The sequence below is a fragment of the Perognathus longimembris genome, chromosome 12, assembly GCF_023159225.1.
Source record: "Perognathus longimembris pacificus isolate PPM17 chromosome 12, ASM2315922v1, whole genome shotgun sequence".
NCBI lineage: Eukaryota > Metazoa > Chordata > Mammalia > Rodentia > Heteromyidae > Perognathus > Perognathus longimembris.
This window is the reverse complement of record NC_063172.1, coordinates 52,156,110-53,309,542: the sequence shown is the minus strand read 5'-3', so window position 1 is coordinate 53,309,542 and position 1,153,433 is coordinate 52,156,110. Positions and strand designations below refer to the sequence as shown.

The 1,153,433-nt window shown below is 36.8% G+C and overlaps 5 protein-coding genes, 3 long non-coding RNA genes, 1 other non-coding gene and 5 pseudogenes across 9 annotated transcripts; 7 read left to right on the top strand and 7 right to left on the bottom strand.

Moving 5' to 3' along the window:
• Window positions 1-53,094: 53,094 nt before the first annotated feature.
• Window positions 53,095-57,205, top strand: LOC125360629 (proline-rich nuclear receptor coactivator 2-like). The gene is given in 2 exon segments (XM_048358665.1): window positions 53,095-53,149; window positions 56,799-57,205. Coding segments are annotated over 2 exon segments (462 nt in total).
• A 48,428-nt stretch (window positions 57,206-105,633) lies between these two features.
• On the bottom strand, window positions 105,634-105,718 carry LOC125361115 (annotated as a pseudogene).
• A 40,541-nt stretch (window positions 105,719-146,259) lies between these two features.
• Window positions 146,260-158,316, bottom strand: LOC125360705. Its single transcript, XR_007212794.1, has 3 exons — window positions 158,076-158,316; window positions 155,219-155,221; window positions 146,260-146,271 (listed from the first exon to the last, which is right to left on the bottom strand). It is a non-coding gene; the product is annotated as an uncharacterized LOC125360705 (long non-coding RNA).
• A 162-nt stretch (window positions 158,317-158,478) lies between these two features.
• LOC125360704 lies at window positions 158,479-159,346 on the top strand (annotated as a pseudogene).
• A 36,979-nt stretch (window positions 159,347-196,325) lies between these two features.
• LOC125360628 lies at window positions 196,326-196,785 on the top strand (annotated as a pseudogene).
• A 22,847-nt stretch (window positions 196,786-219,632) lies between these two features.
• Window positions 219,633-229,471, bottom strand: LOC125360887. The gene is made up of 3 exons (XR_007212824.1): window positions 229,461-229,471; window positions 223,602-223,604; window positions 219,633-219,769 (listed from the first exon to the last, which is right to left on the bottom strand). It is a non-coding gene; the product is annotated as an uncharacterized LOC125360887 (long non-coding RNA).
• Window positions 229,472-235,816: 6,345 nt separating this feature from the next.
• Sntg1 (syntrophin gamma 1) lies at window positions 235,817-975,533 on the bottom strand. Its single transcript, XM_048358693.1, has 18 exons — window positions 974,830-975,533; window positions 766,563-766,638; window positions 558,442-558,495; window positions 510,147-510,203; window positions 498,378-498,435; window positions 497,587-497,630; window positions 497,456-497,497; window positions 469,550-469,652; window positions 460,016-460,098; window positions 452,084-452,214; window positions 437,837-437,966; window positions 419,886-419,924; window positions 333,363-333,479; window positions 325,431-325,502; window positions 299,393-299,545; window positions 296,528-296,620; window positions 257,988-258,098; window positions 235,817-235,979 (listed from the first exon to the last, which is right to left on the bottom strand). Exons 3-18 carry the CDS (start codon window positions 558,466-558,468, stop codon window positions 235,821-235,823), a joined length of 1,419 nt encoding a protein of 472 aa, XP_048214650.1. The 5' UTR covers window positions 558,469-558,495; window positions 766,563-766,638; window positions 974,830-975,533; the 3' UTR covers window positions 235,817-235,820.
• On the bottom strand, window positions 508,545-509,301 carry LOC125360663 (annotated as a pseudogene).
• On the top strand, window positions 663,497-668,190 carry LOC125360627 (40S ribosomal protein S17-like). The gene is made up of 2 exons (XM_048358664.1): window positions 663,497-663,933; window positions 668,137-668,190. The coding sequence occupies exons 1-2, from the start codon at window positions 663,520-663,522 to the stop codon at window positions 668,188-668,190; spliced, it is 468 nt and encodes a 155-aa protein (XP_048214621.1). The 5' UTR covers window positions 663,497-663,519.
• Window positions 847,909-851,103, top strand: LOC125360626 (annotated as a pseudogene).
• LOC125361106 lies at window positions 962,140-962,246 on the bottom strand. Its single transcript, XR_007212892.1, has one exon. It is a non-coding gene; the product is annotated as a U6 spliceosomal RNA (small nuclear RNA).
• Window positions 975,534-1,036,661: 61,128 nt separating the features above from the next.
• Window positions 1,036,662-1,037,006, top strand: LOC125360625 (glycine cleavage system H protein, mitochondrial-like). The gene has a single exon (XM_048358663.1). The coding sequence runs from the start codon at window positions 1,036,662-1,036,664 to the stop codon at window positions 1,037,004-1,037,006; it is 345 nt and encodes a 114-aa protein (XP_048214620.1).
• An 80,504-nt stretch (window positions 1,037,007-1,117,510) lies between these two features.
• LOC125360794 lies at window positions 1,117,511-1,140,232 on the top strand. Its single transcript, XR_007212810.1, has 3 exons — window positions 1,117,511-1,117,520; window positions 1,120,642-1,120,646; window positions 1,139,963-1,140,232. It is a non-coding gene; the product is annotated as an uncharacterized LOC125360794 (long non-coding RNA).
• A 2,862-nt stretch (window positions 1,140,233-1,143,094) lies between these two features.
• Window positions 1,143,095-1,152,080, bottom strand: LOC125360841 (programmed cell death protein 2). Its single transcript, XM_048358982.1, has 6 exons — window positions 1,151,654-1,152,080; window positions 1,150,977-1,151,219; window positions 1,149,823-1,149,960; window positions 1,145,721-1,145,824; window positions 1,144,318-1,144,431; window positions 1,143,095-1,144,153 (listed from the first exon to the last, which is right to left on the bottom strand). Exons 1-6 carry the CDS (start codon window positions 1,151,958-1,151,960, stop codon window positions 1,143,995-1,143,997), a joined length of 1,065 nt encoding a protein of 354 aa, XP_048214939.1. The 5' UTR covers window positions 1,151,961-1,152,080; the 3' UTR covers window positions 1,143,095-1,143,994.
• Window positions 1,152,081-1,153,433: the final 1,353 nt, after the last annotated feature.

Sequence of the window (1,153,433 nt, the reverse complement as noted above, 5' to 3'; positions counted from 1 at the left end):
AAATTGGGAAAATGGAGATTTGAGGCAAATCCTGGGCAGAAATGTCCTCAAGACTCCATGTCAACAAAAAATAACAGGATGTAGTGGTGTGTATCTACCATCCCAGCTATAACAGGAAGCCTAACATAGGCAGATCACAGTCCAGGGATGCTCCCAGACAGGAAACAAGACTACCTAAAAAAAAAAAAATACTACTAGAAAAATATTCCAATCCTAGAGAATAAAATACTGTGTGCACATATCTTTTCAGAATTTTTTATAGATGTCCTGTATTTCTTCATTTCTTCTTTTGTAATTTGATCTGGATTATATACTTAAATGAAAACATAAGACAATTTAGAGAGTAAAGCTATAAATTTATGTTTATGATGAGGATTTTAAAATACATTTTTGCATTGCCCAAAAGGTGAGTTTTTCTGCCTTTTAGATTGTGTAGAAAGTAAAATAAAGAAAATAATATAAAGTTTGAATTTCAGTATTTTTAAATTAAAGTACTAGTAAATAGAATGTAGTCAGGCTTATTCAGCCACAACTTGCATACCTCAACAATGTTTAGTTACAACAAAACACATATGGTTCATAGAACCTAAATCTGACTAACTGGCAATTATGGGAAGAGATTTCCAGCACTTTTAGGAGTCACTCAGATTTAGGAAAAATATCTGGCACCACACCTCATATCTCCTACTCCATTAATGTTCTGACCACAGAGAACCCTCTATTTCTTTGAGCTAGACCTTAGGTTTATTTCCAATAAAGAAAGCCCAAGGAGTTTTTCAAATACCAGACATATGTAGTAGGGACTCTGGAAGCTAGAAAATCAAATGATTAGCTGATTTCTTCTAGAGTATCTCTAAGGATGATAATTAAGTCATCTATTGATTTCTTTTTTTTTTTTTTGGCCAGTCCTGGGCCTTGGACTCAGGGCCTGAACACTGTCCCTGGCTTTCTTTTTACTCAAGGCTAGCACTCTGCCACTTGAGCCACAGCGCCACTTCTGGTCGTTTTCTGTATATGTGGTGCTGGGGAATCGAACCCAGGGCCTCATGTATACGAGGCAAGCTCTCTTGCCACTAGGCCATATCCCCAGCCCCTATTGATTTCTGATATTCAAAACTACGGCACTGTTTGGACAATGGCGGCCTCTCCTGTTTGATACTTCTGATCTCCAGGACAAAGGACACAACTTTTTTTCCCATATTGGTATGGACAAAGGATAATTTGAGATTTAGAATCACATACCATATACACTCTGCCTGAGACTCCAAGATTTTCTCTAGGAATAAACTCTCGATTTCTGACCATGACAAAATTTGGGGCAGGATGAAGTATCTTCTCATAACCCTTTCAGTTCTGTGTGTATATTTTATTTGTATTTACTTTCTTGCCTTAGACTAGGACTTGAGCATAGTATCTGATACTTTTGCTCACTGATGGCACTCTATCAGTTGAGCAATGTCTCCAACCCCAATGTATATATTTTAAGCATACATGTACCAAGTTCATACAATTGTAAGAAAATCATTTTATTACCTATATTATTTCCAAATATCTCTCAATTCATAAAAGCTTTCCTGCCCTCTAATAAGTTTTGTGGAATTTTTTCCTTTATCAGAAATACTTTGTATCAGAGCTGAGAGGTTCTTGAATACTTTAAAAGGAAGTAAACAATTAATTTTACATAGAAATTTATTTAATATGCTAGTTTCAGGTATCCCACAATCCTTAAATTTCCTTTAAAACAAAGCACATTAACTCCTTTAAATATATATAATTTGACAAAAATAACACTAAAAGGCTAAAACATGTTTTGTTATGAGGAAGTCATAGGGAGGTCAAGGGGTCAGTACAAATGGAGAGGGAAAGGTGAGTGAATACAATTGTTATATTGAATGTACACATGGAACTAGGAATGTAAAATGGAACTAGGTAACTTGAGCAGATGTGTGGGATTGGAAGAGATGGGTAAGAATGATGAAAGGGGTGACATTGATTAAGATTCATTGTATTCACAAACTGATGGTAAATTGAAACACCTTTATTAGCTACTTAAAAATAATAATTTAAGGCATTGGTGGCTCATACCTGTTATCTTAGCTACTCAGGAGGCTGATACTTGAAGATTCTGGTTCAAATCCAACTTGGACATGAAAGTCGGTGAGATTCTTTTGTCCAATAAAGTGCCAATAAAGCTGGAAGTACAGTTGTGGATCAAGTGATAAAGTGCTAGCCTTGAACACAAAAGCTCCAGGATAGCATCTGGGCCCGTGATCAAGCCCGAGGAGAAGAAAAAAAACAAAAGTTTAATTTAGGATTATATAAAATGGAATAAAGAGAAACCATGGAAGGAAAACACAGGTCACAGCTGGCTGATTGGCAGGAAATACTGATGTGACAACTCATTAGAAATGTTTTAGACAATATATACACATGCAGGACAGAGGAATTCTCTGGGAGAAGGATGCAGGGGCAATGAGAAAAAGAGAATATAATTGGTGAACAGGTTGAGAAAGGAAGCTATGTTCATTAGCAAGATTAGTCGAAGTTATTAGCATTTCCCATGCCTCAGGTCCTCAGCTCCTCCCGTTAGCCCCCAGATCCACCCATACCTAATGGGCCACTCCTACTCACTATTAAGACCTACCTACTCCCCCTTTAGCCCCAGAGAAACTGCCACCTGGATAAGGTACAGATGCCATGTTGCTCCCTCTCCCATGGGAGATATGGCCCCACTAATAAACATCCTTATGAGCCTTCTTCTCCTGTCCATGACTATCTCCATATGGTCCGCTGGGATGGCTGAGAAATATCCTTTCATTGGTGCCAAACCCAGGATAGGTTCCCCAGTGGATTTTCCCCCCATTTCAGGGGGGGTCCAAGCTGCCCCAGGGACCTATTCTGCTGTCCTGTGCCCACCCAGAGGACCACCAAGATAACTTTCTCTTGACCAAGTGCTCTACTTCATCCACCACCACAACAATGGATTTGAACCTCCAACCAGGGTGAGTGACCATTAGCCAGGGGCTAGGATCTGATTTTCCATAAGGCCACTGGGCCAAGGGAGCCTGGCTGCCGCACTGATGGAAATCTGGATGCCAATTTCCAAGCCCCACTCCCAGGGACCATAAGTCACCGAGCTAGGTCAAGGGAATCAGCAGTTGTGGTAAGGACTCCAATTAGCTGTTTATTCCCTCACAATTGACTCCACCTGAATAGAGCCCCACTTGGACGCTCCTCTGGTCACTCATCAAGGGCGGGGGACAGTCCAAAATGCTCCAGGAAACCTGCTCAGGTTTGAGCCCAATCTTAAGTCTCATGCAATCAAATTTGCCCCCAAATTTGGAATTCCATGTGGCCCTTTCTTGGGACCACCTGATATTTTACAGGACTTACATAACTTCTATCTGCACTTGGGCAGATGGAATTCTCTCTCTCTTTTCCTTTCTGCCTCTCTCTAAACTCTGCCTGCCTGCCTGCCTGCCTGTGATATAGAATGGGTTGGTACCAAGTTCCAAAGGGACCAATGTTTGTTTACCATCTGCTTTGAAAGACACAAAGGAAGGCTAATGATATTTATTAAGCCTAGAGATTCTGTTAAATTCTGCTTCTTGTTGGCTAAATCCTAAGTCTTCTCTAGCATTGACCAAGTGGATGACAATAGAATTGGTTTTAACAAGCGCCATCTTGTTTCCATCGAGGTTCCAAAAATTCTTGGAGGTGGAGTTCCCCACCCCCCCACCCCCCACCCCCCAGTTAATGGGCATGCTGAATTCCTGGAGGCAGGGATGGGATGTGGAAACTCAAGTTCCCTGTAACCCTGCCCCCCTCCCCCATGCTCAACTCTGTAACTGCGCCTTGCAATTCAAATATTCAAAGGTGAAGAAGCCATCTTGCTGTGGCCCTGTTAAGGCTCTGACCAGCTTTGCCACCATTACATGTGTCTGTGTTCTGTTCTTGTCCTGTCTCCCACCTCCTGGACCTTCTCTGGTCATAGCATCCCACTTCAGGTCCCCATTGGAGCTCATCTGGTTTCTCAAAATGTGGCTTCTTCTTTTCCTCGCCATATAATCTGTGAAAAATTTTCTTTGCTGGAAAAGTTTATTTTGCTAACTGACCACATGGTTCTAAAAATAGGCAAAATAATGTCATTTGCCACTGGGATTCCAGAAAACGTACATGGCTGATTAAAACAAATGAATCTAAGTGCACCCCAAAGCTTGTGCACAAGTGTCTTGTTTTACACAAGTGTGTGTAAAATATGTAAAAACTGGCATCATGGTTTCAAAATTACTTGCTTTTGGCTACTATTTTAATTTTAAATCTCGTGTTGCACTGTTCCTTGCAGCCTGTGGGTGGAGTCAATCCGGGAGGCAATCCTGACTCCAATCACCTGACTCCAAGCCAAAAGGAAAAAAACAAGTTTTTAAACCCAATGGATCATGTTTGGGTGCAAGCAAATGTGTCTAAGAAAAACTCCAAAAGGTTCAAATATGCAGCACGTGGCATAAGTGCATTGATGTAAAACCAGTGTGTTATTTTTTATGTCCATCTATGCTAAAAGTCAAGTGTACATCTGATCCTGACAATTCTTTGGTATAGACTAAGATTTTGCTTCTCCCTTTTCTTTCCTGTGCTCTCATAAACTCATTAAGATCAAGGGACCAGAGTCATTTTGGAATGAGTGTGCAAATGTGGCTGATGACTTTGATTTTCCTGACCCAGGATTGATATTTTGCTTTATAGGATGCAGTTAGTAGAGAGTCCAGATGCAGGTCGACATGTGTGATAGCTGTGTGGACTGTGGCGGTCTGTTGCTAAGCTGCCTCCACAGTCTGTTCCCAAACTGCCTGGTTTCATACTAGTGATTCTTCATTCTGTCTCTCTTGCATGGAAGACTGCACAGGGAACAAATGAAGTGCATTATGCACCCTCAGCATGGGTTTCTCCCCATGCCTATCCAGCCTAGCCATATCTAGGTATCACTAGTGGTGTTCCTGTGAAGATTTTGACAGGCCTAGAGCAGTCCTGACCAAGCTCGGCCTGCCTCAAGTTGCTCAGTTCTGAAAGACTCAGGACTATGTATACTTCCAAGATTAGAGTTGGGTTTATAGCACGCCTGTCATGACAGAATTGCAGTGGAGACATCAAGTGTGAAGTAAGTTAAGACACATGTCTGTGACTCTTATTCCAAGGTTAAAAGCATCAGAGTTGTGTTTGGTGGCCACAGGTTTGTATTGGGGCAGCATTGGTGCCTTCTCAGAAACTGTCATGGCTGCTGCAGAAAGCAGACTTGGTTGTTGGCCTTGGGTCTGTGTGGATTTTGTGACTGGGAAAAGGTTTGAACATGAGGATCAACTGTGCCTGCAAGAGATGGTTATAGGCCCAAGACTTCTAAAATCTTTTTTAAAGTTGTCACTCTGCTTAAACCAGTAGGGCACCAGCCTGCGAAAGCCAGAGTACTCAGAGTAATCAACCAGGGAATACTGGGAGATTTCAAATGTCTTTACCCAGTCTGTGTAGAAATTAACAGGCAACCCAGAAGGAGGTGTGACAATCCACCTAAGGGACTCTGAGAGATGCTACAACAGCCTCACCCAGATCTAACCCATATCTCCTGCCTGCCTCTATCACACATGACTAATTAAGCCTGCTGATTCAGGATGGAAGACACAAGTGACTGGATCCACTGAAGCTGAGACTTTTACATTGTCCTGACAGGTTGCCATCTTATTATTCATTTGTGTTCTCTTCCACCTGCCAGTAATGTTAACTGATATGATTTGGTTTTTATGCTATTTTGCAGTTAGATGCATTTTGGTAAATAGCAAAAAGGTGCCAAGTTTGGATTCTTGGCAAAATGTTAGTGGTTAAATAGCCCAAGGAGCTCTAAAGAGCTAATCAGTTGTTGTTTGATGACTCTTATCACATCTACTGAGTTTTGATATTGCAGAACTCTGGCAAGCATTTGTTGGTCAATTCTCAGCAAGTTACAGGTAAGCTCTACTCCTATTGTTCTCCTGTTGCTTTAATTGGAATTAAAAAGGGCTTTTATGGATAAGATTCCTTTGATTTCAGTTCAAAGCCAGCGCAGGCAGAAAAAAAATCCCTGTAAAACTCCATCTCCCAGCTGATCAGCAAAGAGCCAGACTGGAAGCTTGGCTCAAGAGACTCATATTATAATAACCAGCCAAATGCTGGAAGCGGCATTGTGGCTCAAGTGGTAGAGCACTAGGCTCAATCAGAAGTGCTCAGGGACAGTGCCCAAGCCTTGAGTTCAAACTGCATGAATGCCAGCTGGGACAAGCTATCCAAGCAATGAGCACCTACACCGTCAGGATGAGGTCAATCCTGACAACGAGCAACCATGGAGAGGAGTAAGAGTAGATGAAGTTTCATCTTAAATGGAGTCAATTTAAATTTTCCCTTTCAAAATTAATCAGAGCCAAGAGATCAAGAGGACTACTTGCTTGCCCACCTAAGGTCCATATTTGTCCATTTCCATCTGGACAGGAACTTGCATCCTTGCCTTTGTTGTTTGCTATTTGTATATATGATAGCCTCTGAATGGTTACTCCCAACCAATCCACAAATCAGTTGCTTCCCCACACACAAAAATACCCCTAATCACTCCCTTCCTGCCCCCAGTCCAGTTATTTCTCCTGCCTTCTAATGGGCCATAATTGGGTTTATGTCCCAAATGGAACTTTTCTGGTTTGTGGCCAGGGTGTGTTCTCCCATGTCATTCATGTTAACTGGTCCTGTAAACTTGTCAGACATTTGTCTGACATTTTCAAAAGTCTGTTTTAACAGGATAACATCCCTCACCCAGGATGCCACCTGTGAACTTGCGGTTCATGGCCATCCTGTTACTACAGGCAACTGGAGGCTTCGCTTACACTGCTCTATCCAGTGTGGATCTGGATCCTGAAGACCCCGGTCCCAATGAATCGTTGATGTGCTTGAGCTGCAGTAGGTAGCCAGAGGAGACCATGACAGCTATTGGCTCTGATAACCATTCTCATGGAAATTATGAGGATCTTTACCAACCAAACTGTCAAGCAAATACTTCTTTGATGGTACCCGGCCAAACGATGAATCAGGGACCCCTGACTACTTCGCCCCTTTACATCAGGAAGTAGCTCCAGACAACAACCTCTGCCCATACTCCCAGCCTAGTATCCCTCCCTAGTTATTAATAAACAACAAATGGAGGAATGTTAGCATTTCTCTTGCCTCAGGTCTTCAGCTCTTCCCATTAGCCTCCAGATCCACCCATACCTAATGGGCTACTCCTACTCACTATTAAGACCTACCTACTTCCCCTTTAGCCCCAGAGAAGCTGCCACTTGGATAAGGTACAGACTCCATGTTGGTCCCTCTCCCGTGAGTGATATGGCCCCACTAATAAACACCCTTATGAGCTTTCTTCTCCTGTCCATGACTATCTCCTCATGGCCCCTGGGATGGCGGGCACATATCCTTTCAAAAGTAACTTTGAAGATTCAGTTTATAATTCATACATAAAATGATGAGAATTGAGAATACTAAATTTATCAAATTCTATATTTAAGGACTCATTTTATTCTTGAGTGGATTCAAATTTTAAGCTCTACTAGTCATTCAATACCCATCAATCTTACACCACCAGAGTACAATTGTAATTGTAGTAAGGCAGTCAGATCTGGCCAGTGCCATCATTAACTGTGGAGGGACTTTAGGTTGCATCCAGCTCAGATTAGAGCAGAAGTTGACTCCATTTTCACTAGGATCTCCCCCACCCTGTCCAGGGAAGCTCCCCTTTATTTTGATAAGTTATGTAAATTGACCACCTGAGGCCTGGGAGCTTCAAGGGAACATGTGCCCTCCCATGGGTAGGCGTATCCACGTGATGTCAAATCTATGTGCCAATTCTAACTAGAATGATAGGTTGGTCCGAACATATACTAGGAGACAGACTGTAACCCTATTGACCACAAGCGTGTGGCCTAGCATGCTCTGTAATTACATGCTGTATCCTCATTGGCCACCAGCGTGACAAGTTTGACTGTGATGTTTGCCTTAAAACCAGGCTGGAAGGCCATATGGGCCAGCAACCGAGTCTGGGCTGGACACGTGCAGGCGGTTCCGGCCCCCAAGTCTGGGCCACGACCCTGCATATGTGGTCAGCAGTTTCAGCTCCTGAGTCTGGGCTGCGACCAAGGCCGGTCGGTTCACTTTTTGTTCACGTTTTACTTCCCCAACAAATCCATCTTTTTATCATCTTGTAGCTGGAGACTGTGTGGTAGATCCTTGGGGGAACCAGGAATCCCCTCCCTTGGTGGGGAATCCCATTTCATTATAGTGAATCCCACTTTACTTCAGTAATTAAATAAGTTGGGCTTATTGGTAATTGCAGAAATGGGAAAATTAGAGGAAAACCAGAACTGGTTTGAGATTTGTAATTTCCATTCTATTTTATTGTTAAAGGAAAATTGCCACAAATGTAGTTTTACAGAGATTATTTGGATTTATTTGTGATCCTAGAATCAAACAGCAATCTGATGCAAAAGCAGTTGACAATGTCCCCTTCTCCCACCCCAACACCACATAGAAAGAGGAAATGAGAATGGCCAAGAGAAACAGGAGGAAGTACTCTACATCATTGGCCATAAAAGAAATGCAAATCTAAACAACATTGAGATTCTACCTCACCCTGGTAAGAATGTCCATTATCTAGAAAACTAACAATAACAAATGCTGGAGGGAATGTGGCCAAAAGGGAACCCTACAACACCGTTGGTGGGAATGTAAACTTGTTCAACCACTCTGGAAAGCCATATGGAGATTCCTCAGAAGGCTAAACATAGAGCTCCCCTATGACCCAGCAGCCCTACTTTTGGGCATCTACCCAAAAGATTACAAGCAAGACCACACTAAAGCCACCAGCACAACTGGGTTCATCGCAGAACAATTTGTCATAGCTAAAATACAGAACCAACCCAGATGCCCCTCAGTAGACTAGGGGATCAGGAAACTGTGGTATATACACACAATGGAATTCTATGCCTCTATCAGAAAGAATGACACTGCCCCATTTGTAAGGAAAAGGTAGGACTTGGAAAAAATTATCCTAAGTTAAGTGAGCCAGACCCAAGGAAACATGGACTCTGTGGTTTCCCTCATAGAGAATAATTAGTACATGTTTAGGCTAGTCATAGCAGACGATCACAATAGCCCAATAGCTAATGCCTTATGAACATATAAGATGATGCTAAGTGAAATGAACTCCACATTATGGAAACAAGTGTTATATCATTGTTGTAATTATTTTCTACATTCCATGTGAAACTGTACCTTTTTTTCTCTCATATTCCCTTCCTATGGTTTTACCACTGCTATCACTTTATCTCATCTTGGTACCCTGGATACTGTATATATGTGTATTACAACTAGAGAAAGGAAAGGGAATACCAAAATCGAGAGACAAAGGATAAAAGGACAAACTATTCCAAAAGCAGTACTTACAAAACCATTTCGTGTAAATCAACTGTACAACTCATGGGGTGGGAGACAGGGTACAGAGGAGCGGGGAGAGGGGGAAATGAGGGAGGTGGTAACAAGTTGAACAAAAAATGTACTCACAGGTCTCAGAATATGGCCTAGTGGCAAGAGTGCTTGCCTCATATACATGAAGCTTTGGGTTCAATTCCCCAGCACCACATATATAGAAAATGGCCAGAAGTGGTGCTGTGGCTCAAGCAGCAGAGTGCTAGCTTTGAGCAAAGAGAAGCCAGGGACAATGCTCAGGCCCTAAGTCCAAGGCCTAGGACTGGCAAAAAAAAAAAAAAAAATGTACTCACTGCCTTACATATGAAACTGTAACCCCTCTGTATTTCACTTTGACAATAATACACATACATACACAAAATAAATGAGTGACCTAGGGAAAAGAGAAATCATGCGGGGTGGGGGGGGGATAGCCCAAATGATTACATCATATGTCAGTCATATTTGATTTGTAATTGGCTTATAACTTAGGTCTTCATTGCAAAAGTAAGTTGCAATCTGTCTATTACAGTTTACCATGTATGGAGAAACTTTTACACAAAACATAAAATATGTATGCAGAAGTGGTAAGGCCAAATTTTATATAATTGATGCTATGTAAACTGAAATTGTTTGCATTGCCAACTTCTTTAGTGTGTGCTATCAACTTTAGGCTATATAATACATGTAAAATATGAATCAAGTAGGTTAGATCCCCAGTTTCCAACCTTTAAAATTTATAACACACAGCCCGTTTTAGAAAAAAGAAAAGAGAATATTAGAAAAGAGCACTGGAAAAGAAAGCATTTGCTGTGCTATGTATTGCAAAACACTCATTTGCATGAAATTCTAAAAATACATCTGAAGTTACATGATAATTATACATGTAATATATATGCTCTACTTGTTGATGTTTTAACATATTTCCCCAAATGCTCTTTTCTTTTCATGGGTATAAGATAGATTGTTAATAAATTTACCTTTTGTTGTTTTGTCAAAAATATATATCTTGAGATTGGTAACTTTAGTTAAGGTTTAGATATGGTTAGAGTATATCAGAAAAATATTATGCAATAAAAACAAACTTGGTAGGTATTTCTCTTCCTATCAGTTGGGCAGATATTTATTAGCCATTTTGCAAGAATTCCCCATCCACCCCATTGCAATGATTTGCTAAGAAACAGTACAGTCTTATGACTATGGTTTAGGAAATGAAGCCAAATCATAAGAGAAGAGGCATGTGGGTAAATCAAAAGAAAGCCAGGTGCATACTCCCCAAAGGCTCTTCCAGGGAGTCTTTCAAGATGGGCTTAGATTCCTCCAGTATGGGTTGCAGTCACATGTATGAAATATTTGTTACCTTGGAAGCTTATTAAGTAATCAGTGTTGATGGTTTTTGTTGGGGTTTTTAGTCCCCCCCCCCCACGCACTCCCTGACCCGTGGGAGAGACGGGGAAGGCATGCCCCGACCAGATGAGCCAAAAAAGGAAAGGGTTGACAGACTGCCCGCACCCAGCCCTCCCTCACCGGAGGACAATCAGACGGCCTGGGAGTCAAGTCAGCGCAAGATCTCATTTATTGGGGAAGTACATGCCACTAATATAAGGCACAGGAGCCAATCAGGTCTAAGATTGGCAGGAAGGGGAGGCATGAGCTGTCCATCAAGGGTGGAAGAGCCGGGGCGTCACAGCCCACAGAACCGCCTCCGGGCTACAACCAAAGACACTTGTAGCAGCTGCGCATTGTTGTTAGGCACTGCCATATTAGCCACAAGTGGCCCCAAGACTAAGAAACCAGGTGGGGCCAGCTAGTTGACTTCCAGGTGTGCCCCACAGTTTTTAGTGGGGAGGTTGGTCTCATTGGTATCCTTTGCTTAACACCAAATTTAAGACTCCCAGGAGGAAAATAGGGACCTGGCAGTGAACCATTACTGTTTGGCCTGTGAATGGAATTACCAGAGCCCTGGAGAGGTCTACACTTTCACAATCCAAGAACAGATATCTCAAGGAGGACTTTTTCAGCATAATGGTTATACCTGTCCTGTTAACTCTTTCCTGTCAAACATGTACTAATATTACAGAAGGTAGAAACATTTGTAAGGAAACAATCAATATTTCTATGGGTGTTGGGATAATAGATACTGAAGTTTTATTTTAAAGTTAAAAAATAATAAAGTTCCTTTATTATTCAGTGTACAAGCTGACACTGGCACCTTCAAAATTTGTGTGTGTGTGTGTGTGTGTGTGTGTGTGTGTGTGTGTGTGTGATTACTGGTTCTTGAGCTCAAGATCTCATGGTCTTGCTTCACTTTTAACACTCAAGGAGGATGCTCTACCATGTAAGTCAAACCTCTACTTCCATCTTTTTGCTAGTTAATTGGAGATAAGAGTTACTTGGATTTCTTTATTTTTATTTTTATTTTTCTTATTTATTATCAAAGTGATGTACAGAGAGGTTACAGTTTCATACGTTAGACGTTGGATACATTTCTTGTACTGTTTGTTACCTCCTCCCTCATTCCCCCTTCCCCCTCCCCCTTTTCCTCTCCCCCTATGAGGTGTTCAGTTTGTTTACACCAAACGCTTTTGCAAGTATGGATTTCTTTACCAGGGCTGGCCTCCAATCTTTATCCTTAGACCTCAGCCTCCTGAGTAGCTAGCATTACAGTCATGAGCTTTGATTCTCTTCTATGGTCATGTACCATTTTTCACATGTGTTGGCTAAAAGAAATGAAGACCAGAGGAATCCTGCAAAAAGTGAAGACACTGGAGGTGAATGGGTCTCTATATCTATGTTACTGTTTGTGCATATTTACATTTGCTCATCCTGAGGCTTGAACTCAGGGGCTGGGCTCTGTCTCTGAATCTCTCTGTGCTCAAGGCTAGCATTCTACTGCTTGAGTAATAGCACCATTTCTGGGTGGTTTTTTGTTGTTGTTGTTGTTTTTGAGTAGTTTACTGAAGATAAGAGTTTCACAGACTTTCCTGCCCTGGATGGCTTTGAATCATGATACTCATATCTCAGTCTCCTGAGTAGGTAGGAGTGAACCACCAGATCATAGCTATGCATATTTTTTATTCCACATATTTGTATGTTATGTAAAGTCATTAAATGAAAACTTCATCCAGTATACATTTGAGTATAAAAGCATATTTTTAATAAATGAATAAAATATATATAAAGAATTAGCTAAGAATTGAAACCGATTCAATGTAAGAGTTTGTGGTGTGATTATGTCATGGGGAAGATGCTTCTGATGCTATAACCTTATCTGACAAGCTAAGGGCAAGAAAAAATAAAATTCTTAGAACAGTCTAACATATTGTTATTCTCAATATAGTGTTGAATTAGCTATGCCAGGAGTTATTCTTTACTGGTGGTTTGGAGGGAAACACACGGAGAAGATATCTAAAATTACTTCCTGCAGAGTTGTGCAATCAGGAAACTTGACAGTTGAGGAATGTCCATTACAGGCAGTAGGTTTGGTTCAAATACTTCCCCTGTGTGGAGAAACCAGTCAGGTCATATATTTTCTATATGCCAGTTATTACTGTTTTCATTTGCCCAGAAACAGAGTATTATTTTTCTCATGAATGATTCTAAGACCTTCACATCACTCTTTGGTTAAAAAAGTCAATGAATATTCCCCTAAAGCAAAGTAAAACTTAAAGAGAACCTGGCACTATTGCCTGTGACTGCATTATGACTCTGGTTTTAGGCACATCCTCCATTTTTACGCTGTCGAACAAATTAATTAAACTTATAGACTGATCTGGTTTGTTAGTCTGAATGTACTCTAGTCTGGGTACTAGAAACACTGAAAAGGGTCTGGTCCTTGTCTAACAGTGGATGTTAGTGGGCACATCCTTAGACAATTATAATAGTGGATAACCAAGTCTATTGTAAAATTAAGTAGTGGGGCCTATAAATTTTTGGTATTACATTTCATTATTTGAAACTTTTAAACCGCTGAAAATATTAAATAATGTTTGGGTATTTTAAAAATCCTTCTTATTTAAACAATAAATGTTAGGAGAATTTTCTCAAATCTTAGCCCCGATATTCTGTGAGAAAATGTGCAAAACAGTAATAGGTTTCAAATTAAGGACAAGCCAAATGGTAAAATTACTCTGACCTCAGAACGCCAGAGGGGCAAGCAAGAAGATTTTAACTCTGAGACCAACCTAACCTACATATTGAGGCTTGGTCTTGCCCCTTCCCCCTAATAAAGTGTCTTCAGGGCCTGGGAATATAGCTCTGTGGTAAAGTACAGGAAAGGAATGCTTGAGATTATGGGTTCAATCCCAAGCATCTTGGAAGTAAAAATAAAAATGAGTTTTAAAAATTTAAATTACTCCAAAGACTTCCTTGCCTGGATTTTAGAGTAACCTGGACTCATTTGAATCTTATTTCTCCCTTTACTATCAGAAAAAAATAATGATGTTTTCAGGAATTAGAAAAATCATTTTATATAGATCACTTTTTTCCTATAGATTTTTTTTCTTGTTTATGTGTTAGCTTTCTGTTGCTGTAACAACAGGTCCGAAAAAAAACAATTTCAAAGGAAGAAATATTTACTGGGGGGAGAGAGAGATTGAGAGATTGAGAGATTGAGAGAGAGAGAGAGATAGATAGAGAGAGAGAGAGAGAGAGAGAGAGAGAGAGAGAGGTTTGAAGATGCCAGAGTGCCATACCTCTTTAAGGACAAGCCCACAATGACAATTGCCTTTTTGCTTCCACTAACTCCAATCTTCCAATATCCTCTATCAACAGTACCATCACCTGGGGACAAGCGTTCAATACCTCAGTCCTTGTGTATGTGGCCAGGGGAGGAGTCAGTCCACACACTAACTTTAAGTTTAACCAACTTGTTTCATTTCATATTCTTTATATGTTAGTGAATTTGTTTCCACTCATGTTAGATACGCTTTAGTAACAACATTCTCACCTTTGAATCCTACCTTGGCCAGATTTATCACTAGCCTTATAAAAGCAAGAACATTGGATGTAAACACCATTTGAGTAACAATAACTGAAACCATGATACAGAGCTGGTTTCCAATTATAGAAACCTGGGACAACATGAGTGCAGAAGCAAGCTTAGAAAAGGATTGGGATGAATGCTGTCCGTGACCCAAATTATTCCTGCTTTAAAAATACAACAGTGAAGTCAGGTTCTTGTGGCTGCTGCCTCTACTCGTAGATATTCAGGAGGCTGACATCTAGAAGACCACTGTTTAATGCCAATGCCAGCATGGGCAGAGAAATACTCAAGATTTTATCTGTAAAATAAATAGCAAAAGCAGGGTGGGAGGCATGGTTCAAGTGGTAAAGTACATGCCAGACAATCACATTTCCCTGAGTTCTAACTACAATAACCCAGCAAAAGAAGAGAGAGGAAAAAAGAGAAAGAGAGTGAGCAGGAGATAGATTTTGCAGAGATAATTGCAGTCTGGGTAGTATAGATTCTATTACTTAAGTTCCTCGATTCTTAATTTAAAAAGTCAAAAGTCTCATTCAGTCTTCAAAGAAACTACTCATTTAGTGATATCAGCAAGAGAGTAGATATGAAGTTATACACAATGATCCATTTAATTTTTATGTAGTAATAAATATAATATGTTTATATTTATATAGATAAGTTATGCTGAATTATTTACAATAACATCAAAATATTTAGGAATTAACCTAATATACAAAAATCTCATATGATGAAAACCACACAATGATGAAGAAACATTAACAGATATTCCATATTCATGAACTGTATTTTTTTTTTTCTGTTTGTGAGGGAGGAGAGGGATGAGGATTGAATTCAGGGATTCACATTTTCTTGCTCATTTCTGTCTCTCTACCAGTTGAGCCAGGTTTCCACTTCTGGCTTGTTGCTAGTTAATTGAAAGTAAGTGTCTCCACGATTTGTCTGCCCAGGCTGGCTTCAAATCTCCATACTCAGACCTCAGCCTCCTGACGTGCTAGGCTTATAGAAGTGATCTACCAATGCCTGAAGAATTCTTTTTAGATGCCAGTCTTCCCATAGTTGATCTAATTTCAACATATTCCAATTAAACTTCCATTTTTTTCTGTGTCTTCAGTTGGATCATCTTTTGGGATTTTATCTCTTTATTGAAATCTTTTTTTTCAAATCTCACATTGACTTTTTTTTTTGGTGGCAATTGTGGGCTTGCATTTGTGGTCTGGGTGCTGCCTCCTCAAGGTTAGTACTCTACTGTTTTGAGCCACAGTAGCACTTCAAGTTTTCATGTGGTTAATTGGAGATGAGTCTCTTGGACTTTCCTGCCCAGAACATTCCTGGCTTTGAACCATGATCCACAGATCTGAGCCTCCTGAGTACTTAGATTACAGGAGTGAGCCACCAGAACCCAAGCTGACTTCCTTATTTTATTACTATATCTTTGCTTTCTTGGATCTCTTTTAACTTGCAGCTGCTTTTTCATTGGATTCATTTGCATTCTTTTGGAATTCACTCCGTTTTTATTAATTTTCTCCATGAATTCTTCCATTACTCTTTGATTATCCTCATCACATTCACAAAATTTCTTATAGATTTTCTCTATATTTTCATTGACTATTTTTATCAGCAAATCTTTGAGCCTAGTGTGTGTAATCTCTTCTATTTCCTGTAATTCTGTTCATATCTTTTATGGTTGTTGTTTTCTGAGGGTTGTCGTTCCCTGGTGTTTTGTATTTCTGTTATGGAGATCATTTTGGTGTTGACTTTCAGTTGCTTATTGGTCTATTCTCTGTGTTCACTGTTGACTAGGTAGCTGGTGGTTGGAAAAAGATGTTCCTCTACTGGTTTATATCTGTCTGCTCTAGGACCTAATCCTGATCTTGATAGATTGAAATCTTACATACAGTAGGATACCATTGTTCACTTTATCCATGGCTCCAATGTTGCTCTATGTTCATAGGGTTGGAGTTCCTATGGTAATGTTACCTTAGCGCTTTAGGGTAGGAGGGATGAGACAAGAGGTGTGGTATAAGGTAGGTACTGAGATGTGAAGTGGACTATACTAAGTATTGTTATGTAGCTCATTTGTGATGTGGAGTGGTGATATGAAGGCTTAGTTATAAATAACAAATATTAAATTTCTAAGGGAGAAGTGAGGAGGAAAGACTTCACCAGAAAAATCAATGGGGAGAAAAAGAAACAAACTAATAAGAGAAGAAAGAAGGGAAAAGGAAAATAAATCAGAGAGAAAAATAAAGCAATCAACTCCAACAAATAAGTAATTGAAATGAGTCTTAACCTTTATACATGAAAGTTTAAACTCACACTTTTAGACACTTGTACATTCTCTGAAGAGTGGAAAAAAGCCCCTGATGCAGTCGGTGTAATACCCAGTGGGGCGAGAAGTCCTGCCAGAAGTCCTGCCCTGTGCCTGTGGTCAGCACCACATGGACAGACAGAGGGGGTGTGGCATTAGGCTATGGGAGCATCAAGAGTGTGGGAGGAGCAGCCTAGGAAGCCCTGCCCTACGCTGGCTTCACTGCCTGGTGGCACTTCTAAGCGTGCAGGCAGCTAGAGAAGGGCGGGGCATCAGAGGGCGGGGTGTATATATATATATATGCTGCCTGTTTGAAGGTTGGGGAGAGAAGAGGTGAGGGTGTGTGAGGTTCATGCCGGAGGAGTAGAGCCAAGTAGAGCTGAGCTGAGCTGACCTGAGAGAAGCCGGAAGCCTGAGGCCTGTGGAGGAGCCTGAAGGAACTGTGGGGAAGTCTGAAGCCCCTGAAGTCTGAAAAGGCCTGAGGCCAGAGGAGAGGCCTGCAGGAAGGAGGAATAGAAAAAAAGATCACTTCTCTGGAGGTTTGGAGGTTGAGGCTGTTGGAGATTAAGGAGTGGAGGTTTGGAAGTCAGGGCTGTTCTGAGTTCTGAATAGTTAGCCCAGGACAAGGTAGTCACAGACCAGTATTTGGAGGTGGAGAGCTGTTCTAGCTCTGAATTTTAGGTTGCAAATAGAGATCCTTTATAATTACCTCCCCACCCCTCCCAACTTTAGTTGTGCCTCCATGGATTTTTCTCGCTCTCAGGTTTTAATAGTCACTATTCTGTCTTTGTAGAGATTTTGAGCCTCTCCCTGACAATGTTTTCTCTGAACATGATAGGCAGTTCCATTCTGAGTGTCATGTTCAGTGATTGGCATGAGTGGGCTGCATATCCTCTGCTTTGGATATTGGCAGTGTCCCACAGCACTTCTTCCTACTTGGGTGGGGTTCATGGGTGAGTTAATCATCCAACAGCTGAAGCAAGGTCCCACATTGCTTGTATTTGCATGAGTAGGGCCCCTTTGGGGGCCATTCTCTCACCTGCTAGATCAGGCTGTGAGTAGATTTCTGGTCTGGGAACAAGGGTCTGCCAGCCCTAATCCCCCTGCTTGCATGGGGCTCAGGTTGATCTCTCCATGGTAGATGGTTGTGCAGCCTCCTTCCTGACTTCCTCTTGTGTAGAAGCTTTGCTTTTATTTATTTATTTATTTTGATGTAGAGACCCCCCCCCCCCCCCCCCCCGCCGCATCCAGTATGAAGGTTCTTTCTTATTTCTTCTGTGGAACCCTCAGAGAATACACCACTTTTTAGCATCTTTTGCTAGCCTCCCCGCCTTCAGATCAGGATTTCTGTTTTGTTTTCCTCCACTCCTGTGCTGGGTACATGAGTCTCAGGACCAAAGGAAAAAGAAGAAAGAAAAATCACAAGACCCAAGTCTGCAGCAATGGCTCAATGTGTTCTGTCAAAACACATACTTGTGCCAACCCATACCAAGCCACAGATACTCAATATAAATGAGTTTTTGTTTTTTTGCCAGTCCTGGGCCTTAGAGTCAAGGCCTGAACATTGTCCCTGGCTTCTTTTTGCTCAAGGCTAGCACTCTGCCACTTGAGCCACAGCACCACTTCTGGCCGTTTTTCTATATATGTAGGTTCTGGGAATCGAACCCAGGGCTTCATGAATACAAGGCAAGCACTTTTGCCACTAGGCCATAGTCACAGAATCCATAAATGAGATTTTTATTTGCTCTTCCTCCTCCTTGAGAAGCTTAAGATTTGATAATTGTTGATTGCCATTTAACTCTACCTACTTATAATTTACCTCGTGTCCTCTCTTGAGCTGTAATTCACTGGTAATTCCTTGTGTCTGATTGGCGAGAGGAATCTCTGGCTTTTCCTTGTCACTATTCCACCAATGCAGAATCTGTCTCTCATGCAAATCTTTTGTCTCCATGAAATGAAATCTACTCTCATCAATCACATTAAAGACCTCCTGCAACCTTTGTTGGTCAAAATGAGGATGTTTCTTGGTGGTCGTTTGCAATTGTTCCTCTGTTCAACATCGTAGTAATTATTACCAGAACAGCCTTGAGCATATCATCCCATTAAAAAACACCTGGCTACATATTAATCACCTTTACACCCAAACAGCTGTTTCCATTTTTCAATAAAGATGACAAGATTTTCCATCTGAAGCAAATATTTCAACAAATAATGGGAAAAATGGAAGCCTACATGCAAACTAGCATATCACATATCACACTACACACAAAAATATGTGAAATTCATTACTGACTTACAGATATAAATTAAAACTCTAAAACATTTAGGAGAAAACATGAGAGAAATTTTTGGTGAGAAAAAGGTTTCTTACATGAAAAAAAAATTTTTACAGAAGAAAATGAAAGGATAAATTAGATTTTCTTAAAATGAAACACATACAATCAGATGATACTGCTGAAAAAGTATGGTCTCATTTAGCTATACATTTTGATTTCTTTTTTGTAATTTTATAGAGGGTATAGTACTTACTTAGATCTTCCCTTTTGGTTAAACATGGCTAATAAACTTTGATGTCCAGATATTAATAAGAAAGAGTAATAAGGAGGTGAATGTTTGCATGTTTGAAAATATCACAATAAAATCCTTTGGAAAAATAAATAAAATGATCATTTTATTTTACTAATAAGTTAATAAAAAACAGAGAAAAATTTTAGGTTGTATATAGTTTGTGGTCTAAGAACCTTTGCTACCCCTTTCATTATAACACGCAAAAATGTGTCATTAGCCTGGGTAAAGAAATGATTCCCAGCAAATCTTTATTTATTGAAACAGGTGACTGTTGAGGTTTGATCAGGAACAACAGTTATCTAATCCCTATTTTTGTACAGTACTATCCAGGCGAGATATAATATGGGCTATAAACATGAGCTGTTTCATGTTATTTCATTTGATTTAATTTCACTTTATTTTACTGTATTGTAGTGCCAGTACTGGGACTTGAACTTAGGGACTCATCTGCCCTGAATAACTTCATACCAAGATCCTCACATCTTAACTTTCTGAGTAGCTAGCATTACATGCATGCACCACGAGTGCTTGGCCTTTATATTTAATTTGAAATCTCCTACTTAGTATTGAAAAAAGTAATGTTATTAAGTTTAGAATATTTTATCTGACCCTATTATATAATTTTTTTATTTTACATGTAATGAGAACAAAGTTTTATTAAAGATGACTTATATTCTTGGTTCAATGCTACAGTTTCAAATTCCATTGTTTATCTTGCATAACAGCACATCAGTTAGACAAGCCACAATTCAAATGCTCAGGAGCCAGAGAAGCTAATAGCTGTGGTATTGAGCAACATAGTTCCAGCCTCTTAACCTTTATACTACTTCAAATGACCTTGAAGTTCTAAATAAACAAAAGAAGGTTCATGTTCTGCTCAGGATTTACTTTCTTGAGGTAATCTCATTGCAGCAAAACTATGTTTTTAAAACTGGTAGATCTTCATATTTAGCTAGTTCATTGTGTCAACATTCTATATCCAATGAGAATCTTCATGTTGATTGTTTCTGTCATTGGGTATATGACAATATGATATCTTAGAAAAGTACACAGAAGACTGTCGGACCCAACTGATAATGAGACAATGATAGAGTGATGTTTCTAGATATGTTAATGAGATGATACATTAGGTACAGCATACACATAAACACACACACTCACATACATACATATAGTGATTTATATGTTGGAGAAGCAGTGCAGAAAAACTGATGCTGTTTTTTTCTTTGCTTGGATACAGCTTTTATACTGATGAGTATTCTTTTTTTTTTTGTTTTTATTCTTATTGTATAAGTAATGTACAGAGGGGTTACAGTTACATATGTAAGGCTGTGCATACATTTCTTATGGAACAGTGTCACCTCTTCCTCATTTTCTCTCAATTTTTCCCTGCCAACCTGCCCCCCCACCAAGTTGTACAGTTCATTTCCAACATAGTGTCTACTGAGTATCACTGTTGAATTAGTTCACCCTTTGTCCCACCATTTCTTTGCTTTCCCTTCCCTTCCCCAAATCAGATAAATTTACATAAAAGACAAAAGGTACAGAAATCAAATACAGCAACAAAAGAGGGGCAGAAAAAAGAATCACAAAAAGTAAAATAAAAAACCTCTCTTTTCCACTTTTTGGAGTTCATTTCAATAAGCATCATTTTATATGATCATACACACATAACTATTGAGCTTTTGTGATCCTCTCCTAAGAATTTTCTCCTTTGGTCTCACTGTAGGAATTTTGAGAGTCCTATTTAATTTATCATGTCCAAGTGTAATTTTTTTGTCTTTTACTATCTGTGTTTATTTCTAATTATGATTTGTGACTGCGGCAAGTTGGAACATTTCAATCTCAGATTTATAAGGGTATGAGACATAACTAGCCTTTATATTAAAAGGTCCATAGCCAATATATATGGGATAGAGAAAACTGAAGGTAAATTAAATTATATTGAGGGACACTGAATTGGGGAAAAAATTACATTCTTTTCCCTAAAGATGGAAGTAAAGAAAATTAGCTCTAACTCCTATGGAAGCAATTTAGCCTTGTGTTACAAAGAATTTTTTTTTTTTTCAGGATAAGAGTTGCAAAAGGAAGTGTTGCCATAGGAGTCTTTGGCATTCCATTTTCTCAGATATGTGTGTTCTTGAGGAATGGGTAAACAGAAAATAATTTGAGAGAATTACAGGGAGGTAATTTTTTCCTAAAGTGTAGGGAATAATAGGGAAAGTCTTGTGGTTCTTTCATTCCCTTAATTTTCTGCTAAAATATGTGAGACAGAGATTCAAGTGAAAGGAATAGGAGATGAACTAGAAGGAAAGGAGCCTATGTCACCACATGAGGCTTGTTCCTTGGTTGAGAGGAGTCATAAGGCAGTTTCCATGCTCGACATGTGATATATCATACAGCTGGGCAAAGTGGAGCTGGTAGCTCATACCTGTAATCCTAGCTACTTAGGAAGCTGAGATCTGAGGATTGTGTTTCAAAGTCAGCCTGGTCAGGAAACTCTGTGAGATTCTTATCTCCAATTACCAGCCCAAATCTAGAAGTAGATTCCTAGCTTAAGCAGTAGAGTAGGAGACTGAACATGCTAAGGAATAATGCCCAGACCCTGAGGTCAATCTTCAGAGTCTTCATAGCACAAAATTATATGTATATATGTATGTATGTATATACATATATACATATATGTATATTTATATATAGAAAGAGAGAGACAGACAGACAGAGAGAGACTAAGACAGAAGCAGAGAGAGAGATGCAAGGCAAAATTCAGAATTCTAGATGAAAATATGAACATATTTCTTTATCATCTCTTACAGTACTCTTACCTGTTGGAAAATAAGAAAAAATCCACGTGTACATTATTATCAAAAGAAAATTCTGCCTAGAGTTTTCTAATGATCACCACTTTCTCCTAATTTACTCACAACTAGTTTTATCATAATAATTATATTGAAAAAGCATAGGTTACTTTAAACCCTCACGAGAGCTGTATTTTTAACCTATGCATCAGTTTCAAACTTTTGTTCAAAAATTTAATGAGCATAACATAAAAAGACTTAAAGTTAAATTAAAGACTTAAGTCTTTAACTATCCTTCACAAGACTTTTCCATTGTTTTTCAGTAAATAACATCAAGATTTGTTTTCTCTTTCTGTCATAGAGTATCTGAAAAGCAATAATTTATAAAGAAAAGAGTTTTTTTCTCTTAGTTCTGGATGCCCTACAGCCTGGTGCCAGCATGTTCAGGCTTCTGGTGGGGTCTTCAAGCTGTCTTATATGTGGTAGAACAATAGAATTACAATATATCATGCAAAGACAGAGGAAGAGACTAAAGTGCTGTACCCTTCATAACAACCTGCTCTCTAGATAACCTATCTGGTCTTCTATGAATGGGAACTTATTACTGAGTGGAAGTTAAATGATTTCTATAGATTTGTTATAAAAGCACCTCTGTATGATCTCACCTACCACACTAAAAACTGTTCACTAGAAAAAGCTATACTTCCCATGACTTCTAGAATTTTGTACTCCTTCATCTTCTAGTAGGTTTTACTTTTCCTCTCCCAAAGGGGAAAAAAAAATTTCCTATCTTTCCTGTTTGTCAATATATAGATACCTTGTGCATGTTAGTAATTATGTATATATTTAACTATTCCTAGCAAGAGGGAAATAAAATGACACAGTCATTCTAATTAGTAACTTTCAATATGCAGAACAAAGATATAATAAAGTATCTTCATATCACCAACAAATATTAGTAAATTATTTTCTCCAGTCAGAATCTCTGACTCCAGAAATACATTGTTTATAAAGTCTATGCTTCAATTTACTCTTCATTTTCTTTATATGCTTCATTTCTTTCTCCAATGCAACTTCTCCTACAAAGTTGTTGAATATTATGAAGACTTGCCTTTGGTTCTGCAAGTATCTGAGGCCCTCCTTGCCCTGGAGGCTGCAGGTTGAAGAACATTCAACCTGCATGCTCTCTACCCAGGAACAAGCACACTTCTCTTTTCTTTGCTCTTATTTCCTGATTTGTACAAGAGAAGAAATATCTTTTGTTGGGATAGGACCACAACAAATCTACTCCTATTCATATTTAATCTTAAATGAAGCCTTTTGGGGTCTTAGCACAAAGCATTAAAGTATTCTAGATTAGATTAGTCACTTAGCAAGCCCTCAGGTTTTTTTTGTCCCTGGGTCCTTAAGCTTTAACCATAGTAAAACCTTGTGTAAGGGGCCTCAGGAAAAAAATGAATGAGTTTCAGTCTCTTCTGACATGTGATCTTTATAATTTGTACTCTAGCAACTCAAGCCCTTCTCTGCCTCTCTTATCTCTCATGTAACATTGAGTTGTTTGTAGTTCACTTAAACATCTGTCACCAGAAAGGAAATAGTCTGCAATTTTGTCTCACCTGAAAGTTGCCTTACGTATTGTTATGAGTAAGTCATTGTAAAATGTGTGGTGTGAACAAAAAAGTGAAAATTCTATAATAAAGGTGGGCATAGAGATGATCTCTTTGATGAATGCAACAGAGAAAGTGGCCACAATTTCCTCATTCCATGGCATGCCTTTGTGTCTACTCTTCCTAAGAAATGTCTTTTCTCTTAGCTCTGTGACAGCATGAGATAAAATTGTTCAGACAATCTTACAGTAAGTTTGCACCCAATCATATTTGGTTCAGTGGTGTCTTGGAAGTGGTGCTGTGGCTCAAAAAGGTAGAGTGTTAGCCTTGAGTAAAAAAGGTCAAAGCCCTAAACTCAAGCCCCTGGACCACTACCAACAACAACAACAACAACAAATCAAAGGTTTGTGTCTGGAAGATACAACTATTGCTCTCACTTCATTATGCCACCTCATGCATAATCCAAAGTAGTAATATGCAATGACTTAGACATAACAAACATTAGTTGTTTCACCCTGAATGCTTTTCATTGGCATAACATAATTTTCACAGTTTCAAAGCTTCACATTTGCCAGACCTAAGTGATGGGGATTTAGTCTGTGGACTTTATATGATCCTCAAAATCATTTGACCTACCTCAGAAGTCAAAGGAAGGCCCAGGAGGCTAGGCAATGTGTGGCATAGTCAGGGCCATTACAGGCAGCCCATGAGATGGCAATGCATGGATGCATAAGAGTTAAATCAAAGATTCACTGGCATTCTAGGATGCTGAGGTGACAGGTATAAGGGATGCTTGCTAAGGGAAACTTCAGGAAATAGGGTAAAAGGAACTAAAACAAGACAGGCATCATGTGGGACACATAGAAAGAACTGCTCAACCATCCAGGAGCTCAAAACAGGCCACCATGTGCCCCAAATGCTGGTGATGGGTCTTCAATGTTTGTCCTGTTGGGCTGCAGTCTTGTTTGGGCCTAGCTTTGCTTTCTATGATCCAATCACTTTCATTCTCTCTTCTGGGATGGAAATGTTTACCGTTATATTGTATGTTGGAAGTATATAAAGTAAAAAAAAAGATGCTAATAAGCTGCCTACCAGTGACTCATACCTGAAATCCCAGGTATTCAGGAGTCTGAGATCTCAGGATCTCAGTTAAAAAGCAAGACAGGTCAGGAAAGTCTTCAAGACTCTTATCATCAACAAAACCCCGAAATCCAGAAGTGGAGGTGTGGCTCAAGTTGTACAGCACCAGCATTGAGCAAAAGAGGTAAGAGGCAATGCCCAGGTCATAAATTCAAGGCTCAGTACCTGTAAGTGAACATGGGCTATTAGTTAAAAACATGCATTCAGCCTCAGAGGTGATTTTGAACTTGGATTCCTGAAACATGTTGAAACCGTTAAATCTTTGGGGATTCATGGAAATGGGCAGAATGCATGTTGCATTAGAAGATAGACCTGAGCCCTATTGGAGCTAGGATTGGAATGTTATCAAGTAAATCAATTTACTCGTAGTATGAAAATTTCTTATATGCAGTTGTATTCAATTTTCTGGTATTTTCTTGAGATTTATTACACCTACATTCATACAGGGCATTAGTCTTTAGTTCCCTGTGTTGTGATGGTTTTGTCTGGCTTTAATGTGAGAAAACTCCTGGCCTCATAATATGACTTACTTGTGTTCTTTTTGTATTCCCATTTTGTATGTGTTTGAGAAGGATTGTTTTTAATTCTACTTGGATGTTTGATATAATTCAATTGTAAAAGCTTCTGCTCTTGAGATTTTCTTTGATGGCAAACTTTTGATTACCAATTCAATCTCTTTACTTCCTGGGGACCTGTTATGATTTTTCTTTCTTTATCCACCAATTTCGGTGATTGCTACATTTCTAGATATTTGCTCACTTCATCTGACGTACCTAATTTTATTGACATACAATTGTTTACACCATCTTCTATGTTCAGTTATAGTGGATCAGTTTTTCTCATTTCATTTGAATTCTCTTTTTCTTCTCATCAGTTACAGATAAAAGTTGGCCACTTTTGTTAATATTGCAAAAGTTAACTTAAAAATTAGTTTTATTTGAAAATGCTAAAAAATGAAGAGTTAAAGTTAACGTAAGGCAAAGAATAAAAAACCTGACTTTGGATTTCATTTTTTTTTTCATTTGAACTTACTATACTTTATCTAAACACGGGTCTACTATTTACTTCTTTTCCAATCTTATTTTTAAATTTTTTTTATTTTAATTTTTATTTTATGTTATTTTTTATTAATTAAATTTTGTTGATAAGGTGTTGTGCAAAAGGGGTACAGTTACATAATAGGGCAATGAGTACATTTCTTGTGATATCTTACACCTTTGTTTTTCTTTCCCTTCCCTAGATCAGGTAAGCATATTTATAATACCCAGTGTACCAAAATCATATACAGTAGCCACGTGGCATACACCAAAGGAAATTCACCTAGAACTTTTTGTCGTCAGCGATAGAGTTTGCTTATTCTTGTCTTATATGATCATATATACATAGCTATTAAGCTATTGTGATCCACTGAGAGGTCTATTTTAGACCTTTTTATGATTAGAAATTGTTTGGTTTTAGATACATAATGTAAGGTCGCTGACCCAAACCTGTGGAAATACCATTTGACAAGAAGTTTTTGTTTCGCACACTTGGTCTCTACTGTCCCCCCCACCCCAACAGTCATGTATCAAGGAGACCATGCCCCTTTGTTTTCTGTGTTCTAGGCTTCTCTCGCTCAACATTATTTGTTCAAGTTCTGACCATTTCCCTACGAATATCAATATTTTATCATTTCTAATTGTTATCTAGTATTCCATTATATATAAGTAGCACATTTTTGGGATCCATTCATCTGTAGAGGGTCACCTGTGTTGTTTCTATATTTTGGCTATTGTGAAATGTGCAGCGATAAACATGGATATGCAGATGTCTTTTTGATATCCTGAAACCTGTTGTTCAGGATAGATGCCTAGTAGTGGTATGGCTGGGTCATAGGGTATGTCTATGCTGAGCTTTTTGAGGAACCTCCATACTGTTCTCCAAAGTGGTTGTACTAATGTGCACTCCCACCAACAGTGGAGAAGGGTTCATCTTTCCCCGCACCCCCTCCAGCATTTGTTGTTGCCTGAGTTCAGAGTATAGGCCATTCTAACTGGAGTGAGGTGGTATCTCAGGGTTGTTTTGATTTTCATTTCCTTTACTGCCAGGGATGTTGAACATTTCCTCATATGTTTCTCTGCCATTTTTATCTCTTCTCCTTTGAAGTCTCTCTTTAGCTCCTTTGCCCATTTAAAAAATGGTTTACTGGGTTTGGAGGGGGGGTTAGTTTTTTACTTCTCTGTAGATGACGGATATTAGGCCTTTGTCTGTTGCTGTGCTGGTAAAGATCCTTTCCCATATGGTTGGCTGTCCTTCTATTTTGGTGGCTATGTCTTTAGCTATGCAGAAACTTTTTATTTTGTAGTAGTCCCATTTTTTGAGTCTCTCCCCTATCTTTTGTGCCCCTGGGACTATATTTAGGAAGTTCCTTCCTGTGCCTATAAGTTCTAGCGTCTTTCCTTCTCTGTCCTTCAGTAGTTTCAAGGATTCAGGTCTGATGTTGAGGTCCTTGATTCATTTTGAGTTGATCTTGGTGCATGGTAACAGGGTAGGGTCTACTTTGAGTTTTATACATATGGCTGCCCAGTTTTCTCAGCACCAGTAGTTGAAGAAGCTATGTTTTTTCCATTGTATGTCTTTTGCTCCTTTGTCGAATATCAGGTGACTGTAAGAATATGTCTTTATTTCTGGGTCTTCTATTCTATTCCATTGGTCTTCAGGTCTGCTTTTATACCAATACCAGGCTGTTTTTGTTATGATGTCTCTATAATAGAGCTTGAAATCTGGTATTGTGATACCTCCTGCACTGCTTTTTTTGCCTAGAATTGCTTTGGCTATAATAGGTCTGCTGTTCCATATGAATTTATGGGTTGCTTTCTTTATTTCAGTGAAGAATGTAGCTGGGACCTTGATGGAGATTGCATTGAATTTGTATGACATTTTGGGCAATATGGCCATTTTCACTATATTGATTCTGCCTACCCATGAGCATGGGAGGTCTTTCCATCTCTTGTGTCCTCTATGATTTCCCTTTTTATATTTTTATCGTTCTCATTAGATAGGTCATTCATGTCTTTAGGTAGGTCAATCCCTAGGTAATTTATTCTTTTTTTAGCTATTGTAAATGGTATTATTTTCATAATTTCTTTTTCTGCTTGTACATTGCTGGTGTACAGAAAAGCTGCTGACTTTCATGGGTTTATTTTGTATTCTGCTACTTTGCCAAAATGGTTTATTAGGTCTAGAAGTCTGGGGACTGATTTTTTGGGGTCCTTCAGATATAAGATCATGTCATCTGCGAATAAGGATAGTTTGATTTCTTCTTTTCCAATGTGGATCCTTTTGATGCCCTCCTCTTGCCTTATTGCTATGGCTAGGGATTCCAGAACTATGTTGAAAAGAAGTGGGGAGAGTGGGCATCCTTTTCTTGTTCCTGAGTTTAGGGAAACGGTTTTAGTTTCTCCCCATTTAATAAGATATTAGCAGTTGGTCTGTTGTATATGGATTTTATTGTTTTAAAGAATGTTCCCTCTATTCCTGTTCTCTCCAGGGATTTTAACATGTATGGGTGTTGTATTTTGTCAAAGGCATTTTGGGGTTTGGCTGAGATGATTATGTGGTTCTTGGTCTTAGCTCTGTTGATGTGGTGAATTACATTGATTGATATACGGATGTTGAACCATCCTTGTATCTGGGGGATGAAGCCTACTTGATCATGATGTATAATTTTCTTGATGCTGTTAGCTAATATTTTGTTAAGGAGCTTTGCATCTATGTTCATTAGTGATATTGGTCTGTAATTCTCTTTTTTGGTTGGGTCTTTTCCTGGTTTGGGGATAAGTATAATATTAGCTTCATAGAATGAGTTTGGGTTTTCTCCCTCTGTTTCTAATTCGTGGAAGAGTTTGAGGAGTATTGGTATTAGCTCCTCACTAAATATTTTATAGAATTCATTGGTGAATCCATCCGGGCCTGGGCTTTCTTGTTTCTTCAGACGTTTTAGCTGCATCATGAGGTTATTCACCTGTTCTGCTTCCATTCTTTTTTTTTTTTTTTTTTTTTTTTTTTTTGGCCAGTCCTAGGCCGTGAACTCAGGGCCTGAGCACTGTCCCTGGCTTCTTTTTGCTCAAGGCTAGCACTCTGCCACTTGAGCCACAGCGCCACTTCTGGCCATTTTCTGTATATGTGGTGCTGGGGAATCGAACCCAGGGCCTCATGTATATGAGGCAGGCACTCTTGCCACTAGGCCATATCCCCAGCCCCTGCTTCCATTCTTTTAATGTGTGCACTAAGGGCATTGATCTTGCCCCTCAGCATTACCTTAGCTGTATCCTATAGGTTTCTTTGTGATGTATTTTCATTGTCGTTTTGGCTTATGAATTCGTTAATTTCATCCTTAATTTGGTCTGTGACCTAAGTGTTAGATAACAGTGAGGGGTTTAGCCTACAAATATTTGTGTAGCCTCTGTGGTATCCTTTGTTATTGAGGGTTACCTTGATTCCACTGTGATCAGATAAAATACATGGGATAACATCAATACTCTTGTATTTGCTGAGGTTCTTTGTGTGGACTATGACATGATCTATTTTGGAGCATGTTCCATGGGCTGCTGAGAAGAATGTGTATTGGGTCTCTGTAGGGTGAAAAACTCTGTACAGATCTGTCAGATCCATGTGGGATATTGTGTTACTTAGGTCTTCGGCTCCCTTGCTAATCCTGTGTGTTGGATTTGTCTCTTGGAGAGAGTGGAGTATTAAAGTCTCCCACTATGATGGTATTTGGGTCTATCTTGTTCTGTAGTTCTGAAAGAATTTGTTTGACATATTTTGGGCCTCTTTTGTTTGGTGAGTATAAATTTATCACCGTGATATCTTGATTCTGGATTTTTCCTTGTACTAAAATGTAGTGCCCTTCTTTATCTTTTTGAGCTGATTTTAATGAGAAATCTAGCTTGTCTGAAATCAGGATGGCTACCCCTGCCATTTTTGTAGGTGTGTTTGCTTGGAAGGTCATGCTCCATCCTTTCATTGGGAGCCTGTTTTTGAGCCCTTGCTGTAAGATTGGTCTCTTGAAGACAACAGATAGCAATTTTTTGTTTATAGATCCACTCTGTCAGTCTGCTCCTCTTTATTGGAGAATTTATACCATTTATGTTCAAGAGATCATGGATAAGTATGGTTTTTTTTCCCTTCCATTTTCCTGTTAGGCTGGCTGTGTTTCCTCTCCCTTCTTTCATGTCTTTATTGAGATGCTCTTCTTGTTGGGCTCTGGCTGTTGTAGTTACTTTCTGTTTCTGTTTGGGGATCCTGTACGTTTTCTGGTGGGTGGGGTTCCCTTCTCAGAATTCGCTCTAAGGCTGTTTCTTTTATTTCCATAATCTTTTAGTTCCTCTTTGCTATGGAAAGTTCTGGTTTTCCCCTTGAAGGTAAATTCTAATTTTGCTGGATATCTAATTCTGGGTTGGCAGTTGTTGGCCTGGATGACTTGGATTGTGTTCTTCCAGGCTCTTCGTATGTTGTAAGTTTGTGTGGAGAGTTCTGTCGTGATTCTGTTATTTTTTCCATTGTAATATAGTTCTTTCTTTATTTGTTTTTGCTGCATTCAAAATTTGCTCCTTATTCTTGAGATCTGAAGCCTTGACAATTATGTGTCTAGGGGAGGATTTTCTATGGTCTGGTCTGCCAGGTGACATATATGCTTCTGTTATTTAGGTGAGGTTATCCCTTGTGAGATTGGCGAAGTTCTCTGTAATAATTCTATTGAATATGTGTTCTATACCTCTGCTCTGGTACTCCTCTCCTTCATCTATTCTGATTATACGCAGATTATATCTCTTCTCCCAGTCCACTATCTCCTGGATTAGTTTGCCCTAGAGTTTGACAGTTTCTTGGAGTGCAGTAATCTTCTGGTCCTGATCAGTTGAATCGTCATCCAAAAGAGAGACTCGAGATTCAAGATGATCAATTCTTTGTGACTTGGCTTCGAGTGTAGTTTGCATCGAGGTGAGTGAGCTGTTTATGGTTGCCAGATCAGCTCTCATTATGGTAATTTCTTCTTTTATTGAGTTGTGTTTTGAATCTATTTTTTCATGCATTTTGTTTCTCAGGATGTTAAGATCTTCTTTAGAGGAGTAGTAGACTATATCTATTTTTGCTTCCATTTCTTTCTTGAATTCCTGAAGGTCCTTCAAGACTTCAATTCTAAACTCCTGGAATTGTTTTCTGAATTCGTTCCTGAGGCTTTTGATCATTTCTGCTATCTTAGCCTTAATTGTTTTTTTATTCTCCATCTCCTCCTCGGTCGTACTACTTTTTGGAGTTGTGAGTCGGCTTGACCTTTCACAAAATTTGTAATATTTCTTTGTGATTTATGCTTCTGGAGTTTTTGCACTCAGGGGCCTGTAGGTGGCAGCCTTGGCTTGGCTTTGTGCTGGTTCCCACTGGTCCGTCAGCAGGGACTTGTTTGTATCCTGGTTCTGGGTTTGAGTTTGGCTGTTGAACCTTACTGCCCTATTGGTGTGCATGACAGTCTCGGTTGTTGCTGAATCGATTACCTTCACTGCAGTTAGGGGTGGGTAGGTTTTGTAGCTTTCTCTGAGGGACCATGCTCTGCTGCTGTGTTGTGCTGACCCTTGTGGGCCCCTGTTGGGGATTCAGGGTTGCCAATTCAGCATGGCATGGATACTTTTCTTTGATTCTTTCCCCGTTAGTTACTTTGAGTCAAGAGAGCTAACCTCTCAGATTGAATATTGCTGCTGAGGGGCGGCTTGCCCACCTGTGCAGAGTGTTCCTGTCAGAGCAGGTGTTGCTGTTGAGAGATGGTCCACCCACCTGTGCAGAGTGTGCCTATCAGAGTGGGCATTGCCACTCGTTGGCCCCGCCCACCTGTGCAGTGTGAGCCTATCAGAGTAGGCAATGCTGATGAGGGGCAGCTTGCCCTCTTGTGCACTCCTGCAGTGGGGGGGGGGGTGAGGGGGTTGTGCGCGAGACCCTCCTGCTGGAGGGCAGCATGCTGACCTATGCTGGCCTTCTGGGGGGGCGCGTGCATGTGTGCTCCTGTGCTTCATTTGGGGGCACGCTGCCCCAGATTGTTGGAGGGTGATTTTGTCCTCTTGCAAATCTACTGTGGGGGTGGTATGCATGGTCCTCTGCAAGTTCAAGTGTCTGGGCATGGATTGATGCCCACAGACTCTCTGTGCCTCCGCTGTGAGGGGGGCGTGTGTTTGGGCCCAGGTAACCCTGGTGGGCTGGTATTACACACCAACAAGCCTGTGACTGTTGCTCAAAAAGTCCATGCACACCAGGGTGCCTCAGGTGGCATTCAAATGCCTAGCAGTCCCTGGGTCTCTGCTGGGGGGGGGGGGGGGCTGGTGCGGACAGATTCCAACTCCCCAGCTGGGGCTTTGGGGGAAGCTGGCCTAAGGTGTCTCACGGCCACTTTGTTGGGTGCTTCTCCGCCTTTGCTAGCTCCTGTGTCCTCCCAGGAGCTGTAGGGTCCTAGAGCCACCAGATATGGGGCTCTTTTGTTCCCTCGGGGTAGGAAGGGGGAGGCAGGGAGCGCTAGCTTTTTGTCCCCTTGTGATGAGCTCTACATCAGGTTTTGGGTCTCTGCCAGAATTGATCTCCCATTTAGGGGGTGCAATGGGGAACTTACTGATCCTGGGTTGTGCATGTGTCCCATGCTGCTGTGGGCTTTTCCGGGCTGTGGTGGTGGCAGTCCCAGCTTTCCCCATCCAAGGTGCCCGGTTCCCCTGCTGTTGTTGTCTGGTTCCAAGCCATCAGTCCCGCGCCGCTGTCTGTCTCAGTCGGGTCTGAGCGCAGTCTGGGGCCTGTGGAGCTCCTGCTGTTTGGTCTCTGCACTTGTGGAGGGACTTTTTGGCTGTTGCTTCTCTGGTTGCTGACAGCCTGCAATCCCGTTTACTGGTGCCGGAGCCACTTTCCTAGCCTGGCCTTGTTTGGGACAGGGTAAGGAGGGTACCAGGGAGGGTACCAGGGAGGGAGAGTTTCTGGCTCCGTGCAGGTTGTAGGCTTTTCTTTTTTTGTTCTTTTTCATTTCCTGTGTTTCTATGTTTGTTTTGGTTGTTGGGTTTGCTGCTCTCTTGTTGGGGCATTGGTGTTGGAGTTCCCAGCTCACTATTCGGTTGGAGTGAGTTGGGGTGCCTCCCTATTGTGATGGCACCATCTTCTCTCTCCCTTTTCCATCTTCTTGAAGTTTATGGTTACTACTGATTAGAAATCTTTCTTCTCTTTACTATATGAGTTTCCTTATCAGCACTGTTTTCGCTGAGCTTTGAGCTTTACAATGGTGTATTTTTTAGAATTTGTTTTTAACTAAATCGCCTCTAGCTCTTGGATGAATTTGTTTCTTCAAAGGATTTACTGTTTAATTTCTTCATACTTGTGGGTCTTTCTTTCTTTTGGCTCTAGATTTCTCACTTTATTATATTTCGGTAAATATAGATACTTTATAAGTTTTACATAGTCTTTATAAACACTGATATTCTGCTGTGAATGGTCTACAGCTGTCTGTTAGACCTACTTGACTTAGGACATTTTTCTCACTCTACTTTTTTATTAATTATATATCTAATTGGCTTAACTACTAATAAATTTCCAGTGTTCCTATGTAATAATCCATTTCTCTTCAAATCTTAGCATTTTTAGTGTGTTTTCGATACACATACATATTCTTAATAAAGTATTCATTTGTCAATTTGTAATCTTCTTTGTGTGTTTAGGTGGGGAGAACAGTACTAGTCTTTGAACTCATGACTTTATTCTACCTATGCCCAGATTCTACTGTTTGAGCCATTCCGCCAGTCCTTTTTGCTTTTGTTTCCTTTTTCAGATAGGTTTCTTACTCTTTGTCCAGAGCTTGTCTCAATCCTCCTACCTTTGTCTCCTACATAGCTTGAAATACCTTACTGTACAGCCAACCTTGTCTTGTTTGCACCTTGGATAGCCTCAAACCCCTAGTCCCCTATTTCTATTTTCCACATAGATAGTATTAGAGGCATGCATAATCATGCCCAACCCTTTTCATTGTATTTCATTTCTGGTTATTATTAGGCTTATGGAAACTTTAAGATGTGGGCATGGTGGAAGCAAAATAGTCACAGGGGAGGAGGTATCATTGAGGAAGTCATTTGGGGGGCAGGCTCTGAATCCTTTCTTCTCTTTTTGCTTTCTGAGCACCATGTAGTGAGCAGCTCTGATAATAGAAAGTCCTTCCTGCAATGATGTTCTGCCTCATTCCAGACCAAAACAACAGATCCATGACATTATGAATCAGTGCTTCTGAACTATGAAAGAAAATACATATTTCTTACTTACACATTTATTTTCCCTGGTTTATTGTCATGGAAATGGGAAGCTGATTAACACAGTTAGTAATGTCATTCCTGCTCACTTTACATTATTAATTGCATAAAATACAGTTTCTTATTCTTTCACTTCCAACTTTTGTGTGTCTTTTCATCTAAAATGAATATATTATAAACAGCATATTTTTGGAATTTTCTTTTAACTTTTATTGCCAGTCTATGTTTTTTAATTGAGAGGTTAACATACATGTAAAGGTAAGTGCTGGTTAGGAGTGATAAATTATTTATGTAGAAAACCAGCATTACTCACAAGTGAGTTCCATTATTTTGTGCTATGCTTCCTTGATATCTTTAACCTTTTTTTCACTTTCTCTGTGTTGCCTCCTTTGACGTTTAGTATTTTTTCCCACAATACCATTTGGTTCTCTTTTTATCTTTCTTCTGTACATTTGTAAGTTATATTTTTCATGGTTAACTTTGGGATAACAAATGACAATGTTGGTTTATAAAAATTGTAGTTTCAGTTAATCCAAATCAGTTTCAATGCAAAAATTCTGTTTCTTCAAGTTTAATCCCTCACGAAGCACATCCTTGTACAGTGTATCATCTTTAACATGGAACTACAATTGTTACAGTATGCACTTTCAGGTCATGCAGGAAGAGGATTTATGGACCCAAACTTCACCAATACTAGTGTTAATATTTTCCCATGCAGTTACCATCAACAGAGTTCTATACTTTTTGTTTGTCTCCTGTTACTATCTACTGTCATTTTTTTCCATTAGATTATCTCTTGCAGAAATTCTAAGAGAAAACTCAGCTTATTGTACAGAAATCCTATTGTCTCCATTGTTTCTGAGTGGTTGTTTAAGAGCTATGATACTCTCAGCAGACTGTTTATATTCAGCATTCTAATCTCACTGGTTTTGGCTTCCTGGGTTTCTGATAAAAAGTCAGTCTCAGTACTGCACTTAGAGTGTACATACTTCCTCTTTGAAGAACCTTTCTTTGTCATTAGGTTTTGGTAGTTTTACAATAATATGTCTTCTTCCTAGATTAGGAAATATGAATCCTTACTTGTTCAATAAGCCTTTTGCTTCATTATCTTTCCCATCTTATTCTGAGACCGCCACTATGTACATATTGGAATACTCAACAATGACCTACAGGTTCTCATAGAAACTTTTTCGTGTTTTTCTTTCTTTTTGTTTTCAATTTTGCTCTGTGAACTGGATAGCTTCAATCATTTTATCAAGTTCAGGCAACCTTTCTTCTTAAAACTAATATTAGACACTTGTAAAATTTTTATTAAAATTTATTGTACCGGTTAAATTCCAGAATTTATATTATTTTTTAAAAGTCTATTTTTATTAATATTTATGATTTGCTAAGATAGAATCTTCTTTTCTTTGATATTTTGCTATATTTTATTATAGTTTTGAGTATATATAAAGTAGTACGGGTCTTTATCTCATTTGTCTATATTTTTTGCTTCATCAAAGACAATTTAATAAGTTAATTCTTTCCTTTACTCAAAAAGGCTACATTCTTGTTATGTCTTCACATGTCTTATATTTTGTTAAAGAATAGACATTGTCAGTGTTATAAAATGCTAAACATAGAAATCTAAAACAAAGGTAAGAAAAAGGAAAGAACAGGAAATTTAAAAAGAAAAGAGAAAAAGAAAAAGAGAAGCTGAGTTTACCAATAATTTTAGCCAGCTTATTTAGATCACTACTTTATTCTACATTTCCTACTTTCTCTAAAGTTCTCATGAAGGTAAAAGTATAGAGCCTACTCAGTTCTTTTCTGAGCATGGTATTTTCTTGATACGTATATAATTTTCGAAATATTCCTTTTCATGCTTTTATTCTCCCAAGATAACTATCCTTCTAGTTTCTCATAAAGGGTAATTCGTTTGTTTATGTTTTACTGAAAATATAATATTTTACCCCAGGAAGTTGTTGTATTTTCTTTTCTATGCTTTTGTATCCAATAATGCCATTCTCTTAAATACTCCCATATCCTGAAAGAGTTTAAAATAAGCCAATGTAAGTATTTGCATGAATAAATCCTGGAACCCTCAGACAGGTTAAAAAAAAAAAAACAGATATGCATTTCCTGGAAAATAAACACCACTCTGTTTCATAGTCAGGTACTCACACTGAGATTAAGGACCACTACATTCAAAACCGTTTCCCAGCCAAGGAAGAAAAATAATACCAAGTGAAAGTGTCAGAAAAGCTTATTATCATGTTCAAGTTAATTTTTCTTGATTATGAATTCTTACTTTTTTAAACCTTTGACATTTCCTCAAATTCAGTATATTCAGAACAATTTTGCTGAATTTCTTCATTTCTTTTTCTAGTGTTTTTCAAGGACAACCTTTGAATTTCTCTCCTCTGCCATTATCAATGAAATGACTTTCCCTGCCTAGTTCCTTACATAATTATAAACCTTAGATAGACAGATAGATAGACAGACATAGATATAGATAAAAACAAAACAAAACAAACTATGGGTTTTAGGCTGAGAATATAACTTTTAACATTTTGCATGTAATGAAAACGCATGAATTTCTACTTAATTTTTCATTACTATTTGCCATTATGTTCTATAAAATGTTTTTGTGTATGTTGATTAACATACATATTAATAATATAGATATAATACCTATAATACATACATATATATCTATAATATCTATATACTATATATGCATATGTTTGTATATATTAGGGAAAGGTAGCAGTTAGCTATGAGTGATGAGAAATGCAAAGAATATCTAAAATGAAGATTTAAACAAAGAATTTTTGAGAAAAAGTGCTGTAATTAAGTTGTCCAACTTATAGGTAACCTATGTACTGGGCCACTAATTTCATCAAATGTTACAAGATGGTTTATTCATTTTGACTGCTTCATCCATATGAGGATTAATGATAGGTATTATTCCAGCCTAAGGTTTTTCAACAAGTAATTGTTAAACAAAAGATAACTGACTTTTCTAGTCAACAAACCTAGGATTAACTAGAAGTGTGTGTGTGTGTGTGTGTGTGTGTGTGTGTGTGTGTGTGTAAATACTTTTCAGTAAAAACTAAAAACTAGGACAATGACTGTCACCCAGGACTGGTCCTAAAGAGGGCCTTAATTCTCCTGAGCTATTCTCTCCTATATTTTTCAGCCATCTTGGAATCCAGAAAAGAACAGATAACCTGCCAGGTATTAATGACTTATTCTAACAAGGCCTTGACTTAACAGTATCAAGACAATGACTATCAGACTACCTAACTGTCCTGCTGAAATTTCTGGTGTCTTGGGGCTGCTTAATCTATTCATAACTTCTCATAAACTTCCAGTTTAATCAAAGGCCAAAATATGTACCCCTAAAGACAAGAGAAGATGGCTGGGAGTAATCTGAAGTGCTGTATTTCCACTGCATGTTTATACTAAACAGTCTTGTTTTCTGCCATATTTCTTTTCTAATAAACATCTTGCTTGAATCAGATTGAGGTTCATTACTGTGCTACATTTCTGGTAACATTAGGCATTTCTTGATAATGAACACATTTTTATTGCTGAATCAATCCCACCTGATGATGATACATTATTATTTCCATGTACACTTTGATTCTGTTTGTTCCACTTTATTTTAGACCTGTCTGTTGATATTGGAAGTGAGTTTGGTCTAGAATACTTCATTTTATGGTATCTTTATGAAGTATAGTGATAAGTTGTTCTCTGTATCTTAGAAGTTGATTGTGTTCCTTTTGTTTCGGAGCTCTAAAATCATTCAATAGCCCTGAATTTATGTGACATGTGCTATTCTTTGTAAACACTTAAAGTTAATACTATAGGAGTAATCAAGTTAGTTTGAGCAATTAAAAATATTTGTTTTTTGAGATTTAATTATTTTTAGGCTATTGAAATAAAATGAGGCAGACTAACACAAAAATGCTCTTCAATATCTTACCATTGCAGAATAATTAATCTAGCTACTAAAGTAAAATTTAAAACCATTTCTAAACTGGATCTGAGCCCAACACCTGAAAAGTAATGTTAGAATGATTTTTAATACTGTTTGTGTCTATACCTATTTTGATTGTAGTCTACAATGCTAGGTGACCTTTTCTAAACAAAAAGTTAGATAATGTAGATTAACACCCACCCCAATCCTCCCAGCCCATGAATTCATTAGGTACATAATCTAATCATTTGAATAAGAATTCCCTTCTATTTAAAATGTGTGAAAAAAATGTTAATCTCCTGTTTATCTTCAATAAAGCTGTTAATTAAGTCCTTCACACCTCTTCTCTGCTTTTATCTAAACCTGCTAGGATAGACATCCTGAAGCAGTCTGCCAGCAAACAAGCAAATGTTTGGAAAATATATTGTGTATGCATCTCAAAATTGGGGAGACCGCTGGCTGAAAATATGAATTTTGAAATTAAGAAGTCTTATACTAACTAATGAATTGCTAATAATATTCAAATCATTGGAAATTATTTCTGAATTATTTATAAAATGACAGTCAAAACAATTTGAAGAAAAAAATGGGTTCGAGATATTTGAATATATATATATATATATATATATATATATATATATATATATATATATATATATATTCAACAATAGGAAGTTTTAAACCACTTGAGCCACACAAGGAAGGAGACATACTCTGTGACCCAATGGAGTTGGGTATGCTCCCTAGGTGACCATCCCTGCAAAGTGATCTCAAATGACAGGGAAGGTTTTCAGAGAAAAAAACAGTTTTAATTTATCTTTCTCTAGCTGGGTGCCAGTGGCTCATGCTTGTCATCCTACCTGCTTAGAGGCTGAGATCTGAGGATTGCAGTTCAAAGCTAGCCCAACCAGGAAAGTCCTTGAAACTCTTAGCTCTAATTAACCACCAGAAAACCAGATGTGGCACTGTGGCTCAAGTGGTAGATAACCTTGAGCTGAAGAGCTCAGAGACAGCACCAAGTCCCAGAGTTCAAGTCTCAAAAACAACAACAAAAAAATTCCCCCACATTGTAAGAGATTGAGACAATGCACCACTCTAAATTATGTGTAGATAGGTAAATGCTGAGACATAAAAGTTTGTTAGGATGCAGAAGTAACAGGAAGTGAAAACTGATGGGGACACTATAGAGGTCATTTTGGAAAACAGTTTCACTATGAACATGAAGTAGTACGTCAGTGAGAACTACAGGCACTCAAGGTCTTAGGATGCATGCTTTCCTGGCCTTTCTGTACAGGAACTCAACCAAGTTCATTCTGTGTGAAAGTCCTCCTGGGAAAGCAACTAGTGAAAATATTAAGGGTTGTTGGGTTTTTTTTTTTGTTTTTTTGTTTTTGTTTTTTTTTCCATAACAGAGGGCTACACTCTAGAGGAAAATAGGCAGAATCCAAATGCTAAGATTTTACCTTTGGTTGAAGAAAGGAAGGCCCTACACTGATGCCCTTTCCAGCCTCATTTTATCATTGTGGATGAGAGGAGACCAATATCGCAGGAATTCATAATTCTGAGAAATATCCTGGGCAGACCGTAGGAAGAGACTAAGTGAATATGAACAAGCTGTTTTATTGGGAAACACTGAGGAGGGCCTCAACACAAGGCCAAACTAAACACTGAGATTCAGTTACACTGCTATAGGGAGCCTCTTTCTTGAGACGGGATAAATAGAGCAAAGTGACAGAGACATTATCTACTATTCAAAGCACTAAAGTGGGTTTAGGAGATTGGATACAACCAGGAATGAAGGCTGAAAAAAGTTACTATAAAAGTTATGGATTAAATCACCTGTATTTCACTTGTATTATTTCTATCACCTACCTTTTTTCTTAGATGTCACGTGAAACAGCCTTCCCAAGGAGAGTAATTAGGTCCTGGGGCAAAAAGTGTAGGTTTTCTTTTTGTTGTTGTTCATTTTTTTGTTGTTGTCTTGGTTTTATGCATTTTATTACGTGTTCTAAAAATAATGCCTGAAAACTGACCATAAAGAACAGATTCATCTCACAAGACCCTTTGTCTGCCAACTTGAGTAATATTATCCAGACAGATAATTGGAAAGTTGCTAGATAACCTTACATCCAGGTGAGTGGTTCTGAACCGATAACCTCCAGCTCAGTTACTAAATATGGATACCCTGTAATGATGACCATATGGGCAGTCCTATGCCCCACCATTTGGAAATTTGTCAGAAGGTGCTATCAGCTTGTTCCCCTTTCTCCTTTCTCCCTACTTTGTCTTCCCAGACTAAATAAAACTTCTCTGCCTGATATCAGTATGGCTTTTTATAGATTACTTCAAAATTCCTTTGATTGTTAGTCCAAGTTCCTGCGCATCTCAATAAGCATGGAAAGTCATGGAAATCTCTTTTCCAAATGTCTTTCTGGTGACATAGTCACAACATAAATGGCTTCTACAGACAGGCTTTATGAAGAGCAGTACAGGATTATGTTCAGGGTACTTTTGACAAGCCCAGAGGCACATATCCACATATTTGCTGAAATGTCCATCACTCTGAATGTTTCTGTAAGGGTGAAGACATAATTTACATTGATTGTGCTACTGGGGATTGAACCCAGTACCTCCTACATGTGAGGCAGGTGTTCACACATGTGAGGCAGCCAATAAGAGAATGGTGGCCTATGCAGCTGATAAACCAAAACCTCTCTGAAAATCAAATTGAGGGCAAAGGGCTACAAAATATTGAGAAAATAAAGACAACAAAAAAGAAAATGAGGAAGAAAGAATCGATCCTTGGCATCAAATCTCTCCTCTCTCTGTCCTTGCAAATCTATTGGACCTGGAGATATGGAAAAGTGGATTCTTCTCAGAAATTCAGTGTGAGGAGTAAAGATTGTCTGTGTGCAGAAGATAGAAGCTGATAGAAAAATGATATGCCTATCCTTAATTCGTAATGTTTTCTTCATCCATTTTCTCAGCTGTGACACTATGGTGATCCATTCAGGCAGAGACAGAGATTTTATCTCTCCATTGCTTTCCCAAAACTTTTTGGTAAATTTGTTTTTCTACATATTACCTTATTTTCTCAAAGTAAACAAATGAGCTGCCACATAATCAGGTTTTCTCATGTAGGACTCTAGTACATTGTTAGATGTTTTTCTCTGGAGAAGCCATTCATATGGAATAGAATTTCTGGCAGAAAAAAAATGCAAAAATAAGGACATCAGATAAACATCAATGCTTAGTTATTTTCTATGACACTGAAAACCTGCATCATCTGGATCAGGTACTTTGTCTCCATGGGTGGAGGTATCATTGCCTGATTGCCTTGCCAAGCTCTTTTAATGTTCTTTTTTTTTGCCAGTCCTGGAGCTTGGACTCAGTGCCTGAGCACTGTCCCTGGCTTCTTTTTGCTCAAGGCTAGCACTCTGCCACTTGAGCCACAGCACCACTTCTGGCTGCTTTCTGTATATGTGGTGCTGGGGAATTGAACCCAGGGCCTCATGTATATGAGGCAAGCACTCTTGCCACTAGGCCATATCCCCAGCCCTCTTTTAATGTTCTCATCTGTACCTAAACTAAACAGTAAACACAGCCCAATCTGAACTAAAGAAATATAAATGGACAGTGATGGAGAGCACTTTTTCATATGTCTCTTGGCCGTTCTCATTTCCTCATCAGAGAAGTCTCTTTTTAAGTCTTTAGCCCACTTTTTGAGGGCACTGCTGGTTCTTTGAGGTTTTGTTTTAAAAGAATTTAAATTTTTTAGTTCTGCATATATTTTAGATATGAGGCCTTTGTCCATTCTATGGCTGGTAAAGATCTTTTCCCAACCTGTGGGCTTTCTGTTTATCTTGCAAGCTATGTCATTTGCCCTGCAGAAGCTCTGCAGTTTGATGCAGACCCATTTGTCCAACCTTTCTTTGATTTGTTGCAATTCTGGGCTTTATTAAGGAAGTTTCATCCTGTGCCAAGGAGCCCAAGTGTTTCTCCTACTCCTTCTTATATTGTTTACTTGGTATCTGTTTTTATTTCAAAGTCTTTGATCCATTTGGAATTGATTTTGGTGCAGGGTGATATATAAGCATCTAGTTTTAGTTTGTTGCTGGTGTTGAACCAGTTTTGTCAGCACCATTTGTTCAAGAGGCTATCATTCTTCCATCCTATTTTTTTTAGCTCCTTTATCAAAGATTAAGTAGGCATAGTGCTGTGGGTTCATTTCTGGGTCTTCAGTTCTGTTCCATTGGTCTTCAGGCCTGGCCATAAAAGAAATGCAAATCAAAACAACATTGAGATTCCACCTCACCCCAGTAAAAATGTCCATTATCAAGAAAACTAACAATTACAAATGTTGGAGGGGATGTGGCCAAAAGGGAACTCTACTTCATTGTTGGTGGGAATCTGGTTCAGCCACTCTGGAAAGTGGTATGGAGATTCCTCTGACGGCTAACCATAGAGCTACCCTATGACTCAGCAGCCCCATTTTTGGGTATCTACTCAAAAGACTACAAACAAGAACACACTAAAGCCAGCAGCACAACAATGTTCATCACAGCCCAATTTGTCATAGCTAAAATATGGAACCAACCCAGATGTCCCTCAGTAGACGAATGGATCAGGAAAATGTGGTAAATATACACAATGGAATTTTATGCCTCTATCAGAAAGAATTATGCTGCCTCATTCATAAGGAAATGGAAGAACTTTGAAAAAATTATAGTAAGTGAAGTGAGCCAGACCCAAAGTATCATGGACTCTACGGTTTCCCTCATAGGAAATAATTAGCACAGGTTCAGGCTAGTCACAGCAGAGGATCACAAGAGCCCAATATCTGTGCCCTTATGAACACATAAGATGATCCTGAGTGAAATGAACTACATGTTATGGAAATGAGTGTTATATCACTGTTGTAATTACTTTCAATATACCATGTGAAACCATAGCTTTTTTTGTTGTTGTTGATGATCCACTTGTATCCCTTTCCTGTGGTTGTTCCCGCAGTATCACTGTATCTCATCTGAGTACCCTGGATACTGTATATGCTGGTGTTAGAACTAGGGAAGGGATAGGGAATATCAAAATTGGGAGACAAAGGATAAAAAGGCAAATTACTCCAAAGGCAATACTTGCAAAACCATTTGGTGTAAGCCAATGGAACAACTAATGGGAGGAGAGAGAAAGGGGGAGGGGGAGGGGGAAATGAGGGAGGAGGTAACAAATAGTACAAGAAATGACCCTTGGCCTAATGTAGGAAACTGTAACCCCTCTGCACATCACTTTTACAATAAATAGTAATTATTACTAAAAATAATATAAATGAAGATACTAAATTCTGCTTAGTTCAAGTCCTACCATATGATGCCTTTTCTACTTATAAGAAAAATTCTAAGGAAACTTGTCTTTTTGTGCTAAGTAATTTATAAAACTATTGAACTTCATTTCTCATAGTTGTAGATGCTAATGTCCAAGATCAAAGACTTACAAGGTATTCTTTCTGGTGGGAGAGTGTATCTTCTCTGCTTTAAGAATGGTGCCTTGCTGTGGGAGAGCTCAGTTGTCTCTCAAGCCTCTTTTAAAAAAAGATGATGTTTTCACAAAGGCTCTTTCCCAAGTACCCTATTTCTGAAGATTAAATTTCAATATGAACTTGGTATGAGCCATACACTGAAATGTAGCAATATCCAAAAGCCAATTCATGACTCAAACTAAGGATAAAATAGTTGCTAGAACTAGACTCTGCTATGTTTCTGATGCTTCAATTGCTAGGAAGGAAATAGAAAGAACTATCATAAACATGTTAAAAGATCAGATGGAAAAGAAAATAACAAATATGGTGGTAGTTGTAGGTTCTGTTTTAGAATTCTGCATTTATTTGTTTGCTGTAATTATATGAGTACTTTCCAGATCTCTGACAAAGTGGTATTTATATTTTTACTTATTTTGTTTGAAGTGTTAAAGAATTGGCCTCAGAGCTTTGTACATAATAATCAGGAGCTCCACCGTGGAGTAGCATCTCCATCTGACATGCTATGGGAGAAATGAGAGCCTTCTCTACTATTTTCTAGTGCATGATTATCCCTCCATGTCACTTAACAGACAAAGTGGGTTATATGTGCCAGTACATGTCTATAGCCCTAAATGACAGGAGGCGAAGGTAAGGGGCCTTGTGGTTCAATGCAAGACCAAAGGGGGAAAATTATCAATACCTCTTCTAAACAAATAAGGTAGCTAGGGGCCAGTGGCTCACTCATGCAATCTTAGCTACTCACAAGGTTAAGATCTGAGAATCACAGTTTGAAGCTAGCCCAGAGAGCAAAGCCCGTGAGACTGTTATCTTCGACTATCTATAATGAAAGCTAGAAGTAGAACTGTGGCTCAAGTGGTACAGTGCTAGCCTTGAGCAATGAAGCTTGTAGGTAGTACTCAATCCCTGAGTTCAAGCTCTAGAAATGGCACACATGCATGTGAACACACACACACACACACACACACACACACACACACACTAGAATGGTAATAATATCTGAAATTTCTGCTACATGAGAGATTAAGGTACTTGGAAGGTCATGACACAAGTCTGGTGCCAGGCAAAAGCAAGATCATTTCTGAAGCACAACTCAATGGGAAAGGGCTGGAAGTATGGCTCAAGTAATAGAACACTTGTCTGGCAAGCACTGACTTTGAACTCTAGTAGCACTCAAAATGAAAACAAAGTTATAAAATTTTTAAAATTTTTAAATTTATATTTTATCGTAAAGGCATGTACAGGGGGTTGAATTACATAAGTAAGGTAACAAGTGCATTTCTTTTTCTGCCCTTCCTCCCACCCCTCCCCAAGCCAGCCTAACTGACCTCTTCCACAAGCTAGAATCTTTTCTGTCAAAGTGAATTATTGACATAAGCACCACCATTTTAAAGGTACCTGCTGTCATGTAAAAGGCTATTTTGGTTAAGGCAAATCCTGCTTTAAGAATTGTTTTTCTAGGGTGTGGAGGTGTAGCTCAAATGACAGAGCTCCAGCTGAGCAAGAATTGTTTTTGTTTTTGACAATTCAGGAATATGTCTTGGTTTTGTTTGATTGCTCAGATAAACATAAACCCTTTCAAACTAGCCAATCATGCAAGAATGTGAATCTAAATTCTGACCAATCAGAACAAAGGACAAGGTTAAAATTTAGATGGAATTTCCTATCACCCAAGAGGAGTCCTGGGATCCTTTCCTTAAGAATAGATGCATCCCACTGCCCCTCTTGAGTAGCCTCCAGGCCAAGCTAAACTTGAACCCTTGCTACTTACTGACAGTGGATGTGAAATTGAAGGTTAATAAGCAGTACAGGAAACAGGCCCAAGAAAGAAGCTCAATTACTCTGTGACCTTGAGCTTGGGCCAAGGCAGGAAACTTGATGCCATAAGTACTGTCTTGGTTATTGGGTATTCCGCTAAGTTAAATTTCTGTTTAAGTTGTGACAGGTGTCTCCTAGACACAAAGGGCATGAAGTCTGAGTCCTGTCTCTGTGTCATTCTGCTACTAGGGAAGAAAAAACGTTAGAGACAAGGGAAATACACTCAGGTTGTATAAGAAAACTGCACTAGGGAGGGGGTGAGTAAAAATGGGGGGGGGGGCACAAGAAAACTCCAATGAGGTGTTAAGTGCACCAGAAAACTTATTCACAGAGAGAGGACTGCTGAAAGGGGGAATCAAAATTCTGATTCTAGGGAAACCAAGAAAAGCAGAGCAAAGGAGACATCTTTAGATATGCCCCTGGTAGTCCATGGAGAAGAATGGTGAGGAAAATGTCTGAGAGCTAAATTAATATGGCCAATTTCCATTTTTGAGCTATTTTTGTACCCAAAACTTAATGTACATACATGTGACTGTGTAAATGGTCTATTCTCTTTCTTTCTTTCTTTTTGTATATGTATGTGCCACCTGGGTTTGAACTCAGAGCCTGGGCACTGACCTGAGCTTTTATGCTCAAGGTAGCACTCTACCACTTGAGCCACAGCTCCAGTTCCAGCTTTTGCGTGTGTTTGGTTACTTGGACATAAAAGTCTGGCTTGAAACAGTGATCTGAGCAGTTCTTCAGAGTAGGCCTTCTGAGTAGTTAGATTTATAGGTGTGAGCTACAGCCTGTGGTTGGTATAATATTACTTTATATGTTTTTTATTAATTTAAAAAAGATAATTAGGGCTAGGAATGTGGCTTGGCGGTAGAGTGCTTGCCTAGTATGCATGAAGCCCTGGGTTCGATTCCTCAGCACCACAGAAACAGAAAAAGCTGGAAGTGGCCCTGTGGCTCAAGAGGTAGAGTGCTAGCTTTGAGCAAAGAGAAGCCAGGGACAGTGCTTAGGCCCCGCATCCAAGCCACTTCCAGCTTTTTCTGTTCATGTGGTGCTGAGGAATCAAACTTAGGGCTTCATGCATTCTAGGCAAGCACTCTAACACTAAGCCACATTCCCAGCCCTGTTTTTCTAAAAATTAAACCTTTATGTTTATTCATGAGTGAATAGACATTTCTTTTCCTTCCTTCTTCCTTTCTTCCTTTCTTTCTTCCTTCCTTTCTTTGTTTTTTCTCTCTCTTTCTTATTTGTAACACCAATTGAATATCTTGTGATTTATTCAGTTCTTCACATAATGATAAGCCAAACAAAAAATACATTAACTGCTTAATACCACAATATTTACTGTTACTCTTCATGTAAGTGTAATTGGTATTTTATTGGAATTTCTCTGTTGTCCTGCCACAGGTTGATTGTATAGGCAGTAATCCCCAGACTGCCTGCTTTTGTACTAACTTTTATCACTAGTGACTCACATAGAAAATACTGACAAGAGAGTCATTTCTGGTCTGAGATCAACAAATAATAATGACATAGACTGAGTGGTATCTGTAGTCACTATCTTCCTGTGACCTTTTCCCTTGCCATGGGACCATAGACATTCTGTTTTTCATCCCTCTTCTTTCCTAAATGTAAAGTAAAATATACTGCCTCAGAGGAGGAGTAATTAGTGCCTGCCTTCTTTCTTTCTTTCTTTCTTTCTTTCTTTCTTTCTTTCTTTCTTTCTTTCTTTCTTTTTTTTTGTATATTTGTGACTGGAATAAAACTTTAGAAAGTATCACAAAAGTCAGAAAATGCATCCATGTCACAGGACTCTTTGATTGCAAGGCCATGCTAAATCGTAGTGTCCATGCCTGAGTATGACTCAGTTGCTAGATAACTGTACCTCCAGAAGACTAGTTCTGAAATGGAAACTTCCAGCCCAGGAAGGAGATATAAATACACCTGGGATAAATACTGTTCTTTGAGCCTTAGCTCCCATTTTCTGACAGCTTGATAGAAGGTTCTGTCATCTGTTCTACTTTCTTTCCTTTTCTCTTTGTCTTTCTAAAGTAAATAAATCTTTACAATCAACACCTGCATGTCTACATTGTGGTTATTTCAAAATTAATTTTGTTTGTCCAAGACCTCTGGTCACTATGGGCTTGGAAAATTGAAAAAGATTTTGCATCGTGCATACAGTAAGTCACTGTGAATATCCTGTGGCAGGCCTCCACAGAGGCAGGGAATGTTTCTGGCTTTGGATAGAGATGCATTACAATACTTAGAAGTGTTTTATAGGTCCTAAGTGATTCAGAACAGATATTCAATAATCTGCTATTGAATAAATTCATAAATATATAATCGTTTCCTCTGCTGTCAGAGGATTGTAAGGAATCCGTGACCCTTACTTGGTTCTGAAAGAAAGAACTGAGAAATTTTGTCAAATCTAGGTTTCATAGGATTTTGGAGCCTGAAGCCAGTGTGTCTGCATTTCTATCAACCTCTTAGGAATTCACTTTAAAGTAGACTTAGGTTTGTAGTGCCACTGGGTACCTGGAAGAAACGAGTGCTATTTCCCCCCCAAGAATAGACTCCACTGCAGGACAAGAATTTCAAACAATACACAGAATATAAGTAAAAATAAACAAAACTGAGCAGGGCACTGGTGGCTCATACCTGTAATCCTAGCTACTCAGGAGGCAAGAGCTAAGGATTTCTGTTCAAAGGCAAGTCCTTAGATTCTTATCTACAATTAACTACAAAACCAGAAGTGGTGCTGTGGCTCAAATTGGTAGAGCAATAGTCTTAGGCAATAAAGCTCAGGGACAGTGCCCAGGCTTTGAATTCAAGCAACATGACCAATAATAATAATAATAATAATAATAATAATAATAATTCTTCAAATCAATAAATTAAGGTACATGGAATTCTGTGGTGACAAGGTACTTCAGAATAGCTATTGGAAAACTTTTGAATAATGAAACATTCAAACAAATACATATAACAAAGAGTAAAAGAGACTGAGAGTGGGAAGGAGATGAGAGGAAAGGGAGAGAGAAATAGAGAGAGAATGAATGTGTATTTAAAAGTCTAGAAAAATTTCCTAAATAAGCAGAAATAAAAAATATTAGTAATCATTATGAATGTAGGGTATAGTTCGTGTGTATGTACTTGCCAGTCCTGGGGCTTGAGCTCAGGGTCTGAGCAATGTTTCTGAGCTTTTTCACTCCAGGCAGTCTACGACTTAAGCCACAGTTCAACTTGTGGATTTTTGATGGTTAGCTGGAAAGTCTAGCAGTGTTTCCTGATCCACCTGGCTTCAAACCTTGATCCTCAGATCTTAGCCTTCTGTATAGGATTATAGGTGTGAGCCCTTGACACCCTGCTGTAATAATTGGTTTTCAAAATAGAGTCTATTTACAAGGCATAAGAATATAAAAGTATTTTGAAAAACAGACTAAAAATAGATTACATCAATATGGTAACTAAATAAGCTTGTTTAGCTCTACCTTAATTTAATTAATAAAACATTAAAAGAAACTAAAGATAATGGTGGTCAATACAAAATTACTGAAGAACAATTAGGATACAATGATAAGTAACTTTCATCTAACACATACTATTGTCTCAAAATATATCTTAACATCATAAAAAAGGATATTGAACAAGTTGGATAAGAAATGTAGTTGCCCTACATATGAAACTGTAGCTCCTCTGTACTTCACTTTTACAATAAAGAAGAAGAAGAAGAAAGGATATTGAAAAAATAATAGATGATGTATCACATTTCCCATGTATTGGTGATACATCACCAATAAAATTGTATGACATTAGGGAAAATTTAAAAATTGTGGAAAAAAAAACTTGTGAGCAGTACAAATATTGATTACCAGAATAAAGAATAATTCAGTGTTTTACATGCACATTAAACTATTGTGAATTTGTTCAAGAAAAATGAAAATCGATAGCTGAGGACCTATAGTGGTTTTATTTGTAGCAGTCAGAATCACAAAGCAACTCAAATGTGCTTCACCAGGTGAGTGATTAAATAAATTACATCAGTATCATGGGATATGTGAAGCAATAAAAATGACCAGTTACTGATGCATGCAACAACCTGCATAAATCTCAAGGAGATACAGGAAGGGAAAGAGCCAGTCTCAAACACTTATATAAGATATGATTGGTGTGGGGTAAGTCAGGGGAGAGGGATACAGTGGCTCTCTCAGTGGGAAGCAGAAGCAATCTATGTTAGAGCTGCTTGGTGTTTGCTATAGTGAGGACCACATAAATACACAGAATAAAATATTCTACACTAAAACACAGATGATAAAACTAAAAGTACAAGCAAACTAAAGCCTGTGGATTGCCTTTGTGTTAAGTTCCTAACTCGTAGTGTTGTGCCATTAGTTGCACAAGATGCTACTGAAGAGTCAGACTTTGAAGTCAGGCCCCACTTTACCACACGAACCCCACTTTACCACGTGAACCTGAGATAAGCAGGCCCTGTGAGCAAACTCAGGACAAGCTTATTAGGGCCCAGCCAGTCAAGAACTCTAACCACTGGGAATGCTTACTTAACTCTAACTGCCCCCAGAGTGCCTTGAGCCCTGAGCCAATCAGATTTGTACCTGTGTCCTAATCTTGCTTGCTTGAACACCTGATGGCTGTAACTTTGTTTTTTGCCTTTATAAGACATGTGCAATCGCAGCTCAGGGCTTCCTCCTAACCTCCGCTCTGTCGGTGGGTAGGACATGGCCCGAGTTGCAGCTTGCTTAAATAAAGCCTTGCCTTGCTTTTGCATTTCAGAACATCTGAGTCTCGGTGGCCTTCTTGGAGGTCGTTTCGCTACTTGGCACAACATTTGGGGTTTCGTCTGGGATAGCCCCAGAGATCCCCGAGACCCCAGACTCTGAAGGTAAGAAAACAGCCTCATTTGTCTTGTAATGTGTCTGTTTGTCTGTTTTGCTTTTGCTTATTTCTTGAAGGGGTTGTCAAAACAGATGCACTTACTCAGCAATCCTGGGGAGACAAGGGGATGCCCCAGACTCCCCACCTTTGAAGGGGGACCTCTGGAGCCCCACTTTCAACTTGAGCTCACTCTTTCTGCACCCTTGCAGGAGGTTGGGTGGGCCAACTTGGGAGATCTCCAGTTTTTCTTGTTCTTGTTCTTGCCTATGTGTTTTTCCTTTTGTATTAATTGTTTTGGTTTCTTTTTTTTTTGTAGCTTTTTGGACTAAACATCTGATCAGAGCTATGGGTAACATTCTATCTTGGGGATGTCCATCTAGCCCCCTAGATTTGACTCTAGATCATTGGAGGGAGATCAAGGAGATAACTCAGAACTGAGGTGTGGCCCTTAAGGAGGAAAAATGGATCACCCTGTGTAAGTCAGAATGGCCCATCCTTGAGAGAGCTAATTGGCCACCTGAGGGGAGCTTTGACATAATTAAGATCAGTACTTTACAAAGCCTAATCGAAGCCCCTCGTTCAGGCTATATAGACCAGATTCCTTATATAGACACCTGGAGAGAACTAGTTGACAGGGACTTCCCACTCCAGCTTGGGTTCAGCCTTTCTTACCGACTCCCTCCTCCACTCCTTCCCCTACCCCAATATTTACTCAAAAGACACAGGATGACAAGAGAGAAACTAAGAGGGGAGAGAAGAAATTATATCCACCTGTCCTCCAGGGAGGAAGCATGGAGGAGGAAATGCTTCCCCCTCCATACTCCCCACCCCAGTTAACTCTCCAAGAGGAAGACTCTGAGGAAGATGTTTCATCTGGGGCCTCCATCCCGGCAGACCCCACTCAATCAACTCATCAGCGTCAAAGAATTACATCTCTTCATAATTCTGTTGCCCTTCCCTTACGCCCTATAAGTCCTGTGGATGCAGATGGTGGACAACAATTCCAATACTGGCCATTTGCTACTAGTGATCTTTACAATTGGCGTGCCCAAAATGCCCCTTTTTCTGAGAAACCTCGGGACTTAATTCGCTTGTTTGAAACTATACTTTTCACTCACCAGCCCACTTGTGATGATTGTAGCCAGCTTTTACAGGTCCTTTTCACCACTGAGGAGAGAGGTCGTATCCAAGAAGCTGCCTAGAGACTTATCCCCGGCCCCAACGGAATGCCCATCATGAATGCTGCCTTGATTGACACCTATTTTCCTGAGACCCGACCAGCATGGGACTACAATATGGCTGAATGTAGGGAGCGACTCCTTGTCTATCACCAGGCTCTGCTGGCAGGTCTCAGAAAATTGTTAGATTTAGGAGTTCTGAAGCCCATCCAGTCAGCCTGGAATACTCCACTGTTGCTTGTAAAAAAGCCTAATTCTAATGATTACAGACCAGTGCAAGACTTGAGAGAAGTTAACAAGAGAGTAATGGACATTCATCCAACAGTCCCAAACCCATATACCCTGCTGAGCTCCCTGTCACCGAGCTATTTGTGGTATACTGTGTTGGATCTAAAGGATGCTTTCTTTAGCCTGCCCTTAGCCCCACAGAGCCAAAGATACTTTGCATTTACTTGGCATAATCCTGAAATTGGGATCAGCGGTCAATTGACCTGGAAAAGGCTGCCTCAAGGAGTCAAGAATTTGCCTACCATCTTTGATGAGGCGTTACATGAAGTCCTGAGTGAGTATCGCTCCCAAAATACTGGAATAAGTCTATTGCAATATGTAGTTGATTTGTTAATAGCCACTCCAGACAAAAATAGCTGTCTAAAGGGAACAGCTAGGCTCTGAATTTGGGCTATAGGGCCTCCAATGAAAAGGCACAAATTTGTAAACCTGAAGTCACCTATATGGGCTTCATATTAAAAGAGGGCAAGCGTTGGCTGTCAGATGCACGAAAAGAGACTGTGCTGAAAATCCCTGTGCCTAAGTCAGCCAGACAAGTCAGAGAGTTCCTGGGAACAGCGGGCTTTTGCCGGCTGTGGATACCTGGGTTCGCTGAGATGGCCAAGCCTCTATATGACGCTACCAAAAACCTCCCAGAATTTCATTGGACTAAGCAGATGCAAAAAGCCTTTGAGGCAATCAAGAAAAGCCTTCTAGAAGCCCCAGCCTTAAGCCTACCTGACATGAATAAACCATTCACATTGTTCGTGGCTGAAAAGAAAGGAATAGCAAAAGGGGTGCTCACCCAGCCAATTGGGCCCTGGAGACGGCCGGTTGCCTACTTGTCAAAGAAATTGGATCGTGTCGCCGCCGCTGGGTGGCCTCCATGCTTAAGAATAATAGCTGCAGTTGCCCTCTTGGTAAAAGATGCAGATAAGTTGACTCTGGGACAGAACCTGACTGTGGCCACTCCACACGCTCTAGAGGGGGTGCTAAAACAACCGCCCGACCAATGGATGAGCAATGCCCACATGGTCCATTACCAAACCTTGTTACTTAACCCGGCACGTATCAGCTTCTGTGTACCTACAGCATTAAACCCAACAACTCTGCTGCCGGATCTGGATCTGGAAGCGCCCCTGCATGATTGTGAGTAGATCCTGGCCCAAACACATAGCCTCCGGCCAGACTTGCTGGATTTACCGCTATCACATGCCGAGCACACCTGGTTCACTGATAGCAGCAGCTTCATTTGGGATGGAAAAAGGTATGTGGGTGCCACGGTTAATTACTATGGACACTGAGATAGTATGGGCAGAGGCACTCCCTCAGGGAACTTCTGCACAAAGAGCAGAACTAGTGGCACTAACAAAAGCCTTACAGATGGGAAAAGGAAAGAGACTAAATATCTATACGGACAGCCGGTATGCTTTTGCCACCGTACATGTCCATGGAGCCATCTACCAAGAAAGGGGGCTACTGACAGCCGAAGGAAAGGCCATTAGAAACAGGCAGGAGATTTTAAGCCTCATCAGGGCCCTATGGGAACCAGCAAAGATTGCCATTATGCATGGTCATCAAAAGGGAGTTGATTCGGTGACTAGAGTGAATAATCTGGCCAACCAGGCAGCCTAGGAAGCAGCCCTCCAGCACAGAGCAGAAGTATTGACTCTAGTAGACCCAGAGCCACGAGCTTTGCCTCCTGTACCCCAGTATTCCCAAGAAGACTTGGCGTGGATAAAGAAAATTCCCATGGCCCACAAAACCCCAGACAGAGAAGGAAACAATGACTGGTGGAAAACTGGTGAAGGGAAAGTTATCTTGCCACAAGGGCTGGGTAAGGGGATCCTTAAAAGAATCCACCGAGCTTCTCACATGGGAACCCGAAGAATGCAGGACTTGCTCTGATACTCCAAAGTGAAAATTAGACAAGGAAATCAACTTGTTGAAGATAGTGCTAAAAATTGCAAGGCCTGTCAGCTTACCAATGCCCCCAATCAACAAAGCATGACTAAAGGAGCTCGCCTCCGTGGGGATAGGCCAGGCGTGTATTGGGAAGTAGGTTTCACAGAAAGTAAACCTGGAAAATTTGGATACAAATATTTGCTAGTTTTTGTAGACACCTTTTCAGGATGGGTGGAAGCCTATCCAACAAAGCATGAGACTGCGAATATAGTGGCTAAGAAGGTTCTGGAAGAAATCCTACCCAGGTATGGCTTCCCATCTACCATTGGGTCAGTCAACTGACCAGCTTTCATTTCAAAAGTAAGTCAGGGAATAGCCACTGCACTGGGGATGGATTGGAAATTGCATTGTGCTTATAGAACCCAGAGTTCAGGACAGGTAGAGAGAATGAATCGGACTCTAAAAGAGACCTTAACTAAATTGTCCTTAGAGACTGGTGCAGACTGGGTGTCACTCCTTCCTTTTGCTCTTCTTAGAGTAAGAAATTCTCCCTATCAGCTTGGCTCTACTCCTTTTGAAATAATGTACGGGTACCCCCCGCCCATTATCCCTAGCCTTCAGACTGAATTGCTTGCTGATTTGGATGATACTGAATTTTTGTGTAAACTTGATTATTTGCAGCTCATGCACAAGAAAATGTGGCCCCAACTTACGGCATTATATGGTTCTGCTTCTGTCCTTATCCCCCATTTATTCAGACTAGGGGACTGGGTGTTAGTCCGGAGGCATAACCCCAAATCCTTAGAACCACGGTGGAAGGGACCATACGTGGTGCTACTGACTACTCCCATCGCCCTCAATGTAGATGGCATTGCCACTTGGGTCCATTGCTCCCATGCCAGGCCAGCTGACCCTTTTGCCCTGGATGGTGGATAGGAGGTCTCCAAGCACCCGACTCAGCCGCTTCGCCTTCGCCTCAAGAAAAGAAAGACTGAATATTGTTATAATTTTATTTTGCCTTCTTTCCTTGCTACCCAGGCTAATGTTGATGTTATTTTGGCAGCTCACTCCAAAGGGAGGTGACCCCCTTATTTTAGGTAGTTTTGGGCTTGCTCAGGAATACGGGCATAGCCACCCGACATTTAGAGCACAGCTGAGAAGTTTATGTATTATTTTGTTGCTGACATTTGGATACTAAACACTATACAGTTAATGGTAAGTCTGCATAGCTGAAAGTTAATTTCCAATTTGAAGTAATCCTGCAGTCCCTTGGTAAAGTAAGGTTATAGGTTCCTGGATAGGTAAGGTCAATGTCCCTCAGTCAGCCTGAAGAAGCTACAGAAGATGGATGATCTTCACCCATCAGCCCCCCTTTAAAACCAAGGGACCAGAGTTGTTTTTTTGGTTATTACTTTGGGCCCTATTGGCCCATGACTTATCTCTACATCATCCCCTAGACATGCAAGCCATTGAAATGGACAGAATGGAGCCATGATTGGCTCCCAATGTACCAAAGAGAAAAGGAGGAAATGAAGAGCCAGACTTTGAAGTCAGGCCCCACTTTACCACATGAACCCCACTTTACCACGTGAACCTGAGATAAGCAGGCCCTGTGAGCAAACTCAGGACAAGCTTATTAGGGCCCAGCCAGTCGAGAACTCTAACCACTGGGAATGCTTAACTCTAACTGCCCCCAGAGTGCCTTGAGCCCTGAGCCAATCAGATTTGTACCTGTGTCCTAATCTTGCTTGCTTGAACACCTGAGGGCTGTAACTTTGTTTTTTGCCTTTATAAGACATGTGCAATCGCAGCTCAGGGCTTTCTCCTAACCTCCGCTGTGTCAGTGGGTAGGACGTGGCCCAAGTTGCAGCTTGCTTAATTAAAGCCTTGCCTTTCTTTTGCATTTCGGAACATCTGAGTCTCAGTGGCCTTCTTGGTGGTCGTTTCACGACTTGGCACAACACTACCATTTGTGAAATTTGAGAAAAAGTATATGAAACTTGTCTATTGTTTCTAATTACACTATGCAAAACTATAATAAGGTCAATATTTTAAAAATAACACAAATGAAGTAGAAAGTTGGGTATGAAGTTGGGATAGATGGAGAGAATATTACAAGGGGTGGCACGGATCAAGATGTACTGTACTTATAATTATGAGCTCCACTGTTAAAATGGAACACCTTTGCAGAACTATTTAAAGATAACAAAATCACGTTAGTAAAAAAAATACAATAAAATATAACCATTCAAAGCTAGCATGTATGCATGATCTTCTTTTCTGTTTTACTTTTCCTGGGGCTTGAACTCAGGGTCTGGGCTCTCTGTGCTCAAGATTAATGCTCTGCCACTTGAGCCACAGCACCATTCCCCACTTTTTCTGTTTATGTGGTACGGAGGAATCAAGCCCAGGGCTTCACACATGCTAGGCAATCAGTCTACCACTAAGCTACATTCCTAGTCCTCATAATCTTCCCTGACTTTGAGTGACCATTTGAAACATCCAAGCATATTAATTATTAAGATTATAATTTCTGTGAAAGACATTCAGAAATTATTACTGAAGCCATAACTCTATACTTATCTTTTCTGCCACTCTACTTTTCAGTATGATTCAGGCCCCTAATTCAGTTAGCTCAAAGTAGGAGGTATAAAACGTAGGTAAGATTTTATAGGTGCAGGCCGGAGGGAACGGGGCAGAGCTGCAGGCAGTCCTCAGCTAGCTTGTTGGTGCTCCTGGCCGCTCCATCGGTTCCTTGTCTCTCCAGGACAGGGGAGGTTGGGGGGGGGGGGTGGGCTCGACATTGGAAGGCAGCCACTGAGACTTCCTCTCGAGCTTGTGAGCTGAGGAGACTCAGATGCTGGCCTCAGCTCTTAGGCTGAACTTTGGCAGTCTGGCCCATGAAAACTTCTGTTTTGAGACAAAGGAAAGGATCTGGGAGAAAAGAACACCTATTATTGTGGGCGTGGCTCCAAAGAAGAGTACAGGCGGAAAACCAGCAATCTGAAAAGCCAACTGCAAGGTGACACAAGCTGAAGATGGAGAAAGGTTTAACATTCTAGACCCTCAATCTCTAAATGTTAGTAAGAACCAACCACAGCTTAGTAGACAGAAGACTTTTCATTCAAAAAAAGAAAGAGGACATGGTTATAACTCACCAGCAGCTGCGTGGTAAGCTATGTAAAATGGGAGGAAGACCCAAAACTTCCCAAATAAGCCAAATTGGAACGCCTCAAGTCCTAGTGTGCTTTTTAAGTCTCAAGCTAATCAAAACTATGCAGGAGCCAAATTCAGTGAGCCACCATCTCCAAGTGTTCTCGCCAAACCACCCAGCCACTGGGTTTCTGTGTCATTGAAACCTTCAGATAGGGAAACAGTGACCTTTCAACTGAAAACCTTACTTGAAGTACAGGTATAAGATTAGGTACTAATGTTTAAGTTTAGCCACAGTTACAAATACTGCTTGACCGCTCTCAAATTTCATTAGAGAATGAATCTATTTGTGTAAAACTGCCAATAATGTAAAAATACAGACTATGTCATGTTTTTAGTGCTGTTCACTGTGTAATAGTGCCAATGCAACTTCAAATAACTAAGTGATTGTATTTAAGAGTGTTCTTAAATGAGTAACTTTTCAAATGAGACCATTGAAGGTTAGATTTGGGAGGAATGTTAAAGGAATTAATCTTTTCTGTTGTCTCCGAGCAATTTGAGGTTGAAAAGATTGAAAACGAGGCTGACATTTGAAAGTTTAATGTTCTAGGAAAACCTAAACCAGTAACATGTGAATAGCTTAATGCACTGCCAGAAGAAAATGTGAATTGTTTTTAATAGTAGCAGCATTTTACTGAATTGTACAGTAACAAATGTGTAACTGGTGCTTGGGGCTTGTTAGAATGAGGCACACTAGGCCCCAGTGGTCTGATTTCTTAAATGTAGTAAATAGCTATCTGCCAATAGATGCACCAAAACTTTTCACAGAAATAATATTAATGATCACTCAGTAGTTTTTAAATTATTGTTGTTGCCAGTCCTGGGGATTGAACTCAGGGCCTGGGTGCTGTCCCTGAGCTCTTTTGCTCAAGTCTAGTACTCTACCACTGGAGCCACAGCTCCACTTCTGGCTTTTTTGGTGGTTGGAGATAATCACAGATTTTATTGCCAGGGATGGCTTTGAACTGAGATTGTAAAATCCTTAGCCTACTGGGTAGCTAGGATTACAGGTGTGAGCCACTGGCTCCTAGACACTTAGTAGTTTGAGGAACATTTTTGTATTATAGAACTGTACAAGCTATTCTGAAAGTCATCTGGCCTCACATATCCCCCGGCAAAGCTGGCCTAAAAGGAGTTGTATGTGAAAGTTTTAAGTACTGAGGGAAGAAAGAGCCATGTAATTACATGTAATAAGCCTGTAGTATATGTAAAGTTTTCTTGGCTTTTATCCTACAAAATACTATTTTTAGTATGAATTTACAGACTGTAAGATCATGGACTGTTTTTTTATGCTATGGCCTAATTTTAAAGGTCCCTGCAGTTTTAGCTTGCCCTTGTGCTAAAGTGCCAGTATATTCAAAATTGATTTGGGTGTATGCTATATTTCAAAGTAAATTCTACTGTAATACATTCTGTATTATAGCTGAAGTTAAGCTGCTAAACACTTCCTATTTTTGAGAGATATAAGATGCAATAGTACAGTATCCTCCCACCCCACGTTTAAACCCCAAAATTCATTTTGGCTTTCACCAATTCTTTTTTTTCCTCCCATTTATAATGAAACACTTTAATTCAGATTTCCACCCAGTTTACAATTAGTTGTAGAGAGAATATTACTCCAAGCTACTTAAGGTTTAAAATGTTTGTATCATCTTCATACCAGAAACTATGGAAATAGTAAAATCAAATGTTGATTTTAAGCCTTAATGCTATAAGTGGGTCATTCTCTGCAGGACTATATCTACATGAGCTGACCACTGTATTTAATATCTGCTCGCTGCTGTGTAAGGTACTAGATAAAGAAGTTGTCCATAAGGATCTTGCTAATTGTGGTTTGCACTCTGAGACTCTGAAACAACTTAGTCAAATACCACTACTGGGGAAATCGTTTTTACAAAATATGGAAATAAGTGACTACAATTATAAATGGAGATCCTGAACACTAAAGTAAGCCTAAAAGGAATCTTTAAGATAAAACCTCCTAGCAAGGAAATTCAAAATTCTTTTAAACCTTTGACTTTTTAAGTTCATTTCAGATGTTAAAGAAATACTTAAAAATACTGAAATATTTATATACATTAATTTATTACAAGGACTGAGCATTAAGGCTTTCACCAATTCTTATACCTGGTTACAGTGTTTGGTGCTAGTAATTTCAGATTTTTTTTTCATCAGGACTAAGTCTAGCAAGGAGGTGGGAGTAAGAGGCTATTTATGCAAAAGATGAAATTCCTTGCACAATCACAATGACGTGTTTTTGCCAATCTTAGGAGTAAATGTAAATGCTACAGTTAGCCCTAAGCAAGTCAGAAAAATGTGGACAATTTACAAGTTAATGTCCTGTTTCTAACTTGATACCATAATTTTTTTGTGTATGTGCTAGTCTTGGGGCTTGAACTCAAGGTCCGGGTGCTGTCCCTGAGCTTCTTTTTCTTAAGTCTGGCACTCTACCACTTGAGCCACAATTCTATTTCTGGCTTTTTTTTTATGCTTAGAGATGAGAATGTCACAGACTTTCTTGCCTAGGCTGGCTTTGAACCAGATCTTAGCCTTCCAAGTAGTTAGGATAACAGGTACGAACCACCAGTGCCTGGATAATTTAATACTTTGATGAAGTAAAACAGCTAAATTATGTATGTCTCCAATAAGTAAGCCAAATACTGAATACCCTAAAGGAACAAACTTATATAGTACTTAATGTACATGATCTGAATTCAAAATATGAAATTAAATTTTTTACCCTTCAAAAAAATAAAATAAAACTTAGGTAAGTGAAAAATAAGACGAACCAATACAAGTAAAATATAATTTTAGGGCAAAGAACAGGTAATAAATATTCATAAATCAAGAATGCTGCAAATATAGCTGAGTTTTTAAATTGTAGTAATTCCATATTGTTTCTTTAAATAAGATAATCTAATAATGGTTAGAATGTAAGAAGCTTCTGACAGCTATTGTGAGAATCTAAGAATAAATCTGGAAAATACTGTCTCAAAAATTTGTTATGTGAGTAAAACTTGATTTGAATGATTTTTGTCACTGCAAAAATGTGGAGCAAGCCTTGCATCATTAAGAGCCAATTAGCTGGCCCCACCTGTTTTCCCAGCCCTGGGGCCACGTGGCTACATGGAACTGGAAAGGCAGTTCTAGCTGGCCCTGCCTCCCATCCTTGGGACCACGTGTAGCCAAGATGGTGCCTGTTAGTGAACCCAGAGGTGGTCCTGTTGGCTGTGACATAGAATTAGGCCGCCTCTTAGGATTGGTCCCTCGGCCATCCACCCTTGATGGACAGCTCAAGCCTCCCCTCAGTCCCTAGCTAGGTGTGCACACACCCCTCCCCCTCCTGCCATTTTAAGGCTGAAGCTCCTCCCAAATAAAGCGAGACCATGTGTGACACTCTCCCAGGCTGTCTGATTGTCCTCTGGTGAAATGGGGGCTGGGTGCGGGCGGTCCATCGTCTCTTCACCTTTTCTTGGCACGCCTCAGTCGGGGTGCGCTTCCTCGCCTCTCCTGCTGGCCAGGAGAGCACTGGGGGTGAAGGACCCCGACAGCTGGTGCCCAACATGGGGCATGAGGAAGTGTGGGTTTAGAAACTACTGGCAAGCCAAGTCAAGCGAGTTCCAAGAGGTAACGGTATCCCTGGAAAGGATGGAGCAATATCAAAGTCAGCATGGTGATCCGGCACTTTGGGTGCTGAGCTTCACGCAAATCATAGGACTAAACATCTCAGACTCCCAGGCCAAAAGGATCCAGGAGGCCTTGATGCGCCACTCCTTGGCTGGCAGAGGCTAATCTCTTTAACTGAGCTACATGGGAACGTGTAGAGCAGGAAGTGGAAAGGAGGGAAGTCGACTTGGGAGAGGAGCTCCCTCTCGTAATCTTCCCAATCCTCTGGGCTCTTAAGGCCTGCTTTTCCCCAGAACCCCTAAGGAGGAGCATCTGGGCCCAGGAAGGATCTGCAGGGGAACATCTTGGATGGAAGGGAAACAGCCCTCCCGCTGCCCAGGAGGAGAGGGACTCAATGCCTCACTCTGATGAGCCCATAGACAAGTTTTGGCCTGATCCCCCAGATCCCAGGCCAAGCCCCTCGGCCCCGGGATGTGCGGCGGACGAGCAAGGTGGGGGTGGGGGCGGCCTCCTCCACCTCGTCACCCCTCCTCCACCAGAGGCTTCCCACCATCTTTCGTGGACCCGGGAGTGGATCGCCCTGAGGACAGTAAAGGCCTTTTTAAGACACTCACTTCTCCCACTCCAGAGGTGGCCTTAAAGAGCCTGGGAAGCATTTGCTGAGAAATCTCTTGGATGTAGGGGAGACAGCCCCCTGCCTGCCCAGGAGGAGAAGGGCTTATTTGCTTAACATCTGCTTTGAAAGAGACAAAGAAAGGTTTCCTGTTCTTTCGTTGATGTTTGCTAAGTTTGGAGATTCGGTTAAATTCTGATTGTTGTTGGCTAAATCGTAAGCTTTCTGTGGACAGTAGAATGTTTTTTAGTAAGCGCCTCCTACCCACACCCCAGGTAATCGGTGTGCTAAATTCCTGGAGGCTGGGCAGGAATGTGGAGACTCCAGCTCCCAAAAACCCTGCCCCCCCACCCTAAAGTCTGCAACTGTGGCCTTACAATTGTGTCTGTGATATGTTCATGTCTTGTAATCTGTGAAAATTTTTGTTTCCTAGGAAAAGTTTTTGTTTCCTAACTGACCACATGGTTCTAAAATATGGGCAAAACAATATCATTTTGCCACTGGAATTCCAGGAAACTTAAATGGCCAATTCAAAACCAAAAAAAGGGGGGGTTCTAAGCACGCCCCAAAGCTTGTTCACAACTGTCTGTATGTCCATCTGTCTGTGTGTCTGTTGGAAAACATGTAAAAACTAGCATTATAGTTTAAAAATTACTTGCCTTTATAACTACTATTTTAACTTACTTTAAGTCTTAATTGATCTTTACAGCCTGTGGGTGGGGTCACAGTAAATAGCCTAGAGGCAATCCTGACTCTTATCACCAGACTCCAAGCCAAAAATAAAAAGAGATTTTACTTCTCCATTTTTCTCTCCTGTACTCTCATAAACTCTATAGGATTAAGGAACCAGAGTCATTTTGGAATGTGGCCACTAACCTCGATTTTCCTGACCCAGGATTAATATTTTGCTCTATAGGATCCAGGTTGACATGTGTGTTAGCTGCATGGACTGTGGTGTTCTGTGGCTACAGGAAGCTGCCTCCACAGTCTGCTCCCAAACTAATATCTTTAACCAGTCTATATAGAAATTTGCAGGCAACCCAGCAGGAGGTGCCCAAACCATCTCTTCTGCCTGCCTCCATCACACATGACTAATAAGGCCTGCTGATTCGGGATGGAAGAAGCTGAACATTGTCCTGACCCTTTGACCTCTTGATTGTTATTCATTTGTGCTCTCTAACACCTGCCATTAAGGTTAAATAATATAATATGATTTGATTTGATGGCACCTATACTTTGGTGGAGTACAAAAACTGTTAGGTGAGATTAACTGGTTAAGGCCTCTGCTTTACTTGCCTATGGAAGATCTGCTTCTGCTTTTTGATTCTTTAAAGGATAAAGCCCCACTGATGTTATTACAATAACTCCATCACATCAAGTAATATTTCAAAAAATTCAGGCGGTCTTAAATATGGCAGAATTGGCTCATTATAGGCCCTAATTCCCCCTTTGTCTCTGGATCCTTCCCAGCTCAGAGCTTTCCTCAGCCGCCATGACTCAGGCGGGAAAGCCTCTCCAATGGGTGTAGGCATCAGTAGGAGTGGCTCCCAGGGTTTATTCCCAGCTAGACTAGCTAGCTGACCTGGTAATTAAGGGCAGGGATACTTCCCTGAGACATTATGGGCGGGATCCTGATGTGCTAGTTATTCCCTACCGGCTGTCAGATTTTGAGTGGGTTAAAAGAAACCATAACCAGGTGTCTAGTGCCTTAAAGAATTTCATGGGAAAGTTGGACTGCCATTATGGCACTTCAAAATGGGTAACCTCATTTTTGAGGTTACAGTGGACTCCCCCCATACTTTTTGTTGGGGTTCAGCTTTGGCCTGAGGGGGAAGGGCAGAGGAGAGCACTCCTGAGACGCCACCCTTCCCCCAGCCCTGGGGAAATGCAGAAGCAGGCCACAATTCTCTTGGTCCAGAACCAGAAGAACTGGCTTTGCGACCAGCCCCCCAACTTTCTCACCAGCCCATGTGCTCCCCATTCTCGTGGGCTTTTGCCCCTGGGTGGTGCTATCCAAGTGACGTTAGCTCATGAGGGGGTCCTATGACAAGCTCGCCAGCCTATCGCCAGCTCTTTGGTCGATCACCCCTTTTCTCGTCACCCCCTGCTATATCAACTGCTAGCCACTCCCTTATTAAATCAGATTTGCTCTTGAAGCATGTCCGAGATCCGCGTACACCTGGCTTTCTTCAAGGGTAAGGAGGGAGGTAAAGTGATCTCGTACAGCCGCATGCACCTGAGGTCTTTCCTGAGCCCCCCACTCCACTCTGGCCTTACCTGCGGGTTGGGTGACCAGGGGAGAGGGTGAGAAAGGGAGCGATTAGAGTAGAGTAGAGCCTGACCCTCCATGCCAGGGGAGGCGACCCGAGCCTGGCATTTTTGGTGGCCCAACATGGGGCACAAAACCCCCTCAAGGAAGTCCGTGGCTCCCGTTAGACCCTCAGGGAAATTGACGCGTGGTCCTCCCATCAGGGTCATCAAAGAGGATGGGATAGATTCAAACTAGGCAAAGTAATTCGCCCCTTAAAATCCTGAGGTTCACCCTCCAAAACGCGGGGATGAGTATTTCGGAACCCTGTGCTATAAGAATTTGGGAGGAGTTGCCCCACAGGGTCTCGTGGTTCGCTGAGTCCAACCCACTCTCGTGGGAAACTTGGGACCGGCTAGAGCGGGAGCTAGAGGAGACGGAATGGTGAGAACTCCCACTCGTGGCCCTGCAAGCTATTAAGACCCTTAAGGCTTGCTTCTCCTCGGACCCAGGGGAGAGTCCCTGGACTCAGGAGAGGGCAGCCAGAGGGAATTTTGGTCCGGAGCGGGCCCGACGCCCCACTCCGAGAGGCCCAGGGACGAGCGCGAGCTTGATCCCCGGGACCCCAATCAAGACGATGTTTTAGAGAGGTGCGCAATGCTGCCAGCTCACTACCCCTCCCCCACTGGAGGCCAGGCTAGGCTCCATACATATGCAGATTCCTGGAGCCCCGCGGTGCTTCGCCACTGAGCGCAAATGGCCCTGCTGGTTTTAAAGTCGGAGCCCTTACTACTTCGTGAGAGTTGCAGGAAACTAAAGATTTCCGTGAGTTCAGGAGGGTGGTCCGTGAGAGAGGCGGGCCGAACACACCCTAGGCAAAGCATCTGCTTTACGGCCTGACTTACCGATTCTTCACTGACCAAGATAGTACCATATTAAAGAAGGAACTAGTGCCTCCATGGTGGGACTTAATCCCCTGCCCCCAGATCTCGGGGGTGGGAGGCACAGCTAAGAGTGAGACAAGCAGGGACTGGCTCCCCTGGGATGACATGAATGGTGGCAAGGGAATAGTACATCCCTTAATAATAACAAAATCTCCAGATAACCTGTTGGGATGAGATATCTTGGGAAAGATTAAGGCCGCAGTCATCACAGGCCAGGACCTGTCAGGTGACCCTAGTGGCTGCTAAAGAGCACCTCCCTCTGATGCCTCGGGGCAGGAGACTCCTAATTCTTCTACAGGGCCTCACCCCCAATCCTAAGGGCCACTGTTCCTACTGTCCCTGCCATTCGATGGCACCCGAGTGTCCCAATTTGGGTGGAACAGTGGCCTATTCCCTCAAACAAATTAGAAAAGTTAAAGGAAATAGTATCAGAACAACTGTCCCTCGGGCATATTAGAACTTCGCTGAGCCCTTGGAACAGCCCTGTATTTGTTGTACAAAAGGCCTCAGGTAAATGGAGGATGGTACAGGACCTAAGAAAGATTAATGAGCGGATAATCCCCGCTGGCACTCCTTTACGGGGGCTGCCATGGATCCCCTCTATTCCTTGGGATCTTAATTTCATTACAATTGACATCAAGCACTGTTTCTTTTCCATTCCCCTTGACCCCCAGGATTGTGAGAAGTTTGCTTTCTCTGTGCCCTCGGTTAACTACCAGGGGCCAGACCAGAGGTATGAGTGGGTAGTCTTACCTCAGGGCATGGTTAATAGTCCTTCCTTCTGCCAAAATTATGTGTCACAAGTTCTTCAACCTCTTCAGAACCAGTCAGATATTATTTTATATGTTTATATGAATGACATTATTATTGGAGCATCAGATATCCATATACTGGACTTTGCCTATAGCAAGGTGCAAACACTCCTACAAAGAGGAGGACTGCATATAGCCAGTGACAAGGTTCAGAAAGTATACCCCTTTAAGATCTTGGGCGCAGAATTTAAATTAGACTCTGTGTGCCCCCTTAAGCCCCAGTTATCCTTCCAGTCATTTTATCCTTTGGTGGAAATGCAGAGATTGTTAGGTGAGATTAACTGGTTAAGACCCTGGCTTCACTTGCCTACAGAGGAGCTGCTTCTGCTCCATGACTCCTTGAAGGGCAAAGCGCCCACTGATGTTATTACAATAACTCCATCACTCCAAACAGCCTTCCAGAAAATCCAAATGGCCCTAAATATGGCACAGCTGGCACACTATAAGCCTGAGTGCCCACTTTGCCTTTGGATCCTCCCTGGGTCTGAGCTTTCCTCAGCCACTGTTACCCAGTCAGACGAGCCTCTCCAATGGGTGCATGCCTCAGTGGGGGGAGCTCCCAGTGTTTATTCCCAGCTAGACCAGCTTGCTGACTTGGTAATTAAGGGCAGGGATACTTCCCTGAGACATTATGGGAGCGATCCCAATGTGCTAACCATTCCCTACTGGTTGTCAGATTTTGAATGGGTCAGAAGAAATAATGCACATGTGTCCAGTGCCCTGGAGGGCTTTATGGGAAAGGTAGATTGCCACTATGGCACCTCGAGGTGGGTGACCTCATTTTCCAGGCTACAATGGACACTTCCTGTACTTTTCTCTACCAGGCCTCTTGTCAAGGCTGCCAATGTGTTTACAGATGGGGGAAGAGAGGGGGCTGCCATAGTGGTACACTCCGCCTCGCCCCCTGCCAGTGAGAAAGAAAACACCCATTACTTTGAAGCAGTCACTGGATCAGCACAGTTTAAGGAATTGTACGCAGTCGCCCTGGCACTGACCCATGTCAAACAGCCAATGAACTTGCTTTCTGATAGTCTGTATGTGGTTAATTTGCTACCCAACCTGGTATTCTCATACATTAAATTAGATGAAAACCCAATCACCCCTCTGATAATCCCAGTCACGTCTCTGTTAAAAGAGCGGGGTGAGCCTATATTTTTACAGCACCTTCATGGACACCAAGGATTGCATGGGGACCTGGCAAAAGGTAATCGTATGGCTGACCAGCTGGCCACTAATGGGACCATTATAGCTCTGGCCATTGTACAACCTCAAAACCTTCAAATGGCCCAAGGACTCCATGAGCGTACACACCTAAATTGGAAAGGGTTACATCAGAGATTTCCTTCAATTCCTATAAAAGACTTAGAAAAGATTATAAGGACTTGCAAATCATGTATGCCCTTCCTGCAAGTCCCTCCCCTGCAATCTCCTGGGGTTAACTCCAGAGGCCTAAAGCCCAATGTTATCTGGCAGACTGATGTAACCCACTACGCTCCTTTTGGAAGGCTAAAATATATATATATATATTTATGTCTATTGACACATATTCTGGTGCCTGCCGAGCCTCTCTGCATGCGGGGGAAAGAGCACGGCATGCTGAAAGCCACTTCTTACAATGATTTGCTATCCTAGGGCTTCCTTTACAGGTAAAGACAAATAATGGACTTTGCTTCACCAGTAAGCCTTTACAGCCCTTTTTCCAAATGTGGAATATTAAACATACCACTGGAATACCATACAACCCAAAGGGTCAGGCCATAATTGAGAGGCATAATAAGACCCTAAAGCATCAATTATTAAAACAAAAAGGGGGGGAAGCCCCCATGACCAGCTGAGGACAGTGATGTTTACATTGAATATTTTAAATTTCTCTAAGGACCAACCTCTGTCGGCTTTCCAGAGACACTGGTCAAGCCAAACACCCTACTTAAAGGTGGAAGTCCGTTGGAAGGACCCCCTCACAGTGGCATGGCGAGGCCCAGACCCACATATCAGTGCAGGAATGGGCTTCACATGCGTTTTCCCAACTAGGGAACCGAATCCAATCTGGATACCAGCTAGAGACTTAAAATATTGTTCACCAGAATGACCACCCAAGGGCATTTGCCCTTGAGGTATGTCTCTCCTTGTTTCCTCTCAGGAAAACAAAGACCGTGGTGGATTTTTCTATGGAGAAACGGGAAAGCCTTCCTGTACTGGCGATGGACCCAGTGTCGGCCCTGTTTCTTCCCTGGACCTTGCCTGGTGCCCTTTGGAGTAATGTTTGCTGTGGCAGTGTGGCCCACAGCCTTGCACAAGAACCAAATGGAAATTTTGCACACTGTTGTTCCTCCCTTCTCTCCCCCCTTTGCTGCTTATCTTAGGGGCCCCCATTGGAGGGAAATAGGAGCTAAAGGATTTGGACACCTTAATGTTTTATGATTAATGTTTACAATAAGCAAGGGATTGGCACCTTGCTGCAATGTTTACTATAAAGTGTTTACTCACCTCAATTGTTAAGTTACCAGCACCCTGGTTGCCAAATTACCAGGGCCTGAACCTACCTCTACCTCACCATCGAGGAAAGGGAGAGCCATCTGCACTACCTTGAGTGACACCAGAATGGACCAGGATTCCTCTATTTCCTATGGACTAAGCCAGATAAGAGACCCTCCATTGCTTTGTGCCTGTGTTGTAATTGCTCATGTGTTACAGTTGCTCATGTTTGCATTTGCCTTGTATTACGATTGCTTACGCTCATGTCTGCCTTATGCCATCTTGGGGCTACCCCTACATTTTGCCATCCTGGGGCTACCCCTATAGGTAAACAGACAATGGGCCTTGCTTTATAAGCAAACCATTGCAAAGATTTTTTTCAAATGTGGAATATTTTTTTTTTGGCCAGTCCTGGGCCTTAGACTCAGGGCCTGAGCACTGTCCCTGGCTTCTTCCCGCTCAAGGCTAGCACTCTGCCACTTGAGCCACAACGCCGCTTCTGGCCGTTTTCTGTATATGTGGTGCTGGGGAATCGAACCTAGGGCCTCGTGTATCCGAGGCAGGCACTCTTGCCACTAGGCTATATCCCCAGCCCTAAAATGTGGAATATTAAGCACACCACTGGAATACCATACAATCCAAGGGGTCAAGCCTTAATCGAGAGGCATAACAAGACCCTAAAGGACCAATTAATAAAAAACAAAAGGGGGAGGGAGCCCCCATGACCAGTTAAGGACAGCCATGCTTATACTAAATATTTTAAATTTCTCCAAAGACCAACCTTTGACTGCTTTTCAGAGGCATTGGTCAGATCAGACACCTTATTTAAAGGTGGAAGTCCGATGGAAGGACCCCCTTACTGGATCATGGCGAGGTCCTGACCCACTTATTAGTGTGGGAAGGGGCTTCAGATTTGTTTTCCTGATCAGGGTACCAAGCCCAATTTGGGTACCTGCTAGAGACCTAAAATACTGTTCACCAAAATAACTACCCAAGAGCACTTTCTCTTGAGTTATGCTTCCTTATTCTCTCTAGGAATAAAAAAGACTGTGGTGGATTTCTTTCTGCTCCTCCCTGGACTGAGCTAAATGGGTGGCTCCCTCACCTTCTCCCCATTGTGGGAGAGAACCCCCCCTAAATCCTGTGTTTACATTCGCCTTGTGTTTACATTTGCCTTGTGTTTACATTTGCCTCTGTGTTTACACTTGACCCTTGCAAGGGTAAATAGGCTTCCCCTATTTCTTAAGCAATGAGACAGAGCTGTCCAGTTAATGGTGGTCTGGCAGCATGATGCTGCTTTTAGCCAATTGGGAACCCTATGAGGTTTGTGATGGCCCCCTATGAGAATGTGCAGCCTACCGTGGTGTACAGGCGTGAGGCAAAAATAACAGGGCCGCCTCTTGAGTGGCAATTACTCTCCCCCTCACCCCGCCCGAGTTCTTCCACTGGGCTGGCAAGCCCTGCAGGTAGATTTGCCTGAAGAGCTAGAGTGGTAGCCAATGACAGGTAAGATCTCCAGAGGGGGGGCGACCTAAGACAGGCACACTCTCAAGTAGGGTGACCTCCTGCTAATTAAAAACAAAAGGGGGAGATGTGGGACACACCTTGCATCATTAAGAGGCAATTAGCTGGCCCCGCCTGTTTTTCCAGCTCTGGGGCCTCATGGCTATTATTTGGAACTGGAAAGGCGGTTCTAGCTGGCCCTGCCTCCCAGCCTTGGGACCACGTGTAGCCAAGATGGCGTCTGGTGGTGTGTTGGGGATTCATCTTGGCCTTAAGCGGGGGAAGGGCGAGGGGAGCGCTCCTGAGACACCGCCCTTCCCCCAGCCCTGGGGCAGTGTGGAAGTGAGCCACAACTATCTCCTTCTGGGTCTGGAACCAGAAGGGGTAGCTTTGAGACCATCCCCCACCTTGCGCCAGCGAGCACACAGTGCGGTACTATGGGAAGTGACGTTAGCGCATGAGGGAGGTCCTTGGGAGCTGCTCTTGGACGGACAAGCTCACCAGCCTATCGCAGCTCATGCTCAATCCTCGTCATCACTACTATATTACTTTGAGCCCCTCCTGAATAAACCGGATTGCTCTCCGAAGAGTCTCCGAGATCCATCTGTGCCTGGCTTCCTTGGTGGGTAAGGAGGGAGGAAAAGGGGATCTCGTTCAGCCACATGCACCTTAGACTAGCCCGTGTCCCTCACTCCACCTTGGCCACCTGCTGGTCAGGTGCCCAGGGGAGAGGGTGGAAAGGGGAGCACTGATAAGGGAGTAAGCTTAGCATCCCCGCACCAGGGGAGGTAAATCTAGCCCGGCAGTGGTGAACCCAGAGGCGGTCCTGTGGGCTGTGACATAGAATTAGGCTGCCTCTTAGGATTGGTCCTTCAACCATCCACCCTTGATGGACAGCTCAGGCTTCCCCTCAGTCCCTAGCTTGGTGTGCGCACACCCCTCCCCCTCCTGCCATTTTAAGGCCAAAGCTCCTCCCAAATAAAGTGAGACTGTGCGTGACATTCTCCCCACTCTCCTGGGCTGTCTGATTGTCCTCTGGCAAAAGGGGGCTGGGTGCAGGCGGTCCGTCGACACTTCACCTTTTCTTGTCCCGCCTTGGTCGGGGCAGGCTTCCCCGCCTCTCCCGCTGGTCAGGAGAGTGCTGGGGGCGAAGGACCCCGACACAAAAACATTCTGTTAATTGTGGCTTTAGATATTGCCATATAGTAATGATAGAACTATTTTCCTCCACTATATTTTATCTGTTTCTAATTTGAAACATTATTCCAGAATGTCTTTCATATCTTTCTTATCCATATGGGAGCAGTAAACTTAAAGAAACATTAATTACATTATTTTCTGTGGCTACTAACATTTCCTTTTACATCTAATAACAAAGTATACAGTGACTTGAACTTTGAAACACTATTACATTGAAGATGTATCATTCCATTATTTAAAGAAATCCTGGCTGAGATCACCTTGTCTACCCTCTATCTCCCTACTCCTTTATACCTTTTTTTTTTTTTTTTTTTTTTTTGGCAGGCGGTTTGTGCTGGTACTGAGGATTGAATTCAGGGCCTCACAGTCTCTTTTGGCTTTTCCACTCAAGACTAGTGTTCTACCACTTCAGCACTTGAGCTATAACTCCACTTATGATATTTTTGCTGGTTAGTTGGAGATAAGACTATCTCAAGTTTGTCTTCCCAAGCTGACTTCCAAACATGATCTCAGCCTCCTGGAAGTTAGCTATCACTCTACCTTTTCAAAAATACCTTCAAAAGTAACTTTAAATTATATTCCTTCCTATTTACATCTTTTCTTCTCTCCTGTTCAGTCTATATTATGGGCTGAATTATTTTTCATTAAAAATTCACTTGCTTCTTAATACACCCGTATTTGGAGACAAGTGTTTTTCCATATTAAAGTTAAAGTTTGAGTATGGACTCTAAGATGACCTCTAATCTAATATTATCACTGTATTGATACAATGAGGACACAAATAGGATACAATTGGGACATAAATATCCATAGAGGAAAGAAGCCACAAATACCCATAGTGGAAAGGGGACAAAAAACACAGGGAGAAGGTAGCCATTTTCAAGTCAAGAATAAAGGTGTTAGGAGAAACAGTTGAAGACACCTTGAATGGCCTTTGGCCTCCAGAACTGCAGGACATGAAATAGATCTATTGTATAAGTCACCCAGTCTGCTCTAGCTGATCACAGCAGCAACCGGGAAATAATATTATGCAATCAGGGGTGGAAAGAAAAAGGAGATGAATCAGAGAAATTATAGACTGTCCTAAAGTTACACTCAACTTTACCTGAGTGTAGGTCATAGTCCACAACTATGATCATGTTGAGTGAAGTATTCCTAAGGACATTAGCACCTGAAAGTGTGAGCCAATGGAGTTAATGCAGCAAGTCAGGGTTTTACAGCTAAAACCTAGGTCTGTAATTGGAGCAACGATACTTAATAAAGCAAACAAAATGTTTCTGTTGAATGGTGTGGAAAAGAAAGTGGTAGTCTTCACTGTAGTGAAGGCTTCAAAGCCTAGTTTCCAGCTTTTCTTCTGACATGTTGGACTTCAGATCCCAGATTTCTGTTTTTCCTAAATCGTTTTAGATTTAATATCCTTATTGTAAAGGTGGGTCTATGGCTCAAATGATGGGGTATTAGCCTTGAGAAAAAAGTTCAAAGACAATGCCCTCTGCCCCCATGACCAGGAAGCGTCTGTACACATGTGTGCATGCACGCACATACACACACGAGTTTATAAAACTAGAGGAGTTATTTATTTATTTATTTATTTATTACTGGTCCTGTGGCTTGAGCTTAGGGCCTGGGAACTATATCTGAAATTCTGTTCAAGTCTGGTACTCTACCAAGTGTACCACAGCACTATTTCTAACCTTTTCTTTTTTTTTCTCTTTTTCAAATTGTTATTATCAAACTTATGTACAGAGAGGTCACAGTTTCATACGTTAGGCATTGGATACATTTCTTGTCCTGTTTGTTACCTTGTGCCTCATACCCCCCTCTTTCCTCCCCCTTTCCCTCCCCCCCAGAGGTGTTCAGTTCACTTACACCAAACAGTTTTGCAAGTATTGCTTTTGTAGTTGTTTGTCTTTTTTTTTTTACCCTGTGTCTGTCAAATTTGGTATTCCCTTTCAATTTCCTACTTCCAATACCAGTATACACGGTTTCCAATATGCTCAGATAAGATTACAGAGATAGTGTAGGTACAACCACAGGAAGGTGATACAAGAACATCATCAATAATAGAAGCTACAGATACACATAGGATGTTGAAAGTAGTTATCACTGTGATATAACAATTGTTTCCATAACATGGAGTTCATTTCACTTAGCATCATCTTATGTGTTCATAAGGGTATAGCTATTGGGCCTTGTGATGCTCTGCTATGACTTGACTAAACCTGTACTAATTAATCCCAATAAGGGAAACCATAGAGTCCATGTTTCTTTGGGTCTGGCTCACTTCACTTAGCATAATTTTTTCCAAGTCCTTCCATTTCCTTACAAATGGGACAATGTCATTCTTTCTGATAAGGCATAAAATTCCATTGTGTATATGTACCACATTTTCCTGATCCATTCGTCTACTGAGGGGCATCTGGGTTGGTTCCAGATTCTCGCTATGACAAATTGTGCTGCGATGAACATTGTTGTGCTGGTGGCATTACTGTGATTTTGTTTGTGGGCTTTTGGATAGATACCCAAAAGTGGGGCTGCTGGGTCATAGGGGAGTTCTATATTTAGCCTTCTGAGGAATCTCCATACTGCTTGCCAGAGTGGCTGAACCAGTTTACATTCCCACCAACAATGAAGTAGGGTTCCCTTTTGGCCACATCCCCTCCAACAATTGTTATTGTTAGTTTTCTTGATATATGACATTCTTACTGGGGTGAGATGGAATCTCAATGTTGTTTTGATTTGCATTTCTTTTATGGCCAGTGATGTAGAGCACTTTTTCATATGTCTCTTGGCCATTCTCATTTCCTCATCAGAGAAGTCTCTTTGTAAGTCTTTAGCCCTCTTGATGAGGGGGCTGTTGGTTCTTTGCAGTTTTGGATTTGTATTGATTTTTTATCTTTCTCCATAGAATCTAAGGAATCTACAGCTCCTGAGATTCGATCCTCTGCTTCAGTTAGTCGAGACTGTAGGCTAGCTACTTGATTTCGAATAGCTTTTCCTGCTGACTGATCTTTCTTGTTTATTTCCATGTCATTTCTTAGGTCTTGTATGGACTTCTTTACTTCATTAACTTCATTACTTTGGTTTTGATTGTTGTCTCTCAAATCTTTAAGCTGGGTAGCTATCTTTTCATTTGACTCTTGAAGTTCATTTATTTTTCTATTTGTGGATGAAATTCTTCATTAATTTTTGCTTTGCCTCTTCATGCTCTAGAATAATTGACTGAAGAGATTCAAACTTTTCATTTATCATGTTTATCAGTAGACTTTGTAGAGCATTTTGGGGGTTCTCTTCTATGTCTTTGATTGACTGCTTTGCTTCCTGCTTGTTTTGAGTGGGGGATAAGACTTCATTGTTTGCCATCTTTCTTGTGTTCCTTCTGCCCATTTGAATTGGGAATGCCAGTCTACCAGCACCTGTGAGCACCATTTAAGACCCAAAGCAGCCCTTACCAAGCACTATTGTGTAAATCTACAAGTTCACAATTATTTACAGATACCTTGTATACCTATCTATAAAATTAGATTTGTTGTTCCTAAAGAATACAATTTCAATATAACAACCGATCCTGGGACCTGTATTCAGTAGTTACTTATTTACTGTTACAACCCTATGAGAAATTCTTGTTTTTATATTAAGTTCTTTTAGGACTGGCTTTCTCTATGAACCCCTTTGATTCACTCACATTAAGCTGGGATACCCACTATTCAATAACCAGGAGTCAATGGAACCTGGAGGTCCAGGCAGTAAGTCAGGAGGGTAAGTTGGAGGTAGTAAAGAGAATAGAGTAAAATGTATTGGGGTGGTAGTGGTGATTTTGGTTTAGGTTCAGTGACGTGGAAATGTGGAGAAGAGTAGAATCAGTAGAAAGAACAAGGTTAAAATGACAGACAATGGAGAGTTAGCAGATAAGAGTGGAGGTGTTATTCATAGGAAAGTAATTTTTAAAGAAAGAAAACGCAAAGAGAGAAATAAAGTAAAAATACTGGAAGACAGATGCACAAAACAGAGAAAAATTATTTAAAAAAGAAAAAAAATGAAAAGGGAAAAAAAACCAGAAAAGGAACAACCCAAACAAAAAAACAAACAAAAATACTTGATAAAACAAACCGGTAAAAATGGAAAACAAACAAACACCCAAAAATCTAATGACGTTTCAGAAGTGAAAAAATTAAAAAAATTTTTTTTTTAAAAAAAAAGTTTAAAGAATGTTTCAAAAGAAAAAAAAATGGAGTCCTTCTTGTTTGGGTATTCTTTCCCCAGTCTCTGGTTTCCTTGCAATGGTCTGCAGTCTATTTTCCTGATTGGCTGTTTTGACTTGATTTCAGTTTGCAAGGGGTGGGTCTGTTCTGACCCTTCTCCCCTGTTGGTGCAATCCTGGGTCTCTGTGGTTCGCACAACTTGCAGGTAGGCCTTGGGCATCCTCTGTAGATGGGGACGTGAGCAGTATTGGGAACTGTGGCTCCTCTGTCTGCTGTGGGGCCGCTGCCTTTGATGCTTGCCTTTGAATAGGCTGTGGAGTCAGCAGGGCGGGGCGCCTCTGGCCTGTTTTACTTGGCTGAGAGTTGCTTGCCTGGGGGAGGCAGCCTTCTTGGCAGAGGTGTCTATGGAATGCAGCTTCGTTTCGGGCTGGGAATTGGGACCATTTAGCTGTCCCAGGAACTGTTTGTTCCCCCGTCTGTTGTTTCTGTGCCGCCAGTAGCTGCTCGCAGCTTTCGCTTTAAATTTAGAAATTCCAGTGGGCAGGGCGGGGTACCTCTGGCTAAGCCAAGGCCCAGGACTTGCCTCCCACCTGGGCAGGGGGCGTTCTCCTGGGCAGAGCTGGCTCTCACTGTTTGGTCCCTCTTGCCCTTTTCAAAGATGGCTACTTTGACCTCGCTTTCCCCAGGCCCGCTTTAGTTCCAATCTGGTCTGACCTTATGCCAGTGGCAAAGATGGCGCTTTGCTCTGGCTGTGGGGGAAGGGCTGCCTTCCAGAAGCTGCTCTGTGGGCGCGAGTGAGAATATCTTTCGTGGGGTACTCACGCTTTCTCTGCGATTTCATGTCGTCTGTGCTCAGCCGCCATCTGGGGTATTTCTCGCTGGTCTCCACTGTGTGCTTTAGCTGCGTGGAGTGTGGGTTGCTGTGCCCGGCGCTGTGCTGGTGCCGGCACTGGCGTGGCAGCGGGACACTGCCCAAAGATCAAATCTGTGTTTTCAGACGAGCAAAGTCGATTTTTTCTTCCTGGCCAGAATCCCTGTACTGTTAGAACTTACTCTGCCTGTCTTTCTAGGAGTAAACGTTTCTATGGGGTGAGAAAACTGCGATGTCGGAGGGAGCTCAGCTAGGGCTCTGCTGCTCCTCCGCCGTCTTCCCGGAAGTCCCCATTTCTAACCTTTTCTTAGTAGTTTATTGGAGATGAGAGTCTCACAGACTTTCCTGCCTTGTCTCATTTTGAACCTTCATATTCAGATCTCAGCCTCCTGAGTAGCCAGGATTACAGGTGTTAGCCACCAGTGCCCCACTAACTAGAGGATATAAAGTGCTGACTTGCATATAGTTCACACTCAGGCAATATTGGTTATTATTTTTCATAACTCACTCCATACTACTCCCTAAACTTCTAAATATTTTCCCTTACTACTATAGTCTATGTATTTTAGGCAAAATATCCAGAGAAATTTAAGATTTCCACTGCTCTATTTTAAAACATTTTTCTGTCACTTACGAAATTATGCATTTCCTTTCTTCCTTTTTCCTCCTTCTCCTCCTTTTCTTCCTCCACCTCCTCCTCCTCCTTCTGCTTTTTTCTTCTTCTTGAAGTCTCATGATATTATTTGGCTTCATTTTGCTCAAGGCTGGTGCTCTACCACTTGGGCAACACCTCCATTTTTGGCTGTTTTTTTCTTATTAATTGGAATTATCAAGTAACACTTTCCAGTCCGGGATGCCTTTGGACTGCAATCCTCATAACTCCACCTCCTGAGTTGCTAGAATTACAGGAATAAGCCATCAGTGCTTGGATATTTTTTCCTTATTATATTACTATGCTAATGTAAAGAATAGTTATTAGGTAAAGGAGCATGTCTTCAACAGCCAATCATCATTTATAAAACTTTTGGATTATTCTTGGAAAGCTGTGTGAAGATTTCCAGAATTTAATCATCAAAGAACAGAAAAACAACGTTAATCAAAGTCAATATTATTTTGATCATGTTTTTATTATCTTTGAGTAGCTGTACAAAGGAGTTCCCATGTAACAAAGCAATTTATGAATACAATGTGTCTTGATCAATGTCACTCCTTTCATCATTCCTCCCTATCCTTCTTAGCCCAAGCCCTCTTCTCAGTTTTCTTTTCTTTTTTTTTTTTTTTTTTTTTTGGCCAGTCCTGGGCCTTGGACTCAGGGCCTGAGCACTGTCCCTGGCTTCTTCCCGCTCAAGGCCATCACTCTGCCACCTGAGCCACAGCGCGCCTTCTGGCCATTTTCCATATATGTGGTGCTGGGGAATCAAACCGAGAGCTTCATGTGTAGGAGGCAAGCACTCTTGCCACTAGGCCATATTCCCAGCCTCAGTTTTCTTACTTTCATAGGATATACATTGAATTTTGTGACTATATTCTTTCCTTTCTTCCTTTGATCTCATTGCCAACCTTTCAAGTACTCATTTCCTAGTATTTATTTTGGACCTTGAGTTAATCTTTATAAGGAATTACAGTGTTTAAGTTCTTCCCCAAATACAATTTTTTTTGGCCAGTCTTGGGGCTTGAACTCAGAGCCTGAGCACTGTCCCTGGCTTCTTTTTGCTCAAGGTGAGCACTCTATTTTGATGTGTTTACTTGTACACTAACAAATTAGTTCTGGTTTCCACAAATGAGAGAAAGCATGTGTCCTGTATCTGTATGGGTCTGATTTACTTTACTTAGCAGAATTTCCAAAATAGATCAAAAGCAAAGCAGCTTCAATGGAAGATTCCAGTAAGCTTCCCCAACAGGTGCTCACATCCTGAGTACTTATGTACTGCCTTTGCCTGGAGTGAGGAAGAAACTTTAGGCTTTATTACTTAGTTAGTGTGTATGTGTATGGGGGGCATTTTACAGTCTTACTATGTCCATGCTGGCTTCAAACTTGCACTTCTCCTGCCTCTGCCTTCCAAGTGCTAGGATTATAAGCATAACTAAATTTGAACAAACCAACTAGAGCAAAATGATGAGCTATCTCTTTCAAGATTATTTTTGCCAATAGATATGTGGTCAGTATAGCTCGCCTCATTTTTGCTCTCATGCCTGTTCTTTTTGGTGGTCACAACTTGCATGTTGTGATCTGGGCTTCAAATGTAAATCAAAGATAATAAATCCAAGAATTGAGGGAGGCCTCTGGTTCACTGGCTGTGGAGAAACATCTTGAGTTGTCACATGAATAGGTTTGGCAAATGGGCATCACATGAAGAGATAGGCCTTTCTTGTTGTGAAACAGTGTGAAGTGCCATCTTCTGAAGGGTCTTTTGCACAAGTACTGGAGTATATGCATTGAGTTGTTTCTCTGATGTTTCCTCTGGTGTGGATGTTCTGAAGAGGAATATTTCTGCAAGCTAGGTTAATCTAAAAAGCCTATTCATACATGTCTATTTTAATTCTTGTCACCAATTTTATAATTTTTCCTTTCCTAATATTTGGTCCACTCATGAGCCATTATTCAAAACTCAATATACACCAGGAAGGGGCTCATGCCTGTAATCCTAGCTACTCAGGCGGCTGAGATTTGAGGGTCACAATTCAAAGCCAACCAAGTCAAAAAAGTACTTGAGACTCTTATCTACAGCACACTACTCAAAAAAAAAAAAAAAAAAAGAAGAAAGAAAGAAAGAAAATAGCTGGAAATGAAACTGTTGCTCAAGTGGTAGAGCACTGCCCCTGAGCAAAAGAAGCTCAGAGATATCACTCAGGTCTGAGTTCAAGCCCCAGAACTTCACACACACATAGAAAAATTGACATGCATCTAAACCCAGAGTCAGTTCTTCTTCACAATAAGGGAAGACAAACACTGCTCACTGATGTGATTTCCTTTCCTTATACATTCCTTAAGTATATCTTGGAGCCTCCATTGAGTAGGAAAAGAATTTAGTGTGTGTTCTCATGTGTAGTCAGAGCCAGTACAAAATGTGATTTCAAAACTCTCTAGTCCTTGAAGTTTCCTCCTGTGTCAACTAAAACCGCCCTGTTCAAGGAGGTAGGTGAAGAGTTAGAAAGAGCTGTATACGGAATTTCTTATAAATTGAAGACTGTTTGTTCATTGTAGATTCACTCAGGACCAGGCTTATATTCTAGACATGAAGAGAGAGACAAGTAGTGTTCAGTTACTAAAAACAGATTTTCATGAGGGAACTGCTAAATAGAGAATAACTGTAGCTTTCCACTAAAGGGAAAGGCAAAGTGCAGCAATTTAGCAGTCAGGTCCTCTGGGACATAAATGTCTGACTTTATCATTCAGTGTATCCTAACCTGTCAACCAATACATCCCATTGAACTGACCTAGCAGGAAGCCATAAATGTCACACAGGCAGCCTCTTAAGGAACAGAACAAAAACAGCAAATGGTAAAAATGGATTTGAAAGAACAAGTGGAAAAAGTACACAGGGGGCTTAGCATGTATAGTACTTTACACATTTATTTCTAAACTCTTTCTTTGTTCCTAAATTCTATATGTGCTTCTATGAATCAGCATGTAGATGATTTTTGTTTTGTTTTTTGCCAGTCCTGGGGTGTGGACTCAGGGACTGAGCACTGTCCCAGGCTTCTTCTTTGCTCAAGGCTAACACTCAACTGCGTGAGCCACAGCTCCACTTCCGGCTTTTTCTATATATGTGGTGCTAAGGAATCGAACCCAGGACTTCATGTATAGGGGGCGAGCACTTTTACCACTAGGCCAATTCCCAGCCCTAGATGATTTTTTATATTGTGTTGATTAGTTTGGTTTTAATCTAATTCTTTCACCTTTGACGTGTAAAATTACACTTAATATATTTTCATCAACACAGATGGCTGATTATGTCGGCTTGGCTTATATTCGTTTGTTTGTTTGTTTTTTTGGCCAGCCCTGGGCGTTGGACTCAGGGCCTGAGCACTGTCCCTGGCTTCCTTTTGCTCAAGGCTAGCACTCTGCCACTTGAGCCACAGCGCAACTTCTGGCCCTTTTCTGTATATGTGGTGCTGGGGAATCGAACCCAGGGCCTCATGTATACGAGGCAAGCTCTCTTGCCACTAGGCCATATCCCCAGCCCCTATATTTGAATTCTGCAGAAAACTCCCTGTAGACTCTTCATCAGTGGGGAATGGTTATGGGAATATCAATAACAGACATTCCTGCTATAACTTCTTGAGTGAGTCATGGAGGAAGGATCTTTCAGTCCCCCACTCACTCCTGATCTATTGATGAGTCATAAATGGAGATCTCATAGTTGCTCATTTGCTCTGATCTATTCATATTTAAAGAAAAGATCTCTGGAGCTCTAGTTCCATACAAGTAGAGCTGCATCCTTCTTTATAATATTCACATTTATCAAACATTTTCTCACATTTCATTCAGCATGAGAGTTACAAAAAAAAGAATTTCTGGAAGTATGCATTTCATGTTGTACATTTCTCCTGAGCAAATAGTAGTAAAAAAAAAATTGTGTGTGTGTGTGTGTGTGTGTGTGTGTGTGTGTGTGTATTTGATGCCAGTCATAGAGCTTGAACTCAGCACCTAGGCACTGACTGAGCATATTTGCTCAAGATTAGTCTGTACCACTTAAGGCACAGTTGCACTTCCACCTATTTTGTAAAGTAATTGGAGATAAGAGTTTCAGGGACTTTGCTGCCTAGTCTGGTTTCAAACTACAGTCCTCAGATCCTCAGCCTCCTAACCAGCTAGGATTACAGGTGTGAGCCATCATGTTTTGCCACGAATATATGAATATACATAATATATTCATATAAATTAATACATAATATATTCATATATAAATCTCATCATGAATTTTATCATGATAGATATAAAAGCTTTATTTTTTATTAGAGACACATAAGTATCATCAACTATTCCTAAAGGCTGTGTGTGTGTGTGTGTGTGTGTGTGTGTGTGTGTGTGTGTATGCACAGTTAAGAATATTGGGAAAACATACAGAAGCATCTACTAGGTATTATACTTAGAGATTTTCCTTGTCTTTCATGCTTCTATATAGCACACTGCTCTTTTGTTGTATTTTTCCTTCTTTTCTGACTTTGACTAGTTTGCTCTGTCTTCTTTCTTCCGTACATATGGAAGATCAGTGTTTGCTTTTTGTATTCTGAAAAACACCAATATGTCTAATGTGTACCTATTAGAAAAGTCTCAATCTCACCAATATCCCTATCCTTAAGAATAATAATATCTTTAAGAATTTTTATTCCGGTAACTAAAACCTGAAGCACATTTAATAAAATCTGGTTTCTATCGAGATTTCTTACCATATTCTCCCAGCAAGGGGTAGTGGCCTTTGTGACTTTCCAGGTAAGATAGGACCAAACAGAGTTGTCCAAAGTGTAGGCAGGGAAATGATCCGGGGCAAGAGAATGGTTCTGCTGATGCTCAAGAGGAAAGGGCACGGGCACTTGTTTTCCTAGCAGAATGTCTCACTTTGTGAGTAAAGAGAAGAGACTGGCAATTGTTTCAGCAGAAGTCAGCAAGCAGCAATGGTGAAGACCCAATATTTCATAAATAGGTTCCTTATACCAGTTCTTTTTCCTGGGTAACATGCAGCTGCTTACAGAATACAAACAACATAGGAAATTTTCCAGAAGAATTTTAAAGAGAACATTGTAATATACTGTAGCTTTTAATATTGCCCTGAGAATTCTGCTGTTTTTAAAGTAATCTAGCTTTTCTTTCCCTAGATGCTCTTAACATTCTGTGTGTACTTGGTATTTGAATGTGAGTTGAAAGCACTGTGTCAATGAAGTAATTAACTTTTATTTGCCTGACTCAGAATAAAAGCTACTCATGTCTTTCCTTGCCATTGCCTTGGTTTTGTTATTTTAAAAAATCAAGTAAGATTCTACTCTACTTTTTATCCACAATTTTCAAAACTTTACAATTTTGGCAGTCAGATTTCTGTTACTATAAGAAATACCTGAAATAAGCCAACTGAAAAATGAGAAAAGATTTAAATCAGTGTTATGGTGGTTTCCGTTCTTGGCTGATTGGCCCTTGTTACTTTTTGGCCTGAGGTGAGGCAACATATTGTTACAGCAACACATGGCAGATAAATCTCATCCACACTCTGGCTGGAGGTGAGAAAGGGAATTAACAGGAGTCCATATCTACTTCTAGGGCACACTTAGACCTACGGCCTTACACTGGGTCTCACTTATTAAGGGTTCTACCACTTACCTAATCCATCATGATGAAAGGCAAGCCCTGAAACATCAGCCTTTGGGAGAGGAGAGAATCAAACCATGACAAGCATTCTCTGCTGAATTATGGGCTATTTCCCCAACAGTTTTTAAATGTACTTAAGTTGTTTTAGAAAACTGTAGTCACATTACTATTACGTTTTTGTTATAGAGTTTATAACTTTCATTTCTAATTCATCTTTTCAAGAACTTTTGTACAACTAAAGATAAGTTTTTTATAAAACTATCACTTTCTTTCTTTTCACATCATCTGGAGACCAAACAATAGAAGATTATGATATTATTCATTCAAAGTATTTTTTAACCCAAGAAGAAATTTCTATTAAATATTTTAATTAAATTTATATAATACCACATTACATAAATGTGTATAATAATAACTTTATATATAATATAGTGAATTGCATATTTGTATAAAACACACTATCTTGTAAATTAATATTTACTACCTTAAAATTATGTAAATTATTCCCAGGAGTCAAAAGAAGTTACAAAATCTAAAAATTAAAATCTCAAGTCTAAATTGTGGAACAATCTCAGATCAAAGATGAAAGAGCAAGCTAGAAGTCTAAGAAATTCAGGGAAACTCTGTTGCCATTCTGACTGAACCCCTGGTAGAGAACAGATCTTAACATTTCTTGCACTTCCAAACCAGGGGTTATCATGATAGTTATAAAAATGATTTATTAAAGATATATAAGTGTCATAAACTGTTACTAAAAGTAAAAAGAAAAACATTGTTACATATTGTGATAAAGTTAGAAACACAAAAGTCTATTCACTATTTCCCTGGTTTTCAGTTTCTGTGTAGTCATGATGAGTGATATCCTCCAAATGGAAGTAACTACTTACCAGCTGTTCTATATTGGTGTGCAATGTATCTGTTTGGTAAATACTACTATCAAATCCTACAGCTCTCTAACAGGTTTCAGCTTGTTACTGGTGATTCGTTTCCCAAAAAACAGCACCCCTACACTTTTGGAAACTTTTGATGTTCATAATTATCTTGAAGAAATAGCCATCTTGTTTGCCATCTCATTGCACAGATCTTTTCTAAGCATCATTTAGAATGATCCATTCAGTGATTTCCAAAATTAATTTCCTTTCAATAATCTTTGTTTTCACACTTGCTTTCATCATATTTCAGTTTCAAATAGTATCAAATTTTGGCACCTGGATCTAATGGACGGTAAAAACAAAAACACAGATTTAGACTTGGTTTTTAAACAAAATGGAATTTGGAAGAATTTTTATTATAAAATGCTTCATAAAGAAGTTCTTCCTGATGAATGATTACACTGATAATAATTACATTGCTATTTTTTTCCTTAACTGTACATTTTCTTCTTAGAAATTCTTGAGCTGAAAGAAATTTACTAGGGTGCTGCCTCTGACATTGTTCACTTCATCTTTATGCTTACATTCATGGTCGCCATTATGGTCTCAACTGCTGCCATTTATTGCTATTATGTTCTGCTTTTTCTAATAATTGTGATACATCCTCATCTGCCAATATTTTTTCTTGATTTTCATTACTGGAAGAGAGTGGGAAGCTCATTTTCAATTGTGTTCAATAAAATTGAAGAGCAATTTTATAGTTTCTCAAATCTCCTTAGAATCATTTTTTAAATACAGAATTTTGTGAAATGTAATAAAAACTGAATGAAATCATGAGTTTATTACATTTGTACATAGGGTTCTTTCTAAGGTCAATGGTAGTCAAATGTTTTTGTAAATGAGCAGATAGCAAACAGTTCAACATTATGAACAATACAGTCTCCACCTATTGCATGTACTGTGAAAGCAGTTACAGACAGTAAGTAATGAATGCATTTAAATGGAACCCCACAAATCTTTTCCAGGCATAGTGGCCCAAGCCTGTACTCAGCTATGTGGGAAAAATAAGGAGAATCATAATTCAAAATAACCCAGAGAAAAACATGAAACTCTACCTGAACACTAAAGTGAAGGGGCTGGATTTTGGTTGTAGTGTAGTTGAATGACTTCTTAGTAAGTAAAGGCTCTGATTTTAAACCCCAGTATCAGCACAAACAAAACAAGCAAACAAACAAAGGAGACAAGTTGCTTTTGGTATTCAGCCATAGTTTATCAATTTCTACTTAACAGATAAATTGTCAATTTTTTATATCATGTAGTTTTCCTAGCGGGGAATAATTTACATGCAATAATGAGCACTTGACCTAATTAGAAAGCTAAATGGCAAATGTAGCAAAATAGACAGTAGGATATTAAAAAAATTAACCTAAGATCCCATGATATATGTGAGATTTATGAAAGACTAATTGGAGACTAGAATGTATTCTAGTATATTTAAAATCAGTAAATTTTATTTGATTTTTGAATTATCTTCATGATCATAAAATCATAAAATATCAAATCCTAAAAATACTTTAACATTCCTTAACTAAAATTGTGGCTGGTCAAAGTTATGCTGTCCTGAGGATATCTGTATACAGAATAGAAGGGAAAGTTCAGTTGTTGCTACAATGATCCTTTCCATTATTTTCATCTTTCTATTGTTTCCAAAAGTTGATACTCTATGTCTCTATAAGAATCAAAAGGATTCATTGTTGGTGAGAACCAAAGGAGGGCTGTGACCCAGTCCCTGAGCTCTGCAGTGGTGGTCAGTTGAGGAAAACATACCCATTCATAAATTAATACATATTATAAGATGAATCAGTGAATCTTGGACCATCAGTTTAGAAAGGCTGAACACATTTGTCCAACTGTGGTACTATCTCTATTTTCTATAGGAAAGAATCTAAATTCTCTCTGGAAGAAAGCCTACTTAAGTCCTCAGGATATGTGCTAATTATGCTTGAAAAAAATATGAGCAGGAGCAAAGATGAAGCCCATGAAAGAAGAAGCCAGAATGTACTGGAGCTGGCAGAAACAAATGCACATGCATACATGTGTAGGTTGTATCCATAACACCTGTTAATATAAACTAAGGCAGGCCTGGAGATGCTTCTGTACTTACATACTCAGCTGTATTAACTTAGTGTTTGAACTCACAAAAGCCTAACAGTTGTCACTTGCAATTGATACTAATCCCTCAGCATCACAGGGTATTATGAGCTTCTATCATTCCAGAGAATAGACTCAAGTACATCATAGTGCCAACCTGAAATGATAAACCCATCTCTCCCAATCCGTCCATACATGCTCTCTGACTGCATTACAGACTGCACTACATCATCTCCTATTTTTTAAGGGTTGCCCAACTCTTGATCACTCTCTGCTCAATTGAACTGCTAAATTTTATTTGTTTAGGTTTTTCCTTTTAGCACACTAAAAGAACTTTAGATCCTTACATACTTGATGTCATACTTACCAGGAAAGATACACTCATCATAAGCCATGAAAAATCACAATAGCCTTCAAATATACATCATTTAAATGACAAGAAGACTTGAAAATGACATGTCTTTATATATTTCTATATGTGTCTATCTTTCTTGTTGATCTTGTCTGTCTTCTCTATCTTTTATTTACTATATTTTCTTGCCTGTCTTGATTTGTTTATCTTCTGTCTTATCTATTATCTATTTATATTCATGAATAATCTGCTGATTAATCAATCACTTTATTTCTATCATCCACTTTGTATATATTTCGGACTTTTATCCCAATTGCAAAACTTCATTGCTATTTCTTTTGAAATTTTTCATCTGTTGGGGAGATCCAATTTTTTTTCACACAGCACCATGCTCTTGTAGAAAGTTATCACCTCCCTCTTGATCTTCTGCAGTATCTTCCTAACACACCTCCCCTAAGTTGACTCTTACTCACTATTCCTCTCATTTTATCTAGAATGCTTTTAAATCTTTGTTGTTGTTGTTCTAAATTTGCATGCGATCATTAGACTCACCATCTTCTCACCCTCTTTCTTCACCATCCTCTTAAAATATTGAACAATAAGCTGAGGATAAAATACAAGCAGTGGAAGGTGTTCCACAAGGCTTACCTACCACCCTGCTCCTTTCTTTGTCATCATTTGTCCATTCCTTCTTGTTCTCACCACTACTTCTAATTGTTAATTTATCTCTGCCTCTGCCTTTTTCTTAGTTACCCTGATACTCCTATATGAAAGCATATCATCATAGAACAACCCTTGAATCATCCTGGCTGGGGTTAACTATCACAAAGTGTACATGCTACAAATGTAATAGTACATACTGTACATTTTGTACATATCTCTAAAGCACCATTCATAGCACAAGGTAGGCAAGACAAAATGCTACATATTTTAAATGAGTTTGTATTTCTAATTTCTAGTGCTTTTAAGGGTGCTGACTGTACTTCAACCCAACTCTTTTTATTGATATCTGTCTTCTACCACTATTATTTAGGAGATAAGTTTTCTTGTCAAGAAAATACACGTCATATTTTAAGTAATAAAAGTATATTTACCAAAGGAAATAATTGAATAATTAGTGCTTATGTATGTAGAACATAATTTGCCTAAGAGAGAATGCTACTCTAGTCACTGTCATGTGAGTATTTAATTTGTTAAATGAAGAGAATCAGCAAGGCTTGCATGGACATAAAAGTAAACAAAATGGAACAGAAGGAATAGGCTCCAATCTCATTAATTTTTATTATGTATAACACAAGGAGCACCACTTGTCACTGAGAATTAAACAAGTATTAAATAAACTGATATTTAGACAGCTTATTTGCATTTGAAAAATGAGAGCCTCTAATTCCCATATCTCAATTTTTTTTAAAGGTGACTTTGACTGTTTCCATCTGCCCATCTAGGTTGTCCCTCAGGTCCCAGGTCTTAGGATTCATAACTGTACTGCATTTAGTTTTAGTTCACATAAACTTGATCTACCTTCTTTTTCTGTCTTTAGAGCTTAATTTTTAGCACCGCCGCCCCACATCTTCCATCTTTTCTTCACCTCATTCAATGTTTTTAGATTGTTCTAAATATATAGCCTATTTTCTCTGTAAATATTTTATTTTATCTATATTTCTTTACAAATGATAAGTTACATAAGAGGACTGGGACCTATTTCTCCACCAAATTATCTAGTATGTATTAGAGCTAGGCAAATAGTAAAATCTTAATATATCATGTATGCTACAAATGACTTAAGTACATAGAGGTGCTCCACATTTTTATAGCTATAAAATATGAAGATAAATATAAATGGTGGTATGTGTATACTCACATACAATTAAAATGGTAACAACAATACTCCTTAAACAATAATGTAAAATAATGAAACAATGCAATAGTACATTAGTACAAAAATTATTGTGCAGGGGGCTGGTGGCTCCTTCTTGTAATCCTAGCTACTCAGGAGGAGGAGATTTAAAGACTGGGGTAGGAAGCCAGCCTGAAAAATACTTGAGACTCTTATTCTCAATTAAGCACAAACTTGAAGTGAAGCTGTTGCTCAACTGACAGAGAGCTAGCTTTGAGCAAAAAAGGTCAGTAACAGCGCCCACATCTTGAGTTCAAGCACCAAGATCAACATTAGAAAACAAATGTCAAACAGATGAAAAATAACCCTTGTTAATTTAATCAAAATATCCTTCAAAATGCAAACATATTGCTTTTTTCTTTCAAAAGCAAACAGACTGTTTTCCCTGTATGTGTTTTCTCATTTTCAAGACTTCCCTGTGTGATAGCATGCCATTGTGAAAGGATTACGAAGCTGATAGATGATATGCAAGTTTTATTATTACATACAAATACATTTAGATCCAGGTATATGTAAACATGTGTGGATCCTGGTACAAACATATACATGGAATTAGAAGATATGAGTCTTTGGTATAACCAGTACATTCTCAGACCTCCAGGTAACATAACAGACTAAAGACATATATACAACTTCTCTTTTCCATCCAAATATTAACAATTATGTATGAGTATATCATGCATGTATTTTGAAATTAATCCATAATAATTATAGTAATGGGAAAAAGGAAAGTATTACTAATTAAATTATTTACTGAAAATATGTAAGGTCAGAAATCTCATCCATCAATCCTATCAAGGAGAAAATTCTTACAGAGTTGTAGACAGTTCCAGAATGGGGCACAAGAACTGACACCTCAGCACAAATGGGAGAGCGCAAGCTTACTTGAAAGACCTGTGCAGGTTGGGAGTCATTAACTGGGAAAATTTGTTTCTGACTACATTCCTTTCCTCTTCTGTACAAGGCTGCACAAGAGAGCCAGTGATTATCAATGTATTTAGAAACCTGAATCATGCATTCAGAGAATCCTCGATGGTTTGTAAGCACCTGAAGGAGAAATGAGCCCTCACACCTAGAAGAAATCAGCCTGTGTTCTCCTGAACTTTCAGGACTTCTCAAACATCACACCCACAGATAAAGAAACCAGAAATTTTAAAATAGGAGAATTATTGCAAAGTAACAATTGCTGGGTATTAGCAAAAACACCAAAAAATAATAGCAAACTACTTACCCACTTACAGAAATGAAGAAAAAGTACAAAATACAATTTATTAAATATAAATATTTGAGATTATTCAAGTTTCCTACCATGATGCAGGAAAGGGCCATAATGTAAAGTGGAGGAAATTTTCTAAGGTGAGAAAAGGCAGCTGAGGTTCTCATAGAGCCAAGGCAGCACTAGTTTACTGAACATACAAGAAAAGGAAGAGGCACAGTGAGAACCCTAGAAATCTGTTGAATTCAGCTTCAACATCCAGCAAAGTGCTGACCAACACATGTACATGAGGAAATTTCAGATGTTATAGACAGAGAAAGTGCTCAGGTTATTCCACCTTTCTATAGCTGATAAAAATGTGTGGTCTGGTATGTTGCAACAGTCTGATTACAGATCTACTAGGAACCAAAAACAAAGCAGTAAAATGTACAAGACAAAGGGATCTTTGAATGATTGTGCTCACTATCCTCTACCATACTCTCCTGCACTTCATTCCTCACCCCTCCATCCTCTGAGGGAAAGGGAGATGTAAAGGATTTGGGGGAAGCATATGAGACTTCAGTGGAGTTCTAAAGAAAAACTGGCCACTTTGTCATATATTCTCAGACCTTTCACAAAGACATTCATATTATTCCTCCTGTAAGAGGCAAGGCTTTTACCTCCACATAACATTAGATTTCACAACATGGATTCTGGGTCCTTGATTCTCAGGAACTACTTTGGTGTTGGAAGTATCTCAGGATATTAGGGTGTCACACAGGAATAGGACAACACTTGAAAGGAACTCCTTAAGGCAGTTTACTTCTGCAGAACAAAAGGCATGCTTCTAACAAGAAGAAAGGTAGAAGAGCACGCTTGTAGGGGAGTCTAGCCAGGTTTCATACCTCATATATCACTGCACTTTGTTTTTATTGGTCAGAATTTAGCTTCACAATCTTTTGCAACTGGCGAATTTGAAAGGGGTTAATTGTTTATCTGAGCAATAAGTCCAAACAGGGCCAAACTGTCAGAAAAACAATTCTTCCTCCCTTGGAACTCTACCACTTTGAGCCATGCTTCTAACCTCTAGGAACACAATTTTTAGAACAGGTCGTGGCTTAACTAAAATGGCTACTTGTAAGACGGCAGCTGACCTAAGAATGGTAATACTCATGTCAAGAAATCCCTTTGACAAAAGAAATTCTAATTCTTGTAATTCTCCTCTCTTTCATTTTACATTCATTTCTTCAAATCTAGTTATCATTGACTTTTCAGTTCAGCAGTATCCAATAGGAGGATATTTTTGGATAAGAGAAAGGTGTTTGGTGAGGGTGCTTTCAACTCATGTCAAATTGTGAATAAGCTCTCTTTGCCAGGACAATGTGCTTCAGCTCTTCTAACGTCTTCTGATCAGCTGATCTAATGAAGATTAAAAAATGAAACATTTGCTCATGATCAAATCAAGCGTTTTCTCATCTTTTTTTCTACAGCATATAAAAAGAAGTTTGGTTTTGTTTAGTTTTATTTTAGAGCATGCTATGCATAGTGTTACTAGCTTATCACAAATTATAAAGTCGTATCATATGTAATAGTTCTGACAGCTTAAAACTGAGAATTTCATGTTATCTACAATTTTTCTTAGTATTGGGCTGGATAGAAACACTGGCATGTTGGTACAGAAATTCTATTGCTAAGGTTCATATAGATTTGGAGATGAATTTATATATTTCAAAGGAATTTCAGTATAATAGTTTTTCTGACTACTTAACTTCAAATATTTATCACATCTATGTTTTTTCTTCTATAAATCCACGTGTGTGTGTGTGTGAGAGAGAGAGAGACAGAGACAGAGACAGAGACAGAGATGAAGCTTAATCTCAGGGCCTTAGACAAAAGATAAAAGGTGACCAACCCAACAGTGATATTCACAAAACAAGAGGTAGGAAATTAGGTGTAAAACTGAGGAGGTATAGGGGAAGGGATTGGGGGAGAGGGAAGGAAGGTGGGAGACAAATGAGGGAGGGGATAACAAGTTTGACAAGAAATGTACTCACTACCTTATATATGTGACTGTAACCCCTCTGCACATTACCTTGGCAACAAAATTAGATTTTTTTTTAAAAAAAGAAAGAAATAGAGAGCAGGCCCAGATGGCTCACACCTACAGTCCTAGTTAATCAGGAGGCTGAGATCTGAGAGGGTTGCGGTTCAAAGCCAGCCCAGGCAGAAAAGTCTGTGAAATTCTTATCTCCAATTTACCTCCAGAAAACCAGAAGTGGTGCTGTGGCTCAAGTGGTAGAGTGCTAGCCTTGAGCTGAAGAGCTCAGGGACAGTGCTGAGTCAGAGTTTAAGTCCCATGACCAACAAAAAGAAGAGAGAATTGTTTTTTGTTTTTTGTTTTTTTTTGCTGGTCATGGGGGTTGAACTCAGTGCCTGAGTACTGCACTGTCTTCTTTTTGCACAATGCTAGCAGTCTACCACTTGAGCCACAGAGCCATTTCTGGCTTTTTCTGTTGATGTGGTGCTAAGGAGTTGAATCCAGGACTTCATGTATATGAGGCAAACACTCTAAAACTAGGCCATATTCCCAGCCCCAAGAGAGAGCGAGATTTTTGCTCACATAAATTTAGCTTACTTTTTAATAGGGTTATGTGAATTATATTCTTGCTTTTTCACTATGCCTTCTTTAGTGGGATCTGAACAAAAATTAAGACATTGCAATGTTCATGTATATGAATCACATGATTAATAAATAGAGCAGGTTAAAGTATGTTCATTTCATAGAGTTGTTCCTGAGGAGTCTTTGGAATATCATATGATAAGTGAATTGATATGTATTTAATAAGTTTTTACTAGACCTAAGTTTCCAGTCTTTAAGGAATCTTTAACATTTTTATAAATACTTGCTGTATAAGGATATGTGTTTTCTCTCATATGTAGATATTAGGGTCTAAATAATAAACATATATGAAAATACATGTAAGTTCATATGCATTTATACATAAACATATGATTTCAAGTATGGTATTCACAGAGAAGGTTGTAGTAATAAAGCCCTTGCAGATTTCTATCTGGTAGTATATAAAATAAATACTATGAAGCTTAAATATGTTTTGTCCAAAGAGAAAGAGATCAAAGGGAGGGGGAACAGATGGAAGGAGAGAGGAAGTGTGGGTGAATACAATCATAATATTCCAGTGCTTTCCCATTATCTTGAATGTACAGCATTCCCCACAACGACTTATGTGTTGGGACTATTCATTCACTAGATAAAGAGTTCATAGATTTATCTTTCTTCCACTTTATGGCAATTTCTTCTCCACTGTCATGGAGAACATTGTAGTAAAGACTGAAAGGCTGTCACTAGGGAAGTAGTACCTATGATTCACATAGATGCATTAACTAAGTCACATGTCATCCAGAGCTGGGGCGAATGATCATGGATTCAGGAACTGGGTGGCAAGCAGACTGATGGAGATTACTCTGTTCCTGGGGTTCCAGAAATGAATATACAGGACATAGAAAGTTACTTTTAGGAATTCAAAGGAATTCTTCATTTATTTCAAAGCTATCTTGATCTAAAGAAATTTTGGAGTTGGGCACTGTGATCTGAGGTTTGCTGTTCAAAACCAGCCCTGGCAGAAAAATCCATGAGTTTTTTTTTTTATCTCCTATTAACCACTTAAAAACTGAAAGTGGTAGAGTGCTAGCCTTGAGCAAAAAGAGCACAGGAACAGTGCCCAGGCCCTGTGTTCAAGATCCACAATGAATAAAATAAAAAATTTCAATTGCTTATGACAGCAAGAATGTGCAAGGAATTAAAAATAGTTAATGTCGTCAAGGAAAAATGAATGTCATGATTTCATCAGTATGTTTCATCAATAGTGTTTTATGAATGCAGCCAAGTTGAGTATGTTTTTAGGTTTAGAGAAGGTGAACTCATCCTAGAAATTATTTTCTATAATTAGAAAAAAACCCACATTGTCATTGACTAAAGATATATGGGCTGAATCTTCCATACTAGTTCTGATAAGGAGAAAAAAATTGCAGAAACTATGAGATGATATGCGACATACATTGCAAGCAATATTGACTGTGCTAGTTTTGAAGGTATCACAAGGCAGTAGGAGCTGGTGGAAATATAAAAATCAAGTTTTTGATGCATTTGACTCCTTATTTCTCTTATTTCTTCATTTGTTGCTGTGTATTTTTTGTCACTTGTCTGGCTTTATGTCAGTTTCGCTTGTTCTGCTGAATAGTAATGGTATTACTTCTTGTATTCTGTTCATATTTCATATATTAGGAAGTAAAGTATATTGCAAAAAGGCTTGAACCCATCTAACCCACATTCATACTGTAGTAGTTTACAGATGTTTGGAGTGGTAGTTGAACATCTAGGTACTTGTTTACATAGATTTGATCATGAATTCCAGTTTCACACATACTATCTAAGTGGCTTACCATCCTACTTATCTCTGTCTGTAATTACCACATAAAACCAATGGCTTAACACAAGCTTCATCTTATTAGGATTTTGTAGGTGAGGGATTTAGGCAGATCTCATGTGTTGACATGAGTCATTAGATGTGGTCATCTATTGGTAGGACAGCATTCATCTGGTGATTTAGCTTTGTGTTGGTCCTCTATATTGTTATTTTCTTGACTCCATTCCAGGTGCTTCAGAGGTTTCCTGAAAGATGCCTTCTTCCTCCAAATGTCCTCTCAGTTTTCAGTACTCCAGCCTGAGATTGCATGAAGCACCCTTCACCGCTGCCAAAACAAGTATCCAAACCAGACTATCAACCAAGGTATAATTATTCTCTTTCCTTCTTTTCTTTCTTTCTTTCTTTCTTTCTTTCTTTCTTTCTTTCTTTCTTTCTTTCTTTCTTTCTTTCTTTCTTTCTTTCTCTCTCTCTCTCACTTTCTCTCTGTCTTTCTTTCCTTCTTTTTCTTTCTTTCTTTCTTTCTTTCTTTCTTTCTTTCTTTCTTTCTTTCTTTCTTTCTTTCTTTCTTTCTTTCTTTTTTTCTCTCTTTCCTTAATTCTTTCTCTTTCCTTCTTTCTCTTTTTTCTCTCTCTCTTTCTTTCTGAACTTTCTCTCTCTCTCTCTCTTTCTTCCTTTTGTTCAATTTGTCAGTTGTGGGGATTGAACTCTGGGCTGTCCCTGACCTCTTCACCTCAAGACTAGTCTCTACCACTTGAGCCGCAGCTCCACTTCTGGTTTTCTGGTGGTAAATTGGAGATAAGAGTCTCACAGTCTTTCCTGCCCAGGGTGGCTCAGCCTCCTGAATATCTGGGATTACAACCCACCAGTGAGTGCTTGGTGACACTTCTTATCGCACCAACAAGGTAGGGGACAAATGGATGATAGAAACTTGACAAAGAAATACTGACTGCTTTCACTGTAAAATGGGGTTGACCATTTTCTAGTGTTGATAGGCAAATGAAAGGAGATGTATTGTGTAAGTCATAAAGCCCATCAGTTAGTCATTGGGAGAAATTAACTCACTTTTGTTATTTTATGCTTACAGTGATTACTGCTTTTGTGGTATTACAATGTGAAGTCAGGGTTTTGTGCTTTACAGATATGTTTCTAACAATCCCTCCTTCACATTTCAGTTCTTGTTTATATATAGCCTCCAGCTATTGCACAGAGCGGGCCTTGGCCTATATATCCTACATATGTAGACCTCTTCCCAATGTTTTCTGTGTCACTGGGATTGCAACTTGTGTTTTGATTTTTAATTGATTTCAAAAATGTGAAATTTTGTTTGTTAGATCTGAGCTAATCTTACAACATGATCCTCTCAACCTCTGATTCCTGTACCTAAGATTATAGGTGTCAACCACTATGTTTAGCTCACATTTTAACATTATAGTGAAAGAATAACACAACTAAAAATTCCATTTCCATAAAATGAACCTGGAGGATTTACAAAATTCTGAGAAACAATTCATGGAAAATGTAAATCAAAACCAAAAACACGATTACTGCTGTGGTAGAATAGGAGGAATGTGGGGGGTGGGGAGTGGGAGAGAAGAGAAGACCACAAGGGACAGACAAGGACTATAGAAGACAGACAACTTAGTAAAGGGAGAATTCTAAACAGACTGAAGATGTAGAAATTACAGGTGTGATGAATCACAGGAATAAAAAAATAGGTAAGAGAAATATGCAAAACTCTGTGCTTGGGATACTCAAGTTATTTTGTACCAAATTCAGATGACAACTACCTACTGAGATAGTGTATGCATAAAAAGTAATCAGAAACTCATTTGAAAACAAGGGACATTTCTTAAATAAATGGGAAAGTTTTGAGGAAATAGACAAACCAGGGAAAGTTCATATGAAAGCCTTCATTCGGTTGTAGCAGCCACTTCACTCATTTGCTCTTAGCTGTTCCTATTGTTTTCTCTTGCCCACACACAGAAAATCCATAAGTCATCTTCTGCAGAAGTGGAAAAACCAAAGATATCTAAGGAGCTACAGAAATTTGATAACCTGAGAAGGAACAATACAGCTAAAAATGTAAAGAGGGGGAAAAAGTTGGAATCCTTACTAGGTAATTTTTGACATATTATATTAAAAATCTAATCATGTTTGTTTGCAAAGGAATTAATTATAAATTAACATAGATCCTCTTGAAAATAAAAGGTAAATGCACTAAATATTTTTAAATATAGAGAACATTGTGCAACTTTACTAAGGAGGCAGTTATAACAAAAGCTTTTTCTTTATTAATTTAACTTAATTATATAGACATGGGAATTCCATTGTTAATTTTCACAAGTGTTCATAATATATTACAGTGAAATTCATCCATATCACTCTCCTTTACTTTCTCCCCCTTCCTAAAATTATGTCAACAAGTTGATTGTTCTATTTTCATTTATTATCTATTTTGACTTTATTTATCCTCCATTATTTCTGTTAACAAAACTGCCCAGCTAGTATCACCCCAATCACAATGCTTATTTCTCTTTCCCTTCCCCATTCCCCTAGAAAATTGAATTAAAAAAAAAACAGAACAGGAAAATTTAAACTTGTTTTAGATAAAACATACAAAACATAGTTGCAAAAGAAGTCCTATTAGTAATTAATAACTTTGTGAAAAGAGAATACTGAGTAGAAAGAACTATCTAATCTACCCTGTTAAAATGGGAATTGAGGTTTAACTGAGCCATGAGAAGTTAGCTAATGAAAAAAAAAAAAAAAACTTGAGGGGGAAAGGAGATTTATCCAAAGAAATGAGTAGACAATTAAAAATAGGAGTGGGCATGTCTGATTGGCAATGGTTGTTCAAAATTGCTTCAAATTGTAACCTGAAACAAAATCTAGTTCAAATTAAATATCAACAATTCATCTCAGCCACACCAGTGATCAAGAGCAAGCCATTGATGCCAAACTGAAGAGACAAAAGAGTGGAAACAGAATTCCAATTTACTGGAGCTGAAATCTTTAAGATAGGCAGGGCTAGAGCAGGAAAACCTAATTATAATGGAGGAACTGCTATAACCTAAGCTTGGGCACATCTGCCAGTGAGAAACTCTCTGTCATGGTGATAAGTAGGGTGGGGTGAGCAGTTCTGAAGAACCATACTTTGGTGAGTTTTAACTTGATGAACTCCAAGTTCTTACTATGATAGCTTCCCATGCCTTGTGCAGGGGCCGGGGGGGAGTGGAAAGAATCATGTTTTCATAAATCCTTAATTTCTATCATTAGAAACATCTGGAAGCTGCAGTCCTCTCAGCCTTCCACAAATATAAAACAACAAAATTCAGCTTCATGGAAACCATCAATTAAGGAGGCAAGAGCCCCAGAAAGACATTTGAAGGTCAAGTCTAAATCACAGGCTCTGTTTTCTACCCTTAAACTGTAACCCGAGTTGTTTTTTTTAAATTTTTAGAGGAAAGGTCTATATAACTTTTACTAAAAAAAAAAAATCTATGAGAAGAGATTTTAATAAAGGGGAACACTATAAAAACACTTGAGGCTAAATGGTATTTCAGAGTAATATCTGTTTATTTGTCCCGGTGGATTACATAAGTTCTTTCAAATATTATAGTGTAGGATTAGATATAGATGGTGGCATCAGTTGCCACGCCATTCAAAGTAAATCAACAAATTTCTTAGATTTTTAAAAATTAATAAATGGTTTTCAATTACTGAGATTTGTGAGTATCCAGACATTCCATATTCAACTTGTTTTAAGTCTGGCCTGTATACCCAGCTAAATCAATGTTTGTTTTATTTTACCAATAAATATGAGGAAACCTTTCAGGAACACTCTCTCTCCTCTCTCTCTCTCTCTCTCTCTCTCTCTCTCTCTCTCTCTCTCTCTCTCTCTCTCTCTCTCTCTCTGTCTCTCTCTCTGTCTGTCTGTCTGTCTGTCTCTCTCTGTCTCTCATTTGTGTTTTTTCTTCTAATTCCCCACTATGGCTTGTTTGTTTTCTGAGACAGTCATGCTGCATACTCCAGTCTTACTTCCAATTCACAGTTTTCCTGCCTCATCCTCCCAAGTGCTAGGATTATAGTTATACACAGCATACCCAATTTCAAAATTCTTTTCAAATAATATAAAACATGGGAAATTAATAGTAATATCAGTCTTCCTTTAGACCCTCCAATTTGTACTTCTATGTAGAGGAGTTCTCTGTTATACTACTTGAAAAGATACAACATTTATCAATTTCTGAATTGCTTGGTAGCTCCCATATTTTCTCATTATCTTTGACATCACAAAGTATGCATAAGCACTTGTAGTATACTTACTCAAGATACATTTTGTTATTGAATCAAGAATCTGCCCCAAGGGGGAATTCAAGGATTTTTTTTATAATTTTTAGTGGACTAAGAAAAAAACAACACACTAATGATGTCTTTTTTTTCTTCTTGTCTCCCCAAACAATGCCAGCAGTATCATTTCCCATAATATTTCTTGCTCTCAAACAAGACTACCAGTGAAAACAATTCATAATAAGTTGGATCTAGCTGACAGGAAAATAAAAGATATGTGAAATTTATGTTAAAAATTTTATATTTTGTCTTGTAGAATTTTTTACTAGACTGTGCTGTGGAAATTAATAACGCATATATCTGGGTAAGTCTAAAGTATTTCCACAGAAGTTTAGCTAAGAGGGAAGATCTACCCTGAATTTGGGTGGCACTGTTACATAGGCAGGAGCATGTAATCCTAAATCTTCAGGTTGTTGTTCTTTCCCGATTACATTACATACACACTTGTCTTTCTGGCTGTCTAGAAGTTTGGTTGAACACAACCATTGCTCTCTTTTTTTCTTCTTTTTTTTTCCTTTAGTGTCAAAGTGAAGTACAGAGAGGTTAAAGTTTCATATGTAAGAGAGTACATTTTTTTTTTTTTTGCCAGTTCTGGGCCTTGGACTCAGGGCCTGAGCACTGTCCCTGGCTTCTTTTTGCCCAAGGAAAACTTGAACCACAGTGCCACTTCTGACCTTTTCTATATATATGGTGCTGAGGAATCGAACCCAGGGCTCATGTATACGAGGCGAGCACTTTACCACTAGGCCATATCCCCAGTCCCCAAGAGAGTACATTTCTTATCCAACTTGTTACCTCCTCTCTCATTTTTCCTCCTTCTTCCCCTTCCCCATTCCCCCCTACCCCTGTCCATGAATTGTATCATTAGTTTACACCATATAGTTTTGTAAGTAGTGCTGTTGCATTTCTTTGTCTTTTTATACTTTGTCTCCCAATTTTGGTATTCCCTTTCCCTTCACTAGTTCCAATACACGTATATACAATATCCATGTTACTAAAATCTGTGACAGTGATATTAGGGGTAAAACCACAGGAAGGGAAATATAAGAAAAAAAAAAAAGGCACGGTTTCACATCCAAAAGGAAACCCTACTCCATTGTTGGTGGGAGTATAAACTTGTTCAACCAATCTGGAAAGTGGTATGGAGGTTCCTCAGAAGGCTGAAGAAGCTCCTCTAAGACCCAGAATCCCCACTTTTGTGTATCTACCCAAAAGATTACAAGGAAGACCACACTAAAGCCACCAGCACAACTATGTTCATCACAGCACAATTTTTCATTGCTAAAATATGGAACCAACCCAGATGTGCCTCAGTAGATGAGTGGATCAAGAAAATATGGTACTTAAACTCAATGAAATTCTGTGTCTCTATCAGAAAGAATGACATTGTCCCATTCATAAGGAAATGGAAGGACTTGAGGAAAAAAATTATACTAAGTGAAGTGAGCCAGACCCAAAGAAGCATGGACTCTATGGTTTCCCTCACAGGGAATAAGTAGTACATGTCTAGGATAGTCTTAGCAGAAGATCACAATAGCTCCATAGCTATGCCTGTATGAGCACATAAGATGATGCTAAGGGAAATAAACTCCAAATATGAAAACAAGTGGTATATCACTGTTGTAGTTATTTTCAACAGCCATTGCTTTCAACATGTATTGTAGTATCTCATGTTATATTTAATACAAAATGATTCATTCTAAATTAATTTACAGAAAGATTTAAGCTGTTAAATGAAATATGTTTGTTTCCATGTGGATATCCCAGTATTGCAAAGGAATTCTTTTTCTACTTAGTCTCCATTACTCCTTTGCTTCTTATCGGTTGATTTCATTTTGTAGATCTGTCAATCTATACTATTCCATTGATCTACTTATTACTTCACTATGAGTGTGCTCTTTTTATTACAGATGCTTTATTGTAAGCCTAAAAGATAGCCAGTATCAGTTATTTGACTTTAAAGGAAGAAGTAGTAAAAGGGAAGTTTGTTTTTTAATTAAATACTAGAATTTGTTTCTTGAGATATGCTTTCTGGGTCTTTGAATCATACTGCCTTGAATCTGTCAACAAATTTAGAAAAACTTGACATTGTGTGTTTGTTTTCTGGTCTATCTGTATGAAATAGTTGACCATTTGCTTTGACCTTTACTTCTATGTTTTGATTCATGAATTTTTCTAGTAGTTTCCCCCTACTCCCAATTTCATTCCTTTCTGATCAAACATATTCCCTATGTTGTTCTTCTGCTTAGTTTTATTTTGATTTGCTCTTTGTTCCTAATTTTGAAGTTTAGATGATTGCCTTTATGTTTTTATGTATTTCTAATGTGAATTTAACAAAATATTTTGCCAGTCCTGGGTCTTAAACTCAGGGCCTGAGCACTGTCCCTAGCTTCTTTTTGCTCAAAGCTAGCATTCTGCCACTTGAGCCACAGCACTACTTCTGGCTTTATCTATATATGTGACACTGAGGAATCGAACCCAGGGCTTCATGTATACAAGGCAAGCACTCTACAACTAGGCCATATTCCCAGTCCAAAAGTGAATTTTATAATTTTCAATGCTTTACAACATTTTGTGTTGATTCAAAACTCTGTCTCTCCCTACTCCCTCTCACCTTGCCTGTCTCCTTTCCTCCCATCTTTATTCCTACTCTCTTCTCCAGCTTTTCTGATTATTGTTTTTGCAAGACTTTAAAAAATATTATTAGCAAGTAATCAGAAAAATGAGATTTCAGTTCAACATGTCAATTTATGACTTGCTATGACATTTATACATATTGATCAGTGTCATCACTTTCATCATTTTCCCTTCACTATCTGTTTGAAACACAAGTGGGCAGGTTTTAATATCTTGTGCAGTTCTTCAGCTTTGTCCCGGAGCTTTCTTGCTCCAAGCTTGTTCGCTACCATTTGATCCACAGTTAAACTTCCAGCTTTTTGGCTGGTTAACTGAACTGTTTGCCTGGCCTGGCTTCAAACTCATCCTCTGATCTCAACCTCCTGAGTAACTAGGATACCCAAGGCTAGCAAGAAGATTTTGGTTGTTTGTTTATTCATTTTCCTAGGCATTCTTTGTGATTCTGGATCTCTGGTTTTATGTCTCACTAATTTTATAAATGTCTCAGTTTTCATTATCTAAAATATATCATCTGTCATTTTCTTTTGTTTCCTCTGTCATTTCCATTATGCATAAGCCACACATTCATGAAGTGCTCCATAGTTCTGAATATACTTCTGGATTCTTTGAATTCATTTTCCTTTGTATTTCAGTCTTGAGAATTCCTATAAATGTTCTCTCCATGTTATCAACCATTTCTATTATAGAGCTTTTCAAAGGAGTACTTAGTTTAGATTTTATTTTTATCTGATATTTGAAGTTACTAGAATTAGTCTGTGCCCACCTACCTCCAGATACCTACCTTTAATGTTTTGTACAGTAGTTTCAACTGCATCAGTCTCAGAATCTCAATTTCTCTGCCATCTACAATTAGGCTCTAATCCTTCAACCAACATTTTTGTATATTCTTTGTAATTTGTATGTATGTGTGTTCTGAGAAGTAAAGGCATTGAGATATGAAGTTGTTTAAGGAAATGGAGAAACCTCCCATGTCCTGGATTTGGGAGGATTAACATAATGAAAATGGCAATACTGCCAAAGGTTATCTACAAATTCAATGCAGTACCTATCAATATCCCAACAAAATTTTTAATGAAACAGAGGAAGTAATGCAAAATTTATATAGATAACAAAAACAATCCTTAGCAGGAAGAACAGTGCTAGAAGAATATCAATACCAAATTTAAAACTCTATTACAAAGCTATAGCAATAAAAAATAGCATGGTACTAGCACAATAATTGACTTTATGATCAATGGAATAGAATACAAGACCCAGAAATGAATCCTTGAGCTGCAGAGCTTAGGGACAGTACCCAGGCTCAGAGTTCAAGCCCTATTACTGACACAAAAAAAAGTAGGGTGGAAGAAAGGAGCCTCTTCAAAAATGGTGCTGGCAAAATTGGTTAAACATCTTAAAAAAAAAAAAAAAGAAACTAAAGTTGGATGCTTATATATCACTCTGCACCAGAATCAATTCCAAATGGATCAAAGACCATGAGGTTAAAGCAGATACCCTGAAAACATGACAGGAAAGAATAAGAGAAACACTAGGGCTCCTTGGCACAAGTGAAAACTTCCTTGATAAAGACCCACAAACACAGAAAAATAAAGATAGATTGAACAAATGGGATTTCATGAAGCTGCAGAGGTTCTGCATGGCAGAGGACATAGCTAGCAAGATAAATAGATAAAATAGATAAATAGATAAAATAGATAAATAGATAAAATAGATAAATAAAAAAATAGATAAATAAATAAAATAGATAATAAAAAGATTGGGAGAATATCTTCACTAGCAATACAACAAACAAGGACTCTAAATTATACTTAGAACTCATACCCAGAGTATTGTATATATGTTTATCTGAATTAGGGAAGGGAAGAGGAACATCAGAATGGTGAGATGATGGACAAAGTGTGAACCAATGCAACAGCGATACTCACAAGACAGTATGTTGGAAATTAACTGTACAAATTGTGAGGGGGGTTGGCAGGAAGGGAAAGTGGGAGAAAAATGAGGGGTAATAAGTTTGACAAGAAATGTACTCACTGCATTACATATGTAACTGTAACCTCTTGACAATAAAATTAAATATTTAGAAAAGGAATTTTTTAGTATGAGATTTTTAAAGTTGTGCTTAAAATTGTTTATAGCTATAAGTCACAGAGGCTAAAATTTCTTTTTAATAATTCTGCTGGTGTCTTTCCCATTGCCTTTATATCTCTTATTGAATAATACCCACAATTTCCCATACTTCCAGTTGTAATTCTGTGCCACTATACTGGACCTTTATTGGTTGGGTGTTTATTTATGGTTGGGAAGTCGTTCATATGCCTATGTGTAGGTAGCCATCTGTTAGTGCACCTGGGCAATTTTCTCAGGTGCTCTTTTGGTTGCAAAGGAATATGAGATGGGATTAAAATTGGGTGTTTTCCTTCTCCCAGTTGGAAGGCTGGAATGGGGTAGAGTTGAGTATTCCCCTTCTCCAGAACAATGAGTCCCAGGCACAAGAACTTCCTTTATGGAAGAGCCTTGTTGGCAAAAATCAAATGTGTTGGTCTCGTTTTTAAATGCATAAACTCACCTCTTCCTGCCATGAGCTGACATTCCACTAAGCTTTGCTGTGACAAACTGGTAGGGCCCATTACGGGGAAATTTCTCTATTAAGCTTAGCCACAGGATCAAGCTTCTGCTTGATTATCCTAGACATGAACTAATTATTCTCTATGAGGGAAATCATAGAGTCCATGTTTCTTTGGGTGTGGCTCACTTCACTGAGTATTTTTCTAAGTACTTTCATTTCCTTACTAATGGGGCAGTGTCATTGATAGAGCCATAGGATTCCATTCTGTATATGTATCACCTTTTTTTGATCCACTCATCTATTGAGGGACATCAGGGTTGGTCCCATATTTTAGAAATGACAAATAGTGCTTCGATAAGCATGGTTGTGGTAGTGGCTTTAGTGTGGTCTTGCTTGTAAACTTTGGGGTAGATCCTTAAAAGTGGGGCTGCTGGGTCATAGGGGAGCTCTATGTTTAACGTTCTGAGGAACCTCCATACTGCTTTCCAGAGTGGTTGAACAAGTTTACATTACCACCAACAATCCCACCAACATCCCCTCCAGCGTTTGTTATTATTAGTTTTCCTGATAATGGACATTCTTACTGGGATGAGGTGGAATCTCAGTGTTGTCTTTATTTGCATTTTTTTTTAATGGCCAGTGATGTAGAGCGTTTGTTCATGTGTCTCTTGGTCATTCTCATTTCCTCTTCAGAGAAGTCTCTTTTTAGGTCTTTAACCCACTTGTTGAGGGGGCTGTTGGTTCTTTGAGGATTTGTTTTGGAGGAATTTAATTTTTTGAGTTCTACCTATATTTTAGATATGAGGCCTTTGTCTATTGTATAGCTAGTAAAGATCTCCCAATCTGTGGGCTTTGTATTTATCTTGCAAACTATGTACTTTGCCATGCAGAACCTCTGAAGCTTCATGCAGTCTCATTTGTCCAACTTTTTTTTTTTTTTTGATTTGTTGCATTTCTGGGCTTTTATTAAAAGTCTTGACCTATGCCAAGGAACCCAAGTGTTTCTCCTATGCCTTCTTGGAGTGTTTTTAGAATATTTGATTTTACTTTGCGGTCTTTGATTGATTTGGAATTGAATTTTGGTGCAGGGTGATATATAAGGATCTAGTTTTAGTTTGTTACAGGTGTTGAATCAGTTTTGCCAGTACCATTTGTTAAACAGGCTGTGTTTATTCCATCCTATTTTTTAGCTCCTTTATCAAAGATTAAGTAGCCATTGTTTTTTATCTTAAATGGGTGCTAGATTTTATCAAATGCTTTTTCTGCATGTAAATAAATGACCATGTGATTCTTGACCTTGCTCCTGTTGATGTGGTGGATTGTATTAACTGACTTGTGTCTATTGAACCAGGTTTGCATCCCTGGAAGGAATCCAGTTTGATCACAATGTATGATTTATTTTTATTTTTTATTTTATTTATTTATTTTTTTTGGCCCGTCCTGGGGCTTGGACTCAAGGCCTGAGCACTGTCCCTGGCTTCTTCTTGCTCAAGGCTAGCACTCTGCCACTTGAGCCACAGCGCCGCTTCTGGCCGTTTTCTGTATATGTGGTTCTGGGGAATCGAATCTAGGGCCTCATGTATCCGAGGCAGGCACTCTTGCCACTAGGTTATATCCCCAGCCCCCCCAGCCCTATTTTTAATGACTTGTTGAAGTTGATTAGTCAGAATTTTGTTGAGAAACTTTGTATTGATGTTCATCAGGGAAATGGGTCTATAGTTCTCTTTCTTTTTTGAGTCTCTGTCTGGTTTTGTGATAAGGGTTTTACTGGTATCATAGAATGTGTTTGGTAGCAAACTTTCACTTTCAATGCCATTGAAGATTTTGAGAAATATTGGTGTGGGTTCTGTTTTGCAGGCCTTCTACAATTCCACTGAGTCCATCTTGAACAGGGCTTTCCTTGGATAGGAGATCTCTTATTGTAGTTTCTATTTCATTTCTGGATATGGGTCTGTTTCATAGGTTTAAATCTTCATGGTTAAGTTTGGGCATATCAGTTTTTGCTAGGAATTCATCCATTTCTTCCAGATTCTCAAACTTATGAGCATATAGGTGTGCAAAATATTCCCTTATTATATTCTGAATCTCGGTTGTTTCTGTGGTGATGTTTCCAGTTTTAGCTCTGATTTTGTTCATTTGTCTTCATTTTATTGGGGGTCAGATGTGCTAAGGGTCTACCAATTTTGTTAATTTTTCCAAATAACCAACTGTTTTGTTGATTCTTGCCATGACATTATGACATTTTGACATTTTAAATGTGATTAAATTTTAATTATTTGCTTCTGTCTATTGACTTGGGTTTGGCTTGTTGTTCTCTTTCAGGAAGCCTAAGGTGTTTCCTTAAGTTGTTTAATTGATATTTCTCCAGTTTCTTGTTGTAGGAACTCAGAGCTATAAATTTTCTTCTGAATATTGCCTTTGCTGTGTTCCAAAGGCACTGTTGCTGTTGTGTGCTTGTCTTGGTTTAATGCCATAAACATTTTAATTTCTGTTCTGATTTCTTTGATGACTCAATGGTTGTTCAGCAATGTGTTGTTCAGTCTCCATGAGTGGTAGGATTTTCTGTGGTGACTTTTTGAGTTGAGCTGTAATTTTATTCCATTTTAGTCTGAGAGAATGTAGGGAATGATTTCAATATTTCTGAATTTGTACAGATTTGCTTTGTGCCACAAAATGTGATGTATTTTGGAGGATGTTCCATGTGCTGCCGAGAAGAATGTATATCCTGGTATTGCTGGATGGAATATTCTGTATGTCGGTTAAGTCTACTTGGTCTATTCAGTTGTTTAGTTCTGAGGTTTCTTTGCTCAGTTTTTGGTGTGTTAGTCTGTTCAGATGTGACAGTGGTGTGATAAAGTCTCCAACAATCAGTGTGTTTGGATCTATGAGTGTTTTTAGAGTCAGTAGTATTTGTTCAATGAAGTTGGGTGCTCCTGTATTTGGTGTATAGATATTTAGGATGGTTATATCCTCCTCTAGGAGAAATCCGTTTATTAGTATGTAGTAACCTTCTTTGTCTCTTCTTACTCCTTTTAATTTGAAGTCAATTTTATCTGATACTAGGATTGCAATTCTGGCCTGCTTATGGGGACTGTTTGCTTGATCAATTTTATTCCACCCTTTCACTTTTTAATATGTATTCTTTTACTGGTTAGATGTATCTCTTGGAGGCAGCAGAAACATGGATTTTTATTTTTGACCCAACTTGTGAGTCAATGTCATTTGATTGGATATTTAAGTCCATTAATATTGAGAATTAGGATTGAGAGATGATTGTTCTTTTCATTATGCCTGTCTTTTTAAGTGCTGTGTCTTACCAATTCTTGCTCTAATAACCTGGTTTTCTAGCGAGGGTTCATTTCTCTGTCTAACAATATGGAACACTTCATGAATTTGCATGTCATCCTTCTCTGTATCATTTCAATTTTAGTATATGTGCTGCTGAAGCAAGCACATGTTTGTTCCATAGTTATCACACATATCGTTCACTTCCTGTTTTTAATCTGCCTCCCCTTCTTTAAGCCCATGAGAATCACTAATCATGTCTTGTCACTATAATTTAGTCTGTCATTACTTAATTTTCAAGTTAATTGTGAATGGAATTATACAGTGTATTATTTTTCTTTTGATTATGTTTGCCTATATATGTTTGCCTATATATAATGATTTAGGGATTCACCCAATCTATGGTTATTATCTTAGTTTATTTCATTTTCCTTCTGAGTAGGTATGAATTTATTATATTTTTGTTTATGCATAAACCTTTTAATGTATATTTCAGATGTTTTTAGTTTTGGCTATTATGAAAATAGCAGAAATGAAATTTATGTGCAGTTTTTATACAAACAAATAATAATTTAATATTTTTTCCAAGCTAAATGACATGACATCTTGATGTGTTTGAGTGTAGGTGTGTAGTGTAGATTTTTCTTTATTGTGTACTATATGTGCTTTTCAAGAAAATTTTGGATTTGACAATTAGCCATATTTATTTCTCTTTACCTTTTCTTAAAGCTTGATAACTTTAATCTGAAGTTATCTTTGACTCTGTGTGTGTGTGTGTTTGTGTATGTGTGTGTGTGTGTGTGTGTGTGTGTGTGTGTGTGTGTACCTTGGTGCTTTAACTGAGTGCCTGGGCACTCTTTCTGAACATTTTTGCTCCAGGTTAGCATTCTATCACTTGAGCTTCTGGCTTTTTGGTGGTTAATTGGAGTTGTTTCATCGACTTTCCTTCCTTGGCAGGCTTTGCACCATGATCCTCAGATGTCAGTCTCCTGAAGAATGACACCAGTGTTCAGTTATACTAGCTTTTTAAAGTTAGTGTTTATCCATGATGACATCTTTCTATAAAAAAAATCTGGTTGGTCTAATTAAATTTGCTGAATACAAATTTAATTTTCCTTTATGAAGAGCTATCAGAGTGAACTTACGACCATTCATTCTGAATGCTCTATTTTGTACCACTGAAATGGTCATATGCAAAATTGTTTCGATAGCTACCACATTATAGTGAAATTAAGTCATATGTATACTCCAAAAGACTCATGTTCTCTCCAAATACTTTTAAATTTCTACATGTTATGTAGTTACCTTCCCCCCTTCCGCCCCCCTCCCCCACACACACTGTTTTTTACTTAGTTTCCACAAAATTGCTTTGGTCATTTTTATTGGAATTACACAGATCAGTTAGGGCTTTACATATTGAAAATAGTGAATTTCCAATCTATGAATATGCTGTGCTTCTCTATTTACATAGGTATTTAAAATACCTTTCAGTAATTCACAGTAGTAAACTGGGTGTCATTACTTCTCTGTAATCCTAAGTACTTGGAAGAGTAGGATCTGAAGGTACAACATTTGATGCTAGCCTAGGCAGAAGTTTGCAGGATGCCTTCTCAACCAATAGAAAGTTAGACATACTGAAGCAGGCTGTGATTCCAGCCACACCAGAGCCTAACCCAGTGGATTACATTTCATACTGGCTTGGTACTTAAGTGAGACCCTGTTTGAAAAATAACAAAAGCAAAAAAGAGCTGGAGATTTGGCTCAATATTAGAGCATGTGCCAGCAATCAGATTACCACAATAGGAGAGAGGGGTGCTCTGTAGTTTTTAGGTAACTTCTTAGCACTTAATTCATTAAGTTTTCAGGATTCCATTATAAGAGTTATATTCTAAATTTCAGTTGTCAATTTTTGTTGCTGGTAATATAGTTGATTTCTAGAGAGCAACCATATTTATTTGACTTTTCTAACTCCTTTGTTAAAGAAGAATTTTGGAAGATTTCCATTGTGTCCATTAGATAGATAATAATATTTGCAAATAAAGATGCCATAGCTTTTTTTCTTCTGATCTGTATAACCTATGTATCCTTTACTGTTGCATTACGGTGGCTGCTTATTCCAGAAAGAGTGAAATTGAGTTATGAATGATAGTGTTCCTTGTCTCATTCTCATCTGAAGGGGGATATTTGCTATTCTAATGGGAAGTCTTAGGATTACTTAGATTTATAACATTTTCATTTCTTTTTAGTTTGTTGAGGAGTTTTAACCATGAATAGTTGTTAAAGTTTTGATAAATGGTTTCTATGCATGTATTGGTATGTTTACTCATTTTTGTCCTATTACATTATATATCATACAATCATAAGTTAGGTGCCATGATACATTTCTATAATCTCAATACTCAGGATTCAGTAAAATCCTGAATGTTAGATGAGACTAGGTTTTATGGTGAAACAAGCATTGTCATTGATGTAACTATATATTGATAATTTTAATGGATTCCTGGCCAAATTCTCATTCTTGTGTATTAATGAAAATGCTCTTTCATAGTCATTGACACAAACACTTAAATCAATGATTTTTGGATCTTCTTTTATAAGTGATTAATTGAAATTTTCCTGTGGACATGGTATCATTATTCTGTTACACCAATTTGAACAATTGTCACTTTCATTTCCAGTAAGCTGAAAATATTTTCAGATTTTTACTTAAGATTTCTTTTTAAATAATTTTATTTCAACATTATTTTGTCTGTGGTAGCTTACATTAGTTATAGAGATTTGGTACATATATTGCAATATATTTTTCTCTGTATACAATATATTTTAATTACATACAATATGTTCCAATAAATCTCTTACCAAATCACTTACCAAAATAATTTCAACAGGCTTCCTTTTTAATTTTCATACTTACAGTGTATTTCAACTGAATTCATCATTATTCAAAGTGTATTTCAAAATTCTTCACCCTCTATTATTCTTTCATTTCTTTCTCCTTTTTGAGATTTCTTTTGTGATCATGCATTAAAACATATTGTTAAAATGTCCAATTTTGCTAGTTTTCCAGATACTTTTTAGTTAATACTTTCCTAATTGATTTAATGTCTTACTGGAACATACCCAGTATAGTTTTAACTTATTATATTGTGCAACTTTAAATTTTCAGTGTGTGGTTTATCTGCAACAAGTGCAGAAAAACGAGACATTGCTGCTTTGTGGAGTGTCTATAAAAATTAGGGAAAGCCACAATGGCTACATCTATATGTGTAAGATTTCTCTGTGCTCTTGTTCTATACAATAGTGAAAGGGATAGTAAATTCTCCAACTATAATTTAGAATGCTTCTGATTAGTAATTAATTTATATTTATTTTTGCTTCATGTATTTTTTTTAATTTGGAAGTAAAAATACTTAATTTTTAAATGGATTTTCAATTATAGCTTTTTCAGATGTGTTTTTCAACCCTGTGGTTACTTTTAAGACTTTACTCAGTACAGTCATTTTGAGCAGTGTAAAGATGACATTCTTTCCATGGTTTTATTTAATTTGTTTTGATCCTAGTTTGCTGATAATCTATGGAAGTCTATAATTTTTATGGGTTTGATGTACTCTCAGCTATTTTGAGCAATTATTAGTGATATTTCCCCATCTGAACTCTGATGAGTCCTGAAAAGCCACATGAACGCAGAGCAGCAGGGAGGCTCTTTCCATTGTTTTTTTTTTCTTTCCATGAGTATTTTTCAGTGTGATTCAGGTCTTGACCACAGTAGTAAAAATAAAGCATATCATAAATCTAGTATCTATAATATTCACCTCAATTATATCTAACAGTGTATATAATAATATTATGAAGAATTTCATTCAATCCATTTTAAATTTTGTTTAAAAATTTAAAAAATTCCTAACAAATATAACTAGTGATAAACTACATAAGAGTCAACAAAAGTCTAAACTCTATGAAGTTGTTAAAATAATCATTAATCAGTATAAAAGCAATAAAAACATCATGATAATATGACTACACAGGCAATTCGTTCAAACAAGGTAAATTAGGAAGGAAATGATACAATTGAAAAATTTAGGTAATGGACAAAGATGATTCTGCTTATTTTATTTTATTGTACTTGGTTATATTATTCATTATTTTTGCAAGTCCTAAGGTAGAACATGACTACTGTCCCTAAGCTTTTGAGTCACACCTCCCCTTTCAGCTTTTTGGTGGTTGGAGAAAAGAGTCTCACATACTTTCCTGCTCTTGCTGGCTTTGAACCACAGTTCCCAGATCTAAGCCTCCTGAACAGCTACGATGACAGGCATGAGCCATTTAGTGCCCATATATGTGGTGCTGGGGAATTGAACCCAGGGCTTCATGTGTACAAGGCAAGCACTCTTGCCACTAGGCCATATCCCCAGCCCCCAACTAATAATTTTTAAGTGAATAGTCTATTCTCGCTATTAAAAATTGATGTGGATATTAAAATAAAAGAAGTTATAGTTTTCATGTGTCAAGGAGATACATATAAAACCTGAAACATTGTGAGAAAAATTCACATAATGAATAAATATGACATCTATAACTATCTATACCTATATCTCAATCTATCATTCATTTATCACTTTTATATAATATATCAAAATAATGTAGTGCTATTTCTATAATATTTATTTAGTTCCCCAAATCACGGTATCTTTCCAATGAATGTAGGCTGATATTTGGTATAATTAGAATTGTGCATATTAAATATAAGTATTCATTTTATCAGACATCTATGTAAATAGTAAATATCATAGCTGTAAGTAAAACCTTCTAAAATTTCTTTCTATTACAAACATAACAGGGGCTGGGAATATGGCCTAGTGGCAAGAGTGCTTGCCTCACATACATGAAGCCCTGGGTTCAATTCCCCAGCACCACATTTATAGAAAACGGCCAGAAGTGGCGCTGTGGCTCAAGTGGCAGAGTGCTAGCCTTGAGCAAAAGGAAGCCAGGGACAGTGCTCAGGCCCTGAGTCCAAGCTCCAGGACTGGCAAAAAAAAAAAAAAAAAAAAAGTACATAAACAGTCAAACTCTTTTATTTCTGTTTCACACTGGAGATTAGCCATTATTATAGGAGAGGAAAAAAATACGTGTTGTAATCATTTAAAAGTATGTGGTTTTTTAAGGTAACACAATTGTGTATGTGAAAGAAACAAGATAAATCTTTAAAATTAATTGTACTAGCTAGGTTATCAGATACAAAACTGATACAAAGAAATTATAAGTATTTTATCACATTTTTAAATATTACAATTCTGAATGGTATAAAAAGACTATTTATCTTTTCTGCAGCCCCAAGTTAAGCAAAAACTCCATTAGAAATAATTTCTAATCCTACCATTAGAACCTAAAATATGAATGACACTGAATATGTATGTGCATGCAATGAATGATTGAATCACTCAGGCTTCCAAAACTGGTAGCCCAAAGAGGAGTGGTTCTATAGTTTCTTTTCCTATCGTGTGTTCTCCTTTTATCAATGGCAGATAACTTATCAGATAGACTGCAAGATTACTCAATGGAAGGTTTGTAGTAGAGTCCTGGATTTTGAGAAAATTATTAGAGATGATTTCAAAGGTTCTTTCATCTTTTTCTGCTCTCTTTTCTAGTAGCAGTTCTAACTAAAATTTACACTTCCATATACTCTGTGGAATATTATACTTAATGTTGGTAAGCCAAACATTAATAAGCTACATTCGTCATCTATGGCAAAATCTTATTTTAAACTTTATAAAATTCTGTGAGATCAAACTTTCAAAGGTTTATATTTTGAATTCAATTGTAGTAATTTTCTTTGTCTTTATTCTAACAACCTGTGAAGAGCCCTTTCTTTTAGTTTATCCTTACAACTAGATATCATTATTTCTGTTTCTCAAAAGAACTTCCAACCAGTTAACAAATGGGAACATCGGCAACTCATTTGTATCCTAAGTACTTAAAGTGTACAGAACACATAATAAACTCAGTATCTTTTAAATATCATCAAAATATTGTCACCCAATGATAATAATGAATTAAAAAGAACATGAAAATTAATATCTTTAACAACAGATTAAATATCAACAATAATGCAACCAAGTTTAATTGTAATTGCTAGTTCTGTCTTTGCTACCAGAACAGATATGCTAAGAACTATCTGACGTATTAAAAAGCAATGGAGCTGCAGAATATTCTGTGATTCCTATCAGTAGGCAGAACTCACATAGTCCTTTTATCTCAGCAGCTGGCAGATTTCACTAGGGTTGTAGTCCTGTAGCAGGAAACACCTACTTATTGTTACAGCTCAAGGCAGATAATGTCTGCTTGTTTTGCAGTTCCACTGAGTTCAAAGAATGATGTCCAGGGCAATGGAGGATGAGAGTAAAGAATTTTATTTTAAAGGGAAATATCTAGCTCAAAGGAAAAGTGGCTGCTGCCACCACTGCCATCTCTCTTCTTCTTCAGCTGGCTATTTCTGTGTCTCTGTCTGTCTCCACAGCACTTCTCTAAATCTAGGGTTTCTTGTATCCTGGGCTGTTCTCTGACTGCTTGCCCCTGTCCTAATTAGGTGCTTTAAGAGATACACTTTATGGGCCAGGTCCTACAATATTCTGATTGGGTTGCTAATTCCTCAACAGGTTCTGTATGCAAACCCTTGCCCCAGGGTCACAGGAAGTTTACTGAAACTAGATGCCCCAGGGAGGTGTAGAGTCAAAATTTTACAAAAAAAATCTCATTTACATCTGATTTCCCCTGCTAGTCCAAGATGCTGTTTCAAAGACTGGATCCTAGCACTTGGGAGGCTGAGGAAGGAAGATCGCAAATATGATACAAGCTCAAGCTTAGTCTGAGCACCTACATCCACTGACATGAAATACTGCACTAAAGGCGGGATGCACTTAGAAAACTGTGGTGGCACACTGTCTGAAGTTTTGGAAATTTAAAAATTGAACATCTATCAAAAGCCTGAAGTGCAGATTAAAACAATGCTAAATCTGTATTTTCTTTTATTTTAAAATAAATTTTAATTACATATATACTTGAACTACTTACTGAATTCAATTATAGGTACATAACTCACTTTTACTCTATTACATGTGTATCTATTATTTTTCATATTTCTTTTTAGGGGTCCTAGAGGCCAGTATGATCTACAGTTAACAGCATTGCTGTCTTTCACCCTTAAAGGCCTGCACTGTGATTTAAGTCAAAGCCTATAAACGGCTCAAGACAGTATTCCTCATTATGAGCAGGTACTTCAGATATTAGGGTGCAAAGTAACAGGAAAGAGCAGAGGCTTTCTCCTTTGGATGGTGGCACAGCAATGAGGCACCTGCCTTTGCAATAAATGGATTAGAATACCATTTCCAAAAGAAGTCTGTTAGTCCTCAACACAAGAGGCACAACAAAATTATACCTTTTCCTTATTATTTTTCTTTTGGTTTGCTAACTCCGTTTTTGGCACAGTTTAACTAAAAAATCAGTGCTATGTTTTTGGGTGACTCCTATATTCAATGAAGGCATGTAAAAGTGGGGATCTCAAAGACAGATTTGCAATTTAACATTTAGAACATCAGGTCAATGAGAGGAATGACATACCTAACAGCTAAGTGCTGAAGAGTCTATCAGTTGAGACATCTTTGTTATCTTCTTTCCTATGTGTAAACAGAAAAGTGATTGAGGAAGAGCTAAAGGGAGGATTTGATGATAAAAATCTTATCTGAGATTTTGAAAAGGCATTCAAGTATGAAAAGTCAGCTACTGCTGGGAGAATCCCGATTGGTGGATTAGTTCTCCCTTGAATCTAGGGATAGGTGCATAATCTGGAAAGTCAGAGGAGCCTTGAGCTGAGAATTCTGGGGCTCTACTTTGAGGCACTGACTATTTGTTGTAGAGGAAATTTTTGGTATGGTTTCTTAAAATAGAGTTCAAGGACAGCCTTTCACCGGTGTTAACTTCACAGCACCCAGTCTCTAGTTTCTAGATCCAAAAAGGACTAGCAGCCACCACAGCTGGGAGTCACTAAAGGAAATACAGAGTAGATGATGAGTTACAGTCATGCAGTGATGGGTAATGTCAGAATTTATGGGCAGGATGCATTTTTATTATTGCATGCATCAAAGATCATCTAATAATAATTTTAGAAAGGATTTGCTTATGATTTTGAGCAGGAGTATATAGGATTGCTATGAAAATCAAATCAGTGTATTTACTGCTGTCAATTTTTGTTTTAAAATCACAGTATGTACATATTTAAAAACAAAACGGTATAACTTGAAAGTATGGGTGAATTTGAGAGAGATGAAGGTAGAGGATCAAAGAAGTGATACTTCATTGCTCTCAATAATTATCATGATAACTTTGAACCACTTTGTGCAACAACATACAATAATAAAAAATAAATACAATGAAATAAAACAGAAAGAAGTTAAATGCCACTTGTCCATTCAACTTCCTTCAAAGTTGGTAGGTAGTGGGGACCACAGTTATATCCTGTCTGAAGCACCTCATTTACCCTCCAAGGTTTGCCCAGGAATTCCCAAAAAGGAAATACAATTTCTAAGTATCTTTTAACTTCAGACATAATATTAAACTTCTTGTTTGAGATAGCTCGTATCTAGAGCATGTAAAAATGTCTTTCTTAATATGATGCCATGGGAGACATTAAACTTTTAAGAATTAAGAAAAAGTTGGTGCTCTTGAGCTGAACATTTTAAACTGCTCTCGTAGGCTAAGTGAGAATTAGTGTTTCTAAATATAGTGATAACATTCAAGGAGAATATAATAAATGTGTGCAGTTGATATTAATCTAACAAGTGTCCATTTGCATTTACTTTATCAATGTTTATCCTGTTGTTGATTTTATTACATTTTTACAATTTGTATGTTGTTTTCATAATTGTTTTAATCATGAATATTCTCTGGAAGGAATAAATATTTCACTAAATATAAATTCCATCATAAAATAACTTAATTAGGTTGAGAGATTAAAATGAAAATTCTCTCTTAATGCTAGAACAACATAACAACAATAATAATAGCATACTAATATATTACAATAGTATCTATATTAAATAAATGTAAAATATTTCTGTTCGAACAATTATACTTATTTTTTTCTTTAATTTTTTTGTGTGCAACTCTTAGGGTTGGAGTTCAGAGCCTCACACTCTTCTTGTCTGGCTATCTATCTCTTGAGCCACATCTTTGGTTTCTGGCTTTTTGCTGGTTAATTGGCAATAAGAGTCTCTTTGATTTGTCTACCCAGGCTGGCTTTGAACAATGATTTTTCAGATCTCTGCAGCCTCTGTAATTAGATGGAAGCTATTTGTAAAAGGATTTACATAAAAGAATAATATGCACACACATGTATAAATAGATAAATAGATATAGATAGATAAAAGTATTTGTATATACAGATAAATACATAATATATAAGTAAATAAATAGGGCTTGGAATGTGGCTTTGCAATAGAGTGTTTGCCTAGCATGCATGGAGACCTGGGTTCAATTCCTCAGCACCAGACACACAGAACAAACCAGAAGTAGAGTTGTTGCTCAAGTGGTAGAGTGCTAGCCTTGAGCAAAAGGAAGCCAGGTACAGTGCTCAGTCCCTGAGTGCAAGCCCCAGGTTTTGACAAAATAAAACAAAACAAAGATAAATAAATATAAATATTTAATTATATGATATGTAGATATAAATACATATATACAATATGTAGAGAAAATATGCATATACATATCTATATGTCTATATAGATCTATCTATAGATATATAGATACAGAAATAGATCTATGTAAAGATCTATATAAATATATATCTATAGGTACTTCTAGATATCTATGTATAGATAGATATCTATGTCTGTAACATGTATCTCTCAGTATAGAGATATTTTTAATTTTTAACTTATTTTTTGGGAGGGCTGCTGGTCCTGGGGCTTGAACTCAGAATCTGAGCACTCTCCCTGAGCTCTTTAGCTCAAGGCTAGTACTCTGCCAGTTAAGCCACAGTTCCATTTCTGGCTTTTTGGAATTAATTGGAGATGAGAGCCTCATACACTTTCCTAACACAGCTGGCTTTGATCTGTGATCCTCAGAATTCTGCCTCCTGAGTAGCTAAGATTATAGGTGTTAGCCATTGGTGCCCAGCAGAAAATAATATTTTTGCTCTACTCTCTCAGGGCTAGGAAAAGTTGTAGTTTTACTTTGTGTTTATGTTTATGATTTATCTGCAGTTCAAGTTCAAAACTACTTAAGGAAGTTGTGCAGTTTAGGTTTAGGTTCTAATTTTTTGTCTATGGATAATCAGTTATTGACTTAAAAGGGCATCCCTCACTGACTGAATTGCTTTTACATCTTTGTTAAAGGTCAGAGTATTGAGCTATTTCCACATGCAATTGATCTTACCTGTTAATTGTTCTGTATTGTGTTGATATTATACCTGCATGTAAATCAAAATTAAATAGATATTTTACAGTGTATTTTCTTTGGAGACGAATTTAAAATTTTTCCAGTTAGTTTACTGTTCCATCTAAATTTTAAGAGAATATTTTTTCAATCTCATCAGATGGTCACATTATCAATTTTATTTTCTATTTTAAAAGGGTTACATTTAATTTTTATATATTCCCTTCTATGTTGGAAACTTATTAACTTAATTCCAATAAAGATTTCTTTTGTTATTTTTCTTCAGACTGTTCTTAATAGACATTAGTATCTGATAGGAATAAAAAAGTTAATCATTGCTTTCTGTATCTTATGCCTTTTGTTATGTTTTTAGTCTAAAAAATATTGACTAAAATGTTAAGATATCATTACTTCCTTTTTTGTAGATTGGATGAAAAAATTTGATAGAACTGTATTTACAAAGTTCATTTTTCTTTTTCTTTTTTTTTTTTTTTTGGCCAGTCCTGGGACTTGGACTCAGGGCCTGAGCACTGTCCCTGGCTTCTTTTTGCTCAAGGCTAGCACTCTTCCACTTGAGTCACAGTGCCACTTCTGGCCATTTTCTGTATATGTGGTGCTGGGGAATCATATACATGAGGCAAGCACTCTTGCCACTAGGCCATATCCCCAGCCCCCAAAGTTCATTTTTAAAAGCAATTTTAATCCAAAAGAATTATTTTCCTTTTATATGTCATTCTGAGATATTTTTAAATCAGTTTTCTGCTTGTGTGAAGATGATCATACAATTTTTTCTTTATTCTCTTTGCGTGATAAGTAAAAATCTCTTTTAGATTTTAGATGTTTGATATTGATCTATTAGTGTGCGTTTTTTCTATATTTCAGTATCTGGGCTATGATCAAAAGAACTCATTTCTATACTTTTGTAATTTAAAGACAAGTGAAAGAAATAAAGCATACTGTTAAGTCATTAGACACTTGACCTCAAAGACTCTTTTTGCTCAAGGCAGAATGTTTGGATTTACTTCTTCATGAACTAATTTGTGATCTATCTGGCTTAAGTTCTATTGTAGGAATTAGGAAGTTTGCTGAAGTGCTCCAATTCCGTTCAACATTCTTAGATGCCACGTACCACAAAACCATATTTAATCATTTGACTCTTAATCTTCAAATAAGTAATTGCTCTGCAATAAGTTTAAATCACTCTGACCATAGTTACCTTTGTTTGAGACAAGATAATAAGGTAAATGATTGTTACATATTTAATTTTTGAGTGATTGAGTTGACAGTAATTGAAGTGTATGACTGGATTGAAATTCAGTCTGTTTCGATGTTTTTTGTTTGTTTTGTTTTTCTTGGGTGCTGGTCCTGGGCCTTGAACTCAAGGCCTAGGCCCTGTCCTGAACTTTTTCACTCAAGGCTAGTGCTCTACCACTGGAGCCATAGAACTACTTGTGGGTTTTTTAGGAGTAATTGGAGGTAATAGTCACAGGGAGTTTCCTTTCTAGGCTTTCTTCCAACCAAGTTCCTCAGACCTCAGCCTGCTGGACAGCTAGGATTGTAGGCGTCACAAGCATGAGTCATCAGTAAGTACCCTTTTCTCTGAACACATGTGATGCTCTATTCCATTGCTAGAATACAATAGATATCAGTCTCTTTATTGTTCCTTGATAGAAAAAAATTAAAATTCAGTTTTGTCTGCAGCAGTACACAAATAGCACTTTCTCAAATCAGTGTGATGCCTTCCATATAACAGCAGACATTTTTAATTTGGCCTGCAGAGTGATTAACATAATTCTGCTCCTAGAAGAGAAGGAAGTTGAGAGCTTATTCGTAAATAACTTTTCCAAAAACTAAATTAGTTTTAGTGTTTTCATAAAATTCAAAAGCATTCATGTTTAATATTTTCAGCAAGAGAAAAAATAGATAAATCGAGCATATTTATATGTTGGTTCAAATGTGTACTTCCTGAATATGTTTAATAATTTAGTATATTACCTAATTAAAATTACATCTTTCTGCTATGTAAATTTCTTTCCTTAATTTCATATTCACATTCACTTATTCCTACACTTTGATATAAATCTGCATAAAGTTAATACACCAGCTTTTCATATATGCAAGTAAGTAAGTAATTATCATCCATAAAGATTTATTTTTCTAGGATTTTTCATTAGGATATTTATTAAAGAGAAATATTTCCTTTGAATATAAAATTGGGTATGATCTCTTAAATTTTCATATCCTCCTAGAAAACAAATCATGATTTCAAAAAAATCTGTATAAATAATTTTAATGCTGTTAATATATCAGATCCTATAGATTTTCTTCTCTTTTTTTTTTTTTTTTTCCTGTAGCAGTCCTGAGGCTTGAAGTCAGAGCCAGGTATTTTTGCTGAGCTTTTGCACTCAAAGCTAGCACTCTACCACTTGAACTACAGCTCCACTTTCAACTTTTTTTGTCTAATTGGGAATTAAGTCTCATGGACTTTTCTGTCCAGGCTGACTCTTAACTGTGATCCTCAGATCTCAGCCTCTGGAGTAGCTAGGATTAAAGGTGTGAGCCACCAACACCAGTCCTTCTGCAGAAATTTTATGTCTTAATTTTATGACTTAATTTCAGTAGCAGATGTGTTATTGTTTTTCATTCTACATTATTCTTTAATAAAATACTATTAAATAAAGCATCTTATTTTATTGTTGTATATGGATATGTTTGTATGCTCTCTTATTTTTAAGATCATAGGCAGAATTCTTAGCACAAAACAAATGTGCAATCAAGATATATTGAACAAATGTTAAATTTGGAAGATAGAGTACAAAAACTCTTTAGCATTAGACTTTTTTTTTTGGGGGGGGGGGGCCAGTCCTGGGCCTTGAACTCAGGGCCTGAGCACTGTCCCTGGCTTCTTTGTGCTCAAGGCTAGCACTTTACCACTTGAGCCACAGTGCCACTTCTGGCCATTTTCTATATATGTGGTGCTGGGGAATTGAACCCAGGGCTTCATGTATACGAGGCAAGCACTCTTGCCACTAGGCCATATTCCCAGCTACAAAAACTCTTATACCTACCAATTTGTTAACAGTAGCAATTCACAGATCTCAGCTTCCTGAGTAGCTAGGATTATAGTTGTGGAAGCACTGGTGCCCGGTTTTCTCACTTACTGTACACATTTGGCTATGGATCTATCCTGGGATTTGCCTTGGGAACACTTACTTGTGAGATAGTGATATTTGTTAATGCTTTAAAGCAAGTGCTTATCTTTATCATTTTTTCCAGGTAAATTCAGTCCATAAATCAGTTGCTCTAAAGGTTATGACAGTGCCTATCAGTTTCTCTCACTGTGAAATAATAAAATGTGTTTTAAAAGCTACTTAGCAAACACTGTATATATGAATCTCCTAAATTAACCCCTACATTAAACAATAGACACAAGATGTAGGCCTTCACAGATGTCTGAGTGATGGATATATACAATGACAATAATAATGACCTAATAATAAGACATTACCACCTCAATGTTTATATGCATATAAATAACATGTACTATATATGATAACACAACCCATAGTGATGAGAAAACAAAGTCATTTTTCTGCATCCGTCCTAGTGTCCTTTGTGTGTCAGACAATTTGTGAAGATGATGTTGTCATGGAACTACTTATTCCTACCAGGTTAAGACTGATTGTGGTACAAATATCTGAAGCAAATTTCTAGAGATCAAGTTAAACCTGTTTCTGAGGTAGATGGAAATGAGGAACATAGAACTCCTTTTGTGCCATTGTAATGTGAGATGCCCAATCTTGGCAGTCCTCTAACTTTCTTCCCAGAGGGTCTAAACTGAGCCCATTAGATGGGACTTTTTAAATGAAAAAGTGGTCAAACACGCTGACTTTACTTCTGTCACCAAACAATTAGCTGTTACAGAAGCTGCAGAAACAGGGCACATGGTCCTGAATAATTGCTACTACTGTCCTACCTGTTAACTAATTGTAAAATATGAAATTTGAAAAAAGTATTTAGCAATTATTTCAGAAGTTAAATTTATAGAAAAGATAATTGTACTTTTAAATGTAGAAAATCTTATCTGTATGCAGATGTTCTCATTTGTATTTATGAACACAGAAATGATATCCATACATTTAAAACTTGCAACCGTACCTTGGCTATTTTTGAGAGATGGTTTATTGCATGTTGTGAATCAGAGTGAAATCTGTATTCCCAATGAACATGATAAATTTTAATATTGTTTTCAGTAATTTCTATCTCTGCACATAATAGAATTATACTGAAAGCCTTCACAGAATTTTTAAGTAAGCAGGGTCTATATCCATATCATATAATTTGAGATTTTTCCACATAACTTAATGTGGGTAAAGCTTCTAGTTCCAGAGTCTATAAAGGGCAATCACAATCACACTCTTAATTCCATTTTTTTTTCCCGTCCTGGGGTTTGAACTCAGGGCTTAGGCATTGTCTTTGAGATCTTTATGCTAAAGGCTAGGACTCTATCACTTGAGTCACAGTGCCATTTTTGGCTTTTTCTGTGTATGTGGTACCAAGGAATCGAACCCACCTTCCTGATATTCACTTTGTTAAACTGTTATTCAGAGGAGTTATATCATTGGAATCCTTACCTGTATTACATATTTCAGTCAATTTGTTTATTTCTGCATGTTACCATATATATATATACAAGTATATATATATATATATCTTTTCAGGTGTGTTTGTATTGTAGATCTAACTTCTACATAAGAGAAAACACTCACACCATTTGTTTCTCTGAGTCTGACTTACTTAACATAGTTTTTTCCATGTCTATCCATTTCCCTGAAAATAACATATTTTTCTAAGAGATGAGTAAAATTTCATTGTGTGTGTGTGTGTGTGTGTGTGTTACATTATCTTGAACCATTCATCCATTGAAGTGCATCTGGGCTGTTTCTGTAAATTGGCTATGATGAATTGTGGAGCAAAGAACATAAATGTGCAGTTATCTTTATTGTGTCTTGACTTTTAATAGGGAACCATAATACAATTCAACCCATGGAAACCATATCCAGGATTGACTCTCCTAATTATTTTAATTGAAAATTGTGAGTAACATCTTTCTTATTTTACTGTCTTCTACATTTCCAAATTGAATAAGAAAATTTGTATTGCATATTGTATGTGAGAATGTTAGTGGAACCCATGGCACATTCAGGTCTAGAATTTCCATAATTATGTTAATTCTCCCTGCCAATAGAAATAGGTACAATAATATGTTACATGAATATACTTTTACTAAAGTGATGTTGAAATTCTATAGTGCTTTCCAGTCTTTAAAATGTTGATGTGCTTACAAACTTTTCCAAGATATCACATCATTATATATACCTTAATATAAATAATTCTTTATCATTTTTCTAGAAATAGCTAGGCCTAAATTACATGTAAACTCCTTCTAATAAAGCTAATCTTGAAAAATGAGGAAGTGAGGTGATGATTTCTGTTACATTATAAATTTATATTTAAAGCATAATATTTAAACAAGAGGAAACTTTTCTTTAAAGAATCTGGATTTTTTTTTCTTGGAATAGCTGTGTTTTGTCTGTGGAAAAGTAATATGAAATCACTTTTCTGCTTCTTCCTTTATGCACCTTTCTAATCATCATGAGAATGTCATCTGATATTGAATATCACCTACTCTCTTGTACATTGCTTTGTGTTGATGCCACAATAAAAATTTGGCAATATCTGCAGTAAAAAGTAAACATATTACTTCCTCAAAAAGCTAACTTCCTCCCAAAAGGAAAGTGCTGCAACTATTTTTTTTTTTCAGTACCATGCTTGTTCCTTTTCCAACAAGGCTACAGATAAGATCTCAAGTACACAGGAAACCAACACTGAACTAACAAATTATATTAAAATAAATTTTTTGTGCAACAAAAGAATTTGAATAATGGGAAAAATATTAGACTGAAAGAAATATGTGCTGCTTTTTCAGATGGCTGAATATGAGGCTACTTTCTACTCCAGATTTATCCACTTTCTTATCCTTGCTAATGGTTGGTTTTGTGGTTGGTTTTGTGGCATTTGTTCCTTCAAGTATCCAAATGTCCATCCAATCAACACTTTCACATTATTCAAGTCCATTTTAGTATTTCTAGCTTACAACAGAAAAATTCTGTACAAGTTGTCTGATAGCTGTACATGTTTTGTCTCTTCTTAGGTTCCATTTTGTTTTAATTTCATGGAACTGTGGGACTCATATTGGAATATGAATTATCTGGTTCCTTTGTAATCATTTGAACTTTGTTTAAAATATCTCAATATTCTCCCAAGTTAACCTTCTCCAGTTTACCTAACAGATAAGACTGACATTTCAAAACAAAGGCCAATAATATTATTTCCTTATTTTAAAGTTCCAAAGCCTACCCAATCATCTATTACATATACAGTATTTTATTCCTTATACAATACAGTGAGCTATATGTTTTAGTGACAAACTTGTATATATTAGCTGTCATATATAGTAAATTTCTGAAAACATGAGTAGAGGATAATCCAGAAATATCTAGATATGCCTTTTCTCATATTTTCCCCACCTACACTATGCATTCTTCTCCATTTTTGACACACATGCATCCAGGTAATAACCCTGCTTTCTAATATGCAACCTTAATATTTTAATTGCTGTATAATTTTACTGACTTCAGATCAGCTTTGTTACTCTTGCAGGTATATATTTTGTCTTAGTAATTAATATACACTTTTATTAAAATAAAGTTTTAAAAGAGATTGTCCTATTCTGTGATGACCCCTCAGTAAACTGTTTTAGTTTGAATGGAAACTTGAATTATTCATATTTTCCAGTAGTGTGTCAGATAGTTTATGTTAAGCTATAAGAAATAGGAACTCAAATAGTATCATTACCATGGTTTCTTTCTTACTCTAAATATTTGAGTCAGAGATGACAAGTCTGAGATTCACACATGGATCTGGATATATGAAGAGAAATACTCTCTCAGTCTCTCTCTCTCTCTCTCTCTCTCTCTTACACACACATACACATGCAAACAAACACACAAACACAAAATATAAAATAATTTTAATGCTCAGCTTTCTGTACTGTGTCTAACTACTTAAAATAATCAACTTATATGAGGCAAATATTTATTTGGTTTGTAATTTCACTCTTTGTGGTCTAATGTTGGTTGTCTTCATTTACTTTGGCCCTTTGGAGAACCATACATTATGGTGAGAAGTGGATAGGTGAACAATATTGAATGTCTATAATCTCTGAGAAGCAAAGAGAGAGTATGGAGCTCAGGAAGACCCAAGTGTAACTGCAAGTGCAATTCTATGAAACTCTCTTCCTTGTTACTAGTCTCCAAACTCCAAAATGTTCCAAAACTTCTCCAAAGCTTCATTACCTGTGGGCCATATCTTTAACCTCTGATCCTTTGTGTGTAAAGTTCATATATTTCCTATCTATAAACTTCCAGCATGGCCCACTTGTAGCAACAATCCTGATAAAATGATGTTGAAGTAATCTATCTGATACCCTGAAATAACCTCAATAACTGTTATTAATATCCAAATCTTAACAGCTCTTGGATGTCATATTAAAATCCAAACCCTAAGAGTCTTTTATGGTAGGCTTATAGCAGAAAAATTTCATTACTAGTGCTAGCATATCCACCCTCCTTTTGGTTTGACAGCCTCCATCGTAGGTCCTCTACAGGCCAGGCCCAGCCATAATTCCCCAGTCCCACCTAAACTGCCTGTGTCTCTAGGCCCCAGCTGTGTCAGCAAAAGGCTGCTGCTGCAATCATTATGTCTTGTGCTAGCCACATGTTATCTCTAGCATCCATCAGTAGGACATCCTGCCCTGGCTAAGTGTGAGCTACAGGACATCCTTTCCTGTCTACGTGCTATCACTGCTACGTGCAGCAGTGTCCAGCTGCAGCCACAGAGTACTTTCCGCCTCCATGCAAATACTTGTCTTTAGCCTTCCTGTCATGCCTTCAACTTCCCTGGCAATATAAAAACATTTTCCCAGCACAAGGATAGACTGCTAATCCCTATCCGATGGGAGCCAGCCTGTCAGCCCCTTCTGACAATAAGCTCCTTTCGTTGTAGATGACTACATGACTGTAGTCTTCATGACTTTCTGGACTGGTACTTTCAACTAGCAGATCTAGAAGGTTGAAGATAGGTGACATGACTATTAATTTTAATTGCGTAAAGAATGGAATGGTGATTGTTTTAAGCCTGAGTCACTAAAACAACTGCAAACACACAGAGTACCTAGAGACTCACACACATGGTAGATTTAGGAAAGTGGCCAACTCTACTTGAAACAGTGGGCCCATTGGAGGAAATACCAACTTCTATAATGGAAAATGTACAGTGACAGCACTTCACATTGTACCAGTCACAGACGGTTCTCCTCTGCCTGACTGCAGTGCATGACTGTGGGCTATGATTCTTTTCTTCTAGGGAAAATGCTTGATTGTGACTGAAGGAGTCTTCAGTGCTTCTCTCCAGCTTTCTTCATTTATTCTTTCCATAAACTTCCCATGAGGCTTCACTCACAGCGACGATTCTGTAACAAATAGATTTCAAAGTGACCTCACTGAAGCCCCAAAACAGCCTAACAAGCTGCCTAATTTTAGACTCCTAAGTATAAATGAAAAATAAAGGTCCGTGTAAGTCAGTGTGGTGGACTTGTAGTAGAATGAAGCCAAAAGATAACTAAATGAAATGGTGGAAAAGCAACAATTTTCACTCCAGTAAACACAGAAAAAGGTGCAAAATCTGGAGAATAAATAGGTTAATTGCCTCTGCCTTTATCAAGCTACAAGACACTCAGATGAGAAATTCATTGAAGTTTAACTTTATTGTGCATGAAGTGGATAGTATAGAAAGTACAAAGAGTAGGATGTCTAAAATTCTCCTTTGCTTGAAAATTCTAGTCATTTTTATTTTCAAAATCTCTCATAAATTAAGGTTTTTAAAGCAACTTTAAACATCTTTGAAAAAAATATTTGTGCCTTGACAATTGAGCAATATGATCTGCTCTGTTACAGTGGGGGCACAGATGGTCTAGTGATTCATCTAGTAAATTAAAAACAAAGTTATGGAGTTTGGGGGAGTGAATACTCTTTCATATACCTTGTGGTTGCTTTGAGAACCTTCTTTATTTTCTAAAGTGTTTGGAAAAAGATCTTTTCTTCTCCCGTCTTTAAATGGTTTTTTTTTTTTTTTTTTTTTGCCAGTCCTGGGGGTTGGACTCAGGGCCTGTGCACTGTCCCTGGTTTCATTTTGCTCAAGGCTAGCACTCTACCACTTGAGCCACAGTGCTCACTTCTGGCTTTTTCTGTGTATGTGGTGCTGAGGAATCGAACCCAGGGCCTCATGCATGGTAGGCAAGAACTCTACCACTAAGCCACATTCCCAGTCCTTTAATGTGTTTTTCTCTGCATTTCAAAATATCTTCATTTTACTCATTTCAGAGAATAGCTCTCAAAGTACATCCCCAAAATCCCTCAGAGGGGTTTTAAATTAAAAAAAAAAATGTTTTGATGATAATAATAGAATGGGACTTTCTTGTTCAATGGTGCTAATACATGTACTAATGATGCACAAAAAGTGACAGCTGAATCTACTTCTTCCTTGGCAGGGACAAAGGCATAGACTCTGGATAATAGTAGCAACCCATGGACTCTTAAAACCAGCTGTTTGAATATATCCTAGGTGAGTCAGAAACAATAATTGATTCTAACAAATTTTAACACTTTCATTCACATTTTACTGATACTAGGTTTGAATTCAGGGTCTTGTGATTGCTCAGCTTTGCTTGCTCTGCTGGCATTCTACAACTTGAGGTACATCTTCAGTCTGGCTATTTTGCTGGTTATTTTTGTAGATGAATTCTAGGTGGTTTTTCTAAAAGGATTATCATTAAACTTTATTTCTCTGAATATACACCTTCTTGAGTGGCTAGGTTTATAAACATGAGCCACTGGTGATTGGCTACATGCACATGATTTTTATGTTACAGACATGATGTGAGAAGTGTACACAACATGTGTGCTACAACCTCAGCTTCACGGGTGTTTGTTGAGAAGAAAAGCAGACCAGGAATCTATGTGGTTTTTTATTTTTTATTTATTTATTTATTTATTTATTTATTTATTTATTTATTTATTTATTCAAATTTTTATTATCAAACTGATGTACAGAGAGGTTACAGTTTCATACATTAGGCATTGGATACATTTCTTGTACTGTTTGTTACCTTGTCCCTCATGCCTCCCTCCCTCCCCCCCTTTCCCTCCCCCCCCCCCCCGAGGTGTTCAGTTCACTTACACCAAACAGTTTTGCAAGTATTGCTTTTGTAGTTATTTCTCTTTTTTTTTTACCGTGTGTCTCTCAAATTTGGTATTCCCTTTGAATTTCCTACTTCCAATACCAGTAAACACGGTTTCCAATATACTCAGATCTAAGATTACAGAGGTAGTGTAGGTACAACCACAGGAAGGTGATACAAGAACATCCTCAATAATAGAAACTACACATACACATAGGACGTTGAAAGTAGTTACAACTGTGATATAACAATTGTTTCCATAACATGGAGTTCATTTCACTTAGCATCATCTTATGTGTTCATAAGGGTATAGCTATTGGGCCTTGTGATGCTCTGCTATGGCTTGCCTAAACCTGTACTAATTATTCCCAATAAGGGAGGCCATAGAGTCCATGTTTCTTTGGGTCTGGCTCACTTCACTTAGTATAACTTTTTCCAAGTCCTTCCATTTCCTTACAAATGGAACAATGTCATTCTTTCTGATAGAGGCATGGATTAAAGACCTTGAAATCAAAACAGGCACCCTGAAAACACTAAAGGAAGGAGTAGGAGAAACACTTGGGCTCCTTGGCACAGGACAGAACTTCCTTAACAAAGACCCTGAAAGGCTACAAATCAAAGAAAGGTTGGACAAATGGGACTGCATCAAACTGCAGAGCTTCTGCACGGCAAAGGACATAGCTCTCAAGATAAACAGAAAGCCCACAGACTGGGAGAAGATCTTTACCGGACATTCAACAGACAAAGGCCTCATCTCTAAAATATATGCAGAACTAAAAAAAGTACCTTCTTCCAAAACAAAACCGCAAAGAACCAATAGCCCCCTCATCAAGTGGGCTAAAGACCTACAAAGAAACTTCTCTGATGAGGAAATGAGAATGGCCAGGAGACATATGAAAAAATGCTCTACATCACTAGCCATAAAGGAAATGCAAATCAAAACAACATTGAGGTTCCATCTCACCCCAGCAAGAATGTTATATATCAAGAAAACTAATAATAACAATTGTTGGAGGGCATGTGGCCAAAAGGGAACCCTACTTCATTGTTGGTGGGAATGTAAACTGGTTCAGCCACTCTGGCAAGCAGTATGGCGATTCCTCAGAAGGCTCAATATAGAACTCCCCTATGACCCAGCAGCCCCACTTTTGGGTATCTATCCAAAAGCCCACAAACAAAATCACAGTAATGCCACCAGCACAACAATGTTCATCGCAGCACAATTTGTCATAGCGAGAATCTGGAACCAACCCAGATGCCCCTCCATAGACGAATAGATCAGGAAATTGTGGTACATATACACAATGGAATTTTATGCCTCTATGTGGTTTTTTAAACACAAGATTATATCATTTGCAAAGAGGGAGTCTTTCACTTCTTCTTTTCCTATTTGGATCCCCTCTATGACTATCATTGCCTTATTGCTCTAACTAGGAATTCTAATTCTATATTGAAAACAGGCAGGTGTTTGTTTTATTGTTTTTGTTTTTGTTTTTGTTTTTGCTAGTCCTGGGGCTTGAACTCACGGCCTGAGCACTGTCTCTGGCTTCTTTTTGCTCAAGGTTAGCACTCTACTGCTTGAGCCACAGCACCACTTCTGGCCTTTTCTATATATGTGGTGCTGAGGAATCAAACCCAAGGCTTCATGTATATAAGGCAAGCATTTTACTACTAGGACATATTCCCAGCTCCCAAATAAGAATTTTTTTATTGTACTATTTGAAGTTATTTCATTTTCCCCCTGTAGTTTACTCCCTGTTGTCACTGTTTTTGATTTCTGTATCCTTTGTCTTGTATATAAGTATATCTGATTTGAGGAAGGGAACGGGAATCACAGAAATGGTGGGGTAAAAAAGGCAAACCAATGGCAACAGTGATACTCACTAGACACTATGTTGGAAATAAACTTTAAAACTTGGGGGAAGAGAGTGCAGTTGGGGGGAAAGGAAAGCAGGAGAAAACAAGGGAGAGGTAACATTGTTTGAAAAGAAAAGTACTCATTATCTTATGTAACTGTAACTCATCTGTACATCAAGTTTACAATAAAATCACACACACACACACACACACACACACACACACACACACAGTACATGACTATAATTATAATCCAGAAACTGTCTGTGAAGACAAGGGGGAACAAGAAAGAGATTTATGGGGGGAAATGATGAAATACATTTTGTCTGTGTATGAATATGGCACAGGGCAACCACTCTTAGCTGTAAGATTGTATTATCATGCTTTTGCTTGCTTAAAATATAAGTCCAAAGTCCAAAGTGTATACATGTTTATGAGAATTTTACTGCATTTTCTCTAGCAAAATCAAATATTGTTACACCACTTAATGACTTTTACCTGCAATAAACCTGTTAAAGTTTTTGATATCCATGTCTCTAAACTCTTAATACAGTTTTAAGATAAGAAGGGTTGGGAGAGATGAAGGAGAATGATGGAAAGGTGACATTGGTCGAGATGCATTGTATTCATAAATGATTTGTTGATTTGAAGCCTCTTTATATAACTACTTAAGGATGATTTTAAAAATTAAAAATAAAGTCTTGAAAATGAATGATAGTACACCAGGCTAAATAAAACTGGATGGCAGGAAGCCTGCTCTATGTAGCTCAAGGTTCACTGCCCTATATTCTCTTGTCATTTCCAATTGTAACTCTCATTCTAATATAGTTTTATTGGCTGCTCTGTTCCACCTTTCAAATAGAATTTGAAAACTGATTTCAAACAGAAGAATGTAAGTGATTTATGAATTAGGGAAATGGGAAAAGAGTATATGACTTTTGTAAAACTCAAGAAGATAATATAGTTAGGACTACTTCACAGAGCCTAAGAAAAATGGAATGTTGCCCTATTTAACTACTGCTAAGGATAAAGGGTTAGTTAGAGAGCCAGATCTTGACAGTTCTCCTATCCTCCTATAATGGGACAGAAGAACAAATATGCTTATTTATAGAATCAGGGACATTCAATTTTTTAAGCATATGGAGGTTTGAATTAATCTCTAAATCCTGGGTGAAAAGATAAGTGCAACAGAATGCATAGCCACTTCCATCATATATACAATTAAAACAGGCATTGAGTCAGCTATCTAAATAAATAACAATCACAAAACAAGCATCTGAGGACCGCTGCTCTCAGGAGATACAGAAGGACTCACCTGTTCAATTCTGGTCAGACCTTTACCTGATGTGACTCTACAGATGACCACTCCAGGGAACAAGCTTATATATACTCTGGAAGTAGCTGTCTGCACAATCTAGGACTCCTGCTTTTATATTGATGTATGACATATGCCTTGAATGTTTAGTTAAATAAAATGTGGCTGTCTTCTAAGCAAGAGATGGGTTTGTACCATGATACTAGGCGTGGAAAAATTGAGGAGTAGACTTAGAAAGACTCATTCTGCAGGATGGAAAAAGTAATTTTAGTTTCTATAAATGTATTCATGAACAATAAAAAGACAATCAAGAATTTATTCTAAAATTGACATGTTGGATTGAAACCCATTTGAATTACTTAATGATATTAAAAATAAAATGAAATAGAGAAGTTAATTTTTTTTCTCAGTGTGTTTTGTCACTGAATGGCGAGGGACGTTGCATAACAAAAAATTCTGTATGTGTGTGCATGTGTGTGTGGGGGGGTTAAACATTTAAACTATGTATGTGTTTGAGAAATAACCCATTATGCACAAGGTAATGAAATCATTTGAACAAGATCCTACCTTGCAATTGGAATTTCAGTTTTAAAGTGAAAAGACTTCTGACTTTGAACTAATTGGATATGATAAATGCTATAGTTTTCCCTAGTGCTTTACTATACTATCTCATTGTGCTGGTGCACCCAGTCAAAACAAAACATTCAAGGACATCAATGAGGACATTATTACAACCAAGAAGGAATATGTTGCTTCACACATGGCACCCAATATGTTTGAGATGAGAAGGAGCTTCATACATGTATCTGTCAAGTTTGAGAAAGACAGCTAAAGTGATCAAGAAAAATGAAGTGATTTTATGAGGTAAGGTCAAAAGACAGAAAATTCAGTGAAGGCTGAGATTTTGTTGTCAGTCATAAGATGACTAATGTCAGAAAAGAGATGAACTCATTTTCTAAAAGGTTCCAACAGTCTTAAATAGTCAAATTTTAAAAACTAAAATAGTGGTCAATGAAACCAATGGGGATAGTATATTGCCTTGGGAATAGACTGATGGGACCATTAACCAAAGCCAACCTCAAAATGATATGGACAGAATCAACCTTGTCATCTTTAAACTCTAGTGGCAAAAATAAATTAAGAACTAAAAGATGCAACTTGAGACATTAGTTCTCTATTCTCTCTCTCTCTCTCTCTCTCTCTCTCTCTCTCTCTTTCTCTCTGTGTGTGTTTGTGTGTGTGTGTGTGTGTGTGTGTGTGTGCTGGTCCAAGAGTTTGAACTCAAGACCTGTGTACTATCCCTGAGCTTTTTGCTCAGGGTTACTACTCTACCATTTGTGCCACAAGTCTACTTCTGAATTATATAGGTTAATTGGAGATAGGAATCTTTTGGATTTGTTTCCCTGGGCTGGCTTTGAACTACAACCCTCAGATTTCAGCCATGTGTGTGTCTAGGATTACAGGCATGAGCCACTGAAGCTCAACTTGAAAGTCTTTATACTTAAACTAGGGACCCATCAGAGACTATAATGTGTACAGAATATGCAGAATACCTGCCCTTTCACCCTCTGCCATCTGAGTTCTCAAAAGTGAATGTTTGGGCCTCACTTTATACACTACCATGTCTGCTACTCAGGATAATTAAGTAATGACAGGTTTAAAAAAAACTGATATAATGGGTTTTGATGTTAACAGAGCCAATCTACAATCTAGGCACTCAAATTATGAGAAAAAATATTAACAAAGAATGGAAAATTTAAATGATCTGGTCACACTCAAGCCAGGATTTCACTCTTTTAAAATCAGCTTTCCATGTGTATGCAAGTGCGTGGTGTGTGTGTGGGGGGGGGGGGGGCGGTGTATGTGTGCACGTGCATGCATGCATACCCATTCACCATTTTTGAGGCTTGAACTCAGAACCTTCTTCTCTCACTTGGCTTACTCACTCAAGGCTGGTGCTTTGCCACTTAAGCCACATATCCAGTTCTTGATTTTTGCTGGTTAATTAGAGATGATATCCTCACAGACTTGCAAAGACAATGCCTTCAAATCATGATCCTGAGTTGTCTGCATCCTGAATAGCTATACAAGCATGAACCACCAGCACTGGGTTAACATTATCCTTGATAAGAGAAATGCAACAATTAATAAAGTTATACTACATAATAAAGAGTTATTAAAGTATGGAATAATGTCACAACTTTCCTATAGTTTGGGGGGTATTTTCTACAAAAGAAGGATATGAACAGTTACCTGAAATTTTAGGAAATTCATCTCTTTCCTCAAGCTACATGTGCAGGATACCAGATTTGGTTCAAATACCTCACCGAAAACTACATAGCACGAGTTTGGTACAGATTCCAATGTGCTATACATATGGACTCCAATATATTAGAAATTTATATTTGTATCCTATAGTATACTGTAGATGCAGTAAAGTTCTTATCTTTATTACCATATTATAAAGATATATTAACATTCTTAACTTGGCTTTCTAAAGCAGCACAATCTAATTAGGTAGAAGTTTGAGGTCAGCAATATGCCACTGGAAAACTATTACTGAGTGAATAATGTATATACAGCACAAAAGAGGATGAAGAATCATTCTGCTTAGATGTTAAGCTTGTAAATAGAGTAAAAATGAGTTTAAAGCAAAAAGAATCACCTTGTCCCTTTTGTGTGTCTATTGTCATTTTTCATCATCATGAATGTCAATTTACTGAGCATCTGACATTCAAAATTCAAACATGAGTATTCTTTGAGTCATCATCTTTCAGATTTAATTATCAGCTTTTCTCTCACACTCATTACCATATAAAATCTAGAGTGAATAGCATATATATCAGGAATGAATAATAATGTTAAAAGCAGTGAAATATAATTAGCAAATTATATTTGATTTTTTGGAGTCAGGGTTAGTAATTAGTTTAAAGTCAGATTATTTGCTCTAAGTTCTTAAGTGATCAGGATTATGTATATGCCTGAAAAATTCACACAAGCCTATTAAATGTTATACTACTCAACTCTCAAATCCAAATTCTAAAAATTTAAATTAATACATTTATGTTAGGATATTTTAATCTCTCTCAGACAGACTAAATACTTAACCATTTCAATATAGTTCAGAAGTGTTACGTTCAAAGTCTTTACTGAAATGCAAGTCAATCCTCTTAGTTTGAGCTTCTAAAATATATAAAATCAGTTACATATGCCAACACATAATGACAAAGAAGCATTCCCACTCCAAAATACAGAAATGGAGATATAGAAAGAAGGAATAAAATACAGCAAGGACAAAACCCATAAGGTAATCATTAAATCACATAGCTCCCTGTGTGGCATCAGAGGCACCTGCTGGTCTGATCTAGGCTCTTATAGGCTAGTTCTCTGCCCATGGCCTTGTTAATATTTGCAGCTCAATAGCATATCATGGGCTGGTTCTGTTCATTTACAAGTTTTCTCAGCAGTTGGATTGAGGTCTCCATTTGTATTTATGCTTTACTTCCACAGCTTCATGGATTTCCATGTAGGGGACTGCCTTCAGGGACACTGCCACTATTACCCCAATTGGTTGACCTCCCAGACTTTCCTTTTAAATCTAAATGGAAGTGCCCATGGCCCTGTTATCATTGCATTCTTTTTTTTTCTATTTATTGTCAAAGTGATGTACAGAGAGGTTACAGATTCAAATGTTAGGCCTTGAGTACATTTCTTATACTGTTTGTTACCTCCTCCTTAATTCCCCCCTCCCCCTCCTCCTTTCCCTCTCTCTCCATGAGTTGTTCAGTTGGTTTACACCAAATAGTTTTTCAAGTATTGCTTTTGGAATCATTTGTCTTTTTATCCTTTGTCTCTTGATTTTGATATTCCCTTTCACTTCCCTAGTTCTAATACCAGTATATACAGTTTCCAATGTACTCAGATAAGATATAGTGATAGTGTGGGTACAAACACAGGAAGGGGATACAAGAGTATCATCAACAAATGGAAGCTACGGTTTCACATGGGATGTTGAAAGTAATTACAACAGTGATATAACAGTCGTTTCAATAACATGGAGTTCATTTCACTTAGCATCATCTTATGCATTCATAAGGGCATAGCTATTAGGCTCTTGTGATCTTTTGCTGTGACTAGCCTAAACCTGTGCTAATTATTCCCTATGGGGGAAACCATTGAGTCCATGTTTTTTGGGTCTGGATCACTTCACTTAGTATAATTTTTTCCAAGTCCTTCCATTTCCTTACGAATGGAGCAATGTCATTCTTTCTGATAGAGGCATAAAATTCCATTGTGTATATGTACCACGTTTTCCTGACCCATTCATTTACTGAGGAGCATCTGGGTTGGTTCCATATTTTAGCTATGACAAATTGGGCTGTGATGAACATTGTTATGCTGGTGGCTTTAGTGTGTTCTTTTTTGTAATCTTTTGGGTAGATGCCCAAATGTGGGGCTTCTGGGTCATAAGGGATCTCTAAAACCCAGAAATGCTAACAAATCAAAGAAAGGATGGACAAATGTGACTGCATTAAACTGCAGATCTTCTGCAGGGCAAAGGACATAGCTCGCAAGATAAACAGCCCACAGATTGGGAAAAGATCTTTACCGGCCATACAATGGACAAAGGCCTCATATCTAAAATATATGCAGAACTAAAAAAATTAAATTCCTCCAAAACAAAACCACCAAGAACCAACAGCCCCCTCAACAAGTGGGCTAAAGACTCAAAAAGAGACTTCTCTGATGAGGAAATGAGAATGGCCAAGATGCATATGAAAAAGTGCTCTACATCACTGGCTATAAAAGAAATGCAAATCAAAACAACATTGAGATTCCATCTCCCCCCAGTAAGAATGTCCTTTATCAAGAAAACTAACAATATTATATGTTGGAGGGCATGTGGCCAAAAGGGAACCCTACTTCATTGTTGGTGGGAATGTAAACTGGTTCAGCCACTCTGGAAAATGGTATGGAGATTCCTCAGAAGGCATTGTTGCATTCTGTCTTCCTGAAACACCATTGTAACAAGAATAATGCCAAGGTCTACTGTCATCTCAAGCAGTAACTGGGTTCCCTTGGATCATGGCTGCAGTGACTTCTACATAACTAGATAAGTTGAGTGTGTTGAAGTGAATGTTGGGTAAACAACTTCTTTTGTTGTTCTTAATGAGTATAAGAGTTGTCGAAAGGAGACTTTAACATGGTTCTAACATAAGATAATTTATTAGGAGAATCAAACTGCCACCCTGCACCACGTGTAGGGATGTGGAAATGACCTCAGCTCCAGGGGTCGTTTTGCTGACTCACAGCCAGGTAATTGATAGGTGATTCCTGGTTTTGGGTAAGTGATTTCTGGTAAGGCTTCTTGCTGTCCTTCATGAAAGGGAGGGACTGTTCTTACTGGCAAACCTAACAGGGAGGAACATGCCCAAGTGGTACTATTGTTTAAAGGAAAAGTTAGTTGTTGTTGTTGTTGTTTTTGGTCAGTTGTGGGGCTTGAACTCAGGCCCTGGGCACTGTCCCTGAGATCTTTTTGTTCCAGGCTAACACTCTACCACATTGAGCCACTGTGCCACTTACAGTTTCCTGGTGGTTGAATGGTGCTAAGAGTCTCGTGGACTTTCCTACCTGGGCTGGCTTCCAACCACTATCTTCAGATCTTAGCCTCCTGAGTGTTAAACAGGAATTCAGTTGTGAATTACAGAGAATCAACATTTTGAGAGGTTGATTGGGAATCTTTATTAGAAAGTTGGTGACTATGAGCAGATACATGTCCCGCCAAAACTTGCAGCCTTGAATGCATTTAATACTTTTAGGAAAATGAGCCATGAGGGTAGTAAAGAAAACAATCTCAACAAACCAGTTCAACTCTCAAGGAAAGCTGAAGATGAACACCATGGTGAGTTGAAGAAGTCAGGAAACAAAAGGCATGGCTCCTAATAGTGGCAGAGGTGGAGGGGCCTAAATAGGGTCTTGGTAAGGGGGCAGAGTCACAGAGAACTCGAGAGTTCAAAGAGTCTTGTGAGTTCATATTACAGGTCTGGCAGGTCCAGTAACCTATTGTCCAAGTATTGCTCTGCCTCTAGGAATTCAGGTCTGTCAATCACCTGGGGGTGGGGGGTGGGGTTTCACCTCTATGAGTTTTGGGGAAAGTTCCTATTTTCCACAAAGATGCCATGATGATGCCAGTTAGACCCACTATCTATATTCCATGAGGAGCTAAGAATAGAGGCAAAAGCCACCAGCACCTGCCTTTGGAAAGTCTTTTAAGTGAGTTTTTTCCTTTAAAAACATTTTTTGTTGTAAAAGTGATATACATAGGGGTTGCAGTTACATAAGTCAGGCAGCGAATACATTTCTTTTTGAAAACTGTTATCCCCTCCTTCATTTTCTTCTCTTTTTCTCCTCTACCTCTTCTCCCTCAAGTTGCAAAGTTCATTTCCAACATAATGCCTAGTGAGTATCACTAAAAAATTGGTTTACCCTTTGTCCCACAATTCCTGTGCTTCTCCTTCTCCTCCCCCAATCAGATAAACTTATATACAAGACAGAGGGTACAGAAATTTAAAAAAAGAACAGTTACAAAAGAGAATAAACCAAAGGAAATATCCACAAACAATACAATAAAAAAATCTCTTGATTACATTTCTTGGAGTTCATTTTGATAAGCATCATTTTATATGGTCATATGCAAATAGTTACTGAGCCACAACTTGCAATCCTCTCTTAAGAATATTCTCCTTTGTTCTTACTGCATAAATGTTTAGAATGCTATTTAATTATAGCTAGCAAGATAAAGAGAAAGCCCACATAATGGGAGATTTTTACGAGCAATTCATCAGACAAGGGCTTCATATCTAAAATATACTTAGAGCACAAAACATTACACCCCCAAAAACAAATCCTCAAAGAAACAACAACCAAATTAATAAGTGGGCTAAAGACTTAAAAGGAGACTTTTCTGAGTAAGAATGGCCAATAAGGGGCTGGGGATATGGCCTAGTAGCAAGAGTACTTGCCTCGTATACATGAGGCCCTGGGTTCGATTCCCCAGCACCACATATACAGAAAATGGCCAGAAGTGGCGCTGTGGCTCAAGTGGCAGAGTGCTAGCCTTGAGCAAGAAGAAGCCAGGGACAGTGCTCAGGCCCTGAGTCCAAGGCCCAGGACTGGCAAAAAAAAAAAAAAAAAAAAAGAATGGCCAATAAACACATTAGTTTATTCTTAACTATGGAGCAGAAAAGGGAGGGGTCTTGCTGATTGCTGAGATAGCCTCAAGACATTTTTCCCATTATCCCCCAGAGAAATACTTGCCTATTTATGAGACTAATCTCATGAAATCAAGTGCTCTTTAACCTCAACTTTACATGTAATTATTTACTGTCTTTTTAAATTTCCATGGTAAGCTTTTATTTATTTATTTTATTTTGGATGGTCCTAGGGCTCTGCCTGGACACTCTCCCTGAGCCTATCACTGTACTACCTGAGCCACCTCACTACTTCCAACTTTACAGTGATCAATTGGAGATAAGAGGCATCAAACCACAATCCTCAGATCTCAGCCTCCTGAGTAGCTAGGATTGCAGGCATGAGCCACCAGTGCCTGGCTATGGTCAGCATTTTAAATCCCAATTCTTACTATAAACCTGGCTAAAAGCAGATAGTTGTAACTGGGTTGCTGGGTTGCCTTGAAATCTCTTTCAGAAAATTATTCTGTCATTTTAAATCTCAGCCTCCCACAAAGTCTCAGGTCATAGATAGAATGTGCAGTATCCCTGGGTGTCAATGGTTCACATCTGTAATCCTAGCCACATAGAAGGCTGAGATGTGAGGACTATGGTTGAAAGCCATGCTGGGCAGGAAAGTCTGTAAGATTCTGTAATTTCCAATTAGCCAGCAAAAATCTAGAAGAAAAAAATGTGGTTCAAGTAGTAGAGTATCAGCCTTAAGCAAAAAAGCTAAGGGAATGTGCCCAGACTCAGAGCCCCCTATTCCCTGCCCTCCCAACCCTCCAAAGCCAAGAATGTGCTATGTAATATTAATGGCTCTAGTCCAGTCTCTGATAGATTCCTTGTTTGCACCAGAAACCTTGTGAATATAGTGTTTCCTGTTCATTTCCTTTCAGAAGCTTGGCTTTTTAGCACCTACTAGAATCACATTTTAAGCTCTGCTGACATCATTGTAAGATTTCGGTAGCATACATCTCCAAACTTTTGCATATTCCCCCACAAATCAGTTCCAAATGCTGAACAATATTATTATGTAAAAGTCACAGCAATGCCTCCTTTTCTCTGATGTTTTATGTTAGTTGCTTTATCATAGTTCATTCAGAACTTTTTAAATGAGGAAAGATTTATTTTAGCTCACTGCTTCTGAGGATTGTGTACATGGCTGCTTGGCCCCATGCACCTGGCGGAGCATTAGGGCAGGAAGAGAAGATGACAATAGGATCTTCACCTCTTGACAGACAGAAAGCAAAATGTGAGAAAGAACCAAGAACATCTAGAACCTTCAAAGACATACTTCCTGGGACCTACTTCTGCCAGCTAGGTCCCTAAATGTATTTTTTTGTATGAAATTAACTTCACCCCAAATCAGTCCAAAGTTTCCTTCTTTCACTTTCTAAAATTTCACAGTGCAACAATCCTAATCCAGAAAACATGAATTTTGCTGCACTAAAAGTCTTTCTTTTAGGAAATATTTGTTTTCAGTTTTTTTGTTTTGTTTTGTTTTTTGTTTATTTTGCCAGTCTGGGCCTTGAACTTGGGGCCTGAGCACTATCCTTGGGTTTTTCTGCTCAAGGCTAGCACTCTACCACTTGAGCCACAGCACCACTTCTGGCTTTTTCTATATATGTGGTACTGAGGAATTGAACCCAGGGCTTCATGTATGCGAGGCAAGTACTCTACCGCTAAGCCACACTACCAGCCCTATTTTCTGGTTTAAATTCTTCCCGTGTGTGCATCCTTTTCACCCCCTGGCTGATCACAATATCCTTCCTAGAAATACCATAGGAATAAACACTAGAAGAAATCATGGAAGACCAACTGCCTAATTAGGAGTATAGGAGCTTGAACTAAATACCCAGAGCTAGCTAATGAATTGTAGGTGATAACTTACTGCTTAGGTTTAGAAACTGAAATATACGAATTTGGAACTCAAAGTCTGTTTTAAATTCTCTGGTGCTCCACTCTAGTTTATGAATCTACCTATTGATAATAGTTATTGTCTGAGAGCTTCAGATGGACTTGGTTTAATCAACATCCAATAAATTACTAAAGAAGCACTGAGTGTTTCTTCATGTGGCTGAATGCCATGGAATGGATATATTTCCTTTTGCTAAAATGGTTCTTATACATATCTTCACTAGAACTGTAGGTTTCCTTTTACTTGTTTCTTTTAAGTTATAAAATTCTTTGAAAAATACTTTGTTTTGAATTTGGAATTCATAATTAAACAAAAATCTTCTTTGAACTTTCTATCACAGGATTTTCCTATACTCTAGAATCCCCACTTTTAAATCAACTTTGGTTTCACACTCACAACAAACAGATAATTTACAAGTGTCTGAGTCAAAATAAAACTAGATAAGAAAGTCTAAGACATGAGATAGAAAGGATATGAATAAAATAAGATGGAAATGATCTCCCAGGGAGATCCTCTCCTGAGACATGGGAAGATAGAAGAGATTACAATAAATCCAATATTGAGAACACAGTATTTTATATTGAGTATACCTTAATTACAGAGCTTTATGCCTTCTATTAGCTTTGTATACATTTATACACACATTTAGCACGGAACCACAGCGATTTAAAAGTAATGAAATAAACAATTCTTGTGTTTCAACAGACTTGATTGTCTTAGATAAAGGGCAATATTCTTTGCTTCTCATTTCCTATTAATAATAGCAATTTCCTGTTATTTTTACCTCCTGACTCATAAACACAAAAAAAAAAATTAGTTTTAGTTGGATTAATGCCAACTATTGCCCTTCTTCAGAAATCAGAAGGTCAAATTCTTTTTTTTTCTTTTTTGTAGGAAACAAAAAAAATGAATCCTTTACATATAAATTTTTAGTTTGTTTGTAATCTTCTTTCTTTTTCTTACTTTCCTTTCTTTCCTTTTGGTATCTGTCCTGGGAATTGAACTCAGGGCCTGGGAGCTATCCTGGGGCTCTTTTGTTGAAGGCTAGTGTTCTACCACATAAGCCCACATAAGCCACAGCTTCACTTCTGGTCTTTTTTTTTTTTTTTTTTTTTGATAGTTAATTGGAGATAAGAGTCTCACAGACATTCTCTCCCCAGCTGACCACTGGCTCCTGGCTGTAATCTTAATCTTGGAGGTAGATGAAGGAATTTCAAAAGGCAATGGTTGCGAAATCATGAAGGTTAATAATGAAAGTGAAAACAGACTGAAACAAAGTATTTATTCATGGACAGACCCAGCTAAAATAAAAATACTTAGATTTTCTAGGTAATTACAGATTTCCCAAAGGCACTCATTCATCCTTCAAGTCTCACTTTACTGTGCCTAAGGAGAGAGAAGGGAAAGCTGTACATACAATAATCTTTATAGTGATATCCAGAATCAGTACCATTCAGATAAGCCAGTGTGAGCTATTTCCCCCCAAGTGATCAGATACTGCCTCTCATTTTCCAACCTATGAGTTAAATGATCTGAGAAAATGTAAACATTTAGGGAATTTTAACAGCCTCTGAAGCCTTATAATCAAGGCCTAATTTTGCAACAGTTGGGAGACAGGCCCCACTGTACTGAGCCTGAGGTTATAACTATTTCAGTAAAAGGGATATTGACTGGATCTCTGGGATTTGTTGAGAAGAACAAAGCAGTAGCAAAGCAGATTTAGGATGAAAAATTAGTCCCAGACTTCCTTATGATCTAAAGAAGTACAAATCCTTGACTGTCATCCTGAGATAATTTTATATCAGTGGAATTTTATATGTGTGTAATTTCTTGTTTTTGAAATTTTATATAAAAACACAGAAAATGATGGAAAACAAAAAGTAAAAAATCTCGTTGTTTCATGTATAAGCTGAAAACTAAAAGCTTCTACAACCCTTGAGCCTCCTTTTCCATCTCCCTGGTATTATCTTTAATAGTTTGTTCCTTATGAACAACACAAAAGAAAATTAGGAAACAATTCAATGCATAGTAATACCAGAAGGATAAAATTCTTATGAGTGGCTGAGGATGGGGTGAGGGAAGACAGACAGGGGAGAGAGATAATAAAATACTTAGAAATAAAATTAATCAAAACCATGTAAGAGGGCTGGGGATATAGCCTAGTGGCAAGAGTGCCTGCCTCGGATACACGAGGCCCTAGGTTCGATTCCCCAGCACCACATATACAGAAAACGGCCAGAAGTGGCGCTGTGGCTCAAGTGGCAAAGTGCTAGCCTTGAGCGGGAAGAAGCCAGGGACAGTGCTCAGGCCCTGAGTCCAAGGCCCAGGACTGGCCAAAAAAAAAAAAAAAAAAAAAAAAAACCATGTAAGAATTGCACATGGAAAAGTACAGGCACTCCTGGAAGGAATTAATAAAAAGCTAAACAACTAGACAGATGTCTTGTGGATTGGATTGGAAGATTTCACATTGTTTAGATGGAAAATTTTCCTGAAGCCATTACAAAATTAATTTAGTCTTTATCAAAAGCAGAGATGCAGATCAATACAATAGAAAGTGCAGAAATAAGCCTATGTATCCAATGACAGGGAGCTAAGACAAGAGGAAAATACAATCTTATCAATAAATGGCACTGGAACAAATGAACAGTTACAACCAGAGTTGGTAGACTCAGGCACACACTCTAGGAATTCTACATGTCAAGGTGAGCCCTTGTCCCCCGTACATTAAATACAGAGACAGGAAAGAGCAGAGAAAGGAGTTATATTACAGGGCACAAGAAGATAGCACATGTCAGTCCATCTGCAATTTTCTTTAGGGTATCAACATGAGCTAGATCTTAAATAGGGAGTAGAAATCAGCAGAGAGATATGCATAATTACTAATAGGTCCTGATCAAAGTATAACATGGTTAATCATTATGTCAGTCCTTGCTTGAGGGAGAGGCTCCAGAAAAGTTATCACGGCCATCATTGCCTAGTGGATTGTCTGCTGGAGGAAGCCCATAAAGATCTTGCTGCTCAAAGATCAGTCTTGTCCTTCCTGGATTCCAAGGTGATTGCCAAGTGACTTTAAAGAGAATGTCTTAGAGCACAGAGAAGCACAAAAATGGAAACTAAGATACCACACCTTTCCCTTGCTTTTAACAAACCTATATTCCCAGCAACAGCAGATTTTAAACATCTCCTGCATGGTCATGTGTGAAAGAAGTCAATTGAGTGCTCACTTCACATATGGAAAAAGTAACACAAAATAAAGCAAAGATATAAACACAGAAAGGAAAAATTTTAAATTCTCAGAAGAAACTACATTTAAAGGCTTTAGAAATTGGGTTTGATAATGATTTTTGATGTATTACCAAGCACAGAAAATAATAGAAAAATAAATAAACTAGACACATTCTACAAAAATTAAAAACTAATATATGTATGTCATATAGGAGACTGTCAAGAGAGTGAAAGCAAGATGAACAGAATAGAAGTAATCATTACAAATGTTGTATCTACTAATGGCCACATTCTAAACTTAAAGATCAGTATATATTATATGCTGTGTTTAAAAAATATATTTATTTTCTTTAAGTCACTGTACAAATGATTTACCTTACAACAGAGCAGTTTATAAGTACAGTGCCTCTTGAACAATGTCTCTCTGTTTAACATTCTCACCCACCCCTCCCACCCCACCTCTTCTCTCACTTTTCTTAATTTTTAGGTTACATATTAAATTATATTCCCATTTAACAAAGAAATTTATGTATACAATGCATCTTGGTCTATGTCATCCCTTTAGCAACTTCACATTCTTTTGACCCTCCCCTTACATAAAATGAAAAGATAGGTGAAAGAATTTATAAGAAATTTCTCAAAATAGATGTTACTATGCACTTAAATGATGAAAGTGTGTTAGGGAAATGCAAATGAAAATAGCAGTGAAATTAATACTATGTAACACTGCTGGGTTGGCTGTATTTATCTATTGGTTAAGTTTTGAGGCTGTGCAAGACTTAAAACTGTCACACTCTGCCAGATATGTTATTACAACCACTGTGGAAGTAACAATTTAGATGTTCCTAAATAAGTTAAAGAATTGATTTTATATTTGTATTATATGTATTATATATACATATATATTTATATATACATGCATATGTATACATACATAAATATACATATTTATATCACCCAGCAAGTTTACAGGTAGTTGTATGCTATAGAAAACCCAAAAGAAAGCTTCAGCAAACACCATAGGCATTTTATTCATAATAGCTACAGGTTAAAGAGCATAACTGTCTTTCTGTCATTTATCCATTTACTGACAAATGAAAAAAATTATAATATATTAATACAATGAAATACTATTCAGCCTTCACAATATCCTGGTTTAGATGCATATTACCATATGGATAAAGCATAAAATTATTATACAAATGTAACAATCATATAATTGGGGCAGATACAAAAGCCACCTACTTTGTAATTTTTTATATAAAATACTTCAAATAAGCAAATATATAAAGGAAGATTAGTAGTTTCTGGGGTTATGAGAGAGAAGGAAGAATGACTGCTTCATGGGGATGGCTTTCTTTCTGGGTGATGAAAGTATTTGGAACAAAGATAATGGTGAATATCATTTAACCTTGCAAATTAAATAAATGCCACTGGATTGTACAATGTAAAAATGGACATAATTTTAAATTTTATATGTTCATCTTACTAAGTAAAAAAATCATTAAAATATTTTATTTGATTATTTTAAAGTGTTTTATACTTGGTGCTATTTTTTTTTTTTAATTGTGGGGTTTGAACTGAGGGCCTGGGCATTGTCCCTGAGCCTTTGTGCTCAAGGCTTGCACTCTACCACTTGAGCTACAGAGCCACTTCTGGTTTTTGAGTGGTTAATTGGAGATAAGAGTCTCACTGGGACTTTTCTGCCCTGCTGGCTTTGAACCATGACCATCAGACCACAGCCTCCTGAATAGCTAGGATTACAGATGTGAGCCACCGGTACCCAGCTATACCCAATTCTTGTGGTACAGATTTTCCACTCAAATTGTTTCCTGCTAATCAAATTTACATTTCTTTTAAGAAATGCATACAGTTGAATTTTCTTAATCACTGATAGGATTAAGCATCTTTTCTTGGTTTATTGTACATATGTTTATGTATTTATTTATCTATTTATTTATTTCCATCTTTGTGTGTGTGCCAGCATGGGGGCTTGAACACAGAACTTGGATGCTGTTCCCTATCTTTTTTTTGTTCAAGGCTAGCACTCTATCATTCATGTCACAGATATACTTCCAACTTTTTTGATTAAGTGAATATAAAATACTCATGGACTTACTGTCTTGGCTAGATTCAAAACTTTGTCCTCAGATCTCATCTCCTGAGTAGCTAGAATTACAAATATGAACATAGCTGCATTTTTTTAAAATCAGCACTCTACTAAACAAAAGATGTTTTTTCCATGTGTATGTTACCTTGTAGAATTGCGGGTGATGGTCTATTGTGCCCTTGTAGGACACATGCCAAGACTGATGTGATGTGATGGAAATGAATCAGATGGACACTTTGTATCCATGTGTCCAACAGAATAACTTGGGAATTTTTATGCAATGTGTTTGTCCAAATGCGGAGGAGCTCACTTGAGCTGTGCATAAATCAGTCCAAGGAATGTCGGTCCCTTTGCTTAGAACATGCTTCCATCACCTTGACCACAGAGGAAAGTGAATGTTGGGAAAAGCATATCACAAAGCCATGTAAGATGCAAAACTTTGCGAAATAGTCTCTCTCCATTGTGAGAAATGCTAGAAAATTCTGTGTCTAGATATCACAATTTTGATGGTAGCAACATGGTTATTAACAGTCTGTTTTTGCATACAAGTAAAACTAAGTTCTTTTTTTATCATATGCCACTTGAATAATTTTTACTTTTCTCTCATCTCTAGTTAAATTATATTTATAGTTACTCTCACGTTACAAGTGTTTACAGCTATTAGAAGCCATATTTATTTCAACTTTCCCTTCTATTAACATTGTTTTCTAGAGATAAGCACTCATGTTCCAATATCATAGAAAAAGCATTTTGTGTCCTTTTCTAATAATCGTATTGCTTTGACAAGGCTACTCTAGTCCATGCGTATCATTTATTATCACAGAAATGAAGCAAGATCTTGGCTATAAAACATAGGATCATTTAGAAGCCAACATACAGATGCTCTTCTTCTAGCCTGGGGTGTACTTAAGAGGAGGAACTTCTGAAGGGCATTGCTCACTCATATTGGACTCTTGAGAGAGCTGTACATTAAATAAACCCAATTGTTCCCCTGTGCAAGTGCTTGAGGCCTGTCTGAGAGAAAGCAAGCTATCAGGTAGCTGCCAGCTCATCAGGATTCCAAGTCTGAGAAGCAGCTCTGTCTCTTCATCTGGAGTCATCACGCCCCTGTGTATGAGCTGAGGACAGAGCTGATGGCAATGACATTCATGGCCTGTAATGGGCAAACAGCTGCTACTGAGTAATTAAAGGTAAGTTGGTCTCCACATTCTCTCTGCCATTTTGATAGCTCAATCATGATTCTATATTAGGATATGGAATGTGCTTCAGTATTCCCTTGGATAAGGCAGGGTGCATGGATTTTATACAGAAGCCACTGGAACTGGCTACATTTGAGTGTAGTTGATCACGTCCAGCAATCCTTTCTCATATACCCATCATAACTTTTAGAACTATACAGGCTTTGCTTAAGAGTCAAGGCAGAGTCAAGTAATATTTAGAAAGCAATTATAAATATCTATATAATCTTTGGACTACAATTTGTAAGTGGATAAAATTTTGTTCTAAATATACAGAGAAGCCTGTTTAGTGAGATTTTTGAAATTTAAATTTCAGAAGGAAAACCAAAACTTAAGAGAAAAGTATATTTAGAAGGATACGTATTTATTTTCCATATTCATTTTTAAAGTCCATTCATGTTTTTTCTATAATTCAATAAGTGCAAACTTTGCAAAGATGGCCAAACTTAAAGTATGGAAAATTTGTAACTCTTAAAATAAAACATCTCCTATATATGTAACATATTTTCTTGATCTACTCGTCTCCAGAGGGGCATTTGGCTTGGTCCCATATTTTAGCAATGATAAATTGTGCTATGATAAACATAGTTGTGCTGTTGGCTTTAGTGTGGTCTTGCTTGTAATCTTTTGGATAGATGCCCAAAAGTGGGGCTGCTGGGTCGTAGGGGAGCTCTAGGTTTAGCCTTCTGAGGAAGCTCCACACTGCTTTCCAGAATTCTATGCCTCTATCAGAAGAATGATACTACCCCATTCGTAAGAAAATGGAAGGACTATGAATAAAATCATACTAAGTGAAGTGAGCCAGACCCAAAGAAACTTGAACTCTATGGTTTCCCTTATAGGGAATAATTAGTACATCACTAGTAGAGTCAGGGAAAAGATCACAATAGCTCAATAGCCATACCAGTGTGAACACATAAGATAATGCTAAGCGAAATGAACTCCAAGTTATGGAAATAAGTGTTATATCATTGTTGTAGTTATTTTCAACATGCCATGTGAAACCATACCCTTTTTCTGTATTTCTTTCCTGTGGCTTTACCTCTGATATCACTGTAACTGATCTTAGTATCCTGGATACTGTACATACGTGTATTGGAACTAGGGAAGAGAACGGAAATACCAAAATTGAGAGACAAAGGATAAAAAGACAAACCATTGTAACATCAATACTTACAAAACCAATTGGTTTAAACCAACTGTACAACTCATGGCGGGGGATGGGGGAGGGGGGAGATGGGAAAATGAGGGAATGAGGTAACAAGTTGGATAAGAAACGTACTTGCCTTACATATGAAATTGTAACCCCGCTGTACTTCACTTTGACAATAAAAGAAGAAGAAAGTAATACATAAAAAATAAAACATCTTAAAATTCATCAAGTTTCTGATGTCTACTATATGTCATAAAATGACTTTTACCAGACAATTTTATGGAAGAAATAATTTAATAAATTGGTATGTGGTGATATAGGTTCAATAAATGTTTGCTGAATTCAAGTTAAACAGTTAACTGGCATGAGTATTTACTTTTTGAAATTAAAGTCCTCACTTTGGAGTCAGTATATGCCCTGAGTTCAACAAAGATTTAAGGCTTGAACAATGCAAACAGATAAAGGCATCCCTCTGTCATTTCATTCAATTTACTAATGCTTTTATTTGCATATCACTTGTCATGTTTCTTGGATGATTAAAGTCAGAGGAGAAAATAGTTCAATAATAATTGGGGTGTTTCATAAATATGAAGATGTTTAGAGTCATGGATAGACAGTGAAGAGTCCACTTAGCTCATTCTGTGTCATGTAAATATAGTTTCAATTGCTGACAGGAGACAATTTATGATGTAGTTTTTCTCCATAGCATAAATTAAAGATGACAGTACATCCCATAAAGAAGATTAAGAAAAGCAAGGCAAATCTCACAGTTTCCTTACAGAATCTTGGGTTGTCTAATTTTTATCACAGAGAGAAGAAACTAATAAAATTATATTCTAGTCGCCAGGGAGCCTATTAGGGAGACTGAATAAATGAGAAGTACTGATAAGATTTGAGTGGAAGCTGTAATGGAAAACAGAAGTTATGCTATATAGGCATAATGATATGAGAGTCCAGGGTGTTGTGAACGGCATTTTCCATCATGTAACTTAATGAGTAAAACATCCTTCCATGTAACCTGTTAGGTTTTTTTTTTTTTTTTTTTTGCCAGTCCTGGGCCTTGAACTCAGGGCCGGAGTAATGTCCCTGGCTTCTTTTTTGCTCAAGGCTAGCACTCTGCCACTTGAGCCACAGTGCCACTTCTGGCCATTTTCTATATATATGGTGCTGAGGAATCGAACCCAGGGCTTCATGTATATGAGGCAAGCACTCTTGCCAATAGGCTATATCCCCAGCCTTCTTTGTTACCTGAGTAATAGATTAACTCAGAGTTCAACTCACAAGGTAAATTTGAAGTACATTAACAAACAGAAACAGTGAGTTAAATAATTGCAATTTCTATAAAAATATGTCTGTGCTTGTGATCATTTAAAATAGAATATTTTTTGAACTGCAGTTTGCACTAAATACGTTTTTCTGTACTTCTTTGAATATTAACCAAATCAAATTCTTGGTCACATACTTCATAGCTCTTGTGCTTTAAATAACAACTTGTTACCTCAAGTTCTTATTGTATCTATGTGTATCTATATTTATCATATCTATTAAACTAGATATATAAGATTAAATAGTTGTATACCAAAGTAAACACACATATATAGGCATACACATATTATATACTCAACATTATGTAATATATTACAACAAAATATGTCCAATATATTTAATATGTGTATAAAATAGGTGATATATATGTGTATATATGTATATATATATACACATATATAATATTGTATAAAAATGCAAGCCCAGGGCCTGGGAGTGTGGCTTAGTGGTAGAGTTCTTGCCTCGCATGCATGAAGCCCTGGGTTTAATTCCTCAGTATCACATACGCAGAAAAAGACAGAAGTAGCGCTGTTGTTCAAGAGGTAGAGTACTAGCCTTGAGCAAAAGATACTCAGGCAGACTGCCCAGGCCAAGAGTTCAAGCCCCAGCCTGCCAAGGGGGAAGAAAAAAAGCCCATTTGACATTCTGCAATATATTTTCCAATAGGGGCTGATAACAATCACATTAGCATTTATAGAGAAAGAATTCTAGTAACATGACTGAAACATCTCAGATCATACTTTGCTGACGAGATGGCTGAAGGTCTAAAGAAACTATAGATTTGATAAATCACATGGTTGGCCCTTGAAAACATATTTATTGTATGTTTATATGTTTGTCTATTTTTTCTCTTTAAAATTATTTTATTTAAAAATTATTAAGGTGATACGCAGTTGGGGTTACAGTTTCATAAGTCAGGTAATGAGTACATTTCTTTTTGGACAATGTCACCCCTTTCCTCATTTGACTCCTAGTTTTTCCCTCCCATGCCTCCCCACAAGTTGTAACATTAATTTTCCTCATAGAGTCCAGTGGGTATTGCTGTATTTATTCAACCTTTGTCCCTGCTGAGAATTGCTTATGGTCCTAGGAATTTAACCTTTAAATAAATTGATGCAAGCTCTTTGAATAGTCAGGATATATGTTTATTTTTGTTTGTTTTAGGAACTGCCAAATTATCTTCCAAAGTAACTGTAGCATTTATAGTCTCAGAACTTCTTGTTTTTTCGTATCCTGGCCATCACTTGTTAGTGTGTTAAGTTTCAGATATTCTAATCACGTACACTGACATTCTTTTGTGATATTAACTTGCAATTCTCCAGTGATCTTCGTTGTAGAGAATATTTGTATGTACTTATTTGTTATTAGCCCTTACCTTCTCTTTTTGGCAGCACTAAAGACTTGGCCTCCAGTTCTCTTACTTTCTAGGTAATTGATCTACCAACTGACTCACATCTCCATCCATTTTTTGCTTTAGTTACATTTCAAATAGAAATTTGAACATTTTGTCTACTTCCAGTATAAAACCACCAGCTTCCTGCCTTTGTCTCTAAAGTAACCACTAAGCCTCGTTTATTCTATGAGATAGAGTCTTGCTAATACTTTCTTTTTCTCCTTTCCTTCCCTTTCCTTTCTTTCTTTCCCTTTCTTTTCTTTCTTTCTTTCTTTCTTTCTTTCTTTCTTTCTTTCTTTCTTTCTTTCTTTCTTTCTTTTCTTTCTTTCTTTCTTCTTTCTTTCTTTCTTTCTTTCTTTTGTTCATTTGTTTGTTCATTCATTCTCTCTTTCTTTCTTTTCTTCCTTTGTTTCTTTTCTTTTCCTTTTTGTTTAGACTAGCCTTAAACCATCCCACATATCTCAACTTCCTAAGTAGCTAGAATTACAGATCTAAACCACATACCTGGCCTTATTTGTCATGTTTATATTGTCTTTGGTAAAATGTTTGTCCATATATTTTCCCATTTTGCTTTACCTTTTGGTTTTTACATTTTTGTGCTCTAAGAATTCTTTAAAATATATTTTGGGTTCCACTGATTGATCAGATATACTTTTGCAAATTATTTTCCTCTTAAATGTTATACTAATTATAGTTTTTCTGAAACTGATATTTCATTTTTTGAATGAAGTCCAACATAATCAATTTTTCTTTCATGGATCATATTTCCATTATTGTATCTAAAAGATGTTGTTAGAGCTAGGTCATTTAGATTTTCTTTTATTGTCTTTAAGGATTTCTATAATTTGTGTTTCATATATCTATGAACCTTTGTGGGTTAGTTTATATGGGAGAATATGGTCTATGTCTAGTTTTCCTTTGAGCTATGAATATCCAATTATATAGAGTTGTCTTACTATGAATTGGCCATTGGCTATTGGCAATATTCTTTTTCTTGTCTTCTTCATTGTTATATGTGCTCTTTTGGACAATGTCTTTTTGAACAATGTGCTCTTTCTATGTGCTCTTTTGGTTGTCATTATTGTAATAGTAACTCAGCAGAATTTGAGGTAGTTTCTAGGTATCCCTTACTAGCATCCAATATTATGTGTGTAGTTTCAGATACTATTACTTTTTTAAAAAGAGTAATTCAATCATTTCAAGATGGCATTAGAGGCTAAGATTGTGGCTCAAGTGGTAGAATGCCTGTCTAGCAATCAAGAAGCCCAGAGTTCAAACTCTACCACTGTCATAAAAGATTATTATGGTATTTATTCCTCTCCTGCCCATATTGAAGCCCTAGTTTTCTGTTCTCTATTTAAAATTTTCTATTTCTAGAATGTTATGTAGATGGCATACAGTATGTGATTTTGAGGTTGGATGTTTAAATTAAGCACAATAATTTTGAAATGTGTTCAAATTGTTATCACAGTGGAATAGAAAGTACCATCAAATGGTTAATCTGAAGGTTATGCCAGCTATTCACTGAAACTCAGGGGGATGACAGTGTGGTTTAAGATGTTGAGTAATAGGAATGACTCAGCTTTGGACTGGTGTCATTGTTCTGAGAGTAAGTGGAGGTGCTCACTAACTGAGGAAGGCAGAAAAAATCACTAAAGACATAAGATTGTGCCCACCATCTAAGGGGAAGCAGCTTCTAGCAAGTCATCCCAAGGATCTCAGCAAAGAAAGACTCAAAGCTCCTGCCTGAGGCTGAGCAGAGTGGGTCAGCAGGTGGAGCTCTGTGGGGTGCCTAGCAAGCAACCTGAACAGAGCCCAGAGTGCTGATGTAGTGCCCTGGCTAGCAAGCAAGCTGAACAGAGCACAGAGTGTGGATGCAGGGAAGACTCCAGAACCTACAACTGTTTTGTCCCAAGCAGCTGCCCAGGAGGCATCATTCACTGACGCATGAATAGAGTTCGGGATTTCCTAGGATAACAAGATTTATATTCACAGCAGAGTGAATGTCTGGGATGTCTAAGAAGCTGATATTTCTGAAGCTCCAGACTTCAAAAGGAAATTTCAGCCTGATCACCCACTCACTGGCTGCTCTACCACAGGCAAACTATTCTAGAGAATCAGTCTTCACATTTGTAAAACATGGGCATCATCTCATTAGCCTGTGTCACCTAGGGTTTTATGAAAGGGCTCCTCTACATATGTTAGCTTTTATATTTACAGAATAATATTAACATTGAACACTTGTTATAAGGTCATTCACATATCATTTAGACATTTAATAAGACAGACTCTTAATAAGAAAATCTCAAAAACATAGAAGGGAAGTTTCAAAGAGCAGAATTGGCTGTGAAATGAGATAACTTTGTGTCTATGAAGTAGGGCATAAGGTTAGCACATGGGTTAGGAGAACAGGTAAAATCATATTTGGCACATACAAAGACAGGCTGCAAATCCTTCCTGCACAGTTATTATATGCCTTTTTTATTCTTAGGCATATTCTTTTTTGTGGGGTATGATTTTTTTGATAGTCCTGGGCCTTAAACTCAGGGCCTGGCGGGTCTGCCTGTCCCTCCTTCTGCTCCAGGCCAGTGCTCTACCACTTGAGCCACAGGGCCACTTCTGGTACTACTTTTGAATAGTTTATTAGAGATAAATGTCTCATGGACTTTCCTCTCCAGGATGACTTCAAACTGTGATCCTCAGATCTCAGCCTCCACAGTAGCTAGGATTATAGGCATGAGTTTGAGTTTTAACTGCTGAGTAAACCAGTTCAATTGCTTTCTTGGGGCAATATGTGCCTGGATTTTACACAGAAAAAAAAAATCGTCTGAGGTATGAAATAAATAAATAGTATTTGATATCATTTTAGTTCCTTATTAAAGGATTTGAGGAGTGCAGAATTTGGATATTGAGATGCTGCTTTCAAGATCTGATTTCTCTTTCACTTATTTATTTAATCTAGAAAAATCAGTCCTCACAGCAAATCCATAATGCATGAGACTCAATTGTAGTTACTTCTTAAAGACAGGTCTTCGGGGTATTGCTTTTCAAGTTGCTATGATGAGTGGAGAAAAGTCATTTCTCAGTTCTCTAATGATTAGAATACATTCCTTGGTGTAACTCTAGGGGACTTTTATGCAACCACAGATAGAATTAATATGATCAGCGAAGTCAAGCAACACATAGGCATTATATAATTTATTTTATTTGTAAAACAAACATTTTAAAAAGGGAAAACGTTTTGCACATAAGAAAGGAGGGACTTCTTTTTGCCTTTTAACATAGATGCTTATCTCATGAGAGAGTGCAGGTAATCATTAATGTACCTGTTAAAAGAGCTATTGACCTTGTGATATTAAATACGTTTGGACTCCTTGGGAGTGTTCTGATACAAAGAAGACAAACACATTAAACAAATCTTTTCAAGTAGAGATGCTCCTTGAATTAGAATGAGCTGATGTCTTATAAATCCTTCATAAATAAAAACAAGTTAAAAATATACCTACTGTTCCTGATCTAATGAGTACCATGTGTCCTATAGCAAGGCTTTGTGCTGCATGTGGTGTTCTTGCTTCCTAATCCTGTAGCCTGTGGAGTTTCATATTTCTGTTGCTACTCAGCCTCCCGAGAGAGGATGAGACCATCTCCCAAAAAACCTATGAAAGGACAAACTTCAAAACTAGAAGTATGGCATTTACTGAATGTGTATGCCTTTTGACCCATTGTAAATTTAAAAAATCATTCATCAAACTAACGTAAGTTTGGGGGCTGGAAATATGGCCTAGTGGTAAAGTGCTTGCCTCGTATACATGAAGCCCTGAGTTTGATTCCTCAGCACCACATATATAGAAAAAGGTGAAAGTGGCACTATGGCTCAAGTGGGAGAGTGCTAGCCTTGAGCAAGAAGCAGCCAGAGACAGTGGTCAGGCCCTGAGTTCATGCCCCAAGACTGCCCCTGCCCTCAAAAAAGGCAAACTAACATAAGTTTGAGGTATTTATGTATTGGCTCATCAGATTGTTCTTTTACTTGTGTGACTTACTGAAGTGACATTAGTTGAAATATTATTACACCAACATAAATTTATTTTGAATATCACATTTGAAAATAGAAATCAATATCCATGAGAATGCTTAACAGTTTTAGGGTCAGATACCATTATAGATAAATGTAGGCAAAAATAATGTAAAATTTTGCTGCCTGAATGTTTTACTGGTGGCTTATCACACAGACATCAAGGAACCAACAAAGAAACATAAACTCTGCAAATTACTGTGGAACATATTTGGAAAACACTATCATGCTTCTAATATAATTTGCTACTTTTTTCCTATAATGTATAGTATTATTTTTCCAGACCTGGAGCTTCAACTCAGGGCTTGAGCACTGTTCCTGGCTTCTTTTTGTTCAAAGGTAACACTCTACCACTTAAGCCACAGTGCCACTGCTGGCCTTTTCTGTTTATGTGGTGCTAAGGAATCAAGCCCAGGGCTTCATGCATGCTAGACAAGCACTCTACTACTAAGCCACATTTCCAGCCCCTATTTTATCCTTATTTCGATCTGCTTGTTTTGATCTGTTTGTTTTATACCTATTAAGCAGTAAATCAGAAGATGGGGTACAATGAAACAGGAGAGAAAGCAGAAAAGGGTTTTATCCATTACGGTTTCAGCAAAGTACTCAAGATAAATGAGTCACTTGAGATCTTAACATATGAAGCACTGGATGATCTAAGTACCTAAGTACTGTAGCCTTTGCATTTTCCTTATGAAAACTTACATACTCAGAAAAATTCTAATCATTCCAAGATAACATTTGATAACTTTGATAATAAAATCAGCATTGGTATTACAAATCAGGAGAGTTAGCAGTCACCATATAATAGGAGCTTTGTTTACTTATGTCAGAGGGAGTTAAAACAATTAATAGTATTAAGCCATAAAAAAAAAATCCCTGTCATTTGCATTAAAACTAATGGAACTGGAGAGTATTATGTTAACTGAAAAAAAAAAAAAAGGATTGAACACAGAAAGATAGGAATTTGCTCTTTCCTCCATGTGTCAACCTGAGTATAGAGCAGCACATGGTAGAGGTCTCTGGGTGTGTGTTGGGGGGTGGGGTGAAATGAGAGTGGAAAAGGGGGGGTGGAATTAGTTCACTGCATGATGTATGCATATGTAGAAACATCACACTAAATCTCATTGCTATGTGTAATTAATAAATGTTAGTCCAAATCTTGTAAAAATTACAAACTACAAACTCATTTTTCTGGTGGAACTAGAATCACAACTTTGAGAGAGTGGAGTAACCTCCTGAGCATGAGAGGTTTCTTCCTAGTATCAAAAGATAACCCATGATCTGGAAGAGGTGAGACAAAACCCAGCTACAGGCACCAGTATCTAAAAGCTTGCAAGGTGCAGAGCAGAGGAAAGAAAAATCCAGACTAGCCTGAGAACTCAGGTCCTTCAGATAAGATGGAAAAACTAAGATGCAACTTCAGCTCCAGGGAGAAAGCAAGCCTGTGCTACTGAACTAAGACTCGCAGACAGCACTCTCTCACCAGTACCAACCCCCTAAAACCCACATACAGGGAGGAAATCATTACACCTTTAAACTTGAATTCTGAGAGCAGATTCTGACTCATCTGGAAGTAACACCCCGCCCCCTAGCCCTGCAACCTGCTGAAACACTGAGCGCATACATGCTCATCACTGATGGATAAATGGACAGCATGCCAAGCAAAGGACTTGTGAGGAAAAATCCCTAAGATACAAAGGGAAAATAAATGAGAAAAGTAAATTTTGCAAAAGATTTCTTACAGTACATAAAAATAAATTTGAAATGGCATCTGCTTTATATTCTCAACATATCTGAGAATAAAGATCTCAAGCAGTAAAATGGAAAGCAATGAGTCCAACAATTTGTATTATCTTCCTTCTTAGGTGGAATTAGCCTTGCGTTCTCACTCATTTACTGAAAATAACAAATAGTATGGTGGTCACTAGAGTGAGGGAAATGTGGGTGGTATGATCAACAAGGGACACTAAAAGCAGGAAGTGAGGGAGGAGGAATTGTGTATGGCCCTTCCTTCACCTGGTAGAGTAATTGTACACTAATACAATCTATGATGTTTCAAAATGATTGGAAGGGGAAAAAATGCCAACTTACAGGAATGATTGATTCCAGGGAGATGGGAGACTCGTTGCCTGGATTAGATGGCTGCACATGGTACACATGCATTTAATTACTGTAATGAACCCCACAATAATGGACAGGTATTATGTTTAGATAAAAACAAAAAATAAATTTGTTAAAAGAGTGATGACACAAAATGATTTGAGTTGGTGATAAAATTTACTCCAAGCTGTATATTGAAAATTGACACTGAAGATTATTTTGACAATGTAAGGGGGGAAAGTAGCCTCTCTGGCATACAAAGAAAACACACACAAGAGATGGATGATTCTAACTGAGAAAGCGAGGAGATAATTGTTTCCTTATAGATAGAGAATGGGGGAAAAAGTAGCATTTGTAGACTTCTTAGCAGAAAGTTTTACCCAATGAAGAAAAGTCCCATACTCAGTATTCCTGTAATTCATTCACTCATGCAAGAATGCAAGGCAGTTTTAACTCTAGGGATAAAAACAAACTGACTGCTCTCAGCTTGTGGCCTTTCATTCACCCAGCCTAGAAAGACACATTAGCAAGTGTGAAGGATCAGAGCATGTATCCCATGGGGGACCAAGGGTCCATAGAGAAACACTGCACTCAAAGAGAGAGAGAGAGAGAGAGAGAGAGAGAGAGACAGAGACAGAGACAGAGACAGAGACAGAGACAGAGAGACAGAGACAGAGATAGAGACACAGAAAGAGACAGAGACAAAGAAACAGGAGAAAATGACACAATAAGATAAATGTCTCCAAATAAAAAAAATAAAGACAAAGGACAAAAGGCAAAGCAATGGGACAGAGATACTTACAAGATAGTATGTTGTAAACTAACTGTACAGCTTGGGATGGAGAAAGTGAGGAGGATGGAAGGTGGGAGAAAAATGAGGGAGGAGGTAACAGTTTTGACAAGAAATGAACTCACTACCTTAAATATGTAACTATAACCCCTCTCTATACATCTCCTTAACAATAAAACAAATTTTAAAAGGCCACAGATAAACCATGCAAATTAGTTATAAAGTACATATCTAATGAGAAGAAAGTAGATCTAATAATCTTTTATGGAAGATAAACCTCAGAAATCCAGATGGTTTATTAAATTAACATGTAAGTATGCACCCAAAAAATCAAAAAGTCCTGGCATTACATATACATTTCTTAACTGAAGATTCAGCAGAGTTTTGGATATTGCAACTAAAACTATTTCTCATTATAATTCAATAGAACAATTTGATTAAATCAACAGACTCTTAAGAGCAAAAATTGACTGTGTTCTAGTTGCTATATTAGGAAGAATGTATTATTTGATATCCGGTATTAATCCCTTTCATGAGGCCACTCACAGTTATATGAGAAAATGGTGGGATCCTCTCATTGGCATACTATGCTCTGAGTCTTTGACCCATTAGCAACCCTACTGTCTCCTTAAATGAACTAGGTGCTCAGAGATGATATGTGCATTTACACAAAGCACATTACCTAATTTTTTCATCATAGTTCCCTTCTCACAGAAGGAGGATGAATTATCCAAGAAGTGACCAACTTGTGCTAGCAATCATGTTTCTTTAAACCTCACTCCGAAGATTATTCTCAATAACATAAATATTGAAATGACAAAACAGTTAAAAATCATCTTAGAGTTAAGAGGAAAGTCTTTTTTGTAAATATATTTGGTAGAGATATTTGAGCAGAATAGAGAACACATTTAAAATATTTAATAACAAATCCAATTCAAATTGAAAATATAGAGTAATGGATATATATAGGCTAGTAAATAAAACATTCTTAAAAGTAAAAGAAAATTATTGACTAAGAGGTTACTTAAATGGAATGTTTTGCTATATTCTTTGTTTTAGATTGATGAAATTCATAGAGGCAAAGCTGATTGCCAGTAGCTCACACTTCTAATAACTGATACCTAGAAAGCTGAGATCTGAGAACAGGGATGACTTTGAACCACACTCCACAGATCTCAGCCTTATGAGTAGCTAAGATTACAAGTAGAGCTACCAGAGCATGGGAATATTTATGCCTTCATAACCCTTTCTTGATACATTTAAAAATCATTACAATTTATTTGATTTTTATTGACCCTATATAAATATAAATGAAAAACTTTAATCATTCCTAGAAATTTTGTGTTTTTTTAAAGTATTATGGACATTACAAGAGTTGTGGCCATTGGCTGGGAATAAGGCCTAGTGGCAAGAGCGCTTGCCTCCTATACATGAAGCCCTGAGTTCGATTCCCCAGCACCACATATATAGAAAATGGCCAGAAGTGGCGCTGTGGCTCAAGATGCAGAGTGCTAGTCTTGAGCAAAAAGAAGCCAGGGACAGTGCTCAGGCCCTGAGTCCAAGCCCCAGGACAGGAAAAAAAAAAAAAAAAAAAAAGCGTTGTGGCCAAGTGATTTCATGGATGAATACTACAAACTTCAAATCCAGCAATGTCAGCTGGTGTGGAGCGAGGGCCGCAGTGGCCAGGGCTGGGAAAGGGTAGGAGTCCGCGCATGAGCTGGACACGAGGATCTGCAGGAAGGTGGGTGGGCTTATTCACCGCTCACACGGCGGAAGGCCACCCACACCTGAGAAGACGGGTCTGGCCAGCGCCCCTCTCTTCTGATCGGGCCGAAAGTCCTGCCGGGGTCACCTGGTTCGCTGCAGAGCAGCGTTCTTGGCCCCAGTGGTGCTCTTCTCAGCCGTGCCCGTGTCGACCTAGCACTAGTCTAATTCCCCTGCCGCCTCAGGTTCCCTAGACGTCCCTCCGCAAGTAGGTCTTGCGTCTAATCTCTGCATGGCATTGTAACAGTTTTCGCTGCCTTGCCTCATTTTTCCGATGCTGGGATTCGAATCCCAGGCTTTCCACTTCCTAAGCAAGCGTTCTACCACTAGCCATTGTTGACCTGATTCCCCGGTTTTGCCCATTTCTTTGGAATTATCTATAGAATAGAAAGCATGCTCATACTGAATAAGACAGGTGGGCGTTTTCCCCAAACCATCAAAAAGGAAAGTTTTTGGACTTTTAAGAACTTTTAATTTTCATCCCGGACCACAACTTCTCATAAACTGGTATTGGGAATTGAAACAAGCTGTGATGATACAGCAGCTGCTGTGGTGGATGAAAGTGGAAATGTCTTAGGAAAAACAATACATTCCCAAACTGAAGTTCATTTAAAGTGAGATTATTCCTCCAGGAGCTCAACAGCTGACATGCTTGACAAGGTAGCAAGGAGACTTTCTTTAATCAAACATCCAGAATGTTCCATTATGAGTGGTGGGAAGGCTATATAATATTTGGCTAAACAAGGAAATAGATTTCATTTTGATATCAGTCCGCCTATGCAATGTGCTAAAAACTGTGATTTTGTTTTTTTTTTTTGGCCAGTCCTGGGCCTTGGACTCAGGGCCTGAGCACTGTCCCTGGCTTTCTTTTTGCTCAAGGCTAGCAATCTGCCACTTGAGCCACAGTGCCCCTTCTGGCCGTTTTCTGTATATGTGGTGCTGGGGAATCGAACCTAGGGCTTCATGTATGGGAGGCAAGCTCTCTTGCCACTAGGCCATATCCCCAGCCCCAAAACTGTGATTTTTCTTTCTCTGGGCTTCAACATGTTATTGATATAATAATAATGTAAAAGGAAAAAGAAGAAGGTATTGAGAAGGGACAGATCCTGTCTTCAGCTGCAGACATTGCTGCTGCAGTCCAGCACACAACAGCATGCCATGTTGCAAAAAGAACACACCTGCTATTCTCTTTTGCAAGCAGAGAGGCTTGTTACCTCAAAGTAATGCAGTAGTAGTTGTATCTGGAGGTGTTGCAAGTAACTTGTATATTCGAAGAGCCCTGGAAATCGTAGCAAACGCAACACAATGTACTTTGTTGTGTCCTCCTCCCAAACTGTGCACTGATAATGGCATTATGATCACATGGAATGGCATTGAAAGATTACTTGCTGGCTTGGGCATTTTACATGACACAGATGGCATCCCTTATGAGCCAAAATGTCTTTTTGGAATAGATATATCAAAAGAAGTTGAAGAAGCTGCCATAAAAGTACCATAATTAAAAATGAAGATTTGATTTTTACTTTCTGAAAATTTTCTACAGGATCTGTGCTGTACTGTTTTGCATAATGGAACTCACTGAATTTAGACTGTTGGAAGACAAGTTGCAGTGGGTAAATTTCACCCCATGTGTGGATGAAGAGCAAACATGCCCAGTACACTAGGAAGAAGAAGCCATGTTTCCAATGCTAGCCCATCATGCCATGGAGAAGATGGAGGAGTTCATGGGTAAGATTTGGGGAAGATAAGGAAGGACATCCCATAATATTTTCCACATACACAAAAAACTAACACCATCATGACGCATAAAACTCGGTTTTGTGCTCTTTATTTCTTCAGGAATCTTCACTGTGCTTAAACCAAGTATGCATTTCATGGCCCTTCTCCAGAAGTGGTTTGCGGAATGGTTTTGGAGAGTCCATGCTTAAACTTATTCTTTGACATCATCTAATTCTTAAAGAATGTCTCGTAGACTTTTTCCAAAATGGACTCTTCAGTAATTGCCCTTCTGATTATGGGGAGCTTTGTTTCTGGATCTATTATTCCTTCTATTGCTCCTCACAGGTTTGGCTCATCTACCTCATCTTCTCCCTCTTCATCTGTGTTCTAGACATTTTGCCACCATTGTGACACAATAGGCCTGTTTGGTCATGCCTACTAAGCTCAAGTATTTGAGTGGTAGTGTGCCCATCCTATGACGGATGGACACCCCACCAGTGAGGGCCACCCCAGTGGGCCAGTTGAGCTGGTTCTTGCTCATAGCTGTAATGCACATGACCGTAGCTGGCCCTGGAACTCCTTGAATTCCTGAGTGCTTTCCCAGATAATTTGAATTTGGTTCCTGTCTCATTTGATGTTCTTTGTCCTGGTGATAACTATTTTTTTCTACTATTAAGGGTGTCCAACCTTCAGGGATTCTGTTATGGTCTCAGATGTGGCTATACAGATGGCTCCCTTCTCGGGCCTTCTCTTGTCCTTTTAAAAAAAAAAACAAAACTGCTGAAGTGTGAGGAAGAGTCTGAGTTTCTTGTCTCTAGAAGAAATCTCTTAGGGAATTCAGTACCAATAAAGCTTCAGCTCACTGTCATTCTCACTGGCAGTACACTTTCCATTTTGATTGTCCTAGTGACAGTGGGAGAGCCATTCTTCTCAGTGTTTACTTCCTTCCCAAGGGATCTTCTGGTACCTCACAGAGACAGGACCTTGAAACTCACGGAGACAGGACCTTGAAGCTTATGTTGAGATTTTACTCCTCCAATCAATTTGAGGGGGAAAAAAATATGAACTGGAACTCTAGAAATTGAGAGATTTTTCAGAGAAACTAGTCCTCCCTGAGCCTTATCCTTACTTTGTTACCTGATTCATAATAGGCCATCCTTTGTGTGTATGTATAGTATAAAATAGTCCCTTTTATGCCTACTTTGTATATGTTTTTACACAGCAGAAAGAATTAAACCCACCAACTTTAATATCCTGACTAATCATCGCTTCAGATAACTTGAGCTTTTTTTCCTTGTTAGAGGAATATAAAATTAAAATGGAGAACAGTTGATTGTTAATATTAAGCTTGGAAATGAACCTGCTGTGTACCTAGAAACAAAGACTGTTGATAATAAAAGGAGAGTAGATAGTTGGCATTAGAAAATTACTACATAAGTATATACATACATATATGCATATATGCATAAATGAGAATAAACCTTAGTAATGGACATTTAAAGTGAAGTTTATCCTTTTGTACACAGCAGATTCAATCATACCAATACCCATCCATGGTTGATCTTCCTTAAACTTTAATAAAAAGTTTAGCAATAATTTCCTTACTGCAATTCCACACGAAGACACAATACCTTAATGAAGGAAGTCCCACAATTTCTTGCATTTGAAATTCCTTTAAAAATGCTGGGTTAATCTTCTCATCTCTGCTGATATTATTTGTTAGACGAAGGAAATGATTGGGTTTATTCCTACATTCATTTAACAGGATAAGGAAGGCATTTGCTTTGTAAGTTAAGTAGTCAAATGCACAGGAACAAGCTGCACAAACCTAAATAAATGAGAAACAGTTCTTAATAGGCTTTCTTAAATTATCTAACTCTAGGCTTTAACTGGCTACTTCATACGAGTCTCTGTAGATACATATAGCAGATATATATACAAACAAGTGGCAAATCTACAGCATTTTTAGAGAGGACTGTCAACTGCCACTGATTTCTAGTAGTTTCCACAATCCTTGTGTGTGTGCACATATGAGAGACAGACTTGCAATCTCCCTGCCTCCACACCCTAAACGCTGGTATTTCAGGTCTGAACTACAATGCTTAGTACTTGATTGCAGTCTTGGCTGCACATTACTTGGAAAGCACTGAGAATTAATATGGCTAGAAGCTCCCTTATTTACTCTAGGGCATAGCCTGGACTTAAGATTTTCTCAAAGTTGCTCAGGTAATTGTCATAGGAAAACAGGAAAGAAACAGTAGATCAAAAAGTAGGTTAACAATAGCTATAATACCAAGTACTGTTTTCCACTGATAAAGAATCACAATGATTAGGCTACAGAATTCTAGAAAAAGTAGCTTTCTTTCTATACATGTAATACACATTGCTTGTGACTCTACAGAAATTAGGTTGATAACATGGTTAAGATATACTCTAGGAAGCTGATAATTAGAAGATTAAATTTTTCATAAAATGAGCTCAGCCTTTTGTTGTTGTTTATTTGATATAGAATCTCGCCAAATTGCCCACCCTGCTGTTATGCTGTCAATTCTTCTACTTTAAATCCTAGAGTAACTGGAATTATACATTGCCATTATACCCACCTAAATAACCAGTTTTTATAAAATATTGTATTTCATACTTCAATTACAAATTTCTGTATCATCAATGTATGTATTTGAATACTGACTTAAATTGTGTGTTAAGAAGACTGTTAATTCATAGTTTTTGGTATTTTTAGTTCTCTGACTGATTTGGACAAATAGTTCTTTTAAAATCTTTAAGTGTAGTTGTTTTGTACTGCTTTTATAATTCAAATCCAAGTTAAGTCTCAGAGTTAAGGCATGTATGTACTTTTTGTGGGAATTAGAATTGTGGATAGCATATATAACGAATTAATACTAGAAACTTTATCTAAAATAAATTTTAAAATTTGTCTAATTTTAAGTTACTGTCACAATCTGTGTTATACAATAATCAATTGAAAGAGAAATTCTTCTATACTACCAACAGTAAATAATGAATTTTATTAGTTTTGTGTCTACTTCTTCTCTTCCTGAGTATAAGTGGTAGAAGAGCCATTCTACTGTTCTCATTGAGGTAAATGCTTCTGAAATACCAGCTCTAGCATGAGCCAGGCTGGCTATTAAGTTACCTATAAATTAAAAACCAAGAAAAAGTGCTCATATCATTCAAATAAGAAACTGATACTCTGTGTTTTTGTTCATTTGTATGTAGCATTAAAAAATTGTCTGTGTTATAAGACCTCTCTGTTAAATGAAAACACAGCGAGAAAGAGAATGTATAGGTAAATGTAGAGTGAACATTCCCTAAAACGATGGTTTCCATTACATATAGTAAAGGTTAAGCAAGTTTATGTGACACTTATGCATTAAAAATGGAGCTATTAAAGGTTTTACAAGGGATCTGTAGAATTTACTTGCACACTGTTAAATCTCATTAGTTGTGATAATTATGTTTTATAAAGTCATTGCAAACACTGAATTAGTGGGTACTGAACAATAATAGTTTAGAGGGAAATAGAGAGTTCAGGTCCTCTTGACTTCTCATCATTACAAACATTCTTCTATACTGATGAACACATACTACACACCCTGCTTTATGATTTCAACTGCTTATTTAGTAGGGAGTGTATTGTCTTATTAACATAGAACTCATAGCCAATAATATTATTTTTTTAATAGGCTTATCACACTTTCTTGAATTTCAGCTTTATACTCAAGGAACATCTCAGAAACCAAATCCACAGCCAGGTGCTAATGGCTTGCACTGTAATCTTAGCTACTCAGGAAGCTAAGATCTGGAGATTGTGGTTTGAAGCTCCACAGACTACAAAGTAAGGTGGAACTCTTATCTCCAATTAACCACAGAAAGCTAAAAATGGAGCTGTGACTCAAGTGGTAGAGTGCTAGCCTTCAGCAATAAAGTTCAGGGAAAATGCCCAGGCTTTAGGTTTAAGCTCCAGAAACGGCACCACGAAAGAGAAAAAAAGCAAATCCTCAACATAAAGCACAACCATAACTGAAGTGTGACACTGAGTATAAACAAAACAAAATACAATCACTTCATTTACCAGCTTGGTTTTGGCTCACAGCTGGCACTCTACAAGTTGAACCATACCTCCATTTCTGGCTTTTTGCTGGATAATTAGAGATACGGATCTTGCTGTTTTGTGCTTGAGCTGGCTTTGAACCAAGATTCTAAGATCTTAGCCCCCTTAAGTAGCTAAGAGTATGGATATGAGACACCAGAGCCCTTTTTATTTGAAATAATTGCAGCTATAAGTGATAGAGGAATTTGAAGCAAGGTACTCTGGTTCTATCCTTTTTGTTCATTATTTTGTTGCCTAAGATATTGGCCACAAAAATGCTTGTATCAATTAAAATGATAAATTAAAATTAATTAGAAATCTGAATAAAATGAAAACTACAAGTGATACCAAATACTGTGAAGTCTCTGAGATTCCCTTCTGACATTAGTGTTGGCAGAAGACATGAGCCACCCAGTTGAGTGCTGGGAATCATTAGTGATAGCAATGCCAATTGCCAGAGCATTGGTATTCTCCTGCTAGTTCCTTTACCCTCAATTTTCGTAATGCCATTATGAAAAGTGTGAGTTGACAAACATGTTGCATTACAATAAAAAATTAGAACAAAAAAAAGAAATAGAGCTTTTCAGTGAACCTACTTTCCAGGAAGAGATTATGATTGTTATCTTGAGTAGTAAATTCCAAGCCTTGAGCTAAATGGGAGGCAACACCTCTATTTCCAATGTCTTTAGCAAGCATGAACTATATGCTATGGAGAGAAATATTAGCGCTGCTACACAGAGAAGCCACAGCAAATGCAACATGCTTTCTGCATGCTATCTTCTCAATGTTTAGTTTGCTGAAGTTCATCTGTTAAAATTGTAGCCTTGAAAATAATAAAATGAGGAGGAATGGTTTGGGAAGTGATGAGGTGATAAGAACAGAGTCATCCTTAGAGGAATTACTGCTATTAAAAGAGGCTTGAGAAGACACTCTTGTGTATTCTACCATGGGAGAACACAGCTAGAAGGTATAAGGTCTACCCGGTAGGGAGGGTGGGGCAGAGCTCCATGCAGATGTCCCCTCCTTTCATTCTCCACCAAGTAGCTGCATTACTTAGGTTACTGGCACACATGGAGGCAACCACCTCCCCTCACCTGGCCATACCTTCCTGCCACAGCCCTAAGGCATGGCCTAGAAGTGGCTCAGCCCTTCTCTGGCCATGTGTGATCTCGGCCATAGCCCAGCAGTTCGGGAATAAACTGTTCTCTCCTCACTGAATACCATCTTGTGTTCTCCTTATTGGTGGCTTAATTAACCTAACATAAATAGTGCCATGAACTTGGGAGGGTTTTTTTTTTTTAAGAGTTGTTGTGATAATTATAAGAATCAATATGTAAATGATAACAATCCCTATTACATGGTCAGCACTATGTAGCTTTACTTATTATTATTTTTTATTAATTAAATTAATAAAGGGGTTTTGAGATAGGAATAGAAGAATTTCTGACCAACCCTTTTTCTAAAAACCAAACTGCTGTGAGATGCTATGCAAGACTTTTCATCAATACCATTGCTGGCTTCCACATCCATGTCAACACCACTTCTATGCTCTGGTCAGTGAAACTAGTCTACAGGTTCTCTGTTGGTCTCTCTTTCCAGATATAGCACCACACCAGAGAACTTCTAAAGCTCAGGGCCCAGTCACCTCTGAAGTCGAGGATGCTTAACTATAAAGGCTTGTCTTTTTCTCTCCTAAGGGTCACTGGGGGAAGTTGGGACACTGCTTCTGTCTGGTAAGCTCTCATTCACTCACCAGACTGACTCCCTCCTGCACTTTTAATGGGGTTCTGTGAGTCATGCCCAAGCTGGGATACTCAGATGTAATGCCACTTGCAATTGCAATAAGGCCTGGTCAAAATATTTTCAGAGATACAGTTTTTGCCACTGCAATGATAAATGGTCAGAAGTCATTTGCATTAAGGGTCTTTTTGCTCTCTCTTTTGATTGCAGTTCAAAGCCAAGCCCAGGAAAAAAAAAAATCCCTCTAAAACTCCATCTCCCAGCTAACCAGAAAAGGACAAGGCTGGCAGTATGGCTCAAGGGACTCCTTTGTCTAATTAATCAACTGAACGCTGGAAGTAGCACTGTGGCTCAAAGTGGTAGAGCGCAAGGCTCAAGCAGAAGTGCTCAGACATTGGGGATAGAAATATGGTCTAGTGATAGAGTGCTTGCATAATGTGCATGAAGCCCTGGGTTCAGTTCCTTAGTACCACATACACAGAAAAAGCCAGAAATGGCACTGTGGCTCAAGTGGTAGAGCGTTAATCTTTGAATAAAAAGAAGCCAGGGACAGTTATCAGAACTTGGGTTCAAGCCCCAAGACTGGCAAAAAAAGAAGTGCTCAGGGAAGTGCCTAGGTCTTGAGTTCAACCCCCCATGAATGCCAACTGGCATGAACCATCCAAGCAATGAGCACCTTGACTCCAGGAACTCAGTGAGTTTGGGGTACTAGGAACCATGGACGGAAGTAGAAGGAGAATGATGTCACATCCTAAATTGAGTCACTTTACACTCACCCTTTCAGTATTAGTCAGAGCTGGGAAATGAAAAGATACAGTAACATTGAGTTTCAACATGATGGAGGAGCAGCATCAGGGCACTACCTGAGCTCTCTCCAAGAATCCAGTTTTAGTGGATGAAAGACCCACAGCTAGACTGTCACACCAAGTGAATCATAATAGTACAGATATTTTGGTCAGAGAGGGAATATTAGGCAGCCAGCTTGAGAAGACAGATTTGAGTGCTGATGGTTATGGCAGCAGCTGGCATCCCACTACTACATTGGCAGACAAACCCAGGTTAAGAGCCTCGGAGATAGAGTGTGTAGCTCTCCACTCACCTCCAGCACACATCAGTGACTAGGAGTGGAAACCTTCAGCTTGCTGCCCACAGACAGACACAGACGGAGGATGGTCCTCAAAACCAGAGAAAGCATGAGTACCCAACAAAAGACATTCTTATTTGAGCTCACAGAACACCATTTTGAAGGTAGCCCTTCCCCTACCACTAGAGAAAATGCCATCTTTGACTCTGGTGCAGACCTAGCCAGAGAAGATATTGGTCCAGATATTGGTCCAGGGAATAGCGAGGACCTCAGGGCCGCCTTTCAAAAAGGCAAAGTAATCTGAGCAGTGAAAGTCAGTTCCAACAGGGAAAGGTCTCCCCAGCCAAGTGGGAAGAATTTCCCCCTAGGTGTGAAGGCTTTCAGACTCAGGTAAACACAGCCTGAGGTGGACCCACCCTTCTGTAGACCTACAGCTTAGCCTGCTGCAACTGTACATTACTTTGACAATAAATAAATTTTAAAAAAGAATTATGGTACTAAATAGCATAATAATCAGTAGCATATTTTTCTATGTAGTTTCCCAGAAGGAATCTTACTTCATCAATATTTTGTAATGGAGCAAAATACTGAGCATTTGGGGTGTAGTCACTATCTAGATGATATCAGCTTTCTGAAAATTCCAAGTTTATTTGTGAAATTAGTGTTGTAATGTGCCATGGACATGAAAATGTTAATGTATTTGTAAATATCCCTTAGTGACATGGGAAACCAACTTACTCATATGACTTTAGCATTATCAGTATATTTATATTGGGGCAGGAAGGGGAATAAAACATATAGTTATTTCTCAGATTCAAAAAAAAATGGTTGGCCCTGAAAAGCAGAGAGAAGCTCCAGGCAGGAGCCAAAGAGTGCTGCAGCAACCAGAACTCTCAAAAAGCCACTGATCCCAGGCAGACCCCAGCAGTGACTCCAAGCTCCAGAAATCACCCAACTCCTTTCTGTGAGACACACAAAGCAGACAGCTTTAGGAATAAACTAACTTGAGAGGAGGGTCACAGAGACAATATGGCAGATCACTTTCTGCAACTCAAACAAACTGACTTAAGAAACCAACTAAGCTACAGGAAAATTGATAATCGCAAGGAAGTCAGAGGCTCCACTGAAAGACTGGACAGTGGGCACCGGGGAGATACAAGAGCACCCAAATAATGAAAATTTCCTTTCACTAATTATAACTTTGTAAATTGTTTCTAATTTTTACCATACATATACATATATATAGTTTCCCATACCCACCCCTTTTTTCTTCTTTTATTTTCTTTTCTCTTTTTAAATTTTTAAAATATTTTAAAATTTTAAATATTTCCTCAAATTCCTCTTTTTCTACTTCATCCTTATATACATAACCAATAGTGTCTATTAGGCCTGAGGATTAATGGAATAGAACTGAAAACTCAGAAATGAGCCCCCAGACCTATGACTATTAATATTTGATAAAGGAGCTAAAAAAATAAGATGAAAGAAAAACAGCCTTCTCAACAAATGGTGTTGGCAAAAGTGGTTAAACACCTGAAACAAACTAAAGCTACATCCTTATATATCACTCTGCACCAGAATCAATTTGAAATGGATCAAAGACCTTGAAGTAAAAGCAGATACCATGAAAGCATTACAGGAAGGAATGGGAGAAAACACAGGGCTCCTTGGTGCAGGTTGAAACTCTCGTAAGAAAGACTCAGAAACAAAACAAATCAAAGAAAGGTTGGACAAATGGGTTACATGAAACTTCAGAGCTTCCTCATGGCAAAGGACATAGCTTGCAATATAAATAGAAAGCTCTTAGATTGGGAGAAGGCCTCACTGGCCATACAACAGACAAGGACCTCATATCTTAATATTCTTAGAGCTCAAAAAATTGAATCCCCTTAAGCAAATCATGAAAGAAACAACTGTCCCCTTAATAAATAGGCTAAAGATTTAAAGAGAGACTTCTCTGAAGAGGAAAAGAGAATGGCCGAGAGGCAATTGAAGAGGAGCTCAGTATCCCTGGCCATAAAAGAAATGCAAATCAAAACAATATTGAGATTTCACCTCACCCCTGTAAAAATGTCCATTATCAAGAAAATTAATGACAGGGGCTGGGGATATAGCCTAGCGGCAAGAGTGCCAGCCTCGGATACACGAGGCCCTAGGTTCGATTCCCCAGCACCACATATACAGAAAACGGCCAGAAGCGGCGCTGTGGCTCAAGTGGCAGAGTGCTAGCCTTGAGCGGGAAGAAGCCAGGGACAGTGCTCAGGCCCTGAGTCCAAGCCCCAGGACTGGCAAAAACAAAAAAACAAAAAAACAAAAAAAAAGAAAATTAATGACAGCAGATGCTGGCAGGGATGTGGCCAAAAGGGCATCCTACAACACTGATGGTGAGAGTGTAAACTTGTTCAATCACTCTGGAAAATCGTGTAGAGGTTCCTCAAAAGGCTAGACATAGAGCTCCCAATGACCCAGCAACCTCACTTTTGGGTTGTTTACTCACAAGCAAGCCCAAACTAAAGCCATGAGCACAACTATGTTTATCGCAGCACAATTTACCATCCCTAAATTATGGAACCAGTTCAAATGTCCCTCAGTAGGTAGATGAATAGATCAAGAAAATGTGGTATATATACACTATCTATCTATCTATCTATCTATCTATCTATCATTTATCTATCATCTATCTCTATCTGCCTGTCTCTGTATACAAAATTTTGAAGGTTACTTACAAATAACTGATGATAAATTTACATTCATGTCACCAATATCCATTATGCTTGTCACATTCAATGAATAATATGTAAATATTAGCACTTAGCACATTTTCACACACACAAATTATAACTGTTTACACAATACACTATAAATTCATTGGCAAATAGTATGTGAGAAATAGTTAGCAAACTTCTGTAGAAATAAAATTTTGAAAGGATAATCCCCTTTTTCTCACAGTTGCTAGAGTTGGGATTTCAACAAAAGGTTCCTCTGAGCACCTTTGCGTCAGCTGTCCTCATGGGGTCGCCATTAAGGGCTTACCTTGAAACAGTGAGGGACTGGAGTAGCTTGTGGGACACAGATTTACCCCGTCTTTTATGCAATCTTAGGGGTCTCTGTAAATTTTTGTGATGTACTTCAGTTTCTTAGCAGAATGATAGTTTTGTAATAGCTAGACTGTTTTCATGGTGGCTGAACGGTCCAAATTTAAGTTATTGCATCATTAGTTATTATGTAATCATTGGTAATAAAAATGACCCGGCCCCAGAAATTGAATACTGATATGAATAAATATGGTACTGATGAAAACTTGAAATTAAGTTTATGAATACATATCTTATTATTTTTTGAATTAAGCATTTTTATTCCTCCTAAAGTGTAATTGCTTTATCAAATTTTATAAGAAAACTTCATCTTTTTTTATCTTCAAGTATTTATGCAGAGTGGTTTTGATTCAACATGTGACTTTCTAAGTGCAATTCATATTGTCAGTGTCATTCCTTTCATCATTCTTCCCCATCTCTCCCAACCCCACCCATCTTCTCAGTTTACTTGACACCATTTTCACTTATACACCTCTCTCCATTCAGCTACCTCCCTCGTCTTGACTTCAGCTCATCCCACCCCAACCCAGCACACAGTCCAGCTTCCTGGTGTTTATTTTGTTAAACTATAAGTTAGTTATTCAGAGTAGTTACACCACTGGAATTCTCCTCTGTATGTACCATAATTTAGTTCACATGCTTGTGTATGTACATGCGCAAATGATCCTGAACCTATGCCTTTGCTATTTAATTAGGGACTGAACATAATTGAATTAAAAGGGTACTCTGGCATTGTGCTTTATTTCAATAGTTAAAGCAGCAGGGGTTTCTTAAAGAAACAATATGTATAATTTTATGGGCATACAATGTCTTTCATAGACTTGCTTTCTTTAAAAATCTATTTTATGATGGTACAAATTTACCAAAACCTCAGCAGAATCCCCTATTAACTGAAACAAATGAGAAGACAGAATTCAACATAGAAAATCAGTATTTCCTCACATACCAATAAATGCATAAGAAGTGAAAGTATCATGTACTTTAAAAATGAAATATTTGTATGTAAGCTAGCAGAAAAATACTAGACTAGATGCTAATAACTTTAAAATGCTAAGAAAATTGAAATAGATCTAAATAGGTCATGGTCACAGATTTAGTATAGGAAAGACTTCAATTATCCTTAAATTTATTCCCCTCAAATTTAATTCAATTGCTGCCAAAGTCAATGAGTTTTTAAAGATATAGACATAATTATGAAATATCATGCAATTATCAAAAGACTAAAGATAACTACATTAACTCTTAAAAAGGCAGAAACTGACATGGCAGAAACCATTCCACTCAGTCCCAGTAACATTTATTCATATATTCATTGGAAGAACTTAGACTTTTTCTTTACTGAAAACATATTGCTTCAACTTCTAAAAGTAGCACCAGTGAATGTAGAATATTACAAAGTAGGACTGTGTTGTTCTTAACTACACAGCTAACAAAAGTGTACCTCTCAATCATGCTTCCATGTTGGGAATGTTCAATCACATCTAGGGATGAAGGTAAGCAAATTACAATACCTTATTCTTTTTGTGGTATTAGAAATCAATCCTACTATTTTGAGTAGCATGCTAGGCAAAAGCCCTACCTCTAAACTGTTTCCCCAGGCCTACATGGTATGACATATATAACTTAAGGTACCAATACTGTTTTTGAATTATATAAGTTAGTAAATGGTTTTGGCTATGTGTGTCTGCCTGTACCAGGGCTTGAACTCAGAGTCTCAAGCTTTCACTTTACTTTTCAGCATTTTGTTCATGTCTGACTACTCATCATTTGAATCATGCTACTAGTCTGGCATTTTTATGGTTAAATGGAGTCTTGAACTATTCTACTGAGGTTGTCATTGAATTGCAATCCTTAGATCTCAGGCTCTTGAGTAACCATGATTTCAGGCTTGAGCCACAGACACCCTAGCTACTAGTAACTAGGTTCTGTTGTAGATAATTTTGCATACTCTGGATGTCAAAGTTCAGTCTATAAATAATAGAATATGGAGGAAAAAATAAAAGTGTTTATCTGCAGTCATTATCTTCTTCCAGTAGTCATGTTAGAAACAGTTGCATTCTCTGTGACTATGACTAAATGTCATTATTTTAAATTACATGTTTACAACTAACAATACAATTGTACTGGAAAAGTAATTTCACACTAGGTTATGTAGGGGGCTATTTTCTCTCCTCACTAGATTTTCTGCATTTGTCACATGATTCTCTACTCATTATATCTAGTACCAAAGGATACTGCAATATAGCTTGGTCAGTCAACCATCTTCATAACCTAATTTGTTGACAAACTCTGGATTTTCTGGAAGGGTTTCATTAATATAGTTATTATTTCTTTATAACAGAAATTATCATTCCTTGGGTGTTTTCACACTTCCCAAAATCAAGAAACTCATCTTGTGTTGTTTAATTTTGTCTTATCTTCAGTCAGCCAAGTCAATAACATCTCCAAAGCTTCCTGTGTGGCTGTTCCCATTACTTCAAAAACTTTTACTGCAGTGATCATTCATGCTTCTCTATGAGTTTATGTGGTGGGAGCATACAGGCATTCTCACCTCTGGCAGGGCCATGTACACTGGCATACCATAAACTTAATATTTAGGTGTTATAATCAAGAATGTGATTTTGTCATCATGGTAGACACATGGATGAATGGGGCAAATAACTAGGAAGTAGCTCCATATTTGATTGCTAACTGATTTTTTGCAAAGCTGTAGTTGTGGAGCCTTTTAAATGAATGATAACATAAAAACTGGATATTTGCAATACACATATTTATATATTTTCCTATAAATCTATACACATATGTACATATATGTTACCTGTGATATACAAATTCTTTACATGCTGGAAATAGCTCATATATGTAATGTTTATACAGTTCCACCAAATATTTTGCATGTATATATATTGCCTATGTACACAAACATACACATACACATCACAATAAAACCTATGTCATGCATTATGCTTGATAAAATTAACTGAAAATAATGGCTGATAAGAGATCTGGAGAACTTCAAAGTTTGTAAGATTTTCCCAAGAATGTGACACCAAAGACGTAATCTAAAATGAGGGAGGAGTTAACAAGTTGGATAAGAAATGTACTCACTGTCTTACTTATGAAACTGTAACACCTCAGTACTTCACTTTCACAATTTAAAAAGAAAGCTGTAATCTATATAACCTCAAGAAAAAATTGACAAATTAGAGGTCATAAAAATTAAAAAGGTTGCCCTGCTATTTGACTTATACATATTTTTACCTGTCATATTGTATGTCTGAGTTACTTCAGGAGACACTATATATCTACTCACTGAATTTTTTTTGAATCTTTTATTTTATTTTTTGTTCATTTTATTTTATTATTTTTTTTCTATTTATTGTCAAAGTGATGTACAGAGAGGTTACAGTTTCTTATGTTAGGCCTTGGGTACATTTCTTGTACTGTTTTTTACCTCCTCCCTCATTCCCCTCTTCCCCCTCCCCCTTGCCTTCTCCCCCCAAGAGTTGTTCAGTTCGTTTACACCAAACGGTTTTTGCAAGTGCTGCTTCTGTAGTTGTTTGTCTTTTTATCCTTTGTCTCTCGATTTTGATAGTCCCTTTTACTTCCCTAGTTCTAATACCAGTATATAGTTTTCAATGTACTCAGATAAGATACAGTGATAGTTCGGGTACAAGCACAGGAAGGGGATACAAAAGGATCATCAACAATAGAAGCTACCGTTTCACATGGCATGTTGAAAGTAATTACAACAGTAAAATAACTGTCGTTTCCATAACATGCAGTTCATTTCACTTAGCATCATCTTATGCATTCATAAGGGCATACTATTAGGCTCTTGTGCCCCTCAGTAGACGAATGGATCAGGAAAATGTGGTACATATACCCAATGGAATTTTATGCCTCAATCAGAAAGAATGACATTGCCCCATTAGTAAGGAAATGGAAGAACTTGGAAAAATTTACTCATTGAATCTTATATCCAAAGTGCATCATCTTTAGGACTACTGACCTTTAAGAGACAATTAGACAAGCCAAGTGTGGTGGCTTAAGTCTGTATCACTAGCTAATATGGCAGAAGAGATAAGAGGATGTTGGGGATTCATCTTGGCCTTAAGTGGGGAAGGGCAATGAGAGCGCTCCCGAGATGCCACCCTTCCCCCAGCCCTGGGGTAGTGTGGAAGTGAGCCACACCTATCTCCTTCTGGGTCTGGAACCAGAAGGGATAGCTTTGATACCATCCCCCACCTTCCGCCAGCGAGCACATGTGCCCCTTTTTCATGGGCTTTTCCCAGAGGGCGGTACTATGGGAAGTGACGTTAGCCCATGAGGGAGGTCCTTGGGAGCTGCTCTTGGATGGACAAGCTCGCCAGCTTATCGCCAGCTAATGCTCAATCCTTGTCATCACTACTATATTACTGTGAGCTGCTCCTGAGTAAACTGGATTGCTCTCCGAAAGGGTCTCTGAGATCCGTGTGTGCCTGGCTTCCTTGGTGGGTAAGGAGGGAAGAAAAGGGGATCTCGTTCGGCCATGTGCACTTTAGGCTTGCCCATGTCCCTTCACTCCACCTTGGCTGCCTGCTGGTTAGGCACCTGGAGGAGAGGGTGAAAAGGGGAGCACTGATAAGGGAGTAAGCTTAGCATCCCCGCACCAGGGGAGGTAAATCTAGCCCGGCACGAGGATACTGGTTCAAGACCAGCCTGGGGGAAAATATTAGCTAGACACCACCTCAACCAATGGGAGTAACACCATTGATAAATAAATTAAAATATGCAACTATGTTAAACTAAAGTATAAAGAAGAAAAACCTAGGCTTCTGGAAGAGAATTAGCAGCTAGAGTTCATGAAAGAGGAGTCACCCAAAGAGATCAAATTAAAGGAAGGAGAAATAAGAGTAATGAGCTATAAATATGCAAAAGATAATAATCATTCTAAAAAAATAATATTGTAAAGTTGAAGATTGAAAGTATGGTCATAATATGAAATCAACAAATAATATAAAGTGTCTTAAAAACAAATTAACAGGAAAAACACATTTATTGCTTTTCTTTTCAAAAGAAAGATATTCCTTCTTATTCTTAAGATAACAAAACAACTATATATGAATTTCATCTCAAACTTCATATAGTAAAATCTCTATTCAAATCTAAGAGTGATAATAGCTATGTGCATATGATGATACAAAATAATATTCAATGGAATGAAATCCATGAAAAAGAAACAGCCATTTTGGTTGCAATTGTTGCTATTTTTGTTTTCTTTTCCTTTTGTCTTGTTCATTTGTTTGTATTTGAGAGGGTAAAGTAGGGCACAGAAAAGGTGGAACAAGGTAAACAAATACAATAGTGGTATGCAGTAGACACTATGTGGAAAAGGAACTGTAAATCTTATGGGTGGGGTCAAGAGGGAAAATCCAGGAGAGAACGACTGAAGAGGAGACATGGTTTAGAAAGAGTTGTACTCATTACTTGTCATCTGATTCATGTAACTGTAAGCTCTCTGTATGTAAACTTCCAAATAACAATAAAAAAAGCCTAAAAGGGAGAAGCTAATGTTATTATGAAATCATGAAATTGAAATGAAAGAAACAAATCTTTTCTCTCTTTCTCAGTGATGCTTTCTCTTCTAATACTCTGTTCCACACGTGCCATCTTTTTTTCTCTTTGTTTTCCTTAGGATAAAACAATTGTTGAAGAATATATGTTCTTCCAAAATGCACAAGAACACTTAGTAAAAATAAACTTCTTTAGATGCTAAGAAAGTTAATCATCTTGAATAATGGCCCAAATAGGTTCATCAATAAAATAGGTTCATCAATAAAAATATGTGAAGATAATGTTATGAATTTGTCTTATATACAGTATCACTGTAAACATTGTTTAGTAATGGCATCTATAAAAAACAGCAGACTACTTGGTGTTTACATGTGGAAAATAGGCTGAAAAGTACAAGATTAGAGCGCTCGATTCCAGAGAATTAGACCTATTTGATCTGTTAAGGACTTTGCAGATAGAGTCCATCCTCAGAGATTCCTCCTATTAATCTTGCCAGAACTAACTGAGTTAGCCCTTTCACAATGATGATTTGTAAAATACAACCTATGGTGCTGACAAAACATTGCCTCTAAAATTTAAAGGAAAATATAAGTGATGAGAGATTCACAGGTGATATAAAATTACAAAATAGTGATCAGAATTGAGACACCAAGGAGCTTATAACATGAAAGAGCAGAGATCACTAATATCTCAGATCTGTCTTATGCTACATGTGAACAGGAAGAAAAAATTAAGGGCAATAGAAGTGCAAATTGAAAAGGGGCAAGGGAATTACACTGAAGTAAAACAGTCACATACCACTGAGATTAATTAATATCAATCCAAAATAACTTGTTCAAAAGGACTAATATAATCCCCTGAAAGCCACTAAAGTTACAGAAATAAGTTTAAAAAAAGAGAAATTAAAACAAGCATTAAAACTAATGCACTTTTATAAAATATGAATTTTGAATCATATAGATTGGAAGAACAAATTAGTAATGGAAGGTAACTTGGAATATTCATCATTATTTCAAAAATAACAGAAAATTTATAATAAAATGAGCCAGAAAATACTCACAAAGTAAATTGTGGTATTACTGAAAGTAAATCAGAGAACATATGAGATACAAAGTAATTAGATTTTAGAAGAAATCCATACTTTTCTATATCCATGAAAACAATAGCTCATTATATTAGTAACTTGATTTTCTAACCAAATAAATTTCAATTTAAAACAAAACAAAACACAGAGAAGAAGGAAGGAATGAAGGAAACAGGAAACAAATGACAGCAACCCAAATCATATCTCTATAATAAGCAGAAATAATAAATATGACTAGACATAAATGAAACTGATATTAGAAAGTAATATAGAAAGTCTTTAAAGCTAAAGGCTTTTATTTTTGAAAAACAAATACAAAATTATATAAGAAAAACACTTGGGAGGCATAGTTCAATAGCATAACATCAGTTTATTCACTAGCATTTACAAATAAATAGACCCATTTACATCCAATCTAACTACATCTAAACAAGTACAAAGATTTGATTCCATTAATAATCCAGATAAAGATGTTATAACAAGAGAAAACAATTGAATTTTACTAAAAGACAAAAAACATATATCTCATGAGCAAGTATATTATGATAATATGTGAGAGTATTATTATACTTCCAGCTGGAAGACTGGATTAATATGAGAAAATGAATTAATTTAATATAATACATCAGTAAAATAAAAAAAAATTCACAATAACCTAAATAGTTGCAGAAAAAAATTCATGACAGAATAAGAACTTCCTTTTGAAAGGAAAATATTTAGCAGGACACCAGTAGCTAATCCTTGTAATATTTGAATCTCAGGAGGCAGAGATCTAAGGATCATAATTTTAAGCTAGCACAGGTTGAAAATTCCCCTTGAGATTCTTACCTCCAATTAACCACTAGAAAACTGGTTGTGAGAGACTTCTGGGAAGACAGTGGAGGAGCTGCACAGCACTAGCTGAGCTCCCTCCTACATCGCAGTTTTCTTACCCCATAGAAACTTTTACTCCTAGAAAGACAGCCAGAGTAAGTTCTAACGGTACAGGGACTCTGACCAGGAAGGAAAAATCGACTTTGCTCATCTGAAAACACAGATTTGAGCTCTGGGCGGTGACCCGCCGCCACGCCAGTGCCAGCCCCGGCAAAGCACCTGGCACAGCAACCCACACTCTGCGCCACTAAAGCACACAGCGTAGACCAGGGAGAAATACTCCAGACGGCGGCTGAACACGGACGACCTGAAATCACAGAGAAAGCGTGAGTACCCCACGAAAGATATTCTCACTCGTGCCCACAGAGAAGCTTCTGAAAGGCAGCCCTCCCCCACTGCCAGAGCAAAGCGCCATCTTTGCCACTGGCATAGGGTCAGACCAGATTGGAACTAAATCGGGCCTGGGGAAAGCAAAGGCAAAGTAGCCATCTTTGAAAAGGGCAAGAGGGACCGACCAGTGAGAGCCAGCTCCGCCCAGGAGAACGCCCCCTGCCCAGGTGGGAGGCATGTCCAGGGCCACGGCTTAGCCAGAGGTGCCCCGCCCTGCCCACTGGAATTTCTAAATTTAAAGCGAAAGCGGCGAGCAGCTCCCAGTGGCACGGAAACACCAGAAAGAGGAACAAACAGTTCCTGAGACAGTTAAATGGTCCCGTCACAGAGGAAGCCCAATTCCCAGCCCGAAACGGAGCTGCATTCCATAGCCACCTCCGCCAAGGAGGCCGCCCCTCCCAAGAGGGAGGAGCCTCCCCCATGCAAGCAACTATCAGCCAGGTAAAACGGGCCAGTGGCGCCCTGCCCTGCTGAGTCCACAGCCTATTCAAAGCCAGGCGTTAAAGGCAGTGGCCCGGCAGCAGACAGAGGAACCACAGTTCCTGAGACTGTTCAAGTCCCCATCTACAGAGGACGCCCAAGGCATATCTGAAAGCTGTGCAAACCACAGAGACCCAGGATTGCACCAACAGGGGGAAGGGTCAGAACAGAACCACCCCATGCAAACTGAAATAAAGTCAAAACCAGCCAATCAGGAAAGTAGACTGCAGACCATAGCAAGGAAACCAGAGACTGGGGAAAGACCTCCCAAACAAGGAGGACTCCATTTTTTTTTCTTCTTTTCAAACATTTTTTAAACTTAAAAAAAAAAAAAAATTTTTTTTCACTTCTGAAACATCGTCGGTTTTTTTATTGTTTTGTTTTGTTTTCCATTTTTACCTGTTTGTTTTCTCAAGATTTTTTTTTTTCTGTTTGTTTGGGCAGTTCCTTTTCTGTTTTTTTATTTTTTTATTTTTATGTTTTTTATTTTTCAAATAATTTTTCTCTGTTTTGTGCATCTGTCCTCCAGAATTTTTAATTTACTTCTCTCTTTGCATTCTCTTTCTTTAAAAATTACTTTCCTACGAATAACACCTCCACTCTTTTCTGCTAACTCTCCATTGTCTATAATTTTACCCTTGTTCTTTTTTTTTTAATTTTTTTTATTATTAATTAAGGAAAAAAAAATTTTTTACAAGGTGTTGTGCACCGAGGGTACAGTTACATAGTAGGGCAGTGTGTACATTTCTTGTGATATCTTACAACCTGTTTTTCCATCCCTTGTCTAGGTCAGGTAGACCCAAATGCAATTTACAATGTATTAAGCACATATACAGTGTTCACAGACTTGGTCTCTACTGTCTCTCCATCTCCCTTTGTTAACAGTCATATATCAGGGAGATCATGCCCCTTTGTTTTCTGTGTTCTAGGCTTGTCTCGCTCAACATTATTTGTTCGAGTTCTGACCATTTCCCTGCGAATAACAATATTTCACCATTCCTAATCGCTATGTAGTATTCCATTGTGTATAAGTACCATATTTTTTGGATCCATTCATCTGTGGAAGGGCATCTGGGTTGTTTCCAAATTTTGGCTATTGTGAATTGTGCTGCAATAAACATGGAAGTACAAATGTCCTTTTGATATCTTGTTACCCTTGTTCTATTTACTGATTCTACTCTTCTCCACATTTCCATGTCACTGAAACTAAACCAAAATCACCCCCCCCCATGCATTTTACTCTATTCTCTTTACTACCTCCAACTTACCCTCCTGACTAACTGCCTGGACCTCCGGTTTCCATTGACTCCTGGTTATTGGATAGAGTGTATCCCTGCTTAATCCGAGTCAATCAAAGAGGTTCATAGAGAAAGCCAGTCCTAAAAGAACTTAATATAAAAACAAGAATTGCTTATAGGGTTGTAACAGTTAATAAGTAATTACTGAATACAGGGCCGAGGATTGGTTGTTATATTGAAATTGTACTCTTTAGGAACACCAAAACTAATTTTATTGACAGGTATACAGGGTATCTGTATATAATTGTGAACTTGTAAGATTTACACAACAGTGCTGGGTAAGGGCTGCTTTGGGTCTTAAATGGTGATCACAGGTGCTGGTAGACTGGCATTCCCAATCCAAATGGGCAGAAGGAACACAAGAAAGATGGCAAACAATGAAGACTTATCCCCCACTCAAAACAAGCAGGAAGCAGAGCAGTCAATCAAAGACATAGAAGAGAACCCCCAAAATGCTCTAAAAAGTCTACTGATAAACATGATAAATGAAAAGTTTGAATCTCTTCAGTCAATTATGTTAGAGCGTGAGGAGGCAAAGCAAAAATTAATGGAGAATTTCATGGCATCCACAAATAGAAAGATAAATGAACTTCAAGAGTCAAATGAAAAGATAGCTACCCAGCTTAAAGATTTGAGAGACAACACTCAAAACCAAATTAATGAAGTTAATGAAGTAAAGAAGTCCATACAAGACCTAAGAAATGACATGGAAATCATCAGGAAAGACCACTCAGAAGGAAAAGAGATTCAAAATCAAGTAGCTAGCCTACAGTCCCGAGTAACTGAAGCAGAGGATCGAATTTTAGGAGCTGAAGATTCCTTAGATTCTATGGAGAAAGATAAAAAATCAATACAAATCCAGTTCAATCAACAAAACAGATCGCTACAGGAGATTCAAGACACGATCAGGAAGCCCAATTTTCGGATAATAGGTATTGAGGAAAACTTGGAGAAAGAGGCTAATGGGATAGGCAACCTATTTAACAAAATATTAGCTAAGAACTTCCCAAATATCCAGAAGGTAAGGCCTATACAGATACAAGACGCATTTAGAAGCCCAAACCAACCAGACCAGAATAGGACATCCCACTGACACACTGTGATCAAAACAGGATCAGTAGAATACAAGGAAAGAATCCTGAAAGCTGTTAGGGAGAAGAAAACAATCACATATAAAGGAAAATCAATCAGAATTACCCCAGACTTCTCAGCAGAGACCATGAAAGCAAGGAGAGCCTTGAATGAAGTATACCAAACACTAAATAAAAATAACTACCAACCAAGAATTCTGTCCCCAGCCAAACTCTCATTCATAGCCGAAGGTCAAATAAAACTCTTCCATGGTGAGGAAAAACTGAAACAATATATCTCCACCAAACCAGCTTTACAGAAAATTTTCAAAGATGTACTACACAGGGAAAATATTCAAGATCCCAATACAGACAGAGAAATGAACCCTAAATAGTAAACATCAGATCAAGAAAAGGGAAGACACAGCCTTAAACATGATAGTGATAATTAAAGGAACAAACGATCGTCTCCCAATCCTAACTCTCAACATTAATGGACTTAATTCTCCAATCAAACGACATAGGCTCATAAGTTGGATAAAAAATCAAGATCCATCTTTCTGCTGCCTCCAAGAGACACATCTATCCAGCAAAAGTAAACATCTTCTAAAAGTGAAAGGCTGGAATCAAATCTATCAAGCAACTGGCCTCCATAAGCAGGCTGGAGTTGCAATCCTAGTATCAGATAAAATTGACTTCAAATTAAAAAAGGTAAGAAGAGACAAAGAAGGTTACTACATACTGGTAAAGGGATCTCTCCTACAGGAAGATATAACCATTCTAAATATCTACACACCAAATGCAGGAGCACCCAACTTCATCAAAGAAACACTACTGACTCAAAACACTCATAGATCCAAACACATTGATAGTTGGGGACTTTAACACTCCACTATCACCTCTGGACAGATCAACACGCCAAAAACTGAACAAAGAAACCACAGAACTAAATAATTGCATAGACCAACTAGACTTATCCGACATCTACATAATATTCCACCCAGCAAGTACAGATTACACATTCTTCTCCGCAGCTCATGGAACATTCTCCAAAAAAGATCCCATCTTAGGGCACAAAGAAAATCTGAACAAATTCAGAAGTATCAAAACCCTTCCCTGCATTCTCTCAGACCACAATGGAATAAAATTAGAGCTCAACTCAAAGTGCCACCACAGAAAATCCTACAATTCATGGAGACTAAACAACACACTGCTGAACCATCAGTGGGTCACTGCAGAAATTAAAATGGAAATTGAAATGTTTATGGACTTCAACCAAGTTGAGGACACAAAGTACCAGCTCCTTTGGGACACAGCAAAGGCACTACTCAGAGGAAAATTTATATCTCTGAGTACATACATCAACAAACTGGAGAAACAGCAACTCAGTAATTTAAGGAAGCACCTTAATTTCCTTGACAGAGAACAACAAGCCAAACCCCAAGTAAATAGACGGAAGCAAATAATTAAAATCAAATCAGAATTCAATCAATTAGAGACAAAAAAAAACATCGAAGGAATCAACAAAACAAAGAGTTGGTTCTTTGAAAAAATCAACAAGATAGACAGACCCCTGGCAAACCTGACCAAGAAACGAAGGCAGCAGACTCAGATAAACAAGATAAGAGGTTAAACAGGTAACATCACCACAGAAATAACCGAAATTCAGAAAATAATAAGGGACTATTTTGCAAACCTTTATGCCAACAAATTCGAGAACTTGGAAGAAATGGATGATTTCATAGAAAAAATTCATATCCCCAAACTCACCCAGGAAGATTTAAACCTTCTAAACAGACCCATATCCAGTATTGAAATAGAAACGGCAATAAATGATCTCACATTCAAGAAAACCCCAGGTCCAGATGGCTTCACTGCAAAATTCTACAAGGCCTTCAAGACAGAACTCACTCCAATATTTCTCAAAATCTTCAGAGAAATTGAAAGAGAACGTTCACTACCAGACTCATTCTATGAAGCCAGTATAACCCTCATCCCAAAACCAGGCAGAAACTCATCACGGAAAGAGGACTACAGACCGATTTCCCTGATGAACATAGACACAAAAATTCTTAACAAAATTCTGGCCAATCAACTTCATCATGGTATCAAAAAAATCATACACCACGATCAAACTGTATTCATTGCAGGGATGCAAAGTTGGTTTAATATACGCAAGTCAATTAATGTAATCCACCACATCAACAGGAGCAAGTTAAAGAACCACATGGTTTTATCTCTGGATGCGGAAAAAGCATTCGATAAAATCCAGCACCTATTTATGCTAAAAGCCCTGGAAAAACTGGGATTCCAGGGAACATTCCTGAAAATAATCAAAGCAGTTTATGACAAACCAACAGCAAGCATAACTCTAAATGGTGAAAAACTAAAGCCATTCCCTTTAAAATCAGGAACAAGGCAGGGATGTCCACTCTCTCCCCTGCTCCTCAACATAGTACTAGAATTCCTAGCCAGAGCAATTAGGCAAGAAGAAAATATAAAGGGGATCCAAATAGGAAAAGATGAAGTTAAACTTTCTCTCTTCGCAGATGACATGATCCTATACCTAAAGAATGCCATAGACTCTACCCCCAAGCTACTAGAGCTGATCCAAAACTTTGGCAAAGTTGCAGGATATAAAATAAACCTTCAAAAATCAACGGCCTTTCTCTATGCTAACGACCCGAACACGGTGGCTGAAATCAGGAAAGCAACTCCTTGTGCAATAGCCCCCCAAAACATAAAATACCTAGGAATAACCTTAACCAAAGAAGTGAAAGACCTCTTTGATGAGAACTTTAAAAGCTTGAAAAACGAAATTAAGTCAGAACTAAGGAAATGGAAAAACCTCCCATGTTCCTGGATTGGGAGGATTAATATAATCAAAATGGCAATATTGCCAAAGGCTGTCTACAAATTCAATGCAATACCCATTAATATCCCAACACCATTTTTGAATGAAATAGAGGAAGCAATCCAGAAATTCATATGGAACAATAAAAGACCTAGAATAGCAAAAAGAATCCTAAGCAGAAAGAACAGTGCTGGAGGAATTACAATACCCAACTTCAAGCTGTATTATAAAGCTATAGTAAGAAAATCAGCTTGGTATTGGCACCGGAACAGGCCTGAAGACCAATGGAACAGAAGTGAAGACCCAGAAATGAACCCACAGAACTACGCCTACTTAATCTTTGATAAAGGAGCTAAAACAATAGTATGGAAGAAAGATAGCCTCTTTAACAAATGGTGCTGGAAAAACTGGCTCAACACATGCAACAAACTAAAACTAGATGCTTACATATCACCCAGCACCAAAATCAATTCCAAATGGATTAAAGACCTCGAAATCAAAACAGACACCCTGAAAACCCTAAAGGAAGGAGTAGGAGAAACACTTGGGCTCCTTGGCACAGAACGGAACTTCCTTAACAAAGACCCAGAAAGGCTACAAATCAAAGAAAGGTTGGACAAATGGGACTGCACCAAACTGCAGAGCTTCTGCATGGCAAAAGACATAGCTTGCAAGATAAACAGAAAGCCCACAGACTGGGAGAAGATCTTTACCGGCCATTCAACGGACAAAGGCCTCATATCTAAAATATATGCAGAACTAAAAAAATTATCCTCTTCCAAAACAAAACCGCAAAGAACCAATATCCCCCTCATCAAGTGGGCTAAAGACTTACAAAGAAACTTCTCTGATGAGGAAATGAGAATGGCCAGGAGACATATGAAAAAATGCTCTACATTAATGGCCATAAAAGAAATGCAAATCAAAACAACATTGAGATTCCATCTCACCCCAGTAAGAATGTCCCATATCAAGAAAACTAACAATAACAATTGTTGGAGGGGATGTGGCCAAAAGGGAACCCTACTTCATTGTTGGTGGGAATGTAAATTGGTTCAGCCACTCTGGCAAGCAGTATGGGATTCCTCAGAAGGCTAAATATAGAACTCCCCTATGACCCAGCAGCCCCACTTTTGGGTATCTATCCAAAAGACCACAAACAAAATCACAATAATGCCACCAGCACAACAATGTTCATCACCGCACAATTTGTCATAGCGAGAATCTGGAACTAACCCAGATGCCCCTCAGTAGACGAATGGATCAGCAAAATGTGGTACATATACACAATGGAATTTTATGCCTCTTTCAGAAAGAATGACAATGTCCCATTTGTAAGGAAATGGAAGGACTTCGAAAAAATTATACTAAGTGAAGTAAGCCAGACACAAACAAACATGGACTCTATGGTCTCCCTTATTTGGAATAATTAGTACAGGTTTAGGCAAGTTATAGCAGAGCATCACAAGGCCCAATAGCTATACCCTTAAGAACACCTAAGATGATGCTAAGTGAAATCAACTCCACGTTATGGAGAGAATTTTTATGTCACAGTTGTAACTACTTTCAACGCCCCATGTGTATCTGTAGCTTCTATTATTGATGGTGTTCTTGTATCACCTTCCTGTGGTTGTACCTACACTATCTCTGTAATCTTATCTGAGTATATTGGCAACCATGTATACTGGTTTTTGAACTAGGAAATTGAAAGGGAATACCAAAATTGAGAGACCAGGTTAAAAAAAGACAAACAACTACAAAGGCAATACTTGCAAAACTGTTTGTTGTAAGTGAACTGAACACCTCAGGGGGGGAAAGGGCAAGGGGGAGGTGGGAGGTTGGTATGAGGGACAAGGTAACAAACAGTACAAGAAATGTATCCATTGCCTAACGTATGAGTAACCTCTCTGTACATCAGTTTGGTAATAAAAATTTGAAAACAATTTGTCATAGCGAGAAGCTGGAACCAACCCAGATGCCCCTCCATAGATGAATGGATCAGGAAAATGTGGTACATTTACACAATGGAATTTTATGCCTCTATCAGAAAGAATGACATTGTTCCATTTGTAAGGAAATGGAAGGACTTGGAAAAAGTTACAGTAAGTGAAGTGAGCCAGACCCAAAGAAACATGGACTCTATGGCCTCCCTTATTGGGAATAATTAGTACAGGTTTAGGCAACCCATAGCAGAGCATCACAAGGCCCAATAGCTATACCCTTAGGAACACATAAGATGATGCTAAGTAAATGAACTCCACGTTATGGAAAAAAGTGATATATCACAGTTGTAACTACTTTCAACGTCCTATGTGTATGTGTAGTTTCTATTATTGATGATGTTCTTGTATCACCTTCCTATGGTTGTACCTACACTATCTCTGTAATCTTATCTGAGTATATTGGAAACTGTGTTTACTGGTATTGGAAGTAGGAAATTCAAAGGGAATACCAAATTTGAGAGACACAGGGTAAAAAAAGAGAAATAACTACAAAAGCAATACTTGCAAAACTGTTTGGTGTAAGTGAACTGAACACCTGGGGGGGGGAGGGAAAGGGGGGGAGGGGGGGGCATGAGGGACAAGGCAACAAACAGTACAAGAAATGTATCCAATGCCCAACGTATGATACTGTAACCTCTCTGTACATCAGTTTGATAATAAAAATTTGAGGGAAAAAAAATTTGAAAACAAACAAAAAAAAAGAAAACTGGTTGTGATTCAAAGTGGTAGAGTGCTAGCCTTAAGCACAAATAGCTCGACAGCAACCAGACGCTGAGTTTAAGACCATGCCCTATAAAAAATAAGATAAAAGGAAAAAAACTTGATAAGTTAGGAGTAGAGAGCCTTTTAGACTCAATAAAGACATCAAAAAATATAAAATCATGTTTGAGGCTAAAAGATTTCATTGCTTTTAGGTTTAGGAACATGGTAGGGATGTGTTCACTTTCTCCTCTTTTTCAACATTTTAATAAGGTGTCAGAGAGGCAAAGAACAAAAAGAAGTTTCTACGTTTGAAAGAAAAAGGAAAGCTATCTTACTTCAAAAATATCTACCTAGGGCTGAGAGTAGCCTACTGAGTAGAATACTTATTTCGCATACATGAAGCCCTGAGTTCAATTCCTCAGCACCACATAAGCAGAAACAGCCAAAAGTGGTGTTGTGGCTCAAGTGGCAGAGTGTTAGCCTTGTGCAAAAGGAAACCAGGAACAGACATCAGACCCTGAGTCCAAGCCCCAGGACTCTCAAAAAATAAATCTACATAAAATTTTAAATTAATAAACAAGTTAAAAATTGTAGGATACAACACTAATATTAAATAAATATTAAGAATATTTAATAAACAACTGATATTACATCATTATATTTTATTAAATAATTGTGTTTTATATACTATCAAGCAAAACTTTAGAACTAAAAGAAAGAAAGCAATTTGATTTTCAATACAATGTAAAATGGTTACTGATGTGGGTAAGTAGTGAGCAATGTATTTTAGTCAACTCTGTCCCTGTGTAAACCCCATAAAGTATATATAGACAAACATAGTGCTTGGCAGTATTTGACTGAAGCCCATTTTTTTCCCCCAGTCTAATGTTCTATGATTTGAGCTTATCTACAGCCTCACTTTTTGCTGGTTATTTTGCAGATGGAACCTAGCAAACTTTTTTGTTTGTTTGTTTGTTGGCTGGGATGGACTGACTTGAACTGTGGTCCTCTGGATTTTAGTATCTTCAGTAGCTGTGAATGAACTACTCAAGGCTCATTGACCTAGATAACATCAAGAGACCTGGTACAAAGAAATGTAAGGTAACTCTGGCATCACTTCATACACTGCTAGAGTAAATGTTTCTTTATACCAACAATAAGAAGTTTAACATAGTAAATACATAAACAACTAGCTTTGCTAAGCCATTTGTTATCATTACTAAATGGTCTATATTGTACAATGCAGAATATGTGACTACTGCAGGTTTGTTAACATGAGCATCATTACAAATACTTGAGAAATGTGTTGAACAGCTTTCACATCACTACACAGCAGGAAATTTTCACACTATTATCATTTTGGGGGGCCAACTCAGTTTCTATATGCTATCTTGGTTGAAATGTCACTGTAAAGCCTAATAGTGCACAATAGTATGGCAAAATACTAGGGAATCAATTCAACAAAAGAACTGCAGTATTACATATAGAAAGCCACAAAACATTGCAAAAAATTAAATATAACCAAAATACACGGGAGAAAAACCCATTATCCAAGCTAGTGCTTGGATATTTTGATAGTAGTGTTTAAATTCCAATAGTTCCTCCTCTATCTATAGACATAGTGCCATAAACATATATTAGTCAGCGTATCTCTGCTGATAACTGAGTCTTAAATTCATCTTATAGGCAAAGGAACAACAACAAACATTTTCTTGAAAAATAAAATAAATCTGAAAAACTCAGCTTTGAAATGAAACTTCCTGTACATAAAAAATTCCAGACAGTGTGGTCTTAGCATGAGGCCTGATGTGTAGGTCAACAGAGAAACATCAAGAGTCCAGAAATGTACCTTCACATCGCAGAATGTTGACTTTGAGTAGCAAGCCAAAAAGATTCAACGGGAAAGAATAGTTTCGAGATACAGTCCAAGGACAAAGGAATATCCATATGTAAAATACAAAATAAGGAACCTCAACTCTTTGCACATGCAAAGCTATTTCTAAATGTATAAGTAAGATAAAATAAAAGCCTCAGAAGAAAACATAGGAATGTACTTTTATTATCTTTGACTTGGAAATTATTTTGTAGGTACAAATTGTGCTGATCATTTTCTGGAAAGACATAATTCTAGAATGCCAACTCCCAAATGCCCAAATCTCAAAAGCCCCAACTCGCTAGTTTGAAAGTCAACCACCTAAAACCCCCAAATAAACACTCTCAAAATATCAAAATCTCAATTGTTGAATGCCCAAGAGCTGAAATCTCAATGCCTGCAACTGCTATGAGGGAGTGGGGGAGGAAGGCTGTTTAGATGGGTGGAAGGCTGAATTCTGGGGAAGCATTTGGATGAGAAGTTGGCTGGATATATACTGAAAACAATCAAAGACATCTTACAATAGAGATGTGTGTGTGTGTGCATGTGCATGTGTTCATGGGGGTACTATTCACAATAACGCCTAGGTGCCTCAATAGAAATCACTAAACAAAATATGGTAGACATACATACATGCGCACACACACACACACACACACACACATATATACATTACACATATGTATATATACATGTACATACACATTTATCATCTATCTATATCTATCTATCTTTATTTTTTAGTTTTTGAATGAATCTAGTTTGAATTAGAGATCATTGTGAGGAATGAAATTATCCACCTGAAGAAAGACAAAATAATGGTGTCTCTCATTATTGAATTAGAGACAAACAAACAAATCAACATGGCTGGGCAATGGTAGTTCGCACTTGTAATCCTAGCTTCTCAGGAGACTGAGATCTGAGGATCAAAGTTCAAAGCCATCATGGAGAGAAAAGCTTATGTGAGTGTTATCTTCAATTAACTATCAAAAGTCAGAAGAGCTGTGACTCAAGTGGTACAGTGATAGCTTTAAGAATTCTATCTTTCCATTAGAAAGAATGACATCGCCCCATTCATAAGGAAATGGAGAGCTTGGGGAAAAATATCATATTCAATGAAATGAGTCAGAAACAAAGAAACATAGGCTCCATGCTTTCCCTCATTGATAATAATTAGTATATGTCTAGTATTGTCCTAGCAGAGGATCACAGTAGCTCAATAGCTGTACATATGATCATATAAGATATGATCATGAGTTTTCTCATTGCGGTTGTCATTTTTAATGTATTATGTGAAATTATTTCTTTTTCCTTTCATTTTTCTTTCCTGTAGTTTATCTCTTATTGTCACTGTATTTGATTTTGGTATCCTGGATAGTGTATATATGTTTATCCAAATTAGGGAAGGGAAGGGGAACATCAGAATGGTGAGACAAATGATAAATGGTGAACCAATGTAGCAGTGATACTCACAAGACAACATGTTGGAAACTATCTGTACAACTTGTCAGGGGGGAGGGGGCGATGACATTGTGGGGGAGAGAAAGTGGGAAAAAATGAGGAAGGAGGTAAGAAATCTGACAAAAAATGTAATCAATACCTTACACATGTAACTGTAACCCCTCTATACATCACTGTGACAATAATATTAAATTTTTACAAAAGAGCCTCTGAGTCAGGGACTGAGTCCCTGAGTTCAAGCCCAGGACACACACACGCACACACACACCATACACACACACACACACACACACACACACACAGCCTCCCAGACACATACAAAAATATAAAAAACAAACATGCACAAAAAACCCCAAATGTGCAAGTAGGTAAAGGCCTCTTTCAGAAGGGAAAAGAAGGAAAAAAGGGAAATGTGTGGGTAAGAGGAAGTTAACACAATCAGATCATCTTAAATATGTGTGTGAAGATGTCATGATGAAGCCCAATATCTAATACTATTTATATACAGTAACAAAAATTGCAAGAAAAATAAGATTGCCTTTTCTTCAATGAACTTTCCATGAAGTAAAACTACATTTGCCCAAAGAAGTCAGAAAAGTTTCTGATTGGTCAGAAAACAGCTACCTACATAGGTAATATGAAGACTTGCACAACTGACTTGCTTTTTGATCATTCAACCTTTTTCTGCCAAACCTGTGGTTTCCATATAAAGGGACACAAAATACATTCTCTATTCCCCAAATAAGAAAGAGGTACAGCTCACAGGTTGGAAAAAATGTTTAGGGAATTTCTCACATTGATGTACAATCCATCATAAAAGAATTTCAAAATGATTATGGTTACACAGAAAATGAATGTGAAAATACTCTTCAAGGAGAGCCATGCTCTAAAAAGAAGTAAGTGGAGGGGAAAACTACTATTTGTAACACATTAGAGCTTTAAAGCAGTCATGAGAAGCCCGGTCCTGCAACCTGCTCTTGCAATGAGTGGCCTCTATGCTGTCTCTGTAATGTGATGCTTTATGCATCAACTTTTCTTATAGCTCTTCAGATTTTTTCTTCTTTCAGGCTCACCACACTCTTTTAAACATCAGCATTGTTTTTTCTTACAACTTGCCGTGTTATATATTTTAACTTTATTTTGTCCAAATTATTATATATTGTGTAGACCCTTTTAGTTCACTTTATACCCTTTTTGCAAAATTGACTTTCTTGAAGCATTCACTTCACATGGAAGCATTGTGTGTGTATGAAAAATAGAGAAACCTCCTCAGTAAGTAAAGAGATATTCTTTTTGTGCAGGTCACTTATGGAAGGTGAAAGTTCTCAAAAGCTGATTTGCTTGAAGTGATTGTATGTGCTGTGGTAAGCCATGTGTTTTACCAATGATCTTGTCACTATGTAGGTTGTATATTTAAAAGATGTCAGTTATAATCCAGGTGTACAAATTCCCAGTCAAACTGAGATGTAAGTGTACGTGTATTTTGTGTCTTTACGTGTGTGTAGTAGTAGTAGTATGAACTGAGAGCCTAGGTAATGTCCTTTAGCTTTTTCACTGAAAAATGGTGCTCTATCACTTAAACCACATCTCCACTATTGGATTTTTGGGGTTTAATTGGAAGTAAGAGTCTTTCTTGCCTTTCCTGGCTTCTATCCATAAGCTTCAGATCATAGGCTCTGGAACTGCTAGTGAGCTACCAGAATCAGGCTCAGTTATGAATTTTTGTTTTTTCTTCTCATTTTGCCAGCCTTACATCTTTAATTCAGGGCTTGAGCACTTACCCTGAGCTTTTTTTTTTCCCCTCAAGGTTAGAGCTCTACCACTTAAGCCACACCACCACAGCTCCACTTCTGGCTTACTGTAATTAATTGGAGGTGTGAATCTTGTGGAATTTTTCCTGATCAAAATAACTTTGGCTGGGCTGGGGATATGGCCTAGTGGCAAGAGTGCCTGCCTCATATACATGAGGCCCTGGGTTCGATTCCCCAGCACCACATATACAGAAAATGGCCAGAAGTGGCGCTCTGGCTCAAGAGGCAGAGTGCTAGCCTTGAGCAAAAAGAAGCCAGGGACAGTGCTCAGGCCCTGAGTCCAAGCCCCAGGACTGGCCCCCCCCCCCCAAAAAAAAAATAACTTTGGACCTACATACTCAGATAGGAGCTTACAGGCATAATCCTAGATTACTCTCAGCTCCATGGTTTTGAAAGAGAATTAAGTGCAAATTCCCCAAATCATCTTTTGAAATTTTTTTATTGTCAAGGTGATGTACAGAGGGGTTATAGTTATATATGTAACATAGTGAGTACATTTCTTATCAAATTTTTTACTTCCTCCCTCATTTTTCTCTCAACTTCTCTCCTCCCTGATACCCCCCTACCCCCGCCCTCGAGTTGTATAGTTGGTTTACTACATATTGTCTTTTAAGTATTGCTGTTGCACTGGTTATGGAAATAACTGTTTATCATTGTTGTTATTTCTTATGCACTATATGGAAGTTATTTCTTTTTTTCTTTTGTCTATCTTCTCTATGCTTTAGCCCCTGTTGACACTGTATTTGATTTTGGTACCCTGGGTATTGTGTATATGTTTGTCTGAACCGGGAAAGGGAGAGGGAACATCAAAATGGTGAGACAAAGGGCAAAAGGTGAACCAATGCAACAAAATCATCTTTTATATGAAACAAAGCAATTAATTTCTTTCAGCCTGTGCTGACTTTAAAACTTGATCCTCAAATTGTAGCCTCCTGAATACCTAGGATTACAGATATGAGCTACCTCTTTTCTTATGAATATAATTTTCCTGCTTCTCTTCTACACGTGCATACCATGTTAGTATACCTGAGTGTTTATGCTTGTAAAACTATGAATGTTTTATTGTTTCTTTTATTCTACAGTAATTTGTAAGCTTCTTTCATGTTTTTATGTTTCTCAAATGATTCACCACTTAAAATGTAAAGAAATGACTTTTAGATTATATTATTATTTTTTGTCAGAACCATATTTTCAGGAATTTTAGACATTACAGATTTTGAAGGTTCAGGATTTCAGCATTCAGGATTACTGCATTAGGAATTTAGGGTTATACCCAAATCTAACATAGTATCACAGAGGACCAAAGATATCTAATGGATATCCCAAAACACTAATAACATCCAGTGTGGGCAAATGTGTATACAAGCTACAGTCCTCCTATATTGCTGTTGAGGAATATACAATATATGAAGCACTGTAGAAAATGATCAAGCAGTTACTCAGAAATTTAAACTTAGAGTTTCTCTGTAACTCCATTCCTGGGTTTTAACATAAAAAAATAAACTGGAGGCCTACATACACACAAACATTTGTATATAAATATTCATAGTAGCATTATTGCCCACAGCCAAAAAGTAGAACTAACTTGAATATTATCAGGTAATGAATAGGTAAGGAAAACGTTTTCATGTAACTATAAATTGTTTGACAACAGGAAAGATTAACCTATTGTCACAGGCCTCAATGATAAATGTTACTCTAATTGGAAGTCACAAACCATAGTGCTTATATCCTATATCATGCCATTTATTTAAAATATCTACTATAATCAAATCTTGAAACAGAATATAAATTGGTGGTTTTCGCAGACTGAAGAGATATCTAAATTAAGATGGACTGGTAATGAATCTGTGGCTTTTTTCTGTGATTCTTATTATTTTGGAAGTGATTGGTTTGAATCCAAGGCATGAGCCCTACCACTTGAACCACAAAAGCCTTAACTGTGTGAGCGCTATATAGTTCTGTGAATAAACTATAACACCATAAAACTTATTTTATAGTATTTAGTTAGGCCTTGTTCAGTCAGTTTTAATAATAGACTTCAATGATGTTGGAAAGCACTTTTAAAAGTATGTGAACTGAAGATACAAGTTGTATAACTAGTGTAAACTTAAACAATTCTCAAAACATATTCTTTGAACAGCAATGTGTTTTTTTTCCTGCTATGAGAGTCTGAATGCCAACAATTATTTACACATTAGCCAGTTAAAGAGTTAGAACTGGAATATGTAATAAGCAGAGATGATGAAAAATTCATGACAATTCTGTGTTCTTTTTATGGCAAAATAAAAGTAAATAACACAACTGAGTAAAGCTGCTAAGTTTATTGCAAAGTTCATAAAACTTGTTCAGTACATATTTGCTCATTTGGGTGTTGTCTGTTAGACTCAGTCACTTTCAGGCCCAAAACAAATGGATGCCTGGCTTTGAAATCTGGGGAAACAGACATAGTAATTTCTAAATTTGATTTATGTTTGGGACTAAATATAAAATTTTCAAGACTTAAATCCAAACCTTTTCCAGGTCATCAGAATTATCAGTGATAATGTCAAATAAGACTTTTATTTTTATTTATTTATTTATTATATTTATTTTTGTCAAAGTGATGTTCAGAGGGGTTAGTTTCATATGTAAGGCAATGCATACATTTCTTATCCAACTTGTTACCTCCTCCCTCGTTTTTCCCTCTTGTCTTCCGGCCTCCTCTGTTCCCTCCCCCCATGAATTGTAAGTTGGTTTACAGCATATAGTTTTATAAGTATTGCTGTTGCATTGGTTTGTCTTTCATCCATTGTCTCTCCATTTTGATATTCCCCTCCCCTTCCCTAGTTCTAATACACATATATACAATATCCAGGGTACCCAAGTCAGTCACAGTGATATCAGAGGTAAAACCATGGGGAAGAAAGACAAAAGAAAAAGGCATAATTTCACATGGTATGTTGAATGATAACCCACTTGTTTCTATAACTTGGAGTTCATTTTGCTTTGCATCATCTTGTGTGTTCATATGTATGTAGTTATTGAGCTATTAAGACTTTTTAAAAAAATTTAAGGGTTCAAAAGAATTGCTGAGATATTTTCCTATTGTTTATTTATTTACGTGCCGGTATCAGAGTTTGGACAATTCAGAATTTCAATCCCTTACTAAGCTTTCTTGATTATGAGTGTTTTCCCTGAGCAACACTTCCATCTTTGCTTTTGCTTATCGTCATCATCATCATCATCATCATTTTGTAGATGGAATATCCTAAATTTCTCTGCTCTGTCTCGTTTAAATTAAATTTATTCAGGTATCAGTAGATTATAGTCCTGAGTCACTGATTTAGTGTTTTACTTTTAAAATATAAATTTTAACAACACAGTCTATTTATATTCAAACTTAAGTCATATCTGCATCTTATTTTATATTTATTTTTTTAGTGACTGTTCATTGAACAAGTCTAAACAAAACAAAGCAGTGAAAGAACAGAGCTTCATACACATAATCTTGTATAGTAGTGAAGTATGTAACTGAGATGAGGAAATGATCCCTAAGGTCAAGGGAACATGTTTAAGTGTGGAGGCTGCTGGCCAGGTGTCCATACACAGACAAATTGTCTCATCATCCTGCTTTCCACCACAAAATTACTCCTGATTTCTTAAAAATAAGACAAAATAAATAACATTTTAGAGAGAAATGTTTAGTATTGTCTTTATATCACTGCTGTAAATAGAATTTTTTAATTCCCTAAAAGCATAAAGCATAAACTTGGTAAAAATTTACTACATAAAAGGCAAAACAATTTTTCACTGAAAAAAAACATAAAAATAGAGTGAGGCATAAGCTTCAGGCTGCAAGAGTGCCTCCCTGGCATGGCCAAGCAGGAATGAGAAGCAGAAAGCACTCTGGTGGAAATGAAGACAATGCCACAGAACATCTCACAGAGAAGATGTTTTCTTGCAGAGAAGGCACAAAAGCTTTTTGTTTGCTCTTTCTTCTGGTTGTAGAGCTTGAATTCTGGGACTGAGAGCTGTCGCTGAGCTCCCTTGCTCACTCTATCTCTTGAGCCACAGTGCCACTTCAGACTTTTTCTGTGATTATTTGGAGATAAAGTCTCATGGACTTTCCTGCCCAGGCTGGCATCCAACCATGATCCTCAAATCTCAGGCTCTGCACATGCCTGAGCCACCAGCACCCAGCAAAAAAGCTATTTTTAGGAAGCAGAAAATTCAACAGCCAACCATATTTAAACAAATGAAATTATGGATAATTCAATTTAAACCAAATGATTCACAACCACCAAGCAATGGTTCAAATGAGTTAAAGCATGCAGTCTTACAAGTTCAAGTATATTAGGCTAATGATTAATTTAAGTATATGCATATGTGTATATATTTAACTTCCCTTCCACTATGCTGCGATTTGAACTTAGAACATTGTTCTTGTTAAGTAAACACACTACCATTTGAGCCATTCCCACAGGCCATTTTTACTTCATTCATTATACATTTCATTATAAATTTTACTCACTGATTTCTTGTTTGGATTAATAATTTAGGCTTAGATTTATAGCTATTAGATACCAATCATCTATATGAACATTAAAGTTTACTCAGAGATTCTCCTTGGGAAGCTTGTGTTGGACCTCTTCATTCTCTACTGAAAGACAGATCAAGACCAAAACTTTGGTAGCTATGAATTTTTTCCCATTACAAAAACAGTCATTATTATTCCTAACTTGAATGAATGTTTTTGTACTCTGCCCTATTCAACAATGTACTAGATCTGCCCTCTAGTTACTTGGGCAAAAGAAATTGCTATGTCACTGCCACTTCTGAGTTACAAAAAGTGTTGTTCTCCTAGGTGATTGAGGGTGAAGAAGACAACAGCATGACCACAGGATGAAAGCTCTCTGAAGAACAGTCTTTCACTGTACTCTCTCTACTGAGAAATCCCTTCCAAGTGAACCCATCTCTGCATTTCATTTCATAAGACATGTTGCTAGAACTATTTTGTTTGCTTATTCAACAGTGTCTTTTCCAAGAGAAAGAGAATGGAGTAGATTTTGTCTCTTTGGATTTCTGAAAATATTAGAGCATTTTCTGAGTAGTTAAAAATAATCTTGAGGGGGGATAGCTGGCTACTAGGTTCTCGTAAGATTTGCCTCAACAGCAAGCACCTGTGTCTGGTTGAGCTGGTGTGAGACAAAGATACAGTACTTCTCCAGCCACCTGGATAATCAAGAGTTTTGGCTGGAACCTTTGAGCACACACCGTCATAGTGAGGAGCCAGGAGAAAAGCACCGAATATGGCGCTGAAACGGATTAATAAGGAATTTAGTGATTTGGCCCATGACCCTCCAGCACAATGTTCTCCAGGTCCAGTTGGGGATGACATGTTTCACTTGCAAGCCACAATTAAGGGACCTAATGACAGCCCATATCAAGGTGGTGTATTCTTTTTGACAATTCATTTACCTACATACTAGCCCTTCAAACCACCTAAGGTTGCATTTGCAACAAGAAGTTATCTCCAAATATTAACAGTAATGGCAGTACTTGTTTTTATATTCTAAGGTCACAGTGGTCTCCTGCTTTAACTATTTCTAAAGTTAATTAATTTGTTCACTGCTATGTGATCCAAACCCAGATGACCCCCTAGTGGCAGAGATTGCACGGATCTATAAAACAGACAGAGATAAGTACAACAGAATATCTCGGGAATGGACTCAGAATATCCCATGTGATGCTACCTTAAACTCAGAATAACATGCATTATAGCTGTAATAAACTTTTTTGATTTCTTATCTGGCTGCTCACCTATCAGACCTCATCTTTTTTTTTTTTAATTTTATTTTTTGTTTACCTCCCTCCATTCATTCACATGCTCATCTGAGAAGACTTAAGTTCTTCCAGCTTTGGACAATAACTGCTTTTAGAAACTGTAAAGTAGTTACAAGAGAACAGTTGCTCAAGATTCAGAAAATTTTAAAAATGGATCATGTGTATTATGTGGCCAACTCATAAGTTGGTTATGAGACTAAACCATTTCTCACTGCTCTAACATGCTGAATAAACCATCTGAGGGGGAGGGAGGTGGATGCTTGGTTGTCACATAAAAGGAAACAACATCCTATCAGCATCCATTCTTGGTTAAGCCTTCCACTGTTAGAGATCTGAGGTTACATGATATACTTTATGCTCGTAACTGATGTGGCTGGAGAATTGGTATTGAATTTACAGCATCAGAAAAAAACAGAAAATGTGATGTGTTTTCTGCATGACAATTAAGGAATGACCTGTTCTTGTTCTACAGAGAATGAAAATTGGAAGTCAAACACCCTTTGTATTCTAAAATAGGGTCTCAAACATTTTGTAATTTTCATTTAAATTGTTAGGAGGCTTGGAACTATTAGTTAATCTATCTTTCAATACACTGTTTAATATAGCACTGAATAAATGATGCAAGTTGTTCATGGATGAGTGATCAACTAATAAGCTAATACCTCTGCTAGTAATTGGTGTATTTCTTCAATAAAGTTGTATAAACCAATGAAAAGCATAATCTTGAGGCCATTGTCAACCACTAATGAAAGTCTGTTAGAAACGTAAAAGTTCAAACCTGAGTCCATGGAAAGGGAACCTGAAAGTCTGCGCCTCTCTACACTCTCAAATCCAAGAGAGACCATCTTGCTTTAATTTTCAACAATGTAATAATTGCTCTTGTGCATAATTTCAAGTAAATAATAAACTAGCAGAAAAATAAATAAAACTAAGAAATTCAGTCTTTTTTTAAGTTTTAAACAGTTTTACAAATTCAAGACTCAACTTATGAGAACCACACATTTTCTTTTTTTTTCAAATTTTTATTATCAAACTGATGTACAGAGAGGTTAGTTTCATACGTTAGGCATTGGATACATTTCTTGTACTGTTTGTTATTTGTCCCTCATACCCCCCTCCCTCCTCCCCTTTTCCCTTCCCCCCCCACACCCAGGTGTTCGGTTCACTTACACCAAACAGTTTTGCAAGTATTGCTTTTGTAGTTGTTTGTCATTTTTTACCCTGTGTCTCTCAAATTTGGTATTCCCTTTCAATTTCCTGTATACACGGTTTCCAATCTACTCAGATGAGATTACAGAGATAGTGCAGGTACAACCACAGGTAGGGGATATAAGAACATCAATAATAGAAGCTACAGATACACATGGGACATTGAAAGTAGTTACAACTGTGATATAACAATTGTTTCCCTAACATGGAGTTCATTTCACTTAGCATGAGCTTATGTGTTCCTAAGGGTATAGCTATTGGGCCTTGTGATGCTCTGCTATGACTTGCCTAAACCTGGTCTTTTGGATAGATACCCAAAAGTGGGGCTGCTGGGTCATAGGGGAGTTCTATATTTAGCCTTCTGAGGAATCTCCATACTGCTTGCCAGAGTGGCTGAACCAGTTTACATTCCCACCAACAATGAAGTAGGGTTGCTTTTTGGCCATATCCCCTCCAACAATTGTTATTGTTAGTTTTCTTGATATATGACATTCTTACTGGGGTGAGATGGAATCTCAATGTTGTTTTTATTTGCATTTCTTTTATGACCAGTGATATAGAGCATTTTTTCATATGTCTCTTGGCCATTCTCATTTCCTCATCAGAGAAGTTTCTTTGTAAGTCTTTAGCCCACTTGATGAGGGGGATATTGGTCCTTTGCGGTTTTGTTTTGGAAGAAGGTAATTTTTTTAGTTCTGCATATATTTTAGATATGAGGCTTTTGTCTGTTCAATGTCCGGTAAAGATCTTCTCCCAGTCTGTGGGCTTTCTGTTTATCTTGCAAGCTATGTCCTTTGCCGTGCAGAAGCTCTGCAGTTTGATGCAGTCCCATTTGTCCAACCTTTCTTTGATTTGTAGCCTTTCTGAGTCTTTGTTAAGGAAGTTCCGTCCTGCACCAAGGAGCCCAAGTGTTTCTCCTACTCCATCCTTCAGTGTTTTCAGGGTGCCTGTTTTGATTTCAAGGTCTTTAATCCATTTGGAATTGATTTTGGTGCTGGGTGATATATAAGGATCTAGTTTTAGTTTGTTGCATGTGTTGAGCCAGTTTTGCCAGCACCACTTGTTAAAGAGGCTATCTTTCTTCCATACTATTGTTTTAGCTCCTTTATCAAAGATTAAGTAGGCATAGTTCTGTGGGTTCATTTCTGGGTCTTCAATTCTGTTCCATTGGTCTTCAGGCCTGTTCAGGTGCCAATACCAAACTGTTTTTATTACTATAGCTTCATAATACAGCTTGAAGTTGGGTATTGTAATTCCTCCAGCATGGTTCTTTCTGCTTAGGATTGTTTTTGCTATTCTAGGTCTTTTATTGTTCCATATGAATTTCTGGATTGCTTCCTCTATTTCATTCAAAAATGGTGTTGGGATATTAATGGGTATTGCATTGAATTTGTAGATAGCCTTTGGCAATATTGCCATTTTGATTATATTAATCCTCCCAATCCAGGAGCATGGGAGGTTTTTCCATTTCCTTAGTTCTGACTTGATTTCATTTTTCAAGCTTTTGAAGTTCTCATGCAAGAGGTCTTTCACTTCTTTGGTTAAGGTTATTCCTAGGTATTTTATGTTTTGGGGGGCTATTGCACAAGGAGTTGCTTTCCTGATTTCAGCCTCGGTCTTCTGGTTGTTAGCATAGAGAAAGGAAAGGCCGTTGATTTTTGAAGGTTTATTTTATATCCTGCAACTTTGCCAAAGTTTTGGATCAGCTCTAGTAGCTTGGGGGTAGAGTCTATGGCATTCTTTAGGTATAGGATCATGTCATCTGCGAAGAGAGAAAGTTGAACTTCATCTTTTCCTATTTGGATCCCCTTTATATTTTCTTCTTGCCTAATTGCTCTGGCTAGGAATTCTAGTACTATGTTGAGGAGCAGGGGAGAGAGTGGACATCCCTGCCTTGTTCCAGATTTTAAAGGGAATGGCTTTAGTTTTTCACCATTTAGAGTTATACTTGCTGTTGGTTTGTCATAAACTGCCTTGATTATATTCAGGAATGTTCCCTGGAATCCCAGTTTTTCCAGGGCTTTTAGCATAATTGGGTGCTGGATTTTATAGAATGCTTTTTCCGCATCCAGAGATAAAACCATGTGGTTCTTTACCTTGCTCCTGTTGATGTTGTGGATTACATTAATTGACTTGCGTATATTAAACCAACTTTGCATCCCTGGGATGAATCCAGTTTGATTGTGGTGTATGATTTTTTTGATGACCTGTTGATGTCGATTGGCCAGAATTTTGTTTAGAATTTTTGCGTCTATGTTCATCAGGGAAATTGGTCTGTAGTCCTCTTTCCATGATGAGTTTCTGCCTGGTTTTGGGATGAGGGTTATACTGGCTTCATAGAATGAGTCTGGTAGTTAACGTTCTCTTTCAATTTCATTGAAGAGTTTGAGAAATATTGGTGTGAGTTCTGTTTTGAAGGCCTTGTATAATTCTGCAGTGAATTCGTCTGGACTTGGGCTTTTCTTGGATGGGAGATCATTTATTGCAGTTTCTATTTCAATACTGGATATGGGTCTGTTTAGGAGGTTTAAATCTTCATGGTTGAGTTTGGGGATATCAATTTTTTCTAGGAAATAATCCATTTCTTCCAAGTTCTTGAATTTGTTGGCATAAAGTTTTGCAAAATAGTCTCTTATTATTTTCTGAATTTCGGTTATTTCTGTGGTGATGTTACCTGTTTTATCTCTTATCTTATTTATTTGAGTGTGCTGCCTTCATTTTTTGGTCAGGTTTGCCAGGGATCTGTCTATCTTGTTGATTTAGAACCACACATTTTCATCAGTGTTACCACTTCTACCAGATAGATAAGCTTTTTAATATGTGTGTTAAACGTCATATATATGTACATATATTAAATGTATCGTAATCATATAAGGTAATGGGATTTATTATATATTTATACATGCCTAGAATGTATTTTGACATATTTAAACCCTGTATCCCTCTTTGTTTATATTTGCTCCCTATTTTACTTTCATGTCTTTCCCCCCACACATACACACATTCCACACATGAAAGAAAACATGCAACACTTGTCTTTGTGAGTCTGTCTTAATTTGTGCAATTTGATAATCTCCAGTTTCTTTCATTTTCCTGAATAATAATATCTACATAATTACATCCTACTGTATAGCTGAATTATACTATATTGTATAAATGTACCAGACTTATTTATTCATTCTTCTGTCCATGAGCATCTAAACTGATCTCACCAGCTGACTATTATGAACAGAGCTGAGAGGAGCCCAGGTATGCAGGTTTCTTTATTGTATGTGAATCCTTCATCTGATTCCTTTGGACACATTGAGTATAAGTGTCATAACTGGAACATGTGGAAGTTGTACTTTTGTCCTCAAGGAGTCTCCAGACTGATTTCCATGGTGGCTACATGAATTTTGATACTCAGTGCCTCTCTCAGGTTGGGTTTGACTGCTCTAAAGAAGATTCTTAGTGCCACAGCAGTTTGTAAAAAGGACTGAAACTTTGCATTAGATGATGTACCTAGGAATCAAAACAGAATTGACCAGAACAAGTAAATAACTTGAGTTCTAGTTGTTGAGGTCTTAATAGTTTTGAATACTAGAAAAATGGACGAAATTATTTACAAAGCTATCCACATGTCCATAAACATGAGATAAATCTAAATTATGGAACTAAACCTAAAGAAGCCAAGGTTACACATATACAAAATGATTCACACTCATAGAAATTAAGTGGTAGTTCTCGAAACAGTTTGCTAAATTGTTCTACAGTAATTTTTGGAAATCTAAAACGTTTCTAATATTTTAAGAAAGAGCTTAAAATATTAATGTCTAGAAAATTTGGGATGTGCACTTAATTAGCCTTTACAATGAACTGTGAATTAAAAAGAAACAATGGCTAGAATCCACACAGGCAGGCTGCAGATATCACACAAGAATGACTTTTCTGGCCATTTCCTATGAGACTCTGAATCCTTATTCTTACAAACAGAACAAGATATACATCATCAGAATAATACTATCCATGTGAAGTGAATAATTGAAAAGATAGCGCAAACTTGTTGGTAGGGTGGACTTTTAAGATGTTCCACATTTTGTAAAGGTTTTAAGATTGGCAAATCATTCTGGTGATATGAAACATTTGGTACAAATTTCTGTCAATTACTTTAAGTTTTCTTTCTATCCATAGTTGATGAATTTGAGTGCCTGAGTGTGAAATCTAATTTAAATACTTTGTTCAATCAAAGCAACCTCAAAAGATGTTCACACTTGCTTGAGGTACTACTGTCTCATTAGATTTTTGTTTTCCTTGATAAGATTTGATTAATTGCCTACAACAGCCATTTATCAAGTTTGACATGCTACTTAAGTGTTGCTAAGAATTCTTTCCCGGTAGTTTTTGAAAGGCTATCTCCCAGCCATCCCAAGTGGACCATGCAGAGATAGTCACAGACAGCAGAAGGTTCATAGGAAGTTTATTAGTGGGGCCATACCTCCTACAGGAGAGGGAGCAACATGGCATCTGTACCTTATCCAGGTGGCAGCTTCTCTGGGGCTAAAGGGGAAGTAGGTAGGTCTTAATGATGAATTGGCGTGGCCCATCATAGTTCTAGGGCAGGGAGTTTAGGTGTGTGTGGATCTGAGGGTTAATGGGAGGAGCTGATGGTCTAAGGCAGGGGAAATGCTAACATTCCCCCATTTGTTGTTTACTAATAACTGGGGAGGTGTACAGGCCAAGAGTATGGGAGGAGGTTGTTTCTTCTGGAGCAACTTCCTGCTGTAACGGGGCAAAGTAGTCATGGCTCCCTGATTCATCGTTTGGCCGGGTACCATCCAAGAAGTATTTGCTTGACAGTTTGGTTAGTAAAGGTCCTCATTATTTCCATGAGAATAGTTATCAGAGCCAATGGGTATCATGGTCTCTTCTGGCTACCTCCTGCAGCTTGTGCACATCAAGAAGATACTGGGGCTAGGGTCTTCAGGATCCAGATCTGCGCTGGGCAGAACAGTATAAGTGAAGCCTCCAGTTGCCAGTAGTAACAGGATGGTCTTGAATCACAAGTTCCCCGGTGCTGTCCTGAGTAACGGATGTTATCCTGTTAAAAGAGACTTTTGAAAAGGTCAGGCAAAAGGATGACAAGTTTACAGGACCAGTTAATGTGAATGACATGGGAGAACACACCATGGCCACAAGCCAGAAAAGTTCCATTTGGGGGCATAAACCCAATTATGGCCCATTACAAGGAAGGAGGAATAACTGCACTGGGGGCAGGAAGGGAGTGATTATGGGTATTTTTGTGGGGGGGAGGCAACTGATTTGTGGACTGGTTGTGAGTAACCAGTCAGAGGCTAATATATGTACAAATAGCAAGTAACAAAGGCAAGAATGCAAGTTCCTGTCCAGACGGAAAGTGGACAGGTATGGACATTATTCCTCTTGATCCTGTCCAGTTGGAACATGGACAGGTATGGACATTAGGTGGGCAAGCAACTATTCCTCTTGATCTCCCAGCTCTGATTAATTTTGAAAGGGCAAGTTTCCACAAAATCCCTTTTTATTTCCAATTAAAACAACACGAGAATAACAGGAGTATACATTACCTGTAACTTGTTGAGAATTGACCAACAAATACTTGCCAGAGTTCTACAATGACAAAACTCAGTAGATATGATAGGAATCTTCAAATGACAACTGATTAGCAGTTTAGAGTTCTTTGTGCTGTTTTCTGTGTTCTGAATTAATTCTCGGAAAACTTTTGAACTCAAACAACATTTTCTTAATTCAAGAATTATAAGCACTAGCATTGTACCCAAATCCAAATTTGGCACCTTTTTTGCTATTTACCAAAATGTATCTAACTGCAAAATAGCATCTTTGCAAATATACCCCTTGTTGTCTAACTTAACATTACGGTAGGTGGAAGAGAAAACAAATGAATAATAATCAAGAGTGCAAAGGGTCAGGACAATGTAAAAGTCTCAGCTTCAGTGGATCCAAAGTGGCTTGTGTCTTCCATCCCGAATCAGCAGGCTTAGTTAGTCATGTGTGATAGAGGCAGGCAGGAGAGATATGTTGGATCTGGGGAAGGTTGTAGTAGCATATCCCAGAGTCCCTTGGATGGATTGCTACACTTCCTGCTCTGTTGCCTAAAAATTTCTACATAGACTGATTAAAGACATTTGTAATCTCCCAGTATTCCCTGGTTGTTTACTCTGACTACTCTGGGTTTTGCAGGTTGGTGTCCTACTGGTTTAAGCAGGGTGACAACTTAAAAAAAAATATTTTAGAAGGCTTGAGTCTGTAACCATTTCTTGCAAGTACAGTCTAAAATTCACAGTTGGTCCTCATGTTCAAACCTTTTCCCAGTCACAAAATCCACACAGACCAAAGCCCAACTAAGTCTGCTCTCTGCAGCAGCCATGACCGTTTCTGAGACATGGAGTGAGAAGACACCAACGCTACACCAGTGCAAACCTGTGATGCTTTTAACCTTGGAGTAAGAATCACAGACATGTGTCTTAACTTATTGCACACTTGAAGTCTCGGCTGTAATTCTGTCATGACAGGTCTGTTTAAACCCAACTCTAATCTTAGAAGTATACACAGTACTGAGTCTTTCAGAACTGAGCTACTTGAGGCAGGCAGAGCCTGGGCAGGAGTGCACTAAGCTTGTCAAAATATTCACAGGAACACCACCAGTGATTCCTAGATATGCCTAGGCTGGATAGGAATGGGGAGACACCCATGCTGAGGAGGGTGTGAAGTATACTTCATTTGTTCCCTGAGCAGTCTCTCATGAAAGAGAGACTGAACACGGAATCAATAGTAGTGAAACCAGACAGTTTGCGAACAGACTGTGGAGGCGGCTTCCTGTAGACACACACAGCCACAGTCCACACAGCTAGCACACATGTTGAACTGCATCATGATTCTCTACTAACTGCATCCTATAAAGCAAAATATCGATCCTGGGTCAGGAAAATCAAGGTCAGCACCCACCTTTGCACACTCATTCCAAAATGACTCTGGTCCATTGATCTTAAAGAGTTTATGAGAGCACAGGAAAGAAAAGGGAGAAGCAAAATCTTAGTCTATACCAAAGAATTGTCAGGATCAGATATATACTTTACTTTTAGCATAGATGGACATAAAAAATAACACACTGGTTTTACATCAATGCACTTATGCCACGTGCTGCATATTTGAACCTTTTGGAGTTTTTCTTAGACACATTTGCTTGCACCCAAACATGATCCTTTGGGTTTAAAAACTTTTTTTTTCCTTTTGGCTTGGAGTCAGGTGATTGGAGTCAGGATTGCCTCCAGGCTGTTGACTGTGACTCCACCCACAGGCTGCAAGGAACACTGCAACACAAGACTTAAAATTAAAATAGTAGTCAAAAGCAAGTAATTTTGAAACCATGATGCCAGTTTTTACATATTTTATACACAGACAGACACTTGTGCACAAGCTTTGGGGTGTGCTTAGATTTATTTTTTTAAATCAGCCATGTATTTTTTTTAGAATTCCGGTGTCAAAATGACATTATTTTGCCCATATTTAGAACCATATGGTCAATTAGAAAGCAAAAACAACATTTCCAGCGAACAAAAGTTGTCACAGATTATATGGCAAGGAAACAGAGAAGCCACATTTTGAGAAACTAGTTCAGCCCCAATGGGGAGCTGAAGTGGGATGCTATGAACAGAGAAGGTCCAAGAGACGAGAAACAGGACACAAACAGAACACATACACGTGGCATGGTATAATGGTGGCAGAGCTGGTCAGAGCCTTAGCAGGGTCACACCAAGATACCTTCACCTTTGAATATTTGAATTGCAAGGTACAGTTACAGAGTTCAGGGTGGGGGGCAGGGTTACCTGGAGCTTGAGTCTTTACATCCCACCTTGCCTCTAGGAATTCGGCATGCCCATTACCTGGGGGGTGGGGGAACTCCACCTCCAAGAGTTTTTGGAACCTTCATGGAACCAAGACGGCGCTTATTAAAATCAATTCTATTGTCCACACGTGGTCAATGCTAGAGAAAACTTAGCATTTAGCCAACAACAAGCAGAACTTAACAGAATCTCTAAGCTTAACAAACATCATTAACAAGAACAGAAAACCTTCTTTTGTGTCTTTCAAAGCAGATGTTAAGCAAACATTGGTCCCTTTGGAACTTGGTACCAACCCATCCTATATCACAGGCAGGCAGGCAGAGTTTAGAGAGAGTCAGAAAGGGAAAGAGAGAGAGAATTCCATCTGCCCAAGTGCTGATAGAAGTTATGTAAGTCCTGTAAAATATCAGGTGGTCCCATGAAGGGGCCACATGGAGTTCCAAATTTGGGGGCAAATTTGAATGCACAAGGCTTAAGATTGGGCTCAAACTTGAGCAGCTTTCCTGGAGCATTTTGGACAGTCCCCCACTCTTGATGAGTGACCAGAGGAGCTGAACTAGAGCTACCCACCAGCATCCCAGTGGAGCTCTGTTCTGTGAGGGAATAAACAGTTAATTGGAGTCCTCACCACAATTGCTGATTCCCTTGACCTATCCCGGTGGCTTATGGTCCCTGGGAGTAGGGCTTGGAAATTGGTGTTCAGACTTCAGTCAGTGTGGTGGCCTGGCAGCCTTGGCCCAGTGGCCTTATGGAAAATCAGATCCGAGCCCCCAGCTAATGGTCACTCACCCTGGTTGGAGGTTTAAATCTGTTGTCCTGGTGGTGGATGGAAGTAGAATGCTTGGTCAGGAGAAAGTTACCTAGGTGGTCCTCTGGGTAGGCTTAGGATAACAGAATAGGTCCCAGGGGCAGCTCGGACTGCCCAGAAATGCGAGAACAAATCCACCAGGGAACCTATCCCACGTTTGGCACCAATGAAAGGATATGTCCCAACCATCTCGGGGCCATATCTCCCATGGGAGAGGGAGCAACATGGCATCTGTATCTTATCCAGGAGGCAGCTTCTCAGGGGCTAAAAGGGAAGTAGGTAGGTCTTAATGATGAATAGGCGTGGCCCATTATAGTTCTAGGGCAGGGAGTTTAGGTGTGTGTGGATCTGGGGGCTAATGGGAGGAGCTGAGGACCTAAGGAGGTAGAAATGCTAACAGTTTTAAGTTAAGAATTGAATTGCACTGTGCAATGTTTTAATAGCATATCTAGCCTTAAGGAAATTAAGGAATTATGTCTCACACTTTCTAAATTTTTTTTTTTTGGTGTTTGTACTAGAGCTTATACTCAACACCTGTCCCCTGTCTTTCAGTACTTTCCACTCAAATCTTCTACCCTCCCAAATGAGCCACACCTCACTTCTGACTTTTTACGGGTTTGTTGGAGATACAAGTTTTATGTACCTTCTGCCTGGGTTGTCTTCAAACTGTGATTCTTAGATACCAGTCTGCTGGATAGTTAAGATTACAGGTGTGTGCCACTATTACCTTGCCACTTTCTACATTTTTGATAACACAAATGAGATGCAAGTAAAGACCTCATCCAATTTAAAGTTGAACTAGATGAAGTGTGAGAACAAACATTTGGAAAGAGTTATGTCTCACAAAGTGAAATAAAGCCCCACATCATTATCTCAATATTTTATTCTCAATATATAGTTGTCCTATAGTATTTACTAATTTGCTTTGCTGTTCTTATGGAGAGAATACACAAATAAAAGGAAAAACAATGCTAAGATTCCAGCAGCTCATGATTTCTTTTCAGGTAGCTGTTAATGATCAATTAAATCTCCACTTTGCAAGTTCCTGAGAGCTGTTACATAAGTCATTATGGAAATAGAGAATCAAGGCACATAATGGAGCTTTTGACAGGTGTTGAAAGGGAGACTCAACTTTTTTAATTGATCAATTCTCAGGGTTAAGGACTGAAAAAGTGAGAGAGGTTGGTGAGAGGGCATTTCTGGTAAGGAGACCAACACAAAGGTGAAGGTTGAGTGTGAAACAGGATGTGATGCATCTAAGTCATCACCCACAATTTAATGTGACTCAAATATGAATGGGGAAGGAAATGTGGTACTATTAGCAATTGCATACAATTTTCATATAATTTTCTCTCAATCATGGTAAGAGATTGAAATGTCCAATAAACACAGAAGGAAATTTCTGAAATTCTTCAAATTAGAGATGAAAAAATCAAATATTTACTTCTAAAATAGTTCTAGAAATATGGAATAGTAGGTTTTTGGACAGGGTAGAATTTTTATCAATGAGCTCAGGAAGGAACTAATGGAATACCCTGAGAGAGTTTAACATTCCTGATCAAATCCTTGACATTACAATGGACTCCTTAATTCTCTTTATGTTTTAGAATTTACTGAAAAGAAGTTGAATGATGCAAACCACCTTGGCGCATATATTCCTAACAAACTACTATCTGTCTGATTGTGAGCATGACAATTTTGTAATGAAGGCAAGTATGTACTTTGGGGATATGGAAGTGTGGCTCAAGTGGTAGAGCCACAGCCTTGACTAGAAGAGAGAAAGAGAGAAGCAAGAGTGCCAAGCTCTGGTTACAAGCCCCAGTGCTAGGACACACACAAAATAGTTGAAGAATAGAATTATGTACTTTGGAATAGTGTTTGGTTCTTTTGCAATGAACCATGTGCCCAACAGTGTTTAGTTACATCAAAAACAGGGCAAGCCGGGCACGTAGCTCATGCTTATAACCCTAGCTACTCAGGAGGCTGAGAACTGAGGATGGAGGTTTAAAGCCAGGCTGGGCAGGAAAGTCTGTGAGACTCTAATCTCCAATTAACGACTAGAAAACCAGAAGTGGCAGTGTGGCTCAAGTGGAAGGGTGCTAGCCTTGAGCTGAAGAGCTCACAGACAGTGCATAGGCCCAGACTTCAAGCCTCATGACCAATATAATAATAATAATAATAACAGTAATAATACAGACACAGCATTTATCAGACCCCAATATCATTCATGACAAAAAGCCTCCATAAGTTAATATTTGCCTTGAACAGATTTAAGTATTTGGTAATGTTCACTAATAAAATCAAAGGCATGATACTCCTGGGATTGTACTTGTTAAGTTTGATTTTAAGAAACATTTACTGAATCACATTTACAGCATTCTCAATTCCCCTGCCTTTTCTGACAACCTTCTCACTCATTTCTCTAGGATATGCTGTAATCGTGCCCCCAAAGTTGTTAATCTTGATTTTTCAGTTAGATAAGTTAAAAATAAGTGGCTCATACTTACAATACTAGCTACTCCAGAGGCTGAGATCTGAGGATTATGATTCAAACATCAAATTCTTAGCTCCAATTAGCCAGCAAAATGCCAGAAGCAGATTGGTGGCTTAAATGATGGGGAATTAGCCATGAGCAAAAAAGCTAAAAGACAGAACACAGGCCCTGAGTTCAATCCCCCATGCCAGCACCAAACACACCCACAAAGCATGATTTTCATTCTCATGAATGTGTAGAGTATGAATTGCTCTGGAGGGAAAGCCATTGTCTTTTTCTTCAATTAGGTGTGTGCAGATAAACAAAAGGCTTTAATTTCATCCCATCTCCTTACCAGGATTTTTAAAGGAACAAGGGCCATACACCATTATTTAGTGTGAAGTAATTAAGGAGAACTCTATCTATGAGCACTAATCACATTACATGTCCTGCTGTCAACATGTGTGAAATATATTGTTTCCAAACATCTTAGCAGGAAAGATAATTTTATTGTCACATATCCATTTGTTACATAGATGTCTTAAGCTTGAAAATAGGATCCATTCTTGCTCCCAAATGTGTCACTGAAGAAAATAAAATCACATATTAATATCCATATCTGTTCCAGTATAATATGTACTGCAGAGCTGTGTCACCTTGATGCCTTTGCCACCTATTTATAAAAGGAGTACCAAAGTTATATACTAATTTGCATAGACATTATATAAAAAATAATTGCATAACAGTCCTATTTCTACCAGATAACAAGCATTTGTATTAAAAATAAAAATAGGTAGTATGAATTATGATCAACATTTGAAATATACCATTGCGTAGCAATTAAGTTCATCACCAACATTGTTTCATGAACGAGAAGTCACAAAAGCAGTAGAAAATGAAATAAAAATTAATAATTTCTCTTTATCCCATATTCAAGTGCTTACTACAGGTACTGCTACCTAGAGACACCATAATGAGTAGGCTGAGATTAATCTGTTACTATTAAATTAATTGATTAGTTCAAGTAAATGTTAAGTACATGAGTAATATAGTTGAAACGAACTAAATATCCCTTGAATAGACACAATCTGCTTTGTAATTGAAAGTCAGGATCCACAGGTTCTCAGCCATACACCTGGAGTTGTCAAGCAGAACGTCAGCAGTACGGAGCACTCAGGTTAGATCATCACTCACAAAGATCTTAGGAATGACCCAGGCGTTTCAGGGGCCTCACTAAGATAGCAGCCTTGGGATTCAGTTAAGCATGGAAGACTATTTTGTTACGTATAGACGTCATATAAGGGTCACCCATGGGGTCATCTTCTCAGTAGCACTGAGAACACTTTTTTGTGGGGCTTGCTGGACATAGCAAATAAAAATAGTAAGGTCAAAAAAAAAAAAAAAAGAAGAAGTAGAATGCTAGCCTTGAACAAGAAGAAGCTACAGACAGTGCCCAGGCCCTGAGTCCAAGCCCCAGAACTGGCAATAATTATAATAATAATAATTAATAATAATAATAATAAATTAATAAATAAATAATAAATTAAAAAAATAGTAAGGTCATTGTTGAAAGGCATTGGCAACTTAAATGTTTTATGTGTTTGTTTTTGCCCAAGTTGTGGAAATGCTTTAATCTACAAGAATTTCTAACTCTGTCAACTACTACTTAATGATTCTTTTACTTTCGTTCTAGGCCTCTGCATTAAAGCTGATATATTACTAAATGTGGTTTAGGAAAATAGGCTATGTACCCAATAGAACATACACTTTTGTTTGATGAGGGGAGGAAGTTATTTTAGGAATAGTGCATGCAGTATTAGAGATCAGAAAGTCCCTATTCTGCCAAGCCGGAAAGCCAGAAAAGAGCCATGATTTCAGCATAAGTGGTATTGATCAAGATTCATATACTACCTTCTTCCTTTCTACAACTATTTAAAGACAAAAATAAAATTTAAAAACACATGAAAACATATTTACACAATCTCTTTTTTTAGTACTCAAAACTCTTTATTTTATTTTATTTAGTTTTTATTATAAAACTGATGTACAGAGAGGTTACAGTTTCATACATTAGGCATTGGATACATTTCTTGTACTGTTTGTTACCTTGTCCCTCATACCCCCCTCCCCCTCCCCCTTTCCCCCTCTGCGGTGTTCAGTTCACTTACACCAAACAGTTTTGCAAGTATTGCTTTTGTTGTTGTTTCTCTTATTTTACCCTTTGTCTCTCAATTTTGGTATTCCCTTTGAATTTCCTAATTCTAATACCAGTACACACTGTTTCCCATACACTCAGATAAGATTACAGAGATAGTGTAGATACAATCACAAGAGGGTGATACACGAATATCATCAATAGTAGAAACTACAGATAAACATGGGATGTTGAAAGTAGTTACAACTGTGATATAACAATCATTTCCATAAAATGGAGTTCATTTCATTTAGCATCATCTTATGTGATCATAAAGGTATAGCTATTGGGCTCTTGTGATCCTCTGCTGTGACTTGCCTAAACCTGTGCTAATTATTCCCAATAAGGGAGACCATAGAGTCCATGTTTCTTTGGGTCTGGCTCACTTCACTTAGTATAATTTTTTCCAAGTCCTTCCATTTCCTTACAAATGGGGCAATGTCATTCTTTCTGATAGAGGCATAAAATTCCATTGTGTATATGTACCACATTTTCCTGATCTATTCGTCTACGGAGGGGCATCTGGGTTGGTTCCAGATTCTCACTATGACAAATTGCGCTGCAATGAACATTGTTGTGCTGGTGGCTTTACTGTGATTTTGTTTGTGTTTTTTTGGATAAATACCCAAAAGTGGGGTTGCTGGGTCATAAGGGAGTTCTACATTTAGCCTTCTGAGGATTCTCCATACTGCTTGCCAGAGTGGCTGAACCAGTTTACATTCCCACCAACAATGAAGTAGGATTCCCTTTTGGCCACATCCCCTCCAACAACTGTTATTGTTAGTTTTCTTGATATATGACATTCTTACTGGGGTGAGATGGAATCTCAATGTTGTTTTGATTTGCATTTCCTTTATGGCCAGTGATGTAGAGCACTTTTTCATATGTCTCTTGGCCATTCTCATTTCCTCATCAGAGAAGTCTCTTTGTAGGTCTTTAGCCCACTTGATGAGTGGGCTATTAGTTCTTTGCAGTTTTGTTTTGGAGGAAGGTAATTTTTTTAGTTCTGCATATATTTTAGATATGAGGCCTTTGTCCGTTGAATGGCCGGTAAAGATCTTCTCCCAGTCTGTGGGCTTTCTGTTTATCTTGCAAGCTATGTCCTTTTCCGTGCAGAAGCTCTGCAGTTTGATGCAGTCCCATTTGTCCAACCTTTCTTTGATTTGTAGCCTTTCTGGGTCATTGTTCAGGAAGTTCCGTCCTGTGCCAAGGAGCCCAAGTGTTTCTCCTACTTCTTCCTTTAGTGTTTTCAGGGTTACACAATCTCTTATAAACTGAAATTTCACAATAAACTGAAAGTAAAGAGCGAAAAGAACAACAAATCTCTCTATTAGAATTCACTCTTCCCTTGGAGGGTGGGAAAGTGCCAGTCTTTTATATTTTTAAGGCCTTCAACTGATTTGGCTGAGACTAGCCCACAGTGTAGAAGAAACATTGCAATACACATGGTCCATTCATTGAAACGTCATCCAAGACTTCATCCTTGAGATTTACCAAATAATCCGTAGCCCACTGTGCACTGCAGGCCACCCATGTTGATCTATCAAATTAGCCAAGTAAAATAAATGCCATTCATTGCCACCATAGGTTTTGTTTATTACATGAGTTATGTATTATATAATTTTGTTTTATATCTATGTGTGTGTATGTGAGTGTGTATATTAGTCTTGTTGCTTGAACTCAGCATCCAGTGTGCTCCCTAAGCTTTTTGCTCATGGATAGTGCTCCATAACTCGAGCTACATCCTCAGTTCTGGCTTGTGGAAGATTGGTTGGATACGAATCTCACAGAGTTTCCTGCCTGGGCTGTCTTTGAACTCAAATCCTCAGATCTCAGACTCTTGAGTAGCTAGGATTACAAGCACAAGCCATTTGTACTTAGCTTCATGTTTATTTTTAAGTGTTAATTAATTGACTAAAAGAATTGACTACAGAAATTATGTAAAGATTAATTTTCTCCAATCTGAGAAATATATTATTTTTGCATTGATGGACAGGCAAGGAAAAATGGATTTTTTGTTGAAACATGTTATTTGAACATAAATATTTTATACACAATTTTTCATTTGTTTCTACTTTTTAAGTGTGATTATATTCTTTAAGCTGTGTGACAAAAGACTTATGCAAAGTAGTGTTTTAGTTTGTTCTTTGAGGAAAAAAAACAAGATAGATCATAAATGCATTGTTTAAAATTTCCAATTCTATTCCTGATAAAAATCCTTATACATATTGAACATAACTGTTATGGGAATATTCTATGTATTCATTAAATATAGTTATATTATTTTGGTGGTGCATATAAATATTTTAATTAATTAAAACATAACCATGAGTTAATAACTATATCTATACAGTCATTTTTTGTGCAACAGCTACTTATAATACATTATGATCGAAATACAGCACCCTTTCAAATAGGATTCAGGAAACCAGAAAAAAGATGTCAGTGATGCCAGCCAGTGAGGATGGTAGGCAAAGAGCTACTTTACTGTAATCTTAATGTTGCCTTAGCTATTTTATGATTCATGATTTTGTGGTATATGTTTTCTATTTTTAATTTAAAGTATAGTCCTTTATTTTAATGCTAGTAGTGGAAATTGAACTTAGTACCTCATGTTTTCACTTGAAGTTTTGCTGGCACTCTACCACTTGAACCTCCAATTCAGGCTTTTCTGGCTGATTAATTGGAGATAAGAGTATTTCATATTTGTCTTCTGGAGCTGGCTTTAAGGCTCTATCCTTTCTCAGACCTCAGCTTCCTGACTAGCTAGGATTAAAGGCATGAGACGCTGGCATCTGGCTAACAGTCCAGTTCAAATATAATTTGTTGATAAAAGAAGGTACTTTCATAATTAATATACATAGACAAACTAAACTATTGGTTTGCCAGATTGTTAGAATTATCAAAAGTACCACAGGCTTGATAGTTGCAAAACAGAAAGTTATTTTCTCAAATTTCAGGAGAGTAGCTGGCCAGAATGAGGATATTATTAGCAGGATTGATTTTCCCTGAAATCTCTCAGCTAATATTGTACTATATGTAATACATAATTTAATGAACATAACATTGCCATATGATTTTTATTGCTTCACATTTTATTATGCAACTTCCAACACATGCTGAGTTTTATTATTGTTATTGTTGCTGTTACAGCACAAAATTATGTAGTAGAAGGAACCATAAATACATCAGAAACTGATGACTAGGTCCTGAATAGATTTTATTGTTTTTCAAAAATGATATCTGTGGACACTTGTCTTTGTATTACGTGAGCATTCAAGCACGTTGTTTTCAGAAGCCTTTTCACAAGTAGTTGGGTATTTGTTTGGGGACTGATGACCAGTATGCTGACTCTAGGTCCCAGCATGCAGGAGTTGTTAATTACCAACTTCAATGCAGAAAGGGCATGCCACTCATCTTCCTCCTGTACTTCCTAAGATGTTTACTTTCCTGACTTAAAGATGCAATTTTTCCATTTGGGGGTGGGGGTGGGGGACAGAGATCTTGTTTAGATCTTAGACACATTCTTTTTTTCTTTTTTTTTGACACATTCTTATTCAATCAAGAAATAATTTGTGTCAATTACCATAATTACACTAAATCTTTTATAATAGGTGAATTCATGTTCTTTTCTTTTTTTAACATTTTGGATTTATCTTTGGGCCAAGAGCAGAAAAGGAGCTGATATTAAATGGGTAGCTTGTATCACACAGTGTGAATTAAATTACTTAATCACAAAATAACACTGTGAAGGAGACATTGTTCTTGAAACAAAAGCAATGAGGTCAAGGTTTGGAGAAATGTGATAAACAAATTCAGAATTTTGATCTATAGAATTCGCAGCTGTCAGACTGTCAGTAATTTTGTTTTTTCTTATCTTGTTTGGTTTGTTTATTTATTTATTTATTTATTTATTTATTTATTTATTTATTGTGCTGGTTCCGGGGCTTGAATTGTTTTGCTCAAAGCTAGTACTCTACCAATTGAGCCACAGCTCCACCTCTAGATTTTTTGATGATTAATTGGAGATATGAGACTCACAGACCTACCTGGCTGTCATGACCCTTGATGTTTAAATCTTAGTCTTACCCTTCATTGACATAAATTTAGGGACTGGATAATCTCATATGAAGACTAACAACTCAAGATCTTTTCATGAGGAGGTCTCTGGGCATGGCTCAAATGCTAAAGTCTCAAATTAGCAAGTGAAAGGCCTTGAGACTAATCTGTACTGCAAAAGAATTAAAAAAATCTTTGTAGGAAGTATGTTTATTCCTTCTTTGGAACCACTATATTTTCTCACAAACACTCAGAACTTGGCCACTTTAGTTACTATTATTTCCCTAATTGATCATCTTTCCCACACATCATTTGCTGTGCAGGAAAAGGCTTTGTAGATTTTGTGCAGTTTAGTGTGCTCATCTCTGAGCATTGAGCTTGGAAGAGAGCAGAAGTTTAAGCAAGTGCAGTTTTAACAGAAGTAGTAATGAAATTTGTCCTCTGTTCAGTAGTAAGGAAGGCAGTACTATGCTATGTTAGTGATTATGCTGACATAATTGTCTCAGTTTCCAAAACACTTCTCAGTGAAGTTTGTATATTTGTGGAGCTATTAATTATATAAAGCATTAGCCAATGAGATAAGAAAAAAGGCTGATACTTCTCTTTATATTGTACTTATTTTTGAAAGTCTGATATTGTTCATCTCTCATTATGATTTTTGTATAAATATATTCTAGTAACTAAGTTATCCATTTAGCCTGAGTTCAAAGAATCCAGAAATAATATCAAAGTTAAGGCTTTGTAAATTTAGCACTGCTAAACACATAAATGCAGAGATGAGCATGGGATTCTCTGAGCATTTGGCAAAATGCATTCTGAAAGGTGAATATAATCAGAATGACAGACAGAGGGGAAGAAACCTTCCCACCCATCCAGTAAGCAGTTTCATAACAATATTCAGGATACCAGAAATTGCCCTAACTCCTCTTTTCTCAAGTTAGTGATTTTATCCAGTAAGTAAGATAAATGAAAGAAAAGAATCAGAAGCGAGTCACCCTGGACATGCGAGGCTGACATTTCTAATAGACTCTGAAAGTTCAGTAATGAGATTCTCAGATTTGATTTGCAACTGTTTCCACAAAATGGTTAGTGGAACAAAATCATTTTATTCCTGAATATGATTTTGTTGGTCTCTCTCTTTCATGGTCTCTTCTGCCAGTGTCATTCCACCTGATCTAGTCTTAACTGGCACTGGGATTCCCCTAAACAGGAACAAATAGGGTATTCTAAAAGTCTATTGCATTCTAATAACTTACCATAAATTTTCCCATAGAAAGTGTTGCAAATAACCAACTATTCTGTTTTTTTTGTTTGTTTGTTTTTTTTTGTTTGTTTGTTTGTTTTTTTTTTTAAAAAAAACAATGTATGAAGCCAGGCACCAATGAGTGAAACCATAGAGTTTATGTTTCTCTGGGTCTGGTTCACTTCACTTAGTATGATTTTTTTTTTCCAATTCCTTCCATTTCCTCACAAATGGGGCTAGGACAGTCCTATCAGAGGAGCACAATAGCTCAATAGCAATGTATATCTGATCATGTAAAATAATCTGAAGTGAAATGAACTATATGATTTGGAAATAAGTGGTTTATGTTTGATGTTGTTATTTCCAATGTACTATGAAATTATGCCTTTTTATCTTTCTTCCCCATGCTTTTACCCCTGTTGTCACTGTAACTGACTTTGGTTCACTGGGTATTGCATGTCCATTTATCGGAACTAGGGAAGGGGAACACCAAAATGGAGAGGCGAAGGGTAAAAGGTGAACCAATGCAACTGCAATACTTACAAGACAATATGTTTTAAACCAAGTGTATATCTCAGGGGAGGGTTGGGGAGGGAGCTGAGGGGGAGGAATAGAAGAGAAACAAAGAAGGAGGAGAACTATTTGATAAGAAATGTATTCACTGCCTTATATACATAACTATAACCCCTCTGTACATTACTCTGACAATAAAAAAATGCAAAAAATAAAAATAAATAAAGCCAGGCATCAATGGCTCACATCTATACTAATCCTAGCTGCTCAGGAGACTGAGATCTGAGGATTGTGGTCTGAAGCCAGCCAGGGCAGAAAGTTTATGAGACTATCTCAAATAAACTACCAAAAGGCTAGAACTAGAACTGTAGCTCAGAATAGCTTTGAGGAAAAAAAAACTCATGAACAGTGCCCAGGCCCTGAGTTCAAGCCACTGGACTAGAACAAATAAACAAAAAAGAACAAAGAATAATTTATAGACCATAGGAGAGACTACTAAGGAAACTGAGATCTGAGGATCCCAGTTCAGATCCAGCCCAAACAAACAAATCTTGTGTTCAAGCCTATGTACTGGTATAATAAATAAATAAACAAATAAGCCTTACACAGTTACAATTTACAGAGCATGCAATCAATTATTTTAAAGGGATCCATTTGATGGTCATTCTCATCATTCCTAAGTAAAGTCCACTATCTACAGGCATGTTTTACACATGTTCATTTCTACCTTTTTTGCCCCAGTTCCTAAACCATGTGTATGTTCTCTTTCTTAGGATTTATCTTATAAATAAAATGTATGTGGCCTTCGTAGCTTCTGTCACTTAGAACAGTTTGTAGAGATCAATCATGTGATAGTGTGCATAATTTTTTTAATTGTTTCAAGTATGAATTATATATACATATATGTCAACTAAAATTTTTCCTGTGTAACTCGTTAGGTAGTTTCTTTTTATAAATTTAAATTTTATTGTAAAAGTGATGTTCAGAGGAGGAACAGTTACACAAGTCAGGTAATGAGTACATTTTGTTTTGAACAGTGTTATTTTCTCCCTCTTTTTCTCACACTTTTCCCCTCCCTCCTAAGTTGTAAAGTTCATTTGCAACATCATGTCTAATGAGTATCATTTTTGAATTGGTTCACACTTTGTCCTACCATTTCTCTGATCCCTTGCCCTTGCCCAAATCACACAAAGTTCTATACAAGACTGAGGATACAGAAATCAAAGAGTGACATTGTGGGATAAACCAAAGGAAGAAAAAAAGAAAGAAAAAAGAAATATATCACCCTGCTTCAGAATAAATTCCAAATGAATCAAAGACCTCAATGTAAGGCAAAATACCCTGAAAATATTACAGGAAGGGAGAGAGTAAACACTAGGGCTCCTTGACATAAGTAAAAACTTCCTAAGTAAAAACCCAGAAACAGAAGTCAAAGAATGCCTAAGTAAATAGGATTGTATCAAACTGAAGAGTTTCTGCATGGCAAAGGACATAGCTATCATGATAAATAGAAAGCCCACACAATGGGACAAGATCTTTACTGGCTATGCATCAAACAAGGGCTTAATTTCTAAAATATACCTAAAGCTCAAAAAAATTATACCTCCCCCACAAAAAAATCTTAAAGAAACAGCAACCCCAAATACATTTTTGTAGTACACAAAAGGTAGGCAGTCTTGCTGGTGTGAGTTCCCAGTTCTGGTGGACAAGCTCTAGTGTAAAGGAGAAGGAAAGCCATAAAGAACACAATCCATGACTGCCTTGAGAATGCCTCTAGAAAGACCCTTTCAAAACATATAGGATCACTGTTGCTAAAATAGGCTAAATTGTGTCCCATCTATGTTATCAAATTTCTTCTTTTTTAAGCTCCAATCAGCTAAGAGAAATAGAGGAAAAAAGGTACATAAATGAGTAAAGTATAAACTATTGGTTAATAATAAGCTTGCACTCTAAATGGAGGCACAGAGTAGCTAGAAAGGTGAGTGAAGGTTTCGATTTATTTTCTATTTATAATTGGACACTGAAACATGTGTGAATGACTGGGATTTTGGCTTCTTGCTTTCCTTATCCTGAGTTGGACTTTTCTTCCTATATTTCTTGTTTTTATTGATATTCTGAGTTCATTGGATTGTTCCTTGTATACACACCAGGAATTTATGTTAATACCAGTGAGGAATAGGGCCATCACTTCAGTGGCAGACACTCTGCTATTGTGCCAGTACTCAGGGCCTTGCATTGCTGCTCAACGTTTTTGCTCACAGCAGGCTCTCTACCTTGAAGATAGGACAGTAGAAATTAAGAAATCTAATCAAAAGAAAGGAAATAGGCAGGGCACTGGCTACTCAAGAAATTGAGATCTGGAGGTTAAAGTTCAAAGTCAGCCCAGGAAGAAAAGTCAAGAATCTATCTCCAAATAACCAGAAAAATAGCAAGGCTGGAGACATGTCTCAATTGTTACAATGCTAGGTGTGAGCAAGTATGAGGACTTGAGTAAAAACCTCAGTATTGAAAGGGGGGACACAACAATAGACTGCCAAGAGTAAGAATTATAGAGCTTCCAGTATGGCATTTTTATTGTAGAAAATGTAAGAGGGCAGATACAGAAGGCAGAGTTAAGAAAGTAGGCTGGGGTATAACTCTGTGGTATTTACCTACCATATGTGAGAGATGTTTGTATTACAAATGCAAATGTATTTGGGGTGGGTGAATGTATTCAAGAGAGAGCTCAATGCCTGGCACAGACTGGGTCAGTGGTCTACCAAGCTATCCCCTCTGCCACGATCTTTTTCTTAAATGGAAATAAGTACCTCACACTGAAACATATCTTTCCTGCTCCATACTTCTCCATACCTCTCCATACTTCTCCATATTCATTTTCCAATATCTGGGGAAACTTTTTGAGTTGTATGACTTTTATGTCAATTCTCTTTCTCTTCCCAATGTAAGAACTGGTGTTTCCCCATCTACAAATCAAGGAAGCAACAAACCTTCAGAAAACTGACAAATGCTTAATTGACAAGTGGTCCTTAGTGTGTACAAGAACTGAAGGAATAATATCTAACTCATGTGTGCAAACTCTGAGGCTGTTTCAGTTTGCTTTTGATTGAACTCAGATGTTCAGGAGACATGGGTCAGAGGTGGTTAGAAAAAAATTGTAGGGACAGTGAAAGTGGGCAATTCTTGCTGTCTCTTGAAGAAAAAATAATCAAGAAGACTTTTTTTGTATAAACATTTTTATTTATGTATTTATTAATTGAACACAAATTTTTTGACAAGGTGTTGTGCAAAAAGGGTACAGTTACATAGTAGGGCAGTGTGTACATTTCTTGTGTTATCTTACACCCTGTTTTTCTATCTCTTCTATAGGTCAGGTAGACATATATACAATATACAATGTATCAAGAACATATACAGTAGCCACGTGGCCACGCCCAAGAAAGTTCGCCTAGGGCTTTAAATGTAATGTCGATATTAGACCATATGTCGACAGTACTCTTATATGAACCTAGCTTTTGAGCTATTGTATTCCCCTGAGAGGTCAATTTTTGACCTTTATATGTTGAGTAATTGTTTGGTTTTAGTTACATACTGTTGGGTCGCTGCCCCAATCCTGTGGGGAATACTATTTGACAAGCAGTTTTTGGTTTCACAGACTTGGTCTCTACTGTCTCTCCATCTCCCTTTGTTAACAGTCATATATCAGGGAGATCATGCCCCTTTGTTTTCTGTGTTCTAGGCTTGTCACACTCAACATTATTTGTTCGAGTACTGACCATTTCCCTGCAAATAACAATATTTCACCATTCCTAGTCGCTATGTAGTATTCCATTGTGTATAAGCACCATATTTATTGGATCCATTCATCTGTGGAGGGGCATCTGGGTTGTTTCCATATTTTGGCTATTGTGAATTGTGCCACGATAAACATGGAAGTACAAATGTCTTTTTGATATCTTGGGGTTTACTGTTTAGGATAGATGCCTAGGAGTGGTATGGCTGGGTCATAGGTTAGGTCTATATTGAGCTTTTTGAGAAACCTCCATACTGTTCTCCAAAGTGGTTGTACTAATTTGCACTCCCACCAACAATGGAGAAGGGTTCCTCTTTCCCCGCACCCCCTCCAGCATTTGTTGTTGCCTGAGTTCAGAGTATAGGCCATTCTAATGGGTGAGGTGGTATCTCAGGGTTGGTTTGATTTGCATTTCTTTTACTACCAGGGATGTTGAGCATTTCCTCATGTGTTTCTTTGCCATTTTTATATCTTCTCTTGTGAAGTCTTTCTTTAGCTCCTTTGCCCAGTTCCTAATAGGTTTATTGGGCTTGGAGGGGCTTAGTTTTTTGAGTTCTCTGTAGATGACAGATATCAGGCCTTTGTCTGTTGCTGTGCTGGTAAATATCCTTTCCCATATCGTTGGCTGTCTTTCTATTTGGGTGGCTATGTCCTTAGCTGTGCAGAAACATTTTAATTTGTAGTAGTCCCATTTGTCGAGTCTTTCCCCTATTTGTTGTGCCCCTGGGACTATATTCAGGAAGTTCCTTCCTGTGCCTATAAGTTCTAGCATCTTTCCTACTCTGTTCTTCAGTAGTTTCAAGGATTCAGGTCTGATATTGAGGTCCTTGATCCATTGTGAGTTGATCTTGGTGCATGGTGATAGGCTTGGGTCTACTTTGAGTTTTCTGCAAATGGCTGCCCAGTTCTCCCAGCACCAGTAGTTGAAGAGGCTATGTTTATTCCATTGTATGTCTTTAGCTCCTTTGTCGAATATCAGTTGGCTGTAAGAGTGCGGTTTTATTTCTGGGTCTTCAATTCTAATCCATTGGTCTTCCGATCTGTTTTTATACCAATACCATGCTGTTTTTGTTATGATGGCCTTGTAGTAGAGCTTGAAGTCTGGTATTGTGATACCTCCTGCAATTCTATTTTTGCCTAGATTTGCTTTGGCTATTCTAGGTTTTTTGCTGTTCCATATGAATTTATGGATTGGTTTCTCTATTTCAGTGAAGAATGTGGCTGGGATTTTGATAGGTATTGCATTGAATTTGTATAACAATTTGGGCAATAAGGCCATTTTCACTATATTGATTCTGCCTACCCATGAGCATGGGAGGTCTTTCCATTTCCTTGTGTCTTCTTTGATTTCCCTTATTAGATTTTTATAGTTTCATTAAATAGGTCCATCATGTCCTTGGTTAAGTTGATCCCTAGGTACTTTATTCTTTTTTTGGCTACTTTAAATGGACAATTCCATAATTTCCTTTTCTGTTTGGATATTGCTGATGTACAGAAAAGCTGCTGACTTTTGTGGATTGATTTTGTATCCTGCAACTGTGCCAAATTGGTTTATTAGGTGTAGGAGTTTGGGTACTGAGTTTTTTGGGTCCTTCAGATATAAGATCATGTCGTCTGTGAATAGGGATAACTTGGTTTCTTCTTTGCCGATGTGGATCCCTTTGATGTCCTCCTCTTGCCTTATTGCTATGGCTAGGAATTCCAGCACTATGTTGAAAAGAAGTGGGGAGAGTGGGCATCCTTGTCTTGTTCCTGAGTTTAGGGGGAATGATTTAAGTTTCTCTCCATTTAATATGATATTAGCAGTTGGTCTGTTGTATATGACTTTTATTGTTTTGAGGAATGTTCCATCTATTCCTGTTCTCTCCAAAGCTTTTTAATAGGTATGGATGTTGTATTTTGTCAAAGGCTTTTTGGGTATCGACTGAGATAACAATGTAATTCTTAATTTTGGTTCTGTTTTTGTGGTGAATTATGTTGATTGATTTACGGATGTTGAACCATCCTTGTGACTGTGGGATGAAGCCTACTTGGTCATGATGTATGATTTTCTTGATCAGTTTCTGGATCCTGTTAATTAATATTTTATTGAGGAGCTTTGTGTCTGTGTTCATTAGTGATATTGGTCTGTAGTTCTCTTTTTTTGTTGGGTCTTTGCCTGGTTTGGGAATGAGTATGATATTAGCTTCGTAGAATGAGTTTGGGATTTCTCCCTCTGTTTCTATTTCAAGGAAGAGTTTGAGGAGTATTGGCCTGGGCTTTTCTTTGTTGGGAGGTTCTTGATTACCTCCTGTATCTCACTGTAAGTTTTTGGTTTATTTAGTTTATTTATTTCTTCTTGGTTCAGTTTGAGCAGTTTGTACTTCTCTAAGAATTGATCCATTTCTGTAAAATTATTGTTTTTTGCTGAGTAGAGGTTTTGGAAATAGCTCCTTATGATTGTTTGAATATCGTGTGTACTTGTTGTAATTTTTCCGGTGGAGTCCTTGATTTTATATATATGAGTCTCTTCTCTTCTTTTTTTGTAAGTCTTGTGAGGGTTCTGTCAATTTTGTTTATTTTCTCAAAGAACCAGCTTTTAGTCTTATTTATTTGTTGAATGGTCTTTCTATTTTCAATCAGATTTATCTCTTCCTTAATCTTTGTGATCTCTCCCCTCCTAGTCGTTTTAGATTCTGTCATTTCTTGTTTCTCCAGTTGTTTTAGTTTCATCGTGAGGTTATTCACCTACTCTGCTTCCATTCTTTTAATGTGAGTGCTGAGGGCAATGATCTTACCCCTCAGTACTGCCTTAGCTGTGTCCCATAGGTTTCTTTGTGATGTGTTTTCATTGTCATTGTGGTTTATGGATTCGTTGATTTCATCTTTAATTTGGTCTGTGGCCCAAGTGTTGGATAGCAGCATGGGGTTTAGCCTCCAAGAGTGTGTATAGCCTCTGTGGTATCCTTTGTTGTTGAGGGTTACCTTTAATCCACTGTGATCAGATATAATACATGGAATGACGTCAATACTTTTGTATTTGCTGAGGTTCTTTGTGTGGGCTATGACATGGTCTATTTTGGAATATGATCCATGGGCTGCTGAAAAGAAGGTGTATTGGGTCTCTGTAGGGTGGAAGATTCTATATAGGTCTGTCAGATCTATTTGGGATATGGTGTTACTTAGGGCCTCAGCTCCCTTGCTAATCCTCTGGGTGTTGGATCTGTCTCTTGGAGAGAGTGGGGTTTTGAGGTCACCCAACATGATTGTGTTTGTGTCTATCTTGTTCTGTAATTCTATGAGAATTTTTTTGACATATGTAGGGCCTCTTTTGTTCAGTGAGTATGCATTTATCACCGTGATGTCTTGATTCTGGATTTTTCCTTGTATTAATATGTAGTGTCCTTCTTTGTCTTTTTGCATTGATTTTAATGAAAAGTCCAGCTTGTCTGAGATCAGGATGGCTACACCTGCCATTTTGGTAGGTGCATTTGCTTGGTAAATCTTGCTCCATCCTTTCATTCGGAGCCTGTTTTTGTCTCTTGTTCTAAGGTGGGTCTCTTGTAGGCAGCAGATGTCAACTTTTTGTTTGCGGATCCATCCTGCCAGTCTACTCCTCTTTATTGGAGAGTTTAAACCATTTATATTTAAAGAGATCAAGGATAAGGGTGTTTTTTCTCCTTCCATTTTCTTGTTGAGCTGTTTTTTCCTCTTTTTTTTCCTTGTCTTTAGTGAGCTGTTCTTTCTGTTGGACTTTGGCTATTGTAGTTTGTTTCTGATTCTGTCTGTGTGTCTTGTACGATCTCTGTTGGGTGGGGCTCCCCTCTTAGAATTCGCTGTAGGGCTGGTTTTTTATTCACATACTCCTTTAGCTCCTCTTTGGTGTGGAAAGATCTGGTTTTCCCTTCTAATGTGAACTCCAGTTTCGCTGGATATTTGATCCGAGGTTGCATATTGTTAGCCTTAAGTACTTGGATGGTGTTCTTCCACTCACTTCATGCTTGGTAAGTTTGTGTGGATAAGTCAGCTGTTATTCGAATCCTCTTCCCATTGTAGAAAATTTCTCTTTGCTTTGGCTGAATTCAGAATTTGCTCTTTAATCTTGAGGTCTGAAGTCTTGAATATTATGTTCCTTGGGGTGGCTTTTCTGGGGTCTGGCCTGCCAGGTGTCCTATAGGCTTCGATTACGTGGATGGAGTCCCCTGTGAGATTGGGGAAGTTTTCTGCAATAACTTTATTGAACATGTTTAAGCCCTCTGCTCTGGTATTCGGCTCCTTCTTCTATTCCAATTATGCGCAGATTATATCTCTTGTCTTTGTCCATTAGTTCCTGGATTAGTCTGCCCTGAAGCTTCACTGTTTCTTGTAGTGTGGTCATTTTCTGGTTGTTGTCGGCTGCTTCATCATCCAGGCGAGAGATTCTGGATTCCATGTGGTCCACTCTTCGTGTTATGGTTTCAATTGCGGAGTTTATGGATGTCAGAGAGCTATTTATGGTTGTCAGATCAGCTCTGATTGTGGAAATTTCTTCCTTTAAAGAGTTGTATTTTAAATCTATCTTTTCATGCATTTCAATTCTCAGGATGTTAAGATTTTCTTTAAAGGAGGCTTGCATTGTATCCATTTTTGCTTCCATTTCTTTCCTGGCTTCCTGGGTGTCCTTCAAGATTTCCGCTCTAAACTCCTGGAATTGTTTTCTGACTTCATTTCTGACACTTTCCATCATTCCTGTTAACATGGCCTCATTTGCTTTTTTATTCTCCATCTCCTCTTCAGTCGTGCTGCTTTTTGGAGCTGGCGAGTTGGCGTGCTCTTTGATGAACTGTGTTATATTTCTTTGTGATTTGTGCTTCTGGAGATCTGTGGATGACTTCTCAGGTTTGGTTTATAGCTCTGCCCTCCCTCCTGTGTAGGCGCATCTACCAGAGCAGGTGCTGCCGCTGTGGCCCCGCCCACCTGTGTGGGGTACGCCTACCAGAGCGGGCGCTGTCGCCGGGGGGCCTGCCCACCTGTGCGCTGTGCGCCCGCTACAACAGGCGCTGGCGCTGTGGCCCCGTCCACTTTAGCGGGGTACACCTCCCAGAGCGAGCCCCGTTTTGTTGGGTTGTGTTTGCGCCCTCCCACGAGTCTGTTGGGGGGGGGTGGTATGTGTGGGGCCCAGTGAGATTGACTGTCCGGGCATGAGTTAGCACCCTCAGACCTCGCCTCCACTGCGAGGGGAGGGAACATGATCAGGCCCAGGTGTCCCTGCTGTGCTGGTATTGCCCACCAGCGCCTGTGATTTTAGTTGCAAGAGTCTGCGAGGTCCAGGCACCTCGGGTGGGGCTTGCACTGCCAGCGGTCCCCTGGCCCCTGTTGGGAAGCGGGCAGGGCCGATTCAGCCAGATCTGGATCCTGTGTGTCCTTGGGGCTGCTCTTCCCTTCCCTTGCTAAACTGACTTCCCAGTGCCTGATGGGAGCTTCCCACCTGATTTGGGGGTTCTTTGTTCCCTCGTGGTGAGGAGGGGGAGGGAGGGAGATCTAGCTTCTTTGTAGGGCTTGGGTCTCTGATAGCTGGTCTCCCGTTGGGTGAGGGGATAACGGGGGACTCACTGATCCTGGATTGTGTGTGTGTCCTGCTTAGCCGCTGGTCCTTCAGGGGGTGGCTAAGTGTCGTGGTGTTGTCCTTGGTTCCCTCCTTCTGCCACGCTGGGTTCCCCAGCTGCCTTCCGTCCGAACCCGGTGAGGACCCGAACTTCTTGTCACTGCCGTCGTATGTCTTGGTCCGCACTCATTCTAGTGACCGTGGGGTCTCCCGCTGTCTGAATTCTGTGCTCCTGTCAGCCTGTCTGCCGATTGCTGGGTCCCATTTCCCAGCCTGGCCCTGTTTGGGCCAGGGTCGGCTGGTGGGGGGAGGGTGCCCCAGAGATTCTCCGGCTCCGTGTAGGTTTTTGGCTCTTCTTTTTTACTCCTTTGTGTTTTCCTGCATATCTCCACTGCTTCTGGCTGCTGGTTTTGCTGGGTTCTTGATGGGGTGTTGGGTGTTGGAGTTCCCAGCTCGCTATTCAGTTGGTGCGAGTCGGGGTGCCTCCCTACTGTGTCGGAACCATCTTTCTCTCTCTAAGAAGACTTTTTGAGGAGATATATTCACAATAAAATGGGCAGAGTACCCATATTGAATAAAAATATCTAAAGCAGATAATATGCCATGACCAAATGTATAACCTAGCAATGCAATGGTGTATTAACATATAAAAGTATTCTTTACTGAAAATCATATCAACCGTTTAGTGATGAAGGAAAGCCTAGCTAACATTCAAGATCTATTCATTATAAAGATTTTCCACAACCCAGGAATGCCTAAGAACTTGCTTAACTAGATTAAGGGTATTGAATAAAACATAACAGTTGGTGCAATACTTGGAAGATGATTAAATTGGAGCAAGGCTATTCACCCATATAAAAAATGTGTGTGTGTGTGTGTGTGTGTGTGTGTGTGTGTGTGTGTGTGTTTGTGTGTATTCTGTTTCCTGGGCTTGAACTCAGGGCCTGGGCTCTGTCCCTTGAGGCACAGAACTATTTCAGCTCTTTTCTGATTCTTACTGGAGATAAGAGTCTCTTGGACTTTCCTGCCTAAACTCGCTTCGAACCGGGATTCCCAGATCTCAACCTCTTGAGTAGCTACGATTACAGGCATGCGCCACCAGTGCACCACATCAAAATTCTTTAGTATTAAAACTGGGGTTTATAACTGTTTCCACTGGACTAAAATTTGTGATCATTCTCCCTCCACCTTTTGAACACTGGAATTATAGGTGCACAACACTGCACACTGGTTCTAAACTTACATTTTTTTTAATGAAAGCACCAAAACTTTGTCAACTGAAATGTAAAAATTACTATTTAAATGTATTGGAAGCATCATATCTACAGAACCTATTAATGTTTGTGTGATGAAAATTCAAAACTGAAATAAAAGAAGATCTAGATAAATGGAGGAGGGATATGCTATGTTCATGATTTGAAATTTTCAATAATATTAAGGTATCAGTTTCTTCCATACAGATCTGTGTATCAAGATGGTTAACATCGGGCTGGGGATATAGCCTAGTGGCAAGAGTGCCTGCCTCGGATACACGAGGCCCTAGGTTCGATTCCCCAGCACCACATATACAGAAAACGGCCAGAAGCGGCGCTGTGGCTCAAGTGGCAGAGTGCTAGCCTTGAGCAGGAAGAAGCCAGGGACAGTGCTCAGGCCCGGAGTCCAAGCCTGGCCAAAAAAAAAAAATTAAAAAAAAAAAAAAAAACATGGTTAACATCAAAGTGATAATATCAGTATCATCAATATCAGAAGTCTTTGTTAATTGTGACCAGTAGATTCATTGAAATTAAGAGAAATTGGAATTTATAACAATTTTGAGGAATAAAGTCACATAGAAAGAACTAATTTTAGTAGCATAAATTATTATTTAAGAAATAGTATTTGAGAAAATTGGACAGATGGAAAAAATTATAGTTGAGAAATAAATACATCTAATTCATTAAATTTTGACCAAAATACAAAGGCAGGTAAAAATTAGTCTAAAATAGTTGACACAACTGTTTCTAAAGTTACAACCTAAAATTATAAAGGTTGCAGAAATAAACATAGGGTTAAATCTTTGTGGCTACTGATTAGTATTTCTAAGGAAGAGGTTTTGTTTTATTGAAAAAAGATGTAAGTTTAAGAGGAATTCAAGAGAATTTTACCAAGTTATGAACATTTGTTCTCAAAAAGTAATTGCAAGCTGGATGCTAGTACCACATGCCTGGAAACCTAGCTAATCAGGAAGCTGAGATCTGAGGGTGACCGTTCAAGCCACCCTGGGCAGGAAAATCCATGAAACTCTGATCTCCAATTATCCACAAAAAAACACCAGAAATGGAGGTGTGGCTCAAGCGGTAGATTGCTAGCCTTGAGAAGAAAGCTCATAGATGGTGCCCAGGTCTTGAGTTCATGTCTCAGCATCAGCACACACACTCCCCAGTTGTGAGGGGAGAAATAGTTGTGGCAGAAAATGTTTGGCAGAGGTGTTTGCATATCTCATGAAGGACTTATATCCAGTTTATGAAAGTTTTCAACAATAAGAAAACAATGTGATTCAATAGAAGTGACTTAATAGTCAATGATATTGAAATATTTAACCTGGAAAAATCATTGTATGTCAAAGTACCATAGGAAAAGATTCTCAGTGTTACTGGTCATTAGGATAACAATTCTCCATACCTTCTTCACAGACAGCTGTAGGCACTGTGCGAGAGTACTATGGCACAATCCTTTGGCAGACTGTGTAGTGGGTTCTCTAAAGTTTGACATGCTCTTGCCATGGGATGAAGTTCTATTCCATAGAATTTACTAACGCCTAATGAAAGAGTCTGTATGCAAAAAGAGTCTTATGCAAATGGTTATGTGGGCTGTGTAGTTATCTTAAACTGGAAACAAGCCAAGTACACCTCCACTGGGGAATAGACAGAGTACATCATAATGTGATCTTACCCAGTATGGAAGAGAGCAAGCAGTGGATATGAAAACAACTTGGAAGACCTCAAAGGCATTCTGCTCTGCAAGAAGCATGGTCATAAAATAGCACAGTGCACATTCAAAAGCTGAGATGGGAACAGATCAGCAGTAGGTAGGCTATGGAAGTGGGGAGGACATCTACAAAGTGATATCAGAAACTTTCATTTTATTTTTGTGCCTGTCCAAGGGCTTGAACCTGTGGCCTGGGCACTGTCCCTGAAATATTTTTGCTCAAGGTTAGTCTTCTACCATTTGAGCCATGGCTTCATTTCTGGTTCATTTTTTTTTCTTTTTTGGTTGTTTTTTTTTGTCAATTAGAGATAAATGTTTCACAAAACTTCCTGCCAAGGCTGAATTGGAACCTGATCCTATGATTACAGCCACCTGAATAGCTAGGAAAATAGGCTTGAGCCACTGGTGCCTGGTATGGATTACTTTTTGATGAAACTAAATTGTTCAAAATTTTAACCTTGAATATGGTGATACATAATTATATACACTTGTGAGATCTAATAGAGCTGTCTTCTAAACTAGATGATTTTTAATATCAAACTTAAAAAAATTATATATGAAATTAATGACAGATATATAGATAGATTCTTGAGAACATAAACCATGACTCTTTTAGTGTATGGACATAATACTACAATTTGCTAATATGTATTTATCTGTCAAATTCTGTACAAACTCTTTTACTCAGTTTAAATAGCCATTTTTGTTTTCATATTACTTTTAGTTATTTATTTTACATTGTATTTTATTTTATATTTTTGCTGTACTATGGATGAAAGCCAAGGCCTATGTTTGTTAGACAAGTAAAATCCTGCTGAGCTGTACCCCAGTATGAGTATTTATTTATTTTTGCCAGTCCTGGGGCTTGGGGTCAGGGCCTGAGCACTCTCCCTGGCTTTTTGGTTTGCTCAAAGCACTCTGCCACTTCAGCCACAGTGCCACTTCCAGCCATTTTCTATGTATGTGGTGCTGAGTAATCAAACCTAGGGCTTCATGTATACGAGGCACGCACTCTTGCCACCAGCCATGTTTCCAGCCCTAAGTATTTTTAAAATACTAATATATTATACTAATATGTTTCTTTGTTGATGTGTACAAAGATATACATACAATATAATTCATCAAAAATAAGTTGTGTTTATTTTAGTTGTGGTAAGATGTAATATAGTACCACTTTATTTTCCATTGTATTGGTTTTTATATCCTGGCACCATTTGTAGGGCTTCAACTTTGGGCCATAGTTGGCATTTTTAGTCACAGTTGGAGCCTTCCGGCATGCCTTCCATTCCATGTTTTTCTGCTTAACTGGAAGCAAGACCTCACTTACTTGTCTGTCCTAGTTGACTTCAAACCAGATTTGTCAGTAGTTAGAATTACAGACTTGAGCTACCAGAACCTGACTTCTTCCCAGGCTTTTGAAGCCAGTCATCTCTGAGAGGTATGCACTGAGTTTTCAGTAGTGGTTTTTTGGGGCCTTCCTGGTTCTGTCCCTGAGCCTCTTTGTGCTCAAGGCCAGTGGTCTACCACTTGAACCACAGCACCACTTTTGGCATTTTCTAAGTACTTTATTGGAGATAAGAGTCTCACAGACTTTCCTGCCCATGCTGGTTTCAAACCCAGATCCTCAATGATCAGCCTCCAGAGTAGCTATGATTATTACAGATATGAGCCACCAGAGCCCAGTTTGGAACTTATTTTATTTTTGTTCTGTCAAAACAAAACGTGAAAGCAAAGGCAAGAGAAGGTAATAAATATCATCATAGAGTAATAAGGATAATACAGTATCAGAATTTTTTCTAAAATTATTTTTATGACCACAAAAATCCCTTCACCCCTGTCCATGACTCTGCAATCACCTGGGACATGTAATCCTATGGGACCCACCATGATGAAATGCCCTTCAGTCGCTGACAAGGTGACTCTCAACCCTTGTTTCTCAATATAGATTCACTTTCTAATGGACCTTATAAAGCTATCAGACTTATGTTTTCAGAAGTTGTAACTCAGCCTGGCACTGGTGGCTCATTTCTGTAATCTTAGCTATTCAGGAGGTTTAGAATGGAGGATCCCGGTTCGAAGCCAGCTGGAATAGGAAACTCTATGAGGCTCTTATCTCCGATTAAAACTACTCAAAAACTCTGAAAGCCATACTGTTTCTCAGAGTGGTAGTGTGCTCACTCTGTAAAAGATACTCTGGGACAGTGCCCAGGCCAGTTATAACTCTGGTTCTTTAAGCCATTTGGCAAGTAGCATCTTTCCTCTGTCTTTGGGGCCTTTCACAGGACAGAAATCAAATTCTCAAGAAGACTGATGTTGCCAACCGTTTATATTTCCTGGTAAACAGTTTAGATCTTCCCTTCATAGAGATAACTGTACCATATTTTACAAAATATATGCAGCTTGCAAGTCAAAGCTGCAGAAATGAACAAAAATCCAACAACACCAAAACACAGATGTAGTAAAAAAAATTGTTTTTATTTTCCAGTATGTTCATTAAAAAAGATACAATTTAATTAGTAGTACATTAATGAACTGAAAGAACCAAATGACTAGTTTTTGTCAAGGATGTTAATTTACAGTTTACAAACACCCACTAAAACAATTTAAAATGAAATAAATATATTTACATTTCATATTTCTGATATTTCCATTGTATTTTATTATGTATAAAATATAGAACATTTATAATATTTTATTTTTCTTCAAAACTAAATTAAAATGTGCAAAGAAGTGGTAATTTTTTACGTTTAGATAATAAGAATAAATCATGAATAACAATTTTAGAAGTAAAGATAAAGTGATTTCTGAAGGAAAATGAATGCAGCAGTAATAGTAGCAAAAGGTTTGTTATTATTATTAATGTTGTAACACCTACCTACACTTACCTTAAAAAGTTAAGCAAAAAATTGACCTTGGACTTTTAAAGCTTTTCCACACCACTGACTTCAAGCAGTAATTTGAAATTACTAAATCAAACTTCTTTTAAATCGGAACACTCAGTGTAGAAAAAGTTTATGAACAAGCTTTTTCATTGGGAATGAGGGAAATATTCATCCATAAACCAATGCACACAAAGGAGGCCCGATTTCTCTGCTCACTAATGTGGATAGGCATTGTTTTCAAATAATTGCTCTTTTTCTTGCAGAATGACAGTTTTATGAGTGAAGCTTTAAAATAATAAGTTGGCTCATTTCTGAAATATCAGTAAGAAATGGTTAGCTAATTCTTCTTCTTTAAAAATAAGATTAGATGGCAAGTACTAGGGGAATGGATTACATTTATATAGTCTCTTAAAGTATTTTTGAAATAAATACTTTTGGCATTATAACAAATAAAAAAATGCCCCCACTTTAATGTACTTCAGCTGAAATGATTTGTTATTCTTTATTCAGCAAAACACATTTTTGTTATTTTGCAGTGTTCAAATAATCCTGAACTCTCTTTTCTGAGTGAACTACTTATGTCTCTTTAAGCTTGCATTGTGTACACTGTAATGAATCATTTCATGATTACACACACAGGCACACATTCACACACTTATATACATACACACATATGTATGCCAAGGCACTGGAGGAGTTAACCTACAATTTAACATTCTGTTATTGAACTATACTCAATACACGAGGAGAATTTTATGAAAAATAATTTTATATTTGACCTAAATTGCATGAGAAACAGAAATCTATGGGTATTTTTGTTCATTTCTAAACTTTCTTACTGAAGTACTCTAAGTCATAATGAATGACAATGGCTCATCATCACACTGTAAAGAATATATCTACTTGTAATTGTTAGACTTATGAAAATCCGAAGTGTATTTTCCTAACTGGTTGCTATGCTAGTAATCATCTTAAATGCCAATTGAGGCTTGGCATTTTTTTCCAATCAATAGTATCAAAAATAACAATAAGGATATTATCATAGGTTTTAATTCAAGTAACAATTTGCAATGTAATTTAAAGTATATTAACTTCATGTGTATGAAACATATTCTTTCAATATAATTTAAGATCATTTATCATATTTATATATACACATATTGATATATGTGTCTGTGTGCATTTGGGGCAAAAAGTCATATATTCATATATATACCATTGTACAGTTTTTCTGTTGTTATATACTTAAGCACAGGCTAGATTTTCATATAATGACAAAAATATTGACTTGATTAAATGTTTGTTGTTGTTTAAAATAAAATTTTATAAAATTTGACATTAAATATAAAGATTGAATGATATATAACAGTTAGAAAATTTTTATTTTTATTTGTTGTTTTGCTTTTTGACAGCAGCAGAGAAATCATTGAACCTGAGTTCTCTTCTTCATGCCCAGGCCATGCTGAGATTTCACTTTTTTAACTAGAAGAGGTCCATACCACTTGCAAGGGTTCAAAATCCTCAAATTTTGCTGTAAGTGTTGTGTTTGGTTAGTGCACTGAATGGTAATAGCAATTTGCTATCTTAATTCTGATTATGTATACAATATTATGATAAAATACAACATATTTAACAATGTTTAACAACCGACTTGCCCAGTTGCTTTTCATAACACATCTGAGTTCCAAATTAACACTTTCTCAAGTCTAATTATGAATACATTTTTTAATTTAATGTATTTTAATAATCTGATGTACTAATAATTATTTCTAATACATATAAAAAGTTAGATATTGAGGTCTTATACTATAGTGAACCTGTGTCCATACAAATAAATAATTTTAGGAAATGGAGCTGTGGCTCAAGTGGTAAAGTGCTAGCCTTGAGCACACAGAAGCTCAGGGACAGTGCCTCTGCCCTGAGTTCAATCCCCACAACCAACCAAAAACAACAACAACAACAAAAAAACCAAATAAATAATTTTATTTCTTTTTGGTGTCTTAAGTGAATGACACTTAGCTAATTTGTCTAGAATACATATTGTGATAGATTCAGTTAGAAAGAGGTAAGTTGTAAGGAGTGTGTATTTTTTATTTTTGTGTGACTTCTTAATAAAAAGCTGGTTGTTTAAAAGTAGACATCAATAAATCCCTAATGAATGACTTGGAAAATTTCCACATAGTAAAACCAGTTACTGTGTCATGGGTGCTTATCTCCAAGACTTTCCAACTTCTAGCTCGTCCTAATATTTTTTAAAGTAAAATACCCATAGAGTTTGGCATTTCTTAATATTTCTTAATGATATGCTATGGTACATATTTTTAACTTGGATTTTTCATACCTCGCCATGAGGAATCATAAAATAAGATATATTTTGTTCATAATCTCTCATATAGAATTGTAACCTTTTACATAATCCCTTGATAAAAATATTACTCAAATGAAAATAACATAATAGTTCTGAGAATGCATTGAAGTTTAAGGTTAAAAATACTTATACCCTACTTGTTATTTTCTCTACACAAAGGTCTTAGGGCCATTGAGAATTTTTGAAATTAATTCAATAATAAATTTCACTAAGTAAATATAAATTTATTTAACATAAGAGGTAGAAGAGGATACTCATACATATTTTCGTCATTCATGATTAAATTAATACATTTTGGGAAATATTTTGGAATATTAACACTGGCAGCTAATAAAACATCTGAATCTCAGCAATGCCAGGGAGAAATGGTTCATTTTGTGTTTTATGAATCATACTCAGGGTACTCGTTGCATTATTCTTAAATGGTATTGAGAATCAGATAAACTGGCAACTGAGTGCAAAATTATGACATGAGGATACAAAGAAAAACTTACATCAGCAAATTAAATGCTTCCTTCTTTGATGAGATTTTTTTTAATATGTGTTTTTTTTGCATGCTCTTGTCATTTTTTTAAACCTCTTTACACTCATAATACAATGGTAGGGCATTAGTTCACGATCTGGCCCAATATGTATTGGTCATACAAAATAATTTAAAATACAGAAATAACCATTTAGTTGGTATTTTATTTATAGGTAGCTTACAATTTTTATATTATTTACATACTCGTTATACCACATATTCTTTTGTCTCCAATTTGGCAAAAGCAGTGAACTTATAGAAATCAACCAAATAAATGAGAACTGTCTGTTTTGTTCCTTTTGGATTATTTACAGATGTCTCCCAGAATAGAAACATGTTAGAGATGCCTCATGACCTCTTTTTCTGCTGAAATTTTATTCTGACTCCACGTTGACTTGATGACATCACTTTTTCTCCAGGGTGCAAATTGATTAATGCATTTGTTTGTATATCTAGTCACGTTAAGTGTCAAGGTGGACATCAATATATCAAGTCATATACTTTGCTTTGCTTGTAGTAGCAGAGCTGGTAGCAGCAGAAGCAGTAGCCTGGTTGCCTAAAAATAGAGGGTCCAAACAAGCTACTTTGGCAGCAAAGAATGAATGAATGCAGTGAAGAACAGCAAAAAGATTCGAAAATTCCAATTCCTGAAAGGAAAAGAGAAATAGGTCAGGTAGCACAAAAATAGATGTTTTTGGAAAACTACTCTAGTAAATAATATTTTAAGTGCTGTAAACTTATCAAAATATAATACATGAAAAGTAGTTTCTAGTGTAGACTTTCTTTTCTGGTCATAATATACATTATAGATTTGCATCTGCATAGAGATAAAAGGTTAGATATTCTTATCATCTATGTAACTCATTTCAGGATTAGTAATACTGAACAAAGTTGAATTTTACTGTTGATGCAGTCCAGAAAATTTTGAGAGTACTTTAAGGAATAATTGTATGTTTTTATGCACACGTTAAATAATAGCATTAATTTAAAATAACTAAAAATGTATTTACCCTTTTCCAGAATGAATAACTATCATTTAAATGGCATTTGAACTTATAAAGCAAGAAGTAAGAATGTTCGTGCTGCTATGAGTCAAAACACACAAGTAATTCTTTCATTAACTATAATTGTGTCAGTTAATGATGAAATTAATTGTTAGTAGTAGTTAATACGGTAAAGAAAATAAAAATCAGCTAGGGATTGCTAATCTGTTTTGCAGTTTTATAAATAGGTTTCCCAGTTAGATCAGCTCAGATGTTTAAGAAAATTTGTTGACTGCCCATTATTGGTAGTGACAAAATGATTTATATTGTAAGAAAAACAGAAAATATTTTTTCAGCTTACAAATGCGATTAGAGTAGCTGGAAAACTGTAAGGTGATGTTTACAATAGATTTTTAAGAGTTAATGGCATTATTATTTTTATGTAAGAACAACAGTAGTCTTATAAACATGTTTTTATGCAATGATGATTAAAAGAAAATGAATACATTTGTATGCTAACAAAGTTAATACGCAGAACTTGTCCAACTTTGGGTAACAAATAGGTAATAAATTATTGAAATTACAGATCAACTTGTTGCAACTTTATTACATATTTGCAATATAGGATGCAGAATTACAGTTAAATTGCATACTAATCACCGTGTTCATAATTCATACTCTTTGCAGTGGAAGATAATACAAATCATTTAATCAATTAGGACTCATTAAAATATTGATATGTATCATAGTACCATTTAAACAAAATAAATCACTATAAGGGTATTTTTTGATTGAGATATGGGGTACACTAGAGAGTAAACATATTCATAGGCATGAGCCACAGAGAAGGAGTTCTGATATCTCATGGTTAGAATCTTCTGTATTTTTCAGTCAGTTTGCAGTGGCAAATAGTGCCTTATTCCAGAAAATAAAAGAAAAACATTCATTTTAAAATTGTCATTCCTAAAATCTGTAATTCATTACCATCAGTACTGATATTTAAATCCAGTTTTGCATACTTGCAAGAATAGTGCTCTACCACTTAAGCCACATCTCCTGCCCTTTTGGCCCTGGTTATTTTTGAGGTAGGCTATTACTTTGTTCCAGTACTGGCCTGGGCCATGATCTTCCTATTTATGCTTTCTACCATAGTTGGAATGACAAGAATTTACCAGTTTACCAAGTATCACCATTGATTTTGTCCAGCTATTGGTTAAAAGTATTTTGTATAACCTGGCCTTGAGTTAGAATCTTCTCTGTCTCTACCTATTGTATGACAGAGATTACAGGCCTGAGCTATTGTCACACTGAAGTGTTATTAATGAATGATGAGTTGCTTACAAATTAAAGGTTTCATCTTGCCTAAACTCACCCTGAAATTACTGTATTGCTCCTTATGCAGCCAGTTTAATTGTCTTAGTTGTCTACTACACAGAATAATTTCTGTGTAAAACAATTTTTAACAAGGTCACCTGATTTGAAATTCAAGATTTTCTGTGCATTATTGAAAATAAAACAATAATGAAAATATTGAATTCATTCTTGTGAGAAAAATATTGTTAAATGTTATAATTGGTCAAAATAATCTAACAAGAATTTTCTTCTAAGAATGTATCTGATGTATTTTTAAATTTATCATTATATTTTGATTACAGAAATCCTCAAATATCTCAAAATGCATGCATTTTTAGAAAGAATAATATGTCCAGTTTTTCCTACCCATCTTGTTAATTATCTGTCAATAATTTTATGGAAATTGGGACTTTAACACCTTTACATCTTTATTTGGAAGAGGAAGGTGGGTAGGTAGCAATGCCATTTAATTAGAAAGGACAGCAGGAGACAGAGGTGAATTTAATTTTGGCCTTTAATTCCAATGTTAGCCCATCTACAGTGTCTTGTCTTAAGACAGAATTTTAAGTAGAATCCTGTCTCTAAACACCATTCACTGTACTAACAGTCAGAATAATATTAAAATGAATCAATCGTTGCCAATATTGATAAGATCATTAGTTTAGCATTATCTGGTAAATATTAAATAGGACCGATAAAATGGTTCAGAAGCATTTCTTAGCATGTGTAATAAAAATGTAGAAAATCTGAGCAATGACAATGAAACCTTAGAAAACAAAAAGAAGACATAAAAGAGAAGAAAGTGGAAGTTTTAGAATTTAGAGACATAATAAGTAAAATGGAAAATGGCCTGGGATCAATAAGATGAAGCAAGGATCATAAGAGAAAAATCAGTGGACCAGATAAAAGAACATGAAAATAAACACATGGCATGAAGTATTTAAAAAAAAATGAAAAGAGAAATTACCATCCAAAAGCTGTGAGATCACAAGAATTATACAAAATTTATGTCATCAGAGTTCAAGAAGAGAAAATTATTCAAAAACTGCTGTGACTAGCCTATACCTGTGCTAATTATTCCCTATGAGGGAGACCATAGAGTCCATGTTTCTTTGGGTCTGGCTCACTTCACTTAGTATAATTTTTTCCAAGTCCTTCCATTTCCTCATGAATGAGGCAATGTCATTCTTTCTGATAGAGGCATAAAATTCCATTGTGTATATGTGCCACATTTTCCTGATCCATTCGTCTACTGAGGGGCATCTGGGTTGCTTCCATATTCTAGCTATGACAAATTGTGCTGTGATGAACATTGTTGTGCTGGTGGCTTTAGTGTGTTCTTGTTTGTGGTCTTTTGGGTAGATGCCGATAGGTGGGGCTGCTGGGTCATAGGGGAGCTCTATGTTTAGTCTTCTGAGGAATCTCCATGCCGCTTGACAGAGTGGCTGAATCAGTTTACATTCCCACCAACAATGAAGTTGGGTTCCCTTTTAGCCACATGCCCTCCAACATTTGTTATTGTTAGTTTTATTGATAAAGGACATTCTTACTGGGGTGAGATGGAATCTCAATGTTGTTTTGATTTGAATTTATTTTATGGCCAATGATGTAGAGCATTTTTCATGTCTCTTGGCCATTCTCATTTCCTCATCAGAGAAGTCTCTTTTTAAGTCTTTAGCTCACTTGTTGAGAGGGCTATTGGTTCTTTGCGGTTTTGTTTTGGAGGAATTTAATATTTTTAGTTCTGCATATATTTTAGATATGAGGCCTTTGTCCATTGTATGGACGGTAAAGATCTTTTCCCAATCTGTGGGCTGTTTATTTTGCAAGCAATGTCCTTTGCCCGTAGAAGCTCTGCAGTTTGATGCAGTCCCATTTGTCCATCTTTTCTTTGATTTGTTAGCATTTCTGGGTCTTTGTTAAGGAAGTTCCGTCCTGTGCCAAGGAACCCAAGTGTTTCTCCTACTCATTCATTTAGTGTTTTCAGGGTATCTGTTTTAATTTCAAGGTCTTTGATCCATTTGGAATTGATTTTGGTGCAACATGATATATAAGGATCTAATTTTAGTTTGTTGAAGGTGTTGAACCAGTTTTGCCAGCACCACTTGTTAAAGAGGCTATCATTGCACAGGTTTAGGCTAGTCACAGCAGAGGATCACAAGAGACTAATAGCTTTGCCCCTATGAATGCATAAGATAATGCTAAGCGAAATGAACTCCATGTTATGGAAATGACTATTATATCACTGTTGTAATTACTTTCAACATGCCATGTGAAACCATAGCTTCTATTGTTTATGATCCTCTTGTATCCCCTTCCTGTGGTTATGCACAATCACTGTATCTTATCTGAGTACATTGGAAACTGTATATACTGGTATTAGAAGTAGGAAAGTGAAAGGGAATACCAAAATCAAGAGGCACAGGATAATAAGACAAACAACTACAAAAGCAATACTTGCAAAACTGTTTGGTGTAAACCAACTGAACAACTCATGGGGCGAGAGGGAAAGGGGGAGGGGGTGGGGGAGTGAGGGAGGAGGTAACAAACAGTACAAGAAATGTATCCAATGCCTAACATATGAAACTTTAACCTCTCTGTACATCACTTTGACAATAAATAAGAAAAAAAAGAAAATTATTGAAAAACTGAAAATACCAAAAGATACTATAACAGAAAAATTGAGAAAATTGGTAAAGGTGGAACTTTTGAGTAAAACATAGCAGATTCAAACTTCTCAAAACCAAAGACAGAAAGAAGTATTGACAGCAGCAAGAGAGAAAGAAAACCTTACTTATCCTTACTTATAGAATACAATTCAAAGACAGAACCTTCTCACAAGAAATCATAAAGAATGAAGCAAGTGACTTAAGAATTTCTGACTGCTAAAAGAGAACTGTCAATACTGAATCCTATATACAGCAAAATATTGCCTCAGTTAACAAAAGGAATTTAAGACCATCTCTAATATAAGAAGTCCTAACCTGAAAGAATGATTCAAAAAAATAACTGAAAAATGGAGCTAGTTTCACATATCTCACACTTGTAATCCTCGCTACTCAGTATGCTTGAGAATTTGGGGTAGAAGCCAGCCTGGGAAGTAAAGTTGGTGAGACTCTATTTCCATTTAATTAGCAAAAATGTTGGAAGTAGAAATGTGGAGCAGTGTGTAGAGCTCTAGCTTTGATTTAAAAAGCAGAGAAACCGCTCCATTTGAAGTAACCTCAAAAAAGTAAAATATCTGGAAATAATCCCAACAAAGTAAGAAAAAAAAAGGCCTTAATGGTGAAAACTATTAAAATTTGAAGAAAGAAATCAATAATTACATCATGAACTAGAAAGAACTCCCGTATTAGTGGATAAGTAGAATTAACATTGTGAAAATGGGCATACTGCCAAAAATGATCCACAGATTTAACATGCTCCTAATCAAAATTCCAATGACAGTCTTACTGAAACAGAGAAAATAATCCAAAAATCCATATGGAACAACAAAAATCGCCAATAGGCAAAGCAATTCTGTGCCCAAAAAAAGCAATACTGGTGGTATCACAATCCCATACCTGAAATTACTACAGAGCTATAACAAAAACAGCTTAGTATTAACACAAAAACAGACACAAAAACCAAAAAACAGAAAAGAAAATCTAGAAATATAACCATATATTTAGAGTTATCTTATATTTAATAGGGGACCCAAAGCTACATCATGGAAAAAACATAACTTCTTCAATAACTGGTGTTGGAAAACTGGGTATCCATATTAAGGAAACTAAAATTGGATCCCTATTAATCAGCATACACTATTATCAACTCAAAGTGCATTGAATAGCTCAACATCAGGCCTGAAACTTAAAATTACTGCAAGAAGGAATAAGAAAAACAGTAGAACTTACAGGCATAGGCAGAAACTTTTTGGAAAAACTTCCCAGAGGCACAGAAGATAGGAGAGAGACATGACAAATGGGATTACTTCAAAATAAATTTTTGAATGGGGCACTGGTGGCTCACATCTGTAATCTTCACTACTCAGAAAGCTGAGATCTAAGGATCACAGTTTGAAGCCAGCCAGTCAGGAAAGTCATTGATATTCTTATTTCCAATTAACCAACAGAAAACCAAATGTGGAGCTGTGGCTTAAAGTGTTAGAGCATTATCCTGAGTGTAAAAGCTCAAAGATAGTGTTCAGTCCCTGAGTTCAAGCCTCATACCAAGAACAACAAAAAGGTTTTACATAGCAAATGACAGTTACTAATCCAAATGTCACTGTATCATTCCAAACAAATCTCCAAAAAGAAGACCACATATCAATATGTGAAACACATTTTATGACTACATACCTCCTAATAAAGGGCATCATTAGTCTATGCATCTATAGGCAGCAAAGTTTTGAAGAGAGTCCAAGAAGCACAGTAGATAGGAGAGAGACTTGAACATATAGGACTACATCAAAATAAAAGTTTCTGCACAGCAAAAGACATAGTTATTAAACTATAAAGACAGACAACAGACTGTAAGAAGGTGGTTAGCAGTAATACATCTGACAAAGGTCTAATATCCAAAATACACAGGAAGATCAAGAAATTAACTCCTCCCACAGCTAATAAATTAATCACTAAATGAGAATAAGAAGTAAGGGGAGACTTCTCAGAAGAAGAGGTAAGAATCGCACAGAAACATATGAGGAAATCCTCAATATTACTGGCTACAAAGGTAAGTCAAACCAAGACAACTCAGATTCCATTACAACTGTAGATAAATTGGCCTATGACATGAATTCAAAACACAAATGTTGGCAAGGATGTGGGGGAAAAGAAAGCCTATTGGACTGTTGATGAGAATGTAAACAAACAAAACCACTCTGGACAGCAATCTGGAGATTGCTAAAAAACTAAATATACACCTTCTCTATGACCCAACATCTGCCCAGAACATCACAAGCCAGGATACTATAAAGACATTTGCACATGGGCTGGGAATATGGCGTAGTGGCAAGAGTGCTTTCCTTGTATACATGAAGGCCTGGGTTCAAATCCTCAGCATCATCTATATAGAAAAGGCCAGAAGTGGTACTGTGGCTCAAGTGGCAGAGTACCTAGCCTTGAGCAGAAAGAAGCCAGGGCCCTGAGTCCAAACTCCAGGACTGGCAAAAACAAAAACAAAAACAAAACAAAACAAAACAATATATATATATATATACATATATATATAAATAAATAAATAAAAAATATAAATAAAAAAGAAAAAAAAGAAAGAAAGAAAAAATAAATGCACTTTCATGTTCATTGCTGTACTATTCACAATAGCCAAGTTATGGTAGCATCTTAGTTGCCCTGTAGTTGATGAATTGATTTAAAAAATGTGGTACTTCTACAAAATAGAAGTTTACACAGCCATTAGAAAAAATAATATTACACCATTTTCAGGGTAATGGATGGACCTAGAACAATTGATGTTTAGTGATGTAAGCCACTAGACACTATTTTGAAAATGAACTATCCATCTTGGGGGCAGGGATAGGAGTGAAAACCTGGGAGAGAGAGAAGGAAAGGGTGACATTATCCAAAAAGAACTGTACTCATTACCTGACTTATAAAACCTTAAGCCCTCTGTACATCACTTTTATGACAACAACAACAACAAATAGCTCAGGGACAGTGCTAAAGCCCTAAGTTCAAGCCCCAGGATGGGCACAAAAGAGAGAGAGAGAGAAAGACAGAAAAAAGAATAATGAAAAGAACTTTGGAACATTAGGGGAAAAAGTCATGTGGGGGATAGAAAGATAAGCATAAGTATCCTTTTGTTTGAGTTTCTAAATCATATTTTGGTACTGAAAAAAAGTTATATTGTCTAGTGTAGATTTCAATGTATGTAGAGAAAATACTTTAAAATATTCTCCATAAGATAATATGAAATGTTACATATAACATTCAGTAAATATATTGATAAACATGTATTTAGAAATTCATAAATGTTATATTCATATTTAAAATATACTGTATATTACATATTTTATAAAATGTAAAATAAAATTGACAAAGGGACTTGAAATAAATTTTCTTATCTAAAATTGATCTTTTATGTCATTGTTGCCACTAGAATATAACAATATACAATTTGTGTTTGTCTATCCATATATATACATATATATTTACACATTTAACTACATATGTGTCTCTTTTACAGACGTAAAGTTCCTAATGAAATCACTGAAATTTAGGAGAGAGTTTGTTTTCTGCTACATTTTGCATATGCAAGGTCCTCCTAACTCAGCCTCTTGATTGCGATGGTTACAAATATGTGCAATCACTCTGGCCTAAAAACTTAAACAAATGTTCAGGAAATTCACTATATATAATATATGAATATAAAGGAAAAGAAAAAATAGAAAAATAGAGTTGAGTACATAAGTCTTAATATATTTGTGATCACATTAAAATCAAATGGTTTACATCCCATAATTAATTTTAAAATATGGCTTACATGTGTATTATCTATAAGCAAGCTCAAATGTAGTTATGCTACTCTCCTAAAAGCAATAATTATACAACATATAAATCATTTTCATGAAGGAAATGAGTGACTCCCTTAGATCAACTAGACTTTGGAGCAAAGAAACTTAGACACCAAGAGAGAAGTTATGGAATAGTAAGTTTAATTTCCCCTCAGTTTTCTTAGGTAGAAAACTAGCAAGAATATACATAATAATACCATGATCCACTAAGATCTAGTTGAATTTAAAGGGCTTTGATGAACAAAATCAGATTACATGCTATTTGCAAGTTTCTATGGGAAATATGTCACAAAAGACAATTTTCTTTGGCATAAAACAACTCAGTAAATGGAAAATAAATAACATCATTAGGAGTGTGATCTTGGCCATAATGAAAATTTTAAGAGAAAACATCTTGTAATACTTAGAAATGAAACATCATAATTGGAATAAATTGTTTTCAAAATTAATCATTTCAAAAGCCCAAGAGAACTGAAATGAAAAAAAAAGTAAAACTGCCAAAATACAAGTGTTCTGTGAGCTAGTAATTTCATTGTCAATATACTTTATTAAATGATTTAGTTTTAGTTGTTGAACTCCATAATAGAGGTTTCTTTGTCATAGTTCCATAGACATACACAACAGATTTGATCAAATTATTCTCCTCTATTATACTATTAGCCTCCTGTCTCTTTTTCTTCCCTTTCTTTCAAACAGAATTTAGTGTTTCATTGTGTTATACTTGTACACACACAAAGGCACATGCACACATATATTTACACATATGTGCTGGTGTGGGTGTCATATACTTTCATTGTACTCACTCAGTAACTTCTCTTTACATACTTGTACATATACACTGGCACATGCACGTGCACATTTACACATATGTGCCGGTGTGGGTTTCATATACTTTCATCATGTTCACTCAGTACCTTCTCTTTACACTTTTCCCTTCCATAGATTACCCCATCAGACAGTTCTCCTTTTATGCCCATGTCCCATTATTACTATTATTATGGCTGTCATTATTATTTCATGTCTAGATTATACATGTGAATGAATGAATGTGATATTTGCCTTTTTGAGCTTAGCTTATCTTGTTCAAGGTGATATTCATCCTTTCTATCCATTTTCTGCAAACATCATTCAACATTATTTAACTGAATTATGCTCATTAATCAGGTGTAGGACACCTAGGCTGATTCGATAGATTAGGCTTTATGAGTAGTACTGAAATAAACATGGATGTGTGGATGTTCCCACACATTTGTATATAGATTGTATGTAGATTCACACTCTTTTGGATTTCTAGTTTCTAGGGTGTTTTTTTTTAAGTTCTTTGAGAAATGTCTATACTGACTTCCGAAGTTGCTGAATTTATTTTAGTGAATAGCATTATATAAGTGTCCTTTTTTCCCTAATGTTATTAGTTGTGGGGCTTGAACTCAGGGCCTGGGTGCTGTTCCTGAGCAATCTGGCTCAAGTCTCTACCACAGGTTCATTTCTGAGTGATGCTTTTGCTCCATATCTTCGCTAGAATGTGTTATTTGTTTTCTTGATGATTGCCATTCTAACTGGGGTGAGATAGAGTATCAATGCTTTTTGATCTGCATTTCCTTTAGGATTAGGAACATTGAACATTTTTCAATGTATTTATTAACTACTTCCATTTCTTCTTTTGAGAACTATCTGCCCAACTCACTTGGCCACTTTTAACCTGATTATTCTTCTGATGTCTACTTTTTTGCTTTCTTCGTATTCATTCTGGCTCTTAATCTATTGAAGAGCTGGTGAAGGTGTTTTTGTGGCTTATCTCCTAATTTCAGCAATGATTTCCTTTGTTGCACAGAAGCTGTTTCAGTTTTTTTTTTTTTTGCAGTCTCATTTGTCAATTTATTTCTTATTTTCTGAGCCACTTAAAAATCTTTCAGAAAAGTTATTTATCTCTGTATTTCAAGTATTGTCCCAGAGATTTTACTGGAGTCGTCTCAAAGTTTCAGTTCACAGAGTAAAATAGTTTACCCATTCTGAATTGATTTTTGCCTAGGCTAAAAAATTAAGGTCTAATTTTGGTCTTCTCTATGGAGCTATCCAGTGTTCAAGGCTTGTAAAAGGCTTGCCTTTCTCCATTCTTGAAGAGGTTGTTCTTGACTCTTTTGTCAAAACTCAGATAGTTGTACTTCTCTATATTTATTTCTAGAATGTTTACCCTATTCTTTTGGTTTATGAAACTGTTTTTATGATAGGATCACGCTAATTTTTTAGCCATGGCTTGAATGTTGGAATTATAACGTCAGTCACCATTGCTCTTTTTGCTCAAGATTACTATTGTTATTTGATTGTTTTAGAGTTTCCATATAAGCTTTCTTTTTTTTTTTTAAGTCCATCATAAGGTTTGAACTCTGGGCACTGTCCCTGAGCTCTTTTGCTTAAGTCTAGTGCTTTACCACTTTGACCCACAGCTCTATTGCTACTTTTGACTGCTTACCTAGAGATAAGTCTCATGAGGACTTTTCTGCCTGGGGTTGCTTTGAACTGTAATCCTCAGATCTCAGCCTCCTGAATAGCTATGATTATAGACATGAGCCACTTGTACCCAGATATTTTTCTATATAAAGTTTATAATTGCCTTTTCTATTTCTGTGAAGAATGACAGGGATTTTGGTGGAAATTTAATTGAATTTGTAGACCAATTTTTGTACTATGGTTATTTTCACAAAAATATCTCTGAAGATCCATGTATGTGGGAGGTCTTTGAATTTTCTAGTGTCTTCAATATTATTTTCCAGTGGTTGCTATTTTTTTTGTAAGGTCTTTCACCTCCTTAGTTAAGTATATCTTTTACGATGACATTTTTAGTATAGTATGAATGGGGTGGACTTTTGTTTGTTTGTTTTATTTCCCTCTTGGCCTGTTCATTACTGGCTTATAAAAAGACTCTGTACTACAGTAGTTTCTAAATCTAATGATTTAATGAGAAAAGGTAAGGTTCATAGGATCTTACTGTGTTAGTTCCTAACAAATGCCTACAAATCAACATAATTATCTAGAGTCAGGAAGTCTGGCTTATTCTTAAAATTTTAATTCCTTGGGACATAGAGATAGAAGGATACAAGTTCAAGACCAATTCAGACAAAAAGTAGCAAGTCCTTATCTCAAAGAACAAGATGGTTATGGTGATACATGCCTGTAATCCTAAAGTATAAGAAACTATTGCAGGAGTTTAGTCTTAGGATGATCATGAAAAAGCAAAGGTGCATATCTAAAAATGAATGAAAACAAACAAAATTATCTGGAAGTATGAAGCTTAATGTAAAACTAAGTATTCTTCTTGGTTATATCATATAATTTTTTTATTTAACTTTTAGGGTTTGATTTGCTCATCTCTGCTTTCCAATTTGAAAATTAAAAATTTACTTTTAATGTAAATCTAAAAAAGGAAAACATGCCAATATTTGCACTCTTTACTTTCTCTCCATATATATGTCTATATGTCATATGTAGATATATGGATATATAGACATATATATATGTATATAGTTTGTTGTTTTGTTTTCAGGCAAGGTCACAATACATAGCTTAGTTTGACTTTAAATTGCCTATGCTAGCTCCCCAAGTGCTGGTTCAGGAATTCATACTACCATGATGCAATTTCATGTGTATCTTTAATTTCTCTATTACCATTTTCAATTTTGTGTGTATATATTTTAGGTGTATATATAGTTTCTACTTGTATATTTAGTTTTTGCTAGTCCTGAGTTTGAACCCAGGGCCTGGGCACTGTCCCTGAAGTTTTTGCTCAAGCTATCACTTGAGCCTCAGTTCCACTTTCAGCTTTTTGGTGGTAAATTAGAAATAAGACTTTTATGGGCTTTCCTAACCAGGCCAGCTTCAAATAAAAATCCCTCACATTTATCCTCCTGAGTAGCAAAGATTTCAAAGCATGTACCACCAGCTGCTATCTTGAGGTATTTGGATCTTTAGTTCTCTTAACTAGATTATTGTATTTCTGTACATATTATTAAAATAGTAAAACAATCAGACCAACAATTACATTTCTATAATATTCATGCATTTTCCTGTATTCTTCCATACTGCTCTCACTCTGTGTGATATTACTGTCATTTAAATTATATCTTCTTATTTCACTAACCTAATGGAAGTTTTTTTTTTTTTTTTTGGCCAGTCCTGGGGCTTGGACTCAGAGCCTGAGCACTGTCCCTGGCCTCCTTCTGCTCAAGGCTAGCACTCTGCCACTTGAGCCACAGCGCCACTTCTGGCCATTTTCTGTATATGTGGTGCTTGGGAATCAAACCCAGGGCCTCATGTATATGAGGCAGGCACTCTTGCCACTAGGCCACATCCCCAGCCCACTAATGGAAGTTTTACAATCACTATTTCGTGCATTTGCCCTTTCAATTAATTAGGAAAATAAAATACAAGTATAATACATTTGTTTTATCATATATATTTATTTAGGTATCTTTAACAGTGTTCTTAAAACAATGTATGGGTTGACCACTTACTATCTTTTCATTTTATTCTGATAGACTCTTTCTTGTAGTTTATTCATAACAGTTCTCTACTTGTTTTTCTAATGAAATAATGGTTTAATTTCTCACTAGTTTTTGTCAGTTTGTCTTTTTTGCCAATCTTGGGCCTTGAACTCAGGGCCCAGGCACTAATCCTATGCTTTGTTTTTTCAAAGTTAGTGCTCTTCCACTTAAGCCATGACTTTTGGGTGGTTAGTTTGATATAAACATCTTGAGGACTTCGTTGTTAGGGCTGGATTTGAACTGGGATCCTCATATCTCGGCCTTTTGACAGGCTAGGTTTACAGATGTGAGCCAGAGGTACCCAACTCTCACTAGTTTTTAGAAGAATCTAAGTTGGGCGAGGGTAGCCTACATCTTTCATCTTAGTTATTCAGGAAGTTTAAAATTGCAATATTGATGTTGAAAGCCAGCCCAGCAAAAAAGTCCACCAGTCATCAAAACAACTCAGCAAAAAGCAGGGCCAGAGACCTGCCTTAAGTTATAGAGCACCAATTATAAATAAGCTTCACAAGATCAAGTCTCTGAGTTCAAGCCATGGTACCAGCATGCTGTGGTCCCTAATAAAACAAGGATTTTTGTTGGACTGGAATTGTCTCAGCATGGAATTCTGCCTTCTGCTTCCATGTTGCATTTGGAAGGTAACTAACAGTTTTTCCTCAGATAATAGTCCCTTCCAAGTATTGTCTTTCTTGTGAATTCCTGAAGCAATTCTGTAAGGTCTCTTTTCTTTCAAGATAACCATATCCGTTCTCCATAGCTTTGCTTACTGTTTACCTGAACATTTGAAAATTAATTTTCTAAATAACACTCCGTTGAATGTTCTCTAAGTCTCATATAATTTGTGGTGCTCCTTCAGATCTGGAAATTTAAAACAAGTGTGTAGAAGTCTCTTATTACTTATTTCACAGTCTCATATGAGCCAGATTGTATGTTTAGGGCAGCTTTCCTGATCTTGTACCTATCTTGTGTGTCTGTCTATCCTCAGACCTCAGGAATCTATGGAAGTTTCCCCAAGTTGCTGAGGAAATCTCACTCCTCAGAACACTGAGGGTTCCCCTGCTCCAAGCTTATTATTTGCCATAGCTAGCATTGTCACCTCAGGTAGCTATGGTTTTAAATGACTACTGATAGCTGCTTTCAGCAGATACCTGGAATTATATATTTTCCCACAGAGCAAAGCCTGAGTCAGGTCAAATGATGGCTAGTTGTGCAGACAGACTTTACCAGGAAGCTTTCAGATAGGATATGTGACTAGTATCCGGCTTGGGGATAAACTTTCTGAGGAGCTCCAAACCTACCTTGCTTTCCACAGTGGGCTCTGGGAGATGGATTTCAGAGCAACCATGTGTACTGCTAAATGTGTTTCGAAGGCATCAGTGAAACACTACAGAGAGGAAGGGAGCTAAAATAAGTTAAAATGTTTATCTGCTTTTAATAAATGTGTTCGACTTATTTAAAATACTTAATTTCTAGAGTTCTGGAAAAAATATGGATAATGAATTTTCTCATTGCTTTTCATAAAGAATTAAAATTTCAGAAGTCCTCAAAGTGCCAGTCTAGAAACACAACATACATTATTTCTTATTAAAAGCTTTAAATTACAGGTTTTGCAAAATGTATGAATGTGTAAATGGTGTTTCTTGACAAAAGGGACCAGATTAAACAGAGTCATGAAAGCAGTCCTCTCAATACATGCCTATTGTAGAAGAATTTAATATATTTATTTTAACAGAAAATATCAGTTTAAGTTGTATAATTTTCTATGAAAAAGAATATTCTAGAATCTTGTTATCTATGAGTAGATAAAAATTACTTATCAGTAACTCTCAGAATCTAGAACCTTCCAGTTTCAAAGCTCTTCTAAGACTGAGATGCTTCCCTGTTCTGATGTTGCCTTTCTATATGCATATCCCTAGCCCGAATACACTTGATAGTTTATTTCTAAAAAAAAGTTTTGATATATGTATATGTGTTTACATAGTTGCAATATATGAAGGGGTTACAATTTTATAAGTCAAGTAATGAATACATTTCTTTTTGGACAATGTCTCCCCTTTCCCCCGCTCTCTCCTCAGCTAAATTTTAAATGAAATTTTATGTAGAAGAAGCTGATATGTGAGTCTCGCCTCCCCTCACATATCCCCACACATGTTGTTTTGAGTTTTTTAAATTTTTGGTCTTAATTTTTTATTGTCTTCTTCAGTTTATGTTACACATCATGAAGCACCACCTGACCCTGATTCGTGTACTCATATTTAAGTAGGTGACTGTTCTTATTTCTGTCCTCTGTAGTTGGAACCACTGGGTTTTGGATAGTTTGTGGTAAGATTAAGCACTTCTCTAAGGTTTAGAAAGCCTTTTGTCCCAACAAGAGACAGAGATTGTACACAGCAGGACAAACAGGGAGCCAATCCTTCATTTATGATGCAGAGAGACTCTGGATCCCAAATACCTGCCTGGTTTGTGAATATTAAGCTACCTCATTTTGAGGCCTCCAGGGCCAAAGGAGGTTTCATGTATATTCTTATCAGTCTCTTTCAAGATACAAATGTGAACACTTTATGAATTATTTAGTGAGGGTTTTCAACATACATTTATTAAGCATCCATTGTGTTCAGTATTCATTTCTGTGGCCCAGTCAGAGAACATTTATTTTCTAGATAAGCTCTTTAAGGTAAGTACTTTTATCCACAATATATAATGAGAAAAATTGAGATTTATAGAGATGAGCTAAAAGTGACATTTTGGTAAGTCTATTTTCAATTTCTGATTGAGTCTTACTAATGTTTAATGTACTTGACAAAACTACACAAGCAGCACAGAGTCCCAAAGATAGTAGCTGTGGACTGGTAGAAATTTGCAAGAAAGCTCACAAAGCCAAATTTATTTTTTTAAGTGTGACTTCATTATTCTAATAAATAGAAATTTACTTTTTTTCTCTTTCAGGGCTTATTCCATTCTGCCTTCCAGATATTAAATATAATAAATTGGGATGAATATACTTTATATACTAGCAGAGAAAATTCCTATGGGGGAATTGTAAATTCAATTTTAAAAAATTTCTCTAGTCTTTTAGAATATAGCCTGTTTTGACATAGAGATCCCCTATGTCCCAGCAGCCCCACTTTTGGACATCTACCCAAAAGATTACAAGCAAGATCCCACCAAAGCCACCAGCACAACCATGTTCACCACAGCACAATTCATCATCACTAAAATATGGAACCAACCCAGATACCCTTCAGCGGATGAGTGGATCAAGAAAATGTGGTACATATACACAATGGAATTCTGTGCCTCTATCAGAAAGAATGACATTGCCCCATTCATAAGGAAATGGAAGGACCTGAAATAAAGTCATACTAAGTGAAGTGAGCCAGACCCAAAGAAACATAAAATATTTGGTTTTCCTCACTGGGAATAATTAGTACAAGGCTAGGATTATCCTAGCAGAAGAGCACAATATCTCAATAACTGTGTACATATGAACAAATAAGATGATGGTAAGTGAAATGAACTCCAAGTTATGGAAACAAGTAGTCTAACACTCTTCTTATTTTCAACATATCATGAGAAATTATACCCTTTTACTTTGTCTTTCTTTCCCATGGTTTAACCCCTGATGTCACTGTAACTGATTTTGGTACCATACATATTGTATACACGCATATTGGAACTAGGGAAGGGAAAGAGAATATCAAAATCAAGAGACACAGTATAAAAAGACAAACCAATGCAACAGCAATACTTACAAAACTATATGAAATAAACCAACTGCACAACTCAAGGGAAGGAGGGAAACGAGGAGGGGGGAAGGTGGGAGAAAATGAGGGAGGAGGTAACAAGTTTGATAAGAAATGTACTCACTGCCCTATGTAGGAAACTGTAACCCCTCTGTACATCACTCTTACAATAAAGAAATGAAAAAAAAAAGTAGAATACAGCCTGTTTTGAAATCAGACAATTTCTGGCCATGTTAATAAAAATATTAGGTATGGAAAGATGTATATATGTTTAGATAAATATGTACTATTGGAACTAGCAAAGAAAAATTATGCTTGCTGAAAATTTTAATTTAAATCACTGTAAAAAATACTGGCAATACTAGATATATTTTCTGTATGTTAACAGCATAAATAATCATCATATACTTGGAGTGCTACCTCAGATCCTGATGGCAAGCAATTGATCTTTGTATAGGTTGTTAAACAAACAAGCAATCCTATAAAATCACCCCTGGCTTTTATTGGGAACCATTCCTCTGTTCTACCAGGAAAGTTACAAGAAGTTCAATGAGGCTTTGGAAAACAGATGGGAAATGTTTTAAGCTTCTATGTAATGAAGTCAGAATTTGAGTTCCTACTTTCAGGGAAACTATGTATATAACCTGTTTCTGTGGTATAACTCTAGTTTCATAGGGCTCAAAACAATAGCAAACATCAAAATAGCGTTTTTTTTTAATTCTATGTAATTCTACATAACTTTTTAATATACTTCCGAGATTTTCTTACAATCAAGGATTTAAACTCTTCTAAATACGTAATGCAAGCATTTACAGCAATACAAGTAATTATGTACATCAAAGAAACCATAGTTTTTTTTACATATACTGTGATTATAAAATATTTGCCTTTGAGTACCTGTCTGTCTTTCTACCATCAATCTATTATACATATATATGTATGTATGTATGTATGTATATATATATATATATAAACCTCTTACCTACCAACTTACTTGTTCTTTGATGAAAGATCTATCCTTTTTATTCTATAATATAAGAACTGAAATAGCTTATTCAGAAGAAAAGAAAATTATTCTGTATGCCAAATTTAATTACATTTTTAGATCTATATTTCACATTATCTTACACTTTTGCTTTAACTTTGATGAGAAAAATATTTCTCTTAGGTGCATATGACCATTTAAAATAAAGCTTATCAAAATGAACTCTAAGAAATGGAAACATGAAGTGTCAATAATGTACTGTTTAGAGTTATATTTTGGAGTTCTTTTCTCTTTTCTTTTCCCTTTGCATTATGCCCTTTGTCACTTCTCTTGATTTCTGTGTCCTTTTTCTTGTATATAAGCTTTTCTGATTTTGGGTAGGGGAATCACAGAAACAGCAGGACAAAGGGTGAACCAATGCAACAGTGATGCTCACTAGACATTATGTTGGAGGGGAGGGGTTTAGGGTAGAAAGCAGGAGAAAATGAGGGAGGGAGTAACACTGTTCAAAAAGAAATGTACTTATTACCTTACTTATATAACACTATCTTCTCTGTACATCACCTTTACAATAAGAAAAACAAGTAAAAATAATTTACAAATTAAGAAAGTATTTCTTCACTTATTAGTAATTTACTTCCAAAGGATTTTAATTTATTATAAACAATCATGATTTCAAAATACAACATGCTTTTATTGTGTCAATGTTCTTCTGTTGAAATCTAATTTTCACTGTAATAATGGAAATCTGAAGGACAGACTTAAGAAGTGATGAGATCATTAGGTTGTTGATCAACAATGAGATCAGCTTGATATCTGAGATGGCTTTGTTCTTAAAGCCAGCCCCCCACCCACCCAAAATGTTCTCTCTGTCTCTGTCTGTCTCTCTATCTTTCCCTTACCCAACTCTCTCCACTTTCTTGGCCTTCTATCTCCTGTGTGGTCTCATGACCATCCATAATATGATGCTGTTAAAAAAAATAAATAAAATAAAACCTGTCACCTGATGTGCATATGCCATGTTCTTGGGGCTTCCTAGCCTCCAGAACTGTGAGGAAATAAGTGTTTGCTTGCTGCAAATTGTCCCATCTCTGGCATAGGAACAAAAACAGCTAATAAGATATCTGTCACCACAGGAGACAGATGAAAAACAAAATCAAGGATCTTCCACTGCCAATTTAAAAACATTTACTGTAATTGTTAAATGTCTGTGGTCTCACAACTGGAATGGGTACACATGAAGATAAAGTGGTAAATATTATTTCTACTCAAAAATATTTTATTTCCAAAAATTTAATAATCTTCCAATCCTTTAAAGCAATTTATATTTCAACAACTGGGTCTTAATTATACAAATATTTCATTTATCTGGGTGAAAGCTCCACACATAAACAGCAATTGGTACTTAAACTGCAGCTGCATTAAATTTCTAGTTTTTAAAAATTATTATTTCTAAGCCAATAGTAAGCAGTGGCAAATAATTAGTATTATAAACTACTTAATAAAAACCCAAGTGTGGTGGGCTCAAACTAATTCTAGCACTTAGGTGCTTCAGTTATAAGAGTTCTAGGTCTTGAGATATAGGTAAGCCTGGGCTACAAAGCAAGACTGTCTCAAAAAACTAAAAATCAAGACAAAACTCTAACTGGACAAAAGAATATAATTCACAATATGCTAGTAAACAAGATATAATAATTTCACCAAAGGCAATCACCACTAGATAACAGGTACACAAAAGTCTTCACTAAGAATTCGGCTTCAGACGAAACCATACCCAATATTGGCAGAATGGTGGAGAAACTGGATCTCTTGTGCACTGCTATGGGGTGGAGGAAGAGAATGACACAAACTATCACAGTGACTTTGTAATATCTGCAATATGATCTGACTTTTTCAATAGAACTAAAAACAATAACAACAAAAAATCCCACACCCATCAATTTGTGCTCTGGGCAATTGTCTGATCTGAGACACATAAAATTTTGCATTCACTTAAGAGCCTCCACACTATTGTTCCTCTCTCACTTCTCAGATTGTAGGCTACGTATTCACAAATTATAGTGATAAAGTTTTTTTTTAATGTTTGAAGTTTTCTAATTTCAATTCTGATATAATCTCTATACTTCCAACAGAGGTTATAATCATACAAGGATGGACTGACAATGATGAAACTGAAAATTCTGACTGTCCTGCCTCTTGTTAAATAGTCTCATGCTTCTCTGGTACTTTCCCACTTGAACAACATCTCCAGTTTAGCTTTTTCCTCATGATTTCGGAGATGAAGTCTTGCAGATTATTCTTCTTGTACTGTCTTTAAACTATTATCATATCATTTAAAAATATTATCATATCATACCAACATCTTGAGTAGCTAGGATTATAAATATGAGTCACTGGTGCCCAGTCAGCATCTACTGAGTCTGCTCCTTCTGTTTCTCCAGTTACTCTGTTTCTAAACTTATACCTGAAGTTAAATAATGCTTAAGATGTTAGAATAATGAAACAAATAATATTTATTTGTTGACAGTATTTGAAAAATAACTAAAAAGATAAGTATTATCAGTTGTATAACGCCTACGTAAGACTAGATTAAGTTAAATTCTAAATACTGCAGTTAGTACTTGTTGGATTAGATTAATAGTTTTCTTTGTGTGCTCATTAAAAGGCACTATATAGGCAACACTGTAGTGGTTCATGCCTTTAAAGCTACCCAGGAGGTTGAGATCTGTGGGATCACAGTTCAAAGCCAGATTGAACAGAATAGTGCAAACAGCTGGTCTGGAGGCTCAGTTCAAATGGTAGAGTATCAGCTGTGATAAAGAAATCCCAGAGAGAGACATAAAATTCAATCCTTAGTCCTGGGTTTGGGGAGTGTTAGGAAGGTAGCAACTAAAAATCAATACTTGTAGCAACAGGTGGTGACAGAGCTATCTCATTTACAGAAGAAAATAAAACTGTTGCTATGAAAATGAATTCACCAGGAGTAGCATGTATCTTGTACATTGAGAAATGGAAGTCAATTTGAAGAGCAGTGTAAGTGACTGGCACAAAATGAAGAGTCCACACTTGGCTGTGAGTAAAGGAACAAAGGAGGAAGAGCAGGAGGCAGAGAGAAGACAGCTGTTGGTAATGAGAAATTGAAAACGAAAAACCAGTTAAATAAAGGAGAGGCAAAGTCACTAAGATATTTTTTAATGTGTAAATACATGCAACCATGATCATGGCAAAACCAAGGTTTTAAAGAAACAGGGAAGAAAAGAGGTACTGTAAGGGAACTATGTCCACAATCCCTGTTTAAACAACCTGCACAGAATGTAGATGGTGGAAAGACAAGTCCAAAGACAGAGAAAATGCAATGGATATCCTAGAAGGATGCAGACAAAACAATGAAGAAGGAAAGTTAAGGGGAAAATATTAACAGATACATTAGAGACAAGCAGTCACCATGTTAAAAAAAAGAAGGGCAGGATCATAATACAGTACAGGATTACAAAAGACTATCTAGAATATCATACCTGGCCAAGCCTTGGATGACTCTTAATGCCAGGTAAGACATTTTAAAAACATGGAATTGAATGGGCAAAAGAGAATAGCAGTTTTTGAACTCAGGGCCTCATGCTTCCTAGGGCAAGCAATCTGCCACTTGAGCCACACCCTCAGGTCTTTTTCAGATAGGGTCTTTTTGCCCTGGTTTGGCTTGGTCCCCCAACCCCCTAATTCTGCACTTGCAAACTTGGCTTGTTTTCTAAGATAGGTTCTTTCTAAACTTTTGACTTGGCTATCCTCTAACTCTCACAACAGCCAGGATTATAGACTTGAAACATTGTATTGAGCTTCCTGCTGATATTTATTATTCGTTCTTTCTCTCCACATTGGGACATTTTATGATTTAGCCATACCATTATTACTATACATTTTAATGAATAAAGGGAATAATTTATATTTTAAACATTAACAAATATGTACATAGAGAACGATATACTCAGAAAACACAAGTAGTCTCTCTGATAAGTTAAAGACAGCATAGTTACTGTATTCCAGTATACTGCAAAATCATATAAGGTAAGGTAAAAATAATTCACTTATTTTCAATTTTTACAATATACCATTACACAATATGAAATAATATGATTATCAAAAAAGATTTAAAATAATTTGAATTTGTACCCATATTAAAAAAGGAATAATAAAATAAGGTCAGTTTTTAAAATATTTTAAGTTATTGTTTGGAATGCAAATTTAAGAGCCCAAATGATCCATTTATTTTTCAAGATGTTATTTTAGTGTGGTACACATTTAGTTCATAAGGAATTAAACTAAGAAATGCAATTAGTTGTTTGTAGTTCATATTAACTCATGCCTTTCAGTAAAAACTCATCATTACGGTTGTAAAGTGAATTTACTGTGGTGGTCCCCAGGATATGTCAAGTAAATGGAGAATGTGAATGCACTTTTTGGGTTCCCAAATTTTCTTCCTCTGCTTTTTAATGGTAGCAATGTAATTAGAGGTAAGTTAGATGATGGATTTCTTGTGTTTACCTTAGCTTCAATTTGTTTAGTATCTGGATTTTGAAACAAAAATTTGATTTTGCTCTTGCCATCATCCGAAGAGCCTTTAAGCTGAGAAAATTTAAACCTCCAAAGTACAGCCTAAAAGGAAAAACAGAAACATATGCAAGTTAATTTAATTAATATCGACATTCAATCCAAGAAATAGTTTTCTTTGAAATGATTGGGCTATATTCCAATATTAAAGGACAAATTAAAGTATAGTGACTACTAGCTATAACTTAATATTCAACATACTATTAAATTTCCAAAAATAACTTAATTACCTATGATAAATACATATGTGCATATAAAAATCACATGAATATATATGTATATATGTGCAAATGTAAGACAGTTGAATGTGTGTAAATATTTATCAATAAATAGCTTTCAGTATGATTATGGAATCATAGTACTTTTTCTTAAATCAATAAAAGTGAAGTGATTTGCGCTGAAAATTTTGGAGCTTTCATTTAAAGCTCAAACTACTGATCTGTTGCTTTCTCCAGACAATACATTAGCTGGAATAAACACTAGTGTAAGAGTGTCTTTGGAGCTTTCATGAGTTTGAGCCAGAATTGAGCATTCTACTAGCCTTCTACATAAAGTGTATATTACAAGTCTCATGAGGAAGAGCCTTTCCCTGAAATACAGTATTTTAAAAATACAAGTATCTGTAGTTAAAAGAAATATAAATCTATTCTCATTCTAACTTACAAAATGGAGGTAAAAAAGATCAACTTGGCAATCGGTGATAATTATAAATTATGATTCCTTAAGCCTTGTATTTCATATCGCTCCATGCCTGAGGGGTATGTGTGTGTGTGTGTGTGTGTGTGTGTGTGTGTGTGTGTGTGTGTGTGATATCAAACACTACCAATTAACTACCAAGAAGCCAGAAGTGGTGGTACTATGGCTTAAATGGTAGAGCTCAGAGATAGCACCCAGGCCTTGAGTTCAAGATCCAGAACTCTCTCATACAGTGTAATGGTTTTGTTTTCAATCATTATAGCATTCATTCAGTTGGGTCATTTGAACATTATGTAAATAAAGGCAATCAACAAAGTATGCCTTATGATGAATAACTTTTTATAGATAACATAGGTGGATTTGTTTAGGGCAGCCCTATCTAAGTCAATGGCTCTGATACATTTGTGTAAAGGCAGTCTATATGATACCTTGACTGTGACTTCTATCATAGAGGATGAGATTCAGTTATATAGAACATATTCTATAATACGGAATATTAAGTTTTTCTAAGAATGAAAGTGTATAATCATATATGCACATGTGAAGATATTCATGTTGCCTTCTAAGAGTAAATTGTACAAAAATCAATTTAAATGTATCAATGATTCTTCAAAATTACATTTCTTTAAGCCTTAACTTTTCTCAACATATTCTTCAAAATAAAATCAATCCTGAGAAAAATGCATGATTCCCCCATTTTATCTTATCCTGTAAGTACAGAAAGACAGTTAATAAACTTTATAAAGGATTTTTTAAGGGAAAATGAAAATGCATAAGTAGACCTTTAACTGAAACCAAACACCTCACAGCAAATATTCCTCAAGATTCCCTTAAGATACTGTTTAGTTCAGCTATTCTGGGTTGATAAGTAGTAGACATTACTAATGGCCTTTGTCTTGGTATTGTTATATCACCAGTAGATATGTCAGTAAGTATTACCTCCAGCCCATCTCCCTATACTCCAGGCTGGCCCTCTTTACAAATACTCTCACAATTCCCTCAGCCCTGCTACTTCCAATAATGAAATTAACTCTTGAAGGTATATAACCTACCAAACTACAGCAGACTTAAGGTGAGAGCATGACCCAGACCATGTTGTCAAACTGTAGCCATGTCAGAATCACCTGTAAAAACCTAGTAAAATACAAGTAGCTGGGCCAAATACAATTTCTTTAATTCATTTACTTATTTTTGTATGTCTTTTTTAAAGTATTGATTTATATTTTTTGTCGGCACTAGTGTTTAAAATTGGGCCTCACCATCATTCAGTTTTTGTGCTCATGGTTAGTTCTCTGCCACCTGAGCCATCCCTCCAAGCTCTACTTTTGGCTAGTTATTTTAGGGAGAGTCTAGCAGACTTTCCTGTCACACTGACCTTGAGATATCAATCATCTGAGTAGCTATGATGACAGGCATGAACCATTAGTATCTGTACTAGAGTTTGTGGAGGCCTGAAAACCTGCCTTCCTTATAAACTACCAGTCTGCCAAATCCATCAGAACACAGTCCATGCCTATAAGCCAATCTTTAAAAAAAAAAAATTAAGTCACACACACACACACACACACACACACACACACACACACACACACTCATTGGCAGGTTTTGAAATTGAACTTCAAAATACCCTGAAATACACAAAGTGAAATCAGGTGTTTAGGCATGCTCAAGGAAGAGTGCAACAAAAAAGGTCTGTGGTCAGAAAAAAAATCTTTCCAGTAGCACCTTACTTAAGAAAGATTCCCCACAGTATTAGTGCACTGTAATGGTGCTAGTTAAAAGTTTTCTGCTATCTTGTTTAAAGAATTTTTTTTACAGTTCATTCCTTTTCATAAAATTTTACTACAAAGGTGATGTACAGAGGGGATAGAGCTACATAAGTAAGGTAATGAGTACCTTTCTTTTTTAATAGTTTTAACCCCTCCTTCATTTTCTCCTGCTTTTCCTCTGACTCCCTCTCTCTCTCCCCACCCAAGTTGTAAAGTTAATTTGCAACACAGTGACTAGTAAGTATCACTGTTGCATTATATCACCTTTTGTCCAACCATTTCTGTGACTCCCTTTCCTTTTCCCCAAACAGATAAATTTATACACAAGACAATGGGTACAGAAATCCAAAGCAAAGACAACATGGAATAAGCAAAGGAGAAAAAGAAAGAAAGAAAGAAAATGCAAACAGTACACTAAAAAAAATACCCTCTTGTTTTCATTTCTTGGGGTTCATTTCCATAAGCAATATTCACATAGCTATTGAGCTATTGTGATCCTATGCTAAGACTATACTAGACATATTCTAGTTATTACAAATGAGGGAGACAATGCAACCTATTTGGGGGGTGGGAGGTCTGTTTCACTTCACTTAACCATTTTTTTCCCAAGGCTTTTCATTTCCTTAAGAATGGGGCAATATTATTCTTTTTGATGGAACCATAAAATTCCATTGTGTATGTGTTCCACATTTTCTTGATCCATTCATCTACTGAGGGGAGACCACTACAAGGAAATCAAAAACTCCATCAAGAGACTGAATAGTGGATATGGGAGAGACACAAGATCCCCGAACAAAGTGGAGAATTTATTGTTAATTTTTAAAAAATTTCTTCTTGTTTTTTTTTTCTTCTCTTCATTGCTATTCTATCTGTGGTACTTCTTTCCTACTTCATTTTCTTCAGTCCACTGATTCCTAATTGTTTGAGAGTTAGACTGCATTTGTTTCCATTTATTTATTTATTTTTAAAAAGTGTATTTAATTTTTAATATGTTTAGTTGATAAGCATAACCCCAACAATCAAATCAAACTTAGTTAGATATTAATACTTAGTACTATGACATTGGTCATGATAATAATCGTTTGACTGCAATGGGAAAAGTTCTGAGTCTTTTGCTGTGCAATGCAACATACGTCATTATTAAGGAATGCTATTCCCATATCCCTAATTTCCATATTCCATGTGTTCTTAAATCATTTCTTTTTTTTCAAATTTTTATTATCAAACTGATGTACAGAGAGGTTACAGTTTCATACATTAGGCATTGGATACATTACTTGTACTGTTTGTTACCTCATCCCTCATACCCCCCTCCTCCCACCCCCTTTCCCTTTTCCCCCCATGAGGTGTTCCATTCACTTAGACCAAACAGTTTGGCAAGTATTGCTTTTGTAGTTGTTTTTCTTTTTTTACCCTGAGTCTCTCAATTTTGGTTTTCCCTTTCAATTTCCTAGTGAAGCCACCAGCACAACAATGTTCATCACAGCACAATTTGTCATAGCTAGAATCTGGAACCAACCCAGATGCCCCTCAGTAGACGAATGGATCAGGAAAATGTGGTACATATACACAATGGAATTTTATGCCTCTATCAGAAAGAATGACATTGCCCCATTTGTAAGGAAATGGAAGGACTTGGAAAAAATTATACTAAGTGAAGTGAGCCAGACACAAAGAAACATGGACTCTATGGTCTCCCTTATTGGGAGTAATTAGTACAGGTTTAGGCAAGTTACAGCAGAGGATCACAAAAGCCCATAAGCTATACCCTTATGAATGCATAAGATGATGCTAAGTGAAATGAACTACATGTTATGGAAACGATTGTTATATTACAGTTGTAATTACCTTCAACATACCATGTGTATCTGTAGCATCTATTATAGATGATGTTCTTGTATCACCTTCCTGTGGTTGTACCTACACTATCTCTCTAACATTATCTGAGTATATTGGAAACCATGTATTTGTTTCCATTTAGGCTGTGTCTAAGTGGCTCATCCTGTTATCCTATCAGTTCAGATATTTTATTGCTCACAACAGATTTCTTCACTGGATACAGCTATATATAATATCTATTCCTGAACCACAATACCCCTCCCCAAACAAAGAAAAGGAGAGGTAGTTAGGGGAATACCTATCTGATTTTGAAACTTCAAACGCTGTGCAATTATGGGGCTCTGGGTTGGTTTTTGTTTTAAAATTTTGTTTATTCTTGATCTTCTAGGCTGGCAATAAAAGTGTGAGATTTTTCACAATCTGAGCAGTTCACCATAGTCCCCAGTCAGCCCCGAGGTGAGCAAAGATACTCTATGTTGGTAGATGTACTAAAATTATTTTGGACTTAAGACTTTTCAGTTAAAAGAGTGTTTATCAGGTGTAATCTTAAACCAAGCAATGGAGCATCTGTACCATCTACAGTGTGATAAAATACTTCCCTAAAGTTGGAGCTTCAAGAATATCTGAGGCTCTGTTAGCAACAAGGAGGAATTCCAATAGTGAGGCTTATTGCTTGCTACATGAAAACTCTTTCCATAGGCATATACTGTCTGACTATAATGCATCTTCTGGTATAGCAATATCAGGTTGAGATAGCATGTAGTCTATGTAAGAGTAAGAACACAAACTAAAATTAAACAAAGTAAATACAAACAAATTGAATATGCTTTTCCTGACTGAGGCTCTATCACTTGAGCCATGCCTCAAATCCATAAATTGAAAGTATAAAAGAAAACTTAACAAAAACGTGAAAACAAAAGTGCACTCTTTTTTGCTCTTATTGTTTGAATTAGGTGAGATAAAATTCAACTAAAAAGTTTGAAGAGCACAGAAATTCATATTTGTTAGATTTATAGAAAAGTGAAAGAACTGCACACTAGATTTGTTCTCAAGTTACCATGGCCCAGTGTCAATGTAAGTGAACCATCACTGATAATCATTAGCTAGACCTGTCATTAATTCAGCTGTCCTCGGTTTTAATCTAATATCTTTTGATATTATAAAATCACTTTCCATTTACTAAACAGGCATTCAGTTCCTTGTCAGACTGTCCTGACAATTTTCACAAATATGTTCAGGTAATGTAGCAGAATTGTTCCTATTCAAATTTAATCAATGTTTTTTTCTTCTCTTTTTTTTTTTTCATGACTGCTTGAGCTAAAGATTTAGTTGAAACTAAATAGGGAACCACAAATTTTGTAAATCTCATTTAAGACATGTTGCATAGGGTGTGGTGTTTGTTAAACCTGGTTAGGTAATCTTAACACAATTTGAAATTTATGTCATTTAGCCATAAGGCCATGTGAATAAAAACATATTAAATAGTAAGCGTAATATATCATATGTCAGATAATACATTAATATATTAATTTAATAATATTAAGTTAATTTATTAATATATTTAATATATTAAATTAATATAATACATCAATATATTAGTTTAATTTGATTAATTAATATTAATATTAGTTTAATATATTGATGTATATTACTTTAATATTTTAAATTAATAATATATTAATGTATTATATGACATGATATATTACACATAATACACTAATATTCAAGCTTGGCTATTGTAAATATTGCTATAATAAATATGGCTGCATATGGGGCCATTTTTGTATTCTGAGTTATATTGCTTTGCATAGATGCCCAAGTGGCAACTCTGGATTGTAGGGTAATTCTATTTTTAGATATTTTTACCAGTCCCTGGCTAGAACTCAGGGCCTGGGTGCTATCTTTAAGCCTCTTTGTACTTAAGGCTAGTGTTCTACCACTAAGTTGCAGCCCCACTTCCAACTTTTTCTGTGTCATTTATTGGAGATAAGGATCTCACAGATTTTGCTGGCCATGCTAGCTTTGAACCACGTTCCTTAGAACTCAGCACCCTGAGTAGCTAGGATTACATGTGTGAGCCACTGCCACCTGGCCTATTTTTAGTTTTATGAGGAAACTTCACAGTGGTTGGACTAACATGTTCTCCTAGAATCCTTGCCCATATTTTGGTTGTTTGTATTGTCAATGGTGGCTATTCTGAAAGAAATGACAAGAAATCTCAATGCAATTTTGATTTGCATTTCCTTTATGACTAGATATATTCAACATTTCTTCATGAACTTAATGGCCTCTTCTTCTAGAATTGTCTGTTCAGTTGTTTATTTCTCCACTTATTAATTGGTGTATTGCTTATTTGAGTGTTTCTTTTCAACTCACTATATGTTTATTAATTCTTGTCACATATGCTGCTGGCAATGATTTTCTGTCACTGGGTAGGCTGTCTCTTAATGCTAATGACTATTCCTTTTGATGAGGAGAAGCTTTTTCATTTAATGCAATCCCCATTTGTCTATCTTTACTAATAATTCCTGTGTCATTGGAGACTATTGAGGAAGTTACCGCTTCTTATGTCATAGTATTCCATTGTTTAACTATTTTCTTCTTCCATGTCTTTCCTTAAGATCTTTGATCCATTATGAGCTGATATAAGTACAGAGTGAGAAACAGGGACCCAGTTTCCATCTTGTTCTTGGAGAAGTGCAGGTTTCCTAGCATCCTTTGTTGAAGTGATTATCTTTTCTCCAAGAAATATTTTCATTTTCTTCATCAACTATTAAGTGGGTGTAGCTGCATGGATTTATCCTTGGGTCTTCTATTCTGTTTCATTCATCTTTCTGCTGTGTTTATATGAGTATCATGCTATTTCTGCTACTATGGCTCTGCAATATAGTCTGAAGTCTAGATGCCACTATCATTATTGTTTTTTGTTTTTTTTTTTTTTTTGGCCAGTCCTGGGGCTTGGACTCAGGGCCTGAGCACTGTCCCTGGCTTCTTCCTGCTCAAGGCTAGCACTCTGCCACTTGAGCCACAGCGCCGCTTCTGGCCGTTTTCTGTATATGTGGTGCTGGGGAATCGAACCTAGGGCCTCGTGTATCCGAGGCAGGCACTCTTGCCACTAGGATATATCCCCAGCCCCTCATTATTGTTTTTGATGTTTGTTCTATCACAATATTCTTTGGCCCTTTGTGGCCTTTTCTGTTTCCAAATGAATTTTAGGATTGATTTTTCGACATCTGTTAAGAATATATCTTTGATAGAGCTTGCATTGAATTCTTTATCTGTGACAAATGATAACCTTGATCAGGATTGACTACTTAATTACTTTTAGTAGCATAGCTACTTTTATAATATTAATTATGCCAATCTGCAGCAATAAGAGTTCTGTCCATTTTCTAGTGTCTTCAGTTTCCTTACTTAATATTTTATAGCTTTACTGTAGATATCTTTCACCCTTCTGGTTAAAGTTATTCACCTCTAGATCTAATAACATTCCATACTGACACTATTATGAAATATCAACATACAAACACCAGTTGTTGTTTTTTGTTTTTGCTTTTTTGTATATGAACACTGAATAATCTGAGTGAGAAATATGTAGAACAAATCTATTTGAAATCACTCTCAGTAAATAACACTCTTTCAGAAAAGTTTTAGGTTCATGGCAAGCTGATGTAAAAAGCTACAAAGATTTTTCTTATATGTCCTACTCCTACACTTGCATAGCCCTTTCCTTTATCAGCATTCCCTCTCTAGAATGGTGAACTTAATTAGAGTTGATAAACCTACATTGACATATCTCTATAATCTAAAGTGTATAGTTACATTGGAATTCAGTCTTCCTGCCATACATACTATGCATTTGGAGCAATTTATAATAATAATATTTACCTACTCTTGTAGCACCATGCAGATTTGATTCACTGAATGTCCTCTGTACTACACTGATTAATTCCTCTTTCTTCCACTGTTTCTTCTTTTGCCTTTCCCAGGATCTTTTGAACTTTGAATCAGTATATTCCTTTCTAATCAGTATCTGTTACTCAGCAGTATGAACCTAAGTTTGTTTTGCATCATTTTAGGTCAACATAGTTGGGTTTTTTTTGTTGTTGTTTTTTTTTTTAGTAGTGATTATGTTCTATTTTCTGAATATGCCTCAGCGTTTCCATTCATTTGCCTACTCAAAGAGATCTTTGTTGCTTCTAAGCTTTAGAAATTGCATATTGTTGCAAACTGTCCCTAGCCAGGAACAAGGCCAGGAGCAAAGCAATGATGGAGATCACACCGCGGAATTGGTTTAGGGTTATCAGGGGACCTGCTGCCTCACTCCAGCAACAGATCCAGAGGTTCCCATGAACAGGGCTTTTACTCATTATCAAAGAGGAGAGTGCCTGAAGAAAACAAGGTAGCCATCTGTAAGAGATAAGGGCACTTCAGTGGGAGGAACAATCCTAGTATTAGTGACTTCCTGAAAATAGGATGTGAAAATGAGCAGTAATCAGCCAATTTGAATAGGCCACTTTCAAGCTCCAAGGTCCAGTGAAGACCAGGATTATCATGAGGGTGGAAACAGTGGCCACTGTAATGCTAAGCACAATAGGTCTTGTCAAGATCGCCGTCAGCATTGCGAGGGACAGAGAATGGTGTTCCAAATCTCTAAGGCCGACCTTATGGCTATGCAGTTACAGGTTCCCACAATATATAAAACTGCTCTTAAAATCCATAGGCATGTTTCTATGACAACAGATATTCAAGGCTCCAGTGTTACTCATATGAGTATGAGATTCTACTGGAGTCTTGAAGTTCATTCCCTTAGGTACAAAGTTACTGCAGTTGAAATTTATATAAGCATTGCACAGTATTTAGGTATCTTACATTTTGATATCTATTAATAATGAAATATTTGACATTTTCTTTTGTTTTTTATTTATCACACAGCTAATTGTTAGAAATGAAATTTCAGAATCAATTTATATTAAAATTTTAAGACAAACATATTTTAATTTGAAAATTTTAAATTTCACACTGTTTCTAGCAATATTATGCATATATTAATTTCAAAATAACCTTATTACCCATACGCTTATTATATGATGCAACCATTATACTCCTTGGTATCTTTACAAAGATGCTGAATAAAGATGATTTTTGGAGTAGTTTTATGCAAAATTTCTAAGCCTGGAAGAAACTAAGATCTCTTTCAGTACACAAACTAAAGGCTAATATAGGAAGCTGGGGACTGTTGAATGTAGAACAGGAACCTTTGGCTGCAAGTAGGATCTCAAAAGATGACTAAAATAATGAATGCATATAATAATTGGCATGATTCCTCTGTATAGAGGAATGCCAAGATGTAGGAAAAGGTAGAACAGTCAGTCAAAGCAAATAGTAAATATTAACCCTCAAAAGGAATTAACTAAGGCCTATTTAGAGTAACCTGAACCAAAATGGTTATCAATAAAAGTGATAAAATTTTTTAAGTGATACAAGACAATATGTTGGAAATTTATCTGTACAATGGACATGGGGGGCTGGGGAGAAGGAAAGGTGGGAGAAAAATGAGGGAGGAGGTAACAAGTTTGACAGGAAATGTACTCACCACCTTACATATGTAACTGTAACCCCTTTGTACATCATCTTGACAATAAAATTAAATTCAAAAAATAATTATTTACTCCCCTATGACCCAGCAGCCCCACTTTTGTGTATCTATCCAAAAGACCACAAACAAAATCACAGTAATGCCACCAGCACTACAATGTTCATCGCAGCACAATTTGTCATAGCGAGAATCTGGAACCAACCCAGATGCCCCTCCATAGATGAATGGATCAGAAAAATGTGGTACATATACACAATGGAATTTTATGCCTCTTTCAGAAAGAATGACATTGTCCCATTTGTAAGGTAATGGAAGGACTTGGAAAAAGTTATACTAAGTGAAGTGAGCCAGACCCAAAGAAACATGGACTCTATGGTCTCCCTTATTGGGAATAATTAGTACAGGTTTAGGCAAGTCATAGCAGAGCATCACAAGGCCTAATAGCTATACCTTATGAACACATAAGATGATGCTAAGTGAAATGAACTCCATTTTATGGACACAATTGTTATATCACAGTTGTAACTACTTTCAACGTCCCTTGTGTATATGCAGCTTCTATTATTGATGATGTTCTTGTATCACCTTCCTGTGGTTGTACATACACTATCTCTGTAATCTTATCTGAGTAGATTGGAAACCGTGTATACTGGTATTGGATGCAGGAAATTGAAAGGGAATACCAAATTTGAGAGACACAGGGTTAAAAAAAAAAAGACAAACAACTACAAAAGCAATACTTGCAAAACTGTTTGGTGTAAGTGAACTGAACACCTCCGGGGGGGGGGGGGGGGAAGGGAAAGGGGGAGGAGGGAGGGGGGTATGAGGGACAAGGTAACAAACAGTACAAGAAATGTATCCAATGCCTAACATATGAAACTGTAACCTCTCTGTACATCAGTTTGATAATAAAAATTTGAAAAAAAAGAAAAAAAATAAAGCCATACTTATAACCAGAAAAAAATAAAAATAATTCTTTGATAACCTCTTTAATATTTTTATGGTACTGAGGATTAAACACAGGGTTTTCTGCTTGCCATGCAGGCTCTCTACCACTTGAGTCATGCCCATAGTCCCTATTTGCAATGCTTATATTTTAGGATAGGGTATCACTTTATGCCTAGAATGCAACCATTCTACTTGTGCTTTCCACAGCACTCAGGTATTGTGCTTTACTTGTTCCTGCGTTTTCAAGCACTTGCCACTGCTTTCTGCTATTGAGATGGAATCCTAAAAACTTTTTTTTGCTCAGATTGGCCTCAAACTGTAACCTTCTAATTTCTGCCTCCCAAGTGTCTAGGATCATAGTCTTGAGCCATAGCATCTGGATATAACTGTTTCTTATGCCAACATTTTATTCTTAACATGACAAAAATCAAACATTTGACAAAAGAATATGCATGATGAAAAGATAAGTAGATACCACTGTTTTATATAACATGAACTTGGTAGTATTCTAGGTGGATCCAATAATTGATTCCTGATAGCTGCCTGTGAAGTGGGCACAGTGCAGATAATGTTGAGCAAACACTACAATGAGCCTGGAGGGAGGGACTATTTGTGGTTACTAAATAGATTTTAATGCAGTTAGAAAAAAAGAGCAAGCAATTTAAAAGATGGATACAGATATACCTTACCTAAAACTATTTCCATTAAAATAGAAAAGAAACTACCATGCAGTTACTAATGGCACTATAAAAAATAAATATCAATTATCTAGCTATAGACATTCTTTAATGTTCTAAAACATCATGTTGAATATGGTAAACACAATTTTACCTGTTAATTTAAAATAACCCAAAGCTGTTGAAATCACATCAGTAATCTCTCCACAAAATGCATGTCAAACATTATTGGAAAAGTGAGTTTGTATAATGCCATGCTGAAACTCAGAAAAACATGTAAATTTATTTTGACTGTTCTGTACTAGCAGAGTTTATGTATACTAATGTTTATGTATACTGGGATTGTGAAGTAGCCTCTATAGAATAAAACTGGGAAGATTATGGAGATTATGCCAGTGGGTCAAGCCGGTAACCCTAGTTACATAAGAGGCTGAGACATGGAAGATCTCAGGTCAGAGCAAGTGTGGGTATGAAAATCCATGAACTCTATCTCTATTCAACTGGTAAAAAGCAGGTCAGGAGGCATGTCTCAAGTGGTAGAACACCAAGCATGCTGACTAAGCATAATTGCATGATCCTACAATTCAAACCTGATTTTGATTATCTATAATCTATCTATCTACCTATCTTTTCATCAGACATAGTATGTCTATCATACATCTCTCAATTACCTTCCTTTTCATTCACCTATTTTTGTGCCCTCCACCTTTCATAGATGACCCTAAATTCTATGAACAGAAGTTTAAGTTGATTTTCCCAAATTGTAATTCATGCTTTCCAAGAAACATAATATATTTTTGAGTAGTGTATTGAAATGAAAATAAATGTTGATTTTAGTGCCATTAGTCCTGAAGTGTAATCCAAATTTTACCTCCTACTTAAGAGCCACGTGACATAGGGCAAGATTGTTAATTAACTGAAACTTGAGTATATCCTATTGTAAAGTAGCAGTAATAATACTCCACTTTTCTATTTTAAAGGTTACTGTGAAAAGGGATGAGATTAAAAATGCTCATGAAATTAGTTTGTAAATTGCAAAGATTTTTCTCTCTACTAACTCAGACTAATTTAGTTGAATTTTTCCAGGAGAACAATGAGCAGATAGTAATTTTTAGTGTGAGATTATGCCAGGATCAAGTTGTGTAACACTGATAATTCTGGGGACAAAGGAACAAAGCTGGGAAATTTCAGAAGGTAAATATGACCTCATAAGATCATGATGAATTTTCCCATATTTCTCTAGGACAAGAAAAGCTTCACATTTGCTTGTAAATTGGAATATTTATTTCAGCTCATATGTAAGTGACTAAACTCACAAATTACCCTAACTGATGTGTACAATGATTTTTCCATATTATTAATGCATTTTTGAGTTCCTAATTCTCAGCTACATTATGTCTGTAAAACACATTCTTCTCACCTGCCTTTCTTCTTTCCCCTTCTTTTGTCTTTTCTTTTTATTTAATAAATAAGCATTTTGGTATTTAATATTTCTTATGTCACAGTAAAGAGGGGTTATGGGGAAATACTGTGGGAATATAGGTAACAGATAGTGATTTGATTGTGAGTGCTAATCCTTTTTAAGCAATATGCATATAGCAAGCCTAATACCTCATGCCTGTAATCCTTGCTATTCAGGAGGCTAATATTTGAAAGACAATTGAGGTCAACCTAGAAAAATCATCATGACAACTCCATCATCAACCAATAAAACCTAAGTGTTTTGATATGTGTTTTCATCACAGATTTGTGGAAAGCACAAACAGGTGAATTTTCTTATGACTGGTCCAGGTCTGCCAGTACATAAACTGGGACCTCATTAAAAAAAAAAAATAAGTAAGGGAAAAATGCTGAAGATAAGTGCAAGGCCATGAGTTCAAATTACATGGGGGTGGGATGGGGTGGGGAGGAAGAGCTAGAGAGACAGAGATAGACACAAACAGAGCAAGAAAAAAATTTTTTCATTCTTTAGTACATTAAAAAAATCCTGTTTGCTTTTATAAAGTTTTAAGCAAAGAGTAATTTTAGTATAACCAGACAAATAAAGGAGAAATGAAAAGAAGAGATATACACTTCCTGTTCCTCATGCAGGATATGAGAATAAAAGACTCAAAAACCTTTGAAATAGCAAGATTATTTTTGTGCTTCTAATGTTCAACAAAGCCCTTTTCAGTGTGTAATGCAGCTTCCTTCACAGACTATGCTTGACTGAGAAAATCTGTTTTTTCCTCATGCTTCCAAAGTTTCACTGTAAACTATTCAAAACATCTACATAAAGGGAAGGATGTTACACCTTCCAAAGTATAGGTGAACCATTTTCTGCATTGCATTTTTCCCTTCCAGTATCCTATGATACCTGACTGGTAAACTTTTCTTTATGGCTCCCATTTAAAAAAACAACAACAACCACAAAACTTGAGCACTTATTAGTACCACAGACTGTACCCTGAACACAGGGTGCTTCCCCAGGTAGCTGGTTCCAGGCTGTTGCTCTTGGAGATTCCTATCTGTGGCTCATACAGTGTACACCTTAGTCACAGGAAACAGTCTTAGAATGCTTAAATCGTGGATGATATTGCATATGAAACCCAGCCATTCTGTGCTGTTCCTGTTTACTGCTGAGGCTAACTTACTGTGTGCCACCTCATATCCTTGGATGTCATCAGCTTTAAAACATATCACCAGGGCATCAGCTTATCCCCCTTCTTTAGCCTGTCTTTCTCCATACAAGTGCATCTCCTATTGTAACAGAGAAGTAAACATGGCCTCTTGGCACATGCTGTTTACTATTTAGCTAAAATTACAAAGTTTACTACTGGTAGAGTAGAAAATTCTTTAACCATACTAATTACAATCTTTCAGATCCCTGGCATTGGAGGCATCTGTTCTTTAAAAAAAAATATATGCCAAATGGTGCGGGATTTATAGTGAGCCCTTAAAGGAGAGTCATGACATAATCCACCCTTACCACCACCCCCCCCACCACCCCCGGGCCTGGTTCTGGAGCTAAGCAATGCCATTCACAGCCAATCTTACACCAGGTCACAGACATCCACTGGAATGATGATGGGCCCTTATAGAGATGGAAGTTTGCATGTGACTGCAGTTTCACTTCACAGTTGGACTTGGCCTGCCCCAAGAAGTCTGGTTTTTGTTGTTGTTATTTGTGCTGGTTATTTGTGCTTGATTTCAGGGCATAGCTTTTGTGCTCAGGCTAGCACTCTACTACTTGAGTCATAGCTCCACTTCCCATTTTTTGGTGGGTAATTGGAAACAAGAGTCTCATGGACTTTTTTGCCTGAGCTGGCTTTAAACTGTGATCCTCAGGTCTCAGCCTACAGAGTAACTAGAATTACAAGCGCAAACCACCAGTTCAAGGTGGCCCCAGTATGACTACATTCCAGGATGTAGTCATACATGACCAGACTGAAGGCATAACCAAGCTACTCAAACTGGCAGGCAAACAGCCCCATCTCATCACCAATACCACTGTGTAACCTCACAGATCTGCCACATGGGAAAAAGCCATTTAGGGTTTTTTCCTAAAATAGAACAAAAAGGAATAGGGCTTGTTTGTAGATGGGCAGACTTAGCATGGTGTTGCAAGCTAAATACTGAGTGAAGCTGTATAAAAATCACTGTATTAGATGGTGATCCTAATAGACATCAGGGAAGAGAAAATTATCCTCACTTTCTAGGTATGATTAATGCATCTAGTTATCTATTTTGTGTAAAAATAAATGACATTCGAGAAGAATGAAAATGGACTCATAAACAGAAGTGAAAGACTTGAACTGTTAGGGAACTGAAAAGGAGCAATACCAGAAAATAAGGATGATGAACTTCGAGGAAAGGACAAGGAACAAGACCATTTATATTTTAGTAGTTATTTAGCAATGTACTGTGTATTTAGCACAAAGATGAGCCCAACCACATGACAATAGGACAGATTTTGCCATAGTCAAAGGAAATAATCAGCATCAACTGTGGGAGTTCACGATGGGCCCAATAGTCTCTGAACAAACAAATTGGCCATTTGTTTATGGACTGATGTCCTCTATAGACTTGTTCACCCTGGAGAGGTTTCAGTTGATTTAGAGAGGAATAGACACATTATAGAGATATATTTGTGTTTTCTGCTATGAGACTTCAATAATTTAGTACTCACAAAAATCCTCATAATTCAGAAAATATCCATGGAATCACTCAACAACAAAGAAAGTTCCAGAGAGGGAATATTTCCATACTTGTGCTCCTAATCTTAAATCAGCCAAAACGTTGGTTCAAGAAGGAATAGCTCACTGGCCTCTTATATTATAGCTAGTGTGTCACCTCATTGTACTGTAAGAAAAAACCACCATTTCCAAGATTTGCCATATACCTTACATTTCTGACCAGGGTAAAGTTCTGTGCCATTAGTGGGTAGAAAACTTTATCAGATAAGGAAGAGATGGATTTAGAATTAGTCACAGCCACTATCACTACCAGTTACACATGTAAGGGTAAGATATCCTGTACCTTTCACCCAGAACTATGTGGAATATCTGTATGTTTTCTGGCCATTCTAGGTCCTTTGTTCCAAAAATTTTTGACAGGCAAGGAATTAGTCATCATCTATAAAGGGCAACGGACCTCACCAAGAAGAAGAGACAGTGTATAACTTTTATCTGATTTTTAGTAATTCTACTAAATGTCCCTATATGTGGTTACTGCCAGATTGAATGGTAAAAGGAAAAATAGGCATCATGAGTAAAAAGGTTCCACTTTGGGGATGGAGTCAGGTTAGCTCAGTTTGCAAGGTGTTCTGATCCTTGGAGGTCAGAGCATCATAGTGAGGCAGATCTATAATGGTGAGCAGAGAAGAGATGACACTGTCTGTTACTGCCTTCTATCCATCACAGCAGGAGAACTGATTATTATTCCACAAAGCCTTCTCTAGTTTCCTACTACACAAGACCAGTCCAAATCCTGATGTCCCTTTAAGTGTGAAACAATGGGATTGAATGAGGCTGGAGTAGGTTGGAGTGGAAACTTCAGTTCTCCAGCTTTTGTTCCCTAGTTGAAAGAAGTATCATTTGCTAATGGTTTACGCCAAGAACACTTTTTATAAGTACCGTGCGCTAACCAATTGCGCCACCGGAGCTCCCCAAGAACACTTCTTAAGGAAATTTAATGTAATACAGGCTGAATGTTCTATAGTATTTTTAATAGATATATTGGATTTTCATCTCTCTCTTGAGGCACTTTTTCAATTAATCTTAAATATTTTCTGTATTTTTTTCCTCCATCTTCTCAGCATTCACTGTGGAAATGGCAGCCAAGTTGTTGCCTCAAATTGTATCTATTCTAATTTCCAAAGATCTAGTGAATCTCCTAGCCATTATTATTATCATAAATAACCAATATAGGTAAGACTCAAATTTCCTTTTGGTTATTCCAAGTAATGTGAAATTAAATTTCTTCTCCTCTAGTTTATATATCCATAAAGAGATATATCCTATAGCTATATTTCTATATATCTAGATCTATCTAAATACCTATCTAGATAAGTATATGATCTCTATTTGGATAAAATAGATAGATATAGATAGATATAGATATAGACAGATAGAAAGATCTGGAAATATAGAGATATATAATATTTCTCTATATATAATATATAATAATATAAAAATATAAATTTCTAGATAACGATTTATCTCGATAGATCTATCTAGATAGATATATTTATCTAGATATAGATATAGATAGATATCTATATCTCTGTATAGATCAATATCTATATTATAGATAGATCTAGATATCTATATAACTATATATACTATATATAGAAATATATCTCCATATATTATGTAGTAATGAAATGTGAATATGTGCAACTGTTGCATATATGGAGAGTTAAGAGAATTCATAAAAGTTTATTGTTTTTATTTTAATACTTTTTGTGCTGTCACACGTCTGGAACTCAGGGCCTTATTGTTGTACATTGGCTTTTTTTTTTTCAAGGCTTGTACTCTGTCACTTGAACCTTACCTTCATTTCTGGCTTTTGGGTGACTAATTTGAAATAAAGATCTCATGAACTTCCCTGCTAGAGTTGCCGTGGAATCTTGATCCTCAGATCTCAGCCTCCTTAACATGTAGGATTTCAAGCATAAACTTGTTGGGGATTAAATCTCCTACTGCTCCAAAGGAAGTCAAGCTAATTATTATCAAATTTAATTATCTTTAAGCAGTTGTACAGAGGGGTTTCAATTCAACATAAATTTGTTTATTTTAACAATGAAAAATTATATTGATTTAAGTTTATTATTTGAGTAGTTAGATGAAATGGTAGATAACCTGTTATATCAAAATAAGTTTGAATATATATTTATATGACTGAAAACCACAGGAAAGAGCCACATAAGAAATTATAACACTTTGAATATATTAGCTCTAAGTTATTGAAAATTGGCAAAGAGGAAGTAAGTTATGCAAACCTACATAGTGATTTTTACTGACCAAATTAGTTTCATAGTTACAGTATCCATAGTAAAATGAAATTGTTAGTCATTTACCTACATGTTACTGTGTGTGAGAGACACGTTTTTGAAGAAATGTATGAAAATATATTGAAATGCAAAAAATACCAATTATGTGTGGTTTGTAATTTAAGATCACTGTGTGTGTGGGGGGGAGGGTGTAATGTGTAGTGTTTGCTGGTCCTGGGCACTCTCTCTGAGCCTTTATATTCAAGGCTAGCACTCTACCACTTGAAATGTAGCTCCACTTCTGGCTTTTAGGGGATTAATTCAGATTATGATTTTATAACTTTCCTGCCCTGTTTTGTAGAGGTATGGCACTCAGATCTAAGCCTCTTGAGTAGCTAGAATTATATGTTGAGCCACTGGTGCCTAGCTAGTGATCACTCTTCTTAATCAGGTTAGCAATCCTCACATAGTGTGATTACAAAGAATGTTCAACCAGCACATGCATTAAGTTGTGCTATTGTCAAGTAGAATATTTCAAGTCAAGACAAGAGGCACATAATAGGTGCTCATGGTTTATTCTTGTCATTGAAACATTTAGTGAGCAAACATAAGCATCAATCATAAGTAATCTAAAAATATTTCACTTTGTGCTTGTGAAATACTCTCAGTCTACTTTTCCCTTTCAATGGAGAATTATATTTGTTATTTATAAGAAAGAAGATGACATCCTTCTAGACCTTTACAAATATTAGCTCTGATTTTTTGCAAGAGGCCTGTAGTAAAATTATTGATATAATTAAGTAAAAATAATATACACATATCTTACAACTAATAAGTAGGAATAAACACAAATCTGTCCTTCCCATAGCTCAAATATCTTTTTTCAAATACTTTCCATAGTTCAAATATCTTTTATCCAACCTGACTCTTCATTATTCAGTAATTATTTCCCTAACCAAACATCAGAGAGCCATTTATTGAGCATGACTATAAAAGAACATTTTATTGCAAATGCTATGAGTTCTTTCTTAAACTACAGCACATAATCAGAATCCCATTTAAACCCAGACACTAAGCCTGGGAGGGCAATTTACTAAGTCACTCAAACACAGGTTGTCCTGAATCATCACTTTTTCATAATAATACTGATGCAATTTTAAGCTTTTTTTGCTCCTCAACTTAAAAAAAAATAAAACCCTCCCTATAAACTAATCATTTGAATAAAATCTGCTGCTAGAATTAACTCAGTGCTTTCTAAATTCTACTGGTTTTGAGTTCTACAATCAGAAGGATAAAAGCCTGCCGAACTTAATTTAAAAGACAGATTTGCAAAGCTGGCCACTACAAGTGGCAGAGATATAGATGCAATGATCACTGAAACATATTTGTTTCAAATGTTCCATACAACATCAAGGATTCTTCAGTAGCAGATGATTGAGCAATATAGTCCACTAATTAATTTCTCAACGAATTAAGTGATGTTATCTTAGGGCTCATGTTTGCTACCTAGGCACTTTACCACTCGAGCCATGATTCTAGTCCTTTGTGATTTTGTTATTTTTTCATACAAGATCCATATTTTCTTTCCTAGCACTAACCTCAAGCCATGCTCCTCCTACGTTAGGCCTCCAGCCTAGATGGGTGACAGATATGGCCAGCACATGGATTTATTGATTGAAAAGAGATATTATATAGGCTTATATCAAACCACCATATTCCTGTCTACTTCACATGCAGCTGGAATTATAGAGTGAGCCAACTTTCCTTGTTTCCATGAGTTTCAAATTAAAAGGTCAGTAATATTTCACAAAGATCTGTTTCCATCTTGCAACACTGTGAATCTTCAACAAGAAGCATAAGCACATCTTAACTTCCTTTTTGCCCTTTATAAATTTAATCTGTTTAAATACTAAGCTTTTTAAGAAAATCAGTTTCTGTTTGTTAGTGTGTGTGTGTTTGTGTGTGTGTGTGTGCATGTGTCTGCATGTGTATGTATGTTAGAGCTACAGAGTCACATTTGGTAGAAAACAGACTAGATGATCTTTTTTTAGAAAATCCACAGTTCTGTATTTATTATTACATCTCTCATTTTGTCTCCAATCATGTGATTTTTTTTTTCTAATCATGGTGCTTGAACTCAGGGCCTGGGCACTGACCCAGAGCCTCTTTGTGCTCAAGGCTAGCACTCTACAACATGAGCCATAGCACCACTTCTGGTTTTCTGGTAGTTAGTTGGAGATAAGGATCTCACGGACTTTTATGCCTCAGATTTTAGCCTCCTAAATAGCTAGGATTACAGGTTTGAGCCACCAGAACCCAGCTTCTTGTGAAACTTTTAAGCAAAACAAAATTAAGTACAGCAGCCCTTTGTATTCATGGATTCTACATCTGCAGATTTGACCAAATAAAAATAGAATCTATTTTTAAAACTTTGACATTTCTCCCTGTCATTTTTCCTCAGAAAATAAAGTATAAGGACTTACATTGCATTTGCACTATATGATTTGCACTCTATCAATTATTACAAGCAAACTAGAGATAACTTACAGTGCACTAAATGATATGGAAAACACATGTAGATAGTATAACAGTTTCTTTAAGGGACTGGAGCATCTGCATATTTGGGTGTCAATGGGGAGGCCAACTCTCACAGATATCAAGGGATACTTTAGGTTGTCAAATCTACTTAATTTTCACCAAACTAGAGCTTTAACACTTCATTATCTCAATGCACAAATTCATATGTGCACACACCCACACCTATACCCCCACAGTGTGTGTGTGTGTATATATGTGATATATACATAATTGTGATGTATATATGTATATATATATATATATATATGTCACAATTTGTATGAATGTGAGTAGCAATAATGGAATAAGACGGAAACAACAAAAAATAACAAAATTTGATGAAAGCTTAATCCCTCCTTTGCTCATATCCTTAGGTGATATTATAGTCATTCTCATATTCATTTCTTACTAGTTTAATTCTACATGCCTAAACATCAATTCTGGATAAAGAGATTAGTGTTAATATCCCTGTCAGGCTCCACTGCAGTCTCTTGTTTTATGCAGAGTTATGTTTCTCACTCTTGGCCCTCAAACACAAGTCTGCTAAATCAGATTATTTAAAGAAGTGCTTCTGAAAGAAGGTTCCAGGATGAACATTACATAGAACTCTGGTAAACTGTAGCAAGAAATACTGATTAATTTACAGTTTGAATTTTTAAAAATTACCTTCAATATGAAATAATTGAAAGTAGGTAACAAAAGAAACAAAGTTTAATTCTAATTTGAGAAGTTTAACCAATCCAATTTTATATAGTATATATAAAATCAAATAAAAACCAGAAGAGCAAGGGAGTGAGCAAGAGAGCGAGAGAGAGAGAAAGAAAGAGAGAGAGAGCACATAAGGTCTTATGCTTACAAGAGAAACAGCACCTTGGAACTCTTTAAAATACCCAGCCCATAACAAAGACTCTTGGAAATGGAAAAGTATAAATATAACCGCTATTAACTTTCTTTCAAATTTTACCCTCGAAATACTCTAAAACTCAATGTTGACTTAAAGAGTCAAAAAGATTATGTAGATTAAGATATTCATGAATTATACATGCTATTGGTTAACAATGAACTTAATTCTGAAATGCAATTATTTAAAAGCTAGATTATGTCTTCTAATTTTAAAAAGACAAGCCAGAAGATGCAAAGGAAGATTTCTAGTTGATATTATGTTGTTTCTTATTGCATAGAACACATGTTCCTAAAATTAAGGTCAACATACATTGGCACAGGTTTTACAAACTTCAAAAGATAATAATTATAATTTACCTTCAACAAAAATTAGTGACTTACATACAATAAAAACATGAAATTATTATATTAACTTTTAATATGATAGATTAAATGCATAAAAACTTGACTTTTTACGTTCTATTTTTTGTCTTTATATGTCAGAGATGATCGTGATTAAAAAAAAACATTTTTACATGTACTGACTCTTAGATTTCCTCTAACAAGAAGCTATTTTAAGTATTCTAAACCATAAACACTCAGTTTCAACTATTAAAGCATAAAAGGGAAAACCCAATCAGAATACAATAATTTCGATTAGTAAATGACCCTAGGGAGTTTATTCCCTCAGCCTTATTGTAACTATTAGAATTTAGGAATTACTTTTGACACAAATGAAAAAAAGGCATTCCTTTCATCATTTTAAAGCAAAATACTATTGTTTAATTATATTTAAAATCATCAAGAAACACAAATGTTCATTTCTTCAAATTCGTCCTTACCCATCAATGCAATCTATACCTCAGCTGGAGTGACTGACCTTCCATAGTGTAAATTCAATATAATCAAGAACACACTGGATCTATGTCCTGTGTATCAGTTCTTTGTGAAGTTCCATCCTTGTTTGAGCCTTCCCTTTCACTTATCTGGAGTGTCTTATAGTTGTGTCGATAAACGGAGACTACTTTTCACCCTGATATTCCTGTGACTTTTTCCTTTATGCACAGTTTCTCAGGATCTCAGACAGGATAATGTGTACTGGAAGAGACATCCTGATGATATATAATCTGTGCTTCATCTGGCTCACTGAGCCTACTCACACATCCATGAATTTTCTGCTCTCAAGAACTGCTGCTGGTCATTTCTTTTCTGTCGCAAACTCTCCGGGGTAATTTGCTATTCTTAAAATCAACCTAAAACCCTCACTGTGATTTCTATCAAAATCTGGGTCATAGTTACCCACAGATATGATCTCTCATATCATATGCCCTCAAATTCTGTCATTTTTTTCTTATCCAGAAATGTTTGTCTCTATAATTTCACCTCTTGCTGTCTAAACCTAAAGGCAACTTCTGTGAAACTTTCCTTCAACCTGGAAGCCTAACATCTAAAAAATGAGTGCAGAGCTTCCGGGAAGACAGCAGAGGAGCAGCAGAGCCCTAACTGAGCTCCCTCTGACATCGCAGTTTTCACACCCCATAGAAACTTTTACTCCTAGAAAGACAGCCAGAGTAAGTTCTAACAGTACAGGGATTCTGGTCAGGAAGAAAAAATAGACTTTGCTCATCTGAAAACACAGATTTGAGCTCTGGGCGGCATCCTGCCACCGCACAAGTGCCAGCGCCCACACAGCGCCCAGCACAGTGACCCGCACTCCGCACGGCTAAAGCACACAGCATAGACCAGGGAGAAATACTCCAGACGGCAGCTGAGCACAGACGACCTGAAATCGCAGAGAAAGCGTGAGTACCCCACGAAAGATATTCTCACTCGCGCCCACAGAGGAGCTTCTGGAAGGTAGCCCTTCCCCCAATGCCAGAGCAAAGCGCCATCTTTGCCACTGGCATAGGGTCAGACCAGATTGGAACTAAAGCGGGGCTGGGGAAAGTGAGGACAAAGGATCCATCTTTGAAAAGGGTAAGAGGGCCCAACCAGTGAGAGCCAGCTCCGCCAAGGAGAACGCCCCCTGCCCAGGCGGGAGGCACATCCTGGGCCACAGCTTAGCCAGAGGTGCCCTGCACTGCCCGCCGGTATTTCTAAATTTAAAGCGAAAGTGGCGAGCAGCTACCAGCAGCACGGAAACACCTGACGGGGGAACAAACAGTTCCTGAGACAGTTAAATGGTCCCGTCACAGAGGAAGCCCAATTCCCAGCCTGAAACAGAGCTGCATTCCATAGCCACCTCTGCCAAAGAGGTGGCCCCGGCCAGGAAGGAGGAACCTCCCCAAGGCAAGCAACTCTCAGCTGGGTAAACCAGGCCAGAGGTGCCCTGCCCTGCTGAGTCCACAGCCTATGCAAAGCCACGCGTTAAAGGCCAAGGTCCCACAGCAGACAGAGGAGCCACGGTTCCCGAGACTGCTCATGTCGCCATCTCCAGAGAAGGCCCAAGGCCTACCCGCAAGCTGTGCGAACCACAGAGACCCAGGTCTGCACCAACAGGGGAGAAGGGTCAGAACAGATCCACCCCCTGCAAACTGAAAGCATGTCAAACCAGCCAATCAGGAAAATAGACTGCAGACCATCTCAAGGAAACCAGAGACTGGGGAAAGACCACCCAAACAAGGAGCACTCCATTTTTTTTTCTTTTCAAACATTTTTTAAACTTTAAAAAAAATTTTTTTTTTAATTTTTTCACTTCTGAAACGTCATTGTTTTGTTTGTTTTTTTTCTTTCCATTTTTACCTGTTTGTTTTATCAAGTCTTTTTTTGTTTGATTGTTTTGGTTGTTTGTTTTTCTGGATTTTTTCCTTTTTTTTTTTCTTTTTCAAATAATTTTTCTCGGTTTTGTGTATCTGTCTTCCAGTATTTTTACTTTATTTACCTCTTTGTGTTCTCTTTCTTTAAAAATTACTTTTCTATGAATAACACCTCCACTCTTTTCTGCTAACTCTCCATTGTTTTTCATTTTAACCTTGTTCTTTCTACTGATTCTACTCTGCTCCACATTTCCATGTCACTGAAACTAAACCAAAAAATCACCCCACCCCAATACATTTTACTCTATTCTCTTTGCTACCTCTAAATTTTCCTCCTGACTTACTGCCAAGACCTACAGGTTCCATTGACTCCTGGTTATTGGATAGAGGGTATCCCTGCTTAATCCGAGTGAATCAAAGGGGTTCATAGAGAAAGCCAGTCCTAAAAGAACTTAATATAAGAACAAGAATTGCTCATAGGGTTGTAACAGTAAATAAGTAACTACTGAATACAGGGCCCAGGATCGGTTATTATATTGAAATTGTATTCTTTAGGAAAACCAAATCTAATTTTATAGACAGGTATACAAGGTATCTGGATATAATTGTGAACTTATAAGATTTACACAACAGTGCTTGGTAAGGGCTGCTTTGGGTCTTAAACGGTGCTCACAGGTGCTTGTACATGGGCATTCCCAATCCAAATGGACAGAAGAAACACAAGAAAGATGGCAAACAATGGAGTCTTTTCTCCCACTCAAAACAAGCAGGAAGCAGAGCAGTCAATCAAAGACATAGAAGAGAACCCTCAAAATGCTCTACAAAGTCTACTGATAAACATGTCAAATGAAAAGTTTGAATCAATACAGCAATCTTTCTATAAAGTAATAGATTAATTCATGGCCTCAACAAATAGAAAGATAAATGAAATTCAAGATTCAAATGAAAAGATAGCTACCCAGCACTGAAAACCAAATTAATGCAGTAAAGAAGTCCATGCAAGACCTAAGAGATGACATGGAAATCATCAGGAAAGACCAGTCAGAAGGAAAAGAGATTCAAAATCAAGTAGCTACCCTACAGTCCTGACTAACTGAAGCAGAGGATCGAATATCAGGAGCTGAAGACTCCCTAGACCCTATGGAGAAAGATAAAAAACAATACAAATCCAGTCCAATCAACAAAACAGATCACTACAGGAGATGCAAGACACGATCAGGAAGCGCAATTTAAGGATAATAGATATTGAGGAAAACTTGGAGAAATAAGTTAATGGGATAGGCAAACTATTTAACAGAACATAAGCTGAGAAATTCCCAAATATCCAGAAGGATAGGCCTATACAGATACAAGAAGCATTTAGAACCCCAAACCAACCAGACCAGAATAGAAGATCCCACTTACACATTGTGATCAAAACAAGATCAGTAGAGTACAAGAAAAGAATCCTTAAAGCTACTAGGGAGAAGAAAAGAATCACGTATAAAGGAAAAGCAATCAGAATTACCCCAGACTTCTCAGCAGAGACCATGAAAGCAAGGAGAGCCTGGAATGAGGTATACCAAACACTATATAAAAGTAACTACAAACCAAGAATACTGTACCCAGCCAAACTCCTATTCATAGCCGAAGGTCAAATAAAAGTCTTCCACAGTAAGGAAAAACTGAATCAATAAATCTCCATCAAACCAGCTTTACAGAAAATCCTCAAAGATGTACTATACAGGAAAAATAATCGATCCCAATACAGACAGAGAAATGAACCCTAAGTAGTAAACATCAGATCAAGAAATGGGAAGACACAGCTTTTAACAAGATAGTGATAATGAAAGAACAAACGATAATCTCCCAATCCTAACTCTCAACATTAATGGACTTAATTCTCCAATCAAACAACATAGGCTAATAAGTTGGATCAAAAATCAAGATCCATCTTTCTGCTGTCTTCAAGGGACACATCTATCCAGCAAAAGTAAACATCTTCTAAAAGTGAAAGGCTGGAATCAAATCTATCAAGCAAATGGCCCCCATAAGCAGGCTGGAGTTGCAATCCTAGTATCAGACAAAATTGACTTCAAATTAAAAAAGGTAAGAAGAGACAAAGAAGGTTACTACATACTAGGAAAGGGATCTCTCCTACAGGAAGATATAACCATCCTAAATATCTACACCCCAAATGCAGGAGCACCCAACTTCATCAAACAAACACTACTGACTCTAAAAACACTCATAGACCCAAACACATTGATAGTTGGGGACTTTAACACTCCACTATCACCTCTGGACAGATCAACACGCCAAAAACTGAACAAAGAAACCACAGAACTAATTAATTGCATAGACCAACTAGACTTAACCAACATCTACAGAATATTCCACCCAGCAAGGACAGAATACACATTCTTCTCTGCAGCACATGGAACATTCTCCAAAGTAGATCACATCTTAGGACACAAAGAAAATCTGTACAAATTCAGAAGTATCAAAACCATTCCCTGCATTCTCTAAGACCACAATGGAATAAAATTAGAGCTCAACTCAAACAGTCACCACAGAAAATCCTACAATTCATGGAGACTAAACAACACACTGCTGAATCATCAGTGGGTCATTGAAGAAATTAAAACGGAAATTCAAATGTTTATGGAATTCAACCAAGATGAGGACACAAAGTACCAGCTCCTTTTGGAAACAGCAAAGGCAGTACTCAGAGGAAAATTTATATCTCTGAGTACATACACCAACAAACTGGAGAAACAGCAACTCATAATTTAAGGAAGCACCTTACTTTCCTTGAAAGAGAACAACAAGCCAAACCCCAAGTCAATAGACAGAAGCTAATAATTAAAATCAAATCAGAATTAAATCAATTAGAGATGAAAAAAACCATCGAAAGAATCAACAAAACAAAGAGTTGGTTCTTTGAAAAAATCAACAACACAGACAGACCCCTGGCAAACCTGACCGAAAAACGAAGGCAGCACACTCAAATAAACAAGATAAGAGATGAAACAGGCAACCTCACCCCAGAAATAATCGAAATTCAGAAAACAATAAGGGACTATTTTGCAAATCTTTATGCCAACAAATTCGAGAACTTGGAAGAAATGGATGATTTCCTAGAAAAATTTCCTATCACCAAACTCAACCATGAAGATTTAAACCTTCTAAACAGACCCATATACAGTACTGAAATAGAAACAGCAATAAATGATCTCCCATCCAAGAAAAACCCAGTTCCAGACAGATTCACTGCAGAATTCTACAAGGCCTTCAAAACAGAACTCACACCAATATTTCTCAAACTCTTCAATGAAATTGAAAGAGAACGTTCATTACCAGACTCATTCTATGAAGCCAGTATAACCCTCATCCCAAAAGTAGGCAGGGACTCATCACAGAAAGAGGACTATAGACCGATTTCCCTGATGAACATAGACGCAAAAATTCTCAACAAAATTCTGGCCAATCCAAATCAAAGCAGAGCATCACAAAGCCCAATAGCTATACCCTTATGAACACATAAGATGAGGCTAATTGAAATGAACTCCATGTTATGGAGACAATTGTTATATCACAGTTGTAACTACTTTCAACGTGTATATGTAGCTTCTATTATTGATAATATTCTTGTATCACCTTCCTGTGGTTGTACCTACACTATCTCTGTAATCTTATCTGAGTATATTGGAAATCGTGTATACTGGTATTGGAAGTAGGAAATTGAAAGGGAATACCAAATTTGACAGACACAGGGTAAAAAAAGACAAATAACTACAAAAGCAATACTTGCAAAACTGGTGTAAGTGAACTGAACACCTCGGGGTGGGGGGGGTGAAGGGAAAGGGGGAGGAGGCAGGGGTGTATGAGGGACAAGGTAACAAACAGTACAAGAAATGTATCCAATGCCTAACGTATGAAACTGTAACCTCTCTGTACATCAGTTTGATAATAAAAATTTGAAAAAAGACAAAAAAAAAATCTGTCCAATCGACTACAACAGGTCATCAAAAAAAAAAAAAAATCATACACCACGATCAAACTGGATTCATGCCAGGGATGCAAAGTTGGGTTAATATACGCAAGTCAATTAATGTAATCCACCACATCAACCGGAGCAAGGTAAAGAACCACATGGTTTTATCTCTGGATGCGGAAAAAGCGTTCGATAAAATCCAGCACCCATTTATGCTAAAAGCCCTGGAAAAACTGGGATTCCAGGGAACATTCCTGAATATAATGAAGGCAGTTTATGACAAACCAACAGCAAGTATAACTCTAAATGGTGAAAAAGTAAAGCCATTCCCTTTAAAATCTGGAACAAGGCAGGGATGTCCACTCTCTCCCCTGCTCTTCAACATAGTACTAGAATTCCTAGCCAGAGCAATTAGGCAAGAAGAAAATATAAAGGGGATCCAAATAGGAAAAGATGAAGTTAAACTTTCTCTCTTGGCAGATGACATGATCTGATACCTAAAGAATCCCATAGACTCTACCCCCAAGCTACTAGAACTGATCCAAAACTTTGGCAAAGTTGCAGGATATAAAATAAACCCTCAAAAATCAACGGCCTTTCTCTTTGCTAACAACCTGAAGACCGAGGCTGAAATCAGGAAAGCAACTCCTTTTGCTATAGTCCCTGAAAACATAAAATACCTAGGAATAACCTTAACCAAAGAAGTGAAAGACCTCTTGGATGAGAACTTTAAAAGCTTGAAAAACGAAATTAAGTCAGAACTAAGGAAATGGAAATACCTCCCATGCTCCTGGATTGGGAGGATTAATATAATCAAAATGGCAATATTGCCAAAGGCTGTCTACAAATTCAATGCAATACCCATTAATATCCCAACACCATTTTTGAATGAAGTAGAGGAAGCAACAAGCAACAATGTTCATCACAGCGCAATTTGTCATAGCTAGAATCTGGAACCAACCCAGATGCCCCTCAGTAGACGAATGGATCAGGAAAATGTGGTACATATACACAATGGAATTTTATGCCTCTATCAGAAAGAAGGACATTGCCGCATTTGTAAGGAAATGGAAGGACTTGGAAAAAATTATACTAAGGGAAGTGAGCCAGACCCAAAGAAACATGGACTCTATGGTCCCCCTCATAGGGAATAATTAGCACAGGTTTAGGCAAGTCACAGCAGAGGATCACAAGAGCCCAATAGCTCTACCCTTATGATCACATAAGATGATGCTACGTGAAATGAACTCATGTTATGGAAACAATTCTTATATCACAGTTGTAACTACTTTCAACGTCCCATGCGTATCTGTAGCTTCTACTATTGATGATGTTCTTGTATCACCTTCCTGTGGTTGTATCTACACTATCTCTGTAATCTTGTCTGAGTATATTGGAAACTGTCTATACTGATATTAGAACTAGGAAATTGTAAGGGAATACCAAATTCGAGAGACACAGGGTAAAAAAAGAGAAACAACTAAAAAAGCAATACTTTCAAAACCCTTTGGTGTAAGTGAACGGAACCCCTCATGGGGGGAAAGGGAAAGGGGGAAGAGAGAGGGGGGAATGAGGGATGAGGTAACAAACAGTACAAGAGGTGTATCCAATGCCTAATGTATGAAACTGTAACCTCTCTGTACATCAGTTTGATAATAAAAATTTGAAAAAAAAATAAATAATAAATGAGTGCAAATAAGTTTGCAAGAATGTAATGGAAACAGGTGTTTATTTTTACCTACGTCGACTCCAAAAATATATTTTGGTCCAGTTTTTGTGAAAATATTTTATCCATTACTGAAAAGGCAATGGTTTATTGAGAGTGGTTATAACCAATACCTACGTGAGCTAAAAGTTATTTTTGTATGTGCAAAGAAATCACTCAGTAACTCTGAAAGAAACAGAAAAGTAGAAAGCAAACCTCTCTATATGTTGTTAGTCTAAATTGAAGCAGAGATATAGCTGAACTGTGTAGACTCAATCAACCATGCATTTTTGGATTGTTTCCACTATGTCATTATAGAATGTTCTTGGGATATTATTGCGTATTGCATTGAATTTGTAGATAGCCTTTGGCAGTGTTGCCATTTTCATGATATTAATCCTCCCAATCCAGGAACATGGGAGGTTTTTCCACTTCCTTCGTTTTGCTTTAATATCCTTTTTCAGGTTTTTAAAGTTTTCTTCATAGAGTTCTTTTATCTCTTTGGCTAAGGTTTTTCCTATGTATTTTTGGGGGGCTATTGCAAACACAGTTGCTTTCCTGATTTCAACCTCATTCTTCACTTAGTTGGCCTACCGAAAGCCATTGATTTTTGAGGATTAATTTTATATCCTGCTACTTTTCCAAAGTTTTGGATCATCTCAAGTAACTTGGGAATATTTGGTATATTTTTTTTTAATTTTTTTATACGAGGCCCTTGTCTTTTTATAGCTAGTAAAGATCTTTTATTCTGTGGGCTTTCTTTTTATCTTGCTATATATCCTTCTCCAGGCACAAACTCTTCACCTTAATGTAGTCCAATTTATTCATATTTTCTTCTATTTGTTGCACTTCTGCTCCTAGAGTTTCCCCTATCCTGTCCTGTAATATTGTCAGGGTCTCTAGTCTTACATTGAGGTATTTGATATATTTGGAATTAATTCTGATGAAGCGTTATATATAATGATATAACTGTGGTTTTCTGCATGTGTATTGCCAGTTCTGACAACACCATTTGGTGAAGAGGCTATCTTTCTTCCCTTCTGTGTTTTTGGCTCCCTTATTAAAGATTAGGTGGCTATAGCTCTGTGGATTCATTTATGGGTCTTTGATTATATTCCATTCTATTCCTCAGGCCTGTTTTTGTGCCATTACCAAGTTGCTTTTATTAATATGGCTTTGTAATAGAGTTTGGAGTTTGGTATTGGTAGTACTCTCCACTATTTTTCCTGCTAAAATTGCTTTTGCTTTTTGGGATCTTCTCTTATTTCATAAGAAGTTTTGGATTACTTCTTCTATGGTATTGAACAATGTTGTTGGGATTTTGATGAGCATGACATTGAGATTCTGTTAGTATTTCCCTAGCCTCAGGTCCTCAGCTCCTCCCACTAGCCCCCAGATCCACCCATACTTAATGAGCCACTCCTACTCACTACCTAACTACTTCCCCTTTGCCCTCAGAGAGAGAAGCTGCCACCTGGATAAGATGCAGAGGCCATGTAGCTCCCTCTCCCATGGGAACTATAGCCCCACTAATAAACTTACTTATGAACCTTCTTCTCCTGCCTGTAATTATCTCCACATGGTTCTCTGGGATGGTCGATAACTATGCTTTCATTGGTGCCAAAACTCGGGATAGGCTCCCTGGTGGATTTGCTCCCTCATTTCTGGGGGATCCAAGCTGTCTCCGGGACCTATTCAGCTGTCCTAAGCCCACCCAGATGACCACCGAGGTAACTTCTCCTGACTGAGTGCTCTACTTCCCCACGACAATCTACAAATTTGCCCTCACACCCAGGGTAAGTGATGATCTAAATGAGGGCTCGGATCTGATTTTCTGATTTATCATAGGGCCACAGGGCCGTGGCTTCTGGGCTACACCAAAAATCTTGGCACCAAGTTCCAAGCCACACTCAATGACCATACATAGGGCCACAGGCCCTATGTGGCCGCGGCCACAGGGCCACACTCCGTGCTCGGTCTGAGACACAGTGATTGGGGTGACGATTCCATCGCTGATTGTCTCTCACATTTCAGCTGACCAGAGTAATACTGAGGATGCTTGGTATTAACTCCTCAGCTCCACTAATCACTTACCATGGAAAGGGCACAATCATCCACCACAACAGATTTGAAACTCCAACCAGGGTGAGTGACCATTAGCCGGGAGCTTGGATTTTCTCTAGTTCAGCTCCGCTGGTCACTCATCAAGTGGGGAGCAGTCTAAAGATGCTCAACTTTGAGCCCAATTTTACAATTTTGGAATATTTTACAGGACTCACATAACTTCTATGAGCGCTCGGGCAGATGGAGTTTTCTCTCTCTCTCTCTCTCTCTCTCTCTCTCTCTCTGTCTTTTTGCTTCTCTCTATGCCTGCCTGCCTGTGATGGGCTGGTATTAGCTTCCAAAGGTACTAATATTTGTTTAACATCTATTGATGTTTTTTAAGCTTGGAAATTCGGTTAAGTTCTGCTGCTTGTTGGCTAAATCCTGTTTTCTTTAGCATTGACCACGTGGTGGACAATAAAATTGGTTTTAGCAAGCACCATCTTGGTTCCATCAAGGTTCCAATAACTCTTGGAGGTGGAGCCCACCCATCCCCCAGGTAATGGGCATGCCAAATTCCTCAAATTCCTCCAGGCATGGCAGGGATGTGGAGACTCATGCTCCCTGTAACCCTGCCCCCTACCCTGAACTCTGTAACTGTGCCTTGCAATTCAAATGCTGGAAGGTGAATGTGTCTTGCTGTGAGCCGGCTAAGGGTCTGACCAGCTCTGCCGCCATTATGCCATGCCACATGTCTGTGTTGTGTCCTGTCTCCCATCTCCTGGGCCATCTCTGGTCTTAGCATCCCACTTCAGCTCCCCAGCTAAACTGGTTTCTCAAAAAGTGGCTTCTTCATTTCCTCGCCAGATAATCTATGAAAATTTTTGTTTCCTAGGAAAAGGTTTTTGTTTTCTAACTGACCACGTGGTTCTAAAATATGGGCAAAATAATATAATTTTGCCACTGGAATTCCAGAAAACTTACATGGCAAATTTAAAAAAAAAATTTTAAGCGCTCCCCAAAGCTTGTGCACAACTGTCTGTATGTCTGTTTGTCTGTCTGTTGGTAAAACATGTAAAGACTGGTATCATGGTTTCAAAATTACTTGCTTTTGACTACTATTTTCACTTACTTAAGTCTTTGCAGCCTGTGGGTGGAGTCACAGTGAACAGCCTAGAGGCAATCCTGACTCATCACCAGACTCCAAGAAAAAAACTCGGGTTCTAAACCCAAACTGATCATGTTTGGGTGCAAACAAATGTGTCTAAAAAAATACTCCAAAAGGTTCTAATATGCTGCATGTGGTATAAGTACAGTGATGTAAAACCAGTGTGTTATGTCCATCTATGCTGAGTCAAGTGTGCATCTGATCCTGACAATTATTTGGTATAGACTAAGATTTTGCTCTTCCATTTTTCTCTCCTGTGCTCTCATAAACTCTTTAAGATCAAGGGACCAGAGTCATTCTGTGGCCGCTAACCTCAATTTTCCTGACCCAGGATTAATATTTTGCTTTATAGGATGCAGGTTGACAAGTGTGCTAGCTGCGTGGACTGTGGCAGTCCGTAGTTACAGGAAGCTGCCTCCACAGTTTGTTCCTAAACTGCCTAGTTTCACTACTAGTGATTCCTTATTCTCTCTTTCTTGCAGGAAAAACTCCTCAGGGAATCTAGGAGTCCTGTGAAGGTTTTGACAGGCCCAGATTTCTCCTGCCCTGGCTCTGTGCCCCCCACCCCCAGATTAGAGTTGGGCTTATAGCAGGCCTATGATGACAGAGTTGCAACCAAGACTTACTCCAAGGTTAAAAACATCAGAGTTGTGTTTGGTGGCCACAGGGTTGCATTGTGATAACATTGGTGTCTTCCCCCTCCATGTCTCAGAAACTGTTGTGGCTGCTGCAGAGAACAGACTTGGTTGGCCTTTGGTCCATGTGGATTTTGTGACTAGGAAGATGGTTAAAGGCCCAAGCCTTCTACAATCTTTTAAAGTTGTCACCCTGCTTAAACCAGTAGGGTACCAGCCTACAAAAGCCATAGTACTCAGAGTAAGCAACCAGGAAATATTGGGGGATTTTAAATGTCTTTAACCAGTCTGTGTAGAATTTTGCAGTCAACTCAGCAGGAGGTGTGACAATATATCCAGAGGATTCTGAGAGATGCCACTGCAGCCTTGCCTAGATCAAACCCATCTCTCCTGCCTGCCTCCATCACAGATGACTAATGAAGCCTGATGATCCAGGATGGAAGACACAGCCACTTCTGAAGCTGATACTTTTACATTGTCTTAACCCTTTGCCTTCTTGATTATTAACTCATTTGTGCTCTCTTCCACCTGCTAGTAAGGTTAAATGATGATTTGATTTGATGGCACATGGATTTCATTCAGTCTGCTGTTCTCTAAGTGTTATAGCAGAACTATGGTCAATTCTCAAAAAGTTACAGGTAAGCTCTATTCCTATTGTTCTCCTTGTTGCTTTAATTGGAAATAAAAAGGGCTTTTATGGCTAAAACTCCTCGGGTTGCAGTTTGAAGCCAGCCCGGGCAGAAGAAGAAAAAAAAAAAAAAAAAAAAAAAAAAAAAATATATATATATATATATATATATATATATATATATATATATATATATCCCTCTAAAACTCCATCTCCCAACTAACCAGCAAAGAGCCAGACTGGAAGCTTGGCTCAAGAGAACCAGCCAAATGCTGAAAGCGAAACCGTGGCTCAAGTGGTAGAGCACTAGCCTCGAGCAGAAGTGCTCAGGGACAGTGCCCAGGCCTTGAGTTCAAACCCCATGAATGCCAACTGGGACAAGCTATCCAAGCAATGAGCACCTAGACCTTCAGGATGAGGTCAATCCGGACAATGAGACACCATGGAGAGGAGTAAGAAGAGATGAAGTCTCATCTTAAATGGAGTCAATTTAAACTTGCCCTTCCAAAATTAATTAGAGCTGGGAGATCAAGAGGAATAGTTGTTTACTCACCTAATGTCCATACCTGTCCATTTTCCATCTGGACAGAAACTTGCATTCTTGCCTTTGTTACTTGCCATTTATATATATATATATATATGGCCTCTGACTGGTTACTCCCAACCAGTCTACTATCCCTAAACACTTCCTTCCTGCCCCCAGTCCAGTTATTCCTCCTTCCTAGTAATGGGCCACCATTGGGTTTATGTTCCAAATGGAACTTTTCTGGCTTGTGTCCAGGGTGTGTTCTCCCTCCCATGTCGTTCATATTAACTGGTCCTGTGAACTTGTCAGCCTTTTGTCTGACCTTTTTTTTTTTTTTTTTTTTTCAGTCCTGGGCCTTGGACTCAGGGCCTGAGCACTGTCCCTGGCTTCTTTTTGCTCAAGGCTAGCACTCTGCCACTTGAGCCACAGCGTCACTTCTGGCCATTTGCTGTATATGTGGTGCTGGGGAATCAAACTGAGGGCTTTATGTATATGAGGCAAGCGCTCTTGCCAGTAGGCCATATCCCCAGCCCTTGTCTGACCTTTTTAAAAGTCTCTTTTAACAGGATCCTCACCCTGGATGCCACCTGGGAACGTGCAGTTCAAGGCCATCCTCTTACTACACTTCTCTGCCCAGCACAGATCTGGACCCTGAAGACCCCAGCCCCAGTGATCCTTGATGTGCTCAAGATGCAGGAGGTAGCCAGAGGAGACCATGACACCCATTGGCCCTGATAACCATTCTCATGGAAATGATGAGGACTTTTACCAACCAAACTGGACGGTACCAGGCCAAATGATGAATCAGGAACCCCTGACTACTTTGCCCCTTTTCAGCAGGAAGTAGCTCCAGAGGAAACAACCTCCACCCATACTCCCGGCCTGGTACCCCTCCTCTGTTATTAATAAACAACAAATGGGGGAATGTTAGCATTTCCCTAGCCTTAGGTCCTCAGCTCCTCCCACTAGCCCCCAGATCCACCCATACCTAATGAGCCACTCCTACTCACTACCTAACTACTTCCCCTTTACCCCCAGAGAGAGAAGCTGCCACCTGGACAAGGTGCAGAGGCCATGTAGCTCCCTCTCCCATGGGAACTATGGCCCCACTGATAAACTTCCTTATGAACCTTCTTCTCCTGCCTGTGATTATCTCCACATGGTCCTCTGGGATGGCTGATACCTGTGCTTCCAGATTCCACCTCATCCCAGTTAGAATGTCCAATATCAAGAAAAGTAATCACTACAGATGCTAGCAGGGATGTTATCAAAAGGTAACACTGCTACCATGAAAACTTGTTCAACCACTCTGGAAAACAGTATAGAAGTCACCAAAAACCTGAACATAGAGTTTCCCTACGAACCAAATGGTATTTATGAACATCACCACAAACTCATTCACACTAAGCCACATGTAATTATTTGCCTTTTACTATCCATTGGATTAACTTGTAGATTTATAGATGCATTCTAATTATTAAAAATGATGGAAACCATGCTGCCTATTTTTCATTGTGTCTGGCTTACTTAGCTTACTATTATTTTTTCCAAATCTTTCCATTTCTTTATGAATGGGGCAATGTCATTCTTTTTGATGGGAAGTAGTCTCCTGAGTAGCTAGTATTACAAGTTTGAAACAATGACACCTAGATTGGAGATTTTTGTTGCCTTGATTTTGATGCTACCAACGATGGAAGAGTAGGGAGGACTTGAGATTTCTCAATGCTAGGCTTCTATTGAAGATATTTTCATTGTTTTACCTAGAGGAATGGTAAAACTCGGCTTTGATTCTCCATTGTAATCATTTATTCCCAGCATACTCAGGACACAAATAGACATCTATGTCAGAGAGGGTGTGAGGACTGAGGTTTTCTTCATTACACTAAGAGCAAACCAGATAGTAAAGCGGGATAGATGAGCCTTATAATAAACTCGAAGAGACTTAGAGACTTGCAATTGTGTTCAGATGACTGATTTCTACCCCATTTACTAATGTATGATATTTTTCACACTGATGGGAAAGAGTTTGATGACAATTTTAGGGACAATGTTCCCTTTTTAAATTAGACTTTACTATCTTTCTAATCCATTTAGCTTATTTCTAAAGCTAGTAAATTGATTTAATACTCAAAGTGATTAATCACTAAATTAATTCATGAAACTAATTTAATACCCATGGGCTTATCCTGATTTGATAGAGGTCTCATTATGAATCATAAAAATAGCCACTGGTGTCTAAAATCCTAGTGTATAATATTTGAGTATTCTGCAAAGGCCACAGACTGGATGGTTAACCTGACCTTCATCATTGTGTCACTTAACTCTCCCGATGTTAATCAAAAGAAAAGAGTGGCCATCCTTAGATAACATAAAAACTTGGACATGACAATCTCAATTGCTGACAAGGAAAGAATAGATGATTATAGCACACCATGGGGTGTCCTTTCTACCTAAGAAGAGCTGGATCCAAAGATCAGAGCACCCCCACTATCTCCTACACTCCCTGGCCCTCAGCCATTCCTGTCACTGTATTGTTTTATTGACACTTGGTTTTGAAAAGTTCTCCACCCACCTTAATTTCAAAATTGAATATGTGTTTCCTAGCCAAAGATTATCTAACAGATACTCTCTAATCTTAATAAGAAGGACCATTTTCATTCATAGCAGACTTTGATAAAGGGGAAAGAGAATGAAGCAGAGGAGGAGGAGGAGGATATCTTTTCCTGCAGCCCAGAGGCTGAGTTACACATTGCAGGGTGGAGATTAGCACTGAGGATGGGGGATAGATGTGAGGAGGACACAGTTGAAGACCATCACATACTGAAGGGAGAAGACTAGCATTGGAGGTTTGGGACCACGCACCTTGAGAGATCCGCTTCCAGTTGAATTTAGCTTTGTTCTTTGTCAGTCCATTGTAACCAAATCTTATTTTTTTTAATAAAAATAAAAGAAATGACAAGCTGAAGACATGCCCTTTATCATTCATTGTACATACATTTCAGAGATGCATACTTTGTGGAATGGAACATTTATAAAACTGACAAAAGCCTATTTAGTCACATGTTCATAATAAACAAACTTCCTGGTAAAAAAATCTCCTAATCTCAGAATGCTACCATTCTTTCTATCACTTCTCAATAATGAAATATGAAAGAGTAAAGACAAGATTTCCTTAGTTTTTCTTGTAGATTGTGATACAGAAAACTCATAAATGGAACCTCTATGAAATTTTAAAGGGGAGAAAAATGTCCTCTCTAGTGCAAATCCATGTCTTTCAGAGAAGAGATATAAAAGAAAATGTATCTATTGTCTATACCTCTGTCAGCCTATCTCTATATTTGTACTTATAAGTGGAAATTGACATATAGTTTAGCATGTTTGCTTTTTACCACATGTTAAAGCATCAAATAATTTTCTATAAAACATTAAAATACAGTTTATCTTCTATGGACAAAAATGACAAATAAAACTTGACACATGATGACCCATTAAAATGTTAGCAGGAGTTAGAAGGCCGTTACTGGTTCATGAGTGCGCAGGTTAGAGACATATTTCTCCATGCTGACTGGAACCATTACCTTTGTTGCTGCATCAAAGCATATAAATCCTGTGCTGAAGTCAATGGTGAGGCCCATGAGGTGACTCTCCAGCACGCATGCATATGTCTTGCACTAGACAGAAGAGAGAACACTGTTAGTTTCTAAATTGTTGGCACAATATCAGTATCTGGGCCTAGGGGACATCTCCTATTTTCATATACAATACTTAATATCAACAATATTTACACAAGCATATGCAACTATTTTATTAACATCTGCACTTGACAAATTCGAAGCTTAGAATATTCCTTTGATTTCCCCAGAGGGCATGCAGGGGGAGATTTCTAATCATGCTTTGCACTTTGCTATGTGTTTATGTTGTGCAAAACCTGTCCCTCTTTGACATACATAAAACACATTTGGAGACATGCTTTGGTGGCTCATGCCTGTAATCCTAGCTACTTGGTGAGATCAGAGGATCACAGATAGAAGCCAGCCCAGACAGGGAGACCCTTATCTCCAATTAACCACCAAATGAAGAAGTGGTGCTATGGCTCAAAGTGTTAGCCTTGAGCAAAAACTTCAGGTACAAGTCCTAGTCCAGGACTTCAAGCCTCATGACTGACAAAAATAAAAAGAAACAAAACAAAACAAAAACAAAACAAGAAATGTTTGGAATTTTCTGTCATTTGATGTGTTTATTTCAGTGATACTGGGGATTCAATTTTGAGCCTTGAGTTAGTGAGAAAAACTGTCTACCGCTGTGTTACGCTTTAGTCCTTTTACTTTGGTTGCTGTTTTCTCCCACATAGAGTTTTGTGCTTTTTCCGAGGCTAGCCATCAACTATTCCTCCTATCTTTACTTCCTGAGTAGGTAGGATTACAGACATGTGCCACTGTGGTTGGACTGAAAAGATAAAATCTTCCTCATATTTTTGCCAGAGTTGACTTCAAACTGCATTGCTTGTATCTTTGTCTCCAGAGTGGCTAAAATTTTATAGGTATGTGTGTGTGTGTGTGTGTGTGTGTGTGTGTGTGTGTGTGTGTGTGTGTGTGTGTGTGCGTGCTGCATTTGGGGTATAATTTTATTTGCTTAAAACATAGGCATCTCCCATACTCAAATCTACTCATTAGTACTTTATTAAAGCTGCTATCAACATTAAGAAATGTTCAAGGCTATACAATTTACTCTTAATTAGGCTTAATTGTTTGCTACTTTCAAGAACTGTCATTTAAAAAAGAATATTTCAGATAAAAACTATTTGCTGTAGTGAATTCAATTTTTCTCATTAAGTTTAACATTATGCTAGGGGAAAGGTATCTATATAAATTGCTACTTTCTTTCAATGTTCATTATGTTTTTCAGATTTTAAAGTGTTTATTTAAATGGCAATATGAAATGTTTCAGAAATATATTTCCTCTGGATCATCCATTTAAATAAATCTGTGTATATTTATATCAATATGAAATGAATTAGAGACTCAAAGCAATATGAAAATTTATAAAGGAACTGGCTAGAAGCTGTCTATCCTCTTTAAAGTCTTATTAATGAAATCCAATTCTAGCCTTATTAATTAAAGCCAATTTCAAAGTAATAAGTAAATTTATTTATGAATTCATCAATAATGAATCAATTCATTACTCCTCTTCCTGCTTATTTAAAAAAGAACAGATTTTTTTTCTTTATTTTCCTGTTTTGAAAATTTTATTTTAGGGGCTGGGAATATGGCCTAGTGGCAAAAGTGCTTGCCTCGTATACATGAAGCTCTGGGTTCGATTCGCCATCACCACATATACAGAAAATGGCCAGAAGTGGCGCTGTGGCTCAAGTGGCAGAGTGCTAGCCTTGAGCAAAAAGAAGCCAGGGACAGTGCTCAGGCCCTGAGTCCAAGCCCCAGGACTGGAAAAAAAAATATATTTTAAATTAGCAAACATTAATAATGCATGAGAGTTTCATTATGGAATTCCACTGATGTGCTCAATGTACTTTGAGCAAGCTCACCTCATCTGACATGTTTCCATGCTCCCCCTTTCCTTGCTTTTCAGTGTTTGGTAGGTTCATTATGCTGTCTTCATACACATGTATAATTGCATCTAATCTCCTATATTGCCCACCTTACTTTTGTTTGAACTTCAGTGACAGAATTATTGAAAAAATAAAGGATAATTATGATTTTTCACATAAATATACTCATACATTGGAATGTTGACAGCAACATTACCAAAACATTAAGCAAATGAGTGCAAATTTCTGTTATAGCAATAAAGAAGCTTAAAAGAATATACAAAAATTAAAAGCTAAAAGGAAACAGTAAATCAAATATTTGCTTTTCACTTCTGATAGTGCAAAGAATGTAAGTGTGTCATTGCAGCACAAGACAGAGTGGAGGCTTTACAAAATATTTGTTGAGGTGGAAAGAGGGAATGGTGAGTATGGATGGTTGAGGAGATCAGGGGGCAGATATAAAGGTTTATTTAACCTTTGGAGCAAGTTTCAACCTCCATGTAATGTTGATGAAGGGCATAGATGAATGAAGGACTTTCTAAAAGTAAGATCAATGCAACTAAAGAAAGAGTATATAAAGGTGGAAAATAAACAATCATGTTTGGAGAACAGGACACACCTTGTAAACAACAAAAATTGGAGCATTTCTATATAATGTTCATATTAGAGCAGCATGTGACCAAATACTATCTTGTAGGAAATACTTTAAAAGGATGAAATGATAGAAAATTTAAAATGTTTTTCAGAGATACGTTGTTATTCACTTAACAATAATGAATTACTGCACATACTTGAGACAGAGGCCAAGCCTCTCAGAACTCTGTTGAGTTTCTGTTAGAACTCTAGAGGAAGAGTCACACAACTCTGAGCCTCACAAGTCTGCGTTTCACACCCTCACCTGTATCCGCTCCACTTCTAGAAAGGTGGCTGTTTGGAAGGCTCGTTCCCACTGGGCAAGGTCACACTCTAACTCCACAGAGAAGTAGAGGTCCTCTCCAGACTCAGATTGCACAGTGAAGCAGTGTTTCCTCCGGTCCAGCAGGTCACTGTCCTGATGAAAACCTGGAGTTACACATACTGCACACATCAACTAGTGCTGACAGGGCCAGACCTTACATCAGTGGTGACTAATGTGAGATGCAGAGTCTACAGTCACAAGCCTGGTCTGTAACACAGAGAAAAGGCCTCTGCCATCAATTCTTAAAAGCAATGTAACTTCTAAAGGACCATACACAAAACCCAGTTTAGGATTCTCAAGAGATGACACGCAATCTCCTCTTTTCCTTACAGAGCTGTCAGGCTGTGGAAACTAAAGAGTGCTTATGATCCATAGTTTCATTTCATGAAATTATCATGAAATGCATCTAATTTGTCTCCAGCAGTTATATGGCATTTTCCTTTAAAGAGCACAATTCCCTTGCTTATGCAATTGCATTTCTTTTTTTCTTTTCTTTTCTTTTTTCTTTTCTTTTTTTACCAGTCCTGGGGCTTGACTCAAGGCCTGAGCATTGTCGTTGGCTTCTTTTTCCTCAAGGCTAGCACTCTACCACTTGAGCCACAGCACCACCTCCAGCTTTTTCTATATATGTGGTGCTGAGTAATCGAACCCAGGGCTTCCCAGCCCGCAATTGCATTTCTTTAAGTCAAAAAGACTTTGACACCGTCAATTTCCAAGTAATCCATCAAGTTTTCCATTTCAATTTATCTGCCCATTCCAATATATTTTACTTCCAACATGTTTCATAATTTCAGAAATGTTAAAATATTGACAACATTCAAGCGAAGAATTAAGTAAGGTAAGTTAATGTCATCTATTACTTTTCGAATATATAGATATAGATATGGATATAGATATAATAGAGTGAGGGAGAGAGTGCTAAAATTGTCATGAGGTTAGTCATTAGTGTTTTTAATTATTTTCTTAGATGTTAGTATGCATGCATGCATATATATGATCATTAAACACTGGAAATGTTAAAGCAAAATCTGCTTTGATACTGATTTAAAACAATTGTTTTCTTTGCCTCCCACTCCCTGGGCTCTTATAAGTTCTTGAAGGAAGCTAAAAAAAAGTCACTTGCTTTTAGAGAATTTGCTCATGTACTTGCTGTCAGAAGATGTTTAGAAAGTACATTTTTACTACAACTTTTCTACTTTTATAAAAGGAGAAAAAATGCAGATGTCATATCTTGTGAATATAGTCCAAATTAAGTAGATCATAAAATTCCGTATCAGTAATTTGGAGTTTTTACTTTCTAGGGACAATGTCAGTGACAGAGGATATGAATATCCACACCAATAAAAATGCAAGTACACACTATTATATATACCATTATAAATATAACCATGTGGTTATTAGATTAGAAAATGCACTTGAGGAAGTAAGAGTTAATCAGTGGCTGAAAATGAGATCGTGGTAAAAAATGGGAAAGCAAGAATGAATTCTTCAGTAAAAATGATATAGACAAGACACACTGAAGCAAGTGTGAAGGAGTAGAACATTACAGAAACTCACAGGAGGGGTGATATTAAGAATCAATACTAGGGTGGGGATCAGGTCTCTGACCATTTGACCAGGCAATGATCAGTTACCAGGGTATGATTTTTTTTCTTTTTTTCTTTCAATATTCTCTATGCATTGCAGAAATTTTAAGATCTGAATTAACTTGTATATTTTAGTATATTGTCCAGGTGTCCGTGACTTCATGACTGTAACTCTTGCTACTCAAGAGGTCTGAGGTCAGAGGATAGCAGTTCAAAGCCAGCCCTGGCAGGCCAACCCATGAGACTCATCCCCAATTAACAATCCAAAAAGCCAGAAGTGGAACTGTGACTCAAGTGGTATTCCACCAAGTTTTCCACTGTGATATTGGATGGCCTGGTGCCAAAAAGGTCAGGAACAGTGCTGAGTCCTAGAGTTCAAGCCCCAGGACTGTTATATACATACACAAAACACTAATAATATTAGTATAAATCTATAAACATAAACATTTATTGCAGCATTTTCAGAAACTGTCAATTTTATGGTATATTACAGAGTTTTTCATTTTTTTTTTCATTTTGTGTTGGTATTTAGACTTACTAGGGCCTGATGTTCTCCTTGATCTTTTTTTTTTTTTTTTTTTTTTTTTCTCAAGGCTAGATCTTGGTCCCTTGTGCTACACCTCTACTTCCAGCCTTTGACTTCTTAATTGGAAATTAGAGTCTCACATAATTTCCTGCCTGGGCTAGCTTCAAATCAGGATCTTCAGATTGCAGCCTCCTGAATAGCTAGGATTGCAGCTGCCACCAGCTCCCTGCTACATAGACTTTAAAGTCCCTTGAAATATAAAAAAAAGTCAATCTGTGTCATTACTAGCCAGACAATTTTGGTATCTTTTTTTCTCATGAATCACATCTTCCAATAGAATCTTAAAATTACTTTCATATATGATATTTATATTCTCACAACAGAATTTGACTTCATTATTCTTTTCAAATTCCATATAGTATCTTCTGTTATATTATCCAAGGTGGTTGAAGCTCTCAGACAAAGCATTATATGATTAACTCTACAAATGTAATTTCAACATCTCTGAATATTGTTGTCATTTGCAGCTAGCATTAAAAGGCATTTCTCATGCATTCTCAACATGAACATGCTTTGTGCATCTGAATGGGCTTTTGGTACCATCTCCATTTATTGGGAAGACAGGAAAAACAATAGCAGGCAATTACAAGAGGGTTACAGAAGTACAGTGCTAAGGAAACAGAAGAAGGAACAATAAATCAGTTGTAGGGAAGAAGACAGGGAAAGTTTTAGCTAAAGAAGAGGCAGTAGTATAATAAAAGACTTCAAGACAAATACAAGAACAATCAGTCACAAGCATGAAGCAGCTTCTGTTCCCACAAAAACTCAGGTGAAGGAATTTCTGGAAAAACTACAGTGCTCTTCACATAGGACCAGGCAGAATTGGCCATCTGAGAGAGGAGCAGGTAGATGAGAAAATAGAAACACTGCAGAAGAGGCATTAAGTTTGGGACCCTTTTTCAGTGAAAGTTGATTGCTGGAATGGGAAGGAAAACCTGGGAGACAGCAAAAGAAGAGGTGACATTAACCAAAAAGAAATGTACTCATTTCCTGACTTATGTAACTGGAACACCCCTGTATATCACCTTTATAATAACAATGAAAGTTAACAATAAAAAGAAAATTTGATAACAAGTTGATAGTTCAAATATCACATCAATGGAAAAATTACTGAGCACCATTTACAACATTCAGTACTGTTATTCAGTTCTCTGAGATTAAACAGCCTATGATAATCAGAAGTAAAGAAAGTCCTTGAGTCGATAAAACTGGGATTTGAGGCTTTAAAAGGTTTAGCAAATTGTCCTAGATCTGTCACACATCTCTAAGTAGCAGACCAGCCTTTCCAGTACTGAAGTTCAGTCTTTATCCATGATGTTATAAAGCTTGCATTCTGCACTCTAAGTCTAGGCAATACTAAATGAGTGGTCAAGAAGTGTAAAAATAATTTATGTCAATTAAGGGATTTTTAACAAAAAGTAACTGCAACCCACATTCCACAAAAAATTACCTATATAGAATAGAAAAGTTTGCTTCAATCTATCTCCAAATTAACCAGCAAAAGCCTGGGTTCTAGGCCTGGCTCAAGTGGTAGAGCACTAGCTGAGAAAGCAAGTAGAGTAAGTGAAATACCTCTGGCACTGCCTAATTAAACAAACAATGAAAAAAAACAAAATACTTGTCTCCTAAAAGTTGGGAGTCGGAGCCAGGGACTGGTGGCTAAAGCCAGTAATTAGATACTCACAGCTAAAATCTGAGGAGCACAGTTCAAAGTTTAGGAGAAAGTCTATGAGACTTTCTACAAATAACCACCAGAAAGTCAGACGTGGAGCTGTGGCTCAAGTGATAGAGTGCCAGTGTTGATTGAAATGCTAAGGGACAGCACCCATGTCCTGAGTTCAACCCAGTACTAACACACACACACACACACACACACACACACACACACACACACACTCACGAGCTAGGGGAAAAAGAAGGGAGGATAGGCAGAGACAAATGAGTGTGTGTTAAGTTACAGCCTCACAGGATCAAGTTCAGGTGTGTTGTTCACAGTGTGGTGACTACAAATGATGATTATGCATTACATACTTCAAATAACAGAAGACAGAAATTTGAATGTGTTCATCACAAATAAATCAGTTAAAGAAATTAATTCAATCATGAGACCAATAACAGTGGTTTTACTAAAAGGTTAACTAAATTGACATAGTTAACATTTATGGATTTTTTTTTTTTTTTTTTTTTTGGCCAGTCCTGGGCCTTGGACTCAGGGCCTGAGCACTGTCCCTGGCTTCTTCCCGCTCAAGGCTAGCACTCTGCCACCTGAGCCACAGCGCCCCTTCTGGTCATTTTCCATATATGTGGTGCTGGGGAATTGAACCGAGAGTTTCATGTGTAGGAGGCAAGTGCTCTTGCCACTAGGCCATATTCCCAGCCCTACATTTATGGATTTTTAAAGTTTAGAGGTAAATATATTTGTGAAAACTATATTAACCACAGCAGAGCTTTTCAAATTGTTAGGAATCAAATTCATGTTATAAAATTAGAATGAATTCCCCTGAATTGGCTGTGATTGCCTAGGACAGGAAATTTAAAAAGCCAAATTTTTCCTAACAGCATCTCTTAACACTGAATTCTATGAGATTCTGGAGCAACTGATATATTGAAGCAAACACATACAGGATTATTTTCCATGATTCACATGAGCAGGGAATATGGGCCTTTAAGACACTTCTGGTCTTTCTAACATGTCCCGTATTTTACGAGACACTTAACTATTTTGTTTGTAAATGTATTTATACCTTGTATCTTATGTCCCTTCACTGCTTTACTATATCTTAGATTTACTACCCTGTAGAATGTAGAAGAATGAGATGCTACTTAAAAACAAACAAACAAAAAAACTCTGTGATATAGATAACTCATCCACATGGGAAAATGCTATTTATCTTCAAATAGAAAATATTCTTTTTATGACATCTTAAATTTTTAGAAAATAATGGCACGATAAATAGAAAGTAGCTACCAAAATGAATCTTTTATCATCATTATATTTTATTTGCATTCTTAATTTCTTATTTAATATACCTGAGTTGTTTTCATTACTGTTCTGATTGATATCTAAAGAATGTCCACCATAAATTAGCATTACTGAAACTAGAAAAGCTAACACACAAAACAATAATATTTATCTTTCTAGAATATTTTTAATGGAATAACTTTCAAAATTTCCTGATGAGATTAATGGTTTTAATTAATGGCTGAAAGATTCATCTTTTAGATTTTAATTATAATATTCCACCTTTGGGAGTAAGTGCCTCATACTAACATGTCCTCCTAGTCTGGCTTTAGGAACTCCCAAATGAAGAGAACTTATGGTTTGCTCAATAAATGGCTTTAGGAAATGGTAGTTGTTGCTCTGAATATGGGCAAAGACAGTCAAATATGTGGCTACTTATCATATCCTGCCTTGAAAAAACAATTAAATCATTTAAATATCTTCAAATAATTAAGCTCCCCATCTACACAAAAGCTGGGAACGCTGGTACATGTTTGTCACCCAGGTACATGGAAAGCAAAAGATGCAGATTTGTGTACTAGTCTGGCCTGGGCAAAAAACAAAACAAAAACAAACAAACAAACAAAAACCATGAGACCTTATATAAAAAAATAAGGAGTACTCAGAGCATGAAGGATCATGTGGTTGAGTTCACATCCAGGATTCTTGGACACCAGTGGCTCACACCTATAATCCTAGTTACTCAGGAGGCTGAAATCTGAGGATTTCTGTTCAAGGCCAGCCTGGTCAGTAAAGTCCATGAGACTGTTATCTCCAAGTAACCACCAAGAGAACTCCAGAAGTGAAGCTGTGGCTCAAGTGGCAGAATGGAAAACATTAGCTAAGGGAGACAAAATTTAGGGTGACCAAAGAAAAAGAAGTTTGCAAAAAATGAAATTCTAATGATTAGTCTTTAACACTTGGTAGGTGGAGTTTATGCTTCAATGGTGCTCTGTCAATCACACAGCAATTTGTGCTAGTTTTTCTCTTTCTGCTTATGTAAATAAACATATCTGGCCATAAATATGTTAAAACGTCACTTTATATCTGAGGACAAGGACCAAGTCCCCACTTGAGCTTCTTGGTACAAAACCAAATAAAGCAAATAACTGCACTTTCCTCTTAGGTGCCATGTTTTCCCTACTTAAGTGTAATAATCTCACCATTACCACCTAGTCAAAGCCGTAAATAACAGGAGAGGCTTCTGAGGCAAGTACAACGGGATCAAGTGTCGTCTAAAATCATATGACCCTTTAAAAGTCCTACTGCTGTGGTATTTCTGCTTAGCCTAGGGAGGTATAAGAAGTGTTAATCATTGTGGAAAACAGTATCTGGCTGCAAAAGCCCTCATAAAGTGGATTCAGTTAAAGCTACACATCTTGTCACATGAAGAGGAAGTTTGGGAGCCAAAACGTTCAATTAGCACTCATTAATATAGGTGATGTCATCTTTGGCCCTGCTTCAGGATCTCTTCTAAAGAATTGCTCAGAAATGAAGAGTGTAATATTCATCCCAGATGTAGGCACGATAGTTTCATCCCTATTGTTATTGTTTTTCACAAGTATGAATAACTGGAAATACTTTCAAGTGAGTCCCTAAAGGACTCACTGTCCCTAATCCTCTGGCTGCATTTTACACAGATCTGCTCTGTGGCCAGATCTGTGTTGGAAATGAAACTAAAGCTGTTGGGGGGTTGAGGGTGGAGGTGGGAGAAAAATGAGGGAGGGGGTAATAAATTTGTCAAGAAATGTACTCACTACCTTACATATGTACATCACCTTGACAATATAACTACATTTGAAAAAGAAAGTTCTATGTTCTGGAAGAAGTGAAATGAAAGGTATTTTGCACATCTGTGTACATCTATGTGGGGAGGGACAACAGCGCAAAGCAAATGACATTTCTGCTTCATTGAGCTTTGATTTGGTTGGGACAAGGACAAATCATCAGATCAGCAAGAAAATGCTTAATACATGATAAATCCAGTTAGAAGTTTTAGGGAGTGTTACTAAGGGGCAGTTTTATTTATCTAGAATGATAATAGGTGGCTTTTGAGAGAAACACATGAAAAGAATAAATGCCAAGGTACTGGGGAAGAAGGCCACAGGTTCCAAAAATGGAGGTTGGCATGAGGCAGAATTTAACAGCAGAATACTCCAGATCAGGGCAGAGGGTAGAGCAGAGGTGAGAGAACTGAGCAGAACTGGGGTGAATACTTCACAGGAGTATGGATTGTCAGAGCAGAGGGGAGAGCTGAGGAACCAGTGAGATGAACAGCTGTACAACATCTACACAACTTTCACTATGATTCTACTGGGATGCCAGCAGGAGAAAAGAGTTGAAATTGGGAATTCATTGGGAACCGATGGGATTAATACAGAGGGAGTATGTGGGTATTACTGCAACGATGGGAATGTGTTTTCTGAGGACTCAGAATGGGCCATGTTAAAGAGAAGTTTCAGGCCAGGAGCTAGTGACTCACGCCCATAATTCTAGCTACTCAGGAAGCTAAGATCTCACAGTTCCAAGCCACATTGGCGAGAAAGTCCACAAGACTCACATCCAATTAAGCACCAACCCCCTTACCCACAGAAGCATAAGTGTGGCTCAAGTAGTAGAGCATTAGTCTTGAGCAAGCTCAGGGACAGTGCCCAGACTCTGGGTTCAAGACCCAGGACTAATGCTAAAATAAACAAATAAATAAAAATAGGTTCCAGAGGTGACTCCAATGGCATTGACATGAATAATTAGTAAGTTGTATTTCTATTAAGGTAGTTATATGGGGTGTATGGTTATTACACATTTACCTGGAAGCATCCAGAGTCAATACATTTATTTGTTTGGAATGCAAGGGGAGATCCATAAACTGAGAATCATTGACAAATAAATAGTATTTAGTTCAATGAAATTAGAACTTGGATAGGAATATCTACCTAAAATATAGCAAGTGAGCACAAAGGATGATAGTGCTCAATTTTAGTATGTTTTATTCTTCCACTTTTATTTTCCTGTAAAATACTGTAGCCAATAAAAAGTATTGCAAAAAATAATTTGCCATTCACAGTCCCCAAATAGCATTATCATATGTTCCAATTATTTCTTTTAAATAACAAGTTGCACTGTATGTATATTAAACAATGTATAATTTAGAATTATACCATAAATATACACATAGGGTGATTAAATTCATTTTAACTTATGAAATATGGCTAAGAAAATGAGATTATGAGAAAAATTGAGCAGATTATAACTCATAAAGAATAGATTCTTCTTCTTTGCTATTTTTAGCTACTTTCCATTTCTGTCATTTTAGAACTAATGTGATCTGGGTAGCAGTGGCTCACAATTACAATCTTACTCAAGAGATCTGAGGATTGTGGTTTCAAGCCAGACTAGGGAGAAAAGCCTATAAGACTCCTATCTCCAATTAACCACCAAGCTGGAGGTAGAACTATGTATCAAGTGGTAGAGCACTAGGCTTTAATGCAAAATCTCAGGAACAGAGTTCAGGAAAAGTTCAAGACCCTGTATGTGCACCCTAAAAGCAAGAAGAAAGAAAATAAAGGAAGGAAGAAAAGGAGGAAGGAAGGAAGGAAGGAAGGAAGGAAGGAAGGAAGGAAGGAACAACAGAAAGGAAAAAAAATAACCAAACAATTATATGCACTATAGTGAGCTATATATTATTTTATGTTTCAAGATAAACAAAATACAAGTGTGTGTATGTGTGTACACTTATTAAAATTAATAGCATTTTCTGTCCAAATAAACATTTATTTATGCACTCCAAGTTGAAAAACTCTTAAAATTTCTAAGCACTTTATTATATAGCATTTATTACAATAGCTTCCAAATGATCAGTTTAATTAAAAACATATTTCCTATGCCAATTTATGATTCTGTTGAAATGATTATGGCTTTCACTTATTTGAAAACATGTCTCCAGAAGCAGAAGTCTTGAACAGAAGACAAATCAAACTAAATGAAGTTCTATTATGCCTAGTTTCTTAAGATGTGTTTGCATGTTAGTGTTCTCGAGTACTTAAAAAATTATTGTAAAAGTAATGTAGAGAGGGGTTGCAGTTACATAAGTAAGGTAATGAGTACATTTCATTTTCAACAAGGTTAACTCCTTCCTCATTTTCCCCCATCCTCCTGCAACTCCTCCCCCCAAGTTGTAAAGTTCATTTCCAACACTTCTACCATTTCCAGCATTTCTAGTGAGTATTACTGTTGCATTGGTTCACCTTCTGTTGCACTGTTTTTGTGATTCCCCTTCCTTTCCTCAAGTCAGACAAAGATTCAGAAATCAAAATCCCTCATTTGTAATAACTAGAATATGTGTAGGATATTCTTAGTAGAGAATTACAAAAGCTCAGTAGCGATGTAGATATGACTATATGAAATAATGCTTATGGGAATGAACTCCAAGAAATGAAAGCTAGAGTTCTTTTGTTCTTCTTGTTTTTTTTTTTTTTTTGTGCTGTTTATATTCATTTCTTTTTTCCCCCTTTGGTTTATTCCCTATTTGCTAGTTCTGAGAGATGTTCTGGTGGTGTCAATGTGGATAAAACATCTGTCAACTGACAGACAGACTTCTGCTGTCAGTGGTCTGTGAGCAGTGCCAGAGCTAAGATCTCACACGTAGCTGGGGCACTGACGTTGTTCTTGCTTTCACACAACATCTCAGTCCTTCCATATTACCTGAGCCGAGTGATACTGCAGTTGGACTGTGGGTCAAACTAAGACTGATAAATAAAGGAATGCAAAAGGGAGAGAAGGTGGTGGCTTAGCAGGAGACTGGTAGAAGTTGTGAATACAGCAACCTGGTCCTTTATTTTTTATGTCTTAATTTGTAGTGCCTGGAACTACATTCCATGCATTCTATTGTGTGAAAGGTTAGCACCTATGGAAGCAACAGAACTAATCCTACATTCTTGAAGACACTCAAAGGCTCAGTAACTATAAAGAATCTGATTTATATTGCTGAACTTATACAATAAAATAAAATTCACTGACAAGTTGGTAGCTTTCCAAAGAAAAACAATAGCAAAAGTTATTAAAAATATTAATAAAGCAATATGAAAAAGCAAATAAATTGTGAATTTTTAATAACAAAAGAATGCATTGAAAATGACAGTGCTGTGTCATTGTAATGACATGGCAAAATATCCCACTGTGTCATTTTATAAAACATGTTGTAAATAAGTTCTAAGGATTTTCTAGTGGCTTAATACATACATTTTAATTATTTTAATGAAATCTGTCTCAGAGGAGGAAGGTGCTTAGACTCCTTGGATATTAAGTTCTATTTTTATTTTAAAAACCACAATACAATGTTTTGGTTAGTCAAATTGTTTTATGGTCTTATATAGTGAATTTGTAAGTCACAACATTTCTTTAAACAGAAGTTCAAAAACGATGAAGTCCAGAAAGATCAAAGGAAAATCTGAAAGAAAGAATTTAATTTGAATAGAGGATATAAATAGTTCTCTCCCGAAGGAATAATCCTAAACCTTGGCTTTCCCTTTGCTTTAAGGACATTTTCTCTCTAAATGTTGAGATAAGGGACTGGGAATATGGCTAGTGGCAAAAGTGCTTGCCTCATATACTTGAAGCCCTGGGTTCGATTCCACAGCACCACATATATAGAAAATGGCTAGAAGTGGCGCTGTGGCTCAAGTGGCAGAGTGCTAGCCTTGAGAAAAAATAAGCCAGGGACAGTGCTCAGGCCCTAAGTCCAAACCCCAGCACTGGCAAAAAAACAAAACAAAACAAAACAATTAAATGTTCAGATAAAATTTATTAATGAGAATATCATTATGAAATATAAATCATTATTTATTTTACACGATTTTGTTTTATAGATATTTAATTGGAAATTTTAGGGTGATCTTAATATAGCTATCCCCTCACAATTTTAATTAAAATTATTGGAGTGAATTAAAATGTTAGGCTTTAAAAGTAAAGTTTTCCTCTAGGCTTGATATGTGAATGATATTTGGGTGGAGCTTTAGATTGGGTGGAGTTTAGATACATGCAACATGGATGTTTCTAATCATCATGAACATATTGCCCATTGAGAAACTTAGAAGAGGAAAGAAGCTCAATACTCTTTTCAATTTTGGAAAAGCAGAGGACTTGGGTACATTTTGTTATCTGTAATTTTCACCAATACAACAGACCTGAACATCTTCTGCATATTTATTTCTTAACAAATTTAGTGGTCACACCTTCTTATACACTTCTACTTAGATAGCTTAGTTGCTGCTTCTTCTTCTTCTTCTTCTTCTTCTTCTTCTTCTTCTTCTTCTTCTTCTTCTTCTTCTTCTTCTTCTTCTTCTTTTCCTTCCTCTTCTTCCGCTTCTTCTTCTTCTTCTTTTTTTTTTTTTTTTGGCAGTCCTGGGGCTTGAACTCAGGGCCTGAGCACTGTCCTTGGCTTCTTTTTGCTCAAGGCTACCACCCTGCCACTTGAGCCACAGTGCCACTTCTGGCCGTTTTCTATATATGTGGTGCTGAGGAATCAGACCTGGGGCTTCATGTATACGAGGCAAGCACTCTTGCCTAGGCCATATTCCCAGCCCTAGATAGTTTAGTTTTAATAAATAATTCCATGAGAACATGGAAAAGACACTTAACTGAAAACACCAAGACAAACCACCTTATAGTAAACATCAGTTGTAGCAACCACATTCCATGAAAAACTCATGCTTTGATCATACCTGTCATAAGATCAATGAGAATGAAATTCAGGAACATAAACAAGATAGTGAAATGTGTGCCACTAGATAAGGCTCTAGAAGAATCATCAGCCTGGAAGAGAGTAAAGCTGAGAAAGAAAATGCATCTCTGAGCCATGTTGGCTTCCAAGAGCACATATTGGCTGATGAAGAAAATTGTTAAGAATGAGATTTAATTAATTAATACTCAAAGACTTGAGGATACCTTGAAAAATAGTATTCCTTATATCTCCAGTGAATATTTGAAATGCACTGACATAAGGGGTACCTACTAAAATGTTACTATATTCAAGGAAATAGTTTTTAAAAATTAACAAAATTTAAAGGATCATATTTTTATCAATAACAATTATTCTGTGTTATTAGGAAAAGAAGCTAGATTTTAAGTTGCTGGGTAGAAACTGCCTCTATCATGTGCTTTTTCCATGCTCAGATTGGCTCAGCTTCTGAGTGATGGGATTATAAATATGTGTTACCATGCTACTGTTCAGTTTGATATGTTCATTATGGTTTTAAGCGGTCAGAATTCAGATGAAGTGAATCTTGTGCCCACCCAGAACAGTAACACTGCAACTTCATGTAACAACTTGGAAAACCTTTTATGAATCACCAGGAAAATATTTCGCTTAGAGAGAAAGACATTTTAAGATGTTTTCTTCAAACTATTTATAACAATTTAGTTACCAAATGATACATTAAGAAACCAAAGCCATCATCATTTAAATTATTTAGTAAAATTTAACATAATGAACACACTCATAACAAAGTACTGGTACATTTAAAATGGAATGTGGCATAAGTATACTACGAAAATGAAGATGTGAGTCTAGTTTTACTAAAGATAGTCTTCATAGAAACCAACCACTTCTGAAAGTACTAACTTCAGAATCAAGATGTAATCTTTCATATAAATGGTTGTCACTGCCAGGTGCTGGTGGCTCGCACCTCTCATTCTAACTGTTCCGAGGTCCAGATGATTGCACTTCAAAGGCAGCACAGTCAGAAAACTTCTTATGACTCTATTCCCAAAATAGCCACTTAGGGACTTCTGTGTTGAGCATTGTTGTTGTTATTGTTGTTGTTGTTGTTATTTAATGAGCTTTACTTCCTTTCTTTTTCTTTTTCGTGGGGTAGGAACTCAGGGCCTGAGCCTCATCCCTGAATTTTTCTTTTTAAATTTTATTGTCAAGAAGATGTACAGAGGGGTTACAGTTATATATTTATGGTTCTGAGTATATTTTCTGTCAAACTTGTTACCTCTCCCCTCATTTTTCTCCCACTTTCCCTCCTCCCCAATTCCCTCCCATTGTAAAGGTAATTTCCAACATATTGTCTTTTAAGTATCTCTGTTGCATTGGTGCCCTTTATCCTTTATCTAGCCATTTTTGCTCAGTGCTAGCATTTCTTTGGACCACAGCTTTTGTTGCTTCTAGTTTTCTGGTGGTTAATTGGAGATAAGAGCATAGAAATGTTGGGACAAAGGGTGTACAAATGTAGCAGTGATACTCACTAGAGACTATGCTGTAAGGGATCGGGGGAAACACTGGCAGAAAAGAAGAGAAGGAGTGACATTGTTCAAAAAGAAATGTACTCATTACCTAACTGTAACTGTAACCCCTCTGTGCATCACTTTTACAATACATTTTACATAAAAAAATATAAAAAAAGAGTCTCACAGAATCAGATCTCAGCTGCTGAGTAGTTAAGATTACAGACATAAGCCACCAGCACCTGATTGCTTCAATTCCTTTCTACTACTCATTTTTAGTAGTATTTCTTCTCAGATATTGTTAATTTGGGCACAATTTTAATCAGCACTGTCTAGGAAAGTTTATTACTAGAATGGTCACCTTTATGAATTTCTATTGCTATTTATTATATAGACTACCTGAGACAGATTAATTTCTCTCATCTATTTTACAGTTCTCGTCACTTAGCAACTTCTGAATTATCCCTTGAATGATTTCATAATTGCTTGTGAACAACTCATTTCCATCCAAACTCCACAGCCCAGTGTGTATTTTCGGTGTATGGGATGAATTAGGGCATTCGCCTATAACTACATACAATATAACCACACAAAGGGTTGGATATTTCCTATTTCCATCTCATGTTTGAACAGCATTGACAGCTCACAACTTGAGAGTTATCTCCTGGATAAGGCTATCCTGTTTCTTTGGCTGAATTTAGAGGAACCGTGTTTTGGTCTTTTTGCCTCCCATTACTTTAGCAATATTGAGAGCAACAGGACAGTTATTTTATATAATATGCCTCAACTGGCTTTGCGAGGCATTTCCTCAAGATTAGGGCACATTAGATTCAATGGCATTAAACTTGGTTAGACTACATTGGGCTATCCCTGTATTATATTACACTACACGTTTCCTCCTAGCTATGCTTGCTTTACACAGCTTTTGCAGGAAGTTTATGACCTTATTCTTCTAATTGCAATATCCTCCTGTCACTCTATCAATGACTAATAAACATGAATATAAGGTTCTGGTCTCTTCACTCGCTTAGGTGGTGCTGCCAGTCCTATCTTTGCAAACTTACCTGCTTCTTTTTTTTTAAAAAAAAATTATAGCCAAGGTGTTGTACAGAGGGGATACAGTTACATACATAAGGTAAGGTAGTGAGTACATTTGTCAAACTTGTTACCTTCTCCTTTTATATTAAGTACTTTGTGGGCAGTAATTTGATCCAGTGCCTATCCTTGGTCAGATTCTCCCTGATTTATTCTTAGATGATCAATTCATGGTTCCTACCTATCCATGGAGTATAATCCATTAATTTAATATTTGTTTTGTCCCATATTTGTTGAAATTGTGCTCTATTTATATCACATTTGCCTGTTTGGCCTAATTTCCATATCATTAATATGGCTCTACAATGACTTTAGTATGTCTTTATAATTTTTTTGGTTGTTTATTTTTTTAACTGTATTTTTTTGTCTTTTCTTTTTTGGTACTGGGGATTGAGCCCAGGACATTGCACTTGCTAGGCAAGCACTTTGCCACTGAGCCCAATTTGCCACATCCCAATTTGTATGTCTTTATTTTATAACACAATAAAATGACATAGTCTCATCTCTGACTTTCTATCACTCACCCCATCCATCAAAAGTTCTGTACAGGTTATAGATTTTAGAAATAACTGAGTGCTGAATATGTATCTAGCTTCAGAGGACTTTAATACTTCCTGCTCTCTGATGATAAATAAGGTATGAGGTGCACATAAGCATATAGACACATTTTCATGCATACATATGACTTTAGCTATCCACATGTCTGGTAGATGTGTGTACAAAGGCCCTACATTGAATTAATGAATTTCCCATAACTCACCTCTGTGGATAGACAAAAACAGACTCTGATGCTGATGTATGCCAATGTGGTTCTCTAGTACCACACAGCTAACCATTCTGATGGTGTCTATTAAATCTTCTGAGCTCTATCTCCTTCTTATACCAAACCCTATAAACACTGAGAGAACTGATTTTTAAAATTGTCATTGTCATGTGTTTCTGGCTTCTCTACAACTGTGCAATCCCATGTTTGAGCCCTGTAGCACTTTTATTACTCACATCAATTGGTTGTTTAGAGATCTGGTCAGCATGTGTATGTTAGGAGTAAAAGACAGCATTGCTGATGTCTGTGTGTATGAGCAAATGAGCCACAGCCTTTAAGTATAGTAGCAAATGAGTTTGGGTTGTTTAAACCACACCATTCTCTTTGTATTACACCTAAAAAACTTTGTATCCTACTATTTCCAGGATATTCTTTCCTCTCCCTTCACCAAATCTCAAACCCATCCAGACATAGACTCAACTGCTCAACCTTTAAGCACTCTTTTAGATTTCAATTTAGTTAAGATTTTCTCCAAAATATCTATGCTGAGCTCCTTGATTAGATATTTTTTAGCTTGCTCTCCCTGTGTTGATTCCTAAGGCATAAATGTAGTGCCTGGTAACTCAATTGTACTCAACACATACCTATAATGTGAATTAGCAAATAAAATACTCTCACAAATCAATTAATGAATGGCTGACATCACAATAGCCTTCACATTTAATAAATGAAGAAAGTTTCAAATTTCAAGTTTCAGTGCCCACTACTTTGCAAAGACAATGTATTTAATCACACATTTGGGGTTTGCTGCCAAGGCTTCCCATTTCTGAAACATTTGTTCTATCTTCAGTCAGGCAGCCTCTCTGCTTCTCATTTCCTTCCAACTTACAAGTGAATGAGGAACAAAGCAGGGAACTATACTCTAATAAAGCACACTCTTTTTAAAAAAATATTTTTTGGGTGAGACTGAGGCTTAATCTCAGGTCCTGGGCATTTTCCCTAAACTCTGATGTGTGTGGGAGCACTGTGACTTAATGTATGACGTTTGCAGATGGCTTTGAATATATTAAAATATTTTCCACCTAAGATACACCAAGCTCAGGAATTAGATATAAGTGGATGACAGAATTTGCATAGTAACTTGTGAACTAAAACTGGTGTTTAGTATTTTTCTCATCTATTTAGCATATGTGATCCAAACACAATATGAACTTTCTAAGCTCAAGTCAGCCCTGCTTCCATTGCTTATGCTACTATGGTTCATACCATCCTGGCCTCCAATCTACGGCCCCAATCCCCTACCTGGGGATGAGCACCAGAAACATATAACCCCTGAGGTCCAATCTCTGCATCACACCCCCCTGGCAGTTTTGTCCAGTCCTGTCCTCTAGGATCTTCTGCAGAGCAGATTCAGGGTCGGCCCTGCTTTCCTTAGGGCTGAGGTTAGTGATCCATCACTCTGGGGACATGATCTTTGATCTATTTGTACAGTATAGCCTCTAGCATCACAATTGGGGTAGCACCACACTGTTGGTCTTCTCTGGCTCCCAGCACTGAGAAGCAGTTGTGGCTCCAGTCCTAGGACATAGACATAGAATCATGTTACAGTGACCTCAGGCTTCTGCGGCCCCCTCTGCCAATGCTGCTGCCAGAATGGGGATAGGCAGAGAACGGACAACTCATCTCCCTGCAGATCAAACCTCTGACATGCCAGAGCACCTCCAACTCTAGCACCAGTAAGGCTCTAGAACATTCAATGATCCCCACAACCCCAGTTTCTGGGACTGAGAGGATGTAGTGCCTGTGTCTCAATGAAGCAGAGCCTTGGTTGAGTGGACTGGGCCACCTGCTCTCCTGACTACATTGATACCCACGTACATGAAGCTGGATGAACACCAACACTCAAAGGTGCTGAGACCCATTCCTCAATTCTAGAAAAGGAAGTCATGGCTACCTCAGCCAAAGTAAGGTACTTTCATTCTGAGGATGACATCCTGGATATTGTTAGCATCCTGGATGATGTTGTTTCCGGCCTCATAAACCCTGGGCTTCTGCCTTGATCCACCATCTGGGTCCAGAGTTCCACCACCTTGGATCTTGGACCCTATCATCTCTGGGGCCTAAATTACAGCTTTGGAACTCAGCTGGATGCTGAGAATTCCTGCTCATGCTTGTTCCAGAGTTATGAACTAAGCCCTGGAGTCTGAGGAGCAATTTCATCTAGGCCCATTGTTCCTGAGAGGCTGGGATATCACAGAGTCCCAGTGTCAGAAATGGTTTTCTACTGGAACCATGGAGAAGGTTGCAATTTTCAGACCTGCCTGGGATTCTCAGGACTGGGAGACTGGGAAGATGATTCCATAGCCTTTTCATACACTTGATTCCCGAATGGAGGAAATATGCCATATTCCATACCAAGAAACATCCCCTCAGCTGCTACCAATCCAACCATGAGGAATCTAAACACAGAAAAGTTCCTAAAGCCCTTGTCTGAATGCTTCACACAGCCTTCATCAGTGTCAGTAGCTCCTCAGCCTACTTTACGGATCAACCTTCAGTTCTCACCAGCAGTGATTAACTGGATAAGATGCATGGCGATCACCTCACTATGCTCAGCTGTACACAAAAGCACTGCACCCGAGCACTAGCGCCCTGAGCCCAGGAGCAGAGCAAATTATTCTTCTACAAACAAGTAGATATAGACATGAACTCCAAGACAGAAAAAATGCACAACAAAGTAATGAAATAAAACCTAGTCATTGACTCTAAAGAGAGGAAATTTAGGAAATGGCCTAAAAAGGAGTGTAAAATGATGCCTTAAGGATGCTCATTGAGAGAGAAAACCAATTAATAATTGAATGAAATCAAGAATCAATTTGTCATATGAATGAGAAACTCAAATAGAACGAACTAAGAAGTTATCTTGCACTTGAAGAACTAAGTTAATGAAATTAAAAACAATTAAAAATGCAACTATAAGCTTCAATGAAAAATAGAAGAATCTGTAAACTTGATAAGAAGACCCTTAAAATTCAGAGAGAAAAAAGAAAATAAAATACGATTCAGAAGACTTACCAGACATCTTTAAGTGAACACATGTCTGCATTGTGCTACTTATGAAGGGGACAGAGCCAAAATAAGAAAGCTTATATAATCAGATGATTTATAAACTATACTAAAAATAATTGCTAAAAAGTACTTCTGTATTAGGAAAGAAACAGACATTAAAATCCATGAAATGGAAATATTCCCAAGTAGATTCAATCAAAAAAGGTTATGATGAAAATAGTCAAAATTCAAGCTTGAATTTTAAAGGCAGGAAATGAAGTATCAAAACAAGGTGCATATAACATCGTAGAAACTTTGCAGGCCAAGAGAGATGAGTATGGATTGGAAATGTTAAATGGAAACAACAATAACAACAAAGAAAAACAACCTTAGTTGTCATAGAAAAGCAGTCCTTTGAAAATTAAGGGTTAGTAAAGTCTTCACAGTCCAGATGCTGAGGCGATTCCTATTGCTACAAGTGCCTGACAAGAATCACTTACAGAAATTCTTTGGGAAGAAATGAAAGAACAAATATATATGAAGGCAAAACTCTTATTGATAAAAATTTATTTGCATATATAACATCCACAAACTGTATTAGTGAAATACAAAGTACATATTATATGTAATATAAAGGCTAAAACTCAAAGCAATCAAAAATAACTGAAGCTACAATAAAAGTCATAAATTATAACATTGCAAACAAAATTTGTTTATGACTTACAAAATTTCAGGGTTTTTGTATGCAGCAATATTTAGTTATTATCACCTTAAAAGATTACATTTTTAACCAAGAATTTTTCATCAGCCTCATGACTTCAAAATAATCTACAGCCATAATAAAACTACACATACCAAGAGAAGGATAAATGGCTGGGTAGTGATATAGAAACTTAAAATTTGCCATTGTATACATGAAAAAAAGGAAGGGGATACAAAACAACCAGAAAGCAAATGACATGGGAATAGTAAATTCATAAAGCAATGATAATCTTATATGTAAGTAGGTTAAATTATTCAATCAAACATCATAGAGCAGAAGGTGAATACAAATTATAAGATCCAAAAAGAGATGCACTTAACATTTAGCACCTACATAAACTAAAAATGTTTGACTTAAGAAAGGTATCCCCAGCGAATGAGACCCAGAAAGGACAGAATCCTGCGCTGTAGCACGTGACTGAAATCCCAGTAGGGATCTTCAGTACCACATTTCAATAATAGCTAGACCAACTGGACAGAAAGTAAATAAGGAAACCCTAGACTTAATTGTCCTTTTTAACAAATAGACTTAACAGGTAGAATAAGAACAGTGTGTCCAATAGCAATACACTATGCATTTTTCTCTAGCACACATGGAGTGCTTCACTGGATAAACCAAATTAAAATTTCGAAAAATAAAGTCTTAGTAAATCAAAGATCAGTATCATATCTAATATATTTAACATACAGGGGAATTTTATTTATGTACCTGGAAAATATGTTACATAACATAAGTTAGGCTCAGAAAGACAAAGGGCATATTTTTTCCCTCATATAAGAAAGTTAGATCTAAATCAGATCTAAATCTAAACTTTAAATATATGTAAACATATACAGAGTCATATACATCTACCAAAGATACTAAATAAAGTATGATATACTCAGGGGAGATTCCAACAGGGTAATTCCTCTGGATAACTTACAGTTTATCAAAATTAATATCTGGAAGCTGAAACATGAGTCGTGAAAGGGTAGGTCATTGAGAAGGGAAAATAGAGAGAGAAAGGATGAGTGATATGGTGAGACATATGTTCAATGTACATATTTGAAAAATAACCAGGTATCTTGAGGTAGGTGGAGTTGGGAGAAATGAAGGAGAAGTATGGACGAAGTGAAATTAATCAAGATGTGCTATACACACAACTGACATGATGAACTAAAACTCCTTTGTACAACTACTTAAAGATAGTAGAAAATAATGTAATGACATATAACTGGATAGCAATGACAGAAGAAAACCTGAAGAGCTCACCAATAATTTTATTAGAAATAAAAGCCCTGTAAAATATCTGGAGAACTTGAGACTAGTGACAATGGAAGCCCAATCCTTAAAATCCTGAGGGATGTAGCACAAGCAATTAGGAAGGGAAAGTTTTAGGAGTAAACAATAAGAAAGAAGGAAGATCTCAAACAAATAGTCCAATATAATACCCCAGCATTATAAAAGTAAGAACAAAATCTAAAATTAGCAGAAAGAAGCCAAGAATATAAATTTAGATATAAATTAGTCAAATTGATTACTGAAAAAAACATAGAAAATAATAAATAAAACTAAAGCTTGCTGAATGAAAATCAGAAGAGTAAAATTGGTAATCTCATAGAAAATTATTAATAATAAGGTCTTCAAAACAACAGACTAGAGGACCAGCCTCACCATATGGCTAAAGCAAAGCCATCATAAGGAAATAAAAGTACAGTGCAATTTACCTTATGAGTAGTAACACAAACATTCCAAGAAAATTTAGACATGTATATGCATATTGTAATTCAAGGTAATTGAAAGAGAGATCAGAAAGATCCGATCGAATTTCAGCCCAGGAAAATATTTAGAGACTTATTTAACAAACAGACGTGGCATGGTGGTTCACACCTATAACCCCCCTATAACCCTAGCTCTGGTAGGAGATTGGGTTTCAAGACCAGGCTCATGTAAAGAAAATATGAGGTCTAAACTGAAAAATAACTAAAACAGAAAAAGACTGAGGGCATGATTCAAGCAGTAGAGGGCTTGTCTAGTAAGAATGAAATCCTGGGTTCAAATCCCAGTATAACAATAACAACAACAACAACAACAACAAAATTCTCAAGAAATTATTTTATAAACAAAATTGAATAGCACATTGGAAAAAAATTACACACAATGATACTATGGGATTTGTTCCTTGGCAGGCAAGTTTGCTTTCATACCAAAACACTGTGGTGTCATTTTAACAGAATGAAAGAGTTAAAATGTGTTCAAATAAATATCTCTAGAAATGAGGGAACACCTGCAGCCTATGCTTCTTTGGCTATGGCTTGCTTTGCTCAATATAACTTTTTCCAAGTCCTTACATTTCCTTACAAATGGTGCAATATATATATATGTATATATGTAAGTGTGTGTGTGTGTGTGTGTGTGTGTGTGTAATATTTCTTGATGCATTTGTCCACTGAGGGACAATGTCTAGATTGATTCTATATCTTGGCTATAGTAGACAATGCTGTGATAAACCTGATTGAGCTTGTGGTTTAAGTGTGGTCTAGTTTGTGGTCCATTGAATGAATGCCCAGGAGTGAAATTGTTGGGTCACAGGGACGCTCTATGTTTAGTCTTTTGAGGAATCTCCATACTGCTTTCCAGAGTGCATGAACAAGTTTAAATTCCCACCAACAGTGTAATTGGATTCTATTTTGGCCACATCCCGGCCAGCATTTGTTATTGTTAGTATTCCCGATAATAGCTATTCTAAATAGAGTGAGGTGATATCTCAATGTTGATTTCATTTGTATTTATTTTATGGACAGAGATTTGAACACTTCTTCACGTGTCTATTGACTAGTCTTTTTCTTAATCTGAGAAGTCTCTCTTTAAGTTTGTAGCCCATTTGTTGAGTGAGTTGTTGTGTTTTTGTTTGTATTTGAGAAAGTAAGGGAGGGCACATAAAAGAGGACCAAGGATGAACAAATATAAGAATAATACTCACTAGACACTGCATGAAAAATGAACTGGATATATTATGAGTGGGGACAGAAGGTAAAGACTGGGAGAGATTACAGAAGAGGAGACATGGTTCAAAAAGAATTGTATTGATTGATACTTAACTCATGTAGCTGTAACCCCTCTGTATATCAACTATACAAAATAATTAACAATTAAAATAATAATTCTATAAAAATCATTTGCCACATGACTATTAATTCTAAGGAAAACATTTACTTGATAAAATCACTTACCATAATGCTATTTAAATATTACTGGTTGTTACCTCCTCCAGTACAAGAAATGTACCCAAAGCCTAACATATCAAACTGTAACCTCTCTGTATATCACTTTGACAATAAGTAAGAAAAAAAATGAAAAAAAATATTACTGGTACTATTATCGTCAAGGAGGAAAAAAAAAAAAACTTTTCCAACAAGATCTGATATAAAGAAAAGAGCCAACACCTGCTACTTGAATTCATCTTGATACTGTAAGCACTATCATTTTTAATCACACAAGATAAAAGGGAGAGGCACAAACCAGAAAGGATTTATAAACAACAGAATTCTGTATAGATATGTATGTATGTTTATGCACAAATCATTCTGAAGATTTGATTAACTATTCAAATTAATTAATAAAATTAAAAGAAACACACAGACAAAACAGAAAATCAGTTATTTTTTATAGACAAGTAATTAATGGCCTACCTAGTAATTCAAGAAAATAATTCAAGTTCTGACAGTATCAAAAATATGAAATACTTATGCATTAATTTATCCATGTGGGTGAAAGATTTTTTACACAGAAATCCTAAAACTTTAATGAAAGAAGTTGAAGAAGCAAGTGGAAAGATATCCTACAGCTATGGCCCCAAAATAAAAATTTAAAACGTCATACTACCCAAGGCATTATACAGATTCAATAAATCCTTAATCTTCAAAGAAATAAACTTAATCTTAAAATGAATATGGAAGCAAAGTGACCCACAAAGAGCCAAACTAATTCTAAAAAAAAGAAAACAAAGTTATATTACTCACATTCCCTGATTTAAAATTAAGTAACAAAACCCCTAGAAATCAAAGCAATATAGCATTGTCATAAAAACAGAAACATAGACTAGTAGAACAGAACAGAGAAAACATAAAATATAAAAGTCAAATAACTCCCGACAAGGGCACCATTAAGAGACACTGGGAAACGGTGCCTTCTTCAACTAACGGTGCTAAGGTCATTGAATTTCCAAATGCAAATGAATGTTATTGGAAGCTTACTTATATCCCATAGAAAAATCAACGCAAAATTAATAAGGACCTAATCTTAGACCAGAAACTTTAAATGTCCTATAAAACAATCTCAAGGAAAACTTAAAATCATTTTTCTTGATGATACTTTGAATACCACAGTAAAATCCCAGACCACAAAAGTAACAAAAAAATAGGTCTACCAAAAAACAAAAGAAATAATTCATTAAATAGATTCCTATTCGCTGGTAATAAATACTTACATAGCCTATTATCTTTAAAGGGATCATTATAAACAATTCTCAAAAATATTCAATAGTAGAAATAACACAATAAAATGGGAAAGGACCATGGTAGAAGCTAGTGGTCATTGCATGTGGTGAAATAAGCAGAAAGAAAAGCATCACCCATGCTTTCACTCATTTGTGGAAACTGAATAAATCTCCTAAAAAATGCAAAGAGTAGGGTCACAGACTAGAAAATGGTGGCAGACATAACAAGGCACACTCAGACCTCAGGAATTAGTTCTGAGTTTTCTATTACTTGTAGAGTGACTGTGGTTTAAAGCCATTTAATAGATTTCAGGATGACAAAAGGAAATGCAGAATTCTCAGCTCATCAAATTATTTCATTGTTGAAAAGATAGAAATGCTTATTACTTTGTGTACATATACATTGTGTATATATATTGAATTACAAAAATGCAAATTCCTAAAGATGAGTATTTTTTTTTATCTCAGTAACAAGTAGCAAAAGACTTCATTCTCTTAAGAAGACATATAAATGGCTGACACAAATATGTACAAATGAATTTCAGCACCACATCTGGGAAATTTGGCCAAAACTATTATAGATGAAGATTTCTAAAGAAGTTCAAAAATAGATCCACTCTGTGACCCAGTACCTCATCTGGGGACAGATAGCAGATGGTAAAGGAAACCCAGTCACTGCCTGGTAGAGGCATCTGTGCTCCCTGCTTCCTTCAGCATTATTGACAGAAACCCAGATGTGGAAGTGACCCAAGTATCTGCTGATAGACAGTGGATAAAGAAACTATAGCTCATATACCTAGTGTTCCTAAAAGGAATGAAATCCTGCCATTTGGCATACCATGGATAAGTCTGGGAAACATTATGCTAAGGGAAATAAGCCAGACACAAACGTTAAAATATTACACGTCCTTACTGTTATATCTAAAACAAAACCCACAATTTAAACAGACAGAACTCCAAATGGTGACAAGGAAGGATACGGGTGAGTGGAAGCATAGGACATGTAAAATGATGTGGACAAATATATATTCTATCTATGCTGAATGTGAAGATTTGACCTGAGCTTGCTACCAAATCAAAAATAATTTGGTGATTTTATGAAATGGTTTTGGGTGAATTTACTTCATTGTAGTACTTTGTCCTATTTTTCATGTATCAGACAGCATCATGATACATAACTTAAACATACACCAAAACAGTTCTTTTAAAAACCAACTGGATAAATGATTTGTAAAACTATTCCTACTGTAACTCTTCAGAAGGATATTAAACCATTTGGAAAATTTCAGAATTTTTAACGACTTGCAGTAGCAATAATTTTGTGTGGTATCACACAAAATATCTACAATATTTTATATATACATATTCTTTTACATGTGCATAGAGATGAGCCAGACTCTATGAAAAAACAAATTAATAATTTCCTATTTTTGTCTACTTTTTTAAAATGTCAAGCCTCACCCAAATGTTTTCCAAATTTCAGTTAGGAAACAAAGCAAAAAAAAATAGAGGTTAATTTGTGTGGTTCAAGTGATAGAGCTCTAGCCTGACAAATATAAGACCTTGAATTAAAATCCTACTATTCCCCCCACCAAAAAAAAACCTGTTAAACAATTGAAGATTTATAGTTGGACTGGATGTAATTTTCTACATTTTCCTGATGTTATTTTTTTTTTAATTTTATTGTCAAAGTGTGATACAGAAGGGTTACAAATTCATATGAAAGGCCGTGAGTACATTTCTTGTTCTACTTGTTACCTCCTCACTCTTTTCCCCCTTTCCCCTCTTCCCAAGAGTTGTGCAGTTGGTTTACACCAAGTACACTAAGTGTTGCTTTTTGAATGGTCTGTCTTTTTGTTCTTTGTCTCTCAATTTTGATATTCCCTCTTCCTTCCCCAGTTCTATTACCCACACAGACAATATCCAGGGTACTCGGATGTAATCGCGTGGTAGGGAGGGTACAGCCACAGGAAGGGGCTACAAGAGAAACAAAACTAGACAAACAACTCAGTCAAACAAACAGACAAGGACAAAGAGAAAAGAGTAGTACAAGTTGACATGGCATGTTGAGAATAATTATAATTCTTGTTTCCATAACGTGGAGTTCATTTCACTTGGCATCTCCTTATGTGGTCATATTGGTATAGATATTGGGGTATTTTTGTCTTCTACCATGATTAGCCTATTCCTGTAAGAGCTATTCCCTATGAGGGACACCATCTGAAAGCTCTCCTTGGCTGAGGAATGGCAGTCCAGGCTGGTGAGTTATACAAGGTTCAATGCATTTGTCTGTACCTTGAATTTTCTCTTAATTTATATTCCCCCTTTTGTTTTCCATATTCTTTCCTTTTATGTCCATGAGGTCATTAGAGTTCAAAAACCACTATTTGCTGAGGAAACACCATTAATATATCTGCTACTTATTGACCATACCTTGAGGATTTTGCACATAATCTCATAAACTGAGAATGTTTTCTCTGCTCGAGTCCAATCCCAGGTGGTCACCTTTAAGAGATGAAAAAATAATGTCATTTGTTTTAGAAAAATAGATCTTACTCTCCTCTTTATTTCATTCCTATAATAGAGTGATGCTTTAATACACTATGACAGTGATGCTTTCACAGATGCATCTAAGTCTCTCAATTCAAGTCATTCTCATGTTGCCAATATTTTAAAAAAAATATTGTCAAGGTGATATACAGAGGGGTTACAGTTACATAATAAGGCAGTGAGTACATTTCTTGTCATATTTGTTATACCCTCTCTCATTTTTTCTTTCCCTTCCCTAGCTCAGATAAACATATATACAATATCAAGTATACCAAAATCATATACACTTACCACAGGGGGTACGCCAAAGGAAATTCACCTAATACATTAAACATAACGACAACAATAAAATCCCATAGTTTAGGTTCCACTGTTCTCCAATTTATTTCTGTGGGGAAGCATTTCATTCTTTAATATATTTTTTCTAATTTTTGTAGTTTAATTGTACAATATTAGAGGGGTGACATTTCCATACATGCACAATGTATTTTAATCATATTCAGTCTTTCTATTTCTCTTTCTTACTCTTCCCTACTTTCCTCCTCTTAATAAATGCTTTTATTTTTGTCTTTTGTCTTCTAGTATTGAAGACTAAGCCCAGCACTGCACTTGGCAGCTCAGCACTTTGCCACTGAGGTACATTACACCTCTAAAATGCCCTTTTTAAAGTAGGGTTCATTATCACACATTTATAGATACATGCGATGTATTTGCATCATATTGATCCTCCCATCTCTCTCTCCACCTGCCAACCTCCTGCTTTTCCCTCTCCAAATAGCCTCTATTTTACATTCATGTTTTTGTTTATTTTTTACATCTGAATGTGCTTATGCAGATTTGTTTTTCTGAGTCTGGCTTATTTCATTTAGCAATATCTCCAGTTCCACCCACTTTCTTGGTGTTATGTAATATGGATGAATAATACTGTATTGTGTATATATATGCTACTTTTATCTATTATTTTTTGATGAACCACTCAAGCTGATTCTTAAAGTTAGCTATTATGTTCAGCACAAACATGATTGTGCAAGTTTCCCTATTGTAGGCTTATAAATATTTCTTTGGGTACATAGCTAGGACTTGTATAAGACAATTTTATGATAGGTTTCTATTTTTATTTTAAAGGAACATGCCTACTGATTTACACAGTGCTTGACCTAACTTACACTCCTCTTAACTGTGTATGAGCATTCCTCTTTCCCAGGGTGCTAGCTAATATTGCTTGTCACTTCTTTCTCCATGGAAGCCATTTTGCTGAGTGTAAGATGAAAATTTTAAAGTCTGATTTCTTTATGAATCTTTTGGTCAATAACATTTTTGCTTTTGGGGATTATCTGTTCAGTGTATTTCCCCATCTATTAATTGGAAATATTTTGTATTTAATTTTTTCAGCTCCTTACGCATTCTGGTTATTCCCATGAGTGATGCAAACTGGGGAAGATTTTCTTCCATTCTGAAGGCTGCATCTGGAATTCAGTAACTGTTTTCTTTGTTACACAGAAGCTTTCAAATTTGATACAATCCCTTTGTCAGTTCTTGCTCTTATTTTCCCTAGCAACTAGAGTCCTTTTCTGATCACCGTTGCCTATTACATTGTCTATAAACGTTCTCCATGCTGTCATAGAAGTTTTAGAGTTTTACAATTACAATTATGTCTCCAATACATTTGAACTGAGTTTTGTACAGAGTGAGAGATAAAGACTTAGCCATTTTGTTTTCCCAGCACTAGTGTGGAAGTCCATCTTTTCTCCAGTGTATGCTTTCATCATCTTTGTCAAGAATCATGTAACAGTGTCAGCTTAACCTTATTTCTTGATGTTGATGTTCTGTTTTGTTTTGTGCTGATACTGTTTTTGTTACTATGCCTCTGCAATATAATTGAAGTCTGTTATAATATTTCCAACATTATTGTTTTTGCACTGGACTTTTTTGCAACTTGAGAAGTTTTATTTGTCCACATAAAGTTTAGTATTTTGTTTCTGTATCTATGAGGAATGCCATTGGATTTTGGGCATGATGGTGTGGAGTCTGTAGCCACTCTGGGAAATAAAAGCATATCTTCAATACTAATTCTGCTCATCTATGAAACACATGAGATTCCTCTATCTTCTTCAAATTTTCTGTTTTATAGTTTTCACTGGACAGCTAGTTTACTACCATAAGTTTTTATTCCTACGAATTTTACTTTTTGAGGCTAGTGAAAATGAATTTGTTTTCCTGTTTTTTCAGGATATTTATGCTTTATATATAGAAAAGCTACTGATTCTGTATGTTATAACAATTCTGCTAAATTATTGTGTTTATTAGATATGAGAATTTTCTGATGGAACACTTAGCCTTTTAACTATTTGACCATACCAGCTGCAAAGAGTCATACTTTGATTCTTTTCTTTTCCCATGTCTATACCCTTCATTTCTTAATTTTAGTGCTCTAGCTAGGAATTCAAGAGCTATATTGATTAAGAAAAAAGAGAGCAGAAAGCCCTATCTTTCTTTCCATGAATATGTTTACCCGTTTTCCCCATTTAGTACAAGGTTGTCTGTAGGCTTGTCCCATGTAACCATTTTAATGTTGAGGTATGACCCTTATATTTCTAGTTCCTTTTGAACTTTTGTTCTGAAAGGAAACTGAATTTTAGTATTACATTTTTCTGCATCTGTTAAAATAATCATGTATTTTTCTCCTTCCTTCTGCTACTGTATGATATATAGGTATGATATATAGTAATTGATCCTATATTGCATTCCTGGAATGAACTCCAGTTGATCATGGGGTATAATCATTCTAATATGCTATTGAATTGGACGTAAACATTTTATTTAGAACTGTATGTCTATGATCATCAATTAAATTGATTTGTATTTTTGTGAGTTCTTATCTCATTTTGCTATCAGCAATAGTGACCTCACAGAATGAATTTGACAATTTTCTGTCCCTTTCTATTTCATGGAATAATTTGAGGAACATTAGTGTTAATTCTTCATTAAATATCTGATTTTATTCAGCTGTGAATACATCAAGTAAATCCTAGGGTTTTACTTACTGTGGGATGCTATTAGTGCTTCAACGTCATTACTTATTATAAATATTTTAACTTGTTTATATTCCCTAGGCCCAATTTTGGTAGATCATATATGTCTAGATATTTATGTATTTCTTCTAGATTTTTGCCTCTTATTTTTATTGTGAATTAAAATATACTCTATTCTCTAAATTTTGTTGGTATCTGTTATAATAGCAAAGTTTGTTTCTAATTGTATAAACGTGGATCTTCGCTCTCCTTTTAGTTTTTTATCTAAGGCTTGATTTGTCTTATGTGTCTATCATTTCAAGAGCCAGTTCCTTGTTTTATTAATTATTATTCTTTTAATGTTCATTTTGTTAATTAACACTCTCAATTCTATTAGACTTTTCTATCTGCTAAGTAACACTCTCAATTCTATTAGACTTTTCTATCTGCTAAGTTTGTAGTTAAATTGATCTTAGTTTTCTAAGATCTGAAAGTCTATTACTAGGTTATTTATTTGAGATCCTTGTGATTTTTTGTTTGTTTGTTTGTTTGCCAGTCCTGGTGGTTGGACTTAGGGCCTGAGCACTGTCCTGGCTTCTTTTTGCTCAAGGCTAGCACTCTGCAACTTGAACCACAGCGTCTCTTCTGGCCTTTTCTATATATGTGGTGCTGAGGAATTGAACCCAGGGCTTCATGTATACAAGGCAAGCATTCTGGCCACTAGGCCGTATTCCCAGCCCCCCTTGTGAAATTTTTAATACATGCATTCATAGCTTTTTTTGGGACTCCCTTTACTGTGTTCTACAAATAGAAATTTCTTGTGTTTTTACTTTCATTTGACTCTAGAAAGTTTTAAGTTTCTTTCTTCATTTTTTCAAAGAACTACTGAAAATTCAAAATTTTAGTGTTCAATGTCTATGCTGTTTGTATTGATCCTGTATGCAATATTGATATATAATTGATTAATCTTTTTTTATCTGATGAATTAAAACATTATTTTAATTTTCTTGAATTTATTAAGATTTGCTTTATTGCCTAAAATGTGATAAATTTTGGAGAATGCATGATCACTTGCTAGGAAGAATTTATGGTGTTGGAAGGAATATGTTTTAGATATTTGGTTAGTGGTGTAGTTTAATTCTAATGCTTTTTTTTTTTTTTTTTGTCAGTCATAGGGCTTGAACTCTTGGCCTGGATGCAGTCCCTGAGCTCTTCAGCTTTTCAGCCCAAGGCTACCACTCTACCACTTTGAGCCACAGTGCTGCCACTGTGGCTCCTGTTTTCTTGTTGTTAATTGGAGATAAGAGTCTGATAGACTTCCTGCAGGGGATGGCTTTGAACCGCAATCCTCAGATCTGAGCCTCCTGAGTAGCTAGGATTACAGGCATTAGCCGTGGAAGTCTGGCTCTAATGTTTCTGTGTTACTTTTTTTTCTAGAAAATTCATTTGTTGATAGGAATTGGGCATTGAAGTCATTCATAATTATTGTCTTTGAAGGCTACTGTGTCTTTACATACAATATGTTTGTTTCAGAAAGTTAGATCTACCATAGTTAGCTGTATATGAACTTATCACTATTATATCTTTTTGATGCTTTGTTCCTTTATTGTTATATGTCACAGTCTTTACATCTTCTGACTGACTTTTTTTCTTGAGATTCAATTTGTTAGAGTTAGGAGCATTCTTAATTGCTTTGTTCCCATTTGGTTAGTACATTACTATCAATCCTTTCACTTTCCACTTTTCACTCGTTGCTAATGAAGACCAGACTTTGTTTTTATCCAATCAGCTAGACCACATCTTTTAGCTGAACAGTTACAATGATTTTAATTTTAATTTGAAAAGCCTTTTCCAGTTTTAATTATTTCATTGTGTTTTCTCCCTGATTGATTTGAGTGTTGTTCTTTTATTTCACTATATTTATGTTAGGCATTTGCTAGTTTATAAGTTGAACATGTTTTATTCATTTATTTTTATTCACTTTTTTATTCCTCATGAAAAATTTTCTTCCACTAGCTCTCATGTTGGTGACTTTCTTTTTCATCTATGTGTAGAATCCCTTTAAGTGTCCTTAATGATCATGAATTCCCTTACTCTATAGATATGTTGGAAAGTCTTTATTTTTTCCATCAATTTAAGATATAACTTTCCTGGATACAGAAGAATTGAGTGTCAGATATCAAGTACTTTCTGAGCTTGAAATATTTTACTATAAACCCTTCTGGCTTTTTGTGACTCTGATTAGAGGCTGATATAAATATCATGGTATTTACCATCCTAAGTAAGATGATAATTTATTTTTCTTGCAGGCGTTAATATTTCTTCCTGTTCTATTGTTCACTGACTGCAATGTGACGCAGTGAAATACTTTCTAGTCATTTCAATTTGGGTTCTACATGCGTTCTGTACTTGGAGGGCCATAATATTCCTCAGATTTGGAGAATTTTCTGCTACAATGTCATTGAATATGTTTTCTTTGTTCTTCATTTTTACTTCAGTTTCTTTTTCTACCAGATACACTGTTAAATCTAATTCCTTGGCCATATCACTGTGTTTTTGACAGTTGTGGTTCACTTACTTTGTTCCTGTTATTAGAATATATCCAGTTTTCAAGTGTCTCTTTACTCATTCATATTCTTTCATCTGTTTGATCTAGTCTGTTGATGAGATGTTCTACTGTGTATTTTTAGTTGATTTACTGAATATTTCATTCTCATAGAAGAAAAAGGGTCCGACATTGACCATCCAGAAGTTTAGCCAAGAAGATTGATTCCCTCATCTATCAGAGTAGGAATTCATTATTGCCAAAACTTCTGAATGGTCAATGTCTGACCTTCTTTCTTCTATGATTATTTCCTATCTAAACACTATAGGTGAACACCCTCAGATTCCTTGGCATGCTGTTTTCCCTTTTTTTTTTCCTAGAGTAACTGAATCCCAAATAGATCCTCTCTTATGATGGTACCCAGGTAGGTATCTCTGAGATATGGAGAGCAGCAAAATGAATTTCTTGTCCAATGCTGGCCAGTCTCATAGGAGGAGTCACTGCCACATGAGATCTCCACAGTGGGTTCAATGTGCATAAGAAATTCAAGCTCGTCCTGGGGATAGCACTGTCAGTTGTTGTGCTGCCTGGCGTTCTTGTGGTTCTCTTTTCAGATTCCCTTCATTATTAGAGAGCTGTCATTAGAGATTTTACTTACTTCTGATTAGCTTTCCTGTTTCTTTGTGCTTCTCAGGTTTCCTGTCATTTGTGTCATTTCAAATGCCTTTTTCTATTTCTCTCTTCAGAAAAGAGCCTGTCCTTTGATGACTCTACTGTAATGGGCAGAATCACATGGGAGAAGCTTCTTTCTGTGCTATGTCTTGATCCAGAAATCTATGCTAGTCTTTATTACCATTTATCTCCCTATTTTATTAAACACTTTCATTTTACATGAAACATTTTTATCTGCTAAAACTATTTTATTGTATATGATCTGAATAATGTGTGTTATCGCTATAATTACTGAGAAATTGTTTCACAAATGCTTGGTAATTGAGCCTAATTAAACATAGAGAAGGATGTGAAATATCAACACTGGCTTTGATTTAAAAAAAAACTGTGATTTCTTTTAAGAAAACAGGAAAAGACACTTTATGACATTATGCAGACATCGATATTGAAAATAAGTTGATGCTCTTCAACTATAAGAGAAGATTAAGTCAGGCTTGAAAACTCCTAGGCTCTGTGTATTATCAGATTTGTCAGTGCATGCTCTACGTATTAGTATTTATATATAATAAATATTTATTGAGTCTTTATTGTTCAGTATGGTGCATATTTCTGAAAGTATGGCTTTTGATGTAATGCATTCACATATTTTGTAGAAATTCCAGTGGCTAGAATTTAGAATATAATGCATTAACAAAATGACTGGTTTGGCTTAAAGACACTGGGGCAACATCGATGAACATATTCTGATAGTTGCAAAGAATAGTTCACAGCTATATTTTGGATCTTGACAAACCCCACCTTCATATACTGATGACTATGTCCTATGTCTATGGTACTATTGAGAAGTGGTGAGACCTTTTGGAAGCGAAGCCAGGTGGAAGAAATGCGGATTATGAGGGAATCCTTGAAAGGGATATTGAGACTCTTTCTTTCCTTCTTTCTTTCTACTTTCTGGCTGCCATGGAGTAGAAAATCCTTCTGCTTTACATGTTCCAATCAGGCCAAAACAACAGGGCCAAGGAACCAAGGACTAAAACCTTTAAATTAAACTGCTAGCCAAAATGAAATTTATTTTGAGATTTATTTATTGAAAATGATTCAAGTCTAAATAGAAAACTTACTGCTAACTAAAAGTTTCAAATACTCAAACGATTCTTTAAATTTTCTTTGAGAAACAGTGATAACATTCATGTTAAATAATATATAATTAACCTTTAAAATTTCTCACTCCATGTACATTCAAATGTTAACACAATAATTTCTTTAATTTTTGTTGTTAACTATATATCCTGACATAAGCTTGTAAATATTTTTAAAGTCCTTTCCTATGTCAGTGTCAATGTATTGGGATTTTGTTCATTATTTTCTAGGCTCAAAACCAAAACTTCCTTCTAAAATTTTCAAGGGTCATAAAAGATTAAACCTTGTTATGCAGGGTTATTTTCTAGTGTGAAATATCAGAAAAATGTGAACTCTTCTACATTTTTTCATATTATATTGATTATATGCTATTTAACAAATGTCAATTGATTTACATTGGTTATGATAACATTTCAAAGCCCTGTACATTTGGATACAAACACTTACTGGAGGTGCTGGGAACTTGTAAAGACAGGAGCCCCGGAGGGCGAGGAACGTTGGAGAGTACACTCTGTCTTGCAGGGGATCATGTTCCCGTACTTCACACCAACCCATGTAGACTATCTGCAAGAAAAGTTCACATCATTGTCAAAACTCTTATTAGAAAAACTCTAATTGTCAAAACACAGAATTATTTTCAAATTTTTAATATCTTTTTATATTGAGTTCTCTGATAAAATTATCAGGTTAACTTATGACAAAATTATACTGAAACAGATTTACTTTAGTAAATGAACATGAACCTCTCATAAGTCTTTGTGTTTTACTCAGCATTTATCAGATGTTCATTTATGCAACCCCAATAGAATGGTTTATGTTCCCAGTTTTTACTATAAAATATTTACTTATAAAAGAATCGAATTACTCCCCTCATTAGTTTCCAATTAGGGTCATTTTATTATGAAGAAATGTAATACTGATAGAAGATAGCTAAGATAGCAAAGGAGAGATAAGTGAAAGAGACACATCTGGCAGGCCCAAACACCATAATGTCAAAACACATCATCCTTGGCCTTGATAGAGATGGACTAATCCTTCATCTCATATGGATATACAATATTCTATTATGTTTTGTATATCAAGAGTCAATGTTAGCTACTCTTTGTTCCTGGCTCTTAGAGATACTTGATCCATTTTCAAAAGAAAGCCACAAGATAACAGCCCTTTCTCTTTTTTCCATTATTTAATTATTGTGAAACTCAAACATATAAATAAATATTAGCTACATGACTATGACAGTCTGCATAACTTATTTAAATTGCATTTTTCTCTTAACAAAATCCCATGTGAGATGATATACTTCCACTCTCTTATAATTTGGTTTTATTTTGTGACTGACAGAGTTTTACCTTTCATTTTTTGCTGTGTTATCTGTATGGCCAGTGGAACATTAATACATATGATATGTGTGTCGTTGGGCTAGTAAACTGTGCTACTCCCATTTCTTTAAGAAAAGACATACCTGAGGTATAAGATGTGCATTAACATTGCACAAGTGACAGTCTGTACCCAAACTCAGCCAACTCCTGCTTAGTGGCCAATGCCAGACATTAACTCACTTGAAGATAGAAGTGTTTTCCCAGCAAACCACCTAATTTAAGGTTTTAATGCTATGATGACAATGAAATAATTTGCAACAAGTTATCTGTTTATCCACAGATTCCATCTTATTTCCAGTATATTATACTTATTTCTACTCTATTAATAATTTGCTCATCATCTTAATATGTCAGAATGTATTACAACATCAAAGTCTTATTTTAACAAAGTAACACATTGTGATTTAATCAAATTAGCTTAATGAGTGAATGAAAGTTAGTATAAGTTAAAACAAGAATTTGAACCAAAGATTTTTGCTTTTTAAATTATGTGTTCTTTAATCTCTTAAATTTCTGGTGCGTGTTTTACATTTTATATCATAATGAAACTAGTCAAAAAACTCAGCTGTAATACTTATTTTATATTACTTATATTGTTATATACATAAAAATAAAATAATCTCATAATTTCAAAGGCAAATCTGACTAGCTAACAATTTCACAAAGGAAATAACATTATAAGGGCATGTATACACACATGTGCATATGTATATACATATATATATTTATATATAATGGCATATAAGAGGAATTTATTAGATTTTGCCTTGGAAGTTGTATTTCATTAACAACGTCATATAACAACTAAAGTTTCCTTGTAAAGCTAGAAAGATAACAATATTTTAAAAATACTATATATTTACAAAATATGAAAAATTAACCAGGAAAATCCATAGTTATGTAGAAGTTGGAACAGTTTTTTATGAATGTAAGCATAGACAAATATTGATATTAAGGTATGTTCTATGTTGAAAAGTCATATGAGAGACCAAGTTGTCTTTCAGCCTCTCCAGTTGAGAGTACATAAAATGTTAATGTCCAGGATTTTCAAAATGTGGATCCTTTGCCCACCAAAAACATTAGCTTTAATCTAAAGCCATAAATACCAGTGGTTAATAACAGTTTTGAGAAAGAGGCCATGAAACACTTTTAGGACTAGGGCTCTGGCATGTCATTAAAATAATCCTGAAATTGACAGTTTTGCAATTTTTCTTTATCTTATTATTATTTTCAACTATAGTTTCTTAGCATTTAAGTAATAGAAACCTTGGGGTGATGACCATATTCTATTTTCAGTACATCATCGTAATAAGTTTCCTGAAGCATAACAAAAATAAGCAAGAATGTAAAAATTAAAATTTGTGTGTTTCTCCTGAAAAATATGAGAAGACTAACACACAGAACAGAAACAAGAGAAAAATGAAGTGAAAAGTTCCAGATGTTGAAATATTTGGATATCTAAACTATGCTTGCCATAAGCAAGGAGATAAGATGAGAGCTTGAAACATGCAACAGGAAAAATAAATAAATATATTAGATAAATATATATTTGAAATTTATACTTGGTGTTCACAACATTTAAAAACATTGAAGAAATTGTGAAACATTCTTTAAAATTTTCTAGAAAAATATTCTATGCAGACTAAAGCTGAAGAAAAACAAAGAATAAAAGAAAAAAAGTTACAAGAGAGTATAAAATGCTTTTGAGTTCCAATAGATAGAAAAAGATGACAGAAAACACAGATAAAGAGATGATAGGTGAAAAGTTTCTCAAATTCATAAAAGGTTATCATTACACTGTGGTACTTTATCATGAGTATTCAGAAAACCAGTATAAACCATGCACATTAAAGTGGCCAAAGTTCAGGAAAAACTATTACCTTTAAAAATTTGTATGTGGTTCAACAAGAAATGCACTCATTAGCTGACACACGTAAAACTAACCCCTCTGTATATCACCTCTACAATAACAATAAAATACATTTTTTTTTTTTTTGGCCAGTCCTGGGGCTTGGACTCAGGACCTGAGCACTGTCCCTGGCTTCTTTTTGCTCAAGGCTAGCACTCTGCCACTTGAGCCACAGCGCCCCTTCTGGCCATTTTCTGTATATGTGGTGCTGGGGAATTGAACCCAGGCCCTCATGTGTACAAGGCAAGCACTCTTGCCACTAGGCCATATCCCCAGCCCAATAAAATACATTTTTTAAAAAAGAATCCAATGTATATCCTGCAAAATGAAGTAAGAGTGAGGGGAAAGGAGGGAGGGGTGAAAATGTTGAAAGGGATGACATCAATCAAGATATACTATATTCATAAACTGCTTTTCTAAATGGCAGCTGTTTTGTACAACTACTTAAAGTTATGTTAAAATAAAAGAAATGTACTTATGCAACTGTATCCCTCTGCACATCACATTTAAAACAATAATAATTTTTAAAAATATGGCATGTGTGAATGTTTGTGTATGTGTGTATGCGGTGCATGTGAACACAGGGCTTTGTGAAAGCTACACAACCACTCTACCACTGAGCCACATCCCAAGGCCAAAATATTACATTTCTGTGAAATATGACATTTCTACAATTAGAATAACTGATTTTTCAAAAGAAACAAGGTAAGGAAGCATATTATTCAAGTTAACTTCAATCAATAGAATGAAAATGAGAGCCAGACTACATTTTCTATACAAAAGAAATTGAAGATGAGATTCAGATTTAATAACTGGTAGACTTGAAGGGATAAAGTCAACCTTGAAGAACCCAACATAATAGATGATGCAGAGACACAGATGCTAGAAATGTGAAAGAGAAAGAAGATGAAAAATGTTCATAGATTTGTTATTAATTACAACATGATAGAAACATTCAAATTCAGTAGGAGGCAGTTTTGGACCAAGAATCTCAGTTTTCTGCACCATTTGAAGATGATATAAGCTACAGTTAACACTGTACTTTAGTTGTCACGAATACATTTTGAAAGTAACCACTTCTTTAAAAGTGATAATTTCAAAAATAATCTCTGTGAAAAGCTCTAAGGGAATACATTTAAATAACATAGATTTTCTGAATATGTTCCCTTTAATATGTTTCTCTGTTTCTAGTGCCAATAATGGGGCTTAAACCCAAGATCTTACACTCTTGCCAGGCTTTCTTGCTTACGCCTAGGGTTCCACCGGTTGAGCCATGCTTCTAAGCCTGTATTTTGCTGGTTAATTGGAGAAGGGATCTTTCAGACTTTTTTGACTCAAACTGATGTCAGTCTTGATTCTTAGGTCTCAACCTCCGCTAAAGTATCTAGCAGTATAGGCTTCAGTCACAGTTGCCCAGTTTCAGGTTTGCTTAACATTTTAAATTTGAAAAGACCTCAAAGATTTTTAATGGATTGATGTTTCTAATGTTTCCTATAGAAGAAAATAAAACTATCTATTTAAAATATATTAATTTGTTTAAAACAAACTAATATGATCGATAAAGCCTATTAAAAACAACACATGAGAACATTTATCTTGATATCAGTCATCATTTGGTTTCTACAACATACCTGCTCTACATTTATGATAGAAATAATGAGGAAAAATTAAATATCATGTATATTTCATAAAAATAACTTTGACTATGTAAGACCTCTAAAAATACAAAAGAATCACCAGGGGCCTCAAAACAAACTCTAAAAGCCATTGAAAAAAATAAAAACTACATTGAATATCGTAATCACTAAGGTGATCACTTATTAAAATTAGGTAGAGAAAAGTACTTTAGACAAAAATTATAAAACCTGAAAATAAACAGAAGGAAATATGTGAGACAATACTAGTCAGTCCAGAGGAAGTCAGGTAGCCAACAGGGAACAGAATAATGGAAAGATTGAGAAGATATACTGAGGGGATGGAAGGTAACCAGCAGAAGGAATTAATTGTGCTATACAGATAATTAAAATAACTTTGGTCCTGTGTTAGATTTCATACTGCTGATAACACGTAAGCCAGTGCAAAAAATAAAGCAGAATCAAAATGTCAGATTTTTATTTTGTCTCAAAAGTCATATTAAAAGCATCAGAGTGCAAAAGCTAGAAATAAGAGGCACTGGAAAACATACTGAACAAGTACAAGGCAAAAAATAAACTGTGCCGCAACACTAACATTAGAATGCAGACATAAGGCAAGAGTCATTTCTAGAAATGAAGAGGAGCACTTCATGATGTAGAAATATCATATCTATAGAAAAGACAGCAATGTGTCTGACGATATTCTCTCAAAGCATAAATGAAAAATCAGCAGAATAACTACAGAGTAGACAGACAGCCATATGAGGCTTTAGCATAATTTACTGAATAAAGAGCCAAATTCCCTTGAGGAATCAAAACTTTTAACAATCGATCTGCTTACTTTCTCTAACACCAAAATACAAACAGTGTAACAAAAATCATGTACATGCACACCGAAAATTACCAGAAATAGTTACAATTATATAATCATTATGTTACTATATTTGTGTTAAAGTTTCAAATACTTTTGTCCTTCAAATGGTATGCTCAAATTTTAAATTGAATTAGAGAGGATTGGTCACAGATAGCTGGGGTCTCCATTCCCAAAATGTTTTACAATTAAGCAGAATACTTTTATTGAAGCTCGAAAAGGAAATAAATTAGGGAGATAGATTAAGAAACTTAAATAGCTTAGAAATGGACCAAAATAAACTGAATGAAAAGATGCTAGTAGATGCAGGCAGTAGAAAAAAATAGGAAAAAAATATTCAGCAAGAAGAATAAAAATTGTACAAAGAGGGGAAAAATACAAATATTCAAAACTTGCAAAAATGAACCCCCAAGAAAATGTGAGGACTTCATTAATACCTTTTTTTAATTTAAGCTAATTGTTTTTAAAATTGACGAAAATGGTTATAAAGTATTCCAGAGAATAGAACAAAAGAATGTTCAGTTACCAGCTCAATATGAGGTCACCCTAACCTTAGCAGCGGAGCTGAGAAGGGTGTGCATTGTGAGGAGGAAATTTGCATTTTAATCACTCTTTAAATAGCAAGTGTTCTAAATTTATTAGTTAAATAAGCACAGCCATAGAATGATATTGAAAAGCACAGGCACACTTCAAAGTTTATCAAGACTGAACGAAGTATTGATGTATACTAAATCCTCAAAACACATAGAAAATGTTTCATAAAATTCAAAATGAATTTATGAGAAAAAGAAAATTTTGGAATAGAAGTTTTTGTACTCTACATGAGGATATTGGTAATTCTTAAAACAATGAGCATAATGAAGAGCTCTTGAAAGCTTTTCTTTAAAGTCATTAAAAATACATTTTTACCAATGATCAATAATTAGAAATTGCAGATTTTACACAACGTTGTGTGAAAAACAAAAACAACTGGAATGTTAGGTTTAGAAGAAAAATAGTCACCATTTTTGTTTTTAGTAGTAATTCAAATGTATAAAATATTCTCAAATTTTGATACCTGAAATATACACTTAGCAATGTTGTACCACAAAAATTGTTATTCAAAATAAATTGTATTATTAAGAACCCTTGCAAATAATAGAAAAAATTTAAATTTAAAAGTTGAAAGCAACATTATGAACAAGAAATGGTAGAAAATAAAAGTCATTTGATAATTGGCATTGTAAGCAATAGTATTAATGTGGCTTGCAGTAAAAGTGATTTCTACCACTGCTAGAAAATATTGAACCCAAGTGCTCATAGAGAAAAATACTAATAAATACCAAGCAAATCCTGTGGATAACTGCCAATGTATTTATAACTAAAATGGTAAGAAGTGTTGGGTTTCAGTGAGCTATGGTATTGCAAAAGTTCTTAAATAACATGAGTGTTGAAGAACTCACCTGTAACCTCTACTGCACACTACTAGGGATAAAAGTGCATGCGGATACATGTATGGTACTCATCACAGCTTTACTTGGAATTGTTACATCTGCACACCAGCATTTGAAAATATATATAAAATAAACTACATATTTTCCATTGTGTTGGGTGGGTGGATACAATAATAAACTGTAGTTTCAGGGCACATGGCAAGTAAAATTATTATAAGAGAGTTCCATAAAACAACAAGAATGCTTCTCATAGACTATACTATTAACTAAAGGAAGTGTGTCTACATGCACACATTCATATACATATATATAATGCCATAAAATATACATATACCCGTGTATATGTGTCACTTCCAATGAACTCTAGTAATTTTAACTACTTTTTATTTATGTCTATCATAATTTTTATTTTCTTTAAATAATTGTACAAAGGGTTTACCATTCAATATGTCAATTTATTAGTAAAATGCATTTTGATCAGTATCAACTATTTCATCGTTCTTCCCCATTCTCCCAAACCAATCCCTCCATTCAATTTTCCTAATTTCAAAGAATACACATTAAATATTATTAATATTATTTTCTCTCCTATTCTCTCAATTCATCTATCCCTTTCCCCTTGACATTCTCCTCACATCCCAGGTACCAGCTTCCTGGTATTCATTTTTATGGACTGTGAGTCAATTCTAAGTTACAACATTTTAATTTCCTTGCATATACCATACTTTGGTTATTATGTATGTATGCTATGTATACATTAACATTTATTTGTTTATTTTAAATTTATTCTTTTTTTATATTTAAGTAGTTGTACAAAGGATTCAACTCAATAAGTAAAATGTACCTTGACATTCTTAATCATGTCATTCCTTCTATCATTATTAAACAAAGTATAGTGATTATTAAATTATTGACACAGGAAGCTGATTTGTAATAATTACTCTGTGTACTTACATTTTAAAAAGTTTCTGTACTTGTGTATGGATATGATTTCCCAAAATTTCATGGGCTTGAAGCTTGGTCCCTATGGCAATGCATAGAAAGGTTCTAGGCCCTTGGAGAAATTGCCAGAGCTTGAGAGAGCCCGATCACGGGGGGGGGGGGGGGGGTCTAACTTTCAGCAGAAATTAATGTGTGGGTTGTCAGAGTGTGTTACATTTCTTGGGATTGGATAGGTCATTATAAATCAAGTTTGGCTTTCCCTGCTTGTCCTCATGCTTGCTCCCATGATGAGATTCCAGTTGCTATGCTAAGACATGTCACATGGCTAAAATGTGGTCCCCTGGTCCTCTGCTACGACACAACACATAGCTCAGTTGTGACTCCCTGGTCCCCTGCTAAAACACAGCACATGGCTAAGAGGCGCCCCCTGGTCCTCTCCATTTTCAGCTTCCCTCCTGCTAGAACTATAAGCTCAATAAACTTCTTTTCTTTGTACCTCATCAAACCTGAATATATTTTATAGAAAGAAAAAGGATCTAAGAAAATACATGTTATATTTAATGAACTTTTATTTAAAATAGCATATGATGGGCTAGTAACAACCATTTTATACCAATATATCCTTAAAATAACTTATAAAGTTCTGTGAGTTTTTCAAAAAGAGAACATTGTGATAAATATGGCTTGTCACCAATACTATGCCATTTTAAGATTAAATATCAGTTATTATTCATTCATCATTTGTCAACTAGATCAGAGTTAGTAATTTAAATCAATTATGGAATCCACAGAATTTCTGCATTCTTCTGTATTTGGAGAAAAATAAAAATGATGTTTGGTATACAGAAGCATAAGCAGGTAGGATTCATGATAAGGCTAGAATCTGAATTTATTGCCACTTTCAACCTCAGTAATTAGCTGCAAACTAAAATACAAAATTGAGAAGTATCAGCATGAAATATAAGTTTGTTATTTTGAGCCAATTGTCAATGTAGGGAATTAAAGATAGAAGTAACAAAAATGGGATCATCATCTGAATAAGGGCAGTTTCATCACTCTCACATGTGGGCCAAAAGCTCACCTTTTCATTTGCCATTTTTGTTCATTTCCATGCTAAGAAAGAGGCCTTTGAAAAGATCCACAGGTGCCAAAGCCACTTTTTATTTTTCATGATCGCCAAACTCATGTGAAAGAATTGCATGAAAAGATACAAGTATTTTTTATGAAGAATTCCTATATGTGACAACAAATAGTGATTCTAAACAAAAATTCTCTTATTTGATTTTTAAGATGTGCAAAGGGGGAAGTAGACATAATAAAAATGAAATTCTAAAAATAAGTAGAATTTAAAGGAAACTTCTTCCTGTGGAATATCAAGGGGATGTTTAAGCATATATCATTTTCACAAAAATTTTGGAAACTTAAACATTTTAATATGTAACTATCAAAGCATGTTATAATTTATTTTTTAGTCTTTTTTATTGTACATCTTTTCCTTCCTTTTTCCTTCTTTCATTCCTTTCATCCCTTCTTCCTACCTTCCCCTTCCTCCCTTTCTTCTTCCATCCCTTCTTGTCTTTTTTTTTTTTAGTTCAACTACCCCATTTTTATTAGTTTTATTCTGGTGACATTATTTTTTAGCAATGGCACACAGCCTTCTACAATGCCTTAAAACATCTCTCGATTGCTTAACTTGGTTCCATTTTTACTACATTTAATATGACATTGTGAAAACGATATTTTCCCCCCACTAGAGAGGAGGGGAGATGGCAATATTATCACCTAAATTATTTTCTGCTCTTCGAGACTTTTTTGTTTTGTTTTGACTTCTTTTTTTAAATTTTAATATTTTTTTATTATCAAACTCAATTACAGAGAGGTTGCAGTTTCATACATTTAGTCTCTATCTTTGTCTCTGTCCCTGTCTTTCCCTCTCCCTGCTATATTCCCTCTTTCTCTCCCTTTCCTCTTTATCTCTCCCTTTATCTTTGTTTTTCTTAATACTAGGGAGCCAATGGGCTGGGAATATGGCCTAGTGGCAAGAGTGCTACACATGAAGCTCTAGGTTCCATTCCTCAGCACCACATATATGGAAAACGGCCAGAGGGGTGCTGTGGCTCAGGTGGCAGAGTGCTAGCCTTGAGCGGGAAGAAGCCAGGGATAGTGCTCAGGCCCTGAGTCCAAGGCCCAGGACTGGCCCAAAAAAAAAAAAAATCCTAGGGACCCAAACCAGGACCTCTGCTACAGAGCTATAGTTATATTTGTCATGTTTATCAGTTTTAAATAGACAATAATTTTAGAGCAAATTTAGGATTGTAGCAAAACTGAGTAGAAAGAATAGATTTTCCATACCTTTTCACCACTCATATTTGTGACTCACCTCATTATCATCCTCCCTTCAAGGAAAGACACATTTGTGACATGTATTTTATATTTAATTTTGTTGTCAAGGTGATGTACAGAGGGATTACAGTTACATATGTAAGGTAATGAGTACACTACTTGTCAAACTTCTTATCCCTCCCTCATTTTTCTCCCACTTTCTCTCCCCCTGCCCCCAAATTGTACAGATCATTTCCAACATATTATCTTATGCGTATCACTGTTGCATTTGTTGTCCCTTTGACCTCTGTCTCACTGCTTTGCTGTTGTCCTTCCCTAATTCAAATAAATGTATGTACAGTACTCAGGGTACCAAAATCAAATACAGTTACAACAGGGGATAAACCACAGGGGGAAAATGAAAGAAAAAATAAATAGCTTCACATAATGCATTAAAAACAACAATAACAACAAAAAACCTCTTGTGTTTTTATGGTAAGACATCTCACAAGGTAGTTTGCCTGTTTTTATCCAGGATGTTTCTTTCATTATTTATTATTATTGAGTTTTTAAGTTCTTCATATTTTTAGATAATAGTATTTTATCATATCCTTTACAATTTTCTTTTCTCTCCAGCTTTCTCTCATCTTCCTGACAATGACTTTCACATAGTGCACGTCTCTTGTCTCCAACTAACCACCAGAAAACAGGAAGTGGCACTGTGGCTCAAAGTGGTAGAGTGCTAGCCTTGAGCTGAAGAGCTTAGAACAACCAACAACAACAACAAAAAGTTTGTGGTATATGTACACAATGAAATTCTATGCTTCCATCAGAAAAAAAATGGCATCTCCCCATTCATAAGGAAATGTAAAGACTTGAAAAAAATCATATTAAGTGAAATAAGCCTGACCCAAGTCTATGGTTTCCCTCATTTGTAATAATTAGTATTTGTCTAGGATAGTCCTAGCAGGGGGTCACAATAGCTCAATGACTATGTACATATGATCATATAAGATGATGCTAGGTGAAATGAACTCCATGATATGGAAACAAGAGGTTTTTCTTTGTTGTTGGTTTTGATGTACTATATGAAGTCATTTATTTTCGTTCATTTTTTTGTTCTATGGTTTATGTCCTGTTGTCACTGTGTTAGATTTTGGTACCCTGGGTATTGTACATATGTTAATCTGAATTAGGGATGGGAAGAGGAACAAAATGTTGAGACAAAGGACAAAGGACAAACCAATGCAACAATGATACTCACAAGACAATATGTTGGAAATGAATTCTACAATTGGTGAGTGATTAGGGGAGATAGGAAAGTGGGAGAAAAATGAGAAAGAGGGCAGCAAGTTTGACATGAAATTTTCTTACTGCCTTACCTATGGAACTGTAACCCCTCTGTATATCATCTTGACAATAAAATTAAATTTTAAAAATAGAGCATATAACAAAATATTAAGAATAATGATCAGAATTGAAATAAATACAAGTAAAGCAAATGTGAATTTTATTAATAAAATTGTTATTATTCACATTATTGTTCAAACTATTGCATTCTTTTTAATGAATTTGTAATTTCTTCTCAGTTAAAGTGAAGTGAGAAAGCATGCTTATGTATTCTTTCTTTGATAGTGTTGCCTCCTGTCATCTGGGAAATTTAAAACTCAAATTCTTATACCCTATTCGATCCTGAGCATGTGAGAAATATCCTTCAGGGATCCAGCTGTTAAAATTTTAACAAATTCTCCAGATAATTTTTGATGCTGCCTATAGCTTGGACTGATACCCATTCTTAAATCATAGCAAAGATCACTTAATTATGTTATAATCCCAACAGCTGGTCAGCTTGCTCCTTCAGACAGAGTCATAATGTAAGTGCCCTGGGCCTTGAAAAAATAAAGGTAATGATGTTCTGTTTGTTTTGTTTTTTGTTTGTTTGTTTGTTTGTTTGTTTTAAACTAGGACATTTCCAGAGGGAAAGTGGAAGAGTGTCTCTTAGTAGAACAAATTCTTAACCTAAGGATAAAGAATAAAAGAAGTCAACATCTTTAACAGAAAAGGAAACATTTAGAAGAATGTTACAAGATTATCAAGCAACAGAGACTAAGCTCCCAGTGCAAAGGAAGTTCAGGGGTGACGTCCCTGCACTAATATGTCCCTCAGCCTTTCTCCATGGTATCACACTTGCTAGGAGGCTACAAGGGTTTCAAGAAGCTAAGTGACACATGTGAGATTTCAGAAGCTACCCAGAAAAAGAACATATCAAGACACAGAGCACAAGGAAGAAATGAATGAAGCTAGGTCTCATTCAACAGCTGTTGATCATGATTAGGATAAAACCACTACTGTACTAACTTTTTATTTTGCCACAATTCACAGTAAATTCCTTGAAGGAAGTTAACACCATTTGGAGTTTCAGAAGGTATCTATGTATTTATAAACTCTTTAATCAAAATTTGTGAACTATACAAAGAGACAAAACTACAATTCAAGACATAAGGATAAGAGCAAGAATAATATATGCACACCAGATTTGACTCGGAAATCTGACTCGTACTTAACATGGACTCTATGGTCCCCCTTATTGGGAATAATTAGTACAGGTTTAGGCAAGTCATAGCAGAGCATCACAAGGCCCAATAGCTATACCCTTATGAACACATAAGATGATGCTAAGTGAAATGAACTCCATGTTATGGAGACAATTGTTATATCACAGTTGTAACTACTTTCAATGTCCCAAGTGTATCTGTAGCTTCTATTATTGATGATGTTCTTGTATCACCTTCCTGTGGTTGTACCTACACTATCTCTGTAATCTTATCTGAGTATATTGGAAACCGAGTATACTGGTATTGGAAGTAAGAAATTGAAAGGGAATACCAAATTTGAGAGACACAGGGTAAAAAAAGACAAACAACTACAAAAGCAATACTTGCAAAACTGTTTGGTGTAAGTGAACTGAACACCTCCGGGGGAGGGGGGGGAGGGAAAGGGGGAGGAGGGAGGGAGGTTATGAGGGACAAGGTAACAAACTTTACAAGAAATGTATCCAATGCCTAACGTATGAAACTGTAACCTCTCTGTACATCAATTTGATAATAAAAATTTGAAAAAAAAACTGCTGTTTGCAAAATGTATTTAATTGATAACAATACCGTATTTTGACATATATATATACGAAGTTTGCTCAATATGTTCAATTATTATATGGTTATTACAATATTATGGTTTTAAACAAAAATTTAAAAGTAATAAAACAAATATGTAAAAAAAGAGGATAGAATCCTAGAAACTCAATGTACAGATTTTTCTCAAAGCTTATGTGGTACATTAGTGAATAACATAGATTTATGTCACTCATACAGTCACTATATTCACAATTTGTAGAAAAAAGCAGCAGCATTTCTTTAAAATACCAATTTTCTACCCTTTATGTTTAAATATATAGCCTTTTATCGGAAATTTAAACCTGGTAACTAAATTCCCCTCTGAGTCACATATGCTGCTCTGGGCTACAGCTATCTGAAATGTCTAGAGAAGGCAAAAATTATGATTGTGTTAAAATCACCTGCTGAGAAAGCCTGGTTTGGGGGACACCTCATCCAGAACTTCCTCCTTTTGTGTCATCAGGCCCTAATACAGAGGGAAACACCAAGAGCACAAATCCAGATATCTGCCTTTAACATTGTTCACAGATATCTGATAAAACAGAGTGCACTGTTGCCAGTGTTGCCATTACAACCACTCTTTGTTTCACTGGGGGCTTCCAAGGGCAACCATTGCAACTTTCTCTCTTCTGGGAATCATCTGGGGTTCCCAGGAGTTGATCTACCTGCTTTCTAATGTGGAAGCATCTCTACTCTCCTTCCATTGTTCTCCTGATCCAGGAAGTACCAGTCACTCCTGAAATCCACTCAGTTCAACTAATAGAGACAATGTATAATTGTAGCCTTTCCTACCGGGTATTTGGGATCTACAGTCAACCTCATTTTGGGTAAGTGGTTGGGCTACTGTCTCTTTTCTCCAGCATGAAAATAAAAAAAAAATTTAAAAATCCTATCGTCAGTCAACCATTATCTAATCGATGTGAATATTATCTTTTGAGGGACCCTCACAAGAATTTTGCTGTGTTAATATTTCTCTAAATGGAGTCTTAAGATAGTGAATTTGAACGATAGCCTTCAATAGGAAAAGAGTTACAAAATGAGCTAAATACATCCCAAGTGCTCTGGTAAACTAGAAAGAGGTCATCTTCACTTGTGGTGGAAGGCACATGGCTGATTGTGAGTTTGTAAATGAAGCTATTGCCATTTTTATATCAGCAATAGAAAACAAGCTCCTTTCCTCCTGCCAGATGCTTCCGAAATCTACTGTGGAACCAGCATTGCTACAGCAGCACAAAGGCCCTCAAATGGGGACCACAGCAACTTCACAGGCTCAGCACACAAAGAGTTATACAGGCTTTCATCAAGACATTGCAAGTAAGCAGTCTGGGATGGTGCCAGAGCACTTGGAGATTAGCATCCAGAAAGAAGAAAAGGTCACCAAAGAAAGTAGATAGATTTGACAGCAGGGTCCAGTGTGCTAATAGAAAAGAAAATGTATGTTCTCTGGCAATATGTGTCAATGCTATCAAGAATAACTTATTTGTCTTATGGTGACTTTCTGTGCTCCATTAAAATATTCCCAGCCACTTTGATGAATGATTAAGGAGTAAAACTCAAGGTTATTTGTTTGGTTTCCTGCCAAGAGAATTATCGGGTGACATCCATGAATTGTGCATATGAGAGTACCATTTCCTGATGACTAGAACCTGGTAAGAAAAATAAAGTGATCCAATGAAGTCCCTGTCATAAACACTAAAATATATAGAAGTGAACTAAATATATAGACAATGGAGCTTACATTCTATTTTGGATGACATATAATCAAAACAAAACATCTATTGTGTGATTTTAAATAGGAAGCAGTGCAAAAGAGAAATAGAAGTATATAACCCAGGGAAGGAAAGATAGAGAACCAAGGGCTAGGGCTGAAGCTTCAGCTAAGATTGCTATAAGGTGTCATCACAGCGCACTTAAATACAAATTTTTGACAACCCAGAGAAATGTCCATAGGGTTAAGGGAAAGAATGTCAAGATGTAAGGAGGGAGCAGCAAAGACGAGGGCCCGAATTCAAGAGAAGCTGAGGAGTGGTGAGACCATTCAATGAGTAAGAATAGGAAAATCCTGCATGAGGTAAAATGGACTGTGACTTCATATTTGCACAACCTTGTAGGACACTGAGAACTTGGATATTTTTTTCCTCTGAGTCAGATGGAAGCCAGGTGATGGGTTGTAAAAATGAGAATTTTATTTTTATTTTACAGAACATCTCTACTGAAAAAGGAAACAGGAAAAGCAAGAGTCTTACTAAGAACGATGGGCCTGGATGCCAGTGGCTCAGACCTGTAATCGTAGCTACTCAAGAGGTTGAGATCTCAGGATCTTAGTTCAAAGCCAGTGCAGGCAGAAGTTTGTGAGACTTATACCCCCAATAAACGACTCAAAAAAGCCAGAAATGGAGCTGTGGCTAAAGTGATAGAGCACAAGCCTTGAACAAAAGCATCTCAGGGACAGTGCCCAGGCCCTGAGTTCAAAACCCAAGACTGGCACAGAGACACAAAAATGAATGTTTCGATGGCTCATACCTGTAATCTAGCTACTCATTAAGCTAGGATCTGGGATCCTGGTTTGAAGCAAGCCTGGGCAGGAAAGCCTATGAGACTTACATACAATTCACTAGCAAAAAGCTGGAAATTGAGATGTAGCTGAAGTAATCTTGAGCAAAAATATCAGGGATAGCATCCAGTCCCTGAAGTTTCAGTTACTGGCACACACACACACACACAATTGAAAAGAATGATCAGAAATAAAGAAATGGGAAGGGTAATAATTTTGAAATACATTTTGAAAAAGAATGAATATGATCAAAATTGATTATTTCTAACTATAAAAACACAATAAAATTTTTAAATTATTTTTCGACAGAGAAGGCAGATTGAAGATATGCGATTGATTGGAATATATGGCAAACATGTGGAAATATAATTATAAAGTATCCCTCTATACAATTAATGTACAGTAATAAAATATGCTTTAACGCAGAATGTTTTTAAAGGCTTGGGGAAAACTGACAGCAGGTACAATTGTTAAGTAGTAGGATTGTGTATGTGTTTTGAAAGTCTAATTTCAAGATTTAATGTGGAAAAAAAAACCCATGAAGTTAATGATAGTGTGAAACACACTTCACTTAGTATGATTTTTTCAAGTCCTTTCATTTCTTTACAAATGGGGCAATGTCATTCTTTCTGATAGAGACATAGGATTCCATTGTGTATATGTACCACATTTTCTTGATCCACTCATCTACTGAGGGGCATTTGAGTTGGTTCCATATTTTAGCGATGGCAAAATGTGCTGTGATGAACATAGTTGTGCTGGTGGCCTTAATGTAGCCTTGCTTATAAACTTTTGGGTAGATGCCCTAAAGTGGGGCTACTGGGTCATAGGGGAGCTCTATGTTTAGCCTTTTGAGAAACCTTCACACTGCTTTCCAGAGCGGTTGAACCAGTTTACACTTCCACCAACAGTATAGTAGGGTTCCTTTTGGCTACATTCTCCCCAGCATCTGTTATTAGTTTTCTTGATAATGAATAATATTCTTACTGGGATGAGGTGGAATGTCAGTGTTGTTTTGATTTACTTTTCTTTTATGGCCAGTGATGTGATGTTGAGCATTTCTTCATGTGTCTCCTGGCAATTCTCATTTTCTCTTCTGAGAAGTCTCTTTTTAGGTCTTTAGGCCATTTGTTGAGGGGGCAGTTAGTTCTTTGAGGATTTGTTTTGGAGGAATTTAATTTTTTGAGTTTTAGGTATATTTTAGATATGAGGCCTTTTTCTGTTATATGGACAACAAAGATCTTCTCCCAATGTGCGGGCTTTCTATTTATCTTGCAAGTTATGTCCTTTGCCATGCAAAAGGGTTGCAGTTTAATGTAATCCCATTTGTCCAACCTTTCTTGGATTTGTTGTGTTTCTGGGCCTTTAGTGAGCTGGACCCAAAGAAACACAGACTCTATGGTTTCCTCTTTGGAAATAATCAGTACACATCGAGGATAGTCCTAGTAGAAGATTACAATAGCTCAATAGCTATGTCCATATGAACACATAAGCTGATGCTAAGCAAAGTGAATTCCAAGTTATAGAAACAAGCAATTTATCTTTGTTATTTTGAACATACTATGTGAAATTATGCCCTTTTCTTTGTCTTTCTTTCTTTCTCTGATATCATTGTCACTGATTTTAGTACCCTGGATATTGTATATACGTTTATTGGAACTAGGGAAGGTAAAGGGAATACCAAAATTGAGAGACAAAAGATAAAAAGACAAACCAATGAAACAGCAATATTTACAAAACTATATGGTGTAAACCAACTGTGGTGTAAAACAACTCATGGAGGCAATGAGGAGGAGGATCTTGGGGGGAAAATGAGGAAGGAGGTAAATAATAAATAAATAATAAAGTTGGATAAATAATTTACTCACTGCTTTACGTACAAAACTGTAATTTCTCTGTATATCACTTTATCAATAAAGAAATGAAAAAAATAGTGTGAAACTTCTGACTTTTGCAACAGAAGAATGGAAGATATAATTAGTAGATTGGGAACCCATGTGTGGATAAAAATTGAGCAATGTTTTAGACATTTTTAGACTATAACATATCTAGGACAATGTGAAAATATAAAGAGATCTTATCAAATATTTTGTCAGTCAAGGGAGTACTCAAAGTTTGTCATGTATAATCTTGATCCATGAGTTTAAGGCCTTGCAATGAATGTGTACCAAAAGGAAAGAACTGATGTATAGGTACTATAGTAACCCATGTTTCAGGACAGTGGAGTAGAGAAGAAAACAATAAATACTGAGGAACAAACTAACACAATTCAGTGTCAAGAAAAATAAGTAAAATAATGGTAATCAATTACATCAATTGCCATGGAAGACTCAACATCAAGGAGAACTGAGAAACTAATCACTAGATTGAAGAAAAAAAGGTTTGAAGAAACTAGATCACTAGACTGAAGAAACAAGGTTTGTATCCAGAATACAGGATTAAACCACAGTTGGATTTGATGCAAAAGATAAAAAAAACAACTAATGTTAATCACAGTTTCTCTTAGTTATCTTTCCTGTGAGAGAAAGGGAAGAGGAGTAGCCCAACAAGGTCCTGCAGAGAAAGCATGCTGTTGATGCAAGCACACATAAGGGAGAGGTGGAGAACTCTATGCTGGGGTGAGCAACAGCAATGGTTCGGAGCCTGCACAACCCTCCTGCACCACACTGAAGTGGGCCAAGGAGCATTTATTTCTATCTTATGGTTTCTCTTTTCTCTGTGAAGCAGGGGCTCACTTTGTCCTTTGAGACTGATGATGAAGTTGGTCTTTGGAACTTTAAGAAGACATCATGAGTTAATTGAAGACAGTGAAAGAATGGACTGGGAGAAGATGGGTGAACGAACTATTAGCTGCTTTAGTTGCCCATTTGAAGTCCGTGATTTTGAATTAAAAGTGAGCTAAATTACCATGTCTGTTTTGCTTCAGCCATACACAGATAACTGGAAAAAGCATAACAAAGAAAAGCTGAATTTAGTCTGAATTATTTAAAATCAAAGAAGAACAAGAAGTAAATGAGAAAAGAATACCTGCTAGGGAGTAGCAATAAATCATAGAATTTATTCTGGGTAAGTACTGTAAAATGAATGAGGTATAATGAAAGAGATGGATTCAAAAAGTTGAAGACTGCATTAGAGTTGGAGTACTTTAATATACTTACAGGATGAAAGATTTATTCTGGCTCATGGTTTTATAGATTTTATTCCATAGTCCTCTGGCTTCATTTTCTTTTGGGCTGGTGGTAAGACAAAATATCGTGGACAAAACCATGGTAGAGATAAGCTATGCACCTAATATCAACTAGGAACTAGATGGTGAAAGAAGAGATGAGGTATTCAGTGTCAACTTTCAGGACACATCCCCAAAGGCCAAAGTTTCTCCTGCTAGGTCCCATGTCCTAAAGGTTCCAGTTAAACTTTTCATACATAGGCTTTGAGTGGGGCACTCCTCACCCTAACAATAGTAAAGGGCTTGGAGGTGTCATTCTAGTGCAAAGGTTTCAAGTTAAGAACATGGTTAAATTATACTTATCTATCACTAATATACAAAATGTAAGTGTCTATGAGGCTAGCGGAGGATGCATGAAAATTAAGGTGTCTATAAGAACAGGTCAAGACACTTAAAGGCCAGGAAACTTATATTTTCTCATTTCTTAAAAAATAATTTTATCGGGGCTGGGGATATAGCCTAGTGGCAAGAGTGCCTGCCTCGGATACACGAGGCCCTAGGTTCGATTCCCCAGCACCACATATACAGAAAACGGCCAGAAGCGGCGCTGTGGCTCAAGTGTCAGAGTGCTAGCCTTGAGCGGGAAGAAGCCAGGGACAGTGCTCAGGCCCTGAGTCCAAGGCCCAGGACTGGCCAAAAATAAAAAAATAAAAAATAATAATAATAATTTTATCATCAAGGTGTCGCATAAAGGGCTTACCATTTCATAAGCCAAGTAATGAGTACATTTCTTTTTGATTGGTCTCTTATATAAAATATGTCAGTAGGGGTCTGGGAATATGGCCTAGTGGCAAGAGAGCTTGCCTTATATACTTGAAGCCCTGGGTTCGATTCCCCAGCACCACATATGTAGAAAATGGCCAGAAGTGGCACTGTGGCTCAAGTGGCAGAGTGCTAGCCTTCAGCAAAAGGAAGGCAGGGACAGTGCTCAGGCCCTGAGTTCATGGCCCAGGACTGGCCAAAAAATAAAAATAAAAAAATATGTCAGTAATAGTTTTGTTGAAGTAAAGATATAGCAGTAAATAGTATAGTAAGCTTCAGTGTGTGTGTGTGTGTGTGTGTGTGTGTGTGTGTGTGTGTGTGTGTGTGTGTCTTGTAATAGAAGTATGGAGAAAGAAACAAGTAGGTAATATGGATATATATCCATTTCTAAGTTTAATAAGAAAGATTTAGGAAATAAAATTATATACCATTTGAGGACTCTGCTATGTTGAACAATTCTCCACAGGAGAGTGAGGTTTCATTTACTGCAGGAAGGAAAATGGTAGCTTGAAAAAATATAGTAAAGAAGATTTGAAGCTAACTGACCTTGTCTGTACATGTGTATCTACCTCTATGTTGAGAATAAGAGAGTGGCAAAAGAGAAAAACATGTAAAAAAAATGAACAAACACAAATCAAGGGCACTCACCTGGATTCATGATCAAAGAGCTTCCTACTTCTGCATTTAACCACAGTTCTTACACAATAAAAGTTTTCACTAAACAATCTAATTGGTTGCTATTATCTAATTTAATTTTCCTTTGAGTTCTGAAATTGACTTATTTAGCAATTTGTGAAGTTCAGTTTTTGGTGTTAATATTATAATGAGTTTAAATCCACAACGATGTAACCAAAAAGTTTCATGACCAAATTTGAACTTGGTTTGACCAAAGGAATGGGATATTTTTTTAAAAAAAGAGAGAAAAGAAAAGAAACTTTTATAACATGTCACTTAGTAAGTAGATTTTATGGATGGGAAAAAATTTATTGAAAAACAGCCATAGGGGGAAAAAAATCTTATTATAACGAATTGTTGAAATCAAGTCTTATTCTTACAAGCTCATAATACACTAAAAGATAAGATTTAGTTATGGTAAAATAACTCATTTTATAAGAATTCACAGCAGGCATTTATTTGATTTGTTATCTTAATACAAGTATGTCTTAAAATATGTGTTACTGTAGTAGAGATATAATTGATATTATTTCCATCAATAATCTGTATCAATTTTCCATTATGACTTTATAAGCATGATTGTAGAGAATTATGTTGCAGAATATAATGCATGTTTTAGCACCTAAAGAAATATATATTTGAAATTAGTATAGAAGCAATAAAGTCACATTGTTTTTCTTAATATTCATTTTCATACAGGAATGCAATAATATCACTGCATTTTTTCTCATAATATCAGAGAACAAACACGTGTATAAAGCTTTTAAAATGGTATTAACAAATAAAACACAAGAGGGCAAGAAACTATTACAAGCTTGGCTTGGTAGAGGTTAACAACTAATGAACCATAAAGAAAACAAACAAGGTATTAAATAGATATGTGGATTTTTTTATTTTCTGAAAAGCATTTGCTCACTCATGAACTACTTTATAAAAAAAATAACCAGCTCTTGCTTCTAAAAGACTTGCCTTTCCATATAGTATTTATTTAGGATCTATACTATTTAGTGTTTATGCTTTACCAGGATCTTGCTATGTTATCTGAGGCTGGGATTATTAGGTTCTTTTTTTCCCAAATTTTTATTATCAAAGTGATGTACAGAGAGGTTACAGTTTCATACGTTAGGCATTGGATACATTACTTGTACTGTTTGTTACCTAGTCCCTCATACCCCCCTTCCCTCCTCCCCCTTTCCCTATCTGTACATAAATAATACATTGTGTTTAATATGAAGTTGTAATTTTGAATAAGTAAGATAGACATAGACATTTTTACAAACATATGATATTCTTATTGGTGTAGAAAAAGCTGTCATGATTTATACCTACCATGTTGTAAACCCCAATATTAATTTTCAGAAAAATCCTCAATGAAGTAAATTAGCATTTAAAGTGGAAAACTTGAGGATTTTTCTTTGTAGGGAAGAATATCTCTGAGATTCAGGATGCTTACCTCTTCTTGGGTAGAAGTTTGTATTCTTAGAATATTCAGAAGATTCTCAAAGAAATTCAAGACTCCGAAAGTAGAAACATTTTCCCCCTCTATTCAGATGATATTCATACAAGTACTTTGAGAAGCATGCTCTAGTAAAACATCAAGAAGCATTTTTTTTTAATTCACCCTTTCTCATTTCCCTGGTATTCTGGTATTAGATCTCTATTCCTTGATTTTTCACTCAAAACATGTGGCAGAAAGCAAATGAAGAAAAGTATGCATATGTATATATGTATACTTACGTACATATACTTATATACATGCATAAACATTATCTATACATATAGGCTTTGAATCAAAATTGTAAACAGGTGCAAATTTCAATACTTCATAGTGGAACTTCACTTACAGATATTAAAATCTGTATTAGTTTTCTCTTTTGAATATGAAAACAACACTTCAGCCCTAAGTAGCCTAAAACAGCACAAATTGATTATATTTTAGTTTTACTCATCATAGCTGTCCTTGGTCACACCAGATATACTGTGTTTTTTAATCTCTCTCTTGGTTGCTTGCTCACTCCCCCCATCCCTTCTCTCTCTCCCTGCTATTCCCCTTAGTTTGAAAATAACTCCCAACTTTGTTTTATTTTTATTTTTGTTTTTGGCCAGTCCTGGGGCTTGGACTCAGGGCCTGAGCACTGTCCCTGGCTTCTTTTTGCTCAAGGTTAGCACTCTGCCACTTGAGCCACAGCGCCACTTCTGGCCATTTTCTGTATATGTGGTGCTGGGGAATCGAACCCAGGGCCTCATGTATATGAGGCAGGCACTCTTGCCACTAGGCCATATTCCCCAGTCCTTTATTTTTTTTAAATATTATCTCTAAATAGTTGTACAAAAGTGTTTCAGTTCATATCAATTTAAAATGCATGTTGATCATTGTCACCTTTATGAACGCATGTGATCACTCTGGATACATCTGGACAAACCAAAAAAAATATCCTTGTCTCAACACACAATATTCTTAACTTACTATGGAATATTCTGCTTTTCCTATGTATAGTATCATATTCTTGGGTACCAAGGATTAAGATCTTTACACCTCTTCAGGGATTTCTAATCTTCTCCTCACATTATTTGCAATTCATTCATTGAAAGCAAGTTCACAGGAATAAATGTTAAGAAATGTGCTTAAGACATTAAAGTTTAATGTATTTCTGTGGTTTAAGAGAATTATGTTATATATAACTATGCAATTTCATTGTAAATAAATTCTGATATTTTAATTACTTCAATCTTAAAAAGTACTATATATAATAAAATCTTGAAAAGGGAAAATCCAATATTAGTAATTTTATAGTATAAAATGTGGAGGCAATATAAGCTGTAGGACTTTTTAATTACTTATCTTCCTGGCTTCAATAAGATATATCATCTAATTCTATACCCTAATTGGATTAGAGAAAAATACAATCCAGTAATTTCTTAAAGACTGCACTAAAATATTTAATGAAATAACATTTTGGCATCTGGATCTTGAGTCTATAATTTGTCTACTTTATGAGAGTGAGTAAGCCATTTAATCAAGAGTATATTTTAAAGTTCTAAAAAGTAAGGACTATTTGTTTAATATTGGTATTAATAGAATCTTATAAAGTTGTCACATACAGTAAACAAAAAAGATTAAAAATTAAATTAACCTTCTAGATCATTCTCTCTGCAAAGTAGAAGAATAAATTCACAAATTCTGAAGTCTAACTGAACTCAGATGTCATAGTAGTAATAAATATGATCATGTCTGGAAACTTCAATTGTAAAACAAAAACAAAAACCCATCTGGGCCCCAAGAAAGCAGGAGAGAAAATACAAAGATTTAAACACAATTTTGGTAAATGAAAATGATGAATACTAACTTTCCAAAGGATTGTTTGTCTAAGGTTTCTTTGGAAAGCATGATCATGTGACTAGAACTTACCAATGGAATGTTAACAGAGAAGGTTTGTGTATGTCCATTCTAAGTTCCTCTATCTTATTCTTCTACTTGGATTCACTTTTATACCAATTCTATGTCAGATGACAGAGCTGTAAGACACATTTGTAATGTACTGTGTGGAAGGAACTTGTCTCTCAATTGAGAACACCTATCTTAGACTGTTGGATAGAAAAAAATACTGTAACTTATAAAATGCTTGAGGCTTTCTACACTTGGGAAATTGAAATTTCTTCTACCCTAATTAATGAAATGATTAGAGAAATTGGTATTGCCTTAATTTATTAATCATTTTCTCTGATGTTGGAAGTGTTACTACAGTTTTTTAAAAGCACTTCTATTATGTAATTATGTACGAATATATTTCAGGAACCAAGATGTAACATCCCTTTAGTATTTTATCTATTTCAGTAAATGATAGGTGTGCATTAATTTCCTCTTTCTTTACTATATTAATTCCCATTGATTCTGTAAATTAATATATATTCAGATACTTACTATATATTATGAGAGTCATTTTCCTCCCTCAATCAATGTTAAGTGATATTACATAATATGAGAGCATTTCTGAGTAAGGGCCATTGGATGACGATACTCTCATGAAGATGGAGCTGTCATAAGAAGAATCAGAGCCCATCTGAAAAGTGGCTGCAGGGAGGTCTTTCCTACTTCCACCATTAAAACAATATTTTGGCCATTTATGCCTAAAAAAGCAGGTCTTCAATTGACAGAAAATCTACTGGTGCTTTAATCTTAACAATTATTTCAGTTTGCAGAATGCAAGAATTAAATGTCTGTTGCTTATAGTATATGTTATGTGTGGAAGTTAGATACAGCAGCCTAAATGGACTAAAGTTATTATCATGAAATGCAATAATATTTAGCACTATTTAGAAAATTTGAAGGAATATATCTTATAGAGAAAATGCAAAATTGAAAGTCAAATTCAAAATCAGCATGATGTTTAATGGCTCATACTCTTGCATAATTCATTGATCCTAACTGAGCCTAGTAAGAATGAAGGAATATGTAAACATAGTTCCCAAATGGTTTACTTTAATACAATTGAATGAAAAGGAGCTTAATCAGGTTAGCCATTTACAAAACTTGGAAACATTTGACATACATATGTCTGTACATACATACACACATATACACAAACACGTTCATATGGGCCATGAAGTAGTGAACTGCCACTTTTTGGAGAAGGAATAATTATTGATTGCAGCCTTGTGAGACACAGAGCTGAGTCCCCAGCTGCGCCAAACTTAAACTCTTGACTTACGTAATTAGGATATAATAAAGTGTGTTAAGAAAAGTCACTACAAATGTAATAACTAGATATGTTACGATTTGTATTAGCACACTAACACAGATCTTGGTACTGGAAGCCCAGTGTCATTTTCACAGGTACATAAAATATGAGAGAGCAGTTTGGAATTGATGAGGAGGCTGGAAAGGATCATGATGCACATACTGAAAATGAATGTCCCATGCTCCCCAGAGAAATCTTAATCAATTTGCACTACTAGTAGAAATCTGAACTTCAAAGATATTAACATGAAATAGAACTGAATGATTTTTTAAAATATTCTTACCTTCCTCATAGTATAATATACCCAAAGCTAGATGCTTTCTGAATTTTGGCTTAGAGAAAGGTCTGCATGTGACTACACAATCTCTTGCTGAAAGTCTCAGAAAAAAATTTTAAGAGTTCACATATTGGATCCTTTAAAAAGATTAGAATAACCATCATACAGTTTAACAAAATGAATACCAGGAAGATGAAACATAACTTTTCAGGGAAAATTAAACTAAAGAGAAAGGGTGCAGGTAAATGTAGAAATGAATCACGAACAAATATAATCATAGGAATCAATGTACCTAGGAAAAAATGAAACTTGGTCACTTGAGAGGATAGGTGGGGTTGAGATGGATGGATCATAGGCAGAGAATGATGGAAAGGGTGGTATTGAACACAGTGTCTTGTACTCCTAAATGGACATGTTGACTCAGAAATAAGAAAATATGACTCAGAAATCACAACAAAACCAGAGTATCAGGAATTATAAAGGAATGATCTGTCAACCATCTCATCAGATGCCATGATAGAGGATTAGTTCAATAATATTCATGCAATGGCTTCAGCTAATGAAATAAGTACTTTGAAAAGTGCAAGAACTTTATAACGAATTAAGAAAGTTATTTCAGCAGAATTACTGTCAACTTGGACTACAAGAGAGACACAGTGGATGGAAATTGAAAGGAGGCTAATTCTAAGTTGTATTCATAGAAAGCAGATAAATAAAACTACTTAGCTATAAATACTTGCCACAGTATGAAAAGAGGAAGAGTAACAAAGAAAGTAATACCAAGAACACAGGCAAACAAGTCCAGTTTACACTAGCTCTGTAGCCATGATTGAGCTTATGAGCTTATACTTGCCACTGTTTTGAACCAGAACAACTTCAGCTGTAGGCACCAGGGACACTTCTACTGCTGTGTTCAAAGGGTGAATGTATTTACATATAGAAGCAATGTTAGGCATTAGATTCCAGAACAGAATGTAGTAGACTGATACCAAAGATTGTATAATGTATCATTGTATTGACATAACATTTGTGTGTGTGGGGGGGGGTGTGGGTGTGTGTGTGGTGTGAGTGAGTGAGACAATTCTGGAGCTTGAACTCAAGGCCTGGGTGCTGTCCCTGAGCTCTACCACTTGAGCCTCAGTATCACTATTTCTGGCTTCTTGGTAGTTAATTGGAGATAAGAGTGTCACAGATTCTTCTGCCTGGACTGCTTCAAACCATGATCCTCAGATTTCAGCATCTTGAGTAGTCAGGATTACAAATGTGAGCCACCAATACTTGGCTTCATAAAAATTTCATCTTATCATTCATCATATCATATTGTTATACCATTATATCATTCATTATATGTCATCGTATATATTTATATTTTAGATGATAAGACTATATAAATAGAAAATACTATTTTCAAAGGTCAATGTAGAGTGTGTGGAAGGTTATGAAAGAACAAGGGAGTATCATGATGGATATTCTATCCTTATGTAAAGATGTCTATATTCTAAAACTGTATGAAACTAATTATACACAAGAAAGGAAAAAGATAAAATCCAAAACAGTCTATACAATATGAAAGGATTTTGTCTAGGTCAATACCCTTGTTATGTTATCATACAAGGTCTTTAAAATTATTTTATGGTGTAAAACTCATATATGCTACACAAGTCTGTTATTATTTCTGAGAGCTTTGTATTCATCTATAATTGAGTCATAAAAAAATTCCAAGATATGGAAACAAGTGCTTTATAATTGTTGTTGTTCTTTTTGACACAATATGTGAAATTATTTCTTTTTCCTTTTGTTTATCTTCCCTATGGTTTACCCCCTATTGTCACTATATATGACTTTGGTACCCTGGGTATTGTATATATGTTTGTCGGAATCAGGGAAAACAAGAGGAACATCAAAATGTTAGCAGAGACCCAATGCAACAACAATACTTATAAGACAATATGTAGTAAACTAAATGTACAATTATTGGGGGATGGGGAAGGAAGGTGGGAGAAAAATGAGGGAGGAAGTAACAAGTGACAAGAAATGTACTCACTACTTTATTATATAACTGCAACTCCTCTGTACATCACTTTTTTAATGAATTTTTTATAATTTATTTATTAATTAAACAATTTTTTGACAAGGTGTTGTGCAAAAGGGGTACAGTTATATAATAGGGAGTGTATACATTTCTTGTGATATCTTACACCCTGTTTTTCTTTCCCTTCCCTAGATCAGGTAGGCATGTATACAATACACAGTGTACCAAAAACATACAGTAGCCATGTGGCCAAGCCCAAGAAAATTCACCTAGGACTTTAAATGTAATGTCAACAATAGAGTTTGCTTATCCTTGTCTTATATGATCATACATACATAGCTTTTGAGCTATTGTGATCCACTGAAAAGTCTATTTTTTACCTTTATATATTGAGTAGTTGTTTGGTTTTAGTTACATAATGTAAGGTCACTCACCCAAACCGGTGGGAAATACCATTTGACAAGAAGTTTTCGATTTCGCAGACCTGGTCTCTACTGTCTCTCTCTCCCCCCACCTTAACAGTCATATATCAAGGAGATCATGCCTCTTTGTTTTCTGTATTCTAGGCTTGTCTCCCTCAACATTATTTAAGTTCTGACCATTTCCCTGCGAATACCAATATTTCACCACTTCTAATCGCTATGTAGTATTCCATTGTGTATAGGTACCCTATTTTTTGTATCCATTCATCTGTGGAGGGGCATCTGGGTTCTTTCCACATTTTGGCTACTGTGAATTGTGCAGATATAAACATGGAAGTGCAGATGTCTTTTTGATATCTTGGGACCTGTTGTTCAGGATAGATGCTTAGGAGTGGTATGGCTGGGTCATAGGGTAGGTCTATGTTGAGCTTTTTGAGGAACCTCCATACTGTTCTCCAAAGTAGTTGTACTAATTTTCACTCCCACCAACAATGGAGAAGGGTTCCTCTTTCCCCACAACCCCTCCAGCATTTGTTGTTGCCTGAATTCAGAGTATAGGCCATTCTAACTGGAGTGAGGTGGTGTATCAGGGTTGTTTTTATTTGCATTTCCTTTACTGCCAGTGATGTTGAACATCTCTTCATATGTTTCTTTGCATTTTTATCTCTTCTCTTGTGAAGTCTCTCCTTAGCTCCTTTGCCCATTTCCTAATTGGTTTACTGGGCTTGGAGGGGCTTAGTTTTCTCAGTTTTCGGTAGATGACAGATATTAGGCCTTTGTCTGTTGCTGTTCTGGAGAAGATCCTTTCCCATATGGTTGGCTGTCTTTCTAGTTTGGTGGCTATGTCCTTAGCTGTGCAGAAACTTTTTATTTTGTAATAGTCCCATTTGTGGAGTCTCTCCCCTATCTGTTGTGCCTCTGGGACTCTATTCAGAAAGTTCCTTCCTGTACCTATAAGTTCTAGCATCTTTCCTACTCTGTCCTTCAGTAGTTTCAAGGATTCAGGTCTGATGTTGAGGTCCTTGATCCATTTTGAGTTGATCTTGATGCATGGAGCTAGACTAGGGTCTACTTTGAGTTTTCTGCAAATGGCTGCCCAGTTTTCCAACGACCAGTAGTTAAAGAGGCTCTGCTTTTCCATTGTATGTCTTTAGCTCCTTTGTCGAATATCAGGTGAGTGTAAGAATGTGGCTTTATTTCTGGGTCTTCTATTCTATTCCATTGGTCTTCAGGTCTGTTTTTATACTAACACCAGGCTGTTTTTGTTATGATGTCTCTATAATAGTGCTTGAAATCTGGTACTGTGATACCTCCTTCACTGCTTTTTTTGCCTAGAATTGCTTGGCTATTCTAGGTCTTTTTCTGTTCCATATGAACTTATGGGTTGCTTTCTCTATTTCAGTGAAGAATGTAGCTGGGATTTTGATGGGGATTGCACTGAATTTGTATAACAATTTGGGCAATATGGCCATTTTCACTATATTGATTCTGCCTACCCATGAGCATGGGAGGTCTTTCCAACTCCTTGTGTCTTCTTTGATTTCCCTTATTAGATTTTTATAGTTCTCATTAAAGATGTCCTTCACGTCTTTGGTTAGGTTGATCCCTAGGTTCTTTATTCTTTTTTTTGGCTACTGTAAATGGAATTATTTCCATAATTTCCTTTTCTGCTTGTACATTGCTGGTGTACAGAAAAGCTGCTCACTTTTGTGGATTGATTTTATATCCTGATACTTTGCCAAAATGGTTTATTAGGTGTAGGAGTTAGGGGACTGAGTTTTTTTGGGTACTTCAGATATAAGATCATGTCATCTGCGAATAGGGATAGCTTGATTTCTTCCTTGCCGATGTGGATCCCTTTGATGTCCTCCTCTTGCCTTATTGCTATGGCTAGGGATTCCAGCACTATGTTGAAAAGAAATGGGGAGAGTGGGCATCCTTGTCTTGTTCCTGAGTTTAGGAGGAATGATTTTAGTTTCTCCCCATTTAATACGATATTAGCAGTTGGTCTGTTGTATATGGCTTTTATTGTTTTGAGGAATGTTCCATCTATTCCTGTTCTCTCCAGAGCTTTTAATAAGTATGGATGTTGTATTTTGTCAAATGCTTTTTGGGCATTGACTAAGATAACAATGTGATTCTTGATTTTAGTTCTGTTGATGTGGTGAATTACATTGATTGATTTACGGATGTTGAACCATCCTTGTGACTGTGGGATGAAGCCTACTCGGTCATGATGTGTAATTTTCTTGATCAGTTTCTGGATCCTGTTAGCTAATATTTTATTGAGAAGCTTTGCATCTGTGTGTTGGGATCCATCTTTCCCCTTGATGGAAGGGGCTTGATGCACCTCCCCTAGCCCTGGGGAATGCGGCCCTTCTACCCCCTCTGGATTGGAATCCAGAGAAACCGGTTGGGCAAACAGCCCCCAGCCTTCTAGCCAGCCTGGCGCCTACCAACCCGCCTACCAACCCGCCCTGGTTCGGCGCGCTCGAGTGACATTAGCCCTTGGGGGTCAGGTGATACCTTTCAGCCTATCGACATCCTGGCCAAACCCATCCCTCGGAATCATCTCCCCTTGTCCTTCTCTTAATAAAGTCAGTTCGCTCTAAGAAGCTGACCCTGTTGCATGTGTACGTTGGAGGCGGGCACACATCTGCGGCTGATCCCGTGAGCGTCAGGTCGGAGCTGACCCCCGTTCCACTCTAACTTACCTGCAGGTCAGGTGATTAGGGGAGAGGGCGAGAAAGGAGGGTGGAAAGAAAGAAGAAAGAGTCCGAGCCGGGAGGGTCAAAAAACCCCAACATCTGTGTTCATTAGTGATATTGGTCTGTAGTTCTCTTTTTTGGTTGGGTCTTTGCCTGGTTTGGGAATGAGTATGATATTAGCTTCATAGAATGAGTTTGGGATTTCTTCCTCTGTTTCTATTTCGCGTCAGAGTTTGAGGAGTATTGGTATTAGCTCCTCACTAGATGTTTTATAGAATTCATTGGTGAATCCATCTGGGCCTGGGCTTTTCTTTGTTGGGAGGTTCTTGATTACCCCCTGTATCTTGCTGTAAGTTATTGGTATATTTAGTTGATTTATTTCTTCTTGATTCAGTTTGGGCAGTTTATATTCTCTAAGAATTGATCCATTTCTGTATAATTATTGTTTTTTAGTGAGTACAGGTTCTGGAAATACTTCCTTATGATTGTTTGAATATCGTGTGTATTTGTTGTATTTTTTCCGGTTGAGTCCCTGATTTTACGGATATGAATCGCTTCTCTCCTTTTTTTTTGTAAGTCTTGCGAGGGGTCTGTCAATTTTATTTATTTTTTCAAAGAACCAGCTTTTAGTCTTATTTATTTGTTGAATGGTCTTTCTATTTTCAATCAGATTTATCTCTTCTTTAATCTTTGTGATCTCTCCTAGTCATTGTAGATTCTATCATTTCTTATTTCTCCATTTTTTTTTAGCTTCATCGTGAGGTTAATCACCTGCTCTGCTTTCATTCTTTTAATGTGATTGCTTAGGGCAATGATCTTGCCCCTCAGTACTGCCTTAGCTGTATCCCACAGGTTTCTTTGTGATGTATTTTCATTGTCCTTGTTGCTTATGAATTCGTTAATTTCATCCTTCATTTGGTCTGTGGACCAAGTGTTAGATAACAGTGAGGGGTTTAGCCTCCAAGTATATCTATATCCTCTGTGGTATCCTTTGTTATTGAGGGTTACCTTTATTCCACTGTGGTCAGACATAACACATGGGATTCTGTCATTACTCTTGTATTTGCTGAGGTTCTTTGTGTGGGCTATGACATGGTCTATTTTGGAGTATGATCCATGGGCTTCTGAGAAGATGGTGTATTGGGTTTCTGTAGGGAGAAAGACTTTGTACAGATCTGTCAGATCCATTTGGGATATGATTTTACATAGGTACTCAGCTCCCTTGCGAATCCTCTGGGTGTTGGATCTGTCTCTTGGAGAGAGTGGGGTATTAAAGTCCCCATTATGATTGTGTTTGGGTCTATCTTATTCTGTAGTTCTGTGAGAATTTTTTTGACATACGTAGGGCCTCTTTTGTTCAGTGAGTATAAATTTATCACCGTGATGTCTTGATTTTGGATTTTTCCTTGTATTAAAATGTAGTGTCCTTCTTTGTCTTTTGAGTTAATTTTAATGAGAAGTTCAGCTTGTCTGAGATCAGGATGGCTACTCCTGCCATTCTGGTGGGTGCGTTTTCTTGGAAAATCTTGCTCCATCCTTTCATTCAGAGCCTGTATTTGTCCCTTGCTGTAAGATGGGTCTCTTGAAGACAACAAAGGGCAACTTTTTGTTTATGGATCCACTCTGTCACTCTGTTCCTCTTTATCGGAGAGTTTATACCGTTTATATTCAAAGAGATCAAGTATAAGAGTGTTTTTTCCACTTTCATTTTCCTGTTAGGCATTTTCTCCCTCCTTTTTTTTCCCTTGTCTTTAGCTGCTCTTTATGTTGGGCTCTGGCTATTGTAGTTTCTTTCTGTTTCTGCCTGTGTGTCCTGTACAATTTCTTTTGTGTGGGGTTCCCCTCTTAGAATTTGCTGAATGGCTGTTTTTTTATTCACATATTACTTTAGATCCTCTTGGCTATGGAAAGATCTCATTTTTCCCTTGAATGTGAATTCTAGTTTTGCTGGATATCTAATTCTGGGTTGTCAATTATCGGCTTGTAGGACTTGGATTCTGTTCTTCCATGTTCTTTGTGTATGGTAGGTTTGTGTGGAGAGGTCTGCTGTGATTCAGATCCTTTTCCCATTGTAGTATAGATCTTTCTTCTCTTTGGCTGCATTCAAAATTTGCTCTTTATTCTTGAGATCTGAAGTCTTGGTTATTATGTGCCTGGGTGACGATTTTCTAGGGTATGGTCTGACAGGTGTCCTATAGGCTTTGGTTACTTGGGTGAGGTCCCTTGTGAGATTGGAGAAGTTTTCTGCAATAAGTCTATTGAAAATATGTTGTAGCCCTCTGCTCTGGTATTCGGCTCCTTCTTCTATTCCAATTATGCGCAGATTATATCTCTTGTCCTTGTCCACTAGTTCCTGGATTAGTCTGCCCTGGAGTTTAACCATTTCTTGGAGTGTGGTTATTTTCTGGTTCTTATCGGCTGTATCGTCATCCAAAAGAGAGATTCGGGATTCGATATGATCAATTTTTTGTGCTGTGGCTTCTAGAGTGGAGTTTATGGATGTCAGCGAGCTATTTATGGTTGCCAGATCAGCTTTCATCATGGAAATTTCTTCCTTTAAAGAGTTGTGTTTTAAATCTATTTTTTCATGCATTTTGCCTCTCAGGATGTTAAGGTCTTCTTTAACGGAGGATTGCACTGTATCCATTTTTGCTTCCATTTCTTTCTTGACTTCCTGAAGGTCCTTTGAGACTTGCATTCTAAACTCCTGGAATTGTTTTCTGAATTCCTTCCTGAGGCTTTCCATCATTTCTGCTCTTATAGCCTCAGTTGTTTTTTTTTATTCTCTATCTCCTCTTCAGGTGTACTACTTTTTGGAGCAGGCGAGTTGGCTTCACCTTTCATGGAGTTTGTAATAGTTCTTTGTAATTTGGGCATCTGGAGATCTGTACGTGGTGCCCTTGGCTTGGCTTTGTGCTGTTTCCCGCTGGTCTGTCAGTGGAGAGTTGTTTGTGTCCTGGCCCTGGGTTTGAGTTTGGCTGTTGAAACTTACTGCCCAATGGGTGAGCATGACCATCTCGGTTGTTGCCGAGGCGGTCACCCTCACTGCACTTGGGGGTGGGTAGGTTCTGTGTCTTTCTCTGCAGGACTGTGTTCTGCTGCTGTGTTGTGCTGACCCTAGCGTGCCCCTGATGGGGGTTTGCAGGTCGCTGATTCAGGGTGGCATGGAGACTTTTCTCTTCTTTGATTCTTTTCCCACTCGGTACAGTGGTCAGAGCAGCTCACATCTCAGATTGAGATTTGCTGCTGAGAGGCGGCTCACCCACCTGTGTGGATTGCTCTTGTTTGAGCAGGTGTTGCTGTTGAGGGGTGGCCCACCCACCTGGGCAGAGAGCATCTATCAGAGCAGGCGCTGATGCTGGGGGCCCTACCCACCTGTGCGAAGTACGTGTATCAGAGCAGGTGTTGCAGCTTGCCCGCTTGTGCACTCCCACGGGGGTTTGGGCAGGAGATCCTCCTGCTGGAGGGCTAGCACGCTGGCCCACGCCAGCCCTCCGCAGGGCTCGTGCGTGTGCACTCCAGTGCTTCCTTTGGAGACATGCTGCCCCAAGTTGTTGGAGGGTGCTTGTGCCCTCTAAAGAGTCTGCTGACGGGGCAATATGTGTGGATCCCAGCAGGTTCAAGTGTTCGGGTGCGGGTTGGTGCCCACAGACTGTGCCTCAGCTGTGAGGGGGTCATGTGTTTGGGCCCAGGTGTCCCTGCTGGGCTGGTATTGCACACCAGCAACCCTTGACTGTTGTTCAAAAAGTCCGCATGAACCAGGTGCCTCAGGTGGGGCTTCCAATGCCTACCAGTCCCCGGGCCCCTGCTGGGGAGGGGACAGAGCTGGTGCGGCCAGGTTCAGGCTCCTTAGCTGGGGCTTTGGGGGGTGCCTGTCTAAGGTGTTTCCTGGTCACTTTGTTGGGTGTTGCTCCACCTCTGCTAGCTCCCGTGTCCTCCCAGAGGCTGTAGGGTCCTAGAGCCGCAAGATATGGGGCCCCTTTGTTCCCTCGGGGTAGGGAGGGGGAGGGATGGAGATCTAGCTTCTTTGTAGGGTTTGGGTCTCTGCTAGAGCTGGTCTCCCATTGGGGGGGGGCAATGGGGACTTACTGGTCCTGCATTGTGTGTGTGTCCCGCGCTGCTGTGGGCTTCTCAGGGCTGGGGTGCTGGGGTGTGGCGATGGGTCATTTGGTAGTGGCAGTCCTGGCTCTCTCTGTCCTGCTCTCCCTGTCTGCGCTGCCTGGTTCCCCTGCTGTTTATATCTGTTCCCGTCTGTAAGGTCCCGCACCTTCAGTCCCTTGCCGCCATCTGTCTTGGTCAGTCTGCGCTCCATCTGGGGTCCATCTGAGCTCCTGCTGTCTGGACTCTTGGCGTGACTTTTTGGCTGTTGCTTCTCTGGTCGCTGAAGGTCTGCAGTCCCGTTTGCCAGTGCTGGGTCCCCTTTCCCAGCCTGGCCCTGTTCGGACAGGGGTCGACCTGGGGGGAGGGTACCCCAGAGATTTTCCAGTGCCGTGCAGGTTATAGGTTCTTCTTTTCTTGTTATTTTTTGTTTCTTGTGTTTCTCTGTTGCTTCTGGTTTTTTGGTTTGCTGGATTCTTGATGGGGTGTTGGGTGCTGGAGTTCCCAGCTCACTATTCGGTTGGAGTGGGTTGGGGTGCCTCCCTATTGTGACGGTGCCATCTTCCTCCCTCCCTTTACAACAATAATTTTTTTAATGCTAACAACTTCTAACCAGGTGCTGGTGGCTCACGCCTGTAATTCTAGGTACTTAGGAGGCTGAGATCTGAGGATCATGCTTCAAAGCCAACCCAGGCAAGAAAGAGTCTGTGAGACACTTATCTTCAATTAACCACCAGAAAACCAGAAATGGTAGAGCAATAGCCTTGAGCTGAAGTACTCAGGGACAGCGCTCAGGCCCAGAGTTCAAGCTTCATGACCAACAAAGCAAAGCAAAACAAACAAAAAACCCAAAATAACAGAAAAGCAAACTTTTATAAATATTATTATTTGAAAGAGTGTGCTATCAAAGAGCTGGTGGCTGTGTTGGACACACAAGGAGTCTAAAAGCAAGATACTTTCCCTGGCCAGATATTCCAGTTACAAAGATGATCTGTAAATTAGATGCTCAATAGGGTCATGCAGTTTGTGAAGTTACCAGGATATGAACTCTTTTCTACATGTGTTATTCTCAATGGAGAATATTCTCTCCGAGTCTTATGAGACAGACACGTAAGGCATATAAATAATCAATTCTCCCTACATGTATAGAAGTATAAGTAACAGCAATAGTGCACGCATTGAATTGGTCCAAACAGCCAATATGCTATTATAAATGATTCCTAAGTGTTATTTGTTGAATGCAACCTCCCCTCTCCCCATATAAACAGGAAGAAAGAATACAAATTTCACTGAAATGAAGCAACAGAATTGTCAGTATCTTCCTGCCTTAAATTTCCCCAACACATATGTATTGTTAAGTATTTACTCTGTGTAGAATAGAGAGAGTTACCTCCCCTCGAGAGGTGAGAATGATTAGAGCAGATACAGAATAAGTTGATACTTTTGGCTGGTGTACTATGAGCCAGGTGCATTTCCTTTCCTTTAGAGCAAAATTCTTGTAACAGATCCTTTAGGGACATTATGTACCCTACTGTCTCCTCTCTCATGTGAGCTACATAAAATTCTTACTACTCCCATGGTTTCCACTCCTAGTGACTGTGAATTACCTCCCTAAATATTGAGTGCAGAAGTATATGGAAACCATTGTTTGAAAGAGAACTTTCTGCCACTTCAGTAAACACACACACACACACACACACACACACACACACACACACACCACCCATCTAGCCATTTTGGGGTAATACCTTGATAGATTGGTTGGAAACCAGTCTGAAGAACAATGAGAAACATTCAATGTACCAGCTAATTATCTGTCATTAAACTTAATTTTCAGTTTTCTACCTAGAACCTAAAATTATTCCTCTCAAGTAGACAATAACAAACAGTACAAGAAATGTATCAAATGCCTGACAGATGAAACTGTAACCTCTCTGTACAACACCTTAACAATAAACAAGAAAAAAATCATCAGCAAGAAAAAAAAAGTAGACACTAAAGGATAACTTCAGGGCTGGGAATATGGCCTAGTGGCAAGAGTGTTTGTCTCATATACATGAAGCCCTGGGTTCAATTCCCCAGCACCACATATACAGAAAATGGGCAGAAGTGATGCTGTGGCCCAAGTGGCAGAGTGCTAACTGTGAGCAAAAAGAAGCCAGTACAGTGCTCAGGACCTGAGTCCAAGCCCTAGGACTTAAAAAAAAAAAAAAAAAAAAAGAAAAGAAAAGGATAACTTTATGTCCTGCTAGTTCAAACAATTGAGTAAGTATATTTACTACTGGTATCATTGTAATCATTCTCTGAGAATTTAATCCTTTGTGTACTCAAAAGCCATGTCTCTGTCATCATCTCAGCTTCCCAGCCCACTGGCTGGTCCCTGATGGCTCAGATTTTACAAGAAATAATACAATAAAGCATCACTTTTTTGATATTAATAGGAGACACAACATCATTGAAAGAAGACAGATGATTTCATTAATCATTAGATTAGACAGCAGACATCTGGTATAGAAAAACACTGGGTCTAGCACATCTGCACATGAAGTAGGAGGTAATACAAGAGAGGGTGTCTGAGCTTAGGGAACCAAAATACATTATACTGTGTCAGCAATTAGCTCTCTTTGCTGGACAATAATTAAACCTGCCTTTTTTCTGAAAAGAACTCCTTTTTGTAGCTTTCCATAAAATTTCCTACTATATGGATATCATTGAAGGCAGGCTGAAGCAAAAATATTTCTGCTCACAAACAATACCAGGAATGTAAAGAGAGAGGGGGGAGAGAGTGAGAAGAGGAGAGAAAGAGAGAGAGAGAGAGAGGCTGATAAGAATGCTTCACAGCCCTTGAGGACTCCTTTGGTGGCACTATTGCTTTTTTCTTTTCCATGATTATTTGGATCTTAAATAGAGTAGATTTCTAAAAAGAGCTATTTATGTGATAGTCTCTCAAGTATCAGTGTGTCCCAATAATGCTTGGCAGAGTTGTCAGTTTTCTTTGAAAAATCTTGCCTCATTCATATGAAATATTTCATTTCTTTACTAATTTAGCTAACAATGTAGAGCTCTTACCTGAGAAACCAACCTTTCCTCACCTTCACTAATAGAAGATACCCAGAATACCACATGCACAACCTGACCTTACAACTCTCCTCTTATTTTGCCAATCCTGGGGCTTGAACTCAGGGCCTGAGTACTGTCCCTGGCTTCTTTTTGCTCAAGGCTAACACTCTACCACTTGAACCACAGAGCCACTTCTGGCTTTTTCTATACATATGGTGCTGAGGAATTGAACTCAGGGCTTCATATATACAAGGAAAGCACTCTACCACTAGGCCATATTCCCAGCCCCCAAAACTCTCCTCTATGATACCCCTTTCCTGACTTACTCTACTAAGCCCTTGGTGCTTTGTCTTAGTGGGTTTTATGTCTCTGTAAAAAGAGATGCCCAAGGAGAGGCAATTTATAAAGGGAGAAGTTGGATTTGGGCTCAAGGTCCAAGAGTGTATCTCAGGCTGCTCTGAGCTCCAATCATGGTGTGATCTACTTCAACTAATGATATAAAGCAGGAAGGCAAGCAATACTTGTAGATGAGGAGAGACATTAGGAACAACCCACTCTTCAATAAAATACAGTAATTAATTTAATAATGGTGTAGTGATTTATATAATAACTAACACTGTATCTAACATTGAGTAACTAATGCAATAGCTAACCATCAACTAATTGAAGCCCAGTGGGATCCAGACAGAATGTATATGCCTGGGATTAACAGGGATTACTTCTTTTTGCATTAAATGGGTAGAATTCCAAACAGAGCTGAAAGGTGAGAGTGTGGGGTAAGTGGGAAAAACCTTTGCAGAGCAAAGATGGCAGTGGATGTGATCCAGAGTTGACTGACAACCTCATTTTAATTATTAGCATAATAAAAACTGAGAGAAGAGTTATAATAAGTATATAGAATATCTTGAGCTCAGGACAACAGGTTTGTCCATATGGCTAGAAGTCCTTACCTCTTCTTCAAAAACCCCCACAAATATTCTAAGCCTTTTCTTCCTTGTTACTGTAATGAATGTTCACTTTGCATTTGTCTCATCCCTAGACTGTGTATGGTTTCCATTCTACACAAGACATAGTCTGGGAGAGCCAGCAGCATAGTAAAAACTAGAAATATGTAAAATTTAGAATATATGAACACTATTTCAGTGCCTGCATCATCGTCTGCATCATCTAAGACTTGGAAGAAGGAATGTTAGTAATGAAGACTTTCTTCCAATTTGGTACTCTATGGCACAGAGTCAATCCATTAAGCCCCAATTGGAATGAATGAATCTCCCAGGCCAATATTGCAACCATGCTTGTCTCTGGCATTAATCACTTACAGTTCCCTCCATGTATTAAGTGAGATGGATTTTAAAATTCTTGCCAATTAAATCTCAGTTAAAGGAGTGATAAATGAAGCAGAATACAGCATTTATATTGTGCTTGCAGTTTTTGAAACATAAACATACTCATCTGTGGGGCTTGTGTTATTCTTCTCTAATTTGTTTACATAAATGTAATTTCCCCCTTGCACTAACCTTTTGGTTATGGGATTCAGAGTTATTCACTTCCAATTTGATGAGGTCAATAAACTGTGATAAACAATTCTAATATATGAAATGAATGTTGCTCAGGCAGGGAAGCATACAAAATGAGCTCTGGTTAGCCACATTCCTATCCCTAGGAAGTAACATAAAAAAGATTACTATCTAGTCTTCATGAAGGAAACAAAACTCACAAAAACACTTACATTCAGAAGAATTGTGTCTTTTTTCAGTACTGTGAGGAAAGAAAACTTCTCTGGATTCCTGCCTGGACTCATACAAAGCACAGCCCTCTGAGACAGGAGAAAGAAGTCGAACAAGATAAGAATTTTGTCTTTAATTCCACTACAGATACTTTTCTTTTCACATAACTTGAGAAATAGATGGGAATATTCTGATCTTAAGGAGAAGGATTTAATAGCACTAAGAGGGCCCATGGCATAGCCCAGTCTAGGACCTCAGACTGCACAAAGCTTCTCAGAAACCTGGGGTATATTACCACTAGACATATACTTGAAAGCAGAGAAAGTATAGCTTGGAGAATTGCAGGGGGGTTTCTCCAAATCCAGGAGCTTAGAAGCTTCTTGGGAAGAAATTACATTAAAGTTAGGTAGAGAAGCAAGACCTTTTGTATCCAACTTCAAAATTGTTCCATCTCTCCTTTAAGAACAAAGTGGGCAGTGATATTTAACCCCCCACATATGACAAAAAAAAAATCCCCTTTCTTCTCATCTCTCACACTTAGGTATTACCTGCTGGTCCTGGGGTGAGTGACATTGACAGTACATTGCCTGGGATAGACAAATAGGTAGATAGATAGATAGATAGATAGATAGATAGATAGATAGATAGATAGATAGATAGATAGACAGATAATTATAAATACAAATGTAAGCCATTCACAATCCCTGCTTAGCTGTCTCTGTGTTTGTTGGTACTGGAGCTTGAGCTTAGGGCCTCACGATCTTGCTTACCTTTTTTAATACAAGGTTCGTGTTCTACCACTTGAGCAACAGCTCCACTTCTAGCCTTATTCTGGTTAATAAGGAATTAAGAATCTTGGAGATTTGTGTGTGCTACTTGAAATCCCAATCCTCAGATATCAGTCTCCTGAATAGATAGGATTACAGGTGAGAGCCACTGGCCCTTACCTGTACTTACCCTTTATTATATTATTGTATCCCAACTGGTTTAGTGGAAATTGAATGTTGGAACGATAAAACTGGACAGTCACTGGATAAAATTCACTGAAATTTCATCTAGTGAAAACAGAATCAAATCCCAACTCTGTAGTGCTGAGGTCACACATCATGATATCTAAAGAAATATCACTCTTTGCAGAGAACACAATCCTGTGTTCAAAGAACCCCATAGGCTCCAATCCCAAGTTACTTGAGCTGATCCAAAACTTTGACAAATTAGCAGGGTATAAAATTAATCCTCAGAAATCAATGGCTTTTCTGTATGCCAACAATGAGAAGAGTGAGGCTGAAATCAGAAAATCAACTGCTTTTGCAATAGCCTCAAAAAAATAAAATATCTAGAAATAACCTTAACCAAAGAAGTGAAAGACCTTTATGACGAGAACTTTAAAAACGTGGAAAAGGAAGTTAAAGCAGAACTAAGGTTACAAAGTGATAGTAATAAAAACAGCTTGGTAATGACACAAGAAAAGGCCTGAGGACCAATGGAATAGAACTGAAAGCCCAGAAATGAACCTGCAGACCTACGGCCAACAGGACTTTGAAAAGGGAAGTGAAAAATAAGATGGAAGAAAAACAGCCTCTTCAACAAATGGTCCTGGGGAAATTGGTTAACCCCCTGAAAAAACTAAAGAGAGGTCCTTATATATTACTCTGTACCAGAATCAATTCCAAATGGATCAAAGACATCGAGGTAAAAGCAGATACCCTGAAAACATTGCAGGAAGGAATAAGAAAAACACGGGCTCCTTGGCACAGGTTGACACTTTCTTAATAAATACCCAAAAACACACACAAAAAAAGAAAGGTTGGACAAAATGCATTGCATCAAACTGCAGAACTTCTTCATGGCAAAGGACATAGCTTGCAAGCTTTCAAGCTCGCATAGCTTGAAAGCCTTCAGATTAGAAGAAGATCTTCACTGGCCATACAACAGACCATACAAGAGCCTTACAACAGCTTCATATTTAAAATATACTGATACTCAAAAAAATTAAGTTCCCTCAAAACAAATCCTCCAAGAAACTGCCCCATTAATAAGTGGGCTAAAGACTTAAAGAGAGACTTCTCTGAAAAGGAAATGAGAATGGCCAAGGGGCAGGTTTAGGCAAGTCACAGCAGAGGATCACAAGAGCCCAATAGCTATACCCTTATGATCACATAAGATGATGCTAAGTGAAATGAACTCCATTTTATGGAAATGATTGTTATATCATAGTTGTAACTACTTTCAACATCCCATGTGTATCTGTAGCTTCTACTATTGATGATGTTCTTGTATCACCTTCTTGTGATTGTATCTACACTATATCTGTACTCTTATCTGAGTATATTGGAAACCGTGTATGCTGGTATTAGAAGTAGGAAATTGAAAGGGAATACCAAAATTGAGAGACACAGGGTAAAAAAAAGAGAAACAACTACAAAAGCAATACTTGCAAAACTGTTTGGTGTAAGTGAAATGAACACCTCAAGGGGGGAAAGGGTGAGGGGGGGAGGGGGATATGATTGACAAGATAACAAACAGTACAAGAAATGTATCCAATGCCAACGTATGAAACTGTAACCTATCTGTGCATCAGTTTTATAATAAAAACTTTAAAAAATAAATAAAATTGAAAAAGCAAAAAAAAAAAAGTAATGCAATTCAAAACTGCGCTGATATTCTACCTCACCTCAGTGAGAATGGCCATTATCAGGAAAACTAATAACAAGAGATGCTGGAGAGGATATGGCTAAAAGAGAATTCTACTACTCTGTTGGTGGGAGAGTCAACCTTTTCAACCACTCTGGAAAGCAGTGTGGAGGTTCCTCAAAAGGCTAAACACAGAGCTCCCTTATGACTCAGAAACCCCACTTTTGGGCATCTACCCAAAGGATCACAAACAAGGCCATACTAAAAGCTACTACCACAGCCATGTTCATTGCAGCATTATTTACCACAGCCAAAATATGGAACCAACCCAGATGCTCCTCAGGAGATAAATGGATCAAGAAATTGTGGTATATATACACAATGAACTTCTATGCTTCTATCAGATTGACATTTATAATCATGTATAAATGTTATTATAAAGGTGATGTACAGAGAGAGATGCAGTTACAGTTACATAAGTCAGGCAAAAAGTACATTTCTTTTTCAACTGTGTCTTCCCCCAACCCCTCTGTTTTTCCCTCCAGTCCTCAGCCACAGGTTGTATAATTCATTTTCAACATAGTGTCTAGTGAATATCACTGCTGAATTTATTCACCATTTGTCCCACCCTTTCTATGCCCTCTCCTTATCCTCCCCAGGCAGATAAATTTACAAACAACGCAAAGGTAAAGAAAACAAAAACAGCAACAAAAAAAACCAAAAAACTTTTAATGGCCTTTGACCATAATTCTACCAATTTCCACCTTCCATATAGCTGAGATTGAATGTGGGGAGCCAATTTTCCTGGCTAGGTTAGCATTTTAAGAAAGAGAGATGTAAGGAATTTGTAGTACACATGATCAGAGGAATCAACAAGTTTCTGACACTGCTAAAATGCAGTGCACTGTGCAGATATTACAGAAGTATAAGCAGAGCAGGGTTCTATAAATAGAGACTTCACCTATAATTTTAAGTATTTCATCATTCTCACAGCTTCTAAAAACAGCCATTATGGAGGAAGACAGGTTTAAACAATCACCAGTTGAAATCAACTAAGGACACACCTAGACAAAACAAGTTGGATAAGAATTGTATTCACTGCCTTATGTATGAAACTGTAACCTTTCTGTACATCACTTTGACAATAAAGAAATGAAAAAAGAGAAAAGAAGTCCTTAGATAAATAGCTGTGCCCATATATATTACCTTCCAGGCAATGCTCCAGTGTCTAACTAAGGGCACTGAAATTTTTCTTTCAAAAATGGATTTATTGAGAAATTTGCTGATCTATTCATTGACCTTTAGACATACTAACTTGAAATCCACTACATCAAACAAGATTACTGTTCCCAAAATAAAACATGTGATCTGGGAAGGGGCCAGAGGATAGCCTTTGCCTGCAGAAAAGCCTAGTGCTCCACTTCTCGCCTTCCAATTAATATATATGGAATTTCCTGTGATGCCATCTAGTCAGGAAGCACATTTGAGCTATTTTATTTCCTGCTTCAAGCTAGTCAGCCCTCAATGAAAAGGATTTTTCTGTTTTACAAATACATGAGACACCATGTTGGATTTTTTCTGTGTGTCATGCTTTAAGTTTTCCTCAATATCACAGTCATAAGAACCACCTAAAATTAGGAAACAATATTGAATGAAACAATTATATTATTTATCCAAGAGTAAGTATTTGTTAGATAACATAGTATTAATTATTATTAATAGTATTATTAACTATTTCAGGAAACTTACTGTGTATCTGAATAGAGTTGTCTATGTCTTTGAAAACTCACTTCATAGTATAACTGGAAACATATGTAACAATATAAAAGAGGTGATGAATGAAAAATATTCTTCAATATAAAAATTATTCAAAAGGACTAATGCAATAAAATAGGAATCATAATAAAATTTTCATGAATTAAAGAAATTGTCCAAACTTTCCTAGAGAATAAAAAAGAGGATATAAGAGAAGTAAATATAGTGTCAGCATTTTAAACTATAGTCATCAGACTGTATGTTAAACCTCAGAACCTGTCCATTTTTGAACTAAAATTCTGAGATTTTTGAAAAATATCGCTGCTGCCTCCATGCTTCACCCCTGATAAGCACTCTTCTATTCTCTGAATCTATGGCTTCTACTTCTTAGATTTCATATGTAAGTGATATCACGTAGCATTTGTCTTTCTGTAGGCAAGGAAAAAGATACCACTCTGGAGACATTTTTGAAGTCACCTAATCAGTTAGCTATTTTATCCTTTGCAAATTTTCCTTTAATTTTTATTTTTTTAACTTATTTATTGTCAAGTGATGTACAGAGAGGTTACAGTTTCATACGTTAGGCCTTGGGTACATTTCTTGTACTGTTTGTTAACTCCTCCCTCATTCCTCCCTCCCCCCTTCCCCTTTCCCACTCCCCACATTAGTTGTTCAGTTGGTTTACACCAAACAGTTTTGCAAGTATTGCTTTTGTAGTCGTTTGTCTTTTTATCCTTTGTCTCTCGATTTTGATATTCCCTTTCACTTTCCTAGTTCTAATACAGTTCTATATACAGTTCTAGTTCCTAGTTCTATATACAGTTTCCAATGTACTCAAATAAGAAACAGTGATAGTGCTGGTACAACCACAGAAAGGGGGGATATAAGAGGATAATCAACAATAGAAGCTTCGGTTTCACATGGCATGTTGAAAGTAATTACAACAGTGATATAACAGTCATTTCCATAACATGGAGTTCATTTCACCATCATTATCGTATGCATTCATAAGGGCATAGCTATTGGGCTCTTGTGATCCTCTGCTGTGACTTGCTTAAACCTGTGCTAATTATTCCCTATTAGGGAAACCATAGAGTTCATGTGTCTTTGGGTCTGGCTCTCTTCACTCACTATATTTTTTTCCAAGTTATTCCATTTCTTTATGAATGGGGCAATGTCATTCTTTCTGATAGAGGCATAAAATTCCATAGTGTGTGTGTACGACATTTTCCTGACCCATTCGTCTACTGAGGGGCATGTGAGTTGGTTCCATATTTTAGCTATGACAAATTGTGCTGTGATGAACATTGTTGTACTGGTAGCTTTTGTGTGTTCTTGTTTGGGGTCTTTTGGGTAGATGCCCAAAAGTGGGACTGCTGGGTCATAGGGGAGCTCTATGTTTAGCCTTCTGAGGAATCTCCATACCACTTGCCAGAGTGGCTGAATCAGTTTACATTCCCACCAACAATGAAGTAGGGTTCCCTTTTGGCCACATCCCATCCATCCTTTGTTATTGTTAGTTTTCTAACAATATTTATATTGTTAGTTTTCTAAAGGACATTCTTACTGGGGTGAGATGGAATCTCAATGTTCTTTTGATTTCATTTCTTTTATGGCCAATGACATAGAGCACTTTTTCATATGTTTCTTGGCCATTCTCATTTCCTCATCAGAGAAGTCTCTTTTTAAGTCTTTATCCCACTTGTTGAGGGGGCTGTTGGTTCTTTGCAGTTTTGTTTTGGAAGAATTTAATTTTTTTAGTTCTGCATATATTTTAGATTTGAGGCCTTTGTCTGTTGTATGGCCAGTAAAAATCTTTCCCCAATCTGTGGGCTCTCTGTTAATCTTGCAAGCTATGTCCTTTGCCCTGAAGAAGCTCTGCAGTTTGATGCATTCCCATTTGTCCAACCTTTCTTTGATTTGTAGCATTTCTGGGTCTTTATTAAGGAAGTTTCATCATGTGCTAAGGTGCCCAAGTGTTTCTCCTACCCCTTCTTTTAGTGTTTTCATGGTATCTGTTTTTATTTTGAGGTCTTCAATCCATTTGGAATTGATTGTGGTGCAGTGATATATAAGGATCTAGTTTTAGTTTGTTGCAGTTGTTTAATGAAATAGAGGAAGCAATCCCGAAATTCATAGGGAACAATAAAAGATCATGAATAGCAAAAACAATCCTAAGCAGAAAGAGCAGTGCTGAAGGAATTACAATACCAAACCTCAAACTCTATTATAAAGCTACAGTAATAAAAACAGCTTGGTATTGGCACAGGAACAGGCCTGAAGACCAATGGAACAGAATTGAAGACCCAGAAATTAACCCGCAGAACTATGCCTACTTAATCTTTGATAAAGGAGCTAAAAAAAATAGGATGGAAGGAAGATAGCCTCTTTAACAAATGGTGCAGACAAAACTGGTTCAATACCTTCAACAAACTAAATTTTCCTTTAAAGACTCTTTCCTCTTATTTTCTTTGCTTTGCTCATGCTTTGAGTTGTAAAGAAAAGCCTAAACTTGAATGATTAAGCTATTAGCTGTTATAGTTAGCTACTTCAGATAAAAGGAACCAGAGAAACTATTGTTATAAGACCAGATCTTTTTTTTTTTTTTTCTCAACTGCTATAAGTGCCTAGTACATACAATGACTGGCATGCAGAACATAACATGGCATGCGTCAATAATTGTTATTGTCCAGAATATGCTTTAGAATTTGTAACAATATTAGTATAGGTATTTATATTAGTGATATAATTGTCTCATTCCAGCAGTTAGTCAATTTAGATTTTCTAATGAGCATTATTTGATCCAAGTTTCATAATTATTTTACTTTAATAAAACATTGAATATCAGTAATTTTAAAAACAAAAAAAGACCAGATCTTTCCAGTTAAAGAAGCCAGAACAGCTGTTGACATTCAGAGAAAATCAGCATTAATGTCAAAGAAATGGATGACTGGAGAATTAATGACTAGTACCCACCTATATCTGGCTACAAGACATGTCTTGTTTATTTTTTCTTTTCTTTTTGTTTCATTTGATTTTAATTTCCTATTTAGTCCCTTAGTTAGGAGGCTCCATAAGCTTCCAGTCTGGCCATTTTTCAACTAATTTGTCCACTTGAAGTTTTTTCAGTAGCATGCTGTTGCTGTCCACTAACTGCCTTCATGAGAGGAGACAGCACTATTTCTCTGCAATAGCTTGTCTATCATTACTAGACAAGGAATGCAGTGATTTTCTGAGACAATCAGCAATACTCCACTTCTCCAGAAAGATTCATGCCCCACAGTTAAAAGGCTTTGGCAGGACTCATCAAATACACCTGATGATTTGCTTTTCTTTTCAATTTAAATAAGTAAGTCAAAGATATATATGTAGCCTCATAGTACATATTATTCTGTTATTCTTTAAAAGCAAAATGAAAAGCAGAAGAAAGTAATACAAAACAGAAAAAATACAGTTATTCAGTTCAAAATAAATAGGAAGAAGTTGAATTTTGCATAATGAAGTTGAAAAGTATGGTCAGAACATTTAAATAATGGAGGGAGGACTGAGAAATAAATGAGACAAATTAATGTGATGCAAAAGGATTGATTAGTAAACAAGTAATGATAGAAGAACAACAAATATCTAATATCCAGTATGTGCTTTGTCCTGACTCTAAATAAAGTGAGAGGAGTTAAAACAAATATAAAGATTAAGAGAAATTAGAATTAAAATTGGGGTTCCCGAGGAAGACAGCGGAGGAGAAGCAGAGCCCTAGCAGACTCCCTCCGATATCGTAGTTATCTCACCCCATAGAAACTTTTACTCCTAGAAAGACAGCCAAAGTAAGTTCTAACAGTACAGGGATTCTGAACAGGAAGGAAAAATCTACTTTGCTGGTCTGAAAACACAGATTTGAGCTCCGGGCGGCGTCCCGCCACCGCGCCAGTGCCGGCACCGGCACAGCGCCCGGCACAGCACCCCACACTCAGCGCAGCTAAAGCGAGAAATACTCCAGACAGTGGCTGAGCACGGACAACCTGACATCGCAGAGACAGCGTGAGTACCCCACAAAAGATATTCTCACTCGTGCCCACAGACCAACTTCTGGAAGGCATCCCTGTCCCCACCACCAGAGCAAAGCGCCATCTTTGCCACTGGCATAGGGTCAGACCAGATTGGAACTGAAGCGGGCCTGGGGAAAGCGAGGTCAAAAAAGCCATCTTTGAAAAGGGCAGGAGGGGTGGAATCAGTGAGAACCAGCTCCGCCCAGAAGAACGCCCCCTGCCCTGGCGGGAGGCCAGTCCTGGGCCGAGGCTTAGCCAGAGGTGCCCCGCCCTGCCCGCCGGAATTTCTAAATTTAAAGCAAAAGCTGCGAGCAGCTACTGGGGACACGGAAACACTAGAGGGAGGAACAAACAGTTCCTGGGACAGCTAAATGGGCCCGTCACAGAGGAAGCTAATTCCCAGCCCAAAATGGAGCTGCATTCCATACCCACCTATGCCAAGGAGGCCACCTCCCTCAGGCAAGCAACTCTCAGCAAAACAGGCCAGAGGCGCCCCGCCCTGCTGAGTTCACAGCCTAGTCAAGTCCAGGCATCAAAGGCAGCAGCCCCACAGCAGACAGAGGAGCCACAGTTCTACAGAGGACGCCCAAGGCCTGCCTGCAAGCTGTGCGAACCTCAGAGACCCAGGATTGCACCAACAGGGGAGAAGGGTCAGAACAGATCCACCCCTTGCCAACTGAAATCAAGTCAAACCCAGCCAATCAGGAAAATAGACTGCAGACCATGGCAGGGAAACCAGAGACTGGGGAGAAACCACCCAAAAAAGGAGGACTCCTTTTTCTTTTTTTTTTTCTTTTTCTTCTCAAACTTTTTTTAAACTTTTTTTTTAATTTTCTTTTTAATTTTTTCACATCTGAAACATCATTGGTTGTTTCTTTTGTTTTTGTTTTTTATTTGTTTGTTTGTTTTCCATTTTTACTGGTTTGTTTTAACAAGTTTTTTTGTGTTTGTTTATTTGTTTGGGTTGTTCCTTTTCTGTTATTTTCCTTTTTATTTACTTTTTCTTCTTTTTTAAATAATTTGTCTCTGTTTTGTTTATCTGTCTTCCAGTATTTTTACTTTATTTCTCTCATTGCGTTCTCTTCCTTTAAAAATTACTATCGTATGAATAACACCTCCACTCTCTTCTGCTAACTCTCCAGTGTCTGTCATTTTAACCTTGTTCTTTCTACTGATTCTACTCTTCTCCACATTTCCACATCACTGAAACTAAACCAAAATCACCACCACCCCCCCAATACATTTTACTCTATTCTCTTTACTACCTCCAACTTACACTCCTGACTTATTGCCTGGACCTCCACGTTCCATTGACCCCTGGTTATTGGATAGAGGGTATCCCAGCTTAATACGAGTGAATCAAAGGGGTTCATAGAGAAAGCCAGTCCTAAAAGAACTTAATATAAAAACAAGAATTGCGTATAGGGTTGTAACAGTAAATAAGTAACTACTGAATACAGGGCCCAGGATCAGTTGTTATATTGAAATTGTATTCTTTAGGAACACCAAATCTAACTTTATAGACAGGTATACAAGTTATGTGTATATAATTGTGAAATTGTAAGATTTACACAACAGTGCTTGGTAAGAGCTTCTTTGGGTCTTAAACGGTGCTCACAGGTGCTGGTAGACTGGCATTCCCAATTCAAATGGGCAGAAGAAACACAAGAAAGGTGGCAAACAATGAAGTCTTATCCCCCACTCAAACCAAGCAGGAAGCAGAGCAGTCAATCAAAAACATAGAAGAAAACCCCCAAAATGCTCTACAAAGTCTACTGATAAACATGATAAATGAAAAGTTTGAATCTCTTCAGTTAATTATGTTAGAGCGTGAGGAGGCAAAGCAAAAATTACTGGAGAATTTCATGGCATCCACAAATAGAAAGATAAATGAACTTCAAGAGTCAAATGAAAAGATAGCTACCCAGTTTAAAGATTTGAGAGACAACACTCAAAACCAAAGTGATGAAGTTAATGAAGTAAAGAAGTCCAACCCCAAATCGACCAGACCAGAATAGGATATCCCACCGACACATTGTGATCAAAACAGCTTCAGCAGAGTGCAAGGAAAAAATACTCAAAGCTGTTAGGGCAAAGAAAACAATCACATATAAAGGAAAAGCAATCAGAATTACCCCAGACTTCTCAGCAGAGAACATGAAAGCAAGGAGAGCCTGGAATGAAGTATACCAAACTCTAAATAAAAATAACTACCAACCAAGAATTCTGTACCCAGCCAAACTCTCCTTCATAGCCGAAGGTCAAATAAAAGTCTTCCACAATAAGAAAAAACTGAAACAATATATCTCCACCAAACCAGCCTTACACAAAATCCTTAAAGATGTGCTATACAGGGAAAATAATCAAGATCCCAACACAGACAGAGAAATGAACCCTAATTAGTAAACACTAGATCAAGAAATGGGAAGACACAGCTTTAAACAAGATAGTGATAATGAAAGGAACAAACGATCATCTCTCAATCCTAACTCTCAACATTAATGGACTTAATTCTCCAATCAAACGACATAGGCTCATAAGTTGGATAAAAAATCAAGATCCATCTTTCTGCTGCCTCCAAGAGACACATCTATCCAGAAAAAGTAAACATCTTATAAAAGTGAAAGGCTGCAAACAAATCTATCATGCAAATGGCCCCCATAAGCAGGCTGGAGTTGCAATCCAAGTATCAGACAACATTGACTTCAAATTAAAAAAGGTAAGAAGAGACAAAGAAGGTTACTACATACTAGTAAAAGGATCTCTCCAACAGGAAGAAATAACCATCCTAAATATCTACACACCAAATGCAGGAGCACCCAACTTCATCAAACAAACACTACTGGCTCTAAAAACATTCATAGACCCAAACACATTGATAGTTGGGGACTTTAACACTCCACTATCACCTCTGGACAGATCAACACGCCAAAAACTGAACAAAGAAACCACAGAACTAAACAATTGCATAGACCAATTAGACTTAATCGACATCTACAGAATATTTCACCCAGAAAGGACAGAATACACATTCTTTTCGGCAGCACATGGAACATTCTCCAAAATAGATCACATCTTAGGGCACAAAGAAAATCTGTACAAATTCAGAAGTATCAAAACCATTCCCTGCATTCTCTCAGACCGCAATGGAATAAAATTAGAGCTCAACTCAATCAGCCACCACAGAAAATCCCACAATTCATGGAGACTAAAGAACACACTGCTGAACCATCAGTGGGTCATTGAAGAAATTAAAACGGAAATTCAAATGTTTATGGACTTAAACCAAGTTGAGGACACAAAGTACCAGCTCCTTTGGGACACAGCAAAGGCAGTACTCAGAGAAAAATTTATATCTCTGAGTACATACATCAACAAACTGGAGAAACAGCAACTCAGTAATTTAAGGAAGCACCTTAATTTTCTGGAGAGAGAACAGCAAGCCAAACCCCAAGTCAATAGACGGAAGCAAATAATTAAAATCAAATCAGAATCAAATCAATTAGAGAAGAAAAAAACCATCGAAAGAATCAACAAAACAAAGAGTTGGTTCTTTGAAAAAATCAACAAGAAAGACAGACCCCTGGCAAACCTGACCAAAAAAACGAAGGCAGCACACTCAAATAAACAAGATAAGAGATGAAACTGGTAACATCACCACAGAAATAACCGAAATTCAGAAAATAATAAGGGACTATTTTGCAAACCTTTATGCCAACAAATTTGAGAACTTGGAAGAAATGGATGATTTCCTAGAAAAAATTGATACCCCCAAACTCAACCATGAATATTTAAACCTTCTAAACAGACCCATATCCAGTATTGAAATAGAAATGGCAATAAATGATCTCCCATCCAAGAAAAGCCCAGGTCCAGACGGATTCACTGCAGAATTCTACAAGGCCTTCAAAACAGAACTCACACCAATATTTCTCAAAATCTTCAGAGAAATTGAAAGAGAACGTTCACTACCAGACACATTTTATGAAGCCAGTATAATCCTCATCCCAAAACCAGGGAGAGACTCATCACGGAAAGAGGACTACAGACCAATCTCCCTGATGAACATAGATGCAAAAATTCTCAACAAAATTCTGGCCAATCGACTTCAACAGGTCATCAACAAAATCATACACCACGATCAAACTGGATTCATCCCAGGGATGCAAAGTTGGTTTAATATACACAAGTCAATTAATGTAATCCACCACATCAACCAGAGCAAGCTAAAGAACCACATGGTTTTATCTCTGGATGCGGAAAAAGCGTTCGATAAAATCCAGCACCCATTTATGCTAAAAGCCCTGGAAAAACTGGGATTCCAGGGAACATTCCTGAATATAATCAAGGCAGTTTATGACAAACCAACAGCAAGCATAACTCTAAATGGTGAAAAACTAAAGCCATTCCCTTTAAAATCAGGAACAAGGCAGGGATGTCCACTCTCTCCCCTGCTCTTCAACATAGTACTAGAATTCCGAGCCAGAGCAATTAGGCAAGAAGAAAATATAAAGGGGATCCAAATAGGAAAAGATGAAGTTAAACTTTCTCTCTTCGCAGATGACATGATCCTATACCTAAAGAATCCCATAGACTCTACCCCCAAGCTACTAGAGCTGATCCAAAACTTTGGCAAAGTTGCAGGATATAAAATAAACCTTCAAAAATCAACGGCCTTTCTCTATGCTAACAACCCGAAGACTGAGGCTGAAATCAGGAAAGCAACTCCTTTAGCAATAGCCCCCAATAACATAAAATACCTAGGAATAACCTTAACCAAAGAAGTGAAAGACCTCTTTGATGAGAATTTTAAAAGCTTGAAAAATGAAATTAAGTCAGAACTAAGGAAATGGAAAAACCTCCCATGCTCCTGGATTGGGAGGATTAATATAATCAAAATGGCAATATTGCCAAAGGCTATCTACAAATTCAATGCAATACCCATTATATCCCAACACCATTCTTTAATGAAATAGAGGAAGCAATCCAGAAATTCATATGGAACAATAAAAGACCTAGAATAGCAAAAACAATCCTAAGCAGAAAGAACCGTGCTGGAGGAATTACAATACCCAACTTCAAGCTGTATTATAAAGCTATAGTAATAAAAACAGCTTGGTATTGGCACCGGAACAGGCCTGAAGACCAATGGAACAGAATTGAAGACCCAGAATTAAACCCACAGAACTACGCCTACTTAATCTTTGATAAAGGAGCTAAAACAATAGTATGGAAGAAAGATAGCCTCTTTAACAAGTGGTGCTGGAGAAACTGGCTCAACACATGCAACAAACTAAAACTAGATCCTTATATATCACCCTGCACCAAAATCAATTCCAAATGGATTAAAGACCTTGAAATCAAACAGACACCCTGAAAACACTAATGGAAGGAGTAGGAGAAACACTTGGGCTCCTTGGCGCAGGATGGAGCTTCCTTAACAAAGAACCAGAAAGGCTACAAATCAAAGAAAGGTTGGACAAATGGGACTGCATCAAACTATGGAGCTTCTGCAGGGCAAAGGACATAGTTCGCAAGATAAACAGAAAGCCCACAGACTGGGAGAAGATCTTTACCGGACATTCAACAGACAAAGGCCTCATCTCTAAAATATATGCAGAACATAAAAGTTACCTTCTTCCAAAACAAAACCGCAAAGAACCAATAGCCCCCTCATCAAGTTGGCTAAAGACTTACAAAGAAACTTCTCTGATGAGGAAATGAGAATGGCCAAGAGACTTATGAAAAAATGCTCTACATCACTGGCCATAAAGGAAATGCAAATCAAAACAACATTGAGATTCCAACTCACCCAAGCAAGAATGTCATATATCAAGAAAACTAATAATAACAATTGTGGAAGGGGATGTGGCCAAAAGGGAACCCTACTTCATTGTTGGTGGGAATGTAAACTGGTTCAGCCACTCTGGCAAGCAGTATGGAGATTCCTCAGAAGGCTAAATATAGAACTTCCCTATGACCCAGCAGCCCCACTTTGGGGTATCTATCCAAAGACCACAAACAAAATCACAGTAATGCCACCAGCACAACAATGTTCATCGCAGCACAATTTCTCATAGCGAGAATCTGGAACCAACCCAAATGCCCCTCAGTAGACAAATGGATCAGGAAAATGTGGTACATATACACAATGGAATTTTATGCCTCTATCAGAAAGAATGACATTGTTTCATTTGTAAGGAAATGGAAGGTCTTGGAAAAAGTTATACTAAGTGAAGTGAGCCAGACCCAAAGAAACATGGACTCATGGTCTTCCTTATTGGGAATAATTAGTACAGGTTTAGGCAAGTCATAGCAGAGCATCACAAGGCCCAATAGCTATACCCTTATGAACACATAAGATGATGCTAAGTGAAATGAACTCCATGTTATGAAAACAATTGTTATATCACAGTTGTAACTACTTTGAACGTCCTATGTGTATCTGTAGCTTCTATTTTTTTTTTTTTTTTGGCCAGTCCTGGGCCTTGGACTCAGGGCCTGAGCACTGTCCCTGGCTTCTTCCCGCTCAAGGCTAGCACTCTGCCACTTGAGCCACAGCGCCGCTTCTGGTCGTTTTCTGTATATGTGGTGCTGGGGAATCGAACCTAGGGCCTTGTGTATCCGAGGCAGGCACTCTTGCCACTAGGCTATATCCCCAGCCCCTGTAGCTTCTATTATTGATGATGTTCTTGTATCACCTTCCTATGGTTGTACCTACACTATCTCTGTAATCTTATCTGAGTATATTGGAAACCGTGTTTACTGGTATTGGAGGTAGGAAATTCAAAGGGAATACCAAAATTGAGAGACACAGGGTAAAAAAAGAGAAACAACTACAAAAGCAATACTTGCAAAACTGTTTGGTGTAAGTGAACTGAACACCTCCCGGGGGGGGGGGGGAGGGAAAGGTGGGGGAGGAAGGGGGGTATGAGGGACAAGTTAACAAACAGTACAAGAAATGTATCCAATGCCTAATGTATGAAACTGTAACCTCTCTGTACATCACTTTTATAACAAAAATTTGAAGAAGAAAAAAAGAGAGAGAAAATAAGAAATATTTAAAGGTACCAGAGCCAACTGGCATTTAGAGGCCAGGTCTGCACTGGGCAGGACAGGACAGTATAAGTGAAGCCTGCATTTGCCTGTAGTAACAGGATGGCCTGGACTTGTTCCCAGGTGGTGTCCTGAGTCAGGACCGTTATCCTGCTAAAGAGAAACCCTCTGAAAAGGTGAGATCAGGTAAAATGTGGCAGGACTGGCTGCACAGCCTGGGCTGAATTCATCTCTCCTCAAGCAAACAAGATAGATAGGATGGGACTGGCAGGACTGCTAATACCAGCCAGCCCAGACCTCCCCCAGCTGCTCTTGCAGGCCTCTGAGGGCTGTGGAACCAATGCCTCTTGATTACTGGGGCCTGACCATGCCTCGAACAGGCCCAGGTAAAGGACCTGCCACTTCCTGCATCCACCCAATTCCTCCCATTTCTTCCCTGAAGAATTTATTTTTATATTTTTTACAAAATTGGAACATATACGTTTGTATGCCTCATTTTCTAATTATTATACTCATTTTCAGAATCATTTACACTGTTTTAGTTAATTCTTCTGCTTTTTAAATCTAGTAAATGTCTATATGAAGACTTATTCATACCTTGAAACCCCATAATTTTTTGATGATCAATTGGGTAAACTTTTGGTCAAGTTTTGTATATTCGCTTCTGCTTCCCTCAATACTCACCATAGTTATGCCAGCACCTCTGAACATAGTTGTGCCTGATACTTTAAAATTCAGTATGTTCAACTGGACATTGGTGACTCACACCTGTAATTCTATTTCTCAGAAGACTGGTATCTGAGGATTGTTATTTGAAGCCAGCCAGGAAATGGAAGTCTGAGACTCTTATCTCCAATTAACTACTATTAGAAACACATGATGAGACAAACAGACCGTGTTTTCTCTCATATGACCGTTACATAATAAAGCACACAGGTTTCAAAGCATTCACATATAGTGAAACCTAAGGAGGATACTCTTAGAAAGGCACAATGTCTATGTGCATCTGACTATAAAGAATAATATTCATGGCTGGGAATGTGGCTAGTGGTAGAGTGGTTGCCTAGAATGCATGAAGCCCTGGATTCATCCTCAGCACCACATAAACAGAAGCCAGAAGTGGTGCTGTGGCTCAAATGGTAGAGCGCTATCCTTGAGCAAAAGGAAACCAGGGCCGTGCTCAGGCCCTTAGTTCAAGCCCCAGTACTGGCCAAAAAAAAAAAAAAGGAAGAATAATATTCATGGATACGAACTCCAAGAAATGAAAATAAGAGATTTTTTTCTACTGTGTTTCCTCACTTCTCTTCTGTTTATTCATTTGTATGTCTTTGGGAGTGTAAGGGAAGGCACCAAAATGGAAAGACAAAGGGTGAACAAATGCACCAATGATACTGGACACTGGGGTGAACATGAACTATGCATCTTGTAGGTGGGTAAAACTGGGAGAGTGACAGAAGGGGTGACATTGTTCTCAAAGATATGTATCCTTTTCCTAACTTATGTAACCCCTCTGGCCTTCATCTTTATAATAATTTTAAAATAATAAGTAAAACCCAGTGATAAGCTGGTGCTCTGAGAATGTTCAACTCTTCAAACTAAAAAAAAAAAAAAGAATTAAAATTGGAACATGGAAATGATTTAAATCTATTCATTAAATGAACCCACACTCTTCCAGGAGTAATTAAAACTAGAGCAAACAATCCTGAAGACCAAGACAATAAAAACATTAAATTTCAATAAAAGAGGGAAAAATTAGTTGGTTGGGTACATAAAGAAATCTCATCATAAAGCAAATAATTGAAAAATTAGCAGTAGAGCTCAATGAACTATAATACAAGAAAGTAATATTCTGAATGAAGTGAAATAAGATTCTGTGTAATATTTATTTATGTGTGAATTGTGGATGTGTGTGTGTGTGTGTGTGTGTGTGTGTGTGTGTGTGTGTGTGTGTGTATACTGGACATGGAATCAGAGCCCAAGTGCTTGCCTTGGCTTTTCAACTCAACACTAGTGTTCTAACACTTGAACTATCACTTTACTTCAATCTTTTTAGTTGCTTATTACAGATAAGCATTTCAAAGACTTTCTTTTCCTCCTAAGTAGCTAGGATTACTGGCATGAAGCCCAGGTGCCTAGATTTATATACCTATTTTCCATCCTACTTTCAGACAAAAAGAAAATCCCTGGTGTGTCTGTTATGAAAAATATTTATATCCTATGCTAAAGAGATGATTTCTAGCTCAAAGACTAAAGCATGATTACAAGGTTGAAACTGTGAGCTACACCTGTATTTTCTAAGGATAAAAGATTAGTCTGGCCATCAATGCCTTATGATGCAACAAAACTTCCATAAGAAACACAAAGGACAAAGCTTCTCCACAGCTGAAGAGATGGAGGATGTCGTTTGTGTCCAGAGGGGACATCAACATCCTGTTCTCACACTTCTCTCATGCCACTGAACCTGTCCAGTCAATCCTAAATCTCCTGAGAGGTTTCTGAACCTCTCCAGTAAAGTTAGCACAAGGAGGGTCATTGTCACTCCAGTTTAACTCAACAGCATAAGTGTATCTTGGTTTATTGTGCTTCTCCAATGTAGCAACTTCATAAAATAAGGAAATGTGGCAACATTTCCTTGAACAAGTCTATCAAAACTACTTTACAAGAGCATGTACCTAATTCATGACTTTATGTAAAAGCTTGGTAAATCCAAGAATCTTTCATAATTTCTCATTTTTCATATATCTGTGTGTGGTGATGGATGATCAGCTTCTTCAGTTTTAGAATTATAAATGTGAACCACAGTGCCCAGATGATTGTTTCTTTTGTGGTTTTAGTGTACCATGAGAGATGTTCCTCTGGAATGCAAACTTAATACATATGTACATTCTGGATGTTTCATTATCAGCTATAATTCTCCCCTCTCTTTCACATTCAGCTTAGATTTCTCTTTCCTTAAGGCATAATAATATTGAAATTAGGCCAACTAATAGATCCACAGTAACCTCTACATAATTGGATAAAGGGAAAAGTTAGAAAAAAACTTACAGAAATATTGAAGAAAGTAATGTAGAAAGCTAAGACAGTCTCAAAGTCAGAACTATTGTGTCAAACACCTAAGCACATTGTGGGATATCCTCAGGTTCTTGAAGGATATTATATGCTACTCCAGTGAAGACATGAATGATAAACTCTAAGTTGTATTTTTAATTTGGAGAGAACACTAGTGGCTTGAACAGATGATCAAAGCAACTACAACATTCCTTATTCTAAGCCACAGGAAGACCCCGAACTCTTCATTTCAAGGGAACAGGGAGAACGGAAGACACTGTAAAAAAAAAATGGTAAAGCCAATAAAAGTTTGTTCATGAGACTTAAAGAAAAGAGCTATTTTCACAGTAATAAAGTTCAGAAGAAAGAGCACATGCTGAAGGAGAAGCTGCAGCAGGCTGCTCAAGGGTTTTCTAAGACCATCAATGAAGCAACTGTAATAAATCACAGATTTGCAATCTAGAGAAGACTTCGTACAGATGAAATACGCCATCTAAAACTTTCATAGGTATAGTGTGCATGTCCGTGCTTGTCTTCCAAAGGATGAGTTGACTCATGTGAGAGGCTAATGCAGCTATTTCTGGACATAGAGCCCTTAAGAATGATACAAAATCTACTCTTGTATGTGCTCTGTAACACAGCCGAAATGATGACACAATTATTACGACATGGTTTATTGAATATTGTAAACTCCCTGTTGAAGCATATTGCTTAGAAAACAAGATTACTATACAATGGCAACACACATGGGCTCCTAAGAACTATGATAGAGTTGTTTAGTGAGACTAATGCTGTTTCATGTCTACTAGTACAACATCCATCCTATCCCCATGAATCAATGTGTAATTTTGGCTTTCAAATCTTATCACTTAAGACATCCATTTTATACGACTATACCTTGCCATAACAGTAGTCTTCTGAGAGATCTGGACAAAGTCAACTGAAAGCCTTCAGGGAAGGACTGACCATTGCAAGTGTCATTAGAGACATGTGTATCTCCTGGAGGAAGCCAAACAGCAATGCTAGCAAGAATACGGATGGTGTACGCATTGACTTACTTATGTAACTGTAATTCATTTGTACATTACATTTACAATTAAATTAAAAAATACTCATCAAAATGTCTCATGAAGGGACCCGGGGACTGGTAGGCATTTGAACGCCACCTGAGGTGCCCTGGTCCGCCTGGACTTTTTGAACAACAATCACAGGCTTGCTGGTGTGCGATACCAGCCCAGCAGGGACACCTGGGCTCAAGCACACCCCCCCCCCCCGTCACAACAGAAGTGCAGAGAGCCTGTGGGCACCAACCCACGCCCTGACACTGGAACCTGCTGGGGACCACGCATACCGCCCCCACAGTAGATTTGCGAGAGGGCACAAACACTCTCCAACAATCCGGGGCAGCACGCCCCCAAAAGAAGCACAAGAGCAGACACGCATGTGCCTCCCCAGAGGCCCAGTGTGGGTCAGCGTGCTAGCCCTCTAGCAGGAGGATTTTGCACCGAACCCTCCATGGGAGCACACAAGTGGGCAGGCTGCCCCCTCAGCAGCAACACCCACTCTGATAGATGCTCTCCGCATAGGTGGGCAGGGCCCCCCAGCGGCAAAACCCGCTCTGACAGGAAACTCCACACAGGTGGGTGAGCCGCCCCTCAGCGGCAACTCTCAATCTGAGAGGTGAACTCTCTTGTCCCATGGCAACTAGCGGGGAAAGAATCAAAGAAGACAAAAGTCTCCATGCCACACTGAATCAGTGACCCGCGAACCCCCAACAGGGGCCCACAAGGGTCAGCACAACACAGCGGCAGAGCACAGTCCTGCAGAGAATGACACAGAACCTACCCATCCCTAACTGCAGTGAAGGCGACCACCTCGGCAACAACTGAGACGGTCACGCTCACCCATTGGGCAGTAAGGTTCAACAGCCAAACTCAAACCCAGAGCCAGGACACAAACAAGTAAGTCCCCACTGATGGACTAGAAGGAACCAGCACAAAACAAAGCCAAAGGCACCACCTACAGGTGCAGATCTCCAGATGCATAAATCACAAAGAAATATTACAAATTTCATGAAAGGTCAAGCCAACTCGCCAACTCCAAAAAGTAGTATGACTGAGGAGGAGATGGAGAATAAAAAAACAACTGAGATTAAGATAGAAGAAATGATGGGAAGCCTCAGGACCGAATTCAGAAAAAAGTTCCAGGAGTTTAGAATGGAAGTCTCAAAGGACCTTCAAGAAGTCAAGAAAGAAATGGAAGCAAAAATGAATACAGTCTATGCCTCCATTAAAGAAGACCTTAACATTCTGAGAAACAAAATGAATGAAAAAATAGATTCAAAACACAACTCAATAAAAGAGGAAATTACCACAATGAGAGCTGATCTGGCAACCATAAACAGCTCACTCACCTCGATGCAAACCACACTCGAAGCCACATCACGAAGAATTGATCATATTGAATCTTGAATCTCTCTTTTGGACAACGATGCATCTGATAAGGACCAGATTACCACACTCCAAGAAACTGTCCAACTCCACGGTAGAATAATCCAGGAGATAGTGGACAGGGAGAAGTGATATAATCTGCATATAATCGGAACAGATGAAGGAGAGGAGTACCAGAGCAGAGGTTTACAACACATATTCAATAGAGTTATTGCAGAAAACTTCCCCAATCTCACAAGGGATAACCTCACCCAAGTAAAGGAAGCTTATAGGACACCTGGCAGACCAGACCCTAGAAAATCCTCGCCTAGGCACATAATTTTCAAGACCTCAGATCTCAAAAATAAAGAGCAAATTTTGAACGCAGTCAAAATGAAGAAAGAGCAATATTACAATGGAAAAAAGATCAGAATCATGGCAGACCTCTCCACACAAACTTAAAATGCACTAAGAGCCTGAAAGAACACAATCCAAGTCCTCCAGGCCAACAACAACCAACCCAGAATTAAACACCCAGCAAAATTAGAATTCATCTTCAAGGGAAAAACCAGATCTTTTCATAGCAAAGAGGACCTAAAGTATTATGTGAATTAAAAAATGCAGCCTTACAGTGAATTCTAAGAGGGGAACCCCACCCAAAAGAAAATGTACAGGACCCCAGACAGAAACAGAAAGAAACTACAATAGCCAGAGCCCAACAGGAAGAGCAGCTCAATAAATACAAGAAAAAAAGGACAGGTAAAACAGCCTAACAGGAAAATGGAAGGGAAAAAACCACACGTATCCATGATCGCTTTGAATATAAATGGTATAAACTCCCTGATATAGAGGAGCAGACTGACAGAGTGGATGCGCAAACAAAAAGTCACTATCTGTTGTCTTCAAGAGACCCATCCTACAACAAGGGACAAATACAGGCTCCGAATGAAAGGATGGAGGAAGATCTTCCAAGCAAACACACCTACCAAAACAGCAGGGGTAGCCATCCTGATTTCAGACAAGCTGGACTTCTCATTAAAATCTGCTCAAAAAGATAAAGAAGGGCACTACATTTTAATACAAGGAAAAATCCAGAGTCAAGACATCACGGTGATAAATTTATACTCACCAAACAAAAGAGGCCCTACCTATGTCAAACAAATTCTCACAAAACTACAGAACAAGATAGACCCAAACACAATCATAATGGGAGATTTTTAACACTCCACTCTCTCCAAGAGACAGATCAAACACCCAGAGGATTAGCAAGGGAGCCAAGGACCTAAGTAACATCATATCCCAAATGGATCTGACAAATCTGTGCAGAGTCTTTCACCCTACAGAGACCCAATACACATTCTTCTCGGCAGCCCATGGAACATACACCAAAATAGACCATGTCATAGACCAGACAAAGACCCTCAGCAAATACAAGAGTATTGACGTCATCCCATGTATTATATCTGACCACAGGGAGTCAAGGTAAGACTCAATAACAAAGGATACCACAGAGACTATACAAATACTTGGAGGCTAAACCTCTCAGTGTTACCTAACACCTGGGTCACAGAGCAAATTAAAGATAAAATTAACGAATTTGTAAGCCACAACGAAATGAAAAACATCACAAAGAAACCTATGGGATACAGGTAAGGCAGTGCTGAGGGCAATGATCTTGCCCTCAGCACTCACATTAAAAGAATGGAAGCAGAGCAGGTGAATAACCTCACGATTAAACTAAAACGTATGGAGAAACAAGAAATAATTGAATCTAAAATGACAAGGAGGAGAGAGATCACAAAGATTAAAGAAGAGATAAATCTGATTGAAAATAGAAAGACCATTCAACAAATAAATAAGACTAAAAGCTGGTTCTTTGAGAAAATAAATAAAATTGATAGACCCCTTGCAAGACTAACAAAAAAAGAGAAGAGACTCACATCCGTAAGATCAGGGACTCCACCAAAAAAATTACAACAAATGCACACGATATTCAAACAAACAAAAGGAACTATTTCCAGAACCTCTACTCACTAAAGAACAATAATTTTACAGAAATGGATCAATTCTTAGAGAAGTATAAACTGCCCAAACTGAATCAAAAAGAAATAAATCAACTACATAAACCAATCACTTACAGAGAGATACAGTGGGTAATCAAGAGCCTCCCAACAAAGAAAAACCCAGGCCCGGATGGATTTACCAATGAATTCTATATAACTTTAGTGAGGAACTAATACCAATACTCCTCAAACTCTTCCGTGAAATAGAAACAGAGGGAGAAATCCCATACTCATTCTATGAAGCTAATATTATACTGATCCCAGAACCAGGCAAAGACCCAACAAAAAAAGAGGACTACAGACCAATATCACTAATGAACACAGAAGCAAAGCTTCTCAACAAAATATTAGCTAACAGGATCCAGAAACTGATCAAGAAAATTATACATCGTGATCAAGTAGGCTTCATCCCACAGACACAAGGATGGTTAAGCATCTGTAAATCAATCAATGTAATTCACCACATAAACAGAGCTAAGACCAAAAATCATATTGTCATCTCAGTTGATGCCCCAAATGCCTTTGACAAGATACAACATCCATACATGTTAAAAACCCTAGAGAGAACAGGAATAGATGGATCGTTCTTTAAAACAATAAAAGCCGTATAGAACAGACCAACTGCTAAAATCATATTAAATGGGGAGAAACTAAAACCATTCCCCCTAAACTCAGGAACAAGACAAGGATGCCCACTCTCCCCACTTCTTTTCAACATAATGCTGGAATCCCTAGCCATAGCAATAAGGCAAGAGGAGGGCATCAAAGGAATCCACATTGGAAAAGAAGAAATCAAGCTATCCCTATTCATAGATTACATGATCTTATATCTGAAGGACCAAAAAAAATCAGTCCCCAAACTCCTACACCTAATAAACCATTTTGGCAAAGTAGCAGGATACAAAATCAATCCACAAAAGTCAGCAGCTTTTCTGTACACCAGCAATGTACAAAAAGAAAAGGAAATTATGAAAATAATACCATTTACAATAAGCAAAAAAAAAAAATTACCTAGGGATCAACCTAACTAAATACGTGAAGCACCTATTTAATGAGAACTAAAAAAATCTAAAAAGGGAAATCAAAGAGGACACAAGGAGATCGAAAGACCTCCCATGCTCATGGGTAGTCAGAATCAATATAGTGAGAATGTCTATATTGCCCAAATTGTTTTACAAATTCAATGCAATCCCCATCAAGATCCCAGATACATTCTTCACTGAAATAGAGAAAGCAACCCATAAATTCATATGGAACAGCAAACAACCTAGAATAGCCAAAGCAATTCTAGGCAAAAAAAGCAGTGCAGGAGGTATCACAATACCAGATTTCAAGCTCTATTATAGAGACATCATAACAAAAACAGCCTGGTATTGGTATAAAACAGTCCTGAAGACCAATGGAATAGAATAGAAGACCCAGAAATAAAGCCACATTCTTACACTCACCTGATATTTGACAAAGGAGCTAAAGACATACAATGGAAAAATCATAGCCTCTTTAACTACTGGTGCTGGGAAAACTGGGTAGCCATTTGCAGAAAACTCAAAGTAGACCCTAGCCAATCACCATGCACCAAAATCAACTCAAAATGGATCAAGGAACTCAACAACACACCTGAATCCTTGAAACTACTGAAGGACAGAGTAGGAAAGATGCTAGAACTTATAGGTACAGGAAGGAACTTCCTGAATAGAGTCCCAGGGGCACAACAGTTAGGGGAGAGACTCCACAAATGGGACTACTACAAAATAAAAAGTTTCTGCACAGCTAAGGACATAGCCACCAAACTAGAAAGACAGCCAACCATATGGGAAACTATCTTCTCCAGAACAGCAACAGACAAAGGCCTAATATCTGTCATCTACAGAGAACTAAAAAAACTAACCCCCTCCAAACGTAGTAAACCATTTATTAAATGGGCAAAGGAGCTAAAGAACGACTTCACAGGAGAAGAGATAAAAATGGCAAAGAAATATATGAGGAAATGTTCAACATCACTGGCAGTAAAGAAAATGCAAATGAACAACCTTGAGATACCACCTCACTCCAGTTAGAATGGCCTATACTCTGAACTCAGACAACAACAAAATGCTGGAGGGGGTGCGTGGAAAGAGGAACCCTTCTCCACTGTTGGTGGGAGTGCAAACTAGTACAACCACTTTGAAGAACAGTATGGAGTTTCCTCAAAAAGCTCAACATAGACTTACCCTATGACCCAGCCATACAACTCCTAGGCATCTATCCTAAACAACAGGTCCCAAGATATCAAAAAGAAATCTGCACTTCCATATTTATCACTGCACAATTCACAATAGCGAAAACATGGAAATAACCCAGATGCCCCTCCACAGATGAATGGATCCAAAAAATGTGGTACCTGTACACAATGGAATACTACATAGCGATTAGGAATGATAAAATATTGATATTCGCAGGGAAATGGTCAGAGCTTGAACAAATAATGTTGAGGGAGACAAGCCTAGAACACAGAAAACAAAGGGGCATGTTCTCCCTGATATATGACTGTTAAGGTGGTGGTGGGGGGAGGGAAACACTAAAGATTAGGACTATGAAACAAAAAACTTCTTGTCATATGGTATTTCCCACAGGTTTGGGTCAACTACCTTACATTATGTAACTAAAACCAAAAAACTACTAAACATAACAAGTTCTAAAATAGACCTCTCAGTGTTCCACAATAGCTCATATATATGTATGATCATATAAAACAAGGATAAGCAAACTCTATTGTTGACATTATATTTAAAGTTCTAGGTGAATTTCCTTTGGCGTATGCCACGTGGTTACTGAATACGTTTTTGGTACACTGGGTATTGTGTATATGCCTACCTGATCTAGGGAAGGGAAAGAAAAATGAGAGTGTAAGATATCACAAGAAATGTACACACTCCCTATTATGTAACTGTACACCTTTTTCACAACACCTTGTCAAAAAAGTTTAATTAATAAATAACAAATTTTAAAAATGTCTCATAAATATACATAGAGAGAGAGAAGGAGAAAGAGAGAGAGAGAAAGAAAGAAAGTATGGAAGAATCTGTTTGCAAACCTCTTGGATTAGTTGGAAGGTTTCCATGCAGTGGAGGAAATACCAGCGGTACAATGGAAATAATAAGCAAACCATATTTACAGTGGGACCTGTAGACAACACTGAATTATTGTGGTACTGTGAGAAAACATGAATGGTTGGAGAGTCACTTCTTGTGAATACGTAAACACAGGGGGTTTTTGCAGTGGGAATCATGTCCTGGTGAATATTCAGTAAGCATCATTAAAATGGTAGCAGAGGATGCAGAATAAACAGTATGAAGCAGCAACAGTAACTGAAGAGATGAACTGCAATTTGGAAAGAGATTGTACTGTGGATAGCATACTATCCATAGTATCACACGTATCAGAAAAATCTCCCATGAAAGGAAGAGTGAACAGATGTGGCCCACTTCATTGATTTCTTATTTTAAGAAATTATCCAGCTACCTCTGCCTTCATCAACCACCAGCCTGAGTAGTCAGCAGCCATCAACACTGAAGCAATAAGATTGCAACTCACCGAGGGTCAGATAATCCTTAAACTGTTATAGCAAGTAAACATTTTTATTGTAGTTATATGAATTGTTCAGAAAGAACTCTAGTAGTATACTCATTACATAACTTTTATGTATCTGAGATATTATTTTTGTCATTTATTTTATTGAGATATTTACTACATTGTGGGGCAAAATGTTCCTGAGATTCTTATCTCCAATTAACCACTGAAAGCTAAGAAAAAGCAGCTTGGCTTTGATATAGCCCAAGTATCATCACAGGAAAAGGAAAGCTCTATCTCTCTCTCCCACTTTCTGTATCTCTGTCTCTGTCTCTCTAGTTTACCATATATAGTATATATACATACATGTATATATATACACACACATATATATAGTTTACATATATAGTTTATCATATATACATATATGATTAAGTATTGCCAGCTAAGAAGGTGTTGAGAAATACTGGACAAGTTATGAAACATATAGCCTTTCTCAAGACTGTTATCTTACAGTACAATAAGAGTTACAGAAACTCAGGTTGCTGAATCCCAAATCTACCAGGTTTTCTAATAGCAGCACTAACTTACAAAGTTGGTCTTGACTTCCTCCTAAAGATTTCAGGGAACACTTTCCATCTTCACTTCTTCAGAATGGAAACAACCTCCAGGTCCATTTTTCAAAATTACATGTAGTTGATGTATGGCCAGAGCAGTCCAGACAATAATCAGAATCTCTTGATACATGGGAAGATAAAACACTGCTTTAAGCCTGTCAAATAAAGTTATAAAAGCTGCTTGCCATTATTGGTAAACATAGGTGGTTTTAGCTTTTTGCTGCCAGAACTCAAGAACCAAATCATCTCCCAAAAGAGAGTAAGATTTGAGTTGATTGTGAGGCTCTGAAATTCAGATGGATCTAGGGCTACTCAAGCAAGGATATATGAAGGTACTTTTATAATATGATTTCAGGTCAGTTTTGTGATATATGACTCTGTATAGCCACGAAAATCATCTCAGATTCATTAAGTTCTCAGGAATATTTCTGAGAATTAATTAGAAATTCACACAAATATGCACAAAGCTATTTATTGAATTAATGTTTGTAAGGGGAAAGAATATAGAAAAGGTAAATTTATGTTAAGGTAACACTATTTCCACATAGATTGGCCTAACTATTGCAAATCAGACTTCAGAAGAATGCAGATAAATTTCACAATAAATTAATTGGATATAAATTCTAAATTTATAGCAATAAGAAATAGCATCTCAAAGAACAGTGACATAGAGAAACACATAGTAATGACTTAAAATCAGTTCTGCATAATGAAATTGATAGACATAGGCTTCTTACATCTCTTCAAATACAGTTTCCAGTTTCTCATAGTTAAATATATTTATTTCAAAATCAGTACATAAACATAGTAATTTAAAACATATTTACTTTTATGATGAAATAAAAATTTGGGAAAGATACAGTATTTTTCATGCTGACCTCAGGAATGAATTGAGGAATGAATTTCTAAAATTCATAAAATATTAATGTGGAAAAAGACTAACAACGTGAAGACTGTCAGCACAGTGATTGCATTTCTCAAATGTCAACTTTTTTTTTCTGCATTCTAGAACTCATTTCATCCAACAAGGAAACAAATGATTTTCACCTTAAAATACCTGAAACAACTTAAAGTACCAAGCAAACAAGATTCTATGAAGTATTACTAGTGCATCTTTGTATATGTAAACACAAGATTAATAAATAACCTCCTTTAAGGAAGTGAGATGGGAATAGTTCACATTTATATATATTATGACATTTAAAATTCTAACTTGTTGGGCTGGGGATATAGCCTAGTGGCAAGAGCGCTTGCCTCATATACATGAAGCCCTGGGTTCGATTCCCTAGCACCACATATACAGAAAATGGCCAGAAGTGGCGCTGTGACTCAAGTAGCAGAGTGCTAGCCTTGAGCAAAAAGAAGCCAGGGACAGTGCTCAGGCCCTGAGTCCAAGGCCCAGGACTGGCAAAAAAAAAAAAAAAAAAAAAAAAAATTCTAACTTGTTTTAAATTCTATTAAGTAAAGCAATGTAGTGCTTGAGATATTTGTTTGAATTATTCCAAGGACAATTGAAGTATGAATATTGTGGGTGACATTGAACATGACACATTATGCTCATATACAGATATTCCAATTGAAAAGCCCATTTGTAGAACTAAAGATAATTTTTAAATTATTATTAAGAGAAAAAGAAATATGCCCCCTGTTGTGCAAATATTTACAATATTAAAAACAGTATGTGTGAGATTTTTTAAATTTATTGAATTTATTATTAATATTATATTACTATATTAGTCGGCCAAACACCAGTGACCTATACTTATAATCCTAGCTACTCAGGAGGCTGAAATTGGAGGCTTCATGGTCAGGGAAATCCATGACAATCTTAGCTCCAATTCACCACCAAAAATCCAGAAGTGGGGCTGTAGCTCAACGTGTAGAGTTATAACCTGGAGCTAGAAGGCTCAGGGACAGTAGTACTCAGGCCTTGAAGTTGAGCCCCAGACTGGCACACTAAAAAAAGGTAGTAATTTATTTTGACTAATATAATTTATCTTCTAACACAAGACTAATGTTATATTGTAATAAGTTGTATAGATGAATTGCCATTTATCAAGTGCCTTCAAACTACACACTAACTACCACTAGAAGGTCTTACTTTATAAAACTAAGACGTATAAATCATACCAAAGTTATCCTTAAAGAGAGAGGCATAGCTAAAGGAATTTAACAAAACTATATTCTATAGTATGCAAACTTATACTAATTCCTAATTCCAGGACAAATTAACTAAAATTAATAACCTTTAAAAACAAGAAAGCATGGAGGTAAGTTCAGAAAGATTACTGACTGGAAGCTTAAGGCTCTCAAGTGAAATCATTAGGAAAACAGTAACATACTGACTAAAATGCCTCAGTAGAGCTACAAAAGCAATCCACAAATCTTCAGCATGCATGCAAATGCCAGATGAAGTAAAAGCTACAATAACAAATTGTATGTCAACTATAGCATGCATGCTCTACTATCCCTACTATCACAAGGCTCAGCCAGTAGGCATTTACATTCCAGTGCCTTATCAGGGTTGAAAGAAAAGCTACAGTGCGACTGGGATATTCTAGCCTGACTGTGTCCTCCATCAAGAACTGATTTCCATCTTGCTAGACATCTAGTTACCATGGGAATAGTGACACAGTTTGCTTCAAAAGATGGAAGTTGCCAAAGGCAGTGCTTGATGTCAGAACACATAAAATTCAGGGAGACACTGTGAAATTGTGTTCATTAAGGGCAAAAAATCACAATTGAACATCTAATAACTGGGAAAAAGCAGGGTGTAAAGGTAAAACTCCTGTAGAAATGAAAGCATTTGAAAGGAGCCATGCATATGAGAGGCTCAGGAAAAGCTCATGCTTAGGTCTATAGAAGACACATACCCAGAAAAACCTTGTATTCACAGGAGCTGACAAGGAAAGGAGAATCAATCCAGAAATGAGGTGATGAGGGGATGAATTATTCTAATGTCCATTTTTAAGTTAATAATACATAAAAAGTGAAATAAATTCCATTAAGAGGAAATAAAATCTACTCTAAGAATTTCAAGAGTCCAGGCTTCAAACAACAACTCTAAAACCACCACCTAACACACTTAAGAGATACATAAAGAACTAAAAGAAAAATAATAGGTAAATGCTATATGAACAAAACTAGGAATGTTGAATGAGGAAAAGAATATTTTTTAAATGCCAAAGAAATAAAATACAACAGGATAAAAAATACAACAGCATAATTGAAAATTTACAAAAGTTTCAGCAGCAAAGCAAAATTTTTAAAAAGTTACCTATAAAGATAGCATATTTGAATATTTGCATCTGAATAGGAAAAATCATATTAAGTGAAAGTAGCATGATTGATATCAATCTCACAAATGAATACTTTAAAGAATGACTCAGCAGAAAGAGGGATATGAGGCAGAGATTAAAAAATTAGAAGCTGGAAAATTTCCAAAGGAGAAAATATCTAGATCTATAAATACCTTGATATAAAAATGAACTCCAATAGATAAACCTTTAGAAATACATATTGAACTGTATTATTACCAAAGTCAGAAAAGTAGAAATCATGAAAGTAGAAAAAAAATTCATTCTGGACAAGTTCATCAACAGAACTTTGGGCAGAAATTTGTGGACCAGAAGGCAGTAACAACCACTGAAAAAAAACAGTAACTTCCAGCCAAAGAGTTTCCATCTGGAAAATACTGTAATTAAAAAACAAGTGATAAATAAAGACATTAAAGGATGAACAAAATTTGAGTTAATTCATTAGCACTATGTAAGTCCTGTAAAAATGCTAAAGGCAATTTCTTTCAGTTAAAAATTAAAACATATTAGACTGTAGTTTGAAACTAGCCGGTAATGTAAAGTTAACTAGAAAAGGTAATATGAACAAATCAAACTATGTGTCCTTAATTTTTGTACCCTAACTATGTTTTATTCTAAAGTGATTTAAAAACAAAACCAAATTTTTATAAATGTATTTTAATACTTAATAACTAAAAATATAATTTGTTTCATTTACAAAGTAAAAAATTGCTCTTACTAAAGAAAGCAGCTAATCACTAAAGGCAACAAGTGAGAAGTTAAGGAATAAAGGCTACAGAAAATACAGAAAACAAAATGACAGTAGTAAGATTACTCCTATCAGTAATTAAGTATAACTACATTGAGTTCTGCCACAAATATGTAAGTCATCCTGAGAGATAAAAGAAGAAAAGAAAGAAAAAGAACTATACTTTGTCACATTACATATAAGAGAAATAAGAACATAGTTTAAAAATGAAACAACAACAATATATTCACATAAGTTATGGTCAAAATGAGCAGAACTCAGTATCAAAACATCAAACAAAGCCACATATAAATGAAAAAGTTTAATAGACAAAATGATGGGCATCATATGGCATGAGGGCTAACGATTATATATATATATGAACATATATTATATATATATCATTCGATCTCTTAAACATATGAAACAAATCTTACTAAAATTGGAAGCTGAAGTAAACCTCCATAAAACTAAATAAGAAAAGTATATAAGAAATCTAAATACCACACTCTTAATAATCAGACATAGTACTAAAGGAAAATAGAATGAGAGTATTTCAAACTATTTGCTGGGCAATACTTGTTTTGGACTTGATCCTAAATATACTGGCAACAAAAATTGAAAACTGGGACATCAAAATATAATGAATGCTTTTATACAGCAAAGAAATAATTGCAAACTATACATCTGACAAGGGGGTAATACCCAGAATATATAAGGAACTTATGAATAAAAACAAAAGACACAAAAATAATTATATTGAGAAGTAGGTCTATTGAATATGATAGCACACACCTGTAATCCCAGCATTTCAGGAGCAGAGTTAAGAGGACTGAGGCTGTGAAGTGACCCTTGGCTATAAAGTGACATTATGGCTCCAAATCAATTTTTTAAAAAGGCTGAATATTTGACTAGATATTTCTTAAAAGAAGACACACAAATTGCTACAGTTAGGTGAAAAAAACACTCAACATGATGATTCATTTGGAAAAAGATGAAAACCACAAGAGGCAACTTTGCTTCAGTGAAAGCGGCTGTTTTCAACATATGTTTTCAGATGGTAAACCCTACCATGACATGAAGGAAGAGAGCTCCTACATGCTGTTGATGGTAATGTAAATTACTACAACTTTTAGGGAGAGCAGAATGGAAGTTTCTTAAAATCATAAAGAAGCTAGAATATGACCCAGCAATGGCACTCTAGGTTATTTACCCAAAGGACATTAAGTCCTTGTGTTGAACTGGTAGTTCTTGTTCGTTGTAGTAATATTCATAACACACAAGGCATGGATTAACCTCAATGCCTAACAGTAGATTAAAGTATTCACTGTGTACAATAGAAAATCATTTAGCCTCAAAACAGCATGAAACCTTATTATTCATGGCACTACAGGTGAATCCATAGAGCATTATATTCAGCAAAATAAGTCAAGCATAGAGAGACAAATATTGAAGGATTGTAAAATGTTGGTTGTGTAACAGGTGAAAGCAGAAAATGGTAATCAGACTGGAGAATAGGGAAAAAGAGGGAGATCAATCCACTGGTAAAATGCTATTAATAAAAAAATTATTTTATTCTAGGGTTCTCAGAGTGATAAAAACAACAGAAACACATAGTGCATTTTAAAATGGAGGAGAGAGTGATACAAATAATGGAAAGATTAATTATCTTGACTAGATCATTATCCAATGTATGTGCTGGTCATAAAATCACATTGTACCTCATAAGTATGTCCAGATATTATGTGCTAACAAAAAGCTAAGATAAAATTTGAAGAGTAGATTTTGAAAGTGTACACTTTAAAGAAATGATACAAAATAGATTAAGTTATGGACAAGCTAATTACTGATTAGATGTACACATATACCTGTGTATACATTAATTGAAAAATGATCTTCCTTGAAATATAATGGAGATAAAAACATGTATAGAATTGTAACAATAAAATGTACCCCAATTATAACTAATATCAGTCAATAAAACTGAATAAGAAAAAATCAGTAAATTAAAAGAATAACATAATTTTTTAAATGATTTCTCTTTCTTGATGGGACTCTGGCTGATGCTTTCCATTATGGTTATTTGGGGTGTATTAGAGCCACGGGAGTGATTTTGTGAAACACATACCATTCATTCTCTAACAAGTACCTAAGGTCAAAAACATGGTGTCAATTAGGCTTGCTTCCTTCTTCATCCCCTTTTCAAGGCCCTATAAAACATCCAGTGGAAGTTTCCTCCCCATGGGAGTCTAGATGCTTTTATTAATGTAAGCATCAAAAATGCCATAAGTACTCTTTAATCTTTAATCACTTTTTTCCTTTCCTTTTTTTAAAATTTATTTACTTATATATTTATTTGGTGCTGGAATTGCAGATTGAAATCAAGGCCTCAGGAGCCCTGGGCTTGTGGGTTTTGCTAAAGGCTGGTGCTCTACCACTTGAGCCAGAGCTCCACTTTCAGATTTCTTCTGGTTAATTGTAGAAAGGACTCTCATGGCTTTTTTTATTTTTTGCCTGAGCTGGCCTCAAACTGTGATCCTTAGATCACTCAAAGCTTCCTGAGTAGCTGTCTGACTTTAAGTTTTCAGTTGAGAGTTTTTCTCTTTAATCCACAGATCTATTCTGCTGTTAATTTTGTTTGTTCTTATAAATTATGATTGTATATTTGTTGTGTATTAAATTCTAAGTGTACTGTATCATTTTCCCTTGAGAACCATATTTTTGCAAACAGCACAATGAGATATCCTGTACAATCAGAAATACTGAGGTATTTTAGGTACTAACTGCTTTTATATTTTACATAAGCATGTTCATATGTTTTACATAGGCACATCTCTGTGTATAAAATGCATTGATAGTCTGTTCATGCATACAATATTCTCTTTTATAAGGTGTTCAATCCATTAAAACAAATTCATATTAAGCACAACCATTTTAGTCATTTTCCTAAGCTTCCTGTTGTTCAAACTGTGACTGACATCCACTCTTGCCTCACTGGGTAAGGTTATGTAATTAAAATGCAAATTTTAACATAGATCATTGCTCCTTGAATAGTTAAAAATAACATCAAATACTATTTCATGTCAATTTGTTACAATATACTTTGAGATTTGAAAAATTAATTCTTCTACTACATATCTGATTTCATTGGGGTGATGAAATAAAAATTAACAAAGCAAGAAAATCTCTATTTGATGAGAGAACATTAGCTCTTGGTTTGTAGGAATTGGAGAGGACACAGTTTGCTTCTGGAGAACAGTCACCTGACAATCCAGAAATAACTTATCTGTTACAAGTGACACTTTTCTATATGCATAAACACCTTTGTGTTCTTCAAAATACAATGAACAGTTAAAATTTAATTAAAACTATGAATTATAATGTCTCAGACTTATATATCCCATCTATCTTTCTCATTTCTATGTAATCTTATGTGACATGTACTTACTTGTTACATTTCAAGTTATTAAATATTTTTGTATGTTTAAATTTATTCATTATTATTATAAAGATGATGTGCAGAGGGGTTACAGTTAAATTAAGTCAAATACAGTACATTTCTTTTCCTTCTCAACCATAAGTTGTTGTTATTTTGTGTGTTTGTTTGTTTGTTTTGGGCTTGAACTCTGGGCCTGGGGGTTGTCCCTAAGCTCTTCAGCTCAAGGAATGCCACTTCCCCCAACCGTAAGTTTTATAGTTAATTTTCACCATAGTGTCTAGTGAGTACCACTGCTACATTTGTTCGCTCATTGTCTCTACAGATAAACGAACAATACAGATAAATACTGATAAATGAACAAACATGACAAAAAGAAAGGAAGAAAAAAACACATTAATAAAGAAAACACTCTTTTTTCCACTTCCTTGGATTCCATGAATATTATTTTACATGACTAGATAAGAACTTCTAAGCAGACATACAGTAAAAATAAATCAACTCATTTCTAAAATAAAGAATAAAAGTTTGGTCTACACTTTACCAAATCCAGGCTTATTTTAGGGGGCCATTCTGGACTAACAATCACAGACATATCACCCTAAAATTAAAACAAACTATCTACACATAAGCATTGGAAAACAATAACGACAATCATTTCATGATCTGTGGTTGTTTTATTTTAGAACTTTTTTTTTTTACAGGTATAAGCCTATTGGAGCAGGATGATGTTACTATATTGATGAACTGGTCATAAGGCTACAGGACACACATGGAGTCTTTAGTTTTTTTTTTACTATGTGTGCTTTACTAGCAATATTCTTTTAAAAAGGAAACTTGTAGCCAGGTCTATAATCCTAGGTACTCAGGAGACTGAGATCTGAGAATCACAATTTGAAACCATCCCAGGCAGGAAAGTCTATAAGACTCGTAGACACAATTAATTACTAAAAAGGCAGAAGTGAAGCTATAACAGGTGGTAAAGGACTAACTTAGAGCAAACTGTCTCAGGGACACCACTCAGAACCTCTGTTCAAGCACCAGAATCAGCACTAAACAAAACAAAGAAAACAAACAAACAAACAAAACAGGAAACTTATTCTAACACATGTATACTTCATATTGTAATTATTATTATTATTTTGCCAGTCCTGGGGCTTGGACTCAGAGCCTAAGTCCTGTCCCTGGCTTCTTTTTGTTCAAGGCTAGCGTTCTACCTCTTGAGCCACAGTGCCACTTCTGGACTTTGCTGTTGATGTGGTGCTGAGGAACCAAAACCAGGGCTTTTTGCTTGCTAGGCAAGCACTATGCCACTGAGCCACATTTCCAATCCCATATTGTAATTCATACAAAACTTCCCTAAAAAATTGACACCCTCATCTCTGGAGATTAAAGCATATGAGAGCTGATATTTTGATAAACATGTTTTTCAAACACAGGAACATTCTTTAATTAATGATATCTGTATATAGAAACATATCTACACTCAATATCAACCCATTGAAGCACTCTACAATTAGCTAAAATGAATCTTTCTAAATCTTATTTTTCCTTCCCTGCTTGACTAAAATGAAATGATTTAATTCATATTATTTATTTTGTATTTACAAGTTTGTTTAAACTGTTCTCTACAGGAAAATATTATTGACTCTACATGAGATCAAATAATACATCATTTCATTTATTTGCAATAGAGATCTTTTTATTCGCAAAAGCAGGTGAAACTTCCAAATTACACTAAGAATTCTGAACTCTGAAGCTGGAGAGTCATTGATACATTCATCATACATACACAAATATATTATGTAAAATATAGTATACATATACTATATGATAATATACATGTGTATATTATATATGCATAATACCTATATAATGTATATTGTATAATGAATATAATGTGTACATTATAGTATAATGCATATAATATATTATAAGATACATGTAGATACCTATTATATTATTATTTTTATTGTATGTATATATCATTGTTAATTGTAAAGGTGATGTGCCAAGGGGCTACAGTTACATAAGCCAGGTAATGAGTACATTTCTATTTGGACAATATCACCCCTTCCTTCACTCTCTCCCAATTTTTCCCTCCCTTCCCCATCTACAAGTTGTATAATTCATTGTCAACACAGTGTTTATTGAATATTGCTGCTGCATTTGTTTACTTTTTGTCCCACTCTTTCTTTGCCCTCCTCTTAACCTTCCAAAGACAGATAAACTAACAAACAAGATAAAAGATAAGTTGAAAAATATTACTTTATATGATTTTATGCAAATAGCTGTTGAGCCTTTGTGATCCTCTCCTCAGAATATCCGCATTTCATGTCAATATGTGAATGTCCAGAGACTTGCATAATTGATCATATCCCAGCATACTTTTGTTCATTTATCATCCACTGCACTGCTTGTGCATTTACAGGCACATTCCAGTTACCACAAATGAGAGAAACCATGCCACCTATGTTTCTTTGGGGCTATTTTGCCTAACATGTTTTTTCAAGTCTTTCCATTTCCTTAGGAATAGCACAATCTCATTCTTTCTAATGGAAGCATAGGACTCCATTGTGTATATATACCACATTTCCTTGATCCATTTATCCACTCAGGGGTATCTGGGTTGATTCCATTTTTGGCTATGATAACCAATGCTACAAATGAACACAATTTTGTTGTTATCTTTAGTAAGGCCTTCCTTGCAGTCTACTGGCTAAACACCCACGAGTGGAATTGCTGGGTCACAGAGAAACTCTATGTTTAATCTTTTGAGGACCCTCCATACTTCTTTATGGAATGGCTGAACAAGTTTATATTCTCACCAACAGTGTAATAGAGTTCCCTTTTGGCCTCATCTCTGCCATGATTTATTACTGTTAGTTTTCTTGATAATGGTTATTCAAACTGGGGTGCGGTATAATTTCAATGTTGTTTTAATTTGCACTTTATTAATTGGTTTGTTGTTTCTTTGAGGGTTTATTTTGGGGAGTTTAATATTTTGAGCTGTAAGTATATTTTTGATATGAAGCCCTTTTTCTGATGCATAGCTAGTAAAAAAAAATCTTCCATCCTGTGGGCTTTCTATTTATCCTATTAGCTATGTCCTTGGCCTTGCAGAAACTCTTCAGTTTGATGCAGTCTCATTAATCTAGTCTTTCTTAGATTTGTTGCTATTCTAGCTCTTTACTTGGGAAATTTCAACACATGCCTAGGAGCCCTAGTGTGTCTCCTACGCTTGCCTGTAACGTTTCTGTGGTGTCTTTCCTTATATTAAGGTCTTTGATTCATTTAGAATTGATTCTGGTGTAGGGTGATATATAAAGATCAAGCTTCAGTTTTCTGCTTGTGGATAGCCAATTTTACTAGCTCCATTTGTTGCTGATATATTTCTCTTATCTCCCCTTGACCCAGACTTTCATACATGCTCCCTGTACAGAAGTCATGTGTTTGAATTGCATATTGAGACTTGCTATAGATTTGAATTTTTATCACCGAGTTGTAATTTTCCAGTTTGATTTTGTTATTTTTCTCACTATTAAGTGGGACCTAGTTTTGTTATAGTACTGAGGCTTGAACTCATGCCTGTCTGACTCTCCCTTAGCTTTGTTGCCCTAGGACTGTGCTGTTCCATTTGTGTGACACCAGAAATTCCTGCTACTTGTTGATTAACTGGAGATGAGTCTCATAAAGTTTTCTGCCTAGATTGGCTTCTTACCTCAGTCCTCTAGACCTCATTCTCCTGAATAACTGTGATTACAGGTTTGAGTAATCAGTGAATGCCTTGAAGACCAGTCCTGCATTGTTGCTTATAGTCCAATATTGCTAACTTAGGAATTTTGCCTGGTGTTTTCTTCCTGTTTCATTATACTGCTTGTTGCTTTAACCTCCCTAAGGAAGATGTCCTTTGCCTAACACTCTGCTTGCCTTTCAGAACATCATCTGTCTTGAGATAACCACATCTCCAAGCCCAGCTGCTACTCAGATAAAACCTATACTTTAGATGCAAGACACTAAGCAGGCACCTAGAGTTAATTTCTGGAACCTCATTGGTTTATGATTTGAGAAATTTACACTCTTCTATCTAATGGAAGGCAATAATAAATCTTATTTATATTCAAGTTGGTGTGGACCATAAATCAGAATTACATAAGGAAGCATATTAGGCAGGGCAAGTTCAGTGTCTGAACAAAGGACAAGTGATAATCATGATTTTAACTTGACTTTTGGCACACCAGTCTCCCATCTGCTTTTTTTTTTTTTTTTGTCAATCCTGGGGCTTGAACTCAGGGCCTGAACACTGTCCCTGGCTTCTTTTTGCTCAAGGCTAGCATTCTACCACTTGAGCCACAGTGCCACTTTTCTACATATGTGGTGCTGAGGAATTGAACCCAGGGCTTCATGTATATGAGGCAAGCACTTTACCACTACACCATATTCCCAGCCCCCTTCCATCTGCTTTCTATTACCATCAGCATTTCATTCAGAACTGAAGATGGGTCATTATTCCCTAATGTGCAGTTCAATACATCACAGACAAAATGGAAAACAAGAGAACTGCTGAATTCTATCTCTCATTAGTTGCCTTTTAAAAAAGAAAACCAGAGAATTAGAATAAACCTTATATTTAGTAACACAGAGGAGAGTGTATGAATGAGAATGCTATTCAATTTTTACTAAATTTAGACATGTTTGAACTAAATTTTTCTGTATTAAGAATATATAAAAGATTAGCCTTCAAAAGTTCTTTTAGCTGTTATCATGGCAATGAGTAGTCTCTAGAACACTTAAGAGTCACACAGTAGTAGAAAAATACAATATTCAACATTTAAATAGCTACTTTTATTGTCAACTCAGTTTGATAATTTAAATGGTTCAAAAGGTGATGTGAAGTGTCTGCTACTTAATATATAGTACATATCAAATAGTGTGACTCAAAATTGATTTCCCCTTTCCTTTCCCCATGTGGGACTTAAATCCAGAGCCACATTAGGCTTTTTTGATGGTTGATTGGAGATAAGAGTCTCACAAACTTTTCTGCCTAGGCTAGCGTTGACCACTGTTCTTCAGATCTTAACCTCCTGAGTAACTGAGATGGTAGAGGTTTACCACCAGAACCTGGTGAGATGTAATTGGTTTTATGTGTCTCCCATGAAAACATCTCTCCATACATATAGACACAACAAACAGAGACACTTATCAGTTACATACAGCTACAAATGCCTCAGTTACGATACAAAGATGACCCCATGAGAGATGATTCTTATTTTTCCAACTATTTTCTGTGTCTGTACTTACTCCATTGCCTCCTGTTGCAGTCACTATGTGTAGACCACACGGTAAGTGGGAGGGTTGATGGTGAATGTTTGTATACAATGATAAAAGATGAGGAAAGTCTTTTTACAGAAGTGTACATATCCAGCTAGACTACTTCATTCATTAAATTACATTTTGTTTATTTTCTTTTGTTTTTTCATTTTTATAGTCTTTCGGTATTTTTACAAGAAATTCTTATTCAATACGTCAATTTATACATACAGTGACTTTTGATCAATGTCACCCCTTACATCTTTCTCCTTTTGGTTGCTTTTTGTGACAAGTCCAACTGTGTAGCCTGGACTAGCATCAAAGATGCACTTCTCTTGAGTTATGTAATTGCGGGCATGTACCACTGTTCTCAGCTGTATTCACTAGATGATTCTTTTCACATTATTGGAGACAAATAACAAATAATTGTTGGAAATGCTAATTAGTTAGAGAAAAATCAAAGAATATGAATTGGGATACAATTTTAGGTGGTATGTTATGACATTTAATTCTATAACAATAAAAACCCACTAGGGTCATATTAATTTATTTGATTTATTTGTTTATTTACTTTATTATCTCTCAGTAGTTGTAGAAAGGAGTTTCAATTCAACCACCAAATAGTGTGTGTGTGTGTGTGTGTGTGTGTGTGTGCGCGCGCGTGCGTGCTGTCACTGGGGCTTTAACTCCAGGCTCTGGTGTTCTTTACTTTAGCCACACATCTATTTCTAGTCTTTTGATGATTAATTGTACATAGGAATCTCACACAGTTGTCTGTCTAGTCTGGCTTCAAACTGGCATCCTTAGACATCAGCCTTCTGAATAACTCAAATTAAAACTGAGAGCCAGGCAACCACCAAATTACTACTTAGGGAATTTTACAGCAGCCACACACTAGTCCCCTTTCCACTTACATCTTCAGTTCTATATACTGTCTCCACAGTGATTTCACATTATATTCTATTTCAAATAGTACCTTAATTTTAATATCCTCAAATGATTGGATTAATTGTCTAATGATCTCTTATCTATCAAGATCATGAGTGATACAAAAAACAAACACTAACAACATATAACAAGTTTAAAGGCTAATATTTAACTGTTGATATGAACATCTGAAGGCAGAATATAAATGAAAGAATATTGTCTTTCAAAATGTGTAAGAACTCAAGCAATTTACAGTCTCAATGTTCCCACTACCAGCTTCGCTTCCACTCTTGGGTGAAAAGAATTACTTTGTCTATTGGCATTTGCAAACACAGGAAAAATTGTAGTATGCCATGAGGAAAGTACAAGGTAAAACTGCATATAAAATTTAATGAGAGGCAATTAAACTTGATTTGAGACCAAAAGAAATCATAGTTTCATACAAGGTAGGTTATACTTCTAAGATCGTATAGAAAAGCAAATCATTCCAAACCCAAAAGAGGGAAGAAAATCATAAATATCACAGTGAAAACCAATGAAATAAATAAATAAAGGAAAAGCAATAGAGAAATATACAAAGGAAAAGCAATATAGAGAAAGGAAAATTCAAAACCAATACACTGGTCAATGTGCTACTTAGGAAGCTCTGATCTGAGGATTGTACTTCAAAGCCAGTCCAGTCAGAAATGTCTGTATTACTTTTATTTTAAATTAACCACCAAAAAAAAATACTAGTCTTAGAGCTGCAGCTCAAGTGGGAGAGTGCTACTCTTGAGCAAAAATGCTCACAGACAATAAACACTTGATCATGAGTTAAAGTCTCAGGACTGACACAAAAGAAAAAAATACTCTGAAAAAAATTAAGGAACATTGTGGTCTGTAGACTGATGCATTATTTAAAAAGACAGTGCCATATTGTGAAAGCAAGAGTGTGTAAAGAATAGTATGTGTAAATGTATGTTGATAGCTTAGTTAAGAAAAATGAAATGTGAGAAATCCTAGGAAGACATCACTGACAATACCTACTCAGAAAGAAATAAATACCTGAACTGAAAGGATATACACTTTAATTGAGAATCTGTATATACATAAAGTAAATCACAATTCTGGACTGTTTTACTGAAAGAGTTTTACCAAGTAACAAAACAATAACACCAATGCTTCATAAACTCCTACTAGAAATCCAGAAAGGGAGATTGTTCCAAATTCAATCTAATATCCAAACACATAAATTCACTTATTTAAAAAATAAGTAACACTTTCACCTATGTATGTGTAAATTTTGAGAAAAGTTAAATAAGCTAGAAGCTAACTTGAAGGGAATATTAGTGGAAATGCAGCAAATTATATTTACTGTGGTTTCAAAATAAGAGAAACATAACATTATCTCTCCTAAACAGAGAAGAAAAAAATTGTCAGCAATGTTTTTCTGAAACCATTGAAATAGAACTCAGTACTACAACAACAACAACAACTACTACTATTAATAATAATACCAAGAGATAATCTGTGATGTGTATCTGCAAAGTAAAAAACGTGGCTTAACATTTGAAAGCAATTAGCATTATGGACAGAAATTGGTAAAACCCTTCAGAAAACATTGAGTTTTGTGATGGGTGCCAGTGGCTCACACGTGTAATTCTAGCTTTGTGGGAGGCTGACATCTGATGATTGGGATTCAAATCTAGCCTAGATAGGAAAGTCCATGAGACTCTTATCTTTAATTAACCAGATACAGAGCTGTGGCCCAAAGAGTAGCACTCTAGCCTGGGTACAAGAGCTAGGGAACAGTGCCCAGTTCTAAAGTTCAAACCTTAGCGTGGACACACAAAAATAAAATAAAAGAAAATATTTAACATACCTATCTATATTATCTAATTATTTCCCTACATAATTTTATCCCAAGGATTCACAGTATCGTCAATAGAAAGACTTGGGCGTAAGTGATTATGGTAATTTTGTTTGTATGCCCCCATATTTAAAATAGAACAAATGGATAGGAGTGTCAATATGCACATAGCAATACAGCAATCTATGAGCAACTCCTCAACAGGGAGAGGAAATGAAGTACAGATGCACACAGTCACAAGGGCAAACCTAAAATAGTTCCATCTAGTGAGAGTACCCAGAAAAATGTCAGACATACTGTACGGCCCTATTATATAAAATTCTGAAAAATTGAACTGTTTGTAGTGACAGAAAGCAGTCTGAGGAGGACAATAAAGAAGGGTAAGGTCCTCTGGGTGCCACTGGCTCATGGCTATATGTCTAGCTACTCAGGAGGCTGAGATCTGGAGGATCATTGTAGGAAGCCTGCAGGGTAGAAAAGTGTGCTATTACCCTGTGTCCAAAGAAACTGGCAAAAGGTGGGGCTGGAGGCATGTTTGCTATTGTTTTTTAAAATTGTATTGCAAAGGTGACTACAGAGAGATTACAGTTACATAAATAAGGTAATGAGTACATTTGTTGTTGAACAGTGTTACCCCTTTCTTGTTTGCTCTCATGTTCCCCCCAACTCTCCTAACCCCCCAAGTTATAATGTTCATTTCCAACATACTGTCATATGAGTATTGTTGTTGCATTTAGGTGTTTTCTTGTTTCTGTTTTTGTTTTAATGTACTGTGTGAAGTTATTTCCTTTTTTGCTTCATTTTTTCCCTTTTGTTTACCCCCTATTCTCAGGGTTTTTTTATTTTGGTACCCTGTGTTTTGTATATATGCTTATCTGATTTGGGGAAGGGAAGGGGAACAACAAAATGGTGAGACAAAGGATGTCTCCTATTGCTAGAAGATAAGAACTTCCTGTAGATTTGAATTTCAGCATGTGTGTGTGTATGTGTGTGTGTGTGTGTGTGTGTGTGTGAGAGAGAGAGAGAGAGAGAGAGAGAGAGAGAGAGAGAAAGAGATTAGGTTTGAACTCAGGGCCTGGGTACTTTCCAGGCCCTTAAGCATTTTTGCTTAAGGTTGTCACTAGGCAACTTGAGCCACAGTTCCACTTCTAGCCTTTTGGTAGTTAATTGGAAATTAGAGTCTCACAGATGTTCATACCAGGCTGGTTTGAAAAATGATCATCAGATCTCAGCCTCCTGAGCAGCTAGAATTACAAGCATGAGCCACCAGTGTCTAGCTTGGAATTTAGCTTTTAAGTCTTTGGTTAACCTAATACATATTCCCTCACCATGGTATCTCACTTCTTCTATATTAATGCCCTTAACTTTATATATACCGTGTCATGTTTATTCACATATGCTTAGTGTGAATAAGCACATATAAATATGCAGTTAATATACAATGTAAAAAATTTATAAGAATATAGGATATAGGTAAGAATATATAACCAACATATAATAATAAAGGTAGATTTCTTTTTCTGAAAAGCTGATTATGATCATTTTGCTAGATATTAATTGATTTAATGACTTTAAATTTAATGACTTTAAATAAAGTAATGACTTTAAATTTAGAGATCATTACTCCCCTTTCCTCTGATGCCACTCCAGAAGTGGACTTTTATAGTTTCCTTTAAATTATTTTCTGTTTTCTCCAACACATCCAGAGAGAAGTCACATTTTACTTGTGTGTCTTCCAAACTGGTATCTAAAATTTTTTTAATGTGTGGGTCTAGGCCTTGAACTCAGGGCCTAGGCACTGTCCCTGGGCATTTGTCCTCAAGGCTACTGCTTTACCACTTGAGGCACAACTCCACCACTTGAGGCACAACTCCGCTTCTGGATTTTAAGTGATTAACTGGAGATAAGAGACTCATAGACCTTTCCTACCTTAACCAAGTGAGATCCTGGCACCATAAGTAACTAGGATAACAGGAGTGAGGCTCCAGTGCCCATCTAGATTCATTCTTAAATCAAAGAAATGCTCATCATTTTCATTTTATTCAAGAATTTCAAAACCCATACATTTCTATGTTTATATATCTGACTGTAAATGAGCTGTCCCTGCAGATACCTATTACAACTCCCTTCCCCCCACCACTCCCCGAACTGATACTTCTTTTATTTGGATAAGGACTCCTTAATGGAATTTTCCCTGTAGGTCTATGAAATCATTAAAGTGGAGTTCTTAGATGTTATCTGTTACACACTTGAACTAGAATCATCTGGGATAAAATGAGAGGCTTCATCATAGAGTAGTGACCTGAGAACCTATGCCACTGAAAACAAGGCTGTCCGAACAACTGCAGAAGGTATAGAATGTGGTCTATCTTCTCAATCTCTGCATCTACACAAAACATTAATTAGCACCAAGGATGAAGCCTTCATGTTAGGAAAGGTGCCCAGGGATGAAAAGATGCATTTTAACACATTTATTTCTCCAAGGTTGAGCTTTCTCATGAGCATTGCAGTTCCATGTGGCTTTGTGGGTTAGCATAAGTTAGAAATATGATTAATGACACAGTTTGTACACAACATATTTCTGTATTACAAAGAACACGTGGTAAAACTTAGAAATACTAACAATATTATGTCATGTGTTAATTTAAGTGTATTTGCAAATTAGTAAACTTTTCAATATAATTGCCATTAAACAACTGTTGAAGATAATGAATTATAAATTTAATTTTAAAAGTAATTTGGCAAATTTGAGGACATTTAGAGTTTTAAAATATTGAACTTGAGGGGCTGGGGATATGGCCTAGTGGCAAGAGAGCTTGCCTCGTATACATGAGGCCCTGGGTTCGATTCCCCAGCACCACATATACAGAAAATGGCCAGAAGTGGCGCTGTGGCTCAAGTGGCAGAGTGCTAGCCTTGAACAAAAGGAAGCCAGGGACAGTGCTCAGGCCCTGAGTCCAAGGCCCAGGACTGGCCAAAAAAAAAAAAAATTGAACTTGAATCCAGGCCGCTGGTAGCTCATGCCTGTAAACCTAGCTACTCAGGAGGGTGAGACATAAAGGTTAGTTCAAAGCCAACCCAAGCAGGAAAGTCCATGAAACTCTTATCTCCAATTAACCACCAGAAAACCAGAAGGAGCACTGTGGTTCAAGTGGTAGAGCTGTAGAGCTCAAAGACAGTACCCAATCCCAGAGTTCAAGCCTTATCATTGACAAAATAAAATGTAAAAAAAAAGAGAGAGAGAGAACTTGATTCGTAATTTACATATCATTCATACCTACCTTATTTCATGTGATCTTTCAGATTCACAATTATCTACTGACATAAGATGAATCTCTTATAGAGAGCTTCCCAGGTATCATCACAGATTTAGATTTTGCTCAATTGTTGCAAATCCAAGCTGATGTTAAACATAAATCTGATCCATTGTGATTTGCTTTCATTTTATACACTAATGTAGACTCCTTAGAAATACTGTCAGCAAATTGTGAAAAAAAAATTTCTTGATCTTTGAGGTCAATTTACAGTGTGCCTTCCCAAAGTAAGGATATGCTAAAGCTGTCTGACTAAAATGGTACTCCCAAATCCTCAACACTGAACACAACAGACTCTTGGTGTGTGCTGGTCTATGGTTCCAAGGAGATACCATTGAGGAAAACCCAAACTTGCTCAGCATAAACATAATTGATGCTGTAATGTGAATGCTCAATTAGTCGTTCCAATAATGATGCTCTCAACTTCTGCTAAAAACTTGTCATCTTTCAGTAAATATCAAATTTTCACTTTATAACTTCAATCAAGAAAACCACTCTCACTATCCTTTGGGGGCACAGACTACTTTTGAGAGGACAGCTTTTCAAAAAATGAATGGCAGAGAAACACTCAGAATATCACTCAAGGACTGAGAAACAAGTGACAATGATAAGAAGCTAAGAGTTCCTCAATTGGGCTGTGTAATGGACATACGGAAATCTCTTAATTTTTAAATTTCCTTTCTTGTTTTGTAACTGTATATGACCCAAAACATAAGTAGATGTAATTAGATGGGTTTACTATACAAACAAATATAATTATCTTAATGTCATCAGAGATGAATATTTATTAGATGTCATCAAATGAATCTATGAATTATCATTTTCTGTTGAAGATAACAAATATTAATAATTATTTCTTGATAAAAATCAAACAGCATTGAAATCACATTCAGTTAAAGATACTACTGAAGAAATATATGATTCAGATGGTAAGTATTATTTGTTCTTACCTGCTGGTTTACAGGAAAGTTTCTGTTGATTTTCTTAATCTGCAGTGATAAAGAAGTGAGAATAATAAGGCTCACATAAAGTCCCAGATTCTTATGAAATCTATTTAATGAGTTAACACACAGAAAAATACTACTTTAACCTAGTTACATCATTCATTGCACAACACAAACCAATTTTAATTATCCCTCATAATTATACTAAATGTTATATGTAAACATTTGGAAAAAACTTTCCATATTCTTGTTTTCATTTTATGAGTGATCAAAAGCCAGTATTTCCATTAAATTTAAGTGATTATCAGCCTGCACATAGAGTAACTTGATGATATTTTTACTTTGAAATCTTATGATTTCAAAGGCTCAAGATTTTACCAGATTCAAGAGAACAGAGTAAATGAAATAATGAAACACTAAACTAACAGAAGATACATTTTGAAACACTTTCACCTAGGATACCAAATACAGTATAACATTTACTTTAAAACAATTTAATGAATAACATTTCACAAAAATTTATAATAAAGCTTAGGAGGAGCCATCTTCTTGCTGTTCACCATGGAAACAAATAAAATGAAAATACATACCATGTTTAGACAAATGGCCTTATATAAGAGTGTCTATTGAACAGTGTTCTTGCTGACTAAAATTAATCATTATATTTCATTGAGTTTCTAGAGAAACTTAAAAATGCTAGCCCCATATGATATAAATTTACATCAGACTATACACAGTCTATTTTCAATGGTAAATTGTTTCATTGTTGTTCTGTGTGTGTGTGTGCACGTGTGTATGTGTGCAAAGAAGGCATGAGTTTAGGGTTTTGTACTTACTAGACTGTCTTGTTCATGACTGAAACTCTACACTTGAATCAAGCATGCCTCATCTCCAAATTTTACTCGTTATTTTGGAGATGAAGTCAAGCAAACTTTTCTACCCTGGCTCATTTGATCAGACCTCAGCATTCTATTATCTAGGATTTCAGGTATAAGTCACCAGAACTTGGCTCTATTTTTTTCCTTTTCCCAAATTCCTTTTGTATTGGTTAATTTTTTAATATTAGTTAATTTAATTCATAAAATTTAAAGTATTAACACAGAAGAAATTGAAGGTTATCCTACTTACACTGATAAAATTATTTCAACTTTTCTTGTTCTTTGTTGCTCTGCTGAGGATTGTGCTGAGGAGCCCCAAGATTCCTAATTGCTAAAGCTAAACTGGAGTGGTTTGGGAATATATCTAGAAAGAGCTGATGATCTAGCATCGTGTATTAATAATTGTTGATATTTTTAAAGTACTATGAAATCATTCCTTTTTTCTTTCATTTTTTTTCCTATGGTTTATTCCCTATTGTCACTGTACTTGGTCTTGGTACCCTAGGTATTGTATATACATTTATCAGAATTAGGGAAGGGAAGGGGTACAACAAATGATGACACCAAAGCAACAGAAATACTCACAATATGTTTGAAATTAACTGCACAACTCAGATGGGGAGTTGGGAGGAGAGAGAAGGTGGGAGAAAAATGAGGGCAGGGGTAACAAGTTTGACAAGAAATGCACTCACTACCTTACATATATAGCTGTAACCCTTCTGTACATCACCTTGACAGTAAAATTAAATTAAAAAGAAAAAAAAAAAGAAATCAAATCCAAATGCCAGGAGGCTGAGATTTAAGGATTTTGTCTTGGAGTGAATCCTGACAAGAATGTCCATGAGATTCTTCCCTCTAATTAACAACAAGAAAACTGAGAATGAAGCTGTAGCTCAAGTGGAGATGAGTAGCCCTGAGGGAAATTGCTCAGAGACAGAGCCCAGGCCCTGAGTTCAAGCCCAGGAATGGCAAAAGTGCTTGGCACACGTGCACATGCGTGCACACACACACACACACACACACACACACACACACACACACACACACCTATGCCCAGCCCAGCAATCCCACTCCTGGGCATTTACCCAAATGACCATAAAAAGGTCACACTAAAGCTACCAACATAACCATGTTCACTGCAGCATTATTTACCATAGCTAAGATACGGAATAAACCTAGATGCCTCTCAGTAGATGAAAGGATCAAGAAAATGTGCTTCCCTCAGAATAATTGGCATTGCCCCATTCATAAGGAAATGGAAAGACTTGAAAACAATTATCTTAAGTGAAGTAAGCTAGACACACACACACACACACACACACACACAAACAGGCTGCATGATTTTCCTCATTTGTAATAACTAGAATATATCTAAAATATTCTCAGTAGAGGATCACAAGGGCTCAAAACCTATGTGCATATGATCATACAAAACGATGCTTATTGAAATGAACTCCAAGAAATGGAAACAAGTGTGTGGAGGGGGTACTGTTTGTGGTTATGTCTTTTTTCTTTCTTTCTTCCCCCTCCCCCCTTTTAGTTTATTCCCTGATGACAGGTTTTTTTTTATTTCTGTAGCATTGTCTTGTATATAAGTTTATCTGATTTGCAGAAGGGAAGAGGAATCACAGAAATGGTGAGACAAAGGGTGAGCTAATACAACAATGTTACTCACTAGACACTATGTTGAAAATGAACTTTACAACTTGTTGGGGGGTTGTTGTGTGGGATAAAGTGAGGGAAGGGTTAATACTTTTCAAAGAAATTGTAATTATTGCCTTATAAAATTGCAGCCCTCCTGTACATTACCTTTATAATAAAAATTTTAAATGGAAATTGAATTATGATCAGCTATAAAAGTAAAATATCAGAAAAGTTTAAGAAAAAAGTATTTTAATGAATAGTGAGATATGTAAATGAGGAGAATAGTCTTAAATAGTAATGACTATAAAATAAAATAATAAATATTTGGGAAATTTGCAGTGGTCTTCAGAATTTATTTCTAAATATTTTTATAGTTGATGACAAATATAATAGTAAAGTAGAAGGAAGCCTTGAAAATATTGAATTAATTGATGAAAAAATAATGTGCTTTCAATTAGAAGTTCTAATAAATTGTACTCCTCTTTCTCCAATAATGTGATCTTAACCTTCCTGCTTCTCATTCTGCTATTTATCTAAGATACGGTTTTGTTTTGCTGATTGTTGACCAGACCAGGCTGGTCTTGAACTCATAATTACGCTGCATTTGCCTGCTGAGAAGCAGTGACTTCAGGCCTGTGCATACAACTATGCTACATTGCTGGGCTGTATAATGCTTGTACTTACTCAATAACATATATTTGAATAATTACTCTCACTTGCTCCAGGAATCTGAATAAAATTAATCAGACAGAATGAGTTAATACTTAGAAACTGCTACCACATTGTTAATCTAATTGGCAATGAAAAACTTTGTTTCTATCTACAGTTTAATTGTGTGATGTGGATAAAATTATCTATGTCTCTTCATTCATGTACTAATTGAAATGTAAGCCTAAAGAATCAAATGACCACAGGAACAGAAGTATGCGCCATAGCTGTTATGACACCTGTCATAGGAACTGTTTATCTTGATGTGTTCATTTCCACATGAATTGAAAACTGAGGACAGGCTCAGACGTGATCCTAGCTACTCACAAGCCTGAGAACAGAGGATCATGCTTCAAACCCAGCCCAGACAGAAACATGTATGAGTTTTTATCACCAATGAATCAGCAATACTAATTGGTAGAACACTAGCTGTGAGCAAAATGGTCAAGCAATGTTTGAAGGAACTGAGGTTAATTCTTGAACTGGTTTACCATTACTACTACTAATACAGTATTAGGGAGGAGGGGGAGGGGGAGGAGGAGGAGGAGGAGGAGGAGGAAGAGGGGGAGGAGGAGGGGGAGGAGGAGGGGGAGGGGGAGGGGGAGGGGGAGGGGGAGGGGGAGGGGGAGGGAGGAGGAGGAGGAGGAGGAGGAGGAGGAGGAGGAGGAGGAGGAGGGGGAGGGGAGGAGGAGGAGGAGGAGGAGGAGGAGGAGGAGGAGGAGGAGGAGGAGGAGGAGGAGGAGGAGGAGGAGGAGGAGGAGGAGGAGGAGGAGGAGGAGGAGGAGGAGGAGGAGGAGGAGGAGGAGGAGGAGGAGGAGGAGGAGGAGGAGGAGGAGGAGGAGGAGGAGGAGGAGGAGGAGGAGGAGGAGGAGGAGGAGGATTGAAATTTTAAGTTCCTGCCAGGTACCTGTGGCTCAGGGTGTAGTCCTAGATACTCAGGAGACTAAGATCTCAAGATCAAAGGTAGAAGCCAGCCTGGGCAGAAAAGTACATGAGAATCAGAAAAAGCTTGGCACCGTGGCTATAGTAGTAAAGCTCTAGCCTTGAGCACAAAGAGACTCAAAGACAGCTCCCAGGCCCTGAGTTCAAGCTCTAAGACTGGGGGTGACAAGCTTTCAAATTTAACATAAAAAAAGAGAATTCTAATGTTCATCCAATTATAATCTAACCATTCTAACCATTCTTTACATTTTATATGTATAGATGTATAAAATATTCATTCTGTAGTATGTATCCGTATTTATGCACAGATACTCCTTGATAATCTATGGTGGGGCTATATCTTGCTAAGCCTATCACAACTTGAAAATTCACTTAATCAGTTTAACCTACTGAATAGTGCAGTTCAGTCACCCACAACAAGGTAGATTAGTTATTGTACCTCCTGTCTCCAATAGAGGAAAAGCTCAAAATCTGAAGTATTATTTTACCAAACACATCTTACTTAGGTTGAAAATTCTTAAATCCAACCATGGTAAATTGTTTACAATGTTAATGGAAAACACTACAATGTCTCTAACGATACTAGCTATCATTAAATCTACACATTGCTGGCTTCTTTTGTATTTGCAATTATATTTTTGGAATCCCAAATTACACATGAACTCTTTCCCTCAGTTTTTTTTATTAGCATCAATTTACTTGTACACGAGGTTTCATTCTGATGTCCTCATAAACATACCTTGTTCCTTGATGAGACTGTACTTTTATTTATTTAATTCTTATGCCAGGCTTGGGGCTTGAACTCAGAGCCCAGGTGCTGTCCCTAAGCTTGAGCCATAGCTGCACTTCCAGCTTTTTTGGTAGATAAGTGGAGATTAGAGTATCAGAAAGTCTTTCATCTGTTTGGCTTCCAACCATGATCCTCAGATCTCAGCCTCCTGAGTAGCTACAATTACAGGCATGAGCCACCAGTGTCTGGCTCTGAGCTCCTGATGTAGAAAATGCTAACAGTAATTTTTCTGAAAAGTGCTTTCAATCAGAACAACTAATATAAATAAAGCAGATTCGATTTAAGATCCAACAAAAGTATCTAATAATCCTATTGTGAGTTTATTTTTAAAATGAACCATTGTTCTAAGGGTTGTGATAGTGTTGAGTTAGTCACATAAACTATGAAACCATGAATACTATATCCCTAGCAACAAAATTTATTTTAAAATTTGCTGTTCTTGGAAGCAGAGCTCTGTCCAAATAATGGAAATCCTAAGTTCTCTATATAGTTAAAGAGTGCTTTTCAAAGAAGAAAAGCAATAGTTTTGCATTATTATTCATGCTAAGCTTCTGAGAGGCCAACATAATCTTCATGTTATCACAAGTTACAGTTTTAGTTCCAAGTAGCTGAAAAAGACAAGTGATCTTGAGAAAAAAAACAGTGTGGGAACATGCAAACTCTTAGAGGGGAGAAGACAGGTCTGCAGTCTATGCCATCAAGCCAAATGTTTAGGAACTTGATGCTGTGCTACTAGTCTCAGAATATAAAGGAGAAAATTACCTATACTGAGCTGTCTATAAAGAATTCCACAATGACAACCAATAATAGAACCTGCAAGCATGCCAGATGCATTGTTGTAAGAAAGCCCTGTAAGGCTGTAGTCCTTCCTAAACAAAAGCTGTGTTCCTAATTTATGTGTTCATTTCTGGCTGATACCTAGAGAGATTACTTCTCACAGTGTAGTCCCAGTTTGGCTTTTGATTAGGCCTCTGTCTTCTATCCTTAGTTTATTATTTATAGTCATAGTAATTACATTGACATTCTCATGGTCTGTTTTACATAAATTATTGGAGGCTGGATCTTGATATCCTTCTTAAATTTGTTTCTTTGTTGTGTACACACACCTCCTCAATCCTATTCACATTAAGCAAATGTGCACATATTGAAGGAAAATGTAAACACTTTGCACTCTTGGAGGATATTTCCTCAAATATGAATCCTTCCTTTGAAGGAACATTGCCTATCATTCTCTACCTACAATATAAACATACATTCATTATATGTTGACAAAACATATGGCCTATAAAGTGATTCAAGCTAAAATGAGAAACAGGACAATGGTTTACATGGTGTGCAGGAAGACACACTTGTTCACTCTCTCAAGAAGTTCACCCAACTTTAATATATATGTGCATGAAGTATTCCAAAGTCTATATGTATAAGTAAAAGATAAAGTACTGAAATAATTTGGGGGCTGGGGGAAATGGAAGATATCCTAGGCAGGTGGATATTCTATTCTCAAGAGGCATGTAGATTTAGGAGTTCATTTGTTACCCTAATTGAAAATATTTCTTTCAAAGACAATCAGACATCTGGCCCGTTTTATCACAGACCTTGTTGCAACCCTGAGGACAGCCCCATGACTTCTGAGCAGAGAAACATGTGCCATATAATGCTAGCAGTTTTAGGGGATTTATAGAAACTTGTAATCTTGATGGGGACTACCAATTAAGCAGAAATGAACACCATGCTATCTTTTCTGCTTGTGTGTGGCCATGCAATGTACTCTGGAAGTTCCCTGAGAGAAGATGACTACAGCAGAGCATACCTGAGACTGAGAACCACATGTCTACAGCTAGAGAGCCTTTGTTGCCTGGAATTTTCCATTTGAAGTTCTTTACAAACATATGAATTGGTTAGTGACTCTTCTGTATTAGGAAAGATATCTAGACTCAAGATGGTACAATGGACAGAAAAGAAACAAAATCTGAATGATGTTAAGTTCTTACTGTGCAAATGAGATATACCTATGTATAACGTTTTATCAAATAACTCAAATTTTAAAATTAAGTTACTTTTAAAGCAAATATCATAGAAACAAGTCTCAGGGTCTGTATTCTTTTCTAAAGACTAGTGCTCTACCACTCGTGGACACCTCCACTTCCAGCTTCTTGCTTCTTTTGGTGGTTAATAGGAGATAAGAGTCTCATAGACTTCCCTGCTAGGTGGCTTAGAACTTAGATCCTCTGATCACAGCCATTTGAGTTAGATGGGATTACACGCATGAACCACTGGCCTCGGGCTCAACATCTTTGTTTTTTTTAATACTGCATTATATAGCCTAATGCCTTTTTTTTTTTTCATTTCTAGTACTGCATTTTAAACTCAGAGCCCTACACTTGGCTAGGCAGACTATCTACCACTTAAGCCTCCCACCCGGATCATTGTTTTGTTTTAGTTATTTTTCAGATAGGGCTTATTTTATTACTTTATTTTTAACTTGGAGCTAGCCTGAGACTGTAACTCTCCTAGTTGCACCCTCATATATAGCTGAACTATAATCACACATAGCTTATTTTTTGAGATAGGTGTCTTTCTAATTTTACATTATATATGCTGTATTAATTTATCTTTTTAAGATTGGATTAGAATATTTTCTTCTGAATCACAAATTGCAGAACTTTAGTTAAAGTAGAAAAAGATACTTTTAGATAAACAGTATAAACTACAAACTCACATAAACACAGCCACACATTCTTACACACATACTTAAAGCATATTTTCCTTGCTTTATTTTTCATTGCCAACAATGTGTGAAGAACTACACTGATTCCATGGTCGATTTGGATGCACAATATCTTGTTAGGGAATGGATTGAGTAATTTTACTTTGAAATTAAAAAGTAGTTATCTGAACAAAAATAATTTAGCAAAACAAGTGAAGTGAACAAAGAGAAATCAATGAAATCTTAATTCACACTGTTCTCACATTGTGAAGAAGAGGAAGAAAATGAATGATTCTTTATATCATCTAGGCCTGATGGCAGTAGAATAAAAATATAATCTGATACTCTACTACCACTTGCCTTTCCGTGATCCCCCCCACAGATCACTTATCATCAATTAATGTGATCTATTTCATTATTCTTTTATAATTTATACTTTATTATCAATTAGTGAATTCAAAGATTTCTGTTGTTTCATCAGACACACCACCACTAGCACCTGGGGCCATGTTCAGGTCTTAAAAGGTGCATGATAAATACAGGTTAAACAAATTAAAAGACAGCAAACAGCTCAGACAGAACCAAAGCAAATGCTTGGGCTTGGGCTCTAACTTGGACTAAAATGAAAGTTATTGAGAAAGAAAAAAAATAAGCTAAAACCTTGAGCTTTAATTTCCTTATCATTTCGATAGCTTCAAAATTTAAAGCATCTAGGGCTGGGAATATGGCTTATTGGCAAGAATGCTTGCCTCATATACATGAAGCCCTGGGTTCAATTCCTCAGCACCACATATACAGAAAAGGCCAGAAGTGGTGCTGTGGCTCAGGTGGCAGCAAAAAGAAGCCAGGGACATTGCTCAGGCCCTGAGGCAAGGCCTCAGGACTGGCAAGAAAAAAAAAATTGAGCATCTAGCATACTAAAAATCTGAACGAATGCTTTAGAAATTAAAGGCAAGTTTTCATTTAACAGGAAGCATTATTTCTTTTTTTTTTCAAATTTTTATTATCAAACTGATGTACAGAGAGGTTACAGTTTCATACATTAGGCATTGGATACATTTCTTGTACTGTTTGTTACCTCATCCCTCATTCCCCCTCCCTCCTCCCCCTTTCCCTTTCCCCCCATGAGGTGTTCAGTTCACTTATACCAAACAGTTTTGCAAGTATTGCTTTTGGAGTTGTTTGTCTTTTTTTACCCTGTGTCTCTCAATTTTGCTATTCCCTTTCAATTTCCTAGTTCTAATACCAGTATAGACCGTGTCCAATATACTCAGATAAGATTACAGAGATAGTGTAGATACAACCACAGGAAGGTTTGGGGCTGGGAATATGGCCTAGTGGCAAGAGTGCTTGCCTCATATGCATGAAGCCCTGGGTTCGATTCCCCAGCACCACATATATAAAAAATGGCCAGAAGTGGCGCTGTGGCTCAAGGGGTAGAGTGCTAGCCTTAAGCAAAAAGAAGCTAGGGACAGTGCTCAGGCCCTGAGTCCAAGGCCCAGGACTGGCAAAAAAAAAAAAACAACAACAAAATATATTTCTAGGAAGCATTATTTCTAACCTGAGACCAAATATGGAGAGAGACAAAGAGATTTTGAGTCTCTCAACTTGATATTTTAGACTAGGCTTGAAGGACTGGGTGGGAAAATACCAGCTTGGTAGCTCATTGAAAATGTTATGTTAGAGAAAATACCAGAAAGGAAGTCACAGATGGTGAGATGTCTCCAAATATCACAGGATCCCTTCATCAAAAGGGATCTCAAGCAACAGAAACTCAATAACTATGGGAAATGTTTCCACACTAATAAGAACATCCAAACTCTGCCATACTCTCGGTACTGGTGAGACTGCATCTGGGAATACTATCATAAAAAGGCTTATTCAGCCTCACTGTCTTAGAGTATACACTTTAGCTCCATTTTGATTTTGTGACTCCATCTTAAAGAAAGGCCTGCACCCATACCCATGAGACAATTTCCTTATGGTTTAACTTTTAACATATTTGTATCTACTGTTTATGTTCCTAGGTAACCGGTCATACTGCCCTCCCTCAATGCTTACTTACAGCATTGCCTTAGCTTATGTTTCTATAACTTCCCACATGGCTTTCACCAGCAGGAAAGAACCATTAGGAACTTTCCACCCATAAACAAATAAAGAGGTGGGTTTTCTGTTTTAAAAGGTACCACGAGACAAGGCTTGGGACTACAGTTTTGGGCACCCAACTGCCCAGTGTAGTCCCAGCCAGTCATAAACTTTCTATGGATTGTACTCTGCGTCTGTGTGGTGGTCTTCCCCACAACACTGTAAGAGACTAAGCTCTGTGAGACATGACCTTGAGGTATGGGTAGAGCCATAGGACAGGTACATCAAGTGAAAAGTAGCTATTCATACCAAGTAAAGAGAGCTTCAGGGAAGAGTTCACATGACATAATCTCTGCAAGGCGTTGGGTAGGAAAAGAAGTAAAATTTTTGTTTTAACACCAAATGGCTGAATTCTAGTACTGGTAGAAGTGGCAAATTGAATGTAATAACACTTACATGATTTTTGCTTTAAAAGAAACATTCTTCTGAAACATAGGAAGAGGGATTATTCAGTAAACCATGACATATACCTTCTCATTTTTATTTCTTAATGTCTGCTTTCCCAGGCTATTGTTAGTGACTTACATCTATCCAACTATAGAGGAGATTTTTAAACCTATCATTTGTCATATAATGCAACTGGACATCATAAATGAGTATTCACATTCCCATATTTTCATAGGCTCTTGATAAAATGTAGATGATTACAGAAGAGGTTTCAGGTTTGATCTTATATTGTGCACATGCTTCTATAGGCTAGTATTTTGTAAATGGAATTCTGAAATCAATCAACATAGAACGCCATATTAATAGAACAAAGGGAAAAAGCACATCTCAATTGAAGTAGAAAATGCTTTTGACAAGATCCATACGCTTTCACAAGACTACCCAAGAAACTAGGAATGGAATGGCACTTTCCAAATATAGTAAAAGTCATATAAAAGAAGTCCACAATTATTGTTTACAGTAGTAGAAGAATGAAAGCTTTTCTACATCTCCAGAAACAAGGCAGGAATGCGAGAGTTGGCCACTGTTATTCAGTACAGTCTTAGCAAAAGTAAACAGGAAAGAAAAAGGATTAAAAAAAAAATCAACCAAATTGGAGATGGTATAATATATACATATAGATACTTCTAAAACAACTGTCACCAAAAACAAGTGTTAAAAACCAATAAATTTCAACTAGTAGCTGGATATAAGTAGCAATTATCTACTTGAGTTACAAGCATTCAGAAAAGGATACTATGGTTTATTTTTAAGTCTACAAATATGTCCAAAGAGAAAATCTAGTGTTAAATGTGGAGAACCATGCACGCAGAGGTGAGAAAATCAGTCTTAGAATGTACCAAACATTTTTAAGAGAAAAACATCTCTTGGGCTAGGATGTAGCTCAGTGGCAAAGTGCTTGCCTAGCAAGTGCAACGTCCTAGGTTCAATCCCCAGTACCAAAAAAGGAAAGAAAAAAAGAAAAAGCTCTATATTGCATGTTTATCACAGTAATCAGCTAAAAAGTAAGGGAAAGAAATACTGCTAAATTCAAAGAAACAAAGGCTAAAAAGGACTCTTGGACAAAAATAGGGATAAATATGTATACCTGATTTACAAGTATCTCTTAGAAATAAACAGTGTATTTGATTCTGACTGGAAGGACTGGTGTGTATTTGAAGCTGTCTGGCCTGCTCCTTTTGGCTCATACTATTCCACTATCATCCCTGTGCACTGGAACATAGGGTGTATTCATATAAGGGATACAGGAGTGAGAGCAGTATCCACAAGCATCCATGCTTTAAACCCCAGTGAGGACTGAGCATCCAACATTCCAATCAGAGAATTATGAGCTTTGGGTTTGTGATCGTTCAATGACAGGATTCTATGTGTGGAGAAAGGCTGGAGTAGGTTTGAGCATACAATGTTATCAGTGATATTATTAAAGCTATAGGGAAACTGCTAGTTGTGTCAATGCCACAACATATTTCATTTTTTGTTTTCAGGCATGTTTCATAACTAGGTGTTTTGGCCTCCATTTCAATAATAGAAAAATAAACTGGTGCACATATTACATAAAAATTAGTATTAACAGAGTCCTCATAAAGTTTCAACTAAAAAAACTACCTTAAGTGTGTCAGTATGTTTTTTGTCTACTGAATTGTTGTCAGCTTGTGAATGGGTAGCTACAAGATTGCATGACTTAATCTGACATTAATGTAGAGCTGATCACAATGCCTCAGGCAAAGGATACAGAACAAACAAAACCAATCGAAACGGAATCACTTTCTTCAAAGAAGGTTCATAGAAACGTTAAATGTTACTATAATATATGATCAAAAATTGTCGGTGTTTTTCAACAAAGAATTCTAGATCTTTTGGATAAATATGATACAAGAAGCTATAGAAGAATAAGAGTAAACTGGCTGCAGGGGTTTCAGAAAATAACAAAAAATTGTGTTCATCTGTTAGCATTAGGACATAGTTTTAAACTTAGACACTGGTAGCTCATGTTGTAATCCTAGCCATTCAGGAGGCTGACATTAAAGCATCTTAAACTCTGAGACCATTTCAAGTTAACTAGCAAAAAGCCAGAAGTGGAGCTGTGGCTGAAGTGTTGGAGTGTTAATCTTGAGCAAAAAGCTAAGGAACAGTACACAGGCCCTAAGTTCAAGTTCCAGTATTAAATACAAAAAATATATAAATAAATAAAACTAACTTTACCCTTCAAATTTATTTCTCAGTATTTAAGAAAAGGAAATGTGAAAACCCAAGGTAAATTTTCAGGTATGACATTTTCAGGTATGTCTACCTTTATAGTTTACTCAGACATTATTTTTGAAGCTCCATTTTTGAATGGTGGCTAACTTTATAGCTTGCTCAGACATTAGCTTTGAAGCTCCATTTTGAATGAGAGATGTCTACAATATAGTGATCTGAGTGACTACAATAACCAAATGATTTTTTGCTTAAGTCCTTCATCCATCAACTTAGCAGACTTCATTTATACCTCTGTTCCATTTTATGTTCTATGATGAGCATGGAGAGATAAAGGCTCCTATTTCCTTAAAAATTGAGTATGACACAAAGTCAGATATGCTAAAATGTATTGAGGGAGAGTGCTCAGTCCCAAGGAAGTAAGGATAAAAGCTAAAATGAAGCCAGGCATTCCACCACAAAGCACACTGGGCAGTGAGATGCCTGAGACACTGTGCTGTTCTCAGCTGCCCTGGAATGCATGATTATGTCTCACTGTGCTGTGTCTATCAGCCCATACCATAGCTGAGCTGTTCTCAGCTGCCGGAGAAATGCATAATTATGTCTCAGCATGCTGTTTCTTCCAGCCCATACCATAGCTGAACTGTTCACAGCTGCCCCAGAATGCATGGTTATGTCTTGGTGTGCTGTGTCTACCAGCCCATACCATAGCTGCTTTCCTCAATCAAGACAGTTCAGCTGGTAAGCAAGAGAGAGCAGTTTGTTAGCTGGCTTCTTCTTGCTCCTGGTCTTGGGCTGGATGGACAAAGTAGGTCCGATCACATCCATCAAGACTAGAGGATCTGATAGATATGCTAAGATCTGTTCCTGCCACTGGGGAATGATGAAGACCAGGCAGAAGTGCAGCCTCAAGCACTGGAAAGGTAATGGGGTGAGGATGTTAGGTGAGGCCCCTAGACAGTTTCCATAGCTGGAAGACTGCTGGAATGTAGCAGAGCTGGCACTCTCTGGTCAGAAAGAAAGAGACAGGGGCAGCCAGACAGGGCCAGCTGATTTGGGACATGAACAATAATTCTGGGATAACTTATCATGATTGTATTATAAATTTTACATCAATGATATGTTGGGTTGTGATAAATAAAAGTTGGTTGATTATCCCCAACATCAAAATTGCCTTGTTTAAACTAAGTTCTGTTTTAAAAGAAACTAACTTCTGTTGTATAATTTTCTAGGAGACAAACTAGGCTCTTTTATTGGCATCTTTCCTAACACAATTTACTAAAATAACCTCTTGTGATATAAAAAGTAGAAAAGAGGATGGCCAAAAGTCTGCACACATTATAGTAAGCCAACTCAACCTTGATCTTATATTTATTTAGGCAACTGTCACCATAGTTGTTGAATTTCACTTGCTATAACACATTTTAGTTGACATCTACATGTCTGACACTCACTCTGTGATGTACAAGAAAAATTCCTCACACAGAACAACACAAGAACACTAAAAGTACATCCAAGAACTCAGACGTGGCAGCCGCTATACAGACCAAGTAAAGGTCTCCTGAAGTGACACCCATGCCATTCACAAGCACCCTCCATGCATGACCTCTGATCACAGCTGTTAGCTCACTTCCAGAAAAATCTTTCTTGAAGGCCTTATTCTATCCTGACTTTCAGTTCACCTACAAGCTTTGCTGAGTCTTTTCAATTTGGCTGACATAACAGAAGTCTTTACTCAGCTTTTCACAGACAATATCTTTATAGAAGAAAGTGTTTGGTTTGTTTTCAATTGTGTGTACTATCTAATGATGTAGATCTCTCTAAATCAGAGATGTGAATTGTATCTGAAAACTAAATATGTAAAATATAGGAATATAGGTGAAAGGTCTACCGAGTAAATGCAAATAGATGATTAAATTATCTCTCTCCACTCCCTCTCTCCCTCTTCTCTCCCTCCTCCTTTTTGCCTCTCCCCACCCCCCGCCCGCCAACCCTGGGCTTTCCCCTTCTCCCCTTTAAGATTAGTATCTTTTTATCAGTAAGCAATTTAGTAGATAGTGTTGTTTGATTCTTTCAAAAGCTGTTCACAATCTTTTTTTTTTTTTTCTGTTGTATCCCACTAGAAGTTTAGAAGAAAGATAAATTCTGGCCACATGTCAGTTTTCCCCTTCAACTCACAAAGAAAGTAAGGCTTGTTAATGGGTCTGAGTTTAGGGTGAGAAATGAGCACTAACCCAAAAAAGATTTCTGGGGAAACTTCACTTTCCTTGGTGGATGGCAACAGCTGTGCTTGCTCCACTTATCTCTTTTCCTTTTCTTTCCTGTCTTAAACATTTAAATGCTATTTTTTTTTAACTTCTATAGCCATCATATAAGCACGGAGTGGCAAACACAGTTACAAAAAAATCATCATTCTATAGATGGTGGCAGGAAAGGTTTCCAGAACTGAGGTCTTTGTGGTATCTTTAAATCAATGAAACTCAGCAACTTAGCAAACTTGTCAAGTGGAAAAATAAAGCCACAACAATCTTTTCAAGCAATATACAATGTTCTTCTTGTTTTAAGCAATTAGATCATTCATAATGTTGTATATTTATATATTTGTACATGCACATATATGCATGCAAACATATACTTTATACATTTAAAGTCACATATTTATTCCAATAAAAGACATCCATATTGAATATATGGAAGAGCTTGCAAGTAGAAGAGGGAATTCTTTCTCATTTTTAGTTTGCAACTAAAGAATTTCGAAGAACTTGGTTCAATATTATCCTCACAGTGTCTGAAAGTTACTTATCACTGGGTGCAGATACTTCTCTCTGCTCTTGAAGAAGATGTCAGCTCAAAAGTAATGAGCACTAGGTTTACAATACACATAAAATAGATTAAGAGATAGCTCAACACCATTATGCATTAATTTGGAAGAGAAACCTGGCGTGGGGGGTGCCTCCAGCATAAGCTAGGGACTTACTCCTGCTGATAGCCTAGAATATTTTATAGTGGGTCCATAGGAATGCTAGAGTTGTCTAGTAGGGGTTGGAATGAAAGTTACTAATGGTAATACATAGATAATGTGTGGAATGACTCGCAGCTGAAAAAAAAAAAAGAAGGGACTAACATGAGGTGTATATTGAGAGCCCTGGTCTGTTCAACGGGCTGTAAGATCTGGTCTGGGGCCACATGGATTTTAAATGGTGACTGTTCATATATCCAAGTACTGATTTGAAGCATTAAGATAAGGATATCTGGCTATTTGGATCTGAAACAGGGCCTTATACTAAGATCTGTTAATCTAACTGCATTGATTACAATAGCTCAGTGGTGTTTTTTTACTTTCCTTTTTTGATTTCTCAACTACATTTCCTTCAACCTCTTCTTGAGCAATGGATTGATTTTCTCCCAGATGCAGTATATTTTAAGTGGTTTATAAAATTATTTCACAGTATAAATTTTAGAATAGAGTTGAAAAAATCGTTAAGAAAGATATGAAAAGGTATGAGGAAAGGAAATAATTAAGTAACAGAGTGACTTAGGTCAGACCAGACCTACTGTAAACACCCTTTGAGACAAGTGATGAACTTTTTCTAGATGGTTATTTGTAGGGCTTTACTGCTATACTAGTTTCCTTTTGCACTGCCATGTTTTGTGCTAATACTCTACCTTTTCCCACTTTGGAAGACACTGGAAACTCTTTGGGCCTGCTGGATAATGTGGGCTAATCTCCCTAATCAGTGGATTAATAATGTTTATTATATCTTCAACTGTAATATTTCTTTGTCATGGGATGTAGTATTTTCACAAGATTAAGGAGATTAAAATATAGTTGGGTTGAGTGGAGTTTAATTCTGCCTTCTACAGTTTGCTACAGTTAAAATTTGACCAAAAAATCCAATTTCAGGTCAGATATTATTTTTCATGTCAGATAATTATTGACAAAATAACATTTTCAATTTTCTTCCTAGGTTGTAACTTGTTATAAAACTAGAAAAGAAAAATTAAAATTATATGCCATTATCTTCCTTCTAGGACAGATAGCACTTAGAGGACATTTATGGGATAGATATTAGATGGTAAGATTCTCAGCAGTACTATTTTTTTCAGAAAGAATCTGGGAGAGAGCCAAGATTCACTCAATGCTAAATGAATGAATTCTCAGCTCACTGAGAAATATCTACCCACCCATGATAAAAGACGATGGTAATGACCATCTATCACTTACAGTGAATGCTGAGCCTGAAACTTATTTTCCTCTTCTGATTCTATAATTCATATTTCACATTCCATTTCCTTGTGGATAGGCCTTACCTACTTTGTGATTCTAGTTCTGGGACTGTAGATTTCATTTCCTTTTCCTTAGATCTATTTTTATAACTCACATAATCAATATTTTTAATCCACGTGTCTCAACATTTTCATTTGTTTCCTCTTGTTTTATTATTCTAGAGTGACACAATCTATCTTTAGTAATATATTTGCTGTAAATTCTACTTTCTTGAAATTTTCCATGTTCCTAAACATTTAATTATTTAAATTATAGGTTTGGGAACATTTCTGTATTCGACATCTTCATTTTATTTTCTCTTCTAAAATGATAATGTATGTAGTTTTTCATTCAGATCATTTTTACATAGAAATGGTTTGTTTGTATGTAAAACTACATTGTTTAGATATGATCTACTTGAGTTTATTATATTTAGTATATTTGAATCTAAGTCATCATCTCTATGCTTCCTGCTTGTCTAACATTCTGTTTTGCTTTGCTTTCCTTTCTTCTTGTTTGGTGGACTTCTTTTAGTCTGTATGACCACTAGTTTTGTACTGTTTCATATAATTTGGAAGTCACAATTCAGTGAAGGAAGGTTTATGGTTTGTATTTTTTAGACTTTTGTAAATATGATGGAGAGTAGATTATGTTATTAATTCATAAATAAACAATAAAGTTATGGAAATCATGATAAAAAGTTGAAAGATGAGTAATTACTAAAAGTAGAGACCCAGCTGTACTATGCAAGCTACTAGATTTCCAATGACATTTACTTTATGCCTACAAATTCCCATAAAAGATGCTAATTTCTGTGTTAACTCTTTCCACACTGGCATCCACCACCATGAAATGACTCAACTCTACAATCAATAATTTACCTTTTTGAAATGTCATTTTAAATATTTCTGGATTCCTACTTTTGTATACTTAGTGTTATTACACTAAATTCTTAGATTTTTACATAATTGAAGCTGAGAGCTCAGATGTTTATGAAAGAAAAAAAAATTGTTTGTAACACAATTCTTGAACTAATAGTAAACTGAAACTCCATGGTAAAGTTATTTTTTTTCTAATAAGTGTTCCAGAGGGGTTTCACAAGAGATATGAAATGATTCCTTCTTGGATGAACACAAAGCAGTTGATGAGAAGATAAATATATACTGAGAAACTCTACAAAGGCCAGAAACCTTAATAGTCAGATACTTAGTTACTCCTTGAAACACTACTTACATTGTGCTTTGTGAGGTTTGAAATATTAGTTGCTATTGCTTGTAGCCAGTCAATAGTGTCTTCAGTGGAGAGGCACTGAATAATTCCACTGCAGACACCATCCACAGCAACAACTTGAAAGGCATTCTGCCTGCAGTTAAGAGAGACAAAGGAGAAAAAAGAAACATCAAAACCTCATGCCATTCACATATGTAAATGCATGAAAGTATCTGTGGAAAAGCTCTTCTTTCATTCCAAATAGGCATCAGCCTCCACATTCAAATGTAATCACTCCCCTTTACACAGATCTCTGCTTTTAATGGGCCAACATGCATACACCTACATATGAGATAATTTCAAGCAAGTAGGAGGAGGCATCCTTAGATTCAAGTAAATATGGACAACCATAGAAATGTGAAACATATAGCATGTAAATAGCAGTGCATATAAGAAATTTTGAAGTGTATTTTCCCAACCTAATCTGAAATTAAACACATTTCGAAATTTCAGCTAATGTCATCTTGGCATTTCCTCGTGCATTTTCTGACTCACATTGGAAAGATCACAAACACAAAAATTCAGCAAGTTGTCTTAAAATTCACTTGACTTTCCCATGCAGTAGCATCTTGTCAGTTCTTATCCATGGTGGACTCAACTTATATATCCTCTCAAAGATGGCTGAAAGTCAGGGTCTCTTGTCTTCTTCATCTGTCTCAATGACCATGTTTCCTTTCTCTCTCTTTTTTGTACATATTCCTTTTTATTGTAAAGTTGATGTATAGAGGGGTTAGAGTTACGTAAGTAAGGTAATGAGTATATTTATTTCTTTTTGAGCAGTGTTAACGTCCCTCCCTCATTTTCTCCTGTTCACTCCCACAATTCTCCACCTCCACTGCAAGTTGTAAAGTTCATTTCCAACAGTGTCATGTGAATATCACTGTTGCATTGGTTTACCCTTTTTCCTTTGTCTCTCCATTTCTGTGATACTCTGTCCCATCCCCAAATTAGATAATCAGATAATACGAAAGGTACCAAAAACAAAAACAAACAAACAAACAAAAAACACCAGTGACAACAGGGGGTAAACCAGAGGAAAAAATTTTAAATTAAAGACGAAAGAAATAACTGCAAACAGTACACTAAGTTACCCCTCCCCCACCAAAAAACCCAAATCCTCTTGTTTCTGTATCTTGTAGTTATTTCCAATAGCATCATTTTATAAGGTCATATGTATATAGCTATTAAGCTAATGTGATCCTAGACATATACTAATTACTACAAGTTAGTAAAACTAGGGATCTTATGTTTCTTTGGATCAGGTTTATTTCACTTAATATTATTGTTTTTTCCAAGTCCTTCCATTTTTCTTACAAATAGGATGATGTCATTCTTTCTACTGGAAGCATAGAATTCCATCATGTATATGTTCCACAATTTCTTGATCCATTCATCCACTGAGGGATGTCTGGATTGATTCTTTGTCTTGACTATGGTAAATAATGCTGCAAGGGACATAGTTGTGCTTTAGTGTGATATTGTTTGTGGTCATTTGGGTAAAAGCTCCGGAAGGATTTCTGGGTCATCAGGGAACTGAATTTTTATTCTTTTGAGGAACCTCTATACTGCTTTCTGGAGTGATTGAACAAGTTTACACTTCTACCAACAATTTAGTGACATTCCCTTTTGACCATATTGCTACCAGCAACTGTTGCTATTAGTTTTCTTGATAATGGCCATTTTAACTGGGGTGAATTGGAATCACAATATAGTTTTGGTTAGCATTTCTTTTATGACCAGAGATGTGGAACAATTCTTCATGTGTCTATTGACTATTTTTACTTTCTTTTCAGAGAAGTCTCTCTTTAAGTTTTTAGTGTAGAAAATTGAAATTGGATCCTTAGATATCACCCTATTCCAGACCAAACTCCAAATGGATCTAAGACCTCAATGTATGGCTCCTTGGCACAGGTGGAAACTTTCTCAATAAACACCAAGAAACACAACAAATCAAAGGAAAATTGGATACATAGGATTGCACTAAACTGTAGAGCTTCAGAGTGGCAAAGGACATAGCTAGAATGATAAATAGAAAGTCCACAGATTGGGAGAAGATCTTCAATGACCATACAACAGACAAAGGCCTCATACCTAAAATATATTTAGAGCTCAAAAACTTAATGCCCCCAAATCCTCAAAAAATAACCACCACATTAATAAGTGGGCTAAAGACAAATTTTCTACTTCTACTTTCTACTTCCGTCAGTGCTGAAATTTTCAAGAAATCCTTTCTTTGAAAATTGTAATGACCAGTGTAAGGACCTCCATGATTTTAATTGGCATTTGTGTTGGATACAGAATATTAAACAACACTCCCCTACATTATTTACAAAAGAACTTTAGGAGGTACAGTTGTTCTAAAAAATCTTCGTGAGTTATTACATTTTGTCCTGTATCAACTTCTTACAAGGTTCAGGTGTAAATGTATTGTGGATAACACCCAGAAACGAATAAAAGCTAGCCAAATGCCTTATCCTGGAGAACTCCCCTGGCATGCAACAAAATGCATTTTAGGAAAGGCACAAAGTAATTCTCAAGTAATTATGAAAGATAGAAAACTGTAGCTAATTATTCTAAATGCTATGCAAAAATTAAAATATTTTCTCTAAAGGAACATGTTTCCTGGTACTTCTGAATTTTGCAGCTGGATATTTGTGTATATTAGGCACTTACTTGCTGAAATATAAGAAAAGCAAAATATACAGCTAGCTTAGGTACACATGTAAGCTCCAGTCTTTCTGTCTCTTCTTTAAACTATTGCAATCTCAGAACTGAGCCCATGGCCTCTCTGCATCAAAAGCTCTCTACATTCAAATTGTTAATTTTTCTTTTTGTTTTATTTTTTTGCCAGTCTTGGGTCTTGAACTTAGGGATTCTGCACTGTCCCTGAGCTTTTTTGTGCTCAAAGCTGTCACTCTACCACTTGAGCTCCACTTCTAGCTTTTGATGGTTAATTGGAGATAAGAGTTTCACAGTCTTTATGGCCTGGATTGGCTCTGAATTGTGATCTCAGATCTCAGCCCCATGAGCAGTTGGAATTACAGTAATGAGCCACTGGAGCCTGGTGAAAACTTCTAAGAACATGACTATATATTCCCAGTCCTTGACACAGATCTCTCTGCTGAAAACAGACAGGAATGTCTGTCTGTCTGTCTGTCTGTCTCTCTCTCTCTCTCTCTCTCTCTCTCTATATATATATATATATATGTCTCTCTCTATATATGTACATACCTTAAAAACATATTAAATGACTTTAGGAAGTATATATTGTATATATTATGTGTCATTATGTGTTCTTTGAAACCAATTACAGTAAAAACACACTTGGCATATTACAAATGCTAGTGTACATTTTGTACATTTTTTAGGTTTAATTCTACAGTTCAACAGTAACTAATATATTTCAAATATCCAAACAGAGGTTCAGCCATCTACAGAAAACAAGAACTAATTTGAATTTATTAATATGCATTTCTTGCCAGTCTCTGATTAGAATAACCATAGCTTCACATGTCATAAATTAAAGCATGCTTTGAACATATCTGTCCTCCCTACTTTAAATTCATCATGAGAGCTAGGTATTTTTAGATCGTTAAGTAAATACATTCAAATAAAATCTGCAGTCTATACAACTGTACATGTTCTGAGTCGCCATGTACTGTAATCTTCAGGGAATAATCTTTTATAAATCTGAACCTCTCCCTGGACACAAAAACAATTTAGGTTCCATACTGTTTTCAAAGCTGATAGAAACCCTTCTATGATGTCTTTGAACTGTTTCTTTCACTATGTATGGCATAATTTTAATAATGGACTGGTTGATAGGAGACAGTAGATCACAACTGTAATTATAGCTACTTGGGAGGCTGAGATCTAAGGATGGTAGTTTTCAGTCAGTCTGGGAAGGAGGTCTCTGAGGCTCTCAGCTCCATTTAACAACCAAAAACCCAGATGTGAAGCTGTGACTTGAGTGGTAGTCCTGAGCAAAATGCTCGGGGACAATGGTCTGACTCTAAGTTAATGAGTTTTGTCTGTAAAAGTAGCACCAAAAACTAAGGAAAAAAGGGTTGTTCGTGAATATTCCATATATCTGAGTCAAAGGTCTTTCTCCAGTATGAACTAAAAATGATTGGTAAATTAATTCACTTCTATGCCTCAGTTTCTCCAAAAGGCAAACCAGAATGATCTGGTATATAGATTTGATTATTTATTTTTCTGAGTAATTGGTACTTCACAGGCACTATCACATAGTATGGCAGCTCTTTGAATAAAGATCCCCAAAATGCACCATTTGTCTCTGTTCTTGGCTTGTCTCACTCAACATGATCTTTCCTAGTCCTTCAATGGGAAAATTTAAAAAATGAAAACAAGGGGAGGGGTGGAGAGAGGGAAGGTGGGAGAAAAATGAGGAAGGGAATAACAAGTATGACAATCAATGTACTCACTATATTTCATATAAAATTATAATCCCTCTGTACATCACCTTGACAATAAAATAAAATTAAATCTAAAACAACAACAACAAAGATCCTCAAAATGATCAAGCAACAATGGATACTGACCATAGCATGCATTTTGCTAAGGATGGCAACAAACAGACTTGACATTTCATTTAACTGTTTAGCAGAATTACATTACAATTTTAATTGCAGCTTTAGATAGATACTACTAGGACTCTACAGCATTAGTAGTGATCCATCTTTTGGTTTCAATTTATTTAGTGCTATATATTCTGAACCAAGAGATGTATGAACTCATTAATTCTGTACTATGAGACATTAATGTTCATGATAATAATAGAATAGTCATGAGTATACTCATGCTAATTTGTTAATTTGATACAGAAATTGCAGAAGATATCAGTGATACAGCTACAGTGTTAATTATCTTAAATTTTAAGTTCAGATTGATTTTCCACTCTGCAAAATTGTTTAACACTTTGGTAACACTTGATCATAGCTCTGACAATAAGAACTGTTTTCAACTGTTATTGAATTTCAGAGTAGTTTTACTCATTTAAAATACGAATGAGTCTTCCTTATATGAAAAACACACTGCTTCCAGTAAGAATTCACAAGCAGTTTTTAATCAAACATATGCATACATATGAATACATTTACATTTCTTATTAATACCATTAATATTTCATGTTTTGAATAATTGTTGATATTATACCACATGAAAGCAGAGGTAGCAGGATAATCTCATGAAAGGTGAAACAGAAAAAGGAAGACTCTGAAGTATTTTGCAAAATGAACAAGAATTTCAGAATCTAAAACATATATATTTGCAATCACTGGTTTGCCACTGACGTGAAGAGACACTCTAGAAAATCAATATGAAGAATCCAGCTTAGTACACAGAAGGCTCTTTAATTCTTACACGGAGTATGAAGCTTTCTGAGTGTCGTGAATGAACTTTGCAGAACGACCAAGGTGGTTAAATCTGTGAAGCATGGAGGGTGGTCTGAGATAACTGAGGGGGATACTGTAATTTATAAGTATGAGGTGATATGGAATTTAGGTTAAAGAGTGTCAGTTGCAGTAGAATGAAACAATTATTTAAACAGATTTTAAGGCATTAGAAAGCAGTTGATTCAGTATTTGTTTTTTAACAGGATGATAGACAGAGTACAGTCAAAGTTACTCCAGATTTTCAGACCCAAGCAGTGGAATGACTAGAGTTGGTGGAGACAAAGGAAAGCACAAATTGTAGACAAGAGATAATTAATCCAAAAATAAATACCAGAGACCTGAAATGCATGGCAAATTGTGAGAAATGCAGGTCACTGGTCATGTTTGAACGAATACATGATGTTGGAAAAAAGGCTAGACCTGATGGGTATGAGCTTTTTGTATCTGGCTGTGACATTTCTACCTCACCTTGAGGTCAGAGAGAACCAATGTTAACATTTCAGCTTTGGAATGAAAAGATCACATTAGTATTTTAGAAATATCTCTCTGTGCTTCTTAACAAGACAGGAAAGGGAATGAAGGTTAAGAGAGACAAGAAAAGGGTATGATTGCAATATGGAAGAGAAAAAATATAATAATCAGTTTCCATATAGTGGTTCTGTGCACGGAAGAAACAGCAGTGGACTGGAGTCTACTAAAATCAGAGCACTTAGGTGATCTGACAGTTCGTTAGTGAAGGGGATGTCAGAGCAAAGAAAGAAAAGGTGGGTTCTCAGGCTAGTGATGGCCGAGTTGCTCATGGAGCTCAATTCACAAGCAGTGGACTAGGAGTCCCTTCTGTTCTGGCTGTGCTTTTTCATTGCTTCTTGTAGTTCCTTTTTTTACAGACTCCAATATGAAAGTGCTTATTGAGGTCCATAAAGGTTCCTTCTTAACTATACTTGTTACCTATCTTCTAAGCATTATTCATCAGTATTCCTTGTGATCTGAAAGGAGTCGTTATTCCTTAGAGAAACTTGGTACTCTAATGTAACTGTATCATTCCCCCTTTTTGGGATTCCTTCTATATCTACTTCTATTTTCTGGGAATTACTGACATTCTGTAACTCTCACCTATAGTTTATCTACCCGTGAAATGAAGGATGCAACCCCTGTCTTGTTTATACCATGCTCTATTTTGAATTCTATGGACCAGGCTGCTGAAAGCTTATCATTTTGTTAAAAAGTATGAGTTACAATGTTTCTAAAGGTCAAGATTCAGCATATAAGAATATGACTCAGATGTCACCTTATCTATGATACCTTATTACTCATTCATTCATTTTTATTATTCTTTGTTCGTTTTTTGTTTTTCTGCCAGTCCTGGGGCTTAAACACTGGGGCCTGTGCATTGTCCCTGGCTTCATTTTGCTTAAGGCTAGCACTCTACCACTTGAGCCACAGTGCTACTTCTGGCTTTTTCTATATATGTGGTGCTGAGGAATTGAACCTAGGGCTTCACATATACGAGGTGAGCACTTTACCACTAGGCCATATTCCCAGCCCCATTTTGATTATTCTTAAGTAGCTGTACAATATACCAGCAATATGCCTTGTAGTCACAAACCATGAGCCCTTTTGCACCTCCTAAGTTTGCTCCGAGTTTCCCCCACTCATGTGATCAAAACACTCCCCAGTTCATTCTTGCAATACTTACATTATTCTTTCCAGAGCTAGACTTGTTGTGCATTTGCTACATAGCATCCTTCTTTGAAAATTGTATTATCTTTAAGTATTTGTACAGAGGGGTTTCAGTTCAACAGTCCATTTATGACTACAATGCATCTTAACCAATATTATTAGTTTAAGCTCCTGGAGAAAGGCCAAGAGTTTGACTTCCTGCTGCTCATGGTGCAAACAGTGGTCCTTCTTTAATTTGAACTTACCAAAAGAAAGGACATGTTAAACTTCCTTTGGACAGCTTATTAATGCTAAGTTAAAAAAAAATCCCCAGTACAATCAGATGCCTGGGGACCCAGGTTCCACGGAGCTTCCTATATATTTCCTTAATTTTTGCTTTGCAAATGTTATCTTCATTTGGGGATCCTTTGGCTCAGATCTGTAATCCTGGCTACTCAGGAGGCTGAGATCTGAGCCTTGAAATTCAAAGCCATCCCAGGTGGGAAATTCCATGTGAATCTTATCTCTAATTAAGCATCAAAAAACTAGAAATGGGAAGTGGGGAGGCAGGGGAAAAATGAGAGAGGTGGTAACAAGTTGTATAAGAAATGTACTCATTGTCTTACGTATGAAACTGTAACCCTTCTGTACATCACTTTAAAGACATGAATAAACAAACTAGAAATGAGCCCAGGCTCAAGTGGAGGAGTGCTACTCTTGAACACAAAAACTCAAAGGCAGTGCCTGGGACCTGAGTTCAAGGCCCAGCATTAGCAAAAAGAAACAAAACAAAACTTCATCTTCATTTTACTTCAGCAAGGCCCTGCTTTTGACAAATGACATCTGTTATCAGTAAAAACAAGCCCCTACCTGAGGTGTATTCTAATAATTCTGTGTGTTTTTTTCTGTAACCTCTTCCTTTCCATTTCCACTAAATTAGCATACCTATTTTTTATGTTATCCTTTCCAACTGGCCTTGTCTATTAAATAAATCTACTCGGATTGTATCAACATTCTTCCTCATACAAGGCTTCCTGTTCATTCAGACAAACCATAATTTTTTTCCATCTAGTACTTTTGAGTACCTGGATTTCTACTTGGCTCTATTTTTTTTTCTTCTAGTACTATGGCTTGAACTCACTGCCTAGGTACTGTCCCTTAGCTTTTTGGCTCAAGGCTGTCACTGTGCCACCTGATTCACATTCCCACTTCTGGTTTTGGGTGGTTAATTAAAGAGAAGGCTTGTGGACATTTCTGCCAGACAGGCTTCCAATTAAGATGTGACCTACCAGCAACCCACACTTATTTAGTGATTTTCAACTCTGAATATTTCCAATTGAATTAAATATTTAGCCTTTTCTTCCTTGACAAAGGTAGTTTACAGAGGAAAAGTAAAAAAAAAAAATCTTGATGAGAGTGTCTAGAAAGGGAACAAAGAGGAGGCAAATGATGCAGGAAGTGACTGATTGATATTTATTGTATGCATAAGTGGACAAGTTAAGTTAAACTTCCTTTGGACAGCTTATCAATGCTTAGTTAAAAAGAAAAGTCCCAGTACAACCAGATGCCTGGGGATCCAGGATCCACAGAGCTTCCTGTATACTTCATCATTTTCTTCCCTTGCAGATGTAGCATTACATTTGATGAATTTACATGCCCACATGTAAGTAATTTTACACTTCTTAACCTTAATAATCTGTCCGCCACAGTTACTCTGCCACAGTATCCGTCCTTCAACTTCTGAATTATGCCTTCTCGAATGTGCTACTTCCTAAATTTTGAAAGTCTAGTGTCCAAATAAAGGCAAAACAATATTTTGTGTCTTTATACTTTTTTGGTTATAAATTGTGGCTTTTAGAGATGTAAAAGTATACATAAATAATTTAGCAATAATAATAATAATAAATATATCCATAATCATATATATGCATATCCTTGTTTTTCACATCAGGAAAAAAGAGTAAAAGACAAGAAAATATTTCAATCATTTCCTATTTTAATATCCTGAACATTGTAGTAACATTAGTATTATGGAATTTGAAAATATGGTCTGATGCCAGTGGCTCACTCCTATAATCCAGCTAGTCAGAAATCAGAGAATCACAGTTTAAAGCCAGCCTCTGTAGGAAAGTCCACAAGAATCTTATCTTCAATTTACCAGCAAAATATAGAAGTAGAGCTGTGTGAATCAGGTGGAAAAGCACTAGACTTGAATGAGAAAAAGCTAGGCAATAGCATCCATGCCCAAAGTTCAGGCCTCAGAAGCCATACTCCCTTTGTATAACTACTGAAAGATTATAAATAAACAAGGAAACAAAATGGGTATTTATTTCTTAACCAGGGATTTCTAAAACATGGTAAACATAAACTTTCTTGCCAATAATAAACACATTGTAATGTGTCAATTCACATGTATACAAGAGTATGTGGTAAGAATAAAACTGGGTTGTAAATATGAGAAAAATAATATAATTGAACATGAAACTATGTGTTTTCATGAGAACACCACCAATAAAGGATATATTAGGTCCTTCCTTCCCTTCCCTTCCTTCCTTCCTTCCTTCCTTCCTTCCTTCCTTCCTTCCTTCCTTCCTTCCTTCCTTCCTTCCTCTCTCTCTTTCTCTCTCTCTCTTTCTTTCTTCCTTTCTTTCTGGCAATACTGTAGTTTGAGCTCCTTCCTTCCTTCCTTCCTTCCTTCCTTCCTTCCTTCCTTCCTTCCTTCCTTCCTTCTTTCCTTCCTTCCTTCCTCTCTCTCACTCTTTCTTTCTTTCTTTCTTTCTTTCTTTCTTTCTTTCTTTCTTTCTTTCTTTCTTTCTTTCTTTCTTTCTTTCTTTCTTTCTTTCTTTCTTTCTTGTTTCTTCCTTTATTTCTGGCAATACTGTAGTTTGAACTCAGGGTCTCACATTTTCTCAGCCTGCCTGCCTGTCTTTCTGGTTCAGGGCTGGTACTCTACTCTACCACTTGAACCATGTCTAGATTTCTGTGTATTAACTGGAGATGTTGGAGTCTTTTCAGACTTTTCTTCCTAGGCTGGATTCAAACCTCAATCCACAAGACCTCAGAGTCTTTAGTAGTTAGTATTACAGGTGTGAGCCTCCAGAGGTCAGCATATCATAGATTTGGAACAAAGGTTTTTTTTTTTTTTTTTAACTTTTCTATAATAGTCATCACTAGTCAGTTATGGATAAGTTTTTTCCTCATTAAATCCACTACCATTAGTTAGCAAGTTTCTTCATGGAAAGGTACAAGCAAAATGCCTTCAACTTACATGCATTGAATTAGTCTTTATTTAAGGAATAACTGAACAACAAAATAGCTCTTGAATCTGAATTGCCATGAAATCCATTCCGAATAGTGCCACGTCTATAATTTCTTCTGACTGTAATACTGTTGAGTGTAATTAATTTACTTGCTAAAAGCTGTTGATGTGTTGAAGTGCCAGAACAGTAAAGAGGTGAAGAGTTGGGCCGGGAATATGGCCTAGTGGCAAGAGTGCTTGTCTCGTATACATGCCCTGGGTTCGATTCCCCAGCACCACATATATAGAAAATGGCCAGAAGTGGCGCTGTGGCTCAAGTGGCAGAGTGCTAGCCTTGAGCAAAAAGAAGCCAGGGACAGTGCTCAGGCCCTGAGTCCAAGGTCCAGGACTGGCAAAAAAAAAAAAAAAAAAAAGAGGTGAAGAGTTATCTGGATTCATTCAAACAATTCCTTTTGAGTAGTAATTAATTTATATAAATAATTTATATAAATACTTTCACACAAAAACTGAAAAGATATGTATCTTTAAAAATATACCTATCAATTTAAAAGAATTCTTGAAGGACTAGAATGAAAGAATAGAAAGATAAATGGCAGGGTATATTAGAATCAATAGGTATTTGGTTCTTTTTTTTTTTTTCTTGCCAATCTTGGTGCTTGGACTTGGTGCTTGGTGCTTGGTGCTTGGTGCTTGGACCTGACCACTGTCCCTGGCTTCGTTTTGCTCAAGGCTAGCACTCTGTCACTTGAGCCACAGTGCCTCTTCTGGCCTTTTTTATATATGTGGTGCTGAGGAATTGAACCTAGGGCTTCAAGTATGGGAGGCAAAAAGACTTGCCACTAGGCCATATTCCTAGCCCCTCAATAGTTATTTGAAAGAACTAATACATTTTGAAACATTACCGCATATATATTGATAAAAGAAAATATATCAAAAAATTGTCCCCAAAGATAGGCAAGGCACAAAGAATTCCATATTTCTAGCATTTCCTGAGTGAAAGCTAATTATATTAACAAATTTAGGCAAAATTAAAACAACAGTAAAAGTATATGTGTACATGTGTTTTTAACAGTGTAATAAATAAAATAATAAATGTTAAAATGCTAAATTATAAAATAAAGTTGTAAGAAAGTAGAAGATTAAAAATGTATTTTGCCTCTTTTGTGACTATAATAGATTCTCAAATGTCAGTAGTAAAGAGAGAGACAGAAAGAAAAAAAAGAAAAGAAGGAAGGAAAGAAAGAAGGAAGGAAGGGGAAGGAATGAAGGAAATCAGGTACAAAATAGATACAAGACATCAGCCATCATTTTACAAAAGAAGAAATACTAATGACTGAAAAAAAATGTAGACAGACAGATAAAATTAATACAAAAACCAATGACATATCACTACATACTTATTGGAATGGCAAAATGAAGAGAGTGACAAAACCAAGTGTTGGCAAAGTGCTGAAGAAATTAGATCACTTGTGTGTTCTGTTTTAAAAAAAATGATTTATTGTTATTATAGAGGTGATATGTAGAGGGGTCAAAATTACAAGTCTGGTTCAAACAGTCATCCCCAGTAAATCTATTTTTAAAAGATTAAACCATACTATAATATGATCCAGTAATTATGATCCAAAAAGTTTAAAAAAAAACAAAACACCTTCTACTGCTATATCCATAGGATTCTGATGTAGAAGAGCTTCTGAGTTGATTTCCTTCAAATGATCAATATGGAAATGTAGACTGTCTATACTATAAAATACTACTCTTAAAACGAACAAACAATGGAACAACCTAAGTCTTTGGAAGAGTCTCCAGGGAATTATGCTAACCAAAAACACCAATCAAATAAGGTTACAAGGTATAACATTATATTAACCTAATGTTCTCAAAACATTAAAGTGATAGTGATGAACAGATTAGTAATTGTTATGTGCTGGGGCATTAGGGGGTAGCAGGGCAAAAGGGATGCCATCATTGTTGTAGCACCATTACAAGGGGACTTCACTTTTGTGAGATATTGACATTTAAAAATGAGTAAACTCACACAATGCCTTTTTCTATTTTAATTACAACATTAAGCAAATCCACAGTTATCTATAAACAAAATTAAATCACTGAAAACTACTGTTCTATAGACAAATACTAGGAGAGATACAATCCCAAGTATAACAATAATTACATGAAAAGGAATCTGACTAATCTAACTGAAAGACTAAAATTTATCCTTTGGATTAAAAACATAAAAAGATAGTGTACAACATATGAAACCCAGAAGAGATATTTTTCTAGAGGACTATGGCAAGCTGAAAGAAATAGCTAGCAGTTATTAATCATTAAAATCCAGTCATCTATTTAGAATAATATAAGTAAAACATTCTCTTTTTTTTTTCTTTTTTTGCCAGTCCTGGGCCTTGGACTCAGGGCCTGAGCACTATCCCTGGCTTCTTTTTGCTCAAGGCTAGAACTCTTCCACTTGAGCCACAGTGCCACTTCTGGTCATTTCCTATAGATATGGTGCCAGAGAATCGAACCCAGGGCTTCATGTTTACGAGGCAAGCACTCTTGCCACTAGGCCATATTCCCAGCCCAGGTAAAACATTCTTAGAAGCAATAATCAATATTAAGACAAAGAAATTTACAAAAATCTAAATCTTTGTTTTGTCCAGTAACAGAATTAAATACAAAGAGAAAACATCAACAAACTAAAAGAAGAAATATAAAAATCTATTTTCATAATGAAAGATTCAACAGCCATCTCAATATCTGACACAATTCAGTGACAGAAACATCATTAAGAAAAAACACAATGGGTCAGAAACCCTAATAACCACATATGACCTCACTGAGCTATTGCAGACCATTGCATTAAAACTGAAAAAAAGTAATCCTTTGTTAGTGTGAAATAGAATATTTCTCCAAATTATTCACACACTTGGTCAAATCAAGTCTCAGCAAATACCAAAGCACTGGAAATGGAATTACATTTAAAAAAAACAATAACACAAGCAATGATTCAAATCTTATGAAATCTGCAGTATACCTTTAAGTTGTCAGCGGCTCAAAATTTAAGAAATGAAAAGACACAAATATCAACTCTTGTGCTTTTCCAACTTTGGCCAAGAAAAAGTAACCTCATCATTTCAACGTGCTCCCCAATGCAACTAAAATACTTCCACATGAGAGAGCTAGCAAGTAAGACTGATTCCTGTGGGACCTGGGCATTGACTAATAGAATGCTAAGACTCCTGGCTTTTGTTATTTCCTCTTACATATTCTCCATATGACCTTCTAGAAGTCTCCAACCCCCAAATGCCAATGGCAAACAAGAAAAACTCTGGGAAAGCCTGTACTCTGCTAGTTAAAGGACTTAAAAATATAGAAGTTAAGCCAGAATATCCTTTGGCCATAATATATGGCTCCCAATTCGGCCAAACACTCACAGGATCAGTGATTTGATTTAAAATACATAATATCCTTTGGAAAAATGACAGAAGTTATTAATGTCTAGCAAAACTGACTGAGAGAGTAAAAATACATTTCAACCACCAGCAGAGAATACTCTCTCATTCATTTACTTTAAAAGATGCTAATATCAGAACAATTTGAAGATAAGCTACACAGGACAGGGAATGTAGCTCGGGGCTAAAGCAATTATTTAATTGCTGTGCACAAGGCATAGAGGTCCATCTCCTAGTATAACAAAATAATTAGTAAGGTAGTTAAAAAGCTATGCAACTTTTTTCTTTTTTTTTTTTTTTACTACAAATTGCTGAAGTCTTGCAATTCATTCTGTTTGGAAATGTGCTCAGCAGTACAAACTATGGTGTTCAAGTTTGAGTCAGAGTGTGTCTTTCAGTCACAGGACGCGGCCCCCACGCATGGACTCACCTTCGGAGGTCGGTCCCGGGCGCGTACTGAGAGAACCTGGAGTGCAGCAGGGGGATGAGCCGCAGATCGCACCACCGCTTCTCCCAGCGCAGGCCCGGCGAGGCGGGCCAGGAGGAGCACGACAGCGAGTCCTGCAAAGGGCACACAGCACACACAGGAGGCTTTCTTTGTCTTCTGTTGTCTTAAGTCTGTGTATCAAAAACCAAGCCTTCTTCAGGGATATTACCATCTCTTACACATTCAAAATGTTTATAGACTCGTGTGTGTACGCGTGCGCGTGCGTGTGCGTGTGCGTGTGTGTGTAGCACACACACACCTGTTTGATGGTACTTGGGCTTGAATTTAGGGCATCATATTCTTGCTAAGCTTTTGTGCTCAAGAGTGGTATGCTATCACTTGAGCCAAGCCTTTCTGAGTTCAGGATGCATCATTGGAAATTTGGGTGTCACACACTTGTCTTCCCGGTTTTTGGGTCTTGAATGGCAATCCTCAGCACTCAGCCACCCAGGTAGCTGGAATTACCAGCCTGAGCCACCAGCACCCCGCCCATTTATCGACTTTCAAAATCTTCATTATCTCTTCTTCTATGAAACATCAATACTGCAAACACCAGAATTTCATTTCCTAAGGTCACTGCTAATACAATTCTCTGAGAAGTGAGGAAGAGTTCATTCAGATATTAAGTGTTATGATTCATGGAAATCATAGAGTGGGGAGAGGCAGAAAAAAAATATGAGCTTCACAACTAAGTTCTCTCAATAATGGGAGAGATGTAGCAAAAGTGAAACTGAAAATAATGATGCAAGACAAAAGTACAAGCAGCTATTGTTCAGTTAGCCAAGCTTTTTTTGGATGTATTCATTGCTAAGAGCCATTACAAGTGTTCTCATTTGTCAGTTACTTGCAATTATTTTTTCCGATAAGAATTACTACAAAACCATTTCCAAGGAAGATTTAAGTCTTAGTTTTAGCTTCATTTCATAAACTTTTAACAATTTCTTATAGTTCTTTTCTATCATATCAAGGCAGCTAGTGTTGATTTAAAATTGTATGTATTTTAATTTTCATTAAGAGGTTTCACATTTTTTTAATGACAAAAATATCTTGTTTTCATTTTTTGGAGTTCATTTTGAAAAATATTATTTTATATCATCATATGCATATAGCTATTAAGCCTTTTTGTCTGTTGCTATGAATATCCTTGTGTAGGTATGTCCTATGAATGGTCCTTGTATGGTGAAGTAATATCTTTGGGGGCGGGGGGAAACCTGAGCTTTTACACTTTAGAGTTTATTCCAAGTTTGAAATACTTCTTTGGCATTGGCAATGAGCCATTTACAGATTATGTCATGGTTCACTTTGTCTCTATTCACTAAGTGTGTGTGTGTGTGTGTGTGTGTGTGTGTGTGTGTGTGTGTGTGTAGCAGTACCAGGGCTTGAACTAGATGTTATTCCATAGCTTTTTGCTCAAAGCTAGCACTCTATCATGTGAGCCATACTTCCATTTCTGGCTTTACTCAGATCTCATCAGTAGCTAGATTACAGTTTTGTGAGCCACTGGTGCCTGGCTTATTCGCTAATATTTTATTCACTAATTTTTGAGTAATAATGTTAAAAGAGTCTATTTTACTCTAGAGTTAAGTCTATGTTTAAATATTATTAGTCATTATCCTCAAGTAATTTCTTAAATGGGTTAGGAATGGAAATACAATGTTGCTCAGAAAATGCCAACAGTGCATGTTTAAAGGCTGTGGAAGTGGAGAGGCTGCCTTAGTTCTCAACTTTGAGCCCTTCAAAGGGAAATCCTTGCTTTCAGTGCTGACCTGGTGATTGCAGACATAAACTTGTTTCTGTTTCTAGACCACAGCTGTCCAGGTTTTCATGTCAGTCTATCTCCTGGCTCATGTCAGAGATCGTGGGTGCTCAGCAAGTGACACAGCTGGTGACAATCCTTACCAGGTGGTGAAGACTTAGGTTCTAAGTGAGAACCAGACTACCCATGTTTAAACGTCAATTTTCCAATTGAGTTTTCCATTAACTGAGAGTCAAGTACCCTAAAATACCTCTCTTGCTGTGCCTATTCTCAAATTGGTTGTAATAGCAATCACACTTGGTAAAAATACAGTCAGGAAGAAATACTCAAGTGCTTAGCTGATAACCTAGCACTGAGATTCATGATAATATTTGTACTTTCAGAAGGCTAAAGGAAATTTGACTTTTGCAGGTAAGAGCCAGCTGATCATAAGCATCATTCCATAGCAGTAAATGAACAGTGGCAAAGCATAGGTTTTCAGAAAACTAATCAGGTCGAATAATTGACCAGATGATTTGGAGACACAAGGTTTCTAGGATAAACACTCTCATTAGCTCCAGCAGTAGCCTCACAACTGCTACTTAATAATCTCTCCCTAAACTTCTTTCCAGTGTTTAAGCCTCATGCGATAGCTTTGCAAGGCAAAAATATTACTCTGATCATCTTGCAGAGAAAAAAACAAAACCAAAAGGCTATTTTTCAGATGGATTGGTTAGTATAACCCATTGTATCTTATTTGCAAAAGGTATGCTCTTGTGTTCTCTGGAGAGGGGATATATTTCTATGGTGAATTATTTAGTAGGAGAAGGGAAAGATATAATAAGAGCTATAACAATGTAAGCATGAAGAGAAATTTACATAAGTTTAAAACATCATTACTTGCTACAGCATGATGATGATACTCTGAATGGGGCAGAAAATTTTGGAAACCTACAAACTTGATTTAATTTAAGATTATGATGGACTATGTGGACATACCTTCTCAGTAGATGAAAAAGATAAAAATTATTTACAAGAATATTGAAACAATGTAGAAATTGTTTCTAAAAGTAGGCTGAAACCTTTGAGAGAATTTTTTAAAGTACAAATAAATAAATATAAACTCCACATTAAAAAGAAAGGTCAATTATTTTTGTCTGCAAGAGGTCCCATGGGGAATCAACGCCTGTGGAGGCCAGACTGAAATAGATTGGTTGCTGTGGCTCATCCAGAGCTGTTGTGGGTTCAATGTCGGTCCATGCCTCCTGTGCAGCACAGTTTTTGTGGGACTTTTATCAGGTTGTCAGCTCACAGCATGGCCCATAGTTCAGCCCAAGGCAGCTGAACACTGGCTCCCACCAGGACCTTGAGCACATGTGCACTCCACAGTGCAGGATCCTCCCAGGCCAGTGCATCTCAGTTCCAGGGGCAACATACCTATCACCACACGTAAGGCTTAATCAAATGTGAAATAATAGAAAGCTGAGAATTTTTCATCTCGTTGTTATGTGACATTAGGGAAGTTAAAGATGATTCCCAACTTTCATAAAATGTAATAGTTCTTTGAAATCCATGAAGGTGGTTCAAATAATATAGCACCTTCCTAGCAGGTGAAACTCTGGGTTAAAACGCCAATATGGCTGCAAGAAAAAGAAAATAAATTTGAATTAAGTCCAGCTTAAGCTTATTAGAATAATCAGGCCTGACATATTACATGTGGAAGAGTTATTGTCAGTGGAATGTCTAGTATCATTTAAAATTATTTATTGAAATTACCAAAAGGGATTAGAAATTTACTCTGCAATCTTTTGTTTGTTACAGCAATCAGAACTAATTAGAACTGGATAGAAACTGTATATAAACCTATATATAAAATGACCTACAAATACATTTTATGAACATAAGAATCACAGCTATTTTTAAACAAACTTATGCTATAATGCCAAGAACATATTTTAAAAAAAATATCAGTAATTTGAATGGAAAAAAGAAAACCAGCATGTACTTGTTCCTCACTTTAAAGTAGACTCTGCCTCAAACTAATTGTATACCCCACAATAATTACAAATCAATCCTCTTACCAAAACAGAGTGCAAGTCATGACAAATGTTGATGTAGGCTGTTTAAGGACTTGGAATATAAATAATTTGACACAGTAAGCAGTCATTAGAGCTTATGATCACAAAAGATGTTTCTCAATTTCCTGGAATGACGATCTGAGTCATAGTCTCTTCATAAGCACAGAACCAATTGTTGTCTTCATCACCAGAGAGAAGACACTCACTGGGTCTGAGCTTGGTTCCAAAGTCTGTGTATTAATTAAAATAGAGTATACCCTCAAATTAGAAAACCTAGACTTGGTAGGTTATATTTTGATATGCAATGTTTAAGTCATTCTAATATAAGACTTTTTTTACCCCGATACTTAGGATTTCTGCTTCTATAAAATGTGGTGAGGATGTTTCAGAAAATCAAGTATATAGTCACCCTAAATTTTCTTAAAGACTATGAAAGCATAGGCATTTAAAATGCACATGGCTGTGACCCTACCTACCCAAGAGTTAGATATTAGAAAGATCTAAGTTTGTGTCTGATCTGGGCAAAAATTAGCAAGATCCCTTCTCAAACTAGCAACCTGAGTGCTGTGGTATGCACCTCGCATATTGGCAAGAACACAGGAGAATTACAGCCTGAGATTGGCCTCCAGGAACAAATGTAAGATGATGTCTGAAAAATAAGAAAGCAAGAAAGCCCCCCAAAACAAACACAATGGCTTGGGTTCAAATGCTTATACCACTAAAATTAAATTAAATTAAACTGGAGCTCATACAACTCTGTGCTTTTATGTAGTAGTTCAGAAAGGAATTTATTCTACTCTGTTAATTGAAATATGATATATTCAAGGGAGTACTCAGTTTAATTCCTTAGGAAGACAGAGTCAAAGACCAACAAAATAAACACTTGAAAGTTTGGAATGGCGTCAAGGGATATGAGGTGGATGGAAGAAAAGGAGAAGAGGAGGAGAATGCCATCAAGAATTCAATGTACATCCTACAAAATTAATAAAAGTGAAGAAAGGAGTATGTAAGGGGATATGGGTAAAATTGTTGAAAGGGGTAGCCATCCATCAAGGTATATATCAGTTCATAACATACTTTGTTAAATGATAACTGCTTTGTACAACTGAAGATAATTTTTTAAAGCCCAAACAAAAAAAAGCTACAAATATAAAAAAGGAAAAAAATAAAAACAACTGGAGGGAAAAATGAAGTTCATGGGCATAGGACAGAAGTGAGGATTTAAGCTCTACATAGATTCCAATGTTTCTTTATGGCCGCCATATTCAGAGGCCTGTGGCAATTATGCTCCCCAGCACCCTCCTGCTGAGGATGCACTGAAGGAGATGCACTGCCTCTGCTCTGCTGTACTGAAACTGCCATGACATGAGAGAGAAGCAAGGAGCTCACAGCCATGTACAGCTACAGAATCTGACTGTGGTCAAGACCCACTCTTCTGCATCTGCCCTCAGGAGTAAATGAGATAAAGGCATGTGATATGCATGTGTGGAAAACCTTCTTGAAATCCCTTCCTACATTTAATATGCACTAGCACAGAAGAAAAACACATTCAGTGGGAACAAAGGTGTGCACACTTTGTTTGTACTTTCTAAACCTAGAATTCAACTAATGATGTCCAAAGTTGCCAGCTTTGTCTGTTATAACAAAGTTTATCACCACTGAACTTGTCAGATTATGTGAAAGTCAATATTGTGGACTCATCTACAAATCTGGAGTTTAAATTTATGGGTTAAGAATCATAATTGACTGCTCCCCAAAATACCTAGCACAGTGTTTCTACACTGTAGTTTAATAGCAAAAATTAACTTGGTTGTTATGAAATAATATTTTCTTATTTTTGAATATGCTCTATTTGCATTTATCTGTGTCGTAACTCTAAAATACAAGGACCTTTAATTGCCATACAGTAAAAATATTCCAGCAATGTCCAAAGAAAGTGCAATGCTAGCACAAAATGAGAACACAGAGTGCAGGTTTGAAATGGAAAGACAGTGGAAAAATGAAACAAAACAGAGCTACATATATTATGAATTTAATACAATTGGATTCATTTGAAGCAATCATGTTGTAGAATTATCAAGTCATTTTCTTGCTGTAATTTTAGTAGAAGGGTGACTTTAGTTCATACTTACCTTTGTTGGAATAAATTAAAAACAAACAAGAATGGCTTCTTCCTTTAGATATTTTTACATCTTCTCTACTTCTCATTATTACAGAGAAGGTCAAGGAAATTTGTCAAGTATCTAAACTTTACCATCTTGTGTTCTCCCATTGTGAAATAATGTAACTTTATAATAATTTTCTTTTTTGTGTGTGGAGTTGAAATGTAGAGACTCATTCTTATAACATAGAGAGAAAAGTCTCAAAGCCAGTGAAGACTGAGGGAAGGAGAGATTGAAGTGATCCATATTCTGACTGGAATCCATCCTCTGTCTTCTCTGCCCTGGAGGGTCCCTGCCTTTTTCATCAAGTCATCCAGAAACATATGCTTTCAGTGTAGTTTGGGGGCCTCTGGCTTCCAAATGAGGGTCTCCCTTAGAGAGGTCAATTGTGAACAGGGATAGCCAACTCTAGCATCAGCCTGGGCTAACAAGCCATCTTGGCAAGGGGAGTGGAAGAGTGTCATAAGTATCATGGGCATTACGTAGATTGGAAAAGAAGAAAACCACAAAACAATTTTATCAGTAAGGAGGTTGAAAAATGGGAATGGGAGAGTCACTCAGTGTAGAGGCCTTGACCAGCATGTTGAGGCCCTGAGTTCCAGCCTTGCCCTGAATAAGCCCTGAAAAGAAAACTTCTGAGGGGATTGTTGGGTAACTACAGACATGAGAAAGACCAAAAAAATTCACATAATTTTCTCATCAAAAAGCCAAAATTTTCAAGCACTTGTATATACCCCAGAAGACTCCTTCTGAAAGTATTATCTATTATAAGACAATTATTCTCTGGCAAATAAAATGGAAAAGATTTCAATAAGTCTATTCAAATATAGTTGAATTTATATAGTATCCTTGCACTTGTAGCAGTGAATTTTGGACTTTATCATGAAAGGAAGGAAAAGTAAGGGACCTGGGGCCTGAAGTACTCAGCTAAGCAGAATGCTTATGTGTTGGGTACAGGGAAGGCCCCTTGGACCTGAAGATATTAAAAAGGATCCTTCTAAATAAAAATACCCCAATGAGGAAAAAATAATTTCAAATAGGGGATGAAGTATATGAATCACATACAGAAGCTGAAGGCTTTATGTATTTCAGTATGTCTAACAAGAAAATGATACTGAGGGCCAGCTGTGTAACAGTTTATATTTATGAGCACAGGGGATAATTGTCAGGTTTATATATAACCAGAGAGAATTCTTTTATCCTGAGAATATGTATTTGGAAAGTTGAAATATGACATGTTTCAAAAATACTCAGTTAATAGAAAACTTATTTACTACAAAATACAAATGAAAAATAACTATCAAAATTATTATCTATCAAATGAACATGTTAATTCAATATTTTATTCAATGCATGTACAGTTTGACATTTATTACATCTCATTGTAAGGTGTATAGTAGCTTTCTTATTTTTCAGTCTTTGGTATTAGCATAGAGATTGGTAACAAATTATAGCAAATAATAAGCATTTTTATCCAAAAAATTTAAAAAGAAAAAAAGATAAAAATGACATCAAATCATGTAGAGCATGAAATTACATATAAAATGCAATGTCCTAAAATGGTTGTGTGATGTTATTTGTTATTTTTCTGAATTAGAAAATGAAATGTCCTAAAATGGTTGTGTGATGTTATTTGTTATTTTTCTGAATTAGAAAATCTCCATAGCTTACCAAAATCTTAGTTCATACAGACCCAAGAGCAGAAAAATAGCATAAAAACAATAGCAGGCTTCTTAGTGTTCTTTCCTGAATTATTGTGTTGCTTAGCTGATGAAACAAGGATCTTGTACTTATGGGAATCAGATTCAACAACATGGTTAGCAGACTACAAAGATGACTATTTCCTCCTGGTTTTCCTTATGCTATCTCTGCATTAATCTGAACTATATTGGCTTCTTACTGTGTTGTTGGGATGGTAATTGAGGTGCAAGCCACTGTCGCATAGAGGAGAAGAGGTGCCACTGCTCTGGTCACTTGGAGCACCTGCAGGAAACAAAAATCACAACATCCCACCATTTATAATTCCACACCTTCTAGACTGACAGTCCACATACAATTGCAATAATTCTCAATATTCATAAGTAAATGCATGGTAATATAAACTAATATTTCACTTAAACATAAGGCTGAGTTTTGCAAGTAAGCTAGACAGTTACAAGTATTTGAATACTGAATGTGACTCATGAATATTTATGTTTTATTTTGGAACATTATATCTTTAGAAAATATCTGAACTTATGCATTGTTTTGTTTCATTATCCAAAGTGATCTACACCAGATATGTAATTGTTTAAGATGATACTCATCTGCAGAGTTCAGATATCAGCCTTGCTGCAAATTCTATATTTAGAAATCATAGCTATCCATGATATAAATCCCTTTATGGGCTTTTGCTTTGTAAGTCCTCTTGGTATATATTCAAATCCCTTTCCAAATCTACCTCATTTTGTAAAATTGCAGTTACAAACTTTATATTAAATTCACATGAGAAACATAGTAACATCTATTTTTTAAAAGATGCATAATTTGTGTCTTAGATACCTGTAACTTTCCAAAATGTAGCATTTAGTAAGGACTAGAGTCTGGGTTACAATGCATATTTCCTGTCTACTGATTCCTTTTTTTATAAAGAACACTAATTTAGAGTCAATAATGTTGAAAAATGTAATCTCATGGGGCTGGGGATATGGCCTAATGGCAACAGTGCCTGCCTCGTATACATGAGGCCCTGGGTTCGATTCCCCGGGTTCGATTCCCCGGGTTCGATTCCCCAGCACCACATATACAGAAAACGGCCAGAAGTGGCGCTGTGGCTCAAGTGGCAGAGTGTTAGCCTTGAGCAAAAGGAAGCCAGGGACAGTGCTCAGGCCCTGAGTCCAAGCCCCAGGACTGGCCAAAAAAAAAAAAAAAAAAAAAGAAAAATGTAATCTCATAATGTATCTAAATCCTTCTTGTTTTTTTTTTGTCAGTCATGGGGCTTGAACTCAGGGTTTGTACTTTTTCTAAGAGTTTTTGTGCTCAAGGCTAATGCTCTACCACTTCCAATCACAATGCCACTTCCAGTTTTCTATGGGTTAGTTGAAATAAGAATCTCATAGATTTTTCTTCCTAACTGGCTTTGAACCATGATACTCAAATCTCAGCCTCCTGAGTACCTAGGACTACAGGTATAAGCCACTGCCACCCAGCTTTTATTTTTTTTTTAATTTCAAAAATTATATATCATCCCTAACATATCATACTCCTCAACAGAATGAAAGACTTTGTTTCCTCTTTTATTATTATAAAATTCTCTTAATTTTCCTACTTGGAAAAAGAGAGCCATAGGTTTCCTTTGGTATACTAACCCACACTTCATTTTTCTGGTGTTTAAAATTTAAAGCTTTTATCAAGCAATGAAATAGAAATGGTAGCAAGAGATCTCCCATTCAAGAAAAGCCCAGGCCCAGATGGATTCATGGCAGAATTCTACAATGCCTTCAAAGCAGAACTCACACCAATACTCCTCAAACTCTTCAATGAAATTGGAAGTGAAAGTTTGCTACCAAACACATCCTATGATGCCCTTATCCCCAAACCAGACAGCTACACATCAAAGAAAGAGAACTTTAGACCCATTTCTTTGATTAATATCGATGCAAAACTTCTCAACAAAATCGAATTCAAGAAGTCATAAAAAAAAAAAAGATACACTATGATCAAATAGGATTCATTCCAGGGATGCAAAGCTGGTTCAATATATGCAAGTCAATTAACATAATTCATCACATCAATAGGAGCAAGGCCAAGGATCACATGATTATGTCTTTAGACACGGAAAAAACATTTGAAAAATCCAGTACCCATTTATGATGAAAACTTTGGAGAAACTAGGATTCCAGGGAACATTCCTGAATATCATAAAGGCTGTTTATGATGAACTTACAGCTGCTAGCATTATATTTAATGGTGTAAAGGCAAAGCCATTTTCATTAAAATCAGAAGCAAGGGGCTGGGAATATGGCCTAGTGGTAAAGTGCTTGCCTTGTATACATGAAGCCCTGGGTTCGATTCCTCAGCACCACATATATAGAAAAAGCAGGAAGTGGTGCTGTGGCTCAAGTGGCAGAATGCTAGCCAAGAGCAAAAACAAGCCAGGGACAGTGCTCAAGCCCTGAGTCCAAGCCCCAGGACTGGCAAAAAAAAAAAAAAAAAAAGTAGGAGCAAGACAAGGATGTCTACTCTCCACTCCTCTTCAACATAGTATTAGAATTCCTAGGTAAGAGGCAAATATAAAGGGGATCCAAATAGGGAAAAATGAAGTTAAACTCTGAAAATCCTGCAGGAAAGAATAGGAAAAATACTTGGGATCCTTGTCACATGAAGAGCATTTCTTAAGAAATGCCCAGAAAGATAACAAATCAAAGAAAGGTTGGACAAATGGGATTGCATCAAATTACAGAGCTTCTGCATAGCAAAGGACATAGCTTGCAAGATAAATGGAAAGGCCTCAGATTGGGAGATCTTCACTGGCCATTCAACAGACAAAGGCCTCATAATTAAAATATGTGTAGAACTCAAAAAATTAAATTCCCCCAAAACAAATCCTCAAAGTACTAACTTCCCCCTAAACAAATGGGCTAAAAACCTAAAAGGAGACTTCTCTGAAGAGGAAATGAGAATGGCCAAGAGACACATGAAGAAAGGCCACATTGCTGGCCACAAAAGAAATGCAAATTAAAGCAACATTGAGATTCCACCTCACTCGAGTAAGAATGTCCACTGTGAAGGAAACTAATAACAACAGATGCTGGAGGGGATGTGGCCAAAAGGGAACACTATTACACTGTTGGTGGAAGTGTAAACTTGTTCAACAACTCTGGAAAGTAGTATGGCAGTTCCTCAAAAGCTAAACATAGAACTCCCCTATGACCCAGAAGCCCCACTTTTGGGTATCTACCCAAAAGATTACAAGTACTAAAGCCACCAGCACAACTATGTTCATTGCAGCACAATTTGCCATCACTAAAATATGGAATCAAACCAGATTCTCCTCAGTAGATGAGTGGATCAAGAAAACGAGGTACATATACACAATGCCTCTATCAGAAAGAGTAGCATTGCCCCATTCATAAGGAAATGGAAAGACTTGGAAAAAAAAAATCATACTAAGTGAAGTGAGCCAGACCCAAAGAAACATAGACTCTATGGTTACCCTTATCAGGAATAATAAGTACATGTCTAGGATAATCCTAAGAGAAGAGCACAATAGCTCAATAGCTATGTAAATACGAACATGATGATGCTAAGTGAAATGAACTCCAAGTTATGGAAACAGGGGTTTATTGTTGTTACTTTCAATGTACCATGTGAAACTATGACTTTTTCTTTTTTCATTCTTCCCCATGTTTTTTACCCCTTATGTCACTGTAACTGATTTTGGTACCCTGTGTATTTATAGACAATATAAATGCAGGTATAAATTTCTACTGTATCTAAAGAAAATAATATTAATTAAGAAAATTAAACCAAGGTAAATAAAACCAGAAAAAGGATAAAAATATGAATAAAAGTTGGAAGAAATTAAATAAATATGAAAAGTAATAGAAGAAATTTACCAAATCAAAGATGAGTTCTTCAGAAAGTAAAAAGCACAAATAGCAATGGAGAAATGAAGGCAGAGTCAGTAGTGAAGTGAGCAGATGTTAAAAGTAATAATGAAGACATAGGGTGAACCTCACAGAAATTAATTTATGACATAGTTAAAAAAATTACCAAGATTTATTTTAAAGAGAGTAACAAAGGATTCCTAGATTCACTCTAAATATTAAATAACAAAAGAAACATAACTCTAGACTCAGACTATTGCTCTGATGTTTCTATTCAATCATTGAGTAGGAGACAATATGCTGATTAAATAGATTGTTCCTGTAAATAAAGAAACTATCATTCCACAATTATGTGAAGGTGCCGGGGTAACTTTGAACCCCCTTCTGTGGAGAGCCCAGGCCTATTTACCCCCTCCATGTGTTCCTCTTTCGCTCTCACGCATAGCCTCTGGCCAGTAGGAAGTAACACAGGAGCAAGGGCCACAGGTAAGCTCCGGACCAGGTGTGGCCTCGAGAATGCCCCCCCCCATACTCGCCAAGGAGGCCAGGTACACGTGGACATCTCAGAGTAAACTTCAGGAGCTTCCAAAGGTTTTGTTCGGAGGGCGGGGTTATATAACAGTAATGGTGGCAGGAAGAGGAGGGACTAACTGGGTATTAACGATTGGCTGGTGAACTGTCCATCACGGTGATGTCACGGAACTTCCCGCAGAGGCAGAGATCACAGTCTCCCCAGGACTGGTCCCCTGGGTTTGGCTGGCACCATGGTGGCACATGTGTTTACAGATGGAGGGCGGGGCTGGCTTAGCTCCCTCTTCCAGGGGAGGTTCCAGACCCTGGGAGAAGGTAGGAGTGACTAACAGCCAAGCAGACCCAGGTCTTAAAGGTATAGCCATCCCCAACATGAAGGCATAATAAATCTGATGCTGCAACTTCACTAAACATTACAAGAAGAATAGAAAAGTACCAAAGTATTTCATGACTATAAGAAAAAGTCTTAAGATCATATACACTTATATATGTAAATATTCAAACTGAGTGGTTCACTTCATTAAAAATTTCACTGCAGGAAGAAGTGAATGCCAGCTTAGTCTTACATTCAAAATCATTTTTAAAAATTAGCCATATCTGCCAATTATTAGTGGCTCACACCTATTGCCCTAGCTATTCAGAGGGCTGATATCTGAGGATTCTGATTCAACTTCAGTGCAGATTGAAGCCAGTCCAGGTAGGAAAGTCCATGAGACTCTTTTTCTCCAATTAAATACCAAAAAGATGGGAGTAGAGTTTGGATCAAGTAGAAGAACCTTGAGCAAAAGAGCTCAGGGACAGCAAACAGCCCAGGGACAGTATGCAGGCCTCAAGTTCTAGCCTCTCACACACCAGTACACATGTACGCACACACATGCACACACGCACACACACACACAATTGACCAAATTCACAAAGTAAAGAATAAAGTATCACCAAATCTACAAAAATAATTGAGATAATTCAACATCAATTAATATTTAGAACTCACTTCAGTATCCTAAAATAGAACATACGTCCTCACCTTGATGACAGGTTTCTGTCAACATATTCAGCTAATATTATAATCAAGTTACAAACACCTGGACATTTGTTCCCTAAATTAAAAAAATAATGTCTTTTCTGAAAGCTTTTCTGGAGGTCTTAGCCATTGCACTTACTAAGAAAAAGAATGAAAAGGATGTCTACTGGAAAGGATAAAGAAAAGTTCTTCATTGACAGATGACATAATTGTATATGCAGAAGAATATTTTTAAAAATTTAATGCTACTATAAGCTATATGATTGTGTCTCCCCACTACAATCCTAGCTACTTATGAACCTAAGGTTTGAAAATAACTGTTTGAAGAAAGCCCATAAAAGCAGTCTGAGATACTTTTATCTCTATTTAAAAACTAAAAAGCATGGGGCTGGGAATATGGCCTAGTGGCAAGAGTGCTTGCCTCCTACACATGAACCTCTCCGTTCGATTCCCCAGCACCACATATATGGAAAATGGCCAGAAGGGGCACTGTGGCTCAGGTGGCAGAGTGCTAGCCTTGAGCGGGAAGAAGCCAGGGACAGTGCTCAGGCCCTGAGTCCAAGGCCCAGGACTGGCCAAATAAATAAATAAATGAATAAAAGAAAAATAAAATAAAATAAAAAAACAACTAAAAAGCTGGAAGTAGTGATGTGACTCATGAGCAAAGTGCTGAGCAAAGATGTGAGACCTAGAGATCAGGCCCCAGTAGAGGCATAGATAGACAGATAGATATAACCCCTCCTATAAATAATTATAAAATTAAGCATTTTAGTAACTGTCAGCTTTATAATTTATGAATTCTCAATTACTGGATTATAGCATTTTAAAGTATTGCTTGTAATTGAATTAAAGAGTGTAAAATACCTAAAGACTTCTCCATTATAAAATCTAAAATACTACTGAGGAAAATAAATATCTAGAGTGGGAAAGCAAAACACTAGGGTGTTAATTCTATAAATTTAATATATTCCCATTCAGAAATCCTAACAAGCTTCTGTAGAAATTGGCATGTCATTCCTAACATACATGTAGTGATGGGAATGATCTAACACATCCAAGTAATTCTGAAAAACTGGAGTTAAAGAACCCGTCCTAAGGGGCATGAAGACATACAATGCTGCAATGGTGAGCAGTGTGATTTTGGTAGAAAAATAGACATATTTATTAATGAGAATAATAAATAACAAACAGATTTAGAATAGGTTCAAATATGTATGGTTAAATAATACTCTGTGTGTGAGCATGTGTGTAATTTACTTCATACTTGATATGGATAGAAGAGCTTTATATAAGTTTTGATTGAAATTTAAATAGAAGACTCATAGCCATTTTGCTCTGAGGAGAAAATTGAGGGAATATCTTTTCAATTTTGATGTTGGAAATACTTTTAGAGAGGTTAAAATAAACAGTAATGATGTGACAACAGCAAAACATTAATAATTTGAATATTCCCTAAAAGTTAGAAACTTCTGCTTAACAAAAGATACCTAAAGGTAAACAGTATTATTGTCCAAAGATTGACAGAAAATATATGTACTTCACTGGTCATATAACTGAAAAAGACATATATAGAAAACATTTACAATGTAATAGCAAAATTTCATATCAATAAGTAAATGAGGCTGGGAATGTAGCTTAGTGTAGTGGTAGAGTTGCTTGCCTAGCATGCATGAAGCCCTGGATTTGTTTCCTCAGCACCACACAAACAGAAAAAGCCAGAAGTGGGTGCTGTTGTTCAAGAGGTACAGTGCCAGCTTTGAGCAAAAAGAAGCCAGGGACAGTGCTCAGACCCTGAGTCCAAGCCCCAGGACTGGCAAAAAAAAGAAAAGGAAAAACAACAACAACAAAAAAGGCTTGAGCTGATATCTTAGAAAATAAGATACAAAAATAGTAATTGAGCAAAAGATAAACAATGACTGTCCTTAGTCATCTCGGAAATATAAATTAACCCTACAGTAAAATTTCACTACACACTCAATAGAATGCAGGGTGACAGTCTTTGATCATCACATATCGGAAATAATGGAGGGCTTTCAGAATTGACATGCATCGCTACAATGAAAAAATGGGTGATATTTACAAATACTTAGGTTTCTATACAGTTCAGCAAGATGGTGTAGTAGAAATTCCAGTCTTCCCTGAGTTGAAGGCAACAGCATAAACTAAAAATTTTATAAGAATATTCCAGAAACATGTTAATAAGTTACTATCATAAGGTACTGTAGCCCAAGAAAATATAAAGCCAAGAACAACCACACTGATGTGTGTGTGTGTTTATGTAGCCTATACATATGCTATTTTATTTTACCCATGTCTTGTCATTTATAGCAATGTGAATGGCCTTCAGGATAAGATGCTACATTAAATAATTCAGACATAGCAAAACAAATGCCCCATGTTCTCTCTCACACAAGAAATCTTGAAAGATTGATCTCATAATAGTAGAGAGAGAATAGTGTTTATCACAGGCAGAGGAGGGCAGATAGGAAAGACATTCTGAGTGATATAAAATTTTAAAAAGACAGTCAGTTTAGACTATGATAAGAATGAATCTTGAGCACACAATGCTAAATGAAAGACAGCAATCACAAAAAGACAAATACTGCATTATTGGGGTTTTGAAATAGACTAGCGTTTACTAGAGAGTAGGGATGGAAAGCTACATTATTTTTTAAGGGTACAGAGTTTCAGTTTGGCTAAATGAAAAAGAAATTAGTATAAATGTAATAGTGCAATGTGCCTAAAGGTATGCCTACTGTGCATGTTTACTTACGATGCCAAATTTGATGATACGTGTATTTAATGCAATAAAAATATACACACTTTCAGAATTTACTAACATACCAAAATGCCATCTATCCTGTCATTCAGAAATCAAATTTCTTAATGCTTATTATAGTAAAATAGAATGGAAAAAGTGCCAGAAATAGCTTTGTACAAAACCCTTATAGCAGCTTCATTTACAATAGGAAAATGCTGGGAAACACATTAAGAATCTTTAGTATATTCACCTAGTGGTATATTAAACAGTGCTATAGAGAACTCCTTACTTAATATAACATGGGTGAATCATAAAGAAATCACTGATAAGCAAAGAAGTAGTTGTGAAAAAATGACACAGAGAATAAGCCCACGGTATATAATTCTTGAAGAGGAAGAGTAGGACGGAAAGGAAGTGCAGGTCGACAGCGGCTGGTGACTGGGGAGCAAATGAAGAGGAAATGCTCCATGAGTGTCAGGAGTGGGTGTGAAATAAGTGTTCGCATTTTCAGGACTGAATCAATTGACCACTTAAAATTATTGCCTATCTTTGCACATAATTATAATAATTCATTATTTTTCTTCTTAAAACATTTTTAGAAAAAGTATTAAAGAATATGCATTTCGTTTCAGGAAAGAAAAAGAAAACAGAAAAGTCTGGTATGGAACTTTTACTGACTTTTTTTGTAAGCTTTTGTATTATCTCAAAGAAATGCTTTCTTCTAAGGACAAGGAAGTGTAATTTCATGCTTAACAACTATACCATTTTTTTGTCTAGAAAATCTTAATATTAACCAACTATCATGAATGCAATAGAGTGTGGACATGATGTGTGTCTCAGTGTACATTCTTTTTTATTTTATTTTGTTGTTGGTAGTGGCGCTTAAATAATTCTGGGTCTGGAAGCTCTATCTGAGCTTCTTCTCCTCAAGGCTAGTGCTCTACTACTTGGACCTGCAGCTTCATTTTCCATTTTCTGGTGATTAATTAGAGATAAGAGTCTCATGGCCTTTCCTGCCCTGGCTGGCTTTGAACCTCTATTGTAGCTAGGAATACAGGTATGAGCCACTAGCACCTAGCTCTTTTTACTTTGTTATTACTCAAGTTTGAATTTGGGGTTTCACACTTGCTTGATTTATAAACTTGAATGGTGCTGTCAGTTGAGTTTCACACACTTTTTCTGCACTGGCTTGCAGAAAATCATGATCCTCCAGGTATCAGTAGGTATACAATTTAACATATCTTAGTAGCTGGGGTGTCAAGTGCTAGGTCCCATCACCCAGCTATGATGAGAATTTTTTAAACAAATAATACTTCCCTATTTATGGAGTAAAACAGATGTAATATGACAAGTAATAAAACAAATATAAATCCATTGCCTTCTTATTAAAATCAGTAGGATATCTTGTATTTAAAAATATTTACATTAAGTCAGGCATTCCAATCCTGAAAAATAGTTAGCTACTAATCAGAAAATAGAAGTTTAGTGAGTAAATACAGTGTAAATGTTTAGTTATGCTTTGCAAATGCTTACAAGCACAGTCTTCATTCAATGGGAGTTTGAGGAAAGCAGGGGCTCTTTTTAAAAATGACACTGTTAGAGTCACTTCTTCCCCAGCATTCCGGAGAACCTGAACCTAAAAATAAAAAGAATTAAAAAATGTAATTATTATGACTTTTACAATTTTTGTTTAATTACAAATTGCTCTTCCCATACCCCATTTTTCCCCACAGTGGTCAGAAAATTACCAAAAATAAGTAAAACCTTATTCAACGTTTTTTGATAGAACCACAAATGTCCTCCTATTTCTGTCCTGCAGTTCCTTGTTTACATACATGTGCATTGTGTTATTGTCAAGCAGGAGCAATATTCAGAAATAGACACAAATAAAAACGGACAATAACTCTCAAAGGAAAAATGGAATAAAGAAAGCCAAATCTTTCCAACAAATACTGCAAGGATGATAGTCTTATATTTTAATGGAAGACTCTCCCATGATATCCCAATAATATGTCAAAATAAATTAGAGAATGGAAAACTTCTAGAAATGTACATGCACATATATATATATATATATTCCTAGAAATATGAAAATCTTAGATATAGACATTGGAGAAAACCTTTTTGACCCTAAGGCAGAAAATATTTCTTTCTTTTTTTTTTTTGGCCAGTCCTGGGGCTTGGACTCAGGGCCTGAGCACTGTCCCTGGCTTCTTTTTGCTCAAGGCTAGCACTCTGCCGCTTGAGCCACAGCGCCACTTCTGGCCATTTTCTGTATATGTGGCGCTGGGGAATCGAACCCAGGGCCTCATGTATATGAGGCAGGCACTCTTGCCACTAGGCCATATCCCCAGCCCCAGAAAAGATTTCTTAATGATGACACAAAATGCACCATTTATAAGAAAAAAATGTTAAGTTGGCAATCACAAACTTAATCATTCTGTTTCCCTATGAAGAACACCACAAGTTGTAGGAAAATATCTTTATCTGATAAATGAAATAGAGCTATGTCAAGAAATTGTAAAAGTCAATGATAAAAAAAAAATAAAATTTGCCCAAAGAACATAGGTAATTAATGCATGAAAATGCACTCACTGTGGTCTATTACTAGGGAAAAGGAAATTTAAATTATAGTGTGGTATCACTGTAATTCTTCCAGAATGTCTAAATAACAAATGCCTAAGACAACAGGACGATTGTGGAGGACATGAAACTCTCGAGATGGCACTCTCCAAAGATTGCAACATCCACCTACCCTATGATCCCATAAATCTAGTTTTAGAAATTTATCAAGTGGAGCCAGGCTCCAATGGCTCATGCTTGAAATCCTAGTTACTCAGGAGGCTAAGATTTGAGAATTGCAGCTCAAAATCAGCCAGGGCACAAAAGTCCATGATACTCTTATCTCCAATTAACTACCAGACAACCAGGAGTGGCACTGTGGGTCAAGTGGTAGAGTGCTAGTCTTGAGCTGAAGAGCTCAAGGATAGTGCCTAGGCCCTAAGTTCAAGCCCCAAGACTGACAAAACAAAACAAAACAAACAAAAGAAAACCTAAGAAATTTATGGACGGAAATGAATGCTTATGTCTTTACATATACATTTTATGAAAACTCATAGTAGCTATTCCTTAGAAACTGGAAACAGCAGAAATGTTTGTCAAACATTGATCAGATACGTGTATACCCTTAAAATGGGATGAGGCTGAACATTGTTAAGGAATAAGGAATATATAACTGAGACATTCTACAAGATAAAAGAATGTAAAACCAATCTATCGAGTGAAAGAAGCCAGACAAACACTGTTAAGTGACTTTATATGTAATATATCTAATTTGCTCTGTTCTTATGTCAATTAAAGAGAATTTCACGAAATATCTTTTAACTTTGCAGATCAGTCGGAATTCACTAATTCAGTTTTTGTATTCGCATCAATATTATATAATAGACAGAATTGGCACCATCATATCATATGAATTGAGAATTTGTGATGAAGTCAAATATGAAGCAGTGGAATAAGTAAGCTAAATATACAAATAAGAATTTTAATGCAGTTATGGAAATAAAAGTGACAGGTGTAAACTTATACTGTTATCTAAGGAAAAGACAATGGAGTGGATGACTGTGTTTCTTGTAAGGTTGTGAACCTGTGCTTCAATCTGATTTGTTCATATATAATTGAAAGCACATAACTTTAAAAAATTATAATGGCTCTCCATAGAGAGATTTTAATTGTAAATAGACCACTGGTATCTCTGTATGACATCATAGTTTCACACCTTTGACCCACACACTTTTCTCAATTAATGCAAGGTCATTAGTCTTTTCAGTGTGTATATTAAACTATCTTCATGTTTCTAACTTTTTTTGATGGCACATTTTATTTTCCTGATATAGTTAAGTTGGAAAATGCAGGTTTTATAGCATGGGTCTTATAAGGAAGACTCATCATTTCCTGTTAAATCAGAAATGCACACCAAGAAATACAGATATCTTTTTTTTCCCTTGTGACAAACACTTATTGAACATTTGTAAGCAAGACTACTAGAGGATGAACACACGTACACACACTTGTTACTTAAGAAATAAGTTACCTTTTTGTTGTTCACACTTTAGGACTTAAATGTAAATCGTAATCCTAACACAGATAATTTTTTTCAAACTGCCTCAAGTTTAATACCTGAGTAAAATTTCAGAAGTTGGTAAATGGTAACAATCATAGTGGAAAAGAGAAATAGGATTAGAAGATATTCATTACTTTAATATTGAGACTAGTACAAATCTAACAACTCTGTTTATGAACCAATGACTCCCAATTTCTATTCATTTGTTTGGATAAAAACCCACTCAAGTTCATAGGACCTTCTCCTTTTTCTTTTGTCTGTACTCTATTTCTCTTTCTTTGTAAGCAATTTCATTTAATAAGATACTTGAAAGTTGAATATGATGCCTGCTACTGCTGCCTAGATAAATGAAGGCAACTTTGCCCAGAATTGAGATTGTTTTTAAATGAAAAGGACACTGCCAATATCTCCTGGAATAATTATGAAACATCTCTAAAGTAGGAGCCAGAGGCTCCTGCCTGTAATTCTAGTTATTCAGGAGGTTGACTTGTGAGGATCACAGCTGGAAGCCAGCCCAGGCAGGAAAAGTCTTGGAGACTTTTATCTCCAATTAACCACAAAAAGTTTGAAAGTGATGGTATGACTTAAGTGGAAGAGGGATAGTTTTGACTAAAAATAAAATCTGCAGGAAAGTGCTAGACCCCACACTGGCTTTTTAATAGAGGGGAAAATAAGAACCCAACTTATCACATGCTATTGACAAAAGGAAAAACTCAATTTTTTTTCTTTTCTTTTTCTTTTTTTAGGGCCAGTACTGGTGCTTGAATTCCAGACCTCACACTCTTGTTTAGCACTCTATTAGTTGAGCCACACCTCCTCTTTTGTCTGGCTTTGAACTACAGTCCTCAGATCTCAATCGCCTGAGTAGCTAGGATTAAAGGTAGGAGTTACCAGTGCCTGGCAAAACTTTAAATTTCCACTGTGCTGCAGAAGTTGTCTGTGTATTCCACTGTTTATCTACTCACACATTTGGTTTACCAATGTGACCTTGGTATAGCAGAGTATGAGGACATGCTACCTGTCTGTAGCTCAGGACAAATGTATGTATTTACACTTACACATTGAACATGGGGACAAAATAGCTGACAGTTTTCAGGAAGGCTAAATAGTGATGGGTTTTTTTTTGTTTTGTTTTTCTTGTTTTTGTTTTTTGCCTTTTTGTTGTTGTTTTTCTCTACTAGGGACTGACTGTATGACTTTGCGCTTATTAGGCAAGTGTTTTTCCAATTGAGCTGCATCCAGCCCTTTGATTTTTGAGATAAGTTTTTACCAATTTTCCCCATGCATGCCTTGACATTATATTCTTTCTGGCTTTTTCTTTTTATGTTGTGCTTAGGAATTGAACCCAGGGCATCATGCATGCTAGGCAAGCACTCTACCACTAAGCCATATTCCCAGCCCTCAGTTCTATTATAATATTTAAAGGTACAACAAAAACAATTATAATCTTCTCAATGACCTCCAACAAACAGGATTCTGTATAATAAATATGTATATACATATGAAAAGTCACATCATAATTCAGTTAAAATTTAACTATAGTAGGATATATTGTTAGGTAGTTCATGAGACTGAATAAACTACCATTCCAAATCTGTTTAAACACCAATACAATTTCTTAAGTGGCTCTAAAAGTATGTTACTTTGTCTTTTAATTCTTCCATTAAGTTAACCTTCCATTATGCAGATTAACTTAAGTTTTACAATTAAAAATAGCATTATCTAAAATGATACTGGGAACAGAAAGGTAAAAATGAGAGTTAATATTAGTTTTAATTCATTCATAAAGAATAGAGGACTCCAGGGCTTGGAATGTGGCCTAGCGGTAAAGTGCTTGCCTTGTATACATGAAGCCCTGGGTTTGATTCCTCAGTACCACATAAACAGAAAAAGCCGGAAGTGGCGCTATGGCTCAAATGATAGAATGCTAGCCTTGAGCAAAAAGAAGCCAGTTCACAGGCCTTGAGTTCAAGCCTCAGGACTGGCAAAAAACAAAAGAATAGAGGACTCCAGTAGAATATAATTAAAGTTCTTTCAATTAAAATTACCAAAAATAAGCTCTGTGCTGGTGGCTCAAGACTGTATTCCTATTTATTCAAGAGGCTGAAATCTGAGGATCCTCGTTCAAAGTCAGCCCAGACAGAAAAACCTTTAAGGGTTTTTAGGCTATTATCTCCACTTAGCCACCAAAAAGTGAAGGTGTGTATGAAGTGGTAGAGAACCAGCCTTGAGGATCAAAGCTAAGGAACAATGCTTAGGCCTGGGGTTCAAGTCCCAGTGCTGGCACAAAAATAAATTCTTAAAAAGTAATCAAAATTAAAATTGATATACATGGCTAGTATAACAGAACAAATGATAGCTATACCATTATTAATATGAGCATATGCTAATAGTATACTATAAATACAGTATTTAGAATCCACCAAGTGATTAATAATACCAAGTAGGAAATTATTGGCAAGAATAAATTTCATCACCAAAAACTAAAACAAAATCAATATATATTTGTGTGTACGTGTATGTATGTGTGTGTGTGTGTGTGTGTCTGCGCACACACATTTCCATTAATGGTGCTACAGGATTCCAAAATGCTATTTAGTGAAAAGGAGCAACAATTTCTGATAATACCTATGTACGTATGATAATATAAGATGATGCTAAGCAAAATGAACTCCTAAATATGGAAACAGGAGGTTCTTCACTGTTGTTGTTATATTTATTGTACTATGTGAATTTATTTCTTTTTGTTTGTCTTCCCTATGGTTTATCACCTGTTGTCACTGTATTTGATTTGAGTATCCTGGGTATTGTATATATGTTTATCTGAATTAGGGAAGGGGAACATCAAAATGGGTAGACAAAGGACAAAGGGTGAAGCAATACAATAGTGAAATTCACAAGATAATATTTTGGAAATTAACTGTACATCTTGGGGTAAGGGAAAGTGAGATAAAAATGAGGGAGGGGGTAACAAGTTTGACAAGATAGGTACTCACTACCTTATGTATGGAACTGTACATCATCTTGACAATACAATTCAGCTTTTTAAAAGACCTGTATAGGGAGTAACATTAGTAGAACCCTGGTCATTCCCCACTTAAGGCTGCCCTGAACATGCTGTCCTTAAGTATTTGCAAGGATGGCATCTCCTCTTTCTACTCTTTGCCCAGAAACCACATCAGTATATTCTATCTTCACCAGCAGATCTTTCACAATAAACCCCTGCCCCTATTTACCTGCTCACCTCATCATTCTCCCCTTAACACTTTCCAACCAACCATGCTTATAGTGCTTACAGTGTCCACAGACAGACCCATGTAACCTGTCTTCTGTCTGTTCATTGTGCTTCACAGAAACAGGAAATTCTTTCTTGTTTGCACATGTATTCAGAGAGCTGGCCCCCAGAAGCCCTTCATACAATAATATGGAGTAAGTTTGATAAAGTCAATTTAAGAAGTGTCCTAGAGGTAAAGGTGGTCCATTGTCCATTATTTTGGCAGAAATATCTTATGAGTTCTGGTAAATACAGTAAAAAGAGGAATCAAAATTGTTTTCTATGAATTATGAAAAAAGAATGCTTTCTCTATTAAAGATACAATTGAACTGGTTGTCAATGGTTCACATGTGCAATCCTCACTCCTTGAGAGGCTGTGAAATCATAGATCAAGGCCAACTCTTTCAAAAAGAAATGTGGGGAACTCCTCAAAGAAGAGCTGAACACAGTTGTGCAAGCCCACTATCCTAGCTCTCAGGAAGATTAACATAGGCTGATAACACCCAGGCAAGTACCTGAGCAGGAGGGAAGACCACTTCTCAAAACAAAACAGCAAAGCCATTGCTGGAGGCAAGGTAAGAAGTGCCTGTTAAGTGAGGGAGATTCTTTGAGTTCAAACTCCAACACTGCCCCTCAAAATCAATAAAAAGCAAATAAAATTAAGAGAAAACAACAAAAACTCCCTGTTTATGCTTTGAAGTAGCTTTCATTCATGACAACTTTGTTGTACAACTATTTAAAATTTAGAGAAATAATACTTTTTATGCTAGCAATAAACAGCACAGGAAACAAAAACATCTGAAAAAAATCTATACAATTCTTAAAGATTTAATCAATAGGCATTAGGTGTCAGGATGACCATTTTAATTCTTCTTAAGTGACAGAAAATAATACTTTCTTACATGTGCATTTTCTATAAGGACACAGTCAGTAAACAAGATTTAAAATATTCTAAAATATTTGAAACAAAATCACAAACAGAAGCTGAGAGAAGTTGAGCTGCCAATGTGAGCAATGAAAGCATAATATCAAATAATATAGCAAAACAAATATTCTACTGATATTAGAATACACAAATCACTGTAAAGGAACAAACTCCAACACAAGTTAATAAACTCAAAGTGGAATCACATGGAAGAAGTGTTGCTTTTTTCAGTCTGGCTTTGCCCAAACTGTATACGAGCTATTGGCTGGTCATTCATGCCAGTAATCTTAGCTACTTTGGGAGATTGAAATCTATAAAACCTCATTTTGAAGGCATCTTGGGTTGAAAAGTCCATGAGACTCCAGCAAAAAAGAAATCATGACTCAAGTACTATAGCAGCAGCCAAGAAAGCAAAGCTGGGTGAGGATGAGGCTGAATTCAAATCTCTGTACTCCAAAGCAAATAGCAACAAAACTCTTAGGAATATAGATATCTTTAGTTATTCTAAAAGACAAACATGAAACAGCTATGTACATATTATCCTATAAGATGATGCTAAGCTAAACCAACTCCAAGATATGGAAACAAGAGTGTTTTCATTATTGCTGTTATTTCTTTTCTATTTCCTCAGCAGGTTTATTACCTATTAAGAAAATTTTTGTAAAATATAAATTAACCACCAAAAAGATAAAGCTGGAGCTGTGGGTCAACTGGCCAATTTCAAACCATGAATGAACAAAACAAAGCAAGAGGGAAAGGCCCTCAGGTCCAGCCTCAGTCCTGGCATTAAAAAGAAATGAAAATAACTACAGGCTATAGATTTTCTGCATCCTGCACATAAGAAAGACAAACTCTTACCCTGCTTCTCCTCCACTGCAAAGAAGCAATAGGAAAATTTAGTTTGATCTTGGCATCACAGTCAATTTCAAACCGTGGAAACCCACGTGGAAACAGTATGGGAAAGCATGGCGAAGACCAACTCCTGAATGCTAAGAAAGCCCTCTCTTGAACTGATGTAAGTTTTAAATTTACTGAAATATACTTCAATGGGTGTTAAACATTCTCTCTAACACAGTGACACAGAGACATGATTAAAATACCCAGTATTTCATGCTGTTATATTTAGTAATTCAGCATAACAACTGATAATTAGACACATTCTATGACCAGAAGTTCTTTTGATTTGTTAATTTGTGTCTATATAAAATCTTATATTCAACTAGATGTTTGATCATTCCCATTTGTTTAAATGAATAACACTGCAAAGTGCTAATTAGCATGAATAATCAGGACTTAAATAGTCTCTGTAAGTTCTGTGTAAAATCAGGCCTACAAAACAAAAATTGTTATCTTTTATTTCACAATGACAATTTTAAAATATTGAGCAGCAGAATGACTTGCTAAATAGGAAAGATAATATACAGTATACTGACAAAGTACAACTGTAAATAAGTTCATTCTTCCTTCTATTGTGTAAATTTCCGAGAAAAGTTGGTAGGAAATTGTTTATCCCCCTAACTTCTATAAAATCATTTTTTTCTTTCCCTCCCTCCCTCCCTCCCTCCCTCCCTCCCTCCCTTCCTCCCTCCCTCCCTCCCTTCCTCCCTCCCTCCCTCCCTCTCTTCCTTCCCTCCTTTTTTCTTTCCTTCCTTCCTTTTCTTTCTTTCTTTCTTTCTTTCTTTCTTTCTTTCTTTCTTTCTTTCTTTCTTTCTTTCTTTCTTTCTTCCTTTCTCTCTTTCCTTCTTTCTTTCTTCCTTTCTTTCTTTCTTTCAGATTTGGGAGTTTAAACTCAGAGCCTCATGCTTGGATTGCATGGCTGGTGTTCTGCCACTTGAACCATTCTTCAAGTATGTCCTTGTAGTGGTCCATTTCTTTAATATTTAAATGACTTTTAAAAATTTATTGTCAAAGCAATGTTTCAGTTTCATAAGGCAATGAGTACATTTCTTATCCAACTTGCTACCTCCTCCCTCAATCCCCCCCCACACACACCGAGTTGTACGTTGGTTTACAACATAAAGTTTTAAGTATTGCTGTTGCATTGGGTCTCCTTTTACCCTTTGTCTCTCCATTTTGATATTCCGCTTCCCTTTCCTAGTTCCAATAAACACATATACAATACCCAGGGAACCGAAATCAGTAATAGTGACATCAAGGATAAAACCCTGGGGAAAACAGACAAAAGAAAGTGGGATAATTTTAGATGCTACATTGAAAATAACAACGACAATGATAAACCACTTATTTCCATAACTTGGAGTTCCTTTCACTTAGCATCATCCTATGTGTTCATATGTACATAGCTGTTGAGCTATTGTGATCTTCTGCTAGGACTAACAGAGGCAAAGAATTCCATTGTGTATATGTGCCACATTTTCTTGATCTACTGAGGGGCATCTAGGAAGCTGACATCACAACTATACCATTGTACTGGTTATTTTGGAGATAGAGTCTAACTTTTCCATTCTGCTGCCTTTGATTTACCATTCTCCAGATCTCTGCCTCCTGAATAGCTAGGATCAAAGGACTGAGCCCACAGTTACACAAAAAAATTAACTTTCATATATTTCATGTAAGGGTTGGAATGATGTTGCACTTGTCTCTTTACATCTGACTTACCTCACTTAGAATAGTTATATAGGAAAAACCATTCTGGTCCTATGCCCCATTATACAATGTGCACTGTGTATCTCAAAAGTAGAGGAAAACATAGTGACTGTCACTTTTACCATGACAAAACTGAAAGATGTTTAAGAAGTCAGTCAGCCCAATTCCAATAACATATATAGGAAATCACATGTTATAGCATTAGTATATATGATTCTTGCTAGTATATATAATTCATATGTGTCACTCATATATATGCTATATATCATATATGATATATTGTATTATGATAATATAATATATGATACATGATATTATATTATAATACCACCTATATACGAGGCAAGCTCTCTTGCCACTAGGCCATATCCCCAGCCCCAATACCACATGTATGTTAAATTTTTTCTTAAGTGGTCAGAACATGAATGCAAACAAACAAAAGCTCTGTAAGCTGCCTATGGACAGGAGATTCCCAAGGTTTTAGTCTTTTAAAGGCACTCATTGTTCCTATGTCCAAAAATGCCTTGCAGTCCTCAAACATTCCTTTCTATCAGTTGTCATCAAGTGTTTACTGACTTCTGCAAAATTCAACTCAGATGCTTTAATTTAGTGCCTCTCCTTCATTCATGAAAAGCAACTGCCGCATGATATGTGGGTGTTAAGAAACAGTGGAGGAAAAGACACCTCTTACAAGCTGAATAGATTGTAGCTCTTTTTTTTCTTTGTTACTTTTGAGACAGAATCTTGCTCTGTAACCCAGGCTGGTTATGAATTTGTAATCCACTTGCCTTAGCTTCCCATAGGGAATCCATATTAGTAGAACTCCTGTAGGCCGAGTTTAATTAGAATTAATTGAATTAATTAGAATTCTTGAAGGAAAATATAGAAAGAAACAAGTTTTCTTTTATTTTATGAAATTCTAAATAAGGTTATCTCAAGTATAATAAACTGACAAGATCTGAAAAAGCAATGCCAAATGTTATCACACCCACGTCAGATCTGCAGCTTCAAATATAGTCGCTAAATATTTGTTTATGCACATTTATCATGAAATGTTTGCACAACACAGATCTAAGAAGTAAATATTGAAAAACTGCTTACATTACTTCTGACATGTATTGTCATTTCTGTCTATTGCACGAGTTATTTAAATATGCTGTTCTGAATTTCAAGTGCCAATCCCCATCATGGGCACTGAGCATGGGATAATACTCGTGCTATCAGCCACATAGATGGGACCATGGATGTCTAGGCCTGGTTCAGCACAGCCTGTAGTTAGTTCTTCTGTACTGGGACAATGAGTTGTCCTATGTAGAGCTACCTTGGGTGTTCAGCAAGTCATTAAGATATTTATCAAATTATACAAGATGCAGAGAATTTCTCAGATTTCTAAATATTAAATACATATTTTGAAATCATGCATGTTCGTCATACAACAGAAATTAGTGTGAATATGTAAGAGTAATTTATTTTTTATTCACTAGGAAAGGTTGAATCGACCTTTATTATATTAGTAATGTAATGTGATGGACTTTCTAATTTATCTGAAGGGAATTATTTCTAGCCAACTTTTCTGTTTCAAGTCTTAAAGTTCTGTTCCCTTTACCTTGTTTCTAAATGTCCAAAAGAAAAAAAATCCATTAAGAAATCTCTCGGGGGCTGGGAATATGGCCTAGTAGTAGTGTGCTTGCCTCGAATACATGAAACCCTGGGTTCGATTCCTCAGCACCACATATAGTAAAGGCCAGAAGAGGCGCTGTGGCTCAAGTGGCAGAGTGCTAGTCTTGAGCAAAAAGAAGCCAGGGCCAGTGCTCAGGCCCTGAGTTCAATGCACAGGACTGGCAAAAAAAGAAAAAAAAAAAAAAATCTCTCTAGTTACCAGTGACTCACACTTGTAACCCTAGCTACATAGGAGACTGAGATCTGAGGATTATGGTTAAAAATGAAGCCTACCCAGATAGGAAAGATCCTGAAACTCTCATCTTTGCTTAAGTACCTCAAATGGTGAAAATGGAGTTGTGGCTCAGGTGGCAGAGTGCCAGCATCATGGGGAAAAAAAGCCAAGGGACAACGCCTAGGCCTTGAGTTTAGTATTGGCATAGAAAGAAGGAAAGAAGGAAAGAAGGAAGGGAGGAAGGGAGGAAGGAGGAAGGGAGGAAGGGAGGAAGGGAGGAAGGGAGGAAGGGAGGAAGGGAGGAAGGGAGGAAGGGAGGAAGGGAGGAAGGGAAGGAGGATAGGAGAGGGAGGAAGAGAAGGGGGGAGGGGAGGGAGGAAGTGAGAGAAAAAAGAAAGAAAGAGAGAGGGAGGGAGGGAAGAAGGAAGGGAGGAAGAAAGGAAGGAAGGAAGGAGAAAAAGAAGAAGAGAAATCTTGTATTTATGTTGGGTTCACATTTCAGCCTCATCTCCATTCTTCTCAAAGTCAAATGTCATCCTCTTATTTCAAACGTATGTCCAAAAAGCCCACATATCAACATGTAAAACACACCTATACCCACCATTTAAGTCTCTTCACACCTCCTAATGGCATTTTCTGTATTGTGTCAGTATCGAATAATTAAAATTATTTTTTAAGTAAATTGAAATCAGTGATTGCCAATTTGCAAGTGTGGAAGTTTGATCTTCAGTTAGGCATAAAAGAATGAATGTTTGTTGATAATGTATAAGCTCAGCTCACAAATAAAACTTTCAAATGAAACCTACTGATGGAGATTTTCATAAATCACACACTTGTAAGGCAAGTAGAAATGGGGAAAGCTGGGCTTCCTGCATGTATGGAAAATTAAAGATGCAGAAGCCAAAGACTTTGAAAACCATTTACTCATACTCCACTGCTTTACTTACCCTAAAAATTTTGAGCAAGCTTAGAGTTCTGGTTGTTGGTAATTGAGGGGGAAAGGGAGCCACTTTAACGTCCCTGTGACTGCTCAGTCTCCATGGCAATATGGGGCAGTAAACCCCCCAACAGCTCCTCTAACAAAGGTAACTTGGTGTCAGAAAGGAGGAAAGCTGAGAATGACATCCTGACAGCTTGATTGGAGCCACAATTTGTCAGATCACTGGACTGGGAAATCACTACAACTCTGCTTACTCTGTTCCTCTCTTGGCTTCATAAACTCGATACTGAATAAATATGTCTGGAGCACACAGCGTGCCCTGTGGAATATCTAAGAGCAGCATGGCTGTGTTAGTTGATGGAATTGACTGTCATACTTCCATTATTGGGAAGAAATTAAAACACTGATTCACAGAAACAAAGGTAGCCTTATAAAAGAAAGAATTGAGAACTGGAAAGCATGCCTTTGATGCTACTTTGTGAGAGATATGTAAAAGAATGACTAGTCATTTTTCATTTTTCAAGCTTTCCTTGATGTAAGTGGGGGATGTGTGACCTTATGTGGTTGTTGATGAGAATTCTCAGATCAACACAGTAACTTCTCTGTGAAATCAGAGTAATGCAAGTGCAGTCCTCTGTCCTTGGTATACAGTTCAATAGCTGTTTTCTTTCTTTGTTTCTTTTTTTTTTCTTTTTGGTCAATTTTAGGGCTTTAACTTAGGGTCTTGGTGTTGTCTCCATGTTCCTTTGCTCAAGGCTAGTGCTCTACCACTTTGAGCCACAGCACCACTTCAGGTTTTGTGGTGGTTAAGTGGAGATAAGAATCTCATGGATTTTCCCGCCTAGGCTGGCCTCAATTTGCAGTCATCATGTCTTCACCTTCTGAGTGGCTAGGATTATAGGTATGAGTTGCTAGTGGCTGGCTTTTTTTTATTATTATTACTTTTAAGCATAGGCTGATTTCTGTCATTGAGGTAAAATATTTTTGTTTATCAATGATTACATCACAATATATTCTACATCTGACCATCAAAATGCAATTTTTTTAGAATGAACAACTACATTGAACAGACCTTCCACATCAGGTCCAGGTGAAAGAAAGGAACATTTGAAAGATTATCAATGACTTTATTAGTGCTTTTTTTGTTAATCTTTTCATGTCAGGAGAGCCCATCTGCTTGCCTCCTTTGGTTTTCTTGACCTGTGTGTGATATTATATGAAATAACTTCTGGTTCACTGAACTAAATGATACCCAGAAGCCACCACTGCCATTTTTTTTTTTTTTTTTTTGGCCAGTCCTGGGTTTGGACTCAGGGACTGAGCACTGTCCCTGGCTGCTTCTTTTTTTTTTTGCTCAAGGCTAGCACTCTGCCACTTGAACCACAGCGCCACTTCTGGCCATTTTCTGTATATGTGGTGCTGGGGAATTGAATCCAGGGCTTCATGTATACGAGGCAAGCATTCTTGCCACTAGGCCATATCCCCATCCCTGTCCTGTATATTTTTAAGATATGGTTAATCAATGAACTAATAATAGCCCCTTACATCTCAAAGGGGTCTTACACATCTAATCCTGAGCCAGTCCCAAGTTAAATTGATTCATTTTGGAAAACATAATAAAGAAGCAAAAAGATGACAGTATTTCATGAAGTTTTTCAGTTCCACAATTAGAACAAATATAAATATACTAAGTCAGTATTGTTGGCTCACCCTTCTAACCATAGCTACCTAGGAGGCTGAGATCTGGAGGATCAAACTGTGACATCAGGGCATGTAGAAAAGTCTGTGAGATTTCATCCCCAATTAATCAGGAAAAAATCAGGCTGGAGCTGTGGTTCAGGTTATGGAGCATCAGAATAGTAAGTAAACTGAGGAAATGTGAGACCCTGATTTCAAGCCCCAGTATCTGAAAAAAAATAAAAGAGAGAGATACAAATATGTTTGGTTTAAAGTAGAGATGAGGAAAGACAAGCGGGAGATGCCTGCCAGTGGAGTGGAGCAGAATGAAGCAGCAAAAACCAGAGAACAGAGCTGAGCTGGGAGGAGCCAGAGGCCTGAGGGAGAGTACTTAGCCTGAATCCTGTAGAGGAATCTGAAGCCTAAGGCCTGTGGAGGAGTCCGAAGCCTGAGTCCTGTGTGGAAGCCTGGAGCCTGAGGTCTGAGGAGAGGCCCGAGGCCTAAGGCCTGCAGAGAAGACTAAGGCTTGTGGGGAGGCTTGAGGCTTGAAGCCTGAGGAGGGGCGAGGCCTGCAGGAAGGAAGCTTGCTCCTCTGGAAGTTTGGAGGTTGAGGTGGTTGGAGGTTATGAAGTGGAGGTTCACAGTTCAGGTCAGGTCTCAGGTCTGGGTTCTGAGTAACTAGCCCAGGACAAAGTAGTCACAGACTAGCATTTAGAGGTGGAGGGCTGCTCTGGTTCTGGGTTTTAACTTGTAAATAAAGTTCCTTTGTAAATAAAACCCATTTGTAAATAAAATCCCTTCCTACCTTAAAAAAATAAAGTGGAGATAAAGTGACTTACTAAAAAAGTTATTTGAACAGTTTGAGATAGTGAGTCAGACATGTTAAAAGCAAAGAAATAATAAGTACTATCCTTCAAGAAATATTATATGCAGCTACCACTAGAGGTGTTCCATCCTCCGTTAGTCACAGCTCTACTCTTGTGGAAATCCTCCATTGATAGTGAATTTATTCTTGCAGTCCTTCTCATCCTGTTTACTATTCCAATAAAAATTTAATGAATTCGACAGAGAAAACAAAATACAGCCACACATTGACAGCCTAGGACATGACAGGCATTGATGACTCACACTTGCAATCCTATCTACTCAGGAGGCTGAGATCTGAGCATTCTGATTCAGTCAGCCCAGGCATGAAAGTCCATGAAGCACTTATAGCCAATCCATGAGCAAAGTGCTGAAAGTAGAGCTGTGACTCAAGTTGTAGAAAGAAGCAAGCTTGGGTAGGAAAGGTAAGGGACAATGCCCAGGTCCTGAGTTGAAGCTTCAGTAATGTCTTCATGCATGCATGCACGCGCGCATGCACTCACTCACACACACACACACATACACACACACACACACACACACACACACACACACACACACACACACACACAGCCCAGAAAAACTTCAAATACAGAGAAGCATTAGGAGTTGTCAGGGTATAGTTCACAGGAACCAAGTTAGGCGTTTCTGGTGGAGCTGTGTTATCTAGGTGTCACAGCAAACTTCAGCAGGAGAATGTGAGGAAACATCAGAAACCTACCAGCACCTGATAGAGATGGGAAGTAGACCCCAGTCTACTCCTCTGGGGCCTAGATCAAAGACAAGGAGCTCCCATAAGGTCCCCTAAGGTCCCTTAAAGACCAAGCCGTACCTAACAGCCTCAGGTGGCTTGTAATCAGATTCTGTGCAGATGAGAGGACCAGGGAAGGGTCATAGGTATGTGGAGAAAAGGTGAATGTGAAAAGGAAAGAGGCTAAGATGTCTTTCTCAAGAGGAAAGGAAGCAGAAGATCAATACTGGGAAACCCACTCCAGAGGAGCATTTTTCTACTTGCAGACTCATGGAAGACATAGTAAAGTTAAAAATGCTTCTTCTCCAGGGAAGAAAAACTAAATTATTTACTCAATAGATATTCCCTATCATTACTAGAAAAATAATCACACTAATTGAATCGGACAAGTAAATACCTCTGACATTATTCTTTTCAATTCACACCTACAAGTAGGTTTGTTGGTTATTCAAATAATTCTACTTTTTATCAAATAGGTTTCAGACAATAGCTCCACAAAAAATCTCAATATTAAGAACATTCGCTACTTTTTGTAGGTAAGAAGTTCACCAGTACAACATGTGTTTAGCACATATGAAGCTTGGATCAACCCCTGGTGATGATGATGATGATTATGATGATGATGATGTTTGCCTGTGTGTGTGAAAGAGAGAGAGAGAGAGAAGAGAGAGAGAGAGGAAGGAAGGAAGGGAGGGAGGGAGAAGCGAGGGAGGAAGGAAGGAAGGAAGGAAAAAGAAAGAAAAAAAGAAAGAAGGAAAGTAGCAAATTATGTAGCAAATTATCATGGACTAGGAAAAACTGACAGTATTGTGTAGTGACAGAATAAAAATCCCACAAATAAAGGTGTGCCTACTTGAGTGGTCACTGAGTACTATAACCAATCCTTTGTCCCTCCATGTCCTTCTTGTCCACTATAAGATAAACAAGGTTCTTCTACCTGAGCTCCTGCCATAGCACTCTGAGTAAATAAAGGCTCAAACTAATATAGCAAACCAACCAAATGGTTGCATTTGGAAAGTGAGGACCAGGATGGGTATACTGGGTATTTTTTAGGTTAATAGGCCAAATTATGCTTCCTGGCATGGTAATGATTAAAACGTGAGCTGAATGTAAATACTTTACTAATCCCAAGCTTCAGTTTAAAGGTTTTATCTAGCTATTTTTTATTTTTCACAAAAATTTAAGTGAAGTAAAATTAAAATGTGAATAACCTTCAAAGTATATGCAAACATGTATGCAAGTATAGATACATTTATATTGTAGCATTTTATTGGTAATCATATAATGATAGGGTTATATAATAATCATTGTTACCTAATTTAGAACATTTTACTCAGTCTCACCAACTTCTTCACCACTTCTGTTAATAGGCACTATCTATTACCAGCCTCTGGCCATCACTGTTTCTCTCTATATAAATTTGTCTTTTTGATAAATTTTAATAAATATAATCATATCACATGTGTGGTTTGTTATTACTGACTTGTACTTAGTTTATGGTTTGGATTTAAAATGTGCCCTTAAAGGCTCACATGTTAAAGTGTTGGCTGTCAGTCTATGTTGCCATTGACAGGTTGTGGGACTGTTTAGAGGGGGTGCCTACTTGGAGTACATGTGGTCATTGAGGACTGTATGTTGAAGTGGCATTGGTCACCAGCTCTCTTTCTCTCCCTATTCTTCTACCTGAACTCCTGCCATAGTACTCCAAGTAAATAAAGGCACAAAGTAATATAGCTAAACCACCATGGGGAGAAATCTCTGAAACCATGTTCAAAATAAAACTTTGCTCCTTTATTTTATCATAAATAGTTTGTGACAGCGATGGAAAGCACTTAAAATGTTTTCAGGTCCAATAATATTGTAATGTGTATCAATACTTCATTCCTGTTATTGCAAAGAATATTCTATTATGTAGGTATATTACATTTTGATTTTCTACTCATCAGTGGATAGCATGTTTCTATACTGAGCCATTTTAAGTGATGGTCTTATGAACGAGTTTGGGGTACATATAAGCTCATTATAATGTGCATTACAGAAACTCTAAGGACAAGGAAGTTCTGAGAGAGAATGAAGGAAACAACTAATAGGTGTTGGATGAAGAATGAGAATTACAGATTTCTCATAAGAAATCTGGAAGCAAGAAGACCTTGAAACATTTAAAGGGTTAAAAAATGATGGAGGGGGTGACAGGGATCAAGAAGCATTGCACTCACAACTTATGAAATTGTAACTTCTTTTTTCAACTACAGAATAATAATTATTATTATTAATTATTATTATTTTATAAAGAGAGTTACACATGGAATTCAGTATATCCCCCCAAAAGATCCCAATGAAGTAAAAAAGTGAATACTTCCAGACACACAGGAGCAGAGCTGGCTTTACCAGATGTGCTGCCTTACAGGGAGTATTCTACACATTTCTGTAAGCATTAGCAAATATGTTGGAAACCAGTCCCACATAAATGAAAGAATACCTATAAAGGCAGGAATGAATGAAGGCAAATTGACATATTTTTCTCAGTATTACTTGGCTGGAAGCAACTATTGCTTCTAAGTTGTAATGATAACTATGTTTGGCATGTTTAAAGGGAACAGATGAGTGAAATGAATTTTAACAATGTCATAGAGAAGGGAGAAAAGAAAATTTTATCCTGCTGTCCTATCTGTTAATCAGGATACTACTATTTGACAGGACACAAGGAGTGCTAAAAATAAATATTTTATTTTAAAGAGGGTAGGGTGGGGCCAAGGGGAGAGTGGTAGAAGATGAAGGGGGAAGGGGAGAAAATGCAGGCAAGAATTCTTAGTATATGTCACAGAATTGAGAAATATAAAGGAAGGTGTGGATCAAAGTGTGACGGGAAGAGGGTGAAGATGTTGAAGTGACAAAACACACGAAAATTCTCTGCAGACATAAACTACTCTGCTAAATGGCAAAAATTTAATAAATAACAAAAATTAAAAATTGTTAAGGGGGGGCTGGGGATATGGCCTAGTGGCAAGAGTGCTTGCCTCGTATACATGAGGCCCTGGGTTCAATTCCCCAGCACCACATATACAGAAAATGGCCAGAAGTGGCGCTGTGGCTCAAGTGGCAGAGTGCTAGCCTTGAGCAAAAAAAAAAAAAAGAAGAAGCCAGGGACCGTGCTCAGGCCCTGAGTCCAAGCCCAGGACTGGCAAAAAAAAAAAAAAAAAAAAAAAAAAAATTGTTAATGGAAGGGGTGTGTTGGGAGAGGTGAGTAAGAATGGTGAAAGGGGTGATATTGATCAAGATGCACTGTTTTCATAAACTGCCTTGGTGTATGGCAACTCCTTTGTACAACTACTTTAAGATAATACACATATCTTTTAATGTATAATGGAAATTTCAAGACTCATTATTTTTATGTATATTAATTGATTTGATGAGAAGAAATGTAGAGGGCTAAGTAAAATGCTTAACTTAAACAATGGAAATTTTTAAAATAATGAAGACTTTTTTTAAAGAAAAAAATACAGATATACTAGTCTTAATTTACCCATATAAATAATGATTTTATATTGAATGATCCAAAGACCAATGGAGGAGATATTCATAAAGGGATATAAAATAAATTTACTTCCTTTCCTAATTCTTGTCATGTTATATAAAAATCATGGACTGGACTGGACTATCTCTAGTATTCTTTACACATGTCACTTGCATATTTGCTATTTTATTCTATTTTCTACATGAGTCACATTTTTAATGCTGCCATCAAAGCTATAATATCCTGGAGTTCTTCTTTTTCTCTGTATATGCTCTTTTTATAAATAATTTTCTGGTATTATTTCATTTGTAATATATTTTTGCCTTCTATCTGTAACTATAATATTAAGTGCTTTTTATCTAAACCTTGCTTGGTCTATTTCCTCCCATTTATTTCTCTTTGTGTTTCAGCCTCTGCCTTTGATGTGGGTGATTTTCTTCAAATGAGAATGATCCTTTGGTATCAGTCAGTGCTTCAAAGCAAGACAGCTTTGGATATAGAACAGGAAGTTTATCCACAGCTGGGGTCCATTGTGGTTTGATTAGTGAAAACCTAACCTGCACTGGGAAAGTCCAAATGCATCATTTGTAGGTTATTTCTCTTAGATTAATTTAACTCATGAAAAATCTTCTCATTTCCACTCTTGGTGGAAAAAAATAAACTCAGCTACAGAGTTCTGAGAGTTCAAAGTAGAGCAAGAATGCATAACTCACTTTATATTAGGGCAGAGATTTACCATTTGTTGGACCTCAGAGACACTTATTGAATTTTAACCAATAATCATGCCTCACTATCCCCTCTCATAATCCTGCTATCTCAAATCCTGCCTAATGCCAAGCTTCTGAATAACTGCTAGCTGCTGGATTTACCTACAACTTTTCCAGTCTTGAAGACAGTCAACATTGGCCTGTTTACATTCTATCTGCAAATAAAAATACCAACAACAACTCAGTACTAGTAAAAACAAAAAAAATTACACACATATAATTATGCCAGTTCTCAATGTGGCATCTCTGTTTTCAGGATTCTTGCATATCTTTCCTTTCATCTGAAACACCATCATTCCTATGCTCACAGATTTCCTTTGTGTGGTCTGGTCTTTCTATATTATGGTAAGTTCATTGTCACTGATAGACTCACATTGACATTTACTTTTTACTACCTTAAGTTCACTCTTTTGTCATATATACTTTTCTGGGCTTTACCAAAATTGCCTGTTACTTTTTAAAATAAAATTACTAAGTATTTTAAGTTGGAAAGACATCCAGCATGGTCTGTTTCAGCCTCTGTGTCTTCCAGATAAGAAAATTGAGGGTGAGAGAGATTTAGGTCTTTATCCACCTGTCACAGCCAGAAAAGATCTGTGACAGAAGCTTTAACATAGTTCTTCAAATTTGGATTTTCTCTGTTTTATTGTCCTTGATTTTTAGTTTGAGCAGTTCATCATTTTGAAAATAAAACATCAGCTATGTGAAAATTATGTAATGTGTACCCAGCTTCCTTATTCCAAACTCTGGCAGGAGAATGACATGCTTGTATTCTTTGTGGCTCTTTATCTTTTCTTCTCAATATAGGATGGTCTAGATGTGCCTGGTGCTGTGTCCCATGTCCAGTTCTCTGCATGGGAACTGGTGAGGGTCCTAAAAAGTCAGTACATCATCAATCTGAATTTGGTTCAATTAGTGTCTCAGGAAGATCATACCTTTAAGCTGTCTTGTTCATCTTGCTCAACAAATAAAACTACAAATAAGGATTTCATGAGAATCAGTAATCCAAGAGAAGACCAGGTACTGGTGCTCACACTTGTAATTCTACCTACTCAGAAGACTGAGATTTCAGCATTCCAGTGCAAAGACAGGCAGGACTTTTAAGAGAGATTGTTGGATAAGAAATGTACTCATTTTATTACATATGAAACTGTAACCCCTATGTACATCACTTTGACAATAAAGAAAATAAAAAGAGACTGTTATCTAAAATTAACCTGAAAAAAATCTGACATGGAACTGTTGCTTAACTTTTTAGCTTTGAGCACTAGTCTTAGGCAGAAAAAAGCAAAGTGAGAGCATGGAGTCCTGAGTTCAAGTCCCAGAATTGGTACACACACACACAAACACACATGAAATGGATATGACATTAAATTGTCACTTGTACCTTTTTGATTTGTAACCTAAGTAGGTGAGAGCCATATGTAGGTTCAAAGAGAAGAAACACCTAAGAATGCTGATATTAATCTAAAGAAATATAAGGCAAGTTCTAGACATTTCTTTTCCAAATCAGATGGATAGTATTATTGATCTTTTTCCACTTAACATTTCTCAACCTACTGGGAAATATTAAAAGTTAATGATTTAATAGATGGCTTTCTTTTGTGGAAGTTAATTCAAATAAAAGTATTCACCATGATTTGAATGCTCAAGAAAGTATTAATCAGCTATAGCTCAAAAGAATTTTCTAAATTATGAACAGTGTAATTGCTAGGGCTGAGTAATGCATGATATGAAATTCAAAGACATTTTAAATGTTTTCTTAAAATTTCTTAAAAACTCTGAAGAAACATTGACTTTGTACTTGGGTCATTAAGTTATCCTACTAGTTAGGAGTAGGATAACAGCTAGGCAGTCCAGAATCCTGCACTTTGTACCTATTTCCTATATTCTGAGACCTTCAGCAGTCACTTGGGAGCCATCTCTGAATCCAGGAAGAGACAGACTACCTGCCAAGACACAAGGACCCTTACTATGAGAAGATCTCACTGAACATTCCTGAGACAATGGAAGAGCAGGCCACTTGCCATCTCCTCTGACCAACTCTGAACCTGTCCATGACATACGATTATTTTAGCTATACTTACCTTCTTACTCTCTACTCCCAATTCTCCTTATTTTACCTAAGGCAAATGCAAGTCCCATGAAGACAGCTGAAGGTGGCTGAAGATGTACTGAAGTGTTGATAAGAGTTAGTAACAACGAGAACAAAAGTTGGCAGGTAGATATGGAATTATAGTTTATAGAACTTGCAGATGGCAGGATACACTGATAAGCCAAAACATGCCTGACAATGAAATGGGGAATAGGGGCAGGGAGGCCCATAAAAATGAGGAAGAAGGACAAAAAGATGAGACAGTAAGAACAGAGCACTGAATTGTTTTGTGCCACAACCTTTTAGGAAATAGAAAGGAGACCCACCGATCAGAAAGCCATGCAATTCTCTGTTAAACACAAGGCTAAAGTCTATAACAAGGAAGAAGGCACTAGGTGGCAAAGATAGATTGAAGGGCCATCCTCCTGTGGTATATCTATGCCATTGTTCCCTTTCCTTGTCAATTTGTCCTCTAATAATCCTCCACTATCCCCTTTATTGTGTTCACATCTTGCCTGAATTTTTCCCTTCCCAGATGCAAAGACCAAAGTTGTTAAACTGCCCTAAATTTCTCATATTACATTTGGCATATTAGACAAGAATTTAGATGTTAAGTATATAGATTTCTGACTTTGATTGGTTGATTGGTAATACAATCATTTCCCAACTTTCCATATAATAATCTCCTTTCTCTGGCCTTCGCTATGTCTCTTTGCCATATAGGGGTAAAGAGTTTGATTTGACATGGGACTCTTGGAGTTTGAACTTGGGTATTAAGACTCAGCTTTTCTAACATGATTTATATGTTCAGATTACATCTTATGTATGTCCATACTATAGATTATCGTTGTAATGTAACTGTTGTAATGTTGTTTTCTGATTAATCTAATTCACTCTTCAAAATGTTTATTTTATTTGAATAGGATATTTTAAATTTAGTGATGTATGTATCACAATTGACCATATTAATCAGCATTTGCCATTTGTTTTGTCGTCATTTGTTTTCATTTCATTGTATGCATGTGTCTTTTTTAACTAGCAAAATGTTAGCCACTCATTCTGCTTTTATAAGAATTATAAAGATTTTTCTTGTAATTTCATTTAAAACTACAAATATAAAATTAAAATGCTAATTATTTACATTTCAAATTACACAATGTCCAATCATAACCTTCAAAAATCAACAGCAGATGAATCTCTTTGTAGCAACTAACAAATCTTAAACTCAAGGATTTTTCTTTGGAAAACAATACTAGAATTAACTATCTGTCCATTCATCTTGCTTTCCCCAATGACTGCCTTCTGTATTTTTAAAGTCTTATTACACGGGAATTTAAGTTAAACCAAAAGATTCTTTTTTTTAGAGCCAGGGTGTCTTCTAATTCAATAAGATTTTTTCCTATGTCAAAACTTTTTTCCCAAAAAAAAATCAGGGACAGTGCTCAAGCCCCAAGTTCAAGCCCCAGGATTGGCAAAAAAACAAAGCGACACTTTTTTCCCATATATTTACATATGTGACTATAAAGACATCACCATTGTTAAATTCCAAAAAAAAAAAACATTGTAAATAAACATTATTTTCATATTGCCAGTTCTGGATAATTGTCTCCAGTTTTCTGTATACTTTCTTCATTATTTAATTTTTTAAAACATGAAACCCACATCTGGGCATCAGTGTCTCATAATTATAATCCTAGATACTCAGGAGGCTAAGATCTAAGCATCACAGTTCAATGCCAGCTTGGGCAGCAAAGTAAATGAGACTCTTCTCTCCCATTAACTACCAAAAAGCCAGAATGGCCACAGCTCTACTTTTTTTTTTTTTTTGAGTACTTTATTGTAGATACGTCTTATGGACTTTGCTGCCTGGGCTGGCTTTGAACCTCAATCCTCAGCTCTCAGACGCCTGAGTAGCTAGGATTACAGGTATGAGCAAACAGTGCCTGGTTTCTAACACAAGGTTTTGCAGTTATTTTGAGGATATAGTTTTGCAGACTTTTCTTCCAGAACTTGTTTGAACCCTGTTGCTTCAGAACGTAATACTGCTGAAGAGCTAGAATTACAGGAATGTTCCATCACCACCCAGATTATTTTCTTTTCTTAATGTGGAGACTGCATGATGTTCTTCTTTAATAACTATCTTTCAGAAAGTAGGTTGTATGTGGACAGTCTGTAACGGACTTATTTCAGTGCAAGATGATGTCATAAAAAACTTATAAATACATGTATTCCAGAGATTTAATATTAGAGATTTTGCTAAAGAATTCCATCAAGTGTGTGGTGTTTTGTCAGTGGACAACATGGCAGAATCTTCTGTACAGACCAAAACTTAGGATACCTACATAGAAGGAACAACATTATTGAAGTCTTCACAAAAAGAAATACAGTCAAACACTTAATGCAGAATTTCTAACAAAGTCAATGGCAGAGTAAATTAACAAAAAGGAAAAGCTACAGGAAACAACAACATGTCATGCCTGTCCAGATTTCTGAGTTTGGAAGTCTTAAGGGCCATGTGTATCCGTACGCTATTTGAAAAATACTTAACATCCTTTTTTTACTTTTGTGCTTTATTTAGCCCACGGAAGTTCATTTATTTGTTTGTTTGTTTATTTATTTATTTATTTATGTATGTATATTTTTGGTGCTGGTCCTGGGACCAGCTCAGGGCTTAGGCACTCTTATTAAGTTTTTTGTTGAAGTCTTGTGCTTTATTACTTGATCCATAGCACCACTGTTGGCTTTGTGCTGGTTAAATATGCAAATAAGAGTCTGATGGACTTTGTTGCCCAGGGTGGCTTTAAACCATAATGCTCAGATCTCAGACTCCTGAGTTGCTAGGATTACAGGCTAGCTAAAAATTCATTCCTTACATTTAATTGATTCTTCCATCTTTTTGAAGTGTTAAGTCTATTTACTTAAATATTAAGTACTGAGAACCAAAAAATTATAATACTATTTCTTTGGGAAAGTCACATACAATAATGAAATAGGAGTATCATGCTGGGCACAGGTGTCTTACTCTTGCAATCCTAGCTACTCAGGAGTCTGAGATCTTTGGATCATGGTTCAGAGCCAGCCTGAGCATGAAAGTCTGTGAGATTTTTATCTCTAATTAAGCACTAAAACAGCTAGAAGTAGAGTTGTGGTTTCAGTGACAGAGTACTAGCTTTGAGAAATAAAGCTTAGAGATAGTACCCAGGCTCTAAGTTCAAGCCTTAGGACAGCACAAAAAAGTAAGTAAATATAATACTATTAGTACCTGTATTTCAGAGCTAGTACAGTGAATCTTCTCAAAATATAGTTTGTTATGAAGGGCTAAATGTACTTTGTAATACAACCTCAAAGTTTGTTCCTGTAGATGAGAATGAGCACCATCTGAAGAGGCACTACTAGTATGCTCTAAGCTTTTATATCACACTAATCTATTTAATCAAAGCTCTGTGGAAGTTTTTCTGAGGACGCCCTTTGCTTCTGAAGAGCAAATTACAAGCATGATTCCATCTAACAGCATGAGGTTTTGAAAGAGAATGCACTTCGGTTTTTATCCCCTGGATAATGACTTTAAAATCATTTTGCACTTGAAAAAAAATAAAAGACTAAACTTAAAAGTGTCTTTGCTTACATGGCTATATTTAAAAGTTATGTGGGGTTTACAAAATTGGCACTCTGCTGTGCTGTTCATTTGCTCAGAAATCTCTCTCTAAAATATTACCTTTCTCTATATTTTTGCAGGAACTTTGAAACTGGGAGTACACAATTTTTACATGATTTTTCAACATAGAGTGGTATGAGTGTAGACAGATGAGCTTTTGAGCAAAGTCAAGTGGTGAGTCCCAACAAACCTTTAGCAGTTTCGACAAGTGCTCTTCCTCAACTGCTCTGCGGTGTCTCTACCTGTGAAAGCTTTTAGAGAAGTATAGCTCCCTCTGCTCACCCCCAAACAAAATAAACTGGAGTTATGATTAGCAAAGGAAGTACAGGATCTTCATTTTGTTTGATCCTTGAGTATGGGCTTTGAAATATGATTTCTCCTCTATCTCCTCTATCGCCTCTATTCCTTCCCTTAAAAATCTATCTCAGAATCCATTAAATCTATGCATGCGGATTCCCACAATTACACAACATTGTCTTACTTCCTCTATGCTTTTTATGGCATGTCTTCACTCTAAACATGCTAGAAATAAACTCAATGGTGGTCCATTTTCCACACAAGTCATTTGACCTTGAGTGGCAAATTACCAGTAGCTTGCTTGCATAGCAACTTGTGGATGAGAGAAATTTCATGCACTGGCAAACCCATAGACTAACAGGACTGATAAGAAAACTGGACTGAAATAAAATGAGAAAATACATAGAAACTGTGTATATTTCATAAGACATATGCCCAGAAGAGTATTCCTGTCCCCCTAAAACCAAAGTGGGGTGGAGATAGCCCAAAAGCCACTTCTAAAATTTAACCAATCTCAAGACCATGTTTTATTGATCTAAGTGACATGTGGAAGAGAACGTAAACTTCATAATCTTCCAACCAAAGAAGAATTGCTGGAAGAATTACCACATGCTAGGTGTAAAACTCAAGTAAGGAGGTCAAGTCTGGCCCATGCCATCTTGGCCACATGGTGAATTATAGGATCTGGCCTCTTGTCTTGATGGGTGTGCCTGAATTTCTAGAGGAAGGGAAGTCCCACCTCCAGGTGATGAGTGTTCCTGAATCCCTGCTGACAGGGGTGGGTACTTGGCCTATAGGCTACTAAACCTGTCAGTCCAGTGCTTGGGAATGGGAGCTTCCTGTGATGCTGCCCCTTGACCTGCCCCTATTTAGGGTCAGACCACCTTAGGAGCCATTATGCCTTGCCACAGGTCTCTGTGTTCCAGTTCTGTGTCCTGTCTCCTGGCTCATCTCCAATCACCATGGCATCCAACTTCAGCTTTCCATTGTAGCACAATTTGTTTGGTGGTATTGTCTTTCCTCTCTGGCCCGTTTCCTAACAGTTTTAAGTATATCTGCAGGCTGCAAGCCTTTGTAACAACTGGCTGCCTACAGACTCGAATAAAGACTCCAAGATTCAAATGTGGCTTCAAAATGTGGCTTCTCTGAGAATTTACCTCATAAAAAAACTGGTTGCTGTCAACTCCCATTGTAGATAGACACCATCTTTAATGATTGCCTTTTCACTGCACTTCTTGTCTTTGAGTTTGTCCTTTCAGTTTGGATGGGTGAGTATGTTTCTCATATAGTATAAACCCTTTTCTATCCAAGTGCAGATTAGAAGCCATTTACAATGAAATCTTGTAGAATGTGGGTTATTCAAACTCCTAGGCCCACCCAAATTTGCTAAATTTCAATCTCAGACTTCCAAATCTACCGTTAGAAACATTTCAGAAGATGTAAGAATAAAAAAACTATGGCCCTACTGAGTAGCAGTGAAACTGTCTGCCTTAGGCCTAAGTCTCTTTCTCTTCCTTTCTTTCCTCCTCACACCACAGTGCAGATGAAAGGCACATGTACAGGCAACCAGCAAAGCCTCAGGGAAAGCAGATGGGAGAAGCCCAATTCTATAAAAAACTGCTCTCCCATAGGACTCCACTGGACTCCTCTTGGGGACTCCTTCAGAGTGTCAGTGTCTCCTTCCTTTCTGCAACTTTCCTTGCACTTTCAAGTAAACTTGCTCTGCATGATAAAGTCACTTTCCTGTCTTTCAGTTCCTCAGTGCACAGAGAAAATGACTCCATATCCTCATATAAACTGGTACAAATTAATTAAAGAAAAATAGCAAATTATCATATTTAAATATTGCCTCCAATTATTGAGGAAATTACTGTTTTATCCTGGGTAATATTTAGTCATCCATTTCTAACAGGAAAAAAAAAATCAATAGGAGAAACTCTCAAAGTTTGATTGCAGATTAAACTCATGTTTTATCTTTGTAGGTAATATTTTTCAATGACTAACATCCTTCTTAGCACATGAGGAAAATTAAGACACTAGGGAAAGGGAGGCTCACCACTTCTTCATGTCTGCATTTTCTCACATTAATCCCATTTATCTGCAATGGAAAGAAAAGCATAGTGTCATGTAATATTACAAACTGGCTGTATGTTGGTTGCATGTGAATAATAATGACAAGATGTGTACCTGTAAAATTGCATCCCCAATAAAGAGTAGTCCTGAAAGTTCCGCTATGAATAAAAAAAAAAGATTACATATTGACTTGTTTCTTCAGACAAATTAAATAATTTCTTTTTAATTAAATGTAAAACTGACAGATTAAAAAGTTTTATTTTGCTAGAATTTTAAGATTCACTGAAAATTGAAATTCTATACAATGATATGATTCAGTTCACATACATTACTGAAACTCAGAGAGATTTTTATTTAATAAGTTCTAGTTTTATCTTAGAATTGCAAGAGCCTGGTCACTTTTCTGAACAGATTGAATAAATTTTCTTATGTATTTGTAATGTGTCTATTCCATCTAACCTACATCTGGGGCAGGAGTGCCAAGACAGTTTGTAAACATTATGTTGTTTTACTGCTCGTACTTCCAGTTTCTGAACGAAACAACTTCTTTATATTTCATTGTTTTTTCTAGAAGAAGCTTCATAAAAAGAATGAATTGGATAAAACTGTGCATAAAAACTGAATGAAAAAGTTTTTGGGAATATCTTTACTATGTAATATTTGTTTACCAAAAGAACTGAAAAGATATGTAATCTTTAAATTATATAAATCACATGGTGTTTTCACCTTCACCCTGATTTTTTTCTGTGAAAGATGTCCACTTATGAAGGAGTAATTGATAAACCGAGGAATCAGATTCAGTCATACTTACTGCTTGAACTGGAGATAATCAATCACATGCTGGATGGTGAAGCAACCTAAATGGCAATGCTGTGCAAAGGAATGGTTACTATCTAAATACTTACTTCTCTGTTCCTTGGAAATTTTTGAAACGACAACTGGAATGTTATGCTCTGCTCCTCCCTAGAAAGGAAAAGAAACCACATATCATATTTTAATCCCCCTAAGTGCAGTTATTATTCAAGAAACTACATAGACAGGTTACAGAGACTTGTGTAAAGTCTTCACTAAATAGGTAGGTAGGTAGATAGTACTACCACGAAACCATCTTCTTATTTAGAATTATGGCTACACAAAGCAGAAACGCCTGACAAGATCTTCCCCCTAAATACCTATTTAAGAATGCTATCTAATGTAGTAATTCTTATTAGGATTCCAAACATCACATGATTATATACTTTGATTCTATGGCTAAATTACTCTATATGGTCAATGGAACATTCTCCTACTACAAAAAACTTTCTGAATGCAAAGTGATCAAAGAAAATCAGGATGCATACACACATGATAGGAACAGATCATCTGCACTTCCCAGTGAATATTAGAGTCCTCTTTGTGTAAAATCACATGTGGACCAACTTAAATAGCAAAATCACATGTGGACCAACTTAAATAGCAAAGTACAACTACACATGTTGGAATATTAATTTTCAATTAAACAAAATATGATGGGAAAAGACAAGCAATCTAAACTTATAAATGGCATAAAAATCCTGCTGCAGCATTAAAGAGTTGAGAAGCTTGAAAACAGTAGTTAAAAGCTGAAATGAGTATACTAAGGAATAAATTTTGAAGAAAAGAAACTCATTCCTTTTTAACACAGGACAGTTATAAAGGTAGTCTAAAAGACACTGGGGTTATATGTTGAGATTATGTGACCCCTAAGTATGCCCTAGTGCACTCCAAAAATTATTTTAGAACAATTTTTTCCACATGAATATCTACTGAGTATAGCTAACTATAAAATAGAAAATAATCTTCAAGAAAAGTGAGAATATTCAAAACTTTCTTTGTAAGTAGAGTAGCTTCTAATGCTAAACTAGTGAAAGGAAGCATGCTAAATATTATACTAAATCCTACTCATTTTGAAATTAAAATTCATTACTCTAAACTTATTTTTGTTTCCCTCTAACCCATTATCTATACATGCCAGTCTCACTAAATACAAAGAAAGCCCATGCATAGACTACAAACGTCCCAATTGTGGCCTTGCCTTTTAGTTTATGTGTATCCAGAGCACTGATCCCATTTTACATGAATCTGCCTCCCATCTAGTCAAAAGGACAGTGAAGAAACTAACAGTGCAATAGAAATCTACAGCACACACAGCTCACAGAGCACAAAGCAAACACTGCATGTTGGGGAGATGAAAGCCTAAAGGTGGGGTGCTTATTTCATTTCTCTTTAAGACTCATTTAAAAAAGCACAGGTATTACAATGAGACTAGAACTAATCCATACTAATATATATTAGTTAAGAATCAATTTCTGATCATCTCTCCTCATTTTGTTCTGTTCCTATTATATTTATCAGCTTTTAACTTGCAAATGTATAGTATTTATCAAAAATATTTATTGATTTTTATAAATGCTGTTTAGTTTAAATACGATTTATCAATTTCAAACATTTATTACTTAAAATATTTCCTTCCTCATCCCTAACCGTAATATTAATCATGCAAAGGCATTATTTTCTACCTGTTTTGTGCATTAGTGCAACCACTGTACCTCGAATAATGTCTTTCTATGGTTGTTGGTAATTTCTAAAGGACTTGGAAATTGCCAAAGATTGCAAAAACATTTTATCTACATTTACATGTTTTAGGGGAAAAAAAGCCGGTTAACTTAAATGAAACATCCACTTGGTAAAGATAATATAAAAAGGTAAAATTAGTCAACTGAGGAACTAAGTCAGGAAAGATAGATGAGGAGACCTGGAACTTTTTTTTAACAAGTATCAAGCCAGGCTCAGAAATTAAAGTCTGGAAGCAAAACGAAAAGGTAGATCAGTTCCTCTTCTAGCACACTTCCTTTTTAATGTTAAGCTTAAAATACAGAATGGGCTATCTAAATCTTCTTTCTCCTTTGAAATGGAGAACTCAGAAGGAGCACAGACAGAGGAATGAAAGGCATAACTGAAAAAAAGAAGTCCTCAAGATAACCTGTGTTTTAGGTAGGACTTAGTCATCTTGCTTGTAAAGTGGCAAAGGAAGAAAAAGAAAAGCTACAGAGAAGAACAGCCATTGTGAGTCTTTAACTCTCATATGCTATGGGGGGGGGGGGAGGAAATGTTCTCTCTCTTTTCTATTTCTGCCTACTGTCTCCCTGTTATACTAAAATAGATCCTTGCAAAACTTTTACCTTATGGGTCTTTCCTTTGTCTGAAATTCTTTCCACATGTGGATCTCAAGGACTCGTGATTTTTCATGGAAGCCAAGGAAGCCTCATCTATTGCCTGATAACAAGACCATAACTCACATATTTGAGTAGTGAGGACATGAGGACAAGTTTATGATAGACTTGATTGTGGGAATTCCCTTCAGCTGGTTTTACACTTTTTAATTGTATCTATTATACTACACATGCAGAAGTGTCTGTAATGCTTAGATTAGGGAATCTGGGATTGAAAAGCTGGTAAGATCGAGCTGAGGTATGCTTGTATAAAGATGAGCTACCCGGGAAGTCATTTGGAAACCTGTTTTCTTTCCTGAGTGCTGGGATTACAAATGGACACATCATGCCAGCTCCAGATTGTCAGCATCTGAGGTGACTCCATAACCCTAATTTCCCCTCAACACATAGATAAGACTGTTTTATCCTGGTCAGCAAAGTGGGATTCTAACCCACGGCCAGACTGTTGGTGGGACTCTAACCCACTGTGGAAATTGTTTTATTGTGAATTCAAAGCAGATTCCAAGATGCTCAGTTACTTGAGCTAGGATTTTATTAACCACACAGTGTATCCACTCTGCCATCTGGGGAGTGGAAATGTAGCCCGAAGCTTTGGCAGGGCTGACTTTTTAAAGGCAAAAATCATGTGTTCCACACACGTGGTCAGGTGAGTTAGGCAAAGCAAGCAAGCAAGATGTACAGAAGCAGAATTGGCAGTCTGATTACAAACAGCAATTACAATTCCTTAAACTCTGATTAACAAAGCAATCAAAGAAACAAGTCATTCAGGCAAGCAAAATACTCTCTTTGTTCAATTCTTGGTTCTAGGTATGACTGGTATTTACCATAAATCTCTCTTTCTGGAACTTCCCCTAAACTAAAACATGTAAACTGGTCTTCCTCATTCTTTCTTTTACAAAGGTCAAGCAGTTCTAGGTCAAGCTGTTTTTGGCCCCTGTTATTTGGTTTAGGTTTGCCCTTCCCCAGGCCCACTAACTTGTTTAAGCCTGATGCTTCTAGGGACTAAGAAAAGAGAGGCTCCGTACACCTTTCACTTGGTTGGCACAAAGACAAGATATAAGAAGGAGCTACTTTATCAAAATTTTTCTTTTTATATGAATTTCTCCTAAAACTTGAATAGTTTGATGTCAACCACATTTTTCCCTTTTAGAACAGACATTTGGATCTCTGAAGTTTAAAACTGTTAGAAAATAGCTTTATTGATTAGATAATAAAATCTAAAACAGAAATTAGAAGATAAATTGGAACTTTAATTGATTCTACCTTAATTTGTTGGATGAAATGTGATGATAACTTTGGCCTATTAAAGGTAATTAGATTTGGTTTAGGACCTAAATAGGGAAATTTAAAGTTTTCTAGGTAAGGATAATATAATGTGTCTTGCTTGATTTAAAACAGGCAATAAGTTTCCCATTATACATGAACCCAAAATTAAGATCCTTATCAGTCCCTTGTTGCATGGTTTCATAGCCTTGTTTAGTTTTTGTCTGGACTCTCAACTCTATGAGCATTAAGGGACATCAACATTTACTGCCTCTGTCTGGAATAATTTTTGCTTCCCTTGTAACTTCAAAAATGACTGCCAATATTTGAGACTTAGCTAAAATATTCCTAAGGCAGGCAGGCAGACAGCTGGATCTCTGACTTGAAGTAATCCACTTTATAGCACTGAATTAAGGCTGTGACTTACATTAGAATTTGATCAACATGTTCTCTTCATTAAAGTGTGAACAGCCTGGGCTGAGGTCAGCCAGACACTTCATCATTTTCCCAACACATCCCTGGCCCAGGGAGTATGTTTGTGAACATGTATGAAAAATAGCTGGAATAACCAAGCCGTGTTATTCCAGCCTATGGTAGGATCCAAGATGAGGGAGAGTCATACAGTTCTGCACGAGGAAGCACAGATATCCAAACACCCTTCATCCCAATATGTAGTGCCCTTTGTTCAAAGCGTAACTGTTATGGCAGCTAACTTTTGCAGGCACAAGGTTATGAGCCCCATCTAAATCTTTGGAGAAGGATCTAAAAGATGTTTTGAAACTATGACTGTGAAATAAAACCAAACAAATGACAGTATTCTGTTAGAGCACAGGGAATCTTGCGAAATAAATCTTTTTGGTTTAATATTTTTATTATAGAAAATAAAAAGATATATGGAACTCTAGATTGCTCTTCCACCTAGAATAATAGAGAAGATATAAGCAGATTCCAGCCAAGTAATTCTGGTTCAAAGCTTAAATGTACAAGTAGAGGGACCATCTAGAAAACACCCCTTAAAGACAGTGGGAGAGGGGCTGGGGATATGGCCTAGTGGCAAGAGTGCTTGCCTCGTATACATGAGGCCCTGGGTTCAATTCTCCAGCACCACATATACAGAAAATGGCCAGAAGTGGCGCTGTGGCTCAAGAGGCAGAGTGCTAGCCTTGAGCAAAAAGAAGCCAGGGACAGTGCTCAGGCCCTGAATCCAAGCCCCAGGACTGGCCAAAAAAAAAAAAAAAAAAAAAAGACAGTGGGAGAAAAATCATCTGAGAATCATTATGAACTACCAGAATCACCTACTTTGGTCTTTCTCATATATGATATGACTGTCTTTATAGAACAGTCTCCAATAGTCATTCCATAGAAACAAATGACAGATCAGAGCTTGCTCAGGTTGAAGTAGAAGAGGATGGTCAAAACTGATTATAAAGGATGTGGGATATCTTCTTGAGGTGAGGAAACAGCCTAAAACTACACTGGTGCATGAGAGGTATGGCTCAGTGGCAGATCCCTGCATAGCAAGCATAAGGCCTCAGTTATCAAAAACAAGCCTCAATGAGAAATAAATGAATAAAACTGATTGAACTATGATTACTTATATCTGTGAAGATACATAATATTATTGAATTGTCTTTTCAAATGAAAATTTTCTAGGGATCTTAACTGATTCTTGGGATTAATCTGTAATCATGAAATTAAGCTTGAATATCTGTCTGTGAAAGTTCTGTGTTTATACTGGAAAGTGGAGCCAGACTGAAGTCAAAAGAATCCACAGTGGAAGGATGAGATAAATACAGATGCATGTATCTACTTCTATCAAAGCGTGATGTTTATAGGCTTGCATTCTAATTCCTGATAAATGTTAAATCTGGGATTAATATAGTCACTTTGACAGAAGACCTTGATTTATTAGATTTGGTGCTACTTATACTTTTCTCCTGACATTAAGAAATTGCTCCCTTAATTCTGGCCTTTCTTACCCGAAGAAAGAGGATTTGTACCCCCACTGCCTTTACAGTGACTGTAATGAAAGCCAAGGCTATCATGTACTGCAATGCAAATCCTAGATGTTACCTGTGATGAAATGGTGAATTTCAGGATGCTCCAGATTAGGGGGATAGACACATGGATGCAAGTCTTCCAGAAGGGCCAGGGGGAAGGAGAATTAGACGCTCAGATCTGAGAGAAAAGCTAGTTAATGCTGGTGGGAACAGAGATGCTCTGGGAACCTGCTTGGCAGGGTCAATGTGCATAGATGGAGATGGCCCCCAGGACAATGCAGACTACACCAGAGAGCCTGATATATTATCTGACATTTTAAAGGAAGCAATGCTGGTATGAGAGCAGAGAGCATATATACTAGTAGTTTAAGGTGCTTTGGTCTAGATGTGGCTTTTGTAAATAGAAGAGCTTGATTTCCTATTGAAAGACAACCAAAACATGAAACTAATACAAGTGGAGAAAAAACATACGTGTTTGAATTCTGAAACATGTTTTGAACAAGACTGAATAATGATAACACCCAGATCACAAAAATGACCCACAATTATAGTGTATATGAGGATGCCCACAAAAGACAAACAAAAATACGTTTGTACTCTCCAGCCTTTATCATACAAGGCTTTATGCACAAGTTGCAAACATACCTTAGACAGCCTCTAATGCCAGCAGAAGGGTGATACCTGCTCTCCTTGAGGTTCTGGTACAGGGGATTGCATTATAAGATCATTTAAAGATAATAGTGGACTACATATTTGTATATGTCACATCTCCAAATTTCATCTCTGTAATTCTGCTTCCGTTACCCATTTGGTTATAGTAGGTGCTTAAGATCTGAAGATTGAGAGAAGCCCAAAACCAGACCAAGCAGACAAATCTGAGACTATCTCCAATCAACCATCAATAAGTTCTAGTGGAGGTATGGCTCAAGCAGTAAAGATTCAGCTTTGAGTGAAAAAGTTAAGCATGTAGCCCTGAGTTCAAGCTTCAGAACTCCCTCCTAATCCCTTGACACCTCCTTACAAAAGGAACAACAACAGCAACAAAAACCATCAATAGAGAAAGGAACATGGTGAAGAGGAGGCTGCTCTTTGTTGAGCACAGGACTCAGAGGGTTCTATGCACATATGTCAGTCTGGGTAGACCTGCTCTGTGGGCAGCCATCTTGCAGCCAGGACAGCAGCATCACAGCCATCCTCTGAGCTCAGAGGTCACTGCCTCTGTTTCTCTTTTGATCTTGTTCAGAATAGACCTGCATACGCCAGTTTTCCTTTTCATGCTACATAAATTTTTATATAAAATGATAATAATTTAGCCATTTAAAAGATTAGTGAATCTAAGAAGATAAATCAGAGATTCACATATAAATCTCAATGTAACCTATGCTAAAAGTTTTAGCAGTGTTCCACATTGAGTGTTTGGTATGTCTGCACATCATATAAAATAGTATGACTTTCAAAGCAGATTCTCAAATTTTGGAAGAAATCTCAATAATTGAAGTCAAAGTTTCTTAAGTTAAAAAAATAGAATAACACTAGATAGCATTTGGAGAGAAAAGAAATGGGATCTCTAAAAATGATAACAAAAATTAAATCCAGCCAGGCACTAGTGGCTTATACCTATAATTCTAGCTACACAGGAGGCTGAGATCTGAGGGTCAAAATATGACACTAGACTGGGCATGAAGTCCATAAGACTCATATCTCTAATTAACTAAAAAGCCAGAAGTAGAGCTGTAGCTCAAGTGGCACAACACTAACTTTGAACAAAAAAGTTCAGGGACAGCACCCAAGCCCTGAGTTCAAGCCCCAGAACCAACACTAAAAAAATAAATAAATAAATACAACACATTTTCTTTTTAATTTCTGTTGTTTTCTTCTTATTCTGTGGAAATTTTTAGATAACAACTCTCCTGAATGTGTCCTATATCATGTTCTAATGTTAGCTTTTCAACAGAAGATACCAAAGTCCAGAATTAAAGCCACATGCTCCAAGCCACCAGCACATGGAGGTTCCAGACATTTTCATATTGTCTCTGGTGAGAGGAAGGTCTAAAGCTACAAGCCAATGGTCTGGGGCTACAGAGAGGGGAAGAACATGAAGAATGTGTGGACACTGGTAGCCACTATCCTGATGATGCCTTACCTACAGCCATCAAGGCACTCAGGAAAGCATTCAGATAAATTTGCAGAGACATCTTCCTTGCAGTATTGCTTATCAGCCTCTACAGCTGGGACTGCAATATGAATGGTGACGATTATCCTATACACAGGCACTGAAGCCACCAAGGCAGAGAAGCCCATGGCAGTTGGTTAGCAGACCACAGAGCCAAGTGACTGCTTTGGTATCCAGAGTGCATGTTTGTTTTGTTCTGTTTTTTTTCAGTCTTGGAGCTTGAACTCAGGGTCTGAGCATTGTCCCTGGCTTCTTTTTGCTCAAGGCTAGCACTCTACCACTTGAGCCACAGCGCTACTTCCGGCTTTTTCTATATATGTGGTGCTGAGGAATCGAACCCAGGGCTTCATGTATATGAGGCAAGCACTTTACCACTTGGCATGTTCCCATCCCCCAGAGTGCATGTTAAAGTATTTCAGCATTTAGTAACCTGAGAGTACGTTCTATTACCCTTCTGTTTATAAAAGTTAATTTTAAAAAGTTTATAAAAAAGAGGACTTTAAGAAGGCCAGGATGGGTCCTGCCTATCTTACTTGCTAATAAGGATGCTGAGATTTGATGGTCCCTATTACTAAAGGCCAAACCAAGTGGGAGAATTTGTAAAATTCATATCTCCAGTTAACCAGCAATAATTTATAAATAGATTTGTGGCTCAAATGGTATAGCACTACTGAAAAAGCTAAGGGACAGAACTCAGGTCCTGTGTTCCAGGCCCACTAATGGCACAGGACAAAATGAAAGAAGTAGTTGGAAAGTTAAAATGAGTGTCTCTGTTTTTTGACTCAAGTTAAATAAATTTACTCCAAGACATGTTGGGATCTTGACTATGAGTGAATTTCTTCTCATTTATTTAACATACCACCTTCCTCCCATCTCTAATGAGACCTTAAGAGTTTAATACTTCTCACTACAAAACCTCCCATATAAGTAGTAGTAATTATTACTTAAGTGGAAAAATTAAAGCTAAATTTTTATATATATTCATGTGCATGTTAGTTCAAAATTGCTCCTAAAAATAAATAAACGATTCAACATTAAAGTGTTAATTCTGCACTGAGCCTGGAGTGATTTCTAAACGTTTACTATATATACATATATTTCAAAAGTATCATATCTAAAGAAACTAGTACTAATAAACACAATAATTTATCTAAGTCATATATGACCATAAAGGAAATTATAAAGCAATATTGATATTCAAAATTTAAAAAAATGCAAATTTGATCTACATAACCAGAAAGAAAAATAGCTCCAAAAACAGAAAACTTTGAGCTGGCTGCTGGTGGCTCAAACCTATAATTCTAGCTACTTAGAAAGTTGAGATCTGAGGAACGAAAAGTCTTGGAGATTGTTGTCTCAAATTAACCACCAAATATCAGAAGTGGATCTATGGCTCAATTTGGGGTAGAGTGATAGCCTTGAGCAAAAAATGCCAAGTGGGAACATGACCCTGAATTTAAGAATCTGGTGCTGACATTAGTACTAGCACATACACATGCACACACACACACACACACACACACACACACACATGCACACACACACACATACACACACACACACACACCATAGCACACAAAACAAGAAAGGGAAAGCAAAATTCTAAAAGTGAGAAATGACTACTAAGAAATACAAAGTGAGATATGGTAAAGCAATAAACCAAATTAATTCTAAATAAAAATACCATTATTCATTTTCTGGTTATATCATACTATATGGCACTTGTCATGGTTCAAATATCATATCTGTGGCAAATATTTTTGTAAGTACAGACTTATTTAATCCTAAAAATTATAGTATTATGATGTATAGTAGATGATGTATAGTAGATGTATAGTAGATGATGAATTTATTAGATTGAAATTATTGGGTTAGAAAATTTGTGATGCTTTAACAAAAAACACTTAAGGTTTATGAACCATTTAAACTGTGGCCTTTCCATACAAGTGTGTTACAGAGAAGCAACTCTAAGTAGATAGCAGAAGGACCAAACAGCAATAAACAAACTCTCCTCTGAAGTGGAATCAGGAACTGAGTAAGGAAATACAGAAGTCTGAAATAAATGAACTGAATATTGACAATTAGGCTTGAGTCTTAGACTTTGTAGTAATTTAAGTATTACCTTTAAACTACTTCACAGTACTCTCCATAAACATTGTGGCTAAGAGTAAAAGAAAACAATAAACTATCAAGGTAATAGTAACAAGTAGAGTAATTTTAAAACATATTTCTAAATTAATGCTTCAGAAGCAACAGAGACAAAACAATGCATAGGTAACATTCTCATCAGTGACATAATAAGTGCACATTGATCTCTATTTTAGCTCATTTCCAGAGAGTTGACTAGAGTTGATTGATATTCACAATTTTTTTCTTTTTTCATCGAACAAGAAGCCATAACTTTATTAATGATAGAAACAGTACAAATTTCAAACCAAGCTTCAGTTACCCTCTTGAAACACAGACACACACAAAAAAGGTCCTTGTTTTCATATGGTTACAATTTTAATTCCATTATAGCATTTACAATATCATTACTATTATTCTTCAGGGCTCGGACTGCCTTTGCTCTTGATACATTTGTTTGTGACATGACAAAGTCTATGTGCTTACCTTCCACACCAGTTTCATCAACCTCTTCCTCTTCACTCTCCTCTTGTACAGTTGGAGTCTGTGTGTTTTCTTGAATGTTTCAGATAGCTTCACCTAGAACTTTGAATTTCTCAGCTGTTGCTAACTGTGCTTGCTGAGATAAGTCCTCAATCTTGGCTTCCCCAAAAACTATTTAGGTATCTGAAGCTGGGTTCTTGTAGACATCTGGTTTTGTGATGACAAAGATATTCTTAGATTTCCAGAAAGCGACTCTAGTAACTCCTGTAACTTGTCAAAGACCCAGTTTGGACACAGCCTTTTGTGCCTTCTTTTCACTCTGACTCTGTTTTGCTTTACTGACTGGTTCTTCATCAATTTCTGCTGCTGCTGACATTTGGGCTCGTTGTGTGACTTTTTGTGCAAAATCTTGTTCCTCGAGCTCTGATACGGATTCATCACTGTCAGATTCTGTTCCAGACCCTGTCTCAGTCTGTGGCTATGGCAACTCCTGCTCTGTAGCAGGGATAGTTTCTGTGGCTTCACTGGGCATTTATGTGAAGGATGAGGAGCCAAGATGCTGGCAGAGAGAGACCTGAGTACCATCTTCTTTTTGAGCATACAAAACTGAATCTAGTTAAGACATTTTTAAATGTGTCTTTGAGATGTAGAATGGTTTGCACTCTATGTAAGAAAATGCCTAAACCAAGAATGCCTGAGCCAAGTTAACTTTCACTTATGAATAAAGAGATGTAAGTTTGCTAAGGGCATTAAGGTTTTTGGGTTAACCCTTCAATATTTACATAATGTCCTCTGCTTTTAAAAATTCTCTTCTATTCCAGTGAGGATATACTGCTATTTTAGTCCATCTCTAGTGGTCCATGAGATTCAGAAATAAAGATGTTACAATGTTACAATAAATAAACTTGACATTGAAAGAAGAGATGTATGGATTTTTTAAATAAAAGTTAAACAAAAAGATGTACATAATACAATGAATTCAGCAGTATAATATGACTATGCTTGCTCTCAGATTGGTGACATGAAAGTTAAGTCTTGTTCCATTCATTGTGGGCCAATATTTTATACACTGCTGGGTAGAAAGAAAACATGTAATATCATATACAATATTTAAGAAGAAACCAGACAATGAAAGCTAATATGCTATATTCAATGACAGGTCTGGAGAAGCTCCCAAAACCTTTCCTAAAATATGTAATAAAAAGATTAGGAATCTATAGTTCCATGAGAACAAACCTACTTTACAACCCACATGAACTAGTGAGAAGCTTGCTACACATCCATCCTTGTCTACTTATGAACTAGAAAACAATGGAATAGACAGAAGTCTGGCCATTAGGCTCAGCCTAGGTGAGTACAGACTGAAAAGATGGCTACCTTGATGCTCAGTCCGAATCCTCCAACTGTCTGTCTTCTGATGGTCACCGTTCTTTCCTGAAAAACAGTATTTTTAAGAATGATTAAACATTTTTACACTCTGGGTTGGGCTTTTTTTTCTTCAAAAAGAAGAAAAAAAGAACAGGAAAAAAATCTTGGTATCATGGAGGATTAAAATATTGCAATTAATGAAATGTTTTATACTTTTAAAATTAAAATTCAGTAACTGACAAAATGAAAGGAATTACTTAGTTATTAAATTTATAAATTCTGAAAAGTTAAGTCCTTATCACATATATTTGGGACATATGTTTTTTATTTACTTTCATTATCATGTTGTATATTCTAATCTAATAAATGGCAAACTTTTGGTAATGTATCAGTCAGCCAAGATCAAAGGCAAGTATGCCAAGGTCAAAGGCAAGTATGCATTAGGACAATCTCTGTTTCTGCCCTCAGAGTCATCATATTTGTGATCTGAGAACTGAACAACACATTGCCAATCACAGCATATGAGAGATTCACACCAGGTCTCCAGTGCTCAGGCTGGTCACAGGTGGCTCATGCCTGTAATACTAGCTACTTAGGAGGATGTGATCTGAGGATTGAGGTTCAAAGCCAGCCTAGTCAGGAAAGTCTATGAGACTTTTTTCTCCAATTAACCACCAGAAAACTGGAAGTGGTACTGTAGCTCAAAGTGGTAAAGCACTAGCCTGAGCTGAAGACTGCAGGGACTACACCTAAGCCCAGAGTTCGGGCCCTACCACCAACTGACCAAAAAAAAATAAAAATCATTCATTAGCCTATTCAGGAAATGAATGATTAAACACATAAGAAATCATCAAAACCTTAACAAGTTTCAAAATCAGATTCCTTCTCTTTCTACAATGGAAAATAACTCAGTCACTAGTTCATGAATCTGAAAGTAAAAAAAAAATAAACCACCTCACAGATAATGGTGAGCATAAAGAGTCACATATGGATGTATGGAACATATCCTGTACCATTCCGCTAGAAAAGCCAGTGTTACTGTGCTTTAAAGCAGCCAACCTCACATAATTCATTCTCCAGAGGATTGCAGAAGCGGGAACACTGTGCCTATGGCCTGCCCCATTAACACTCATCTTCTTGAATCAAACAGCCGTTGATGTAGCTCTTGCCTTCCCTGACTTCAGGGCAGGGGTCATCAGGTGGTTCCCCTTCGCCATAGATGCCCACATTATTTAGCTTTGTTATCACTTTCTAGGAACAAATACTGTTCTCCTTATGGAAGAGTTCTTTTTTCCTTTCCTATTCTATAAGGACTATGCCAACTGCATAACACTATTAACAAACAAGAAAGAGACAATTTGAACTATGTATGCTTCTGATGGTTCTTGTGAACTATTTTAACACAGGTAAAAACTCATGATTCTGATGATATCACAAGGCTACTTTTTTCTTTGAAGCCAATATAATTTCTTTTTTTTTTTTTTTTTTTTTTTGGCCAGTCCTGGGGCTTGGACTCAGGACCTGAGTACTGTCCCTGGCTTCTTCTTGCTCAAGGCTAGCACTCTGCCACTTGAGCCACAGCGCCACTTCTGGCCATTTTCTGTATATGTGGTGCTGGGGAATCGAACCCAGAGCCTCATGGATACCAGGCAAGCACTCTTGCCACTAGGCCATATCCCCAGCCCCCCAATATAATTTCTTATTTGCAAAAAGCAAAATAATGTGCAGACAACATTGCCATGCTATAAATTAATAAATATTAGCTATTATTTATGATGAACTACAAAGTAAATCTTTTGGTGGAAATTAAGGTATATTCGATGCAAGTTGTATATGTAAATAACACTCAGTAATATAAATTCTCTTTACAGTATGCTGAGTAATTACAATAGTTTTAAAATAATGTATTGTAGTCTTGTAACCTTTGAAGCCATTAAAATGTCATTTGTATAATGTTTGTATATGTGTTATAACTTAGATAATACATGTTTTAAAACAGCTACTTAGAGGCTGGGGAAGGAAGATCAGAATTTCAAGGCCCACACAACTGAAGTTAAGAGATAATCTCTCTCAAAAGTTTGTACAAACTTAAACTGACATGTTGAGGCTAAATCCCTTTGTACAACCAGTTAAAGAAAATAAAAAGTAACTAAAACTATAAATAGGTAAATAAATAATATACTATGGAACATTACCACCTCCCAAAAAATTACTGAACAAAAGAGCTATAGGCATTGGTCAAGTGGTAACACATTTTCATGAAGTCCAATGTTGAATCAACACTCACATACACACACACACACACACATTGCTTTTGCAATCATATAATTGCACACATATACATATATATACTTGTACATATATGTGTTATATATAACTGCAATATTGTATAATGCAAATATAACTGCATACAAAAATTCCAGATTGAAGTAAACTACTATTTTAAATGTCATTTTATTGGACAGGATAAGAACAAGTTGTTAAAATTAGTTACTTTGTTGGGCACCAATATCTTGCTACTTTAATTTTTGCTAGTCAGAGGCTAAGACTCCAACCTTGAAGTCAAATTAGGCAGAAAAGTTCTTGAGATCCCATCCTCAAAATCACCAGAAAGAAGCTGGGCTATAGATTTAGCTCTTGTGGTAGCAACAGCTGAACAAGCACATACATATATATCCATATATATATATATATATACACACATATATATGTATGTATATATATATATATATAGTATAGAGAGAGAAAGAGAGAGATTGAAGCCAGAAAAACTACCAATGACGTAAATCTCTACAATTTAATATGTTTGGCAAAACTAACAGGCCTTGTGAGCCATTTCCACAGTTATAGAACGTGACAAAATATTTCCGAGAAGCTACTAAGGCTTGATATTGAGAAAGATGCCACCAGATAGTAGAAATTTGATGCCTATTGAGACAAATAATCTGGTCCTTCTAGATAAGGATTCCTATGTAAGAATGATTTACATGTCTAATATGTTACTGCCTCACTTTTAAATACGTAGAGCGTTAAGTCTTTCAAATCCTGAAAAGTTTTGGTAGGAACAAGTGATTAAATACTGACACCAACTGTTTTTTGAACCTTCCAATGAAACCAAAGTTTGTGAATGTCAGGAACTATATCCTTAATTCTTTTCTGTAAGGATTAAACATTCCATTGAGTCTTGGGAAATGAATGGGTTGGAAACTCTTTTGAGCTTCCCTAACCTAAAACTCTGCATCAAAGGAAATGCTTTACAATTGGAAAACTCCTATACCTAGATTTCCTAGAAATCTCACCTCACCGTGCTGAGCAGGTGAGTTCCACTGCATTGTGGTCCAGTAACCTTTGTCCAGGAGCCTAGGGTTGTCCTCTGATAGCAACAGGGAGCACCATGGATGGTAAAGCTCTGTGGAATGCCTTCCCTGTTACCAGCAGGCTGCCTTCCCAGCTTCAGTGTGGAATATTTAAAACAAATTCCTAATCAGATAGAAAATTGCTGACACAGACAGAAGCTCTGGAAGTCAACAGAAAACTGACAAAACCTTCCAAGCAGCGTTTAAGTATGCACACATACACTTCTACACTCCCATACGTGTTCACACATACACCTCTTACACATAATTACAAATCTAACATCCCATAGTCACATGCATGCACATACATGCATGCATACCCTTCCCACCAATGCACACATATACACTTGCACAATCCTATACCCCAAACCTCTTCACACATGCGCACCCTCACACACAGTAACAAACCTACACCTGAATATACCCACATCCAAATAGATACCTGCATACTTACCCACACACATATATCTGCCCCAAACCCCATACCTTCATGAACACACAGACATAAACACATACCAAAATACCCCCATGGCATACTTGTGCTAACACGCATACACTGACAACACATACCCATCCTCTCTCCCAACCACAGCACAGCCTCCCCTCCATGTATCCATAGCACACACACTCACACCCACAACTTAAGCATGCCCACGCCCCCTTATACCCAAGCACATAGAACACACACGTACATAAGCATACTTGTGCATACACATATATTTTCACACTACCGCCCATATTCATGAACTCCTTTTTTTGCCAGTCCTGGGCCTTGGATTCAGGGCCTGAGCACTGTCCCTGGCTTCTTTTTGCTCGAGGCTAGCACTCTGCCACTTGAGTCACAGCACCACTTCTGGCCATTTTCTGTATATGTGGTGCTGGGGAATCGAACCCAGGGCTTCAAGTATACAAGGCAAGCCCACTAGGCCATATCCCCAGCCCCCTCATGAACTCCTTTCGACAGAAATGTGATCATGTAAATTAATTACTTGTGTTTTAAAAGGGTAACATTTAAATTGGTCACTAGACACATCAGGAAGTACGAATGGCAAACTCACAGCTGGGTGTCTGGCTGGACTCCCAGTTAGAGTTAACATTAATACATAACCTCTTTCTACTTCTCCACATCTAAGTCTTTACTCCCAACCCAAAAAACTCAGTGCAAGAAGCAAGTAGCACTAATGAAGTGATAACTTCTCCCTATAAAGCAAAGTAGCAGAACCGTTGGCCTGGCAAGCAAGTATCATCCTTTGGGAAAACAAGATGTTGTCTGTTGTTTTATGTTTTTGTTTTTATTTCTTCTGTTCCTAGGGCTTGAATTCTGTGTCTGGATGTTGCCCTGTGCTTTTTTTTTTTTTTTTTTTTGCCAGTCCTGGGCTTGGACTCAGGGCCTGAGCACTGTCCCTGGCTTCTTTTTGCTCAAGGCTAGCACTCTGCCACTTGAGCCACAGCGCCACTTCTGGCAGTTTTCTTTATATGTGGTGCTGGGGAATCGAACTCAGGGCTTCATGTATGTGAGGCAAGCACTCTTGCCACTAGGCCATATTCCCAGCCCTGCTCCTGTGCTTTTTGTTCAAGGCTAGAGATCTACCACTTAAGCCACACCTCTACTTCAATTTTTTGTTTGTTCGGTAGTTAATTGGAGGTAAGAGTCTCAGACTGGTTTTGAACCACAATCCTCAGATCTCAATCCCATGAGTAACTAGGATAACAGGCTTGAGCCACTTGTGCCTGACTTGTTATTCTACTTTTTAAAACACAAAATTTAGACTGGTGCTTCTATCAGCTCACATATAAAATATCTTCAGAAATATTCCCAATCCTTAATATATGCTGAAGACTTACACAAAGATTAATCATATCAGACAGTAGAAGACGAGTTCATTGACATATTCGGCCTCAATGCAATAATGCTTGTTTTAAACATATGGTACTTTGTAGGAAAAAATATTATCATGCTTGCTCTTTGGTATATTTCTTGAACCATACATGTATGTACATACACAAATGCAGATACATCACACAAACTGTATTGGATTGTTTATACATTTTACCAAAAATTAACACCATATATCTTAGGTACAGAAATCCACAAAAGATTGATTTAAAAGGATGGGAATAACTAAAGACAAGAAGATACAAGTTTATCATTTAGAAAATTGATAGCTGAGTTCTAGAGACTCAAGCCTGTAATCTTAGCTATTCAGGAGGCTGATACTTGAAGATCATGATTTGAATCCAAAAGACTGTGAGATGCATATTCAATTAACCAACAAAAAGCCTCAATGGATGTGTGGTTTAACTGGTAGAATTCCAGCCTTGAGTGAAAAAGCCAAGTAAGCAAGAGGCCCTGAATTCAAGCCCAAGTATTGACATTAAATTATATATATGTATATATATATATATAGTATACATGTATATATAGTATATATAGTATATGTGTTGTGTATACTAATTTTCTGTAAAAGAAAAATGTATAGGAAAAGAGGGAATATCATTTGCTCTTTTGATAATTAAAGAAGAATGGATAAACTTGGAGAAGGAATTGTAATAAGATGATGGTTCCTAATTCTTACAAACCTCTTACATGAACTCATAAAGTGCTCACAGCGCTTGTGATTGTTTACATAAATAATTTATATTTTTATATAAAATATTCAATGTTCTAGGTGAATTTAATTTGGTGTACCCTACGTGATTATTGTATATGATTTTGGTACACTGGATATTGTATATATGCTTACCTGAACTAGGTAAGGGAAAGAAAAATGAGGGTGTAATAGATATCACAAGAAATGTACTCACTACCTTATTATGTAACTGTACCCCCTTTTGCACAACACCTTGCCAATAAAATTTAATTAATAAAAAAACCAAAACTATAAAAAATATTTATAGAGATTATTCAGCACAAGCATTCATATGTTAAATGAAAAGGGGTATACAATTGTTTCCCTGAAGACAATTGGACAGTTTTTTTTTTTCTCAAATTTTTATTATCAAACTGACGTACAGAGAGGTTACAGTATCATACGTTGGGCATTGGATACATTTCTTGTACTGTTTGTTGCCTTGTCCCTCATGCCCCCCTCCCTCCCCCCCTTTCCCTCCTCCCCCCTGGTGTTCAGTTCACTTACACCAAACAGTTTTGCAAGTATTGCTTTTGTAGTTATTTCTCTTTTTTTACCCTGTGTCTCTCGAGTTTGGTATTCCCTTTGAATTTCCTACTTCCAATACCAGTAAACACAGTTTCCAATATACTCAGATAAGATTACAGAGATAGTGTAGGTACAAACATAGGAAGGTGATACAAAACATTATCTATAATAGAAACTACACATACACATAGGACGTTGAAAGTGGTTACAACTGTGATATATCACTTGTTTCCATAACATGGAGTTCATTTCAATTAGCATCATCTTATGTGTTTCTAAGGGTATAGCTATTGGGCCTTGTGATGCTCTGCTATGGCTTGCCTAAACCTGTACTAATTATTCCCAATAAGGGAGGCCATAGAGTTGGACAGTTTTTTGTTCTTTTGTTTTTTTGCCAGTCCTGGGGATTGGACGCAGGGTCTGGAAACTGTCTCTGGCTAATTTTTGCTCTCAAGGCTAGCACTTTATCACTTGAGCCACAGTGCTACTTCTGGATTTTTCTATATATGTGGTGCTGAGCAATCGAACCTAGGGCTTCATACATGCTAGGCAAGTACTCTACCCCTAAACCACATTCCTAGCCCAACTGGGCAGTGTTTGTTTGTTTGTTTGTTTTTAACCAAGTCTTACTGTAAGATCCAAAACTCATGCTTCAGTATTTACTCACAGGATTGGAATTGTGCATTCATTATTGCTAAAATTCATGTGATTGACTACGACATTCTTCAGTAGATAAATACTGTCGTACAGCTACAAAATGAAATATTACTCAGCAGGGCAAGGAAATGAGCTTTGGAATTGCTCAAGCCAAGTTTACCAATGTGGATCCACAAACTACAGCAAATGGATGACTCTGTGGAAAGGCTTTGATAAGGTCAGGGTGTCTATTGTCCTGGGACCTGCCTGCAAGTACCTGGAGGAAAGTCTATATTTTCCTCTTGGTTTTACTCTGAATTGAAAACGACTCTAGAATATGGTCTTTAAAAGTCAGAGCAGAGCTGGGAATGTGGCTTAGTGGTGGAGTTGCTTGTATAACATGCATGAAGCCCAGGGTTTGATCTCTCAGTACCATATAAACAACAACAAAAAGCCAGAAGTGGCACTGTAGCTCAAGACTAGCCTTGAGCAAAAGTTTCCCTGAGTTAAATCCCCAGGACTGACAAAAAAATGTTGTATCAAAAGCTCAAATATATGTTGCCAAGAAAAAGAAGCCAGTTTGAAAAGACACATGTGTCTTTAAAGATGTACATTTTTGGAAGACAAATCTGTGGAGACTGAAACCTGATCAAATGCCCTGAGGTCCTTGGCCCTGTCTCTTTCCTTTTTTGCCCAAAGTTAGTACTCTATCTCCTGAACCACAGCTACACTTCCAGCATTTTGGTTATTAGCTGGAGATAAGAGTCTGACAGACTTTCCTGCCAGGACTGGCTCTCAAACTATGATCCTCCTCTCTCAGCCTGCTGAATAGATAGCATTACAGTTGTGAGCCACCAGCACCAGGCTAAAACTCATAAAGCTTTAAAGTATAAAGAGTAAACCTTAAAGTACACTAATTTAAAAAAAATGTTTAGGAAATAGGGGGACAGCACTAAGGAAGGTTTGCAGTCTGACAAAAGATCTATCCATATTACAAATATGCTTCAACATGAATGAAACTCTAGCAATGCATATTTGGCTAGTTGGTTTAGTGGTTTCACCTCAGAGCAAGTGTTACAATTCCATTATGGCTGTGTGTGCACTAAAATTAGACCACCTTATGTGCATGGACAAGGTTCCTTTGATAGAGTGGGTGTCAGACTACATAAATTGTGAGGGACCCTCGGCTCTACACGCTACTCCCGCCGGCGGGAAGGCAGAGCGTATCCTAGTTGAGACTAAGCTGAGATGGAGTAGAGCCGTTGAAACCCCCCTTCCAAGCCCCCCTTACGTTTATGAGCAGACACTGGATATGGAGATTTGGGAGGGGGAGGGACTGTCCAGGTGCTAATGATAGGCTGGTGAACATGTCCATCACGGTGATGTCACGGAATTTCCTGCAGAGGGGGAGATTACAGTCCCCTCAGGACCGTTCCCCAGCACCATTATGAGACAGGTGCTTACAGTCGGAAGGCCAGGGAGGTTCCAGACCCCGGGAGAAAGTAAGAGTGGCTAAAAGCCAGCAGTCCCAGGTCTTAAAGGTCCATTCACAACAAGTGGGAACTTCTAAATGCTAGAAGGGCTAAATCCTAGTAAGGTACACAAGTAATGGAAAATAGTTATAGACAGAATGAACCACTGTTTTTTACTTAATGTAAATACAGTGTTCATATCTGCAAATATATAGGTGTATGAATTTGAACAGGCTAGCTGAGTGCCACTGGATCATACCTGTAATTTTAGCTATTTAGGTGGCTGAGATATGAGGATGGCAGTTCAAAGCCATTCCAGACAGGAAAGCCAATGAGACTGTCAGAAAATAACTCTCCAAATAACTGTCAGAAAAGCCTTAAATGGAGCTCTGTTTCATATGGTAGAGCACTAACCTTGAACAAAAAACGCTCAGAAACCATTCCCAGGCTCTAAGTTCAGAAGTTTAAATTTCAGGACTGGCACTCTTCCCCCCCCCCCCCCAAAAAAAGGATTGTTTAAATATGTAGTATTGATTATTCTAATACCATCTTGAGCTAATTGTGAAGTTCTGGCCAGAGGTTTGTCAGTTCCCTTTCCCTTTCCTAATTCAGTCCATTTCCCAACCACCTCCCCTTTCACGCTCACACTACCTTTCTACCTTGGTCACTAAGGGTCTGACGCTAACAATTCTGCAAAGTCCTTGTTCTCCAGAGTGACCCTTGAACCAGCCAATCCTAATCTGGTGGCTTGTCTCCCAATTTTCCATTCTTCCCATGAAAACCTCAATAAGGGCTGTTGGCCACATCTCCCCCTCTACAAGTGCATGGTGGCGCTTCATCTGAGTTACCTCTATGTTATATACTCTTTCTCCCCAGTGAATACTCAGGCGCTCTTTCTTACTCTTGATTTGTGTCTGGTGCACCATACCTTGCCCAACACAATATGATGAAAACACGCTAGAGAGAGCAATCAACACTCCTGGCACTGGTCTCTTTGCTTTCCAATAAAGTGGGCCAGCGTGCTTTGAGAAAATAGTTGATAAAAGGGCTGGAACAAGAAAAAATGTTTGAGAGTATGAAAGAATGTTGTCAGGAAATAAGACAAGTACCAAAAAAAAAAAACCCACAAAAAAGAGTACATTAAATAGCCACAAAAGTCAACTGAAAAAAAGCCACTGTCAATCAGTGCTACTACATATGCAAAACATAATAAATAACAATTAAGTGTACTAATTTATAATTCCCACTATAAATATCCATGATTCCTTACTGATAGGACTGATTGTACAAATGAGGAAATGGCAATGAATGGATAAGTCTTCCCTCTAGAAGAATTGCAAATAGTTAAGTAGAGTTCTATTCTTACACAAGTGAAGTATAACCTCCTCAACTGCAGGTCCTTCACAGTGCCTTTTTCCCAGAGTGACTTTCTTCCAAAAGGCAGGGTAGGGAAGACTAACGTCATAGTGGAACTATTTAACAGAGGCTGAAGTATGTGTTCCAACATTAACAGTCATGTTGTCTGATCCAGTGTACTTCGGGAATATGAGAAGAATAAATTGAACATTTACCTTTGTAATCAGACTCCAGAGAGCACAAAAGTTCCATCTTATCTTGAGATAACATCACAAAAAATTCAACAGAGGGGTGTTCTTAAAACAGCAGACTACCACTCCTCAAAGCTACCGTAGTCAGCTAGGCATCTGGTGCCTGTACTCCTAACTTCTCAGGAGATTGAGAACTGGGGATTTCAGTTTGAAACCAGTGCAGGAAAGTCTCTGAAACTCTTATCTCCAATTAACCACCACAGCCACCATCACCAAAATAAATAAATAAATGAAAGCCAAAAGAGGATCAATGGCTCAAGTGATAGTGTGCTAGCCTGCACAAAAGCTCAGGTACAGCACCCAAGGCAAGGCCCTGATTTCAAGCCCCAGGAACAGCACACACACAAACACACACACACACACACACACACACACACACACACACACACACACCTCACTACTAGTGGTAATAATAACAATAATGAATTATTATCAAAATGAGAGAAGTTTTGGAAATATTCATAGCTAAACGATGCTTTATTGTAATTATTTTGTGAATCAGTATTCGATGTTCACACAACTATAATTTTCACACAACTATGATATTCTTCATTTGAGCCACTGATGATAACACAATTACACTTCAAGATTATATATACTGCATTTATATTTCCCCCAGTATCTATATACCTACTGTAAGATCATCTCCCTAAATTGACAGATCTATAAAACTTCTTTCAATAAATTTAACACTTTCTAGTAGTTCACTCAGAAGATTGCACCATATTTCTTTCTTTTTAAATCTATGTATCATCCTATCTCAATCCCAGTTAACTGAGTTCTTCAAACAGCTTTCAAGTTTTTTCCTGACTTATTGTCTGTATTTTTCTTAATTGGCTCCTTCCTCTCATCTATTAGTGACTTGCATTGTTCATTTGTTTACAGCATTAAAATGACAGTGGAAGCTATGTATACATGAGCAGACTTTAACTGTGCACCCTACAGCTATGACTAAACGTGTTCCTGCAGGGATTGTTTCCTCACCACACCTTTGCTGACATCACATTTTCAAGGCCTCAGATTCACTTTACCACCAAAACATAGGACTCCAAAAAGCATTCCAAGAACAGAATGCCTTTCTATAAAGTCTGGAACTAGGAAAGGAGAGGAAATTCTTTTGTCTAAAACCTTAGGCAGATTTTCAGTAGTACCACCACCAGTATCCTGTAGACTGTCAATGGTCTGAGCAGATATCTTCACACCCTTACGGAATTTAGGGAAAAACATTCAATTATTTAGTATTACATGTATAAATAGAGTTGATATTTTTTCTGTGCTCTATAGTGTGTGTGTGTGTGTGTGTGTGTGTGTGTGTGTATACACGCTGATTTTATAGCATGAACTCAGGGCCTCTCACTGTTCCTTCTTTGCTCAAGGCTGTCATTCTAGCACTTCAGGTATGCTTCCTGTTCTTACTTTTTCTCTTGTTAGTTGTAGGTAAGAATCTCAAGAATTTGTCTTTCTGGGCTGACTTCAGTTTGAGATCTTCATATCTCAACTTCCTGAGTAGCTTGAAAAAGTTTCAATTACTAGTTTTCTGAGAATTTTTTATATTCTATTATGAATTAATTTCATTGGTTCCTTTAAAGTTATGATAAAGACAACTGCACATCATTATCCATTGCTCCACTATTTACAATAGCCAAGATATGGAAACAGCCCAAATGTCCCACTATAGATGAGTGGATCCCAAAAAAGTGGTTCCATTATAAGAATGGAGTTTTACCCAATCAATAGAAAGAATGAAACAATGTCATTTGCAGGGAAATGCATAGAACTGGAAGAAATCATCTTAAGTGAGGTAAACCAAGCATCAAGAGACAAATGGTGCATGTTTTCTCTGATATGTGAAAATTACATCTAAAATGCACTGGGATATGATAAATACTAGATACACACAGAGAGGACAGAAAAGAATACACTTAGGAGAGGAACACAAAGGTGCAAAGCCTACATGCCTCTTTATAGTTATATAAAATATATATTAAATTAATTCCAAGATAGGTAAACAAGAGATCTAATTTTTATATATTGTTTTGTAATTTTAATTTCTGATGATTCTGTCTTCTTTTCTTTATATATGATGTATTCACATGTGGAAAGAAGATACAAAATTTGAGGGTAAAGTGTAAAATAGTAGCAGAGTTCACTGAACACAAATGAAAGTGAACTATACAACTGGTGAGCAAAGACAGGAAGGAGGGACTAGGAGAGAGTGGGGAAAGAGAAGAGACTGTTTGAAAAGATTCATGTAATTGTAATATCTCTTCATGTTACCTCTGTAAAAAAGTAATTATAAAACAATCAAAAAACAAAACCACATTGTAAAATAAAGCATCCTTGGTTTTTGTAGATGAAAACCCCACTTGGCATACAATTATTTATATATCTCATTGAATTCTACCTTCAGGTATTTCCTTAAAATTTTCAGTGTCTATATTTGTGAGGATATTGAGCTGTACTTCCATGTTTGCACTGACTTTACCTTGTTTCAATAATCAAAATAATATAGGCTTTAAAAGTAGAATGTAATATATGCCTTTGCTTCGGTGCTCTGGAAAAACTATAAAATTGTTTTAATTTCTTAAATGTTTTCTTGAATTTTAGTGAAGCCATGTAGGCTTGGAGATTTTTTGGAAGTTCTTTCATTAGAAATTCATTTTCTTTGCTGGGCTTTGGTAGCTAATATGTATAATCCTATCTCCACAGGAGCCTGAAATCTAGGACATCGTAATCTGAAGCCAGATTTGGCAGAAAAGTCCATGAGTCTCCACTTCCAATTAAGCAACAAAACATAGCACAGAAGATGTAGCTCAAGTGATAGAGCATCATTTGAGGAAGCAAGCCAAGTCACTATGAGACCTGAGCTCAAGTTCCCCAAACTGGCCATTGGAAACCAAGTAAATTAGTTCCCATTAGGTAAGTTGAATTATAGGAAGTATGAGTAAATTTTAGCTAATTTGCTGAATGAGTATAGCACTGCTTACAATATTTCATTTGATTTTTATTTTTAATGTAATTTTATTGTCATTATTAAGGTGTTGGGCAGAGTGCTTACTGTTTCATAACACAGGTAATGAGTACATTTCCTTTTGGATAATGCCACTTCTTCTCTAACTTTTCCCTTTCCCTTAGTTTCCCACTCATGTCCTTGCCTACAAGTTGTATAGTTTATTTTTCACATTATGTCTACTGAATACCATGCTTGAATTTGTTCATCATAGGACATATAGCGATAGGCCTTGTCTTATTTCTAATAGGAGTAATTATTCCATCAATCTTTTTTAGTTTTCAATCTTGCTGTTTTCTCAATTTTATTCTTCTTTTCGAAGAACCAGATTTTTGCTACAATGATCTATCTACCTCTTTGCTATTTTCATTTTGTTGATTTCTGCTTTATTATTTTCTTGAATATTTTTGTTTTCCTTGTCTTTTTCTAGGAATTTTGTGTGAAATTTTACTTATTTGAGCTGGTGGTTCTTCTTCACTACCTTGTTCAAGTAATGATTCTTTCTCAATCTGCATTACCTTTGTCTCACAACTTCTGTGTGTACTTGCCATTTTCATTCAAAATAATGCAGAGTTTTAATGCCATCTCACTTTCTACAAATAGATAAATCTTAAGATATAAACCCCATGGAGTTTATTGAAGAAATTCAATGTTACATGTGTATGTTCAAAATAATGATGTGATATTTCTGGGGGTATAGATGAGCAATAGAGCACCTGCCTAGTAAGCACAAAACTCCAACTGCAAACTTTAGTGCTGTGCTCCAAATAATAATGCTGATGTGATTTAAATCTAAAATAATGTTTACCTGTCCAATGGTGGCTTACACTTCTAATCCTACCTAGTCAAGAAGGTGAAATCTGAATATTTTGGTTCAAAGCCATCCCAGTCAGGAAAGTCTGTAAGACATTTCAAATTAACCAGGAAAATTCCAATATTAGAGCTGTGTTTCAAGAAGTTAAGCCATGAGTGGAAAAGTTAAGGCATAGTGCCCAGGCCTTAAGTTCAAGTTCTAGTATCAGCACACATACACGAATTTATCTCTTCAAGCTATTCTTTACATTATCAAGTGATAAGCACAAGAAAATTTAAGAAGTCACAATATTTGCAACTCAAATCCCCAAATTATCTCTTAGGGACAGTGTTAGAAGCCATAATGTGAAGTCACATAAATCTACTCTGGCTTAGGCCACATATCATCACTCATATTCATAAGAAAGTATGCCTCAGGTTTTTACTCAAATACTTCCTTTTTCTTTAAAACATTGATATATTGATCCTGTGTATCCACACCCATATGCATCACCACTGGAAGAAAATAGTGTTGACAACATATGAGAGTAGAATGAAATAGTGGCAACTATACAGTTATCCCATATACATACTCACATTCAACTATGCAAAAACTTCTCATGGCTGTCAGGAATATTTAATGCGGAACAAATGATTCCCCAAAAGCACAGATTATCATCAAGTTAAAGTTAATGCAGAAACCATGTCCACAGTGAGAGTTGTAAAAGTTTAAAATACATTTTAATATCACACATATAGAGGCAAAAAGCAACCTCTGAAATAAACATTATATATGACATTGAAAGAGTAGAAATACTAATCTATGAAGAAAATTTGATCATTTATGTTAGTTCCCTTTTGAACGAAGACCACATTCATATTTTACTCTGCATATCACCTTAAATCAATATTATAAAAATAACTCTGCTCAAGTCCTAGATATAATAACAACTACTGTCTCATAAATGATACATTTTAGTTACATGTTGAAAATCACTTATTCAAAGAGAATAGAACCAGAAATATTTTAAATTTGAATATTTTTCCAGGTTGGGAATTTTTCACATAGGCATTAACTTATTGAAAATACTTAACTTCCAAAATCTGGAATACAAAATGCTCTGACATATAAAATTTTTGAGTGTCATATTTGTACTTAAAAATTTCAAATTTGTTGGGGCTCGGGATATGGCCTAGTGGCAAGAGTGCCTGCCTCATATACATGAGGCCCTGGGTTCAATTCCCCAGCACCACCTATACAGAAAATGGCCAGAAGTGGCGCTGTGGCTCAAGTGGCAGAGTGCTAGCCTTGAGCAAAAAGAAGCCAGGGACAGTGCTCAGGCCATGGGTCCAAGGCCCAGGACTGGGAAAAAAAAAAATTCAAATTTGTGAATTTTAGATTTAAAGATGTCCAATCTGTGTTTTCTTTTCAGTACTCTGATATTTAACAGGTATAAACACTTTACTTTGGTTACTCAAAATTCCTTCTTCAATTTAATTTTAATGTTAAAAATATCTGGTTATCTTATCCTGTTTCCACATAAGGCAGATAGTGAGAGTGCATGCGGCCATTATTATCATGAATTGTTATGTGGACCAAATACAGAAATGCTTTATCTCATATTTAGAGAGAATAACTTTCTTTCAATTTGGATATAAACAAAAATATACTGTTTTTTATTCTTAATTAAAATTTTTACCTTTAGTACCCATATAACAGGTAAAGTTGTTAAATAGGGGGAATTAAAAAATACATTATTAAGAAATGGACAATTGAATGACGTTTCACTTCTTAACCTAGTTTTTTACCTTTATAGGAACATTTACATAAATTATAGAGGTTTATTTTCAAACTACTATGTATTTTATTTCACCTTGTAATGGGATTCATTTTTAGAATGATATCAATTGTAGCCTACCAATCCTTATTTAATCTTCATTTAAATTATATTTTTTTATTTAGTGCTAGTACTGGATACTGAACTCAAAGCCTGGACATTCTCCATTAGCTTTTTGTTTCTCACGGCTGGTACTCTACCACTTGATATTCAACTCTACTTCCAGCTTTTTTGATGGTTAATTGGAGGTAAAATTCTCACAGAAATGCCTGCTGAGGCTGACTTGGAACCACAATGCTTATATCATAGCCCACTGATCTGTATTTCATGTAAATAATATGTACAAAGTTAATGTTTAATCATCATAAACCTAGATTCTAGAAATTTCCTGGCCTTAGATACACTACTATGATATGTAGATATCTTCCATACCTAAGCAACAATAATGAAACTTCTTTGTATTTTAAGGCACTTATTCACTCAAAGAAAATTCTTTTGAGGTGACAATTTTTATTTTCTAGTTTTACACAGAAATATTATATGGCTAGCCAAAATTTCTCGTCCACAGTATTCACTTAAATTTTAAGCACAGTTAATTAGAAAGGGGAACAGACCAAATCGTAGCTATTCATTATTTCAATAAAAGTTTATGACTGCAAATAATATTAAAGATATAAAAACATACATATATCCAAACACATTGATTGTTGGTGACTTCAACACATCATTTTCATCATCAGATAGATAATTCAGGAAAAACTACCCAAAGTGCTAAATAACTGCGTAGATCAGCTAGACATAAGAGACATCTACAGAATCTTTCACCCAGCTGCATCACAATATATATTCTTCTCAGCAGCCCAATGGAATATTCTCCAAAACAGACCACAAAGCCACTCTCTACCAATTCAAGAAAATCAGAATTACTCCCTGTGTCCTGTTAAAACACAGTGGAATAAAGTTTGAGGAATAAAATTAGGACTCAACAGTAAAAGTCATCACAGAAAATGTTCAAACTCATGGAAACTGAACAATACATTGCTGAATGGTTAGTGGATCATTGAAGAGATAAGAAGGAAAATTCAAACATTTCTGGAAATCAATATAAATAAGCTCACAAAATACCAACTCTTCTGGGTCACAACAAAGGCAGTAATGAGAAGAAAGTTTACAGTTATAACTACATACATCGGTAGATGAGAATTCTCAAATCAGCACTCTAATAATGCACCTCAAGCTCCTGGAAAAACAGAAATAAGCCAAACCTAAAGCCAGCAGATGGAAAGAACTTTAAAAAAAATAGATTGGAAATAAACAAATACGAGACTAAAAAACTCACAAAGAAACAACAAAACAGAAAGTTGCTTCTTTGGTACTTAGTTAACCTGAGAGAAGAAGAGGGATTACCCAAATAAATAAATTTAGAAATGAAAATGGAGAGCCTCACAATAACAAGCATATTTAGAATATTATAAGGGATTACTTTGCTAACTTTTACACCAGAAAATTGGAGAATTTGGGAGAAATGGATGCATTCTGAGAGACCACCAATATACATAAACTGATCCACAAAGATATAAACCATTTAACTAGTCTTATAGCACACAATTAAAGTGAAAGCTTGGCTTGATGGATTTACAGATGAATTCGATAGGCTCTTTAGAAGTGTGAAAGTCACACACATACAAACACAAAAAAGTTAAAATAAGTAAAGAAGATGAATATTCTCAAAAACAGACCACAAAGCAACTCTCTCCTAATTCTCTGTTGTGAGGAAAGATTACAAAGCATAAATCCTCACAGGGAGGAAGTCTTAACAGAGGCAGTGGCCCTACGGGACTTCCCCACCGGCCACCATTCAAAGGATTGAGACAAGGTGAGGCCCAGCATCACTGATATCCACATATGCCTTGTTTTCAGTGTGTAAATATGAAAAGCCAGTACAGATTCCCAAAGGGTAGTAGTAGAAAATTTCCTGACCTTAAATTTAGCTTCAGATGAAAAACTTGAAAGTGATTTCCCCAAATGTTTGTTGTAATCATAAATTGTCTCTCACATAGACTTGCAATGAGATTACTTTTACATTTACGGTTTCATATCCTTGATGGATAATTTCATTTAAAGAATACGTGACATGCACTTAGGTCCTGTAAGCAAACAAAGATGTTTTTGTTATTTTTAGTAATACATTTAAGAAGCAAATATCAAGGAATTGCTCCAGAGAGAGTCAGGAGACATCACAGGAAGAAACAATACAAATCAAGGGCGAAAATAACAGATTCAGGTCTAGAAAGACTGATAGATACTGGATCCAGTCGCCTCACTAAACAGGACTTGTTGATATGTCCAATAGAAATAAAAATAAATCAAGTATACCACAGTGGTATAAACATTATGACAAATATAAAAATCAGATGGAATACAATGTTTATAGGTGAAAAGCACAATAATCAAAATCAGCAAATCTGGGGCTGGGGATATAGCCTCGTGGCAAGAGTGCCTGCCTCGGTATACCCGAGGCCCTAGGTTCGATTCCCCAGCACCACATATACAGAAAACGGCCAAAAGCGGCGCTGTGGCTCAAGTGGCAGAGTGCTAGCAGCCTTGAGCGGGAAGAAGCCAGGGACAGTGCTTAGGCCCTGAGTCCAAGGCCCAGGACTGGCCAAAAAAAAAAAAAAAAAATCAGCAAATCAGTACCTGATTCAAGTATCAGACTTTTCCTAACCACAGAGAAAGTCAGTAACTTAATGGAAACCTGAAAATGTGTACCTTTAGTACCTTGTAGAGACAAGCAGGGACAAACTGTAAGAAAAAAACAGAGATTGAAGAATCAGGAGAACCCATTTAACCTTCCTGTCTTATTGAAGAGAAAAACAGTAAGGATGCAACATAAGCAACTATATTTTTAAAAATGGAATTGTACAACTTGTATAACTACTTTGTACAACTACTTGAAGATATTAAAAAACATAAAACATTTTAAAAATTAAAAAATAAATAGCTGAGAATCTACTAAATTGGAAAAAGAAAGATCTAAATCCTGTTATTCAAGTCCTATGACTCCCAAGTAAAGAAAACAGAAAGGAGAGATTGAGATAGATGTGTCAGAATAGAAGAGTAGATCACCAGCAGGAAGGGAGAGAAGGCAGGGAATGGACATGAATTCTTAAATCTCAAGAAGAGATAGAAGGGGCTGGGGATTTGGCCTAGTGGCAAGAGTGCTTGCCTCATATACATGAGGCCCTGGGTTCAATTCCCCAGCACCACATATACAGAAAACGGCCAGAAGTGGCGCTGTGGCTCAAGTGGCAGAGTGCTAGCCTTGGGCAAAAAGAAGCCAGGGACAGTGCTCAGGCCCTGAGTCCAAGCCCCAGGACTGGCCAAAAAAAACTTAAAAAATAAAAATGTTTAAAAAACAAAAAGGAAGAGATAGAAATAGTAATAAAATAATATAGGTTGATCACCTTCCTGAACTTCAGAATTCAACATGGATGTCTAGGAATCGAAATGTAATAAAATAAAGCTCAACTTTAACCTTTCTACAACCAAACAGAATAAAAAAGAAAGTGCTAAATTCTATTTAACTACATTTATATTGGTTTATCTACAGTATACATGTATGCATGTGTCTGTATTTGTGTGAATGTATAGGTTAAGGATAGACAGATATTGCATGTAATATGTATGTATATATTGCATATCTGCATTTTACATATATGCATTTACATATTTACAGACATAGAATTTGAAATTTAAATAAAATCTAGTTTCTCTCCATGGGAGAGAGATTTATCTGAAGATCTGATATCCAGAAGACCTTAGAGATTCAGGTAAATATGTACTTTTTAAGTGGAAGAACAGGAGGTTTGACTGGAATCCTTTACTTTCTATTCAAATAATTTGGAAAATATTTTATATCATAAATATTTATAGGTGTATTAAAGCTGTAAAATCATCAGTATTAGTACTAGAACTCATATGAACATGTAGCTGTTTTTGATTTAATAAATCAACTTCAATTCCCTATTAATATCCAGATTATAGACAATGATCTAATCTTCCTTTAGGTAGGTTGAAAATTTGTCATTATTAATCTATCTTTGGAAATTCCCAGTACTTTCTTTGCAGTTTAATGTAATAGTAGCTAAGAGTTTTATTAGAGTAGGCAGATAGCCAGATGTGAGCAAACAGCGGCTACATCTCACCCCATACATGTATATCAGAGATATCTCACATGTAATCAGCACACTAGGCTTATGATAAACTTTCTCTTTGAGCGCCACACCACAGGGCATCATGTGTTCGTGTTCCCAGCTGGTAAGCCGAGTGGAGACTGACTTAACAGAGGAAGGAGGTAGTAGCAATTGAACAATAAGGCTTTATCTCCTAAAAAACCCTACCTCCTTACCGCTGTTACTTTTTATAATGCCTTTTTTCACAATACGTCTTTCTCTCTACTATGCTTCCTTTTCCTGCTTTTTCTCCACTTCCCTCTATGGAAATGGTGCTCCAATTTTAGATACAATACCCAAAAAAGCTTATTATAGTATTACTACACCCATGGACTACTGCTCATTGCCAACTACTTTTGCAGGTCAGATTAAAAAAAAAAAAAAGCAAACAATACATAACTGCAATAATGGCTAGTGTTTCCCTTATAATCCTAATATAAACTTAACTAAATGTTTATGTCACACTTATTTGCTCCTTTTGGATCTGAATCTAGAGGTGTTACTTCTGCTGGACCATGTCTGAGATGGAAGCATCATTGCACTTCATCCCTAAATGTTCCAGTATTGAAGACAGACATATTCCTTTACTGCTGTTACACAATACCATTGCCACCCTCAATAAATTTGATCACTACCTTAATAATTTCTATTATTTGGTCCATGCTTAGATATCTCCATATGATTCCATACTCTATGTAAGTAATCTTTACAATGTGGGGTGAAATCTGTGAAAAGTCGGCCCACTAAACCCACAGGTTCCTCTTCTACAGATCCAACCAAATAAAGATAGAAAATATTTGAATAAAAAAAACCTAATTGCACCTAGGTTCTTTCTCTTATTATTGTTACTTAAACAATACACTGTAATGAGCATTAACCTATTATTTATACTGTACTTCGTATTACAAGTAAACAGTTTCGAGGATGTACATAGGGTATAATGTAAAAGCCCTTTAACCTTCAAGGGGTGATTCACGCTGATGGTGGCATCGCTGACTGAGTCCACAGACAGTGCTCTCAGTCTGTGCCTCACTGCTGCTGAGCATCAAGGGAACACTGGATGAGCACATGGGGAAGAAGACCCAAATAAAAATATTCCAAGAATGCTTTTTCCTAATCAAAAAATGAAGTATGAATTTTAAGATAATAATTACTGAATAAATTCTGTTTGTCTTGTGCCATTTTATGTATGGGACTTGAATATTGGCAGATTTGAATATTTGTGTGGGTGCTGAAGCCCATTCACCTGCAGACTCAGAGGCATGGCTCATGGTGTTTTCCAGTTTCCTACTCTTTTCCTTGTTGCTAATTTGTCTACAGTCCTGAAATGATTTCTGTGTAGAATTGTGGTCATTCAACGCTCAGAAAAGATGTTCTAATATTTGAATAGGAAAGAGCTCTGATTCTCATTCCATTCCTAATCATTTTGTCAGTGATGGAGACATTCTATTCTTGTACATCTACTTAATTCCTCCTAGAAGCTTTCTTCCATTCTCCCTATTATCTCTACCCACTTATCCATAGGCCACTCCTTGGACAATTCACATGTTCCATGTTCATATAGTAAACAAAATTAACAATCTGAATTAATAAAGCATAGTTATTAAGGAGCCATCAACTATAATATATATGTCCAAACTATGAAAACCATGACAGGGTTATTAGAAGATCAAATAAATTAATATTTATTATGCTAGCTTATTGTTCTGTCTATTGAGGCATTTGACTCAGAAAATATACATTTCTATGATTTTTATATACTCACATTTCAGTAATTGTGCATGTGGTCAAATTATACATTTTAACATTTGTTTGGATACTTCTCTAAAATAAGGGAAATGCTTTATGAGGCAAAAATGGGCAAAAATAATATTTTGCCCTAAACATAAAATGAAAATAAAAGTTTTGACATTCAAACTATTTCTAAGATAAAATAAATTTTATAGTTCACAATAGGTAGGTCATACCATTCATAACTATTTTAATATATTAAATATTAACTTTGTTTTGAGACACACTTGCATAGATGGCCTTTTGGTTCTTGTAATTTCATTAACTTTCTTTTATTTGGAAAGATGCTTCAGAACTCAGCCCTAGGTCTCCTACAGCATCCTCCATGTCGGTGGAAGCAGAATCTCTCACTCTAGTCTCTGCTGCTTTGTTTCTCCACATGCCACTGCCACAGCAGTTATGATAACAGATTAGATCACTGCTACCAGTGATCTAATGGCCTGCAAGGGCTATCACAGAGTTCACAGACAATGCTCTCAGTGAAGACATTTAAAAGACATTTATAGAGTGGCCAGAATTGTGGATCTAAGAAAACCAGAGACCACAAGGGGTTTTGGTGATAATGCTTATTGTCAAAGGAATCCTTGGGTGAGGAACAAAAGAGGAAGATTCTTCGATTATCTTAGAATCCTAGCAACAGAAAAGGACACCCCTGGTTCCAGGACCAAGTCCTGTTATTTCTTTCTGCTTTCTAAATAGTTCTAAATAGTTTCTAAATAGTTGCTGCCTACCGATAAGTGTTTTTGTTTTTTTAACTTGACTTGCATAAGCTCTTGTTTTATATCTCATTTTCAGCACATTTTAAGGTCCTCCCAAAGTTATCAAAAAGTAAGATATGAAGCAAAAACTGACACATTTCTGTACAATTGTTGACAAAACCAAAGAAAACACCAATTTTTAAAAGGAAGAAGCTGGAACTTTCCTACCAGCTTGACTTTCCAGTGACCACTTAACCTTAAACAGATTTCTTACTTAAAATCAGATTTTTATATAATACAAGTAAGGGTCCATAAATAGGTGAATGGCTAAAATATATATATTTGTGATATATATACAAAATTTTATATGATACATATCATATATAAAACAAAATATTATTCAGTATTAAATAGAAAGAATCACAACCATTTCTGCATTTGTAACTGTATTGGTGAACATAGGACATTATGTGTATTAAAATAAGGTAGATATTGTAAATAAGCAAATATTGTAAAATCTAACTCTAAAATAAAAGTGGATCTCATAGAAATACAGAGTAGAACCATGATTTCCACTGGCTAGGAAAAATGGAAATGAAGACATGTCAGTAAAAAGCATTTAGCATAAGTACATATCCACTCATCTGATTGTACAAGTTTAATATATTATGTGCCAAGTTTAATACAAGTTTACAAGTTTACAAGTTGTACAAGTTTAATATATTATGTTTCTGTCCATAACAGACCACACATATGTACAAGTTTCTTTGATATAAGTTTTAGCAGGTCCCATGGCATAAGGATCTTACTTTGCCTAAGAACTTTCATGACCTATGCACAATGACAAAATGCTAAAACATATTTCTCAGAACAAGTCCTTATTTTAAATAGCACATTTACTTCAATTATTATTTATCAATTATTTTACTTTTTGTACTTGAATTTAGGGCCTCTCAATTTTCTCCACTCAGGGCCAGTTCTCTACCATTTGAGCCAAGTCTCCTGTTCGAGTTTCTTGCTAGTTATTTTGGTGATAACTGTCTTACAGATGGATCCGCCCAGGCCTACAATGAACTGTGATCCACAGATCTTCCCCTCTTAAGAATAAAACTTTTTCAAATAAAAAGGTTAAAGATCCTCTTCCAGTGGAAGATTAATCATTGGCATGTGAGATTTTTAAGGTTTGAATTGTATCCATTTGTACTGAGAGATTTCAATAATGGCCCCTGTGATGTGGAGAAAGAAAATAACTGCATCCTGTCACACTCTTGAGATGGTGAACATAGACCCAAGTTTTATACTAGATAGCACCTTCTATTATTGTTGCCACCAGGAAATTACAACCTTACTGGTGGGAACACTAATTGCACATTTTCCTTCTCTAAGAGACTGGAGGACGCGGTGTGCTTCTTCAGTCTAATGTCCGGGAGAATGCTGTTGAGGGATTCATAACTGTGTACTGTCCATGTGGTAGTTGCGTCATGATTGGAATTTATTCTCCATGATTTTCTTACCTTTTACTAGCAGTTGTATTAAAATGGTGTCTCCCTGGTGAAATATATAGTCATTTTGCATTGATTTTATCCCCACTGGCCTTCTAAGAATACTCTTGTCAGTATGTAAAAGTAACACAGGGTAAACTGAATCCTTTTTCAGGACACATTGAAAGAGATACCACCAGAACATTCATGGACATCAGTGACTTACAGTGTTAAGTTGTTTATAAGAATGACAGAAACTAGATGTTGGATTTCTGAGCATCAAAAGGAGGTGATAGCCTTCTTTCTGTTAATTGACACTTTAAGACAATGACTAAGGGTCATTTTGGTCAGCAGTCACTGATTGTCAGCACCTAAATATCAGGAATGATATTGCTATGCTCTGCTATTATCTTCAAATTACCACAGAGAAAGAAAATTCTGTCTGACAGGAACTCATTGTAAAACTTCAGTGGTATTATCACTAAATAAACCAAGAATCATCCTGTAATGTTGCTAATAGAAAGCACTGACATAAAATAATTCAGCTTTAAAAAATGGTGTTTAAGGCAAACTAAATGCTCAGGATAGCTTAGATTAGACTCTAGATAAATGAAAATACCCATACAATTTTCCAAATTATCTGTGTTTGAGGAATGCCATGCATATCACTAAAGTGTCAGGTGTGTTAAGTAGGCAATGTTCCTCCCCTTTCCTGCTGCTCAGTGTGCTTGAGATTTGTTCTAAACTCATAGACTCCCCTTTCTCCTCAGGCTGGGAGTGCTCAGCAGGGGTGAGATCTTATCTAATGGAGGTTAATGGTTTGTTCTTTATGAGCTCTCTGAAGGCATCCCAAAGATGAGCTCCTTTGGCTCTACACAATCCACTAATGAAGGTCCTCAGGCTGCAGTGATTCTGTGCTGACTCCTGGACTCACTGTGATGTTCCCAGACTCCCCAGGATCCCTGCACCATAAATGTTTGTGTCTTTTCTTTTCATACATAACCCATCACACCCTTACTATATGTTTTCACTTCTGTGTTCTTTAAACTGAGTTCAGTTCTAGTTTGTACTAAGAACTTCAGAGCAAAGAGGCGAAAGTACCACTTAGCCTATATGCCTGGGTGCATCTGGTCAGCTATTACTCAAACAACAGATACTGCCGTTCTACCTGTTTGGGTTCTTTAGGCTACTTCCTGCTGGGCATTCTCCCTATGAGGAAGCCTTCTACCCAGGCTCATGTCCCAGTGCTTTTCTCCTATGGTCAATAAGTCATGGTCATCTTGGAGACCCCTACCTCTCCCAACTCTGCTTCTGATATGGAGGCATGGTCAGACCTCACAAACTCCCAGGCCTGCCATGCATGAGTCTTGTTGCCAAAAGCTATTTCTCAGCTTTTGCTGGGTACACTAGAAATTCTATAAGTAGCTTTAAGCTAATAGAATGGGATCTGGGAACAGAAAGATAGCTTCAAAGGGGGTTTAAGACAACTAGAAAAATTGTGATGCCTTGTACTCATTTCAAAGAATGGTGCTACATTTTTTTTCTTCTTGTGAGTAAACTAGCTGATGACATTCCTGCCACTACCCTCTGGGCTCTTTCTGTCCTGTTTCCCATTCTCCACATGGAGCTTCAGAGTATCACTCCTAGATTGCTTGTTACCACTTTTCTTGGAGTTTCCACCTAATAACCTCCTTACTTTTACAACATGCTTCTAACTTTGTCATTATGTTCAGTAAACAAAGAATCAATGTCAAGAGTCTAATTCAAATACAATTTGGTGGGTTTTTTGTTTTTGTTTTTGGGATTTTTTTCAGGCAGGAGGGAAAAGTTTATTACCGAACTGTTGGCCTGTGGCCAAGATGAAGCATGGCTGGAGAGAAGGCACTTGGTGTTTTTAAAACTATGATAGTGACATTCTTTGCACCAATCGAAAAATATATTCTTTCTAAAAAGAGGTACTGTATTTTTTACTTTTAAAAATTATCTTTAACTAATTGTACAAAGGCCTTTTAGTTCATCATCATTTGATTTCATCACTCTTTCCATCATTCTACCCATCTTTGAGAAACCCCATATGCTCATGTTACATGGTTCTATTTTCACATATGTACATTAAATTTAATGAGTATATTCACCCAACCTAAAAATATAATTTATAATTCATTCACATGTAATCTCCAGAATGCCAATGACCCAAAACAGTGTTGGGAAAAGAAGAAAATTAGATGCCACCTACTTCTTGACTTCAATTTTTTTCTTTAAATTTACATTTAAAAACTAGTGTATTACTGATACAAGTATGAATAAATGTTTCTGTAAAGAAGACAATAAGCATGTGAAATGGGTAATTACTGATCAGCAGGACAGGCAGGTAAAAAGTCACCTAGAGATTCATCTTTAAGCCCATTTAAGTAGCTAGTTTCCAAACCATAAAAATAGAGAAGCTTTCCATGGAATGGGAAGAAATTAGAGCACTTGTATACTATTTGTTGAACTATAAATTGCTACAGTGCTGGGGAATCCAGAGGTGTGGTCCTGCAATTAGCTAATAAAAATATTACATCATCTAGCAGCTCTACTTTTGAATATAAATGAATTGACCAGTGGGAGTCAAATGGATATTTGTGCTCTCATGTTTGTTGCAGCATTGTGTGTGTGTGTGTGTGTGTGGTGTGTGTGTGTGTGTGTGTGTGTGTGTGTGTGTGTATGAGAGTACTGGAGCTTGAACTCAGTGCCTGAGTCCTGTTCCTTAGTTTAATTTTTACTCAAAGAGGCTGTTCTACCACTTGAATTGTACCTCCTCTACCAGCTTTTGCTGGTTAATTAGAGAGAAGAGAGCTTTAGAGACTAATTTGCTAGTGATGGCTTTGGACCTTGTCTACTCAGTGAAATGGATTACAGATGTCAGTGCTCATTACCTGGCTATGGTAGAATTTTTAATAAGAGATGAAAGATCAAAGCAACCAAATCTCTATTGCTGGGCAAATGGAAAAATTACACACACACACACACACACACACACACACACACACACAACTATGTGTTAACATGTATATATGTATACATATAAATTATTTTGTCTTAAAAAGAATGAAATTCTGATATATGCTTCAATATGTTTTGTTTTGTTTTGTCAGCCTGGAGCTTGAACTCAGGGTCTGAGCACTGTCCCTGGCTTCTTTTTTCTCAAGGCTAGCACTATACCACTTGAACCATAGCACTACTTTTTCTCTATATGTGGTGCCGAGGAATCAAACCCAGGGCTTCATGTATATGAGGCAAACACTTTACCAATAGGTCATATTCCACCCCTTCAATATGGGTTTATTTTGAAGATATTACTGCAAGTCAAATAAACAAGATATAAAGGCAAAATATTGGGTGGCTTTATTGTATGAGCTGCTGCATTAGAAAGAAACAAAATATCTAAGTGATAGCTAGCATCTTAGAGGCAGGAAAGGATGGGGAGATATTGGTTTACAAGCACAGAGTTTCAGGCTAAGTTAGACTAAAAACTCTTAATATGAACACTAGTGCTGGTTATACCACCACATGAATGCACTCTGCAAACAAACGGCACTCAAATGGTTAAAGTGTTAAATTCTATGTTACATTACAGAACTCAGGTGGCCAGGCAAGAATAGTTCTGTCTCTTCACTATGTAGACTATTCTACAGGTTCATATATCTTCATTTATGATTCTATCACACTGCAGTTATCACTGGAAACTTACAGTGAGTTCTGAAATCAGAAATTATAAACGCTCCAATCATATCTCCTTTTTCAAGATAATTTTGACTATATTGAATTTTTCATATTTCCAAGGAAAATTTAAAATCTTTTTTTTTTAATATATCCATAAAAACACATTGAAGTTAAGAGTATTTGGGATGGTATTATGTTACAAATATTTAATCTTTAACTAATGATCATGTTGTATTTATCCACTTAACTTGTTTATTTTATTTACTTTCCTTCACCAGTATCTTTATAATTTTCAGGCAATATACCACATATATTATTTATTAAATTTATTCCTAAAAATGTTATTCCTAAATAAATGTGTCCCTAATACATCTTGATATATTGTAAATTTCTTTTATTTTTTTCTTTTGTTTTGTAGTACTGGGTCTTGAACTCAGAGTCTTATACTCTCACTTGGCTTTTTTTCTTCCTGGACAGCTGTCTACCACTTCAGCCATGCCTCCAATTCTGTTTTTTTTAGTGGTTAATTGGAGAGAAGAGTCTCAAGGATTTGTCTGCCCCTCTGGCTCTGAGCCAAGATTCTTAAATCTCTGCTAGTGTTACAGACATAAGTCACCAACACCTGGTATAATTGCTTTTTTGTGACTTTTTATTCATGGCTTGAAGTTGTGGGCCTATGTTTAACTTGAGATGTCTTTATTTCCAGCAACCTTTCTAAATGTGTTTGTTCTTCTTTTGTGGGTTTCTTAGGATTTTTATCTGTCTCAAATAATGAAATCAATGAATGCCTCATCCTTTGCAATTATTATTTTATTTTTATCCATTTCCTGACATATTGTGTCAGCTGTGGTATTCATGATGACCAGCAGCTTGTTCCAACCACAGAGAGAATGTTCAGTGAGTATTATAGTCAGTGGGGATCATTCCTTACATACTCATCATCTGCTAAATATTACTTCTGTTTTGCTGAAAATGCTGTTAGAAGTATTTGGTGCTTTTTGTCAAATATTTTTTGCTTCTTTTGACATTTCCATGCAAAGTTTTTGCATAATGTGGAGCTCTTCTGAACATTCTAAGCCTTATTTACACACACAATATTTTCCTTGAGAAAGAGACAGAAAAGATCTCTGTATATTGCCTATGTTAACTGAAAATTTCAAAACTAACCTTTATTAGTAAATCCTGAATTTAACAAGTTTTATATTGCTGATCTACGACTTGGGTAATACATTCATTCCAATTATTAAAAATGAAGGAAATCATGGAGCCTATGTTTCTTTGGGTATAGCTTCCTTTACAATAAAGTTTATTCCAAGTCTTTACGTTTCCTTGTGAATGGGGTGATTCCATTCTTTCTGAAGGAAGCATAGAATTCCATTCTTTATATATACCACATTTTCTTGATCCATTCATTTATTGAAGGGCATCTGGGCTGGTTCAACTTTTTAGCTGTAGTAAATAATGCTGCAATGAACATAATTGTGCTGGTAGCTTTAGTGTGGACTTGTTTGTGATCGTTTGGGTAATATCCAGAAGTGGGATTGCTGGGTCATAGGGGAGCTCTATGTTTAGTCTTTTGAGAAACCTCTACACTGCTTTCCAGAGTGGTTGAACCAGTTTACATTCCCACCAACAATGTAGTAGCATTTACTTTTGGCCACATCCCTATCAGCAACTATTATTACTTTTAATTTTTGATAATGCCTATTCTAACTTAGGAGAGATGGAATCTCAATGAAGTTTGGTAAATGGCTAGGATAGTTCTAGAAGAGGATCACAATAGCTCAATAGTATGTACATATGACCAAATAAAATGATGCTAATTGAAAGGAACTTCAAGATATGGAATGAAGACTGTTTTTTGTTGCTTTGTTTTTCTCTGTTTTTTTTTTAATGAACTGTGTGAAGTTATTCCTTTTTTCTTTTGTATTTTTTCTTTGATTAATCCTCTGTTGTCACTGTTTTTTATTTTGGTATCCTGTGTCATGTATATACGTTTATTTGATTTGGGAAAGGGAAAGGGAATAACAAAATAGTGAGACAAAGGACAAAGGGTGAACCAATGCAACAGACACAAGATAATATCTGGGAAATGAACTTTATACCTTGGTGGGGAGCAAGGTCAGGTGGGGGAAAGTGGGAGAAAATGAGGGGTGGGGTGACACTGTTAGAAAAGAAATGTACTTATTACCTTAATTATGTAACTGTAACCCCTCTATCCATCACTTTTACAATAAGAAAAATAAAAATTTAAGAGTACTATATTCACTCCAGAGTGTTCTGTGACTCATACCTCTTCCATGAAAAAAATAGAAGAAATCGACCATCTTTGTGTTTTTAAGCAAGAGGAAGAAAGGACAACCCCATGGGAACAGTTTAATCAGCCCTGACATTTAAACCCATGATTCAGAATGATTTAAATGGTCTGTGACAACAGAATAGTTAACAGTCTGCAAAATGCCCATTACCTTTCGTTAGCAAAGGCCTATTGATTTAGGACCTGTGTGACTCCCATAGGGTGTTAGTAAGAAGTGATGTGAAAACTCTAGTTCAGCATTATTCAACACCAGCAAAACTCTCCCAGGGAAGTCTGTTAGGAAGGTGCAAATTAAATCTTCATGCTAAATAGTTGCAGTTGTCAGGAGAAGCCAGGGAGCAGAACAATGGACACTTTCTGCCATTTTCTCCTGAGAAAATGTCTAAAATATGTCTATTATCTAACAGTGGTCCTTTTAATGGTATTACTACATGAATGATACTCTACAACTTGCCGTGGGTTGTGTCAAATTATTTTACCCAATAAAGTCCATTTTGTTATGGATTTTCTTCCATTGATGTGCTTTGGTGCTGGTAAGCACACCAGTTACTTTAGGAAGTTGATTTGTGGCTCTGAGGCTAGATTAATAGCTATAAGATATGTCACTTACAGAGCTGAAGACTTGATAAACACATAAAAACCATTAAACCATTCTTTCATATTTCAGGGGTAACTTCAGGGGAAAGTGTTGGGGATTATTATGGCCTGGGAAAAGGCTGCCCTTCCACCAGCCTTGGGACAATAGAAGTCCCTCCCACCTTCTGGCCTCCACCCCTTGGGAGGTGAACACGTGCGTGCCACCATGATGGGGTTGTCCCGCCCACAAAGGGAAGTTTCGTGATGTCACTTGATGGACATGCTCCCTAGCCTATGACTGACCCTTTGGCCAGCCCCCTTTCTTTCCCGCCATTACCTCTATATAAGTGCCCTTCCATATTAAAGTCTTTGAGACGCATTCCACCACCGCAGCGTGTCCCTGATGCCTTCCTTTTCTCCTCCGGCCTCGGTAACATGTGAGGGGACTGGGGGGAGGGGAAGCTTCAGCAACCCGTCCTCAACTTAGCGCTTGCCCATGTGAGCACGCCTTTGGCCTTCCGCTGGCAGAGGGCCAGGCTGAGTGCTCTTTCATAGAGTTTGTGGTTACCATTCTCCCCGTGGGGGGAGAAAGGGGGTGTCCAGAACCCCAACAGAAAGCATCATCTGAGCTTAATATCCAGGGCCTAAAGCCTCTGCCTTGCTCACACTGGGACATGGGCTCTGTCTTAGCATTCCCTCTAATAGTTCAAGCTGATGCAAGCTATGACCAGAGCTAGGTACCCCACCATGGAATGTTCCTATTGGTGCTGTGTGAAAAGTCAGGATGCACTGCATCATGATTATTAAAAAAAAAACTCCTTGCCATCTACAGAGACATCTCAATAGACACCAAGGGATCCATAAGCTTTAAAGACTGCGCTATGACTCAGTAAAGTCCTCAGAAAGAGACCCAGATTACTTAGCAATGTGATCAATATGAATGGAAAATATCTTTTGAATTTTCTAGAAATAGCATTTGTGTGTGTATGTGTGTGTGTTTGAGCACGTGTGTATATGTGTGTTTGAGCACGTGTGTGTGTGTCTGTGTGTGTGTGTACATGCTGGTACTCAGGCTTGAAATCTGGGTACTATCCCTTAGCTTATTTTACTCAAAAATTAGGATGTTCTACTATTTGAGCTGCTTCACTTCCTGCCTTTTTGTGATTAATTGGAGATAAGAGTCTCATGGACCTTACTGTCTAAGATGGTTTGGAATGTGATTCTCAGGTCTCAGCCTCCTGAGTAGCTAGGACTAAAAACATAAACTACCATAGCCTGGCAGGGAATATTCATTGTCATTAACAACAGACAAAGTGTCAACAGAAGGAAGAGCTACTTACACCAGAATAGAAAGGCTCACCAGACACACATATCACATCCTGCTCCTGAAGAATCAGAAGATCTCTGGCTAGGTGCAGCCGGACTTTGAATGGCTCCTGATTACCATCCTGCAGCAAGCAAATCCCTGTCTTTGTCTTTAGAAACACAAAGCCAAGAGAAAGAAAGAGATAAAAAAGATAGGCTTAGTCCACAGGTTAGAATTTTAGGAACTACTTACATGATTAAATGCCATTTTGGAGCTAGAGAACATGTAAACTGGAGAGTTGGAAATAACACTTTACATAGATGCAGAAATAAAGGGGATGTATTTGGAGCAAAGTACACCTTCAGATAATGGAGACTATGTAAGAAAACTCACCCAAAGGCTTGGTGAGTGATTAACATATCCAAGGTTAATGTAAGGGCTGTTCAGTTTACTATTTTACAGTGAAACTGTAGGAAGTAGTAGCTTTAGGCTATATGGACATATTATATATTAATTACAATTCAAATTTAAAATTGTATATATTGAGGACATGTTCATTACTACAAATAGAAGTAACAGAAAGCCCCTTCCCATACCATCTTCACTGGTCCAAGCCTGTTGCCTGAGCACAAAGCACCAGTCCACTTTGTGTTTCTACCCTAAGTTTAAGACTAAAGACTTTTCTGTGTAATACTTACTCTTGGCTCCACAATGGTGTAATTTTTGTTTGTCAACATGCACACACACACACACACACACACACACACACACAATGTAATTATGAGGAACAGAGGACAAAAAACAAATGAATTATCTGTTAACAAAGTTGCTTAGGAGTCTAATTAAAGGTCTAAAATATTTTATTACTAAGTCAAAGTTTTGGTTTCACACATGTTTGGAGACTATGAAAACAGACTGTGGAGCTCTTATCACTCTGGAAGCACTGTGATGTTAAGATATTCACATGGGTTAAGTATCTTCTCCCTCAGGAGTAGAATTTGTTTGTTTTACAATACTGGGATTTGAACTAAGAGCCTGGCATTTGCAAGGCAAGTTCCCTACCAGTTGAATCTTGCCTCTAGCCTTTTATATATTTTAAAGTATTTTTTGGATAGGGACTCACATTTTTACTGGAACTAGATTGAGGCTAAAATCTTCCTACCTCTGCTTCCCACATAGCTGGCAGATATGCCCCAATAAGTCCAGCCAATAGCACTTTTAATAAGACACAAGACAAAACTTTGACATAGAATGTAATCTCTTCCTCTTACTCCAAACCAAAGTTAACAGGAATAATGATTACCTTACAAATGATAGTTTAATTATTTATTGACCTGTACTTTACTGAAAGAAGTATGTAGGGATACATATGTAACTAGTATGGAAGAGGTGCAATATCCAGAAAAATACAAATAGTATTTGACTTATGCTTCAAATAAAACTTTACTGAAGGACTGCAAAGTCTCCTTCTCTCCTCCTCCTCTTCCTCTTCCTCTTCCTCTTCCTCTCCTCCTCTTCCTCCTCCTCTTCCTCCTCCTCTTCTTCCTCCTCTTCCTTCTCCTTCTACTCCTTTTTTTTCTTCTTCTTTCCATCCTTTCCTTTTTAAAATTTTTTGGGGATGGTACTGGAATTTGAAACCAGGGCTTCATGTATGGTTGATTGATCCTCTACCACTTGAGCCACGACGCTAACCACCTTTTGCATTGGTTATTTTCAAGTAGGGTCTTACATTATGCTTGGTTTGGGTTAGGTTGGGTTGATCCTCCTTGTTGTGCTTTGCTTTGTCACTGGGGATGACAGGTGACAAGGATGCATCCCTGAAGCTAGCCTCTCTACTTCCTTTTGTAGCTGGGATAAGAGACAGATAATCCACAACTTGCCAAGCCATACTTTGAGATGTAGTCTCCCAAGATCCTTTTGTCTAGGATTTGTTGCAAACCATAATGCTCCATTTTCACCTCCACATAGCTAGAATTATAAACTTGAACTCCTGTGCCACGCAGAATTTTTCCTCTTTGGAAGATTTTTCCATAACATTAGCAGGAATATAATGACAATGTCCAAAGATCACTCTCTGATCTGATATACCATTTTACCTCCATCATTCACAACTGTATATGAGTTCACAGTTCATTCTTAAGACTGTGTCATTTTGTGGACAAATGGAAACTACTCTAAGTATGTCTTTTCCTTTGTCTGGCAGCCACATACATCAGGTGTTCAGTCAATCCCAAAGAATAATCTACACAATGGTGAATTCAAATGGCTAGGTTATTTGAATGGAGGACAATGTATTTTTTCAACATAAGTATATGATAAGTTTTTTTATATAAAAATATGATTCTTCAGAATTTCCACATGGAGTAGTCTCTCATGTTTGCAAGATGACTTGGCCTAGGACAAGAGACATCATGGCAACTCTGAGGAACACAAGAAAGAGTGATGATATAAAATAATACATCAAGGCCAAGTGATTATAATTGAGCACATTCAATGACTTTTCAGTGTACAGTACATTCTGGGCCAATTTTCTCCGGATGTGTAAGGGAATAGACAGTAATAACAAATGATGTTCTTTAAAGACAGAGCTGTCTTAAAAACAGAGCTTTTCCTCCAGAGCAGAAATGCATTACTATTACACATCAAAGAGATATAAAATATTGTCTTGGGAATGTTTGGGAAACTCAGATCCAGCCAGCAGCATTTCTCATCTTATTTCTAATGTGGCTGAAGTGAGCTGTGACTTGGGAGTGTGGAAAATGTCCCCTAATTGTTTGATAGTTGTCTGGAAAACATAAAGCAGACTTTGATCTCACTTCTGGGTGCTACAAAAGCTCAAAATGAGGCAACTTTTTGTTAGAATCACACACAAACACACACACACACACACACATACACACACACGAAACATGAAACAATATATCTACTGCCAAATAAGATGGTTTATATATGTAATCAAATCTACCTAGGAGATGAAAGTAAGAATATTCTGAGTCTCGGTAAAGATCCTACTTCAAAAACAAAATAAAAACAAGAAAGCTAGGGTAAGGCCTTAGCAAAAGTTATAGATTACCTCCTAGCACACTTGTGAACTGGAGTTCAGTAGTCCCTTCTCAGATGATAGATACAGAGAGAGAGAGAGAGAGAGAGACAGACAGACAGACAGAAAGACAGAAAGACAGAAAGACAGAAAGACAGAGAGAGACAGAGAGAGATCAATAGACTTGGGGACAAATTGACATGAAAATACATTTTCAAGGATCATAGATTTTTACATATTCTACTATGAAAATGTAGCTAGAGAGCATACAAATTTATTTTAAAATCCCATTCCTATATTACTTTTGCAAATATTATGTCATGCTAACTGAGGCTCAGACATGATCTAGACAAATGTGTTGCCTTCAGAGTATTTCTACTTACTAAAGCAGGACATATATAATTAGGACAAAGTGTAGTACATGATAAGAGAGCACCATGTAGAGAAGAATTAAGATATTTTTGAGAGCATGATGGGTTTCAGGAGAATTTTCAGGTCAAAATTATGTGTTGTTCGTCTTGAAAACTAAATTGAGAAAGCAATGATCTGATTAAACAACACCATGTGTTTCTGTTCGTGTGTGTGCGTGTATGAGCGTGTGCAGGTGCGCACGCGCGCGTGCGTGTGTGTGCATGTGCCAGTACTGAGGCTTGAGTTCAAGGCTGGCATTCCACCACTTCAGCCACAGTTCCACATCTGGATCTTTTTTGATTACTTGGTGATAGGGTCTCCTGGATTTTCCTGATAGGGTTGCTTCAAACAGAGATCCTCAGATCTCAGCCTCCTGAGTAAGATTAGAGGCGTGAGCTACAGGTGACATATGGCATTTTATTCAAGAGGAAAAGTGAATAATGATATAGATAACTCATGTGATGTAAGGAAAGGTAAAAAGCAAGAAAAGGCATCCTGTGGAATCTGAGCTTGTGTGGTCCAGGAGAGGCCATAGCAAGGGATTTCAGGAGAGGAATGGAATATGTAAGGCACTAGTATGATGTGTCAGGGATTGCAGGTCATATAATGTCTTAGCAAAGTGCCCATGCTGAAGCAATCTGTTCATATATATATATATATATATATATATATATATGTATGTATGTATATATATTATATATGTGTAATATAATATATATGTATATATATTATATATGTGTAATGTAATATATATATATATATATATATATATATATCCTAAATGTGTTTCTTCTAGAAAAGTAGAAGTCAGGAGGAAATAGGAAAAGTCAGATCTACTTATTGTCGAAGAAGCATGAGCTTTGAGCCAGGAATGCTGGAGACTAGGAAACAGCTGCATGGAAATCCTTCAGAGATCAAGAGGACAGAGGAACCACATGACAGGTCAGGAGGAAGAGTGTCCTAATTTGTACCTTAACAACTACCAACACAAAATTCAGTGTGTGCCAAGAAATATTATTTCACTTTATTTTCTGACTGTGCTAAAGCCAGGCTCTGAATATTGAGCTTTGATTTCTTTACTGCTTGCTTTGGTTCTTTGCATGAAGAGATATTTTGGGAGGTCTATGTTGGACATCTGGTATACAATGAATGGCAAAGACACTTGCATCCAAATAGCCGTCAGGAGTTTCTTCACCCGGTAAGAATAATTCTGAGATTAGTTGAGCAGCATGTATCAAAAAAGCCACCAACTGAAGGCAAAATTGAGCAGGAGACCACTCTTCCATGAGCAAAGACCTTTTTCCTAGAGCAGCCTTGGTAGGGGCCTATCCAGATATAGGAAGAAGGTTGTTGTCTCTCCTTCATGACTGTTTTGGGGGTATTGACGGCAGTCAAGGATGAGAGAAGCTACTGGGGCTAACAAACTAAAACAGCAAGGGCTGATGTGTTTACAGTCCCTGGCTAAAACGGTTTCAAAATGAAAAATCACCTATTAGCCTCTAATTTTAATACAAAATTAAAGACACATTCATCTTACATTGTGCGTGTGTGTGTGTGTGTGTGTGTGTGTGTGTGTGTGTGTGTGTGTGTTTGTAATGGAACTTGAACTTAGGACTTAGTACTCTCAGTTATGTTTTTGCTCAAAACTAACACTTTACCCATATTTCCACTTGCAGCTTTGTGGTGGTTAATTGGAGATAAAAGTCTCATGAACTTTTCTGTCAGATGTGGCTTTGAACTGTGATCTTCATACTCCAGAGTAACTAGGATTACAGATATGAGCCACCAGCACCCAGCTTTACATTCCTTTGTGTGATAATATAAACAAACAACTATTTCTCTCTGAATTTTGTTGCTATGCTTATGTTCCATATATACATGTACATAATTAGGTATGTATATACAATGTACATGTGTAGCAATTTGTCATCTTGAAAAGCAAACAAAACAATATTTTAAGAAATTGACTCATAATAATGGGACTAAGTCTAATGTTGGTTTTCTATCCTTGAATAGAAACATAATGTGAATTTAATAAATACCCCCTTGGGAACAATTTGGTGAAAGAAATTATTAAAAGGTAATATTTAAGTATCAAAAGATAATATTATCTAAGTTAATCTTTAAATATGCTTTCTCTCTCTCTCTTTTTTTTTTTTTTTTTTTGGCTAGTCCTGGGCCTTGGACTCAGGGCCTGAGCACTGTCCCTGGCTTCTTTTTGCTCAAGGCTAGCACTCAGCCACTTGAGCCACAGCGCCACCTCTGGCCGTTTTCTGTATATGTGGTGCTGGGGAATTGAACCCAGGGCCTCAGGTATACGAGGCAAGCTCTCTTGCCACTAGGCCATATCCCCAGTCCCTAACAATGCTTTCTCTAAATTAAAACAAAAAAAATTGCCTGTGAAATTACAAAAATGTATTATTTGTTATAGAAACATATCTCATATTTATGCTTTTTAAAGAACTAACTTCAACTTAGTACCTAATTTAGACTTAAAAATACACTATCATTTATTTACTATTTAAAATTAAAGAATTTCCAGGTACTGGTAGATCATGCTTATAATACTACCAAAGAGTCGAGATCTAGAGGATCATGGTTCAAATTCAGCATGGACAGAAAAGTCTACTCAATATCCGATTCACCAGCAAAAGTCTAGACTGAAGAAGTGGCTCAAGTGATAGAACACCAGTAAGCAAGCAATATGAACAAGTGACAGGCCCTGAGTTCAAACTCCAGTTTAAAAAAAATGGGTTTTAAAAAATTATATTCTAGTGCTGGGAATATGGCCTAGTGGTAAGAGTGCTTGCTTGCCTCGTATACATGAAGCCCTGGGTTCGATTCCTCAGCACCACGTATATAGAAAATGGCCAGAAGTTGCGCTGTGGCTCAAATGGCAGAGTGCTAGCCTTGAGCAAAAAGAAGCCAGGGACAGTGCTCAGGCCCTGAGTCCAAGCCCAGGACTGGCCAATATATATATATGTGTGTGTGTGTGTGTGTGTGTGTGTGTGTGTGTGTGTGTGTGTGTGTATCTTTACATCTTTAAAATACTAGAATATATATATACACACACATATATATTCTAGTATTTTAAAGATGTAAAATTTGACTTTATGAAACTTTAAAACTCTAAATTCTTCTCATTTTGAAGTGAATCATATCAGACCTTAGAAATGCCAAAAAGACTGTAGCGCATACTCGACAAATATTCTTTATGCTATTTCCTTATTTTGGTTGCCAAATACACTTTGTTTTGTGATCTTGAGGTTTTAACTTAAAGGCAGTTTATTCTACTGAACTATATTGTAGTAGTAGTGTACAAACATTATTTCAGACAAAGTGCTTCATTTAACTCTCCTTCATGCTTTATTTCCATTCAGTCTTTTCCTTAGCTAAATTAGATTTTTTTCCAAATCCTATTAGATGTCTTTGCATATATATATATGTATATATACACACATATACATATAATATATACATATATATACATAATCTTCTGATACTAATTTATCCAAGGACAGGTTCTGCCTTTTCTGACTCAGGGCTTTCATTAAATAAATATTCACACCTGACATACATATGTCTCATATGTTGGCATCACATGTATTCACTTCAGTAACACTTAGTTCTATATCACATCTTTAGCTTTATCTTCTATGCTGTTATCTGGTGGAAAATTTCAGAAAGTAGATTAATACTGTCATCATTATTGAAGATTATTGATCTATGGACTCAAAAGTAGTTCATTCATTGCAGGATTTCTTTCAACACTTGCAGATTTTCTAAGCCCCAGCATTTGTGGCTTGACAGTCTTAGAAGCTGAGAAGACACCTGAGGCTCAAACTATGCCCTTTATTTTGCATATTTATATTTATCATGTGGACCCCACATTTCTGCTGCACATCATCAATTTTTTTATGTTTTCTCTGTCAAGCTGTATGCTGACAGTTTTTTTTAATAGACTAAAACTTTTAAGTAATCAATAGGAAAAATTGAACTTAACAGTTGGACAATAGCTATAAGTTATATTTCAGTATATTTAAGATAAATTAAATAACATGTGTACAAGTTATTTAATTGTTGAATACAGTTATATGTTGCTATACCATGTGTATATATTCTGAAAATGATGTTAGGTGGTTTTAATGTCAAGTGAACATCATAATGTACTTACACAAAGTAAGATATTTATCTGGCACTAGATGACATAAATTCACAGAAATGTCCTTATACACTGCATAACAGTTTTAGTTTTATTTATTTAGCAATATCGAGGTTTGAACTCAGGGTACTCTACAACCTAAGCCAAGCCCTTGTTTATACCTTAGTTATTCTCCATAAAGTGTCTTTTGATTTTTGCTTGGGGCTGAACTAGACTGAGAGCCTCCAAAATATGCTTAGAATTACAGATGTATACCACCACACTCAGCTTAATGATTAAGATAGGTATCACCTGGGCTGGCCTCAAGCCATGATCCACCCAGTTTCTGCATCCCACAAAACTGGGTCTAGAGGAATGAGCCACTCTTCCTAGCACAGCACTATGTGAAAAGAAATACATATTTCAGAAAATGAATTTTATAGTCAACACAGAAATATGGATCATAATTTAAGGAATGTATATTTGAAAATGAAATTAGAGAAAAAAGCTAAACTAAAGAAAGCATACCGGTTTATAATTTAATTCATTTGGATGGTACAGTTTTTTGTAATGGCTTGAACTCAATGCCTGGGTTCTGTCCTTTAGCTTTTTCATTCAGGGCTAACACTCTACCATTTGAGCTTCCTTTTCATTGGTTAATTGCAGATAAGAGTCTCATTAACTTATCTGTCAAGGCTGGCTTCAAATCTCAATCCTCAGATCTGAGTCTCCTGATTTGTTAGGATTATAGGCATGAGCCATCAGAGCCCAGACTTTGAGGACAATTTTTTAAAGCATAACAAGAATATGTCTGGCTATATGTACATATTTTCTTCTAAGTTGTAGATTTTATATTTGTTCCCAGTTTCTGTCGCTACCTTCAGGTCAACATTTCATTCTCTACCTGCCAGACCAGAAATTACATAAAAACAAAACCAACAATTTTTAGGATCTATATTAGAAAGTTAGGGTACATTTAAATGGAAATTATCTGTTCTTTCTCCCTCTGCTTTTGTGTGTGTATGTGTGTGTATGTGTCTGTGTGTGTCTCTCTGTGTGTGTGTGTGTGTGTGTACTTTGCCCTAAGGAACATTGACACCACAATTCATCTTTATTCTCTATTAGCAGTTAAGAGAAAATGAGTTTTATTTAACACATCTTTGACTCTGTATATAATTTTCTCCAATGCAGTAAGTTCAAAAGATATTTTAAGTTTTTACCAGGAGTTCTAAGTCACACATTATAGTTTTATTTTTTCTGATTAATTAAATAGCTCTTGGCATTCATAAAATTTCTCCATTCCTTCTAAAGCAAAGTGACAGCTATACTACGTTATTTTTATGATTTCTATTCACTTAAAATAATAATATTGTAAATTTCCAGCAAACTCTGAGTCAGGTCCATGTTCAGAGATGTTTGGAGATACTCAAAATATTTTAGAGTTCTGTCAATCCAGCCATGAATAGAAGATATAAGAATATTGTTCTCTACTTCTTGTGAAGCACAGAGTCTCTAGTGGTAGAGATTTGGTATCTCAGAAGCAGGAGTAATATGGTCACAATGGTATTATCATTGTAAAATAAGTGAAACTGTAAATAAAAAAGCTCAAACCAATATATAAAACAGTGTTGTTTTAAAATAAATCTAGGAATTATCATGCCATAAAATAGTGTTACTTAAAAACAGGCCTAGAAAATTTTATGCCAACCTATGACATCTGACCCAACTTAGTTGTTATATTATTTGGCCACTATCTATCTCTACCAAGTGAACTCCTATTGGTCCCTAGTGTATTTTTTTTTATTTTACTTTTCTTATTGTCAAAATGATGTACAGAGTCGTCACAATTACATATGTAAGGCAGTGAGACCATTTCTTATCAAACTTGTTATATCCTTCTTTTTTCTTCCATCTTACCCCCCCTCCCTATCCTTCCCTGAGATGTAGGTTTACAGCATATTGTCTTGTAAGTGTTGCTGTTGCATTAGTTGCCTTTTTCCCTTTGTCTCTCCATTTTTTTTTGTTCCCCTCCCCTAGTTCCAATTAATGCACATACAATACACAGTGTACCAAAGTCAGTTTCAGTGACAACAGGGGTAAAACCACGGGGAAGAAGGACAGAAAAAAGTCATAATGTCATAGGGTACATTGGAACTAACAAGACAAGATAAACCACTTATTTCAAAATCTTGTAGTTCATTTCACTTGGGATCACCTTGTGTGATCATATGTATATTGCTATTGAGCTATTGTGCTCCTCTGCTAGAACTATTCTAGACAAGTACTAATTGTTTCCAATGAGTGAAACCATAGAGTTTATATTTATTTGGGTCTGCATCATTTCACTTAGTATGATGTTTTCCAAGTCTTTTCATTTCCTCACGAATGGGGCAAAGTCATTCCTTCTAATAGATGCATATAATTCCACTCTGTACATATGCCACCTTTTCTTGATCCATTCATCTACTGAAGGGCATCTAGGTTGTTTCCATATTTTAGAGATGGTAAATTGTGCTTCAATAAACATCGTTTTGCTGGTAGCTTTTTAGTGATCTTGCTTGTAATCCTTTGGGTAAATGTCCAAAAGCGGGGTTGCTGGGTCATAGTGGAGCTCTATGTTTAACATTTTAAGGAAACTCCATATTGCTTTCCAAAGTGGTTGAACAAGTTTATATTCCCACCAACAGTGTAATAGGGATCCCTTTTGGCCACATCCTCGCCAGCATCAGTGGTTGCAAGTTTTCTTGATAATGGCCATTCTATCTGGGGTCAGGTGGAATTTAAATGTTGCTTTGATTTGCATTTCTTTTATGACCAGTGATGCTGAGCATTTCTTCATATGCCTTTTGGCCATTCTCACTTTTTCTGCAGAGAAGTCTCTCTTCAAGACTTTAGCCCATTTATTGAGGGGACAGTTGCTTCTTTCAGAATTTGTTTTGGGTTGTAAGTATATTTTAGATATGAGGCCCTTGTCTATTGTATGGCCAGTAAAGATTTTCTCTCAGTCTGAGGGCTTTCTATTTATCTTGTTAGCTATATCATTTGCTATGCAAAAGCTCTGCAGTTTTATGAAATCCCATTTGTCCACCCTTTCTTTTATTTATTGTGTTTCTGGGCCTTTATTAAGAAAGTTTCGACCCAAACCAATGAACCCTAGTGTTTCTCCTATTCCTTCCTGCAATGTTTTCAAGGTATCTGCTTTTACCTTAATGTCTATAATCCACATAATTTTCTACTCATTTCCACGAGTGCATCATTATTCAAAAGAAGGTAATGTTTGGATGGAAATTGAAGACTTCCTACACCAAAATTATGAGTATGCAATTAAAAACATATATAGCACAATTAAAATTAAACTTAGAATAGCATACAACAATTTTGAGACAGTAATTCAATATGAAAATATTTGATAAATTGTAGTTAAAAATGTGAATAAGTCATACACTTTGATCTTAGTGTGGTCAGTGTAGTACGCAACAAGAAATTATCACCAAATAACTATCATTTAATTTTAAAAGTACTACCAAGGTGAAGCAATGCAACAGCAATATTTACAAGACAATATGCTGTAAACTAAATGCACATCTTAGGGGAAGGAAGAGGATGGAAGGAAGGTGGGGAAAAATGAAAGAGGACGTAAAAGGTTTCATAAGAAATGTACTCACTACCTTACGTATGTAACTGTAACCCCTCTGTACATTAGTTTAAAAATAAATATTAAAAATAAATCCAATTCCCTGCTTCAAAATAAAAAATACTATCATTAATATATGCAGCGTACCATACTCAAGTTTTTTGAAAATGACAATTTAATATTAAAGATACCATAGAGTGCACCAGCGGCCCTCTACACTGAGTGTGTACAGGGCTGCCCAGGAGGACTTTGCTGCTGCCAGGAAAGTATGGAAGAGCACCCTCCACCCAGACCTTGTGCAAGGGCTGCTGAGAGGCTCCATACCACTAAGCAAACCCGCAAGGGCCTCTCTGCCTGCCACCCCCCTCTCTGCTGCCTGCATGACTACCACCACCTTCACCACTACCAGGGTTGCTCCTGGCACCAGAGGCAACAGTTTACCACATTAAGCCAGGCTCCCTCTACCTTCTCCAGCCACCGTAAGCCACTGGAATCATCGCAGGTAGATCCACATTACCAAGTGGGTGGCCTGGAGCCACTACGCCTGCGACCACTCACCCCACCCAGCATGACTACCATCACCAACACCACCATTGCCACTACTGGCCTCAAAGTCACCTCCATTGTTGCTACTGGCATAGAAGTAAGAGCTTGTCCCAGGGATACTGAGGCTGAGCACCAGAGCCTCTTCACCCATGAATGCCCTCGCAGCCTCCCCCACTGCCACCCTGGAACACCCTGATCCCCATGGAGAATGAGAGGAGCTTCCAGGGTTGCTGAACCAGCCACAAACTTTGCCATCTAATGTGCGTGCTAACAGCGCCGCCACCTCTGACACTACAGCTACTAGCACCAAAGCAATTGGTGCAGGGGGGTAAGCCTCTGACAGGGTGTGCCAGGACCATTGTGCCTGCCACCACCCTCACTGCCCTGTGCTGACTCCTCCAGAGACTGCTCACACAGCTGAAATCAGCATCAAAGTAAGACCCCACATCAATATCTCCAAGCCCTAGGACCACTTGTCCCTCCAGCCCACCTGGGGCTGGCGGCACACGCCACTGCAATCGTCACAGGGGTCATTTCTACCACAGAGTGTGCCCACTAGGCAACAACAAGTGTTGCCAACCTTGTTATGTGAGCTGCACCCCCTGCACCCACCATTGCTTCCACTGTGTCATAGCCCAGACCTCAGTGAAGAATCCAGAATCCATCCTACTCAGGTCCCACACAGGGGCCACTGATCCTGCCACCATCCACACTACCCCTTCCCTCAGCCGACCCTCCTGGCATTGAAGAACTCTTTTCTCCTAATTTTAATTCCTTAAATGTTGTTCTAATATTTTCTTCCTCCCCCCCCCCCACCCCATTTATTGTTGATTTGGCTTTTTTTTAATGTGTTTTTGTGTTTCCTTTCTCTTTTCATTATGTTTACCTTTTCTTCCTTTTCAACCTAATCTGTATATACATAGACAACGGTCTTTTTTTTTTTTTAAGTTTTTATTATAAAACTGATGTACAGAGAGGTTACAGTTTCATACCTTAGGCATTGGATACATTTCTTGTACTGTTTGTTACCTTGTCCCTCATACCCCCCTCCCCCCTCCTCCTTTCCCCCCTGCGGTGTTCAGTTCACTTACACCAAACAGTTTTGCAAGTATTGCTTTTGTTGTTGTGTCTCTTATTTTACCCATTGTCTCTCAATTTTGGTATTCCCTTTGAATTTCCTAATTCTAATACCAGTACACACTGTTTCCCATACACTCAGATAAGATTACAGAGATAGTGTAGATACAATCAAAAGAAGGTGATACACGAACATCATCAATAGTAGAAACTACAGATACACATGGGATGTTGAAAGTAGTTACAACTGTGATATAACAATCATTTCCATAAAATGGAGTTCAAGTGACCTGAGCTGATCCAAAGCTTTGGCAAAGTAGCAGGAATAAATCCTGAAAAATGAATGGCTTTTCTGTATGCCAATACTCTGAAGAGTGAGGCTGAAATCAGGAAACAAACTCCTTTTGCAAAAGCCTCAAAAGATACTTAGAAATAACTTTAACCAAAGAAGTGAAAGAATTCTACAATGAAAACTTTTTGAAAACCTGAAGAAGGAAATTAAAGCAGAACTAAGGAAATGGAAAAACCTCCCAGGCTCCTGGATTGAGAGGATTAACATCACGAAAATGGCACCATTCTTTAATGAAATGCAGGAAGCAATCCAAAAATTCACATGGAACAATAAAAAACCCCAAATAGCAAAAACAATCCTAAGCAAAAAGAATTGTGCTGGAGGAGTATCAATACCAAACTTCAAACTCTACTACAAGGCAATAGTAATAAAAAACAGCTTATTGTTGGCAGAACAGGCCAGAAGTCCAATGAAGTAGAACCAAAGACCAAGAAATGAACCCGCAAACCTATGGTCACCTAATGTTTGTTAAAAGAGCTTAAAAAAATAGGATGGAAGAAAGCTGCTTCAACAAATGGTACTGGCAAAATTGGTTAAACACCTGTAACAAACTGAAGGTAGATCTTTCTATATCACCCTACACCAGAATCAATTCCAACTGGATCAAAGACTTTGAGGTAAATGCAGATACCCTGAAAACATTGCAGGGAGAAATAGGAAAAACACTATGACTCCTTGTCGCAGGTCAAAACTTTCTTAATGAAGGCCCAGAAACACAGCATATCAAAGAAAGGTTGGACAAATGGGATTCCATGATACTGCAGAGCTTCTGCATGACAAAAGACATAGCTTGCAAAATAGATGGAAAGCCTGCTGATTGGGAGAAGATCTCCACTGACCATGCAACAGATAAGGGACTCATATCTAAAATCTACTTAGAACACAAAAACTTAAATTCCCCCTAAACAAATCCTCAAAGAACCAACTGCTCCCTAAAGACCTAAAAAGGGACTTCTCTGAAGAGGAAATGAGAATGGCCAAGAGACACATGAACAAATGCTCAACATCACTGGCCATAAAAGAAATTCAAAGCAAAACAACATTGAGATTTCATCTTATCCTAGTAAGAATGGCCATTATCAAAATAAGTAAAGACAACAGATGCTGGTGGGGATGTGAGCAAAAGGGAACCTTCATACACTGTTTGTAGGAATATAAAGTTGTTCAGCCACTCTGGAAAGCAGTATGGAGTTTCCTCAAAAGGCTAAACATAGAGCTCCTCTATGACCCAGAAAACCCACTTTTGGGCATTTCCCCAAAGTATCACAAACCTGGCCATTCTAAAGCTACCAGCACAACCATGTTTGTTGCAGCATTATTTACTGTAGCTAAAATATTGAACTAACACAGATTCCCCTCAGTAGAAGAATGGATCAAGAAAATGTGGTTCATATACACGGAATTCTATGCTTCTATCAGAAGGAATGGCATTGTTCACTCATAAGGAAATGCAAAGACTTGGAAAAACTCATACTAAGTGAAGTGAGCCAGACCCAAAGAAACATAGACTCTATGGTTTCCCTCATTTGTAACAATTAGTACATATCTAGGATAATCCTAGCAGATTACAATAGCTCAATAGCTATGTACATATGAACACATAAGCTGATGCTAAGCAAATTAACTCTAACTTATAGAAACAAGTGGTTTATCATTGTTGTTCTTATTTTCAACATACCAAGTGAAATTATGCTTTTGCCTTTTTTTTCTTCCCCATGGTTTTACCTCTGATGTCACTATAACTGATTTTGGTACCCTGGGTATTGTCTATATGTTTATTGAAGCTATGGAAGGAAAGGGGAACATGAAAGTGGAGAGGTAAAGGATAAAAGGCAAACCAATGCAACAGCAATAGTTACATGATAATATGCTATAAGCCAACTGTATAATTTGGGGGAGAGTGTATTATGGAAAGGGAAAGGTAGGAGAAAAATGAGGGAGGAGGTAACAAGTTTAATAAGAAATGTACTCGTTGCCTTATGTATGAAACTGCAACCACTCTGTACATCACTCTGACAACAAATAAATAAATAAAAAGAAAAAAAAACAAAAATATCTTATACTTACATTCTAACCTTCACAATGTGACTGTTTTTTGTTTGTTTTGCTTTGTTTTCATTACTCGTGGGAGTTGAAGTCAGCACCTGAGCATTGTACCTGAACTCTTTTGCTCAAACCTAGTGCTCTACCAGTTTGATCCACAGCGTCTCTCCCAGTTTCCTTATGGTTAATTGGATATCAGAGTTTCATGACGTTTCTTGCTCAGGCTGGCTTTGAACTGAGTAGCTAGTATTACAGGCATAAACCTCCAGGGACAAATTTTAACTAAATATTTTCCTGTTGATGCAAATAAGAAATTACTTCTTCAAATTTATTTTAAAAAATGTAAATATATAACATTTAACAAATATAAAGAAGTAAGGATTTTGTTTTTATTTTTACTATACACAATCCAGTTAGTTTTGTATTTATTGGATTTCTAATATACAAAATATTTTCAACTGTTTAAGCAGATACAAAATAGTTTAACCTGTGTGTATTTGCATTTTCCTAGCAAGTGAGAAAGCTATGAATGACTTATGTTTACTACAATCAAAGCCTTTTTTCCAAAGGCAGAATGATTATATGCCAAGGAATCTCAAGTGTAGGTACTACTGCTGAACTATACAGATGATCAATGTTCAGTAACCTTGAAACAGCAATGTCTAGCTGAAACTTAGCAAAGTCTGCTAACACTGCAGCAGAGAATCTCAAGTAAAACTGAAACATTTAAATTAAGTCATAGGATTTTGTGCCTAAAGGAACCTTCTATGTTTTCTAATTTATAATCATTTATGTGAAAAAAGGCTTCCAATAGTGACACTCCTTGAAATCACATAATGCATGGTTTATGGAGAAGAACAGTTCGATTATGCTATACTGCTAGAGTCTTCAAAAGAAAAGATTCTAAATCTGGGGCTTTCCCAGGAAGACTTTGCTTTTCTAGCTTAGATCTGAAACACAAAAATGTACTCTGGGAGGGAAATGAGCTTTCCATTCATCCTCTGCCAAAGCAGAAGGTTGGTCAAATATTTCCAGAATGTATTCTGTTCTTGTGCATAAAAAAAAGCAGTCAACCATCTACCTACCTCCTCACAGGTAGTTCTGAAATCCATGTGCTGTGGCACCACAAAAGATGGAGTCTGAAAGATAAATGGTATACAAGTAAGCATAGCATACAGTGTAATAGTAACATCAACACAGTATAAATTGGGAAGCACTTCCTACATTTATATATCAATGAAGTACAAGAACTCCAGGGTATTCTGACAGGAAGAGAGAGAGAGAAAGGAAGACAGAATTCCTCATTCTCAGTTTTTGTGTTGATGCCCATGCTTCACAGTTCAGTGATGGGGGCTTGTGTTCCCATGCACCTCTCTGCCTGTTGGCCTTCAGAAGGGACCAACAACATTAGTAACCTCCATGTCACATTGTTAGCTCAATACCAAGGATTCTGAAACTCAAGCTTGTGAAGTGGGGAAAACTTCAAAAGGAGTAATTAAAAGTTGTTTTTCATCTTGTTATCTCTTGGAAAAAGGTTGACTAATCTTTCTCCTTTTAATTAAAAAGCTACATGCATGAATAATTCCCTCTGGAACTTAGAATTTTATCCACAAACAGTATGATACATGGAATCAAGCTATTTATCAGAGGGGATAAAATTGGCATGAATTAATTCATCAAATATACAATAATTATTTGCATATAGAGGATATTAGGACACCTAATGATGGATAAAGATAGAAATGCACAAATATTAAAAACTCCTTTCAGAATTTTGTTTTTATCATATGTATTTAACAAACTAAAATACCACTTTTATAATATTTGCATATTATAAAACAAAACAATGCAGGGCCAAAAATAAAATGGTTAGGGAAATGAGGCTTCAAAGTAAAGGGTATGGTTAATTTAAAAATAGAACATTGTGCTACTCAGAGAATAATTTTGTCTTTGGAATAATAAGCCATTTTATCCTATGTCAAGAGTTCATTGTAGTATGCCGAAGACTGCATGATTAGGTAAGTGTGACAGTCTATAAATGTCAGCTTTTTGTTTTGTTTGTGCCAGTACTAAGGACTGAACTCAGGACTTCACCTTCTCACTTTGCTTTTTAGCTTCCAGGCTAGTGCTCTATCACTTGAGTGAGACTCCCATTTCCAGTTTTCTTCTGTTTAACTGGAGATAAGAGTCTCAAAGGATTGTCTGCTTGGGGTCACTTCAAGCCACAATCCTCAGATATCAGCCTCCTGAGTAGCTAGGATTACAAGCATGAGGCACCAATATACTGTGGCTCTCAGTTCTGAAGTCAGAGACTGGCCTTCTTCTGTAGGACCTGAGTGTGCCATATGGTGTGTTGTACTTTTCCTGGAAAAGTCATATGGATTCAGAGTCTGATTTTATTTTACTAATAGCCTATAATGGCCAATTACAGTACAGTTAGGTGACAAGAGATGTTGAGTAAATAAAAGAACAATCTGATAAAAGAAATTTCTCTTTTTATTATATAAATTATTTAATATTTAGTAACTTTTTCTAGATTAACAATCCAGTTAAAAATTTCTCTTGACAAATGCCTTTGAAAAATTGTAAATATCTGCCTATTTCTATTTTTAACAAGGGGATATGCTTTTACTATGGAACTATGAAAACTTTATTATTTATAGACTATATAAAATTAGGAGATATCAACAAATTCTTGCTGCTAGTAACTGACCACAGAAATAGATTCAGATATTAAACGATTTTCTAAAAACATGTTCATATTTTATTTTATATGCTGAACTTAATTAGTGTATACATTTTAAGACATTATTTCTTAATCATATGACATATTCAAATAGGTACAATATTTATGTTTCACTTTTTAACAAATATTTCTTTTCAATAGTTCTAGCCTTGCATCTTTTTTTATCAACATGTTAGACAAAAATAAAGGGATAAATAGGACTTAAAGCGATTATGTAAGATTCAGAGTATTTTACTTACTACCTAACAATAACTTTTATTGCTTTGATAGTACTGTTATTTAGCAATTTCCAATTTGAAAATGAGTAATATATGTTGCATCATTTTATTTTAATATATTCTAGAGTTTCTTCTTTCATAAACTTTTTGTGGGAGAATAGTTTTACATTTACATAAATATCTGTGAAAGCAACAGTGAGTTATTTCCTAGATGCTCAATATCTATTTTTCTCTAATATTAGCACCTGATTTTAGTGTGACTTATTTGCTTTAGCTAAAAAAACATTATTAACACATTGTTGCTATCTCAGTTTTTGGAATTTCCTTCCTTTTTTCCTAATGTCCTTTTTCTGCACTCTTTCATTTTTCGGATCTACAGGGATTGCATTGTATCTTTTCTCCTCAGACTCTCTTAGCTATAACTATTTCTCAGAATTTCTTGTTTTTCAGGGAACTTGAACTTGACAGTGTGAGAGCTGGCCAGAAATGTTATTCCATTAGGATTATATCTACTTTGCTTTCATGATTATACAAGTATGACTTTTTGAGGAAAAAAAAGTACCCTTTGAATCCCATCTAATTAAGAATATATGTTATCAGCCACGTACTATAAAGCCAAGCAAAGGGTCAAAGCCCTAGTACCCGTGTAAACCCACGCAGAAAGAACATATGCTATCAATACAATGTTAGTGACATTTGCTCACCTAATCACATACCAGAGGTAATATTTGTCAAATTTCTCCATTGTAAAATTATCTTTGTACACTTCTCCACCATCTTTGGAAAGACATGGCAATAAACAGCCCACACTAATGGAAAAGATTGTTTCCCATTGTAGAAGGTAGTGTGACTACCTGAAACCTTAGGTATTATTTGCTCAGGTTACAACTGGATATCTCTGGATATGAAATCATGTGTATCTATATTAAATTAACAGGCTTTTTTTTCTTTTAGCTCAATCACAGGGCTTGAACTCAGGGCCTCGGCATTGTTGCTAAGCTTTTTCACTCAAGGCTGGTGCTCTATTGCTTTAAACCATAGTGCCTCTTCCGGCTTTCTGGTGGTTAATTGGAGATAAGAGTGTCATGGACTTTATTGCCAGGGTTGGCATTGAAGCATGATTCTCTGATCTCAGCATCCTGATTACCCAGGATTACAAGTGGGAGCCACCAGTGCCTGGTCAGGCTTTTTCTTTTTTTAATGATATCCTACCTCCAATGCATAAGTACATGTGCCATTCTATTCCCCCCAACTTATTTATGTTTCTTAAAAAATTATAGTAAAGGTGATGAACAGGGGTAATACACTTACATAAGTAAGGTAATTTCTTATTCTGGCAAAAATGCAGGTCAGCCTCCAGACAGTTTGCTATTTGTGTTCTTATCTGTGAAACTTCCATATCTATGTCATCTTAAAAACTTATGGCCATGTGAGAAACAACTTTATCAATTATTGTACCATTCATTTTTCCTTTAATTTAACAAACCACAATCATCAAAGTTCTTTATGTCAGGCTGTGATGTAGCATGATGTGTCAAGGCTCCAGCTTTGATCATCAAAAACTGGCCAAATATTATTTATGATAACCCAATGATAAAGGTGTAAAGTAATCTTAAATGTCTCACATGTTGCCCTCTGCTCTCTGGCATGTCTATCACTGCACAAGAAGAATCTCCCCCAAGAAGCTGCTACTGGCTTACTCTGGCCTGAAGATGACACATGGGGTCGAGCCTTCCCTAGAACACTCAAGAATACAGTGAAACAGAGCCACACTCGCATCCCTACCATAGCTTCCACAGTGAAATTGCACACCTGGTTATTATAAATGCTTGCTGTCTGTAGAATTTTATTCCAGATGCCAACTGCCTGGGCTGCAGTATCCAAGTTTCTCAATCAAATACTAATCACCATCAATCTATAGAGGTCCTCTGTAGAGGTAGTCAGCATCCTCAGTCAGCTCAAGCCAACTAAAGGTTATTCTCTGTCATGTAGGTAGGCATCAAAAATTAGTATCAAAGTTTTAAAAGCAAGCTTTGAAGTTCTCTCAAGAAAGATTATGTTTCAAGATTGCACATCTGAGAGCCTCTAGCCTACAGGGATAAAAAAATATTTTAAAATTGCTAGCTCTATCATTTTAGCCACACAGATGCAAGTTCTGCTTCTCTGTAGAGCTGTGGGAAAATACAGACTAACATATATTTAATTCCAACATTAGCTCTAAAGAACAGAATCCAAAAGAGACCCTTTCTGAATTGGCTCCAGGATTTACAAAATTGATTCTTTCATCTGGTTGAGTTTATGGTTAACTTTATTATGTCTAGATTAATCAGACCATTAGTAATCCATGGTGTGAAGAAACAATAGGGATACATGAAATATCATTGTTCGCCACTCTTAAACACTTAGATAAGGTAGGTTTCCTAGTGATTGTGCATTCAAAAACAGAACAGTTTTGCCAGTCAACTAGAATAAGATTGCCTACTTGCTTTCTCTAACATAAACTAGAGAAAATAGAATGAGCTAAGGGCTTTGAATTCCCAGCTCAAACTCTAAATAATGGATCTGAATTTCTATACTTTCTGTAAAATGAACCTTTATCTCTTGTAGTTACCCAAATCTGACCCTTCCAAGGACTGAATTATACCACAAATTGTATTGCCACCATCACAAAGTGCCTCTGTTAGTGAATGACATTAATTGGGAAGCAGCAGGGAATTAATAATAGAATAGAGGTATGTGTGAAGATTGCAGGAAGGATGGGAAAGGGAAGTTGTAAATCCTTCTGTCTCCTCTGTCAGTGGAGTTATGGAATCTATTGAAGTAGTTTCCATGAAAGACAATGCCAAGTGTCTTCAGGGTCCAACCACTCCTGTTTGCTTCTATGCCTGTCAAGAGATTCAAGTCCCAGAATTTCCTGATCAGGGAAGTACAAAGTATGACTTGCAAGGGACTAAACTTCAAAATATATTGGATAAATTTTCAAATTCATTGAGAGATAGTTCTAGAAAATATGTGTGCAAATAAATATTAATAGTCTGGATGGTGGTAGAAGGAACATAAATTTTCATTAGGCCAAATTTATTGGGATGGGAATGTTGATGTCTTAGAAAGGACTCTAATAGTTCACTTGGCTTACACATGGATCAAAAATAGAGGCCTACGGTAAATGACATGGAAAAGCCAGAATTCCCTTGAAATACTGCAGAGAAAATTGTACATAGACTTAGGAGGAATGTAGTATTGGAGGGGATTCATCATACACAAATGGTCCATTCATAGAAAAGTTCAGGGAATTCATTTTTCAACATGATTGTGAGGAATGAATCTGGGAGGGGAGCATCACTGTACTGACAACAACAGTCATCTTCAGACTCTGTAGGACAGAACAGCTACCTTAAATTGGGTTCTGAAATATAAGGGAAATGTTGAATCCTAAAATGATAGGAGCCAAGTGGTGGCACTTAACCTCCAAAGTCAAGGGAGACATCATTACAATATTGGACAGCACAGTCAAAAAGCAGTAAAAATGGTTTGAGTTAAAGTATTGCTAGATTGGTCATTTGGCCCAAGAAGTAAAGTTCTTCATCTAAGTCAGGTATACATACACAAGTCTTACACGAATTATCAAAAACAAAACAAAACAAAACAAAAACAGTGATAGCCCCAATAACTGCTAAGAAATGTTTACACTGTTCTTTTATTCCTAACCTTTTTCAAAGGGACCTACAAGACTTTTACTGGGGTAAGGCTATGTTGGGGTAAAGGAAATAGAAATAACTTGACCTTTGCTAACTACTAGTCATTATGATATTATTCCAGAAGACATAAAATGTCACCACCCATCAAGAAAGCAGAGGCTTAAAGAGGTTAGTTACCAGCTGGGTTTTCACTGTAGTTCAGCTCTTACTGAGTCCTCGTGCCTCTCTGAGTTCAACCTGTAGCTTGAAAATGAGAGAATGCCAACACTGATTCCCAAATATGTAGACTCATGGCTATTTCCCTAGCCATGGGGTGTAATTAGATTAAGTAGCCTTGGAAAGTAGAGAATGCCAACACTGATTCCCAAATATGTAGACTCATGGCTATTATAGTTAGCAAAGCCTTTGCTTAGGAAAGTAGTGAATTTTCAATACTGCAACCTGATGGATTGAAGAGATTACTGCTACCATCAAGGACTTGGATAATATGAGATACTCTCACCTCCTGTATTCATACTGATTTATCTGTATAATCTGTGTGACAAGTAGATGGATCTTAGAGAATGCTAGTAGATTACTGTATGCCTAATCAGGTGGTGACTGTATTTGCTGCTATTGACTACGTGGTTTTGTGGCATAAGTAATTAACAGTCCCTGGTGCCTACAAACAGGCATTGCTATGATAATGACTTTTTCTTCATTCCTGTTCATAAGGCTCAGTAGAAGCATGTTACTTTCATGTCTAAGGCCAGCAACACATTGTCCTATCCTTCATTGTCCTATCTCAGGGTATGTAATCTATCCTACTGTCTGTCATACTTTAGTTCACAGAAATTTTGATCACCTTTCTCTTCCATCAAACATCCTACTGGTCTATTATTATGACATCGTAATATCTGCATCTAGTAATTAAGAAGATAAACACTCAAGATATAGTAGGAAGGCACAAGGTGGAAGCTTAATTGACAAAAATACCTACACCTTTTATTCAGTGAAATTTAGGGAGCTAGTGATGTGGGGAAGTACAATTTATTTTTTCCTAAGATGAAGGATGAGTTTTTTCTATTGGTTCTTCCTACAGTATAATAAAAATAGTGCTTCTGGTGTCTCATTGGATTTTGCGGCAATATGTTCCTCATTTGACTGTGTCATTTTGGACCATGTAAATGAGTGGCCCTAAAAGCTGCTGGTTTTCCATGAGCCTAGAAAAAAGAAGCCTGTGCAATGAGTCCAGACTGTTGTCCAGGCTGCCATGCTGGTCCAACCATATGTTCTAGCTGATCTATCCATGTTTGTGGTGTCAGTTCAGACAGAAGTCTATTTGGAGGCACTGAGAGGCCCCTGGATTTGAAGCATACTCAGACCTTAGGATATTGGATCTTTACCTGATGTCCTATGTGGATAATTACTCCCTTTTTGATAAATGCCTATAGATATATGACTTCATACAGGTAGTGCTTGACCACGAGTTACAAAGTTACTATTAATCAAAAGCTACCCATTTGAACTGGGTGTTATCTAACCCACCAGAAAATAGAGCTGATATACATATCAATGCTCCATCATCAAATAGAAGTGGTATATAGGGAATTCAGCTCAAATTGACTCTGAAGGAAGCAAATATCTGAGGGCACAAATATCAAGACAAATTGCTTTATTAAATGGTAATTCTTGTACAAATAATTAAAGATGATAAAAATTCAAAAAATTATTAAAATCACCAAAAATCTTAAAGAGGAAGATAAAATACTTCCAAGAAAAAGAGATTCATATATCCATGGCTTCCGTTATTGTTCCAATAACTCCATTCCTTCTCTAACTCTACTCACATGTACGGTATCAAGAAGAGCTCCCTATAATCAGCTTACTAAGGAAAAGAAAAGTTGACCCCTACTTATAGGTGTACAATATGTAGGCAATGCATAAAGATGAGTACAGTTTACATAGTACACGGCCCCTTTCTTGGATTGCTTTTTTTAAAGTTGATGTGCTTGAACCCATAGTCGAGGCTCTGTGCTTGAACTCTTTTGGCTCCAGGCTAGAACTCTACCTCTTTGAACCATAGTTCCATTCGGGTTTTCTAACGAATTTTTTGAAGGTACGCATCTCACACACTTTTCCTTCTCAGGATGGCTTTGAACCATGATCCTCAGATCTCAGCTTCCCAAGTAGCCAAGATTGCAGGTGTGAGCCACCAGCACTCAGCTTGGGATATTCTTTCTTTATTTATTTAATTTTATTGTAAAGGTATGTACACAGGTGTTACACTTACAAAAGTAATGTAATGAGCACATTTCTTGTCAAATATTTTTATTCCCTCTCTCATTTTTCTCCCACTTTCCCTCCCCCTGATTAGCCCCTTCAAGTTGAAGTTCATTTCCAACATAGTGTCTTCTGAATATTACTGTTGCATTGGTTCACCCTTTGTCCTTTGTCTCACCATTTTGTTATTTTCCTTCTCTTGACCATATCAAATAAACCTATGTACAACACACAGGGTACCAACATCAAATGCAGTGACTACAGGGGACAAACCAAAGGAAAAGAAAAAAAAAAACAGAAAAAGAAGATATAACTTCACACAGTACATTAACAACAACAAAAACTCCTTGTTTCCGTATGTTGGAGTTCACTTCAATTAGCATAATTTTATATGGCAATGTGTACATAGCTATTGAACTATTGTGATCCTCTGCTACAACTATCCTAGACATATACTAATTATTAAAAATGAGGGTAACTATGGAGTCTATGTTTTTGGGAGGTCTGGCTTACTTCACTTAATATGTTTTTTTTCCAAATCTTTTCATTTCCTTATGAACATGGAGATGTCATTCTTTCTGATGTAAGCATAGAATTCCATTGTGTATATAAACCACATTTTCTTGATCCTTTCATGAACTGAGAGGCATCTGGATTGGAATATTCTTAAAGGACAATGGTGAAAAAAATCATTTCAGTAAGAAGAATGTCAGTGAAAGTCTGGGTTGTTCACTTTGCTTAGACAATGAAATGCTATGCTATAATCTTTGAGATATATCTCCCATTGCCCTTTCATCCCTTGTTGTTTCTGGTGATGGGTTTCCATATGTTTGACTTTGTTTAAAAAGATTACACACAGGGCTGGGGATATAGCCTAGTGGCAAGAGTGCCTGCCTCAGATACACGAGGACCTAGGTTCGATTCCCCAGCACCACATATACAGAAAACGGCCAGAAGTGGCGCTGTGGCTCAAGTGGCAGAGTGCTAGCCTTGAGCGGGAAGAAGCCAGGGACAGTGCTCAGGCCCTGAGTCCAAGGCCCAGGACTGGCCAAAAAAAAAAAAAAAAGATTACACACAAAACAAGAACATGCTGTTATTATTTCTGACTACTTCAATGATCATAATGTTCCGAGGCTTATTAATGTAGTGACTGTTGATGAAAATTTATTATATTTAAGGGGAAATGGTCATGTGCCATAATGGTTATCTACAGTTGATAACAACTGGATGCTACTAAGCTTCCTGAAAGTAAAATGACAAAGACAAATGTACCTAGCTAAAAGAATCCAAGTATCTTAAGAGTAAATACAATAATATTTCAAGGAGAAGTGTGAATGTTATTTTCAACTAAATCATGGTGCTTCATAGGAGTACTTGGTCAAATATATAGCAAAAGAAGAAACCCAGAAATTTATGCCAAAGAAGTATATATAGTAAAAGATTTGTAAATGGAAGAAACTATCTTTTCATAGCTTTTTTTTTATTAATTAGATTGTTCTCTCTAATTTGGTGACATGCTTCTATTTCATTCTATCAAGATTGGAAGCCATCTACAGTAGGAAAATAGTTGAGCTAATTTATATTATCTCCTCATGCTATGCTGCCACTCCTGCCAAAATGTAAGAATTATAATAGTAATGTGGCACTAAATGATACTGTCTAAATTATTGTTATTTATTTATTCACTTGTTTTACTATAGAGAAGAGACATGAGAGGTAAGATTAAATATTTTCATTCAACATTCACATTTCAATGATCAGTTAAGACACATTTAGTGTAAGAACCCTGAAAAATGTATGCACCATTATCTAGTCACATCAATTCCTACTGAGGAGAAACTTGATGCCAAAATGTATCATAAAAAGCAGTTGTGGACTTTGAATCAAATCTATGAGATTACTGCATTAAAAGATGTAGGATGTCACTTTTCTCAAGAGTAAATTTCATGTTTGTTTAATAAACTTCTTGTGATTGGCTTGAGCGCTATCATAGCTTTCAGTCTGACTTGTTCCAAGCGGGAGGTGTAGGTATAATGAATGCTTCTGAGCTCAGAGACCTTCTCAGCTAAGAAGGGAGTCAGTTTACCCCACTGCACGCAGTCTTAACATAGCTTGCTAAATGTCTTCTGCTTCCTTTTGTTCTGTCTTAGGGCCTCTGTGGAAGGACTATTGCACCACTGCATTATCCTCAGTATGCTTCCTTTGTTTAATGTGTTTCTTTCCCACTCATTTATGTCTGTGTTCCATAGAGGAGCAGAAATTAATGCTTCCCTAGTTTCAAGTCTTGCTGGGAGTTGCCTTAGCCATTTTAAACCAAACTGTTTGATCTGGCTTCACAGACTGTGTGATGGAGCAGCACACAGCAATATAGAAGTCGCTTCACATTTCCCATTTTTATCTCTAACAGAGAATGGGAAATCTAAGTGACATCACAGTGATGTTATGGATAGAACCAGTGATTTAAAGTCCAGAGGAAATGTTTCTTCTTACCGTGAAAATGATTGGCAGTATTGTTTTTGGCAAATATACTATATTCTTTATCTTTACATCAGTATAACAAACTACTTGAAATTCAGTAATGTATAAAGAACAAGAAGTTATTTCTCACCATTCTGGAGGTTGGGAAGTCCATGATGGAAGCGCCTGCACCTGGAGTCTGGTGGGGGCCTTTTTGCTGCAAGGAAGGTGGAGAGCAAAATGGATGGACTTTCTAGGCTAAGTCCATCTATTGGGGTAACAACTCTGAACCAGGAAGTAGATTTTATCACTTAGTCCCACAGGCTCCAGATCTTATTACAACTGCATTGGCCATTAAGTCTGGACTCACAAGTTTTGAAAGGCAAGCCTACAAACTACAGTCATCTTCAGTTTGCAACTAGATCTTCCTTGTAGACCTGACTCATGGAAATTCAGTTAGATAATGCCGTACAAAGTTGAGTTGGGGCTGGTGAACTCAGCATGACCAAGGGCCCCTGTGAGCTCCCCTAGGTGCTGTTTTTCCTGTCACAATGAAGCAGCCCTGTTTGGCTTCATGCTGTGTCTTTCAGTAGAATGAGCCCAGGTCCTTTCTCCTCGGTCTAGACAGATTTACTGTGTGGTTGGTGCATGCAGCTGCTCTCTCCTCTTGTTTAGGTCTCATCTTATCAGTGGGAAACGCTTCTGCCACTGTTGCTCTCTTAACCAAACTCCCTGTTCAGAGCTGCTGTAACTTTCAGAGTTTAGGAAACAGGAGTGCACTATTCTTGGCCCTTCTTGCCATGAACTGTGAGAGCAGCCTGATCCCCCGCACCTCTGGGGTTCCATGTGATGAACTTGTACAAGTTCATCAGCAATGGTCAAGTTATACAAAATTGGAATTGTTGAATAAGTACACATATTACTTTTGAACCATGCTTTAGAGGATAGCTTTATTAATACATTTAAGTAACATGAAATCTCAGAGCATGACTGTCATGTTCAAAGTAAGTTGAAAATTGCATTGTAAAATCACTAAGTGTCCTTGGCATTTGGGAATTATCATTATTCCTCTCATGACCAAATTAATAGATTTTGTAATATATAACATCATTTTCTGAGCAATGAGATTGGACTTGGAAGGAAATTGACTAAGGTTGAATCAAAACAAATTTACTATTGTCATCACCATACTCGTCCACACATCCAGTTTCATCAGAATTCTTGGGATGAGCTTCTTTCTTTTTCCTCAAATACTTCCCACTGCACTAGTAACTGCTTAGTGGTCTGCTCTCAAAAAATGTAAATTTATATTAGATTACTTTAAGAACAATAAAATGTCATTAGCAGTTAACTAATTAATTCAAAAAGGGAAAGCATTTAATGAACTCCAAAATCAAGTATAAATAATTGCTGAAATATTATTTTTTCCACTTTCCTTTCATAACTCCATGAATGGTACTTAATTGTATCTATATTAAGGATATACGTATATGCATACATATATATATAAACAAATAGTGCTTCTTTTATATTTCTATGATACATTTCAATTGTTTTCCTTCTATCTTTCAAAATCCTAGTATCAGCTTCATAAAAGCCCTTCCAGCCATCCTGATATGATGTGAGATCTCTTTCAAACGTTTATTTGAAATATTTGTTACACTGTGTGACCGGCTCTAAGCTGGGTATTAGCCAATCTGTTGTGGCCAGCTGGGAAAAATCTCCAGGGAGCTTGGGGGTTATGTTCAAGCACCTTAAACATTATTAAAAATAGACAAAGCCAAAGAAACATCAAGTTTTACTATACAACGTAATTTTAGTTTGTTTTGAAGAATGTTCATATTCTTGTATTGGCTTTGTTTATAACAATAGCTTTTAAGTGGAGGATAAAAGGATACATCTCCAACATTTAGCTGCACCTATGCTCAGGAAACCCTGAAAGACTCTATGAGAACATTTCCACATTTATTTACACTAAAGAAGAGACTCAAATAATGTGTACAAATGACCTTGGTGACTATTAGTCTGGGAACTCGGTTTACATTTCAAGATTTCTGCTAAGATTTACAATTGTTTAGAGCTTTGGAAACATTAACAAGATGACACTGCATGTTTAACTTTCGTAACAGCTTCATTCTTTTAAGAAGGTTTTCTATAATAATAATTTGAATAATTTAATTAACTATAAATGGCCAAATGACTTTGATGAGAGTGTAAACATATTTTAGCAGCCCTAAGATTAATGCTGTTATATTGCTGTTGTTTTGTTATTTGGAAGTACTTGGTTTGAATTCAAGGCCTTATACTTTCTATGAAAGGCCTCTATTACTTAACCCTCTCTAACCCTGTTTGCTTTGGTGATTTTCAAGAAAAGTCTCTCATTTTGGGCACAGGTCATGGTAGAACTTAATCTTCTTATTTATGATTCTTGTGTAAGTAGAATGATAAATACACACATTGTATTCAGATTTTTATATAAGAAATTATTTCTTATTGGTGCATGTGAGTTAACAGTCTGATATGCTTTCCTCTCCCAGTCCTCAGAGCTGTGCACAACTGGTATTTTCTGAACACAAAAAAATGACCTTGGGAAAATCTACAAAAACATTGCCACACTCTACACCATGAAGCCAGTGAACTTTTCTGCTTTCCCTTTGCAGAATGTCTTTCTGTTTTCCTTTGCTGTCAGGACCAAAGCTGTCAGCCAGTTCTTTCTTTGGGTGCATGGCTGTCAACATTTCTCTAATACTCATTCTGGAATGTGTCCTGTGCTCTGTCATCAACTGAGTCTACTGCCTCCCTCTACAAAATCTTTCAGCACTGAGCAGGTTCTCTAGATTTCCATACTCCCCAGGTCAGACTGCCCCACACCCAGCTTATTCACCAGCACATATTTTTGTGTATTTTACAGCTGGATTGCTGCTGCATGGTATGCTACTCTGTACTGTCTTCTTCCTGGAAGAGAACTTTGAAAACTGCTGGAATTTAAGTGATCATGAAGTGATTTGCTTTGTATGTTACAACACAAATTACCTGGCGTAGCTCCAGGTTTGCATCTGTTTTCCTTGTTGTTCTTGATGTGATAATCCTTTACAAAAGTGTTTGCTTTAAGCAATTCCTGTATGAAAGATAACAGTAATGTTTTTCTATTGCACTATCTTGCCAGTGAAAATAACTGAATGCTAAATTAAATGTGTGAAAGAAACTGGAGTGGTTTATCAACTTCTTTCACATAAAACAGAAGCTTTCTTCAGTGCTTGTTCCCCAGAGAGAACTCTAGTTTCCATTCTTTATTGTTTCCTACTAAGATACACTGCTTCTTCCATGTGAATGATTAGCAATTTCTATTGATACCAAATTAGCTCATTCAAATCTCCATGTTAAATGAAAATTATGATTTCCTAAAGAATAAGACCTTTCATAAAAGTTAGAATTTTTTATTTATATGCATGTGATGAGTGATGATTCTTTTTTTCTAATTGATTATTTTTTATTGTTATAGTTGTACAAAGGGTTATAATCCCATAAGTCATGATATGAGTACATTATGAGTATAATGCTTCTTTTTTTTTTTAATTTTGTCAATTGTGGGGCTTGATCTCAGTGCCTGGGTGCTGTCCCTGAGTATCTTTGTGCTCAAGGATAGCCAGAGTTTTACCACTTGAGCTACAGAGCCACTTCCTGTTTTTGAATGGTTAATTGAAGATAAGAGTCTCACAGGCACTTCTCTGCTTGGGCTGGCTTTGAATGTCAATCCTTAGATCTCAGCCTCTTGAGTAGCTAGGATTACAAGCGTGAGCCACTGGTACCCATCCTACAATGCTTCTTGATCAAAATCATCCTATCATTCTCCATATTTCCCATCTCCCAAACTTACCCTAAGGTTACATAGTTCATTTTCTATGAAAAGTACAATGAATACAATAACTAAGATTGACATATCTATACTAGTTAAAATTTGTCTTCAGACTTGCCTTAACTAGTATATTTAAATATACAGAGACATTGTGTACTTATAAAAGATCAACTGCATCATCATTACTACAAATCTTTCATTATTTCCTCTCATAAAACAAACAGTACAAGAAATGTATCCAATGCCTAACGTATGAAACTGTAACCTCTCTGTACATAAATCTGATAATAAAAATTTGAAAAAACTCAGAAAAAAATAAGGCAAAAAAAAACTAAATTTGGAAAATGATTTGACAATGATATAAATGTACTAACAATTAATTCCTAAAATGTCTAAGGAGAGACAGTGGTATCTAGATTGGTCAAAATCTACTTGATATTTTGGTAATCCAGTTTTCTGTTGACATCTGACATATAATGTTTCCTTTGTTTTCATTTTTTTTTTGTCTTGGAGAAAGATACTTATTAGTCTTGCAATTTGGCATATGCACGATATACTGTAAAGTGATGAAAGCTTATCATTTTCTTTGGATATAGCTAAATAATACAATCTTGCTTTCTTATTAAACAACATATGTGCTTACTCCCCTTTGAGAATTTTTTTTTTCAGAAATTTTGTATACCAATACATTTGGAAGGAGAAGAGAACATCTCTCTCCAGAGCAAAGGATAACCATACTTAATATTCAGTAAAAGGAAGACAGTGATCTTTCTGAAAAGAAGGCAGGGTGCCTAAGTGCCTTCTTCAAACAGCTGCAAATAGATAGACAGCATCCCTCTTCTAAGTGACTTCACAGCACTTGGTTGTGCATGGAGGTCATCCAGTCAGAAGATGGGGCCAAGCTTGATGTGTGGGAAATGGTAGTGATGGCAAAACCGGGTACAAATTAGAACTTGTCAATTGATGGTATTAGTGATTTTTAGTAGATTCTCTATAAAGTCTTCTGCTTTTAAAAATAAATATTAGTAGAAAAATGATTGATCTAGATGCAATGTACTCAGAAATAATTGATTTGAAACCTCACTGTACAACTTTGTATTTCTCTTTAAGTAACCGTAGAAAAGAGTTGTCACTAACCAACAGTGTATGGATACAACATGTCTTGATAAATGACAGTCCTTTCAGTATTCTCACCCATCCCCTGTCCACTCCTCACATTCATATTATTTTTCTAGGTTATATATTGGATTCCTGACTACATTCTACTTTTCTCCCCTTCATTTGTCCACTCCTCTACCTTTGACCCATTCCACCACTTCTAAGTACCTGCATTCTGATGTTTCATTTTGCTGAACTTGACTTTGCCTTTCTGAGGAATTACTATTTCAATTCTCAGTATTTCAGTTAATGAATTTGTAAACACTTGCATACGCACTATATCTACTTATGTTTATACACTAAATATAGCTTCTACATACAAGGGAAAACATGCATACTTTGTCTCTCTAGGCCTAAATTACTTCAATTAAAGATTACAAACCAGGATACAGTAAAGCAACCAACACAAACATGTTTAGTGCAACACTATTCACCATAGCCACGATATGGAGTCATCTCAGATGCCCCTCAAAGGACAAATGGATCAAGAACATGTGGTATATATGCAAAAGGGAATTTTATTCATCCATTAGAAAGAATGATATTGTACCATTTGTAAAGAAATGTAAAGTGCTGGAACAATTATGTTAAATTATGTATAACTTCTTAAAGATAACAATTTAAGCTAAAAATAGGATTTTATCTTTGAAACTTGTTAGGTAAAGCTATTTTGGGAAGTGTTTAGGTACACATGATGGATGATTTAGTTATTTCATTTTGTTGTGGCAGGTAAACAGAGAGTATCAAACTATACCAGAATTTGAATTTTCAGAACTCTTAAGCAAGGCATCAGTATGTTTATTAGTTTGAACCAAGACACATTATCCCTTTCATAAGGTGATTTCTAATCTTCATAGCATCAAAATTTTAAAGAGAGATAGTAATTTAAGAGGAATTTGTATAAGTTAGAATAAACTCAATCACCTCGAGATACAGTTTCTTTGGGAAGAGAGCTCTGGAATACTAAGGAGACTGAATAATGATTTGCCCCAAAATAACCATCTGCCTAAAGTTCAGTTTGCAACACTAGAAAATTCATTAAACAATGAAATAAATTACTACAGGTTTGTGTTTTTTTCAGTAAAGATAACTTTAAAAAGTCCTGTGCTGTTGGTCACACCTGTAATCTTAGCTACCCAGGAGGCTGAGATCTGTAGATCACTATCTGAAGCTAGCTGGGTCAGGAAAATCTGTGAGACACTTACCTCAACTACCAAGAAATGCTGGAAGCGTAGCTGTGGCTCAAGTTGTAGAGTGCTAGCCTTAAGCAAAACTGCTCAGGAACAACTCTCAGGTCCCAAGTTCAAGCCCCAGAACCAATACACACACACACACACACACACACACACACACACACACACACACACACACACACACCTTTGCAAGAATTTTTTTTTTTTTTTTTTTTGGCCAGTCCTGGGCTTTGGACTCAGGGCCTGAGCACTGTCCCTGGCTTCTTTTTGCTCAAGGCTAGCACTCTGCCACTTGAGTCACAGCACCACTTCTGGCCATTTTCTATATATATGGTGCTGGGGAATTGAACCCAGGGCCTCATGTATTACGGGGCAAGTACTCTTGCCACTAGGCCATATCCCCAGCCCTGCAAGAAAAATCTTAAGTTTTGCTTCATTCACATACCTCATTTTAACTTTAGGTATGTTGGTGTTTTTCCCATGGCAGATAATTCTCTGAGGACACCAATCTTGAGTTTTAATATTTTATTAAATATGATACTGTCTACTTGGAGTTACTGTCAACACCAAAAATTAAGGGCTCGCTTCCCCAAGCTGTTATCTCCCTTTTCCCATACTGCCTGTATGTCCTCAGCTGATATCTGTACTAACCATCTGACTATAAATAAATCAGACATTCCCACAGTACCTCTCTTGTATTTGACAATTTGCTAAAATTACTCACAAAACTCGAAGAAATAATTTGCTTGCTATATCATTGACTTACTGTGAAATTATATGAATCAAAAGCATCCACGTGTATGAGCTAAGGTGTTCAAAACAAGCACAAGTAAGGGGTGTGGAGCTTTGACTCCATTGCCTGGACCACCACAAGCTCATCAACTAGAGACCCTGTGAACTCCTTTGGACAGAGAACTACACTCTAATAAAGAGGTAAGTCAGACTGGCCAGCAGTCCCTAAGCTCAGCAACTTCCTATGAGTCATTGCATTGCCTTGTACTGTATGAAGACCTTGTGAAAAGTAGGAAAGGTTATTAACTAATCTCTAACCCTCATTATGTAGCAAACTGCATGTGCTTTAGGTATTCAGCCAGGAATCTAGAACTAGAAAAGAAAACCTATAAATAAGTAAATAAATAAAAATATAAGTATGTGTGAGTAATATATATTATAATAATGTGCTCTAGTTGTAGGCTTTCCAGCTTTTTCATGATGATGACTCATATGCATTTGAGACTAACTAGAAAAGTGGAAAAAGCTGGGTGCCAGTGGCCCATGCTTTTGTAATCCTAGCTATGCAGGAGGGCTCAGATCTGAGGAGCCTGGTTCAAAGCCAGCACGGGTAGGAAAGTCTGTGAGATTCTTATCTCCACTAAACTACAAGGAAAATAAAGGACAAAAGATATACTTTAGGTCAGCATTTTTTTTCTGTAATCTGTAGCATGTTGATAGCATCCAAGATGTAACATCATTGGGTTCAACGTGGTTCCCTTTGTTATCTTGGATAGTTAAAAGGAGCTGTGCTTGTCTTTCATTCCTCTATTCTTTGAACATCAATAAACATAAGTAAAAGTACAGCATATATAATTTTATCATATCCATATTTTAGGAAAGATATTTTTAAAAATTTTGCAATGTTTTGCAATAAACATCTGTTGAATGCTTGCACTCAAATTTATTAATTTAAAATTTTAATTATTAATTTATTAACATTAATAAATTATTGATTTATTAATAGCAATTATGTTTTAGAAAATAAAAGTTAAAGAATGGATAGTGTTTTCAATAGTAAGTATATACATAAATGTGTATGTGTATGTCTTTTACAAGACTATAACCAATTTTCTTTTTACTGAAAATTTGAGTAGAATTCCTATCATTGTCCATATATATAATTTCTACTTATTAAATACATATAGGGTTTTGCTGAGTCTCTTCTATGAACTACAAATCTACATGCAAAACTTCATGCATAAATCAAGTTTCATTGGGTTAGTTATAGAAAAATCATAAATCTGAAAGATCTCTAAAAGTAGATTTCTAAAGGGTTTCCATGGAGTGTTTTTTCTCCTAAATGTCTCTTAACTTTTAATTCTGTTATTGTAGCTTGCACTAAGAGACGGGGTGAGACAAATGTTGAGTAAAGCCTCTAAGGCAAAACAAAACTGAAAGGAGAGACTAAAGCTGGTTAAATGACTCTTGTTATTTCTATTAAGATTTTAAGCTTGACATATTACATAAACATATCTTCTTTTTTATTTGCATATGTGGCCATTGAATATATATTTCTGAATACTTCTTCTGATGTTTACTAGTCAAACAATAGCTCAATTTCTGTCATTATACACATATAACATCTGAGAGAATTTTATTAAATTAGTGCTTAAACATGTTACAGGAAAATAAAGAATGGTTTTATTTTAATCTTGTATAGAATATGGAAATAATGGAATGGATGCAGCAAATTAAAATTCATTTACTTCAGTCATTCCCTCATTAATTTATTATATTTATTAATTTCACTAACCTAGTTGTTTTATGTTGCCTTCTAAATCATGGCATACTTAAGGACCCATACCATCACACATTATGAGGGGCAAGCACATTTTTTCTTGCTTTTTCATTTAAAATTGCATGAAATATTAAAAAATCATATTCATCTTTAATTGCTCTCATAAATTCCCTTGAACATTTTCTTTTACAGAGCTTCAACACTGTTCAAAACCAGGATTCCCCAGATTTTGATTCTGTACACCTGACATGCAACTCGTTTCTAAGTAGTTTCTGCTCTTCTACAATAACTGATCCATTATTAAATTAACTGACCAGATATTAGCTTGTTAGTAAATTATATGTCATCTGAATAATTGAGGAATACAGAGCTTTTGTTTTATATTAAAAATACAATTGGAAATTTTAAACCTGAGTGTTGCAGTGAATGAGACCCTTCTTAACTCTATGCCTACATTCAAGAAAGCTCAAGTCTGAGATATGTTGAAGGGACATGGCACTCTATCCATGCTAGGGCATATTTGTGCATCTGCAGGATGTATGCTCAGTGGTTTAACCTGGCACTTAGCAAAGACTAAACTATGGTTAAGAGATGCTACATGACCCTGCCCAAGATCACAGAATGGACCAGGTTGTACCTTCACTCACTTGCCTCTGTTGTACTATGTAGTAATATTTAAACCAGTACTTTTCAAAGTGTGGCACTTGCCCACATGAGTCAGATACTGAGAACTGGCAGAAAATACATCCAGAGTTTTCTTTCAGTAGAAAGGCTGAGAATGGCAAGTAGGATCCACATTACTAGCAAGCATATATAGCTGATAGTTCCATATATTTATATTTAAAGTTAATATACAGACCTGAAGGATATAAAGAGTATAAAGTAAAATACAGATTTAAGCCGTCGGTTATGTTGTCTACACTATGGACTAACTCCAGCAAAAGAACATGGAAAGGTTTTCAAATACATAATGTGGAACATTAGGATCTACACCAGAGTTGATGGCATTTGTTCTAGAGGTGAGAACAGGTGATTTGTGGAGATTAGCATATTCAGAAAACATTCTTCTCTGTAAAGAAAGCAGAACCTTTTGACTCTCAGGCTTCATTTCTTAAAAGATAACTTTTTTAAAGTACAAAGTTGAGACTCTGAATCTATCCATTTGATCATCATGAAATCTGCCAAAGTATGTGGCCATTTGTAGTTACCAGTGCTGTAATGGACATGAGAATGGAATTCATTAAATTGTCACCATAAAATCAATCCTAAACAGAAGACTAATTTTATTCACTCTTATTTTAAAGTGCTAAATTGTAGCCATGAGTAAGATATACAAATTATATCTCAAGCTTGTTTTTTTTTTAAATTCACTGTAATTATTTTGTTTATGCAAGTGGGAGAAACAATGCTTAGTTAATGGCGCTTTAAGAATCTTACAATTTTAGGCCAAGAGATATATGAAAAAATGCTCTACATCACTGGCCATAAAGGAAATGCAAATCAAAACAACATTGAGATTCCATCTCACCCCAGCAAGAATGTCATATATCAAGAAAACTAATAATAACAATTGTTAGAGAGGATGTGGCCAAAAGGGAACACTACTTCATTGTTGGTGGGAATGTAAACTGGTTCAGCCACTCTGGCAAGCAGTATGGAGATTCCTCAGAAGGCTAAATATAGAACTCCCCTATGACCCAGCAGCCCCACTTTTGGGTATCTATCCAAAAGACCACAAACAAAATCACAGTAATGCCACCAGCACAACAATGTTCATCGCAGCACAATTTGTCATAGCGAGAATCTGGAACCAACCCAGATGCCCCTCAGTAGACGAATGGATCAGGAAAATGTGGTACATATACACAATGGAATTATATGCCTCTATCAGAAAGAATGACATTGTCCCATTTGTAAGGAAATGGAAGGACTTGGAAAAAGTTATACTAAGTGAAGTGAGCCAGACCCAAAGAAACATGGACTCTATGGTCTCCCTTATTGGGAATAATTAGTACAGGTCTAGGCAAGTCATAGCAGAGCATCACAAGCCCAATAGCTATACACTAATGAACACATAAGATGATGCTAAGTGAAATGAACTCCATGTTATGGAAACAATTGTTATATCACAGTTGTAACTACTTTCAACGTTCTATGTGTATCTGTAGCTTCTATTATTGATGATGTTCTTGTATCACATTCCTGTGGTTGTACCTACACTATCTCTGTAATCTTATCTGAGTATATTGGAAACTGTGTTTACTAGTATTGGAAGTAGGAAATTCAAAGGGAATACCAAATTTGAGAGACACAGGGTAAAAAAAGAGAAACAACTACAAAAGCAATACTTGCAAAACTGTTTGGTGTAAGTGAACTGAACACCTGGGGGGGGGGGGAGGAACGGAAAGGTGGGGAGGGAGGGGGTACGAGGGACAAGGTAACAAACAGTGCAAGAAATGTATCCAGCGCCTAATGTATGAAACTGTAACCTCTCTGTACATCAGTTTGATAATAAAAATTTGAAAAAAAAGAATCTTACAATTTTTGAATACTCAACTGGAATTATAGATACTTTTAAATATTTTTACAGTTCTGTGTATTAATGTACAATTATTCCACAAAGGTTATTCATTAGAAAGTTGCTCGAGGCTGAAATCAGAAAAGCAACACCTTTTGCAACATAAAATACTTAACCAAAGAAGTGAAAGAAATTTATGATGATAACTTTAAAAATCTAAAACGGAAATTAAGGCAGAACTAAGGAAATGGAAAAGCCTCCCATGCTCCTGGATTGGGAGGATTAACAACGTGAAAATGGCAATATTACCAAAAGCTATCTACAAATTCAATGCAATACCCATCAATATCCCAACATCATTCTTCAATGAAATGGAGGAAGAAATTCAGAAATTCATATGGAACAAGAAAAAAAACCCTGAGTGGCAAAAACAATCCTAAGTAGAAAGAACAGCGCAGGAGGAATATCAATACCAAGCTTTAAATTGTACTACAAAGCTATAATAATAAAAACAGCTTGGTATTGGCACAAGAACAGGCCTGAGGACCAACGGAACACAACTGAGGACCCAGGAATGAACCCACAGACCTATGGCTACCTAATCTTTGGCAAAGAAGCTAAAACTACCGGTTGAAACAAAGACTGCCTCTTCAACAAATGGTGCTGGCCAAACTGGGTCAACACCTGTAACAAACTAAAACTAGAACCCTATCTATCACCCTGCACTAAAATCAACTACAAATTGGACAAAGACCTGGAAATAAAATGAGACACCATAAAAACTCTACAAGAAGAAGTAGGAGAAACTCTAGGACTCCTTGGCACTGGAAGAAACTTCCTCAACGAAGGCTCAGAAATCCAAGAAATCAAAGAAAGTCTGGACAAGTGGGACTGTATCAAACTGCAGAGCTTCTGCAGGGCAAAGGATATAGCTTCCAAGATAAATAGAAAGCCCACAGATTGGGAAAAGATTTTCACCAGCCATAAAATGGACAAAGGCCTGATATCCAAAATATACACAGAACTCATAAAGTTAAATTCCTCCAAAACAAAGAAACAACAGCCCTCTCAACAAATGGGCTAAAGACCTAAAAAAGAGACTTCTCTGAAGAGTAAATGCAAATGACCAAGAGTCACATGAAAAAGTGCTCTACATCACTGGCCATAACAAAAAAATGCAAATCAAAACAACTTTGAGATTCCACGCCACCCCAGTAAGAATGTCTATTATCAGGGAATCTAGTAATAGCAAATGCTAGAGTGGATATGGCCAAAAGGGAGCTCTACTACATTGTTGGTGGGAATGCAAACTTGTTCAAGCCCTCTGGAAAGCAGTGTCAAGGTTCCTAAGAAGGCTAAATATAGAGCTCTCCTACAACCCAGCAGCCCCACTTTTGGGCATTTACCCAAAAGATTACAAACAAGACTACACTAAAGCCACCAGCACAACTATGTTCATCGCAGCACAATTTGTCATCGCTAAAACATGGAACCAACCTAGATGCCCCTCAATAAATGAGTGGCTCAGAAAAATGTGGTACATATACACAGTGGAATTCTATGCTTCCATCAGAAAGAATGACATTGCCCCATTCTCAAAGAAATGAAAGCACTTGGAATAAATCATACCAATAAAAGTGACCCAGACCAAAAGAAACGTAAACCCTATGGTGTCCTTCATAGTGAAGAGCTGGTACAGGAGTAGGCTAGTCATCGTAGAAGACAAAAATACCCTAATAGCTACACCCATATGACCACATAAGTAGAAGCCAAGTGAAATGAACTCATTACTGAAACAAGAGTTATACCACTGTTGTAATTATTCTCAACATGCCATGTGGACTCGCTCTACTTTTTTTCTCTTTTTCCTTGTCTGTTTGATTGACTGAGTGGTTTGTCTAGTTTTGTTTTTCTCATAGTCCCTTCCTGTGCCTGTACCCTCGCTACCACTGTATTACATCCGAGTACCCTGGATATTGTCTACATGGGTAATAGAACTGGGAAAAGGAGAGAGAATACCAAAATTGAGAGACAAAGAACAAAAAGACAAACCATTCAAAAAGCAACACTTAGACACCATTTGGTGTAAACCAACCGCACAACTCTTGGAGGGAGAGGGGATGGGGGGAGGAGGGAGGAGGTAACAAGTAGAACAAGAAATGTACTCACTGCCTTTCATATGAATCTGTAACCCTTCTGTATCACACTTCGACAATAAAGAAAAACAAAGAAAGTTGCTGAACATATTAACATATTCAGTCTTGAAAATGCACAGTTAGATATTATCTAGCAATAATATTATTTATTTTATGCATCAATTAGTTCATTGGGGCATGGCGTGCACAGCCTCTTGATCTCACATTATATGTGTGTTTGTTTGCCTCGATGTGTGCATGTGTATATATGCATTGTATGCAAACTGTCAAACACCTGTAAACCATGGGTAATACCAAATCCTACATATATTATGCTTTCTCTACCAATATACATGTATAATAAAGTTTATTTATAAATTATCCATAGTAAGAGATCTACAAAAATTATTAATAGAATAAATCTGTCATGAGAATAGTCTCTTAAAACATTGTGTGAGCTAAAGGTCTCCTAGTTTTATTTCACTTTTTCATGTAAAGCAAGAACTGTATGCCTTTGGGGGAGTGAGCATATTTGAATCACCCGTGTCATTCTCTTTGTGCATTGGGATTATTATTCAGACAAATAGGGCTAACTGAACACTTCACCATTATGTTGCAAGTGATCCAGTAACTAAGGTGGATCCTAAGCAGTTCATGCAATTATGAACACTCTGGCCAAGGGGTATTTCCAATCTTGAGAGTAACAATTGAGGACAGGGGTGCTGTTTCTTCACACTACTCAGAATGGCACTCAATGTAAACTTTATGAATTGCCATTTATGATGCTTTCATTTTAACATTTTTGGAATGCAGTTCAACAGTGTAACTGGGCAGCATAAGTGAGAACTACGATAAAAAGCAAAACAAAATTACCCCACACACACACCAAAAAAGCAAATTATTCAAATGAGATAAACACAGGTTAATTCCCTAACATTTTCATGGGCATCTATCATTTTTACTAAAATATACTTAGAGGGCTTTTGGTGTATTTCTCTATAAACTGCAATTCTGCATAGCCACATGGTGAGGAAAGGAGGGCTTTTAATTTAAAAGTAGTACATCTAACTTAGAAACTCATCCCAGGATGTGGACATGGCCAATTTTATGCTGATAATGTGCATCCTAAGTGGCTCAGACTCCCTGAATCCAACTGACAAATAAGAATAATTGACCAAATAGCAGAATAAAGCTTAGAATACATCAGAATAGGAACATTTGCATCCATAATAAACAATGTATCAGGCTAGGTTACCAATACCTGTTAAAACTACAAAAAGGTATATGCAAATAAAATGATCCACCTGAAGGATTCCATGTAACCACAGGAAGGGATCCTGACAAAAAGAATCAAATGCACTCTAGGCATGCTTTTCACTGAGCTGGAAGAACTAAACACAAATATACCAATGCACCGTGGTGCGCAAACCCATCAACGAGTACCACAAAAGCTCAGTACACAAAATTTAGACTGAGAAACTCTGAACATAATTTGTTTGTATTTATTTATTTTTTTGAAAGAACTGAAATTTGAAATCAGAGCCTCATGTTTGCTATGCCATTGCTCTATCATTTCAACATCATTTATATTTTTACATAGGATTTTGTGAATTTTACTCAGATCAGATTTGAAGCACAATCCTCCTGTATACCTGGCTTATTCTTTGAGATAAGGTCTCACTAATTTTTTGTCCCTGGCTAACCTTGAATTATTACCTTTCTATTTCTGACTCCTAAGCAGCTGAACCACTGTATCCAGCCAAAAAGTCTCATTTATTTTAACCAATTAATTTCAATGAAAAAATAGAAAAGGGAAGAAATGGGGGGAAATCTATCAATTAAAATATTTTTTTCATGAAAATTTAACACATTATGCTATTAAGCAACTGTATTTAAATATACACAAGGTACATTTACAAAACATTTACAAAAATACTTGAAAGAGATACATTATTTTAAGCCAAGAAAATTTAGTCTGGTAAGAGATTAAATAAAACTACTTCATATGTAACTTAAATGAAATAAAGTTCATCAGTTAATATCCATTGTAGCTTTGACTTTTATCTCATTCTGAGAAATAAATTAAAAAATTAGCATAAATGAGAAATAGATATAGTTTATTTAACATATGCACAATATATACAATTCCCATAAGAAACACTGAAAATACAATTCTGAGTATGGAGTCAAGGCCTTAGAAGGAGCCAGGGCCAGAAGCTCACAGCTGAAATCCTAGATACTCAGGAGGCTGAAATCTGAGGAAATCTGAGGATTCTAGAAGCCAGCCAAGGCTGGAAAGTGTATGAGTCATTTATCTCCAGTAAAGCATCAAACAATTAAAAGTAGGTTGTGGCTCACATGGTAGAGAACTAGGCTTGAATTAAAAGATTAAGAGACAATACCCAATAAGCTATGTCCTTAAACCTAACTCCTCTGGCAGGAAGTAAAATGTTCTTAATATCAGATTACCCAGTGTTTTTTGGAGGATTCTGGTAAGAGGCTGACAAAAAGAGTTGTGACTATCAGCGCTCTTGAGTTCTCATCTCTCCATTGTATTGGCCCCATCTACTCTTGCCTTTATTTTGATTGATGACTGATTGCATATTAGGTTAATTTTGTGATAGTTTTATGACCTAGCATTTCAATTCTATTAAGCCTAGAAAAGAAGGTAAAAAAAGAGCATATACCTGTATATACGGGGTTGCCATACTTAATTTTAAAAAAAAGAAACAAGATCATTATTTAATTTTCATCCTGTGATAACCACACTGTCTTAAACAGATGTAGTGATCACATAACAATCACAACTATGAATTAGCTGTTAATTACAGTCTTTTTTGCAACTATAGATAAAATGAAATGAAAGTAATCATATAGGAAATCTCATGTAGTTTGCCATTAGCTTGTGGTTCATATTTCTTCATTATAAAAGTGAAGTATATCATTAGTAAATCATGTCAAGTAGAATTGTTTAGTTTTTGAAATTGTTTGCTCCCAATTGGTGATCCTTTACAAATTTGTTTTTAAAATTAAAATAAAAAAATTTTAACTGCTTTCTACCACCCAGTAGTTGTGACATTCTAATGGAATACCCTGTGGAAATATTTCACTTTACTGTTTTAACCTAGAAAAGGAGGTACACAACTCATGTGCAGTTCATGAACTCTTTGACACAGAAGAATAGTAATGATACACACACCCTTTAAATACAGATGCATTTGGTTTATAAATGATTTTCTAATTAATGCCTTGTAGTTTCTTAAATCAGTGCCAATGAACCCCTTTGTTTCTCTTCCAATTTTAGATTCAAAAGCTCCTCATTTCCTGGGTAGTCAGGCTTTTCCAAGTCTGACTCTTTATCATTTCTAGGGGCTACCCATTAGAAATTATTAGTGGTTATGAAATGAGGATGGCAACTTGTCAGGGAAAAAGATTTTCTACTGTCTTTAATGGAGTATTTTAGGGGTTTTTTGCATTCTGGTTTTCATTTCAAATTCAGTTTTGAAAATTATAATCCTAGCACTTTTTTTCTAGCAGGCCTCCTGATGGATTGTACTGCTAGATTCATCAGAGGGGTTCTAGCAGGGTGAGCCACTTCTCTGAATTCACTTGCCTTAACTGTGAAAACAAAAATTAGACTAGAGGATAACTCAACTCTTTTTTCCAACTCAGAAATAGTGAGGCTCTTAAATTTTCTCATCTACAGAGTATTCAATCTATGCTTATATTTGTGTATGAGCTTTGTGTATTTATAGGGGCAAGACAAAATATTTAAGTTTTAAAAAATATTACTAAGTGAATGTTTCTTTATTCTTTCAAAATTGTTTTCACTTACATAGAGTGTAGTTCATTTGTAATTATGACCACTTACTTCTTATGTTTCTATACTACACTTTGTAAATGTGGCTTATTTATTTAAGTGTAGACAACATATTGAAGGTGACCTAGAATATGACCTGTTTAAGTCTCTGGAAGGTTAAAAGAATAAATAAGTTTTAACTACTTAGACATCGAACACATATTTCTCAACATGCATCTAGTTTTCCATTATATAGAAAAACAATTTTTCCTATTGCTTTATATGTGAAGAAGTATTTCAGGAATAGACAGACACAATTAGCTTCAGGTTTAGCCATGAACATTTCTTGCTTATAAAACAAAGTATGCAAATAGGTAAGGTAATTGTTGCTCACACAGAGAATATTGCATATTAACTTTTGTAGAATTTTAGTCAACAAGCTCAAAATGCATGTTTTAATTGTCTTTAGATATTGACTAGACTTTCCAAAAGGTGGCAGCCTGTAATGTTGAAAGGGTACATGGAATCTTTATTCTGGAAGCATTTAAACAACTATATTCAGACCTAAAATGATCATTAAAACAACAACAAATGTTCTTTAAAGCTGCCTATTTATCCTTTGGAGCAGAAATGAGCTGTATATTTATTGTTATTCTGCAAGTAATGACAAAATTGCTACTGTACCAATAATGATTATCTGCTGTCCAGAATATCAGAGCAGCATGGATGAAGTGTGGTTACAAAACAAATATTACAATACTAAATTTAATCTGACATGATGGAAATAGGCAATCATGTTTAAACTATTTTTAAATGGTCATCTATTTGCTTATTTTCTAGGATAGAGGAAAGAAAATAAAAATATAACTTTGTTAGCAGTAAGCCTGGTAGTCTTCAAGAACAATTATCTTGCTATGTACCATGTATATTTAAAATTTCTACCTCAGTTACCTTTACCAAGCAAAAGTAGATTATCCTCACTTAATAACAGGTGCCTGTCCTGTCCCCTCTAAAACTTAACAAAACTCATTGTCCTATTAGACCCTAAATTCCATTTCTTTGGGAAATAGAATTAAATGATGAATTTGGTGTATTTTGATGTGTTTCCTCTCCAATTGTGTAATTCTTCCACCCTTCTAGAGCAAATTTATTATCACAGTCTGAGAAAGTAGCTCAGTGATAAAGCATTTGTCTAGCATGCCCAAGTTCCTGAATTCAATCCCTTCTCCCGACATCACAAACAAAAATCAAAAGAAAAAGGAGTTTTAAAAATAAGCTGAAAGTCTTATTTCTTGTGTGAGTTTTCACCTAGTATCATTTCCTGAATCTATTATCATCTATTTTTCTAAGGTTTAGGAAAATGTAGGACTCTCCCATAAATATTTGCTCCCATAAATGTTTGCTGAATAAATTGTGAAAAATATGGAGCTGTAACTTTCAGTTTACAGACTGGGGAGAAAAGTGCCATTTACAGCCTAATCAGGAAAAAAAAATAGACATTGTACCTGCTACTCTTACCTATCCCTTCTTCAAGTTTCATTTTTAACTTTCTTTTAGCCAATATACTACTGATCTATACTAACCCAACACTGAAGAAAGTTTGGATCTGCCAGTTTTTAGATTACAAAACAAATAAGCAAACAAAAAACAAAATAGAATGATAGTGTAATTGTGTCACATTCCTCAAATCTATTATGACAGAAATTATTTTAATCCATGCACATATGAAATATTTTAAAGAAAACTTGCTTCCCACATTTTATTATGAAAAATCTCATGCATCAGAAAAAAATTATATTATTTAGTACATTAAAGCCAATAACATTTTGTTATACCTACTTACATGGATATAAGTTTTAATAATGGTGAATGAATCATCACTGTTCTGAGTAGTTAGGATTACAAGCATGATCCCCCAGCACCTGGGTCAACAAGAGATTTTAGCAAATGTGCTAGACCATTTTTCACCACTTAGATACATACAGAGTTTCATTGCCTTAAAAATTTCATGAGCAAGATTTCTCCTTGTCTCTCTCAGACCCTCGGAAAGCACCTTAATGTTGTGTCTATAGTTCTGTCTTTCCTTCAATGTGGTAAAGTTCTAATTATACCATGCAGACTTACAGACTTGATTTTTGTTTTAATTTAGAAATAAGCCCTCAAGGTCACTCCTTGCCTTTATATGGCTTGATAGACTTTTATTGCTGAATATAATCCACTCTATGGATGTATCTTATTTTTTTTTAGTATTCATGTACTTTTTAAATTTAATTTTTTTTTCTTTATTGTCAATGGGAAGTACAGAGGTTCTACAGTTTCATATGTAAGGCAGTGAGTACATTTCTTATTCAACCTGTTACCTCCTCCTTCCTTTCCCTCCCTCCCCCCTCCCCATTTCCCTCTCTCCTCACAGTTGGTTTATACCAAATGGTTTTATAAGTATTGGTTTTGGAATGGTTTGTCTTTATTTTAATCCTACATCTTTTGGAGGATACTTTGCTTGTTGATAGTTTGGGGAAATTAGGCTGTTAGAATAATTCATGCATAGGTATTAGTATAAGCAGAAGCTTTCAACTTGTTGGGGTAAATATCAAAGACCATGAAGCTGCATCCTAAGGTAAAAAAAAGATGCTTAGTTTTGTCAAAACAGCTTTCCTGTCATCTATCCTAGATGTGTCTTTCTTTTTTCCCCAGCAGCAATGCAATATTGTTTATGCTAAGTACACTCATAAACAATTGGTGCTCTCCAGGCTTGGATTTCTGCCATTCCAATAGGTGTAAAGTGACAGCTGTGTTTTAATTCGCAATTCGCTAATGTGCTTATTTGCCATCTTTACGTCATCTTTGCTGGTTTACTTAGATGTTTGCCACTTTTAAAATTAAGAGGTTTTTTTTACATTTAAATTTTAAGCATTCACTGTACATTTTTGATAAGTCCACCAATGTTACCTTTTGTAAATTCTTGCTCCTCAACCTGCGGCATGTTTTCCCATTGTCTTGATAGTGACTTTCACTGAGACCAAGAGCTTAATTTTTTTTCTTTTCTTTTTTTTTAAATTATCAAAGTGTGATACAGAGGGGTTACAGATTCATATGAAAGGCAGTGAGTACATTTCTTGTTCTACTTGTTACCTCTTTTTAATGAAGTCCAAGTGGTCAATACTTCCCTTTCATGGATCATGATTCTGGAGTTGCAAGTAAAATCAAGGTTACCTATGAGTTCTCCTATGCTATCTTAGGGATGTATTAGTAGCTCTGTGTGGTCGTTTTGGGTTTATAATTCATTATATTATTTATTCATTATTTATTATATTATATTCATTATAATTAATTTACTATTATAATTAATATAGTCACATTTTTCATGTCCAGTTGTCCATAGCTTAGTTATAGCAAAATTCACCCATTCTATTAGCCATTGTGTAGCCATTTCAACAGAGCCTTGATTAATATGGATTTATACTGCTTTGTGTTTCATTATATATTGTTGACTATTCAGTGTATTTCACTTGCTATATTTGTTTTAGAATCACTTTAGCAATATGCACAAAATACCTTACTGGAGCTTTTATTGTGATTGTGTTGAAGCTATGGGTAAGTTTGGGAAGAGCTATCATCTTATCCGTACTGAACATTATCATAAAAATGAAATATCTCTCCATGTAGTTGCATTTTCCTTAATTTTCTTTTTCAAACTTTATATTTTTTCTACCATATATCCTGTACCTATTTTTTATCACTTAAATGTGATGGATTTATTGGGGAAGCAAAAAGCGAACTGCCTGGCCATGGATGCAGCACAGACTCGGGAGCTGAAACCACTTGAGCTACAGCTCTACTTCTGACTTTTATATTTTAGTAGCTAATTGGAGATGAGAGTCATGGATTTCCCTGCATGTTTTGAACAGTGATCCACAAATCTCAGCCTCCTGTGTAGCTAGGATTACAAGCATGAGTCACCAGCACCCAGTTTAAATTTTATTTTTTAATAACACACATATAATTGTTTAGATCTTCATACCACTTTACACTGAGTTTTCTGATGACCTTGATTTATAAGACAAAGTATGGTGGTACATGCATGCAATTCTAGCTACTCATGAAGTAGGTTTCAACACTAACCCAGACAAAAATTTAGTGAGACCCTCTATCTCACTTCTTTCATAAAAATTTTTACTAATTAAATTTTGTTGACAAGGTGTTATGCAAAAAGGGTACAGTTACATAATAAGGCAGTGAGTACATTTCTTGTGATATCTTACACCCTCGTTTTTCTTTCCCTTCCTTAGATCAGGTAGGCATATATACAATATCCAGTGTACCAAAAACATATACAATAACCACATAAGTTATGCCAAAGGAAATTCACCTAGAACTTTAAATGCAACATCAACAATAGAGTCCTCCTGTGTCCTTCACTTGGAGTTGTTTTTGCTTATCTCATCTTATATGATCATGTGTACATAGCTGTTGTGCTATTGTGATGCACTGATAGGTCTATTCTAGACCATTTTATGTTTAGTAGTTGTTTTGTTTTAGATACATAATATAAGGTGGCTGACCCAAACCTGTGGAAATACCATTTGAAAAGAAGTTTGTTGTTTTGAAAACCTGGTCTCTACTGACACCCCCCCCCCCCAACTTTAACAGTCATATATCAAGGAGGCCATGCCCCTTTGTTCTCTGTGTTCTAGGCTTGTCTCACTCAACATTATTTGTTCAAGTTCTGACCATTTCCCTGCTAATACCAATATTTCATCATTTCTAATCAGTATGTAATATTCCATTGTGTATAGGTACCACATTTTTTGTATCCATTCATCTGTAGTGGGGCATCTGGGTTGTTTCCATATTTTGGCTATTGTGAATTGTGCACTGATAAACATGGATGTGCAGGTGTCTTTATGATACCCTGAGACCTGTTGTTCAGGATAGATGCCTAGGAGTAGTATGGCTGGGACATAGGGTATGTCTATGCTGAGTTTTTTGAGGAACCTCCATACTGTTCTCCAAAGTGGTTGTACTATTCTGTACTCCCACCAACAGTGGAGAAAGATTCTTCTTTTCGGGCATCCCCTCCAGCATTTGTTGTTGCCTGAGTTTGTTGTATCTTTTCTAATACCTTAAACCTATCTGTGTCTCTCTGTATAAAGTAGATTTTTACTTCACAGCATGTAGGTGAGTCTTGGTGTTTAATTTGTTTTTTGTTTGTTTGTTTTTAGTTTTGTTTTATGGTTGTACTGTTTTGTTTTTGTGCTAATCCTGGGGCTTAAAATGTTTTCCTCATGGCTAGTGCTAGAGCCAAAACTCCACTTCTGCCTTTTTTGGGGTAGTTTATTGGAGAGAAGAATCTCATGGACTTTCCTACCTGGGCTGGTCTCAAACTGGGACCCTTAGATTTCAGCCTACTGAATAGCCAGAAGTAAAAGCATAAACTTTAGTCTGGTTTATTTTTGCCTGTCCTGAGAGGCCATTGTTTAATTGCTATATTTAGATTTTTCTCTCTTGAAGACGTTGTTGGCATAGATGACTTTATAGCTACCATGATTATATTTGTTTACTATTTGTGCATTTTACATTTGTTTATCTTTTGTCTTCTTGAATTTCAACTGAGTTTTTTTTATGATTCCATTTTTCCTTTCGTTAATCCTATCAACTTTGTTTACTTTTCAAAGTATTGTAGTGGTTTCCCTAGTGTTCATACCCTACATGAATGTCTAATATAATGGTGCCTGCAAATAGCACTATACCAGTTCACTGATAGAAGAGGTGTCTTGTGACAGATTTTTTTTTTTTACAATTCTGCTTTCCTGTTCTTTAGAGCAGTACTGTCATTGGTTTGACTAGCCACAACCTGTGACTAAGATAGATAATTGTAATTTCTTTTCATACAGAACCTTTAATTAAATTTAAGCATAATAAATGATATAATATAACAATATTTAATCCTTATTTAACACATATTCTCTTTTCACATAGACACAATTTGCTAATCTAATTTATGTCATTTTCTCTCCCTTTGACAAAACTCTCATTCTTTCTACTAGGCAAGTCTGCTGACAACATAATGAGTTTGTTTTTTCTTTTGTTCTTCTCTCTTTTTGTTCTTGTATGCTATTACATTTTCTTCCACATTCTTTCACATACTATAACTAGTTTACAACACTAAGCTTACATCTCCAGGTCTTTGCCATACTTAAGTTCTGGTTATTTCACATTCCTTGTCCCTTTACATTGTGCTGTTTTTGGTTAGTTTCTGAATCTTGTTGAAAGCCATGCATGACATGTTGGACAAGAGTAAGTGACATAAATAGTCCATTGATATAAATCCTGAGATTTGTTGGGTGAGAACTAAGCTGAGTTTACTGCTTTCCAGAGCTGTAGGTGTAGTTGCTGGTGATTAGATTTCAGTTTCCTCACCTGTCCTGTTTTTGTCTCCATTATCATGCTTGAGTTTCCTTGCAAACACCTTTGAAACTAAAATTTACATCTTATAATTTTTTTAGCTGTTTTCCATTATTATGGCAATTGATGGCAGGGTGGTAAAACAGCATTCCATGATCCTCTGATGCTCTGAGAGTGGAAGTCAGCCTGTGTTCCTGGGCTGTGACTTTCAGGTGATCATCTCAGCTTTTGTTTCTTCCTTTCTGTAAAACAGGAACAGTTGAGGGGTCTGGTGATATGTACTTTCTTCTTTAATCTTGGTGAGGCTCTAACAAACAATTTTTTTCTTGAGGGGAGGCATTTATAAAATAAAATAGAATGCTTCAGTGTATTTTGAAATATCTATCTTTCTACTTGCATTACATAAATTAGGAAAAAAAATCCCCTTGGTTTTATCTTGATAACTTGGTAAGTTTTGTGCAGATAAAACTCCTGAATGAACAGTGGCCCTTTCAAACTTGCCCTGTATGCAGGATAATTCCCAAGCTAGTGCACTCTGGGCTCCCAACAACTAGTAAGTTGTAGTTCAAATTCCTCTGTGGACTATTGGCTCCATCAGTGTTTTCTACTCATGGAAAGCTGCAAATTTCTGTGTTCACTTGTTTTTCTCTACTTTGGCAGTTCACTCTGTGAACACACAGTTTTCTACTAGATCTGAGAGGAGTGACTGATTTACAGTTTTCACTTCTTCTTGCTGTAAGGAGAGTGATAGTTGCCAAACCCTTTCCAAGTCAGAGCCAAGGAAGTATCCTGAAACTTCAATATTATAACCTGATGAATCATGGGGAAATGAAGTGTCAGCTATACTTTTCCCACAGAGACCTGGTAAAGATAAAAAGTGCTTCTTGAAGTAGTGATTGTACTATCTGACATATAGTATATACCAATAAAAGCAGTTCTTTCTTTTAACAATGTTGCTATTAAGAATAAAAAAAAGATACCAAAACATTGAGATGCACAGTCAGTAGGCAGACTGTTCTGCTGGTCCTTTATAACCTCATGGCATTCTACACCAGTCACTGCTTTGGTGTCCTCTTGGACAATGCCCATTCCTAGCATATACTCTTATTAAGAAGTGACATTAAGTCAAAAAAAATTATCTAGTATTTATTAACAGTGTTGTTTCTACTATATGAACATGATGTTTATAACAGCATGTATGAAGCTTTGATGAGGCTGGTTGTTCACAGACATACTGTCTAGCCAATGAAAATCCCACACATTCTGAGTACACAAATTTGAACATGTTCTTTTGATATTTAGTACTTGCTGAAAAAATGAGAAAAAGAAAAGTTTAAAATTCATTCTGCCTTCTTCAGTTAGCCAATCTCACAGCCTGAGTTTCTGCAAAGGCTTTGTCCCCAATTCTACACTCAGTGCAAAAAGTCCCCTCAATATATACCATTCAGAAGCAAAGGAAGGAAGAAACAAAGAAGGGAAATAATAGATTCATCATTTTAGCACCACTTAGACTAATAGAGCTATCTTTTCCAAGACGTGATGTAATTCCACAGGAATAAAAGAAATGTAATATGGAAGAGTACAGCTGCCATATTGATTTGGCAGAAGCTACACTTTAGCTGATATTCCAGGATACAGATTCATTGACTTGTTATACAGAAGGTACAGCTGGATGGAGATGAGTCAGGGTCATCCATGGGGACCAGTCTAACCTCAGGAGCCTTTAAGGCCAGGAACCTTCTTCATCTGGAATCATAGGAATGATGCAGAACAGGAAGTTGCACAGCTTCCCAGTGTAAGTATTGAATGTAAGATTACTGATTCTAGGCATAGAACCAGAGAGCACACAAACAGGAGGAGTTGTCACAGAGCCAAGAAAGGTTTCTGGATCACAGCCAGTAATGAATAAAGGATCTCTGTTCTGTGAGACATGGAAAACCAAAATTTTTCAACAACTGGATTGAACTTGGAAGAAAATATTTCTCCAGATCTTCCAATAGAATGCAATGTGATCCACATGGGAACTGAGATTTCTGAGATGGAAGACTCAGAACCATGTTGAACTATGCTGCAGTCCCAATCTACTGACCAACACAATTACAAAAATCATATTAGATGATATATGGGTGTTTGTAAGACAAAATATATATGATGACATTGTGACTATGGTAGGAAGTTAATGTAAAGTGTAACCAGGTAGAATTAGAAGTAAAAGAAGAGGTAAAAGCAACCTAAAATTGATATCAGATGGCATGGCATTAAAGACAGAAGGGCATTAACATGATTTGAACATTCATAACCTAACAATCACCTTTTCAACAAATATTTATGACTCTTGATTATTTTGTAGATACTACACTATGCACTGGGATATTATAGAGAACAAAATAGCTTCGTTTATGAAAATTTCAATGGCGTCAAACAATCAGGAAATAACACATTCTCACAAATAACTGTAATTTACAAAATAGAGTAGCTGTAAGTGGAGTTGATGGATGCAATAAAGGAGCACATTTTTTGGAAGATGTAGAGATTGGAAAATACACATGTGAATAAATGCCACTCAACATATTCTAAAAGGTATTTTTTCCAGTCTCTTTTGCCACTGAGTCTTTCTAAACATATAATGAAAGCTCACTTTTCTTTACTCTTCCATAAAAAAATCTGGATTAAAAGAGATTAAGTAGTTTGTCCAGGTAACCTAGCAACTGCTGCTTTCTTATTTTGAATTGTTTTATCAATCTTCTTTCATTTGGCCTCCAGCTATTCCATAGTGGCTGTAGACTCAGGTAAGATGAAAATGAAAAACACTTAGCCAAGTGAATAATAAGGCAAGTACTTCTCATTGAAAGCAGAGCAACAAATGCAAAGCAAACCCTAGGTAGAACATGAAGGATTGGACTTCCCTAATTATGCTTCTCCTTCAGAAGAGAAGCTGAAAGAAGCTCAATTTTATTATTGCATGGTTTATACTAGTTTTACATTGTTGCCACAGCAAATCACCTCAAACTTAGTGGCTTTACAATTCTTCTCTGTTCACTAACAATTCCACATAATTCTGTAACAGTATAGATGGGATGGTGGCTCACAGCCTCGTGGTATAACTAAACAAGTAAATCCCCTAGACAGAAATATATATGGAATTCCTTCCCTGTGATTTTAAACATATGGTAGCCCCTCTGCTTTTAGCTAAAATAATCTTTTCAAGTTTGCTCAATCAGTTTATAAAGAAGACTCTCAGTTTCTTCGCTGGGCTGCAGGGGAACCACTTAGTTACAGAAGGGTGCCTCTGGCCATTCCTCCATTTCCTTATGATGTGGAGGCATGGACGAACTACAAGACCCTTCCCATTCATGTGTTCACAGTTTCTTTTCCTCAGTTTGCTACCACCTGCTAGAGAAAACTTTCCCCTTTGTAATTCAATAAATTCCATGTGAACAATCTTCCTTCCTCCATGTTATGACAATTGGGGGTGGGGGGTCAAAATAGCATATCGCCATTTTTTTTTCCACTCACAAATAAGACTATGCATGAGGGAGGTTCATTAGATTTATTACTCTAATTCCAAGAGCTCCATTGTTGATATAATTGTTTTTGTTACTTTAATAGTAAAAGAGAATGTAGGATGTAGGAAAACATGAAGGAGGCTTTGGGGAGAGGTTTAGGACACAGAAAGAAGAAGTTCAGAACCATTGCAAAATTGTTGGACAACATTCCTAGACTATAGGTGAAATTTGCTAATACATGAACCCTGGATTTCAGCATCATAATTCACTAAACACATCATTCCTGTTGACAAATGATGTAAATTATATATACTACACAAACAAGGTTATGTGTATTCATTTGATAATTCAATGGAAGTACTGAAAGTATAATTGATATCTTCCTGTTCTATGAATCACCCTTGCTGTGTTTCTTTATTCATTCTTAAATGTGAATTATGTTTGCTTCTGAAAATAGAATTTCTTGGTGAGTTCATCATTTTCCATCAAGGGAAAGAAACATAGGCAAACTATGCTGGTTTCATGAAGAGCACTTTTCCATACATGTCTCACATTGTCATTCTCATGAGAAGAATCAAGAGAAAGATTTTGCAGCTACAATAACAACAAAAATAGGTTGTTGCTGTTCTACAGTACCAGAAAACAAGACAACATTGTTATCACAAAAATGGCAAAAGCTGATTTTGATAAGCAAAGATATAGGAGAATATTGTCAGGAAGAAAAGTTATTCAGTTACAATTTTAAATAATGTATAAGTATAAGACAAATGCTTGGAAAATATATAAACACACATATATAATTTATACCAGGAAAACATTAACAATATAAACAGTTAAACATTCAATATGTATTAGTTAGCACTAAGTAGACTTGAAAAATATTAATCATCTATATTCACAGCAATCCTGTGAGGGAGACTCTTTCACTAACCTTGTTTTTTCATTTATGAAGCATTAACCAACTTAGGTAGCCAACTTGGTAGGACTAGGCCATAGCCTAGAACAGCGAGGCCACAACTTTCCCTTTCCAACCACTGCCTAGAAGTGCATTGCCTTAACCATCATTTAAATAAAACATAACTACCTACACTGAATAACTCTCAACATTCGCACCATGAGACCAAAGGAGGCTATTCTTAGGAGAGGATCAAGAAGGCTCAATAGCTATGTGCATATGATCATACAAAATGATGCTGATTGAAATAAGCTCCAAGAAATGGAAACAAGAGGTTTTGGGTGTTTTTTGTTGCTGTTTTTGACTTCTATACCTTTTGTCTTATATGTAAGTATATCTGATTTGGGGAGGGTAAGGGCAAGCACAGAAATAGTGAGACAAAGGGTGAATAAATGAAGCTGAGACACTCACTGGACACTGTTGAAAATAAACTATATAACTTGTGAGGAAGAGTGAGGTCAGGAGTGAAAGAAATGGAAGAAAATGAGGGAAGAAGTGCCATTGTACAAAAAGAAATGTACTCACTACCTTACAAACCCCTCTATATATCACCTTTACAAAAAAATTTCAGAGCTGAGTCCTGGGGAAAATAAGTCCAGTTGTTCTGAATGTTATGTATGAGGAAATATGATTTTTAAAGCATATTTAAAGAATATTTTTAAGAAACATTCAATTTTCACAACATTTATTATAACTGTTTAAAATGTTTTGTTTTGTCTTGGATTGTGGTGTCACTCAATGGTAGAGCCTGCCTAGCAATGCACCAACACTGGGTTTGATCCTTAGAACCAAAATGCTCTACCTTTTTGCCTTCATTATCTTACTTTATATATTTTTTAAAGTTGCTTTTGTGAGCTCCCATTCTCTTACTATTTCAGTTGATGCCATAGACAGTATCTTTAGAAATGAAACTGCATCAAACCACTGTTGGTTGGCATCTCCAAATAGTAAGGGTTTGAACACATTTATACTGGGCTACATATTTCTGCATAGCCCTTTTCAAATGAAGACATTGGTCCTGAAAACACAGCAATTGTACTGGAGAAGAAAGTGACTATTCCCACTGTGCTGTTCTGTAGTGCAACACGTTCTGGTGACATTGTAATCATTTCACACTGAGTGCCTCCAACACCTTGACAAGAAAGAAGGTGGTGCTCTGTCCTTGTACTTGAAAGTCTGCGTGGAACCTATTCTGATGACAGTCGAATAAACTACTAATAAAGATATTATTCTAATTTTGGAGACAGATGACAGCCCCAGAGGCCCAATGTTAATAACAGACAATGGGAGATATTGACAATAGCAGACTCCATGGGGAATAATCCAGATAATCAAATATTACATGTGCTTTTACATATTTCAACATTTTATTACTTAAATAAGTTTGATTCCTGTCTTTGCTGATTTCATTGTATTATTAGTTATGAAGTGAAGCTATACAATTTTTTCCTAATCCAAGCTTAATATATTTTGTTCTAAAACTCCACTCTTTCTAACATATTTAAGGTAAGTAAACACTAAAGGTGAGTTGGTAAATGAAAGGCTAGAGAAACAAGAATTTCTCTATATTATGTGATATCCCCAATACTAGAGATCAAACTTAAGGATTTGTGCTCACTTGGCTTTCTTTTTACAGTGCTCTACCACTTGAGCCACACCTCCAACCCAGCTTTGGGTTGGTTATTTGGAGTCAGAATATCATGGGCTTTCCTGTCTGTGTTAGCTTTGAATTAAATTATGATCTTCGAGATCACGGGCTCCTGAATAAACAGGATCACAGGCACGAGCCACAAGCACAGGGCTATACTTGACCAAGTTCTTAACTCTTTGAAATCAAACTTGGAATCATTGCATTAATTATATATTAGAAGTAATAGTAATAAAAAGATTGCTTGGCACTTATAAAATATAGTAACTCATTAGAATGGATTTAATGCAGAGAATTTCCTCAGATGGCATAAAATTTGGTGCTTTCTGGAACCCCATCCAAAGAATAAGAACATATTCCCTCCTGCGCACCAGGAACCTACGCTACTAGTGGATCTAGGATTCCAGTTCCATCTCTATGATTCTATTTCTGATGATACATTGTTTGTTTATTGTCATTTTCATCTCGCTCTTTACCTCAGCCATGATGTAATTGTGACAGGGAAGTTTGTAATGTGTATTCCTTCTGCAGTGTTCTCCATTTTTGAATCTCATCAAAGCTTTAGTTGAAGATATTGAATGGACTCTTCTCTTCTAACTTATCGCACAGAATCCACTACCTAGCATGGCATCAGTTGTACCTTCAAAATAGTTCTTTAACCTGTCATCTTCCCTCTATCAGTAGGTACTATGGGGCTCTGGACTCAGCTGCCTCTCATTTGGACTGCTGTTTTCACTTCTCTTTCCTTTCTTTTGGATGCATTTCAGTAGTTGGAATCCAGGGCCTTGGAGTACTGGGCTAGGATCTACCACAGAGCCATACCTCTCCTGTTTTCAGCACCCACATCATCTGTTCACACACAAACCATACATTGCCCAATCACTGTTAGAGGTTTCCTATAGTCCTAGAATATACAGAAACAATCCTTCCCATGATGCTGAATGCTATGATTCCCAACTTTAACATTGTGCCCATTCATGGATGCCAGACTTACCAGGCTTCCATTTCCTTTTCTCATTGGAAGCTTTCACTACACTTTGGTAAAGTAATCAAGAGTCCTCTGGGGCTGGGGATATGGCCTAGTGGCAAGAGCGCTTGCCTCGTATACTTGAAGCCCTGGGTTCGATTCCCCAGCACCACATGTACAGAAAATGGCCAGAAGTGGCGCTGTGACTCAAGTGGCAGAGTGCTAGCCTTGAGCAAAAAGAAGCCAGGGACAGTGCGCAGGCCCTGAGTCCAAGGCCCAGGACTGGCAAAAAAAAAAAAAAAAAAAAAAAAGATCCATTAAAAAAAAAAAAAAAGAGTCCTCTGGACTCATTGTAAGGCTAGTTTATCAGAGCTTCCCCTACTGATTCCATCAATCAAAGAAGAACCTCCACCCCCAGTTCAATTGCCATGAAGAAACATCCTTGCCACATATTTCACTTCTGTGATCACTCAGTTACTTTAGAAAATGATGATCGAAAGACTGAACAAAAGAACTGTACTTAATTTCAAGGTCTTCAGTCTTCTCATATGTACAAAGGGGCACGTAGCATCTGCCTGATGGAATAGTCTTATAAGATTTTGAGATAATTTATGTCAGTCTCTCAAAAAATTATCTAGCATGCAGTACTCATGACATTTCTAATTGGGATGTAGTATTTCTCAACAAATATATTGGATTCAAGAAAGATTGTTTAAAAAATATAAAGTATTACATGAATCTGAAAAATATTATGTTAATCTGATAAATTAGTATTCATTTTCATTAGCTTCTGGGAAATCACCCCCAAAGTGTACATGTTTATGTCAACATACATATATATATGTAATTTTTATATAATTTATTTAATTTATCATGTAATCATGCCAATATAAATAATTAAAATAAACACATGTAAATACCATTTTTAAGTAATTGCTGAAAACATTTTTTCTTTAGATGAATGGATCCATATAATGTGATAGTTTTATTACTCTATATATCTCAAACTTGTTTCTTAAAATGTACAAGGCTAGGTTTGGTATCTCCTGCCTATAATCTCAGCTAGGAATCAGGGGGAGGGAGCCTGCAATTCTAGCCCAAACAGGTTAGAAAATAGTAGCAAGAACCTATCACAAAGTAACAAGCCAAGAGCTTATACATGTTCTTTCATTCCTGTGTAATTGCAAAGTTTTGGATAATTTTTTCATTTTCAGTTTATTTTTCTATACCTCAGTTTAGATATTTCAAATGCACTTTATAAAGATAAAACAAAAATTATTAATTTCTTTGGAATACAAAAAAACTACAAATTTTCTCATTTCTTTATTTCTGATACTGTGCTGCTTTTTTTTTTTTTTTTTTTGCCAGTCCTGGGGCTTGGGACTCAGGGTCTGAGCACTGTCCCTGGCTTCTTTTTGCTCAAGAATAGAGCTGTAACTGCTGGCTAAGACTCAATGGAACTTCCACCTGCTCCAAAACCAGGGAAATTTTAGGTAACTGGGTGTGATCTATCTATAAATACACATAGTCTATAGGTAAATACTTATTCAAAGTGAGGGTCTTTCAGTTGGTGACCCTCTAGTTTTAGCTGTACCAAATTGTGAATATTCTTGCTGTGTTGTACCCAGTTGCTTTATATTAATATTGCAACTTGAATTGGGAAGGGTGGGTGGGACAGCTGGATGGGGAGGGTGGGAAGGGGACCATAAGTCTTTTGAAACATCAGCTCACTGTGCTGATAGAGGGACCAAACTCAAGGAAACCTCTCATCTATAAATTAAACGGCTGCATTTTTTTTATAAATACATGTAAATGTCCTGTTGTAATATTTGATCTCGGAAATAAAAATAAAAAGTTTTCAGTAAAAAAAAAAAGAATAGCACTCTACCTCTTGAGCCACAGCACCATTCTGGCCTTTTCTGTTTATGTGGTACTGAGGAACCGAACCCAAGGTTTCATGCATGCTAGGCAAGCACTCTACCACTAAGGCACATTCCCAGCCCTGATGTGCTATTGTATTTCCTTTTTATACTGCTTCTTCTCTTTTTTAATTCAGGGCTTTTCACTTGCTAGGAAAGTGATCCACACTAAGCCCAATTTTGCTTTTCCATATGGCCCACATATGGTCTCATAAGTTTGTTCTTGGTTCACCTCAGACAATTCATGATTCTCCTACCTGTTGTTCTCACATAGCTGGATTCACAGGTATGTACCACAATGCCAAGTTTGTTTATTGAGATGACATCTAAATAATATTTTGCCTAGGCCTGGCTTTGACCATAATCTTCCTGTAATATCTGACTCTGGAGTAGCTGGACTAGAACTGTGAGCCACCTTATCCAGTCAACATTTTCAAATAGTTAATCTTCTTGCCCTGTAAGTTTCTAACATTTTTCTTCAATCTCAGAAAATAAGGGTCAAAATGCAGTTAACACTGTGTTAGATTCTCACTACCTAATAATTTAATATGAATGCTTGTATTAGATGAATTTTTACTGCTGTAGAAAAAAATTCATATCAAGTGTTACTTCTCCATTCATAGTTTGTAAAAATTTTGGTGGCAGTTGAGGAGAACTAACCTGATGTCACTGTTCAATACTGGCTCTTTGCACAATCTCTTTCTCTTATTCACAACCTTGGCCTATTCTAACTTCCTAGTATCTGTCTGTGAGTATATTTCACATTCTAAAGACAGTTTTCTTCTGTCAGAATCCAATTCCCTACTAGTCTCTTGCTGGGAAACGAAGAAGCAGAAATTGAATATGTTAAGCTCTTCAAAACATTTGGATATTAATTAAAGATACACAAATAAGTACTCAACAAATAGACTATTCATGCAATGGGTTGGCAAATGAGATAAACTGGATTGTCTTCTCAATTTATGGGAGTGTAACAGAAGACCACTCTTACACTGATCTAGTCAATGAAATTTGATATATTCTCCAGGAAAGTCAATTTTCTGTTTCATCAAGAGAAATGTTAGCTGATACAATGTTAGTTGATATAAGTGACAGGAAAGTGTATCACTCCTGACATAGAGCCAAAGGAAAGTCAATGGACAAAATGATTCCAAATCACTCATTTCAGATTTGATAGTAGAATATTGGAAGTAAAACCTCACTCTTATACTTGTTTCTTATACTGTTAAAGATATTTGTGGGTGTTTTATTCATGTTCATATGCATGGATATTCATAGATTTTCATTGCAATATATAAAACTATATGTTATATTTTATCCAGAAATCTTACTGAATTATTCAGGTAAATATTAGGTGCTATAAAATATTTTACTTAATTTTTTTCCTGAGCCACTATAATGGATGAAGTTCATATATGCTTTTATTAAGTTCAGTGTGAGTATACTGAATCAGACTGAGGTAAGAGTTCACAACTATACATTAATATTGTAATATATGATGACATGTCTTAAACCATAATACAAATATAAAAATAATAACCTTTAATTTAGGATCATACTATAAAGTCACCCCTGATACTGAACAATTGTAAGTAATAGAACAATAAAATTTTTATTGGAATATGACAGTCCCTTAATTTCTATCTTCCGTTTCTGTACACATTTATATGGGTAGTACAATATTTTCCATAAAGATATACATCATATAGAAAAACAAAATTTACTGAAGATTCACATGTGTGAGAAAATATGACAACATATATAGCAAGATCACTAACCGAAATAGGAGAGTGAGTTTAGAGTGATATTGCATGCACAACATCTTACCAACAAGATGAAGGAAGTGATTGACCCATTGCTTTGTAAGCTGAATGGGTAAGTATGAGGGCTTGGATTGTATTTATAGACACAGCTATTACCAAGTTACAGGCACACTTTCTAAGAGATGTGAAAGAAAAATTCAGGCAATGAACCCTTACCACTTACTGTAAGCCATAAAACAGTAAAAATATCTCAAAACAAAAATTGATAATTTTATCATAACATTTGCATGTACAGAAATATTTTTCCCAATTTTATTTAAAAATGACTATGCTTCCAATGCTTTCAGAATAACAAAAGTGTGAGTGCTTGTATCTGACAAGCTGCCTGTATTTCTATTGATTCCAGTCAATTATTTTCCTGACAATTACATAGCATGTGTGTAAGCACACTTGCCCACCATACATATGCACACACACACACAATTCCCCTCATACTGTTTGGATTTATAGTTATTTGAAAAAAATCTTTTGCACTATTTATTTTCAATGAAGACAAATCACACCAGTTCTTCTGTGAAGCAATTTGTAAATAGATATTCTATATCCCAGCAAATGACTCTGTGGTACTTGGCAGTTCACTAGTGAAGGTGAATGGTTTAGCATGTTCCCATTTCCACCACCATAGGATACATAGGTACTCCTATATAAAAATACTATGTGGCAGCTAAAATGATTGAATTAAATTTTATCTACCAACATATCGGAATCCCAGGAACATAAAACTAATTAAGAATAATGAGTCTATTTTAATGAAGTATATACTATCAATACATTTAGGAAGTTTGTCAAAGCAATACATCTATTTAATATATTTAAATAAACACAGAATCAGACAGAAGGAATTGATATGACAGCACTGAAAATTATTCTGAACAAAATGAATTTATTACTTAAGAATAATAATATTATCATTACATTTGATGAGAAAGGCTCTAAACAAAACCAATAATTAACATTTATATAAAATTTTGAATTTAATTGTATCACAAACCATATAATTTACAATAATGTTGACAAATTATTGTGAACTGTTCTTCTCATGAGCAAACCAGGATCTTGCATAATAAAACATTTTGAGCATTTCTGGTCAACTTGCCTTGAATATACAAAGAAAAGTATATATTTTAAAAAGAATTTTCTATCCTTTAACATTCTGAGCTATTGCATAAATTATCTGGGCTAAAAATAAGGAAGATTCTCCCCCACCCACTTACATCTGCAGGAACAATGTGCTTCAATCCCATGGGTCACTTGCAATTCAAGACTCAATGCGAAACGTTTGCCTTTTGGAATTCAAATTTAACATAATTTGAAATAATTTCTTAGGAACAATTGATAGATAAAAAATTGATGGAAAATAGTTACAAATATGGTAAGTATTGGAAAAATGGCATAAATAATTACTTTAGACATAGATACTCTAAGCCAATTAAGACACAAGACTGAGTCATTAAAAGAGGTTATAATCCCCGGCAATATGCTGTATATCAGAAATTCAGTTTAAAAATAAGAACATGGAAAAATTAAAATCAATGTGTCAAATTAATACATATCATATTATTTGACATAAACAAAACAAAAACAACTAGAAAATAATGAACTGGCTTGCAGTTTCTAAGGTTGCATGGAAGGTTCTTGGAAGTCATCATTCTATTCTAACAGGAAAGAAGTTAAGCAACTGAAAAAAATCAGCCACTTTTCTTGGATCTGTCAGAGAATTGAGGTCACAGGGCCAATCACTGATAGAGAAAGATAGGCAGGTATGGAGAATCCAGATGCATCAAAACATAAATAACTTGCCTTCAAGCAGAAACCCCAATAAAAGCCATTTCCAAGGCAAGAAAACCTGGTTTTGCAAACTGATGAGCTGCTGGAGGCTCTGTTTGGTCAGGTCTAAGAGCCAGAATGTAAGGGGTGCCAACTGTAGGAAGGACTTCAAACTGGTACTACTTCCAGGAGCTCTAGGAGGTTCTCAGGTTGAAAACAAGAGAAATTTTAAAAAAAATCTCCTCACATTTCTGGCAAGAACCATAGGAAATCAGCTGTTTATTTTTGAAAATGGAATTAGACAACTTGAGAGGATAGGTAGGATTGGATTGTACTCATAAAATGGCATGTTGAATTGAAAAAATAGATTAAATAAGAACACATCACAGTATTCTGCTTTTCTTAACAAGCCTCCACCTCAAGAGAAACTATTTTACCAGAGTCTAACCTATTGGGTTTTCTCCAAAGCCCAATCAACGTAGCCAAAGAACAATATCTAATTTCAGTTCCCTAACATATTCTGAGACATCTGAGGGGAAAATATCAGATGTACTAGTGAGATTCCCAGCCCAGAAATACAATATCACTGAAAGACTGAGATGGAGTCACTTGATTAGATAATGCTTTTCTGCTGCCCACACTTCCCCATCACTTTACCATGGACCAGTTTACTGCTGTTCTATTCATTAGTTTATCATGCTTAACTTCCAATAGGAAAATTACTAAATATTTGAAATGACTAAACACATAACTGAAAGAAGTAGAGAAAGCTTCAGGCCCAAAATGGGATCCAACAGGGACACAACTATCAGACCAGGAATGTAAAACATCTATGAACCTTCACAGGACTTTGAGCATGTAGGAATACATAGGCACTGTGGTTAGAGGAGAAAATCTGCCACCACTTGAGAACCTGGTAAGAAAAGATTGATGACATAGATGAACTCATTAATGAATAGACACAGCTGCTAAAAGAACAAAACAGTCAAATCAAATCAAGACAAAAGAAACAAAACTGAGAGGGGAGAGAGAGAAAGAAAACCCCCAGAACTGTGAACAACTAGTGAAAAAAAGTAACATATGGAGAAATTTCAAAAGGAAAAGAGAAATAGAATAATATTAAATATTTGAATACACAATTGAAATCCAGGAAACTCAAAGAACAACAGCAGGTTATTTTTGAAAGTCTATGAACCTACTGCTTAGGTACAACAAAAGTATGCTAAACTAGTGTTTTATGTCAAACTGCAAACTATTAAAAATAGGGAACCAAATGGAAATAAACCAGGGGGTGTAATATTTAGCATTTAGTAAAACAATAGATAATAAGACTGACATCTAATATCTCCTCAGAAATAATGCAAGGAGAAAAAAGGAACCAAAATTTGCAATGTGTTCCCAAGAAAGAACACACATCTGTAATTCTATACCTTGTAAAATTATCCTTCAAGAATAAAAACTTAATAAGGACTATTTCAGTCTAGCAGAAGTTGAAAATATTTACTGTCAATCATCTTCTTTTAAAAGAAATGATTATAGGAATTCTGGAAAGAATGAAAGTGACACTAGCCACAATTCAGATCAACATGAAGAAAGAAAGAACTTTAGAGAAGATATATATATATATATATATATATATATATATATATATATATATATATATGATAAAATGCAACTTTTCCTTTCATCTAAGAATTGGTATAATGGATTAGAATTTGTTGAATATAACAATGTGTTTTTGGAGTGAGTACTAATAGAAAGGGTTTAGCTAACAAGGAAGATGAATGTAGCTGAAACTTATTATTTGCAACTATGAAAACCGAACAATAAAATCCAATGGAATTGTGTTGAGAAGAGGACAAATGGCACCAGGGAATGATAGAAGAGATGAAGTATATTGGAATTCATTGCAACTCTATGTGGAAATATGACAATGAAATCTTTCTTCTGTATAATTAATATAAGCTAATAATAATAGCAAAAGGGAATTTACTGATTTTAATTTTAATTTAATACAGATTATGCATAAGTGAATGGAAACTATACAGATACAAAGAATGAGGAGCAATTAAAATATTTTATATAAAATAACTGCATAATCTATGAAAAAGATTATAATTATTGGAAGTGAATTTAGATTAATTATAAATGCATATATCAAATGAATAGAACCATTAACATAATGAAAAAGAAAGTAACAATACATAAAACCACAGAGAAAATAAGAACACAATGTATAAAATTAAAATTAACAAAAAATACCTGCTTCCCATTATTTATTTGTGAGTGATCCTTTCTAAACATTTACAGTTTGAGTTGCTGCTTGAAAATACAAAGTTCTGTAAATATACTGGTGTACACTTGCATAGAGTCTCAAACTATTTACTAGTGCATTTATAAATTAGTCCTAACTTCCACACATGAAAGAAAACATTCATCCTCTGTCTGTTTGGACCCGACTTATTTCACTCAGCGTCACTTCACGTTTGTTTTCCATTTCCATCCCTTTCTTTACAAATGCTGTATAACCTTCTTCCTAATGCATGAGTAACATTCTATGGAGTATATATTCCACATATTATTGATCCATGTGTCAGTTGAGGGACATATGAACTAAGGTAAATAGTGCCACAATAAACCTGGTTGTGGAATATCAGAAAATGGGTGCTCAAAAGGTAAGGGTGGGCTAATGGGAAGAAGCGAGTGAATAAAGAGAAGAGGAAAATACCATGATAAAGCTTAAACATATTCTACTAAAAATTAAGAAAACTGGGGGGGGGGGTGTTACGTTGGCAAGTATGGGGAAGAATGATGAAAGGGATAACATTAATAAGATGCATTGTATTTATAAACTGATTTGTTGAATCGAAACACCTTTGTACAACTACTTAAAGATAATAAAAATATAACTAATGAGGTGAGTATTTTCTACAGTGAAAACTGAAATATTGAAAGAAGCAACTGAAGAAGACATTGCAGAGAATTAGCAATCTAGATTTGCTAGAAAATGATTAACAGAAAGGAAAAATTGCAAATCCAAAGAAAAATTTTTAAATTTCATCAGTACAAGACAGGGGATAATTTCACCCCCTCGCTTTTCTTTCAGCAACTCATTAGAAAACTTGAGGTTAAAAGTAAGATTTAAGGGCTGGGGATATAGCCTAGTGACAAGAGTGCCTGCCTCGGATACACGAGGCCCTAGGTTCGATTCCCCAGCACCACATATACAGAAAACGGCCAGAAGCGGCGCTGTGGCTCAAGTGGCAGAGTGCTAGCCTTGAGCGGGAAGAAGCCAGGGACAGTGTTCAGGCCCTGAGTCCAAGGCCCAGGACTGGCCAAAAAAAAAAAAAAAAAAAAAAAAAAGTAAGATTTAATAAATTCTTGGCAGTTTTCATCTCAGGAACATCATTATTGGCAACCAAGGAAGCATCTTCTTTAAAAGTGAAATATGAAGGTAGTGTACTCTTTTCCTGTGGAACTTTAGCTCCCATATATAACATCCCACTTATCTTCTTGCTTTTAATTGGAATGTTTTTAAATTAATCTATGTTGTTACATGAATATGTGATCAGTTAAGTTTTTAAGAAGTAGTATTATATTGTATTTATATGCCATTCTCTTTTGTTCATTTCAATATTGATAGATATTTTGGTTGGCTTATAAATTGGTATTATAATAAAAGTGACACAAAAATTAATAAATAATAAGTAACTACCACATGGGAGGATTCTGGCTCTGGATCACTCTCTCAATCTCCAAGGTGATTTTAGAGGACCTAAAATGACAGAACTTACCTTTAAAAAAATTTGTTCAATTGTGCAAGCAATTTTAGACATACTTGCTAATCAATGTTAGAAAAAAAGTAATTGTAAATGTCACAGAAAAATGTGGAAAATAAATAGAATCAAGATACGACAAAGGGCAAAAATTAATTGATATGAAAAGTAATAAATATGGTATATACTAATGCAAATAATAGACAATAAAATCTCAATATTCTCTTAGTGTTAAAAATATATCTCCTAGCCTGGTGCCAGTGGCTCATGCCTGTAATCCTAACTACTCAGGTGGCAGATAACTGTGATTCAAAGCCAGATGAGACAGGAAAGTCTGTGAAACTCTTGTCTCCAATTAACCACCAGAAAACCAGAAATGGTGGTATGGCTCAAAGAGTAGAGCACTAGCCTTGAGCTGAAGAGCTCAACAACAGTACCCAGGCCCAGAATTCAAGCCTGTGACCAACAAAAAGAAATGTATCTTCCTATATTTGTAGAAATTTTCTACAGAAAACATATAATTATTGTATTTTGTTACACTGAAATCTTTTCAATTGTTGAATTCAAAGCAATTATATTTTCGTCAGTCTTGGGGCTTGAACTCAGGGCCTGGATGCTGTTTCTGAGCTCTTCTGCTCAAGGTTAGGACTCTACCACTTCAGGCTACAGCTCCCCTTCTGATATTTCTGGTGGTTAATTGGATATGAGTCCATAGACTTCCCTGACCAAGCTGGTCTTGAACCACTATCCTTAGCACTCAGCCATCTCAGTAGCTAGGATTACAGGCTTGAGCCAAGGCATCTGGCTTGAAATGGATGAACTTTAAGTGAGATACATTTCTTTAAGATAAAGGAATGAAGGAAGACATACAAATCTATGACACCAATAAAAAGAAAACTGCAGTAGATAGATGAACTTTAGAGCAGAGTTGTTGTTTTTTCTTTATTGTCAAAGCGAAGTAGAGAGGGGTGATAGTTTCATATGTAAGGCAATTACATTTTCTTTTTCAACTTATTACGTCCTCCGTCATTTTTCCCCTGCCTCCTCCCTCCCCATTTCCCACTCCCTCCCAATTAGTTGTACAGTTGGTTTCCACCAAATGGTTTTGTAATTATTGCTTTTGCAGTGGATTGTCTTTTTATCCTTTGTCTCTTGATTTTGGTATTCCCTTCCCCTTCCCTAGTTCCAATACACATAAATACAGTATCCAGGATACTAAGATCAGATAGAATGATAGCAGGGATAAAACCACTGGAAGGGAATAGAAGAGAAAAAAATAGGGTATGGTTTCACAAGGCATGTTGAAAATAATTACAACAACGATATACAAGTTGTTTCCACAAGTTGGAGTTCTTTTCACTTAGCATCATCTTATGTGTTCATACAGGCATAGCTATTGAGCTTTTGTGGTTGTCTGCTCGGATTACCCTTCACATGTATTGATTTTTCCCTCTGAAGGAGACCATATAATCTATGTTTCTTTGGGTCTGGCTCACTTCACTTCGTAAAATTTTTTTCCAAGTTCTTCCATTTCCCTATGAATATGGGTGTCATTCTTTCCAATAGAGGCATACAATTCCATTGTGTATATGTACCACATTCTCCTGATCCACTCATCTACTGAGGGTAATCTGGGTTGGTTCCATATTTCAGCAATGACAAATTATGCTGCGATGAACATTTTTGTACTGGTGGCTTTATTGTGGTCTTGCTTGTAATCTTTTGGGTAGATGCCTAAAAGTGGGGCTGCTGGGTCATAGAGTAGCTCTATGCTTAGCCTTCTGAAGAACCTCCATAAGGCTTTCCAGAGTGGTTCAACTAGTTTACATTCCCAACAGCAACATAGTAGGGTTCCCTTTTGTCCACATCCCCTCCAGCATTTGCTATTATTGTTTTCCTAATAATGGACATGCTTACTGGACTGAGGTGTAATCTCAATGTTGCTTTGATTTGCATTTCTTTTATGGACAGTGATGCAGAGCACTTCTTCATATGTCTATTGGCCATTCTCATTTCCTCTTCAGAGAAGTCTCTTTTTAGCCCATTTGATGAGGGGGCTGTTGGTTCTTTGAGGATTTCTTTTGGAGGAATTTAATTTTTTGAGTTCTAGGTATATTTTAGAAATGAAGCCTTTGTCTGTTGTAGGTACAGTAAAGATCTTCTCCCAATCTGTGGGCTTTCTGTTTATCTTGCAAGCTATGTCCTTTGCCATACAGAAGCTCTGCAGTTTGGTGCCGTCCCACTTGTACCACCTTTCTTTGATTTGTTGCATTTCCTGGCCTTTATTAAGGAAGTTTTGTCCTGTTCCTAGGAGCCTAAGTGTTTCTTCTATTTCTTCTGTAGTGCTTTCAGGGTATCCGATTTTAATTCAAGGTTTTTGATCCATTTGAAATTGATTTTGGTGCAGGGTAATATTATAAGGATCTAGTTTTAATTTGATAGAGGTATTGAACCAGTTTTGTCAGCACCATTTGTTGAAGAGGCTGTCTTTCTTCCATCTTAGTATTTTTAGCTCCTTTATCAAAGATTAAGTAGCCATAGTTCTGCGGGTTCATTTTTGGGTCTTCAGTTCTGTTCCATTGGTCTTCAGGCCTGTTCTGTGCCAATACCAAGCTGTTTTTATTACCATATCTTTGTAATACAACTTGATTTTTAATATTGGAATTCTTCAAGCACTGTTCTTTCTAGTCAGGATTGTTTTTGCGATTCAGGGTCTTTTATTGCTCCAAATTAATTTCTGGATTGCTTCCTCTATTTCATTGAAGAATGGTGTTGGGATATTGATTGGTATTGGGTTGAATTTATAGATAGCCCATGGCAATATTGCCATTTTTGCTGTTAATCCTCCCAATCAAGGAGCATGGGAGGTTTTTCCATTTCCTTAGTTCTCCTTTAATTTCCTTTTTGAGGTTTTTGAATTCTCATAGTAAGTTCTATCACTTCTTTTGTTAAGGTTATTCCTAAATACTTTATGGGTTTTTTGTTTTTTTTTTTGAGGTTATTGCAAAAGGAGTTGCTTTCCTGATTTCAGCCTTGCTCTTTGGGTTGTTGACATACAGAAAAGCCATTGAATTTTGAGGATTTATTTTATATCCTGCTACTTTGCCAGAGTTTTGGATCAGCTCAAGTAACTTGGGAGTAGAGTCTATGGGGTTCTTTAGATACAAGATCATGTCCTCTGCAAAGAGAGATAGTTGAACTTCATCTTTTCCTGTGTGGATCCCCTTTATGTCTACCTCTTGCCTTATTGCTCTGGCTAGGAATTCTAGTACTATGTTGAAGAGGAGAAAAGAGTGTGGACAACCTTGTCTTGCTCCTGATTTTAGAAGAAATGGCTTTAACTTTTCACTACTAATTATAATGCTCACTCTGGGTTTGTCATAGACACCTTTTATTATATTCAGGAATGTTCCCTGGAATCCTGCTTTCTCCAAAGCTTTTTATAATAAATGGGTGCTAGATTTTATCAAACACTTTTTCCACATCAACAGAAATAATCATATGATTCTTGACCTTGCTATGGTTGATGTGGTAGGTTACAATAATTGATTTGAATCTGTTGTACCAGCTTTGCATCCCCAGAAAAAATCCAGTTTGATCACACTGTATCATTTTTTTTTTTTTGGTGACTTGTTGAAGTTGATTGGCCAGAATAATTTTGTTGTGAATTTTTGCATCAATGTTCATCAAGGAAATGGGTCTATAGTTCTCTTTCTTTGATGAATCCCTGTCTGGTTTTGGGAAAAGGGTTATACTGGCATCATACAATGTGTTTGGTAGTGAACTTTCACTTTCAATTTCATTGAAGAGACTGAGAAATATTGCTGTGAGTTTTATTTTGAAGTCCTTATATAATTCCACTGTAAATCCATCTGGACCTGGGCTTTTCTTGAATGGGAGAGATCTTATTGAAGTTTTTATTTCATTGTTGGGTATGGGTCTGTTTATTTTATTTATTTATTTATTTATTTATTTATTTATTTATTTATTTATTTTTAGAAAATATGTTTTAATATTTTATCTTCTCTTTGCATTTATAACATAATTCACTTCAAAAATCAGAGAATCCTTTTCTTCCAAAGCCACAAACTGTATTACAAATGAAAGCTGGTACTGCTGCTTATCAAAATATACAAGACAATTTATGTTTCATATAAAACCACTTTACATGTTAACTTGTTCCCAAAATCCATTTTTCTTTTTTTTTTTTTTGGCCTGGTTTTAAGAAAAACGTTGTTAGAAATATTTACAGCACTTTCTTCTGTTAGATAAACATTCTTACAAACAGAAAAAGGGATTGTAATGAACAGATCACATAAAACACAGGACAATGTCAGAGGCTTCTAGCGGTGCTATATTTTTTTCCTTTAAACACAGTACTGAAAATGTGCTTCAAACCCTTGTTCATCCCTTTCCATTCTGTTCACAGTTAAACTCTATGGGTCTGTTTAGTAGGTGTATAACTTCATGGTCAAGTCTGGGCATATCAATTTTTGTAGGAATTCATCCATTTCTTCCAGGTTCTCAAATTTATTAGCATATAGTTTTGCAAAATAGTCCCTTATTATAGTCTCACTCTTGATTTTTTTCCCTTTGGTGATGTTTCCAGTTTCATCTCTGATTTAGTTTATTTGGGTTTGCTCTCTTCATTTTTTGGTCAGATTTTCTAGAGGTCTGTCTATCTTGTTAATTTTTTTGAAGAACCATCTCTTTGTTTTGTGGATTCTTTCTATGATTTTTTTTTTACTCTAAGTCATTTAATTCTGATTTAATTTTAATTATTTGTTTTGGTCTGTTGCCTTAGGGTTTTGCTTGTTGTTCTCTTTCAAGGAGCTTAAGGTGCTTCTTTAATTGCTGAATTGATATTTCTCCAGTTTGTTGATGTAGGCAACCAGAGCCATAAATTTTCGTCTGAGTACTGCTTTTGCTGTGTCCCAAAGGGGCTGTTCTTTGTGTGCTCCTCTTGGTTTAATGTCAGAAATATTTGAATTTCTCTTCTGATTTCTTCAATGACCCACTGGTAATTTTGCAATGTGTTGTTCAGTCTCCATGAGTTGTAGAATTTTCGGTGGTGGCTTTATGAGTTGAGCTCTAATTTTATTCCATTGTGGTCTGAGAGAATGCAGGAGATGATTTCAATATTTCTGAATGTTTATAGATTTGCTTTGTGCCACAAAATGTGATGTATTTTGTAGGCTGTTCCATTTGCTGCCAAGAAGAATGTGTATTCTGGTGTTTCTGGATGGAATATTCTGTAGATGTCAGTTAAGTCTAGTTGGTCTTTACAGTTGTTCATTTCTGAGATTTCTTTGCTCGTTTTGTGGTGTGTTGTTCTGTCCAGAGGTGACAGTGGTGTGCTAAAGTCTCCAATAATCAATGTGTGTGAATCTATGGGTGCTTTTAGAGTCAGTAGTGTTTATTTCATGAAGTTGGGTGTGCCTGTATTTGGTGTTTAAATGTTATATCAGCCTGTAGGATAGATCCCTTTGTTAGTATGTACTAACATTGTTTGTCTCTTTTTACTGTTTTTAATTTGAAGTCAATTTTGTCTGATACTAGGATTGTACCTCTGGCCTCCTTATGGGGGGTGTTTGCTTGATAGATTTTAGTCCAGCATTTCGCTTTTAGAATATGTTTGCTTTTGCTGGCTAGATGTGTCTCTTGGAGGCAGCAGAAAGATGGATCTTGATTTTTGATCCAACTTATGAGTCTATGTCATTTAATTGGAAAATTAAGTCCATTAATATTGAGAGGTAGGATAGTGAGATGATTGTTCCTTTCATTGTGTCTATCTTTTTTTTCAGTTTCAATTTATTTTATTTATTTATTTATTTTTATAATTTTTTTTCAAATTTTTATTATCAAACTGATGTACATTCATTGTGTCTATCTTTTTAAGGACTATCTCTTCCCAATTCTTGCTCTAATAACCTGGTTTTCAATTTAGGGTTCATTTCTCTGTCCCTATTTTGTTCTTAATGATTTTCAATGTGTAGGACATCCTTGAGGATTTTCTGTAATGCTGCTCTGGTGGAAATATATTGTTTCATTTTTTCCTTGCTGAGGAAGAGTTTTATCTGACCTTTGGCTATGAATGAGAGTTTAGTTGGGTACAGTATTCTTGGTTGGATCTTATTTTTCTTTAGGGTGTGGCATAACTCATTCTAAGCTCGCCTTGCTTTCATGGTCTCTGCTGAGAAACCTGGAGTAATTCTGATCAGTTTCCTTTATATGTGACTGTTTTCTTCTCCCTAGCAGCTTTAAGGATTCCTTTCTTGGTCTTTGTTGATCCTTTGGATTACAATGTGTTGATGGGATGTTCTATTCTGGTCTGGTCTGTTTGGGGTTCTAAATGCTTCTTGTATCTGGATGGGCCTATCCTTCTAGACATTTGGGAAGTTCTCTGGGAGTATTCTGTTGAACAATTTCCCTATTCCCTTAACTTCCTTCTCTAGGTTTTCCTCAATACTATTAGCCTTAAATTTGGCTTCCTGGTTGTATCTTGGAGCTCCTGAAGTGACGTGTTTTGCTTATTAAATTGGTTTTGTATTGTTTTTTGTTCTTTGTCCATAAAGTGTAGGGTATCTTCAATTCTTGAGATTTGATCCTCTGCATCATCCAGTTGGCTCTGTAGGCTAGCTACTTGGTTTCTTATCTCCATTCCTTCTGATGGGTCTTTCTTCATGCCTTCCATGATTCTTCTACAATTTTCTCTTAGGTCCTATATGGACCTCTTTACTTCATTAATTTGGTTCTGAGTGCCATCTCTCAAATCTTTTAGCTGAGTAGCTATCTTTTCAAAGGACTCTTTTTATTTTCTGTTGGAGTTTGTTTGTCTTTCTGTTTGTGGAAGCCATGGATTCCTCTATTAATTTACGGTTGACTTCATCATGTTCATGTATTAATCTTTGGCTCGCCTTCTCAAGCTGTAGATTACTTGTCTGAAGTGACTCAAACTTTTCATTTATGAGTTTTAGCAGAAGTTTGTAGAGCATTTTGAGGACTCTCCTCTAGGTCTTTGATTGACTGCTTTTTCCTGCTTATTTTGAGTGAGAGATGAGAATCCCTGATTTGCCATCTTTATTGTGTTTCTTCTGTCCATTTGGCTTGGGAATGCTTATCTACAAGCACCTGTGAGCACAGTTTGAGACCCAAAGCAAACCTTACTAAGTCCTGTTGTATAGCTCTTAGAGGTTCACACTAATAGTGAGGTAACTTCTCTGTCTTTTCTTGTATATGAAAGTGTCCCCACAGAATACAATTTTAAGATGAAAGGCAACTCTGAGCCTTGTATTCCATAGCTAAATTATATACAGATATAACCGTGAAGAAGTTTGTTCTTACGTTTGGTTCCTTTTGGATTGATGGAATTGTAGAGCAGTGTGTTGAGCATATAATAATATCAAGGATTGAGACAGGTACAACATAATCCTAAAGATGTTAATTCTCTTAGAAGCACAGTGATCTTTAATATTCATGTAGTTAACAACAAATTATGCTAAAGAGTTTTAGTTCCATGTGCAAAGTTAAATAGAGACAACCTGGATATAGACATTTTGTTCTTCACAAAAATTGACTAAAAATGTATCATAGACCTAAATTTATCCAAGGTTTCAAAAAGTAATTTGGTGATGAGCGTTTCAGTTATATTATCAAAGGCCTTACTCATGAAAGAAAAAACTAATAATCTGGATTTCAGGGTAATTTAAAACAATGTTTTGTGTTCATCACTTAGATAAATGGGAGGATAAGCCACAGACTGGAAAATACATTTTTCCATATCAATTGAAGCAATATGATTCAAAACAAAGAGCTCCACATATTAAATAAGGATTGTAAGATAAGCATATACTACCACACAGCTTTTAGAATGGAGAAATAAGAATACTGAACAGAAATGCTGACATGGATGTGGAGAGACAGAAACTCTCCATTGCTGGATAAGGGGCAAATGTTGCAGGCACTTGGAGAAATACTTCAGTCATTCCTATGAAACTAAATATTCTGTGACCATAGAATCCAGTAAACTTACTTCTAGAATCAAAACTTTTGTCCCCACAAAAATCTTCCAGCTCCCAGTGGTTTGCCCTTGTAATCACAGCTATTCAGGAGATATAAAAATTTCAGTTCAAAGCTAGTCCAGGTAGGAAGGAAAGTCCATAAGAGTCTTGTCTCTGATTAACTACTAGAAAAGAGAAATGGAGTGTGATTCAAGTGATAGAGTCCTAGCCTTGAGCATAAAAGCTTAGGGGCAGAGTCCAGGCCCTAAATTCAAGCCCTATTACTAGCATGTGCACGTGCGCACACACACACACACACACACACACACACACACACACCACTGCACGTAAATATTTACTGCACCATTTCTCTCACTTGCCAATGCTGAGAAGTAACTAATATGTCTTTTGGGGGAGTGAGGGAATTTTTCTTTGTTTTTTTTATTGTCAAAGTATGATACAGAGGGGTTACAGATTCATAGGAAAGGCAGTACATTTCTTGTTCTACTTGTTAACTCCTTCCTCATTTCTCCCCTCCTCCCTACCCCTTTCCCTCCCCTCCCCAAGAGTTGTGCAGTTGGTTTACACCAAATGCTTTCTAAGTGTTGCTTTTTGAATGGTTTGTCTTTTTGTTCTTTGTCTCTCGATTTTGGTTGATATGTCTTTCAATAGGAGTATGAAAGTAAAGGCTCATTCCATCCATTCTGAAACATATTCAAGGAAAATTGAGTGCATATTGCCACACAAAGGAAACAGATATGCAGGTCATATAACTAGGTGATATTCTGGAAAGTCCAAACTGTCCAGATGTAAGATCAATGGTAAAGTGGCTAGGGGAAAGCAAAGATTTGACATGCAGAGCACAGAGAATTTTATTTTTATCTTTAGTTGTATCTTTAAGTAGTTGGCATTCAATGAAGCAGTATGTGGATACAATGAATCTTGATCAAAGGCATTGCCACTACTGTGTGTGGTATTGCAATAGTAGATATTTGGGCATTACACTCTTATCGCACCACACAACCACACATCAGTGAATCAAATGTAGTGTAAATTATGGAGTTAGTGGCATAAGAATTTTAATTATTTTCTCTAATATATATATATGAGCCACAGGAAAAACATAAAATTTTTTTAACAAATATCCTGCACTAATGCAGACAGGAATCACAGGAAAGGGTATGTAGAATTGGAGGAAATGGTGACAGGCAGTATTTGAAACTCACTGCACTTTGTTCCCTGTTAGTCTCCAAACCCAAGACAGCTCTAAAACTAAAAGTAGTGCTTTTCTGATCTACAATTTACTTAATTTTTCAAAATATTTGTAAGATTTGTTCTTTGGAAATAGAATGAAACACAAGATTGGGTAAGAAAAAATTATTTAAGCCACTGTGGTAAAACTGATTTCTCTATATGAGGAAACATGTTTTTAAACTTATTTTTTTAATAGTCTAGGTTTCCTAATAACTACATACATATCCTGGGTGATAGTAAGACGATTGCCCACCCACAAATGTCTACTGGAATAGTCTGCTTGCAGCTACAGGATTCTATGATTCAGGATTTGTTTCAAAATCTTTATGATTGAAAATACCTTCCTAACATTAAATAATGTATGAAAATATGCCTTTGAAATTGTAAACATCAGATTCAATATTCAGGAAAGGAAATAGTCACCAGAGGCAATTCTTTGCTTGGTATTAAGTGGATATGAACACTACTCCCTGTGCAATTTCTCATGCGAAAAGGCTTGTGTAGTAACAAGTAACAAGGGACACAACTGTATGAAATGCAACAGAAACCAAAGCAGACAAAGTTAGTAAAAAGATCTAAAGAACTACCATTAATATGCAACATCAAATAGCATAGGACAAACATGTCTAGGAAAAAGTCCAGAAGTAATATAAGTTTTGAATATAAGTTACAGGGACAAAAGTAAATGTACTTTAAAAATCAAAGAAATACAGAAATCTGTGTAGAAATTTTAAATGATGTGTCTAATCAATTCAAGAAATTCACTCTATATTTGTTCCTATATCTTACTTGTGTAGATAGAAATATTAAACAAGTGATTCAGAAAAATGAACTGAAAGTAATCTAGATACATACTAGTCTGTTTTCATAATAGAATTTTTAAAGAAAAATTGTGAAACTTTCACAGAGAAAAATGACAATAAATGTAGCTGTTGGTCAGACAACAGATGGACAGACTATGAATACATCAGTCTTTGTTAGAACAACATACTAGAAAGGAAAATAGGGGGATTATCAAAACACAGAAGGAAAAATATTTGAGTCAGGTAACATGATGGAAAAATTAAATGGATGTTTGTTTAATCCTTTGAACTGTATTTAAAAGTCAATATATAATATGTGCTTTGATAAAATAATTGAAAGGCAAAATATACTGAAGATTATCTATTTATTGTTTTCAGGGGATAAGAAATAAGATCTGATGTGGAGAAGTGCATTATGCATTCCTTCTCCACGAACTTAAATAAAACACTCAATAAATACCTGGAGAAGTGAAGAAGCTGTGAGTGCAGGACACAGAGGATGTCTTTGGATGGGGTTCCTTGTGTACTGACTGCAGTGTTGGGCTAAGAGACAATTATGTTTCTACAAGTCATAAATTGCTCAGTGTTCCTTTCTGTATAAAATTTTTGTTAGCAACTATTAATTGCACAAGGGGATTTCATGTGATATTTAGTAATAAGCAATTACATTACACTGTAATCAAATTCATTCACTCTACTACTCTTTCTTAATTATAATAAAAGCTAATAAGGTTAATAATTTTGGTAGTTTTGGGTTACATTATTGCTTTTCATTGTAAAGGTGATGAACAGAGGGCTTTCAGTTACATAAGCCAGATAATGAGTTCATTTCTTTTTGAACAGTGTCACTCCTTCCCTCGTTTTCTTGCAGTTTTTCCCCCAGCACAAAAACAAGGAGAGCTACTTCATCAGTGATACTCACTAGACACTGTGTTGAAAATGAACTATACTACTTGGTGGGGAGAAGGGTTGGTAGGAGAAAAACTGGGTTGAGTTATTAATTCAACCAAAAATAAGCCATTTATCAAAAACATGAAAGTCATTTTGTGCTGAGACCATTCTTTGAGATATCAAATCTAGAAATTTCTGCTGGTGAAACTCTCAATGTTGGAACTATAGGAGTGAAAAGCCACTTTGCTGTATGTATATGTTGGGGCCCAATCCCAGTGGACTACACAGATTCACATATGTACACATGTGGTCAGCCTTGATGTCTTTGCTCTGATGGTAAAACAGCTAAAATAAAAATCAAAATTGAAAACAACCCCACAGGCATAAAATTTTAATAGCACAATTCCCCTCAAATCAGAGGGTAACACATACATACTTCAGGATACACAAGTATGTATACTAAATATTTATAGAAAAGAGATCTTGAAATTATTTCATTATTATTACTAGTATAAATATAAGGATTATTAGTGTTGTTAGTATTGAGAGTTGAACTCAAGGTGCCAGACTCGCTGCTTCCCACAAAGCTTGGATTGAAGGTATGAGCTAATCTTCCCAGCAAAAAAGGTAAAATTTTCAAATCAGAGTGGTAATGAAAATTGTAATAATGGGTAGCTTACTAAGGAGATCTAAGGATCTTGTTTTGAAGCCAGTCCAGGCAAGAAAGTCTGTGAGACTCAGATATCCAATTGCCCACCAACGTGCTGGTAGTAGTGGAGCTGTGGCTCAAATAATAGAATTCTATCTTTGAACAAAAAAGCTCAGAGGCAGCCAACAGGCCTTGTGTTCAGTCCCCAGGACTGGCTCACACACAAAAAGCCACAGTCAAGGAACCTCCTATGCCCAGAAAGTATGGTAAATCAGAATGACCACAATTTCCTAAACTACACTTCAAAAGTATAAAATGCCACATTGAAGGTACTAACCATGTAACTAGGAAAACTGACTCAGTACTAGTTACACTGTTTTCCAGAAAAACATACATTCTTAAAAAAGATAAGAGCTAGTCTTGAGCATAAAATCTCAGGGACAGTGCTTAGGCCCTGAGTTCAAGCCCCAGGACTGGCACAAAGAAAGAAAAACAGTAAGAGCTAGGTGCTGGTGGCTCATGCCTGTAATCCTATTCAGACATCCTACTGATGTCTGAGGATAAAAGCAAATATACCTTAAAATTCAAGAATAAAATATAATTGAGGGAAAATAGTAACGCTGATCATTTCTAAATAGGGACATGTTTTGCAAATGTACTGAAGTGATCTAGTTACCTCAGTCAAAGGAAAAACAAGGTGATCCAATTATTTTATAAACATACAAATTATGTTCACAGATCATGGGCTACAAGATTTCCTGACCCACAGCAAACAAAAAAACTTTGTGAGCTATTTACATTGAAATAATTTTAGATAATTAATATGGCAAGAGATACATTAGAATAAAGACTAATGCTAAACATGTATTTGAATTACTAATGGTTATATAAGAGGCATTTTTATGATCATTTCATACTTAGCTAAAGGAAATAAATTACAATGATAAAAAGTAGCAAGATTAAATTTTCATTTGCTTATTTGTATTTATTGATATAGAGTTTGCTTGCTAGGACCCTGGTCTACTAGTTGAATTGTATCACCGGCCCTTTTGTTGCTTATTTTTTCAGACAATGTTTCACACTTTTTGCCTTCTTATGACTTTGGGGCCATTTTAGGACTAACTGGGGTTATAGATGTCAACAATAATGCCTTAAATTGTTCCTGAAATTATCTTTCTAAGTTTTATACCTTGGCTGGCCTCAAACTAAAATTCTCCTATCTCTATCTCTCAAGTAGCAAAAATTGTAAGGCTAAGCCACCATACCCACAATGGTTTACTTTCCTTATGAAACAGAACTCATCATGTTACATTTTTATTCCATGTATCATATGTATACATGTATCTAAAAATCCTCAGATGGGGAAAAAAGGAAACTTTCTGCAATCTGAAGACTTCCCAGATCACAGGTAGCATTTCTGCCACAATGGAAGCTGCTAGTCTCACTTATTAGTAGAAATTAGTTTTGTTTTGTTCTCAACTTGATCAAAGTTTCATAAAATAAATATTGTAAAATTACTTAACTTTACATAATATGCATATATAGCTTTACTATTATGCTTATTTCTAGTAGTTCATTTGAATTACTGTGTAATATTCCATGAAACAGGCATAGACAATTTATTTAATTATTGACTAATATTGGACTCATTTCTGGCTATTTTTAGGAAATTGAGCTAGTATGAAATTTTTTGTATAATAGACAACCATGGATTTATAATATAAGCATTTATTTCTGCTGAAATAATTAAATTTTTTTGAAATTATTAAGAATCAGATGTAAAAAACAATAGAAAGACTCGCTTTACTTAGTATGATTTTTCTCAGTCTTTCCACTTCCTTATGAATGGGGCAATGTCATCCCTCTGATAGAGGCATAGAATTCCATTGTATATATGTACCACATTTTCTTTATGCATCCATCTACTGAGGGGCAACTGGGTTGGTCCCATATTTTAGTGATGGCAAATTCTGCTACAATGAACATAGTTGTGCTGGTAGCTTTAGTGTGGTCTCACTTGAAATCCTTTGGGAAAATGCCCAAAAGCAGAGCTGCTGGGTCATAGGGGAACTCTGCCTTTTGAGGAACTTCCACACTCTTTTCCAGAGTGGCACAAAAGTTTATACTCCCGTCAATTATGTAGTAGGGTTCCCTTTTGGCCATATCCCTGCCAGCATCTGTTGTTGATATTTTTCTTGATAATGGCCATTCTTACTGGAGTGAAGTGGAATCTCAATGTTGTTTTGATTTGCATTTCTTTTATGGCCAGGGACATTGAGCACTTCTTCATGCAGAAAGAATAGTACTGGAGGATTACCAATACCAAACTTCAATCTCTATCACAAAGCTATAGTAATAAAAACAGCATGATATTGATATAAGAGCCAGTTGGAGGACCAATGGAATAGAGCTGAAGACCCAGCAATAAACCCACAGACCTATGGCCACTTAAGTTTTGATAAGGGAGCTAAAAAAATAAGATGGAAGAAAAAAAAAACAGCCTCTTCAGCAAATGGTGCTGGGAAAATCGGTTAAACATCTGTAAAACAAAAACTAAATCTGGATCCTTATATATCACCCTGCACCAGAATCAATTCCAAATGGATCAATGTCCTCAAAGTAAAAGCAGATACCCTGAAGACATTGCAGGAAGGAACAGGAGAAACACTTAGGCTCCTTAGAACAGGTCAAACTTTCTTAAAGGCCCAGTAACGCAACTCAACAAAGAAAGGTTGGACAAAAGGGTTTGCATCAAACTTCAGAGCTTCTTCAAGGCAAAGAAGATAGCATGCAAGATAAACAGAAAGCCCACAGATTGGAAGAAGATCTTTACCGGCCATACAACAAAGTCCTCATATTTAACATATACTTGGAACTCAAAAAACTAAGTCCCCCTCCCCCCAAAAAAAATCCTCAAAGAAACAACTTCCTCATTAATAAGTGGGCTAAAGACTTCAAGTTTTATAAACATACACACACATATACATATATATTCACATACATATATTCTTTATTAATAAAACAATCAGGAATGATAGAACTGGAATAAGAAATACATGTAAAAGCCATTTCAAAAGTCATAAAACCTAACTTCAATAGGTTGATCTGAGTATTTTGAGGAATTCATGGCTTTGTGAAGTGTAAATTATCATAGGCAAGAGCATTGATGTAGTGCCAGGAAAAGCCTACAGTTTCTTAATGTACAAGGAGACATTTCTCCAAAGGTATTATTAGTGGAAAGCTTGCTCCCCCACTATCAGATCCTTTCCAGGTAGTTCTTGTGGAAATCACTCTGTGCTATTATCATGAGTAGTTTAGATTTTAATTCTGTGTTGCAAAATGACCCAGAGAAGTAAATAGGGCATTATCTTCTTTTCTAAAGAGAAATTGAGTAAGAAAATTTTGTGTGTGTGTGTGTGTGTGTGTGTGTGTGTGTGTGTGTGTGTGTGTGTTTTGGCCAGTCTTGGGCCTTGGACTCAGGGCCTGAACACTGTCCCTGGCTTCCTTTTGCTCAAGACTAGCACTCTGCCATTTGAGCCACAGCGCCACTTCTGGCCGTTTTCTGTATATGTGGTGCTGGGGAATCGAACCCAGGGCCTCATGTATACGAGGCAAGCTCTCTTGCCACTAGGCCATATCCCCAGCCTGAGTAAGAAAATTTAAGAGATGATGTTCATGTGGATAAAACAATACAGGCCACAATGTGTGAGTCTATGTGTTGTGTTCTAAAGTTAAAGACATCCTGGTGGGATTCACTCCCATAATGGTCTACCTAGATGGCCCCTCTATTAGGACCTTTAACAATCATCCTCTTACTCCTCCTTCTTGGACCCTGTTTTCTTATCTTTTTCAAAGGGTTTCTCTTTACCAGTAGAACAACCCTCACTTAGAGCAATACCTGGGAGCAAGACAAGTCTATCCTATTGATGGAGACAACTGGAGGCTTCACTTACACCACCCTGCCTTGCTCAGTGCAGATCTGGACCCTGAAGACCAGCCCTAGTGATTCCTTGATACCCCCACATAAGCAGAAAGAAGCCAGAAAAGACAGTTTCCCACCTCTTTCCCAGTCTCTTCTAGTCCAATCTTTTAATGTATCCAAAGACCAAATGTGAAGGATTTAACTCTCCTCCGGAGCCTAATCTTTTTATGTATCTAAAGATGGCAGATGAAGGATTGACTCCTGCCTTATTCGACCAGGTCAAGCAAAACACCAGGTGTGCATTCGTATGCTTGTCCACAGGCTGGGTCACTTTAACCTTGACTTAGTTGAAAACCCCCTCACCCCATGTGGCGCATTCTATCCTGGATTCAGCTAATGGTACCACACGTGGGCCTCAAGAGACCATAGTCTATTTTTAATTGTCTGAATACTTGTTAAGACTCATATAAGCCTCACCCCAAGTCCACCCCACCTCACACAACCTCCATCCAACAAAATCGCTGAGAATCCAAGGCCCCATTTCCCACACAACTTTTTCCATTTTTGTTTAACATTTCTCCTCTCTGCAGAAGGTCTGGATTCTCTAAATGCCTGCCAAGTAGCTCCAAAATGAAGCTCTGACTTTTACCATACCACAGCAAAAATGGGCCTCTGCTCCTCTGTTCTGGCTCCTTCACAATTACTGACAGTGACTGGCTGACAAACACTGGGACCACTCTCTTACTTCTCTCTCCTTTTCCCTACCCCCAAATCCCATAATGGGAGCAATTAGACAAAAGGAAATGGAAACAGAAACAAGAGAGGGACATAACTATGCCCAAGTCCACTGGAACAAACTCCCCCCGCCCACCCCCCTCACTAAGAGGAGAGGTCAGTCCCCTTCCCCTCATCCTTGTTTCAGGTTCAATCAATCAGGACAGAAAGTGTCCGAACCCAAAACAATTTTCCACATTCTGGAAGGTCTATGCCCCTCACTGGCAATAAGTAGCCTATTGATAATGGATTATAGTCTATTCCTTTTCTGTTCTTCTCCATTTTCTTAACAATAATGGAAAGAACAATGACTACCCGTAAGTTAACATCTAATACCACAAGTCTGCAGCAAATGATATTATTTTAGAATGTGATATTTTGAATACAGCAACTGAACTGGGATAATCATGTAAAAAAATCAGTCATTTTTAATGTTTTTAAATTGAATAATACTCTCACATTAATCCCCTCTTCCCTGAATTTCCATTTAGTGTTTATTCGACAAGAATTTATAAAGTACAAATATGCTTAAAGTAAAAATTACAAGCATATGAAATATGCTTCTTATTAGCCACTCTGAGTTCACACCTGTGAATTGAATTGTTGAGCTCAGTTACAGCACAGATGCTCCTGGTAGGAACAAAAAGCAGAGAGGAAACTGAGTGATTTGCATCTCACTATTATAGCCCTGCCTAACACCAGCAGATGTTGGAATGCAACAGAGTTAAGAAGACAATGTTGTTTTCACTATGAGTGTCTGAGGGAAGAGGAATTTCTTAGAATACCTTCATACCATTTTGAAGGAGTCTACCACTGCAATTTTTCTGCTTTGTTTTCTAATGCAATCTGCATTTTGTAACTTTCACTTAAGACTTCAATAATTTTATTTTCATCCTTTCTACTACATATCATATCATTGCATTATTTTTCTATGTTACCTTTCTCTTCCCTTGAAGCATTCTTAATGGTAATACAGAATATAATCAATTTAGTTATTTTCAAATAAGGTAAGCCATTCAGATCCCTTAATGATTATATTTTAGTAACAAAATATTTGGCAGCCAGGTGGCTCATATCTTTAATATCCGTTACTCAGGAGGCTGAAGATCAAGGTCCAATGCCAGCCAAGACAGAAAATTCCCTGAGAAAAGTGGTTCAAATTTATGACCACAAAGTCAGAAGTAAAGTTTTGGATCAAGTGGTAGAACACCAGCCTTGACTGAAAAAGTTAAAAGTGGAATATCCTAAGTTCAAGCTTCAGTAACAACATACACAGACACAGACATAGACACAGACACAGACACACACATACACACACACACACACACACACACACACTGCTGCCACAAAAACAAAAACAAATATAGTATATCAATAAGTGTAAAGCTGTCAACTTATCAAAAACATTATAATTGGAACCACTGCTCACAGGGATTCAAAAAGTGAAATTCACCCACTTGCCTTCCAGCTAATGACCATGTCAAGACAGTAAAGTTCACCAGTAGTTACAATGTGAGATAAACTAAAAGTGCTCAAGAGAGGTTGAAATCATATACAAAGTCACAGAACATTATACTTAATTGCAGAGATTACAACAATCTTTATATAAAAAGTCACATTTGTAATTGTCCAACAATTATCATTTCTAATTTAACATCAGGTAAAACAAGAGGTGATATAAATCATTCCAGAATGATAAAGGAGATTAAGGAAAAGCATGACTTTAGAAATTATGAAACACTTTTAGGAAGTAGTGCACTATTTGAAATTCTCATAGGAGTTAGATCTTCACCTATACGTCCCAATGAATTTTCTTCAAATAGGATTGTCACTTGGATGTGAGCATACATATAAAGACTGTGAACTTTATCTCCTTCTAAAACTGTGATCTTTCTGGTACCCACCAAGGTTGTTGCGATTCTTCTTTTTATGTAATCATCTAACATCAAAGCTATTCAATTTCCATGGACTTCAATGTCCAACTATCCTTGCACTATGTCTCCTTTCCATAACAATTATACCACCTTAGCTTGAGTGAGTGCAAAGATGACAGTCAATGAGAAGATTCCAGAAGGAGCTTAGATGCCTTGACATGTAAATCAGAGCTCTGTTTGGAGAATCCAAAGAGGCTGGATTTGGGGGAACATTGTAAGACAGAAGGAATCTTGACTCAGGAAGAGAAAGCAGAAAATCTGCAGCTCATTATGAACTGGTTCAACTATGAGAGAACTTTACCAATTCCTCGGGAAGGAAATGAATAGAGCCATTAGATAAAGGAGTACCCATCCTCACATAAGGTCTAGAACACTTACCCCTCAGCCAGAGCGAAATCTCAGAATACACAGAGCACTGATGGGCTAGGAAGAGTGCTTATGCCTCAATGGTTAGCAAAGTTTGTGCAGTACTCCTGCTGGCTCTGGCCTAAAAGGATCAAGTATGAGCTAACTATTTACATCTTAGAGCAAAGCTTAATCATGTCTACAGAAACACAAAAATTATCCAGGAAGCCTTCATGGCAAAAATCACAATTTTTAACTTTCAATTAAAAATGACCAGAGATTCAAAAATTGCTGGACAGCACAATGTAAAATAGAGATTTTAAAAATCAGTCAAAATTGAATCATAAGAAATATTTAGAATCAACACAATAGTATATCTCAATCAAAATTATGACTAAATTGCATACATTTCTTATGTTTGCTGTTTACTAAGTAAAATTATTAAAGATATTGTGAAGCACCAATGGTTCACGCCTATAATCCTAGATACTCAGGAGGCTGAGATCTGTGGATTGCACTTCAAAGCCTGCCTAGGGAATGAAAATATGTGAAACACTCATTTCCAAATAGCTATTCAAAAGCCAGAAATGGACTTGTGGAAAAAGATGTAGAGTGCTATTTAAGAAATAAAGCTTAGGGACAGTGCCCAGTTCCTGAGCTCAAGCTTCAGGATCAATACACACACACACACACACACACACACACACACACAGACACACACACACACACACACACACACACACTAGCTGAAAATGATTCAATTTGATGTAATCTAAAAACCCACACATCCAGAAATCTCAACAGAACCACCCCTTATTTAAAGAACCTATGCGTTTTATATATACTAAAATATGTTCAGTCCAAACCAGTGATAAAGTAAAAGTGATTAGAAGCAGAAACACAAGGGCCAAGGATTTAAATATCAGTAAAAATGATGAAACTGTCTTCTTAAAAACTTGTCTCAAAAATAATAGTGACATTGCCGCATTCGTAAGGAAATGGAAGGACTTGGAAAAAATTATGCTAAGTGAAATGAGCCAAACCCAAAGAAACATGGATTCTATGGTTTCCCTCATTGGGAATAATTAGCAGAGGTTTAGACAGCAGGGGAGCACAAGAGCCCAATAGCTATGCCCTTATAAACACAGAAGATGATGCTTAGTGAAATGAACTCCACGTTATGGAAGCAAGTATTATATCACTGTTGTAATTACTCTCCACATGCCATGTAAAATGATAGCTTTTTTGTTGTTGTTGATGATTCTCTTGTATGCCCTTCCTGTGGTTGTCCCCATGCTATCACTGTATCTCATCTGAGTACCCTGGGTACTGTACATACTGGCATTAGAACTAGGGAAGGGAAAGAGAATATCAAAATCGAGAGATAAAGGATAGCAAGACAAATGACTCCAAAAGCAGTACTTACAAAACCATTTGGTGTAAACCAACTGAACGACTCTTGGGGGAGAGGGAAATGGGCAGGGTGGGGGAAATGAGGGAGGAAGTTACAAATTATACAAGAAATGTACCCACTGCGTTACAAATAAAACTGTAACCCCTCTGTACATCACTTTGACAATAACTAAGTAATTATTAAAAAAGAAATCCAAAGTTAAAAAACAGCATCTAATATATAGCATATGAAAAAATTAAATATGTTAAAATTATATCAATAATTTTAATGTACCAATACAAGATATTCAAAAGTATAGCTTTTTTCCTACCTTAGCAGTGAATAGTGAAGTATTTAGGATGATAATAAAAGCAAGCCCAATTTGCTTTTTACTATTTTTGAAAATATCAGTTATACATGCTAATATAGAGAAAAATAATATTCTAAACCAATTGTAACTAAAGACCTATGTTTAAAACAACCAATGTTTTCTAAATATGTTCTCTAATTTTGTGATCATAAAATAAATTCAAAATATATAATTTAACAATTTTAGTTGACTTATATATTATAGTTCATCCACTTCAAGGAATAGTTACTGATCAATAATCACTATGCTTTCTGTTATTTAATCATTATACCTTTATTTTATATGTATCCTCATGGTTTCTGCAATTTTTATAATAAGCTAATGTAACAGTTAATGTGAGATTGAAACTAATACAGTACAGCTGAAGTTTAAAGCCAGGTTCTGAATTTTCATTAGCCTTCAGTGTTTGTTCTTAATGATTCTATTTGTAGAGGGCAAAACTGAAAAAGCAATGCATTTGAGCATAATCAAAATGAGACTGAAGCTGTCTACTTTAGAGAATGTATCAATTAAAAAACCTTTCATCAGAACTATGTAAGACTAGATTGCAGTTTAAATACTGATTTTTGGATGAGTGTGCATATCCTGGTGAAGATGATAATGCTTTCTCGAGAGGTTCCATAAGTTTTTAACTGTATAGACTCCATCCCAGGTGTTCCTACTAATGTAGATGTGAAATATATTGATAAACATCAAATAAAGTGTATAAGTGATACAGGAAAACATTTTGAAATTTGAGAGCATCACTTATGCTACCTTCCACAGCTTAGGCACTAGAGCACTCTGAAATAAACTGGTAAAATCTCCCATTAACAGGTCAACATGTGGATGTAATAATGCATAACCAAACTGCATTGTGGAAGCTGCAGAGCTGAATTTGGATATTTCACAGCATCATCAAGTGGCAAAAATATCTCCCCCTTTTCAATTAGTCTATTACTCTTTAGGTGTACTGGCTAGATCCAACAAATTTCTAGAAATATTTGTTATTATTTTACTCAACAAATCAAGAGATAGCAGTCTACTGTACACTCAGAGACAGCCCATGTACACAAAGGTACATAATAACAGTTTTAAGTTTGATAATTTTTGCCAGCCCTGTTTCTTGAACTCAGGGCCTGAGCACTCTCTCTGGCTTCTTTTAGCTTAAGGCTAGCACACTATTACTTGAGTCATAGCAGCACTTCTGGCTTTTTCTATATATGTGGTGATGAGGAATCGAACCCAGGGCTTCATGTATACAAGGCAAGCACTCTACCACTAGGCCACATTCCCAGCCCTAAGTTAGATAATTTTATACCTCCAGCACTACTTTGGAGAAGGGGATAATCAGGTAAGAATTCAATGTATATCCCACAAAATTAAGAAGAATAAGGGAAAAGGTAGGTAGGGAATGGATGGATGAGAATATTGAAAGGGGTGATATTGATCAAGTTGTTTTGAAAAATAGGAACTCCTTTGAACAACTAAATATAATAAAAACAGCCTAAAATAGCTTATAAATTGAAGTATGTGCATATTATACTACATATGGGTAATATATGCTCACTTTATGTCTGAGGTGCAGAAACAGAAAAGAATGTAATGATGGCTCCAAGAGCCATCAGGGAAAGAGTAAACAATATTTTCATTAGAAGTTGTGTATGGGGACATATGATAGACAGTAGGTCTGTTTGTTTCTATAATTTTCATGTAATCAAAGCAATGAATGTACCTAAATGTTTTTGGAAGAATACAGAGTAAATAAGAAACAGAACTATAAATTAAGATAATGAATGACAGGCAGAAATGGCATATACTGAAAGAGAAATAAGTAACCATAATGCATGGCAGCTAATGACATATGAATTTTTCCAGATGTCCTACTACATTTTGCAGTGATATCTCTGCAAAAATTTGCTCAGAAATTACTTTTAATAAAGTACGACCTCAAATTTTTAGAAGATTTTACTGAATTAAAAATACTTTACTTTTAGATATACATGCTCAGAATAGGGTTTATAAAATTTTTGTTGTATTAGGGGCAAGAGTGCTTGCCTTGCATACATGAAGCCCTGGGTTTGATTCCCCAGCAGAACATATACAGAAAATGACCAAGTGTCACTCCTAAACTATGACATGATTTCCCTCATTAGTAATAATTCATACATGTCTAGGATAGTCCTAAGTGTACATATGAACACATATGATGATGCTAAATGAAATGAAGTGGTTTACCATTATTGTTGTGCTTTACAACATACCATGTGAAATTATAACATTTTGATTTTGTTTTGTGTTTCTTCCCCAGGGTTTTACCCCTGATGTCACTGTTACTGATTTCAGTATCCTGGGTATTTTATATACATTTATTGAAACTAAGGAAAGGAAGGGGAACATCAAAATGGAAAGACAAGGGTAAAATGTGAACCAACGCAACAGCAATACTTACAAAACTATATGCTGTAATCCAACTGTACAACTCATGGGGGGAGGGAAATGGGGGTGGGGGAAGGAGGAGAAAAAAGAGGGAAGAGGTAACAAGTTTGATAAAAATGTACTAACTGCCTTACAGATGAAACACTAACCCATCTGTATATGACAATGACAATAAATAAATTAATAAAATATATAGATTGAGTTGACTTGCGTATTGGACAAGAAAAGAATCCAGTATTATTACTTTCTATGCATGCAGCCAATTTTCCAAATACCAGATATTGAAATGCCTATCTCTTCTTTTCCTCATCTTATACTGAACTTTTTGAAAATTGACAATTGAATTTTATGTGATGTGTGCAGTATGGACATCTTTACCATGCTGACTATTCCTAATGCTAAATGTAAAGTAGCTTCTGAGCGTATGGAATTGACTAATTTTAAACTGCATAAATTTGAAATCTCTTAGCTATTACTAATTTACTGTTCATCAATCACATGTTTATTTTGTTTTCAAGTACGTGGTATTTTTCATATGCTTAATAAAAACTGTATTGATAAAACTACATGCTGTATGGTTTTTGTTTCAACGTAACTCAAGAGGTAGTGTTAGAAATTGAAAAAGCTATATATTAAGAATATCTTGCCATATAGAAGCTCTGTGATCATGCGTGGTATCATTTTATCCCATTTTCTTTCTCTCTCTGTCTCTCTCTGTCTCTCTCTCTCTCTCTCTCTCTCTCTCTCTCTCTCTCTGTTTTTGGTAATGCTTGACATTTTGAATAACCATAGTATTTCTTAACCCAAACCCTTTTGTTTTACCATCTCAATTTTTAAAGTAGTTGTAAAAAGGGGTTTTACTTCAACAAATCAAAGTCCAATGCATTTTGGCCAATGTCTCTCCAATTCTTCGTTCCCAAGCATAAGGTCTTTTTTCACAACTTCCCTCTCCCATGAGGCAGCTGAGACAACAACTTTTACTTACAGCTATTTTGAACTTTGATTCAGTACTTTAATTCAGTATGGCAAAATCTATTATGCACATAAAATTGAGCTATATCTTATCGAGAATTTTAAGACACGGTGTATGAAACTCATATTTAGATTAGTAAGCTTCTATATTTATAACTTAATAAAGATTATTGGACGCCAGTGCCAGCGCCGCCACAGCGCCCAGCACAGCAACCCCCAAGCCACGCAGCTAAAGCACACACTGTAGACCAGGGAGAAATAGTCCAGAAGGCGGCTGAGCACGGACGAACTGAAATCACAGAGAAAGCATGAGTACCCCACAAAAGATATTCCCACTCGCGCCCACAGAGCAGCTTCTGGAAGGCAGCCCTTTCCCCACCGCCAGAGCAAAGTGCCATCTTGCCACTGGCATAGGGTCAGACCAGATTGGAACTAAAGCGGGCCTGGGAAAAGTGAGGTCAAAGTAGCCATCTTTGAAAAGGGCAAGAGGGACCGACCAGGGAGAGCCAGCTCTGCCCAGGAGAACACCCCCTGCCCAGGCGGGAGGCAAGTCCTGGGCCACGGCTCAGCCAGAGGTGCCCCGTCTTGCCCGTCGGAATTTTTAAATTTAAAGCAAATACAGCCAGCAGCTCCCGGTGGCACAGAAACACCAGACAGGGGAACAAACAGTTCCTGATAAAGTTAAACAGTCCCGTCACAGAGGAAGCCCAATTCCCAGCCTGAACCGGAGCTGCAATCCATAGCCACCTCCACCAAGGAGGCCTCCCCACCCAGGAGCGAGTAGCCTCCTCCAGGCAAGCAACTCAGCCGGGTAAAACAGGCCAGAGGTGCCCTGTCCTGCCGAGTCCACAGCCTATTCAAAGCCAGGCATTAAAGGCAGCGGCACCACAGCAGACAGAGGAGCTACGGTTCCTGAGACTCCTCAAGTCCCCATCTACAGAGGATGCCAAGGACTGCCAGCAAGCTGTGCAAACCACAGAGACCCAGGATTTTACCAACAGAGGTGAAGGATCAGAACAGAATCACCCCCTGCAAACTGAAATCAAGTCAAATACAGCCAAGCAGAAAAATAGACTGCAGACCATCGCGAGGAAACCAGAGACTGGGGAAAGACCACCCAAACAAGGAGGACTCCATTTTTTTTTTTCACTTCTGAAACATCGTTGTTGTTTTTTCTTTATTTGTTTGTATTGTTTTCCGTTTTTACCTGTTTGTTTTATCAAGTTTTTTTTTCTTTGCTGTTTGTTTGGGTTGTTCCTTTTCTGGGTTTTTTTTTATTTTTATTTTTTTTTCTTTTTAAAATAATTTTTCTCTGTTTTGTGCATCTCTCTTCCACTAGCTTTACTTTATTTCTCTCTTTGCATTCTCTTTCTCTAAAAATTACTTTCCTATGAATAACACCTTCACTCTCTTATGCTAACTCTCCATTGTCAATCATTTTAACCTTGTTCATTCTACTGATTCTACTCTTCTCCACATTTCCACGTCACTGAAACTAAACCAAAAAAACCACCCCACCTCCCCAATACATTTTACTCTGTTCTCTTTACTACCCCCAACTTACCCTCCTGACTTACTGCCTGGACCTCCAGTTTCCATTGACTCCTGGATATTGGATAGAGGGTATCCCAGCTTAATCTGAGTGAATCAAAGGGGTTCATAGAGAAAGCCAGTCCTAAAAGAACTTAATATAAAAACAAGAATTGCTTATAGGGTTGTAACAGTAAATAAGGAAATATTGATTACAGGGCCCAGGATCGGTTGCTATATTGAAATTGTATTCTTTAGGAACAACAAATCTAATTTTATAGACAGGTATATAGGGTATCTGTATATAACTGTGAACTTGTAAAATTTACACAACAATGCTTGGTAAGGGCTGCTTTGGGTCTTGAACAGTGCTCATACGTGCTGGTAGATTGGCATTCCCAGTCCAAATGGGCAGAAGGAACACAAGAAAGATGGCAAACAATGAAGTCCTATTCCACACTCAAAATAAGCAAGAAGCAGAGCAGTCAATCAAAGACATAGAAGAGAGCCCCCAAAAGGCTCTACAAAGTCTACTGATAAACATGATAAATGAAAAGTTCAAATCTCTTCAGTCAATTATTCTAGAGTGTGAGGAGGCAAAGCAAAAATTAATGGAGACTTTCATGGCATCCACAAATAGAAAGATAAATGAACTTCAAGAGTCAAATGAAAAGATAGCTACCCAGCTTAAAGGTCTGAGAGAAAACAATCAAAACCAAATAATGAAGTTAATGAAGTAAAGAAGTCCATACAAGACCTAAGAAATGACATGGAAATCATCAGGAAAGACCAGTCCGAAGGAAAAGAGATTCGAAATCAAGTAGCTAGCCTACAGTCCCTACTAACTGAAGCAGAGGAACGAATTTCAGGAGCTGAAGATTCCTTCGATTCTATGGAGAAAGATCAAAAATCAATAAAAATCCAGTCCAACACAAAACAGATCGCTACAGGAGATTCAGGACACTATCAGGAAACCCAGTTTAAGAATAATAGGTATTGAGGAAAACTTGGAGAAAGAAGTTAATGGGATAGGCAATCTATTTAACAGAATATTAGCTGAGAACTTCCCAAATATCCAGAAGGAAAGGCCTATACAGATACAAGAAGCATTTAGAACCCCAAACCGACCAGACCAGAATAGGACATCCCACCAACACATTGTGATCAAAACAGCTTCAGCAGAGTGCAAGGAAAAAATAGTCAAAGCTGTTAGGGCAAAGAAAACAATCACATATAAAGGAAAAGCAATCAGAATTACCCCAGACTTCTCAGCAGAGACCATGAAAGCAAGGAGAGCCTGAATGAGGTATAACAAACACTAAATAAAAATAACTACCAACCAATAATCCTATACCCACATAAACTCTCATGCATAGCCAAAGGTCAAATAAAAGTCTTCCACAGTAAGGAAAAACTGAAACAATATATCTCCACCAAACCAGCTTTACAGAAAATCTCCAAAGATGTACTATATAGGGAAAATAATCAAGATCCCAATACAGACAGAGAAATGAACCCTAATTAGTAAACATCAGTTCAAGAAATGGAAGACACTGCTTTAAACAAGATACTGATAATGAAAGGAACAAACGATCATCTCTCAATCCTAACTCTCAACATTAATGGACTTAATTCTCCAATCAAACGATATAGGCTCATAAGTTGGATCAAAAATCAAGATCCATCTTTCTGCTGCCTCCAAGAGACACATCTATCCAGCAAAAGTAAACATCTTCTAAAAGTGAAAGGCTGGAATCAAATCTATCAAGCAAATGGCCCCCATAAGCAGGCTGGAGTTGCAATCCTAGTATCAGAAAAAATTGACTTCAAATTAAAAAAGGCAAGAAGAGACAAAGAAGGCTACTACATACTAGTAAAGGGATCTCTCCTACAGGAAGATATAACCATCCTAAATATCTACACACCAAATGCAGGAGCACCCAACTTCATCAAACAAACACTAATGACTCTAAAACCACTCAGAGACCCAAACACATTGACAGTTGGGGACTTTAACACTCCACTATCACCTCTGGACAGATCAACACGCCAAAAACTGAACAAAGCAACCACAGATCTTAATAATTGCATAGACCAACTAGACTTAACCGACATCTACAGAATATTCCAACCAGCAACAACAGAATACACATTCTTCTCAGCAGCACATGGAACATTCTCCAAAATAGATCACATCTTAGGGCACAAAGAAAATCTGTACAAATTCAGAAGTATCAAAACCATTCCCTGCATTCTCTAAGACCACAATGGAATAAAATTAGAACTCAACTCAAACAACCACCACAGAAAATCCTACACTTCATGGAGACTAAACAACACACTGCTGAACCATCAGTGGGTCATTGAAGAAATTAAAAGAGAAATTCAAATGTTTATGGACTTCAACCAAGTTGAGGACACAAAAGACCAGCTCCATTGGGACACAGCAAAGGCAGTACTCAGAGGAAAATTTATATCTCTGAGGACATACAGCAACAAACTGGAGAACAGCAACTCAGTAATTTAAGGAAGCACCTTAATATTCTGGAGAGAGAACATCAAGCCAAACCCCAAGTCAATAGACGGAAGAAAATAATTAAAATCAAATCAGAATTAAATCAATTAGAGACGAAATAAACCATTGAGAGAATCAACAAAACAAAGAGTTGGTTCTTTGAAAAAATCAACAAGATAGACAGACCCCTGGCAACCCTAACCAAAAAAACGAAGGCAGCACACTCAAATAAACAAGATAAGAGATGAAACAGGTAACATCACCAAAGAAATAACCGAAATTCAGAAAATAATAAGGGACCATTTTGGAAGCAAAGGATGATTTCCTAGAAAAAATTCATATCCCCAAACTCAAACATGAAGATTTAAACCTTCTAAACAGACCCATATCCAATATTGAAATACAAATGGCATTAAATGGTCTCCCATCCAAGAAAAGCCCAGGTCCAGATGGATTCACTGCAGAATTCTACAAGGCCTTCAAAACAGAACTCACACCAATATTTCTCAAACTCTTCAATGAAATTGAAAGAGAATGTTCACTACCAGACACATTCTATGAAGCCAGTATAACTCTCATCCCAAAACCAGGCAGAGACTCATCACGGAAAGAGGACTACAGACCGATCTCCCTGATGAACATAGACGCAAAAATTCTCAACAAAATTCTGGCCAATCGACTTCAACAGGTCATCAAAAAAATCATACACCACGATCAAACTGGATTCATTCCAGGGATGCAAAGTTGGTTTAATATTCGCAAGTCAATTAATGTAATCCACCACATCAACTGAAGCAAGGAAAAGAACCACATGGTTTTATCTCTGGATGCGGAAAAAGCGTTCGATAAATCCAGCATCCAATTATGCTAAAAGTCCTGGAAAAACTGGGATTCCTGGAAACATTCCTGAATATAATCAAGGCAGTTTATGACAAACCAACAGCAAGTATAACTCTAAATGGTGAAAAACTAAAGCCATTCTCTTTAAAATCAGGAACAAGGCAGGGATGTCCACTCTCTCCCCTGCTCTTCAACATAGTACTAGAATTCCGAGCCAGAGCAATTAGGCAAGAAGAAAATATAAAGGGGATCCAAATAGGAAAAGATGAAGTTAAACTTTCTCTCTTCACAGATGACATGATCCTATACCTAAAGAATCCCATAGACTCTACCCCCAAGCTACTAGAGCTGATACAAAACTTTGGCAAAGTTGCAGGATATAAAATAAACCTTCAAAAATCAACGGCCTTTCTCTATGCTAACGACCCGAAGACCGAGGCTGAAATCAGGAAAGCAACTCCTTTTGCAATAGCCCCCAAAAACATAAAATACCTAGGAATAATCTTAACCAAAGAAGTGAAAGACCTCTTGGATGAGAACTTTAAAAGCTTGAAAAACGAAATTAAGTCAGAACTAAGGAAATGGAGAAACCTCCCATGCTCCTGGATTGGGTGGATTAATATAATCAAAATGGCAATATTGCCAAAGGCTATCTACAAATTCAATGCAATACCCATTAATATCCCAACACCATTTTTTAATGAAAGGGAGGAAGCAATCCAGAAATTCATATGGAACAATAAAAGACCTAGAATAGCAAAAACAATCCTAAGCAGAAAGAACAGTACTGGAGGAATTACAATACCCAACTTCAAGCTGTATTATAAAGCTATAGTAGTAAAATCAGCTTGGTATTTGCACCAGAATAGGCCTGAAGACCAATGGAACAGAATTGAAGACCCAGAAATGAACCCACAGAACTACACCTTCTTAATCTTTGATAAAGGAGCTAAAACAATAGTATGGAAGAAAGATAGCCTCTTTAACAAATGGTTTTGGCAAAACTGGCTCAATACATGCAACAAACTAAAACTAGATCCTTATATATCACCCTGCACCAAAATCAACTCAAAATGGATTAAAGACCTCGAAATCAAAACAGACACCCTGAAAACACTAAAAGAAGGTGTAGGAGAAACACTTGGGCTCCTTGGCACAGGACGGAACTTCCTTAACAAAGACTAAGAAAGGCTACAAATCAAAGAAAGGTTGGACAAATGGGACTGCATAAAACTGCAGAGCTTCTTCAGGGCAAAGGACATAGTTCGCAAGATAAACAGAAAGCCCACAGACTAGGAGAAGATCTTTACCGGCCATTCAACAAAAAAAAGGCCTCATATCTAAAATATATGCAGAACTAAAAAAATTACCTTCTTCCAAAACAAAACCGCAAAGAACCAATAGCCCCCTCATCAAGTGGGCTAAAGACTTACAAAGAGACTTCTCTGATGAGGAAATGAGGATGGCCAGGAGACAAATGGAAAAAATGCTCTACATCACTGGCCATAAAAGAAATGCAAATCAAAACAACATTGAGATTCCATTTCACCCCAGCAAGAATGTCATATATCAAGAAAACTTACAATAACAATTGTTGGAGGGGATGTGGCCAAAAGGGAACCCTACTTCATTGTTGGTGGGAATGTAAACTGGTTCAGCCACTCTGGCAAGCAGTATGAAGATTCCTCAGAAGGCTAAATATAGAACTCTCCTATGACCCAGCAGCCCCACTTTTGGGTATCTATCCAAAAGACCACAAACAAAATCACAGTAATGCCACCAGCACAACAATGTTCATCGCAGCACAATTTCTCATAGCGAGAATCTGGAACCAACCCAGATGCCCCTCAGTAGACGAATGGATCAGGAAAATGTGGTACATATACACAATGGAATTTTATGCCTCTATCAGAAAGAATGACATTGTCCAATTTGTAAGGAAATGGAAGGACTTGGAAAAAATTATACTAAGTGAAGTGACCCAGTCCCAAAGAAACATGGACTCTATGGTCTCCCTTATTGGGAGTAATTAGTACAGGTTTAGGCAAGTCATAGCAGAGCATCACAAGGCCCAATAGCTATACCCTTATGAACACCTAAGATGATGCTAAGTGAAATGAACTCCATGTTATGGAGACAATTGTTATATCACAGTTGTGACTACTTTCAACGTCCCATGTGTATCTGTAGCTTCTATTATTCATGATGTTCTTGTATCCCCTTCCTGTTGTTGTACCTACACTATCTCTGTAATCTTATCTGAGTATATTGGAAACCGTGTATACTGGTATTGGAACTAGGAAATTGAAAGGGAATACCAAAATTGAGAGACACAGGGTAAAAAAAGACAAACAACTACAAAAGCAATACTTGCAAAACCGTTTGGTGTAAGTGAACTGAACACCTCAGGGGAGAAAGGGTAAGGGGGAGTGGGAGTGGGGTATGAGGGACAAGGTTACAAACAGTACAAGAAATGTATTCAATGCCTAATGTATGAAACTGTAATCTCTCTGACATCAGTTTGATAATAAAAATTTGAAAAAAAAAGATTATTGGAAAAATAATATATTAGGCATTCCATGTACATCATTTTGAAATAATCACTAAATATACATCTTTGTGGAAATAAAGGTAAGATTTACTTTTTAATCCAAAATTGCTACAATTACAGAATATACTCACCCCAATAACTTTGCAATTAAAACTGATTCAAATTTCCACATTGTCAAATTTAAGAACACTAGAGCCAGATAGACATCAATAATGGATTTTCTATTGCCACACAGTTAAATGATTGTAGACAGTATAGGTACAGAAAGACTCTCCATAAACTATATTCAAGTGTACGGTTGTTATGTAGACTGTCTTCTTCCAGCTCCCTACATTCTTGAGAATAATTAAGACTACATGGTGATCCCAGAAGTATAGATAATGCACAATGACAAATTACTGAAATAGATAAGTCAAGTTCAAAGATTAGAATATGCTTTATTTAGCAACTTTCTTAAATGAGCCCATTACTTTTGGGTAAGTGAAAAGGCATGCAAAATAGGTCTCCATGTATATTTTATAAAATATTATAAAGAAAAATTTCATGATGAATAGTTTTCTAGTCCCTATCTATAGTTAGGATGTTTCACTTAGAGAATTCATTAGAAAAACTGTATAAAGAGAATTGACTAAGTGAAATTTGCTTTTAGAATTCCAAGGTAATTGAGCCCATTTCGTTTGTATTTCCAATGACATTACACATATAAGAAAATATGTTTTAAAACCATGACATTTAAGCATAAAAGGCTTTTTGTAATTCTAGGTCCACAATCTATTCAACATAACCATTTTGAGGCCCCCTATTAATCATAGGTTAATTTTGCCTTCAGTCAAAAAACCACATGTGAACATACAACCCATAGAATGGTGATTATGAAAGCTCTCTAACTGTTTAGAATGTGAAGTGGAAGGTTAATCTGCATACATGTTGCTATGGACAAAGGAGCATGGCCTTTGCTAAAGTGGCTTGCCTTGGGGGTCTTGAATTCTTATAATGAACACTGACAGCAGTATCCAATTATGAGACAGAGTGCAGCACCATCCCCCAAACTGAGCCCCAAAGAATGTAGTAGGAAGGAAAACCCTGAAGACTAAGATTATTTTGCCACTTGCAAAATTGAAGATATGTACTTTCCAACACAAAACATAGATGCAATAATTTTGAATCTGCAGGAAAGTTCATTTAGTAAGGAGTTGATATCTTCAGGAAATATCAGTTTCTGGACATTAGTGTTCTTTTTTTGTCTAAAGGCAGATGCAACCATTGAAATTGAAATATATTACCCATAAGACTGTAAGTATCTATGACACTTCACAATTTAATCATGCCAATACATAGGCTCAGATACTCTTTTTAAGTAAAGAAACATACGTTATATTAGTATCTGAAACTTATTTTTCTTTACTAATCCTAATACTTAGCAGCTACAATAAATTGTCTAGATTTGAACATAATTTAACAACTTCTTTTTTTTTTCTCAAATTTTTATTATCAAACTGACGTACAGAGAGGTTACAGTATCATACGTTGGGCATTGGATACATTTCTTGTACTGTTTGTTGCCTTGTCCCTCATGCCCCCCTCCCTCCCCCCTTTCCCTCCTCCCCCTGGTGTTCAGTTCACTTACACCAAACAGTTTTGCAAGTATTGCTTTTGTAGTTATTTCTCTTTTTTTATCCTGTGTCTCTCGAATTTGGTATTCCCTTTGAATTTCCTACTTCCAATACCAGTAAACACGGTTTCCAATATACTCAGATAAGATTACAGAGATAGTGTAGGTACAAACATAGGAAGGTGATACAAAACATTATCTATAATAGAAACTACACATACACATAGGACGTTGAAAGTGGTTACAACTGTGATATATCACTTGTTTCCATAACATGGAGTTCATTTCAATTAGCATCATCTTATGTGTTTCTAAGGGTATAGCTATTGGGCCTTGTGATGCTCTGCTATGGCTTGCCTAAACCTATACTAATTATTCCCAATAAGGGAGGCCGTAGAGTCCATGTTTCTTTGGGTCTGGCTCACTTCACTTAGTATAACTTTTTCCAAGTCCTTCCATTTCCTTACAAATGGAACAATGTCATTCTTTCTGATAGAGGCATAAAATTCCATTGTGTAAATGTACCACATTTTCCTGATCCATTCATCTATGGAGGGGCATCTTGGTTGGTTCCAGCTTCTCGCTATGACAAATTGTGCTGCGATGAACATTGTTGTGCTGGTGGCATTACTGTGATTTTGTTTGTGGGCTTTTGGATAGATACCCAACAGTGGGGCTGCTGGGTCATAGGGGAGTTCTATATTGAGCCTTCTGAGGAATCTCCATACTGCTTGCCAGAGTGGCTGAACCAGTTTACATTCCCACCAACAATGAAGTAGGGTTCCCTTTTGGCCACATCCCCTCCAACAATTGTTATTATTAGTTTTCTTGATATATGACATTCTTGCTGGGGTGAGATGGAATCTCAATGTTGTTTTGATTTGCATTTCCTTTATGGCCAGTGATGTAGAGCATTTTTTCATATGTCTATTGGCCATTCTCATTTCCTCATCAGAGAAGTTTCTTTGTAAGTCTTTAGCCCACTTGATGAGGGGGCTATTGGTTCTTTGCAGTTTTGTTTTGGAAGAAGGTAATTTTTTTAGTTCTGCATATATTTTAGAGATGAGGCCTTTGTCTGTTGAATGTCCGGTAAAGATCTTCTCCCAGTCTGTGGGCTTTCTGTTTATCTTGAGAGCTATGTTCTTTGCCGTGCAGAAGCTCTGGAGTTTGATGCAGTCCCATTTGTCCAACCTTTCTTTGATTTGTAGCCTTTCAGGGTCTTTGTTAAGGAAGTTCTGTCCTGTGCCAAGGAGCCCAAGTGTTTCTCCTACTCCTTCCTTTAGTGTCTTCAGGGTGCCTGTTTTGATTTCAAGGTCTTTAATCCATTTGGAATTGATTTTGGTGCAGGGTGATATATAAGGATCTAGTTTTAGTTTGTTGCATGTGTTGAGCCAGTTTTGCCAGCACCACTTGTTAAAGAGGCTATCTTTCTTCCATACTATTGTTTTAGCTCCTTTATCAAAGATTAAGTAGGCATAGTTCTGTGGGTTTAATTCTGGGTCTTCAATTCTGTTCCATTGGTCTTCAGGCCTGTTCCGGTGCCAATACCAAGCTGTTTTTATTACTATAGCTTTATAATACAGCTTGAAGTTGGGTATTGTAATTCCTCCAGCACTGTTCTTTCTGCTTAGGAGTGTTTTTGCTATTCTAGGTCTTTTATTGTTCCATATGAATTTCTGGATTGCTTCCTCTATTTCATTAAAGAATGGTGTTGGGATATTAATGGGTATTGCATTGAATTTGTAGATAGCCTTTGGCAATATTGCCATTTTGATTACATTAATCCTCCCAATCCAGGAGCATGGGAGGTTTTTCCATTTTCTTAGTTCTGACTTAATTTCATTTTTCAAGCTTTTAAAGTTCTCTTCAAAGAGGTCTTTCACTTCTTTGGTTAAGGTTATTCCTAGGTATTTTATGTTTTTGGGGGCTATTGCAAAAGGAGTTGCTTTCCTGATTTCAGCCTCGGTCTTCGGGTCGTTAGCATAGAGAAAGGCCGTTGATTTTTGAAGGTTTATTTTATATCCTGCAACTTTGCCAAAGTTTTGTATCAGCTCTAGTAGCTTGGGGGTAGAGTCTATGGGATTCTTTAGGTATAGGATCATGTCATCTGCGAAGAGAGAAAGTTTAACTTCATCTTTTCCTATTTGGATCCCCTTTATATTCTCTTCTTGCCTAATTGCTCTGGCTAGGAATTCTAGTACTATGTTGAAGAGCAGGGGAGAGAGTGGACATCCCTGCCTTTTTAACAACTTCTTATCCTAACTTCTGGAAGTAAATATGTAATGTGTCTACATTGTTTAAGACTCTTGATAGTTTCTATTCAGGGAACCAAAATACATTTCTGCAATTCTCTAACAGTGTAGAAATCTTTATTCCTTAAAACTGCAGTGGTATGATACTCCAAGTAATCCATAAAATACTTTATTTAATAAACCAGAGAATAACCTGGGTAGCTAGTATGAGACACAAAACAGAAAACATACATTTTGAGCAATTGCACCCTAACTAGATGAAATAATTCCTCTCCAAGGCAACAAATTTAGAAATTTTGTGAAGTGCAAGTTGAAAGCATCCTGTAAATAGATATGTATGTCCATGGACATATACAAATACAGACTGAAGGTTCATTAATATTAATATTCATTGGATAAAATAGGCAATTCAATTATTTGTACCCATTTAGATTTCCATTTTTATGTCACTATGACAGAGTTAAAACTATCTAGTTTATCACGTTGAATTATCGGTGATAGGAAGAGTGCTCATATGCAAGGCTGAGCTTTGTATACATGTTGGATGATGGGTGAGAACTTAGGATAATGGGAGGTATGATGGATCCTCTTTTCTTGTTATTGATAACCCCTTTTCTTCTTGTATGCATAGTGAAAAATGTTATTTACAAGATATAGACTAAAAACAAATACAGAAAATAGACAAGAATAGAGGACTGTATCATCAATTCATAGAGATATTAGCATTCAACAAAGCCATCCTTTATACAGCACTTGTGCTTGAAGGAGGTGACTAAGTAAAATTTGAGAAATGAAACTCTAACAGGGGAGGAATTTAGTTTATGTCTAAGAAAACAGCATCCAAGATTGAAATGTGTTGCTTTCTACAAATTGTAAATAAAACTCAAGCTATTTGAAACAGATAGAGTGATCCAAGTTATGATTAAGGATGGGGATAATTTTGAAGCAATGAGTGAGCTATGATGTCTCAAAAATGGGAACAGAGACTGAGGAAGCCTTTGAGGAAATAAGTTTGATGTTCAAAGAAGTGGTTACCATGCTGTATCTCATTCTTTGAAGCGTGTTTGTAAATCTTTGGGCACAGGAAGTCCCAAATGATTGTTGTGTTAAGTGAGCATAGTCAGTGGGTCCAGTATTACCACACAACCCCATAAAAATAGTCACCAAGTATTGATGACCATCTGTTCTTCTTCTTTAAATACATGCTAATGGCATTAATGACAAAAGAGAATTTCATAATGTGTTGGAGAGGCTTGCCTGAGTGAATATGTGGAAATATTTCAAACAGTTTCAACATAAAATAAGACTAGTTAATATTAAGCATTGTGAATACTACCTTTAGTGTTTCGGTATCGAAGAAATTTTTCTATTAAAATATTCTTATGTTGTGAATATATAAATATTTAAATAAACACCTTTTAGTCACAAAAAAACTATCTAGTTTATTTTCTCAATTCACTTAATTGTCAGTATCCTTAGGTTGTAGATAGTACATTTATGTGCTCAAGATATGTATGTGCTTTGCTCAAGACTCGTACATAACACTTTACCTCCACCTCTGACTGTTTTGTAGGCTAATTGGCAAAAAGTCTATTGGACTTGTCTTCCTAGGCTGATTTTGAAATACAATTCTCAGATCTCAGCCTCCTAAGTCACTAGGATAATAGGTATTAGCCACTAGTGTTGGTTTAAAGTACTAAAATTCATTGTCTGAATTTTAAGAATACTCGTATTATTTCATTTTTTAAAGAATTGCTCAAAGCTGCTGGGAATATGGCCTAGTGGTAAAGTGCTCAACTAGTATACATGAAGCCCTGGGTTTGATTCCTCAGCACCACATATATAGAAAAGGCTGGAAGTGGTGTTGTGGCTCAAGTGGTAGAATGCTAGCCTGGAGCAAAAGAAGCCAGGAACAGTGCTCAGACCCTGAGTTCAAGGCCCAGGACTGGCAAAAAAAAAAATTGCTCAAATCTAATAAGGTATAAGTTTGCTTGAAATGTGTGCCTGGACTTTCAAGAGTCAATGCCAGTCTTCAAAATAGGTGCACATTTAGATGACAAACAGAATGTGTACTCATTGCAATCAAAATGTCACGTGAGTCTTGTGTATTTGAAATCTTATTACCTAAAAGATAGTTTGTTTTAAATGAAGGATGCATCTTGCATATCAAACCTACCTACTACCCTTTTGAAGCTGAGCACTGAATAATAATGTTTGATGCCAAAATAATACGTGGGCAAAAGAAATGAGAACCACTCAAATTTCTCTTCTTTTAATAATTGGTACATTTTGCTCATTATTTCTTTCTTCAAAAGAAGACAGAAGATATAATTCCATAAGCTTACAGCAAATACAGAAAATATTAATGTATCTACTTCCCTTATGATTAGGGACCAAAGTCATTTAGGGAAAATGAGCAGGATAAATTGAGAAAAATCAGGCCTGCTAAATGCAATTCTGAAATATGGTACTTAGAAGCATAGATGTGCCATCTATGTTCTAAAGACATGCAACAGGATGCATGCCTTCCTAAAAGATGCATTTCTCATTCCACAAATTAACGAATGTTTGGCAGAATTCAGGCCTTCCTGAGAGAAATGCTCCCCCCAAATATAAGAAACTTCCTACCCATAATGTAGACAACAGGATGCTTTCCTGATCTGAAAAATAAGCAGCCTGGTTCTGGTGGTTCACCCCTGTAATCCTAGCTACTCAGGAAACTGACATCTGACTATCGTGATTTGAAGCCAGCCTGAGCAGAAAATTCCCCATGCAATTCTTATCTCCAATCAACTGCTCAAAAACAGGATGTGATGCTATAGCTCAATTGGTAGAATAGTATCCTTCATACAAAGAGGCTCAGGGACAGTGAAGAGGTCCTGAGTTCAAGCCCTACAAACCACCAAAAAGAACAATGTGATACCATCTGTTTAATGGCAGGATGCATTCTTACCTGGAAGAAATGTCCAAAACATATATACAATACCCAGGGTACCAAAATCAATTACAGTGACATCAGGGGTAAAACCCTGGGGAAGAAAGACAAAAGAAAATGGCATAATTTCACATGGTATGTTGAACATAACAACAACAGTGATAAACCACTTATTTCCATAATTTGGAGTTCATTTCACTTAGCATAGTCTTAAGTGTTCATACGGACATAGCTGTTGAGATACTGTGATCTTTTGCTAGGACTATCCTAGACATAAACTAGTTATTACCAATGAGGGAAATCATAGAGCCTATGTTTCTTTATGTCTGGTTCATGGAACTAGGGAAGGGAAGGGAAACATCAAAGTGGAGAGACAAAGGGTAAAAGGCAAAGCAATGCAATAGCAATACTTACTATATGTTGAAACCATCTTAACAACTGGGGATGGGAAGGGATTTCTGGAGGGGGGAAAGTGGGAGAAAAATGAGGGAGGAGGTAACAAGTTTGATAAGAAACGTACTCACTGCCTTACATATGAAACTAACCCCTCTGTACATCACTTTAATAATAAATAAATCAATTAATTTAAAAAAAGAAATGTCCGAACACCCAGAAACTCAGAAGGTGTAATACCAGGAGTGATTAAAGCAAATTTCAAAACACCTATCTTTGCATAATTTTCAAGTCAGACCCCTGCCTTTACCATATGAACACCCCTGATGCCAAAGAGTTATGAGTCTCTCCCTGTCTTTCCTAGAGAGCACAGACTCTCTCTTAAGAGTGTGCCCTTTCATTTCTGCTTGTCTGTTTGTCTGCTTTTTCTCTGCTTCCTTGTTTGCTTACTCAATAAAGCTCTGTCAAGTTTTCTTACCATCATAAATTGTCCAGAAATACTTATTCTGTGATTGAAGTCAAGGACCCCAGTGAAGAGTCCCGACTTTTATAGGAAACTTCAAGAATATTCACCTGTATCTGGTGACAATTTGCTAAATATTTAGATTTTTTTGTTAACCCAGGTAAGATACTGTACCCACTATCACTAAGTACAGGAAGTTTTGATTTAGAAAGTGATATGGAGGTTTCAAGAGAAATTCAAGCCTACAGAACTTTCAAGTATATAACAATAACAAAGAGTATGTCCTTTTTCTTCATCTCTTGAAGTTTCAGCTTGATTAAACATAGTGAAGGACCATTAATGTCATAAGACATTTTTAGAAACATTTTTATTTTACCAAGAGGTACCAGCTCTTTCCAGATGACTATGAATCCCAAGAACTAATGAAGATGTATTTTATTTCTCTTATGAAAGCTGTTCTAAGGCTTTGACGGATAGAACAAAACTTTAGGTGTTAATTATAACAGAAAAATCTGGTTTAATGTATTAATAATTTGGTTAATCTGGTTTATGAATCTTTTAGAAAGCAAATCACTACTTGTCTAGTTATCTAGCTTCGAAAAACATTTGCCAGGAAAATGAGGGCAGAACCTTAATAAGAACAAAACAACATAATATGGCTTATAACTTTAAAAGCTACATGTTAGAATATGTATGGACAGTTACAATATCAACTGTTATTTTGTGAAGCATTGAATAATGCATACATGAATAACTAAAGGAGAGAGTCAAGAAAAATTAAATAGATTAACGATAGTGAACTCTACCTTAAGCCACACACTTGGGAATGTTTTGACTCCTAAGATAAAATAGAAATGCATATTTATGACCTTATTAAATACTCCCACACAATAATCTGAATATATCAAATATTTAACACTATTATTAAACAGTTATTGTGAAACTTCATTAATGTTAAATTAATGATTGCATGATTACATATTCAAATAATATTTAATTAAATGTTAGCTTGAATATTAATGCATATCAAATATGTTTAGTAAATGGATCACAGCTGCAGCAGTTATGACCTCAGAGTAAGCAACCTAGCCACATATATTCCACAACATGTTTTGTAAAGGGGAAAACATATAACAACTGTGTTGAAGAAACAGGTACACATATGTAAGTATATGCAAATACAATGTAAGAAGACTGGATATCTAAAGAACTTTATATGAATTTTAATGAACACATCACACATTGAAAATGAAATTCAAGTTACCCAAATAATAAATATTCTAGAAAAATGCTAGACCTTACTTTGACAATTAATTAATTAATTAAAAATTAATTACGGGGCTGAGGATATGGCCTAGTGGCAAGAGTGCATGTCTCATATACATGCGGCCCTGGGTTCAATTCCTCAGCACCACATATGCAGAAAATGGCCAGAAGTGGCGCTGTGGCTCAGGTGGCAGAGTGCTAGCCTTGAGCAAGAAGAAGCCAGGGACAGTGCTCAGGCCCTGAGTCCAAGCCCCAGGACTGGCCAAAAAATAAAAAATAAATAAATTAGATTGAACCAAATTAAACTCTGGGCTAGGTAGGCGCCAACTGGTTATATATTTCTAGTATCACAAAATCTAACTCAATAACTGAGAATTATCAAACTAATGAATGTAAAAATCAAGTGCACAACAGAAACAATCTGTATGTCCATTAACTGGAGACTAGTTATTTCTGCCTATATGTGTATATTATAATTACACCTATAAATCTAGAAGTAAACATGTTGGGATGGACAGTTCATAAGTGGGTACAAATGAATTAACTGAAATATATAATAGACCCTATGGAGAGCTCAAATTGTATACTCTTTTAGAAAGACTAGGAATCGCCCCGCCCCCCCCCACCAAAAAAATATGGGTAAATCCAAGAGTGTGTTGAGGAAAAAGGAAGAGGAGTAGATGAAAAAAGGGGGAAGATGAAGAGAATGGAGTCAAGAATTCATGGTATATTACCACAAAATTAAGAAAAGGGAAGGATTAGTCAAAGGGGTGAGAAGATTGGACGGGTGTGACACAGATCAAGATGCGTTCTATTCCTAAACTGCTTTGTTATATGGCATCTCCTTTGTACAATCACTTGAATACAATAAAAATATGATCTTAATTTTAAAATGGCTTAAAGAAACAATGGTCCTAGTGGCTCACACCTGTAATCTTAGATATTCAGGAGGCTGAGATCTGAGGCTTGTGGTTCAAAGCCTGCCCAGTAGTAAAGTCTGTAAGACATTTGTCCCCAATTAATCTCTTTCTCTCTCTCTCTCTCTCTCTCTCTCTCTCTCACACACACACACACACACACACACACACACACACACACACACACACACACACACACACCTGAAAGTAGAACCCTGGTTCATGTGGTAGAGTGCTTGCCTTGAGCAAAAAAGCCCAAGGTACACCATCTAGTTCATGAGTTCAAGTCCTAGGATCAGCACCATCCCCCCGCCCCCCCCCCCCACACACGAGCACAAAAAAATTTTTTTTAAATATCAAAAGCAAAACAAGGAAAAGAAAATGGCTGGAGCCATGACTGAAGTGGTAGAACCTTTGCCTAGTAAATGAAAGGCCACAAGTATAAAGTCCAGTACATTCAAAAAAATATAAACTCCAAATATAAATTTAAACCCAAACAAAAAATAAAATCCCATTCATTCTCTAAGGAAAAATTAAGCAAATCAATGATAAGAAAATAAAAATAATAATCTTAGATTGGCTCTAACTGCCCTGTTTTGTGCCAAAAGAAAACAAAGTAACATATTTACAATACTCATAGAAAGAAAATATGAGCAAAGAAATTTTCTTTAAAGTACAAAAGTCATGACCAACTGCTATGAATGTATAGAAAAATCCATAAAATGTTTTAGTGGGGACTTCTTGAGCAATCTGCTAGCAAATAAGATTCAGTAAAACAACTTGAGAGGGACAGTCTAGACAGGCCAGAAAGAAGCAATCATCAGTACAAATTGTACCTGCCATTAACCAAAGGAAACAATGGCTAAAAGGATGGAGCATGCTCTTAAGGATTTGCAGCCTCAGACAACAAAGACAGAGGTTACAATAAAACAAATGGGCTGGAGCATGGTAAAATAACCTTTTAATATTACTAAAAACATTTTGCTCTGAATTGAATCATGTCAAGAATCAGGTTGGTGACCCCAGCTTTTTTTCTGTTTACATTTGCCTGCATTTTTCCCCTGAATTTTTATTTTAATGTTTTTGTTATTTTTTTAATGTTTCCTAGCAAGATGAGTTCACTGCAGACAAAAATAAAATACAACAGTATAATTATTCCAAAGAATTATCTCATTCAAAAGAAGCTACAATGTCATGGTAAAGATGGGACCAAGTGAGTCTTTGGAAGCAAAGAGCCAAAATGTCTATTTTGGTGGGATCATAATGTGACTCAAAATTCCGTATTTCCTGTAGCAGAAGGCAGCCTGGATATCCTAAAAGCCCTTTCCTTTAAAAGTAAAGTGAAATGAAGAAAAAAAATTAAATGGAGTTTTCATTTTTTTTAAATTGTAGCTCTTGATTCTGAAACAACTCCATGCACTATGTTCCCTACAAAGAGGAGTGTATTGCAGGTATGAGTTAATTGACATGGCATATACATTGAAATAATAAGAAGTTAAAAGAATTCTGGCACACTTAATAAAAATTATACAAATTGGAATTTTAAAAGACAAACCACATTAATGTTCACTTACTATTTCACAACACTATGACCATGCATTTCTCATTTCTAGGAGATTAGAATATTGTATGAAGTTATATGTTGTATATAATATTCTATAAATCTTAATAGAAAAATCATTTAAGACTAACCTTAAAGTTTATATGATTTTAAAAACATTCAATGTACACTATTAACCATTCTTAAACATGTCATATTTATTCCCTTTATTTACTTGATAAATAACTGGAATAAATTCTAATAATTAAAATAAACCTTGGTAATTTTTCCTTCCTACACTATAAACTTAGTAAAGGCAATTTTTTTTTAAGATCCACCTTAAGAAAGCAGTTTAATTTGGTATTTAAATGACACAGGGAGAAGGTGATCATCTGTAAGCCAGGGAGAGATGCCTGAGAAAGAACCAACCATGCCAAACCTTGAACTTGAGCATCAACCCTTAAGCACTATGTGGTCAATTATGTTGGATAGAGACATGCTCCCACTGCCCAACTATCCTCCAGCACTGCTCTAATGAGGAAACTCCAACACACAGTGTCTCACTAGACATGGAATAAGTTTTCTACGTTTCATATACAAAAGAATAGGAACTTAAAGGGATTCCTTGTAAACATTGCAAAGTAAATTAAATTTCAAGAAACAGGATCCTGGAGATGAATAGTTTGTCCTCAAGAGCCTTTTCTGACTGCCTAATGCAGTGACCCTGCTATCTTCTGCAGTACCATCACATTCCATGCTTACATTTAATATAGACATAAATAATGGTGTGTTCTCTCCTTTAGATACACACATGTTCATATATATATCACTTCCTTGTCATAGAGAAATTTAAGAGTTGATTCCTGCTTTCCAGAATGCCTGATTGAATAAAAACAAATAATGTTCATTTACTTAATTATTGTTGCTAGACTCTTCTAGAGGAAAACAATAAGAGAACATGAACACAAAGAACTAAAACAACAAGAAGAACTTAGAATGAACTTCCCCCCTCAAATTAATTTTCTAGATGAAATGTTAAAAAAAAAAAAACCCAGGAAGCTACCCATTGCAAAGAAGTTAGAAGATGTGTCTTACTTACTAAGTGGGAGGAAGTGGGTTTATGAGGAAAAAGGTGAGATAGAAAACTAGAGATGACCTATGTGTATTAGGGGGATATTTGCTGAGGGAAACAAAGGACAGGGGCATGCAAGACTGGTCTGTGATGAAATTCGGGTTTCACTCTGGATTTTTTCTTTTTTGGATGCCAGTCCTGGGACTTGAACTCAGGGCGTAGGCAGTATTCCAGACTTTTTGTTCTCAAGAATAATGCTCAACCATTTGACCTAAAGCTCTACTTCCACTCTTTTGATGATTAATTGGAATAATAATCTTGAGGACTTTTCTGCGCAGGTTGTCTTTGAACCTCAGATCTCAGCCTCCTGAGTAGCAAGGATTATAGGTTAGCACACTACCTCTTGAGTGAGCCACAGTTCTACTTCCTGTTCTTTTTTTTTTTCTTGTGGTTAGAGATAGGAATTTCATGGACTTTCCTGCCTGGGCTGGCTTTGAACCTTTACCCTCTGATCTCAGCCTCCCCACTACTTAGGATTATAGGTGTGAGCCACTGGTAGGATGGCATTCTAGTATTTTAACCTTTAAAACAGGAAAGGGGCAAAAAAAAAAAGACTTCAGTCTTCTTGCTGATTCCATTTGGATGGAGCACTGTACATTTATTTTTTTATTGCTGAAAAGAATATCTGCATGTAACAGACACAATCATTTACTTAATTGATGTTCTGAAGGCCAGCTATATCAACTCATAAACTGAACAAAAAACCCTTTGTACAACTGCTTAAAGATAATTTAAAAATAACACAGTGTAAATCTGAGGAACAAGTTAAATCATATTAGAAGTAGAATATGGACAGAATATAATATAAACAATAAATACCTTTTATTGATGTAGCATGTGAATTATGGATGCATTTTAACATTCCACATGTGGAAATCCAGTTCTCCCAACAGAATTTGTTAAAGAGATCATCTGTCTCTGATGTATATTTGGGACTGCTTTATCAGTAGCCTATTATCTGTAAGTATGTGGATGTATTTCTGACTGTTCTTATTCACCTTAGGATTTTTATTTCTGCAGTACCATGCTGCTTTTGTTATTATGGCTTTGTCATATAATTTTGAATTCTAATATTGTGATAATTCCATTTTTTCTTTTAATTCCTCTGACTATTTGGGAAGGAAGATTTATGGAGAGTAGAAGGATAGAAGGAATGGGTAAAAAAAGGAGTAAATATTGTTGAAGTTCTTTATACACATGCTAATATACAGAGCAAAAACTACAAATTGCTCAAAAAGTGAGAGGAAATGTTCTTGGATTAGCAGAATCAGTATCATGAAAGCATTCATACTGCCAAAGGCAATCTACAAAATTAGTGTAACATCCACCCAAAGTCTACTGTCATTGTCATAGAAATATAAATGACAGTTTAAAAAAACTATATGGAAGAAAAAGAAAAGGCTTTGAATAGCCAAACGAATTAAGAGAAAAAATGGAAGTATCACAATGTCAGAATTCAAAACTCTACTAGAAAGCCACAGAACTACCTTATAATGAAAAAATAGTTAAAATTATTCAAAGCGAGAAACACATAAAGCAGAGACTGGGAAGGTTTCAGCTCAAGTCCACACTGAGGTCCCTGCCTCCAAGACCATCTAGGTTATATATGTCACCCCAGATAATAGATGACACTCTTTACTTCTCCCTAGTGGGAAGCGCTCTTGCCAGTCCCTTTGCTAACAATAAACTTTTCCTTGTTTTTTTTTTTTTGTGCCTAGATGTCTGCATGTTTTCTGGCAATGTCTAATATATTCTAACGATGATTCTTACAATGTGGCTTTGTATGCTAGAACTGAATAACTCAGCCCATGGAATTGAGAATGGTGGGAGGTAGATCTCCCTTTTGGAGTAGGAATAAACTATGGAAGTAAGATGCAAGGAAGAATACGAACAAGGCTGGAAATATCAGGGACTTCATGTGTAGCACAGATGATCATAGACACAGCTTTTAATTTCATTTGTTTAATTAATTGATTAATTAATTTTCTCAGTCATGGGGCTGGGGTTCAGGACCTCCATGCTATCCCTGATCTCTTTCACTCAAGGCCAGTGCTCTACCACTTTGAGTTACAACTCCACTTCCATTGTTTTTTCTGGTGGTTAAATGGAGATAAGAATCCTGTGGATTTTCCTGCCTGGTATGGCTTTGCATCACAGTTTTCCAATCTCAGCCTAAGTATCTAGGTTACAGGCATGAGCCACCAATACCTGCCCACAGTTCTCTTCTTTACTCTGTTGACTGAGAGACCCAACATGCAGTAAAACTGAGCAGCAAATAGTCAGAAAGTTGTATTGTTTTGTAAAACTAGTTTCCAGTAAAATATACTAGAGATCTTTGGATATATGGCTGATTCTATGTATATGATAGAACACATTCTCAATGAAATTGTAGCATATCTAGAAAAGAAGAAAGTTCTCAAAGGACAAGAAAACCTCAGAACACATTTTAATGGGAAGTAAGTGGACACAAGACTTGTCTAAAATAATCTGCATTTCCAAAGCCTGAGTCAATATTGAAATATAATACAAAGGTAGCAATGCATTACTAAACTGATACTGATGGGAGTCACATTGATACTATGCAGGTTTTATATTATTTGTTGAAAATTGTGCTCTACCTCTGTAAGTTTCCTCCAAGAGAATTTAAATCCCAGTCTACTGATAATTGTTTGGAAAGCAGCAGCAAATTCTAATAGATCAAGAGACATATGAAAAAGTGCTCTACATCACTGGCCATAAAAGAAATGCAAATCAAAACAACATTGAGATTCCATCTCACCCCAGTAAGAACGTCATATATCAAGAAAACGAACAATAACAATTGTTGGAGGGGATTTGGCCAAAAGGGAGCCCTACTTCATTGTTGGTGGGAATGTAAACTGGTTCAGCCACTCTGGCAAGCAGTATGGAGATTCCTCAGAAGGCTAAATGTAGAACTCCCCTATGACCCAGCAACCCCACTTTTGGGTATTTATCCAAATAACCACAAACAAAATCACAGTAAAGCCACCAGCACAACAATGTTCATTGCAGCGCAATTTGTCATAGCGAGAATCTGGAAACAACCCAGTTGCCCCTCCGTAGACCAATGGATCAGGAAAATGTGGTACATATACACAATGGAATTTTATGCCTCTATCAGAAAGAATGACATTGCCCCATTTGTAAGGAAATGGAAGGACTTGGAAAAAATTATACTAAGTGAAGTGAGCCAGACCCAAAGAAACATGGACTCTATGGTCTCCCTTATTGGGAATAATTAGCACAGGTTTAGGGAAGTCACAGCAGAGGATCACAAGAGCCCAATAGCTATACCATTATGATCACATAAGATGATGCTAAGTGAAATGAACTCCATTTTATGGAAATGATTGTTATATCACAGTTGTAACTACTTTCAACATCCCTTGAGTATCTGTAGTTTCCACTATTGATGATGTTCTTGTATCACCTTCTTGTGATTGTATCTACACTATCTCTGTAATCTTATCTGAGTATATTGGAAACCATGTATACTGGTATTAGAATTAGGAAATTGAAAGGGAATACCAAAATTGAGAGACAAAGGGTAAAATAAGAGAAACAACAACAAAAGCAATACCTGGAAAACTGTTTGGTGTAAGTGAACTGAACACCTCAGGGGGGGGAAAGGGGGAGGGGGGAGGGGGGTATGAGGAACAAGGTAACAAACAGTACAAGAAATGTATCCAATGCCTAACGTATGAAACTGTAACCTCTCTGTACATCACTTTTATAATAAAAACTTTTTAAAAAAAGAATCTTTTGGTTAGGACTTATTGCCTGTCCAGTGCTGTGGGTGATATTTGCCTTTAGTGCTCTCTTCTCCTTCAGTCAAGTGGTTGGCTGTGGTTATTATGGGTGTGGTGCTGCAAGGTGCCAGCCTGTATGGTTATATCAGGTGTAAAGTGGGCAGCAGGAAGAACTTAACTAGCATGGCTACCTTGTATCTTGGAAAGTAGTTTTTAAGACAAAATATTGATCAGACTTCCTGAATAGAGAAAAAAGCTTCTGTGATCTGTTGTATTGAGGAAGAACTGAAGAGATTGTTGTAGACTGAATAGTTTAGAGCTAAACCATATTGCAAAGTGGAGATAGGGCTTTGTTTTTCCACTTGAGAAGTTCATTTAAAATTTTTTTTGTTTTCATATTAAGTTTCTATTTGCTTTCTACTGAGTTGGGTTAGGAAGTATGGTGTCACTAAAAACCTTGTCAGAATTTTCTGTGATATATATATACGTATATATATATATGCACATTATCTTATAATGGCTATATCTCAGATTTATATATGTAACAGAAATCTTTGCATTTTGATGTGTAGAACATAGGAGGATGTTCTTAGTCTGTCTCAAAGCTGTGTGTTTATATACTATCATTGTAGATTATTCTCATCAATAATTTTGATTTCATGCTAAGAATGAGCACTTTGTGAATCAAAAAATATTTGTTAATTTTTAATATATACTTAATGATAAAATTTCTTGTCTGAGACATGCTAGCAAGTGAAAACCAAATGGGGCCAGTAGTGTTAATTTATTTTTTTAAGGTTTTTGTTTTGTTTTGAGGTAGGGTTGACCATTCAATCCAAGCTGGACTCAAACTCATGGCTTCCCAAGTGCTAGAATTACAGGTACATCCCACCACACCACCACATCCAGCTAAAAGTGTGTTTCTACTTTAATTTTGTAAAAAGCAACTTACTAAAGATCCAATAAATGGAAATGGAATCCTCCTAACTATGTTTACGGATGCCCAGAGATTGCTGCTGTCCCTTTATTTTGTAGGATAGCCATGTTTTACTTCAAGCTGGCTGGAAGCTCTTCAGTGGTCTTTAGGCTAAGCAAGTCTCTTAACATTGAAAGGTAGAGTTCTGATGTTATAAAGAGTCACTTAAATACTTGGGGTAATAAATACTTTAAAAATATTTTATTTTAATAATATTCTTTTCTTGATGTAATAGGGGATGTTTATAAGTCATACATTTGTTTTAATGATATTTCTTAAAACAAAGCAATATGTGTAACTAAACCGATCTGCAAATTATTGTAGGCATCTGTAAATTCTGTTATAGGTACTGTAAACTTTCTTGGAGTCTTTTTTTTTTTTTTTTGGCCAGTCCTGGGGCTTGGACTCAGGGCCTGAGCACTGTCCCTGGCTTCCTTTTGCTCAAGGCTAGCACTCTGCCACTTGAGCCACAGCGCCACTTCTGGCCGTTTTCTGTATATGTGGTGCTGGGGAATCGAACCCAGGGCCTCATGGATACGAGGCAAGCACTCTTGCCACTAGGCCATATCCCCAGCCCTCTTGGAGTCTTTTAATTAACAGATTATGTTATTATTGCATTTGTATATTGTTAAAATACTTTTAGAGACATTTGTTTGAGTGTCTTTATTAGAGTTGTAGGTTGGAACTTTATATTTGTATAAAATCCACTGTTTCCGGGGGGGGGGGGGGGGAAGAACAAAATGTGTGGTCCTAGATCATTATAATTACATGAAGGAAACCATAAATTTTACTAACTATAATAATTTCAGAAAATGCAGTAATACCACATGCTCTCTTAAATACACTGCTGGACAATTTAATGTGCTTGATTAAGAGTTGAGTGTAAATGAACTGCTCAGGAATGAGAAATTACATTAACAGTATAGACAAAATGGCAACACTTGAATGCAATATGAAGAGAACTAATGCTAAAAGACTCTGGAACTAAAGGATATATTGCAAAATGTGTATATGTGTAAAATGATTGAATATTCAAAAAGATGAGATTCAATATGGCATCCCCAAATATATCTATTCATGGTTATTTTTAATGCACTATGTGAAATTATTTTTTTCCTTCATTTTTCTTCCCTATGGTTTAGCCTGGGTATTGTATATACCCTATTGGTACCCTGGGTATTGTATATACATTTATCTGAATTGGAGAAGGGAAGGGGAACATCAAAATGGTGAGACAAGGGAAAAAGGACGAACAAATGCAACAGCGACACTTATAAGACAATTTGTTGTAAATTAGCTGTACAACTTGGGGGGGAGTAAAATGAGGGAGAAGGTAACAAGTTTGACAAGAAATATACTCAATACTTTATGTATGTAACTGTAACCCCTCTGTAAATCACCTTGACAATAAAATTAAATTAAAAAAGAAAAGAAACCTCATTCTTTTGGTATATGGATTATTTAAAGTGATAATTTGGGAAAATTATATAAACAGAAGAAACTGAGAATAGCTTAGAATAATTTTCATCTATTAAAGAAAGCTCTATTTGTAAGAGTCTCTGTATGTATGGATCCTAAACCAAAGGGAACACATCAATGGAGAAAGCCTAAATTTTCATCTTCCTGTCAAATCTGGCTCTTCTTCCTGTTGCTGTTCTTGGCCAAATCCCCACTACCCATCTTTTGTCAGCACTTTTTTCTTCTTGTTTTCAAGACAAGGCTGAAATCAATATCACTTCTTGAAAATCTATTCCTGAAATATATTTACTTTTTTCTTAGGGTTACATGAAGTATGGATGTTACTTCTTCATTTTTAATACAACATTTATTTACTATTGCTCATACATCTTGATCTCTTGGCTGATTCAGAGTGGGCTCCAATAAACAGTAAATCTGTTTTAGGTTTGAGCAGCCTAGGTGACGTTAGGTGGCCTAGCTTGTTCTCTATGCAGAAGTCAGATGTCCCTCTCATTCTTCATAGTCTAGCAAGCAAGACTACAAATGTTCCCTTTGTGGAGGAGACTGAGGCTGGAGAACTAATGGGGAAACCACACAGGATCTTCCTTAGTGTAGGTTTTATAGTTTTTTGTTTTGTTTTGGTTTTTTTTCCAGAGCTGAGGACCAAACTTGGGGCCTTGTGCTCACCAGGCAGGTGCTCTTCCACTGAGCTAAGTCCCCAGCCCCGTAGTGTAGGTTTTGAGTGAAATACTAACATTTCTGCTTGAGCTGGTTGAAGCAGGCCCCATGGTCAAACCGGAGGCCTACCAACAGTGAGACCCCAATGGTGTGTATGGAGGGAGGAATGACAGATTCAGTGGAACAAATTTCTTTATTTCCCATAGGTGACTATGATATAGGCCTATAGACTCTACTAACACCAACACTGACTCCTATATTCTCCTTTTTACCCTCTAGAATCCAAAAGGTTGTACAAGGGGGTTACTATTTATTATGTCCATCTAAATACTGTTTATATATTAATATTTTTACTATTAATATTTTTTTCTTTATCTGGTTGTAGTTACATGCTCTGAACCAGATAAGAATTGATCAAAGGAAGAGAATTTTTTTCTTTATACTTTTGGTAAAAGAAAATATTCAGAAGTGTCATAATTTAAGTAAGATTTGGAGGATAGAAAGGGAGCTAGATAGTGGAAGTTAATCACATAATAGGCTATGTGATAAGAATAGGAAACTCACATTCTTGAATGTATGTGAAAACCTTAATGTGAATCTCATTACATCTCCCACTTGCCATCTGTTTTCACTCCCAACCAATCAGAACCAATAATGACTTCTCTTTATAGATGGTCTTCCTTTCCCAGCATGTTCCATGTCTCCTGGACTCCTGTCCTATTCAACTGTAGGCAGTGTAGGCTAAGTGTAAAAAATGATGCTTTCTCTCTCCAAATTTTCAGTACAAAATGATAGTTCTTTACTGTGGTCTACTGGTAAACACTACAATTGATGTGTAGCTCTGTGGCTATAGAGAAACCTTTCCTAGGGCTTGGTCCTTTGCTTATGCTGTCATCTATAATGGCCAAATGGACCTTTCTTTTTCAGACATCCATAAAATGCAATAATCTTATTTTAACATTTTCAAAAGAAATATAAGCATATATTATAAAAACATATTATGTGTGAGAATAACAATGGCAAATAAATCCTTGTTGATAAAATGTTGCTCTTCTCAGGCTGAGAATGTGGTCTAGTGGTAGAGTGCTTGCCAAGCGTACATAAAGCACTGGATTTGCTTCCTCAGCAATTCATATACAGAAAAAACCAGAAGTGGCACTGCATCTCAAGTGGTAGAATGCTAGCCTTGAGCAAAAAGAAACCAGGGACAGTGCTCAGGCCCTGAGTCCTAAGCCTCAGGACTGGCACAAAAAAAAAAAGAAAGAAAGAAAGAAAAAAGAAAAAAGAAAAAAGGAAAGAAAAAGAAGAAGGGAAAACTTTGCTTTTCTCATTTACCTTGTTATTTTAAATTTAATATCAGTGCAGGAATAACAAAAGTATAAGCAGCTTTCAATATTTTTGGTTCCATCATCCACCTATCTTATCAATTTCTTCTGATGCTTTTATCTTTAGTCACAGTCTTATTACTTTTCCTTCTGTAGTAAAAGCAACTTGTCTGCAGTTCTGTCTTAAGTTCTTCAAATGTAGGACCACAATTTCCTGCATTTCTATGCAATCATTAAAGTTGATATATGTTGATTGACTCCATAAAAATCAGATCTGAGAAAACATTGAAAAGCATTTACTCATACCCTGAACCCTTACTTTCATTAAATTATAATGAGGAGCTTCCTGGTTCCTATATTCTTAATTTTGTCACAATGACAAGAATGATACTTAAAAGGATTTTAATAATGTTTTTAAAAAAGTTCAGGAAATTTGTATAGCATAAAGGGCCAATTAATAACTTTAAATGACACTCTTAGTTATTACATACTTTCATAAAATAAATATAAGACCATATATATTTACCTCATCAGAAATACTGTGGCTAATGGAGAGGTGCTTACTTTTGTTTCCTGTAACTTTTCTTTTTCTTTTTTTTGGCCAGTCCTGGGCCTTGGACTCAAGGCCTGAGCACTGTCCCTGGCTTCTTCCCGCTCAAGGCTAGCACTCTGCCACTTGAGCCACAGCGCCTTTTCTGGCCGTTTTTTGTATATGTGGTGCTGGGGAATCGAACCTAGGGCCTCGTGTATCCGAGGCAGGCACTCTTGCCACTAGGCTATATCCCCAGCCCCCTGTAACTTTTCTTGATTTAATTGATAAATTGAAAGAAACTACTATTTTCGTTGCTTACTTTTTTCTCTCATCTTTCTCTCATTCTTTCTCACAGTCCTTTTTTATTTCGTGGAGAGATTTTTTATTTAGGAGACATTGCTATTTCTCTAGAACATTTATATAATTGAAACAAAACTAAAAGGGAACAGTTTATTTAACAAATAAGCAATCATAACAGCTTCAGCGTTTAAGTATGAATCAATATGCAAAGTTTGTATATCTAAAAGTCCTTGTTTATGATTTACAATAAATTCAATCACAGGGTGTTCTGAAGATATTTCCATTTCAATTAGGCAGATCTCATTATCATACTTTTAGAGAGGCATAAAATACACTTCAAGGTCACAGTACACAGAAAGAGGTGATATGAAAAACCAATAGAAAAAAATTCTCTATAATTTAAGGAGGATGCTCGATTTAACAGGCACCATCTTGCCACATGTTGGATAATAGGGTATTGGATTTAAGTGGTGCCATCTTGTCTTCATGGGGGAGGCAAGGGAGTCCCACCTCCCAGCTGATGGGCGTGCCTGAATTCTTAGAGGTGGGGCAGGGACTTGGAAATAGGTTACTGGACCTGCCAGTTTTGAATGGTGAAATCTCATGCTCCCTGTGTCCCTGACCCCCTGACCTGACTCTAGTTAGGTGCAGACCAACTCAGATACCATTATGCCATGACACATTTCTCCATGTTCATGTCCTGTCTCCTGTCTCCTGGATCTTCTGTGGTCACCATGGGATTATACTGCAGCTCTGCATTGTAGCTGACTGGTTTGTCAGCATTGTTTTTCTGCTTTTTCTTTCCTCTCTGGTGCTCATGGCTCAGTTTTCTGATATAGTCCATCTGCATTTGCTAGCCTTATAATAAAGACTCCCAATTAGACGTCTCAAAATGTAGCTTCTCTGTTTTCTCACCATATAACTATTTGACTACTTTTCTTTTGGATATCTTATCTCAACAATGAGAAAAATATCACATTCTTCCTTTAAATTCTAGAAAAACAATTTTTCTTAATGTTAATACTGATGAAATATTTTCTATGGTCAAGAGTTTTTAAATGTGCTAATTAACAAAATAACATAAAATTACATTGATGGAAAGTTAGTTTAAACAGATCATGATTAAGATTCTTCCGTATTATTCAGTAACACAACAGGATAATATCAGAAATAGTTTGAATTTTCTTGGTACATGAGGAGTGTAACTTTGAAAAACACACTAGAAAAGATCTGTAGAACACACAAGCCTCTAGGTATAATACAAGTACCTATTTATACACGTATAGCATGATATTTGATTATATGACATTACACATCATTGTTCAATGGTATTTTTGAATTTGATTTTATGAATGTACCTTCTATATTATCTCATTTTTCAATTATATCAAAAGCCTTGATATTAAATTTATTCAATTTAGACAAAGATTTATTTCATTTAATGAATCACCTAAGATTTCAAAAATATGTACAATGCTTCTGTGCATGAGCATGTTGCTATAACTTAATAGGTCCATAGACATTTACTGAGCACAAACAGCAGTGGACTCTAGTTTTACTAGATTAACTCATTCAAGTAATGAACATATTTCTAGTTTAGTTACTCTCTGAAATACCTTTATCAAAATTAAGTATTTGTAATTTGCATTACTTTGCATATCATAAAGCCTGCAAAAATATCTTATGCATGCTTAGTATCTACTTAATGGGGAGGTAGATAAACATTGAAATGCACAATATTTAGGAGCTATAGATTAAATCAGTGTTTTATTTAGCTGCTCTTGGGACCTTTTTCTTACAAAAAACGAGGAGAAAGGTAAATATAGTTGTTTTGCAGAATCTCCAAACATTTGCTTTTGTGACAAATTACAAAAGAAAATGTTCATTGATATTAAATCATGTAAAACTCAATGAATTAAATGTTTTTTTGTTTAATTAATTAAAATTTCACACACATAGTGGAACATATGCTGAACCTTTTTGATAAATTCAGAATAAGGTGCAATATCCTTTAAATAGAAGTTATTTTTTTTCCAAACAATGTTGTTAGTGCTGATAGTTTATAGGCTTATAGTAAGACAGGACACTAAGAAAGGACGAGAAAAACTGTTTCCTCTTCCACCAGGACCGCCAACATGGGCCGCGTTCGCACCAAGACCGTGAAAAAGGCGGTGCGGGTCATCATAGAGAAGTACTACACGCGGCTGGGCAACGACTTCCACACAAATAAGCGCGTGTGCGAAGAGATCGCCATCATCCCTAGCAAGAAGCTGCGCAACAAGATCGCCGGGTATGTCACCCACCTGATGAAGCGGATTCAGAGAGGCCCGGTGAGGGGCATCTCCATCAAGCTGCAAGAGGAGGAGAGAGAAAGGAGGGATAACTACGTCCCGGAGATCTCAGCCCTGGATCAGGAGATCATTGAAGTTGATCCTGACACTAAGGAAATGCTGAATTTTTTGGACTTCGGCAGCCTCTCCAACCTGCAGGTCACTCAGCCCACCGTGGGGATGAATTTCACCGTGGGGAGCTGTTTAACCTACTGTGCTGTAATATTTTCAATAAACTGGGGCACCAACAACAAAAAAAAAAGAAAAAAAGAAAGGACGAGAAAAAAGGAAAGAAGAGGGAGAGAGAGAATTTACCAGAAAAAAAAAGGAAAATAGAAGTTAGTTATCAAATAAACAGACTATTTCTTGGGAGCACTTCTGAATGTCAGCATTAACCCTGACATCAAAAAGCTTTGATATAGCCACTGTGCCCTACCCAGTGGATAATGCTAAAGACAAACCCCAACCAACATATTTTTCTTAGACCCAAAAGGGGACTTTGGTCACCTTGGCAAATTGCCATGCCCAAGCCTAGAGAGACAGTCAAACACAAGGAATTTGGCCAAATTCAGGTCATCTGAAATAGTTATCACTACAGTCAGTAACTTGTAGAATTTTTTTTTATGTAAATTGCTGTGGCAGAATGTGCTGCCACTTAAACTATTCTAGTCTCTAGTGTTGGAAGCCCTCCCCCAGCTCCCTTTCATAGACTGTACTCTATCCAGTTCCAATTGTGAAGAGACAAAACTCCCTCCAAGCACTGATTGCTCATACCAGTAATCCTAGCTAGTTAGGAGGCTGAGATCTGACTTGGTTCAAAGCCAGCCAGAGTAGTAGAGTCCTGTAGATTCTAATCCCCAATGTAAACACCAAAAGTCCAGAAGTGGAGACTAGCTCAAGTAGTAGAGTGCTAGCCTTGAGCAAAAAAACTCAGGGAGAGCCCAGGTCCTGAGTTCAAGCCTCAGGACTAGTAAAAATATGAAACAAAAAAATTACAAGGCAAACAACTCTCTCTGTTTTTGAAAAAGAAAAGTAGACAACTACTATTTTTGCAGCATGCTAACAGTATTCTGAAAAGGATATTCCCCTTCAGCCTAATTGCCAGAACCCTATCTAACCAGGAAAGCTGATTCATCTCTGCCCTTCATGTTACATCAAAAGATGGAAAAGGGAGTAAGGAACAGTGCTTGGGAAGGTCACAGTCTCTGTCACTGGGAATAAAATCAATCATAAGATTATAGAAAATGTCCATGCTCCTATACTGTACTAATTCATAAATAGGGTTCCTATACAATGTCAGAACATTCTAAACAACAAAAAGACATAAAAATATGAGCTCTACTTAAACATGCCTTATGTAAAACCAGAAATAAATAAACAACAGTGAGGAACACACACACATAAATGTAAACGTGCATGTACATAAACATACACGTACACGCATATGCACATAACTATACTAGAAAGGACAGAAACTCTAAAACCCATAGTTTCAGTAAATTTTCAGCATTTCAGCTCTAGCTAGAGCAACAGAAACTCTCACATTACAAGCTGATATCTCAATTATGATTTTCACATACATAATGTTTGATAATTGAAAATATTGTATGGTGTATTAAAGGAACATAGAAGCAAATTTATCAGAAAGAAAACAAAGTCAGCTGAGATAAAACAACCATGAAAACTAACCATTAATATCCAGGAAGGGGGTAATATTAAAACTCCAGAGACTGAATAAGATAATCATCAATTCTAGACTTGCTTCTGTCATATAGTAATCCTTTAGCATTAGAAATAATGAGACAGAGAGAAAAAGAGACAGAGTGAGAGAAACAGACAGACTGAATGAATGACTAAATTATGGATGAAAGAATAGATGAATAGACGGGAAATGAATTTTAGGAGAGAAGATATGTAGGTAGATGATAGTTTACTAGCTAACTAGATAGATGAGAGATAGATAGATAGACAGAAACATAAATAGATACATAGATAAATACATCGATACATAGTTATTATATGATATAATAAAGATTTTGAAATTAAAATAAAATAAATTGAAAAACATAAATTGACAATAAATAAATATTTTGTGTTCTAAGAGAAAATCATATAACATGAGAGAACAAATATGTAATGTATACTGATCTAATAGTATTAGAATAGCAGGCAATAAATATTAAGCCATTTTATGAACACAAATTTGATTACTTAGGTGTAGAGGATTGATTGTTAAAGACAAAAATCTAAATGAAAGCTGGAGGCAGGTGGCTCACACCTATAATCTTATATGTTTAGGAGGCTGAGATCTGAGGATCCTTGTTCAAAACCACCTGAGCAGGAAAGTATATGAAACTTTTATCTACTATTAACCACTAAAACGAAAAACAGGAACAGTTAGAAGTAGAGCTGTAGCTCAGTGACAGAGCACTAGCTCTGAGCTAAGGAGCTCAGGGGCAGTACTCAGGCCCTGAATTCAAGCTATGGTGCCAACAACAAAACAAAAGAACCAAAAACAAAGAAAAAAAAAACTCTACCAACGACACAAATTAACAGATATTCTAAATAGAACTCTATTTAAGAAAAAAATTAGGTTCCAATTCTACACATGAGATAAAACAAAAAATTACTTTTTTTTCTGAACTTAACTTGACTCACTCATGATGTACTCCATTGTAACCATTTTCCTACAAATAACATGTTCTAATTTTTCTTTATGGCTGTCAAATATTCCATAGAATATGCATACCACTTTTTTTTAATCCATTTTCATTTTTTTCTCCTGCCTTAAAGCTCTTACTAGAAATTCTAATGCAATGTTTTAATAAAAGTAGGGAAAGTCAACTTCCTCATTTTCTCATTTTAGATGAAATGATTTTATTTTTGATCCTCCATTTAATGTGACATTTTCTACAGTTGTTTTTAAAACTATGGCTTTTATTTACTTAAATCTCTTCTATTACTAGTTTCTTTACAGTTTTATCATCAGGATATTGAATTTTCCAAAGGCCTTGTCTGCATTGATTTAGAGGATCATGTAATTTTAATGTTTGGCATGTTACAGAGATTCAGCTAGCCTTGAATCATCAAGGTGGCACAAACTTCATCATATTATGTGGTATTTTCAATATGCTGTTAGATTTCATTGCAGAATTTTAATGAGAAAATTTTCATCATTGTCTTTTAAAAAGATGGTTCATAATTCCTTCTGTTTTTGTTGTTGTGTATGGCCATAGAACTGCTTCCAAGAATGGGTTCGGTATCCTTCCTTCATTTTGTGTTTCATGAAAGTGTTTGAAGATTACCCTTTCAAGATCTGGCAGACTTTTAGCCATAATATGGTGCTGGGCAGGACCAGGTTTTAGTTAATTAAATTAGATTGTATTATTCGTTTTAAGAAATGTATCCTATGAATACAAGTTGTTAATATAGTCAGAAACTGTACAGTGGCAGAAAAAAACCCTTCTGCTCTATGTATTTTTCTCTAGTGCTTTTTTAAAAAACCTCTAGAGCTATTTTAAGAAGTCTTCTAAATAAGAAAAAAATATTCACTTGTGCTGTTTTCAGAAGAGCTAAGAAAGTCTAAGTGAATGATGGCTTTTTTTATCCATTGTTTCTTATGTGGCCATGTAGCCTCTGAGGACCTGCTATACTATCATGGCAATTCTTTCTTGTCTTTAGAATGAGGGCACCCTTATTTTTTTTAGTATATATGATGGTGCATTTCGTTTGACTTATGCTTTGCAGTTACTACACAATTGTTGAACTTTATGGTAAACACAACAGTCTAGCTTACTTCTAGCTTAGGCAATATGATCCTCTTCTTATGGAAGCATTACCTCTCAATTCCAGTTCTTTCCTCATTTTTCCATCCAGAGAATATGTCTGATCCATGTTGGTTTAGTGGGAAAATGGTAATAAGATGCCCTAGAAGGTTATCTCAGTGGCAAGCATCATTAGAGGAGCATCCAAGCATGACATATGAGATATTATATCATATGCAATAAATATGTTATTGAAAATTGCAACAATGCCTCTGATACACTAAACCATGTGAGTTCCTTAATCCATACTTCTAAATATGATATGATTCACTATTAATTTTGTAAATGCATAATTTCCTATAATTGCTTATAGTATTATATCTGTCAGTTATCAGCATTTACTCAATAGTTTCATGAGACAATGACTGAATTGCAAAATAGCTCTGTATTGAGTCAGTGATCGCTGAGACAAACTACCTGAGTAGGAGGAACCTAAGAGAAGAGATATTAACTTCATCATAATTTCAGTCCTTATTGGTGGGGAATTGGGGGCAGAGTGGAGAAGCCCCTATTATGATGGCTAGGAAGCAGAGAGAAAGCTTAAACTGGCAGGCTGCATTATCATGCTTTCTTTTTTCTCCTCCATTTTCCTTTTTAGGTCTCTAGGATATGGGATGGTGCACCCACATTCAGGATGGATCTTGACACCTAGCAAATTTTCTCTGTATAAACCTCACAGAGGGGCTGGGGATATAGCCTAGTGGCAAGAGTGCCTGCCTCGGATACACGAGGCCCTAGGTTCGATTCCCCAGCACCACATATACAGAAAACGGCCAGAAGCGGCGCTGTGGCTCAAGTGGCAGAGTGCTAGCCTTGAGCAAAAAGAAGCCAGGGACAGTGCTCAGGCCCTGAGTCCAAGCCCCAGGACTGGCAAAAAACAAAAACAAAAACAAAACCTCACAGATATATCCAAAAATGTGCCCAAGATAAGACTTCCAAACATCCCCAGGAGTATGCAGTGTTCTAAACATTCCAGAGCTACTCTACAATGCAAACCCAAATCTACTCTGTGTCTCAAGGCAAATTCCTAGCTTCGGACCTCTAGGGAACAGGTCTAGAAAAACAGCAGTGGTATGTGATAAAAGCAAGACTCAAACCAAACAGGCCATCAATCCCAAGACACTCAGTAGAACCACTGTGATGAAAGAATCCTGGATTGTACCTTAGGTGGCTGACTAATTAATTCATAGATAGTTATTTTGCTCTGAAAAAAGTCTATGTAAGAATGTATGTGCAAAATAAACACAGTTAAATATAATTAGCAATAAGGACAATTAAAAACTCCAGGCTTCTTTAGTTACCACTGCCTGTTCATTTTTAGAAAGTGTCTGAAACCTTTAGACTTTATGCAGATGCCATAGAAACTATTGTTTTTTGTTAAAAATGGTGGGACAAAGGGTGAACTAACTCATCAGTGATATTCATGTGACACTGTGTGGCAATGAACTATACAACTAGGGGGAGAAGGGAGTTGGGAGGGAAAAAAAAAACTAGGAGAAAATTAGGGATAGATGACACTGTTCAAAAAGAAATGTACTCATTACCTGACTTATGTAACTGTAAGACCTCTATATGTCACCTTTATATTTTTAAATGCAATGAAAAGAAAGCCACTGTGTATTTGAATAGAAAATAAGACCTTCCTGTATTGTTGATAAACATGAGAATTATGAAACATTAAAATGGAAAGTGATACAGCTTTTAGTTCTTCAGTAAATGCCACTATTCTTACAGTGTTTGTTGGCATAGCAATGGATCTTCAGAAAGATTTAGGAATGATACCAAAAGCCAACATATTTTTAATGACACTTTCCATTTCATACATGCTTCATAATCCTTTCCTTTAATCATGTTTTCCAGGGAAGTTGTTATTCCATTTAACCATGGAACCCCAAAGCACTGGGTGCTGATTTGAATTTGGTACATTGTATCTCATGCTTTCCCTCAGGGGGGGAAAAAAAAAAAAACAGGCAGATCTATATCTGTGATGCTGTCTGAATGTTTCTAAGTGGTAGTAACACAGGCCACAAGAGCATATGTGGAGGATCTTTCATCATGTTGCAATGACACTCAACATCACTGCACACAGCTGAGCAGTGATTAGCTCATAAGTCACACAACATCGTTGGGATTTATGGTGTTTTATGGAACTCTATTCTCACAAGATGACAGGGCTTAACAGTTCCTTGTTTTAGGTCTTCTTTTCTCTTCAACACCCAGAATCGACACTTGCTAAGCTGACTGATTCATGTATATAAGTATTTATCATTCTTTCCAGATACTCATCCATCTGTTATGTTCCAGATATCCTGAAAATACTGAGGAGAGAGCTGCACAGAAGCATCACTGTTTTCTTTTCTAAGATTATAGGATTCAAGAGCTCATAAAGCCATTACTTTAATCCATCTCTTTCAAAAGCCATACAGATCCCTGCTACTCTGGCCTGAAAATTGGCATACTTATTAAAGGATACTTCTGCAATGCAATCATAACAGCTTTAGGGAAATTAATTCACAGTGTTTTTGGAAGATCCACCAAAAATAGAGTTATTTGAAATTCTTCCATTCTGGGGGAATTTATTTCATATGTCTTGTTTCTACTTTTTTCAAAGTTCATGTGTATATTTCTTTGAATCTAAGATTTAATTTTAATGATAGCATATTTTCATTAAATTTTTATTTTATTTCTATGGAAAACTGTAATGATATTTCTCTCTTTATCTCCTTCCTTCCATCTTTCTTTCTTAGAATCAAACTCAAGATGTTACATGTGGTAAAGAAAACCTCAGCCCTTCAAAATCTTGTAAAACATGTCTGTAACTCTTTCTGAAACTTCCATCACATATAACTTTCCCTTTAAAGAAATAAGTTGAATGTATTTAGGTTATCTTTTTTGTAATGCTTCGATGTCTATGTTCATACTCGTTTTTGCCCTGAATTTACCTATACTACAATTATATTTTGTCATTAAACACTACCACAAAATCTTGTATTCCATACACTTTTCCAAAGGACATTGAGATCTCTCGCTCTCTCTATCTCTTTCTCTCTGAGGTTAACACAGTGAAAGTGTACATGTCTTTCATAAAACTTAACACTCCCTTTATCTACAGTCATTTGAATGTGTTCTATTTTCTCTCTGTGAAGGAAAAACTATGATATTCCTTTAATTTTTTTTTATCAAGCTTTGGATTACATGCAAATCATTACAAATGGTCAGTTTTTCACATAAAGATGATATATTTATAATGTTGATTGTATGCACAAATAAAAGAAGCATATTTATGATCACCATGTATGCAAATGTAATTTTTGTTCAGTTTTTACAAATTTCAATCAAATAGTAAGACTTTGGAATGTAGTACAATGTCATGACACAATTTCCCAATTTTCTTGAGAATTCTTCAATCTACTTGAGCTATTTTCTGTATTTATATGTATGCATTTAGCAACATATTATTCCATATAAGACACAAAAGAGGCATCAAACAAGTTTCCCCCTTGTAACTTTCCCAAAACTATACCATCTACTACCCATTAACAAACTCACACCACCTTGCTTTTCACCAGAAAACATTAATGTTCTCAATTTTTATAGTTATGTCACTTGAAGTATGTTACATAAATTTATACACAGTGTGAAATCTTTCTGATAGACTTTTCACTCATCACCATTCTCTTGAGATTTGTCCATTTCCTGTGAGTTTCAGCCATTCATTCTTTATTACTGACTAGTGGTACACAGTGTGGAGAAATTAAGGTTTCTCTAAGTTATCAGTCACTGAAAAACATCTAAGATATTTCCAGTTTGTGGACATTACTAGTAAGCTATTCACCAAGAACATTTGTGTGCGGTTTTTGTGTGACCATAGCTTTGTATTTCTCTAGGATAAATTTCAAAGACAGTAATTTTTACATTTCATAGCCCATATATTTATCTTTTCTTGTTTTGTTGAATGGTTTTATTATTTTACATTACTATCAGCAATATGAGAAATATGGCTTTAATACATTTCCATCAGCATTTGAATTTGTCATCACATTTTTATAATATTCATTCTGAAAGGTACATAGTGATATGTCATTTTAGTTGTGATTTACATTTCCCTAAAGGCCAATAGCATTGAATGTTTTTACCTGAGCTGACTTGTCACTTTGATATCCACTTTGATGAAGTGTCTCTTCTTCTCTGTTATCCACTTTATATTTGGAGTGTTTAACTGCTTTAGTTTAAGAATTCTTCATATGTGCAGGATAGAATATCATTCCATTGAAAGTATTTAATTCTGTTCTATCATTTGTCTCTTTGTTAATGGATCCATTTAGCATAGTGAAGATTTTTAATTTGGTGGTGGCACAATTCATAAAGTTTTCCTTTTCATGATTATTCCTTTTAGTGAATTGGAAATTTTTATTCCAATTCTAAGTTCCCCAAATTATTTATCATTGCTTTGTTTAAGGTTACTAGATTTATATTTTGTGTTCATATCTCTCATTCATTTTAAGTTGATTTTTGCATGAGACATGAGGGTTAACTCAATATTTGTTTTTGACTATATATTTATAATTGGTTTAGTATTATTTTTTATTTATTTTATTTATTTATTTTTTTGCCAGTCCTGGGCCTTGGACTCAGGGCCTGAGCACTGTCCCTGGCTTCTTCCCGCTCAAGGCTAGCACTTCGCCACTTGAGCCACAGCGCCGCTTCTGGCCGTTTTCTGTATATGTGGTGCTGGGGAATCGAACCTAGGGCCTCGTGTATCCGAGGCAGGCACTCTTGCCACTAGGCTATATCCCCAGCCCATAATTGGTTTAGCATTATTTGATAAGAAAATTTACCTTCAAAAATTTGATTTTTGTCTTTATTCAAAAGTTTGTCGAGCATGCTTATGTGTATATATTCCTAAATCTTTATTATTTTATTACACACAAATATGTACATATGTGTGTATACATATATATACATATGTATGTATATATCTTCCACTGTTATATACACCTCCTTCCTCCAACACAGTTATTTTTATTGATTACTATATTCATAGTTTAAGCCACTATCATGGGTAGAGTAATGCTTCCCACTTAATTTTTGTAATTATTTTGGCTATTCTGAGATGAGAGCATTTCTATATGCATTATGTAATATTACTCATATTTATATAAAAGCATTAAATAGCTATTAAAGTAACCATGTGGATATATTTGGAGAAGAATTGGAATGTTTAGTATGGGAAATATTCCATGCCCCATGGGCCTATGAATCTATGAACATATCCACTCCATTCTTAAAGTCTTTTATTTCATTTAAGCAATATGTTGTGATTTCTAACATGTAGAATCTGTATGCATTTTGATAAATTTTACCACAATACTTAGATTTTTTATGGAATTTAAATATTGTTGTATCTAGTATTGTTCCCTTGTGTTTACAATTAGTATATACAAACTCAAAGTATTTTTTCAGTTGATCTTATATCTTAAATCCTTATTCAACATACATATTATATTCTAGTAGTTTTCTGTATATTCTGTGAGATTTTCTATTCAGTCAATCATGACATTGACAGGTTGGGTTCATTTGATTTCTTCCTTCCCAATGCACTTTACTTCTGTGGTAATAAAACAAGTGATAGTCAAAAACCAAGGTTCACAGCCTTTGGTAAGGAAGGAATTCAGTTTACTACTGAGCATTTATTCTGTGATTTTTGTAAAGGTGTTTTGTCAGTAGCGTTTGTTTCCATAAGTTCTTAACTTTTACTGATAGCATTATGAATGGAAATACACTATGCTTTCTCCACCTAGTGATGCAACTATATATATTTTCTTTAGCTTTCCAGTCTGGTGGATAGGATAGATTGATTTCCAAAGACTGAATAAGCCATGCTGTCTTCATGTTGAAACGATGGTTAGCTTTAGAAAAAAAATCACAATTGTGGGCTGGGAATATGGCCTAGTGGCAAGAGAGCCTGACTCGTATACATGAAGCCCTGGGTTCAATTCGGCCAGAAGTGGTGCTGTGGCTCAAGTGGCAAAGTGCTAGCCTTGAGCAAAAAGAAGCCAGGGACAGTGCTCAGGCCCTGAGTCCAAGGCCCAGGACTGGCCAAAAAAAAAAAAAATCACAATTGTTTTCCATGCAAATAGAAAATGATGGCAATGTTCTATATTTTTATCAGTATTGCATGACCATCTATATTTCTGCCCAGCCTTAATAGCACTGGATTTGTTCAGTTTAGCTTAGCATCATCCTAGTAGTTATAAAGATATTTCACTCTGCTTTGATTTCAGTTTCTCTAATTTTTAGTGATGCTGAAATCTTTTACTTGTCTGATGTTTTAAATATATATATATATATATCATTGTTAGCACATAACTAGTCAAATTATTTCTCTATTTTCAAACTTGTTCATTTGTCTTTTTTGTATGGAGACGTAAGAATTTTTATATATTCTTCATGCTAGTTCCTATAGGAAAAATGTTTGAAAGTTTTCTTTCGTTCTGCATACTTTATTTCACTTTATTTATGCCATAATCTATAGCACTGAAATAATTATATATATATATACATCTGTATACTTATATATGCATCTAATTATATATGCTCTTATTTGTGCATTATTACAAAATCCATTAGCCAGGATAGAGGTGTGGCTGAAGTGGTAAGCTTCAGCCACTTAAGTAATAAAAAACAAGTAAGAATGCAAGGCCCTGATTTCAATTTCATTATCTGCATCAAATAAGAAAGATAAATAATAACGTGCCTAATATAATTTCAGGAAGATTTATTTCTATATTTCTAGCTTTATGTCATAATGTAATCACTTCTTACTTTGTTTCATTTTCTTCCATTTTAGTTACCCACACTGTACTGGGGTCTGAATGGAAATAACTCAGAAATAAACTATTTCTGTACTTTAAACCACATACTACCTTGAGTAACCTAGATGGAAAAGCATGTGTATGCCCTCATATCAACTACATGTTGATTCTCAGAGTCATCTGGTAGCTGTCTGGTATTTTAGAGACCACTGTGTTTGTGTTCTACTAACCTTTATTTTACACAAAAATAAACCCCAAAAGAGAGAGATGCTGGCAATTTATACATGCCAAAGAGAAGCCAAACATTTCCCTGATATGTCATCTTATATCAACACAAGAAAAGAGGTGAATAAGAAAGAATATTGGTGTATATGTTGTTGTTGTGATGGTGATTAGTCTTTAATGGTGCCTAATTAATGAATTAAACTAATCATACGTATATTTGTACAAAAAAAAATTCAGCACTTTTGACCCTTGCTCTCTAGTGAAGCTCTTATCCAAAAGCCTTGCAGATACTAAAATATATGAGTACTACAGTTTCTTAACAAAATATTAGAATAGCTGCAGAAAGCATGCATACATCATTCCATATAGTTAAAATTGTATCTATATTACTTTTAATAACTAGTAGTATTAGAAATACTTCTAATACAAACAGTTGTTATACTGTATTGTTTTGGAAATAATCATGAGCAAAAAATTATGTGTGTGTGTGTGTGTGTGTGTATGTATACAATTAACCATGAAAAAGCTGGAAGTGGATCTGTGGCTCAAACAGTAGAGGTCCAACCCTGAGAAAAAAGTCAAAAGATCAGCATAAAAATATATAAATAAATAAAATAAACCTAATCCCTTCTACTTCACTCTTAATTCAGCATCGATTTGGTTATTTTTAGAATATGGGCAATCTATAGATTTTTTTTCTTGTGTTTCCACATGAACAGCATTAGCTCAAAAATTTCCTTGAAACACACACACACACACACACACACACATACACACACAAAGCTGCAATTTTCCTATTTTGATAGACATTGAATTGTATTTACAGAGTCATTTCTGAAGTGCAGCTATTTTATCAATATAGTCTCACAGTACATAGACAACAAATGTTGTTAATGTAAGTCATTTTCCTTATCTCATAATAATCTTTCTGCTACATATGTTTTGTACTACACTTGTGAAATTAATGCAAAAATATTTTCAGTTTTTATTATTAGTTTTATTGCAAATAAAATTATCTTATTGGCTTTATTTAAATCATTTTCATCACTTTATAAACATAAATTTAGCTTTGTGCTGGTAGTATTTTACAAGCTTGTTTAACTCTTATTGACCATAATACTTTTTGTCAAATGCTTAGCGTTTTCTATCTGCAGGAACAAGTCAACTGAAATTAGTGTTATTTTTTTCTTCCCGTATGGACTTCTATTATATGCTCAGTAGATTGTCCTCCTTAGATTCACCTGTGAAAATTGCAAAGACATGGCCAATGAATACCTTTGTGCTGTTTCAGAACATCCCAGAAAATATTCTATAATTATCAAGTATGTTGTTGGCTGTACCTTCTTTAAAATATCACTTGCTTTTGAATTTTCTATTATCTTTAAATTGCTGTACAAATGAGTTGCCATTCATGAAAATAGTTTATGAATACAGTGCATCTTGATCAATGCATCCCTTTCAACATTCTCACCCACTCCTACCAAACCACTGCTTCCCTCACTTATCCTAATTTTAGGTTATGTGTTGAATTTTTGTCATTTAACAAAGCAGTTTCTGTGTATAATGCATGCTGTTCTTTGTTATCACTTCAACATATTAGCTCCCTTTGACCACCCCTTCACTTATATTTCTCAACTGTGTGATATATATATGATAAATTCTTGCCTCTCCCTCTTTCCCCACTTCATTCTTATAATTTTTTCTCCTTAGTCCCACCCTACCCTCTTGCAAGTACCCATTTCCTGGTACTTATTTTGTTGTGCTTTGAGTCTTTTTAAAGGTGTACACTAAAATTATCTATTTCTGTTTTGTTTCGGGGTGTGTGTGTGTGTGTGTGTGTGTGTGTGTGTGTGTGTGTGTGTGTGTGTTTGAAAAGTCCAAATTTGGATTCTTTATTGGAGTGCTACTGGGTGGCAGGGGGACTCCAGTCACAAAGCCCTACCACCATTTGTTATGTTTTGATGATGAGATGAGATATTGTTTTTTTGCCAAATGATTTTCCTACTTCATTAAAAATTACAAAAATGTATTTTTATCTGTCAAATCAACCTTTTGTTCTAGTGAAACAAGCACTAAGCTTTTACTGTGTGGCTAGATGTGTTTTTTCTGGTGACACTATGGTATTGAGTGTTTTCTAGATGATCCATAACAATGACTGGGTGTGTCTTCTCTCCTGGGATGTCTATGTCATAATGATGTCATAGTAGTGCTGACCTCACAGGATGACTCTAGACATGCCCACTCTTTCGAAAATCATATTTAAAAATTACTATTTATTTTTAAATATCTGGAGGTTACTATTAATCTCATCTGACTCTAGAGTTATTAATTGGAACAATTTTTTTATTTAATGTTACAAGTCATTATTTATGGATCTACAAATTTCTTTTCTTTTTTTTTTTTTTTTTTTTTTTTTTTGCCAGTCCTGGATCTTGGACTCAGGGTCTGAGCACTGTCCCTGGCTTCTTTTTGCTCAAGGCTAGCACTCTGCCACTTGAACCACAGCACCATCTCTGGCCATTTTCTGTATATGTGGTGCTGGGGAATCGAACCCAGGGCTTCATGTATATGAGGCAAGCACTCTTGCCTCTAGGCCATATTTCCAACCTCCCAATTTCTTATTTATTAGTGAGTTAATTAGATATTTGTACCATTCTAGAAATTTGTTAGCCATATTCCCTAATATGATAGCCCAGTGTGTGAATGCATGTGTTTGTTTGTGTATAATAATACTCCTATATACTATCATATATAATAATATATAGTGTTCTCTTATGTTCTTATATTCAATTATTTCAATAAGCTTAGGTATGACTTATGTATTTATTTATTTTATTTTTGCCAGTACTAGGGTATAAATACAGGGCCTGAGCACTGTGTTTTAGCTTTATCACTCAAGGCTGACACTATACCACTTGTGCCACAGCTCCACTCTGGCTTTATGGCAGTTAATTGAAGCTAAAAATCTCACCGACATTCCTGCTAGTTTCAAACCATGATCCTCAGATGCCAGCCTTCTGATTAGTGAGGATTATTGGCATAAGCCACAGCACTCAGTTCTGTCAAGTTCCTCTTAACTCTGAATTTTCTCACATTTTTGTGTAGTTAAAGTTTTCAACTTTATATGACTTTTCAAAGGACCAAATTTTGGCTCTATCTATCTATGTATCTATGTATCTATGTATCTATGTATCTATCTATCTATCTATCTATCTATCTATCTATCTATCTATCTATCTCTATCTGTCTGTCTATCTATCTATCTATCTTGGTTCTGTTCATCAAACTTAACGCTTGTGAAAATTTTGGCATTCTCTCCATCACTGGACTACATATAAGCTTCCAGTTTCATTGATTATTTTTATCACTTTGTGTTTTTACTGATTTCTTTAGTATATCCTTCTTTGTGTCTATTTGAGTTTATTTTGACTTCTTATTTCCTGTGATGTATGTCAAGATAGTACATATTTGAGATTTTCTTCTCAATGTACACATTCGTGTCTTTATTTTCTTTTCAAACAGTACTTTGTTTGGTTGTCTGAAGTTTTGTTATATTGCACTTTAATTTCATCTGTGTCCATGTATTTTTTTAATATTTGTTGTGATTTTTAATATTTATTGTAGTTTTATCTCTAGTTTTCAAATGTTTGTGATCTATGTAAAGTCTTTTTATTGATCTAACCTTTTATTCTATTCTACTCAATAAAAGTAATTTAAATGATTTCAATCCCTTTAAATTTATAAAGGTTTTTTTTTTTTTGGTAACCACGTGCCAGTCACATGTATATGTGCTCAGATATTATCACCGGAGGTCATTATTGTCCACTCAGTGATGTGGATGAATGTATAATGGCACAAATCTCCAGTGACTGCATCATGAAACAAATTTTACAGTCCTAAAAGTTCCTTGCATTTTGCCTACACATCTCTCTTTCCTCCTACCTATCATTCCTTCCTATCTGCCTCTTTCCTTCCTACTCATCATTCTTTTCTTCCTACCCACCTCTTCCACCAGCCTATATCCATCTCTCCTTTCTAACATTCTCTCCCTCATTACTATCCATGATTTTCTCCTCCCTACTCACTTCTCCCTCCTTCCTGTCTACCTGTCCTTCTTTCTTACCCACCTCTCCCTCCTTCCTACCCATTCCTCCTTTCTTCCTAACATTGTATCCATCTTTTCTACCCTCATTCCCTCCTTACTGCATAGTCTGCTACATAAGATTATATACCTCCTATATATCCTTCCTACCTACTTCTCCCTCCTTGAAACACACCTGTCCCATCTTCCTCTCCTATTCCTCCTTCTCATCTCCCTCCTCCCTACCCACATCATCTTCCTTCCAATTCACTTCTTCCTACTTCCTAACCAGTTCTTCCTCCATCCTAACCCAGCAAACCACAAATCATTACACATTCAATACTTGCACCTTTTTGAGAATCTTATATAGTCATACTTACATTCTCCCTCAGATTGTTTGTCACACTCACATTTAATGTTGTCAGTTTGGTGGGGATATAACTTTTTAGCTTCTTTGGGTAAATGCTGTGAAGAGTGATCACTATTTTCTATGCTAAGAATATGCTTTGAAACTTCCAAGCTGTCTTCCAAAGTGACTATACTATATCATCCCATTAACAATTAAATAGAGTCCGAATGCTTTATACCTTTACCAATATTAAATTGTGTCACTTTTGGAGAATTTTGGCAATTCTAACAGGTTCTCATATCTCTGTGTGTGTGTGTGTGTGTGTGTGTGTGTGTGTGTGTGTGTGTGTGCATGAAAAATACGAGAGCTTGAAAGTAGGGCCTGAACACTGTTTCTTAGCTTTTTCATTCAGGCTACTGCTCTTACTGCTCTGCCATTTCAGCCACAGCTCCACTTTCAGAATTTAATGGATAATTAGAGATATAAGTCGCACAGACTTTTCTCCCTGGCCTGGCTTCAATGTGTGATCTTCACATCTCAGCCTTCTGAATAGCACAGCCTTCTGAATAGCACGGATTACAAGCATTAACCACTTGTGCCTGGCTCAGCATAAGATCACTTTGTTTTCTTTATTTCAATGATAACATGTGGTATAAAGCAACTTTTCATGATTGCTGTGTACATCTAACCTTTGGGATTTCTTTTGTAGATCTTTTCCAGTTGAGCTCTGTGACCTATTTTTTTTTTTTTTTTTTTTTTTGCCAGTCCTGGGGCTAGAACTCAAGGCCTGAGCAATGTTGCTGGCTTCTTTTTGCTCAAGGATAGCACTCTATCACTTGAGCCACAGTGCCCCTTCTGGCTTTATATATATATATATAGTGCTGAGGAATAGAGCTAGGGCTCCCTGGACACAAGGCAAGCACTATACCACTAGGTCATATCCCCAGCCCCCTCTGTTAACTTTTAAATGGGAAATTCACTTTCTTATGTGAATCTTAACAATAGTTCGTATTCCATAATAGTCCTTTATAAAATATTTCTTTCAAATATTTCTGCATTTTTGGAGAGCACAATACTTTAACTTTTAAAATGCTCTCACTATCTTGATTATTTCTTCCATGAATTGTAACTGCAGTGTGATGTTTGAAAAGTTCTATCTCAGTCAACATTATCTGCATTATCTCTACATCATCTGCCACAAGTTTAAATTTCATGTTTACATATAGGTCTATTTTGATATAATTTGGAGGGATGATATAAAGTTTGTGGCTACAACTTTCCTATAATTTCTGGAGGATTTTTTTAATCTTTATGCAAATAAATATATGAATAATCACTTCAAACTTATTTGATTTAACTCACTGTTCTTATATACTATTTATTTTCTTCTCTATTTCCACTATTGTTGTTATTATTATTATTTTACAACACTGGGACTTGAAGTCAAGGCCTATTGCTTTTACTCAGCTTTTGTTCACTGCTAGAATTCTGCCACTTGAGCCACACCTCTAGTTTTATCTATTTTAGCACATTAATTGGAGATTAAATGGAGTATCTTGGATTTGTCTGCCCTGGTTGGCTCTGATCCTTGATCCTAAGAACTCAGCCTATTGAGTGGCTCAGGTCACAGGGGTGAGCCACTGATGCTATTTTCCCTATTTCTATTTTTATCTTCCACCTTTTTATCTTCATACATTTCAATTATCTACACCCCACATTACCCTCTTTTTCCACTTCTTCCTACTGCTTCTTTGCCAACTTACATAGTTTCCCTTTTACATTATGTCCTTTGTTTCCTATACATTTAAAGATACAGACACATATGAGAAAAATCTTTGTCTTTCTGAAATGGTCTTATTTCATTTAACATATGACCTCCAGTTCTATCTATTTTATGTATGTGACATAGTTTCATTTTTCTTGGATGTATAACACTTAATTGCAAATATAACTCACCTGTGTACCATCGATTCCTCTGTTCACGAAAATCTAAGCTGATTACAGCACTTGATGATTGTGAATAGTGTTAAGTAAAGATGAATGTGCATGTATCTCTATATTATAATTTCTCTCTCTCTTAAAAAGATCATTTTGAATAGGAATTATTTACCTGATTTATTTCTCAAATGTTATTTACTAAATTATTTTTGCTGATTTTGAATCCTGCTCCTTTTCTACAAGTATTATCAGAACTTAGAATTTTCTGGTTTATAAATATAGACTATATTGTCTAGAATCAGTGACAGTTTGACTTGTTTTTCTCTGATTTGCAACTCTTTAGTTCTTTCCTCATGCCTGTTGCTCAGGCTAAAATTGGGATCATTTGTAAGAATGTGTAGGGAAAATGAACACATTATTCCATTTCTAAATTTACAAGGAGATATCATTCTAGCTTCCCCACACAGACTTTTTTTAATAATGTACACTATATGTTTGAAAGACACAGCCTATAATTATGTTAATGTATGATCCTTCTATTCCTAGACCTTTATCATGAATCAGTTTCAGACTTGGTCAAAGCTTTTTCCTACATCTATCATTGATTCAATTTTTGTGCTGAGTTACAATGATTGATTTGTATATTAAGTGTCTTCTGGAATCCCAAAAATTAAGCCAAAATGATCATGATGATGTGCTTTTGAATTTTATTGGTAAGTCTATGTGTTGAGGATTTTGTTTTTTGTTCTATGTTAAGCAGGAAAGATGTTCTGCAGTATATTTCTTTTTGGTGTAATATTATCTGTTTTGATATCAGGGTAATACTGTTTCAGTACAGTGAATTTGTTAGGGTTCCTTAATGGAATAGTTTGAAGGGTTTGGTGTTAGTAGTCATGTCAAACGTCCAGTCCTAGATTTTGTTATTATTATTATTATTCTGCTCTCATTGTTTTTGATAAATATATTTAAGTTGTTTATACATGTTGAGGTCATGTGTGTCTAGAAATTTATTATGTATTTTAGATTCTGTAATTTTTTACAGTATATGCATTCAAAGTGCCTCCTAAAAGAAAGTCTATGTATTAAAAGAGCTGTAAGTGGTGTTGTGGCTCAAGAGGTAGCGTGCTAGCATTGAACAAAAAGAAGCCAAGGGGGACTGTGCTCAGGCCCTGAGTCCAAGCTCCAGGACTGACACACACAAACAAAAAAAGAAATTCTGTATATCATCGGTATCTGTTGTAGTATCCCTCTATTTTACTTTTAAATTTTATCTGTCATTTTTTTTATTTACCTTAGTTAAGGATTTGTCAACCTCATTTGTCTTTTCAATCCACCAATTTTCTGTTTAACTGATTCTTTGTATTATTGTAGATTCCATTTTATAATTTCTACCGTAATCTTTATTATTTTTTTCTATGTGCAATTTTTTAAATCTCATTTATTCCTTTATTAAAATCTCACTTATTCCTCATATAAACTTTGGTGACCCAGTGGTCTTTCAGAATTATTATTGTTTCATAAATGTATTTGTACAATTCCTGTAGTTAATAGTACAATTAAAGACTGATTTCTTCCATGATTTAAAAATATAATATAATTATTCCAATATTTCCTTAAGATTTGGTTTATCACTAAAATGTGATTTTCAGGTGAGAGTTCCATTGGCTTACTGGGAAGAATGTATGTATATCTGTTGGATAGAATACTTTGAAGATATGTCTTAAGTCCATTTGATCCACACTGCAATTCAAATTTGAAATTCCTGTTGTTGATTTTGAGGGAAGTGACTGGATGATCTGTTTATTGATCCAGGAAATATTTTGAAATCAGTTAACTTCAGTAGTGTTTATTTTATGAAATGGCATACACTGTTGTTTGTTCTCTTTTCTAAATGAAAAGCATTAAGTATGCTTATATCTTTGAGATTATATCTTAAGTTTTCTGGTAGCCATTTGAAGTTCTGTATCTTATATTAATGTCTTTAATCCATATTTGTTTTTTGTTTTTTGGGTTTTTTGGCCAGTCCTGGGCCTTGGACTCAGGGCCTGAGCACTGTCCTTGGCTTCTTTTTGCTCAGGGCTAGCACTCTGCCACTTGAGCCACAATGCCACCTCTGGCCATTTTCTGTATATGTGGTGCTGGGGAATCGAATTCAGGGCTTTATGTATACGAGGCAAGCATTCTTGCCACTAGGCCATATCCCCAGACCCCTTAAACCATATTTGGAATAGACTTATTTTTCCAATATCTATTTTACAGTTGCATGGGTGCATTTTTCTGTCTCATATTCTATTTATGTACATGTTCACTTCTGTGCCAGCATTATGCCATCTTGTTTACTGTATCTCTGAATTATAATTTTTATATCAGGTATTATTATAACTCCATCATCCCTCTCTGATTACGATTGCTTTTTCTACTCAAGTGTTTTTTGTCCTTCTATACAAACTTAATAATTATTCTCTATTTCTGGAAAATTTGCATTGAAACTTTGATAGAACATACACTGAACTTGTCCACTGCTTTTGGTAGTAGAGTCACTATATACTATTTATTCTGTTGATCTATAAATATGATAGTCTTTCTATCTTTTAATGTACTCAAATTTTAATATTTTAATATTAATATTTTGTTATCATCAGAGGAATCTTTCACCTCCTTATTTATGTTTATTTCTAGGTGTTTTCTTTGAGGATAGTGTGAATGGTGGTGTTTTTCTGATTTTTGTCTTAATTTCTTCATTGTGATTTCCATTTTAAATTTTTAAAATCTCAGTTTCCTCAGTGACATTTTCATCCATGTTGAATTGACTTCCTTACTTCATTCAACTGTTTGTTTGAATTTTATTTGATGCAATTGATCATTTTTAAATCCAGCTTTTAATTTCTTAGCTTTTAATTCCCTAATTCTTTATCATTGGAATTAATTATGTGGAAGTTATTAGCTGTTAAAAGAGATTTGATGCTTTCTTTATTCTTTTTTTAAGAATACTGTTGTTGTCAGGTGATGTACACAGGGGTTACAGTTACATACACAGAAAGAGTACATTTCTTGTCAAATGTGTTTCCCCTCCTCATTTGTCTTCACCTTCCTACCTTCCCTCTTCCCCAATCTTCCACCCCAAGTTGTACAGTTAGTTTACAACATATTGTCTTGTAATTATTGGTATTGCATTGGTTCACCTTTTACCCATTGTCTCACCATTTTGATGTTCCCCTTCCCTTACCTAATTCAGACAAACATATATGCAATACCCAGGGTACCAAAATCAAATACAGTGACAACAGGGTCTAAACCAGAGGGAAGATAAGCAAAGAAATAATTTCACATAGTTTGTTAAAAATAACAACAACAATGATAAACTGCTTTTTTCCACGACTTGGAGTTCAATTCACTTAGTTCAATTCACTCATCTTATGTTATCATATGTACATAGCTATTGTGATCATCTGCTAGGACTGCTCTAGATATATACTAATTATTACTAATAAGGGAGACTATAGAGTTTATGTTTCTTTGGGTTTGGCTCACTTCACTTAGTATAATTTTTTTCTAAATCTCTCAATTTTCTTACAAATGGGGCAATGTCATTATTTCTGAGAGAAACATAAAACTCCACCTTGTACATACACCGTAAGTTCTTGATCCATTCATCTGCTAAGGGGCATCTGGGTTGGTTCCATATTTTAGCTAGGGTAAATGCTAGAACTCCCAGACACTCCCACTAAAGTGAACAGAAAATTCTGTAACCATGGAAATAATTGTAATTCACAATTCACATCTCTGTAATTCACTGGCTGGTCCCTAGCTTGCCACTTCTCAGTTTCTGCAGTGATACACAATAGAGTAAAAGATAAACTTTTCTGCCTGGGCTATCTTCAAGCAGTGATACTTAGATCTCAGCCTTCTGAGTAGCTAGGATTACCAGCTTTGACCATCATTTCTTTTAAGTAACATTCTCTTTCTTTTAGCCTCTTAATCTCATTTTCATTGTTTGAAATGGCTCTGAACCCAAGTAAACCTTTCATTATGTCTATCTTTTAAAGTTTGGTTCTTTTGGGACTGATTGGATTGCTCTATGCATCCATTTGAATCACTCAGTTTGAACAAGGATACCCGCTATCTAGAGACTAATGGGATCTGGAGGTCCTGAAAGTACATTTAGGAGAGTAAGTTACGAGTAGGGAAGAGAATGGAGTAAAGGAACATCAGAGATAAAACTGGAAACATCACCACAGAAACAACCAAGATTCAGGATATAAAAAGGGAATATTTTACAAAGCTATATGCTAATAAATTTGAGAACCTGGAAGAAGTGGATGAATTCCTAGAAAAATTGATATGCCCAAAATTAACCATGAAGATTTAGACCTGCAATAAGAGATCTCCCATCCAAGAAAAACCAAGTCCAGAGGGATTCACAGTGGAATTCTATAATGCTTTCAAAACAGAACTCACACAAATATTTCTTAAACTTTTCAATGAAATTGAAAGTTCACTACTAAACACATTCTATGATGCCAATATAACCCTTATCCCAAAACCAGACAGGAATGCTTCAAAGAAAGAGAACTACAGATTCATTTCCCTGATGAACTTAGATGCAAAAATTCTCAACAAAATTCTGGCCAATCAACTTCAACATGTCATCAAAAACATCATAAACTATGGTCAAACTGGATTCATTCTAGGGATGCAAATTTTTTTCAAAATACACAAGTCAATTAATATAATCAACCACATCAACAGGAGCAAGGTCAAGAATCACCTGATTATTTCTCTAGATGCAGAAAAAGCATTTGTTAAAATCTAGCACGCATTTATGATAAAAGCTTTGGAGACACTAGGTTTCCAGAGAACATTCCTGAATATAATAAAGACCACCTATGACAAACCCACGTTGAGCATTATACTTAATGATGAAAAGTTAAAGCCTTTTCCTCTAAGATCAGGAGCAAGACAAAGATGTATACACTCTCTTTGCCTCTTCAACATAGTACTAGAATTTCTAGCCAGAGAAATAAGGCAAGAGGTAGTCATAAAGGGTATCCACATAGGAAAAGATTAAACTTAAACTTAAAAGTTAAACTCTCTCTCTTTGCAGACGACATGATCCTGTATCTAAAGAACCCAATAGACTGTTCCAAAGTTACTTGAGCTGGTCCAATACTTTGGCAAAGTAGCAGGATGTAAAATAAACCCTCAAAAATCAATGACTTTCAAAAATCAATGACTTTTCTATATGCCAACAACCCAAAGAGCAAGGCTGAAATCAGGAAAGCAACTCCTTTTGCGACAGCCTCAAAAAACATAAAATATTTAAGAATACCCTTAACCAAACAAGTGAAAGATCACTATGATGAGAACTTCAAAAAACTGAAAAAAGATGTTAAGACAGAATTAAGGAAATGGAAAAACCTCCCAGGCTCCTGGATTGGGAGGATTAACATTGTGAAAATAGCAATATTGCAAAGGCTATCTACAAATACAATGCAATACCCAACAATATTCCAACAACATTCTTTAATGAAATTAAGGAAGCAATCCAGAAATTCATATGGAAAAAAAAAAAAGACCACGATTAGCAAAAAGAATCCTAAGTAGAAAGAACAGTGCTGGAGGAATTACAATACCAAACTTTAAGCTGTATTACAAAGCTATAGTAATAAAAACAGCTTGGTATTTTGGCACAAGAACGGGCCTGAGGACCAATGGAACAGATCTGAAGACCCAGAAATGAGCAAGCGAAACTATGGCTACTTAATCTTTGAAAAAGAAGCTAAAACAAAGGATGGAAGAAAGACAGCCTCCTCAAAAAATGGTGCTGACAAAATGGGCTCAATACCTGTAACAAATTAAAACTAGATCCTTATATATCACCCTGAACCAAAATCAATTCCAAATGGATCAAAGACCTCAAAATAAAATCAGATACCCTGAAAATACTATAAGAAGGAGTAGGAGAAACACTTGGTCTCCTTGGCACAGGATGAAACTTCCCTAATAAAGACCCAGAAATGCAACAAATCAAAGAAAGGCTGGACAAATGGGACTGCATCAAAGTGCAGAGCTTCTGCATGGCAAAGGATGTCGATTGAAAGATAAACAGAAAGCCCAGATTGGGAGAAGATCTTTACCGGACATACAAAGGACAAAGGCTTCATATCTAAAATATACATTGAACTCGAAAGATTAAATTCCTCCAAAACAAATCCTCAAAGAAACAAATGGGCTAAAAACCTAAAAATAGACTTTTCGGTAGAGGACATGAGAATGATCGAAAGACACATGAAGAAGTACTTTACATCACTGGCCATAAAAGAAATGCAACTGAAAACAACATTGAGATTACACCTCAGTCCAATAAGAATGTCCATTATGAGGAAAACTAATAATAAGAAATTCTGGACAAGATGTGGCCAAAAAGGAACCCTACTACATTGTTGGTGAGAATGCAAACTTGTTCAACCACTCTGCAAAATGGTAGGGAGCTTCCTCAGAAAGCTAAACATAGAGCTCAATTATGACACAGCAGCCCCACTTTTGGATATCTACCCAAAAGATTACGAGCAGGAGCACACTAAAGCCACCAGCACAACTATGTTCAGTACAGCACAATTTGTTATTACTAAAATGTGGAACCAACCCAGATTCCCCTTAGTAGATTAGTAGATCAGGAAAATGTGGTACATATACACAATGGAATGCTATGCCTCTATCAGAAAGAATGATCCGTCCCCATTTGTAAGGAAATGGAAGGACTTGGAAATAATCATACTAAGTGAACTGAGCTAGACACAAAGAAACATGGATTCTATTGTTTCCCTCATAGGGAATAATTAGTACATGTGTAGGATAGTCCTAGCAGATCACAATAGCCCAATAGCTATGTCTCTATGTATACATAAGATGACGGTAAGCGAAATGAACTCCAAGTTATAGAAACAAGTGGTATATCATTTTTGTAATTATTTTCAACATGCCATGTGAAACCATACCCTATTTTGGTTTGGTTTTGTTTTTTGCCAGTCCTGGGCCTTGGACTCAGGGCCTGAGCACTGTCCCTGGCTTCTTTTTGCTCAAGGATAGCACTCTGTCACTTGAGCCACAGCACCACTTCTGGCTGTTTTCTATATATGAGGGGCTGGGGAATAAAACCCAGGGCTTCATGTATATGAGGCAAGCACTCTTGCCACTAGGCCATATTCCCAGCCCCGACCATATCCTACTTTTTTCTTTCATATTTCCTTCCAATAATTTTACCTTTGCTATCACTGTATCTGATCTTTGTACCCTGGATACTGTTTATATGTGTTTTGAAACTAGGGAAGGGAAAGGTAATACCAAAATCAAGAAACAAAGGATAAACAGATAAATCATTGCAAAAGCAATAATTACAATAACATTTGATGTAAATCAACTGTATAATTCATGGGGGGAGGAAAATGGGGAGGGGGAGGCAGGGGAAAAATAAGGGGGGATGTAACAAGTTGATTAAGAAATATACTTGCCTTACCTATGAAACTTTAACCTCTCTGAACTTCACTTTGACAATAAAGAAGAAGAAGAAGAAGAAGAAGAAGAAGAAGAAGAAGAAGAAGAAGAAGAAGAAGAAGAAGAAGAAGAAGAAAACCCTGCTTAGCTATCCTCTTTCCTAGTATTCTTTCACAAATGTAGCCATCTGCCACTCCACTCTTTGATAATTGTTCATGAATTGATGGACATTATTCTCTACATCAGGATTAAAAATGAGGTCCAGAAATATGCCAGATCTTTTGCAAAATATGTGAGGTTTTTTTGACCTACAACTTCACTTGGCTCAAATCCTGCACTGAAATACCAGGAAAGGGAACAAGGACATGATTCTTCTTCCAGAGGGAGTCATCTAGTTTATGAGCAGGCAGCCTTTGATCTTGTTGATATGCCTTTTGCACAAATATTTGTGTCTCATGAAACAGTTGGATTAGAGACAATAGAGCCTGGAATTCTAACTGGGATGAAAGTGAGCTCTAGGTTATTTTTCTTAACCCTCTTCAAAAAGTCTCTAACCACATAGTGATAATGAGAGCAGCTGTGGTTCCAATGCCAAGGATTCTTGATATTCTGCCTCCAATTAAGTCATTTTACTTAAAGGTTCTCCAACTTGTTGTATACTCATAGGACAATTTTCAGAGAACACAAACATACACACACACACACACACACACACACACACACACACTCACACACATGAGTTCTCTTCATTGAAATGGTTAAACATGTACAGGATATCTCCATTGAGATATTCAAATATGATTCTGGAAATCAGTACACCAGTACTTTTAAATTTACAGTAATCTACTCTTATTTGATTTTTCCTACTTACTGAAAACATCAATTTTAATGAAAATGTATGCAGAAGTTAAGACTATGTCAACTCATGTTAGCAGGAAAGCACTTTAGAAACTGAGTTGCGGGAAGTTATCTGATTTTCATAAACATACACAAAGTAGGCCACAGGTACTTTTGTGAGAAGTTCCATCCCCATGCCAGGGTGGAAGCATAATCCTTTCTAGCAGTGGCTGAGAGCTAATGTTGTAATGGTCATGAGTAAGTTAACTCACAAAATTACTGCCCATCCTCCATTAGATCTTCAGAATTTATTGCTCCTTGTCTACCCTTTCCAAAAGTCCTTTATATTGTCATTTTATTTTCATGAATTTACCATACTTAGTCCATGAAACAGAAATATTTTGCCTTGGTCATTTCTTTGCGTTTTTAGTCTTTCCTGGGGGTCTTTATGGGCATGGGAAACTAATGAAATTTGCATGTTTTTTGTTGTTGTTTTTAAAAAATATTTTTGTGCTCCTAAGGGGTGAACATTGAACTGAAAGCCTCACATTCTTGCTTGGCTTCTTTCCTCGCAACTGATACTTTACCTCTTGAGATACACCTCTATTTCCAATGTGTTGGTGGTTAACTGGCGATAAGAGTCTCCTGGACTTTTTTTCCTGACCTGCCTTTCAATTATGATGATCAGATCTCAACCTCCTGAGTAGAACCACAGTTGTGAGATACCAGCACCTGGTTAGCATGCACTTTTCTTGGTAATCTATTTTGTATTAATTTGCTTCCCAGACACCACAAAAGGCCCTACAACAGACCTTAGGGGCATGTGTAGAGGTGGCTTTTTCATACCTTATGTTATGGTGTTATCGTGTATTCTGACCATCACTCTCACCAATGTTTTATTGATATTTCTATAGGTTCTGGGATATATTAAAATTTGAATACATGAGTACTATGATAAACAAAAGTCTTTAGGCTTAAATTATTTTGACTATTTTTAAATAAAACATTTTTAAAAATAAATTCATTTTGATTTGAAGTTTTAAAAACTGAAATATTCAGTTGTAGATTATATAGTATATAAGTTAATTCAATGTGATTTGTCTCTCACTTTTTCACCTTCTTTATTTTCCATCTTTGAAAGAAAACAGTATGTCATTTCTGAGTATGTTGCATACAATTTTAGGTACTTCATGAATGTCATAAAAGCCTGGACGGTTTGCCATTTTATACTTAAAGGTAATAAATAGATGAGAACAAGCAATGAAAAGATCCACAGGATGTAGTCAGATAGCAAAACAATGCTGTGAATCAACAAACTATAGAATATCTAAGACACAGAAAATCCTTGATTTGAATAGCCAGATAGCAGAATGGAGATTAACTGAAATGTATTGGAGTACAGAGAGAGTGCTCAGCAATCAATGGACTTAGAAGTCCCCTATCAGGTCAGTTAACATGGGAAAAGTAGGTTACAGGTTTTCTGTGAAGTATTATGACAAGTCTTACAGTCAAGTTAGAGAGGTAGAGCTTACCATATTCTGTAGGGCAATGGGAAGATGTTAATGGCCTTACAATGTCAAGCGACATGTTGTTATACTTCTTCAAAATTCCTATATTGGCACTTCCTGGAAGACAGCGGAGGAGCTGCACAGCACTAGCTGAGCTCCCTCCGACAAAGCAGTTTTCTTACCCCATAGAAACTTTTACTCCTAGAAAGACAGCCAGAGTGAGTTCTAACAGTACAGGGATTCTGGCCAGGAAGGAAAAATCGACTTTGCTGGTCTGAAAACACAGATTTGAGCTCCAGGCGGCATCCCGCTGCCGTGCCAGTGCCAGCACCAGCACAGCACCCAGCACAGTAACCCGCACTCCGAGCAGCTAAAGCACACAGTGTAGACCAGGGAGAAATACTCCAGACGGTGGCTGAGCACGGAGGACCTGAAATCGCAGAGAAAGCGTGAGTACACCACAAAAGATATTCTCACTCGCGCCCACAGAGCAGCTTCTGGAAGGTAGCCCTTCCCCCACCACCAGAGCAAAGTGCCATCTTTGCCACTGGCATAGGGTCAGACCAGATTGGAACTAAAGTGGGCCTGGGGAAAGCGAGGTCAAACTAGCCATCTTTGAAAAGGGCAAGAGGGACCGACCAGTGAGAGCCAGCTCCACCCAGGAGAATGTCCCCTGCCCAGGTGGGAGGCGTGTCCTGGGCCTTGGCTTAGCCAGAGGTGCCCCGCCCTGCCCACCGGAATTTCTAAATTTAAAGTGAAAGTGGCCAGCAGCTCCCAGCAGCACGGAAACACCAGATGGGGGAGCAAACAGTTCCTGAGACAGTTAAACGGTCCTGTCACAGAGAAAGCCCAATTCCCAGCCAGAAACGGAGCTGCATTCCATAGCCACATCTGCCAACGAGGCCGCCCCGCCCATGAGAGAGGAGCCTCCCCAGGGAAGCAACTCTCAGCCAGGTAAAACAGGCAAGAGGTGCCCTGCCCTGCTGAGTCCACAGCCTATTCAAAGCCAGGCATTTAAGGAAGCAGCCCCACAGCAAACAGAGGAGCCACAGTTCCCGAGACTGCTCAAGTCCCCATCTACAGAGGACGCCCAAGGCCTACCTGCAAGCTGTGCGAACCACAGAGACCCAGGATTGCACCAACAGGAGAGGAAGGTCAGAACAGATCCACCCCCTGCAAACTGAAATCAAATCAAACCCAGCCAATCAGGAAAATAGACTGCAGACCATGCAAGGAAACCAGAGACTGGGGAAAGACCACCCAAACAAGGAGGACTCCATTTTTTTTTTCAAACATTTTTTAAACTTTAAAAAAATTTATTTTTTTCACTTCTGAAACGTCGTTGGTTTCTTTTTCTTTTTTTTTTTTCTATTTTTACCTGTTTGTTTATCACAATGTTTTTCTATTTTGTTTGTTTGGATTGTTCCTTTTCTGTTTTTTTTTTTCCTTTTTCTTTTTTTTCTTTTTTAAATAATTTTTCTCTGTTTTGTGCATCTGTCTTCCACTATTCTTACTTTACTTCTCTCTTTGCATTCTCTTTTTTAAAAATTACTTTCCTATGAATAACACCTCCACTCTTTTCTGCTAACTCTCCAGTGTCTGTCATTTTAACCTTGTTTTTTCTACTGATTCTACTCTTCTGCACATTTCCGTGTCACTGAAACGAAACCAAAATCACCCCCCCCCAATACATTTTACTCTATTCTCTTTACTACCTCCAACTTACCCTCCTGACTTACTGCCTGGACCTCTAGTTTCCATTGACTCCTGGTTATTGGATAGAGTGTATCCCAGCTTAAACCAAGTAAATCAAAGGGGTTCATAGAGAAAGCCAGTCCTAAAAGAACTTAATATAAAAACAAGAATTGCTTATAGGTTTGTAACAGTAAATATGTAACTACTGAATACAGGCCCAGGATCGGTTGTTATATTGAAATTGTATTCTTTAGGAACACCAAATCTAATTTTATAGACAGGTATACAAGGTATCTGTATATAATTGTGAACTTGTAAGATTTACACAACAGTGCTTGGTAAGGGCTGCTTTGGGTCTTAAACAGTGCTCACAGGTGCTGGAACACTGGCATTCACAATCCAAATGTACATAAGGAACACAAAACAGATGGCAAACAATGAAGTCTTATCCACCACTCAAAAAAAGCCGGCAGCAAAGCAGTCAATGAAAGACATAGAAGAGAACCACCAAATGCGCTACAAAGTCTACTGATAAACATGATAAATGAAAAGTTTGAATCTCTTCAGTCAATTATTCTAGAGCGTGAGGAGGCAAAGCAAAAATTAATGGAGAATTTCATGGCATCCTCAAATAGAAAGATAAATGAACTTCAAGAGTCAAATGAAAAGATAGCTAACCAGCTTAAAGATTTGAGATAACACTCAAAAACAAAGTAGTGAAGTTAATGAAGTAAAGAGGTCCATACAAGACCTAAGAAATGACAGGGAAATCATCAGGAAAGACCAGTCAGAAAGAAAAGAGATTCGAAATCAAGTAACTAGCCTACAGTCCCGACTAACTGAAGCAGAGGATCGAATTTCAGGAGCTGAAGATTCCTTAGATTCTATGGAGAAAGATCAAAAATCAATACAAATCCAGTCCAATCAACAAAACAGATCGCTACAGGAGATTCAAGACATGATCAGGAAGCCCAATTTAAGGATAATAGGTATTGAGGAAAACTTGGAGAAAGAGGTTAATGGGATAGGCAACCTATTTAACAGAATATTAGCTGAGAACTTCCCAAATATCCAGAAGGAAAGGCCTATACAGATACAAGAAGCAATTAGAACCCCAAACCAACCAGACCAGAATAGGACATCCCACCGACACATTGTAATCAAAACAGGATCAGTAGAGTACCAGAAAGAATCCTTAAAGCTGTTAGGGAGAGGAAAACAATCACATATAAAGGGAAAGCAGTCAGAATTACCCCAGAGTTCTCAGCAGAGACCATGAAAGCAAGGAGAGCCTGAATGAAGTATACCAAATGCTAAATAAAAATAACTACCAACCAAGAATTCTGTACCCAGCCAAACTCTCATTCATAGCTGAAGGTCAAATAAAAGTCTTCCACAGTAAGGAAAAACTGAAACAATATATCTCCACCATGGGGCTGGGGATATGGCCTAGTGGCAAGAGTGCCTGCCTCATATACATGAGGCCCTGGGTTTGGTTCCCCAGCACAACATATACAGAAAATGGCGAGAAGTGGCGCTGTGGCTCAAGTGGCAGAGTGCTAGCCTTGAGCAAAAAGAAGCCAGGGACAGTGCTCAGGCCCTGAGTCCAAGGCCCAGGACTGGCCAAAATATATATATATATATATATATATATATATATATATATATATATATATATATATATATATATATATATATATATATATATATATATATACGTGTATATATATAATCTCCACCAAACCAGCTTTACAGAAAATCTTCAAAGATGTACTATACAGGGAAAATAATTAAGATCCCAATACAGACAGAGAAATGAACCCTAAATAGTAAACATCAGATCAAGAAATGGGAAGACACAGCTTTAAACAAGATAGTGATAATGAAAGGAACAAACAATCATCTCTCAATCCTAACTCTCAACATTAATGGACTTAATTCTCCACTCAAACGACATAGGCTCATAAGTTGGATCAAAAATCAAGATCCATCTTTCTGTTGCCTCTAAGAAACACATCTATCCAGCAAAAGTAAACATCTTCTAAAAGTGAAAGGCTGGAATCAAATATATCAAGCAAATGGCCCCCATAAGCAGGCTGGAGTTGCAATCCTAGTATCAGACAAAATTGACGTTAAATTAAAAAAGGTAAGAAGAGACAAAGAAGGTTACTACATACTAGGAAAGGGATCACTCCTAGAGAAAGATTTAACCATTCTAAATATCTACACACCAAATGCAGGAACATCCACCTTCATCAAACAAACACTACTTACTCTAAAATCACTCAAAGACCCAAACACATTGATAGTTGTGGACTTTAACACTCCACTGTCACCTCTGGACAGGTCAACACGTCAAAAACTGAACAAAGCAACCACAGAACTAAATAATTTCATAGAACAACTAGACTTAACCGACACCCACAGATTATTCCACCCAGCAACAACCGAATACACATTCTTCTCCACAGCACATGGAACATTCTCCAAAATAGATCACATCTTAGGGCACAAAGAAAGTCTGTACAAATTCAGAAGTATCAAAACTATTCCCTACATTCTCAAAGACCACAGTGGAATAAAATTAGAGCTCAGCTCAAACAGACACCACAGAAAATCCTACAATTCATGGAGACTAAACAACACACTGCTGAACCATCAAAGGGTCATTGAAAAAATTAAAACGGAAATTCAAATGTTTATGGAATTCAACCACGTTGAGGACACAAAGTACCAGCTCCTTTGAGACAAGCAAAGGCAGTATGCAGAGGAAAATTTATATCTCTGATTACATACATCAACAAACTGGAGAAACAGCAACTCAATAATTTAAGGAAGCACCTTAACTTCCTTGAGAGAGAACAACAAGCCAAACCCCACGTCAATAGATGGAAGCAAATAATTAAAATCAAATCAGAATTGAAATCAATTAGAGACAAAAAAAAAATGGAAAGAATCAACAAAACAAAGAGTTAGTTCTTTGAAAAAATCAACAAGATAGACAGACCCCTGGCAAACATGACCAAAAAACGAAGGCAGCACAATCAAATAAACAAGATAAGAGATGAAACAGGTAGCATCACCACAGAAATAACCGAAATTCAGAAAATAATAAGGGACTGTTTTGCAAACATTTATGCCAACAATTTCGAGAACTTGGAAGAAATGGATGATTTCCTAGAAAAAATGTATATCCACAAACTTAACCATGAAGATTTAAACTTTCTAAACAGACCCATATCCAGTATTGAAATAGAAACGGCAATAAATGATCTCCCATCCAAGAAAAGCCCATGTCCAGACAGATTCACTGCAAAATTCTACAAGGCCTTCAAAACAGAACTCACACCAATATTTCTCAAACTCTTCAATGAAATTGAAAGAGAACGTTCTCTACCAGACCCATTCTATGAAGCGAGTATAACCCTCATCCCAAAACCAGGCAGGGACTCATCACGTAAAGAGGTCTATAGACCGATTTCCCTGGTAAACATAGACCCAAAAATTCTCAACAAAATTCTGGCCAATCGACTTCAACAGGTCATCAAATAATCATACACTACGATCAAACTGGATTCATTCCAGGGATGCAAAGTTGGTTTAATATACGCAAGTCAATTAATGTAATCCACCACATCAACCGGAGCAAGGTAAAGAACCACATGGTTTTATCACTGGATGCGGAAAAAGCGTTTGATAAAATCCAGCACCCATTTATGCTAAAAGCCCTGGAAAACCTGGGATTCCAGGGAACATTCCTGAATATAATCAAGGCAGTTTATGACAAACCAACAGCAAGCATAACTCTAAATGGGGAAACACTAAAGCCATTCCCTTTAAAATCAGGAACAAGGCAGGGATGTCCACTCTCTCCCCTGCTCTTCAACGTAGTACTAGAATTCCTAGCCAGAGCAATCAGGCAAGAAGAAAATATAAAGGGGATCCAAATAGGAAAAGTTGAAGTTAAACTTTCTCTCTTCTCAGATGACATGATCCTATACCTAAAGAATCCCAAAGACTCTACCCCCAAGCTACTAGAGCTGATCCAAAACTTTGGCAAAGTTGCAGGATATAAAATAAACCTTCAAAAATCAACGGCCTTTCTTTATGCTAACGATCTGAAGACCGAGGCTGAAATCAGGAAAGCAACTCCTTTTGCAATAGCTCCCCAAAACATAAAATACCTAGGAATAACCTTAACCAAAGAAGTGAAAGACCTCTTGGATGAGAACTTTAAAAGCGTGAAAAACGAAATTAAGTCAGAACTACGGAAATGGAAAAACCTCCCATGCTCCTGGATTGGGAGGATTAATATAATCAAAATGGCAATATTGCCAAAGGCTATCTACAAATTCAATGCAATACCCATTAATATCCCAACACCATTTTTTAATGAAAGAGAGGAAGCAATCCAGAAATTCAAATGGAACAATAAAAGACCTAGAATAGCAAAAAAACACTCCTAAGCAGAAAGAACAGTGCTGGAGGAATTACAATACCCAACTTCAAGCTGTATTATAAAGCTATAATAATAAAAACTTCTTGGTATTGGCACCAGAACAGGCCTGAAAACCAATGGAACAGAATTGAAGACCCAGAAATGAACCCACAGAACTACGCCTACTTAATCTTTGATAAAGGAGCTAAAACAATAGTATGGAAGAAAGATAGCCTCTTTAACAAGTGGTGCTGGCAAAACTGGCTCAACACATGCAACAAACTAAAACTAGATCCTTGTCTATCACCCTGAACCAAAATCAATTCCAAAAGGATTAAAGACTTCGAAATCAAAACAGACACCCTGAAAACACTAATGGAAGGAGTAGGAGAGACACTTGGGCTCCTTGGCGCAGGACGGAACTTCCTTAACAATGACCCAGAAAGGCTACAAATCAAAGAAAGGTTGGACAAATGGGACTGCATCAAACTGCAGAGCTTCTGCACGGCAAAGGACATAGCTCGCAAGATAAACAGAAAGCTCACAGACTGGGAGGAGATCTTTACTGGCCATTCAACGGACAAAGGCCTCATATCTAAAATATATGCAGATCTAAAAAAATTACCTTCCTCCAAATCAAAACCGCAAAGAACCAAAACCCCCTCATCAAGTGGGCTAAAGATTTACAAAGAGACTTCTCTGATGCGGAAATGAGAATGGCCAAGAGACATATGAAAAAGTGCTCTACATCACTGGCCATAAAAGAAATGCAAATCAAAACAACATTGAGGGCTGGGGATATAGCCTAGTGGCAAGAGTGCCTGCCTCGGATACACGAGGCCCTAGGTTCGATTCCCCAGCACCACATATACAGAAAACGGCCAAAAGCGGCGCTGTGGCTCAAGTGGCAGAGTGCTAGCCTTGAGCGGGAAGAAGCCAGGGACAGTGCTCAGGCCCTGAGTCCAAGGCCCAGGACTGGCCAAAAAAAAAAAAAAAAAACAACATTGAGATTCCATCTCACCCCAGTAAGAATGTCATATTTCAAGAAAACTAACAATAACAATTGTTGGAGGGGATTTGGCCAAAAGGGAACCCTACTTCATTGTTGGTGGGAATGTAAACTGGTTCAGCCCCTCTGGCAAGCAGTATGGAGATTCCTCAGAAGGCTAAATATAGAACTCCCCTATGACCCAGCAGCCCCACTTTTGGGTATCTATCCAAAAGACCACAAACAAATTCACAGTAAATCCACCATCACAACAATGTTCATCGCAGCACAATTTGTCATAGCTAGAATCTGGAGCCAACCCAGATGCCCCTCAGTAGATGAATGGATCAGCAAAATGTGGTACATATACACAATGGAATTTTATGCCTCTATCAGAAAGAATGACATTGCCCCATTTGTAAGGAAATGGAAGGACTTGGAATAAATTATACTAAGTGAAGTGAGCCAGACCCAAAGAAACATGGACTCTATGGTCTCCCTTATTGGGAATAATTAGTACAGGTTTATGCAAGTCATAGCAGAGCATCACATGAGCCCAAAGCTATACCCTCATGAACACCTAAGATGATGCTAAGTGAAATGAACTCCATGTTATGGAAACAATTGTTATATCACAGTTGTAACTACTTTCAACGTCCCATCTGTATCTGTAGCTTCTATTATTGATGATGTTCTTGTATCACCTTCCTGTGTTTGTACCTACACTATCTCTGTAATCTTATCTGAGTATATTGGAAACCGTGTATACTGGTATTAGAAGTAGGAAATTGAAAGGGAATACCAAAATTGAGAGACACAGGTTAAAAAAAGACATACAACTACAAAAGCAATACTTGCAAAATTGTTTGGTGTAAGTGAACTGAACACCTCAGGGGTGAAAGGGAAAGGGGGCAGAGGGAGGGGGGTATGAGGGAGAAGGTAACAAACAGTACAAGAAATGTATCCAATGCCTAATGTATGAAACTGTAAACTCTCTGTACATCAGTTTGATGATAAAAATTTGAAAAAAAATTCCTATATTTCCGTCCTGGCTTCAATTACTGCAGAGGGACTTGCAGGGAAGGTGCATGCAAACAGAGTCATTGCAGTCATTGTTTAAATTGAGGGGCTACAGAATAAGGTAGGGAGGAGAAATTAGGCACAGATCTGCAGTCAAAGCTGTGAACGGAAGGCTGAGATCAGAATGACTCTTGCCTTCATCATCAAGGTAAATCAAAGATGACTAGCAAACTAGTAAAGGCTGCAAGGTAGCCTGGGAGAGGTTCTCCTTTAAACTGTGCTAAGAATTCAACTGTTTCTTCTCTTCAGCAACTGTGAGGATATAAATTTCTGTTAAGTCACTATGTGTGACATGTTGTTGCACACACTTCTACACACAATGACTGTGAAGGTTAGAAAGGTAACCGTATCCTTCATAATTTAGTTCAGTACATTGACATTTCCTAAAATAAATTAAAGAGAAATGAACTAGAGTAAAGAAACTAGCTAAATGATAAGTATAATAACCTTGGATAAATGTTACAGATACTCAGGCTTCGCTCTGATAATCTGACATTATAATTAAAATGACCCCAAAGGGAAAGAAGAAGTTGGAGTTTCTAAAGATTCATTTTGGATGTGGAGACTGCTCTCTGCTTTATGATTAGCTTATATCTGAAAGGGGCAATTAAAAAGGACTGAAAGCATTTGAATATGCTACACCAAATAAAATAATGCAGATGAATAGTATCAGAAAAGCTACAAATCAGAATGAAGAGAGTTTAATGAAAATTACTAGAGTGCGACAAAATATTTGAAGGAAAAAGGGGGCTATGAAAGACATCATTGAGCTTTACACCAGCGATATCACATGACAGAAATTATCAGCTTGTCCTTTGCTGCTGTGATTGCACAAAATTCCTTCTCATCTTGTCATCACCAGGGAGAAATCCAAGACTCAGAAGTAACTCTAATAAATTACTTAGGGCTGGTCATTGAGGGGAGGGGCAGAGCTCTGTTCTCAGCACTGGAGACTTATGCCTCCTGTACAGCAAGTTCTGGGCAAGACAAGGCTACATAGCAAGTTGCTGTTGAAAGAGGCAGGAGAAAAAAATAGATAACTGAAAAAGAAAGAGGGAAGGAGGAAGGAAGAGATGAAGGAATGATAATAAAGCAAGGGAGGGAGAAAGGAAAGAAGGGAATCAACTTGGAGGTTCAACCTCTAAAGAAAATCTCAAAGTTGATTTGTCAGAGATCTTTAGTTCTAAGAACAAGTGTAAAGGTTGAAGGTAAGTTCTAAATGCAAGGCTATACCATCTAAGACAAAGATGTATAATATCCATTGTTAGGACTGAGCAGAATCTTCTTTCTATTGGCAGAAGGATGCAGATCTGCTGACCCCTGACTTAGGATTCTCTGATCCACAAAACAAGTGAAGATTCTGCAATCTGGCTTTGCATACGTTGTCCTTCTAGTCTGGCAATGAGATATGGAATATGAAGAATACTGATGTTATAATTCCTTCTGAGTTTCAATGATTCTTCTTTGTAAATAATTACTTATTTATTGTCCAAGTGATGTACAGAGGGGTCACAGTTTCATATGTAAGGCAGTGGGTACATTTCTTGTACAGTTTGTTACCTCTTCCTTCATTTCCCCCCTCCCCCGTCTGCCTTTCCCTCTCGCCTCATGAGTTGTTCAGTTTGTTTACACCAAATGGTTTTGTAAGTACTGCTTTTGGAGTCATTTGTCTTTTTATCTTTTATCTCTCGATTTTGAAATTCTCTTTCCGTTCCCTGGTTTTAATACCAGTGTATACAGTACCCAGGGTACTCGGATGAGATACAATGATAGCGCCAGAACAACCACAGGAAGGGGATACAAGAGGATCATCAAAGCAACAACAACAAAAAGCTACTGTTTCACATGGCATGTTGAGAGTAATTACAACAGAGATATAACACTCATTTTAATAACATGAGTTCATTTCACTTAGCATCATCTTATGTGTTCATAAGGGCATAGCTATTAGGCTCTTGTACTCCTCTGCTGTGACTAGCCTAAACCTGTGCTAATTATTCCATATGAAGGAAACCATAGAATCCATGTTTCTTTGGGTCTGGCTCATTTCACTTCGTATAATTTTTTTCCAAGTCCTTCCATTTCCTTACGAACGGGGCAATGTCATTCTTTTTGATAGGGGCATAAAATGTCATTGTGTATATGTACCACATTTTCCTGATCCATTTGTCTACTGATGAGCATCTAGGTTGATTCTTATTTTGGCAATGACAAATTGTGCTGCAATGAACATTGTTGTGCTGGTAGCTTCAGTGTTCTTGTTTGTAAACTTTGGGTAGATGCCCAAGAATGGGGCTGCTGTGTCCTTTTAAAGGAGCGCTATGTTTATCCTTCTGAGGAATCTCCATACTGCTCTCCAGAGTGGTTGAACAAGATTACATTCCCACCAACAATGTAGTAGGGTTCCCTTTTGGCCACATCTCCTTCAGCATTTGTTATTGTTAGTTTTCCTGATAATAGACATTCTTATGGGGGAATGTCAATGTTGTTTTGATTTGCATTTCTTTTATGGCCAGTGATACAGAGCACTTTTTCATGTGTCTCTTGGCCATTCTCATTTCCTCTTCAGAGAAGTCTCTTTTTAAGTCTTTAGCCCATGTGTTGAGTGGGCTGTTGGTTCTCTGAGGTTTTGTTTTGGAGGAATTTAATTTTTTGAATTCTGCATATATTTTAGATATGAGGTCTTTGTCCATTTTATGGCCGGTAAAGATCTTCTCCCAATTTGCGGGTTTTCTGTTTATCTTGCAAGCTATGTCCTTACTTTGATTGACTTTTGTATGTTGAACCAGTTCTGCATACCGGGATTTAATCCAGTTTGGTCGTAGTGTATGATTTTTTTGATGACCTGCTGATGTCTATTGCCAGAATTTTGTTGAGAATTTTTGCATCAATGTTCATCAGGGAAATCGATCTATAATTCTCTTTACTTGATGAGTCCTTGCCTGGTTTTGCGTAAGGATTATACTGGCATCACAGAATGTGTTTGGTAGCAAACTTTTTCTTTCAATTTCATTGATGAGTTTGAGAAATATTGGTGTGAGTTCTGTTTTGAAGGCCTTGTAGAATTCTGCAGTGAATCCATCAAGATCTGGGCCTTTCTTGGATGAGAGATCTCTTTTTGCAGTTGCTATTTCAGTGCTGTGTATTAGTGTGTTTAGAAGTTTTAAATCTTCATTGTTTAGTTTGTGCATGTCAATTTTTGCTAGGAATTTTTCCATTTCTTCCAGGTTCTCAAATGTTTTGGCGTAAAGGTTTGCAAAATAGTCCAATTGTGTTCGAAATCTTGGTTGTTTCTGTCGTGATGTTACCTGTTTCATCTATGATCTTGGGTGTGCTGCCTTTGTTTGTTTTTTTATCAGATTTGGTAGGGGTCTGTCTATCTTGTTAATTTTTTCAAAGAACCAACTCTTCATTTTGTTGATTCTTTTGATGGTTTGCTTTGATTTAATGTCATTAAATTCTGATTAAATTTTAATTATTTGATTTGGGACATTGGGTTGGAGTTTGGCTTGTTGTTCCCTTTCAAGGAGCTTAAGGTGCTTCCTTAAGTTGTTGAATTGATTTTTCTCCAGTTTGTTGATGTAGGCACTCAGAGATGTAAATTTTCCTCTGAGTACTGCATTTTCTGTGTCCCAAAGGAGCTGGTAATTTGTGTGTTCCTCTCAGTTTAATTCTATAAACATTTGAAATTCTGTTCTCATTTCTTCAATGATCCATTGGTGGTTCAGCAAAATATTCTTGAGTCTCCATGAGTAGATAGACCTATCCTTCTGGATATTTGGGAAGTTCTTGGCTAATATTCTGTTAAATAGGTTGCCTATTCTATTAACTTCTTTCTCTAGGTTTTCCTCTCTACATTATTAGCCCTAAATTGGGCTTCCTGATTATATCTTGCTTCTTAGATGGTTTAGAACAGTCCTACTAACCCAGAGGAGGGAGAGTTATTATCATCCTATATGCATGAGATTACACTTATAGACATGGAGAATTGTAGCTGTTCAGATCAAACCAAGAAGACAAAATTTTAAAAATATGTTGAATAGATGATAACGTAAATGAAATAGAGAAGTATCATTCTCTCATGTTTACACAAACCACATGTTATACTGAAAAATATTTTCCCAAGGAAAATATATCATAGTGTTACAGGATACCTATCAATCCCTTCCTCTATGAGTTAAACTCAAGACAAATGTATTAAAAATAAAGACCTAATATCCACTCCAACGTCATTCAGCATGTTGGAGCTTACATGATTTCTTGTCAAGTCTGTTTTAGGTTGAATTGTTGCATAGCCCTGTGCGGGGAAAATTGGTCGGCATTGATGTAGTGAACTCTGTACACACAGGCTTCTGGGTTGATAAAGCTCCCTAGGTACAGACAATCTGAACTTCATGAGGAAATTGGAAATTCTGGTTACAGTTCTGAAGGAAAGGAAGGAGTCGACATGCTCATTCATGGATTTAAAAGTAATAAGACCTTGTAGCAGGTGTATTCAAACATCTGAGACCAGACTCTCTTATAAGTCCATGACTATCAAAATCTAACAAGGAATGCCATGCATCAGTAATGAGAATAAGGAAGATGAAAGATTTTGAAGGCCTGCTTTGACATTTTGATTAGGCCATTGACAGACAGAGAGGGGTAAAGAGGGAGGGAGGAAGGAAGCGAGACAGAGACAGAGACAGAGAAATGTGGACATGAGTAATAGAGGCAGAATAGGAATCTCTCCATTTGTCCAAGGTTCCATTACCTGCTTATTGACACTAGCAAAGATTGAGTTGTCATTCTTAAAAAGTTCTTTCAAGGCTGCCTCCAAATGAGACAAGGAAAAGCAGGGAGAACACAAAGTGCTCTGTCTCAATCATATGTAGAGGTTTATACTCTTTTTTTGCCTTAGCACATAATGGAAAAAGGAATCATATTAGAGCTTCTGCCCTGGTCTAAACCGCTAAAAGTTGTAGTGTTGAGTGTAAGCTCATAGAAAGATGAATAAAAAGTAGAAAGGAGCCAGACATTGAAACCTGGCCCAGAGGAGAGCACAATCTTCAAGCCTCAATATCTGCATGAATAAAGGAAGAGAAGAAGAAGAGGAGGAGGAGGAGGAGGAGGAGGAGGAGGAGGAGGAGGAGGAGGAAGAGGAGGAGCTATATGAAACTTCCTTAGTAAAGTGGAGAAATGGGATGGGTCTCTGGGATTCCATTAATAAAGAACACAAACATGTAAATAAATGGAAACTGTACATACATGAAACCTAACTCAGCAAAAATAGGGAAAATTGGTCTGAAGTGTCATATAATACTATTACAATAATTGTGTTTAGATTGTTACAATGATAGAATCACAGATTACTCTTACACAGTCTAAAAATATGTGAAAATCATATATGGTAATAGGACTTGTTTAGATGTGACCTTTAGCCATTGATTTCCCATATAATGTAGACGTTTCTTTTTGGTTTAATGAGCTTTAAGTCATCGTGTGTGTGTGTGTGTGTGTGTGTGTGTGTGTGTGTGTGTGTATGTGTGTGTGTGTAGTTATGAAAATATTTGATCATGATCATCTTTGACTTATAGAAGTAGAATTTTAATTCTTTTGGGTCAATATTCAAGTAACAACTTGAATCACCAGTAGAAGTGGCAGATGGGCTGATTAATGAGATCTTAGCAGTGACACTCAGAAAGGAATTGTTTGATGCATACATCAAAGTCAAGTTCATGAGTGCTATGCAAGATTGTTCTAGACATAGATGTTATGAACGTACAATTGAGTTAAATATGGTATTTGCATTGATGTGGATGCAAATAAGCAAGGGGAATAACATCAGGTAGATAATATCTCTTCATTCCACAGCTCTCAGACTGGGTTGTGTGCACTTGGTGTCCACACTGATATACAGCACATAGAATAAATTACATATAAACTTATGTGTATTGAAATGAACTCTAAGAAATGGAAATGGTAGGTTTTTTATTGTACTATTTTCAGTTATATCTGTTTTTTTCTTTCTTTTTTCAATATGGTTTATTCCAATTGTCACTGCTTTTGATTATTATTATTCTGTACCCTTCATTTTATATATAAGTTTATCTGTTTTGAGGAGAGAAAGGGAACCATAGAAATGGAAGAGAGTGCCTTCGGTGTGCAGAACAGAGGAGGCACAGCCTTTTCCTCTACAGAGGCCCGTAGGGCAAGGCTGCCTTCCCCCATCCACCATCCCCTCCAGTCCACTGACACTGCCCCCTTCCCTACTTCCTACATCTCAGCGATGCTCTTGGTGACCCTGCATTTCCTCTGGAAGCCCAAGCTGTGGCTGCATGCTCTGGGTACTTGGGGTACAGCCCCATCTCAGCTGCTCACCTTTCCTCCTTTGAATGACTATTTTGATCACCAGCCATAGAAGGGGCAACAAGAGAAGGCCCAGGATTGTTCACACCAGAATGTGAAACCCTTGGTCCCAGCTCCTTGACCGTGAGCTATAATAATGGTATAACGATCTTGGCCGGGTAGTAGAGAGAGGGGGCTGGTAGGGGAAGAGTTTAGCAAGGAAGATAGGTTTAAAGAAACACTCTGTGTCACTACTCTTGTTTTGGAGATGACTCACCGACTTGTCCATTTGTTAAAAGAATTTCCTCATGCCTCCCAAAGACACAAGAGACGGGTTGAAACTCCATAATCTTTCACTGCTTGTAAGCCCTGTAGTAAAACATGTAGATTGGTGTGAATTACCCAAACTAGGAATCACGTGTCTTGGTTTCATTTGAAGCTACTTAGTTAGCTCTCATGGTCTCAGTTTCCACATTTACAGGTCCTGAATGATGTGTGATGTCCCTTTCCTCCCTAACATGTTTATATTTGCTCAGGCAAAAATAATTCCAATTATTGAGAGGGGTGTGTGTGTGTGTGTGTGTGCGCGCGCGCGCGTGCGCGCGCGAGCGCCTGTGTTTGCTATAATTCTGCCACCTAGTGGTCCACTGCAAGGTAATCTTCAACAATGCAATGCAGATCAATAGCAAAGTATGTCACCCATGTAATTTAAAATTCCCTGGTAGGCATGTTTGAATAAAAAGTAAAGATGAAAACAATTTTTAAGAAGAAACAAAAAGAAATGGTACAAAGAGTCAACCAATTCAGCAGTGATACTCACGAGACACTATGTTGGAAATGAACTATATAACTTAAGGGGTCGAGAGGTCTGTAGGGCAGAAAGTGGGAGAAAATGAGGGAAGGCATAACACTGTTGAAAAAGAAGTGTACTCATCATCTGACTGTGTAACTCTAACCCTTCTGCACATCACCTTTACAAAAAAATTTAAATTAAAATAATAAACTACATAATGAATAAGGCACCTTTGCTGAGAGTGTCAGATATGCTAGAGATTTAGCAAACAAAAATATTTTTATAATTATCCAAATACATATTAATATAGTGGAATATGAGAAAATATCAAATGAAAAAAATGAGTTTTTAAAAATATATCTTCAGCAAAGGTGCTTCCAGATGATGTATCCCTAAATTATTTTATTCCTTTTCTTTTGACCTCCATGTTACTTCTGTGGAAAAACTGAGCAAAACCTGCCTTGTAACTCATTTCTGCAAATGCTTAGCAGCTTTAGATTCTATATGACTTTCAAACTCCATTTCTCTTTGTCACTCTAATTTGGCTAAACTTAAAGATCAAAACTAGTCCTTTTGTGATCCTTCATTTAACTGAAACACTCCTTTTACGACAGAAGAATTTAGCTTAAAATTACTTTGTGGGTCTGTGTAATGAATGAAATCCTTTGGTTCACCTGGGCTTGAATTTTCTGGGGCCATTAAGTAATCTATGAAAGTTTGTGGCATGTGACACTATTTACAGCTCTACATTCCTGAATTTGTTAGCACAATACTAAGGAAATCATTTCTTTTTTTTTAAGTTTTTATTATAAAACTGATGTACAGAGTGGTTACAGTTTCATACCTTAGGCATTGGACACATTTCTTGTACTGTTTGTTAAGGAAATCATTTGTTATCATTTCTTATCCTTCACTTCATCTTAAATTAGAATTTGTTTTAGTATTGAGAAGATATTATCTTCCTTTTCTAAGTCATTATCCTCTGGAGAATATTTTTTCTACCCTTCCCATAGCTCTTCCTTCTTTGCCATCTCCCTTCCTTTCTCCTTCCCTCCCTCTCCTTTCCCCTCCCTCCCTTCCTCTCTCTCTCTCCATCTCTCTCTCCCTCTCTCTCTCTCCCTCTTTTTCCCTTTCCAGAATTGGAATATATCCCTATCCCTTTAAAATTATGTTTCTGCAAATGAATGTTGGCCATCATGATAGTCTTAATAGGTGGGACTTCTGAACATTGATTTGGGTGTGATAACTTTACCCTTCTGAATCACATTCAGACTTTTATAGAAAAGGTTTCATAGGATGCTGATGGTATGCCTTACACTTTCTGCCACACTATGATGCTATATTTCTCCGTCTAGAAGATGTAGCCCGTTAAGTACAGTTGAATGCCCTTTGACTATGAACTTCTCCCAAACATGGATATAACACACTTCTTTTTTTTTTTTTTTTTTTTTTTTGGCCAGTCCTGGGCCTTGGACTCAGGGCCTGAGCACCATCCCTGGCTTCTTCCCGCTCAAGGCTAGCACTCTGCCACCTGAGCCACAGCACCCCTTCTGGCCATTTTCCATATATGTGGTGCTGGGGAATCGAACCGAGAGCTTCATGTGTAGGAGGCAAGCACTCTTGCCACTAGGCCATATTCCCAGACCCAACACACTTCTTCTCTTCATAATTTTCCCCAACTTCAGGAACTTTGTTAAAGAGCGCAAACTAAGGAAATGTATAAAAAGGAAGAATAGAATGAATACCTTATCAAACTTAATTGATATTTTTATGTGTTAGAGAGCTGTGTATTTTGATTCTGATATTGTTTGCTATAGAGTAAGATAAGATAATTTTGGTTCTTCGTGTTAAGAGACAGGAGTTTTCAGTGTGTAAGGAACGAGATATGAAGGGAAATCCTAACGATTTAGGTACTAGCACTGTAGTTCTAATCAGAACTAAATCGTGACCTCATTATATTTCTTACCTTGAACAAATAATGGTGTTTTTCTAAAAGGCTCAAAAAATCATAGCAAGGAATAATCACAGTGAACAAAGTTTTATCACAAAAATATCATTTAAATAAAGGGAGAGGCAATTTTAGGTCAGATAACAGAATGTTCTCAAAAACATTGTATAGAAAATGGCAAAGCATTGTAACATGCCACTAGGATATGACACATGGACTCAGAAGACAGTTTGAAGAGGTACCTATTGAGCTTACTTGAATACCACTGAGAATATTTCCAGTACTGGATTGACTAGATTTCAAAAGATGAATTTAAAACAGACACAAAAAAAGAGTCTTCTTACTTCATTTGAGACTACTTTGAAAAAAAAATTCACTATTTTGAAATCCAATAGGTAGAGAAAATGATCAACACTTTATCCTGTCTTTTGTATCTGGAATATGACTTTGTTAGTATTATTCCTATGTATATAGTTTCTACTAAGCACATTCTAGTAACAAATAAAACCGATCTTCAAATGTTCATGATACAGTGAAGATAGTCTCCCAATATGTGGGCTATTTATCTTGCTAGCTATAGCCATTTAACAGAAAAAGACCTTGTATCTTAAATATGCTTAGAACTCAAAAAGTTAAAACCCCCAAAACAAAGCCCCAAAGAAACACCACCCCATTAATAAGTGGGCTAAATACATAGAGAGAGACTTCTCTGAAGAGGAGATAAAAATGGCCAATAAACATAGGAAGAAATTCTCAACATCTCTGGCCATAAAAGAAATGTGAATACAAACAATATTGAGGTTCTACCTCATCCCAGTTATAATGGCCAATATCATGAAATCTATAACATATTTAATACTAACAGATTTCTAATAATGAATGCTGATTGGAATGTGGCCAAAAGGGAATGCTACTACACTGGTGGTGGGAGTGTAAATTTGTTCAATCACTCTGGAAAGCAGTATAGAGATTACTACAAGACTAAACATAGAGCTCCTTTATGTCCCAGCCATCCCACTTCTTGGCATTGAGACAACTAACCACAAACACGGCCATACCAAAGCTACCAGCACAACCATGTCATTGCAGTATTATTTACCAAAACTAAGATATGGAACCAACTCAGATGTCTCTCAGTAGATAAATGGATCAAGAAAATATTGTATATATACAAAATGGAATTTTATTCTTCCATCAGAAAGAATGGCATTGCCCCACTTGTAAGGAAATAGAAACACTTGGAAAAAATCATATTAAGTGCAATGAGCCAGACCCAAAGACACTTAGATTCCATTGTTTCCCTCATTTGTAGTAATTAGTATATGTCTAGGATAGTTCTAGTAGAGGATCACAACAGCTCAATAGCAATGTACATATGAGCATACAAGATGATTCTAAGGGAAATGAACTCCAAGATATGGAAACGAGAGGTTTTTCTTTGTTGTTATTTTTTAATGTACTGTGTGAAGTTAATTTTTTTGTTTTCTTTTTTTCCCCTTTGTTTTATCCCCTGTTGTCACTGCATTTTATTTCACTGCCCTGTGTCTTGTGTATTCATTTCTCTGAATTGGGGAAGGGAAAGGAAACAACAAAATGGTGACACAAAAGGCTAACCAATGTAACAGCAATATTCACAAGACAAAATATTGGAAATGGGGAGGAAGAGTTGAAGGGGAGAAGAAAAGTGGGAGAAAAATGAGGAAGGGGATAACAATGTTTGACAAGAAATGTATTCATTACCTTACATATATAACTGTAACTCCTCTGTGCATCAGCTTCAAATAAAATTAAATTTTAAATATGTTCATTATATAATGGAGGTAAGAACTGATGAGCAATGATGGCTCATGTCAGAAGGAGAGGGAAATCTAGAGTAAAGCTCTTGATGTGTCTACCTGAGGTCACAAGGAGATACTCCTGAACCACAATTGGACCTAGTCTTACCCTCCAGAGAACACTAAGCCAGGCTGGAGGCATGAATCAAATCATAGAGCACCAGCTGAACAAATAAGAGGCACTGAGTATGTGTTATTGAAAACACCATCCAAAAGTGATTGTACATTCCAGTATCTTAGGTATCAAGGTGAGGAAAGTGTCAAGGTGGGGACAGCTAAATGTAGAAAAGAAGAATGTGGGAATGCAGTCAGAAAGAAATGGAAATACTTGGAAAAACTTACACTAAGTGATGTAAGAAACATAGGTTACATGGTTTCCCTTATTTGTAGTAACTAATATGTGCCTATAATTCTACAATGAAAAAACACTAGATGATATTAAAATTATACACTGTGGCATGATAAACTGCACAGTCTCTAGGCATTCACATGAGTGAGACCAAAGAAGGATATTCTTAAAAGAGAATCATGAAGGTGCTAGAGCTATATGAATCTGATCATAAAACAAAATTTACTAAAATGAACTCTAGAAAATGGGAACAAGAGGTTGTTTGTTTGTTTTTTACATCTTGCTGCTATTTCTGTTTTCTTTTCCTTGTGTATTGTTTGTTTCTTTATCTGTCTTTGGGAGGACAGGCAGGGCACAAAAGTGGAAGAAAAAAGGTTGAACAAATGCAACAGTGACACTCACTAGACACTGTAATGACAATGAATGATACACAATAAAACTTGTGGGGAGGACAGGAGGAAAAACTAGGAAAGAGTGAGGGAAGGATGAGATTGTTCAAAAAGGCATGTACTCTTTACCTGATATAACTGTAACCCCTATGTGCATCACCTTAACAATTACAATTTTTAAAACATCAATGTTTATATGCAAAAATGGAACTAGAAAAACTGAGGAAAAGATGGGGTTAGAAGAGATGTAAGAGAATGATGAAAGGGTAGGATTAATCAATGTTCATGTTACTCATAAATTATCATGGTGAATTGAAACTCTTTTGTACAATTACTAAAGGATAATAAAATGTTATTAATAAGAACATGTTTTTAAAATTCTCAGAGAGAGAGAGAGAAGAGGCATTATTCTGTTGCTTTCTTTTTTTTCTTTTTAGATAACTGTTTTTCTGTGTGTATGTGTGAGTGTGTGTGTGTGTGTGTGTAAAGAAAAATAGCTGAGTAATCCATTAACAGTATCAGTGTCAATATTTCCTTCTAGGTTGAACACTGTATATTAGATGTCTTTCTTGAAGAACTGGTGTTTGTACTCAGAGCCTTGTATTTTTGATACAGGAGCTCTATGAACAAAACCACACCCCTGGCATAAATTACAATTACTTACGAGAAATTATTTACTTATTTATTATTTAGCCTATAGTCTTTATGTAAACCTACTCACACATTTGGCTTGGATATAAGTAAGAAAACTGAAAAAAAAAATTTAACCTGTTGTGCTGTCTCCCGCATGTTTAGGGAAAGAAAAACCTATACAATATACCAGTATGAATAAGGGGAAAGAAAAAAAACTAGCCCTTGATCTTTTTCAAATCTCTTACATAATGTTGTCTAATGAACTATTTCTCTAGTCCTGAAGCAAGAGCCCATTAAGTGTCCTATTAGCACATCATGCATAAGGCAAGGAAGAAACATAGCAAACTGTACTATTCATTGTTTCTTTTTAAAAAAATAAAACGTTTTTATTAGTTTCCAGACACTGAACTCCACACATCATCTCAGCATTCAAGGCAACATTGTTTACTAATAACCAATGAAACCTTAATTATTTTCAGTTTTCACTGAAATTTCTAAATACCTTTACCTGTGACGCTGCTTCTGGCTTTTTCATGCCCTTTATTATTTCTGATAATCCTATCGATTTTTTCCAAATTTACTGATAACAATACATATCTAGTAATTCTTCCCCTTCTTTATTTTTATTCTTTCAAAACAGTACAGATAATCTCTGCCAGAAAGAAAGTCCTGGAGTAACTTTTTAAAGATTGAAGTCACTGCCATTTTCACTCACTGGGTTATCTCAATTGATATCACTCACTTAACTTATCCATATGGTATAATCTTAGTAAGAATTATAATTATGGCACAGATAAGAACATAAAAATGATCGTATATTCATTTATTCCTTCTCCCATGTTTGTCTTTTCTTTATGAAACTCTAAGTTGCTGAGCTAAATTAATTGACCTTTTAGAGTAAAATCAGAGTAACCTACCCTTCATGTAGCACCTTGCCCGCTAAGGTTGAATATCGTCAGGTTTTGTTTGACAGAAATGTTATTTTTGTTTCCAGAAACTAGCAGCACATGTCTGTAATCCTAGCTACTCAGGAGGCTAAGATCTAAGGATTACAGCTCAAAGCCACCCTATGCAGACAAACCATTAGACGCTTGTCTCCAACTAAGCAGCCTAAATTGGAAATAGACTTGTGGCTTAAGTGGTCAAGTGTCAGCCTTGAGTGAAAACATCTTATGGAGAATCTAATTCCCTGAGTTCAAGCCCCTACAGGAACAAAAACAGAAATAAGAAAAGAAAGCATTTCTTGCTTGGTTTTTAACAGAAGGTTTATTGGAAATGAAGTTAGAATTTTGTGTTTTATTCCCTCTAAACATTTGAAATATTTCCACTCAGCATTTATTGCATAATTTTAATGAGAACCCCTCTATAATTGTCCTCACTCAGACTTTTGTGGTCAATTACTTTGTCCTCTAGCTGATTTTGAGACTTCTCTTTGCATTTGTTTTTCTAGACCCATATAACCAGCGTTAGACGATGTTAGGATTTATCCTCATTGGTATTTTCTTTTTAACCTGAATTTTGATTAACATTTTACGGTAATTTGGGCAAGTTCTCTGCCCTCATCATTTCAATGTTTCCTCTGCATCTTTTGTCTTTTCTCCTTCATCCTTTTTTCCTTCCTTCTCTTTATCTTCAGGTGTTTCAAGTATATGACACCTTCACAAATTTTAGCACATTTCTTAGATGCTTGCTTTCATTCCTTCTTCCGATTAGTTCTACTGCATTTTCCTTGGTATTATCAATTCTATTGATTAAAACAACTGAAGCATTTCTAATTTCTCTTAGTGTTCTAACTTCTAATATTTTTCTTTAAGTTCTCTCTGCTTCTCTTTATTGTAATTACCCATTCATTCATTCTATTATTCCTGTGAGAGAACTTAGTAAGCATTAGATCCAGAATCGGATGGAACCCAGATTTTAGAGTTACCAAATGCGGAGTTAAAAATGGCTATATTTAGTGTGCTAAGTTTTATTTTGTTTATAATAGTGCCTGCCAGTACTTTCACTTTGTTCTTATTAAAATATTTAAATCAGTGAAATTGATTGATATCTTTGTTGAATTGATATCTTTAGCACAGTAAAAATTTCCACATGTTATAAACCTTTCAACTTTGTAATAATTTTTATAATATATTTCTTTCATATTATTATTTTGACATAAAAGTATTATAAATCTCATTTTATTTATGATCATACTTAATAGACTTGAAGAATTTTTAGTATATATGTCACTTTTTTAAACTGTAAAGATGATGTACAGAGGGGGTAACAGTTACATCACTAAGGAAAAGGGTACAATTCTGTGAAACAGTGTTACCCCATCCCTCCTTTTCTCCCACTACTCTCCCAACTCCCCTCCCCCACCAAGTTGTAAAGTTCTTTTCCAACATATTCTCTTGTATCACTGTTGCATTGGTTCACATTTTGTCCTTTGTCTCATCATTTCTGTGATTCCCCTTCCCGTCCCCAAATCAGATAAACTTGTATACAAGACAAACGCTACCAAAATCAAAATCAGTGACAACAGGGTTTTTTTTAATGTATTTTATAGAATGATGCTTGTTACAGCTGTCAAAACAGCACTGCCTAGGAGAATTGACTTATTTATGGAAATGTTCTTAAGTCTCTTAATAAATTCTGTCAATAGAAATTCCTATACAGACATGTCTCACAGAGAAGACAAGATTAATTCTTTCCTCTCATCTTATTGTGAAAATTATGATTGTTATGTTGCTAGAGTACCAGAGCTACATTGAAATTAAATGTTTTGATATGTTCCTGAGATTCAACAACTTTAAAATTATTATTCTTAACTATATTTTCTATATCTAATATCTAGATATTCCATATCTGATAAAAAGTTTTATTTCATAAACAATTTTAAAATTATTTTATGAATTTGATTTTACTTAGTTTTTTCATGATGGTAGCTATTCACAGCTTAATTTTTAACAATGTTTATTAAATTGTTCTCTTGTGAATATAATTGAGAATTAGTTTGCAAATCACTTTTCTTTTTTATTTTGTTTTTATTGTTATGGTGATGTGCAGAGGGGTTATAGTAACATACTTAAGGTAGTGAGTAGATTTCTTGTCAAACTTGTTACCTCTTTCCTCATTTTTCTTCCACCTTCAATTTGGCCCAATCTCTACCCATGAGTTGTACTGTTAATTTTCAACATATTGTCTTATAAGTATTGCTATTGAATTGGTTCAAAATGTATCATTCATCTCACCATTTTGATGTTCCCCTTACCTTCCCTAATTCAAATAAATGTATATATAATACCAGGGTACCAAAATAAAATACACTGATAAGAGGAGTCAAACAATAGGGAAGACAACTGCATGGAAAAATAAATAATTTCACATACTATACTAAATATAACAATAATGAAAAATCACTTGTTTCCATATACTGGAGTTCATTTCACTTAGCATCATCTTATATCATCATATATACAGAGGCACTGAGCTATTGAGTTCCTATGGCAGGATTATTTGGACATATACTAATAATTACCAGTGAGAGAAAACAAACAGTTTATGTTTCTTTGTCTGGTTCACTTTACTTAGAATGATTTTTTAAAAATCTTTCCATTTTGTTACAAATGGAGCAATTCCGTTCTTTCTGATAGAAGCATAGAATTCCATTCAGTATAATCACGACATTTTCTTGATCCATTCATCTACTGAGGGACATAAGTGTTGGTTCCACATTTCAACTATGGTAAATAATGTTTCAATGACATGATTGGGCTGGTAGCTTTAGTATGGTCTTGATGGTGATCCTTTGGATAAATGCCCAGAGTGGGGTTGCTGGGTCATAGGGGATCTCTAGATTTAGCCTTTTGTGGAATCTCCATACTGTTTTACAGAGAGGTTGAACAAGTTTACATTCCCAGCAATAGTATAGAAATGTTCCTTTTGGGCCACATTCCTTCCAGCATCTGTTGTTATTATTTTTCTTGATAATGGCCATGGTGAGGTGGAACCTCAATGTTGTTTTGATTTGCATTTCTTTTATGTCCAGATATGTTGAGCACTTTTTCATGTGTCTATTGGCCATTCTAATTTCCTACTCAGAAAAGTTTTTCTTTAAGTCTTTAGTTCATTTATTAATAGGGAAGTTGTTTCTTTGAGAATTTGTTTTGGGGGGACTTAATTTTTTCAGTTCTAAGTAGGTTTTAGAAATAAGACCCTTGTCTGTTATATGGCTAGTGAAAATCATCTCACAATCAGTGGACTTTCTATTTATCTTCCAAGCTATGTCCTTTGCAGTGTAGAAGCTGAGCAGTTTCATGCAATCCTATTTTTTCAGTCTTTTTTGATTTGTTATGTTAATGGGTCTTTATTAAGAAAGTTTCAACTTGTGCCAAGGAGTCCTAGTGTTTCTCCTATTCCTTCCCATGATGTTTTAAAACACAAATCTGCCTCTACCCTGAGGTCGTTGATGCATTTGGTTCAGGGTGATATATCAAGATCCAACTTTAGTTTTTACAGGTGTTTAATCAATTCTGCCAGCACCATTTATTGAAGAGGCACTATTTCTTCCATTCTAATTCTTTGGCTTCCTTGTCAAAGATTAGATGGCCATAGGCCTGCAGGTTCATTTCTGGGTTTTTATTTCTATTTGATTAGTCCTCAGTCTTGTTCTTGTGCCAGTACCATGCTGTTTTTATTACTATAGCATTGTAATAGAGTTTGAAGTTTGGTATTGATATTCCTCCAGTACCGTTTTCCTGCTAAAGATTGTTTTTGCTATTGTGGGTCTTTTATTGTTCCATATGAATTTTTGGATTGCTTCCTCTATCTCATTAGAGAATGTTGAGATATTGATGGGTATTGCATTGAATTTGTAGATTGCTTTTGGCAGTATTGCCATTTTCATGATGTTAATCCTCCCTGTCAAGGAGCATGGAAGATTTTTTCCACATCCTCATTTTTGCTCTAATTTCCTTTTTCAGATTTTTTTTTTTTTTTTTTTTTTTTTTTGGCCAGTCCTGGGCCTTGGACTCAGGGCCTGAGCACTGTCCCTGGCTTCTTCCCGCTCAAGGCTAGCACTCTGCCACTTGAGCCACAACGCCGCTTCTGGCCGTTTTCTGTATATGTGGTGCTGGGGAATCGAACCTAGGGCCTCGTGTATCCGAGGCAGGCACTCTTGCCACTAGGCTATATCCCCAGCCCCCTTTTTCAGATTTTTAAAAGCTCTCAATATAGAAGTTTTTCACTTTTTTGGTTAAGGTGATTCCAAAGGATTTTATTGGGGGGGGGGGCTATTTGCTTTCCTGATTTCAGCCTCACTCTTCTCATTGTTGGTGTACAGAAAAGCCATTGATTTTGGAGGATTAATTTTATATCCTGCTATTTTGCTAAAGTTTTGGATCAGCTCTGGCAACTTGTGATTAGAGTTGATGGGGTTCTTTAAATACAGGATTGTGTCATCTGTAAAGAGAGAGTTTTACTGCATTTTTTCCTATTTAGATCTCTTTATATTTGCCTCTTGCCTTATTAGTTCTAATCAGGGATTATAGTACTACATTGAAAAGGAGTGGTGAGTAGAAATGCTTGTCTTGCTCCTGATTTTAAGGAAATGTTTCTAACTTTTTGCCATTAAATGTAATGCCAGGTATAGGTTTCTCATACACAGCCTTTATTATATTCATGAATATTCTATAGATTCCTAGTTTCTCCAGAGCTTTCATCCTAAATGGGTTCTGGATTTCATCAAATGCTTTTTCTGTATCTTTGGAAATGATCATATGGTTCTTGTCATTATTTGACTTGCATATATTGAACCAGCTTTGCATCCCTGCAATGAATCCTGTTTGTTCATAGTGTATAATTTTTTGATGTGTTGTTGAAGTCGATTGGCCAGAATTTTTTTGAAAAGTTTTGCATTGATGTTCATCAGAAAAATGGGTTTGTAGTGCTTTCTTTGATGAATGCCTGTCTGTTTTGGGATGAGGATTATGGTGGCTTCATAGAATGAGTTTAGTAATAAACTTACACTTTCAATTTCACTTTCATTGAAGATTTTGAGAAGTATTGTTATGAATTCTACTTTGAAGGCCTTATAGAGTTTGGCTGTGAATGCATTTGGTCCTGGGCTTTTCTTGGATAGGAGGTCTCTTATTGCATTTGTATTTCATTACTATATGTGGCTCTATTTAGTTGGTTTAAATTTCTGGTTTAGTTTGGGCATATCAATGTTTACTAGAAATTTGTCCATTTCTTCCAGATTCTCAAATTTGTTAGCATATAGGTATCAGAATTATTCCATTATAGTAGTCTGAATCTTCGTGTTTTTTTTTCTTTTGTGATGTGTACATTCTCATTCTGATTTTGTTTATTTGAGTGTACTCTCTTCTTTTTTTTGTAAAATTTGCTAAGTATCTGTCAATTTTGTTAATTTTTTTGAGGAAACAAATCTTTGTTTTAGTGTCCTTTCTATTTTTTCGGACTCTAATTTATTTAATTCTTATTTATTTTTAATTATTTGTTTCCTTCTGCTGGTTTGGGGTTTGTCTTGTTGCTCTTTCTCAAGGAGCTTAAGGTACTTCATTTCTTCATTGGATTGAGATTTCTCCAATGTGTTGATGTAGGCACTGAGAGCTATAAATTTCCCTCTGAGTACTCCATTTGCTTTTATTCTGTGTGCTCATTTTGGTTAAATACCAGGAACTTTTGAATTTCCACCCTGATTTCTTCAGTGACCCACTGGTGATTCAACAATGGTTTATTCAGTCTCCATGAGTTACAGGATTTTGTATGGTATCTTTTGGTGTTGCACTCTAATTTTATTTTATTTTATCTAAGTTTATTTTATTATTGTAGTCTGAAAGAATGCAGGGAATAATATCAGTGTTTCTGAATTAGCACAGGTTTGCTTTGTTCCCTAAAATGACATTTATTTTGGGGCATGATCCATGTGGAGCTGAGAAGAATGTATATTCTGGTGTTGTTGGGTGGAATATTGTATAGATGTTGGTTAAGTATAGTTGACCTATGCAATTTTTAATTCAGAGATTTCTCTGTTGAGTTTTTGCCATGTTGATCTAGATAGATAGAGAGAGAGAGAGAGAGAGAGAGAGAGAGAGAGCAGTGGTATGTTAAAGTCACCAATGATCAATGAGTTGGGATCTATGTGTCTTTAGAGTCAGTGGTATTTGTTTGATGAAGTTGGGTACTCCACCATTTGGTGTATAGGTATTTAGAATGGTCACCCTGTAGCAAAGATCGCTTTATTAATGTGTAATAATCTTCTTTGTCTCTTCTCACTAATTTTAGTTTGAAGTCTATTTTATATGATACTAGGATTGTAACTACAGCCTGGTTATAAAGGCCATTTGCTTGATAGATTTTATTCCAGCCTTTTACTTTCAGGATACTTTTGCTTCTGTGGGCAAGATGTGCTTCATGAGGACAGAAGAAGGATGGATCATGCTTTTTGATCCAACTTTTCAGTCAACGCCATTCCTTGGAGAGTTAAGTCCATTAATACTGAGGGTTAGGATTGACAGGTGTTTGTTACTTTCTTTCATTATATCTATCTTTTTAAGGGCCATGCTTTGTCAATTCTTGCTATAATTACCTGGCTTTTTGTTTAAGGGCCATTTCTCTGCCAGTGTCATGTTCTTGTTGGTTTTCAATGTGTAGAACATCTTTGAGAATTTTACGTAATGCTGGTTTGGTGGAGATACATTGTTTCAATTTTTATTTGCTGAGGAAGGTTTTTATTTGTCTTTCAGGTATGAATGAGAGCATAGTTGGGTCCAGTATTCTTGGTTGGTAGTTATTTTTCTCTAGGGTGTGGCAGACCTCATTCCAGGCTCTCCTTACTTTCATGGTCTCTGCTGAGAAAGCTTTAGTTGCTTGAATTGATTTTCCTTTATACATGATTGTACTCTTCTCCCTGGAGTCTTTAAGAATCCTTTCTTCAGTCTCTACTTATTCCGTACAGATTACTCTGTGTCAGTAGGGTATTCTGTTATGGTCTTTTTGGGATTCTAAAAGCTTCTTGTATCTGGATGGTCCTATGCTTCTGGATATTTGGGAAGTCCTCTACTAGAATTCTGTTAATCATATTTCCTATTCCATTAGGTTCCTTCTTCAGTTTTCTTCAATACCTACTAGCCTTAGGCTTACTTATTGTATCTTGGAGCCCTTGAAGTGATCTGTCTAGGTTTTTTGTTTTTTTTTTTTTTCCTCCATAAAGTCTATATCATCTTCAATTTTGGAGTTTCAACCTTCTATGTAGTCTATCCGTAGTCTATCCCGTGATCTAAATTATTTACTTTTTTTTTTTAAATCTCCTTTCCTTGTAGTTGGCCGATTTTTAACGATTTCATCTCTCTACTGAATCTTTTAGATCTTGGGTGGATTTCTGTACTTCCTTGATTTGATTCTGAGTGTTCTCTCTCAAGTCCTTTAGGCTTGTGTCTACATTTTCATTGGACTCCTTTTCCTTCTCTTGGAATTCATTCTGGTCTCTTTTTGAGGATTCCATTAATTCCTCTATTAATTGTTGGTTCACCTCATCGTGCTCACATATAGCTGTATGTAGGCTTTCAATCTTTTCATTCATCATGTTCACCAGTAATGTTTGTAGAGCATTTTGAGGATTCACCTCTAGGTTTTCATTGACTGCTCTGTTCGCTGATTATTTTGAGTGGCACTTGAGGTTCCCTTACTTGACATTTTTCTTGTCTTGTTTTTGACAATCTGGGAATGAAAGTAAACCCAATAGCACACCAGAACACAATTTTAAGACATGATCTACCACAGCTCAGAGCACAGAGTTTTGAGGTTGACAAACACAGATGGTTATTTTCACTTTCTCCTTTTTTGGATATAAATACATATCTAATACCACCACAGAAAGATTTTTTAAGTCAAAAACTCACCCCAAGCTCTAATTACACTGATATTAGAAGTTCCAAATATTAGATAGTTATCTATCTCTGCTTTTCTTTGTTAGGGAAAGGGTATTGTGATTTGTGAATCTGTAACCAGTGACCAAATCTGTCATTTTGTTTAAATCAATCTGGACTGAAAGAATTATTCAATGAGACCCTTTGACACAATCAAAATGTATACAGATACAGTCTTGCTAAACAATCAATAACCAGAGAACAAAGAACTAAGAAGTTTCAGGAAGGAGTGAAGGATACGAAATCAAGAGTTATAAGAAAAAGTAAGAAGAGAAAGTTAGAGTAGTGAAAAGAAGGGAATGAAAGGAACCAAAGAATGATTACTAAGATCTATATTCAAAGAAAAATAAAACATTTAAAAAGATTATATAAGTGCAAAAGAATAATACTAAAATTAAAGGTACTAAGCTTGAGAAATAGAGATTTTGGTAATCAGAGTCTGAATTATATATGTACACAACGAAGGAGGAGGCCTAATAAACACTTGTGGCTCTGTATCTACTGATAAAGTACCAAAAAATAAATAAACAAGGAAGAAAGAAAGAAGGAAAGGAAGGAAGGAAGGAAAGAAGGAAGAAAGGAAGGAAGGAAGGAAGGAAGGAAGGAAGGAAGGAAGGAAGGAAGGAAGGAAGGAAGGAAAAGTTAAAAATAAAAGGGGGGAATAACAATAATGAAAAATTAGGAAACATTTATTTTCTTTTGCCACTCCTGGGGCTTGAACTCAGGGCCTGAGCACTGTCCCTGGCTTCTTTTTGCTCAAGGCTAGTACTCTACCACTTGAGCCACAGCACCACTTCTGGCATTTTCTATATATGTAGTGCTAAGCAATCAAACCCAGTGCTTCATGTATGGGAGGCAAACACTCAACCACTAGGTCATGTTCCCAGCCCTTGGAAATATGTTAAAAATTGTAAATAGAAAAAAAGAATTCTTTGGATGATCCTGTGTCTCTCTTGCATCTGCTATCCAGTCCCTTGATGGAGCCCCCCTGATTTCTTTGCAGTGGTCAGTTTTCCTGTGGATTGGCTGGTTTCTTAAATCAGTTTGTTTGAAAGGTCAGAAAAATGTTCTGCATTACAGATGTGGGGTGTTTGTGACCCTACTCCCAGTCTTGTTTAGTGGGAGGGGTTCTGCTTTGCATGTCATATAGGAGGGAGGTAGCTGTTTTCTGTAGCTTGGAGTCTCTTCCAGGGAGCTCAAGTTTGAGTGTGGAATAAGTGGCTTTCACCAGAGGGGCTAGCTACTGAGATATTCTTGGCCCAGCCTGGAGCCACTCATATGCTTTTATGGCCTAACTAGTTTTTTTTGTGAGTGCTTTTTTTAAAACTCCCTTAGCTGGCTAAACTGCAGTTATGCAGAGGGGCAGATTGCCTCTGGCTGTGTTTACCTGAGAAAGAATGTAGTCCTGCCCTGGGAGGAGTTCTCCCACCTGGGTGGGTTGACCTTTTCCTAGGTGGAGCTGACTTTCTCTGCTCAGCTTCCTTTGCACTTCTGAAAATGGCCTGGTCTTCACTACTTCTCAGGCCCCAGTTATCTGTTAGCTGCTCTGGCAGGGTCTGTGTCAGTATCAAAGATGACATTCTTCTCCGCTGGTGGAAAAGGGCTACCTTCCAGTGCTGTTCTGTCCACAGGGGCTGGGGATATAGCCTAGTGGCAAGAGTGCCTGCCTCGGATACACGAGGCCCTAGGTTCGATTCCCCAGCACCACATATACAGAAAACGGCCAGAAGCGGCGCTGTGGCTCAAGTGGCGGAGTGCTAACCTTGAGCGGGAAGAAGCCAGGGACAGTGCTCAGGCCCTGAGTCCAAGGCCCAGGACTGGCCAAAAAAAAAAAAAAAAAAAAAACCAATGCTGTTCTGCGAGTAGAAGTGAGAATGTCTTTTGTGGGGTACTTATGTGCCCTTGTTTTTTCAGACTGCCAATGCTGTTCTGTGAGTAGAAGTGAGAATGTCTTTTGTGGGGTACTTATGTGCCCTTGTTTTATCAGACTGTAATATGGAGGTCAGATCTGGCCAGTGCCATCATTGGCTGTTGAAGGGTGTCAGATTGACTCCATCTCAGTTAAAGAGAATAAAAGCTGACTCCATCTTCAATAAGCTCTCCCCTGCCCCTGAGCCTCAGGGTTGGGAGTGTGCCCTGTCTTCTCAGAATCCAGGGAAGTTCCCCTTCACTATGATAAGACTGTGTAAACTGCTTGACCACCTGGGGTGTGGAAGGATCTAGGAAAGTTCAAGGTTAAACCTGTGCCCTCCAATGACTAGGCATATCCACCTGCATCATGTGAGCCCCATCAAATCCATGCACCAGTTCTAACTAGAATGATAGGTTGGTTCAAACAGATACTATGAGACAGACTGTAACTCCATTGGCCACCTGCATGTGACAGAGCATGCTCTGTAAGTGTTGTAACCTCATTGGCCACCTGCTTGTGGCAGGTTCGACTATGTGGTGTTTGCCTTTATAACCAGGCCTGGGAGGCCACTCATGGTCACAGTGTCAGCTCCCAAGTCTGGGCTGCGAGCCTGGCCAGTCGGTTCACTTTTTACTTCCCCAATAAATCCATCCTTTTATCATCTTTTTGCCTGACACTGAGTGGTGGACTCTTGGAGGAACAAGGAATCCCCTCCCTTGGGGCAGGACTCCATTACACAGACCATCCTTTTTCTGCATCTGTCTGTGGCCCAAAGGCTGCAGGTTTCTGCTCCATGTCACCGGAGGTGTGATGAAGATGAGTGGAAAGCCCCATGTGTTCTGTCTCTGCCACCCTTATCCTGGTTTTGTCTTCTGCTGTGCTGCTCAGATCTGTCTCCTTAAGTATGCTGCCTAAAAATTTCCTCTCTGGACAAATCTCTTTGTATTATTATGGCTCACTTGGTGTGACTCTTTAGCTGTAGATTTTTCACTGGAACACAGAAACTGTGTTCTCAAAAGCTCAGTTAGGACCCAGCTGTGTCTCCACCATCTTCCTCTGATCCTAACCATTTTATGCTTTATAAAGAGGTAAATTTTATTTATAAAATTTCTAACATTTCAGTATGATTTTTTATAATAGTCTAATGAAATGTTTATTATTTTTATATATTTCTGGATTCTATTTACTAAATTTATTTAATCCCTTTGAGTAAAATTGCATGCTTTATGTTCTTCCTTATGCATACATTTTCATAAATTGATTTTCATAAATGTTATTGGAGGGGGGTTATTTATGAGATTGTGTATGTGTGTGTCTATGCATATGTTAATTTAGTTTGAGTTTGGGTCTTATGCTTTTTGCCATGTTCTCTTCTACTTAAGCCATGATTCAAGTACTTCTTTTCATAATTCTTTTACTCAAGGCTTCACCTCTCTTTCCTCAAAATTGGCCTTGGATTATGATCTTCTGACCTTCAGTAACAGAATATGACACAGTAGATAGGACTATGGTTATGTGCCATCAGGGTTTGCTTGAAATGATCATTTTCTAGAGTATTTGATAGAATGCACATGTTAAATTATACTTCCTATGTAGAGATATTGAGTATTTCAATACTTTTCAGTATACATTGCAGTGCATTTAATATATTTGCAATGTTGGATATTCTTCCTCAATATCTATTTCTAGAACATTTTGCAGTCACCTCTCATCCTTTGCTCTAATTATTTAAATTTATTTCTGAGATTTTGTTACTTATTCGGGCTAGTTTCTTGCAATGGCATCTAGGAGTATTTTTTCAATTTTATATAGTCTTAAATTTTGGGGGTGATAAGATTTTTATAATTTTTTTCTGGTAACTCCAACTTCTCTATCTGTAGCTGGTCTATCTCTTATGAATGCTTTATGGTGTACAGGTAATTTTTGTTAAATTATAGATGGAACATTGCATTGAAAAGAAGATAGCTGCAGACCTAATTTGGAGAGGCCTGCTAACTACTTGCAGAGATGTCTCACTTATTCCTTTCTGCCTCTGGGATACTATCCCTTTATGGCTTTTTAGACTAATCTTCATGTTGGAGAACTCTGAGGCTGAGCAGTGTGTATTCCCTAGAGATGTGCCCAGAACTGGATTTTTTAATTCATATCATGTGGTTTTTCAAGGTCATAGTTTCTGGCAAGCCCTAGCTGCAAATTAGTGCCCTCTCTAAGTGCCACAAAGCAGTCAGATTCATCCTAAATTTGAAAGTACAGAGGAAAATCAACTAAGCACACAGCCTAGCCTGCTCTAGGAGATTATCTACCAGGACCTGCCTGTGTAGTTAGTACTTACTTGCTAGCAGGATTTCTCTATATAATTGACAACTTTTACTGTACTGAGTACGAATGTATGTGCGTGTGTATGTGTGTGTGTGTGTATGCATGTGTACATAAATGAATTATGTGTATTGGAGGGGGTTTCACAGAAGTTCAACTCTGTCTCAAGTGTCAGTCATGCTTTTGTGTAACTGTGTGTCTGGTGTGGCTTCATGTGTGTGCCAGTCCTGGGGCTTGAACTAAGGGTCTGGGTTTTGTCATTAGTTTTGCTCCTGTCTTTTTCTCGAAATTTATTGGAGATAATCGTTTCACAGATGATCCTGCCTGGGCTGCCTTCGAACCATTCTCAAAATTTAGACTTCCAAACAACTAGTATCATAGTCACTGGTGTCCAGCATACTTTTTAATTGGCATTTTTCTTTTATGATGTTTCCATTTTAAAAAGTATTTAGCATTATTGAAATTATCTTGGACATGTGCTTATGATTTTAATTATCATTTTCCTTATTTTTCACATCTATTGTAATTTTTTCACTTCTGCATTTCCTCCAGATGAATTATAACCCATTCAAGTGGCTGTGCACAATATTTTCCATTCATTATATTTTATAAATTTATTTACATTTCTATTATAATCTTTCCCTCTTATGTAACTATAGTCATACAGAATATTGTTTTAATTTCAAAATTTTCAAACATGAGATTTTATTATGTTCTTTTACTGACATATTTTTTAGTACTTGAATTTGAACTCATGGACTCATACTCTTTCAGTTTACATGATTACTTGTCTCTCTACCATTTGAACTACACTTCTAGTCCTGATTTATTTTTGGTAATTTTAGAGATGGACTGTTGCAGAATCTTCTTCCAGGGCTGGCTTTGGACTTCAACTTGTTAGATATCAGCCACTTGATTATCTAAGGGATTACAGGCTTGAGCTACCAACAGCTGACTTAATTCAGTACTTTGTTCAGAAAACAATGCAATTCATATAGGAACTGTTTTATTGACTCGAGAAAGGAAGAAGTTTTCTCCCAAATACTGAGTGCAATGTTCTGTTTACAGATACTCTTCCACTTGCCCCATGGTAGTGACCTCAATGTAAGATGAAAATATTACCAATTCAAGCAGAGTGCCAGTGGCTCACTCCTTTAATCCTATGTACTTAGGAGGCTGAGATCTGAGGACTGCAGTTTGAATCCAGCCCAAGCAAGACTCTTATCTCCAAGAAACTACTTAGAAAAGGCTGTAGTTGCCACTGTGTCTCTAGTAGTAGAGCTCTAACTTTGAGCCAGTGTAGCTCAGGGACAGTGCCCAGGCTTTGAGTTCAAGTCACAGGACCAGGACACACACATGCATACACACACATACACACACACCACTAATCACAAAGATGACCAAAGTCAGATAGTTATGATTAGTCTCCCACAAGCTTTTTGTAGGTAATAGCTCAGACTTTAGATCATAATGGTAATGGTGTCTTAAGTTACCCAAGGACTTGAAGATTATATGGGGAGAAATCACCCACTCTTCTTTGGGACTCACACAAAGGTCAAGTAAGTGACCTTTCAATGTCTGGATGCTGGTAAATCGCACCCCTGTATCATAATAAGCCTGCCATGTTCTGAACGGCATTCAATGAGGAACCATGAAGACTGGAAAATCCACATGCATATACTAATGATGACTTCACCTCCAATTGCCTTCCTTTATGTTGTAGACCCAGCATTTTTATCCCACAAACACACTTAAACCCATCTCTCAGGAATGTGGATTTAAAATATGGGTCACCCAAGACATCTGTGCTCATTGGTCCCTTGATTGGAAGACTGTGTAGTGTGACAAAATGGGCACGGCTCTGTCACATATTGAGTGCTTGTCCTTTGAGACATCATAAATTTAAAAAGTCCTAAATCTAAATATTATTTAGAATAGAATAAAAACTGTATTGGTTGGTCAACAACACCTCAGAGGCAAGAGAAGTCAGAATAAGAATGGATAACAATCTTTGCTAATGAATATTAGTGTTGCTGATCTCTTGGCAGAAGCACAGAGCATCCTACATTGAGAAAGTAGTAGCAAGTACCCAGCACTGTATCCCACAGAAAAGCACTCACTATTTCCTTTCTGCAAGAGGTGCTTGCTGCATTTCCCATCATCCTGTGGCCACTTCACAAGAACTCATTGGTCCATCCCTCTTCCCTCTGCCTGCTCAGCACCCACTAGAAAAATGCTTCAAAATCATCATTTCCCGTCTATTGTTTCAGTACATTTTTAGTCACCACTGTGGTGGCATCTGTTCCTACTGACACATCTGCCTAGCAACAAATTATCCCCAGGCCACAATTACTCTTCTCTGCTTGGTGTTCTTGTTACAAAGTGACATCGTTTTGTACTGTCATCTCAACTTTTTCTCACCATCTCTGCTATTTGGACATACAATTTTGAATGCAAAATGTTTTACAAGAAGTGTATATTTCAGAACAGATATGTCTCTATGCCATTTCTTTTCTTCTTCATAGGTTTTGTGAGTCAAATCTTCTATGTACTGATGTTTCGAATCATTATGGAATGTCATCATGTCATTTGGAAGACATTAAAGTCTTCCTCATGATCATTATATATGTACATTTCTCCTTGTACCTCCTATAGTTTAACTGTAGATTATGCTCCTATGTATAGTTAAGATTAGAATTGTTGCAACTGTTGTGGCAGAGCACTTGAAACCCTGAGTTTCTTCTCCAGCACCACAGTAAAGTAAGTTGATAAATAACAGAACTCTTCTTCCCTGAATTGAACTTCAGTGGTTGATCTCTTTCTGCTAGTTAGTGTGTCCTATGTAAATCACAACCAAAACATTTCTATCTGGTGCCTTACCCTATCAAATTGTTATATATGAAATCTTGGCTACTTTGTTGTTTTTGCACACAACTTCTCAGGCTGCTTGATCTTTCAGGATTTGTGTGATTTTGATGATTATGATATAAAACAACACTGAAATTTCATATATGGGATATTTACGGCTGTGAATTGTAGTGGTAACCTTTTATTCTTCCTTTCAGACACTTGGGAACTGACTGGGAAGTTTAAGTAAGTTGTAGGCTGAGGTCTTTGAGTGACTATGGAAGTAGAGCATTTGATTATAAAAGATTATTCTATTTTTTAATTACATTTCCTTTAAGTAGTTGTACAAAGGGATTGCCATTTAACAAAGCAGTTTTTAAGTATATTCATCTTGTTCAATGTTGTCCATTCAAAATTCTTACCTCTCCCCTCTGAATCTATCATTTTTCTAACTTTTCCTAATTTTGCAGGATATACAGTCAATTCTTAATTGCATTTTCCTAATTGTTTCTACTTTTCAGGAGCTAAGACTTTCCTGTTTTTCTCAAAGGCCCATGAAAATGGAGAGACATGGTCCACAGGAACCCAACATGTTCTTTTGGCAGTCTCAGATTTGATCTTTAGTACCCTTCTGATTCATTGCTTCTGTGGAATTTGTCACATGCTCACCAATTCATTTAAAAATACAGCAGGATGTTTGTGTCCATGTTTGATTGTGCTCTATAAAAAATCATTTGATCTTGTTGGAATGTAAGGTCTGATTATGAACGCTGTTTTCATTATAACCTTTTATTTTTAAGAATTACACAACTGAGGCACATTGTTATCATGAGAAAGTATCATTTTGCTTTATCCCATATTCTTTTTATTTATTTTGGCACTTCTGGAGATTGAAATCTTGGCCTTATACTTATTACGCAAGTACAACTCAGTCTTTTGCTTTGTATTTTTTTTTTTTGGTTTTAGTTTTTCTGATAAACTTGTATGTTTTGCCTCAGACTATGATTCACCATCCTCTGCCTCCAAAGTAGCTGCAATTACAAGTATGTACACCACAGTTGATCAAGAGAAACTATCAGTTTAAACATCAAGACATTTGTTTCATTGTAATCCTCTGTAATGAAATGAATATATAGTCATATTTTTTTTCCAGTCCTGGGCTTGGACTCAGGGCCTAAGCACTGACCCTGGCTTCTTTTTGCTCAAGGCTAGCACTCTGCCACTTGAGCCACAGTGCCACTTCTGGCCATTTTCCTCTATATGTACTGCTGGGGAATCGAACCCAGGGCTTCATGTACATGAGGCAAGCACTCTTGCCACTAGGCCATATTCCCAGCCACAATTTAATTATCATTGTAAAATACTTTATATATTCGTATGCCCTGAAGACACTATGTTGGAAATAAATTTATCAACTTGAGAGGGAGGGAAGTTGGTGGGGAGGGAAAATGGGAGAAAACAAGGAAGGGGGTAATAATGATAGTCAAGAAATGTACTCATTGATTTACTTATGTAAATGTATTCCCTCTGACATTTCCCCTACAACAAAATTAAATTAAATTAAAAAATGTATATACATGAAAGAAAGATTTTCAGCTTTCTTTTTTACTCATCCAGATATTTCTGAGCATTGAATGAATTTGAATATGCATCAAATATACAATATTAAAATAGATACTTTACTTTGTGAAGATTTGTTGGGACTACGACAAAACTAGAAAGACAACAACTATACGGGAAAAGATTTTTACCAGCAAAGCAACAGACAAAGGCCTAATATCCGTCATGTACAGAGAACTCAAGAAACTAACCCCCTCCCAACCCAGTAAGCTAATTATTAAATGGGAAAGAGAGCTAAAGAGAGACTTCACAGGAGAAGAAATAAAAATTGCAAAGAAACATATGAGGAAATATTCAACATCCCTGGCAGTAAAGGAAATGCAAATAAAAGCAACTCTGGGATACCACCTCACCCCTGTTAGAATGGCCTACACTCTGAATTCAGGCAACAACAAATGCTGGAGGGGATGTGGAGAAAGAGGAACCCTTCTCCACTGCTGAGGGGAGTGTAAACTAGTATAATCACTCTGGAGAACAGTATGGAGGTTCCTCAAAAAACTCAGAATAGACATACCCTATGACCCAGCCATACCACTCCTAGGCATCTGTCCTGAACAACATGATCCAAGATGCCACAAAGACACCAGCACATCCATGTTTATTGCTGCACTTTTTACACTTGTCAAAGTACAGAAGCAACCCAGATGCCCCACTACAGATGAATGGATCCAAAAAAAATGTGGTACCTGTACACAATGGAATTCTACACAGTGATTAGAAATGATAAAATAATGGCATTCTCAGAGAAATGGTCAGATCTTGAACAGATAATGTTGAGCAAGACAAGGCTAGAACACAAAGAACAGGGGTGCATGTTCTTCCTGGTATGTGGAGGTTGGGCAGCAGGGGAGGAGAACAGTACAGATCCTGTCTGTAAAATAACAAACTTCTTTTCAAATGGTATTTCCACATGTTTTGGTCAGTGACTATACATCATGTTTCTAAAACTAAACAATTAGTAAATAAACATAAAAATGTCTAGGATAGACTTATCAGAGGATCACAATAGCTCTACAGCTATGTACATATGATTATTTATGATGAGGCTAAGCAAACTGAGCTCCAAGAGATGGAAACAGGAAGGTTTTGTTGTTGTTATGTTTAATGTACTAGGTGAATTTCCTATGGCATACCCCCTGTGGTCCCTGTATATGATTTTGGTACACTGGATATTGTATGTATGTTTATCTAGCTAGGGATGGGAAAGAAAATGTGGGAAGGTGTGACAAACATGACAACAAATGTACTCACTACCTTATTATGTAACTGTAATCCCTCTGTACATACATCACCTTGACAATAATTATTTTAAAAGAAAAAAAAAGATTTGTTATTTTCCGTTAAATACCTACAACAGTTGAAGGGTGGTTGTAAGCAAAGGATAATACCTTATTTCACATCTTTAATCCTGTAACATTCTAAATTGTCTTTAAACTCTATATTACATACTAATATATTATAATTGTATATTAACAATATAATGGAATATATACTATTAATATAGTTCCTGTGGAATGAAATTGTTAATCCTTTAGTAGTATGTATTATGTAGTGCAATATAATAGATAATATGTATATATATCATATTAAATAATGTATATAATACTGGAAATATTTTATGTAGAAAATGTTGCCAATGTTTACTGTAATTTAAAACAAGTTATTCATAATTTAATATAATGTAATATGTACACTAAGAAAATAATATTGAATAATTATATCTTTTATCTGAAATTATAAAAAATGAGAAAAGAAGTCCAACCCAAGTATGGAAGGGACTTAGTTCATGGTGAAATAATATTTCAGCAGTTTTTGAACACATATAATACACCAATTTCAGGGCCTGAGCTAATTTGGTCTGTCATGTGTAATGTTGTTCATAGAGTAGTTAATAGCATTAGCAAATGCAAGTTCAAACACTTATATGACCACCCTCTCATATTCACCACTCAAGAAATACTAACACTTCTTGTTTGCCTAGTGATGATGGTGATGTTGAGGGCTTAGTGCTAATGGGAGCAAAATGATTTACAACATTCTCCAACACTCCCTCAGTCATTGGAAAATCAAGATGTTTTCTTAACCTCAAATTGTCTGAAGCTCTCTGTCATGAATAGTTTATTGTTTTTAGATGAAAACTGTGTTGTGTTGAATTCAGAAGAAAATATAATACTATAGATATTGAATATCATATATCAATCCTAGATTCCGTAATTAAGGCAGAAATGGAGTTGGCCTCATGTGCATCCATTTAGGTTCTTTCTGTTAAATCTGCTAATATTCATTATAGGTACTTGAGAGAAGGCTATCACTATTGAGCCAGTTCCTGTTATGAAGGTACAGAATTGCAGTACAAATGAGCAATTGGATTTTATTTCAAAGGTCAGGAAATAACATTTTTAACATTAATTTTGACATATAATAGATATAAAGTACTTTATCATTTTGGGCTGTATTCGAAGTGATTGAAAACTAGACTATTTCTTCATCCAATTCTCCAAATACAAGATAATGTGATTTCATTAGTGTTTCCTTACATGTGATTTTATACCAGCAATATGAAACAATAGCATATACCAATGTATAAACTATACTAAAATTAGGATATATTTGAATATGTAAACAAACATTCACATCATGATGCAACTTTAATAAAATTAATATCTTAACTTCATTGAATCACAGGTTTAAAATACAACTTTCCCTTCCTTAAAATATAGCATCCCTTTCTCTAACTTTCCCTTCAGTGTATTTATTCTGTTCATGTTCAATAATTTCTCCATTTACACTTCAGTTGTTTTTTTTTCCCCTCAAAATTCAATAAGTAAGTTCTCTACTTGTTAAATATAATCCAGAGGAGTCTGCTTGGTGTGTTGATCAATCTGTAATACTCCAAATCTTTGAGTAATGTCTCTAAACACTATTCTGTCTTGAATTTTAAGATGAATTCAACCATTATTCTCTAAAATAATCTGTTAACTTTCACTTTGGATCACTGTTTGGCATTCAATTTTAGAAACAACTCTTGCTTTGTTTTGTTTCAAACTGGTGCTGGTGGCTTACACTTGTAATTCTAGCTACCTATGGCTGAGGTCAGGAGGATCACAATTTGAAGCCAGTTGGGGCAGGAAAACTTCTGACATTATTTCTTAACCCATAGTGAGGTGTAGTGATGGGTGCCTGTGATCCCAAGCTATATTACAGGCTGAGATTGGGAGTTCCAACCCAGTTCAAGAAGAAAGGTTTTTGAGACCCCCATCTCCACAGGAAGAAGCCAAATGCTGTGGTGCCCCTGTGATCTCAGCCACAATAGGGAGCCTGAAATAAGCAGATTACAGCTCAGTCGTGTACCTGGACAGAAAATAAAAATCTACCTTAAAAGTAACCAGCAAAACAAAAGACTGAAGACCTGACTCAAGCAGTAGAGCACCAGACTAAAAAGCACAAAACCCCAAATTCAACTTCTGGTACTGTTAAAAAAAAATCTTCAGAAACTTAATTTTTTTTTTAAATTCCTAGTATAATATGTCAGTGTCATGTTTCATGCATTCACAGATTTTTCTTGTTTTAAAAGTAAAAGGGCAGTTATCACATCATAGACCCAAGAAAATGGCTCTTTAATCACCTATTCTTATATCCACTATTTCAGAAAAAAATGTAACTTTATCTAAGTAACATAAAACAAAGTAATGAAATAGACTAGTGGCAACCACCTGAATCCCCTTGTCCATCACCACTCCTAAAATGATGAATTTGTTGATTTTACTTTTTATCTTTCATTGGTATACAAGCCTACTGGAAAGATAGTAAGTTCATAGTGAAAAATAAACAAGTTTGAGAAGAAATGTACTCACTACCATATGTATATAACTGTAACCCTTCTGTATATCACCTTGACAATATTTTTAAATTTAAAAAAATTAATTGAGGAAAAGTGATAGGTAAAACAAAGCTCTATGACACACTAAACCACCAGGACATTTGGAAGTTATAAAATTACAAGAGAAATCTATGCCATCTAAATCAGCAATTTATAAGTGTTCACTCTTATGTGAAATCTGTTTAACATGGAAAGAAAAGATAATGGATCATGGGTCTGTCCATTTAAGGGATGAAGGGGATTAACATGTTTTCCAGCCAACATTCAGCCAAAGAATGAGACGCTGATTGGGAGGGATACTGCTAGCCAATCCTGAGGTTGACAGCAGAAGGACCAAGGTACATGGTTATCTAGGGGGCAAAATCTGTGAGATACTACCTAAAAATAAACAGAAAAAACAGGGCTAGATGTGTGTGTCAAGTGATAGAGTGCCACCAGCCTAGCAAACCTAAGGCCTTAATTCAAACCACAATACCATCAATACAAAAACATAGAATGACAATTTTGTCTTCTACAATTTTTCTTATATTCATACACTCATATCACTTATGTTGTGAAGAGAAGTTTTAGTCCTCGGGACAAGGTGCCCCAGGAATTGGTATACCTGGTGATATCTGATGGCAAGTCCTTCCCCAGAGGCAGAAAAGCCACTCTATCTCTGTGTAAGAGACAACCCAGAAAATTGTATTCCAATTTCCATAACTGGGAGGACCTAGAGCCTTTGCTTTTGGACATCAAGGCCACAGGAAGAGCCATGAGTAAAGTTAATCAACTTCTCTTGAGGCGAGATTATGGCTGGCTGGGTACACATATACCTGTATAACCCCACGTATTTGGCTAGTTTCACTTCCAATGCTAGTCATTCTTTCTTACTAACAGTATGCCAGCAACATGCAGCAAAGACAAATGAAAGGTTTGTTGTCTTTTTACTTTCAAAAATGAATTATGAATTTTTTTCCATTTCTTTATTGTCAAAGTGATGTACAGAGGGGTTACAGTTTCATATGTAAGGCAGTGAGTACACTTTTTTACCCAACTTTTTACCTCCTCCCTAATTTTTCCCTGCCTCCCCCCTCACCATTTCCCTCTCCCCCCATGAGTTGTACAGTTGGTTTACACCATATAGATTTGTAAGTATTGCTGTTGCATTGGTTTGTCTTTTTATTCTTTGTCTCTTGATTTTGGTATTTCTTTTTCCTTCCATAGTTCCAATATACATATACACAGTATCCAGGGTTCTAAAATCAGTTACAGTGATATCAGGGGTAAAACCACAGGAAAGAAATACAAAAGAAAAAGGGCATAATTTCACATGGCATGTTGCAAATAACAACAATGATATACCACTTATTTCTATAACTTGGAGTTCATTTCGCTCAGCATCATCTTATGTGTTCATATGTACAAAGATATTGAGCTATTGTGATCTTCTGCTAGGACTATCTTGAACATATACTAATTATTCCAAATGAGGGGAACCATAGAGTTTATGATTCTTTGGGTCTGGCTTACTTCACTTAAACCTATAACAAACTAAAACTAGATCCTTATATATCACCCTGCACCAAACTCAATTCCAAATAGATCAATGACCTCAAGCTAAAATCAGATAACCTGAGAACATTACAAGAAGGAATAGGAGAAACATTTGGGTTCCTTGGCACAGGATGAAACTTTCTTAATAAAGGCCTAGAAGTACAACACATCAAAAGTATGGACAAATGGAATTACATGAGACTATAGAGCATCTACACAGCAAAGGACATAGCTTGCATGATAAATAGAAAGCCCACAGATTGGGAGAAGATCTTTACCGGCTATACAATGGACAAAGGCCTCATATCTAAAATATATGTAGAACTCAAAAAATCAAATTTCTCCAAAACAAATCCTCAAAGAACCAATGGTCCCCTCAACAAATGGGCTAAAGAATTAAAAAAGACATTTCTCTTAAGAGGAAATGAGAATGACCAAGAAACACAGGAAGAAGTGCTATACATCGCTGGCCATAAAAGAAATGCAAATTGAAACAATACTGAGATTCCACTACCCCAGTAAGAATGTCTATTATCAGGAAAACTAATAATAAACGCTGGAGGGTATGTGGCCCAAAAGAGAACCCTACTACACTCTTGGTGTAAACTTTTTCAACCATTCATGAAATCAATATGGAGGTTCCTCAGAAAGCTAAGCATATTGCTCCCCTATGATCCAGCAGCCACACTTTTGGGCATCTACCCAAAAGATTACAAGCAAGACCACACTAAAGCCACCAGCACAATGATGTTCACTTCAGAACAATTTTTCATCGCTAAAATATGGAACCATCCCAGATGACCCTCAGTAGATGAGTGGATCTAGAAAATGTTGTATATATACACAATGGAATTCTCTGTCTCTATCAGAAAGAATAACATTGTCCCACTCACAAGGAAATGGAAGGACTTGGAAAGGTTTATTTTAATTTCAGTTTCAGAGGTTTCAAGGTTTTGACCTTTGGTTGATGGTCTCTATTTTGGAGGGTCTTGGTGAGGCTAAGGTGTGCTTTGCTTTGAGCTAGATCTATGGGCAGTTAGTGCATGCTGATGGAATCTACTCACCTTGTGGCAGGCAGAAAGCAAAGAAAGAGCAAAGGGAAAGGGAGAGTCCCAGTATTCTCTTCAAAGGAACTCCCCAAATGACCTAACATTACCCAAGGAAACCTAAGCTCCTAAAGTTCCACTCCCCTTTCAATAACTGCATTGGATGGGAGCTAAGCCATCAAGGTATGGGCCTTGGGGACAACTTCCCAAGCTTAGAACATTTATAGCACTTCATCAGCTTTGCCAAAACACTGACACTTTGTTTGGCTTACTTCCAATTTTTTTTTGTTATTATCTATCTGCTATATCGTCCTTTTTTTTACTTAAGTGCCAAAGGCTATGATTTTAAATAAAAAGGCTCTCCAAACCCCAATGAAATATTATTAAAGATAGATTTCTAACACTAAATCAATTCAGGACAACTTCATTGCACACATTATGCTTAGGAAAATTTCAGAAAACAGAAATAGTAGAAAAGTATGCAGAAGCCATTCACTGGTTCACAATTTTCCTAATACCTACAAATTACCAAACACCTGTGTCCCCCTAGTCACAATACACCATCCTACCAAAGTGCTTTTTCCTAATTTGCCTCCTGGTCCATCTGAAAAAAAGAGAAAATAGAATTTGCTTTTTGCTTGTTGTCTAGTTGAAAATAAGATACATGGCATTTTTTTTTTTTTTTTTTTTTTGGCCAGTCCTGGGCTTTGGACTCAGGGCCTGAGCACTGTCCCTGGCTTCTTCCCGCTCAAGGCTAGCACTCTGCCACTTGAGCCACAGTGCCGCTTCTGGCCGTTTTCTATATATGTGGTGCTGGGGAATCAAACCTAGGGCCTCGTGTATCCGAGGCAGGCACTCTTGCCACTAGGCTATATCCCCAGCCCTGATACATGGCATTTTTAAAGAAATCATAGAATATATATTTACAATCAAAAACACTTCTCTCAAAATATTATTTTAAATTGATGTGTCATTGCTACTTTCATCCATCTCAGATTTACTAATTATTTATGTATTTATTTGTTTTTGTTTTTTATATGCTGCTACTGCAGATTGAACATAAGATGTCATGCTCTGACTTGGCTTTTTCCACTCAGACTGGCACTCTACCATTGGTGATACATTTCCACTTCTGACTTTTGCTGGTTAATTAGAGAATAAATTCTCAAAGATTTGTCTGCCAGGGTTGACTTTGAACCATAATCCTTATATCTCAGCCTCTCGTATAGCTAAAATTATAGCCGTAAGCCACAAAGGCCTGTTGACAGCCTACAGTGCTCAGTATTTTCAGGCAGAAATGTACAAGTATTAACTAGACCTTAGCTTCAGAGATCAGTCAGTGAATACTGGGAGTAGCCAGACTGAATTTGCTTTTTCTACCTCTTCCTCCTTCTACTCTCCTCTTCCCCATTGCCCCTCCCCTCCCCCTCCTTTTCCTCCACTTTATTCCTCCTCTCACCCCCTCCTCCTTATCCTCCTTTCCTCTTCCCCTCTCCCTTCCCCTTCCTCCTCATCCTACTCATCCTCCTAGTTGTCATCTTCATCCTCCTCCTTCTTCTTTCTTTTTTCTTTTTGTATTGGTCTTGAAACTTGGACACATGGCTTGGACTCTGTCCCTGAGCTTTTGTGCTCAAGGCTAGAACTTTACCACTTGAGTCACAACTCTTCTTCTGGCCTTTTGGGTGGCTAGTTGAAAAGAGTCTCATGGACTTTTCTGCCCAGGCTGGCTCTGAACAGCAGTCTTAAGATCTCAGCCTCTTGAATAGTGAGGATTACAGACATGAGCCACTAGTGCCAAGTACAATTCAATTTTCTGTTAACCCTCAATATTAATCATGAGGACACAGTTAAGTAATAAAAAGGACCCATCTGAGAGAATTATCTTGACAGTATACGTCTAAGAAATCCCTACTTAGAGCTTTCAACTTACACAAATAAATTATGGTGTATTCCATGCTGTGAATATGTGCTGGATGACATCTATGCTCAAGCAAGCTCATTTGGTACAATTAATGACATGTTGATGTACATACTTTGAAAGAGAAGCCAATGTATCAACTTACCACTCAAACAAAGGAATGCCTGAGTGGCACACATCATTCTAGGCCATAAATTATATATACATATATATATATATGTACAAATACATATATATGATATATATGTATATATCATATATCTACACATAGAGAGAGAGTACATATCTATATCTATATCTATCTGTCTATCTATCTATATATCTTATAATGGAAGAAGAAAAGTTTTTTCCAAGTGGAGTCATGGGGATGGTCAGCATCTCAGATCCTTCCCAATAACAGAGCCAAGCTCAGTTGCTCTGTAGCTGTGTCTGTATAGCCTCTGAAAGACAGTTCTCGGATATTCCAGCCAAAACATTTTTTCCATTTGGTCAGACTCACAGCTGTTTGAAAAGAATGAATATTGGTTTTGAATTCTTTTCATTTGAGCTGCTGTGTAGACCAACTATGATCCTGTCTGTTCTATGAAACGGCACTTGTGGAATTTTAACTTTTCGACCAGATACTATACATGGAGGAGAGGAAAAACAACAGGAAAATGATTCAAATACTTAACAGCTACTGTGGTGAAATTCTGCAGGCTCACACAGAGAGCCTTGGCCTGTGCAACAACTCTAAGTTATCTATCTTATACCACTTTGGTCTGTTGCGATGCAAAACAGAAAAATTGTTTTTTCCTTTTATTCTTTATTTCCATTTTGTTTTAGAAACAGCAGAAGATAGAAGTCCAAGATAAATGACTAGCTGACAGCATATAGCAAAAGTCTACTTCATGAGTCATAGTGTCTTCTTGTTACCATTAAAGGTCAATTTAGAGTTTCATTGTTTTATATTTTTTATTTTAATATATTGTTATTATCTTTAAGTAGTTGTGCAAAGAGTTGATATTCAACAAAGCAGTTGGTGAATGCAATGCATCTTGATCAATGTCACCCCTTTCAACATGCTCACCCATCCCTCCCCACCCACACCTTCCTCACTTAATTTTATAGAATATGCACTGAATTTTATGAATGCATTTTTTTGTACAAGGAGGTACAATCTTCCTGCGCATCTGTTGTTCCCACTTTCCCAGTGAGTTCTTGAAACAAAACGGCTGTGTGTATTTTTCTGAATAGCTCAAGCTATCTAAGCTCTGGAGTACGCTTCTCTGCAGAAAAATCATTGAGTATGGATGAGCAGTTATAGTCCTGTATCGGCATGGTCCCACTGCTATGTCCCTGTTGTTCTACAAAGAGGTATTTCTCCTATAAGCAATTTCCATTACTCAAGTTTAATAAACTCCCTAGCATTCATTAGCAAACAGAATCCACACATCTTCATTTATACTGAAATAGACTTCTATCTCTAACCAAGTGCATATAGGAAAGAAGCATGTTGCCCAGGCAACAGAGCTAGTTAGTTTGAAAGCCTTTCTTCATTACCACAGTGGAAGATGAAAAATGTTCAAGAAAGTATTGAGTTGAAATGAAGTCTGTGGATGAAGAGAATAAAAGAAACAACTGATATTTTTGAGAAAATAAGATACAGTTTCTAGACTTTTTCAATGCTGTCAGATGATATATAGATACACAGACATTTTAAAATTATTAAATATCTGCACTTGGTCTTAGACAAAAGGCCGAGAAGGGATAAATTATTAAATTTCTGAAGAAATTAAAGATTTTACTACACACAACATGTAAGAGCTTGCTGAGGGTAATTTTGGAGTGTGTGTGTGTGTGTGTGTGTGTGTGTGTGTGTGTGTGTGTGTGAAAGAGAGAGAGAGAGAGAGAGAGAGAGAGAGAGAGAGAGAGAGAGAGACCTGGGGTTTGAACCCAAGGCCTATGTGCTGTCCCTAAGCTAATTTTGCTTAAGTCTACTACTCTAACACTTGAGCCACAGTTCCACGCCCAGATTTTTCTGAGTACTTTATTATCAAGAAGAGTTCCCACTACTTTTCTGCCCTTACTGGCTGTGAAATGTGATCCTTAGCCCTCAGCCTCCTGAGTAGCTGGGTTTACTGGAGTGAGCCACAGGCACTCTCTGCATATCTGTCATTTTTGAAGTTCCTTATTTTCTGTCTCCACTTTAGGAAACATAAGCATGTTGAGAAGAAAAATCATTGATCATGTTCATCAATGTATATGCATATAATTTTGAAACTATTTGTCAGACCCTGTCTCATGTAAAGGTTATTGCGACTCACTCACAAGAGAAATAAATTTGTTTATAATTTTTGAAATTCTCCTGAAGATGAAACTTTACAAACAAAAGACAGTTTCTTTTAAAAAGAATGAATACTGGAATTTCACAGCTCATTTCCGGGTAATTGTTGGTTTTCTATTAACTGCGAAGGGTCTTAACTGAGATAGAAGGAGACTTAGCACTTCAAAATGATACTTCTTGATCTGAAATGACAACCACAACCCTAGTAACTCTGCCCCCTCCTTGGGAAGATGTAGGAAATGGTTCTTGATGACACAGTGCTGATAAGACAGTTACTATGGACATTTAACTGAAGAATTAGCACATGAACAATACAGTGTGTTTATGCAATACTGCTCACAATTTATTATTAAATGAATATAAGAATGAAAGTCAAATGAAACATAATATTTACCTGACAGCAATGATCTTATAAAAATCACTCAAATTCCAGCTAACAATTTTTGTTTTTATGTCATAAATATATGGTTCATGGTCAAACTGTCTCCTTATGACATGAGACAGATATATGTTTCTGGTGCTAACTAAAAAAGCCATATTTCTTTCCACAAAGTTATGAACTTGATATGAATGTCACCATAGTATGATAAGAAAAATATCCCTTGAGAACAGATTCTGTATATTCTACCATGACACAATTATGCTGCACATTTTGGCTTAATTTTATAGTATTCTCCTTTATCATTTAATGTTTTAAACAACATTAATTTTACTGTTAGAAATTTCTGTAAAATAATAAATGAGCAGTATTTGAAGGAGTGTGTTACAGTACAGATAAATTCTAAAAATGATTTATGACTTAGCTGAGAGCAAAGTTATTATGCTCCTACAATTGAGTTTTGATTATAATCAGGTTTTGCTTTTATTCTGCCATCTCTAATAACTAAATTAACATGAAACTGTTTCTATTTTGGAGCGTGCTGATCTTATTACAACTTCTCTGAGATATTTGAGAGAATCTTAGAGTGCTACAAACTCAATAAGGGGATGCCTGTGATATTCTATCATGAAAGTGCTACACCAATTACAATACTTATATTTGAATTTTATGATTACACAAATGAATTTTCAATAATTTCTTTCTACAGTGATATAATTTCTAATATTTTACAAAAATGTATTTGCAGTTTACTTAGATGATATATAGACCAGATAAGTTTGTTGGAAAAGGCACAAATGGAATAGTATGGAAACGATGGGAAAGTACTTTCAAGATAACCTGATTTGAGCAAATTCACATCCAGAAAATCCAAAGTTGATTTAATCATTCCAATGCCTCATTTATAGAACAATAAAAAGAGATACACTGTAGCTAGGAGTCACTGGCTCACATTTGTAATGCTAGCTATTAGGAAACTAAGATCTGGAAGATGGCAGTTTGAAGCCAATCTGGGCAGAAGAGTTCACTGTCCATTTAACGAACAAAAGGCAGAGCAAGCATCAAGCACTGAGATGAAATCCCAGCATTTCCAAGTGGGAAAAAAAGATGCTTACTAAATATTTCCTGCAAACTGTAGTAGAATGGAGATAATATGAAATAACAAAGAAAAAAATACCTTCCCTCACAGTAGTACATCTCACTTGTAGATACATGTGAAAGATTAGTTTCCCTGATCTTAGGAAATTAAACCTCCCTTTATTAATTAACAAAACAGTTTAACGGATATTAGATTTGCTGTCTGCATGGAAAATTTATCTACTATGCTTTAAGAGAATATGATTATGTATTTTTTCATAACTTTTTTAAAATTGAAAGGTCACAAAGGCAGGGCTGCCCTTTATAGAACCCATTCATAACAACTAGCTTATTAGGTTGAAAATTGTAATTTTGCTACAAAAATTGTACTGACATTGTCTAGAAATGTCTAGCCTTCCTACAATCTTGTATGGTGTTTTTAAAATAAAAGTTGCATTAGTCACCACTACAATTCTAGCAAAGATTTTATACAAGTATGTTGTGTGTATGTATATATTTAATTTACTGTTTGAAATAAATATACAAACCCACATATACATGTATGTGTAGATATTTTTGTTTTTTATATAGTGGGGATTGAACCCAGGAAGAACATTGCACTTGCTAAGCAAAAGTGTCTTGCCACTGAGCTATATCCAGCCCTTCATATTCTTATTAGAAGAGCAGTTCTAGGCCTTGAACTCAGAACCTTATACTCTCTTTTGTCTTTCATGTTTATGACTGATACACTACTACTTGAGCCATGCTTTAAGCTCAGCTTTTAATTTTTATCAGCTCAAGGCTACATCTACAACTCTTGTTGCAAGATCCACTAAAAACATTGATATAAAATATATGCATTTCACACTTATACAATTTATTTGTCTAAGGACAAAGTAAAATCCTTATAGAAATATATATATATGCATATATATATATATATATATATATATATATATATATATCCAGCTGTAAAAAGCACACACTAGGTTTTGGTATCTGTACAAAGCTGAAAAGCAGTTAACATGAAAAAGAACAAAAGATAATTGCATGTTGTTTTTTTCATCAGAGAACAGAGGAATTAGAATCAAGTGCCACATTACAGAGAAAAATCTGAGGCCAGCTTTCTTGCAGAAGATACTGTCGAACAGAAAGTGAACTCTCCTAGGAAAAGTAGATAGCATGTAAGACCAGTAGTAAAACACAGAAACAGAAAGTACAGAAAATCATCAAAGGAAATTCTATGAATAAACAGCAACAAACAAACAGACAAAATCCTTACAGCAGAGCCTTGTATGTGCTGGGCTCATTGGATGCTGGAGGTGACAAAGTACAGTATAAGTGAGTTTGAAAACATGGAAATAGGAGCTTTTCAACCTAAAATCCACAGACTTCAACAAAATGGCCAAGAGGAAGAGGAAAATGAAACCATCCATGAACTCTGTAACAATTTCAAGATTTAAGGTCTATATAGTAGAATACCATAAGAAAAGAGAAAGGGAATTGAGAAGTATTTAAAGCATTTGTTTTAAATATTTAATGCTTAAAGAAAACAATTAAGCATTTGGGCGATAATAGTATGTGGCTAAATAAAATTATTGATATCAATGTAATAGAGGCTTTAACAGTAATAGGAGAGACTACATTTCAAAGTGCATGATTACACAAAATAGCAATGCATTATTTAAAATGGCAATAAATGTACATTAGAAACTATAAGACAGCCAATAAATTTTTTAATAATGCTGATATTCTAAAGAAAAAAAATAGATTAGTAGTTTTAATACTAGTTCAAAATTTATCTGTAGATTCCAAACAATCCTATTCAAACTTTCAGTATTCTGTTTTATTATAGTTAAAAAATGATTCTATAATCTTTAAATCTTTTTTTTTTTTCCTGTCATGGGGCTTGAACTCTGGGCCTGGACACTGTTGTCCCTGAGCTCTTCATCTCAAAGCTAGCACTCTACCACATGAGCCGCAGCCATCACTTCGGGCTTTCTGGTTGTCAATTGGACATAAGAATCTCATGGACTTTCCTGCCAAGAGTGCCTTTGAACCCCAATCCTCAGATCTCAGCCTCCTGAGTAGCTAGGATTATCGGCATGAGCCACCAACACCCAGCAATGATTCTGAAATTTTTATGGAAAAAAAAACAGCCACATAGTACCAAAGAACAAGAAGAAGTGATAAGGCAAGGGAAGATATAGGAAAAGATAGAGAAGAAAAATGGAAGGAATTTTACACTAAGCAATATAGACTTCATATAATGCCAGGAAGGGATAAAGGGATAAAGGAATAAAGGGAAGTCTACAAAGAAAGGCATTTCACACAAATAGTGCTAATGTACTATCATGTCTATAAGCAACCACCCCCACAAAAAACCACAAAAAATACAGTAACAATAACTGCAAAATTCCTGAACAAAAATTAACTCAAAATAGAACATATACCTAAATATAAAATGGAAAACTATGAAATTTATGCAGGAATATAAAGGAGAATATCTATGTGGTTTTAGAATTTAGGTTGGGTGACGATTTTTTTAGATACAGCACCAAAAGCATAAATATGTATTTAAAAAAATAAACATTCAACTAGACTTTTCAATTAAAATTAAACTTTTGTACTTCAAATGACATTGCTTAGACAATAGTAATTCAAATTTCAAAAATATTGGAAAACCATTAAGAAAGGACTTATTTTCGGGGCTGGGAATATGGCCTAGTGGCAAGAGCGCTTGCCTCCTACACATGAAGTTCTGGGTTCGATTCCCCAGCACCACATATATGAAAAACGGCCAGCAGGGGCGCTGTGGCTCAGGTGGCAGAGTGCTAGCCTTGAGCAGGAAGAAGCCAGGGACAGTGCTCAGGCCCTGAGTCCAAGGCCCAGAACTGGCCAAAAAAAAAAAAAAAAAAAAAGAAAGGACTTATTTCCAAAATTTGAATCTTTAAAATGCAATGACTAAGCAAATAACCTGGAGGAAAAATAGGCCAAGGTTCCGAACAGACATTTCACAAAAGACTATACAGATGGCTAATAAGCATATTAAAAGTTGTTCAACATAATTCATCAGTGAAGACTTACAAATTAAAACAATAATGAGGTATCATTACATATCTATTATAATGGATTACGCCAAAAAAAAAACTAGCACTGCCAGTTGTTTCCAAGGATGAAAAGCAACAGGAAATCTCTAAATCAGTGATATGAATGCAGAGTTTGTCTGCTTTGAAAGATAATTTGTTACTTTCCTTCCAAAGATAGCAGGTAGTATCTCTTCAAGATCCATCTATTGCACTCCCACATATTTCAAATTTGAAAACTTATTTCCCCTGATAATGCTGAACACAAATGTTTCTATCAACTTATGCCATGTTGGCAAAGTAGGAAACAATCAAGATTTCCTTCAATAACTGAAAGGATAAAAATCTTTGGTTCACTGATATATTAAAATAGTATTTGGCAATGAAAAGAAATGGACTGGCAAGCCATGCAGAGACATCCAGAAGACACAATGTGTTGTTGAATGAAGCATAAAAAGTTTAAAATTGTATACTTTTCATTATAATGTACTCTGTAAAAGCAAGAACACAGAAGAACTCAAAAGATCAGTAATTCCAGGAGGCAAGACAAAGGCAGAGGGAAGAGGGAAGGAAAGAATGGAACACTTCAAATTATTTATATTGCTAAACCTGCTTTGAGCTGGGCACTGGTGGCTCATGCTTGTAACCTAGCAACTCAGTAGGCTGAGATTTGAGGATCATGTATCAAACTCAGCCAAGCCAGACAAACCTGAGAAATTCTTATTTCCAATTAAATAGGGAAAAGTTGGTAATGGAGCTGTGACTTAAGTGGTAGAGGACCAGCCTTAAGTGGTAAAGATAATAGACAGCACCCAGGCCCTTAGTTCAAGCCCAAAGTGCCAGCAAAAACAAACAAACAAAGAAAAAACCCAAATACATTCATTGTGTGATATTATAACTGCAGGTATATGATCCATCCTCAAAACAAAAACAACAACAACAGCAAAAAACACCACAACAGTGTGCTAATCAAGCCTATAAACAGCTACAGTAGTTCCCTACCTGCATCTCAGCAGGTGGGAAATGGGGCAGCAGGATCTCAAGATACTGGACAGCCTAAAAAACAGAGTGAGAACTAGTGCCAAAAACGGTGGAAAAAGTAAGAGAAGAAAAGAAAAATTAGAGAATGGGAAATTTTTAAGAGATTCTAATTGCATTGAAAATGTATGAAATGGGCCATTTCTGGGATTGTAGAGAAAAGTGTTGTCTTTTCTAGTATTTGTGGTAAGAACACATGTAACAATAGGAATGGAGGTCCAAGGTATTGAGGGAAGCACTCACACAGATGAGCCCCGTGGATGAAAGTTAATAAACCCAGTCATGCTATTCTTGTTTTTGGAACTGGAAAATTTAAACAAATGGATACCTGAGAGTGGAAGTACTGGTTTTCCCACAACTGTAGTGAGAGTTTATAGAGAGTTAAGGGAAAGAGCCTAAAATGATTTATGTGGTAACAAAGTAGAATTGCCATCCTTAGTATCAACCCCATGGCATAGCATGGACACAAAAAGATACACATATATTTGTGAATACCCTTTTTTAAGACAGGTCAGTACAGGCACAAGCACGTATTTGCTCCTTCTCCTGAAACGACCTAAAAGAGAAAAGAGAGCCACCAGGAAACCTAATAATCAATCCCAGGATCTACTATTATCATTCATCCAGATGATAGAACCCTAGCTCTGTGCAGAAATGGAAGATTCTAGAATTCAGTCAAAAATTTGCATGACCATGAAGTATCTTGTAGTATTAGAAAAAAAAAGATGCTAAAAATGTTAATATAAAAAAAATTCATGAGTTTTTGGGAATATATCAAAGATGTAGAGGAGTCATCTGAAAAGGACTTCAAAGAGAAAATGAAAGCATTTGAACCCATAAATGCAGTGATTCTAGAAGGGTACATGATAAAAGAGACATGCAAGCTTCTCATATGTTGCTCAAGTATATTGGCCTATGTACTGATATTTTTGTATAACAAGAGAATATATATTTTTAATATCCAAATAGCTTTTGGAAAAAGAAAGGTTCCAAATTCCTTGGAGAGGTATAAACTTAATTGGTTGAAGTTTAACGATTGGCATTGTGGCACATAGTTGTAGGTAGATTCAGAAGGATTGAAAATTCCAGGCCAACTGGTTTGTTTGCACAAGAAGATGCTGTACTACCCCTGCACTGGTGGCTCACACCTCTAATTCCAGCTACTCAGGAGACATAATCTGACTACTGTGGTGTGAAGCCAGCCCAAGCAGAGTACATGAGACTCATATTTTGAATTAACCAGCAAAAGGTGGGAAGTAGAGATGCATAGTTCATATAGGAGAATGTCAGTCTTAAGGAAAACATCAACAACAACCCCTCCAAATGAGAATTGAAACCCTGAGTTCAAAGTTTATACTGGAAAAAAAAACCCAGAAAACAGATGCTGAGAAAGAGAGAAAAGAGAGGGGTGTTCTGGGATGAATTTATTAGTATTTAGATATTTTATAAGCTTTTAGCTGAATGAATCTAATCTACTCAAAAATGGATTTTAATTGAATATACTAAATTCTTTTAGATGAATATATTTTACTTCATTCCACAACTCTCCAGAAGTGCTTATTCTACATTCATCACTGCTTGGTGCTAAAGATTAAACATCAGGAACTACTTTCTTAGCATAAAGTAAATAGAAATTTTGCTAGACTATGAGAAGAAATCCCATAGACATTAGATTAGCCCATCTGAAAAATTAAAGGGGAATGCATTAGAGAATAATTCCTGTATCATTTGCTCTTTTCGTCTTCAAGGAAGAGAAGTTGATCCCTCAAAGAAAGTAGGCATAGTTAATCCAGGAACCAATTAATGAGTTGATCAATTAATGTGCAAACTCAGGGAACTGAGTTGCCTTTAGAAGATTTTAGAAGGAAATAATTAGTTTAGCACATAGCTAAAATGAATATTTATTCATTTTAAATATTGGTATTTTAACACTCATGAATGTCTGTGCAAAAAGGAAAGTGGGTGAAAATTGTTTTTTGCTAACAGCACTTTTCAGTCTCCCTGCAGAAAAGGTGCATTACATAGAGACTAACATTTTCATCATGCTACTACTAATTGCAGTTTTACAAACTTTCTTGGTCCCCCTACTGAACAACAGTGCTTTACTTTCTCACTTGGAGGTCAAGCAAGAAAGCAGATTGCATCTCTGACTGCAAGGAGTTTACAGCCAGTGATAGAGATAAGTGTTTCACCAAGAACTCTAAGTGTAAAGTAACAATGTCTAAACAAGGAGATACACAGGGAAGTATGCAAACAATCTGGAAAGCATCTATCCTGGTCTGGATGGTATTGGGGCAGGATTTTAGAGGTGACAGTACTAGTGGATTAGCAGAAACTCATCCAGAAGGAAGAGAAGAAGTAAAAGTTGAGGCAGTCTTCCAGAAAAAAAAAAAGGTTCCCCAAACTTCTAGTAAGAACAAATGGAGTCATTGGAATGTAACTACTGACAGCTCAGAGACAAGCAAATAAAACTCCCTAGAAACAAAGAAATAAGAACCAAACCTCAACAATAAAGAATAGTGTAAACAATTTCTGTTTGTATCAAAATATTATGAGACATACAAAGGGACAGCAAAGTAGATCCATTGGCAGCAAAAATACAGGCAGACAGTATAGTTACACAAATGCCTTACATAAGGAGAAATTGTATTTGCATTTCAACAGATTTTCTTATGAAATAAAGGATCTTTTATTAACATTAAAAGAAGAAAAGAAAACTCTAACATAACAAACTTTACTCTCCCTTCTTCCAAACCTAATCAGGATTGTTTTCCTTTTGATTCAGTTTTCTTATGAAGGATAATTCTCATAATCTTCATTAAGAACGTACCTACAAGCTTTCTTATACAATATTCACCAAAAACGAGAATAATTAATTTGAGGTCACACTTACTGAGTACTGAAAATGAGACTTCAAGCTCTTTAGCTTTCAAGTCTCTTTTTATAAATCATGATACTATTGATATCCTGCTAAAATATTTGAACATCCTCAAGGTATGCAACCACCCAACCAAACAAAACCCAAACAACAACATCAAAACAACAACAAAGAAAACTAAACTCATAGTGACCTGGACTATAGAGAGAATACGTGTCTATTAGGAAAACAAATAAACAACAACTCTATTTTGATTCCTTGAAATGAAGCACTGAAAGCGGCTTTACTAACTTATGTAAACCAAAAAGAAGGGTCTAGAAGGAATCAAGCAGTGAGTTAAAGTCAATACGGTACATATAAGAAGTAGATGCTTTCTTGTGTTTTATTAATGACTTGGATGTCACTCTGTTTTCACTTCTGTTACAAGTATTTCAATGATGTGTGTAGTTTCTACTCCAGCACATTAGTAGGGATTGAAGGTCTGCACAGATTTGAGGTACAGAGGTCACTCCTTCATAGCTGGGTGAAGACTGTGGCCAGTTCAGAGGAAATCTCCAGTTTGATATTTTACTCGTGTGTTGTCTCCTAAAGTACTTGCTTTTCTAATTTTTAGAGCAGAAATCTGTAGCAGCTCATACCAAGGGTATGGCATAAGCCCAAAGACTAAAAATTCAATAGCTAGCAAAACCAGCTGCCAAAACACATTTATTTGTACCCTACCACCAATTTCAGAGCTGAAGCAATAAAACTGAGAGAACACTTGCTGTCCCTGGCTTCTTTCCAATACTGCCTCCTTGGCTCAGGACTTGGCTACTGGCAGCACAGAGTTAATCATATGTGCTATGTCTTGGTCTCTGATATGACATACATTCCAGAAAATAAGCAAATGTGCAGAGAAACTGAGAAAGACAGAAATGTGTGTGAGCCTATTTGTGAGGCAATAGACATCAATGGAACATAAGAGATTTCACACTGGCTAATTTGCAAATGGGAACCAAAATTATAACAAATATATCACTAAAATAAGTGGTAAAAATAGATAGTTTAGCAGATGCTAAAAGGAAATGTTTTACCATTATGAAAAAATAAAAGCCTAAGTCCCTATATAACTCCAAGTTCCAAAACTGAGTTCACAAATAAAAACCCTAAATTCGTAAGGTAAAATATTCAGGAAAAATGATAATAGTGTAAAATATCTTTAAGGTTACAGGGAAAATTTGATCAACCTTTTCTGAAAAGAAATCTGGTAACAGAAAATCTAAGTAAGGGTGAACCAAAGCAACAGTGGTACTCACAAGAAAATATGTTGGAAATTTACTATGCAACTTGTGAGGGGACGGGGAGGGAAAGTGGGAGAAAATGAGGGAGGGGGTAACAAATTCGACAAGAAATGTACCCATCATCTTCCGTATGTAACTGTAACCCCTCTGTAAACATCACCTTAACAATACAATTAAACTAAAAAAAAGAAAATCTAAGTAAGTATATACAAATCTCAGATGGATCACAGATAGTGTAACGACTAGGAGGTAGAGTGTGTGGGAGGTTATTAGAATTGAATGAGGTGAAGAGGAAGAGGATGTTGTACATGACTTCATAAGCAAAGGAAGAGGCCAGGGTGAGCAGCTTGTTCCATTTCAACATACAATGCCCTCCTCTATTTACATTAACAAAAATGCAAAACTGCAAAGCGTAGAAGCAAATGTCTGATGTAGAACAGCAAGAAGGCTGTAGCTTCACAGCACTGAGCTCTTCACCTTCCCAGCTTCTAGAATTGTAAGAAAAGCATTTCCTGATGTATAAATTATTTATTCTCAGGTATTCCAGTACTGAAACAGAAATGAACTGAGACATCATATATGCATCAATACAACCTTAAAGAACATAATGCAAAGTAAAATATGGCAGATAACTTAAGCAGAATTACCTATATAAATACAAAAATGTAGCAAAAACCAATCAGAATATATCTCACAAGAACATAGGTGTGATAATCAGCTCTCACATTAACAAGTAACTCATAATTGGCAAAGAGAAAGGTTTATTTTAGAGGTTGCTATCTGTGCTATTAGGCCAATGCTTTGAACTTGGGTTGCAGTACAATTATAGGTTAAAGCCACTCATCTAATAGCCAGAAAGGGAGAGTGAGGAGGCTAGTAGAGCACTATTTCCTTAAAGAGCATGCTCTTAGCGACCTGTGACCTCTTACCAGGCTCTATTTCTGTAAGGTTCCTCCTCCTCTCAGAGACATAAGCATCAAGCTATATTCCAGTGGTCCTTTGGAGACCCCTAAATTTGAAACAGAGCAATATATGAATATATGCTTTTTATGTATGTACTATGTATTCTCTCTCTGTCTCTCTCTCTCTCTCTCTCTCTCTCTCTCTCTCTCTCTCTCTCTCTCTCTCTCTCTCACACACACACACACACACACACATACATCCACAAACACAATCAACTGGAATTTGAGCAGGCTATGAAAGATTTGGTTATAAAGAAAAACTGTGCATAATATGTACACATATGGCTAATATAATTCTTTGCAACTAAGGAACATGAAGAAATATAAATACAAACTTAAATAACCATAATCTTCTTTTCTAAAGTAGGCTATCAGTTTTTAATCCTTAATAAAATGAACAAAATACTAAAAAGATAACACCTTTTGCTTAGAAGAATTCCCTCCACTATTGATCCCACCCTATCTATTTATTCACCAAGAATGTTCTCATCTATTGGCAAGTCTGTGCCACCCACACTTTTTTGCTCTTTCTTTGTAAAATGCACATTTTAAATATAGCATATTTTTCTTACCTTTTTGTAAATTAAATTTTATTGTCAAGGTGATGTGCAGAGGGGTTACAGTAACAAATGTAAGTTAGTGAGTAAAATTCTGGTCAAACTTGCTACCCATTCCCTCATTTTTCTCCCACCTTCTCTCCCCCTCCCCCAGTATCCTTCCCCATTGTACAGTTAATTTTCAACATACTATCTTTCAAGTATTGCTATTGAAGTGGTTCATCCTTTATCCCTTGTCTCACCATTTTAATGTTACATTTCCCTTCCCTAATACAGGTGAACATATATACAATACCCAGGGTACCAAAATCAAATACAGTTACAATAGGAGATAAACAATGGGAAACAGAAACAAAACAGGAAAGAATTTCACATAATACATTAAAAATAAAAACAATAAAAAGCCTCTTGATTCTATATCTTAGAGTTCATTTCACTTAGCATCACCTTATATGATCATAAGCAGATATCTATTGAGTTTTTGGGATCTTCTGCTAGTATTTTGCTAGACATATACTAATTATTACCAATGAACAAAACCATGGAAGCTATGTTTCTTTGGGTCTGGCTTACTTCACTTAATACAGTTTCTTCCATATCTTTCAATTTCCTTATGAATGGAGTGATGTCATTCTTTCTGATGGAAGCATAGAATTCCATTGCGTATATATGCCACATTTTCTTAATCCAATCTTCAACTGAGGGACATCGGGGTTGGTTCCCTATTTCACTTTTGGTAAATAATGCTGCAATGAATATGGAGGTAACTTTAGTTTGGCCTTATTTGTGATCAGTTGGATAAATGCCCAGAAGTGAGATTGCTGGGTCATAAGGGAGTTTTATGTTTAGTCTTTTTTTTTTTTTTCAAATTTTTATTATCAAACTGATGTACAGAAATGTTACAGTTTCATACGTTAGGCATTGGATACATTTCTTGTACAGTTTGTGAGGAGCTTCCATACTGATTTCCGGAGTGTTTGAACAAGTTTACACTCCCAAAAACAGTGTTTGCTTTTGGCCACATCCCCATCCGCATCTGTTGTTATTAGTTTTCTTGATAATGGCCATTCTAGCTGGGGTAAAGTGGAATCTCAATGTTGTTTTGCATTTCTTTTATGGCCAGAGATGTTGAGCATTCCTTCATATGTCTATTGGCCATTCTTATTTCCTCTTCAGAGAAGTCTCTCTTTAAGTCATTAGACCACTTATTAATGGGGAAGTTGGTTCTTTAAGGATTTGTTTTGGGGGAATTTAATTTTTTGAATTTTCAGTATATTTTAAATATGCGGCCCTTTTCTGTTTTACGGCTAGTGAAAATCTTCTCCCAATCTGTGGGCTTTCTATTTACCTTGCTAGCTATGTCCTTTGCCATGCAGAAGCTCTGCAGTTTCAGGCAATCCCACATGTCCAACCTTTCTTTTAATTTGTTGTGTTTCAGGTCTTTATTAATTAAGCTTTGACTTGTACCAAGGAGCCCAAGTGTTTCTCCTATTCTTTTGTGTAATGTTTTCAGGGTATCTGCTTTTACCTTTAGGTCTTTGATCCATTTCAAATTGATTCTGGTTCAGGGTGATATATAAGGATCTAACTTTACTTTTCTACAAATGTTTAACCAATTCTTCCAGCACCATTTGTTGAAGAGGCTGTCTTTCTGCCATCCTAACTTTTAGCTCCCTTCTCAATGATTAGGTAGGCATATGTCTGTGGGTTCACTTTTGGGTCTTCAGTTCTATTGGTCCCAGGCCTGTTCTTTTGCCAATACCAAGCTGTGTTAACTAGTATAGCTTTGTAATAGAGTTTGAAGTTTGGTATTGAAGTTCCTCTTGCACTAGTCTTCCTGCTAAGGATTGTTTTTGCTCATCTGGTCCTTTATTGTTCCATATGAATTTTTACATTGCTTCCTCTATTTCATTGAAGAATGATGTTGAGATATTGATGGGTATTGCATTGAATTTGTAGATAGCCTATGGCAGTATTGCCATTTTCATGATGTTGATTCTCCCAATCCAGGATCATGGGAGGTTTTTCCATTTCCTTAGTTCGGCTTTAATTTCCTGTATCAGGTTTATAAAGTTTGCATCATAGAGTTCTTTCATTTCTTTGGTTAAGTTTATTGCTGGGTATATAATTTTTTAAGCTATTACAAAAGGAGTTGCTTTCCTGATTTCAGCCTCTTCTCATCATTGCTCTCTGGGGTCTTAGCTAGAGGATAAATTTACACATAGTCATTTACTGGGAGCACCGCATAGCTCCATCAGTGATGAATGTCAAGGACATTATTGACAATATATACTTTAAATTGAGCTGAAGCAACTCTTGAAATTAACTCTTCATATTTCATATTTCAGATAAACATTTGAATGCACATTAGCAATATTAAAGTCTTATCTCAAAGTATAAGTGGATTTCATTTTTTCTTAAAATTAATCTCTTAGTAACAGGTTATTGCTAGTAAATCTTGAGCACTCATGAAAAATTACTCACACCTCTGCACAAGCTATTGACTAAAATTATAGGCTTTCCTCCCTGATTTACATCTTTTCATTACACTTTCACTATTATGAGTTTCTGAAATCTAATAATGTGCTAATTTAAAATCTGCAGAAAGCTTAAATATAACAACTGTTTATTCAGTGGGACTATGAAAGGTAATGGCAAGCTATGAGAAGGATTTTTTCAAACACCAATTTGATACATAATTTTTTTTTATCTTTTGGGGAATGAGAATCATCTTACTAAATTACTTCACAGTCTCCTTAAATATCAGGAGAAAATATAGATGATAAATACTATTACTCATGATTTCAAATGGAAATTCAATATGTTCTCATCATTTAGAAAAATGTAGATATTCACATTCAGTAAAGTATTGGATTTCTGGCATAAATCAGAGCTCAAGGCAGAAACTTGTAATTTTGCTGAATTTTGTTTATATTGAAATTGAGACACAGAACTTGAAAATGAGAGTTTTCAATTACAACAGTGGAGAGAGATAGAAAAGAACCCTGACTTTTGACTTCAATTCAGTGCTGGATTCCTAGTACCTCTACCTTACAAATGACCTGATGGCCAAATTAAAGCACAAATCATGTGTTAATTTGAAGAAAAATCCGCTCTAAACTCCTGAATGTCCTTTTTTCATCTTCAAATCTTAGATTGCATAATGTATACAATGCAATTAACAGTGTATTCCTAAAAGGTAGTCACTATGTTGTAATATTTCATGGATATCTGTTACAACATTAACCTCCTATCTTCCAGATTCACAATACATTAGTTTTGAATTTTAAGAAGTAACTTAGAAAGAAAATATCTATCCTTTCTTAATTTCAAGTGCAGTGAGATTTAAATAACTGTCACTGTAACCAAACATGCCTAACTATGTTTTAATCAGCGAATTTAATTGCATTTAAATTTAGAATATTTTAAGTACTTCAAAAAGAAATTAAAATATATCACCTTGATAGGATATATCATTTTCCAAATAACAAAAGTAGAACCTGAATCATAGTGAAAGTTTCCTAAACAAAAATTTGAGCCTTTTCACTTTTAGTAGTTCTTTTAAAAATATTGTAAATAGGGGCTGGGGATATAGCCTAGTGGCAAGAGTGCCTGCCTCGGATACACGAGGCCCTAGGTTCGATTCCCCAGCACCACATATACAGAAAAAACGGCCAGAAGCGGCACTGTGGCTCAAGTGGCAGAGTGCTAGCCTTGAGTGGGAAGAAGCCAGGGACAGTGCTCAGGCCCTGAGTCCAAGGCCCAGGACTGGCCAAAAAAAATATATATATATATTGTAAATAAATATCTCCCTTAAAATTCATGAATAAATACTTCATTTGTAGCTCACTAATACCTATTTCTAGCTATATGAGACATGATACAAATATAGATATTTTGTTAATGTGATAAATGAAATAACTAAAACCAGATGAAAAGGAAATATATGATTAAAGTGATACTTTGTGTTAGAGTTAAATTCAGGCCTGTGCCTTCAGGATGCTGTTTAACTGCTACTGAAATAGCATACATTGATCCAATGACAGAATGGAAACAATGTCCTTATTGTACAGGTGAAAGAACTTAAAACTAAATATATATATATTTGGGCAGTTGGATTTGAAAACACCAACTTCTTTGTCTTTGTCTTTTTAACAAAATCAAAGTCAACAAAACAAACAGCAAACCCCTTTAGAAGCAGAGCTAATTTCTATGCTATGCAGAACGGTGTCAGGCAACTTGGGATTCTCACTTTGCTGGCTTCCTGTTCCTTCCCTGGGCTGCTTGGCTGGCTCTGGGTGGCTAAGGCCAGACTTAGCCTTCTCTGTGGATTCTGTGACTCCGTGGCATCCAGTAAGTGATGAAGGGTAAAAATGATTTGGACAAACTTGTAAATCTTCCTTTTCATTGCCCAGTCATACTGTATTAATACCGTGAGAACATAAACATTGAATTGAAATCAATATCATTGGTCATGTATAGCAACAGTTTCCCCCGAAAATTTCTGTATCACGGGATGATCTAACATAATTTATAGCTAATAGAAGAGCAAGATAGGCGGTTTGCTTAACCATTTCAAATTTCAGTCTCATGAATGAATTTAATAATGTTAATTTACCTGGCATATTCCATGAACCCGTGTTACTAACTAAATATTTTAGAATTGAAAATCTCTTGCCAAATTGTAAACTGTTCTGCTTTCATTTTATAAAATTACACTTGATGAACCATAAGAAAAATACATTTCCTTTTAAAGTAAAATCTTATTTTTCTGTCACCAAATGCCTGTGTGTAATAGATATAGTTTAGAAGTCAGGGGCTGGGATTGCGGCTTAGTGGTAGATGCTTGCCTACCATGCATGAAGCCCTGGGTTCAAATCCTCAGTACCACATAAACAGAAAAAGCCAGAAGTGGCACTGTGCTTAAGTGGTAGAATACTAGCCTTAAGAAAACTGAGCTCATGGACAGTGCCCAGGCCCTGAGTTCATGCCTCAGGACTGGCAAAAAATAAAAACGTCAGTTATTTTTAGTACCTAAAATTCAAAGTCTAAAGAAACAAAGGCAAATATGAACAACAACAGAAAAACCAAATGCAAAACTTTTAGCCTAATATTTATAGCAAAATACCACAAGCCCATGAATTTTATTTTTTTCAATAAAGCATGTGTATGAAGTGTGGAATGACAGATAAAACAAAGAAGTCTTGACATAGTAAAATATAGAGAGAAGACGAAGTGCTTAGCTCAAAGATCCTCTAATCCAGCATTGCTTCTTGGCCTGTTTTCTCAGCATTCTAACTCTTCCCTCCATGTACTCTAGTCAATTTATTCCATCCACAGGAAGATTGAACAGGTGGATGCCTTCTCTCTGAGAGCCCTTTATATCACTACCATCAAATGACCAAGCAGGTCATTTGTGTGCAGTGCAGACTCCTGCTGCTTTGGCCCACAGGAAGTGGTAGAATGGCTTGCAAGAGTTCCACAGGAATGTGTAAGAAGCTTTATTGAAACAATTTATCTTTGCAAGTCACTGGCAAATGTTTGAAGAAAAAAGAGTACTTCCTGTCTCTGTAACTTTCTTCAATTTTAAGTGGAAAAGAACATTCACTTGATTATAACATGCAGAATAGTGATGGTTAATTCTTTATTATCAAAAGAAAATCAAAGAAAAATTGATTTGCAAAGAACCTTACTAATGCTGCCAGTATCAACAACTGCATACTTCAATCAGATTATGCATTAAATATAAATCTGTATTGTAACCCTGATAGCAGAAAATAAGGAATATTTGTACTAATACCTATTATGCTAACTAAACTGCTCAATCAAGAAAAGCAATAAAAAGCATAGTTATAATAAACAACCAATTTTTACATTAGGTACATTCACTGAAAAATTAAACTGTACAGGGAAGAAGTAGAAGTAGAAAGCTGGCCTTCCTTGGTGAAGACAGTTATGAAACTATTAAAAAGTGATTTATGAGATGGATACTGATGGCTCATGCCTATATTCCTTGTTAGTCAGGTGGCTGAGATCGGAAGAATGTGATTTGAAGCCAGTCTGGGGAAAAAAAATTCCATGAGATTCTTGTCTCCAATTAACCACCAAAAATCTGGAAATTAAGCTGGGCTCAAATGATGAATGCTAGCCTTGAGCACAAAAGTTAATAGATAACTCCCAGGCCCTGAGTTCAAGCCCCAGGATTAAGACAAACAAACAAATAAAAAATAATAACTTCAAGTTATGCAATTTCAACTCTAATCCCAATCACTAAGGGAGTATATCATAGTTACTCAATGGTACTTGCTGAGTGGATTAATAAATTACTAAAAATCACCAAATAACTTTTGGAAAATTATTTTTGAGTAGTTGTACAACAAGGTTTTCATTCACTTTATTAATACAACTTATTTTTTTAGCAATTTTAAAATTTTGCTTTTAAGTAGCTTTAAGAAGGGATTTCTATGCAACAAATCAGATATGAATGTGCAATGTACCTTTTATTTTTATTTTAAGTAATTGTCCAAAGAGGTTTCAATAACACAAGTTAATGTGTACAATGAATGTCACCTTTTCAACATTCTCCCAATCTCCCTGATTCATTTTCACACACACACACACACACACACACACACACACACACACACATAAAATTCGTAAGAAATTTAATTTTAAGATAGAAAAGGAGGAATTCCTATAAATACAAATGTTCTATTGTTAAAAACATAGTCTTCACTACAAAGTATTCTAAGAGAGAATCAACTTAGATCTGAGTTTAACTTAGTTTAGAATTTAGAACTTAAAAAAATCTCAATTCTTGGTTCTGTAATATGTTTCAATAATAAATTCCTGCCTCTTTTTGTTTTATGCTTTTGCAACCAAGAACTCTTGTCATGCTTAAAATACTAATTATTTGAACGCAACAAATTTTATGTCTTTCCAATATAATAAGCCTCCTATTCTGTAGTGCTTAAATGCAAAGAAAACATACCAGAACTCAATGTGGTTGTTCTCTCTCTCTAGTTTCCTGAAGCATGGATGTTATCTCTTTTCTGTCCAGGATGGCAATCCCTTTCCCAAAGTATGTACTCAGAAATGAAACAGTTAACAGTGGAAAATCACAGTGCAGTCCACTTTTACCTTGTTTTCTGGAATAGAACAAACATTTTAGTCTCTAGTGTTTTTCAGTGTTATCCCTTAAACAGCAGCTCTGAAGAACCTACCAGGCCTGGAGGTCTCCAGCTCTATCCCACCCTGCCCAAACAGAAAGTCTAGGCTTGAGCTAGAGTCTAACAAGTATAGGTGATTCTGTTGTCAGATCCATTTTATGAACCACTTTTTTATGATATCTAAGAAGACTTAAAAACATAATAAAGGTATAGGAAACAATACATATAGGATAGAAAAGATTAGTATGTCCATTCCATAAATTTCATCTTTTTTACTATCTCTACTGGGTAATTATGTCTCTTCAAAATTTTCTGGGATCTAATCTGTAAATAGCTAAAATGTTTCATTTACAGTGAAGAATAAGATGTTCTAAACTATTTTACTGTTTATACAGAGCTTCTCTGGATTTCTGAGGCAATACCTGGGTGTGCTAGTCTGGTTGGTTTTACAAGTGCCCCTAAAAGTTAATAATCTTAGTAAGGCCCAGAATTTAGCAAAGCTGTGTGGTGCATTTGGACTGTGATGTCAGATGCTCTGTTTTCATAAATACGAGATCCCGCAGAGAGGATGGTGCCTGAAGTGCTTGTGGAAGGTATGTATACTATCTAGACCGCTCACAACAGTTGAGCCACAGAAAGAGCACTGGAAATTTTGTTTGTTTTCTTTGAGGAAGGGGGTGGGTCCTTTAAATAATTCTCATTAGCATACATTAATTATAAGAGGGTATTTTCATTGCACCATTTCCACATATGTACATAATCTTTCTAGATTAAATTAACTCCCTGTCTCTTGCATCCTTCCAAACCATCTTAAGAAAATTTATTGTCCTATGTTCATACAAGTATGTAACAGTCTTTAAGCATTTTCACTCTCATTCTCCCTCTTCATTGAATCTTACTCCTTTCATTGTTACCCTCCCATAAACCTATCTTGTCACTCATTTTTTAACTGTATATTAATTGTATGAAGAGCTCTCACTAGCTATTTCATATGTGCATATTTATAATTCAGATTAATATACTCTATTGTTTTCTCTTTACCCATTTTCCCACTTCTATTGTTTCATACCATTTAGTGAGCTTTCTTATATCATCGTAGGCACAGTGAATTCCAGTATTTTTCTTTCTCCATTGTTATATTATCCTATCATTTCTCCCTTATAACTACCAGAACACCATAATTATTATATATGTACATAAATATCTTCCTTTCTTCCTTCCTTCCTTCCTTTCTTTCTTTCTTTCTTTCTTTCCTTCCTTCCTTTCCTTCTTTCCTTCCTTCCTTCCTTCCTCCTCCCTTCATTCCCCCTCCCTCTCTTTCTTTTTCTTTCTCTCTCTTTCTTTCTTTCTCTTTCTCTCTCTTTCTTTCTTTCTACTGTCTTTCATCCATGGAATTTTTCAGAGAAATAAAAGAAAAGTTTTAAGTTCATGTGCACCACTAAATAGCCAAAGTAATCTTGAGGAAACCAAAGATGAAGGCATGACACTACTTCATTTCAAATGATCTCACAAAGCCATAGTACTTCAGACAATACGGCACTAGTATGAAATAGACATAGACCAACGGAACAAGGTAGAGAGCCAAAGCATGTAAGGTCTAATAACCACTGACAAATTAACAAGGCACTAAGAATTCAATAAATAGTACTGGAAGAACTTCATATCCACAAGCACTGGAAAAAGATAGAGAGGCGAAGCATGTGAGGTCAAATAACCACTGACCAATTGACAAGACACTAGGAAGTCAAAAACTAGTACTGGAAGAATTTTTATGTTGGTACGCAAAAGTATAAAGTTGGATTTGTATTTTATAGCATACCCCAATCCATTTAAAATAAATTAAACATATAAACATGATACTTGAACCACTGAAATTATTAGTGAACAACTTGGATGGAGCTTCTTGATGTTGATAATGAGTAACAAAAAAATAGACAAGTTAGTTGCAGTATATCTAAATGAGAAAGTATAAATTGAAAAAATGACTGTTGCTTTGACAGAGTGCTATAATATTAATATTGTTGAAGTAAGATGAGATTTAAAATTATAGCAAAGACATATCTGGATACTATAAAGAATCAGAAAAACATGATCCAAAATTGGAAGAAGTAGATTAGAATTTATGAGCAGTTTGAAATTTTGAGAGAGCAGTGAAATTTCCATAGAAAAGGAGGAAGATCTATAACTAGGGATAGATTGTTAGGCTATGTAGTTTCTTTTAAGCACTCGTCTACTTATGATAGAATTTTCAATTAAATAGAAAATGTACATGCTAGTTAGGCTAATTAATTGTTAGTTCTAACCAGTTACCCAGAACTTCCCATTTTTTTGTGTGTGAATGTGTGTTTACAGTGGGAGAGAGGTAATGAGAATGAGGAGGAGAAGAGCAAGACAAGGAAATGCACAATAGTGCTTTCATACTGGAAGGCAGTTTGACAATTCCACATAGACCCTTTGATGCAGCAGCTTGGCTACAAGGTATTGAAACAACAGATATAAAAGTTCTGTGATGGTCAAAAATTAGCATTTGTACCTGCTTCATTCATAACTACCTTCAGTAGATGAATATGTAAAGGAATATGTAAAGGAAAATACCTGCAAGACCACTGTGTGTCATGGATAAATCTACAATGAATCACCAAAGAAAGGCATCCAGTCTGAAATAATTCAGGCTGCTCACTCTCATTTTATGATATTTAAGGAAAGGTAAAGATCAGTGGTCTTGATGATTTCAGAAATAAGGAAAGAAAAGTTGAATAGGTAAGATAAAAGCAATAATTTTGAGTGGACAGTGACATGTTAGCAGTATGTACATAACACTTGTCAAAAACTATAGAACATAAAAACAAAAATGAGTAAATATTAATGTAGAAAATCCAGAATAAACACACATTAAAAATGTCAGAATATTTGGTTGAATGTATATGCAGAACCTAGTCTGTTGGTTCAATTCCCAATGACAACCAAATGCCACAATTCTGAATGTTGACATTCTAAAAGATCAAAGTCCCTGCTGTCTAAATACAAAAAAAAAATTCTCTATTCTGAGAGGTTAAATTCATACTAAAATTCTAAGAATTGAAACCCCCAAATTGCAAATTCTAATTTTAAGAAAGTCTTTTAAAGTGTATAAAGGCTATCCAGTGGAAGGTATTATTAGTGAGTTTTCAGTTTTGTGCAGCTCTTTCAATCATGATGGTTAGAATTAATATGCAGAAAAATGGTGAATTAGCACATTGCAAGTGACTGTGAGCATGTTTGCAAAGCACAGCAAAGTGGGCCTCAGTGGACTGGGGCAGGGGTTGAGGGTGTCCCATCACTGAGAAATTGAACCTAAGCAGCAATTCATTGAGATTCAAAGTATAGTTTAAAGATCGAGAAACTCAGTCAATTCTTGCATACTACCACTCTGCAACTATATATAATATATAGGGAGAGTTTCTCCCTATTTTTAGTTGCCATTATTATTTTCCTGTGGTTTGTTATTCTGTGCATCACATCTAGGTTGCATTCAGAAAATAAAGGTACAAATTGCACAAATTGAGTTTCCCATTTGTTCTTCCAACTAGAGTTTTTTATTCTAGCAAATTTGGCTCTGTGAAAGTACATGGTCAAAATGCTGAATTTTAAAATATGGTCATTTGCTTATTAGACATATTGAAACTTCCTGAGGCAAGGAATAGACATCCCATTCACACATTGTTGTTTCTCAAGATCCCCTCTCTGAGACTGTGCATTTAGTACTTCCATAGGTTTTCATCTTGTCAGAAGACATAACTGGCTGCCAGAGCATTTCAAGTAGTTTGAGTTACAAAGCTGAATGCACTGACAAGTCAAGTAGCACACTTTTATATATGGTTGTTTATGATTGTCTGTTAAAACAGTTGTATCCTTGGGTCTATTGTTATTAAGAGCTTTTAGGCTTAAATGTAAATTCTTACTGCCAACTTCATTGTGAATTGTTCTGTCATGTTTTATGTGTCCCTGTTAAGTCTACTTATAGAATATAAACAAATAACTTCTAAATAATACTGAGTATTTTTTCTCCAAAACTGTATTTTCAGAGTTTAAGGGATTTCTTTCATTCTTTAGTTCAATTTCAGAGAGTTTGATATTTCAGGATTTCAACATTCTTATTTATATCTTTAGGGATTAAGCTGTAACAATTATTCCCATGAAGCTAGCCCTCCTAGGCTTCAATGATCATCATTTTCCAGGAGCTCCTGAGTTCTGTGTCTCTGCTGGCAGAAGACACTTGCCATTATGAGCAAATCCCACTGTTATTGCTGCTTTTCTTTGGAATGAAGGAGGCTCTTTTGGTACTGGCCTTCCTATCTGTGAGAGGAGCTGAATCAGAAATGCTAGGAAATCAGGCCCTGCCTGCAGCCAAGGGTTTATAATCATGGGGGTGGGTAGTGTGCCCCTCCACTATTCAAGCGTGAAAGCCAAGAAAGGAGCTGATATTAGGGAAACCAGGCTGATCTGATTGTTAAAGAACCCAGTCTATACTCTCACAAATGTATTCCATTTTCTACCAGTTAAGTTACTACAATCTAGAATAGGCATACAGCATTATACATCATAATACTAATGAGATTGTATTTGAAAACTTAATGCTCATTTATTTTTATAACCACCAAAGGTATCTGGTGGTGACCTAAAGATTTACTTATCAATCTTTTCCACAGAGGGATAAAGACAAACAGAAAATTGACACAGTTCAGTCCAGAGAGTCTGCCACTGTAGAAATAGAGGGAATTCCCAAGCCCCAAAGTAGCCTAAAAGGAAAATAATGCCAAAAGCTTCCAGAAAATTCATTTCTGCTGACTAGGAGAAACAAAAGAAAACAATTAACGGATTTTTCACAAGTAAAATATGATATATTTTCTCTTACTCTGAGAAATAATTTTGTATATAACTTTATGAAAGTTTCTTATTATTTTCTGATGTATTTTGACATGAGATCTCACTATGAAATCCACAATGCCTTCAGATTCTTTATTCTCCTCATCTCAGTGTTGGGGTTACAGGCATGTACCACTCTGCTCAGCTAGAGAAAGTTTATTAATCTCTCCCTGGTGTGTGTGTGTGTGTGTGTGTGTGTGTGTGTGTGTGTGTGTGTGTGTGTGTACACATACTGGGAATCAAACTCAGGGCCTTATACATTCTATGCAAACTCTCAAATTCTACAAATGTGCTACATTCTCAGCTCTTGAATTTTTAAATATATGAATGATATTTATTGAAAGAATTTTTAAGATAGCCACCTTTTTTTCTCAACACAGAAAGTAGCTGCAGATCCATTTGAGCAAATTTTTCTGAAATATTTATTGGGGTCCTATATATTTTGGTATATTGTAAACCCTGGGGTCACAAAGAATATCTGTGACATATAAATTTAAGGGAAAAAAAGACTAAAGCAAACAGCCCAAACACAAATCAGCAATTTTTATTTGAGTCCCAAGGAATCTTGTGGCCAGTAGCCCCATTTCACTGCCCCAAAGGGAGCTATTCTGAGTCAGTCTGTGGCAAGAAAGATGGATGAGCAGTGGATCACACTTAGAACAAAGGAAGAAAGCTTTCTATGATAGGAAGACAGTGCTGAGCTCCAGACTAAGCTTGGTTGCATTTGACTATTGTACCATTTCATTCATGAACATCACAGTCAGCAAAAATTGAAGTGTTTTACGACCAAAATCAATAATTCACAAACATGCCTAAGTGAGCTGTGTGTTTAAACAGTGTTTCTGTTAGGAAAAAGTCCACTAACACAAGTTCCATCCTGTGAACTACACAATCACACAGAAAGGAAACAGAGCAAGGGAAGACCAAGTAAATCAGGGAGTGGATGATACAGATGACCCCAAAGCACAGAGAAACAACAAGGGAGTAAAATTCCACAATGCTGAATTCATCACAGTCATCCTATCTTAGTAATAAGAAAACATTCAAGAAGTCGGAGATCTGCTCTGAGAGGTTAAATTCAGCAATGAGCACCAGGTGTGAGGTGGAGGACTCAGCTCTCACAGCTGCTGGCATCCCAGTCATAGAGGCGTTCTTATCATGGAACCACTTTCCATTTCAACATGGAACAAATGTAGCTCGACATGTGAACACAGACCAGCAGGAATAAAACATGGGAGACAAAGATATATGTGTTTAACATGATATAGAAATACTTGAAGTGCACAGAGATATTTCCAAAATAACAAAACACTGTTTTTTTGCAATTGTAAGAGGAAGATTCCTTGAGGACAGGACACACCGAGTGAATTTCTCAACTGGCTCCTTGCCGTTTTATCATGCTTATATCATGCTTCATATCATTGCTTATCCAAGACAATGAGCAGGGTACTCAGTAGATGCCTGTAACTGTGCACAGAGCCAAATCAATTATATATCATCTTGTCTTAAGGTATGATTTTATAAATTATGTATAGTAAAACATGATCAATAATTAATAATAAAATCAGACAATTATGCCAAGATAGTGTAATAAAGCCATCAGCATCTCTATTCTTGTGCTTTATAATCATTGGTATTAACAAGCTTCTTAAAGACAATTACTGTGATAATTTAACTGAGACAACTACCAGGTTACTAACAGTAGGAAGTATTTATTGTGGATACTCTAGATAAAGACATGTCCCATGTTCCAGGTGGGACTGTGTGGGATTGCACAAGATGTCATCACAGCACTCAGAACTCAATGCCACTTAAACTGATGAATCAATTAAGTCTAGAACCCTGTTTAACATTTTGAACTGCAGTTACTCACACTATGAAATTGAAAACACAGAATATAAAATCACAGATAACAGGCAACTACCACTCTGTATTGAGTCTTAGTGGGAATTCATAAATGAATGACAGTTTGAAACGATAATTATTGGGCTTCACAGAAGAGTGAGGTGAAAGTAAATGGAGTACTGCCCAGTGCTGAGAAATTCTGACTCTCAAGGCTAGAAAAATGTACTTTGGAAGACCAACTTTATTATTTTCTGTATCTTTTAATTAATATTTCCAAATGGGCTTTTAAGTGAAGAACTTAAACTTTTAAGTGAAGAACAAGGAATAATAGGAATCAAGGGGAAAATTTCCTGTTTAGTCTGGAGTTTTGAAAGACTGAGGTTCAGAGCTAAGGAAAGGCAGACAGGCCAAGTTCAAGATCATGTTTGTTGAGAATGCTGTCTCAACAACATGATCTTCCTTGATCTTTTATCTGTTTATCTTATCTAGGGGATTTTCCTGGGGAAAAAATGTCTGTACTATGAAAAAAAAAAGGTCCAGCTATAAAAATCATCTGGGAACTTTAAATATAATATCTTGATTACATGCAGTAGAGAAATTTTTGATGTTTCTTATATAGTATTCAATTTAAGGATAAGGAAAATGACTGAATTAAAGTAACCAAGGACCAAATTTGAGTGAGAAAACACTTCCATTTGTTAGTCATCCTTACCTTTATACATTCTACTATGAGAAACATAGCTCAGTATTGTTGTCATGCTCAACAGAGTTCTTAGTAAAGAGAACATTCCTGTGCCCTGATTGCCCTTAACTGAAAATGCCTCTGATGTTGCCCATGACCCTTGTGAACTCAGTTTGGGGTCTCCAATAATAAACAATTTGCTTGTATGTAAACATCCAGTTCTCAATTTCTGTATTTTTCATAGCACCAATACACACTCAAAGCAGTCTTTCTATTTTCATGTTACATTGGAATACAATTTACAACATCAATATGTATACAATACAATTCCCAGTACATGGATTATTTGAAATACAATAGACTCCAATGAGTCACACAAAACTTGAGTACACAAAACTTCACAAATATGGTGAAAATTTATTAGGAAAAAAGATTCAGTATTTTCCAATCCTAGTTTTGGAAGTTTGGTTCTATTTTTTAAGCAGGCAGGGTGTGGTTTCTATCCACAGTAACAGACAAAATTGTTCTTCTGCTACTTCCAGTGTGCTTTCAAAACCTTCTGAACATGTATTTGGTTCATTTTACTAATTTCTTACCAATTCACTTACTGTTCTCATCAAGCAAAGGATAATGTAACAGGTCTTCTTTGTTCTTAAGTGCTGTGAAGCAAGTTAAGGATTGTCTGCCAATCTTTCCCAGAGTGTCACCCAAAACACCCTCTTCTGGACTCTACAGCTTATAGCTAGCTGGTGTGGTGGCAGTTCTTTGTCTTAAGGAAGCATCTGACCTCATACCTAATAAAATAGGCTTTTAAGAAACTAATTGCTATTTCTCATTACTCCCAATAATGCTAGTTAAATAAATAGCATATATACAATTATAGTTGTTTAAATACATATTATTGAAAAATTATCCAAATATAAACTACAACAAAAAGTTGGAATGTGTTCAAAGAATTGTCAGAAGATTGAGAGAAAAATGCCTTCTCAAAACAATAAAAGAGGAATAACAAAGATTAATATCAAAGTAAACAATTGTCTTATTAAATATAGAAAAAAGTTATTTTTATTAATTAACTCATAATTATTTATTACTAAATAATTATCTTACTTGAATTTAGGTAGGGAAATATTTTCTTGTGCCGTATGGTCACTTCTCCGGTAATCTCAACATCCTGGAGAGCAATCTAGAAGTAGAAATGAAAAGGTAAAAGAATCCATGAGGTTTGTACTGCATTGGCTTTCCTGACAGGTTGCCACCCACATTCAAATTATGCCTACTGCCAGCACACTCTTTTTCAGCTTCTAGGATTACCTCAAAACATTTGTGAATCATCAAGAACAAAAATAAGTCAATGTTTAACAAAGGGATACTATCACAAGTTTAAGTTCTACTGACCACATTCTGTGGAAATTCATTTTAAAAGAAATACTAGACAGTATTTGGTAATCTGCCAATTTCTTTTGCCAGGAGTTGTCACTCCAATATAACCTGCCAATACGAAGGGCTTGAGAATGAACATCCAAGTTGAAATTAGTGAAACTATTTTTGAAAATTTTCACTTTTGAGGAATAGCCTATAGATTTGATACCAAGAAGTGATGACTCTTTCCTGAGACTTAGCTATTCACTCCATTTTATGGTGGGAAAGGAGACGGACTCCTTAAAAGTTTATGCATTTCAAAGCTGAACAAAAATTACTCATTCTTAATGCTAGAATGATGACTTTGCTTTTTGTCACTTGATTTTTCATGATTGCATTTGGGTTACATATACTCTCATGAATTTAGGATTATACGGTAGAAAAACTCTGATACTTTATCAAATGATGGCTAAGTGCTGTATTTATATTTAATAGAGATGGTAAGTAGAAATTTCAGGGTTATAGAACTGGATGGCTAGGAATCATTTGTGAAGCTTTCAGAAAATAGGCATCAGTTTCAGGACTCTGAGTTTTATTTAGATTTACACACAGGTTTGTATGGGTGGGGGAAGCTGTAGAAAAATTTAAACGATAGCCAGGTTGGGATTTCTGGGAAGAATAATACTCAGACAATACCTAAAATTTCTACTTCCTGATATACTCTTTGAATATGGCTTTAGTTTGCGACTATGATGGGAGTGCTGGGAGAAGGTACCATTAGGAGACATGGGTGGAGGGATTTTACAGACTTGATTCCCAGAGTCAGTTCATGATCTTAAAGGAGATGATCCAGATGGCTACACTTCATCAGGTTGGCACTCACACAAAATTTCAGGTGAATCAGACTGAGCAGACTGGAGTTATGAGGCAGCTCAGTCGAGACATGTCCATCTTCTAAAAGTGGCTGTTAGGTGCTCTGTGCAGCCCTAGCTGCCCCAGAGCAAGAACATAGAGCCCTGTGCCATATAGTCTTGAAGAATTGTGTTCTACTGACATATTAAATCATCTGGTGAAATGATTCTAAGCTTCAAATGAGAACATGGCCCCAGGGCCCCCATGACTGCAACCTTGTGAGATCCTGAGCAAGGAAAACCCCTGGGCCTGCTACTCTGACTCAAGGAAACTACAAGCTAACATAAGTGCACTTCAAATCACTAAGGTTATAACCCTTTCCTATTTACCGGGAGAAATTAATAGATGAAAGAAGTATAATGCTGCCTGGTCCATCATTTAATTTAGCAAACCTTTATCACAATACAACTTGGGTTTCAACCTAGGCTTTCATCATACACCAATAGAGTTCTATGCAAGAGTAAAGTTTTGTGTGTCTTCAAAATACATTTAAAATTTTATGAACAAGAAGCATTTCACAAACCAGAGATGTCGTTATTTGAAAAATGTTTTTGACTTAAACATTATAAAAGGAAGAAGAAAACAGCTTACAAAATGAGTGTTCAGGGAACTGCAGTAAGTTTACTTCTTGTCCAAGCTCATTCTGGTATCTATTAGAACTAACAAAAATATTGTGTGTTCCAAACATAAGACAGTTTATATCAGAACTTACTGGAAATCTCAAATCAAACTTTCATCTACAGTGGTAAGTGAGCCTAGTTTAATGCTCTACACTCACAGAGGTCAGAATTGGTGACAAAGGTAAAGAGGATTCCTTGTTTCAGGATAAGTGTAGGAAAAGTATTCCTGTTTCTTTAAGAATATTTTATCAAGAATATAAAAAATGAAGTTGGTAAGACCTATTGAAAAGAATTTGATGATATTTTATTGACCTGCATTTCAGAATGTGTTTTGTAAGAGTATTGTGGACACAATGAGCTGTTCTGTCATGGTTGGCTCTGGATGCTAAACAGGAGACCACATCTTTATTTTTTATTTAATTGTCAAGGTGATGTACAGAGGGGTTACAGTTACATGCTTAAGGTAGTGAATACATATACATTTCTTGTCATGCTTGTTGCCCCCTTCCTCATTTTCTCCCACTTTCCCTCTCCCCAACCCACCCCCTTTGCTTTCATCATTAAAAAAAAAAATCTTCTCCTTGATGGGCATTGTCAATTTAGTCTACAATGCTTACAAACCCTGTGATTATTAACAACAAAACAATTCCTTCCAGGTCAGGTGATATGTACATTTCTTTCATTTTACTTAGTGAAATCTGTTCCTTCTTTTTCTCTCATTTCTTCCCCCTCCCCCTACTGCCCTTTACTTGCTTAGTTTGCTCTCATCGGTGTTCATTGCAGCCGTTGAGTCACCTCTACTGTACTTTCCCCCCCATTTTCCACTCATTCTGTGCCATCTTCTCAGCTTTCCTCATATGTGCATGTGTATACATCATATATAAGAAAAAGAGTATAAGGTCCTTTAAATGCTAGAAGACTAATTAAGAAGGAGTCCTTTGCTTCCTTATCAGCGGAGTTCTTTTCAGTATGGATATTAATTTATGTACATATGTATTAGTGTTTGGGTTTTACTTTTTGGTGCGTTTCTTCCAAGATTGACCTTTTGTGGTCTCACTGTAAGTTGGTATCTTGGGTCCTGCTTTCTTTGTCATGTCTCTTTGTTATTTATTTCTAATACCCACATATCTGGGAAAGTATATGCCATTTGTCTCTATGTTCTAGGCTTGTCTTGCTGAACATGATTTGTTCTAGACCTGTCCATTTCCCGTGAATACCATTATTTTATCATTTCTAATAGCTCTGTAGAATTCCATTGTGTACAGGTACCACATTTTGTAGATCCATTCATCTGTACTGGGGCATCTGGGTTGTTTCCATATCTTAGCCTCTGTGAACAGTGTAGCAATAAACATGGCAGTTCAGTTGTCCTTGCCATATCCTGGATCCTTTTGCTCAGGGTATATGCTTAAGAGAAGTATGGTTGGATCCTAGGGTATGTCTATGCTGAGTTTTATAAGGAACCTCCAAATTGCTCTCCAGAGTGGTTGTACTAGTTTGCATTCCCACCAGCAGTGCAGTAGGATTCCTCTTTCTCTGCATCCCCTGGAGCATTTGTTGCTGCCTGAATTCAGATTATAGGCCATTCTGGAGGTAACAAACAGTACAAGAAATGTATCCAATGCCTAAAGTATGAAACTGAAACTGCTCTGTATATCAGTTTGACAATAAAAAAATAAATAAATGAAAGGCAAACAGACAATTAGAACAAAAAGATTATAGGCCATTCTGACTGGGGTAAGGTATCTCAGGATTGCTTTTATTTGCATTTCCTTTACTGACAGGGATGTTGAGCATTTCCTAATATGTTTCTTTGCTATTTTTATTTCTTCTTCTGGAGATCATATCTTTTAAAAATCCTAAAGATGTTATAAGAACTCCATACATGATCACAATTATACTTTGTAACATTATCCAAGAAGATAATCTATGTACACATCACTGAAATTTCTTCTGGCATTGGTAAGTCAGATATAGCTGCAGTATTATTTGTTTGTACCACAGCTGGAGCTCAAGAAGTTTTGGGTATTTGCAACATCTCTCAGTAACTTTCAAGTGGTCCTATGTTCAAGACTAAAATAAGATACTGGATATAAATAGATGATGAAAGCAACATGAAGTGTGAAGAGTCCAGTTCTCTTATCTAGATACTGAACATGTAAGAGTCCAATATGGTCAGCATAATTAAAACACTGGAATAATTTGCATGTACTTACATTTTAAGAGGCAAGTCCTTAATCTCATATTTATCCTAAGATTCTTAGGCACTGGTTACATATGCATTCTCTTATGACATTCAAAGAACATGTAGAAAGGTATCAGGTTAGGAATGCTTGAGTATTCGTCTGTCTTGTGCTTTAATGTCGTGACAAAATGAATTTGTACACAATCACTATAAAAATTGAAATCATGCCAGATGGTGGTGGCTCCCACCCATAATTCTAGCTAATCAGGAGGCTGAGATCTGGGGATCATAGTTAAAAATTAGCCCAGGCAAAACATCTGTGAGATTCGTATTTTCAATAATTTCTCAGAAAAAGCCAGAAGAAGCACTGTGGCTCAAGTGGCAGAGTGCTAGCATTGCACACAAAGAGGCTCAAGGACAGTGGCCAGGCTGTGAGTTCAAGCCCGAGGACAAGCAAAAACAAACAAAGAAAAAAGATAAAATATCAAAGTCATGATCAGTGTCCTTCACTATAGCTATATCAACTCATGTCTTATTTCTAGGAATTAGTGAAGCTCTTTTAAATCAGTTAGTGGTTTCTCAGTCTGTGAGAAGGGAACATGAGAGGTATAAAATGTTTTGTATGTGAACATACTTTAACAAAAGCAGCAAAATCAAGTTTATATAATAAAAAAAGGAGGAATGGGGTAACAATGTTCAATAAGAAATAAACTCATTACCTTACATATGTAACTGTAACCACTTTATACATCACCTTGACAAAATTAAACTTAAAAAATTAAACAAAAGAGTTAACATCTTATATTATTTTGTATGTTTAATAACAAGAGAACATTGATAACAGTTTTTAAACCTACACACTTTTCTAAGAGCCTAAAACTTTAGGAGCTACACTCCAGTGAATCATCCTATATTCCAAGTGGGACAGTCAAGAGTTATGCCACCCATCTCTATGCATCAACAACTTGCTGTTGTCAATAATAAATTGACAGCAAAAATAAGCAACTGATAACAACAAACTGTCGGTAGCTGAGGACCTTCAAATGATCAGTACAGCAAAGATACAGTAGGACACATTTCTCTTTACCTGTGGCATTCACATGGGTAGTCAACATAGAGTTTCCTGCTGGTCAACAAGAACAGCAATGTTTTGATTCACAGCACTGGCATCATTGTGGTTCTAATCCAATCTCTAGTACATGGTGGCTCTATCCAGAAAGCGATTGAATTAGTGCAGCCTGGCAATGATCCATATCCATCCATTACTCCACACCTGAAATAGTCATACTTGGATATCTCAGACAGCTTGACTCTTTGAACAGTAGTTGGCTGATTTTCAGAATAGCGATAAAGGGTCTGCTATTTTAGCACTTTCAGAAAGTATGCATTCAATAGTAAAGTCTGCATCAGATTCAATTTCCGGCAAGGATAGTGGAGAGGGGGCTAGCTGATCCTTATCAGAAACATGTGTCCAAGCTTCCAATGATACAGTCCCATGCTTGAACCTGAGACTGTGACAGAATCAGTTCACCACAGTGCCTGTAACCAAGACTGTTTGTCCTACCAAAGAACACTGAGTGCCAAAGATGCATGTACAGAGCTGTAAAGGAAGTCTGGGTGAGCAAGAGTGAAGCAAAACAGAATAGCATTGCACAGGAATTAAATTTATCTGGAAATATCATTGAACCCACAATTTTAAAAAAAAAGTAGGGCAGAACTCAAAAATTAAAGCTGAAATAGAATGCTTGTTTAACAGAATCAACACTATCTTGTCATAAGAGCTAAAATTCCCATTACATTATAAACTAATGTATCAAGTTAAGTGCCATTAGAAATACAATTTCAGTTACAAAAGCGAACACTTGACACCAGCACAAATGATCAAATGATGAAATAGTGAAATGAATTTAGAAATTTCAACAATTATAAATTCCCATGAAAAATTTGAAAAATTAGTCATGATAGGCAAAGAAAGAGAAGTTAAAAATAGACAAGTGGAAGTTATATGCTTACAAATACAGTAACTAAACCCCTGGATGGGCTTGATATTATTGAAGACCTGTAGAGTGAACTTTAAGACAGCTGAATTGAATTTACTCAATGTACTCAACAAAAGAAAAACAGGGTAAAAAGAGAATATGAAGAAAAACAGATTGATGAAATATTGATTGATGAATTGATGAATATATACCCAAAGACTTACAGGGTGATAAGAAAACCTCTAAGTTGAGTATCATTGAGCTTCCACATCAGAAGAATAAAAATTATGAGATGAGAAAAAAATTTAAAGAAATGATTTAAAATGTTTCATATTTAGCAAAAGACTTAAAGTTCAAGATTGAGAAGCAGATCAATATCAAAGAAGACAAACCAGGAGAAATGTACAATACAAATGCACAAGAAGCAGGAGGATTAATTCATTGCCACTAGGAGAATTCTTTATCAAATGACAAGGTCTTTCATCTAGAACCAGAAATAAAGAGTTTTCAATGGCTGACAGGAAGAAAGAGTCATATACCATTTCTACACTATAAAAAAATAAACTTTGGGAAGTAAAAATATTATTGTGGTAAGAAAAAATAATGGTAGGAAGATGAGGAAAACTAGGATGTATTAGTTGCAGTGCAATTTGTTTTCACTAGAAGGAAAAATATTTCTATGTTTGGGACTGAATAATAGGAAATACAATTGCTAATTAAAACACAGATTGAAATAAGGAGGATATAGTATGTTCATGGATCAGTTAATACAACATACTAAAATCTCAATTCTCTTCAAATTAATCTACAGGTCTCAAGAAATATCTATTACATTTTAGCAAAATTTTGTACACACTACAAATGATCCTGAATTTGATTTCTGAAGAAAGGATCCTATAATGACTGATTTTTTGTGTGTGCAGGTCTGTAGTGGGCCTTGAGCTCAGGGCTTAGGTGTTGTCTCTTAGTTGTGTAGCTCAATCATGGCACTCTATCATAGCTACACTTGAATCAAAGCTTCATTTCCAGGTATTTGGTGTGAAATATCGAAGATAAGAATCTCAGGGATTCGCCAATGCAGGTTGGCTTTGAACTGTAATCCTCAGATCTCAATGTCCTAAGTAGCTAGGATTATAGACATGAAAAGCTGGCATCTAGCTGACTAAAATATTTTCTGATTAAGAAGATTAGAAAGGGAGGAGTCTGTCTCTATTCCGTGGCTTACTATTTTCAGTTACCAAGACAATGTGTTACTAATAGAAAGATAAAAACATATAACAAAAAGAAGAAAGAACCCAAAGTAATCCTGTAGAAATATATAAAATTAATTTTTGGCCCTGAATCTAAGGTAAAATTTAAAAAAAAAAAGAATAGCCTTCCCTAACTTTGGCTAAAAATTAGATATCCATAGTTACTAGACTTGGCACAAAAACCTGACCCATAAAATAAGAAACTAAATTAGACTTTGTCAAGATAAAGGATGTTTACTCTGTCACAGTGCCTATTAAAAGGATAAAAAAAGACCAGTGTGAGACAATTTTTGAAAGTTAAATGTCTTAAAATAATTTTATGTATACAACACATAGATAAATCTCAAAACTCAATATTGCAAAAAAATCTAATGAGCCATTTTGAAGATAACTACAAGACATGAACAAATACTTTATTGTAGAAGATACTCTGATGGACAATAGGCATATGAAATGTTTCCAATATCATTTACCCTTCAGTAGTGTGAATTAAAATTGCAATGAAAGGTTACAATATACCCATGAAAATGCTAAGAGAGAAAAATAATATAACTGCTGGTTTATATTTAAAAAAAGAAAATGCTTATGTACTTCTGAAATGTAAAGCAATTCCACCACTCTGGCAAATAGCTTGGCATTTTTTAAAGTAGTAATCAGCTGCCAATATAATGTAGTAATTATACTCTCACAGAAATGAACACTACTTTTTGTCAGAATTATGTTTGTGAACATTGATAGTAGTTTTAATTTTCTAGTACAACAGAACACAATCAAAACATACTTGAATTGGTAAATAATTAAACAATCTTAACACACATAACCTGTAAAGTAATTCTTACAATAAAAGGGAAAAAGGTGTTGATATATACAACTTTGGAAGAACTCCAAATGTCAGTATCATGGCACATGCAATGTTTTTATTTACACAGTATTCATGAAGTAACATCATTATAGGTTAAAAAAAAACCCACAGATAAGTATGAGGTAGAGGAGTGCATTACTATAAATGGATAGAAAAATGAAATCTTGTAGAAACTATGTTTAGATATGTTGTTGTATAAAATGTCATCAGAGACTTGTGTGAAAAAAATATGACACACAGAAAGTTAATGCCAATGGAATAAACTGTATAGATTGTAACAATGCCAATTCCTAATTTTACTAATCACAGACTAAATAAATTATTTAAATACTGAATTTTGAGGGACTAGGAAAATATTATAAAGGGTTTCACAGTTCATTGCCTTGCAATGTCCAAATTTAGTAACTCCTTCAAATCTCAGAGCTAAAACCAAAACCTCAAAGGAAGGATGATTATTTTAACCTCTTCCAGCAACACAGAATGTACTATGCTGTATTTTGTAAATTAAAAGTTCGCCAACGGCTCACATATTAAAAGCTTATTGTTGCATAGAAGCAGAATAAGGAAGCCTTTAATAGCTGATATTTAGAAGGAGGCTTCTACTCTCACAGTGTAACCTTGAAGTAGACAAAGGAACCCCTTTGTTGTTGTTTTCTCTTTTCTGGCATGTTGCTATAAAGTAAACAGCTTTCTCTACCACACTTCCTTGGGATGAAGCACTGCCTTGTCACAGATGCAAAATTAATGACGTCAAATAAGCCTAGATGAGCCAAAATAAGGTTTTCTTTTCTAAAATAGATTATCTCTGGTAATTGTTACTATTACTGGAAGATAAGTAACCCAGGACACAAGAGTGGCAAAAGAGCCACACTGTCACTAATTATCACTAATTATACTGCATATATACTATATACATAACATATATACATATAGCATACATACAGACACATATATATCATATATACATGTATATATGATATATGTATTTGTATATATATTTTATATATACATATAGCTATATCTATCTATCTACACACCCGTATTTGTTTATCTGTTGAGCTTGAATATCTCTTTTGGCTCTTGAAGAAAGCATTTATGGGGATGTTCTCACTGGAGCCTTCTGTTTGGGTCATGATCCCCTCTAGCACTCAGCAAAGAGAAAGCAGACATCAGTAATAAGAACAACAATTCAAAACAAACCAGACGTTTATATTTGCCAACATTAGCCTGACTGTGGTGAAATTCAAAGCTCCCTATTTTCTTTGCTGCTGCTCTTCTGGCGTTACTTTCTCTTCTAGGGTCCATTCATTGTTCCTTTCATAAAATGAAACTTTAATAGTTCCCGAAGTTTTTATTTACATTTCTTCATAGGCATTCAAGAAATTTGTGGGTTTTTCTAATCTACCATCTCCCCCTGATACCTTTTAAAACTGGAATTGTGACTTCTGGGAAGACAGCGGAGGAGCTGCACAGCACTAGCTGAGCTCCCTCCGACCTCGCAGTTTTCTCACCCCATAGAAACTTTTACTCCTAGAAAGACAGCCAGAGTAAGTTCTAACAGTACAGGGATTCTGGCCAGGGAAGAAAAATCGACTTTGCTCATCTGAAAACACAGATTTGAGCTCCGGGCGGTGTCCCACTGCCACGCCAGTGCCGGTGCCAGCACAGCGCCCAGCACAGCAACCTGCACTCCACGCAGCTAAAGCACACAGTGTAGACCAGGGAGAAAGCCTTCAGATGGTGGCTGAGCACGGACGACCTGAAATCGTAGAGAAAGCGCGAGTACCCCACAAAAGATATTCTCACTCGTGCCCACAGAGCAGCTTCTGGAAGGCAGCCCTTCCCCCCACAGCCAGAGCAAAGCGCCATCTTTGCCACTGGCATTGGGTCAGACCAGATTGGAACTAAAGTGGGCCTGGGGAAAGCGAGGTCAAAGTAGCAAGCTTTGAAAAGGGCAAGAGGGACTGACCAGTGAGAGACAGCTCCGCCCAGGAGAACGCCCCCTGCCCAGGCGGGAGGCAAGTCCTGGGCCTTGGCTTAGCCAGAGGTGCCCCGCCCTGCCCACTGGAATTTCTAAATTTAAAGCGAAAGTGGTGAGCAGCTCCCGGTGGCACAGAAACACCAGACGGGGGAACAAACAGTTCCTGAGACAGATAAACGATCCCGTCACAGAGGAAGCCCAATTCCCAGCCAGAAACGGAGCTGCATTCCATAGCCACCTCTTCCAAGGAGGCCGCCCCACCCAGGAGCAAGTAGCCTCCCCCATGCAAGCAACTCTCAGCCGGGTAAAACAGGCCAGAGGCGCCCCGCCCTGCTGAGTCCACAGCCTATTCATAGCCAGGCGTTAAAGGCAGCGGCCCCACAGCAGACAGAGGAGCCACGGTTCCTGAGACTGCTCAACTCCCCATCTACAGAGGACGACCAAGGCCTATCTGCAAGCTGTGCAAGCCACAGAGACCCACGATTGCACCAACAGGGGGGAAGGGTCAGAACAGAACCACCCCCTGCAAACTGAAATCAAGTCAAACACAGCCAATAAGGAAAATAGACTGCAGACCATCGCAAGGAAACTAGAGACTGGGGAAAAACTTCCCAAACAAGGAGGACTCCATTTTTTTTTCTTCTTTTCAAACATTTTTTAAACTTTAAAAAAAAAATTTTTTTTCACTTCTGAAATGTCGTTGGTTTTTTTATTGTTTTGTTTTGTTTTCCATTTTTACCTGTTTGTTTTATCAAGTTTTTTTCTTTTGTTTGTTTGGGCAGTTCCTTTTCTATTTTTTTTCTTTTTATTTTTTCTTTCTTTTTTACATAATTTTTCTCTGTTTTGTGCATCTGTCCTCCACTATTTTTACTTTATTTCTCTCTTTGCATTCTCTTTCATTAAAAATTACTTTCCTATGAATAACACCTCCACTCTTTTCTGCTAACTCTCCATTGTCTATCATTTTAACCTTGTTCTTTTTACTGATTCTACTCTTCTCCACATTTCCAAGTCAATGAAACTAAACCAAAATCACCACCCCCTCTCGCCAATACATTTTACTCTATTCTCTTTACTACCTCCAACTTACCCTCCTGACTTACTGCCTGGACCTCCAGTTTCCATTGACTCCTGGATATTGGATAGAGGGTATCCCAGCTTAATCCGAGTGAATCAAAGGGGTTCATAGAGAAAGCCAGTCCTAAAAGAATGTAATGTAAAAACAAGGATTGCTTATAGGGTTGTAACAGTTAATAAGTAACTACTGAATACAGGGCCCAGGATCGGTTGTTATATTGAAATTGTATTCTTTAGGAACACCAAATCTAATTTTATAGACAGGTATACAGGGAATCTGTATATAATTGTGAACTTGTAAGATTTATACAACAGTGCTTGGTAAGGGCTGCTTTGGGTCTTAAACGGTGCTCACAGGTGCTGGTAGACTGGCATTCCCAATCCAAATTGGCAGAAGGAACACAAGAAAGATGGCAAACAATGAAGTCTTATCCCCCACTCATAAAAGCAGGCAGCAGAGCAGTCAATCAAAGACATAGAAGAGAACCCCCAAATGCTCTACAAAGTCTACTGATAAACATGATAAATGAAAAGTTTGAATCTCTTCAGTCAATTATTCTAGAGCGTAAGGAGGCAAAGCAAAAATTAATGGAGAATTTCATGGCATCCACAAATAGAAAGATAAATGAACTTCAAGAGTCAAATGAAAAGATAGCTAACCAGCTTAAAGATTTGAGAGAAAACACTCAAAACCAAAGTAATGAAGTTAATGAAGAAGTCCATACAAGACGTAAGAAATGACATGGAAATCACCAGGAAAGACCAGTCAGAAGGAAAAGAGATTCGAAATCAAGTAGCTAGCCTACAGTCCCGACTAACTGAAGCAGAGGATCAGAAATTTCTCAGCAGAGACCATGAAAGCAAGGAGAGCCTGGAATGAGGTATGCCAAACCCTAAATAAAAATAACTACCAACCAGGAATCCTATACCCACATAAACTCTCATGCATAGCCAAAGGTCAAATAAAAGTATTCCACAGTAAGGAAAAACTGAAACAATATATCTCCACCAAACCAGCTTTACAGAAAATCTTCAAAGATGTACTATATAGGGAAAATAATCAAGATCCCAATACAGAGAAATGAACCCTAAATAGTAAACATCAGATCAAGAAATGGGAAGACACAGCTTTAAACAAGATAGTGATAATGAAAGGAACAAACAATCATCTCTCAATCCTAACTCTCAACATTAATGGACTCCACTCAAATGACATAGACTCATAAGTTGGATCAAAAATCAAGATCCATCTTTCTGCTGCCTCCAAGAGACACATCTAGCCAGCAAAAGTAAACATCTTCTATAAGTGAAAGGCTGGAATAAAATCTATCAAGAAAATGGCCCCCATAAGCAGGCTGGAGTTGCAATCCTAGTATCAGACAAAATTGACTTTAAATTTAAAAAGGTAAGAAGAGACAAAGAAGGTTACTACATACTAGTAAAGGGATCTCTCCTACAGGAAGATATAACCATTCTAAATATCTACACATCAAATGCAGGAGCACCCAACTTCATCAAACAAACACTACTGACTCTAAAAACACTCATAGACCCAAACACATTGATAGATGGGGACTTTAACACTCCACTATCACCTCTGGACAGATCAACACGCCAAAAACTGAACAAAGAAACCACAGAACTAAATAATTGCATAGACCAACTAGACTTAACTGACATCTACAGAATATTCCACCCAGCAATAAGAGAATACACATTCTTCTCCGCAGCACATGGAACATTCTCCAATAGATCACATCTTAGGGCACAAAGAAAATCTGTACAAATTCAGAAGTATCAAAACCATTCCCTGCATTCTCTCAGACCACAATGGAATAAAATTAGAGCTCAATTCAAGCAGCCACCACAGAAAATCCTACAATTCATGGAGACTAAACACACTGCTGAACCATCAGAGGGTCATTGAAGAAATTAAAACGGAAATTCAAATGTTTATGGAATTCAACCAAGTAGAGGACACAAAGTACCAGCTCTTTTGGGACACAGCAAAGGCAGTACTCAGAGGAAAATTCATATCTCTGAGTACATACATCAACAAACTGGAGAAACAGCAACTCAATAATTTAAGGAAGCACCTTAATTTCCTTGAGAGAGAACAACAAGCCAAACCCCAAGTTAATAGATGGAAGCAAATAATTAAAATCAAATCAAAATTAAATCAATTAGAGACGAAAAAACATCGAAAGAATCAACAAAACAAAGAGTTGGTTCTTTGAAAAAATCAACAAGATAGACAGAACTCTGGCAAACCTGACCAAGAAACGAAGGCAGCAGACTCAAATAAACAAGATAAGAGATGAACCAGGTAACATCACCACAGAAATAACCAAAAGTCAGAAAATAATAAGGGACTATTTTGCAAACCTTTATGCCAAGAAATTCGAGAATTTGGAAGAAATGGATGATTTCCTAGAAAAAAAATTCATATTTAATAACTTACTTCAGTTTTTTAGATTAAAATACTTGGCTGAGACATCAGGAGTATTACATGTGACCACTATCCAGCAATTGCAATGGGATTTGAAGGAATGTTGAAGAAAAGGTTTTATATCTGTCATATATAAATGAATTATAATCTTGTTTTAGCTCAAACTCACAGTGTCTATTAGTTATACGACAAATATATATATATACATATATATATGTATAAGGTCATAGACATATAGGTAAAAAATTTCTGATTCTGAGCTCCTTCCACCATAGGAAAATTGTTACTTTAAGTGACTGAGAAACAGAAAAGTAATACATAGGTAATGGAAGGGATTTCCATGCAGAGCAAAGTAGATACTGTCTGGTTAGAGATGAAAATTACTGTGCACAGTCATTGCTTCACATTGTAAATTAAAGCATATTAAGTAAAATGTGATCTTTCCAGATGGAAAAGTTATATCTGCAGTTTAATACAAAGCTGAAACCCAGCAGTGGTCATCACAAAAAGATGGGAGTGTTTTGATGAGTGGCCTCTACCTGGTCCCTGTTTGAATAAATCACTGCTTCTAAAAGCTGTTATCAGTAGATCCATTCATCACTTCCCTGTGATGCAGAAAGTTACTCTTATCACACATATGACTTCCTAGCACAAAGTAATTGTGAGTTGTTGGCTTGAGTTGGAGACTCAACTTTAAGATAAACTGACTTCCCATAATTATACTGTAATCCTAGCTACCAGGGAGGCTCAGATGGCAGAACTGTTCTCAAGCTGAGCCCAGGTGTATATTGGAGACCCCGTTCTTAACCCATAGCTGAACACAGTGGTAAACACTTTTCATTCTAGGTACGAAGTTCACATTGAAAGAATCATCGCTCTAGCCAAGTCCAGGCAGCAAATTCTGTGAAACTATATTTCAATAGAGCAATCTGGCTATGATGGAACACTCTTGTCATCTCTTCTATGTCAGGAAACCTAAAATAAGCAGATTATGGTCCAGGCATATACCTGGGCCAGAAGGTAGTCTCTATCTTAAAATATAGGAAGCACAAGTGATGTCTGGGATCATGGCTCAGTGGTAGAGAGCCACTGAGTTCAAACTCTAATACTGCCTGAGAAAGAAAGAGAGTTAAAACTAATATTTGATTATATTTTTCCAAAGCAAGTACTAGTTAGCAATTTAATTGATAGCTGATGATTGTATATTTGACGAAAATTTCCAAGCTGTAGGTCTAAAAATTGTACTCTTTGGAGGGCTACTTCTGATCACACACTGAACAGAGTTAAGTATCAAGTGAAAATATTGTTCTACAGTCTTACAATTGTATCAGAGAAATAAAATAGGTAATAAATAAAGCAATGATGTTTATATTATGGCATGTAATATGCATGAATAATTACAACCAAATACTTCCTAGTAACTCAAAAGTGTCTAAAAAATATTTACCTTTTGATTCACCAAAACTGAACTATTATTTCCATGATAGTTTATTGACAAGTGTCAGTAAGCTACATCTACCAAGTAGCTGGTCATGTGAGAATCATGTGTTTGCCGGTGAAAAGCAGCAGGTGGGAACCAAGTGAAAAGCAGTAGGTTGGAACCAAGTAGTAGCAGTGAAATTCTGTCTCAGACACTTGGGATCTATGTGTGAAAAAGCAGCTTTCTGTTCATTTTTATTTATGATCATATTTTCAACCATGACAGAAATGCCGTGGTGATAGATACCACCCTATATAATCTGTATCTTTCTATCAAGGTCTCTGAGATCAATAAAAACATAAAAATAGAGGAGGAAAGGGGAAAGAACAAAAATAACAAGCAGATCCAGCCAACACATTTAAATCTGACAGCTCAAGAAATTGTAGCACTAAAGGATGCAATTGTAAAGATATCATCTTCACAAGGTAGGTTTCAGCATGAATGATATATTTAAAGCCTTGCATTTTTCATCTTGCACATTGAATTTGAAACCTGACAAGTATTGTGTGTGTGCGTGCACACTCACTCACACATGTGCATGTCAGTCCTAGTGCTCAAATCTAAGTCTGCGTGTTGTTTCTGGGCTTCTTTGCTCAAGCCTTTTGCTCTATCACTTGTTCCATAACTCCAGTCCCAGCGTTTTGGTGGTTAATTGAAGATTAGAGCCTCACAGACTTTCCTGCTCCTGCTAGATCTAAACTGGAATCCTCAGATCTCAGCGTCCTAAGTAACTAGGATACAGGCATGCACTGTGCCTGGCAAATATCTTCTAATTTAAAAGCAAATTACTTTTTCTTTTTAAAGATCCCTAAGAAAAAATTGTAATACTTAATTTGCTTGTAAGAAATATGCTTTTTTCTGAATATTAATTTAATTTTATTTTTATTGTCAAGGTGATATATAGAGGGATTACAATTACATAGGTAATGTAGTGAGTACCTTTTCTTGCCAAATTTGTTACCTTTCATCGTTTTTCTCCCACCTTCATTCCTCCCCAATCCCTTCTCGCAGTTGTACAGTTAATTTCCAACATATTGTCTTTTGTATTGATTCACCTTTTACCCTTTGTTTCACCATTTTAATGTTCCCATTCCCTAATTCAGAAAAAAAAAAATACCCTGGGTACCAAAATCAAATCAAAGCTACCAACACAACCATGTTCATTGCAGCACTATTTACCATAGCTACAATATGGAATCAACCCAGATGTCCCTCGGTAGATGAATGGATTAAGAAATTGTGGTATATATACACAATGAAATTATATTCTCCTATCAGAAAGAATAACACTGCCCCATTCATAAGGAAATGGAAAGTCTTGGAGAAAAATTCATACTAAGTGAAGTAAGCCAGACCCAAAGAAACATACTCTCTATGATTTCACTCATTGGTAATAATTAGTACATGTCTAGGATAGTCCTAGCAGATAATTACAATAGCTCAATAGCTATGTACATATGAACACATAAGATGATATAAGTGAAATGCACTCCAAGATATGGAAATGATGGTTTATCATTAACATTAATATTTTTCACACTCTGTGGGAAATTATTTATTTCTTTTGCTTATCTTCCCTATGGTTTAGCCAATGTTGTCACTAGAAGAAAAATGCATTTTAACTGGTAGATTTAGATTTCAGGAAAGAATTATATGTGGGGCTATTAAGCAGTAACAAAGAGAAATGCATGCATAATCAGTGTACTAAAGTTTATTTTTATATATTTCAACATTTAACACTTGGAAACATGTATCCTAATAACCATATTCACTAAAAGGAAATAAAATAAATAGATGGAGTGTGAGGAGAGGAGATACTTTCTTCCACTTTGGCACAATGTACAAGGATTTAGAAAACAAGGGTTTTGCTGGATATACAAAGAAAAGAAGACAACTTTGCACAGGAACTGGGACTTGGGATGTTATAGTCTAGCTAGTTGAATTGGAAGCAGATAGTAACTATTAGAAGTGATGATATGAATCCTGAGAGTAGCTAAGGCCCAATATCATTATCATCTCTTTCTTTCCTTCCTTCCTTCTTTCTTTCTTTCTTTCTTTCTTTCTTTCTTTCTTTCTTTCTTTCTTTCTTTCTTTCTTGCCTTCCTTCCTTCCTTCCTTTTCTCTCTTTTTTCTTTCTTTTTTCTTTCTTTCTCTCTCTCTTTCTTTCTTTCTTTTTTTCTTTCTTTCTCTCTCTCTTTCTTTCTACCACTTGAGCCACATGTCCACTTCTAGCTTTTTTCTGGTCATTTGGAGGTAAGTCTCACTGACTTTTCTTCTTGGAATGGCTTCAAATTGTATTCTTCAAATCTCAGCTAGCTTTTTGAGTGGCTAGGATTAAAGGTTTTAGATTCAGATATCTTTTTGAAACACAAATAAACTTTTTAAACACAAATAAGTGGCCATGTGTCTGATCAGATTCAAGTTGAACCATAACTACTATCATTCGAAGACCTAGTGAATATCATTATGATCTATAGGTAATCTCAACTCAACAGTATCATCATATTTTTGATGCCATGGGTTGAGATATCTTCTTTTTCCACCAAGTGTCTTTTCCATTTTTGCTTGCATTTTCTTGAAGATTCTTCCCAAACCTTAGCTTCTTGTCCTTTAATAAACTTGTACCTACAAGTTCTCCAAGTGTCTCCCAGAAAGTCCTTGATATTCCAAGTTCTATTCTACTAAAATACTTCTATAATGACTTCATGAGTATAAAACACATGAATATGTGTATGATGGCAATGTCAGCATTCATAAGAAAGCTTATAAGGCAATTATAATTGTTGCATGTTACTCCAGGAGATTTTAAATTTGTATTTTTGTTTATAAAAATACCAACCACACATTTTGTTATTCAGGAAAATTTAATAGTATACTACTCTATTTATATTTAAGTCTATATTGAATGTAAAAGTCAACAGCACCACAGTCTACAATGTACAAATCAAGTGCTAGAAAGGAAAATACAACAGAGCTTTTAAGTGACTAACAGAGGCTAATATTGAGTGGTCCTTATGACCCTTTAAGAAAACTAAGACATTTTCACCATGGAAAAAGGTAATTGTTTCAGAGTAATACATTTTCTCTTTGGAATTTATCTCAGAAATCAACAAAACATTACCATTTAACATTCAAAAACTCTTATTTATATAGTTTTTCCACATTAAAATATCAGGTATTATTGAAGGTTAATTTACTGAAACTTATTTTATGTGAAAATTGAATTTAATCCCTTAAGACTCCAGGTGAGCATTATCTAGAAACAATAACTCCGAACCTAAAAGATTAATACTTTTTTTCTCAAAAGATTTAGAGCAAACAAAACAGAAAATTAAATGGAATGCCTAAGAGCTTATCTCCTTTTATTAAAAACAAAACCTGACAAACACATCGTTCAGTATGTTGTGCTGCATAAATGTCACACATACAATTTTTTTATGTTTTTTTTATTCTGAATTAAAAATGCTCCCAGATGATTTCTCACTTAAGGTCTAGCAAGTGTTTATTTAGTTCATTAGGCACTTTGTTTTTTGAGTAGGAGAAGGAGCTGCAGGTAAATTCCAAAGAATGTAGTCCCATTTCCTGGTTTATTTGAATAGCAGTACTCACTGTCAAGATAACTACAGTTTTTATTTTCATGTCTGGGACTAGACAAGCCAGTTGAGTGAGGTGTGTATGATTCTAATAAGGGAATGTCTGTGAACATTCCCTAAATACGTAAACTCAGTCATTGAGTTAAAAATGGCTAAATCTAATTTCCCTTTGTGCACAGATTGTTTTGAGTCCCTTGAAAGTTAAAACAATGCTAACTAGGGGCTGGGAATATGGCCTAGTGGCAAGAAGCCCTGGGTTCCATTCCCCAGCACCACATATATAGAAAATGGCCAGAGGTGGCACTGTGGCTCAAGTGGCAGAGTTCTAACCTTGAGCAAAAAGAAGCTAGGGACAGTGCTCAGGCCCTGAGTCCAAGGCCCAGGACTCAAAAAAAAAAAAAAAAAAAAAAAGACAATTATTATATTCACTATATTCACTGTTTTACATATAAGACAGAAATGAAAAGGCTTTATAAGCATCCTACAACAAAGCTTTATGTATACATTTGCTTTTTATCCATCAACAAAAACCCAGTTGGATCTAATAAATAAGCTGGAAGTGAAAACTTGCAGGAAATACCGAATAGAATTTAGGAATTTAAAACTTGAATGAGGCAACAAACACTACAAGAAATGTATCCAATGCCTAATGTATGAAACTGTAACCTCTCTGTAATTCAGTTTGATAAATATATAACTTGAATGAAGAATAACTCTCTTAGAAAGCCAAAGAATGCTCCGACCTATCCTAGGTCAGTTGTAGATAAGGGACAGAAATAAGCTGACTTGTGTTGCAGAATTCCAGTAAAGCTAGGAAATACAGACACTACTATGTCAAGAATTACTGCCATAATGGGACTGAATATAAAAAGTCTTATTTGTGGCTTAGCTAAAGTTCAATACCAAACCCCATGTGGATTATGGCAATACAACAAAACTGAAAGAAAGTAGTAATTAGTTAAGCACTTTAGAGGGAAGGCAGGATTATCATAAATACAGGTCAGCTGGAGTAGCATTAGCGAAACCTTGTCTCTATGCAAGCAAAATTATTAATAAAGTAATAATTGTCATAGTGGTAATAATAAATAGATTTAAAACTCTATGAAAATACTAAATGATCCATTGCCTTTTAATAAGGCAAACAAAACTTCCATTCACTATGTAATGTCATTCAGAAGCTTCAAACTGAACATTGTTACCCCCGCCTCTTGTTTTCTCTCACTATCCCTTCTTCCGACTCCCCTCTCTACCAAGTTCTAAAGTTCATTTCCAATAATTATTGGTAATGATCTTGCTAGGTACTTTGAAGATGCAGTTCTGCAGATTTTTCTACCCAGTCTGGCCTCCATGTTCCTCTGTATCTCAACTTCCTCTGTTGCTAGGATTTTAGATGTAAGGTGCAAGTTCAAACTTAAACTTTTTTTTTTTTTTTTTTTTTTTTTTTTTTTTTTTTGGCCAGTCCTGGGCCTCGGACTCAGGGCCTGAGCACTGTCCCTGGCTTCTTCCCGCTCAAGGCTAGCACTCTGCCACTTGAGCCACAGCGCCGCTTCTGGCCGTTTTCTGTATATGTGGTGCTGGGGAATCGAACCTAGGGCCTCGGGTATACCGAGGCAGGCACTCTTGCCACTAGGCTATATCCCCAGCCCCAAACTTAAACTTTTGACTTCTTTTAAAATTAGGAAATTATATTAAATTGTTTGATAATGCTTTGAGTCTCATAAGATAAAATACATAAAACTTTGGTATGCTTGATGTGTGTTTAGGTTAAGCATAATTTAAAAGTTTTTTTTCTAAGATAAGTTTAATACAGAGTTAAAATGAGCCATCTGTTCTTTCCAATAACAATATTGTATTACAGAACAATTATTTGTCAAAGTAAATACACATACATATCAATATGTAGGTATATAATTTGCTATGTAGTACTATTAACATTCTATTATCACAGGAATCACACCTGTTGAGGTTGATTCTCATTGGTATTCTGTCCAGTCTTCAGCTGCCATCTTCAGAACTACATTGTCCATTCAAAAATGGCTAAGAACAAAAAGTTAGTGTACATGGGCAAGTTCTTTTTATGTGTCCTTTTCCTTTTAGGACACAAAACATGGGCCTCTATATGAGAGCTCCTTGCAGTGTGAAATTTGGATTTGCTTGCTTTCATACATTTCAATGTTCAGGACAAAAATATACCAGTGCTGAAAAGAAAGCAGCAGTATATCTACTTAAACATTTTTAATTAAAAAAAATTGAAAGTAGAAGAGAGTAGCAGTAACAGTCAAGGATTGTCTTGTTTCCATTGCTCAGTTCTTGAATTTTGCATTTGTAATTTTATGATATTTTAAAAAATCTTTGAGTTTCAGGTAAAACCCTATGTACAAGATTGCAAGCTTGGAGAAATTTCATAATTCAGTTTCCCCTAAAAGCTTTAACTATTCCAATATTTAAGCTCATCCTGTTTTGATAAGAAAATCAAGGTGTAAATTCTTAATAGAATTTTGTGTGGTTAACACATATGTTGTATATACTAATATATACATATATAATTTTATATTCACATATAGTTTACAGAATTATACAGGAACAGTTTTCATGTTGGCTTCCTTCTGATAAAATAGAATAGTGAGATAGAAAGGTCACAATTAATAAACTAATAAATTATATTGTAATAAATTAAGCTCTAAGAAATTAATAAACTGTAATAAGCCTTTTAATTATTCATCTGTACAAGATATGGAACAACTCTGCGGTGGGGGAGTGTGCCAGTTATAAGGCTTTAACTCATTGCCTCATCTTCTAAAACTCATCGCCTCATTGCCTTTTATTGGTTAAGGATGGCATTGGACACTTGAGTTATATTTTATTCCTTTGGTAGATAATTGTAGTTAAAATTTCTCTGATTTTTTTTATCTAGGCTTGACTCAAATTATAATTTTCCAGGTCTCAGCCTTCTCAATAACAAGGATTATAACCACATGCTACTGGCACTCAATTTTAATTCTATTCTTAAGGTACAGCAGTCACTGATTTTATATATATTTCAACTATATATTTATATACATTTGAAAATATATGCTTATGCATAATATTTATATAATACACGAAATATTTTATGTATATTTATATTATATATTTGCCATATATAATGTAATATATTCTATATATTATGTTTATATATAATATAGTTAAATATATGCATATTTGTATACTATATTTATATATTCAACAATAATGAATCTGAAAAATGGCCTCAAAAATTTCATAAATATACTTTTTATTTGGCTTTGATCTGTAATCATGACTGAAAACTATCTAATGATGTTGGTGTTTATTTGTTTGAATGCTGAATGACTATGTATGAATTATTCTGAAAATAAAACTTTAAATGGTAAAAATAGTTTTTTTCCACATTCAGAAGAGTAAACAAATTAAACTAAAGGCAATAATTCTATCTGGTGAGGTATGTGTTTATTTACTTCAAACATTACAGTGAGATTTGCCTCTAGTTGTTATTTCGGATCATTCTTCCTGAGGACTCTCCTTCAACCATCACAACCAGGAATCTTTCTTCTGCCTGGCCTCCTAATACTGCTTTCTCGTAGGCTTATGGAGCTCTCTGCATTATGAACTTAATGGTGCACATGAGAATATACATCTCTGCTGTCACTGCTTTTACTCCTGATATCCTTTGGGTACATCACACATTACAGAGTTTGCTCATGCCTCACTGGGTGCTTCACAGGTCCTTGTCTTGTACTATTGCATCAAAAGACTCTCTAACACTCGAATCACCTCAAAAGAATCTCTAAATCCTGGATCAGAACAAGTTTTCATCATAGGCATTCCTAATATCTCTCTTGATCCTTTCCATATTTTCCTTCAGTTCCATGATTTTAAGCATCATTTATGGCAATGCCTTTCAAGTCAACTTGCCATTCCTGCGCTCCACTCAAAATTAGTGCAACTGCCTACTTGACAACAGTACCAGTATTTCATAGGTACCTTTCATCTCATAAAAAGAACTGTTGACAATTTCACTTTATAAAGTTACAAAATAAACTTGCTCCTGTTCCTATCAGGTCATAAGACATTGCATAGGTAAGGCAGGTAGGAGGGTAAATAGGTAAGTGAATAGATGGTAGAAACAAAACACAAACAGACAGACGACAGACAAATACATCATAGGAACAGAACCACACTCACCCAGTTGCTCAAGTCCCCACATAATCTTTCCCTTCCAATAATCTTTCCCTTCCACTTCCCTGGACTGTAATCCATCCACTCTACTTTATCTGGGCTCTGCAGAATAACGTGAAAACACGTGGTTCTCGCTATTGGCATTGTCAATAACTTATAGCCATTTCTTTGCATTTGTGAAGAAACTTCTTTAATAGCCTCCTAAATCAGTTTTGACCCTTCCACTTCATCTCACAATGCTCTAGTATTGGCATACTATTACATTGCTCTCACTTGTTTCTTCATGCCATTTCCCTGCATTTGTGTAAAGTCTCATCATTTCCCTAAATTCCCTGTAGGACCTGAGTTCTGCCTACATTGCTAAGTCTTTTCTTTGTCCACTCTCTAGTTCACCAAATGGCCATATTTTTCTCAATATGATGAGTTTATTACCACTTCACATCTTTTCACTGACTGATTCCTATTGTCTTAAGCATTCATCTCCTATGGTGTATTTATTGTTCTCTCTCACTGCTCAGGATTCTACCACTGATAACCTACCCTGTGCAGGCCTGAATTCCTCCTTACTGGTCCTATTCATTCTAATTTTTCTTACAGAAGACAGAGAAGCCAATATTATTGTCCTCGTTTTTATATTTCCTACCTTATTGCTCTCTCTCCTCTTTGCTCTTCCTCATAAGACTCAACAGAGAATGTGTCCTAAACAATATGTTTAAAATGAGGACTTTAACAGTAATGTTTATAAGTATTTCAAAAAATTTAAATATCCTAGCATAGAATTCCTGGAGATAGTGTTGATCAGATATATTTAAAGTACTATTTCATCCAATCTGGCAAAAATTTCTAGACAAGAGGGGCTGGGGATATGGCCTAGTGGCAAGAGTGCTTGCCTCGTATACATGAGGCCCTAGGTTCGATTCCCCAGCACCACATATACAGAAAATGGCCAGAAGTGGCGCTGTGGCTCAAGTGGCAGAGTGCTAGCCTTGAGCAAGAAGAAGCCAGGGACAGTGCTCAGGCCCTGAGTCCAAGCCCCAGGACTGCCCCCCCCCAAAAAAAAAATTTCTAGACAAGAATGCTGGAAATTAGCCAGTGTGACTATGGCAATTTGTCAGCCCTTCCAATCAATGGTGATAGAGCTTCAGTACTATTCCTTGGGAATAATGTTTCAAATCCACTCAGAGGTAATGCATGGTTTTCTGTGTGAAGCTGGTTTGCTGTCCCAACTACATAATGTTAAAGAACTGATTAAGGTATATTGTACCATTGCTAAAACTACAACATAGAATGACTAAGTCCTGATACAAGACATCAGTTTTTAAATCTTCTTGCCCATTATGAGCAAAGAAAAATTGTCTTTTTATGTGATTTTCCTCAGGTATGTTATAGTTCTGTTACTCACACTAGAATACACCTTGAAATAAAACTACACCAATGGAGTGATGCACCCAAACAGTGTAACACTGGCTTTCTCTAAATTGTTTTTGATGTATTGTACACTAGTTTATATTGGCACTTTCACTTTACCAAATGTTATACATGCACATGTGTAAAAATCAGACACTATCTACTGCACTTTGTAGGAATATAAGTGGAATATTTAGCATAAAATCACAGTCTGCTACACCATTAACTAACTGCTCGTCACCATATTTGGGAACTCCTTTCTAATGTCACTTCTGCCATTGGAACAAAATAATAATTGCATCATATTTTCTTTTTTTTTTTTTTTTTTTTTTTTTTTTTTTTTTTTTTTTTTTTTTGGCCAGTCCTGGGCCTTGGACTCAGGGCCTGAGCACTGTCCCTGGCTTCTTCCTGCTCAAGGCTAGCACTCTGCCACTTGAGCCACAGCGCCGCTTCTGGCCGTTTTCTGTATATGTGGTGCTGGGGAATCGAACCTAGGGCCTCGTGTATCCGAGGCAGGCACTCTTGCCACTAGGCTATATCCCCAGCCCCATATTTTCTTATTCAGTGATTAACTGTCAAAAGAGAGCAATGAACAATCTAATTTTGTTTACAGAAATAAGTATCACAAAATATACTAAGGCAAAACTTGAAAAATAAGGCAGAAAACATTTGCCTCTGATAGAAAGTGATATTGCAGCAAGATTATTGGAAATCAGAAATGTACAAACTTGAAATATGTAATATCAGAACACATCTCCTACAGGTGAAATGTGTGGAAGTAGAACAGCAATACAATGTGACTGTTGTCGGTAACAGGAGACACTACACTATTAGTTTTTTAAACTTACTTCATTTTTTGTGATATTTATTGAAAAAAATGTCTTGTCAGTACTAGAGATTGAACTCAGGACATTGTACCTGCTAATTTGGTGCTCCACCACTGGAGCCACTCTTCACAGGTACACTTAACTGCTTATTTTTAGAAGAGGGGGCCTCTTATTACTCCGGTGTACCTCTGAGCTGCAGTTCGCTTACTTGAAGTTTCTAGTAAATAACTGGGATCGCAGGACAGAGCCACACAGTCGGGCTTCCTTCCACAGAGATGTAGTCTTGCAGACTTTTCTTCCAAGGTTGGACTTGAACTATGATCCTCCTATTGTCAGCCTGTCACACAGCTATTTAGAAGCATAAGTCACAAATATTTGGCTCAGTGAAAATTTCTAACACGACAAAACATATCAATCAACTTAAAGGCATATGCTTATTACACTTTTACAGCATAGGAAATAAAAGTTTCTTAGGAAAGTTTACTCAATTTTTTACCATCTTCATTAACAAAAGCATACTACCCGATTTCTTTACAATGTATAATATCATTCTTTCTAATGGATGAATATAGTTGTGTCTTATAGCACCTTTTCTTGATCAATTTGTCCATTGAGGTTAATCTGGGCTGACTTTATAATCCATAAATAGTGCTGCAATGAACATGGCTGTGCTGGTGGCTCTACTGGTTTGTAATCTTTTTGGATAAATGCTCAGGAGTGGCATTGCTGGATCAAATGTTAGTCTTACGTTTAATTTTTTGAGAAATCTTCATACTTCTTTCCCAGCACTTGAAAGGAGTGGATGGAGTCAAGGGGAAAAGGGCAAACAAATGAAGAGAAGAGGGGAGAATGCATGTCAAAAACTCAACATACATCCTACAAAAGTGAGAAGAAAGATGAAAAGTGTGGGTAGGAGACGGATAGGTGAAAATGTTGAAAAGATGGCATTGATCAAGACACATTGTCTTTACAAACTTTTTCTTTAAATGGCAAATATTTTGTACAACTATTAAAAAATAATTTAAAAGATGTGAAAACAATTCCCAATCACACATGTACCCATGATATGGACATACATTTGTTTGGTTAACTTTCTTAAAACTGCAAATGACTTATTTTATACTACCATTTAACTCATTTTGTTCACATGTTCAAAGTAAGGGTAAGTTATTTTATCAGGGAAATAGTAGCAAATGTTTATTTTCTCTTACTCTCTATTAGGGATGATTTTTCAATGACTTGCTCTGCTCTCATCGCTGATCACTCTGTCATAAAATTTATGGCATCGCAGTATAACTTGTATTGCCTCCTTCTTTCCTCTTGTCTAGGTTTGTATAGAAGAGAAAGAATGAATTCATTCTTTTATTCCCAGACTCTTGTAAAGGTCTGATTAATTGATATTTGCTTTCTTTCAACTTGAATTTGAGTTTGTCTCTGTAAAAATACTACAGATATTCAATACTTTTAAATAATGAAAAATGAGATAAGCAGTAAAGTATAAGTAGATTGACCCAGTAAAAAAATACCATAACATGTTAAAAAAATAAAGAAGCAAATTAAAGACAACTGATGAGGTGGGAGGTGGTTTTACAATAATAAGTATACACATAAATAAGTACACATGTCTAAGATATTTTCAGCAGTGTAACAGATAATACATGGTAAAACTAGATAGGATTTAAAAAATTTCTTTATAAATACATTTATTCTCCATTAAACTAAAAATTATTTTCAGTATATTTCATATTTGTTTTGATGTTGATATATACTATGATGATTCCACAAACAAAATATAAATAAATGACCACAACAGTTCACTTTGGCAATAAAGGTGAAAAGTAAAAATAAAAGTAAAAACAAAAAGTTTGGTTAAATAAATTTTATGTGCTTTCAGTGTAATACATTGTAACTACTTTTGAGTATCAAGTGAAATGGATTTAAGTTAGTAGTCTATTGAAAAGACATCTGCAATTCATGTTCACTGAACTCCCAGTAGTTGAGCTATAGAATTAGTTCAGATGTTTACTGGTAATTGACTAGATAAAGAATATGTGTTCCATGTGTATAATGAAATACTAGTCAGCCTTAGACATTATATTACTTGCACCAGCATGAATAGGAATGGAGGACATTATTTTATGTGAACTGTGGCAGATGTTTTAAAGACAAATATATAATATGTAAAAGCTAAAACGTTGATTTCAGAAAATAGAAAATGGAAGAGTGGTGATGAGAGCCTGGAAAGAATGTTTGGATATTGGGCTGGAATAAGTATGAATATAGAGTAGCTGTGTACAGTTAGATAGGAGAAATAACCTAGGGAGATGTGTTTGATGACAACTGAATATTTAAAGATAGTGAGCAGCAAGAATCTTAGAAGTTCATCAGAAATGATGTTGAAAGTGAAATAGAACAGTTAAGCAAATAAGGTTACTACACTTGTATAAATCTACTGTACTCCCAAAATGTGTGCAATTTCTCAGTATCAATTAACAAGATAAGTATACCAAATTCTTTTGCTACCACTATAAACTGCATAAAATTTATAAATTATCCATACTATGGATTAAAAGTAGATTTGTTACCTCAAAATGGGAATGTAAATGTGCACAAACAGATGGAAATATATGTGGTTATGCAGGAAAATTATGTTATAAATAGTTGAAAGTGGCATATTTGAATAGACAACTAATTTTTTACTATTTCCTGATAATTCATCTTAATGATGCTATAATAATAATAATATATCTTTAATTTTTAAATCAGTATGATATGTTTTTCTATCAAATATGGTCTATAGTATCAATCAGTCAATCCTTACTTATTTATGGAACCCAAAATCTATCATAATGAATGGCTCTATGTAGGACACAAGGGTTCCCACTGCACATCTTCCTCCTCACAATGGAGTGTCTACACTTTGAGAGATTGAACGACAGGGCTCAATCATTTCTCACATAGACTCAGAGAAACCTCATTGCAAAACAATCTGCTAGGATATCTCTTTATGTCAATTATTTTTATATGCATAAATAAAGATTAGGTCTTCTAAAATAAACTTAAAGAAACCAATAGATTTGAATATTATACATGTACTTAACCTTGTTTTATTATTCTTCTGAGATACATCTTGAAAGCTTTAAGATTTTATCCGTTTGAAATATTTTAACTATAAACTTTATTCAAGTAACTGCATTTGATTGTGGCATGTGTGTTATTTTAAGGTTAGTTATAATAAAAGAATGTATCTTCAAGAAATATTCTTGAGTTTTTGCTTTAATGTATTATTTCTATGCTATATGAGAAAAGTATAACTACACCCATATGCCAAGTAATAAATATTTACTGAGGAAATGTTGGCTGTGTGTGTGATACTTAACAAATATTTTTATTTTTATTATAAAGATGATGTACAGAGAGGTTACAATTTCGTAAGTCATGTAATAAGGACATTTCTATTCGGAAAATGTCAATCCTTTTTTCACTCTCTCCCAGCTTTGCCTTCCCATCCCCATCCACAAGTTGTGTCACTCATTTCTAGCATAGTGTTTGGTGAGTACTGGCACTGTATTTGTTCACCCTTTGTCCTTCCTTTTTTTGGTTTTTGAAAAATAATTATTAGAGAAAAATAATTTCCAGTACATGAAGTTTCAATCTACAGATATTTAAAAGATCACAAATAGCAATTAATCCACTAACATACATGCTTTTTTATTATATAAATGAACAAACTGCATGCACAAAACACCATGTCTCCTTTTTGCTATATTCTAAACAGATTGTCTAAAAGCATCCCAATATTTGTGAATGAATGAAAAAATTTATCAGATCTAAAGAAAAATAATTAAGAAACTTTCCTTAAAGGAAGTGGGCTAGGCCTCATTGATGAAATTACTACTATTTTTCTGAGGAAGAAAGAGAAGATAGGGAATTAGGGGAAATGACACATTAAGCAAAGTCAGATAGATTTAAAGGCACTAGGTGTGTTTTAGGTATGGTGAGAGTCTACACTTTCCTGAGACATAGGCAAGAAGATGAGATAGGAGGGAAATGAAGGGGAGAAATTGGAAGGATCCCACTGGATCTTTGGAAGGTGGATGGTGATAAAAGCTTCTTGTAAGTATAATCCAGGCATTCATAAGAGAGCTGAACTAGGGCTGGGGATATAGCCTAGTGGCAAGAGTGCCTGCCTCGGATACACGAGGCCCTAGGTTCAATTCCCCAGCACCACATATACAGAAAACGTCCAGAAGCGGCGCTGTGGCTCAAGTGGCAGAGTGCTAGCCTTGAGCGGGAAGAAGCCAGGGACAGTGCTCAGGCCCTGAGTCCAAGGCCCAGGACTGGCCAAAAAAAAAAAAAGAGAGCTGAACTGGGTACCAATATATCTCTTCCAACATGTAAATAAATGGGAAAGCAAATTTTAGTGGAACTATTCAGTAAAGGATTTCTGTATAATAAGAAAGGGAAAATGTAGGCCAGGTACTGATGGGTCATGCCTGTCATCCTAGCTACTCAGGAGGCTGAGATCTGAGGATCATGGTTCACAGACAGCCTAGGCATAAAAGTTCTGGTGAGATTCTTTCTTTTTTTTAATCTTTCTTTTTATTTTATTTTATTGCCAAATTGATGTACAGAGAGGTTACAGTTTCATATGTTAGGCCTTGGGTACATTTCTTTTACTGTGTATTACCTCCTTCCTCATTCCCCCTCCCCCCTCCTCCTTTCCCTCTCCCTTCATGAGTTTTTCACTTGGTTTACACCAAATTGGTTTTGAAATTATTGCTTTTGGAGTCATTTGTCTTTTTATCCTTTGTCTATCAATTTTGATATTCCCTTTCCTTTCCCTAGTTCTAATACTAGTATGTGCAGTATCCAGTGTATTCAGATGAGATACAGTGATGGCACGAGTACAGCCACAGGAAGGTATACAACAGGATCATCAACAAAAGAAGCTATGGTTTCACAGGGCATGTTGAAAGTAATTACAACAGTGATATAACACTCGTTTCCATAACATGGAGTACATTTCACTTAGCATCATCTTATGCATTCATAGGGGCATAGCTACTAGACTCTGCTGTGACTAGCCTAAACCTGTGCTAATTACTCCCTATGAGGGAAACTATAGAGTCCATGTTTTTTTGGGCCTGGCAAGATAAACAGAAAGCCCACAGATTGGGAAAAGATTACCGGCCATACAATGGACAAAGGCCTCATATCTAAAATATATGCAGAACTAAAAAAAATTCCTCCAAAACAAAACAACAAAGAACCAATAGCCCCCTCAACAAGTGGGCTAAAGACTTAAAAAGAGACTTCTCTGATGAGGAAATGAGAATGGCCAAGAAACATATGAAAAAGTGCTCTATATCACTGGCCATAAAAGAAATGCAAATCAAAACAACATTGAGATTCCACCTTACCCCAGTAAGAATGTCCTTTATCAAGAAACTAACAATAACAAATGTTGGAGGGGATGTGGCCAAAAGGGAACCCTACTTCATTGTTGGTAGGAATGTAAACTGGTTCAGCCACTCTGGAAAGTGGTATGGAGATTCTTCAGAAGGCTAAACATAGAGCTCTCCTGTGACCCAGCAGCCCCACTTTTGGGCATCTACCCAAAAGACCACAAACAAGAACACACTAAAGCCACCAGCACAACAATGTTCATCGCAGCACAATTTGTCATAGCTAAAATATGGAACCAACCCAGATGCCCCTGAATAGATGAATGGATCAGAAAAAGGTGGTACATATACAGAGTGGAATTTTATGCCTCTATCAGAAAGATGGAATTGCCCCATTCGTAAGGAAATGGTAGAACCTGGTGAGAATCTTATCTCCAGTTAATCATTCAAAAGCAAGAAGTGGCCCTGTGGCTTAGTCATAGAGCACTAGCCCTGAGCAAAAGAGCTCAGACACAGCAACCACACCCTGAATTCAAGCTCATGACCCACAAAAAATAAATAAAATTAATTCATTAATTAATTAGTTAAAATGTTTTAAAATGGGGAAAATCTACTGGTGCCATTGAAACATGAACCTCAACTATATTATACTAAGTGAAAGAACATAGACACAAAAGACCATCTATTGGATGATTCTATTTATATAAAGTTAAAGAGGAGGCAGCCTGAAGACTGGCAGATGGGTGGATTCCTGGGACAGCAGTGAAAGTGAAACCAGTAGTGAGTTAAATATTCTAAGTCTGGAATGTGAAGATACTATACAACACTCTCATTTACCAAAACCTGTCAAATTATGCACTTGGAATTTTCTTATATGTAAATTACACCTCAACAAACCAACTTTATATATTTTAAAAATAATAAGAACCCTACACCACTGTTTGTAATCCTAACTACTCAGGAGAGTGAGAGAAAATCGGTCCAGGAGAAAATTCTGTGAGTCTCTTATCTCTAATAAACTACCCCTCCCTGCCCACACACACTCCAGAAAGGCTAAAGTAGAGCTCTGCCTCCAGTGGTAGAGCACTAGCCTAGAGCAAAAGAAGCTAAGGTACAATACCCAACTCCTGAATTCAAGCCCCAGAACTGACACACACACACATACACACACACACACACACACACACACACACACACACACACAAAAGAATATGAATAGCATTCTCAGGGAGAGATGTTTTAAAGGTATTAGAAATATAGTGCAACCAGGTCTGGATTTTGTTCAATTAAAAAAAAAACATTTTTCTTTCACACAAAATGGGTCCCACCTGTGAAACAGTCTTTATTAATGTCAAGGTTACATCCTTCGTTGGTACACTCATCGATCCATTCTTAGTGAATCTTTATTTTATGTAGCCCATCCACAGCACTGATCATCTTCCATAATGTTCAATGTTAATGCCTCTCACCATTTTGATGTTCCCCTTCCCTTCCCAGATTCAGACAAACATATATTCTGGAGACTAAAGTAATAAATAGCACCATTCCCCTCTCTGGGAACCTCACACAGCTTTGTTTATTCTCTTTAAATTTATTGCTGCTAACACACTATTTACATATTTGCGTAAGCAGTGACTGTTCTCCTCCCTAATAAGATTATCTCTGTAAGTACAGTCTTTCCTGTGCTTACGATCAAGGTCCCACACCTAAACCAGGACTTGGAACAGAGCTCACACAGGGAGCACCACTACTGAATGTACAAGGGCAGATGTGACTGAGACATCATAAACTATAAATTTACTCCAATGAGAGAGGAGGGACAGAGATTCTTCCATTTACATAAGAAAAAAGAAAAAAGGGCAGATTAAAAACTGGTTCTTTTTGTCCCCTTTTAAAGTTTTTATTGCATTTATTCTTTTGTCACCAAACAATGGTACATTTTTTCTTAGCATTAATTTGTTGTACAAGAGGTACATAGTAGAATTATCTGGAAATTAATTATTGAGTTTTTCACTTAAAAGTGGTAATTTTGTGACAGTCCTAATTTTAATAAAATGCAAAACAACCCTTTTCAAGTGCTCTACATTATATAATACGCATGTAATACATTACTTATACATTATTTCATACTTGTTTCCTTGTTTTGGTGCCTGTATCAGAGCTTGAACTTAAAGTCTCTTGCTCAACAATTTTTATCATCTCTGGCATTCTATCTCTTGAAGCACACATCAATCCCAGTACTTTCCTGGGCTTTTGGTTGGAAATGGAGTCTCATGGACTCCTTTGGTCTAGTCTGTCCTCAAAGCATAATCTTCAATAATATCTTTACTCCTTAGATAATTACGATGGCATGAGCCACCAGCACCCACATCATTTTTTAAAATAGATATTTTTGTTTTGTGTAATTGAGAACATTCTGTAGAAAGCAAAAAATCAAAATCGTGAAATATGATATAATGTTTAACTAATGACAAAACATCCTTAACACAAAGGCAGATATCAACACTAACAAACCAATTCTTGCTACCTGTTGATCATTTTAGTATCCTAATAGTAACAATCAGCAGATTTTTCTATTAATAAATACACTTGAAAATAATAGAACTAAAAATGGCTTAGATATTAATGAATGCCTATACAAATGACAATAAACATAATAGAAGACTTCAGCCCTCCAGCTTCATTCTCTTATGGGCTCTTTTTACTCATCTAGATATTTATTAACACATGAAAGAATGCTGTGTAGAAGCTAGGGGATTTTGATTTATAGTCAGATTCAACAATGTGAATAGCATAAAATAAAACCCAACTTCCCTTAGAAAGCTTTGAGAATAGCCCTGGCAAGAGAATGAATAGCTATGAATAGAAATCACTTTTGATCTTTCTTTCTTGTTGACAGGAGTAGAGCTATGATGAAAGAGCTAAGCCAGTTTCACCCTGCAGCAGGCAGCCCTCAGGAGGAAGCTGAGTCCTACAGAAATGTTCATTTGCAGGATGACAACTGGGAAGACATAATTGAGCCTGAGAAGCTATTTATTGCTCACAGAGATCACAGAAAACACCAGTTCTTGATTAGGCCTAAGCTCTCTTCTTTTAATGGTAAATAACCTGCAAGAAGAGAAAGTTGCTCTTAAAACCATGGAAGGGGTATCATCATCAAAGTTGGATTTCCTTCATAGTTAGTTTTGGATCATTCTAATCTGCTGTCCACAGCAAACCTTCTATCTATGGGCCAAGTCTCAGTTTTTCCAGGATCCACAGACATCAATCCTTCAAGTATGCCCCCCTTTTGTCTCTAATTCCTCAACTACTTCTCCTCCTTAAGTAACACATGCACTGAAGTATCTCTCATTTAAAAAGAAACAAAGAAAAACAAATGTGTTCCATAACTCCTTCTCTCCCCATTATTACTCGCTCTCTTTCTTCGCATTAGCAAATGTCTGCTTGTTATTTAAAGTTACTCCCAAATTCCATGAAACAGTTTTCCTTATGTCAGAAAATCCCACTTACCAAACCCAGTACATACACTTTTACATTAATATGTCTGCCACACCTTAAGACCCATCAATAGCAGCATCACTTTCACAATTCATATATACACATTTTGTTTCAGTGTGTGTGTGTGTGTGTGTTTGTGTGTGTGTGTGTATATGTGTGTATGTGTTCCAGTCCTGGTGCTTCAACTCAGCGACTGGGACTGCACACTGTCACTAAGATTTTGCACTCAAGGCTAGTATGTTGCCATTTGAGCCACAGCTCTTTCAGATTCCTAGCAATTAATTAGAGATAAACTTCTTGCAGATTTTCTTACTCAGGCTAGCTTCAAATAGTGATCCTCAGATTTTAGTCTCTTGCAAAGCTAGAATTACAGGTGTGAATCACCAGTGCTGGCTAATGTTTAGTATTTTTGCACTAAATTTTGACTTTCAAATTTATTTTTTTAATTTTGTAGTGCTGAGGATTCAATTCAGAGAATTGTGCCTGTTAGCTAAGAGCTCTGCTGTGGAGCTATCCCTCCAACTTTTATTTGTTTAAATACATTAACTATTTGTGTGCAATCATTTTCTTGTGATTATTCAAATACCTAACATTCTTTGCAAATGACGTTATCTTTATTTGGGGTTATTCTGATTTCCAATAACAAGTTTATTTTGTGATACATTAGTAATTGTTGACCAGGAGCTCTAAAATCACAGTTGGCTATGATAATTTAGTGATAGTTTGTATTGCTTTTGAAAACTGTTAATTTTTTTCTGGTTTTTAATTGTAGTGCTTGAACATTGGCTGTTTAGGTTTTTGAGCTCTTTGTATACTATGGATATCAATACTTTATCAATTCTTTTTGATTGAATAGCTGGCAAAGATTTTGTCTCATTCTATGGATTGTGCCTTGATTCTGGTAATTGTTTCTTTTGCTGTACAGAAACTTTTTCATTCAATGCAGGCCTATTTATCTTTCTTGCTCTTATGTTCTGGGCAATTGAAATCCTATAGAAAATATTTACCTAACTTGTATCTTCCAGAGATATCCTTATCTTTGCCCATAATTGTGTCACAGTTTCGGATCTTAGATTAAGATCTTTCATCATTTGAAGTTGAGTTTGCACGAACTGAGAGGTTGGAGTCTAATTTCAGTCACGTGCAAATAGATAACTATTTTCCCCAGAAATGTTCAACACCCTCAGGCATAAGTGTAGTGTTTATCAAAACTACACTAAGATTCAATCTCACCCCAACTGGAAAATCTATCCCAAGAAAACAAACAATAACCAATTCTGCCCTTGGCCTTCTATTTATGTGATAGAAAGCCAGGCTCTCTTCTATTAGGACATAAATCCTTGGAAAAGAAACCATGCTATGCTTTAATCTTTCAGAACCAAGTTGAAAGAGTGCTCTGTTGGATTGGGCAACCTGAGCACTAAATTAGACATATAAAATGTACATAATAGTAGGTTAAAGATGTTTTAATTTAGTTTATTCATTTCCATGTCCCTATCATATTGTATATTATGTAACGCACTATGGGCATTGATAAATATTTGTGGTATGAATTATTAAGTATAATGCCATAAGATGCAATTTCACAAAAGGAAACTGTCATCAATTTTGTCTTTATCAAATAATATTTTGCCTTCTTTGTATGATTATTCATATCCATAGTCCTTATAAATTTAGCAATCATTTCTTTGTCCTTCTAACTGGATAGATTTTTGACAGTTAAATGGATGAACAGACATGATTGCAGTAAGAATTTGCAAATTATATGAATACAAGTTATATCATAATATGATGTATAAAGTAATATAATATAATTATAAATTTTATGTGAAGATTAAATTGGAAATTTTTAAAAGAATGAGATGAATTCAGAAGTCAGTTGAGAAACATTCTATTTAAATTTTATTTTATTTTATTTATTTATTTATTTATTTATTTATTTATTTATTTATTTATTTATTTTTGGCCAGTCCTGGGGCTTGGACTCAGGGCCTGAGCACTGTCCCTGGCTTCTTTTTGCTCAAGGCTAGCACTCTGCCACTTGAGCCACAGCACCACTTCTGGCCGTTTTCTGTATATGTGGTGCTGGGGAACTGAACCTAGGGCCTCGTGTATCCGAGGCAGGCACTCTTGCCACTAGGCTATATCCCCAGCCCTAGTTCAGCTCTCTTATGAATGCCTGGATTATACTTACAAGAAGCTTTTATCACCATCCACCTTCCAAAGATCCAGTGGGATCCTTCCAATTTCTCCCCTTCATTTCCCTCCTATCTCATCTTCTTGCCTATGTCTCAGGAAAGTGTAGACTCTCACCATACCTAAAACACACCTAGTGCCTTTAAATCTATCTGACTTTGCTTAATGTGTCATTTCCCCTAATTCCCTATCTTCTCTTTCTTCCTCAGAAAAATAGTAGTAATTTCATCAATGAGGCCTAACCCACTTCCTTTAAGGAAAGTCTCTTAATTATTTTTCTTTAGATCTGGTAATTTTTTCATTCATTCACAAATATTGGGATGCTTTTAGACAATCTGTTTAGAATATAGCAAAAAGGAGACATGGTGTATATCCCCAGCCCCTATTTAAATTTTATTAATGTTATTGTTTTTAATTATTATCAGTGTTTTTGAGACAGTTTTGATGTGTAACTCAGACTGGCTGTTAACTCTCTATATTTCTGCCTAAGCATCCTGAGTACTTGAATGACAAGCATGTACCATGAAGCCTAGACTTAAAAAACATTTCTGTGCTTGTATTTACATCTGACTCATGTTGAATTATAATCTGAGCATACAAACCTCAGTACATGATCTCATTTAATTTTTAACAACCCAAGAGGCAGGGACGATTATTTTCACCACTGAATAGATGAGAGAAACAACAGCAGCAACAACAACAAAAAATCTCAAGTTATACAAAGTCATATTACAATTGATCAAAATCTCTAGGATGAAGTACTGAGAGCAATATATATACTGCATTAATAGGAATCTTTGTTATTGTGAAAAATTATAAAGACATTGCTTTTACATCCTTTTCTACCTTTTTCTGGACAGGAACTCTTTCAAAAGTGTTTTCATTGTATAAAGCAAAATTTAATTTAAATCTTTATAACCACTTTTTATTGGTTCCTATCTGAAATCAGAATCCCATTATGATGAGACATTTTAAAAGAGCAAGATATTGCTTGTCTGTCCTTTAATCACCAGCACCCTTGCATTTTCTGGGGCTAGTGCTCTGTCAACATCTCCATTTCCTTTCACCATCAGTGAGGGAACAACATAAAATTAAAACCTTAGCACTAACCGTAGCTAATCAAGTACTTTCTCTGTGCAGAATCGATTAGGAAAAATATTTGTGGGTTGATTCTTCATTAGAGAGTAATTAGGGCTCCACACTAGAAATTTAGTATGCAGAGCTATCCAGTTTAAATGATTTAAATTTGATTCCTCCCATTTGTTTGATGTATAAGACATTCCTTTAGGCTCTCTCTCCAATCTAATGTCCAGTTTAGCATGGTAATGACGTGTATAAATTTAAAAGCCACCTATTGAATGCAGAAGTGACTTTGGAAAATATGTCAAGATGTAGCAATATGTGACCATTCAGGACAGGCAGAATAAGAACAAAACAATTGGATTTAGAAACTTATTAAGTAGTAAGCCAAGGAAAATAAATAAAGACAACATTTTCTTTACTGAAGATAATGTGTCCTAATGGATATTGGATTTTTGCTTTCTAGAATGAAGCACCATCTTAAACAATTCAAGATAACATTAACCAATAATAGAAAACTCTCAACAAGTCCTGAATGTTTTTCTGTAGGTAAACCCAAGTCTAAATCAGGAGGCTTCTTTGCAGATAGATAGCACAGGATGATAGCTAGGCTCTGAAGGCAACAGCTTCAATGGGATTTATCCATGAGGAAAGCTCCAAGGCTTTGAAGCTGCTCTCCTCCCTCCAAATCTGGGGAGCAGGAGAAGTATTTTGATGAAAAATGCCTACACTGATCACTGGAAGTAATTGTATCTCTAACCTAAGTCATTCATGCGCTATTTTTTTTTTTTTTTTTTTTTGGCCAGTCCTGGGGCTTGGACTCAGGGCCTGAGCACTGTCCCTGGCTTCTTTTTGCTCAAGGCTAGCACTCTACCACATGAGCCACAGCGCCACTTCTGGCCATTTTCTGTATATGTGGTGCTGGAGAATCGAACCCAGGGCCTCATGTATATGAGGCAGGCACTCTTGCCACTAGGCCATATCCCCAGCCCCTCATGTGCTATTTTTAGACTTCTAATTAAGTCTGCAAGTTCACGGTGACCTCTGATACTCTTTAAAAGGAAAGAATGTGTCCAGTAATGGTAGCCAAGTATTACTGATTTTAGAGATCCTAATGTTTTCAGAATGGTAAATGAGCATTGGCTTCAACTTGAAATCACTGGTCTGTGCTAAGAGAGTCAGCCTGAACTTTGAAACTTTGAAGCCATGCATTGATATGTTTCCTCTGTAGCTCTGAAACTCCTGGATTACATCTTTTTGTTTTTCAGCATTTTTTCAGACACACTGAAAAAATTTGTTGTTGAGTATAACTGACTTCATCTATTATCTTTGCTGCACTACCAAATAACCTTCTGTAGCTTCTACAACAATGTCTGTTACACCTGTAAGTTATATGCTGGCTTTGTCCCTGCTGGCTTTGAACTTCCTTCTTAAGCATTCTCACATTTTTAGCCTTTATATAACTGAAGAGTTTGGGCCTGGTTCTGGACTTAGTTTTTGATGAACAGACTGTTGTGGCTTGATTGACTGTACATCCAGAACATTGAAAATTTCTATATATCATTAGTAAGATGAAGTTCTTACACTCATTGGAGTAGGACTTTGAATTTCTTAAACTCTTTTCTTTCATTCTTTCCTCCTTCTCTAGCTCTGTCTCTGTCTCTGTCTTTGTCTGTCTGTCTCTGTCTGTCTCTGTCTGTCTCTCTCTCTCTGTCTGTCTGTCTGTATGTCTGTCTGTCTCACTCTCCGTCTCTTTTGTTTCTATCTTTTGTACTGGTACAGATATTGGGGCATGAACTCAGGGCCAAGTGCTCTCACTTGACTAGTTTCTCAAGGCTTGTATTCTACCACTAGAGCCATACCTCCAGTCCTGACTTATTTATAGTTAATTGGAGATAAGAATCTTCTAGACTTTTGTTCCCAGGGTGGCTCCTTGAAGCATCTAGTATTAGTTGGTGATGTGGACTTAAAAATCAACACAAGCCTAACATTAGTGACTTACTTTTACTGTTTTGTGTTTAGTGCTTTATTTTATTCACAACACAGTACAGGCTCATAGCATAGGGCTCATTTTAGAGAAGAGGAAATGATGACTCAAAGAGAATAAATAATTTAAAGTACTTCACAGCTGTTTCTTTAGAAAGGAATATTGAGACTGAGACCACCGAATTTTGTCAGACACTAAAGTCCAACTTAATAAGTCCCCTATTGTTTGAGGGACAATTAAAATAAAATTCATCTGTGATATTTTTCTTAATTCCACCTCTAGTCCTCTGCATAGATGCTTACACATATCACCATATGCTAGGACATATACTAGACCATATGAATGACACTTAGTACATAGTATGAATATTTAACACACTATATTTTGGGGGAAATTGCCCTGCTCTCCAGTGGGCTGTTGTACACTACATAATAAACATTTAGCTCACCATATAATGATCAAATAGCATCCCATATAACAGACAGGAAGCACACCATACTAAGAATTTAGCATGCTGCATGACGGAATTTTGTGTACCATGTTATGGCCACTCACCACAGCATATAACAGGCAGTCATATTCTACACTATGGACACTTGGCATACCATCTGGTCATCTAGCATACCATTTGGTGAAAACCTACCACACAAAATTAAGAAATTAGAATGCCCCACAATCAGCTTTTTCTGTACCATATTATGAACACTTAGCACATTTTACCTAGAGGCATTACATGATGGGTACTTAGGATCTTTTTGAGTACAGCAAGACCAGACTTGAGCCCTCTGACATCAAGTCGCATCTTATCTATCCATAGGGCTTTTACATCTTATAATACAGACTAAATTAAATCGTAGATTACTTATTACAGTAATTGTCTTAGTACGTAAAGAAATAGCTCTTAAATGCCTTTCACTAAACAATGAATGTTTTATTCCTACATGTTTAAACTTAATATGCATGAATTAAATATATATTTGGGTGATTGCTATATGAAACACTCCTACATGAAGTAAATTTGATGCCTAATAAAAGAATTACACTGGACCAAATAGCTTCTTCTTCCATTTAGTTAATGAATTTTCAAAATAATAATCATTAAGTCATCTTGAAATTGTTTATCAGATGGAGAAACAAGAGGTAGCCCTATCTATATTTAGCATTTCAAATGTAACTGCTTTAAATGATGGCTTATATCTTAGCCAGGATTTAATTTCCTATTTCAAGGAAGAAATAGATTGCTGAGTTGCTGATAGTAGTAAAAATGTCACCTACCATCCTATCAAAATGACATCTATGTAATTTGTTTCTTATCCACATGATCCTTTTTCAGAACAATCAGCCAAATACTACCTGTACCTTCAAGAATAAGGGAGTGGATCCTTGAACCATGACAAAAACTTTCTCAGTGCTTTCAGGTATGGTTTTGTCACTAGACTAATACTTGACCTATGTAATCATTGATGCCATGTTGGGGACAGCTGTGCCTTTAAGAGGCCACAGCTGGCTTTAACCTTTAACAGGAAGAGAAGCCCCAGCCCCTGGGGCGAGCATGGGTCAGCCCTTGGGAGATTGTGATCCCCACCCACAGAGGAAGTTTCATGACATCCCCTGATGGGCATCCCAGTCAGCCAATCAGTCAGTCACCCCAAGTCCTTCCCCTTCCGCCTTTGTCATCGTAATAAATCCTTCTCCCCGCCATATGTCGGGGCCGCTGAGGACCCCTTCCCCCCTATCTCCTGGTGGAATGCCTAAACCTCAATTCTATGGAAGAAACTCCGCCCTACCCCTCATACCAGCAGAAGGAGTAAGGCGTGTCCTTACCGGACTGCTCTAAGCTGAAGTGGGATGCCGAAATCCCTTCCTCGCCCCCCATAATGTGTCAGGAGCCGCAGGACAAAGATATCGGGGAGATGGTTGGATGGTTGAATGGGTCTCCACTGCCCAGAAGGCGGGGAGAAGGATTTATTATGATGACAAAGGCGGAAGGGGAAGGACTTGGGGTGACTGACTGATTGGCTGACTGGGATGCCCATCAGATGATGTCATGGAACTTCCTCTGTGGGTGGGGATCACAATCTCCCAAGGGCTGACCCATGCTCGCCCCAGGGGCTGGGGCTTCTCTTCCTGTTAAAGGCTAAAGCCAGCTGTGGCCTCTTAAAGGCACAGCTGTCCCCAACAATGCCAGGGATATAAACTAGATATATTACGTCTAATGCAAGCAATAACGTCCCAGCAGGAAGAATTTGTAATCTACTTACAAAGTCCATCACCAAGCAAACACTAGGAGAGTTTTATCATGTATTTAATCCTATTCTCTTTCTTTCTTCTTCTTATTCTCCATTTGTAGCAATCAGATTCAATAACTGGAGCCAATTTCTTTAGATATTTGGCAACAATTGTCCTCATCACTGCTTAATGCAAACAGAGGAAAGGCAAGGCTTTGGAGATAATTTGGCATATGAATAGGACAATTTTCTGCCTTATTTACCAATAATTTGAATCAATATCACTAATTTTTAAGCAAATGATTAAAAATATATCAGGTTCCACCCTATGCTGCCATTAGGGTTGTATGGCTTTCATTATCTTACGTTTGTTTAAATATCAGTTTTATTAGTATACAGTATTAATTTTATTTTGCTTTAGAAGCAACAAACAAGTACTATTTCAAGCAATTCATATTAAATTCATACTAAACAGGCCATTGTTTAGTAAATCCATGCTTAAACAGAAATGCAGTTGACAAAGTAAGATGGTATTTTAGTTTAGCAAGGCTTCTCTAATAAAGAAATACAGAATTAGCACACTTGGGAGAAGTTTCTGTGAGTCTGGCTTACTTCACTTAATATGATTTCTCTTTTTTTTTAACTTAATTTTTTTTAATTTTTATTGTCAAACTGATGTACAGAGAGGTTACAGTTTCATATGTTAGGCATTGGATACATTTCTTGTACTGTTTGTTACCTCCTCCATCATTTCCCCCTCTCCCCTCCTCCTTTCCCTTTGCCCCCATGAGTTGTTCACTGATTTCTCTTTTTATAACACACTGCCATATTGGATTCATAATCATGCTAATTATCTTAATTTACTTTCCTGAGACAGTGTATCTCTATGTACCCAAATTTTGAGGCACTCATTGAGAGTGACTTTAATATGTCTACCTTTCTAAAGTGGTAAAATTGTGTGTTGGCCCTAGAGCAATATAGTGATTTCTATCTATGTGTGAACTTCTGCAATATTTAAAGATTGGGGAGTTTTTAATGAGGCACATCTCTTCTTAGAGGGATGTTGCTACTCTTCAAATTTGTATATGTTTCATACTTTAGTGGTTTAATTTTTACATTCAAGGTTGTTGATCTGTTTTGTCACATGCTTATAGTTATTTCCTCAATCGATAGCGTGGGGCTGCTATTTACTAGCCCTTTCATTCCATCAAGCACGTTCATCTAGCACATAATGAACAGCCAAAATAAGTTAAATAAGTGTATCTTAATCTTCATGTTATAAACAAAGAAATTAGACTCTGTTCCTCTATAAGAGTTCATACAATTACATTTCTTATAAGTAGTACACTTTACTATATATATTTCTGGAATTTCTTCTTACTATTGCAAGCCAAACTAATCAAGCATTCATTCATTCAAGGACTCATTTGTGTCCTATTAGTATGTCCCTCATCAAGATACCCTCTACCCTGTGCCTCAAATTGCACCAGTGTCATCATTGTCCCTCAGTAGCCTTCAGTTTGGCTCTCCTGGCTTCAATAATTCTGGACCTGGTAGCCAGCCAGATAACCTTTCTGAACTATATCCATCTAAAGTGTCATACTTTATTCAAAAGTCATCTATCTCTGCTTGTTGGATTAGGGATGGAGTTCAAAGAGCTAGGAACTCTTTAGTGTTTGTAGGCCTGTCATGCACAGGCTCAGCATCCTTCTATCCACTGCCATCTGTTTGCCCTTACACACATCCTTCAGCTCACTTTTGTCTTTTTCTCTCTCATCCCTTTCTAAGAACATAAGCATACTGGGGTTTCCTGACTGGAGAAAACAAGGATATGCTTACTAGTCTAACTCTTTGCTTCACAAAATGAATAAAAAAGGAAGAAGGAGATAGGGGGAGGAAGGAAAGAAAGAAAGGAGAAAGAAAAAGGAAAAGGAAGAAGAAGGAAAGAAAAAGAAATATCATCTACACGTTACAAGAATACCTTGAGCTTTGGTTTTAGAGACACTCATACGGTAGTAGCTCTACGCACTATACATATTTGTGGGGCAGAGGGAATTTAAAGGCCCAAAGCAGAAACAACAGACACTGAAAGTTGGACAGGTCAGGCCAATGAATTTGAGAGACCAGACACAGGATCACATCATGCTAAGTAAATTCTTGAAAAGGTTAGCCCACTCCAATAATTCTTCTATTTAACTATACGATTGCTATTAGATCTTCATGAAGACACTAAGCTTAAAATTCAGGTTAAGCCTCGTGCTGAGGGCTGTTGCCTGAAACCCAAGCAACTCAGAAGTCTGAGATCTGAGATGGTTTAAACTCAGATGGGAAAATTCATAAGATTTTTAACTCCAATGAATTACCAAAGAGCCAAAAATGGAGCTGTAGCTCAAGTGGTAAAGCAGTAGCCCTGATTAAAAAAAAAAAAGGAAAGGAAAGAAAACTCATGGATTAGTGCCTGGCCCAAGAGTTCAGGCCAGGATCAGCATACACACAAACAAAAATCAAATAAATGTAAGTAGTCTTGCCTTACTGTATTTATTCTGCTTACTCATTAATGTCTAGCTCAAATATTGCATTTATTTATGATTTAAACTTAATTCTATTTTTGATACAGGTATACTACTGTGATTTAAATTCTGTACCAATTCTGTATCTGTTTCCAGTGATTGTTTTTATTCTAATTTATTACTACTACCACTTTACTTTAACATTAGAATAATACATCCCCAGGATAGGACTTCTCTACATACTACAGCTAAATAACCCTGTATCATATTTTATCTGATAGAGTCATGTTATGTGTACAGATGTCAGTACCTGAACTACATAATCAAATGTCCTTAATATTTATTTTCTGTATATGATATTCTGAGACAGGCACTGGTGGCTCACACCTGTAATACTAGTGATTCAGGAAGCTCAGATGTGAGGATCATGTTTCAAACCCAGCGTGGGCAGAAAAATGTCCTTGAGACTATCTCCAATTAACCACCAAAAAAAAAAAAAAAAAAAGGAAAAGAAAATGGAGCTGTGGTTCAAAGTTTTAGAACACTAGCCTTGAGTGAAAAAGCCCAAAGGAAGTGACCAGGCCCTGAGTTCGAGCACCATGATGGACAAAAAGAATGGAAAAAAAAGAGAAATTCTGCTTGTGCAAACAAACATGAAATTACTTGGTTTCTGTGCATTTTATATAGAATGAAGAAAGTCATTCAGTGGGCCTTTGCAAGTTTTATTTCTTATATGTAGGAACTGTTTTGTTCTACTAATACAGAAAATAAAACTCATAGTTTCTAATCTTCCAGAAATAGTAAGTAAAAATAATAAATGACAAAGTAAAGTCAGAATACATAATGTGTCTTCAAGATCTAGCATGGTAAATTTTTAAGAGGCCACTAAGAGTCTATTGCTATATACAGATGAAATACTATGGTATTGGGATGTTTTTATGTATACTGCAATTGGGAATTCACTGCCAATGAAACTAGAAGACATTCAATATGCTTAGATAAAAATAAAATAAAATTGTAAGCATTTTCTTCTTTATATCTGGCTCAGTCTGATTTGTTCATCTAACATGAGCAGAAATGACACCAAGAGAAACAAAAGAACATCCTGATGTTTCCCGGAGGTCATAATTCAGCTGTCCTGAACTAAGACCAGCTACCAAGCAGCCTCCTTCCACTGTCATTTAATACATTACTGAATTTTGGTTACTAGTTTAAGATAGCCTAAAAGTTGATATACACTATTGCACTTCCTGAACTGGAGATGATGAAAATATATGTGTAATGTGGAAATGAAGATATGATGAAGAGAGTGTGGTATGTTCCAGAAGTCTCACAACATAAATAGGGGCAGTGGCGGTATTCATGCTGGCCATGGTGATGGAGCAAGATTGGTACCATCAACCACAGGTACAGAGGAAGTGGTTAACAGTGCTGGTGGCACTTGTGGAAAGCATAATCATTTTGTGGTAAAACTGGCAGTGATGGTGCTGGTCTTAGAAGTGGAGGTTAGTTATGTCAGTGGTCATGATCTGAATAATACAGAGATTACTGATCTAATGGTGTTGTGGTAATGGGAGCAGTAGAAGTGATAGTGATTATAACAGAATCACCACTAGTGACAGCTGACTAGTTATTAAGAGTTAGCTAAGAACCAATCATTACTCAAAGCCTTAAAAATTTTTGTTTCTTCATCTTTCTTAAAATAATCACAAATCACAATGTTATTGTCTTTTGATAGGGAAGAAAATCAAGTCACCAAATTACTCAATAAATGGCAAAACTACCATGCATACCTGCTTCATATATGCAAGCCTGCTTCAGAGGCCCTCCCTTATATTTTGTCCCATGTGGGATGAAGTACTAAATACTTACAAGACTATGGACAAGTAATCACTAATGAATGCACATAATTAAAATCCTATTTCTCTGTGAGTAATGTAGATCCTTTCTGAGCATTGTGTTCCTTGGTAAGAATGAGACATAAGACTGTTGAATTCTGAACTTGTAGTGTTGAAATATTATGATTTTGATCCTACAACATCTAGCTGCTAAACTGGTTACACTTGAACTTTTGAGTAGGTTGTTTAACTCCTCCATGCTTCAGTTTCTCATCTGAAAGGAAATGTATTTACATCATGAATTTACATGAAAGGGATTTGTTCACCAGCTCAATTATGCCTATCATTATTTGTTTACAGGTTACTCTATTAATTGTCACAGTGTTTGGTAGACAAGTCAATTAAGGCAATGGGGATTCAGTAATTTGACAATATTATTCAAGCCATTAATTGGTTGAGTGATTTTTTGAATACTATTTTGATTCCTCTTTAATACCATGCTCCAGCCATTCCCCCAGCAAAACTTAATGGATAGTAGTGCAGCTTTCTTAGATGTTGTCTACTGCATGCTACTATCCTTTCTGCAGTACCCGGCAATCCAGTTGCATAGCTGCTGATCCTCTAGCACTGCAGGTCCTCTTCGAATTCTTTAGCAAACCAAAGAAGGCATTTCCCAGAAAAGTTAACTTGAGTGCATTTTAATATTTTTTTGTTTCAAATTTTATCTATAAAAGATGGTCTTCTCTGTCTGGTAGTAGGGAAAGCAAAATAAAATGAGATAGTTTTCCTGGCTGTATTTTCTCACTACATAGAGAAGGTCAGAAAGACAGAGGGAAACTAATAGGCCAATGGAGAAAGACAATCAGGACTACTGAATTAAAAAAAAAAATGACTTCTAGAAGTTTTTTTTGGTGGGTTTTTTTCACTCTGTTGTTTCTGAGGCCTAGCTGTGGGCCTCCACTCCCAGCAGCTTAAAACATTAACTTATCATTAGTTTTTGTGAGCCATTAAATCCCCCAGTATTTTTCTGACCCAAAGGTGCAATTCTGTTACTGAAAGAGAACACACAAGTCTCTATCTAACCTGAGCACAAAAGTTCTGGGTTGCATTTCTCTGTCTCCAAGATTTTTAACTTTTGTGTAGTTTCAATATTAATCAGCATGTGACTCTGTAGAATAATAAAAAGCTGGTATGTTTTGTCATTTGTACAACTATCAACGTATAACGTAAGACTAGTGTTGACTTTGCAAACAATACACAAGTAAAATGAAAGGAAACAATTTGTTTTTCATTTACTTGTGGCCAGAATGTAAGATGAGAAAACACAGGAAGAACGGCAACATTCAGTGACCATGTCCTTATCTATGTTGCCAACCTTCTGCTTTTTCTTCCTTACACAAACCACAGAGATAGCAATAGAATCTACCTACTAGCAATAATGTGAAGAGTGAAAAAAACTTTACATATCTAGAGCTTTTTCAAGTTCTGAACCACATCTGACAGTTAAATACTATTTCATGTTGCTATCACATCCTAAGGATTCATCGGACTTGATAAAATCTGAGAAAGCAAAAGAAATTTGCTCCTTTTGCTATATTCTCTTTCCTACGCGGAGCAGTTTTTCAAGCTTTGGTCCTAGACCTCCTGTTCATGGACTGCTAGTGTGCTGGGTCAGTACGTCCTCAAAGGCCTGCCCAATGAAGAAACCTGTCTTTTATTTGTTTGTTTTACTTTTGAGGTACTGATGATGGAACAGAGCCTCTTCCATCCTTCAAATAGATAATTACTGAATCATGAATTTACCAATAGAAGAGCAAATACATATTTGATGTAGGATGTGACCTAAGAATATGGTTTATGTGTGAAATGTTCTAGAATGGGTAAATTTAACTTTTCTTTCTGTCTGTCTTTTCTTTCTTCCTTCCTTTCTTTCTTTGTGCTAGTATTGGTGCTTCAACCCAGGGCCTGGGTGTTCTTCCACAGCCTTTATGCTCAAGGCTGGTGCTCTACCACTTGAGCAAGACCCACACTTCTGGCTTTAGGGTTGTAAATTGGAGATAAGAATCTCAAAGATTTTTCTGCTTGGGATAACTTTTAATTGAGATCCTCCGATCTCAGTTGCCTGAGTAGCTTGAGCCACTGGTACTGGGGTTTGCTTACCTTTTTTAGGGTAGTTCTCACAGTACATCTGGCACACATTAACTTTGTCGATTACTAATCGGCAAACTACTGATTACTAATCAGTAGTTATCTGATTGTGAAGAGAAACTAAAACCTAATCTTATTTAGGGGCTGATACTCAAGGAGAAAATGGAAATAAGTAGGGGAAATGTTACCATTTTTCTAGCTGCAGAAGCATTCATTGGTCAGTGTTAACTATTATGAGCTAGCAAGAACTTTATAAAAGTAGCTATAGAACTGAACTTAGTGATCTATAACATCAACTTTACTACATTCTGAAATTCAGGAGATATCAGAATGAGATGCTAATTCAAGAGTTTAGAAAAATTACTTTATCTTCTCCTCAGTAATTATTTAGTAAATTGTTCTAAGACATTCATTCCTTTATGTGAGCTAAAATTTTGCCTGTTGTCTATGGGATAAATGAGGAAAATAAATGCCATGTAATACTCATGTAATGATTCAGGCTTGGAAAAGGATACATTCTTCCTCCTTTATGTTCACATAATCTCCTAAAGATTTTAAAGACACTTATAGATTTTGATCTTATAATCCAAACAACTTTAGCCTATTTACTTCGCAATGTGCCAGAATATAATGCTAAAGTCTAAAGTTGCAATAAAAATTATATCTGCTTCTGTATTATGTGTTATTTGTACAAAGATAAATACAAATTATGTTGAAATACTATCAAAAAAGTATTTAAAATTGGTATGCATCTGGGAAGCAAGATGCATTAAGTGAATGTCTAGAAATATTCAAATAAAAAGAATACGTATTGTTGGTTTTTTTACTATGAAAATTATTTTACAATATGACAAGACTATACAATGCAATATTCTTCAAAGAGTTCTATGCCTCATTCTCCTTTAAAAATGAATTCCAAGATATGGAAACAAGTGGTTTATTGTTGTTGTTATTTTTAATGTACTATGTGAAATTATTTATTTTTTCTGTTGTTTAGCCCCTGTTGTCACTGTATTTCATTTTGGTACCCTGGGTATTGTATATATTTTTGTCTGAATTAAGGAAGGGAGGGGGAACAACAAAATAGTGAGACAAAGAGTAAAAGGTGAACCAATACAACAGAAATACTTACAAGACGATATGTTGTAAACCAACTATACAACTACAGGGGATGTACTCGCTACCATACATATGTAACTGCAGCCACCTTGACAATAATTTTTTTAACTCTCTTAAAAGAAAGAAAAAAGAAAATGAGCCCTTGTGTGGACGTACAAGAGTTTAGAAGTGAACACACTTGTCTTCTGCAAGTGCAATATAAACTTTTCCACTTAACTGACATCTGCTTTTTTATACTGTAGCAGAAGCTTCTCCTTATGCCACAATCAGCCAGTCACCTTTATGGACTAGAACTCACAATTATTCAAATCTGACTTCTGTGTCAGCCTCAGCCTCTGGCTAACTCCTTAGAAAAAGTAAGTTTACAATAAACCATTAAAAAACCCAACAAGAAAAAGGAACAGAATTAAAAACAGAACACTTTTTATAAAGCAAGCTGTATACACAGGATAAGACTATAAATTTTATTCCAACAAAAAATTCTTGTAACTATTCAAGTATTAGTGAATTGAAAAAACTGCAGATGAAGAAGTAGCTGAATACCTCATGGGGGGAAAGGGAAAGGGGGAGGCGGGAGGGGGAAATGAGGGATGAGGTAACAAACAGTACAAGAAATGTATCCAATGCCTAATGTATGAAACTGTAACCTCTCTGTACATCAGTTTGATAATAAAATTTTGAAAAAAAAAAAAGAGAAGAGAAGAGAAGAGAAGAGAAGAGAAGAGAAGAGAAGAGAAGAGAAGAGAAGAGAAGAGAAGAGAAGAGAAGAGAAGAGAAGAGAGCCAGGTACTGGTGGCTCACAACTCTAATTCTAGTCATTCAGGAAGCTGAGATTCTCAGAGCCAGCTGGGTTCAAAGCCAGCCTGCACCAAGATGTCCATGCCACTGTTATGTCCGATTAACCAGCCCAAAGTAGGAAGTGAGAAAGATAAGCCAGAGTGTGAAGTACTGTCACAAAATAGAAAATAAAACAGCACTGTGAATACATATTAGTGAAACCTGGGGGAAAAAAGAAGTAGATGAGAATCAAATTCATCCCGTGTGGTTACAAAGTCCTTTTGACCACAAAATATTCATTCTTAAAAATTACAAGTAAGGCAGACACCAGTTACTCACACCTGTAATCCTAGCTACTCAGAAACCTGACATCTGAGGATTGAGGTTCAAAACCAGCCCCAGCAGGGAAGTCTGTGAGATTTTTATCTCCAATTAATCACCAGAAAATCGGAAGGGCACTGTGGCTCAAATGGTACAGCATTTGCCTTGAGCTGAAGGCTCAGGGACAGTGCCCAGGCCCAGAGTTCATGCCCCACAACTGACAAAAAGAAATACTACAAGTAAGCCAGGTACTCAAATATTGGTGCCTCACTCAGGCATTCCTAGATACTTCAGAAGCTGAAATTGGAGGATTACTTTTTTTTTTCAAATTTTTATTATCAAACTGATGTACAGAAAGGTTACAGTTTCATACGTTAGGCACTGGATACATTTTGGAGGATTACTTTTAAGGACAGCTTGGGCAGGTAAGTTCACAAAACCCTCTTTCAACTCATGACTAGGAGAAGTTTTGCATCTGTCTGGCATTCCTGTCTATGGAACTGGCTAGGCAGAAAAGTATAACAACTTGTCTCTACAGAAGGAAGCAGATACAGTGCCGTGTTCCTGGGATCCCAGCATCTACAGAAAGACTAAAATAGGGGGATTTTCTTTCAGATCCAGTCCCCAGAGGGAAGTGAGACACTATACTAAAAATAATCAGAAAAACAGGGCTGCAGGCATGGATCAACAGTATTGCTCCAGCCTAGGAAGTACAAAGCCCTGTGTACAAATCCCCAAGGAAACAAAACTGAAGGACAAGTGAGTAGAACTGAAATGCAAAAACTAAAAGGCAAGGTGGAAAAAGCCAGATGATGTGCGGAGCGAGGAAGAAAGAGTGATTTTATAGTAAATGTGATTTTTTCAGAAAAAGAAAACTTAGTTTACAAAGAGTCAGGAGGAGTGTGACAGAGAGAGTATCCTCTGGGAAGTGTGAGTAACTGGCCATCTTAACTACTGGAAGTGGACAATGTGGCAAATATTTTATTCTGTCTCTGTGAAATAGGTTTAAATAGCACATGTTTCATAAAGATTTAAGTGTAAAAGCATGTGAATACACAAACCACTTTTGTGGGCATGATCAAAGCTTGGTGCTGCCTCTGTTTCTTCATGCTGCCTTGTAGATGCCTTACGTGAGCTCAGGACTCAAGTGGAGGATGGAGGCTTTTGAGTAAATGGAACTGAGAAACAAATCCCATTAGCAATAAAAGAAAATGAGCTTTCATTTACTTGCCATACCTTGTAGAATATAACCTCTAGGGCTGGGAACGTGGCTTATTGGTAGAGTGCTTGCCTAGCATGCATGAAGCCTTGGTTCAATTTCCTTGGCACCACATAAACAGAAAAAGCTGAAAGTGGTTCTTTGACTCAAGTGGTAGGATGCTAGTCTTGACCAAAAGGACACCGGGGACAGCGCTCAGGCCCTGAGTTCAAGCCCAGGACTGGCAAAAAAAAAAAAAAGCCTCCTTAGACTATTATCTTTAAAATGTTCATAAAATTACATGCAAACTACAAAAATCCACAAATTATAGGGACAAAAGGAGAAAATATTTGACACATGGGCCTAGGCAGAATTTTTAAACCTGATGCCAAAAGTTACAATTCATATAAAAATTATATATATGCACACATATAAAGATTAAAATATATAATATATACATGTATAAAATCATATGGCTGTATATATTTGTATATACATATATGTTCATATGTACATATATTTTGTATATCATACTCTTATGTATTTAATATTATTATGTATTATATGTTAATTTATTTGGATGTACTGGACTTGAATTCAGGCTTTGTGCCTGCTAAAAAGGCACTACCACTTGGGCCACACTAATCGTATTTATATTTTGGTTCTTTTGAGATATGGTCTTATGCTCATACCTCATGACGTATTGGTACCATGTGTTGAGCTTTTTATAAGATGAGATTCTTGCTAACCTTCTGCCCAGAATGGATTAGAACTACAATACTCTTGAGTAACTAGGATTATAGGTATAACCACTGTCTTAGCAACTATAAAAGCACTTGCCCCCGAAAGAGAAGCTATGGCCCAAGGAACAAAATAATCTCTCTCTCTCTCTCTGTCTTTCTCCATGTCATCATTTCTCCTTTAATTTATTTTTTATTATTTACTCTTTATTGTCAAGGTGATGTACAGAGGGTTTACAGTTACATACATAAGGTTGTGAATACATTTCTTGTTACCTCCTCTTTCATTTTTCTCCCAGCTCCCCTACTCCTCTGTCCCCCTCTCCTCCTGAGTTGTACAGTTAAATTCCAAAATATTGTCCTGTGAGTATCACTGTTGCATTGGTTTGCCTTTTATCCTTTGCCTCACCATTTTGATGTTCTCTCCTTCTTCCCCTAATTCAGATAAATGTAGTGAGAGTAATTTTCCTTCAATGATGTTCAACAATCCTTAACTTTTTGTAAAAACACATTTTCAGGGTATGGTGTCAAGACTTTCTAAAGTTTTAGAAAAACCACCTCAATGGTGAAAGAGAATATTAGAGTGTAAACTGACTGACATCACTTAGAAAGCAAGATGCTATGCAAATACCAGCATAAGAGGACAGATTAATTTCTAGTAAAATTTATTTTTAACTATTAATTCCTTTAAGCTAATTTTATTTTCATTTTTAAATAGTTAATTGAGAAGTAAAGATTGAATATGTTTCATGATATCCTATCACACATTTTGACACTGATATTAATGAATACACCCATCACCACACCTGCTGGGCACTATATATGGACCTCACACCTCCTCTTCCAATTCTCACGTCTTGCTGACGTCTCGAAACTCCACACATGGTGAGAGCTCTAGTATTTTAGGTCTATGTATTGGTTATTTCATTTAACATGATATCCTTCAATTGGTACAATGTTACAAATGGTAGTATATTCTAATTTTTGAGTAATTTTAGTATTCTATTTTTTGTTTCTTTCTTTTTAAATTTTTTCACAGTACTTGGGATTGCACATTAGGCATCGCACATAACTGAGCCATCTCTATTCTACTTAAACTAACCCTCCAACCTTTAGCTTTTTATTTTGTTTTAGATATAGGGTCTCACTAATTTTGCCTAGGCTAGCCTTGAACTTTCTATTATCATGCCTTAACACTCCAAGTAGCTGGGAATATAGTCATGTCCAGCTCATTTCTTATTTATTTTAATTTTCACTTTTTTATGCTTATCCTGAGCCTTGAACTTAGGACGTAGGCACCATAGTGCCTGAGTTTTTCCCTCTATCACTTGAGCCACTTCGCCACTTCTAGTTTGGTTGTATATGTGTGTGTACGTGTGTGTGTGTGTGTGTGTGTGTGTGTGTGTGTGTGTGTGCATGCTCATGCTTAATTGGAAATAAGAGTCTCACAGACTTTCCTGCCTAGCCTGGCTTCAAATGGTGATCCTCAAATCTCTTCTTCCTGAGTAGAAAAGATTATTGCTGGGAGCCATCAGTGCCCAACTTCAGGCAGGTTCTTGTACATGTCGTAGACCACTCCAGAAACCTGAAACTCTCCCTTGCTCACTCAAGGCAACCCCCTTCCTCCCTCATCCTTTTGTCCCCTTCAGTTAAAGCTTTTGGCTGAATCATTTGCTCTATATTTTACTTTTATTTTTATTATCATTGAGATATCCCTATCAGCCTGTATCAGTGATGGTGTTTTACTCTAAATTGTAGATTAATAATTCTAACGTGTCTTAAAATTTAGTATATTTTAAGATTGGCTTTACAAAACAGTATTCATAATGTCTAAGTAATCTCATTCCTAAGACCATTTAATACATGTAAAATTGAACTGTCTGGTTACTGAGAATGGTCATATTACAAATTACTTGGTATACCGTGTGTGTGTGTATTTGTATGTGTGTGTGTGTGTGTGTGTGTTTATGGGCATGTGCAAATATACCAGTGTGCCAATCCTGGGACTTGAACTCAGGTCCTGGCACTTTCTTTCAGTTATTTTTTCTCAAAGCTAGCACTGTACTGTTTGAGCCATAAATTCCATTTCTGGATTTTTGGTGGTAATTAGGGTTTCGTGTTATCGACGACATCCCTGTCTTTGCTGCTGGCTTGGAATCCTAATCTTCAAATCTCAGCAGCCTAAAAATTTTGATTTTATAAATTAGTTTTCAATTAAAACTTTACATCAATATTCTTAGGTCCAACTAATGTACTACTTTTATGGCTTTTAAAATTAATATTATGATTTAGGAGTTACATTTACTTTTTCTCTTTATATCAATATTTTTGTACTTGAGTTATCCATATATACCTAAAATCAACTTTGTTTACCACATTAATCTTTTTGTACAATTTGAATTTATTTTATTATAATTAGGGTAATTTTATTTGTATTTCTAAGTCAAATTCAGTTTTTTTCTCATCTTAATAATATTTTTGCATGAGATTATATGATAGTGTTTCTGTGACTATGCATTTCTTGGGCAATGATGTAATCATGTTTTCTTTGAAAGATAACACTTGTCTTTTACATCTGACCTTTCTAATTATTATTTCAATTCTCAAATGTTCTGATTCATTTGCAATAAAATGTCATAAATCACAATTTTCTATTTTTATTTTGAAATTTATGGCCACATTTTGAATTATATTGTGACCATTTTGTTTTGGCTTAAATAGTTGCTTTTATTATATTTCTTTCATGTATTCTTTTATTCTAACATGACATATTTCCATATTTTATAAAGATTTTTAGTTTTTAGTTTGTTTAAATTTCCACTCTTACTCTTGTTTGAAGGTGACACTTCCTGCTTGTGAAGAATTTGCTTTTCCTGGGAAGTTTTTAAAAATTATTTTATATTATTATTTAAATATCTGTACACAGAGGTTACTATTCGATCATGAGTACAATGAACCTTTATCAATGTCACCCCTTTCAATGTTATCCCCTTGACAGTTTTGCTGGAAACTAGGGCATATATCCTATTTATGGCCCTGTCAAGTACTAGGGAAGCTTTGCCTAAGGTTACCTTTTCTTTATTAAAAGTTTATTTTGGTGGATGTATTAGCCTGCTTGGGCTGATAATAACAGATGAGTTTCTTAATGAACACAAATTAATGTTCTCATAGTTCTGTGAGCGAAAAGTCTAAGTCAAGGTACACCAGGAGCAAATTCTGGTGGAGGATTTCCACTTGGCTTATGGGCTCTAACCTTGGAGAACCTTTACCATGCATGAATTTTGTTGTTGTTGTTGTTGTTGTTGTTGTTGTTTATATAGATTAACAGAAGAGAACAAGAAAGAGAGAGACAGAAATAAAATGTTCTGTGAACATGAGTGCCTATGACCCAGCAGGCCCGACTTTTGGGCATCTACCCAAAAAACTACCAGCAAGACCAGCCACCAGCACTACTATAATCATGGCAGCACAATTTGCCATCACTAAAATATGGAACCAACCCAGATGCCACTCAGTAGAAAATGTACATATACACAATGGAATTCTATGTTCTATCAGAAATGGAAGGACTTGGAAAAAATCATACTAAGTGAAGTGAGCCAGACACAAAGGAACAGACTCTATGATTTCCCTCATTGTTAACAATCATTACACATCTTGGATAATCCTAGCAGAAGATCACAATAGCTCAATAGCTTGTACATATGAACACATGAGATGATGTTAAGTGAAATGAACTCTAAGTTATGGAAATAAGTAGTTTATTATTGTTGTTATTTTCAGCATACCACGTGAAATTATGCCATTTTCTTTTTGCCTTTCTTCCCTAGGGTGGTACCGGTGGTGTCCCTGTTACTGATCTTGGTACCCTGAGTATTGCATATATGTGTATTGGAACTAGGAAAGGGAAGGGTAACATCAAAATGGAAAGATACAGGATAAAAGACAAACCAATGCAACAGCTGTACTCACAAAAGTCTATGCTGTAAACCAACTGTACAACTCATGGGGAGGGAAGAAATGGGAAGTGGGGAAGGTGGGAGAAAAAAGAGGGAGGAGGCAACAACTTTGATTTAAAAAAATGTACCCACTGCCTTATGCATGGAACTGTAACCCCTTCTTTATATCACTTTGATAATAAATACACTGTAAAAAAAAAAGAAATAAAATGTCCTATCATGTCTTCTTACAATGACACTATTTGCATTGGAATTCCCTCTTTAACACTTAATCCTACCTCCTCGGGGGCTCTAAATTCAGTCACAGTGGGCTTAGGACTTCCACGTATGGGTTTAGGGGAAATTGATCAAGATTATAGCCAGGCAATACAGTAGTTTCTTTAGTCAGTATCTCAGCAAGCAAATATGGGCAAGAGTAAGAGAGAAATTGAAATATCAACACTCTCATGTATTTGTAGAACATGATGTCATAACAGGAGTCATAATTATTCTTGGAGGCCACAGACTCTTTCACAATTCCTTTCACAAGAATCTATCTAAAGGAAGATGGTGTCAACCTACAAGCTTCAGAGTGGTTTGATAAGGATGAGACTGATTCACAGTCCAATTCCACAAGGCTTTCAAAGAAAAACTCATTCTAGTACCCTCAGACTCTTCAGACTACCAAATTTGTTCTCTGAGACCAGCATGACCCTCATACCAAAACCAGATAGGAACCCACTGAAGCAAGAGAACCACAGATCCATTTTCTTAATGGATATCAAGGCTAAACTTCTCAATAAAATTTTGGCCAATTGACTTCAACAACTAATAAAAAAACTAATACACTATGTCAAAATGGGATTCATTCCAGGGATGCAAAGCTTGTTCAATATGTGCAAGTCAATTAATGTAATTCAAAACATCAATAGAACAAGGACAAGAACAACAGGAGCATCTCAATAGATGCAGAAAATTATTTGAAACTATCCAATAATCCTTTATTATAAAAGCTCTGGAGAAACTAAGAATCTATAGAGTATTTTTCAACATAATAAAAGCTGTATATGTCAAACCTACAGCTAGCATTATACTTCATGGTGGAAAGTTAAAACCATTTCATCTAAAATCAAGAATAAGATAAGCATGTCAGCTCTCTCCACTTCTCTTCAACATATTATTGGAATTCCTAGTCAGAGAAAAAAGGCAAGAGACAAACATAAAGGAGATTCAAATATGGAAAGAAGTAAAGCTCTCTCTCTTTGCAGATGACTTGATCCTGTATTTAAAAAATCACATGGACTCCTCTTCCAAGTTACTTGAGCTGATCTATAACTTTGGCAAAGTAGCAGCATGTAAAATAACTACCCCCCCACAAAAAATAGTAGATTTTATTTATGCCAACAATAAGAAGAGTGAGGCTGAAATAAAAAAGCTACTCCTTTTGCAATAGCCTCAAAAATATACTTAGGAATTAACGTAACTAAAGAGGTGAAGGACCTCTATGATGAAAACTTTAAAAACCTGAAAAAGGAAACTAAAGAAGATTTAAGGAAGTGGGAAAACCTCCCCTGCTCCTGGATTGGAAGGATTAACATTATGAAAATGCCAATACTGCCAAAAGCTATCTACAAATTCAATGCAATACCCATCAATATCCCTACAACATTCTTTAATGAAATAGAAAAGCAATCTAAAAATTCATATGGAAGAATAGAAGACAAAGAATAGCAAAAACAACCCTTAGCACGAAAAACATGCTGGAGGAATATCACTAACAAATGACAAAGTCTATTATAAAAGCTGCAATTACAACAATAACTTGGCACTGCCACATGAACAGGCCTGAGGACCAATGCAACTGAACTGAAGACCCAGAAATGAACCTGCAGAACTATGGCTATTTAATCATTGATAAAAGAGCTAAAAAAAAAAAAGAATGGAAGAAAGACAGCCTTTTCAACAAATGGTGCTGGCAAATTGGTTGAACACCTGCAACAAACTACACTAGATTCTTTTATATCACCCTGCATCAGAATCAACTCCAAATGGATCAAAGACCTCAAGGTAAAAGTAGATACCCTGAAAATGCTACAGGAAAGGGACAATGAATACACTAGGTGCCTTGCCACAGGTTGAAACTTCCTAAAGATCCCCACAACAAATCAAGGAAAGGGTATATTAAAGAGAATTTTGATACATTTTTTGTTGAGCATTCAAAATATTAATTTCAAGAAGAAAAGTCCTAAGTTCTTAAATTTTCTCAGTTGTGTTTAAGTCACTGAAGAGTCATCATAACTGGCTTTCTCTCAGCAGGCCACATGATACTTTGCCCTCTACTCCTATCAGTCATAAAACATATTTAGGTTTCACGACTTCATCATTTATGGTTGTCTCCAAACTGGTTTATTCTACTGTAACTTTTTGTTGTGATTATGTAGTATAATATTTTTAAACATACATAGTTTGCCCAAATAACCATGAAAAAAGAGAATTACAGTGCTACAGTCTCTAAACATTCTTACATATAGTAAAGGTGAATTATCAAGCGTAGATATTATAAAATTTAAACAATGTAACTTTAAATATAAAAGGAAATACTATGTATTAAGATTACTTTTCAACAATCTAAGAATTTGTATTACTTAAAAGAAACGTACAATTAGAAGTAGTGCTTAGAAAATGTAAACCAAAATACAGAGCAGCCTCTAATCATCAAAATTCTGCTTGGAAAATTACTTGACCTTACTTCAAAAAACTGGCAAATAAATATGTAGTTATGTAATTTTGTTTTCTGGTATATTGCAAATAAATCATTTTTAAAACCTTTTTCCTTCAAATAAAGATCTTAATTAAACATGTTTGTTCTTATTTTATGGTTTGTTGGCATATATGTTCAGCTGTATTTCAATGACAGGCAATATATAAAATGTAAAGAGCCCTTCAATTTTCTTTAAAAAAAAATAAGAAAAGGATGTAAATTCTCAAACAACAGCAGTAGAGAAAAGTTTCCTTGTATGGTATAAAATAGCATTAACAAGAATGTGATTGACTTGTTCCTAAATTTTTCTCCACGAACAGCAACAAAATGCCTAAAATTCTACTACTAAAACTGAATTTATAGTAGAATCACCCATTTTGTGAGATGATTTTATATATTTTCAACTCAGCATGAAATGTGAGCAATCCCCAAACACTTTCTGTAAATTCTTGATAGATTACAGTCATTCATCATATGCACAGCATATGCATTCATTCTATATAAACATCATTATATATACAACATGTTGCATGCAAACCCCTACAGAAGAACACTTCAGTGATTTGTACATTATTTTTTGTAAAGCCATAGTGAATATTTGCTTACCTTTTATGACTAAAAATTCAATGAAAAAAAAATGAGCTTTTGTTTTCCCAGTGGCTTTGAAACCTAAAATTGTCTGAGATATAGACTTCTCTAATAACATTAAATGCTCCTGAAAAATCATGTGATTTCTTTTATACTAATAATATTTTAATTGTTTTGTGTCATTGTTATACAGTTACATGAATCAGGTACAATCAGTACAATACTTTTTGATACATTTTTCCCTTCCATCACGTTCACCCAATCTTTCCCTCCTGTCCCCACTGATAAGATATCCAGTTCATTTTCTACATTGTGTCTGGTGAGCATCACTGTTGTATTTGTTCATCCTTGTTCCAACTTTTATTTGCCCTTCCGTACCCTCATAAATACAAAAAAGTAACAAATAGTGTGAAAGGAAAAGAGAAGAAGAATGGCCACAATGGCAACTATAGAGTGTCTCTTGTTTCCTTTTTTGGAATAATTCATAGAATAATTATGATCTAGAATAATTAAGATCATCTGTCCATAGCTATTCAGCCCTTTGCCCACTACTCCTATGCTTTCCCTCCAAAAGTTAATAATTAGTGTCCTGTATCATGTCTTGATTTTAATTATTTATTTATTGGTCATTTAGCAAATTTACTTATAGATTCATAAGCACATTCTACTTACCACAAATGAGAGAAATCATTCAGCCTATGTTTCCTTAGTTCTGGCTTAGTTTACTTACTATAAGAGTTCCCAAGTCTTTCCATTTCCTTACAGGTGGTACATAAGAATTAATCCTTAAAACAAGGACAAAAAGACAAACCATTCCAAAAGCAATGCTTACAAAACCATTTGGTGTAAATAAATTGCACACCTCTTGGGGGGAGAGGGAAAAGTGGAGGGGGGAAGTGGGGGAAAATGAGGGAGAAGATAACAAGTTGAACAGGAAATGTACTCACTGCCTTATATATGAATCTGTAACCTCTATGTACCACACTTTGACAATAAAGAAAAAAGTTCTTCTTTCCTTCCTTCCTTCCTTCCTTCCTTCCTTCCTTCCTTCCTTCCTTCCTTCCTTCCTTCCTTCCCTCCTCCTTTCCTTTCTTTCTTTCTTTCTTTCTTTCTTTCTCTCTTTCTTTCTCCCTTCCTTCCTTCCTTCCTTCCTTCCTTCCTTCCTTCCTTCCTTCCTTCCTTCCTTTCTTTCTTTCTTTCTTTCTTTCTTTCTTTCTTTCTTTCTTCTTTTACTTTTTTGTCAAAGTGATGTACAGAGGGATTACTGTTTCATATATAAGGCAATGAGTGTATTTCTTATCAAACCTATTACCTCCTCCCTGATTTTTCTACCACCTTCCCTCCTCTCCAATTCCCTTCCTTCCCCCTGAGTGGTACAGTTGGTTTATATTGTCTTTTAAGTATTGCTTTTGCATTGGTTCACCTTTTACCCTTTGTCTCTCCATTTTGATGTTCCCCTTCCTTTCCCTAGTTCAGATAAGTGTATATACAACACCCAGGGTACCAAAATCAGTTACAGTGACATCATGGGTAACACCATAGGGAAAAACAACAAAAGAAAAAGGCACAATTTCACAATTTACATTGAAAATAACAACAACAATGATAAACCATTTATTTCCATAACTTGGAGTGCATTTTGCTTAGCATCATCTTATGTGCTCATATGTACATAGCTATTGAGCTATTGTGATCATCTGTTATGATTGTCCTGGACATATACTAATCATTACCAATGATGGAAACCATAGAGCCCATGTGTCTTTGGGTTTCTTTGGGTCATTTCACGTAGTATGATTTTTTGCAAATCTTTACATTTTCTTATGAATGGGGCAATGACATTCTTTCTAATAGAAGCATAAAACTCTCTTTTTTTTCTTTTCTACAAACCTTACTTATGTGTTGTACTAAAACATAGACACATGAGTTTTATTCTTTCAGAAAATGGTTCTTTAGTTTAAAGTATAGCTCTCCTATTCTAGTTCTCAAATATGTGTGCCATCTATTATTGTGCATAGTTAGATTTTTTTCAATGATTTATATTATGAACAAACGAGTGCATTCTTTCTAGCCACATCACTCTACAATTCAGGTTTTAGTAAGATTTTAACAAGACATTATAAACTTTATTTCCTTCAGAAATAGAGTCACTTGGTTGAGTCTCCCAATCCCCCACGGTGTATTTCACCTCTTTGCTTCTACAAATGTCTTTCTCTATTATAGATGTTCAATGATTTCCAGAATAATATCATGGTAAAAACTGTCAATGGAACAAACATGGACTACTAAAATTTTAAAACTCTGTACCATGCTCCAAAATTGCATTATGTTATTGCTTTCTTTTCTGATTCACTGTAAGTCTCCAAATCAATTCTTTAAATAAGTATTACAAATGGAACTTTATAGGTGTATAAGCAGAAATTCCAAACCTAGTTTTAAGCTATGCCCCTTTTTAGCCATTTAACCTTAAACAGATGGTAGAACCAAACTGTACTTCTCCATGAGGATTAAATATGTTCAAATAACATTAAAATGTCTATTTTTAACAATTATTTGACTAGGGCCCCTTTGTCTCTAATTTAAATAATTCAAAGTAATATATATGACATATAGCACAAAGATGATAATACAAGTAAGATATATTAATATCTAAGCCATTATTCAAAATATTATCTTAATCACTATTCAAAAACATTCCCATTTTTCTTTACCTTTAATTAAAGACCCTCAGAGTAATTAAACAATATACATATATGTATACGCATATATATATCAATCACATACGTACTGATGCATACATGTGCACACATATACTCATAGTTTTTTGTTATTTGACATAATATATTTATTTAAATTATTTATTTAAAGAAAAATAAATTTTATTTAAAATAAGAAGAAAAGGGTCATTTCTCCTCCTCCTCCTCCTCCTCCTCCTTCTCCTTCTCCTTCTTTTCTTTTTTGAATAATCATATATTGCCAAAGTAATGTACAGAGGGAATACAGTTTCATACATACGGCAGTGGGTACATTTCTTGTACAATTTGTTACCTCCTCCCTCATTTCCCCCTGCCCCCTCCCCCTTTTCCTCTCCCCCATGAACAACTCATATTATAATTTTTCTAAACAATGGCAACTTGAATTTCTGCACACATGGCTTCTGTGTGTATATAAAATTCACGTACTGCCAAAAATAAAGTAGTATTGCCTCTTCCCTGCTATGCTAAGGACTTCATTGCTGCCCCAATGACTTCCACTAGGAAGGTATCATTTATAAATAGTTTTATAGTCAGATGGATATGTATGTGTATATATATATATATATGAAAACCTTTAAGTCTGTATACAAAGAAGATGCTATTCAACAAAGCAGTTAATGAATAAATTGCATCTTAATGTCATTACCATATTTTTGTGCAGTATTCAGTACCTCCTTTTAACTCTGTCTTCTCCTGAGGCAATTTGACAGTTCAGTTACATGATTTTTTTCTTAGTTACCTAATCTTCTGTGTGTTTCATTTCCTGAAAGCATTTTCTTTGTGTTTCCACTTGACACATTGATGTTTCCTCCATGAAATTTGACTCCTTCTGTTTACCATCTTCCATGTCAAACCCATCTGTTCTCATAGCATACACCTAGAGGGAACCACACCTCACTTCAACTACAACTAAACCACAACTCCTCTAAAGTACATGAATACATTCAAATCAAATGAATATGTAGAAAACATCTCTTCCTAGATCCTTTATTCTCTCAGGTCACCCTGAAGATAATAAGAATAATGTAGAATTATTAATAATATAGAATAATATGAAATTATTAGAAATATAGAATAATAAGAATAACATAGTAAGCAGGAATAATAAGATGAATTTAATGGTCTTTCATTTGATTCCTCACAAACATCTATTCAGTTTTAAATACTTTTGTTTATTGACATAGATGTAATATTCATCAAAAAACATTTAGAAAAGAACTAAATAAGAGAAAATTTTGTTTAAAAAAAATAAGTCATCCTGAATGACACCACCCAAAAATAATTTCTTTCAATACTTTTTCTATACATTCCCCATTCCAATATACATCTGCATCTTTATTTTTACATCTCATTTTCTCACCTTTTACCTATGTGTATATAAAATACTTGGAGTCTTAATAGTTAAGATCTGATTGCTGGAAAATCTGTCTGATTTATCTTCTTCAAACTACTCCAGAAATTTTTAATTTATGTTCTAGACTTGTGGCCTTTTTACAGTGGCTTGTGTCTTGCTAAGAGGTAGTTTGTTTTATGGTTTCCTCCATCTGGGCATTTCTTCTCTCTGTGCTAGTTTTCAAAACTTAAAACAGCCCCCATGTCTGGACTTCAGGGTTGTCATACTATTCTCTGATTCCCTTCACTGCATTGCATGCATTTCGTTACCACCATTTATACCCTGCTCTGGAATAAGATTCTATCTACAGCAATGTATGGAGTGATCTATGGCATTTCTCAGTACTTGTAGTCTACCACTGCAGTACCTAACTTTGAAGTTCCTGACATAGAAGTCCTGGGTGTTCCTTTGAGATCAAACTCATTACCAATTCTCATTCAATATAAAGGGGGAAGAGGAACACTAGGTTCCAAAATTGATGCACAGATAAAGTGAAATCATTATCTTCACTTGACCTTACTGGTAACCTACCTCTACTCTAGTTTTGTAGTGATATTAGGACGCTATTTTTACCAGTTTATTGTACCAGTTTGGGTACAAATCTACTTCTTATAGGGACTGGAGGTGGAGCTCAGTGGTAGAGAGCTAGTCTAGGTTCCGTGCTAGAAAAACCTCTGAAATACTGGGACAGCAAACTTAGAGACGTGCTTAGATTATTGACTTTTTAAAAATGTGGTTCAAGTCTATCTGATTACCAGGAGATGTCTTTTGCACATTTCAGCTTATTTAGAAAAAGAAAAGTAATGGCAGACATGGATTGGATCCAATGATATCGCTGGATGTCTCCAAACAAAACGAGCCAACTCCATCCTTCCATCATCAGTTACAATTTAAAAAACAAGTCTGTTCCTCTTTGGTCTCAGACAGTTTATCACATTATTGTAATAATTTTTGCACTGATAAAAATTATTTTATTTATTTTGCTTTATAACATTCCTAGTTGATACACAGCAGTTGTTCACACACATGCGCACGCACACACACACACACACACACACATATATCTATATATGGTAGAAGGCAACATTTCAACACATACACATAAGATGTGTAATAACCAGAACAGGTAATTGGCTGTTCTTTCATCTTAGACATTTTCAATTTATTTGTTTGATTTGAAAACATTCAGAATCCTATAGCATGGCACTTTGAAATATACAATTAATTGCTGTTACAATTTACTCTCTATACTACAGAAAATTAGGATTTATCTCATCCAGCATTCTAATAACCAAGCATTTTCTACTCTCACTCTTCAGGACCTTTCAGAGCATTTGTAACCATTATACTAACCTCTAGTTCTGTGAGATCCATAGTTTCCTTTTATGCATGTAAACCAAGTTAGAAATAGACTTTTATCACTGCAACAGCATGCAGTCCATGTAACCTACATAATTAATGAAATTTGAAAACCTGGCTCAAGTATTTTAAAATCTAGAGTCTTGGTGAAGTATCTCAGAGTCACTCTGGTAATGCATGGAGCATAAGCATAGAAGCATTCTTGCAAACTCTAATACTTCCAGGGAGAAGTGGTATTTGTGTTGGCCTTTAGAGTGTGAGTAAGAATTTCACTGGGTTGGTAACAAAAAGATATTATAGGTAATGTGTGAAGATACTTGGTTTAGTGAAAAATGATCCTCTGTCATATTCCTTTATCTCTTAGGATGGTATTAATTGAAGTGCTGCACAATTATTTAAACATATTCATGAGAATTTTCTGAATTTTAGAGTGGAATATAATCAAGATGATACTTTGGAGTTGGATACTGGTAGCTTATATCTATAATCCTAGCAATTCAGGAGGGAGAAATCTGAGCCTGCCTGGGCAGTAAAGACCTTAAGACAGTTACCTCCAATTAGCCAACAGAAAGGTAGAACTGGAGCTGTAGTTCAAGTGGTAGCGTGCTACACTGTTTGAAAAAGCTAAAGGACAGTCTCCTTTTGACGTTGTTTTTACTTATTATTGCATTTCTTTCCTGAAAGCAATATTGCTTGAACTCAGGGCCTGGGCAAAATCTATCAAGGCTGGCATTCTACCACTGAGCTACAGCTCTGCTTTGAAAAGGGTGAAATTGATAAAGATGCATTGTACTTATAAGTTGACATGCTTAACTGAAATTCATTTTTACAACTACTTAAAGATAATTAAAATACCCATAAGAATTTTACCTTGATCAAACAGTATCACATAGAGGGAGCTTTCAGAACCAAATACTTCTTAAGAAATTCAATATTAGCACAATTACAACTCAAAGATAGACACACACATGCACATGCACGCACACATAGTGTAACAGTTGTAACTAAGGACTCTGGAGATCTGAGGATGAGGGAGAAAAAGGAAAGTAAAAGATGGGAGTATGAATAACAGTGAAGTTCATTGTGTGTGCACATGTAGGTGGCATAAGGAATCTCAGCACACTTCAACAGTAGGTGTGTAGGAGGAATCAGAAAGAACAATAGAAGAACTTAATTGTCTGAATTATAATATGTTCTATGAAATATCCTGACAAAACTGTTTCATATAATTAATATATACTCAAAAATGAATACCAAACTGTAACCTCTCTGTATATCACATTTATAATACAATTTAAATTGAAAATGATTATCGGGAAAGCAAAAGAAGCTCTTTGGGAGACAAGGCACAAGATGGAGAGGAGCACCAACAGAAAGAATGAATAAAGAGGAATATGATTGAAGTAGTTTATATACATATATAAAAATAATACAACAAAACTCGTTGAAATTGTTTTAAGAAGAAGCAATGTGGGAAAGAGAGAGATGGAGAGGGTTAGTTTGATTGAGGTGCATTATATGCATGAATGGAAATGCCACAATGGAACTTTCTCTTGTACAACTAATACCTAGTAGTTAAAAATCTGAGAAAATACATCATTACCAGCCTGAGCAGAACATATCTACAGACTATTCTTTCCAGCAAAACCATTTAAAATATTTTAGAAGCAAAAGGGAAACAAGGGAAAAGATCAGTAAAAGAAGGTACAAACCTCTGATACTATTTTGATACCCTGTTAAAAAATACTGGAGTTTATTAAAGCAAAACCTGTACATTATAGTAAAAGACACAAAAATATATTTTTAACCCATGAGAATTTGAAAATTTTCAAGCATCATTTTTGAGAAACTGGAGCTGAGGACATCCAATCTGCTGTCTTGTTACCATAAAACATTGTTACGTTAAAAGACATATTTCCTGTCAGGAAAAGCCCTAAGGCACAGGAGATCATAGCTGAGAGAAATCTAAAAAACGAGACCCTGGATTTTTCAGGCACATTAACTGTTGAAATGCTTTGTTCACAAAAGTTCAATCATAAATGGAAGTTAAATAAAATAGACAAGAGAAATTTTACATTATTTCACAAAAAACCAAACAAGCATAGAGCAGCTAATGGTGCAGTATCAAAGCATGCTCTTGATTCTAGTATGACCAGAAAGGGCATCTATGGGACAAATAGAATGGTGGCCTATGGAAGCATGGTTCACAGCTGTGATGAGGATTGTTCTTAACACAGGGCCATTTTATATTCACAGGCTGTTGTTCACTGCAAGAGTTACCTGCACATCTGGCATCACCATTTCTTCAGCTTATTAAACCTGTGGTTTAGCATCTCACACTTTACACACCTACACACCATGTGATAGGCCTGTAGCCTTTTCTCATGTCCTGGGGCTTGAACTCAGGGCCTGGGTGTGAGAGATCTACCACTTGAGCCACAGTACCATTTCTTGCTTTTTCTGTTTATATGGTACTGAGGAATAAAACCCAGGGCTTCATGAATGCTAGGCAAGCATTCCACCACTAAGCCACATTCCCAGCCCCCTTATTTTTATTTTTATCTACCTTCAAGGGCAACATAGAACATTGTCTCATCATGAATACATGTAATTCATTGCCATGTTTGCTGTCACCTTATAACTTAAACCTGTGACCCCAATAGTTCAAACACAATGCATGACATTATGTTCCAAGCCTGCCTTTCCATTGACATTTCCTATCTCTACAAAGCACAAGCTGTCATTTTCCTTCTTATCCTTTCTACCAATGGCCTTGCATCCAGGTTTCCTATTGCACCTACTCAGTGTATAGCATAGTCCTTCTTAATGAAGTTTGCACAAACAGTCTCTTAATATCTGCCCACCTCAAATTCTTCCTCACACGCATGACTTTTCTCTCAGACATCAGAATAAAAGGATAGATTTTAAATTTTTTATTATTTCCAACAATGACCTGAAAAGCTCCTGTTAATTCTGAAGGATATCAGGAATGTCAGGGTCAGCTAGTTGTCCATATTCTCTATCCAAGGGAAATTTGTACTTTTTCTTGCATTCTGTGTTTATCTCAAACCTAAGAAAGTTTGAAGAAATTATAGATACTGGGAAAGCAAGAAAAAAATCAAGAAGAAAGAAGAAATGTATTTTTCATAATTACATGGGAATTTGATGAGTAAATTAAAGTGAGTCTATTGAGTTGTTTGGGAACTGGTAGGTTTTCTATAAGCAAAGATGCATTTAGGTACAGTAGGGTTTGTATTTCTATAGTCTGCCTACCCTGATGGCTAGGACAGAAGGATTACTTGAGCCCAGTTTTGATGGTTGTGTAGGCTACAGAGGGAGACTCCATTCCAAAAAGTTAAAAAAAAAATCTAGCAACACAGAAATCAAGGAGAAATCAAGGAAAATTGGTACACCCAGAGCTCAATAGTGAAACACAAGGTTTAATATGCCCAAGGCTCTGTATTCAATCCCTAACATATCAAACACTAACAACAACAACAATAATAGAGTATTCTGGAATATTTTTCTTGGCACATACATTTTCTTTATGATTTTAGTATTCTAAAATTTTTAGTGCATATTCCTGTGCATTACTTAGATTTTATGACAAAAATGTTATTTTTTAATTTAATTTAATTTAGTTGTAAAGATGATATACAGAGGGATTACATTTACATAAGTAAGGTAATGAGTATATTTATTGTCAAACACTGTTACTCCGTCCCTTATTTCTTTCCCACTATCCCTCCTCCCAACTGTTCCCCTCAAGTTGTGAAGTTCATTTGACAAAAGCATTCTGTAGCAATGAATGAAAGAGGTTTTAGCTAAGTTTCTCTATAATAACTTTCTAACACTGACAGAGATGAGGATTTACTGAAGAACACGATATTCTTGCAGCATTTCCCTTAACAGTACAGTTTGACTAATCATTGCAATTGCAAACATGAACATCCGTTCATTACAACTTCAGATATGTGGCATGAATAGATCAAATATGTCCAAAATGGGTAAAAGGTGAACCAATGCAACAGAAACACTTACAAGACAACATGCTGTAAACCAAATATACAACTCAGGCAGGGAGGGAGGGAAGGTGGGAGAAAAGAGGAAAGTAACAAGTTCGATAAGAAATATACTCACTGCCTTACATATAAAACTGTAACCCTCTGTACATCACGTTGACAATAAATAAATTAATTCTAAATGATGTCCACTATTACTAAGATGTCTATTATTAATAACAATACAAATCAATAAATGTTATCCATATATAAAGTTTGTATTATATAGATATAGTACATATGACAACAAACACCAATACCACCAAAAAAAAATTTTTTTTTTTTTTGCCAGTCCTGGGCCTTGGACTCAGGGCCTGAGCACTGTCCCTGGCTTCTTTTTGCTCAAGGCTAGCACTCTACCACTTGAGCCACAGTGCCACTTCTGGACGTTTTCTGTATATGTGGTGCTGGGGAATCGAACCCAGGGCTTCATGTATAAGAGGCAAGCACTCTTGCCACTAGGCCATATCCCCAGCCCCAAAACTTCTTAATGAAAGGGAAAACAATACACTTCAATATAACATGCTAATGACTTTAAACATGCATGGCTAAACAATCCTAGTCAGAGGGCAGATATAGTTAGTCCTGACAAAAAACATCCAGTTGCAATTTTGTCATCAGTGAAAGATAAGTCTTAGATCCAAGAACATAAGTAGGTTGAAAATGAAAGTATAGCAAATGATACAGCTGTCAGAGATCAGGGCTAAATGTATCAATAAAAACAAAAGTCCATTTGACAAGAGAAATTTAAGGTATTTTGTAATGATAGCTTTTCCAACATATCACAAAAAATAAAACACCTTAATAAACAAAGTTATAAGGCCATAGTTTAAAGATCTCCATAAAGATAAGTGTTGTTTATCATAACAATGAGCATTAAAAATAAATATCATATAAAAATATCATATTTGCAATAGCAATTAAAATTATAAAATACCAAAGAATAAAATTAATGAAGTAATTCCAAGCCTGTACACTGAAACCAACAAAATGTTGTTAATACATATTATAGAAGAGCCAAAATAAATACAGAACTATTCTGTAGTTGTAGAATAGTGATATGAGGAATATTTTCTGCAATTATGCCTATAGATTCAGTACAGACTCTGTTGATAGACTCATAGATAATTACTATAGACATTGATAAGATGAACTTGAAATGAAAGGATTAGAGTACCTAAAATAATTTGGAGAAGCAGTTTTTAAGTTGGTATTACAGCAATAAAAAACATATGGCTTCATGCAAAGATGTGATATAAATCAACAAAACATTCATATTTATTTTCAAATGATTTTTGACAGAGGTGGCATGACAATTCACCGAGAAAATCAAAGTCCTTTCAGCAATTAAACAAATGTATTTATATTCAGTATACATATGTAGTAATATGTATTCAGTATACATGTGTTAAAATATTTATAATTAATATATGCATTCATGTTTCTATTTTGATTTCATGTCTATAAATTAATAAAATTAATTAAATCCTAGAGGCAATAGCTACAACTATAAAAATAATTCAAATAAACATACATACAGGAGAATAGTATTAATTAAGAAAAAAAATGTTGACATGTAACAGAAATCCTGGTGCTGGGCATATCAATTACCCACCAATGGGTATAAGCAAACTTGAAGATAATAGAGTTAATCTAAAGTTTTACTTCAATAATGATTTTACAGCAGTATGAATTTGGTAAAATATACTAAAATTTGTGAATTGATCATAACTATGGATGACTTTTATCTTATATATGTTATAGCTTAAAACTATTATAATATTTGCAAAATTAATGCTAGAAATGTGCTTCTGAAAATGTTCTATGAAATAATGCATAATGACTATAACATGAATACTCATGTTCTAGTAAACTAAACTGATGAAAGTTGATTGTCATCCTCAGAGAGAGAAATGGGAGAGCAGACAATTTATTATTATTCTTAACCAGATAGAGGATTGGACTTTTATTGACATTGTGTATAATACACTAAAAAAGTATGAAGAAGTAATATGATCTATTAGTCTGGGTGTAAGGAAATTTTAATTCTGATATTTACCTGTGGTTAAAATACATGCCAATCAGCACTGGGAGGAATAAATAAAAAATGCATGAACGATTATATACAGGGCTTCCAAGTAGAGTATTAGATTAATTCTTTCTGGGCTTCACTTTTTTATAGCCAAAATAAATAGTCATATGTTGTGTGTTGTGTACTTGCAATGTGCCAATCAGCAAAAGCCAACAGCAAACCAGGGAGAAAGTTATAGAAGTTAAACTAGGTGCATGAAAATGGCCACTTCATTTTGATAAAATTTCAGTAACTCAAAAAAAGATATCCAGTATACTGAATATCAAAAATTAAATCAGTAGAAACTAAATTGACTAAGTTGTACTTTCTTCTTCAGATAGATCTTGAATGGTTTTAATATAACTTTAAGTCTAAACTAATTTTAAGAAAGCAAAGAATGTCCATTATCAAGAAAACTAACAACAACAGATGCTGGAGGGGATGTGGCCAAAAGGGAACTCTACTATACTGTTGGTGGGAGTGTAAACTTGTTCAACCACTCTGGAAAGCCATGTGGAGGTTCCTCAAAAGAGGTCCCTATGACCCAACAGCCCCACTTTGGGCCATCTATCCAAAAGATTATAAGCAAGACCACACCAATGCCACCAGCACAACTATGTTCATTTCAGCACAATTTGTCATTGATAAAATATGGAACCAACCCAGATGTCCCTCAGTAGAAGAGTGAGTGGATCAAGAAAATGTGGTACCCGTATGAAAACGTACGGTGATGCTAAGTGAAATGAACTCCACATTATGGAAACAAGTGGTATATCAGTGTTTTACTTATTTTCAACATGCCATGTGAAACAGTACCTTTTCTTTTCCTTTTTTTCCCCTTTCATATTTCCTTCCAGTGGTTTTACCCTTGCTATCACTGTATCAGATCTTAGTACCCTGCATATTGTATATATGTGTATTAGAACAGGGGAAGGGAAAGGGAATACCAAAATCAGGAGACAAAGGATAAAAAGACAAACCATTCCAAAAGCAATACGTACAAAATCATTTGGTGTAAACAACTGCTCAACTCATAGGGCAGGGAAGAAAGAGGCTGGGGGGGGGGGGGGGGAAGCAGGAGGAAAATGAGGGAAGAGGTAACAAGTTGGATAAGAAATGTACTCACTGCCTTACGTATGTAACTGTAACCCTCTGTACTTCACTTTGACAACAAAGAAGAAAACAGAAAATGTGATACATACACACAATGGAATTCTATTCCTCTATCATTCCCCCATTCATAAGGAAATGAGAAGACTTGAAAAAAAAATCATACTAAGTGAAGTGAGCCAGAACCAAAGAAACAGACTCTACAGTTTCCCTCATCGGGAATAATTAGTACATTTCTAGGATAATCCTAGCAGTGAACCACAATAGTCCAATAGCTATGCACATATAAAAACATAAGATGATGCTAAGTGAAATGAACTCCATGTTATGGAAACAAGTGGTATTTCATTCTTGTTGTTATTTTCAACATACCATTGAAATTATGCCCTTTTTCTTTTGTCTTTCTTTCCCATGGTTTAACCCCTGATGTCACTGTAACTGATTTTGGTATCCTGGATATTGTATATACATGTATTGGAACTAGGGAAGGGAAGGGGAGCATCAAAATGGAGAGACAAAGGATAAAAGACAAACCAATGCAATAGCAGTACTTACAAAACTATGTGCTGTAAACCAACTGCACAAATAATGGGGGAGGGAAAGGGGGAGGGCGAGGGGGGGAATGAGGGAGGAGGTAACACGTTGGATAAGAAATGTACTCACTGCCTTACATATGAAACTCTAACCCCTCTGTACATCACTCTGACAATAAAAATGAAAAAAAAAGAAAAAAGTACAGAGTGGCAGTGCAAAAGACTTCCCAAGTTTCACAAATTAAAAAATTTAAATACAATATACACTAAAAGTAGTGGTGCTGAGAAACATATGTAACTTTTTCACAGCTTTTTCTTCTCAAGAAACCCAAATACTATACTCTAGAAGTAAATGAAAGCTGACAATATATAATATGCATCACAAAACAAGATGACTGTAAATAGAGATTAAAAACTCAGTAAGATCTGAAAGCTTCAAGGCTATTGATGAAACACTGAATAATTTTTATCATAACTTTTATTCTCAGTTTGTATTTATCTATAGTGTTTTTTTGTTTTGTTTAAATGGTAATCAATTTCATTTAATTTGGATTACTTTTAAAAAATCGACATAAAGATGCTCCTCTAGGAAAGAAAATTTATTCTTGATCTTACCATTGTGTCTGTAGCCAAATATTTGATTGAACTCAACATTTCTAAGAGTAGATATTAATGATATAGTATATATGTACATATATAAATAATCTGTATTTAGTGATATATGTTATATTAATAAACATAAATCAACTCTCAAAAGAATTTATGTTACTCTTTTTCTCTTTCATTCTCTAATTTTCTGTAATAAGTTAAGGAACTGTCATTACTACAGAATATAATTGAGTAAAATGGCTTGCCCTCAACCTGTGGTGCTTGCTGGCACAAGCACTTATTACTGACAGCTTCCTGACCTCTTAGAAATTGTGTCTGCCATCCCTCAAGTTACAGCGGTACAAGGAGACTTTGATTATTAGAACATGCAGGCAGGCAGCTGGGAGTTTTCATGGGGTTGGGAGAATATCATTTTGAAATTTCCTTTGGCAATGTGGACAAGAGAAGTGTATTTTCTGAAATTCCTCTCCAAGTAGGTAACCAATCCAAGAATATAACTTACAAAACTGATATCCGGAATTTTTGCCCATGTTGATGTTCTCTGTATAGGGAAGTGTCCATAAACAATATGTTTAAATACCAACCACTAATGTTACTGAACTTGACCTTTTGGGAAGTAGAGAGTGAAATCAAGTTAAGATGAGCTCATTGGCATGTATTCTAATCCAATATGACTGACATTTCCTTAAGAGCAGAAGACAGCCATATAGGAAAACAGAGAAAATGCAAAAGGATAGCTATAGTTTCAAGAGGGAACATGGAGTGTGGGGGAGGGGGGTGGGGGTGGGGGGGTTCACTTCCAGAAACTAAAAGATGCAAAGAAGAACCCACCCTCCCCTTTTAGAGGATGTTGAGAGAGAGAGAGAGACTATGACACTGCCAACACCAAAATTTCAAGCTCCAGGCCTTAGAATTTTGAGATCAAATCGCTGTTATTTTGTCCATCCAGTTCTGTGTAAATTGTAATAGCAACCTTAGCAATAAGATATAGAAAGTGTGTTTCACTATAGTACATATCTACAAATGTAGAAATCATTTTAGAATTGATTGTACAATGAGTATAGACTAGAAAAATTCTGAATCACTTAATAGGGAAAAACAATATTAATTTGAAGAGACTGTGGGTGGAAATTTTGTGGGCAATTCCATGAGGACTCAACAGAGGAAGCTGAAGGAGGAGCTTTTTTTTTTTTTTTTTTTTTGTCTTTTTTAATTCTTTTTGTCAGTGGTGGGGATTGAACTCTGGGCCCGGGTGCTGTCCCTGAGCTCTTCAGCTCAAGGCTAGCACTCTACCACTTGAGCCACACCACCACTTAAGGGGGAGCTATACATTGCCTTCCAGAATATGTTGGACCATTGTTTTACAGTCAGCTCTTGGTCACTATGACAATATTCCTGACAGAAACAATTTAAAATGGGGAAAGCTTTATTTTGGCTTGTGGATTCAGATGTTTCTATCCATTGTTGATTGGCTTCAATGATTTTAAGCCTGTTCAGAATCAGAATTTCATGGTGGAGAATGTTGAATGCAGGATATTTAAAGGGAGTGAGAAATGTGTCAAGGTGTTGGGGTCTCAACATTACTTTCAAGAGCACACTCGTAATGACTTATTTCCTCCAACTATAGCATCTCCTAATAGTTTTACCACATTAAAATAGCCCCATAGGCTAAAGACTAAGTCTTTAGAATTTTGAGCCTTTTGGAGATATTTCAGATCCAAACAATAATAATAGTATACAGCATTTTCATACAAATATGGATAATTAAATGTATTTTGGTACTGTTGCTAATTTAAAAAGTTCTTTACAGGAAATTGGAGGAACTTGTATATTTAGCTAAGATTTGCAAGCAAAGATCAAAAGGAAGAATCTTATATATCCTTGGTCTTTATACAAAAATATATAAGGAAAATGATAAATTGAAGGAGCAGTTTATATAAGCAATGATGATTTTTAAAAATTCAGAATGCTTAGAATGAGCAAACATTTTCTATGTCTTTATCAAGATCACTTGGGAAATAGATTAGACTTATAATTCTTGGGTCCAATCAAAAATCTTGTAAGAAGCTGGGAATACAGATAAGATTAACTTTATAAGATGTGCTCTTTTGTTTGAGGATGTCTAGGGGTTGCACATAAGTCAGATGGTTTTGAGAATTTTGTACAAGTGAAAGTATTCAAAGTTTAAATTGAAAGAGCCAGAGAATGGAGCAAGTAACTTAAGAATTGTTCCGAGGCCAAGCCGGAGTGCAGATGCTTGGATCAACTGGAATGCCTCAGGTCAAGAGGCAGAACCTCCACCCTAATGGGCCAAGAAGGTCAGAGTGCTGCTTTGGGCCAAGAAGGTCAGAGTGCTGATTTTGGAGCTAACAGGATTCAATTGCCTTACCAGTAGGCTCAGAAGATAGTAGAAAGGAGCACAGATGATTACTCTCAGGTTTTAGAAAACAAGGAAAATCTTCATGCTAGATTTTAGCCCTGTTTTATCCATTTAATGTTTCCCTTTTGGAGGTAGAATATCTACCTTATGCCAGATCCATGGGTCCATTTTTAGGCACAAATAACTCATGTGCTTTCACAGGTTCACTGGTAGAAGACATTTTCTAGGATAGGTCATACCCTAAGCATCACTTAAAAATGATTGTTAAATAATTTAGAAAATGAGGTATTTACTTTTTTAAGTTGTTTATAAACCTCAGACTTGGAGTTCATGCTGTATTTGCTTAAGACTTTGTGGAATAAGTGATTAGGGTGAATGCATTTTACAGTTAGGAAAGAAATGGACATTGAGATACTAGAATGTAGATTAGTATGAAGCATATTCTGCCCCGTTAAAAGAAATATTGATACTTTTAACTCCCATACTTCTGAAAGTGACCTTATTAGGAAATATGTCTGTAACACATAACCAAGTTAAGATGATATCCCAATTATGATGAAAATAATACGTCCTACAGACACAGGATACAGAGGATAGCACCACACACAACAGAGACAAAAGTTAGTGTGACAAAGCTAAATGAACAGCTAGACTGATGGCAATCACCAGAAGCTGGGAAAAGGCAATCTCGGAAGGAATATGATAGATACCTTCATCTGGGGATTGCAGTATCTATTAACTATAAGAGTATAATTCTCATTATTTCAATTCACCTAAATTAGCTCAACTTTGTTAAAGAAATTCTTTTTTTAATTGGCAAAGTGATATACAGAGGGGTTACAGTTTCATATGTAAGGCAGTGAATATATTTCTTATCAAACTTGTTATCTTCTCCCTCATTTTTCTCCAGTTCCCTCCCCTTCCCCCCTGAGTTATATATTTGGTTTACAGCATATTTTCTTGTAAGTATTGCTGTTTCATTCATTCGCCTTTTACCCTTTGTGTCTCCATTTTGACTTTCCTCTTCCCTTCCTTAGTTTTGATAAATGTATATAAAATACTCAAGATACCAAAATCATATACAGTGACATGGATAAAACCATAGGAATGAAAAACAAAATAAAAAGGCAAAATTTCAGACAATACATTGAAAATAACAACAACAATAGACCATTTATTTTCATAACTTGGAGTTCATTTCACTTAGTATCATCTTATGTTTTCATATGTACATAGCTATTGTGATCATAAATCAATTTATCTAATTCAGAAATCTATTTATCTAACTCATGAAAAGGGAAAATGCCTGAATTTTTACTCTTTGTCTACCTTACAAAAAGATTTGACATGGATAAGTATTAAATGTTGTAGAGTCTATGTTTTATATGTTTTTCTTTAATCCTGTAATTGCAAAAGGAAATGAAATTTCCCTTAAAACTTAAATACTTCCCTAATATTATTGTAAAAATAATGCAACTTATTACCTATATCTCAGTATTACGCTAGCTGACTCATACATATTTGCATTTAGCAAACAACAACTATGGAAGATGTTATTTTACCCAGATATCACAATAGAATATCAGGACTAAATGACAACCATAGGAAATAAATCCATATCTATCTGGATGCAAAGCTGAACTTCTTAAACATACCATCTAATTATAACATTCTGTTTAACTTTCTAATGTATAACTTTCAAAAATACACTTAGAATAAGATGGTACAAATAAAATTAGAGGAACCATTTTCTTTTATTTTTCTTTGATGACTTAAGTTTCTACAATCCACATATTTAATACCAGTGGAATAAGTAGAAATACAAAATAAGTAGAACAACCCTTACTATTTTCTAAATGTGTGTGTTTGTGCACATGCACACAGTACTAAGGCTTAAATTCAGGGCCTGGGTACTGTCCCTTAGCTTTATCTGTTCAAGGCCTGTGCTCTACCACTTGAACCATAGCTCTACTTCCAAGTATTTGCCAGTTATTTGGAGAAAAGTGTCTCAAGGGACTTTCCTGCTCTGCTTGGCTTCAAACCATTATCCTCAGATCTCATCCTCTTGAGAAGCTAGGATTATAGATGTGAGCCACTGGCAGTCAGCAATTTTTCTATTAGATACAAGTGTGATCTAAGCTACTTAAGCTGAGACCTTTGTATATTTCTTTATATATGAATAAGACAATGGTTTCTTATATTTGACACAAAGGGCATAGTCAACAAAAGACAAACTGAATATTATAAAAATTAAAAACTCTTGGCCCTGCTGACTCACATCTACGTTCCTAGCCTTCAGGAAGCTGAGGCCTGAAAGATTGAATTTGAAGTCACCCTAACATATTAGGCTAGAGGTGTAGTTTCATGGTAGACCATGAGTCCAAGGAGTGCAAACAAGGCCTAGAGTTCAAACTCCAGTGCTTACCAAACCAAAACAAACAAACAAAATAAAAATGAAACAAACTAAAACACAAATTTTGTACTTCAGAGGACATCATCCAGAAAGTAAAACAACCAACTGCAAAAGGAATTCGTAATTAGAATATATAGGAAACAATTATTTAATTTTCTTTCCTGCTGTATTTGGGGGGAGAGGCTGTACTGGGGTTTGAGAACAAAATCTCAGGCTTGTTAGGGGAGCAATTTACCATTTTAGCCACCTCACCAGCAACTTTCTAGGTATCTTATTATTTAAATAGAGTGCATACTATGCCTGCATCAACCTGGACTGTGGTCCTTCTATTCATTCTTCTTTCTATTGCTCAGATGACAGATGTGAGCACTCATTGACTGTGATGAAATCTGGAGAACTTTTCTATTTGGGCTGGCCAAGAATGCTGATTGCCCACTGGTTTCCTCCCATGTAACTAAGATTACAGGGTTGAGCTGCATGCCTAGCTAACTCAATTTTCTACAATAAGAAAATGCTCTGACTTGGTTTTTTTCAAGGGATATAGACAAATAGGCAATAAGCACAAGATGCTTTGGGAAATATCATTGGTTATAGGAGAATTGCAACTCAAAAGCACAGGACTTATCACTTCACATATTAGTGTATCTGCAGTCAGCAAGATGGAGACTAGTATTATATATGGATATATATATACTATATATAGTATATATATAGTATATATAGTATATACATACTATATATACTATATATATACTATATATAGTATATATATATAGTATATATAGTATATATAGATGGAGAGAACTGAAACAGACATGCACTGCTGGAAGGGATATAAAAACAGTACACTAGCCTTGGAATGCTACCTGGCCTTTCTTTAAATAGGGAAACAGAGGTACCATTGGATCAAGCAATTCCATTATTTAAGAAATAAGAGAAAAATATTATGTCCACAAAACATCATGTCTTAATTTGGGGTCTATTATAATCACAGGTGAAATTCTTAAGAGATTTACATACCTATGTTTACAGCAGCATGAGTCACAGTATCAAGGAGTAAGCTACCCAGGTATCTAGTGAGACAAAAGGGACAAAATGTGTTGTGCATTGGAATATTATTCAGTCATTAAAAGGAAAGATATTCTGAGACATAGTACAAGAAAGAAGCACAAGGGCTAAGTGAAATAAGCCAGTCACAAAAGGAAAAATACTGGTAAAAATAATAATACCACATTTTACTTATAGAGAAGCTAAAATGGTGGTTTCCAGGATCTAGGAAAAGAGCTGAACGAAAAATTATTACTTAACAAATCTGAAGTTAATTTTGTGAGATAAAAGAGTTCTATGGATGTTAATTTTACACCACAATCTGAATATACTTAATAGTATAAAAGTGTAAAAATAACTAGTATGTTAAATTTCATGCTATGTATAATTTAGGACGATTAAATATCTTAAAATAAAGAGGCTAGGAAAAAAAACACCCTTATCTTCAAATGATAAGAGTATTTTTATTCATCATAACAAACATTACCAGTGTTTATAGACTAAATTATGTATTCAACAATTAGCGTTTAGACACTAACGAATGCATTGACAACATATGATGTAGCCAAGTAACACAATGACATTAGGCAGCAAAAACATCTGAACATGTATTACAGCATAGATGAACTTGGAAATATTCTGCTAGTTGGGAGAAGCAAGTCAAAGGAGACTACACCACTATCCTATTTGCATGAAACACAGCCCAGGCAGATCGGTAGGGAACAGAGAGTAGACTGCTTGTAGCAGACTAGTTGATGATGAATTTTCAGAATTGGAGAGTGATGTTCAAAGATGTTTTACTTCTTTTTTAGTAAAAACAATGTTCTACAATGGTAGATGAGAAATTCTATGGATATGTTAAAGGCTACAGGATTGTCTGTTTCATAAGTATGAACTGAGCTCTATCATAATAGCCTCTTCAAACTAAAATAAAACCAGATGCAAACATGCAATTACTATGCAGTCTCCCAGTCACAATCTCAAACAATTACCCTTGCAAAATAAAAATTACATCCATATCAACGTTGAAGTGAACACGTATAGGTGCTTTATTTATAAAAGCTAGAAAATTGACAATGTGAATGTCTTTGGGTGGGTAAAACAAACTATGGCTGTTGCACACTGTGGATGGACGACCACACAGAACCAAGGGGGTAATGGCAAGGCTAAATGCATAGTATTGCAAGTAAAGTTAAAATGTGTAATTTCCATTTACTGTATATTGAATAATTTTATCACACAGCAAGATGTTTCACAGCTTCTTTTCAGACTAGCACCACTACACGAGACAATTTATATAGAAACTACTGATGAAGATTCATATATGAAAAAGAAATCTTTTCTCTGTGCTTCTACTCTTATAAATAACCTAAACCTTTATAACCATAGAAAGCACAGCCTTTGTTGTAGAATGTTATTAATGCATTCCACAGACTGGTGTTGCAGTCTGTATAGACACAAGGGCCCTTCTGCATTCCTTCTCAATCTTGAGGGCCCACAGTTTACACATTTGAAAATGAAATAAACCTAGAAAATTCCAAAATCTTTATTCAGAAGTAACATACCAAAAAGGGGTTTTTTAGATTTTTCAGCTGTGAAAATGCTGAATAATTTTTGGCTTACTCAAGCTCAAAGAGACAAACAGCTCAAGTTTTCTCTCATATATGGAAGCTAGACCTAAAATACACAGGGATATGATAAATTATTCAGTACTCTAGGCACCACACAGTGAGGCCAAAGGAGGATACTGTTAGAAAAGGAACACAAAGGTGTAAGGCCTATGTACATTTGAACATATAAAATAATATCTATTGAAATTAACTCCAGGAAATAGAAACAAGTGGGTTTTCCTTTGTTGCTATTTTTGTTTGGGTTTTTTTTTGTTGTTTGTCTTAGGGAGAGTAAAGGGGCACACAGAAATGGAGGGAAAATATGCAGGAAAGGCAGACAAAATAAAAGTGACATTGGTGGGGCCACAGTACTTGGGTGAAATTGTTATGCATAGAGAGGAAGTGATGTCTTCCAGCTCGGTTCACCTCTCTTAAGCTACAGAGAAGCACCAGGATAATGGGAGCTAATAAGTAGGACCCAATGTGCCATAAAAGACAATAGTTTCTAGTATACTATTCCTCAGGATGACTACTTAAGTGGCTCATCATCTGCCTGTTCCTGTGAACAAGTGAGGGATGATTTTCCAGTATCCCTCCAAAAACTACCTATTGAATGGTGATGAGAAGGATCAAGCCAGCTGCTACTTCTCACATGGGAGGATCAGGTGGAGCTTCAACCAATGGTGAAAGGAAACCTAGACAGAAAGGAGATGAACATCATGGAGAATTTCCTTTTTTTTTTTTTTTTTTTTTTGGCCAGGCCTGGGGCTTGGATTCAGGGCCTGAGCACTGTCCCTGGCTTCTTTTTGCTCAAGGCTAGCACTCTGCCACTTGAGCCACAGCGCCACTTCTGGCCATTTTCTGTATATGCAGTGCTGGGGAATTGAATCCAGGGCCTCATGAATATGAGGCAGGCACTCTAGCCACTCGGCCATATCTCCAGCCAATCATGGAGAATTTCCTCAGAAGAAGCATAAACTCTAGGGGAGAAGCAACAGATGGAAGCAGCCTAATCCTCAAATCTCAAACTTGTCACATTGGAAAAGAACCAGTAGGCAGTTTGAAGAAACAATTGTACTTAAACTCCCCTATGACCCAGCAGCCCCACTTTTGGGTATCTATCCAAAAGTCCACAAACAAAATCACAGTAATGCCACCAGCACAACAGTGTTCATCGCAGCACAATTTGTCATAGCGAGAATCTGGAACCAACCCAGATGCCCCTCAGTAGACGAATGGATCAGGAAAATGTGGTACATATACACAATGGAATTTTATGCCTCTATCAGAAAGAATGACATTGTCCCATTTGCAAGGAAATGGAAGGACTTGGAAAAAATTATGAGTGAAGTGAGACAGACCCAAAGAAACATGGACCCTATGGTCTCCCTTATTGGGAATAATTAGTACAGGTTTAGGCAAGTCATAGCAGAGCATCACAAGGCCCAATAGCTATGCCCTTACGAACACCTAAGATGATGCTAAGTGAAATGAACTCCATGTTATGGAGACTATTGTTATATCACAGTTGTAACTACTTTCAACGTCCCATGTGTATCTGTAGCTTCTATTTTTGATGATGTTCTTGTATCACCTCCCTGTGGTTGTACCTACACTATCTCTGTAATCTTATCTGAGTATATTGGAAACTGTGTATACTGGTATTGGAACTAGGAAATTGAAAGGGAATACCAAAATTGAGAGACACAGGGTAAAAAACACAAACAACTACAAAAGCAATACTTGCAAAACTGTTTGGTGTAAGTGAACTGAACACCACAGGGGGGAAAGGGTAAGGGGGAGGGGGGAGGGGGGTATGATGGACAAGGTAACAAACAGTACAAGAAATGTATCCAATGCGTAATGTATGAAACTGTAACCTCTCTGTACATCAGTTTGATAATAAAAATTGGAAAAAAAAAAGAAATTGTGGATAAAGTGTTTCCATTTCCTTACAAATGGAGCGATCTCATTCTTTCTGATGGAAGCATAAAATTCCATTGTGTATATATACCACAGCTTCTTGATCCATTCATCTACTGAGGAGCATCGGGGTTGGTTCCATATCTTAGCTATGGTAAACAATGCTGCAATGAACATGGTTATGCTGGTAAGTGAAGTAAGCCAGACCCAAAGAAACATGGAGTCCATGCTTTTCTTCATTGTTAATAATGACTATATATGTAGGATAGTCTTAGCAGAGAATCACAATAGCTCAATAGTTATGTACATATGATTATATAAGATGATGCTAAGCAAAATGAACTCCAACATAGGGAAAAATGAGGCTTTTCAGTGTTGTTGTTATTTTTAATGCACTACATGAATTTTTTTTCTTTCATTTCTTTTTCCCATGGTTTATCCTCTGTTGCCATTGTTTGATTTCAGTACCCTGGTTATTGTACATATATTTATTTGAATTAGGGAAGGGAAGGAGAGCATTAAAATTGTGAGACTAAGGATAAATGTCAAACCAAAGCAGCAGTGAGACTCACAAGACAGTATGTCAGAAATTAAACTGCACAACTTGGTGGAGGGAGAGAAAGTGAGAGAAATATGAGAGAGTGGGTAACAAGTTTGACAAGAAATATCCTCACTACCTTACATATGTAACTTTAACCCCTCTGTACATCACCTTGACAATAAAATTAAATTTAAAAAGTATGATAAAGGCAGTGTTTCCTGTCCCACCTGCCAAGCAGTGGTGAGGAAGACTATAGAGTGTTTAAAGAAACACATGTAAAACTGTAAATAGGAAATGTTTACTTGCCATCATTGTGGGAAACAACTTTGTTCACTGGCAGGGGTGAAATGTCCTGTCATGGTACATCCTAATAGTTTTCCCATTTTGAAGACTGGAGATGAAATAGCTGAGCCAGGTGGAAGAGGAGGGACTCCAGTTTTTAAACACTGGGAAAGCCCAGAAGTATGCGTGAGAGTTGCTCCAGTACCTTTACCAATATTATTGGATATCTGTACCATGGTAGAAAATGTGGCAAAGGGGCTGCAGAGCTGAGAAGTGGGCTCTGAAGTGTCACCATTGTGGAAAACCATATAGATCAAAGGCTGGACTTGGATATCACCTAAGATCAGAGCACAAACCTATCCAGAGATAGCTCAACCAGGGTATTTAAAGGAGGTAAGCCTGGAGTCATAGCAAAGGCCAAGTTCAGAGGCATTCTGCCAAAATAGCTGTATACCACTTGCCCTAGCTGGCCTCTGAAATGACCAAGGAATGGCCGAAGAGAAAGGTGCCTCAGACTAGTTAAAATATATTATTCACTCTGGGCTCCTACCTTCAGCCAGGAAGTATTACACAAATGGAAGACAGATACCAAGAAAGATCACCAACTCGTGTCCTAACCATGGTGTGAGGCTGTCCATTGCAAGGCAGCTGGCTTTAAAACTCACCTGGGAAAAATTCATTAGGAAATGTTGTCACTGGAAAATACAAGTGTTTTCTATGTCAGGAAGAATTTGTGTCGGAGAGTAGCATCAAATATCACACCAACTCTATCCATGCTGAAGATTGATTTGTTGTAACTCCCAAACCAACCAAAATTTTGAAAAGAACGAAAAGCACAGGCAAGCAGCACAGGAGCAGACCATCTTTGAAAAGGCAGTAGCAGCCAGGCATGGAGACTCCAGAGACCCAGCTGAGCCTTAGAGAAGGGAGAGATTAGAGAGGGGTGATACGGACCCAGTTGTGTCCACCCCCTGTAAGGAATCAGAGCAGGAACCGGTCCCAGCCCAGTCCCTGAAAGTAAAGGACAGGAAAACCACTTCTAAATGAGGAAGGAAGAAGGCCGCAGTGAAGGCCCAGTTGACCTAGGAGAGAGGATAGGGGATGGTATGCACTGGTCACTGGACCGTGGTTTGATGCTTGAATGAATTTGCCCTTGGTGTAAGGGTGTGAATTCAAAGGCTCCTTCATGTATAAATTTTACAGATTTCTCTAAACATTCACTTTCATTCCTTCCCCTCCCCAACCAGGTTTTCCTAGTATTCTTCCTTTGAGTCCTCTTGATTTTCTCTTCTTTGCCAAAAGAATTCCATCATGAGCCAGCTAGACGTCCCTGTTTTCTGCTCAAAACTAAGAAATCAGTTTGGTTCTTCTTCCATTCAGGTTGTGAATTTCTTGGAATCTCCTTTGATCTAGTAGCCACTCCATAATTTAGCTTGTAAAACAATTCCAAACTATTTTAATAATATTTTGTATCTGCAACATAAACATAAAACCTAGAATTGGTGACACTTTCATAAGTGCCTGGCTCTAAATCTTTGGAAAGTAAAACTTACGAAGGTTCTTCCCCCACACTATAGTTTTAGTATGGGAAGAAAGAAAAGACTTACAATGAAAAAGCTAGAAACTGTCCCAGCTTTCCTGGGCCCTGAAGCCTCACCTATTGCTAGAACCAGTGCCCTTCTGAAGCTTACTTTGCTCCACAGGTTTTAAGAATTGACAGATGTGATCCTCTGCGGTGATGAACCTAAACCTGTACTAATTATTCCCTATGAGGGAGACCATAGAGTCCATGTTTCTTTGGGTCTGGCTCACTTCACTTAGTATAATTTTTTTCCAAGTCCTTGCATTTCCTTACGAATGGGGCAATGTCATTCTTTCTGATAGAGGCATAAAATTCCATTGTGTATATGTACCACACTTTTGCCCAATAGCTATGCCCTTACGAACACATAAGGTGATGCCAAGTTAAATGAACTCCATGTTATGGAAAGGAGAGTTATATCACTGTTTTAATCATTTTCAACATGCCATGTGAAACTGTAGCTTCTTTTTGTTGTTCCTCTTGTATTCCCTTCCTGTGGTTGTGCCCACACTATCAATGTATATCATCTGAGTACCCTGGGTACTCCATATACTTGTATTAGAACTAGGGAAAGGAAAGGGAATATCAAAATTGAGAGACAAAGGATAAAAAGACAAATGACTCCAAAAGCAATACTTACAAAACCATTTGGTGTAAACCAAGTGAACAACTCATAGGGGGAGAGGGAAAGGGAAATGGGGAGTGGGGAGGGAGGAAATGAGGGAGAAGGTAACAAGTTATACAAGAAATATACCCACTGCATTACATATGAAACTGTAACCCCTCTGTACATCACATTGACAATAAATAAATAATTTTTAAAAGAATTGACAGATGTCACATTGTTCCTATGTTTTGACATGGTACCTAGTGCTCTTAAAAATACCACTAAGTTTGGAAGCCAGGGTACATTCCTTGTCCCATGGGCCTTACATCACCTGCTGAGTCCTCCTGTATGCTGAGAGCCTACCTCTGTCTCTTTCTGTGTTCTGAGAGTATTGTCCTGGTATACTGCTTTATATATGGACTGCTATTGACTTATATTGTAAGGTTTTGACACTAGTTGTAGTTCTTTCTCTGAAGCTGGGAGAAAAATCTTTTCTGTAGCTCATGCCTATCTGGTAACATTTAATGGCCACTTCCCTTTGAGGGTACCTCTCTTGGGAGCATTTGATAGAGCTGCACTTTTGGCATGGTTTGAGAGTCTCTTCTCCCTTTTGTATAAATATTGTTCTTCTATATTCTTCCCATTGTGTGGTACATGGCACAAAGTAAAAATAATCACCTTGATATGGACAAATAGTACCTTTTAAAATTCTGAAAGGCTGTTGCTACCCTTGAACTCTATTCTCTGTGCTCTTCTGAATAGCTTTATCATGTGTGCTTTTCTGAAGACCACTTTCAAACAAGGTGCATTGAAACCTGAATTGGATACTACCAGACTAGGCTGTGAAGTAAATGGCATATCCACACTAGGTTTTCATTCATTACTGCACCCTTAAAGCCCTTGAAAGAGATGAGAGCTTTGGAAGAAGAGAAATGAAGAAACTATGCTAATTTCTGGTGACATTACCTTGGAAATTTAGTTATTTTTTTAATTTAACCTAGTTGATAAAATTGAGTCTGAGAATGCTTGTCAATGACAAACAAAATAAAGGACTTTCACATAGAAAGAAAAGAAATGGAGGAACAAATGAGGAACAAATGCAGCAGTGGTACGCACTAGACCAATGCTGAAGAAGAATTATATTACTTCTGGGTGAAGACAGGAGAGGACGAGGGAAGTGGTGCTATTGATCTAAAAGAAATGCCCTCTTTACCTGACTTATATGACAGTAATTCTTTTGTACATAACCTTTATGATAACAATACATTTTAAAAAATAACTTTGGCTTCCAACTAGCAGCAGAGTTCGCATGCAAATCATTGTCCAATACAGTGAGGCGTTGGTGGTATAGTAGTGAGCATAGCTGCCTTCCATATTGTCCAATACATGAAATGACATGTAGACCCATTCAAAAGTTATAAGGTTCAGAGGGACTGTTGCCTCTATGCTAATGACATAGCATCAGTCTGGATGGTTTTTGTTCATGTTTTTTCCTAAACTGAAATAATCAAGAGCCCTCATGCCCAGAAGTAGGATCACAGGATCCTCAAATAAGGACCTAAGATATCTTATCCTATAATAGTACCTGAGGGAAAAGGATCACAATCAAGTGCTATTAAATATAACATCACAGGGAATGGACTCTGTGTCAACTCACAAGTACTAAAGAGAAATGAAGTGTAGTAAATGTTTGCAGATACAATATACCATAAAGCAACTTTTAAAATCAAACATCACCCCTATTTTATAGATCCTGACCATGATGCTCAGACAAATGCCACCAACTCTGGTTTCTCTCTCAATATGAAGCCAGCACATGTTCTATTGCATGGTGGTATTTCATAAAAAGCTAAAAAACATTATTAGCAATCAAAACCCAAAGAAGCAAGTAAAATTTTCACCCAAGGATTCAAAAAGAGGATAAAGGAAAAATGTGTACAGTTTCAGCAAAGGCATCCATTTCCACCAGGTAGATGTACCATAGCCTGTGTGTCTCCATGCACCCTGTCTTAATTAGCTGGACACAACCTGTGATGGTATGCTTTGCCATTCAGCATAGTCCTCTAACAAACATAACAGAAACTTCAAGTAAACCACACACGCATTTCACATTCTACCCAAGACATCAATTCTCTTCCAAAATGAAAAGAAAATGACAGAGTGAGACTTCAAGCAATCCAACCAATCTATTCCTCAGTAAGAATCACAACTGGAATTGATGAATGTTTCCTTACATTACTTCCTGCTGAAGCAGTAGAGAAATGCATAATGAAATAAGACTTACTCCCTTTTCCCTTGTGACAGGATACTTAGGTTAGATATAATAAATTAGAGGGGACTGAGAATATGGCCTAGTGGTAGAGTGCTTGTCTAGCATGCATGATGCCCTGGGTTCGATTCCGCAGCACCACATACACAGAAAAAGCCAGAAGTGGCACTGTGGCTCAAATGGAACAGTGCTAGCCTTGAGCAAAAGGAAGCCAGGGACAATGCTAAAGCCCTAAATCCAAGTCCTGGACTGGCAAAAATAAATAAAAGTAAATAAATAAATTAGATTGCAAACTGAAAATGCAGTGTAGATGATGAAGTTACTATCTGTAAACCTAAGCTTGGAGGTTCTAGGAGCATTTGTTTTCTTGATCATTTATTTTGAAATAAAATACTTGTGCCCTTGGTTTTACCACAGTAGTCCAACACCTGGTTCTCCTACAATGCCCAATACTTTCAATAGAGCTTTTTCGGGCTGGGAATATGGCCTAGTGGCAAGAGTGCTTGCCTCATATACATGAAGCCCTGGGTTCAATTCCTCAGCACCACATATATTAAAAATGGCCAGAGGTGGTGGTGTGGCTCAAGTGGCAGAGTGCTGGCCTTGAGCAAAAAGAAGCCAGGGACAGTGCTCAGGCCCTGAGTTCAAGCCCCAGGACTGGCAAAAAAAAAAAAAAAGAAAGAAAGAAAAAAGAAAAAAAAACAAAAAAGAAGACCAAATAGAGCTTTTTCAACCACTTGTCTTACTTGACATTGTTGGAAAGCTGATAATAATAGCTAATTTTGTGACTCTGTCCCTATGTCCTGAAACAACATTGTACATGGTCACCTAAACAATAACCTCAAAAAATGTCCTGTTGCTGTCAATCTTGGTCACTGAGGATGTGACCCCTAGGATTAAGCAATCTGCCATGTGTAATTTCCAAATGACCTGGATCCAAGATATTGGATTCCGTGGCCTGGCAATTAATTATTTGGCTACATATTATTTTCTAAGATTCCCAGCTCCTGAAATCACTGTTCATAAATTTTCTGCTGTGTTATAAAGCTGGCCTGGCTGCTTGAAAATAAATGAAAGAATTTTTCATACCAATGAGAAGAGAGAGCCACTGTAGCATCAAGTATTGGATTTTCCTTCGAAGATTCTAAAGTGGTCTTGGATTCAAGATCTTTGGTTCTATTCAACTTTGAGCTCCTTATTTTATCTGTGAAGAACACATGACTAATACTTTGGCTGATGTTGGAGCCCAAGGTCAGAGATGCCTTATTCCAAAGTGTGTGTACTGACTGAATGAACTTAAAAGGGCACAGGCTGGCAGAAGTCTAGGGTATAGCTATTGTAAAAGGAAACATTGTAGGTAGGTTTTCACAGCAACTTTGACAATCCAAAATACATATAGCAGAAGGCAACGATTCATCTTCTCCTCCCTTTGGAACTGATTTCCAAGCCCTTAAAAATAGAAAAGATAGAAAAATTGGGGGTAACAAATTGAACAAGAATTGTACTCACTGCCTTACATATGAAACTATAACCCTTCCGTACTTCATTTTGACAATAAAGAAAAAAAAGAAAGAAAACTTGGATCAAATAGAATTGTCTAACATGGAACGTTAGTCTTTGTTCTTAATAAGAAAAAAAATAATAGTCTAAGGGAGTCACACATTCATAAAATTTTTAATAAAAAAGAATACATTGATGTGTTTATTTTTTTAACCTTTGCTTAGAATTAATGCAAATGAGTTGTTTCCTCAAGAGAAGATCAAAGGGATGCCCCCCAGAATACCCTTCCTCAAGATTATCTGGAAAGGTGAGAAGAAATGATCAGAGGAAGGAAAGGAAAGAGTTTATGAACCTTATGCAGATTTCTGTTCAACCTGAAACAGTCTTTCTGTGTTGGTACACCTTCTACAGACTAGGCAGTGACAAGACAGACATATTAAAAATGTATTCAAAAAAAGAAATGTATCTATTTTCCTTGCATACTTTCAAGAACAATTGAGCCTCTGGATCTGGGTTTCTGCTCCATAAGACAGGAAAGAACAGAGGAACAAAAGTTTCAACATGATCTTTTTCAAAGTTCATTGAAATCCTGGAAGGTATCTTTCATCTAGGAATCCAATATTTATCCAGAATAATTATTCAATATCAGATTATGTTCTAAGGGAGCTACCCATAGGTAGATAAATTCCTACTCTCCTGGAGATAAGGCTATGTAGAAGGACAGAGAAAATGAAAAGCACACTACAAATTTGTAAAGATTTTGTAAAAAAAAAAAAAAAAAAAAAGGTTTCATCAGATTGTATGTGTAAGAGGAGGAGTCAAAAAAAGATACCTAGAAAAACAAAAGCTCAGAGAATCCCCAACTTCATTGAATTAGGTACTTGAGACTGTGGAAGCAATTACCATCAATGGTAGGAGTGTGAATATAAGCAAAGTGTAATTTTTAAAATATTTTTGTTTTGATATAATTGACAGAACATAAAGTATAAATTTATGCTGTGACATTTATAAACCAGTAATGTGGAGGATATTCCCATAGTCTGCAAAAAAATAACATTTTATGTTTTATTATAGTTGGTGCTATATATAACATATAAAATCTATCTATCAGTTAATAGTCATTTGGAATGTGTACATTTTGTGACTGTAACAGTACATAATGCTCCTATAAAAAACTTTGTAAGATATTCTTGGTGGATATGTTTTCATTCATCATAAGAAAATATGAGAAATGCTTTCATTTATCATAGTAGAGGAACTTGGAGATGAACATTTTAAGTCACTGACAAAAGTTTTCCAACATTTCAGTGTCAGTTCACAGGCAGCTTAGAAACTGAAGGTTACAATTTCACTATACCTGGGCCAGCATCCCTCATAGTCTGTCTTTGATTATTCCAATCCTCATGCTACCCCACCAAGCAGTATTTTAAATGTGGTTTTGATTTTCACTTCACTGATGATTAATGATAGCCATTTTTCATGTGCTGATTGTTCATTTATTCCATAGTTTTGAGAGAAATATCTATTCAGTCACCTATATTTTTAAGTTGGATTATCTTTTTTAATCATGTAATTTGTTTTATTTCTTTAATCTTGACCATATTTATTATTAAGTAATTGTACAAAGGCATTGCCATTTGACAAAGCAACTTATGAATACATTATGTATTGAGCAGTGTCACCCCCCTCCCATATTTTCACCCTTCCCTCCTGTGCCCACGCATTCCCTCACTCCTCTTTTTAAAAAATAATTTTTAGGGGCTGGGAATATGGCCTAGTGGCAAGAGTGCCTGCTTCATATACATGAAGCCCTGAGTTCGATTCCCCAGCACCACATATACAGAAAATGGCCAGAAGTGGCACTGTGACTCAAGTGGCAGAGTGCTAGCCTTGAGCAAAAAGAAGCCAGGGACAGTGCTCAGGCCCTGAGTCCAAGCCCCAGGACTGGCCAAAAAAAAAAAAAAAAAAAAAGCTAGCAGTCTTAAATATGAAACCAACTAAAGCTATGTTCTGATGCTGAGCAATCATGTGCAAAGAAATTGAAAAGTTAAAAAAATAATAATTTTTAATTTAATTTTATTGTCAAGGTGTCATACAGAGAGGTTACAGTTACCTATGTAAGGTAGTGAGGACATTTCTTATAAAACTTTTTATCCCCACCCTCATTTTTCTCCCACTTTCCCTCTCCCCCAAAGTGTACAGTTGATTTCCAACATATTGTTTTATGAGTATCACTGTTGCATTGGTTCAGCCTTTATCCTTTGCCTCACCATTTTTATGTTCCCCTTCCTCAGATAAATGTATATACAATAACCAGTTTACCAAAATCAAATATAATGACATCTTGGGATAAACCATGGGAAAGAGAAGTGAAACCAAAAATAAATAATTTCACATAGTACATTAAAAATAACAATGAACAACCTCCTGTTTCCATATGTTGGAATTCATTTTGCTTACCATCTTCTAGACTATCCTACCCATATACTCATTATTACCAATTAGGAAAACCATGTTTTCCTACCAATTAGGAATTATTACCAATTAGGAAAAATATGTCTATGTTTTGGAGGTCTGGCTTACCTCAAATAAGTTTTTTTTGACAAATCTTTCCATATCCTTATGAATGAGGAGGTGTCATTCTTTCTGATGGAAGCATAGAATTCCATTGTGTATATATAGCACATTTTCTCCATCAATTTTTCTACTGATAGGAATCTGGGTTGGTGTTATATCTTAACCATGGTAAATAATGCTGCAACAGACATAGTTGTGCTGGTAGGTTTAGTGTGGCTTTGTTTGTGAACCTTTGGGTAAATACCCAGAAGTGGGATTTGGGAGTCATAGCGGAGCTCTAAGTTTAGTCTCTCGAGAAACCTTCAAACGGCTTTCCAGTAACTCCCACCAACCCTGTAGTAGCCTTCTCTTTTGGCCACATCCATGCCAGCATCTATTGTAATTAGATTTCATGGGATTGATTCCAGGGATGCAAAGCTGGTTCAAAACAGGCAAGTTAATGTAATTCATTGCATCAATAGGAGGAAGGAAAAGAACAACATGATCATCTCCATAAGATGCAGAAAAAGCTTTTGACAAGACCCAGCATCCATTTATGATGAAAGCTCTGGAGAAACTAGTAATCTAAGAAATATTCCTCAATATAATACAGGCTGTGTATTACAAACTTCTAGATAGCATTATATTTAATGGTGAAAATTTAAAGTCATTTCCTCTAAAATCAGAATGAGACAAGAAAGCCAGCTCTCTACACTTCTCTTCAATATAGTATTAGAATTCCTAGTTAGAGCAATAAGACAAGATGCAAACATAAAGGATATCTAAATAGGAAAATATGAAGCAAAACTGTCCCTCTTTGCAGATGATGTGATCCTGTATTTAAAGAACCCTATAGACTCTCCTCCAATATCTTCGAACTGATCTAACATTTTGGCAGAGTAGCAGGGCAAAAAATTAACCCTCCCCATGCAGGAGTTTTGTAGTTTCATGCAATCCCGTTTGCCCAACCTTTCTGTGATTTATTATGTTTCTGGGTCTTTAGAAAAAAAGTGTGTCAAGGAGTCCAAGTGTTTCTTGTATTTCTGCCTGCAATGTTTTCAGGATATCTGCTTTTACCTCCAAGTCTTTGATCTATTTGGAATTGATTCTGGTGCAGGGTAATATATAAGGATCTAGCTTTAGCTTTCTCCAAGTGTTTAACCAGTTTTCCAGCACCCTTTGTTGAAGAGGCTTTCTGCCATCCTATTTTTTTTAGCTCCCTTGTCAAAGATTAAGTGGCCATAGGTCTGTGGGTTCATTTCTGAGTCTTCAGTTTTGTTCCATTGGTCCTCAGGCCTGTTCTTGGAAGAAAGACAGCCTCTCCAATAAATGGTGCTGGCAGAATTAGTTAAATACCGGTAGAAAACTAAGGTAGGTCCTTATATATCACTCTGCATCAGAATCATTTCAAAATGGATCAAAGACCTGGAGGTAAAATCAGATACCCTGAAAGAATTACTGGATTATCTTTGTATTTTTAGTTAGGTATTTTTATTTCCAGCTAATAGGCCAATATAAGAAATGTCATTGAGAAATACTCTTTCCTTATCTTGTAGGTTATGTTTTCATTTTCTATTGTCCAGTGAGCATACACTCTTTTATCTTTGTGAAAATCTCTCTACTTGTTGGTTGAGTTGGATATCATAGCTAAGGAGGCACTGCTTAACTTAGGGAATAAGAATTCATTGGTATGTTTTACTCTGAACAAAACTATATGCTCTATAATTGTAGCTCTTCTATTTAAGTCTATAATTCACCATAGTTATTTTCACGTGAAAATATTTAGTTGTCCTACCAGTATTTGATAAATATTGTGTTACTTTCTGGACTTTGTAGGCAATGTTAATAAAAATAAATTTAATTTATTTAGTTCTTTTTGCACTTATCTCTCCTCCACTAATGTAAATGTTAATACCACACTGTCTATTGATATAGATGTAGGTATTCAATCGGTTTTGGAATCAGGAACCATGAGTACCCCAAATTTGATTTAATTTTTTTAGGATTGGTTCTTATACTTCATATATTCTGTCATTTCCTGGAAAAAAATTAATTGAGCTGATAGACTTGTTTCTTTATGTCAATATGGGAAGCTGAAACCAATGTGAATGAGACAATTTTCCTTTTAGAAAATATTTAATCTTTTAAAAATTGTTGTCTTTTAAGTACACACATTACAAAAGTGTTTCAAGTCAACATGTTAGAATATATTCAGTTTTGTTCAAAAATATTTTGAGGCCCAAGAACACAAATTATCATGGGTATATTATTACACACACACACACACACACACACACACACACACACACACACACACACACATGCACACCCTAGAAAATACACCCTAGAAAATAAAATTAAAAACCTAGACTCTAATTCCTCTGAATGTGACCATATTTGAAGTAGGGTCACTGAAAATTTTATTAGTTCATGTAGGATTGCCGGCCATTAATTCAATATATCTGAAGTACTCATGAGAACATGATGATGTGAAGGCATATCGATTTCTAATAGCAGAGTAATGTCAAAAATTGTTAGCAAACACCAGAAACAAGGAAGAGAAATGAATGGATCCCTTTTCACACTTTAGAGGCAGCACTGTTGACATCTTCATTTCAGACTCTGATATAGGAAACAGAAGGGCATTACGTTTTAATTATTTTCAACCACCTAGTTAGAGGCACTTGGATATGGCAGCCATAGGGCACCAAGATTCAAATTTTGAAAATTTTTTGACAAGTTATCCATAAGCATTTTATTCTTATATGCTATTTCAGTGGAATTACTATTTACTTTTGGATTGTGTAGTTCTGTTCTACTGAAATAAAACTGAAACTTCAATACCAGCCTTGCACATTGTTATCCTGCCAAGCATACTTATCAGTACAGATGTTTGTCCTTTGTATTTTTCTCTCAGAAAATGTTGTACTTTATCATTGTCTCTTGTATGTTTGCAAATCTTATGAAAAATTGGTAATATCTTTTCACTAATTCTTATATGGATTTACCAATTATCCATCTTGATCTAGGCCTTTCTTTGTGAGAAGTTCTTACTTATAATTCAAACTGTTCACATCTGTGCATTTTTTGTGGGGGCATTTCAAGTGAATACAACTGGATCAGTGCTTTCTGTTTTGGAAGGTTATTAATTATTAAGGAAATTTATTTAATAGATATGTACCTATTTATATTTTTGTATATTTTTTGTTCTGTGAATTTTGGCAGTTCATGTTTACAAATAAATGTTTTGCTGTCTCTAGGTAATCAAATTTGTGCACATAATATATGATACTAATTATTTCCTTCTTTTTTTTTTTTTTTTTTTTGGCCAGTCCTGGGCCTTGGACTCAGGGCCTGAGCACTGTCCCTGGCTTCTTCCCGCTCAAGGCTAGCACTCTGCCACTTGAGTCACAGCGCCGCTTCTGGCCGTTTTCTGTATATGTGGTGCTGGGGAATCGAACCTAGGGCCTCGTGCATCCGAGGCAGGCACTCTTGCCACTAGGCTATATCCCCAGCCCGCCTTCTTAATTAATATCTGTCAGTACAGATGGTTATGATATTAACAAGTTATGTCTTCTCTTTTGATTCTTAGCTACTTTGCTTGAGGTTCATTGATATCAGTCTTTCTAAAGAACTATTTTGTAATTTTATTATTTCTTCCCTATTACTCTCCTATGCTTGATTTTGTTGATTCCTGCTATAATTCATTACTTCATTACCTTGAATTTAATTTATACTTGTCAAAATTTCCTAATGTAGAAGCTAATATTGCTTTCAGGTATTTCTTCTTTTCTAACAGGCCTATACTATTATGTAAGTTGTCATTTGTTATTTAAAGGTTGTCCAATCACCAAGATTGCAGAATTTCTAGCAAGCTGTTATTGACTTATATTTCAGTTCTACTGTAATCTGGGCATAAATCTTGAATTATTTGTACACATGCACAAAACCTGAGTTAAGGGCCTGATAATTTCTCTCCACCTTGATAAGTTCTCTCTTCAAGTTGCTGTATTCCAATCCCTAACAGTTAAAGTGGCTGCTGTTGTAGTTGGCTTAATATATACCATATATCATATTTTTTGTCCTGTCTTTTATTTTTTGTACATTATTCTGCCTTCTTGGTTTAAATAGAGAATTTTGTAAGCTTTTCTTTTATTGTCTCTTAGAATATCAACTATACAGGTATTTCTTACTGTTTTTATTAGAGTAAATGAATAAGAGTTTGCTTGTTTCCATATGTAGATCTTTGACCCAAAATACAACCTCCCATATAAGGAAAATGTTTACATACACAACTTTAGTTGACTAAGTTTAATAGAGTGCAAATCAAGAGAGAATTAACCTTTCAAATAATTAATAGATACTTTAACAAAATAAAGTATCATATTAGTAGTAATAGTAATAGTGAGGGTGGTAGATGAATGGAAAAAGGAATGGGATATTTACAGCAAGAATACTCTGTACATCTGTGATAAAGGAAGTGGGGAATATGAAATGACTCTTGGAGAGGGAACAGATAGCATGGAGGAAAATAATGGAAGATGAACAGAAAGCAAGCATTGGACATTTAGATGAACATGCTAAATTGTCAACCCCTTGTACAAGAAAAATTAACTTAATTTCAAAAAACAATATGGAGTTCTGTTTATTCAAGTACATTTTAGATTTTTATTGGTTTATTTTTTCTGAGCCTGGGCCTTGAACTTAAGGCCTGGGCACTGTCTCTGAGCTTCTTTATCTCAAGGCTAGTGTGCTACCACTTGAGCCATAGTGCCACTTATTTTAGATTTATAGAGCCAAGATATAATAATCACAGACTTGGCCATTAATAAAGAAAACAAGTTCTGGTGTCTGGAAGTGTCACTAGCACTGTGCTAACATCTGCTGCATGCTTCCTTCCTGCATTGTAACTGGGAAGAAGACACCATATGATCAGACTCAGAGACAATGTGGACTTGGGCCTCTCTTCCTCTTCTTACATAGCCAGTAGTCTCAGCATAAGGTCCCACTCTTTTGACCCTTCTAACCCTAATTACTTCCCCAAGATCTTAATTTAAAATTTCACTCACTTGCGAACTTAAGGATTTAATTTTTTTCATTTATTTATTTAATTATTACCAAAATGATGTAAAGAGTGGTTGCAGTTTTATATTTAAGGCAGTGTGTACATTTTTTATCAAACCTCAAGAATACTTGATTTCAATGCATGAATTTTGTGGAGAATATATTCAAACTGTCAGAAATTTTTGCCTTTCAAAATATAACTGATGTAGTTCACTTATTACAGAAATGCAGTTTATTATCTTTTATAGCAATATTGAATTAATTTCAAGTCAAAGATAATATGTTAAAATCAAGCAGTCCAAAATTTGCACACTACATTGCCAGTGTTAATTAATGTTGACAAATATGAACCAAGTGCTATATAGATGAAACAATTGAATGCATTAAATAAATAAGACTTTATCATTGTCATTTAATGATATTTGCTTTGTTTCTTATGAGTCAGTACCTTATCTTTTTTATAATTCATATAATGATGAACAAAAACACATATCAACTTTAAAATCAAGTATATCACCTAGTAGCTTATTTAAGAGACAGCATAATTGACAAATAGTTGTCACATAGACGAGGCATAGGTAAAGAAAGGTGCAGGTCATGCTATACAACAAAGATGCTAAATGGCCAGTCCTTGCACAGTTGGTAGCAATAGATAGAGAGGTAGAATACTTGGGTTCTTACTTCACATATGTAACTACTGAGCTATGAATTCTATGTACATAATTTTACTTTCTTCATTTATTCATCATTGACTTCAAATTGTCCTCAATTCCAATTCTTTAATCCATTTTAAACTATTTGTTTTATGAACAATAAACTACAATTTAGACAAGATAATGAAGATTATTATCTGTTTGTTAAGGTTAAATTAGTCTGTCCAACAAGTAAAATATCATACATATACATATGGGTAGATACAGATATATAAAGAAATATATATGTATATATGAATGAATATAGAGATTCATATAGAGCTACATACTAGCAGATGTAGCATATAGAGCTACATACTAGCAGATACAGAGGGATATAAACCAAGTTATAAATTATATATATGTGATATGCTTAATGTCCTCTGAAATAAACTGAAATATTAAAGCAATTTTATTTGTACTTTATTGTACTTTTAGGGCCATTTTAAAAATACCTTCTCTCTATTATGTTCTAAAATAAATCCATTATGTAAAATATCTCAACCTTCTAAACTATTCTGGATGTGAACATTGGTATCCAGTTTTAAAGATGAATTTATCCCATTTTAAAGCAGAATAAATGGACTTTGATTTTTAACTCTTTGCTATTTTAAAACAAGGTTTACCATTTTGCTTGATTAAAATCAAATCTTCAAGCTGAGTGCTGGTGGTATACATCTGTAGTCCTAGATACTCAGAAGGCTGAGTATTCAAAGTTTAAAGCTGGCCAGGCAAAAAGTCTGAAAGAAATGAACTCCAAAGTAAGCAGCAATAAAATTGAAGGTGTCACTCAAAAGGTAGGGCACCAGCCTGGGGCACAAAAAGCTAAGTGGTAACCCAAGACCCTGGACTCAAGCCTCAGTACTATAATGAAATAATCAGCAAAAATTCATGCAGGAAGTGTAGCTCAAGTGGCAGAGCACCAGTCCCATGAGCAAGTAAAAGTTCAAACAATTTTATCAGCAAAACCAAAACCAAAAATCAAAAACAAATCTTCACAGCTGCTTTTAAAAGTGTATATTCTTGGTTCATCTCCCCCTTTTTTTATTGTTTTAGAGATGAGGATCAAACTCACTACCTCATACATGCTAGGCAAGTTCATAGCACTGAACTACAAAGCCAAACAAATGAGAATTATTTCTACCTACATTTTGCCACCAAAAGTATTATAAACTTGTGCTATTTAATGTGGATTCCTTCCTTAAGCTTAGAATTTATGTCTCATAAATATATAAAATCATTTTGACCTAAATTTTAATAAAACAAAAATTTCTATAATCCCAGTGCTCCAAAAATAAAGGAAAAGTGACTTTAAATTTATCCATAGGTTGGGCTACATAATGCTGGAAGTATCACAATTCCAGACTTAAACCTCTACTACAGAACTATAGCAAAAAAAAAAAAAATGCTTGATACTGGCACAAAAACAGAGTCAAGGACCAATGGAACAGAAGTCCCAGAAATAAAATCAAGTAAACCCTAATTTTAGATACACATTCATGTAATATTTGATAAGGGAGACAAGATGAAGGATGGAAGAAAGACAGACTCTGCAACAAATAATGTTGGGGAAACTGGATATCTCCTTGAAGAAAACTGAAAGAGAATTCCTGTCACCTTGTACTAATATCAATTCAAAATTGAATGCAGACCTTAATATAAGACCTACAACCTTGAAATTACCACCGAAAGGAGTTGGAGAAACATTAGAACTTCTTGGCACCAGCAAGAAATTTCTGAGTAAGTTCCTGGGATCAGCAAATCAGAGAGAATTGACAAATAGGATTGTAGCAAACTAGTTTCTGCATGGCCAAAGACATAGTTAACAAGGTAAAAGTCATCTTACAAAAGGAGAGAAGGTCTTTGCCAGCTATATGCCTAATATCCAGAATATACAAAGAGCTCATAAAGCTAAACTCTCAGAGAAGTAACAAAGCATCTAATAAATGGGCAAATTATTTAAATAAAGATTCCTCAGAGGATGAAGTGAAAATAGCCAATAAACACATGAAGAAATGTTCAACAATTCTAGCTATAAAGGAAATGGAAATTCAAACACCACCAAGATTCTATCTCACTCCAGTTAGAAGGACCATCATCAAGAATACAAAAAGTAACAGATGCTAGTGAGGAAGTGGGGAAAACAGAACCCTAATACACTGTTGGTGGAAAGGTAAACTCTTGCAACCAGTTTTGAAATCAATTGGAAATTCATGAAAAACTAAACATAGAACTATTTTATAAACCAGCAATACCAACTGTGGGAATTTATCCAAAAGATTATAAATCTGGATAGTTTATAGCCATGTTCATTACTATGGGATTCACCAGAACCATGGTACACCATCAGCCCAGATGTACTTCAATGGATGAACAAATTAAGAAAAGGTGGTATATATGAACAGTGAACTATTACGTTCATCCATTAGGAAGAAAGATATTAAATAAATTTTAGAGAATTCAATATTTCTGAAAAAAATTAAATAAATTAAGTCAGAGCCAGAGAGACAAAAGACTCCTATTTTCTCTCATAGGTGGAAGTTCTACCTAATTTATAAATATACAAGTAAACACATATGTGATCCTGTGAAAATGTACATAAATATATTAGCTGAAGTATGGTATATGCAGGGAAGAATTCAAATGGTGTAATTCTTAAGAAAACCTAACTTCTACTTCAACGACTACCAGTAGCATTTGAAAAATGTAAATTCAAGAGAACAGATTGGATAAATGAAGAGAAGATGAGAGATTACAATCATAATATGAAACTAGAAAAATTGAGGGAATGTTTGAGGTCGAGCAGGATGAAGGAAAATGGTAAAGGGGGTGATATTGACCAAGATGCATTGTACTTGTAAACTGACATGTTGACTGGTAACCACTTTGTATAACTAGAGATAATAAAAATATTTTTAAAATAAAAGAATTTGCCTGACATGGTAGTTCATGCCTGTAATCTAGCTACTCAGGAGGCTGGTAGATATTTTGGTGTCATAATTCAAATCCAGTCTGAGCAGGAAGGTTTCAGAGATTGATCTCCTGTTAACAGTTAGAAAGGCAAAAGTGGACCTGTGGTTCAAGCAGCAGACAGATAGCCTTGAACAAAAACTAGATTCTGAGTTCAAACCCAGGACTGGCACAAAATCAGTGTGTGTGTGTGTCTGTGTGTCTGTGTGTGTCTGTGTGTGTCTGTGTGTCTGTGTGTCTGTGTCTGTGTGTGTCTGTGTGTGTCTGTGTGTGTGTCTGTGTGTGTGTCTGTGTGTGTGTTTCTGTATGCGCACATGCACAAATAAAAAGAATTAAAGACTGCTTGGCTTGATGGCTTTAAGGCTATAATCCTGAGTAATTGGGAGAGCAATCAGAAGATCAAAGTTCAAGGCCTACTTGGCCAAAAAGATGTCAAGACTCCATCTTAACCAATAACTAGGTATGTTGGTATGCCTGTCATCCCAGTTGTAGGAAAAGCATAGGGCTTAGTGCAATGGTACACATCTGTTATCCTCAGTGAAGAAGGGAAATAGGAGGGTCTCAGTTCAGGACAGCCTAAACAAATGTGAGGCCTTATCTCAACAATAACTAATGCAAAAAGGGGGTGGAGTTATGGCTCAAGTGGTAGAGTACCTGCTTAATAATTTTAATGTAATTCTGTAGTAACTATGTATATAGCTAAATTATTAGATTGATTTTATTTTAATTGAAATGTTTGACATTTTATCAGATATTCTGAGAAAATCTAATGCTAAAAGCTACTATTACAATAAAAAAAAACTAAAATTATGGGAACTCAAAAGAGATAAGTACTCTTCATAATAGCATATCCAACACTGCAGATTTCTTTGTAGCAGTGGAGTCTCACTAAAGATAAAACTAGCTAGAATAAATATTACCCAAACTGGTTAGGAAAGCTAATAACTTGGCTATGTAAAATATTGGTTTCTGCTAGGTAAAGGAAAAAATAAAATCAAAACACACACATTGGAGAACTTGATAAAAGATTTGAGTAATCAATATTTACAGCAATGAAAAGACATTTATTTCATTTATATAGAAAAACACAAACTATCTGAAGAAATGCTGCAAATATATATCTTTTATCCTTGTGCAGATTGCATTATTTTTAATTTTATTTAATTGAACTCAACTTGATGAATACTCTTTGTCCAAGGCATAGAAATATTTATATTCATTTTAGAATGAGTTTATCTAGGATTATGGATCTCTGAGGAAGAGTTTGTAGGGAAAATAGTTAACTTATTCTTTAATGGATGATGGGGAGTTAAAAAGAGAATGTATCTTTCTTTTCAAGTTCCCCTTGAACCCACACTATCACTGTACCTGTACACTGTATCTGAGTACACTGGAAACTATATATACTGGTATTAGAACTAGGAAAGTGAAAGGGAATATCAAAATCGAGAGACAAAGGATAAAAAGACAAATAACTCCAAAAGCAATACTTGCAAAACAATTTGGTGTAAACCAGCTGAACAACTTATTGTGGGGAGAGGAAAAGAGCGAGGGGGGACTGAGGGAGGAGATAACACAGTACAAGAAATGTACCCAAGGCCTAACGTATGAAACTGTAACCTCTCTGTACATCAATTTGACAATAAATAAGAAAAAAAAGAAAGTTATGATTGAAGTTATTGGGTAATATCCGGGCCAAAAAAAAATTTCCAGGTACATATTCAAGACTGGCATGGAGGGGCAAGAATGAGACAATGTGTCAAAAAGATAATGGAAGATGACATAGAAAAAGACTCACTGTATGCATAAATTGCTTTGTGAAATGACAAAAAGTTCAATACATATTCTAAAATTTAAGGAAGGGGGGAAGTGGGAGGAGTGGGTGAGAATACTATGAGGAATAGCATTGATAACGAGGTTTTATGACCATAAACATATAAAGGTAAATCAGAGTGGGGTCAACTAGTATCGGCAAAAGTAACACTCAATCCCCTCTGCTAATTTGTTGCATCATTCCAGGATTTAATGGAACAATTTTACTTTTGTATGCTACCAAAAAGTTTTAAGCATGACAAATAAGGAACAACACTTAACAGCTCAAGAGTTTTTGCTTCAATATGTAACCAGGAAGAATTTAGTTATCTCTAAAATATATTTGGAGCAATAATTTCCTTAATCTGGAAAAAAATGTTGATAGTCTCAGGACTTATCTAGTAGTAATTCTTGATAGAACCAAATCTATGGTTACTCAAGTTAAGAAGACATTTATAACTTAATAACACAGTATGTCTCACTTTTTTGTTGTATTCAAATCCCTCAGCGTGATAATTGCCAGTTCCACCCAACTCCTTATAAATGGCATAATTTCATTCTTTCTGGCTCAATATTTCATTATGTATATGTACCACATTTCTTTAATCCATCATCAGTTGTAGAGCGTCTTTTTTGTTCTCGTAGCTTAGCTATTTTGAATAGTCCTGCAGTGAACATAATTATTCAAGTGATTTTATTGTATCCTGATTTTCATACTTTTGGATATGTGCCCAAGAGTAATTTAGCTTGATCATGTTTATCCTGAAACTTGGGAATAGAAAAAAAAAATTAAAACATATTGGGATAGGCAGTAACTTCCTGGATGAAATCCCAATAATTCGATACATATGAGCAAGGATTGAGCAATGGAATTTCCTTGAACTAAAAGCTTCTGCACAACAAAAGGAATGGTCACTAGAATGAAGAGACCCTTGGGAGAAAGTCTTTGCTAGCTGTACATCAAAGAAGGGATTAATTGCTAGAATAAGCAAGGAACTCAAAAACCTAAGCTCCTAAAGAACCATCAACTCAGTTAATAAATCTTCAGATGCACTAATTAAACAATTATTGAAAGAAGTACAGATAGCAGTAAAGACATGAGGAAATACTGAATATCCTTGGCCATAAAAAGTACAAAGTCCAATGACATTGAGATTTCATCTCACTCCAGTCAGCATGGCAATCAAGAACATAAAAAAAAAAATCCTGGCAAGTATATGAGGGAAAAAGGAATCCATAAACATTGCTGATAAGAACGTAAATGAGGGGCTGGGAATATGGCCCAGTGGCAAGAGTGCTCGCCTCACATACATGAAGCCCTGGGTTCGATTCCCCAGCACCACATATATAGAAAATGGCCAGAAATGGTGCTGTGGCTCAAGTGGCAGAGTGCTAGCCTTGAGCAAGAAGAAGCCAGGGACAGCACTCAGGCCCTGAGTCCAAGGCCCAGGACTGGCAAAAAAAAAAAAAAAAAGAATGTAAATAAATGAGTACAGCCACCATGGAAATCCTCTGTAAGCAAAAAAATATATATAGAATTCTTTAAAGATTAAGGATTTTCCGACAGTTCTTTAGAGATTATCAGTGAGAAACTCTCCTGGATTTATGATGCTTTGGACATCTAATTTCCCCAATTATAGCAGCTTGTTCCTTCATCCTATGTTGATGCTTAGTGTGTGTGTGTGTGTTTGTGTGTGTGTGTGTGTGTGCAATCACACATGTGTGCATGAAAAACACATGTTACTCTCAATGCTCTTATCTTTCTGGGCTGCAGTGTTGCCCTTCCACAATAAAGTCTGCTTAAGAATGTTGATAAAAATTTACTCGGAAAGCAACTGCATTTCTGCTGTTGATGCAAGAGCCATCCAATGTCTTAATTTTTTGATTGTCTGGGTGAGAGAAAGACATCTGTTCACGAATTACCTTATTGCAGAGACATGTGATACGCTCCAGTCTATGTCATCACACTAGCTTGAGGCAAAGAAATTCAAATTTTTCTCCAGTTCTATCCAATGACACCACCTTTAAAAATTATTTTATTCATCAGACTGATTTTTATAAACTCCTTTTGAAAAAGATGCCAAGAATCACTTAAATAGATTTTAATTACCATTATTATTTTCATCTTGACCATGCCAGTATGTATTAAACAGTAAACATTTGTGCCTTAGCCAAAATTCTCATTTAATTTCATACTACATAGAAATACTTCCAAAAGCCCTTGGGAGCTCCGTTAGTTTTCACAGTCCATCAAAATCATTCACTGTGCTTTTTAAACATCAGATGCCTGGCTGTCCTCCAGAATAACTAATATAGACTGTGCACATGATGCAAAGTTTGTCTCTTAACAATTTCATACAATTTTAAATTTTTCTATAACAAAAATTTAAATAAAGTGTAGAAAATTGTGATACCTTTATTCTTTTGGGATAAAGTTAATATTTTCATGATACTATGAGTAAAATATATCAAAATACCAAGTTATTCTATGAATCAATCAATGGCAGTGACATATGAACAAACAGCAGTCTGACATAGATTTAATTGTTAAAATAGAAAAATTTTTGATGCAATAAACTATGTATAACATCAAATCTCTGAAAGTGTATATTTATAATGATCAGTCATTTATTTAGAAAGAAAAGTATTTGTTATATGTACTTTTTAAATTTTCATTTTATTTTATTGTAACGGTGATGTCAGAGTGGTTACAGTTAGCTAAGTATGATAATGAGTATAGCTCTTGTTGAACATTGTTACCCCTCCCTTGTTTTCTCTCACTTTTCCTTCCTCTTGACTTCCCTTCCCTACAAGTTGAAAAGTTCATTTCCAACATAGTTTCTTGTAAGTATTGTCATTGCATTGTCTCACCCTTTTCCCTTTGTCTCACCATTTTGATTCCTCTTCCCTTCCCCAAATCAGATAAATGTATATACAAGACACAGGGTGCCCAAATCAAAAACAGGGACAACAGGGGAGTGGGGCATGGTTAAAGTGTAAAAGCCTTTCCCAGTCTTCTACTAAATAGTATTCACAACTTCTCTTTCAAGTTTCTTTGCCATACTACCAAAAAGGAGCCAGGAAGACATGTGGTTCAGATATCCTGGAACAAATTATCAAGAAGATGTCTCAAGATAAAGTCAAAGAAAGGTTGGAGATGTTAACTCTATGGTGGAGTGTTAAGCTAGCATGATTGAGACTTTGGACTCAATCTCCAGTACTGTAAAAATAAAAAGGAAAAAAAGAGAAAAAAAAGAAAGATAGCTATTTCCTATCCTCATCATATAGGCACCAAGAATTCAAAGTTAATTAGCAACACAAAAGATAGAGACAGAAAAGTTTTTAATGCGTTACAGCTGCAGTAGATATATTTGATATGGATTTTTTCCAAGTTACAAAGTCCAGAGAAGTTAAAATTTAGAAATTATGACTAAGGCTTTTTCAATGGCTTTTTAATTAAAACTAGCATGTATGGCATACATACATTTTTCTGAGGCCTTTGTGTGGATAATTTCTTGAGGGGCTGTGAGGTGAGAACAGATGTGTCTAGCAGTAGAGATGATGCACATTGCCATTTCATAGGCTATGTATTTATCTTTTGCTCATTTACAAAAGAAAATACTGAGCATTTAGATCCTAATTATTGGTTCTATACATGATAAAACGATTTTTGTTTTTACCCTGTAAAACAAAATCATCACTTGAAATCACATGGGTCTAGTATTAAATGATATGTCAAATATAAAGAAAATTCTATTTTATCACAAGTAGCCAAGGATCATTTCAAGAACAATCATCTTCTAGATAAGACCATAATAACATTCTAGAGTTTTCTTTGTTTTGAAAAATGCAAATCCATGTTCTGAGGGGGAGTTGTACCAGAGTTTGAACTCATATCCTTGTACTGGATAGGCTAGTGCTAGGCCAGATGAGCCACTCTCCAGTCCTACTTTTTGCTGGCTATTTCCTATAAGGCCTTATTCCCTGCAGAATCACATGCCTGAGCAACGATGTGGTTACTTTTAAGTTTCCTGTCATCAGCAGATCACAGTCTGAAAAACAGTCTTTTATGTTTCTTCCTAAGTCAATGTCAACCACAATCCTCTAGTTCACAGTTTCACATAGAATTTGGGATGAAAAGCAGGTACCACTATACCAAGATGTGAGTCAAGAAAGTTGTCTTCTCTACCTAGCCTCAAACCACAATCCTGTCAATCTCCCCCAAGTAATTAGGATTATAGTCTTGACCTGCTGGCACTCAGCACATCATCTTTAAAACAGGCATTTAGAGAACTAACTCTTATTAGAACAAATTTTAAAGTAGTTTTTAGTAGAAAATGTAAATCTAGACTAGAAGACTAGAACTATGCTGGGATCCAGGTGCTGCTACCAATTTGGTGGCCACTTCTATTAGGAGTGCAGGCCTTCACTTCAGTAAAGAATAGTGTATGATCTTTTGACATGGAACTTAGCCAGTTCCGTAGAAGGAAAGATCATACGCATGACTAGATAGGAAAGGTAATGAAATTCTAAATCCAGAAAGATATCTCATAGCAGATAGGAAAGAGTCAAAATGAGGAGATTGTTTCCCTTCAAATGAGAAAGTTGTTCCATAGACCCTTAGTAGCTTTCCTGAGGCTACCATACCTGGATAAAGCATACTTTAAAGAAGATTCATACATGTAATTCAATAATTATTTGAAAAGAAAAAAAAACATAGGCATCCAATTAAAATTTCTACTGAATATCAATACCTTTGAACTACAGTTCTGCTTTGAACACTGAATGCCCTTTTTCTCTCCAGCTTCACTACTTCCTAACTTTGACTTGAAAAGTTATTATTTTAAAGATCATAACTTGTCATTGATCTTATAATATTATTTTAAAGCCATTTGTAATACCCTTGTTCATGTATTATATATTACTATTAAAAAAAAAACTTCAAAAGCTTGTGAAGTTAGAAAGAATGGTATAATGATTCCCATCATAACAAAATCTTCCTCTGCTTGAATCACTAACTGAATTAAAAATTTACCAAAACCATTTTATTTAAACTAAACCTTTATCTATGTCTAGTAGACAAGGTATTCTTAAATATATTTTGATTATCTTTCATAGGTTGAACAAAGGAGTTGCCATTTCACAAAGCAGTTTGTGAGTAAAACACATAGTGATAATTATCTCTCCCAACCCTGACTCTTTCCTCAATTTTCTTAGTTTTGTAGGATGTGCTTTGAATTTTCTACATAAGGTCAATTTTAACAGCAAAATTGCCATGAAACCCATGATAAAAGGCGTAACAGCTATACAATCACTTAATAACTGTTGGGGACTCAGTTTTGGCCTTGGTGGGAGAAGGGCGCCAAGAGCAAGACACTGCCCTTCCCCCAGCCCTGGGACAGTGTGGGAGGGAGCCCCTCCCACCTTCCAGCCTCAACCGGAAAAGAAGCCCCTGCCCCTGGGGGGCAAACACGTGTGTGCCACCATGATAGGGTTGTCCAGCCCACAATGGAGGTTTCGTGACATCACCTGATGGGCAGCTTGGTTTAGCCAATGGCCCAAGTCCTTCCCTTTCCCGCCATAACCTCTATATAAGCCACCCTCCCAACTAAATTCTTTGAGACTCATTCAACCATCCAGCCGTCTCCCCGTTATCTTTGTCCTGTGGTTCCTGACACATTATGGGGGGCCGAGGAAGGGATTTTGGCATCCCACTTCAGCCTAGAGCAGTCCAGAAAGGACACGCCTTACTCCTTCTGCTGGTATGAGGGGTAGGGCGGAGTTTCTTCCACAGAATCGAGGTTCAGGCATCCCCCCGCCCCGGGAGATAGAGGGGGGAAGGGGTCCTCGAGACCCCGACATTGGAACATCTCCTCTGGGGAAGAGAGGAAAAGGGGTCCTCAGAGATCTCGACAAATAACAAACTGATTTATTTTTCTGCAAAGGTTGAGGGAATATTTGCAGAAAAAATACAAAACTGTTTGGACATTAACAACCAGCTTGTTTGGATGTTAACAACCAATCAGAATATGAGTCAGGGTCCAATCAAAGAAAAATTCCCTTCCAAATGCCTAGTGATGATCAAAGCAAGCCACACCTCAACTTTAAAGTCATAGATCTGCTCTGATTATTTAGTTGTCCTACTCCTCATTTACATAGAGTCCACCAGTCAGAGAAATTGGACTCTACTGCTGTGGGACAACAGTGGATCTGAGCCAGAAGAGAAGCTTCTTTCCTGAAAAGTTCTCCACTCATACATGCTTGACTTCATTCCTCTAGTTTATGAGACAAAAATCTGAGAAATTGATGGCCCCAGAAGCTATCAGTGAGGCTACAAGACTAGTAGGCCTTGCCTGCTGCCAAGCTACAATATTAGCTAGCATCACTGCCTATAGGGCTACAGCCCTAGTGATCTCAGCCAGCTGCATGAACAAACTCTGCCCACTGTGAATAGAAGAACAAAAACCTGTTAATAATACCCTTGATTAGTTGAAGATGTAAAAATATTTATCCTGTAGAATATTTCATAATTTGTCTACCTCAAATACTTAAATAACCTATGTATTACAATTATATCACTTTTCAGGAATGTCCTAATTTTGTAGATTTAAAGCATTCCAAATCACTACTAATAAAGATCAATAGTGCAACTTTAGCCTGTAAATGCTTAATAAAAATCATGTTAATAGATAATGAAAATATGTTACAGTTAGTTTCACAGTAAAAGAGGAAGTGACCTCTGACTCAGACTAAGTGTGAAACATCAATGCCGATATACTGAAATCACAGCAGCCCAGGCACACGCCAGCACTGGTTCAGCAGTGCTCAATTGTCCTGGCCTTACCTCCCTGCTTCTCTGACTTATTGTTTGCATAATTACCAGGCTCAAATGATTCAACTTAGGTCTCATTTCAAAATCAGAACCTCATCGTAGCTTGCAAAACTGCTACCTCTCTTGGTTGCAACTTTTTAGGTAAGGAAACATAAATTTAATACCTGTTGTACCCATGACTTATGAGTCTATGATTTAAGTTCATACTGTCCATATTACTAGATAAGATAGCATACAAATTGATCAATAAGACAAGGAACAAATCATAAGGAGTAGAAAATTCATATTCACTGAAATACCCAGAGGAATCTGAGGACAATCAGTCACTAACAAGGCAATCTCGATATCAAATTCAGGAAGTCTGACTTGCAAATTGCTATGCAGCCTCTTTTTGTAAAACATATGATGAGTACGAGTAGAAACAGGATAAATTTAATTCATATTACAGAAATAACCATCCAACTACTCATTTATTTTTGTATTATCATATTCACTATTTCATTTTGGGGATTTTAAATCATGTGTGGAACATATAAGAATCTTTGTTTTTAGTCTTTGGTCCTCAGGCTAGTATCAGTGGCTACCTGGAAGATCTGGGTAGGAATGCAGACAGACTCTGAAGAGAGCCCTCCTGACCTGCTTAATGTACAACTGTTTTAACAAAAATCTCCCAGTGTTTCTGTGTGATAAGATTGCAAAATAGTGCTTTATAACATTCTGTATGAGACTCAAAAATATTATACACTAAAATACTACTTTTGAAAAACTAATTTCACAAAGCTGACAACTAATCAATCATGTTGATGATTTCTTTTTTTGTTATTGTTTTTTTGTTTTGTTGTTTTGTTTTTGCCAGTCCTGGGCCTTGGACTCACAGCGCCACTTCTCGCCACTATCTATATATGTGGTGCTGGGGAATTATGTATATGAGGCAAGCACTCTTGCCACTAGGCCATATCTCCAGCTCCTTGATGATTTCTTAACCTTAGAAGATAAATGTGCTGGCTATGCAACACAGTTGTCTCATGAACTTATTTAGAAAAGGACTCTAGACCAACTAATGCTTCAAGACAAGAGTTATGAAACTCATGTGTGGGTAGAATTAATGTAGAATCCGTAGGGATGAAGTATTATGACTGAAATTTACATAGTTATTCAAGTCTCAAGATTGCAGGTTATGTAAGCTTCCCTCCTTTATTCTCACACACATTCTTGTGTAGTTTATAAGTGGAGAGTTCCAGAACGATCTGCCAGCTAGCAAACAATACTTATTGTTAGAATACCATTTTAGGTAAAATCAAAGATGATTTCATACTTCCAAAGAAATGAAACCCTAGTTCATCTAAGCTTATAGTAAGCACTGACTTTGAACAGTGAGAAGCTTGGTGTTAGCCTACTTTCATACAGAAATAAATCAGCATGTTTACACATACTAAATCATCCAGGTATTCCTCTAATATTAGCAGCTACCTGTGATGAACCAGGCTAGGGGTAGTGCCTAACCAAAGGAAAATCCTCTCCACCGCCACTGGCAGCCCTTGTGGGGGGTGGCAAGGAAATGGACAAGGAAACATGTCATGAGCATGGAGTGAAGCATGCCTAATCATTAGGGAGGTAGTTCTGAGAATAACATATTCCAGACAATGTAGGCATCATAGGAAAGAATAACTGCATAAGGAAGTTCAACAAATCAGTGAGAATGAACTCAGTGAGCATGAGGATAGGAAACAGGTTTCTCAGCAGTTAAAAGAGAACAAGTGAAGAGATGGGGGGGGGGGGGTAGGGGCAGGAAAGGAACCTGAGTCTGTGATCAAGACAAAGGTCCCCTCCCATGGAGGTTCTGCATCCCTCACCATGACTTTGAACAGTGATACATGTCAGCCCTGGGCATCTCATCCTGAAAGAACTGCACAAGAACAACAACCCCAGAAGTGAGGTGTGCATCAAATGAGGATCTAGCGATAGGAGCTAAACAACACATGGAGTGCTCAAGTAGGCTGCATGGAGTCTCTGGTTGGGTCTGAGGACTGCTATAACATACAGCCTGTCCAATGATTTTAAAAGCTGTCTCCTAAAGACAGCTTTACCATCTTCTATATCTCTGAACTCATTCTTTGACACCATAGAGACAAAAGAATACTGGGAACAGCAAAGTAAGATTGAAAAGTTTGTGTAAAAGCTATGGAGAAATAGCAAAAATGTCTCTTTTATGATAAAATGATCTTAGACTATCTTGTCATTTGGGTATTCAAGAGAGGTCATGTGTTTGGAAATCATCATTTAAAATCCAATAAATTTAATTCATAACCCTGAATACTCAAATGTAACAAGTCTAATTTATTTTTATTCATATAGGTACCTATCATCTATCATCTAGATAGAGATAAGTTATACTAAACTGTGCAATGTTGTTGTGTGTGTGTGTGTGTGTGTGTGTGTGCGCGCGCGCGTGCTCACATGTGCATGCATGCTCACATCCCAGTCCTGGGGGTTAAACTCGGGGCTTGGGCACTGTCGATGAGATTTTTTTTATTCAAGGCTAATGCTCTAACACTTGAACCATAACTCTACATCTGGCTTTTGGATGGGTAATTGGAGATGAGTCTCATGGACTTTCCTGCCCAGGCTGGCTTCAAACCACAATCGTTATATCTCAGCCTCCTGAGTAGCTAGGCTTTTAATGTGTGCCCCTGGTGCCCAGCTCACAGTATTGATTCTTTTCTTTTTTATCTAAATTTTTCTTCACCTTTCTTCTCTCAGGATCTCTGTTTTTACCAAGTCATACTACATCTTAATTGTGGCAGGTCAGACCACAAATGGACATTTCCCCTCATAAGTAATCCAGATGATTTGCAAAGGAACTGAGTCTAGACCTACTTGCTGCCAGGTCTGTACCCATATATGTAGACATTTCCACTTTTCTGTCAAAAGGTTGCCTGGTTCCTGGTGAAACTATGTTGGACAGTCATTTCTGAAAACCTGTGATGCTAGAAGATTAGTCTTTTCCTGAATTTATAATCCCTAATAACAAATAAGACTGATTGTTGACGTGAGCTGACTGCAAGAGGACATAGTGTGATTCTTTTTATGGAGACACAATGCTCATTTCTACATGAAAAACGTAGGATTTTGAGTATCCTCCAAACATCTGATTTGAATCCCTCTAAAATGCGACATTTTTATGCCGTCTCTGGGGGTTGGGGGGATAGATCCAGGAATAAAACCTACATGAGATGAAATCTAAATGTCAGGAAATAATATCCCAGAGCTTGGTAAGGAATGGGTAAGCTTCAGTTTAGATAGGAGATGGTAATAGAAATTTGGGAAGAACAGGGGACAGTAGAAAAGTTAGAGTTATTAGCAGAAGATTGTTCCCGTCATGAGAGAGTAAGGACATGGGGCAGGCACAGTTTCCAGAGATAAACTCATCTCTGGGAGGATTGTCTCTTCAGGAGAGAGGAAGCACTGCAAAAGGGGAGTGGGGATCCCCATAGGGGCTCAGGAGAGCATGTACTGTGCTAAGTGCTGAGAAGGAAGCCAGCCAAGAGAAAACTCCAACCCAGTCAAGTAGAAAAGAACAAAAAGCGCTTAGTTCTAGTAGAAACTATGTGTCAGCATCACCTACTGTTTTCCACATTGAAACCCCATGACTAGAACTTGGTTTGAAAGGTGTTGGCATTTTTGTGGTTGATCTACCTAATATCATAGAAACCTGAGACTTACAAACATGGTTTTCAGGAATTGATACTATTTCTAAAACATTAGACTATCAAAGATGGGGAAAAAATCCCAGGTTTGGGACACAGTTCCCCAACAAACAGAAGCTGGGAGTCCCCCACCTTAAACATCATTTGCAGACTCCAGATCTTTGAGGAAATAGATTTCTTTCATGTCAGTCACCCTATCCATGAGTACTTTCTCGTAACAGCCTCAGCAGACTATTAAAGACTGAGTATATATCAACTACTATTATATCATTAAAGAGTAATATTTACTTTCATATTTTGCAAATCAGTTTTTAAAGTTGTCTGATCTGCATTTTCTAAGACAATGAAACATGAACTATGCAAATAGGACAAAAAACTTAGTTACAGTAAAATAAAGAAGAAAAAGCAACCTAATGCATGATTATCTGGGGTGGGGCCAGATAATAGCTGACTTTAAATACCTAGATAGTAACTGTTGACTTCAGCCTTTTGTAGTATGAAGCTCTTTGGATTCCTACCAAGTAAGCATAATGAAAAATTTCATATCAAAAGATTATTCATTCAAATGGCGATATTATGGTTTAAATATGAAGTATCTCCTAAAAGGCTCATAGACTTAATTCCTCAGCTGTTGGCTTTATGGAGACTTGATTAGATAGATAAGGAAGGTAACTTCATTAAATCATTAATGACTTCATAGCAGAGTGGGCCTAGCTCTATAAAGGTCATTCCTGTAGGCTATTGTTTTTAAAATATATCTCTGGAGCCCTCCATATTCTTTCTGTCTCTGTCTCTGTCTCTGTCTCTGTCTCTCTGTCTCTCTCTGTCTTACACTCCCTTCCTCCCTCTCTCCCTTCATTTCCTCCTTTTTCCCTACTTTCATCCCTCTCTGTGTCTCTGTCTCTGTCTGTCTCCATCTCTGCCTCTGTCTCTGTCTCTCTCTTTCTTGATTCCTGACTTCCATACAGTGAGCAGATTCCTCTGCCACATGATGGTACTCTGACACTCCTTATCTCCTCAGGCTCAAAGCAATGGAGGCAGCTGACCATATTGACACCTCGAAACTGAAAGAAAACATAAATCTTTCCTCATTTAAGTGGTTTCTTAGATATTTTATATAAACCATGTAAAACTGTCTTGTGCTGTCGATATCTGCAGCAGGGAAAATGAAAAAGACATCTTTCCCATATTCCTCTCTATAGTACAATAAAATCTCTAGATACTACAGAAAGTGCCTATAAGAAGACTCAATGTTGAGGAGAAGAAAGAGTGCTTAGACACCCAAGAATGACTGTTTACTACAAAAGGCAGCCAACAGTCCCCACTCAGAAATGATTGGGTAGGGATGGGATACTCATCCTTTTTCCCAGAGAGAGGGTAGCCTTAGTGGGATGGAAAGTGGAGTACAGAACCTGGTCTTTCCCTCAAACTGGCATCAAGAAAGTAGAGTGTTCTTAGCACAGTGGTAACTGAGGAGTACCTCAACACATGTTTTTAAAAGACCCAAAGCCTGTGTTATCTATCTGAGCCCATTACGGATGCTATAATAAAGTATCCTTGAGTGGATAGTTTACAAACTGTAGCGATTTATATTTCCCAGTTTTGAGGCTGCGAAGTTACTAGCTCAGTTGGTGTCTGGTGAGGGCGGCACTACAGTCTATGTCATGTTTGTCACTGTATCCTCATATAGTGGTAAAAAGAGGCACTCTCTTTAAGCTCTTCTTCACTGACTAGACAAAAACCAAGATGTAAGGCCCTCCTAGCTAGATCTTAAAATTAAATCATTGGAAATTAAATTCTAATATAGTAACTTTGGGGAAAGAACATTCAACTCATAGCAATAGTCAGAATAAATTGATATTATATGAAAGTCTCTACTTTATTCAAAAATTTGAAACATCTAAAGAGAAAAGACAACATACACCAAAACTTTCAGTACACAGATGTCAGAATTATCAGAAAAGAAATTTAAGGCAGTCATTTAAACATTTTTGCAACAACCAATTTTGAACATGCTTGAAGCAAATTTTAAAAATAGAAAGTATCAGGAACAAGTAGACAGTCTAGCAAAATAACAGAACTAGAAATAGCAAATGGTATCTTGAGACTGAAAAAGTGCAACAAAAAGAATAAAATTATTAAAGAATGAGCTCAGTAACAGGCAGAAAAATCATAACTGTTTAAAAATGATAACAGAATTCACTATACCTAACAGAGAAAAAAGACTGAAAATGGAGTCTCAGAGAACTGTAGGAGTATAGTAATAGATCTGATGCTTCTGTAATCATAGCCACAAAAGGAGAGCAAAATAGATGGCACTAAAAGATGACTTGAGAAAATATTGAATGGAAATATCCAAATTTGTTCAGCAAAATATGAAGGAATTTAAAGAATTGATATATCCCCCAAAGGGATAACTACCACCCCAAAATCACCAAAATATTACACACTCAAACCTAAGAAAATGATACCTTGAGAAAATAACCTTAAAATCACTCAGAGGGAGATTGCAAAGGAAGCGGTGACATTGTCCAGAAAGAAATGTGCTCTTTGCCTGACTTATATAACAGGAACCTCTCTATACATCATCTTTACAATAACAACTTAAAAAAATAAAGCATATATATTCATAGCAATAAATGTTTGTTTTTAAAGGATGAAATTATCCCAAATGGATAATTTTAACTCACATCTCCAGTAATCAGAAGAAAAGACAAAGCATAGTGCACTTCAAGCAGAAAGAAAGAAATGATGGCTAAGAATATAAATTGAAGAAATTTACAAGAGGATACTGTAGTTGGATGCTGTTAAAAAGTCCATAAAAAGTCCATATTTAAAATAAGGAAAAATGAAACTCCTTGATCTAGTCTGTTATATTAAGTGCCTATAAAACTGTAACACAAACTGGGTCCAAGTTAATGACAAGAAATCTACTTGGCTGTGGCTCTGGAGATCCAAGGTCAACCAACTGGATCTAGTACTGAATGACCTTCTTACTATCAGGTCCCAGGTAGCACAGAGCATGGGGTTCCTATGAGGGTATGCCTCTGTGTACTCTTTCTTCTGTTACAAACCAACCAGTAGTCAATCCTGGGGCTCCACCCTGAAGACCCTACGCAATGTTAATCCATTCCTAAAGGCATATAGTCCTATATTGAAACTGTTCACCATCTATATCTTCACAGTGGGGATTAAATCTAAGCAGTGTATGGGGCACTCATTCAAATTAGAATCCAACCATGTTTCTTCACCATGCTGGAGGATAAAGGTGACAGTATGGCCATTTTCTTTCAAAGGAAAAAGCTCCCTTGGTCTTCCCCAGAATCTGGTGGTTATGTGAATTACCTATGTTATATTTCTCCAAATGGATTTCATGTACATGTTCTCTTGATATATGAGGAGTTTTGGGGTGTTTTGTTGTTGTTGTTGTTGTTGCTGCTGCTGCTGCCTTCTCTAGGACTTGAACTCAGGGCTTGAGGGATGTCCCTGAACATTTTTGCTCAAGGCTTCTACTGTATTATTTGAACTACAGCTCCAGTTTTGTTTTGAGATTTATGTTTATATTTTTGGTAGTTAATAAAACATTACTTTCATACATTCCTGCACAAGCTGGCTTCAAACTTTATTTTTCAGATGTAAGCCTCTGGAATAGGGTTATGGGTGCAAGCCATTGGTGTCTGCCAAAGACTATTGTCTGGCAAAATAACAACTGGCAAAAACCAAACTTTGATAATGGATATTCTTACTGCGGTGAGGTGGAATCTCAATGTTGTTTTGATTTGCATTTCTTTTATGGCCAGTGATGTAGAGCACTTTTTCATATGTCTCTTGGCCATTCTCATTTCCTCTTCAGAGAAGTCTCTTTTTAGGTTTTCAGCCCATTTGTTGAGGGGGCTGTTGGTTCTTTGAAGTTTTGTTTTGGAGGAATTTAATTTTTTTAGTTCTGCATGTATTTTAGATATGAGGCCTTTGTCCCTCGTAGGCCAGTAAAGATCTTTTCCCAGTCTGTGGGCTTTCTGTTTATCTTGCAAGCTATGTCCTTTGCCCTGCAGAAGCTCTGCAGTTTGATGCAGTCTCATTTGCCCAACCTTTCTTTGATTTGTTGCATTTCTGGGCCTTTGTTAAGGAAGGTTTGTCCTATGCCAAGGAGCCCAAGTATTTCTCCTATTCCTTCTTCTAATGTTTTCAGGGTATCTGTTTTTATTTGAAGGCCTTTGATCCTTTTGGAATTGATTTTGGTATAGGGTGATATATAAGGATCTAGTATTAATTTGTTGTCAGTGTTCCATTATCAGGAAAACTAACAAAAACAAATGTTGGAGGGGATGTGGCCAAAAGGGAACACTACTTCATTGTTGGTGGGAATGTAAACTTGTTCAACCACTCTGGAAAGTGGTATGGAGATTCCTCAGAAGGCTAAACATAGAGCTCCCCTAGGACCCAGCAGCCCCACTCTTGGGCATGTACCCAAAAGATTACAAACAAGAACACACTAAAGCCACCAGCACAACAATGTTCATCACAGCACGATTTGTCATTGCCAAATTACGGAACCATCCTAGATGCCCCTCAGTAGATGAATGGATCAGGAAAATGTGGTACATATACACAATGGAATTTTATGCCCCTATCAGAAAGAATGGCATTGCCCCATTCGTAAGGAAATGGAAAGACTTGGAAAAAATTATACTAAGTGAAGTGAGCTAGACCCAAAGAAACATGGACTCTATGGTTTCCCTCATAGGGAATAATTAGCACAGGTTTAGGCTAGTCACAGCAGAGGATCACAAGAGCCCCATAGCTATGCCCTTATGAACACATAAGATGATGCTAAGTGAAATGAACTCCATGTTATGGAAACAAGTGTTATATCGTTGTAGTAATTACTTTCAACATGAAACCGTAGCTTCTTTTGTTGATGATCCTCTTGTATCCCCTTCCTGTGGTTGTCCCTGTGTTATCACTGTATCTCATCTGAGTGCCCTGGATACTGTATATACTGGTATTAGAACTAGGGGAGGGAAAGGGAATATCAAAATTGAAAGACAAAGGACAAAAAGACAAACGACTCCAAAAGCAATACTTGGAAAACCATTTGGTGTAAACCAATTGAACAACTCACGGGGGGGAGAGAGAAAAGGGGAGGGGGAAGAGGGAATGAGGAAGGAGGTAACAAATAGTACAAGAAATGTACCCACTTCCTTACGTATGAAAGTGTAACCCCTCTGTACATCACTTTGACAATAAATAAGTAATTATTAAAAAAAAAAAACTTTGGTATCTCTGCACCTTTTGCATATACTCCTTGAGTTACATTCTGTCATGCCCATGTAGCCTCTTTCAGTGTCTGTTCACTCCTTTCTCTGCCTCTAAGCTTTCATTTGTGTATTGTATCTGTGTCTGTGTGCATGTATGTGAGTGGGAGTGGGAGTATATGTCTGTGTGTATGTGTATGTGTGTTTGTGTGTTCTTCATAAGGTCCACCCCAATCAGATTGTATGAAACTTCCAATATGAATAAAGTCACATTCTGTGGTCCTGGGAGGACAGAAAGCTTCCAAGGCACTACTAACAGCTGGTGTTGATACCTGACATTAACCAAAGACAGAATGGAGAACCTCATCTCTCATTTGGAGGTTCTGAATTTGGGCTACTTTACTGCTTCCGGTTGGCCTTGTGTTTCTGTGGATCTTCCTTAAGGTCACAAATGTCACTCATGAGCAATATTTTATATTCATGATGTGACCATCTCAGGCATTAGAATCTAGAAACTGATTAAATTAATTCGTCAACATGGAGTTGAAATCTCTAGCCTCAACTTATACAGAATGAATAATAATTAGAGAGGGCAAATTTACTTGAAGTTATTTACACACACACAAAGACAACACACACACACACACACACACACACACACACACACATCAAAAACAGTTGACCCAACATGTAGAAACTTCAAATGAAGGTTAATAGCACCAGCACTACCCTCTCCACCTGTCTGAAGACAGTTTTGTAAAATGTATATCTAAAGCAAAATGATTATGATAAAAAACACATATATGGCAAAAGTAATATAGAAAGTAGACTTGGTAACAAAATACTTTTTGTATTGTGTCACTGACAAAATATATGTTGACAGAAAATGGCACACAAGGGATCAAAGAAAATCTTTACAGATAAACATCTGAACTTTTTTCAGTATGGTACAATTTTAGATAATTTATGTTCTTCTCAAACTCATTGGTATTCTACTCTAAATATACAGCAGCCTAAAGTTTGAGAAAATCTGGGCCAGAGACCTAAATACAGAGCTCCAGGGAGCATTTCTGGCTGTCTGCAGACTGGTTTATGTAAGTGTTGGTATCACTCTGTATGAGAGAAAGAGAAACTTGCCTCACTAAGGCCAATGAGATATACTTGGCCAGGACAAAACAAGTTGCAATGTGTCCATTCGAAACATTTCTGATAGCACTGGTAATAGGAGAGAAGAATTTAAGAGTGGTTCTATGATTTTACCACACTGAAATGCACATGAAATTCCTCCAAATCACATATTATAGAAACATGGCATTTATCACCATACCTAGAAATTTGATTTCCTCTCAAAAGTCTTAAAAATATCTTTTTGGGGTCATAGTTACTATAGCTATTTTTTTTCTCAATATTCTCATTTAATAGCTCTTTTGTGGCTGGGAATGATGAAACAAACCTGTAATCTTAGTGCTTGGCATGCTGAGAAGGGACAATTACATTAAAAAAATAAAAAGGTCACTTGCCAGTGGCTCACTATTTTAACGTTAGGTACTAAAAAGGCTCAGATCTGAAGATTGTGGCTTGAATCTAGCCCAATTAGGAAAGTCGCTGAGATTCTGATTTCCAATAAGCTGTCCAAAAAGCCAGAAGTAAAGGTGTGGCCCAATTGGTAGAGCATAGTATTGAGAGCAAGAAGCCCAAGAACAATGCCCAGGCAGCAGTTCAAACCCCAGGACCACCATATGAAACTAGAAAGAAGGGAGGAAAGAAAGAAAGAAAGAAAGAAAGAAAGAAAGAAAGAAAGAAAGAAAGAAAGAAAGAAAGAAAGAAAGAAAGAAAAAGAGAGAGAGAGAGAGAGAGAGAAAGAAAGAAAGAAAGAAAGAAAGAAAGAAAGAAAGAAAGAAAGAAAGAAAGAAAAAGAAAGAAAGAAAGAAAGAGGGGGGAGGGAGGGAGGGAGGACAGAAGGAAGGAAGGAAGGAAGAAGGAAGAAGAAAGAAAGAAAGAAAGAAAGAAAGAAAGAAAGAAAGAAAGAAAGAAAGAAAGAAAGAAAATGACTTGGTTCAAGTGGTGCATCAGCCATTAGTGAATAACCGAAACAAGAATGCAAGTACAATAGGTCAAGATCTAGTACAACACTATATAAGGAAAGAAAGAAAGAAAGAAAGAAAGAAAGAGAGAGAGAGAGAGAGAGAGAGAAAGAAAGAAAGAAAGAGAGAGAGAAAGGAAGAAAGAAAGAAAGAGAGAGAAAGAAAGAAAGAAAGAAAGAAAGAAAGAAAGAAAGAAAGAAAGAAAGAAAGAAAGAGAGAAAGAAAGTAAAGAAAAAATAGATAACTTATGCTTGATTTATGTCTCTGAGTATAATTAGAAAAGAAAATACAGTACTTCCACTGTACATAGCACATGAACTTATAGAACCAGACTTGTTCCATTAACTTTTTCAAGGGGAAATTTAACATTCTTTGCTAATCAATAATTGATGGACCCAGCTGTATGCATGGTAAAGTCCTCAGAGAAAAGCATATCTAGTAATTAGAAAGTTGGATGAATTAGAACTAAGATTAATGATAAAATGTCTTATTTTGGATGTTTGCAATTAATGAATGTACTCCTATTTAATGTGAAATAGAATTCTACTTTGTGCCAGTGAATATCCCAGAGTAAATGTGCTTTAAAATGTTCATCAGAAAAATCTCTGAGGTTTTCATATTTCAGTATCTATTGTTAAAAACTATTACAAACATAACAAAACTATTAAAACATAACAAGCCCATACAAATAACTGATATGATTAAGTAACAAGGCAAAATATTGGCTCCTGTCTATAAACAGAGAAGAAAAAGTAAATGGGTCTGACTAACTGGGAGTCTTGATTTGGCTAAAAATAAGCTTTCCCAATAGAAATCTAGTACTCATGATTTTGCATGCTAACTTTAGAAAGTGACTAATACATTCTTATTTCTATATTATATAACCATCCGTTTCCTAGATCTGGACATTCTCAGACTTTTTCGTGTGTTGGCCCAAAGAGTTCACTAAAAACAAATTGCTAAAGCTGCATGGCCAGTTTCTTTACTTATTATTTAATTTTATTGTCAAGGTGATATACAGAGGGGTTGCAGTTATGTATGTAAGGTACATTTCTTGTGAAGCTTCTTACCCCCTCCCTCATTTTTCTTCCACTCTCCCTCCCCCCCCCCCAAAGTTGTACAGTTAATTTCCAACATGTTGTTTTGTGAATGTCACTGTTGCGTTGGTTCACCCTTTGTCCTTTGTCTTACCACTTTGATATTGTTTCCCTTCCCTAATTCAGGTAAACATATATACAATATTCAGGGTACCAAAATCAAATACAGTGACAATAGGGGATAAACTACAGGAAAGCCAAATGAAAGAAAAAAGAAAGAACTTCACATAGTACATTAAAAATAACAAGCGACAATGGGGGAAAGATAAACCTTGTTTCCATACCTTAGAGTTCATCTAATTGAACATCCCTAGAAGGGGCCAAACTGAATTCTTAGCAAGTTCCATACTGTGATAAAATGGTAATACAGAGGTGATCTGTGTTCTCCTATGAGCAGAACAATAGAGTGAAAATTTGAAGTACAATCTCCCCCGTTTCCCCCCCTTCCTCTCCCTCCTGCACTCTTTCTTCCTCTTTCGGTCTGCCATGCTTGCTTATACTACAACTAGAGTAATATAACAGAAAGTGTAATGTAAAATCTCTAGCTAGAGACCTATGTGGTTGGGAGACTATAGACCAGTGAACATGGTTGGGTCAGGAAGCAGTGGTAGAGAGACCCTCAATGGAGCCTTTGGTTCATTTCATTGGGTATTTGTATTTCATGGAAATATAAACATTTTATTGTTATTATGATTACCACTCAACATTTCAGTTTAAGAAGGAACGGCTGGTTTGTTTTATGTATTTGGCACAAGGAAACTGCATTGGGTGCAGCAAATATCTCTGGAAACATGGAAGGCAGTAACAAAGGCAAGGAGACTCCTAAGTTTTATCACTAACATATGAGGTGGAATTTTCCTTGGGATCCTGTCAGAACTTCATGAACAAAGCCAACTTTTCTGAAACTCCCATTTGCATGCATGCATAAATGTTTCATGATCAAATTTAAACCTATTTTAGAAGTTTACCTCCTGAATCTGTCAGAAGTTCTACTCTTTGTGGAACGTTATCATCTACAGAGGATTATCATTTTAGGACAACCTTACTGATTTGAATTCATGAATTTTATATTCTTTTTTATTTTTTCATGTTACAATCAATAACTGAGGTTTTCTCAAAATCAGACCATCAAGATAAAGGAGAATCTTGGAGAAAATGAATGTTTTAGAACATTGGTTTACTCCAATTCTGAGTCTTACTATTACAACTTTAATCTTCCACTGCTTTCTTCGAATCTCTTCTCTCTATTACTTTAATGCACTGCTTTCCAGAGGATACTAGGCAAGTTTTATTCTTCCCAAGCTTCTCAAAACATTCATTTCACTTTTCTTCCAGTGCTAAAGGTGATGATTTCTAACTAAGAGCTAGATCCATGGCTAAACAGGGAGCCCAGGCACTTATTTGCATGAAATGAGTTCTTTTTTATTAATTTAACTTTTATTGTATAGGTAATATACAGAGTTCCAGTTACATAAGTCAGATAATGAGTACATTTCTTTTCAAAAAAATGTTACTCCTCCCTCACTTTCTTCCACTTTTCCCCTCCTGATTTCCCCCATGACCCCAAGTTGTATACTTCATTTCCAGCATAATGTCTGGTGAGTATGACTGCTGAATTGATTCACTCTTTGCCCTACCATTTCTGTGATTCCCCATACTCTCACCAAATAAGATAAATTTATATACAAGACAAAGGTTACAGAAATTTAAAAAATGACAAACATGAATAAACCAAAAGATTAAAAGAATGAAAATAACTGCAAACAGTATAAATATTCTCTTGGCTGGGTGCCAGTGGCTCATGCCTATAATCCTAGCTACTCAAGAGTCTGAAATCTGAGGATCATAGTTCAAAGCCATCCTGGGCAGGAAAGTCCATAAAACTCTTATCTCCAATTAACCACCAGAAAACCAGAAGTGACACTGTAGCTTAAGTAGCAGAGGAGTAGCCTTGAGCTGAAGAGCTCGGGGACAGCGCCCAGGCCCAGAGTTCAGGCCACATGGCCGACCAAAAAACAAATAATAATATTAACCTTGTTTCCATTTCTTAGAGTTCTTTTTGATAAGCTCTTTTTATATGGTAATATGCACATAGCTATTGAGCCATAGAGCTTCCCTATGACCCAGCAATCCAACTCTGGGGTATTTACCTAAATGACTACAAACCAGCCCACACTGAAGCCACTAGCACACTCATGTTCATTGCAGCATTATTTGCCATAGCTAAGATATGGAATCAACACAAATGCCCCTCAGTGAATGTATAGATCAAGAAAATGGGGTATATATACACAATGGAAGTCTATACTTTCATCAGAAAGTACAGCCTTCCCCCATTTGTAAGAAAATGAGAAGACAGAAAAATCTATAAAGTGAAGCAAGTCAGATCCAAAGAAACATAGGCTGCCTAGTTTCCCTCATTTGTAATAACTAGAACATGTCCATAAATCTACAGGTTAATCCAATGAATAGCAAAAGACAAATAATTCCACTTAGACATGATTAGTTAAACAGCACTCTAAGCATTCACCCAGTGAGAACAAAGGATATTCTTAGGAGAGGACACCTTTTGGTTTTAGCTGAGGTTTTATCCTGTCTTGTTTGGTTTTACCAGTGAAATGACTTTAAATAGATACTAATTCCTATTTGCACAATTGGAAATATATTCTCAGAGAAAAGTTCTAAAGTAGCATCCATGCTAATTTTGACCAAAGGAATAGCAAAACTAAAACAAAGTAAAATGTCAGAACACAAATAATGTTGAGGAGGAGGAGGAAGAGGATGATGTCAATGTGGACAGAGGTAAAGATGTTAATAAGAAGAACATTATTGTGTTGGAAGGTCTTAGATTTTCAATCTTTTCCTTTCAAAATCAACTGTGGGAACGGGGACATTTGCCAAAGCGAGTTTATCAGTCAACTCCAAAGAACCTGACAGAAAACCTTTAGAGTGATTCATAACTTTATAGACAAAAGTAATACTTAGATCCGTGTTTAAAATTCAATCTCTTCTGTCAAGACCAAAGAGATTCTTTACATTGGGTTCACTCTTATGGCATCGATAACTGAAAGGCATCCCTGTGATTACCCCTGAGCCAGCGAGCAGATCATAGTTGCAGAAATTATATTTTTGTATGTAGATGAAGTTTTATGACAAGATGAAGAATTCATGTATAGTAGAGTTCATATGCTTTCGTAATGACTTCATAGAAACTAGAGAAATGTTTATGACACAAATAAATTTATTTTACTTTTTGTGTCATAGGTTGAATAATATGAAATGAAATTATCAGGTGTATTAGATAGTCCATTTATAATCTGAGAAACACATTTTCAGCCTTCTTTCTGTCATAGCTTTCCAGAATGCAAACCATCAATTATCATCTCTGTATTATGAACCATCTGATTTCCAATAAAAGCCCATTTGTAAAAGAATATGCAGGTCCTCCAATCAAACAAAACAAGACTAATTGAAACAGACCAGAGATGTACACAGATATCCTTAATAATTACTATAAAAATAATTTTCAGATGAAATATATTCAAAGAGAATGCAGCTGAAAGTGTCTTGTTTTTCAAATGATTTCTTTGCATAAAGTAATGCTGATTATCCTCAAAGACAATTAATAAACTCAGTTTGCCTGTGTTTGCATTCAGTTCAATGATTCGAAAGCAGAATGAATATCAGGCTGCCAGCTGCAAGGGAAGCCTTGTTACTGTTTTGTTAACTGCAAGAAAGTGAAAGCATTTTATATGGTAAGAAATATAATCTTATTTAATAAATTTAAAAAAGATAAGTAGAAGAGTAAGAAAGTAGTTTTCTATCAAAAGCAAGCATTTTCTTTGTTTGCAAGTTTTCCAAGTGGAGCAGTAAATATTAACTATTCTACATGCTGTTTCATCCTAAGGAAGAGAGGAGCCTGTATTGAATGACAGGCTACAGGGGACAGGAAGCCTGATTGGCTGCTAATATTTATTCAACATTACAAAAAGAGCATGGATTCTGCTATTCAATTGTCAATGGTTGTAGTATTTCCCCTGATGTAGAAAAGCAACATTACAGTATCTCAATGTGACAAGTGGGGGGCAAAATCACACATATTTAGAGGACACACTGTGGCCTTGTTAATTATACAGTACACATGGTAGACCTGTGATGTGGAATGAAAGCTATGTAAATATTACTTTTTTTTGTATGTGTGTGCAGACCTGGTTATTTAACTCAGAGCCTAGACTGTGTCCCTACGCTTTTTGTTTGTTTGTTTTCCTTAAGGGTAGTCTACCACTTGAGCCAAAACTTCACTTGCCATTTTTTGGTAGTGTATTGGAGATAGGAGTCTCAAAGACTTCCTGCCCAGGCTGGCTTTGAACCACAATCCTCAAATCTCATATTCCTGAGTAGCTAGGATTATAGGTGTGAGCTACCAGCACCTGTCTTAAATATGATTTTGATTATGCTAGAGTCCTATATCCATTTCCTCACTATCTTATTGCTCTGTACTCTTAAGATATTAATAAATATTTACATGGTTATTCATTCTTGGCATTATTTTTACTGGTCTGACCCATTTCCAGTCTATAAATTTAATGAATATTGTAAACATTTCTGGAAATGCTAAATATTTCTGTAAGAACATTTTTAAATTCTTAGACTGATGGATTTATGATGGACTAATATGGATTCCTCTGTCCATTTGTTTACAATTCCTTTAACAAGTGTTTATTTTGTCTCTTCTCTTGTATCAGTAATGGATTTGACTTGGGGCTTCACCCTCTCACTTGGCTGCAGACATTCTACCACTTGATCCATACCTCCACTTCTGGCATTTTAGTGGTTAATTTGACATAAGAGTTTCAGGACTTTTCTTCCTGGGGATTGTTTAGAGCCATGATCCTCTGATTTCTTCCTTTCTTGGTCCATTCTGAGGCCTGAAGTCAGAGATTCACTCTTGCTTGCTTGGCTTGCTTGCTCATGATTGGTACTCTTAACACTAGAGTTACACATCTATTCTGTTTGTTTGGTTTTTTTTGCTAGTTAATTAAGATGGAATATTAATTAAGATGCTAGTTAATAAAGACACAATTTTACAGACTTTTCTTCTCAGGATGCCTTCAAACCCACACTATCATATCTGAGAATTCTGAGTAACTAGCATTACAGATATAAACTACCAACACCCTGCTCATCTTTTTTAAAAAATTCACTAATTCCTGTCTTCTTTGTTTAAGTGATACTTTCAAATGTGCTTTTAAAATGCTTGCTTAACCAATGCCACAGCAGTACTTTCAAGACAACTTGTAAATTAACTGTATATCTGGGGAGGTTGGGAAGGTGGAAGAAATATGGGGGAGGGGGTAACAAGTTGGATAAGAAATGAACTCACTACCTAACATATGTAAATATAACCTTTCTGTACTTCACCTGGACAATAAAAAAACTTAGAAAATCTCTTGCTTACTTTACTCTATGTTTTATTTTAATCAAGGATTGTTATAATTATGGCATAATCAAGCTTTATGTAAAGAAATAAGAAAGAAACAATAATTCACATATACTACCTGTCATATGCCTGCACACATGTATCTTTTCATGAGTTAGGGAATATGTCAGAGATTTCTGGTAGTGTCCTTGCATGTGTTGCTTCTACAATGTATTTTCCATTTTTCACCAAGGCTCATATTTTCCTTCCCTAAAATCTCAAGGGAAGGAAAATACCTACCTATTGTTAGTAATTTCCTATTGTGTCTGTAATAAAGAAAGGGCACATTTTATTTGTTCACCCTGAGCCAAGCTCTGGGTCACACCAAATAGCCAACATAGACTAAGATTTTCCAGGTAGCTGTGAATTTGGCCAGAACATTGGGTGCTCTGGAGAATGATAATTTCAGTAGAGCCCCGATATTGTCAAATTTTTCCTTAGTTAGCAATGATGCTGTCCTTTGAGTCAAAAACCACTGTGCCAAAGAGGTGATGTATGGGCAAGGGCAAATGGAATAGAAAAGATTAAAATCCATTGAGTTGCAGTCACACTGCAGTCAAGCTTTTCCTTGTGATCTTCATTTATTTCTGTAGTGTTGCTTAATTTCCTAGGGACTTGAAATGGATTGTTTAGTTGTTATGTTATATGTTGGTTGCTTTACAGGAAAATGGTGCTATCCAAGAGCCTCACTGCACCATTTTGTAATTTCTTCTCTAATGAGAAACTTTTCCATTTCCTGTCTGACCAACATAATAAAAGTATCTATAAAGTGTCTTGAGTTACGATTATGCCTAGTTTATCTCTTTGCAATTTTCTCACATTGCAAGGGTTCCCTCTTTCCTCCAGATTCATCAGGTACTGGAGATTATATAATTCTCCAACAAATGCACCACTTTCCATTACAAATCAAAGTCCAGAACCAATGGGAATAGGAAACAGGGCGCAAGCAACAGCTGCAGGAAAAGAACAATGTCCTCATAAATTCTGAGCAGCAAAATAAATGTTCGAGTAAAATTAATATGTATAGGGCTGGCTGAAATGGCTTATGACAGATATGCCAGCTATTTAGGAAGTATAGATCAAGCGGATCACTGTTTGAGGCCAGATTGGTCCAGAAATAAGTACTTATCTAGACCCCATCTCAAGAAAAGAAGGTGGATCCGGTGGTTTATCTATCATTTCATTAATGGGTGAAGGATCATCGTCTAAGCTGGCCTAGGCAAAAATCACAAGATTCTACCTGAAAGTTAACTAATGGAAAAAGTACTAGGCTATGGCTCCAGTGGTACCGCACCTGCCTAGCAAGCATGAGGACCTATGTTCAAAGTCTGTTCTGTGTTCACTACTGCCTCTAAAATGAACATATATGGAAATAACAAGTAATTATTTTTGCAAAAATCATTCTACATTTTGTGACTAATGGAATTAATATTACTTTTGAATGAGTAACAACCTGAGTGATGTTTTCTATACTTCTGAATATGCTGAAAAATTAGAAAGTAAATATGACAGTGTTCACAGCTTCTGTCCTCTTCATAAAACAAAGGCCTCAAATTTACTTATATAACAAGATAAAGAAGGGAGAAATAGGGAAAGAAGGACAGACATTTTCTTTCCCCAGGAAGGAAAAGGAAGTAAAAACTCTAGAAGAAGCTGAGCCCCAGTGGTTCAGGCCTATAATCCTAGCTACTCATGAAGCTGAGATCAGAGAATCGAGGTTCAGAGCCAGCAGGGGCAATCTGTGAGACTCCTCTCGCCAATAAACTACTAAGTAAAGGTAGAAATGGTGCTGTGGCTCAAGTGGTAGAGCACTAGCCTGAGCAAAAGAAGCTCAGAGACAGGAGACAGCACCCAAGCCCTGAGTTCAAGCCCCAGGATTGGCAAAAAAAATTACACACTGGAAAAATAATTCTTTAGGATATATGATTACTTACCTGAATGTGTTAATAATCAAGATATATTTATATTTTGTCTTGTAGGTCTAAACATTTTTATGTACTCATCATTCCAAACATTAGTGAAACATAAGAAATTAATTGCATCCTATTGGAAAAAATATTCAATTGATTTATAGTATGCCTCATCAACAGTGGGACCATGGGCCAGCTGCACTGGCTCCCTGCTTTGATGGAAACTGTAGAGATGGTTGCATGGGAGTTTGAAGGACTAAGTGTGCTACTGTGAGTCACATAATTTGAAGAGTGTTAGACATAGTTGAACACAGTTCTTATTAAATATTGGTGAAGTATAAAAATAATTTCAAACTAAGAGAAAGAAGCCAAGATGGTATGAAATCTTCAATATTATAAATGATGGTAATTAAATTTGAGAGACACAGGGTAAAAAAAGACAAACAACTACAAAAGCAATACTTGCAAAACTGTTTGGTGTAAGTGAACTGAATACCTCCATGGGGGGGGAAGGGAAAGGGGGAGGAGGGAGGGGGGTATGAGGGACAAGGTAACAAACTGTACAAGAAATGTATCCAGTGCCTAACGTATGAAACTGTAACCTTTCTGTACATCAGTTTGATAATAAAAATTTGAAAAAAAAATAAATGATGGTAATTTTTAATAGGTCATAAAAGTTCTATAAAAATAGTAAAATTTAGCTGTGTGCTGGAGGCTCATGTCTATACCTAGCTATTCAAAAGGCTGAAATCTGAGGAACATAATTCAAAGCCAACCTGGGAAGGAAAGTTTGATACTCTTATCTCCAATTAACCCCCAAAAAGTCAGAAGGGGAGCTGTGGCTTAAGTGTTAGAGGGCTAAGGTGCAGCACAATAAAGCCCAGGGACAGTGCCAAGGGCCTGAATTCAAACCTCAGCACTACCCTTACACACACACACACACACACACACACACACACACACACACACGGTTTAACTGAGAAGATTTAATTTAAAACATAAACAAAACCAACAAAAAGAAGGTAACAGGTGCCAGTGGCTCATGCAGAAGGCTGAAATCTGAGAATTATATTATGAAGCCAGACACAGCAGAAGAAAAGTCCATGAAACTTTTATCTCTAATTAACAAAAAAAATCCAGAACTGGAGCTGTGGTTCAAGTGGTAGAGCACTAAATTTGAGCAAAATGTCTCAGAGACATTATCCAGAATGTGAGTTCAAGCCTCAGGATTTCCATAAATATTAATTAATTAATAGGATATTAGGATAATATCCTATGATAGGATAATGGGATATTAAGTAATGGGATATTATGATAATATCCTATAATAGGATAATGGGATATTAATTAATTAGTGGGATATCTCACAAGTACTATACATATATTTAAAGTTTATATAATTTCTCTAGACAAATACAGAAACAGTAGTTATGACAAGAATGGATTCTCAGTCACAGAATCTAACAACGCTAAACGGCAACCCAATAATCTCTATTCAAAAATGCTAAGGCTACAGCTTAGTTATTATGATCTCTTAAGAGTATATTTATGGGAGATTTAGCAAGGGTAGGCACTAAGCTCTATATCCATATCCTTTTGACTCAGAGAAAAAGTAGGTCAAGTCAACCAGAAGAATTCCTATAGCTAAAGCAATTTTTATATTGGATTTCCCAAGCTTTGCACAATGACCACATAAAACTGTATCATCAAAGGATTCAAATTAATATAACAAAACACAGTACTGAAATGAAACAACACATTGTAACTGAGAGCTACAAGCCTTACTGGATCATCATCCTGTCAAGGGTGTGTCATTCATATAGATCCAGGTTGCAGACAAGTCCAGAAATACTCATGGCAACTGAACAACTTCTCAGAAGCTAGCAGGTAATATTCTTTTTGTTTTTTCCAGAGCTGAGGACCGAACTCAGGGCCTTACACTTGCCAGGCTCTTCCGCTGAACTAAATCCCCAGCCCCACAGGTAATATTCTTATAAACAAGCATGTGCAAGCAAAGATCTGATAAAATCTATTTTAATTTTTACAATAAACAATTGAAACATTAACTGAAAATTGATTATAAGGGACATCTTACGAGATTAAAGAATGAAAATTCAAATTATTTGAAAATCATTCAAATTCTGTGAGAAATGTCATGTGCCTCTTTAATAGACTGATTCAATTTTCCCATTATGGATACTACCTAATTAAGAACAGGAGTGATATATAGTATGCATTTAAGTAATGTGTCTACATAAATCTTACTGTAATTATCTTAAGATCTTATGACAAATGTAATTCATATGTTTTCACAAGTTAGCAATATGGCAAAACAGGTGGTTGTCACATAATTTGATTTACTGAGACAAGCTGTAGGAAGAATTAAATAAAATTTTCTAGTATTATCCAGAGTAGGATTGATAGAAGTTTTCATTATTTCTCTATCCATCATAGACCAATATGCTCACCTACCACATCAATGCTAATTAAAAACAGAAACTCCTATCATGAACTTCACACAAAATGAAGATTAGACTCAAGTGCTAAGGCAGCAATATTTCCCACTGGCTATGTCCAATAAAAATTACAACAATCATGAGATGCAGAGAGAAGAACACATGTTAGCTCATTCAATCCTCTGTGCAGGCCCTGAGGCAGGTAGAAACACTAGCTCGTTTCCACAGCAGTACAAGATAAAGTATTCTGAAGCTTTCTAGATGTCTCTTGGTTACTGGGAGAAGAGTGAGTATTCCAATTCAAAACATTTTAGTGCAGACCTCGTGTATAAATAAGCAAGTATGGCTTTCTACACAGTTACATGCTTTTCATTAAGGTTTGAAACTGTTATTGTTCCTCTGAATTCTTTCCAAAGGAAATCAAGATTCTCCTTAATAAAATGTTCCTGCTGTGCAGAACTCACTGTCTCAGAACCTTTTCCTGCCTCTAAAGTTTTACCTAATCAAATCCTCTGGTTGTTGAGTCCCCTAACTTATTTTTGCCTATAGAGAATGCAGTGTCACTGAAGGTAAAGAGAATAATTAGGTTGAAAATTCAGTAGAAAATATGAATACTGAAAATATACTGACAGTTTTCACTCCCTGCTCTTCTGTACAAAATCAAGTTTAATCACTAGAGAAAACTGTGAGGAAGGAATGGAAGAGGGAACAATGACAGAAGGAGAGGATGGGTTGGACAGTGACCCACAAGAGCAAACCTTTAGAAGTAGGGCTTCCTATCCCCACTCCATAGAAGAAAGACTCCAAGGCCCAAGAGTAAGGACAGAGCATCCAGGCTCATGCCACCTATAGATGGAGAGTCCTGACATACCAGACAAGTTAGAAACAATCATGAATAGGCTGATCAGAAACTCTATGGCAACAGGCTAGCATAGGGATGTTCTTGCCTGGTATGGGGTTCCATACTTACCAACACTGACTCGTGACATTAGCTGAGGTAACTGTCACAAAAATGTCCAGCCTCAAATTAATTCAGTCCCCAGGGCCATTTTTCCCCCTCCTGTCAATGACAGCACACTGAGGAATTACCTAGATGCATATGAATACCCACACATGCCTACGTAAATACACATATACATTAAATGAGGATCAGAATCTTGTGACATAATAAGTAAAAACACTACAATGAAAATTATGCTGCATTATGAATCAGGAAGATCATACTTTGAGAGATAAAATCAATCATCTATTCTGGCAATTAGATGAATCACATATTGTAATTATCTGACTGGTATTTGAAAGCAATCATCATAAAACATTTCAACAAGTGATTTTAAATTCTCTTGAAACAAATAAAATATGAAATTATTCAATAGAGAAGTCATAAAATTTAAATTATGGAAATTAAAATAACAGAAATGAATACAGTATACTAGGTGTGCTTAGTTTTAGAGCAGAGATGATGCACAGGACAGAGGGAGGGAACAGGCTGGGGCCAAATCCATAGAGCATCCTTAGTCTTCACAGGAGCATGACTACTAGAACAGAAGTGAGCCATTGTCAAGGGAGCCATGAACAATTACACATCCAGTTCTCACAGGACTAAATTTAACTCCATTGCCTAGGAGTTTATGTCTACATTTCAAATACTCAATATAGTGTGTGAACTAAGAATCGATATATGCAAATCAGCCTAATTTCCACTTTACCCATAAACATAATTATGTATTTTATGTATAAAATGTTACATGGTGCACAGTTAATCTTTTTTATTTATTTTATTGTCAAGGTGATGTACAGAGGGTTACTGTTACATACATTAGGTAATGAGCACATTTTTTGTCAGACGTGTTACCCCTTCCTCATTTTTGTCTCCACTACCCCCCAAGTTGTACAGTTATTTTGCAACATATTGTAAAAAATTAGCTTTAATTTTCTTTCACAGATACATCTTTGACAGAAATATATAATCAGATGATCAAGAATTTTCTAATTTTACAGCAATATTTGATAAACTATGTCATTGTATTAAAATAATTTCTACTGTTCTTTATTACAGAATGATAAATTCACAGAAAAATTTTTTTTTTTTTTGGCCAGTCCTGGGCCTTGGACTCAGGGTCTGAGCACTGTCCCTGGCTTCTTCCCGCTCAAGGCTAGCACTCTGCCACTTGAGCCACAGCGCCGCTTCTGGCCGTTTTCTGTATATGTGGTGCTGGGGAATCGAACCTAGGGCCTCGTGTATCCGAGGCAGGCACTCTTGCCACTAGGCTATATCCCCAGCCCCACAGAAAATTTTAAACATAGCATATGTGACAACATAAGGGTACATTAACTATCATTTATTTTTATTTTTATTTTTATCTTTTGCCAGTCCTGGGCTTTGAACTCAGGGCCTAAGTACTGTCCCTGGCTTCTTTTTTGTTCAGGGCTAGCACTCTGCCACTTGAGCCACAGCGCCGCTTCTGGCCGTTTTCTATATATGTGGTGCTGGGGAATCGAGCCCAGGGCTTCATGTATATAAGGTAAGCTCTCATGCCACTGGCCATATCCCCAACCCCTTATTTATTTTTTAATCCTTGTAATAAATCACTGCAATTTGCAACATAAAATAATAATAGTTCATTTTTATTCCTGAACTCTGAAAATAGATAGATCGTGTCTTGGTTGTTCTCCAGTTTAGTATATGAATTTTTTATATTTTTGTATGAATATTTTATAATCATTAGTGGTGTCAAGAAATTGACTTTAGATCTGTAATGCATGAGAATTTTCAAAGTTGTAAATTTCAAAAACAATATAAGTACAAATATTAGGTGCTCGTTCAATATATGTTCTGTTGCAAATAAAACATGAAGTAAATAAAGTATAATTGAATCTGGCTCATTCACTAGGGGGATTTATTTATAGTAACTGAGAAGGGAGGTGCTATATTTATGCATGGCTCAATTTAGCTGTGCAGTGATACCATCAGTACTCCAATGTTCTCAGTTCCTCTTCTTTGCTTTGTATTTTTAAATAGTGATTCCTTAGTCGTAATTAGCTTTGGGGACACATATTCCTTTATGTACTAGTAGCACTTTGAATGATAGGATAGTTCTTGTGGAAGCTATTTTAGGAGAGGGAATTTGTTTCTCCACAGAAGTCTCTCCACAAATGTTATTGGTCACATGCCCCATTCTCTACAACAGCAAATAATGCCTGTAGATGGGAGGTTACACATGAGAAATTTGTCCAGTTCTGTATTAAAGTTGGAACCAACCTTATCAAAAATATCTAAATTGGTAGAGGAAATATGAATAAGTTAACCAAAAAAGAAGAGATGCCTCAGATGGGCACTGAGTTTTGTGAATTGTGAATGCCTGTGAATACTATTGGTACTAAAAACTACAATTTTCTTTTGCTCAGATTTGGGAAGTCATGCGTTCTTTCATGCAAGTTTCCCATGATTCTGTGTCCAGAATTTATTAGTACTTTCTAAACAAACTTCTAAACCTTAGCCATATCAATTTACATGAAAGAAGTTGGTCTAGTATAGATAAATATTCATTGGTCAAAAGAATGGATAGAATTCAGCTGCTTCACAAATACTTAAGAAGTGGTTATGCTGCTTTTATACATCATCAATTTTGACAGTTATGAAATCATTGGTGTTCAGTTCATTTTATTTTAGCAAAGGACCGGAAATATAGAGCCAAGGACATAGGTAATGTCCCGATTATAATACAGATATTACACATTCTGCTCAATACATATGCTAGTTATCATGAACATTCTGCATACCCCTTTTAAAATCTATTATCAAAATTGGAATAAAAAGCCTAATTCAGTTTTGGATCTTTGACAAACCCTTAACAGGAACAATTACCCTCAGTCAACCACAGGGTCATTTATTTCCCTCAGCTTTTCCTGAATCAGGTTGACTCCTGGGGACAGGAGAGCCCAGGAACTATGAGGCAACACTGACTGGCAAGGTCCCTGGAGCAAGCATTTTTCACTTGGGTGTTTTCCAGTAGGGAAAGCACACCTGGGCATACAAGCAGAAAATAAGGCAAAATTCCAAGTAATTACAGCAGTAAAAATATTTTCTAAGTCAAGTTTTCTCCTAAGAAATTCTTTAAGAAAAATAGAAATTCTGCTTTTTCATGAAAATGGCAAAAAATTTCAAAAACCTGAAAACAAGACAATAAAAAAATCCTGTCATAATTGCATGATTGAGATGTATTTTAATCATTCAATTTAAATATGTGATTTAAATAAAATTAAATATTAGATGAATACTTTAAATAAGATAGGTTTATTCAGTTCAATGGTTAATTAAAAATAAATGGCTGAAAGACTCCTTGATTTTCTTAAATCATCTGTTTTTCCCTAACAACTTCTGCAAGTGTTTGAAACAAAGAAATTGTGTTTGATTTTCATTTCTATTTTAATAGGAAATATTGTAACTCCTTTGCCACGTATTTTAAGCAAATATACAATGTCATTACCTTTTAATGTACTAGCTCAGTTGAAATGTAATTTAAATACTTTCATATTCCCTTTATATAAGTATATAATTCCAAATTGTTTCAAAGTTCTCATAAAGTTGTATAATAACTAAAATATAGTCCCAGAACATTTTCACTACGTTAAAAAACCCCTTCTAACCAATTACCAGTCATTTTCCATTCTTCTACCAGCCCGTTGCAATTAGTTACCTACATTATATTTGTCTAGACTTATTTACTCTTGGCTTTTTATATAAAGTGGAACCACACAAAAATGTTTATTTGTAACTAGCTTCTTTCACTTAACATGGTGGTATTAACATTTATTAAGGTTTATTTGTTTATGTGTATTAATTTCATCTCTTTGTGGCCATATTATATCCTATTGTATACATATAACACGTGTTCATATGCTTATGTTTATTGATGGATGGACTTCAGACTTCCTACTTTTTGGCAATTTTAAGTTAAGCAATTATAAACACTATTGTATAAAGTGGTGGATATTAAATTTTGTCTTGAGTATTTACTCGGGAGTGAAATTACTGGATTTTTTTTAATTACTGGATTTTATGGTCACTTTTATGGAATTATTACATAAATAGTGCTTAATTCTACCTAATTTGGAGATAGTGTTCTCAATCATACTCTCAAATGGCTTAGGAAATATACCTGGATGATGCTTTCATAAGCATTGTACAATCTTCTTAATATTGTATTCCTAAACAAAGGGAAGGATATAATAAGATACTGAAATTGTGTATAGTATTATTTTGTGCTATTGAACTTAACTGGCTGTTAATATAATAAAAGATATACTGCTCAATATTAAGAACAGTTCAATAACCCCAGGAAAAAATGACCAGTACTATATTTTTCAGGTCAGTTTTTTCTTTCTATAGTAATTAAAATAATTGTGGATTAGATGTACTCTTTTTACATTAATTAAAATTTCTGACTGTTCAACTCACTGTCCCAATATAAGATAAATATTCTCATTTAATCACATTAACAAATATTTACAGTCTTTTATGTCTGTGAGCACACTATTTTTAAAAATAAAAACAATTAATTGATATAATTAATTGATCTATTTAATTTCCAATAATCAAGTAAAAACTAATGGTGCTTAATATACACTGTGATCTTCCCAACACAACAGCTGGGAGTGAGCACAGGGGAAAAAAAAGAAAGGAAAGAAGTTAGAGCAGATAATTCTAATGGCTAAACAGAACAAACATTTTGCTCCTGATTTAGAGAAGGGAGTAAATGTCTGAAGTACGACTTTAAGATACACACACACACACACACACACACACACACACACACACACTAATTAATTCTACTCTTCCATCAGAAAGAATGATATTGTAACATCCTTTAGGAGAGGATCACAAAGATGTGACACCTATGTGTATCTGATAATATAAAGTAATATTTGTCAAAATGAACAAGTAAATAGAAACAGAGGGTTTTTCTTCTCTGTTGTTGTTTTTATTTCTTTGTTTTTTGTCTTGTTTGTTCATTTATCTGTCTTTGGGAGGAAGGGTAAAGAAAAGCACAGAAATGATGAAACAATGGGTAAACAAATGCAGCAGTGATACTAGGGAAGGGAGGGGGAACATCAAAATGGAGAGAAAATGTAAGACGAACCAATGCAACAGCAATACTTACAACAATATGCTATAAACCAACTGTACAACTAGAGGCAGGGGAATGAATTGGAGAAGGGGGAAGGCGGGAGAAAAATGAGGGAGGAGGTAACAAGTTTGAAAAGAAATTTACTCACTGCCATATGTATGAAACTGTAACACTCTGAACATCACTTTGACAATAAAATTTTTAAAGTGAAATGAACTCCATGTTATGGGAACAATTGTTATATCACAGTTGTAACTAATTTCAACGTCCCATGTGTATCTGTAGCCTCTATTATTGATGATGTTCTTGTATCACCTTCCTGTGGTTGTACCTACAATATCTCTGTAATCTTATCTGAGTATATTGGAAACCGTGTATACTGGTATTAGAACTAGGAAATTGAAAGGGAATACCAAAATTGAGAGACACAGGGTAAAAAAAGACAAACAACTACAAAAGCAATACTTGCAAAACTGTTTGGTGTAAGTGAACTGAACACCTCATGGGGGGAAAGGAAAAGGGGGAGGAGAGAGGGGGGTATGAGGGACTAGGTAACAAACAGTACAAGAAATATATCCAATGCCTAACGTATGAAACTCTAACCTCTCTGTACATAAGTTTGATAATAAAAATTTGGAAAAAAAAAAAAAAGAAAGAAAATGAACCATACAACCTGTGGATAAAGATAGGAGGGAAGCATTTAGAGATGGAGGGAAGGGGTGACATTGTTCCAAAAAATGTACTCTTTATCTGACTGATATAACTGTTACCCCTCTGTACATCACCTTTATAATAACAAAAATACATGAAAAATTTAAAAGCTCAAAAGAAAAAAATACCAGGAGACACAGGAAAATGGCAGAGGAGCAACAGAGCCCTATCTAAGCGCTCTCCAAGAACCTAGTGTTAGTGTTCCAGTGAAAATTCCACAGATAAAAATCACACCAAGTAAGCCATAATAGAATAGAGATTCTGGCCAGAGAGAAAAATCTAGGAGCTGGCTTGAGAAACCATATTTGAGCTCCTGCTGCAGCAGCAAGGCTACCCACCACCACTCCTGCAGATCACATGGCTCCCGACTCACCTACAGAGCACGTCAGTGACTGAGAGAAATCCTGCAGGCTGGTGTCAAACAGACACCCACAGGCAGATCTCAGAGAGTCAGAAAATCCAGAGAAAGCGTGAATAGCCCACAAAAGACATTCGCACTCGCGCTCGTACCCACAGAACAGCGTTTGGAAGGTAGCCCTTCCTGCCACCAGTGAAAAATGCCATCTTTGACTTTGGCATAGACCTAGCCAGAGCAGACAGGAGATAAAGTGGGGCAGGGAAAAGCGAAGATGAATGGGGCCATCTTTGAAAAGGGCAAAGGAATCTGAACAGTGAGAGCCAGCTCCACCCAGAAGGTCTCCCCACCCAGCTGGGAGGAATTTCCCCCTGGGTGCGCAGCTTTCAGCTTCAGGTAAAAACAGCCACAGTCGGTTAGCCAACATCAAGAGTTTCTTTAAAAAATAAAATAAAAAGTGTAGAGCAGCTCCTGGCAGGACAAAAGAGCGCTTCAGTAAACAGACTGGGAGAAGCCACAGTTCCCAGACAGACTGACCAGCTTCCCCTAATTACAGAAAGCACCAAACTCCTACGCAAAAGCCACATGAGCCACACACAACACTAGAAATAAATTAGCCTGGGAGGAAGGTCACAATAGACCTGCTCCTTGCAAAGTGTTAAGTTGCTCAACCCAGCCAAGCCTTAGGAAAATCGACCATCACAAGGAAACCAGAGGTTTCATTAAAGACTGGAGAAAGGACACAGGACAGACACAAGATAACCCAAACAAGGAAGACTTCTTTTTAACAATTACAACTTTTCAATTTTTGTCTAATTTCTTCACAATTTTTATATTTTTTTTATTTCTTATCATTTTTAATAATTTTTAAAATTTTATTCTTAATTTTTTTTATTTTTTAACTTGGTTTTCACACCTCCCCCTTCTTTCTCTTCTTTCCTTTTCTTGTCTCTCTCCTCATTTATATTTTCCAATTTTTATTCTTTCCATTTCTTTACTGTTAAAGTAATGTACAGAGAGGTTATAGTTTTATACATAAGGTAGCACATACATTTCTTATCCAACTTGTTACCCCCACCCCCACCTGTCCCCTTCCCCCTCCCTCCCAATGAGTTGTACAATTGGTTTACACCATATGGTTTTATAAGTAATGCTGCTGCATTGGTTTGGTCAAATTATCCTATGTCTCTCGATTTTGGTATTTTCTTTCCCTTCCCTAGTTCCAATACACGTATATACAATATTTAATTTTTTAACTGAGATACTTTACTTTTTAAAATTCTTCTCATTTTTCTTTCTCATCCTTAGTTACATAGACAACAGCATTAAATACGCTTCATTGCCCATTAGGTACAGACAAAATTCAGCCCTCGGTTACCAGAAACTTCTACCTCTCAAGCTCAGTACTCTCAAATTTACCAGTATTCTTCTACACCTACCTAGTTCTTCATTTGTTTGTTTGGTTTTGTAGGGTTTTTTTTAGTTTCTTTAAGTTTTTAATTTCCTTTTTGTTTTGTTTTTATTGTTGTTCTATGGTTGTTTATTGTTTTACTGTTGTTTTTCTTACTTTTTTACTCTTTTCCACTTTCTCATTTCTCTGAAGTTAAATAGAAATCATCATCCCTCTTTTCCTTTTACTCCCATCATTTTACTGCTCTTAACTTCTCCTCCTAAATTTATTTCTAGGACCTTCATAGTTCATTGATCCCTGGCTATTGGCAGGCTAAATAGATGGTATTTTTGTTCAATCTGAGTAAGTCAAAGGGGGTCATAGAGAAAGCCTATCAGTCTAGATAGAGCTAAACATAAGAATAGACCTGATCATGGTTATAACTCTATATTATTCAACAACTAAATATAGGGCTCACAATTGATTTTTATCTTAAAACTGTATGCTATTGGGAATGCTAAATCACAAAATGGCCACAGGGAATTTACCTATCTAATACTGTGAATCTCTAAGTTCTGTACAACAGGGCTTGGTCATGTTTGGTTTGGGTCTTAAGCTGTGCTCTGGTGTACTTTGGGGTAGCTTTCCCATACAAATGGGCAAGAAACACAAGAAAAATAGCAAGTCAGGGAATCTCAACTCCCACTCAAAATAAGCAGGAAACAGAGCAGTCAATCAAAGACTTAGAGGATAGTCCTCACAGTGCTCTACAAACTCTGCTGGTTAAAATGACAAATGAAAAGTTTGAAGCTCTTCAGACAAGTGTTCTTAAGCATGAGAAGGCTAACCAAAGATTAATAACTGAATGCAATATAGCCAAACAATAATTAATAGAGGAATTCATGGCTTCCACAAACAGAAAGATAAATGAGCTCCAACCAAAGGAAGAAGAGTCCTATGAAAGGATAGAGACTCAGCCAAAACATTTGGGAGACAGCACTCAGAACCATCAAGACATCAAGAATGACCAGTCAGAAGGAAGGGAGATAAAAAAAAAAAGTAGATAGCCTAGGCAGCAGACTAGATGATTTAAAGGATTGAATCTCAGGAATTGAGGATAATCTAGACTTTATGGAAAAAGCACAAAAAATAATACAAAACCAATCTAAAAAGCAAGACACATTGCTTTAGGAGCTCCAAGATACAATCAAAAAGCTCAATTTAAGGCAAATAGGTATTAAGGAGAACTAAGACAAGGAAATTAATGGAATAGGCAATTTGTTTAACAGAGTAATAGCAGAGAACTTCCGAAATATCCAGAAAGACAGGCCCATCCAGATACAAGAAGTATTTAGAACCCTAAACAGACCAGACCAGAATAGGACAAAAAATAGGAAAAAAATGGGATGGAAGAAAGATAGCCTTTTGAACAAATGATGCTGGCAAAACTGGCTCAACACATGCAACAAACTAAAACTAGATCCTTATATATCACCCTGCACCAAAATCAATTCCAAATGGATCAAAGACCTCGAAATCAAAACAGACACCCTGAAAACACTAAAGGAAGGAGTAGGAGAAACACTTGGGCTCCTTGGCACAGGACAGAACTTCCTTAACAAAACCAAGAAAACTACAAGTCAAAGAAAGGTTGGACAAATGGGACTGCATCGAACTGCAGAGCTTCTGCACAGCAAAGGACATAGCTCGCAAGATAAACAGAGAGCCCATAGACTGGGAGAAGATCTTTACCAGCCATTCAATAGATAAAGGCCTCATATCTAAAATATATGCAGAACTAAAAAAATTACCTTCCTCCAAAACAAAACCACAAAGAACCAATAGCCCCCTCATCAATTGGGCTAAAGACTTAAAAAGAGACTTCTCTGATGTGGAAATGAGAATGGCCAAGAGAAATATGAAAAAGTGCTCTACATCACTGGCCATAAAAGAAATAAAAATCAAAACAACATTGAGATTCCATCTTACCCCAGTAAGAATGTCCTATATCAAGAAAACTAACAATAACAACTGTTGGAGGGGATTTGGCCAAAAGGGAACCCTACTTCATTGTTGGTGGGAATGTAAACTGGTTCAGCCACTCTAACAAGCAGTATGGAGATTCCTCAGAAGGCTAAATATAGAATTCCCCTATAACCCAGCAACCCCACTTTTGGGTGTCTATCCAAAAGACCACAAATAAAATCACAGTAAAGCCACCAGCACAACAATGTTCATCGCAGCACAATTTGTCATAGCTAGAATCTGGAACCAACCCAGATGCCCCTCAGTAGACAAATGGATCAGGAAAATGTGGTACATATACAAAATGGAATTTTATGCCTCTATCAGAAAGAATGACATTGCCCCATTTGTAAGGAAATGGAAGGACTTGGAAAAAATTATACTAAATGAAGTAAGCCAGACCCAAAGAAACATGGACTCTATGGTCCCCCTCATAGGGAATAATTAGTACAGGTTTAGGCAAGTCACAGCAGAGGATCACAAGAACCCAATAGCTATACGCTTATGATCACATAAGATGATGCTAAGTGAAATGAACTCCATGTATGGAAACGATTGTTATATCACAGTTGTAACTACTTTCAACGTCCCATGTGTATCTGTAGATTCTACTATTGATGATGTTTTTGTATCACCTTCCTGTGGTTGTATCTACAATATCTCTTTAATCTTATCTGAGTATATTGGAAACCGTGTATACTGGTATTAGAACTAGGAAATTGAAAGGGAATACCAAAATCAAGAGACACAGAGTAAAAAACGACAAAGAACTACAAAAGCAGTATTTGCAAAACTCATGGGTGTAAAGGGAAAGGGGGAGGAGGGATGGGGGAATGAGGGACGATGTAACAAACTGTACAAGAAATGTATCCAATGCCTAATATATGAAACTGTTACCTCTCTGTACATCAGTTTGATAATAAAAATTTGAAAAAAAATCAATGGTATTTCTGTATGCCAACGATGCCAAGAGTGAGGCAGAAATCAGGAAAGCAATTCCTTTTGCAGTAGCCTCAAAAAACATAAAATATTTAGGAATAACATTAACCAAAGAAATGAAAAATGTCTGTGATGCAAACTTCAAAAACCTGAAAAAGGAAATTAAAGTAGAACTAAGGACATGGAAAAACCTCTCATTGTCCTGGATTGGGAGGATTAACATCGTGAAAATGCAATATTGCCAAAGGCTATTTACAATGCAATACCCATCAATATCCCAACACTATTCTTTAATGAAATAGAAGAAGCAATCCAAAAATTCATATAGGACAATAAACGACCCCAGATAGTGAAAACAATCGTAAGCAGGAAGAACGGTGATGGAGGAATCTCAGCACAATTTGTCATCACTAAAATATGGAACCCCTCAGTAGATGAGTAGATCAGGAAAATGTGGTACATATACACAATGGAATTCTATGCCTCTATCAGAAAGAATGACATTGCCCCATTCGTAAGGAAATCGAAGGACCTGAAATAAAGTCATACTAAGTGAAGTGAGCCAGACCCAAAGAAACATAGATTCCTTGGTTTGCCTCATCGGGAATAATTAGTACACATCTACAATAATCCTAGCAGATCACAATAGCTCAGTAGTTATGTCCATATGAAAATATAAGATGATGCTAAGCAAAATGAAAGCCAACTTATGGAAACAAGGGGTTTATCATCATTATTATTTCCAACATGCCATGTGAAATTATTCCTTTTTCCTTTGTCTTTCTTCCACATGATTTTACCCCTGATGTCTCTGTAACTGTTTTTGGTACCCTGGTTATTGTATATATGTACTGGAACTAGGGAAGGTCAGGAGAATATCAAAGTGGAGAGACAGAGGATAAAACAGACAAACCAATGCAACAGCAATACTTATAGAACTCTATGCTGTAAACCAACTGTACAAATCATGGGGGGTATGGGAAGGTGGGAAGGCAACAGGAAAAATGAGGGAGGAGGTAATAGGTTGCATAAGAAATGTAAGCTCTGCCTTATGCTTTAAACTGTAACCCCTCAGTACATCATTTTGATAATGAAGAAATAATTTTAAGTAATATAATATTTGTGATAACATCACTTCTCTACAAGTATTTAATCTCATTTCAACTTGCCACTGTTTCTCTAAACTTTCCAGAATAATATTCACCAACTGTGTGTTTGTGTGTGTGGGTGTGTGGGTGTGTATATATGTGAATGCTGGTACTGGGGTTTGAACCCAGAGCCTAGGCACTGTTCTTTTGCATGTTAGAAAGAAACCATCAATTCCATTCCCACCCCATATCTCCCTCCTTATTATTGTAGTCACCTTAGGTAACAATTACTTTCCTTGAACTCATTCTTTTCATCTACATAACATTGCTCAATCCCTGCTTTTGTTTGGGGGAATGTGTACAAATCAAATAAAACTAGAGCTGTACAGGTCTTTATAAGCTGTGAGTTCTGCTTCCAACTAACTCTTTCACCTTGAGCAACCGTTGTAGCTGAAGGGCATGACTTGGGTTTTGCAGAATGCTGCTTCCTGGCATGGAGTTAGATGGGATAACTGTACTTCACAAACAATAAAGCACTTTCAGTTTAGAGTAACAAGAGAAACTGGTACTTAGGCCCTACAGCTTACTGATCTTTGATATTCAGTCTGTAGCATATGACCAAAGGCCTGGCTTATATATGTACAGCTGTTGTTGAAAATCACACAATGTTCAAAGTTTTGACAGTGATGATAATGATGATGTCCACGAGCTACTACCTGGATTCACAATAAGGGACAAACTGGCACTTGCTTGAAAAACTCTTGTCTGACTCTGCCCAGTCCCCTTCTTGGTCAGGTGTCAAACATCATGTCCTACAAAGACTCTGATAAACTCTGTCAATATTTTGTAACACGTCTGAACTGAGATAGCTTTAAAGTATTGCCCTTATAAACCTTAAGGTTGTCTAAAACATACACTCAAAGAGCTCTGTGCCCCAGTCTCCATGGAAGGCCTAGTTTCAATACACCATGGCAGGGAACCAATGCCTTGGACCAACCTTTATTCCTACTCTTTCAAAATTAATTTATTTATACAGTAGTTTGAATGGAGGATTTCTCCCATGTGCTAAAGCCATCACAGCAGGTTTATTGGGACACTGGTGGTGAACCTAAGGGGGAGAGGGCTTGTGTCCCTGGGTATCCCTTGAAAGGGGTATTGAGCCCCTCCTCTCTCTCCCCCTCCCTCACCCCTCTCCACTTCTGTCCTCCTCTGCTCCCTTCTCTCTCTCCTTCTCCTTCTCCCTGTCCTGCCCTTCCATCTTCCCCTCTTCCTCCATCTCCTTTCCCTTTCTCTCCTCCCTGATCCTTCCTGCTTCCTGGGCAAAGCCTAAAAAGCCTAAGGCCATATGGTTTTTATTCTGACACCCTGAGTCCAAAGAAATCTGTTATCTTTTTAAGCTGATTTGTCTCACATAAAATTTCTAGCAATAGAAAGCTGATGAAGACACCTGACTTTACTGAACCTTTCACCTTAATGCCTATGCTGTTTGACTTATTTATGTCTCAAGTCTTCTAAAAAGAAAATTGAAATAACATACAAAAGCTTTCACAACTCTGTCTTTGGTCACATCCTCTGATTCTTCCAAAGGGCTCAAAGTTCCGACAGAGTGAAATAGTTTTGCTCAATCACCTGAAACAAACTAATTTGCTTGCCTCTGACATGAAGGATAACCTCTTGTTCAAATCTATTGGGCATTAAGATGAATGGAATGGAGTACATTAAATAACCAGCAGAAGAAGTTATTTCTGACTGTTGGTAAAAAGCAAGACCTTTGTTCTCTCATACATTTGTGTGACATTTTGGGGCATAAAAAATCAGAGCTCAGTTTATTGGAGCCATGGACATTATTTGATATTGCTTCTGAGCAGTAGTAGCACAGACTGTGATATTTGCATTATGGGCTAGGTTTCTCTGGTCTAGCTCTACATAGAAGTTTGTATATTTTGACCAAAAAAAAAAGACTCTGTGTGTGTGTGTGTGTGTGTGTGTGTGTGTGTGTGTGTGTGTGTATCTCCCTCATGCTGTCACCATAACTGCAAGGAGTTACAGGGAAACAGAAATAAAGGCATGCAGGCACAGCAGGGAAAGCATTTCAGAGCAGCAAGGAAGAGCAGACATTTGTGGTACACATAAGGGCTTCTCACATTTCTGAGAATGACAAACTCAACACAACCAAACCAATAAATAGAAATATAGGGATGATATTTGTGAGGAATAATATCAGTAAGAAGAAAAAAAAACCTGAAAACTCATTCCTGAAGATATTAAAACCAAAACACAAGCATTCACTCATCTCAATATAAATAGCAAGAGCAGAACCAGGTCATGGGACTTAAAATATGAAAAGATGACAACTGGAGGGGTTTGGCAGGAGCTATATATGATGGTCAGCACTCCATCTCACACTCAGCTTTTAGTGCTTCTGTGAGGATGAAAAGTCATTACCAGCTCTAGATATGCAATTCTGCAACATTTAGTAAGCCAGAAGCTGATCTAGACCTGGGGATACAGCCAGGCACAAAATACCATTGCTTTCCACACCCCCAGGTTCCACACCCACAGACTTGAGCAGCAGCAGAATATTTTTAATTGGAAAAAAATAATCTGCACTGAACACTTACATACTTTTTCTTCTGTATCTTCCTTCTGTAAACAACATAATGTAACAATGATTTATGTAGCATTTTTATTGTATTGAGCACTCAGGATAATACAGAGATGATGTAAAGTATGCAGCATATTTCTGTCAATGGATACAAGATATGGCACTGAATATTGCAGTATCTATAGGGTATTCTTATCAGTCCCCCATGAATACTGATGTCTGGCAGAAAAAAATCATTTTGTCTCTTAGAACTTGCATTCTAGTGGGACGAAGAGCAAAGATAGCTTAAGCAAATATTTAATGATATTGGTATTCCATGTGATAGCAAGTTCCATGGAGGAAAATAAAGCATAGGCAAACTCCTTTATACATCTACATAAAGATAACAAAATAAAAAAATTTAAAAGCATAAAGGGTGGCTAATATGCCCTGGTAGGAGAGAAGGTTTGCTCTCATCTAACATGACGTAGGGCTGCCTAGAAAGGTGGCATTTGAGCTACTCTGTAAAGAATGAGGGTAAGAATCATGCAGAGACCTGAGAAGGGTGTTTCTGACCCCATGGAACACCAAGTGCAAAACATTTTGTAGTCTTGAGACTTTCACAGCCAAGGCAGGAGCTTTAGGTTGTAGGGGACAGTGGTCAAAAGTTCCTAAGAGACAGTGCTCAGATGGGCTTGATGGAACTAGGTCACTTTGACGCTTGTGTCAAGAATGAACTGAAGGGACAGATAAAGAGGAGACTAGAACTCACTGAGACTCCAGGTAGGAATATCTAATAATAACTGCAGCCAAAAAATAGCCTTGACCTGGAGGACATAGTAACCACAGTGGTCGTGATGCCTGTTTGCATCCTGACACAAATGTATTAAAATGGAGAGAGAGAGGGGGGCAGGGCAATTTGTACCCATTTCAGAAACTGAAAAACCTACACAGGATTTTAAAAAGGCAGCTGAGAAGGATTCAGAAACAAAATTTAAGAATTCGGTTCGTGTATGTTAATTATACTATTTTTGGTCATATAAAGTACTATGTAGAACTGCACCTTCCATGAGAAGCCTTGATTATATAAGTTTGATGCATGACATAATGACAAGAAAATGCTTGAAATTGTCTGATCTCCTAGGTTGAATCCTTGAGACACAATATAATCTGTAAATCAACATGTGGAGAAGAAAACAGTAACAAAATCAAGAAAATATAAGGCATAGAAACCTGAGAGACTGTATAAAAACCAGGACACTGTATTTTGTATAAAGTCAGGTAATAAATCATTTTAGGGAAAGGGTATAATGAACTGTAATTCACCAACACTAGCATGGGTACTAAGAATGGGTAAAACTTGGATAATTTCAATAACTTTCTTGGATGGACTAAGGATCAAAAGTGATTTGATACTCAATATATGATAGATGAAAGAAGAATTCAAGACAAGAAAGAGACGATTTATGGTTCCTTGGGGAATGGAAAGAAATGTGTGTCAGCTACCAAAATTAACTTTTTAATGGAAAGAGTGGAGAACATTTTTTAGAATGTATATAGGAATAACCTACTAGGGTCTGGAGATGAATTAATAAATTGAAGAAGGACTTTATGAAGACTGAAGCCTTTGCTGAAGCCAGTGACTTGGATGAACCAACTCTTTGTGTCACACAGAAGTCTCCTTCTATGTGTTTGTATAGATAGAAGACAGTGTTATAGGTTAACCTAGTTGTCTAGTTTGGGAAGGTGCAACTTAGATTTTATATTCTCAAACAACAAGGTAAGTTAAAAAGCTTATAGAGGCTACAATTGAAAAGGTGGTTAAATTCTAGGTGTCACCGAGGCAGGAGAGCTACAAAGAAAGAGCCAGAACTAACCCTTTCCCATTCACCACTGGAGGAATTACCCATGAATTGTATTTACTCCCCAGTAGGACCAAAGACCACTTCTCTTTTTTGGTTAGTATGTGGTCAGTGAATAGTTAGAACTTCTCCCTAGTGAGTAGATAAACATAAGGCAGGTTCTAACCAAATGATAATTCATGTGTAATAAAGAAATATGTCTCCTTATTTTTGAACTTATTGGGGAAAATAAACTTAAGGCTTTATGCATACAGGTTGCAACTCCTAAATATGCTTAGTATTATGGGATGGCAGCTTTGCACATATGCATAGTCTTTCCAAAAATCTAGGGTGTCATGATCCCTCATTTCCCTAGAGCCAGCCACTGTGATTACTATGAACTCTTATAGGTAAATGTGTACTCTTCCTATGAAACTCCTTGCTATGCCACTTTACTTTGTGGTATCTTCACTCCATTCCTTGTCCAGGGTGCCAAGTATCCTGGACCTTCACCTCCAAACTCTCCTAGTACTGGACATACCATGAATTTTAAAATAAGTAGAATTTAGAAAATATCGCAGCATTTACCCTTGCTATCAAAGTATATAATCCATCCTCAAATTTAGGTCAGGAAACAAGCAAGCCTCGCAGGTCCCTGCAGCATCTCAGATACTAAAAATTCCAGGTCTGTGTAATACCACTGATGATTCTGAGGAGTACATGCAGTTTATTTTGTAGATGGTTGTGGAAGGAAAACTTTCATAAACATTTGATTGTCATCCCATTATTCCTCCAGATGAAAATCCTCTTTGAAATGATTAGCCTTTTAACGTACTGTAAGAAGGGTGATTCTGTATTTTAAACTTGTTCCTATTTTGAAGCTTTAGGATGACAACATAATCCTCTCCAGCATGTACTATGAGCCTCTTTGATAAAATCAGAGAAAGGAAAAGTCCAAGGGCAAGGACAGGAAATACAATGTGTTCTTTCTTATAACAACATTGCAGAAGAAAGAGAGACAAACACATTGCTTCTACTCAAATTTATTTCATCTAAATGCATTTATTAAAAAATGATGAACCTTACACTCCTCACCCCCAACATGTTTCATACCTAAGATATTTTATCTTTTTACTTATACAATATAACCAACCCTACAAGAAATAATTGTCAACAAATATTAACTATTTCCATTTATTTTATTTAACTTTATGAGTAAAGCTGGGGACATTGAAAGATGAGGGAAATAAAAATATGCTAGAAGCTTAGTTTCTTAAAATGTTATAAACTTGTAACCCTTTCCAAAATGCTACTTAAGTTGTAAAATAATCACCATTCATTTCCTATCTTTCAATAACTCTTGAATTTCTAAGGTCTTTGGTATTTTTCTTTAAAATTTGTAGCTGCCACATTTCCACTCAAGGCCTTCTCATCTGTCAGAATGATATGTAAAATCGTTGAATTGTCACAATTTCTTTATGTTTGAAGATATAGATATGCATGCCTCCAAATTTAAAGTTTTGGGTCATAGAAGTGAGCAGATAAAGAGACTGGCTAGGCAATCAGGTCAAAGTTCCCCTCCCACTGAAGTTCTTCACCCCTCACGGTGGCCTAGAGCAGTTGCCCCTGCAGGTCCCTAGGCCTGTAACACTTATAGATTCAATGCTCCTGGAAGACTTGCACGTGGACTATCAGCTGATTTGATCTCAAAGGTGAGCACCAGACCAGCCACCCAGTGAAAAGAAGTAAAGGATGCATACAGCGCTCATTCAGGCTGCATGAATCATCTGATTGGGACTGAGGACTGATGTAGCCCATAAGCTATCCAGTGAACCTAAGAAACACATAGTTCTATCCAGGAAATACCTTTGTAATCCCATGCACAACATACTCTATGTGGTGCCTTCCCTTGGGATCCATCCCATCTAGCAAGAGCTCTGCTTGTATTTCTCTTCTTCTGTGTCCATAGACTCATTCTTTGAGACCATAGAGACAAAGGTCCAGATTCAGGGGCTGCAATTTTCTGGTACTGAGAATATCTTGAGTACCTGTAAGAACTTGGCAACTAGAAATCCAGTAACCAGACAATGAGGTTCTACAGACCATCTAGTGAACAAAGTGCCAGCAAAAGGCATACAGTGAACAATACTCTGTTGATAGTACACAGGATGTGCTGTAATAAAAATGCAGTACACTACAGATTGCACAATGCACATCAGAGGAAATGTAATTCCTGTCTGTTAATAGGAAGAAAGTGGAGAATCCGAGTGGAAGAATTTTTTCCACAGGTTTACAAATGCAAAAACTGAAGGGCATTTTCAATGAGAATATGCTATCTTATTAGATATTTTACCCATTCCATAATCAATACCACTTCTCCAACACAGAGCTCAGAGAAAAGTCTCACTTCTTCCTTTAGCATGAAAACATCCTCACATATCTTTGTTCTTCATGCTCTTCAACACAGGAGTTTAAGTGAACCTAATAGGAATTCATCCAACCATGCAATGATTAGAATTTCCTCCACATGGGGAGATATTTAGAGCACTTTAATATGACAGATGCACATTGCAAAAATAACACTCTACTCTCATCTCCTCAATATCTGCATGTGTGCAACTCTGGCTAGGGAAGTAAGTGAATAGCAACTATTAGCTAAATACCACTGGTTCTCATTCATGAAAAGTCATTGTAACTGTTGTGGGGATGTTATTTATACTAAGAACGATTTTTAGCATCATACTTTGCCCTGAGTCTGAATTGTTCTCAAGAGGTTCATTATATGAAACCTACTTTTATCCCTCCAGCAATGGTGAAGTATTTTAATCAAGAGAAATGAACTACTTAGAATCCCACCTTTTTGCTGATTGTAGATACTCCTATAAAAACCAATTTTAGTTTCTTCCAGCACCTCCCATTTGTCAGTGCCTTGTCATGGGAGTGTTTTCAGTTAGCAAGGTTTCCAAGGCAGTCTCTCTCTCTCTCTCTCTCTCTCTCTCTCTCTCTCTCTCTCTCTCTCTCTCTCTCTCTCTCTCTCTCTCTCTCTCATCTCTCTTTGTCAACCTAAGATATTTATACTATTTATACCCACCAAGATTTAAAGTGGCATGCCTTCTAGTCATCTAGCTAGCATGCTTCAGATCAGTATTATTAAAAGACATGTAGAAAAAAAAACTACATAATAAAATAAGCTTTCAAACTATGTTTTCAATAGAAGACCTTTGCCAAATTAAAGAAAAATAAACCTCAAATCCTAATATGTAAAATTGCTAAGTCAGTACTATATGTCTGACTTGTTGAGATAGAATGTCAAGTCCATGTAGTCTTCTACCAGCTGAAAGTTTTTTCACCCATACAGCCTGGTTTTTTCTACAATGTAGTGGCATTCCTTACATTCTTACATTTTTTGTGTGTGTAAAACTGTTACAACAATGTAATCCAAAAAGTTGGGTTTTTTTGACCATATAGACATAGTCCCAAGAATTCAGGCAATACTTATGTTTCAGAGTGTCCAAATGCTTTTCCAGCACAATAATTCAGTCTGAAAGGTAGGCATAGAAGCTTAGTACATATGGGAAGGTGAAAGACTTTTCTTTTCAAATACTTTATTCCTTTAAAGCTTTAACAAGAGAGAATATAGTGGTTCACACCTGTAATTTCCAACACTCAGAGCACTGAAGTAGGAGCATGAAGACTTTCAGGGAAGACTGGGGTATGTGGTAAGTTCCAGGCCAGTCTAGGCTATATTACAAGACCAAGACTCAAAATAAAACAAGAAAAGATAAAAATAGCAAAGAATTGAACACAATAACAACAACAAAAAGATTCACCACTACAATAATCACAAATATTCATTATTTATATAGTTGAGCAAACATAACACTAATTTTAGAATATTTTTTCATACCCCTAACTAATGTAGCAGCCATTGACACTCAAAATTTCTTCTTATTTTGACTTTCTGTGCCAACACTAATTATCTGTTTCTGCATATTTATCTGTTTGGAGCATCACATGTAAATGTAGTTGCAAAATATGTTCTCTTTTGCAAACTGTTGGTAATATGTGTCCACGTTGTGTAATGTTTCATTGCATCTGAGGTTTTTTTGGCTGAGAGGGTTGTCTGTTTGTTGATGGTTGATTGGAGATAAACCTGCCCTGGCAGGCTTCAAACTTTATTACTCAGATGCAACCTCTGAGTAGCTACCAGCAGCACCCAGTCACTCCCATATTTTCATTGACCAATATTCTTCCAGTACAGGGAAATATTTCCTTTTGTTTGTTCATTTATCTATTTATATTTGGGCTCATTGTACAGTTTTTAAATATTACAACACACTTTTCATGTGCCTAGAGGTTTTTATTCTCTAGCTTAGAGAAATAAAATTAGTAGTATTTTTCCAGGAGTTTAATTTTGGGGTTGCATGATAATTGTTCACATTATAAGGAAATGCCAGAACATCTTCGCAAGTGGCTGCACTATTTTACAATTCCTTAAACATTCAACAGGATTTTTTACTTTTCTCACAGCCTATGAGAACATTTATTTCCTTTTATTTTTATAACATCTATTGTACTAGGTATGAAGTGACATCTAATTGTGGTTTGATTTGCAACTGACAAATGAGAAAAAATAGTGAATAGCTGTTATTGAACATATTTCCTTTGAATCACAGTCTATTCAGATGTTTATTCATTCGGGAAATGGATTATCATTTTATTGCATGGTACTAGACATTCTTCATACATGAAGTCCATTAACAGAGAAACGCAGTCTTCAATTCTGTAGGTCGTCGAGTACTTTATTAATGATAGTTTGCGAAGGACATAAAATTTTGATTTTGATGAGGACCAATTAATCAATTTTTATTGTTTAATCATCTCTAATATTCAAGTTTCAGAATAACACCCACCATGAAATTTTTCTACTTCATTTTCTTATAAGATATTATTTACAGATTTCAATTTTATATTTAGATTTGTGGTCCATTTGGGGTTTGGTTTTCTGCATGGTATGAGGAAAGGATCAAACTTCATTGCTTGTTTGTGGATAGTGACCTGCCTTAGCACTGACTACAAGATTCTTCTTTCTCTGTTAAATTCTTTGGCAGAAATTCAAAATAAATTGACCATAAATAATGTGCTTCTTTCTGCAATGCTATTCTGTTCCAGTAGTATAAAATGCCAATACCTTATCATCTTGATTGCTGTACTTTTGTGATAACTTCATGAAATATGAAATTGTGAGTCCTCCAACTTTATTCTTCTTTTCCAAGATAATTTTGGCTATTCTGTCTTTCATTTCATAGAAAATTTCAGTTCACATTGTCAATTTCTAGAAAAAAATAACAATAACCATTCTATTTCATTAAGTTGCACAAAGACATTTTTCCATTTGAAAAATAAAGCCATCAACATTGAGACAATAAATATGTGTTATCATTATTTCAGATGTTTGGTTTCTCTTAAACATTTTCTATCAATTTTCAAGTTATATTTCAGAAACACGACTGTAAACTTAAAGGTTTTCTTATTGATTTTAAGATTGTCCATTGAATCCCAATACATGGAATCCCAACTAGCTTTTGTATATTAAACTGCTAATTATCAAGTGTGCTGAACTCAAGTTTTAATTCTATTAGTTTTTATCAGGTTATTATTTTCTTTATACAGATCATATCCTATACAATTAGAATAGTCATATTTTTCCTTCATCCTTTTTTGTCTAATTATCTTTGTTAGATCTCCCAGTGTGTGTTAACTAGAAGTGGCAAGAGAGCATGTACTTGTTTTGAAGGAGACTATTCTGTCTTGCACAATTAAGTTATGATAGCTATCAATATCTCGGGGATGCCCTTTATCAATTTCAGGAAATCCACTTCTACTGTTAACTTATTGATTGATTTTTATTATGAAAGTGTGATGGCTTGTGTCACCTTTTCTGTATATTGTTATGGTCACATAATTCTTATTTACTATTCTGGCAATAGTGTATGTTACTTGGATTGATTTTCAGATATTAAATAAGTCATACATTCATGAGATAATTTCCACAGGTTAAATATGCCTGATCTTTCATATGTTGCCAAATCTTGTCCATTATGTTTAATTGGGGACTTTTGATTATATATTTTAAAAGAGTAGCATATAATTCCTTTCTTTAAATATGCTTGTTAATTGTTAATATCAGGATAACTTGATAAATGACTTGGAGACATTCCTATTTGTTTAAATATCAAGTTAATAGTTCTATACATATTTGGTATAATTAACGAGATGACCTAAAGTGTAAATTCCTTAATTTGTGGGAAAGTATTCAATTAGTAATTCAATTTATTTACTAATTGGTTTGCTACTCAGAATTTCTAAATTTCTCAAGTCAAATTTTACTTTCTTTACAAGTTAATCACCAGTAAGCTTTCAAATCTGTAAACAATAGTTCACACTGTCCTTTATTATTGTTTTAGTTTTGTAAGATTAACAGTGCTGTAATTTCATTCTTGATTTTAGATATGTTAATCTTCTTTTTGTTAAAAATTATTATTGTACTTTGAGATCTTTGTTTTCTGCATTTCATAAAATTCTTAGTGTGTGCTAACAGTCAGTAAGATAGAGATTTTATTTTTATAAGGATTGTCTTTTTTATTTTATTCTGTATCTTTAAAAAAATTATTATAAAGGTGATGTACAGAGGGGTTACCATTATACAAGTCAGGTAATGAGTACATTTATTTTTGGACAATATCACCCATCCACTCAAATGGTTTCATCAATGTTCTCTATAGTCTGTTTTAAATTTAGTATTTTTTCTTTTACATTCTTATTATTTTTATTTAATTTATATTTGCTTTGTTCATTTTCCAAATGGGGTGTGTGAGTATGTGTGTGCTTGTGTGTGTGTGTGTGTGTGTGTATGTGTGCTTAATTGAAGAGCCAAGTCTCAGAGATTTTTCTGCCTGGGTTGGCTTTGAACTGCAATCCTTATATCTCAGTCTTCTGAGTGGCTAGAATTACAGGTTTAGGCTCCAGTTCCTGGCCCATTTTCCCAAGTTTTTAATGATGGACCAGGTTAATAATGTGAAATCTTTCTTTAATTCAAATACTTAATGTATGAAGTTATAAGTAGTGCTTTAGTTCATGTGTTAGGAAGTGTGCTATGTTGTTTTCATTTTCAGTTATCTCAAATTACATTTTGCAAAGTACTTCTGTTATTTGCAAGTTCGTCATCACACAGCTCTATTTTTCTTTATTCCTTTTATCTGGTCTTCAAATTCAACAATGCTTATCAATCTATCTTAAAGTTTGTTACTTTGTCCTTCCAGGGAAAATCTGTTATATTCACATAATACATTTGTCTTTACAATTATCGTTTGTAGTTTTCAAATCTAGAATTTCCACTTAGCTCTTTTTTAAATAATTGTATTTTAGGCAGGTCTTAGTGACTCATGCCTGCAATCCCAGCTACTCAGGAGACTGAGATCTGAGGAGCCAGGCCCTGCAAGGAGATCTGTGAAAGTTTTATCTTCCATTAACTACCAAAAAGCCAAAAATGGAACTGTGCCTCACATGGTAGACCTCTAGCTTTGAGCTAGGAAAAACCAAGGAAGATGCCCAGGCCCTAAATTCAAGTCCATGGAGAGACACAAAATATACTTGTAGCTCAATTAACCCCACCTAGAGTCATACTCTTCTCCTTGTGTATCATTTGCAGTTTCTTCTTGAACATTACAGCAGCCACAGTTCTGACTTATAATAACTTCCCCTTCAAGAGATTGCTCTCCTGTTTGTTTCTTGCTCCTTCCTCTGGGTCTTATTTTCTATCTTCTTCTTCATTTTCCTTTGTGTTTTAATTTCTAAACTTTCTCTTGAATATTAATATTTTAGATAACCTATTGTAACAAATGTACATGCTGCTTCTTCATTACCCCAAGGCTTTTTGGTTGTTTGTCTGGTTTCTGGGCTACTCTATGTCATTGGGGGTTATTGCCTGGCCCTGTACAGCCTCTTATGTTATTCTCCGCATGTCAGAACCTTGGGCCTCTGCACAGTCTCTCCTGATCTCTGGTGCTCTTTTGACTATCTCTTTTAACATGTTTGTCATACTACCTTTAGTTTGCTCATTTTATATCTAGTTGCTAATTTCCACTAATATTGAGGTGGTTATTATATTAAAAAATGCCCTGGGTATCAACTGTTCTGCAGTTTGATCCAATTATACTCAGCTCCATTGTAGACATAGCTTTCTTGTCAGTCTATATTAATTGTACAAAGTAATGAGTTTCATTGTGACAATACAAGCTAAAGATCAGGACTGCTTATTTCAACTTGAAATTCTAGGCTACTCTTGAATTTAGGACCAACATCTGTTACAAAAGCATTTCTTTGTTATTTCTGGTGCTCAGGTAGATATGCACCTTTGAGCTCTATTAGGATACATTGAATGGGAACCATACCCACATACCTGTTCTGATGATTGTCTCAATTAAAGAAATTCTATTACAAATGATTAATTTAACATATCCAATGATTTGTTCCATCAGCTTAACCAAACCTGGTTTAATTAGTGATCAGAATTTTATTCCTCAATTTATTTTAATACAAAAATCACATTAGGCATCCTGTGATCTTTTGGTAGATATATAGATGTTTAAATGTTAAAGAAAACATTTCTGTCCTCAAATATTAATAACTTGTTATGAAAACACTCAAAATCTTCTCTTCTATCTTTTTAAAATGCTCAGTACATTATCATTCTCTGTGGTGACCCTATTGTACACTAGCAAACCAGAGAGTCTTGCTCCTAACTAGCAGAACATTCAACCCTCCCTTATCTTTCCCTCTCCTCTTAAGGAGAACTACATAACCATTATAGAATGGTTCTTTGTTATCTGAAATCCAGTGACACAATCAAATTTTTGGTCAAGAAGATAGATGTAAAATATATAAATTACAGCTTTGTACAAGCAGCTAGACTATCTGGTCATCATTGGCATTTTATACACTCATGTCAGAAAACCATTTCCATAGATTCAGTCATTACCACTTTTGCTCACAAACTTGTCTGGATGTTTAACAAATAAAGTAATGTAAAATAATCAATACCCAAATACCTTTTATTCAATAAGTGAACATTTATCATAGCTTTGTAGAAGTAAATATTTTTTATAAAGCTCATCTACTTGGGTCATTGTTATTATAATAATCTAAAATTAATAAGTAGAATTTCATGAAATCTTTTAATTCATAGGAATAGCTATTTGTAAAATAGATTTATCAGGTATGCTAGCACAAATATAATTATCATCACAGAAAAAAAGCCTAAGATGTTGGCTGTAAAATCAGTTTTGATAAATAATCCAGTGATATACTTAGGTATGATGTGGTAACAGAGATGTCACAAGGAAAGAAGAAATGTATCTCTTATCCTTGAGTATGAAATAGTTAATTTGACTATCACATCTTATATCACTTTTATCTTAATATTTTCATTGCATAGGTCCTCTTTGTTATGGAACTTGTAGAAATATATATATATATATATATATATATATATTTTTTTTTTTTTTTTGGCCAGTCCTGGGCCTTGGACTCAGGGCCTGAGCACTGTCCCTGGCTTCTTCCAGCTCAAGGCTAGCACTCTGCCTCTTGAGCCACAGCGCCGCTTCTGGCCATTTTCTATATATGTGGTGCTGGGGAATCGAACCTAGGGCCTCGGGTATACCAAGGCAGGCACTCTTGCCACTAGGCTATATCCCCAGCCCGTAGAAAAATATTTTGAGTCACTAGCTCCTCAACTTATAAGAATAAGGAAGAACATTTCAATTTCCAGTTAGAAAGAAAATTTAAATCTGTTGAAATAAACTAAATAACTACTTAATAATATTTATGTTTTATAGCAGACCTTGTGACCCCAATGTTTATTTTAATAGATAAAATTTTTGGAAAAATTCCCAGAAGTGGAATTTCTGGATCATAGGGTAGTTCTATGTTTAGTTGTTTTTTGTTCATTTGTTTTTGTTTTTTGTTTTAGGAGCCTCCATACTGCTTTCCTGAGTGTTTGAATCAATTTCCATTCCCACCAACAATGCAGTAGGGTTCCCCTTGGGCCACATTTTTGCCAGTATTTGTTATCTTTTGTATTCTTGATAATAGCCATTATTATTGGATGAGGCGGAATGTCAATGTTGTTTTACATTTTCTTTATGGCCAGAGGTGTTGAACATTTCTTCATTTGTCTATTGGACATTTTTATTTCTTCTTATGAGAAGACTCTTTAGTGTATTAACTGGATTGATGGTTTCTGAATATATAACTTTTTAATTTCTTTGTATATTCTGGATAGTATGCAAGTGTCTGAAGAATAGATGGTAAGGGTTTTTTTTGTTTTTGTTTATTTGTTTATTTGTTTTTATTCTGTAGGCTGTCATTTAGCTTGTTGCCTGTGTCCTGTGTCATTTGGAAACTTTCAGTTTGGTCCCATTCATCAAGCTGTTACAAACCAGAACATAGTAGACCCACCAGCACAACCATGCTCATTACAGCACCATTCACTACAACCAAGGCATGGAATCAGCTCAGGTGCCCCTCAATGGACAAATAATCAAGAAAATGTGGTACAAATCCACAATGGAATTTTACTCATCCATTAGAAAGAATGCTATTGTACATATCTTAAATTTCTTCCCTCAAATATGAATAGTAATCATTAAATAATGTTTTCTCTTATGCTAAATGACCTAATAGAGAAACATACAATTACTTCGTATTATGTCAGGATTTTTTCTTTTAAAATTATCATAGGCCTTTCAACAAAAATTATCTTGTCTGAATGAATGAGACAATTGCATTAACAATTACAATAAATTCAGTTTTAATACATGTTCTTTACCAGTTTATCTTTAATCAATTTAGGACTTTTTCTAATGCTTCCTGTCCTTGACATTATTATACTTTTATTTTCATCATTTGTCTTATAGAATTATTTTGTTCTATTTTTTAATATCAAACATTGAATTCCTGATTAGAGAAATACCACCTTGTCATAATACATAATTAAAAAAAATAAATAGCAATACCTGGAAAAAGCTACGTTCAGTGAACTGTCAGGTCCAGAGAGTCAAAGGAGGCATGTTTTCCCTTACATGCTTATATTCCCCTTATATATCTAGATTTAGCTTACAAAGTTACACATAACTATGTTTGGTGTTATACAAGAATATGAAATATGGTAGATTCAAGAGAGAACACAAACAGTATAAACACCAGAAAGCATGTACTTGGAAGAAGTAGTGTGGGGTCAAGGCAATGTATGAGGAGAAGAGCAGGAGAATAAAGTTCAGAATTCAATGTATAGACCATCGCAGCAAGAAGAACAAGGAAAGGGGAAGGGTAGAGGAAGCTGTAGAAAAGGGTGACATGGATCAAGATAGATTGTATTCATAAACTGCTGTTAAAAATGATAATTCCTTTGTACAACTACTCAAAGATAATAAAAATAGCACATAAAATAGAATAAAAATATTCTGTATATAACTATTGAGCTATTGTGGTCATTTGTGAGGACTATCCTACACATATAATATTACCAATGAGGGAAACCATAGAGTCTATGTTTCTTTGGGTCTGACTCACTTCACTCAGTATGACTTTTTTCCAAATCTTTCCATTTCCATATAAATGGGGCTATGTGAAATTATGTCTTTTTTCTTTTATCTTCTCTATGGTTTAGCCCCTGTTGTCACTCTATTTGATTTTGGTTCTCTGAGTATTTATATATGTTTGTCTGAATCAGGGAAGGGAAGGGGGGCATCAAAATGGTGAGACAAAGGGTAAAAGGTGAACCAATGCAATAGCAATACTTACAAGACAATATGTAGTAAACCAACTGTACAACTCAGAGAGGGGGATGGGGAGAAGGGAGGGGTAGATAAAAATGAGGGAGGAAGTAACAAGTTTGACAAGAAATGTACTCATTACATTAAGTATGTAACTGTAACCCCTCTGTACATCACCTTGACAAAAATTAAACTAAAAAAGTAGATCCTAAAAAAAAGGATCATGATGGCTTACACTTTTGTATTCTGTTTAGTTATTTTAGCCATTAATTTGTTCCTCTGCAATTTTGGTTTCCATTCCATTGCAATGAACTTATACTTTCTTAGAAATCTAATCCGGGGCACTAGAGTGAAAATTGATTAATTAGAATTCAATTAAATGTACCTGTGAGGAATTTTCCTTCTGGAAGTTGGTGAGGCAGAATTTACAGAGTATACAACAGAAGACCAGATTTCTCTCTGCTACAGATGCTCCAGAGCTTAAGGTTATTACAGATGCAGCTAACCTGTCATGACACACCTCTAGCCAAAATTTTAAATGGTATTATGTAGGAATGGTGCCATTTCATTAATGAAATCAGCTAGGCAGAAATTGCTTAAAGCTGCACTATACTCAGAATAAAATGTGTCCCTGTTACAAAGTATCAATTTTTACATTCCATGGAAGGTAGTCAAGATTTTGAAAAGAATAAAAGAAAGTAAGACAATGCAGTAATTGAGTCATGTAAGTTATAAATCTAGGTTTCAGATACTAAGGAAAAGTTCATATCTTAAGTCAGTCACCTGATGTTCTTGGCAATGATTTATATTTGATTTCCTTCCAATCCAAGAGATATATATTGTCTAAATGGGAAAAAAAAGTAATGATCACAGCATGAGTTGTACCTCTATATAATAGTGCTTTACTTCAGATCAGATTTTTAATCTACTATTTGGAAGATAAAATGCCTTAAAAGGAAACTTAACAGCACAGAGAATAAGCAATGGCATGTCTATAGAAGCAACCCAGGACAAAATAGTACCACTAAGAGATTAAGTAAGTTTGAACTTGGCTCAGAGTTCATCCGCTCCACGGTTACAAGGCAATGGTCCTGCCCTTAATTTCATTGTGATCACTTGTCTTATGAATAAAATTAAGTAGAAATATCCCAGTGTTAGGTAGTTGAAGAAGGGCAAAGGAAGAGGAGTATGCCATTTTGGTTCTTTGCTGCACTGCTCTCCTGTGAACTTGTTAAAAGCATGAAGGTAGCCATTATCTCAGAAACCTCAGGGACTCTTTCTCTGTACTGACTGAATTGTGGTTCTTTCTTCTCCATGGCAGGGATTCAGCAGATAAGTTAGGTAAAGAAAAAGCAAGAAATGGACATAAAAACTCCCATATATGTTAGCTCATTTTGTTATTTATGCCCATGTACCTCACATATAGCTCAATAATAAAAGGCAAATGGAATCATTTAAGACAGAGAGATATGCAAAAGAGAAAAAAAGTTAAATCCATAAAATGCAAATTCAAACTAAGTGCCCGTTGCTCACACCTGTAATTCTAGCTACTTAGAAGACTAAAATATGAGGATTATGGATTGAAGCCAGCCCAGATAGAAAAGTGAATGAGATTTTTATATCCAGGTAACTAGAAAAAAAATGGAGGTGAAGCTCAGGTGGTAGAGTACCAGCTTTGTGTGAAAAAGCCAAGCAAGAACGTGAGGATCACAGTTCAAGCTTCAGTATTAGCATAAATATTAATATGTGCATATACTTAACATATATATTATCTCCAATTGACCACCACAAAAACAAACAAAACAGAAGTGCAGCTGTAGCTCAATTGGTAGCATGCTAGCCTTGAATGAAAAAGCTAAGAGATAGAGCACAGGTCATGAGTTCAAGTCCCAGTACTAGTGCAATAAATAAAATAGAGCTTCAATGGCAAGCTGTTCAAAATGCTAAGGGCTAACTGGGTGCTGGTGGCTCAAACCTGTAGTCCTAGCTACTCAGGAGGCTGAGATCTGAAGAACACAGTTTGAAGCCAGCCCTATCAGGAAAATTTTGGGGACTCTTATCTCCCATTAACTATAAGAAAGTCAGAAGTAGAACTGTGGCTCAAGTCATAGAGCACTAGCCTCGAGCAAAGAACGTGAGGGATAGGTCAAGCCAAGTTCAAGTCCTTATACTTGTGCAAAAAGTAACATAAAATAAAATTAAATAGTATAGTGTTTCGAAGGTAAGCTCTTCAAAATGCTAATGGTAGAAGTCCCATTGTTTTCTTTTCCTACTTCAGTTTATGATGCTATTATTTTCTTCACTGATTATATTATCTACTCGTTATGTTGCTTATCAAAGATATATGGTTAAAAAACATTCATATCCCACACCACAAAGGGAGAAGCAAAGTGAAAGATATTCCAAAGGAACTACTTCATATTTTCAATACATTTATTTCACTACAAATGTGTTTTAGAAAGTTATTATGCCCTAAAACCACAAAGAAGCAAAGAGTGTCAAATTCTCTTTGTAACATATTTAACTTCTTACTTGAAAGCAAAATATTTTCATTGAGCTTTAAAAAGCCAGCAAACATTTCATACAGACTTATAAATTCTTATTTTTACCTTTCATTTAAGGCAAAATTTGGTAAAATTATTGGATTTAAATCGCTTGCTATAACAGCATGTAGTGATAAGGAAGCCATATTCTTTTTCCTAAGGTTTCATTTCATGAAGTTGATGTCAGAGTTCAAATTTAAAAAAAAAAAAAAAAAAAAAAAAAAAAAAAAAAAAAACAGCAAGGGCTGAGAATATGGCCTAGTGGCAAGAGTGTTTGCCTCCTATACATGAAGCCCTGGGTTCAATTCCCCAGCACCACATATATAGAAAATGGCCAGAAGTGGCGCTGTGGCTCAAGTGGCAGAGTGCTAGCCTTGAGCAAAAAGAAGTCAGGGACAGTGCTCAGGCCCTGAGTACAAGGCCCAGGGCTGGCAAAAAAACAAAAAACAAACAATAACAACAACAACAAAAAAAAAAACCTGAAGAACAGCTGAAACAAATTCCATTGATTCCTCTCTTTGACCTACTCAATAATGCCCTTAAAAACAACCTGTGATGCCATAATCCTAAATGTCAAAGCATCAAACTCTTCATCATCTCAAATTAGCCCACTTCCAAGATAAGAAAAACAACTTCCACAGTCTAACGAAATGGACCAAGTTTTAATGGCTGAAAGTTGAGAGACTAATGGGGATTATGTGGCTCCTGTATCAGTATATGTAATACTACTTTGTCTGTTTCTTCTTCTTTTTCTTTTTCAGCTGTTGCTGGTAAGGTTGCCTCAAATCTGCTTTTGGTTTTTGATACTTCGTCTCATAAGTCAGTGCATGGCTATTCCTGAGACTAATACCTGGCCTACTAGGAGACTAAATCCATGCTCATCGGGAGCCCTTCCTGCAAGAAAACTACCTAGTTGTGAATCTTTACCAAAAGTTACATGCAATATATCTAAAAAATGGATAACTCATTTTTTCTAAAGAAGAGTTAAATTACTCTGAAGTCCCTGGAATGAAATTTAAGTCAACCACACCCAGGTGTAATTAATAACATCTCAAAATAGATTAAAACACCAAATAGGGTTTCCAAATTATTAACAACCATTCAGGGACACACACTGGGCCTCAAGGCCAGGTGATAGCAGCTTAATAGTGGAAGAGAAACTCAGGGAACCAAACATACTGCCCACAAAGGGCAAGACAGGGCAGAGCAAGAGTATGGTGGTTCAGGATCAAAGATCTGAGGGTAATGATGGGAAGGGGTTCTTTTGTGTGAGCTCAAATATTATGTATGAAACACAGAGCTACTGCAAGGGTAGCAATGCCAGATTCTCTGGAGCAAGAATAAGGAGAGAGAATGGTTTCTGATTAAAGTACTGTTAAACAGCTCGAATAAAAACCCAAAGCAGTACTTAAAAAGTGCTGCTTAGGAGTCTCCATAGAAATGAGGGGAAATGTTGCTAAGTACAGAGTTTTCATGTTTCAAGATGAGAGATGTAAGGTCCACCCCGGGAGGGCTCCATGCAGATGATGCCCTGCTCCTTCCCTATCCACCACCTAGGTAACTGGCACACCTGGAGGCAGTCAGGTCTGCCTTCTCTCAGAGGTCACTTCCTGGACCGACTCTTAGTCATGCCTCCCATCAGACCCTGGGAAGGTCTCAGGGTCTGAGGTTATGTCTGCATCCACTGAGGTCACCTCCTCATTGGCTGGCCACACCTTCTCACACCTGGCTCACCTTTTTCCTGCCTCTTTCGCCTGCATCTTGGCCATCAGTTTGGGTTCTTTCTGCCTGAATGCTGCCTGGTGCTCTCATTCATCAGCTACTTACTTTAATTTACCTAACAAGAGAGTACTGGAGCTTTGTTATACAACACTTACCAAGCCTAAGCTAGGCAATTCAATGTGGTTAAAAATGTGAAACTTTGGGCTGGGGATATAGCCTAGTGGCAAGAGTGCCTGCCTCGGATACACGAGGCCCTAGGTTCGATTCCCCAGCACCACATATACAGAAAACGGCCAGAAGCGTCGCTGTGGGGAGCGGGAAGAAGCCAGGGACAGTGCTTAGGCCCTGAGTCCAAGGCCCAGGACTGGCCAAAAAAAAAAAAAAAAAAAAAAAAAGTGAAACTTTGTTATATTTACTTTATCTCAGTTAAAAACCAAAAGTAAAGAATGCACTTTAGCATCTGACATGATGATTCCAAAGCAAAGAAAATGCCAATTGAAGGTGCTTAGCAAATGTAAAATGCATTTATCTAGAACATGTAAGAAAAAAGAAAAAAAGGAGGGAATATGATCCAAATACATTATATACATGCATGAAAATGTCAATATTAAACCCATTCTCTTGTATAATTAATACATGCTAATAAGAAAGAAGAAAAGGACAAAGGCATTTTGATTGCTGGTATTTTTCCACCTCCACTGGCTCAATCCCTTATGTCTGCATTTGAAAGAGGCTCACAGCTCCCTTTCACCCTGACACTAAGAAGTATGTCTGGCCAGCAATATTCAGAGAATTTTATGACTTCTAGATAGAAATGGATTATTTTTTCAACAGCAGGTTCTTCCACCAGGACAGAATTCTTCCCACAGAAATAATTTGAAGATATAAATAACCACATGCATCTGCCTGGCTTCTCTCTCTGCACACTCAGAGCTATACATAACTGCTTCATGTGCTGCTGGGACTCTGCACAGGTTCCCTCCTTGAACACTCAACCATGGCACACAGCCTGCCTCCAAGCAGCGCTCAGGCATGGTGTCTGTCAGCAGAGTGAATACCATGAGGAAAGAGGGTGATAAACACAGCCAGAGAGGGCTGGGTCCCAGCCACATGAGAGAGGACACATAATGCTTACTTAATGCGTCCACAGTGGCCTCTCTTTTTCTTTTTGTCCACCAGACTCTCCTCCTCTTGAAGTTGCCATGGACTTTGGAGATGATCATCTGTTTGGTAAGAGACTGAGTCCATTCCAAACAGTGATAACTCCCCCAGAACTGCTTGTAAATCCAGACCTTAGATCATGGTCAATCATACCTCACTTTTAATCACACTGCTTAATCACACATGCACCCTGCCTTAATTCTAGCTCTATTTAAAGCTACAGCTCATACTCAAATATAGATACTGGGTCTCAGTGGCATCATCTTGGTGGATGATGGGGACTTTATGAAAAGAGGTGAAATTCCACTTCCCCACCCCCACCATCAGGTGATAGGGCCTACCTGAATTCCTAGAAGTAGATGAGGTTGGGACAGTAGATTCCTGGACTGCCAGATCTACCAGATTCCTACCATAAACTTGGGAGACTCTGAAGTCCGCAGCTCTCTGTGACACTGACCCCTAACCATGACCCTGTTTAGTCCCCATAATCTCTGCCACCACTACACCATGTCTCATGTTTCCTTTCTTTCTTCAGGTTACCATGATGTCCCTCTTCAACTCTACTTTAGAGATAATCTGGTATTTTGAGATTGTTTTCTTCTCTTTCTCTTCTGTCCTCATGGCTCAATTTCCTAGAGTATGAAGTGCATTGCAGGACGGAAGTTTGGGGAGGATATGTGTCCATGCACAGTCACCAGCTTTCTAATAAAGACTCCTGATTCAATCTCTCAAAATGAAGCTTCTCTGTATCTCATGATCATTTCCCATATAACATTGTTAGTACCCCAAAATTAGGCTGCAATGCTTCCTCTCCCTCACCTGGTGATATGTTGCATTAATACTTACCTTTCCTCTGAACTTCACTCTACTGTTCTCATTAATTGTCATGGTAGGGTAGGTCTCTGTCTTGGCGTTCTGGTGACAGAACCAAGAGCCAGAGAATGTGAGAGTCTCAGGGAGTCAGGGTGTAGAAAAATCGAAGAAGAGATAATATAAAAAGGGCTAAGATTAAGCACAAAGGATACCTATTTAAAAAAATACTGCTTTTTGAAGACAGAATCTTGATGAAACACTGAATCTTGGAATAGTAGATAATCATGCTTTCTTGGAGCCGAGGAGGAGACCAAGACAGTTACACATACTTACTAACCCAGAGAATGAAGTTTTCCAGAACTTCTTTGTCTGGCATCTTCCCACCATACAAAAAGGAGGAAGAAAATAGAGCAAAATAGCAGTATACATAATAACCATGAGATAGAATTTATTGAGCAGGTTTCACAGCAGCTACTGTGAGGAACATCTTTGGGATGTGGTCTGTCATTATTTCCCAATGTGGAGATCCAGAAATAAAGCCTCGAATGAGTTCACAGGTGATGTCCAGAAAGCAGCTAACAGAAAAAGGCAGTTTAGGACCCTCTCATTCCAGAGCAGAGTTTTCACTTCTCTGTCTCTCCCTCAAGGACTGGCATGTTTTCATGTGTTCTAACTTTATTCTTCAATTGCTCTGTTACTTCCCCATTTTTTTCCACTTTATTTTTTTGTGTGCATGTACTGGAGCTTGAACTCAAGGCCTGGGTGCTGTCCCTTAGGATTTTTGGTCGAGACTATAGCACTCAACCACTTAAGCCTAGCTCCACTCTGGCTTTTTGTTGGTAATTGGAAAGAAGAGTCTCATGCCTTTTCTGCCTGGGCTGACTTTGAACCTCAATCCTCAGGTCTCAGCTTCCCTAGTAAGTAGGATTAAAAGTATGAGCCACCAACATGCAGGTGGTGCATATTCTTAATTACTTTACCTGACAATTGTTTAAAAGATAATCTAAATTATTTATTTCTACATTAAAGGACTTGAACATGTCTTTCATGTGTATGTTCTTTCTATGTAACTTTTGAATATATCCAGGTTGCTAAAGGGATTTGAGGCTCATCCACACTCTACCACCCAGCACTTATCTCTCAGCCTTCTACTTCCTCCCACCACCATCCATCTCTGACCCATCTGTCTTCCCTCTGGATTGGCTGAGTTGGGATAACTGTGGTTTGCTTCCCACACCACATCACTAAATCAGTAATCAAAGTCCCACATACATCCGATGTCCATTGCCAGCACTTTCTGCTGCAACCATTGTCTCTGTCCCAGGATCCCTGAGACAAGAGTCCCCTCGTCCCTGATCCCTTCTACCCTTTCTGCCTTACTATCTCCATAGTTCCTCCTTGCAAAGAGTGACTAGAATAAGCAGCTCTCAATAAGAAACAAATGAGAGTATATCACTTCTTCATCATGTTTACATTTTTCTGATAATCCAGGATAGGTAGCTCACACCTACGATTTTAAATACTCAGGAAACTGATCTGAGGATTGGGATTTAAAACCAGCTAGGGCAGGAAAGATTGTCAGACTCTAATCTTTAATTAATCACCAAAAATAAAGTCAGAAACGGAGCTGTGTCTCAAACACTAGAGCATTAGCTTTGAGTGAAACAGCTCAGGGCAGTACCCAGACCCTGATTTCAAGCTGCAGGACCAGGACACAAAACAAACAAACAAGTAAACAAATTGATAGCTTCCTATTGTGCTTGGAACTGGTGTTATATTTTTCTTGTTGGCTTTTAAATTGATGGTATAATCAGAGTTGGGCGTTGTGCCTTCCCTCTCGCCCACCTCTGTGGCTCTGCTGGATTCCCTAGTGCTCCTGTGATAAGCTTCGTTCTGCCAACTCTATCCCAATTTGCCATTTACCTCCTCAGAAAAGGGTTCCCTGCAGAAAAACTCTGTCACTTTTCTTTTGGTCTGGCATTCAAAAATGCCCTGCAATATATCCATAAGTGCTCTAGGTTGTTTATCTGTTTATTGATGAGTCCTCTAATCCATCCAAATGTACACAAGTGACTGTAATTTTTGTGAAATTAGGAAAGAGCTTTATTATTCCTCTGATCTGGCAGAAGTAAGCAATATATACCTATTTGTGAATAAAAATTTTAATGTAAATACATAGTGTTGAGTGGGTGATTTATCACCCAACCTGACCTGTGTATTAAAGCTATTTAACTAATTTTCTTTCTTTTTTTTTTTTTTTTTTTTTTTTTTTTTGGCCAGTCCTGGGCCTTGAACTCAGGGCCTGAGCGCTGTCCCTGGCTTCTTTTTTTTGCTCAAGGCTAGCACTCTGCCACTTGAGCCACAGCGCCACTTCTGGCCATTTTCTATATATGTGGTGCTGAGGAATCGAACCCAGGGCTTCATGTATATGAGTCAAGCACTCTTGCCACTAGGCCATATTCCTAGCCCTTAACTAATTTTCTTTTTTTTTTTTTTTTGGCCAGCCCTGGGGCTTGGACTCAGGGACTGAGCACTGTCCCTGGTTTCTTTTTGCTCAAGGCTAGCACTCTGCCACTTGAGCCACAGCGCCACTTCTGGCCATTTTCTGTCTATGTGGTGCTAGGGAATTGAACTGAGGGCTTCATTTATACAAGGCAAGCACTCTTGCCACTAGGCCATATCGCCAGCCCCTTAAATAATTTTCTATAAGCACCATCTTACAAACAAAAACAAAAAAGAAAACGTATCTTCCTAGTTCTATTTTTTACAAAAAGATTCACATTCTGAGTCTTCAGAGAGCACCTTACTTGTCTCAACAAGACAAAATCTAATTAAGTTTACTACTGATTACAAGGTATTTCTGAGTGGATCATTGCTGTATAGTAAATTAGGATGTGCATCTTGAAAATTAAATAACAGATGTCAAGCATGTTAATAGGTTTTCTTTCCAGTTCTCTCCATATTGCAACTTCTAAGATACAGACAAGAATAAATAACTCAAGGAGAAACTACAGATTATAAAAGAAACTGTTAATTGCAAACAAATGAAATACATTTCTTTCTATCCGGTCAACAACAAGCAAAATGTAATGCAAAGGAAGGAAAGCTGAAACAAAATCAATATAACAAATTTTCAGCACTGTTAATTTGCCACAGAGAAAATTATTCAAATTAGGTTCAAAAAATGAGGTATTTGCAAGTACTGCCATTTCATAAATATGCTTTTCTAAATATTAGAGGCATGCCATGATGATGTTTGAAAACAGACAAAGGTTTCTTCACTAAAATAGCCTCTTTTTGTGGATTCTCTGATTTACATACATAGAAACCGTCAACTGGGGCTATTGGAGAGGAATCTTGGCTGTTTTGTAAGGCTTCTAGATGCCAAAAGGCATTCAGATCAGGTTCATGTTACTCTTACCCTAAAAACAATAATAGGAAAAAGAAATCAGCAGAGACTGTAGCAAGCTGTGCAACTCCTCAATCCGGTACAGTAACAATGATCTTGAAGATAAAATGCTGTGTATTGAATCCCATGGCAAGTGTCCGACCACTGAGCTATACCTCAGACTTTCTGCTGCATATTTTGTGGCAATTAATTGAGATCTAAACCCTGGGAAGCTTCTTTATTGTTATCTATAAAAATACAAGCATAAAGTTAGAATTTTTAATAAAAAATTCCAAGATCTTTCAGAAATTCTTTCATTCAATGCTATCAGAATTAAAGAATAATTAAGGTATCTTTTGAATATCAACTTAAAAGTACCCCAATATGAACTAAGTTAATCAAAGGTTACAATTCTATTTAAAGAATACCATGTTTTAAAATTCATTGCAGCAAATATGACCTTAAATATGCAGCCCTTAGTCATTTCAATATCAGTTGTTTGCTGAACGAAAACCACCACTTTCACAGGTTTCCTCAAGGTATCTTCACTGGTCCATGTCCAGCAAAGCATCCATGAACTATACTTGTAAAAGTGCAATCTGTGTGTCCTTCCTTTCTCCTTTCCTTCCTCCTTTCCTTACTTCCTTTTTTCCTTCCCCCTTTCCTTCCTTCCTTCCTTCTTTACTTCCTTCCTTCCTTCCTCTCTTCCTTTCTTCCTTCCTTCCTTCCTCACTTCTTTTCTTCCTTCCTTCTTTCCTTTCTTCTTTCCTTCTGGCAATGCCAGAATATAAAGTTACGTCCTCACACTTGTTAGGCAAGCATTCTTACCAATGAGCTGTCCAATGCTGTTTATTATTGCTTTAATTTTTATTTTTTATTTTATTTTATTTATTTATTTTTTTTTTGGCCAGTCCTGGGCCTTGGACTCCGGGCCTGAGCACTGTCCCTGGCTTCTTCCCGCTCAAGGCTAGCACTCCGCCACTTGAGCCACAGCGCCGCTTCTGGCCGTTTTCTGTATATGTGGTGCTGGGGAATCGAACCTAGGGCCTCGTGTATCCGAGGCAGGCACTCTTGCCACTAGGCTATATCCCCAGCCCCTATTGCTTTAATTTTTAGATGGGGATGCATTTCCTGGCAGAGCACACACTGATATACAATTGACCTATGTTACTTTCCCATTGTAGCTGGGATAACAAGCACATACCACATCATGTAGATCTTTATTGAGAAGGCGCCTTGAAAACATTTCCACCTAGGCTGACCTAGTCCTCACATTCTCAGTCTTCTAAGGAACTGGGATCACAGCTGTGAGCCACATTCACCTGGATACATATGCTTATTTTTCAGATTCACTCGTGAACCTGAAAAGAACCTGAGAAGTCCTATCATAAAGAGATGTATTTCTAATTTTGTTTTGCCTGGTAGGTCCCAAAATTACATTGCCCACAAAAACTCTTATATGATTATGTATGTGTGTGTACACATATGTATATGTATATATGTATATCGAGTTATCATTTGCAGAAAATATTCTGGGAAATTTCAGGCAATCAAATATACTACACATTCAATTCTTCTTGGAACCATATTACATTATTTTAAGTAGAATCATTGAGTCTTATAGCTGAAGGTACTTTAAATGATCTAGTTCAAAGCTTCATTTTACATTTAATGAAAGGAATAAGGTCACATATCTAGAAAAATACTGATCTGACAGAAGCATTAAGCCTTCTGAATTCCTGGTGTTAGAATTTAAATCTTTTCTGTCTGAATGGTTGGTTCCCTTCAGTCAACCTTGTAAGTGCTGTTTTTCTGGAAAGTTCCTGGTTTAGCCAGGTGACTTCCAGTCTGGCTGTATTTTAGTTATACTTTTTTCCTATTACATTTTAGTTAAGACATCCTGTTACAAATTCATTGAATTTTAATAACATCCTGTCCCTTGTAATTAGGCATCTGGATCCTGTTGATTAAGCCACATCCTGTTAAAATTTATTGACCCTCTTCAAACTAATCAGTCCAGATTGTGAACCTAAGTTCTGACCAATTGGAAAGAGAGGAAGGCAGACATACTGGAATTATTGTGAAAACAGACCCTCCCACAGAAGTAAACTCTGCCTTGCTGCATTCCTTCTGAGTTGGTGTCATTCATACATAACACTCTATAGATAACATTTCAATATAGAGTACTCCAGTACACATACATAACATTCCAATATACATACATAACACTCCAATATATCCAGACATTTCTAGCAGTGGAATAGCCTGCTTTCTTCTGATGACAAGAGGGAAACACACACACACACACACACACACACACACACACACACACACACACACACACACACATCTCTCATGTACTCATCCCAAGGAATGATGGAAAGAATGACAATCTGAACCCAAAAGACCAGGAAATAACTAAAGGACTTGATAACTAACTATATGTATCTGAGCATGGCAGGTATTCTGTTGGCAAACAGGCACTGCAATCATGTGTCCATTCCTTCCTTGCAGAACTGCTCCAAGCTCCAGAGAAGGTGATTAGATCAATGGAAACACTGTAAAAATGGGGAGCCCAGAGTACTTCCCTAACCTCCATCTTAGGTTTGTGATAATTGATATTAACAGTCTGTAAACTTTATAATTCTATTATCATTTAAACCAAACAAACCAAAATGAGAGTAAACTTATTTGCATAGGTTTTATGATTTTTATTGAAACTGTGGTGTTTGCTTACAGATAAAAGGCAGTTCAACAGCTGGAAGTCTTCGAGGTCAAGTTCATGCCTTTAAGTTCAGAGAACATTGACCCAGAAGATAAGCTTAATGAACTCAACCAGGAATCAGCCTAATATTCTATTAGGAAAATTCAGGTTTCAGTACAATAGTGGTATAATTTTCTCTAAAATAGCAATATAAATAACACCAAGATTTATCTCCTCTTTATTTTGTATAAAAGCACAGAACCTAGGGACTGAGACTAGCATACACATAGTACTGTTTTATTAAAATGAATGTTATCCAGTTTAGCAGATGTGGTCAGAATTATAATTGTTGAGTGCATCATTACTTGGTTCACATTTTACTTCTATGATCTTAGTACCCTTCGCCTTATTTAAGTTCTAAGTACAATTGATTGGTACTTTGCTAAGTAAAATACTCTCGTTTCTAATAGATACTTTTACATATTTTATTATCTTATTTGAATTATTTTATAATATGTCAGTGCATGTTCTTTGGCAGACAAGACCTTCCAAATTGAAGCAGGAAATTTCACTGGATCTGAAACGCAGCCAGACTTTTCATCTGAAGCCAGATGGGAATTGAGTCCTTTATACATTCATAACACCAGTAGTTTTCCCAGATGCTCTGTACCTTTAAGTCAGCTTTGCTTAGACCTGGCATTAGTCCCTAACCACCACTGCCAACTGTTCAAGGTGGGAGAAAGGAGTCTCTGCATTTAAAAATAAGCAGCTTGCCCTTCTCACTCACTGCAGAATCTAGGGCAGCACAATGTTCTCAAGAGACATGGGAGTTACAACTGTATTAGGTAACTTTCTATGACCCTCCACTAAGGCAAGGATCTTACAGAATAAAGTAAAAAAAAAAAAAACATTCCAAATAAATTGAATTCTAAGGGGGTTAGTGCCTATTTCTACAGTGAAATGAGTAACTTGCTATTATAAAGATTTTTGAAAGTTTGAGGGCATAAAAAAAGATCTCACACAAGAATATATGTGTCCAGTGAAGAGATTCAACACTCAGATTAGACACAATCAGTGTCAGATAGTAAGTGAAATAAAAACATTGGGATAGGGTATGTATGCACTTCTGAACCTATGTGACATTCGGCAGCCCAGGCCTCACTTGTAGTAAGTAAGCCCCATTAGGTGTGAATAGCTGCTGAAGCTCTCCCTGAGTGCTGATGATTGCTTAGTTTAGGTTTCCCTCCCTATGCATGCACTAGGTACTTGTGCAAGAAAGTGACATATATAAAATAGACTTGAGTTGCTAACTTATTGAAACCCTTTAATAGTCTGATGGCATTCACATTACAAGTCCCTGCTTTTAAATCTTCCTCTGATTGGTCAGATGTTTCATGAATCACAGCAAGCATAGAAATTTGATTACAGTAATAATGAAGACATGAGATCATTTGGTATTATAAAGATTCAGTAGCCTATAAAATCTATAAATTGTTTTTAATTCTACTATCAAAAAGAAATAGCCCATATTGACTGATATATCACAGCAGCCTTGGACTATGGCTGCAGAAGAGAGATGGGAAATTTGTAACTACTTTTATAGTTTTATAAACTCAGAATTTATACCATTGTATTATCATTGACTTGAAAATACAGACTTTTTTTAACATGTCGCACCTTGAGTACCATATAGTAACATCTCTAATTTGAAAAACTAAGTCATTTAAAATAAATTTGCATTTCAGGATTTTTCTAAAGTATCTACAAGTCTCCACTTGCAATTTAATGACATCTATAGTGAAACAAATCTAAGGTTTCTCTATATGAATATCTCTCCCAGTTCTCATGCTCATCATTAATTAAAAGGAGGAAACTTAAAAGTGGATGTAACTTGTTGAAAAATTAGTTCACCATCTTATTAGAAAGAAAAAAATAGCCAAACAGAAGACTTTAATTGACTAGAAACACATAAAAAAGCTGCCAATTCATTAGTTACCTTCAAGAGAACACATGTTTTCATTCTGCCTCCAATTCACTTGCACTCAAGTTTTCTATTAATATTTCCGAGCTTGGAACTATTCTGGCTTTTTCTCATTCATCCAGATTCTATAAATATCCCCCTATTGGCACACAACCTCTCCTTTCACATGCAACCTAGTGTTTAGTCATGTGCCCTTATACTGTATTTTCTGTAATAAAATCACTTCAGAGTAACAATGTGTGTCTCTAGTTGTATCCTGGAAGCTCTCGAATTTGGGCTTTGTGGTATACTAGAGTGTACTACATATGAGTAATTATCCCTGAAGATACCAATTTACTCTCTTTGCTGAAGTCTTTTCCACCAGAGATATCTTTGTTGTTGTTCCAAATGTAAATTTAGTGTTTTCTGCAATGTGGAGATACATCCAGTCCTCCAAATCTGATATGATCCCCTCTGAATCCACCATCTATGTAAACTGGAAGCTGTGTAAGTTCACATTTCACTCACTTCATATCTTTTCTATTCCTCATCTAGTGATCTAGATTTGAAATTAAAAACTTAAGACAATGTCAACTATTGTACCAATACATTGGGGCAAAATACATTTGCTTCTCTTCCTTATTCATACTTCAAATCAAAGAAGCCAAGGTTTTAAAAAAAAGTTCAAGACTCTGTCCTTAGGACAAAATATTGCATGACCCAATGTAGGTATACAGTGTTGACATCCTAGAAACCAAAAAACAATGTTTTATTAAATACCAAAGACTTTTGGAGGGCATTTTAGATCATCAATGTTGTATGACATCCATGGCATTTGCACAAACAAAGTGGAAAAGTAGAAGAGACTATCCATTCTTTTCTGGCCAAACTTATTTGTTTCTATCACAACCATTAAAGGCATAGTAGTTATCAATGTATTTTTCTGCGGAGAAAACAAAAAATATTTTCCTGGAGATGGGGCGGGGGGATCGGGAAGGGGAATGGAATATGCATCCTTGGATATGAAGAAGAGCAAGGTAATGTTTTGATGTGTCAAGAATAGAGACAAAGAAGAGGAAGGTGTCCTCAACTCTTGTACCTGAGAGAAAAGTGAAAGATAAAGCTCTAAAAACATGTTGTTTTAAATATTTACTACATTAAATTGCAAAGGTCACTAGTAAAGTGTATTCAGATCCTCATCTTATTGCTTATAAACTTCCTACTCAACGAAAATCCAGTACTTCATTCTGCTGCATGAGATGTTTTTCTGCTTTAATCTCGCTCTTCGTGGTAATCAACGCTTGTCAGTTTTCAGGACTAGTGAAAGGTACTCAAAGAACAGGCTGTTCTGAGAACATATGGCACTGTCATGGTCATGGTACCCTGAGAAAGGGCTAAAGAATTTAGTCCCCATTTTTTTTCTCCTAAGTTAACCCATTAGCAAAATTCTAACCATTATAATAAATTAGCAAAAACTGAGAACAAATAATTGAGAACTAGTAACTCTTTCATCAGATGGAAAAATTTTACAACTTCATATATGCAATCAACAAGTTGTATATCAAAATATAAATTAAACATATATAGGTCACGTCATAGCCTCAAATCTATAAAAGTAAGTTGTACAATAGAACAAATGAGACTCAAACAATAGTGATGATGCTTGATGACAAAACCACAGAGTGCATCGGTTTGTAAGCTCACCCACCCGGTGGAATGTAAAATAATTATTAAACGCACACAATTTAAAGACAGATTAGCAATCTTTAATCCCTTTCTAACCCATTTATGAACCCTGTGACTTTGGGCCAACGATTTAACTTCTCTAGGCATCTGCCTATTCCTGTGTGAAATGAAAAGCAGAAAAAGTCTACCTCGAGGGCTTTTATGAGAACTATAATGTGTTGAAAGCACTTGCAGTAATACTTAGCTGGTAGTGAGTAAGGAACTATTAGCAATTATTATTATTGTTCCTGCCATTTTCTAGCAGTGCATCTTGAAAAATTGTAAATGGATCACAAGAGTATTTGTTAAGCTGGGCACCAGTAGCGCATGACTGTAATACAAGCTAATTGGGAAACTACAAAAAAAGAGAATCAGGAACCTATATCATCTGGGACAGAAAAGTCTGAGTAGACTTCATCTCTACCGTGAGAAAACTGAACACATTTCCGTGCATCTGTTGTGCCAGCAATGATAGGAAGTTAAAACAAGGAGTGTCGCAGCTTAGGTTCATTCAAAACTACTGAAGAATCAAGATGTTGTCCTAATAATAACCAATAAAATTAGAACATAGTGGCTCATGCATGTAATCCTATCTGTCAGGATAGGATATCTAGGATAAGTATTATCTAGGATAAGTATTATACTTATCTAGGGTAAGTATTGGAGGGTTGCAGTTCCAGTCCAACAATTCAGAAAAGGCAGCAAGAAATCACCTCCAAAATAGCCAACAAAGAGAAGACTGAATTTGTGGCTCAAATGGTAGAGCGCCAGCTAATCATGTAAGCAGAGAAAGTTCAAGTACCACAAATATTAAATTAAATTAAAAGGGTAAAACATATATAAAATAGTAAATGGGACAACTCTCAACAGGGAGCACTAGACACTTTAGATAGACATGTTAAACTGGAAAATGCTTTCACAATCTTTTGAAGAACAGAAAATAATAAATTTAATTGAAGTTTTAAAAAAAGTTTTAAGTACTAAGCAAAAAGTATAATAACCCATAAGAAAAACAGAGCTGGCAAGTTTCAGACTATGAGTTCAGATCCCCAAATACTGCAAAAGAGAAGCCAAGAAAGAAAGAAGGAAAAAAAGAAAGAAAAAGCAGTGTTCATAGAAAGATTTTTGAAAGTTGGTAAGTTTACATTAAGTTTACATAATCTATTTGCATTATAGTATAACCAGAATATAATTGTTTATTGACAATTCAGTATGTAGTAGGCATACATACATACATGCATACATACACACAAAACTTACATAAATACTAAAAAAAAATAATAACTTTCCTGCTTATGACAAATTAACTATCACTGAAATAAAAATAAAGTGCATCATTTTCAGAGGCTGTTTGCTTTGTTTAAAAGGACTGGAATAATAGAGTATCTAACAAGAAAATAATAATGGTAAGTGAGCATTGAAAGCATTGGCTATATTTGTATTTCTACAAACTTAAATATACTTAAATCTACAAATTTACAACAATGTTATGACCCAAGAGTTATGAATATATATTTTTACAGAGATAGAAACTGAAGTAACTACAGAAATATTTTTACCAATGGTTCACACTCAGTTGTCAGATTTCACTCTATTTTCTTTCCCAAACCTAGAGGAGAGCAAACTGAAATAAAGAGTAAATAGAAATTCAATGAGAAACATAAGCCAGGCATACGTCCAAGATGAACTTCTTCTTCCTGGGAAGAAAAACCATTCCAGAAATTGCATGAAGATTCAACTGAGGAGAGGAATAAGAAAACCCAGCTCAGGGAGTTAAAACAATAACAATAAAAGCTCCATAAATCTTCCTGCTTCCATTTCCATATAAAAAATATAAAAAGCAAAATAAAATACAATGAAAAATCTCAACAAAGTTTTAAAGGTATGTAAATAAGTTAGTAAAAGTAGTATTAGGACAAGAAATATAAAAGACGACCTCATGAACTAAATTTTGTATTATCATTATATGTTTTAAATATTTTTGAAATTACAAGCCCTACCACTTTCAAATAATTAATCACCCTCCCCCCAAAATTACATGTTACTATAAATTGGAATCTCTCTCACAGAGGATGGGATCATATACTAATCAAGATCCATGACAAAATACAACCATAATGAAACATGATCCAAGGGTCTGGTCATCCAAGTGTCACATTCCTCAGAGACCATTGCACATCATCTACTGAAGGACTCTCCTTGGTTCCCACTGATAGATCCAAATATTCATTACCTGAATGCATTCTCTATTTAAGTGAGTGAACTTGAAGTAATTGCTAGGCGTCTCTGAGAGCAGAATAAACTGATTAAATATAAAGTTGTTGTATCAGTAAATATGTATATGACTCTATCACTACAGACATATTCAGCATCTCAAGGAGGAAGAAAACAAGGAGGAAGAAAAACAGACAGTGATGAAGGAGCAGCTATTTGCATCTATAATAGTAGGTGGGTTATGAAGGATAAGGAGGATTACCATTTGAGGCTGGCCCAGACAAACAATAATGAGATGTCACACATGAAGCTGAGTATGGTGGTATACATCTGTGGTTCTAGCTCCATAGGAGATCACAACTAAGAGGATCATGGTCCGAACAGTTCCACAATGCTGCTGTTGCTGCTCCTACTACAACTACCACTACAATACTACTACTAATAATAATAGTAACATAGAGAAAATGGGCTCCCCATCAGGAGTCCAAGATTCTGTAGGTTAAAGGCACCAACTAGTATGGCTCCCTGAAGGAGAAGTTTCCCAGCTACAATGGAATCTGATCTTAAGAGAATGTCAGGGAGAACATTGGGGAAGATGGCGGAGGAGCAGTAGGGCCCTAGCTAAGCTCCCTCTGACATCCCAGTTTTACCACTCCAGAAAAACTTTTGCTCCTAGAAAGACAGCCCAAGTAAGTTATAACAGTACAGGGATTCTGACCAGGAAGGAAAAATCGACCTTGCTGTCCTGAAAACACAGATTTGAGCTCCAGGCAGCATCCCGCTGCCACACCGGTGCCAGCACCAGTACAGTGCCGGCATTCTGCTCACCTAAAGCATACAATGGCCAGGAAAAAATCCTCCAGATGGCCGCAGACACACGCGGATCGCAGGCTGAGCATGGACGGGCTGAAACTGCAGAGAAAGTGTGAGTACCCTACGATAGACATTCTCACTTGTGCCCACAGAGCAGCTTCTGGAAGGCAGCCCTTCCCCCACCGCCAGAGCAAAGCACCATCATTGTCTCTGGCATAGACCCAGTCAGACCAGACTGGAAGTAAAGCTGGCCAGAGGAAAAGCGAGGATGAAGGGGCCATCTTTGAAAAGGGCAAGAGTGACTGAACGGTGAGAGCCAGCTCTACCCAGGAGAAGGTTCCCCCACCCATTTGGGAGGATCTCTCCCTGGACTGAGGCTCACAGACTCAGGTAAACTCAGCCAGAAGTGCCCTACCCTGCCCCAACAACACTGCAGCGGCCCACACTCCAGAAGCTGGAAATTCTAAAATCAAACTGAAAGCAGCAAGCAGCTACCCAACCGCATGGAACACTCAGACAGAAGAGTAAAACATTCCAGACACAGATAAACAGCCCCATTACAGAGGACGCCCAACTCTCAACTCCCACCAGCAAACTGGCTGAATTCCACAGCCACCTCCGCCCAGAAGAAGGTCGCCCCGCCCAGGAGGGAGGAACCTCCCCCAGGGCAAGTGGCCCTCAGCCAGGTAAACCAGGCCAGAGGCATCCCGCCCTGCTGAGTCCACAGCCTATTCAGAGCCAGGCATTAAAGGCAGCAGCCCCAAAGCGGATGGGAGAAGGCACGGTTTCCCAGACAGTTCAGCATCCCCCAACTACAGAGGACACCCAAGTCCTACCTGCAAGCTGTGCAAACCACAGAGCCCCAGGATTTAACTAACAGGGAAGGAGGGTCAGAGCAGACCCACCACCTGCAAGCTGAAAGCAAATCAAACCAGCCAAGCAGTCAAAAAATAGACTGTAGACCATCGCAAGGGAACCAGAGACTGGAAAGAGCCCACCCAAACAAGGAAGACTCCATTTTTGTAAACATTTTTATTTTTCATTTTTGAGTTGTCATTTATATTTTGTTTTTCGTTTTTTGGGATTTTTTGGTAATTTTTTTTGTTTAGAGTGTTTTCCTGTATTTTTCTTTGTTTCTCTTTTCACATCTTCTTTTTTTTAAATTACTTTCCTTTCCTTTGACTAACACCTTTACTCTTTTCTGTTGACTCTCCATTCTCTATCATTTTAACCTCATTCTTTCTACCCATTCTACTCTTCTCCACCTTTCCACTGCACTGAAACAAAACCAAAATCATCATCCCCCATTCATTTTATTCTAATCTCTTCACTACCCCTAACTTATTCTCCTAAATTTACGTCCAGGACCTCCAGACTCCATTGACCCCTGGTTATCAGATAGAAGGTATCCCTGTTGAATCCAATGAGTCAAGGGGGTTCATAGAGAAATCCCACTAGTTCAAAAAGAACTAAATCTAGGAAAAAAAATTGCTCATAGGGTTATAATGGTAAGTAAGTAACTATCGAAGAGAGGGCTCAGGGTTGGTAGTTATATTAAAATTGTATTCTTTGGGGACACCAAATTTGCTTTTATAGACAAAAAAGAGAGGGAAGGTATCTTTATATAATTGTGAACTTTTAAGATTTAAACAACAGTGCTTGGTAAGGTCTGCTTTGGGTCTTAAACGGTGCTCACAAGTGCTTGTAGATGACATTTCCATTCCAAATGGGCAGAAGAAGCACAAGAAAGATGGCAAACAAGGGAATCTCATCTCCCACTCAAAACAAGCAGGAAGAAGAGTAGTCAATCAAAGACCTAGAAGAGAAGCCTCAAAATTCTCTACAAGGTCTACTGATTAAAATATTAAATGAAAAGTTTGAATCTCTTCAGACAACTATTCTAGAGTGTGAAGAGGTGAACCAAAAATGAATAGCGTATTTCATGGCCTCCACAAATAGAAAGACAAATGAATTACAAGAGGCCAATGAAAAGATAGCTGCCCAGCTAAAAGATTTGAGAGACAGCACTCAGAACCAAATTAATGAAGTAAAGAAGTCCAAACAGGACCTAAGAAAAAATTATAGTAAAGACATGGAAGCCATCAAGAAAGACCAGTCAGGAGGAAGGGGATTCGAAATCAAGTAGCTAGCCTACAGAGCAGACTAGAGGAAGCAGAGGATCGAATCTCAGGAACTGAAAATTCCCTAGAATTTATGGAGAAAGACCAAAAACAATAGAAAAACAATCCAATCAGCAAAACAGATCACTCCAGGAGCTCCAAGATACAATCAGGAAGCCCAATTGGGCTTAAATTTAAGGCTAATAGATATCAAGGAAAACCTAGAGAAAGAATTCAATGGAATAGGCAATTTATTCAACAGAATATTAGCTGAGAACTTCCCAAATATCCAGAAGAATAGGTCTATCCAGATACAAGAAGGATTCAGAACCCCAAACCTACCAGACCAGAATAGAACATCCCACCGATACATTGTGGTCAAAACAGGATCAATAGAGTCCAAGGAAAGAATCTTTAAAGCTGCTAGGAAGAAGAAAGTAATCACATATAAAGGAAAACCAATTAGAATTACCTCAGACATCTCAGCAGAGACCATGAAAGCAAGGAGAACCTGGAATGAGGTTTGCCACACCCTAAAGTAAAACAACTATCAACTAAGAATACTGTACCCAGCTCAACTCTCATTCATAGCCAAAGGTCAAATAAAAGTCTTCCACAGTAAGGAAAAACTGAAACAATATATCTCCACCAAACCAGCACTACCATATATCCTCAAAAATATACTACACATGGAAAATAATCAAGATCACAATACAGACAGAGAAAAGAACCCTAAATAGAAAACCAGAATATTAGATCAAGAAATGGGAAGACACAGTTTTTAACAAGATAGATACTATGAAAGGAACAAACAATCACATCTCAATCCTAACTCTCAACATTAATGGACTTAATTCTCCAATTAAACAATATAGGCTAATAAGTTGGATCAAAAAGCAAGATCCATCTTTCTGCTGCCTCCAAGAGACACATTTATCGAGCAGAAGCAAACATCCTCTAAAAGGGAAAGGCTGGAATAAAATCTACCAAGCAAACAGCCCCCATAAGCAGGATGGAGTTGCAATCCTAGTATCAGATAAAATTGACTTCAAATTAAAAGTGGTAAGAATAAACGAAGAAGGTTACTACATACTAATAAAGGGATCTCTTCTACAGGAGGATATAACCATCCTAAATATCAACACCCCAAATACAGGAGCACCCAACTTCATCAAACAAATATTACTGACTCTAAAAACACTCATAGACCCAAACACATTGATAGTTGGAGGCTTTAACACTCCACTGTCTCCTCTGGACAGATCAACAAGCCAAAAACTGAGCAAAGAAACCCCAAATTAAACAACTGCATAAACCAACTAGACTTAAGCAACATCTACAGAATATTCCATCCAGAAACACCAGAATACACATTCTTCTCAGCAGCACATGGAACATTCTCCAATATAGATCACATCTTAGGGCACAAAGAAAATCTGTACAAATTCAGAAGTATCAAAATCATTCCCTGCAGTCTCTCAGACTGCAATGGAAAAAAATTAGAGCTCAACTCAAACAGCCATCATAGAAAATCCTACAATTAATGGAGACTAAACAACACATTGCTGAACCATCAATGGGTTATTGAAGAAATTAGAACAGAAATTCAAATGTTTATGGAATTAAACAAGATGAGCACACAAAGTACCAGCTCCTTTGGGACACAGCAAAGGCAGTACTCAGAGGAAAATTTATATCTCTGAGTGCCTTCATCAACAAACTGGAGAAACAGCAATTCAACAACTTAAGGAAGCACCTTAAGTTCCTCAAAAGAGAACAACAAGCCAAACCCCAGGCAAATAGGTGGAAGCAAATAATTATAATCTAATCAGAATTAAATGACTTAGAATAAAAAAAAAATCATCGAAAGAATTAACAAAACAAAGAGTTGGCTCTTTGAAAAAATTAACAAGATAGACAGACCCCTAACAAGTCAGACCAAAAACAAAGGCAGCACACCCAAATAAATAAGATCAGAGATGAAACAAGTGACATCATCACAGAACAACCAAAATTCAGAACACAATAATGGACTGATTACCCTGATGAACATCGAAGCAAAAATTCTCAATAAAAATCTGGCTAATCGACTTCAACAGGTCAACAAAAAAGTCATACCCCATGATCAAACTGGATTCATCCCAGGGATGCAAAGTTGGTTCATTATACGCAAGTCAATTAATGTAATCCACCACATCAACCGGAGCAAGGTAAAGAACCACAAGGTTATATCTCTGGATGCAGAAAAGGCGGTCGATAAAATGCAGCACCCATTTATGATAAAACCCCTGGAAAAACTGGGATTCCAGGGAACATTCCTGAATATAATAAAGGCAGTTTATGACAAACCAACAGCTAGCATAATTCTAAATGGTGAAAAGTTAAAGCCATTCCCTTCAAAATCAGGAGCAAGACAGGGATGTCCGCTCTTTCCTCTCCTCTTCAACATAGGACTAGAATTCCTTGCCAAAACAATTAGGCAAGAAGTAAACATAAAGGGGTTCCAAACAAGAAAAGATGAAGTTAAACTTTGTCTCTTCGCAGATGACATGATCCTATACCTAAAGAACCCCATAAACTCTACTCCCAAGCTACTACAGCTGATCAAACACTTTGGCAAAGTTCCAGGATATAAAATAAACCCTCAAAAATCAATGGCTTTTCTACATGCCAAAGACCCGAAGACAGAGGCCGAAATCAGGAAAGCAACAACTTTTGCAGTAGCCTCAAAAAACATAAAATACCTAGGAATAACCTTAATCAAAGAAGTGAAAGACCTCTATGATGTAGTAGTGAATTTTGAAATTCAAAGAAAAGATTAGTAAGTAATCTTCTACTGAACTTATGAGATGCCCTCCCTTTTACTTTCTGCAAATGGATATGCCTCATTCCCCATTCTGTAAAATCCTGTATCTGATGTTTCTATCTGTAAGTATGGGCCTCCCTACTAGTTTGCTAGCAATTTGTTGCCATAGTAAAGTTAGCATCAAGCTGTGATTCTGTATGTAGGCAAGCCTCAGTCCTCCTGTGGACCACAAGGCCTGATATGGAACCTTGCTAAAAATGTATATTGTACAGGTGATGAACAGGCAGACTACGGTTACTATTGTACAGGTGATGAACAGGCGGACTACAGTTACACAAGTAAGGTAACTTTTTAAGCACTGCTGTGACTTGCTTCTCTATGATGTGCCTTCGTGTAGGATTAGACTGTTCACGATCTACTTATGTGTCAAAAGCTCTCACATCTTATTTAACACCAAAAGATCTAATTTAAATTGGAGTTTTTTAGATAAACTTTTAGTTGTAGAAGTTAAGCCATGAAACACTGGATAGTACAACTTTTATTTTGTTTGTTCTGGTTGCTTTTTTACCATCAAGACCCCTAGTATAAAGTACCAGAGAACCTAAATACTTGCATAAGCTTGAGCCACCTCCCTTTTCATTCAGTTCTTCAAAACACAGCCAAAATGCAAGGGACAAGAAATCAGGTAAGTTCGTCATCTAGATGCTTTCAGTTTCATATATATTCGCATATTTGTGAAAACATAATTGTTGGGAAGTGGGTAGGACTTTGTAGTTCTAGAAAGTATTTTCTTTCCCACTGACCTAACCTTGCAGAACATACTGCATGTCTGTCCTTCCTTCTAACATATCCACACCCTTACATCACAACCTACTCTTCCTCTTTCCTATGGCTAGGCCAACCCATAGAAGCCCAAAGCCACTCTGTAAAAATACAGCTGTAATGAAATAATAAGAAAAATATAACCATAGAATAATAAAATTTACATTTGTAAAGTGAATTTATTTAATTTTAATAACAAAAGTACACTTAGGACAGCCTTAACTAAAATTACCTCAAGAAAACATCTTTCCTTCATATTTCAAAAAACAATTTTGTCTTGTGCAAAGTGCTAAAATGGGAAAATCATTCACCTCTCATGACTCCTACTTGAAACACCCTGGAGGCCTGGGGTACACTGTTTCTTTAACTGGCCAAATTTACTGATTGTTCTAGATTTGTTATAGCTTATAGAGGATTGTCTTTAAGGGACTGAGTGAACATTGATTTTTATAACCCAGACACATATTTCTGCATTACCCCAGCTCTCAACCCCTGGCTTTCTGTTTCTAGATGTTACACTTCTAGATTCCACAGGTAAGTGAGAGCATGTCAACATAGCTCACATATACATATATATGTATATATATATATACATATATATATGTATATATATGTATATATATACATATATGTGGCATAAATCAACAAGGGATGTGAAGGGGGATTCTAAAACAATGACAGCATGACTACATTAGTCATGCCTTATCCACATGAAGATCTTCTTTATATTACTTCTTGAGGGCCCATTTGCAAATGTGTTTCTAGAGACAAATATGCTTTTTTGACTGGGAGTCACCTTGTGCCCTGAACTATCTGGTTATACAAGGATCTTCTCATTTCCTTTCACTCCCATCTGTGTTCCCACACTGTATTACCACACATGGATGAGCAAGAGTAGATTCTATTTGTGAAATGGCAAAACAAAATTGAAGATGTACAGTTACTTGGAAAGTTCAGCTCTTCTCTCTCTCTGAGTAGGTCATTCCAAGTAAGTTGTATGGATTGTTTCAGATTTTTTCTTTTTCCTTCTTCTTCTTTATTGTCAAAGTGAAGTACAGAGGGGTTACAGTTTCATATGTAAGGCATTGTGTATATTTCTTATTCAACTTGTTACCTCCACCCTCATTTTTCCCCTGTCTCCCCTCTCCCCACTACCCTCCCCCACCCATGAATTGTACGGTTGGTTTACACCAATTGATTTTGTATCACTATTGCAATGGTTTTGTCTCTTGATTTTGGTATTCCTTTCCTTTCCCTAGTTCCAATACACATATATACAATATCTGGAGTACTAAGATCAGGTAGAGTAATAGCAGGGGTAAAACCACAGGAAAGGAATACAAGAGAAAAAACAGGTATGTTTTCACATGGTATGTTGAAAATAACAACAACAATGATCTGAATTGCATAATATTGGCTCTGTTGGGTTGTTAAATGCACTAGTTGTACAATGCATTTTACTCAAACTCCTAAATTATGCCTTGATAGAAACTCAACCATACATGTAAGAATAAGTAAAATTTCTTCTAGCACAATGTAACCAGACAGTGTTTTAGATTGGGTTGCTCTTTCTAATGACTCCTGCTAAACAAAAAGCAATTGGTGCATGTAAACAGCAGATTTCTTTTTTTTTTTTTTGGCCAGTCCTGGGGCTTGGACTCAGGGCCTGAGCACTGTCCCTGGCTTCATTTTGCTCAAGGCTAGCCCTCTGCCACTTGAGCCACAGCGCCACTTCTGGCCATTTTATGTATATGTGGTGCTGGGGAATTGAACCCAGGGCCTCATGTATATGAGGCAAGCACTCTTGCCACTAGGCCATATCCCCAGCCCCAATACAGCAGATTTCTTTCAGAGGAAAATCAGCCAAAGAAAACTACATAATCAATCAAAAGAAAACAGAAAAATATAGTTTTGAAAATCTGATGACATATTTGGATCCTAGAACTCTTTGCCCAAGGTTTGAGAATCAAGGCAAAACACTTCTTGGAGCTTACTTAGCCTTATGACTGGTAACTATTGTTATAAGAAGCTCACAGAAGTAGTGATGTGTCAAAAGCCCTCAACATCTGAGGGGAGGCTGAGGGCAGTGGTTTTGCAGTGCCACTGATATTTCTGAAAAAATAATTCTAGTTTGACCACTAGGAATATCATATTGAAAACTTGCCTCTTTCTTATAAGTCAACAACATCTGTAGAAGGAAGTCACTGAAACTGAAGGAATATCACTAAGTGCCTGGTAAGAGTTATTCACATGAATTATTTCTCTATTAGAGAGAACTAGGTGGTAAAAAAGATACTGGGAGTGTCCTTGCCAGTTGATTTTTAATTGTAAGGGATTTTCTTCTCTCCTGTGCAGCTGGTGGTGCAGAAGAGACACAAAACACTTGGGCTTGCTGTACACATGAGGTCTCACATAACTGGAGGTATCATGTCCACATGCATCCAAGGCTCGATATTAAATGCATGAATTCTTTAACGTGTAGGAGGGACCACCTCGGCTTCTGAAGAATATCACTTACTACAAGACAACATTTAATGATGTTTGAATTCTTCTTATTGGCCAGAAAAACAGCAGGTGAACTCTCCCACCACGTAGGAAATAACTGAATGTACCTTGAAATACTTCCCACCAAGTCTTTGATATTGAGGGACAAAAAGTCATGCCAAATATTCTGAGTGTTCTCACTCATGATATATGTACCTGTACAAACAAATATTCAAAGGATATCTGATATTAAATGGTACCCAGAACCATGATTATGTAGTGCTTGGTGGAATCACTTCAAATATGTTCACATTTCATTACCATTAAAAAATGATAGCTAAGCATGTGTGCCTAACAGAGTACTAAATAAAGCAATGTATCTGCATGTCCTCTAAGACTGTTATAGTTTAACCAGGAGCTGGTTACTCACAACTGTAATCCTAGCTACTCATGAGGCTAAGATGTGAGGATTGCAGTTCAGAGCCAGCCACAACAGGAAAGTCTGTGAGATTCCTATCTCCAGCCAATCATCACAAGTGAACTCACAAATGAAGCTGTGATTGAAATGGTAGAGTATTCACCAAAAGGGGTGAGGGAGGGAGTTATCTTATTTTAAGAAATTAGAAACAACTTGAAATGTGCTAAACTTCTTTCTAAGAATCACCTTGGACTTAGAATACTATATATAAGTTTTAAAACCACATTTCAACTAAAATAGAATAAGGGGATTTTCTTTCTTTTTTAAAAAAATAATTTTATTGTCAAAGTAATGTTACAGTTACATACATAAGGTAGTGAGTATATTTCTTGTCATACTTGTTACTCCCTCCCTCATTTTTCTCTACCTTCCTTCCTCCTAACCGCTCCCCCCGCCAGTTGTACAGTTAATTTTCATCATACTGTCTTGTATCACTATTGCATTTTCTGACTCACCTAAGATATCTGTTGTATGAAATTTCAAGAAAATACTGTTAGAATTATAAACAAAAGGCAAAAAGAGAGGAAAGAAAAAGAATACATTCTAATTCTTTCATTTTGTTCTGGTTCCGTATTTCTCTGTGTAAAGGAATTTAATTTTGAAAACATAAACTGATCACTGTTTTTCTTCCTCAAGTGCAGTACAAATTGGCTCTAACTTATGGCAGATGTTAAAAGTTACAGCCTAAAATAATTTCTATTAGAAGAGTTGTTGATAACTTTTATGTTTGATCCAGTAATTAATCAAGGGCAAGGGCATGAGCCACTTAATTATTTGACATGTTCTTGAATGTAGTCTGCTAACTTACGATAATGGCATTTATTTAAATTTTTCTCACTTAACCATGTGGGATTCACTCTGGTTGAATTTTTGTTAAAAATGTCCCAGTTACCAATTATTAAGGAGCTTAAGATTAGATTAAAACAGATGCTAAATTATCATAGTTCTCCCCATAAAAGTCACTATTAAATCTCCTTTATTTTGATTGGAACAGAAAACACTAACATCTTTAACTATTTTTACTAATGTGATATAGAAAGAAGATATTCTGAGGCTTTGTATCTTTTGAATAGCAGAACATTTTTGTTATGAAAATAATAGAAGTATATGTAAAATATGAGAATAGAGAGAAAAGCAGTGAGTTGTAGCTACATGAGATAATTTTGTAAATTGCATTCAATGTTGACATATCTTGCTTCTAGAGATATGCTTTCCAGTAAAAGAATTGAATCTCCACAAAACTCAATTTGTTTAGTACATAGACAAGATTTTCCCTCACGCTGTGGGTGACTAACCTCAGAAATAACGGTCCTAATACTAAGTAGGATGTAAACTTTGCTAGCCAATTTCAAGAGTCAAAAGTAATTTAATTCTCATTATGCCCTGATGAGATAACAAAATAGATGTCTTTTATATTTCCTTGGTATTTAGATAGCATTACATTGTCTAGCCTTAAAATTCTCTTCTCTCTATATCAAGTATCATTTCTGGGCCCCTGAGATAAATCCCACATTCTCTACCCACTTACCCTAGAACACCAGAACACAGCCACAGGTGCTCATATCTCTCTGCCAGCACAGGGCAACCTTCTGGCATCAATCAAGGAGTGGGAAGGTAAGGCTAGGGAAGTTATCCTCTGATTCTCAGGAAGGGTCCCCTGAGACTGGCTGGTCTTAAGAGAAAACTGCATTTCCAGCCAACTTCTTGAATAACTGTAGACTAGAAGTGCTGACTCCTTTACTTGTCCTTTTAAGGGTAAATCTCTCTGGGCTCTACGACTGATAGTATCTTTTGGTATTTTCCTAATTCATCTTCCCTTTCCAAACTCCATCCAACACTTTAATCTCAATACCGTTGGTAGTCTCATCAGCTCTCATCAGCTTATGTTTATTATGTCTTGGTATGCATATGCAATGCACAGTCATTTGAATTCTGATACCATGTGCCTGTTGACTGACACAATTTCCTCCCAAGGCAGCAAAATCATAAACATGAACATATCCTAGGCTGAAACTTGACTTCCACTCTGCCCATCCAAAAATATTGTTCTCATCCTATTTAGCCTCATTTTCTAACTTTTCATTTCCTAACCCAATTTTGATTAGACAAGTTGAAAGCCTTGAAGATCCCCTTGGCTTCTTTATCACTTTAAGTAAATTCAACCACCCACGGCAATCCAATGACTAGAAATTCAACCCCACTAACACAGTCCAAGTTTGTCTAAGTCTATTTGCCACATCCCAACTTCAGACTCCATGGGTCTGGGCCACTCATCAAGTTGTGTGAATCCATCAGTCCCAGGTCAGGCACTTCTTGACAGCCACTAATGAAAGAACAACCATAATAAAACATGTATTAATCTATGAATCTGTCTAACCCAATCTAAATGACTACTCTTTCATTCCTCATGGAAGGAAGTTAGGTCTTCAGGCCTAGGCAGCTGGGACTGGTTCCCAGTAGAGGATGGAGAATGATTCAGCTAGAAAAGAGAATGACTCAGCAAATCACAAGTGGCCCTCATCAGGATAATGACTCGGTAGAGAGGGGGGAAAACATCAGAAGACTCCCTCCAGCACATATCCACACCTCAACCAATAGGACTAGGAACACACCCTAAGGAGAGGAGGCAAGGAACCCTAGATCTACATCTATATCTGTATCTATCTATATCTATCTATATACAGATATAGCAGGGCCTTAGGCAAGCAAGCTCTGAGACCCTCCTCATCTAACAAGTAGTCCAGTTTTGCTATCTTCTTTGCTGTTACTTTCCTTTTAAAATAAGCCTTCTCCATCAGCTTTAAAAACTTCCCCACATTTTAATTTTCTTTAATCACTAGAAAAATCAAACCTGAATGCTAGTCCTTATCAGTATGCTTCCACTACAGCCATGTTAATCATAGATCATGCCCACACCTCATGTGCTCCTGTACACAATGCACATGCCCACAGCCTTCCTCAGAGCTGGCTCCTGCTCTGCCAGCCTCACCGTCAGAAGGAAGCCTTTTCTCTCCACCAGCTCATCAGGCCTTTACAATATCTTATGAGGAAACATCCAAAACTTCTCTTTGCAGTGCGTGTCATGATCTGCTCACTGCCCTTCCGCAGAAGTCCTCGGAGGACAGAGCCTGGGTCTGCCCCAGCTGTTATTTGGCTCTTCATGGTATAATATAGTTGTATTAAGCATGGCAGTTGAATAAAGACAAACAGCAAAAGTATTTTACTGTAAGGAAAATCATATGTCATAATATATTTCAGTCTAAAACAACATTTCTGGCAGTAAGTCTTGTCCAGACTTCAAAGAATTCTTGAGATTAATCCAGTTACAGTTATTCTTAAACTACAAAGACGTTCTAGAAAGTGTACTTACTCATAACTAACAACCCTTCCTCACCCTCTGTTCACAAATTCCTTCCCAGAGCCCAGGGCATTCTGGTGAAGGGGAATGCATTCTAGTAAGCATGGGCCTGTGAGGAAATGGCCACTGAACTGCTGGAGATATGTGGAAACAGGAAGTTGGAAGGATAATTAGTTACATGTCCTTGTAGCTAGAGGATTGGCTCTGTGCCTCAGTGGCTCTACCAGTGAAACCGGCTTCTATATCTATCTTTCAAGGAAGTTTGTGAAAACACATTGAGATATGCCATCTCAAGCCTGGCTATACCAGACATTCAGGTAGTAACACTGATTATCACTGCTTTTATTTCTTACTCTGCTCATTGTTTTCTCTTTCATGGTAAAATATTACACCTTCACCTTTAAAGTAACACTAGGATGAAGCAGATGTTAACAAACCTAATTTCTAGGCTTATTTTGGTCACTAATTATCCCTATGAGTTTCAAATAAAGACATTGTATTTCTTGATCTCAGATTACTATCTTCAAAATGCAAGTGTGAGAAAAGATGAAGCTAGGGAATATCAAAATTGAGAGACAAAGGATAACAAGACAAAGGACTCCAAAAGCAATACTTGCAAAACCATTTGGTGTAAACCAACTGAACAACTCATGGGGGTGGGGAGAGGGAAAGAGGGAGAGAAGAGGGGGAGATGAGAGAGGAGGTAACAAACAATACAAGAAATGTACCCAAGGCCTAACGTTTGAAACTGTAACCTCTCTGTACATCACTTTGACAATAAATAAGAAAAAAACAAAAAAGAATTACCCCCTATATCTCTATGCTGTTTCCATATGTGTTAGGCCTCTGGGGCTCAAATGTCACAGGGGCTCTTCAGCTGTGAGCTCAGCAGCTCTGGCCATCCCAGTTGTTCCTCACCAATTTCAGTTCAATAAAAATGTTAACTTTGAAAAAAAAATGTGAAGCTAATATTCCCTTCCAATTCTGAGATTTAAATGGTTTTATCAATAAGCAATGAAAATAATAGCTTTTAACAGTCTAGATTCTAACATTCAAAAATGCAACACAAAATTATGTGAGCTCAAAGAAATATCAAAGAAATGCTTAATATCAAAAAGTGATCATGCTTTCTAGAATTCTGGGAAGCGTTTACACTTCTCTTAGAGCTCTGAGAAATGGGATAGATTCTGGGGAGCATGTAGTACAAGCCACATCTGTATGGAACCCAGCGTTATAAAGGAAGTGCTATCACCGTTTTGGCTTCTGTACCCAACTTGCTTGCTTTAGTTTATTGTAAAGTTGACTAATGAAAAATCATAAATATGACATCAGAAATAGGACCAAATATTAAAGCCAAAATTTTCCATCCTTGCTAAAAGCAAAGCAGCATCTCTCCCTTACTCAAGTTCACCAAGCTGATAGCTTCGCAGAGGGTCACTGACAACCTTGAAGTCAATCACGGGCTGTACTTAGTTGCTTTATTAGCCAGAAAGCCCTGCTAATGAAGTTGATATGTTTATTTAAAAAAGCTAATGAGGGTCATCTCTAAGAAAACACTACCCCTATTCAAGGCTATCTTTTGCTTTCAGGCTATGTTTTGGCTTTTATGAAGTGAGTAATGATCATGCCTACCAGGCCTGTGTTTTGCATCTGTAACTCAAGGCTAAGTTCTGCTTCTGTAGATCTGCTTGCTTACCCAAACAACAGGTACCAGTGATGCCATTGCCCACCAAAAAGGAATAGTCATGGTATGGTGCCTCTGTGGGAAGCCTATTGTGAGCCACAGTGCCTGATGTTGTTCATGTAAAAGAGCAAATGGACTTAAAGGTCACTGAGTCAGCACCAATGAAATTCGCCATTATGCCATGCTACGTGTTCTCTGTTAGTGTGTTTGTGTCCTCCTGCCACCCCCCTCAACATGGCATCCCACTGGAGTTTATCAAAATATGGTTTCTCCATTTTATAATCTGAAAATTGTTGTTTGCTAGTAAAATTGTTTTTCTAACCGACCACGTGGTTCTAAAATATTGGGCAAAAAAAATGTCATTTACTATTGGAGTTCCAAAAGAGTCTACTGCTGAAATTCATTTTTGCATGCTGTAAAACCTATGTGCACAGTGTGTATGTGTGTTCCATGTGTATATGTATGTGTAAACATCATTTGTTAGTATGTCCATCTAGCTATATATCTGCGCTAAAACTCATCACATCTACTGAGTTTTGTCATTGCAGAATTCTGGCAAGTATTTGGTCAGTTCTTGACAAGGTACAGGTAAGCTCTAGTCCCCTTGGTCTCCTTGTTGTTTTAATTGGAAATAAAAAAGGGCTTTTGTGGCAAAGACTCCTTGGATTGCAGTTCAAAGCCAGCCAGGGCAGAAAATCTCTCTCAAACTCCATCTCCCAACTAACCAGCGAAGAGCCAGGCTGGAAGCATGGCTCAAGAGACTGATCTCTAACCAGCCAAATGCTGGAAGTGGAGCTGTGGCTCAAGTGCTAGAGTACTAGCCTCGAGCAGAAGTGCTCAGGGACAGTGCCCAGGCCCTGAGTTCAAATCCTGTGAATGCCAACGGGGGCATGCCATCCCAGCAACAAGCACCTAGACCACTGGGACTCAGCCAGTTCCAGGAACAAGTATCATGGAGTGGAGTAAGAGGAAAATGATCACATCCTAAATGGAGTCACTTTGTCTCACCCTTTCAAAATTAATCAGAGCCGGGGGATCAAGAGATAGTAGCTTGTCCATCTAATGTCCATGCCTGAGTATAAGAACTTAGCCAAGTCATCCAATTTTTAATTTTGTGCCCTAAGCCCTTCCTTTTGCCTTAATATTTTTTTTTGTCCAGCCCCTGCCTCATGAGACTTCTTCCAGGCTTCATTCAAGGACTGGCATCTACCACCAAGGGACCCTGCTGCTCGCCTTCTCCAGGAGGGGCCAGATTTCTGCCTTTTACCCCTAATGCCGATGCCCCTTGCCAGCAGGAAGCAGCCAGAGAGAGGCTTTGACCTTTTTCATAACTATTAAAAGGCTGGAATGTTAGGTCCCTCCCTGGAAGGCTACATGAAGCTGCCCCCACCTCATTAAGTCTCCACCCAGTTACCTGGGTAACCTGCAGACCTGGAGGCAGTTCCCTCCCCTTTCCCTGAGGTCACCTCCGAATCCACCTGGCCACACCCCTTGCCCCTGCCCTAGATATAAGGCAGAGCTGGGTGGGGGTCTCTCTCTCTCTCCCTTCTCTCTGGCCATGGATCATCTCTACCATAGGCCAGCAGTTCGGTAATAAACTTTCTCTCCTGCCTGAATACCGCATGGTGCTCTCCTTTATCGGCTACCTACTTTAAAAAATCTAACACTCATGAGTTGTACAGTTGGTTAATACCAACTGGTTTTCTGAGTATCCTTATTGCAATGGTTAGCTTTTTTTGTCCTTTGTTGCTCAATTTTTATATTCCCTTTCCCTTCCCTAGTTCCCATACATATACAGTATTTGGGATATTAAGATCAGTTACAGGGGGCTGGGAATATGGCCTAGTGGCAAGAGTCCTTGCCTTGTATACATGAAGCTCAGGGTTCGATTCCCCAGGACCACATATATAGAAAACAGCCAGAAGTGGCGCTGTGGCTCAAGTGGCAGAGTGCTAGCCTTGAGCAAAAAGAAGCCAGGGACAGTGCTCAGGCCCTGAGTCCAAGGCCCAGGACTGGCAAAAAAAAAAAAAAAAGATCAGTTACAGTAATAACAGGGGTAAAACCACAGGAAAGGAATCTAAGAGAAAGAATAATAGGGTTTCACAAGGCATGTTGAAATTAACTACAACAATGATATACCTCGTATTTCCATAACATAGAGTTCATTTCACTTAGCATGACCTTGTGTGTTCATACAGGCATAGCTATTGTGATCTTCTGCTATGTCTATCCTAGAAATGTACTAATTATTCCCTATGAGGAAGACCATAGAGTTAATTTTGGGGGGGGTCTGGCTCACTTTCCTTATTATGATTTTTTTTCCAAGTCCTTCCATTTCCCTACGAATGGAGCAGTATCATTCTTTCTGATAGAGGCATAGAATTCCATTGTGTATATGTACCACATGATCCACCCATCTACTAAGGGGCATCTGGGTTGGTTCCATATTTTAGCAATGACAAATTGTGCTGAGATGAACATAGTTGTGCTGGTGGCTTTAGTGTGGTCTTGCTTCTAAAAAAGTATGAAACGCTTCACAAATTTGCGTGTCATTCTTGTGCAGGGGCCATGCTAATCTCCTCTGTATCATTCCAATTTTAGTATATGTGCTGCTGAAGTGAGCATGTTTGCTTGGTTTTTCCATTTTACTTTGGTTTTGAATAGGTCACTTTGTTTAGGTGTATCCAGTTATCCATTCACTTGCTGAAGGACACCTTGATTGTTTCTAAGTCTGGCAGTTATATTAAAGCTGCTAAAAATACCCTTGATGGATATGTTTTTGTTGTTGGGGTTTTTTTTTTTGTCTTTTTTTTTTTTTTTTTTTTTTTTTTTTTTGGTGCTGGCTGTAAGATTTCAGTCTATTTGGGAAAACAATGTAGTTTAGATTACCAGATCATCTGGTTAGAGTATGCTTAAAAGTAACTACCCAACTCTTTCCAAGAAACCCTATCATCTGTTTCTCCACATCCTTTTTAGCAATTGGTGCGGTCATTCTTGTAGATTCTGGCCATTCTAGTTCTGTTCTGATCTGGAATCATATTTCTTTGGTTTATTCTGCAATTCCTAGTGCTATAGATATGTGTGGAATTGAAAACATCCTCCGGCCATCTGTGTATCTTCTTGAATATTGTGTTTGTCAGACCTTCATAAAATGTAATTGGGTTGTTCATTTGCTTGTTGTTATGGTTTAAGAGTCATTTGCGTAGTTTGGGGTAATAAAAGTCATTTATCAGATAACATTTTGTAAGGATATTCTCCCACACTTGTGGCTCATCTTCCCATTTCTTTGACATTATCACTGTAGAGCAACTTCTAATATTAATAAATCTTGTTTACCTATTGTCTATTAGCTAGTTTTTAATAGGTCATCTATCAAACTGTACTTTACTGTTTATCTATTATTTTTCTTATGCCTGTAGTGTTACATCTAAAAAATAACTATTGTATGCAAAATGTTCAATATCTTCTACGTTTATTTTTAAGGAGTTTGTTACTGTTGTGATGGTGGTTGTTGTTTGTTTTTCTAGTGCTCGTCATGGGGCTTGAACTCTGAACCTAGGCACAGTCCCTGAGAATTTTTGCTCAAGGCTAAGGATCTACCATTTGAGGCACAGCTCCATTTCAGGCTTTTTGTGGTTAATTGGAGATAAGAATCTTTCTCACCTAGACTATTTTTAAAACAAGCCTCAGATTGTAGTCTCAAATAGATACGATTACAAGTGTGAGCCACTTGCAGCATGTTATGAATGATTTTTTTATGTAAAGGACATTTCAATTTATTGTTTTTAAATATGAATACGTATTTTAATCAATGTCCCATTTTTCACAAAACTTTTGAAAAACTACTTATATTTTATTTATTTTTTAAATAAAATTTTATTGAGGTAGGTACAGTGGTACATGCCCATAGTCCAAGCATTTAGGAGGCTAAGGTGACAGGATTATGAATGCAAGGCCGCTCTGGATTATATACAAAGACATTGTCTCAAGACAACACCAAACCAAACATCTATTTATGATAACTGGCTGTATAGTTCAGTGGTTGTGTTTGCCTTCCATGTGTGAGGCCCTGACAACAATACACAGCATTGCACAAAGAGAAAAAAATAATAGTGATGAATGATTATGCTCTTACAGTTATGAACAGTTGAAGCCGGTCAGAGGTGGTCCCTAATACTAACTACTCAGGAGGCTGAGGTCCAAAGATCTGTTCCAGGTCAGCCTGGTTAGAAAATTTCTTTAGATTTCATTTCTGATTAACCAAAAAAAAAAATGCAGAGCTGCAGGCATGGATCAAGTGGTAAAAATCCTAGACTAGCAATTGTAGATCCCTGAGTTCAAATTCCACACTATTAAAAAAAAAGCAAGAAAGAATAGATTGTAATCATGTGGTATTTGGCATGGTTTCTTTTATGACACAATACATAACAGTTTGTAATAAATGAACTTGAGATTTTCTAAATAATACACATTATAAATAAGTTATATTTTTGCATAGCTCATACAGATTTTTTGAAGTATGCAAACTTATTTCCCTATTTTCATTTGGAGTTTATAGGTGATTATCATATTAAGCTAGTGCTTTAGATAGCAAAAGATACTACTATAAAATTATTACAAGTGCAAAGTCAGGTTTCAGATTTCATACAATATAACTGGAATAAAACCTCCTATTCTATTCAGCATAATGTTTACCCTGTCCACCTAACGGACGTTTGACATGATCAAGAGGACTAATAAAAAGAGAATTCACTTATCTATTACAATGTAACCACTAACTGTAAATGAATGCACAGAGTACCTTCATAGGTATTAGGCTCAAACTAGAAGAGCTCAAGTATACTTCAAACAGTGAGCTGCAGGTGAACTGGTACCTCTAAATCATGGTGTCTAGTCAGTAACCTAGAAGGAATTATTTACTTAAGCAGAAAATTGATATTTTCCAAGGTATACTTGTGCTATACTGTGACTTGAACTTGGGGCTTTGCTCTCTAGCTCCTTTGGCTTTTACACCTACAGATGTCACTCTACCACTCGAACCACATTTTCTAATCTAGCATTTTTACTGGTTAATCAAAGATAGAGTCTCTCAAATTTTTCTTCTTTGGATGGTTTGGAACTAAGATCCTCAGAGCTCAGCCACTTGAATAGCTAAGATTATAGACATGAGCCAGCACCAAGCTTCAAAGGTATTACTTTGAGTTAAAAAAAGTGCTGGATATCAAATATCTATATGATACTATATATATATATATATATATATTATTCTCAAAAAAGACAAAATTATAGAGAAGGGGAACAGATAAACAGTTTCCAGGAAATAAGAGACTGATTCACACTATAAACAAAGAATACATTCTTTTGTGTGATGAAACTGTGTATCTCAATGGTTATCATGGTTATATAAATCTGTGCATGGAATAAATTACACAGAAATGAATATGCCCATGTAGAAATGAATCGAAGTAAAAACTGGTGAAATCTAAATATGATTATAGTCTATCTGACAATTTTGTAACAGTACCAATTCCTCACTTTGGCATTATATTATATAGCATGTTACCTCATAAGGGAGCTAGAGAAACCTCAAAAAGCTCCTCCACTTCCTTCAAGTAAAACATTATTTCAAGATAAAAAAAAAAATGAAAACAAACCCTGGTGGCCTCTGCCTGTAGTCCTAGCTACTAAGGAGGCTGAGATCTGAGATTTGCAGTTCCAAGTCACCCTAGGAAGAATAATCCTTGAGACTCTTGCCTTCACTTAAGCAGGAAAAGCCAAAAATAGGGGTATGGACCAAGTGATAGACTTTCAGCCTTGAGTGAAAAAGCTAAGTGAGAGGACAAGCCCCTGGGTTCAAATCCCAGTACCAGAACTATTCTCTCTCTCTCTCTCTCTCTCTCTCTTCTCTCTCTCTCTCTCTCTCTCTCTCTCCTCTCTCTCTTTCTCTCTCTCTCTCTCTCTCTCTCTCTCACACACACACACACACACATACACACTGCTATTATCTAGGTTCTTACATGATAGAAATACAAATGTGCTACTCTAGACTGGAAAACTTGCACCTTGCTTCTGCTCTCATTTGCCAGCATCTTAGTTAAGCTGCTTCAGTTGCTCATTGAACCCAAGCTAAGCTTTGCTGACATAGGAGGTATCAACTACATAGTATTTGATTTACCTTTATTAGTCTTGATATTATCACTAATGAAATACTCCAATTTAAATTTAGGCATGAATTTACGCTAAGTTGCACATATTTTCTGAGGGCCAGCTTCTAACCATGATAATCCATGAATAGTCGTCAAGCTCTGCCTGTGATGACACCTCAACTATAATAGATTTTTTAAATTAGATTCTAAACTTCTTTCAGATTGAAATTAGTGGTGACCAACCTTAGCTGTAGAATCTATACCACATAATTATGCTTATTAGATGAACAAAAAGGAAAGAATGTGTTACTAGCTAGATTTGACTCTCCTTTGGCTTTAAAAAAAAAAAAAACAGTTAGAGCCAAGGTTAACCTAGAACTCTGGATGCTCTTGCTGCTCTATTCCTAGTATAGACATGCCTCACCAAAGCAGAAAGGACACAGAGTTTTGTGACAAAACTTATTTCCATATGAAATCCCTTCATCTTTATTAAAAAAAAATAAAAACTAATTCTAAATGGCTGAAATATTATGTTCATTTATTATATACAAATCTTATTTTATAAGTCTAGTATTACAATTCAGGTCTCTTTATAAATATTTATCTGAAATGTTACTGTGACAATTTAATTTATTAAAATGTACAAACAAAATTTTAAAGGTGAATAATCAGTCAATAAACAAATAAGTGTTACAAAGAAAAATAAAACTTTATTATTTTTAAGCAGATCTGAATTCTGCAATAAACAGTAAAAAATCATTTGCCTTAAAATATTTTTCCAAATATTATAGAAAATTGCAAAACCACTTATAATACGGGCAGATAGTGCTTTACCAATCTAGTACATAGACTTAATGATGTCCTATAATGTCTTGATTATCATCTGTTAGACATTTATTGCTAATTCACTTTATAACATACTTTATTAAAAGCCATTAAAACCTGCATCTGCATCTCATTATCATTTCTTAAATATAAAGACAGCATTTATAAATGATCTGCTTGTTCAAAATACTGCCATACAGCTCACAAACTCTTTCGTGGAAGCCAGCTAGCTTTTATTCTTTACAAAAAGAAATGCTAAGTAATTCATTAGATGCCAAAGCTTTTTTCCCCCCACACATTGTCCTCGTTCCAAATTCCATGTTCAAATTCCCAAAGCCCATTTTGATGAGGAAGACTTATAGCCTCAAATTAATTCTCAAAATATTTTCTCTGAATGCTATGATGTCCCTAGGAGTCAATCACTTAAAATATAACCTCGATAAGCTCAATAAGAGGGTCAATAATTTGGTTCTCCCTTAGTGAAACTTTATGCAAATATTCTGGAACCACACATTGAAGGACATAGACTGTATTTCCCTTGCAGTTCTGTTCATTCTGTGCAGGAGAAAATAGTCGATTGAAGGCTTTATTTTGCTTGTAAAAAATAATGTTAATTATTTCTTAGCCTTTATCTAATTTATTATTCTATGATTAGGTCTAACTCATCTATATCCTCCCTCAAAAAAGAGTTTCAAGGAAATAAGAGAAGAATAACATTATAAAGATTTTTCATTTTTGAAAAAAAATTCTTTGAATTATATGAAGTAAATAAATCTATAATTCTTGAAACAGTTTCATCTATCCATTCATCTTCATCACTGCTACATGTATCATTGTTACTGTATCTTCTAAAAGGTAACGTATCTGTGAATGGGATTTCACATGCAACTCTACTATATTCATACTTATTGAACTATTAATCCACTGTTTAATAAAAGACCTTAAAACTCTTTCCTAGTATGTGAAATGCCAAGATACAACATCTACATCAGTAGAAAATAATAACATCTATTGCAAAACATGAAAGATGTTAAAAATCAGTTGCTTAGAATATTTATTCACATTTAAGCAATTAAATTTTTTCAGCTGATAAAAAAAATTTATTCCATTTCACAGACAGGACTAGGAAAAAAAATCGCCAGTGGTTACTACATAGAAAGAAAAGAGTTGTCGACTATTTCACAGAAACACATATGCAAAAATAAAAGCAGATAATTCTTTGGCCTGGGCTGCTAACTTGTCTTTTATTGACAAGCACGCAAACGATGCAGAGAGGAGATGCATAGCAATTCCATTTAGACCATGGTTGGCAACCTTATTGACAATTTCGAAAGGTCCCAACCTCATCTCTAGCTACTCTGCCCCATTTCCCCATATAGACTATTAGACTTAAAAACTATTGTCTCCAATCTCTACACCCACTCTTTGCAAAGGCTTTTTATTAATGTTTTAAACTGTCTGATTCCATCAGCAATGAGGGAACAAGTCCCCCACTGTTTGGTGGTACATTAACTCCTTTTGGGTTACTGGGGATCCTTTTAGTGCACTGAAAAGGTAATTTGCTAAATGGAATACTGATGGTTTGGAAAACTTAATTGGCCTCCAGAAAGTAGATAATTTACATCTGCAGTTTCAAGGGACAGCCATGCAATTATTTGGAGAATCTGAGTGGTTTGAGAAAGGAATTCAAGTATCTGACAAAAGCAAATTTCTGTTTCACTGAACTCTCTGGGGAGTGCCAGCTGTCCCTGTGGAACTGGCAGTGTCTCTGTTGATCTTCTAGGTCATGCACAGTCTCAGTACAACATAAAAGGCCCCAAGAAGATTCAAGTGGGTGTGCAGACCTCCTGTGCTCCTTCTTTAGGTTCAGACATTTCTTTCAGAAAATTATGGGACTTTTGCACATCAAAGGCAGAGAAGACTAATGTCAAGAATATAATAGGAAGATACACTAAGAAAAGACATTATGTGAGATTACTTTCAGCTTTTCAAGTATTACATATTGTAATTACATGCTGTATTACATATTTCCAGGAAAGTCAATTCTCCAGTAATCAAAGCAAATATTACTGGATGCTGATACACATAAATAGTGTATATATATATATATATATATATATATATATATATTCACTTAAATAACTGGAGCACATAAATATCATAATATAAAATAACATGAACATATAAATAACTACATCAAAACAAAATTTTAAGCAAATCTAACTCCTCACAAGTATCATGCATGAATCATTTAGATTGTTTGATGATAAAAAACAAACAGTAATTTCAGTTACCAGGTGCCTAGAACCACAGACAGAACTGATGTAACTAAGTATCAAGTTCTCAGAAAGGAAATATAACCATATTCTAAAGGGCATTATGAGGTGGAAACAAAGATGCTCTGTTCCTGTGGCTTTTTCTCCAAAACTCCCTGTTCTTTCTGCACATCCTGAGAATAACGGTGATTTTTCAATGGTCTTATCTTGGATTTAATCCTATGGGTCTGACCATTTGAGGATCATCTCAATGTCTTCAAAAATTGTTTATTCTGTGGCACACAATAGTTTACTTTGGAGCAATTCTACTGGCACCTTAAGTCTTTATTCCTTTCACTGTGATCAAGAGTGTCAATCCCCTATTTTGTTCTTAGAATGCTAAGTAGTAGTAGTTTCCCTCTTTTTTCCTTTCATTTTCCTGACTACTCCTATCTGAATTCTCTCCATCATCTCATCCTTCTGAAATGTGGTTATTGATATGCACACATAATTCTTTTCCTTCATGATCTCAGAGACTTAATATATTTTCACAGCTTCAGCATGATGTTGGAAATGACATTTCTTCCAGTGGTTAGATCTCTTTCCTTCACCTTCCATGTGCTCAGTGCCACAGCCTCTCCTTACCCATTGGACACATCCTACATCTGAGGCAACAGCTAGATTTCTTTCCAAAGAGCATGTTTTCCTGCAAAACACTTCCATGTTTGTCTGGTCTAGACATGACATGTATACTGTCATATACAGTCACATTCTCTACCTTAATGTCATCACCAGAATTTAGTCATCCTGTTTTAAATTGACTAATTTCTAACTTTACTTCACTGTGTCATCATCTAACATCTGGATTCTGCAACAGAATTAATCCTGATCCATCATGACTCACTATTTCTTCTGAAAGATGACTTCCAGCCCTTCATTATGCTGTGTGAAAACTTCCCTGTTATATGTGATTAAAGCAAGATTGTCAGTCATGAGCCCTTTCAGTTGCTTGAGAGTTCTGAGCCACTACTTAGTTACCAAAGGTAAAAGTCACTAAAATACAGTTGCAAAAGGCTTGTGTAAGATTTTTCACTTTTGTATTTATTTGCTTTATTTTGTACCACATTCCAAGAAATAAAGCATGCTCCAAGTAGGCTAAGAGCAGAGACAGATTTTTCTCTCCAAACTATTTACAAATACTGACCAAAATAAAATGATAACCCTAACTCATAATTTTGATTTAACACTCAGAATAACAATATTGAAAAATAAAAAGGGAACTCTTGGCTTCCTAGTCTCCTGCCAGAATCACATGAGATTCCGTGATGTGGACACTACAAATAATTAACATCACGCCAGATGCATTGGCATGATCGTTAACCACAGAGTGGTTCACTCTATGAATGGAAACCCAGAGAGAGGGTTACATTTTCCAAGATATATTTATTTTTGTCCTATGAGAAATTCTACTCCAGCTTCAAGGGCATTCCCAGAAACTTAGTATCCTGGAAAGAAAACAAAATGGAAAATAAAATTAAACTGGTTAGATGGAAGTCGGTAAATTTTATTCTGTCATCAATGAAAAGGCATTTGAAATAGAAAAAAAAAACTCCTAGAAAGTATTTTCTTAAAGAGGAATAAACAGTAGCTAAATTGGTCTCTAGCTCATTTGCTTTGCTTTTGGATTTTAAGATGTTCTCATTGTATAGGCCAAGCTGGCTTCAAACTCACAACCATCTTGCCTCAGCCTCCAGGTCTTGATGCCTCCATCTCCCTAGTAATGGGACTGCAGGTATGCACGAGGACACCTGGCTAAACCTTTGTTGTATGATTCAAATACATTATGACTTAATTCTAAATGTGACTTGCTATATTATTCTTCAGTTATATACAAATCTATAGGCAGTGGTGTATATTACTTCTTCCTAACATCCTTTATCTTTTGTTCCTTTCTTTTTTCTAAGAAATAATAAACTAAACACATTATGATTCAAAATTGAGTCTGACAAGTCAATTATATAATTTTTTCTATCTATTGTACATTTAACCACAAAACCATTCTGGAAATAAGTGCATCACCCAACAAAAACACATTTTTCAAGCCTACTCTTGGTATAATTTTAGTGAGAATTCAGAAATCTATATAGAGCAAATGTTAGTACATTACATTGAAAAAACACCTACTTCTAAATTAAATAAATAAACAAAAATAAAGTTATCCTTTCACTGCAAACTTCCAGAAGAGCACTCTGAATTGAATCTGAGCTTTGAATGAACTCAAAACTTTGTGTTTATATCCTTTCCAGGTTAATGGCATGGATGAGATTCATGGTATCCACATTTCACCCCATCTTTACCAGCAAAAAAAAAAAAAAAAAAAAAGACTTTTCTGGGTGTTTTCAGAGAATGAGCTGTAAAACATACTCAAATTTCCTTGGTGATATCATTAATGGTAAATATTAATCCTCCTTCCAGACTAGAGAATTATGGTACAAAGAGAGTAATGACTTTTTCAAAGATGAAAATGAAAGTTATTAAAATGAACTTGGGTCCTGTTGACCCAGATTTGACCAACTAGCAGAGAACATGGCATCAATTTGAGCAATAAGTCTTTTTAAATGAGGTCCTGCTTCTGCTGAAGTGTTTATTCCATTAACAGATGTAAAAAATACTACAGAATTGTCAAGAACACATTATATTCCCTTACAATGAGAGATCTTAAGTATGACAGTGTATATGCCATATAGTAATTATTAGGGATTTTTTCCTGATTGAATAAAAATGATTGGAAATTAAGTCACAGATACAGCACTCAAATGTCTAATGCATTCTCAGAAGAGTATGTTTAGACTTTTCTCTACAGTTCACAAAGCAGATATCATTTTTTTCTTAAATGTTTAATCGTATCTATGTAAAGGTTGGCCTCCTTATTGCCTGGTAAAGTTTCCTCATTTCAGAGAAGAAAATTAAGATTTGGTGGATTAAGTGACTTCCATGCTGTCTAATAACCCAGAAATTCAAGAATCCTTTTCCAATCACTGTCAAACAGTTCCTGTCTTTCTACATTACAATGTATAACATGTCTTATATTGCAGCAAGTTCTCTCTCTCTCTCTCTCTCTCTCTCTCTCTCTCTCTCTCTCTCTCTCTCCCAACTATAAACGATCTCTTTCTATTTGGATCCTAGCCTATAATTTTGTACAGGTTTGGGTAGAAGATGAGATGACTATAGAAAAAAATCTCTGCCTTATGTTTGATATTCTTTTCTTCATTGGTGGCTTTTTCCTTTGAGTGATAAAGTGGAATGAGTGAACAGATTAGCTGCATTATAGCTTTTAAGTACGTGGCAGCATTGACCAATGGGCCTTTGTAAATTTCAGTAATAATAATCTTTTGTTCTTACGTGTTATGATAAATTGTTGAACTTGGTAGAACATCAAGTAAACAAGTACAAAGGTTGATCTAATATGATCTATTGTTAACAATAATTACATTGCAATATTCAATTGACATTTAGTTGCTTTCCAAGAAGAATAACCAATATTGTTTTTAAGATAGTTTATAATGAAAAATTATGTCACAACTCCTTTCTCCTTCTATTCCTTCTTCCATTTCTCTTTAGAGGAAAAAAGTCACTATTCCTATTCTGGACATCTCTTTTAATTAGTCTCAAGTCCTATATATATTTTCTTGATTATGAAATTCTATGTCCCTTTACACTTTGAGTCAAAAATGTATTCGCAGCCAACAGCACTTAGCCTTGCCAACAAAACTTTTTTAAGGTGATGAGAAAGTGAATTGCTAATTATTGCATCTGCTAATTTTCTGATCACATACATCCTTTTCAGTAGCAAGTAGCCACCCAAAGGGATTATTTTAATAAATGGGGTAGAGATATGTCCAACTAAAGTACTGATTTTTCTTTTGAAATTAACTGAAATCAAAATGAATGTTGTTTCCTATTGAGCCCCTTGTTTATAATTTATTCACTTAAGCAATTACAAACTAACATTGAGGTGGACATTTGAGTGGTTTGGCAATTGACTTCTGTTTAACATTACCGCAGATACAGGGACTGACAGGCACTTTTCATGCACTGAGTTTGGAATGCTGAATCTGAGTGGGTTATTTCAATGACTCAATCTCCCAAGGGAAAAGGCAATGGTAACTTTTACTTTGTGTTGTTTCAGCTATACATAGAGAAAGGCTGACCCCTAAGCCACTGAGGAGGGAACTGCAGTCGGATCCAAAGTGGCATCATTCTAAAACATTCCCTGGTTTCATTTTATGCTCCATTGACAGGGGAGTCTATCTACATTAATTAATTGACAACCAAACTAATAGTCTAGCAAACATGCTGTAATTCCCCTAAAATATAATTAAGTTTTCAATGTAGTAATTATGCTCCCACATCTCCAGGATTGAAAAAAAAATGTTTGGGGAACTACATAAGGAGCATATTGTAAGAACCCATGATGGCTCTTTCTGCTCCTCAGATGATCATTTCTGACCTATCTAGGGCAAAAGAGCCCCTAAGGATCTCAGTGACATAAATGTCCCTGCTCCCTTTCTGCCAAGCAAGCAGATTTGTAATAAGTGCTAAGTGACACTTAAGAATGATTTTTCCTTAATCTGTAATTGCTACTCTCAAGGCAAAGCCAAACAAGGGGCATCAACCCACCAAAAATTATCCTAATTGCCTTGGGACTTTACATTCAAATTCTGAAAGAAAGTATGGGTATACATTAAATGTTTTTTATTAGCAGTTATATGTGGCCTATAAAATTCATGGACAAACCTTTGAACTCTGAAGTTTTTCAAAAGGGTGAAATCTTTTCAAAGACTTGGTTATGCATATAACCATGGATTTGTTGTAACCATGGATTGGTTATGCTTATAAACATGTATTTACATGACTGTAAAAGTCCAACCTTGTACTTCCACACTTGCCACCAGGCTAAGCGTGCTCACTGTAATTGAGACAAGATATTTCTAAAATGTCAGGCTTTGGCTATAGATTCGTGTAACGCTTTTACTCACTGAGCCTTTTTATTAAAGCAGGATGCTGATCAAGGTCATTTGGAAAGATTGGAATTTTAAAGCATCAAAGAAAAATTCCAGAAAGAGACGAGAGAAAACAGGTTTAATTAGAATTTTAAAGTTGCTGGTTTGTTACAAACCTATTTACTTCTATCACTTTCAGTGATTAAACTCAGTGACAAATGTATTTTCTAGCATTAGTACATCAGAATTAATATATCAAAATGCAGCTCCACTCTCCTAAAGAAGCACAATAAACCTCCTAGGTTTCTGCCTTCTGAAGGCTCTGCTCTCATCAAGCAGACTTGAGATTTACAGGCTGGAGAAAGGAAACTAGGCAAAAATGTGTGTGTTTCTTTAGACAAAATCATACAGGTGTAGCTATACTTGCGGGTTGGATGAAGAAACCCATCAGTCATATATATACACCATTGTGTGCTTTAACGCAGTTGGCAAATTAGAGCCCTTTACAATGTTAGGAGTGGTTAGCCCAGCTCTTCTTCAACTTTTTGACTCTGACAAAGTGTGTAACACAGGCAGAACCACTTTCAGCTGCATGCAGAAGACCAAGAAGCACTCTCATGCAAAATACGAGTTCATGTTACTTTTAAAGAAAACAATGAGCAACATATACACAGATCCACAAGGATATTAGAGAAGAATTAAGAAAATATTTGCCTAAAAGTCTGCAATGCTATTGTATGACAACTCTATTTTATTTGTTCTGTTGTCACCTGGGAGACTTGAGAAAGGTAAAATATCAGACTATTTTCTCTAGCAAGATATTGTCTCTGTTGGCACTAAGAATAATCATTTAAAAATGAAACAAAATTAGCATCTCCTTAACACTCAAAGCACGTAACATTTTTTATGTTCTTTCTGTTAAACCTTAGGGAAAGTCACAGAGTCTTCTTAGAAGAGAAATAATGGCATCATCACTTACCTGCTAAGTAGAGGAAATAAAATTCGTCTCTGCTCCTCCAAGGAAGGGGTTGAATAGATCTCCAGGCTCCCCTAAAGCTATTTCCACAACAGTTGTCACCCACCAAGGAATATGCACTTATTTCAAGAACTGTGGGCCTTGGAGTATGCCAGTCCCTGCTGCAAAGCCCATGGTTTCTCTGGGCTTCTAAGAACTTCACTTCACTCTTCTGACTGCTTTCCCTCCAGACTCCCTATGGAAAAATTATTGTTGAAGTTGCTTCTGAGTTCAACAGAGGAGAGGAGCACTCCAGTACTCCTTAGAGCTGGGTGCTGGAGGGTGATTTTTCTTCCACCAGTGGCGAGGGTCAGAAGACGGGATAATAGCAGGCACAGGCGTTCAGCTGCGAGGGGCAGGGTGCTCAGCTGCCCGTGGTGACGACAGTGGTGGCGATGACAGCAGTGGCGCCTGTGCAGTTTCCTCCCCGAGACTGCAGTCCAGTCCAACGCTGCCCATCCCCTCAGGTGCTGAAGTAAGGGGTCCAGAATCCCCAGCCCGATCCCAGATCGCACGCGCTCCAGTCACCCTATCCAGCCAGATTTCTTGGCTTTCAGCTCCCTGGTCTTTCCCGGGAGCTTTATGTTCTTTGGTAAGGGGTAATTATCGTCCCCCACATAAGACCCTCACATCCACTTGGTGGCAGCTTCCTTGAAAAGACAGAAATCCGTGAGAAATGCGACCTGAGCCTCTGCCGACTTTTCAGTGGCCCTGAACGAGTTTGCTAATGGTAAAAATGAAAGAGAACGCAGGAACGCGCGCGTGCACACACACACACCCGCGCACGAGGCGGGGGGAGGGAGAGAGGAGGTGTGGGGGGGGGGGGGAGTCTTGCTCTGGGGAAAATCCGGAGCTTCTCTGGAAAGCTCCTGAGTGTTTAATTACATAAGATGAACATTTTAGAAGACTCCAGTTCGGGGATCCGCATTTGCATTTGGAGAAGCCCTGTTTGAAATGCCTGGACTAGAGACCGTTAGGAGTCTTGGATGGCACACAGGGAAAGGACAGGTCACTCGTGGAAAATAGAAAGGACGGCGAGGACAGCTTCTGCGCTCTGCTGCCTTTGGACGCGCGGCTGCCGGCTCGGGATCCTGGCAGAGCCTCTTCAAGCCTCCGCGGAGCCGGTCCCGCGAGAGCCCCGCGGAGCTCACCGGCCCGCACTCGCCCTGGGCCGTGGGGGCGGAATTCCAGGGCCGCGCTCCAGGTGCCCCCAACCCGGCTCCTGCACGGGGGCCAGGAAGAAGCCGCCAGCACCGCGCAGGGGACGAAGGGAAGGCATCGAGTCGCAGGAGGGCTAGGCCATCCCGGCCTTTTAAATCTCTTCAATCAGTGCTACCTCTGGCTGGCCGGGGTTTTCAACCTGCTGTCATCCTCCCCCAGACCGCCTCCTCCCTCCGCCCTCAGGCCGCCTCCTCTATCTTCCCCTAGAACGCCCCCTCCCTCCCCCAGGCTGCCCCCCTCTTCTCCCCCAGTCCGCCTATACCCCACCCTCTCCAGGTTGGAGCTCTTCCAAGCCTGGCAGGCTTTTCCTTCCAGCCACACTGGTCCCTTTGCCTCCTGCTCCCAGTCCTAGCATCGCCTGGCGCGCAGCTCATAGAGGGCTTGGGTGGATGGTCCCGTAGGCCGTCGTCCAGGGGTCCCCCACCCACACTGACAACGTGTGCTGGCCCGGGAGAAATGAGACAGGAATTGAGATCTACAGCGTGGAAACTGAGAAAATGTTTCGGATCCCGTCCACGGGGATCTCGAAGCCAGGGGAGGGGAAGGGGTCGACAAGAAGCAAGGAGGGGGAGAAAATGAGGCCCGCGGTGCAGCCTGAGAAGACTGGAGACTAGGGCTCCCGGGAGGTGGGCCGGAAGCAGTGGGTGGGGAGACCCTGCCTGCTCCATCTCCAGGGAGCAAGGACAGCCAGCCTCTGCTTTCAGACAACTGCTTGGGGTCTTCCTCCTCCCGATCTGACGCCAGAGCGTGGTGGCTGGGCCTTCCTCCCACGTTTGCAGCGAGGATCGGGGCCAGCTGCGTGGTCTGCAGCCAGATGTTCCAGTCGATTGACCTTTGCCTCGGCTCACAATGGCTGTGTGCCCGGCTCCCACAGGGGAAGATCTTGGGGAGCAACCCAGGCAGGAGAGTTCCCGACAGCTCACTCAAGGAGCAACTTGATGGAGCTGGGAAAACTCAAAGAGGAAAATCCAAATGGACAGGAACATTCCGTGCAGTTAGCAATGCCTGGGTTTCTGTAGGGTGCCCTCTGCCTGTGCTCAGCTGCAGAGTCCACTGCCTGCGCTGCACTCGGTGCCGGCCCTGGACGCCCGCCCTGTGGAGCTGCAGCCCGGAAGCGCTCCCAACAAAGACCAGGAGCCTGTCCATAACTCCATCTACCAACGCCATGGAAGGAGCACTACTGTACCGAAAGATGGGAGCTCTAAAATCGCATCTCACCGCACTGAACTGCACACCCTAAAGAGAATATTCACTTAACGAAGAACATTTAGAAGGGGCTCTTCCGTGTTCTGGTTTGGGGAAAAATCTATTTAACCAGATTGGTCGTAAGTGAAGTTTCTCTTTCCTTGCCACCAATGCAAACACGTGCTTGTTGCACTAGCAAGTACATGTCAGCTGTAAAAAATAAGTTCAAGAATGTACCCCCCCCCCCAAAAAAAAACCCTGGAGGGTTACACTTTCTTGGGGATCTCATTCCCTGCCAATAAACAGACTGTTTTCCTCAGCTATATTTAACTCTACACTCATTCAGTTGATTTAACTAATTGTTTAAATTATATTATCTGGACATATATGAACTTGAGTAGTCACATAAAATTAACATACCCAATAAAAGCATTAAATGAGCCCAGTACAAAGATGTTGCTAATTAAAAACGTATGTACTTGCTTATTGCGAACTAGAGCAACAGATTTTCCCTTCTTCCTGAGCACTGATTGACACTCATGTACTTTCTCTCTTTCTGTCCTTTTCTCCCCCTCCCTCTCTCCTGACTTAAAAAAAAAGAAACAGTTGATTAATTTTAGCTGTCAGCACCAACAGATTCATTTAGTTTGATGTCTTTTGTAGGAAAAGCAAAACCCCACTTCATGTTTCTTCTCATCAAGCAAGCAACCCCTCTCCACATTAAGATGGTGCAAACCAAAGACAGCCTAATATCTGATAGCAAGGATGAATATAAATGGAGGATAACAAGACTGGGCGCAGATAAGCTAAAGACGGCGCAGATAAGCTAAATGAATTGGTGAAGTGCTCTAAAAAACTTTTCCCTGCAGAAGATTGGCATAAATTCATTCCAAATGTGTTTATATTCTTGCAAAATATGAATGTGAATTATCAAGGCAGTATATAAAGCACTACATTCATAAGAACATGCACAAGACCATTAATTCTTAATCAGCTCTTTCACTGCCTCTCAGATTATAAACCTAGGGTACAAGCTGTGCATCTGTGGCCCAAACCTTTGATCCCAGCTGTTCAGGAGACAGATCTGAGGAGCAAGGTTTGAAATCAGCACAAGCAGAAAAATACAGCTCTTATTTGCAATTAACCAGCAAAAAGCTGCAAGTGGAGGTGTGGGTCAAGTCACAGAGTTCCAGTGGTGAATGAACAAAGCCAAGAGAGGATGAGAGGCCCACAATTCAATCCTCAGTGCTGGCACAAAACAAACAAACCCAAACAACACCACACTGTGGGAATCTAGGAAACAAGGTAGTTAGTAGTACATTTGCTTGACAGTTTGAAGTCCTGTGGGGATGGATGTTTGCAGTAGAAAAATTCCTCACTAAATATAATAACTAGCAATGAGCATTTTATATGAAACCCTGAGACAGACTTTCGGTATAACTTAAATCTTTTGATATTTTAAAGTTATCTTTGTTTTAACCACATAATAAATCATGAAAATATAGTTCTACTAACCTCACTGAATTGTCATGTACAAAAAAGTGTATGTAGGGCTGGGGATATAGCCTAGTGGCAAGAGTGCCTGCCTCGGATACACGAGGCCCTAGGTTCGATTCCCCAGTACCACATATACAGAAAACGGCCAGAAGCGGCGCTGTGGCTCAAGTGGCGGAGTGCTAGCCTTGAGCGGGAAGAAGCCAGGGACAGTGCTCAGGCGCTGTGTCCAAGCCCCAGGACTGGCCAAAAAAAAAAAAAAAAGTGTATGTAAGAATTTCATGTTCTCTGTGCATGTGTGTGTGTGTGTGTGTGTGTGTGTGTGTGTCTGTCTGTCTGTCTGTCAATACAGAGGACTTCTGGTTACTGGGCTTGCTTGCTTGCTTGGTCACAACTGGTGCTCTACCACCTAAGCCACACCTCCAGTCAAGTTTTGTGCTTAATATTTGGAAATACAGTCTCAAAGACGTGTCTGCCTAAGATATAGCCAATGTTGTTATCTGTGAACTATTCTTTGTTCACTATTTCTACACATGTATTACAAGACTGTATTTTAATTTTGCACTTTCATTTTGATTAAACTGTCTTCTAATCATTTCTGTGTCTCATTTTGTTTTATTACAGGACTTTCAAAAAACAATATCTACATCCAAATCCAATTCCGTTTCTGTAATGTCTTCAGTGTATGTGTAGGCTGAGATTTTTGACTTTGATCAAGTACAAGTAAGTATCATTTAACCTACTACTAATTATTTTTTAAATGAAACTGATTTCATTTTAAAATATTCTCCAAGTTTTCTAGTGAAATACTATTGCTTCTGCTGTGAGAACCCTTGACCAGATTTCTTCGGGTAGTATATTAGTAGCCTTGATCACACACCTGCACTAAGCTCCCTGTTCTCATTGGCTACATTTGTGCTTGTGTAAATGGAGCACAAGTGACCTTAGTTACAGGTAAAGAGGGATGGGTATTTGGAAGTTTATGGCCAAAAGGTTTACTGGAATGCAAAAATCTCTGAATTAGATTCCTTTGATTTCTATCCTTTCCTTCCTTCCATTTTCCCTTTTCTTTCTTATTCTTTGCCTTTCTCTTCACACCTTTTGTCCTTCCTCCTTTCCTCCCTGTATCTCTCCTTCCCCCATTTTCTCTTTCTTATATATGGGACAGGGAGGAGAATGTTAAAAGTATCAGTCAGAAACAGTAAGGAATTGGGTACTTACTATGAAATTTTGTTTCAGTGCCTTCTGTAGTTCCCCCCCCCCCTTTTTCCTATTAAGCACTGAAATTAAGTACTAACAGTCAAGAGTGCCATTTTCTGTCAGTTGGATAAATTATTTAAATTTTCTGAGTCTAGTTCTTCATGTTAAGCAATGCTATCTCATTAGTAGAGTTAAAATAGAGCACAAGAGTCCAGGTCTCCTTGATAGACTTACCCAGATGAGCCTTTTAGCATCTCTTTGGCAAAAAGTACCACTTTACTCAAAGTATATTCATGGGAAGAATATATACACAATAAATACAAAATTTTAACACTGTGGAAATATCCTTGAAGGTCCTTGAATCTTCTATTTATAATGACTTGCCAAACACTGACAGAAAATAAAAGTAGCTCTAAAGACTATATTGCAAATTTCCCTAGGTACTCAAAGGACATTTTATAAATCAGTTCATAGTGCTTATATCCCCTTTGTAATAAGCATTAATTCAGACTATAATATCGTCCTTCTTCAAATATATATATTTGTCAATGTACATGTATGTGCACACTGTGTGTCTATAAATGTATATATATATACATACACATATATACATACACATATGTATTAATTTAAGTATAAACAAGTAAATATTACATGAACACATCCAGGTAGTACCTAGTCATTTGTAGAAAATAAAGTAACTGGAATTTTTTCTGAAAATATCTCAAGTATTATTTTATTTCTCTAATATTTTACACAATTTTCTTTCTATACTATTTCATGAAACTTATCTGTCAATGACAGAGAACATTTCAGAATCATCCATAGTTTCCTTATTACATTCTACATCTTACCTGACTTTTTAGCCATGTTTGACTATCTTAAAACTCTCTCCTTCCTGAAGCACTTCCTTGGCTGTTTTGTCCCCATTCCCACAGCCACCATTCTTTTCTGTCTTTCTTGCTGAGACCATATCTGCTCCAACCTCTTAATACTGGGTTTCCACAGGATTGTTTCTGAACTCTCTCAACTTTTTTATTCGTATTATCTGTTAAAGTGATCTCATCTGCTAATGCTCCTTTGATGTGCCACTTACATAGGATATTAATAGTGAAATCTGTAAAGCAGCCCAATGTATCTATTGAATTGTGAATATATAGAAACAGAAGCTATGTATTTGCCTACATTGATTTGAACACTTAACCTGAAATATCTAACACATCTGAAAAACTCTAGATCCTTACTCAAAGAAGCAGTTCTTTGGAGCATTTTTTCCAACACATTAATACAGCATTATGCACCTGATATAAACTTACATTCCAGTGTTTATCTTTCTTCATCCAACATCTCCAAAGGTACAACCAAGACTGCTCTATTACTCAACAAAGAAAACTCAGATCCACCTACAGTCTACAATATTATTTTTCACTCAAGTTTAAGGTGCTGAAGTTTCCTATCTATACTATTGTAGTAATTGACTACTTCACTTTATTATGGTCCATTTCTTCCTTAGAATCAGGGCACTACAGAGACATATTTTACATGAACAACCCTGAACAAGGGTATGTTACACATGGCTGAATCATTCCAGAGTTTTCCAATTCCAATGGGAAAACATCTGTTTTGAATGATTTTCTCACTGTCCTTGATTGTACTGATTCCAGACTCACATGTTGGATTTGCCAGTGTTGTTCCCTCAAACCTAAATTATCACACACAAACACACACACACACACACACACACACACACACACCTATATACCTATGTCTATACACAGCTCTTGTGATCTTTGCTCAAATGTCAAATGTCCAAAGAGACTTTCTATAACTGGCACTCATTGTCTCTTTGTCAAATAATTTGTTTTTTAAATTCTCTACCCAAAGCATTGGGATGTGAGTTTCCTTATCATTTATTTTTATGAATTATATTTATTGATATTTTTACTCTTCAACTACACAGGTTTCATGGAAGCATCAAATATTGTGTTTTGTGTGTGTCCATCTCTAGGTCAAGGCCCAAACTTATGCTTAGAAAGCTTATCTATAAACTTCATGGAGGATACATTCTTGTTTACTGTGCATGACAAGGGAATTGAAGATAAAATGAATAAGGAACTCTGGCGATATAGGTGTTGTCTCACCTGTGGTGTAGTCCATATGAATAATCATGGGATATTAACTTGTTGGAAGATAGGGTTGTTCTCTAGCTCAATATTGATGCAGTGCTATGCGTTTCTGCATCTATTTCCTTGAGGAAATACTGCTTTTCCTTCATTTCTGGATACTTACAAATACTTGAATTATTTCTTCTAATAAAAAACTCTTGTTGCTCAAAAAAAAAAAAAAGAGCTTGGTATGTGAGCAACAAAGAGGGATGGCTCTGGGATATTGCTGAGAGTATAGAACTGGAAAAAAAAAAACAAATAATGACATGGAAAATATTTATCATTTCAAGCATAAGACCCTTTATTGTATCCTATAATCATGACTTTAAAATAAAGCTATTTGCCCATTTTACATAGATCAAAAGTGTATCTTAATATTGCAACAAAAGGTCTATTTTTAAACAGATTCATTTTATCTGCTTCTATAATTATCCCTCAATATACATAGCTAGACAGATATTCATGTATTAGTAAAATAATTGTACTTTGGCACAATCAAAACAAAAATTATGGGCTGGGAATGTGGCCTAGTGGCAAGAGTGCTTGCCTCCTACACATGAAGCTCCCGGTTCGATTCCCCAGCACCACATATATGAAAACGGCCAGAAGGGGCACTGTGGCTCAGGTGGCAGAGTGCTAGCCTTGAGCAGGAAGAAGCCAGGGACAGTGCTCAGGCCCTGAGTCCAAGGCCCAGGACTGGCCAAAAAAAAAAAAAAAATTATACACATAGTATTGTCCATGACTTCTGATCGTACTTTTATAATTCTGTTCAATCTATATTCATTATGTTCTCTTCTGCATGCCAATTTTTATCTATAAGTGTATTTTTATTATACAAATATTTATGATAACTATTGACAAATGAAAAGAATTTTTTTTTGTCAGTCATGAGGCTGAATTCTGGGTCTGGGTATTATCCTTGAGCTCTTCAACTCAAGGTTCAGGCTGTACCACTTTGGGAAACTTCCTGTTCTCTGGTGGTTAATTGGAGATAAGAGTCTCCTGGACTTTCTTACCCAGGCTGGCTTTTGAGCTATGGTCCTCAGATCTCAGTCTCCTGAGGAGCTAGGATTACAGACATGAGCCATTGGCATGAATGAAAAGAGATAATTTGACTTACAGAATTATAATCATTTTGTACAAATACTTAATAAAACTTAATATAAAATAAAAGGGAGTTATAAGATAAATATACTCCACAGCTATATATAATAAGCAAAGTGGACATGCCTAGTCCAAGTAGTGGCTGGATGGACAAATTTGAATATTGACATGCAGATGGAAAAAAGGGAAGTGAAGGACTTACAGACTGTGAGAAAATACTCCAGAGTTTTGGTAGTTACCTGCCTCGGCATGTTGTATGTCCAAGTAAATGCTCTACCCTACATGCCTCCTCTAGTGCATTAGGTTATATTGTAATGTAGCCAATCCCAACAACTATTAATGCCACCTATAGTTGGATGTTATTGGAAAAAAACAAAAAAGGAAAAAAAAGAAATCTGGTATATCCTTACCATAGAGAATATGCTTTATTTGTATATTCCCCTGAACCACATTTAATGTGTCACAGTCTTCAATTAGCTATTACACTATGCTTTCAACTTTTATTAAGCCTTTTAATTAAGAAGTCATTCTAAAATGTTTCTGTTTTAGTATATAGTTTTCAGTCATTTCTATTATTTCACAATATGTTATTATTTTTATTTTATTAATAGTACAAAATGGATTTCAATCATATTTCTTTATTTTTATTGTTTTAATTTCTGTACAAAAGAGTTGCCATTTAACAAAGTTTATGAATACAATAAATTTTTAAAGATCATATATAACTTCAACATGTGAAATTAACATGAATTATCACATATTTTATGATATTTAATGTATTTTAAATTTCTTACATTGTGTAACTAGTTACATAGGCAATACCCTTTTCCTCATTTGCATTATTTTTCTGGGAAAATAATCTAAGAAATAAAATCTCAATTTAAAGTTCCTACCCTTTATAGTTTTTAATATGTGATGTGTATGTGTGTGCGTGCGTGCGTGGGTGTGTGGGTGTGAGAGAGAGAGAGAGAGAAAGAGAGAGAGAGAGAGAGAGGAAAGAAGAAGGAAGGGAAAGAAAGCAAATAAGACTGAAAGGAGGAAGTCAACTGGTCTAACCTTGCTAGGGAGCATCATGGAGTACTAAGCATCTATCCACGATAAGAAGATGCAGTTCTTTTTCCTCTGTAGCCCACTGAGAGTACATTTTGTGGAGTTCCTATGTAAGAGGAAACCTAGTTCCAAGTTAATATGTGCAGTTTGCCTTTATATCTTACCAGTGTCGGCTTTTATTTATACCCCCATGCACTTTGTCCTACTACATCTTAACCTGAGTATGTCATTGCATGGCATCTTTTTTTTGTCGTTGTTGTTAAATTTTTATTGTCAAACTGATGTACAGAGAGGTTACACTTTCATACTTTAGGCATTGGATACATTTCTTGTACTGCTACCTCCTCCCTCATTCCCCCCTCCCCCCTCCCCCTTCCCCTTTCCCTGCATCTTGTAGTGATAAACTTTCAGATTGTTAAAAAAAAGGCTGTATACTAGTCTTTCAGATTCCACAAAAGATACATTTTAACCAAAACATCTAAAAGTGTCATTCAAGTGTAATAAAAAGCCTTGCTTTGGGGAATGATGACCACTTAGTATCTTTGATGTCCTTACCAGGTTCCAAGAATATAAATTTTGTAAAACTTTAATTAAGATCATCGCAAGCAAATGTACTCAGATTTTCATGTGGTAGAGATGATTCACAAAAAAGTTAAGTGGAAGTTACTCATTTTCTTTTGTTTTTTGATATTTATATGCATTTACTCTTTAAAAATATTGGAAAAATCATTGATAATGTCAATACATTTCAGGAACTATATTTTTTATTTTTATATTTTATTTATTTAGGTGCTGGTCTTGTGGCTTTAACTCAGGACCTGAGCACTTGTCCCTGAGCTTTTTTGCTCAATACTAGGATGCTACTGCTCAAGCCACAGTTCTACTTGGGGCTTTTGCTAATTAATTAGGCTCAGGCTTTTCCTACCCAGGCTTTCTTTGAACTACTATCTTCAGATCTCAGCTTCCTGAATATATAAAATTACAGGCATCAGCCACCATGACCCAGAAAATGTTTTCTTTTCATACCAATTTATAGCCTTGACCAACTTCAAAGATGAAAAAAGTGAAATTTTTGACAGGGATGCAGCTATATATTACATTATAATCTGCCTACACAGTACTAGCTAGCCTATTGAGAGAAGTGCTTAGCATCCATGCATCTAATTAAGAAATGAAGGAAGAGAAAGCAGAGTGAGAATCTTATGATCTATGTAGCCAAGTACTGAACATATGAACAGGTACATATAAGTGTCTCAGCAAAAGGTCATGGAATATGACCACAACTTCATGTTGCCATTCTGTAACAAGCTGGCAGAAATTCTCATTCTGCTTTCTCTTCCTCATTCTGTCCTAATATTTCTATCACCCATTCTCTCACATGTCAAAATCTTTTCTCTTTCTTCCTTCCTCCCTTCCTTCCTTCCTCCCTCCCTCCCTTCCTTTCTTCCTTCCTTCCTTCCTTCCTTCTTTGTTTGCTTGCTTCCCTCCATCCTTCCTTTCCTCTCTCTCTTTCTCTCTCTTTCATTCCTTCTTTCCTTCCTCCTTCCTTCTTTCTTTCCTTCCTTCCTTCCTTCCTTCCTTCCTTCCTTCCTTCCTTCTTTCTTTCCTTCTTCTTTATTGTTATTTTTGTTGCATGTCTTAGTGATGTGGACCAAGGGCCTGGACACACTCCTTGAGCATTTTCACTGAACACTAGTGAACACTACCACTTTAAGCCACCGCATCACTTCCAGTTTTCTGAAGGTTAATTGGAGATAAGAGTCTTCCAGACTTTCCTGACCAGGCTGGCTTTGAACTGTCAACCTCGGCACCACTTCCAGTTTTCTGATGGCTAATTGCAGATAAGAGTCTTCCAGACTTTCCTGACCAGGCTAGCTTTGAACTGTCAACCTCAGATCTCAGCCTCCCCAAGTATCTAGGATTACATGATTGAGCCACTGGCCCCTGGCTTCATTAATCTTTTAAATGCTCTCTCATACCCCCATGGACAATTCGTAAGTGGCATATCTAATTATATATGCATAGTGAATCCCTTCATTATTTTTTAAGTCTTTTTATTACCCTTCCATGGTGTACAAAGGGGTTTTAATTCAGTAAATCAGATCTGGATTACAATGCCTCTTGTTTCCACCATTCACCATTCTTCCCCATTTTTCTGAATCCCACCCATCTCCATTCGATTTTTCCATTAAGCCTGACTATTATGACTGAATTCTCCTGCTCTTCCTTTCTCTTTTGGTCTATCTCCCTTCACTTGACCCTGCCCACTCCCAACAACACTTTTCAGCTTCCTGATAATCATTTTGTTCAACTGTAAATTAGAATAATTCTTGAAACAATTATTTTCCAAATTCTTTGTCAGTCACTCCTTATAGACTAGACTTGAGCCTGAGCCACTGAAACTTCAGTAAAATCGCCAGGGGGTGGGGGGTAGTGGGGGAGTAAAGCAATTGCTCCTCTTTCTGAGATGACCAATTTTTACCTCTGAAAGTGCTTTTTCTATGCTAAAAGGATAAAACTGTACTTGCAAAGCATTTAGCATTTTGCTTGAATTCTCTTGCCAGTTGCAAGAATCAAGTGTGAAGGTAGCTGTCCTGACCTCTGTGGACATTCTGCTTCTCCTCTCCTTCCCATTGTTTTGCTTACTTTTCACATCTCTGTTTTCCTCCCTTCTTTTACCTCTTTGTCCCTCTTTACTTTCTTTTTAGTTCATCTTCTATAGGAAAAAATATAGAACTCTGTTGATGAAACTCAAATACTGCTGCAGGTTTTTGTAAATGGCCCTCCTGCAGACTGCTAGCTCCTAATAAAGATTCCAAAATTTGGACTTTCACAAACAAAAAAAACTCAAATATTTTGCCTTAATATAAATGGTTAGTATTAGTCCTAATTTAAGAACTGTTGAGCTGCAACTGTATGTTAGTGGTAGAGATAATCTACTTGCCTAGCATTCACTAGGCCCCAGAATCCAATTTCAGCATGTGTGTATGCGCACTTGCATGCACACACACACACACACACACACACACACACACACACACACACACACAAAGACACAGTTCCTTCCTAAAGCAAAAAAAAAAAATACCCAAACCCTTCTTGGTTGAGTCTCCTTCTTATCTTATACTTAATAGGAGCAGAAGACTCGCAGAGCTGACTTCAATAGTTCCTCTTCCTTAGGAATCCTGAAGTTTCTTGCTTCTTTGTCTTGTCATCATCAGATTTGTTGCTCTTGGTGAAAGTATATCGGAGAGCGTTGCAATCTCCTGCTTTGAGAGACAGTTGCTTTACAGAGCGAGTTACTTCGTTCTCTGGTGACAGATATGTATGTGTTATTAATAGTGCTTGTTTTTCTCTGTTAATCTGCCTTTTGTTAATAAGAATTTGTCCAGACTGAGAAACTACAAGCACTGAAAAAGAAAAAGAATTATGATTTCTCCTTTTTGTGTGCACCCAAGGAACATAATTGCCATGGAGGTGTGTATGTGCAAAATTATCCTGTGACTTTTTATATCCTCTCATGGATATAGAGAATTACAGATACCAACATATCAACATATTAAGATCAGAGATCTTAATAATCAAGATTAGCTATATAGAAGTACCCTCAGTATTTCCCTGCATTCTCACTGAAGCAGCTCCTTGTATAGGTCACTGATTTATTCTTTATACTTTCATCCAATATACATTTATTTAATGCTCTGGTATACTCATCTAAAGTATAAGATAGTAGAGGAACATTGCTTCAAAACCTTGCATTGCAGTAGGAAGACCACTGTTACTCTGCAGATAACCTTTAGTACTGGGCTGCAAACATCTCCCCTCCCCAACGCACCAGAGAGTTCACTTTTGCTGACTTTCTATGGGAGAGATCCCTTCTTCTTCCCAACTGTGTAGGGACAAATTAATCTCTTTCCTATATTGAGCTCAACTTCTGAGAGCAACAGTCATCATTCCTGGCTAAAAAGTGATATAATTGCACACATGCTTTCTAAAGATTTTAAATTATTGCTAGTTTATCTATGTCTATGTCTCAGGCTCTGTCTTTCTCTTGTGCACACACAAACACACACACACACACACATACACACACTGAAACAGAGTTTGAACTCAAGGTCTTATTCTTTCTAGGTAACTACTCTATCACTTGAGACATAACCCTTATCATATAGGTCTCTCTCTATTATATATGATATATAACATATATATACTACATGACATATATAATATATATTAGACATTTATCTATGTGTACAATAGATAGTTATGTATACTATACATGCTATATACATGTGTAGTCATATATATTTATGTATAGTCTACATGGTAAATGAGATAGTATATGTAGTATAGATAGATAGATATCTATAGTATATGTACTTAAATATGGTAAAATATAAGATATATTCTTGGCACCTGACTTACAGAAGTATTTTTAAGCTAACTAATCATTCATGTTCTGTTCCACAGATCATGACACTGTGTGGCAGATGAGTTTCTTATGCTCTTCTTATGCTTCCTGATTGCTTTCTCTTCCAGCTCAGGAGCTACCAAGGAAGTTATCTCAAGTGAAAGTTTGAAAGACCAATGTTTCCATCTCCAGGGTCAAAATCTGCAACTAAACCTCAGAGTGCCTTTCCCACTTTAGTACTCACCCATGATTCACAGAACACTGAGGCAGTGTATAATAAACTGAAGTAATTAGCTCTGAAAAGTTCTTGTCATTGGTATGAAAGTCTGTCACAGACCATAAGCCATGTGTGACCCTGGAAAGGTGAGAGATGTTTAACCCTGGAAAGGTGAAATTTAGATAGCTCCTAGCTCTTCAAACAAATCTGTTCCAAAAGCAATACCTACGTCGTGGCTCCTAAAAGTGACATACTGACACCAGGCTCTAGGCAGACCAGACAGAGATTGTGCTTGGGGTAAGAAGAATGAGACTGTGTGTTTTGGCTTCAGATTCTATTGAAAAAAATATAGATTGGATAGTGAAGATCTTACAGTTCCCAAGTACCTTTCACCAGGAATAATTTGAAAGCATTTTTCCCCAAATAAGAATTCAAGAAGATACAAGTCTTAATGTCTAAAAAATGTGAGATCTGAAGTTTATCTTTTGAGCTTTATTAAATTATCATGTCTGACATAGATTTTCATATCTAGTCACACAAGTACCAAGTTTGGAGGGAACAATTTGGGATTACTTAGAAGTAGCATTTTAAGAGGTGCTTAAATTTGCTGTTAGCTGAGAAACACTGACTTCTTCCTTGAGCTCAAAAATTAAGTAGGATCATAATAAAGATCCTGGTTGCTTCTAGACTGATCCGTTTCACATGCATGTACTTTGTTCTGAGCCATTCTGTTCTGAAGCCATTTTGCAGTCATCTTGGAATCCAGGCATCAATGAGTTTTCTAGAAACAAGTCTCCGCCTAAACATTGATCAGACAATAAGACACCAGACATCCTCTTACCACCTCTGATCAAACATGTAAAATAATGCTGTTGTAATGTTGCATACCTTCTTACCCCTTGCTCCCAGTTCTCCCTAAGGCAGAAGACAGATGAAGATGTACTGAAATTCTGTCTTCCTGTGATTGCCATATAATAAATCTTTCTTGGCCCTTCACCATATCTCTTTATTTGGAGTGTAAGGATGAGTGTCCAAATCTGACATGTAGAATTCCTAGAGATTAGTCCTGAAGTCTAAAATTCAAGTTTCAGTTAAATGGAATGTTACTCCCCATAAGAAAGTTTTTATTCTAATGACCATGATATAAATCATCTCATGCAATCTTAATAACAAAGATTCAACTCCTAATATCAAGTATCTTCTAAAAAGATGCTGTAGAAGTTACAGAAATTGTAATATGTGTGTTTTATATTTAAAGACTTTGCTAAAGTATTTTATACTGCTTGAATACATTCAATGTAGAGAAAAATCTTCATAATGAAATCTCTTAAATTGTATTAAACATTTCGACAAATATATTTGAAGAATTCATTGGAAAGTCTTAGAATTTGTTCACGGAGACCTAGATTACCACATTTCACATCTTCTGCTATAAATGTCATTTTACATTTAAAGTGTCTTCAGCACTACCTCGATTTTGGAGACAAAATATACATGTACCTTGTCTCTGAATTTTTATGTGGTGAGTAAATAATGGTATAAAAGCCAAAAGATACAGTGAGAACATTTAATTTCCTGCAGCGCCTCATATTAAATCCAGCTCTTTAGAATGTTAATAATTCTGGATAAGGAGTAATAGTGAAATCTTTATATGTATAATTTTTTTGTATTAAGACTGTAAAATAAAAATTTATTGACATTTTATAAGTATTATTTTGAACCTTCTTTATCCTCCCTTTCTTTGTTTTTAAGTTGGTATGGAAGAGAAAATGCCATTCATTCTTTTTAAGGATGAGAGAACCACACACTGAAGCAAGAGAATTCTTCCTGAGTTATTCATGTCTCCTGACAGCTTTTGTCTTGTATTGTTTGCAAATGATATGAAGAAGTCAAAAAGTATCCAGTCAGGTGACAGGATATGCTGATAAGCCAAAATCTGCATGACTCCCCAAAACGGGAACAACAAAAGAATAACAAAATAAGAAGGACAAAAAAAGTAAGAAAATAGAATGTGATAGTAAATTTTTGGCATCACAACTTTCCTGGAAACAGAAAGGAGACTCACCAATCAGAAACCTATTTTCAAGCACTCCAAAGCTCTTAACAGGAAGGTGGTAGAACATGACTGAGATAGACTAAAGTGACCTCTTCTTGTGGCATATGTTTATCATATGTGCTCTTTCTCTGCCATATTTGTTTTCCAATAAGCTTTTTTTAAAAATCACCTTTACTATGTTCTCCTCTTGCCTGGATTCCTTTGCCTAATACAAAAACTAAAGTCATCTTTACTGTCCTATAGGTCCTGTAAACATATTTTTTGTGTTGGCCAGGAAGTTAAGGATTAAGTATGATTGCAACTCATGGAATGGTTTAGACATTTGTAGCAAACCAATTGGAAGCCAAAAGTAGTCAAAGCCTTCTTACAGGGCAGAGGGGAAACTTTTTCTGACTAAAATAATAAAAAAAAATTACCGGTATGGAAAAAAAAATCCCAATCCTCATAAAACAGTGATTTCCTAAACTTATCTGACCCACCATGTGTACACCAAGGCCATCAATCAACTGGTGAAGACAGGGAAGTTAGAAATTGATGTAAACATAGGGTTTTTGCAGCTTGTGAGTCATAAAGTCCTTTGTCTCTGAGCCACGAATATTTGTCTTTTTCCAGAAAGCATTTACGGAAAATTTCCTTTTAGGAAAAGGGCATAATGGAGCATGCCCATAATAACAGCTATTTGGGGGATGGTGATCAGGAGAGTAATAGTTTAAGCTAGCCCCACTAAAAAGTTACTCTGGCCACCTTTCAATGTGTATGGTGCATATGATGGAACAGAACTGTCATCCCAGCTCTACAGGACACATAAACAACAGCATCACAGTTCAGATCAGACCCCCCCCCCCCCCACCACCACCAACAACAACAACTCTTTGAAATACTATTGAAAAGAAACAATACTGGCAGCATCATGTGTGAGAATGCACATGTGGGCAATTAGAGACCCACAACTGGCTGGCTTTAGATGTCTCACAGAGGCCTTTCCCAGGATTAAAGGCCATGTTGTTCCATTGCAAGAGAAGGTGCAATGATTGGGGCTGAGAATATGGCCTAGAGGCAAGAGAGGTTGCCTCATATACATGAAACCCTGGGTATGATTCCCCAGCACCACATATATAGAGAACGGCCAGAAGTGGCACTGGGCTCAAGTGGCCTTGAACAAACAAGCCAGGGCCCAGGACTGGCCAAAAAAAAAAAAGAAAAGAAAAGAAGGTACAATGATTTTTTATATAGTTTCTGAATGAAGTTCTCCCTTCTAAAATATATACACTCACATCATTGTACTTTTCATAGACATATGATAGATAGATGAAATTCTAACAGATACACAGCATATATATTTATATAGACAGACATATAGTGAGTTCATGGCAACAACTTTGGCTACAATTTCACCTTTATAAACAGCAACTTTTGAGGAAAAGGAACTAGGAGAAATAATTTGAAAATGGGAAATTCAGATAACAGGGGAAGGTATACATTGCAGTTCCTGAAAATTTTAAGCAAGCAATGTAGGTACAAAAATGAACTCTGAAATTGTGTCTTTCCTTTTGTTTTTAATCTCATTTTGTTTTGTTGTGTTTTTTTTTTTATATGCCCAGGCTGCCCCTGAATTCATGATCCTCCTGCCTTAGCCTCCTGAATGCTAGCACTGCTGCTACTAGTACTACTGCTTTTGGGGAGAGAAATCAAGCAACAGTTCTAGCCAAAGGCCATAAAAACATATGTTAACACTTCTTATCTACTCATTAGTTGCCTTTCAAATGAAAACAGTATCCTAGTTAAGCCTGGTTTCATTTGAGTTAAGTATGGCTACATTTTATGCTACATGCAACTCATATACCAGATGAGGTTGGGAATTGTTTGGACTTTAGAGTTCTTGTAAATTCTGTAGATTAAAGGCTTAGTTCCTAAATTAAATGTGTAATTTTTCTTTTCTGGGTAAAAATGCCCACAATTCTTATGAGTCTCTGAAGTACTTATGGAACTAAAGAGAATGAGATGTGTCATTCAGCTTGACATAGGCTATTCTGAGAGCCAGTCTTCCAAGAATACCTATTGAAAACATCCATTGATTTATTTATAATATGGAAAGTAGGTAATTTCCCCAAGTATAAAAGGTAGGACAGTCATTTCTTTTTTGGTACTGTCATTTATAGACCAATGACTTCTTGGAAAATAAAATTTCAGAGCAATTGTGATTCTCATATGTTCTCCCTCTTTCCTTCTTGCTCTCCCTCTTCCCACCATCCCTCTCAAATGCACAGAGAGAGAGAGAGAGAGAGAGAGAGAGAGAGAGAGAGAGAGAGAGACTCTTTTCCAAACAGCTTTTGATGAACTGCTTTTGCTTTCACAGTGTTTCCTATGAAAGCCCTGCATAAAGGAAGGCTTTCCTGAGACGAATGGGGAAAATACTGAAATTACTGTGCAGCTGTTTAAACAAATGTCTTCCCAGAGACCAGGTAGGGGTTGATAAGAACCAAGGTTTATGTGGCTGCAGAAGATACACACACACACACACACACACACACACACACACACACACACACACAGTTCTTGAGGCTGTGAGGGACATCTTTCCTAGAGAAGAAGCCAATGCTATATCCATCCGTTTACTGAGAGAATCCTGCCAGTTAAAAAACATATTACCATTTAATGCAAGAAGATAGAGAAAAGGGAGGCAAAGTGAGAAAGAAAAGGGAAGGAGAAGCTAAAGGAAAGTTGCTGCAGGATTTTCTGTCTTAAGAGCATAGCATGTCATGTCCTTGCTGTGAGCTAATAATGCATGTTACTATAGCATAAATTACTCAGGGAAGGAGAAAGTACTTCATCCATGTTTAAAGACTTAATTATCTTTTATACAGCATGTCTCTGTAAAAGTACACTGTGTAGTAATTTAACTGTCAATGAAATTCAGTGAATTGAAACATTTATTGCTTTTTTCAATATGTGTTTATTCTCATTAGCATTACCTCTTGGCTTAGAATCCCAGAATTTACTTCATTTTGAGAGACATACTCTGCTTTCCTGATGTGTGAGAATTGTTTTGCAGGCACTTAGCTAGAACAGGCAAAATTACTATATTTTCCTGATATAAACCTTTCTTGCTCCATGGGCAAAAGAATAATTATATTAATAATTTTAATAGTGCTAATAGCTAACATGTTGGAATATTCTAAGTAACAAACATTCTTTACTAAGTTTTATTAGACCTTTTTGACTGATCCCAAAATTCATATTCAGGGATACAGTTAAACTACATCCTCTGTCTTGGAATGCTAAGTACTCATACTTAAACCTAGCACTTGAACTTCAGATTGCAGACCTCCACCAGGGCAAAAGGGAAGAGTACTGACTTATCTTGTTATTTCTCTATACACTGAAGCCCACACAAAATAGATTTTCTCAACTACTTACATTTTATTAGGAGCAATCTCAAACTAAAGAATGTGAATGTGATTATTCAGAAGGTTACTATTATATATTGGGGCTACAAAATGCCACATCACAAATTAGAATTCTGTAAGTTATCTACATCACAAGAATACAAATCAGATAATTTTAAGGAAGATGATAAGTATGTAGTGGATACAGGCTACAATCATGTGCAATTTGCAAACAAGTCTGGCTCTTTCTGCAAATAAACATATTAACACAATTAAAGGAGAGTGTTCGGGGAAAATATTAAATATACTTGTTGATAACATTGCAAGGCATAAATAAAACTAACAGTAAACAATATCAATAAAAGACTACAGTGGTTTAATAATAAATATTGCCAGGTGCCAGTGGCTCACTCTTGTAATCCTAGCTACTAAGGAGGGTGAGAGGTGAGGACTGCAGTTCAAAGCCAGCCCAGGCAGGAAAGTCTGTGAGACAATTAGCCATGGGAAAATCAGAAGTGGCACTGTGGTTCAAATTGGTAGATCACTAGCCTTGAGCTGAAGAGCTCAGGGACAGCACAGAGACCCAGAGTTCAAGCCCCACGACCAATTAATAATAATAATAATAGTAATAATAATAATAAATAACAAATAAAATATTAAGTCTTACTAATCCAAGCTACCCAGTGTCTAGCAGAGATGGAGATATCTGACAGACTGAAATGTCCAGCACATGTGCTATTATCAGGCCAGTGAAATCATTTGGTACATGATGGAAGAGACGTGCAAGCTTCTCATCTGTTGCCTGAGTACATCGGCCTGTATACTGATAATTTTGTATGACAAGAGAATATATATTTTTAATATCCAAATGGCCTTTGTAAAAAGAAAGATTCCAAATACCTGGGAGATGTATAAACTATAAAAATTAAATTTCTGCCTTAATTGATTAAAGTTTAATGATTGATATTGTGGCACATAATTGTAGGTAGATGCAGAAGGACTGAAAATTCCAGGCCAGCTGGTTTGATTGTATAACAAGATGCTGTACTACCCCTGCACTGGGGGCTCACACTTGGAATTCCAGGTACTCAGGAGACACAATCTGAGGACTGCGGTGTGAGGCCAACCCAAGCAGAGTCCATGAGATCTTATTTCCAATTAACAGTCAAAAGGTGGGAAATAGACAGTTCAAGTGGGAGAATATCTGTCTTAAGCAAAACAACAACAACAACATCTCCAAATGAGAATTGAAACACTGAGTTCAAAACTCTTATACTGGCAAAAAAAAAAAAAAGAAAGAAAGAAAACCGATGCTGAGAAAAAGAGAAAATGGTGGAGGGTGTGGGATGAATTTATTAGTATTTAGATATTTTATGAGCTTTTAGCTGAATAAGCCTAGTCCATTCAAAAATAGATTTAATTGAATATACTGAATTCTTTTAATGGAATATATTTTACTCCATCTCACAACTCTCCAGAAGTGCTTACTCTACATTCATCACTGCTTGGTGCTAAAGATTAAACATTAAAAACTACTTTCTTAGCATAAAGTATATAGAAATTTTGATAGAAGGTAAAAAGTACTCCCATAGATACATACAGTGATAACAATTAGCCCATCTGAAATTTTGAAAGGGAATACATTAGAGAATAATTCCTGAATCATTTGTTCTTTTAGTCTTCAAGGAAGAGAAGTTGATCCCCCAAAGAAAGTAGGCATAGTTAATCCAGGAACCAGTTAACGAGCTGATTAATTAATGTGACATCTCAGAGAAGTGAGGGCCCTCAGGATATTTTAGAAGGAAATAATTCTTTTAGCATAAAGCTGAAATGAATATTCATTTAAAATATTGGTATTTTAACACTCATGAATTTCTGTGAAAAGGGAAAACTAGGTGAAAATTTGCTTTTGCTAACATCACTTTTCAATCTGCCTGCAGAAATGGTACATATATAAAGACTAAAATTTTCATCATGCTACTACTAATTGCAATTTTCCAAACATTTTGGTCCCCTTACTGACAATCAATGCTTTACTTTCTCTCTTAGAGGCTAAGCAAAAAATAAGATTGCAAGGGATTTATAGCCAGTGACAGAGATAAATATGTCAACAAGAACTTAGTGTAAACTAACAATGTCTAAACAAGGTTATACACAGGGATGTATGCAAACAATCTGCAAAGCATCTATCCTGGGCTGGATGGTGTTGGGGAAGGTTTTAGAGGTGACAGTACTAAAGGACTAACTGAAATTCATCCAGAAGAAACAGAAGAAGTAAAAGTTGAGGCAGTCTTCCAGAACAATAAAAATTTCCCCAAACTCTAGTAAGAACAAATGGAGTCATTGGACCCAACTACTGACTTAGTTCAGCTGTGGGACGAGATCTAAGAGAAAAGCAAATAAAGCTCCCTGGAAACAAAGAAACAAGAAGCAAATCTCAGCAGAAGAATATCGTAAACAATTTCTATTTGTAACAAAAAATTATGAACTATACAAAGGCACAACAAAGTAGATCCATTGGCAGCAAAAACACTGGCAGACAGTAAAGTTACACTAACTCCCTACCTGAAAGGAGAAATTGTATTTACAAATAACTTTCAATCTCACTAAGTTTATTCAAGCTGAGAGATTCTAGTTACCACTTTTAATCATAGCTATCTAGGATGCTGAGAATAGGAGGATCTTGTTTCCAGTCTGGCTCAGGTAGAAAAATCCACAAGAGCCCATCTCAATGAATGGAGAATGGATAGATGTGACTCTGATGATGATTAGCAGCCTAGGAAAGATGCAGTTGGAAGAGAAATGATATCCTGTCTTAAAAACAAGTAGCAAAGTACAGGGCTAGAAGTGTGTCTCAAATGGTAGAGTACAACCCAAGTAAGAATAAGGCTGTGATTAAACCTAAGTGCTGCCAATAAATAAATAGATAAATAAATCTTATTCAAATATTAAAATATAGAATGAGAGAATATTGGTGAAAATGGCAATCAGAGACCTCAGAAGCAGTCTATTTCATAAAATTAAAGTTTTGAACTAACTTTAAGATAAGAGAAAAAAATGTGTCCTTTGTCCCTCTGAGCCTGACTTATATTACTTAATATTTTTCAGGTCCAGCTATTTCTCTGCAAAGGACATACTATTCTTCCTAATAGAGGAGTAAAATTCGTGTGTGTGTGTGTGTGTGTGTGTGTGTGTGTGTGTTTCTGTGTACTTGATTCATTTATCCATAGTGGAGAAACATATATGAAGATACATTCAGGGCCATATGTGTGTGTGTGTGTGTGTGTGTGTGTGTGTGTGTGTGCCTGTCTGCCTCTCTCTCTCACACACACACACACACGCACACACACAAACACACACAGAGATTGACTAAAATCTGGTATACACAGGATGAATTCCAATTATGGAACTCCTTTAAACAAATATTTTAATAAAGTGAATGCTAGGAAATGGAAACATGATCAAGAGGAGGGCGGGTATTGGTTCAGAATATTCAATGTCAAAGTGGAACCAATAACTTGATTGAATGAGTGGTGTTAGGAGAGATGGGGCACAATGATAAAAGGATAGCACTGATCAAAAGGTTTTTTTCTCAAAAAATGGAATGCTGAATGAAAGCCCCTTTACAAAACAGTGTGTAGATAATAAAGGAAATTAAATAAGTATATAAAATTATTTCAGAAATATATATATAAATGGTCACAAGTTGGTATAACAAATATTTGTGTAGCTAATATTTTAATAAACTGCTTTTAATTAGTCTCAAAGACTATCTTGTCCTGGCAGAACTCAGCCCCCTGACAAGCTACAATTACAGATGTGAGCCACTGGCAGCTGGCTATACTCATGTTTATTGAAACATGGATCATAAATCATAAAATATAATTTAAATCATGCAATCCATTATTTTGTAGTTTATTCACAAACTTATTTAATTGTTCACACTATCTAAATTTAGTACATTTTCTTCACCCTAAAAAGAAATTTCAAATCACCTACATACTTTTTATTTGTCCTTTTCCTTCAGCCCTTGTAAACCATCAATGTACCTTTTCTCTGTGGATTTGTCTATAGTGGTCATTGTAATACATGAGACCAACCTTTGAGAAGTTCCTTATAAGCTAAAAGAGACAAAGCCCCCCTACCCCTCAAAAACACCAAGATAAACTCTTTTAAACTCTTTGAAGAATCTTGTTCTCATTTAAGGATTAATTATACTTGAAATAAAAGGTCATTTTACATCATGTCTCGTCATGACTGGGTATGAATATAATTATCCCCATCTTTTAATATAGAAGGCCATATATATATATGATAATTTTCTGAAGAAATTCTACCTTTACTTTTCCATTGGTATTAAAAACTGTACATATTCTCACCTATAAACATTTGTGATATTGTGGTGGAGCTTATGCATCTTACAATATTTTTAAGCAGTTCCCACTAGTTTAACTGGTTGAGCTCTGATTTTGGCAAAATAGAAATGGGTATTTCTGGGTCCCTTTTGTGCCATCTACCATACAGATTAGAGCAGATATACACAGCAACTTATGAATAAGTTTGATTCTGCTCCCTCTAAAATCAGACGATATTATATAACAATGGCAGCAAGTTTGGTAGGATAGAAGGCACTCTTTCATTTTTCTTTCCTATGGTTTATCCTTTGTTGTCACTGTATTTTATTTTGACACCCTGGATATTTTATATAGCTTATCTGATCTAGGGAAGGGAATGGGAACATCAAAGTGATGAGACAAAGAATAAAGGATAAAACAATGCAACAGTGATTCTCACAAAAGAACATGTTAGAAATTAACTGTACAACTTTAGGGGAATGGGAGGGAGGGGAGGTGGGAAAAAAATGAGGGAGGAGGTAACAAGTTTGAAAAGAAATGTACTCACTACGTATGTAACTGTAACCCCTCTGTACATCACCTTGACAATAAAATTAAACTAAACAAACAAAAAAAAGAGCTACAAGGATACTGTTAGAAAAATATAGTTTATAACATACTGAATTAAAAATAGTAGAAATGATTTTATCATGGCTATGGTGCCATCCATCAAAGAAACATAATGAACCCAAGCATACATGCACCCAACAGCACAGCTCCAGATAAATATACATTTAAATGATTAGATTTAAAGGGAGAAACATATATTTAGCAAAAAAGATTTATGATTTAAGAGTTTTCTATTCAGGAGTAGATGGAAAATGATATAGATAATCAACAAAGCAGAATTATGTTTTTCTTGGGTACACATGAAAATATCTTTCTGGAAAAATTAATGTCAGTCATAAAATGAGTATTAATAAACTTAATAATGAATATTACAAAAGTACATTCTCTGTCCATAATGAGATCATTAAAAGTAACTGGAAATAATGGCACATTTTTTAAATGCAGTAACTAATTATAAATTCCCAAAAGTCAAAGAACGGATAGCCAGAAAAATTAGAAAGCAAAACAAAACAAATTGATATTTTTTTAGAAAACTGTCATTGCAACTAAAGCAGTGTTTACTGACAACAAAACATGTACAGCAAAATATATCTTAAATCAACAGCCTAAACTTCTTCCTTGAAATAAATTGAAGAGGAACTAACAATAGGAACACTTTCCACTTTCACTGGCTGGAAAAATACATTGTTAAGATTACAATGAACTTCACATTTTTCTCCAGATTTAATTAGTATTCTGTTAAGATTTCAGTTGTATTTTATAGAAATTTAGAATTTGACCCTAAGGTTCATATGCACACACAAGGAAATATAGTCAAACACTATCATAAAGAATAAAATTGAGAATTTGTACTTTCTAAATGAATAACCTTATTATGAAGATATATTATATCATATATACATATATATATATTACACAGGGTGAACATATAACTTAGTAGAATGGGACTGAAGGATTTAAGATAAACTATACAGCTCTGTTTAGCTGATTTTCAACAAGTCTCCCAAGTCTTTTAAGAAATGGTGCTGACTATAGAATACCAAAAGACCAGTATGAATTTGTCTTTGTTTTTTGAAAAAAAATACAAAAATTAATTCAAAAATCATGAATGAACTGAGTGAAGAGCAAAGTAAATAGATATCAAGATACCAAAACACAGTAAAAGCAAAGAAGACATAGAATGAGTGGAAAGTGTGTGAGAATACTAACAATAACCACAACAATAAAATAGCAGAGGGAACCATCCCTACATCATTGGGCACTAAGGAAAGGGAACCATGCATCTTATGAGTGGGATTGGGAAGGAAGGAAGGAATGAAGGAGGGAATGGATGTTGCTAAACAAAAAAAAGTAAAATGTCACCCAAAATGGAGAAAGTGTCTGTATTGTCAAAGATCATAGACTTCATAAGCTATGTAGCATAGAACAATTTTCATCACTGTGAATGTCAAAATGTATACTGTGAAATATACGTAATAACTTAACCCCCCAAAAGAAGAAAAGAAATGTTTTTTAAAAAAGAGAAATGTACTTGCCTGACATAAGAAACTGTAACCCCTCTGAACTTCACTTTGACAATAAAGAAGGAAAAAAATAATATTATATATTTCCAAAAAAAAAACAAAAAAACAAAACTGGCAGCTGTCAATTACACCCCCCCCCCCAACACACAAGAAAAAAAAAAAAACTTGTAGAAGAAAACTTGGGTATCAGTCTTTATGTATTTGGATTAGGAATAGTTTTTTAGAAATGACATGAAAATTTTAAATAGATAAATCAGGCTTTTTCAAATGTGAAATCACAAAAGATTTATGGAAGTGGGTCAAACGATAGCCCACAGAATGACAACATGTGAACATCAATTATTTGCAGAAGTTCTAGTATCCAGGAAGTACACCTGAAAATCACTTACAAATCAATAAGATGACAAACAATACAATTTAAAAGTTAACAAATGTATATTTTATACACTTGCATACCACCTAACTTATTTACTTATAATTTTATAAGCTAAATATAGATTCCAGATGTAAGGGAGAACATGTGTCCTTTGTCTCTCTGTTCCTGACTTACTTAACATAATTTTTCCAGGTCACTATCATGCTTTCTCCTGGATGAAAGAAATTCCAAGAAAATATACTGTCATATTTTCTTGACCAAAAATTAGGAAGAATGAGGAAAGGGGTGAGTAGGAAAAGGATAGGGAGAAGGGTTGAAAGAGGTGTCATTGATCAAGATATATATTGCATTCATAAACTGCCTTGTTAAATTGCAATTCCTTTTCACAACTACTTAAAGAAAAACTATAAATACATGAAAAGGAACACACATTTTCAGTATGCATTTTCCTACAGAGAATAAAAATGGTGAGTATGGCCATGTTTTTTTTAATACACAACGTTTGACATGGATGCTTAGAGTAGCATTTCTTGACAATCCAAAAATGAAAACAACACTACACTTATGTTCATCATTTGGTGAAAATAAATGAACAATTTTAGCATATCCAAAATTTATTACATTGGTAAATAAATAAAGTTTAATATTAGACTAATACTAACTCACTCCTAACCCATTAAGCTCACTATTTAGCCCAAAGAAGTAATGAGGCAGTGTAGTTACTGATAAAATGAGAGAGCCTTGACAATAGTATATGGCAGACAAAGGCCAGCCCCACCTATATTTGGACTCCATTAAGAAAGTACTTTACTGATTTCATGGGAGAATTTCCAAAAGTAAAAATTTATATATGGTTTACAGTGACAAAATTTTTCCTATATTCATTAGCCCTATTTATTGTAAAAATATACAAAAATCAGTTAAATGTTGCATTCTAAAGGGTAAATTTTATGACATATTCCACAAATGTATATACTCATTATAAAATATTAAAGTATGATACAAAAAAAACTCAAAATACCCCTCAGTAGACGAATGGATCAGGAAAATGTGGTACATATACACAGTGGAATTTTATGCCTCTCTCAGAAAGAATGACATTGCCCCATTCATAAGGAAATGGAAGGACTTGGAAAAAATTATACTAAGTGAAGTGAGCCAGACCCAAAGAAACATGGACTCTATGGTCTCCCTCATAGGGAATAGTTAGCACAGGTTTAGGCAAGTCACAGCAGAGGATCACAAGAGCCCAACAGCTATACCCTTATGAGCACATAAGATGATGCTAAGTGAAATGAACTCCAGGTTATGGAAACGACTGTTACATCACTGTGGTAACTACTTTCAACTTGATATGTGTAACCGTAGCTTCTATTATTGATGATCTTGTATCCCCTTCCTGTGGTTGTACCTGCACTCTCTCTGTATCTTACCTGAGTACATTGGAAACCATGTATACTGCTATTAGAATTAGGAAAATAAAAGGGAATGCCAAAATCAAGAGACACAGGGTAAAAAAGACAAACGACTACAAAAGCAATACTTGCAAAACTGTTTGGGGTAAATGAAGTGAACAACTCTTGGGGGGGGGGCAAAAGGGAAAGGGGGAGGGGAGAGGGGGGAATGAGGAAGGAGGTAACAAACAGTAAAAGAAATGTATCCAATGCCTAATGTATGAAACTGTAACCTCTCCACATATCAGTTCGAAAATTTTTTAAAAACTCAAAATAGCCTAATAAAAAATAAGCTCTATGGAGCTGGGAATATGGCCTAGTGGCAAGAGTGCTTGCCTCATATACATGAAACCCAGGGTTCGATTCCCCAGCACCACATATATAGAAAATGGCCAGAAGTGGCGCTGTGGCTCAAATGGCAGAGTGCTAGCCTTAAGCAAAAAGAAGCCAGGGACAGTGTTCAGGCCCTGAGTCCAAGGCCCAGGACTGGCAAATAAATTAATTAATTAATTAATTAAAAGCTCTATAAATAGATTTGAATTGAAATTATAGAGAAATAATAAAAACAACTGTTAAAAAATTAATTCATGAAGCATGCTCAATACTCCATTTTATGTAACAGATTGAAAAAAGAGTAAACTTTAAGTTACATCAGATAAATTACACAATCTGAGTGATAAAAACATAGTCTCAATGTTTGTAGGTGTTGGGGTCCATCTTTCTCGCCTTGATGGAAGGGGCTTGATGCACCTCCCCCAGCCCTGGGGAATGCAGCCCTTCTACCCCCTCTGGATTGGAATCCAGAGGAACCCGTTGGGCAAACAGCCCCCAACCTTCTAGCCAGCCCAGCGCGCTCGAGTGACGTTAGCCCTTGGGGGTCAGGTGATACCTTTCAGCCTATCGACATCCTGGCCAAACCCCTCCCTCGAAATCATCTCCCCTTGTCCTTCTCTCAATAAAGTCAGTTCGCTCTAAGAAGCTGGCCCCTTTGCAGTGAGTATATTTCTTGTTCAACTTGTTACCTCCTCCCTTGTTTCCCCCATCCACTCCCTAGAAAATTCTTTTATATTCCATTTCCAAAATTACTATCAAAAAGATGGACTGATTAAATGGTATAAATGCCACTTACATATTAAATACTACATAAAGACATAATTAAAAGTAAAAATAAATAATTCATAGTTTTTCAGTACTATACTTTCAATCACTTTGAACAGCTAGTAAGAAACTTATCAAGTCTATGGAAGGCTTGAAAACCATTAGATAACATAACTGACATTTATGGAGCCTCCATTTTATATCATTAAAAACACATAAAATTCACTTTAAGCTGTTGTCATCATTTCTTAGGAAATGGCATGCTACATCATAAACACATATATTTCAAAAATATTATTTTTTAAAATAATGACAGAATACATTAAGAAAACATTTAAACATGGCCAAATTCAAATCTATATTTAAACTCATACACTAAATGCCATATCTAAACTTACCAAATTCAATGAAAGTTGAGAATTCAGGATATTTTATGATTTAAACCACTTAAATTATGATGGTACAGTTTCTAAATTCAAAATCATATATTTTATACTAAGAAATTAGAAAATAAGGAAATCAAATTAAATTGAAAGCAAGCATGTGAGACAGATTAGTCTATAGGAATACAACGAGAACAGAAAACAGAAAAAGAGATTAAAGTTAATTTTTACACTATCAAAATAAAATTGGTAAAACAATGAGCATGAAAATAACAGAGGAGATCAAAGCAAGCAAAACAAGAATAAACTAAAATAAGGAACAAAAGCACTTCCAGGAAGACAGCAGAGGAGCACCAGAGCCCTAGCTAAGTTCCCTCCCTCTTCGCAGTTTTACCACTCCAGAGACACTTTTACTTCTAGAAAGACAGCCCAGGTAAGTTATAACAGTACAGGGATTCTGGCCAGAAAGGAAAAGTCGACTTTGCTGGCCTAAAAACACAGATTTGAGCTCCAGGTGGCATCCTGCTGCCACACTGGTGCCAGCACCAGCATAGCACCTGGCATTCCACACACCTAAATCACACAGTGGCCACCAGGGAGAAATCCTCCAGATGGCGGCCAACACACGCTGATCGCAGGCTGAGCATGGCCGGGCTGAAATCGCAGAGAAAGCGTGAATACACCACAAAAGACATTCTCACTCGCGCCCACAGTGCAGCTTCTGGAAGCTCGCCCTTCTTCCACCACCAGAGCAAAGCGCCATCTTTGACAGTGGCAAAGGGTCAGATCAGACTGGAACTAAAGTGGGCCTGGGGAAAGTGAGGATAAAGGAGCCATCTTTGAAAAGGGCAAGAGAAACCAACCAGTGAGAGCCAGCTCCGCCCAGGAGAACAACCCCTGCCCAGGTGAGAGGTTTGTCCTGGGCCTGCAGGTCACTCACTCAGGTGAACTCAGCCAGAGTTGCCCTGCCCTGCCTGATGGAATTTCTAAATTAAAACCAAAAGCAGTGAGCAGCTACCAGTGGCACAGAACAACCAGACAGGAGAACAAACAGTTCCCAAGACAGATAAATGGTCCCATCACAGAGGAAGCCCAATTCCCAGCCCAAAAGGGAGCCAAATTCCACAGCCAGTTCCGCCCAGGAGACCGCCCCTCCCAGGAGGGAGGAACCTCCCCCAGGCAAGCAACTCTCAGCCAGTAAACCAGGACAGAGGCGCCCCGCCCTGCTGAGTCCACAGGCTATTCAAAGCCAGGCATTAAAGGCAGCAGCCCCAAAGCAGACGGAAGGAGCCAAGGTTCCCAAGACTGTTCACGTCCCCAATCTACAGAGGACACCCAAGTCTTACCTGCAAGCTATGTGAACCACAGAGCCCCAGGATTTCACTAACAAGGGAGGAGGGTCGAAGCAGATCCACCCCCTGCAAACTGAAAGCAAGTCAAACCAGCCAATCAGGAAAATAGACTGCAGATCATCGAAAGGAAACCAGAGACAGTAGAAAGCCCACCCAAACAAGGAAGACTCCATTTTTTTTTATATGTAAAAGCCATTTTTATTCCAAAAATGCTCTCTTCACATTTTTTTAACATTTGTTTTCAAATTTTTATTATCAAACTGATGTACAGAGAGGTTACAGTTTAATACGTTAGGCATTGGATACATTTCTTGTACTGTTTGTGTAAGACTCCATTTTTTTTAACATTTTTTAAACTTTTTTTTTTTTTTTTTTTTTTTTTTTGGCCAGTCCTGGGGCTTGGACTCTAGGCCTGAGCACTGTCCCTGGCTTCTTTTTGCTCAAGGCTAGCACTCTGCCACTTGAGCCACAGCGCCACTTCTGGCCATTTTCTGTATATGTGGTGCTGGGGAATCGAACCCAGGGCCTCATATATATGAGGCAGGCATTCTTACCACTAGGCCATATCCCCAGCCTTTTTAAACTTTTTTTTTTTTTGCATTTCTAAGACGTCATTGGTTTTTTGTTTTCCATTTTTACTTGTTTGTTTTATCAAGTTTTTTTTTTTTTTTGGTTGTTCCTTTTTCTGGGTTTTTTAAAATAATTTTTCTCTGTTTTGTGCATTTGTCTTCCAGTATTTTTTCTTTATTTCTCTCTTCACACTCACTTTCTTTAAAAAATTACTTTCCTATAAAAAATACCTCCACTCTTTTCTGCTAACTCTCCATCGTCTATCATTTTAACCTTGTTCTTTCTTCTCTTCTTCACATTTCCACATCATTGAAACTAAACCAAAACCATCACCTCCTCCATACATTTTACTCTATTCTCTTTACTACCTCTAACTTATCCTCCTGATTTACTTCCAGGAACTCCAGATTCCATTGACTCCTGGTTATTGGATAGAGGGTATCCCTGCTCAATTTGAGTGAATCAGAGGGGTTCAAAGAGAAAGCCAATCAGTCCAAAAAGAACTTAATATAAGAACAAAAATTGCACATAGGGTTGTAACAGTAAATACGCAACTACTGAATACAAGACTCAGGATTGGTTGTTATATCAACATTGTATTATTTAGGAACACGAAATCTAATTTTATAAACAGGTATACAAGGTATCTGTATATAATTGTGAACTTCTACGATTTACACAACAATGCTTGGTGAGGTCTGCTTTGGGTCTTAAATGGTGCTCACAAGTGCTTGTAGATTGGCATTCCCAATCAAAATGGGCAGAAGAAACACAAGAAAGATGGCAAACAAAGGAGTCTCATCTCCCACTCAAAACAACCAGGAAGCAGAGCAGTCAACAAAAGACCTAGAAGAGAACCCTCAAAATGCTATAAAAAGTAAACTGATAAAAATGATAAATGAAAAGTTTGAATCTCTTCAGTCAAATATTCTAGAGCGTGAGGAGGCAAACCAAAAATTAATAGAAAATTTCATGGCCTCAACAAATAGAAAGATAAATTAACTTCAAGAGTCAAATGAAAAGATAGCTACCTAGCTAAAAGTTTTGAGAGACAGTACTTAAAACCAAATTAATGAAGTAAAGAAGTCCATGCAGGACCTAAGAGATAATTATAGCAAGGACATGGAAATCATCAGGAAAGACAGTCAGAAGGAAAAGAGATTCAAAATCAAGTAGCTAGCCTATAGTTCCAACTAGCTGAAGCAGAGGATTGAATCTCAGAAGCTGAAGATTCCCTAGAATCTATGGAGAAAGATCAAAAATCAAATCCAGTTGTTGATGTAGGCACTCAGAGATATAAATTTTCCTCTGAGTGCTGCCTTTCCTGTGTCCCAAAGGAGCTGGTACTTTGTGTACTCATCTTGGTTGAATTCCATAAACATGTGAATTTCTGTTCTAATTTCTTCAATGACCCACTGATGGATCAGCAGTGTGTTGTTTAGTCTCCATGAATTCTAGAGTTTTCTGTGCTGGCTGTTTGATTTGAGCTCTAATTTTACTGCATTGTGGTCTGAGAGAATGCAGGGAATGGTTTCGATACTTCTGAATTTGTACAGATTTTCTTTGTGTCCTAAGATGTGATCTATTTTGGAGAATGTTCCATGTGCTGCTGAGAAAAATGTGTATTCTGTTGTTGCTGGATGGAATATTCTGTAGATCTCTCCTACAGGAAGATATAACCATCCTAAATATCTACACACCAAATACAGGAGCGCTCACTTTCATCAAACAAACACTACTGACTGTAGTCCCAACACATCATAGTTGGGGACTTTAACACTCCACTGTCACCTCTGGACAGATCAATAAGCCAAAAACTGAACAAAGAAACCACAGAACTAAACAACTGCATTGGCCAACTAGACTTAACCGACATCTACAGACTATGGAACAATAAAAGACCCAGAATAGCAAAAACAATCCTAAGCAGAAAGATGAATGCTGGAGGAATTACAATAAACAACTTCAAGCTGTATTATAAAGCTATAGTAATAAAACAGCTTGATACTGGCACCAAAACAGGCCTGAAGACCAAAGAAACAGAATTGAAGACCCAGAAATAAACCCACAGAACTATGCCTGCTTAATATTTGATAAAGGAGCTAAAAAAAATAGTCTGGAAGAAAGATAGCCTCTTGAACAAATGGTGCTGGCAAAACTGGTTCAACACATGCAAAAAACTAAAACTAGATCCTTATATATCACCCTTCACCAAAATCAATTCCAAATGGATCAAAGACCTCGAATTAAAACAGATACCCTGAAAACACTAAAGGAAGGAGTAAGAGAAACACTTGGGCTCCTTGGCATAGGAGGGAACTTCCTTAACAAAGACCCAGAAAGGCTACAAATCAAAGAAAGGATGGACAAATGGGACTGCATCAAACTGCAGAGCTTCTGCAGGGCAAAGGACATAGCTCGCAAGATAAACGAAAAGCCCACAGATTGGGAAAAGATCTTTACCAGACATAAAATGGACAAAGGCCTCATATCTAAAATATATGCAGAACTAAAAAAATTACCTTCCTCCAAAACAAAACCACAAGGAACCAGTAGCCCCCTCAACTAGTGGGCTAAAGACTTAAAAAGAAACTTCTCTGGTGAGGAAATGAGAATGGCCAAGAGACATGAAAAAGTGCTCTACATCACTGGCCATAAAAGAAATGCAAATCAAAACAACATTGAGATTCCACCTCACCCCAGTAAGAATGTCCTATATCAAGAAAACTAACAATAACAAATGTTGGAGGGGATGTAGCCAAAAGGGAACCCTACTTCATTGTTGGTGGGAATGTAAACTGGTTCAGCCACTCTGGAAAGCGGTATGGAGATTCCTCAGAAGGCTAAATGTAGAACTCCCCTATGACCCAGCAGCCCCACTTTTGGGCATCTACCCTCAAAAGACCACAAACAATTTGTCATAGCGAGAATCTGGAACCAACCCAGATGCCCCTCAGTAGACGAATCGATCAGGAAAATGTGGTATATATACACAATGGAATTTTATGACTCTAACAGAAAGAATGACATTGCCCCATTCATAAGGAAATGGAAGGACTTGGAAAAAATTATACTAAGTGAAGTGAGCCAGACCCAAAGAAACATGGACTCTATGGTCTCCCTCATAGGGAATAATTAGCACAGGCTTAGGGTAGTCAAATCAGAGGATCACAAGAGCCCAATAGCTATACCCTTATGAACACATAAGATTCTCGTAAGTGAAATGAACTCCATGTTATGGAAATGACTGTTACATCACTGTTGTTATTACTTTCAACATGCCATATGAAACCGTAGCATCTATTATTGATGATCTTCTTGTATCCCTTTCCTGTGGTTGTACCTGCACTATCTCTGTATCTTATCTGAGTACATTGAAAACCGTGTATACTGGTATTAGAAATAGGAAACTGAAAGGGAATACTAAAATCAAGAGACACAGGGTAAAAAGACAACTACAAAAGCAATACTTGCAAAACTGTTTGGTGCAAATCAACTGAACAACTCATGGGGGGAAAGGGAAAGGGAGGGGGGAATGAGGGAGGAGGTTACAAACAGTACAAGAAATGTATCCAATGCCTAATGTATGAAAATGTATCCTCTCTGTACATCAGTTTGACAATAAAAATTTAAAAAAATAAAAAATAAAACAAGAAACACAACTATAGACTAGAGAGAGGAGTGGGGAGTAATGAACAACCTCTTTGTAACCAATTAGCCAACACCAATTTAAGAAATGGAGCTGTTTTAGAAAGTCATAAATTATGCAAATCCAAACGAAAAAAAAATTGGATTAGTAATTCCAAATTCAATCTATTTCTACAGACAGGAAGCATAGGTCAGAATGCCTTCAAACCTCCCAGAGAGAAGAGCATAGGACACAGCAGAAAACTCAGACTAGGAGCAGCCTGCTGTTTTCTGGAAAGTAAATATGCACAGCTGATAGAAATTGTAATCCCAATAGTCTCTCAGTACTTCACTAGCTAAATCAATATCTCATTTTAATTTCTAAAATATGTCAAAGATGACATTAAAATTGACAAAACCAGTGTGATAATTATGTGAAGGGCTCCTGAGGGTCATAATTTCTACAATAGGTAGCGGTGACTTGTTGCCATAATGAAATCTACTAAGATGAATAATGGCACAGCTTCTTCTGCATTTTAATGGTTGGATCATTTTCATAAGAATAAAAACTTTCATAGGGAATATGATTCCTTGTGGTACCCACCTGCTACCATGTATAGATGTTTTTAAGTGAGTTTCTATTCCACTGCGGGTGTCATTCCTCTATCACTCATTCTTATCCTGAGGAAGAACACAATGCCCAGAATTCTCCTGATATTCTCCCATCATTCTATGTGAGACTGGATAATAGCCAATATTCTCTGCCTCAGATGAACTCTTTTTTAAGGAGGAGATACAAATTAGGAAAAGAAGTCTTTGCTAAATGCTAGCAATTAATTGTGGTATAAAACATATGTATAATTTTATTTTTTTCTCATTTAGTAGGCTGGTGAGGCACACGTGGACTGTAGAGTTACTATTTTTATTAAAGAGATATGCTTGTATAAGGTCAGACAAAAAGGACTAGGTGATAAAGAATAGACTGGTATTTTTCAGAAAACTAGGATCTTTCTGAAATCAGAAGTGTGTAAAGAGCAGTATGTTTTCTAGAGTATTTACACTAGACATATTTTTTATTAATGCTCAATTTATAATTGAAGGCAAAAAGGAAAAAATGATGCAAACACTAACATCAATAGCCACAGAAAGCAGGAATGCCAGCATATAAATAGACAACAAAGCAAGCATACAGAAGAGCCAGACAGACAGAGGGCCAAGACGTCAACTCTTGAGCTATCAATGTTCTTAGAATTGTGACTTACATATTACCCCAGTTTGTATGGCGATGTATGTGTGTGTGTGTGTGTGTGTGTGTGTGTGTGTGTGTGTCTTCATGCTACTATTGGAGCTTGAACTCGGGGCCTGGGTGATATCCTTGAAATTTTATGATCAAGGCAATCACTGTGCAACTTGAACCATATTTCAACTTCTGGCTTTTGTATTTTATTGGAGGTAAGGGCTCATGGTCTTTCCTGTCCCGGCTGGCATTGAACCATGATCCTCAAATTACAGCTTCCTGAGTGACTAGAGCCATAGTCATGAACAACTGAAGCTCCACTTCATTTTTGATTGTTTGAGATTCAGTCTTCTAGACTTTTTCTGCTCATACTGGCTTTTACTGTGATCTTCTAGATTTCAGCAAACCGAATAGGATTACAGACAAAAGCCACTGGCAACCAGCTTGATCTGCCATTTCTGTCAGTTCCTTCTCTTATCAGTCCTCATTCTCTCCTGTTTTTCTCCAGCTCCTCCCTTATATTTTAGTAGTGTCTAAATATTAACATCAAAAATGGCAACTCTGAGACCTTTTGTTTAACACTTAAGAAATAACACAAATAACAACAGATTAAAGCAGAGACAGTTCTCATCAGCTCTAACCTTCAGACAATTTTGTTTATACAGAAATCTCTGCCTTGGTGTTCTAACATTTCAGAACTTGTTTTTACCTAATCATTAAATCTAATCTAAGTATATGACAATACATATGGAAAGGATTTCACTTATGAAGCAGTCTCTACTGTATAACTTTTAAATGTTTCCACATGAAAACATATTAAATATAGTAAGTGATATTACAGAACATATGGAATACAACCATGTCAGTCAGAAAGGCAAAAATATGTTACCTTCTATCTTTCTCACCTAGCAATCTACACCAACACAAAGGGATTACAACACCAGGTATAAGAGCCTTCACCCCACTGTCAAGGAAGCAGTCAATCTAGCTACCAGCACCACAGTCTTCTAATCAAATTCAGTGTGACCACTCTCGACCTGGAGAGAGCATCAGATCCCACAGCTTGGGATTCATCTCCAGGATTCCATTGCTCACTGCAGAAAGTGGTTATAAGCACCAGCTTCTTTTACCTTTTCTGGATGAGAAGCCATAAACCATGGTTCTCACAATCTACTCCTTAGGTTCCATCCATTTGTTCCAGCAAGCCATAGACTATAAGGAAATATTTACTTAAATTTTCTGACTTGGTAAAAAATATTTCCTCTGATAGGCATGCCTTTAAGATTCAGTTATGTTTACGTGTTTAGCAGCTTAGATGTTCCTTTTCTTTCCTTTCCTTTTCTTTTCTTTTTTTTTTTTTTTTCCTTTTGTCAGTTGTAGGGATTGATCTCTGGGCCTAGGAGCTGTCCCTAGCCTTTCAGGTCTAGGCTAGTGGTCTACCACTTGAGCTACAGTGCCACTTCCGGTTTTCTGGACATAAGGTTTTTGGACATAAGAGTCTCATGGACTTTCCTGCCTGGGCTGGCCTTGAACCACAATCTCAGACCTCAGCCTCTTGATTAACTAGGATTATAGGCATGAGTCACTAGCACCCGGCAAGCTTATATGTTTTAATTGGACTATAATTGTTCTTATACATTTTCTTCCTTCCACTTTGCATGATGTCTTCAAGAATTAGTCATGTAGTGTTGCTAGAGTGCATTTAGCTTTGTGGTTGTACAACACTACAAATTATGAAAATGCTGCAGATTATCTATTCTATTACTTGCAAGCATTTGTGTTTTTTTATTTGAGGCTATTATGAAAAGTATGGTGCAGAAATGTCCATGAGTATGCTACCTGTTCAATCTCTTTTTTTGTTGCTGTTTTATTTTTTAACTTAATTTTAAAAGGTGATATACAGAGGGGTTATAGGTACATAAGTCAGATAATGAGTACATTTCTTCTTGAACAATGTTACTGGCTCCCTCATTTTCTCCCTCTTTCCCGCTTGACCTCCCTTACCCGCAAGTTTTAACATTAATTTACAACACAGTGTCTAACGTGTATCACCACTGCATTGGTTCACCCTTTGTTCCATCTTCTCTGTGATTCTCCTTCCCTTCCCCAAATAAGATAAAGTTATATACAAGACAGAGAAAAGAAATTTAAAAAACAGTGACAAGAGGCAATAAATCAAAGGACAAAAAAGAAAGAAAATAAGAAATAACTGTAAAAAGTACCAAAGAAATCCTCCTTTGTTCCCATTTCTTGGAGTTAATTTTGGATAAGCATCATTTTATATAGTATATATAAGTTTTTAATTTTAAAAAAATTTTGGGTCTTAGTTCTCTTGTGTTCCTTTCCCTTTCTTTATTCCTCTATTCTTATTTGCTCCTCCCTCTATTTTCATTATATCTTTAAATAATTCTTTTAATTTCACCTCAGCCCTTTCTCCTTTATTTCTAGTCCTTCTCTCCTTCTTTGTTTTCTCCATGACATTGATCTCTAATTGTTTGCCTGTGGGTTATACTGTGTTTGTTTCCACTTTACTGTGACTAAGTGGCTCATCCTGTTATTCTTTCAGTTTTGAATGTTTTACCACTTACAGCAGATTTGCTCACTGGCTACAACTATACATAATCTTTCCTGAACCACAGCACCCCTCCCCAAACAAATAAAGGAGAGTTAGATAGGGGAATACCAATCTATGAATTTGGACATCTAAATTTTTTTGCAATTACAAGGCTTCGGGTTGGTTTTTGACCACTGTTCAATCTCTAATGATTGTATTACACACTCTGAAATCCCTTCTGTCAATGTTATTCTCCATGAGTGCCACCAGATGGCACATGTGAGAGGATAGATAGCTCTTCTCATAGTAGGTTGTAAAATCCTAGTTCTCAGCTGGCGACTCATCCACTTTGTCTTTCTGTCTCTATCTCTAGACTTTCCCTCAATAGCTAATTAATTTATGGAAAGCCTTACATAGCATTTAATGGGTTTTCATCTGTGAGTTTTGTGTAGCATTTTTCATTGTCTTTATTGAGAAAGGGAGTCTTAATTATTTAATTTACCATAGCTAGAATAAATTCCTACTCAATTATTTTAAGATTTATAGTGGCTTTGGAATTAGATGTGATCTGGGCTGTCTAATTTCAGAGCCTATTAGCTTCAGTCCCCTCTCCCACATTAATTGAATTATAAAATGATTTCAGAAAAGTTAAGTATTTCATTATTGTTAAACTGTACAACAGTACATATACCTAATTGATTGCCAAAATTAAGAAATATGAACATTTATATACATACACACACGTGTGTGTATTTACACAACAGTGCTACGTAATAGCAATTGAACAATTAGTGTTGATTAGTACCAATTCACAACTACATGGTGCCTGGCTTTGAAATGTGGATCTATCTGAAAAATCTCCAGGGACCTGCAAGGTTAGGGTGCAGTTGGGAGAACACTTCCTAACAATGGTGAAATATTCTCCTCAAAACTTCTGTTTTTGTCACTTCTGCTATAACAAGACCAGTCTGCCCAAAGGAAGTCTCATGAAATTAGAAGAATTCTAGGATATGTAAGAAGGGAAATGGTAAGGGTGTGTGCTCAGTGCAGTAACAAAGCAAGCCAATACCATATCATATATTCCCCATCCTAAATATATAGGCTTAGTGGAAAAAAATGACTTGTTACTACTATAGTAATACAATTTAAGCAATATATGGTCACTTACCAAAAACTTGTTAAATTTGGATAACAGTTTTCCCTTTTAGCATGTTTTATTTTTGTTTGAATACTTTTGGAAAATGAATAAACCTGATTCTTAAAATTATATGTAATGTTGTGGAAGTGTATCATAAACTTTATGCATGTTATATCCCATAAAAATAACTCAAAAATAAAATTGGAACATGTAATAACCTTATCTCTGACACATCAAGTGATTTGTTTCATTACAATGGTAGAACTTTAGAGGCTTCTGAAATTGCACACAGCCATTATTAGAATAAAATAATTACATTTGTAGGGAAATGGATCGAACTAGAACAAATTTTTCAGTGATGTAAGCCAAGATCAGAGAGACAATTGGTGCAAGTTTTCCCTGATATGCAAATGTTAGATTTAAAATGCAACAATATATGACAAAGTATACAGGATTCTAGACACCCATATACAGTGAGACCAAAAGAAGATAGTCTTAGGAGAAAAGCACCAAATTGTAACACCCAAGCACTGTTTCACATGTATATAAAATAATTTACATACCAAAACTCCAAAGATATGGAAACAAAGGACCTTTTCTTAATTGGTCTTTTTGTTTTTACATGACTCTCTATTCTTTACCTTATATGCAGTGTACACATGTGCACACCTGAGGAAAGCTGGGAGGAGGGCACAGAATCAGTGGAAAATAGGTGAAAATGTGCAGTAGTGGGGCCCATTGGCTACACTGGACATGGATGAAAGTGACCCAAGCAACTCATAGGCAGAGATGGGAGGGAGGGAATGAGAAAGAAGGATGGAACAGATGACACTAAACAAAAGGAAACAAATGTACTTGTTACTTGATGTATGTTAAGGTAACCCTGCTGTATATCACCTCTAAAACACAATAAAGTAATAAAAATAATGATTCTTACTTTATGTTATAGAGCAACAGAGGCACAGATATTTCCAGAAATCTGCCTATTCTCCTTCACTAAATAAATGGATGAGCTATTATTTAGTTTGATTTTGGATCAAGGCTAATGTGATAGCTACAAATGCTGCTAAAGTAATGGGATATATGGTTATTACATTGTCTATTTTATAATTTGAATTTTACATGAACTATATAATTTTTTCTGAACAATTTTCAGGGGTGTAGTATTCTGTTTCCTGCAAAAAATACAAAGTGGAAAGTGAACTTAATTACTTTTCAAATTGATTCAACAAGTTCCAAGTCCCTCTATCTTAAAACACTATAAATTATATTCTTTAGATTTGCTCCTTTGACATTAATTGTCGCGCTATTTTTAAAAGTATGCAATAAATGGGTGCTGATGTTTTATCCTTCCTAGTGTTTTTCATGGGTTATCTTCTCTCACATCTTTTCATATTTAGGTATTTAGCTACATGTTGAAGCACTAAGGGGTGGCATATTTTGCCACTGTCTCTGTAAAAAGTATTTTCTTTTGCTCTTCTTGCATGATTTTTTTAGTCAGCATTTAGGGAGTCACATCAAGTGAGCCATAACTGTGCAGAGATTTTGGCCAGAGATGAAAATTGGAGGCCACTTTCTTAAGAAGACAGATTTGACCATGTGCTGGAGATGCTGGCCACTGCAACTATGGTGGCCAGAGAGAGCTGGGATAAAGGAACCAGAGTCAGAGTGTACATAGCTTTCCACTCAACTCCTGTGAGAACTTGATGAAGAGGAGTGGAAATAGACATCCAAGCCAGCCACAGATGGGCACAGAGACAACCAGTCAAATCACACACAGTGCAAAACACCAAGGGAAAGCATGAATACCCCACAAAAGACATCCTCACTCCCTCACAAATTACAGCTCCTGGAAGGAAGCCCTCTTCCACCCAAGATAAATACCATCTTTGATACTGACATAGTGCCTTCTAGAGCAGCTAACAGGTAACAATGGCCTGAGGGATAGACAGTGATGCCATTTGTCAACAAAGTGAAGGAACCTGACCAGTGAGAGATAGCTCTGTCCAGGAGAGGGTAGCCCTGCCCAGGGGATAGAAGCTCCTCCTAGGGAGGAACAGCTTTACCCCAAGCAGGCGCAGCAAGAGGCTCCTCAGCCCCTCTTCAGCAAACAAAGACATTCCAGCTCAACCTGTAGCTTATCTGGGTACTCTGGAATTACAAAACCAAAACTCTATAAAAATCTCACTAAAATAAAAATGGATAGGCTATAAAAAGCAAGGCCAGCTCCAAGGTGAGTGAAAAGAGAGTCTCAGGACCTAGTGCCTCTGGGAAAAGCCACTGATTGCAGACAATCACACCTACACTAAAGCGCACTTGCAGAAATTCCATCCTGAAGAAACCACCTATCTCCTTCCTTCACTAGCACACAAAGCAAAACCTCTCTCTAAGTTAGCTAAGATATGGAATAAACACAGATGCCTCACAGTAGGTGAATGAGTCAAGAAAATGTAGTGTATATATACACAAGGGAAGTCTACACTTCCATCAGAAAGAATGACATCATCTCATTTGTAAGGAAAATTGCAAGACTTGGAAAAAATTATATTAAATGAAGTAAGACAGGCCTAAATAAACATAGGCTCCATGGTTTCTCTCATTTGTAATAACTATTAAACACCTAGGATAGTCTTAGCAGAGGGTCACAATAGTCCAATCGCTATTATGCACATATGACCACATAAAATAATGCTAATCAAAATGAACTCCAAGAAATGGGAATAGAGGATTTTTTACTTTTAATTGGTGTACTGTGTTCAGTTATTTATTTTTTTCTTTCATTATTTTCCTCTTTTATTGCCTGTGGTCACTGCTTTTGATTTCAGTACTCTTTGATTTGGGGAAGGGAAAAGGAGTCACAGAAATGGTAGGCCAAAGAGTGAGCCAATGCAACAGCAATACTCACTAGACACTATGTTGGAAATGAACTTTACAACTTGAGAGGAGGAAACAGAGTGTGAGGAGAGACACTGGAAAAAAAAAACAGGGAGTGGGCAACCTGTTGAAAAGAAATACTCATTATGTTACTTATGTAACTTTACTCCTCTGTACATCACCCTAGGAAAAAGCCAGCTATATCTTTCATTTGCTCCATCAGGTATTTCGAGTGTTCCAGTCTATTTTCTGCTTCATATGGATTTTATGCCTGCATTTCTGTTTATATTCTGCATTTGGGTCAATAACTCATGAAGTACTCACTATAGCAGTAAAGAATTTTTAGCTCCTGTACTCATTTTTGGTTTTGTTGCTCATATTTCTCACTTTTTCTTTAAACTTTATTTTTTATGCTGGCTCTGGGATTTGAACTCAGGCTTGGAAGTTGCCGCTGACATTCATGTGCTCTAGGCTAGTGCTGTACCACAACTAGACCACCAGCTCCACTTCTGACTTTCTTTGTATACTTTAGTGAAGATAAGAGTCTCACGGAAAATTTTTCTGGAAAGTACCTATTTTTCACACAAGACACTTTGTTTCATTTGTACTCATTCTTAGAGTCAGAATTCCTCATTTTGTTTTAGCATATGAGAGTGAAAAATAGTTTCAGTGACATCCAACACATGTTTATCATATAACCTTCACAGACTATCTCACAGCTTTGTCTAGAATGCTTTCATTCACCTGACACTGAATTCTTCAGATTCTTTTATGGTTGTAGCTTCTATTTTTCTGTTTTGAAATTTGTCATTTTGCATTTATATTGAGAGTGACCTTTTTCTTTTGCATATTTGAGTTTTTGCACATTTGTCTAGTAGTTACTTAGTTCTTCTTCCTCTAGAATTAAATCTTGAAATCACTTCTAACTGGGACAATGGTGGCTCATGCCTGTAATCCTAACATGAGACTGAGATCTGAGGATCGCATTCAGAAGCCAGATGGGGCAGAATAGTTCCCAAGACTCTTACCTCCAACTAACCATCAAAAAGCTGGAAGTATGGCTGAAACGGTATAGTGTCAACCTAAGAATCAGTTGTTGGGCCTCCTGTTTCACAGTGACAACCACTAATGTTTACTGGATGTTAATAATAGCCCAGGACCTCTTGTAAGTGATTTACGCAAAAGTCTATTGTATTGAAGATGCTTACTTAGTTCCTATTTTATACATGAGAAATGTAAAGTTATGTCATACTTACTTTATCAAGGGATCAATATTCTAGTCAACATTTGAACAGTGTCTCCCTAGAGCTTATCTTCTTCAGCACTTTAGCATATTTCAAAGCTTAAGGAAGGCGTAACCCAATCATTGCCCTTGGCTTAGCCTTATGATGAGCCTGGGCCAAGAAGCTTTGCAATGATGGTGTTGTGTTCTCAGCTCAGAAACTATTCAGCTTTGCCAATAACTGGCTTCCATGCACACAGATGGGTTCCATTTAGCTTTGTCTTTGCTTGCCTACATTTCCTTCCCACCCAAACCATTCAGCTCTTCTAGCTCCATATCTTGCTGCTTCATTCACATTTAATATCGGTTACTTCAATTTAATTTCTGCTGTTGTTTGCAAACTGTGATTTTTTTCATTTGTTTTTATTTTCTAAGCAGAAGTTCATTGAGCTTTTTGATTCAAAAATCTTGAAGATTCTCTTTTTCTCTCTTAGTCCTTCTCTTCAAAACCAGGAAATTACTCTTTGGAGAACTGCCAGTATCTTTTATTATAGATTTTCCACTTATAAAACTGTTTCAGTATTTTAAAATGCAGAAAACAGTAAAAATTTTTGATGCCTCAAACAAGTTAGGAGACAGGCATTCCTGCTATAGTCTGTTATCATAGGGGGACGGGCCAGAGGCTCAGAGGTTCAGGGTGATTTCCTGGGTTTGAGCTGTTGTGACTATTACCATTCCAAACTGACACCAGAACAGACAATGAAAGAACTACTGGCCTCTACAGAGTCTCTGCAAAAGGACACTGCCTAGACAATCCCCTACATTGACAATGAGTGTCTTCCTGGCCACATCTCAGCTCACCTAAATATTACAGCCAGTGCTCTCAGGAGTCTGTCTGCCCTGTGTGTAAAGGCCTCTACAGGACAGGGCTGATATGAATGGGAGTTCTCTACTCTGAATGCTTTTAAAGATATTAATATCTTATAGTATCATAATATATTAATATAATTTTAAAAATCTATTTACTATCAAAGTGATGTGCAGAGGGGTTACAGTTTCATATGTAAGACAGAGCATACACTTCTTATTCAACTTCTTATCCACTCCCTTATTTTCCCCTGCCTAACTCCCTCCTCATTCCCCCCCCCCTTGAGTTGTACAGTTGATTTACAGCATAAAGTTTTGTAAGTATTGCTGTTGCATTGGTTTGTCTTTTATCCTTTTTCTCTCCATTTTGATATTTCCCTTCCCTTCCCTAGTTCCAACACATGTCTATACAATAGCCAGGAAACCACAGTCAGTTAAGGTGACATCAGGGGTAAAAGCATGAGGAAGAAAGACAAAAGAAAGAGCCATGTTTTTACATGGTATGTTGAAAATAATAATAACAATGACAAACTACTTGCTTCCATAACTTGGAGTTCATTACGCTTACCATCATCCCCTATGTTCATATGTACATACCAATTGAGCTATTGTGATCTTTTGCTAGGATTATCCTAGATGTGAACTAATTATTCGCAATGAGGAAAACCATAGAACCCATGTTTCTTTGAGTCTGGTTCACTTCATTTAGTATGATTTTTTTCCAAGTCCTTCCATTTCCTTATGAATGGCAATGTCATTTTTTCTGGTAGAGCCATAAAATCCCCTTGTATATATGTACACATTTTCTTGATCCACTCTTTTACCGAGGGGCATCTGGTTTGGTTCCACATTTTAGCAATGACAAATTGTTCTGCGATGAACATAGTTGTGCTAGTGGTTTGATGTGGTCTTGCTTGTAACCTTTTGGGTAAATGCCCAAAAGTGGAGCTGTTAGGTCATAGGGGAACTCTATGTTTAGCCTTTTGAGGAACTCCGACACTATTTTACAGAGTATTTGAAAAAGTTTACACTACCAGCAACAGTGTAGTAGGGTTCCTTATTGGCCACATACCCTCCAGCATCAGTTATTAATAGTTTTCTGGATAATAAATATTCTTACTGGGGTGAGTTGGAATCTCAACATTTTGTTGATTTGCATTTGTTTTATGGATGGTGCTGGTGAGCACTTCTTCATGTGTCTCTTGAACATTCTCATTTCCTCTTCACAGAAGTCTCTTTTTAGGTCTTTTTTTTTTTCAAATTTTTATTACCAAACTGATATACAGAGAGGTTACAGTTTCATACATTAGGCATTGGATACATTACTTGTATTGTTTGTTACCTCGTCCCTCATACCCCCCTCTTCCCACCCCCTTTCCCTTTCCCCCCATGAGGTGTTCCATTCACTTAGACCAAACAGGTTTTTTTTTGTTGTTGTTTTTTGGTTTTTTTTTTTTTTTTGGCCAGTCCTGGGCCTTGGACTCAGGGCCTGAGCACTGTCCCTGGCTTCTTCCCGCTCAAGGCTAGCACTCTGCCACTTGAGCCACAGCGCCATTTCTGGCCGTTTTCTGTATATGTGGTGCTGGGCAATTGAACCTAGGGCCTCGTGTATCTGAGGCAGGCACTCTTGCCACTAGGCTATATCCCCAGCCCCAAGACCAAACAGTTTTGCAAGTATTGCTTTTGTAGTTGTTTTTCTTTTTTTACCCTGAGTCTCTCAATTTTGGTATTCCCTTTCAATTTCCTAGTTCTAATACCAGTATACATGGTTTCCAATATACTCAAATAATGTTACAGAGACAGTGTAGGTACAACCATAGGAAGGTGATACAAGAACATCATCTATAACAGATGCTACAGATACACATGGTACGTTGAAAGTAATTACAACTGTGATATAACAATCATTTCCATAACATGGAGTTCATTTCACTTAGCATCATCTTATGTGTTCATAAGGGTATAGCTAATGGGCTCTTGTGATCCTCTGCTGTAACTTGCCTAAACCTGTACTAATTACTCCCAATAAGGGAGATCATAGAGTCCATGTTTCTTTGGGTCTGGCTCACTTCACTTCGTATAATTTTTTCCAAGTCCTTCCATTTCCCTACGAATGGGGCAATGTCATTCTTTCTGATAGAGGCATAAAATTCCATTGTGTATATGTACCACATTTTCCTGATCCATTTGTTTACTGAGGGGCATCTGGGTTGGTTCCAGATTCTAGCTATGACAAATTGCGCTGTGATGAACATTGTTGTGCTGGTGGCTTTACTGTGAATGTGTTTGTGGTCTTTTGGATAGATTCCCAAAAGTGGGGCTGCTGGGTCATGGGGGATTTCTATATTTAGCCTCCTGAGGAATCTCCATACTGCTTGCCAGAGTGGCTGAACCAGTTTACATTCCCACCAACATGAAGTAAGGTTCCCTTTTGGCCACATCCCCGCCAACAATTGTTATTGTTAGTTTTCTTGATATAGGACATTCTTACCGGAGTAAGATGGAATCTCAATGTTGTTTTGAGTTGCATTTCTTTTATGGCCAGTGATGTCAAGCAATTTTTCATATGTCTTTTGGCCATTCTCATTTCCTCATCAGAGAAGTCTCTTATTAAGTCTGTAGCCCACTTGTTGAGGGGGCTATTGGTTCTTTGCGGTTTTGTTTTGAAGGAAGCTAATTTTTTTAGTTCTGCATATATTTTAGATATGAGGCCTTTGTCTGTTGAATGGCCAGTAAAGATCTTCTCCCAGTCTGTGGGCTTTCTGTTTATCTTGCGAGCTATGTCCTTTGCCTTGCAGAAGCTCTGCAGTTTGATGTAGTCCCATTTGTCCAACCTTTCTTTGATTTGTAGCCTTTCTGGGTCTTCGTTAAGGAAGTTCCGTCCTGCGCAAGGAGCCCAAGTGTTTCTCCTACTCCTTCCTTTAGTGTTTTCAGGGTGTCTGTTTTGATTTCGAGGTCTTCAATCCATTTGGAATTGATTTTGGTGCAAGGTGATATATAAGGATCTAGTTTTAGTTTGTTGCATGTGTTGAACCAGCTTTGCCAGCACCATTTGTTAAAGAGGCTATCTTTCTTCCAGACTATATTTTTAGCTCCTTTATCAAAGATTAAGTAGGCACTGTTCTGTGGGTTCATTTCTGGGTCTTCAATTCTGTTCCATTGGTCTTCAGGTCTGTTCCTGTGCCAATACCAGGCTGTTTTTATTACTATAGCTTTATAATACAGCTTGAAGCTGGGTGTTGTAATTCCTCCAGCACTGTTCTTTCTGCTTAGGATTGTTTTTGCTATTCTAGGTCTTTTATTGTTCCATATGAATTTCTGGATTGCTTCCTATATTTCACTAAAAAATGGTGTTGGGAAATTAATGGGTATTGCATTGAATTTGTAGATAGCCTTTGGCAATATTGCCATTTTGATTATATTAATCCTCCCAATCCAGGAGCATGGGAGATTTTTCCATTTCCTTAGTTCTGACTTGATTTCATTTTTCAAGCTTTTAAAGTTCTCATCAAAGAGGACTTTCACTTCTTTGGTTAAAGTTATTCCTAGGTATTTTATGTTTTGGGGGGCTATTGCAAAAGGAGTTGCTTTCCTGATTTCCACCTCGGTCTTCGGGTCATTAGCATAGAGAAAGGCCGTTGATTTTTGAGGGTTTATTTTATATCCTGCAACTTTGCCAAAGTTTTGTATCAGCTCTAGTAGCTTGGGGGTAGAGTCTATGGGATTCTTTAGGTATAGGATCATGTCATCTGCGAAGAGAGAAAGTTTAACTTCCTCTTTTCCTATTTGGATCCCCTTTATATTTTCTTCTTGCCTGATTGCTCTGGCTAGGAATTCTAGTACTATGTTGAAGAGCAGGGGAGAGAGTGGACATCCCTGCCTTGTTCCTGATTTTAAAGGGAATGGCTTTAATTTTTCACCATTTAAAGTTATATTTGCTGTTGGTTTGTCATAAACTGCCTTGATTGTATTCAAGAATGTTTCCTGGAATCCCAGTTTTTCCAGGGCTTTTAGCATAAATGGGTGCTGGATTTTGTCCAACGCTTTTTCCGCATCCAGAGATAAAACCATGTGGTTCTTTATCTTGCTCTGATTGATGTGGTGGATTACATTAATTGACTTGCTTATATTAAACCAACTTTGCATCCCTGGGATGAATCCAGTTTGATCGTGGTGTATGATTTTTTTGATGACCTGTTGAAATCGATTGGCCAGAATTTTGTTGAGAATTTTTGCATCTATGTTCATCAGGGAAATCGGTCTATAGTCTTCTTTCTGTGATGAGTCCCTGCCTGGTTTTGGGATGAGGGTTATACTGGCTTCATAGAATGTGTCTGGTAGTGAATGTTCTCTTTCAATTTCATTGAAGAGTTTGAGGAATATTGGTATGAGTTCTGTTTTGAATGCCTTGTAGAATTCTGCAGTGAATCCATCTGGACCTGGGCTTTTCTTGGATGGGAGATCATTTATTGCCGTTTCTATTTCAATACTGGATATGGGTCTGTTTAGAAGGTTTAAATCTTCATGGTTGAGTTTGGGGATATGAATTTTTTCTAGGAAATCATCCATTTCTTTCAAGTTCTCAAATTTGTTGGCATAAAGGTTTTCAAAATAGTCTCTTATTATTTTCTGAATTCCGGTTATATCTGTGGTGATATTACCTGTTTCGTCTCTTATCTTGTTTATTTGAGTGTCCTGCCTTCGTTTTTTGGTCAGGTTTGCCAGGGGTCTGTCTATCTTGTTGATTTTTTTCAAAGAACCAACTCTTTGTTTTGTTAATTCTTTTGATAGTTTTTTTCGTCTCTAATTAATTAATTCTGATTTGATTTTAATTATTTGCTTCAGTCTATTGACTAGGGGTTTGGCTTGTTGTTTCTTTGAAGGAGATTAAGGTGCTTCCTTAAATTATTGAGTTGCTATTTCTCCAGTTCGTTGGTGTATGCACTCAGAGATATAAATGTTCCTCTGAGCACTGCCTTTGCTGTGTCCCAAAGGAGCTGGTACTTTGTGTCCTCATCTTGGTTGAATTCCATAAACATTTGAATTTCCGTTTTAATTTCAACAATGACCCACTGATGGATCAGCAGTGTGTTGTTTAGTCTCCATGAATTGTGGGATTTTCTGTGGTGTCTGTTTGAGTTGAGCTCTAGTTTTATTCCATTGTGGTCTAAGAGTATGCAGGGAATGGTTTTGTTACTTCTGAATTTGTACAGATTGTCTTTGTGTCCTAAGATGTGATCTATTTTGGAGAATGTTCCATGTGCTGCGGAGAAGAATGTGTATTCTTTTGTTGCTGGGTGGAATATTCTGTAGATGCCCATTAAGTCTAGTTGGTCTATGCAATTATTTAGTTCTGTGGTTTCTTTGTTCAGTTTTTGGCGTGTTGATATCTCCAGAGGTGATAGTGGAGTGTTAAAGTCCCCAACTATCAATGTGTTTGGGTCTATGAGTGTTTTTAGAGTCAGTAGTGTTTGTTTGATGAAGTTGGGTGCTCCTGCATTTGGGGTGTAGATATTTAGAATGGTTATATCTTCCTGTAGGAGAGATCCCTTTACTAGTATGTAGTAGCCTTCTTTGTCTCTTCTTACCTTTTTTAATTTGAAGTCAATTTTGTCTAATACTAGGATTGCAACTCCAGCTTGCTTACTGGGGCCATTTGCTTGATAGATTTGATTCCAGTCTTTGACTTTTAGAAGATGTTTACTTTTGCTGGATAGATGTGTCTCTTGGAGGCAGCAGAAAGATGGATCTTGATTTTTGATCCAACTAATGAGCCTATGTCGTTTGATTGGAGAATTAAGTCCATTAATGTTGAGAGTTAGAATTGAGAGATGATCGTTTGTTCCTTTAATTGTCACTATCTTCTTTAAAGCTGTTTCTTCCAATTTCTTGATCTAATGTTTACTATTTAGGGTTCATTTCTTTGTCTGTATTGGGCTCTTGATTATTTTCCCTGTATAGTACATCTTTAGGGATTTTTTGCAAAGCTGGTTTGATGGAGCTATATTGTTTCAGTTTTTCCTTACTTTGGAAGACTTTTATTTGACCTTCGGCTATGAATGAGAGTTTGGCTGGTACAGAATTCTTGGTTGGTAGTTATTTTTATTTAGTGTTTGGTATACCTCATTCGAGGCTCTCCTTGCTTTCATGGTCTCTGCTGAGAAGTCTGGGGTAATTCTGATTGCTTTTACTTTATATGTGATTGTTTTCTTCTCCCTAACAGCTTTAAGGATTCTTTCTTGTACTCTACTGATCATGTTTTGATCACTACGTGTCGATGGGATGTCCTAATCTGGTCTGGTCAGTTTGGGGTTCTAAATGCTTCTTGTATTTGTATAGGACTTTCCTTCTGGATATTTGGGAAGTTCTCAGATAATATTCTGTTAAATAGGTTGCCTATCCCATTAACTTCTTCCTCCAAGTTTTCCTCAATACCTATTATTCTTAAATTGGGCTTCCTGATTGTGTCTTGAATCTCCTGTAGTGATCTGTTTTGTTGATTGGAATGGACTTGTATTGATTTTTTATCTTTCTCCATGGATTCTAAGGAATCTTCAGCTCCTGAGATTTGATCCTCTGCTTCAGTTAGTTGGGACTGTAGGCTAGCTACTTGATTTCGAATCTCTTTTCCTTCTGGGGGCTGGGAGTATGGCCTAGTGGCAAGAGTGCTTGCCTCGTATACATGAGGCCCTGGGTTCGATTCCCTAGCACCACATCTACAGAAAATGGCCAGAAGTGGTGCTGTGGCTCAAGTGGCAGAGTGCTAGCCTTGAGCAAAAAAAAATCCAGGGACAGTGCTCAGGCCCTGAATTCATGGCCTAGGACTGGCCAAAAAACAAACAAACGAATCTCTTTTCCTTCTGACTGTTCTTTCCTGATGATTTCCATGTCATTTTTTAGGTCCTGTATGGACTTCTTTACTTCATTAACTTCATTAATTTGGTTTTGAGTGTTGTCTCTCAAATCTTTAAGCTGAGTAGCTATCTTTTCATTTGACTCTTGAAGTTCATTTATCTTTCTATTTGTGGGTGCCATGAAATTCTCCATTAATTTTTGCTTTGCCTCCTCACGCTCTAGAATAATTGACTGAAGGGACTCAATCTTTTCATTTATCATGTTTACCAGTAGACTTTGTAGAGTATTTTGAGGGTTCTCTTCTATGTCTTTGATTGCCTGCTCTGCTTCCTGCTTGTTTTGAGTGGGGGATAAGACTTCATTGTTTGCCATCTTTCTTGTGTTCCTTCTGCCCATTTGGGTTGGGGATGCCAGTCTACCAGCACCTGTGAGCACCGTTTAAAACCCAAAGCAGCCCGTACCAAGCACTGTGGTGTAAATCTTATGAGTTCACAGTTATATACAGATACCTTGTATACCTGTGTATAAAATTTGATTTGGTGTTCCTAAAGAATACAATTTCAATATAACAACCAATCCTGAGCCCTGTATTCAGTAGTTACTTGTTTACTGTTACAACTCTATGAGCAATTCTTGTTCTTATATTAAGTTCCTTTTGGACTGGCTTTCTCTATGAACCCCTTTGGTTCATTCGAATTAAGCAGGGAAACCCTCTATCCAATAACCAGGGGTCAATGCAATCTGGAGGACCTAGTTGTAAGTCAGGAGGGTAAGTTAGAGGTAATAAAGAAACTAGAGTAAAATGTATGGGGGGGTGATGATTTTGGTTTAGTTTCAGTGACGTGGAAATATGGAGGAAAGTAGAATCAGTAGAAACAACAAAGTTAAAATGATAGACAGTGGAGAGTTAGCCATAAAGAGTGGAGACGTTATTCATAGGAAAGTAATTTTTAACAAAAGAGAATACATAGAGAGAACTAAAGAAAGAATACTGGAACACAGATGCACATAACCGAGAAGAGTTATTTAAAAAAGAGTAATAAAAAGGAAATACAGAAAAGAACAGAGAAAGAAAAAAAAATGGTCAACTACAACAATGACCACAAAAAAACAAAAAAAAAAAAAAAGTGATATAACCAACAGGTGAAAATGGGAAACAAAAACAAACCAATTATGTTTCAGAAATGAAAATATGAGAAAAAAAATAAAAATAAAAATGAAAGCTTAAAAAACTTTAGAGACAAAACAAAACAAAACAAAAATGTCTTCCTTGTTTGGATGGGCTTTCTATGGTCTCTGGTTTCCTTGTGATGATCTGCAGTCTATTCTGCCACTTGGCTGGTTTGACGTGCCTTCAGTTTGCAGGTGGGTCTGTTCTGACTCTCCTTCCCTGTGGTTCCCACAGCTTGCAGGAGGCCTTGGGCGTCCTCTGTAGGTGGGGACGCTAGTGGTCTCGGGAGCTGTGGCACCTCCCATCTGCTGTGGGGCCGCTGTCTTTAACACCTGGCTTTGAATAGGCTTCGGACTCAGTAGGGCAGGACGATTCTGGCCTGTTTTACCGGTCTGAGTCACATGCCTTGGGGAGGTTCCACCCTCGTGGGTGGGGCGGCCTTCTAGGCAGAGCTGGGTATGGAATTCAGCTCTGTTTCAGGCTGGGAAATGGGCTTCTAAATGGAACTGATTATCTGTCTCGGGAGGTTTGTTCTCCCGTTTGGCAGTTCCATGCCACCAATAGCTGCTTGCTGCTTTCGCTTTTGAATTTAGGAATTCCGGCAGGCAGGTCGGGCACCTCTAGCCTGGCCAAGGCCCAGGACACGCCTTCTACCTGGGCAGGGGCATTCTTCTGGGCAGAGCTGGCTTTTGCTAATTGGTCCCTCTTGCCCTTCTCAAAGATGGCCGCTTTGTCCTCGCTTTCCCCAGGCGGGCTTTAGCTCCCGTCTGGTCTGACCCTTTGCCAGTGTCAAAGATGGCGCTTTGCTTTGGCGTTTGGGGAAGGACCTGCTTGTGGGCGTGAGTGAGACTGTCTTTCGTGGGAGTACTCATGCTGTCTCTGAGATTTCAGCCCGTCCGTGCTCAGCCTGCGATCTGTATGTTCGCTGCCATCTGGAGAATTTCTCCCTGGTCTCCGTTGAGCTGCGCGGGGTGCGCGGCGTGGTGCTGGCACCCGCACTGGTGTGGCATTGGGCTCTGCCCAGAGCTCGAATCTGTGTTTTCAGACCAGCTATGTTGATTTTTCCTTCCTGGCCGAAATCCCTGTACTGTTAGAACTTATCTGACCTATCTATCTAGCAGTAAAAGTTTCTCTGGGGTGCAAAAACTGCGCTGCTGGAGGGAGCTCAGCTAAGGCACTGTTGCTCCTCTGGCATCTTCCTCGCTTCCTCTTTTTAGGTCTTTAGCCCATTTGTTGAGGGGGAAGTTGATTCTTTAAGGATTTGTTTTGGAGGAATTTAATTTTTTGAGTTCTACATATATTTTACATATGAGGCCTTTGTTGTATGGCCGGTGAAGACCTTCTATCAGACTGTGGGCTTTCTATTTATCTTGCAAGCTATGTCCTTTGCCAAGCAGAAGCTCTGCAGTTTGATGCAATCCCATTTGTCCAAACTTTCTTTGATTTGTTGTGTTTCTGGGCCTTTATTAATAAAGTTTCATCCTGTGCCAAAGAGCCCAAGTGTTTTTCCTATACGTTCCTGTAATGTTTTGGGGGTATCTGCTTTTACCCCTAGGTCTTTTATCCATTTGGAATTGACTCTAGTGCAGGGTGCTACATAAGGACCTAGTTTTAGTTTGTTACAGGTGTCAAACCAATTTTGTCAGCACCATTTGTTGAAGAGGCTGTGTTTCTTCCATCTTATTTTTTTAGCTCCTTTATCAAAGATTAAGTAGCCATAGGTCTGCCGGTTCATTTCTGGGTCTCCAGTTCTGTTCCATTGGGCCTCAGGCCTGTTCTTGTGCCAATGTTTTTATTACTATAGCTTTGTAATACAGTTTGAAATTTGATATTGAAATTCCTCCAGCACTGTTCTTCCTGCTTAGGATTGTTTTTTTCTATTCATGGTCTTCTACTATTCCATATGAATTTCTGAATTGCTTCCTCTATTTCATTAAAGAATGGTGTTGGGATATTTATGGGTGTTGCATTGAATTTGTAGATAGCCTTTGGCAATATTGCCATTTTCACTATGTTAATCCTCCCAATTAAAGACCATGGGAGGTTTTTCCATTCCTTAGTTCTGTTTTAATTTTCTTTCTCATGTTATTGAAGATTTCATAGTAGAGGTCTTTAATTTGTTTGCTTAAGGCTACTTGTAAGTATTTTATGTTTCTTGAGACTACTGCAAAAAACGTTGCTTTCCTAATTTCAACCTCACTCTTCCCATTGTTGGCATACAGAAAAGCCATTGATTTTTGAGGATTTATTTTATATCCTTCTACTTTTTCAAACTTTTGGATCAGCTCAAGTAACTTGGGAGTAGTCTGTGGGATTCTTTAGGTATAGGATCATGTCATCTGCAAAGTGTGACAGTTTAACTTCATCTTTCCCTATTTGGATCCCCTTTTGCCTCCTGCCATATTGCTCTGGCTAGGAACTCTATTTCTATATTGAAGAGGAGTGGAGAATGTAGACATCTTTGTCTTGCTCTTGATGAAAGAAAATGGCTTTAACATTTTGCCATTAAGTATAATGCTAGGTGTGTTTGTCATACACATCCTTTATTATATTCAGGAATGTTCCCTGGAATCCTAGTTTCTCCAAGGCTTACTATGGCTGACTCTTCTGTGGGCTCCCATGCTGTTTCCCATGCAGCCTCTTCCAATTCGGCAGTGACCTTATGTGTAAAGCCCTGGGTGCCGCTGCTGCCTTCACTGCCACCACCACTACTGCCAATTGGAGCACTAGTTTCTGTCTTCCTATGAAATCAGTTTATAATCTCCTTTTTCATGTATATCTCTCTATAGTTATATCTTACTTCCTGTGACTCTCCAGATGTGGAGTGCCTGATCAAACTTTGCTTTTTGGAGAGAGTTTAGGTTGTTCCCTGTCCTCTTTCTGCCATCTTTCTCCCAAATTAAAAAAATACACCTTTCCTCTCATATGTGTCACAGCAACAAAAGAGCTGACACACAGGTATAGACTCTGAGTTACAGAATTTCTCTGAACATTAACTAACTACTGCACGAGGAACATCTTGAATAGTTTCAACACATGTAAGATCTCAGAAAGTTTTTTCTTATTTTCATTACTGTCCAGTGAAAGAGAGTGAGCCTTAGATAGATATCATCAGCTACTCTTACATTCACAATTTCCTTTTTTTCATTTTTTCAAATTCAGTAAGAGTATCAATATAATCAAACCCACACAAACTGTGCTAGAGGCTCATGCCTATAATCCTAGTTACTCAGGAGACTGAGAGCTGAGAATTATGGTTGATACCCCAAGGCAGAATGTCCAATTAGCCAACAAAAAGCCAGTGGTGGAGGTGTGACCCAAGTGATAAAAGACCAGCATTAAGCAAAAAATATAAGGGAAAGTTCCAGGCCCTGACTTCAATCCCCAGTAACAACCTCCTTCCCACCACAGAAATCAAATCCACAGTATTCTGAATTTCAGTCATGATGACAGGTAACCCTGAATCTAAATGTATTCTCCGGAAATAAATATATGTCACAATTTTCCACACATAAGTATCAGGGAACATAGGACCCTGACTATAACCAATTATATTGGAGACTATAACCAATTATCCTAAGCAGACACTTTCAATCCTTATTTCCAGAGAGAGTAATCACCCTCGTAACCTCTTTCAAGCTGTGAGCAATGTAGAACTCTGTGATATTTATCTCTTTTCAGATAATATCAATACTTCATTCTAAGAGATAGAATGCTCTTGCCAAATGCAGTCTACTCTTTGAGTTTTTTATTATTTCCCATAACCTTAGAGAATCACTGAAGTCACAACTCTGGTACAGCAGTTCCACTAGGATGCTGGTAGAGACAGTGGTTGTGGTGGTCAGGACATAACTACTAGTTCTGTTGTTACCATCTGGCCACAGCTCCTAGCACATATAACATAAATGGAAAATGTGTTATATAGTTTTCTGTCACTGTAACAAAGTACCTAAGAAAAACAATCCCAGGGAAACTTTATTTTGGCCCATGATTTAAGAGTCTGATGATTGCTCAACCTTGTTTTGTTTTTTTGTTTTTTTTTATCTAAGGTGAAGCAGAATATCATGCAGGATTACATGTTAGAAATTCTGTTAACCACATGGAAGCAAAGCAAAAGGAGTATAATGAAGTCTCAATATCCTCTTTAAAATAATGTAACCAGTGACCTAACATCATTCCAATAAGCTCCATTTTCTAAACATTCCACCAGCTTCTACAATGATATCACCTCCTTCAACACATGACATTTGGGGAACATTTAAGTTCCAAACAAATATTGTGCCTTTCCTTGATAGTTGAGAGTAGATTTGTCATGGAGAAGAGGCCACAGAATTGTGCTGCCTGTGTACTGATAGCTGACACCTATTTCCCACGAAGGTCCCTGTTCCTCAGTGTTTCTCTGCTTTAGCCACGGAAGACACATAAAGACCTTTGTACAAGTTTTATTTGAGAAGAGGAATAGTGCAAGGGAATTTCAAGGGCTCTATTCATTCTTCCTGTTGCTCTCCAGCAAAAACATTTGGTGACCTATTTATAGGTCATAGGTATCTCAACCAGTCACAATTACTCTACTAACAGTATAAACATTTAAACAAAACAGCAGAAAGATGAGGGAGTATAAGTCACTTAGATAATCTTCAGAAGGGCCCGAGAATCCAATTTAGAAGTGATGGCCTGAGGACTGCACTGTAGACGATGGCCAGTTGGTTCCATCAGCCATCAAGCAATTGACAAAAAGAGAAATCTTTTCTGGAAAATCAAAGCCAAGAGTTTTGCTCTAAGAAAAAGCTTTTAGTTATGTTTCTTCACATCCTCAGATATATGACCTTTCACCAGAACTATTTAAATTAGTAGGGAAGAGTGGTGAGAGGCTCCAATTTCAGAAGCTCTAAGAGATGTTGGGGTGATTGCTTTCTGCTCCTGCTGTGCAAAGTGTGCTTATCAGATGCTCTTGTTCTCTGTATGAATTCCCTTTTTTGTTTTTCTTCTCTTCTTCCTTCCTTCCTTCCTTCCTTTCATCTCTTTCTTTCTTCCTTCCTTCTTTTCTTTTTTTCTCTTTCTTTCTTTCTTTCTTTCTTTCTTTCCTCTGTTCCTTTCTCATTCTTTTTTCTTCTTTGTATCAATCAATACCATATCTCAAACTCAGGCCTTTACCATTTTCCTTGTCTGAATTCATTCAAGACTGGCATACTCTGCCACTTGAGCCACACTTCCACTTCTGGCATTTTGCTACTTAATTGTAGATAAAAGTCTCTCAGATTTTCTGCCCAGACTGGCTTTGAGCCACAGTTCTCAGTTTTCACCTAGGATTATAGGAATGATCCACTGGCATCTATGGCAGTGTATCAAGTTTCTTATCTGATCCTAACATCAATAACTACTCCCAAACTAACTTCACCCTAACAATAAGTTATATACTGTGACTCATTTTTCATATTAATCTCATTCTATACAATAGTAAAGTAGAGCATCTGATGTTCTCTTTTCTGGTGTTCTAAGAATATATTCCTGTTGCCAGTGATCTAAATAACAACTTCAGAAGTCTAGGGAAAAAATGGGAACAGTAGATTACAGTTACTGAACAGGGATGGTGGTGATGATGATGATGATGATGATGATGATGATGATGATTATGATGGTAGTGATGCCTGTTGGTGTTGATGAGGCTCCAAAGTGCTGAATTTTTTTGAAAACATTTAAAAAGTTAAATTAGTTAAATTAGCTTTATAGATTTCATGTGAAAATACATTGGGTTTTTCAAAATTAAGTCTAGGCACACTGTACAAATAGTATACAGTAAATATCACACTATTCTCCATTGCAAACTAGTCCGTAGAAATTTGTATATGTGGGGCTGGGGATATGGCCTAGTGGCAAGAGTGCCTGCCTCGGATACACGAGGCCCTAGGTTCGATTCCCCAGCACCACATATACGGAAAACGGCCAGAAGCGGCGCTGTGGCTCAAGTGGCAGAGTGCTAGCCTTGAGCAGGAAGAAGCCAGGGACAGTGCTCAGGCCCTGAGTCCAAGGCCCAGGACTGGCGAAAAAAAGAAAAAAGAAAAGAAGTTAAAAAAAAAAAAAGAAATTTGTATATGTGTGTGTGCATGCACATGTGTATGTGACACACACATACACATATACAGAGAGAGAGAGAGAGAGAGAGAGAGAGAGAGAGGAGAAGAAATGGTACTGGGCTTGAACTCAGAGCCTGGATACTGTCTCTTAGCTTTTATACTCAAGGCTGGTGCTCTACCACTTGAACTCCACTTCTGTTTTTTTCTGATAAAATGGATATGAAGTCAAATACATTTTCCTACCTCTCTGGCTTGAAACCATGATCCTTATATCGTAGCATCTTGAGTAGCTAGGATTACAAATACGAGCCAGTGACAAACGGGCTTAGAATTTTTTTTAATGATGACACTTTTCAATGAAATATAGTTATGCAGATTTACTAGAGACAGTAAGATGACATTTAAAAAATCAGAGGAAGATTTGTGACATTTGAAATGAAAAATAAAGTTCATCTGAATTAATTTACTTTTCATAAAATAGAGTAATGCCCCCTAGCTAGTTTTATAAACGCTATAAACTATGTAGTTCATTATGATTCCATAAATCACATTATGGAAATCTAGTTGCAACATGTCTTGTAAATACATTTTGGAAGAAATTATTATATTTTGTGAAGTTTGACTCTATTAAGATTTATGGCCCTAGTGCTTTACATGATATATTAGTTTTTATGCTGTAAGACAAGATATTTGCATATATCACACTTCTAATCATTTCCTGTTATCTTTTAATTTAAAGGGAATCCCAGGATGGCATACAAATATCTAGTTCCTGATATTCCTCCAAAATTACCCTAAAATCCATGCAGCAAAACTTTCTGGATTTCTTTGTTGAAAAAAAGTATTCTTTCTGAGAAACTGAACTTCTAATAAATTAGCTAAATTTACCTCTGACACCTATCTCTCATAAATGCTGCAAAAAGAAAAAGAGAGTTACCACATTGTGGCCTGTGATTTTCTTGTGTATTTTACTCCATTTTTGGTGATATTATTTGCAACTTAGTGTTAAATGCATGAACCTGGCTGTAGGCACATTTACAAGGAAGGAAGGGACGGGACAATTTTACAGTCATATCTTTAAAGATATGCTTATGATTTCTTTCTTTTGTTCAGAGAATGAATTAAATGAATATGAGAGTGTAAACTAGATATCTTTAATTCTTATTACCATCATTTCTCCATTCAGAATGAATTCTAATTTTATAATCCATAAGGGGTCTGAAATTTGAAAAGCTAAAATGATTAATAAAGCCCTATGACAACTTATTGATCAATCAGGGTTGTGGCTTTCTTTAGCTAAAGAGGAAATTGTTTATATACCTAGAGCCATGCAAATATTGTGGGACTGTCCTGCTCAAATTCAAGCCCACTCCACCTATCACTGCTCCAAGAAGGTGTGTGTGTGCGTGTGTGTATGTGTGTGTGTATGTATGTGCCATGAAGTATTATGTTAACAATAAAATATCCACAGTAATATAATTCTAAAGTATTATAATTTACATGTACATACTTTCTATATCATATAATCATTCAGCTTATCTTTGAAGTCTATATTCCCAGTTTGGAAAAAATTGCTAATTGACAACACATGATTCTCCATCTAGAATTTGTGTCCTTAACTTATAATATAGTGTATTAACTAAAGAATAGAGGATTTTTTACTTAGACTCATTTTTCCCAATTCTATGTCTGTCTCTTAAAGTATGAATGTACTTAATTATGTTCAAAAGACATGTGCTACTTTTGATTGAATTTACAAGTGTCATAGCATCTCAGAAAAACTATCAATCTTAAGAGCCATTATACTTCACTAGACTTCATTATTCTAATTTGCAATAATGAGACATGTCTATGTGAACAAAACTATACAGGACAGAGTCATGTAGAAAAGTATATTTTGACATATTTAATGATAATTTCAGTTTCTTAAGATACAAAATAAATTTATTTTGTGATTTTTCTCACTTAAACTGGAATATATAAGTGTAAGTGCTATTTAACTATTTTAGAAAATTAACAAACAGGATTACAGTAGAACAGCAAGATTAATTTTCCTAAGGCAGTTTTTAATTTTAACTTCTATAATTACATGCAAGTGTTTCTAGATGCATGAAACCTAAGGATGTATATATGTAGGTTTCTAAGATTGTACATGTAAACTTTTTCTCAAATGGATGCCTACAGCCCATATAATCTCTGATGAACTAAAACATATGACACATAGTTTAAGATGCACTTCTCTATTAACTTCATTAAACAATATTTACATGTGAGATTTATAAGAACCAAGTTCTAAGAAGGTCCACTTAACATAATAAGCACTGTCATTGTGATGAAAGTGAAATAAGGTTTTGAGATAATAACCATATGTAAATATTATAGTAATTGATATTTCTATTTGTTATGTTGCTATTTCAGAAACCACTGTTTTGTTGCATTCCAACTTGTAAAAAGTAATGACTTTTATTTTAGTTAAGAATAACTGAAAAAAGATAAATGATTCCAAAAGCAGTACTTACAAAATCATTTGGTGTAAACAAACTGTACAACTCATGTGGGGGAGAGAAAAGGGGAGGGGGTTGGGGGAGTGGGTGATGAGGGAGGAGGTAACAAGTTGAACAAGAAATATACCCACTGCCTTACATATGAAATTGTAACTCCTCTGCACTTCACGTTGGCAATAAAGGGGAAAAAAAAAAAGAACTCTGTGAGACTTAGAGCCCTTGCATATGAACCTGTAACCCCTCTGTACTTCACTTTGACAATAAAGGGGGGAAAAAAAGAACTCTGTGGGCCTTAGAGCCCTTGAGATGTATCTTTGTGCTATGAGTGGCAAGGAGATATGGGTCTAATACCTGCTTCCTGTGCAGGGGCCTGGTGTCCACTGCACCGTTTTTGTTGCGGCCCTGGAAGCTGCATCTCATCCTGCTCTTAGTGTACAAATTCACAGAAAAAAATGAATACATTAATGACAGAAAATAGGAATGGAATAGTCAGAATCAGCAATTTTCCACAGAAAGTATTGGGAGACGTTGTTTGCTGTAGTCTGACAGAAGTTAAAACAAAAGTGATAAAGCAAGATGAATTTGGTACTTTGGAAAGTGTGAAATCTGCCAGTGAACTCTTCTCCCCACTATTAGAAGTAGCTGTAATTAATGAAGAAATAGTTGCAGAAAATCTAGGGTTTGTCAACACATCTTATGAAGATGGTTGGCTGATAAAGATGACACTTAGTAATTCCTCAGAACTAGATGACCTAATGAGTGAAGAAGAATCTAAGAAATCTGTGAAATCTTTTGAGGAGAAAAAGTGACACTCGGAATAAACTAGAGTGAAGTAAATGAAAGGATATGCCCCGGCCATCCCAGGAGGCCATGCAGAGATACTCACGGACAGGAGAAGAAGGTTTATAAGGAGGTTTATTAGTGGGGCCATATCTCCCACGGGAGAGGGAGCAACATGGCGTCTGCACCTTATTCAGGTAGCATCTTCTCTCTGGGGCTAAAGGGGAAGTAGGTAGGTCTTAATAGTGATTAGGAGTGACCCATTAGGTATGGGTGGATCTGGGGGCTAGTGGGAGGAGCTGAGGACCTGAGGCAGGGGAAATGTTAAGAGTAACTTACTGTAGTATATTTGTCTTGTGTTAGTACTGGAGGAAAGACTTTAAAAACAACACTGATGGCAAAACAAGGACTCACTAGAGGAGAAAATGCTTTTCATTTCCCAATGATTGCAGACAAGCACTATATGCAATAGTTTAAAACAGTATATTAATGCATTTTAGGCTAGTCTGCAGTCTCTAGTATTCAAAATTTATTATCCAGGGTAAAACTAGTTGTGTAAATTATATATTTCAAGGGTAACACTGTTATCATAAGTAATATATCACAGTATAACTTGCTTAAGTCTATGCCTGGATTTGGATCTGTTTAATGATCTTGCCACTGGAAATCACTGGGAGTGCAGGAAAGTACTGTTGTACAGCACCTGATGAAGAAGACTGTCTCTATTTCATAATACTCTTCATTTGCTGGTGCTCCTTTTATACAGCAAAGCAACTGCTTTGCAGCAAAGTAAGAAAAAGAAATGAAATATTGGAGCTCTTCATTAAGAAAAAAGAATTGCTAAATGCTAATCATGACATTTATCTTGCAATAAATATAGTAACTCATGAACTTCCTCCTCAGACTGGAGGAGGAAGAGGCAGAGCTACAGGAACCAGAGGAGGATGAGTTTAGAGACTTCTTGAAGACCCACTGTTCAGTGTAGTAGAGCAGAACTTCCATCTTTGTAGATAGCCCACTCACATCATAACACAACCCCTCCCCTGTTTTTTAATCAACAAAATCTCTATCTCTACCACCTGTCCTATATGCCCACCATTTCTTCTAATTTGATGATGAGGACACACCTTAATACAAATATATAAAAATGTAAGTTGGGGCATGTTTCAATTAGTACAGAGAGGACTAACCAATGAACAAAAGTATCAGGTGTCAGGTCTAAACATGGAGAAGTATCAAAAGTGTGAGCCATGTTTCCATGATGGCCCACTGTATAGAACTGAGCATAGGGACATACATATAACTAAAAAGAGGCTCAAATGTCCTTTGATCTTGACCATACCGCAGTGAGTTAAATGAATTCTGGTGATTGCCTACTCTGTTTGCTTACTATGTAACATAAGATGTGATGCTATTACCTGAGTTATAAAGTGCCTGGGGACCAGAGGAGGTCACCACTGCGGCATCTCCATCAGTCACTTCTGTGCTTTGCATCCTGTGGCCTCCTTGCTAAAATTATGAGAAATGCTAGAGAACACATAGGCTGAAGAAAGCAGCGAACTAGAAGAACATGAATTCTGTTCATTTCTCTTTGGTGTTGTCTTTTTTCTAAGCCCAGATGTGTCCTGAACTAAATTATACATAGCAAATTTGTTTGAGTTAAAATTTCCAGTGTAAAAAAGACTCAATATTGTATCTTTCATTTTTCTGAGCATATATTTGTTTCCCAATACTAACATACTGTATGCATTATTTTCTAATTTGAAACTGGTATAATTTTGGATTTTTAAGAAACAGATTGAGTGAATTTTTGCATAAAATACTTTGTAGGTGGTGAAACTGAATGAATCAGCATGAAAAAATAGCTATGTAAACACATTCTAAACTGAACAGTAGGCAAAATTATAAATTTTATTTTCATTTTGACAACTGTCTATTACGCACTACACATTGGAGTATGTAGAAATATTCTTAACTAGAGGTGCTATTTTCAAAGTACATTTATCTGTCTATTAAGTTGTCTAATAACAGGACTCATTAGTGATTTGATGAAATGTTTAGTTCACATATATTCCCTGGAGTTCCCTTCTTCTGGTACCAATGCTACTTTGCCATGTTGCTTCATGTACACATATATATTCTTTTAATTCTGAAAATATACAAGCAAGCAAAGTATAAAGACGTAAGCTTTTTTTACTCATGCATAATTAACATGTTCAAGCTTAGCATGGGGAACCCATCTTGTCAACAACAGCACAAATAATTTTTCCAAATACTTAGTGCTTAGTTGTGCTGTTTGAAAACCAATGTATTGGGCTGGGGATATGGCCTAGTGGCAAGAGAGCTTGCCTCGTATACATGAGGCCCTGGGTTCAATTCCCCAGCACCACATATACAGAAAACGGCCAGAAGCGGCGCTGTGGCTCAAGTGGCAGAGTGCTAGCCTTGAGCGGGAAGAAGCCAGGGACAGTGCTCAGGCCCTGAGTCCAAGCCCCAGGACTGGCCAAAAAAAAAAAAAAAAAAAAAAGAGTCAATGAAAACCAATGTATTCTCTGTCAATAAAACATGCCAGAAGTCAGGCACTGCAGGCCCATGGCTATATCCCTAGCTATTCAGGCTGAGATGTGAGAATCTGGGTTTCTAAGTAGCTGAGGGAGAAAAATCCAAGAGATTCCAATCGCCAATTATACACCAGAAAGTCAAGTGGAGGTATGGCTCAAATTGCAGAGTACCCACCAGTGAGCAAAAAAGGCCAATGAGAGTTCAAGGCCCTGAGTTCACACCCTAGTAATGGCACAAAAATTTAAAAATAATTAATTATTTAATTAATCAAGACAGAAAATGAGCAGCCTGCCTCTGTTTTTCTTAAATGGCCTCAAGGCTCATAAAGTTGCTACAATGAAAATCATTCATTGTACTTCCAGGGGAAGTTGATATAAAAATAACAGTTTTGCATATCAAGTAGAAACCTCCAATCCTCAACCAATTGATAATTTGAGTTAGCCATTATGTATTTAACTTCATGAGGAGTTTATGAGATATGCATTATACATACTTCAAGAATAAAATACAAACATTTTATGTTGCCTTGAAATTAAAATAATTGATTCAGAACAAATGGTGCTTATTTATTATTTTATTTAGTTATTTTCCAGTTCAATTTGTAAACAACTTAAGAATTGAGGGTATCAATCCCTGGGGATAACCCAAGGCCTGGTGCTCTCATTTGTGAGGAAAATCAATGACTTCTTCACACTGCTTCAGTTGCAGCACAGAGACAGGACCTCTTACTTCAAATTTCAAATGTCTTCCATAGGTTAAGAAAGGATAAGTGGCAGCCCAGAATCTCTTCACCTAGGGAAACACAACACAACATTGTCTTGAGTCAGTCCTCTTGTAGAAGAAGTGCCCACCTTTCTGGTTTCAGAAAAGAAAATATCTCACCCTCCTTCCATTGGGCTAACATGTGTCACCCATCATGCACTAGGGTTACTAAAATTTCTTGCTCTTCAGTGCAGAGAAGCTGGCAGGTTTGTCTGAAGAGGAAATAGCAGGCTTGTCAGGCACTCAGCATTCAAGGATGCTGTAAAACTCCGTGTTCAGATATAGCTTCTGGGCCCAGACACTTGTGTCTAGGTGAGTTACTCAGCAAATGGCTATTATGCCATGTTAACAGTTGCTTCAAGTTAGAGTAATCGTCAATACACATTTGTCATCACAGAACTAACTCATAAGCATGAGGTACTTTTTCTAGGAGAAAATTTAAAACATAGTTTAATAAAAATTCTCCAAAAGAGGGAAGCAAACAGAAGAAATTAATGGAGATTTTTAACTAATACCGATTTAAAACATAGTTTAATAAAAATTCTCCAAAAGAGGGAAGCAAACAGAAGAAATTAATGGAGATTTTTAACTAACACCGATTTCCCCTGAATCAGGTCCCTGAAGAAAGATCATAGGTAGACAGGAGCATCATTCATGACAATGGTGGAAAATAAGGTAATAGAAATCCAGAGGCACAAATATAAATTCCAAGGAAAGCTCGAAGGGAATAAATTAATCAACACAAACCCAGAGCCAGCTCAGCAAAACAGAACAAGCAAGACTACAGAAACAGTAAAAGGAAAACCCCAAAATGTTCAAATTGGCTCTAGAAAACATGAAGTTCATATGGAAGTAGAAGTATTATGAGCAAAGTGATTTGAGGACACATCCACACAGATTAGGGAAGTTTAGGTTTTTGTGCCTGTTGTTTGTTTTTGGTAAAGGGAATGAAATCCAGGGCCCATGGATATCAAGCAAATCCTTTACCTCTAAGCTACACCAGGAACACCTATGTAGAGATTTCAGTTCATAAAGTGTTTCTTTAAATATCTAGTGTGAATAAATAAAAGATTAATTGAATCTGATGGGGAAATAATTTTTGAAAAGGAATACCAGATATGAAAGTTGGTAACTGTTTAGGAATCTCTGCAACACTTGTCAGTTTTATTGCTATGATGCTTTGATGGATGGTAATAGGAAGAGTCCAAGATGAGCCTGCACAGGAAGAGCAAAGCCTACTTACATAGTAAAACTACCCAGGACTCCTGAACAGAAAGGGAAGCTGGTGTGATCACACCCAGATATGTCTGAATAGCAAGTATGAGTATGACATTGTTGCAGTTGTACAACTACTGTGGTTAAGTATCACACACATGGTAACTTACACAAAAGAAATTATTGTCTTACAGCTTTTGAGTTTCAGAATCCCAGATCAAGGTGTTGGCTGGGTTGTTGTTGTTGTTGTTTTTCTGTGCCCTCTTTTCTTGGCTTGCAGATGACTGTGTGCTCTCTTTGTGTAGTCTTCTTCTATGTATAACTATCCTAACTCTCTAACTATCCTAACTCTCTCTTCTTATATATCATGTTGGATTAGAGCTTACTGTTGCAATCTTATTTCAAGTTAATTACTCTTTAAAGACATTAGTCATTTTGAGTCTTGAGACTTGAAATCTATATTTTAACAGAGGCAGGCAAAATGCAGTCTACAACAGAGGGTATTGCATTTTCATTTGGTATAAACACAAGGAGAATAAGCAGGTGATGTTAGAAATAAAGGAAGTGCTTGCAATTTCTCTTTCAAGTCACATCTTGTTGTAGCAATATAGGTTTGTAACATCACTGCTTATTAGCCTGGGAAGACATGCTTACACAGGATTCATGCCTTCCTGACCAACACAGGCAGCGGTGAGCACAGAAGTGCATGTATAAGAAGGTACATTTCCAAAGTATTAAGAAATTCTAGATGAAAAGTGGAAGATCTGCAAAATCCAAAAAGGTACCAGGAGATAGAGATTGTGAAGAGGTACAACACTGGAGTAAGTGAGGAAGAATGGATTCTGTTGTTCTATTGCACATAAGATATTATATATTTTATATCATCAGAAGTGAGGCTTGTGAATTTTCTCCAAGAAATGATACTTAAAGAAGTGTGTAGCTAAATACAGTTTTATTATTACTTTGATACATTTATTTGATATATGGTGCACCAAACTTTACATTCATAAATGTGTTATAATTGTTATGTGCCAATTAAAAAAGATAAAAATGCTTGAGCTGTAGCTATTCAATACCTCAGAAAAGACACTAGTTTTCAGGGTAACATAGAACCCATGGGACTGATCAGCTTCTGCTTGTCCAAGAAGAAGGGATTCCGGTAAGTGGAAAAGTAGATTGCTAGAGGGAGACTACCAGTAATTTTCCAGTACAGTTTCAGTCCCCAAGGAATGAAGATTGGTGATCCAATTGTAATGGAAAAAGCAGAATTAAAAACTATGCCAATCGTTGCACCCTCACAGCAGAGGAAGGCGGAGGCTGCGTGTGCGGCTGGGCACGCCACCGCCTGCACACTTGTGATTGCTTTGACTATACAGCCACACCACTTTAGCTTTCAACAACACCAGATTTACTATTCAAAACTTGTCAGGCTGCAATTATAACCAAAGTCTTCAAGGCATATTCACGAGGACACTTTGTGAAAAGGAAATTAATTTTTAAAACTCAAGTGATTAAAGGACTTGGGAAATCATTTAAGAGCTTCTAATGTACAATAAAATAATGTACAATAAAATGCGGATAAAATCTATTAAATTTCAAACACTTCAACCAAGTAATTATTTATAAGAACTCCTAATGATTGGTTTTTTTCACTGTTTGAAGCACATTTTTTACTCCAATTTACAGTGTTTTCTGCTGCAATTATCATTTCAGGAATGTGGTCCTGAGCAAGTTGGAAAAGGTGACTCACCACAGTTGGGATCTTCCCATGTTTACCATGAAGTTTTATTACTACCAAAGTCTGAAAGTCAAAAATAATTCAGAAACTGTGTATGTACATGCACACTCCCCCCCCACACATACACATAAGCACATGAACACACAAACCAGCATATGCACACATATGATCACATATGTACATACCAGAAAACACATGAGTACATGCACATGCCAGTTGTACATACACATAAACACATGAAGACACACATGTACACACAGTCACACATATGTGCATGCATGCACAAGCAAACACATTCACAGACAAGGGCATGCATATGAGCACACACACACACCTGAGATCATGTGTATATACTCAGAAGTACAGAGCTTAGCCAGGCAGTGGCTCACATGTGTAATGATAACTCAGGAAGCTGAGATCTGAGAATTGTGGTTTAAAGACAGCCCCTGTGGGAAACTGAGACTCATATCCAATTAACTACCAGAAAACCAGACGTGTCACTGTGTGTCAAAGTGGTAGAGCACTAGCCTTAAGTGAAAAAGCTACAGGACAGCACCCAGCTCCTGAGTTCAAGCCTCATGACTGACAAAAAAAAAGAAAGGAAGTAAAGGAAAGAAAAAATAAAGAGTGAAAGAAGCCCAGAGTTTAAAATACAAGTAGTTACATCTGTATAGAAATTTATTATTCAGAAAATGATATCTTAAAAGGTATCATTTAAGCTGAGTGCCTTTGGCTCATGCCTATAATTCTATATACTCAGGAGGCTGAGATTTGTGGATCTCAGTTCAAAGCTAGCCTGGGCAGGAAAGTGCATGAGACTTTATCTCCAAAAAACTACAGAAACAGAAGTAAACAAACAAACAAACAAAGCCAGAAATAGTGCGTGGCTCAAGTGACAGAATGCTACTCTTCAGCAAAAAGAGGCTTAAGGATAGAAATCAGGTCGAGTTCAAGCCCCATGACTAGTACACACAAAAAGTATCCTTTTATTGTCATTCTATAAAAACAAAGAAGGATATCCAGTGCTATGCACCCTGTTAGTACAGAGAATGATAAAGGATATCACTCAAATGATTTTCATGGTCAAGGAAGGAGAGGAGGTAAAAATGGCAAACGAGTAATACAAAACTAAAGGGAAGATGGAAGTATCTCCTGTTCTACAATGGAGGAGAAAAGCCTGTGAGACAGAGAGAGCGGAGACGGGCTGGGGGGTAGGGGGAGGAAGCTGAATCTCCTGATCTGGAGGAATTGAAGCCAAGGGTCTGTCCATCCCCAGCCTCTCAGCTCAACACCCTGGACTCTAGGGGCTTCCTGGTCCATTGACACGAATAAAAACATCTTTATCCACTTCAGTTAGACTAATGACTCTTCTCTATATACTGTTCTTACATTATTTTAAAATAATGTATTTTCATTTAGCTTGCCAAATTTTGGAAGTTAGAAGACAACTTCCTGGGCTGGGGATATAGCCTAGTGGTAAGAGTGCCTGCCTCGGATACACGAGGCCCTAGGTTCGATTCCCCAGCACCACATATACAGAAAACGGCCAGAGGTGGCGCTGTGGCTCAGGTGGCAGAGTGCTAGCCTTGAGCGGGAAGAAGCCAGGGACAGTGCTCAGGCCCTGAGTCCAAGGCCCAGGACTGGCAAAAAAAAAAAAAAGAAGACAACTTCCTAAAAATATGTCACTTTGGTACAAGTGTACTTTGAGTTGAATTGAATAAAACTCAGGTTCAAGACAAGCTGTGTAGGTTGGGAGTGTAAATTAGTGGTAGAATTAGTGCCTGTTAATCCCAAAGCCCTGGATTCTTCAACAATGGAGGAAGGGAGCAACTGGAGGAGAGGGAGAGGCAAAGAGGAAGGGGGAGGAGAAAAGGAAAGTTGTAGGGAGAGGAGAGGGAAAGGAGGAGGGTGTTCTTGAATTTTAGCAACCCTATGCTATTCCCTGTTTCCTAAACTGCATATAAACTGGAAGTTAAGAATAAACGTGGCGGGGCAGGGAATATGGCCTAGTGGCAGGAGTGCTTGCCTCCTTATGAAGCCCTGGGTTCGATTCCTCAGCACCACATATATAGAAGACGGCCAGAAGTGGCGCTGTGGCTGACGTGGTAGAGTGCTAGCCTTGAGCAAAAAGAAGCCAGGGACAGTGCTCAGGCCATGAGTCCAAGGCCCAGCACTGGCAAAAACAAACAAACAAACAAAAAAGAATAAACATGGCTGCAGTCTTGAGTTACAATCTTAAACTGCAGACCTCCCGAAACCCATCTTTTGTCTCTTGTCTTTTTTCTCTTGTCTTGTATTTTTCCTTTTCTTTAATCCTCGCCCTCCCTCATTCAGGATACCCTTTCCACTGCTGGCTGGCTCCGGCAATAACCAATTCCACACACTCTAGTTCACTTCACATCATTAGTGACACTATGACACTCTCACGTTGCAGTGATTTATATATTAAATAACCCTAGCTTTGGAGAACTCTTATCCAAGGAAAGAGAAAAGGCTGTTGAAAAAGATTATTGAAGCTAATGTGATTATCTAGATACGTACTAATTATTTCCAGTGAGAGATACCATAGAGTCTATGATCCTTGGGTCTGGCTAACTTCACTTAGTATGATTTTTTTTCCAAGTCCTTCCATTTCCTTATGAATGGGGTAATGTCATTCTTTATGATAGAGGCATAGAATTTCATTGTGTACATATAACACAATTTCTTGATCTATTCTTCTACTGAGTGGCATCTGATGTCTGAGGGGGAATTTTAGCAATGACAAATTGTGCTGCAATGAACATAGTTGTGCTGGTGGCTTTGGTGTGGTCTTGCTTGTAATCTTTTGGGTAAATGCCAAAAGTGGGGCTGTTAGGTGATAGGGGAGCTATATGTTTAGCCTTCAGAGGAACCTCCATACTTCTTTCAAGAGTGATTGAACAAGTTTACACTCCCACCAACAGTGTAGTTGTGTTCCCTTTTGGCCACATCCCCACCAGCATCTGTTATTATTAGTTTCCTTGATAATGGACATTCTTACTGTGGTGAGGTGGAATCTCACTGTTGTTTTGATTTGCATTTCTTTTATGGCCAGTGATGTGGAGCACTTCTTCATGTGTCTCTTGGCCATTCTCATTTCCTATACAGAGAAGTCTCTTTTTAGGTCCTTAGCACATTTGTTGAGGGGGAAGTTATCTAGGATAATCCTAGCAGAAGATCACAATAACTCAATAGCTATAAGATGATGCTAAGTGAAATGAACTCCAAGTTAGGGAAACAAGTGGTTTATCATTGTTGTTATTTTCTACATACCATGTGAATTATGTGCTTTTTCTTTTGTCTTTTTTTCCTGTGGATTTACAGCTGATAGCACTGTAACCGATTTTGGTACCCTGGATATTGTATATATGTGTCTTGGCACTAGAGAAGGGAAAGGAAATACCAAAATCGAGAGATAGAGGATAAAAAGACAAACCAACACAACGGCAATACTTACAAAGCTATATGCTGTAAACAACTGTACAACTCATGGGGGGAGGGAAATAGGAAGGGAAGAAGTTGGGGGAAATGTGGGCGGAGGTAACTAGTTGGATAAGAAATGTACACACTGCCTTACATATTAAACTGTAACCCCTCTGTGCATTACTTTGACAATAAAGAAATTGGAAAAAAAGATTATTTCATTTCCCCAGGTAACAAATCTCACTTGTAAAAGACATAAAAAGCTGAGAGCATGAAGTTTAAATAACTCTGGGTTCGATTGCTTTTGAAAGCAGAACCTTTTTTTATTACCTATCAAGGGGACCAAGAAAACACAATGTGTCACAAAAAAAAAAATTTTAAAAAAAACAACCCTGTAGAAACAAAGAAATAGGAATGAAAACCCAGAATACTAAACAAGCTTCCTCTGCAGCTAAGCAGATATTTTAAAATAAAAAAGAGCCTCCTGGAATAATACCATGTTTCACAGAACATTACAAACATCCTGCTCTTTCAGAAGTTTGACTTAATAGAGCAAAAGCACATTTAGCAGAAAATACCACTGACTTTTGCCTTCATTTCTAGCTACTCAGGAGGCTGAGATGTGCAAGTTATAGTTCATAGCCAGCCTGGGCAGAAATGTCTGCAAGAGGCTATTTCTAAAATAGCCAGCAAAGGAGTCAGGCTGAAAATATGGCTCAAATGTTAGAACACCTGCCAAGGAAGTCAGCTAAACCCAAAACACTGAGCTCCAATTCCAGTACCTGTAAAAAAAATTTTTTTAATTTTCTATTTAAAAGTTAATTAGCAAGTCTGGTATTATGGTAGGAAAATGTCTTTGGGAATTAGAGAAAGTTCAGAATTATTTAGAATTAAGATGTTTACTGTCTGCTAATTATTATTTTTACTAGGTATCTTGTTACAATGAACACTTTGATTCAAGGACCATATCCAAATTGTAAAAGTTGGTAATATTTGCAAGAACTTTAGAATTAATGTAGTTTTGTTTCTCCCCCCACCCTCTATTCTCAATATCTCCATCCTTCCCTCTCTCTTCTTCCTTCAGTTTACTTCTCCTTCCTTCCTTCCTTCCTTCTCTCCTTTCTTCTTTTCTCCCTTCCTTCCTTTTCTTCTTTTCACTTCCCTCTGTTTCTTCATATTTTTTATTGCTTTGTCTGTTTTGTTTGTCTTAATTTCAGGTTTCAGAGAAAGGAACAAAATATAGATATCAAAGAAAAGAAAGAGAAAGTAGAGAGCTTGAACCAAGTGTGTGAGGGGTGAGGAAGAAAAAATTGCTAAAGCTGTGAGGACAAGTAAGCCATATGACCCTAAGAGGTGAAAATTGGGGATATAAAAAGAGGACTCATTCCGAGGCTAAGGATTCTTCTTGTCCACTCCATTTCTAGCTGTCTATTCACTGGCAACATCTGTGCTTGGTGCACTAGCACAAGGGAGCCTAACACTGTTGAGCTTCCCCTGATTGGGTTTATAAGTAAATGTCTATGGTCTTTCTATATTACATGGGAGCATTCAATGTTTGTAGTACTTTGTAAACTGGAGATTACTGAGCTATAGTTGGAATAAGCTCAACAGTGATATCAGTCAGTTTTTCATGTAAAGAAAAATACTTTGCAGATTGATCAAGTTCTACCAAACATGCTAAATCTTTAAAAGAATGGTCACACAATTAAGAAAAAACACGTTTCAAGCAGACTGTAAAAATTTTCCTTTTGTGTAAGAATTTCTGAGTTAGTGTTTTTGTAAATATTTTCATTTTCACTACTGTGCTCCACAGAGAAGCAGGTTAAGAGGCTGTAATATGGTTAGTAAAATATGATGGAATTAGAGTTCTCCATTTTATAAAAATTGTTTTAGGTAACAGTGTATTTTGTAGAAGATTTATAAGTCAAAGGAAACAATAAATGAGCCTAGGAAGAAATTGGAAAGTTAAAAAGCTGTGAGCTAAATGAAGTTGTCATTATTATACAACTATTTAAATGAGCTAGTATTTCTACTAAAATTCTTTTCTTCAATGGTAGTTTGAGATGTTATTTTTACTACTTTTATACCCATATGTTTATTTTTTTAACTTTATTCATTGAATTTATGGACTTGTTTATTTATCTTTGGCAGTACTAATGTTTGATCCCAGGGCCTTTTGCTTACTAAGCAAATACTCTACCAATTAGGCTTTTAGCTATATTTTTTGCTTTTAGTTATTTTTTTTCAGGTAAGGTATTATTTTTGTTGTTGTTGTTGTTTCATGGGAAAAAATAAACATGTATCACCACATCAGGTTTGTTGGTTGAGATAGAGTTTCTCTAACTTTCTACCCCAGCTCTCCTCAAACTACAATCCATCTTGTTTCAGCCATAAGTAAATCATACTTGTCTACTGAATAAGTTGAAGTATGGATCAAATACACATCAAAATTATTTAATTAATAAAACCATGTCAGTATAATTTAGAAAGAAGAAACAAAAGGTGAATAGTACATGTAGGGAAACAAAGAGACACATAATTACTCCAAAAATATTGACAATTAAACTACATTGATAGTTTTAAAAGTCCAACTGAAATTCAGAGATTGCCATAAGTAATTTGTAAAAAACAAGGCCTGTAGGAAGACATTCTGCAAACATCATGTGTTTTCACCATAAAGACAACAGTAGGTGAATACTAAAGAGAAAGGAAGGCCATACCTAGAAAACACTAATCATAGAGCTCATGTGACTACATTAATACCAATAAAACCAAACTTCAAGACAGGAAATATCTTGATAAATATACATGCCAAGTTTAGAGTGATGAAAGGAAAGTTAATTTGGGAAAGTATACCAATCATACAAGTGAACTTAGGACAAAGTAAATACTATTAACACTGAAAGGGAGACATATCTAATACTTGAAGGCAGGATTTTAAAATTTTTCTTTGAGTAATTGGTTAAACAAGTACACTAAAAATCAGAAAAAAAATGGACAAGTAGAACAGTAGTAAAAAAAACTTGAAGTAATGGACATTAATGGAGCACTCACCCAATAACATCACCATTTACATTTTTTCCACCACAACTTCATGTTGGACCATAAAATGAACTCAATGTCCTGATGGAGCTCACCTGTAGTCCTAGTTCTGGGGAGGTTGAAGATGGACAGTCATTGAGCCCAGGATTTGAAGAACAACATCAGTAATAAAAAGCAATCAACCATGGGCTGGGAATATGGACTAGTAGTAGAATGCCTGCCTTGTATATATGAAGCCCTGGATTTGATACCTCAACACCACTTATATAGAAAAAGCTAGAGGTGGCAATGTGGCTCAAATGGTAGAGTACTAGCCTTGAGCTAAAGGAAGCTAGGGACAGTGCTCAGGCCCTGAGTGCAAGCCCCAGGGCTGGCAAAAAAAAATCAGTCAATAAAAATAATCACAAAAGACTCTCAAGTTTTTCCTAAAACTGTAACTTTACAGACTATATTTGTAGAAATTTGTGTTAAATTATATGAACAGTGGCATCTCTACTTGGACAATATTTAAAGTTAAAAACGTATTACTAAATGAACACATGCATCTATACACATCCTGGGTCACGGATGGAACCACAGGGAAAACATAAAATATTTTTAATGATACAGAAATGAAAATACAAAAACATATCAAATGTAGGTGAAGTTCAAAAGTACTTAGACAGAAATTTGGATCTCTAAACATAACAATAAAAAAAATCTGAGGGGCTGGGGATATGGCCTAGTGGCAAGAGTGCCTGCCTCATATACATGAGGCCCTGGGTTCGATTCCCCAGTACCACATATACAGAAAATGGGCAGAAGTGGCACTGTGGCTCAAGTGGCAGAGTGCTAGCCTTGAGCAAAAAGAAGCCAGGGACAGTGCTCAGGCCCTGAGTCCAAGCCCCAGGACTGCCCCCCCCAAAATATATATATATATCTGAAGCCATGCTCTATTTACCATGTAAATGAATTATGTAACAAGTCAACCAGGCACTAATATCATATGCCTATAATCCTAGCTACTTAGGAGACTAAGAATATGGTTTGACTTTCAGTCCAGGCTGAAAAGTTGGTAAGACTTCACCTCCAGTTAACCAACCAAATGCAAGACTGTAGATATGGTTCTATTGGTAGTATCAGCAAAAGCTTGAGGCCTTGAGTTCAAGCCATGGTACCAGCAAAGAGAAGCAATGTGAGTAAATATAACCAAAGCATAAGAAACACTATTAGACAAACAAAAGCTAACTATGTGAAATTGAAAATGACAAGACATAGTAGAAAGCAATAAACTACCAATCTTTTGAAAGGGTGAATAAGGTTGATATAATTAGCAGTGTTTATTTAATTTACTTACATCAATAAAGAATGTTTACATACAAGAAATGCTTACAAGTGAATAAGATGAAGTTTTTCATGAAAGAGTTTGATAACATAGACTAATTCTTTGCAAGACATTAAGTTTGAATACACACATGTGTATATGTGCATGTACACACACGTGTATGTGCACGTGTACACACACATGCACACACACTGTATTAATACAGCCCTAAAGTCAGTATCATCAATTGTGGCTTCTGTCAAACACATTAAAAATACATCAAAAATCCATGTGTTTTCAAAAGATGGGAATGAGAATATTTCCCACATGAATGAAAACAGCACCGAAACGATCACATTAAAATCAGATAAAAATATTGCAAGGTAAAAAAGTATGAAATACATTCTTAGAAGAAAATACCATTTCAACTCTCCATGGTTAGGCCCTAAATAAGCATTACATTAATTTTCTTTAAATGAGTACATATATCTTTACATCTAAACATATGAAATGAAGACTCATTGTGGCACACCTAAATATTTATGTAAAAGTTTGAAGAGACAGTTTTGCACAAGTAATTACAACATACAGGGAAACTAGAGACAGAACTGTGTAAACTTCCTGTCTTTGTTGAAAGGATATTTTATTTTTATTGATATAAGGGTATTTTATGGTTTTTGTTCATGAGACCTTCATTTTGTGTGTGTGCCAGTCCTGGGGCTTGAATTCAAGATCTGGGCACTGCCCAGATCTTTTTAGCTCAAGGCTTACATTCTGCCACTTAAACTACAGCTGCACCTAAGATTTTTGGTGACTAGTTGGAGAGAAGAATCATACAAGGAGAGCACTTTACCACTAGGCTATATTCCCAGCCCCAACACCATTTTTTAATGAAATAGTGGTAGAAATCCAGAAATTCATATGGAACAATAAAACACCCAGAAAAGCAAAAATAATCCTAAGCAGAAAGAACAGTGCTGGAGGAATTACAATACCCAACTTCAAGCTGTATCATAAAGCTATATTAATAAAAACAGCCTGGTATTGGCACCGGAACAGGCCTGAAGACCAATGAAACAGTATTGAAGACCCAGAAATGAACCCACAGAACTATACCTACTTAATCTTTGATAAAGGAGCTAAAAAAAATAGGATGGAAGAAAGATAGCCTCTTGAACAAATGGTGCTGGCAAAACTGGTTCAACACATGCAACAAACTAAAACTAGATCCTTATATATCACCCTGCACCAAAATCAATTCCAAATTGATCAAAGACCTTGAAATCAAAACAGACACCCTGAAAACACTAAAGGAAGGAGTAGGAGAAACACTTGGGCTCCTTGGCACAGGACGGAACTTCCTTAACAAAGACCCAGAAATGTGACAAATCAAAGAAAGGATGGACAAATGGGACTGCATCAAACTGCAGAGCTTCTGCAGGGCAAAGGACATAGCTCACAAGATAAACAGAAAGCCCACAGATTGGGAAAAGATCTTTACCGGCCATACAATGGACAAAGGCCTCATATCTAAAATATATGCAAAACTAAAAAAATTACATTCCTCCAAAACAAAACCACAAGGAACCAATAGCCCCCTCAACAAGTGGGCTAAAGACTTAAAAAGAAACTTCTCTGATGAGGAAATGAGAATGGACAAGAGACATATGAAAAAGTGCTCTACATCACTGGCCATAAAAGAAATGCAAATCAAAACAACATTGAGATTCCATCTCACCCCAGTAAGAATGTCCATTATCAAGAAAACTAACAATAACAACTTTTGGAGGGGATGTGGCCAAAAGGGAACCCTACTTCATTGTTGGTGGGAATGTAAACTGGTTCAGCCACTCTGAAAAGTGGTATGGAGATTCCTCAGAAGTCTAAACATAGAGCTACCCTATGACCCAGCAGCCCCACTTTTGGGCATCTACCCAAAAGACCACAAACAAGAACACACTAAAGCCACCAGCACAACAATGTTCATCGCAACACAATTTGTCATTGCCAAAATATGGATCCAACTCAGATGTACCTCAGTAGACGAATGGATCAGGAAAATGTGGTACATAAACACAATGGAATTTTATGCCTCTATCAGAAATAATGACATTGTCCCATTTGTAAGGAACTGGAAGGACTTGGAAAAAATTATACTAAGTGAAGTGAGCCAGACCCAAAGAAACACGGACTCTACGGTCTCCCTCATAGTAAATAATTAGCACAGGTTTAGGCTAGTCACAGCAGAGGATCACAAGAGCCCAATATCTATACCCTTATGAACACATAAGATGATCCTAAGTGAAATGAACTCCATGTTATGGCAATGACTGTTATATCACTGTTGTAATTACTTTCAACATGCCATGTGAAACCGTAGCTTCTATTGTTGATGATCCTCTTGTATCCCCTTTCTGTGGTTGTACCTGCACTATCACTGTATCTTATTTGAGTACTTTGGAAACCGTGTATACAGGTATTAGAACTAGGAAACTGAAAGGGAATACCAAAATTGAGAGACACAGCGTAAAAAGACAAACGACTACAAAAGCAATACTTGCAAAACTGTTTGGTGTAGATCAACTGGACAACTCATGGGGGGAGAGGGAAAAAGGGAGGGGGAGGGGAGAATGAGGGAGGAGGTAACAAACAATACACGAAATGTATCCAATGCCTAACGCATGAAACTGTAACCCCTCTGTACACCAGTTTGACAATAAAAATAAAAATTAAAAAAAAGAATCATGCAGACTTTCTGCCCTGGTTGGCTTCAAAAGATCCTCATATTTCAGCCTCCTGATTAGCTAGGATTCTCTACTGAGTAGCAGGCCTAACCAACTGAATCCTAGCTGTACATGACACTTTTATCTCCTGCTTTCAGAAACCAAGCTGAGGAAATTCACTGTGATCAGTTCTTTTCCAAGGGGAATAAGAAGGTGAGATGCTGGTGGTTCTCTCTTGTAATCTTATTTACATGCAACTGAGATCTAAGGATCAAGATTCAAAAGAAACCCAGATGGGAAAGTCCTTCAAACACCAAAGTAGAGGTGTGGCTTAAGTGATAGAACACCAGCCTCAAGCAATTGCATAAGGCTCTGAATTCAACACCCATTATCTGCAAAAAAAAAAACAAAAAAAAAAACCCTGAAACAAAATCAAAAACAAAAACAAAAAATTAAAAATGAAAGCATCTTGAATATGAACTTTCATTCTAAGTCAAGACAAATGAAAGTTTTGTGGATTGGGTAAGAAGACATAAAACTGTTTTTATTTTATAAGAATTGCATTAAAAATCATAACATAAAAATACTAATAGAAATTATAAGAAAATCTAGTATTGTCAAATCATGAGTGGGTAATAGGTTGAGTACGTTTTAAAAATATACTTAAATGTATTAAGTGATATATTTAATAATTAAATATATTTAAAAACAGCTTTATACTTCTTGAAATTTTGCAGATATAACTTGAAAAATCCATTTAATGTAATATCAAAAAGAACACCTTTTAATGGAAGAGGGAAGGATTCTTACATTGTACACACAAAACACGAATAAAAAAATTAATTATATTTTTGAACACCTTAATACTTTTATCAAAAACTAAAGATGTCACTTTTCTTTAATTCATTGATAGAGTTAGAGAAATCTCAGAAAAAATTACATCAGATGTGATTTTTATAGAAACTTAGGGGTTAGATCCTTAAATTTATTGGAAAGAGATTTAGGACAAGCCATCTTTGGGACAAACTGGCTATACTTTCAAGGTTCACACATTACATTGTTTATATTTTCATTGTTGCAAAGACTTTCCATCACAAAGATGTTTCCATTACTTTAACAAAATAAAGAAGGGAATTGGCTTGCAAAAAGTGAAAGTTTATTTGAAATTATCTTTTAGCCTCAGTATATGAGTGGTTGGTCCATTGCTTTTGGTTTGTGGTGAGGCAGCAAGACAGCAGAAACCCATGGCTGAACACAAGTGTTCACTTCCTGGAGTAGATGCAAAAGAAAGGAAGAGAGGAGAACTCTGCATTGCTCTTCAAGAGCATGATCCAAATAACCTGATCTCCCCCTCCTCCTTTACTCCACTCTTTCTGGTTGAGCTTCATGAGGTACCAACCCTTCAGTATCATGGCCTTTTAAGACGTGTCAGATCCAACATATGTTAATATGATGACATATTCACCAAGCCCATTTCTTGGGAGAATGTATGAGATCTTTCAACAAAGAATCCTGGACAAATACTGTCAATAGAGTAGTAAAAACATCATTAATTAAAATTTAACTCTAAATTTACCTCATAAGAGAATAATAATAATAAGCAAACCATATTTAGTAATATTGAAGTATGTAAATGCATAGTCTTTGGAAAGTACAAGCCTGATCCACAAATTAAAGTTTGATAAAATTAACTTTATCAAAATAAAAATGTATCAAAGGATAAAAATAGGAAATGAATGAGATAATATCAATTACAAAAAAAAATCTACAAATTTATTTCACCAAAAGCTTCTATAAATTCCTTACAAATCATTCTTATAAAGTAATAACTAGATTAATAGATAGTCCATCATATACATAAAATAAGTGATAAGATATTCACCAGCATTAATTATTAGGGGATCCTAAATTAAAAATACAAAGTGACATCAATATTCACATTCTACAGTGATAAAATGGAAAATAATTGGTAAGGCTGTATAGTAACTACTAGTCTAATACACTGATTTCACAGAAAGATTCAGAGGAATAGGAAAATGCAATTTTTTTTGTGCCAATCCTATAGGCTTAACTCAGGGCCTGTCACTGTCTCTGAGATGTATTACTCAAGGCTAGTGCTCTACCACTTGAGCCACAGCTCCACTTCTAACTTTTTTTTTTGTGGGTAGGTAATTGGAGATAGAATCACACAAACTTTCCTACCTGAGATGACTTCAAACCACTATCCTCAGATGTCAGCTTCCTGAGTAACTAGGATTTCAAGTATGAGACATTGGCTCCCAACTGGAGAACATAAGTTATTACCAAATTTTTATACAATAATAACTGTAAGGAGAAAATAGTATCACAAAATTTTAAAAAGAGTACTGGGTCTAAACTACATAATAATAGTAGCTTGTGCCACTGCACTGTTCATGGAAGTATTTTTTTCCCAAGCACGCTATCTTCTTCCCTCCACTCTGTTTTTCACTCATCTGTACTGTTCTGGCTTCAACCATCACTTGGGTTTCTTAAGTGCATCTGTCCTTTATTCTTTGCAGTTCATGAACTGATTTGAACAATGAGCAGACATTCACCAAAATGGAAAGATTTTCTGGTAACCAGTGATAATTCTTTCTTTCTACAGTTGTGTGCGACATACATACATACATACATACAGATGACAGAGTCTTTTTCTATAGCTCAGGCTTTCCTTGAACTCTCCATCTTTCTGCCTCCACCATATCACTGCTACAATTACACTTGTATGACTACACTGACTAGGTGACATAATCCTAATTTACCAGTGCTCCTCTGAAAGCGGCATCCACATGTTCTGTAATTATTTTCATGGTATGGATGACAGTAGACCTTAAAATGCACACACGAACACACACACACACACGCATTTAGACACATACACTTTTCTTTTTGTAAAAGAGTTATTTGACATTGCTCAAGCTGGCCTCCAATTTATAACTTCCTGTCTCAGACTCCCAAATAGCTAGGACTAAAGACATAATGACCATGCTTAGCAGGAACATACTTTCCAAGCCCTAAGCCACACTGATGATATTTCATTAGCATTCTATAAATAACCAGATTATCCTTTTTCTACATTTCCCTGAATGTCTAGAAAGCTTTCATTATCAGCAAACAACCTTTAATCTTCCTGACCTAGGACCTTATTTTAATTGAAACTGATTTTAACTTTAGCACATTTATATCCTATGTTCAATATAATTGGAGGAAAATACTTAATGAATAGATAATTACGAATGCTATTCTGAATGATGTAAGAGTCCTCTTACAAGCTTTTTGAGAGGGTGCCTGTATGTTAGATGGCCTAATCTCACTGACAAGAAGATGAATTTTATGTACATACACTCATACAAAAGTAGTTGAAGGTAGCTCTATATAGGCTAAATCATTTTAATATTATTTCATATGCCATGTTTATCAAATTTAAATACTATTCACCTGAGGAAATATTAATTTGGGAAATCTTGTCTCTTAATTTGTTAACCTTTCAGGTAAATGTTCAACTTTTTTTAGAAGGACCAAGTCACAAGTTACAAAATGCCCTAGCATCAAGGGATCAAGAAACTAAATAGATGGAACAGAGTTTTAAATGCACATATACTGAAGTGCAAATCCTTACCAAGAGGAAAATTGGCAATAAATGCAGGTTACAACCAACATATATAATTCACAATATAACTTGCTTACTAAAATGACTTGAGCAGTCCTATATCTAAAAACAACTTGTTATTAATATATAAATGCTACTTTAAAATCACTGTGATCACACAATAATTATTATTTTACATAAGAAAATAATGTTGTGTAATTGATAATAGCAAAATGGAGAAGAGCAAAGACCAATAGTTTGTGAGGGGTTATGAAAATGCTTAAAATAAGCTGGGTGCCTGTGGGTTATACCTGCATTCCTAGCTACTTAGGATGCTGACATCTGAGGAGTGCGGTTCAAAGTCAACCGAGGCAGGAAAGTCTGTGAGACTCTCATCTCCAATTAACAACCAGAAAACTGGAAATGGTGCTGTGGTTCAAGCGGTAGGGCACTAGCCTTGAGCTAAAGAGCTCAGGGACAATGTCTAGGCCCAGAGTTCAAGCCCCAGGACTGACCAAAAATAAATAAATAAATACCAGCTTAAAATAACACAGGGGCAGCTATGGAAAACAAGGATCTTTATTTTTTTTTTTTTTTTGGCCAGTCCTGGGCCTTGGACTCAGGGCCTGAGCACTGTCCCTGGCTTCTTCCCGCTCAAGGCTAGCACTCTGCCACTTGAGCCACAGCGCCACTTCTGGCCGTTTTCTGTATATGTGGTGCTGGGGAATCGAACCTAGGGCCTCGTGTATATGAGGCAGGCACTCTTGCCACTAGGCTATATCCCCAGCCCAACAAGGATCTTTAAGTTGAATTATAAAACTTAATAGCTAGTGAATACTTTCTCTGTGGTTTCTTTTTATAGTTCTAAGATTTAGATAAGTGTTCATCCTATGTTCCATGTATTAAAAAGCTTGCAAAGGATAAAAAGACAAATGATTCCAAAAGCAATACTTAGAAAAGCATTTGGAGTAAACCAATTGTATAACTCATGGTGGGGGAGAGGAGAAAGGGGAAGGGGGATACAAGGGGGTGGGAATCAGGAAGGAGGTAACAGGTTGATCAAGAAATGTACTCACTGCCTTACATATGAAACTGTAACCCCTCTGTAATTCACTTTGACTATAAAGGGGGGAGGGGAAATGAAAGAAGAAAAAAAGAAAGAAAGAAAGCTTGGTCCTGGGTACCCATGATATTGTCAAGATGTGTGGAACCTTAACACATAGGAGGTATTTCTTCGTTGGGGGTGAGACTTTGAAGGGGATGTTAGTACCCTGGCCACTCTTTCTCTTTAGTTCTGACCACAAAGTCAGGGCTTCCTCTACCCACACATTCCTACTATGAAATAGTTCCCTATCACAGGCCCTAAAGCAATATGCCAACCCACCATAGATTAAAACACCAACACTCTGAGCCAAGAGGAACCTTTAATAAGCTGATTATCTTTGGTATCTACTGCAGTAAAAGAAAATAGACAAACTCACATAGTAACCTCTTGTTATAATACTCATATGAGATAAGTGATATTTTGTTTGTGCTTTAGAGATGAAGAAACTAGAGAATGTAGGCCCCAGTGTTGTGAATCCCATCCTATTTCCAGCTCTCTACTCCTAAATCTTAAATTTCTAAGACATCTTTTGACATTCCTCTCCTGGGAAAACCAAGAGTTCAAAGCAAGTAACTATATTTTTGTTGTTTGTATATGTGATTGCTGGAAACAAGATCTTTTGAGAAGCTAACTGGTAGTACAGGGTAATAGATACAGATTTCCTCTGTAATGCTCAGGGACAAGGTTGAGACAGTTTTCCCTTAATGGAATTTGAGTTTATTACTACCTAATAGGTTGACATGAAATCCCTGGTTTACCTCATCAAACCTTTACTGGAGGCTACATTCAGGAAGAATTTAGGTAAGGAGCAGTACTAATGCTACCACATTCCATAGGACAAGGAAGCTCAGAATGCTAAAGGTTTGGTAGGAGGAAAAAACTTCCCAATTGTTATTATCTACTTCTATATGCCAAATAAAGACTGGTACCTGAACAAATCATTTGTCTGTTTAAGTATAAACTGTTAAGGGACTAGATAAAATTAGGACGGAAAAAATTCAGGCCATGAGTGAGTCTAAAATATGAACAAGTTTTAGTGATGTTGAATGTAAGGGAAACATCCTCTCCCTCCATCCCATTCTCTTCTTTTCTCCCTCTCTCCTTCTTCACTCCATCTCATCCTCCAGTTTTCTCTCCTTTCCTTCTTCACTCCCTCCTTTCATTTTCTTTTTACCTCTCCCTTCCTGCAGATACTCTGACTGCATTTCCTCTATATCTAACATTGTTGAGTCATCGACTGCACAGTAGAAATAGAATAAACATGATCATCTGTGAAGCTATTAGACACTATCATCAGCACAAAGACAGTATGAAAACAAACGAAAGAATTATTGCCAACAGATAGTAATGACTTGGATACAACGTGGGTGGAGGTGGAGGTTCATTAGAGGGGGAAACCAAGACAACCTTTAAGGAGATGGCCTTGGGCATTACCTAGTAAATCCTGAGCGAAAAGGTAAACAAGAGATGACATTGTATAGTGTTGTGGTTGGAAGAAGATGAGGTGTATGAAGGGTTTATATCTACTATGGCCTCTAGAAAGTGAGTAAGGGAGGGGGAAAAGCGGCACTTTGGCTCACATGGTAGAGTGCTAGCCTTGAGCAAAAGAAGCTCAGGGGCAATGCCTAGGCCCTGAGTTCAAGCCCCAGGACTGGCCAAAAAAAAAAAAAAAAGGGAGAGAAAAAAGAGATGGAATATAATAGAGAAAGGAAATAAGCACAGTATGTGCAAATTGTTTTCTCCTGTACATGTGTCATCTGAGTTTCCCACTAAATATCCATTTAAAAATATTAAGTGTGCTATGGCCACTCTAACTCAAACAGGTTGGATGAGCTTGTGCTTAGGTGTACAATATGAGTTACAAATCAAGGTTCACTCCATGACCAAAACCCTACTAAAATTTAGGAATTTAGCTATTAGAATCAAAGAGAAGGAAAGTGTTGCAGTTCTTCAGGAAGTTACTGATTAGGGAGCAAAAGAATCAGAAACACTAAGTGTCCTCCTTGAGGAGATACAGCATGCGGCACTCCAGTAACAGATGCCATGAGTGAATGGCTGCAGTTGCCCAGAGTAGAGCCCATAGTTGGCACAAAAAATGGCCAGCAGAATGTACAGAAGGTCAGCACACTGGAGAAGTGAGACTGCCTGTGTGCTTGATTGTAAAGTTATTAGAACGCAGAGAACAAGGAAGCTGGAAGTTTAGGGATATGTTATCTGCACCCTATGAATATTACACCTTACTACACAACAACTGTACCATTATTAGTTTATCACCCACTGGAAATTTACTTTCATCTTTAAAATATGAATCATTAGATAATATGCACTTAAATCTCTGTAATTTACTTCAAGATCACTTACTATTCACTTGCTGATCTGTGATTTATATCTGAATTCATAAACTTTGTGGCATAAATGAAATCATTCAGCAAAAAAACATAAAAATTTGCATAAAATGCATAAAAATTTTCAGTTTGATTTATCAACTAATAGATGTAATTAAATTGAGCATTTATATTTTAGTCTATGTTAAAAACATAGTTATGTTATGAAAAAGAATTTTTACAATATGCAAAAATACCTATTCAATATGAATAGAAAATTTCATCTGAGTAGCTACAGTTAGAGACATGAACCCTCAGTGCCTAGCTACTTTTGTAATATACAAAACATTCACAATTTTTTTATGGTAAAGAAGGTTTGAGTTTGACAGTTGAGTGTGTAAAGAAATCTCTGTGCCTGGACCAAAATTTTAAAAATATAGATGAAGAATAAAAACGTTAATCCTTACCAAAAAATAGACAGGAAAGTCACTGTTAGAATCAACTTTTTAAATGTATCTAATTATGAGTTATGCTTTAGGTTTTAAAAGCAATTCATAAAATTTCTTACTATGGTAATCATGACTCAATATTTAAGTTATTCTTCACCTCAAAGTAAAAATTGATTCCATGAAATGTGACTTGTTTTGGCCTATGACTGGTGAAAATGAATTGAAGATAGTAATATGCATAAAGAATTCATCAGGTACGAAGCAGGCCTCTGGTGCATACACTCTTCAGGAAGTTGGCTCAGAACTAGCAGTACATTAAATTGAAATCTTACCTTACCATAGCTCCATCTGTAATAGATCCAGAAGGCCAGGATGTGATCAGTCACAGCACACTCTCTTGCTTTACTGATGCTTTTCACCTAGCATCATTCAAAAAGCTAGATATGCTCCCCTGGATATTCACATAGGATGCCTCCTTCTACAAAGCCATCACCATCACCTGAAGCCACCCATGTCCTTATTCCCTGTAGTATGTAATGTTGTCCTACTCCTTTGCTGAAGCTTGGTCTCCACAAGTTAAAGTAAGGGGACTGCTCTTATGTAGCACACTCTTAAGTTTAAAACCTCTACCTTTATATTCTGGTGGAATTTATTTCCTATTTGGTTAGCTAAATTGTCTTACATATAAATTAGCATATAGATGATTTTTTAAATTATGGGAAATTATTGCTAATAAGTTGTAAAATGTACAGAATCTATTTGAGACCAAGATGGCAAACTGTGGAAGTCATTGGCTTGTTCATCAATCTTCTAGCAATCTGATGCTATCATTCTGATAGAAACTGATTCATAATTTCCTCAGTTCTTCTTCTATTGGTTACAGGGAGTGGTGGAATTTCAGATAGCAGAAACTGTTAGTCTTGAAAACAGCTTCACTGAGACACTCAAGCCACTGAATTTAATAGTACCTTGTTACAGGAGTTGTTTTGAGACACATGAAAAATTAACTGAAAATTAATAAATGTATGAAAACTGAAAAGTTATTGAAGATACAAAGTATTAAAAAATGTGCTAATGCTGTGTACTGCTGGCTCATGCCCATAATCCTAGCCACTCAGGAGACTGCAATCTGAGAATCATATTCAAAGTCAGCCTAGGCAGGAAACTACAAAATTCTTAACTCCAATTAAATAGCAGAAATCTGGGAGTTGAGATCGAGGTCAAGTTGGAGAGTACTAACCTTGAGCAGGAATAACATACCAACAGCTGGAAGAACTTAATTCCAACTCCAGGGCCAGTCCAAAAAAGAAAAAACAAAGTGTTAAAAAATGAAGTATTACCTGTTGAACATTGTGCACACCAGGAGGCAATGACTCAGTTTCCCCCGCCAAGCTGAGGATACTTTACTTGAGGATTCCAGCCTCCTCAATCAGGGCTCCCAATACCCCCGTCCCCCCAAAAAAGATCTGGAAGAAATAGTCTTATTGTTAAAGTCCATAGAGTTCATTAACTTTGTAGATTAGAATGATGATTTTCATCATTGTGAAGGTTAAAGTGTGTACTGTGATATAGTTACCTAATCTCAAATAGTTCTGAATTCAGCCTACTAACCTATTTATATAATCTTTTAGTAATTGGAGTATTGATGTTTCTCATTTGTTCTTTTTTTAAATTCTCATATATTTTTTCAATAAACTTTATAAACTTGCAGAATTAGAAAATAAAAAATGGAGTATTAAAACAAAAAGTGATACTTTGAAAGAAATACAGCAACTTTGGCTAATAAAAACTATATTGCACTGAGAACTTGTGGCTCAAACCTGTAATCCTATTTGCTTAAGAGATTAAGATCCAGAGGATGGTGTTTCAAGTTCAGCTCAGTTAGAAACATCTAGGAGATTCCACTCCAGTCAGCAAAAAACAGTCTAGAGATGACTGATATGTTAGAGCATCAGTCTTGTAGATACAAGACTCTTGTAGATACAAGACTGCATTCAAATTCCAGTACTGGTACATATATGTCTCTGTGTGTATGCATATATAAATACATATTCATGTATATTATATTCAGACTACATATATACAAAATATTTTAATATTACAGTTATGTTCAATATAATTTTTTTCTATTCTACTGGTTTCCATAAGATGGCCTCAAATTTTCCCGTCAAGAACGAAAGGAATCCATAGGGGCTGAGGCATAATGGAGGACTGTTACATGAGACCCAAGGTTTAAAGTTCTTAAAAAATTCTGCTGTGTTTGATGATTTTCAAAGTAAGTTATTAATGTTCTAAATTATCAATTCAGAACACTAAGTTACTGAATTTTTTATTGCACTCTACTGTTTGTTTTTTCTATGTGTCATTTCTTACATTTACCTGTGTAAAATTGAATTCTAGTTACTGTTGTAATAGGGAGGTCAGATCTGGCCAGTGCCATCATCAGGAACTTCAGGTTGACTCCAGCTCAGATTAGAGCAGAAGCCAACTCCATCTCCACTAAGCTGTCCCCCACCCTATCCAGAGAAGCTCCCCTTTATTATGATAAGTTATGTAAATTGACCACTTGAGGCCTGGGAGCTTCAAGGGAACCTGTGCCCTCCTATGAGTAGGCCTATCTACCTGCATCATGTGAGCCCCGCCAAATCCATGCACCAATTCTAACTAGAATGATAGGTTGGTTCAAACAGATACTATGAGACAGACTGTAACTTTATTGGCCACCTGCGTGCGGCCTAGCATGCTCTGTAAGTGTTGTATCCTCATTGGCCACCTGCATGTGGCAAGTTTGTCTGTGATGTTTGCCTTATAGCCAAGCTGGAAGGTCACACGTGCACGTGGTTCCAGCTCCTGAGTGTGGGCTGCACACATGTGGGCCGCTCCAGCTCACAAGTCTGGGCCCTGATCCTGCACTCCTGGTCGGCAGTTTCGGCTCCCAAGTCTGGGCTGTGACCAAGGCCGGTCGGTTCACTTTTTGTTCATTTTTTACTTCCCCAATAAATCTGTCTTTTTGTCATCTTGTAGCTAGAGACTGTGTGGTGGAATCTTGGGGGACCCAGGAATCCCCTCCCTTGGGGGGGGACCCCATTTCATTATAGCGAAACCCCACTCTACTTCACTGTTAAGGTTAAAAATGTTGGCAGAGGGATTATTGTCTATTAATTTGGAATTAAGAATTGTTAAAGAAGTTTTCTTAGAAAGTTTAAAGTTTCCATATAAACAAGCAATATCTACAAGTGATTATGTTAGATAAGGTATGTTAGAAGTGCATGTTATTATTAAAGCAAAATAATTTATAGTGAATCATAAAAATTAGAGAAACTGAAGTATGCAAAAGAAGCTGGCCATTATGTCTAAAGTTATGATTCCAAACATATTAAATTGTTTCTTTCATTATTTCATAAGACCATAATTTATTAAACTACTAAGGCAAATGATAACTGAGAAGTAAATTATTATATGATTATGTTAGAAGAATTATTTTCCCCTTGTAATTTCAGTGCAACTAGAGTTGCTCTGTGGACATGTAAATGTTGACTACTGCAGTTTTTCTCAGCACACTTACTGAGGCCACTTTCATGAAAGGAGGGGAGTCAGTGATGAAGGTTGCTCAGAAAGTATGCACAGGATATAAGCCAAGTGTTAGCCAGAAGCACCAGCTGCGGAATCTTCACTCCAAAACACAGATGTTAAAGGCAGCAGACTTATAAACCTACAAATAATGTTTTGACATTTATTTAACATTATATCTAATTTCCTTTCATCAGCTCAACTGTGATCACTTTTCCTGACATTTTGGGGGGGTTTTTTGTGTTTTTTTTCAAATTTTTATTATCAAACTTATGTACAGAGAGGTTACAGTTTCATATGATAGGCATTGGATACATTTCTTATACTGTTTGTTACCTTGTCCCTCATCCCCTCCCTCTCCCTTTCCCTTTCCCCCATGAGGTGTTCAGTTCACTTACACCAAACATTTTTGCAAGTATTGCTTTTGTAGTTGTTCCTCTTTTTGTACCCTGTGTCTCTCAATTTTGGTATTCCCTTTTAATTTCCTGTTAGTTTTTTTTTAAGTAGGTAGCCAGGAAAGGAGAATGCCACACAGAATTCAGGCAGGAGAGAAAGTTTATTACCGAACTGCTGGCCTGTGGCCAAAAAGATCCATGGCCAGAGAGAAGGGAGAGAGAGCGCGACCCCCACCGAGCCCTGCCTTATATCTAGGGCAGGGGCAAGGGGTATGGCCAGGTGGATTAGGATGTGACCTCAGGGAAAGGGGAGGTAACTGCCTCCAGGTCTGCAGGTTACCCAGGTAACTGGGTGGAGACTTAATGAGGTGGGGGCATCTACATGGAGCCCTCAGGGAGAGGACTTAACATTTCCTAGTTCTAATACCAGTATACACGGTTTCTAATATACTCAGATAAGATTACAGAGATAGTGTAGGTACAACCACAGGAAGGTGATACAAGAACATCATCAATAATAGAAGCTATAGATACACATGGGATGTTGAAAGTAGTTACAACTGTGATATAACAATCATTTCCATAACATGGAGTTCATTTCACTTAGCATCATCTTATGTGTTCATAAGGTATAGCTATTGGGCTCTTGTGATTCTCTGCCTATTATCCTTAAATTGGGCTTCCTGATCGTGTCTTGAATCTCCTGTAGTGATCTGTTTTGCTGATTAGACTGGATTTGTATTGATTTTTGATCCTTCTCCATAGAATCTAGGGAATCTTCAGCTCCTGAGTTTCGATCCTCTGCTTCAGTTAGTCGGGACTGTAGGTTAGCTACTTGATTTCGAATCTCTTTTCCTTCTGACTGTTAATACAATGGGGGACATATAGAGGATTTTTGCATTTGCCTTCTCATTTGAAATGTTAAATCGCTACAGGAGCTCCTTCAGGGTGTAAATATTATGGGATTAGTTTCTCCATCTAAAAACAATTTAGCTTTGGATGATATCTGACTAGAAAACACTTACTAAAGTTTGATAAAAATTCTGTTTCTACTTAAATTTTTAGTCTAGCCAGAAATGATCCTGAGCTTTTATGACCTGTCCAGATTTTTTTCCAGTGAGATGTTACAGACTTTTGGTTTTATAATCCCAAGATGCCTGGCTAGCTGGGGGTTGAGATGCAGTATATCTGAAAAGCTTAGCTTGTCTTTGTTGGATGCTCGGGATAAGCCCCTTCCTTGGTGGGCCTTCCATCCCTGGGTGGGGTTACTTCTCCCTGGGTGGGTTGTTTTCTGCCAGAGAGGGGAGTTGCCAGGATATCATATTGTTTTTACCCCTTCCAAAATATCACCACCTCTCCAGTAACTATTACTGGCCAGGGCCTCCAGCAGGCTCTATGCCACATTCAAAAAAGGCATTGTTCTCAGATAGGAGAAGGGTTTCTTGCCAGATGCTGTTTTCTGGGAGGGAGGGAGAATGTCTTTGCTTAGGTAAACATATTTTTCTTTGGTGTTTCAAACCATCTGCAATATGAGGAGTTGTCTCTGCATGTGTCTGTGGCTACTGGGATGTGGATGCTCATTCCTGGTCTTTAAGTTCACACTGGAAGTAAGTGGAAAGCCCATGGGCATGCTCCCTGTGATGGCTGCCATCATCTTTGACACAGCTCCCTGAGCTGCTGCCATTGCTGCCACCACTAGTGGCCTCTTAAAACTGTTTTCTTATGTAGGCTGCTCATAGTTTTCTTCTTTGGTATAAATCTCTGTATAATTGTAGCTTACTTGTTGTGTCTCTAGTTGTCGGTAGCTTGGTGGCACCCTAAAATCTGCTTCTTTGGAGAGAGCTCGGTTGCTTCCCTGTTAACTTTCTGCAATCTTCTGGAACTTCCCTTGCTTGTAGATTTAGAATCACATTCTACGTTGCTTGAGCTGATCAGAAGCTTTGGCAAAGTAACAGAGTATAAAATTAACCTACAAAAATCAATAGCTTTTCTGTTTGGCAACCATGAGAAGAGCAAGGCTGAAATCAGGAAAGCAACCCCATTTGTAAGCCTTACAAAATGTAATGCCTAGGAATTGACTGAAGCAAAAAGATGAAGGATCTGTATGATAAAAACTTTTTTAAACTTTCAAAAGGAAATTAAAGCAGATTTAAGGAAATTGGGGGGGGGGGAACACCCATGCTCCTGGGTTGGAGTATTAACAGCACTATAATGACAATACTGCCTACAGCTACCTGCAAATTCAATGCATTACACACCAAAATCCCAACAATATTCTTTTATGATATAGAGGAAGCAATCAAAAAAATGCATATGGAATAATAGAAGACCCCGAGTAGCAAAATCAATCCTTAACAAGAAGAACAGTACTGGAGAAATATACCGGTAACAAACTTCAAACTCTATTACAAAGGTGTAGTTTAAAAACAGATTGTTACTGGCACATGAACAGGCAAGAAAAATCAAAGACCCAGAAATGAACGCAGAAACCTTTAGGCACCAAATATTTGATATGGGAGCCAAAAACACAGGATAGAAGAAAGACATCCTCTTCAACAAATGGTGATGGAAGAATTGGCTATACACATGTAGAAAACTAAAGCTAGCCTTGGGCAGCCCTTTGAAAAGCCAGAAGGCTGGATGCCCTTTAAACTCTTCTCTTGTTAATCCTTAGTGGGGAGCAGAATTAAATGCATTTTGGGGCTGGGGATATGGCCTAGTGGCAAGAGAGCTTGCCTCGTATACATGAGGCCCTGGGATCGATTTCCCAGCACCACATATACAGAAAATGGCCAGAAGTGGCGCTGTGGCTCAAGTGGCAGAGTGCTAGCCTTGAGCAAAAGGAAGCCAGGGACAGTGCTCAGGCCCTGAGTCCAAGGCCCAGGACTGGCCAAAAAAAAAAAAAAAAAAAAAAAGAATTAAATGCATTTTGTTGATTATACTCAACTCTGTTAACATGACAAAAAGGCTGATACACATGAAATTCAATAGCTTTTATTTTTCTTCTTTCATTAAGGTTGTTCTTGTGTTTGTCTGACCTGAAATAAATGCTGTATACCTGGATAATTGTTATGTGGAATTTTCATGAGAGATGTTGAAATATTTATTATTAAGCTAGTGTCTCTTTAGAGAATACTGCTGGAGGCATCCTAGTCAATGATATTATTTGAATTTCTCAGTCAGTATATATTTCTACAGATAAACACTTGCTGCTTTTCTGATTTTATCCAAGAGAACACAAAAGAGGGTCTTGTAGGATCCCAGCCTGGCTCATAGGACCTGTCAGTGAAGAATGTAGGTATAGGAGCCAATGCACTTAGCATTTAGGAGGTACTAAATCTGTACCAAGGTAGGATTCTGCTACTGTCATGATACTGTAGAGTCCCTCTTTCTTATGTATAGGTAACTAAGGGGACAGTGGGTTTCACAGGATATTGGCACCAAGTCCTTGACACATTTCAGTTTTCTCATCTATGAAGTGACATACTCCAGATAAGAAATGAAGTATCCAATACATGCTAACAAAAGATGATGACACCTCAAATTGTTATAAAGAATACTGCCACATGCCTTTCTTCAATGTTGTGTAGTATTTTCAACACCAAAGTATGGAAGAATTCATTATTCAGGACTTTGACAGATGAGGAAATAATTACAAAAATTATTCAAAGAAAAAAGGCAAAAACAATTTTAAAAATGATTTACTATAATCAACCATGTCATTAAACACAGGTGGCTTGCTGTGGAAAATGGATTTTTAATGCCAAGTCAATTTAGGAAAAACATAAATTAACCATGTTCATCTTAACATAGAAAATCTTAAAAGTCTATTTAGAATTAATAGTCCATCACACTGCTAGTATTATTTAGATTGCCATCAAGAGCAAAATAAAATTATTCTATGTACCATACTGGGGAAATATTTATCACACATACTATTTTTTTCTGACAACTGCGAAAATTATAGTCTTCAAGAGAGCACATTTTTATGGTTTTCTAACAACTATCTCTACAGGGAGATACTTGAAACATTTGAGATAGTTTAACTGCTACCCAAAAGGACTGGGCCTTCTCTTGGCTCCTTGCTTTCATGCAGCCACCATAGCTAAAATTTCCCATGCTTAATACGCCCTGTTATTTCCACATGTACTAAGTGCAAACTTAATTACTGATTTGCATTAGAAAGTGAAGAGTTCAAGGTTGAAGTTTTTGTAAAATAGCAACAAAGATTTTCAATAAATAGATGGTGAAACTCTACCAAATTTTTTGAAGTTTATTTTTAAATGTCTTCACTTGAATAGCATTTTACTTAAGAGGAGAAGTTGAACATTAGGCTTTGTTGTTCTTCCATGGGATTATAGACTTACTCCTCTTGCAGTCATCCTGTGCATGTTTGAGCTATACTAAATGACAATATTATAATGATCTTCTGGTCCATACTCACAGATATGATCCTTAGACTAGGTTTTAGGTCTTTTGGAATGTCCCCACTTGAATAACCCACAGAATCTTCAATTGTCTTTTGTCCCTGTTTTCAATCCCAGGAAGCTGAGGGAAGGACACACACACACACACACACACACACACACACACACACACACACACAAATATGCACACACAAAAGAATATTCAATTTACAAAATAAAAAACAAAGATCAGATGAAAAATAGAGAAGTGGGAGAAATGCAGTCAAGAATACAATATGTATCCTACAAAATTAATAGTGAGGCTTGTTAGGGGAAAGATGAGTGAGAATGGGAATGGGTAAGAATGTTGAAAAAGTAGCATCCATCAAGATATATATAAACTGCTTTGCTAAATGGTAGTTGCCATTTAATAAGTTAATAATAAATTAAATAATAAGTTAAATAAATTTTTAAAAATAGCATCTGGGTAACTGTGGCTCATGTCTATAATCTTAACTAATGATGATGCTGAAATCTGGAAGAATAAAATTCAAGTCCAGACTAAGCAGAAAGGAAAGTCATATATGCCTGGTGTGTGGTCAGTTTTGAGGAAATTCTAATTCTGTTTTATAAAAATGTTATCCATCAGTTCTATCCTTTATGTATTAGAAAGGTATGAAAGGTAGCTTAAGAGTAAATAGCTCAGTGTAAAGGATGAAGATTTAAAAAAATAAAAAACCAGAGGCAGAGATACTTTGCTTTTATTTTGCTTTCAGTTAATTCACAGGCCCAAGTAAGGAGTTGTACTTTTTAGCCAAAGCAGATTTTAAGTAATTGTTACCAAATGACCTTCTTAATGCGGAACCATTTCCCAATTCTGACACTATCTCTCTATGCCATTGGCCCATGCTCATAGATGACTTCAGGCCTTTCTAAATATGGTTTTGAGTTTAGATTACTCTATCCTTATTCTACTTGAACTCTATGCATTGTTGTCACAGTCCTCCTTTCACATCTTACTCTAATTATTGTTGTAAATATATTTTAAATACTGGTAGAAATCCAGTTCTACTTCTCTTTTTATTAATAGAGACTCATAATGTTTTTCATGGTATTACCTAAGCTTTTGAATGATAGTCTTTCCTTACTAGTTATTTTCAGTTTGTGAACATATTTCTTTTTAATTGCTGAGCATAATAATAGGATGGGGCAAAGCAGTTAGGCTTAAGAATGAGCTGTTACCTAGGCATTGAGAAAATACTCATGACAGGACAGAGTTAGTGTGGTTTACATTTTGAGAAGAAATGGGACAAAAATTTCTAGAGAATAGAGGAAGTATTCTTGTTACTCATTAACTTGAAGTGGTATTGAAAGTGATGTTATTGTGGAGTTATTATAATGTGTGTGTATGTTGGTAACAACACTCAAACCCCAGAGCCTTCTGCTATCTCTCAGCTTTGTGTTTTTGCTGGTTAATTGGAGATAATTGCCTGACCCACATGTCTGACCCTTAATTGCCAGCCTTCTGAATAGGTAGAATTATAGATGTGAGTCACAGGTACTGAGATATAATAAGATGTGTGTGTGTGTGTGTGTGTGTGTGTGTGTGTGTGTGTGTTGCTATTGGGGCTTGAACTCAGAATTGTTTATTAATGTTTTTACTCAAGACTAACATTGGATCACTTGAGCCACACTTCATTTCTTCTTCTTTTTTTTTTTTGCTAATAATTTGAGCAAAAAGGTATCTCATACTTTCCTGCCAGGCTGGCCTCAAATTGGACATCTTATATCTCAGCCTCTGGAATAACTACAGCTACAAGTGTAAGCAACTACTGCTTGGCTACTATACATTTTTATCATGGCTTAATCTAACTGTTTGAGCCAAAATGTTGGCAAAAGAAATTTATCCTGGGAGAAAATCAGCATCATCTTCTAACTATCACAAACAACATGCCTGATACCAGTAGATAGATGTACAGGAGGAAAGAATAACATCTATTCATCAACAATTTATATATTACGGATGCCTTCAGAAATGATGACCCGAAAAGAAGAAACTTCTGTATTTTTATGCTATGTCAGATAAAAGAATGGCATCAAACTGGGCTGTGGGGGCTCATGTCTGTAATCCTAGCTACTCGGGAGGCTAAGATCTGAGGATCATGATTCTAAACCAACCTGGGCAGGAAAGTCCATAAGACTCTTATCTCCAGTTAACAACCAAAAAACCAACGTAGGGGGCTGGGGATATGGCCTAGTGGCAAGAGCGCTTGCCTCTTATACATGAAGCCCTCAGTTCGATTCCCCAGCACCACATATACAGAAAATGGCCAGAAGTGGCACTGCGGCTCAAGTGGCAGAGTGCTAGCCTTGAGCAAAAAGAAGCAGGGCTCAGGCCCTTAGTCCAAAGCCCAGAAATGGCAAAAAAAAAAAAAAAAGTAGTAGAGCACTGGCATTGAGCATAAAGCTCAGTGATGGCGTCCAGGCCCTGAGTTCAAACCCCAGGAAAGGCACAAAAAATTACAAAAGGGAAAGAGAGAGAGAAAGAGAGAGAGAGAGAGAGAAGAAAAAAATCTAAATTATTGTGTGTAAAAATAATTCAACAATAGGAAATGAAAGTGATAAAACTGGGGGCGAGGAGAAATCAAGCTAGACTTTTAAAAATCATTGATGTTTGTGTATCACATTTGAGGAGGATATCTGACACAAGAGAACTTTCCAGAGAAACAAAACAGTTCTAAAACCTTTCTGTGGTTTTTGGCTTGCTTTGGAGGAGGGGAATTCTGTGTCTTGATTGGGGTAGATGTTATGAGATAGGCAAGTCTAAAGGAAGAAATACATGAGAATCACTGAGTAGGTGCAGCATCTTATCTAGGTACATTCTGCCAAATACTGAGTGCAGTTGTTTTGCAGCTGACCATTCCTGATAGTACAAGAAAGATAAAAGAGATGACATTGATCAAGATGCAGTTTCTTGGTACACTGGCCAACATTCGTCAGTAATGATGCCAAAGGGTCTTTTCCAACTCTACAGTCTATCCAGAGTTCTCATTGTTTCATCATACTCATGGTTCCATCTGCCCATCTCTCTTCAACTCGTTCTCTTGGGTTTGAAAACATCTCATTAAACACACCCTCCTGGGGCTGGGGATATGGCCTAGTGGCAAGAGTGCTTGCCTTGTATACATGAGGCCCTGGGTTCGATTCCCCAGTACCACATATACAGAAAATGGCCAGAAGTGGCCCTGTGGCTCAAGTGGCAGAGTGCTAGCCTTGAGCAAAAAGAAGTCAGGGACAGTGCTCAGGCCCTGAGTTCAAGGCCCAGGACTGGCAAAAAAAAAAAAAACACCCTCCTATTCCTTGGCCATTGTCAATGGCCTCTCACTCCAATATAAGGCATATATCCTTATTAATAATTAAATTCTATCCATAAAAATAGCTGAGAAGTAGGGGCTCAATACATTTGACTTTCTTGGTCAAGTTGCCAATGTTATTTCCTTTGGGGATATACTACCACTTTCTAGACTTGTATCCTTCAATGAAATCAAGCTCTTTCTTAGGTAAATCTTCTTTGCTAAAACTCTTGAGTATGAGTCCCTGCATGGAAATTTCTAAAAGTATGGAAATGTGTACTTCAAATTTTCAGTGTTCAATATATCAGGAATACACATTACCTAATGTAATACTTTCCAAGCCTTATAGAATTTTAGAGTAAGTAAAAAGAAGTTTGTGTTGTGTTGAGGGGTTTGGAGAAAGAGGAAAAACAAATGGAGAGAGAGGAAGTGTGGGCAAATACACTCATAATATTCAATGTATATATGTGAAAATGGAACTAGGTAACTTGAAGGGATGTGTGAAATTGGGAGAAATAACAAGAGGAGAAAAATGAAGTGAATGATATTTATCAAGATACACTGTACTCATAAACTGACAGGTTAAATGGAAAGTTTTATGAACAACTATTTACAGATAATTTTAAAATATTAAAAAAAACTTCTAAGAAAAGTTAATGAATCTTACAAAATATGAAAACAAGGATTTCTTCATGGATTTATTTATTCATACAGCATGAAGCAACCATCCAGGTTGGTAATCTATTGAAAAGAAAAGTAAAAGCAGCACAAATTTATATGACATAATAGAGTCTGAGGCAAACTGGAAATAATTAAATCTTTATCAGACAGGACAGAATTTGCCTATCTGCCCCTTATCTGCAATTTGCAGAGCTTGGTAAAATCACTCAGGGCCATAAATAGGGCTAGAATTTGATAAGATGAAACATAATTTATAATGTAGCTTCCTATTGAAGGACAACACTTCTTTTTGATATAACTAATATAAACTGCATAGCAAACACCTACTAGAAGGAGAACATAGATTGAATTTACTCCATATTCCAAATTATCCATCTTATGGATGCTTCCTGTGATCCTGAAATAATACTGTGCATTTTGCTAATTTTCTATCTTTTATGAGTACATGAAGTTTTCAGTAGAATTAATAAAATATATAATCTTATAAAATATAGTCATATTTTACATAACTGCAATCATTGATATAATCATTTTATCTCTCGTCATTAAAAAAACACAATGTAAAACCAGATTGTTTTCTTCTTTTTTCATAATGTGTTTACTTAAGTTATGAATAGGAAGTTTACAAGTTTTATTAAAGAAGTACAGTCTCATTCAAATAATTATTTCACAATAAAACAGTTCGTTATAATTAGGAGGAAAATTGGAAGGGGACTTCTCTTGCCTTTTTTGTTTGACAAAAATATCCTAAGTTCTTCAGATCCACTCATGAAAACCATTTCAGGGTTTTTCAGAAAAAGGAGTTCATAAAATGAAAGTTTGCAGCACGGACTTATTTTAGTAAGACAGGGTGAGAGCAGGGAGAAAAGGAGAACAGTGAGAAAATTTTCTACCTCCTCATGAGGAAGTAGTAGTTAAAGGTTGAAAATGCTTTTTCCATTCTCTCGCTTTTATACTTTCTAAACTGAGTAAAAACAAATGATCATATTATGAAACCTAATCTTCAGACAATGTTTCTGAGTGGGTAAGATGAATCAAGAACAGAGCTGCCACTAATCAGAATCAGAATCTATTTTAATCCTGCTACTCAAAAGGCTAAGAACAAAAAAACAAAAAACAAAAATTGTGGTTCCAATGCAGCCAGGAAAGAAAAGTCCAAGAGACTCAACTGGAAATATGTCTCAAGTAGTAAATCCCCAGGCATGACCTTGACCTAGAAAGCTGAGCAAGAGCTGGGGGCTTTGAGTACCAGTATAAAAGAAAAACAAATCAAAACAGTTAATACTATGTTTTCTACAATGAAGCACAATTTTTACATACATAATTGTATATAAAACTAAAATTAATATATCCTTCTTGTCTCTAAATGTGACTTTTGTGTGTGTTTTTAAATATAAAGCTATACTAAGCCATTTACTATCAAATACCTCCATTATTTGATATAGGACTTTTCCCAGTTTTAACTCATAGTCAAAAAGTGACCCAACAGGGGCTGGGGATATAGCCTAGTGGCAAGAGTGCCTGCCTCGGATACACGAGGCCCTAGGTTCGATTCCCCAGCACCACATATACAGAAAACGGCCAGAAGCGGCGCTGTGGCTCAAGTGGCAGAGTGCTAGCCTTGAGCGGGAAGAAGCCAGGGACAGTGCTCAGGCCCTGAGTCCAAGGCCCAGGACTGGCCAAAAAAAAAAAAAAAAAGTGACCCAATGAACAAGGCATGGTGACTGACTTACACCCACCATGGGGGAGTCTGAGTCAGGAGGACCTTGAGTATGAAGATACTTCAACTAAGATTACATAAGGAGACCACAAAGAAATAGGCAGCAACAAATTTAAAAAGTGACTTGCTAAAAAGAAAAAGAAATAGATTGTTTAGCTTGAAATACTGACTGTATGATATTCTATATGTTACAATGAATAATGTAAATTAACTTTTGAATGTTATTTCTCTCACATGTAAAATGAAAAAAATTCTCTGTGAGTTTACTTCTATTTTTATGGAAATAAGGCTTACTTCCCACAATAAGGGGAGGGGAGAGTGGAGGAAATGTAGAAAAGCAGAGTAAAGAAGCAGTATGATTGTTACCGAGATAAACAATCTTAAGAAATATAATCAAAAGTTAAAATGAAATTGGATCACATTGAATAAATACAGAAGAAAAAAGAAAAGTGATAATGAAAACTGAAAGTGTCTGAAGCCAACACCAACTCAATTTTAGAAGAACTCTCAGATAAAACTTCAAAAAATTAATGGAGGCTAGGAAACAACATCAAATAACTATCATAACATATTAACTGAAGCATTAAGACATTTGAATGAATTGTTTTCTTCTTTATACTATGTCCCAAATTTATCCCCCCACCCCTCGTGTGAGGCTTAGCCATGTTATTCAAGTAACAGGCCAGTCACTTTATGAGTGCTTCATGAGCTTTGGCTAGGTAAGGCCAACCTTATTCTTTCAGTTGGTCCTGTCCTTTGTCCTGTCCTCTCAGAGAAATCTTAGTTACATAATTAATGTTTCCAACAAAGTACTGTTATAAAGAAGATAGATCCTTATAGAAACTATGGAAAGAATTAGCTTCTCTTGAAAATAAGAATATTTTGAGAGTTTTAAATTAAAAAGGTTTTGGATAGGAAATGAAACATACAACAAAAGTTGGCTGGGTGCAGTGTCTCACACCTATAATCCTAGCTACTCAGAAAGCTAAGATCTGAGGATTGTGGTTCAAAGCCACCTCAGGCAGAAAAGTTCCCATGAGACTCTTATGTACAACTAACCACTGAAAAACTGCAAGTAGTACTGTATCTAAAAGTGGTAGAGTGCTCGCCTTGAGTAAAAGAGCTAAAACTCAGGGCCCTGAGTTCAAGGCCCATGGCTGATAAAAAAAAAGTTATATTTTTATTTATTCAAGTATAGTCTGATAAATAATTACAAATTATACGTATCACTAAAAAGATTCCTCAAATCCACCATACTTACATTTTTATATATATGAATATCTTATTATCCAATTATTGTCATTTAATTTTTATTCCATTTAATATTATTTATTATTTTATTGGGTTTAAGTTACTACATATATTTCACAGTACAAATTTTAACTTACATAATGATGAAAATTATTCTACTCTATGTAGCTTATGAAGTCTATGAACTTTAACAATAAAATCATTTCCTCCATTTCGGATGATATTTACATTACTTCCCTTTTGTTTAGCAACATCTGCTCTCTCTTTCACTCATTCCTTCCTTCCCATTCCCACCCATGAGTTGCTTAGTTCACTTTCATCAGTATCCAATATAGCTGATAGTCCCCTCAGCTATAGTATTATTGTTATTATTATTACTATTCTCACATACTTTCCACTCATTCTGTGTCTTCTTTTCTTTTTACTGTATTTTGGTATCTTAAGACCTGTTTACTTTGTGCTATCTCTTTCTAATTCTAACACCAGCATATCATGGAGACCATATGCCATTTGTCTGTCTGTCCTTGGCTTGTCTCACTCTCACTCAATGTAGTTTGTTCTAGTTCCATACATTTTCCAGAAAATGACATTATTTTCTCCTTTCTGATAGCAGTGTAAAAGTCCATTGTATATAGGTACCATTTTTTTAATCCATTCATGTGTAGTAGGGCATCTGGGTTGTTTTCATATCTTGACTATTGTGACTAGTGCAGCAATGGACATTGAAGTGCAGGTGTCTTTTTCATATCCCGGTTCCTGTTGCTCAGGAGAGATGCCTAGGAGTGGTATGGCTTAGTCATAGGGTATGTCTGTATTTAGTTTCTTGAGGAACCTCCGGAATACTTCTAGGATGGTTGTACTAATTTACATTCCCTTCAGCAGTGTAGTAGGGTTCCCCTTTCTCCACATCCCTGTCAGCATTTGATGTTGCCAGAATTCAGAATATAGGCCATTCTTACTGGGACAAGGTGGTATCTCAGTGGTGTTTTTATTTGCATTTCCTTCATGGACAGGGATGGTGAGCATTTCCTCATGTGCTTCTTTGCCATTTTTATTTCTTCTTCTGCGAAGTGTCTATTTAGTTCCTTTGCCCACTTAGTGATTGGTTTATTAGGTTTGGAAGGGGTTAGTTTCTTGAGCTGTTCATATATCATGGATATTAGGACTCTGTCTGTTGTCTTGCTGGTTAATATCTTTTCCCAATCCATTGGCTGTCTTACTGGTAGTTGCAATGTCTTTAGCTGTTCAGAAACTTTTAATTTTAATATAGTCCCATTTGTCAAGTCTCTATTTACTATTATATTGTTAGTATTACATATGCATCAGCTACTCCATTGATTGAAGCACTTAGCTCAGTGGTATAATCTCCAAGTCATAGAACCAATTCCATTAAAAGCCTATAAGCTCAGGGTAGTTGACAGAGCCATTTCCTGGTTCTCTCAATTTGTCCCTTCTATTGTAGATAAGCACTCTGGTCTAAAGACCATTAGAGAGGAGTTAGGAAGCCATAAAATAAACTAATAAACTAATGCACTCTTTTTCTTTCAGATATATCAATCCAAATACTTCTTTCTCCACATTTTCCCACATTTGTCTAATTGTGGAGTAGGAAAGCTAAATAAAAACATGGTGAGTATCAAAATGTGAACTATATAACAGGAAATGCTCTTTATTCCCTCTGTATGTATTCAATACCTCTCTATGTACTTTTTGTTTTAGAAATGTTAATACAATTCTTATTCATGAATTAGGTCAGAGGTGATCATATTTTAAAAGAGGTTTGGTTTCTAATCACTATTTGATTCATAATTCAATTATACTGAGTCCAATATCAAATTACATTTTTATCCTTTAGATTATATAAAAAGTATTTACTAGTTTTTAGTGTAACACCTTAATATTGTACCTTCACTGATGAATTTTAGTAATTTCTTGATAAAATGACATAAAATTAATCTCACATGAATGAAACATACAGTTATATTTATATCTCAGAAGACTTCCTTACATCACTTAACTGTGAGGTACTTAGTAAAATCAAAATGCACATAGAAAGAGGGTTTGGTTAGACATTTCTAAAATAGATGGCAAAATAATGTGGGATCTGGAGCATGAAACATCCTCCAAGTACACTGAGGTTTTGCTGGATAGCTTATGACACTGTTCTAATGTGGCTAGCAAAGAAGAAGCAACATTTCTCAAACCTCATTTTAAAAATACTCTCTACTTGCATCACAATTGATTATTAAAACCACTAGACAATTTTCTTTCTTTTATTTCTTTTAGAAAGAACCTGAACTTGGGCTGGGAATATGGCCTAGTGGCAAGAGTGCTTGCCTTGTATACATGAAACCTTGGGTTCAAAACGGCCAGAAGGGGCGCTGTGGCTCAAGTGGCAGAGTGCTAGCCTTGAGCGGGAAGAAGCCAGGGAAGGTGCTTAGGCCCTGAGTCCAAGGCCCAGGACTGGCCAAAAGAAAAAAAAAAAAAAAAAGTAATAAGAAAGAACCTGAACTCTACTAGAGAGTTATAGTAATGAAAACAGCTTTGTACTGGCACAGTAATGAAAACAGCTTTGTACTGGCACATAAACAGGTCCAAGGACCAAAAGAACAGAATAAAATACCTAGTAATAAATCTACAAAGGTATGTAAATCTCATATTTGATAAGGAATTCAAAAATACAAATTGGAAAAAAGATGGCCTCTTCAACAAATCGTGATGTGAAAAGTTTATCCACGTGCAGAAAACTAACTGGTTCCTTATGTTTCTTTCAGCTTGCACCCGTATCAACTCAAAATGTTTCAAAGACCTCAATGTAAGACCCTTGTACAAGTAAGAACTTTCTGAATGAAGATCCAGAAGCACAGAAAATCAAAGACAGTCTTGATAAATGGGATCACATCAAACTAAAAAGTTTCTGCATTGCAAACAATATAACATACACACTAAAAGATGGCCTACAGAATGGGAAAATACTTTGCCAGTTATACATGAGAAAATGGCCTAATATCCAGAATATATAAATCCCTCAAAAAAAAAAAGCTCAACCAATGATCAATAAATGGACTAATGAGTTAAAGAGACTCTTCTCAGAAGAACTAAAAATGGCCAATAGACACATGAAGAAATGTTCAACACCACTGGCCATAAAGGAAATGCAAATCAAAACAACACTAAGACTGTAATCACCCCAGTTAGAATGGCCATTATCTAGAATACAAACAAGAACAGATGCTGGTGAGGATAGAACCAAAAGGGAACCCTAGTACACTGTTAATGGGAATACATATTTGTACAACCACTCCAGAAAGCAATATCGAGGTTCCTCAAAAACTAAATATAAGACTATCCTATGATCCAACAATTACACTTCTGGGCATTTATCTAAGAAATTACAAACCACAATAGAGTAAAGCCACTGGAATAGCCATGTTCATTGCAGCACTATTTACCATAGCCTCTATATGGAATCAACCCAGGTATCCTTCATTGGATGAATAGATTAAGAAAATGTGGTATCTACAAATTAGAATTGTAATCATCCATTAGAAAAAAATGATACAATATCATTTGTAAAGAAATGGAAAGAGCTTGAAAAAATTATGTCAAGTGAACCAAGTCAGGCCCAGAAAGACAAGGGTGTGTTTTTTTCCCTTATATGTGGAAGCAAGACTTAGCTTATAAACATACAAGTAAATACGTTGAGTGGTATGCAAGTGTATACAAATATGGTAGATTCAAGGGAGAACTTAATAGTGTAATTTTTTTTAATGCACAGTCTAAGTTCAACAAAATAAATCAGGAAATAGGTATTTGGAAAGGGTGGAATAGAGTCAAGGGAAAGTGGTAAACAAAGAAAAGGAGAAGATGTGAGAATAAAGTCAAGAACACCATATATGATCTACAAAATTAAGAAAAGTGAGAGAAAGGGTAGATTAGCAGGCCTGGATACCAATATTGTAAGGGGAAGCATTGATCAAGATGCACTGTTGTCATAAACTATTTTGTTAAATGACAACTCCATTCTATAACTACTTAGAGATAATAATGATAACAACAATAAAAGAACTTCTTTTTTATTGTTTGTGTTGGGGGATATCTTGGGTCTTGAACTCAGGGCCTAGGAACTGTCCCTAAGGTTTTTGTTTTTGTTTGCTCAAGGCTAGAGTTCTACTACTTACGCTTCAGTTCCATTTCTAGGTTTTGCTGGCTAGTTAGAGATTACTGTCTGATAGACTTTCCAGCACAGGCTGGCTTTAAACCACAATCATCACTCAGATCTTAGCTTCCTGAGTAGCTAGCATTACAGCCATGAGCCACCCGCACTCAGCAGAACCGTTATCATTTTTTTAATATCTTATTTTTATTGTCAAGGTGGTATACAGAGTGGTTACAGTTACATATGTGAGGCAGCGAGTACATTTCTTGACAAACTTGTTACCTCTTCCCTCATTTCCCTCCCACCCTTAATCCCCTCATCCCTCCACCCCTAGAGTTGTACAGTTGGTCTCCACCATATTGTCTTGTAAGTATTTCTGTTGCATTGAAAACTTTTATCATTTTGAGAAAGGAATATAAATTACCTTTTTCAAGTTCGAAAATTTGAAATCCTTTGAATATATTCAGGTTACTGTTTTCAAATTTTCAATGTGATTTTGTTATTTTCTATATACATAATATTTTAAGTTGTTTTCTTAAAATATATGTACAATATTGTTACTAGTCACAGGGATGAAGACGCCAAATTCTTGGTGGTCACAGTGATGAAGATGTCATGTTTTTAGTGTCTTGAACAAACCGTTGAATGAAATCACAAACATAAAAGCGACAAACACTGAGTTTAACAGAGAGCGTTTAAAGCATGCAGTTAAGAGAAAGAGTGGGCTCCATCTAGGACATTCAAAGGGCCGCATCTAGGTATAAATTTTCATCGTTCTAGTTAGTGTTTAGGGAGTATATGACGAGTTTAAAGTAGTAGTAATATGCTGATCCCAGGAGAATCAAGGATTGTGACTTATCAGATTTTAAGGGATCTATCCAAGTACAAAACTATTATTATATAATTTTAAGTATATATATATATATGTACATACATATGTATATGTATGAGAGAGGCAACCCATATGCTTGAACCCTTAAGTACTAGTTTGTTGTATACTGTCAGACTGAGAGTGTACTCATTTCCCCACAGGTGCAACAATTTGGTTAGAACTAGCATGAAGTTGTTCTACCTATAGAGAGAAGTAAACAGGAGAAAGGAAATGAGATTGATGGTTGTTTCCTCAGGTGTAACTAGGAGACAGGTGGTTGGTTTCTACATTCTTCTCCTGTAGCTAACCTGCCCCAATATGTCTTGGAAAACTGCTATGAATTATGAGGAAGAAAATTATTTGTGAAAAATCTGTGATTTTACTAATTATTTTATATTGGAAATTTCTTTGCCTTTGGTTCTATTAAGACTAATTGCAGGGCTGGGGATATAGCCTAGTGGCAAGAGTGCCTGCCTCGGATACACGAGGCCCTAGGTTCGATTCCCCAGCACCACATATACAGAAAACGGCCAGAAGCGGCGCTGTGGCTCAAGTGGCAGAGTGCTAGCCTTGAGCGGGAAGAAGCCAGGGACGGGTCTCGGGCCCTGAGTCCAAAGCCCAGGACTGGCCAAAAAAAAAAATTTTAAAAAAATAAAAAAATAAAAAAAAGACTAATTGAATAGTATACAAATTAATATAGTCTTCCAAAATTAAAGACTTGTTATTTACAGGCTTTGGTAAACTCGAATACAAGAAAGGTCAACTACCATGTACATTCTTACAAACTTGGTTTTCTCTGTATTGAAAAAAAAAAAAAAAACCAAAACGTTTATTTTAAAAAATATGTTACAGGCAGGATTTGGCACAAAGTCTGTAGTTTCTCATACTGGGTTTGAGATTTATTAAATCCTCATTACTGTGTCCTCTTTGGCCTGCTACATTTTTAGACTGAATTTTTGAGTGCTTAGTACTTATTGTATTTATACTTTTCTACATTTTTTCTGACTATGTAATATCTTTTAATTTTTGTTTTTTGCATTAATATACTTTTGCAATATAAGAAGTTTCATTGTGTTGCTTCCATATCTATACACAATATATTTTGAATACAGTAATGTTTTGTTCATTTGGAGACAAGTATAATGTCCCCAAAATTTATTTGATATATGTTTTCAAATCGCCACTATTTTAGGTAAATCTTTTTAAGGATATATTAAGTATTTAATAGCTTCTATAATTATAATAAATTTGAATTTATGAAATACTTGATGTTTGTGTGCTCAATTTTACTAGGCTTCTTTTTTTAAATCTTTTTTCAGTATTTTTGTGTTTTATTAAATTGGTATATGTTCATACGACTTTGATTTTTTTGGTTCTGAATATTATATAGCTTATAGTTTTTAGTTATTACATTTCAGTATATATATACACATATATATGCATGCATATATATGTGTATATATATATGATATATATATATATCATGCCTTGAATTTCCAATATACAGATTTAGTACTTTTTGCATCTTTTCTCAAACTTGAACAGAATCTGTAAGTTAATTTTCATCTATTTTCAACACTTAATGTCAATTATTATTATTATTATCAGTTTTGTTGTCAAATCCTCTTTAAGTTTATTTTTTTTTAAAGCAGGCAAATACTTTCACTGAGGAAAATTTCAGGAAGAAAGTCTTGCTTGGGATTATACATACACAGAAAGAATTATCCTTAGTGATTTTATGAACACAAAATTCTGAAGGTTTTATTAACAATTTTTATGGGAACATAAGTTCCAAGTAACCTTTAAATCATCACATGAAAACTATAAACTTAAATGAGCTTTATTATATCTTGCTTCTAACAATGAAGTAAAATAGTGCTGGGCTGGGGATATAGCCTAGTGGCAAGAGTGCCTGCCTCGGATACACGAGGCCCTAGGTTCGATTCCCCAGCACCACATATACAGAAAACGGCCAGAAGCGGCGCTGTGGCTCAAGTGGCAGAGTGCTAGCCTTGAGCGGGAAGAAGCCAGGGACAGTGCTCAGGCCCTGAGTCCAAGGCCCAGGACTGGCCAAAAAAAAAAAAAAAATAGTGTAGTATCCTTTTACATTTAATGGTTATCTTCTTTTCTTTATATACCGTCCTATACACACTATTAAGACCTTACTATGGTTTTTCTCATTTCTCTGAATAGTATGTACTTGAAAAGAAATTTAACATAGTTTAATCATTAGGAACGCCACATGAAATACCAACTTACATTCACCAGAATACTATACATTAAAAAGTCAAAAGTTTAACAATGGTTTGGGTATGGATAAATTGGAAATGTTATACAACAGATGGAAATGTAGAATACAGTAACTTAGAGAAAAAAAACTTGTATCATTGTTTTGAGTAATTAAACAATATGACCACACAATACATCAGTTCCACTCCTAGATATATACCAAGTAAATGAAAAACATGTCCCTACAAAGACCTGTACATAAATGTTCATCAAAACATTTATGAAAACATTTTAAAAAATGAGATTGGGCACCATTGCAGACTACTGACAGCCATGTTTCTGTTCATCTTACTTCAGTAGAATAATCATCAAGATCGGGAGGATAAAAATGGATTTGGGGATGATGCAAGAAAGAAGGGAACCTAATACACTGGTTGTGGGAATGTAAATTAGGGCAGCTAATTTTGAAGGCAAATGAAGATTTCTCAAAAAAAATAGAAAACAAACAACTAAAAATAGAATTGTGGGCAGTTTTTCCAAAAACTACAAGATAAGATCCAATAAAGGTTACTGCACACCTATGTTAATTGCAGCTCTATTCATAATAGCCAAGCTAGAAAATAAATGTCCTACAGTAATGATGGATCAAGAATATATGGTACACACACACACACACACACACACACACACACACACACACACCTATGCACGATATTTTATCCACCATTAGGAAGAATATAATTAAATTATTTACAGGGAAATGGATGGATCTGGATCTGGAAAAAAAAATCATACTAAGTGAAATAAACCAGGTCTAGAAAGACACAAGGAAGATGTTTTCTCTCTTACGTAACATTAGACATGAAACATAAATTTTAATGTAAGCAAACACAGGTTTCAATTCATGTGTGTGTGTCTAGGTATGCATCCTTTAATTTATATACATATAAGAATGAGCTGATTAAAAAGATGGTATGAGCAGGGGCAAAATTACAACAAATTTAACAAATGAATATAAAAAAGTGTTATACATCTTGAATTGGGAGGACTATGGGAATATAGATAAATGATGAAAGAATGTACATATATGAAATTGGAAGTAGAAAATCTGATGGGATGGTGAGGAATATAATGGCGGAAGAGAATGATGGAAGAGGTGATTCTGATTAAGAAGCTTTGTCCATATAAGTGGACATTTTGTAACATCCTTGTATAAGGTTGGATAAGAAATGTACTTGCTTTACATATGAAACTGTAACCCCTCTGTACTTCACTTTGACAATAAAGAAGAAAAAAGTGTTTAAAAATAAATAAATAAATAACAAAAAAATTAAAATGTGAAAATCTCAGACAGGAAGGAAGGAGGTAAAGATGAAAGTCCTCTCCTTTGATAACATTGACATCACTTACTACTCAAATACCTAATTACTAATACTTCATAGTTGAGACATTGCTCTTGCCAGGTATGTATTAAATGCTGTGATGTGTTGAGTGATGCCTTCATAAAGTGACCCCATTTCAGAACTCCTAACCCCTAGATCCCATTATTGTGCCATTTATTGGTCAAAGGGTGTCTGCAGATACTACAAGCTATGGAGCTTGTGATGAGATCCTTCCAGATCATCTAGATGGATGCTAAATGCAATTACAAGTACTTATAAGAGACAAGTAAAGGGACCTAGGAAAAGAACATATTGTGAAGACAAAAGCAGAGGTTGGAATTATGCAGGTACAAAGGCAAGGCTTACCTGGAACCTCTGGGAGCTAGGAAAGGCAAGAACTGACTCTGTCCTATTGCCATTGGAGATTGCATGGCCTTGATTTCAGCCTGATGACCCCTACAAAAGTGAAAGAACAAAGTAATTCTGTTGGACCCTACTTCATTGTTGGTGGGAATGTAAACTGGTTCAGCCACTCTGAAAAGCGCTATGGAAATTCCTCAGAAGGCTAAACATAGAGCTCCCCTATGACCCAGCAGCCCCACTTTGGGGCATCTACCAAAAAAAACACAAACAAGAACACACTAAAGCCACCAGCACAGCAATGTTCATCACAGCACAATTTGTCATTGCCAAAATATGGAACCAACCCAGATGCCCCTCAGTAAACTGAATGGATCAGGAAAATGCGGTATATATACACAATGGAATTTTATGCCTCTATCAGAAAGAATGACATTGCCCCATTCGTAAGGAAATGGAAGGACCTGGAAAAAATTATACTAAGTGAAGTGAGCCAGACCCAAAGAAACACGGACTCTATGGTCTCCCTCACAGGGAATAAATAGCACAGGTTTAGGCTAGTCACAGCAGAGGATCACAGGAGCCCAATAGCTATACCCTTATGAACACAAACGATGATGCTAAGTGAAATGTACTCCATGTTATGGAAACAACTGTTATATCACTGTTGTAATTACTTTCAACATGCGGTATGAAACCATAGTTTCTATTATTGATGACCCTCTTGTATCCCCTTCCTGTGGTCGTACCTTCACTATCTCTGTATCCTATCTGAGTACAGTGGAAACCGTGTATACAGGTATTAGAACTAGGAAACTGTAAGGGAATATCAAAATCAAGAGACATGGGGTAAAAAAGACAAACTATTACAAAAGCAATACTTGCAAAACTGTTTAGTGTAAATCTACTGAACAACTCATGGGGGGAAAGGGAAAGGGGGAGGGGAAGGGGGGAATGAGGGATGAGGTAACAAACAGTATAAGAAATGTATCCATTGCCTAAAGTATAAAACTAACTGCTCTGTATATCAGTTTGACAATAAAAAAAATAATTTTAAAAAAAAGTTATTCTGTTGGCATCCATTTCCTTTGTGTTTTTTTTGGTCTGGAAGCACTGAAAATTGAAATTAAATGTTTTTTGTACTTTATTTGCATTCCTCATTGCAATTGGTAAAATGAATTGTTATTCTCCCATTGTATAAACAAAGTATTTGTGATTTCATAATTTATTTAAGTTTCCATGACAGATAAATAACAGAGCCAAGACTTAAAGTTGGACTTGCTTGAATACTGACTTCAAATTTCTCCAGCTTAGTATACTTTTGTTTGAGTATATAATTTCAAATGTAAACTCTTACTCCAAAACTTATGTCTACGAGTACAAAGCTGATTGTCCTCACTTTTCTTCCCCTGAAGCCCATTGATGACCCTGAGCTTCAGGTTTCTTATCTATTAGAATATATAGAAACATTGTGGGCCTTTCAAAAATAGTTACAGATTTTAATAACCAATTTCTGTTCAATGATTTTTTGCATTAAAAACTTTTTCACTTACAAGTAAATCTATTAAATTATAATTAAAACATATAATATATAAATTACAGCTCTTTAAACTGACAATACAGTTGTTGCATATTTCAGTCAAATAAAATACTAAAGCCTCAGTATCATACTTTTCTTTAAATTTATTTTTTGTTTCAGTTTTTCAGATGCAAGTTTCTTGAACTTTTCATTTTGTCTTAATTTTAGTAATTTGTTCTCTATTACATGTTCTCCATTCTTTTTATACTTCCATCCTGGAAATCTTATTTTGAAGTTCAGACCTCTAGTTTTATTTTTAGTATTTATTAAGATTTTGCTAAAATATTTTAATCCCTTTGGAGCAATAAAAATATTTTGATAGGGCTGAGGATATGGCCTAGTGGCAAGAGTGCTTGCCTCGTATACATGAGGCCCTGGGTTCAATTCCCCAGCACCACATATACAGAAAATGGCCAGAAGTGGCACTGCGGCTCAAGTGGCAGAGTGCTAGCCTTGAGCAAAAAGAAGCCAGGGACAGATCTCAGGCCCTGAGTCCAGGCCCCAGGACTGGCCAAAAAAAAAAAAAAAGACATTTTGATAGACATTCAAGTTTGGTAATTTTTTCTCCAGCCATCATCTATGTATCTATCTATGTATCTATGTATCTATCTTAATTCTAACACTTATTTTTATGTACTATTTTTGTTTTCATCTAGGTACTATTCTCTAAATTTTCGCTTTCTCTTAAGGAAAAGCAAAAAGGGTTCTACTTTGCAATGAGATTTGCACAGACACACCACACAGAAGAAAGCCGGGGCTGTGCTTCCTGCCTTCCTTACTCATTTGTGCAGGGGAATGGCTGGCCATGCTAGGGAGTCTTTTACTAGAATTCTGTATCCGCAGGCTTCTTGGGCATCCTGGTTTCTCAAATTCATGCCTTCCCATTTCCATTGTTCAGGGAATCCTTATAGTTTCTGTTCATTGCAAATGACATGTATTTATATGTCATCCATTTTTTTCTACCACTTTTTTTTTATTAATTATTTATTTGTCACTTGAGCCACAGCGCCACTTCTGGCCATTTTCTATATATGTGGTGCTGGGGAATTGAACCCAGGGCTTCATGCATAGGAGGCAAGCACTCTTGCCACTAGGTCAAATTCCCAGTCCTACCACTTTCTTTAATTTATTAACATAAAGGAGAACAACATTGTGTATATGTCCTCACTATAATAGTAGCTCAAATTCACAATGTTTCAGCAAACTTCAAGAAAAGAGATCAAAGATAATGGAAATAACATTAAAAAATTATAAACTTAATAAATGCATGGTAAAAAGGTAAGAATTTTAGTACCATTGCCAAGACAGTCAAAATTTCAAAGAGCTTCTTGAATACTGCAGATAGTCCATTAAGGTTAAGGACCAGCAAACTAGTGGTTTTGTTCAGTGGACATAGTGATGGTAGAAAATGATTACTCAAAACATAAATTAATGTTTCCTAGAAAGGTGAGGAAGACTTTATAAACAAACCCCAAACGTACAGAATTTCTTCCATCCTCTGTTTTTAATGGGTCAGAGAACACACGTGAGCTTGGGCAAGCTGAGTTTATACAGATCAAAGGACATATTTCAAGAGGAAGATAACAGTGTCAGGAAGAAGTAAATGTTAGGTACACACACTCATCTTGTAATTGAACAGGATCATTGTGTGAAATCAAGTGCTCAGAATCTTGAGTCTTTCCTCAAATGCAAGACAAACATCCCTCACCCCACACACACAGTTGCCACGAGTAGTAAGCTTTCTTTGCACATACCATTCAATCATACTTACTGCTGCTATGGGCTGTAGAGTCTACACACACATACACACAAAAACAAAAAAAACAAATAAAACACAGGAAATTGAAACCCCCTTGTAATATCAGATGTGTAGCTTACCAGTAATTATGCTTCCATTTTTATTTATCATAATTTTAAAGAGTAACAGGAGGTAAAACTGAGATTCCAAAAATAAATATAATCTTTTATTTTTCACCTATAACCTATTGTATTTTACCTGGAACTTGTAATGTTCATGTGTATTTATTTTTAGATTCGAATTTTCATAAGACTAAATATAAGAATAACAGACTATTGCACTATTTCTTCAGTATATTGATAACTGTAAGAATTTATGACTAAACAATAGGTAATAGAAATTTCTTGAACTTTTCTGAAAACAGATAAAATTTAAAATTATGCCACATAACACTCACTAAAGTTATGATGGTGTTAATGATAATAAAAATAGTATAAAATCGGTCCTTTTAAGTAAGAGTGACATTCTAGCCCTGGTAATATTATTTCTTTTAAGAAAAAAAATCATGATATAGAGAAGCATTGTAATTATATGATTTTATAATAGTTTCTATCCATTATGCATATTTGGTTGCTATTATGTTTTTACACACACACACGCGCACACACACACACATACCTTTATGGACAAAATTATAAAATTTATAAATGAAAAATTATTTAACTTAAATTTTCTTCTCCATGAAGAATTCCAGACAGATTGAATATAGTTGTTAAACATGACACTTTCTCATTTCTCTTCAAATACAACTAAAATCAGGCAAAATGCAAATTTACAGGTTGAATATTGAGAATTTAATTTATGTAATTTGCAGACAGAGTTGAGCCATGGGCATCCTAGTCACAAGAGCATTCTGTGTACTTGCATCCATTTTGTAGTGTTAGAAGTCATTTTATATCTCTGTGGACCATGAGGATTAACTACTAAATTATCATGATGTCAGTACCGGACCTTCAAAATATTTATTGTAGAGTTATAAGTTAGAAGAGGCCCTAACTTCACCCAACATAATTTTTTCCAAGTCCATCTATTTCATCACAAAGGATGTAATGTTATTCTTCATATGGATCAGTAAAATTGCATAGCATGTATATGCCACCTTTTCTTGGTTCATTAATTTACTGAGGTGCATCTGCATGTTTCAGAAGCTTTTCAATAATGAGAAAATTGAGAATGAAATCAGGACAGCAAGTCTGTTTGCAATCATCTAAAAAAAAAAAAAAAAAAAAAACAGACAAACCCTAGGAATTAACCTAATCAGGTGTTGGGGATTATTATGGCCTTGGGAAGGCTGCCCTTCCACCAGCTTTGGGACAATGAAAGTCCCTCCCACCTTCTGGCCTCCACCCCTTGGGAGGTGAACACGTGCGTGCCACCATGATGGGGTTGTCCCGCCCACAAAGGGAAGTTTCGTGATGTCACTTGATGAACGTGATCCCTAGCCTATGAATGGCCCTTTGGCCAGCCCCCTTTCTTTCCCACCATTACTTCTATATAAGTGCCTTTCCATATTAAAGTCTTTGAGACGCTTCCCACCACCACAGCGTGTCCCTGATGCCTTCCTTCCTTTTCGCCTCCGCCCTTGGTAACATGTAAGGGGACTGGGGGGAGGGGAGGCTTCAGCAACCTTTCCTCAACTTAGCGCTTGCCCATGTGAGCACGCCTTTGGCCTTCCGCTGGCGGAGGGCCAGGCTGAGTGCTCTTTCATAGAGTTTGTGGTTACCATTCTCCCCGTGGGGGGAGAAAGGGGTTGTCCAGACGCCAACAATCAGGGAAGTGAAAACTAAGAAAACTTACCAAAAAAAAAAAAAAAAAAAAAAAACTGACGAAGATATCAGAAAATAAGACCTTTTGTGCTTTTGATTCACAGAATTAATATTGTGGAAATGGCAGTACTGCCCATAGCCATCTACAAACTCATTGCAATACCTATCAAAATTCTTGTCATTCTTCACTGTAATTGAAAAACAATCCAAAAATTCATATGAAAGGTCTTGAATTGCAAAAGCAATCCTGGGCAAATAAGAAAAAAAGTAATGCTGGAAGCATAGCAATTCCAGACTTTAAACTCTACTACAAAAAGCAGCTTGAGACTGGCACAAAACAAAACAAGAAAAAGTCTTGAGGACCCATGCAACAGAATAAAAGACCCTGAAGTCCAAGCTGTGAGACACAGAAAAGATTGGGAGTTTGCAAGTACACTGAAAGTATGATGGGAAGATCAATCAGCCTTGGCTTCAGGTGAAATCACATTTCTATCCTAGGTGTGGGCTATTTCCATCTTAAACAGTGTGGGAGCCCTTGGGGGGGGGGGATAGCGGGGGCGAAGGAAAACTAACGTTTATGCAAATTGTAAGCTGTTTACAGTTTAGTTCTCATTCTTAGGATAAGGAGATCTTCTACCTCTTGTATACAAAATATTATCATATGTTGAAGTTTATACATTACTAGTTGCACATATTCCCTGTACAAAACCAATAGAAACCTTGGTTCATGGAACCTTGGGATCTGAAGCTAGAGAAATGCCACAAGGTCCCTGTTACCTCAAACCTCAGTTCCTCAGTTCCGTGGTCGGGTCTCCCTTACTGCCTGGCTCCCTGTCACAGTGGGTTAAGGGGCTCGAGAGGAAGCAGGTTGCAACATCTATTGCCCAGTGTGGGGGCACCTGGCTAACGACCGGGAATGGAAGAATTTGGATTTGAAAGGTCATCTGTGGAATGCCGAAGAGTTCGTGATCCAGGAACACGTGCCAGGATACACTTCAAGATTGCCAGGGTAATCGATGGGATAACCTAAAGGCAAAAGGGCCAGATAACTTGAGCCAATAGGCACGCTGCTGACAGAGTCAGAAGTAAAAATAAAGAGAAAAGATATGGAGAAAGTTGCCCCATGTATAGAAAAGTATGGTCGTTGGCCACCTCTGCAAGAGATGCTGTAAGCACAGAGACGGAGGGAGGTTGTGTGACCATCTTCTGTGGCTAAAAGCCAGAGGGAGACAATTCCCTTCAGTTTGCTTTTCATGCAATTGAATCACAATGGTGCTGCAGCTTCTTCAAGCCCCTAAGCCACGATAAAGTATGGATCTGTGTGGGAAGCAGATAAAACAGATAGATGTGGCTGAAAGCTCTGAGTCTTGGGACAAGAACAAAAAGATGTCACTAAGAACGTTGAGTCTTGTGACAAACGCAGAAAAATGTGGCAGAAGGCTTTAGATCTGGTAATGAGCAAAAGATAGGTGAAACCCCGGGAGGGTGATGAAAAGGAGTCTTCCTTCTGCTCCTCGGGGATGACAAACTTAACCATGCTCAGATCGCTCAGTGCTCTCCTGCATGGCCTTCCACCCTGCCTGCACCTCACCACAAGGTAATTGGATGTGACTTTGGTGGCACCCATTAAGTTGCAACTACTTAACTGAGAGGAGGGCAAAAATCCCATGGAAGGCCATTTGTGTGCTGACGATGAAGCACTTATAAGACTGCTGGAGTTTAAGCAGGCCATACTTACCTACAAGGCCACCTCCCCTTACACTATGGGCATTCCCTCAGGACTGGCAGAGAATAAATAAATAAATAAAACCTGAAATAAACCCACAGACTGACAGCCATTTACCCTTTGACAAAGAAGACAAAAACGTAGGATGGGGAAAAAAAGACAGCTTCTTGGAAAAACTGAATATCCACATGTACAAAACTAAAACTGGGTCCCCAGTCATCCTGTACAAATATCAATTCATAATGGAGCCAAGACCTCAATGTTCCATCTGAAACCCTGATCTACTACAGGAAGAAGTAGGAGAAACCTTAGAACATACTGCCATTTTCAAAGTTGGATGAGTGCCATCTTTTCAATCATTGTACTTTTTTTCTTGGTATTGTCTCTGTTTTTAAAAATCCCTCAACGACAGTCTCTAGAACTAGCTAGAAGAAGCAAAGGATAGATTTTCCCTGACTCCAGAAGAAATGATCTTGGCTGACAGGTTGATTTCTAAGCTTGAATTTATTCTAGATGTCTGACCTCCAGAATGGTGAATTAATACATTTGCAGCATCTCAAATTACATTTGGGGTAATTTTATAACAGTAAATGGAAATTAATACATGGCCATTAATAAAATCTTCTATAGAAACAAAAAAAAATCCCTGAAACATAATGCTGAAGTATTTCCCTTCTCAACTTGTACCTGTTAGAACTGTCTTTTAGGCAGGATCAGTGGTGTGTTCATCCAACAGTTAAGTGTTAATGAAACAGCAATATAAATTAAGTGTACAAACAGAAATACACACAAGCTAAGTTGTATATCACTAAGTTGAAAAAAGAAAACCTGTCTAGAAGCTCCCAGGATCTAACCCCATTGTTCTGTAGGACTGTTCAAGTGTTCATGATAATACTATAACACAGAGCTATTGAGAATGACACCTCAGAGTTTCTACCCACCAAGTCACATTGCTCTTTGATACTGAGCTTGTCACTTGATTAAAGTCTCTGCACATTTTTCCTAGGATATGCACCTTGTTATTGTTTTAAGAGAGTGCTCATCAGGCCTTATATATGTATTTATAGTTACAGTTATATATTTATATACATTTTGTATACTACTATGTATAGTAATATATACACATACACATATGCTCTCTATCTATCATCTATCTGGTGCCACATGTTATTTACTCCATTTGCTGTGAACATTCTTAGTGTATATCTCTTGTTCATCTGTATAACCTTAAAAATAGTATGGATTATGTTATATAATTAGAATTTCTTTCCTCTAATTTGATGACTTTCTATTACTGACATAAAATATCTGAGATTATCAACTTATTAGCAGAAAACTTTTATTGTGGCCCATGGGTTTGAATCCTTGGTAAATATATGTGACCATACCATATACGTAATTATACTTGTAACATATACAAATTTCTGCAAATGAAAGTCCACTGCACTACTGAAAGGCAGGTTCTGCTATGGTATTTCATAAGGCAGTAAGTGGGCTGAAGACTTTTTTTCTACATACCTGTTTATGTACTGAATCCCATCTATTCCTCTTATAAACATTAGGCTCAAAGAATTGGTCATAATTCTGAAGTCTTTGATGTTATCTGTTTCAACTCTTTTACATTCTAGATATAAAACACTGTGCTGCCTAAAATGTGGCATAAATCAAACTAAATTCGGTTATATGTGAATTATCAGACTTTCATTAGAAAACAGCCATTGATTATTTTTATCTTGTGGAAAAAACAAAAACTCGCTTCAGCTTTCATTTTTCTAATGCAGAAAAATATAGGTCAATTGAGGTAATTCTTTTTTGAGCTAATCCTTCACTATGTAGCCTATGCTGGCTCTCTTCTCTGAGATCCTGATGCAGCTGCATTTTGTGTGCTGAGATTACCATCATGCACCGATTTTCCTCGTAAGGAAAAGGTTTTTGGAGATCAATTTTGAGTATACTGTGGACAAAACAAGAATTTAAATGATTGAAGAAATCTGAAAGCTCACAACTAATCACTGGTCAGAGATAATTAGAGAAAAATGAAATAAAAATAAGGAGGAAACTAACAGAGGAAACATTTACCTCTGTGATACATAGGGACCATATTCAGAGCAAAATATCATGTGCTAATCTGAAGCAAAGATAATTTCCAACAAAACTCTGTAACTGAAGACTTCAGCCTTGAAGCTCTCCATCTCTGTCTCTTGCCTGTCCCAGTGATTCAGCCTACCCTTGACAGAGTTTTCCATCTATATGGAACTTACACGTGTACATGGCCACATACAAGCTTAAAGATATGTTTCTATATGTTTTCAAATAAAGTTATTTACCCAGCCATATCCTTAAGTTTTTAGTTCTCAAAGCCCCTTTAAAAATTAAATTATTATGAAGGTGATGTACAGAAGTTTACAGATACCTATGCCATGCAAAGAGTACATTTCTTTTTGGAAAATTTTACCCCTTTACTTACTCTCTCACAGTCTCAAAGCCCTTTCTCAGATACCACTTCAATGAGGATATATTAGTTCAAGAAGCATTCTGGGCTTCTGCACGGCAAAGGACATAGCTCACAAGATAAACAGAAAGCCTACAGACTGGGAGAAGATCTTTACCGGCCATTCAACGGACAAAGGCCTCATATCTAAAATATATGCAGAACTAAAATATTACCTTCCTCCAAAACAAAACCGCAAAGAACCAATAGCCCCCTCATCAAGTGGGCTAAAGACTTACAAAGAGACTTCTCTGATGAGGAAATGAGAATGGCCAAAAGACATATGAAAAAGTGCTCTACATCACTTGCCATAAAAGAAATGCAAATCAAAACAACATTGAGATTCCATCTCACCCCAGTAAGAATGTCATATATCAAGAAAACTAACAATAACAATTGTTGGTGGGGATGTGGCCAAAAGGGAACCCTACTTCATTGTTGGTGGGAATGTAAACTGGTTCAGCCACTCTGGCAAGCAGTATGGAGATTCCTCAGAAGGCTAAATATAGAACTCCCCTATGACCCAGCAACCCCACTTTTGGGTATCTATCCAAAAGACCACAAACAAAATCACAGTAAAGCCACCAGCACAACAATGCTCATCGCAGCGCAATTTGTCATAGCTAGAATCTGGAAGCAACCCAGATGCCCCTCAGTAGACGAATGGATCAGGAAAATGTGGTACATATACACAATGGAATTTTATGCCTCTATCAGAAAGAATGACATTGCCCCATTTGTAAGGAAATGGAAGGACTTGGAAAAAATTATACTAAGTGAAGTGAGCCACACCCAAAGAAACATGGACTCTATGGTCTCCCTTATTGGGAAGAATTAGCACAGGTTTAGGCAAGTCATAGCAGAGCATCACAAGAGCCCAATAGCTAAAGCCTTATGAACACATAAGTTGATGCTAAGTGAAATGAACTCCATGTTATGGAAACGATTGTTATATCACAGTTGTAACTACTTTCAACGTCCCATCTGTATCTGTAGCTTCTATTATTGATGATGTTTTTGTATAACCTTCCTGTGGTTGTACCTACACTATCTCTGTAATCTTATCTGAGTATATTGGAAACCGTGTATACTGGTATTAGAAGTAGGAAATTGAAAGGGAATACCAAAATCAAGAGACACAGGGTAAAAAAAGACAAACAACTACAAAAGCAATACTTACAAAACTGTTTGGTATAAGTGAACTGAACACCTCATGGGGGGAAAGGGAAAGGGGGAGGAGGGAGGGGGAGGGGGGTATGAGGGACAAGGTAACAAACAGTACAAGAAATGTATCCAATGCCTAACGTATGAAACTGTAACCTCTCTATACATAAGTTTGAATATAAAAATTTGAAAAAAAGAAGCATTCTGACTATTAATATCAATTGTGTATTTGTGTGTGTGCACATGTACATAAGTGTGTATATTTGTGTGTATATGTACTTTTACCCATTTTTCTTAGTGAACTTCACTAGAGTAAATAAATGAACAAAAGAGGCAATATTTGGAAGAGTTTGAGTGCAGACCTAGAACTTACATCTCATGATTAAAAAATGCACTGATGCATTACTCTATCAAGAATATCCGTGATTTGATTATCAGAATATAAAAAAGATGAGAGAAATTTCTTTCCCTGAATTTATTGTTTTGTCTCCCAATAAGAAACAAGTTAAATAAAACCTATTCCAAAAACAAGCCTGAACTCTCATTTAATTACAATACCAAAATTATTCAGATAACCTGGAATAAATCTTTTCTCTAGGTTTACAACACTGAATTAAGCTAGAATTGAACTCTTGTCAGGTGTCCAAAATGACTCTGCCTACTTGTACAACATTGCGACTAAGAGCAACAGGAGGAGTCAAAAGTGTACTTTTATTTATCAGATTAGTTGATCACTAAAAAGTAAAGTGAAAAATAACCCGTACTCATGTCCTTGATAACCATCCATAGATTGACTGTTTCTTATCTGAGAAATAAGAATTGCTTAAATATTTGAAGACATGACTATACCAGTAAGTTTAAAATATAATTAGACATATATATACACATATGTATAAATATATGCATGTATATACAAAGATGTGTAACTTAAACTCTGCTTGTCACAAAAAGAAAAACTATAGAATGAAAATAAAAGTATTGGGCAGTGATTCCCATCAATATTTTGGAAAACATAGAAGAAACTGATTTGTGGAAGAGGGGCGGGAATATGGCTTAGAGGTAGATGCTTGCCTAGCATGCATGAAGCTCTGGGTTCGATTCCTCAGCACCACATAAACAGAAAAAGCCAGGAGTGACACTGTTGCTCCCAAGGTAGAATGCTAGCATTAAGCAAAAAGAAGCTCAGAGACAGTGCTCAGGCCTTGAGTCCAAGCCGTAGAACTGGCAAAAAAAAAAAAAAAAAAAAAAAAGAAGAAGACAGAAAGTGTTTTCTCCTTTCCTCTGTATTGTCCTTATTCCAACCTTTGAAATAATGACCAAGACCGTCTGAGATGAACCAAATTTCAAGATGTTACAAAATGGTGATATCTCCAAGGTCACAGGTCAAGATTCATCCAAAAAAGTAAAACTGTAGTGTGGAGTCAGCAGACATGGAACAATGCTATTGTGCCTTCTCCTGCTGAGCTCACCATTTCTGAGACAGTGTCTGTAGTTCACACTGACTTTGTAACACACACATGTCAATCCATGAAACGGTTTCCTATAATACATGGTATGTCTTTTCACTTCCATGTTGTTCCAGAGGAGTCTTGCTGCTGGTATATTTTTATGTCTCCCTAAGTTAAAATGTAATATGACATCTTGACATATTAAATAACTTAATATATACTCCATAATCTGTTTGCTAACATGAATCCTTTTCTAAAGAAAGCTGTGTCTCAACTGTGAATTTGCTTCCGAAACAGAACAATTTAAAATACATAAAATAGCCCTAGAAGTTTTAAAAGTATTTAAAGAATTTAGTATCATTAAATAATTGAACCAGAGTTGCTGCAATCATGATTATTATTAATGGTATTATTATCCTATTTTAACCAGAGGCATTATAATCCAACTCAAGTTCATGTTAAAGATTAGTCTCCGAAATCTCCAGAGATATGAAACAACTCAGGCAAAGTTCAAAGTCATTCAAGAGAAATATTCAGAGCTGAGATTGCATTTTTTGCTCTGATCCCAGCTCATATCTTAGAAGCTATCTCTTTTCTAGGTAAGCTGAAAAACTGCATAAAAAATTTTGTATCAGCATTGTACGTGACATGTTTAGACATGCAAAACTTTTAAAATCAAACCTCAGTGAAATGAGTATGAAACATGGTCTTGGCAGAGACAGAGTAGTAACTGGCAGTGAACAGCCATCTCTTATATTCACTACCCATACTTAGCTTGGGTGGTTTTCCCTAAATTCAGAGGTTTGCTACATTAATGCTAGGATTTTAGCAACCAGAGATCCTACAAAAACTGATTTGGAGTGTTTCATTTTACAATCTGTTTTCTGTTAGATCAAATTACAAGATGAATGAATAATGACTTTTCTTGCTTGTAATGACAATTTACTTGATCATCTAATGTGTTTCTCCATATCATAGGCTCTTTAAAAAAAAATCTTGGCACTCAGGGTAAAAAAGACAAATGACTACAAAAGCAATACTTGCAAAACTGTTTGGTGTAAATGAACTGAACAACTCATGAGGGGGGAAGGGAAAGGGGGAGGGGGAGGGGGGTATAAGAGACAAGGTAACAAACAGTACAAGAAATGTATCCAATGCCTGAGGTAAAATCTTGGCAGTGGAGCAGTGGCTCAAGTTATAGTATACTAGTCTTGAGCACATAAGCTCAGGGAGAGTTTTTAGGCACAAAATTCGAGACCCAGGACTGACAAAAAACAATTAGCTGGGTGCTGGTGGCTCATATCTGTAATCATATCCACTCAGGAGGCTCAGATCTGAGGATTCTTGTTTGAAACCAGCCCACGCAAGAAAGTTTGTGAGACTCTTATCTCCAATTAACCAGTAGAAAATAAGAAATAGATATATGGCTCAAAGTGGTAGAAAGCTAGCCTTGAGCAAATAAAAAGGTCATGATCAGTGCCATGCCCTGAGTTCAAGCCCCATGACTGGAAAAAAAGTAATCTGAAACAAAGGCTGTTGTCAGTGGCTCAGCTACTCAGGAGGCTGAGATCTGAGGATCATGCTGGTCCATGCATGAAAGTCCACAAGACTCTTACAACCAAAAGTAGAAGTGGAGGCATGGCTCAAGTGGTACAATTCCAGCCTTGCATGGAAAAAGTAAAAAAAAAAAATAATAACAATATAATTCAATAATATAATTCAATAATATATTATATAATATATAATAATAATATAATAATATATAATATAATATAATTCTCATTACATTTGTCACCCTCACTGAATTTACACAAGATTTCCTTACTTGATTACTAGTTCTGTTAAAGTTCTTGTGATACTATGTTTGTATTCATTTGTTGCTCAGGGGAAAGATCAGCAAGATTAATAATCTGACATGCTTCTTAGCTGACAGTATTTGAGTCTTATTTAAATTATAATGCACACTCGGTGTGAGAGCTGACAGTGTATACAGTGTATGCACAAATCTTTTTCCCAAAGTGAAAGAGAAGGGGCCAGGCCTTGCTGGTGCTGGGGAGACAGTGGAATGCAGACTGAGGTATAGAGGGAACCAGGTGCATGAGGGCAAATCCAGTCTCCATATTGCCACAAACAAAAATAAGTCAGTCAATAACTTTGAGTTATGGGGAATATGGGCAGGAAATTTGGAGAAATAAAAAATTATCAATTTCTTATATATCTAAATATTCTCTACATGATAAAATAAAATGTAGGCTTATTGGAAAGAAAATATTTTGAAGGAAAACCCCCTGATTAGCAAGAATTGTTTTAGGTGGACAAATAGAAATGATAGATTTAATGCTCATAAGGATTACTAAATTCTATTAACAGTACTGGAAAGGTTCAAAGGAAAAGTTCACAAAGATAAAAGAAGTATCAGCCAGGTACTGATGGCTCATGCCTGTAATCCCCGCTACTAAGGAGTCTCAGATCTAGGGATCATGGTTTGAAGTCAACAAGAGACTCTTATCTTCTATTACCAAGAAAGCAAAAAAGTAGACTTGTGACTCAAATAGTAGAGTGCCAGGCTTGAGGAACAAAACTTTGTGAGAGATCAAGGCCCTGAGCTCAAGCCCTAGAATCAATATTAAAAAGACAAATAAGAAGTGTCAGAGTCTAGTATAAGCATCTCATCGTCATTAATTTTCTGCACTTTGTGTCTTGTATATAAGGTTATTTGGCCAGGGGAAGGAAAATGAATCACAAAAACAGCAGGTCAAAGGACAAACTAATACAACAATTATACTTACTTAATAATAGGTTGGATATAAACCTTACAACTTGGGGAGCAGTGTAAGGTGGAGAAAATGAAGGATGGGGTAACATTGTCTAAAAACAAATGTAATCATTACCTTGCTTATATAACTATACCCCCATCACCTTTTCAATAAAGAAAATAATTAATAAAAAAGCATCTATATTAATGATTTAATATAACCACAAGCTTTCTTTCCTTACCGTAAATATCTTCTCTGACATTTACAAATGTCTTTCTAATTTCATTAAAAGTAACAGAGTCAATAGACAAAAATATTTTTAAAGAAATAGTTCTGTTTATTTTCCTGTGATTGCTATTGTCCGTGCCCTACACCTACTAGCATCTTCTACTTGTCTTTACAAACTTAATTTTGATCTGACATAGCTCATTTCTTTGGGTGACACATAGTCCTGTCACTTTTCTGGTTAGGGTGCTGAGCAAGTTAATCCATGTTGGTAAAATGTTTTGGAGACTTGAAAGTGCATTAACTGCAATGCAAATCATTACCATCCCCAAAGTGAACAAACTTATGTATTAAGTAATGACTTAATGAATAGCCACAGGCATTTATGATGCTTCTTGGTATAGGGTCAACCCATGAGACGTCAACACTCACAGTTTTTATATTCTCCTTGGAAAACTAACAACTGTCAAATTTTCCGTGAAAATACATATAAATTCTTTAGACAACACCCTTTGTGTTCCATGTGCTATGTAGTAGAGGTCCAAGCAGATAATATGATATGATATAGATCAAATATTAAATATTCAGAAACTCAGACTTTAAGTTGTTTACATCCTAGGCTTTCTTAACTGTGCTTTCTGATTGCATACACAATTTTTATTTACTTTCTAATTTTATTACAGTCTACCCTTCCCCATTAGTTGAGCCCTATCTGATGTCCTATTTGTCTATTCTCTTTCCCAAAATTCCAAGTGCATGGACTTTATTATAATTGTCACATAAGCTGTTAACTTACTAGTAACTTTTTTACTCAGGGCAGATGCCTTGAATTGAACATGGACCAACTACCACTGACCTTATTTTTCACAGTATGCAGAACTGATTTCAGGCACAGATCTGGGTTCATGTGCAGAGCTTCTTCTTAAGCACACTCTATTCATACAATTCCAGCATCCGTGACAAGTAGAATATCCAACTGAGTTAAGACTCAGGGGCAGTCAGGGTTCTTCATGCATATAGATGGTGTGATCATAATTGGATAGTGTGGCTGTGTTTCCCAGTGCTAGGATTCCTTCCTTTTATATGTTCAAGCCAAGGGTATGTCTATCACTCCTGGGTCTGGTATCTTCAATAAGTTCATGTCCAAAGTTTCTGATATGATTTTTTATATTTGGTGACAGAAATATTTATTAGCATAAAGAAAGTCTTCTTGGACCAATAGCCCCCTCATCAAGTGGGCTAAAGACTTACAAAGAAACTTCTCTGATGAGGAAATGAGAATGGCCAATAGACATATGAAAAAATGCTCTACATCACTGGCCATAAAGGAAATGCAAATCAAAACAACATTGAGATTCCATCTCACCCCAGTAAGAATGTCATATATCAAGAAAACTAACAATAACAATTGTTGGAGGGGATGTGGCCAAAAGGGAACCCTACTTCATTGTTGGTGGGAATGTAAACTGGTTCAGCCACTCTGGCAAGCAGTATGGAGATTCCTCAGAAGGCTCAATATAGAACTCCCCTATGACCCAGCAGCCCCACTGTTGGGTATCTATCCAAAAGCCCACAAACAAAATCACAGTAATGCCACCAGCACAACAATGTTCATCGCAGCACAATTTGTCATAGCGAGAAGCTGGAACCAACCCAGATGCCCCTCCGTAGATGAATGGATCAGGAAAATGTGGTACATTTACACAATGGAATTTTATGCCTCTATCAGAAAGAATGACATTGTTCCATTTGTAAGGAAATGGAAGGACTTGGAAATAGTTATACTAAGTGAAGTGAGCCAGACCCAAAGAAATATGGACTCTATGGCCTCCCTTATTGGGAATAATTAGTACAGGTTTAGGCAAGCCATAGCAGAGCATCACAAGACCCAATAGCTATACCCTTAGAAACACATAAGATGATGCTAAATGAAATGAACTCCATGATATGGAAACAAGTGATATATCACAGTTATAACTACTTTAAACGTCTTATGAGTATGTGTAGTTTCTATTATTGATGATGTTTTGTATCACCTTCCTATATTTGCACCTACACTATCTCTGTAATCTTATCTGAGTATATTGGAAACCGTGTTTACTGGTATTTGAAGCAGGAAATTCAAAGGGAATACCAAATTCGAGAGACACAGGGTAAAAAAAGAGAAATAACTACAAAAGCAATACTTGCAAAACTGTTTGGTGTAAGTGAACTGAACAACTGGGAGGGGGGAGGGAAAGGGGGGGAGAGAGGGGGGCATGAGGGACAAGGCAACAAACAGAACAAGAAATGTATCCAATGCCCAACGTATGATACTGTAACCTCTCTGTACGTCAGTTTGATAATAAAAATTTGAGAAAAAAAAAAAAAGAATAAACGTAATATAAAAATAAAAAAAAAATAAAAAAAAAGAGAAAAAAAAAAAAAAAAAGAAAGTCTTCTTGGCTTATGCCTAATGGTGTGCTCACAGATCGCAGTTGTTATTTACATAAACAATTTGTAAAGTCATTCCTGTTTTGAAACTTACATTAAAAGTGGAATGTCTGAGATAAAAAATTATTGCTTTAAAAATGCAACGAGTCAAAATGGATGAGGAAAGCAAATCATTGTCCTGAAATGTGTCAGCTGCAACCTAAGTATAGGAACCATGGGCTCAATCTGTTCCTAGCAAAGCAAATTTTAAACCACAGTTTGAGAGACAGCCAATAAACAGGTTCCAATAAACAGGAACTAGCCAATCAAAAGTAGCCTAACCTCACATCTTCTAAGTGCTGCTGTACTCATTTGGCTGGCTAGCAGTCCCCTGTTTTCCTCTTGATTGTCATCATAAACCTATTTTTTTTGTTTTGATAATTGTTTATACCAGCCAAATATCCATTACAACTTACAACAGCTTTAGCCCATAAAAATCCTGTAACCTCTCTGTTATTGTAAATATAATGTATAATCTGAGAGCTATTTTTAGGATTTAAGATTGGAGCTATTTTTCATTTGGCTCACAAGCTATATTTTGCAAAATTATTCATACTTAGTGGAATATAGAGGTCAGATCTGGCCAGCGAAAGAGGGCAGAAGCTGACTCCATCTTCACTATCTCCCCAGCCCCCTCTGCTCAGAGGCCGGGGAAGATTCCTCTCCCCGTAAACAATAGTGCCCCTCCACCCCCAAATCCTCAGGCCAGTTCTTGATGGGCATGCCTGGATTCCTACAGGAAGGGAAGCCCCATCCCCAGGTAATGGGAGTTCCTAAACCCCAAGAGACAGGGGTGGGCACATGGCCTATAGGTTACTGAACCTGTCTGTCAAGTACTTGGAACTGGGAGCTTCCTGTGACCATGCCCCCTGACCTCACCCTATTTAGGTGCAGGCCAGTTCAGGTGCCATTACGCCATGCCACATGTTCAAATCTTGTGTCTGTCGTCCCCATGGCATCCCAATTCAGCTCACCATTGGAGCTGAATTGATTTGTTGGTACTTGGAAATCCTCCGGAAGTAAGTCTCTGTGCCACTGTCCTGTTTGTGTTATATGTTTTTCTGAAATCTGGGACCGGTCCATCCAGAACTTCCCCAATAAATTCATCTTTTTATTTGAGACTGTCTCTGAGTAGTGGACTCTTGAAGGGATGGGGGATTCCACCCCCCTCGGACACCATTACACTTAGCAAGCTTATGCTAGCACAGAACTGATATAGCTTGTGAATTTTGTTGTTGTTGTTGTTCATCAATAATTTTGACATTATGGAAAGACCCAAATATGTCAGGCTACTTCTAGCAAAGTTCACTCACAGCACTGTCTTCATGATAGATTTTTCAAAACACAATTTCTTAATTTTCATTGAATTTACTGAGTCCTTTTTAGTCTGATAAGAGCAGGGGAGTTAAAATATTTATGGTTCTTTTATGAGCTATATAGTTTTACCATTTACAGGTCTGTGGTCTATCTTCATCTTTAACCAGTTATTAATTAACTAAAAGAAAAGAATACGATTGGATCCATGGTTTTTCACATGGAAAAAGAACTTTTCCCATGTCTGTCCTGGGGAAGCCAGTCTTTCCTCTTTCCAGGTGGGTATTTACAATATAGGAAAGAGATACTGAATGAGTGAATTAGAACAAAGGAACACAGTCAGTTAAGAGAAGAGTTTGTTACATACTGCTTTCTGGGAGAATAATCAAAGATGATAAAGGGTTTTTCCTCAGACAGCTCTGTGGCTATTGGGTTAAGTACAAAAAAGAAATTACTAGAGGACTAGGTGTGGCAGGGGCCCAGAGCAGAGCTAAGAAGACAACAGTTAGAGCAAATTAATGCATTTGGTAGTTTTAAATAGGACAATGTTTCAAATAGCATTCTGCCAGGCAAGTTTAACAATGCATGTGACTGTTATGTAAAATAAGAACAAAAGACTTTGTATTGGAAAAAAAGAATGTTGATGTGGCAACACAGGTTTCATACACAATAATCTTACCAAAACTTTTACTATTTAAAACTACTAAATGAGGGCTGGGAATATGGCCTAGTGGCAAGAGTGCTCGCCTCAGATACATGAAGCCCTGGGTTCGATTCCTCAGCACCACATATATAGAAAATGGCCAGAAGGGGTGCTGTGGCTCAAGTGGCAGAGTGCTAGCCTTGAGCAAAAAACAAGAAGCCAGAAACAGTGCTCAGGCCCTGGACTGGCAAAAAAAAAAAATCTACTAAATGAGAAATAATAACATTAATAATGATGATAGTAATGGCCTTCTAACGTATAGATTATGTAAAGATTTATGAATATCTTCAATCCAGCCTTAAGTGAGTCACTAAACAGTTCCTAAAATAATAGATCTTTACCTCAACAGTACCAGTATACTTCGTTAAAGAGCTCAAGTGGAATTTGGTAAACCTCTCCCCGCTTGACACTGTACACAACTTTTGCCCCTTAGGAGAGAATGCAGTCAAGAATCCAATGCACATCCTGTAAAAATAAGAAGCATGAAGGAAAGAATGGATAAAGGAGTGATGAGTGAGTATGTCTAAAGTGGGTGACCTGGATCAAAATATACTGTATTTATAAACTTCTTTGTTAAATGGCAACTCCTTTGTACAACTGATTAAACATAATAAAAATCAATCACGAAATGAATAGGACATTAAGTTTGCACAGTTTCTAACACAAAGCTCTGATGTTCTGTAATTAGTGGCCATTTTGTTCTAACTGTGTCATAATAGAATAACCCTTAAATTATGCATCGGCTATGAAATGCATTGAAGGGTATATATCCAATAACTCATGTTGTCATGGTAGCAGGGCAGGCTCATAACATTGTTGAGAAATCAAAGCAGGTTTTGAGGTTATAAAGATGCAAGAATGCAACTCAACTGCCTGGAGATACCCAGAAGTCAGGTGAAGTCAGCAAATATAATTCCAATCATAAATTTTGGATTCCTAAGAGTTTGCTTAGAGATTTCATTTAATGAGAACAACACTGTCTTTGATTTTCCTTCCAATTAGTAAGTATTAAATCTGAAAACATATATTAATCAAACCTATGGCATATTGATGAAAATATTTCATAACTCTATAAATTTAGCTATCTGTTTATAAACTATCTCCAGAAACCCCCTGTCTACTTAAGAAAAGAATTTCTATCATTTATTTGGCTACTTTTCAGGGCTCAGACAACATCCTGCGGTGACAGTTACTTGTTAACTACTTAAAATGAGTCACTAAAATATGATTGCTAGTATGTAGTATTTGATTTAAAATAATTCATCCAGGCACCAGTGGCTCATGGTTATACTCAGAGCTAATAAGGAGGATGAGATCTAATGATCAAAATTTGAACCCAGCCTGGGCAGACAAATTAACCACAAAAGATGTAAATGGAACTGTGGTTCAAGCGGTAAAGAATCAGCTTTAAGCAAAAAAGCTAAGGGACAGCACCAGACTCTGAGTTCAGTGCTAGTGCCAGCACCAAAAAAAGAAAGCCAAATGAACTTGTATATATAAACATAAAAGTACTTAAAAGTTTACTATGAAACCAACATTGAATGGTCAAATGAGAAAATGTCATTTAAGTTAGAATGTCTCTTTTAAGTTCTAGCACACTTCATATTAAATTTTATTCTTTTTATATAATCATGAAATCCAGAAATAATGTTTTTGTAAAAATGTTAATTGGGGGCTGGGGATATAGCCTAGTGGCAAGAGTGCCTGCCTCGGATACACGAGACCCTAGGTTCGATTCCCCAGCACCACATATACAGAAAACGGCCAGAAGCGGCGCTGTGGCTCAAGTGGCAGAGTGCTAGCCTTGAGCGGGAAGAAGCCAGGGACAGTGCTCAGACCCTGAGTCCAAGGCCCAGGACTGGCCAAAAAAAAAAAAAAAAAAAAATGTTAATTGGCCTTGAATACTGACTGAATGGCAGTTTAAACAGAAAGATGGAGTTTACCTGAGAGATTCAGAATGTGGTCTAGTACTTTTTTTTTATTTAATTTTATTGTCAAGGTGAGGCACAGGGGTTACAGTTATATATGTTGTGAAACTTGTTAACCTCTCCCTCATCTTTCTCCTATGTTCCCTCCCACTCGATCCCCTCCACTAAGTTGTACAGTTAATCTCCAACATAGGGTCTTGTGAGTACCACTGTTGCATTGGTTTGCCCTTTATTCTCTGTGTCACTATTTTGATGCTTCCTTTCCCTTCCTTAATTCAGATAAATGTATATATAATACCCAGGAAAATGCATTGAATCCAGTGACAACAGTGGTTAAACTATAGGGAAGAAAAAGGAATAATTTAACATAATACATTCAAAATAAGAAAAATAATCAACCACTTGTTTCCATATCTTGGAGTTCATTTCACTTACATGATCATATGTGATCATATGTACATAGCTATGGAGCTATTGTGATCCTCTGCTAGGACTATCCTAGACATATACTAATTATTACCAATGAGAGAAACCATGGAATCTATGTTACTTTAGGTCTGTCTCACTTCACTTAATATGATTTTTTTAAGTCTTTCCATTTCATTATAAATGGGACAATGTCATTTTTTTCTGATGGAAGCATAGAATTCCATTGTGTATGTAATTCCACATTTTCTTGATCCATTCATCTACTGAGGGGCATCTAGGTTGGTTCCATATTTTAGCTATGGTAAACAATGCTGCAATGAACATGGTTGTGCTGGTAGCTTTAGCATGGCCTTGCTTGTGATTCTTTGGGTAAATGCCCAGATGTGGAGTTAGTAGATCATAGAGGAGCTCTATGTTTAATCTTTTGAGGAACATCTATACTGCTTTCCAGAGTTGTTAAGCAAGTTTACACTCCCACTAGCAGTGAGGTAGCATTCCCTTTTGACCACATCCCTGCCAGCATCTGTTACTAGTTTTCATGATGATGGCCATTTTAACTGGGATGAGGTGGAATCTCAAAGTAATTTTGATTTGCATTCTTTTTATTGCCAGAGACATTGAGCATTTCTTCATGTGTCTATTTGGCCATTCCTATCTCTTCTTCAGAGAAGTCTCTGTTTATGTCATTAGCCCTCTTTTTAATGGGGCGGTTGTTTCTTTGAGGGTTTTGGTCGGGGGACTTAATTTTTTTAGTTCTAAGTGCATTTTAGATATGAGGCCCTTGTCTGTTGTATGGCTAGTGAAGATCTTCTTTCAACCTGTGGGATTTCTATTTATCTTGCAAGGCATGTCCTTTGCCATAAAGAAGCTCTGAAGTTTAATGCAATCCCATTTTTCTAACTGTTCTCTCCACTCACTTTCAATATAGTATTAGAATTCCTAGCTAGAGCAATAAGGCAAGATGCAAATTTTAAGGAGATCCAAATAAGGACATTGGAAGAAAAACTCTCTCTTCGTGGATGACATGATCCTATATTTAAAGAAACTCATAGACTCTACTTGAGCTGGTCGAAATTTTGGCAAAGTAGCAGGGCATAAAATTAACCCTCAAAAATAAGTGGTTTTTCTGTATGAGAAAAGCGAGGCTGAAATCAGGAAAGCAACTCCTTGTGCAATAGCCTCTAATAAAATAAAATGCCCAGGAATAAATTTAACAAAAGAAGTGAAAGATCTCTATTATGAAATCTTTAAAAACCTGATAAAGGAAATTAAAGCAGAACTAAGGAAGTGGGAAAAAACTCCTGTGCTCCTGGATTGGGAAGATTAACATCATGAAAATGGCAATAACTGCCAAAGGCTATCTACAAATTCAATGCAATACCCATAAGTATCTCAACATCATTCTTTAATGAAATAGAGAAAGCATTCAAAAATTTCATATGGATCAATAAAAGACCCTGAATAAGATAAACAATCCTTAGCAGGAAGAACAGTGCTAGAAGAATATCAATAGCAAATTTTAAACTCTATTACAAAACTATAATTAAAAAACAGCTTGCTACTGGAACAAGAACAGTCCTGAGGACCAATGAAAAAGAACTGAAGACCCAGAAATGAACCTGCAGACCTATGGCCACCTAATCTTTGATAAAGGAGGCAAAGAAAATGGGATGGAAGAAAGACAGCCTTTAAAACAAATGGTGTTGGCGGAGTTGGTTAAACACCTATAGAAAACTAAAGTTAGATCTTTATATATCACCTGCACTAGAATCACTTCCAAAAGGATCAAACACCTAGAGGTAAAAGCAGATACTCTGAAAACATTACAAGAAGCAATAGGATAAGCAATAGGGCTCCTTGGTACAGGTCAAAACTTTCTCAATAAAGACCCAGAAAAATAATCAAGGCAGTTTATGACAAACCAACAGCAAGCATAACTCTAAATGGTGAAAAACTAAAGCCATTCCCTTTAAAATCAGGAACAAGACAGGGATGTCCACTCTCTACCCTGCTCTTCAACATAGTACTAGAATTCCTAGCCAGAGCAATCAGGCAAGAAGAAAATATAAGGGGGATCCAAATAGGAAAAGAGGAAGTTAAACTTTCTCTCTTCGCAGATGACATGATCCTATACCTAAAGAACCCCATAGACTCTACCCCCAAGCTCCTAGAGCTGATCCAAAACTTTGGCAAAGTTGCAGGATATAAAATAAGCCCTCAAAAATCAACGGCCTTTCTCTATGCCAACGACCCAAAGACTGAGGCTGAAATCAGGAAAGCAACTCCTTTTGCAATAGCCCCCACAAACATAAAATACCTAGGAATAACCTTAACCAAAGAAGTGAAAGACCTCTTTGAGGAGAACTTTAAAAGCTTGAAAAATCAAATTATGTCAGAACTAAGGAAATGGAAAAACCTCCCGTGCTCCTGGATTGGGAGGATTAATATAATCAAAATGGCAATATTGCCAAAGGCTTTCTACAAATTCAATGCAATACCCATTAATATCCCAACACCATTTTTTAATGAAATAGAGGAAGCAATCCAGAAATTCATATGGAACTATAAAAGACCTAGAATAGCAAAAACAATCCTAAGCAGAAAGAACAGTGCTGGAGGAATTACAATACCCAACTTCAAGCTGTATTATAAAGCTATAGTAATAAAAACAGCTTGGTATTGGCACCAGAACAGGCCTGAAGACCAATGGAACAGAATTGAAGACCCAGAAATGAACCCACAGAACTACGCCTACTTAATCTTTGATAAAGGAGCTAAAACAATAGTTTGGAAGAAAGACATCCTCTTTAACAAATGGTGCTGGCAAAACTGGCTCAACACATGCAACAAACAAAAACTAGATCCTTATATATCACCCTGCAACAAAATCAATTCCAAATGGAATAAAGACTTTGAAATCAAAACAGACACCCTGAAAACACTAAAGGAAAAAGTAGGAAAAACACTTGGGCTCCTTGGCGCAGGACGGAACTTCCTTAACAATGACCCAGAAAGGCTACAAATCAAAGAAAGGTTGGAAAAATGGGACTGCATCAAACTGCAGAGCTTCTGCATGGCAAAGGACATAGCTCGCAAGATAAACAGAAAGCCCACAGACTGGGAGAAGATCTTTACCGGCCATTCAATGGACAAAGGCCTCATCTCTAAAATATATGCACAACTAAAAAAATTACCCTTTTCCAAAACAAAACCACAAAGAACCAATAGCCCCCTCATCAAATGGGCTAAAGACTTACAAAGAGACTTCTCTGATGAGGAAATGAGAATGGCCAAAAGACATATGAAAAAGTGCTCTACATCACTGGCCATAAAAGAAATGCAAATCAAAACAACATTGAGATTCCATCTCACCCCAGTAAGAATGTCATATATCAAGAAAACTAACAATAACAATTGTTGGAGGGGATGTGGCCAAAAGGGAACCCTACTTCATTGTTGGTGGAAATGTAAACTGGTTCAGCCACTCTGGCAAGCAGTATGGAGATTCCTCAGAAGGCTAAATATAGAACTCCCCTATGACCCAGCAGCCCCACTTTTGGGTATTTATCCAAAAGACCACAAACAAAATCACAGTAATGCCACCAGCACAACAATGTTCATCACAGCACAATTTGTCATAGCTAGAATCTGGAAGCAACCCAGATGCCCCTCAGTAGACGAATGGATCAGGAAAATGTTGTACATAAACACAATGGAATTTTATGCCTCTATCAGAAACAATGACATTGCCCCATTTGTAAGGAAATGGAAGGACTTGGAAAAAATTATACTAAGTGAAGTGAGCCAGACCCAAAGAAACATGGACTCTATGGTCTCCCTTATTGGGAATAATTAGTACAGGTTTAGGCAAGTCATAGCAGAGCATCACAAGAGCCCAATAGCTAAAGCCTTATGAACACATAAGATGATGCTAAGTGAAATGAACTCCATGTTATGGAAACTATTGTTATATCACAGTTGTAACTACTTACAACGTCCCATGTGTATCTGTAGCTTCTATTATTGATGATGTTCTTGTATCACCTTCCAGTGGTTGTACCTACCTATCTCTGTAATCTTATCTGAGTATATTGGAAACCGTGTATACTGGTATTAGAAGTAGGAAATTGAAAGGGAATACCAAAATTGAGAGACACAGGGTAAAAAAAGACAAACAACTACAAAAGCAATACTTGCAAAACTGTTTGGTAAAAGTGAACTGAACACCTCATGGGGGGAAAGGGAAAGGGGGAGGAGGGAGGGGCGTATAAGGCACAAGGTAATAAACAGTAGAAGAAATGTATCCAATGCCTAACGTATAAAACTGTAACCTCTCTGTACATCAGTTTGATTATAAAAATTTGAAGAAAAAAAAAGACCCAGAAACAAAACAAACCATAGTATTTTTTCTTTAACTTGAAAAAATTTATTTTTAATATGTATATCACTTTCTGTATTTCATCTATTTAGCTGTCATCTATCCATAGTTTATAGGATGTCTCACAATGTAATTCTAGCTACTCATGCGGGTAACATCTAGAGGAACGATATTTGAACCAAGTCCAAGAAAAAAAGTCCAAGTGAGACTCCATCTCTAACCTGAAAAATGTGACACCAGAGCCATGCCTAAGGTGGTAGATCATCATCCCTGAGAAATCATTCTGAGTAAGAATTTGAGGATCTGAGTTCTAGTCCTTCAGCTAGCAAAATAAAAAGAAATCAGTGACAGTAAAAAAAAATAGTCTTGGATAAAGGCAGAGAAACTTCATCACTATTTGACCTTCCTTGAAATAAATCTTAAAAATAATGATGTAAAGCATTAAAAAGTGACTTAAGCTGTTTGAAGATCAAGACCTCAGTAAAGGTGATTTTACAAGTTGCTATAAAGGTTGGTGCTTCAATGTTGGTGAGCAGCTGAACTTTGGTTGTCTTTATATTTTAATAGACTAATGTATTGTAAATGTATCATTTAATGTATTGTTTAAAGTTGGTATTATTGTTAAAGTATAATTTTACTGGCAACATGTCTACATATTTTAGGATACCAATGTATCTACAAGTAGTTATTAATTTATATTTTGAATGCATCATGTTTAAAGATGTAAGCTTGTGACATCAATAACTGAAATAGCTTAGGGATACTTCTTTAGGGTCAGACTTTTGCATGTAATTATAGTTAAATTGGTAAAAAAAAATCCAATTAATGTTTACTTTAGGTCACTAAATGTAACTCAGTGATGACTACAAAGAAAATAACTACAGAATTCACACAAAAAAATGAGAATGCATTTACATTTCATTGCAAAAGTATCTACTAAGCACAAATCACAAATATAGAAAATTATGTAAAAATAGAAAAGGCAGCATAATTTTCTTACTTATTTATATGTAATAAGATTTAATTCTCCCAACCAAAGAGAGAGAGAGAGAGAGAGAGATCAGAGAGCAGGATGAATTTCAAAGATAAGTAAACCTGCTGCAAAAGTCTGTAAACTCAGATAAACATGGGAGATGGAAATAGATGGATCACATCTGAGCCCAGCACACATACAAAAATACAAGACAACATCTGAAAAACACCTAAAGGGGTGAAGGATGTGGCTCAAATGGTGCAATGCCTGCTCTACCACTAATATTCAGGCACCACCCCTCTGGGTTCAATTCGAAAAGCACAAGAACAAACAAGCAACCAAGAAATTACTGTCATTGAGTGAGGGGTTCCCTCACTCACCATTCAAAATTATAGTACCTTGTGATTCATATGTAAACAGAGTTTCAGTGCTTCTGACAAACAAAAGTGTCTCATGAGGTGGAAATTTTATCAAGGATTTTAAAATAAAGGAACAAATCAGAGAGGTGAAAAAGAGAGGAATACTTTCTGCTCCACATGTAGGAAATGAGACTTTAAGATCCAAAATGGCAGCTTTTATCTGCTGCCTTTGTTCTTTCTGAAATGGGAAATATGTGAGATCATGTCACCTAGCATTCTCCCAACAGAAAATGGTTCGGTGTAGTCAAAATATATGCTGTGCATTATTTTAAATTACGGAGATATATCTAAGCCTATGTAAAATATAAGGATTAATAGGTGTATTTTAGAACTTCTTTTATTTTTCTGTCTCTATCAGCTCATGAAGAATTAGCAGCTTTAATCCTTTTCAAATGAGAGGACAGATGAACCCAGTCCCTCTACATTTCTCTGTCCTTTATGTAATCTAATGTTTGAAAGACAGTTGCTGTGCATTTTCATTTTTTATTTCATGGTTCCAATGTCTGAGTTAAGCCATTTTTATACCTGTTAAAAACAATACAGTTTTTCTGTATAGAAAGAAGGAAGCAATGAAAAAGGGAAGAAAAGGGATAAATGAAAGAGAAGTAGGTGGTAGGAAAAGAGGAGGGAGGGAGGAGCAAAGGATAAATGGAAGGCAGGGGACAGAGAGGTCAGGAAGGAAAGAATGAGTGTGCTGAACTGACTGGTAAAAGTTCTCTAGAGAGTAATGCCTGAAAACAGAAATAAGGTATGGGAAGCCTTCAGGCAGATTTCATGAGTATGTATCAAAATCCCTTCTGCTTCTGGTGTCTGGTCTTAAGAGTATTTCTTAAGAACAATCTTAACTTTTTCATTTAGCTAACATTGTCTAGCTTGGATGCACTTTGTCAATGACCTGGCCAGACATTGGGGAAGATGAAAGAACAGATTCCAAAATGCAAATAGAAAACTGCAACAAAAGAGTTAATATGATTTGAATTAAATATCTATTAGTTATCTCATCATGTCAAACAGTCAATTGGAGTTCCTTTCAATCCTGAGGTGCTTGTGTAGTTTCCCAATCATCAAGAAAACAAAGGAGGGCTGGGAATATGGCCTAGTGGCAAGAGTGCTTGCCTCCTGTACATGAAGCCCTGGGTTCAATTCCCCAGCACCACATATATAGAAAATGGCCAGAAGTGGCACTGTGGCTCAAGTGGCAGAGTGCTAGCCTTGAACAAAAAGAAGCACCAGGACTGGCAAAAACAAAAACAACAACAACAACAAAAAAAGAAAACAAAGGACACCATAATTAATAAGCCAAGTTATAGGAGTCATCAAAGGTCAGTGGCTGTATGAGAGCATAGACTTCCTGAGTCATGCAGAATCAAGAAAGCTCAGAGTTTGTCTTTTAAAGGCAAAAACCTCATCCTTTTTGAGATGAAGGACAAAGGGTGGGTATAGAATTTTTTTTGCCAGTCCTGGGGCTTGAACTCAGGGCCTGAGCACTGTCCTTGTCTTCTTTTTGTTCACGGTTAGCACTCTACCACTTGAGCCACACAGCTACTTCTGGCTTTTTCTGTTTATGTGGTGCTGAGGATCAAACCCAGGGCTTCATGCATGCAAGGCAAGCACTCTACCACTATGCCATATTCCCAGCCTCTATATAATGTTTTTAAAGCATGGTTTACCTAGAACTTACTAAGAGCCAAAATTATACCTGACAAACTTGTAAGAATCATCTGTCTCCATATGGGCCCACCTGTAATTGCTAGAGAAGACCAATAAACACAAACTGAAATAGCAACTAAAGAATCATATTTTTAAATTTTAATTTAATATAATACATTAATTGAAACCATTGTTACTAAGTCAAATCTTTGTGATTATAATGAAGATTGCAGGGAAAGAAGTTCTGGATACAAGGCAGCTCACATCCTTGAGAAGCAGACATTACATAACATAAAGGCCTTAATATCATTATTTAAGTGAACTTTGGTAGTCCTATTCACCTCCCTCCCCCCTTTTTGTTACTTTAAATATATTTAGGACAATTATTACTTTTTCCATTTTTATTTAGGAATCCATTTTTTCCAAGACTTTTTACTAACCCTTCCTTTAGCATTTTACATTTTTAGCTTTTATTTGTATTTGAATAACCCTTTAAAACATTTTTATAGCCTTCTTTTTAAAGCTGCCATTTACTTTTCTTTCTGCAGTCAGATAAGTTTTCTTAGAAAATGACATTTATTTTCTACATGTAAGAATTACACACAGATCAGCATTTCACATCTGCACTGCACCAAGAATCCTGACTTAACAAACTTAAAGAAACTTGCTTTATCTAAAATGAATCTAATTGCAAAGCAGCATTGAAACCAAATCATATCACATATTAACCATTTTAACCCTCCTTTAAAGGTTTTTCTATTTTTATACATCCCAAGAGGCCGTTTTAGAAATACTAATTACATCACCCACAATACCATTAGGTTTGTAGGGTCAGTTTGCATGGAAAAGAAAGAGACAGAAGCAAAGAGGGGCCACACGCCCATCCTATGAGATTGGCATAAACCCATGTGACTATTTAGGGTTAGAGACTGTCTTTGTGCCAGATCACCCCCTCATCAATCAAGGGTTGGGTGTACTGAACCTTTGCCAAATAAACCTTTACACCTCAAAGATAGGCTTCCACTGGGCCATTTAATTTTTTTGTAGTCCTTTCTCTTTATTTTTGACTGAGATTAAAAACCAAAGCATGTTTTAGCCAGAACGTGCAAGAACTTTAAAATTGATACACAAATCTTTCTATTCAATTTTCTGATATTTAGCCGCAAATTTTAACAGGGGGGGGGGGAATAAATCCTAAATCCCCCGAAGATTTACATTATAGTTAAGCCAGATAACTTTTTTATCAGTATTTTGAATTTCTTTCTTTATGGTCAAAGTTAAGTACAGAGAGGTTACAGTTTCATATGTAAGGCAGTGAGTACATTTCTTTTTTTAATTTTTATTGTCAAATTAATGTACAGAGACATTACAGTTTCGTACGTTAGGCATTGGATACATTTCTTGTACTGTTTATTACCTCCTCCCCCTTCCCCTTTCTCCCCATGAGTTGTTCAGTTGATTTACACCAAACAGTTTTGCAAGTATTGCTTTTGTAGTCGTTTGTCTTTTTACCCTGTGTCTCTCAATTTTGGTATTCCCTTTCAGTTTCCTAGTTCTAATACCAGTATACACGGTTTCCAAGGTACTCAGATAAGACACAGAGATAGTGTAGGAACAACCACAGAAAGGGGATACAAGAGGGTCATCAATAATAGAAGCTACGGTTTCACATGGCATGTTGAAAGTAATTACAACAGTGATATAACAGACATTTCCATAACATGGAGTTAATTTCATCTTATGTGTTCATAAGGGTACAGCTATTGGGCTCTTGTGATCATCTGATGTCACTAGCCTAAACCTGTGCTATTTATTCCCTATGAGGGAGACCATAGAGTCCATGTTTCTTTGGGTCTGGCTCACTTCACTTAGTATAATTTTTTCCAAGTCCTTCCATTTCCTTACGAATGGGGCAATGTCATTCTTTCTGATAGAGGCATAAAATACCATTGCGCATATGTACCACATTTTCCTGATCCATTTGTCTACGGAGGGGCATCTGGATTGGTTCCATATTTTGGCAATGACAAATTGTGCTGTGATGAACATTGTTGTGCTGGTGGCTTTAGTGTGTTCTTGTTTGTGGTCTTCTGGGTAGATGCCCAAAAGTGGGGCTGCTGGATCATAGGGGAGCTCTATGTTTAGCCTTCTGAGGAATCTCCATGAGACTTTCCAGAGTGGCTGAACCAGTTTACATTCCCACCAACAATGAAGTAGGGTTCCCTTTTCGCCAAATCCCCTCCAACGTTTGTTATTGTTAGTTTTCTTGATATAGGACATTCTTACTGAGGTGAGATGGAATCTCAGTGTTGTTTTGATTTGCATTTCTTTTATGGCCAGTGATATAGAGCACTTTTTCATATGTCTCTTGGCCATTCTCATTTCCTCATCAGAGAAGTCTCTTTGTAAGTCTTTAGCCCACTTGTTGAGAGGGCTATTGGTTCCATGGAGTTTTGTTTTGGAGGAATATAATTTTTTTAGTTCTGCATATTTTTTAGGTATGAGGCCTTTGTCTGTTGTATGGCTGGTAAAGATCTTTTCCCAATCTGTGGGCTTTCTGTTTATCTTGTGAGCTATGTCCTTTGCCATGCAGAAGCTCTGCAGTTTGATGCAGTCCCATTTGTCCAACCTTTCTTTGATTTGTAGCCTTTCTGGGTCTTTGTTAAGGAGGTTTCATCCTGTGCCAAGGAGCCCAAGTGTTTTTCCTACTCTTTCCTTTAGTGTTTTCAGGGTATCTGTTTTAATTTCGAGGTCTTTGATCCATTTGGAATTGATTTTGGTGCAGGGTGATATATAAGAATCTAGTTTTAGTTTGTTGCATGTGTTGAACCAGTTTTGCCAGCACCATTTGTTAAAGAGGCCATCTTTCTTCCAGACTATATTTTTAGCACCTTTATCAAAGATTAAGTAGGCATAGTTCTGTGGGTTCATTTCTGGGACTTCAATTCTGTTCCATTGGTCTTCAGGCCTGTTTTGGTGCCAGTACCAAGCTATTTTTATTACTATGGCTTTGTAATATAGCTTGAAGTTTGGTATTGTAATTCCTCCAGCCCTAGTCTTTCTGCTTGGGATTGTTTTTGCTATTCTGGGTCTTTTATTGTTCCATATGAATTTCTGGATTGCTTCCTCTATTTCATTAAAAAATGGTGTTGGGATATTAAGGGGTATTGCATTGAATCTGTAGATAGCCTTTGGCAATATTTCCATTTTGATTATATTAATCCTCCCAATCCAGGAGCATGGGAGGTTTTTCCATTTCCTTAGTTCTGCCTTAATTTTGTTTTTCATGTTTTTAAAGTTCTCATAGAGGTCTTTCACTTCTTTGGTTAAGGTTATTCCTAGTTATTTTATGTTTTTTGAGGCTATTGCAAAAGGAGTTGCTTTCCTGATTTCAGCCTCGGCATTCAGGTCATTAGCATATAGAAAGGCCATTGATTTTTGAGGGTTTATTTTATATCCTGCAACTTTGCCAAAGTTTTGGATCAGCTCTAGTAGCTTGGGAGTAGAGTCTATGGGGCTCTTTAGGTATAGGATCATTTTATCTGTGAAGAGACAAAGTTTAACTTCATCTTTTCCTATTTGGATCCCCTTTATATTTTCTTCTTGCCTAATTTCTCTTGCTAGGAATTCTAGTACAATGTTGAAGAGAAAGGAAAAGAGCAGACAACCCTGTCTTGCTCCTGATTTTAAAGGGAATGGCTTTAGTTTTTCACCATTTAGAATTATGCTTGCTGTTGGTTTGTCATAAACTGCCTTGATTATATTCAGGAATGTTCCCTGGAATCCCAGTTTTTCCAGGGCTTTTATCATAAATGGGTGCTGGATTTTATCAAACGCCTTTTCTGCATCCAGAGATATAATCATGTGGTTCTTTACCTTGCTCCGGTTGATGTGCTGGATTACATTAATTGACTTACGTATATTGAATCAACTTTTCATCCCTGGGATGAATCCAGTTTGATCATGGTGTATGATTTTTTTTTGATGACCTGTTGAAGTCGATTGGCCAGAATTTTGTTGAGAATTTTTGCATCTATGTTCATCAGGGACATCAGTCTAAATTTCTCTTTCTGTAATGAGTCCTTGCCTGGTTTTGGGATGAGGGTTATACTGGCTTCATAGAATGTGTCTGGTAGTGAACTTTCTCTTTCAATTTCATTGAAGAGTTTGAGAAATATTGGTGTGAGTTCTGTTTTGAAGGCCTTGTAGAATTCTGCTGTGAATCCATATGGATCTGGGCTTTTCTTGGATGGGAGATCATTTATTGCCGTTTCTGTTTCAATGCTGCATACGGGTCTGTTTAGAAGGTTTAAGTCTTCATGGTTTAGTTTGGGGATATCAATTTTTTCTAGGAAATCATCCATTTCTTTCAGGTTCTCGAATTTGTTGGCATAAAGGTTTGAAAAATAGTCTCTTATTGTGTTCTGAATTTTGGTTGTTTCTGTTGTGATGTTACCTGTTTCATCTCTGATCTTGTTTATTTGGGTGTGCTGCCTTCGTTTTTTGTCAGGTTTGCTAGGGGTCTATCTTGTTGATTTTTTTCAAAGAACCAATTCTTTGTTTTGTTGATTCTTTCTATGATTTTTTTGTCTCTAATTCATTTAATTATGATTTGGTTTTAATTATTTGCTTCAGTCTATTGACTTGGGGTTTGGCTTGTTGTTCTCTTTTGAGGAGATTAAGGTGCTTCCTTAAGTTGTTTTTTGAGTTGCTGTTTCTCCAGTTTGTTGGTGAAGGCACTCAGAGATATAAATTTCCCTCTGAGTACTGCCTTTGCTGTGTCCCAAAGGAGCTGGTACTTTGTGTACTCATCTATGTTGAATGGGAGTACATTTCTTATTCAACTAGTTACCTCCTCCCTCATTTCTCCCCCACTCTCCCCTCCCTATTTCCCTCTTCCACCCCTCCTTCCCCCCAGGAGTAGTGCAGTTGGTTTATACCATATAGTTTTGTAAGTATTTTTGTTGCATTGCTTTGTCTTTTTACTCTTTATCTCTCAATTTTGGTATTCTCTTTCCCTTCCCTAGTTCCAATACACATGTATACAATATGCAGGGTACTAAAATCATTTGCAGTGATATCAGAGGTAAAGGCACAAGAAAGAAATACAGAAAAAAAGGGTATGTTTCACATGGCATGTTGAAAGTAACAACAATAATGACATAACACTTGTTTACATAACTTCGAGTTCATTTTTCTTACCATCATCTTATGTGTTCATATGTGCATAGGTATTGAACTATTGTGATCTTCTACTAGGTCTTTCCTAGGCATGTACTAATTACTCCCAGTGAGGGAAACTAAAGAGTTCATATTCCTTTGGGTCTGGCTCACTTCACTTAGTATGATTTTTTCCAAGTCCTTCCATTTCCTTATGAATGGGACAATGTCATTCTTTCTGATAGAGGCATAGAATTCCATTGTATATATGACCACATTTTCTTGATTACATTGCAGTTTTCATCTTGAACATGTTCACACACACACACACAGAGAGATGCACACACACACACACACACACACACACACACACACACTTGTTCACTAAGACCTTAAAGCACCCAAAAATGAATATTGGCCATACATTTATGGAATTCCTATGACAAGAGTTCCTTTTGTCAATCTTACTGTTATAGATAACCAATACTTAAGACAAAACGTTGTTAACAAATGAACAATTTGCCTTAGCACCCCCCCCACACACACCCCATTTTTCCAGGACTTACTTGTTTAGCAAGGCATTAGTTTATCAATGGACTTTTGAATACATTTAGATAGAATAAAGGCACAGTGGAGGTTACTTGAAGCTAAAGTGGTCTGACTCTGTCTTTTTTCCAATTTCAGACAAGAGCACTTTACAGCTTTAATTTTAAGCTGCCAAAGTTCACAGGGGGTAAAAACCATGGTGGAAGGCAGCCTGCACCCAGCCCCCAACCTCCAACTATGATGCTAAGCAGGCAGCCAGATGCTAGAACTTTGAATTCCCCTAGAGATATCCAAATGAAGAACAAAGACCACAGAAACAGTATGAGACACAACAGGGACCCAAAAAGCAAAGGAAAACGTTTGAGAGTAAGGTTTTCTTTGACTCATTCCAGTACTTATGGTCACCTCACAGCACTGAAGTCTTACTCTCCATTGATCAATGGATTGATAGATGCTGGCAAATCAGTAGATAGAATGATGCTCTATCACTTGAGCCACAGCTCTACTTCTGCTTTTTGATACTTAATGTGAGATAAAAATGTCACATAATCTTTCTGCCTGGGCTGGCTTCAATCTACAATCCTCAGATCCCAGCCTGCTGATTACCCACAATTTACAGGCATGAGCCATAGGAGCTCAGTAGATGGTTCACCTATAACCACACACACTACTTCTTTGGGAAGTCCACCTTTCCAGATGATAATTGGAAATCCTTGACTGCTGTGCTTGGACATTAGCCTTTCTGATCATGTAGCACTCCTCTACATTGTATTCACAGTTAGAACCACATGTTCTAAAGAGTTGAAGTCCTTGGAGGAAGCCCCCTTATCCCAATTTGCTGTCCTAGGAAGCTGAAAGGATTCCTGTATTCATCTTTCCACCTTAAGAGTCATGAACACCGTGGTGATTTTCTTTTTTCCCCTCCAATCTACAATTACCTGTCCTCATGCTACAATTTGTGTATACATCACAAACTTCACAGATATACAGTCCTGTTTGTACTTAGGAACTGTAAAAACATAGCAAAACAAAAAGAAATTAGGATGAGGAACCACAGTTGGTAATTTGGAGGACTTTCTGCACCCAAAAAAAAAAAAAAAAAAAAAAAAGGTGGGAAGGAGGGATGTGTCCCACAAAGCCTGTAGCAGTGGGCTCCTCCATAATGATTTCAAAGGGGGAAAGAAAAGCAGGGTCTGTCAGGGGGAATATTTCTCAGCTAGAATCCAATCTGTTATCTGTCGAACATCTCTCTGTGATCCCACTGCCAAAGCTTGGGTAAGTTTAATGTCTTAGGAGTGGTCTCTCTCCCTCCCCTCTTTTCTAAAAAGATGTACCTATGCCCAGAATTTCCCCTGGGATGTCCAGATAATAAATAATGTTAATTTTTTTTAATCAAAGAGTGAGTTAGGGCCTCTCTCACCATGAGTGGGTCCCCCAGTTCAGCCCTAAACAGAATTTTCTACTCTCCTGAGAGCCAAGACTTTCTATAGTCTAAGAGCAATATCAAACCATGAAAACAAAATGCTCTTTGGAAGAAGAAGGATAAAACCAGTCAATATCATAAGGGAGAGTAGAGACAAACAATTCAAATCATCAGGACAAACAAAAAGGGTCCACAGATATCATGGGACAATTAATACAAATTCAAATGGTTCCCACTCTAAAGGCCCTCCATCAGCTCCCATTAACACCTTAGGGTAGCCAGGGGCAGGGTAGATAGTTTAGGCCTTGCCTGGCCCTCCCAAAGTCCAAACTACACACTGGTACCCTGAAAAAATGAAATAATATGACATGTTGTGCCTCCATAAAGGCAGACAGGCTCCTCGGATTGGAAAAGGGAAACTGATGTCTGCTGGCCAGGTGTCAAAACCTTCCTTGGAATCCTCTGGGGCTCTGGAACATTCCAGTGGGCATGTTCCCTAGAGGCTCTTTAGAGATTAACAATTGGGAAGGTGAGGCCAGTCATCCTCTGGCATTCGACCCAAGAAGGATCATCCAAGAAGGCACAGTCTTGCTGTGGCCTCCAAGAAAACAAAGGACTCCATAATTAATAAGCCAAATTGTAGGAGTCTTTATTGCAAAAGCTGGCAACTACACAAGGGCACAGACTTTGTCTTTTAAAGGAGAAAACCACATTCTTTTTGGCAATGCATAGGGTTTTTTTTGTTTTGTAAAGCAGACACAGAGCAAAAATGAGACGTGAAATAATCATTATCAGTGAATTTGGACTTATTTTCCTGAATACTGGCTAGATGGAACATTTTTGGACAACCCCCCCGCCCTTTTATTTTTCAGAATCAGCTCAGCAAACAACTTGTCACCGAAACTGCAAACCAAACAACAGCTCTGGGATCAGTGCCTTTTGTCTTTGGGAGACAAAATGGCATCACTTCTGTCAAACTTCAGGTTTAAGGACATAACCTACTTCAGTTGCAGATAGATTACATTTGAATGTGAGGTGGCACAAGTACAAATTATTTGGTGTCATGGAGATGAGACTTCCCATGACAAAAGAGTTCAAGGCCAGCAAATGTCCTTCAGTGTTTCTCTGTAAGCAATACCTACTTTTCCACCCCTGAGATCTGCTACTTTTCTTCATTCATTTACAAGTCTCTTTATTTGTAAATCAGATTTGGATGAAGAAAAAGCAAAACAAATGCTCATTCCTTCTTTTTCCATATACATCAGGGTAAGGTGTATGTGCAGCTTGAAGTTTACTGATCCGTTGGTTTTCTTTCCATTTGTGTCAGAGGCCTTCAAATTGGAAATTCATATTTCCAACATCAGTAGACTTGTACTTTAAAAGATATACTTTGTACAAAAAAATGTGGAAATTTGAAAGACAAGTCAATTTGTTTTACTTCCTGACTGGAGCCCAGATGTAATCAAAAGGCAGGAAGTCCTTGTGAGGAAGTGGTCCCACAGCTCAGGTGAACTGGAAGGTGGCTGCTGAATAGGGTATTGATGGTCCAGTAGGATACGTAATTTTGTTTACTTGATAGTTTGCACTTGCGTTGAATCAGTACTAAAAACTTGACAGCTGAAGCGTCTGTTTCTTGCTTCTAATCCCAAGCATTTGAATATGAAGTCATTTAAAGATGGGAGCCAGGATAAAACAAGCATCTTTGGGATAAAAATTAGCCAGCTGCCAGGAAGTACGGAGTTTTGCAATAAAGAACTGAAATTGCTGTCACTTGCTTTGGCTGGTCACTTCTCAACAAATCCTTTAATCAAGTTCCCTGCATCTCCTGAGACCATTCTCTCTGTCCAGGTGGCCAATATGACTGTTTTCACAAAGAAGGAAAACTCAGCATGGGCTGCAAATGTCTAATAAGGATCATGATCTTTGTGATGATAATGTCAGAATTGCTGTGAAAACCATTTTATTAATGGAATAGAATTCATATCACAGTAATTTAAACATCATTCTTTAAAATGTCCACACATATGTCAAAATTAGTTTCTATATTCATAGAAGATATTAAACTCTATACAAGGCACTATACTCAGGCTTTGCAATTTTATTATTGTCTATTGAATATCTATGTTAGGCTATCAGCAGCATCTCTTCACAAACATTAGGTACAATAAACTATTACTACAAAAGACCATCATAGTAGAATACATATTAAAATACTCAAATGAGATTAAAAAGTAGATATTTGCAAAATGGGAGCTTTGCAGGTTGCATCTATTAAATTACTCCAAAATAACTACAAAATTCCCAATGTATTACACAATTTCCAACTTAAAAATTCAAAACACATTTCATTATGTAATTCAGAAATTCTATTGTGACATTTGAACCAAAGGGAAGAAGGCATACGTGTGTGTGTGTGTGTGCACGCACATGTGCTCACATCCTCACAATAAGTAGTCATAAAGGTGTCATGAATAATATCCTAGAATTGGAAACATCTTAGAAATCCAAACAATTTTTAGTACAGTCATAAAATGGAATAATGCTATTTAGTGATCAATTGGAATGAACATGATACATGAAAGTCCAAACAAAATGTTTACTGAAAGAAATCAGATTCTAATAGAAATGAACTATGATGTCAGTACACAAAGCCATAGAAGAGACAAGAAAAAACACTCTGTACTGACAAAAAGTAGATCACCATTTGCCATGGGATAAAGAGGGGTAAGGGATTCGAAGTGGTACTAAGGAACACTGGGTATGATACAAATGTTTTATATCTTGATTGTCATAGTAATACTGAGTATTAGTATTGTATGGATATTCCAAAGAGTAATTTTCAGTAGCTATATGGAGTGTGCTAGATATTTTCCAAGAATTCAAAAGCCCATTATTGGTCTGGAGCTTTACTACCTATGCTAATTACATGTGGCTATTCAACTTAAATGTAAACTAAGAGTCTCACAAATTATTCTGCCTGGGCTGTTTCTCAGCTGCCATCCTCAGATTTCAGATCTCAGCCTTCCTGAGTAGCTAGGATTACAGGAGTCAGCCATCAGCACCTAGCAACAGTAGAACTCTTAGTTTTTTGTTTTTTGTCCAGTCCTGGGCCTTGGACTCAGGGCACTGTCCCTGGCTTCTTTTTGCTCAAGGCTAGCTTCTACCACTTGAGCCACAGCGCCACTTCCCGCCATTTTCTATATATGTGGGGCTGGGGAATTGAACCCAGGGCTTCATGTATACGAGCAAGCACTCTTGCCACTACGCCATATTTCCAGTCCCAACTCTTAAAGCTTTATGTTCTGAATCTCACATATCTTTTTGTAAAGCTCATGTTGTGAAGGCTGTTCTTCAATGAAGCAGTGAGTAGGTGATGGGTCATGAGGTTTTAACTTCACTAATAGATTATAAATCTAATGGGCTGTGGGAAGTGGTGGTAACTTAGTAATAAAGCCTAGGGACATATCCTTGAAGGCTGTATCTTGTCTCCCACTGTATCTCTGCTACCACTGTGAGCACCTTTGCTCTACCAAACTTCTGTGCCATAATATTTTGCTTGTCATGGCCTAAAACTAGGCCCTGCTACCCCAGATTAAGTGCCCTGAAGCCATGAAACAAGTCAGTCTTTCCTATTGCAAAGAAAATGTTCCCAGATATTTTTGTCACTGGGATGGAAAGATGACTAAGACAATATCCAGTAATAGTTGGCAAAGTCAAGAGTTAGAGTACATCGTGCATTGTCAAGTTCACCACTGCTTTGAGGTGTGATAGGAAGATGAGGAAACAAAGATATTGTTTTATTTTAATAAATATTAAAACCACCAGACTCAGAAATGAGAATCCAAAGTATTTTGAAAAAGGCAGTCAGCTCTTTTGCACAACCTCCTTTTAGATATTAACAGATTTAAAAGTGTGATCTGGCCTTTCCATTGAGATTTTTATGCCCCTGCAAGAGAACTTGGAAGGAATAGAGAAAGGTAAAATGAAAGGCAACTCTGGCAAAAGGAGGTAAAAAATTTTACCTAGTATGGGGTAGACATCATACATCTTATCTACCCAGGACTACTGTCTGGGGCTTAGCAGTTACTTGGTGATAAGACCACTTGTATTCATTCTCACAGCTCAAAATGTATAAAGTACTTTTCAAGCATTTAAGTACCTTTTACTGTATGGAGATCAGAAAAAGTTTCTTTCTCCCCCTTCCCTATCTTCCTACACTGTCCTGACATACTAAATTCCTTGCTAAAACTTTCACCTGGCGAGACTTTTCTGTTTGCGAAACACATAAATTTATTTTAAAGACCTATAAGTTTGTGTGGAAACGGGATGGTGAGGAAATCCCCTCATCCCCCATCCAGTCATATTACCTCTTGTCCTGCTAGGACAGCACCTAGTCTACATGTGGTCTCCACATGTCTACAGAGCTATGAAAGGTACATTTATTGTTTAAGTAACTTGGTCTGTGATGTTATGTTACAGTGAATCAAACAGCCTAACACTAAGATGTCAATTTTTGCCATTTTGGATATTTGCATCAAATAAAGTGATAACTCCCCAAATCAGAATTCTCTACTTCTTAAGATTTGCTGACTTTTTGTGTTGATTGCATATTACAGGCTGACTTCATGCCAGATTTTAGCCTGACCTGCAAATTTTAGGTCTTCTACAGTTTCTCTGATCCTGTGTATTACAAGTATTGACTGTGTTACTCTGTACAGACCTTTGTATTGTATGGGCTAATCACTAATGTGGCACTGCTATGAAGAAGAGTAGAAAAAAAGTTATGTAGGAACAGAAACAAAAATAAACAACAAAATAAAATAATAGATGTTGGTGTTTGAAATATTTTTGAAGTCATTGGGCATCAGTAGCTTATGCCTGTAATCCTAACTACTTAGGTAAGCAAGCTCTAAGAGATGGCAGTTTGAAATCAGCAAAGTACAAGTCTATAAACCTCCATCTCCAATTGACCAGCAAAAAGCTAAGATGTAGATTTGTCTTAAATTGTAGAGTGCCATCTGTAATCAAGAAATCGATCAAGGACTTAATTTAGTAACCTGCTAAAGATATTTTCAAAATTAATGCACTCCTCCTGGAAAGCTCTTGAGAGTAGGAGGGGTCCAGTGCCTTTGTGATCAGAAGTAGTGAGCAGTAAACAGAACACAGACACTGGACACGTAGAAGACAGTGTCTACATTGTCCACACTGGTTCATGTGACTTGTGTAAGCTGGTCCAGAAACACATGCATAGTTATGGCCTGGGGAAAGACAGCTGCTATTCTTCAGTGCTAATAGCTGATATTGACCAAAATTAGCTACAATTTACTATGCAAGCCTTGCTCTTGAATTTGCAAAGTTGAAGCAGTCTCTAGAATTCCAAATAGTTGCATTGGATTTCACAGGCACCTTGTTGTCTTGGGGGCAGGTTATCGCTCTGCCTTGCTTTGCTACCTTCCCAGGAGTTTTCCATATGTGTATTCTTCTAGATGTGTTTCAATTTGGGTCTCCATTCTCAGTTCCTGTGTCTCCACTGCATACTCCATTTGCTTGGCATGTATGCTTCAGGTGGAGTGCTAATTCTGATTATCACACTGTAGTGAATCAATGAGAGCAAATAAATACTTCCTGTCATTTGGCTGATGAAGATGGATTTGCTTTCCCAGTGCCACATTACTGTTTTGTTACCTTGTGTATAGATAGATTTCTGATATGTATTTTTATGCAGTCAATAAAACAAGAGAAAACCTCAAACTGTTATTCTTCCAAATTGTTTTTCCACCAAAGAAATGCATGAAATTTAAGAAAAGCAGATGCAGAGCAAACTAATATGAAGGACGCTGAGGATCAAGAAGGATAGCAAAATATTTGAGGAAACAAAGCCTAGCCTTTTAAGAAAGGGTAAGAACCTTTGGATTCCTTTCTGTTTTCCCAGTGTGTGCCAGTAATTTTACTGTCTGCTGAAAATGTTTTTAATGACTTACAAATCGTAGTAATAAGGAGTATGAAGAGACAGATTTGATTATATGAATCTGATTTACATATTATGGGAGCTAGGTAGTCCACAAATTTATAGAGCAGGTTGAAAATTCAGGTAAGAATTGATGCAATGACAATTTGATTAATTCTGCAAGTCAGCAGGCTGAGAAACCAGATGGGATTTTGTGCTGACTGAGAATTCCTTTGCTGTTGGGCAATGTCTTTGCATATAATGTCTCCAATGCATTAAATGAGACTCACACATAAAGAAGGATAATTTGTTCTACTCAAAGTAATTGAATTAATAAGTATTGGTTAAAATGCTAATTGTAGCTAACATATGCCTTTATAGCAGTATCTAGACTGCAATTTTTGCAAGCAACTGAACATCATAGCCTTCATAATAAGACACATAAAACTACTTGGATCATGGTTCGAAACCAGCCCAGGCAGGAAAGTGTGTGAAACTCTTATTTCCAATCAACTACTGAGCAAAAGCTGGAAGATTCTCTGGGGCTCAAGGGGTAAAGTGCTAGCCTTGAGCATAAGGAGACTCGCTCAAGAACAGGGGCCAGACGCTGAGTTCAAGCCCTAGGCCCAGGAAACAAACAACAACAACAAAAAAAAAAAAAAACACATACCAAAATTTCCCCAGACATTATTTTAAGTTACATGATTTTTCAACAAAATACTTATGAATTAATAAAGATGAGAAATCTCTCTTTTCAGTTCACCGTTTCTGACCATGGTCACTTGGTTGTGCCTTGTATCAAGGCAAAAATCATGGTAGAAGAGTTAATAGTAAAAGAAGTCTGTTTAGCCCAGGAGAACTAGAAGAAGGGACTGGTTCCCCAATATCTTCAGTAAGATCACACCTCAAATGCTTTCCTTTCTATGAGGCTCCACCTCCTACATGTTCCATTTCCTCCCAGAAACATCAGACTGAGGACCGAGCCTTGAGCATATGTGCCGTTGGAGAACATTTCTAATCCAAACCCCAAGAGTAGGAGAGCTTCTCACATGCATGGGTACAAAATATTCATGTATTAAATAAGAGCTTTCTATGTGACTTCTCTTCAGAACATTGAAAAAATAATGCCAGGGAGGGGGGAAATACCTGTGTTCTATGATATTTTTCTGTAAGGTTGTAAAGAGGAAGGAACAAAAAAGATGTAAGAAATCCAAAATGAAAATTCCTTAAAAATGATGTACTATATTCAAAATCCCTTAATATTTAAGCTACCAAATTTTCTTTTTATTGGGATGATGGAAACACATTTTCTCATGCAGAGAACCCCAGATGAATGATAATTCCACACTGCATGTACAAGTACTCATAGCTTGGGTTTTAAAATCACAAACCAGCTGGGAATGTGGCTTAGCTGTAGAGTGCTTGCCTAGCATGAATGAAACCCTGGGTTTGATTCCTCAACCCCACATAAACAGAAAAAGCCAGAAGTGGCACTGTGGATCAAGAGGTAGAGTGCTGACCTTGAGCAAAAAGAAGCCAGGGACAGTGCTCAAGCCAACTCCCAAGCCCCAGGACTGGCAACATAAAATAAAAAAATCACAAACGAGGGCTGGGAAAATAGCCTAGTGGCAAGAGTGCTTGACTCATATACATGAAGCCCTGGGTTCGATTCCCCAGCACCACATATATACAAAATGGCTAGCAGTGGCGCTGTGGCTCAAGTGGCAGAATGCTAGCCTTGAGCAAAGAGAAGGCAGGGACAGTGCTCAGGCCCTGAGTCCAAGGCCGAGGACTGGCAAAAAAAAAAATCACAAACGAACCTGGCCTTGGGTGTATTAATGCAAGTGTATTTTGGGTTTGTGCTGTATACCGTATTTATAATATTTGTATGTAAATGCTAAGCATATTCTTGAGAATGGGATTTATTTATTATAATGATACTGTTAGAAATGCAAGCATCAGGAAAACATATATATACAAGTCCAAATTTTTAGAAAATTAATGCTACTGGGATTACTCTAAACATCCAGGTATTAGGAACATTCCAATACTTAAGGCTCTATATTTTTCCACATTTGAATACTCCAGATTTTCTTTAATGAATTTTACAATAAGGGTTAATTAGGAAACAATTGCAACTAATTAATAAATCAAAGATAATGTGAGTAAAGAAAGTATTCATTTGGGGGCTAAGGAGAAAGTCTCAGAACTGCATTAAAATATAAGCACAATTCAATCCCTTTCAACAATCAGGTCTGTTCTAAAAAACATCTTCAAACCTCAAACTAGATTTAGAATGACAATATAATAAAAGTAACACAAGTTTCTAGAGAAATAAACTTTACTTTCACACCTTAAAACATTGTTATCTAAAAATTATTCTTTCATCTCTAAGTGATAGAATAATTGTTATTTTCTGCCATGTTCCAGAGTTCTCACACTGAAATGAAATGTCTTACTCCATTAAGCCATGAAAGAGTCTTCAGTTAAAAAAACAAAAAAGAAGAAATGTTCTCCAAATGATTTGCATTCTTGCATTGTTTGTGAAAACTCTGCTTTAGGAGGATGTTTGATATTTTAATGACTTTGTTTTAACTTCAGGGGCATCTCCAGTGATTGCCAGTTAGTTGTGATGTGCCAATGAACAAGTTGAGAAAAGATGTTACTGGGAATAAATGCCCTCCACCCAAGTACGGAATACATCCAGTAAATGGGGTACACCACTAAATATGTATCTCGTAAAGCATCCACACTCTCCTGTTGATGCTGCCCACAAACACACACTCACACTCACATACTCATTCCAGACCATGGAGTCTTCTCGTATCAGAAATTTAGAATGTCAAGCTGTTTTGATTATTATGGTTTTATCTTTTTTATTTCTAACATATTTTTTATCTTATTTTCCCAGCACAATTTCACTTACAAAAAAATCTGTAGTAAAATACTTAGCCTAAGGTGAAACTTCGGGAAGCAGCCTATCATGCAGCTGTTTCATAAGCTGCTTTTTTCAAGCTTTTTGGAATGTTTGAATATTGTCCAATATCAGATTCATTGTTTGTCATTTCCTGTTTACAACATTAGGGTTACAAAACTGAAATATAGTTATACAGCCTTTAGACAGAAGTTCTTGACTACAAAATAGATAGTATCAAATACATTTTATCCTAAATCGAAGAATTAGGTTCATAAGAAAAAAAAATGCCAGAGCTAGGCTGGATAAAACCCAAGTGCACAGTTTCTGAATCCAGACTCAGGAAACTGAAGAGGTAGATCCTGTATTTTTGCCTAATCTCTTTGGTCCTGAGGAAGTTAAGAAGCCTCCCCTGAGACTACATTTACCACCTTGGGTGCAGATAGCATCTACACTGTTGGGTTCTAAAGGGAACCATTTAGCTAAAACATCTATAAAAAGTCACGTTGCTTAAGACCTTGGCCATATACATAACTGAACTTCTATGCTCACCTCTTCTTTTTTTTCAAAATTAAAGCTTTTACTCCATAGTGCAACACATGCTTATGAGCTGCAATTTCTCATGACTGACACTCTACCATTTGAGCCATGCCTCCATTTTTTCTAGTAAATTGGAAATAGTGCCTTGAATTCTTTTCTGACTTAGAATTTCAATCTTGCAGGCCTCAGCTTCTTGAGTAGCTACTATTACATGCATGAGTTACTAGTGACAGACTTAGGTTCATTTTAAAAATTAAGCTTGAAAAAATTCAGTACAGTTTTATTTTATAGAAAATTGTAAGGATATGGTATGAAAAAAGATCTATATACCCCATACTAAGTTTCTATTTTAATTATCTTATTTCACATGGTACATTTACCATTACTAGTAAACCAGTATTAACATAGTATAAACTCCATGCTTTATTCAGATTTCATTTTTTAGCCCAATATTATTTTCTGTTCCTGAATCTCATTCACAATACTTCATTTATTTATCTTTTCTCCTTTGACTCTCCAACATATGGCAATTTCTTGGTCTTCTTTGGTTTTTCACATTGGTGATGACAATTTTGAAGAATTTTTGAAGAAGGTATTTAGTAGTCAGTATGTAGTAGGAATTTATCTGATATCTTTCTCAAGATTACATAGGGGTAAAGGAGTCTTGAGAGAAAACCCATAAAAGCAACATGTCATTTCCATGGCATCATATCAAGGGGATTCGCTATACATGTGACTTGCCCTGATGATTTTGCCTTTGGCACTTGGGTATCTCAGCTTTCTCCACTGTGAGATTCATTCTTCTCACCTGGTCTTCTAATCTGTACTCTGTGGAACCAAGTTATACTTAGCACACACTTGAAGGATGGAGCTACCATTCCCCCTCTTTCAAAGTGAGCATCTGATATAATTATTTACAATTAGCCAGTATGGGAGATTGCCTCTTCTATCCTATGTGTTTATTTACTCAATCATTTATTTACACCAATAAATAGGAGAATTTATTTGATTTTATGGTTATATACCTTCATTATTTTGTGGATTGCTTTATATCGTCTTTGCTCCCTTTCAGACAGCCTGTGTCCCTATGACCTAATCCCACCATTTTTCTGTTGAGCATATCCTTGCTTTCTGACATGACAAGATGAACATTGTCCAAATATGGACACAAGAGTGTCCATGCTACAGACCAGACTCTATGACTGTTTTCACACCAAGGCAAAGCTTTTGAGACTTTTTGAATCATGGAGGATAGAATTCAAATATTTCCCTGAGTCAGCTTACATGATCTTCAGCTCATTGCTACTTCACTCTTCACTTAGATTTATCAAATGTCTTTTGCTAGTTTGAGATATGGAATAGAAGTAGCTCTTAAGCCAACTCAGTTTCTATGGGTGAATTTCTTCACTAAAATTTCCCATGAAATATAAATAAATTTTAAAATGTCAGAACTATCAATGAGTTCTAAATTCACACTTACGTGTAGAGAATTTACACTATCAATTCTATTTGAAATTACTTCAAAAGCTTGATTAATCCTAAAGAAACAATTGATAGTATCTATGTTAGATTAGATATTACTATTTTATTTGATTTTTAAGTTTGTCAGTACTCTGGCTTGAACTCAGGGACATTCCAGTATACCATAGCTTTTACATTAAAGGCTAGCACTCTACTACTTGATACATTGCTTCACTTTCAGTATTTTCATGATTAATGGAAGATGAGTCTCACAAACTTCTTGTCTTGGCCCACTTCAAACTGCCATCTTCAGATTTCACTGTCCTGAGTAGCTTGCATTAAATATGAACCACTGGCACCATCTAGATATTATTTTTGTAGCTACATGTATAAAACCAAGATACTGGTAGTTATGGAAGGGATGGATGAACACACATTGTGGAGGGTATAAACTTCAGAAAAGTTGAGATGTCTGTGTCTTACACCAATTTCAACCATAATGACTTGACCTCAATGTTGTACTTTCTATTCTCTCTTAATTTACTCATCTGTGAAATAAAGATACATCATACACAGACATCTCTTTGAATGGGAAATCAGAATTACTTTTAACCTAATGATTTTATGTAATACAAATTGCCCAAATGAAGGAATACTGTCATTTCTGATGACAGTATTGTTATCATTGTAAGCAAAGCAAAAGTTGCAAGACATTCTTCTTTTTAACTCCTTGATACAAATCTTAGTCCACACCATGTTGCTTCTTAAATTTTTCCTTTACCACAAAATCTTTGACTGAAGGTTTAGCTTTATTAATGATGTACTTCCAATCCTAGAGATGAAATGTACCCAATTACTATTCTTAGTGTCAATTTTAATATAATCAAATTCTTAAAGGTGTTTAATGCCGTAGCATAATATATCTATTTCCTACACAACTAATGTTTATGAAGAACCAACATTCAAACACTTTCTTAAAGATTTCTTTATTAAGAATTTATTATGTATCTGGCATTGTCATAAATACTCAGCTATACAGTGGTGAAGGAATAAAAGAAAATGCTTTAATTCAATTACATTCTTAGAATAAACAAATAAAACTGATTACATCAGAATTGATGGTGTAACAAATGCTTAATGTGGAAAGAACCAAACATGGTTCAAAGATAGAGACCATTAGAGTGTGGGTTTCTTGAACTTTTCACAGAGGCCTAATGACAAAATATAGACTGCCGTGGAAATATTTACAGGAATTGCCTTCCATACAGAAATGCATAGGGTAGAGGCTGCACAGGTATGAGGCAAACCACAGGGGTAAAAAGATGCATTGTATTTGTAAACTTACATGTTGAATTGAAACCTCTTCATACATATTTAAATAATAAGGAGAAAAGAACAGATTAATGGACAAAAATAAATATTCAGTCTTATATTTACCAATGGAACATGTGGTCTAGACATTCATAATTATATAAAACAATATACCTAAACATCCTACCAATAATATTGAACAGAAGAATATACAAGGTATATCATTCATACGAATTTTAAATTCAAGCAATCTTATGTTCTATGACTTTTTAAAACTTCTTCATGAAATAGGATAATATGGAATCAGAAGAAAAGTATAATTTATTTGGCTTTTATTCTGGTGCTAGAGTTTGAACCCCAGGCCACAGGCTTGGCTTGCTTGCTTGGCATTCTTACTTGACTTGTCGTGCTCCAACCTAATTTTTTGCTGGTTATTCTAGAGACAATCTAATCTCCTCTGGAGCCAGAAATGCTTTTTAGTTTATCTGCCTAAAATTCCTATTCATAAAACAAAATTTGTAGATGGCTAGTCATGGTGAGCAGCACATAATAAGAGATTGGCACTGGTGTTTGTTGACATTACCAATAACCAGCCTGAGGATGTAGGCCGGTGATACAGTACTTGCTTAGCATGCATGTGGCCCTGGATTCCACCCTAGAATCACCAAATCCTAACATAAAAAAAAAATTTTTGCAAACATCACTTATCTCGTTGTGGCATGTACATGTGAGGGCATATATAAATCTGTTATAACTTTCTTAGTAGGCCCAGTTGGCTTAATTTGGTATGTTCCTTGTTACATAGGAGAAAATCCTGTATAGCCAAATGTTGACTCCTCGGAGGCTGAGACCAGAGTAGCAGGGTTCAAAGTCAGTTTAGAGAAACAAATCAGAGTGTAACTTGACCAGCAAATAACAGAAAGTGGAGGTGTGGTTCAAATGATAGTGGACAGCCATAACCAAAAGAAGTGGGTTCTTGAATTCAAGTCCCAGTATTAGCACAAAAGAAAAATAAATCCTAAATAGGTATATAGGAAAAATACTTAGATAACTATATGTACTAGGTTCTTCATATTAATTATAATGTCTTCTCATCACCAGATCTCTAAACAAACGACTTCACTAATGCTTTTCTGCCACCACTTTAGCGCTTTGCTGCTGTAATCATGAGAATAAGAGAACCACGGACCACCACACTGATCTTCAGTTTAGGGAAAATGGTGTGCACAGGAGCTAAGAAGTAATCTTAAGGAATTCATCCTGTGTGGTCTGTGTGTTATATTTTTTTTAAAAGTTACATCACATGGTCTCTAGTTTGTTAGGATGGCACTTTTTACATATGATTTGTAAAATGGTTGATTCTAATCACTAGAGAGCATGCAATTCACTCTCCTAAAATCAAGAACTAGTTTTGGACATATATTACGATGCTTATTCATTTCTACCATCTCCATAGTTAAGTTTTATGTGCGATATATAGTATAACATCAAAACTATATTAATAGGGTCTTGGAATGTGGCTTAGTGGTAGAGTGCTTGCCTAGCATGCATGAAGCTTTCGGTTTGATTCTTCAGTACCACATAAACAGAAAAAGCCTGGAAGTGACACTTGTGGGCAGTTCCCCAGATCCTGAGTTCAAGTCCCAGGACTGACAAAAGAAAACAACAACAAAAACAACTAGTAATAAAGATTGCTGTATGTAAAAATAGTTATATAACTTTGTTTCTGAAAAAGTGCAGCAGTAGAGCTCATTGGACACTGATTAAAGTAAACTGTACACCTACTCAGTGGGAAAAGAAAACAAATTCATGAAAAATAGATTAGGAATCATAGTACTTCAAAGCTGATGGCATGAGGGCATTTCACACCTTGTTGGCTCTGGCACTGTGGCAGTGCCACACAACAGCAGCTGCCCTTCATTGGAACTAATTTCAGTTGTGGTTATATATGTCTTATGATGTATGCCTGTCAAAAGACTCCATTTCCTGGGGCTGGGGATATGGCCTAGTGGCAAGAGTGCCTGCCTCGGATACACGAGGCCCTAGGTTCGATTCCCCAGCACCACATATACAGAAAACCGCCAGAAGCGGTGCTGTGGCTCAAGCGGCAGAGTGCTAGCCTTGAGCGAGAAGAAGCCAGGGACAGTGCTCAGGCCCTGAGTCCAAGGCCCAGGACTGGCAAAAAAAAAAAAAAAAAAAAAAAAAAGACTCCATTTCCTGAGTTCCACATCTGCTTTGCATTATATGAACTAAAATTTGAAAAGATGATTAAAATGTGCTTAGGTTATCAATACATAGAGAGCTGTGGTTATTTTTGCTTATTCTGAACTTTAAAATTTACCTTTCTTGTTATTGTTATTTTCCTCTGGATAGAACATCAGAAACTTTTTTGGGTTTTTTTGGGGGGGGTTCAATTTTTTATTATCAAACTGATGTACAGAGAGGTTACAGTTTCATACGTTAGGCATTGGATGCATTTCTTGTACTGTTTGTTACCTTGTCCCTCATACCCCCCTACCTCCTCCCCCTTTCCTTTCCCCCCCTGAGGTGTTCGGTTCACTGACACCTAACAGTTTTGCAAGTATTGCTTTTGTAGTTGTTTGTCTTTTTTTTTAACCCTGTGTCTCTCAATTTTGGTATTCCCTTTCAATTTCCTAGTTCCAATACCAGTATACACAGTTTCCAATATACTCAGATAAGATTACAGAGATAGTGTAGGTACAACCACAGGAAGGTGACACAAGAACATCATCAATAATAGATGCTACAGATACACATGGGTCGTTGAAAGTAGTTACAACTGTGTTATAACAATTGTTTCTATAACATGGAGTTCATTTCACTTAGCATCATGTGTTCATATTGGTCCTTGTGATGCTCTGCTATGACTTGCCTAAACCTGTACTAATTATTCCCAATAAGGGAGACCATAGAGTCCATGTTTCTTTGGGTCTGGCTCACTTCACTTAGTATAATTTTTTCCAAGTCCTTCCATTTCCTTACAAATGGGACAATGTCATTCATTCTGATAGAGGCATAAAATTCCATTGTGTATATGTACCACATTTTCCTGATCCATTCGTCTACTGAGGAGGGTTGGTTCCAGATTCTTGCTATGACAAATTGTGCTGCAATGAACATTGTTGTGCTGGTCATCAGAAACTTTTGGTTTATTGACTCAGTATTTGATTCTTTCCAAGAGAGACTTTATCTTTTTCTTTAATTTTGTTTTTGGTGCTGGTCCTGGGACTGGGCCTCAGGGCCTGTGTATTGTCACTGAGCATCTTTTTGCTCAAGGGTAGTGCTCTACCATTTAAGCCATAGCTCCACTTCTACCTTTTTTGGAGTTGAAGAGTCTCATAGACTTTCCTATCTGGGTTGGCTTTGAACCACGATCCTCAGAGCTTACTTAGCCTCCTGAGTAGCTAGGTTATGGGCATCAGCCATTGGTGCCTGGCAGCATTTTTATATTGCTATAAAGAGCAAATACGCTTAAAATATTAAATATTCTATCACTGAAAATTTTATGGCAAGCAAACTTAATAATTTTAGTGACTCATAATTTATCCAATTGATAAAGCCATTCTCTCTCTGTTTGTTTGGGGGTTTTTGGGTCAGCATTGAACTTTTGTTAGCATAAGAACTTTTATTAGTTCGTTTTAACATTTTTGTGCACGCATCTCAATTAAATGTATCCTGATTAGTCTCACCCCTCTATCACTTTCCCTTCTCTCCCTTCCTAAAGAATTTTTTTAATACATGCAAAAACTACTGCTACCATATTCACCCTCGTTCACTGTTAGCCTCCCCCATTTCTGTTAATACCCACTACCCCTCCTCATCTTCCACCCCAGCAGAGCCAAAATGCTCTTTTTCATGCAATATTTAACCATCATTGTCCTACAGCATCTGCACATTTAATATTGTATATTTATCAAGGACAGCCAAAATAGATTCCTTTTCCTGAGGAAAAAGAAACCATCACATATTTCTGTGGTTACTTCTGGCATTACTGATTTCCTGCACATGCAGTGTTATCACTTGAATTTAATGGTCTTACATAAACTTTAAGTTTCTAAGTCATAGTTTTATGCAATAATAGAGTCATAGAATAATGAATAAAGGATGATAGAAAGGATAGAATTTTAATAGGATGGATATATTCTTAGTCATTCTCATTAGCATTTTTCGATTAAGATAAAGATAAGGTTTTATCTCTGTAGAAATTTGCAGACAAAAAGTATTAATAACAGTGATGGTGATAATGGTACCACATGTTACATCCCTAAAGATATGATATAAAGGTTGATCATCTTGGTAGACCCTCAGTTTTCCATTGAAGATGCAGGTTTACTTTATGAAGAACTTGTTAATATGTGTTGCTGTTTCTTCCTCTTGGAAGGAGTGACCATTTTGTACCTGGTAAATTAATTTGGAGTTTGAATAAGTCATTTTTCTAAATGACTGAATCAGCTAACTTCATGACAAAGGTACTGTTTCCTTTTTCTAATGAAGACCAGTCCAGACTAGCAGCAAGAAAATATGCCAGGGTTGTACAGAAGTTGGGTTTTCCAGCCAAGTTCTTAAGACTTCAAGATTCAGAACATGGTGGGAAGTTGTGGTGTGAAATCCCCATAAGATTAGAAGGACTTGTGCTCACCCACCAGCAGTGCAGTAGGTGAGTCTGAAATGTGCTGGAATTACTTTGACAACACTTTACTATATTTACACATTGTTCAGAATAAAACACATAAGAGATTCAGAGGATGTGTATAATCTGTAAACACAAGATCCAGGATTTCTTCCTGCTCTTCTAAGGGATAACCTCCTCTTCCCCAGTTTGTCACTTCCCATATCACTTATTGACTCCCTGAAATACCCTTAGCTAGAATGAATTGTATTTTACTTTATGTTGTTGCTCAGTGAATATATTTTAAGTAGATGAACTGAATGCACAACCACGTGTATAAAGGGAAGTATGAGAATCTGGATAAAGAACAGTTAGGATATAGACACACGTTCTTTCCATCTTTCCTCCGTCTTTGACTTTCATTCTATGTATGTATATATACATACTCTCCAGATGTCACATACCCCAGGCTCTATGGAAACAGAACTAGGTGATAGGAGGGCACATAGCCAACAGTTACCTGTCAATGGCAAGTTTTATCTTACCAGTGTAAATGTTCCTTTTTTAGGTGCTATTGGAGCACTGTACTTAACCTTTGGGCCAGTGGCTTGCTTCTTCAGTATTTCTCTTGCACAGGGCTTCATTATATCTGGAAACATGGGAAGTTTTATGATTTCTAAACTTTTTGTCATTCTCTTTCTAGCTATGAGCCAGTTATTTCCTGGATTAATGTACAGAATGATCAAACCCAGAATTTTTCTCCTTATTTTTGTTTCAGATAAAGTTGTATTAACAGGTAAGTTACAAGGGGAAGTAGAAAGTTAAAAGGATAGAATTTTCTCAGTGCTAAAAAGAAATTTGTGTTGGTACATTTGTCTAACAACATGTTGAAGATATTTTTTCCTTTTTTTTTTGTCAATCGTGGGGCTTGAACTCAGGGCCTGGGTACTACCCCTGAGCTTCTCTTGCTCAAGGCTAGCACTCTACCACTTGGGCTGGTTTTGAACCATGATCCTCAGATCTCAGTCTCCTGCGTAGATAGGATTATAAGCGTGAGCCACCAGCACGAAGGGCTTTTTAAAAAAGTATCTTCCTACCCTAACCCCAGTAGGAATCAGACCCTCTGGAGTCTGATCTCAACCTTTTATCATTTCTGGTGGTAGCAACCAGAGGTGGTAAGGGATTGGGGGGCAGGGTATGGCAAACTGATAAACTAATAGATGATGTGTTTGGTTGGAATTTATCCTCTGGAGTTTGGGGTTCACCAGTGTACCATTATGAGGTAACAAAAGACAGTGTAGTTTAGCTGAAGATGCCATTGGGGAGAAATGAGGTTTCACCTCCCAGTGCTCCTCACTTATGTCCTGGTGCAGGATGAAATGTGAGCTACACTTGTGGAAAATGGTCTGGATTATGAATTTGTACAGGATAGAATGTGGGTAGAGCTAGGGGCCAGAGTTAGTGGGTACAATGTTTTTGTAGTTCAAAAGAAAATTCTGTCTAAAGTAGATTACTGAAGTGGCCCTCACCTATAGTCCTAGCTACTCAGGAGGCTGAGATCTACAGGTTTGTGAGTCAAGGCTAGCCTATGCAGAAAAGTACACTAGATTCCACCTCTCTAAAAAGAGCCACGCTGGGCTGGAGTTAAGGCCTGCAGCTTTAAGATGATGACATCACCTGCCATCTCACATTTATCTCTATCTATAGGTGCGAAAGTCAGAGCAGAAATTTATGAAGCATTTGAAAACAACTACCCCATCCTAAAGGGGTGCAGGAAAACCACGTAGTAGCTGCCCACTTAATTCCTGCCTTCTTCACCCACTTGTTTTTTCAACAAATCATTTTGGGCACCTCTGATGGTGCAGTTTTGAGAAGATGGACACTTCGTTACAGGTTGTGGTACCAGTGCAAGTTGCTGGGAAGGTTACTTTTTCTGCACTGAGCTCACCGCGCAGCATCACTGTGAGTTGCTCAGACCGTGCTGCCATTTGGGCTGTGTTGCCACTTATATTTCCAACACTGCTGTTGACAAGTTTGTTGGTTAAAGGGACCGACTTTAAGTGTTCAAGAAACCTGTACAACTGAAGTTTTTAATTTTTCCCCATAAGCCAGTTTTTATATTTCTAATGGAAACATCTTTTTATAGTGTTGTTTTTCTAATTTGTAACTCTTAAGGGGTTATTTTTGTGCCAGACACACTTCCACCTTTCCAATATTGCAAGACAGAATAATTAATGAAAGCAAATGGCTCTATGATTCTTTATTCACAGTACTCTAACAGAAAAAATGCAATTGACAAAAATGTTAGATTGTTCCTGTGACCATATTGTTAAAAAATTGTATTTTAGATATAATGTCTGAAACCATTTTGATGTTTGTCATTTGTTCTGGTCAACATTTCATTTTACATTTGCCATGAAAATAGACATACCACCTGAAAACATAGTCAAAATCATCACCATCACAACCACCCTATCTTAAGTAAGTACCTCTGGCTTCATAGGTACTTCACAGTGCTTGGGATATTCACCAAGCCAATTAGGTTTGTCCCTCTTTTAGAGGAAAAGAGCTTGGGCTCCCACTAGACTTGCTATATTTTATAGCTATGCTAAGGGTCAAAAAATAGTCTGAGTCTGCTGTGTAAAAATGTCCTGTTAATAGACTGCAGAGGCTCCGGTGTATAATCAGAAGGAAGTGGGCTTTGTCTCCATTTTGTCTGCTTCCTAGGTTAATGTTCAGAGTAGTGTGTGTTTTCTAAACATCGTTTTGCTTTTATTTCCAGAGGCGCTTTTGGTCTTGTTTTGTAGAACAATACCAAAGTGTGTTATCACTATGTAGCGTGTTAATTTTCAGTCTGTGTCAGTTGTATCTCCAAGATCTGGAATATAACGTTCTCCTAGGGCCCTTAAAGATGGCCATTTGCATTTTATCCAATGCTCTCTGCAAAGAGCAATACTGGTCTATTAAAGACCATTTAAAATTTCTAAGTTTGGATAGAATCTATACCAGGCTATATTATTAAGGGAATAGTGTACAAGGTACCCTTTTTCTCACCTCCTAGTTACTGAGGCAATAATGTATAGCTTACTTGAAAGGCATTTCAACAGTATGAGATTCTCTCCAGAAAGAATATCTTTCTATTTAATTAAGTGTTCTCTATATTCCTTGGAAAAGCTTATTTTTTCATGCAATGTTATAAACTAATATAGTTCATTAGTGGAATATTTGACATATTTCTGATTCCTCATCTGTTGACTGGATTCTTGAGTTCTAATCATGTTATTGCTTGCAAATAGTTTTACATTTTCTTTTCCAATATTTTTATTTCAGAAATAAAAGTGGAAATGGGATATCTCAAGACTTTTTCTGTCAGGGTTGGCCTCAAGCCACAATCCTCTTTATCAGACTCCCAAACAGCTAGTATCACTGAGGCAAAGACACTATTGCCTGGCCACACTATTTCCTGTCTCAGTGGCTAGGACTTTTAGCCCAGGCCTCTAATTTGTGAACTTCCTGCCTTAGCCATCTGAGTGCTGAAATAATGTAACAAATTTTCAAAATGTTTTCTCAGAACTATAAAACACAGCACATGCAGCAATGCTCAGCTTAAAGTATTACTCAGAGGGGCTGGGGATATGGCCTAGTGGCAAGAGAGCTTGCCTCGTATACATGAGGCCCTGGGTTCAATTCCCCAGCACCACATATACAGAAAATGGCCAGAAGTGGCGCTGTGGCTCAAGTGGAAGAGTGCTAGCCTTGAGCAAAAAGGAAGCCAGGGACAGTGCTCAGGCCCTGAGTCCAAGGCCCAGGACTGGCCGAAAAAAAAAAAAAAAAAAAAAAAAAGTATTACTCAGAGGCAGATGTCAGGTCCTAAGACACTCTTGGTGCTCACAGCCAATCACAACTCACAAAATCCATAATCCTAGTTACATTAGTATAGGTTAAGTCCTCATTTAAAAGTAAGTGTTTTAACTTTTAAGTTCTGCTGCCATCTTCTTTCCTCTGGACACATCGGCCGTATGACTAATGGCTTATTTTGTCTATATTTACTAGCTACAAACTCAGGTAGTACAGTATGTTGTTAGTATTTCCTGCATATGGGAAACTGATTTCTAGACCTGGGCTACATTCATTTATTTTACATTTATTAAATAGAATATTTTGTTTAAAAAAATTTAGTAGAGGCAGATACTGTTTCATTTTATTTGGTGCCAGTATTAGGGCTTGAATTTTGGGCCTGGGTACTGTGCCCTAGCTTTTTTGTTCAAGGCTGGCACTGGTACTATACCACTTGTGCCGCCGTACCACTTTCTGTTTTTTTGTCAATTGGGTGTAAGAATTTAATAGACTTTCCTTCCTGGGCTGGCTTTGACTAGTGATTTTCAGGTCGCTTCACATCCTGAGTAGCGAGGATTACTGGCATGTGACTGACTGGCTTAATGCTTTGCTTTTCAAGGTAAAATATTTCACAAGTTCATACTGATAGATCCAATTAGAATTCAGGATTACAAGCATACTACAGCCTCATCTTTCAGTCTTTAAAAAAGGTCCCAGATGACCAGTTCTGAGAGAGGGCTTCATCAAGTTCTCTTTCCCCAGTAATCTGCCATTTCCTCTAATCTTGCCATCTCTGGCATCGTTCCTTTAGTTCCTGGGTATCTTATTTATCGTATTCACTCACCTAACAAAGTTTAATCTTTTTCACATTCTGCCATCACTCAGATGGTCTGGTTGGATTATTTTAACTAAACACTTTAACAATTTAGGGGGAAAAGAGTGAATGGTTTTTAGTTCAATAGGCACATAGCTTATTTTTATTATAGAAAAATATGTAAATATAACTAAAAAGATCATGTCACTTGGTCCCACCATTCACAGATAACCAGTAGATCTTTCCAGATTTATTTCTATGTACATAAACATATGTGAATATTTCTAAAAAAACAAAACAACATACCATGAGTACTATCAGTAATGATATCCTGATGTTCACTGAGACATTATTTGGTGTCCATATAGTCCATTAGAATGATCTTGCACTATGGACATAGAAACTTACTTTTAAATGTTTTTTTTAATTTCCTGTCATTGAATAGTTTTGTTGTATTAACAACATTAAAAGACATTAGAAATAATGCCTCAAGCAGTATTTTTGTGCCTCATCTCGAACAAGAGATATGAGTAATAAGGTGATAAGACATAAGGTTTATCTTCAAGGTGTCTCTGGTATATCCTGCTTCCACACAAATTCCTCTGTGTAGCCAGTGCCCAAGCTACAGTTCTCAGCACAGGTGAAGACAGCCAGGACACCCCAGTCAACACTCTTGCCCAATCTGTCTGCCTTTAAGTAGTTCAGCAGCTGTGGCATGACCTGCGGAGAGAAGGAGTGGGAACATGGCTTCAACATTATAGCTTGCTTCCATATGACCATGCCGATACATGTGCACCTATACTTCAGTACAAAGTTTTATTCTGATGTCCACAAACAAAAGCATGGTGATTATATACTAAAACAGCCCATATTTAAGGTCATACCTGGAACTCAAATATTCTCTTGGTGCCACAGGGGCAGTTTGGAATATCCTTTTCTTGAGGTATATTTTCACCAGAAATCCAGATGGGTTCAATACCTCTGCCATACCGGAGAATCTAAAATAAAATGGAAACTGCATTCAAACATCAACAACTCACCTAAGAGTTTCCACCAGTGGTAATGTGATGGTAATTTAGAGAAATGTATACATGCCCTTACACTTGATAGAGCACTGTTAATACCTTCTCAATCTTCCCCAAATCTATTTCACAATTTTCTGAAAAGGACTGCTTTTGACTCCCAGTTACTAGTCATCATTAAATATAATTTTAAGTTAATACTCTTCACATACAGGTAAAGAACATTAAACATTTTAATAGGGACAAATACCTACTGAAACCTGGTGTTTAGATAAAACTTACAAACATAAATGATAATTCCCTTTCTATAACAAGGGAATAATTTTCCTGGGAGTCTTTTTTCTAAAGGAAAAAAAAAAGTCCTTAGTGTTTAGGACAAAATCTTCTGTGGCTAATAATTTAAAAAAACAAACATTCGGGGGCTGGAAATATGGCCTAGTGGTAAGAGTGCGTGCCTCATATACATTAAACCCTGGGTTTGATTCCTCTGTACCACATATATAGGAAAGGCCAGAAGTGGTGCTGTGGCTCAAGTGGTAGAGTGCTAGCCTTGAGCAAAAATCACTGGTACAGTGATTAGGCCCTGAGTTCAAGCCTCAGGACTAGCAAAAAAAAAAAAAAAAAAAAAAACTTGGCTGCGTTATCTTCAGTGATTTGTTTATAATTAAGTGCGTTATCTTTGGTCATTTGTTTATAATTAGTCAAAATAATGGGGAAAATACTGTGTTAATCTCAAGTTGATTTTGAGCCAAAGATAACTAGGAAAACTGGGTATTTTGCCCATGTTGCCTGACCTCCATGTATTTTAGATAACATCTCCTTTACCTTCTATCATGGACTTTCTTTATTCCAGGATGGGCCTTAGAACCTGATAGTCTTTCCAAAAGTATACAGCTTATTGCTTGGGTAACAGTTGCACATCACACCCAGTTTATTGATGGAGATGAGGTCTTATTTTGTTTTCTCCTCCAGGCTTGCCACAAAATGAGAGTCACGGAATTAAGTTTCCTAAATAGCTTGGGATTACATGCCCAGCCCTAACTACTTTCTTTGGTAAATGAATCCTATCTGATACCCCATATATCCTTCAGTCTTTGATTGTGGTACCTATCTTTTCAGAGAAATCTTATAACAGTATTTTTAAGAAGACTGCTCTTACAAGCTCCAAAGAAACAGAGAACCTTTACTAAAGATGATTGCTTCTTAGGGGTTATATTCTGAACACTTGTCTGAAAAGAACACAAAAGTTGTAAGTTCTGTTTTACCTGTTCTGGTTCAAGGGCTATCTGAGTTTTAAAGTTCTGGAAAACTTGATCCTCCCTAGATTCATGCCTTGCCATAGAATCTAGTTCTTCTTCAAGTGTTTCACCTGAAAAAGCAACATGATTTCTGAGAACAGGGAACATTTCCCACAGCTCAACAATTCAGAAAGTACACCAAGAACCCAATTTCAAAAATCCACTCCAAAGACTCAAATTAAAGATGGACTCAAGAATGAAAATAGGGAGACTCTAGCATTTATATAGTATTGTGTTGTATTAAAGAATTTGGGTACATTTTTTAAAGTTTTAGTTCTCATAAATGTGCCAAGAATGATTTGTTTTAAATAGTGACTAGTATTTTAAATCTTTTGCCAGAATTTCAGATAACCTGAAAGTTTAGACATCTTTATTGAAGAGGTAGTGTATTTAAAAATCCCAAAACATCACACCATAAGGTAAATTTTATAATAAATCTAATAAAACTGCATCTTCCATGTAACACACTGTGTAGGTCTACATTTTACTAAATACATTTTAGAGCAAAGAAAAAAAGCTATCATTAAAAATTCAAAGAGTTAATCAGTACCTTATATATTTTTGTTGTATAGGAGTTAATCCCTAGAATTTAGGGAATGATGGTGGTAGATCAAATGATTTAGGGATTAAATTACCCTGTCAATGGTGATATAAATTGAGACTCTGAAAGCCAGTGACCACTATTACTTTTAGGCTCTCATTCTGAAGGGATCTATGCCTTCAGGAATAAACTGCAGCTTTCTTAGTAAATACACACAATTTAGGAGAAACCATCGTAAATTGTAGTTTGGGATTCATCATTTACTTAACTATGAATATTTTGCCTACAGTACACTAGAGTCAGGAAGATTACCGAAAGCTTTTACTTGGATTTTAAGACTTATCCTTTTATTTAAAAAAAAAAAAACATGGTAGAATTGAAGACTGATGCTGGTGGCTCATGCCTGTAATCCTAGCTACTTACTCAAAAGGCGAAGACCTGAGGATTGTGGTTCAAAGCCAGTCCAGGCAAGAAAGTTTGTGAGACTCATCTCCAATTAACCACCAGAAAACTGGAAGTGGCACTGTGGCTCAAAGTGGTAGAGTGCTAACCTTAAGCCAGTAAGTTCAGGGAAAGCACCCAAGCCCTAAGTTCAAGTCCCAGGACCCACCCCCACCCACCCACCCAAACACAAATTGGATTGATTTAGAATCGGATTGTTTATGCCAAACAGTACTAAGTATCTCTTATGATGGTGTAAAATGGAGATAATTAATGCAAATAAACTTTTCACAACATTAAAAAAAATGGACTCAAGGGCTCAAGACATCACTGTCCAACACATCACTGGACTCCTTATCACTAGCATCCTTAAGCTAGTTAAGACTCTTCAAGTTATCTTTTATGTCTTACACATCTCTTTTTCCAGTTTGCGTTCAACTCAGTCCATCATCCAATGTTCATTTCCTGCTCTACATTCATATTTGGAGTTCCAGCAACCGTAGACTACTGCTGACCCAATACACCAAGTGACTGTCAGTACAGCCTTTGGTACAGCCTTGGTAATGTAAAGTACAGCCTTGTCAGTACAGCCTTGGTAATGTAAAGGCCTGTAATCCCAGCTACTAAGGAGACTGGGATTGGGAAGATTGCACTTTGAGATTGGCCTGAGGGAAAAAGAAATCAATGATTTCCTATGTCAACAAATGGTGGGACTGAGTAGTACCTGTCTGTATCTCAGTTATATGGGGAAAACTGACATCAGGAGAATCATTTTAGGAAATCCTGGGTTAAATTTCACAGGATTCCCATCTCCAGTGAAAAAGCTGTGTGCTACATGCCTGTCATTCCTGCTATTGCAGGAAGAACAAATAAATAGGCTCCAGACTGTACTTTCAGGGATCATTTCTATGGTTTATTACAAATAAACAGGCTCAGTCTAGGCCAGCCTGAAGTGAAACCAAGACCCCATCTCTAAATTACAGAGTAAAAGAGATAAGAGGCTTAGGATTAGAGCACCTGCTTAGCAGATCCCAAGTTCAAATTGCAGCACCATTAAAAAGCACACACACAGAAGAGAGAGAGAGAGAGATAGATCTATCTTGAGCTAACATGAAATAAAATTTCAACATTTTGATAAACCTTGGAAGGCATTCATTAATGGCACTTTATTGGCATAGCCAGAACTGACTGAAGAACCCTAAATATCTCTAATGATGTTGTCAAGTGTAGCAGCAAACTTTTTAGACCTTGAGGTTCTACTGCTTCCTGCTGCCACCAACTTTTTTTTTTTTTAGAAAGTCTCTGAATAGTTATAAAATAGCAATTAGTAATTTGTAAAGGGAGTTAACCCTCATGGCATGCAGATAATAAAATACAATATACTAGAGCATATACAAGTGAACACATAGGCTTCAATTTTTCTATACATTTGTAGGAACTATTATGAAAGCTATTATAAAAATAGAATGTGATGGCATCCATCATTCACTGCTTCTGTTTGGTGGAAGTAGAAAACAATCCTGGGACCTCTCTGATCCTGTTTTGATGGGAAGCCCAGTTGAGGAGGGACTGAGCATAAAGTTATGGCTTTGAGAAGCCTCTCTTGGGTGGGCAAGTGTCAGAACAATAGAAAGGAAAAATTCCTAACCTATCTGTCTCCCTCTAGTTTTGCCACCCTCTGTGCCACCAACTTTTTCATCTAGGTGAAACTGACAGCTACCACCGTTACTTTAAACATTCACTATAGTAAATTACCAAGTACTAATAATCAGCTTCAAGTGAGATTTCAAGACCCCTAACTTACTGTGCTATATTTCATTCATATTATTATGAAGAGTTCACTTTCACTCTTGAAAAACAAAAACTCTTCTATTTATCAATTTTCAAAATCAGATGCTAAATTTATTTAACAGTAACTTGCAATTTCTGGATACAATCACTTCTCCAAAGAGATTAGAATTCATATATACTTACTGCAACTGAGTTGATCATTATTTGTGCACCTTTGCAGTAGGTTAATTACATCATGACATTACACTCACACTTCTCAATATAAATTCAGAGGTACATTATTTGTACGTACACTATTCTATGTCAACATACCAACATAATGACTCATTTATTGTATTCCCTAATGCACAATCACCTCAAAATAACAATAGTTGTAATATGTTCAGGCAAAACTTTTTCATTTCTTCTAGGGACACACTACCAAATTACTATGTCTTAAAGGTATTTACAATTGTTATTTGACTACTGGTTTATTGAATTATTCAATAATTATATTTATTTTTCTTATTTATGGGTGTCTTTTACAAATATTACAATTCTATAGATGATAACATGGCTCTAGTCACACATACCAAAAATAAGATGCTAAGTCCCACTTGCCTTCCCATTCTCTAATGGTGTCTCTAAGCATTTTCATTTACCATTTCTGCAAACATGAGCAATAGTATACATACATGCTGTTTTTCATGTATAAGCCCCTCTTGGTAGTTCCCCAAGAACTGTACTATTTATTGGTTATCATAGAGTATTTAACTCCTGTGAAAGACAAACTTTATGTGGGCTCCTCCCTTTAGTATAAACAGTGGGGTATCGTTGCTTTCTGCTGTGTCCTCTTACCAAGAAAGATTTTCAAACTGTTCTTTCGTATAGAGTTAAACTGACTACATACCAGTAAGCTGACATTCTTAGTTTCCACTATCTAGTGGCCCTTTTGAGGGGTTTTGATGATAAGAGTGCTAAGTGAATGAACATGTCAACTCACTGATGAGTTTACAGTGCAATAAGCTTTTAGGAGCTGAGGTATGTTTTGATGAAGTAGGTCACTGAAGGCACCTGTTTCAATGGCATACCTACTCCTCCCTCTGTGGCTCTCTTGCTTCCTGGACAACATGGTAAACAAATCTGTGCCACAAACTGGTGCTACATGATATTCTGCTTTATGACAGGCCTGCAGTAATGGAACAAGCAAACCAAGGACCAAAAACACCTAAAACCATGACCTGTAATACAAATCTTTCTTCCTTTATCTTTCAAGTAGTTGGTTACAACAATGTAAGATTAACACTAACTTCTTACCCATACTTCCTATAATCTCAGAGTCGTCATCTTTATCCACAACTTCAGGTAGAATCTCATCTTCTGTTTCTATTACAATTTCAAATTCTGGAAAAAGGAAGTTATGGTCTGGAAATGTATGGTCCAAATTATCTGAAAACAAAAAATTACCATAATTATTAGCAAACCTTTAGTTTTGAAGATGGTCTAAGACTTTCCCATTTCTAAAGTCTAGCCATGGGTTGCAGGACAAATTCTGAGAACTGCATGGTTCAGCAATTTCACCACTGTTCCAACATCACACAAACTTAGATGGTGCAGGTCAGTCGCATGGCCACACAAGGCTGCTGCCAGTGTAACACGGCATACTGTTTTCCAGTATGGATTTCTCCTTAATAAGATCTTGTTTTAATCATACAAAAGGTAATCACAATATGTATTATATATTCTATATTCCTAAGAATGGCCACATAGGTTTTTTTGTTTTTTTTTTTTTGGTGACATACACATGAGTAATGTGCTACAATGGCTAAGTCACCAAACAGCAAGGCTGTTCATCTCTATGATAACTTACTGGATTTCCTGTGTTTGACATGTTATCAACGGAAGCATGCAGTACATGACTGTATTCCATGTAGTGCAGTTTCTTAAATTAACACAGTTAGTTCTGGTGTTTTAGAGGTTAAACATTAAATTACAGGCTATAGATATGCTTGCCTGACAAGTGTAAAGCTGCCTGTATTAAGACCAGTCTGGTCACACAAACTAAAGTGATTAAAACTAAACTTAAAAAAAAAAATTGGGGGGCAGGGATAGAGTCCTGGGGTTTGAACTAAGGGCCTGGGTGCTGTCCAGGAGCTTTTGTACTCAAGGCTAGCGCTTGCTCTAACACTTGAGCCCATCTCTACTTTTAGCATTTTGGTGGTTAAATGGAGATAAGACTCCCACACTTTTCTGCCTGGGCTGGAAACCAAGATCCTCAGCTCTCAGTCCCTGAGTAGCTAGGATTTCAAGTGTAAGGCACTAGTGCATGGCCTAAAAACCAAGCTCCTTTTATTATGGTGTTCATCACATCATCAGTTAATACAATTTAATACTATTTAATACAAGTTAATACTATTTAATTGCTGAGATGGGGGGAAAGGGGAGGAAGACAGACACCAGAGATGACTTACCTAGCTGTGTACAAGCCTGCTTATGTCCCAATCTCCAGTCCAGCGTCTGATGCTCCTTACTGCAGTAATGTGCCTGGTGGCATCTTGAACATGCTTTAGGGCCTAAACAGCCACAAACCCTGCAGAGATGAGCTCCAGACTTAAGCTGGAGATGCAAAGATTCTCCTGCTTCTGCAGGAGGGTTCTCAGAAGGCGGATCATATGAATAAAACTCATTTTTCCTGGGTAACTGGTTCCTGAAAACTAAGAATAAGGAGAAAAAGTATGAAGCATTTTCAGTGAATGGAAATAATTCAGATATTTGAATCGCCCTCTATGGCACTCTTGGTGAAATGCAAGGACATCCTTTCATGTATTTTATTCTTAGAAAAGAGATTGAAGTTTAAAAAAGAAACTCATGAAAGGAGGGGGGGGGAAAAAAACACAGGAAAGGCGAATAAGGAGCTTTTTCAATCCAAGTACTGCCTATTGATGGTATGGAACAATCTGCTCCAAGACACCGCTCAGACGGAAGCTAGTGAAATCGGCACAGTCCACCTCCCCGCTACCCTGCCGCGTCCATCAGCGCGCGTGGAGACAGACACCTGTCGGCCCGGACACGGGAAGTTCCCTGGACTCGCGCCCCTCCCCAAGCCTGGACCTCGATCGTTGGCCAGGTCCAAACCCTCGGCCCGCACCTCGAAGACCAGAGCAGCACGGTGGCTCGCGGCAGCAGAACAGGAAGAGGCTCCGGTGGAAGGCGTCGGCCCGGCCCGGTAGCGGTGCATACACCTGCAGCAGGAAAGCGAGCGGCCGGCCGCACCGTGGACAGGACAGAGCGTCGGGCTTTGGCAGCCCTGCCGCGCCCAGCCACGCCGGCCGCCCCCCGACCTTGCTGGGGAACTGCTCGCTGCGCAGCCTCCAGGCCGGCGCCTCCTCTGCGAAGCCCAGCTCCACCCTCCCGAGCTGGGAAGCAGCTGCCGAACTGTGGGCCATCTCAGCCATCAAATACCCGGCCGGAAGACAGTAGGGAGGACCGGAAGACGTGGCGCGGTACCGGAAGCCGGGAAGCAGGCTCGGAAGCTGGGGGCGGGGCCGAAGATGAGGCTGAAACGGATAGGTGGGCCGGGCGGAAACGAGTAGAGAGAGAGTTGTGGGGAGGAGAGACAAATGCGAAACAAAACTTTTCCTCTTGTTGGCTCGCCTCCCGCCGCGTTTCCCCTCGATCCTGCGACGGCAGGGCGGCTTTCAGGACCGAGATGTGGGGGTAAGGTATACCCTTGCTCTGGAAGGGCGTGTAAGTGCCGGGACCGAGCCGGCCTTGGCTCCAGCGCGCCCCGCCCCCGCGGCCCGCCCCGCCCGGCCTCGCGGCCCCGCCCCCTCCCGGCCTCGCGGCCCCGCCCCCGCCCCGCCTCACAGCCCCGCCCCCGCCCCGCCCCGCCCCGCGTGGAAGGGTGGAATGAAGTGGAGGCATCAGAAGCTCCACCTCCTGCGGGCTGAGAGACTATGTAAGAGCATAAGCTGCTTGTTAGGTTTACCGACTCCTAGGAAAATGGGAAGATTGGATGAAAACTTGCCCATTCGCGGGCAGATCAGGCAACGATGCGGTGTGAAACAGTGCCTGTTAATCAGGCCGTTCTTTCCTTTTGAGAGACACTGTTTTAGACAACAGTTTGTTTCCTTTTTGAGTGCAAATACTGAAGCAGAGTGACTATATCTTGTTTGTGCAAGTAAACAGCCACCATGTGTCCAGCACAAACCGTGAAAGAGTTGTGCTTTATTTAAGTAAAAGATTACCACCTATGCAATTATCAAATAAGAAACATAAGGACTCATAGTTATGTCAGGCCCATTTTAGAAATACAGGCCAATGAGCTTACTGAATAGAGCATACCTAGTAATAATGCAAGCCCTTTGCCTGGATCATACAAAGGAAGGACTCCTTTGTGGGGTATGCAGGAAGGCAACACACACCCACTGGTCAGCAGACCATCAAATATGTACATAGAGGATGATCAAACCGGTTCTAGGGTATTGGCACAGCTCATTTCTGCTCGACATAACCAGCTCAATTGCTCTTTATCCAATAAGCCTGGAATCAACTCTGTTCTCCTGATAAACATTATACCTGGAACTTTTTGACAGCAGTGTGTCTCATAGCTTTGTGCATGGGTTCATAAATCTGAGTGGTTTCTTATGTGAATGACCCAGCACCTGCAATGATTGTGTTTAAATCTCTATCAGCTTTCTGCTGTTAACATTTTTTAAATGCAAATTCGGAAAAATGTATTTATGATTTCTTTTTCCCACACTTATACCTCCCTCTTATTTCTGACAGTAGTATGTTTTTCCCCCAAATTTTCCACTCATTTTGGGTGTCTATTTTCTTTCTGTGTTTGACTTAAGATAGTTTGTATATGTTTTCAATTTGTCAATGTCTAATTTGTTTATAGTGTCTAATTTATCCTTAATCTTATT

Bases quoted from the DNA above. Each gene is read 5' to 3' on its own strand.
- Sntg1 (XM_048358693.1), bottom strand. From the start codon at position 558,468: ATGGATTTCAGAACTACCTGTGAGGAG. The intron at 437,967-452,083 runs GTGAGTCCATGC...TCTTAACTGCAG, and splicing joins CCCGGGACCGACCTCCGAAG to GCAGAATGCCTTTCAAGTTG. The intron at 235,980-257,987 runs GTAAACACAAGA...TTTTCCTTTCAG, and splicing joins CTAAACAAATTGAAGCTAAG to GAATTGGAATTTTCGAATCT.
- LOC125360627 (XM_048358664.1), top strand. From the start codon at position 663,520: ATGGGCCGCGTTCGCACCAAGACCGTGAAAAAGGCGGTGCGGGTCATC. The intron at 663,934-668,136 runs GTAATATTTTCA...TTTCCTTTTTAG, and splicing joins GCTGTTTAACCTACTGTGCT to GTCTCTAGGATATGGGATGG.
- LOC125360625 (XM_048358663.1), top strand. From the start codon at position 1,036,662: ATGACAGAAAATAGGAATGGAATAGTCAGAATCAGCAATTTTCCACAG.
- LOC125360841 (XM_048358982.1), bottom strand. From the start codon at position 1,151,960: ATGGCTGAGATGGCCCACAGTTCGGCAGCTGCTTCCCAGCTCGGGAGG. The intron at 1,145,825-1,149,822 runs GTAAGAAGTTAG...TTGCTTTTTCAG, and splicing joins TGAGATTATAGGAAGTATGG to GTGAAACACTTGAAGAAGAA. The intron at 1,144,154-1,144,317 runs GTATGACCTTAA...TTCTCTCCGCAG, and splicing joins AGAGAATATTTGAGTTCCAG to GTCATGCCACAGCTGCTGAA.